This window comes from Rhinopithecus roxellana, chromosome 7 (assembly GCF_007565055.1).
Source record: "Rhinopithecus roxellana isolate Shanxi Qingling chromosome 7, ASM756505v1, whole genome shotgun sequence".
Classification (NCBI taxonomy): Eukaryota; Metazoa; Chordata; class Mammalia; order Primates; family Cercopithecidae; genus Rhinopithecus; species Rhinopithecus roxellana.
The window spans coordinates 146313925-147467357 of record NC_044555.1 but is presented as its reverse complement, the minus strand read 5'-3'; the positions used below and the strand labels follow the sequence as shown (position 1 = coordinate 147467357).

General features: G+C 37.6%; 2 protein-coding genes, 1 long non-coding RNA gene and 2 pseudogenes across 11 annotated transcripts; 2 read left to right on the top strand and 3 right to left on the bottom strand.

Annotated features, from left to right (window-relative positions):
• Nucleotides 1–179618: 179618 nt before the first annotated feature.
• DIAPH2 (diaphanous related formin 2) lies at nt 179619–1103311 on the bottom strand. 6 transcript variants are annotated; one of them, XM_030934026.1, is made up of 28 exons: nt 1102777–1103311; nt 1050465–1050497; nt 1047494–1047670; nt 1029708–1029812; nt 1024874–1024894; nt 910317–910456; nt 884445–884519; nt 884295–884364; nt 880280–880416; nt 878252–878360; nt 865712–865822; nt 860372–860490; nt 854906–855022; nt 852605–852723; nt 848819–848883; nt 845350–845454; nt 835850–836179; nt 829017–829131; nt 719174–719275; nt 716648–716742; nt 689096–689197; nt 673989–674228; nt 644888–645017; nt 534379–534503; nt 433605–433769; nt 394054–394189; nt 340729–340824; nt 184864–185298 (listed from the first exon to the last, which is right to left on the bottom strand). In XM_030934026.1, the coding sequence occupies exons 1-28, from the start codon at nt 1102906–1102908 to the stop codon at nt 185234–185236; spliced, it is 3336 nt and encodes a 1111-aa protein (XP_030789886.1). In that variant the 5' UTR covers nt 1102909–1103311; the 3' UTR covers nt 184864–185233. The 6 variants fall into 6 exon arrangements, with proteins under 6 accessions (XP_030789888.1, XP_030789886.1, XP_030789889.1 ...); XM_030934027.1 differs by lacking the exon at nt 184864–185298 and adding an exon at nt 301431–301569; XM_030934028.1 differs by lacking the exon at nt 1024874–1024894 and having other exon boundaries at nt 179619–185298.
• LOC115898681 lies at nt 546138–546640 on the bottom strand (annotated as a pseudogene).
• On the top strand, nt 607292–607875 carry LOC104656581 (annotated as a pseudogene). Its single transcript, XR_747147.2, has one exon. The product of XR_747147.2 is annotated as an iron-sulfur cluster assembly 1 homolog, mitochondrial pseudogene (transcript).
• RPA4 (replication protein A4) lies at nt 906661–908167 on the bottom strand. The gene has a single exon (XM_010356890.2). The coding sequence runs from the start codon at nt 907766–907768 to the stop codon at nt 906983–906985; it is 786 nt and encodes a 261-aa protein (XP_010355192.1). The 5' UTR covers nt 907769–908167; the 3' UTR covers nt 906661–906982.
• Nucleotides 1102672–1106949, top strand: LOC115898682. Of its 3 annotated transcripts, none has more exons than XR_004058364.1 (3): nt 1102672–1102784; nt 1105248–1105341; nt 1106647–1106949. It is a non-coding gene; the product is annotated as an uncharacterized LOC115898682 (long non-coding RNA). The 3 variants fall into 3 exon arrangements; XR_004058365.1 differs by lacking the exon at nt 1102672–1102784 and adding an exon at nt 1103263–1103369; XR_004058366.1 differs by lacking the exon at nt 1102672–1102784 and adding an exon at nt 1104811–1104903.
• Nucleotides 1106950–1153433: the final 46484 nt, after the last annotated feature.

Sequence of the window (1153433 nt, the reverse complement as noted above, 5' to 3'; positions counted from 1 at the left end):
CTTCATGTTTTTCAGACGTTTCAATGAAATCCCATGGCATTTATTCTGTTGGAGCTTAAGAAGAAACAAACAAAAAAACAGAAATCAAATGGCAACCAAATGGCAGTGATTAAACGATCCCCAGTTAGGATGGCCATACATTCCAGTTTGCTAATTGACAGTCTGTTTATTCCTAATCTACCAGAATAATTATTACAGTATATTAATAACAGCACCTCCTTTCATTCTCAAGAATGTCCTGGTTTGAATGGCAAATTTGTTGGTCACCCTAACCTGCAGTAGCTTCCCCATTTGACTATCCTTCAGCAGAAAAAAAAAAAAAAGTCAACATTAAAATGTCAATAAATTCATCTTTTGAGTAACAATCCAGAGAGACTTCTTCATCTACAAAGGCCTATAGAAAAGTAAAACCAAATGAAAAGCTATATAAAATAAGCATACAAGTAAATCATTTAATAGCATAGAAATATACCCAACTAATGAACTTGATCATCATTTACTGAGTTTTCCCATTTACTGTTTTTCCCCTTCATACTAACTCTGTAAAATGTAAATCTTTACTGCCCTTTTGTATTTAAAAATGTCAGCACAGGATCCCCAAGGCCTTGCAGGGAATTAGGAGGTTGTGACTGGTTGCTAAGTCCCTCACTGTTCTCCTTTCAAAGCATCATTCTTCATTCTGTCTTCCTCCATCCTATGAGAAACCAAAGCAAGCTTGCTCAGTAGGGTTCCTCGTGAAATATCAAGAATTCTGCACTAATTAATCACCTCACTCATGCTAGGTCCACATAGGACAGACAGAAGAGAAAGAAGCGTAACAACTTTGTTTTCTGGCACACCATTCTGTCACATCAAGATTGGTTTTTGATATACCCCAAACCCTATTTTCACACTCTGCCCATAATGCTAAAATATAATTCTGGCCTGTGTAAGCCAATATAAAAGGGATAGACAAATAGAGTACTGAGGTAAAGAAGCTTGGAAGCAAAATAAAATAGTATTTTACGATTTTGGCCCATCCTACTTCCATAAAGGACTTCAGACAATAAAATAAATAAGCAGTCAGTAGTTGTAATAAATTACATTAATGGTTAGCAATAATCAAATGAGAAGTAGCCATCACACCACCATTTCTTAAAACTTTTTTTGCTTGATCTTTAGTTTTAAAAGAATTAGAGTCCTGCAAACTCTTCTCAGGTTCAACATCTTGAATAAGATACTAACTCAAAAGATTAATACTTGGCTTTTTATCTCCGTAACAGTCCAATGCCTTCAAGCTTTCTAAAATGAAATTGAATTTGAATAAGGATAGTACTCCTGAGGTCTGCAAATTGTCACTTCTCAAAAGGTTTCTTCTCTGTATTCCATATTCTCTTTCAGAAGCCTATATGACAGATAATTTAGACCCAATTCTAAGTATAAGATGTAACATGCATGTCAAAAATTTTCTTTTTAAAGAAACTGATACGCTCTTCAATTCCCTTAGATATAAAGAATATCTACATAAAATGTATTCACAAAAGATGTTTTGACATGGTAAGCATGGGCTTTTGCAAGAAGGTAAAGAAAATGGCCTCTCTGCTACTTCCCTTACCCCCAGCAGGTACCAAAATGGGTACTAAATCAGTTACCTTCACCATCTGTCCCATTACTTATTATGTTGCACTGTAATTCATTTATGTATCTGTCTCTCCCACTAGACTCCATGAATAGGTTGAGGGCAGAGGTTGATTCCCATTCATCTTTATTTCTCTGGCACCTACCATGAAAGAAATTCTGTGACTTGTTGAATGAATAAATAGGGTCTCATTTTAATTTTGTTAGAGGCCAGACACACAATGTGTAACACGGTGTGTCTTACATAGTAAGTGTTCTTTAAATGTTAACTGTTATTTACCATAATGGGGTCAGATGGAGCTGGGCTGGAGATTTCTAATGGCTATTAAATTTTTGGGAATTTTAAAAGCTGATTAAATTATTGGTAGTTAGAAATAAGCAACGGTGGGGGTGTTTACACCATGGAAATTGGCAAGCATTTAACTTTAATAGTAATGTGTTACTATTCCACAGCCTCACCCCCAAAACCAGTTGTTAATCATTCAACAGCACACCACTGAGGTCAGATAGCATACTATCCTGGGGCTTGAATACCTCCAATTGGTATTAATGTGTGTACATATGATAAACTGTACATATCATGTGTGTTCAAACCAGGAGATTGAAGAGAAGGAGAAAGAAAAGGAAGCATATAGGGAAAGTGAAGTAGTCAGCCAGCAACTAAGTGACGCTCCAAATCCAACCTCTCATCACTAGTTACTTTCCTTGGACAACAACCCACTTATAATACAGAGTCTCCTAGAGGGCTTAAATTTGGCCAAGAAGAAAAATTGGCTGATAATCTCAAAAGTGGCAATTCAATAGCAACCATTATTAAATTTACAAGAAACTGAATTCATCATAAAAACCTTCACAACCAGGCACGGTGGCTCACGCCTGTAATCCCAGCACTTTGGGAGGCCGAGGTAGGCAGATTACCTGAGGTCAGGAGTTTGAGACCAGCCTGGCCAATGTGGGGAAACCCCGTGTCTACTAAAAATATAAAAATTAGCCGGGCGTGGTGGTGCACACTTGTAATTCCAGCTACTCGGAAGGCAGGAGAATTGCTTGAACCCAGGAGGCTGAAGTTGCAGTGAGCCAAGATTGCACCATTGCACTCCAGCCTGTGTGACAAGAGTGAAACTCCATCTCAAAACAAACAAACAAAAAAAACTTTGCAAGGTATAGTATTGATGACATAAAGATTTTCTAACCATTAAAATTCTCCATGATGAACCAGGTTACCTTGAAGGTTGTGAGTTCTTTGTGTACCTTAAGAATGTTCACATTGAAATTAAATGAAAATCTTCAGAGATATTGCAGAACAAATTCTTACCAGCAGATCCTCTAGCACCTTGCTCTTCAAAGTCTCATCTGCAGACTTCTCAGGATCCACTCTAGACCTATTGAATTAGAATCTGCATTTTAATAAGACCCCCAACAGATGAAAATTATTGTTTGAGAAAGCTTTGCTCTAGATCACCTCTAAGGTCACAGCTACCTCTAGGATTCTTGTGCCTCTATCACTTGGATGAAGACATGCAAGTCATGCATATATTTTTCAGAAAATAAATGTCAGAATAAAATGTCTTTACATTCAACTTCAGATACAAGTTCCAAAATAATCTCAGTATACTTACCAATGGGCAAAAGTCAGCAAGATGAAAGTCAAAAGCCAAAGTATGAAATCTATGTTTAGACAAATTCATGAAAAACCAAAAGAATCAGGGCAAATCCACAGGACAAAGGCCTGCAAAAGCATCTAGGTGACTGACATACAGGCATTTCATCCCCTATCTTTCTGTCCTAGATTCTGAGCTCTTTTCATTTGCTCTCATGGGTTTATATTACTTTATGAGTTTTCTGAACTCACTGCAGGAATATACAACAGCTTCTTAATTAGACCATTTAGTAAGATCCTCAGTTATAACAGCATCTGTTTCTTTTGGGCTCTTCCCTTCTTCCTCCTGGGTCTGGAATAGAGTTCTGTACCAAATGAGTGCCCAATCAATGCTATTGACTGATACGAATTATTACTATCATTTTAGATAGTGCCTTCGTTTCTATACCTTTCCAGTGACTACAAAGTCTGCATAACACAATAAAACAAATCTGTAATGTAAATTATTTATATTGATAAGCAGTATATATATTAATTTTATCAAATCAATTAACCAATATACTGCCATAATTTCTAAATAATTGTCTGCAACTAATATTTTTAAACTTTAAACTATAAATGTTTCCCAAAAAGTGATCATATCTATTGACCACCTCTCAGGACCATGGCGTCTCTTCCTGCTCTGTGTTGGGTAGAACAGGGTTGGAAAACTTTTTCTGTCAAGGGTCAGACAGTAATTATGTTAAGCTTTGTGAGTCATACAACTGCTGTCACAACTACTTAGAAGCAGCTATAAACAACATATAAATGAATGAATGTGGCTGTGTTCCAATGAAACTTTATTTACCAGAACAGGCAGACCCCAGTATGCTGACCCTCGAGGTAGAAGATTCTGTATTATAAGAAGCCAAGGTCTCCTTTTGCACTTATTCCATGTAAAGATTGCTCCAGTTCACATGAATTTGCCCTCTTTTCAGCACAGGAACTGATGGGGTATTCTTTGTCCAGTATAAACCAATGATGAGTACAATCCAAACACATGTGTTGACAAATTGTTGAAAGCAAGACACGGTTGCACAAGGGTGTCTTTTGTTTCCATTTGTCTTTTTTTTTTGTTTTGTTTTGTTTTTTTGCCTTTCTGAGACAAAGTCTTGCTCTGTCACTCAGGCTGGAGTGCAATGGTACGATCTCAGCTCACTGCAACTTCTGCCTCCCCAGTTCCAGTGACTCTCCTGCCTCAGCCTCCCAAGTAGCTGGGATTACAGGTGTGTGCCACCACACTCAGTTAATTTTTGTATGTTTAGTGGAGATGGGCTTTCATCATGTTGGCCAGGTTGGTCTTGAACCCCTGACCTCAGGTGATCCACCAGCCTCGGCCTCCCAAAGTGCTGGGATTATAGGCGTGAGCCACCATGCCTGGCGCCATTTTTCTTTAGCTCTATTCATCTGCTTATCTTTCTCTATCTGATTCCAGAGGAAAATTCACACACCAAAAACTCTTCTTTGACTCTAATAATGGAGATGGGCAGGCACATGAGCCAAGGTTGAGTTAAGCTGCAAAAATAAATCTAGATTGAGAAGTTCAGAGACATTTTTTTCATCCTCTATCGGTCATGTAAAAGGAGTGACCAGTTAGAGAAAGCAACCCTGCCTTATCTCAGGAGGACCTAACTAATTCCCCCTAAATCTATTTAGTTCCAAGTCTGTGGGAATCCTTCTCATGACACTATTTCCCACACTAACTTATTTAACCAATTTGAAGAGGATTAAGGTCTCAGTTGACACTTAGGGAATGAAAAACATGTTCTGGCAGCTTTGAGCAGTACCCTTATGAGTTAGAATGTCAGATAAAGGAATCTGGGAGCTGTATCCCATTTCGAATTCAGATATTAGAAAGGCCTTAAAGGTTCTATTTTACTTTGCAAATTGATATGTGTCAGAAGATAAGAAAGACAAACAGTCCTCATCAATGCAGCATTTTTGCAAGTTTAATCCACAAGTTCAGTTTCTTTGACTCTTATGAAACTGCCTTTGCAAAATTATGACTGAGGCAGTGAAAGAGATCTAACTTAACTGACTCCATCTTGCTTCTAGCCTCCAAGCTGTCCTTGTTCATTCCTGGACGTAGGCTGAACTAACTTTGGGAGAAACTTAGTTTATAGTTTATAGTTTAAACAAAGACAGTAACAGCCCTTTCCCAAAGCAGACCTCCTTCTTGCCTGGGGACTAGATCGCCTTTGTAGGACTAACATTAACCACAAGATTAGAAATTATGGGTTTGAAGTCATGCAGCTGGAGGCTACAAGATTCTGACCCTCTCTAAACTGCACCTGAGATCAGTGTTTGAGATATTTTGCAGCCTCCGCACTTGATGGATCAGCTGGCACCACCCAGATCAACAAACTGGTTCATCTGATCTTGTGGCCCCCACCCAGGAACTGACTCAGAGGCAAGAAGACAGCTCCCACTCCCTATGATTTCATCTCTGACCAATCAGCACTCCTGACTCATTGGCTTTCCCCCACCCACCAAGTTATCCTTAAAAACTCTGCTCCCCAAATACTGGGGAAGACGGATTTGAGTAATAATAAAACTCCAGTCCCCCACACAGTCGACTCTGCGTGAATTACTCTTTCTCGACTGCAATTCCCCTGTCTTGATGAATAGGCTCTGTCTAGGCAGCGGGCAAGGTGAACCCCTTGGGTGGTTACACTTATGGTGCTCAAGATTACTTTGCTTCTCCCAGAACACTATGTAATAAAAAGAAACTGATCAATGAAGAGAGACCTACCCTGCATGTGAAAAGATGGCTATGGGGAAATATAAAACAGTTTTATTTCATGGTTGAGTCTATCTAATATTTTTCCAATATTTTAAATTCAGTATTTTTACCCTGCTTAAGACAAGACAGGAGAAAAACCCCTGTATTTTAACTTTGGAAAGTATACAGGAACACTGATTTTGGCTTTGCTCTAGAAGAGATTTAAGGTTAATTTATTTATTTGACAAGAGCGACAGTACAGAGTCAGATAATCCAGCTGTTATAATTTTGAAGTAAGCATAAATGTGATTTAGAAGCATATTCATGTTGCTATGCATCTGCTGGTGAAAGATAGTAGTGAAATCCTCAGCAAAGGCAACAATTGCAGTAATCTTAATGAACTGGAGCCTGAAAACCATCAAGAAATAGCCACAACATCTGCAGTAAAGAGAGCAAGCAAGAGAGAAAACAATGATAAACAGGGAAATTGTTAATATTGTTTATTCTTTGCAAGACATGCATCAGATACCTCCTCCAGCTTCCCTCCTTAAACATACAAATGAGTATGGGCTACTACCTCTTTCATCTAAAGTGAATGTTGAAGAGAACCTTCAATCTCATTGACTAATTCAGCTGCTCCTTTAAATTGAATTTTTATACATATGGGTACACAAACCAATCTATATGCAGAACAATTCTTTGAACAGCATGCAAACAGTTTGGGATTACATGCTAGGTATCACACAAGTGAGTTTTCACAGTACAAAAGAATGAATTCCTTATTGTGGCACTTGAGATAACAATACTAAAGAATTTCGGCTCAACTTTAAATTGCTCCCTCCAACTGTTGTAGTTTTCGTAGTAGAAGTATTCTTAGTAGAAGTATAACATCCTTCTTAGTTTCTGCTTTCTTTTACAAAGTACTAATTGCTCATCTCTACTAAAGAATGGTCCATCCATCCTTTCATTCATTGAGTCAGTCAACAAACATTTATTGAATAACTATTATATCTCTAGCACTATCTTAAACATGGCAAATAGATAAATATGGCCTGGTCCTCTAAAAATTACATTCTTCATAGGTATGACAGCTATATAGAGAAACTATTCATACAAAAAAGAGAGAAGGTGAAACACATCTCTAACTTGGGATTTTTTTCTTTCAATCCAACAAATCTCCTTTTTGTCACCAGAATATATCGACCTTGAGTTTTGGTTTATTTAGGTGAGTCCCTGAGAAATTCTTATCAGTCATCTTTCTTGAAAAGATATTATTACTAATCCAGAGCCTGCCATTGTATGTAAGGCACTGATTACCAGAGTGGAGCAGGCAGAAATATAGAAGTGGTCTGAAGGAATCCCTTAGCAATGATGCATGAGGATGGAAACAGTTAAGCCTCAAGGTTTCTAATAACATTTTTATTGGTGCACAATGAAAGTTTCAGCTGCTGATTCTGCCCCAACTCAGTTGCCCAGGGTTTTGCTGATAAGTGGAACCAATGAGGGAAACAGGAGACAGGAAAGGAGAGAGTCTCTTTAAATATTATAGTGTTTTATTACCTGAGCAGGTTTGATACACAACCAGCATGCACTGGTATCTGATTGCTCAATATTTTAACGTCACCCTGGGTCTAGGTACCAAATATAAAGTGCATAGAGAATTTGAGTTTTAAAAACTATGTCACCTCTGAGATTTCATCAGGGAGGAGATGCCTCCTGAGAGGAGCCTTTAAAGGATAAATAGGAGCTAGGCTTGCAAAGAGGGCTGAGGGCATTCCAGACAGAGAGGACATGCTCATAAATAAGACACATCATGACGAGTTTGGGTGAAGGTACTAGCATCTCAGTGTAGATGAAGCATAGATTTTGAAATAGAGAGAGGTAGGAACTGAGCCCAGAAACAAATGTACACAGGGCAAAAATTATTGCTGATTTTATATGGCATACTGTGGAATTGGGACTTTACCCTAAGAACTATGGGGAGCCATTTAAAGGCTTAAGCAAGGCAATTTGGAGGGGTGGGGGAAGTTCCTGTGGTTAAATTTGCATTTAAAAAGGTTACTCAGCGCGCAATGTAGAGAATAAATGAGACTGGGCAAAGGCAGAGAGTAAAGATAATTTTGTATACCTGAGGGTTGGAGTTTTGCTGGACTGGTACAGCAGAAGGGAAAATTACATGATCTTTGAGAAGCCAGTAAGGGACAAAAAGTCTAGAAGAATTGGAGCCGTCAAGGTAGTGGATATCTCACTACAGTGAAGACTAGCTATAGTAGAATTGAGGAGAGTGAGTTGGAAAACTAGAGGTCATAACCAGAGAATGGATTCTCAGAGTTAAAGATTTCATAGGTGGTGAGGTTTCAAGAAATGAAACTGCCTTTGCAAAAATTATAACAATGAGAAAATTGTTGACAGTAAAAGAGATTTTTTTTTTTTTTTTTTTTTTTTTGAGACAGAGTCTCGCTGTCGCCCGGGCTGGAGTGCAGTGGCCGGATCTCAGCTCACTGCAAGCTCTGCCTCCCGGGTTTACGCCATTCTCCTGCCTCAGCCTCCCGAGTAGCTGGGACTACAGGCGCCAGCCACCTCGCCCGGCTAGCTTTTTGTATTTTTTAGTAGAGACTGGGTTTCACCGTGTTAGCCAGGATGGTCTCGAACTCCTGACCTCGTGATCCGCCCGTCTTGGCCTCCCAAAGTGCTGGGATTACAGGCTTGAGCCACCGCGCCCGGCAAAGAGATCTTTTACTGTCTAACCAACTCCATCTTGCCTTTAACCTCCAAACTGTCCTTGGTCACTCCTTGTTATGAGACTAGCTAACTTTAGGAGACATTTACTTTATAGTTTAAATGATAGTAACCCTTCCCAAAGAGCTAACCTGCCTTTGTAAAACTAATGAAAGTCTACCAAGTTAGGAGAATGAGAGGGCCTTGAATTCTGCTAAGATGTAGGCTAACTCTTAATTGCAATTCCTCTCTCCTGATAAATCGACTCTATCTGAGCAGCTGGAAGGAAGAACCCGTTGGGCAGTTACGGTAATGAAAATGTCTACCATGTAGCCAGAAAAGTTGAATGCAGAGTTACAGGTTGAGGCAGACAAAGAGCAAAGCTACAAGTGATTCACAGTTCTGACTGTATTAGAATAACCTGTGGTGGTTTTAGACATTCCAGAAGCTAAGGCCCCCCACCTTGAGAGATTCTGATGGAGTAGGCAAAACTCAGAAGTACATACTTTGAAAAACTTTTACAGATGTTTCTAGTGCACACTGATTTGGAAACCCCTGAGGTTGGAAGGATTATCCAAACAAACCCTGAAGTCTCCAGATGACAGCAGAATTTGGGAAGAATAGAAAGCAAAGTCTTCACGGAAAGTAAGATAGTGAGGAGAAAGTCAATATGTAAGGGAGCTGAAGAGAAACTGATGGTGGCATAGCTAGAGGGCAAGAACTTCAAAGGAGCAGGGATTTTTGCTGGAGGGTGGAGGATTTAACTTAGCATCAGCCAGCAAAGGATGAAGGTGTAAACCTCACCTTCCAACACTAACTTTCTTTGAATTGGTTTACATAGCACAAAGTTGTTGGCACATCTCCAGTTCACCACCAGCATTTCCAAATTTTGACTCCACTTTATTCTGTGAAGAAATGGCTTCAGGGATGTTCTCATATTCTGAAGCCCTACTTTCCACTTTTCAGAGCTCATCCCTTCTTAGATATTTCATTCCCTTTTAGGTGACCACAGCCTTCGCAGAGAATAAAATGAATCTTATGAACTTGAATCCAGAAATTTTAATATACAGATTATATTCTATAAATGTCAGTAGCTCACTTCACTTACCTGGTTTTCAAGACATTTGTGTGAATGAGAATCAAGTGCTATTTGATCATGTAAATTAGATCATTTTCAGAAAAATGGAATACAATGGAATATATTATACAGCATTTGGACCAAAGAAAATTCCAAGTGACTGTCTCTAGTGGTAGTAGTAATATGAATAATGATGAAGTCAAACAAATAAAAAGCATCAAGTTTTGTTCCTCTAGTGCATTTTATTCCTTCTCTTTTAAATTGTTTCAATTATAAAAGTAAGGCAAGCTCCATGTAAAAGTATTAAATAATTTAGAGGTATCTAGAGTAAAAGTAAATGTCATCTTTCTACAGTACCGCACCCAGCTTCCCTCTCCTCATGTGCATTTCTTTCCAGAATGTCCCTATGCACTTACAAAATGAATGCATGTATGCATATGTGTGTTATGCATTTTTGTACAACTTCTCTTTTTGTTAGCAATATGTCATGACACAAATATCCTTCCATGATAACCTCACTCTTTTTGGCATCTCTATAGCATTTAATAATGCACAATATTTTTAAACAGATGCCCCCTCTTTTTGGATGCTTGTTTCAAAGGACTTACTGGGGCAGAAAGTCCTTCACCAAGGAGACATCTAAGCAGTCCTTCAGTGTTCACCATATGTCTGTATGGGTTTTTTTTGTTTTGTTTTGTTTTTTGGTTTTTGTTTTTGTTTTTGTTTTTGTTTTTGTTTTTTTTGTCTGTATGGTTTTGTTTTCTTATATTTAGAATCTTTCATCCTTCTGGAATTTATTTTTATGTATGATATGAGATAGATAGGAGTTCTGATTTTCCTATTGAAATAGATAGCCAATTCTTCCTATTAAAAATAAGCCTTGCATAAACCTTCTCATGCACCTTTTTGTGTGCATGTGTTAATATTTCTGCAGCATGTATTCCTAAAAGAAAAATTGCTAGATCAAAGAGCATGCACATTTAAAATGTTGAGAAATTATTGCCCAAGTGCCTTTCAAAATAACATTTACATTTCCACAAATATCTTGAGTACCCATTTCCCCCATCCTCTTGCCAATTGTGTATATTATCAACCTTTTTCATTTTACAAGTTAGCTTATTCTCTATGTTGACAATTCTCTCTTTGATTGCAAGAAAGGCTGAGAGCATCTTTTCCTATGTTATTGGCAATATTTCTTTTTTTTTTTTTTTTTTTTTTTTTTTTTTTTTTTTTTTTTTTAGACAGAGTCTCACTCTGTTACCAGGCTGGAGTGCAGTGGCACGATCTCCACTCACTGCAACCTCTGCCTCCTGGGTTCAAGCAATTGCCTCAGCCTCCTGAGTAGCTGGGACTACAGGCACACACCGCCATGCCTGGTTATTTTTTTTGTTTTTGTTTTTTGTATTTTAGTAGAAACGGGGTTTTACCATGTTGCCCAGGCTGGTCTCAAACTCCTGAACTCAAGCAATCTGCCCACCTTGGCCTGCCAATGTGCTAGGATTACAGGCATGAACCACCGCATCTGGCCACAACATCTCTTTTAAAAAATTTCTTGCTCGTATATATTACCCTTTTTTGGGCAGGGAGTGGCTTCTTATTGATTTGTAGAAGGTCTTTATATATTGCAGATATGAACTCTGTCTATTATTTATGTTAAAAAATATTTCCTCAAAAAATGCCTGTCTTTTAATTTTGCTTAGGATGTCTTTCATAATACTGAAAGAAGCTTTTACTTTTCATTTTGTCAGATCTTTCCATTTCTTTCTTTATGGATTTTGGCTTTTATGTTCTGTTTAAGAACACTTTCCCAGACTCAAGATTATTTTAAAGATAGATATTCTCTACCATTCAGAACGTAGACACGGGCAAAGATTTCATGACAAAAACATCAAAAGTAATTGCAACAAAAGCAAAAATTGACAAATGAGATCTAATTAAACTAAAGAGCTTCTTCACAGCAAAAGAAACTACCATCAGAGTGAACAGGCAACCTACAGAATGGGATAAAATTTTTGCAATCTACCCATCTGACAAAGGTCTGATATCCAGAATCTACAAGGAACTTAAACAAATTTACAAGAAAAAAATCAAACAACCCCATCAAAAAGTGGGCAAAGGACATGAAAAGACACTTCTCAAAAGAAGACAAGTATGTGGCCAATAAACACATGAAAAAAAGCTCAACATCACTGATCATTAGAAATAACTCAACATCACTGATCATTAGAAACGCAAGTCAAAACCACAATGAGATACCATCTCATGCCAGTCAGAATGGCGATTATTACAAAGTCAAGAAACAACAGATGCTGGTGAGGCTGTGGAGAAATAGGAACGTTTTTACACTGTTGGTGGGAATGTAAATTTGTTCAACCATTGTAGAAGACAATGTGGTGATTCCTCAGAGATCTAGAACCAGAAATAGCATTTGACCCAGCAATTCCCTTACTGGGTATATACCCAAAGGAATATAAATCATTCTAATATAAAGATACATGCACGCATATGTTCATTGCACCACTATTCACAATAGCAAAGACATGGAATCAACCCAAATGTCCATCATTGATAGATTGGATAAAGAAAACATGATACATATACACCATGGAATACTATGCAGCCATAAAAATGAAGGAGATTATGTCCTTTGCAGGGACATGGATGGAGCTGGAAGCCATGATCCTCAGCAAACGAACACAGGAACAGAAAACCAAAGACTACTTGTTCTCACTTATAAGTGGGAACTGAACAATGAGAACACATGGACACAGGGAGGGGAAAAACACACACTGGCACCTGTCGGGGGGAGGAAGAGCACCAGGATAAATAGTTAATGTATGTGGGGCTTAATACCTAGGTGATGAGTTGATAGGTGCAGCAAATCACCATGGTATGTGTTTATCTATGCAACAAACCTACACATCCTGCACATGTATCCCAGAACTTAAAATTAAATTAAATGTTTTAAAAAGATAGGTATTCTTTTACATTTTATTCTAATATGTTGTCACAGCTTGAGTTCCCCCATATGCAGAATCTGAGACAAACTTTAGCCTTCTGGATTTTTATTAGTGTTCTTGGGATCAACACCTGTAAATTGGAGGAAAAGGAAACAATTAGAGGGAGAAGTTGAGCTGCCATGCTGAGCCAATGACAACCTCAGCCTACCTCATGGGCAGCTCTTCAGTTGAGCTGAGATGACCATGCCTATGTATTCCTGCATGTGATCAGTCATTGGCTGTGGACTGCCCCCATGGGAAGGGGTGTGACTTTGGGAGAGGCAGCTTTCTGCAGCTGAGGCAATCACTGAAGGGGCTGGAATCTTCTGAAGACCATCTACTAACAGCACTTGCAGCAGCTGAGGCAGTAAGTCCTTTATCAAAGAGACATCTTAACAGTCCTTCAGTGTTCACCACATATCTGTATGGTTTTGTAAGAAATATTTAGAATCTTTCATCCTTCTGGAATTTATTTCTACGTATGATATGAGGTAGGTGGGGTTCTAATGTTCCTATTTAAACAGATACCCAAAAAACAGATACCCAATTCTTTTTTTTTTTTTTTTAAGACAGAGTCTTGCTCTGTCGCCCAGACCGGAGTGCAGTGGCACAAGCTCAACTCCCTGCAACCTCCGCCTTCCTGGTTTAAGCGATTCTCCTGCCTCAGCCTCCCGAGTAGCTGGGATTACAGGCACGCACCACCACGCCCAGCTAATTTTTTGTATTTTTAGTAGAGACGGGATTTTGCCATGTTGGCCAGGATGGTCTCTAACTCCTGACCTCAGGTGATCAGCCCACCTCACCCTCCCAAAGTGCTGGGATTACAGGCATGAGCCACCGCACCCGGCCAGATACTGAATTATTTTTAACATTCACTTGGTAGTACATTGTTTCTCATTTCATTTTAATATTTTTTTTTTTTGTTCAAAAAAACAATCCTATCGAACTACTCATTAGTTTGAAATCTACTGGTTTGGTGTTTATGATATCTCAGATACAATGTGGATATTTTCTATTAAGTCAAGAGGAAAATATGTTTTTAAAAAACGGAAGAATTTATTAAATCAAGAGCTAAAGAAAAAAGGTCTCTGTCAGTGAAGTTTTTTTTAATCATTAGAGTCATAAATAATCAAAATAGGAAGGGAACATAGTATATATTTTCCAGTCTGCTCATTTTCCCAGATGAGAAAACTAAGACCTAAAGAGTGGTAGGGATAGATTAAGAACCAGAACATAAGGTTCTTGATTTCCAGACCAGTGTCGTTTTCTCTTTACTAGGTTTGGTTGCTTCTAATGTATCACTTTATAATATAGATTTGTGAAGCCTTTTAATACTTCCATTAAAATATTTACTTGTTTACATTTATTTATAATTTCGAATATGTCCTCTAGTTGAAAATCAGAAAGTAATATTTTTTAAGTAATAATTTTTAATATAGACTCTTTACAAAGCTAAACTGGCCTCTCCTCTCATCCTCCAATTATTTGGAATTAGTAACAAAAACTTTTGCATTGGCCCCACTCTCATAGAAACCACAGAGTCATTAGCAAGTAGAAGGCATACAGATGATACTATATTGCTTTGTAAGGATAATTGGAACTTTACTGATAAAAATCAATTTTTATTGGCCACTTACACTCCATAATAAGGCCACTGTGGCACTTCCTGCTCAAGGCACATAAGTAAGAGTTAGTGCGTATTTGATTTTAATAAACACTGTCTGTGGGAAGCCCGGACAGGAACGAACAGATGTTGGAACCATATGATAATAGTGTGGCAGTGTAAAAAAAACCTGTGCATTTATATGGCACACCTGGTGTTTATGATACTTTTGCAACTTTTATAACTACAGCATCTGGCCCTTTGCTGCTGTTCTTTAATTTTCAAATACCCAGGATCTTATGTCTCTTGCAGTGTAGACATGTCCATCAGGAAGAAAAAAAAGGAAGTAAACATGTCATGAATCTTGCAGAGAGAGACCACTGCCTCTCTACAAGGAACTTGCATTAAAGTCATTAGTGAGATTTTAAAATATGAGGAAACATTTAGATCAGCTTTTCTCAGTACTTCTTAACAGGCAAAAAGGATTTACTCAAGGATTCCTTGATAATCTATCCGCACTACAAATTTTCCCAATATTTTAAATTTGCAATAAATAATTTATGGGGAATATCTGAAATAAATATAGCACCATAGGATCTATGTTATGGCACTTGCATTCTATTTGATCCAAATGTTGTAGGTTGAGGCAGATGGAGATAATATAATTTGATAACTAAAGTTTAATTAAATTTTGTGATTTTCTCTGAGATTTAGGATGTGTTCACGTGTTAAAAGATATCAAATGTAAAATAGTTCATCTAAATTTTCAATTATTCTAATGAGTAAATCAGATTAATAGAGTAACACACCCAAAAGCTGATAAAAATCATTTGACACGCACATATGACTTTATAGTAAAGTTCATTTAGTAACTCTCTAACTCTTATGGGGTTTTCTGGACCAAAACTTTGAGGAAATTTCAGAGTAGAGAATAAGGTCTGAAGTCATACTCTCTGAAGACGACCCCAATTTGGGCAAGACATTTTTTTCAGAAAATACATCCTACTTGGATTTTGTCATGATGAACCTGCCAGAGTTTGTAAGATATCAGACTTATATTAAGACTTTTGTAAACTGGATAGATGTCAGTGACAAGAAAATCCTTCAGATGACAACATGAAACCCCTAAATCAGGGGTAGAAAACATTCAGTGGGCCAATTGATCATGGATTCTTTCTCATTGATCACCAGAAACCTTCAACACAAGGCCCCAGGAAAGCACTGTCAAGCATTCAGAGTTGGTTTATGAGAAAATGTATTTGTCATCCACATCCTTAAGACATGGTAAGCATAACCCAACTTCAGTGTTTATAATATTTGAAATGCAATTACTATTACAGTTGAGTACAGTTTAATCTGTTGTTTCAGAGCTAAGTGGGCCTCAGAAGAAAGATGACTTGGATAATTAGAAGCAGTTCCAAAGACACCTTCCCCACCAAACATGTTTTTGCCCTCACTTTAAGCTGAATTTTTCTGAAAAAGTGATTGTTAAATCTTAACCATTGTCATATGGGGTCAAAATGCTACCAGAACTTGGCTATCTTGACCCATAGACTTAGCCAGGTGCCTAATTCAGTTATTCCTGATTTAAGTGACATACCATGGTGACTATGCAAGATGAGAAAGGGCACTGATTTTAGAACATTGAGCTTTTTGGTGTCTGTGCTGCCACAAATCTCTATTTTATATCTCTATCTTTGAGCAAAAAGGCAAACTTCAAATGTTAAATACAGATAAAACTAAATGAATCAACAAATTCACTTTATTTTTGAGTAACGTAAAGAAGAGACATAAATATCCATCGTATTTGGGCCTTCTCCTTATGGACTCTGAATTCCTTTAAAGGTATCTATGCCAATTCTTTAGCTTGGGTTCCCCCAGGAACAAAATCTAAAAGAAAATTTTATGTGTGAGTAAGTTTCCTTGGGAAAGTGATACCAAGAACAGGAATGAGGGACAGGGGCATGAAACAGGGAAGGAGAGAGAACCAATTCAAGTATACATGACCAGCTGAGCCACCATTATGGGTGCTCAATTATGTAGGCTTATCTAATTAGCTTCATGAAATGCAACCCAAGACCATCCACCTAAAAGGAAGGGAAAAGCATTTAACCAACAGCTCTGCCCTCCATTGGCTAAAGATTGCCTTCCAGGTTGCTCTTGTTTGAATGTCAAATACCCTGTTGGAGCATTCCTCACCAAGGAATCAGAGAAGCAAGAGGCATTTGTGGCTGACCATAGACAAGGCACTGTTTGATGGCTCCTTCATCAAAGCTGCTCAAAGCCTGCTCAGTCACACAGGTATGACTCATTGGGAGATGAAACCAGAAGATTTGAAGTGGTGCATAAGAAACATCCAATATACCCTGTACAAGTCCTGTCAATAAAAATTATTAAACTATTTTATATTGTAGTGACAAACAGAAGAGCAGTTTGTTTTTTACAACCATTATTTTTTAACTCTCTCACATAATTTAAACCTGAACTATAAAAACTTGCTCCCCTTTCAATTAGTACTAATGAAATAATGCCACTGAGATTGGTTACATGATAAGCACCACGGAACTGATGAAAAATTGATTTTTTATTAGTGTTTTATCCTTATTAGCAAGGAAATTCCACAACCATGCCTTTACACATAATTTTGAATAAGCAGCTTCTCATAATTATGAAATACAGAGTTATGGAATCTAATTTAAATAATTCCACTTATTCTCTGAGGTTTTTAATCACATCTATGATTTTGTTCAAGACCAAAGTTGACAGGTTTACCTTTTGTGAAAGAAGACAATTTACTCATCAACAAAATCTTATTGTATCATAATTGCTAACATGTCTATTTCTCTTTCTGCCATTGATTTGAAATATTTTGAAATAATGAAATTGTTAGAACTTAACTTTGTGGATCTACTTCACAGTACTCCTACTTAGACCATTTGCCAAATCTACCCATGTATATCATGCATATTGAGAATGGGGGGAGAGTTGAGAGTGGAAGTGGAAGAAGTTCATTTTTCAAGGCTGTATTATTAATATCTGCCATTTACTAAACTCTCAAAATGTGTTAATCACTGTGCCGGATAAATGTTTTTTCATATATTATGTCATTTAATATTCATCGAATAGGTATCCCCATTTCACAGATAAAGGAAACTGAAGCTCAGAGAGGTTGAGTAATATGTCCATAGTCACATAGTCGTGACTGATATAGCCAGGATTCAAACAAGTGTGTTTTACTTCATTATTCAGGCTGTTATTCTGCAGTGTGCTGCCTTTAATTTAGATGCCTAGAATGACCAGAATAGAACCTATAAATCTCTGTATACTGAATCCATTTGAAATTTGGTCCTTTGGTAAATGTCTGTAGCCAAGTGTCTCCTTCTTCTGCAGCTTAGAGCCATGGACATCCTGTCAAACTTGGCTGCCAGGTACTGTGTTTTTCCTCTCAGTTGCAGTCATACCACATTGCTTGGCTTTGTTCTGGAATGATCTTAGAGCATTCCAAGCAGCACATTATTCCCAATAAAATGATGAGTAAAAAAAAATCACATGTCTATTCATCAATTTTTCATCAAGCTTACAGATGTTCATTTGTAAGGTTTTTCATGAAATTTCTAAATATTACATTCTCAACTGCAATAACAATTTGAAAGCTTTGATGCCATTTGGGCCTCTTTCACTGGAATAGCCCACATGACCTCCCTATTCACATTAAGACCACCATCATTCCCATCCATATTCTTGAATGCTGAATTGAATAATATTCATTAATATTAAATCTGTCCATTCTTTTAACATGACCCAGTAGGTACACAGGAACATAAGGAAATTATTATCCCTTATTTCTTCTACAGCAAAAATGACCCAGCCTAGGCAAAGTAGGTTAGAGACAATATTCTGCGTTCTTTATTTCTAGAGCCATGTGGAAGCAACCGCATTATCTCTTCACTTGGAAGCAACCACATTATCTCTGCCCCAGTCTCAGCAAATGTTTCTCTATAATTGGTAATGCTTGACCAAATTAGCCTGTATGTCATGAACCAACACTACCGAAAAAGCATGGGCTTAATTAATTGACAGGTAGAATATGCCTTTGTACACATCTTAGTTCTTGTTGGAGCAGTGTGTGTTCAATGGGTCACCACATCAAGACAGAGGTCAAATCTTTCATCTTGTTTTGCTTCAAGTTTCCAGTTGACATATGATACTATTTTGTGGTTATAAGAATGATTAAAGCACTATAAAAAGTGTCTATAGCAATACAGATGCTCCTCAACTTACCACGGGGTTACATCCTGATAAACCTATTGTAAGTAGAAAATACCATAATGCATTTAATACAGCTAACCTACCAAACATCACAGCCTCGCTCAGCTTACCTTAAATATACTCAAAACAATTACATTAGGCAAAATCATCTAACACAAAGCGTGTTTTATAATAAAGTGTTGAATATCTCATGTGATTTATTAAATACTGCCCTGAAAGTGAAAAACAGAAGGGTTGTATGGGTACTTGAAGTAGAGTTTCTCCTGAATGCATATCACTTTTGTGTCAGAAAATCTTAAGTTCAACCATGGTGAGTCAGGGACTGTCTATAATTAGCTAACTATATATCAGAAGAACAAAAGACAATTAGAAAATCTGCTTGCCTAACTAAGAAGTTTTCCTCTGGGATAGGTTAGGGTTCTTTTGCTTTGGCAGGCTGTTAATGTCACTTCCTCGATTGAGCAATGGGCATGTGATGGGAAGAGTTGAATTACCTACATGTTGAATGTGGGGATCAAGATCCTTTGTGACAGCTTGCAAGAGGGAAGAAAAAGAAATGCTTTTTGGAGATACCCATGTTGCTGTCTCAAATTCTTATGTTGACCACTGGGCCATGGGAGGTTATGATCACTGCTAAGTCAAGGCAGTCTAGCTTTTGTAGCAAAGGACTCCGATATACCAATGCCTAAACAGAATAAAGATTTATTTCTTATTTACCACATAGTCCAAGTTTGTGATTGGTGGGAAGCATTCAACAGTGCCATTCAGGAGTCCAGACTCCTCTCACCATGTGATCTGCCATCCCCAGCGCCTCAGAGACTTTCACTGTAACCTCTGTTTCTGGCTGGGTGACAAGAGAAAAGAGAGAATGTGGAAAAGGTTCGCCTGTTCTTACCTGCCTCAGACAAGCCGTGACACATCTGGCCTCCTCTCACATTCCAATGGCAAGAACTGGTCACATGGCCCCACCTAGATGCAAGAAGGCTAAGAAATGTAGGCCAGTGATATGCCCAGGAAAGGAAAGGAAATGAGTTTGCACCCGACACAATCAAAATAAGAAACACATTCCAAAATGATGCACTATTGCAGCACCTGTTTTTACTTTGTAACACTATCAGGAAATTCCATGACTTTATTTGTAGGTTAACTTGAGGTTTACTTGTTGTGTTTTTTTAAATTTTGTGTTTATTTGTTTGTTTATTTGGTCAGTCTCTCAAACAAAAATGTACTGAGTACAATGACCATGTCTGCGTCTTTCACTATTACATTCCTAGAACCTGGCACAGTGTCTGGTACTTCATGGGCACTTAATTAAAGAGTTGCTAAATGAATGAATGCCAGTGCTATGGTAACAAAGATGAGGGAACAACTTTAATGGTTCCTTAATTCTGAGATGTACTATAGGATAACAGATTTCAGTAGAGTGGGTGATCACCACCATAATAAATATACATATTGATAAGACAGATCCAGATTTCAAAAATTTTACTCTGAAAAAATGTACAAAAATCATGATTCTAGCTGATGCACTCTGGAACGTTTCACTGAGGATGCGTCATTTGAGCTAATGGTAAGATGACATTGTCAGGTTAAAAAAAGTTAGGAAAAGACATTTTGGACATGGAAAATAGCATGCACAAAGACTGTGCAGCTTCCTTCCTTTGGGAACAGTGAGCAATTTGGCACAGCTAAGTGAAGTGTGCTTAAGGGGAGCAACTGGAGATGAGTCTGGAAAGGCAATGGGGTGTCATTGACAAGTTCCAAGCAAAGAATTGACATTGTCAGATTTGCGTTTTACAAAGTTTATTCTGGCAGCAGTAAGAAGGATATATAAATAAGGGAGGTCTGAACTGGAGGAAACTGGTTATGAGGCTATTGGAAATATAGGAGGTGAATGGAAGGGCAAGCATTTGTTATATATCCCAGCTCAACAAAATACAGATAAGCTATCTCCTCACTTTCCCACAAGACAATATGAAAACCCACAGTATAATCTCTTCTTTAAAAGGATAATTAATATAAATGTAAAGTGTAGAAAAAGCACTTGTTGTATAGAATTATTTGTTGTAGACAATTTCCCATAACATCAAATTAGCTTGAACATCTTGTGAAAAATAGAAACCGCTTTGTTATATAGACCTCTTTTTATTTTTATTATTATTATTTTTTTAATCTTTTTAGACGGAGACTTACTCCGTCACCTAGGCTGGGGTGCAGTGGCGTGATCTCAGCTCACTGCAACCTCCACCTCCCGGGTTCAAGCAATTCTCCCACCTCAGCCTCCCGAGGAGCTGGGATTACAGGCGCATGCCAGCACACCTGGCTAATTTTTGTATTTTTAGTAGAGATGGCGTCTCACCATGTTGGCCAGGCTGGTCTCGAATTCCTGACCTCAGGTGATCCATCCGCCTTGTGCCTCCCAAAGTACTGGGATTACAGGCATGAGCCACCACACCCAACCCTTGCTACCCTCACTCTTGCCTCTCAATCATGTGTCTCTCCAAAGCACAGGATGTGGATGTGGATGTTTTCTGAAGTTCCTTTATCTATACAGACACCAGAACCACCAAAGAGAAACACAATTGCCTTTGATCTTTTCTTGAAATCATATTAATCAGAGGAGATTAAAATTCACATCACAAAGAAAGAGACCGAAAATTAAACACCACACCTAGGGTCCAGCAAACTTTATCCCAAACCATTGCTTGTTTTCCCATCCTATTCAATTTCCAAAGAGAATCATTCACAAAATGATGTCTGCCCCCTGGGTTCATTCATTCTCCCCTAAAAATTATTTACTCCTATACCACCATCTCCCCTTCCCCTAGGAAGAAGGGTATATAAACATCTGGACCTCACTGGGATTCCTCTATGCCATGCACATTAAAATAAATGTGTATGTCTTTTTTCTCCCCTTAATCTACCTTTTGTCAGTTTCTTTCCAGCACACTTTCAGAAGGTGAAGGGGAAGCTCTTCCTTAGCCCCTACACTCGTCTAATTGGCATGGCAGGAAATTCAGCCCATTTCACCCAGTCAGTCTTTCAGCATTCTCTCTCACTAGATATTATTTACTTATTTATTTATTTACTTATTTATTGTAGAGATGAGGTCTTGCTATATTTCACAGGCTGGTCTTGATCGTCTAGGCTCAAGCAGTCTTCCCTTCTTGGCCTCCCAAAGTGCTGGGGTTACAGACCTGAGCCACTTCATCTGGCCAAGATCTCATCTCTTTAAAGTTTGTTTCCTAAGCCACGTGCAGGGACTGAGGCCTGTAAGCCCAGCATTTTGGGAGGCCAAGGCAGGAGGGTTGCTTGAGCCCAGGAGTTCTAGACCAGCCTGGGCAACATAGTCAGACCTCATCTCCATTTTAAAAAAAAAAAATTAGCCAGGCTGGTGGTGCACTCCCGTAGTCCCAGCTACTCAGGAGGCTGAGCTTGAAGGATCACTTAAGCCTGGGAGGTTAAGCCTACAGTGAGTGGGCTGTGATCACACCAGTGCACTCCAACCTGGGCAACAGAGTGACAACCTGTCCAAAAAAAAAATTAATTTTTTTCTTTGTCAGCAATGGAGTAATTATACAAAGTAAATTAATAGCAATCATTTCTTAAATGCTACCTTTACCATACACTTTGCTGTGTATTTTTCTCCCGATTTAGTAGTACCGTAATGGTATGTCCATATGATCCCCTCTTTAAACATTTTTTTCCTTTGTTTTATAAAAGTTAGAAACAATGGTTCTCTCCAGGAGAAAGTTTCAGTGAAATCTCGATTTTCAAGCATTTCCAATTTAGTGCACACAACTTTATTTTCTTTTTCAGTGGGTGTTAATACTTTGGATTCAATCTTCTTGCCCTGAACTTTTATTGAGGTTTCAGCATTTTAAAGCCTTTTTTCCACTCCCACACATCTAGTTATTCTTGGCCCATAACCATTTCATTTGGAGTCTGGCTCTGTTAATGTTTTGTTAACCTCTGAATATCACTACAAACATCCTTGCTTATTCTTTCTACTCAATTGCTTTGGTGCTGTGAACCTTGATTGTATTAAAAACATCGGCTCCCTGCACTTCTGACTTTTTATGCATGTATGTGGTTGTGATAGAAAATCCTTTAAGAAGTTCTTGCATATTTTAAGAGACTTTTATTTTGTATTTTGTTTCTTTATTTGACAAGGTGGACAAAGATCACCTTTTCTGTTCAGTTTCTCCTCTATTCATTAAAAGCGACTTAAAACATCAGTCTTGAAATCATTTGGAAAGTAAAAATTGCCTCTGTATTTTGAAGCATCTGCATCCTTTGCTAGTAGAGTTGATAAGACCATTACAAAGAGCATGTCCTGCTTCCAATCTTTAGCAAGGGCCACCTCCAAAACCACTGAATTCTACTCAGAAAGCACCATACAATCTTCTGTACTCCATCAACATTTCTGCGATATTGCCTTGGACAAGTCTATGGCTTCATCATTTTCAATTGCTAAGCAAGGGGAATAAATGCATCCATAGTATTCATATCCTGAGCTCATGAATTGTTTTGCTTTACATCCTGGAGAAAAAGCAACATGCCAGGCCCCTAATTTAACTGGGCTCAACACATATTTATTGAGTGCCTACTGTGTGCCTTTAACTGGATACATGGACTCCATCTACTTCCTAGAGGAGATACATGAACTCCATCTAATTCCTAGAGGATATTTTAATATTGATGATGAAGATAGGAGGCTGGGTGCCGTGGCTCAGCTTGTAATTCCAGCACTTTGGGAGGCCGAGGCAGGCGGATCACTTGAGGTCAGGAGTTCTAGACCAGTCTGGCCAACATGGCAAAACCGCATCTCTACTAAAAGTACAAAAATTAGTCGGGCATGGTGGTGTGTGCTTGCCATCTCAGCTACTCGGGAGGTTGAGGCATGAGAATTGCTTGTATCTGGGAGGTGGAGGTTACAGTGAGCTGAGATTGTGCCACTCCACTCCAACCTGCACTCCAGCCTGGGCGACAGAGCAACACTCGGTCTAAAAAAAAAAAAGAAAAAAAAAGATAGGAAAAAGTCTGGGCTTCATTTTCCTCATCTAGAAAACATAAAAGCTGTTGGAAATTTTCAAATCTTCAAATTTGACTGAAAAGTCAATGTTAATATTGCTTATGTCTTTGTATTCAACAAAGATAATTTCTAACATTTGGGGAGGGGGCCCAGAAAGCCTAGCTCACAAAAGACCTGAGCTACTTTGGAAGGTGAAAATGCTAGTATTTCCTGACCACCATCTCCCAGATTAACCTGAGCCATCCTGTTACAGGTAATTAGATAGGCATGAGTGGGGCGGGGCAGAAGAGGGCTCTTCCCCCCTACCCACTAGGAATGTCAGGTGATGGTCCGACAATTATCACATTGCCTCTCTAAAAATGATAATTCAGCAGCCGGTGCCAGGATGCAAGGAAGGGACAAGCTCCTGATGATCCACAGCTGTTAACATTAAATTGTTAATTGAATGCAGGCACCAGTCGTAAACTACTTCCTGGGCATGTTCGTAAAGAGATGAAATGGTGAAGTATGACCTTCCAGAGACACTCCACCGGAAAAGGGAAGGAAGCCTCAGGCAGGCATGCGTACAACTTCCTAAACACACTGCGCGTGCTCACTTCCCAAGGGTAAGGAGGGCACTGCACATGTGGGCAGCCCACCCTAAGGGAAAAAGCATAGGAAAGAGGCGAGTCTATAAAGCCCTAGGAGCACAGTTAAACGAGGCACTTGACCTTCAGGCACTTAACCTTCATGTGCCCGCTTGGGTCTCTTCCAAGCGTACCTTCCTTTCTCTCCTGTTCTAAAGCCTTTTTAAATAAACATCACTCACCTTGGTCTCTTCTGCCTTATGCCCCTCAGTCGAATTCTTTCTTCTGAGGTGGCAAGACTTGAAGTTGCTGCAGACCCGTACAGATTTGCCGCCGGTAATTCAGATACTTTCCACTGGTAACAATCCAATTATAGATGAATATGTGGAAGCTGTTCCCCTGCTGTGATGGAGGACCCAGTAATTATCCATCCATTCCTGTCTGCTTATTTGGAATAATCAGGCAATCAAAGAAATGGGTGGCACCTACTCACTGGCATCTTTACCTCTCCTTCACACCCCATCACATCTTCACCCACACCTACCCATGAATACACGTATATTTGTATGCTCACTTTTGCCCAAAATACAGGGAATGGCTTCCAGTCATATGTGCAGGGCTTTTGTTTTGCAATTGCTTAAAGAAAGAAAAAGGTTTGATTGGGAGAGGGGTGCTGGGGAGGACATAGTGAAAGACCCAAAGAGCTGGAATGAGCTCCATCTACACTAGGTTCTTTGGACTGGCTTTGATGCTCCTATATAGAAAGGAAGCTAGAGGCAGAAGATGAGGAACAACATCTTTGACATAGACAATGACCTTATCGTTATGGTCTATAACAGCAGTGAAGTCCCTAAAGGATATTTTAAGAGGAGAGGATATAGACAAATGGGAATAGGAGAAGAAAAATACAGAAGACTCCACTCAGTGGGAGTAGCCAATAGATTAGTTTATAGGGACATGTGAAGCACTCCTCTGGGGACTCTCAGAAATAACTGGGGAACATTTGCAGGTTGCAAGGCTGAGACTCTGCTTCTACACAGTTGGAAGTTCGCAAGTCAATGAACAATTGGGTTACAGTTGGTAAAGCTTTTCCTCATATTAGCATACAAAACACAAGGTATAGAGAGCTATACAACTCAACATGCTTTGGCCTCAAAAAGAATTTAGGCTTCTAACTAACCACATGGCCAGAAATACAAAGGAATGTTAACTCTCCAGCCATTCCTTCTGGAACCCAAACCTCACCGCACCCTCACCCCAACACATATGTACACATATCTAATCTTGTTTAATATAAAAACAGCTCCCAAGGCTGCATTGTCTTTGTGCGCACCCATACCCCTCCACAACTCTCCCTATACTCGCATGCCCCCCTCTCCCATCCAAAATGCACTGCTCTTTTGAAACAAACTTAGACCTTTTCTTCATAGCCTGCAGGAAGAATCTTTCACCATTCAGTTTCTCAGTTTGTTTTAGCACCCTCCAAAGCCTCATTTTCATCCCTTTCTATCTTCTTTCTACACTCCACCTTGCTGGGAAGTGCCTAGTAACTTCATTCCTCTAGGAATGAAAACTCTTGAGTTTAATCCTTTAAGGGATTTACATTTGAATAAGGGACAGTCCCCCAACCAAAAGAAATTATTTCCTCCTGATGGAACTTGGGACTTCAGCAAAAGGTCCTACAGAGTGGGGTCTTCCTGCCAAACCTACCACTTAACAGTTGAGGGTTGAGAAGGCTTATTTATTTGGTAGAACATTGGGATTTAAAATTCTCACACCCCACTTTCCCTTTACACTTTTTCTTAAATTCCATTTCCTTACATATCTTTCCCATACTTTTCAGGGAGAGAAGCATTTTCCAATGGTCACAATAAAATCTGGATTCTGCTGATGCTAGCTGTTGTTCAGGCAAAAGGAGTGAAAACACATCTCACATAAGATGAGAGTCAACTGATTTTCTACTTGGCCAGATAATTGTTTTCCTTGTCACTTTCGTGTACTCACTAATTTATATCTTCAGTAGCTATATATTCTAGGGTTTCTTTCCTTTGAAAAGTTTGATATGCTTTTATTGCTCTAATTTTTGAAATAATAATAGTCTTTTGGTAATTACTGAAAAACTGTCTTAATATGATCTTGAAATAATGCCAAAATGGCCAGGAAAGGGCCATCATTAGGAAAGAGATTGTTCTGGGTCTAGTTTGCAGTAATGAGGACAGGACCTTAGTGGGTGAGCCTAAATTATGCTGTTTTGTTATTCAGAAGCAGTGAGCTTGAGACTGATCCACAGGAATTGTACATTCGTAAATAGAAGTAGGTTAAAGTAATTAATCCTATGTCTTGCAGCTCCAACATTTTCTCCCTTAAGAGAAATTACCCAGGGTCCAAGGCAGCTAACAACAAGGCGTAGTGATAAAGTGCTTGAGTTCTTTCTGATTTGGGACCTGTTATTTGCTCCAATGTATGTTAGTCTGTTGTATACAAAGCATGTGTTTTAAGCCAAAGAGTAAGTATAAATTTGATGTAACCTCATATCCTTCCAAGTCACAGATACAGAAAATGCTTTTAGAAACAAAAAGTCACATTTTTAAAAGCAACTCACTAGAACTATTCAAGAAGCAATTAGATGCCATCCTGGGGGAGGGAAATCTTCAATAAAATGAGCAGGTAATTTCTCTTAGCACTTCTTATATTTCCATTTTCATGCTTAATGAAATGGAAGCATGAGAAGGAAACTCTGCCCGTTACTATTTTTTTCCAGGGTAACTTTGAAGTAGTTTTTGAAAATTGCAACATTGTTTAAGGTCCTGGACAAATAACTGCATTTGGGAGTTGTATTAGTCCATTCTCACACTACTAATAAAGACATATCCAAGACTGAGTAATTTATAAAACAAAGAAGTTTAATTGACTCACAGTTCAGCACGGCTGGGAAACTTACAATCAGGAAACTTACAATTATGGCAGAAGGGGACGCAAACATGTCCTTCTTCACATGGTAGCAGCAAGGAGAAGTGCCAAGCAAAAGGGGGAAAAGTCCCTTATAAAACCATCAGATCTCATGAGAACTCACTCATGATCATGAGAATAGCATGAAGGTAACTGCTCCTATGATTAAATTGCCTTCCACAGAGTCCGTCCCATGACATGTGGGGATTATGAGAACTATAATTCAATATGAGATTTGAGTGGGGACACAGCCAAACCATATCATTCTACCCCTGGTGCCTCCAAAATCTCATGTCCTCATAGTTCAAAACACAGTCATGCCCTTCCAACAGTCCCCCAAAATCTTAACTCATTTCAGCATTAGCTCAAAAGTCCAAGTCCAAAGGCTAATCTGAGACAAGGTAAGTCCCTTCCACCTATGAGCCTGTAAAACCAAAAGCAAGTTAGTTACTTCCTAGATACAATGGCGTTATACACATTGGGTAAATACATCCATTCCAAATGAGAGAAATTGGGCAAAACAAAGGGGTTACAGGCCCCATGCAAGTCTGAAATCCAATAGGGCAGTCATTAAAACTTAAAATTCCAAAATTATGTCCTTTGATTCCATATCTCATATCCAGGTCATGCTGATGCAAGACATGGGCTCCCACAGCCTTGGGCAGCTCTGCCCCTATGGCTTCGCAGGGTACAGCTCCCCTGCTCCCCGGCTGCCTTCATGGGCTGGCATTGAGTGTCTGTGGCTTTTCCAGGTACACAGTGCAAGGTATCAGTGGATCTACCATTCTGGGGTCTGGAGGATGGTGGCCCTCTTCTCACAGCTCCACTATGCAGTGTCCCAGTAGGGAGTCTGTGTGGGGTCTCTGACCCCACATTTCCCTTCTGCACTGCCTTAGCAGAGGTTCTCCATGAAGGCTCTGCCCCTGCAGCAAACTTCTGGCTGGACATTCAGGCATTTCCATACATCCTCTGAAATCTAAGCAGAGGTTCTCAAACCTCTATTCTTGACTTCTATGGACCCACAGGCTCAACACCAAATGGAAACCACCAAGGCTTGGAGCTTGCACCCTCTGAAGGAAATGCCTGAGCTATACGTTGGCCCCTTTTAGTCACAGCTGGAGCTGAAGCAGCTTGGGACACAGAGCACCATGCTGTAAGGCTGCATACAGCAGGGGGGCCCTGGGCCCAGCCAAGGAAACCATTTTTCCCTCCTAGTGCTCCAGGCCTGTGATAGGAGGGGCTGCTATGAAGGTCTCTGACATCCCCTGGAGATGGTTTGCCCCATTGTCTTGGTGAATAACATTTGGCTCCTCATTACTTATGTAAATGTACACAGCAGGCTTGAATTTCTCCCCAGAAAATGCGTATTTCTTTTCTATCACATCATCAGGCTGCAAATTTTCTAAACTTTTATGCTCTGCTTCCTCTTGAACACTTTGCTGCTTAGAAATTTCTTCTGTCAGATACCCTAAATCATCTCTCTCAAGTTCAAAGTTCCACAGATCTCTAGGGCAGGGGCAAAATGCTGCCAGTCTCTTTGCATAGCAAGAGTGACCTTTGCTCCAGTTCCCAACAAGTCCCTCATCTTCATCTGAGACCACCTCAGCCTGGACTTCATTGTCCATATCACTATCAGCATTTTGGTCAAAGCCATTCAACAAGTCTCTAGGAAGTTCCAAACTTTCCCACATTTTCCTGTCTTCTGAGCCCTCCAAACTGTTCCAGCCTCTGCCTGTTACCCAATTCCAAAGTCACTTCCACATTTTCAGGTATCCTTTTGGTGGCACCCCACTCTCTGTGGTACCAATTTACTCCATTAGTCTGTTCTCAGGCTTCTATGAAGAAAAGAGGTTTAACTGACTCACAGATCCACATGGCTGGGGAGGCCTCAGGAAACATACAGTCATGGCAGAGGGGGAAGCAAACATGTCCTTCACATGATGGCAACACGGAGAAGTGCCGAGTAAAAAGGGAAATGCCCCTTATAAAACCATCAGATGTCATGAGAACTCACTCACTATCACAAGAACAGCATGAGGGTAAGCACCCTCATGATTAAATTACCTCCCACTGGGTCCCTTTCATGGCACTTGGGGATTATAGGAACTACAATTCAAGATAATATTTGGGTGGGGACACAGCCAAACCACATCAGGAGTCTTACTCTTACCATGTTAATTCTGGAACTAAGTGTTTCATCCATTTGCATGATAGAAAACACCAAAGCAACCTTCATAAATTCATTCACAGAACAAAAGAAAAAAAAAAAAGATGGATCCACAATCTAATGCTTTGCCAACACAGTAGTATGCTATTTTTCTAAAGTAAACAGAGTGCCTTTTTTTGTGCCAAGCATGGTGTTAACTCATTAAATACTATAAAATCCTCAAACATAGGAACTAAGACATTCCCATTTTAAATATGAGGCGATAAAGGCTCAAATAGGTTAAGTGATTTGCCCCAGTAGAGCTTCTCCAATGTGGTTCCAAAGCATATACAGTCCCCTGTATTCATCCACTCCCAGTATAAGCTTCCCCTGTATACACATGCTTTTAAGGCACATAAGGAAAGACAGAAACCAGTCTACAGATATCAGAATTAAGGCTCCTGGTCTGATGCTGCTTAGGAAAAGCCCCAGGCAGGTGTGGAAAAGCAGAGCTGAACTAAACAGTGCCTAGAAAACACAGACAGATTCACTCACTGGCTCAGCAACAGATTGGAAACCCAGGGGTTGTTAGTTCTCCTTAAAGCTTTGTTTGAGCACACATGTGACCTTGATCTTACTAGTGAACCATCCTGGCCTCAGTTGTCTCATCTGTGACTTAGAAATGGAGATTTCAAATACTTGGAAACATAGCCAAGTGACAGGAAATTTCAAGAGCCCAGAGTCTCATACTTTATGTATAACAACACGTAGTTTTGTGTAGAGTTAAGTACGTGCTTGTGAAATAATAATATATTAGTCTTTGTCCCTGGTTCCTGGCATAAAGCGTCTAAAACTCTTTTAATTTCCCAGGTGATAGGAGCATCTTTTATTCTAATGAGGTGTCTTGGTGGGCTCCTGCATGGGGGCTGGTCACCAGAAAGACCAAGGCATGATTAGGAGCTTGGAACTTTCAGCCCCACTCCCAGCCCTTTCTCCAGAGAGGGAGGGAAGAGGGGCTAGAAATTGAGTTCGCAATTGTTCATACCTACATGACAAAGCCTCCATAAAAATTCCAAAACTATACGGTTCTGGAGAGCTTCCAGGTTGGTGAGCAAGGACACATTAACATGCTGGGAGGGTGGCTGCACCCCAACTCCACAGAAACAGAAGCTCCTGTGCTCAAGATCTTTCTGAACCTTACCCCATGTATCCCTTCATCTGGATTTTATTTTATTTTTTTTTTTTTTTATTATACTTTAAGTTCTAGGGTACATGTGCATAACGTGCAGGTTTGTTACATATGTATACTTATGCCATGTTGCTGTGCTGCACCCATCAACTCGTCAGCACACATCAATTCATCATTTATATCATGTATAACTCCCCAATGCAATCCCTCCCTCCTCCCCCCTCCCCCCTCCCCCCTCCCCATGATAGGCCCCAGTGCGTGATGTTCCCCTTCCCGAGTCCAAGTGATCTCATTGTTCAGTTCCCACCTATGAGTGAGAACATGCGGTGTTTGGTTTTCTCTTCTTGTGATAGTTTGCTAAGAATGATGGTTTCCAGCTGCATCCATGTCCCTACAAAGGACGCAAACTCATCCTTTTTTATGGCTGCATAGTATTCCATGGTGTATATGTGCCACATTTTCTTAATCCAGTCTGTCACAGATGGACATTTGGGTTGATTCCAAGTCTTTGCTATTGTGAATAGTGCCGCAATAAACATACGTGTGCATGTGTCTTTGTAGTAGAATAATTTATAATCCTTTGGGTATATACCCAGTAGTGGGATGGCTGGGTCATATGGTACATCTAGTTCTAGATCCTTGAGGAATTGCCATACTGTTTTCCATAATGGTTGAACTAGTTTACAATCCCACCAACAGTGTAAAAGTGTTCCTATTTCTCCACATCCTCTCCAACACCTGTTGTTTCCTGACTTCTTAATGATTGCCATTCTAACTGGTGTGAGATGGTATCTCATTGTGGTTTTGATTTGCATTTCTCTGATGGCGAGTGACGATGAGCATTTTTTCATGTGTCTGTTGGCTGTATGAATATCTTCTTTTGAGAAATGTCTGTTCATATCCTTTCCCCACTTTTTGATGGGGTTGTTTGTTTTTTCTCGTATATTTGTTTGAGTTCTTTGTAGATTCTGGATATTAGCCCTTTGTCAGATGAGTAGGTTGCAAAAATTTTCTCCCATTCTGTAGGTTGCCTATTCACTCTGATGGTAGTTTCTTTTGCTGTGCAAAAGCTCTTTAGTTTAATTAGATCCCATTTGTCAATTATGGCTTTTGCTGCCGTTGCTTTTGGTGTTTTAGACATGAAGTCCTTGCCCATGCCTATGTCCTGAATGGTACTACCTAGATTTTCTTCTAGGGTTTTTATGGTATTAGGTCTAACATTTAAGTCTCTAATCCATCTTGAATTAATCTTCGTATAAGGGGTAAGGAAAGGATCCAGTTTCAGCTTTCTACTTATGGCTAGCCAATTTTCCCAGCACCATTTATTAAATAGGGAATCCTTTCCCCATTTCTTGTTTCTCTCAGGTTTGTCAAAGATCAGATGGCTGTAGATGTGCGGTATTATTTCTGAGGACTCTGTTCTGTTCCATTGGTCTATATCTCTGTTTTGGTACCAGTACCATGCTGTTTTGGTTACTGTAGCCTTGTAGTATAGTTTGAAGTCAGGTAGCGTGACGCCTCCAGCTTTGTCCTTTTGACTTAGGATTGTCTTGGCAATGCGGGCTCTTTTTTGGTTCCATATGAACTTTAAAGCAGTTTTTTTCCAATTCTGTGAAGAAACTCATTGGTAGCTTGATGGGGATGGCATTGAATCTATAAATAACCTTGGGGAGTATGGCCATTTTCACGATATTGATTCTTCCTATCCATGAGCATGGTATGTTCTTCCATTTGTTTGTGTCCTCTTTGATTTCACTGAGCAGTGGTTTGTAGTTCTCCTTGAAGAGGTCCTTTACATCCCTTGTAAGCTGGATTCCTAGGTATTTTATTCTCTTTGAAGCAATTGTGAATGGAAGTTCATTCCTGATTTGGCTCTCTGCTTGTCTGTTACTGGTGTATAAGAATGCTTGTGATTTTTGCACATTAATTTTGTATCCTGAGACTTTGCTGAAGTTGCTTATCAGCTTAAGGAGATTTTGGGCTGAGACAATGGGGTTTTCTAAATATACAATCATGTCATCTGCAAACAGGGACAATTTGACTTCTTCTTTTCCTAACTGGATACCCTTGATTTCTTTCTCTTGCCTGATTGCCCTAGCCAGAACTTCCAACACTATGTTGAATAGGAGTGGTGAGAGAGGGCATCCCTGTCTTGTGCCAGTTTTCAAAGGGAATTTTTCCAGTTTTTGCCCATTCAGTATGATATTAGCTGTGGGTTTGTCATAAATGGCTCTTATTATTTTGAGATACGTTCCATCAATACCGAATTTATTGAGCGTTTTTAGCATGAAGGGCTGTTGAATTTTGTCAAAAGCCTTTTCTGCATCTATTGAGACAATCATGTGGTTCTTGTCTTTGGTTCTGTTTATATGCTGGATTACGTTTATTGATTTGCGAATGTTGAACCAGCCTTGCATCCCAGGGATGAAGCCCACTTGATCATGGTGGATAAGCTTTTTGATGTGCTGCTGAATCCGGTTTGCCAGTATTTTATTGAGGATTTTTGCATCAATGTTCATCAGGGATATTGGTCTAAAATTCTCTTTTTTTGTTGTATCTCTGCCAGGCTTTGGTATCAGGATGATGTTGGCCTCATAAAATGAGTTAGGGAGGATTCCCTCTTTTTCTATTGATTGGAATAGTTTCAGAAGGAATGGTACCAGCTCCTCCTTGTACCTCTGGTAGAATTCAGCTGTGAATCCATCTGGTCCTGGACTTTTTTTGGTGGGTAGGCTATTAATTGTTGCCTCAATTTCAGAGCCTGCTATTGGTCTATTCAGGGATTCAACTTCTTCCTGGTTTAGCCTTGGGAGAGTGTAAGTGTCCAGGAAATTATCCATTTCTTCTAGATTTTCTAGTTGATTTGCGTAGAGGCGTTTATAGTATTCTCTGATGGTAGTTTGTATTTCTGTGGGGTCAGTGGTGATATCCCCTTTATCATTTTTTATTGCATCTATTTGATTCCTCTCTCTTTTCTTCTTTATTAGCCTTGCTAGCGGTCTGTCAATTTTGTTGATCTTTTCAAAAAACCAACTCCTGGATTCATTGATTTTTTGGAGGGTTTTTTGTGTCTCTATCTCCTTCAGTTTGGCTCTGATCTTAGTTATTTCTTGCCTTCTGCTAGCTTTTGAATGTGTTTGCTCTTGCCTCTCTAGTTCTTTTAATTGTGATGTTAGAGTGTCAATTTTAGATCTTTCCTGCTTTCTCTTGTGGGCATTTAGTGCTATAAATTTCCCTCTACACACTGCTTTAAATGTGTCCCAGAGATTCTGGTATGTTGTATCTTTGTTCTCATTGGTTTCAAAGAACATCTTTATTTCCGCTTTCATTTCGTTATGTACCCAGTAGTCATTCAGGAGCAGGTTGTTCAGTTTCCATGTAGTTGAGCGGTTTTGATTGAGTTTCTTAGTCCTGAGTTCTAGTTTGATTGCACTGTGGTCTGAGAGACAGTTTGTTATAATTTCTGTTCTTGTACATTTGCTGAGGAGTGCTTTACTTCCAATTATGTGGTCAATTTTGGAATAAGTGCGATGTGGTGCTGAGAAGAATGTATATTCTGTTGATTTGGGGTGGAGAGTTCTATAGATGTCTATTAGGTCCGCTTGGTGCAGAGATGAGTTCAATTCCTGGATATCCTTGTTAACTTTCTGTCTCGTTGATCTGTCTAATGTTGACAGTGGAGTGTTGAAGTCTCCCATTATTATTGTATGGGAGTCTAAGTCTCTTTGTAAGTCCCTAAGGACTTGCTTTATGAATCTGGGTGCTCCTGTATTGGGTGCATATATATTTAGGAGAGTTAGCTCTTCCTGTTGAATTGATCCCTTTACCATTATGTAATGGCCTTCTTTGTCTCTTTTGATCTTTGATGGTTTAAAGTCTGTTTTATCAGAGACAAGGATTGCAACCCCTGCTTTTTTTGTTCTCCATTTGCTTGGTAGATCTTCCTCCATCCCTTTATTTTGAGCCTATGTATGTCTCTGCATGTGAGATGGGTCTCCTGAATACAGCAGACTGATGGGTCTTGACTCTTTATCCAGTTTGCCAGTCTGTGTCTTTTAATTGGAGCATTTAGTCCATTAACATTTAAGGTTAATATTGTTATGTGTGAACTTGATCCTGCCATTATGATATTAACTGGTTATTTTGCTCGTTAGTTGATGCAGTTTCTTCCTAGCCTCGATGGTCTTTACATTTTGGCATGTTTTTGCAATGGCTGGTACCGGTTGTTCCTTTCCATGTTTAGGGCTTCCTTCAGGGTCTCTTGTAAGGCAGGCCTGGTGGTGACAAAATCTCTAAGCTTTTGCTTATCTGTAAAGGATTTTATTTCTCCTTCACTTATGAAACTTAGTTTGGCTGGATATGAAATTCTGGGTTGAAAATTCTTTTCTTTAAGAACGTTGAATATTGGCCCCCACTCTCTTCTGGCTTGTAGAGTTTCTGCCGAGAGATCTGCTGTTAGTCTGATGGGCTTCCCTTTGTGGGTAACCCGACCTTTCTCTCTGGCTGCCCTTAAGATTTTTTCCTTCATTTCAACTTTGGTGAATCTGGCAATTATGTGTCTTGGAGTTGCTCTTCTGGAGGAGTATCTTTGTGGCGTTCTCTGTATTTCCTGAATTTGAATGTTGGCCTGCCCTACTAGGTTGGGGAAGTTCTCCTGGATGATATCCTGAAGAGTGTTTTCCAACTTGGTTCCATTTTCCCCCTCACTTTCAGGCACCCCAATCAGGCGTAGATTTGGTCTTTTTACGTAATCCCATACTTCTTGCAGGCTTTGCTCATTTCTTTTTCTTCTTTTTTCTTTTGGTTTCTCTTCTCGCTTCATATCATTCATTTGATCTTCAATCGCTGATACTCTTTCTTCCAGTTGATCGAGTCGGTTACTGAAGCTTGTGCATTTGTCACGTATTTCTCGTGTCATGGTTTTCATCTCTGTCATTTCGTTTATGATCTTCTCTGCATTAATTAGTCTAGCTGTCAATTCTTCCACTCTTTTTTCAAGATTTTTAGTTTCTTTGCGCTGGGTACGTAATTCCTCCTTTAGCTCTGATAAGTTTGATGGACTGAAGCCTTCTTCTCTCCTCTCGTCCAAGTCATTCTCTGACCAGCTTTGATCCGTTGCTGGCGATGGGCTGCGCTCCTTTGCAGGGGGAGATGCGCTCTTATTTTTTGAATTTCCAGCTTTTCTGCCCTGCTTCTTCCCCATCTTTGTGGTTTTATCTGTCTCTGGTCTTTGATGGTGGTGACGTACTGATGGGGTTTTGGTATAGGTGTCCTTCCTGTTTGATAGTTTTCCTTCTGACAGTCAGAAGGACTGTCTGTTGGTCTGTTGGAGATTGCTTGAGGTCCACTCCAGACCCTGTTTGCCTGGGTATCAGCAGCAGAGGTTGCCGAAGATAGAATATTGCTGAACAGTGAGTGTACCTGTCTGATTCTTCCTTTGGAAGTTTCCTCTCAGGGGTTTACTCCACCCTGTGAGGTGTGGGGTGTCAGACTGCCCCTAGTGGGGGATTTCTCCCAGCTAGGCTACTCAGGGGTCAGGGACACACCTGAGCAGGCAGTCTGTCCGTTCTCAGATCTCTACCTCCGCGTTGGGAGATCCACGGCTCTCCCCAAAGCTGTCAGACAGAGTCGTTCGCGTCTGCACCGGCTCCCGCTACTTCCCCTGTTGGTCTTCAGCTGTGCGCTGTCCCCAGAGGTGGAGACTACAGAGACAGGCAGGCTTCCTTGAGCTGCTGTGAGCTCCACCCAGTTCGAGCTTCCCAGAGGCTTTGTTTACCTATTTAAGCCTCAGGAATGGCGGGCGCCCCTCCCCCAGCCTCGCTGCTGCCTTGCGGATAGATCGCGGCAGACTGCTGTGTTAGCAGTGAGGGATGCTTCGTGGGCGTGGGACCCTCCCGGCCAGGTGTGGGATATATTCTGGTGTGCCTGTATGCTTACAGCGCAGTATTGGCGTGGGAGTTACCCGATTTTCCAGGTGTTGTGTGTCTCAGTTCCCCTGGCTAGGAAAACGGATCCCCTTCCCCCTTGCGCTTCCAGGTGAGGCGATGCCTCGCCCTGCTTCAGCTCTGGCTGGTCAGGCTGCAGCAGCTGACCAGCACCGATTGTCAGGCACTCCCTAGTGAGATGACCCCAGTACCTCAGTTGAAAATGCAGAAATCACCGGTCTTCTGTGTCGCTCGCGCTGGGAGTTGGAGACTGGAGCTGTTCCTATTCGGCCATCTTGCTCCGCCCTCCTGGATTTTCATTTACATTCTTTAAAATATCCTTTGTAATAAGTCAGTAACGTAAGTAAACTCTTTTCCTGGAATCTATGAACTGCTCTAGTGAATGGAACCTGAAAATGGGGTCATGCAAACCTCTGATTTTTACCAAGTCAGAGAGAAGTTCTAGGTAACTTGAAAACTTACTACTTGTCATTGGCTTCTGAAGTTGGGTAAGGGAAGTCTTGTGGGACTGAACCCTTAACCTGTGAGGTCTGCACTAACTCTGGTTAGTGTCAGACTGAATTGTGGGATACGTAGCTATTGTCAGAGAATTGCTTGCTGTGGGAGAAACACCCACATACTTCTTCACAGAAGTGTTCTGTGTTGAGTGTTGAAAGTATACTAAGAAAAGAAAAAAAAACACAGGTTTCTTTTTTTTCTATTCAATGATCTATGCAGAAACATAGATCAAAGACCTAGAAATACTATTCCCCTTTTAGGAAAAAAAAAAGTAATTTACCAAGTTTCCTCTGCTAAAAAATGTCACCTTGATGGATATGGCTAAATAGAACATTGAAGGAATGAAAAGTTCTGTCATTTTTAGGAGTTAACTTTTAGAAGTTCCTTTGTTTCCAAATGTAGTCAAAGTAATGTGGTTTTAATAAATATGAAGCTAACAAAATAGCATTATTTTGAGCTTATGAATTGTTAAGCTTATTTTTTGTAATGATTAATGATGAATCATTTTATAAAGCTTGGGTGATTCATCAACAGAGGAGCATGCCTTTAAAACAGGTGTTCTGGGAATTTCACAAACTCTGAATTACAAAGTTTTTTTACTCTCTGTAATTTGGGAATTTCCAAGTCACCTGCAAATAGGAATAGAGACAAAGTAGGAGGCATCTACTCTCAGCTCCCCACATTCCTTCCATCTTCATAGGATCTTAATAAATTCAGCAATAACAAAATGTAAACTACGAGTCCAATTTCAAAAGAGGTCTAGCAGCATTATCTCAGAGAGATTGTGTAGCTTTCATAGCAGTATGTTTCTTTTAAGTGTTTTGTCCCTGCTGTGCTATCTTAAAGAATTAAAAAAAAAAAAAAAAAAAAAAAAAAAGACAGTAGCAAAAATGTGTCTGCTCCAGAGCTCAGATGTTTTCTAAAACGTGGACTGCTTCCCTGGAATTATTCTTTAGAAAGAAGGGTATAAACCTTATTTTAGATAGAAAATAAAAATGATGTCACAAACATCAAGGAAGGGAAGAAAAGTTGATAATTGCCTGCTGGATCTCACTCCTCTGAACTCATCAAAATGGAAAGATAATGATCGTGATCTTACTTCAGTCTCATGATAGTTTTAGTTTATTCAAAAAGAAAAGCTAATCATAAATGATCAACAATAAAGAAATGCTTACATTATGGTACACCTATATGATAGAATCTACTGCAGCCATTATAATGAATATTTTAGAAGAATATTTAATAACAGTGAGAATGCTTATAATATAAATGAATAAAAATAGCAGAATACACTGTAAGAAGAGTATGAAGTCAATTTAAAATATACGACCAAAAAAATGGATGGTAATGTTCACAATGTCTGGGCAGTGGTTGTATTTTGTCTTTTACACTTTTCTGTTTCTTTCAAATGTCCTTCAATGATCATGTATTTGTTTTGCTATTAGAAAACAATAAATAACACTTTTTAAAAGCCTTAAAAACTTCTGCTTATTTTCAGACAAGCAACATAAATGTTGACTCATTTTTATCATTTTCTTTTATTTTTTGGGAGACAAAAGTTACTCTGACATAAAGCCAAGAGTGACATAATTTTACTTTTTATTTTATCTCTCTCTCTCTCTCTTTTTCCTCTCTCTCTACATTTGACAAGGGATATGACCTTTATCCGTAGGAGTTCTCTAAACCCAAGCTTGAGATCCACACATTTCACCTTATGTGTAGCTTTCCTCTGTAAAAAAAAAAAAAAAAAAATATCATCTTGTTTGTAATTGTCAAATGTTGATGTTTGTATAACCATTGATTGACTGATTGATTGATTCACCCAACATTCTTTGACTGAGGAATACAGGCATATTAAAACCACAGTGGGGGAATAATTTGGAGGAAAGAAAAACTAAAGGTGGAAAACCAATTAAGCAAGGAATCATGCAGACATAAAACAGTGTGGGTAGTTTGAGAATGTGAAGAAAGGAATAGGGTCAAGAGATATCCTGAGAGTAGAAAGAACAGAGTTTGAGGGCTCTTTGTGTGTAGCTGTGACTAATATGTACCAGATACCATGCTAATATAAGTTGTACAACAGTAAACAAAAGACACCTTCTCCTTATTCTGCAAATCTCCAACACAACCTCCCTTACTCCTCCTTGCTCTCAACTCATGGTCTTGCTTCTTATTTTCTTAGAAAACAGAAGCAATCAAAAGAGAACTACATCACAATTTCACCTCCAAATCTACTAACTTCCCTGCATCCTCTACTATACATTCTGCCTTTCCCCCTGTTAAAATGAAAGACCTGTCTACTGTTTCACATGTGTTCTGAATCCCATCTCATCACCTTATCAAGGACATCACTCTTGTAATTGTCCTGTTACTCTGCTTAATCAAAATTTCTCCCTCTAATGGGCCATTCTAAGCAGCATACAAATATTCTGTCCTTCTCTCATCTTAAGCAAACATTCCCTTGAGCTTAACACTCATTCCAACCACCATCCCATTTTATCTTGCCAAAAGGTCAATTTTTTTTTTTTTTTTAAGAAAAGAACATCAAGAAAGTTATCTATGTTTATACCTACATTTCTTCTCTTTTGATTCTTTCCAGTGTTAAAAGAAAATCTTTAGCTAGGTTAAATGTAACAGAGTTTAATTGAGCAAAGAATGGTTCATGAATTGGACAGCCTCCTGAACCAGAGTAGGCAGAGAGAAACTCCAGGGTAACCACATAGTGGTACAGAAAACAGAAGTGTGGTACACAAACAGCCAGATTGGTTATAGCCTGGCATTTGCCTTATTTGAACACAGTTTGAACAGTTGCCCCCTTTTGATTGGCCAAATCTCAGTGATTGGCACAAGAGTAGGTTATAATCTATTTACACCTTCATTTAAATTATAGTGTGCTATGTACAATGAAACCTTTAGGCCAACTTAGAATATGTCAGGAGACCGATTTAGGCTAAACTTGATTTAACACTAAAAATCAATTAGCCATTTGCCCAGATAATTCTACCAAAATTGTTCTTGTAATTGTCATCAGTGGCCCCCAGGTTGCAAGGCCCAAAGGCAGGGCCAGTTTCATGGTGTTCATGTAACCTACACAGTCATATAGGGCCCTATACGTACAAGAGCTTCATGCTTAGTTTAAAATGCTCTGTTGTTGCCATCCTGAAATTCTTAATAACTTTTGAACAAAGAGTCCCACATTTTCATTTTTTCACTGGACCCAGCAAATTATATAGCTGGTTCTACCCAAAGATCATTTCTGAATTCTCATTTCACTAGACTTAGCAACATTTGGCTCACTTGATGAGACACTCTTGAAACCTTTTCTTCACATGGCTTCATAAACACCATGCTCTTGGTTTTCCTTTTATCTCACTGGCTTTTCTTACTTGGTTAATCTCTGTCTTCCTGACCTCTAAAATGTTGAGCACTTCAAAGCTCAGATCTCAGCATTCTTGTCTACTCTACATTCCTTCTCTGGATGATTATATTTAGTTTCATGACATTAAATAGCACTTAAATATTAATGTCCCCCACTCAAATTTGTACCTTCAGGTCAGAACTCTCTCCTGCACGCTAACCTGTAAGCAATTGCCTACTCGATATCTCTACTTAGATGTTCAATAGGTAAGGTAATTATACATCTCAATGTGTCTGGAATGTCCCAATTTATAACTATTGCTTATGAAATAGTGCTCTTTTTCACACTCAAAACTATAATGGTTTGGACAAGAAATTATATGCTCACCCTACCAGTAGATATCAGAAAATGAACATGTTCAAAAACGAACTCTTGCTGTTCTTTTTTAAGTTTCCTATACTCTTCTTCATCTTAGTAAAGGACATCACTATTCATGTAATTTCTCAGAACCAGAGGTGGACTTACTGTGTAGCTAATAAAGACTTTGTGGCTGCTTATTTTTATGGGCCCTTACAATACTGTAAATGTGTGTCTTATCAATGTATTCACATAGTCATATGGTTTTGTAAAATTGATTAATTAAGACACAAATTATTCTGATGTTGAAAAGCAGACTTGAAAATATTCTTTGGGAAGTATTTTAGACAGTGTTCTCCAGAGAATCAGAACCAATAAGATACACAGATATATATATGAGAAGATTTATTTTGGAAATGAACTCACACAATTATAGAGATCAATAAGTCCCATGATATGCCCTCTGCAAGTTAGAAAACCAGGAGAGCCAGTGGTGTGTAATGCAGTTTTGAATCCAAAGGCCTGAGAACCTGGGGAGCTAACGGTGTAACTCCCAGTCTGAGGTTGGAGGAGTGTCGTCCATATAATTCCTGAAGTCCAAAGATCTAAGAACCAGAAGCTCTGATATCTGAAGGCAGAGAAAAATGAATGTTCAAGCTCAAGAAGAGAGAGAGAAAATTCATCCTTCCACTGTTGCTTTGTTCTATTTAGGCCCTCAATGGATAGGATGATGTCTACCCACATTGGTGAGGGCAGACCTTCTTTACAGAGTCTATTGATCCAAATGCTAATCTCCTCCAGAAACACCCTCACAGACACAATGAGAAATAATGTTTTAGCAGCTATCTGGGCATCCCATAGCCCAGTCAAGTTGACACGTAAAATTAACCATCACAGAAAGTTTCAGTAAAACGAGTGAAAATTTACAGACTCCTGATTTGGCTGAATATGAAATGTACTTCTTTTGTCATTTTTAAGTATATTTATGAAAGCACAGAGAAAATTCAGATAAAAAATTAATGAAACATGAAGCAAAAGTGATAAAGATGAGTGATGAAATCAATAAAAATTATTCTGACGTTGAGAAATGAAACATTTTTTCCAGATTATGCCAAAAGTAGTAATTCATTAAGAAGAGATAAATTTTGAATAGAAGTAATGAATAGGTTCTTGGATTGTTTAAGAATCTAAATAGTGAAGAGAAGTGGATCACATGAATAAATTGGAAAAAGATTCAAATTTCTTTCTGATTCGGCACAAAGTACTGTCACTGATGAAGATAATATAAAACTCAATAATGCCACTACAACAAGCACATTGACTCAAGACTGGTTAATGAGTATCATCTATTCAAATAGTATTTAATATTAGTCACTGTATAAAAAAATTTGAAGTACTCTGAACTCATACTTCACATAAATTAAATAAATTTGATAGGTTTCCCAAATTCAACAAAAATCCTGAAACTGAACATGACATTACCAATAACATGTTGTGAAGCTGAAAAAAAAGTGCGAAAACGAACAGTAATAAAAAATTGATTAACCATGCTAGAAAGAATATTGACTTTTTTCCAAAGAATATGCAAAAACTATAGAAAAAAATAGGATAGTGGTATACTAGGCAGTTAATTAATAAAAGTATTATGTTCTTAAATTTGTATCAGCTTTTTAAAAAATAAATAATTTATTTTGATATAACGTGTCATTCTGTAACAGTTGTCTATCACAAATTACTTTCATGGACCCACCTAAGGTTTCATGTTGTATGACAAATTACCCTAAAATTTAGTGGTTTAACTTAATAAAACAGGTATTATTTTATGGTATCTGTGGATCAAGAATTTCAAAGAATCTTAAATTGGTAGTTTTCATTCAGAGTCTCTTACAAGGCTGCAATTAAGATGTTGGCTGGGGCTGCAGTTATCTGAAGACTTGACTGAAGCTGGAGGATCCACTCCCACAATGGCTCATTCACATGACTGGCAAATTATGCTGGCTGATGGTAGGAGATCTTTATTTCTCCCCACGTGGAGCACTCAATAGGGTTATTTAGAGCATGACAGTTGACTTCCCCAAGAGTGAGGGATCCCAAAAATAGCAAGGTAAAAGTCACAATGTCTTTTATAATTTAACCTCAGCAGTCACATACTGTCATTTCTGCACCACTGTACTGGTTACACAGACCAGTCCTATTCAGGGTGTGAAGGGACTACACTAGAGCATAAATACCAGGACAGAAGAATCACTAAAGATCAGTTTGGAGACCTGCTAACACAGTCCTCCCTTTGGCCACCACAGATTTATGCCCCTCCCATATGAAAAATACACTCACTCTCTCCCAAGTCCCAAAAAGTTTAATATCATTCCAACATTAGCTCAGAGCCTGGAATCACCTCATCTGAATCATTACCTGGCGTAGATGAGGCTCCTCTATTACAGTTTCTTAAGTACAGACCCTCATAAACAGTTTTTCTTGCTCCAAAGACCTGTCAACTAAAGAGAAAACCTACCTGCCAGTATTAGTCCATTTTCACACTGCTATAAATAATATTATCCGAGACTGGGTAATTATAAAGGAAAGAGGTTTAATTGACTCACAGTTCCACAAGAAGCATGACTAGCGGGCCTCAGGAAACTTATAATCACGGTGGAAGGGACGAAAGGCAAGCAAACACCTTCTCAAGGCAGAAGGAGAGAGCCAGAGAGAGCGAGGAGGGGAGATGCGAGACACTTATCAAACAACCAGATCTCACGAGAACTCCCTCACTATCACGAGAACAGCATGGGGGAAACCACCTCCATGACCAATCACCTCCCACCAAGTCCCTCCCTCGACGTGTGGGGATTATAATTTGAGATGAGATTTGGGTGGAGACACAGAGTCAAACCATATTACTGCACTCCACACATTCAATGTACAATAGTGGGAGAGGCATAGCTATGATAGCCACTATAGACACTCTTGCTTAAGAGGGAGGAAAACAGGAGGCACACTGGTCCAAAGAAATTCTGAAATGTAGCTGGGCAAATGCTGGAAGTTCCTTTATTAGGCTTTGGTGCTACTCCTGCCCAGAAATTATTTGGCACGTCCCTTGGCTCTGCCTCCTGTGCTCTTGGTTCTACCCTGAGTCCATGTTTTCAGTTGCACAGTTTTCTCTACCTGCTTCCCTGTCTGTAGAAGTTTTAGGGTCCAAAGTCCTCTTTGCATTTTACAGCTTTCTGTCCCTTTAAATGCAAACTAGCAGTGTTTCTTTCAAATAATTATTTTTAAAACTTTCCATATATCCTATGAATATTTTGGGGGGTTCACTACACGATACAAAATCTCCTCAAGATAAACCTTTTTCTACCCTGAGCTTCTACTGAGACTCTCGAGGGACAACAATCTTAAACTTCTTGACAGTCTTATTGTTTAACTAAATGGATCTCTGAGGCACTATTTTGCATTTTTTTTAAGGTCTTAACAAAGACTTTTACAGACATTCTGAGCTTCTTCTTTGTACTCTGTTTTTCTGTGACCTGGATTTGATACTTGCCCCAAAGCAATTTCTTAATTTCAATAATGTCTGCCATCTGGAGAGGCTGGAAATTTCAAAACCAGCAAGCCTGGCTCCATTTTGTTTTACAGTCCTTCCTGAAGCTTACCACTCTTTTCTCACATTTTGCTGTAAACAGCAAGAAGAAACCTGGAGACCCCCCCTTCCCCCCCGCCCCCCCACAACATTCTGCCTGAAAATCTGCATAACTAGATCATGCAGTTCTTCAGGTACTATATTTTCTACTTTCCTCATTACATAGGTGACAGTGTTGCTAAACTTTCAACACTTGTATAACAAGGATCCCCTTTCTTACAGTTTTCAATAACGTTTTCCTACTTTCTTTTAAGACCTCATCTTCAGCTTCCTTAATGTCCATGAAGATTCTGCTAAGTCTCTTTCACGTTCCTTACATTTTTACTAACATCTCCTCAAAATCCTTCCAGCTTCTTCTCACTACTAGTTCCAAATCTTCTCTATATTTTAAGTTTTTATTATGGTAGCACTCCATTCCTGGCACTAAAAATTTTTACTAGATATATATTCTTGCGTTACAAAACATTGCTCCAAAATGTAATGTCTTAAAATATAAACATTTACTATCACACACAGTTTTTGTGGGTCGGGAATTCAGGAATGATTTAGTTAGGTGGTTTTGGCTCAGGATCTCTCATGGCATTGCAGTCAAGATATTGCAGGATGCAGTCAAGATCATTAGGGGCCATCTGGAAGGTAGGCCACCACACATTCAAAAGAAATATTGACTTTCAAACCTTATTTTTATATGTAATTTTGTGTTCACAACTTGCATAATTTTCAGTTTCCACCACACCTGGATCTCCTCAAACTCAGATCAAAACTCTTGACTTCTCTCCTCGTCTCACACTCCACAGCTGATCTGTGGATCCTACTAGGTAGATCCTACTAGGACTACCTTCAAACTATATCTCCAATACAGTCACATGTCACAACCTCCACTGTTACCACATTCCAAATCATAATCCTTTCTCACTGATATTATTATTTTTTCTTTTTTTGAGGTGGAGTTTCGCTCTTGTTGCCCAAGCTGGAGTGCAATGGCGTGATCTCGGCATACTGCAACCTCTGCCTCCCAGGTTCAAGGCATTCTCCTGCCTCAGCCTCCCGAGTAGCTGGGATTACAGGCACCTGCCACCAGGTCCAACTACTTTTTGTATTTTTTAGTAGAGATGGGGTTTCACCATGTTGGCTATGCTGGTCTCAAACTCCTGACCTCAGGTGATCCACCTGCTTTGGCCTCCCAAAGTGCTGGGATTACAGGCATGAGCCACCACACCCAGCCCTCACTGACATAATTGTGACATAATTGATCTTTCTGCTTCTACCTTCGTCCTCCTTCAGTCTGTTAGCAACATAGTAGACAAAGTGATTACTTAAAAGTCACATTTTGTTTACTACTTTGCTCAAATCTTCCAATGACTTTCAATCTCACCCCAAGCAAAATCCAGACTCCTCATATGTTCTATAAAGCCCTACATGATTTGGCCTCAGCTTACCTCTCTTGCCACTGACCTACCTCTCTCCTCCCACTTACTGTGCTCCAGCTACAATGACTTCCATGCTGTTTCTACCTCAAAAACTTTGGATTTGCAGTTCCTCAGCCTATTGGTCTTTCCCCAGACACACTTCTTTTTTAATAACACATCATATATTTTTCTCTTTGATATGATTTGGCTGTGTCCTCACCCAAATCTCATCTTGAATTTTTGCTCCCATAATTCCCACGTGTTGTGGGAGGGACCTGGTGGGAAATAACTGAATCATGGGGGCAGTTTCCCCCATACTGTTCTTGTGGTAGTTGGTAGTGAATAAGTCTCATGAGATCTAATGATTTTCTAAGAAGAAACCCCTTTCACTTGGCTCTCATTCTCTTTTGTTTGCTGCCGTGTAAGACGTGCCTTTTGCCTTCTGCCCTGATTGTGAGGCCTCCCCAGCCACGTGGAACTGTGAGTCCATTAAACCTCTTTTTCTTTATAAACTACCCAGTCTCAGGTATGTCTTTATCAGCGGCGTGAAAATGGACTAATACACTCTTTTTAACAATTTTTGTTTATTGCCTCTCACCCTCCACTAAAATGTAAGCTCTCTGGGGGCAGAAATTTTGTCTTCTTCATGGTGGTATTCTTAGCACACAGAACAAGGCCTAACACAAGATAAATATGTAATACATATTTACCGAATGAATGAGTAGATGAATAAATAAATGAACAAATGAATTTTTGGATGGGTCAAATTAGGGCTGGGATTGTACAATGTTACTGCAGTCAAGGCAAAAAAGAATATGAAAAACAATGATATTTTCATCTGTGTTAAATGCTCTAGAAAGGTAAAAGATAAGTCCTGAAAAATGATAGGGAAAGAAAAGGTCAAATTTGATGATTAAAAGATTATTTGATAGAGTAATTGTAATGTAGTTGTAGAGGCAAAAATCATTGCCAGAAGGTAATGAGGGAGGTAGGAAAGCATAGAGGCTATGTGTATTCTTTTGCAAAAGAGAATAATGAAAGAAAAGGGGGAATCAAGAAGGACATAAGGGAGGGAAGGAGAGAGAGAGGGAGAGAGAGAAAGAAATAGCACATCTATCCCAGTGCAGTGTTTAAGAGCTTAAGAGTCTTTAGAGATAGTTATGGATTCAAATTCCAGTTCCACTATTAAATACTTGCATGATTTTGGGTAAGTTGCTTAAGCTCAGGAGCCGCAGTTTGCTCTGTCAATTGGGAATAATAATATTACTTACCTCATAAGGTTGATGTGAGGGTAAAATGAAATAACTCATGTAAAGAGTTTGAATTAGGAACAGTTGCTTGGAACATAGTGAAAGTTCAGTAAGTTCTAGCTTAAGAATAAGCACATTAAAAGAAGTCACAGAATTAAGAAAGGGAATTTTGGTGTTTTATTGTTTTTTAGCATATGAGAAGACTTGATCATACTTAAAAGCTAAGCAGAATAAGCTAGTGGAGGGAAGAGATTGAAGATGTAGGAAATGTGGGCGTGAAATGGAAGTAGACAAATTTCCATAGTCCTGGAAAGAGTGGAATTGAATGAGATGGCCTTCTTACCTACTTTCTTGCATGGAAGTAGGTAAGAAGGACAATTGAATGGATGACATTGAGAAATTTCAGAGACAAGGGAGAGCTTACTTTTATTTAATAAAACAGAAGGAATCAAGGCATCTGCTGAGAGGATGAAGATGTGGGATTCAAAGTTGTACAATGCACTGCCTCTTTCTTTCAACTTTGCCTTTGCTTCAAAGGCTCAAACATTATTTCTGCTCAAATTTATCCCCTTATTCAGTGTTTTCCACAGTCTTCAGCACAATCAGATACTGTTTTATGCCTGTCTTTTCAAATAAGAAAACACTGAAAGCGCCTTTTTAAAAGATGATGCTCATAACCTGGTAGATTGGTTTGTTTGCTTTTTAAAAAACTCTCAACAAAATGTGAATTGCTCAGGATGCATCTTAAAAATAATTTTACAGTTTTTCTATCTTTCATACTAGGTTGTTGATAAATATCTCATAAATGGGTAAGTTATTGGGCATTGGACTGTATCAATTATCAATGATGGTTGTATAGAAAACATTTTCTATTTCTCAGATTGCTAACAGCTAGTCTACCTAGTGTTCTGTTTTTGTTTGTTGTTTGTTTAGGGAAAGGGGTTTCCTCTGGATTGAGATTGGGAGAGGAACAAGATCAGAGAATACAGGGTAGGCTGCTCAAATCTTCTATAGTAGGGTAGTCAGGCCGAAATAATCACATTGAATAGAGCTGGCAATCTACCACTGCGGCAGCGAAGGGTGATTAAAAAAAATGACTTAACAACACTTTGCGCTTCCTCATGACATTACTTCACTCCAAGGTTGACTAGCTCTGTCTGTAGCTTTGAATAAACTGTGGGAGGTAAGAGAGGGTGAAAGGGAGAAATGGTGGGTCAGCCCTTACGCTTGAAAATGTTTTTTGGTCTGATAAATGCAATCATCATCAACAACAAGAAACATTTGTTGAGTACTTAGTACTTTGAGAGGAGTTCTAAGGTCAGAGGAATGATTTTAAATGTCACTGCTTCATGCTGGGAGATTTATCAAGAGAAAAAGAAGACATCAGTTAAAAACTACTTGGACAGCTTTTTAAAAGACAACTGGGTTATCTAAATCATTCCCTTATGTGTCTTCCGAATTCTAAAAAGACATGAAAATGTTATTAATTAAATGTGGAATATGTAATGTATTTTTTCACACCTTTGATTGAGATAGGATAGTGACAGCTGCATTTTTTACACGTTAAATACATGTTTTAGAAAACATTTGTAGGACAAAAATATTTATTATATGTCATTGCTTAAAGCCATCATTTTTTAACTACTGAATCCTTAGTGAAGTTATTGAACCCAATAATAATTGTTTCTACAAAAAATTTAATTCCGTTTATGATGGTTTTCAGGAACACTGTGCAGCAAATAATAAGGGTCACATAGATTTTGTTTCTATTTTGAAATTTAATCGGTCCTTTAAACACACACCTTAATGTTATTTACCAGCCTGAGTGTCTTGATTGGAATCAGCTGAAGAATGATGGCCTCCCCCCCCCCACAGGCAAAGTGAAGATTCAAATCCTAGCAAAATACAGACCTGTTAAAGATTCAGGTACTTAACACTTATTTTGGAAACGTGTTGCAGAGAGAATCTCAGGGAGAGAGGCGTGATGCAGGAAAGGGGGAAAAAAAGGCTACAAGGGAGGTTATGCCAAAGAAATGTCTCTTTAGAAGGAGGGGCACTTTAGGGTGTTCCAGAATGACTATTAAACCTTGAAGAAGCTGTTGGCCCTTCTGAATTTCAATAGAGTGATGAGAAAGCAAGTAATAATAAATTGGAGTCATAGAACTTAGAGTAGCTTAAGAAGCACCGCTGAGCATGCTCTGTAAGGTGAAGTGGACCCAAGTATGCATGTTACAAGGTAACTTGAAAATACAGTATTCAGCTTGTATTTCAGCTTTGCTTCCTTTTTCTTGGCTTTGTATTTAGTAGTGTTTAATTTATTTATTTATTTGGGGTTCATAAAGTGAATAAAAGAGAACCAGCATGACGAATTCACCAAAAGTTTCAGGGAAAGGAAATATTGGTCAGGAGTATAAATTGGTACAATATTTCTGAAGGGAATCTGCTGTTGAATTTTCAAGGAGCTTAAAAATGTGTGTAGCCTTTGACTCAGTAATTCCACTTCAAGAAATTCATGTCGAGGAAAAAATTGAATGTGCATAAGATTTTATACACAAGATTAGAGAAGACTACCAGTTTTCTCCCTCCGTCCCTCCCTTCCACTCTACATGATAAAGAACATACAGAAAACCATTATCATTATAGTAAAAATCACCTATAATTCTACCACCCTGAGACGCAGTCACTCCAGTAACACTCTTCTTGGTGTTATTTTTTTCAAAGTGCTTTAGTTTTCTATTTGAGACCATAACAAATTACCACAAATTTAGTAACTTGGAACAACACAAATTGATTATCTTACAGTCATGTAGGTCCAAAGTCTGACAGAGGGCTTACTGGGCTAAAATCAAGGTGTTGGCATAGCTGCATTCCTTTCTGGAAGTTCTAGGAGAGAATTCATTTCCTTGTCTTTTTAAGCATTCCTTGGCTAATAGTCTCTTTTCTGTATTTTCAAAGCCAGCAATGCTGCAACTCTCCGTGACTTTCTTCAATAGAAGCATCTCCCTCTGACCACAGCCAGGTAAGATTCTCGACTTGTGAGTACCAATGTAATTAGATTGAACCAACCGAGATAAGCCAGGAGAATTTCCTCATCTCAAGATCCTTAAACACAATTATATCTGCAAAGTTCCTTCTGCCATGTAAGGTAATATATTCACAGGCTTTGGGAATCAGGGCATGGACATCTTTGGGAAGGGGGCATTATTCTGCCCACCACACAAATGTTTTCATGTGTATTCAAAAATGTATCTTTTCTAAAATTGATACCGCATTATAAACAATTTTGTGTCTTGCTTTTATTCTACTTACATTTTAAGAGTTTCTTGTCATTAAGTGTCTTTTGAAAACCCTTTTTAATACTACATAATATTTAACTTTAGGGCTCTACTGTAATTTATTTAACCATTTTTCTACTGTTGGACCTGTAGGTTATTTTCAATATTTTAAAAATCTAATTCAGCACGGTTTACACAGAATGTCTTCTGCATAAACCTTTGTGAATAATTCTAATTAATCTTAGGATAAATTCTTAGAGGTGGAATTATCCAGTGAACTGTTTTAGGGGGATATTGCTTGAGATATTCACATCCATTATTTCAATAAGTATTTGGTGAATGCCTGATAATTTTACTTGCGTATGTTTTCTTTTCATCCTCACTAATACTACCTGAGTTCATGTCACCATTATCTCTGGTCAGAATAATTATGTCTTCAAAACAAATTTCTCTGTCTCTACTTTGCCCCAGTCCACTCTGTCCTCCAGACAACTACTGTAGTGATCCTTCTGAAATATAGTATGACCTTGTCACTCTGCCCCCACCCTATCCCCACCATGTTAACTATTAAATGGTTTTCTGTTGCTTACAGGATTAACTCCAAGGTACTTAGATTGACATAAAATTTTATATTTTGTTTCCTCCTATTTATCTGCTTTCATATCCTACCCTCCCTCCCTCCCTCCCTCCCTCCCTCCTTCCTTCCTTCCTTCCTTCCTTCCTTCCTTCCCTCCCTCCCTCCCTCCCTCCCTCCCTCCTTCCTTCCTTCCTTCCCTCCCTCCCTCCCTCCCTCCCTCCCTCCTTCCTTCCTTCCTTCCTTCCTTCTTTCCTTCCTCACAATTCATGCTCCTAGCAAACTTGTTGTTTCTTGCATTTATGCCTTGCTCATGCTATCATCTTTGTTTGGCATGTCCTACTTTACCTAACTAACTCCTTTATGATCTTTTGAGACTTAGCTCAGATATAACTTCCTCCAGAAAGGCTGACCAGTCATTGTTCTTTAACCATCCCTCATTTTCTGAACCTCTCTAGGCTCCCTTATATTCTCTGCACATCCCTATCACTGCACTTAGTAAATTTTCTCTGGCAATATGTCACTCAATAATAATAAAAGGTTTAATCCACCAGGAAAATATAATAAGTCTAAAACTGCATAGTCCAGTAACATGGAATCAAAATATATAAAGCAAACATTGTCATTTATCATTATGAAGTGGTCCTCTTTATCTTAAGTAATGCTTTCCTGCCTATACTGGCTTTCAGTTGTTTACTATGGCATTATTATATAATAATTATTATTTCTTTTAAACTGTCAATGTTTATTTATATTTATCCAGGTTTTACTAACATCCTTGCTCTTTATTCCTTTCATCCACTCTGACCTGACATCTAGGATCATCTTTCTTCTACACAAAAGTACACGCTTTAGCATTACCTTTACTGCAGCTCTCTTTGTGACAAACTCACTGAGATTTTCATTTATCTCAGGCTGTTTTTTATATTGCCTTCATTCTAAAGGATATTTCTTTTTAGCCAGATATAGAATTCTATAATTGACAGTTACATTTTTTATCTCATAAAAGACTTTATTACACAGACTCCTGTCTTCCATTGTTGCCTTTGAGTATTCAGACGTGGACATATCTGTTGTTCCTTGAAAGTAACATATCCTTGCTCTGATTAATGACTGGTTTTGGTATTCCACACTTTTATCATGTGTCTCGGTATGGATTTATTTTCATTTATCCCATTTGGGATTTGTTTGGATGCTTCAATCTGTGGTTTAATGTCTTTAGTTAATTCTCAACAATTCTCTGTTAAGGTCTCCCCTAATATTCCCTCTGTCCTCCTTTTTTCTCTGTAGACTTTTGGGACTTCAGTTAAACATATAATAGAGTTTTCCACTCTACCCTCTATGTTTTTACCTCCCCCCCACCACACCATTTTTGGTCTCTCCATGAAGTTTTACATATAGTTTTCTCTTTTCAGTTATAAGATAATCTGTCCATCAAGCTCCTAAGTTCCTAAGTTCAGGTATCTTATTTTTCATTTGCATAATTTCTCTTTCTTTCTTTCTCAAATCTGTCTCAGACAAACATTGAAGCACAGTCAATCTACTCATAAGTTTTTAACTAACTTTGCGTCAAAACATCACATACATACATACGAGTGCAGAGATTATAAATGTACAGCCTGACGAATTCTCATAAACTCAACCCACTTATGTAATCAGTTTTCAATCCAAGACACAGAACATAACCAGTACTCCAGAAGCCCCACTCATGACACTCTCTAGTCATTACCACCAAGGTAATCACTATTCTGACTTCTAGCATCATAAATTAGTTTTGACTGTTTTGTGCTTTGCGTAAATGAAATTATACAGAATGTATGCATTTGTGTTTCTTTCACACAACATTATAAGTTTCATCCATATTGTTTTATATAATTGTAGATTGTTCTTGAATACTGCTATATAGTATTAAATTGTGTGAGTATGCCACAATTTATTTATGCATTCTCCATTGAGTTAGGAAGTTTACATTTGGGGGCTGGTGAGCCCCCAATAGGGGAGGTATATTGGTAGCTTAATCAGATACTGCCAAACCATTCCCTAAAGTGATTGTACCCATTTCACTCCCACCAGCAATGGGTGGGAATACTATTTGCTTGATGTCTTTGTTGATACTTGTTATTTTCTTGCTGAACATCATTGATCATCAGAGAAATGCAAATCAAAACTACAATGGGATGTCATCTCACCCTAGTTAAAATGGCTTATATCCAAAAGAGAGGCAATAACAAATGCTGATGAAGATATGGAGAAAGGGGAATCCTCAAGAACTTCTTGTGGGAATGCAAATTAGGATGGAAATGTAACTTAGTACAACCAGAATGGAGAGCAGTTTGGAAGTTCCTCAAAAAACTGAAAATAGACGTACGATACAATCCATCAATCCCACTGCTTGGTATATATCCAAAAGAAAGGAGATCAATATATTAAAAAGATGTCTGCACTCCTATATTTGTTGCAGCAGTGTTTACAAAGGAGAAGATTTGGAAGCAACCTAAGTGTCCATCAGCAGATGAATGGATAAAGAAAATATGGTGCTTCCAAAAGCAACGGCAACAAAAGCCAAAATAGACAAATAGGATCTGATTAAACTAAAGAGCTTCTGCACAGCAAAAGAAACTATCATCAGAGTGAACAGGCAACCTAAAGAATGGGAGAGAAATTTTGCAATCTATCCATCTGACAAAGGGCTAATATTCAGAATCTACAAAGCACTTAAATAGATTTACAAGAAAAAAACAACCCCATCAAAAAATGGGCAAAAGATATGAACAGACACTTCTCAAAAGAACATATTTATGTGGCCAACAAACATATGAAAAAAAGCTCATAATCACTGGTCATTAGAGAAATGCAACTCAAAACCACAGTGAAATACCATCTCATGCCAGTTAGAATGGCGATCATTAAAAAGTCAAGAAACAACGGATGCTGGAGAGGATGTGGAGAAATAGGAATGCTTTTACACTGTTGGTGGGAGTGTAAATTCGTTCAACCATTGTGGAAGACAGTGTGGCAGTTTGTCAAGGATCTAGAACTAGAAATACCATTTGACTCAGCAATCCCATTACTGAGTATATACACAAAGGATTATAAATCATTCTACTGCAAAGACACATGCACACATATGTTTATTGCAGCACTGTTCACAATAGCAAAGACTTGGAACCAACCCAAATGCCCATCAATGACACATTGGATAAAGAAAATGTGGCACATATACACCATGGAATACTATGCAGCCATTAAAAAGGATGAGTTTATGTCCTTTGCAGGGACATGGATGATCCTGGAAATCATCATTCTCAGCAAACTAACACAAGAACAGAAAACCAAAGAGTGCCATGTTCTCACTCATAAGTGGGAGTTGAACAATGAGAACACATGGACACAGGGAGGGGAACATCACACATGGGGGCCTGTAGGGGCGTGGGGGGCTAGGGGAGGGATAGCATTAGGAGAAATACCTAATGTAGATGATGGGTTAATGGGTACAGCAAACCACCATTGCGCGTGTATACCTATGTAACAAACCTGCAGGTTCTGCACATGTACCTCAAAACTTAAAGTATAATAAAAAAAATTTAAAAAGAAAGTATGGTGCTTATATACAATGGAGTACTATTCGGCCATATAGAAGAATGAGATCCTGTCATTTGCAACAGCATGGATGGAACCGGAGATCATTATGTTAACTGAATAAGCCAGGCACAGAAAGACAAACATCATATGTTCTCATCTGTTTGTTGAATAGAGACAAGAGAGTAGAAGGGTGGTTACCAAAGGCTGAGAAGGGTAGTGGCAGGCTGCAGTGGGAGGTGGGGATGGTTAATGTGTACCAAAAAATAGTTAGGAAGAATGAATAAGACACACTATTTGATCACACAACAGGGTGACTATAGTCAACAATGTATATTTGTAACTAGAAGAGTGTAATTGGATTGCTTATAACACAAAGGTTAAATTGTTGAGGTAATAGATACCCCATTTACCCTGATATGATTATTATACATTGCATGCTTTATAAAAAGATTCTCATATACCCTGTAAATATATACACCTACTATGTGCCCACAAAAATTAAAAATAAAATAAATAAAAATGAGAAAAAAATACTTGTTATTTTGTATTTCATTTTAGATACTCTGGTGGGTGGGCTCATAAGTTTTTATATATACTATCCTAATGTAGTTCTATAGTCACAGCTATAAATTTTCTCACTTTATTAAATAGTTATTTAGAAAGGTATTGGTTATGTCCCTTTCTTTAAATTGTTAAATTTTAGTTTGATCACATTATGATGAAATATTATGATCTTTACAATCCTTGCTTTTTGGAACTTATTTTCTTTTAGGATCTAATATATAATCAATTTTGAAAATGTAAAATGGATATTTGAAAGCAATGCATAGTCTCTGTATTGCTTTAAGTTTGTTATGGCACTCTGATTAATATTTAAGTAATTTATTGTTTCTTCTATTTAATCTAAGCTAGAAAAGGCAGATTAAAACTTTCCACTTCAGTTGTGTTTCTCTCATTTTCTTCAAGACAGCTCAGGCAGTGGTTCTCAAATTTTGCCATGCATAAGAATCAAGTAGAATACTTGTTAAAATGCAAATTTCCAAGCTCTAGAATATATCTGAGGTGATGCCAGGAGTCTGCGTTTTTAGTAAACACCTCAGGTAATTCTGATGTCAGATTAATCTTTCAGATAACACTGGTGTAGTATCTTACAGATTCTTCAGTCAGAAAGGCCCTTGTTCAAATTCCAGTAATGTCCTTAACAGTAAGAACCTTGAGCAAGTTATTTAATCTCTTTCTGTTTAGTTGTTTTATCTGTAATATGAGTATAATAACCAGGTCTACCACATAATATTATTCTGAACATTAAGTAATACATATGGTGCTACTTAATTACTTAGTAGCATTACCTGGCCACATTGTTCATTATTATATAAAGGCCATGCCTCTTATTTTCATTGACCATATGCAATTTTACCAATATAAAATGATACTGTCTCACTTATTGAATTCTACTTTATTTTCAATGACCACAATTTTTATTGTACCTTGTTAAATTTTTGCCTATTTTTAACTTTCACTTTATTTTAAATGTCTCTCATCAGTTGCAAATAGTTGTGTCTTTCTTTTGTAAATTAAGTCTGAAACTATTTAATATTTTCTTGCTGTTTGATTTGTTTTATGTACTATCTTTTTCTTTGCTTTCTGTTTATCTACTTGGAAAAAAAATAGCCATGTTTTTAATTTACTCTTGGGTTTAAAAACTTGTACCTTCTTTTGTCTTCTCAAAGTCAAGTATGAAACAGTATTTCTGGGTCTCTCCTCTCCCCCTACACTGTCCCTAGTGTAACTGGAGTAATGTTTAATATACCTACATGTTCGTAGGACTTATTTTTATGCTTTCAATTATAAAAATTTCACCGGGAAATGTCTGGTCCTAGTTGCCTCATTTATTTTGCATTATATTGACCCTGTTCAGCTCAAAGTTTTCTTCTAAACTTTGGTTTTTGCTTATACTTGATCTGTTCTTCGTGTGATTGGAAAGTTTCAGTCTCTTAGATCTTTTCTCCATATCTTATTACATTTTTTTCATTCTGGAATAATTCTTTATAAAGTCTTTTAGGACTTGACTCCGACACCTAAACAGGGAACAACACGAAGCCCTCCAATGTTATTTTCATATCTTTTACTGTATTCAAAAACATTTGCTTGGCCCTAACATCTCTGATGTGGAATTGATGTAGATAAAATGGAGCCAGTTAAACCACAAGAATATGCAGTGATAAATATATAGGGTTTAAACAGACTGAGCTATGGTGTTTATAAGAATAAAGTTCTAAGTATCATCAGTATGCCTTTTCTTTTTATCTTTTGCTGTCTGTCTGTTTGGGAGAAGAACTCTTTCTGTATGGATGCCCTGAGACTAGTGTATGTTGCCAGGAGCAACAAGGCCTACAAGACTTTGCCTCTGCATACCTCTCCAGCCTCATCTTGTTCCACTCAATAGTCGTATTACATATAGTTATATAGATAGAATTTCTTTCACCTTATCAAATATGCCATCAGTTAGGATATTTTTGACTTTAGGTAACAGACAAACCTCCCTCAAATTAGTTCAAATAACAAGGAAACTTATTAACTCAAAACTGAAGGTTCAATAGTATGGCAGGCTCTGGGTATGATAGAAATCAGTAGTCACGCAAATGTTATTATGAAAAACCTCAGTTTCCTCCAGCTTTGTGCTAAGCTCTCCACAGTTTGGTCGCATGTTAAAGCTGGTTAGCCTCTATGTAGCAAGATGATTGGCAATGGAAATTAGGGATACAAGCTTTTTTTGATCATATCCAGGAGGACAGAGGGGAAAATCTCTTCTCCTTGAAACATGGACTAGGTACTTTCTTCTAAGTTTTATTAGGCTAACTTAGGTCAGGTGCCAACTGCTGGACAAATAACAGTCACCAAGGGAATGCTGCACATTTATTAGTCTAAACTATCAGGATTCACCTTTACATCCAGAGATGGGATTGGATATCTGAATAAAATTGAAATCCCATTAAAAATAACAAAGGACATATGCATGTTCAGGAGGCAACAATGCCTACCATGTATGCTACCTCCTTTCTCAATTCTTGTTCTTTGCACCTACTATTTCCTCCGCCTGCTTCTTTATTTCACTTAATTTTGTTTATCTTTCACCTCTCATCTTAAACATAATTTCCTGATCTATATAGGTGGCATTAGAAATATAGATTTTGTAGATTAAATGTGATTTTGTAGATTAAATGTAATTTTGTAGATGGGATGAGGATAACTCAACTGTTTTTAAAATCATTTTTCCTAGAACATACCTCAGGCTTGAGGCAGGACTGTTCTATAGGGCCTCACAGGTTGCATACTGCTATTGAATAATGTCCCACTGACTAGGCTCAGGAGTGGAAAAACTATGGCTAATAGGCCAAATCCAGCCAACCACCCCATTTTGTAAATCAAGTTTCGTTCATGAATAAATGCACTCATTCATTTATATATGGCCTACAAATCTGAAAATATTTACTGTTTCCCTTCATTTAAAAGAGAATGTCATCCTCTGACATAGACAACACAGGGGCCTTGTCTTGCTGAGAGTTGCTACACTTGGGAAATTGACCTGGAATTTCCTGCCCTTACTGTAAACAATCAGAATGTAATGAGATTTTTTTTGTCCCACTTACTTGTACTTGGTGAGCATGAAGACAAGTAGCTGTAGTCTCTGTAACAGCTGGTGGAAGAGAGAATGAATGGGACAATAATACATGGAAATACCCATGAGATTAACAAAGAAGAGTGGCTTACACTTGGCAGACTCCTCATACCATGTGTCATCAGCAGTTGTAAGTCACTATGGAAAACTCTGGGAGACCTGAGAAGTCGATACATCCATTCAGGTTCATGCAGCTTTATCTTTGGCTTTATGCAGTATGTCTCTGAATGGATGGGTTTCTGTATCTGTTGTAATTAAATAAACTGAACATCCTTTAACTCTAAATGCATATCCATCAATCACATTACTGGACCATATTGTAATAACAGCAGATTTTTAAATCTATATTGATGGGTAAGAGTGTTATGTAGATATAAAGTATGAAAGTATTTACTTAGGAAGTTGCACCTGATTTCTTTTCCCAAATAGTGAACTTTTTGAAGACAGGGACCATATCTTATTCTACTTTGCCTGCCCCACTTAGAAGAAGACTAAGTTCTCAGCTCCTCAATAAATGCTTGTGAATGTAGAATAAAACTAACACAGTCTAGCAGGGCAATAGAACAGAACTGAATGTTCTGCTTAACTCTTTAAGGGGAAAAAGTCAGAACATTTTCTACTTCTTTTTTTTTTTTTTTTTATACTTTAAGTTCTAGGGTACATGTGCATAACGTGCAGGTTTGTTACATATGTATACTTGTGCCATGTTGGTGTGCTGCACCCATCAACTCGTCAGCACCCATCAATTCATCATTTATATCAGGTATAACTCCCAATGCAATCCCTCCCCCCTCCCCCCTTCCCCTTCCCCCTCCCCATTATAGGCCCCGGTGTGTGATGTTCCCCTTCCCAAGTCCAAGTGATCTCATTGTTCAGTTCCCACCTATGAGTGAGAACATGCGATGTTTGGTTTTCTGTTCTTGTGATAGTTTGCTAAGAATGATGGTTTCCAGCTGTATCCATGTCCCTACAAAGGACACAAACTCATCCTTTTTTATGGCTGCATAGTATTCCATGGTGTATATGTGCCACATTTTCTTAATCCAGTCTGTCACAGATGGACATTTGGGTTGATTCCAAGTCTTTGCTATTGTGAATAGTGCCGCAATAAACATACGTGTGCATGTGTCTTTATAGCAGCATGACTTATGATCCTTTGGGTATATACCCAGTAGTGGGATGGCTGGGTCATATGGTACATCTAGTTCTAGATCCTTGAGGAATTGCCATACTGTTTTCCATAATGGTTGAACTAGTTTACAATCCCACCAACAGTGTAAAAGTGTTCCTATTTCTCCACATCCTCTCCAACACCTGTTGTTTCCTGACTTTTGAACGATTGCCATTCTAACTGGTGTGAGATGGTATCTCATTGTGGTTTTGATTTGCATTTCTCTGATGGCGAGTGATGATGAGCATTTTTTCATGTGTCTGTTGGCTGTATGAATGTCTTCTTTTGAGAAATGTCTGTTCATATCCTTTGCCCACTTTTTGATGGGGTTGTTTGTTTTTTTCTTGTATGTTTGTTTGAGTTCTTTGTAGATTCTGGATATTAGCCCTTTGTCGGATGAGTAGATTGCACAAATTTTCTCCCATTCTGAGGGTTGCCTGTTCACTCTGATGGTAGTTTCTTTTGCAGTGCAGAAGCTCTTTAGTTTAATTAGATCCCATTTGTCAATTTTGGCTTTTGCTGCTGTTGCTTTTGGTGTTTTAGACATGAAGTCCTTGCCCATGCCTATGTCCTGAATGGTACTACCTAGATTTTCTTCTAGGGTTTTTATGGTATTAGGTCTAACATTTAAGTCTCTAATCCATCTTGAATTAATCTTCGTATAAGGAGTAAGGAAAGGATCCAGTTTCAGCTTTCTACTTATGGCTAGCCAATTTTCCCAGCACCATTTATTAAATAGGGAATCCTTTCCCCATTTCTTGTTTCTCTCAGGTTTGTCAAAGATCAGATGGCTGTAGATGTGTGGTATGATTTCTGAGGACTCTGTTCTGTTCCATTGGTCTATATCTCTGTTTTGGTACCAGTCCCATGCTGTTTTGATTACTGTAGCCTTGTAGTATAGTTTGAAGTCAGGTAGCGTGACGCCTCCAGCTTTGTCCTTTTGACTTAGGATTGTCTTGGCAATGCGGGCTCTTTTTTGGTTCCGTATGAACTTTAAAGCCGTTTTTTCCAATTCTGTGAAGAAACTCATTGGTAGCTTGATGGGGATGGCATTGAATCTATAAATAACCTTGGGCAGTATGGCCATTTTCACAATATTGATTCTTCCTATCCATGAGCATGGTATGTTCTTCCATTTGTTTGAGTTCTCTTTGATTTCACTGAGCAGTGGTTTGTAGTTCTCCTTGAAGAGGTCCTTTACATCCCTTGTAAGTTGGATTCCTAGGTATTTTATGCTCTTTGAAGCAATTGTGAATGGAAGTTCATTCATGATTTGGCTCTCTGTTTGTCTGTTACTGGTGTATAAGAATGCTTGTGATTTTTGCACATTGATTTTGTATCCTGAGATTTTGCTGAAGTTGCTTATGAGTTTAAGGAGATTTTGGGCTGAGACAATGGGGTTTTCTAAATATACAATCATGTCATCTGCAAACAGGGACAATTTGACTTCTTCTTTTCCTAACTGGATACCCTTGATTTCTTTCTCTTGCCTGATTGCCCTAGCCAGAACTTCCAACACTATGTTGAATAGGAGTGGTGAGAGAGGGCATCCCTGTCTTGTGCCAGTTTTCAAAGGGAATTTTTCCAGTTTTTGCCCATTCAGTATGATATTAGCTGTGGGTTTGTCATAAATAGCTTATTCTTTTGAGGTACGTTCCATCAATACTGAATTTATTGAGCGTTTCTGGCATGAAGGGCTGTTGAATTTTGTCAAATGCCTTTTCTGCATCTATTGAGATAATCATGTGGTTCTTGTCTTTTGTTCTGTTAATATGCTGGATTACGTTTATTGATTTGCGAATGTTGAACCAGCCTTGCATCCCAGGGATGAAGCCCACTTGATCATGGTGGATAAGCTTTTTGATATGCTGCTGAATCCAGTTTGCCAGTATTTTATTGAGGATTTTTGCATCGATGTTCATCAGGGATATTGGTCTAAAATTCTCTTTTTTTGTTGTGTCTCTGCCAGGCTTTGGTATCAGGATGATGTTGGCCTCATAAAATGAGTTAAGGAGGATGCCCTCTTTTTCTATTGATTGGAATAGTTTCAGAAGGAATGGTACCAGCTCCTCCTTGTACCTCTGGTAGAATTCAGCTGTGAATCCATCTGGTCCTGGACTTTTTTTGGTTGGTAGGCTATTAATTATTGCCTCAATTTCAGAGCCTGCTATTGGTCTATTCAGGGATTCAACGTCTTCCTGGTTTAGTCTTGGAAGAGTTTAAGTGTCCAGGAAATTATCCATTTCTTCTAGATTTTCTAGTTGATTTGCGTAGAGGTGTTTATAGTATTCTCTGATGGTAGTTTGTATTTCTGTGGGGTCGGTGGTGATATCCCCTTTATCATTTTTTATTGCATCTATTTGATTCCTCTCTCTTTTCTTCTTTATTAGTCTTGCTAGCGGTCTGTCAATTTTGTTGATCTTTTCAAAAAACCAACTCCTGGATTCATTGATTTTTTGGAGGGTTTTTTGTGTCTCTATCTCCTTCAGTTCTGCTCTGATCTTAGTTATTTCTTGCCTTCTGCTAGCTTTTGAATGTGTTTTCTCTTGGTTCTCTAGTTCTTTTAATTGTGATGTTAGAGTGTCAATTTTAGATCTTTCCTGCTTTCTCTTGTGGATATTTAGTGCTATAAATTTCCCTCTACACACTGCTTTAAATGTGTCCCAGAGATTCTGGTATGTTGTATCTTTGTTCTCATTGGTTTCAAAGAACATCTTTATTTCTGCCTTCATTTCGTTATGTACCCAGTATTCATTCAGGAGCAGGTTGTTCAGTTTCCATGTAGTTGAGCGGTTTTGATTGAGTTTCTTAGTCCTGAGTTCTAGTTTGATTGCACTGTGGTCTGAGAGACAGTTTGTTATAATTTCTGTTCTTTTACATTTGCTGAGGAGTGCTTTACTTCCAATTATGTGGTCAATTTTGGAATAAGTGCGATGTGGTGCTGAGAAGAATGTATATTCTGTTGATTTGGGGTGGAGAGTTCTATAGATGTCTATTAGGTCCGCTTGGTGCAGAGATGAGTTCAATTCCTGGATATCCTTGTTAACTTTCTGTCTCGTTGATCTGTCTAATGTTGACAGTGGAGTGTTGAAGTCTCCTATTATTATTGTATGGGAGTCTAAGTCTCTTTGTAAGTCTCTAAGGACTTGCTTTATGAATCTGGGTGCTCCTGTATTGGGTGCATATATATTTAGGAGAGTTAGCTCTTCCTGTTGAATTGATCCCTTTACCATTATGTAATGGCCTTCTTTGTCTCTTTTGATCTTTGATGGTTTAAAGTCTGTTTTATCAGAGACTAGGATTGCAACCCCTGCTTTTTTTGGTTCTCCATTTGCTTGGTAGATCTTCCTCCATCCCTTTATTTTGAGCCTATGTATGTCTCTGCATGTGAGATGGGTCTCCTGAATATAGCAGACTGATGGGTCTTGACTCTTTATCCAGTTTGCCAGTCTGTGTCTTTTAATTGGAGCATTTAGTCCATTTACATTTAAGGTTAATATTGTTATGTGTGACCTTGATCCTGCCATTATGATATTAACTGGTTATTTTGCTCGTTGGTTGATGCAGTTTCTTCCTAGCCTCGATGGTCTTTACATTTTGGCATGTTTTTGCAATGGCTGGTACCGGTTGTTCCTTTCCATGTTTAGGGCTTCCTTCAGGGTCTCTTGTAAGGCAGGCCTGGTAGTGACAAAATCTGTAAGCATTTGCTTATCTGTAAAGGATTTTATTTCTCCTTCACTTATGAAACTTAGTTTGGCTGGATATGAAATTCTGGGTTTAAAATTCTTTTCTTTAAGAATGTTGAGGCCGGGTGCGGTGGCTCAAGCCTGTAATCCCAGCACTTTGGGAGGCCGAGACGGGTGGATCACGAGGTCAGGAGATCAAGACCATCCTGGCTAACACGGTGAAACCCTGTCTCTACTAAAAACTACAAAAAACTAGCCGGGCGAGGTGTCAGGCACCTGTAGTCCCAGCTACTCGGAAGGCTGAGGCAGGAGAATGGCGTGAGCCCGGGAAGCGGAGCTTGTAGTGAGCTGAGATCCGGCCACTGCACTCCAGCCTGGGCGACAGAGCGAGACTCCGTCTCAAAAAAAAAAAAAAAAAAAAAAAAAAGAATGTTGAATATTGGCCCCCACTCTCTTCTGGCTTGTAGAGTTTATGCCGAGAGATCTGCTGTTAGTCTGATGGGCTTCCCTTTGTGGGTAACCCGACCTTTCTCTCTGGCTGCCCTTAAGATTCTTTCCTTCATTTCAACTTTGGTGAATCTGGCAATTATGTGTCTTGGAGTTGCTCTTCTTGAGGAGTATCTTTGTGGCGTTCTCTGTATTTCCTGAATTTGAATGTTGGCCTGCCCTACTAGGTTGGGGAAGTTCTCCTGGATGATGTCCTGAAGAGTGTTTTCCAACTTGGTTCCATTTTCCCCTTCACTTTCAGGCACCCCAATCAGACATAGATTTGGTCTTTTTACATAATCCCATACTTCTTGCAGGCTTTGTTCATTTCTTTTTCTTCTTTTTTCTTTTGGTTTCTCTTCTCAATCATTCTCATTCATTTCTCTTCCTTTCATTCATTTGATCCTCAATTGCTGATACTCTTTCTTCCAGTGGATCGAGTCGGTTACTGAAGCTTGTGCATTTGTCACGTATTTCTCGTGTCATGGTTTTCATCTCTGTCATTTCGTTTATGACCTTCTCTGCATTAATTAGTCTAGCTGTCAATTCTTCCACTCTTTTTTCAAGATTTTTAGTTTCTTTGCGCTGGGTACGTAATTCCTCCTTTAGCTCTGAGAAGTTTGATGGACTGAAGCCTTCTTCTCTCATCTCGTCAAAGTCATTCTCCGACCAGCTTTGATCCATTGCTGGCGATGGGCTGCGCTCCTTTGCAGGGGGAGATGCGCTCTTATTTTTTGAATTTCCAGCTTTTCTGCCCTGCTTTTTCCCCATCTTTGTGGTTTTATCTGTCTCTGGTCTTTGATGATGGTGACGTACTGATGGGGTTTTGGTATAGGTGTCCTTCCTGTTTGATAGTTTTCCTTCTGACAGTCAGGATCCTCAGCTATAGGTCTGTTGGAGATTGCTTGAGGTCCACTCCAGACCCTGTTTGCCTGGGTATCAGCAGCAGAGGTTGCAGAAGATAGAATATTGCTGAACAGCGAGTGTACCTGTCTGATTCTTACTTTGGAAGCTTCCTCTCAGGGGTATACTCCACCCTGTGAGGTGTGGGGTGTCAGACTGCCCCTAGTGGGGGATGTCTCCCAGTTAGGCTACTCAGAGGTCAGGGACCCACTTGAGCAGGCAGTCTGTCCGTTCTCAGATCTCAACCTCCGTGTTGGGAGATCCACTGCTCTCTTCAAAGCTGTCAGACAGAGTCGTTTGTGTCTGCAAAGGTTTCTGCTGCTTTTGTTGTTGTTGTTGTTAACTGTGCCCTGTCCCCAGAGGTGGAGTCTACAGAGACAGGCAGGTTTCCTTGAGCTGCTGTGAGCTCCACCAAGTTGGAGCTTCCCAGCGGCTTTGTTTACCTACTTAAGCCTCAGCAATGGCGGGCACCCCTCCCCCAGCCTCGCTGCTGCCTTGCGGTTAGATCACAGACTGCTGTGCTAGCAATGAGGGAGGCTCCGTAGGCGTGGGACCGTCCTGGCCAGGTGTGGGATATATTCTCTTGGTGTGCCCGTTTGCTTAAAGTGCAGTATTGGGGTGGGAGTTACCCGATTTTCCAGGTGTTGTGTGTCTCAGTTCCCCTGGCTAGGAAAAGGGATTCCCTTCCCCCTTGCACTTCCCAGGTGAGGCAATGCCTCGCCCTGCTTCAGCTCTCGCTGGTCGGGCTGCAGCAACTGACCAGCACCGATTGTCCGGCACTCCCTAATGAGATGACCCCAGTACCTCAGTTGAAAATGCAGAAATCACCGGTCTTCTGTGTCGCTCGCGCTGGGAGTTGGAGACTGGAGCTGTTCCTATTTGGCCATCTTGCTCCGCCCCCCATTTTCTACTTCTTATAATTTATTTGTCCTCATATATAAAAGATGAAAGTAAAATGATAATAAACCCCAAGTAAGTGAAACTAGAACAGCATCTTTGTTTTTAAAAGTACACATAAGGACTATTAAAGTAGACTATCTCCTTGATCTGTAATCATAACCACATTCATGAGGGGCTCAGAGATTTAAGCATGCTCGAGTTGCCCCAGACTAATAAGGCAACTCTGAACTCTATTTCTTGAAAATGAGACTTTAAAAAAACTTAGTCTGTCAATATCAGAAAGATGCAGCCTTTTCATAAATTCAAAATGCTTACAACAGAAGGTGAATTGTGATTCCAGACTACAAGAGTGGTTCATGAAAGGTAGTAAAGCTAGCACGATGTCAAATATATGATTGAATATTGAGCCCTAGCTCTACCTTGATTTTGTAAAAGATGGCTAAAAAATGAATTCAATCATTCTTTCTTCCTACCACACACCAGACATGATTCAAAGCACTAGAAATACAACATTGAATAATATGAGCAAGGTCTCTGCCCTCAAGGAGTTTATATTCTATTAGAGTAAGACATAGAAGTAATCAGATTCATTGCAACTATAATTATCATATAAGTGATGGGCCAGCCAAAGGACTAGAATGCTGTGAGAACACAGAAGAAAAGTGTTTAACCCAGAGTGCCGAATCAAGCAAGACCTCCCTAAGAAATTATTCTAATACTCATGAGATAGGTGAAGTTGGCCCAGCAGCTAAGGAGGTGGAGAAGTGGTGGGGGTAGTGGTGAAGAACATCCCAAGAAAAGAGAACAAATGCAAAGGCCCTGAGGTAGAAACAAATGTGGAAAAAAATTGAATTTTAGATGGAATGGATGTTTTCTAGGAAAATGTGTGTTTACCAAAATAACCCAAGAAGTAGAAAGCAAGAATGACATGAGATTATACTGAAGAGGTAGGCAGGGGTGACATCATGAGGGCTTTGTTGATTGTGTTAAAGATTTGGAACCATGTTAAGGAATTTGGGGCAATTGGAAGTCACAAAAGGACTTTGACCAAGATAACACAGATTAAGCAATCCTAATCTGAAAATCTGAAATCTGAAATGCTCCAAATCTGAAACTTTCTGAGTGCCAATGTGATACCAGAAGTGGAAAATTCCACATGTAAATACCTGATACAAACTTTGTTTCATGCACAAAATTATTTCAAATACTTCATAAAGTTACCTTCAAGCTATGTATGTAAGGTGTATATGAAACATAAATGAATTTCATATTTAGACTTGGGTCACATCCCCAAGACATTTCATTACACATATGCAAATATTCGAAAAAAATCTGAAATGTAAAACACTTCTGGTACCAAGCATTTTAAATAAAGGTTACCCAACCTATATCCTAATCAGATTTATGATTTCTAAAAACTAACACCAGTTATTGCATAAAAAATCCAGAAGAGCAAGAACAAAAGCAATTTGCCCAGTTGGTATGCAATTCACAACTTTCCTTCCCTATGATTTCATTTGTAGGAAACACTGTGCAATGCAGTAACTACTCCCTATGATAATTGTGTTAGTGATTTACTTGACCCTTTGAATTACACAGGAAAGGCTAAATTGCATTGCAGTAACAACAATAAACCTCCATGGCTTAAAGCAACAAAAGTTTGTTTTTTGTGATACGTGATCATCTTGGGTCAACTGGTAGAATTTGCTATATGACGTCCTCATTCTAAGATGCAAGCTGACAGAGCAGCTATGATCTGGAGTATTACCTGTGGCTGGGGAATTAACTTGGGATCACCTAAATCAAATAGCATACTAGTGTTCAGAGCTTCCACCTAAAAGTGATGCGTGTCCCTACTTCTCACATGCAGGGGTGATAGAGAAGTGCAGCCCTATAATATAACTGAAAGGGAAATCAAATTATTTATGACAAAAAAAGGAAAATCAAATTATGACAAAAGACAACTTATATGAGAGAAAACATTCACAAATCATCTATCTTATAAAGATCTAGTATCTAGAATATGTAAAGAACTCTTAAAACTCAACAACAACAACAACAAAAAACCAAGCAACCCAGCTTAAAAATGGGCAAATGATTGAATAGATATTACTTTAAAGGGGATATAAAAATGTCCAATAGAATACTATGCAGCCATAAAAAAGGGTGAGTTCGTGTCCTTTGTAGGGATATGGATGCAGCTGGAAACCATCATTCTCAGCAAAATATTGCAAGAACAGAAAACCAAACACTGCATGTTCTCACTCATAAGCAGGAGTTGAACAATGAGAACACATGGAAACAGGGAGGGGAACATCATACACCAGAGCCTATTGTGGGGAGGGGGAGGGAGGAGGGATGGCGTTGGGAGTTATACCTGATGTAAATGACGAGTTGAGGTGTGCTGATGAGTTGATGGGTGCAGCACACCAACATGGTGCATGTATACATATGTAACAAACCTGCACGTTGTGCACATGTACCCTAGAACTTAAAGTATAATAAAAAAAAAATAATTTTTTTAAAAAAATGTCCAATAAACATATGAAAAGAGGCTCAACATCATTAGTCCTTAGGGAAATGCAAGTCAAAACCACAATGAGATACCACTTCACACCCACTAGGATGGCTAGGATTTAATGACAAAAACGAAAATGGAAAATAACAAGTGTTGGTAAGGATATGGATAAATTGGAACCCTCATATATTACTGGTGAGAATGTAAAATGGTTCAGCTACTGAGGTTCCTCAATAAATTAAATATAGAATTGCCACATGATTTGGGAGGCAGAGACAGGCGGATCATGAGGTCAGGAGATCGAAACCATCCTGGCTAACATGGTGAAACCCCGTCTCTACTAAAAAAATACAAAAAAAATTAGCCGGGCGAGGTGGCGGGTGCCTGTAGTCCCAGCTACTCGGGAGGCTGAGGCAGGAGAATGGTGTAAACCCGGGAGGCGGAGCTTGCAGTGAGCTGAGATCCGGCCACTGCATTCCTGCCTGGGTGACAGAGCAAGACTCCATCTCAAAAAAAAAAAAAAAAAAAAAAAAAAGAATTACCACACAACCCAACAATTCCATTCCTAGGTTTATACCCCCAAATAATTGAAAACAAATACTCACATATGCACACATATTTATAGCAGCATTATTCACAATAGCCAAAAGGTGAAAACAACACAAGTGCCCATCAACTGAAGAATGGATAAACAAATTCTGATATATACATACAACGGAATATTATTTAGCCATCAAAAGAACGTACTGATACATGCTATGATGTAGTTAAACCCTGAAAATGTACTAAGTAAAAGAAGCCAGACACAAAAGGTCACATATCGTATTACTTGATTTATGTAAAATATCCAGAATAAGTAAATCCATAAGAGATAGAAAACAGACTGCTGTTGTCAGGGGTTGGAGGATGGGGAAATGGGGAAGAACTTCTTAATGAGTATGAGATTTATTCTGGGGAGTGATGAAAATATTTCGGAACTAGATGGAGGTCGTGGTTGCATTGGAAAGTACTAAATGACACTGAAATATTCACTTTAAAATGATTAATTTTATGTTACATGAATTTCACCTTAATAAAAAAAAATTATATATGACAAGACCTAATGACTACCACACTCCTGTCTAAAAAAAATCTGTCATGGGAGAGCTTGTAGGATATTCTGAAATGTTTAAGGTAAAAATACATTTTAGAATATAACGTGGTATTTTGAGAACTGTTTTCTTGTAACTATAATCTCCATCATTCTTTGTAGTTCTTTTGCTTCATATGACAATATAAGATACCTTCCTATAAATCTATATCATTTAGATTTCCCTCCAAAAAGGTCATAATCAGCAAGAAATCTTACCAAATATCCATTCCCTAAATATTATTAGGTCTTCCAAGGCAATAAGATCCTTATCCCTTTGTATAGAGATCAAGCATGGTTACAATCTGAACATTTAAGAGCCAAAGTCAGTGGAGTATTTATTATAATTCTTCAGGAAGAACTAGATTTTAGTAGGAGTTAGAATTATCAGAATCTTTCGGATCTGGCCCAAAGTGCATAAGTGCATGTTCTGGGTTGGTTTTTTTGTTTGTTTTGTTTTGTTTTGTTTTGTTTTGTTTTGTTTTGTTTTGTTTTGTTTTGTTTTGTTTTTGAGACAGAGTCTCGCTCAGTCGCCCAAGCTAGAGTGCAATGGCGCGATCTCAGCTCACTGCAAGCTCCGCCTCCCGGATTCACGCCATTCTCCTGCCTCAGCCTCCCGAGTAGCTGGGACTACAGGCGCCCGCCACCTCGCCTGGCTAGTTTTTTGTATTTTTTAGTAGAGACGGGGTTTCACCAAGTTAGCCAGGATGGTCTCGATCTCCTGACCTCGTGATCCACCCGCCTCGGCCTCCCAAGGTGCTGGGATTACAGGCGTGAGTCACCGCGCCCGGCCTGTTCTGGGTTTTTTTAATGATATACCAGCCATCACTGAAAACATGCCATCAATGTAGCTAAGAAATAAAGAAGGTTAGGTGTGCCTACTAAAGAAAAGAGACTAGGCACCATTTCAATTTCAGGCTACAGAGTTCATGCTATCCAGACCTTAATATGCCTGTTGATTAGAAGGATATTGATAAAAGCCTGATCACTTAAGGTCAATCAGGATTGTACTTTCTGCCCAGAGATGATTTGGTGATGTGGTCAAGTCATGAAATTCAAACTTCTTTATATGCAAAATAAAATGGAAGATATTTAAATTGTTAGAGCGAATCAAAACAATTTGTCTAATGGTTCCCCAAACAGTCACTGTCCTTTTTAATCTAAGTTGACACTGCTGACAATGGTGTTTTCTACATCAGACTTCTCCATCTCAGTAGGCAATACACAGAATCATTCAAGTGGAGTGGCCTAAACAATACCTGACTTTTCATCTATTACCAGCCCCATGCAAAGCATTATGGGTGTCAGAGAGCAATGGGTCAAAAAGGGTGCAGAGAAAGCCATAGCTGGTTATTTCTTTTTTTGTGCAGGATACCAAAGGCATCAGGATAGATGGGAAAAGGCTATGATATGATCTGAAACAAAAAGGAAGTGAAAAGAAACACAAAAAAGTTCGTGGTAAAAGATTTTTGAAATTAAAAAAATTTTTTGATAGGGTACAAATCCTGTTTCCACTAGTTACGAGCTGGGTGATCCTGGACTTTACCTTTCTATGCCTCGGTTTCTTCATCTGTAAAATAGAGATGATAATAGTACCTGACTCACAAGGTTGTTATGAGGAATCAATGAATTTGGTTCATGTGAAATGCTTAGAATAGTAGTTCTTAAACTTCCTCACACATCAGATAATCTGGAGGGGCCTGCTAAAACAGACTGCTGGGCCCCACTCCCAGGTTTTCTGGTTCAGCAGGACTGAGGTGGATCTCTAGAATGTGCATTTCTAACAACTTGCCAGATGATGCCAATGCTACTGGGTGACCACACTTTGAGAATCACTAGGCTCCTATGATGTAAACATTACTATTTTGTAAAAGTAAAACAAGTACATTTTATTAAGCATTTACTATATGCCAGGCACTGTTCAGATGATTTTACGTGTATTGTCTCACTTAAGCATCCCAACAATTCTCTGAAGAAGGTACTGTGATCAGTACCTAATCACAGATGAAGAAATTAACACCCAAAGGGCTTGGAGAAATTGGCCGAAGCCCCATAGCTTGTAAGTGGCAGACATGCAAATTAACTGACTCCAGAGATTATGCAGGTGACTCCTCAAATCTGCCACTGCCTTCCGTCTCTGTAATGCCTTGACCCTCCCCCCCAGGTGCCTTTGTGCTATTCTCTTTCGCACCCAGGAACTCCTCTTTTTGCCAGGGTGTACTAGAACTTTGAAATTTTTATTTTTTTCTTCCCTGTTACCTCCACCCTTATCTTCTCCACTTGCTAACCCAAACGGAAGAGCACGTGTTCAGTGTATTGCCACCTATATCTGGAATGATCCTCTCCCCTCTCTAACACCGTTTTCTATTTTCATTAATACCCACCTCAGATGTCATCTTTAGAAGCCCTTCCCTGCTCACCTTTCTCTCTCTCTCCCTTTCTCTCTCTCTCAACCCATGAAAGTTAATCACACTTTTCTTCTGAGAATATAGTATAGTGGCAAAGGGCACAGAACTGAATTTGAATTCTAAACCTACCTCTGCTACTTACTAGATATATGACCTTGAACAAGGTACTTAACTTTTTTGGGTCTCAGTCTCTTCATCTGTAACATAGTGATAATAATAGTGCCTACCTCAGGATTGCTGTGAGGAATGGATGGGTTTATCCATGTAAAATACTTAACATACTATCAAGATATATACTGTGATAAAAAGAAAGTACTCGAAACATTAGTTATTTCTTTCATACTATCTTTATAATAACATGAAAGTATGATAGCATGAAAGTCTCTGCCTAAAGTATATACCCAAAGCATCACCTTATTATTACACTGTATTGCAATCATCTGGTCCCTTACTATGTCTGAGGCGCACTTTGCCTCCACATTCTCTATACCAGAGGTTCTCAAAATGTGGTCCCTGCTCATAACTCACCACTTCAGTTCATGGTCTAGGTCATGGGCCTGTGTTCGTGGCACACTGGGATCCTGTTGCTTTGACTTTGGACCATGTACCTCTATCAGCTCTCTCAGCACAGAGGGATTCTCAAGGTACTCTGGGTACTCTGTAAACAAGTACTCTGTATATTTTTTTTTTTTAATGAACTATATTAGTGGTTCTCAAAGTGTGGTCTTTGGACCAGCAGCATCAGCATCACCTGAGAACTTGTTAGATCTGAAACTGTATTAATAGTAAGAAAACAAATAACCCAATTAAAAAATGGAAAAGGATTTGAAGAGGTATTTCTCAAAAGAAGCCATACAAATGCCTAACAGGTATATGAAAAAATGTTCAACATCACTAATCATCAGAGAAATGAAATTTTTTTCAACTTTTATTTTAGATTTAGGGGATACATATACAGGTTTGTTACCTGGGTGTATTGTGTGATGCTAAGATTTAGGGTATGAATGATCCTGTCACCCAGGTACTGATCATAGCACCCAATTGTTTTTCAATCCTTGCCCTCCTCCCTCCTTCCCACTTCTAGTAGTCCCCAGTGTCTATTGTTCCCATCTTTATGTCCATCAGTATCCAATGTTTAGCTCCCACTTATACCACTTACAAGTAAGAACATGCAGTATTTGGTTTTCTGTTCCTGCATTCATTTGCTTAGGATAATGACCTCCAGCTGCATCCATGTTACTGCAAAGAACAGGCTTTTATGTTTTTACAGCTGTGTAGTATTCCATGGTGTATATGTACCGCATTTTCTTTCTCCAATCCACCACTGATGGACACCTAGGTTGATTCCATGTCTTTGCTATTGTGAATAGTGCTGTAATGAACATATGAGTGCATGTGTCTTTTCGACAGAATAATGTATTTTCCTTTGGGTATATACAGAGTAATGGGGTTGCTGGGTTGACGGATAGCTCTGTTTTAAGTTCTTTGAGAAATCTCCAAACTGCTTTCCACAGGAGTTGAACTAATTTACTTTCCCACCAGCAGTGTATAAGCATTCCCTTTTCTCTGCAGCCTCGCCAGCATCTGTTGTTTTTTAACTTTTTAATAGCAGCCATGCTGACTGGTATGAAATGGTATCTCTTATGGTTTTGATTTGAATTTCTCTGATGAGTAGTGATGTGGAGCATTTCTTCATTAGTTTGTTGGCTGCTGGTATGCCATCTCTTGAGAAGTGTCTGTTCATGTCCTTTGCTCATTTTTTAATAGGGTTATTTGTTTTTTGCTTTTTGAATTGTTTAAGTTTCTTGTAGATTCTAGATATTAGACCCTCATCAGATGCATAGTTTACAAATATTTTCTCCTATTCTGTAGGTTGTCTGTTTACTCTGTTGATGATTTCTTTTGCTATGTAGAGGATCTTTAGTTTAATTAGGTACCACTCATCAATTTTTGGTTTTGTTGCAATTACTTTTGAGGACTTAGTCATAAATTCTTTACCAAGTCCAGAGAAGTGTTTCCTAGGTGTTTTTCTAGGATTCTTATAGTTTGAGGTCTTACATTTAAATCTTTAATACATCTTGAGATAATTTTGGATATGGTGAAAAGTAGGGGTTCAGTTTTATTCTGCATATGGCTAACCAGATATCCCAGCATCATTTATTGAATAGGGAGTCCTTTCCCCATTCCTTTTTGTTTGTTTTTTCAACTTTGTCAAAGAGCAGATGACTATAGGGTTGTGGCTTTATTTCTGGGTTCTCTATTCTGCTCCACTGGTCTATGTGTCTCTCTTTGTACCAGTACCACCCTCTTTTGGTTACTGTAGTATTATAGTATAGTTTGAAGTTGGGTAATGTGATTGATGCCTCCAGCTTTGTTCTTTTTACTTACGATTGCTTTGGCTATTTGGGCCCTTTTTTGGTTACATGTGAAATTTAAAATAGCTTTTTTTTGTTGTTTTTTGCCAGGCACAGTGGCTCACACCTGTAATCTCAGCACTTTGGGAGGCCAAGGTGGGCAAATCACCTGAGGTCGGGAGTTCAAGACCAGCCTGACCAATATGGTGAAAACTCATCTCTACTTAAAAATACAAAAAATTAGCCATGCATGGTGGCAGGCGCCTGTAATCCCAGCTACTTAGGAGACTGAGGCGGGAGAATCACTTGAACCCAGGAGGTGGAGGTTGCAGTGAGCAGAGATCACGCCACTGCACTCTAGCCTAGGCCCAACAGAACAAGACTCTGTCTTAAAAAAAAAAAAAAAAAAATTACTTCTGTTTAAAATGACAGTAGTTTACATGAGCATGGAATGTTTTTCCATTTGTTTGTGTCATCTATGATTTCTTTTAGCAGTGTTTTGTAATTCTCCTTGTAAAATATTTCACCTCCTTGGTTAGATGTATTTCTAGGTATTTTATTTTGTGTGTGTGTGTGTGTGTGTGTGTGTGTGTGTGTGTATTGTAAATGGGACTGCATTTTTTATTTGGCTCTCAGCTTGAACCTTACTGGTGTATAGAAATGCTACTGATTTTTGTACATTGATTTTGTATCTTAAACTTTACTGAAGTCATTTATCAGTTCCAGGAGCCTTTTGGCAGAGTCTTTAGGGTTTTCTAGGGATAGGATCATATCATCTGTGAAGAAAGAGAGCTTGACTTCTTCTTTTCCTACTTGGATGCCTTGTATTTCTTAGAGAAATGAAAATTAAAACCACAGTGAGATATCATCTCATCTGTTCTGTTAAATGACTTTTATCAAAAAGATGAAAGATAAATGCTGGAAAGGATATGAAGCAAAGGAAACCCTTCTACACTGTTTATGGGAATGAAAATTAGTACAGCCATTCTGGAGAACAGTAGGAAGATTCTGCAAAAAAAAAAAAAAAAAAAAAAAAACTAAAAATGGAACTACTATATGTGATCCAGCAATCCCACTACTGGGTATAAATCCAAAGGAAATGAAATCAGTATGTCGAAGAGATATCTGCATTCTCATGTTTATTGCGGCACTATTCACAATAGCAAAACTATGAAATCAACCTAAGTGTTTATCAACAGATGGATAAAGAAAATGTGGTGTAGATACAAAATGGAGTACTATTCAGCCTTAAAAAAGAAAGTTCTGTCATTTGCAACAACACGGATGAACCTGAAGGACATTGTGTTAAGTGATATAAGTAAAGCAAAGAAAGACAAATACTGTATGATCTCACCTATATGTAGAATCTAAAAAAGTTGAATTCATCCAAGTAGACAGTAAAGTGGTGGTTACTAGAGCTGTGAGTGGAAGGCTGGGGAGATGTTTGTTAAAGGATATAAAATTTCAGTTAGATTGGAGAAATAGTTCAAGAGCTCTTTTGTACAATGTGGTGACTATAGTTAATAATAATGTATGGAATACTTGAAATTGATCAGAGAGAAGATTTTAAGTGATAAAAAAGTGATAAGTATGTGAAGTAATGCATATGTTAATTAGCTCAATTTAGCCAGTCCACAATGGGTGCATGTTTCAAAACATGTCGTACATGATAAATATAAACAATTTTTATTTGTGGATTAAAATAAATAAATGATGTTAAAAATTAAAAATAAAAAAAAAAAAAAGAAGCTCTCAGGGAGGGGCCCAGTAATCTGTGTTTGTTTTTTTTGTTTGTTTTGTTTTGTTTTTTTCCAGAGATGAAGTCTCACTCATGTTACCCAGGCTAAAGTGCAATGGCACGATCTCAGCTCACTGCAACCTCTGCCTCCCTAGTTCAAGTGATTCTCCTGCCTCAGCCTCCTGAGTAGCTGGGATTACAGGCGCCTGCCACCACGCCCTGCTAATTTTTGTATTTTTAGTAGAGCTGGGGTTTCACCATATTGGCCAGGCTGATCTCAAACTCCTGACCTCAGGCGATCCACCCACCTTGGCCTCCCAAAATGCTGGGATTACAGGCGTGAGTCACCATGCCCGGCCATCTGTGTTTTCACAAGTCTTAGGCTTGGGTAAGAGAACCATGCTCTGCCATGCCTGGCTTGATAACTGCTTCATTTCCTAAGGGCTTACTTTCTATTAGCTTTCCTTTTTTTCACAAGGCATATAGTTTTTGAAATTTTTCTAGAGTCATATTTTGGTAACATTACAATGAACAAGAAATTACTGGACTCAGAACTCATGTCAAGGTTAGGATGAGAAGAAAATGTGGATCTCAATATCGTACATAATATTCTTAAACTCTTTGAGTGTTGAGCAAGCTGAAATTTTCTAAGACTATGCTATTCCTATGAGGAAAATATCATTTTTAACCATCCTTATCACAATTAATAAAGCATCAAAAGACTAAAAGAAAACAAGTCTCTCCCGACAACAACAAAAAACAGCCTTCTTTATGCTAAGCTACGACAGTTTCCCATTGATTGCAAGATATCTCTTAATCACATATTTAACTCCTCTATTGAATTGTACTGCCTATTTATGCACACACACAATTACTGACAACTGTAGAGAATTTTAACTCCTTGAGAGAGTTGCAGAGGCAAATCCTTAGTGGAAAAACAAAGTGGCAACTTTATCAAAATACTCTAGACTTCATTTCCACCCTAAAATGTGTTTAGTACTCTCAATAATTCCTCAAAACCATTCAAACATGCTTTGTGGAAGGCCGAGGTAAGTGGATCACGAGGTCAGGAGATCGAGACCATCCTGGTTAACACGATGAAACCCCATCTCTACTAAAAATACAAAAAATTAGCTGGGCGTGGTGGCACGTGCCTGTAGTCCCAACTACTCGGGAGACTGAGGGAGGAGAATCACTTGAACCCAGGAGGCAGAGCTTGCAGTGAGCCGATATCATGCCACTGCACTCCAGCCTGGGTGACAGAGCTAGACTCCGTCTCAAAAAAAAAAAAAAAAAAAAAAAAAAAAATTAAAATTTGAAAAATTAAAAAAAAAAAAAACATGCTTTGTTTGCATACAATCTAAGCAACAGTCTGGGCTGATGAGGCTGCAAAACCTTATTTTTTTAAGGGAACTTCAGAGAATATTAAATAGGGAGTTAGTGTACCTGGATTCTAGTGAAGACCCTTCTGTGTTCTAGCTATGTGACCTTGAGCAAATCACTCTCCTCTTTGCTGCATTTCTCCATCGATAAAATAAAAAGATTTAGACTGGATGATATTTAAAACTCGTGGCTTCTCTGAAGTTTCTGGGGTAACCCTAAGGTCAAAATTTAAAGTTAAAGTGATAGTAAAACTTGAGATTACCTTCTTGTGAATGGGGTGATTCTAAACAGGTCTTGGCTAAAGGCTATGTGGCAACCACTGGAGATCAGCACAGACATTATGACTGATGATAGAGGTGGATCTTCCCTGAATGTAGCCTACTTTCTGAGGGCAGGTTGGATAAACAGTGGGCCCAAGGTCTGTAAGATTCAAGGGCCAAGACCTCTCTTTTTTGTACCGTCTAGGAACATGTTGTTCAATTTCTAAATCCATTTCAATAAATTCTGATTATCTCTAGATGTCTAACATTCTTGAACATTCCTTTCCAATGATAGTAATTGCGTTATCTGAGATCCTGAAAATAACATGACCTCCTGGGAGCCATCTGGAGCCACGTAGGACTTCGTAAGATGGCTCCAGGTTTGGCATACCAACTGTCTCCTCACTGTTCATCAGGCCATTCTACCTTAGAACCTGCCTCCATCTCAAAGATCTGTGCAGCTTAGGTCATCAGTGTCACCTCTGCCATTGAAGCAGGTGCCAGAATGATGAGCCCCTTTTTTTTATATACTCCTTGGCGAATTGCAAAACATTCTCTAGGGTTTCTTAGGTATCTAAAAGAGACCTGGGCTGGACTCAGTGGTTCATGCCTGAAATCTCAGAACTTTGGAAGGCCAGGGCAGGAGGATTGCTTGAGGCCAGGAGTTTAAGACAAGCCTAGGCAACAAAGCAAGACCTTGTCTCTACAAAAAATTAGAAAATTAGCTAGACATAGTGGCACACAGCCTGTAGTCCCTGCTACTCAGATGGTTGACGCAGGACGCAGGAGGATCACTGGAGCCTAGGAGTTCAAGGTTGCAGTGAGTTACCATAGGATCTTGCTACTGCACTTCAGCCTGGGCAACAGAGCAAGACCCTGTACCAAAAATAAATAAAGAGATCCAGAAAAGATCTTTGAATCCTAAAAACTTATAGATCATTGAGTACTGAAAGTAAAACTTTTTTTTTTTTGAGATGGAGTCTCACTCTGTTGCCCAGGCTGGAGTGCTTTGGTGTGATCTCGACTCACCGCAACCTCTGCCTCCCAGGTTCAAGAGATTCCCTTGCCTCTGTCTCCCAAGTAGCTGGGATTACAAGTGCCCACCACCACGCCCGGCTAATTTTTGTATTTTTAGTAGAGACAGGGTTTCACAATGTTGGCCAGGATGATCTCGATCTCTTGACCTTGTGATCCAACCGCCTCGGCCTCCCAACGTGCTGGGATTACAGCCATGAGCCACCGCGCCTGGCCAAAAGTAAAGCTTTATACTGTAAAGGCATTAATTTATTCATCCTACTCATAACATCCATTCTTAATAAGTTTTTCTGAAACAATGACCAAAGTAAGGGAGAGCTTCTGATTCACCCCAAGAAAGGATGTCATGATACATTAACCCATTACCCATAAAACTCAACATTTAAAAGCGTAATACTGATATTGCTGATAAAGTTATCCTAGAGATATGTCAACATTACAATTTGTTGCCCATGGCAATATTAATTGGCTCATTCTGTAGCATTTTCTATTGCTACCTTAACTTATAAATATTTGTTTTGGTACACAGTTGTAAGTTTGATGCTTCCTGATTTTGCGTGCCTGATTTTGGATCATTACCTTTGTTTTACCGATGGTTTTCATATTTAAATTCCAAGGATTTTTTTAAGCTAGTAAATACTAAAACAGCTTCAAGATGAACATAAGCATCTGAGTGCCCCAGGATCTGGCAGTTAGACAAACAAATACAGTCTAAGCAGATGCTTTAACAGCCAGGGGAGGCCTTAGGCAGAACAGAGTACTCTGCCTACAGGAGATTCTGGCAGAGCCCAGAGACCATCATTTCCTAGCTTGTAAGCAGCCTAATCCCCCAGCGTTACGCCTCCAGCTTGGATGGTTTTATTTCAGGCCTCAAAGTAGGTTCCAGTAGTTTTGCCTCACTTCTCCCATATCTCTGCCTGAAATGCCCTGTTCCCCAGAGACCTGTGCCAAGAAAACCAACTGGGGAAGCACAAATTCAAAGCAGAAATGAAATCCCCAAAGTCTAAATACACTTCCATGAATTGTAAAATAAGAGTTGACATTTGTAGAGCACTTCTTATTTGCCAGGCATTCTGCCAAGTGCTTTACATGGATTATCCAATGTAATGCCCACAACAGTCTAGGGGGTAGTCATTCTCATATTTTCCTTCTGTATTTTCAACAGGGAGACTCAGGCTGGGGGACATCAAGTGACTCATTCAAGGTCATTGAGTTAATAAGAGGCAGAATTAGAATTTGAGGTCAAATAGTCTGATACCAGAACCCACATTCCCAGCCTGTACATGACATGGCCTGTGTGTAGGGTACGGGGAATGGAGTTGGGGGGCCACTTTTGCAGACCTGCTAATGCTGAAGACTGTCCCAGCCATACACTGCCGCACCTGAGCTTTGTGCCCTCACTGCCTGTGCATTCCACTCAACACCAAGCTATGGCCCCTACAGTCCATTGCCCAAATGGCCATCTCTAGTGCAGAGCTGTTCTGGGAGAGGTAATTCTGCCAAGCACAACTCAGCAGACAAAAACAAATGCAGCCAAAATTTGGCCTGACAGGACACCAGGTGGCAAGAAATAAGAAATAAGGGGAAAACAGCCAAGGCCTGGATGATTTGAGGTGAGCCTGAGGGTCCATGGGAGGCAGAGAATAAATAGCTTCCACACATCATTTGCCAAATACACCTAGGGAAAGTCTCATTAGAAAAAAAAAAAAAAAAAAAAAAAAAAATCCAGCCAACACACCAATGAGCAGGTGAATAAGTGGCAGCTAACAGGTGCATGGAACCATAAAAAAAAAAAAGGAAAATCCTGCTTTTCCTGCACAGTCCCATCCTTGATAGCTGTTCTTGCTGATTCAGTCTTAGCATGCCAACATTGCTTCAGCACCTGCCCCTTGAAACGTAATTATCCTCCTCAGAGGAGTCCAGAGGCTGTGGGTCAGGGAGAGATCCACAGGTCACCAAGCCATTCTCCCCAGGCCAAAGAAGCAGTACAAATAGAAATGCCTTCCAGAAGCTTGAGGAAAATTGACCAGGAGAGAAGAGTGGGGCAAATGCAAAAAAACGAATGCTCCAGAGAACCCAAGGTGAGAGTGGCTCCCCGAGAAGGCGCATGTTTTTTTCTCATGTTCCCTATGACATATTGAACTTTGTCCCATGAACGCTAAATCTAGTTTAATCATGAGCACGTATGTTAATAGGCAGTGCCATGTGCAACTGCAGATTTGTCTCCGGGTTCGACCTGCTTTGACCCCTGTAATATTTCCACAGCAGCACTCTGCCCCACACTCCTCAGTTATTATGTCTTGGAGAACACAGGGAACACAGCCCAATTCTGTCTCCTGGGAAATCATGTCTTTCTGCCGCATATACTGTGCTTCATTCATTCCCTCGTTGAATGCCAGGCACTGTAGCAAGGCACTACAAAGCCTATAAAGGGTGATTTGACACAGCCCCTGCCCTCAAGGAGGAGAGACAGCCAGAGAAAAGTTTCCCGTATTTGAATTTTCCCACATCTCAGATACTACAAGTACATATGAGGTCACTTAATGGCAATGGCCTATATCTCTACTTCTTGTTCCCACCTGATTAAGGTAGGAATGTCATGTTCTGTGCCAATATGTTAGAGTTTTTAGTAAAAAGGTGATTTTAGTATTTACTTATATCCTACTCCCTGCTCTCCATGACACTTAGAGGGGAGCTAAATGGGGAGCTCCTCTCTAAGGAGTTAAATTCAAGTGGCACCCAGTAGATCAGGGACACAAACCCAGGTCTATTTGAATTCAGGACCTGAATTCTTAACAACCACTGTACTGTTACTATCCCCACACATTTAGAGTTTTGCTTATTTCTGAATGTGAACTTTCTACTTATTTTATCCTTCCATTTACACATTCTAAACTTGAGTTAGGAGTGTGGACATAGGGGATACTGGAGGGGAAGGTAATAAAAAAAACAAAGAAGAAGAAGATTAAAGTCAATGCCCTATCAAGCGAGGTTTGCAATCTCTCTTAGAGATTCAGCTGTGGAAACTTAGAATTTGGCTCTCTGAAAAGCACTTCCTGATTCTGAGGGTAGAGAATTCCCAGAATTTGCAAGCATAGACACTAGACACTAAAAAGCCAGGCTGGAAGCCACTGAGTACAAAGTACTCTACAGCCTGTTCTCCACTTTTATTTTTGGAATCTTCTGTATAATAATGGTAGCTGAGGCTGCCTACAATCCCTCCTTGGGAAACATTCTATGCTATTTTTCTCCCCTAAGACTATGGTTTCAAATTCATCTAATTACTTCCCTGTGCAGTGTTAAATCAAGGTGCCTTCAAAATGGAGATGATCCAGTGAGTTTAATTATTCTCTAATGTGCCCTGTTGTGGCAAAAGTGTGTTTGTTACATAAATAACTATTCTAGAGGACGGCAAGTGTTTTTGTTTGTTTTTCTTTGGTTTTGTTTTATAAAGGCAGACTATAAGATTTATTTGGGTTTTAAACATTGAGTTGCCATCTTTTCTAAGTAGTGGTACACTATAGCAAAATTGTTCTTACTAGCACACACAAAATCTTTTTTCCCTGTCTTGTTTTAAAATAAAGAAACTGAGTCAGATTTTTAGGGAAATTGAATCAGCTACCACCCTTATCATTCTAGCTCACCCTAATGACTCTTGTTTTTCTACAAAAAGTATTGATTTGCTGGTAAACATTGGAGCTACTTATTGTGGGGTTAAGCTAAACACAGCAGTACATGGGTTAATGTGAGAACAAGACAAATTGAAGTATAGGAAAAGAAAGCTAGTTGGCCTTTTATCTTTGGCCCGTGTCTATTTAAAAAATCAAAATTTTATTTCTCTTTGAGTCCTTCTGCTCAATTTCTCATCCTTTTATTTTTTCTGCTAAAGCAGAATACAGTAAAGCTTCAAAAAGAAGATTCCCCAATTCTCTCTAAAACAAAATGACCGGCCGGGCGCGGTGGCTCAAGCCTGTAATCCCAGCACTTTGGGAGGCCGAGGCGGGCGGATCACAAGGTCAGGAGGTCGAGACCATCCTGGCTAACACAGTGAAACCCCGTCTCCACTTAAAAAAAAAAATACAAAAAATTAGCCGGGCGAGATGGCGGGCGCCTGTAGTCCCAGCTACTCGGGAGGCTGAGGCAGGAGAATGGCGTGGACCCGGGAGGCGGAGCTTGCAGTGAGCTGAGATCCGGCCACTGCACTCCAGCCTGGGCGACAGAGCGAGACTCCGTCTCAAAAAAAAAAAAAAAAAAAAAAAAAAAAAAAAAATGGCCAACTCCTAATTTTCAGGTATTATTTCTGCCCAACATGAGAAATGAATATGAATCCACAGCTGGAAACTTTTTTTTTTTTTTTTTTTGTCTTCTGTTTTCTTTTAACAATACACAGACTTTCTAGAAGGGCTTTGTATATCTGCATCCCAAGGAAGTGGACCCAGTTGCTCTGAGACTGCTTTGAATCATGAAGTAGCATCAAGGCATTAGGACCCCATATGAGTTGGTCAACCCACTCAGCAGCACACTAGAAAGAGCATGGTGAAGGACTGGTGGTTTCCAGAAGGAGAGGCCTCATCATTCAAGAGGAATTTTCTCATTTAATTTTTCATTTTTTCAATCTTTCATACTTGAGAAAATCTGTAATCTACTCATACCAAAATGAGTGCATAGCAAGGGAATTACGTTCAGTTGAATTCTTTTAGGGTAATGGGGCTCACTGAGACCAAAAAGAGGACTGGAGTTAAGAAGGCATGGCAAGGGGGAAGAAAAGCATCCCCTCGTTGAGGGTAGTCAGCAGCGTCAATATGCTTGTACATAGGAGTCTCGCATTGTAGCTGTGTGTTCGAATAAATTATTTTGTAGTGAAAAAAAAAAAAGGCAGTATTCAGTAGGCTACATTCATTCATGCTATACTCTCTGCCCCACATATTGCTAGGCCTGACTACCTCTGCCATTTCACAGCTCTTTCACTAAGATGTCAGAATTCCCCAGACCTGGCAAAGGTAGCAAAAGATACTATGAGACTGGGGGTTTCTATGTAGATTAAGAATTCTCACAAGATCCATTATTGCATGGAGCAGCATTTTCCTACCAATTAGAGACCTGCGTTCTAGACCAAGATTTGTTCATCTCGGCCTGGCACAGTGGCTAACACCTGTAATCCCAACACTGGGAGGCTGAGGCAGGTGGATCACCTGAGGTCAGGAGTTCGAGACCAGCCTGGTCAACAGGACAAAACCCTGTCTCTACTAAAAATACAAAAATTAGGCAGCTGTGGCACACACCTATAAGCCCAGTACTTGGGAGGCTGAGGCAGGAGAATCGCTTAAACCCAGAAGTGGAGGTTGCAGTGAGTCGAGATTGTGCCACTGCATTCCAGCCTAAGCAACAGAGCAAGACTCTGTTTCCAAAAAAAAAAAAAAAAAAAAAAGATTTGTTCATCTCTAACATGGTAAGTTCTGAGCCTCGGCTTCTTTTCCTTAAAATGAGAAGGCTGTATAAAAGATGACCTCTAGAGTAGCTTTTTAGTTCTAGTGTTCATTTCTCTTCTTTTCTTTCTTTGGTTAGAAACAAAACCACCGAATCCAGAGGAATGTCTGGTTAGTACCTCTGCCAAAAGGCATCTGGGCTATACGAGGCAGTGGGGCTCTGCACACTTGACCTGCGCATAAGCATTTCAGATCCACTATTTTTCCCTAGGCCATGAACCCCATCCTAGCGAAAACTCTCTGCAAATATATCTATCTTCCTGGGCCCATGACCATAAGCCATGTATGGTCATTCTTTCAATCTGCTTTGTGACCTCTTCTACTTTTTTGCTTGTTTTTAGCTTTATGTATCCTAGGTAATGGTGGTAGTCATGCTTTCCTTTTCCATATGCCTTCAATTCAACAAGTATTAATCAAATACCTGCCATGTTCCCACCACTGGATTGGAGGTCATGGTGGATTAAAGGTATCTATATAATCATATATATATATATATATATACACACACACATACACACACACACACACACACATACATAAAAGAGAAGATTCCCCAATTATCTGTAAAATAAAATGGCTATCTCTTAATTTTCAAGTGTTATTTCTACCCAACATGCAGAAATGAATCCACAGCTAGAAACTTTAAAAATTTTTTCTAAAATATTTTTTAAATCTTTATTATATATGTTTATATATAAAGTATATATACTTTATATATCTATTTAATATATATATTAGATAATATATATGCACATATATATGTAAATATATATGTGTGTATATATATGTATTATGTGTATGTATATATACACATACACATACATACATAGATGTATGACTACCTTCAACTAGGGGACCCTTTTCTTCCCCCTTGCTGTGCCTTCTTAACTCCAGTCCTCTTTTTGGTTTTATATACATAAAACTCATGTGTGTGTGTGTATATATATGTGTGTGTGTGTGTGTGTGTGTATATATATAAAACTTCAAGAAATATAAACACAGACTCTTTGGGAAGAGATGAGATTTACACAGGAAATAATTATACATTTACCAACATTTGTAAGTGAACTATATCCAAGACAATTAAATGACATATAATGGAGGCTATATGTACCATGGGCAATCAAAAAGGAAAGAGAGGGTTGCAATGACCTAAGGAAGACTTCATAAAGGAAATGAGATTATAATTGACTCTTGAATGATGAGTAAGATCCAAATAGATAAAGTGGGTAGAGCCTTACAGGATATGGTTGCAATCTGAGAAAAGGTACTATATTAATTGAAGTTCTTTTGGTTTCAAGCAACAGAAACCACACAGAGCTTTGCTACTCTGATGTGATCTCTACATCAGTGGAATCAGCATCATCTGGGAAATTGTTGGAAATGAAGCATCTTGGGCCCCACCACAGACCTATTGAATGAGAATCTGCACTTTTATAAGATATTTAGGTAAGTCATATGTACATTACAGTTTGTGTATCATTGGGGTAGAGTAACTGTTCTCAGCCTTGAGTGCATATTGGAATCACCTGGGGGACTTAAAAAATACTAAGTCTCATTCCCACTCACCTGGAGCTGGCTTAAATAGTGAGTAGTGGAGGGTTGTGCTTGTTGAAATGTTACTAGAATCTTTCTTGAAACTATTGAAAAACCAACTCAAGGAGATCAGGAACCAAGGTAACTACAGAGAGATCTTGGGCATTTCATGAATCTTCTTTCTAGGCAGTGCTTCTTAATTTTAACACCTACTCCTAAACCAATCAACTATGAACAGAAGACAGGAATTACTGCTTTATATCCAGGGTCATTTTCAGAGAAGGGAAAATTATGAGCAGGGCAGCTGCACTACAAAGCATCTACTAGTAAGTACCAGGGCAAAATGAGCATGGAGCATTCACAGGATACCAAGCAGGCCAATCCAACTAGAAAAGAGAGCAAGAGTTGGTACCTCCTTTCATTTGAAAGCTGCTTGCCTTAGATATCTATCATCATGTTCCTGCTCACAATTAATCTTATTGCTTCTTTGTTTCATTTGTTTCCCTTAAGATGTAATGTAAATGGTGACTTTTTTTTTTTTTTCTTGCGGCAGAGTTTTGTTCTTGTTGCCTAGGCTGGAGTGCAGTGGCGTGATCTTGGCTCACTGCAACCTCTGCCTCCTGGGTTCAAGCGATTCTCCTGCCTCAGCCTCCCAAGTAGCTGGGATTACAGGCATGGGCCACCACGCCTGAATAATTTTGTATTTTTGGTAGAGATAGGGTTTCACCATGTTGGCCAGGCTGATCTCGAACTCCTGACCTCAGGTGACCCACCTGCCTCAGCCTCCCAAAGTGCTGGGATTACAGGTGTGAGCCACTGTGCCCAACCCCATTTGTCTTTTGCTCTTCTGTTGTCATGTAAATGCAAAGCCAAGCCCATAAATGGTTAATTTTTTAAAGTCTCTAGCACTACAAATAACTATACAATGAGAAGTAAGTCTGCCTTCTACCTTGGATGATCCACACACCCTGCCCCTCATCTTCCCAGGTTCCCTGCACCACAGTTAAATCTCTTCCACTTGATCCTTTGCAAAGACTAACATTTCTAGCTCTACGTTTGATGCAATAAACGTAGAGCTAGAAATATCTGGAGAGTTTCCATAACCAGATGATTATGGGAAGACTTTCCAGTAAATAAATTATATGTTAGTCACTGATATGGAAATTTAAGTTGATCAAATAAACATAATAATACCACCTTACCCTTGTATCACAGGACTTTAAATTTTGCAAAGCGCTTTCATACGCATCATCTCATTTTATCTTCATGTTGATTATGTTGATTCTGTGAATTTCTACAGGGCAGGTATTTTTTCTCAAGCCATTTCTGAGGTTCACAGAGGTTATGATTTACTTTCATAGTCATGTTTCTCACCAGAATAAAGGGCTTTCTAAGGGTGCTTTGCACATGTCATACAGAAAATTGAAGTATAGTCGAATGTTTATTTTCAATACTTCTCCTAGGAGTTGTCTTGTCCTGAGTGCAAAATCCTACTTGGGTTACCCACTAGGGAAGTGTATCAGTTCCTTTCCTCAGTTAAAACATTCCCTGGGCTTTCCCAGGCCCAGCTTACTATGATTAACAAATGAAGATCAGGCAATGATGGCAATATCTTGCAAGCTTGGAGGCTGGAAAGTCCAAAATTAAGGTGCCAGCAGATTTAGTGTCTGGTAAGGGCTTGCTTTCTGCTTCCAAGATGGTGCCATGTTGCTGCATCCTCTGCAGGGGATGAATGCTGTGTCTTCACATAGCAGAAGGGACAGAATTTTCCAATTTACCAAGAAGCTTTGCGTTCAGACAAGTATCAATTCATTCAACAAATATTCTATCCCATCACGTGCCAGTCACTGTTCTAGACTTTACGGTAAACAACACAGGCTAGTTCCCTGCTCTCATGGAGCTTACATTCTACTGGGAAAGGGGAGGCAAACAAGAAATCAAATGAATATTAATTTTACATAATGATGAGCGTTAAACAGAACATAAGACAAAATGATGAGTGGTATAACAGAGAATGACTAGTTTAGGGGATGCTATGGTTTGAATGTCTGTGTCTCTCTGAAATTCATTTTAAAATTTAATTCCCATTGTGGTGGCATTAAGAAGCAGGGCTTTTTGAGAAGTGATTAAATCCTGAGGGCTCCAGCCTCCTAAATGGGATTAATGTCCATATAAAAGAGGCTTCAGAGAGCTGTCTGGCCCTTTTTTGTCTTTCTGACCCTTCTGCCATGTGAAGACACAGCATTTATCCCCTCCAGAGGATGCAGAAACATGGCACCATCTTGGAAGCAGAGAGCAAGCCCTTACCAGGCACTAAATCTGCTGGCAACTTAATTTTGGGCTTCCCAGCCTCCAGAACTATAAGAAATAAATTCCTGTGCTTTATTAATTACCCAGTCTCTGGTATTCCACTATATCAACTCAAATAGACAAAGAGGAATCAAGAAAAGTCTCTTTGAGATGATGGCCTTTGAGCTAAGAATTGAATTCTAGTCTTGGTGCTGTGCCATTCACTAGTTATGTGAACCTTGGGCAAGTTAGTCAACTTATGCGTTTGTTTATTCCTAAGAAAATTGTGGATTATATGTAATCGTATAATAATGATATCTACATTATGGTGTCATTTTGAGAATTCAAATGAGGTAGTGCATGCAGAGAATTATTCACAAAGTTTAATACATAAGTGCTCAGCAAAGAATAGTATGTGGTTATCTATGACTATACAGTTGACCCTTGAAAAACACAGGTTTGAACTGTATGGGTTCACTCATACAGAATTTTGTTTCAATATATATATTGAAAAATTTTTTGAAGATTTGTGACAATTTGAAAAAACTTGCAGACCAACTGCATAGCCCAGAAATATTGAAATGGGAGAGTTCCCTGGCTCCACCTACAAGACGTGTAACAGGGGTGTGGCTCTCTGTTCAGCCAACGCAAGCTGAAACCCCTTATGGGATGGGAAGCACACAGATGGGCAGGTACAGGAACCAGAACGAGCACTTTTGGGCTCCAGCCCCATAGCAGCATCTAGGGGTGGGTGACTGCCACTCCTAAAGCCCAAGTGGGTGCATGTTACAGTGCACTCTTTTAGCCTTGCTGCCTGCAGATGGCTTAAGGATTAACCAGTGGACTCTGCCTTTTGCAAGGGCAGGGGTTAAGCATGACAGCTTTCTGTATCCCAGGCCCTTGTCCAGCATCCTGGAAGAATCGGGTCACACACAGACTAGAAGGATAAATATGGGGGGGGTTATTGAATGGTGGAGGTGGCTCTCAGCAGGAGGGATGGGGAGCTAGACAAGGAATGGAGTGGGAAGATGATATTGCCCTGGAGTTTGGCCATACAGTGGTTGATTCTCTGACCATACCCAGCCGAACTCCTCTCCTTCTCTGCCTCACTGGTCTGCCATTTGTCTGCTTGTCTCTTCTCCTCATCTGCTTCTGGAGCCTGGGGTTCAAAGTTTATATTGGTACAGGATAGGGGGCATGACAGGTCAAAAGGTAACTTTTTGGGCACGAAAACAGGAATGCCAGTTCTCACTTAGGCCACAGGTATCCAGGCTTGAGGGTAGGGCCTTTTCCAGGGAACCACCCTCTTCTACCCAGTATTTCCCTGTCTCCTGTCCATATCAATATCAAAAAAAATTAAGGAAAAGGTACATCACGAATGCATAAAATATATATAGACACTCATGTATTTTATCACCTACTACCATAAAATATACACAACTCTATTATAAAAATAGATTTAAAATATGTTTTAAAATATATGCCACAAACACAGATCATATATGGCATCATTTGCAGTTGAGAGAAATGTAAACAAATGCGTAGATGCAGTATTAAATCATAACTGTTTAACATTAACTCTACATACTGTACTACTGTAATAATTTCTAGCCCCCTCCTGTTGCTATTGCAATGAACTCAAGTGTTGCGAGTATCTGCCTAAAAGGCCATGAGATGCTGATCATCTCTGCATGAGCAGTTGTCTCTCCAATAAATAGTGTATTGTTATGCCCAGACCGTTTATTCCCTGAAGAAGACCACCAGAGTCCAGAGTCAAAGCCAAGCGGCAAGGATCTTTACTGCAAGTTCGAACTCGGTCCCTCCGTTCCACAACATACAAGAGGGCCCCGAACAATGCGTGCGCTCGCTTTTTATAGCCCAATGTAAATAGGACTTGTAAGGTTACAGAGGAACAAGGGAATTCTTTAGGTTACAGCATTACAATTGGTTAACATATTAAGTTATACATTTAGCGGTGATCTATTGGTTCCCGTGCTTTCAGTAAAACTACAAACAGCTGTGTCGTTATCAGGGATTTTTTCCGGGTGGTGTTTTTCTAAAGTTGAGATATATGGTGGGACGTGTTTGTACTGGGCTCAGGAAGTTGAGAGATATGAGAGATATATGGTGTTTGTACTGGGCCTAGGAAATTGAGAGATATATGTTGTTTGTACTGGGCCCAGGACTGAGGAATGTGCCTGATTTCTTTCAGTATCACTGTAAGAAGTGATCTCTCTCAGTTCTTGGGTATTTTTCATCGTGTTTAGGGCAATACTATAATCCTTGAATAACAACATGGAACCCATACAAAGTGCTCCCAAGAAGCAGAGAAAAGTCATGCCATTACAGGAAACAGTTGAATTGCTTGATATGTACCATAGATTGAGATCTGCATTTGTGGTTGCCCACCATTTCAGAGGGACAATTCATTTTGTAAACAGGTGATGTAGATGTATGGTATTGATAAGCACAGTACAGTACTGTACGTGTATTTCCTCTTCTTTATGATCTTCTTAATAACGTTTTCTTTTTTCTAGCTTATTTTATTGTACGAATACAGCATATGATACATATAACATATAAAATATGTGTTAATTGACTGTTTATGTTACTGGTGTGACTTTCAGTCAACTATAGGCTATTCGTAGTTAAGTTTTGGGGGAGTCAAAAGTTATTTGTAAATTTTTTGCTGTGCTGAGGTTGGCCCCCCAACTCCTGCATTGTTCAAGGGTCAGCTGCACTTTGTCCTTCATAAACAAGCCATTAAATTGTGCAAGGTGGGGATTATCATGCCTATAGTTTAGTTAAGGAAATTGATGTTTAGAGAGGTGAGGTGTTAATGAGTCATCTCAGGATCATTAAGTGCTTTGAAACCCAGATTATTTGCAATTAAATAGAGGGTTCTATTAGCAGTGCTATCCTTGAGACACTTTGGCAGGCTGGAAACCAGGAACATTTGAGGATAGGCAACCATTTTATGCTCTTCGAATCAGAATAGGACTTGCCATTCTATTCTCAGACTTCTAAGAGGTATGAAACAATCATTTTAATGGTCTCTAGAAAGAAAGCATCATTATAGGGGATCAGTAATACTAAATGCAGTAGATATAAAGTAACTTCTTTAGGTTAGTTGAAAGTGTGCGCCATCACTTGCTCCTGAATAATAAGCAAATTCGTTCATTAAAACGAATACTCTCCTGTGAAACTCTAACCTATTTTTTGCTTAGCCCAGTGCGTTTTTAATCTAATAGAGTTAGAAAAAATTAATTCACATGTGCTAAAATCATTACGTTTTTATATTCAACAGTGTCTGATATATAGAATCTATAAAACTTGTGTTATTACAAACTGATAGGCTGTGATGGTGCATAATAAAGTTAAACCAATGTTCATAGGAAAGATTCACAACCCTAGGGTAAAAAAAGCTAACTTCTTAGTGAAATGATGTTCCAGAGGGAAAGGCTGAACATGTCTTCCTGTGCCCACCAAAAAGCCAGTTACAACATTCCTATCAGGTGGCCTAGAATCTGGAATTCACTTCAGGGAAGAATCTGTGTCTACTTTTATTCAGGTCTTTAGCCAAAAGAACAGGAAGAGGTCTGACACTCAGTCCCAAGTGAGGTCAGGGACCAATGAGCTGCTGGCCTTAAATTAAACTGCATACAGCAAAGATAGTCCCTTTTTGCTGTTCCATTGATGAACATACAGCGTTAACTATGTGCCAGCCTACATTTCAGGCATTTTACATAAATTAGCTAATGTAATTCTCATAGCAGCATTGCAAGGATAAGTGCTATGTATTAGTTGCTAAGGTTGTCATAAAATACCAGAGACTAGGTGGCTTAAACAACAGAAATTTATTTACTCACAGTTCTGGAGACTGAAAGTCCAAGTTCAAGGTATCAGCAGAGTTGGTTTCCTCTGATGCTTCAACCCATGGCTTGCAAATGAGCACTCTCTTGCTGCCACTTCACATGCGCTTTCCTCTGTGCCATCATACCCTGCCCATCCCCGCTCAAGGTATCTTCCTCTCATAAGGGCAACCATCATATTAGATTAGGGCCCCACCCCGATGGCCTAATTCTAATTTAATTATCTCTTTAAAGACTTTATCACTAAATAGGTTTACATTCTGGGGTAGTAGGTGTTAGAACTTCCACATATGAGTTTGGGTTGAGGGGGGGTTACACAATTCAGCCCATATTATCTTTGCTTTGGAAAGGAGGAAATGAGCCAGGCGCGGTGGCTCACATCTGTAATCCCAGCACTTTGGGAGGCCAAGGCGGGCGGATCACTTGAGGTCAGGAGTTTGAAACTAGCCTGACCAACATGGTGAAACTGCGTCTCTACTAAAAATACAAAAAATTATTCTGGTGTAGTGGCGTGGGCCTGTAGTCCCAGCTACTCCGGAGGCTGAGGCACGAGCGTTGCTTGAACCCAGGACGTGGAGGTTGCGGTGAGCCGAGATCGTGCCACTGTACTCCAGCCTGGGTAACAGAGCGAGACTCCATCTCAAGAAAAAAAAAGAGAAGAGGAAATGAAAGCACCAGAGGATTAAGTCACTTGTCCCAAGCAACACAATTGTAAGAGCAGAGTTGAGATTTGAACCCAAGAGACTGACTCCTGAACTAAAACACTTGTACCCACTACACTATAGTTCCTTGCATGCCAAGAAGGTGGGAATTCCCTGCCTCGTCCATGAATGAGCTTAGCAGATTCGTTTCTCTGCAGTTTCTCGTTCTATGTGGGATGGAGGCAAACCTATGACAGTTATTCCTAACTGAATTTTATTACTTTTTTGAACATGGTATATGAAGAGGATAAGAAGAAAAGCCCAGGTGCAGCGCATCACGCCTGTAATGCCAGAACTTTAGGAGGCCAAGGCAGGTGGATCACCTGACTGAACTCAGGAGTTTGAGACCAACCAACCAAATCCTGTCTCTCCTAAAAATACAAAAATTAGCCAGGCATGGTGGCATGTGCCTGTAGTCCCAGCTACTCAGGAGGCTCAGGCAGGAGAATCGCTTGAACCCGGGAGGCAGAGGTTGCAGTGAGCCAAGATCACGCCACTGCACTCCAGCCTGGGCGACAGAGCAAGAGTCTGTCTCAAAAAAAAAAAAAAATGAAGATAATACAATCTGTTTACTCAAACAGTAGTGTATGCTGAGTGAGCATTCCCTGGAAGAGGATAACTCTGAGGGACAAGCCCATCTTTCTTGTATCATAATGCCTCCATCTGGAATGTAAGAAATTCAGGCCTCCTAAAGACCTCCAGTGGCTGGCATGTTCACCACTTATCTCACTTCCTGTTATCATTTAGGAAGAAGAAAAAAAGGTGAGAATTATCTTTATCAGAGCAGAGAGTAAAGGTGGCCTGAACCTTTGGAAAGCTATACTTCTAGAAGAGATGAACATCATGGAGATCTGTCTGACTTCTGAATAGGTCACATACTGCTTTGTTCAGAGTTACTTGAGCTGATTGCTACCAACTCTGACTGCCTTCATCCTTCCTGAAGAACTGTTTTGAGTAAAATCTCTTTGCTTTCTTTCTCAAAATAGAAGCTGGAGGTTGAAGAACAATGTAGTTCCCAGGATGAAATTTGCGTATGTCTTAACTACAAAAAGTTTGTTTTAAGCAGGTGTTTCACCAATGACCAGGTGATTTTGGGAAATATTTGTCAGTAGCTTCCAAGGGCTACATACTTCCATGTTCGGGGGATAAACTTATGATCGTTAAATGTTTTGAAACGATAAGATCCTGGCTTATCATTTGACATACAGATTTCTAAATGTCATACCTGAAAAAATTTCCCAACATAGACTTTTTTTGGAAAAAGACCTCAAGAAATCAAGAAATTACAATTAATAAAATCTAGCCTGTTGTTTAACCTCAGAACTGGCTTTTTCTGGTTTTTGCTGCCCCCTCTGCCATTGATGAAAAATGACCTTGCCAATTTATCTTGAATTTTCAAACTGAAGGAATGTTGGCTATTACTCAGCCCAGTTCCTTCATAAAGCTGGATTTAAAATTCACATTCAATGGTGAAGGAAGCATTTAATAAGTTACAGGGGTATGGGGATGTCTTTCTTGTTCACTGCCGTCTCTTCTGCGCCTAGCACAGTGTTTGGTCTATGGCAGGTATTCAATAAGTCGTTTCAAATGGGGAAGTGGTTACAGACTCCAGTGGCTGAAAAATACCTGAAAAGGGCCATATGATTAATTTCCCCAACTTTTTCAAAACCATATTAAATCCTGTACAAAATACATATTTATCCTTTTGCCAAAGACTATCAAAGAAGGACGTTTCACAACCTCTGTAATAAAGTATTCCAGGTACTAATGACCTTCACTGATCAGAAATCTCCCTTTGATAGATCCTCTGGCCCTCATTTGCACTAATCCTAAGCTGATTGTTTCTTTGAAAGCCACTATTCACTTGCCCCTCTGTCATCTTTTTCACTAGCCTGAATAGACTTTATTGTTTTCACTTTTTAGTCATTTCCTTGTTTCTCCTTTGGGACCTCTAAGTTTTTCTTGTCCCTCTTAACTATTAAAATTATTCTGAATGTATAGAGGTCAACTATTAAAGTGATTACAGAAATGTAAATGGGTTTTAGATAAAAATCTATTTCAAATGCAAATACACACACAAAAAATGATAAGGATAAGCCTTTTCTCTTTATTATAACAATGCTTTTGAATGGAACGCTGGATTTGGCAAGAAGGGGAGAGCGAAGAGAAGAGTATTTTTTATTTTTAATTTTTTGTTAATGCTTTCCTCCATTTTCCCACATGAATTTGTTTTCAGTCTCCCTTACAGCCGATGCCTGACAATTCTCTAGGAGACTGCTATTTCAAATGCATTGTCTTGCCTGTTAGCTGAACTGCAAATTGTCACCTTTCTCTCTTGGGAGTCCTCCTGCCTAGTAAGACTGAAGAAAAATCCAGAAAATCATTTCTAATTACAACAGTACTGAAGCTGACCAGAAACATCATAAACCCAACCTTATTTCTCACTGGAGTGGCAAAGCCTTAACATTGCTATCTGCTTTTTAGATTAGTAAAAATAGTTGATTTTTTAAAATATGCTATGGTTTCCCTGAACAGAATTATACAGTGTAGGTAAGTTAGAGGAGATAATAAAGGAGGTTTCATACCTTAATGATAACCCGTCATGGGATTTTGTTTATTTATACAGCTTGAATCCTTCAGAAAATTGAATTTTTATTGTTTTTGTACCTTTCATTCCTAAGCCTCAACCCATTCCTATAGGGAAAGAAATATTACTTAAAGAACAGCTTGCTAGCTAATGCACACACAGAGATGGCAGGATGGACACATGGTATATCAGTACTGGGGAGTTTCTTGGCATCTTGGTTCTTTTGAAAACATTATTTCTGATATTACTCTTCCTCCAAAGGAAAATACCAAGTGAAAATGAAAATAGGTGTAGCCTTGTGAAGCCACAAGAGTATTAAGAAATTGGTTTTTCAGTCCTGTTTTTTTTTTCTTTGTCAAAATTGTACATGCACAAGATTAAGGAGTCAAGTAATAAAACATAGTTCTATAGTAATATAACAATAATTCTAATTTCAAAATAGCTAGAAGATTTAAAATGTTCCCAATGCAAAGAAATGATAAATGTTTGAGGTGATCGATATCCTAAATACCCTGATTTAATCATTACACATTGTAGGCAGTTGGGGACAATAAAAGAGAATAAGTCTTGTTTTCAACAGTGGGATATTGATTGATTATATCTAAAACTAAACAATAGCAAAGCAACAATGTAATCATTATTTAGAACTGCATTGCTCAGATCTAAATATATCAAAATATCACATATACCCCATAAATATGTACAACTATTATGTCTCAATAAAAATAATTCTATTATATCATAGAATATGATTCTATAGTAATATGACAAACAGTGGCCCTCTGACCTCCTCCATGCCCTATATCTTGGTTCCTGAAGTTAACTTTCATCTATTTTAGTGGATCTTTTGATGTTTAATGCTATAATGCTATTAGTCTAAATCAGCACTGTCTGGTAGAAATGTAATGAGAACCACATATGTGAATTGCAAATGTTCTAGTAGCAACATTTTACAAGTCAAAACAAAAAGGTAAAAAAAATTTCATTAACCCGTTATGCCCCAAATATTATCATATCAAGATATATGCAATATAAAAAGTCAATGAGATCTTTTGCATCTTTTTTTCATACTAAGTTTCTGAAATCTGGTATGCAGTTTACATCTACAGCACATCTCAATTTGGATGTAAAATTTTCATCAAAAATGTTTGATCTGTGTGTAGAGTCCCTATAATTTGAAAAAGAAAAGGTTCATATACACAAGTTGTTCCAAACACTTAAAAGCTTTCCAATAACTGAATTGAGTACAAGATCTTTAATCAGTTAAAATTAAATAAATTGAAAAACTTATTCTCAATTGCACTAGCCCCATGTCAAGTGTTCCATAACCACATGTGACAGTGACCATTGTATTTAGCAATGCAGGTCTAAACAATATGATTACATTGTTACTTTGCTATTTTTTTGGCTTTAGAAATAATCACTATTCCACTATTGAAAACAAGACTTATTATCTTATATTGTCCCCAACTGTATGCAAATATATATACATAATCCTTTCTTGTCTTCCCATCCTTACCTTATAATTACATAATTGTATTATTTTGATTAAACCAACATAGATAGTTAATAGTTGTCTTTATTTGTTCCCTTAGCTTTCTGTGTACCTATTCTTTCCCATGTAAGAAATCATTCTGGGGATTCCCTTTGTCCCTGTTCTAAGCTGGATCCCATGTGACTTTTGTTACAAGCCTTCTGCCTTCTTGGTTTACACCTCTATTTGGGTGGAAGATATGCCCTAGTTATTTTCTGAAAAAGGCTGCTTGGGGAGAGGGGAAAATGTTTTGAAATGTTCTCAAATCTGAAAGTCTGTTTATTTTGCCCTCATAATTGATTAATAGTTTGGTTGGGTGTAGCATTCTAGGTTGATAATAATTTTCTCTTCACATTTTCAAAGTTTGTGCCATCGCCTTCTAGCTTCCCATATTGCAATTGAGTTTTATGCCATTCTGAGTCTGGTTCATCCTCCTGAATGTTTGCAGTATCTCCTCTTGGTCCCAAATATCCTGAAATTTCATAGTGATGTGCTTTAGCCATGGGCCTTTTCAATATGGAGATTTATGCCTTGCAGGAGTGGAAATTTTTCTTGAATTATTTCTTTGATCTTCTTTCCTACATTTTCTCTGTCCTCTTTTTCTGAAACTCCTTAGTATTATAATGTTGAGTTTTCTGTAATAATCCTCTAATTTTCTATGTGTTTCTATCATTCTTTTTGCTTTACTTCCTAATTGCTTTCCAATAACTTTATCTTTAAAACTTTATCTTTTGAGTGTATTTCTGCTATATTTTTAATTTCTAAGATATTTTCCTTATTTCCTGAATGTTCATGTATGTGTATAAAACTCATTATTATTTCATGGATATTTTCTCATATCATATATCTCACTGCATAGTCTGTTCCTACCCAGTTACTTTTGTTTGATTTTTATGTATGTGCTTGTTTGTTGTTATGGTCTTTGTCATTCATATTTGAGACTTTCCTCACTTGTCTGGTCATCCTTGGCTGTCTGCTCATATTGAAGAATGAGAAACTGAAAAGCCAATTATAAGCTCTGAGCTTGTATGTTTCCTTGTAGGGTACTCTGGTTGAGTCATTTCTTTGGGGAATCACTGATTTCAGTATTTTTAGGTCTTTCCTGTTATGTGAGTTAGATTCACCAAAGAAAACACTTCAGATTTCTTGCCTAGATAATGGTGTTCTGAGACAGCAGTTGGGAGAGACGGCTGGGGATCTCAATATTCAACTAACGCTCCTGTTTTCATTATAGTACCCACTGTACATTTTGACTTAATACTTCTGTTTTCAGTACAGTACCCAACCCTCAACTGTGACTGATGTCCCCTTCCCAGAACCTCTATTTTACCTTCTACAGAAAATAAATTCCCAATCTTCTGTCAAGGTGTAGGAAGGCTGGTTCTCCAATGCATTGAGAAGAAGAGGATGTTTGTTAGATCTAATTGTTTGTCAGTTTGTCTGTGTTGAGACAGAGTCTCACTCTGTTGCCCACACTGGAATGCAGTGGCACGATCACGGCTCACTGCAGCCTTGACCTCCCAAGCTCAGGTGATCATTTCACCTCAGCCTCCTGAGTAGTTGGGACTACAGGTGTGCGCTACCATGTCCAGCCAATTTGTTTTATTATTATTATTTGTAGAGATGGGGTTTCACCATGTTGCCCAGGCTATTAATTGTTTCTTAATATAAAATTTACCAATGTAAATTGTTTCTCTTTTCCCATTGCTAGTTTAGGATTAGCCTTTTTTTTTTTAATTTTATTTTAAAATCAGGTATTACTTGGCCATAAGCTTTCCAGCTCCCAAAATTTTATGAATATTGCTCTACTCACCTCTCATATTTACTTTCTATTGGAGGCTTATGCCTTTTAAGTATCCCTTTATTTTAATTTTTGTAATGTTGTAGGAGAAATCTGAGGCTAATTTTTTCATTAAATCTGCCATCTTGTATTGGAAATCTGACTTGTCATTCTTTTGTGTCTTTTGGAAATATCATTTATTTTTCTCATGCAAATAGTTTATGAAACCCTTTCTTTCCTGCATGCCTAACCCATTTTCTTCTTTTGTGAAAACTGTCTGTGAATTTTAAGCTGATGTGATAACATCTACCTTCTCATTCTTATAGTGGTGGTGGACAACAAGGAAATAATTCCTGGGTAAGAAAAAGTGTCCAAACCCTCTGTGTACATACATGATATTACAGAAAACTAAGTGTTTATCAATTTGCATTGAGTTTTTCCCTATATAAAAATAATGTTTTAGATTGGGAGGAGGAAGCAACAGCAGATGCTAAAGTTGCTCACTTTCCTGTGGTCTGACTGTCAGAACCCAAAAGACAGAGAACTCCGGTAACAAAGCCCAGGTAACACTTGTCATCTTGCTAAATGACTCGTTCTGAAAGTAATGGACATACGTTCATTATCTTCATAGTATCAGCTCTTGTAGAAGTACCTTTGAAGAACAGATAAATGTCTTGGTGACAAAAGACGTTGCTTTGGGATAAATGATCTGTGTTCAGAACAATACGAAAACAGAAGTACATCACATCATCATGCTAATTATTTCACTATTGCACAGTGACAAATGACCTTTGTAACAAATTTTACATCAGGTAAATGGGTCATTTTACATAAATTGCCTATATAAGATAAGACACATAAAATGGCACGATAAGAGTACAGATAAGTCAAGGCTCCAGAAAGATTTGATTCTCCCTAAAGAATTTCACATAGCCAAATAGAGTCCTGAATGTGCTACTATATGTTGCGTCAAAGGCTGTGACTTTTCTGATTCACATTTGGGTGATCTTATAACATCTGCTCTCTTTCATGGAAAGCTATAGTGAAAATACGCTGCATGTGGATTTGCAGCATGAAGAAGGTGTTACCAGAGGGCTTGTGAATAACTGACAGGATATCTTTGGTTGGGTTCTGTTATAACAATAGGCAGCACCTAGCACAGAGCCTGGTGAGTAGTAATTGCTCAAGAAACAACTGAATGGTAGATGGCAATGACGATGATGATGATGATGATGATGATGGTGATGATATGATGATATTAGTCTCACATAATCCAAACATAAAAGTTGGACATATTATGGTATAATCAATACAAACTTTTCTACCAATGTATTTTTAATTCAGAATGTTCTGTTTTATGCATGGAATATTGGCCTTTTAAAAACTCAGTTTTGGAAAGATCTTTCTGGCCACTCTCTCAACTACATGGCTAAAAGTGATATGCGAAGTAAATCAGGGACCTTTTTGTGCAAATCAAGGAACTTGTAGTTTTAGTCAAAGCAGTTAAATGATCTATTCGCGAGATTACTACCTTATTTTATCAATTCTAACTAATATATATTTTGCACATTTTAAGGCATCTCCAACTGGGATTTCTCATATAATGAATGAGTACATTTCTCCCTTCTTTTCACACCAAAAAGAAAGTGTTAGTAAATCCATGGTGTTCTCTTCAATACACTTTATTGATGAAATATGGCAAATAACATTATGGAGAACACAAGCTATTGGTCTAAATAGCAAGGTGCTTTTCTTAATTTATTCCCTGATTAGGTTTAGAGAAAAGAAGAATGGCTTCCGTAAACTGAAAAGTCAAAAAGAACTTAGACCAGTTAGGCAAGTTGAATTGGCTACCTACAAAAAGACAAAGAGTAGGCCCCTCACTGAGAGATAAGTACCCTTGGTCATTTTGATCTCCAGTGTAAGTTACAGGAGGTTGAGGCCCAACCTGCAGGGTGGCTTTTTGACTACAATGTATAATTCAAAGTGATAATACAAAATTAAAGATTAGTAAAGCTGATACCAAATTGTACATAAGCATACATTTCTTTACAAAGACAAAACTGAAACAAAACAAAATCTTAAAATCTATAAACAAATTATCTCCTTATGCATTTAACCAAAATTTTTTTGTTGTAATAAACTTTTTAAAAATAGAATACGGGAATAGTGTGCTAATCCTCTTTCTAAGACACCTGTTTATACTGTATGCTAATTGCTTGAACGACTTGGCTGTGCCATACTACCACCACCTGGTGGCAGCATACCTAATTTGAGGATGTGCAAGTTTTTTTTATTTTTCATTTTAACATTGTGAATATTCCCTTGAAGGTCAAAACAGCAAACTAGAAATATGAAGGACAGAAAATATTACAATACTTATTCAGGTACTTAGAGCTCATTTGTGGGCGTTTATTAGTCCACCTCCGTACAGAAATGAACTATCATGATCCCTTTCTGCCATTTACTCTTACATTTATTGTCTTGGTTGCTAATTTGAGATAAATTGGCCTTGGCACGTGTGTTCAATCTTTTTTTCCTCAAGTGTTATACAGATTGCCAAGTGTTAGAGATGAGCTTGTGGGTTTGTATGTATGGCTCATGAATGCTTTGATTAACTTGTTAATAAAACAGGTGGAATCTCATTACAGAAAGTTTGTCCTGTTGAAAAAATGTTAAGTATATGATAACGAGGTTGCACAAACGGCTTGTCGTGGGCAAAATTATAAGATATGTGAAGATTCTCTTCCATGCCCTGCCTTCTTTCCCCTTCCCTCATATCTACTTTAGCAGCCTTCTCTCCAAGGACCAGTTCTGATTCTTTCCTTCTTGTCCAAGATATAGCTTCCCATCCACACCTTTTCCACAGCCTGCCCAGAGCTTCTCTCACAACATCTCCCTAGTCCCACAATCAAATTGAAATTAATCTGTCCTATACCTTTTCTCAAGCTCTTCAAGGTTCTCAATGCAGGGGTTTTTAAACTTGATTTCCATGGCAATGAATGTGTCTGATGATATTACATCTATGACCCAGCTCCTATAATATGCCAGCATTTATGCAATGCCTTGTGCATAATCTGTAATTTTTGTCCAGTCAAGAAATCATATTGGTCAGGCATGGTGGCTCATGCCTGTAATCCCAGCACTTTGAGAGGCTGAGGTAGGAGGGTCATTTGAGGCCAGGAGTTCACAACCAAGCTAGGCAAGGTAGGGAGACCCCATCTCTACAAAAAATAAAAACTAAGCTGGGCATGGTGGCGCATGCTACTCAGGTGGCTGAGGTGGGAGAATCGCCTGAGCCCAAGAGTTGAGGTTGCAGTGAGCTATGATTGTGCACTCCAGCCTGGGTGTCCCTGGAACAACAACAAAAGCAAAGGACTACAAACTAGAAATGGTGATATTATAGGACTATCCTTGAATCTGCTCTGATTTTATTTTCTCTTTGAAGTAGATCTTTTAAACTTCAGAATGTTTGAATCCATCATATGGCTTGTGATATCGCACAACTGACTGTGACACACCAATATGTCAAGACACTCGAGTCCACTATTCTGGTCATGGTCTGACATAATACGTCAACCAGTGTATCTAAAGATAAAACATTTGATTAAAAATAAAAGGTTGAGCTGACTTCATTTTATCCTCCAAAATAACTACGGGAACATGAGAAAGAAGAGAGTCACATTTTGATAGATTATTGAGAGAGATGTTTGGACCTGATAGGGCCTTTTACAAGCTTTTAAAAAGTGTCAGGTGGTCAGTTTCTTATTCTATCTATGCATGGCATCAATCCTTTGTATGTTCCCCAATCTTGGTCTAGTAGACACCTATTGGATTAATTCCTCAGCACGCCTTTTCTGAGGCTTGACCCCTCTTTAGAGCTACACGATTACAGTGAAGCTGTCATAGTCACATACTGCCACTCCAGCCCTTAGGCGCATTTGTCATTAAACCATGGGTCAGCTGAACCCATTTGGATATGGAGATAGGAAAGAAAATAGTTTCTCTCTAGTGGCTATGCAAGTACATGGAATCCTGAGCACTAAATTTGCCATGGTTTTATGACGTGGATAAAAGAAGCAGCGAAAGCTGGACTGCAGGGAAAAATAAAGAAATCTCAAATGACATCTGAGTTCTCATTCCAGGTTGTTCTCGAGGCCCAGAAACATTTCTGTCCTTGGGCTTTCTGAGATACTCTTCCATTCTTATTATGATCCCTCCTTTTTTTTTTTTTTTCCTAAGCTGCATTGAGTTACTATTCCATTACTTTCAAACCAAGAATTCCTAAGTGAAGTATCTAGTAACATAAAACGCATTTATAATCTCTTTCTTAAAGGGAAGGGTCTTTTGGGGTGTTATTTTAAGAATGTAATAAGTTTATTTTATTGCTCTTTCCATTTTCTTTTATTTGACCAAAAAGGAGAGAATAAAATGTGTATTACTTATCTGTTTACATTCTTTTCATTTGAAGATAATCTCTTCAAATGAAGAGACCATGATTTTTTTTGTATCAAGCCTGAAGTGTCTGGCACAGCACCATATATATGACAGAACCTAATAAAAACATAATCATGATGTTGCATTTGATTACAAAAAGGAAAAACCTCAATTGACCAGGAACTTAGAGGAGAGCAAAATAACAGAAAAGCTGTGATAAAAGGAGGTGCAGCAAATTATATTTTCCAGAGGTGGTTGCAATAATATCTTCCACCCCACATGCTCTCTAAAAAGTTGCCACTCCCTCTTCAAGATGCAGTTGATCCCTCCCTCCCAGCCCCGCCTCCCCCCACGCCCCAACCCACCCCAAGCCCCACCCCTCCTTAAATCAGGCTGGGCTTGTGTCTTGCTTGCAATCAGTAATGAGGTAGAAATAATGCAGCAAGATTTCTGAGGCTAGGTCTTAGGTGATAGAGTCTCTGCCTTGCTTGCTGGAATAATCACCCTTGAAGGTTTCAGATGGCCCTGAGTCTGCCACATTCTGAGGAAGTCCAAATTAGCCTGTGTGAAGAGACCACATGGAGAAGTGCCAAAACTGCATGAACAGAGAGAGATGCCTTGCAAGCCCCTTCTGCTCCAGCTCTCAACTCTCCAGTCCCAGCCACTGTTTGACTGGGACTGCAGGGGGACTCCAAGCCAGAACCTCCCAGATGAACCCTCCCCAACTTCCTGACCCACAGAAACCATGAGAGGTGATAAAATGACCGCTGGTTTCAACCTTTACATTTTGAAGTGATTTGTTCCTTCCCAGTGGTAACTAGAACAGGAAGAATAACCTCAACATCTGAAGTAACAGAGTTTTCTTGATGCCATTCTACAAGTCATATCAGAGTTATTGAAAAACACACAAGCAGGCCGGGCGTGGTGGCTCATGCCTGTAATCCCAGCACTCTGGGAGGCTGAGGCAGGTGGATCATGAGGTCAGGAGATCAAGACCATCCTGGCTAACACGGTGAAACCCCGTCTCTACTAAAAATATGAAAAAAAAAAAAAATTAGACGGGTGTCGTGGCAGGCGCCTGTAGTCCCAGCTACTCGGGAGGCTGAGGCAGGAGAATGGCATGAACCTGGGAGGCAGAGCTTGCAGTGAGCCCAGATCGGGCCACTGCACTCCAACCTGGGCAACAAAGCGAGACTCTTGTCTCTGAAGAAAAAAAAAAAGAAAAACACACAAGCAAACAAAAATATTTGAGGATCAATCTTCAAAGCAAAGAGGATGAAAAAATGCATTATTCTCAGCTGTACATTTTTTCTTAAAATAAACCTTTTTATTATTATTATTTTTTTTTTTTTGAGACAGAGTCTCACTCTGTTGCCCAGGCTGGAGTGTAGTGGTGTGATCTCGGCTCACTGAAATTTCCACTTCCTGGGTTCAAGCAATTCTCATGCCTCAGCCTCCTGAGTAGCTGAGATTACAGACATGCGCCACCACACCTAGCTAATTTTTGTATTTTTAGCAGAGACAGGGTTTCGCCATGTTGCCCAGGCTGGTCTTGAACTCCTGGGTTCAAGTGCCACCCACCTCGGCCTCTCAAAGTGCTGGGATTACAGGTGTGAGCCACCGTTCCCTGCCAAACCTAGCCTTTCTTTTAAAAAGTAAATGTAACTTTTCTTTAGACTAACACCAGTTTATTTAGTGCTTTCTGTAGCCATTGCTCCCATATGTGAAATGTGGTGGTAATGAGCCAGATGATGGATATGGTGGTGGAATTGTTTTGGTTACTCAATGATTGTCAATCTGTAGTGATGTATAATTACAAACAATACACTTATAGACAATTGAAGGGAAGGAAAGGGAAGAAGAGAAAAAATCAATTTCGATATAATGGCTTATCCTGCTAATTTACTAACTGATTTAACAGTTACTGTAAGTTCTTCTGATACTCATATACTCCTTACAAAATGATTGACTTAGATAGCAAATTACCCATGCAGTTAATTGCCATCCCTCTTTCTAGGATACTGGCGTAATGTGCTCTATATAATCAGAGGAAGACGAAGGTCTGGAGAAACATGCACAATGAGATTTGTGAATGAAAAACTGACTTTGCTGTAGGTGATGTTGAACGATATTTAAAAGAATTTTCACGCAACCCTCCAACTTCAGGAAGAAAAAAGTTTCTTCCTGATTTTTTATAAATGAAAACATGGTTACATACCCAAACCAAAGCACTCAGAGAACGTTATTTCATCCACTAATTTCCAGGATGGCAATCTAGTTTTAGATGTTGTCTCGGCATATCTAAATAGTACGTGCAAATTTTACTCAATACTTTAATTGATTTTCCCAACTACACGTGAGAAGAACTTTGACAGCCTGGGAAACAATATTAACCTCCTCGAGGGTCCCAGAACATGGAAGCTGAAATTTACCAAATGGCACCCTCGTGGTTTGTATGTTGATGCAGTTTCTCCACATGTCTAACGTTCCCCTGGGGAGAAGTGGAAGGAAGCCCTTAGAGAATTTGGCTCATTAGCAGTGAAAGATATTTGAAATTCACTCAAGGGCTGTGTAGCAGAAGTAAAATTTGCCTGTTTCGGAGGCAACTGGGATTTTGCCTCTTTGATGATACCTTTTCATAGCTCCCTGATAGACTGTTGAATCCAGAGAGAAAACACCTTGCGAGTGAAAGTATGTATGGAAAATATTAATGAATACTAACTTATTCCTACACTGCATGGAAATTTAAAATGCAATGGTTCTCGTTAAAATTGATTTCTTCCAGAAAATAAGGATTGGTTCCATCCAAAATAGTACGTAATGGGAAAAATGCCCTGATTTAACAACTATATGTTTAAGTGATAAATATACTCATCCATGAAGCCTGATGTTGGTTGTCATTTCATTATAATTGCCCTTATTTTACTTAATTAGCATGGGTTTTAGAACAATCTGGCTAGAAAACACATGCCCTAACTCAGATGATGTACACTTGCCATGGTTGAAGCTAGCATGATTGTTTTTCAGCTTCAGCTTCATTCATTTCTTTAAAACATCTTTTGAAACAAGTAACTCAACCTTTAATGACAGAAATAAGGGAAAACATTATGTTTGCCCTCCCCACGATCCTCTCACCTTCCAGAGAGCTCCAGGTAATTTTATTGAGGTGGAATTCACATGACATAAAACTGACCTTTTTAAAGTCTAAAATTAAGTCGCATTAAGTACGTTTCTAATGTTATGCAATCATCACTTCTATGCAGTTCCAAAATATTTTCATCCCTTGCAAAGTAGGCCCCATACATTTTAGGCAATTATTCCATATTCTCCCTTCCTTTCAGCCTATAGCAATCACTTTGCTTTCTGTCTCTATGAATTTACCTACTCAGGATACTTCATACAAATGGATCATATAATATGTGGTCTTTTGTGTCAGGCCTCTTTTGCTTAATGTTTTCAAGATTCACACACGCTACAGCATGTAACAGTAACAGTACTCCTTTTTTTTTTTTTGAGACGGAGTCTCGCTCTGTCGCCCAGGCTGGAGTGCAGTGGCACGATCTCGGCTCACTGCCAGCTCCACCTCCCAGGTTCACGCCATTCTCCTGCCTCAGCCTCCCGAGTAGCTGTGATTACAGGTGCCCACCACCATGCCCAGCTAATTTTTTGTGTTTTTAGTAGAGACAGGGTTTCACGGTGTTAGCCAGGATGGTCTCAGTCTCCTGACCTTGTGATCCACCCACCTCGGCCTCCCAAAGTGCTGGGATTACAGGGGTGAGCCACCGTGCCTGGCCACAGTATTTCATTTTTTATGGCTGAATAATATTCCATTTGTGTATGTACCACAACTTTTTGATCCCTTCATCTGTTGATGAAAATTTGGGTTGTTTCCACCTTTTGGCCATTGAGAACACTGTTGCTATGAGCATTTGTATACAAGTTTTTGTTTGACCACCTATTTTCAGTTCTTTGAGGCGTATACCTAAGAGTGGAATTGCTGGGTCATATTGTAGTTCTACATTTAACTTTTAGAGCAAGAACCAAACTGTTTTCCATAGTAGCTGTACCATTTTGTATTCCTACCAGATAAGCATGATACAATATTACACAATTTCTCCACATCCTCAGTAACACTTGTTATTTTCTGGGGTTTTTTGGTTTGTTTGTTTGTTTGTTTGTTTGTTTAATTCTAGCCATTCTAGTGGGTGTGAAGTGATAGCCCCTTGTGGTTTTGATATGAATTTCCCTAACGACTAATGATGTTTAACATCTTTTCATGTGCTTGTTGGTCACTTGTACATCTTCTTTGTAGAAATATCTATTCAACTACCTTTTCCATTTTTTTGAGTTGTTTGTCTTTTTTGTTGTCAAGTTATATGTTCTGGATACTAGATCCTTTTCAGACATATGAACTCCAGGTAATTTTGAAATATACCGAGCTAGTTGTAATACTACACATTCCTAATGACATATGGTTGGGAGTAATAGTCCATGGAAATTCTTGAACTTTCCTCAAAAAAAAAAAATGGGATCTATACCAATGGTTTAACCTTATGTACAGAAAGGATTATGCGAAAAAGAGGATGTGGCACTTATGTCTCATATACTAATAAACATCAGCAGGGAAAGGCAGGTTGAATTCCATATTTGCCACTTCAGTTGAAAAGCAAATGTCAGACTCTCCTTTTGTCCTGAATATAATAGAATGTGTTTGGGGCATGAACTGAATCCTTCTTACCATAGAAGATTAGTGCAGCATAACAAGCTAGAAGAAAGACATTTTCCCACTCATAAGAGGAATAGTTGTAGGAGCTAAAAATGCCTAGCCTAGAGAACAGAAATCATGGGGAATATGAGAGCTGTCCACAAACATTTTAAGGACTGTCATATGAAAGAGTAATTAGATTTGTTTTATATATCCCCAAGGGGTGAAACCAACACCAATGGGTGGAAAAACTTCAGGGAGACAGATTTTCAATTGTATAAAAGGACAAAACATTATGACAGTCAAGGTAATGCAAGGCTAGAATGGGCTGCCACAGCAGGAAATGGGCTTCACATCCCTGGACACAGGAATGTGTACCTCTTGAGTCAGCCAGACAGTTTAGAATCCCAGTTCTGTCACACGTATTAGTTGTGTGAACTGAGGCAACACTTAATCTCTTTAAGCCTCAATGGACACATATATAAAATGGGACAAATAGTGGTTACCTAATAAGAGTGCTATAATAATTGAGTGTTCACTCAAGGGCATATACCCCTTAAGTGCAAAGGTGAGTAAAATCAACTGTACTGTCTTAGTAGTGTTTCCCTTTGTCTTTCTCTCTCTTCCCTCTTTCTCTCCTTCTACATCTTTTTCTCTTCCTTTCCTTCTCTTTTTCTCTCCCTCCTCACCTCTTTCTTTCCTCTTCCTCTTTTCTCCTCCTTTCTGGTATAAGTGTTTAGAGTTAAACGTGCCTGTGCTAAATATGTATATAGTGTGGCTCCTTTGCCAGCCTACAGAAAGATGCTAGAATCAAAACAAGATGAAGGGGGGCATCCATACGTATGTGTGGCCTAGTAAGGGGTACCAGAGCAAAAATTGGGTGAAGAGAGTGACCTGTGGAGGGATAGCCAAGCAAGAGGTCACTTAATGAGGGGTGTCAGAACTTGAGCCATATGGTGGGACAGGCTGGTAAGATCTGTGGGGGCATAAGTGGGATTAGAAGGAATCCACATGGCAGGCAGTGACAATAGCCTGGCATGGAGTTCACACTCCGAGTAGGTCAAGAAGCATACTTTCCCAGTAAGGGGGTTGAGACAACAATGAGAAATTACTGCATGTAGGATGATTTGTCAAATAAGTAAATACATTAAGAATAACGGGGGCCTGGCACAGTGGCTCATACCTGTAATCCCAGCACTTTGGGAGGCCAAGGTGGGAGGATCACTTGAGGCCAGGACTTCAAGACCAGACTGGGCAACATAGGAAGACACTGTCTCACAAAAAGTAAAATAAAAAATAAGCCGGACATGATGGCGCACACCTATAGTCTCAGCTACTCAGGAGGAGGAGGCGTGAGAATCACTCAAACCCAGGAGCCCAGGAGGTTGAAGCTTCAGTCGGCCATGATCACGCCACTGCACTCCAGCTTGGGTGACAGAGTGAGACCCTCTCTCAGAAAAGAAAAAAAAGGGAGGGGGAGCAAGGTTTCTCACTGTCTGAGATAAGTTAAACTATGGAGAAAGAAAAAAGCTAGAATGATCCCTGTGGTATTGGGATAGAGTTATTAGTGTAAACTGGTGGTTATCAATATGTATAAACAATATATATAAATAGAAAAAATATAAATATGAATTTGTGTGTATACATTATATATGTAATGTATTATATATTATATATGTATATATATTATATATGTAATATATTATATATTATATATGTATATATATGTGTATATATATTATATATACACACATATAGAATACATACATATATTCCCTAGTTCTATTCATGGAGAGGCCATGGGAACATCCCAATAGCAATGACCATATCTACCATTTGAACCTTAGTTTCTCGATATCCTCCTCCACTAAAAGAAACGATGACTCTGTAGAGAAAGGGCTAATTCTGGAGCTTGGGCAGGGAGGATACAAAGTCATCATGGAATATCTCATTATGCTAGAAAGCAAAGAGGTACCCAGAATGATGAGGATGTATCTAAGGGACATAGGAATGAGTTTGAAAGAGTGTCCCACTGGCTAAATCTGGGGCAATTTAAGCATCAAAATAAATACTGAATTTGCTAGTAACATGATCCTATATGTAGAAAATGTCAGTAAACCCACACACAAAATCTACTAGGGCTAACAAAAGAATCAGCAATCCTGCAGTGTACAAGATCAACACACCAAAAACAATTGTGTTTCTATACAAGAGCAATGAACAATCTAGAAAGAAATTCTTTAATAAAATCTATTTACAATAGTATCCAAAAGAATAAAACATCTCGGAATAAATTTAACCAAAGAGGCATAAGTCTTGTACACTGAAAACTATACAATGTGGTTGAGAGAAATTAAAGAAGACATAAATAAAAGATATCTTGTGTTCATGAACTGGAAGATTTAAAATTGTTAAGATGGCAGTACTCCCCAAAGCAATCTATAGAGTCAATGAATTCCCTATCAAACTTCCAAAGGCCTTTTATTGCAGAAATGGAAAAGCCTATTCTAAAGTTCATATGGAATTGCAAAGGCCCTGAATAGCTAAAAAAAAAAAAAAAAAAAAAAAAAAAAAAAAAAAAAACACACAACCTCATAAAACGAAAACATAGTGAGAAAACTCACACTTCCCAATTTCAAAACTTACTGCAAACCTATAATAATCAGAACACTGTATGCTGGCATTAAGATAGATATATAGACAAATTGAATAGAATTGACAGTCCAGCAATAAAACCATATATCTATGGGCAATTGATTTTTAAGAAGGGGACCAAGGCCATTCAATGAGGAGAGAATAGTTTCTCTAATAAATGGCACTGGGACAACTGGATATCCACATGTGAAAGAATGAAGTTGGACCTTTGTCTCACACCATATATAAAAATTAACCCCAAATAGATCAACAAACCTAATAAAGAACTAAAACTACAAAACTCTTAGAAGAATAACACAGGGGTTAATCTTCATGGCCTCATTTTTGACAGTTGATTCCTAGATATGAAAGTAAAAGCACAAAAAACAAAAGGTAAATTGAACTTTATCAAAATAAAAAGTGTGCATCAAAGATTATTATCAAGAAAGTAAAAAGACAACTTACAGAAAGGGATAAAATATTTGCAAAATATATATTTTCTATTACGCAGAATATATTTTTTAAAACTCTTACAAAGTTCTCTTATAGAAAATATAAAGAACATCAAAAAGACAAAAACGTTCAATTAAAAAAATGAGCAAAGGATTTGAATAGACATTTCTCTAAAGAAGATATTCAAATAACCAATAGGCATGTGAAAAGATGCTCAACATCATTAATCATTAAAGAAATACAAAACAAAACCCCAATGAGATACCACATCATACTCACTAGGATGTCTAGAATTTAAGGGAATAAAACAAACAAACCAGAAAATAAAAAGCGTTAGTGGGGATGTGGAGAAATCGGAACTCTCAAATATTGCTGATGGGAATGTAGCTGCTTAGAAATCAGTTTAGTAGTTGCTCTAAAAGTTAACTGTAGAACTACCATATGACCCAACAGTTCTACTCTTGGGTAGGACTGGGGCTTCTTCATAGCACTTGCAAAGTTATTACAAGCTTAGCCCGGCTACATGGGCTGCATCTACAAACACCGACTCTTTAAAATAAAACTACATTTAAAACACACCCGAAAGAATGGGAAATAGGTGTTCAAACAAATACTCGTACACAAATGTTCATAGCAGCACTGTTCTCAATAGCCAAGATATGGAAACAACCTAAACGCCCATCAAGAGATGAATATATAAGCAAGTTGTGGTATATACATATAACGGAATATTATCCAGCTATACAAAGGAGTAAAATACTGATGCATGCAACAACATGGATAAACCTTGAAAACAATATGCTAAATGAAAGATGCCAGTCATAAAATGTCACATATTATTCCATTTATATGAATATCCAGGATAGGTAAGTTCACAGATACAGAAAGCAAATTAGTGGGTGTCAGGAGCTAGGGAATGGGGAGAAACTGTTTAATGAGTACAGGGTTTTATTTTAGGGTCATAAAAATGCTTTGTAACGAGATAGAGGTAGTAGTGGGACAACATCATGAATGTACTAAGCGCTGCTGAATTATTCACTTTAAAATGATTAATTTTATGTTATGTGAATTCCACCTCAATAAAAATAAATAAATAAATATTTATGGTAATAGTAATTATCTTTTGGAGAACATAGGAAACCATGAGTTTATGGTGAGATACACTTTTAAATGAATATGTTGAAAGCTTGGCAAGGAATGGATTTCCACATGGCTTCAATGTACCTTCCCCCAAAATATTAATACAGTAATTGAAGATGCTTACTTTAGGGGAACTGAGTGATGGGTATATAAGACTCTCTGTGCTATATATTTGCTATAAGTCTAAAATTATTTTAAAATAAAAAATTACAAAATGAGATAAATGGGGAAAGATTAAATGTATGTCAAGGATGTCTGGCAGACATTTTCTTACTCGGGTTATCAAAGTGGACATCAACAAGAATGGAACAAATAGAAATTACATGCCATGTGACAGAATGCAGTGAGAAGATGCAGCAGCACTTCTGGGACGTTCCTGCCAAAGGTGCATAACTGGAACCTAATTAGGATGAAACAGACAACCCAAAATGAGGGACAAGTGACAAAACAACTGGCCCATAATCTTTGAAAGTGTCAAGGTCAAGAAAATTGAAGTTAAATTAAGGAAACATCTTAGACTAAAGGACGGTAAAGAGTCGTGACCCTTTACCCTCAAGTATGACAATCAAGTGTTACACCTGAGTCTGAACTGGATCCTTTTGCTATAGAAAACATTATTGGAATGACTGGCAAAACCTGAATGGGATTTGAGGGTGAGATAGTAATAATGAATGTCCTGATTTGGATGGTAGCATTGTGGTTAAGTAGGACAGTGTTCCTGTTTGTAGGAAATATGCACTAAACTAGTATGGATGGGGTGATGAGGCATCAACGTACCCTTAAACGTTTCTGGGGGAAACATTTCATTTGTACTATACTTGCAACTTTTCTATAAGTTTGAGATATTTAAAAACAAAGAACAAAAAACCTAAAGCCAATTTACTGAAGGTGCTATTCTTCAAGTGTTTAAAGTGTCATTCTGCAACACCAGACTTATGAGAATCGGATTGCAGAAACTGTTTTGGCTGTAAAGGGCAGATCTATCATTTATCCTAATCTTTCTTTTCTTGGGATAAGTTATCCGTGACATAGCTTATTGCCAAGGTGGGGGTGGGGTCAAGAGAGAAGTCAGGGAAGCATAATGCTGCCTAAGGGAGGAGCTACGTGGAAGTGGGCAGCTCAACCTTGGTGTTGAAGAGAGGTATAATTAGGAACTAGTGCTTACCACAGCTACCCTCATTGCCTTCTCCTCCCCCGTCAACCCACCACCGGTGACTGGACAATGGCTCCATACTTTGAGGACAGCTCTGTATAAGGGCATTTAATTAATGTGTTGACTCAACTGACTCCTTGCTATTTTACTGACAAATCCATCCACTTTAAGGGCCCCAAGCCTTTCAGAGTAGACTCATTTTTTTTTTTTTTTTAGTTGAGAAAGTGAGAGCTTACCTTTGTAGTTACGCTGTCAGAATCTTTTATTAGGACATGGGGTAGGAGCAGGGGACTTTAACTCTGAAAGGTAAGAGAACCTCATTTCTTAGCATAATGGTCGGGGAGCATAAAACAGTCCAGAAGCCACAACATAAAAGTAATGTCTATCAAGTGTGCAGTTAAGCATTACCTAAATATAATAAACTGCAGGCAACAGCATCCACCCAGCAACACACGGTAAGATTACTCCCTTATCCTTTTATATTACAGTATGACAAAACCACTTTCAGAGAGAAATTGAGGCTTCTTCACAGCACTTGCGAAGTTATTACAAGCTTAGCCCAGCTACATGGGCTGCATCTACAAACATCGACTCTTTAAAATAAAACTACATTTAAAACTCTCTGCCTTTCTACTTGACAAACAATCCATGCAGTCAATGGCGACACATATTAGTTGCAGTTCCGATCCTTTTTTGGACCCTTATTTTATTTCTCATGCTATATTAAGAGACCTTGGAAAGAGGTACCCTATGAAATGAGTGAGAGAACACAGCACCCACTAAAATTCATGTCTCACTTAAGATCCTGATAGAGGGTTGGCAAGAGGTGGGGAGGGATGGCAATGAATTGTTTCCACAAAAACAGCCCTTTGTCCTTGGATAATTACACCACTTTAGCAATAGGTAGCATAATCACTTACCCTCATTTAAACTGCTCCGATAGGTATAACCTGGTCCTTCAAGCACCCTCCTTATCATATAGCAAAGTATTTACATTCCCTGTTTAGCAGGATGTTCTACATCATAACAGTCTCTGGTGTTATGGTGTAATGATTGCAGTCAAGATGGGAAGAGTGGAATCTTGGCAATGCAATCTATCGCTATGCCAAAGACCCTATGATTGCCTGTTTCAGTACCACACACTAGAAATAACCTGTAAGAGAAAGGCAGACCTACTTTGCTTGCAAATTGCTAAACTCCCCTCCTCATGTCACCATTCTGGAAATGTTGAATTACATCCAAATTCAGACTGTATGCTATGGGTTAATGGGGTTGACAATTGACTGTGCTTAAATGGTATTAAGGTAATGCCATTACCTTACAGGTTATTTCTAGTGTGTGGTACTGAAACAGGCAATCATAGGGTCTTTGGCATAGCGATAGATTGCATTGCCAAGATTCCACTCTTCCCATCTTGACTGCAATCGTTAGACCATATATAGAATTTCAAGCAATTCTCCTGCCTCAGCCTCCCAAGTAGCTGGAATTACAGGCGTGCACCACCACGCCCAGCTAATTTTTTGTATTTTTAATGGAGATGAGTTTTCGCCATGTTGGCCAGGCTGGTCTGGAACTCCTCACCTCAAGTGATCCGCCCACCTCAGACTCCCAAAGTGCTGGGATTACAGGCATGAGCCACCGTGCCATACCTAACATGCAAATGTAATGAGTGTGAGTTCACTTGTAACCACCTATCCAACATCACAGCTCACATAAAGCGTGACTGGAATGGAAAGAGAACAATGGGATCTGGAAGGCACTGGCCTCTGTTAGAAGTATCACAAGCAGAAGAAGGGGAAGAGGGTACTACTTTACAATTTTCCCACAAGTCTATTCTGCCTCCAAGTAGTAGACAGGCCCATGTTGAAGCTTTTGGGTGTGCATCATTCCATCAGAAGTTGCATTGAGCTTGACTTTGGTCATGCCTGTCTGAGGATGATCATGATCTTTGCTGTGTGTATGTGTCGAAGAGGCCTTTCTAGGTAAGGCTAGTCTAGCATACCCTTGACAGCGATGCAACCCTTCTCTCAGCAGAAGGAGGAGATGAGTGGGGACCTTTACACTCTCCTTTACAGGTGTTTCCCAGGGGGTGGGGACCAGGGATCTGCCATACAGAGTTCAAAGCTGTTCCTTCCTTGGATAGAACAGTGACCATTAACTGGAGAATCCCTAACCCATTTATTGTTTCTGTCTTTCCCTTTGCTGAATTAAACAACAATCATTACATTTGTGGGAAGCAAGCTTCCTTTCTTATTAAATGCTATAAAGCCAAGCCTTGTGGGCAGCTCGGGCTGATTATCAGCATTTTCAAATTGACTCTTTTACTGTGAAGAAGGAATTTAATGCCATATCTAGTTTTAATCTGTATCCCATGGTCAGGCGTGTTGTGTTAAAGAATGTGTTAACATTTAAAGAGGGGGGAGCTGATTATATTGATCCTTCTTGTGTAAATTGGCCAAGGTGATCAATTTTGGGTTGTAAACTTTTGATGTTTAAATGCATTACCTTAATACCATTTAAGCACAGTCAATTGTCAACCCCATTAACCCATAACATACAGTCTGAATTTAGATGTAATTCAACATTTCCAGAATGGTGACATGAGGAGGGGAGTTTAGCAATTTGCAAGCAAAGTAGGTCTGCCTTTCTCTTACAGGTTATTTCTAGTGTGTGGTACTGAAACAGGCAATCATAGGGTCTTTGGCATAGCGATAGATTGCATTGCCAAGATTCCACTCTTCCCATCTTGACTGCAATCATTAGAGAATAACCCGGTTTGTATTAAGTTAGCATTCAGGCAGTTAATATACAGGTAGAGAAGGATTAATAGTTGTATCTGTTGTTGCAAACCAGCAAGAGGTACGCACAAAGGCAAAGTGTTGTCCGTGTAAAGCTACTGACACAAAGAGGCTAAGTGCTGCAGTTATTTCCACATCCATGATATGTTTCATAAACGCAAGACTGCTTTGACCTGGTGGCAGTAAAATCACCAAGAAATAATCCCCTTCCGAAGGGCCTTCTCTGCCCTTTGTCCATGCAATAGATTCCCTCTATTAGGAAAGAACTTGATTAAATGCTGTTTCAGTTAGGATTAGATACAGCTGTGAGTGACAGAGAACCCCCCCCCCCCCAAATTAACAGTGGCTTAAACATACAAAGTTTAATCCGCCCACAGGAGAAATCTAGAGGTTGACAATATGGCTTGGCAGTTCCACATAGTTACCAGGTACATAGGCTCCATCATCCCTAGAGTGTGTTTCTCATGCTTATGACCAAAGATGCTTGCTTTAACTCTGGCTATCATGTCACCTCTTTAGACAGTAGGAATAGAGGGGAAAGCACAGTGCATCAGTTTTCTTTAAGGACACTGCAGAAGTCACATGTGAAATTTTAACTTATACACTAATGACAGACCTTAGCCACGTGACCATACTGAGGCTGGGATATGTAGTATTAAGCATGTTTTCTGCTAAATTCAGGATTCTGTTACAAATGGAGAGAACATGTATTGAGTGTCAACTGGCTGTCTCTGTCCCAGGTACTGTGTATGTTGGAGGTGGGGAGAAAATAACCAAGCCAAGCTTTTTTTCAGTTTCCCCTGCTATCATGTATCAAACACTCCCTGTTTCCCCTTGTCTCAACCCATTTAAAATGTTTCTGGCAACTGAAGCGAAATAAAAAAACACCTAGAAAAAGCCAAGGGAAGGGTAAGGGGGCACATGTAACATGAGCGTTTCTCCCCCAAATGGTTTCAAAGCATTTTTTTATTTGCTTATTTTATACGGTAGAGTCTGGGCATCAGTTACTCATCCTTACTCTGGTAAACTAAGAATGTGATTTTTTTCAATGCATTTGCAACTTTCATTAAAGCACACTGCATGAACCCCTAACATTTTTAAATAAAGATAACTTACCTGTGATTTTGGAAACTCCAGAAGGCACCTACTTACCTGCCTATCCTATCTACCATTCCAGATGCCCCTGGTTGTCCATGGGGAGGCTCACAGAAACCTGAAACCTCAAGATATCCCTAAATCATGTGCCCAGGGTCCAAGATTCAGTTTGATAAGCCAGGGGACTAAGTCTTAGAACTTTAATAATAAAACAATTCACAAAATTCCATGATCTACTTTACCAAAAAGCCATTGGTATTAAATGTATTATGAATGTTATTTGGTTGTTTTTATTTGTTTTAAATATACCTAATTACTCCAGTTTGTAGCTGGACTGATCAGTTCTACAAAAGCAAAATTTCAGTGTAAATAATTAATGCATCAAAGCCTTTAAAAAGAGATTGATCCCTCCCAGGTTAAACATGCCCCTTTGCAATCTTGTTTACACTATTACTTTGCTTAGCTAACCACTCATTCAGAGATAGTGCAATGGTAATTTGAACAGTAACTGGGCAGGAATTTAATCACAAATTCTGAATTACTGGGGCCCAAAATAATGAGGCTGTACTGTACAGTCATTTCTTGATTATTCACATCAATGAATGTAACACTGATAATTTTTAAATCATTTCTATTTTACCTTTAATATTATTTGGAGGGAAGTTACCTTCTCAATTACATTTTGCTCAGGCTTCTACTAAACTTAAATTTGTATTCCCTCAGCACACATAGATGGGCAGTCAAAGAAACAGTCAAGAAGCATAAAATAGAGAGTTGTGCAAAGCTGGTCTGGGATGAGTCATTAAACATAGCTAATTCACAGGTTGAGAATCATCTTTATTAGAGATTTCTTCATTTCTAAAGATGTGTTCAACAAACCTCATCAAACAAATGGGAATTCTTAGTTCCTAATAAAAGATTCCTAAGGAAGACTTTCTTCAATCCCAGGGGAGCCCAGTGACCCTAGTACTGTATCTTGGGCCCTGGCACATGGTTTAGGGATACTTTAGGGCTCCAGGTCTCCATGAGACTCCTCTTGGACAACCAGGGGCATCTGGAACGGTAGATAGGATAGGCAGGTAAGTAGGTGCCTTCTGGAGTTTCCAAAATCACAGGTAAGTTATCTTTATTTAAAAATGTTAGTGGCTCAAGTAGTGTGCTTTAATGAAAGTTGCAAATGCGTTGGGAAAAAAATCACATTCTTCATTTACCAGAGTAAAGATGAGACCGAGCTGATGCTCAGACTAGCATATAAAATGAACAAATGAAAAGAAAGGCCCACTGGGGAAGCAGTATTTCATTTTGGTTAAGAACACAAGACAACATAGTTCAAACACCAGTTTTTTTTTTCACTTGTACCTTAAAGATTCTGTAATTCAGTGTCCTCATTTGTAAAATAAAGAATATTCTTCCTACTTTCAAGAGCAAGGGCTTAGCAAGGTGCCTGGCCAATATTATCATCATTATAGCTGTCATTAATAGTGACAATATTTGCTGACTTTATGTCACAATAGAGCAAAACTCAACAACTTTTAAAATGACATACAGTCCCATTGGTTGTGAGGTGTAACAAGCTTAGCCAATGAGGTTCCCCAGTCATTGGTCTTTAACCATTACACAGTGTTTAAATCTCAGGTAACCGTTTTATGCGTTGACACTACTTGAAAACCCGTTATGAACTGTGTGTGAGTGTAACTGGAAAGGTCACTGTGGGATCAATAGTACCTTCCAAACTAAGCACATGTGAAGTCTGTCTTCTGATTACTGAGTGTGGCCACTATCCAAATTACCTGCCACCTAGACTCTCCGTATGCCACAACATATTGTATACACGTAAGAAATTCCCAGGCTCAAATGGTATTTCAATGATTTTAAAGACATACTCATAGATCACAATTGCCAAACAGAAAAGTTAGAAAAACATACAGCAACTGTGGAATAGAACAGAATAACAAAATGTGTAAAAATCTGTCTAGAGTCAGTCAACAAAGCACATTCTTTGTTGTCTCTTATGGAAGGGCAAATCTTTCAAAAAGCAGTGTTTATTCCTCCTCAGCGTCTTATTCTACGAACACTGTATAAACGATTTGCCAATCTCTCTTTAGAAGTATTTATCATTGCACTACCTACAGCACCAGATCCAGGGTATGTGAGAAATTAAAAGAATGAGATCACTTCTTATTCGGACTCTAGCCATAAAAATTAAGGTGTAGAATTTGTCGGATGGCAGAATGCAGCTGGAAGCTGCACTAGCTGGTATGTATATCTATAAGTTGTTAGGGATGTCACAAGGAATTTGATGAAAATAATACTTTAAGTATTGATATTTGGGTATTGTCTTCATCCACCTTGTGTTGCCATAAAGAAATACCTGAGTCTGGGTAATTTATAACAAAAAGAGGTTTATTTGGCTCATAGTTCTGCAGGCTGTACAAGAAGCATGGCACCAGCATATGTATCTGGTGAAGGCCTCAGGGCTGGTTCCACTCATGGCAGAAGGCAAAGGAGAACTGATATATGCAGGGATCACATGGCAAGGGAAAAGGCAAGGAAGAGAGAAGAGGGAGATTCCAGGCTCTTTTTAGCAACCAGCTCTCATGGGAACTAACAGAGCAAGAACTCACCCTTCCGGGAGGGCGCCAAGTTATTCACGGGGGACCCGCCCCCATGACCCACACACCACCCCTTACATCCCACCTCCAACATCAGAGATCATTTCCACAAGAGATTTAGAGGGGACAAACATCCAAACTATAGCAGTTATCATTTAATTTTTTGAACAGGAGCATGAAATCAAAGTTATCCTAAGGGCATCACTTTCATTTACTCACATTCCATTAATGCTTTCTTGGGTGGTAGAGAAAGGGGCAGAGTTACACACAGGAAACAGAGTATTTCCTATAACTCTGGGCATATTCAAAGATATAAGATTAGACTTCAACATCCTCCTTCTTGTATGTTGCAACTGGAAAAAGAGAAGCTGCTAACCACTAATTTAGAGTGCACTGCAGGGCACCTGCTGCCACCAGACTTTGCCTTGCTGAGAACTCCTCATTGCATTCTGCTTTCTCATCCTCCCTCTCATTGCTACCCCTAACTCCTTCAAATCTAGAGACCCTATACCTGGGACTTTTTCTTAGGATGTATTTGTTACTAATCAGAGTATTAAAAATACCATTTTTTTCATTCCTCTTTTCTGTGGGACCACATGCTTTTGGAATGCTCATGGCCCCACAATGAGATATGTAGATAAATTCACATTTGCCTGACAACTTATATCATGTTGAGGTAAGAAACACTTTGGACAAAAAACCTAAAAATGTATCTTAGGTAAATGGTGAAGTCCAAGTACAGAAATACAGAGTGACATCCTCACCTATCCCCCAAGGTCACGTTATGGCTGTGTGATAATGAGGAAGTTTGCCTACAGGAGTTTAAATTGCTCTGAGATAAGCTAGGTAATAGTAACCTTCTTCTTTATTGATGATTTCTGGGGCTATTAAATGAATGCTTTTTAAAAGGGGTTAAATAAATGTTAAGTAGTAGTGTAAGCTAATTTCACTTTAAAAAATGAATAATGAAATCTGTGCTTCATTTATCATTTATGGCAATGCAAGTCTATCAGAGGAAGCCAGTCATTTTTTCAGCTTTCATGGCAAATTTGCAATTCAGAAATAATTTTGGGGGTTTTTTATGCATCCCTGCCTCATTAACTGTTGAGATTGGTGCCTGCTTGTTGGTTTCGTGTCCATTCCCCCGCAATCTGTTGAGAACAAATTGTAAATAAAAGAATACGTTGATGAAACAGTATGGGCCCGAGGTTGAGAAAAAAGGTTAGGGTGGAATAGGTGAAGGAATACATGCTGTGAATTCAGTCTGGAAATACAATTAAGAGGCCTACAATGGACACTCACAGGTCTGAATAAACCCAATTTATTATTTGTCCCACTTTTCACAATACACACTTAGCCATCTTAGCCATCTGTGTATGCTTGTCTAAGGCTCTGGTTTTTCCCTTGGATAGAAGATCCAGGCAAGAGGGGTGATGTATTCTCCATGTTTGAATATTATGGCTAGATGGTTGCACTGTAGGATAAGGAAGCACTCTTACATGAAGGAATAGATCATCATCACAAATTCCTTTTCAAAATATGTTGGCCCACAGAGTTTGGGTTAAATCTCTCTATATTAACCAATGTTACTTCACATCTTTAAAATATATATACTCGGCCAGGCATGGTGTCTCATGCCTGTAATCCCAGCACTTTGGGAGGCTGAGGCGGGTGGATCATGAGGTCGGGAGTTTGAGACCAGCCTGGCCAACATAGCAAAACTCTGTCTGTACTAAAAAATACAAAAAATTAGCTGGGCGTTGTGGCAGGCATCTATAATCCCAGCTACTCAGGAGGCTGCAGCAGGAGAATTGCTTGAACCTGGGAGGGGGAGGTTGCAGTGAGCCAAGATCCTGCCATTGCACTCCAGCCTGGGCAACAGTGCAGACTCTGTCTCAAAAATAAATAAATAAATAAGTAAATAAATATACACACACACACACACACACACACACACACATACAGTCAATATTGAGGTACAAAATAATATTTATAAAATATTAATGCATTTATGAAGAATAATGATACAATGAACATGTGTCTCTACTACCACCTAATTTTAAATATAACAAATGACCATCAACTTCAATGTCTCCTGAGTACCCTTCTTTGATCCTATTCCTGTCTATACTCCTGAGAGGTACTCACTATTTTGAATCATGTGTTTAGCATTCTCTTGCATTTCTTCATAGTTTTATCACATAAATTTATATCTCCATATAACATTTTGTTTAGTTTTGTATGATTTGGAGCATAGTTTTCGAAAAACAAGAACATGTTATTTTTCCATTTGCTTTTTTCATGCAATAACTTGAGAATCATCTGAGTGGTGTGAAGATGTACTTTGCTAACTTTCACTGCTATGTAGTATTGAGGATATAACACAATCTATCAATCCATTCCACTATCAATGCATCTTTGGTTTGTACCAGTTCAGGGCTGATATTCGGGTACTGTCTTCGTCCATCTTGTGTTGCCGTAAAGGAATACCTAAGGCTGGGTAATTTATAACAAAAAGAAGTTTAGGGACAGCAATTCTATAAACATTCTTGTCCATGTCTCCAACTGTGTGTGTTTTGCTCATTTTACTATGAGTTTATCTCTTTTTCTTATTAATTTAAAGGATACATAAAAATATGTGTGTGTGTGTGAGTGTGTATATGTGTATGTCTGTGTATACATGTGAAGCCTGGATACTAATCCTGTGTTCATCATATGTGTTGCAAATATCTTCTTCCAAATTATAGTTTGTCATTTTATTTTCTTTATGGCTTTTAATGAACAGAAATTCTTGCTTGGTTTTAATGATGTTGAATTGCCGTCAATCTGAAGCGTGAAATTCAGTGAAAGCTGTCATGGCTTCCTTAATATTATAATTGCAGTACATTTATTTGGTTTGGTTTTTGCATTGTTATTATTAGAGAAAGTGAGATTTCTATAGCTCAGGTCTGAAGAACATGCTCACTCCATCTAGGTGGACAGCGAATCCCAAATGAATTGTTACTATCTTGTTGACTTTACAAATAGCCTTCTGTTAACCAGGTAATATTTTAATGGAGTAGCATTTTTTACACTGCATATATTTTCTACTTATCATTGCCAAGTAGATGTGAAGATTTGAGCCTTGAGAAAGAGATGAATAGATGAGAATTTATGGCAGTTTTAAAGGGTGGTACTTTATATTATATTTTTTGTTTGTTTTGTGTGTTTGTTTTACTTGGGGACATTTTTATGTGTCATAAAAGGAAAACCATTCAATTGCATTCTTCAAAGAAAGTTTTATTAGCAATTACAGTTTTAAAACACAACTCTGGGCCTTCTCCCATGCCTGAGCCTGGGATGAGGTGATACAATATAGTAGTCAAGAGCGATCTTTCTGAAGTTACTTCCAAGCTCCACCATTTCCTAGATATATAAATTTTGCCAAGTCACTTAATCCCCCAAGCTTAGTTACCTCATCTGCAAATGGAGATAAATGAATATCAAATGAGATAACCCATGTGAAGTATAACTAAGATGACTATTTGACCTGTTGTTGATAAAAAATTGCACCAATGTAGCTATGGCAAACTCCCTGCATCTTTTAATAAGGAGCACAAAAGCCCTTCACCTCTCTAAAGGAAATGGTCTGTTCTATGAATAATGTTCATGAACAGCAAAAGTTTCAGTTAATCTGACTTTTCTTTCAACCATGACTGTATTCTACCCAAGGGGTTGAACAGCAATGTCTACAGCAGGGCAAGGCAATAGTAATTGAGCCCAATATGTTTAAGATTGTTTGCTGTAGTTTTTAGCTGATCAAAAAAGTGTTGACTGAGCTGACTTCTTCAGTATGCAATTGCACATACAGTTTATTTATTAATGATCACCAATGGCCTCCACAATTTGGATGTAACGGTTAAACAATTACCTATTGCATTTGAACTGAAAAAAAGAAGAAAGAAAGTCATTTAATTGCTAGTAATTTTTTCTCATTATACAAAAGCCCTTCCTTACTGCTTGATAACATAATAATAACAGCCAGATAAAACAGTGATTTGGCACTCAATAACTCGTTTCCCTCCTTAATAGCCAAACTATAAATCCCAAATGGCCTCAGATAGCATGTAAGCCATAGGGCTGAAAAAGTGTATTTTCTTTTTCTTTTATGAAAAAAGCAAAGAGATTCTGGTAAGAGGATAAGGTAGCTCTTTCCTCTCACTCATTGTGTCTGTAATGTGATCTACCAGACCAACACAAAATTATGCTACAATGTAATCCTCTTCCCCTCATCTTCCACCTTTTGTCAGCACTTGTACACACATCTACATACATGATCTCCTTGCTGTATTCTTGGAAATGACTTGAAGTAATTACAGATATAGGTGAATAATTCTGTCTTTCTGGATGAAAAAGAAAGAAAAACAAGGTATGTTTTCATCTTGTTCTGTGGTTTGATTCCCAGCTGCCCCAAAGCTGCTCATAGAACACTAACATGGGTCTGATAGAAAAATTGGGAGTACCAGGAAAGTCACCCATTTTCTAGCAGCTTCCTTATAAATTAATCGACATAATTTATTCATGATGGTACCTATTTCAATCATAGAGAGACAGAGTGAAAGAAAATGTAGTCTGAACAGTGATTTGGAAAACAGAAATTCTTGAGCTTTGCCCCCACCTTAATGTCAACTGCCTCTATAGCTGAGGTGCATCGCAGAAGGGTACTCTAAGGATTAATTAGCTCTTTAAATGCTTTGAATGTGAAAGTCTGCTAAATAAACATATGGCAGTTTGAACTCACCAGAGAAAAAAGAGACCTGAATTTGGAAGGGGGGGGGAGAACAGTTATAGAATGATAAATTATTTAATGTTTGTTCATTCTTACTTTGGAACAACAGAAAGAAAATATCTTTCAGGGGTGTATCACCTTATATATGCTAGAGGAGGGGAAGAAGAAGGTTAAAAAATGATCAGAAGCTAATAGAATACTGTGATCCATAACCAGCGACTAGAAGTGGGAGGCTGAGTGAAGATGAGGATGAACCATATCATAATGTAGTGTAAGGCTCTGTGGCTAGAAAAAAACAAGCTAATCTGTCAAGAAAAGAAATAGGACACTGATCTTAGGAAGCAGAGAGCATTGTGGCACAGAAAGCAAGACAGAAGACTGGATAATTAGATGGACTTGTCCCAGAGGAAATAAGTCAGGAGGAAGAGAAGGTGGGTAATATTAATGTTGTAGGTAGATGGACCCTATAATACCAAACTACTGTTGCTGAACCAAAACACAGGAGCTGAGACATGATGTAGTCAAAACTATGGGGAATGATTGAAAATGATATAGAAAATTTATAGCTGTGAGATAATAAGCTGGTCATAAAGTGCTGCTTATCAGGTTGAACAAAAGAGAAAGAAATAGTAAAATGCAGAGGATGTGGACAGTGAGAGAACGTAATGTAGTCCAATATGCAGTTTCAGTTAGGTATTAGAATGTGAAGGAAGAGAGAAATGGAACCTTAACACAAAGAAAGAAAGAGGTACAGAAAATGAGATGATACTGAGGGTGAGGGGCAGGACATTGCTGGAAGAGATTTGTAGTGTAATAAGCCCGAGTATGGGACTTTGACATGCATGCTGTCTAGGACTTCAATAAAGAAAGAATTCAAAGGCAGGAATAGAGCTATTTTTACATATGGTTTACTCATTGAATCCAGTATCTCTTCTCCATAATTACTTTGCATGTTCAGTTTGCATTTGCTTCTGTAGAATGAATGTGTACATACCTGCTCAGATCACTCTGTTATCATATTTTCTGTCCGCCAAGAAAATCACAGAGCTTACATTCCCAGTTAACAAGTTTGAATGCCATTATCCCCCATTATTTTCTGTCAGGGTAATTATTTCATTCAGCAAGTTTGCTAATAGTCACCAGTCCAGACCTTTGGGAAATTCACTTCTTTCACCATTTAAGCCTGAAATTTTAAAGTTTTGATAGAATTTTTAAAGTTCAAAGCTTGTTATGAGCTTTTCTTTGCTTATCTTTATTTTATACAAAATTGCACCCTAAAATGCTTACAGAGCATTTCTTGAAACCCAGATTACAAAATTATTGGTGATTTAGCTAGTGACCTCTTCTGAATTGGTCAGATAAAAGCTATAACCCTTGATTACATAATAAAGTTTTCTCCTAAATATCAAAATCCCTAAGAGAACAATCATTTGCAGTATCCAGACCAAGACTTTGTGTACAAGATCACCAAGTATTTCACATGGATTTAGGGCACAGACTGTTGCTGATTCATGGCTGCATTGCTAACTCATCTTCATTTACTTAATCCCCTGCCTGCCCTGTTTTATGTCACTTGAGCTAATTGATCCACAAAAGGTAAAGGAGACTTGGTTTAGAATGAAATTGCCTTTGTATGTGTTGCTTTAAGTGTTCTTGAATTGTTTAATTCTAAGTAAAGACAGTGGTCCCACCCCTAAGTTATCCCAACTAACCACTCAAGATTGGCCCATTTACCTACTGCAACAACTTGCTTGATACATTGATTTTTTTATTATTATTGTTTCTAATAATTTCTTCAATACAAAAAGAAGCGCTCATTACAGAAAATTATATATACCAAACACACACACACACACACAGAGCCAAATAACTTGAAAAGACACTTCTCCATAGAAGATATACAAATAGCCAAAAGCATATGAAAAGATGCTCAGCATCACTAATACTTAGAAATGAAAATCAAAACTACAATGAGGTATCACCTCACACCCAGTAGGATAGCCACTAATGGGCCACTAATTTCTCATCCAAAAAACAGAAAATAACAAGTGTTGACAAGAGTATGCATAAATTGGAACCCTTGTGCATTGTTGGTGGGAGTGTAAAATGGTGCAGCCACTGTAGAAAACAGTATAGAAGTTCCTCAAAAATTTAATAATAAAAATACCATGTAATAAAGCAATCCTATCTCTGGGTATATTTCCAAAAGCATTGAAAGCAGGATCTCAAAGAGATATTTTCTCACCCATGTTCATTACAACTTTATTCACAATAGTTAAGAGATGAAAGGAACCCAAATATCCATAAATGGATGAATAAAGAAAATGTGATGTTTACATGGAATGGAATATTATTCAGCCTTTAAAATGAAGGAAATTCTATCATATGCCACATGGAATAACTCTGAGGACATTACACTAAGTGAAACAAGCCAGTAACAAAAAGACAATTACTTTATGCTTCCACTTATATGAGGTATCTAAATTAGTCAAACTCCTAGAAACAGATAATAGAGTGATGGTTGTCAGGGATTAGGGGGAGGGAAAAAGGGAGATGTTGTTCAATGGGTATAGAGTTTCAGTTTTGCAAGATGACATAGTTCTAGAGATTTGTTACACAACAATGTCAATACAGTTGACACTATTGAACTGGACACTTAAAATGAGTATGGTGGTAAAATTTATTTTACGTTTTATTTTTTAAGCCACAATTAAAATTTTTTAATAGAAGAAAAGGCAGATTGGAAAGTATTTGTGCATTGAGGCTTACTGGCATGCTGGGCCTGGAGCATCACCATGGTGTGAATGAGCCCAAGGCAGTCTACTGGAAGATACAAGACCACATCTCTGCAAACAGCTAACCAGCCACCAGTCAATCCAGCAGCTAATCATAGACACATGCAAGAGTCATAGCAAAAATCCCAAGCCTGACACAGATCTGCAGCAACACCCTGCTGAACACAGCCCAAATTGTTGACCTACATATTTTTTAGCTAAGTAAATAGTTGTTGTTTGAGGAGGTGGGTGGGAGAAGGAAAACTGAAATCACTCATCACTCAAAATCCTTCCACTCAGAGGAAGCCAATAGTGAATTTATATAAGCTGTGTGTTATATGGGTAAATATGTGTGTGTGCTCGCACACACAAACACACATACACACTCGTATGTTGAAAATATATGAGTGTACCAATTTTAAGCTTCTTTCCCAGTCAGAAAATGTATTTCTCTGGTTTCTTTTGTACTGTTTTCATAATAGTATTCTGTAGTACGTTTGCACCCTTTTTTTGACACAAGGTCTTATTGTGAGGCATTTAGGTTGTTTTCAACACTGTGGTATTGAAAAGAGCAGTGAGATGAGCACATTGTGGATACATATAGTGCACAACCATTATTATTTTCTTGGGATGATTTCTGACACACGGGCTATCTGAGTGAACGTTATATAAAATAAATTACTCAGATGTCTTAAAAGTATTAACTAAATCCTCTTTAACATGGGGGTGGAGAGTGAATTTTCTTTTCATATCCGATCACTAAGTTACACTTTTTAAAATCTAGCATTGTTTCACTGTAAAAATCATTTTATTAATCACCTTGGTAAGCAGACAAAGAAAGAAATCTACTGGCAATGAAAACAGATACTAATGGGTACATCCTTATTATAGATGAATGACACACAAATGCAACCTTTAGAAAAAAAATTATTGCTGCAGTTCCAAGGTCTGCCTGGTCTATAAAATGTAACAGATTTTTCAGTGCCTATGGTAAAATGCAGCACACATTTGGGAGAGAAAACAGGCACTAAGAGCTTCATATGTTAATAATGCTGTAAGAACCACTCAATTATGTGTTCATAAAGGCCTCCAAAATATTTAGTTTTATCCACACCCTTGAAGAAATAATATTAAAGTCTTCTTATTGTCCATCTTCATCTATTTTAAATGCCAGACAATCAATGAATGGTACACGTCAGCTGGAGACGATCATGAAAATGGCATGAATCAACATTCATTTTATTGAGTAAGGTTTCATCATAGCTAAATATTTTGGACTTCAAGCAAAGAAGCCCCTTGGTCTTTTCAACTAAGGAGTAAATAGATGTCTAGTCCCTGTTACTCATTGCAATGCAAGTATGATCTGCGTCTGCCCGTGGATGGGGAAGAAGAGAAATATTTCCTTAAGGAGACTAAAGCACTTAGCTTATGCCCAACATAATGATTATAGACTAGGCCATTTGGCTAATGTTCAATAACCAGTGACTTACTGGGTGACTGATGTCTTTGGGGCATCTACTGTAAGCATAGAGAGTTTAGTTACCATTAATAACATATTTAATGGAGTTTTGACAGTTCTTGGCAATTCTCTATAAAGATTCCTTTGAGAATGAGCAGAACTTTGAATCAGTATGTATGCAACCAATAACTAGTCCCTAGGTTGATCTCTAGGCCTCAGATCTTACAGGAGCTGCTTAAGAAGTAGCTATTTCTATAAAGTTAGAGAAGCTTGGCAGAAAACTACACCATTCTTAACACACAAAGCTTCCCTTTTCGCTTCCTGGAGTGTGGATGTGTGTTGGAGGAGATGTCAGTGTGTGCGACTAGTAGAGCATCTGCAATAATATCACAGCCAGGGGAACCCGTCCCACTGAACCTCAAAAAAACTGTCTCTACTGCTGCTCCCTGAACTTCATACACAAAGCAAATGGTGGGAATAAATCTTATAAAGTTCAAACAGTGAAGCCAAGTCGCTGTGAAATTGATCGTTGAGAACCAATTTTAAAAGATGCTATTAATGTATTTTGCTAATTGTTAAAAATAATCTTATTTCTATTGGTAGTGGCCATAGGGATCAGGAAGCTGATTTTCCCCACCACCACTGCCACCGCCCCTGCTCCTTGATGTGCAAAGACTTGTTAATGTAGCACTAGGAGGAGTGGTTTGAATGTTGCAATAATAGGAGCATTGCTTTTTTTTCTTTCATTGTAGAACACTGTATGAGTTTTACAGACAGCACTGATGAGAGAAATGGGTCAAGTGTCCAATTGGTCTGGCCCTGACATATGCTTATGTGCACACACACAACACACACAGACACACACACATACAGACACACACACATACACACACCCTTTTACTGGCAAAGGTTCAAAGAAACATGATTTCTTCCCACGTTCTATTTTAGAAAAAGAATTTTCAAGAGACTTCTATGGTTTTAGCATTTATGTCTTAAATATGCTATTTAGCCACACACAAAAACCTCTCTCTCTCTTTTCTCCACACCCCCCCTACCCCATCTCTCTCTCTCACTTTTTGGAAAGAAGAGAAACTTATGAAGTTTAAGTTTCTCTGGCTTATAACCTAGATGTGGTAGATTTAGGGTATTCTAAGATCTATGATTGATTTCTGTCTCAGCCCCAAAATATAGATTAAATATTTTCTTTTTAACCAAAAACTCTCTTTTATCTTTGAATTTCTCACTTGAGGAATATAGGGCCTGGACATCCCTGAGATATCTTATTTGTAGATACAGAAAATAGAATGAGATTGTGGGCAAGCAAATCTTTTAAGCACATAAATGGAAATGAAAGTAAGATAGCACAGTAATTAACACAGATGAAAATAGTATTCTTCCCCAGAATTCTTGTGGGTGATAAATTGCCTTAGCTGGAAACTATATTTTCAAGTTGTAAATCTTCATATGACTAACGACTTCCCTGTAACTTGCAATGAAATTAGAGAACAAATATTAAGATATAGCCTTTATTTATCTGTAAAATTATAATACTAGAGCAACAGCATGAACATACACATGAAATGAGGGCCACAAGTTATTACTTGATGGCCAGTTTACCCATTAAAGTACATGGGTACCGTAGGTAGATAGAAATACAGGATAGCTAAAGTATGTAGCCCCGCATCTTGTCAAGTGGTGAAAAGATTTCCATTGAAGGGGCTAATTCCTGCTGAAAATATTATTTTGATTTGAGTCTTAAAATTCAGTTGACTGAAAAGAAAGATCACAGCCATCTTGCAAATATCTTTGAAAACTGCATTTGCCACACATAAATGAATATGTTTACTGGAGAATGTTTTTGTAAGTGGATATCTATGGTTTCCCACATGTCACAGGTACTCCAGCCCGATATTAAACTGGAGAACAGCACATCAGAAAAGTAGTACATCTGTTGCTTTTTCTGGGCATCCAGTGTGAGCTGCTTCTTCGGTGCAATGATTGCCTGGAGGGAATCAGCTCAGAACTTAGAACAGCCCTCAAACATGGCCATGAATTCCTGGGTACCATACACTTCTTTTAGAAAGGGGATGTTCTGTTCTGAGCCAGAGCTGCCTCCATAGTTCAAGGGCAAAAACTAAACCGATTTCAGTAGAGATGGAAGAAAATTGGCTTTGATCCATAGCTCAGCAGTTCCTAAATCTTGAGTCTAATTACATCAGCCACCTCATGATGTGGAAGAAACATTTTGAATCAAAAGGCATTGATATACTACAGAAAATAAAAATAACTGTGAAGCTTTTAATTCCTAGAATTTAATCAAAGTCTGAAAACCCACCCATCAGAGATACTGTAAAGAGGATTTCTATAGTGAGTATATCCTCTGAGGTCTATACCAGCTTTCTGATTCTATAATTTTGAGGCAGAGTTTTAAAATATGAATATTTGGGGCATAGCCTTATCCTAATGATTTTGGCAGTTTTCTTCCATAGATACATGTGCAAATTAAAAGATGTATCCTTACGTGAGGTGACAAAATGTAGCCCCAAACTCTATACTAAAACACCTGAGTGAATAAACTGAGTATAAAGCATTAATTGATTTCCCCATTTTATCATTCCCTTTATACTAATTTATATTCTATTTAATTAAAAATGAGTCTAGCAAGTTCTGGAATAGAACAGTGGCTTGTATCTCAAAACTCCCACAGATAACAATTATAAACTCTGGGAAAAATATAAACATAACCGCTACTTGAAAGAACTGGAGAGATAACAAATACTATCAGAAAATAGAAAGTGCCTTGATCCTTGAAAGAAGGAAATCATGCTGGTTGAGAATCACATTTATACACCTTTTTCCCTGACACCAATTCCTAGTCTGAGCATTATGGGGGTAGAGGCGAGTTTGCAAGCAGATTTGCAAGCTCCCTCCATCTATGGCTCCCTCTTTTCTAGGAGTTCCCCCTTCAAATTGCAGTCACTATAGCAGCCCCAAACACCATTCTCTAACAGGGGAGACAGCAAAGTTTTTGTATAAAGGGTCAGATAATAAATATTTTAGGTTTTGGAGGCCACATAAAGTCTCTACTACACATTCTTTTTTGTTTTCCTTTTTGTTGTGTTTTATGATCTTTAAAAAATGTGAAAACCATTCTTAGCTTGAGGGCTCTACAAAAACAAGCCAGGTTTGGCCTGCAGGCAATAATTTGCCTACCCCTGATCTATACCGCATGCAAATAAGACGGCGCATCTGACATACATATATTTGGATTCCCAGAAGGAGAGGGGAGAGACAATGAGGCACAAAAGCATTTGAAGATATAATGGCAGAAAAATTCTCAAATTTGGTGAAATGCATCAATGTACAGTTCTAAGATTTACACAAACTCTACTATAAATACATAAAACAAACATAACAGCAACAACAAAAACAGGCACCTCATAATCAAATTTTTAAAAAATAAAGGTAGATATCCTTGTTTTACAATATTAACTCTCTAAGTCAACTATAAAATGTTAAGAATGCATATCATAATCCCCAGAGCAAACACTAGCAACTAATACAAAGAAGACAAATTTAAAAGTCATTAGAGAAATTTAAATGAAATACTTTAAAAAATTAATTAGGCTGGGCTGGGCACAGTGGCTCATGCCTGTAATCCCAGCACTTTGGGAGGCCGAGGCAAGTGGATCACCTGAGGTCAGGAGTTTGAGACCAGCCTGGCCAACACGGTGAAACCTCATCTCTATTAAAAATACAAAAAATTAGCTGGGCATGCTGGTGGGCGCCTGTAATCCCAGCTACACAGGAGGTTGAGGCAGGAAAATCACTTGAACCCGGGAGGCAGAGGTTGCAGTGAGCCAAGATCACACCATTGCACTTCAGCCTGGGCAACAAGAGCGAAACTCCATCTCAAAATAATAATAATAATAATAATAATCAGACTGGGTATGGTGCCCCACTCTTGTAATCCCAACACTTTGCGAAGCCAAGGCAAGAGGCTCACATGAGGTCAGGAGTTCAAGACCAGGATGGGCAACATAGCAAGACCCAGTCTTTACAAAAAAAAAAAAGAGAAAAATTATCCAGGCATGGTGGTGTACAACTACTCCCAGCTATTCAGGAGGCTGAGTCAGGAGGATCACTTGAACCCAGGAGTTCAAGGCTGCAGTGAGCTATAATTGCACCACTGCATTCCAGCCTGGGCAACAGAGTGAATATATTATATGTCTCTAAAAAATAATAATAACAACAATTAAACCAAAAGAAGACAAGAAAAGAGGAGCAGAAGAACAAAATATCAAATGGATCAAATAGAATATAAATTGAAAAGCAAAATGGCAGACTTAAATCCAAACATGTCAATAATTATTTTACATGGAGTTAGGCTAATCTTTCTAATTAAAAGACAGGAATTTATAGATAGGCTTTAAAAAATAACCTTACTCTATGTTACAACAAGCAATGCGTTATGATACAATAACAAACAGGTTGAAAATAAAAGTATAGAAAAAGTTATAGGCTATAAACAATAAGCATAAGCAAGCTTGTGTGTCTCTTTCATTATTAGACAAAGTAAACTTTAAGACAGGGAGTATTACCTGAAATTAAGAGAGACACTTCATATTGTTAAATGATTAATATATCAGGAAGCTATAACAATCATATCTGTTTGTTTAGCTAATAAGACTATTTCAGCAAAAACTGATGAAACTAATAGAAGAAATAGACAAATCCACAGTTATAGTTGGATATTTTAGTATTGCTTCTGCGTAACTGATAAAAACACTAGAGAAAAAATTTGTAAGGGCATAGAATATTTTAAAAATATTATCAACCGGCCAGGCGCGGTGGCTCAAGCCTGTAATCCTAGCACTTTGGGAGGCCGAGACGGGCAGATCACAAGGTCAGGAGATCGAGACCATCCTGGCTAACACGGTGAAACCCCGTCTCTACTAAAAAATACAAAAAACTAGCTGGGCGAGGTGGCGGGCGCCTGTAGTCCCAGCTACTTGAGAGGCTGAGGCAGGAGAATGGCATAAACCCGGGAGGCGGAGCTTGCAGTGAGCTGAGATCCGGCCACTGCACTCCAGCCTGGGCGACAGAGCAAGACTCCGTCTCAAAAAAAAAAAAAAAAAAAAAAAATTATCAACCAAGTTGGCTTAATTGATAATCTTAAAACAATACATAAAGAATGCATATTATTCTCAAATGCATATATAGTATGTTCACCTGTTCACCAAGATAGGCTGCATACTGGACCACAGAATGTCAGCAAATTTCAAAAATTTTAACTGTATATAGTATGTTATTTAACCACAATGAAATCAGATTTTAAAACTTGAGGTCATTATGCTAAATGAAATAAGACAGGGAAAGACAAATATTGCATGCTCCGATTTGTATGCAAAATTGAAAAAGGTTGAACTCATGAGAAAAAAAAAAGTAGAATCAGGATGATGGTTACCAGGGCCTATAGGAGGGGAAAATGGGTAGATCTCGGTCAAAGGGTACAAACTATCAGTTATAAGATCAATAAGTTATTGAGATGTATACAGCATGGTGACCACAGTTAACAATATTTATACTTGACATTTGTTAAGAAAGTGTATCTTAAATGTTTTCACCACAAATAAACAAAAGAAATTATGCAAAGTGATGAATAGGTTAATTCCATGGTTTGTAGTAGTCATTTCACAATGTGCACATATACCAAAACATCACATTGTATATGGTAAATATATTCAATTTTTAATTGTCAATTGTACTTCAATACAGCTGTAAAGAAAAGAATATGTAATAGGTTGCATAAAATATAATTCTAAAAAATAGAAAAAAGTGCTCAAATATTTGGAAGTTTAAAAACATACTCAAGTCTAGGGCATTTAGGTGATGTGTCAAAAAAAGGAAGTTAGAAAATACTTTAAACTGTGTTATAATGAATATACAATCATGTAAACATTTGTAGGATGAAGCTAAGACAATACTTAAAGGGAACTTTAAGGCTTCAAAGACTTATATTAGAAAGAGAAGTTTAAAATCCATAATCTAAGCTTCCACTTTACAAAAGCTAGAAAAAGAGGGGCCAAATAAACTCAAAATAAGTAGAAGGAAAAAAATAATAAATCTAAGAAAGGAAATCAGTGGGCTAGAAAAGAGACAATACTACAAAATTTGGTTCTCTGTAGAGATTAACACAATTGATAAAGCCCTAACAATATTGATCAGAAAATAAAACACAAATTACCAATATCAAGGATACAAGAGGGGATATCACTACAGAGACTTCACTGGCCACACACAACAAAAAATACAGACTTTACAAAATTAGTCCAAGAAAGTCCCTAACAAACAACTATTACAATAAGCAGTAACAACAACATTTCCTGGGGAGGAGCAGAATCTAATTTCCATAGTTGCCACATAATTTTCAAAATGTCCAATTTTCAACAAATATGTTATGAAGCATACAAAGAAACAAGAAAATATGGCCAATACATGGAGGAGGGGGAAGGCAATTAATGGAAACTGTCCCTGAGCAAGGCCAAACATTGGACCTACTAGACAAAAACTTTAAGTCAGCTATTTTAAATATGCTAATAGAGCTAAAGGAAACTTTGTCCAGAAATCTTAAGAAAACCATGAGAACTGTATAAAGACTATCAGCCAAGAGACATAGATAAAAAACAAAAAAAGATTCTGGAGTTAAAAAGTATAATGAATAAAATGAAAAATTCAACTGGAGGCACTCCCTAGCAGATTTAACCTGGCACATGAGAGAATCTTCTTGAAGATTCTAAGAAATCTAGTAAGAATTCTAAGATCTACTAAGAAAACAACTGAAAACCATAGAGTAAACTTGAAGATAGATCAATTGAGATTTTTCCAGTCTGAGGAACCAAAAGAAAAAAAAGTTAGGAAAAATCAAATGGAAAGAGCCTAAGAGATTTGTGGAACACTGCCCATGATACCAAATATGCATAATGAGAGTCCCAGAAAGAGAGAAAGAAAGGAACAGAAACAATATTTGAAGAAATAATGGCTGTAAACTTCCCATATTTGATTTTTAAAAAGTTTTATCTACCAAGTCACAAACCCAAATGGAGTCCAAGTACAATAAACTCAGAGATCCACACCAAGACACATTATGAAATTGTCAAAAGCCAAAGACTAAGATAAAAGTCTTGAAAGCAGCAAGAGTAAAGCAACTGATCATGTACAAGGGATCCTGAATATGCTTAATAGTTAAATTCTCATCTGAAACTATGGAGGCCAGAAACAGTGGGATGCTATTTTGAAGTGCTGAAAGAAATAACAATTGTCAACCAAGTATTCTCATCCAGCAAAACTACTTTTGACAATTGAAGGAGAAATTAACACATTCCCAGATAAAACCAAAAAAATTGACAGAATTTGTCACTAGTAGATGTGCCCTAGAGGAAGTGCCCAAGGGAGTCCTTCAGTGTGAAATAAAAGGACACTAGAGAGTAACTTGAATCCACACAAAGAAATAAAGAACACTGGTAAAGGTAACTATGCAGATTAATATAAAAGTCAGTGTTAATGGTATTTTTTATTTGTAACTCCTCTTTTTTCCTGTCTCATTTAAAAGACAGTTGTGTAAAATGATAATTATAAATCTATGTTGGTGGACTCAATGTATAAAGATGTAATTTGTGACAATAGCCTAAAGAGGACGATAAAACTATATAGGAGCAAAGTTTTTGTATATTATTGAAATTAAGTTGACAATAATTGAAACTAGATTTTTATAGTTAAGATACTAATTGTAATTTCCAAAAAGCCACTAAGGAAACAACTCAAAACGATATAGTAAAAAAAAAAAATGACAAGAGAATTAAAGTGGGTACACTAAAATATCTACTTAGTATGAAAGAAGGCAGTAATGGAGAAATTGAGATAGAAAAAAATACAACATAGAAAACAAATGACAAAATTATAGAAGTAAATCTTCGTTATCAGTAATTACTTTAAAAGTAGATGGATTAAAGTATCCAATTAAAAAGCAGAATTCGGCAGATTTTAAAAGAACATAATACAACTATATGTCTCTGCCTGCAAGAGACACTTCAGATATAAAGATTCAAATAAGTTGAAAGCAAAATGATGAAAAAAGATACCCCATAGAACAATAACCAAAAAACAGCTGAAGTGGCTACAATAGTATCAGGCAAAATAAACTTTAAGACAAAAAATGTTACTAGAAACATAGGCCAGGCATGGTGGCCCATGCCTGTAATCCTGGCACTTTGGGAGGCTGAGGTGGGAGGATTGCCTGAGCTCAGGAATTTGAGACCAGCCTGGACAACATAGTGAGACCCTATCTCTTCAAAACAAAGAAGCCGGGCGCAGTGGCTCATGCCTGTAATCCCAGCATTTTGGGAGGCTGAGGCAGGTGGATCACCTGAGGTCAGGAGTTCGAGACCAGCCTAGTCAACATGGTGAAACCCCATCTCTACTAAAAATACAAAACTTAGCCAGGCATGGTGGCAGGCGCCTGTAACCCAAGCTACTCGGGAGGCTGAGGCAGGAGAATGGCTTGAACCCGGGAAGTGGAGCTTGCAGTGAGCAGAGATCGCACCATTGTACTCCAGCCTGGAGGACAAGAGCAAGACATCGTCTCAAAACAACAACAACAACAAAAAAAGAAAAGTTTTTAAAATGTTACTAGAAACAACAAAAGACAGTATATAATGCTACAAGAGTCAATCCATATAGAAGACATAGCAATTTATAAAAATATATGCAACTAATAAGAGTGCCCCAAAACACATGAAGCAAAAAATGACAGAATTGAGAGGAGAAATAGACAGTTTTACAATAATAGTTGGAGACTTTAATGTCCCATTTTCAATAATGGGTAGAACAACTAGACATATGAGCATGATGGAAATAGAAGACTTAAACAACACTGTATAAACTGACTAGACCTAACAGACTGCTGTAGGATGCTTTTTACCTAGCAGCAGCAAAATACACATCCTTTCCAAGTGCACATGGAACATTCTCCAGGCTACACCATATGATTGGCCATAATATAAATATCAATAAATTTTTAAGATTGAAATCATAGAAAGTGTGTTCTCCAAACACAATGGAACGAGATTAAAAATAGAAAGCAAATAAAATTTAGAAAATTCACAAATATGTGGAAGTTAAACAACACACTTTAATAACTAATGAGTCGAAGAAGATTAAAAGAGAAATTAGAAAATACTTTGAGATAAATGACTACAGAACATAACATACAGCTGGGCATGGTAGGTCATGCCTGTAATCCCAGCGCTTTGGGAGGCTGAGGCAGGAGGATCACTTGAGCCTAGGAGTTCAAGCCCAGCCTGGACAACATAGCAAGACCTCATTTTTAACAAAAAATTAAAAAATTAGCTGGGCATGGTGGCTTATGCCTATAGTCCAAGCTACTTGGGAGGCTGAGGGGGAGGATTTCTTGAGCCCAGGAATTTGAGGTTGCAGTGAGCTATAATTGCATCACTGTACTCCAGCCCTGGCAACAGAGTGAAACCCTCCCTGTCTAAACAACAACAACAAAAACAAAAACCCCACAACTTACAGGATGAAGCAAAAACAGTTTTCAGAGGGAAATTTATAGCTATAAACATCTACATTGAAAAAAGAAGAAAGATCTCAATCAGTAACCTAACTTTTCACCTTAAGAAAGTAGAGAAAGAAGAGCAAACTAAAGCAAAAGCAAATAGAAAGAAGAAAATGTTGAAGATTAGAGTGCAGATAAATTAAATGGTGAAAAGAAAAATAGTAGAGAGAATCAAGAATATCAAAAGTTTGTTCTGTCAAAGACATGATTGACAAAGCTACAGCTAGACTAACAGAAAAAAAGAGAAGACTCAAATTACTAAAATTAGAAAGAAACATGGGGGTATTACTACAGATCTTACAAAACCACACAAAGAATTATAAGAGGCAGATAATCAACAACACAGAGTAACAGTTGTCTATTTTTTGTTTCTGTTATCTGTGCTTTTGAGGTTTTAGGCATAAACTACAAACAATAGTATGTCAACAAAATAGATAACCTAGATGAAATAAACAAATTTCTAGAAACACATAAAAGAGTAAAAATTACTCAGAAAGAAATAGAAAATCTGAATAAGCCTACACCAACTAAAGAGATTGAACCAGTAATAATGATAATAATAAATTCCATGAAAGAAAATTTCAAAACAAGGTGACATCACTGGTGAATTCTATCAAACTTTTAAAGAAGAATTAGCATCAATCCTTCTCAAACTGTTCCAAAAAATAGAAGAGGAGTGAACATTCATTCAATGAAAACAGAATTACACTGAATATATTTGTATACATATATAAAATATATACTATATATATAAATATATATAACATATTATATTTATATATATAGTATATATTTTATATATATTATATATATTTATATACATAATATATTATATCGTTATATACATATATTTAAAAAAACAGTGGATTAAAGACTTAAATGTAAAACCTGAAACTGTAAAACTCCTAGAAGAAAACATAGGGGAAAAACCTCCATGACATTGGTGTTGGCAATAATGTTTTAAACATGACACCAAAAGCTTAGGAAACAAAAGCAAAAATTAACAAGTGGGACTATACCAAACAGAAATGTTTCCACATAGCAAAGGAAGCAATAAACGAACAAAAAACGCAACCCACAGAATGGGAGAAAATATTTGCAAACCATGTATCTGATAAGGAGTCAATATCCACAATATATAAGGAACTCATACAATAATAGCAAAAATCCAGATAACCCTATTTAAAAATTGGCAAGGGACGGCCGGGCACAGTGTCTCACGTCTGTAATCCCAACACTTTGGGAGGCCGAGGCGGGGATCACAAGGTCAGGAGTTTGAGACCAGCCTGGCCAGCATGGTGAAACCCTGTCTTTACTAAAAATACAAAAACTTAGCTGGGCACAGTGATGTGCACCTGTAGTCCTAGCTACTCGGGAGGCTGAGGCAGGAGAATCGCTTGAATCCAGCAGGCGGAGGTTGCAGTGAGCCGTGATCATGCCACTGTACTCCAGACTGGGTGACAGAGTGAGACTCCATCTCAAAACATAAATAAATAAATAAATAAATAAATAAATAAATAAATAAATAAAATTGGCAAAGGACATGAATAGACTTTTTTTCAAAGAAGACATATAAATTGCCAACAGGTATATTAAAAAATTCTCGACATCACTAATCATCAGAGAAATGCAAATCAAAACCATAATAAGTTATCATCTGACAACTGTTAAAATGGCTATTATCAAAAAGTAAAAAGATAAAAGGGGCTGGAAATAATGTGAAGAAATTGGAACCCTTGTACAGTGTTCATGGGAATGTAGATTGGCACTACCATTACGGAAAATAGTATGGAGGTTCATCAAAAATTAAAAATAGAACTACCATATGATCCAGCAATCTCACTTCTGGGTATACATCCAAAGGAAATAAAATCAGTATCTCAAAGAGATGTCTGAACTCCTGTGTTCATCACAGCATTGTTCACCATAGCCAAGATATGGAATCAAGCTAAGTGTCTATCAACAGAGGAATTGATAAAGAAAATGAAATATTATTGAGCCTCGTAAAGGAAGGAAGTCCTGCCATATGTAACAGCATGAATGAATCTGAAAAACATTATGCTAATGAAATAAGCTGGACACAGAAAAGCAAATACCACATTACTTTACTCATATGTGGAATCTGAAAAAGTCAAACTCAGAAACAGTAGGAGGGATTGGGGTGGGGATATAGGGAGAAGTTGGTCAAAGAGTACAAACTTTAAATTATGAGATAAATAAGTTCCGGAGACCCAAAGTATAGCATGGTGACTATAGTTAGTAATACTGTACAGTGTACCTGATATTTGCTAAGAGTAGACCTTAAGTGTTCTCATCAGACACACACACACACACACACACACATACACACAAAGGTGGTAACTACGTGAAGTGATGGATATATAAACTAAGTTGATTGTGGCGATCATTTCACAATGTATACATATATCAAATTATCATGTCATACACCTTAGATATATATAATTTTTAGTCATCAATCATAACTCAATCAAGCTAGAAAATAAAGGAGATTGTCTTTTGGGAAAGAAGGTTCCATTGTTAGACGAGAGCTACTTGCAGGGACTCTCCCTTCAATCACTCATTCAACATGCCTGAATTAAGAAACTACTCTTTATTAGGTGCTGGGGATATAGCAGTGATTGAGATACTGCCCTGGCCCTTATAAGCAGATAATCAACAACACAGAGTGACAATTGTCTATTTCTGATTTTCTTGCCTGTGCTTTTGAGGTTTTAGTCATTATTTGCCTAGGCAGATGTCCAGAAGAGTATTTCCTAGGTTTTCTTCTGGGATTTTCATAATTTGAGATCTTACATTAAAGTCTTTAATCCATCTTGACTTAATTTTTGTATATGGTGAAAGGTAGGGGTCCAGTTTCCTTCTTCCGCATATGGTTAAGCCAGTTTTTCCAGCATCATTTATTCAATAGGAAGTCTGTTCTCTATGTCTTGTTTTTGCTGACTTTGTCAAAGATCAATTGGTTGTAGGTATATGGTTTTATTTCTGCATTCTGTATTCTGTTTCATTATTATACATGTCTACTTTTATATCAGTACCATGCTGTTTTGGTTACTGTAGCCTTGTAGCATAATTTGAAGTCAAGCAGTGTGATGCCTCCAGCTTTGTTCTTTTTGTTTAGGATTGCAAGTTAAGTGTTACTCTTGATGAGTTATTCTAATGCTTCAAGACTAAAGTATTAAGGAAATACGACACTGAGTAAGTACATTCTCATTCGGAAGCAAGGAGCTCTGGAACATGGAATGATGGCCACAGAGGATATGCCATACAAGAGTGTAGTCTAACCTGCTTGAGAATACTGGATGCTTAGTTATGTGTTGAAGTTGCAGAAAGTTGGAGGAAGAAGGTTAACAAGAAAATGTGTGGTGATTGTATACAGTCTTAATTTATTTATTTAACAAGTATTGTTGACTGTCTATTATATAGCAGGCACTGTGCTAGGCCCTAGAAGTACAAAAACAGTGTCTAATTTTGTTAAGCTTGTATTCTAGTGGGGAGCACAGATGTCATCTATATTACCAGAAGAGTAACCATATATCAACAAAATGTGGTAACTGATAAAAATGAAAGACAAAGAATAGCATGTGCGAATGCCCTATGCTGGGAATGAGCATGAATCTGTATCTGCACCCTAAGTTACGGCCACAGTTAGCAGGAACTAAAATCTTATATGTGGCTGATGCTCAGAGAGTGAGGAAAATCACAGTTCATGATGGCGTTTGGGAGGCAGGTAGGCAGAGGACAGATCCTGCTGAACATTGAAAGTCATAGTAAGAAGTTTTGTCCTTGAAAACTATTGGAACCTTTTAAAGCCTTTAGCACAGCATCTGGAAGGAGGGAAAGTAGGTTGACATGATCAGATCTGCGTTTAGAAAAGAGCACTTTGTCTGGAATGTGAATATCAGATTTGGGGAGGGGCTATAAGTGCATGTGAAGTCACCAGTTGGGTGGCTATTGTAGTTGAGGTGAGAGTTCGTGGCTTACACGAGGGTGATGGTAACGAAGATGGAGAGAACTGGAAGCTGTGCGGTCCCTTAGTGCATGAAACAAGTTTGACGCAACCCACTGTAATGGAAACTTTGAGCCTCGTAACACATGTACCTTCAAATGTTAACACTCATATGTAAAATAAAACGGATTTTCCTGGTAGTTCAGCTGTTCAAGCTAGGATTAGACAGCCATAACATGGTGAAAGCCAGATACTAAGTGGCCAAGTTAGGCCTTGAGGAAAGACTCGTGCTCAGGTTGTGTATGTAAGATAATAAGCACTGATTAATTCTGTAAATGGTTAATCAGATGGACCTATATAGTCTTAGCCTCAGTCAATCAGCATGAGTTACTGACTGTGCACTGTGCAGAAAACATAAGTATCCCACAAAATAGCCTCTAGTGTACAAAGAAATAAGCACCACCTCAATATGTATGATCCATTCAGTGAATACCATCTAAATATTGAATAGATATTATTGAACGTAGCACTTGGCTCTGCAGAATTGTCAAGGGCAATTCACAGTGTGGACATGCTGAGGAGTCTGAGTTTCATAGGGCAATTTCTATCTATTGGAATGGGAATGTGGGGAAAGTCAATTGTCTTAGGTGTAAGTAAAGGGAGCTTAATGATTCTCCTAAACCAAAAAAAAAAAAAAAAAAGTAAATCTATTGATTTCCCTCATGATTCATCTTCTGCAGCGGTGTTTTTTCTTTCTGTGTTAGGACCTATATAGGACCAGCATTAATAAAGGAGCAGTAGCCCTTTAAGGCTAGGCTGGCTGAATGGGAGGATCCAAAAATGTCATCCTATAAGGGCCTTTAGTTTCTGGCGGAAGTATGTGCACAATTTATCTCACGAGCCTCAGTTTATAGTAACCCTCTGATGAGTCTGGCTGACCCTGCTCTGCCAACTCTCCAGAATCCCTGACACCTTTAATAGATCAGCTGACTGCCTTCTTGCTTAACTTGCAGATCACCACTTAACTATCTGTTTTCTATCCCTGTCCTTTCCAGGATCTTGCCAGCCTCCCACCCACTGTCTGCCATCTTTACTACTGCCCACTTCTAGGTTTGCATCAAGTTTCTTACCGTGGCCTATTGTCCTTCGTGCTACATCTTTGGAAATCCTGGGACAAATACCCTCAACCAGTGGTTCTCCAGTCTAGTTTTGTTAGAAGCACTTAGTGAAACTTCTTACAAATGGACATTCTTTGTCTAATTTTGTGTTAGATCATCTGGAGGCAGGTCCCAGGAATATTTATTTTTAGAAAGCTTCCGGCCAGGAGCAGTGGCTCACGCCTGTAAGTCCAGCACTTTGGGAAGCCGAGGTGGGTGGATTGCCTGAGGTCAGGAGTTTGAGACCAGCCTGCCCAACATGGTGAAACCCCATCTCTACTGAAAATACAACAACAACAACAACAACAACAAAAATTAGCCGGGCGTGGTGGCGGGCGCCTGTAATCCCAGCTACTTGGGACGCTGAGGCAAGAGAATTGCTCGAACACTGGAGGCAGAGGTTGCAGTGAGCTGAGATCACACCACTGCACTCCAGCCTGGGCAACAGAGCAAGGCTCTGTCTCAAAAAAAAAAAAAAAAAAAGACAGCTTCCCAGGTGTTTTGAAAACACTTGATCAGTGTTTTGGAATCCCTGCAAACTATTTTACTTTGTGTTCCACTTAGAGGTTTCAAACTCCCAGTAAAGACAGGTCAGCATCTTGCCGTTTATGCTACTCTCAAAAAAAATGTCCTGTTTCCTAGAGCAAGATATTGAATTAGAGTAATACTGCTTACCCCAGTTGATACAGGGGATACATAATTTTCATTTGTAATAATAATAAATAAAAAACCATTTATTGGGCACTTGGTATGTGTTAGTCAGTATGCCAAGTGTTTTTCACAATTTTTTAGTTTAATCCTAACAACCCCAGGGTTATTTACATTGATTTATATTAATCAGAAAAGTAACACTTAGAGAGGTTAGCAGCTTGCCCAAGAGGAAGTATCCAAGTTAGGATTTGAACCCAGGTCTGACTAATGACAAAATTCACGCTCTTGGCCACATGGTCAGCAATTTATAATAAACAAGTGGCAAAGCTGACAGCCAAGTAAAGCTCTCCGTCCTTTGCTGTATTCTTTGTAGTTCACTTGAAGGTGCTCCACCGGGTTGACCAGACATCCCCCCTAAGATTACTGGGGGAATTAGGGTTCATAAGACCTCTACCAGCTGCCCACAAAGAAAGATCTGAATCTCACTAGTGAGTCTCATGAAATCTCACTAGTGAGTCTCATGAAAACGGATGTGATAACAAACCTGAGGGAAAATCATAAGTGTTTTGTGCATCCTGGTTGTTTTTAAGTTATTTAAACCCTATGATTCCAGCTCAAGTCTCAGTCACTTCCTCTCTTTTGCCCTCATGCCATTACTCACTGTGAAACTGACAGTAGACCTGAGATTGCCAATACTGCATGTGAATCTGTAGGCAGCAGCAGAGGTTCCTGATGCCATTGTCTCCCAGACCACTGTAACTCCCTCGGGCTCCTCCCTCTCTGTAAGCAGCACTCTCTGTTCACTAGCACAGCCAGGTGCTTTTGTTCAGGCCCAGAAGGGGTGGAATAAACACAAAAAGATACCCTCTACTTCACTGCTGTTAAACTACTGTAATCACAGCAAAGTGCTCTGCTACTTACAAGAAGTTGATGGGTCTGTGGCAGAGTTCTAGGAAGTGGACAAGAAACAAGGGGATTTTGTAACAGATGGGATGCCTGTTGAGTTATTAGCATTTATATCACAGATTCAATTTCTACTACACTCACCAGGGACAAATAACACACTAGCTTTGATCCCACTATTCAAAAGGAAGCTATAAGGTGACATAGTACAAAGGCTGCTCATTATAAAAATCCTGTTAGAATGCAATACACTATTAATTGTTCTAAGATTCCCCATTATTAAAATAAAATACTTGCTAATGTTCTTTTTTTTTTTGCAAGCAAAGTTGCATTTTAAAAATAACCTGTATCTAATGTTTGCACCAAATACAGTAACATTTGTTTTGGATATTTCTTTTCTTATTGTGCATATACTTCGTTTCATTTTAAATTGTGTTACACAGTATTATAACTCTGAGAAAACACATAATGAATACTTACCAGTCAGTACAAAGGGTTTAGCTATTTCTAACTATCTATGGAAATCAAATTATAGTGCAGTGCTGCCTGAACATTCACATCTTAATGTAAGGGGTAAAGTTACATATAGACAATGTAGGTTGTTAGGTAGATGAACCGTTCAGCTGTAGAATGGACTCAGGCAAAGATTAGAGGCTTCTCTTTTGCTGCCTTCTAAAATGCCTCCTTGATCCAGTTTGCACAAGTAGTGAGATACTGAAATAATCTGACATTGGCAATGTGTCTGTCAACTGTCTGAAGTGACAAATAAGGCATAAGTGAGTTTTCTTTGTCACATCTAGAGACACAAAAGTGAAATGGGAAGGGAGACTTTCTAGTTAATCTTTCAGGAGAGTCCAGATGCACAGGCTGATACATTCAAAGCTGTTTTTCTTCACAAGGAGGCAGCGGGGAAAACGTGATTTTCTATGTATTTGCCCCTCTCCAGAAACATGGGTCTCCTTTTGCCCTCTTCCTGCTACCTCAGTGTACAGATGGATTTTATTTTATAAACCAAGTCAAGGTTTAAATAAAAAGTTCTATAAGGGCAGCACCCAGCAACCTTGCCTTTTATTTATCTGAAAAACAATGGTCTCAAATGAAGTTTTTCTCTTTGTCTTCAGAGTTAACCAAGATTCATCTCATGACCATATCGTGGAAGCTTCTGGAAATGCTACCAACCCTACCAGAAGTTTGTTTGCTTTTGTTTTTAATTTTTTTTTTTTTCCTCCCTGAGCTCAATTCAACTGCATACTCACAAGAAAATAGGCACTTGGAATTTATGTGGAGGGACCCACCCCCCAAACTTGACTGCAGGCTAAATCCAAAATTCTGACAAAGAATGTTAAGGAAGACAGTAGTTCTCAGCACATTACTTAACTTGAAAAATTCCTATTTTGACACTTGGGGTTTTTTTTATTTGATTGGTCACTCAGAATTATCCCAGGGACCTAGGACTTTAGAGGGAAAAATGACCTCAGTGTAATGACCACAAAATACTGTTCAAGGCCAGTTTTTATTTCACATAGACGCTTATCAAGTCATGCCAGCACCCTGGTACGGGGTGAACTATCTGTACCCACATTGGACTGTATTTAAAATGGTGTCCTCCTGAAGTGGGTCAGTATTTCCTAGAAGCATTTGCCTAATTAGCTCTTTTATTTTTTTCCCCCCAGGTTCAAGCGATTCTCCTGCCTCACCCTCCCAAGTAGCTGGGATTACAGGCATGCGCCACCATATCCGGCTAATTTTTGTATTTTTTTTTTTTTAGTAGGGACGGGGTTTCACCATGTTGGCCAAGCTGGTCTCGACTACTTAGCTCTTTTAACTTATTTTTCCTGAAGAGAATCCCTGATACTAGTACCAAAAAACTTATGTTTTGTCAGCAAGTATCAGCATAGGTACCATTAGCAGAATTCTATGACAATTAGTTTCTATTGTTGATTGCCCAACTGTTTGGTCAAACACCAATTCCTCCACCATCTGTTTGAAATTTTCTGGCAGGAGAAAATGAATCTGGCAAGACAAATATGTTCAGCATGTCTTTGGACAGAAGCATACCTCTGGAGGGACGGTTTCCTCCTTCTTTTCTCCCTATGTTTGCACACAGCACAATGCCTGGTTTGGAAGCGGAATCCAGAAAAAAAAAAAAAAAAAATCAGTGACTGGGCTGAAGAAACAGTTAATGGGACAAAGCACACACAAAAAGAAAGCACATTAATCAAAGCAAAATATTACATTATCAGTGGCAATGAAATTTGCTCACAAAGCTGGACTCATCCATGTTTCCATTCCCAACTATCTCTTTCCTCCTACCTCCCTGTTTGTTTGTTTTTTTTCCCCTTCTGCTGGATCCTTCGAGCTGCAGTAAATCATGTTGTAAAATGAGTTTGAATAGCAGAAGCATTAAGATTTCACATTCTGCAGCATAACAATGAACTGCCTTATGTTAAAATTCAAGCTTGTTAGTAAGGTTCCCAAATATTATCATCTCCTATGGTGGCAATTTACTAACCATCCAGAAAAGTGGTTTTTACTACCAGAGCCAATATCAACCATGCCTTGTGAGCTGCAGATGGGGTCTCTTAGCCACAGCTCTGCATTCTGCACTGCACAACACCTAATTCATACTTGGAAGCAAGTGTGTCAGCATCTGTGATAGATCATATGGAGGTGTCATGTTAATCTTATGATGGATAAAGTAGCTCAAAAAGAAATTTCTTTTGAAGAGGCAAGGCTGTTCCAAGGAAGAGGGTCCAGGCCCAGGCACAAGCCTACAGGGCCTGCCCAGTGTGTCTGGGCACAGAAACGCAATGTCCAGATCGAGGAAGGAGGCAGGCATGAGGCATTTCCAACTAATCATGAGTCAATTCAATAGCCTGCTTATGCAGTGACCTGGGTAGCCGCTGCTGCTGTCTGTTGTATGCTCTAATTCAGCCCTGGGAGTTTGGGGAGAGTGGAGTTGGAGTGTGCATGGTAAATGTGGTGGATAGAAAACACTGAGAGGATGATGGAAAATTCATTTTGAGACTACCAAACAAAAGACAGTGCTGTCCTTGAGTGCCATCGATCTCTCTCTCCCTCCCCTCCCCTCCTCTCTCTTCTGTAAGGTGCTTGGAGCCTTTGAAAAAGCCAGAGAAGAAACATATTATCTCACATCCTAACAAAGAGGGAGGAGTAAGACAGAGAAAACTTCCTTAGGGGGTAAATTTTAAGGAATAAACACTCATGCTTGGAGTGAAATGGGAAAAGATTTTTTTTTTTTTTTTTTTTTGAGATGGAGTCTTGCTCTGTCACCCAGGCTAGAGTGCAATGGCATGATCTCGGCTCACTGGAACCCCTGTCTCCCAGGTTCAAGCAATTCTCCTGCCTCAGCCTCCCGAGTAGCTGGGATTACAGGCATGCGCCACCATGCCCTGCTAATTTTTGTATTTTTAGTAGAGGAGGGTTTTTGCCATGTTGGCCAGGCTGGTCTCTAACGACTGACCTCAGGTAATCTGCCTACCTCGGCCTCCCACAGTGTTGGGATTACAGGCGTGAACCACCACACCCAGCCTGCATCTTTTTTTTTCAATATTCAAGTTTCTATGTCAAAGTGGGTCAGCAATTTGAGTATATAGAAAAGGTTGACACTAAAAAGGTAGTTCTTTTCAATTGATTATATTAAACTACATCTCAGAAAGCCTGAAATTTAGCACATTTCAAATCTTTATTGAGGGCTAATTGCTATGCCAAGTTAGCAGATAGATGAAGAAAAATGTCTTAAAATTGACATAGAGATCAGAGGAGAGATAATATGCTGATGAGAAACACGTTTGCATTTTCCTAACTCAAAAATAGTTTTCTAATTGGGGTTTTGACAGGGAAAGTGAACCTCTACAGGGCTCTGGAAAGGAAATAGATACTTGATTTCTAATCCTCAACTATGACCTGGAATGTATGTTGACTGTGAATTCTCTCTCCTGGAAGCATGAAACCTCAGGTCATACAGAAATAGGAGTAAACATGTGTTTTTTCCATCTTCATGGAAAACTTGAACAGCTAGCAACAGAAATAATGCTTTTAAATGATGTATCCTCCCAGAAGGAGAAAGAAGATTGCTAGGAGTATTTTTAAATAAATAATGCAGCATCCCGTTTGGGGTGTGTGTGTGTGTGTGTGTGTGTGTGTGTGTGTGTGGTGGTGGTGGTGGTGGTTGGGGTTGGGGGGGGTCTCATTTATTTACTCACCACAGGGACTCTGAGGTGGCAAGGAATATCACCAAAACTGCTGTCTGCATGAGGTTCCTGTGGTCCCATGGGAGAGATGAGGAAAGCGTTTCAGGACTGACTTGCTTCTGGGAAATTCAGGACAAAGACTCTTGTGTTTTAAAACATGCTCAAGTCTCTTTTCTTCCTGTATTACCCTAGGATTCATTCCCCCAAGAGAAGGAATTTGCAGTCAAGATAAACTCCATGTCATCATCAATGAGTAGATATCAAAATATTCACTTCTACTACAGAGCCAGTCACTCAGTAGTAGCAACAACAAAACCTTTCCCTGCAGTCTATTGCCCTTGATACCGTTCTATTTTTCTCCTCATCTCTCAGCTAAATTCCCCCAAAAGAGTGGTCTGGTCGAGATTCACTGTCTCCATTTGCCTGTCTCCCAGCTGCTCCTCAACCACTGCATTTTGGTTTTGCTTCCAACCTCTGCGTCTCCCACCCCCCACCCCACTATGACAGCTCAGCTGAGGTTGTCCTAAACATGGTGGCCAGTAGCCTGCATATAATAAAAGCCAAAGCACTCTTTTGAGTCTTGTTCTGTCTCGTTTGACCTGACATTAGCACTTGACATTTGATGTCCCTCCTTGAAATTCTCTGTTCTGTCGGTTTCTGCTACACTGCTCTCTACTATTAATAGCTTTACTTCTACTTACCTGACCACTCCTTCTCAGACTTCTTGCAAGCTTCTCTGCCTCTGTCCAGTCCTTAAAGGCAGGTGATCCTAAAAGCCATATCCTAGGTCTTATGCTTTTTAACTCTGCATGTTCCTTTTGCACTAGCTTAAAGACTCACATGCCCACAAAAAGTCTAGCTTCATCTCTGATCTCTTTTTTTGCTTCGATCCTCTATATCTGACTAATTAGCATCTCCACTTGGATGTCTTAACGATACCTCCAACTCCAAACTCCAATACTGAAATCATCTTCATCCTCAAACCTGTTACTTGTTCTGTATTTCCTATCCTAATAGGTGACATCCACCACTGCCTCTGCCAGTAAGTTACACAAGCCAGAAACCAGGTACCCTTTTGATTATTTCTTTTCCCTGTCCTCCCACATCTAAATTGAGTAAATTCTACCTCTTAAATCTGCCTAGTTTGCTCTATCTCCATGCTACTACCCTAGCTCAGGCCACCATGGCTTGTAGCCTGGCCTACTACAAGAACAACCTCTTAATTGGTTTTCTTTCTCGCCTCCTTGTCCTTTTCCAGTTGTTTCTGCTACACTACAGTCAGACTGGGCTTTCCCAAATGCAATCCTGATCAAGTCACTCCCTTGTTTATATCCTGCAGGTGGCTTCCTGCTACCCATGGAAAAGTCTAAAGTTTCTAGACTCGATTACAAAGTTCTCCATCATCTAGACTTTCTTTTACCTATCCCATCTCTCTTGCACCACACTTCCCTTTGTACTCTATATTCCAGCTATGTTTAAGTTTGTTTTTTTTTTTTTTTTTTTTTTTTTTAGCTTTGCAAAATTGCTAGGTTCTCTCTTTCCCTTAGGCTTCTATATATGCTTCTGGGAACAATCTCCACTCCCACCCCACTTCTTTTCCTCCTAGCAAATGCGTTCATATTTCATATTTAGTGTCACTTCCTCAGAAAGGCTGTTGGATTCAACTGCAAATCTGCTTTCATTTGCATAAGACTTATTACACTTTTATGTAATTACTTGCTTGTTCTTCTGCTAAACTGTAATCTCTGTGAGGGTAGGAGCCTTCTATGTCTCATTCACTACTTTATCTCCAGTACTTAGCACAATGCTCAATAAACATTTGGTGAGTGATTGATTTGTTAACAAAGGATGTGTTATAGGAAAGAAGGTAGAGAAGTACTGGTATATTCCTTATCGTGACAGAATGGTTAATAGTCAATGAGAAATGCCAAAAGTTACTCAAGTACTTCACAGCCCTCTCTAGAGGAAACTATTCTAATATTTAGAGAATCATCAGCCTCAAGGAATAAGTATACTTTGGATTAGGGATAAAAATAATTGTCATAATTGATATTTCAGGCTACCTAAGGACATTGAAAAATGCTCTGACCACATGGTAGAAAAACTCTCATCCAGAATCAAGAGCAGCAGAACAAGAATATAAGTAGGAGAAGTAGATCATAAGCAAGGGAATAAGGGCACCGGCGAGTGCCCCTGTGCCAGGGCAAAGACACCAGCTGTAGCAGTGGCAGAGAAACCAATCATGAGCTCAGTCATCATCAAAAACAAGAATTGCAAATGCTAATACAATTGCAGCAGAAACTGTAAGCCACTAGGAGCATTTGGAAAAGGGCTGTTAATTTTTGGAACTGCTTGCATTCCTCTGGAATGAGTAATGTGTTTTCGTGACAGGGAAACAGTAGGAGATTCTTGTAGTTATAATTCTGCTTAGGGCATTCTTTTTTTTTTTTTTTTTTTTTTTTGAGACGGAGTCTCGCTCTGTCGCCCGGGCTGGAGTGCAGTGGCCGGATCTCAGCTCACTGCAAGCTCCGCCTCCCGGGTTTACGCCATTCTCCTGCCTCAGCCTCCCGAGTAGCTGGGACTACAGGCGCCCGCCACCTCACCCGGCTAGTTTTTTTTTTGTATTTTTTAGTAGAGACGGGGTTTCACCATGTTAGCCAGGATGGTCTCGATCTTCTGACCTCGTGATCCGCCCGTCTCGGCCTCCCAAAGCGCTGGGATTACAGGCTTGAGCCACCGCGCCCGGCCGCTTAGGGCATTCTTAATTCCGTTTTCCCATCCACAGATACAGTGACCCCTTCCCCTGAGTCAAACGAGTGAAGAAGATGGGCAGTCCCTCCTTGCTTGCCTATCTTCTTTTGTCCATTGAGCTCTCATGTACGTACCAGAGATCACCCAGTCCAGTTGCATCCTAGGTTCATGTCCATGGCTAATACAAGCTTTTCGAAGAGAAATCACCTAGTACCCTTCCCCAGATATAGTGATTCCTCATCTGATGCTTATTTTCTAAACTACAAATAGAAAAGAGAGAGAGAGGGAGAACCCTTCAGGTTACAAAGTAGATGCCGAAAATGCTAAAGATACCGAAGAGAAATCAAACCTGGCACCTACATGTTTCTGACTGAGCAACATACTCTCCCTTTATCTGAAGATATTTGATTTTGGAGCAACAAAGTTCTAGAGAATTCAAAACAGCATATTGAGCATGTGTAATGCCATATTGTCTTCTGTACCTTTACAAAGACATGCTGAGCCATATTCCTTTGAATGTTCAAACATGTGGTTATTTGAATGTATGACTCAAAAAAAAAAAAAAAAAAGAAAAGAAAGAAAAAGAAAAACAGAAGGGAAAAGACCTTGAGGTGATATTAAGCACCGTGAAGCAAAATTGATCTCCTTTTACTGTATTTCTTCCAGGAAGCTGGTGTGCTCAACAACATCACCCAGAGCAGAAGCCAAATCACCTACACTTAACAGTTGGGCTCATCAGCTGCAAAGGGCTTTCCAAAAGTTTCATAACAACAACAAAATGAATCCAAATAATAAAAAATGGGGGAGGGGGAGGCACATTGCAGTACTGGAGTATTGCAATGGCAGCTATTAGAGAGTCTACTTTTAGATCAAGTTCAGGAAAAATGCTGCCTTCTCAATACTGTATTATGATTCTACTCTTAATTATTAAATATATTAATGATGTATCCACCTACTTTTAGAACTATAATCAATATTTCCCCTGAAAACAGCCATTTGTAAGCAGCAAATGTCATCAAGAATGAGCAAATGTGGTGTTCATTTCCTATACATTCAGCATGAGCTAGTCTTCTGAGAAAGTGTATGTATATCGGATGTTTTCTTTCATCATGTTTAAACAACATTGAAAATCCTACAGCAAGGGTGATCGCAATTATTTTTATAATCTGGATGTGTATCTCTCTCTGTCCCTTTTCTACTTTCTCTATCTCCCCAGGATCTTTCTTTGTGAATGCAACGGTGTTTGTATGTGTAATGTGTGTGTGTGTTTATCTGTCTCACCTTTTTTCTTTCTCTTCTTTCTCCACCGTATGTCTGCCTATTTTTGCCTCATTATGAAGATTTCTCTTAGCTTTAGAATATATAACTGTTTGTCTCAGTTTTTCTCTGGCTCTAGTAGTCTCTTGTCTGCTATTCTCTATGTATCTTTCTTTTTTCTGTCTTTCCCCTTGCTGAATTTCTACCCACCTTTCAAGGACTGAAGGACAATACTCACTGTCCCTGTAAAGCTTTCCTTGACTCTCCCTCCCTACTCCTTCCTGACCCTCTTTTCCCTGTACTTGCCTCTCTTGTAGCTCTTTCATATGGGACTGTAATCTGCAGTGAGAAGAAATGGTATAGTTGACCAGGTCTGCTCTCAGAGCCAGTCACACATAATGTCTAAGGCAGCTGAAGAGCACTGGAAGGAACCTCTAATTAAAATGAGCTTCACTAGGGTGCTTCAATGCTCATAAATTTATTATTGAAGCTTTGGCCTATTGCTACTAGGATTGGAAGGAAGGCATGCTTCTCTTTGTCCATGATCTTGAACACTGGGTCTAAACCAATGGTCTGTGCACTGGCATAATAGTTTCTCAGGTAACTTGTTGGGTAGAAGCATACACCTTTCCCTAAATACACCAATCCTCTGCTCCTTGACATTGCAGACACTGCACTTATATGTTAGAATGATGTGCCTTAAACTTCGCTGTGTGTCAGAATCCCTGGGGAAGCTTGTTAGAAATACAAATGCCTAGATCCTACCCCGGAATCAAACGTGGGGAGGGGGATTCTGGGTATTTGTATTTCTAACAAGCTCCCCAGGGCATTATGATGCTTGGTCAAGGTTGAAAATCAATCATTAGGGAAGAATTTCTGTGAGTTAAGCATTGATCTCCTCCTGGACCTCATTTAAAGTAAAAATACTTTTAGAAGAGCATCATAGTAAGAAACGAATGCCTCGGTATAAATGAGTTCGTTTACTACAAGGGTTCTTATAGGCATGAAGGAAAGCAATAAATAAGTGTTTAGCACACCCTGTGTGCTGGACACCATGCTCCCATACTGTGTGGTTAGGAGGACCTTCCATTCCCATGGTCTCATGAGTAACATTCCTTCTGCTATGGTCACACTCTGAAATTCTCTTCCCAACCTTACTCACTTTCATCCATGCGTAGGGTTGTCAGATAAAATACTGGATGCTCCATTAAATTTGAATTTCAGATAAACGATAGATAATGTTGATAGTAAAAGTATACCCTAAACACTACATGGGGCATACTTACACTAAAAATTATGTATTGTTTATCAGAAATTCAAATTTGGCTGTGTATTCTGTATTTTTATATCTTAAATCTGGCAATCCTACCCATGGGAGGAGGAGTGAATTATCTGAAGAGGTCCACTGGTCCATGCTTTGCAATTAGGTAGAGCTAAGAGGACATTATGGGTAAGTTCGTCTGCTGTGTAGACCCAAATTCCTTCAGAAGAAGCATCTTAAAGACTAGAGGAGAAGAGGAGACAATTACTAAAACCATTTGGCTGCATATCAAAGTTATACCATTGAGTTCAGTGTTATCAGTAATAAGGCTATTTTCGTCTTCATTTGCCTTAAGCCTGTATCTTATTTCTCAGTTGGCTTTGAAATCAGATATTTCTCCCTCCAACAACCACAATGGTTATCTTATTGACCCTAATTTTCACAGGACCTCTATGAGGTAGCTTCTGTAATCCCCATATTACAATTAAAAAAAAATGATGGGGCACTGAAGTAAGGAATGGAAGGAGCAAAATTCAAACTTTGCAACACATGATTTGGCCTCGGGCATTTGATGGGGGTAGATATTTTTATTTCATGAAAGTGAAACTGACATCTGAATCTGTGTTTGATTTGGCTGTTAAAACATACTGGCCTTAAATCATGAGAAAAGAAAAACCCTTTCTTACTAATGGTTCCTTTATCCAGTTTGACAAACAGAAAAGTGAAGTATTGTCCTTTAACTCTCATCCTATGCTTTATGAATGCACAAATAATTTTTTTTATAAACAACAAGGCCACTGACCAAGATAAAAGGCAGCCTGCCTAAGGGAAAAAAATCCCTCTCTTCAAACATCAATTAGAAACGTTTATTAGTGGCATCCGATTGACAGTTCACATTTATTTCCAAGAAAATAGAATGAATCCTCTTTAGGCTAGAATGTTTAAAAGGCTGCAGGTAGGATGTAGTGCTTCAGAGTAATTGCTAAAGACAAGTGACCTTTGGAATCTAGCATTAGTCAGTTGCGGGAAGAAAAAGAGAACACAGGCAAAAGACCTGTTCAAAACTCATCTTTAGATTTATTCAATGGCCCTTTATTTTAAGCCATGAATATATACAATGCATAAGTATTAGCTTTCTACATAAATTAAGGTAAGGTAGGAATAAGCAGTCACTTGAAAAATGATTGAATATTGACTCTCAAATATGGATCTGAATATGAGTCTGTGTATCTGGGTCTGGATCTTTAAGTGAGAATCCTGCTGTGTGTGTTCAGATGTTTCTATATACACCTGCTAAGCTTGACCCTGTAGCTTGTGAGCTTTATCTCTCCTTATCTATTATGGTACAAATAAAACAAAGACACCTGATGTCAGGCCTGTTCAGCTGGATTCACTAATATAAGGTGTCTACAGGCTCAGCCCTGCCAAGTGATTAAGCTAGTCCTGACCAGGGCAGAAAATATATTGGAAGTTTCAACCATATCAGTAGATGGGGACTAAAGTTATTGTTCTTTCCTAGACTAGACCCATTATCTTGCATGCTGGGCATGACCCTTGGAGATCTGGGTGCTGCTTCCCTACCCTACCTTCCAGATTACACCTCTCCCCTCTCAATTCCCTCCTGAACCAAGCTCAAGTTCAGCCTGCCTCCCTGGATATTTTACATTGAATTTTCAAGTCATGTCTTCAGAGGTAAGCCCTGTACCCTCCTCTTTCATTATCATTTATCTCTTCATTGTCTTGTAGCTATTCTTCATTTTCTGTGTGTTGAATTTCATGCTAGTTCTCACCAGATAGATGATCATTTCCTAATATCAGGCCTGTTGATGCTCATCACAGAGAATTTTCACCCTCTTTGCCTGTGATTGTGCAAACATTAAAGTACACAGGGTGTTTGCCTCAACTACAAAAAGTTCACTCACCATACCTGTATTAGTCCATTCTCATACTGGTATGAAGAAATATCCGAGACTGGGTATTTTATAAAGAAAAAGAGGTTTAATGGACTCATAGTTCCACATGGCTGAGGAGGCCTCACAATTATGGGTGAAGGCAAAGGAGGAGCAAACTCACATCTGACATGGTGGCAGGCAAGAGAGCATGTGCAGGGGAACTGCCCTTTATAAAACCATCAGATCTCATGAGACTTATTCACTCTCCTGAGAACAGCATGAAAAAAACCTGACCCCATGATTCAATTACCTCCCACCAGGTCCCTCCCATGACATGTGGGGATTATGGGAGCTACAATTCAAGGTGAGATTTTGTTGGGGACACAACCAAACCTTATCAATACCACTGTTGCTCTGGCTGTCATGCAAATCCATGTGGTATGAACAGTCTGGCTTAAGTAGACCCTAACATGGCATTAGCTGCTGTGGTAAGAGGGCTTCTTTTGGTATGCTGTGGTTTTAAGCAGAAATAAGAATATCTTCTTGGTTGGGAGAGATTTTTCTACATTTCTCAAATGTCCTTTTGTGGGTTGCTTCAAGACTTCTCATAGGCTTGGGGAATCTGAGCCAAGTTTTTTCTTTACCAGCATGAGTCTTGGGCAAATTGTGAAATATTTTTCTATGGTGTCATTCACCTTCTTTCCTGGATAATAATAGCCATAAAGGTAAGTGAGATTTGTCGGGTTTCCCTAATCCAACCACCATGCTAAGTTCTTCACTGGCGTTATCTTATGTTAGCCTCAGCAAAATTTTAAATGTAAAATTAAAGTTCAGGACTGCAGAGACCTTATCTGGCCTTGTTATCTGGTATCCCCAGTCCCTAGTACAGTGCCTAGCAAATAGATGGCCCTCAAATTTGTTGAATGAATGAACTTGAGTTCTATTGTTAACCCGCTGTTTTACAGATGAATGAAATGAGGGTCAGAGAAGTTAAGTGACTACTCCAATGTCACATAACTAACTAATCAATGGTAGACTCAGGACTGAGATTTAAATCCATCTCACTGCAAAACCTGCATTCTTAACCACCGTTCCCCTTGTCAGCAAACGTATTCCCACCCATGGGGTACTCAACAGCCCCTTGACTTTCACTGCAGAATCCCAATTGAGGTATCGACCTGAAGCCTATGATCCCTTTATGACATCAAAGAGATCTGCGTTATAAATGCAATCAGTTCTGTCAGCTAATTTATGCTAAGGAGCTCTGGATTAACTCCTGTGTGAACTTTAGGGTTTCAGTCCAGTCACTTAAAGAGATGATAAAGGGTAGCAATTCCAGGCAATATGGTGAGCCACTGAAGAAATGAATTTGGTTCAGGACATTCCAACAGAACGTTTTGAATCACGACACATAGATTACAATACATAGTCCTTGTATTTAGGTACATTATGAGACACACTCACTTTTTCTCTACATTTAGCACATCAGCATAGAAATGTGGTAAATGAATCTCCTAGTGATATAAACTAAGAAGTAATACACTGCAACAAAATATCACATGTGACAGGACACCAAACAGGGTTTTGTTAGGAGGTGGGGAGGAGAGTGATACAAAACTGAATCAGGCAAGATCCCTACCCTTCATAAGCTTACAATTTAGCTGGAGAGTTAAGGCAATTTAAGAGTGAAATCGATTCCATAATACATGAGCTGTCACAAGGCTGCCTGTGATTAACTTCCAAATGAGTAGTCCAGTCAGTGAAGGCTGAGCTCAAAGGCATGAGACTTCAGTATGGACTGGGAAGGCTTCAATGCTTAGTTGACATCTCAGAAAGTTGCTTCCTTGCCTCCTGGTATTAGCCTGTTATTTTCAAAGCACTTATCACTCAAATAGTGTTTGTTTTGTTTTGTTTTGTTTTTCTGAATGGGCTTTAGAATATTTCTCCTTTCAAAACAGTAACCTGTCTTTGGGATAAAGCAATGGAGTAAACTTCAGCTAATGACTTCCTTGTTTAGCTTCTATTTCTCTGTATATGAGAAGGAGAATCAAACATAACTGTTCTCAAAATTGCATATCAGATTCATCTATTACAAACACAGATTCCTGGGCCCTCTTCCAAATCTACCAAATCAGAATTCCAGGAACTTTTATTTGAAAAAACAAAAACAAAATATATATGTTTGCGTTTTGAAATATTTATACATGAGATTTGGATGAGATATAAATGAAATAAGATTAAACATGGGTGGTTAATTGTGTAAGTTGGGTGGTAAGTATCTGAGAGTTCTTTATGACAGGCTGTCATTTTTTGTTTGTTTGAATTTTTTGTAATAAAAGTTTAACAAAACTACGAACAAAAGTCTACATTTGTCAAAAGTCCCCTGGGTAATTCAGATGCAGCTGGTTTGCAGGCTGGCATTAAGGAGTCTCTAGACAAGATTATGTCTCACAGTTTTTTCAGCTAAGATATACTGGTTTTCTACAAGGAGGATGAGACCTGAACAGGACAAATTAGGAAGTGCTGTCTTGGTTAAGAATATATGTTGGTTTTTCTGGGGATAAATTTAGATGTAACTATCAAAGGTGGAGACAGAAACAGAGAGAACAGACAGAAAAAAAAAAAAAATACTGGCTGTTATTCTGCCTAGAGCTAATGTCCAGGACTTTAGCTAGTCTGGAGGTCTTTTCAATCAAGATAACCAATAAATAAAGAGCCAAGAACTCCTTTGGAACAGTTAGTAATGGCATCACTCAAATAAAAACAAAGAGTGATGATGTTAATACCTTGTAGCATTCTTCTAAATGCATCTCTGTTATCTGATTTGATGATCATACCTTAACCACAACGTAAAGCAAGGAGGATGGATGAGATCATTTGGGAGAGGCATTTCCAACTCTCATGTTCTAAAATTCAGGAGGGTTATATTGGCTTGGCAAGTTTTATCATTCTCATTTTACAGATGTGGCCATGGAGGTTCAAAGAAATAGAGTCAAAGTTTATTTTAAGCCACTTTGATTCTGTAGATCAGCTGAACCTACCAATATTTGGAAGGTCTTACACGTTAGGTTTCACCAGTCCAGATACCTCATAATACACAGAAATTTTTCAGAGATGGAAAATTTAGATTTTGAAAAATCAGCACGAGACATTATATTTCTTAGCTTAATTTACGTAAAGTTTCCTTGCCTTGAAATAATAACTCGTAGAACGCTGAATCTTGGGGGATACTATCCCAAGAAGTAAGGGAAATGGTGACACGGTCCCAAAACTTTGAACAGATCTGGTGTAGAGGCAGATTTACTCAGAAGAGGTACATTTAATCACATCTGAGCATACAAAGCATACTTAAAGGCTTCTACTGAAACATTTGACAAAAAATTGTTTTCCAGCTGAAGAGTTAAGAGTTAAGTGTGGTTCTGGGTGTGGGTTTCCCTCACTAGAACTTTGAGTGACTATGTGGAGCTGTTCTTTAATTCCTAGGAGTGACCTTTTTGTCCATCAAATATTTTACATATATCACCTGGAAATGTGCCTGTCCTTTCACAGAATTGTCATCAGGCTTTCCTAAACATAAAGATAGCATCATAGTGTTGATGCAGTTGATGGCAGCAAGTCGGAAGAAATAACAGTATCTCATTGAGGTCTAAAGCTTTTCGGAAAGAAAGTAAAGTTGATCTTGTAAATATCATTAGACTAGTAATGAAGAGATCTGGCTTCTTATCTTAGTTCAGCCTCTATTTGCTCTACATTGACAACTGGACTTCAGAATGTTTTTAAAAGTTGAACCATGTGTTAGGCACAGTCAGGTTCATCAGAGAGTGACATGCTCAGCACATCTCAGTCAATCAAAGTTTATTTTAAATAAACTACACAAGCCGTCTAAAGAGCTTCACCATTGTTCATCATACAACAGTAAGCTGTCCTCTCACAAGGAGCTCGGTTATTAGGTTAGTTCAGCTATTCTGTTTCCACTTTTACTTCTATGACTACTGACCAATGGGCTGACATTTTGGGTCTCAAATTGAAAATCCCTTTGAGCGAGGATCTGACTGGTTGGAATTCTTATGCCACTCCACCCCATAGGCCACTGGTCAGCCTATAAATACTGCCTCTGGGTCTAGTGTCTATCCACAGTCCAGTTATCCATGGCAAAGGAGCTGGGTACTGTAGTAACTTATCATCTGATTTCACTGATTACTTCATTTAAAAAAAAATCCTCATACATATTTTAATGGAGATTGGGAAAAGAGAGTAGGAAAGGAATAATTACATCAAATGGACACTTTCCAAACATTTTGTAAATGAATTTTTAGGAAACGAAGAGATTATTTTACGTAACAGATGGTCTTATTGAGAAACTTAAAATTATATATTGAACAAAACCTGGATACCACCAAGGAAAGAAATTTTCCAATATGCTTCCTAATCACAGAGACTAATGGACATATGTACAAGTTAACAGAGGATGGGTTGAGATTATGTGAAAAGTATGGCACTTTGGATATTTTCTTTTTATACTTTCATATTAACTCTACTTTTGTTTGAATTTTATTCGGTTTGCAAGTTAAAACTAAAAAGAAAAAGTCATAACACATACACACAAGGCATACTGATTTGAAAAAATCATTGTGTTAAAAGGGCTTTAGGCCGGGCGCGGTGACTCATGCCTGTAATCCCAGCACTTTGGGAGGCCGAGGCAGGCGGATCACAAGGTCAGGAGATCAAGACCATCTTGGCTAACACGGTGAAACCCCGTCTCTACTAGAAATACAAAAAATTAGCCGGGTGTGGTGGTGGGTGCCTGTAGTCCCAGCTGCTGGGGAGGCTGAGGCAGGAGAATGGCGTGAACCCGGGAATTGGAGCTGGCAATGAGCCGAGATCGTGCCACTGCACTCCAGCCTGGGCGACAGAGTGAGACTCTGTCTCAAAAAATAAAATAAAATAAAATAAAATAAAATAAAATAAAATAAAATAAAATAAAAGGGCTTTGCAAACCCTGCTGAAAGCTACTCAAATTACTCAGATCCACAGAGCTTGCCAACAGCATCTCACATGTTGAAGAATATCACTTATTACATCATTGGAAAGGACAGTCAAAATAGTCGCAATTGAAAAAAATCCAAATAGCAGAATATTTAGACAGAATAATTGAGGGGCCAGTTACGCCTGTGGTCTTCCTGTGGCATGCCTTTTCTCAGATGGATTATATGGTCAGTATGTGATATTAGAATGTTTGGAAAATTATGACCAATTAGAAAATCATTTGAATCATCCAGTTTGCTCTGTAGTTAAGGTTTTTTTTTTTTTTTTTTTTTTTTTTTTTTTTTTTTTTTTTTTTTTACAGAAACATTAGTATGTTATGCCTCTATCCATCTGGAGTCATAGGATTCATGTGGAGTTTACATACGCTCAGAGCAAAGGCAACCTACTGACTCAATCTGAGTTTTTAAAAATTCAGGTATTTGATTGTCCCCTAGCTCAAATATCTTGAATCTTTTCGTGTCTATGATTTTACTGGGTGACTCACAAGCTTAGGGACAAGGAGTCAATATATTTCAACTCTTGAACCTCAGATGTGATTTGAGCTGAAGCTTTCCAGGTTGTTGAGGTGGCTTTTATGTAAAATGGTGGCACCACTCTTGTGAAATTCTGAATGGCATCTGGGGTTAAGAAATGACACATCACACTGTACTAGCCACCCATTCATCCTCCCATCACTGTCACCAGCAATATCTGGTTACCATTCCTCCTCGATTTCACTTCAAGAACTATAATTACATGAGTATCAGAAGGAGTGAGATGGATAACTTAATCGAAGTAAAATTACTCGTGTTTGATATAAAAGGGCATTTGCTAGTTAAGGTGATAGCTAACAAGAGTTGATAATGGTGAACTGCAACTTAATGAGCTGAACAAAGATCTCATCTTTACCATGATGCCCGGGTGACTTCTAGAAATAAGCTAACTATTCAGTGCAAGGACCAATGGGCAGGAGCCGTCAGCATCAGGCTTGTCTCATCCCCTGGCAGATGGAGCTGGCCAAAAGCTTAAAGATGAAGTGGATAGGTTTTGAGTCCTATTACCTTGACCGGGGTTTTCCCTGTAGGGGAGTTTGAATTCATGTCATGCACAAACACTCCTACACAGTCAAGACAGTGTTAGCTTTGGAAAGAAACTAGAGAAGTTTAGATCATTGTGGTCTGCTCTGGGAAGGAACAGAAGGGATTCATCCTGCCCATTTCTTAACATACATTTATTAAGGGCTTGCTGTATGCTGATCACTATGCTAGATGCAGAGGATATAGTGACAATCACAAATAGATATGCTTTGGATCCTCAGGGAGCTTGCCATCTAGAAGAGAAGATGGGCATTGATTGAATAATTACAGTAATAATGACTGTGTAATCACAAACTGATGCAAGTATTCTGAGGGAAAGTAACATGATTCTCTGAAAATATAGCAATGGAAGCTGACTTAGAGTGGGAAGCCAGGGAGGTTTCTCTGTGGAAGAGACATTTGAGCTAAGATTAAAAAGGTAAGTAGGGGTTAACTACGGTGTGTGTCTGGGTGGGTACATGGGGTTAGGAGGGGATGCTGAGAATAACATTCCAAATTGATGAAAGAGCTTACGCACAGGTTCTGCAGCAGAAGGAACTGTTCCTAGTCATGCAGCTGAAAGAAATGGGCGTATAAAACAAGATGAGGCTGGAAAGGTAGTTGGAACTAGACTATGCAGAGCCTTGTAGACCCTAATCAAGCTTTTGGTCCTTATCCTACAATAAACACCGGTGTGATCTTTAAAAAATAAAATTCTGGTGTATCATTCACCTGAATCAAACCTTTCCATTATTTTCTGTTGCATGTGGAAAATAGACTATTGGGCAGCATCAGAGGAAGTGGGAAACTGGGTAAGAGACTAGGGCAATAATCCAAGTGAGAGAAATAGTAGATGAGATCTTGAGTGGACTAAACAAGGAACTTTGTCGATGAATAAACCAGCAAAGAATTAATTGGCACCTATCTAAATATGCATGGCTAGCTCTACTTATCATCTTGAACGGAGATTCATCCTCAGCCTCCCACCTCTCTTTTTGGCAGCCTGGCTTCTGTCCAAGTATCAAGACTTCCAATTTAATGAAGCTGAGTTAATATGGTGTTACTTTATTAAAAGTATTAGCATTTAAGAAAATTCGGAGAAAGAATTGATTCAAGTGATGTTAATTCATGTTTTCTTATAAAACAGTTTTTGTCAATCTATGACCCAAAAATGTTAATGCCTCAGAGTCCCCTGGCAGTTGGAGGGGTAGCGAGAGGGAGGCTTTATTTTAAAAATTAAATTCCTGAGCTTTACCCCAGACCCTAGTAAATCAGAATTTGAGGTGGAGCTCAGGAAAGGGCATGCTTAAGAGGCTCTCCAGGTGATCGTGATGAACATTAAGGTTTGCGAACTATTGTTTATGGAGGCTATTTTGGAGATTGATTTTGAACAAGGAAAATGACTATAACAGAGATGAAAGCAGAGGGCAATCCAGGTTGATGGTGGTCCTGAGAAAAATGTCAAGAAGTGAGAATTAGCTAGTTAAGTATAAGGGAAGAGTAGTAAGTAAACTGATTTGCCAGGGTGCAGGAGTCTTGTTGGGAGCAATAATACATTACTCTGAGTAGGAAAAGGGAGAAGGGACAGCATGCCTTAGAGCAATTTCTGTAATCCCAGAGTCTTGGGTTGTGGGGCCTGTAGGACAGCAAACTTAGAATTTCGCTCTCTCATGAAATGAAGGGGACATTAACACCATGTATTAGTCATTGCTATGGTCCGAATGTTTATGTGCCCCCAAAATTCCTATGTTAAAATCCTAACCCCCAAGGTGATAGTATTGAGGGGCAGAGCCCGTGGGTGGTGATGGGGTCATGAAGTGGAATCCCTTATGATTGGGACTAGTGCCTTCACAAGAGACACCCCTATCACTATGTGAGAACACAGCAGAAAAACACTATCTATGAATTAGAAAGTGGGCCCTCATCAGACTCCAAATCTGCCAGCACCTTGATCTTGGACTTCCTGGCCTCCAGAACTGTGAGAAGTAAATTTCTGTTGTTTACAAGTCACCTAGTTTATGGTATTGTGTTACAGCAGCCTGAATGAATTAAGGCAGGCACGTGGAGATAATAGCCAACCTGAGTTTGTACGATGTGCCAGACAGTTTGCTAAGTATCTTAAATGCATCACATCATTTATTCCTCACAACATCACTATGAGATAGATACTGTAATTATCCCCATTTTATAAATAAAAAACCTGAAGCACAGAGAAGTTAAATAACTTGCTCAAGGTCTTATATCTGGTAAGTGGCTAAACCAGAAGTTTAAAACTGAGTCTGTCTCTAGAGATTGCACCTTTAATTACAAAGCTGGATCATTTACATCAATTCTAACTCACACTCACAAGGTTGATAGACCTTTAAAGAAGGGCACAGGCATTCACTTGGACACAATAACCACTAGGTATAATAGAGGCTAGGCTCTGGGGATTCAAGGACAATTCAGGCCTTAAAAGGTTTGGCTAAGGCCTAGATAAGCACACAATCTCATGCAGCACTCCTCACTTCTTGCTTTACAGATTGATGTAGTTCCAGAATCATGGGTTGAGGTGGTATAATGAGGTAAGTGTAGCTGTTGAGAGTAAGCATTCAGGAACCTTGCAGCAATTGAACAGAATACTCTGGTGTCTGTTGATGCTAAAAAAGATGGGAGCTTTAATTTTGCATGACTTTTTTCCGTTATATTTAGTAATTTATATTTATTATATTTTACAAAACTTAGATAGATTGAAAATTGAAATGAAGTAAAACAAAACAAAATACTTGATTCTTCACTCCAGATGCATGGATCCATTGATTATAAAAAGAAATGTAAACAACTGACAATACAAAGGTGTTTTCAAGTTCACGTGCAGCTGGTAGGCTGCCCAGTGAAGCTGAGCTGAACCTTTATTTTGACATGGCAACTTCTTTTTTTTTTTTTTGAGACGGAGTCTCGCTTTGTCGCCCAGGCTGGAGTGCAGTGGCCGGATCGCAGCTCACTGCAAGCTCCGCCTCCCGGGTCTACACCATTCTCCTGCCTCAGCCTCCGGAGTAGCTGGGACTACAGGCGCCCGCCACCTCGCCCGGCTAATTTTTTTTTTTTTTTTTTTTTTTGTATTTTTAGTAGAGACGGGGTTTCACCGTGTTAGCCAGGATGGTCTCGATCTCCTGACCTCGTGATCCGCCCGTCTCAGCCTCCCAAAGTGCTGGGATTACAGGCTTGAGCCACCGCGCCCGGCCGACATGGCAACTTCTTCCAAGTTACCGAATCAATCCTCTTGAAGATGATCATGACAGCCAGATTAGAATGTGAAACCAGCCCCTTTTTAGTAGTATTAGATTCTTAGAGGTCATGCATTCAGTTCTGGGCAATTACTGTCAGTTTAAACATTCAAGATGGAAGAAGGAGGTGTATAAGTAATCAAGCAGAGGCATAGAGAACCTGAGCAGTAAAGATTCTATGGGAAAACAGACACAATGAGGGAACAGAGAAGGGAACTATTGTCATTTTCATTGACACTATTCACAGTTGGGTGTTAAAACATCTTAGACACTTTCAGTTTGTACTTTTGCTAAAAACAGAGCAAGACATTGGGGAAATGATGCAGTGGCATTGTCCTCTTCTGGCACTATTTATTTGTTTATTCATTCATTCATTCATTCAACAATTTATTTACCTGACACTCTGCTTGGCACTTGTGGACACAAAGATTAACCAGATTATATCCCCATCTGTAAGGAGGTCACAGCTTAGGGGGACAGATGTGGAAACAGTTTTAAATATAATAAAACTTGATAGGTAATAATAGAACCATGTTTCTCAAGGGGCTATATGTTTCAGAACCAGGGCCAGAGAGAAATAGTTTGAAAGATCCTCTCAATATTATGCCATCTTATGTAGCAGAGAAAAAATCGGCATATTGCTTTCTTAAAACAGGAAATAAAGATTGGCAAAAATGTGGCTGCTGGTAGGGATAAGATGAAGGCTATGGAAACCAGGAGCCTGAACTCTCCACTGGGGATGAATGTCCATTCCAGTGTCTTTACAAGGGGCAGGGGAGGGGAAGAAATGGTAGGACATGCACGATGTTGATCAGAAAAGGGCATAGGTTTAAGAAAGTCAAGAAACACTTTTGAATTTAGGTATAAAGAAATACCTATGGGAACTATCCAGGCTAAAATACTACCTGGGGTTAGAGGGAAAGAGACAGATAAAGAAACTGCATTTAGGGCCACAAAGCTTCAATAAGGAGTCAGAGTGTAAGAAATAAAGAGCGAATGAAGCAGGGGAAGAAAAAGGCCCTGGTGCCCCCTCTTTGGAAGCACATGGCTACCGTGACACCCTTGGAAGTTAAAGAACAGTGAATGCTACCCACAGCAACAGTGGTGCTGAGAGCCACAACTCTCGGGGTATTTGAAAGGTAGTGCTGGAAGCCCTGGCTTTCAAACGTGGTTCTTTCACAAATAAAGTATGATCATCTCTGTAGACCTCATGGACTTATGAGGCTCAAACAAGTTGCTAGATGTAAAAGCATCTGTGAGCTCTTAAAGGGTATGTGCTTGTGTGTCGACTCTCCCTGTCCCGCAACCCCACCCAAGAAAATCAAAAGCCCTCAAAGATAAGTGAGATAATTGAGGTAGAATGCACTAAGCCCCTCAGAAGGAAGTTAGAGTATGGAAATATTAATAAGAATGACCCATATTTGCTTCTTGCTGATAAGACTTTTCTTTAAAGCATTGACATCCAGAGAGTCCAACTGTTGTAATGCCCTCAACTGTTGTAAGTGGGCTGCAGTGCCACATTTTTAGCAGCCAAGTAGTTTGTTTCCAATTCAAAAGCAATAGTTTATTTTTTTGCAATTTCTTGCTGGAATCTGGAGACAGACACCTATATAAATGTTGCCTGAATATAATGATCATCTTCTTCCTATTGTTTGAGGCCTTATACCAGATATCAGCTCATGATGAGATATTGGTCACATCTGGCCAAAGCCCTTCAGGAAACTTTGAGATTGAAATCACTGGTGGAACAGTTCACGAAGGGTCAAAGATGAAGAATGTAGTTTCTCTAAAAGTAAAATAATGGGACAATAACTGTCAGCCAAATGTCTTGGAGTCCCTTTTGATGAAATTCCATGTTTCTTACTTGAAAGGGCTGTACTCATGATTAGGACTTCCTCCTCTTGATCAGTGACACAGACCTGAGTCACTCAGAAAGCAAAACCAGGCCTGACCTAGCCAGTCCCATCATGGAGAGAAGTGGACAGCCTCAGGGGAGGCAGAGGTGAGCAGAGCTGCCAAGAGCAAGAAGAAACCATTCATATCACCTTAGATACCATGGCTCTTCCTACTCCAGGTGCTTCCTGGAGAGATATAGATGCAAAACTATAGGAGTCTTTAGAAGAAGCAGCCAGCCGGACTGTCTTGAAACACGATCAGAAAGTAAGTAAAGTTGACATCCGTGCATCTTAACTACCCTCTCTCCATCCTGGGCCCCTTCCTGGCCTGCCTGGCTGCTCAGGTTTCATCTCATTCCTGGCTCTCCTTCATGTCCTCTTGTCCTGTGTTCTGTTCCTAAGTGTCTTCCCTAATTAAGTCCTGGTCTGGACAATTTATTAGAGCTAAGAAATTAATAGCTGCTAATGGCTCTGCTTCTGAACATGGGCTTTCTATCTTAAAGCACAGGAGCGAGTACAGTGGCAATTAGACATTGCGGGTGGTCTCTCCCCTTCTATCACATGGACACCGTGGGTGACAGGCTGGCACTGTAGGGCAAAATTTCCACTGTGCTTCAGAGGTACAATATCGAACACAGTGATATATTTTTCCTTTACCTCAGACCGAGAGAACTCGAAGAGTTAGACACTACAATTCAATATGTCAAGATTAAAGCAATTATTGTAAATTAGCTTAATCATTCCTCTATATGCCTTCAGCAGCAGGGTTTTTTTTTTTTTTTCCTATTGTCACTGCCAAATAAATGGAGGCTTGTAAATACAGATAAACTTAACTTTTAAAGGATTGTCTATTCTCAAAGGTTCCAATGCTTTAATTAAAAATGTTCCCATGATACAAAAGAAAGCATCTGTGTTGTGGCAGTGTGAGATACAGGGAGAGCATGAATGAAATATGGAAATGAAATCATGGCTAACGTGGCTGTCTTTTCATTTCGTCCACATATTTGTTATTCTAACGACAGCAAGATCTACTCTTAGCGTGGTCTCTGACTGATTTTGGAGCTCCTTGAGGCCAGGGAACGGGGAGCAGCTTAAATGATTGCCTCCCTTTCAAGTCATAGATTTTAGATTTCTGTGTCCGGAACACTCCAGCAAGGAATTACTAAGGGAGTAAGTACTGCAAAAGATGGAGAGCAGTGCTCTCGAGCTTTAATGTGCACACGAATCACCTGAGAATCTGTTAAAATGCAGATTCCGATTCAGTAGTCTGGGGTGATGCCTGAGATGCTTCATTTCTAACAAGTTCCCCGGTGATGCCGATGCTGCTAGACCATGGAGCATATTTTGAGCAGCAAGGAACACTCTAGATACAGAGTGTACATAGAGAGGCTTCCCCGGATAGTAGCAGTCAAATGGTGGAGAGGCTTAGTGGAAAAGCAGCACAGTTCTTTTTGAACCAAGTGAAGGAAAGAGGAAACAATAGGGATGCAGAGACGAGGCTGATGACACCTGTGTTCCTGAGGGGTTCAAATAGAATAGATTTCAAGCGATATACACCGGAAAGGCATTGGCTCTCACAAGCTAAGGGACAAAATATGCCGAGGGGTTGGAGCATGGGTTCTGGAGCCATACTGCCTGGGTTCAGGTTCCATCTCTATCACTTTCTGATAGACACTTTGATCATGCCACCCTACCTCCCGAAGCCTTAGTTGAGTCATCTGTAAAATATGAATAATAGAGTTTATCTCAGGATGATTGTGGGGATTAAATAAAATGAAGGGTGTAAAGCTTTCGAATAGTATCATCCACATAGTGCTCATTAAGTGGTAGCTATTGTAATGCTTCCCATTTTTGAGCTGATACTGTTATAAGTACTACTGGGCTTTGTTTAAGTGCTAGACAGCCATTATAATAGTGCCATATTGGCTTTTGATGTGAATCTCAAAGCAGCTTCCATTATTTGAGACATAGGAAAAGGCAGTGATTTTGGATTTAAGTAAACGGAATTCAAGACAAAAATGTTAAAATGGGAAGAAAAACTCCCTCTCAGAAAGTACACTTATTATGTGCTTTGACCTTTGTCACTGCCTCTGCCCACAACTTCTCTGGCTGGAGAATCATTTGAATGAGGAAAGAATGATTTAAAAATAAAAATGAACTACAGAAACAAACTGTATTCTGTCTCTGCCAAAAGGAAATGTAGAATCGGGACAATTATCATCCAGCCTGGGGCCGGCCAGGCCCAAGGGAAAGGAAAGGAGGGAAGAAATCCTAGAGAAAGATATTTACAAGCCCATCAAGCATGCAGTGAGAATCACTGAGTTGTAGGTACTGTCCTGGGATGAATAAAGGCATTAGACATTGCCTCTGTTTCAGGGGATTATAGTCTAGTTGGGAAGACATTACAATAAAATATACACACACACAGAGAAGCAGATCGGTCCATACATACCAACCTGTGCAAAAGTTCCAGTGAGGAGACTTGTTTAAAACAAAGAGTGTGTTTCTGGGGAGTAAACATTAGTCTAGAAAGGAAAGTTGGGCCTGACTGTGAAGGTATCAGGAGTTTGAGACCAGCCTGGCCAACATGGCAAAACCCTGTCTCTACTAAAAATACAAAAACATTAGCCGGGCATGGTGGTGCATGCCTGTAATTCTAGCTACTCAGGAGGCTGAGGCAGGAGAATTGCTTGAACCCAGCAGGCGGAGGTTGCAGTGAGCTGGGCTGGCGCCACTGCACTCCAGCCTGGGCGACAGAGTGAGACTCTGTCTCAAAAAAAAAAAAAAAAAAAAAGAAAAGAAAAGAAAAAAAGTATACTGTGGGCAATTAGAAGTTGATGCTATTTTCCTGGGGGTGAGGGTATCATATACAAAAAGCATTTTAAGAAAATCATTCTGATTGAGCAATTCAATAAATATGTATTGAGTATTATGTATAGCACCAGAGTCCAACGTGCAGAGTTCTGCAAGGATACAGAAAAGAAGACAAAATATATCCCCTTCAAAAATTAAAAGGCTTGTCAGGGAAACAGACACAAATACGATGATCTTTAATGCGCAGTGGAAAGTTTGATGAAACATTTCATGTACTGTATGTTCCATGTGGAATGGTCACTAAGGTAAACTAGTAAATGCAAAAAATGTAAGGTATAGAACAGCATATTTACTTTGCCACCATTTGTTGAAAAAGAGATGAGAAGAAATGCATGTTTACATACATGTGTATATGTATGTAAGATTTATCTGCAAAATTATACAAAAATCAACTGACATTGGTGGCCTCTAAGGAAAGGAATTAGTTTGGCTAGGAAGAGGGACGGGCTGGGAATGTCGTATGCATATCCTTCGGTACCTTCTCTGAGTTTGAAACGAATGTGTTATCTACTCAAAACATTTGAAAATGTATTAATATACTAAAATAATGTGCATGGTGTAGCATGGAAATGGGAAAGATGACTTTCAGTTGAGAGAATCTGGGAAGACTTCTTGGAGGCTATGAAGCTGGATCTTTGAAAGGCAGCATTTCCACAGGTGCTAATTTGAGTGGGAGCTTGCCTTGAGCCACAAGGTGGGGGATAGATCTCTGCCGTCTAATACTGTAGCCCCAGCCACGTGCAGCTATGGAGCCCTGAACATGTGGCTAGTGTGTGCAAATTGAGATGTGCTGGAAGTGTGAAATACTTATGGATTTTTGAAGACATAGTATGAACAAATGTAAAATTTTTCATTATTAATTTTTAGATTGATTACATGTGAAAATGATATTTGGAAAATAGAAACATTAAAATGAATTTCACTTGTTTCTCATTTAAAAAAATCAAGGTGCTACGTAATTTAAAATCATATCTGTGGTTTGCATTAGATTTTCTCCCAGACGGTGCTATTCTAGATCCTGGAGATTTTCAGAGAATGGCGAGTTGGGTCAGTACTGCTGCAGCAGAAGGTGTATATGGGTAAGAGTGAGAAGAAAGGTTGGAAAAAGTGGGCCAGGCCAAATTTTGAAGGATGTCGGCCACTCAGCTGAAGAGTATGGACTTTATTTATTTACTGGTGAGCCACTGCAGGATTTTGAGCACAGGAATCAGATAATCAAAAGGCTGCTTTGAGCTGGGGTGAATTAAAGGCCGTAAGAGTAGTTAGTGTATTAATCAAGGAGTGAGGTGCTAGGCTCTGGGCTTAGGTGGTAGCTTTGAAATCAGAAAGAGAGAAATGTAAACTATACCGTGGAAGGAGAAGTGATAGAACTGAGTAGGGATGTGGCTGTCAAGAGATAACGTGAAGTTTTCTGACCTTGGCAATTAGAAGCACATCAGTGCCAGTGATAAACGTCAGGAAGTCTGGAGAGGGAACTGAATGGGGACCGCCTGAGAGGGAAAATAAGTTTGATTTTTGACATGGCGAGCTTGAGGTGGCTGGGTTAAACATGGGACTGAGAGTATGAGAGACAGATTTATTTTATTTTATTTTTGAGACTGAGTCTTGCTCTGCTGCCCAGGCTGGAGGGCAGTGGCAAGATCTTGGCTCACTGCAATCTCCGCCTCCCAGGTTCAAGTGATTCTCCTGCCTCAGCCTTCTGAGTAGCTGGGATTATAGGCACCCACCACCACGCCGGGCTAACTTTTGTATTTTTAGTAGAGACAGGGTTTCACCATGTTGGCCAGGCTGGTCTCAAACTCCTGACCTCAGGTGATCCGCCCACCTCAGCCTCCCAAAGTGCTGGGATTTACAGGTGTGAGTCACCGTGGCTGGCTGAGAGACAGCTTTTTGGATCTTACTAGAGGTGATCATGGCAGTCAGATAATTATAATAATGATTAGTATGTTTATGGCATTTAATACAGAAAATACACAAAATGGCCAGGCGCGGTGGCTCAAACCTGTAATCCCAGCACTTTGGGAGGCCGAGGCGGGCGGATCACGAGGTCAGGAGATCGAGACCATCCTGGCTAACAGTGAAACCCCGTCTCCACTAAAAAATACAAAAAACTAGCTGGGCGAGGTGGCTGGCGCCTGTAGTCCCAGCTACTCGGGAGGCTGAGGCAGGAGAATGGCGTAAACCCGGGAGGCAGAGCTTGCAGTGAGCTGAGATCTGGCCACTGCACTCCAGCTTGGGCGACAGAACCAGACTCCGTCTCCAAAAAAAAAAAAAGAAAAAAAAAAAAGAAAGTATTATTTTACACGATCCTTACAAGAGTCCAAAGCTCACAGAATTTAAGTAAGTTGTCCAAGATCACATAGCTAGTTAGTGGCCAAGGTAGCATGCTAAAACTTGCCTTCCTTGTATCATTGTAATTGAAAGAAAATGCCACAGGTAAATGTAGAGAAACCTCAGATTCCAGATTATATATTTTCAGTTCCCCCAAGTTGCTTCCTAAATTGAGGGCTAGCTCTAACCCTGGAAAAACCATCTTAGGTTCTCTTCAGTTGTTTGCAACATTATTCGTAGAGGTGAGGAAACTGAGGCCCTGAGAAGTTAGTGAAAGATTTGAAACGTCTATTAGTAAGAGGTATAGGTGGAACTCTGACAAGGGCTATGGCAGATTGCGTTACTGTTTCTATAGATTGCTTTTTCCTCCTGCTTCCTGCCACGTGCCCTGATGAACTGATATGAGCTTGGTCATAAAACTTGCTTTGGCCAATGGGAAGTGAGCCAAAGTGACTTCCACTACATATGATCAGAAGATTGAAAGCTGTGGCAAGGTTCAGCATTGTTTTGCTCTTTTCCCTCTGCCGTAAGATTGGCGTGTCCAAAAAAAAGGGCTCCTCCTTCAGCCAGGATCCTAGAAGGAAGAAGACACAATGAAGCAGTGCCACAGATGACTTGTGGCTGCCACAGCATACCTTTGCTAATTGAGGTTTGGGGGTTGTTTTTAACCATCATACAAACCTAGCAAAAGCTGACAGATACACTATCCCCTTATATGGACTTTACTTCCTTTACATTGACTACACAAATTTAATTTTTTAAATTGACTACTCAGTTTTAATTTTTTTTTATTATTATACTTTAAGTTTTAGGGTACATGTGCACAACGTGCAGGTTTGTTACATATGTATACATGTGCCATGTTGGTGTGCTGCACCCATTAACTCGTCATTTACATTAGGTATATCTCCTAATGCTATCCCTCCCCCCACCCCTCCCCACAATAGTCCCTGGTGTGCTGGCTGACTCCTACTCATCCTTTAGGTCTCTAATTAAATATCACTTCTTCAGAGAGGACTTCCATGACCACCCAGTGTAACTTAGGCCCCTTCCCTTTCCACCACACACACACACACACACACACACACACACACACACACACCACCCCATTATTTTCTCCTACAATATCAGTAGTCTTTCCTTCTAAGCACTAAACACAACTGTAATCACCTATTGATTTGTTTACCATTGGCATGCTCCACTTGACTAAGCTCACGAAGACCTAAAACGCGTCTACTTTTGCTAGTATATAGTGCCTAGCATAGTGCCTGTCATGCAGTAGATGTTAATGAATATTTGTAGGATGAATGATGGAGAGATGAATAGCTTGTTGTTTACATGGTTGTTGGATCATAAACCAAAAACAAAGGAGGGTGCTTTGATTTAGGGGAAATAAGACTACTAAAGTATCTCCTGGGAGCAAGGATGAAGTATCACTTTTTCCTTTTTGGTCCTTCTCTTTCGAGGAAACTTTGAAAGCAGTGGCACTTTTCAAACCCCTTAAAAACAGATCTACTTGCCAAGAGATTTCTCTGGCTTGGCAGGTTTTCTGCCTGATACCAGGGAAGCCTGCTGAAGCCTGCAGATAGGCTAGGACTCCTCTACAAGAAAAGAGGACTATTGCCACGGAATGCTTAGTTATATGGAGGAAGAGATTCACCCACCCTTCCCCTTCTGAGTGGTTGATGCAATTTAGTAAGAAGTGGGAGGAGAAAGAGTTTGCTGGGAAATGAGAATTATGTGCTGGATACAGTGGATGCCTTTCTGGTCCTAACCAGAAAAATCAGGCCCACTTCCCCTCACTTTCACCTGCCAATAGACCACTGAAGAGGTGACTCTGAACTGTATCACACCAAGCTGGCCGATCGAGTTTGAAGGCTTTGTGCAAAATGACCAGCCTTCCCATGACAGGACCACGCACACACATCTGCATGCTCGGATGGCAGGAGGGTGGAGGAAAGAACAATTCTGTGCTTTCAATCATGAAATCCTTTGTATGGAGAAACTCACAAGGTCTCACAACTTGAATTGTTGAGATACACAGTGAAGCCTAATGTAGAGGTATAGTGTCAGTGAGGGGCGTCAATGATTCACGAGGTCCCTTTCTTACTAGGGATGCCCACTAATCCTGTAACTCTAAATTTTCTGCCTTCTGTGACTCCAGAACACACAGGCACACTAGGTTCCTTAGGTAGGGCAGAATAGGAGAAGCTTATGAGGATATACTGCACTTTTAAAAAGTAAAATAAATGTAATAAAAAGCAGGCAGCATAATTGCCATGACTTATACCCTGTGACATTTGATAATAACAAGGTTGGTACATTACAAATAAGTTCCACATTTACAACTCTGCCTTGATATTTACACTTATTAAATTGTTGAGGGAGGTGGTTCCTGGATGCTGGAGGCCCATATATAAAACATATTAGCATAATTGGAGTACAGCCAAATCCCTCAGTGTGCATTGCAGACACTTGTTAAAAGCTTGACCTTGGAGGGAAAAAAAAAACTTCCTACTTGTCTTCAATCCATCCTCACCTCCTGAAAGTACTCCTCTAAAGTCAACTTCCAGCCAAACACAGTTTGGGGAGTTTGTCCTTAATGCTGACCTTAGGCAGGTCCTCAGTTCCCAGGACAGTGATGAAGGCTATGTTCTCACCTGGATGAGGAAATTAGCTATGATTTTCCATTACCTGTAGCAAACATTCCTTTTCATTTGTTTAATTCCCTGAGAGTTGACACTACACATTAATTCATTGAGCAATTGCTTTGTGTAAAGGCCCAGAGATGAATGAGACCGTCACTGCCATCAAGGAACTTACACTTTAGTCAAGGACACAGACAACTAACTATAGTAGAAGGCAGAATGAAATAAAGGCCAGAATAGAAGTATGAACAAATTGCTGTGGGAGCATTGATAACACAATTTATTTTAATGGGGGAAGAAAAATTAAGAAAGGCTTCAGAAAGGCAGCATTGGTCCTTGAAGGATTGATAGGAGAAAAAGGGTGAGGCTGGGCAGGAGGCCATAACAGTCAGAGCAAAGTGCATGTGTGTATAATGGCATGAAGGTATATGCACAGTTAGTGATGTAATCATATGTTTGGTATTGGCATGTTCCAATGATAAATCCTGTGTGGCATGGCTTAAGGAATGAGGTAGAAGAGGCGTGAAAGTTATGTTTGGGTCTGCTCCTGAGACCGTTGAAGGCTGCACTGGTTTCATTAATTAAGGAGAACAATCAAAGATTTTTGAAGTGGGCCAAGAAAGGCATTTTAGGATGCTCTCTCTAGAGTGTGAAGAATGGGTTGAAGAGGTAAGAGACTGAAACAGGGAGAGCAACTTCTGTGCCTGGCTGGATATTAGGGGAGAGGGAATAATACAAAATGCTTCCAGAGTTTCTAGCTATAGAAATTGGGAAAAGGCTAGTGCCAATACTGAGACAGGTGACCTGGATGGAAAGATAAGTTTGCTGGAGAAGAACATATTTGGTTGGGAGTATATGGAGTTTAGTGTGTGAGCTATCCTTTTCGGTGGGAAGGTGGTTTTGGGGTCCAGGAAAGATCTCAGAGTCATCTCCATAAAAGAAATTCTTGAAGCTGTGGATGTGGCTAAGACGACACTGGAGGTGACAAGAACACAAATGAAGGCAACTAACAGTAATGCCTGTTCATAAGAATGATACAATAGACTTTGAAGATTTGGTGGGAAGGGTGGGGGGGTGAGGACTAAAGGACTACAAATTGGGTACAGTGTACAATGCTCAGGTGATGGGTGCACCAAAATCTCAGAAATCACCACTAAAGAACTTACTAATGTAACCAAACATTACCTGCTCTCCCAAAACCTAGTGAAATAAAAAAAAAGAATGCCTATATTTAGGGGTCCTTTGAAGACAACCACTGATAAAGGGGAATGAGTTTTCTGAGAGGTAGGGGAAGACAGGGCTAGGTACACTTGGTGGAAGACATGAGAGAAAATAAGTGGGATGAGGATTCAGAAGCATTCACAGGATTTGGCAGTTAGGTAGGTCATTGGTAGCCTTGTCAAGAGTCACAGCTTGAAGGTTGTTGTTTAATAGTATGGCGGAACCTTAAAGATGTTTGTAGACTGAGAGGAAATGTGAGGATGGATAATGGATGTCAAGAGTGAAGTCCTTACAATAATACAAAGTACTACACGACGTAAGGTCATAGCAAGTCAGCTTTGTTATCACAGATGCTCTGAAGTAAAAAAGTCATTGACATCTGGAAGACGTTTTCATTTTTATCATTATACTGAATTCTGCCAGGGGCCTTAGTACATGACCCCTTTCATTTCCCCTCCCTCTTTCCCTCAAGCACCACCATTAAGTGCTACCAGTTGTTCAGCCACATAAAGCACTCCATTACGCGATTTTTGTCCAAAAGTTGAGGCCACTGTGCTATTATATGCCATAGGTTTCCGAGACTTGTTCAAAAAGAAAATTCATAGTACTTAGGTATTTTCAATTTAATTCCCATTGTGATATTTGAGTTTTTGTAGGAAAATGGAGGGATGGCAACACAAGGTATTTGGGGTGGAAGGAGATACAGCAGATTCATAAAACAGGCCTCATTCTTGAATAACACAATATTAGCCAAAACAAAGCCATTCAGTGTCACACGACCCAGCATCTCAATGTCCTAGTTATTTGAGTAGAAAGGCATTTAGCATAAAGGGAATAGACTTGGGCACAGTTTGAAAGTCTAAGAGATTACTGGGACCATAGTAAAATGGGAGAATCTGCTGTTCTTTTAGAGAATAATAATTGTTCAAGAGCCTCTTAAATGTACAGCTTAAAATATTAACCAGACACTTAAGAAGGCCTAGCTATGAACTCACTGAAACTTTCCCCATAAATTGTACTTTATCTAAATATCTTTCTTTCCTGACAGTATGAAACCAAAACTACTGAATCAGTATATTTTAATGTCCACTCAGTCTTTGTTAATTTTTTTGTTTCTTTGAACGGCCATTTAATGTTTTGGCTTTCAGTGTTGTTTAAAAAAAAAAAAAAAAGGAAGAGAAAGGAAAAGAAAAGAAAAGGGAAGAAAAAGGAAGGGAACTGAAGGCGGTGGGGAAAGAAAGGAAAGGAAAAGAAAGCAACCTAGAGATCTTACCCTTGCTCTTATTACCATAATCACTATAATATTACTGAATAAGTTCTGCAGAAATCATGTTCTCCTGTCTGCTCCATGTCTCTGTGATTTGATGCTACTTGCATATAAGGCTTGCATGAGCCATGCGACAGTACAGATAATAGGATCATAGCAGCCGGGTGTGGTGGCTCATGCCAGTAATCCTAGCACATTTGGAAGGCCGAGGCAGGCGGATTGCCTGAGCTCAGGAGCTTGAGACTAGCCTGGGCAATAGTGAAACCCCATCTCTACCAAAAAAAACAAAAACAAAAACAAAAAAACGCCAAGTGTGGCGGCAGGCGCCTGTAGTCCCAGCTACTCGGGAGGCTGAGGCAGGAGAATTGCTTGAACCCAGGAGGTGGACGTTGCAGTGAGCCGAGATCATGCAACTGTACTCCAGCCTGGCAACAGAGTGAGACTCCAACTCCGTCTCAAATAAAAAAAAAAAAGGATCATAGCAAGCCTCAGAGCTGCACCTGTGCATATCTGTGGTGCCACTGAAAACTGCTACCCCAGTTTGGGGCCTCGTTTCTCATAAGTATTATTGCAATAACCTCCCAACAAAGTTGGTCTTCTGTGGCCTCTCCGCACTCTACCTGTCCTACATAGAGCTTCTAGAGTCATCTCCCTTCAATGCTCCAAATAATTTCTTTGCTCAAAACCCCTCAATATTTCCCTATCCTGTACAGAATCAAGAAGCCCAAACCACACATCCGCTGCTGTGATTCATGGACCTTGCACTCTAGTCAAACAGAATTGTTCAATATTCTCTGTGTATGCACCAAGATTCCAAGTTTATACCTTGGCTCATGCCTTCCCTCCCTCCCTCTTCAAAAAGATGTCAGTTCCATGAGATCTTGAACCACATCTAGCTGGTTCACTGTCATAAAGCCTGGCATTGTGTGTGGCACACAATAGGTGCTCAGTAAATACTGACTGAATGACTAATAGTGTCACAGATCCAAATCTACTTACCTCTTAAATTTCAGTTTAAATGCCAGCCACTCCACAAAATCTACACAGATACCAGCTTCCCACCCAATAACCACCCCACCTCTCTAAAACTAAATTCTTGCTTTTTCTGAACCTCCACAGGCCTTATATCAGTTTCAACATCAATCAGTTTCTTTCTACCTTGAATTACAATTCTGTTTGTACACATCCCATCTCCCTCTAGACTGTGAGATCTTGAAGCCAGGAGCTATGTTTAATTCATAATTGTGTCCTGAAAAAGCAACTTCCATTAAATGGACACTCAGTGATTAGAATAGCCCCACTGGGGAGTGGGGGTGGGGGCAGACTTTAACAAAGTAGAGAAGTTGAGGGGTTTTATTTATTTATTATTATGTCAAATAATATGATAGTAGTGCTTACACTTTGCCCATAAACATCAAAAGGTGATGGCTGGACCTCAATTAGCCAAGATATAGGTGAAAATATTAGCTGAACTGCTATTATCCAAGATATAAGGTCATCATCGCTAAAGATTGAACTCTGGCTTATCTCCAAGAACTAGGAACAAAGTTATGATTTGCATAATTCATATATTTGCAAGTTGTTTTTCCTGAAATGGACACTACCTGTAATAATATTTTATTTGTGGCCAGTGGGACTCTAGACATTTAAATAAATTCAGTCTGTAAATCAGATATTTGGCTATAGCTTTATTTTTATTGTAAATCAAAACTATATAGCATGTTACATGTATTGCATATATATTAATTTCTGGATTTCCATGTTTCCTTTGAGCTCTGGCCTTAAGCTCAAATTCTCCTAGTTGTGGGTACTAACGTTTGCAGACTTCCTATTGAGGAATTTGCCTATTTGGGTCTAAGGGGGGAGAAAACGCCAATGTATTTGATTCCCGATGTAAACCATTCCAAGGGAAACAATGGTGTTTGGTTTGCCTTGGAAACAAATGTTTCAGATCCTATTATTTATAGACCTGGTTATTACATTGTCCAGATCTTCATCTTCAAGTCACCCCACCCATGATGAGATATTCTATTGAAGGCTCTCCAGAAAATAATAATCTACAGTCCCTTTATTACTCATTCCAGATTTTTACCCTTCTGAGCATTTGAAGCCCACTTGCTTAATTCTATGCTCAATGCCAAAACAAAACAAAACAAAACCAAAACCTTTTCTGTTGAAATAGTTTCTCTGGAGCATGTAAATCACCCTTCTGATGTTTCTAAACTTTTCAGTTGCACAGTATCTCCACTACTCTAGCAAGCAGTGCTAAAGAAAACCTTATGATTCCTACAAGTATGTTTTTAATATGATCCCATGATCTCTACCTGACCAGGCCCATACAAAAGCACTCCTGCACTTCTCTTTGGTTGAGGCCTCTCCTCCTAGAATGTTCTCACATCCTGTTCATGCCTTTTCACTTGTATTTAACCTTAATTATCATAGGCAGTACAACATTTAATGTATATCTTAACTTTATTGAATAAGTAAGTAGCCATTACATATAGATTGCAAGTCATTCTTGGTCCTGCTTAGAGATAGGTGTTTATTCCAAGGTGAAACGAGAGCACAAATCCACAGTTCTACTGCAAGTGAAATACTTCCTCAGGGTGGCTTGGTATGGACACAATCTCCCTCAATACCCACTCAAAGCAGTCTTTGCTTTCACCTCTCCCTTCAGGTAAGGGATTCACGGTATTTAAAATAAGCTTGTAAAGAACCCTTCTGTATCAGAGGTAGTTTTGTGCCTGTATTGTGAACCATAGAAGGCATCTGGTCAAAGGCGTCAAAAAAGGGGCAGAAGAGGTACATCAGAGCACAGAGTTGGGATCGATTATTTTTTTCAAGTTAATTGGCCATAGGGGCAAAAGTATCAACCAAAATTTAGAATAGCCTGTCCATCCATTTAACAACAAAGCATGCAGTAGCCTGTGCAGACAGTAGCTTTTAGAGACAAACTTCGATTTGGTTTGAGCACCATGAATGCATCTTAAAAAGTGAAAAATTCATTTACGTGCAATGAGTACTGTAGTGAGCTGCACGGTGCCCCCTCCCCCAAAAATATATTCAATATCCTAATCCCTGGAACCTGTGATAGTATCTTATTTGGAAAAAAGGTCCTTTCAGATGTAATTAAGAATCTTGGAATTAGGGAATTAACACGGGTAATCTGGATGGGCCCTAAATCCCATCATAAGTGTCTTTTTAAGAGAGACTCAGAGGTAGATTATATATACAGAGGGGAAGTGATGTGAAGGCAGAGCAGAGGGAGATGCAGTCACAAACCAAGGAATGATGGCAGCCACAAGAAACTGGAAGACATGGGAAGAGTGCTTCCCCTAGAGTCTCCAGAAGAAGTTCAGCCCTGCCAACCCCTCAATTTTGGACTTTTGGCCTCCAAAACAACAAGATAATAAATTTCTATTGTTTTAAGCCACTGGGCTTGAGGGTAATTTGTTACAGCAGCCACAGGAATCTAATACAGATTGTGGAACTGGGAAATCGGGTACTTCTGTAACAAATGTCTTAAAATGTGAAAATGGCTTTGGAATTGGATAATGGGTAGGGACTAGAAGAATTGTGGTGGGTGTGATAGAAAAAGTTAGATTGCCTTAACCATATAGTTGGTAGAAGTATGAATGTTAAAGGCATTTCTAGTGATGGTTTAGAAAGAAATGAAGATTTTATTGGAAAATGGAAGAAAGGGAATCCTGGTCATATAGTGGCAAAAAGTTTATCTAAATTGTCTAGTACAGTAGTGTGAAAAGTAAAATAAATGATGAACTTGGATGTTTAGCTGAGGAAATTTTCAAGTCTAGTGTTAGAGGTATAGCTTAGTTTCTTCTTAGTGCTTATAGTAAAATAAGACAGAAAAGAGATACATTGACAAAAGAGGCTGGGCATGGTGGCTCACACCTGTAATCCGGCACTTTAGGAGGCCCAAGATGGGTGGATTGCTCGAGGCTAGGAGTTCGAGAGCAGCCTGAGCAACATAGCAACTCTACAAAAAATGCAAAAAATTAGCCAGGCATGGTGACATGCACCTGTAGACCCAGCTACTTGGAAGGCTGATGCAGGAGGGTTGCTTGAGCCTGGGAGTTTGAGGTTACAGTGAGCTATGTTTGCACCACTACACTGCAGCCTCTGCACTCTGGGTGACAGAGTGAGACCTCATCTCTAATAAATTTAAAAAAAATTTTTTTTTAAGAGAAAAGAACCATATACGTGGACAAGGAATCAGTACCTGATAACTGGGTAAATTCGGAGCCTATTCAGATTGTAAAAAAAAAAGATGCTAAAATTAGGAGATTCACTGTTAGAAAAGGGTGCTCTGGAGATAAGCCCAAGGGTGTGTCTTGACAACCTTTGGCAAGTGCTGAAGAGGTTAGGCTTTAACTTGTGGATTTAGTTGACTGTTTCAACAGAAGCCAAGAATAGAGATGGGGTTATTCAGGAAAAATCTGTGAGGACCCTCTTTTCTGAATGTGTGAATCAATGTGACATACATGGAAGACCCATAAGGTTTTTGAGAATGCTATACCAGCAGAAACACTTCCAACTGGACCTAAAAGGGACAGGGACAGAATAAAATGAAAGAAGATTATGAGACTGCCAAAAGTCTACAGGTAGGAAACCCGTTGATAAAGCTACTCAGCTGCAAACACGTGCTACCCTTCAAGATAAAGGAAGCACCATCCTGAGAGCAGACCTGCAGGTACAGAGGCAGAGGCCCAAGTGTGGGAACAGAGGAAGAAATGCAAGCCATAGGCACAGAGGCAGAGGCCCAATCCATAGTCCAAGAAAGAAGAGCTACAGGCCCAAAGGGTGGAGCCCTGAGAAAGAGGATTACTGCCAGGTCTTGAAATATAAGAAGAGAAATTTGTCTGGCTAGATTTTGAAAATGATTGGGACAGGAGACTCCATTCCACTTTCCATTCTCTCCTTTTTGAAACAGAAATGTCTGTAACCATTATCCTATGCCTGTTCCCACCATTGTAATTTGAAAGCAGATAACTTTTCTGTTTCACTGGTTCTCAGAGGAAGAGGAATTTTGCCTCAGGAAAGACCATACCAGAGTTTCACTCATACCTGATTTAGATGATCTAAATGATAAGCTTTGGAACTTTTGAACCAATGATATTTGAATGAGATTTTGGACTTAGGATTGATAATGGGTTGAGACTTTTGGAAATGTTAGGATGGGATGAATGTCTTTTACACATGAGACAGACATAAATTTTGGGCCAGAGGGCAGACTTGGGTGGGCTAAGAGTGGCTTCCTAAAAGATATAGCCACATCCTAATCCCCAAAACCCGTGAATGTTATCTTATTTGGAAAAGGGGGCCTTGCAGATGTAATTAAGTTAAGAATCATGAGGTGAGGAGATTATCCTGGAGTCATCTGGGTAGTCTCTAAAAGTCATAATAAGGATCCTTATAAAACAGAGGCAGAGGGAGATTAGGTACACAGAGGAAGGTGATGTGACGACACAGCAGAAAGAGAAATGTGGCCATAAGCCAAAAAATGCCAATAGCCCCCAGAAGGTGGATGTGGCAAGGAAAGATTCTCCTCTAGGGCCTCTGGAGGGAGCATGGCTTTGCTGCCCTCAAGAAATGTAAGCAAATAAGTTTCTGTTGTGTTAAAACATCATATTGGTAATTTGTTACAGCAGCCAAAGGAGATGGATGCAATTAGTTAATATTTTAAGAATTCCATACCTTTTAAAAAATATTCTGAAGAAAATCTGCATAAATGGTGCTTCTCACATGTGGCAGTAATATGGCCAACAAAAGACCTTAGTGTAATTTGGTTTCACACTAAAAATGTCACTATATACTTTTTTTAGTGATACTTTTCAATCTAAAACAAAACTGCAAATGGCTAGAGCAGGACCATTATAAATCTGGGAAACAAACCTTTTAACTCAACTATTGGAACTTCATGAAAGACCCTGAAAAGTTTTTTAATGTTTGTGAAAAGCAAGTGGGATTTGCTCTAAATAAAAATATATAAGTTATCAATAATAGTACTTCATTCGTTCTTGTTCACAAACTAGAAAATAAGGCAAGTTTGCGTCTGGAAAAGGTGATACATATCAGTATTTCTACCTTGACCAGCTTGATGATATAGCTAGGCATATGCTCCCAAATTTTAGTAAGGGTTAACATTTTCAAAATCACTCTCCTACAGACTGATAAGCTGTCAAAAGAATTAAAAAAGCCATACCACGAAGATTTCAGAAAAGACATGGTAAAGTCAAAAATACACATATTACGTATTTACATAAATTAGAACCTAAACTTTTGTTGTTGTTAAAAAACAGTGTAACTGATATGTCCCTTAAATGTGTGTGTGCACATGTGTGCGTTTGTGTATGTGTGTTTTCAGATCGGATAGAACTGTAAAATCTCAGATACTGTCACCCTTTTTGCTTTCTCTATTGTAGCAGCTTCAGAGCTTTTTAAAGTCTAATACCTAAGTAAGGATGCACTGGAGGCAAAGGCAGCAGTTTGAATCATTATACATCTATATAAAGGAATCTGTAAGCTGCTGGTCACTTGTTTACTTTATCTCAGGTGGGGATTTGCCAAGCCAGCCATTTGTTCTTCTCTCTGAATATCTACAATGTGCTTTGAATGAGTAGAAACAGTATTTTCTATAAGAAATATACATGAAAGAAATTTCTTACAATAATCACAATCATCTGCGTGAGTTAGACTTAAAATTGCACTCCAGAGAAGTTATACCACATTATTTCAATGTATATTTTAAAATAATAGACAAGTTAAGTATAACTTTTACTCCCTAATCTATTTAAGAAAAATGTAGAACCTGTTTTCCCTGCTAGACTTGTTTTGGCAGCATCATTTTAATTTGTTAATATAAGGTAAGTAAGTATGATGATAATTGAGAAGTTCACTTAGTTGGAATTATTGTAGCAAGAGATATAAATATATACACATATTTACACATACATACATAAAATTTCTTTTTCTTCTTCAGACCACCAAAGTGAAATTGGAAAGAGAGTAGAAAGGGACATAAAACAATTGACCTTTTAGACAGTTTTCTGCTGCTTCCTGCAAAAAGAATTCTTTTTCCTCTCAGGTTTTCTAGAATTCTATTCCCTGCCTTCAAGGGACTCAAGGGAGAAAGAAGCAATAGAAAAAAGAAATAAACCACAGAGCATAGGAATCAGTATTTGTCTTTGAAATCTAAATAAAGGTAATAGAATTTTCAGGTTCATCCCTAGCATAAACATTAAAATGTGAGGGTTTTCTCAAAAATAGCCATATAAAGTATTTGTATAAAGTAGATATCTGTGCATAATTAGAAAATACCTCTTTAAATAAAGTTTAAATCACTTTCCCTAACTGATTCGGTTAAACTTTGGTTTATTTTTAGCAATGAGAAGTGCTTGCAATATCATGCTGAAATGCTAGCTAGACTAATGATAAGTTTAATTTCAGCCAAAGCAGATGAATCCATCAGCTTTCACTTGAGATAAGATTCTAAATAACTCAACTGGGGTGGAGCAGTACTTTCGTGAATTTCCAAAATGGCTTCTCTTACAGTGTGCATAATATTAGCCCCTCTCCAAATCAAGATGTATATTTTTCTTGGCCCTTTTCTATTATATATGTAATAGGAATTGGGAGCTGACACTGGATAATACTTTCTATTCTTTTTCTTCTCTTTTGTTTTTGGTGGGGGTGACTTACACATTTAAGATTTTAAATTTTTGACAGACTGAATGTTTTTGAAAGCCTTAGAACTCTTCAATTTCTTACACTTTCATCATCACAGTCAGGTCACACACAATTACAAATGATACACATCTTTACACTAAAATGGAACACATTTTGTAATCCTGATAACTGAATTCAGATTAGAATAATTGTGGGAGGAGTCTTGCAATAGTATTACAAATGCACACTACTTCATCCAGCTTATCTTGATCTTTGCAGAAATGCACTTATTCCCTTTCCAGCCGCTGAGTGCACACTTTGTTCTTCTCAAAATGCATCATTTTGTTTACTTAAATATTTTCATATTCTTTGGCATCAGCAATCACTTAGATGAGATAGCTCCATTGTGGCGAGAGCGTGACCTTTCCAAAGGTACTCGTCTGTTATCTGTAAGACAAAGAGAAAAAGAACCAAAAGCATGGTAAGCTTTAGATCTTTGCTATTACATGATGTTAGGTTGAGAAAGGTTTTCAAATAGTCCTGAAAAATCACTTCAAATAAATATGTAAATAAGTAACAAGGAGCTCAGATCTGAGGAGTTCATGCGGCAGCCGCCCGGCTGAGTTCAAGAGTTCTGCAATCAGCAATAAATGACTTTTTCTTGGTAAGCGAAGTCAGAGTGATAAAAGAAATGGAAGCATTCTCTCAAGCACAGTCCCCTTGGAAATAGCAGGCAACAACAAAATTCTTTGGTAAAGATGTTAAATTGAAAAGATCTATATACAGCGCCTTTTGTTGGAAAGCACTTCAATTCCCCATGAGTTTTCAATCTGTATGTTGGCTACCTCTAGAGGACACCAGCATGGACAGAGCAGAAAAGAGTTTTTATTTTTCACAATGATTGCAGTATGTGTCAATCACACTAGCTACCAAATTTGCTTGATTGTATGATGTAAAAAAATTCAATATATAGTCATTATGGGAATGAATAATGAATAGGACCTATTCTAGGTCCCATTCCCACCACCCGTCACAGGAAGAATAATTATTATAAAGATAACAAAACTTGGAAAACAAAGTTTAAAAGCATTGAAAGTTGCTGAAAATAGTTCTAGCTTTAATAGGGAAAAGGTTTACAGCTCTGCATTGCAATGATCACTACTATGTTATTATCACCTCTGTTTTACGCTCCACTTAAATGCAATTGATGTGGGTGAAAATCCCTTTCTGACAAAAGCATAATATACTTAGATTCTCTATTTAGAATGAGACTAGGTCCCTAGAAATAATGACAACTACCAGCACTTACATAAATGCTAACACTTTACACTCGTTAATTTGCTAATTCACACAACATCCCCAGGAGGTAAGCCCATTTCATTCTATCCTATTATCTGTGCTTCAGTGATGAAGGTTACACAGCAAATCAATGGTATGATGGGGGATTATAATGCAAAGTTAATGCCTAAATGTCAGACCTGCTTTGTTCAGAGGTGAAGGTTGGGGCCTCCCAAGCTGCTACTCATTTCCTCCTTGAGATGATGACACCCAACTAACACATCCTGCCTGTTATACGGGGAGGAAAAACTCAGAACTGCTGAGGTTTTGCCATGGTGCCTTTCTTGTCTGTGCTACTATCTCTTGACTGCTTTCCTGGTAGTCTGTGGTCAGCAGACAGAGAAAAGCTAACGGGCCTCCATGACCCCAGCCTCATTAACACCACGGTATGAGTGTCCTGAGCCAACCAGCCACAAACTTAAAGCCTACTGAGTGCTTCATAATGCAATAATATCACTGAGAGGTGAGAAAGAAAGAAAGGCATTTTCTCTACTCAGAGATATAGCTGAGTGATGGATTATTTGGGTATCCTTTTGAAGATACCATTAAAAAAATCCATGATTTAGTTTGAGATATGGATCACAATTCAACTAAAAATGTGAAGATAACATTCCTGAATAAAGGACTTACTACTTAGATGTCACTGGTTTGCATACAGATTGGTTTTCTACTTCTTAGAAAACATTTAAAAATGAGATTACAATATAATGGTTCCCATTGCATTGCTAGCATGAAAGTGTTTGGTGTTAAAGCTACCAGACATGAGAATGATGGTAGCATTCCCAGAGGATCATGCTGACTTGAAAAAAAGACTTGTGCCTTGATGGTCCTACACACTAAGGTCAACAGGCATCCACACTTCACTTCAGTAATGCTACTGGCACCCCACACCATCACTCACTACCCACTAGGTCCAAGACAAGTACCATATCCAAAAACCCAGCTTTGCAGCAACAAATGATGGGATGTAAGGCTTCACATCAATGTGCAACTTACTGGTGTCATCTGGTATGAGAAAACAAAGTTTCAGGTCAAAACAAACTGACGAAAAGACATGGAAGCTTTTGCAAGGCAGGATAAACATTGAGTTCAGGGCCTAAATCCAGCTTTTGACATGCACAAAACATAATTATTCTAGATTTTCTCCCTCCCTTTTTTCCTTTCTCCTTTCCTTCTTTGCCTCTACCTCCCACACCTCTCTGGATGTCTAATTTGTCCCAATATTAATGAGATAATTATAAGAAGCAATTCTGTAAAAGTTGCCACTTACATTTTCATAATGTCAACCTACAACCTTTGTGAAAAAAGTATCATTAGAAACAATAGCAGCAATGGCTGATCTGGACCTTTTATTTCCAACTCTCTGTATGTATGTTAAAACTAATTTAGTTAAAAAAACCAACAAACATATACACACACATATATATAAATATAAATATATATGTGTGTGTGTGTATATATATATGTACACTCTTATACTCTGTGTGTTTGTGTGTGTGTAAATTTGGTTTCACTTATCTTCACATTCTAATGGCTAGCAATCTAATGATGATGACTTCCATGTTTGGAGTCATGTCTTCTTTTAAGTAGAGATTGAATATCACTCAATTGTTTGAAATACAACTTTTATATTTATAGTATTAAAAACTAATGGGGAAAAAGCCATGGCCTGGCCCTCATAAGGTCAGGACTCATAGCTGGCATTACATTTATGAGAAAAGGGCAAACGTTAGATATGATTGCTGCCAGAGGTGATACATTAAGTTGGGTGATGGTGGACATGGTTGTATGTCCTCTTTGGAAACAGGTGGAAAAACTGGGTGCTCATGTGATATGATCTGAGAGCTCCATGAGACCCAGCCTGAATCCAATTCACTTTTCTAACTAGTCTCATTCTCCTAATACTTATAGTATAGTTTAGGCAAAAAAAAAAAAAAAAAAAAAAAAAAAAAAAAAATACAGGCTTCTCCTTCAAAAAGTCGATAATTGACAACACATGTATTTACCTGAGATTATATGAGGGCTTTGTTAACAAGTAGTGGCATCCCTTCCAATCTGCCTGTTATCTTTTTGGAAACCAAAGAGAGAAAAATGGAAGAGGAGGGTCTGTCTATGTATATATACCTGTTGGGGACATTGTGCAATGAAATACAGAAAAACACACTTGATTGGAGGATGGGGTAACATGATTTGTCATATTCTTCATCTGCGTCATTTTTCTTAATTCATAGACTAACACATTATGGTCTAAGAATTCATTATGGGATTCTAATGTTTGTAAACATGAGGATTAATGCAGCAATTAGCCTGAGAAATCAATCCCAAAATGGACCTTCCAAATCCACCAGAGTCGGCTATGCATACACTAACAGATTCTTTTTGTTCATCAAAGGCTTTGAAATGTGCCCCACGTGAAGGTGAATAGATTCTGATACTATGAAGAGTGACCTGGATAAAGCATAGGGTTGAAGACAGGAACATAGTTATACAAAAATGTGCATCCTGGGTCCAGCACGGTGGCTCCCGCCTGTAATCCCAGCACTTTGGGTGGCTGAGGTGGGCGGATCACCTGAGGTTGAGAGTTTGAGACCAGCCTGACCAACATGGAGAAACCCAGTCTCTACTAAAATTACAAAATTAGCCGGGCATGGTGGCGCATGCCTACAATCCCAGCTACTCGGGAGGCTGAGGCAGGAGAATTGCTTGAACTGGGGAGGCAGAGGTTGTGGTGAGCAGAGATTGCGCCATTGCCAGTCTGGGCAACAAGAGTGAAACTCCATCTCAAAAAAAAAAAAAAAAAAAAAAAAGAAAGAAAGAAAGAAAATGTGCATCTTATGGAGAAAGCATGGCCAAAACAAAAGTAATATTCAAATCTTTCACCAAAAAAAACTATAAAACCATGGCCCAGCTTAAACATGGTTCTGCAGCTTCTGAATATCAGGTTAACCAGCTCAAACAGATGTCAAGGCTTTCCCTGCTGTCATATAAGAAGCTTTATGCCTTTTCTAAGCATAAATTGATTTGGCATTCATCTCAAAACCTTCCTAACTGAGTTCTGCAGTAAATGGACTAAACCCATTATAGTATTGCTTTAGAATTCATTCATGCAATCATTTATTCAGCAACTATGTACAAAGCACATCATCCACAAAATACCTGAATGTCACAAAGTTTCAGACCCACACCTAAATCTACATCATTAATTTCCTTCTTACTGAAAACTTTGTCAAGTGAAATAACTGGGGAATAAGCACAGTACAGATAAAGCTTAAACACAATGTGACATGAGATAGACTGGAGGACTCAAGCCTGCGTTATGTAACCTGGGAGTGTGCAAACAATCCTCTAACACAGTGAGTGAGTGCCAAAAGTACAAGGCTGTATCTTGAATATGGCATGAGGAGGTAAACTTGGGATTGAAAAAAACTGTTATAAAAGGGCCATGTCCATTATTCATTCCCCACAAGGTTAGGCGTCCATCTGTTGTGGCCTAGGGGAAGGCTGTTTCTTTCCCTATGGTGCTTCATAGGCATGTAGAGATACCAATGTTGACCTAACATTATTTACTAGTCCCTCACAGCAGGATAACATAAATGAAGTCTATGACCGTTATATACATAGTGTTACAAAATATCCCATCTTAATGCCAATTAGTAGGCTAGAAAACAAAGTGAAAGAAATCTTCTGTAATTTACAATGAGCTTTGCTTTCTCCAAAGCCCTTTGAAAGTGATGATGTGGCAGATTTACCATCAGTGGTCAGGCATTGTTTCTAGCAAAGAGCAAGTGGAGGTCTGGGTCTACTGCAGCTCAGACTAAGGAAACCAAGAAAACTTTTTTATGTTGCTTCCAAAAATGTCCATGGAGTAGCTATTTGCATCCCAAGCACTGATGAGAGAAAGATGATTTATTTTGGACTGTTATACTGAAATCATCTCATATGGACTTACATTTTTTCCCCCTTGTGTCCAAAATGGTTTTATTTATGCTTTTCTCTGTGATTTTAGAAATCCTGACTTGGATTTAGTTTCTTACTCACCAGAAATGACTGCAAGGTGGCAGCCAAATTAGGCTTGAGCCTAATCTCTTTGTGGGGGACAGCCAATTGCTCTACTAGTTGACCAGATTCTTTCTGCTCACTGTGACCAGAATAGTGTCTTTTGTGTGTGTGTATGTGTATATATATACTGAGCTCAAACTACATATGCAGTTTGGTGTTCTACCTTTTCATTTAATATTGTATTGTAGAAATGTTCCATGTCATTAAACTTCTGGAACATGATAGTTACATCTTTACATATGCCATATGTAGAAGTGGCATTGTCAGGGTATGCAAAAGTAAGTCCAAATGTATTCCAGAATAGTTGTATTAATTTAAATCCAATTGGCAGTATATGAATTTGTGTATGTCATCTCTTTGTTAGGTATTAATCTTTTTAAAATGTGCTAATATAAAAAGTGAAAAAATTGCATCTGATTCATTCTTTTTGCATTTATTCAAATACTAATTAGGTGGAACTTTTCATATGTATTCTTTTCTGTACTGATCGTGTCTTTTGCCCATTTATCTATTGTGATCTTAGGTTTCTGCTTTTGTCTTTATTTTAAATGGTACATATTAGGGATACTAAACAATTGAAATATTTATTAGGAATATTTTCCTTAGTTTGTTGATTGCTTGTTGATTGTTATTTATTTTGTGTTGTAGGTTTTTAGGAACATATGGTTTCATTGTTTTTTGTTGTTTTTATGAAACTAAATCTATCAATCTTTTACACTGTGATTTGTTTCTTTGTTTTTAAGCTTAGAAAGTCCTTTTCTCTAGCCAGAGACATGTGACATTCAACTATATGAGTCCTTGCTCTTTAAGGTTTCTCTTGTTTATTTTATATTTAACTATTTAAATGATCTGTAATTCATTTTGTTGTACAATGTCAGGTAAGTTTGCACACCAGTTTGTTTCTTTTTTTTTCTTACAAAGAGGAGATGGGCTGTCCTTGCACTATTTGTTGAATAATCATGAAATTTCTATAATGATTCATGGTAACTCCTTTATCATATATTAAATTGCTATACTAGGGTTTCTGTTCCATTGATATTGAGATTATTCCATATTTTTGTGCCAATAGCTTCTGATTTCATTATTTCAGCCTCATGATATGTTTTAATATCTGGTGGAGTTAAACCTCCATTACTTACCTTTTCATTTAAACTATGTAGTTTTTAGCACACATTTTAGAACTCTACATGCTATAATCCCAAAACAACTTAAAAATAACACAGCTAGATAAACAAACCCAATGGGTACTTGTCTAGAAGCCAATCGATTACCTCCACTTAACAATTAAAAAGTTCTAGACCTCTTCTAATCTCAATGACATTATAATGTGCAAACTAGAAACAGGTCATGTTGTGTAATCTGTATCCTTCATTTCATGCAAATAAATCCGTGCAAAGAAAACAGAAACCTAGATTACTGTGGTAGTTCAGTTTGGTAGAAGAAATGAAAGTTATTTTAACGAGGATGGTAATGGAAAGCAATAATGTTGAAATAGTTCAGAGGCTACTGTGACTATAGACACACGACTCCCATTAACTGTAATTGGACTTAAGCACATGTAATGGTAACAAAATAGACCCCTAAATGTCTTTCCAATTGGAAAATAGGCAAATGTGTTCCACCAAACAGAGTGCTTTTGTGTAGAAAATACAGTATTCTAATTGAGATGCACAGATTACTTTCACATTGATATTGTTCACGGTACGATGTTGGTATTTTTCCCATGCGTAGGGATGTAGATCTGCTAGAGGTAACTTCTGTACAAAGAACGCCTTTCCTTTTCTTAATGCTCAGCATTCGTTATGCTATTAAAGGAAAAATCTCAATAGTTGCAATGGATTTATTAATTCAGTAGCTTGTTATCAGCATGAAACTCTGCTGTGCTAGGGGAAAAACAAATTATATTTTACAAAACTGCAGTAGTGAGATTAAATCACTTTTCTATATTTCACTTTCTTCTTATCCTCCCTGCCAGGTAGTAACTCTATTCTCTATCTCTATTATGAACCTCATATTTTGCAAACTATCAAGTCTCGTACTAATATAAAGGTACATTATCAAACAAACTCAATCAATTATAGTAACTTTAGGAAGATTGAAATACCTGATAAAAGTAAAATCACGTACAATAATATTACTTCAAGGCATTAAAAACATATCCACATTAAACTACAAATGTAGAAAATATGCAATCCTTACTTTTATCTATCATAAACATGATATTTTTATAACATGTACAGCCAACCTCTTGGGATTCTGAATGACTGGCATTTACATAATTGATAACGTGGGCATTTCAAGAAATCTTAGAAAAGAATGGTTCAGAAAAAATTACATCAGTGTATTGTTCAGTATTTCAACTGCCACAGACCTTGCTATTGATTATCTTTGGACTCAATGTCAAAGCTAGTGAATAGATTTTTTAAGATGTCCTTGGTTTTGTACATGAGCCATGCATTATGTTTGCTTCTTTACTAGAGAAGGCAATTGGGTTGTAAGACAGATTTTCTCTCTATGATGTTCAAAGTCTGATGAGGATGCCTGCATATCTAGAAAATAGAGAAAAAGGTGACAAATAAATATATGAAGAAAGTTAGGCAATAGTTGGTAAAGCTTCCAAGGAAGTTATATATGTGAAACTTACATTGAAGAGCAAGCTAACAGAAACCACACAAACTATAACAGAGATGCTCCAGGTGTCTATGATAGTGGCTTACATATAGCAGTTTCTAGGAACTTGTCTGTTGATTAAATAATCATCCAATTGTTACAACGAATCAGAAACTGATCCTTGAATTCACCTTCAGCTCTGCTGCTTTCATAGAGGGAATGTATTTTGACATTAATACAAGGAAAGGAAAGGCTTTCTTCTGTCTATCCAAACATTGTTACTGCATAAGCTATCTGCAGGGTACCTGAACAGGCACCCTTATACGTTATTAGGGTAGAAAGGATAAATCTACCAACAACTAGAACATGAAACTAACTATATTGTCCCTTGTAGCATCCATTGCATTTTAAGTACAAGGTAAGTTCAGAGTGGAGAAAAGTCATATCCCTTGAGTATAGGAGTTGGGAGTCAGGGAAAACATCCCAGTGAAGCCTTAAAAGATAGGGGGATTTCAACAAGAAGAAACAGAAAGATAGCTGTTAATTTCTGATTAGTAGAAAAAGGGAGTTCTAATTCTCAAATATTGCTATTTAATGACTAAATGTTTCCTATTTGCAAGGAGGGTATGAAAAGCAATGAATGTATAAAGGGAGAACCAGAATGCCTATACATATTTAACCTTTATTTTCTAAGAAAAGGAAAAAAATGAAATAAAATGTACTGACTGGACTTGTAGTTATTAGAACTAAGACAGAGTGACAACTGTTTCAATAAACATGTAATTTTAATTTTAATTCTTTTTTTTAAAAATAAAAATCTTGAAGCGTTTACATAGAAAACAGGAGTTCTGCTTTAAAAAGTGAGCAAAAATGGGCTCTCTGAGATCTTCCAAAAAGGTTCTATTGCTGAAGGCTAGATATCCTAGATAGTATCAAGAGTGATGGTAGAAAAGCCGATCAAGGCACAGATTGCAATAACCTGGGCCAGGAGTGTTTGGCAGGGTGAGAGCTCAAGCAGCCATTTGGGTTGGTGGAGAATAAACTAGCTGTTAAATGGCATAGTGGTTACAAGGTCAATTCATTACTACCGCCTGTCATCTCTGTGCCTTTCTACTCCATGTGTGGCATATATGCCTATGACTAAGAATAGTAGGCATCAGCCATTTCGCTAACTTTGAGCATATGATGGACAATCCTCTGTCATTTTCTGAAGCAGATGTTTGTGATCTGCCTGAACTTTGTTGCTGATATGCTGACTTAGAATACACTTACCTGTCACCTGCCTTTGTTTCTGAATCACTCTAAGACCATATATCTACTCTTTTTGTTTTTAACATGTGCAACCCATCTCTTGGGTCTGGGCTACGTATTTCTTGCTGATGATGGAAGTTTTAGAGTAGTCAGCCCAACTCTCTAGCTTAAGTAAGCCCAGGTACCCTTGATATGCAGGCTCGCTAGTTTCAGTAGTAAGGCAGAAATGGCAGTCCTTCATTCACCCTGCATGATGTCTCCATTTCCCAAAGAACCAGATCACAGAAATATACCATTGCCTATGATTTTGAGGAGAAAAGATACTTAACCTACAGCTTACAATGCAAGAGTCTATAAACAGGTGCTTCCCATTAGCAGTGTTCCCCATGCTAGCCGTGCTTAATTACTTAACCAGTTGTATGAACAAAGGCAACCTGTATGGTTAATATCACACACACTTTAACAGCTGTCGGTGACATTGTTTTAAAATATAAATTGTCCCTTAAGGTAGGAACCAGTCAGCAGTTGTTTTAAATATGAACAATTAGGACACAGTTAAAACACAGCTTCTCGATTCCATATTCATAATTGGCACAAGTTCCTTTGTAATTCTAGTGTCTAACACAATCCATGCACAACCTGAGTGCCAGGCTGAGCCTGTACATGAATAAAAATGGCTACTAACCTAGCAACTTGCTTCTCATATAAGACGTCTCAAAGAATCATTCCTGACATTTACATCTATTGGAACAAAGCCAGTCCTCACGTTATCGGATCAATGTATAAATCTGTATCATCATACACTGATGTTTTTTGCAGCATTGTTTATACTAATGAAAATCATAAATAGCCAATATGTCAATCATGGGATTAGACAAAACAGGGAACCTACATTGAGATACTATGCAGTCAATCTAAATTGTTACATAGATCTACAGGTACTTGATAAAAAGAGGTCCATATGATAAGGTGAAAAAGGCAAGTTATAAGAGTATGTCGCCGGGCGCGGTGGCTCACGCCTGTAATCCCAGCACTTTGGGAGGCCGAGGTGGGCGGATCACGAGGTCAGGAGATCGAGACCATCCTGGCTAACACGGTGAAACCCCGTCTCCACTAAAAATACAAAAAAATTAGCCGGGCGAGGTGGCCGGTGCCTATAGTCCCAGCTACTCAGGAGGCTGAGGCAGGTGAATGGCGGGAACCCGGGAGGCGGAGCTTGCAGTGAGCCGAGATCGCGCCACTGCACTCCAGCCTGAGCGACAGAGCAAAACTCCGTCTCAAAAAAAAAAAAAAAAAAAAAAAAAAAAAGAGAGTATGTCATAATCTCATTTTTGAAAAACATATCATTTATAATATTATAATTTTTAAAGTTTAGAGGGATATACACCAATAAAAATAGTGGCTATCTATGAATGGTGGGATGATTCTTTTTTTTGTTTGTTTTTTTGAGACAGTCTCACTCAGCCATGCAGGCTGGAGTGCAGTGGTGTGACCTTGGCTCACTGCAACTACCTTCTCCTGGGTTCAAGCTATTCTTCCATCTCAGCCTTCCGAGTAGCTGGGATTACAGGCGCCCGCCATCATGCCTGGCTAATTTTTGTATTTTAGTAGAGACGGGGTTTCACCATGTTGGCCAGGTTGGTCTTGAACTCTTGACCTCAGGTGATCTGCCCACCTCGGCCTCCCAAAGTGCTGGGATTACAGGCATGAGCCACCGCCCCCAGCTGATTCTTTTATATATATAGTTCTATATAATATCTGAATTTTTGGCATTGAGCATGATTAATTTGTCAAACTAGAGAACAAAATCTAGATAGGATATTAAATTCTCAGTCTTTAGCTACAAAGTACATACTGTTTTCAAGTTTTAGAAAGAGTAGCATAGGATCCAATAATCGCTAAACTAATTCCTTGTTGATTATACCATCACTAACTACACTATAATGGAAAGAAAAAAAAGGTATAAAACAGGTGCCACTTTTCTGCCCTGTTTCAGTAAGGGCCGTGGAATGTTCCCTGATGCGGAAGTCACAGCTTACAAATTTTAGAACATGAATAAATTTGTGTCCACACAGTTATCATTCATAAAGGTATTTCACGTATCTTAGATTATACATTCTAAAAGTTAAAGTCTTAAAAAGTGATTCTCTCTAAAAGATTGACTCTCTCCAAACAGATAGGTAAAAATCCAGAAAAAATAGGAGGTATGTCATTACATCACCTGGAGAGAGTTTTACTTCAATGATAAAATCACATGAGACTTCAAAATTGCTTTGCAACATGATATCTACGAATGACAAATAAAAATAGAAAAAAAAAAAAGTCTGTCCCTTGATGGTAAAAGGTACTGACCGATTTTTAGTAAAGCATGCATTCCGGGTTAATTTTTCCTCCATAGTGCAGGCAGTGTGGGGTGGAAAGGGAAGTCTTAGCATCTAAGTTAAGATTATATTCTTTCTATATATATATATATAGAATATATATATTCTATATAAAGATTATATTCTTTCTTACCACTTATAACAATGGAGTAAAGTAAAGCTAACTGCTGTGTGTAGTCTTTGAACTTATTAATGTAGACTACTAGACTCATTTGTTTCCTAACCAATTAGGCCCACTTTGCATTTATGCATTTGCAAAATGAACCTTTCTAAACACCAGTTTCCTTATTCGTAAGATGGGGATAATAATGGTACTTACACTGAAGAGTATTAACAGAACTAAATGAGATAATCTAGTACCTGGCCCATATTAATCTTCTGATAGATGTGAAGAGCATGCACACAAATCAATAAACAAGCCTTAAGCAAAAAGCTGTTTCTACTTACAACGGATAGCCACAATTTAGCATGACAGGTCAAAGTTCTCAGTGTATGGTCATACATATGGGTTCACATCTTTGTTTTGCCACTTAAGAGCTATGTTTTTCTCATTTTAATTTCCCCTTGTGAACATAAAAATAATATTAAAGACCTACCTAACAGGGTAGTTACAAAGGCTTTAGTAATGAGACAATAATGTAAAATGACCAGAATGGCACCCGATAGAGAGAAAAAGCTTAACATTTTAAATATTAGATATTGTGAGAGTCAAATTCTAAAGATTTTAACATCATGATCATATGACACTTTTCAAAGTCTAGACAGCCTCATTATGGTACTATGACATTTTTTAGTCACTTTTAGGACAATGAGATTAGATGCAAACAGATGTTTATAGAAGTATTTTTCAGATTAGCCTATTGAAACAAAGACTTAAAAAGATCAGCCAGAAGTCAGAATTTATCAAGGTTCTAACTCTATTTCACAAGTCATCATAGGCGAGGGTATTTTTTTATGCCCTTGAGAAGCAATGAAAATCTTTCATAACTATTTATTTATTTTTCTTATTGTCATCCAGTGGGTATAGAAATGTTGCCAGACTGCTTTCTATTACTTCGCTGCTTTAGGATTCCAGTTGTCTGGACAGATTTGTTCCTTAGGGTAGAAAGAGATGATTTCTAGAGATTCCAGCCTGGCTTGAATGATGCATCTAGTAAAACCGGTCACTCATTTTTTTTTTCTAGGACAGCAGATTTACCAGGCAACCTGCTGAAATTTAATTCAGTGTTCTGAGTAGACTTATGCACTGGAAAGAGGAGGAGTTTGCTGTCATAAGCAGAGTCTGTTCCAATGTCAGGCATATTTCCCTCTGTCCAAAAACTGGCCTGCAATGTATTTCAACCATCTTTTCTTGAACATTGACTATGTGCCTGGCACAGTGCTAGAGGGATACAGAGATAAATGAGCTAGTCTTTCAAGGTAAGTACTATGCAGTGATTGTGGCCTTTTGGTTTAAAAATTAGTCTAATGGAAATGTACTAAGGCTTTCTCTGTACTCTGCTATATAGTTCTCAGCGAGTCAGCTTGAGAACTTAGATTATATTGGATCCCCTGATACCAAAATGAATTGTCTCAGTACTTTGCCTCATGGTGTTCTCTCTCAAATGGGGTTAGCATACAAAGATAATAAGAAGAGAGTTATAGTGAGTGCTATGATGAGGGGTATACTGTTCAGGAGTACAGAAATTAAATACTCAGCCAAGCCTTAGGGGAAGCATCTTTGGGAAGACTTCCTAGAGAAGGCAATATTGTCGTAGATTCTTAAACGATATGGATGAATTATCCTGGAAGAAAAGTATTCCAGGAAAAGGAGATGCTGTGAGGAAAGGAAGAGAAAATATGAGGGAAAAAATGTGTGTGTTAAGACGACAAACAAAATCAGTATTGATTAAAAGCAGGGGATGATGGTTAGAACACAGATTGGGCTTATGTGCCATTTTAAGGCTCTTAAACTTCAGATACGCAATAGGGAGTGAAATGGTAAGATAGTTCAATTTGGTGATCATGCAGTAGGTGAACTTAAAAAGGACAAGACGGCCGGGCGCGGTGGCTCAAGCCTGTAATCCCAGCACTTTGGGAGGCTGAGACAGGCGGATCACGAGGTCAGGAGATCGAGACCATCCTGGCTAACATGGTGAAACCCCATCTCTACTAAAAAAAAAAATACAAAAAACTAGCCGGGCGAGGTGGTGGGCGCCTGTAGTCCCAGCTACTCGGGAGGCTGAGGCAGGAGAATGGTGTAAACCCGGGAGGCGGAGCTTGCAGTGAGCTGAGATCCGGCCACTGCACTCCAGCCTGGGCGACAGAGCGAGACCCCGTCTCAAAAAAAAAAAAAAAAAAAAAAAGGACAAGACAAAAATTAGGGATTAATTGGACATGGAGGACAGAAAAGGAGTCCAAGATCACTCTAAAATTCCCAGCCTATATGTTTGGGAGAATGGTGGTTCTATCATCTAAGAATATATAGGAGAAAAAGGTGCATTCCAGGTGATGATGAGTTCAGTTTGGGATTTGTCAATTTGGATGCCTTTGAAACATCTGGGTGAACCTGCCCAGCAGGCTGTTGCAAATATTACAAGACCAAGGTTCAGGGGAGAGGCCTGGAAAGAGTGAGAGAGATTTGGGTAATAGATGGTAGATGGTAATGAAAGCCATTATTCAGGAATGTATGTACAGTGAGAAGAGCAGTAGGCTAATGATCAAATCCTGGGAAACAGTGACATTTAAGAGATAAGTATAGGAAGAACAGTCCATGAAACAAAACAGTAAATATTCAGAGATGCATAGAAAGAACCATTAGAGTACACGTTGTGGAATTCAGGGGGAGTAGATATTTTGAAAAATGGAATAAGCAATAATATATGTTGTAGAAAGATGCAGTAAAATAAAGACAAACGATCAGATTTAGAAATATGAAGGTCATTAGAGACCTTAATGAGAGTCATTTCAGTTTGAAATAAGGGGAGCAGAAGCCAGATTGCAGAAGGTTGAGGAGTAAGTGGAGGCAATGAATATAACTTACACTTGGATTTCCCATGACCCTAAAAGGGGTGATATTTTCTTAGAGTGCAAACAGTTGCCTCAGGTCATTGTGCCTGACGTACCCAACACCACCTCTAGCTGAAACCATCACCCTCATAGTTTTTTTTTTTTTTTTGCTTAGGAAAGCAGTGCTAAATAGGCTTTTGCCCCCTCAACAGTGGCCAATGAAGGGACCATTGTGGACATCTGTTTCCTTCAGGGGCAGTCAATTCATAGGTAACACAGGCATGATCTGGGATGAAAGGCACTACTCAATAGGGAAATAAGCCAGTTGAAAGATAAATAGAAAAGAATGAACAGACACACAGAAGAAAGTAAAATTCATTTTGTTTCTTAAGGGGTCAGGAGTAAGTTTCTGTTCTAAAAGAGCCCAGTGTAACAAAGATATTAATTACAAGATGTAATTCCCAATGTCGCAGTCAATTTCATTTAAAAAAAAAAAAAAAAGTCAGTGGCGCTCACTAGGGCATTATTTCTTAAAGTAGGGTATATTTACAGTTTTGTGTTTTTTCATTTTATGGTACAGTAAAAAGTGTTTACATAAGGATATCCTGCATCATCACCTTATAAGTAACTAGCGTATTGATCACTGATACACAAAAAGGCTTATATATACATTTGCTTTTATATTACGTAAAAGCCAAGCAACATCATTGTGCACTGTACTAATGAAGGTTTCATGACAATTTGAAGAGAGAAAATTTTTCAGAGAGTTGAGTCATCACAGGGTGCAATGGTCTTTCACACAACAGTCTAGGCAAGCTGGACATATGAGAACTGTGACATAACAGTCAGTACCATCTTCAGGATGTGAGCAGTTGTACTATAAGGATGTAATCTTTGGGGACCAACTTGTAATTGTTCATTAGCTATAAATTGAGTGGGAAATATGTACTGAATAATTTTTTGCTTCCTGATTGCAGCAGTAAATGGATTACATACCCATGTTACATAGATTCCAATCCTAGCCTTCTCTTCATGTGAGCAACACAGCTTTACAAGGTTATGGAGCAGACATCCTATTAAAACTGGAATTTGAGAGTTGCTCACTACCAAAATTTTCATTCAGTATGGAGTCTGATGGTCGTGAATTCTATCACAAAACGTTGACTGAAGGTACTAGTACCATTTTGTTCAGCCTACTTATACAACAGGGATGCTCTGCATTCGTAATAAGGTCGAAAAAATGTACAAGTAGATCTGAAGCTCTACTATTAAATCTAGCATCAGTAGGCACATTAAGTGAACATTACTTTTAGTTTTATCTGTTTTATTACAATTCTTACAGCATATAGAGTTTGTGCCTATTTTTATATTTAAGCAACAATATATTAAAAGTAAGTCTAAGTCAATTACTGGGGACCCGAAAGTATTAGGTTCTCATTAGAATGTATCCACAGATTCCTTTTACTACACCTAAAATTTGAGAAACAATGCATTGGGTAGACTAATCACTATACTCAGGCTTTCTTCCCTTCTAGTCAATCTGTAATCCAGCTTTGAAAATAGCCTTCTCAAAGAGACCTTACTCCCCAGCTCAAAAGGCTGCAGTGGATTTAAAACAAGACTAATCTGGTTCAATCCTAATTTGAAGTGGTGAGGAAAAGGCAAAACAACAATAAAAATTGTGACAAGTTAACTTTCAGAGGACTCAGATTAAAATTCACTGCAAGAGAAGACATGTGAAGATAAAAGTGAACAGATCCACACTAAAGGAAGTAGCTCCAGAAGATTAGAATACATGTGTAATAAATTTGGCCCCAAAATTTGTGGCAGCTAAAAAAGTACAGGAGAGATTTGTGGAGTATATATTTTCTAGGTTTTAAAAACTGTTTGTTTTTACACAGATCCCACTCTATCCAATCAGATTTTCTCCCATTCTCTACTATTCCCCTTTGAATCTAGTTAGGTTGGCTTCACAACTGTTCCACAAACACATCTATACATATTCCAGATTTGTGCTTATGTACCCACTCTGCCTCCTCCTTCCCCACCATTCAAGACTACTCATCCTTCAAAGCCCAACTCAAATCCCACCTTCCCGATCCCTCTAGCCTTCACTGATCTTTCTCTCCTCTCGACTCCAATAGCACAAACTTAGCTTGTTTCACACAATTCAGCTTTCAATTATAGCCAATTTCATACTGCTCACTATATCATTTCAGATACTGCCTTTCTAAGAGGACAGTTCTGGGATGGCAGAGAATGAGTCTCTTCTACCTCTTTATTAGCTTTCTCAATATTAAATAGCCATGTAGTAAATACATGTTGATTCTTTCTCTGAATAAAACTTTTACAAGGATTTATAGACATATAAACATGTCATTTGTTCCCATATATACATATTCGTGCAGGACGATGAACAGTTTGCAAACTATCTTTTCAATCCGTTATTTTACTCTGGATGTAACTGTGAATCTTTAAAGCTGCTTCTAGAGACGGCTTTCTGTTCTTAGGGGTGTTGAAGGAAAAGGTTAATATGTATGGTTAGATTGTGAGGTAGTACAGAAAATGACATTTAGCAGCCCTGAGAGCTCCAGCATTAACCACAGAAAAAACAGACAATGACTTGAAGTGAAAGATACTTCCTTAGAAGACTTTCTTCTGACCAACCACATTATAATCTTGTTCTGAGATGGCCTATTTTATCTTATTCTGAATATTTGTCAAAAAATATAATAACCATAAATATCAAAAATTCAAGACCAAGGCAGAATTTGTATGTATTGTTTCTAAAAGATGCCCTGTCAGGATTATTTAATTACCTTTTGAAAGACAGTCCAATAGGAGATATGACTTTCTTATGGATTAGAAAAACTATATGATCTAGAAAAAATACAATTTCTATAAGTATAAAAATTCTATACTATATAAATAAATTCATTCTTCTAGTAATAAGTAGAGTGAAATTCTATTGAAAATACAGCATATGTTGCATGATTACTTTTTTTTATGAATTGGCCTATCCTGAATCAATATCACATTCTGCAGTTAGTATTAACATTTTTTTCTTTCAGTCTTCATTTTCCTTGACCTCTCTGTAGCACATGACACTGTTGACAATTATTCTTTCCATGAAATTCTCTTTTCTTTTAGCTTGTATATTATTATTCTTTCTTAATTCTCATACTACTTCTTTAATCCTTCTCTGTTTCTAAGCTACTATCCTTTTCCTGGAGAATTTGGTAAGTAGCAAAATTCCTTGAGCTTGTCTTGCAGGAGTGCAGAGAAGAGAACACTTTGTTACAATCCCCTTAGTTTGCAACAAAACTGGCTTACAGGCTGGGACAAGTTGGAACCCATTAATGTGTCTGACTGCAGTCTACACAGAATAGACTTGCAGAAAGATCACTTGGTGAGTGATCTTTTGATGTCAAAAGGCCAAAATCTCCACCCTCAGATCATGCTAATGCTGCCATTTTCTGAACATGCAACCCATGAAGAAGCATGCATGGTCAATAGCTCATGCCCAAGGGACTTCCCAACCCCCCTTTCCTTACAGTCAATCACTGTCCAGTCCCCAAATCCCAGCCTCAAAATCTCTCCCTTAAATCCATCCATGGCTGCAAGGCTGGTATGGGAGACAGCTTTGAACCAGACTCCTATCACCTTGCTTGGCTGCCTGGCAATAAACTTTCTCACTGCAGGATCCCTATTGAATTTTTCCTGTCTCTAGCCTCACCCTTACCCTATCAACCTTCCATATGGTTAGAAGATAATCACTCTACAGTGTGTATCTAGCCATGCTACCATAAGGTAAAGCCTGAAATGGCTCCTTATCACCCATGCAGTGCTTTGGTGTTTGGCTTTCCATTGCTTGTGTGCAAACAGACACAGTTTGGTTTGGTCACAATGTGTTAGTAATTTTCAGCACTTTATTCTTTGCCCTTTCCCGTATTTTAACTCTATATACTTTCCATGAGCTACTTCCCAGGAGTATGCTCATCCAATTGCCAAACTTCAACTACTCTAACTATTCTATCTTCTGCATGCTAACGGATCTCAATTCTGCATTTCTCAGGCTCTAAGCTACAGCTTCAATCACCTTCTCAATATTTCTCCTGATTGTTCCAAAGCTACCTCACAATGCAGATCCAAATTAAACTGATTTCCTTTCCTTTCATCCTATTCCCTCCTTTTTATATATCCTAATTTTGATTATTAAAGTCATGTTATAAGTTGAATTCTGTCCCCCTAAATTCATATATTGGATCTCTGAAGCTCTAGTACAGCAGAATGAGGTAACCTTATTTGGAGACAGGGTCTTTATGGAGGTAACCAAGTTAAAATGAAGTCACTGGGGCGGGCTCTAATCCCTTATGACTAGTGTCCCTAGAAAAAGGAAATATTTGGAGACAAACGCACACTAAGAGAGGATGCCATGTGAAAATGAAAGCAGAGATCAACGTGATGCTTTTACCAGCCAAAGAATGCCAAACATTGCCAGAAAACCACCAGGAACTAGGAGAGAGGCCTGGGCCATATCCTTCCCTAACACCTTCACAGGGAGCAGGGCACAGCCAACCCCTTGATCTTGGATTTCTAGCCTCTAGAACTGTGAGACAATAAATTTCGATGGCTTAAGCCACTTAGTCTGTGGTGCTTTGTCACAGCAGCCATAATAAAATTACTACAGCTATCATATACCAATCATAAAATAAATCAATAAATCATCCGAGAATTCTTCCCTTTTTTATCCTCATATCCAGTTGCTCAATAAGTTCAGTCAATTCTAAGCCCTGAATCATTTTTGGATCTATTTATTCTGCATTATCTCCACTGTCACTGCTCTAGTGCAGGCCTTACGCCTCTGTTGCTTAGGCTCTTATAATACATCCCTATTGAATTTCTCCTGTCTCTAGCCTCACCCTTACCCTATCAACCTTTCATATCGTTAGAAGATAATCATTCTACAATGCATATCTAGCCATGCTACCATAAGGTAAAGCCCGAAATGGCTCCTTATCACCCATGCAGTAAAACAATTGAACTAATTATACATGGCCTATCATGAGTATTCATCTTTCCAGCCTCTCATACCTGTGTTTCCAGCAATGTTGAACAGTTGGCTCTTCCTTGAATATACTGTGTTCTCCTATTGCCTCCATAAATGCTATTCCCTTTCTTGGATCGTGCATCTCTTCCTTTTTCTTTTCCTACCCAAGAAACTCCTACTCATCTGTTAAGATTCAGCTTGAGCTTTATACTATGATTGTTCCTGCGCGATCTGTCTTCCCCCATTTTACCATGAGCTCTGGAAAGGCAGCAACTGTAATTTGAATCTTTTTTTTTTTTTTGATACCTGTAATATAAGAGACATTTGGCAAATGATTTTTGAATTCCCCAAAGGAAACAAAAATATTAGAGCACAATATTCATTTGAATGAATATGTTCGTGTGTATTAGAACTATTCTTTAGGTAAGTGAATTCAGCTTTGATTGCCTTTTTTGATAAAGAAAGCTGGTCAGATCTGTATTTCGTAGTTGTTCAAGGTAAATTGCAAATTGTTTCATTTTCCTGTGTGCTTTGAATCCTCCAATGAGGGAGTTCTATTGGAGATAGGTCAGTTCAATGGTCAGTTTAGGGCAGAAATAAATTCATAGTTCCACTCTTTAGATCTTTACTGTTTTTTAGATTGGTCAACTCTCTGTAGATACCTTACAGGAGAATCAAAGGCAGTCAGTTTGTTGTTACAGTCATAGAGTGACATAGGAGAAATGAAACAGTGCATTACTACACAATGCTTAATTGCTACTTTCTACTTCAATAACCAACATCATGCCTGATGGCCGGGCGCGGTGGCTAATGCCTGTAATCCCAGCACTTTGGGAGGCCGAGGCAGGCAGATCACCTGAGGTCAGGAGTTCAAGACCAGCCTGGCCAACATGGTGAAACCCCGTCTCTACTAAAAATACAAAAATTAGCAGGGTGTGGTGGCAGGCACCTGTAATCCCATCTACTTGGGAGGCTGAGGCTGAGGCTGGAGAATCACTTGAACCCAGGATGCAGCAACTGCAGTGAGCCAAGATCGCACCATTGCACTCCAGCCTGGGCAACAAGAGTGAAACTCCATCTCAAAAAAAAAAAAAAAAAAAAAAAAAAAAAAAAAAAAAAATCATGCTTGATACCATTTTATTTTATGAAGAAAAAGGATTAAGTGACCTTCATTTCTAGTCGGTTGCATAGATTAACCAAACTCCCCCTCTCCTCAAACTATCCAGTGAGTTTAGTCATCTCCTATTATGGCTTCCAGGTGGCAAATGCTTGAGAGTATCTTTATTATCCTTAAATGGTAAGAAAAACATTCCTGGAAATACATCTCTCCCTTTTCTTCCTCCCTAGGTAGGCATAGGGCACCAACATACATGCACAGAGCTTAGTTAACACATCACACACACACAAAGGAAAACATATTGCCAAAAAATATACAGTGCTTTCTTGTGAAAACAGTAGCAAGTCCCTTTGGACCACAGCATTGAAACCGTTCCACTAAACCTTTAATGTGAATTTGCTCAACGGGACTGGGCCTACCGGTGTAGAACAATTATTAGATTTGATATCTGAATGAGCTCAGGTTCCCATTAGAGCTTGACTGCTTCAATGACCCCATTATTTTGCTTCCACTGCTCCCCGAACTGATCAACTTAATTATTCTGACTAACGAAACATTTAGGACATGAATTTCTGATTTGGTTTAAACCATATGGGACATCTAAAAGTGCTCACTTAAAAAAAAAAATCACAATACAGAAGAAATGACTACGAAGATATGTTAGAAGCTTAAAAGTAGGGCAGGGCCAAAATCCATGCCGGGCACACGGATACTGTACTTTCCTGGAATGGCACTTCTGTTTGGATGACTCCTTGGTACCTGTTATACCTTAGCAACTTTACTCTTTCCCTGGAACACTCAAAATAGAAATAATTAATTTAGTAGAGAGGGGAGGGCATAGAAGAGGTTCAAGTAAAATCTTGTGTTCTCTGCCTTAATACACTTGGATCTTTAAAAGAGTTAATGCTCAGAAGGGCAAATAAAATGCTTTGCAGAGCAAGCCAATTACAGAGATTCTTTGGCAAAGAGAATAAAGAAAAAGAAAAGTCAGAAAATGGGACAAGCTTTTGAGTTGATGTGTAAGAAATATGGCCTTTTGTAAGTGGAAAGTTAAGGCCAAATTGTATTTCTTATTAAAAAGCATTATGACCTTTAAAATTTTAGGTTTTGGCATTAACTGTGGCTGAAGTGGCATAACGGCAAGCTTATGTACGGAGGTCAGGAAAGACTATTTTGAAACAGAAATATACTGATCTTGACGTTACAGTTGCTTCATAATTGGTTTCCTTAAAAGCAGCTCCAACATTATGGGTATTTAACATAATTACCCATTATTTCAGTTTATATTAATGATTATTGAAAAGTTATATGTTTATCTACAGGAAAAGAAGGCATTAAAATACTACTTGTCTGTGCAATTTTACAGATGCTGGTTTACTTCTCATCAGTGAATGCATTTGTCTTTAAAAAGAATGAAACTGACATCAAAATGGTCCCCCTTGCTCCTTGCCTCCCTTCACTAATGATACGTAACGGCTGCTGAGCCTGCAATAAACGTGTTTGTGTCCAGTCATATTCCCATCATTTTACAATCCAATCTGATTCCTTAAAAAAAAAAAAAAAAAAAAAAAAGGAAGTCACAGGAGACTAGCACAAGTTCCCGCTTCAAGGCATTCTCTGACATCAGCCTTCTCTTCGTACTTCTGCTCAAAGTACCTGATTTGACAAAGTGCACAGAAAGTCAGAAGACAAGCCTCTTCACCTCCTCTCCAAAACTGTCTGACAGGAGTCAACAATGATTCTTTCACAAAGCTACAATCTAACAGTTTTAGATGAAAGTCCAAGGGGAAACTTTCTAGCTATACCTTACAATGTTTTATTAAAGAAGGGTGTAAAAATGCATTTGCCTCAGTGGGGCTATTTTCCTCCTCTGGTTCAACTCAATCCATTTTAACAGTTGGCAGTTTAAATAACAGAAGTTACAGGCTGCCATGCACAGACGCTTTGCATGCCATATGAAAGCAAAGGATTCAGAGATGGAAGCAAAAACGGAAAGATGAAAAAAAAAAAAGCAGCCTCTATTCTATAAAAGAATTTCTTTAATAACAGCAGCTAGGTAAAATTTCTTTGAGCTTGTGTCCTTCTCCTACTGTTTTATATAAAGCAGCTACCATCCTTGTCTTCCTAGGCTACATCTGACAGACTGTCAAAAGCAAACAACTTTTCCCCTTATATTGCAATAATCACCTACTGTATTTTTAATGTACTCAAAACAAATTTTCTTACTATACAATAACAGTGACAATCCTCCCTGTATTCCCAATGTAAAATGATATAGTTTAAATATGATAATCATAAAAGCAGCCTATCCATAACTACTATTTTTAGGTTAAATAAAATATCAACATTTTTTATTCATGTTTAGTTTAATGTCTGCAATTCAGCTGTTTGCAATATTTACATGCAATTGAATATATTATGAGAAAACTTGAAAAAAGCAAAAGAGCCAAGTTTAAGACTGGTTCTTTCTTCAGTGGCTTTTCATCCTTACTGGCCACCTATTATTACCTTCATCATGTAACATTAAAGAAAAAACAGAGACTTGCTGTTAGCTGGCTGATCCCATTATTACCAATGTCTCCGTGCCCACCAACTGTGACTTACTCGGTTTTGAACTTGAGCTATATTATCATTTAGAATCAAAGTATGTATATTTTTATAAAATGTGCTGTGGTTACAAGGATTAATAGATACAACATAATTCATAATCTGAATTCTGACACATTCAGATTATAAATTGATTAGTACAGAGGAAGAGGAGGGATTAGGTTCTTTCCTTGCATTTTGATATACATAAGCCAACTAAATATAACCTTGTGCATATAAACTAACTTTGGTAGCAATGGCGATGTCTGTATCATTAAAGGCCAATGATAAGCACACCTTCTGTAGGCCAGATATAAGGGTTTTCTCTTAGGAGAAATAGCTCAGAAATAATTCATATATAAGAAAATACATAAAGTGTCTTCCTGTTGAACAGTGAGAAACAACTCCACTCCTGCTTGGCGTCCCCCATTTTAGATTCCCTGACTTTAAAGCACACTAGAGAGAAGATTAACTGATATTTTGCATCAAATGACTACCTTCTCTAAGAATCTCCAGCTTCTATAGCATTTTTTAATGCACTATCACATTATGCATTCTGAGATTTGGTACAGTTTGTTCTCTCTTTGTCTATCATTTACAAGAGAGTGAAAGCTAGTCACAATTTCAGCATAAACCTGAGGACTGATTATCCCCACACTTTTTCTTTTCTTGGACTAAATATTTCCAAATTCATTCATCTCTCATCACAGAGTCAAGCAGAAAGGAGTTTAGATACCACAGCAGTTCTCAATTCATGCACATTAATATAGTGTTTTAAAATATATATATGTAAAACATATTTATACAAAGACCAGAGAAGAACTGAACACATTATATATATGTGTGTGTGTGTATATATACATATACATATATGGCTTAATCATAAGGCCTTCTAATCTATATCTATAGATTATATATAATATATAATATATCTATATAGATAGATCTAATATATATATAGATCTAATATATATATAGATCTATAGAAGGCCTTATGATTACAAGGCCATATGTGTATATGTAAAGATATATATGCATATAGATAGATATATAATCTTTATAATATCTATATAATCTATAATATGATCTTTATAATATAATAAATATAATATATAATATAATATAATCTATATATATATTATCTATAGATAATATATATATCTATATATAGATATATATATTAGAAGGCCTTATGAACTTGTATAATAGTTTGAGGATAATCACTGGAACATAGAATTTTAGAGCTGACAGGAAATTTATGAATTATTTAATTGAAGTCCAATCCTTCATTTTAATAGACAATGACACTAAGTTCCAGAGAAGAGATCTAACTTGTCATAAATAGTCTACACAACAAAGATATGAAACTGAGAGGCTTCAGTAAGAGAACGGGACATAAGGTAATGAACCATATAACTATAATTACTCTATCATTCATTTATTGGATAATGATATGATTAAGCTTTGATAGATTATATATTTATGAAGAAAGATAGCAATAGCATAATAGACCATGATCATCTGGCGATCCCATATAATCATCACTCTATAAAAGTAATTAGGGAATAGCAGTAAGTTTGAAACTTTTGCAATTTTATAATAATATAACATTCAGGAATTCAGTTCTTTGGTAAGGAAAAGGTCACTGAATCCTATAATCTGCATTTTGATGGGCCTAAGCCATATTTATGTCACACACTATCCACGAAATCCTTAAGTACACATTTATACAAAGACCAGAGAAGAACTGAACACAATTATGTGGACTAGCAGCTTGGAGAGATGAACTTTGGGATGGATGGATGGATGGCTATGGCTATACATATACACACATGCATATATATTTATATGTAGGTATAGACATATCTATTTGATGTTTGACACATCTTTATTAAAAGATATAAGACATAGTTAAGATTGAAAAGTGAAAATCTCTTCTGATAAATGCAAGTTAGAAAATCCATCTGTACTGCCCTCTCTGGTAACTTCATCATGGTCCACATTGTTGATGGAAGAAGCTCAAAGCTGCTGGTATCATGTTAATGTTCACTGTCATTGCTTTTGTCAATCTTTGTCCTTACCTTAATTTTATTTATATATGGTATGTGTTTTAGCATTCCAGACACTGTCTGCAGGGTTTTACAGTAAGCTGGGTATTTTAATTTAGGTTGATTGGTAATAAAATACCATTCAAAGCCAACTGTCAGGTGAACAAGTTAAATGAAAGCTCTGTCTCATAACGTCTCTGTTTCCAATTATTCTCTGGAATTTACATGAGCAAAACGTCATCAATAGAGGTCTTTAGAACTCGACAAGAAAGCTATACCTTTTTGCATCTATTCTTTCTGCCACCTACTATCAGGGATCTCTTTGCTATAAAATACTGTTCCCTTCACTGATTTCAACTCTATAATTCTTTTGCTGAACAATTATCTCCTCATCTAGCTTTCTTACTCATGCAAGCTATAAACATAGTGTGTCTAGAGTAAAAGGAGATGAATGTTTATGTATACATGGGTTATAGAAAGGAATCACATTATGGCCACATTTCCCATTTCTAGGAAATTTCCTTTTTCCTCCCAGATGTTTTCCTTTCCTTTTGTTACACAAGACAGTTTTCCAGTTAATCTTTCTAGAGATTCATACCAGCAGCTATTTGACCCCCACCTTAAAATATTGGTTATCATGTGGTGCACACTTCCAATATCAATATTTAAGCAGTCATACAGAAGCTAGTATTGTGGTCATCCCAATGCAGTATTCATAATGTTATGTGATGAGTCAGAAAACTTTCTCAGAGTTAATATCTTCTTGTACCAATCACCCCTTGATGCTTCTTCCATTTTATAGTCCTTCTATTTTGTTATTTATGATTTTCCAAAAACTGTCCCTGTTTGTGTTATCTGTAGTATCATGTCACAATACATTACTTTCCAAGTGTTATCGGTCAGCATGCCAATACCATGCTCCCCTTTAAATAAAACTTCAAATGGTTTTATCAGCTCCTAACTTTTATTTAATTGAAATTATTAAAGTAGTAGAAAATCTTGCTTCATGTTTGGATTCTACTCAAATTGTCTGTATAATTTTGAATTGCTTGGTATAAAAATTTCCAATCACTCTTTTTTTTTTTTTTTTAGATGGAGTCTCGCTCTGTTGCCCAGGCTGGCATGCGTTGGCACGATCTCTGCTCATTGCAACCTCCGCTTCCTGGGTTCAAGCGATTCTCCTGCCTCAGCCTCCTGAGTAGCTGGGATTACAGGCACGCACCACCACACCTGGCTAATTTTTGTACTTTTTAGTAGAGATGGGGTTTCACCATGTTGGTTACGCTGGTCTCAAACTCCCAACCTCAGGTGATCCGCCCACCTCGGCCTCCCTCCAACCACTCTTATAAACAAATTTTATATCAACAATATACAGTTTTTTAAATGAGGAAAAAAAGCAACACACTTATCTTTTTAAAAAGATCTTTCTTAAAAATATGCTGATTCCTACAAATTTATATATTTAAAACTATACTATTTTCCATAACACACTGAGACTAGCCACTTAAAAGGCACAATGGAACAAGGGAAGGACCCCTGTCCTGGGCTCGGAAGAGGACTGCCTACTGAACTGATGCTTAGTTTTGTCATGTCAGAATAGGGATAATACTTCAGACTTCAGATGGTTACTACCAAGATCAAGTGAAGTCCCCTTTGTAAAGTACCAGGCAAAGATCTGTGGTACATAGTAGATCTTCAGTTCATTCAGTGTATTAGCTGCATATACATCTGAACCTTAGCTGCCTGGACTTAATAGACACATCTCAATGTACCAACTATTAACTGACAGGTAAAGGTCAAGAAAGAGCTATTGAGTAGCTATTGAAAGGCAGGGAGGCAGAATAAATAAGGCAATCACAGGCTTAAACTTTCCGTATTCATTTAGTAGAGACAAAGAATTCAGGTTGTGCAAGGATTTAAAATGCAGATTGTCAGGATTTATGAGGAAAAGATTTCTTCTTTTCTCATTACTATAATAAAACAGTGATCAAAAAATGCTTCATCAGACTTACAGTAGATAAAGAAGGGAATTACAACTTCAATTAAGTCCTTGATTTATATATAATGTTGCAACATTGCAAACAATGAGCATTATATTCTACCGCAATCTATTTACCAAGATGTGTATATGTATTATGTGTTTTAGGGGTGTGATGGGGAGTCATTTTTCATTGCATTCTTTTCAAATTAGTATGCATTTAAATCACTGTTACAGAGAGAAGATTCAAATCAACATTAAACTACTTACATTCTTTCAAATCCTCTTCCAATAGATGTCAACATACATACATTATTATAGATATAATCAGTGTTTATATACTCTCTTGTGATCTAATTCTTTCACTTAACATTGTTTTATGTATACATTTCCATGAATTGTCACCTAATAGCACCACCTTGAAATTGTACCTGTTTCTCTACAGCTTTTCCAACACCTCACTTAGTGCTTAGCCATCACAATACATGTATGTCGCTACCTGTTACTTTGTTGTTGTATTTCTTCACTTGCCAGTGAAAACTGTGTTTTTCCATGTGATGATTTACTATGTAAAATTTTTACATGTAACTTTTCTCTCTTCACCTCTTTCTTTTTCCTATGTGAAACATGTGCGCAGGCCCTTCAAACACATTGTGCCTGATAGAAACAGAATTAAATTTGTTGACAAATTTGCTATCAGTTGTTGAGGACAAGGGCTGCAACTCACAGCTTTCTCTCTGCAAATGCTTTCCACAAAGTAGTCAATGCATTGTTCTGGAATTGGATATTCTTTAAGGTCCAAAAATTCCTATCATGGCAGGAACTTCACCTCCTATGTGTTTGGATCATCCCGGCATTTAATACATATATACAATGAATAAAAATAAGAAACTCGCGTGATTTTAAAGTCACATAATTGGATAAATATTTCAAGAAAATCTCTATTCCTATCCTCACAAATATAAAGCATACCTTCCCCCTGCTCCCTACAAGTTATCTCACAGGAAAAAAAAAAAAAAAAAAAAAAAAAAAAGGAAGTTGTCTTAGATTCAAGTGCTTAATTACAAGAGACATTTTCTAAATTATTCTTAATAATTACTCTCTGGAAAACACACCTTAGTCTGGAACAACTTAAATTAATATGGGTTTTAGATGCTTATGATGTAAATGTACAAAATTGGGCAAGGCAGTTAAGATAATGAAATTTAACACAGACCTATTAATTGTTTACAGGGTATGATGTCATAGTACTAAGTGTTGGATATCACTGTAAACAAGCCTTTGAAAGATTACTTAAGATTTCCCTGCAGTAAATACCTAACGAAGATCACCAATATACACATGCAAGATGAATGGAAAAACCAATGGACCTAGTTGTATGCAAATGAGTATTTATGGCTTGGGGAAAAAGCCTGACATTGATACTATGATACACAGATTAAAGTGCCGTATCTCTAACAACTTAGGTGGACATGAATGTAATATGCTCCAGAAAACTGTTAGATGACACAAAAATTAGTTCCAGTGCTTCTAGAAACACCAATGTCAGAGATATGTGTGAAGAGTTTCAACAGAATTGTTTCACAAAATGGGATAGTGGGGAGGAAAAGCAAAGTATCGTACATGAAGATATTATTCTGCATCATCTGCAATTTGAATATATCTGTATAACTAAACAAATTAAATATAACTAATCATTTCACTGTTTCATCTACATTTCTAAAAGTCTAGCTATACTCAGAATGGTCATAAAACTTTTTTAAAGTCTTATTAGGAAACTGTGGGTTCACCTTATCCACCATATTTATTACAACTTTTTGAATCCAGGGTTGTATACATAGCTCACTTAGCTCACAACAGTAGTAAGAGCTGCTATTTACTTAGCATTTACTGGATACCATGCACTGTGTTAAGTGACTTGCATATATTGTGTCAATCATTCTTAAAAGGATCCTGTACCATAGGTATTATAAAACCATTTTACAAATGAGAAGAGTAAGCCTCCAAGAAATTAAAAAGCTTGCACAAGATCATGTAGTTAATAAGTGGTAGATATCTGTGGAGTTTCAAAGTCCATAAGCTGACCCCCATACCAGATGGCAACCACAAGCACTAAGCCTGGATTTCTAGGTCCATGACTTTGACAGGAAAGTACTTTGTGTAAATGCAGGTGGAGTCCGAAGTAGGACAAGAACGAGAAGCTTTGCAATCCATTACCAGTATTACTATCTTCAATACTAATCCTTTCAATACTTTAAAAATATTTTTAAAACTAAAACCCTGAAGAATACCAAATTCATGATCAATTTAGCCTTGTGATTCTATTTTTGGTGGGAGTCACCAAGGGATGCTTTGTAGAAAGGAATGGCTTTTCCTCCTTCGTTTCTCTTACAAAGCAACCGTGTGTCTATAGTGCATGAGTTGACCTGAATCACTTTACTTTTTAAAACATGCTATTTCTTTAGAACTTCCAGGATAACTTATTCTGTAAGTCATGTATAGTACTTCCCTTTCCCCATTTGTTTCTGCAATGCTTCAAAGATACCCTTTACTATGGTTTGAGTGTTTGTGTTCCTCCAAAGTTTATGTTGAAACTTAATTCTTATTGTAGCTGTATTAAGAGGTGGGACCTTTGGAGAAGTGATTAAGTCATAAGGGTTCTACCCTCATGAATGGGATTAGTGCCCTTATAAAAGAGGCCTTAGAGAGCTCCCTGGCCCTTCTACTCCTTTTGCTATGTGAGAACACAGTGTTTGTCCATTCCACAATGAGGATACAGCAAGAAGTGCCATCTTGGAAGCAGAGAGCAAACCCTCATCAGACATTAAATCTGACAAAGCACCTAGATCTTGGACTTCCCAGCCTCTAGAACTGTAAGCAATTAATTTCTATTGTTTACAAATTACCCAGTCTCAGGTAGAGGCACCTGAACAGATTAAGGTTCCCCTTAGTTTCAATATGCTTGGGTTTGGTAAATAGGTTTGTATTTATCCTACCCAAATAGTTTATGATTTCTTGATTTTAGAAATGTTGAGCATAGCCTCTGCATCCTTACACTGTAGAGTGGATGAACATTGTGTCCTCACATGGCAAAAGGAGTGGAAGGGCCAGGCAGTTCTTTGAAGCTTCTCACTCAACTATTATATTTTCCAAGAGAAGAGCACTAATTGTTTTGGTCTTTCATAACAGGGAATTTTCACCCATTTTTACTTCATTACAAAAGGCCTTCACTAGCCTGATGCAGCAGTCTCTTTTTAAACAGGAGCAGCAATCAGAATTACCTGCAATAATTCATCCTGTCTGAAGGACCCTAATCTTGTACCAAGGAGGCAGAAATGTCTTCTGTTAGGATGCCAGTCTCTTTCCTGAGACTGATCTGCAGAGTGGGGACCATTGTGATTACAACACCTTCCTGAGCTAATTTTTTTTTTTTTCACAGAATGGTTGCCAGTCACTCCTAGATCCCTTTTTCAAGTTTGGAACTGAGAAGTCAAAGCCTGCCAGTCTGTGAACACAGCCTAGCTTTTTTCACTTTCATTTTTCCCTAAATGCATTACCGTATCCACATGAAGCTCATCTGCCACTTCTCGGCCCACTCAGGAGCCTCACCAGAGCTTCCTGCAGTAGATCTCTGGCAGCTTGGCATTTCACTTTCAGTGAACTCAGAACAGCTGAGTGTAAACTGCAAACTCTCCTACTTTAGTTTCCTTAAATTTTTGATAGGATAAACTACTTCCTCAGAGTAATTAAACTGATAATGTATGGAGCTGAAAGAGAAATATTAAGTGTAAAATTATATGCCAGTTAAAAAAAAAAACCAAGCTCCATGCTGTGATAGTTTATTCTTTTTATTAAAAAACTCACTCTCACAGTGATGATGAAAAGTAAATGACATAAGCCTACACTTAGACATGCTACTGACCTCTCATACCTCTGAAGGGATAAAACTGAAGGATTAATCTGCCAAACATCCTAAAATGCATCTACTTTCATTGTCATCATTCCCTCCAATTGGTCTCCCCAGGTTGATTTGTAATTCCATATGCCTCTTATATAGTTAAAGGACTTAATGTTTATCATTACTTCATTTTTTCAATTTTTATTTCCTACTCTAGGAAACCTTATTAATTTTTATAATACCCCCATTTTCAGATTATAAGAGAAATAAAATAGATTTCTAGTTTTCTCAGATAAGCCTCAATTGTATGAGGGCTTATTATAAATATAGAAAAAAATCAATTAGCAGAATTCTAATTTTCCTGTGGACATTTCAATAGAAAATAACAAAGATTGTTAAATTCGGTTGTAGCTATTTTACTACATAAAGGAAATATTATCCTGAGGGCTTTTTATTTTTGCCGAATACAAAGTTAATTTGTGCAAGCCAATCATACATAGATTTGAGGAGTGTCTTTGTTAATTTGTACCACAAAGTGGTGGTGTTGGAGTAGGTGATAACCTTGGCATTCTCCTCATCTATAGCCTAGACAAACACTCATTGAACTATAGGGCGTTGCCTTAATATCTACCTTAGTTTTAAGTTCTGTCCTGAATACAGTTCACTTATGTCAATTAAAATTCCCGAATATTTCCAAATCCCATATTATAAGTAGAAGCAGCATGATATAGTGGAGAGAACATCAAATCTGGACTCAGAAGCTTTAGGCTCAAATTCTGGCTCAGCCTCATGCAAGCCAGGAAATTAGGAGTAAGTCACATGGCCTTTCTTAATTTTTTTTTTTTTTTTTTTTTGAGAGGGAGTCTCGCTCTATCGCCCAGGCTGGAGTGCAGTGGTGCAATCTTGGCTCTGCTGGAGTACAGTGGCGCTATCTCGGCTCACTGCAACCTCCGCCTCCGGAGTTCAAGTGATTCTTCTGCTTCAGCCTCCCGAGTAGCTGGGACTACAGGTGTGTGCCACCATGCCCAGCTAATTTTTTTTTTTTTTTTGGTATTTTTAGTAGAGATGGGGTTTCACCATATTGGCCAGGCTGGTCTCAAACTCCTGACCTTAGGTGATCTGCCCGCCTCGGCCTCCCAAAGTGCTGGGATTACCGGCGTGAGCCACCGTGTCCAGCCATCACATGGCCTTTCTAATTCTCAGTCTCCTCACCTGCAAAATGAGGAGAGTAACCCTATCTTACTATGTTCACACATTTATTGTGAGGTTCAAATAAGATATTGTAAAATTAAAGTAGTTTATAAATTGTAGTTTACCTGGAAACTATACAGTTTTATCATAATTGGCTTTCTTAACTGCAAGGTTTATTTACAGATAGACCCTCTTTCAAATGGGCTAATTTCATATATTCTACTGTTGGCTCTGTATTTCATACTGTGATCCTTTGAAAAATATTCATGGTTTTATAACTATATCCATAGTAAAAATAAAAATGTTTCCAATGCCATCTTAACAACCAACACAGAGGAAACAGCCTTCTTTTCATTTTACCATTTTCTTTCTAGTTCAGGTTCTTCAGCACAAGCCACTCTGATGATGTTTAAAACCAAAATATCAAATGACACTGTCATGATCTGGAAATGTCTGCAAGGTCCAATGGGAAGTCTTAGCAAATGTCAGAATACCTCTAAGGCAAGGCAGATCCTCAAGATGGATAATGATTCAGGAGTTTTGTACTAAAGATACAGCAGGGTGCCGGGGAAAGACCTGTTTCATGCTCAAAGGTTAAGCAGCACAAGTTTAATGCCTAGTAAAGTAAAAAGTCACTTAGCATTGTGATTAGTGATGCCGAATAGGTACAGGACGATTTAAAAGAGAGACAGTCAACAAACACATTTCAAGAGGTGTCAAATGGATATTTTCATCCTTTTTCTTTTCTCTCTGACAAGTAACTACTTAGAAAAGCCAACAACTGAAAACACATCACAGGCGGCAGTCACCTGTTCGTCAGTAGACTACTGTTGTTGAGTTGCATTTTTAAATGCATCACAGTGGATGATAATTCACAGACATTAAAGGAAGACAAACTATCTCTACACATCCATTAAGAATGGTCCTACTTGTATGTCTCACACATTCAATTGTTGATCTTTCTTTCAAAGCAAAACAAATACATGTATCAAGACAGTACAGAAACCTGGAAGAGGAATTGATCCAAGTCAGTGATACTAAATGAAATGACACACATCATTAAATATGGCAGATGCCTAGTGATAAGCACTAAAAGAAGGGGGTCAAAGTGATACCCAATAACAACAAAATAGTCTCAGAAACAGAAAACTTAAAGGTCCTCTCCCCCTTCCCCCCAGATGCTTCAGATAACTCTAGGGAATGCTTAAATACATGGTGATGTGTGAAAATTAGCCATCTACAGTCATGATATGAAGGACATGTAATGGTTAGCATATTAAAATTCTTGTTAATGTAATGGTCCATTCTAGGATATGCAGTATAATTGAAGTTGGACCTAAGGATTTCTCATGTGGCATCATCATGGTCTCAGGAAGAAAGTGAAATCTAAAATGACACATTTGGGCTGGGCATGGTGGCTCACGCCTGTAATCCCAGCACTTTGGGAGGCCGAGGCGGGCAGATCACCTGAGGTCAGGTGTTCAAGACCAGCCTGGCCAACATGGTGAAACCCCATCTCTACTAAAAATATAAAAATTAGCTGGGCCTGGTGGCAGGTGCCTGTAATCCCAGCTACTCGGGAGGCTGAGACAGGAGAATAGCTTGTACCCGGGAGGTGGAGGTTGCAGTGAGCCGAGATTGAGCCATCGCACTCCAGCCTGGGTGACAAGAGCAAAGCTCCATCAAAAAAAAAAAAAAAAAAAAAAGAAGAAGAAAAAGAAGACACATTTGGAAAAGAATATACGTATTAATATGTTTTTAAATCTGGTCTGAGCATGAAAGAATTTACAATTTACTGTCACAGCTAACTGGCTGTTGAGGGGTATATGGTAGTAGTCATCTGAGGTTTATACATGGTAGACTGAAAGCTACTGGAGGACTTGTATTCTATACTTTGTATTTCTTAATACCTAACATGGCTCCCGCCACAAAGCTTGTGGCCAAGAAAAGTAGGTTGAATTAAATTTACAGAAACTTTTGCTCTCATGTGCCTTAAAGTCTTGTATACAGATGGGAAATGATCACATGGCAAATGAGTAAAAACAGATGCTAGAAATGTAGATGAGAGGTGGCAGGGATCTTTTTAATGCTTGTATCTCTGGATCTAGTGCTACTCCTGGCATATGGGTCACCTTCAGGAAGTGTTGAGATATCAGTGTGTCACACAGAGACTGTGAAATTTGATCTAGGCCTTGAGACGTGGGTAGGATTGGAAGAGGTTTGTTCCTAACCCTTCTTAACAGCAATTTCTAATTGAACCAGAGAGGGACATCACTCCTCTAACCCCATACAAGTTTTTATGTGTTTCTTCTTTCTTAAAGCATGGTGTCTTTTTCCCTGAAGTGACATCTATCCCAATTTCTGGTAGGTCAGGATTATATACATTGGGGCTGGAAGTTGGACCAGAGGACAAATGCCAGTGAACATCTGCCTTGCTAGAGACTATAGCTACTTTTGACTTCGAATCTTCATGGTTTTATATTGTCTGTATTTTTTTGGTTAAATCTTTACTTCGTTTTTGATCATTTTAATTCAACAGATATTTACCATGTCTACCATGTACATAGAAACAAAAAGTGAACACATAAAATAGACATGTAAGACTACAATAAGAATGCTTTTAGCATTTTAAGAAAGTTTTGAATGCCCATATTTACAGTAAAGAATGTGAGTTGTGGTGACTCTTGTTAGGGATTTTTTCCCACTATCAGACTTTTTTTTTTTTTTTTTTTTTTTGAGACGGCATCTCACTCTATCACCAGGCTGGAGTGCAGTGGCACGATCTGCAACCTCCGCCTCTCGGGTTCAAGCGATTCTTCTGCCTCAGCCTCCTGAGTAGCTGGGTCTATAGATGCACACCACCACGCCTAGCTAATTTTTGTATTTTTAGTAGAGACAGGGTTTCACCATGTTGTCCAGGATGGTCTTGATTCCTTGACCTCATGATCCGCCTGCCTTGGCCTCCCAAAGTGCTGGGATTATAGGCGTGAGCTGCCGCGCCCGGCCCAGACTTTTTCATATTTCTAGATCAATGCAACTGAAGGGTTCCATGACATGACAGGGAGAGTCATTTGGGCTGTTATTATTTAAAACTTATTACAGAAAATCAGAATTGTCTCAATACAGTACAGTAATAAATACAGATGCTCCTTGACTTACAATGGGGTTACGCCCTGATAACCCCAACAGAAGCTGAAAATGTGTAGCTGATTGGGAGCTACACCTCAATGTTGCTACCCAGCATGATGAGAGATGTACAATTTCTACTTGAATGCATAGTGCTTTCGCACCGTTGTAAAGTTGAAAAATAGTTGAACCATCATAATTCCTAACTCTGTACAGATATAATTTTGATACTGAGTCTAATATAACACAGGTGCTCTAATCTATAACCCCAAATTTGACACTTTTGAGTTTGAAGTAGCCTGTTTTCATTGGCCTCATAGTAAATACATGTTATACGTTTGAATGCATAATATTTATTTGAATGAAATATCACTCTTATTTTATCTATCTTGGTTAGATGTAAGATTTTATTTAGAAAAGTTTTCTCTGCATTAAAAAGAAAAAGAAGTGTTTGAAAACCACTGCTCTAATTTCTTCTTCCAAATTGTTCCCAGAGGTCTCTTTCTAAAACCCAATTTCATCATGGCCCTCTTCTGCTTCAATCAGTGGATCCTACATCATATAAAAACTCTAACTCCTTTGTATCAGACCCCTTACTGGCTGCTGGCAAACCCCCCAGCCTCATCTCCTACCTTGCCTCCTCTCATCTTAACCAAAACCACACGGACTTAATTTTTTGCAGTTCTGAGACTTTGGCTTTGCCTTCATTTCTCCTAACTTTTAAAAGCATTGTGCCTGATCGCTAGGATACTCACTACACCGTCCAGTTTCTTTGTCCTCTAGGAAAACCACTTTTTAATCCTTCAGAGTTCACAAGCTAAATATAAATCTTCAACAAAGAGTTGGGTCTTCCACTGCGTTCACCAAAGCACCCTGTATGCACCACCATTATCTAACTCAACAAACTTTAATGTGTTTCTTTGTTTCCATCTTGGTCTCCCCAACTAGACTGTGAGTTATAAGAGGACATGGATGTGCCCTTGTCATATCTTTGAATTCCTGCTACTTAGGACATAATCTAGTTCATAGGTGTTAAGTAATATATATTTGTCGAATAAATAAAAAGTGACTAATTCAGAATTCATGATAGTTGTCTAGGAACTAGCACTGACATTACCTTGGTTTAGCAAACTCCTTCCCCATAGATAATAAATAGTATAACTAACGTGAGTAATATTTAAAATGCTTAAGAGAACAAACTTTTCAAATCCCCTCAAGTACTTTATAAGCTTCAATTTACATACAACTGATATGCCAATTATAATTTAGCTATATTTGTTTATTAAGACTGGGTCCTTAAGGACACCTACTAGGCAATGGTTTGGATGACTGAATCTTATTAACTTAGTTTGAACTCCTATGCATCCTAAAAATAAATTAAAAAGCATTTCCTCAAAATTATTCTATAATGCAAATAATTTTCTCAAAATCAAAATGGCCTTTCCAAATTTGCAGGATGCTTTATTAACTACTGTTTCACTTCATTTTATAATACTACTTAAATACATTTATTGTTACTTTAAGGATTAAAAAACATCCCCAAGAGTCTTGGCAGAGACATTCTATGTTATAAAGCCCCAGTTCTTTCGCTCTTGTTGCCCAGGCTGGAGTGCAGCAGCACTACCTCGACTCACTGCAACCTCTGCCTCCCAGGTTCAAGCGATTCTCCTGCCTCAGTTTCCTAAGTAGCTGGGATTACAGGTGCCTGCCACCACACCCAGCTAATTTTTGTATTTTTGGTAGAGACGGGGTTTCACCATGTTGGCCAGGCCGGTCTCGAACTCCTGACCTCAGGTGATCTGCCCACTTTGGCCTCCCAAAATGCTGGGATTACAGGTGTGAGCCACAGTGCCCAGCCTAAAGCCCCAATTCTTTGAGATGAAATTGTAGGTCCTCTGCCATCTACCATCTCCTGTTTATTCTCTTTTATGTCTTCTGCCGCTCCCTACAACTAACCCTAGACTCCAGTTACACCAACCCCTTCCCTATCTTGAAAGATACAAAGTCTTTTCATGGTACTATGTTTTTATACATATTTTGCATTCCTCTGCAATGCCTTTTGCATACTCACAACTATGAATTAATCGATGAACTCCATTATCCTTTACCCTATAACTCAAAAGGCAGCTTCACAGTGAAACATTTTGGGTTTCCTGAGACAATGTTAGTTGCCCTTTTTATCTGTGTTCCCATAGCATTTTGTTGAGACATATAATTGAATATTTATGACACTATGATTGTATATTTACATCTACCCCTATTGAAATGACATTTTTGAGTTCAGAGACTGCATGTTATTCATCTTTCTATCCCCAGCATTTAAGATTGTATTTGGTACAAAAAAAGTACCTGTTGTGGGTTGAATAGTGTCCCCCGAAAATACATGTTGAAGTCCTGACCCCTGTTACCTGTGAATGTAGCCATATTTGGAAATAAGTTTAATCCAGTGACTGGTGTCCTGATTAGGGGAGAGAGATTTGGAGACACAGAGGGCACACAGAGGTAAGAAGGTCATGTGATAATGGGGGTAGAAATTGGAATGCAAGGAATGTTAAGGTTTGTTGGGGACCAACAGAAGATAGGAGAGAGGAGAGAGACATGGAACAGTCTCCTTCAGCGCCCCCAGAAGAAACGAAGCTTGCTGACAACTTGATTTTAAATTTCTAGCCTCCAGAAATGTGAGAGAATAAATTTCTGTTGTTTTAAGTCACACAGTTTGTGGTAATATATTACAGCAGCTCTAGGAAACTCATACAGCACCCAATACATTTTTACTGAATGAATAAATAAATGAATGATGAACAACTTAACAGAAGAGATCCTTTTACTCAGTAGAGACTATGTCCAGTTCAATGAATTCTTCAAAGGGTCTAACCTAAGTTTCTCAGTCCGCATAAGAGAGAGTCCCTTGATAACCTCTGTGCATGTTTAATTCCATGATGATTCTGGCTGCAGGGAAGGGGACAGTCATAAAACCCACAGGCAATTAACTGTGTCTCTCTACCATAATTCCCACTGGGAACAGAGGGGAGATCTTGAGGCCACAGCCAAAAGATTTAGGATCATGAATGACTCACTGTAATTGCTTCTCTACCACAGTTTTGACTGAAGTGTTGTGCCCTAAAATGGGCCATCTAATGCTGGAGTCCTCAGGAGAATGTTCCCCGGCCTGTGGGAGATTGGTAGAGTAACTGCGATCGGCGCTATTACTGTCGTTGCCTAAAAGACCTATTTTAGGGTAAGTTTGTAACAAAAATTAGAGCAATAGACACAGTGTACTCATATTTAAAACCTGGTAAGATTTTGCTTCTTAGCCATTTCATTAATATAGTCTTTGCTAAACAAACATAACCACCTCAACAATCATCTATAACCTTATTATTAACAAAAGGCTTTGACATGGAGTTTTATTTAAAATCAATATAAAATCATCTTTTATTCATTCTTTTCATTTAAAAGTTCCTTTTCTACCTTACTATCTTTTTTCCTATACTGACATTGATTTCCTTGATTTTTATCTGAAATCCTTTTCTTCATCTCTGTTTCTAATTTTCTTCAAGTTTTCTCCCACTCACCCTATTTACAACTACAGTCCATCTTGTTCATTATAATGATGTCTCTGTAAAAATATTTCAACTCTCACCTTTGCACCTAGCTCTTTCTTCTTATCTCCTTCACTTAAAAACTGTAGAGTGAAATAAGACACAAAGTTGAAGGTAAAAGAAGACTGCATTTCTTTTTTCTTTCTTTCTTTTTTTTTTTTTTTTGAGACGGAGTCTCACTCTGTCACCCAGGCTGGAGTGCGGTGGCACGATATCAGCTCACTGCAACCTCCGCCTCCCTGGTTCAAGAGGTTCTCCTGCCTCAGCCTCCCCAGTAGCTGGGATTACAGGCGCCCACCACCATGCCTGGCTAATTTTTGTATATTTACTAGAGACAGGGTTTCACCATTTTGGCCAGGCTGATCTTGAACTCCTGACCTCGTGATCCACCTGCCTCAGCCTCCCAAAGTGCTGGGGTTACAGGTGTGAGCCACCACGCCCGGCTATAAGACTGCATTTCTTAAAGGCTGCCATATAACTTCTTTCCCGAAGAATGCAGACCTAGTTTGCAGCCAGTGGGTATGCAACTATTTCCTTGTGGGCACTAAAGTTATCACCATAAAGAAGCAATACAACTCAATGAGACCCATATTCTTTCTTTCTTCTAGTGATGAGTTTAAGTCAAAACAGACACAGATGAGTAATGACAGGGTTTAAACCCAGAAAGAGAAATATATTAATGATGCAGACACTAGAAACACAGATTGTAAACCACCAAAGAAACACACATACCAAATGTTCCATCAGTCTGGTTTTTTTTTTTTTTTCAATCTCTTTAGGAAACCCTTGGCCAAAGCCAATTCATAATACTTGGTCTGCTGACAAAACCCAGCACTAACACTGAAGACCTACAGCTGCCTTGTTGAGAGATGTCTACTAGGTTTATAGTGGCTCTTGGTCTGGAAGACCTGTGTAGAATAGACTAGTTTGCAGGTCAGTGTTGAGACACCAGGCATTATTTTATTTAATTTTATTTATGTAGTACACACTTATAGTAAGTGCTATCACTCACTTTGTACCAGGAACTAATCTAAGCACATAAAAAATATGAATAAGCTTATTCTTCTTAACCTTAGGAAACAGATAATCTGATTATCATCATTTTACAGATGAGGAAAATGAGGCACAGAGAGGTCAAATAATTTGCCCAAGTTATATAACTATAAGTTGCAAAGCCAGGATTCAAATGTAAGTATTCCCGATTCTGTAGTCCATATACTAACCACTATTCTATCTTGCCTTTCAGTGAGTTCCTGAAGCTTCTAGACTATTGTGAGTCCAGAGCAGGTAAGGTCTTTAGCCTTTCTCATTTTATTGGATTTTGGGTTCATTTCAGGATTCCATCAGCCTTCACGATTTATTCAGTGTATAAGGTATGGGAAAGCTTATAGCAGATGCTGCTGAAGGTATACATGGAATGTATGTAGCCTTTGTCCTGTGAGAATTTAACAATGAGTTAAGCATAAAGGCCATATGTAGACCAGAGAAAAACTTAAGGATAGTTACAACGCTTTATATGTATCAATAGATTGCTCAAGTACTAAGAGGAGAGGTAGGAGGGGATTCGGATTTCTATGCAATAATTCCCCCGTAGGTTAGAAGTAGTATCTGTGAGGCAATCACTGGATGTGCTGCTATAGATCATATATGTCTGCTTACAGAAAGATGTACCATTTGAGGCTGATTTCTCTGGCTGACTAGGTCTTTGCTATTTTAGCCATCATGACAGCAGAACCAGCTGTTAATTAAACAACACACACTGTAGTAGTGTGCCAAATGGAGGCTGGAGAATATGAAAATGAATGTGAATATGTATACATATTATGTATATGAATAATACATACATATATTAATACATACACATACGTATACAAGGCACATATACATATATACACATGTACTAGTGTATGTCTCTCTAGGTATATAACTAGAAATTGTTGAGTTTAGTATAAGCCAGAGATGTGCTGAGTGCTTTACATGAATTATTTTATTATCACATCAAGCCTGACAGTGAGTTATTAAGTGGGAAGAGTCAAGATACAAACCCTGGCTGTCTGGCACCATTGCCATAAAATCTACTGCTTATCACTTGAGGTAGGCCTTAAGCTTTCTCATACTTTTTTAAAACTGTTTTACCTTTATGCTTTCCCAGCCATTTTCTTCTTTGTTTTTTGTTTTGTTTTGTTTTGTTTTTAACCTACTCATTGCATTAAGTTTTTTTAAACAGCCAGAGAACAGAATCAATAATCTGGTAAAATGTCAAAAGCTGCAATTTTATCTTTCAGCATTGGGTTACACTGGACTGGAATACTTTTCCCTCGTAGCATTTCGATTTCAGGTTTAAACAACTGCTGCATATATAATATCCTTAGGAAAACATCCATTGTGTTTGTAATTAAGGGAGTATTAGAAGTTAAAGGCAATAAAATACATAATTTCCTTGCCAAAAAAAATTATTATCGATATAGAATATGGCAAAATGTCTGGTTTATTGGCTTATCTGTAATATGTGAACAACATCAAATTCTCTGTTACGTTTAACAAGGAAAAAAATCAAATGCTATAAAAATGTTGCGAATATTTAATTATCTTAATTAGGGTGTATTTTGAAGCAATTCATTTCACATACTTGGCACAATGTGATAAGCTGATGCGTGTGTAAGGGAAATTGTACAATCAAAGTTAAAAATAAATGCAGCACACAAAAGAGTAGAATAATATAAATCCTTGTCCCTTATTATAAAGATAAACGCAGGATTATGGGCTGAATTGTGTCTTCCCCAAATTCATATGTTGAAGTCCTAACCTGCAGTACCTCAGAATATAACAGTATTTAGAGATAAGGCCTTTAAAGTGGTAATTAAGTTAAATCTGACTGGTGTCCTTAGTACACAGAGCATAGAGACAGAAGGATAGTCACGTTAGGGCACAATGAGAAGGCACAAGGACAGAGGCCTCAGAAGAAACCAAACCTGCTGACTCTCTGATTTTGGACTTCTAGCCTCCAGAATTTTGAGGAAATTAACTTATCTAGCTTAAGTCACCAAGTCTATGGCATTTGTTGTAATTGCCCTAGCAAACTAATACACGTGGTAATAATTAAGTCAACAACTATTTGCAGACCTTCAAAATTCTATGACTTAAAGGTTATTTTTCTTTTGGGTTGTTCATATAGGAACACACAGATTGCGTTTCTATATGTAGTTATACTAACATTAAAACAAACAAGCAATCTCCAGCCATCCACCTAGCCATTTATTTTTGGTTTACCTTATAGTTAAAAAAAAAGAAAAAAGAAAAAAATGTGTATATTCAAAAAGAAAAGAGTAATGAGTGAAGAGTGAAATGAATTAAATGTTGAATTTCGAAGTGATGCTTCCAGAGCATAAAAACCTATTCCTCAGGGTAGGTATTCTCAAATACAATTTAGCCCTGAATGGTATGATTCCATCCATTTGGAAGTCCAGTACTTAACTGAAGCTGTATTACCTACTTATTCAGTTTATTAGTTTATCTGTTTTTTCCTATGTTGACTTCCTGACTTTTCATCTGAACTTTTCACGTTCTTCTCGCTAAACAACTTAGTAGGGTTAAGATATCTAGCTTTTTCCTTTTTATGGAATATGCTACATAGCTCAATAAGTATTTCATCAAGAAATGAAGGGAACTTTTTTCCCCTTAAGTGGCTTTGTTAATTCCTATACTCAAAATGATTGAGTTTACAACGTGGGAGATAATGTGAAGATCATCTAGGTCACCAATTTCATTTCATGCAAGGGGAGACTCCTAAGGCACGCAGGGTCTTAGTGATCAGATCAAGATCACACAGTTACCAACTAGAATGAGTCTTCTGATGTAAGTCTATGCTCTTTCCACGATCCCTAGCTGAGTCAGTGCTGCTTTCGCAAAGCACAAAGTCTGAAATGTTTCACGTACAAGTATGGAAGAGTTGACAAATTTTCCAGACTTTGAGGTACAATTTGTTGGCTCCTATCTTCACAATCCCAGTCTGGAGAATAAGGAGAAGGCAAAAAGAGATTTCTTAAAAGTCTTATGAATTAAGTTATATGTAAATAGCCACTATGGGAGACCTCATACTTTGGGAATAATCAGAGTGAGATATCTACCTAGATCCTCCTAAAAATAGTCACTGTATTAAACAAATTACAGAGGAAAAAAGGAGAAAACAACCAACTATAACATCCCTGCTTTACTGAATCATAACAGTGCGAATTTTATTTTATTTTAATTTTTAAATTTAATTTTAATTATTATTATTATTATTTTTGAGACATAGTCACATTCTTGTTGCCCTGGCTGGAGTGCAATGGCGGCACAATCTTGGCTCACTACAACCTCCGCCTCCCGGGTTCAAGTGATTCTCCCAACTCAGCCTCTCGAGTAGCTGGGATTACAGGTGTGCGCCACCATGCCTGGCTAATTTTTATATTTTTAGGAGAGATGGGTTTTCGCCATGTTGACCAGGCTGGTCTCGAACTCCTGATCTCAGGTGATCCACCCGCCTCAGCCTCCCAAAGTGCTGGGATTACAGGCATGAGCCACCATGCCTGGCCACTGCAAATTTTAGTTTTCAAATTCATGCAGACTACAACCAGGAAGTGTCGGTAATATTGTTTATCATAATTGATAGCAGTGATAAACCTGAAGCCAGGCTTTGGCTGCCTAGTTTGGTGTTACCAGACAAAATTGTAAAGTAGATGGCCTTCCATTTATTTCTTTATACCCCTCCCCTGCCTCCTTAATGGCTTTCACAAATCACCTTCTATGTTTACATAAAAATTTAGGCTAACATCGTTTCTCTCTGACTTTCAAAAAAAAAAAGTCTTTTTTAAAAACATACTTAGGCATTATTTTTAGTTGTTCCTCTTTCTTAGAGGAAATTAAAAATGAATGTCCTCTGTGGATATATGTGGATATACAGGGCTCTCATGCTACTCCTAATTCCCTAGAGTAGGGGCCCAAACAGGCCCTCTCACCAAAGACCCCTTGCTCTGCATTTCTTCTTTTATTCACCTGGCTCCTCAGTAAACTGTTCCATTCCCTCACAACCCAGAAAGTAGCCAGAGAAGAGTAGTTAAAATAAAGCTATGAAATATTGATAGCATTAGCTATTCTCATTTCTGTTTTACAAAAAGATCTGGTTTAACTTAATGCAACCTGAGTTGGTAGAGGATATTTGGGAGGTCTTTTGGGCAGAGGAATCTTTCTAATATCCCTTGTTGACTCCTGAGAAGAAAGGTTCTTAAGAACTTCACATGACATTTAGATCTCTCCTCTAGACTTGGGGCTCAGAGTTAAGTGTCTTTGTCATATGCATGGCAGTGGGAGATGGTCATGAAGCAGAATGTAAGAAACATACCTGACATGCAGCTAAATGTTCTTAGCTTAAGAGCCCAACTTAGCATGAACAACCAATTGTCTGAAGTCTATATATGAAAGACCAGGTTGTTCCTAACGTATATAATACATATTTTATTTTTATTTTTTATTTGAGACAGAGTTTCGCTCTTGTTGTCCAGGCTGGAGTGCAGTGGCGCGATCTCGGCCCGCTGTAACCTCCGCCTCCTGGGTTCAAGAGATTCTCCTCCCTCCACCTCCTGAGTAGCTGGGATTACAGGCACCCGCCACCATGCCCAGGTAATTTTTGTATTTTTGGTAGAGACAAGGTTTCATCATGTTGGCCAGGTTGGTCTCAAACTCCTGACCTAAGGTGATCTACCTGCCTTGGCCTCCCAAAGTGTTGGGATTACAGGCGTGAGCCACTGCACCCAGTCCATATTTTATATAATACTGTTTTTCGAAATAGCCATTCTATGTTTAAGTGAAACCTTAGGCTAAGAGCATTTCTCTTTGACTTTCAAAAAGAAACCTTTATTTTAAAACATACTCAGGGATGATTTTGAATTGTTCTATCTTAGAGGAAATTAAAAATGTAGATATGTATATGTGCTTACTTGGAGACGCACTATAGCTCTAAAAACTAATTTTTGAAGAGTACAGGTAAATTATCTTGTAGAATGCGGATTTGTTTGATGTTTCCTCATGATTAGATTCAGGGTACGCATTTTTGGCAGGGGAACTGTTCCAGATTAAAGGAGGTTGAAGAGCCATGATAACTAAATGCAACACGTGGTCTGGGATTTTTTTCTCTTGCTATAGAGAATATTAGCAGGAGAATTGATAAAATTTAAATAAAGTCTATAGATTATGTGGTAATTTATCAATGTTGATTTACCAATGTTGATAAATGTACTATTATATAAAAGAGTGTTCTTATTTTGGATAAATACACACTTAAGTATTCAGGGGTGAAAGGGCATCATGTTGCAATTTATTCTGAAACATTCAGAAAAAATAATTTGTGTATGTATTTATAGAAAAAAGATTAATACAGGAAATGCAGTAAAACATTAATATTTGGGGAATCTGGGTGAAGGGGGTATCAAAATCTGGACTAATTTTGTAAGTTTAGGTCTAAAAATATTTCAATATAATTTTTTAAAGCTATAAAATAGTTTGAATGTGTTTATGCACATGTTAGATTACTCCCAAATTTACATATATATTTAGGCAAGAAGATCTGAAAGGCAAATTTCCACCTGAAACTTTAATTTCTAAGATCTACTTCACAGTAAATCAAACCCAAATGCTGAAGCTATTTAGCAAGCCTGCCTGTCTACAAATTGGATCACAGTGAGGGGAATGAAAGGAAATAAATTAAAAAGTAAGTTAGTCACAAAATGTTATAAATTAGAAATGTTTTAAAATTAGTTTCTTTTTCTTTTCAAATTTAGATGATAAAATATTTTATCAGCACTTGGGAAAATTACCCACCATTTTAAAAATGGGCAGGCTCTTAATATGGGCCTTAATATGTAAATAACTGCAAAACTCCAAAATACACTCTCTTTTAAAAGTAATAAATATATTAATTCGCTTTATATCAGTTGCAAATAAGTTAGTACTTTGTTAGAACACGTCTCTAGTTCTTACTGGGACAAGAAAAAACTTTTGCTGCAATATAATGGTTTAAAGTAATATTGGCCAATTAATTAAATCAAGCCATATTCCAGAAGACAAAGTTATATTAGACTTTTTACAGATAATTTTTAAGGTATCACTTTGCACAGAGAATACAAGTAAAATTATACATGACACATACACAAAACCATTCATAAGAAATGAAAAAAATATTACTTTGCTTTAAAGGCAGGGTGAACTTTGCAGAGAAGTGGGGTTGTATTTAATCCCCAGTGCCCACATCACTGTACATTCAATTAAATTAGATTAGAAAACTGGGCCATGTCACTGAGTGCTGATGCCTTTTCATGATTCAGAAAAGCAACATGGCTCGTGGAACCCTCCTGACATGCCATTCTTTCTAGCCAAAGGCCATCACTGCTCTTTAGAGCATATTAAAAAATGAGGCACAAAATGAAAACTTACAACAAAGAGCCATAGAAGAGTCATGGAGAGTAAGTCATACTGTTTGGGGCAGGCTGTATGGCCATGTAATCAGGAAAGAAGAGAGAACAAATTCTTTAGATTAAAAATGACCTTAAAATTGTACATCGAAATTTGTGTGTGTGCATATGTGCATAAGAAAGAGAAAGAGAAAGACACACACACAAAATAAGAATGAATGAATGAATAGGGAGTTTGACTTTGGATTGCACAAGGTATCCTCAGGTCTGCTCTTTTCTCTAGAAGGGAGTAGTTTCTGTTGTCAGATATTAGAGCATGAACATGGACCTTTCCCAGTGGTCACCTGAGCATTTCTATCAGCACTGTTTAGCCCAGACCAGTAAACAAGAAATGATGCTGAACTCATTACAACTTAGTTCCAACAGGCTTGATATTTGTGGAAGGCAAATATAAATGAGTTTCTTAAATAGGGAAATGATATGGAACAACACAAAGACCAAACAAAGGGTTCAGAATCAGGCAGATCTGAGATCAACTCCTAACTCTATCACTTGCCAGATGTATGGCCTTAGGCAACTAATTGAACTTCTCTGGGCCTTGATTTCTTCATCTACAAAATAAGGATAATGATACTTATTCTGCAAAAATTCTTTGAGGATTAGATGAATTGACAGAGCTTGCCTCACATTGATACAAAAAGTGTTCGTCATGAGGGAGAAAAGGTTGGAATGCTGTCAACTGAAATGAGGCATGTAAAAAAGGAAAGGTTATCAACATTCAATGTGAAGGCTGATTTTAAGCACAGGCTGGGATAGAAATCCAAACAGCACCTATGCAAAGTAAGAGGTATGCTGGTCAGACTTCAACATCTTTTGTTAGGTTTTTGTTATGTCTGTTTGATGTTAGAGAGTTGCTGACACCTCTCAGTTATCCACAGGTCGGTATCTGGATTTTGGCCTTGATTTCTTACCACTTCTTGTTATACTCTTCTTATTCTGCTTGTTGACATTTGTACTTCTCTTGCTTTAGCACAACAAAAGCTAGAAGAGAAACTCTATTCAAGTTAACCAGATTAAAACTTTCTGTACCCAAAGCAGGAGTTGAATTGGACAAGTGATGTGTCTGAGCTAGACAGAAGACAATTTCTTGTAAAGTTTTACAATCAGTCTGAGTGGTGGTGCCAATGATCCCTGGCAAGAGTGGGGGAAGCAGAGAGAAAAGAAGAGGCAGCAATGGGCCTTCAGCTCTTTCTGACTGGGGTCCTCACAGTTGGATCTCATTCCTTCATGTCAAGTAGAATGATGGTCATCACATGAGCTGCATCCATACTCAAATGCTTACTATAGAACAGAGTTATGAATAAGAATAATTTGGAGTTGTATGTGTTACAACTTCCTCTTAAGTTGCATGATAAAACAGATAGTCAACTTCAAGCAAACTGCTGCCTGGTATTTGAAAATAAGTGCAAGCAAGTGACACACATGAGGTCATATAGTTATACTACACAGAAAGAAATACACACTTCCACCTTACTGCCTCACTGAGAACGTGACTGTAACTTTTTTTTCTTTTTCTTTTTTTTTTTTTTTTTTTGAGACAGAGCCTCACTGTCGCCCAGGCTGGAGTGCAGTGGTGCGATCCTGGCTCACTGCAACTTCTGTCTCCTGGGTTCGAGTGATTTTCCTGCCTCAGCCTCCCGAGTAGCTGGGATTACAGGCATGTACCACCACGCCCAGCTAATTTTGTATTTTTAGTAGAAACGACATTTTGCCATGTTGGCTAGGCTGGTCTCAAACCCCTGACCTCAGGAGATCCACCTGCCTCAGCCTCCCAAAGTGCTAGGATTACAGGTGTGAGCCGCCACACCTGGCGAAGAACGTGATTGTAATTTTTTACTGCCTAGTGGATGGACAACTTCTATCGGCAGCCTCATGACAGCTAAATGTACTGATGGATGGTACATGATGGTACCATGTAGCTTAATTAGAAAAAAAGAGTGGAGGGGGAAAAAATCTACAAGGTTTTATGCCTGTTTATCAGTCTCTCAACCTTTTATAACTTTAAGGGACTTTAAATCTAAGACACGAGTCGCTGAAAAATGATGAAAGATGAAAACTGAAAATTAAGAGCTATATATTATTAGGTTAACGTGAGTTAGCACCTCTGTGGTAAAAATAGGACAGTTTTGCTTTTAGAGACTGAGTTGTGATATCAATAATTGTTAGTACCAGTATTTGACAACAAAATTCATTTGGGGAGAGGGAGGAGCAGGATTCTTTGCTTTTAGAAAAACACGATTTAAACCTCATGCAAATCATTTTTTGTATTATTGTATTGAATTTTCCTATGATTTCCAAAGGATCACCTTATAGACTTAGTCATATAGATTGTCCACATATTAAGTCTCATTCGAATTTGACACACTTTTCTAAGTGAATGAAAGTAGATTTTCCCCACCACTGAGAAAGAACCATACCCTTCCATTTTAACTCAGTTAAAAGTGGGGAAGAAATATTAAAAAGTAAAGAACAGCTTCTGAATTCAATTTATTCTTTTTTTCCCATTAAGACTAAGTTGAAAATTGGATATCCAATTTACCACCGAGAGGGTATTCAAATATTCCTGCTCAATCCCTCATTGCTTCTAAATTCACTCAAAGGCAAGATTATTAATTCCTCCTGACAGAAAATCAAGACTTAATGAGCAGCTGACAGCCCTTAGGAATGACGGGAGAAATTTAATATGATAGTTTTGACTAAATAATGTGCTTTTACATGTATGAGAAACACATTATGCAGAATAATGAACATACAGTAAATGTTAGTTTAGCTGTTAAATCTTGGACAAGTGATTAATTTTTTAAGAATATATATATTTTTTTCATCAAACTTAAAAAAGAGCCACCTCTTTTCCAACACTGTTAGCAGATGGCCACAGTATTTCCTCACATTCATTTTTAATTCAACTAAACAGTTATTTTGCCTCTTATTAACTGCAAAGTATGTTAGGAGATGGAAACAAAATGATGTCTCAATTTTCAGGTCTTAAAATTTGGTGGATGGTGGAGACAAGATACAGAGACAACTCTAGCCCAAAGATGAATTAAGGTGCAATGGGAGATAAACAAGGAGAAATAGTTTTGGATTTGAGGCAGAAGTGTGTGTATTCAGGAGAAAAGTTTTCATGAAGAAATCTGTGTTTGAAATGAGTCTTGAAGAGTGGCTAGGGTGAAAGTGATCAACAAAGACATAGAGGTAGGAAAGGTAAGATATAGTCAGAGAAAAGGGCATCATTCACTTAGGATGGAGTATAGGGTAGATGAGAGGAGTAGGAGAAAATATACACAGAAAAGATCTACTGGGGCCCAGCACGGTGGCTTACGCCTGTAATCCCAGCACTTTGGGAGCCCGAGGCTGTATCTTTGCTATTCTCATAGCTGCCGGGTACACCATGCTTGTGTACATAGTAGGTCTGTAATAAAAACTCAGGGTATTGAATAAATTGTAAAATTATTTTTCAATGGGTTAAAAAAAGTTTACTTTTTCTTAAGCCTTCTTCTTAAACCTCTTTAAAAATACTTTAAATTGCCTTGCTAAGATGAAAACATGAAGAGAATGTTAACCCAATGATTCAGACAACTTATAGAGTGCCACCTGAAAGAACGCCACTGCTGGCCGGGCGCGGTGGCTCACGTCTGTAATCCCAGCACTTTGGGAGGCCGAGGCGGGCAGATCACGAGGTCAGGAGATCAAGACCATCCTGGCTAACACGGTGAAACCCCGTCTCTACTAAAAATACAAAAAATTAGCCGTGCGTGGTGGTGGCCGCCTGTAGTCCCAGCTACTCGGGAGGCTGAGGCAGGAGAATGGCGGGAACCCGGGAGGCGGAGCTTGCAGTGAGCCGAGATGGCGCCACTGCACTCCAGCCTGGGCGACTGAGCGAGACTCCGTCTCAAAAAAAAAAAAAAAGAATGCCACTGCTGAAGCTCAAGTAGTCTGTACAGCCTGGTGACCCTTGAACCAAAACTGTTAAAGTAGTATCTTGTGGTACATGTTATAGGAAAACTGACTTTTAGTAAGTAAAAATGATCTGGCCTAAGTTACTTCTGTATAGGCTTTTAGCTTTCAGATAGCCTCCATAGGGAAATAATATCAAGACTAAAATTGGTGTGGAAAAATGGAGATGCAGCAACACTGTGTCTGTGCACAGAGATGATTTCTGGCCTCCCCTCTCTTTAGAGGAACACTCTACAACAAACTAAAAAGAGGCTGCTAACAGTTCACTTATAAGTTTCATTTTGTTGATGGTAATGACAATTGAATCACTTTAGTTTGAGATACTCTACGTCATGGTTAACATATCACATAAAATAATATGGCTTTAAGTATGTATATTATTGATTTAATATTCTACTAGCTTTCATTTCTTGGAAAGAAGGTATGTTTTCTATGCTTGGAATGCTATTTAAATAAGCCTTACCAGTCTTCCTCTTCCCTTCCAGCTACAATTTCATGTGCTATTATTTGTATCTCTAGTGAAGTGCAGGGGTGACAATTGAAGGAGTTTGAGAGGGAAGGGCACTTCTTGTGTTTTTGATGAATAAGTGTAACGTGAAGTAATTTTTTTTTCTATCAAGGGTCAATAATGCACTTAGGAAGAATGTTTAACAATTATTATAATAAAGCATCAAACGATCCATTTACATCTAAGGTTTCTGATCTGAGAGTGATAGAGAAATCATAGTGCCTGACACCAACAGGTACTTAATGTTTATTGAATGAATACAATGTAAATATTTATTATTATTAGCTTTTCAGAGAGTCAAAAATAAAATATGTAGAGACATTTTAAAAATTGTTAAACAGAGGCTCTACCGGGAGCACTATACAATGGTGGACATTAAAAACAGTTCCTCCTGGGCAGGTGCAGTGGCTCACGCCTGTAATCCCAGCACTTTGGAAGGTTGAGGTGGGTGGATCACTTGAGGTCAGGAGTTCAAGGCGAGCCTGGCCAACATAGTGAAACCCCATCTCTACCAAAAATATAAAAAATTAGCCAGGTGTGGTGGTGCACACCTGTAATCCCAGCTACTCGAGAGGCTGAGGCAGGAAAATCACTTGAACTTGGGAGGCAGAGGTTGCAGTGAGCTGAGATCGCACCACTACACTCCAGCCCGGGGTCGACAGAGTGAGACTCCATCTCAAAAAAGAAAAAAAAAAAGTTCCTCCTAAGAATGTACTACATTTGCCATCATTATTTTCATATTCCTTTAAATTCTGTGATATTTTAAATATGGAAACATATTATGTGTAGCTTCTTGCACCCATTTCATTACCCCTTTAACCTGGGCTGGCCTTGTGACCTCCTTTGACCAACAGAATGCAGTACAAGTAATGATGTGTGACTTCTGACCTAGGCCTTAAGAGACTGTGTAGTCTCCATTCTTGACTTCTTGGAACACTACATTCGCCATGTAAGAAGCCTGAGCTTCCTTCTGGAGAAGCCATGGGATTTGAAATGCTGACCTGACAGACAGTCCCAACTAACCACCAGACATATGAACGGGACTACCCTGGACCAATGGGCTGCAGTTTTGTGAGTGACTTCAGATGAGACTAGTGGCAGGAACTGCCGGGCTGAGGCCAGCCCAGACTGCAGAATCATGAACAATGATTTTAAGCCATTCAGTTTTGTGTAGTTTGTTATACAATGATAGATAATGGAATACACTTTCTGATAATAATACCATTTATTGAGTCCTGCATTCTTTCTACTCTTGTCTTGTTGCTTCTTTGCACTTTTTATCTTGGTCATAGCCTATTTATGGAGTATTTCTTGGGTTTAGAAAACCCACCCTTGTTGTTTTCCCCACCATATATTGGTTATGTTTTTGCTACTGAGTTTAGCCTATATGTTTAAGATCAATACAAGCAGAGTCTTGCATTCCAGGATATGTAATGATACAACCATCACCTAAAACTCTGTTAGGGAAGTGAATTGGATTGTCTCCCCTGGCCATGGTGTCACTGATAGGTAGAACGTGTGAAAGGGCAAAAAGTCAATCCATCAGCTTTGAACCTAAAATACCATCAAGAAAGATATGCTGAGAAGTCCTGTTTCTTCACACTTAACAGGTAATAGTGAATTACCTTTTCTGAGCCGGCACTCAAATAATTGCCTTCGCTTAGAGCAAAATCAGGATATAGGATTAAATGATCAAACCCATGCTGATATTTACTTATACATAACACAAATAAGATACCCATAATATACTTGAGTTCTCCAAACAAATAATTTAGTGTGGAATTCTGGGCCTGTAGCACCCAGAATGTAGCATTTCTGCATGCTTAAATTCTCCTATAAGCCTCCACTAGGGTCTTGTCCCAGAATCTTACCCATCCCTCAACTTGGAGCCTGAAAAACTTACTGAAGACTTTCTGACTGGGAGGTTGGCATAACTTGTTACCACACAACTGTTACAAATTAATTAAGGCCATGGAAACAGCTCTAAGATGCCTATCAAGCTGCTTAATCTTATGCCTAGCGGATAATACATTTCAAATCAGCTCTCTGCTGATTCACTAACGTCATTTAGGTCTACACAGTGCTTCCAAGTAGGGTTACATGCAAAAAGTACCAGAAAAACTGATCATTAACTTTCTTCTCAACACGTTGTATTAGGAGATTTCAGTATCTTTCTTTGCATGACTTTTTTGCAACCCTCATACAGTTTAACAAAAAAAAAAAAAAAAAGTTTTAAAGCCCAACATGATCTTAATTGGTAATTTAAATTATACATTTTTATTTCTCCTAAGAGGAAACAGAAAAACGCTTCTTTAGAATTATATAGAAGGATGTTTATCTTTGTTTTTGTTACCATGTTCCCTGTCTACTCTCTTGTCCAGGGCACATAAAAGAAAAAAGATTCTAGAAAGTAATCAGTGGAGTCAGACTGTCATGGGGTATGAACATGTGCAGGCTCGCCCTCACATATGTGTGCACATACACACTATGAACACTGGGAAAGAGAACAATCACTCGGGGTTTGTCCCCCATTCCCAGCCCAAGTATATGATGGCATAGAAATGAAGATATATTTGCATTTCCTTGGAATATGGTAGAAATGGATAGAGAGTCACAAACAGTGTATTTTGGATTGTTAGACCTTCCTGTTGAGTACTTCATTAATCTGTCCCCTTTTGCACACCATATGTGATACGCAGGCAATGTTGACTGGAAAGATAACTTGAGAGGATGGAAGTTTGCTTTCCTCTGTGATATGAATTTGCTTTCCCTTCTCCTAGCTTCAGTTATGACATCACAGTACTTCTTTGTGATCTCATAATGATTCCTCCAGTATCTATAAAACTCATTTCATCCCAATTTTAAAAGTGCTAAATGCAAATGCTGCAGTGAACAAGTGCTGAGTACCCTAGTAAGTATCTCAGTGGATTGGGACCCTTGCTAAATGTAGTTAACTCTCTTCTCTTCTACTTACCCCTTGACTCTATTTTTCTTTAATTTCCTTGGCTTCAGAAACAGAATTCTAGTTTGTCACTTAATAATTTGGAGGAAATGTCATGTTTAATTGGGAAGTTAGGTTTTCCATGAGGAATGGGTGATTTTTATTATACTTACAAGATGGTTTATTTTTCTTATCTCCCTGCTTATGCTTGCTAGCATTTCCTCAGATTTTTTTCTCTCTCCTGAGAGCTCAAGAGAGATACATGTACATATGAACATACTGCCACTAGTCAGCTCAATATAGTTGTATAAGCAATTACTTTAAAAGTCACAGAATTATTGTAAATACAACATTTTAACTATCTATAACTGATGATTAACAAAGGCACAGAAGGTCATGCATCTTCATTTCTAGAAAATATTTCCAACAAAGCTGCCAAATTACTGTTTTGCTTCTAGTCTATCTTTGTAGCTCGTTATTATTTGTCAAGCACGTGCCTGTACAGTGTTAACATTCTGCAGCACCTACCATTTTATACATCATTGATTTGTATATTTATTTATATCTTCTAATTGGTTGCATAATGATCAATTCTCTATTAATAGGTTGGTGAGTTTTTTCTTTGCGTTTTTAATTTACAACCTGACTTTTAGAACATGCAAAACAATGAAATATGATTTGAACCACTGTGAAGTTAACTATGACTTCACTTAATCTCACAAGTTACTAATTACCAGAAAATTCTACTACAAAGTTTGCAAATCAATTACATTAAAAACTATTCAAATCTGGTTTGCATGTTTGCACAAGGATAAATGATATAGTATCTTTTCTCAGTTCCTGTGAAGATGTCTGTTTCCATTTGACATTTCCAACTTCCTGGAACTGTTCTTTGTTTAATTAAACACACGTGAGCATGTGCATGGGGGTGGGAGGGGAAACCAGACAAAGGTAAACAAAACAATAGAAAACTGTCCATTCAGCTAAGCCTTAAGAAAATGTAAAAAATTTTCACTCAGATCCTATCAGTGACTCACTGCAGTTCATATATTTCTATTGTGGATCCCAAATTGAGCAATTTTGGGCAAATACTTGCTAATGCGAATAGCGTACTGAGTATGACAAGGATAGAAGACAAGCATTGTCTTTAGGGATCTTTCACTGATAGAGCAGATGGATAATCATGGGCCAGTCACTTAAATTAATGCTTCTGGAAAGCAAAACACTTTTTATCCAGTGGCATTTCTTTGCTCATTTACTTCATTTGTAAATTCAGCATAATCCTAAATAATCTATAATGTGGTAAACATGCAACTCATGTCTTAATGAATGAGTTTTATATCCTTATAACATGGTGGGGACAGTATGTGAAGTATAAATTTGTGTATTTTTTTGTGGTTTGTTTTCTTATCTTCCACAGTACCCTCCAGTAGAATAGGGTCTTAATATAGAATTAATTCAGTTACAAGAAAATAAGAAAATTACATTTCTTATGCATCTTAGTTTACTGATTTTAGATTCATCCCAATTATATATATCAAAAGTCTATGATTTCTAAGCTCTTTTAAAATTGAGTGCCAAAATTAAATGAATGAATAAACAAAATAACCTGTCAAAAGAAGTTATACATATCTGTCTACAGCAAGGGAGTCTTAATGTGATTGCCAGGTACCTGTTTGTTCATCTTGTACTATTGCTTTAAAACTACATTACTCTGCTTTTAGAAAATGACATAGGCTGGTATCTGGCTTAAACCTAATGAAACTCAAGCGAATTCCAATTTTGAACCTTCAATTTCTTCTAGAATTTGGCTTTTAAAAACCCCAAAATATTTGAAGGTCGGTATCAAGAAAAGAGAGGAAAGACTATATTGTTTTAAGTCAGAATTTTGTCACTCCTTTTACCCTTTAGAGAACCTTGGACCTTCTGTAGAGACCTCACTGGGAGATCTACTCAAATCATAATTGAAAATCTGAGTATATTTTTTTCAAGCTGCAATGCCTCACTGCCATTTTTATAGTTAAGACACCACAGAGAGTGGGATGGACTGGAATCATTCTGACCACTGACAAATATTTTGTGCATTGAAAGATTTTGTGGGAGGGTAAGCTATATAGAAATCTATTTAATTCTTTCGATTGGGTTACAAAACCAAGTTGTCTTAACGCAGTGAGCAAGGTGTTGGTTTTTTTCTTCTTCTTTCTAAGTATATTTAACATTTAAAAATGAAAGTGGTCTGTGGGTTGTAAATGAAAACAAAACGAAAAACAAAAACTAAAGACAGACTGATGAAATATAGTTCAAATTATTCTCAGTAGTACTAAGATACAGAATCCTAGTGGAGTCTTGAATCTCTGTATGGGGCAACTTCCTTTATTCAGTGTTTTAGAGATGGATCTACTTAGATAGAAATCAGCCACAAAGGAAAAGTCAATTTAGTTTATCTTCACTTTTGACTTTATTTGAGAGGGAGTTTCATGCTAGCACAGCATCCTTTTCAATTTGTTTCAGTATAATGTGCAGCAGATACACTTGATTAATGAACTGATTAGCAACTTCTTTAATTATTTTCCAGTAGTTTTTTCATTATCAAAGCTGCAGTGAATCCATAAAGTTAGTGTTCTTTAACTGTAGTAAAAACTTTAAAAACAAGTTTTTTTCCCTAAAAAGGATGAACAGAAAATATTAAAAATGTTTAATTTCAAAATAGGTTTCTAAGACCTCTCTTACATATAAATCCTGTATTTCATTTCTCTAAAAGCTGTAAATGCAAGGGATCACAAAGCTTTCACAATATAATATAGTAGTTAAGATTATACTAAGCAATATGGAGAAAATTCTGGATTTTATTTATAATTCAGTAATCATCTTTAAGCCATATTATGTGTAGAAATGATAGAAATAAAATATTCAATAATTTAGTACAAAGATAAACCAGGCTAGATATTGGATTTGACCTCTGTTAATGACGTATTGCTGCCTAATAAATTATGGCAAAATTTGGTGGCTTAAAACAATAAACATTTATTACCTCACAGTTTCTATATGTCAAGAATTTAGGCTTCGCTTCAGTAGTGTCTCTGGCACAAGGTCTATTATGAGGTCATAGTCAAGCCACTGACCAAGGTTTTGGTTTCAAATAAGGTTCAACCAGGGCAAGACCTTCTTCTAAGTCCATTCACATGGCTGCTGGCAGCCAGTTGTTCCTGGACATGTGGCCCACTCTATAAACTGCTTAAGTATCCTCACAACATGGAAGCTCATGGTCCATGAGAGAGAGAGTGAGCACAGAAGATGGATGGGAACCACATTCTTTTTATAACCTAATCTCAGAAGGGACATCCCATCAGTTTCTCCTTCTGCTGTTAGAAGCCAGTCACTAGACCAAGCCCAAACTCAAAGAACATGAATCAGGAGGCAGGAATCATTCAGGACTATCTTAGAGGCTATTTACCACACCTAACTAACCTGTTAAAATTAAGTGAACATATCTACTTAAATAAACTGGAGCCTTATTATAGCATCACTTCTTAAGTGGTTTCTGTCTCTTCCCGTCTACCATGATTGCCCAATAGACATTCAAATATAAGATTTTGAAATTCTACCACTCAAAAACCTCTAATACAGAATGATGTTCAAACTCCCCAGTCATATATTTGACCTCCCAGGATCTGACTTCTCACTCTAGTTGCACTGGACTACTTGTAAACATTGTATGCTTTTCTACCTTTATGTCCCCTCTATCTGAAATACCTCCCTATCCTCCTAGTCCATTTTTACCTATTGAAGTTTCCTGCATTCATTTAGGGCCCAATTCAAATACTTTTTCTGCCCTTAATGCTTCTGAGATGTCCCTAGTAAAATTCAATCCTTCTCTCCTCCGTATGTCCATATAATTCAGTTTGACCTCTATTGTAAAATATACGAACATACAGTGTAACAAAAGTATTTGAATATATATGTTTGCTTCCTCCAATGAACTGTATAGTCCTTGAAAACAGAGATCATGGTTTATTCAGCTGATTTTCAACCCTTACAGTACCTAGCACAATACCGTGCTTATAATTCAGCAGTAAAGAAATGTATTTTAGACTTAATTGCTTGTGTATAATTTTGTAAAATTTTTATATAATCCAGGTCTGCATTGGATCCCACTCAATCTGATGACATGTTCTTTGGTGACAGTGTTTTATGAGGTTTCAGGGTACATGATTTTCAATCCAATATTTAAACATACTTGAAAAAAGTGTAACTGGACTGTTGGATTTATGGGAGAAAGGTGTGAAACCAAAATGCTATAGAAAGAAGAGGTAAGTGATCCAGTAAAGAAATTCTACAAACAGGTATGTCTAGTGTGGAATATTCAAAGACATTGGTAATTTGATATACTCTGATACAGATATGAAATGGCTATGTGTATTTTAATATACTTGTGATACCTGTACAATAGTCTACTTAAAAAGAGCTGGTCAAAATGCTGAGGATAAATTTCATGTAGTAATACTGTGTTAAGATCAGAATAATAGAATTTAAAAAAAATTTAAAAGCTGACACATACGATATTTTCATTCCAATGAGCCAGAAGTACTAGTGTGGCTTCATATGGTCAATACTATATCTGAGTGCTTTGATGACAAGGGCTCTTCATGGAAAATTTCACATTGAGTTTTCAAGGTGAAAATGGTCTTAAGTTTTCAGTGAGATTTATTTTGTCCTTGTCCAGAAGATGCTACATATTATAATAGCAGAGCCTGAGTTAGCATCGATAAGCTTTTAAACTTACGTTTCCTTATGATATACTTACCTGCGTTTTCATCTAATTTCTCATTTAGTAAACTTCTTGAAATTCTTAGAATTTCTTGATACTAAAAGTGTTCCCTTTGTGTGCTATCTCTATGAAGTATAAAGCAACCATATCAATTACATAGCACTTTCCCTAAGTATGTGTAAAAGATTGGAATGATCACTCTATTCTCTGTGGTTTGTATAAATTGTGTTCACCAATGTTAGAAGCCAGTCACTAGACCAAGCCCATGTACTGGGACCATAGTCTTTTAATCACTTCCTATTCTTATTTTCCATAACATATAGTACTTGAAAGAATAATCAGTATATATTTGTATATTTTGTTATTTAAAAAATATAGAGCTAGATGATAGTGACTTTGGGCATGATCTATTCTTTACCAAGTATTTAAAAACCCCATTTGGCCAGGCTCAGTGGCTCACACCTGTAATCCCAGCACTTTGGGAGGCCAAGGCAGGTGAATCACTTGAGGTCAGGAGTTCGACCAGCCTGGTCAACATGGTGAAACCCTGTCTCTACTAAAATATGTGGTGGTGCGTGCCTGTAATCCCATCTATTTGGGAGGCTGAGGCAGGAGAATCGCTTGAACCCAGGAGGCTGAGGTTGAAGTGAGCCAAGATCACGCCACTGAACTTCAACCTGGGCGACAGAGTGAGACTCCATCTCAAAAAAATAAATAAATACAATCTAAAAAAAACCATTTTATGGTATATACTTTCAGGAACTTTCTGATTTTAAGAATCCGACATCACATTTCACATAAAATCTTTTAAATTAAAAGTTTATTTTAGAATAATTTTAGGTTTAAAGAAACATTGCAGAGATAGTATAAGAGTGCTCATAAACAGCTGTACCCACTTTCCCCTGTTGTAAATACCTTATACTAGGGTGCTACATTTGTCAAACAAATGAACCAACATTGTTAAGTTATCATTAACTAAAGTCCATACTTCATTGAAATTTCCTTAGTTTTTATCTACTATCCTTTTTCTGTCTCAGGATCTCAGCCAGGATACAGCATCATATGTTGCTATCACATCTCTTTGGGCTCCTCTAGATTGTGACAGCTTCTTAAACTTTCCTTGTTTTTGATGACCTTGATACTTTTGAGGAGTAATGGTCAAGTATTTTGTAGAATGTCCCTCAATTTGGGTTTGTCTGACAATTTCCTCATAATGAGACTGGAGTTATATATTCTGGGGGAAGACGGAGGTAAAATGTCATTCTCATCGCATGAAGAGAACATATTATCTACCTGTCTTATCACTATCTCTAATGATGTTGATCTTGATCACCTAGCTGAGGTAGACAATTGACCTACTTTTCATCATTTTTGTTTATCCAAAAGGCATTAGAGACTTAATGAAGTAACTAGAAAATAGTCACATAAGCTATTTAACCTATTTCACCTTACATATGAATACACTAAGTAGTCAGGATTCATGAGGATGTTAAAATTTTTCTTTCATTGTAACACTACAATAAGCTATTTATGGAGACCGTTAAATAGAAAATATTAAAATTTTAAAATTAAGAAATAAAATTAGGGTTATTACACTGAATAGAAGTTGCCTTTTGTGCAGTTCACTAAATATATAAAATGTTGATTTGCAGAACTTACACAAAGATTTTTATAGTATAATAGTATTTATATGTGTATTATACAATTTTAATCTTTTTCAATGTGATAACTGAAAACGCTCATCTTCAATTCTTGAACATGACCAAGATATTTAGTAAATAAATGACACACATAATTTATAAGAATGGGGGTGAATGAAAACCATGTAGAAAAATTTAAGTAATCCTAGCCACAAGGATTTAAGCAATGTGGAATGGCAAAAGAATAAAAATATATAAATTAAAGAGAACATGACTAAATGAATGAGGTGATAATTTGTTAAAGAGACGGAAAAGCAAAGGCTGAAAAGTTTTAAAGTACACAAATTCCAGAAAAATAAAGTGGTTAAAAACTACAGAATTCTTCTATTAAGTCAATAAAAATTCTTTTCTTTCTTTCTTTTTTTTAAAGCAACACTGAAATTGTGTATATGTATACCCAGAGTACAACTTGTTGCAGAGCATATGTACTGACTGTGAACATAACTATTGATTCTAGAGCGAAAATCATTTGCTTTTAATTTCTGCTCATTTTGGTTGAGTTAGAATGAGTAAACTACTCATAGGATACAGATTCCGTAGAGAGCAATTTCCTTTATTAGAACATTGTCAAAGGAAATCAACGGGATTCTTCAGAAAATTACCAGAGTAAATTATTGTTTTTCTTCTCATTCCAAAAGAAATTAATACAGGATGACATGCAACTGTTGTGGTAAAGATTGGTTCAGGAATGAATCATCAATAGTAGTTAAGGCTAGCGGGGGAGTTTGATGTAGAGCAATATATTTACATGGTTGTAAAGTGTCTTTCCACAGATTACTTATTAGTTGAAAGAGGGAAAATAATACCTATAAAATGAAGATATCCGGCAACACATCGACCAGATGATCGAAGTTAACATTATCAGTGAGGGACAGAGAGACATTATATGCCTCCAGATGTGAACCATAAGGACATACTTTGCTTATGTAGTAGTTAGGACAGGAGTACCTACCTGAATCTAATCATGAGGTAAATACAAATTGAGGAATTTTCTATAAAATAACTGACCAGTATTCTTCATATTTAACAGTGTATGCAATGGTATGAGGAACTGCTTCACATTAAAGGAGACTAAGAAGACATAACAACTCGATGCAGTGTGTGATTCTGGACGGGATCTTATATTGGAGGAGAAAATGCTATAAAAGATATCACTGAGACAGTTAACATCATTGGAACATGGATGGTTGATTCGATGGAAGTATTACATTAATGATAAATTTCCTGAATTTGGTAAATTTGCTATTGCTACCTACAAGAATAATCTTGCTCTTAGGAAACAGTAATTGAAGTATTAAAAATTTAAGAGGCATAACAAAACGAATGTGGCTAAATGTTTAAAATGGTGAATCTGAGTAAAGGGTACACAGGAATTTTCAAGTACTATTCTTGCAACTTTTATGTTCAAAATTCAAAAATATTCTAAATTATTGCAAAATGTAAAAAACAAAAAATAGAAACAAAGATGAGTTTTTGGAACTCAATTCAGATACCTTATCCACTACGAATAAATTTGACTAATTACAGATTAAACAGAGCAGGCAAAACCAAACTTTTCAACATCAATTTCCAGTCTCTGGGATTGCCCACTCTAGTGTCAGTCAACTGTCACGTTCTTAGACAGGCTATAAAGAGATTCCTCCTGCTGACGAGGAGGAACTAATATCTTAATATGGGTTTTATTTTATGTTAAGTAAGGAGAAGGACTATTTAGCAGTTTAAGATTGTTTTCATATTATGCTAGTGACTTTTACTTCAGTTATAATGAATTGATACATTTCTTCAAACAGGATCACAAGATAAAAATAGTGCAGAGTTAAAGCTGCCTCTACTTTTGGACTTTGGATTTACTTTTTGCATTTTGTTAGCCTATTTCGAACTCTTTCCCATTCTTAATAGTTGCTTGTCGGCAAAGCTGCTTCCTTTGTTTCACATGGCCTGCTTACCTCGCCAGTGCTAGGGAGAAGCCTCCTTCTGGGGATGACACTGGGCCACAATTCAAGATAGAATCAGATTTAGTGACACTTAAGATTTGGCCTAGACTAGAATACAAAATGAAAAGTAGAAGTTTTACAGCTCACCAAACTGCCTCTGCATTCACTCAGAAAAAATGTTCCAAAGCGTTCAAGCTAGCTTTTCAGAAATAATATAGTTGTAAAATCTGTGACACCAGTAATAGTTGTGCCAAGCATGAGTTTTATTTTAGTAAGTTGTTTACCTATGCCAATATTTAAGTGTACTTCTGTGCAAAAAGATGTAGATAATAGTTCTCTTTATAGAAAAATCAATGTACCCAAATAGTCATAAAATATCACAGTGTGTACATGTACATGCATTATGCAAGTACAAATAGATCTACATTGTGCCAGATGTGATCTAATCATCCTGGAAGCTCTGTTTAGGTATATGATATTAAAAAATGCTGAACAGGCTTTTTTTTCTCAGAGTGAAGCCACACGTTCCATGTTACTAAGAGCAAATTATATTTGACGTGTAATTTTAAAATGAAGTTACTCTAATCTAAAGTAATAGTGAAACAACAGGGATAAGCAATGAAGCCTTTCATAAGACAAAACGGATTTTAAGATTCTAGAGAGTTTCAGTTACAAGTAATTAGAAATGCAATTTAGGACACTTAAAATATATTTCTTTCAATGGTTAATTACATTAGGACATCTATTGTTCCAAATGGTGATGGACTAATAAATTGCAATCATCATCATCTCTCTACATATCGAATTGTAGTGTTTTCATAAGCAGTCTATACAACTAGAGAAACCTATTTCTTTCAATCCTAAAAATTTACTTCAGTAAAACACTGTATTGTTACATACATGGTTGCACACAGATATGTGCACGTAGCAGATAAATATTAGTATGTATATAAGCATATATACATTTAATTTTGGTCTTGTAAAACAGAATGGGCGACTTTGGGAGGCCGAGACGGGCGGATCACGAGGTAAGGAGATCGAGATCATCCTGGCTAACACGGTGAAACCCCGTCTCTCCTAAAAATACAAAAAACTAGCCGGGTGAGGTGGCTGGCGCCTGTAGTCTCAGCTACTCAGGAGGCTGAGGCAGGAGAATGGCGTAAAACCCGGGAGGCGGAGCTTGCAGTGAGCTGAGATCCAGCCACTGCACTCCAGCCCGGGCGACAGAGTGAGGCTCCGTCTCAAAAAAAAAAAAAAAAAAAAAAAAGAATGGGCCTCTAAAAGGCATTTTAACTGTGATGTATGCTATGTCTGTAAAAATTCAGTTAGCAGATTTTACTGGAATACATATTCTAAATATCTCAGATTTATGATGGCATGCTTTGAGTCTTAACTACGTCTCTCAGTATACAGGCTCCCTTCCCTCAATCTACAAATGTTATTTCTATTTCCACTATTAGAAAACAAAGAAAGGAAGAAAAGGAAAGAAGAATAAAGAAAAACAATGTAAAATAGTAGTGGAAAAGGAAGTAAAAACGGAAAAGGACTGGAAGAAGGAAGGGAAAGGAAAAGAAAGGAAGGAACGGGAAAGGGGGAAGAGGGGAGGAGAACAATACAACCTATCCCTATTATTTCTAATCAAGTTGATGAGTGTTTCTAGAGAAAATTAAAGAGTCATATATAGTAGATTTATGACACTACAAATTAATGGACCAAAACTTTAAGCCCATCATGCCTTTCATGTTTCCATTGTCACCTTCCCTACTCACCTCAAATCTGACCTTATCACCATCATTGCCTCTTTACTCACCATTCCACTGAACCTGCACCCACCAACGATCTACATATAAAACCCAAAGGACTTCTTAGTACCTGTGTTCTTTGTTACTACATCCAAAGGGCCTCCTCATGTAGTATAAGTCAGTGTCAGCTACTCTTTCCTGATTGAAACAGTTTTCACTAATTGTCACTCTCCTCTTACCTTTCTTTCTTTCTTTTTTTTTTTTAATGGATTCCAGTTCCTTGGAGAGATTCTCCATACTGTCATCTGTTTTCTTAAACTTATTAATCATAGTAATTTTTAAAATCATGCTAATTTAAAAGTCTATGAGAATGTCAATATCTGAATCATTGATAGGTCTATTTCTATTGTCTGATTTTTCCCTTGGTTCAGTTTCTTCATAAGCCAACTAATGCATGATTAAATATAGACATTTTGTTTGCAAAAATCTTAGAGCCACTAGATGACATTTTCCTCCAGAGAGGGTTCTCTCTATCATTTATGGGCAGCTGGAGTAGAGGCAGATCACGTTAATCTAATCAAGGAATCAACTAACAAATAGGTGAAGTTGCAGTCTTTCAAAAGTTCAGTCTATATTTAGTTCATACCAATTCCTAAAGGGTAGGTTCTTTAAGAGTCCCAAATGAAATTCTTGGGTGTTTCTTGGGGCTGCTCCTCTGTGGAGGGCCCTGAATGTTATTTTCTATTTCTTTTATACTATGAGTGCTTTTCAGTCACTTATTGCTTGATGAGTTAGGCTTTTTCATCCCATGAACAACTTAAGGATTTGGCAAATGCCTGGAGGTTAAAACTACTGAGTGCAAGTTCATTTCTCTACTTACCTACTCTCTTCAGGATTTTGGCCTCCTTCAGTACTGACTGCCTTGACAGCCCTCAATGTTTTCCTCTCTCGCTAAGCCTATAAGATAGCTGGAACTTCTGGTGACTTCTCTGTATCATGCTGTAAGAATTGGCAAATGCCCCAAAAGGAAATATGCCTCATTTCTTTGTAGTTTTCCTTGCTTGAGATTTTAACTTCTCAAGCCCTGGCTGTCTTGGCTACTTTCCAACGCCTTCAAACAGACTTTTTGTCTGTTATCTGGCTTATGTAGATATTCTTGGCAGAGCATTGTTCTGCCACAAGTTACTATATAATTTTCAGAAGTAGAAATCTCTCTTTGGCTATTTTTTTTTTCCAGTACTCTCTCTAGGCTTCTTGCCATATGATTGAATCTTAAACATTATTTCTTCTGTTAGGAATATTTGCCTCTCACCTAACTTCTCTTTTCCTGTTTCACTCTGACACATCTTTTCACATGAGTTTAGAATGCTCTAGGATGTGTGCTAATTCTGAAAGTCAGATTTAGGTGATTTTTCTATATATGCCCTTAATACTCAACAGTACCTCCACATTAGCACTTAACACAATTCATTATAATTCCTTATCTACTTATCTGTACCCTCCCTTGCACACTCTGTAAAACATATGAGGGCAGACGTAATATCATGTGTACTATTGTATTCCAAGTACTTTCTCACTGCGTCTCTAAGCACTTAGCACATTGCCTAGAACACAGCACAAGAAAAATTTGTTGAATAATTGTTGGTTGATCAGTTGGTAAACAGCAAAGAGAATTAACTATGTGGCTCTCTATCTCGCTTCTTCTACCTCCTCTATTCTTCCTCTTTAGAGTAATCATACTCTTTTGTCCCCCACTGACAGCTCAATTAATGTGATCTTGGGAAATCTATCACACCTATATAACTTGAATAAAGCCAAGCTACCTCATAGTTCCCTACCAGTACAGAGTCACATCCAAGTAAAAATGAATGTGAATACAAAACATGACTGAAAAACAATGTAAGTAGGATATCAAAGGAGGATTTGATATCCTACTTGATATTCCAAGGATATCAAAGGAGGATTCAACAGAACTAAAATTTTTTTTTTTTTTTTTTTGAGACAGAGTCTTGCTCTGCTGCCCAGGCTGGAGTGCAGTGGCGCCATCTCAGCACACTGCAACCTCCGCCTCCCGGGTTCAAGTGATTATCCTGCCTCAGTCTCCCGAGTAGCTGAGATTACAGACATGCGCCACCACGCCCAGCATATATAGTTTTTTGTAGATACGGGGTTTCACCAAGTTGGCGAGGCTGGTCTCCTGACCTTGTGATCCGCCCACCTTGGCCTTTTTTTTCTATATTCCTCTGACTCAACCTTTGACACTTAGAAGGTAGCACACTTCCAACATATCCTTCCCTCTTCCAAGATATAGTCCCTACAACTTTCTGTAGTTTGAATGTTTATCCCCCCAAACCTCATGTTGAAATTTGATCCCCAATGTTGAAAGTGGGGCCCGATGGGAGGAATTTGGGTCATGGAGGTGGATCCCTCATGAATGACTTGATGTCTTCCTTGTGGTAACGAGTGAGTTCTTGCTCTGTTAGTTCCTGAGAAAGCTGGTTGTTAAAAACAAACAAAAAACAAAAAACAAAAACAAAAACAAAAAATCCTGTAACTCCTTTCCCTCTCTCTTTCTTGTCATTTGGACTCTGCACATGCCAGCTCCCCTTCTCCTTCTGCCATAAGGGAATTAACCTAAAGCCCTCACCAGAAGCAGATGCTGGCACTGTGCTTCCTGTGCAGTCTGCAGAACCATGAGCCAAATAAATCTCTTTTCTTTATAAATTACCCAGCCTCAGGTATTCCTTTATAGCAACACTAAACAGATTAAGACACAACTGAAGACAAAAAAACAAATAACAACAACAAAAGCAAATAAATAACTATTTTCCTACCTCAGCTCATGCAAGCTTTGTGGTTTACATATCATCTCCTTATAGTGTGGCTCAACTTAGCCTCTTTAACTTATTGCAACTTTTATCTCTATTTAAGATATGTATACAGGATGGCCTAAGAACTAAGCAAGGAAAAAGAAAAAATTCCTTTTCCTTTGGTTGCCGGTGCTTGTGGAATGCTAAAGAATAAAGCTGTTTTTTTTAATCCTCACATTTGCATATAAGCCCCCTCTTCTCAAAATTTTCCTCTGGCACCATATTCTCCTCTTCCTTTATCCTCTTCCCTTGTTTTATTTTCATCACTAGTCAAAAACTGACCAGATTCATAGCACAATAGTACTACAAAACACTTATAACCACAAAAAGGGAAGTAGAAGTTCACAAGTTTTAAAATCAGTTAGACTTGATAAAGAACATGTGTCATTTGAAGTCTTCAAAAATGCTCATGAGCCCTATTTTGAGACTTCACACAGTCTCCATCTACTTTTTCATCCTCTTATAATTAAACCTGTTTTTCCTTAAGCACCACCACTCAAGCCCAAAATATAAAATGATCTTATTCAATGTTATTGCTTTTGTTTAATTCGTAGTATATCATAAATGTGTTCACTACTGTTTCACTGCAAATATATAGTATTTCAGTAACATTATTGGCTATCCTAGGGGAGCCCAACCACCATTTATAACACTGCCTTGGTAGGAAAATGCTTTCTGGATTCCAAACAACTGACATCTAAAGCAAAGTTTTCCCACTTGAATAATCAGGATTCAAACAATCATATGCCCTACATCTGTCTACAAGCCATTGGTAAGATAGGGACTGCCTGTATTTGAAAAACACATGCTGATATGTTGCTTTTAATTGGGGAAAAAAATGTTAGAATGATGAAGTTCCATGCCTAGATTTCTCTTCCTAGTTTTCAATTACATTCCTCCATTCTATCAGATTAGACTCATGTAAATCCTAAAGAAAATTCTGTCAGCACAAGGGATGCTCTACTTTTAATCTTTTAAAAACAATTTTCATGTAAGACCCAGTTAAGTATTCGGGTTACAGAAACTTCCAATAATTACAGTAATCACAGTTTTTCAGAACCAAGTAGATGTATTAGTACAGATGTTTTGTTTTCAAAATTCTAACTAATGAATTTAGAATTTTTCTTTCACTTGCAAGGGGCCTGATCAACATGCTACTATTGTATGTCATTGCCTACCAGCATTAATTAGTCTGGGAACAGTAGAGGAGAAAATGTACAATGGCTATTTCCAGGGTTGGGGCTAGGAGTAACCGGAGAATTGGGTAGCGAATTAATGAGGAGTGCTTTTGAGTACGTACTGACATGTTGGACAGCAGAGTAATAGTTGGGTAGGGACAGACATGAGATAGATGGAAAAGTTGAATGGGAAAAAGGCGTGTAGAATACCAAACAGAAAAGCACAAGCAGAGTGGGTATGGACTAGGAAAGGTGGAAGGAAGTGGACATGTTCAAATAAGAGAATTTTAGAGTACTTAGAGGTACAACAGTTTCAAGAGATAACGAAATCTAAATTGGTAACCAATGGCTCTAGGGAATCAATGAGAAGCTTGAGTCAAAGTTGACTCAGAGTTTGAACTTAGGTGACTGCGCTTATTACTGTTAGAGATAGAGAAGGTAGAAGGAGTAACACGCTTTAGACGCAAGACATACTTAGCACTATGCGGGAATGGATACTAAAAATAGTACAGTATTCAATATCTTTTCTTACCTTTTGTTACCAAGTACTAAATGGATATGGTGACTTTTTTTTGGCATTCCTTCTCATACGGCCTGACCACAATTTCTTTTTTCTATTCCCATGGATTCAACAAGAAGAGATACTATTTTAAGACTTCAAGAGCAGTGGCATATTTGCCCTTCAATTTGGCGGGTCACTTTAGGATAACCATTCAAATCAACCTCATGTTCGGTGTCACAATCATCTGTATAAAGCAGCCTTTGCAGGCCTGTTTCAAAGACATTTGTGGAGGCTATGATCTGCTCAGGGGAAGAAAAGCTTTCTCAGAGAAAAGCACACACTCCTGCTTGAGGTCATTTTTGTTAGGAAACAGGTCTGACAAGACTCCACTGATACTAACTCAACCTGCCATTCCAGGGTATAGTTGTCTACAGATGATGATGAACTTCTCTGGACGGTCAAAATTGTGAAGTGATTGCCAGGGGCCTGATTTGCTGACATTGATCAAGGTCAAATTTATGTACTCAAAGTAGGAAATAAGAAACACTTTTCATTTATTGTAGTCATGCAAATTAAGTCCACACTCCAGGAGCATACAACAAATAAGCCACAGGCAAAAAGAGTTTCTATCAAAATATTCAACATATAGTTCAGAGCATGAGCAGTTTATCTAGCCCCAGATGCTCTCTGTGTCATCAGTATCAAAAAGGCAAAGTCAGATAAAACTGTACTGGAATATGAGACTACATGTGGGCTGGTAGATTACTGCCCTTTTGTGGTTTTATTTCTCCTAATAAAGTATAAGGTTGATATCTAAAGTAAAAGAATATTATATTCTTTGATATACTTCTGTTGTATCTCAAAGCTACCTTTTGTTTGCTGTTTGTTCTTTTGTTAATTCATCTATTCATTTATTCAACACTGTCTGAAGAGCCTATTAAGTTCCCAATGACATGCTTAATGCAGGATCTACAAAGATAAATAAGACATGCCCCTGATGAGCTCACTATCTAATAGGAAAGACAGGTAGGTAAAAAAACAAAGACAAAAAGCAGTGTGGGAATTCAGTGGGGGACAACATGCTGAAAGCACCATGCAAGAACTGAGAAAGTATATTCATAGCCCCCCCCCCCGGTGATGGGGCCAAATTGAGTTTTAAAGGACGAGCAGGAGTTCATCCAATGAAAAAAACAAGGGAGGGCAGTCCAGGCAGAGGGACACGGTGGACAAAATTATGAAAGAATGGAGGGATTCGAGGGGGATAAGATTGGAAGCTGGAATGCATTGAGAAGATCGCTGCGGTTGTCTCAGCAACAGTTGGTAAAACATGGGAATAGGACAATGGCAGTTAGGAAGCCACAGAGGTGACATATTCAAGAAATATTTAGGAAGGAAAACTGGCAGGATACAGAGATTATGAGATGTGGGGATTTACAGAGAAGGAAGAATTAAGGTTCACACCCAGTTCCCTGCTAGAGTGAGTAGCTGGATGGTGGTGCCGCCTACAAAGAATCAAAAACGAAAGAGATTTTAGAAGAAAAAGCAGAGGTAAGATTTTGACATGAACTGAGGGTGCCTATTGAACATCTAGGTAGAATTGTCCAGCAGGCATTTCATTATGCAAGCCTGAAGTTCCAGGAAGAACTGTAGGCTATAGCTACGGAGTTGGAAATGATTTGCATATAGACAGTTAAAAATATGACAGTGGGTGAGATCACACAGAAAGATTCTTGTGTAGAGTGAGAAGAGCAGGAGCTGAGGGTTGAACCTTGGTGAACAAAAGCATTTAATGTACAGGGAGAAAAGGAAACATCAATGATGAGGATGAATCAAAAGGTATCAGAAAAATTAGCAAAAGTGTGTTGTCACAAAAACAACAATGAATTCCAACTTTGTAGAGAAATCTACAACTATGGAGATGGCAGTTTCTGAATTTTTTCTAGGGTTGTGTTCTGGTAGAGTTACAGTAAAGGTGCAATATCTTATCTATGCCTCTATTTCTGGGCAAGTAAGTGTCTGACTCATTGTAAGTTTCTGACAAATATTTACTGAATGAATGTATGTCAATGTGAAGAATATATGTTGTTAAGCAAAATATAAAGGCACACGGACATGGAAAGCACTTAAGTCATTTTTATTATGGTACCTGGGGTACTATCTTGTTGGTAATAAAATGCCATATGAAGATAATGGTAATGATCCAGTATGGAGGATGATTTCTCAGGCATAGAATATTCATCACAGCACTTGAAATGGGCAAGCCAGATAGCTCATGCAGGCTAATCACTAATACAACAAATATTGAGCAACTACTATAAATATTTGCCAAACACTGTTCTAGGCACTGGAGAGTCTTTGGGTAACTAGAGCAGTTAAAGCATCTTCTCTCATGGAGGTTACATTTCAGTGGGGAGCTGAAGACAAACGAATAAATAAAGACATAACGGGTGGTGATAAATGCTCAGAAAACAAAGTATGGTAAGGAGCAAAGAGGAGGGCACTATTCTATGGTTTACTCTAAAATCTAGTTAATTCTTGCCACCCACATCTGAAATGCTGATTTTTACTGTACCAGCTTTCTTTTTCTTAAAAGAAATCTAATTCTACTAAGAATAAAAATTACTCAAAATTTCAAAAATATCTAGTTAATTCTTATATCTGATATGAAAGTGGTTTGAAACTTTATAAAACACAGCAGGGAAAATGAAATAAGGAGCCAAATAATTTGGGGAAAATTATAATATTATCAATAGCTTACAATAGTTTTAAGTAGCTTAGAAAACAGAAATGAAACTGATCATAAAAAAATTACAAAATGGAAGCCACAGCTGTTGTCTATTTCAAGTACTATTTTTAATGAGCAAATCTGGTTTTGAAACTATTCTAAATTTACTTGAATGATTTCTCCCCCAGCTCTTTTCCCTTTTTCATTTTCAAATACTGCCCAAAAGAGGTGGTGGGTAAGAGGAATTATGTCATCACACAGCTTCCACAAAGTAAACTCTGGTAGTTGTGGAAGTAGAGGAAATAATTTCCCTTGGCATCTGGTGTTATTAACAGTACTGGCATCCTTTGGCTAATTGGAATTCCAAAGGACAAATATAACCACTTAAATAAAATAGGATTATGAATTGGAATTGATATGAATGAGATGTTCAGTCCATTTAATCTTGGTCATTATCTCTGTATCTGAGGTTAGTTAGAATTCTATCAAATCATTTCTATATATATTAGGAAGAGCAAGTACTCTAGATAGGAGTTAGGGACAAAGGAAGCCCCATGAGTCTATTTGCTTCTATCTGGTCTCAAAAATACTGAGAGGAGGGGAGGTATGGAGGTGCAAAAGGACAAAAAAGAGGAAAACATTCCAATTTTCCACCAATTGGATTTAAAAATTCACCAGGCAATAAGAACAAAAGTCCTGTAAGAAAAGGCACCCTCTTTGCCTCTAGGCTGAAATGAATTGTCATTGTTCAGGAAAGCCCTGTGAGACAGAGGTTTGCCTCAGCTAGCTCCCCTTCTTCTGGGATCTCCAAAGGCATGAAAGCAAATAGCAACACTTTAGATAATAAAGTAGGCAAACCCCATCTGAATCTGTTTTGTAAAGTGTTAAAAGTCTTGCATTACTTGCTTGTGATTACCAGCTCCATTTTCTTGTGCCCTTAGTTCAGGACTGCTGCTGCTTAACAGACAGACCACTAGGGAGGTCTGTGAACAAACAGTATCTTATTTCTCCAAATAGGGAAAGAAGTGTTCATGGGCAGGAGGTAAATATATTTACTGTTTGCAGTAATGCAATGATAGTTCTCCTTCTCCAAGCAAAAATAAGAACAAACAAAATATTAATAATGACCATAAGTACAAAAAAAAAAAAAAAATGAGGGCTCCATTTGCCTAAAAGGCATAGTACAACTCAATTACCAGTAAACTTCAGTTCCTAGTTTTGCCTCTCTGAAATACAGAATTCGGCTATTTAAAGCACTAATGGAAGCAGTCATTATTTTTAACCAGATAAACCTCAAATTACGAACCTCATAGTTCTGAAGTATTTGTTGACTGAATGTATCAACAACTCATTAATCTGCCAGACACTTTCACTATGAAACTTGAAAGTCTGAGCCAGATGTGTGGGGACTCATGCCTATAATCCCAGCACTGTGGGAGGATCAGGCAGGCAGACTGCTTGAGTCCAGAAGTTTGAGACCAGGCTGGGCAATATAGCGAGACCCTATCTCTTAAAAAAATTAACAAACTGATAGTCTACATACTCTATACAGATGTAAGTTCTGTATAGAGAGTAACAAGATCACACAAGGCTCGAGTTTATCACATACAGGAATACAAGCACAGTTTGAATGTATATATAATCCAGCAAATCTAAATTATCGTATAGTAGAAAAAGTACTAGAGGACATGAGTTCTGTCATCAACCCTTCTACTAACTAGGTATAAGAACCTATAAAAGTCCTTAATGTTTATGTAAAAGGAAGGAGTTAGAGAATGTTCTTTAACCTCATTTTCACCTTTAAAATTCTATGATTCTAGGACCTATATGCAAATGACTTCTACTGGCAGATACATTTATTAATCACAAACTTCTATAAAGGCTGTTTGGTAAGAGTTCTAAGGATAACATTTTCTATACATTTGAAATAATTTATAATTTGAAAAACGAAAGATGCACAAAGGTGGTGCTCAATAAATGTTTACAAGAAGAATTAAGATTTGTATTAGTCCATTCCTATGCTGCTTTGAAGAAATACCCAAGACTGGGTAATTTATAAAGAAAAGAGGTTTAATTGACTCACAGTTCCCCAAGGCTGGGGAGGCCTCAGGAAATTTACAATTGTCATGAGAATAGCATGGAGGAAACCACCACCATGATTCAATTACCTCCCACTGGGTCCCTCCCACCACACATGGGGATTATGGGAACTACAAATCAAGATGAGATGTGGGCAGCCAAACCATATCAAGATTTTATATCTTCTTAGAAGTAAATGAAAATTTTCCTGTCCCAGAACTATCGTTGGGGGTGAGGAAAGGCAAGGAGTATGTAGGTAAGGAAAGGGGAGTAAGGAGTGGGAAGAGGACTCATTCCAGAATATATACCATTTTGTACAATGTCTTGCAAATTGTATTCCATAAATGCAATGGTCTAGTTCATTTGGAATACTAGAACAAAATACCATAGACTGGGTAACTTGTAACAACGGAAATTTATTTCTCACAGTTCTGGCAGCTGGGACGTCTAATATCATGGTGCCAGCAGTGTCTGGTGAGGGCCTGCTTCCTCATAGACTGTACCTTCTCACCGTACCCTAACATGGTGGAAGGGGCAAATGAGCTCCCTCAGGCCTCTTCTGTAAGGGCACTAATTCCATTCATGAGGGCAGAGCCTTCATGACCTAATCAACTCCCAAAGGCCCCACCTTCTAATACAATCACAATGGAGGTTAGACTTCAACATATGAATTCTGGGGGGACACATTTAGACCTAAACAGCAATATTTAATTGTGTTTCATAAATGAACACAGTCAAAGGCAGTATGAAAGTGGTTTGTTGATGAAACAAGTGATCATGAAGAACATTCTTGTATCATCTCTAAAACTGTCACGAAAGACAAGGTTGTACTTTGTCTTCCATTTTAAACTGTACTTTGTCAGATAATAAGAATTATAAAACATAACATGCTTTCCTTTCTGTATTGGCTTCCAGTAAGCTCAGAGTTAATTTAATGCTCAATAATAGTAACTAGCCTTATTTTAGATATTTGGAATAATTGTGTAAAAGTTTTCCTCTAACTTTTAATTTAACTTTAATGACCCTTTGTTGTAAACCACCTGAATCTTTCTCGGAAGTAGATGAAGGATAGATTAGGATGTAATCATCATGTATCTATGTTCTATCCAAATAGAGAAGGAAAACATTTATGTAAGTGGAAATTAGAAGATACTTTAAAATCATGATACAAAAAATCATTAGAAATAAATCATCTTTGAGTAATTATTTCCATAAAAGCACTGTTATTGTGTGGGAGAAGTTATAACTACTAACTAGATGTGGAACACAAAAAGCAATATAGAATGTAAAATTCAGTGCCTTCAGCCATCACTGAGACTACACAGCAATAGGAAATTTAAAGAAAAATATGATAAAACATTTTTGAAAATGCAACATTTGGAAACGCTTTGAAGTTGCACAATTTTAACAGTTCTTTAAAAAAAAACATAGCCTCTACATACATCAAAAATCTTTTTTATTTCAATTGGAAAAGATGAAAAGAAAAGAAGGTCTAAGAATAGCAAAGATTAAAGTAAAATGAAATAACATTCTTGTTATCCAGATTTGGTAGGTGAATTTTTTTATTCACTTTTAGAATGGAACATTGGGAAAAAGCAGGGGGGTAGGGAATGAATGTATGGAAAAAACAAAAACAGTTTAAGGGACTACAGAAAAATAACAAATATGCTATTTGACAAAGATTGACAGATGGATATCTGGGCCACCATTGAAACAGTAACCTCTGTTGAAAATTATAGGCATTCTTATCAATCAGAGTCACAGGTATACTTCATCTTCTTAGGTATACTGCGGGCTATGCATGGACTACTATTCCTTTAAACACTTAAAAACCATTTTAAAGACATCTAAGCATTTTTAAAGAAAAGAGAGAACTGGTGAATATGATATGTGGTATCTTTAGCCTATTCTTGTAGATTCAGGTGACTTACAATATGAGGAAAATAATAATTTGAGGAAAATAGCCCATAAATGTGTATTTTTTTTTGGAAACAGATGTTTTCAATGCAACTGAGGACATGACTAACACTACAATGAATCTCTTTTAAAAGTAAGAGATCTCTGAGGGGGAAAAAATCACCTTCATTTATCAATCTTGTAAAATATCATTTTCATTTGTTGGGTTGCTTAAATAGGGGCATATCTGAATACCACTGTGAGCACAAATGAAGCAACCTGGCCAAGCTTGGGCACCTGAAATTGCAGTCAATCAAAATACACTATTCAGAATGTTCAATCACTTTCTACAGGTATCAAGCAATATATAGCCAACTCTCAATTATACAGGCTATTAGAGAGAAAGGGTGGTTTGGCTAACTTAAAACAGCAAACAATCCAGAAATTATTTATGTAGATTTGGAAAACCATTTTAAATCCAAAATTGCCTTTGAGGTATGAGTCACCATCCAGGAACATTAGAAACTGAGCTGGAATTGGGAATCCGGAGAGCAGATTAAAGTTTTTTCATGGATTGTCAAGACTTTATTATTCTTGTTTCTAGAATTGGGGGAGCTAGAAGGTATGCAGCCATTATCCTTAGCTACACAGAAAAGATTAAGAATAGGAAGGGCCCTGGAGGACAATTTCTTGGAAAATCCCGTATTTTCTCATTGAGGAGTTTCCCTGCTCATTCAAGGACTAAAGCTATACTCACTTGTGCTCGAATACACAGAATCTAATCCATAGAGAAGTTCATGGCTTAAGAAGCTTGCTAGATTAAATAGACACTACTGAGAGAAAACTAGATGGAAAAAACTATATATATACACACACACATACATACATATATATACGCTATTAGAAGGACATTTTTAAAAATTTTGGAACACGTTTTTTAGTAGGGATTCATAAAATGTCAGGCTCTTCTGGGGATTCTTCCCCATCCTGATTTTTCAACATAATCCTACACTATTACTTTATCTCCTCTAGTTTTACGGCTACGTGTAAATGAAGCTGCTGACTTTGGATCTATATGAGAAGTAAATATAAAAATCAAGAACTCACTGTTTATGTAAGTTCATCTCATACTGCCAGCTCTGCTTACCAAAAATAAGAAAGAACAGAACAAAATAAAATGGCCTACTAGGCACTTAGAATCCATGCCATGTTCCATGGCAGTGAGCAGGACTTCTCATCCATTTAAAGTTTGAGAAGAGCTTGATAGTATTCTGGCCCCAAGCCTTCTGCTCATTTGATTTGCCATACAAGATTGCATTCCCAGTGCCAAGGGCAGCAGGAATTGGCCCAACGCTACAGTGCTATTCATTTACAGAGCCACCTGATTTTGCAGGTGAGTAGTTATATCTCCATAGAGTTCCACTTCTATGACTAACATCTTGCTCATCCTGTGACAGACACCTATTCTGGGGTCTGATCAACATCAGCATTGGGAGGTTTAACTCAGTGTTTGGCTTTGTATAACATGATTTTGCTGGTTCTGACATCAGCCATATGTCCAACTTTGGAAAAATTACATTTTTGCCTGTAGGGTTTCCTTTAATAAAAGCAGGGCTAGAGGAATGTGAAGATGATGTTTGTAAATAGATTTTTAAAAATCATGAAAGTTATTGATTTCTGAGAAACGCTAAGAATATGTGTGACTAAAGCCTTAGATGTTCAGTGTTTTAAGCTTCTCAGTCGAGATCAATAGGCTTAAATTTTTATCAGTAATACAAGTTAATAACAATTTATTAAAATGCTATTGTACTTCACCACAAATTCTTTGCTTATTTTTTTTAAAGCTAGGAAAAACTATCATCACTTTATCTAGAAAGATGACTTTTTTCCCTCCCTTTAGTTCCTGTCAATGATTCTCAACCTTACAGGTGAGAGTGACATAAATTATAGATCATTGCCATGCTTTGTGAAAGTTGTGCGAGGCATAGTTTGAAGTGCTCATCTTTATTATTTCCTTGATAAGAAAAATACAGAAATCGAGATAGGCTGTTGAGGTCTGTAAATAATTTTTTTTCTTAAACCATCACTTGTATAAAAATGACAACAGAATTAGATTTGCTGTCTGATCACAATGAATAAATAAAATTACCCAGTTCAAATGCTCTGTAATAATTTATTCTATGTTACTGTGAACTACCATAGTGATGTGTGTTTGAATGGGGACTCTGGTAGAAGCAGTGCTGAAGCAATGCAAAAATTAACTTGAAAGAAAAACATGTGAGGTCCATCACTATGGACTCCATCACTATGTGAGGGGACAGGTTAATTAGCTTGATTGTAGAAATCATTCCACAACGTATATGCATATAAAAATATCATGCTGTATACCTTGAATATATATAATTTGTCAATTATACCTCAATAAAGATAAAAAAAAGATGTGGGATTGCTTCTAATTCTGTATTATTATGAATGAGTAAAAAAGAAGATAAAAGAAAAAAACAGGCCAGATACAGTGGCGCATGCCTCTAGTCCCAGCCACTCAGGAGGCTGGGGCAGGAGGATCACTTGAGCCAAGGTTGCAGTGAACCATGACTGCACCACTGCCCTCCAGCCTGAACGACACAGCAAGACCTTATCTTAAAAAACAGAAACAAAACCAAAAACCAACTAGTAAGAAATTCAAGGAGAAATAGCCACAAGTGTAATTACACAATTATCTGAAAAGACATGACACAACATCTGTAGGATAAACAAGCTGCCTTGCCTCCTCTCTGAAGACTTTTTGGAGTATCACAAACTGTAGTGATCTTGTCCTTCTCTGAGGTCCTATTGCCACAGAGCCTATTTTTTGCACTAAAAATGTAAACATGTGATGTGATAATGAATTGAGATTATTTTGAAAATTCTAGGATATACGAAAACCTATAGAACATCATTTTGGTACTTATTTGTTTTTGCATTTAATTCTTTTATTTTTTATAAGTCTTGATTACCCAAGGAAACAGAGCAAGCTTTCTACATTTATACTTCCCGTGGCACTAAACACATAGTATTTCTTCAATAAATACCTATTGATGGAGTACATTCATGACCTTATGGCTTATTTTTTTATTGATTTTTTTTTTTTTTTTTTTTTTTTTTTTGAGATGGAGTCTCGCTCTGTTGCTGAGGCTGGAGTGCAGTGGCACCATCTCAACTCACTGCGACCTCCGTCTCCTGGGTTCCAGCGATTCTCCTGCCTCAGCTTCCTGAGTAGCTGGAACTATGGTAGGCGTGCGCCACCACGCCCAGCTAATTTTTGTATTTTTAGTAGAGACAGGTTTCACCATATTGGCCAGGCTGATCTCGAACTCCCGACCTCATGATCCACCAGCCTTGGCCTCCCAAAGTGCTGGGATTACAGGCGTGAGTCACCGCGCCTGGCCTTATGGCTTATTTTATATGTTTATTATTATGAGTATAATCCTTCAGATGTAGAGTTCACTGATCTACGAGCTTTTCAGAGTGAGAAGTCCCTTGTTTGCTTTGCTACTGATGGGGTTCAAGACCCGCTACCAACAATATGTCACCTTGGCATTTGATAAAAGAGCAGAAGCAAGGTCACTCTCACCTTCCCCTTGCCCCAGCTATGAACCTAAGACAGGAAGAAAAGATATTTCTTTCCCCCATACTACATAAGAGAAATAGTTAGATTCAAGCTGGTATTACGAAAGACTGCTTTGTACAGAAACAAGTACTGTGCCAAATCAGATTTAACAAATGTTGCTTTTTCATCGTTACTCAGCATTCTAGCCTCCTCCAAAGGAAAGCTCTGTAAATTAGAAACTTTGATGGATATGAGTTATCTGCATTCAGAGAAGAAAGCCATGGTTTCCTATGTTTGTCACTTCATAATGTAAGTAATGACTTCATATGTACTAACCACAGATATTAGGGAATGAGGGTGGGCTGGTGGTGGGGAGAAATGCAATTCAAAAGACAGCACATGTAGGTTTGCTGGCATAACTCTCAGTTTTACAGAATTCCTAACAATGTAAATTAGGCAGGTCTATTAAAATTTCTATCCATTCTCTATACTAGATATGTAATCTCATTAGTCTTGACAAAGGTCAAGAATCTGAAAGTAAATCAGCACATACAGTAGTATGTTTCAATTTCCTTCATTTATAATTAAGATTCTCTGTTACTGCATTTTAAACTCTCATTTTATCAACCCTAAATCTATGCAAGGAATAAGAAATGAGCAGTTCCTCAATAAAGCAAAGTATTTACACTAATAGCAGTGTAGTATCTAAGAGGCAGTGTATAGTCTACGAGGAGTAAGGGCAGCCCAGATTAAAAGACCAGTGGAGATAAATAAGAAGTCATGTAATTTTTCTTTTTAGATCTCACATCTCATTTACTTCTAATTTTGAATATTTAAAAGATAAAGGACAGTACAGGAAATTGCTTGGTGGTAATGATGGTTTGGTGTGGGGATAGATGGGTGTTAGAAGAGATAACTTATTTAGGTGGGGGTAATGGGATGGAGACATGGCACTGAGTGGAGAACTTTGACACTCATGGGTTAGAGAAAGAAGTCACATAATCTTCTTTATCACCAACACCATCTGCTGGCTCTACCAATCCAACTCTTTCCACTTCTGAATTCCTTTCCCTTTGTCCCTTCTTCCCTTCCACTCTCCTCTCAGCACTCTCTGACCCATCCCCAGTATTCTATCATCACTTTCAAAGGGCTGTAGGCTCTGTGGGGGAATTAGGTACATCTACAGCCTGACTTTATGAAAAGTTGCCATAATTTTAGTCAACTCTGAGTCTAATGCAAAAGACTGTCTTTTCAAATGTGGAGCAAAATGGTTTTATCTGAATTCAAGCTATAAACATCACAAACTTGTAGAATTCAAGGACAGAAACTCTGAAAAACTAACTCATTGTTTTAACTGTCACGTATACAAAATGATCTCTTATGAAAGAATCACCATTTCAGAAAGCTTTCAGAATCAAATATAATTATGATTATCTCTCATAAGGAGACTAGATAATCAGGACCTCATCATGAATAAAAGTTACATTAAGATGAGAAATCATTATTAAGTACCAGAATAAAATGTCTTGACAAGTAAGTAGTGTTTGAGGTTTTGGTCTACAAATTATCTAGGGAAAAATTCTTCATATAAAGATTTTTAAAATGCAACATGTTATTACATCATATTGAAACACTTGCCAATATCATATAATATTGGATGATGGACTCTATTTATGCCTTATTCATTCATTTTGCAAATACTGAGTATGTACTATACGTAAATATTGTGCAAGTAACAAAGACAGATGCCTATTCTACATAAAATTGTTGTAAAAAAATAGAATTTATGCTCTCTGAAGGTAGGGATTTTTTTTTTTTTTTTTTTTTTTTTTTTTTTTGTCAGTTTTGTTCACTGGTATATCCTCAGCATCTGGAACAAGGGCCAGCAACATTTTCCTTGTAAAGGGCCAGATGGCAAATATTTTAAGCTTTGTGGGCTACATATGGTGTCTGCTGTATATTCTTCTTTGTTTTTACAACCCTTTAAAGATATAAACAACATTTTAGCTCCAGTCCCAAATGGGCTGGATTTGGCCCACTGACCATAGTTGGCAAACCTCTGATCTAGGTCATTGCTAAGCTTTAGTAAGAGCACATTGAACATTTGTAATAAATGTATTCAATCTCCACAATGTATAAGCAATGTGAAAACAACAAAAATAGCATAGTTGATGACCTCTAAGAACTACTAGATAAGAAAAGGAGACAAGTGGACAGAACTATATACAGCACTAATGATAATCAGGGTTACAAGACTCAGGAGGAAAGCTGGAATGACCAAATAATATGACATTCGAGCTGACTCTTGGACATAACTTTAACGAAAAAGAGTTCAAATGAGTTGTAGGTGGAAGAAGGTTCTAATGACTTGAATTAGAGGGGCAATTTTGAACTCATGGATAAATATGTAATCATTTCTACACCTTTCAGAAACTATAAGCCAAGAAAGAATTATGGCACCTGCTGAGGTTACAATTTTATTTCCTTTTAGTTTACCATCTGAAAAACAAAACAAAACAAAACAAAAAAACAAGGGCTGGGCATGGTGGCTGACGCCTGTAATCCCAGCACTTTGGGAGGTCAAGGTGGGTGGATCATCTGAGGCCAGGAGTTCCAGACCAGCCTGACCAATATGGTGAAACTCCATCTCTACTAAATAATGCAAAAATTAGCCGGGCTTCCTGGCGTGCGCCTGTAGTCTCAGCTACCCTGGAGGCTGAGACAGGAGAATTGCTCGAACCCGGGAGGCAGTGGTTGCAGTGAGTCAAGATGGCACCATTGCACTCCAGCCTGAGCAACAGAATGAGACTCCATCTCAAAAAAAAAAAAAAAAAAAAAAAAAAAAAAGCACTAGATAGCCAGAAATATTATGCTGAAAATCAAGGAAGCTACTCTTCTTTGGATGAAGATGATGAACTCAGTGGTTTGCTTTGGGTAACATACAAATGTCACTGTTAAAGCTATGACGTGGAAAAAGTATTGTAGTTGTGACCAATTTTGAATTCTTGCAAGGTTGGTTGTTAACTATAATCAAAGCAGTACAATCCAAAAATAGGAGGGAATTGGAAATATACAGAGCCACATCAACCCAACAATCCTCTTAGAGTCTGATAAATAGGGAGGGCAGTGACAAAACAGACTGTTGGTAAAACTGCATCTCAGCATTTTTATACAAATTATTTGACATTTTTAATATGTCAGTGCAGGTGTGGAGTTGGTTTTGAACTGCCGTTCATTTAGGTTAAAACAGATGTAGGAGATTAAAAAAAAATCCCACAACTTACTGAAAAGATAAATTTAAATGTTCTAGGATTGATGAGTTAAAAAAAAAAAAAAAAAAAAAAAAAAAAAAAAAAAGCCCTACCTCATTTGCTGCATTATGCTTCAGTGATCACTATGGCAGAATTGACCTTTCTTTATTAAGTACCGCATATGTTCATTCTTTACATGACATCCAAATGGATTCAAAATGTGATGAGGCTATTGGCTCCATTACTGCAAACTCCAGGTTGCTCATTTGTGCAAAAGAGGTTGTTCAATTCATGTTTTCCCTGAATCTAGTACTAATCTGCACAATCTAAGATGTTTGTAACCCTACTCATATGGCTCCTTGCTTCCAGCTATGTTTGTTAACATGGCTTCTGAGTCTTTGGGTTTTTTCCCCTGTATTACATAATGATGGATGTCCTTTCCCTGGTTACTCTCCCCTGTTGAAAGTAACCATTGTCAGCAGCGCGGCCTAACATGACTGGTGTCATGCCCCATAATAATGATGATTCCGAAGTAGAGATGACATAGAGAAGAGAGGGCAGCTTCAGTCACAGAAGAAGAGGCCTGCTCTGCAATGTAGGAATCAAAAACTCTTTAATTGCAAAGTATTGAGAATTTTAGAGACATAATTGTCTACTGATGTTTGAACAGATTAGGATGACTATTTTGTACCCCATCCTCTAGATTTCCAATTAGCAAAGACTACATATGAAAATGGTTTCCTGGCATTTGACTGAAAACTGAACCACAATTCTAACCTATGTTTATTACAGCCACGTGATGCATTTTCTACCATGTCAATGTGTCTACTAAGAATTCACTCAGAGATTCACATAAGAATCCAGTTTAGGTTGTGAGAAAGAATGTGGTAGTGTCAAGTTCATCCTTTGGGAACACACTCATCTCTGAAAAACCTGAAATTGGTGGTGTTTTTTCTATTACTAAATCTTTCTGGGTTTAAACAGAAATGCATTAAATTTGGATTTCTCCTTTCTATTTACCTGGCATCACTTCTGACACAGAAACTGACCAAGTAATAGTCAATTAGGTTGACTGCTGTCATTGTGCATGTGAAAGAAACAGTAAGTACAGGATCTGCTTCACAAAGGCAGCTCCAGTGAGCAATGACTTATTTATCACAGACATTTATATGGATGCTAGAAAACAGATGTAGGATCCTTGCCTGGCAGCCGACTTACATGAAAAGGGCATTTGACAGCCAATGACATTATAATCTTCCCTTGCTGCTGTGCAAAAAAGATTTATAAGGCAGCAGAAGGTAAAAATAATCTATTTACATAATATATACTTTTAAAAGCATAATTGGATCGAGATTGGTCAATAATTGGGCAGGGCAGCCTAGCATTATCACAGGCTATATATTTCATATTTTATAAGAAAAAGAGCAAGATAAATCAGAAATCCCAAAAAGCCTAACAGAGAAAACATCTGGGAAGACAAGTAGGGTAACAATGCAGGATCTTTCTCATTACAGTAAAGTCTCTACTATACAGCCTATCTAAGATATGAAGTGCTGCAACGAACTTAGATGTATTTATAGATATTTTCCAGAGATATTATAAACATAGCTCCCATTTCCAAGATTTTGAATATTAAATATAGTTAACAATAAAACTAGGCTGAACATAATAGAAATATTTTTCAATAGCTCAAAAGGTACATTGGGGCATTACACTGTCTTGGGGCCATCAGTAGACACATCACTCATCACTGCGTTGCAACTATACAAATGTGTTAAATAACAGAGAGTTCGTCTATTTAATATGAGGCTACTTAACACAGCTGACTAGTTTGAAAAAAAAAATTCTGACACAGGTTGAATACATAAAATTAGACCTATGGCATTTTAGCCTGTTTACCCATAAAAAGAATTGGTTTTGGATAATTATTTCAGCCCTTTCTTTGCGATTCTCTTATTTTTGCCACTGGGCTTTTCTTAATTTTCTTTCTGGTCTATATGTACTCCCTACATACTTTTAACCATTTTTTCACCCTGTCCTTTAATTTCTTTATTGATCTCATGAATATTCTATCCAGGTCCTCTTTTCCTCATTTAGGGAATTTCATTTTCCCATAGACTTCTTGTGCCATTGCTTAAAGTAGAGAATGGGGAAACAAAAAGGTTTGAGGTTATCTCCACTTGAAAGATTGGACTGAGGAACAAGAAATCTGCATTCTAGTCCCCACTGTCATTAGTTTGCTACATTACCTGGAGAAAATCCCTTCACCCTCTCTGGGCCTAGTTCTCCTCTGGAAAATGAAGGATTTGGACTATATGACTTCTGAGAGCCCTTTGGGCTCTGCCATATCACACCTATACTTTTGTCAGCAGAATAACAATTATGCAGGGCAGTTCAAGTACATGTAAACCTTGCCTGGAGACCTCAGGATGAGAGCAGATCTATTCAGTCAATAATATGTCAATTCATTGTGATTCCTTCACTGTTGGCCCTTTGGAGTATTTCTACCACTGGTATAATTTCTTGAGGAAAGGGACTATTTCTTATTTATCTCAGTATCCTCAGCACTTAGTAAAATGTCTGGAACTTAGTAACAGTTCATAAATGCTACTTCCACTTTGTGCTTCCATATCTCACAGCATTTTCTGTCCACAAATATTTGTAATATAGAAGTTTGTCACATTTGTAACTTAAACTATTCAATGTCTATGGGTTCTGCCTACTTAATTACTGATAACACCCAGTTCCTTGGAATATAATATTTTCCTGTAAAATGGTAGAGATAACAGGAACAACACTGTTTTCAGAAAGAGGCTGGAGTGACTCATAAGGGAATCAATGTTCACCTCCTAAATAATTCACTAAAACTTACTGCTAAGACTCAATGTGCTGTTGTACTGCTCACGTTACTAGAATCTCAGTGCCTACTTGAAATTTGACTTGCAGAGGCAAAGGCTTAAAAAGCCATACCTTTTGGAAATATTTGAAAAGATAGCTACAGAAATAGTAAAAAGTTCCAATACTATGTTTCTGCTGCTCAAATTTCAGAGTAAGTCTAAAGTGGTATAATACAAATTACTGTCACAACTTACATTTGCAATTAACAATAAGATTTCACAAGAAAAATCTATTAAAAGAACTCAGATTCATACACTGATCCTGCAAAAAGAGAAAATAAAATCTGCAGACCTGTTATAGACCTCAAATTAAAATACGGGTATTTGTTTGGGCTACTTTGTTAAAGAAGTATGCTTTCTTTGCCTCTTAAATTTTACATTTCTAACATTTAATGATGATTAATTGTAAAGGACACATGTAAGACTATAATACAGCTAAATGATGCATTTGTAATTCATGTGAAACAACGTAATTGGTTCTCCAAGGGTTCATCAATATATTATTCTACTAAACAGAATACTTGAAAGTCCCGCTTGAGTTTTAAATGCAATATGAAGCCTTTATTTTAAGCATGGCTTCCTCTGTGTAATATTCTCATAATTATTTTCCAGCAACAAGAAATATTAGGTTGATTATTTTTATTCTAGCTGTTAGCCCCTCATGCTGCGAAGAAAGCAAGTTCATGAATTCATTCATTTCAATACAAAACAGACATTATTTGGAGAGCTCTATTTAAAATTAAAAAAAAAAAAAAAAAAATAAGGCTGGGCATGATGGCTCATGCCTGTAATCCCAGCACTTTGGGAGGCTGAGGTGGGTGGATCACCTGAGGTCAGGAGTTCGAGATCAGCCTGGCCAACATGGTCTCTACTAAAAATACAAAAATTAGCTGGGCTTGGTGGCAGACGCCAGTAATCCCAGCTACTAAGGAGGCTGAGGCAGGAGAATTGCTTGAACCCAGGAGGTGGAAGTTGCAATGAGCCGAGATCACGACACAGCACTCCAGCCTGGGCAACAGAGTGAGACGCTGTCTCAAAAATAAAAAATAATAAAATAAAATAAATTAGAAAATACCTTTTCAAAAATTTCATAAGAGGTGAAAAGTTTAATTAAATTATTTTAAAAGCCCACTTTATTAAAAGGCATGCAACATTTGTATTGCCTCCCCCAAGAGAATTTCTATCACACAACAGTGTATAAATAAACAGAAGTCGGGCCAGGCGCGGTGGCTCAAGCCTGTAATCCCAGCACTTTGGGAGGCCGAGACGGGCGGATCACGAGGTCAGGAGATCGAGACCATCCTGGCTAACACGGTGAAACCCCGTCTCTACTAAAAAAATACAAAAAAACTAGCCGGGTGAGGTGGCGGGCGCCTGTAGTCCCGGCTACTCGGGAGGCTGAGGCAGGAGAGTGGCGTAAACCCGGGAGGCGGAGCTTGCAGTGAGCTGAGATCCGGCCACTGCACTCCAGCCTGGGCGACAGAGCGAGACTCCGTCTCAAAAACAAAAACAAAAACAAACAAAACAAAACAAAAACAAATTAAACAGAAGTCAGTTTTAAGTACAGAATTTGATTCATGGAAATAAATTACAATCTTCTAATATAAAGCAACATTTTAGTATATAGTAAGAAAAAACCAAAAGGTCATATACTTCACTTTGTTATCTGTCACTATATAGAAGACAAATTCCTTTTATACTTGTCTTTTAAAAATAATGTCAGTATATGTTTGTTAAACTTTTAGATATAAGTTAATAAAGATCATACAGCGTATACATCTCACAGGGGTTCTGCTTATTCTTGCAACTACTGCCTGCTAATTGTCTCTAGAAACTCTAAAATTTGAAATATATGTAGTGCTTTTGAAAAGAGACTAGATGAGGTCATTCTATGCCTTTTTCCTTCCAGACTTTCAGGTAATCTGATTTTCAGCCACTGTTCTCAGTTTATTTACAAAATCTGTGATTCCAAAGAATAGTATGTATCTTCATACAGTGTGGTCTGTCAGTGTGACTAGCTCTGTATGTAAAAAGAGAACTCAAATTAGCAAGCATAAAGCCACTGGGGACCATTCACTTAAATGCTGCCAAAAGGACTGATGAGACTTTTATTTCTGATGCTGAACTTGGGAAGGGGGAATGGTGGGGGAGTGTCTGCTAAATTCATTTTACACAACAACGGACTACAACATCTCCCATATATTAGTCATCTTTTTAATGAAAGGGTGGAAAATGGAAGGTTGGAATAAAAAGCAAAAGGAGAGAATAGAAGAGTGGATTCAAGAAAACAAGACAAGGATGCCATTTCAAAACAATTTGGCATATTTGGAGAACTGGCAAAGGAGGATTTAAGAACACATGTCCCAGTAGCCCTAGAATGCACTTGCAAGGATATATATATCTTTGAATGACTGTTGTGAAATCAGAGTGTACTTCCAGACATTGTTACCCATGTCTAGAATATGTATAGCAAGCAGTACTTCAATACTGATAACAAAGGTAAATTAACTGAAATAATAGATAGAAATGTTCTATGCAAAAGCAGAGAAAGCTTTTTATTTTGAAATCTAAGCTCATTCTTAGGCTATGTAAAATTTAGGATAATCAGTCTGGTCCTACAGGTGTACAATAAGGACATTGTTGGAGACTTGAATTCCTTCCCCCAGAGCATGAGTGAAAGTCTAGTTGAGTCTCAGAAACAAAACTGGCCCCCTTTTAAAAATTATTCCTTATGAAGTGCCTAGTGCAGTGACAAATAAAACTAGGCACTTTGCTCTCCTCTTGAGCTAGGCTTGCTCTTGTTCAATTTCAAACGAGTTCTCTTGAGTCTAAGCTAAGACCATAGTCATCTTGAAGGACAAACGCAAAATTACTTATCTCAGGCTTTGGGCGCTCAGAAGGTCAAAGGGCCCCAAGAGACCAACCTACAAATCATACCAGCTGTGTTGGGCTATAATAGCAGTGGAACCCATGAGCAGTAAACACCCAAAGATTCAGCCAGAAATCTACATACATTATATAGAGTTATCAGAGCCCTTCAACTACCCAGCACTTTTACCCAATGCTTTTTACACAATACCTGTAGCAACATCAGAAAAAAATGCGTGTTCAGTGGAAACATATTGGGAAATGTGGTCCTAACAAACAGCTACCCCATATCGCATATGTAACAAACCCAGAGTAAATTGATCTCTGAAAGCTGTGGGACTATTCTCCTTAGATAACCACCTATGCCATGTCCAGCCAATTGGTAAGAGAGCAAGGGGAATTCAGTGAGGACTTTCTTCCATGCTAATCACATTAATGTGGGATTTCTGCTCTACATAGTAGAAATGGAAAGAAAGACATGTTGATTCACAATTATAATTAAAGTTATCTTTTTTTATGGCTGCATAGTATTCCATGGTGTACATATACCATATTTTCTTTATCCAATCAACTGTTGGTGGATATTTAGGTTGATTTCATGACTTTGCTATTGTGAGTAGTGCTGCAATAAACGTATGAGTACAGGTTTCTTTTTCATATAATGATTTCTTTCCCTTTGGGTAGATGCCCAGTAGTGGGACTGCAGGGGTGAATGGTAGATCTATTTTAAGTTCTCTGAGAAATCTCCAAATCTGTTAAGCACAATGGTCACTATTTGAGTGACAAGTACACTAGAAGCCCAGATCTCACCATTCAATATACCCATGTAACAAACCTGCACATGTACCTACTGAATCTAAAAATTTGAAAAAAGCTACATTAACTTTCCCAATAACAAAATGAGAGTCAACAGCCAGAGGTTATTCATTAATGTATCCCAACTGCAAGCTTAGCTCTCCCTGGCTGTGGTATTTTAGGTGCCTCATAGACAAAACACAGCATTTGGTTTATAAAATGACCCTACTTCCACAGATATAGTTAACCTACAAGTAATAAACAAGGAGATGTTCTAGAAGATAAGAGACACAGCTGAATTGATTCCAGAACATAAATGAGGAATTAAGAGAAATAGAAATTCCCAATATATTAATGTCATTTAAATCAATACAGGAATAATTCACCTTCTCCTTGGATCTACCTTCTAATATCTGTCAAGTCCCTGAGGCAAACCACACTCTGGACCAGTGACCAGCCTCCTCTCCACTTGCAGACAGATAGCTGGCTATCTAGTCTCTAGACACTACCCTCTGGTCTGTCAGATTAGTAATCCAACCTGTAACCTTTAGCATTTATCCCACTCTAGGAGTCAGTCCTCAGGGAACTTCTCCGGGCATTCACTATACCTGCTTTGATCCTCAGACAATCTCAGATATGCTACTGACACCACATTACATCTTTTCAAAAATGTGTTTTCACATTTTAACATCTCTGAGACTGAGATGCATCTAACAATCATTGCTGTGCTGTGATTTCATTGCAGCATCTTTTCCTTTCTCAATGGTAAATAAATTAATGTCATATCTTATGATTGATACTATCTTTGATTCAATGATATATAGTAAAAGTAAATATCTAGTACCTCAAGTCTCCTGATGTAAGGGATCAATATACAGAATATTCTGTAAATAATATCTCCCAGTTGTACTACCCTCTTCTGAGATACCTTAGAGTCCCCTGCTAAAGAGGCACTTTATATATAGATCACAATGTTTGATTTTGTATGACCCCAAGCATGAGAGATTAGATAATGAGTACCTACCAAAGAAAACTATCTATAGATTGCCATGAGAAATTTTTCCAGCAGAAAACCTCTGCTCTGAACCAAACAAACCAAATCTTTCTTGGGGGAACTTAATGAGACACATGCAGAAAGGGATATGTATGTTAGGCAGAAGCAGAAGCTAAGAGAGAGGGGATATTAAAAGCCACATGACAGTAGAAACCATAAATAAGCAGATAGCCTGATATAGAAAGGAGAATAGAGAGTTCATTCATTGTTAAGGCAATAAAAGAAGAATTAGATAGACAGAAAAATAAAAATGGAGTAGCTGAGACACCATAATGGCAAATCATGAGAATAGAAGGATTAGTAAGGTACAACCGGAATCAAGCACAAACCTGCTCCTAAAGGATGACTACCAGCAGGGTGGTCAGAATGTCAGAGGTGCTGTCAGACTTCCAGAGCCACTCTTGTAGTCAGAACATTCTAGTTTTGATGAGCCATGGCTGGGAAACCACTGTGATACTTCTTTCCCATATTTTCTTAACCCTATATCACCTTTAAAAACTTTAGCACGCCTCTATTCCTTGGAATTAGAAAAAGACTGTTATACTACATATATATATATACACACACACATACACACACACACACACACACACACACAGAGAGAGAGAGAGAGAGAGAGACAGAGTCTCACTCACTCATTTTAACCCTTCCCCTACACACTTTGGCCCACAATTTCTTTCTTAGGGGAAAATACAGAGTAGAGAATGCTTCCAATATACCAGTGACATGATCTTGGCTCACTGCAACCTCCACCTGCCGGGTTCAAGCAATTCTCCTGCCACAGCCTCCCAAGTAGCTGGGATTACAGGCACGTGCCACTATACCTGGCTAATTTTTGTATTTTTAGTAGAGATGGGGTTTCATCATGTTGGCCAGGCTGATCTCTGACTCCTAACCTCAAGTAATCTGCCCACCTCGGCCTCCTAAAGTGCTGGGATTACAGGCATGAGCCACTGTGCCTGGCCTCCATTATACAATATTAAGCAACTATAAGAAAGCAAAAGATATGGTATGAAGAGAATGTGGTTAAAAAACAAAAAAAAAATGTGATCAGAGCTTACAAATTGGCTGAGCCAGGGAAGAGAGGAGGAGGTTAACAGGGGTGACCTCAAAATTTGAGAGACAGACAGGAGGGGTGGGGGTGGGGGCAGCACACATAGGCCAGAGATGGAGTGCCAACTCCATTTTATCTCTACTTTTTAATTTCTGAAGGGTCACTGACATATAGCACAGGTTTTCTGCAATGATACCCTATTTGGCCCCGGCCAAATCTTAAAATTTGGTTCAAATTCTCCTTCCTTTCAGTAATACTCAGGGGAGGTCATGTTCAGCTTACCACCTTTCCTCAAATCACCTTTGGACTAATCAAACTCAAACTTCTTTCCAGTCAACAAATCTAACAATATTTCCACTTATTTGAATGAATTCAGTTAAGTTAACGTTGATTAGGATAGTGTTTTCTTGTCCAACATACCTTATATGGGCTCAAGCTCATCAGATTGACCACTAAAAGAAACTACAACTCAAAGTTACATTTTTCTATTTATTTTGAAGTTTTTAAATATAAAAATGTATCAGTTTTAAAACTTCATTTATGGAACATAAGATTATTGGAATTATTATCTCCCTTTTCATCAATCAAAATCTAATTCACGGCTCGGCGCGGTGGCTCACGCCTGTAATCCCGGCACTTTGGGAGGCCCATGCGGGTGGATCATCTGAGGTCAGGAGTTCAAGAGTAGCCTGGCCAACATGGTGAGACATGGCGAGTGCTATGGCACTCCAGCCTAGGTCACAAGAGCAAAACCCCGTCTCGGGAAAAAAAAAAAAAAAAAATCTAATTCAGGGCTACAGAGAACTATTTACCCATGGAAGAACCAATCTGTGTGAGGGTATCAGAAAATAACTATATTCATTCATTCATTGTGTTACCTAATGTGAAGATGGAAAACCAAAGCATGCTTATGTTTTCTTTTTTTAACATATGAATAAATTTAAGAATGAAAATGGTACTTGCTGGGCGCGGTGGCTCACGCCTGTAATCCCAATACTTTGGGAGGCTGAGGTGGGCGGATCACCTGAGGTCAAGAGTTTGAGACCAGCCTGACCAACACGGAGAAACCTTGTCTCTACTAAAAATACAAAATTATCTGGGTGTGGTGGCGCATGCCTGTAATCCCAGCTACTCGGGAGGCTGAGGCAGGAGAATAGCTTGAACCCAGGAGGCAGAGGTTGCAGTGAGCCAAGATTGTGCCATTGCACCCCAGCCTGGGCAACAAGAGTGAAACTCCATCTCAATAAATAAATAAATAAATAAATAAATAAAATAAAATAACCAAACAGAAATTCTGGTTCAGTGACTGAACTGAAAAATCACTACACTGATTAAACAGCAGACTTGATTAAGCAGAAGGAATCAGTGAAACTGAAGACAAGTCATCCAAATTATATAGCCAGAGGAACAAAAAGCAAAGAATGATAAAGAATGAAGAAAGCCTAAGCTACTTACTGAACATCATCAAGCAGACCAATACATTTATTATGGGAATCTCAAAGGAGAAAAGAGATAGGCAGGGGGAAAAGCTTGTATAAAGAACTCATGGAGGAAAACATCTCAAATCTGGGGAAGGAAATGGATATCCAGATTCATGAAGCCCAAAGAATGCCAAATTAGAGAAACCCAAAGAAGTCTACACTGAGATACAATCTAATCAAATTGCACAAAGTCAAAGAAAAATTTTAAAGGAGCAAGAGAAAAGTGACTCATGATGTAAAGTGAGTCCTCAATAAGACTATCAGTGGATTTCTTAGCAGAAACCTTGCAGACCAGAAGGCAGTGAGCTTATAATATTCAAAGTGTTGAAAGAAAATAAAATGCCAATCAAGAATACTATATCTAGCAAAATTGTCCTTCAAAAGTGAAGGAGAGATAAAGACTTTCCCAAACAAACAAAAGGCACGGGAGTTCATCACCACTAGATATGATGCTAAAGGGAGTTGTTCAAGTAGAAATGAACAGATGTGAAAACAGTAACACAAAAGCATATGAAAGAATAAAACACACTGGTATGGGTAAGCATACAGACAAACACAGAATACTATATATATTTTTATATATAATATATAAAATATATAAAAATATATTTATTTCATATATAAAATTAAACATTTATTTTATATATAAAAATTATATATTTTAATATATTATTTATTTTATATAAATTATATTTATATAATATATAATATATATTTATATATTTATATAGTGTATATAAATATTTACACATTTACATAATTCATATAAATTACATAAATTATATACACTATATACATAAGTGCATAAATTATATATACTATATAAATTACACATTTATATAGTGTATATATATTATATATTTATATATAAGTACATATAAATATATAAATAAAATATATAGTTTACATATAAATAAATAAATATATATATATATATATATATATTTTGAGACAGGGTCTCATTCCTATTGCCTAGGCTAGACTGCAGTGGCATGATCACAGCTCACTGCAGCCTCGGCTTCCTGGGCTCAGGTGATTCTCCCACTTCAGTCTCCTGAGAAGCTGGGACTACAAGTGTGCACCACCATGCCTGGCTAATTTTTTGCATTTTTAACAGAGACAGGGTTTTGCCATGTTGCCCAGGCTGGTCTTGAATTCCTAGACTCAATAAATTTGCCCACTTCGGCCTCCCGAAGTGCTGGGATTAGAAGCATGAGCCACTGTGCCCAGCCCGGATACTATAATAATGGTGGACTGTAAATAACTTTAAACTCTACTATTAAAGTTAAAAGACAAAAATATTAAGATTATAACTACACAAATTTGTTAATGGATACACAATATAAAAAGATTTAAACTATGACATCAATAACAAAGTATGGGGAGGGAGAAGTAAAAGTGTAGGGTTTTTGTATGTGAGTGCAGTTAAGCTGTCAGCAGCTTAATATAGAACTGCTATAACTGTAAGACAATCTATGCAAGCTTCATGGTAATCATAAAGAAATTAACTATAGAAGATACACAAAAGAAAAAGAAGAAGGAACTAAAGCATATCACTACAAAAAATGAACAAATCACAAAAGAAGATAGCAAGAGAAGAAAACAGGGACAAAAAGACTACAAAGCAGAAAACAATTAACAAAAGGGCAATAGTAAGTCCTTCCAATGTAAATGGAGGCCTGGTGCAGTGGCTCACGCCTGTAATCCCAGCACTTCGGGCAGATCACGAGGTCAGGAGATCGAGACCATCCTGGGCAACATGGTTAAACCTCGTCTCTACTAAAAATACAAAAATTAGTTGGGTGTGGTGGTGTGCACCTGTAGTCCCAGCTACTTGGCAGGCTGAGACAGGAGAATCACTTGAACCCGGGAGGCGGAGGCTGCAATGAACCAAGATTGCACCACTGCACTCCAGCCTGGGCAACAGAGCAAGACTCCGTCTCAAAAAAAATAAAAAATAAAAAATAAAAAATAAATAAATAAATAAATGCAAATGGATTAAACTCCCCAAACAAAAGACACAGAGTGGCAGAATAGATAAATAAACAATATCTAACTATATGCTACCTGTAAGAGACTACACTTACCTTTGAGGACACACATAGCCTGAAAGTAAAGAGAAAGCAAAAGATATTCCACACAAATGGTAATCAAAAGAGAGCAGGAGTGGCTATACTTTATGTGAGACAAAATAGACTATAAGTCAAAAACCAACATAGAGGCAAAAAAGGTCATTATATAATAATGAAAGCAATTCATCAGGAAGATATAACAATTATAAATCCATATATGCACCAAATATTAGAGCATCTAAATATACAAAGTAAACACTGACCGATCTGAAGTAGGAAACAGACAGCACTGCGGTATTAGTAAGATAATTCATATCCCACTTTTGATAATGAATAGAACAACCAGGCAAAAAAAAAAAAAAAAAAACCAATAAGGAAACAATAGACTTGAACAACACTATAGAGCAAGAGGAACTAAAAGACATACAGAAGACATATCACCCAACAGTGGAGAAATACACATTCTTCTCATGTACACATGGAACATTCTCCAGAATATTAAGTCACAAAAAAAGTCTCAATAAATCTAAGACTGAAATCTTACACAGTATCTTTTCTGACTACAGTGGAATGAAACTAGAAATTAATAGCAGAAGGAAAATTGGATAATTTACGAATATGTGGAAATGAAACAAAACACTCTTTAAAAACCAATGGGCCAATGAAGAAATCAAAAGGGAAATTAGAAAATATTTTGAGACTACAAAAATGAAAATTCAACATACCAAAAGTTATGAGATAGAGCAAAAGCAATTCTAAGAGGGATATTTACAGTGATAAAATGCCTACATTGAAAAAGTAGAAAGATCGCAGATAAACAATCTAATGTTATACATCAAGGAGCTAGAAAAAGAACATATTTAGGAGAAGCTCAACATTAGCAGAAGAAAGGAAATAACAAAGGTTAGAGCCAAAATAAATGAAATAGAGAATAGAAAAACAATAGAAAAAAATCAACGAAACAGAAAATTGTTTTTTTCTGAAAATATAAACAAAATGGAAAAATCCTTATACTAAAAAAAAAAAAAGATTCAAAATCAGAAATGAAAGATGAGACATTAGAACTGATGCCACAGAAATAAACAGGATCAGAAGAGACTACTATAAAGAATTATACACCAACAAATTGGATAATCTCGAAGCAATGGTTATATTCATAGAAATATACAAACTACCAAGGGTAAATCATGATGAAATGGAAAATTTAAACAGACCAATAACAAACAAGGAGGCTGAATCAGTAATCAAAAACCTCCCCAAAAAGAAAAATCCATTAGATGGTGTCAGTAGTGAATTTTATCAAACATTTAAGGAAGAATTAACCCCAACACTTTTTAAAGACCTTAAGAGAGTACACTTTGAAACTCATTTTATCAAGCCAGTATTACCCTAATACAAAGTCACAGACACTACAAGAAAACTACAGACCAGTATCTTCGATGAAAACAGATGTGAAAATCCCCAAGAAAATATCAGCAAACTGAATTCAACACTAAGTTCTAAAAAATCATACATCATGATCAAATGGAACTTATCCCTAATATGTGAGGATGGCTTGAACATATGCAAATCAATTAATGTGCTACACCACATTAATAGAATGAGGGATAAAAATCACACAAGCATCCCAATAGATGCAGAAAAAGCATTTGACAAAATTCAACACCTTTCCATGATAAACACTATCAATGCATTAGATATACAAGGAATTTACCTCAACGCAATTAAGGCCATATATGAAAGCCCACTGCTAATATCGAACTAATGATAAAACACAAAGTTTTTCTTCTCGTATCAGGAAAAGGAAAGAATGCCCACCCTCACCATTTATATTCAAGATAGTACTGGAAGCTCTAGCTGGAGCAACAAGACCAAGAAAAAAAAAAAAAAAGACATTACAATTGGGAGAAGAAAAAAGAAGTAAAACTATCTCTGTTTGCAGAAACATGATCTTATATAGAGAAAACCCTAAATATTCCACAAAAAGCTGTTAAAACTAATTTAAAAATTCAGCAAAGTTGCACGATAAAAAATCAACATGCAAAAATCAATTGCATTTCTATATATTAACAATAAACTACTCAAAACAAAACTGAGAAAGCAATCCCATTTACATAGTATTACAAAGAATGAAATGCTTAGGAATACATTTAACCAAGGAGGTGAAAGACTTGTACAGCGAAAACTACATAAAGTTGATGAAACAAATTAAAGACAACATATATAAATGAAAAGATATTCAGTGAAAGACTTAATATTGTTAAAATGTCCATACTACTTAACATAATCTATAGATTCAATGCAATCCCTTTAAATGTCCCAATGGCATTTTTCAGGGAAATAGAAAAACCCATCGTAAAATTCATAACTACAAAAGACCATGAATAGCCAAAGAAATCTTGAGAAAGAAGAACATGGCTGGATTCGCCACACTTCTTTATTTTAAAATATATCACAAACCTTCAGCAATTAAAACAATATGGGACTGACATAAAAACAGACATGTAGACCAAGGAAAGAGAATAGAGAGCCTAGAAATAAATCCATGCATGTATGGTCAACTGATCTTCGTATGGGGTGCCAGGAACACACAATGAGAAAAGGAAAGTCTCTTCAACAAATGGTAGTGGGAAAATTGGATATGGACATACAAAAGAATGAAATTGGACCTTCATCCCACATTATATATAAGAATCAACTAAAAATGAGTGAAAGATTTAAAAATAAGACCTAAACCTACAAAACTCCTTGAAGAAAACAAAGGGGAAAAGCATCATGGTATTGGTTTGGGCAATGATTTCTTGAATATGACACCAAAAGCATAAGCAACAAAAGCAAAAACAGTGAGATTACATAAAACTAAAGAGCTTCTGTACAGCAAACAATCAAAATGAAAAGGCAATTTACAAAAATGGGAGAAAATATTTGCTAGCTGCATATCTGATAAAGGGCTATTATCCAAAATATATCAAAATACATAAGGAACTCAAATAACTCAAGATCAAAAAAAAAAAAAAAAACAGCCGGGTGCGGTGGCTCATGGCTGTAATTTTAGCACTTTGGGAGGCCAAGGTGGGCAGATCACCTGAGGTCGGGAGGTCGAGACCAGCCTGACCAACATGCAGAAACCCCATCTCTACTAAAAATACAAAATTAGCTGGGCGTGGTGGCGCTTGCCTGTAATCCCAGCTACTCGGGAGGCTGAGGCAGAAGAATCGCTTGAACCTGGGAGGCAGAGGTTGTGGTGAACAGACGTTGTGCCATTGCACTCCAGCCTGGGTAACAAGGGCGAAACGCCATCTCAAACACAAAATAAAAAACAAAAAACTCCCAAATAGCCAGTTTAAAAAATAAGGAAAGGTTTTGAATAGACATTTCTCCAAAGTAGACATACAAATGGCCAACAGGTATGTGAAAAGATGCTCAACATCACTAATCAAGGAAATGCAAATCAAAAACTACAGTGAGATGTTACCTCACCCCAGTTAGGATGTCTACTATTTAACAACAACAACAAAAAGTAACAGTCATTGTTAAGGATGTGAAAAGGTAACAAGCACTGTTAAGGATGTGAAGAAATTGGAACCCTTATACAACTATTAGTGGGAGTGTAAAATGATGCAGCCATTATGGAAAACAGTATGAAGCTTCCTCAGAAAATTAAAAACAGACTTACCAGATGATTCAGTAATCCCTCTTCTGGGCATATGTCCAAAAGAATTGAGGCCGGGTGCGGTGGCTCACGCCTGTAATCCCAGCACTTTGGGAGGCCAAGGCAGGCAGATCACAAGGTCAGGAGATTGAGACCATCCTGGCTAACACGGTGAAACCGCGTCTCTACTAAAGATACAAAAAATTAGCGGGCTGTGGTGGCATGTGCCTGTAATCCCAGCTACTCAGGAGGCTGAGGCAGGAGAATCGCTTGAACCCAGGAGGTGGAGGTTACAGTGAGCCGAGATTGTGCCACTGCACTCCAGCATGGGTGACAGAGGAAGCCTCTGTCTCAAAAAAAAAAAAAAAAAAAGAAGAATTGAAAGCGGGATCTCAAAGAGATATCTGCACTCCCAAGTTCACTGCAGCATTATTCACAACAGCCAAGATAGGGAAAGAATCCAAATGTCCACCGATGAATGAATAGAGTAAATGGAGTAAATGTGGTATGTACATACAATGGAATATGATTCAGCCTTAAACAAAGAAATCCTGCCATATGTAACAACATGGCTGAACCTGGAGACATATGCTAAGTGAATTAAGACAGGCACAGAAACACTCATACTGTGGGATTCCACATTTATGAGTTATTTAAAATAGTCAAACTCATAGAAACAGAGTAGAATGGTGGTTGCCAGGGTCTGGGGAGAAGGAGGAGTGGGGAGTTGCTGTTCAACAGGTATAAAGTTTCATTTGTGCAAGATGAGTGAATTCTACAGATCTGTTGTATGGCATAGTGCCTATAGTTAACAATATTGTATTGTGCACTTAAAGATTTGATAAGAGGGTAGATCTCTTGTTTTCCTCCTACAACCAAAAAGCAAATATAGCCAAATTTTTAAAAAGGAAAAATAAACAACAGGTTGATGTTTCTGAGTGGTAAACAAGTGACTACCTACTTGCACCGGGCTAGTAGGCATATATGTAGTATATGAATAGTCCTGGCTAAACAGTATGTGTAAATATATCACTAGCAATAAAATCAAGCTTTATGAGTAATTTTTAGTCAATGCTTAGAATGGCCACAGGTAGCACACCAGGAAATGGCTAGGAAGTGCTCCCACTGCCTGGGTAATTTTATAAGTCATTTGTAACATATATACTGTTTAGGTAACAGATAAACCCTAGGTTAGGTTTATCTTTCATTTCTTATATCTCTTTTTCTCTAGCACGAGAATCCAAAAAGGACTTAGAGAACACTGGTACAAAGAAGGATGTATCAAAAACAAATATTACTCTTTTGGTCTAGAGTAACTTTAGAGGATAAGTTTAGGACACTAAAACCATAGGTGTGCTGGAAGTTCCATAATTGACTTTCAAATGCTATCTTCCAGTAGTCAAAACTACTCATTTGCTTAAGTTAAAGAGCATATAACATTGCAATTGAATAATAATTGTGAAAGACATTGCCATTTCCATCAATATTTTTGTTTTAAATTACTCCAGGTATCTTGTGTATTTCTCTTCTTCTTCATTTTTTTTTTAAGAGAAGAAGCCCAGATTAAATACAGTTTATTTTTCTTGAAAAGAAACGCTGATCTCTATTCATAGCCTGTTAATGCTATTATTTCTTTTTTTTTTTTTCCTTTCAGTACACACAGAGGAAGGGAGGGGAGGGGTATAAGGGAAGGGAGTGTTACAATGACTTTTTTGTAGAAGTGGGTTTTTTTGCACCTTCAATTACCTCATGGCAGGTGCAATGACCACGTTGTGCTCTCTTGAGGACAAAAGTGGCAATCTGTACTTACAAATACATGATCATATCAGTAAAAATGAGGCCATGCTGAAAATTTGCCCCGAGATGTTTAAAGGACACTGAGTTTTGACTCAAATTTACACATAAGTCAATGCCAAATGACAAATTTCAAGCTTCACAAGTTCAGACATTGATCAGGGAATTGGAGCTTCAAAGCCACAAAGCTGAAAGCTTTTGGACCAAGGAATATTCAACAAAAGCTGTGTAAAAATGCATCAATGCAGTTTGATCACCTCAAGCAAAAATCAGCAAGGCACAACAATGAAGAATTCAAATTTAATCTATCTTTTGGACTTCCTTGGAAAATGAGAATGCAATCACGGTCAAAAGTTGATAACATTTTCAAATGACTTTCAGTCCATTTGAATAGGTATGAAATAATACCATTTGTTTGTGCAGCATTTAGTTTACAAATCCTTCCTGGATACATTACCACATTTCTTTTCACTTCAAGGCTGTGAGGTGGGGCAAATATAATTATCCTCATTTTATAGATGGGGACACTGAGGGTAAGAGGTTTGTCTGAAGTAACAGAGCTAGTAAGCTTTGGGATTCGATTTTTTTTTTTTTAAATCTAGTGATCTTTTCTCTATTTTAGTCTATGAAGACAAAGAATCTGTCAGTTTAGACGTGGTATTATTTGATGAATTATCTTTGGGTGTGAGACAGGTGGGGCTACTAGTCACACTGTGAATTGCCTTTGGTATGTACAGTACCACATTGACATCCCAGGCATTTTTCCCTCTCATTCATCAAGTTCAGCACCTAAATGCTCTTTAATTACACATTCACCTGTGCATAATGTATATATCTAGTTATCTACATAGAGTTGGTAGTAATAAGAATGCTCTGCTCTATGCCAGTAAGCACGTGCTACTACTTTAGTTTAAAATAGTTTTGTTTCCCCACTGGGTAAGATGAAGTGACAGGGATGATGTTTCATCTTTTCTTTTTTTTTTTTTTTCTCACTCTGTCACCAGGCTGGTGTGCAGTGGCGCGATCTCGGCTCACTGCAACCTCTGCCTCCCAGGTTCAAGCGATTCTCCTGCCTCAGCCTCCTGAGTAGCTGGGACTACAGGCACGTGCCACCACGCCCGGCTAATTTATTGTATTTTTAGTAGAGATAGGGTTTCACCGTGTTAGCCAGGATGGTCTCGATCTCCTGACCTTGTGATCTGCCCACCTCGGCCTCCCAAAGTGCTGGGCTTACAGGCGTAAGCCACCACGCCTGGCCTGATGTTTAATCTTATACATTCTTGAGACATGAAAAAGTACTCTCTATGTTAATATAAAATTGAAATAGAAACTATTCTTTACAGGGAGGCAGTATGAACAACCCATAGAAAAGAACCTATTTCTAAATCACAAAAGATAAACAATATCAATCATACTGACTATGTATTGATATTAGAATCAACAGCTACTGTGCTGTTTTATATTCATTATCTTATTTAATTCTCAGAACAACCCTAGTAGGTAGGCATTGTTACATACATTTCATGGATGAGGAAATTAAGTTTTAGAAAGGATAGATAATTGGCCTAAGTTTACACAACTAGTAATGGTAAAAACGGAATTAAATTCCAGTTGATGTAATTAAATATTGCTCTTTAATTATTATGTCTCTGGAAGTCAAACTTCAGTAGTAAGTAGAAAAGTGATCTGAGCACTTGTTAAAATGTGAATTCCTGAGCACTATATACTGTGATTTAAGACCTGGGGTGGGGTCTGATAATCTAAATTTAAAAAGAATTTATGATTGATATATAGTAACTATATATATTTATGGGGTACAACGTGATGTTTTCATATAGGTATACATTGTATAATGAATTTTAGTAAGTTTCCCAGGTAATTCTCATGATTTTTTAAAAAGATTTTCAGAAATACTGTCATGCATTATACCGATAGCTAACACTGTTTCCTCCATATTAATTTTGTATGAATCTTTTAAAAATAAGTCATACATTTGAGGGCTTTGGTTGTTGTTGTTTTAACCCAGAAAGCTTAATGTCTCACTGTAGTTGAGAACCTTACCAGGAAAAAACAGAAATTGTGATGTGAAGGTATTGATATTTGCATAACAGCTGCTTATGTATGACACATTCAATGAGGCCAAACAACAGGCTTTCTCTGTAGGTATAAGTAGGGGCAGCTAGCTAGGTACGGAAACGAAGAAAGGAAAAATGAAGATAGAAGGGAGAGGGAAGAAAAGAGAGAAAGGCAGCAAAGTTAAAGGACTGGTCTACTTTTGAACACAAGTACATTTCTCTCAAAAGACAATCAGGTTCTGATTAAAATTTGTGTTTTGACAGCTATGTCTTTTATCTGGTTTGTTTAGGTTCTTAAATGGAATGACAGGGCACACAATCCAATTGGCAGTTGTGATTAAGAGGTCAGGCAGTGAATTCAGTACTTTAAAAAACCCTTTCTCTCTCTCTCTCTCTTTTGCCCCCTTCAACTGGCACTTTAGTCTCCTAACTTATTCATATCAGCAGGAAGCAATGGCTGAACACCAACCTCTACGCAAATCTAAGGACAAGCTTCATTATTACCTATTGCTTCAAGGAAATAAATTCAGTGATGTTTAGATAATCCAGGCACATATATAGCTTTTCAGTCTCAATTATTGTTTTCTTTTTCTCCTTCTGAACTATCAATCTAGTATGAAAAGCTTAAAAATTAAAAGGCTTTTTAGAAAAGAAATCACTTTTGTCTCTATATAAAAGAAGAGCAAAAAAGGTACTCCCAAAGGACAGAGTCTGTTAAAAATCAGATTATTTCCACCACACTCCCCTATTATTCACTTGTCAGTAAAATATGTCCTCTCATTGTCTTGGTTTGAATGCCTATTTTTATCTGACTGGAGCTATATGGTCATTTTTGTATTTATTACTAAGTTCTTTAGGTTTCTACTCCCCCCACCCTAGAGCATGTTTTTCTGCTCTTAAAAACTGGGCCACATGCCTCTGAGGAGAAAGTAGTGCATTATTTCATTCCCACCTTTTCTTCTTTTTTGGCATCTCTGAGGCTGCTATGCCCAGAAGTGCTTCCACTCAAGCTGGACCATCAAATCAATTATCACAGCAGTCTGCTTTCTAAATATGAATGGCAATGAATGACAACAGGAAAGGCAAACTTTCAACTTTGATTTGTCATTGGTTATGCAAATCTTTTTTTTTTTTTTTTTTTTTCCTTTTTGGTTCCCTCCTCTTTTCCTTTTCTATCTCTCTCAATTTCTCCCCGTCTCTCCCTCTCAATCTCTGTCCCTCATAGATGTTTGAGAGAGTCCAGCCATTTGGCCAAATTCTCCCCCCTGCTGTTGGCAGCTGCATTGTATCAAATCTTCAAATGAAAGCTTCACCTTTGTGAGTCAAAGTCACAAGAGAAAAATGGTATGGGGAGCCATTATTGCTATAAAATCTCTTTCTGCTAACCTTTGAGCCTGATTATTCCTGCATCTGAAGAAGCACAACAATGTTGCATCCTTATTCATTTGGGCTGTTTAAAATTCTTGCCTGCTCCAGTATTTGAAGCTTCAATTGTTTTGTGCTTAATGTTGCTCATTTCATATCAAGTTCTTGGTTATGTGAAATACTTTAATTTTTAAAATGTTATTATATCCTAGCTGTTTAAAAAGATTGAGAATGTCATAAAGAGAGAGACTGGTTTAAGCAAACCATAACTAGCTTTCATAATGCTGTATGTGGTCATTAATCCATCACTTTTGTGAGGATGTCTGCAATTTCTAGCATACTTAGTGCTTTACGTTTCTTTTCTCAAGCTGACAGCAATTCTTTTCATTGGCCAAAGATGCCACACTTTTACTAGTTATATTTATAAATATTACTTTAAAACATGAGTTCAAAGCAGTAACATCACTTGAAAATAACAGGCAAGAGAATAAATTATGCCAACCACTGTTAACCAGAAATTCTGTGCCAGAGTCTTAGAATATATTGTCTTCATTTAGTCAAATAATGATGAGTTGTGGAAGGCTGTGCCTAGAGCCAATTTAACTGGTGAATTAAGGTGTCGGCTCTGTCAAAATTAGTCAACCATCATTGAAAAATACCCACCTACAAACTACTTTATGACATGCATACACTATTTTTCATGGGCGTGGGGGCAGTAGGGAGTAGAGAAACAAAAGAGCATGAATTATAATTCCTATTCTTTAGAATCTCATTGAGGAGATGACAAAGACTCTCTTCTTTGACCAAACTTTAGTCAGATTCTTCAGAGCTCCCTTTTTAACTAGACCCAAACTTAGGCTCTGTCCCTGGCTCATTTAGTCCTGTTTTAGCAAAAATACTACTGGATTAGTTTAGTGCAGATCCCCCACCCTGGGTATCTTATCATCTTGGTCTGACTTCAGCAAGAATCCTGTCAAGTCAGTTTAGCTGGAATGCCCATAGGCCTGAGGTTTCCTCTTAGTAATTTTCTATCAATCGCCCCACACCCTGGTTCATGGCTATAAATGTCCACTTGGTACTTCTTGTGTTTGGAGTTAAGCTTAATCTCACTATCGTACTACAAAATTCCACTGTAGTAGTCCCTCTGAATGAAGTCTGCCTTACCGTCTTTAACAAGTGTCATAATAATTTTTTCTTTAACAATAAGACACACAGATATAAAAATAAAACTATAATATAGGGTACTTTTATAAGTTATGTAATTGCGGCAAGCAGATTACTTCGAAATGGTGGATTCAACGAAGCCTTGATGAGGTAGATGGGATCGGAGCTATGCATGGTGAAAGCCTGGGTGAAGTTCTCATAGGTAGAAAGTAAGAGAGAGGTTATTCCCAATGGGCAAGTAAACAGCTTAAATTGCTTTACACATTGTTTCTTTGGAAATATTATTTCTGAGCTCAAAATTCTTTAGCATCTAACTTTATAAATGGTTAAAAAAAAAGGGACAAAAGAAACATGCATAAGGTAGAAGAGGGTAGTCAATAATGGACGACCATTCTAAGAAACAGTCTTTCTGCAGCTTACTCTTAGGCTTGTGGGTATGATATGCTGGGTCAAAGGTGACTCACAAGGAATCAGTAATAATTATAACAAATGTGATCCTAACTCAGGCTGATCAGGGTTTGTATAAGATCGGTCCTGATCTCGTAAGGAATGGTGAGTTGCTCCAAAGATCTTAATGTTCTATTACTATCTAGATTTACATTTTATAAAATATGAAGACATCCTAGACTGAAAGTAGATGTCCTACAGTAGTTGCAAGCTATGACTGCTTCAGTCCAGAGCTGTATGTATTCTTTGGGGACTTTTCCTAGGCCAGTGTCCACATCTTCTGTATTAGTTTCCTAGGTCTGCTGTAATAAATTACGACAGACTGGGTGACTTACAACAACAGAAATGTATTCTCTCGCAGCTCTGGATACAAGAATTCTGAAGTTAGGATACAGGCAGGGTTGGTTCTTTTGAAGGTCCTGATGGAGAATTTGTTGCACTTCTCTCTCCTAGCTTTTTACGGTAACCATCAATCCTTGGGATTCCTTGGCAGCCGCATAACTCCAATCTATGCTTCCACGGTTACGTGGCATTCTCCCTGTGTATCTTTGTGTTCCACATGGCCTACTTATAAGGACACCAGTCATTGGATTTAGGGTGCACCCTAATCCAGTATGACCATATCTTAACTTGATTACATTTTCAAAGCCTCCAATCACAAACAAGGTCCTATTCACAAATACTGGGGATTAGGACTTAAACATACCTTTTTGGGTGACAATTCAACCCATAACTCTTTCATAGCCTATTATTAAAGTACTGCTATTCCTAAATGGGGTTACATAATTCCATCCCAATGATTCATTTCCCAGAATGTTTTTTTCCTTTTGAAACAAGCAAGTTCATGTAACATCTACACCTAATAATCTGACTTTCAACTAAAATGGGATGTCCAATTTCTAATCGAGTTTAGTACATATTAGAGCTGTCTTCAAAATCTACTTCACATAGTGAAAGCAAGGTAGTACAGTCACAGTTACATTAGGCCCTGTGGGAAGATTAAAAAAATGATTTAAAAAAAATTGGCTCCTACTCTCATATAGTTTACAGCCTTGAGATTTCACAGCATAGAATGTTCACAACGGAAGGGATCATAAAGATCATCTATTCTAAACCATTCATTTTGCAGATGAGGCCTTTGAGGCCCAGTGAGGTTAACTAATTTGCCCAGGGCTCACAAAGTTAATTGGGGAAATAGAACATGCAAGGGAAACAAATGAAGGGCACAATTTTAAAGAAATCCAGCTACTCCTCTGCTTTTGTGTATGAGGTACACAGTGAATGCTGATGATGTGACATAGAGATTAGATCGAAGTCTGGCAGTCAAGAGCAATTTCTGGAGTAGATGCCAAGGCTCTTCATCTCCTTTGCTGTCATCTCTATAGCCTCTCAGAAAGCAAAATAACTTCCTGACCTTTCTCTTCCTGGGGCATGGGCTTAACTCGAGTTTCAGTTGTCTGGGGAAGTAACACCTTTAGAGTAGAAAGCACAAGGCTGTGCTGCTATGCCTCTTGTAATTCTCTGATGAAGATAAACTAATGGTGGAGAAGTAGCCCCCAGGGTGGGTGGGGTCGGGAAGAAAGGATTCAGGAGTTATAGATTTGCTATAGATAAGACAACTGTGATGCACAGTTCACTCTTTCCGGTTTCAAAAAGGAAATATGTAGTATAACCGATTTTGAAGGGGGAAAAAAGGGTAAATTGCCTACTTCAAAGACAACCAATTGCTGGAATAGCTTTCAAGTCAGTTTGTAAGTCAAAGCTCTTCTTTCCTTTCTCCTTTCACAGAAAATGTTTGATATATCGAAAAAATAAAAAACAAAACACAAAAAACAAACAAACAAAAAAACCAAAAAACTACCATTAATGGAATTAAAAACAACCAACCACTGGAGTTAAAGAACAATGAGGTACCATGGCCTTCTATCATAACCTAACTAAAGATTTAACAGAACAACAAAGAAACTGAAAAAAAATGGTAATAAATTACAGGAAGAAACCAAGATTTTGCATATCTGTTTATTTTTCAACTGGCATTGAATCATCATCAACTGAGCCTACTTTCTCTGAATTAATGGAACTAACATTTAATCTGACTTGCCTAATATGGGGATAGGCTTACTTCTTTCTTATAAAATGTACAAGATTTAAAATGAAAGCAGAAAAGCATCACTTTCCAAGCCTACTATTTTGGGATACAGTGAACAATTAACTATGTTTCTACCAATGTATTCAAAATTTCATACAAAATATTCTTTACATAATTACATTTCTTAGAGCTAACTGTTTAAGAACTGCAATTTCAAATTAGGTGATTTCAAGTACACCTAGATGTGAATTAACACAAATTTTAGCATCATCAGCTTGAAAACAGAGCTTCAAAGAAACCAAGTAACATGTTATAGATTAACATAAACACATTTACATAATCAGAGATTCAAAGGCATAGTAGAATGTCATATTTTCTTTGGAGTTTTGAAAAAGAATAAAATTTGACACATAATGCATTATAAGGATCACCTCCGTGGATGTCTAAGTATGGAATAGAATTTTTGGCTTTACTAGCAAGAAGAATTACAAATTTAATGTGTTGAGTGTATGCATATCACGCTTCTATGGGGATGATTACACAATTGTGACAATAGCAAAAAACTAACTCTCATTAAATGATCCTCCTTATAAGAAACTTACAAGGCAAGCTAACTTTGGAAAACTCCACAAATGAATTAGTAACTAGAAGAGTCACTCTTCCACTTATTACTGACTTATGCCTGGAGAGCTGAGTTTTTTTGTCATTTATGATATGGCTGAGAAGAAGAGCTCTTTAGTGTTTTTTTTCATTAGAAACTTCATGAAGATCTGTAATTGGACAAGTACCCATTACCTAGGCATTAAATCTAAATTCTTTAGTAGTCCCCACACTTTACTTCATTAGTCAAACACACATACACAAATCAATGCAAGATTTCAATAAGAAATTTATAGGGAAATATAATTTCACATGATAGTTTGTCTCACTATACTTCAATTTAGTAATTATTTGATTTACCTTCTAAAAACTGTAGAGCTGATTCACTTGTGTAACTTTTTCTTTCTAATACAATAGATTATCTAAACTAAAAAGGATTTGTGTGTGTGTGTATATACACACACACACAAACACATATATTTTTTTAGACGGAGTCTTGCTCTGTTACCCAGGTTGGAGTGCAATGGCACAATCTCGGCTCACTGCAACCCCTGCCTCCCAGGTTCAAGTGATTCTCCTGCCTCAGCCTCCCGTGTAGCTGGGATTACAGGCATGTGCCACCATGCCCAGCTAATTTTGTATTTTTAGTACAGACGGGTTTCACCATGTTGGTCAGGCTGGTCTCAAACTCCTGACCTTAGGTGATCCACCCGCCTGGGCTTCCTAAAGTGCTGGGATTACAGGTGTGAGTCACAGTACCCGGCCTATATATATTTTTTGAGACAGAGTCTCACTCTGTTGCCCAGGCTGGAGTGCACTTGCACTATCTGTGCTCACTGCAACCTCCACCTCCCAGGTTCAAGCAATTCTCCCTGCCTCAGCCTCCTGAGTAGATGGGATTACAGGGGCCAGCTACCATGCCTGGCCGATTTTTGTATAATTAGTAGAGATGGGGTTTCACCATGTTGGCCAGGCTGGTCTTGAACTCCTGACTTCAGGCAATCTGCCCACCTTGGCCTCCCAAAGTGCTGGGATTATAGGGGTAAGCCACCGTACCCGGCCATAAAAAGGATATGTTATATATATATATATATATTTTTTTTTGAGATGGAGTTCTGCTCTTGCTGCCCAGACTGGAGTGCAATGGCGCAATCTCGGCTCACCACAACCTCCAACTCCCAGCTTCAAGTGATTCTCCTACCTCAGCCTCCTGAGTAGCTGGGATTACAGGCATATGCCACCGCACCTAGCTAATTTTGTATTTTTTTAAGTAGAGATGGGGTTTCTGCATGTTGGTCAGGCTGGTCTCGAACTCCCTACCTCGGCCTCCCAAAGTGCTGGGATTACAGGCGTGAGCCACCGTGCCGGGCCATGTATATTTTTTAAAGCAGTATTACTCATTCAATTGAAAAAATTAATTCTACAGCTCTGGCTTTTTTGAAGTCTTATTTCATACTACAAGTTCTATACAAAAGCACTGTTCACTGTTTAAGCTCTTAAATATTGGTTACATTTCAGAATTTCAGTCCTCAGACTCAGAAGACATGATTTAATTAAGATTAGGCAAGATGCAGACATGTATTGTACACAACGGTGGCAGAAAGGACCTTTAGAGTGCCTCTACCTTTGCTATTTTGCTAACATAAGCCCAAGTGAACTTCACCCATTTTTTATGCAAATCCTTGGCTGGGGAGTGGCTTAAGTGTAAACTTACACTTTCCACCACTAATGTGTTAAGCCACGACTTCTCTTAGCTCCATGTGGAAGGCACAGCTATAATTTATAACCAAATCAAAACACCATAGTCAATTATGGGTATATATTTCATGACTTTAACTAAAATGTGAACATTACTTTTCCAATCTTTATGTTACTGTGATGTGACTTACCTTTAAATAGACTCAAATTAATGAGAAAATATGGACATTTCACTTAGAATGAAGGACTCAGATGATAGGAAATTTGTCTCAAATGTTAATATTAATGTGTTGGGTTCTAACAACACAAAGCTGCAATTAAACTAAATTTTACATATAGTATGATGCACGTATGTAGATTTCTAATGTTTTCCTGATGACTCAAGTAGAGTGCTTTATTTTCAAAAAAACTGGTTATGTGTTCACTTCAGGTTTACAATATTAATGCTATTTTGTGATCAGTTTGGTAAGCCCTACAGTATTTCCCAAAATGACTTATAGATGCAACAATGACAACTATTTTACTTAGCTAACATGATAATTAGAACCTAAACTTGCATTTCAGGTTGCCATATCACCTATACAGAACTGACAACAAGCTATTTTCTTGGCAAATACCTGATTGATGGTTCATTCTTAGCATGCTTGGAGAAACACATTAATAAGATAACCCATGTCTTTTTTCACTCTGTAATATCTACAGATGATTTCTATTTCAGATGACTCTAAGTAGCTAAACACGAAGAAAAAAGAACACCTTTCTGGCTCATTAAGGCAATTGCTCAAGCTGTCATTAGAATTATCTCTCTGAAAATGCAGTACAGGATGCAGCAGGCCTTGTCTGCTGCAGAAACGAATGGCACAGAGCTACCTTTTGACAGCAGGACTAAATTTACATACTTTACATATTCAGTGAGTAAAGGAATAATTTACAATAATCAAATATGCTATGTTTGGGGTATTTTCCCCTCATTTGAAATACACCTGTCTACTTTGTAAGCCTAGTCATCGACAACCGCATAGGAAATGAATTAATTGAACCAAAGCAAAAAGAGGCCTTTTTTACTTATTTAACCCTACCCATTTTCTATAGGGCAATTGTAAATTACGCCTTAGAAGATAAATAGCAAGTCATGCCTGAAAAGATGAGATGCTCTGGTTTTCATCCTCAGACCTGCTAGGCTGACTACCTGTCAGATAAGGCAGCAGCCAGGATTATGCCTTGAAAAGCTGACAAACCAAGATTTTTATCATTAAATCAAACCTGCTGGGTTTACACTCTGTGAACTTTAATTATCTCATATTTAATTAGAAGAACTAGATTAAACCAAAAGTGGAGGGTGGGGGGAGGTCCTGGCAAAGGAGAATCAAGGAGTTATGGGGGATGAGGAGACTTCATATCCACAAATCAGATTTTCTCATTTCTAATAAAGCAAGGTTTACATTTCGAGGAGATTCAAGGAATCACTGGGCTGCACAATACTAGAAGTTATCTAGTCCATTCCAGAATGATAATCATCTACCCTGTTCTTTATTATTATTATTTTATTTTATTTTATTTGAGATGGAGTCATGCTCCGTCACTCAGGCTGGAGTGCGGTGGTGTGATCTCTGCTCCCTGCAACCTCTGCCTCCCGGGTTCAAGCGATTCTCCTGTCTCAGCCTCTCGAGTAGCTGAGATTACAGGCACCCACCACCATGCCCGGTTAATTTTTTGTATTTTTAGTAGAGACAGGGTTTCACCATGTCAGCCAGGCTGGTCTCGAACTCCTCACCTCAGTGATCCACCCGCCTCGGCCTCCCAAAGTGCTGGGATTACAGGCGTGAGCCACCGCGCCTGGCCTTACCCTGTTCTTTAAAATCTCTGCAGGAAGAGGTTCTGCATATTTGAAAAGGTTTAAAACTAATAAGGGCACTATAAGTCAGTTTACCAGACAATCAGAAAATGAAAATTTTTATACTTCAACAACTAAAAGATAAAAATAATCTGCGCTCCAGAGGTTGCTTTTATTACTATTTTTCTTTATGTAAGGCAAGACAGCATAATTAACAGTACTTTCAGAGTATCTTGTTTCATAATAGAATAGAGTCATAAGACAATGAATTATTTAACCAGTAAGTATTCATTGATGATCTATTCCAGCAGTTGGCAAACTTTCTCTGTAAAGGGTCAGCTAGTAAATATTTTAGGCTTTGTGGACCAGAGTCTCTGTCACAATTGCCTAACTCTACTGCTGTAGCCCAAAAGCAGGCATAAATAATATGTAAATGAATAAATGTGGCTATGTTGCAGAAAAATGTATTTATGGAAAGTTGAATTTCATATAATTTTCATGTCACAAAATGTTTTTCTTGTGGTTTTTGAGACAGTCCCTCTGTCGCCTAGGCTAGAGTGCAGTGGCACGATCTCTGCTCGCTGCAACCTCTGCTTCCTGGGTTCAAGCGATTCTCCTGCCTCAGCCTCCCGAGTAGCTGGGACTACAGGCACCAGTTACCACGCCCGGCTAATTTTTGTATTTTTAGTACAGATGGGTTTCACCACGTTGGCCAGGCTGGTCTCGAACTTCTGACCTCAAGTGATCCACCTACCTTGGCCTCCCAAAGTGTTGGGATTATAGGCGTGAGCCACCACGTCCAGCCCTTATGATTGTTTTCTCACCATTTAAAATCATAAGAAATGTTCCTGCCGGGCGCGGTGGCTTACGCCTGTAATCCCAGCACTTTGGGAGGCCACGGCGGGCAGATCACGAGGTCAGGAGTTTGAGACCAGCCTCACCAATCTGGTGAAACCCCATCTCTACTAAAAATACAAAAAATTAGCCGGGCGTGGTGGCATGTGCCTGTAATCCCAGCTACTCAGCAGGCTGAGGCAGGATAATCACTTGATTCCAGAAGGCAGAGGTTGCAGTGAGCCAAGATTACGCCATTGCATTCCAGCCTGGGCGATACAGCGAGACTCCGTCTCAAAAATAAATAAATAAATAGATAAATTAAAAAAAAAAAAGAAAGAAATATTATTAGGTTTTGGACTGGATTTGGCTTATAGGCCATAGTTTGTTATCCCATGGTCTCTTCTACACTTAAGTCACCATGAAGGGGAGAGAAAATGATACAACACATGGCCACTTTTCTTTTTTTTTTTTTTTTTTTTTGAGACGGAGTCTCGCTCTGTCACTCAGGTTGGAGTGCAGTAGCACGAACTCGGCTCACTGCAAGCTCCGCCTCCCGGGTTCACGCCATTCTCCTGCCTCAGCCTCCCGAGTAGCTGGGACTACAGGCGCCCACCATCACGCCCGGCTAATTTTTATTTTTTATTTTTTTTTATTTTTTAGCAGAGACGGGGTTTCACCGTGTTAGCCAGGATGGTCTTGATCTCCTCACCTCATGATCTACCCACCTCGGTCTCCTAAAGTGCTGGGATTATAAGCGTGAGCCACCGCGCCCGGCCTACATGCCACTTTCCATAATGGTTGGGAAAACAAGACAGAAATATTTTTTAAATTGGCAAATAATATAAAGCTGCACATAATAAAGGGCTAAAGTGTGTGGGGATCCCACAGGCTAAAAGAGTCAAGGTATGAGGAGGACATGACTCTATGAGAACTAGAATAGTCAGAACAGGACGCTTGTAGCAATTAGTTGTACCAGGAAGAACTAGGTGGACTTATATAAGTGGAGAAAAGAAGGAAAGAGCACTCCAGGTGAGATAAATAACATAAACCAGGATAGAGAAATGTGAATTAGCAGGTTGCATTTGGGGGAATGTAGGAGAAAGGCCTGTCTAAGCGGAATCAATTGGAGACATTAATTCAGTCACTCAATAGATAACTATTGATCACTCCTGTGTGTCAAGCATTATGCTAAACATTAGAGATACTGTGATGAGTAAGGCACAATCCTTGCCCTCCAATTGCTCACGGTCTTGTTAGAAGGACAAACAAGCAAGCAATTATAATACAGGATAAGACGCTTACACTGAGGTGTAAAACTCCCTGGAAATAACTATGGCAATCTAAAAATTTATGTCAATTCTCAACACTCCATTCATTTGCATTTAAGGTAGAGATCTGTGATTTAAACCATAAAGGGAATCCAAATGCAAAATAAAAATCCCTGTGTGACCCACACAAGGCCTGATTATTTAAATATTCAAACGTAACTGCCTTTCCTAGAGAAACAGCAAAATCACATAAACTTCCTATAAGTGATTTTAGGAAACCCTTTGAAGATTATAATTTTAAAAGGGATTATTATTTTAATAGCTTGATTCACTGCAACCGGGCATTATGTCATTGGTCCTAACAATGCGCATACACCTATCTGTAAACCTTTTCAGCAATGAGGTAAATTACTATGGAAAAGCCTGAAAGTGTTTTTTCACCAGAGATCTTTAAGAAGAGGATTTATATCTACCTGCATGAGATGGCTCAGGATCAATAATGCCTAGAGCATAGCATGAATTTTCAACTTTTTGATTTGAAATCTCTTAAAAGCATTCCAGTGAATATTTCTACAAATTATATCACTCATTCTTTAAAAATGTAGTAGTGTTACCACACTTACTTGAGGTAAGAACTAAAAATTCAGCTTCGAGTGTTTAGAGCACCATGACCAAAGAAAATCGGAAGGAAATCATAAATCTTTTGCATGAACCCCTAAGGAAAAGGCAACATTGTAAGGAAATAGCATGCAGTATGGAATTAGACAAACTGGTGTTCAGATTCTGATTCAGCCATTCACCAGCTATGACCTTGGCCAAACTACTTAACTTCTCTAATCTTCCATTCCTTCCCCTGTAAACTTGGGAAAAGAAAACCTAACGCTCAGGAATGTTGTGAAGATGTAATGAGATGGTGTACATATGACACCTAGAACAGCGCCAAGCAAATAATAGGTACTCAAGAAATGTTAAAGTCCTCCATTTTTTCTGTATTTTTCTTTCTTTCTTTTTTGAGACGAAGTTTCACTCTTGTTGCCCAGTCTGGAGTGCAATGGTGCCATCTTGGCTCACTGCAACCTCCACCTCCCAGGTTCAAGTAATTCTCCTGCCTCAGCCTCCCAAGTAGCTGGGATTACAGGCGCACCACCATGCCCAGCTAATTTTTTGTATTTTTAGTAGAGATGGGTTTTCACCATGTTGGCCAGGCTGGTCTCAAACTCCTGACCTCAGGTGATCCACCTGCCTTGGCCTCCCAAACTGTTGGGATTACAGGCATGAGCCACCATGCCCGGCCCATTCTTTCTTCATCGCCAGTTTCAACTCAACTTTTTTAGGCAATGATCTCAAGCAACAGGCACAAAGATGTCATTTGTGTGGTAAGTGAGCATAAAAGAGAGAACAGGCCTACCTATGTAAAACCTTTCTTCTGTGGTTATTATGGGCAGCATGTTGTGGGTAGTGCGACTTAACAACCAACTCTGCTATAGAAGGTACCTCTTGAACCTCCCCGTCCTCCTGAATCTAAATATGCATCTGCATTCTCCACTTTCACTGTTTCCTTTTAATGGTCTCTGAGCCATGGACCTCTCCTCAAAAGCCAGGGTCCTTGGTGAGCAGAATAAATAAATGGTGAGAAAGACCAGAGGAAAATATAATTTTCGTAGCGATACCTCCATTTTCTACAATAGTTAAGAAATATTATTTGCTTTTTCTCAGTTCATTTCCAAACTAATTCTCACACCCTTGGAATGCTCTAATACCAATACTGCCACTTGCGAAGAGTATGTCATTCGGGCTTCTCTATATGGCATTAAGATGAGGCTCCCTCAGTAAATAATATATGTGGAAGCTTCTCTGAGCTAGAACAAGCATACCTCTTTTGTGCATAGCAACTCCCATGACCTAGAAGTGCTTCCTGCAGTTATGTTCTTAAGTTGAATATTTCACATGCTTTGGAGCTGAGAGCCAAGAGCCCAGTCTCTTGCATGGTTGTTTTTATTTTTATTTTTTTTCTTAACACAGTCTTGAAATCTTCATTATCTCCAAATATTCTATCCATGTTTGCTACTAAATGTACATGTAGTAGTGCTATTGCCCAATATGATTTCTGAATGGATTAATGATAAAATCAATTTTATATTTCCATGTACACAACTCACAGGATTCTTAAAGTATCTCAATAGTAGAATACCAATAGGTAAAGAAATCACTTTGCTATGAATCATATCTGAAGGACTGTGATCCCATATAGGAACATGTAAATAATCAAGGGTTTAGGTAAATGATATAAACACATTTGCAAAAGCCTGAATGCATAAACTTCATACATGCAAAGATAGAAAAATATAAGTGTTACATGAGTTATTTGCAATTATGTCTTAAAACACTCAGGGTATTTCTGAGTGTTCAAGTTAATGAAGTTCTTGAAAATATGGATTAATTTAAATATAGTAAAATTATATATTACATATATGTATGTGTGTGTGTATGTGTGTACACATGCGCTATATATGGCTAATAACTGGCAAAAAACATGGCTACCCTAGTGGCTTTTGTCTTTATATAATAATCACTCCAATAATGACTAGTATACATTTTAAAAACACATTCATAGGATACAGATCATATTTTAGACTGCTTTTGTATCCCGCTTAATGCCTGGCAGAATGTTCTGCACAACACAGTAAGCATACAGTCTTGAATGAAAGCTAGAGATGGCCGGGCGCGGTGGCTCAAGCCTGTAATCCCAGCACTTTGGGAGGCCGAGACGGGTGGATCACGAGGTCAGGAGATCGAGAGCATCCTGGGTAACACGGTGAAACCCCGTCTCTACTAAAAAATACAAAAGAAACTAGCCGGGCGTGGTAGCGGGTGCCTGTAGTCCCAGTTACTCCGGAGGCGTAAACCCGGGAGGCGGAGCTTGCAGTGAGCTGAGATCCGGCCACTGCACTCCAGCCTGGGCGACAGAGGGAGACTCCATCTCAAAAAAAAAAAAAAAAAGCTAGAAATATTCATTGTAGACTATGTATCTGTTCTTCCCAAGTCTATATTTTCTTTCCAGGTATATATATGGTTAACCATCATGAAATCGGTATTAAGGGGCAAATAGCATAAATTTTATGAGAAAGCCTTAGGCAGAAATAAAAGAGGACCGGACAAAATGAATATCATGTTTCCACTAGAAACTTTTACTCCTTGATTATCTTAGTCATGTTGTACAATCACCCAATCCTGTTTAAAACAGCACTCAGGCCGTTTATGTAGCTGATCTTGGATTAGCCCTTGTTGCACAGGGATGATTTACCACTGCAGAAAAGAAGAAATAAAGAGAAATATTATTTGAAATATATGAATAAAAAACCATAATGCACCTAGAACACTGAATAAGACAAAAGTATAAATAACTCATTTATAATATTGATTTATGATTGTGCTACTGTAACTTGAAAAGAGAAATTTCAACAAATTAGGCCACAGATAACACACAAATCTCATATTTATTTCATTAGTTATCATGCAGGTCATGATAAACGTGTCACAAAATAAAGGAATGAACTGGGTACTGCCAGCACTCCATCTCAAGCTGCATTCTTGCTTGTTTCTTTGGAAAGTTGTAAGTTAATGAATAGATGCTACTTTCTATGATACGGATGTCCTTCACTACTCGAATCTATTGAATTCAGCAATGAATACATATTCATGAATGTGCACTCTTCTCAAAACAGGGATTTAGACAGTCTACTCCATTAAACATAAGTTTATTTTTTCTTCCAGGTGTCAGCTAGGAAATCAACATTTTGGTCAGTGGCCTTTTCATAATGTTTGTCCTAATGGATGCCACCTGGAAATAAAATCAACTGATATTTAATAGAGTATATTTTCCAAATTTCCATTCTAGGAAGAGTATTATTTTAGGAATAAGTAATTAATTCTAACTATTAGAAATTAACATAGATTTATAAAGACAACTGTAGCTGAATCTGGTGCTAATTAAAACAAGAGTTAAACAAAACTATATAATTCACTTTTTATTATACATTTACATTCTATTGATGATGATAATTAGAGCCTATGCTATCATCAACTTGATGTTTTCATAGCTATACTGTTTTATCTTGGTCATCTTACCATGGTTTCTACGCATCTGATGAGGCCAACTGTGTTTTCTGTCAGTCTGTTTCAGTTACCTGTGTTTTGATTTAGTGACTTGCCACATTGATATAATGTTTTACAATCATCTAAATGGTGAATACATATTAACTAATGTTTTAGTGTTAAATGTTCACACAAAACCTAATACACAGTACACCTCCAAACCTTCTTGGCTTCCTTTACAAGTAATACGCCATTTTTTTTTTTTTTTTTTAAAAAAGATCTTTCAAATATTCTAGTCATGCTCAATCAATAAATACACCAAAATCAAACTTAAATAATAGGTTTTCTAGCTATAAAACAATACACGCTTGACAATATGGAAGAAATACAGGAAATAATTTTGTCAAATTTTGTTAAGCCAAGAAGAATGGGAAACGGGGCGATAAAGGCCATACGTATGTCAGATTCATATAGTGGTTTCTGTTCTTGATGTTGAGATCAATAAATATCTGAGTACCTTCTATGTTTCCATCACAGTGGTAAGATACTGGGGCTAATGAATATGATGCAAGTCCTTAACTCCTTAAAGACTAATGTACTTTGGACAACCATTCTATCCTATTCATCCTAAGTGACCACAATGATTACTAAGAGCAGCAGTCATGCTCATAGGTGATGGTGGCCAAAGGCTGACATTCGGAACATTACAATGGGCTAATATTCTACTCTCTTGCAAGAGTTGCCTCTTGTATGGACGATATGATGGCAGAAGGGATGCAATGTGGAAAAATCCTAAGTAGAAAAATTTTACTTCTGTTTATTTTTTAAAAAAGTATTCCCCTGACAGCTTGGTCTGATTGACAGCTCTTACAGACTGACCTAATGAACCTTCAGCCTGGGAGCCTTCACACATTGCCTGATAAGCAGTGAACTCAAGTTTTACTGTAGCCATCATCTCCTGAGCCCCAGTGATCTGACTAACGTGGCATGGCCTCCAAATACAACTGCGAACATTTATTGCAGGCCAATCCCAGCAGGAACGTTGTCAAACTGATTTTTCAGCTTTTATAGTCTCTCTGCAAATCATCCCAAATCACATTGTTCCAGGTTTAGAGTAAGCATCTAATTGTGTATCCCCATGGTCTCTGCTAGGATTTTGCAAAGGTGTTAAATTCTGGTATATGAAAACATCACAGAGCCACAAGTGTATATGCAAATTATCTGCTTATTCCCCTATAGAGTGTGAAAAATATTTTAAAGTTTTTTTTATAAAACTACTGTTCATCTTACAGCTATTCTATTTGTCTGTTTCTTCCTTACCCATTAGGGCCAGTTTGTAAATGTATAACAGGGAAAATGAGACAAAAGGCTGGGGCAGGAATGATTCAGGATCGTGATTAACACCAAAGAATATGTCCTGTACAAAGGGAATCCGCAAGTCACATTTAGAGGATTCTTCTACATTGTTTATGTTAGGTCTTAAAGTATAATTCCTCAGGAAAAATGCAGAAACCAGGATACTAGTCTACTACAAAGAAGGAAGACTTCGTGCATTTATTTCAAATCTTTGTAAAACAACATCAAAAAGAAATTAGTCTAACTATGACTAGTTTTCTAGAAACAAGAAGTGACTTACTCTGGAATTAAATGAGCATCGTGGGACTGTAATGCATGGAAGCTGTAGTTAACATTTTGAACTTCTGAAACCACTTTCATGGTGGACCTTTCCTATCTCATATTCTCAAATTAAATAAAACATTTGTTGCTCTAAATTTGGGATAAAAGGGTGTGTTCATCAGATTATACTACTTACATAGAATTTGAATTTAGCTTTAAATTGTCCTTCATTCCTCTTTGAAACTAGAATGATGAATCTGGACAGACTAATCTTTTGCAAAAAGTACCCACAGAAATGAAGATACTGCAATCCATAGAAAAAGAAAAAATATCTACAGTATTTTTCACTTCTTACATAAAGCATATTTAATCAAATGTCTTTGAATTTGTCAGCAATACATATAAACATACCTATACACACATATTCTCTCTCTCTCTCAAGCTACTAAGCTACCAAAATAAAGATAGCCTCTAAATGCCAATATAAAACCAGGCAAACACCAATGGATTTGGTAAATCTATTTTGCTGAACCTCAACTACCCCCTCTGGGGCTTTGGCCTGTACTTGCAGCATTACTTTTGCATAACTATGGTAAAACAGCTGCAAGAGCAACAACAAAAACAAAGATTAATTAACTCGGCTGGTTCAGGGGGAGATTTGTGGCAAGGTGTTCTTCCTCTAAAAGCTCTAAATTCATCTAGTTTCCAGTGTGTTCTAAGCATTTCAATCCATATTTTTTTCTATGTGGGCATAAGAAGAGAAGTATACTGACATACTTAGATCCTGGGTCACAGTAGGTGAAACAGATGTGAGACAAAATTCTGCTTTTTTAATACTTCAGTAAAGAGTCCCATCAAATTGTTTCTTAAGTCTCAAATGCCTAACTATATATTTAACTGGGTATTTGTATCTTGTATACTTTTTAAAATCTTTGATTCTATACATAATATGAATGATTTTTTAAACAACCTACATATGTTGGTAAGATCTGTCCTCTTCAAGGTAGTTACTTTAGGAGCTACAGAATTAAGCAATGATTCTATCATTGGCAAAAAGCATTTGTGAAGTCCTTCTTCGGGATATCTTTACAGTAGGCCTCACAGCCTTTTAAATAGTTTTGATGACAGCAAGTCTTTGACATTTAATAGATTTGAGTTTTAGAAAACAAATATTTCAGAGCCAAATTAATAAGTAACCTGGGTAACTAAGCTGTGCAATACTAAAGTTTGGTTAAACACTAGATGTAACTGAAGAAATGATACTGAATTTCTTCTCTAGCTCAAATTCAAGGTACTGCAGAACATTCATTTGGATAAATAAATTCTGGTTGGGGCCAAGTGTAGTGGCTCATGCTTGTAATCCCAGCACTTTGGGAGGCCGAGGTGAGTGGATTACCTGAGGTCAGGAGTTTGAGACTAGCCTGAACAACATGGTGAAACCCCATCTTTACTAAAAATACAAAATTATCCAGGCGTGGTGGTACATGCCTGTAATCCCAGCTACTTGGGAGGCTGAGGCAGGAGAATCGTTTGAACCCAGGAGGCGGAGGTTGCAGTGAGCTGAGATTCCGCCATTGTACTCCAGCCTGGGCAACAAGAGCAAAACTTCACCTCAAAACAAACAAACGAAAAAAATTCTGGTTGGTTTGGTAACAAAAGCAACATACAGTCATCCCCGGGTATCCATGAGGAATTGGTTCCAGAACTTCCTTTGGAAACCAAAAAATTAGCAGATGCTCAAGTCCCTTATCTAAGATGGCATAGTATTTGCATATCACCTATGTACATCCTCCTGTATACTTTAAATCATCTCTTGACAACTTAAAATACCTAATAAAATGTTAATGCTATGTAAAAGTTGTTATACTGTATTGTTTAGGGGACATGGAAAAAGTCTGTGCATGTTTAGCACACATGCAATTTTTAAAAATATTTTCGATATGCCTTTCATTGAATCCATGAATGTAGAACCTATGGATATGAAAGGGCAATTGTATTCAGTAAAATATAGATAAACGCATAAATGTTTGTGTGTGTGTGTGTGTGTGAATTCTAAAGCAAGACAAGATAGTTCATTTTACAGATTAGGAAATGGAGGGCCTGAAGTTACTGTAGTCCTAGTAAACTCTCCGGTATATAGTGAAGTGCTTAAAAATATTTATGTAGCCAACGTGATGATCTATGAAGAAATAAACACTATGCTTTAAAACTCTGTTAGAGTGCTAGGATTATAGGTGTAGCAAACATCTGTCTATTTGCCAGCCCTTCCCATACATTTCTCAGAGAATCTGCTCTTTCATCCAGTCCCTGGAAAAGGTGACAGTCCTATGCACCATGTGATCTTATCTTTGCTCTGGCTGATTGGCCACAGACTGAACACCTGACTTAAGGGAAACAAATTCACAGGCTAGCTGGGTCAGTCAGATTCTGTCACAAGAATCTGAACTTGGAGAGACCCATGTCACATAAAGATAGGCACTTGAAGTAAGCATCATACTGTATCATAGCTGTGGCAGTCATGTTCAAAGGAAACCAAATGGCGTGATCTCGGCTCACTGCAAGCTCCGCCTCCTGGGTTCACACCATTCTCCTGCCTCAGCCTCCTGATTAGCTGGGACTACAGGTGTGTGCCACCACACCCGGCTGATTTTTTTTTTTTTTTTTTTTTTGTATTTTTAGTAGAGATGGGGTTTCACCATGTTAGCCAGGATGGTCTTGATCTCCTGACCTTGTGATCTGCCCGCCTCAGCCTCCCAAACTGCTAGGATTACAGGTGTGAGCCACCACGCCTGGCCCAAGAGCAACTTGTATTTCTAACTTTTCCATTTTAGTTCCAGCCTAAGACACTCATGGTCTCACTGTTGTTTCCTATCCTTGGATGTCCACAAGGTTGCTTATCACATCCTTAAATACATACCCCTTCACTCAAGCTACCTTGTGTAGATTTCTATTCCATACAACCAAGCAGTGCCTATGACAATGTGGTAATGGACCTGATTCCTCCCTTTAGTTTGTCAATTAAAAAAATTAGAAAAATAATTTTTAAACTGTTCATGGAATAGCTGAATGCCCAGGGAGATTAAGTGATTCACTCCAAGTCATTCACACAGTGATGGGTCAAGCATTAGAAACCAGATCTCCTAACTCATCACAGATCCTGAAGTTACATAACCTTGGAAATGTTACTTAACCTCTCCTTGACTCAGTTTCCCCCACTATAACACGGAATATAGTAATAGTACTTAACCTCTCTAATAGGATTTTTGTGAGGATAAAATGTGTTATTATATAATACAAATAGTAGAGGCCAGGAGCAGTGGCTCACGCCTGTAATCCCAGCATTTCAGAGGCCGAGGTGGGCGGATCACCTGAGGTCAGAAGTTTGAGATCGACCTGGCCAACATGGTGAAACTCTGTCTCTACTAAAAATACAAAAATTAGCCAGGTGTGGTAGTGTATGCCTATAGTCCCAGCTACTTGTGGGGCTGAGGCAGGAGAATCGCTTGAACCCAGAAGGCAGAGGTTGCAGTGAGCCGAGATTGCCCCATTGCCCTCCAGCTTGGTGACAGAGTGAGACTCAGTCTCAAAAAACAAAAAAACAAAAAACAAAAAAAATTGTAATAGCTGATTGAAGCAGGGAAGGAACCTGACCTACAGGGGAACCATCCTAGGCTTGTCAAAGACTTGGGCCTGGTGCAAAAAACAAACAAAAAAAAAAATAAACAAACACAGGGAAAAAAAAAAAAGATTCAAATAACATTCCTCTCACAGGAACATAGAATTGGGACCCAAGAATCGTTGTCAGGAGGAAGAAGGAGCAGTTAGATGAGGATAAGTAGTCTCGTTTCAAGCACTAAAGGGCCCAGGAACTCATGCTGTGAAAGACTGCAGAGCCACCTTGAAAGGACAGCAGAGATCTCATTTCCAGGGCTCCAGGTCTAGGTATATAATACATCCTGCCCTGAATTCCCTTGAGCCTCTCTGTATCTGTTCAATGAACACCCAGTTTAAGTTTTAAGTAGCTTTTTGTTCCTTGTAATCAGAAGAGACTCAATTAAGTAAAATGCTTATTAATAGTATCTTAACTTTTTGTACAAAAATTAAAGGCAATCACACACACAAACAGCATAGAAGGGAGGTCCCAGATGCTTCTTATTTAAAACTTTTTTTTTTTTTTTTGAGTGTTCTCACACTCTGTTGCAGCATGGTCATCACAATACTTTCATTTCTCTCTTTCTGGGTAAGAAGTGCTTTATCACCATGTTATCATCAGGAACTAGATGGCACAGGTCTTAAGAATGAGTAACTAATCATTCTATATCCATTTAGCATCATTGGATTCATTTTGTTTAACATGATAGATAATAGCTTAAGCCTACATTCTTCCAATTAAAATGTGAAAATGTTCTTTACAAAGGTCTTCTACCCTTACAAAGCTAAGCAAACTCTACAGCATATTCTATAATTAGCACCCTGAAAATATTTTTTAAAGCAGCAAAACAGCAACCTGAGCACAAACCAAGACTACTGCAAATTGTAAACAACTTCAGATGAGTTACAGCAAAAGAATTCGACAAAGCTTCCTTAATGTCAGGATATAAACAGTCCTTAGTGCTATTTAGTTAAATGATAATTATAAAACCCATTGAACTGAACGAGAATTTGGATTGTCAGACAAATGTTTGTAAGGGGTTAATTAATTCATATGAACTACACAGCTCAGCTGAAAATGGGCTCATTATTCTAAATCACCAACTTTGTCTGCTTCTTGTATAGTCCTCCTTTCTCCATCAGATTTATCCTGTTGCACCCCCACCCACAGTAACGAATGTCAGGAGACAGAAATATTTAAAAGGAAATGTGAGCTACAGGCATTTTGCAAGAGTACATCAGGGGTACAAAGATGTCTGCTGGAACACTGAAATGGGAAGATCATTTATTAGTGCACCATGGTTCATAACATCCCAAAGGGTTCAATATTTTCATTACGCACATAAACATACCCCCTCCTCCTTTTCAAATGCCTCATTACAGCTAAGCCTGGAGCTTTTTTCTTAAAAAGCTTTCCTCTGAAATTATTAATAATTTGAAGTTCCCTACAGGCCAAGGATATTATTACAGTCAAAATGCATCAATATGTATATATACTTATATACTCTCTTTTATGCTATTTTAAATAACAAAGTATTTAGCGGAAACAGTAAAGAATTCATAAGCTATATACAGAAAAGCCTAGAGGAAGATGGCAATATCCCAGACTCCAAGGAAACAGCTCTTGAAGCTTATTAGGTGGGTGTAGGAGACTGTAATAGGATTATGAGTTTTGGTTTAGCCTGTCCATCATTTCAAAATCCCCATAACTAAAGGGAATATCTTCATAGGGGTCTGAGTTTAATATTGAAGCTGCTTTATTTAATTCTCCCTATTTTATAATGCTGAGTGCTAATTAGTTCCATCCACTTTCTTCAGGCTTGTCAATAAGGCAACTTGGAAGCCAAGAACCTGCTGAATTATGGATTAACCAGTTCTGTAACAGCGTGTTCAAGCAACCTAGTTAGCTACTCCAAAATGTAATGTTATTATGGGCACAGGAAAGCATAAAATACTCTTTTGTTATGTTCTGCTTGAAAGAAAAAAAATAACTCCCTACCAGTGAACTGTTTATTTCTGATGCATTAATGAACATTTTAGATATGTAAAACTAAAATAACATTTACTGTTGTGTGTGTCAAACATAGCCTATTAAATTCACAATAGCCATAATAATACTTACTACAAAAAAAAAAAGAAAAAGACAAACTAGTCTTAGAATTTGGAGTACAGAAAAGAAAAATCTTAAAGGCAGAAAGACTGAGAGACTGACATGAGTTCCGTCATCTACATTCACTTTCATTGAACCTGCATCCCAATCTCCCTGGGCCTTCCCATCACTTTCTTAACTCTTGCCATTTCAATTGACTCCTTTCTGGTGCAGCTAGATGCTAGAATCGGCCCTGTAGGGTCATACATTCTGGAATTAGAAGTAATGTTAGAGATAAACTGATGTAGCGCTCTTATTTCACAAGTGAATTAACTGAGATCCAAAGGTCAAGTGAACTATTCGAGGTCATATAAGCTGGTTGATAGTAAAGTTAAAAAATGAATCCAAGTCTCCTGATTCCTTGTTCAATGCTCCTTCACTTCTACTTACCATCATAACCATCCCATTCAACCATGTCCAAACTCGTTGCCCTCACTAGGCTGCTGAACTATCCCCTCCACCAGGCATAATTTTTTTTAGCCACAAGGAATTCAGCCATGATCAAGCACTGACAAAATGCAACTTAGCTACGTCTACTGTGTGCTCCATGGTTTGACTCCCCAAGTGTCCCCAAATCTCCCCTGCCTCCACAGGCTTCCAATTCTGCCTTCCTTTCTTCATTTCTAAATGATTAGCTTGATTTCTACCTTGTAAAAATGAATCTATTTCCCAGGAGTTTAATCATCTGCCTCCGCCTAGAAACCAATTGTTTTCTATTCTGCTCCTCTTTGTGGTAGAGATAACTCTCCTTTTCTCCCCTCCTGAAGATTTATTTATTTATTAAGGCGTTTATTGAAATACATGTATTCCCTTCCTTACTGGCAACTTCAGTCTCTCCTTTTTTACTGCTGCCTTTTCTTTAAACTCTTTTAAACTTTTTTAAACCATTCTTTAAACTATTTTAAACTAATAAAAATTGTAATAGCAGTAATAATAACCAGCTAGTATATACAAAGTATTTATTATTGAGACAGCCAGGTGGGAGGGGGTCCCTGGAGAAACGAAACAGCCCACTGAGGTGGAGCCTCCTTAAGTTTACATTGAGGAGGAGACTGGCCCCTCCACTTCCTGTGTGGAAGCTGGGATTCCAACATCCTGCTCTAGCAGGGACTCTGGCCTTGTGAGAGTCCCTGTTTCCCCCTTTTCTTCCTTTTCACCGAATAAAACCCTGTCTTACTCAAGATTCAAACTGTCTGCAAGCCTGAATTTTTGTGGCTGTGGGACAAAGAACTCTGTCTTTAGCTGAACTAAGGAAAAGTTCTGCAACATTTTGTGCTAGGGACCATTTTAGGTTCTTAAGTATTAACTTCATTAATCCTCATAATAACCCATGAGGTAGGTATAACTATCATCCTCATTTTACAGATAAGGAAACTGATACATAGGTTAAATAGCTTGCCCAAGATACACAACTAGGAAGTGGTAGTGCCAGGATTTGAACCCAGAGAGCTTAGCTCCAGATTCCGTGCTCTTAACCATCATGCTGCCTCTTTAATATATGTCATATCTATACCATCACTTATGAGCTCTATTACACTGAGCAAGTTACTTCTCAGACACTCAGTTTCCCGATATGTAAAATTAAAATAATATTGCTAATTTTGTAGGATTGATATGAGGATTATGTGAACTAGAGAATATACATAACCCATCATGCCTGACATATATAAACATCCAATAAATGACAGTTATCATGATGAGATTAATAATCACCAAATTTGGCTTTTATCAACAAAATGTTCCAAGGAAGTACTCCCAGAGGGAGATAGCTCTATTATGTATTTAAGAAATCCTTACAAAACTCTGTTCTAAACACAATGTTAACTCATATAGTTCTCAAAACCAAGAGGAAAACCCTACTATCATTTCCATTTTACATGTGAGAACATTGAGGCAGAAAGGTGATACACTGCCTCAAGGTCACAAAGCTAGTAAGTGGCAGAGTCAAGATTTAGACCCACACAGTCTAACTCCATAGTTTTTGGTATAACTATAGCACTAACCGAGACTCTCAACTCTCCTTAGCCCAGTGGACTAAGACAAGCGTCTTTACAACATGGCAGCTAGCTTGAGAGTAAACTTGAGACACCCACGGCATGGAAGAATAGCATAGATGCATATAGTCACAGTAAGTTTAAAAAGGTGTTTTCTACTGTAGTGTTCCCCAAACTTGTCAGCTGAAGAGGATTATCTAGAGATTAAAAGAAAAAACAAAAACAGAATCCTTGGCCCCCTCCCATACCTACTAAGCCAGACTCTGGGAATGGAGATTAGTAGAAGTTAATAGAGGACCAAATTAGAATCACATAGGAAGCCTTTTCAAAATCCCCACGACCAGGACCTATCCATGGAGACTCTGCTTCAGCATATCCATGTTGTTTCCTAGACCTCACTTGTTACCTTTAGAGGATTCTAGAGAGACAACAACTTACTGAGAACTGACAAAGAGAGATAAGTATTTATCATCCCTTCATTATATGAAATATACCTTCATATAATCAAATAGTTGATGAGGGGGCATTTTTGTTTTTTAAGAAGTCGTCAAACTAATTAAAGGAGGAATAATAGAATAGTACTCTTTTGAACTAATGGACCTAGAGAATCATCAGCGGCTGCTAATATAACAAAAAGAGTCAACTAGCCATCATGTGCTCCCATATAAAACCTCACAACATCAACAACAATAAGGACATCTTGACAAAAAGGCAAAACCTGAATCTGATCAAGCCTTAGAGTGGCTTGGTTTATCTAACTATAAATTTATAGAAAATATATGGAGTAGGGGGACAGGCAAAGAAACAGGCAAATAACACCAATGGGATGCAATAAACAAAATATAAACTCAATCAGAAAAATGACCTGGTTGCTTCAACAATAACAAGTGGGCTGGGCATGGTGGCTCATACCTGTAATCCTAACACTTTGGGAGGTCAAAGTGAGAGAATCGCTTGAGCTCAGGATTTTGGAAAGAGAGAAAGAAAGAGAGAAAGAGAGAAAGGAAGAAAGGAAGAAAGGAAAGAAGGAAGGAAGGAAGGAAGGAAGGAAGGAAGGAAGGAAGGAAGGAAGGGAGGGAGGGAGGGAGGGAGGGAGGGAGGGAGGGAGGGAGGAAGGAAAAAAAAAAAAACCTCTGAAAATTACAAGAAAAAAAAGAGAAACAGATGAAAAGGTGGAGCAGTCAGCCTCCAAGATTCCCCCCAATTATCCCAATCCCTTAGTATTCACACTCTGGTGTAATTCCCTCCCACATTGTTTCTGGGTTGGTTTTTGTGATTGGTAGAATATGACAGAAGTATTGTTATATCGCTTCCAAGACTAGGATACAGAATGCACTGTGGTTTCCTCTTTGCTTTCTCTCTTAGATCACTCACTCTTGGGGAGGCCAGCTGCCATGTTGTAAAGGTGCTTGTCTTAGTCCATTTGGGCTACTATAACAAAATACCCAATGGTATTTATTGCTCACAGTTCTGGGGGCTAAATTCGGTATCTGATAAGGGCTCGTTCTCTGTTTCATAGAGGCACTTTCTCGGTGTCCTCATACGGCTGAAGGAGCAAACATGCTTCCTTGAACTTCTTTTATAAGGGTAATCACTTTCCAAAGGCCTCACCTTTTAATACAACCACATTGGAGACTACGTTTCAAAATATGTATTTTGCGGGGACAAAACATTCAGACCATAGCAACAGTCAAGAAGCTCTATAGAGAGGCCAGTATAGTGGAGAAGTGAGCTTGGAGTAGATCTTCTAGCCTCAGTCAGGCCCAGAGACAATGGACTGCCATCTCATGACCGACACTGAAACCATCACTCAGCTAAACTGCTCCCAAATTCCTGACCCACAGAAACTATGAGATAATAAACATTTGTAGTTTTAAACTACTACGTTTTAAAGGTAATTTGTTATGCAGCAATTGATAACTAATTGATAATTAACACAAGGGGGATTCCATTGTTAAAAAGAGACTTAACAGAACCATAATAATGAATCAACTTTGTTTAGTTCTCAATTCAAACTAACCAAAAAGAGTAGATAATCGGCTGGGCGTGGTGGCTCACACCTGTAATCTCAGCACTTTGGGAGAGGGGCGGATCATTTGAGCTCAGGAGTTGGAGATCAGCCTGGCCAACATGGTGAAACCCCAACTCTACTAAAAATAGAATAATTAGCCAGGCGTGGTGGTGGGTGCCTGTAATCCCAGCTACTCGGGAGGCTTTCGCAGGAGGATTGCTTGAACCCAGGAGGCAGAGGTTGCAGTGAGCCGAGATAGTGCCACTGCACTCCAGACTGAGTGACAGAGCAAGACTCCGTCTCAAAAACAAAAAAAGAAACAAAAAAACCAAAGCAGATAATCAGGGAAATGTACACACTAAATAGATATTTGTTATTAAGAATTTTTTTCTTAGTAAGATATGATAATAGTATTTGGTTATATTAGAAATAATCATCTTTTATGGATGCTTATAGAAACATTTACAGATGAAAAAAATATAATGTCTGAGATCTGTTTCAAAATATCCAAGAGTAGCGGTATGGAGAAAACAAAATTGATCAATAACTGATCATTGTGGAAGCTGGGTTCATGTTTTTTTATTTTTATTTTTATTTTTTTATATTATTGTATTTTGTTTATACTTGAAAATTTCAAAATAAAGAGTGAATAAGTAAAGAGAAAAAAAAACATTGACTGACTATTGAGGTTCCACATCAGATGAAGCAATTCCAACCAAGCCACCCAATTAGGAGAGGCACAGTCCCAATACCCAAATAGGGCTCATCTATGTGTATTAGTGCATGCAAATTCATACATGGTACACACATACTGTTATATACATATCCTTATCTCTTACTTCTTTGGTGTGTCCATGTCTTTTCTCCTCAGCTAGACATAGGATAGTAACTTAGGGACATACACTGTTTATTTATTGTTTGGTTTATCATTGAGGATTGCTTTTAAGTTCAAGGAGGACATGAGCATTTCTGTAGGAAGAAGTCAGTTTAAAGAAAGACATTAAGAAGGAAAGAAGCATAATTCTGAAGGAGGTAAGAGGAATGAGATTAGGAGCACAAAGTTTGCCTCAGGAAGTGACACTGAGGGAAATGAAGGGAACTTGGAAAAGATGGTCATTTACTAAGACTGTCAGGTGCGAGTTTCAGTTTGAGGGAGTACAGAGAATAGAGAAAATCTGGAAGAATAGCCAAGGCATATGATTCAGTGAACAGTGAACAAGGAGAATGCTAAGGAGTGATGAAGATGCAACTAAAGCTACAAACGTATTTCAAACATATAAAATAAAGGTAGTATTTAAGATACTTCCCCAAGGGCAGTGAATTTATTTTTACTATATTTGGTTTTGTTGTTGTATTTCATTATTACATTTAAGGGGAGAGGAATGAGTAACAATAACTGTGCTTCAACTGTAACACTACTAACAGGGAGCTATTCTAAATACATTATTCTTTATGGTGTATATGTTTTCACAGGAAACTTTCCCAATAGCTTGAATAATTTATGATTTGATTTTAATATTTTGCAATCATTTGGAAGTATGTAAATATATTCTCTTATTTCGTCAAAGTCTGAAAAAAGCAAGGGTCATCAACAAACAAGTAAACAACGAACAAAAGCAACATCAAACAGTAGAAACGTCACATTTGAGGAAAAAAGATAAATTTTAACCTATAACTGGGCCATTTACAAAAGAATAATCAGATAAATATTTGTTTCCATGGCCATCTGAGAATAATGCCTCAATAAATAGCTATGGATGCTAAGAACAGGAAGCTTAGATATAATAATATTGCATAATTTAATAGGACAAATAGCTGTTGAGTAATTTCATTTCATTTTCAGTAGTAATTTCATTTTAAAATAGAAAACCTAAAATAGGATCTCAGCTATCCAGAAACCTCACACAATGAGTTGATCTGGATAGCAGAGAGTTTATACGTCTTAAATAGCAACAATTTTTATCTTAGCCATTTTGTATAGAAATATTTTGAAGATATATTGCACACTTCGCTGCCTCCATAAGGATAATGTATTGAAAATACATTTTTGCTAATTCACATTTTTGCTAATTCACATAATTATCATAAACATCAAATACTGTGCTGTGCTATAACTACAAGGTCTGTAGGGCATATTTGAGGTGTGTCTATTTGTTTCTTCTCTAAATAGACCAAAACTGTTCTATGCTCAAAGATCTTTTTCATTTACAAATTTTATTTAATTATTATTTTATTTATTCTAATGATATAATCAGCACAGAGTCACTGAAGAATATTATAAAAAATGTGAAGGAAGTAAAAATCACTCATATACCATGGTATAGCCACGAAGACTATTACTATTTTGGTGTATTTCACTCCAATTTTTTAATGAGCAGCTACATATACATATACATATATATATATATATATTTATTTCTTTTTTTTACATAGTTGAGAGCAATTATAAACAGTTCTGTATTCTGCTTTTTGTTTTTTAAGATGTTATCTGCTTTGATAATTAGTTCATCTCTTCCACTAGAGTCAAGATATTAACTATCACGTCTTAGTGCTTCCAGTGGGTCTTAAAATGTCTGTCTACCTCTCAATCCTGGTATGTATGCTGTTTCCCATTTGCTGGAGGGTGAAAAAAATAGGAAATCCAATTTGACAGAACTATGTCTAACATAATAAATAGGTTTTGAGTAAGGTACTTGGAAGACTCTCTTTTGATAAAAGTCCACATGCTGCTGTTTAAGGACTTGATCACATTCCTTTTGCCTATTGAGGGATATTTTTGTTTTTGCTTACTTTCAGGTTTACCGCCATATTTTGAAGAGATAGATAGCATTTCCAGGTAGGTACAGTTGCTGGAAGAGTGGAATTTCAGAGAGGTGAAGTGTTCCTGTGCTGCAATGTTACAGAATACCATAAATCTGATGCATGAGCCTGACCCAGCAGCTTTCTAATACACACCTACACAGATATAAAAGTTCCCTCATTTAAATTTATTTCTGCTGAATAAGCAGCAATAATCTGTGTTATCTCTCTTCGGAAGATCTAATTACTTACTTATCTGTGTTCTCAAGCCACCATGTACTTGCTTCAATATTAACCCTTATCATCCTATATTATTTTAAATTGAATCACATGAAATAAATATTTTCATAGGTCAAACAACAATGTCATATGGCTCAACCTAACAGTTAATTTATTGTGTTTCTCTTTTCATACTGGACAGTACATTCCTTTGGGGTAAAGTCCATCTTTGTACCATCAGGCTTTGGCTATAATGAATATTAAAATATTTGTTCAAAGAATGTAAATATACTATATTCAAATCATTGATTACAGGTTTTATGCACTGACTTGACCCAAATTAATCATGCTTTGCATCTGGTAAGTAGTAAAAAATTCTCATTTCATTTACTTTCTGAATCTCTTCTAGGGAAAAGTTGTACTGATTTTCTACATAGAGTATATGTACTATATGTAGAAAAATGTTTACAACAGCATTATTTATGGTAGCTAAAAAAAAAAGATAGAAACAAATTCAACTTCTAATTTAAAGGATGGATGAAGTGAATTATCATACATTCTTATGTTCAAATAATATACAATCATTTAAAAGGAGACTTACCAAGATATTCGTTAATGTAAAAATGCTTATAAATTTAAATGGAAAAGTAGTATATACAACTTTGTATATAAAATAGTATGAGCAATGTAAAATATGCATAGAAATACAAGATAGAAGAAAAAAGCAAAATGTAAAGGTGGTTGCTTCTGGATGTTGAGACTATATATTTTTCTTTGTCTTTAAATTTTACATATTCCCACATTTTCCGCAATGAACATACATTATCTTTAATAATGGAAAATATTTTAAAAGAGAAAAATATATGATGGCAGTACATTTCAAAGAAGTTGGCCAAGAAAAGAAGGAAGACAAGAGGGATATGTAATTGATAAAATAGAGCATTTATTTGGAAAAGTTACTTATTGATTCCAGAAATCTTTATTGACGACATACTATGTCCCAGGGACATAAACAATCTTAGCCATGACTTTTCACGTGGGTGACTCAGAACACTTCAGAAGCCTACGTCCATTGTATGTTGTGTTTTAACTTTTAGAAAATGGAACTAAACAAAATCATTTTAGTCAGATGATTCTGGAATACTAGAAAAGGGGCACTGACCAATTCGTAATTCCATAAGTGTCCTTCTTCATGTGGTGCAATTCCTTTTCACAATCATGTTGGTCACCACCAAAATCAAATACAAAAAGAGAACAAGAACCTCTAGCACTTGAGAATAAGAATCTACCCATAGTCATTTCTCAGGGTGGTCAAACTCCAGATGACCTCAGTAGGAAGTCCTAATATCACTTTTTACAGCATGCTAAATTTGTCATTTGAAGACAAACCCTAGACACTGATAGCTTCTGCTCGTAAGTTTCATGAAAGCAAATGAAGCACTAAAATATTAATGTTATATTTCTGCCTCTAATAGAGCTATGATGGTTGTAGCCCCTCTAATCATTAAGACTTAAAACTACATTTGTCTCTAGTAGTGAACACTTCAATCAGAAAAACAAGATGAAAATCTTTACAGAGATACTATAAGATGTATGAACAAGTTGTATTTCTTAGATGCATATTTGACTATAATGGCTTTTTTAAGAGATATTATTTTTGCAGTCCATTTCTAACTAAAACATCTGAAGCTTCAATCTATCCGAGCAAAATATTGGTGTTACATATATAAATATTTTTCCTAGATTGAAAAATAATGAGATAAAAAACCAATTGAACAGCTGGAGTTGCTTGTCCTTGATCCAAAATAATTTTCCTTTCAAAAATTTTACTACAATAGCATAGCTTAGCTAAGAAAATAAAACATTTTCCACATTATAGATGTACTCATAAAAAAAGAAGTCTAAAGTTCAACTATGAAGGCCAGGTTACAGGCAATATTTCTATTGCTTTGTAAACTTGTAATAACAGAAGCAGTAGGTTTTCTTATAATTATTTGGAACATGGAGTATGGGGAAAGGCATACTTTAAAATAAGATTTGTTCTAATTGCTCCATTTAGAAAATATCAGACTTATTCTATATTGAAAGTGTCTAATAGGCAATGCAACCGTAAGTTCAATATACTATATTTACTGCTATGAGTTAAGCACCCCATAAATCCTTGCTTACATTTTAATTGTTGATCATTTTAATCAATTGTATAATAGAAATAAATGAAACCAATAACAACTTACCTATTTTCATAATAACATGAAAACAATCATCATACAACTTAAATCTGGCATAATGTCTTCTAACATCCAAATCCTGCTTGAATTTTACCAAAAAGACTCAGTTCGAGAGACAAATACTGGAAGATACCTGCACCAAAACAATGCTTCCCTTTCTAATGTAACAACAATCTTGTGGTTCAAATGTAATGGATATCACGTTTCCTCACAGTGTTGGACTGTTGGAGATGAGGCAGGCAATGTACATACATGTCAGATCACACAGAGCCTTTTGAGCAACTGCAAAAAATTTAAATTTCTCCTAGAAGAAATGGAAAGCTATTGAAGGGTTTAAGTGGCATTGATTTAATATAGTATTGATAATAATCTTTAAACACTTTAAAGCTCTATTCAAATTTTAAATAAATACATTTTAAAAGTTTCAAAGAAGTTTCACATTCACCACCTCACTTTATCTTCTTAGCCACTGTAGGAAATAAGCAGGGTGTCTTCATTGTGATTAACTTAAGGATTAACTTTTTAAAGGGTGGAAAATAACCTATCAGTATGATTTCCTGAAGTTTCAATGTCAAAACTTGCTCTTTTTTGGGTGGGTTGGGAGGATTAGCAACAAAAGATTTTCTAGAAGTTTTCACTTCTTAAAAATTACAAATCTTCCCTTCTTCCTTTAAAAAAAAAAAAAAGTAGCCCATTGTACAGGAGGCTTATCCTGTGACTTAAAGCTGTCATTCAAAATGGATAGTACATCTTACTGAACGGTGCTAATTGCATTAATATTCTGTGCTACCACAGAAAAGCATAGTATGTAGATATGTTAATAAAAGATAAAGGCTATAATTATAGCACTTCAGTAAATTGTGGGACATAAGAGCTCCCAGATTGTCCTCGGAAATGAAAAGACAAAGAAAAGAATCTATGCAATTGAAGGAATCAGGGTAAAAGTTATATGGAGGTGGGGGGCTGCAGAATGAGAAAGTCTCAGATCTAAAAACCAGCCTGAGCAGACAATGGGAAAAAAGACTAGGGTGGCACCTAGTGCTCTTACCAAACACCAAAGGAGCTACATATGTGTACACATAATATAGCTCCTTTTACCACGCCAGATCTTCTAAGAGGCTTTTATAATTAAAACACATTCACTGCCTCCCTGTACTTTAAAAGAAACTAACCAAGCTTATGATTCTAAAGCTATTTATTCAAGGATGTTGTAGGTTAAAGATTGTATGCATAGTAATTTATGGCATGTAGAATGCCCCTTACATTTGAACCACGGTAAAAACTGAGCTACATAACATGATTTTATAATATCTTCTAGGATTTTTACCTCTTGATACCCATGCCTAACTTCCATTCACATTAAAGTGCAGATTTATATGTGCTCACTGCAGGTGGATATATCTAAATTTTATTAAAATAAAAGGGTCCAATAGCCACTATTTATTTCCAGGCAATGTAGAATTTGAAGAATCACATAAAAGTCTTTTTATTTTAACAGCCTAATGTTTATTTACTACCCTTCATCTAGATGCTACAGCACTCAAGCAACTTGAACTGATATTCACACAATACATAACAATCGCTTGATCCACTTAAAAAAAAGGCAGCTGCTTCTTAGGCTTAACCATGCTATATAATGCAGAGGACAGTAAATGATAAATACCATAGCCAATTGAAATTGCATAAGCAATTTTAGTGAGTAGAATGTAAGACATACAGCATCATTCAATGCTGAGTATTTTCATAAGCAATGGTGAGAAGTGCTAACCCAGGGCACAATGGGACCCACTAAAGGGCACCATGGTGGGACTCATTCAGACACCGGTTCCCCCCACTCTTTGTCCCTTTGGCTACAGCTCTCACTCCTTGCTTGTCATTTGAGTGGAGATTTAGTCAGATGAAGTTCCCTGGGATTATAATAGGAATTGTTTTGTTAAAAGCCTGGTAGCCAATTGAAAATACTACCTTCCTCCGCCCCTTCCCAACAATCTTCCCTTTGAATGACCATCGGTGGTTTCACAAAATATAATACATCTATATTGCATAAAGTTGTTTACCTGCTAGTTAACCAGAAAGTATTATTTAGCTTCATTACTTTAATACAAAAATCATAAAACAAAAAGCATTTGTAATAAAAACAGATTACGCAACAAATACCTGTTTTCAAATTGCCTTGGGACTGTTTATGGAGTGGTCTGGCATAAAGCAATTACTAACACCAGATCTGAATGCTATTATAAATAGGCATAGGCTTTCCTTACATAACCCATATTTATATTTATCAATAAAAGCTGAGACTTACAGCTTGCAGTAACAATTTTGTGGGGAAAGCAGGGCAAACTTATTATCTGTGATCCCTTCTTTATCACTCCCTATTACATCTGGGACAACTCTGTAGTACTTAGGTGATATGACTAAATCTTATTAGTAGAGGGCTTTTCTATTTTAAGCACAAATCTGGCATTAAAAAGTCCCAAAGTAAAAAATTAACATAGCAAATGTCAGGAAATTAAGCAAATTAAAAGATACTGTCAACAGCATGCAGCACTGTCAAAGGACTAATAACTCCAGTTAAATACTATCAGGAATGGGTAGTAGATTTTTAAAAGTAGATACGAAGGCAAGACAGACATTTAATGTCAAAGCATAAAAGATATTTAGAGCACAATAGCTATTATATTAAGCCATCAGTCCTTTGATTATTATTTTATCATTGGTACAGTTGACATAGATGGGTACAAATAGCAGTAAAAATCTGTGAGATTTTCAAATTATCAGCTTGCCCCAGTGCTAATCATGAATTATAACTAGTGCTGGCATTAGTAAGATTCACTTCCAACTTAATGTGTTCATATGTTTTAAAACTAGCTTATTTAGGAAAATATAAGCCACAAAAATTGTTCATGATATACAATCTTTTCAAAGTAGGCTTATTTTCTTTTATTTTAAAACTTTCTCTTTCCATAAAGGTGAGGTTACCATGACAGTACTCACAGAGTCCCTGCTTTGGGGTGCTTTTCCAAAAGGAGGGTTTGATTTGTAATTATTTATTTATATTCTTGCTCGGTCTCCATTGAGGCTTAAGTGGCAGGTAGTCAGTAATAGAAATTACTCATGTGAGTTCTGTTTCAATTAGCTATGAAGAGTCATAAGTGTGGGAAAAAATAATTTTTAATTTCATGTTAGGTTAGAAAGAAAAACATTTATACCATAACAAAATATTAATTCTCTTGTTTTCCTGTTACAAAATCTTGACATTGTTAAAGGAGTTAGAAGACTAGAACAATTTGGAATACATATTGAATTTCTGACTTTAATAATGAAGATGTGGTTCTGCGTAATCTAAAATTAATTTAAAGCTAGTTAAGTAGAATATTCCACTATGTCTGTTTTGTTCTCTCCACTTGTTCAAATTTGACAAGTGGTAGTAGCTTTTAGGACAACAAGCACAAAAGATTCAAATTAGATGTCAAAATTGAATAAGTTAAATCTGCCTTCTTTTATTATTTGAAAAAGATTTAACTAATTTTCTCAACTAATGTTTTTAGAAAATTATTTTTGTCTCAATAAAACTTACAGCTCTGTAAAATTAACTTCAAAAGCAGTGACTATTTCATAAATAGCGTGATATTTAAATTGAAAACAAATAAAATGGCAAATGAAATGGGATAGGAAGGAAGAACCATATAAAAGGCATGCTTTGGAGGGGAAGAAATAAACAAGGGAGGGAGCCTCAATAAATCCCTGCCATTCTCTGCCCCGAAGGCAAGTCAAATTAAAACATCTTTTCTTTTGGCCACATTGTAGTCCTATTACCCAAACGACCGTAAAAAAACGTAACAGTGGTTTGTTTTTATTTTAGCTGTGCTCTCAACATTTTACAGCCTGTGGAGGATTTTCCCTGTTACATACAGAGCTAACGCACCACCCACCATCTCTAGAGGTGAGGTTACCATGACAGTACTCACACAGCCCCCTGCTTTGGGTTGCTTTTCCAATAGGAGGGTTTGATTTGTAATTATTCATTTATACTTTTGCCCGGTCTCCATTATTACTATGAGCTGCATAGTGAACCAACATGAAATAAGTTGACAAAGAAGCAATAGGCTTTTAAAACCTTGACTAAGGCATTCACGTCATTGAGAAAAAGAAAATCTCTGAGACCTAGCCCCGGAATAAAAGAACTCGGATCTACCTTAAAGCTGGAAGTTCCCTGCTGAGAGAAACAGGAAGAAATGATAGCCTGTAATACCACTGCAGCTGCAATATTTCTGAAGTAGGACACTCAGAAAAGGGCACAAGCTATTAATGTTTCTAGAAACATTACATTTAATTCCTCAGCAAAAGATTTAGCAGCTTAGTGGAAAGAAGCAGCAGACGGAAGGAAAAAAAAAAAAAAAAAAAGAAAAGAAAAGAAAACCAGAAGCCATGAAAGAATAGTTAGCTCTGCAAGGAAATTAAACTAATATTAGAAAGAAAATATTTCAGAAATTGTTGCCTCTAGTAATCTTACACCCCAAGGCTAGAAGAAAAGGTCATAGCTAATTGGTGCAAGAGCAGCTTTGGACACAGAGGAAGTGATACTCTGTGATGAATTCCACCTAACCACTACCCTTTTTACTTTCAATTATGCCAGGACATGTACCACATATTCTAGGGCCCAGAAAAGAAGGCATACTTCGAAACTGAGCTTCTTTCATTTTTTTTTTCAACATTTAACTTTTATAACCCAGCCAATTAGGAGAACAAAAACCTATTTAATTGTCAAGAATGGGAGTTAAGCAGCAGTTTGAAGTTATGCATAATTAATATGATTTGCATGATTTGATTAAAAAAAAACATACAATCAAATATACTATTTTCCTGGGGCCATACTTCAGTTTAGGTAAACAGATAAACACATGCACTACAGAGTCCTACTTTTACTGGAGCAAGCCTCCAAGTTAAAAAAAAAAAAAGTGGATGAACATAGGTGTACATTTTCAAAATATTAGAGAAAAACATTAACATATCAATTAGGTTATAAGGGAAGTGCTTTAAATATTTTTTTGTTGTTTTACACGCCTTAATAATAAATAACTCTCCTTAGAGTAGAATTTAAGTATGACTTGTTTTAATAAGAACTATTTTGACTGAATTTGGAGAGACAAAAATAAAAAATGCTAAACCTACCAACCTGTTCTACCTATTGAAATACAGGATTTTTTCCTTTTCATTAAACACATTCACACTTGTCAAATGTAAATAAATATGCACTGTGGTTTGAGGAACTTTTATGAAACGATATTTTTTCCCTTTAAAGTTTTTTTAAGAGTGTAGACTTTTTTGAGAGCAAAATAATTATGTAGTCATTTTGCAATTGTGTATACTAATTGATGAAATCATTAACATAGAAATACAAAAGGTTAATTATCTACTTGATGCCTTACTCACTATCACAAACACTTGTAAACTCCAGTGGTGATGAGGTCATAATTCCAAAAAGGCTGGGAAGCAAGAATTTCATCCAGGAATTTTTCTCTATCCCTTTTAAACATTTCTCCCCCCACCCCCCGCCAAGATTAGAACAATTTTACATAAATTAAGAGAGGGTTTATTTGGAGTAGTGTGTATCGTCGCTCTTGTTTTTCTCCCCCGCCCATAAACCAGACAGAGTGCTGAGACTTAAGGGAGATAAAAGACTTCAAACAATGCTTAAACAACTATATTTTCCTGATTCTTCCCCCCAGTTTTTCTTACCCACAAGTAATGTGTAGAATATCAGGTTGGGGCAAGGGAGGTGAAAAACAGTGTTGTGAGGGGCCGCACACGGTGGCTCACACCTGTAATCTCAAGCACTTTGGGAGGCCGAGGCGGGCAGATCACCTGAGGTCAGGAGTTTGAAAGTAGCCTGGCCAACATGGTGAAAACCCGTCTCCACTAAAAATACAAAAAACCAAACCAAACCAAAACAAAAAAACACGAAAAATTAGCTGGGCATGGTGGCGGGCGCCTGTAATCCCAGCTACTCAGGAGGCTGTGACACGAGAATCTCTTTAACCCTGGGGACAGAGGTTGCAGTGAGCCGAGATTGTGCCACTGCACTCTGTTGCCTGGGTAACAGAGCGTGACTCCCGCTCAAAAAAAAAAAAAAAAAAAAAAAAAGGAAACAAAAAACAGTGTTGTGAGGGAGATAAACAGATAAAACAAAATGATTCTGAATCAGGAGAACAAAGTGAGGAAAGTGGTGTGCAAAAAGCCTCAGGGCCATAAAGCATGGGAAGTAGGAAAAAAAGTGAAAAAGGGATAATCTATAATGCTCACAATCTGTGTGGACAGCATTCAACTTGCCCATAATACTTTCTCAGTGCTTTGCATCTTCCTCTGCCAGGAAGTTTCAGTTCTAAATAAGCCATGCAAACTGATCAATACTGTTTATGGCAATGAAAAAAATTATTTAAATTGCTAGATGTGACATATTTCTTCCCATTTGTCCTTCCCAACCTGTATCCCATGGAAATTCAACATGTAAAAGATTCTCTAATAATTTCCTCGAAGCACATGATGTTGGAACTGCATTTCTAAATTTATTGTCTATCTTGGCCCATTACTCACTAATTTATTACACCCCGTCACTAAGGATGGGCATCATCTGGGTGCTTCCATGTTCTGAGTTTTTAGGACTACTAACTGAGCTTACTTTAATGTTCTTCCAGGTGCAAAATAGTTTGTTTAAATTTGGACCATAAAATAAAATCTATGTACTAGAAAAGTACTTTCTGAAGTCCTTTTTCTTTTCAATTTATGATTGTTTATGGTTGATGATATGACAATAGAATTAAATCCACAAATTTTATGTACAAAGCGCTGTCATTTCTCATTATCTCTGCCACATAAGGTAGTACTGATATAGACAACTGAGATGATGTCACAAACATAATTAAAATAAACACTGGATTATCCACAGCAAATCATATTGCTTACCCCTCCTGATTGCTTACCCTTCCTTCATAGTTCAGATCCAAGTATTTGAAGATAATCTATCGGTTTATTATGAAAAAAGATAAACATGTACACTTTTGATTAATAGTTATGAGGCTGCTAAAGCTCTAACAGGTATTATAACTGAAATAAAAATGAAATCCATGCACAATAGTATTAACTTTCCAAAGAACTATATGAAAATCATATCCTTGTTTTTGTGTTTTTCATTTCTTTGTGTCCAGGATATACACTGACTTTCTGAAACCACTGCAGAGTTGTGAATAATGTATGAAAAAAAAAAAAAAATTCCTGTTCATTGCCCAGAGAGTATTGTATTGCTTGTGGTATACTACATCTATGCTAGACAAACAATAGAACAGACCAGTAAACCTAAAATCTGAAGCTAAAACCTTCCCAAGTGGAAAGGGAAAATACCATCCTGGATTCCAGAAGTCCCTCAAACAAACAGATCAAATCCTTGTAATAGTCTTACACACTATTACGTGGAACTGAATAAAACCCTTAAACGAGAAAGATCTTTTCTCCTGAGCAAATAAGTATTACAGTTGGAAAAGCAATTAATTACTTACTGATATTCTACAGAAATTCACTAACTTCTATTTCATAACAGTATTGAATAGTATTTGCAAAGACTGATGAGAAGATATGTAAAGTTGAAACAAAAGGGTATTTTTGTCACTCTATTCTTATTTTCCCTGGCAGTATTTAGGAATTTGCCCTCTAAGTAGCCATGTGGGAGTGGAACAAAGCATGATTTGAGTTGAGAATGACATAGAGGTAACAGTCAAATGCAAACACAATGAATGTAAGAATAAGAGTAATGGCATACAGCTAGATTGTGTTTTTTATATAAAGTTGGCATTTTTCTCTACTTGTCAAGCATAAACATTACTGACCAGAAAGGTCACGTGAAGGTAACATACATAGGACATGCGAAGTTGCTCATAAAAACTCAGCTTTAATGGGATTTCATTTACAGTGATGTAGAATAAAATTTCTATTTCCTCCATCCCTCCAATTTCAAACTTCCGAGACAGCTTTAGGTATAATATATTAAAAAGGCTCTTGTGTAGATTCAATCTTTTTAAAATAATTGTAAAGTATTCAACAAGTAGTTATCAAAAGCATATGCTACATTGAGTTACGTGCTAGATGCTAAAAATAAATCACAATCTTTTAATAGCAGAATATAGTCATAAGCATAGTATTTTAACACTTTGTATCATCTATTAATATATCTTTAAGAGAGTTGACATTGAGCATAACTTTAAAAGGCTTCCTGGAATAGGTGAGGCACTATCTTAGATTCAAGGTATTTTGCAAATGCAAAAGATACCAAGAAATAATACAAGAACTGGAATCTCAAAGGGGTACTGTGGGCTGAACGCAGTGGTTCATGCTTGTAATCTTAGCACTCTGAGGGGCCGAGGCAGAGGAACTGCTTGAGCCCAGGAGTTCCACACCAGCATGGGCAACATAGTGAGACTCTGTCTCTACAAAAACATTTAAAATTAGCCAGGCACAGTGCTGTGAGCCCGTAGTTCCAGCTACTCGGGAGGCTGGGGGTGGGGTTGAGGGGCAGTGGGGGAGAATCCCTTGAGCCTATGAAGTCAAGGCTGCAATGAGCCAAGATCATGCCATTGTGCTTCAGCCTGGGTGACAGAGGGAGACCCTATCTCAAAACAAACAATCACAACAACAAAACCCAAAACAAAACAACTGTGACGCTTAAGATACCCACTGCTTTCTTCCTTCCTTCTGTCAGTTTCCACTCCTTTCATTTTAATGGGCACAAGAAAAGGAACTAGCAGGAGTAAGGTTCAAATTTTAATACACAGAAGAGGAGTATTCAAAGGTTTAATGAAAATGGAAGGGTCAGAAGTACATTCATGTCCAGGTAAATCTGGTTGTCTTGGGATGTCCACTGGGAAAGCAGATGGATTCTGCTGTAAAGCAAGCAGAGCTTAAAATTTCCTATTCCTATTTAGGACAACACTTAATAATATAGAAATGAGCCTATATGAGAGAAACTTCCATAATCAAGGCCACCAATTAGAATAAATGTTTATTTTCCTTTAGTTGTAAAAGCACTTAATTTTCTAGAAATTTTAAGGTACTTATGACAATCTGTTGAATATCTTTTTGGTTTTTGTAGTTGCACATGCACAGTGTCTGCCCCTGTTAGACTGGCATCATGCACTTGTCATATAAGATCCCAACCATGTATTCCTGAATTGCAGGTTTGCAAATAAGTAGGTTGTTGTGTGAGCTTAGCTATGAACATTAGCATGTCTGTGAATTTTTGACATGAACTTAAAACTACCAAGATAAATTTATCGCTGCATAATTGTTTGTCCTAACTTATCCCATACTCCAATAACTAAAGAAAGCCTGCTATAATCATATTATCATAAAAATCAACTAGAATTAACCTTATCGGCTGGGCGCGGTGGCTCAAGCCTGTAATCCCAGCACTTTGGGAGGCCGAGACGGGCGGATCACGAGGTCAGGAGATCGAGGCCATCCTGGCTAACACGGTGAAACCCCGTCTCTACTAAAAAATACAAAAAACTAGCCGGGTGAGGTGGCGGGCGCCTGTAGTCCCAGCTACTCCGGAGGCTGAGGCAGGAGAATAGCATGAACCCGGGAGGCGGAGCTTGCAGTGAGCTGAAATCCAGCCACTGCACTCCAGCCTGGGCGACAGAGCAAGACTCCATCTCAAAAAAAAAAAAAAAGAATTGACCTTATTTCCTACTTTCCTGCAGGGATCACCAATGAGGAAATGTGCAGCAGAGCTGATTATATTGTGTAGGAGAACAGACAAGCAAATGAGTGATTGAAATTTCTATAGAGAACATCATCAACACTTACCTAGAACAATTTTGCATATAAATAGGGCATAAATGGTCCATGTTCAATTTGCTCTCTAATTGTCAAGGAGTGATCAAGGACAGACTACATAGCAATCTTCAGTTTCTAGCTTCCTTAACGCAAACCTAGATCTTATCAGCCAATACAGGTGTATGTCGGTCCCAAAAGTAAAAATTTTTTTTTTTTGAGACGAAGTCTCGCTCTGTCACCAGGCTAGAGAGCAGTGGCGCGATCTCGGCTCACTGCAACCTCTGACTTCCTGGTTCAAGTGATTCTCCTGCCTCAGCCTCCTGAGTAGCTGGGATTACAGGGACGCACCACCACGCCTGGCTAATTTTTCTATTTTTGGCAGAGACTGGGTTTCACCATATTGGCCAGGATGGTCTCGACCTCCTGACCTTGTGATCCGCCCGCCTCGGCCTCCCAAAGTGCTGGGATTATAGGCGTGAGCCACCGTGCCTGGCCCCAAAAGTAAAATTTAATTTTCATTTAAAAATAAAAAGAAAACAGAAACAAACAAAAATCACATAACCAATACAGGTACACACTTCATCGCAAGATTCATATGAAGTGATGAAAAAAGATACTAAATTAAGTGGTCTTAAACATTAATAGCATTTGAGAACTCAATGCAATCTGACATTTACCCCTTTGTTTTTTTTTTCTTTATTTTGAGAAGGAGTTTCACTCTTATTGCCTAGGCTGGAGTGCAGTGGTGCGATTTCGGCTCACCGCAACCTCCGCACCCCCAGGTTCAAGTGATTCTCCTGCCTTAGCCTCTTGAGTAGCTGGGATTACAGGCACGCGCCACCACGCCCGGCTAATTTTGTATTTTTAGTAGAAACGGGGTTTCTCCATGTTGGTCAGGTTGGTGTCAAACTCCCGACCTCAGGTGATCCTCCGGCCTCAGCCTCCCAAAGTGCTGGGATTACAGGCGTGAGCCACCATGCCCAGCCTACTTCTACCCCTTTCTTATCGCCTCCCTCCAAACAGATTCTCCTGAAACTGCTTTGGCTAAGGTCACCAATGAATTTCTATTAGTGAAATCCAGTGGATCCTTTTCAATCCTTATTTTATTCATCCTCTCAGGTACATGTTTATAAATTTGTATAAACTTAAGGGGTACAAGGGCAGTTTTGTTACATGGATATATCCTGTAGTGGTGAAGTCTGAGCTTTTATTGCAACCATCATCCAAATAATGTCCATTATATCCATTAAGTAATTTCTCATCTCTCACCCCTGTCCTACCCTTACATCCTATCTCAGTATCCCATGTCTATTATTCCACACTCTATGTCCATGTAATCTCTGCTACATTTGATGTCATTAAGCCCTTTCTCTTTGAAAAGTTCTACTCCTTTGGCCCCTGTGATACCACAATAGCTTTCTTCTCCCCATATCTCCATAAGCAATACCTTCACGCTCTCTCTTTTTTTTTTTTTTTTTTTTTTTGAGACGAAGTCTCACTCTTGTCCCCCAGGCTGGAGTGCAATGGCGCGATCTCGGCTCACTGCAACCTCCGCCTCCCAGGATCAAGTGATTCTCCTGCCTCAGCCTCCCGAGTGGCTGGGATTATAGGTGTCTGCCACCACACCCGGCTAATTTTTGTATTTTTAGTAGAGACAGGGTTTCACCATGTCGGCCAGGCTGGTCTCGAACTCCTGACCTCAGGTGATCTGCCCGCCTCAGCCTCCCAAAGTGCTGGGATTACAGGTGTGAGCAACCACGCCTGGCCCATGCTCTCTTTCATAGGCTCCAACTTCTGAGCTAGTCCCATAAATTGGTGGTTCTCAACTTTGTAGGCACACTAAAATTGGCTAAATAATTTTTAAACATGCTATTACCCAGGCTCCAATCCTATAGATTTCAGTTTGATTGGTTCAGAGAGGAACTGGACGTGGGTATTTCTCAGAAGTACCTCAAAGTAATACCAGTGTGTGGCCAGGGTTGAGAATCACTGCCATAAATGTTTGTTTTCTCTAGGGTTCTGTCTTAGGATCACTGTTCTACTGATTCTCCCAAGATTATCTGACCCACCCTCCTGTTATTAACTATCACCTGAATGTTTATCGCTTCTCCAAGACTCCTGGACTCACGCTGCTGAGAAAACTAAGTGGCTAGCATAAGGATATCTGATGTGCCCCTACTCAACCACCTCCTTCCCTCATCTCAAGAGAATTACATAGGTACTATGACTCACCTTCTCCTGACTTTCACCCTGTGCAAACCAGTTAATTCTAAAGTTGACAAAGATTTTCTTAAGGTGGCCCCACCCAACCCCCACCCCTCTTTTATTTTGAGACAGAGTCTGGCTCTGTCACCTGGGCTGGAATGCAGTGGCACGATCACAGCTCGCTGCAGCCTCAACCTCCTGGACTCAAGTGATCCTCCCACCACATCCTCCTAGTAGCTTGGACTACAGGTGTGTACTACCACACTTGGCTAATTTTTTTTTTCTTTTTTTTTTTTTTTTGAGACGGAGTCTCGCCCTGTTGCCCAGGCTGGAGTGCAATGGCATGATCTTGGCTCACTGCAATCTCTGTCTCCTGGGTTCAAATGATTCTCCTGCCTCAGCCCAAGTAGCTGGGATTACAGGCGCCCACCACCAAGCCCAGCTAATTTTTGTATTTTTAGTAGAGATGTGGTTTCACCATGGTGGCTAGGCTAGTCTTGAACTCCTGACCTCGTGATCCCCCCACCTCGGCCTCCCAAAGTGCTGGGATGCTGGGATAACAGGCGTGAACCACGGCGCCCCGCCCCTGGCTAATTTTCAAATAAAAATTTTTGTAGAGACAAGGTCTCCTTATGTTGCCTAGGATGGTCTTGAACTCTTGGGCTCAAGAGATCCTCCTGCCTTGGCTCTACGAAGTGCTGGGATTAACGGTGTGAGCCACTGTGCCCAGCTCCTATTCATTTTTGGCACCTTTTCCATCCAACCCTCTTCTCTCCAGTTAACTCAAGAATATCTCTCCTCTATCCTCAATCCAGTTCCTGTCTGTATGAGCCATAAATGTTCTTCATTTTAACTTATGAGAGCCATGAATTACATATCACACAACTACCAATCACTAAGCATGCTAAGGTAGTTTAGCTGAATCACACAGTATATGCTAAACAAATGCAACTGAATTAAGCGGGGGGCATCACATATTCGAAAGTAAAATTTGGCATAATTATTAGTGATTGATATTTCCATTCAAGATCTTGGGAGTGTCTAGCGTTTCCTGTCAGAATCTCTAAAAGAGACACAATTTATCTTTTCATTGTCTTCTAACTACTTGTCTTTCCCTCAAATCTCAGCATTCAAGGTATTAAATATATTCTTCATTATTTAATGCATTATATTCTGGCTCTTGGCGTGGTGTGGTGGCTTACGCCTGTAATCCCAGCAATTTGGTAGGCTGAGGCAGGCAGATGGCTTGGGCCCAAAAGTTTGAGACCAGCTCGGGCAACATGATGAAACCCAATCTCTACAGAAAAAAAAAAAAAAAAAAGAAAAAAAAAATAGCTGGGCATGGTGGCATGCACCTGTCATCCCAGTTACTCAGAAGGCTGAGGTGGGAGGATCACCTGAGCTTGGGAGTCTGAGGCTGCAGCGAGTGATGATCACACCACTGCACTACAGCCTGGGTGACAGAGTCAGACTCTGTCTAAAAAAAAAAGAAAAACAAAAAAATATAAAAAAGAGAACCTGGCTCTTGGCCCCCACAGTTGTACTGAAAGTACTTGGGAAAAGGTCAGGTATAATCTGCTAGTTGAAAAACCCATTGGTCAATTATCAGTTGTCATTCCGCCTAGCTTTTCCATAGAATGTGACAATGTTGACTAATTCTCCGTTCTGAAATTCTATCTACTCTTGGTCTTCCAGGTACTACTATTTTTTTTTTTTTAAGAGAGGGTCTCACTATGTTGCCCAGGCTGGTCTCAAATTCCTGGGCTCAAGCATTCCTCTTACCAGTTGGGATTATAGGCACATGCCACCATGCCCAGCTCTTAGGTACCACTTTTTACTGCTTCTCTTCTTCCCTTTCCATTTTTTTTTCTTTTTCTGAGTATCCTTTGTTGATTTCTCTATTTGCCTCTTAAATATTATAATTCCCAAATGTACCATCCTCAACCCTCTCATTTGACATGTTCTTCCTGGGTGATCCTAAGGTTGCAATAAACAGATATATGTGCAGATGTCCCCAAAATCAATCCCCAGCCTCAACCTCATTTACGTGTATGTGTGTGTGTGTGTAAAATCACGTAATCCTTTACTTTAAACCCCCTGCTGGCTCTTTGCTACAACAAACTAACTTTTTGTCATTGCCATTTTACTCTTTCATATCTCCATCACGTTTTTGTCATTTCCTTTATCTGAAAAGCCTATTCCTCTTGTTTTCCCCCAAACTACTATTCACCCTTCCAAACTCAGATCAAAGGCCACTTTCATCATGAAGCCTCTCTTGAATTCTCCAGGCAGTTAGTTGCTCTTTTTAGCACTTTTTGTACATTTATATTATGAAATTTACATCACATGTCTTTCCCATGAGAATCTGAGTTTTTAAGGGCAAGACCCATATTTGTACTCCAAGGTCCAGCACTGTTACCTGGCCCCTAGTATTTGATTAATAAGTATTACTTGGATGAATGTCATGCTTTTATTTATTTCTTTGCATTACTTTTTAAAACCAGATTTTAATTGTATATTACACTATAATGAATGTATTATAGACTAAATGGGGATTAGTGTGCTAGTATAAGATTCTGACATTTATAAAACAGAGACTGAGAAAGTTCATGAAGAAGAACTCATCTTCAGGGAGAAAGAAGTAAACAGCTTGGAATGAATGACCAGCATGACCTAGCAATAATAAAACAAAACAAGCACAAAACCACAACAGACCTTGGTTATCAAGATGATGCTGAGTATTACATGGGATCTGTTATGAGCTTATCTTTGGCTCTTGCCATCTTGGGTCAAATCCCATGTGATGGTGGACGAGGGAGGGTGTCATTTAAAATTGAAAGCTCTTTCTCTAAAATTATCTGTAATACTCTGAGGCATAAGCAGTACTACTTGGTACACAGGTGGAGTGCCACACTAAAAGAAAAGAGAGAGACATTTTCCCCCTACTTTGTCAATGACCACTGTCAAACTCTGGCGTGAAGACAGCAAGTCTAGAAATGCATGGTATTGTAGCAGAGGTGGAGGAACAGTGGTGTGTGCTTGTTTCTGTGAAATGCCCCCTGGTAACTCCCAGAAATATTTCAGAGAGCCCTTATAGCAGATGAGGTCCTGAATGTGTATGTGGAGACAAGAGCCAGCAAAATTTGAGTTTTGCTATTTACGTGAGGCAGTGAGGCCTGGGGAAATGTGGGTTTTGTTTTGCTGTGAAATTATTCTTCCCTAATACATAGAGAGGTTTCTTTTCCTCTGTTGTATAACATTGTTTCTTGTCCCCTATCTGTTCTCAAATGGTAAATCATACCTTCTCATTTATACTGTTATCTTGCTGATACATAAAACTAGGATCATGTGTCTCCTGAGTTGCTCCTGATTTGTGAAATTTAGTTTTCTTGGTTGCCCTGTGCGGTTCTAAAACCAAAATACATTTATTGTTTCCTGGTTTCATTTCTTCATAATGCTTCTCTTGTGTGTTTTTTTAATGTCTAGAACTATATATCAAATCCAGTCATAGCCAAAATGCTAAGTTAGATATCTACCTATTGCTGAGAAGCCCATTTATATTTACTAACAGTGGGCAAAGAATAAAAAAGTCTGGTTGGTTGAAGAAAGAGAAGCAAGCTCTAAGCATCTATAGCTATTTGGCAATAAAACAGAAGTGGAGTTGTGTATTTGTATTTTAAGAGTGGTTTTCACTCCCGCAAGGTGTCTCTCTCTGTGCTTCTTTTTCCTCCAAAGCTTATCTTTGATCTTACAATGACACAGTCAGGAATCCTGATGGGCAATTCTTTACAAAGTAGATGGTAAACATATGCAACTTACTATCTTATGTGGTAACAAAGGCTGTAACAACACAGGATCAAGAAAGATTTAGCAAAATTCACAGAAGATAAATCCATACTAGGTTGTTAAGGAAAAATTAGATGTACCTCTCACCCACCAAACTGCTAGAAAGAATAGCCCATATTATATAGACACAAAGGAGAGAGGTGGGTGGTTGGGAGTGGTTACTCTAACTCCTATGCTGCACAGGCTTACTGTTCCTATCTCTATTACAGCATATAGAAGATCGCATTGTAATTTGATCACATGGTTTATATTCATGTTTTCCCAAACAGTATGTGAGCTCCTCTAGGCTCCTGTTCGATTTTGTATCCTCAGTACCTAACTCAGTATAATGCACCGAGGAGGCATTCAATAAGATTGCTCAACTGTTGAATGAATATGATCTTTCCCTATAGCCTCACCATCTACTCTGCATAGCTCTGTATTCTCTTCTCAGTTCCAACACAATATTGAAAGGATGCTCTTGAAAAAGTCATTAGAAAGCTCCCAAATAGCAAATCATTGGTTTTTACCCTTTTTTATTCCACCAGAGCATATGTCATTGTTAAAAATGTTCACCTCTCCTGCCTTCTTAGTACTTCCCTCTTCCTCTGTTTCTAGGACAATAATGTCTGGATTCTCCTCCTACCTGCCCAATTGCTCCTTGTCTATCTTCTTTTAGCCCCTTAGAGAAGGCGTTTTCGAGGCTCTGTCTTTGGTTTTCTTTTCTCTTAAAAATCCCTATAACAATCCCTTCCCCTATCCACACTATATCCAGAACACTCAAAAATCCATTTTGTCATGAAATCTATATTTCCAAGAACCTTCTGGACATCCTGACCTCAATTTTCTGCTATCACTTTCAGTTGAACTTACCGAAAACTGAATTTACCTTCTTCTACTATCACCTCCTTTTCTTGATCTTAATAGTTTAGTAACCTTACGGCCGGGCGCAGTGGCTCACACCAGTAGTCCCAGCACTTTGGGAGGCCAAGGCTGGCAGATCACGAGGTCAGGAGATCGAGACCATCCTTGCCAATATGATGAAACCTCGTCTCTACTAAAAATAAAAAAAAATTAGCTGGGTGTGGTTCATGCCTGTAATCCCAGCCACTCGGGAGGCTGAGGCCGGAGAATTGCTTGAACTTGGGAGGTGGAGGTTGGAGTGAGCCGAGATCACGCCAATGCACTCCAGCCTGGCGACAGAGCGAGACTCCTTCTCCAAAAAAAAAATAAATAAATAAAATAATAAAATAATAATAGTTTAATAACCCAACCGTCTTCTTAGCCAGTCATACTCAAAGCTGTAGGGTTATGGTTGCCTCTTGACTACTCCTCTCCCTCTAAATTATCTCCAACTAAGAATATGACAATAGACTCCTAATTGAATACTTACACTCCTTTAGATTAAATGTTCTAATGCATAACTTGATTGTGTCCCTCCACTGCTTAAAAACCTTCAATAAATCCCCATTGCTTAAAGAATTATAAGTTAACACCTTAGTCTCTCATTCAAGCACTCCATGATATGAAGCCAACCTAATTTTCCAGAATGACCTCTATAGTTCTATACTATATATATCCTATTTTCTTACTGTACTGTTTGCCATTGTTGAAAAATGCTTTGAACTTTCTTGCCTCTGTTTTTTGTAATGACATTTCTTTTGACTAAAATGCCCACTATCTCCAACTCCAGCTCTCACTGTTGGAATCCCAACTCATCCTTCAGTCTTTTCCTCCATGACCATTTTTCTGATATATCTGATAATGCATGCTAGTCCCATCCTCTGAAGTCACGAAGTATGTTATTAACACCTCTTGTATGATACTTACTATCTTCTGCCTTATTCTGTATTCTTTCTGTGCTTCTTATGGTTCCTATAATACGCAGGGTCTTATAATTAAAGGAAATCTTATCTTAATTATTTCTACATCTTCCCTCATCATGTATAGCACAGTACCTTTTACACAGCAGATGTACAATAAATGAATATTTAGGAGCTAATTTCCTAATCTCTGATTTTGACATCAGCAAAGCTTGTGATCTGGGTTAATATTCAGCTAGTATGCACCAGTACAACCAGCGTCACTATTTATCACCTGTGTACATTTCGACTATTTGGGGGCTGTGATACACCAGTTAATATTTTCTTTTTTCTTTTTTTTTGAGTCAGGGTCTGGCTCTGTCATCCAGGCTGGAGTGCAGTGGCATGATCTCTACTCACTGCAACGTCTGCCTACCGGGCTCAAGCAATCCTCCCACTCAGCCTCCTGAGTAGCTGGGACTACAGATGATCCTCTCACCTCGGCCTCCCAAAGTGCTGGGATTATAGGCGTGAGCCACCATGCCCAGCCTTTTTGTTTGTTTCTTATTTTTAAAAAAATTGTCAATTATCATTACTGATATGATAGTCTGCCTTGAAATGTCTTTTGGTACTTAACTGAAACAGTACATTCTGCTGAGTGGGCTGGAGGCAATATTTGGAAGCTCCTTCTGAGTTACTAAACATGGTAGGTCTTGGGTAGGCTCAGAGTGGGCGATTTATAATTTAGGCAATTAATCATACCATTTATTAACATTTTGATTTTCTAATGAAAAATACAGACTATCACCTTATTTTGTTCACATATAAAATTAAAAACATTACAATTAGATGGCTGGGCACGGTGGCTCACACCTGTACTCCCAGCACTTTGGGAGGCCCGGGTGGGCAAATCACCTGAGGTCAGGAGTTTGAGACCAGCCTAGGCAATAGGGCGAAACCCCATCTCTACTAAAAATACAACAATTTGGCTGGGCATGGGTGGCTCACGCCTGTAATCCCAGCACTTTGGGAGGCCAAGGTGGGTGGATCACGAGTCAGGAGTTTGAGGCCAGCTGGGCCAATCTGGCAAAACACCATCTCTACTAAAAATACAAAAACTAGTTAGGGGTGGTGGCAGGCACCTGTAGTCCCAGCTACTCGGGAGGCTGAGGCAGCAGAATCACTTGAACCCGGGAGGTGGAGGCTGCAGTGAGCCGAGATCATGCCACTGCACTGCAGCCTGGGTGACAGAGAGAGACTCTGTCTCAAAATATAAACATTAAAAAAAAAGAAGAAGAAAATAAAAATACAACAATTAGCTGGGCATGGTGGTACGTTCCTGTAATCCCAGATACTGAGGAGGCTGAGGCACGAGAATCTCTTGAACCCGGGAGGTGGAGGTTGCAGTGGGCTGAGATCGTGCCACTGTACTCCAGCCTGGGCAACAGGGCAAGACTCCATCTCAAAAAATAACAATAAATAAATAATAAATAAAAAGATCACAATTAGAAACACAATGGTAGAGCTCTGTATTTTACATAACAGTAATTCCTATCTATAAGCGATGGTAAATGAAAATGGCAAGCAGGGCAGTAAGAACATCTTTGCTGATTGTGGTTGACTCTGATTTTAGAGTTTTTTTGGATTTTCCTTTTATTTTACTTTACTTGGGGGAAAATAGCCTTCGTTATAATTTGGCTTTTCTGCTTTTATCTCATCATGCTGAAGTGGAGGTTGTTGGAAAAGATCAAGGATGTCAGTGTTGAACAGGGAAAGTGTAACAATACCAAGTCAATGGGATCTTGGAAAGGAAACAAATCAGGTGCCCAAGAAAGTAAAAATAACAGGGGACTAGCAGGAAAAGATGATCTAGCTAGGAAGGGCTGAGGCAAGGAGGAAATCTGTAAAGTCCCTGGTTCTGCTTCTTCTAGAAGGAGGCAGACAGAGTTTTTTTGGCAGACTTGTAACCTCTGTGCCTTCTGTCCCCCCTCCCTCACTTCCAGCTTTTCTACTGATAACCAAGGTGCTTTCCCAACCACTGCCACTGCCTGCCTTCGAGTTTTGTTCTACCTCTGGACATTTGCTTTGGCTGCTGCCACTTGGAACAACTGCCACAGCTAAATCAAGTGATATTTTTAACCCTATGTGTTCATGGAGGCACTCCAGCTACAATCCACAGGAAATCCCAATTTAGATTACTTGGAATCAGTACTATAAAATTATGCAGTTTGTGAATATATTCTTGGTGTTTCACAGTTGACAACACTATATTCCCTTGAGTACCAAACTCACAGAAACCCCATGGAATGATCTCTCTCTCCAAGTACAGTTTTTCTAGAATCAGTATGAGGTGTGAGACTAATCAGACAAGGGCTTTAGCAAATGTGCATTTTTAAAATAAACAGCCTAGAAAAATTATGGCAGTTCTTTTATGGCCCAGAATAACATGTTTTTACTTATCAGCTGCTTAACAGAGAAATGAATTGATACAAAAATTATTTCAGTTCACCTTTCACTGACTACTATTGCTCTGATAGTTCCAGAAAGAGCAGTGAAGGTTTTTATTTTCCTTAAGAGGTAGTAGGGGCTTCTGATGGCATGGTAGAACATTCTCATTTACAGACAAAGGCTGTGGATAAGTGGAATGGCTGCCTCATAGTTATAGATGAGTAGTGCTGCTGGTATTCTGCCATGCAGCATTACCTTAAAAATGAATATGAACTTATAAATACAGATTTCCATTCTTTTTTTCCTCCAGTCTTCCAGCCTTTTTGTAGGCCATCTACGATGCATTCATACACATAAAAGTAGTCTTATACTCCAACCAAAACACTTCCTTCCTCTCAATCAAATCTTATCTTTAGGCTAGTCTCTCAGGGATCATCCATAAATAGCAGAGGCAGAATGTTACCCGATATCCATCAGGATTCACCCAAATGTGAAAAAGATGAATATAACTTATATTGTCTTCTGCCATCAAGGTCACCACTGCCAAAAGCTTTCCAGGACAACTATGTTCTGGGCCCCATTTCTCTCACTCGTTTGTTGCAGTACAATGGTTTTAAGAGCTACCAATTTCCATTAAATGACACATGGTAACTTCCAGTCCAAATACATAATATTTTTGGAATTGCAGGCTATTTAAGGCAAATCTTATTAATCTAAATGAAGTAGAGTTTACATATTTACTATTAATTTTCCATTTTTCATTTACTTCTCCATATAACTTTACAGCCCATGAAGAGGACTCTTAAAACCAACATACCTAATTTCTTTCTTTACTTCAAGAAAGATATGAACTAAAAATAGAAAACCTTACTGAGAGGAGGCAGACAGTTCAGCCTACTTGGATTATCCTTAGAGGAGCTATTACATTATTTACTTCTGCCATAGGATATGAACAGAGAAAGTGGACAACTTTCTAGTTCACTTAGGTGAGGGAGGTTGTTTTACTTCTTTTATGTTTTTTCTTCCCCTGAGATCTATTTTCATAGTGTGGTTTTAACTGTTACTAATCAAATACAAAAACAAAAACTTGGGGATTTGAGGGGATCTTGGATTATCTGTGCCTCTCCTCCCTTTATTAACATGGATCACAGAGAACAGACTGAGCTGCAAAACCAAAACTATCTCCAGAAGCAAACATTGTCTCAGTTTCCTTACCTGTGAATAGCTAATGTGATATCCTTAGGGCCAATCACTTTTAATGATTTAATTACATTTATGGTTTTAAACTACTTTCCACCTAAACCACATGCTCATAAAATAACAATTAAAATATTTAATATTAAACACAGTGGGAGTCCTGGTTTCCGATTTTTGCTGTAAAGTCTACAGTTATTTGAAGATACATTTACCAAGTTGAAACTTGCAATCAGGTAGATGCCTGCTGAGATTTCACACATGAGCTGAGATCAACTGTTAAAAAAAGTCTTCATGAAGAAGTATTTTTATTTTCCTTATTATTTTTTTTTTTTTTTGGTGTTGCTACTTTGCTCTGAACATTCATATTTTACAATACTATGTGAGGTGGAACGTGTTTTACCTGGATTCCTTGGAATCCGCTTTCGTCGGTCTCTGAATGCTGCACCTGATTGTAAGGCTTCCAGAAGATTATCCATCACACCAGTCTCATCACCCTCTGGTGAAAGAGAGAAATCAGAATTAATCTTGGAGCAATTAAAGTTAAACTACAGGAAAATAAAGGGAAAAACTCCTGTCAGATTTACATAATATCCCTAAATTAAAGATATATATCTGTTTTAACATAATGGATCCTGTCAGTTTCTGGCACCACAGACTACTTTGCTTATTATGCACCATTAAGCAAAATTCATGCCAATCCCACTGTTCTTTCAACTTAAAGACCTTGTCTTTTGTATTATTGATGACACGCTCAGTATGCAAATAAACAGTAGCTGATCAGCTACTGCTGCCTTCCTGTTAAGATTCTTATAAGATATTCCTAAGCAAGAAACCACTGACCCAGCTTAATGCAATCAATGTGCAGGGTGTGATTTGATGAAGCGGAGTTACACAAGGTTAAATACTGATTGTATTAATACTTTCGGCATTCAACCGTCATCTGCGATTATCTTAGAAAACACTATTTGCAAAACACATTTGCATTCAATTCTTACCTAATCCATATCCTTTACCATTTTGAGATGCTGACACCGTATAAAGAAAAGGTGACCACATTATCTGAAAGGCCACATTTTAACTTTTAGAGACATCAGCCAGAGTCCCACTTCCTTTTTAGAATGCTATTGTGTGTCTACACTTTTCCTGTGGGAAAGAACTGTTAAAGGAGCCATGAGTGGGATGCTCAGAAGATGTTCGTGGAAATTCCTAACAGAAACAGCATTTAAAACATTTTACCCTCCTCCTATCTTTGACAACTCTGGCCATGAAAAACACTTCTAAGACTTGTTAGAGTTTGTCTCAAGGTGTCAATGGCCAGAAAGCCTCTACTACACTGTGCATAATTCCCAGTGGGCTCAGCCTGCTCTTCCTAACTGGCCTAGCTGATGAAAAGGACCCCAAATAGGTGGCTACCTTGAGGGTAGCTAAATGTGTGAGTCTGAGGTAGATGACAATTTGCAGGCAAGAGGGTTAAGAGAAGAAGGAGGGAAGAGGGAAAGGACATTATTTCTGATGCTACTCCAAAGTTAAATCTAAATCCTACTTTGTTTAAAAAATTAACTATGGGGTATGAGATCACAAATGAAAATACATTTTATTTTATTTTAGTTTGAGACAGAGTTTTGCTCTTGTTGCCCAAGCTGGAGTGCAATGGTGCGATCTCGGCTCACCACAACCTCTGTGTCTGGGGTTCAAGCGATTCTCCCGCCTCAGCCTCCCGAGTAGCTGGGATTATAGGCATGCGCCACCACACCCGGCTAGATTTTGTATTTTTAGTAGAGACGGGGTTTCTCCATGTTGGTCAGGCCTTGGTCTTGAACTCCTGACTTCAGGTGATCCACCCGCCTCGGTCTCCCAAAATACCAGGATTACAGGCGTGAGCCATCGCACCCAGCCGAAAATACATTTTCTTATGGGATAACAGCAAGCTAAAATCTTTTTTGATTATGTTCTGCATTTGATTTGAGACTTCTTCAATGTTATAATAATTTATTCTTTTAAAATAAACTCTCTAGGATGGGGTATTGAATGACAAAAAAATGAAGAGAAACACTGAGGTTCTCAGGTCTAATATTTGGTGAAAACAGGAAAAATGAAGCACAGCCCATTAAGTAAACACGGAAGGGGGATAGTGTACTCGTAGCATTCATTAAGAGGTGGCGCATGGTGGCTCTTGCCTGTAATCCTAGCACTTTAGGAGGCCGAGGTGGGTGGCTCACTTGAGGTCAGCGGTTCAAGATCAGCCTGACCAACATGGTGAAACCCAGACTCTACTAAAAATATAAAAATTAGCCAGGCGTGGTGGTGGGCGCCTGTAGTCCCAGCCACTCGGGAGGCTGAGGCAGGAGAATCATTTGAACTTGAACCTGGGAGGCAGAGGTTACAGTGAGCCAAGATTGTACCGCTGCACTCCAGCCTGGGCAACAGAGTGAGATTCCATCTTCAAAAAAAAAAAAAAAAAATCATTAAGGTCACAGACACATCTGAAGTATCACCTGCTCTTTTCAATAGAAAAAAAAAGAAGACCTGAAGGTAGTTTAGTATGGCTAGAATGTACCTGGGAGAATTAAATCGTATGCAATAGACACTTTACAGTTGTTAGATATTTTAATCCTCACAACACACTGGGATAAGTACTGTATGTTTTTCAACTGTGGTGGAGAGGCCCAGGTATGAACTCAGATCAGTCTGATACCAAGCCCAGTCCTCTTTGCTCAATAGCTGGCAGAAGTTGAAATGAACTAGGCATTAGTGGCCAGATGATGAAAGATGAAAATTCTATGATATGGGGCTTGAACACTATTCTATAAGCCGGCAGTATTCACTAAGTATAAAATACAGGCCATAAATGTGAACCACATAAATAATGCTAAATATTCTAGTAGTAATACTAAAAAAATAAAAAAAGGTAAAATTGATTTTTTTTTTTTCTTTTTGAGCCAGAGTCTCGCTCTGTTGCCCAGGCTGGAGTGCAGTGGCGCGATCTCCGCTCACTACAACCTCCGCCTCCTGGGTTCAGGCAATTCTCCTGCCTCAGCCTCCCAAGTAGCTGGGATTACAGGCGCCCACCACCACGCCCAGCTAATTTTTGTATTTTTAGTAGAGACAGGGTCTTACCATGTTGGCCAGGCTGGTCTTGAACTCCTGACCTCAGGTGATCTGCCTGCCTCAGCCTCCCAAAGTACTGGGATTTCAGGTGTGAGCTACCTCACCTGGCCAAATTAATTTTTAATACATTAAGTAAACATTCAGCCAAATGTATTTTCAAAATGATGTATTTTACATTCTTCTTATCAGACTAACTCTTAGAAATCTAGTACATATTTACTTCTGCACATGTCAATTCAGATTAGTTACATTTCAGGCACTCAATAGCCACATGCAGATGGTGGCTACTGTACTGGGCATATCAACTATAAACAATAGGAAGTGACCCCATCAGATTTACTCTTTAGAAAGACTTGTTGGATAGCATTGTGGAGAATGACTCAGAGGATGGCAAGACAAAAGGCAGGGAAATTTTGGCAGGGCACAGTGGCTTACACCTGTAATCCCAGCACTTTGGGAGGCTGAAGCGGGAGAATCACTTGAGGTCAGGAGTTCAAGACCAGCCTGACCAACGTGGTGAAACCCCCGTCCCTACTAAAAATAAAAAAAAATTAGCCAGGCGTGGTGGCAGGCGCCTGTAATCCCAGCTACTTGGGAGGTTGAGACAGGAGAATCACTTGAACCTGGGAGGCGGAGGTTGCGGTGAGCTGAGATCATGCCACTGCACTCCATCCAGCCTGGGTGACAGAGCGAGACTCCATCTCAAAAAAAAAAAAAAAAAAAAAAAAAAAAAGGCAGGGAAATTTTTAATTGCATAGCGTAATTGTCTAAATAACACATAGTCTGAACTAACCAGAGAGCAAAGTGAATGGAAGGGATGGATATTTTGAAGTCATTAATACAATCAATAGGACTTAGCTGGCAGGAGAAGGAGGGTGAGATTAAGGAGAGGAGTTTAGATGACCAGGGATAAACAAGTATGAGAAAATGTGATCTATTTGATATGTCTAAGGAATATACAAGTAGAAATAACGAAAAAGAAGTTGGAGATGTGGGTCTGAAATGCAAGAGTGAACTCTGGGCTGGAGTTAAAGATTTGGGTGTCACTGGATGGTGGATGAGATTACCTACCCTGAAAAAGTATATTAGAAGAAGGAGAGAATAGAAGATGCAATTCCAAAGAACCTCAACTTTTAAAAAAAATTTAAGAATTTTTAATTGACAAGTAAAAATTTTATACATACACACACACCCAGTGTATGATGTGGTTTCTTTTTTTCTTTCTTTCTTTTTTTTTTTTTTGAGACAGAGTCTCCCTCTGTTGCTGAGGTTGGAGCACAGTGGTGTAATCGAGACTCACTGCAACCTCCACCTCCCGAGTTCAAGCGATTCTCCTGCCTCAGCCTCCCAAGTAGCTGGGATTACAAGTGTGCACCACCATGCCCAGCTAATTTTTTTTTTTGTATTTTTAGTGGAAATGAGGTTTCACCATGTTGGCCAGGCTGGTCTCAAACTCCTGACCGCAAGTGATCAGCCAACCTCAGCCTCCCAAAGTGCTGGGATTACAGGCATGAGCCACCTTACCCCACCATGATGTTTTAATATACATACACATTGTGGAATGACTAAATCAAGCTATTTAACATATGTCGCCATTTTTTCGTAGTCAGATTACTTAAAATCTCTGAGCAATTTTTGAATACACAACATATTGTTATTAACTACAGTTACCATGATGTACAATCGATCTCTTGAGCTTATTCCTCTTGTCCAACTGAAATTTTGTGTCTTTTGACTAATGTCTTCCTAATCCCCTCCCCAGAATCAGAGAAACCCAACTTTTAACAGGCAGTCAGGAGAAGCAGAATTGTAAAGAAGACAGGGAAGGAATTTTAGAGATATGTAAGTACAAGAAGGTGAGGACGACAGCACAAGTGAAATTTTATGTATCCTTACAAAAATGATAAAGACTATGTAGAAAAGTAAATATATGCAAAGTACTGGAAAAAAATTTATGATTTACCTAAATAATATGCAAACATAAAAAATGTATAACATTATATTGTTTTATTAAAATTATTTAATGCTATTATATTGTAATTAGATAAAAAGATGGAAAAACAAATATGACAAAAAGTTGAGAGGAGGCTGGGCACGGTGGCTCAAGCCTGTAATCCCAGCACTTTGGGAGGCCGAGGTGGGAGGATCACTTGAGCTCAGGAGTTCGAGACTGACCTGAACAACATGGTGAAACCCCATCTTTACAAAAAATACACATACAAAAAAAAAAAAAATAGCTGGGTGTGGTGGCGTGTGCATTGTCTAGTCCCAGCTACTCAGGAGGCTGGGGTGGGAGGGTCACTTGAGCCTGGGAGGTTGGGGTTGCAGTGAGCCATGAGCGTGTCACTGCACTCCAGTCTGGGTGACAGAGTGAGACCCTGTCTCAAAATAAATAAAGTCAAGAGGAATTAAAAATAAATACCTTTGCTTAATTTAGTAGTTGCCACCTCACTATACTTGTCAGAATATTATGCTAGATCAGTGTCTCTCAACCTTTTTTCATTATCGTCTTCCTCCCACCGGGAGTCCTTTTAGATATTTTTTTCTAACGCCCCCTACTGTTAACATTTAATGCCATAGATATCTTGTACATCTGTTTATGTACTGCGGTCCTTTGGAAGGCTACAAACCATTGCAATATCTAAGATATTTTTCCACCGACATTCCCAAGAACCAGTATTCATCCCTTTTGAGGAAATACTGTCCCTTGTGAGAATACATATGCTAAATAGTTATGCTAAAAAAAAAAAATTCTTTGTAAATATCGCTGATGTATTAAAGGAAAGAAATGCAAGCTTCAGTCCCCCATTACTTTTTCTTTTGCTCCATGATAAGTTTCAAAGAAGCTGAATGTTTTTCGTAAAATGTCTAACCTTACTGAATCAAGGTTTTATGAATATAATCGTGGGATTGATTATATTTCAGTTAGTCTTCCTAAAACAAAATGGGAGTCAACATGATCCTTTGAAAGAAGTTATTCTTCATTTTGAATGGATTTCAGTGAAATTTTGTATGTGATTTAATTTGAGGTTGACAGCTCACTTAGAATTTCCAAGTTCATAGAACCATTAATTCTTACTTAGATGTAATTAGTAGTGAGTAGGTTTTTTTGGTCTACGAGTTCAACTTCAAGAAAAAAAATTGTTTATGTATTTATTTCACTAAAAAAGACAAAAACTTTATTGAACACATGTGCAAAAAATGTGTTTTTTACAACGTACAATACCTATTTAACTGAGTGAAAGAATATCATGGGAAAATGTGGTAATGCTTTTAGCTACTAAAATGATAACATATGGGCACATCTGAGAGGTAACACTTTAGAAGAAACTTTCTAATCAGCCTGAAAGTCACAGATATCACTAAGGAGTTAGGTGGGCTGCATGCAGTCTGTGGGCTTTGCATGAGCTACTTATCATCAGATCAAATAAAAGGCATGGGTTGTACCTTCTTTTTCATGTTTCCCACAGTATTTGTCATTTAGTTAGATGCCGAATGCCTGCTGCTTAATTTTCAGTATCAGCATTTACTTGTGTTGTGTTGTCTTAATTTTCACAAAAGGGTTTGGAGACGATATAGATTACAATTAGCACTAGGTAAATTAATTACCTCTAATACCTTTGTGCAAGCCTATTCTCTGTTGCCTAGCACGTACTTACAGACAATTCTCTATGGGTTTCTCACATTTCTGCACATTTTCTGAATAGAGGCACTGATGGCCCTTCTGTACTATCTTTTCAAGGATGTTTTTACAGAAAAAAACCTTGGAAGATACAGTGTCTTCCTCTAGAGAAGACAACACATTCATTTGCTTTGCAGATAGGTTATATCTCCCTCTAGGACAAATGTCAGGCAGGTTTGTGTTCAGTCCATCATAAAAGATTTGGGTTCCCTAAGCATGGGATTCCTCAGCAATGACACAAACCCACCATGAGTGCAGCATCCACCTAGGTTTGCCTTCGCAACCCTGGTCTAGGTTTGCTTTCCAACTCTGGGAGTTGGAGGGCAGAGGAAAGCAATGTGAACGTGAAGCTCATATTGCTTGCTGTATCATGAATAACAGAGTTGTGTCTCTGACCCAGGAGTCTTGTGTGTTCTGCCAGCATCGCTGAAACTACAGCCGGCTAACTTGTTGGCATGCAAGTAGGGCAAAATCTCTGACTCTTCATAGTTTTTGAAACTACTCTGTGCTCTCCTTCCTTTTTATCAAACATTATTAATTAGAATAGCCCTTACGCCTCTAGGAACTCAAGCACCAAGTGCCCTGGACTCTCTCATTCCCTAAGACCCTATTCCAGTTTATCACACCTTGAAAATTACTAAAGGAAAGCCAATACTATAAAAATCATTCCTTAACATCTTAACAACCCAGGCATAATGGTTTTAATTCACTGTTATAGCCTCCTTGAATTCTCGATTGTATAATTAAAGTTTTCTGCAAAAGTTGAGCTGCTCAAAGTTGAAAAAAGTTGCTATGAAGCAATCACTGTTAAATGATCCCACAGAAGCAAAAGGCTTCTTACTGAAAGCAGGACCCTTCCATGTGAGATAATACTTGCACATATGAAATCATTTTTAAAAATAAAACTATGCTTTCTGTGGGCTTGAGGAGTTGGGGAAGATTTCATGGAAGAAATAGGACTTAAGTCTCTGAAAACATTAAATTTCTAGAGCACTTTAGGTATTATAATTTCATGTAAAAGACACAAAAACAGATTAAAAAAAACAAAAAACAAAAAACAGACCATACTGGTTCACAGAAAAATCTAAATATCTGAACTCCTAGTGCACATACATGTGCACTCTGTGTGTGTACGTGTGTGTGTGTGTAAATTTACAAATGTTGAAATGGAAAGATACTAATTGTACAGTTTGAAGAGTCTTGAAAAAATGCATACATCCATGTAACTACCACCACAATCATGACATTGAACATTTCCATCTCGCCAGAAAATTCTCTTTTGCCCCTACCACTCAGAGGAAACAAATGTCTGAATATCTATCATCATATATTAGTTTTGCCTATTCATAGCACATAATTTCAAGGGGGTAAAAAGAGTTGAGGCCATTTTGAATCAGCATAGCCACCTGAAATAAAATATGGATGGTATCCACGATAAAGCATGAGAGGAGAAATAGAGATGAAAGATACGGGAGTTACAGTTGGATAGGTAAGATCAGAGCAAAGTTCTAAAGGAGCTTGGATATCATTTTAAGAAACTTGAATGTGCTTCAATGGACTCTAAAAACCTACTGATTGATCTTCAACAGGACAGTGATGTGACAAAGGTGGCATTTAAGATCAGCCTCACGGTAGTATGTGAAATGGACCAGATTAGGAGAGAAATCAATTATGTGACAAATACAATTTAATTTGCAGCGACAAATATTATTCTGCATAGAACTCTAGGCAAAGTTGGATGATCAATTTGGTCATTATTGGTAAAAGAATAAATAGAAATGTAGAACTGTTTTGTGAGCAAGGTCATCAGCAGTAGTAAGTGGAAGTTGACAGCATAAGAAGGCGATGACAAGTGGAGCGCAAGAAAAACTAGTGCTAGATTCAATCTTTTTCACAGTATTTATCATGGGCCAGATTAAGAACGTGCTGCAAGATATACAGATTTGTAGATAATGCAAAATTGGAAGACTGCTCATTTATTAAAGAAGAGGAAAACAAAAACTCCTTCTCTGAGATCTAACAAACATGAAGGCCCAGGGCTGACAAATAACTTAGAATTTAACATGAAACAATAGGAGATAATAAAGACTAAGTAAAAGGTTACCACGATATGGTGAAAATAACACATTGCTCTGCAAGACCTTAATATCTATCAGTAAGAATAATAGTAAAACCATAAATGAGTCAGAAATTAGAGAAATCAAACCATTTGGCAAAGCACTGTGTCAATAGCCATCATAAAAGCCTAAGCAACTTATATTTCAGTCCACAAGCACCTAGAAAGCCTCTAGCCGACAGGAGGTTTTTGTTAGTTTGTGGTTTAATTGGAAGTGAGTGGAGAATGGAGTTAATGGTGACTTGGAAAATCAACAGATGGTAACTAAGATAATAGTCTATGAAGTTATTTACAGCCAGAAAGTGTTTAACAAAATCAAGATATTCCAAAGAGATTAGAAGAGGGCATAAATAGAAAGTATAAAGTTCTATGGAAAATAATGAAGGCAGATGCTCTTATTCAAAAGAAGAAAACTTTCAAGATGGAAAAGAGGACACAGGAGCTTAGAAGAAATTACCAGAATCCACAGGATGAGCTAGGGGCAGTGTAGTAATTACATTATGCAGTAGTTGAAAGTTTGTAAAACAAAACAGAAAAACATTACATTCCCAGGTTGAGGCCTTGCACAGTGGTATCCACCAAAAAGAAAATTAATCTCAGAGCAATTAAAGTTAAAACCATAGGGGAAAATGTCGGTTAGAGAGTTCATTCATTCTATTATCTCATCTCCTTGCCAGAACAGGTAATTAACAGTTTCCTATAGTGAGGTAAATCACCAAATCCCAGATAAACTTCATAGTGAATACTACTCTTCCTAAATACTTTTAAAATTAATGTTTTAGATACATTTGGTCACGGAATAAATACTGTATGAGGGGTCATAAGTGGATATTATACCCCAAACTGATAAATGATGAAGGATGGATGAAGCGATTTCTCCCAAAATGTCTACATGGTAGGTGTTACCTAAAAGTTTGTTAGGGGAACTGAATTGGTGAGTTAACTTTCCCTAATGTATGTATATCTTAAAAGAGAAGCTTGTTATTTCTAATGGTAGAGTTTCAATGAAGAAAATTTCAGCCAAAAGCACCTTTTGACACTTTGCAAAAGAGAGTTTGATAGCAAATGGTGGTTAAAAAAAAGTTTATGCGTATTCATGTTTTCCCAACTACCTATATGCTAGAAGATTGAGAGATGAAAATTACACATTCTATAAATAAACAAGCACCCAATAAACCTGAAGGTTAACACTTACCAGAAAAACCACTGTTTATGCCTCTGGAAAAAAAAAGCTCACATTCGATATTTTAAATAATTAATATTTCAAAGAGACCTTTGAAATACTCTGTGTGTCTTATCGGAATCAATCATTTACTAAGGGCATGGATGGCTTGTGAAGGGAAAAGTAAGCAAAAAACAAACTTTGAAAAACAAACCTAACTCAATTCAAAACCACATACCAAAGTAATCTGAGCTTAATCTCTGAAAAGATAAAACAAAGATGTTTTTGGAGGTAGGAATATTAATAATACCTACCATTTATTGAATGCTTACTATATGGCAGGCAGTGTTCGAAGAGATTTATATTGAAATTTCCACACCAACCTATTTTATTGGCCAGGTAAAGAAACTGAGGGTAATTTGGGTGAATTAACTTGTTCAAGGTCACATAGTTGTGAAGTGACAGAATCAGCATTAGGACCCTGAGATGCCTTTAGTAGAGGAAGTCAGACTACATTTCTTGTGATTGAATCCAGCCTACCGGCTGTTTTTTTAACAGCTGATGTGCTAAGGATGATTTTCACATTTTAAAAAGAATAATATTTTGTGCTACATAACAATTTCACAAAATTCAAATTTTAGTCTCTATGTTTACGGAAACACAGACAAGATCATTCATTATGTTTTGCTTATAGCTGTGTTAATGCCACAGCAGCAGAGTTGACTTGTTGCAATAAGAGACCTTATGGCTCACAAAGCCTAAAATATTTACTTCGTGGCACTTTACAGAAAATGTTTGCCAACTCCTGCTCTAGAGCATATACCGCCAACGACAAAACCATGCTAATTGCTGGGTGTGGTGGTGCGCACCTGTAGCCTTCTCTACTCAGGAGGTCGAAGTGGGAGGATCTCTTGAGTTCAAGAGTTCAAGACCAGTGTGGGTCAACATAGTGAGATGCTGTGTCTTTAAAAAAAAAAAAAAAAAAATCATGCTAGGTGCAGATATGTGTGGATCTCATAATCTGCTTTTGAGGTGCTGAAGGACCTTGGCAAGGGCCAGCCACATCAGTAAAACAAGGCCTCATCACAGGTGGAAGACAAGAAAGAACATCAGCATTCAATATAAGTCTACTTGCAATTGAAATGCTTCCACTTGGAGAGCCAAAGCCAAGAATGACACAAGATAATGAAGCAATAATTACACATTCATTTCTTTCTGAATTTACATTTTAGAGCCCATAAAGTCCAATTCCCAAAGAACAGTCACAAAAAAGAGAAGTTTTTCAAAAGCCAGGGGGAAATCTGCTTTTCAAGTTTTGCTTTGCTGTCGGAGACTACCTCTGAATAACACTGAATAAATTCAGCTTCTCTACAAAAGACCTAGCTCCTTTCTTATGGATTTCAACTAGATTGCCATCTAAGAATATAACACCATAAAATATAGCTAACCATCTTCATAAGACACAGAAACACAAGCCTAGTCAGGAAGGGGAGAGGGAAAGGAATCACTTTGGCTTCCAGAGGACCATCATGAGGTCAAATGTGTATCTGTGTCTTCTTCAGTGCCAAGCACAGGCACAAAGCAAGTGTGGGATGGAAGCAGCTTTTCAAGAACTGTCCTCATGAGAGTGCAGTCAGGTAACTAACAAAAGTGACACATGAGAACAGTAATGGCAGCCCACCGAGTATAAAAATGTGGCAAATGAGGGAACTGGAACTCTTAATTTGCTGATACTTGGAGTGCAGGGAATGAGTTGACAAATTCATCATTTGGTAATTCAACTTTTGAATCCTAGTATTCTTCTTTTTTCATTATCAAATTAAATAACGAATCAATTCCCCTGCCAACTTCTTGCATAACTGCAGGAAGGCAAAACAGTAGTCCCTACCTTATCCACAGTTTCAATTTCCATGGCTTCAGTTACCCACTGTCAACTATGGTCTGAAAAGATTCCATGGAAAATTCCAGAAACAAACAATTCATACATTTTAAATTGCATGCCTTTCTGAGTAGCATGGTGCCCTTTGTTCACTGTCTCCTTGCTACAGATGCTCCTTGCCCAGGAGTCAGTTAGCAGCCATCTCAGTGATCAGATAACTGTCGTGGTATCATGGTAGTTGTTTTCAAGTAACCCTTATTTTACTGAATTGTTTTATTTCATTATTGTTGTTGCTAATCACTTACTGTGCCTAATTTATAAATTAAACTTTATCATAGGTTTGTATGTATAGGGAAAAAAACAAAACATTGTATATAGGGTTCAGGCATCCACTGGGCCTGGGGGGATGGGGGGGCGGGTCTTGGAGTGTATTCTTCTCAGATAAGTGGGGGCTACTATAACAACTTTATTCTATTTTTTGCACAGGAACTAAACTGTTTATTTTTATTTATTATTTTTTTGAGACAGAGTCCTGCTCTGTCACCCAGGCTGGAGTGCAGTCACGCAATCTCTGCTCACTGTGGTCTGAGCCCCCTGGGTTCAAGTGATTCTCCTGCCTCAGCCTCCCAAGTAGCTGGGATTACAGGCATGTGACACCATGTCCAGGCTAATTTTTGTATTTTTAGCAGAGATGGGGTTTTGCCATGTTGGTCAAGCTGGTCTCAAACTCCTGACCTCAGGTGATCCGGTGTTCATTATTTTTAAAGTACAATAAATCTCGTGCATGTGTGTGTGTGTGTGTCTGATCACCTTATTTTTTGAACACGTGTGTGTCTGATCACCTTATTTTTTGAACACACACTGCTGCAAACTTATGTGTCCTTCTTACAACCACCCATTTCAAATTGAGAAGCGTATCATCCTTTTCTTTTATATGATGATATTACATATTTTTGCTTTTTTAAAACAGCAAAAGTAGTTTCAAAAAGGGCATGTATAACTATTAATAACTAGTTTATTGAGAAGTCTCACCTCAGTGAGGGTATGAACATAAAATTGTTTTTTGGTTTTCTTCACCATTGCTCTCAGACACGCAATGCCAAATCTTCCTTTCAAGTCCTGTAATAACATCTTGGGAAGATTCCATAACTTTCTGGTTGTAGTTTAATTATTAATCTTACATATGCTTCAAAGTGTTTCCCTCCTCCATTGCTGGTTTGTTTTTTGGACCCAGGTACCTGAAGGGGCAAATGGGTAGCACCACTCACTTCCCTTGCCCCTCTTTTTCCTTAGAGAAATTAGATCCACTAGTGGCTTGGGGCAGGGAAGAAGGAGAAGGAAAAGAGGGAGTGTCTGTTACTTAATTGGCTACTGCTATAACCCTTTTGATAAACATGCTATATGGCTTGCAAGAAACAAAGATGAGGGGTTAGTATAAGGATATATGCAGAAGTAAAGAGGAAAAGGAAATAGGTTTCAGCAGCTGCATGGTCAGTCCTCAAAGACCTCAAGCATCATTCAAGATATAACCACAACTCTCCCTCCAGGCACAACAGTCCTAGTGACTCATTAATGTTACTACTTTAGTATCTTGATGTCCATTCTCCCCTACTCATGAGCTCTACGCATGTACACCTGCTCTTAGTATCTGTTTTAATTTTCTCGTCTGCCATTTACCAACTAATTTTCCATCTATGTGTCTTTGAGTCCAAACTCCCCAAGAAAAACAATCAAATTGATTCAACCAGCACAGAATAGCTTTTTGGGAGAAGTGTACATTACAGGCTATCTGTTACAAAGTAGAGCAGCCAAAGTACGCTGTCCTTGGGTCAAGAATCAATCTCTTGTCCAATATGAAAGTAGTGGAGGATGACATGGTACAAAACATGGTCAGCAATGTATAAAAGACTATCTCTTGTCACTAGCTTCAGAAAAACAGCTGAAGGTATATACTTCTGATATGGATTATTGTAACTCAATATTGTAATTTACATTGATGTAACAAGATGGAAGAGGGAAGGATTTACCTTTAAGCCTTGATCTAAATTCCTGAATAATTTCTTAAGGGGAGTTCAATAATCTGCTCCAGGAAAGAGCCAGTCTGACTCTGGATTCTTTCTCAATTAACTAGAATATATTTGTGCTCCTAGCAGTCTTACTGCCGTCTGTTGATAAAACTGAAACAAGCTGCTGAAAGATAATTATTTAGAAAACAGACCAAGGTGTCACTGGATAGTCTATGGACACTGCTTTCTTGGATTCTGGGAAGTTATCTCAGTTTGAAAGCTTCTAGTTCCTGTCCATGGTGGTGATGCTTTAATTCACAAACTCACTATTTTTTTGTTTCTTAATTATACTTTAAGTTCTAGGGTACATGTGCACAACATGCAGGTTTGTTACATAGGTATACATGTGGCACATTGGTTTGCTGCACCCATTAACTCGTCATTTACATTAGGTATTTCTCCTAATGCTATCCCTCCCCCCTTCCCCCACCCCACGACACACACCCATGTGTGACGTTCCCTGCCCTGTGTCCAGGTGTTCTCACTGTTCAATTCCTACCTATAAGTGAGAACATGCGGTGTTTGGTTTTCTGTTCCTGTGATAGTTTGCTCAGAATGACAAACTATCCATGCCCCTGCAAAGGACAATAACTCATCCTTTTTTATGACTACATACTATTTCATGGTGTATATGTGCCACATTTTCTTAATCCAGTCTACCATTGATGGACATTTGGGTTGGTTCCAAGTTTTTGCTATTGGGAATAGTGCTGCAAATAACATATGTGTGCATGTGTCTTTATAGCAGCATGATTTATAATCCTTTGGGTATATACCCAGTAATGGGATGGCTGGGTCAAATGGTATTTGTAGTACTAGATCCTTGAGGAATTGCCACACTGTCTTCCACAATGGTTGAATTAGTTTACACTCCCACCAACAATGTAAAAGCGTTCCTATTTCTCCACATCCTCTCCAGCATCTGTTGTTTCCTGACTTTATAACGATCGCCGTTCTAACTGGAATGAGATGGTATCTCATTTTGGTTTTGATTTGCATTTCTCTGATGGCCAGTGATGATGAGCATTTTTTCATGTGTCTGTCAGGGGCATAATTGTCTTCTTTTGAGAACTGTTTGTTCATATCCTTTGCCCACTTACTTTTTGATGGGGTTGTTTTTTTCTTGTAAATCTATTTCAGTTCTTTGTAGATTCTGGCTATTAGCCCTTTGTCAGATGGGTAGATTGTGAAAATTGTCTCCCATTCTGTAGGTTGCCTGTTCACTCTGGTGGTAGTTTCTTTTTTATTTATTTATTTATTTTTTTTGAGGCGGAGTTTCACTCTTGTTGCCCAGGCTAGAGTGCAATGGCACCATCTCGGCTCACCGCAACCTCCGCTTCCCAGGTTCAAGCAATTCTCCTGCCTCAGCCTCCCTAGTAGCTGGAATTATAGGCATGTGCCACCAGGCCCAGCTAATTTTGTATTTTTAGTAGAGACGGGGTTTCTCCATGTTGGTCAGGCTGGTCTCAAACTCCCGACCTCAGGTGATCCACCCGCCTACGCCTCCCAAAGTGCTGGGATTACAGGCGTGAGCCACTGCGCCCGGCCTAGGTGGTAGTTTCTTTTGCTGTGCAGAAGCTCTTTAGTTTAATTAGATCCCATTTGTCTATTTTGGCTTTTGTTGCCATTGCTTTTGGTGTTTTAGTCATGAAGTCTTTGCTCATGCCTATGTCCTGAATGGTATTGCCTAGGTTTTCTTCTAGGGTTTTTATGGTTTTAGGTCTAACATTTAAATGTTTAATCCATCTTGAATTAATTTTTGTATAAGGTGTAAGGAAGGGATCTACTTTCAGCTTTCTACATATGGCTAGCCAATTTTCCCAGCACCATTTATTAAATATAGAATCCTTTCCCCATTTTTTGTTTCTGTCAGGTTTGTCAAAGATCAGATGGCTGTAGATGTGTGGTCTTATTTCTGAGGCCTCTGTTCTGTTTCACTGGACTATCTCTCTGTTTTGGTACCATTACCATGCTGTTTTGGTTACTGTAGACTTGTAGTATAGTTTGAAGTCAGGTAGTGTGATGCCTCCAGCTTTGTTCTTTTGGCTTAGGAATGTCTTGGCAATGCAGGCTCTTTTTTGGTTCCATATGAACGTTAAAGTAGTTTTTTCCAATTCTGTGAAGAAAGTCATTGGTAGCTTGATGGGGATGGCACTGAATCTATAAATTACCTTGGGCAATATGGCCATTTTCATGATATTGATTCTTCCTATCCATGAGCATGGAATATTCTTCCATTTGTTTGTGTCCTCTTCTATTTCGCTGAGCAGTGGTTTGTAGTTCTCCTTGAAGAGGTCCTTCACATCCCTTGTAAGTTGGATTCCTAGGTATTTTATTCTCTTTGTAGCCATTGTGAATGGAAGTTCACACATAATTTGACTGCCTGTTATTGTTGTAGAGGAATGCTTGTGATTTTTGCACATTGATTTTGTATCCTGAGACTTTGCTGAAGTTGATTATCGGCTTATGGAGATTTTGGGGTGAGATGATGGGGTTTTCTAAATATACAATTGTGTCATCTGCAAACAGGGACAATTTGACTTCCTCTTTTCCTAACTGAATACCCTTTATTTCTTTCTCTTTTCTGATCACCCTGGCCAGAGATCCCAACACTATGTTGCATAGGAGTGGTGAGAGAGGGCATCCCTGTCTCGTGCCAGTTTTCAAAGGGAATGCTTCCAGATTGTCCATTCAGGATGATATTGGCTGTGGGTTTGTCATAAATAGCTCTTATTATTTTGAGATATGTCCCATCAATACCTAGTTTATTGAGCGTTTTTAGCATGAAGGGCTGTTGAATTTTGTCAAAGGCCTTTTCTGCATCCATTGACATAATCATGTGGTTTTTGTCATTGGTTCAGTTTATGTGATGGATTACGTTTATTGATTTGCGTATGTTGAACCAGCCTTGCATCCCAGGGATGAAGCCAACTTGATCGTGGTGGATAAGCTTTTTGATGTGCTGCTGGATTCAGTTTGCCAGTATTTTACTGAGGATTTTCACATCAATGTTCATCAGGGATATTGGTCTAAAATTCTCTTTTTTTGTTGTGTCTCTGCCAGGCTTTGGTATCAGGATGATGCTGGCATCATAAAATGAGTTAGGGAGGATTCCCTCTTTTTCTATTGATTGGAATAGTTTCAGAAGGAATGTACCTCTGGTAGAATTCAGCTGTGAATCTGTCTGGTCCTGAACCGTTTTTTGGTTGGTAGCCTATTAATGACTGCGTCAATTTCAGAGCCTATTGGTCTATTCAGAGATTCAACTTCTTTCTGGCTTAGTCTTGGGAGGGTGTATGTGTCCAGGAATTTATCAATTTTTTCTAGATTTTGTAGTTTATTTGCGTAGAGGTGTTTATAGTATTCTCTGATGGTAGTTTGTATTTCTGTGGTATCGGTGGTGATATCCCCTTTATCAATTTTTATTGCATCCATTTGATTCCTCTCTCTTTTCTTCTTTATTAGTCTTGCTAGTGGTCTATCAATTTTGTTGGTCTTTTCAAAAAACCAACCCCTGGATTCACTAATGTTTTTGAAGGGCTTTTTGTGTCTCCATCTCCTTCAGTTCTGCTCTGAAATTAGTAATTTCTTGCCTTCGGCTAGCTTTCGAATTTGTTTGCTCTTGCTTCTATAGTTCTTTTAATTGTGATGTTGGGGTGTTGATTTTAGATCTTTCCTGCTTTCTCTTCTGGGAATTTAGTGCTATAAATTTCCCTCTACATACTGCTTTTTTTTTTTTTTTGAGACGGAGTCTCGCTGTGTCACCCAGGCTAGAATGCAATGGCATGATCTTGGCTCACTGCAAGCTCTGCCTCCCGGGTTCACGCCATTCTCCTGCCTCAAGCCTCCCGAGTAGCTGGGACTACAGGCGCCCGCCACCACGCCTGGCTCATTTTTTGTTTTGTATTTTTAGTAGAGACGGGGTTTCACCGTGTTAGCCAGGATGGTCTCGATCTCCTGACCTCGTGATCCGCCTGCCTCGGCCTCCTAAAGTGCTGGGATTACAGGCGTGAGCCACCACGCCCGGCCTACATACTGCTTTAAATGTGTCCCAGAGATTCTGGTACACTGTGTCTTTGTTCTCATTGGTTTCAAAGAATCTTTATCTCTGCCTTTATTTCGTTATGTACCCAGTAGTCATTCAGGAGCAGGTTGTTCAGTTTCCATGTAGTTGAGCGGTTTTGAGTGAGTTTCTTAATCCTGAGTACTAATTTGATTGCCCTGTGGTCTGAGAGATAGTTTCTTGTAATTTCTGTTCTTTTACATTTGCTGAGGAGTGCTTTACTTCCAACGATGTGGTCGATTTTGGAATAAGTATGATGTGGTGCTGAGAAGAATGCATATTCCGTTGATTTTGGGTGGAGAGTACTGTAGATGTCTATTAGGTCCGCTTGGTGCAGAGCTGAGTTCAATTCCTGGATATCCTTGTTAACTTTCTGTCTCATTGATCTGTCTAATATTGACAGTGGGGTGTTAAAGTCTCCCATTATTACTGTGTGGGAGTCTAAGTCTCTTTGTAGGTCTCTAAGGACTTGCTTTATGAATCTGGGTGCTCCTGTATTGGGTACATATATATTTAGGGTAGTTAGCTCTTCTTGTTGAATTGATCCCTTTACCATTATGTAATGGCCTTCTTTGTCTCTTTTGATCTTTGTTGGTTTAAAGTCTGTTTTATCAGAGACTAGGATTGCAACCCTTGCTTTTTCTTGTTTTCCATTTGCTTGGTAGATCTTCCTCCATCCCTTTATTTTGAGCCTATGTGTGTCTGCACATGAGATGTGTCTCCTGAATATAGCACACTGATGGGTCTTGACTCTTTATCCAATTTGCCAGTCTGTGTCTTTTAATTGGGGCCTTTAGTCCATTTGCATTTAAGGTTAATATTGTTATGTGTGAATTTGATCCTGTCATTATGATGCTTGCTGGTTATTTTGCCCGTTAGTTGATGCAGTTTCTTCCTAACATCGATGGTTTTTACAATTTGGCATATTTTTGCAGTGGCTGGTACCGGTTGTTCCTTTCCATGTTTAGTGCTTCCTTCAGGAGCTCTTGTAAGGTAAGCCTGGCAGTGACAAAATCTCTCAGCATTTGTCTGTCTGTAAAGGATTTTATTTCTCCTTCACTTATGAAGCTTAGTTTGGCTGGATATGAAATTATGGGTTGAAAATTCTTTCCTTAAGAATGCTGAATATTGGCCCTCACTCTCTTCTGGCTTGTAGAGTTTCTGCCAAGAGATCTGCTGTTAGTCTGATGGGCTTCCCTTTGTGGGTGACCCGATCTTTCTCCCTGGCTGCCCTTAACATTTTTTCCTTCATTTCAACCTTGGTGAATCTGACAATTATGTGTCTTTGGGGTGTTCTTTTTGAGGAGTATCTTTGTGGCGGTCTCTGTTTTTCCTGAATTTGGATGTTGGCCTGCCTTGCTAGGTTGGGGTTGTTCTCCTGAGTAATATCCTGAAGAGTGTTTTCCAGTTTGGTTCCATTCTCCCCGCCACTTTCAGGTACACCAATCAAATGTAGATTTCGTCTTTTCACATAGTCCCATATTTCTTTGAGGCTTTGTTCATTTCTTTTTACTCTTTTTTCTCTGAACTTCTCCTCTTGCTTTATTTCATTAATTTGATCTTCAATCACTGATACCCTTTCTTCCACTTGATCGAATCATCTATTGAAGCTTGTGCATGTGTCACGTAGTTCTCATGCCATGGTTTTCAGCTCTATCAGGTCACTTAAGGTCTTCTCTACGCTGTTTATTCAAGTTAGCCATTTGTCTAATCTTCTTCCAAGGTTTTTAGCTTCCTTGCGATGGGTTTGAACATCCTCCTTTAGCTCGGAGAATTTTGTTATTACCGACCTTCTGAAACATACTTCTGTCAGCTCGTCAAAGTCATTCTCTGTCCAGCTTTGTTCCGTTGCTGGAGAGGAGCTGCAGTCCTTTGGAGGAGAAGAGGTGCTCTGGTTTTTAGAATTTTCTCTTTTTCTGCTGTGGTTTCTCCCCATCTTTGTGGTTTTATCTACCTTTGGTCTTTGATGCTGGTGACCTACAGATTTGGTTTTGGTGTGGATGTCCTTTTTGTTGATGTTGATGCTATTCCTTTCTGTTTCTTAGTTTTTCTTCTAGGAGTCAGGTCCCTCTGCTGCAGCTCTGTTGGAGGTTGCTGGAAGTCCACTCCAGACCCTGTTTGCCTGGGTATCACCAGCAGAGGCTGCAGAATAGCAAATATTGCAGAACAGCAGAAGTTGCTGCCTGATCCTTCCTCTGGAAGCTTCATCCCAGAGGGTCACCCACCTGTATGAGGTGTCAGTAGACCCCTACTGGGAGGTGTCTCCCACTTAGGCTACATGGGGGTCAGGGACCAACATGAGGAAGCAGTCTGTCCATTCTCAGAGCTCAAACACTGTGCTGGGAGAACCACTGCTCTCTTCAGAGCTGTCAGGGATGTTTAAGTCTGCAGAAGTTTCTGCTGCCTTTTGTTCAACTATGCCCTGCACCCAGAGGTGGGGTCTACAGAGGCAGCAGGCCTTGCAGAGCTGCGGTGGGCTCCGCCCAGTTTGAGCTTCCCCAGCCATTTTGTTTATCTACTCAAGCCTCAGCAATGGCGGACACCCCTCCCCCTGCCTCGCAGGTCAATCTCAGACTGCTGCACTAGCAATGAGAAAGGCTCCGTGGGCGTGGGACCCACCGAGCCAGGCGCAGGATATAATCTCCTGGTGTGCCATTTGCTAAGACCATTGGTAAAGCACAGTATTTGGGCGGAAGTGTCCCGATTTTCCAGGTACAGTTGTCATGGCTTCCCTTGGCTAGGAAAGGGAAATCCTCCCACCCCTTGTGCTTCCTGGGTGAGGAGATGCTCTGCCCTGCTTCGGCTCACCCTCCGTGGGCTGCACCCACTGTCTAAACAGTCCCAATGAGATGAACCAGGTACCTCAGTTGGAAATGCAGAAATCACCGTCTTCTGCATCGATCACACTGGGAGCGGCAGACTGGAGCTGTTCCTATTCAGTCATCTTGGAACAGAATCCACATCCCCACTATTAATCTTCAGTCCCATTTCAGGTCTAAATTATCAGCTACCCTCAAACAATGTTATTTAGAAGATTTCCCATCATCTCAGATTTAGCATGTCCAAGACTTATTTAATCATGCACAAATTCCCCACTAAACCATACCCCTAATGACTTCTCATCCCAATTTTTTCATTTGATTTTTCTCCAGGCTTGGAATCTATGCACGGTCTTCGACATTTTTTCTTCGTCTCCAAATTCAAACAGTGACTCAGCTATACCACTTCTTCACAGGCAAAATATTTCAGAATCAGAGTTTTCTCTCCAACATTATCACTCAACCCTTAACCTGGATTACTACTACATGGATTAACTTGTTGAATTTCCTGTTTCTAGTCTCTTCCATGACTAAACTATAACTTTAATCACATCATCCTCTTTTCTAAGATTCAATGCACATCAGATCCAATCCAAACTACAATGGCCTTATAAATTGCTTCCAAAAATTTTTCTTTTGCTTCTTCAACTCCCCGTTAGGCTGCTTCTCTTTATCATTTTGTATATACCCTGAGTGTTCACACCTATACATCTTCCCTCATGTGCTTAATTTGGGAAAGAAAAGATACATGTAAATTCTAAAAAATAGCAAAAGAAAAAAAACAAGCCTAGATACTTTACACTTGTAAGTTAAATGAATATTGCTTTTAGAAAGACTACCATATAAATATACTTTAGCTCACCAGATCTATTCAAGGGATCAAATGAGGGAATGAGTGCTTTGGAAACCTAAATGTTCTAAATTCAGGTAATTTAGACAATTTTTACAAATGCATATTAATAATATTCTGTTCTAATAATTAAAAGTCAGATAGACCTTAATTCTATTCTTAACTACATAAAAGAGAAGTTGTTCTCCAATAGAAAAAAATTAACTTCAAAATAAATAGATAACTTCCTAAGGCATATACTTAGAGTAAATTTAACATATTGCTACTACCATTTCATTGAATCTAACCTTTAAATTAAAAAAAGAAGATATACTAAAAGTAATATGATAATTGTATATTGGGTGATATTGCCTTTTGGTGTTTCAAACAATCAAGGCAACACTGATTAACCTCTTCATTACTTTATAATGCTCATCTGGGAAAATATAGCTTTTCCAATTTCAAATTTTCTAAAATAGAAACCCACAGAGCTCCAGAGAACACACGGCAATAAAGCATAGGATACTTCATTAGAGGAAGTCTATAATTACAGATTACTGAGTAAACAATATGGATGCTATTGAATTATATGAGTGTTGATAACTTAGAAGAAAATGGTATAGAATTACAATATTTGGCACCAATACCTCAGAGATATAATTATATCAATTTCTGAACATGATGTGGTTCTTTTAAAATAAAGTCATGAATAAAAATTATGCTTAAATAACTTCCCCAAAGCTGGTAAAACCAAATAAAATAGTGGCATTAAAAGACTGTCATTCCTTGGAGCTTAACTTCGTAAGTGCTTTAAGTTGATGTATCTACTTGACCTTTGCAATTCTTTGATATTTTTAATTCAAAAACTTCCATGATTTATATCATATGTTATTTTATGAAGTTACTATGTTGCCATCTAGTTACTGTTGTGTCACTACTGTCTGCAAATATCATTATATTTTAGTAAAATGAACAGAGTTATGGTCAGAGCCAGACTTGCAAATAGGCACTTAATTTCTTGCTTGGGATTAACTAGAAAAGATTTATAACTTCAAATTTGTTTTTAACTATGTCTCTTCTTGGAACAGTGGGCTCTAGAGAGGAAAGCAGGGCAAACTTAGATACAGTTCATCATCACTGCTTCAATCATGCTTTCAGCAAATCCTTATGTAGTTTCCAATTAACGCTTTCAAACTATCAATGCATAACCACTGGGCACTTAACTCAACAGATAGCACCATGTAAATCAGAACTGTAAGGCATCTTCCAAATAGGCAAATTGTGTTTGTTTGTTTTTTCCTCTATGTGGGCTAAGTTGGAGATTAAGAGAATTCATGGCCAGTAATAATAATAATAAAGAGAATTATTTGCTAATAAAGTAAAAATGAAACACTCTTTAAAATTCTTTATTTGTTTGATATGTAATATATCTGAAGAACACAGAAAAATACTACAGACTTTTGGTTTTCCAAACAGTAATTAATAGAAAAGCCTACTTTTACATTATACTTTGGGCATGGATCTAGTATTTACAGAAGCCAAGTTTCTACTGTTTAGAAAAGCAATTCATTTTAGTATAGTCCAAATGCTGATAAATTATCTCAGATAAATGTCATAAAGGGAGGAACTGCTAATTGTATTAAATAAAGGATATTCAAGACTATGTTTATTTTGCTTGTTCATGTAACAGTCATAATTTTTAATATTCTTATTTTTACTTTTTTATGTAAAAAAAAAAAAATTCAAAAACAAAATATCTGTTACTCTCCAAAAAATGGAGTTAAAAAGTGGTATTTGCCAAAATGGTAGAGAGCGAGGAGGTTACTAAAGGTTCCTTGGCAGAGATTTAGGACCAGGCAATATTTTGTTCCTTTTATGAGTTGCTCACCTAAACTCATCAGTGAAATCTTTGCATACTATCTGATTTCATTTAAGGCTGTTTATTTCCTATTTATTGCCTATATCAACAGGGGGAAATTGAAGTCCACAAAGAAATGATAAGAACCATTTTTCACTCAGCACTTCTATGGCAGCTAGTGATTTTCAGTATAGGAGAAATTTATCCCCATCCTTTAAAAGGAATACACTACTTATACTCTTACGACGTATGGAATCCTGGGTCTTCAATAGAACTATGATATCTATTTCAGGAAGAGGAAGTAAAAAAATGTACCATGATTTCTTTACAGCAATCATCCAACCGTGTGAGGCTTTAAAAATGTCATTATATTTGCTTTAGTAACTAAGCACTCACATTAGCACTGTCTTGAACAAAGAAGGAAAAGCATATTTAGAGAATCTATACATTGCTGACATCTTTATATCCAGTTTAGAGGAAGCTATTTTAAGGTACACCCTGAATTGGGTAGTAAAGTGAGGAGGATGTCACTTCCACCTCAGAGTCAAACCGGGAGAAATCAACATGCGCTGGATGGATTAATCATCCACTTTTAAAAGACTATTTGAAAACTGGTAGCTGAGAAAACCTTGTTAACACCCAGCTCTATCCAAGACATCGCTGTGTCTCTTGATCTAATTAGAATGGCCAGGGTTTTTGTTTCACTGAAACAAAAATAAAGACTGATAAATTAACCAACTACACTGCATTTTTTTTCCCTAAAGATATACAATGCAAACATGAGAACTAATCCACAGGAGACCAGGTTACCGATCAGGTGACTTCATTAAGGCTTGTTTTCCAGGGTGGCCCTGAATGCACAGGGAGAGGGTTTTCCTATTTAAGAGTTCTCGGGGCCGGGCGCGGTGGCTCAAGCCTGTAATCCCAGCACTTTGGGAGGCCGAGATGGGCGGATCACGAGGTCAGGAGATAGAGACCATCCTGGCTAACACGGTGAAACCCCGTCTCTACTAAAAAATACAAAAAACTAGCCGGGCGAGGTGGCGCCTGTAGTCCCAGCTACTCGGGAGGCTGAGGCAGGAGAATGGCGTGAACCCGGGAGGCGGAGCTTGCAGTGAGCTGAGATCGGGCCACTGCACTCCAGCCTGGGCGACAGAGTGAGACTCCGTCTCAAAAAAAAAAAAAAAAAAAAAAAAAAAAGAGTTCTCGGTAAATGCCAACAATCTGTGAGAAAAGTATCTCACAGCCAGTAAATGTCAAACAGCCTGTAAGTGATCAACTAAGGTAGAATCTGAGTTTCATCCACAACAAAAAGTGATTAAGTAATACTAGGATATTATCTTTCTGTTTGAGAATCACATATTTCTTATTAGATTGAACCATATTACACTGTCATTTTGTAGGCAAAAAACAGTCAAATGGCCACAATTTCATATGGTTCAAACTAATATTTAGAGACATAACTAAGCCAGGTGAGCTACTACCAACCTCCTGAGAAAATATTTCCAAATAGAAAAGAGGTAGGGAAGGAAAAGTGGAAGATTATGCAATGCAGGTTATGACAATGAAAATATGCATTTAAAGATATTTTCTAAAATGCATTACTTGAAAAGCACGGATTTTCTCATGGTTCCTACATTACACAAATCCAACCTCTACAAGTCAGCAGCACAACCATGAGAACAAGATCAAGACAAGCAGAGTCTTGGCACACAGTTGGCCCGCCCTTTTGGCTGTTGTCTTCACCATGGAGATGTTGTCAATTTTTCACTGAAGTCAATAATTTGCACTTCTTTCCCTAAAGCTTAGGGACGGTTTTGCAAGATCTCCCAGAACTCTGTCCCTTGCCCCTACTCCAGCATAGGGATGCGAGGGAGCTTATCTTGTCATTTTAATGAAACATCTTTGAGGTATGATTTCACTGGGGAGAGATTTAGAAATCAAAGCTTAAGCAGAGCTTGTGAAAGTAAGTTATGCAGTACTGAGCAAAACACAATCTCTAGAACTCATTTTTTCCCTCAGCAAGCATTAATGAATGTCAAGCCTTTATAGATTAGTCAATATACTTAGAGATAGAGAATACATGTTTATTTTTCCAAAACCTTGATTCAGCCAGTAACTCACTGAGAACTGAATAAATAAATCCACTCATTATAGTGCTTTTCAGAGGAAAATTCGGCAATATTTGCAAAAAAGTCAAACTTATTTTTTTCTATCGTAAGCACATGAAGTAATGACAATTGCTTCAATATTATCTAGAATATCGATACATCTGCCATGTTTGCACTTTCTCATTAATTGGAATTTTATTTCTGTGTATTAGAATTTATCAGGTAGGAGAACAAACCAACCAACTCAGCTCAACCAAACACCTAATTACATTTTTTCATGCTCTTCGTCATTTTAGTGAGTTTCTTGTAAGAGAACGCCAGCATGCCTTTTATTAATGTCAGAGAATGCATTTTTTTCTTTTGATAAAAGAAAGGACCTTTCACATTCAAAATTCAATTTTTCCCCTAACATTTCCAATATGACACAAACATATGGTAAATAAAATTATTCTAGTAAATATTAGAACCAGTGGACCAGTGAGGGAGACTTGGAGTATACTGTGAATATATTGAATACTAAAGAGCATCTGAAATATAAAAATCATTGAACTTTTAATAAAAACTGAATAATTCAATATTTTTCATTAAAGAAAAAAGAAATGTAAACAATAACAATCATTAACTCAGGTGTGTCTATGTATCAGAGAGAGCTGACAAATGTGATGAGAAAGTTTTCAAGAGTTTTATACAGTGGACTATACTGGGTAGAAAAGTCTGCTTTCTATTTTCTTGGGAAAGAATATAAATAAGATTAGGTTTACAAATAAAACTTTCACTGAAGTAAAGGAATAAGACACGTCAAATAATTGCAATTAAATAAAGAATAATGATTACATTTAAGAATAATGGAACTTGTCAGGAATACAAGTACAGCTCGTATTTCCCTGAACATCCCTCACTATATAAGGATTATCTGAGGCTAGGCACAGTGGCTCACACCTATAATCCCAGCACTTTGTGAGGTCGAGGCCGGCAGATCACCTGAGGTCGGGAGTTCGAGACCAGCCTGACCAACATGGAGAAACCCTGTCTCTACTAAAAATACAAAATTAGCTGGGCGTGGTGGTGCATGCCTGTAATCCCAGCTACTTGGGAGGCTGAGACAGGAGAATCGCTTGAACCCAGGGAGGCAGAGGTTGTGGTGAGCCAAGATTGAGCCATTGCACTCCAGCCTGGGCAATAAGAGCAAAAGTCCACCTCAAACAAACAAACAAAAAAAAAAAAAAAAAAAAGGATTATCTGTACCATTACACTTTTGTTCTCCTGGGACATTTAGAAACTTACTGTTTAACCATTTGTCTTACAGAATTACATTCAGGTACACCTAGAGGCAGGGAACTGGACTGGATAATCTAGAGAGCATCCCAATGTTTTATAAAAACCAAATCACATAAAACAAATTCAAAGGACTGATATTACTCAAAGCGAACTCCACGTAAAGTGCAAACAGACCCAAAGATATGCTGCAAAATGAAATGTTATAAGTCCTATTACATTACTTATAGAGAATGTGGTGTAAACTATCCCTAGAAACGATACCTTCAGTCATTAGGGACTAAAAAAGAGAAATGGGAATCTCATCAGCAAAATCTGTGAGAAATTTGAAGCTGTTTGCTTAGAGTATGGAAAGTATTCATCAGAGAAAAAGAGAGATAAGAACTTTAAGAGAGATAAGAACTATTTCTTCACATATCAGAAGAGGGTTGAAGAAGATTGTTTCTTGACAGAAGTTCTCATGGGAAAAGCTCCCTTTTTTATTTGTGACAAAGATCATGCTGGAATTGATAGAAAAAGATAGACATTTTGAAATGAATAAAAGAGGTCACTTACAGGAAGAGCCTTTTTTAGAAGTGGCTTTTTGCTAAAAGATTCTCACTTTTCTTCAAGTCAAAACATTCATTTTATTCCGGGAACAAAATGGTATGAATTTTGCTTCTCTCATTAACTATCTCAACTAGGTAAACCACAGAGGCTTCATGGGCGTGCAACTTGAGCAGTCACATAGGGCCCTGCTCTCAGGAGGGCCCCACACTTGGTTTACTGCTCTGCTGCTGCCATCTTGAAATTCTTAATAATCTTTGAACAAGAGCCCTCACATTTTCATTTTGCAAGAAGCTTCACAAATTACACAGCCAGTTCTGGTAAAACAAAACTCATCTGTAACATGATAAACTATCTTGGCTGTCCATTTTTCACAAGTTTCTTATTAACATTTGAAAGATTACAAGGTCTTCAAAATTATGCAGTAGTTACTATTCCTGATAGTTTCTTAATGCGGTTTTCTTTACTTTTGTATTTATAAAATCATATCAAGGAAGAATTTCCCAGTGGTTAAGTCACTTCCGTTAGAGTCTGCACTAACTTTTTCCATCCACATGAGCACGGTTTAGTAAGAAAATGGTCTCAATGCTCCGATTCCTTATCATCGAAAAGAACTGTTTGGTTGTTAAAAACAAAATTGAAAGCAGAAAAGATTGAAATAGTAGCTTTGGATTTCCTTTCCTCTAAGTTCAGATCCATGAGGGTTTATAGGGCAAAGATGTCAAACTAAAACAAACGGAAACTCTCAGACATGTTTATTTGTTATCTGAAGAAGACATGAGAACACCCAGTAAGGGTAAACTAAATGTTTTAAAGTACATACAAATAAGGACAATTATTGAAGAAGTATACTAATACTATACAAGGAACTAAGAGAAGGTAAATGTGCTCTTCAGTACATGTGTTCCTGAACAGTTATCCAACTCATTATCTACCTCCTTCCCACTTTCAAAGAATTCGATTTTAATATACAGGGACATTGCTACTTAAGAAATTATCTGGTAATTCATTTTACAAACTAAATATTAATACATCTACACACACACACACACACACACACACACACACACACGATGCAAATGATCATTCCTTATCACTTGTCGAGTTCATTCTAGCATGTTTTAGTTTTAAGAACATGGCAATATATTATACATCAACCAAAGCCATAATGAACAACACAAAGACTCTACTGAGTTCCTGTAAAGAGTCCAATGCCAAGGGTATCCTCCCACTTTGTCACTGAGAACTACTTGATTCTGATTGATACTGTCACTGGCAGAAGGAATGCAAAGCTTAGAGCACAAGCCTCTCATTTGCAAATGTATAGCAATGTCATGACTCAGCTCTAATATTCAACTAAAAACAGTTTTCAGCACAAGTAACAGAGAAGCCTAGTAGAAAAGGTGGTGGGCTGAGGTAGGCTACTCCTGGCTCTACTGTTTAGCACTAAACTGACTTTATGACCTGGGGAGTGCTGTTTGTGACTCGGTTGCCACACCTGTAAAATAAGATGAGTCAAGATGGCCGAATAGGAACAGCTCCAGTTTCCAACTCCCAGCGCGAGCGACACAGAAGACCGGTGATTTCTGCATTTTCAACTGAGGTACTGGGGTCATCTCACTAGGGAGTGCCGGACAATCGGTGCTGGTCAGCTGCTGCAGCCTGACCAGCGAGAGCTGAAGCAGGGCGAGGCATCGCCTCACCTGGAAGCGCAAGGGGGAAGGGGATCCGTTTTCCTAGCCAGGGGAACTGAGACACACAACACCTGGAAAATCGGGTAACTCCCACCCCAATACTGCGCTGTAAGCATACAGGCACACCAGAATATATCCCACACCTGGCCGGGAGGGTCCCACGCCCACGAAGCCTCCCTCACTGCTAACACAGCAGTCTGCCGCGATCTATCCGCAAGGCAGCAGCGAGGCTGGGGGAGGGGCGCCCGCCATTGCTGAGGCTTAAGTAGGTAAACAAAGCCGCTGGGAAGCTCGAACTGGGTGGAGCTCACAGCAGCTCAAGGAAGCCTGCCTATCTCTGTAGTCTCCACCTCTGGGGACAGCGCACAGCTGAAGACCAACAGGGGAAGTAGCAGGAGCCGGTGCAGACGCGAACGACTCTGTCTGACAGCTTTGGGGAGAGCCGTGGATCTCCCAACGCGGAGGTTGAGATCTGAGAACGGACAGACTGCCTGCTCAGGTGTGTCCCTGACCCCTGAGTAGCCTAGCTGGGAGAAATCCCCCACTAGGGGCAGTCTGACACCCCACACCTCACAGGGTGGAGTACACCCCTGAGAGGAAACTTCCAAAGGAAGAATCAGACAGGTACACTCGCTGTTCAGCAATATTCTATCTTCGGCAACCTCTGCTGCTGATACCCAGACAAACAGGGTCTGGAGTGGACCTCAAGCAATCTCCAACAGACCAACAGACAGTCCTTCTGACTGTCAGAAGGAAAACTATCAAACAGGAAGGACACCTATACCAAAACCGCATCAGTACGTCACCACCATCAAAGACCAGAGACAGAAAAAACCACAAAGATGGGGAAGAAGCAGGGCAGAAAAGCTGGAAATTCAAAAAATAAGAGCGCATCTCCCCCTGCAAAGGAGTGCAGCCCATCGCCAGCAACGGATCAAAGCTGGTCAGAGAATGACTTGGACGAGAGGAGAGAAGAAGGCTTCAGTCCATCAAACTTATCAGAGCTAAAGGAGGAATTACGTACCCAGCGCAAAGAAACTAAAAATCTTGAAAAAAGAGTGGAAGAATTGACAGCTAGACTAATTAATGCAGAGAAGATCATAAACGAAATGACAGAGATGAAAACCATGACACGAGAAATACGTGACAAATGCACAAGCTTCAGTAACCGACTCGATCAACTGGAAGAAAGAGTATCAGCGATTGAAGATCAAATGAATGAAATGAAGCGAGAAGAGAAACCAAAAGAAAAAAGAAGAAAAAGAAATGAGCAAAGCCTGCAAGAAGTATGGGATTACGTAAAAAGACCAAATCTACGCCTGATTGGGGTGCCTGAAAGTGAGGGGGAAAATGGAACCAAGTTGGAAAACACTCTTCAGGAAATCATCCAGGAGAACTTCCCCAACCTAGTAGGGCAGGCCAACATTCAAATTCAGGAAATACAGAGAACGCCACAAAGATACTCCTCCAGAAGAGCAACTCCAAGACACATCATTGCCAGATTCACCAAAGTTGAAATGAAGGAAAAAATCTTAAGGGCAGCCAGAGAGAAAGGTCGGGTTACCCACAAAGGGAAGCCCATCAGACTAACAGCAGATCTCTCGGCAGAAACTCTACAAGCCAGAAGAGAGTGGGGGCCAATATTCAACATTCTTAAAGAAAAGAATTTTCAACCCAGAATTTCATATCCAGCCAAACTAAGTTTCATAAGTGAAGGAGAAATAAAATCCTTTACAGATAAGCAAATGCTTAGAGATTTTGTCACCACCAGGCCTGCCTTACAAGAGACCCTGAAGGAAGCCCTAAACATGGAAAGGAACAACCGGTACCAGCCATTGCAAAAACATGCCAAAATGTAAAGACCATCGAGGCTAGGAAGAAACTGCATCAACTAACGAGCAAAATAACCAGTTAATATCTAATGGCAGGATCAAGTTCACACATAACAATATTAACCTTAAATGTTAATGGACTAAATGCTCCAATTAAAAGACACAGACTGGCAAACTGGATAAAGAGTCAAGACCCATCAGTCTGCTGTATTCAGGAGACCCATCTCACATGCAGAGACATACATAGGCTCAAAATAAAGGGATGGAGGAAGATCTACCAAGCAAATGGAGAACACAAAAAAGCAGGGGTTGCAATCCTTGTCTCTGATAAAACAGACTTTAAACCATCAAAGATCAAAAGAGACAAAGAAGGCCATTACATAATGGTAAAGGGATCAATTCAACAGGAAGAGCTAACTCTCCTAAATATATATGCACCCAATACAGGAGCACCCAGATTCATAAAGCAAGTCCTTAGGGACTTACAAAGAGACTTAGACTCCCATACAATAATAATGGGAGACTTCAACACTCCGCTGTCAACATTAGACAGATCAACGAGACAGAAAGTTAACAAGGATATCCAGGAATTGAACTCATCTCTGCACCAAGCGGACCTAATAGACATCTATAGAACTCTCCACCCCAAATCAACAGAATATACATTCTTCTCAGCACCACATCGCACTTATTCCAAAATTGACCACATAATTGGAAGTAAAGCACTCCTCAGCAAATGTAAAAGAACAGAAATTATAACAAACTGTCTCTCAGACCACAGTGCAATCAAACTAGAACTCAGGACTAAGAAACTCAATCAAAACCGCTCAACTACATGGAAACTGAACAACCTGCTCCTGAATGACTACTGGGTACATAACGAAATGAAAGCGGAAATAAAGATGTTCTTTGAAACCAATGAGAACAAAGATACAACATACCAGAATCTCTGGGACACATTTAAAGCAGTGTGTAGAGGGAAATTTATAGCACTAAATGCCCACAAGAGAAAGCAGGAAAGATCTAAAACTGACACTCTAACATCACAATTAAAAGAACTAGAGAGGCAAGAGCAAACACATTCAAAAGCTAGCAGAAGGCAAGAAATAACTAAGATCAGAGCCGAACTGAAGGAGATAGAGACACAAAAAACCCTCCAAAAAATCAATGAATCCAGGAGTTGGTTTTTTGAAAAGATCAACAAAATTGACAGACCGCTAGCAAGGCTAATAAAGAAGAAAAGAGAGAGGAATCAAATAGATGCAATAAAAAATGATAAAGGGGATATCACCACTGACCCCACAGAAATACAAACTACCATCAGAGAATACTATAAACGCCTCTACGCAAATCAACTAGAAAATCTAGAAGAAATGGATAATTTCCTGGACACTTACACTCTCCCAAGGCTAAACCAGGAAGAAGTTGAATCCCTGAATAGACCAATAGCAGGCTCTGAAATTGAGGCAACAATTAATAGCCTACCAACCAAAAAAAGTCCAGGACCAGATGGATTCACAGCTGAATTCTACCAGAGGTACAAGGAGGAGCTGGTACCATTCCTTCTGAAACTATTCCAATCAATAGAAAAAGAGGGAATCCTCCCTAACTCATTTTATGAGGCCAACATCATCCTGATACCAAAGCCTGGCAGAGACACAACAAAAAAAGAGAATTTTAGACCAATATCCCTGATGAACATTGATGCAAAAATCCTCAATAAAATACTGGCAAACCGGATTCAGCAGCACATCAAAAAGCTTATCCACCATGATCAAGTGGGCTTCATCCCTGGGATGCAAGGCTGGTTCAACATTCGCAAATCAATAAACGTAATCCAGCATATAAACAGAACCAAAGACAAGAACCACATGATTGTCTCAATAGATGCAGAAAAGGCTTTTGACAAAATTCAACAGCCCTTCATGCTAAAAACGCTCAATAAATTCGGTATTGATGGAACGTATCTCAAAATAATAAGAGCCATTTATGACAAACCCACAGCTAATATCATACTGAATGGGCAAAAACTGGAAAAATTCCCTTTGAAAACTGGCACAAGACAGGGATGCCCTCTCTCACCACTCCTATTCAACATAGTGTTGGAAGTTCTGGCTAGGGCAATCAGGCAAGAGAAAGAAATCAAGGGTATTCAGATAGGAAAAGAAGAAGTCAAATTGTCCCTGTTTGCAGATGACATGATTGTATATTTAGAAAACCCCATGGTCTCAGCCCAAAATCTCCTTAAGCTGATAAGCAACTTCAGCAAAGTCTCAGGATACAAAATTAATGTGCAAAAATCACAAGCATTCTTATACACCAGTAACAGACAAGCAGAGAGCCAAATCAGGAATGAACTTCCATTCACAATTGCTTCAAAGAGAATAAAATACCTAGGAATCCAGCTTACAAGGGATGTAAAGGACCTCTTCAAGGAGAACTACAAACCACTGCTCAGTGAAATCAAAGAGGACACAAACAAATGGAAGAACATACCATGCTCATGGATAGGAAGAATCAATATCGTGAAAATGGCCATACTGCCCAAGGTTATTTATAGATTCAATGCCATCCCCATCAAGCTACCAATGAGTTTCTTCACAGAATTGGAAAAAACTGCTTTAAAGTTCATATGGAACCAAAAAAGAGCCCGCATTGCCAAGACAATCCTAAGTCCAAAGGACAAAGCTGGAGGCGTCACGCTACCTGACTTCAAACTATACTACAAGGCTACAGTAACCAAAACAGCATGGTACTGGTACCAAAACAGAGCTATAGACCAATGGAACAGAACAGAGTCCTCAGAAATAATACCGCACATCTACAGCCATCTGATCTTTGACAAACCTGAGAGAAACAAGAAATGGGGAAAGGATTCCCTATTTAATCAATGGTGCTGGGAAAATTGGCTAGCCATAAGTAGAAAGCTGAAACTGGATCCTTTCCTTACCCCTTATACGAAGATTAATTCAAGATGGATTAGAGACTTAAATGTTAGACCTAATACCATAAAAACCCTAGAAGAAAATCTAGGTAGTACCATTCAGGACATAGGCATGGGCAAGGACTTCATGTCTAAAACACCAAAAGCAACGGCAGCAAAAGCCAAAATTGACAAATGGGATCTAATTAAACTAAAGAGCTTTTGCACAGCAAAAGAAACTACCATCAGAGTGAACAGGCAACCTACAGAATGGGAGAAAATTTTTGCAACCTACTCATCTGACAAAGGGCTAATATCCAGAATCTACAAAGAACTCAAACAAATATACGAGAAAAAAACAAACAACCCCATCAAAAAGTGGGGAAAGGATATGAACAGACATTTCTCAAAAGAAGATATTCATACAGCCAACAGACACATGAAAAAATGCTCATCGTCACTCGCCATCAGAGAAATGCAAATCAAAACCACAATGAGATACCATCTCACACCAGTTAGAATGGCAATCATTAAGAAGTCAGGAAACAACAGGTGTTGGAGAGGATGTGGAGAAATAGGAACACTTTTACACTGTTGGTGGGATTGTAAACTAGTTCAACCATTATGGAAAACAGTATGGCAATTCCTCAAGGATCTAGAACTAGATGTACCATATGACCCAGCCATCCCACTACTGGGTATATACCCAAAGGATTATAAATTATTCTACTACAAAGACACATGCACACGTATGTTTATTGCGGCACTATTCACAATAGCAAAGACTTGGAATCAACCCAAATGTCCATCTGTGACAGACTGGATTAAGAAAATGTGGCACATATACACCATGGAATACTATGCAGCCATAAAAAAGGATGAGTTTGCGTCCTTTGTAGGGACATGGATGCAGCTGGAAACCATCATTCTTAGCAAACTATCACAGGAACAGAAAACCAAACACCGCATGTTCTCACTCATAGGTGGGAACTGAACAATGAGATCACTTGGACTCGGGAAGGGGAACATCACGCACTGGGGCCTATCATGGGGAGGGGGGAGGGGGGAGGAGGGAGGGATTGCATTGGGGAGTTATACATGATATAAATGATGAATTGATGGGTGCTGACGAGTTGATGGGTGCAGCACACCAACATGGCATAAGTATACATATGTAACAAACCTGCACGTTATGCACATGTACCCTAGAACTTAAAGTATAATAAAAAAAAAAAAAAAAAAAAAAAAAAAAAAAAAAAAAAATGTAGAAGGCCCAGCAAGTTTGATTTTCAAATAAACAACAAATAATTTTTAGTATAAATATGTCTTATTACTAAAAAGATATGATTAAAAAATCATTGTTTATTTGAAATCAAAAAAAAAAAAAAAAAAAAAAGATGAGTCATTGGGCTCTAGGGTTCTTAAACTTTTGTGTACATCAGAATCACCTAGGGAGGTTGTTAGAAAATGGATTGCTGTCCCCTTACTCCCACCCAGTTTCTTATTCAGTGGGTTTATAGTGAAGCCAGACACTTTGCATTTCTAACCAATTCCTAGGTTATGCTGAAGCTGTAGCATGGCAAGAATCTGAAGTACTAAACCCACAGTAGTAGGGTTCGTGAGGCACCTGCCAAGATGCTACAGTATCAACAGAGAACAGCAGTGTTCTTTCAGAAGAAACTCAGGCTGAATGATGGTAGTACATTGGCCTGCTAATTAACAAGGGGTAGGGTGAGGGAAGTGGGGCTGGATGAGCCTTGAGAAAGCTAGGAGGTTACGACCTGAAACTGAGACTAATCAATCAGACTATGCAAGGCCCTAAATCAGAAAATGAAACCAGGTAAACTAAGGGATGAGAGAGAATCAGCTAGACTAATGAGTCAGAACACATGAGGAACACTTTTAGTGAGATGGGACAACAGGAATGAAAGCTCATAGGAGGCTAACAAGAAGGGCAAAGGTCCCATGCCTTGGGGGAGGGGTGGGACAAGGCTTGGGTCTGACTTGACTCAGAAAGTTCCTGAAGAAGCTCTGTCCAAATACTTTGCTATCATTGCCCAAAGGAAAAGAGTATTTCAGGCAGAAAGACTTAATCCCAGATGGATGCTCTGAAATGCTAAAAAAGAATGAAGAGTAAAATGTGGAGCTAGGGCAGTGGTATACTCCTGTAATCCTAGCTAGTCGGGAGGCTGAGTCAGGAGGATGGCTTGAGCCCAGGAGTTCAAGGCCAGCCTGGGCAACGTAGTGAGACTCCCTTGTCTTAAAAAAAAAAAAAAGAATAATATGTGGGTAAGTATAAATGAACACTAACTGAATAAAAATAATTATCCTACTGTCTTGTTCTAAGGTGGGTAATACAAGACCTTGACATCAATACTGTGTGCTTGTTTACAGAAAAACAAATACTGCATGATCTCACTTACATGTGCAGTCTAAAAAAGTCAATCTCATAGAAGCAGAAAGAATGGTGTTTCCCAACTGCTGGGGGAAGAGATGGGCAGATGTTGGCCAAAGAGTACCAAGTTCCAGTTAGACAGGATGAATAAGTTCTGGAGACTAACTGTACAGCATGGTGATTATAGTTAATAATACTGTATTGTACACTAAAAAATTGCTCAGAGAGTAGATCTAAAATGTTCTCACCACCAAAAAAGTATGTGAGGTGATGAATATGTTACATTAGATTGATTTAATCGTGTCACAATGTATACATATATCAAAACATCACATTGTACACCATCAATATGTACAATTTATTTGTCAATTATACCTCAGGAAAGCTGAAAAAAAGAAAAAGATACTGTATGTCTTTCTAACTAGCTTTATACTTCAATGGGATTTTGAAAAATGAGCTATGATAGTAAATTATATTGTTAACAGAAGCACATACAAATAGTCATGTTGGAATCTATTTAATAATATGTGGATATTCACATATACATTATATATACTGTAACCTTTGCTATTTTTAAAAGGCATCTTTGCTATTGAGTTCAGCTAATAAAACCATATCCATATTCACTTTTGAAGATATTGAGGTGAAGTGATATTGATCTCACATATATTTCCACACATATCATACCACACAAAATACCTATGAATATTCAATGTCTACATAGTCAAGGATTAAGTTACAAATTTGATGTGTACTTTCCTATCACTCTTCTAAGATAAACACTCCTTTAATATCAGCGAAAATAAAAACATACTGCTGAAAGCATCTGTATTCCTAGGATGCTCCTAAAAATTAGTAGTTGTTAGTTATTGCTAAACTCCACATCCGGGTGTGACCAAAATGCATACAGTATGAGAGGTATATTATAGCAGAAGGGGGCATTACATTTCAAAAATATTTTGAATCAACCTAATGTTTTTCAGAACTGGAGTGAAAGAGAAAAACAGGTCTTTCTACAGTACCTAATAAAACTGTGAAAACACAAAGTAGAGGAAAATGTAAGAAAACAGAAAGAGGTTGCTTAATGCCTTTCAAATAGAAACTGAATTGCTGAGGCAGTTCTCACCACCTTATTTATACATCGGGTTGCTCACAAATCATGATGTCACCCACCAGGAAGCAATGCATCAGGAGGAGCACGACAGTGCAACAAGCCCAAAGAAGGAGGGCAGAGAGGTGCAGCAGAATGATAAAAATCAACTCGTAAAATCCAAATGGTTTTATAGATGAATATTATATGAAAGCATTTCATAGAAATAAGAAACTAGTTTCAGAAACTGTCTACAGGCAAACAAACCAACATAAAAGAGGACGCTTATAACAAAGGACTTACATTTGGTGAACCAAAACTGGGTATTCCTTGAATATCAGAGATTGAAGAGATGGCCAACTTCCACCAAAAGGTTTCCTTTCCTTACCATACCTCTGAGACAAGCAACTAGTCTCTCATTTCCCTTCTCAAACAACAAAAAAAACATGACAGCAACCAAACCAAACCAAACAAAACCCGGCATATGGTCCCACTTTCCATTTAAATAATACATTTTTTTCTTTAAGACATATTGTCTTAGAGTAAATTTTTGAGATGGCTCCTCAATAATACAGACTTCTGGTTTTACTTTGGTATGTCAGTATCAATTAGTCTACAGTTACTTTGTCCTTAAAAAAATCACATCCGATACAAAAAAAACTAGCCGGGCGACCTGGCGGGCGCCTGTAGTCCCAGCTACTCGGGAGGCTGAGGCAGGAGAATGGCGCGAACCCGGGAGGCGGAGCTTGCAGTGAGCTGAGATCCGGCCACTGCACTCCAGCCTGGGCGACAGAGCGAGACTCCGTCTCAAAAAAAAAAAAAAAAAAAAATCACATCCGGCCGGGTGCAGTGGCTCATGCCTCTAATTCCAGCACTTTGGGAGGCTGAGGCAGGTGGATCACGTGGTCAGCAGTTCAAGACCAGCCTGGCCAAGATGGTGAAACCCCATCTCTACTAAAAATACAAAAATTAGCCGGGCGTGGTGGTGGGCACCTATAATCTCAGCTACTTGGGAGGCTGAGGCAGAGAACTGGAATTGCTTGAACCCGGGAGGCGGAGGTTGCAGTGAGCTGAAGTCTCACCACTGCACTCTAGCCTGGGTGACAGAGCAAGACTCCATCTCAAAAAAGTCACATCCTTCAGAAGAAATGTTAACTACTGAAGTCTAGGGCACAGAATCTCTTTTTATAAGGTTATAATTATCTGTGGTTTTAAAAGAGCAAACCCATACATTTCCTTATAAAGATGTTCACCTTGTTCCTCTAGGGTCTTAAAAAAAAGAGAGAGGATGAGGGAGAATAGGCTGAAAACTGCACTGCCAACCCTTGCCCCTACCCCCACTTCCACCCTTGAGGAGGGAGGTATCTTTTGGAGGTTTCATCTACTGTCATGGTTACTCAATTGAAAATAGATACTTTCAACATGCTTTAGCCACAGGAGCTTGCAGGATTACTTAAAAGTACAGGCTGCATGTGAATGTACTGTTGGGGAAGGAGTGTGGTTACATTTAAAGCTTAATGTAACCATAGTTCATCTCTATAGCTCGATCTTGATTTCCCCTCAAAATATGATCAGATAGTCCTTAGAACAAAGCTGTATTGACTATTTGAGTGAAGAAAAAAGAGATGCAAAGAACAGTATAACAAGACCTAACAACATAATGGATTCTGGTGATGCTGGATAGAGCTCTGACTCAGAACCAGTTGCCTCAAACAAGTAAAGCATCTTTTTAAAACACTGGGGAAGACACAGGGGAGGCAGTTTCATATACTATGCTGAAGTTCAGTAGAATGAGGTCGGTTAAGCACTTTGTCCTGAGACATACACTTTTCATTTTCAATTGTTTTCAAATAAAAAGAGAGAAATCCCCTTTTCAAGTTGGATTGTTTAAATGCACCTACAGCTACTCCTGTCTAGCAAAGACTAGGCAAGCTCTCCCTACTGATGCATTTCAAAAAAGGTTCAATTGGCAAAAGAAAGCAAGTGCAAAGGGGCAAAGGGTTTTTGACAAAAGAGGACTTGAGGGAACACATTTTCCTTTCACAGAAATACTGTTCTAGAAAATCAGACAAGGTAGTGACTCAACCAAGAATGCGTAGATATTGGTGAGATCAACAGGAAATCTGGAAAACTTCTTCAGCGTCAAACACTCAACTGTATAAAATTATTAGCTTAAAAATTGGGGTAGGGATTACATTATAAAAATGAGGGACTAAAGAGAAAAACAAAACAAGATACTATGATTTACAGATTACAACACAGCCTAAACCAGCATACTCTGAGAATGTGGTTGCCTTATACCACAGAACCACATGGATGTAAAAGGAACCTCCTGGACGCTGTCCAATCCTCAGCACGGCTATGCCTGAGTCTTCCTAGACCTATATGCATCCATCCTATTTAATGATGCTCCAAATAATTCCTAGGCAACTTTCTCCAGGGCTCAGCAAATAGAAAAGGCTAAATCAAATACAGGAGCTCTGAAATATCTACTCTGACAAAAAGAATTTTTTTAAAGGACATTTAAAGTAGATTCCAGTGCTGGTTCAAACAAATAAAAGTATTATGCCATCCATAGTTAATTGTACATTTAAAAGGATAATTATTTTTTGATTTTCAAATGAATCATACCATCATCTTCTAAGCTGTTATGAAATAGCATATGAAACTTACTGTTGATATATATGACAAGTAGGTATTCTAAGTTTAGGTTTTAATGTCTTCATAATACCATTGTGACAAAGCTATAATTGCTTTCTTAAACTATGTCTTCTTTTCCATTTTTTCCCATTAACTAGTTAAGATATTATACACTTACTATATATTTTATAGGTTGTTCGTGTATGAGGGGTGTAACAGAGGACTGAGGATTGACTATTTATAAAAAAAGAAACATAGACGTTTTAAAGATATATATATTATATGAAAAAAATGTTAAATCTATATATTATATGCTGTATACGGTCCTGTGTGAGAGTATACATACACCTATGGGACTACATGAAGCAAGAACCATTATTTCTTACAGAGCAGACACACATAAGAGAGGGAGAAAGGCTGATAGTTAATAACCCCTCAAATAGGTTAATAGTGCTAAGTTATCAGTCAATCATACTTTGATGAGGGTATGTCACCACCGATCAGCACACTGTAGGCACTGAATAAATACTTGTGAAATTAATCACTGAAAGGTTTTCGCCCATAATCCTTCTGCACATTTAGTGTAACAATGGATTTTTTTTTTTTTTTTTGAGACAGAGTCTCACTCTGTTGCCCAGACTGGAGTTCAGTGGTGTGATATTGGCTCACTGCAACCTCCGCCTTCCGGGTTCAGGCAATTCTGCCTCAGCCTCTTGAGTAGCTGGGATTACAGGCACCCGCCACCACACCCAGCTAATTTTTGTAGTTTTAGTAGAGATGGGGTTTCACCATGTTGACCAGGCTGGTCTCAAACTCCTGACCTCAGCTGATCTGCCCACCTCAGCCTCCCAAAGTGCTGGGATTACAAGCACGAGCCACCACGCCTGGCCAAGTGTAACAGTAGATTTTGTCCTGATTCTGAAGCAGCCCAGGGGCTTGGGGATTCAGTGTGGGTGGAACAAATATAATTTTTTAAAAAAAAGTCATTAGAGACTCAGTTGGGTTCAGTGCAGTTTGTTGGTTCTGCGAATCTGTTAGGTATAATTACTGACATGAATCTACGCGCATTTGACTGAGAACAGAGCCAAATTAATTGCCATGTTGCTGTATAACAGCTGTTATTCATTTGACACTTTTCTGTAATAGGAGTTAGAATATTAAAATATGGAACAAAGCATGTTTTTAATAAATGATTAGGCCACCTACAATGTGTTTTGGTCATTTCTTATACAGTCAGTTTTATTGTTTTCACTTACCTGCTCTAATATTTTCACAGATTTCTGCCTAGTAAAGGTGCATAAATCATATATAGCAAAAAGCATATATTGTAGAGAAAAGCCAAATTTGTAACTGCCAGTGTTACTCATCTTCTACACAGGAATTGATGAAATCTTGCTAAATGTTCAGCACACGGAAGACAGCTCTTACAGTTTTTGCAAATCTGAGTTTCTACATTTAGAATGTAAGAACTCTTAATGAGATCTAAAGTATATTACCTATCTTGTTTCACATATTTATTTTTGTCTCTCATTTAAAAGAATATTTTTAGTAGATGTAGAAATTTGTTTTACTGCTAAGCCAGATAGAATGAGAGTTTAGCACTTATTTCCCATGAACTGAAGCCAGAAATGTAATTATTTTAGTATGGGGTCAGAAAAAAAAAATTACTAGTGATAAGTGGCTCAAATAGGCTACAGGGGAAAATAACTAGAATCTTCAATTAATCTAGAGCGTATTCTGGAAATAGTACAGATAAAGCACGTGCTCCAATGCTAGTGTATACTGATCACTGATGCCCAGAAACAATAATGAAATACTAATGATCTACTAGTGAATATATATTGTGTGCTGGCTACATGTCCAAAATTATATTTAAGAGCCATATGCTGCTGCACATTTTCACCTATGTAACATGTAAAGCCAAAAATTTTTTTGGCGGGGGAGGTGGTTGGGAGAGTGCGAGGAGGGTTGTACACTAAGAGTTCAGAAAGATTTCAGATGACAAAGACTGATGAATAAATAGCTTTCTATATAATTATAAAGTCAGAGCAATCAAAACACCACTTCTCTTAGGCTAGTCAGTCAAGATCTTATTGTAATGATTATTGCCATCAATAATTTTCCTTGATATGTTCACTAAACAATTATTATTAAAGGGATAACGTTTAACACTTATTATTACGTGCTAACCATGTGCCAGGCAAGTACTAAGAGGTTTACATGTATCCTCTCATTTAGTTCTTATGAAAATCCTATGAGGTAGAGGCTGTTGTTTTCTCTGTCCTTGAGGATCAGAGAGGTTAGATGAGTTGTTCAAGAATACACTGTGTAGGGAGCAGGGCCATGATGTGAACTGGTATTGTCTGGCTCCAAAGGCAAGAGGGGTAAACTCATTTCAATCACAGGCTAAACTAATGAAGGAGAGATCTGAAAGACTGCATGTCATTGGGGATCAGCAGATTCAACCAGCAGGGTGTGATTTATCATTCGATGATTGCTACAGTGGGAGCTCCTCCTCTTTGCATCTCAATTATCTTTTATCCCAATGCATGAACTTAGAAATTCAACAAATGTTGAAGAATGGCAGCAGCATGACATGATATTGCCTTAACATGGACCTAAAGATATTTCACTAAAATAACAAAGTCACAAATTCATACTAAACACCTTAATGTGTGAGAAGCTCCAAAGACCTGGGTAAATCTTTACTGTACTGAATAATTTTATTTGGGGAAACAAAGCCCAAATTTTCACTGAAAAAACAAATCTAGAAAACAAAGAGAAAAAAAATTCTGATTTTTGAATAAACATAGATTTCTTGAAATGTTTGCTAGGGTAGGAATCTAGGTAACTTAAAGTAAACATAGTATCAGCCAGATACACTTTTTCTTTTCATAGGTAAGGCTTTGCTAGGCCAAAGACTGTTTTCTAGGTCCACCAAGCATACACACTTGTTTTACTTTGTATTAGCATCTATGAGCTGTTTATTAGCAGTTGTAAAAATATGCTGGAATGATAGTACTGATATTGTCTCATTAATTTATATTATTGGAGGTGATTTACTACTACTTGAATCAATTCCATTATTTGTGAGTTTTCTAATCTATAATTTTGGTGATTATAATTTAATGTCTGGGGTATGACAGTAAGAAACATAAATTGACCTATTCAGATCAAAATAATATAATGTGAAATGAGTTTAATTCACTTACAAGATGTAATTATTTTACAACTAGAAAAAAACAGACAAAAACAAAATTGCTATCAACCACAGAGTTTAAATGTTTAGATTTATTTGGCAGAGGCCGGGCGCGGTGGCTCAAGCCTGTAATCCCAGCACTTTGGGAGGCCGAGACGGGCGGATCACGAGGTCAGGAGATCGAGACCATCCTGGCTAACACAGTGAAACCCCGTCTCTACTAAAAAAATACAAAAAACTAGCTGGGCGTGGTGGCAGGCGCCTGTAGTCCCAGCTACTCGGGAGGCTGAGGCGAGAGAATGGCATAAACCCGGGAGGCGGAGCTTGCAGTGAGCTGAGATCCGGCCACTGCACTCTAGCCTGGGCGACAGAGCGAGACTCCGTCTCAAAAAAAAAAAAAAAAAAAAAGATTTTTTTGGCAGAAACTGCTAATCTCCTCTCTGAAGACTGATTTTTCATCAAATCTAAGGTACCTCATTCTTTATCATGACACTAGAAGTAAACAGGCAATTCTGATTTCCATATAATCTTATATAAGGAGGAGTAAAACTGTTCCTGATTAAATTAATATTTGCATAAGAATCATGCTTATAGTTTGCAATTTCAAGATACCCATTTTTAACATACTTTTCCTATTGCTTCCTCTAAGATTTTGCAGTTAATTTGCTGACTTCCATAAACATGAATAGAAAGAGATTTATTTACAAATATTTGGTAAGCTTTTTCTCTCTACCTACAGAATTAATTAATCTTTTTTATAGTAGTCCCTAAGATAATTATCATCTATACCAATATAGCCAAACATTGGAAAACATAGATTAGACCAAGTACTTTACATAGTTTGCATACTGTTGCATGCATTTTAGAGTACATTTGTTGACTTAACATATTTTTGTTGCATTTAAATTAGCTTTCTCAATTTTACATTTAAATAAGTGGTATATTACTGTGCATGCTCTAATTATAATTATTTGGAAAATGGTGCAATAAATGTTGGTTGGATGAATCAAATAGCCTAATGTGCCAAAATACATCAATATGTAATTATCTACTGGTCAAACTGTGCTGTTCTTTTAAAAAGATGTCTCTTGCTCATCAGTCAATCTGTTGCTTGCAACTTCCAACTCCCTTATAAAATCTCCTTTATGAAATTTTTTCCTTCCTGTTACCATCTTCTCAAACTGCTACAGGTTTAAACTCCTTTGAAGAGAGAAATCAGGTATGAGCTCACTCCCTTTTCATCACCTTTCACTGTTCTTTCCCAGCTACATCCTCCTTGTAGTCTCCTCTCCTTTCTTGTGCTTTGGCTTACTTCTTGCAAATCCCTGAATGAATTCCCATAATAACCTTAGCTCTTAGCTCTCCTACCTCATCATGCCACAACTCCCCTGCCTGACTTGGAAGGCTCTTTCACAGCCCGGCTCCATTCTACCTTTCCAACAGTTTTCCAAATCAAACCCTTCGCTAAAATGACACCAACAGAAAATACTGACTGAAAATTTAACTATCAGAGACTGGTAATAGGCCAAATGCCATTAATGTATAATCGGTAAATAGACTACAGCATAAATAACACCAGTCTCTGGTTTTATAGAAGAAAGAAATTGAGGCACAGAAAGATGAAACACCTTGTCAGAGATAATATGGCTAGTAAACTGTGGTGCTGGGACTTGAACTTAGGACCCATTCTCTTAATTGTTTTGATGTATTTTCCTGTGGGCTATTACACATATCCTACATAAAGCATGCTGCCTTATGTGCTGACGTGCACTACTGCTGATGTTATTCCCTTTTACTTGGATAGTTTCACCTCTGCTCAGCCAAATGTTACCCATCCTTCAGGGTCTAGATTGACTGGTATGTTCAGAGGCTGTATTTAGCCTTCTCCATGAAACTGTATGTAATTTTACCAGACCTCATTGATTTCCCTTTTAAGATAGAGCTAAAGAGGAAATAATCTCTATTATGTATCAGCACACAGTTTAATGTTTGCTAGGTCAGTTTTATTTTCTTTCTCTGACAAAAATGAAAACTTCTTAAGGGTGGAGACTATTTCTTGAGCTTCTACCAGATTCTTCAAGAAGCATAAAAATGACTCTTTCATCGTATCAGCAGCAGCAAGTATATTCTAGGTCCCGTGTTTTGTACTGTACTTAATTATCTCACTTAATCTTCACTAAAACTATAGGAGGTGAATGTCATTATTCTATATTACAGATGAGGTAACTGAAGCATGAAGAGATAAGGTAACAGAACTAGGTCATAAAGCTAGGTAGCAGAGCTAAGACTGATCTTCACTTGTGAACACACAGAATTAAAATGTTTAGTAATATCACTTAATGTTTATAAAATGCCTGTCTCTTTAATATTTAATCATATCTATTTTCTTCTTTACAATTAAAATAACTGTTTCTTATCATGGACTTTGCCTTCTGATCTCCAATTCTCTCAAAATATAGTCTTGGCACGTGGTATTATTTTATGGATTTAACTTGAAAGATATAATTCTCTGGCTGCTTGGTTTTCATATCTTTACTTAATTCTGAGCTCAGTTGATCATATCTAGATTACAGAATAATCTTTTGTGTTTGCTTTATCCTACTATTTTTCTGAATAATTAAATCCTCAAATATTTCTCCTTGATGAATGTACATAATTTTGTATGCCATATAAATACACCTCACTTTTGCTAAGTTACATCTACTAAGTAATAGATGTGTAAAAAAAAAAAAAGTTGGGGGAGAAGTGTTTGTCCTTTGCTACACTGATAGGAAATAGAAGCTTTACAGAAAGTGTACACTTTTTTAAAAAGTTATTTGTAATTTCCAATGTGACTTACTTCACCCAATGGACTCTCTACTTTTGTTATAGGTAAGATCCTATGGCTCCAATGGTATGTATCTCTGGTCCCATGCATGAAATACCTCTAGGTACTATATATTACATACCTCACAATGGCAATGAAATGTTCCATATCATCTCTCTTTCGATGGAAGATAAGATTACAATGTTCTAATTGGACATATTTAAAGTTCTATAAATCACTTTCTGATGACACCTCACTCATGCCTTCCATAGGCTTTCACACCCCATGGATTCACATATGATGTGTCTCCATCATGATTCCTCCCAGCTCTCAGAAGGCTCACAACTGCCTTCCATCTAGTTGATAACAGCATCTTTCATAAGACACTCTCTGAGAAACTCAGACAGTAAGCTCCATCTTGACAGACACCCAACTCTATTATTCTTATTCTTTCTTTCCTGCATCTTTTCATTTTCATAATTAAAACTACACACTTGCAATAGAAGGATCTGTTTTTGAAACATATTTATAAGTACCAAGGCACATATAGTCCAAGAATAAAGTAACATTACAATAAATGATAATAATATTTGTAACACATGGGCCATGAGTCAAGAAGCTAACGTAGTTTACTATTTGATTGATACATAAATAGAGCTATGGTACTAACACATAAAAAATAAATACAATTTTTAAAAATTTATTTTTCATGCTCAAATCACTTAGCTGAGCATATGCATAAAAACTTATTTGGATATTTATCTTACGGTCTCAATGACATTTGAAGAGGTAATTAACTAAATATTAGTAAATGAAAATACATACAGACTATGAAACCATCCTTATAAAAATTAAAAAAATTAATCAGGGAAGAAAGGAGGGAAAGAAATGAAAATAGGCCAAGGCCGGGAGTGGTGCCTCACACCTGTAATCCCAGCTACTTGGAAGGCTGAGACAGGAGAATCACTTGAACTCAGGAGGCAGAGGTTGTAGTGAGCTGAGATTGCGCCACTGCACTCCAGCCTTGATAACAGAGCAAGACTCCATCTCAAAAAAAAAAAAAAAAAGAAACAAAGAAAAAAGAAAGAAAAAGAGAGAAAGAAAGAAAGAAAAAGAAAGAAAGAAGAAAAGAAAAGAAAAGAAAAAGAAAATAGGCCAGGCACAGTGACTCATGCCTATAATCCCAGTACTTTGGGAGGCCAAAGAAGATCACTTGATCCCAGGAGTTCAAGACCAGCCTGGGCGACATGACGAAACCCCTCATCTACAAAAAATATAAAAATTAGCTGGGCATGGTGCTGTGTGCCTATAGTCCCAGTTACTGGGGAGGCTGAGGTGGGAGGATTGGTTGAGCCCAAGAGGCGGAGACTGCAGCAAGACGAGACTGCGCCACTGCACTCCAGTGTTGGCAACAAAGTGAGACCCTGTCTCAAAAAAAAAAAAAAAAAAAAAAAAAAGAAGAAAGAAAGGAAGATAAACCAAGCTTGTAGCACATTCAGTGATTCAGTGTTAATCATTAAGTCAGCTTGCTCTCTGACCTGCTTGACCTGCTTCCTCATAGTTGTTCGGTACTTATTGCTTCAGAATCACACAGACCCTGTTACAAGATTATAGTTCCCCTTAACTGCTGTGTAGATAACAACTTGAACGTTATAAAACATTAAGTTTTCCATTTGAGCTATTCTTTCAGTGCTGCATACCAATGAAACTACTGACGTCAGCTGGTCTGAAGGATCCCACAAGAAGCTGACTCACCAAATAATGCAGTTTCCACATCATGATGATTTCATCCCCCTTGCCCTGGTCAATCAATGACTCTAATTTTCCAGCCCCCTGCTCTCCAAGATCCACTTAAACATCCCAGCCCAGAACTCCTTGAGGAGATGGATTTGAGGGTCTCCTCCCATCTCTTTTCTTGGTGCCCTGCAATCATTAATGTCTTTCTCTGCTGCATCCCAGTTGTCTCAGGGTATTGTTCTGTTACTGTGCAGCAGGCATACAAACTTGTTGGTCCTATAACAACTAGACACAATCAAAATAAGACCTTCTTTCTTTGTCTGTTATAGACACATTTTTAGGAGAACAGTGAAAGGTTAATAAATACTCGGAGGAGGGTAGGAATCACTGTAGTGTGGAGAAAGATTACATTCTCAGAACAAAACTGGATAGGCTCAATGTTTTGTTTTTTGAGACGGAGTCTTGCTCTGTAGCCCAGGCTGGAGTGCAGTGGTGTGATCTCGGCTCACTGCAACTTCTACCCACTGGGTTCAAGCAATTCTCCACCTCAGCCTCCCGAGTAGCTGGGATTACAGGCACCTGCCACCACGCCCAGCTAATTTTTGTATTTTTAGTTTCACCATCTTGGCCAGGCTGGTCTTGAACTCCTGACCTCATGATCCTCCCGCCTCGGACACCCAAAGTGCTGGGATTACAGGTGTGAGCCACTGCACTCAGCCGATAGGCTCCATTTTTAACCACTTATTCTTTTCATTGTTCATTCCAGTAATGCTGGAGTGTGGGCGCGGGACTCCTGGAGGCCCCTCAAGATCATTTCAAGGATTTGCAAGGTGAAAACTATTTTCATAATAATACGGATAATTTTTTGCCTTTCTATTTCTCATTCTTTCCTGAGTGTATCGTGAAGTTTTCCAGAAGTTACATGAAGAATGATATTGAATCAGATTGAATAGAAAAGTAGGTATGAGAATGAAGCTGTCTTATTAAGTCAGACTGTGAAGAGATTTATGACACTAATTTTTTCTTTTCTACTTCTTTTTTTGTTTTGGAAAATATAGGTAGCTTTCATTTAAAAGGTTATTTATTTTAACATGAAAAGGTTTACTATTATTATTTTAATTGAATCAATCAATCGAGAATTTTAAAATTATCTCAGTTTTAACTCTAATATGATAAATGTCAATATAAACAACTTACATAAACAAAAGGCATTTGGGGTCCTCAATGATTTTTAGTGTAAATGGGTTCTGAGATCAAATAGTTTCAGAACCTCTGATTTATACTTTACCCTGGCGATCCCATTCAAATCCACATGCTGTAAGTTGAACTATGTAATTAAGAGGTGATTGTTCTAAATATTTATTTTAGGGGGGGGGAAAAAACCCAGTAACTAAGAGCAGCTGGGCATGGTAGCATACACCTAAAGTCCCAGCTACATGGGAGGCTGAGGGAGGAGGATTGCTTCTGCCTAGGAGTTTGAGGCTGCAGTGAGCTATGATCACATCTCTGTATTCCAGCCTGGGTGACAGAGTGAGACCCCATTTCTAAAGAAACAAAATAAAAATAATTAAGAGGAGGTTATACTGGAGTAGGGTGGGCCGCTAATTCAATATCACTGGTATTTTTATAAAATAAACACCATGTGAAAAGACAGATAGGCACACAGGGAGCATGCCATGTGAAGGTTGAAGTTACGCTGCGACAAAGCAAGACACTACAAGAATCTAGGAGAGAGGTCTGGCACAGATCCTACCGTAGACTCTTCAAAAGAAGCAGGACCCTGCTGACACCTTGATCTTGGACTTCTAGCCTCCAGAACTGTCAGACAACGTATATCTGTTGTTCGAAGCACCTAGCTTGTGGCATATTCTTATGGAAGCCCTGGCAAACTAGTACACTGTAACTTTAATCGTCAAATAAAAACCAATGATCCCCAAGCTGATATGGTTAGTTTAGACTTCTTTGCTGAGTTTCACAATCACATATACCATATGGCTTCTTAGGCATTTTCCATCTTTACAAGGTATCTGAAAACTAAACATGTTTAAAATGATACCAGTCATTGTAACTCTCCTGAGAAAATCTGCTCTATTCCTGAATTTGCTTTCTCTGTCAAGTGTACCATCTTCTTTAACACTTGCCTCCTTTGATTTACATACCCAATCAATCATCAGCACCTGTCAATTCTATCCTTTAACACCCTCTCATGATGGTTAATTTTATATGTCAACTTGGCTGGGCCACAATGTCCAGATATTTGGTCAGACATTATTTTGGATGTTTCTGTGAGGGTGTTTTTGGATGAGATCAACATTTAAATCGGTGAACTTTGGGTAAAGCAGTTTGTACTCCATGCTGTGGGTGGGCCTCATCCAATCAGTTGAGGGTCTGACTAGAACAAAAACACTGACATCCCCCAAGCAAGAGAGAATTCTGCAGCAGATGGTTTTCAGACTTGAACTGTAGCACTGGCTTTCCTCTGGGACTCTAGCCTGTCCTCCTGCCTTGCAGAATTTAAACCTGTCAGTTTCTACAATCACTCGAACCAATTCCATAAATCCGTGTGTGTGTGCGTGCGTTTGTAAACACACACATCTTACTAGTTCTGTTTCTCAAAATAACTCTGACTAATATACCCCTTGCTGCTTTTTAAATCTCACTGTCACTGTATTAGTTCAGGCCACCATCATCTCTTGTCAGGATTATGACAATATCCTCATAACCTGTATTTCCTTAGGGCTTTCCCCTACCAATACATTCTTTCTGCTTCTGTCAAAATGACCTTTCTGGCTGGGAGGTTGCAGTGAGCTGAGATCATGGCACTGCACTTCAGCCTGGGAGACAGTGAGACCCTGTCTTTAAAAAAAAAAAAAAAACCCAAAAAACAAAACTAAAACAAAATGATCTAAGAAACCTGACTATGTACATCACTTTCCAGTTTATAAACATTCACAGGCTTCCCATAGCTTTCAGGGAAAGACCCTTGGCATAGCAGAAAAGAAAGAAAGATACCATTAGGAGAAATAGATGATGGGTTGATGGGTGCAGCAAACTACCATGGCATGTGTATACCTATGTAACAAAACTGCACATTCTATAAGGGTACTGCAGAACTTAAAGTATAATTAAAAAAAAAAGAAAGAAAGAGAGTTCACAATCTGTCCCCTGTCCCCTACTATCTCTTCCAGTCTCTTCCCCAACTACTCCTCCCTGCACATAAAGGAGCTAACTTTCAGAACTTTTTTTTTTTTTTGAGACAGAGTCTTGTTCTGTCACCCAGACTGGAGTGCAGCGGTATGATCTCAGCTCACTGCAACCTCTGCCTCCCAGGTTCAAGCGATTCTTCGGCCTCAGCCTCCCGAGTAGCTGGGACTACAGGTGTGTACCACCACGCCTGGCTAATTTTTGTATTTTTAGTAGAGACGGGGTGTCACCACATTAGCCAGGCTGGTCTCGAACTCCTGACCTCATGATCCGCCCACCTCAGCCTCCCAAAGTGCTGGGACTACAGGCGTGAGCCACTGTGCCCAGCCACCTTCAGAACTTTTCTACTGACTTCTTCACTTTCTCAATGGTAACTTCCTGTAAATACATATTGCCATGCTGTACTCTAGTGCTTACCTCCTAATAGAGTGACTGCAGTCATGACCAGTTTTCCTGATTCTAATTACGAAGTTTGTTTGCTAAATTATGTTGATACTATTCTATTTTAACACAGCTTTTTACATAATATTACTGTTTTTCTTCTGTTAAAATGTTACATTTGTTTCCTGGGTGGAATATACAAACTATAGTCAATTCCTGAAAATGTTTATATATTTTAAAAGTACGGAGACTAAACTTAACGGTATGGACATTACCTTAGAAAATTAGACATTAAGAGACATTACTGCAAAATACTTGATAATGATTGTTATAATTAATAATTATACTTAAAAACACATAATAATAATTAACTCTGGTTACACACTGCCTGGGTTCAAATCTTAATTCTACCTCTCACTATCTGTGTGACCTTGGGCAAGTTACTTAACTTCTCTGTTCCCCAGTTTTGTCATTTTAAAATGAGATAGTAGTACTTTCCTAATAGGGTTCTATGAGGATTAAATTGGCTCCTAAATGCAAAATTCCAAGAATAGCTCTTGGTAAGTAGCAAGTGCTATATGTTAGTTGTTGTTGTTATCATTTTCTCCTGACAATGGCATAGGTAAATGGAAAGATTCTATAGTGAGACAACTTGGATTCTAATCTTGGTGCTAGTACTTCCTATTTGTGTGACCTTGGCCAAGTTCCTTAATTTCTGTTAGCCTCAGTTTTCTATCTGTAAAATGAGATGATAATACCTACCTCATAGAGATGTTGTGAGGATTGACTTAAAATATGTAAAAGTGCTGGGCGCAGTGGCTCACGCTTGTAATCCCGGCACTTTGGGAGGCCAAGGCAGGTGGATCACGAGGTCAGGAGTTCAAGACCAGCCTGGCCAACACAGTGAAACCCCGTCTCTACCAAAAATACAAAAATTAGCTGGGTGTAGTGGCAGGTGCCTGTAATCCCAGCTACTTGGCAGGCTGAGGCAGGACAATCACTTGAACCCAGGAGGCAGAGGTTGCAGTGAGCCGAGATCGTGCCACTGCACTCCTGCCTGGGCGACAGAGCTAGACTCCGACTCAAAAAAATAAATAAATAAATACGTAAAAGTCTTACAACCATGCTTGGCATACGGTCAATATTATAGAGTGCTTGCAATTTTTACTATTGTTATCTTCAGTAATACATGGTCCATATTAATCATATTACCTTGTATCTTGTTCAGATTTTGTTTTGTTTTGTTTGTAAATTCTCTAAACCTCAGGTGACAAAGGCTATCTATGCATGCTTTTTTATTCTTAAATTTTCAGTGTGCAGCTACCTGATACCAATCACTTTCTTTTTTTGCCCTCTCTTCTTCAGAAAGTAAACCAACCAAACCAAACAACTCACCAACAATATACAGTCACTCTTGCTAACCAATAAAACAACTAACTTTATTTATTTATTTATTTATTTATTTATTTATTTATTTATTTATTTATTTGAGATAGAGTCTCGCTCTGTCGCCCAGGCTGGAGTACAGTGGCACGATCTTGGCTCACTGTAGCCTCCACCCCCCAGTTTCAAACAATCCTCTCACCTCAGCCTCCTGGGCAGTTGGGATTACAGGTGCCTGCCACCATGCCTGACTAAGTTTTGTATTTTTGGTAGAGATGGGGTTTCACCCTGTTGGCCAGACTGGTCTTGAACTCATGACCTCAAGCGAACCTCCCGCCTCGGCCTCCCAAAGTGCTGGGATTACATGCATGAGCCACTGTGCCTTGCCTCAAACAACTTACTTTAAACTATATAGACATACCAGCATCTTGTGCTTAGGTTCATAGCTGTGCAAGATGCCTTTCCCTATTTTATTCAACTTGTAATAGTGCAGTCAATATCTCTTAGGACTTAAAATGTTCAAGCCTCCAAGAAAGACTGTTAACTATTACTGCACTGTCAACAGACATGTGCCAACAAAATGAAGTTAAAAGCTAAGGCTTATCTCCCCATACCAGCTTTTCACATTTCATCTCACCCTCTTCTTCCCTCCCCACTGCCTCATCCAGAATATAATATACTATGGTAAGAAAAGTAGGGAGAAAAACACTATCTCAACAAAATAACATCTTGCGTTGGTTATTAAAAATCCTGAATGCTCAATGTAGGGATATATGAAATACAGATAGCATCATGAGAGAAATTTGGCACAAGTAACTAATACTATTGTGAATTTTCTATGAAAATGTACCTTATAATCCAAAAATAAATAACTGCAACTATTTTGTACTTTTTGCATTTTTATAAAAATTGGAAATATTTTCATACCTTTGTTTATGTCAATGAGTTGTTTCTTTTTCTTCTGGCGTTCTAACTTTTCTTGTTCAGCTTTCTCTTTCGCAAGTTTTGCCCTCCTGGTCTTCTCTTCCATTTCTCTTCTCTTATTGTTTTCTCTCACTGCTTCCTATACATATAAACAAAGTTAAACAAAAACCTTTCCATTACTTATATAATGGAGAATTTTACAGTTTTAAATTTGTATAAATATGCAGAGATGGGAAGGTATTACAGCAGCCAGAAGGTGCATACATATACTTTTGAGAGAGACAATTAATTGTAAAATATCTCTTCTTGAAAAAAGATTTAGAAATAACTCAGTCTTCAATTGCCATTATCTAGGGTGCCAGAAAATTAAGGACATCAATGTTACAGACTTAACAATAAATATACTTTATCTATTGTTAAAATATGAACTAGTTTGACACATGAGAAGACTTAGTAAGGAAATATGACTCAGCAAGTATTTTATCCCCTTTATTGGATACTTTGCTGTTATCTGCAAAATTGAGATTAATAAAAAAACTACTTTATAGGATTTCTGTGAGGAAAAATGATACGAACATAAAGTGCTTAGAATAGATCCTGATATATTATAATCAAGGAATTTTAGTCTATGATGGTGATGGTGGTGGTCCTGGTGTTGGTGATAATGATTACATCTAATCATGCAGGGCATGAAACAGCAGTATTATCACAGAAAAGAAATACCTTCAAATATGACAGCTTTTTACATGCCAAAATATTTAGAAATGCTGAAACATATTTCAAGCTATTGTCTGTTTGATTTTGGATAGATTATTTGTGGAACATAGGCGAATGAGTACACTCCAGCAGATGGTATTAGAGAAAGCTGAATTAATGTGATCAGCTGGAATATCAACTTCCTTTGAGTTCAGATAAATCACGAATGCAGAGACATATCAACTACAAGTTCCTTCCATCAAGTTGCTCTGTTTCTTTTATGATTGATTAAAAATACTTCATAGCGTGTACAAACTATTTCACAAAAACTATTTTGTTCCAGAAACCCTAAAGAAAAAGACTCAATAACAAGAATACATCTACAAGGATTTGCCTGGAGGGGTTTACATGGAAATAATTTTTTTCTTTATGTTAAAAGACACAGTAGTTTAAAATAGCCTTAAAAATACTTTCAAAATTCTCCTGACGTGCAAGAATTGATTTCTTCCTATAAAAACCTAAATTATTTTACCTTCACTGGTACCTCCCCTTTCTCCCGTCATTGTTTTTGTGCTCTTAGACTCCATAGCAATAGGCTAGGAGCACAAAGGCACCTGGCTATTGTAGACGAACTCAAAGACTACCACTTAAAAATAAACTGGCATACTAGAATCATAATTTTAAAGCAGGGTTTCTCAACCTCAGCACTACTGTCACTTTGGGCTAGATAATTCTTTGGTAGGAGCTGTCCTACGCATTGTGGGATGTTTAGCAGCATCCCTGGCCTCTACCTGCCAGATGCCAGTATGATCCCACTCCAGTTGTGATAACCAGAAATGTTTCCAGAAACTGTCAAGTGTTACATGGAGGAAAAACTTGCCCCAGGCTGAGAACTACTCATGTAAGGGATTTTATAAAGATAATTTATTCACAAAAAATTAGCGTCCACTCTGTTAAACCAAGCTTCCTTTTACAGAGGTGGAAACTGAATTCTGAATGAGTTTAAGTACTTGGCTAAGGTCACACATTTATGTAATTACAAGGCGGGAAGGGAACACTGGTTTAGTGTTTGTTTTATTGTACAAGGAAGAAAAGAAAATGTGGATGTAACATCAAAAGCGTAAGTAACAACAAAAAATAGATAAATAAGGCTTCATCAAAATTAAAAACTTTTGGCCATCAATAAGCACTGTCAAGGAAATTAAAAGACAACCCAGAATGGTAGGAAATATTTGCAAATTATGTATCTGATAAGAATATACAAGAAGGGCCAGGCGCGGTGGCTCATGCCTGTAATCCCAGCACTTTGGGAGGCTGAGGTGGGCAGATCACGAGGTCAGGAGTTCGAGACCAGCCTGGCCAGTATTGTGAAACCCTGTCTCTACTAAAAATACAAAAAAAAAAAAAAAAAATAGCTGGGCATGGTGGCACATGCCTGCAGTCCCAGCTACTCGGGAGGCTGAGGCAGGAGAATTGTTTGAAGCTGGCAGGCGGAGGTTGCAGTGAGCCAAGATTGTGCCAAGATTGTGCCAATGCACTCCAGCCTGGGCGACAGAGCGAGACTCCATCTCAAAAAAAAAAAAAAAAAAAAAAAAAAAAGAATACATAAGCAGCACTTAAAACTTGACAATAAAAAGACAACTCAATTAAAATGGGCAAAGAGTTTGAATAGATATTTCTCCAAAGGAGATTAACATACATACAATAATCACATGAAAAGATGCTCACCATTGTTAATCACTAGGGAAATGCAAATGAAAACCACAATGAGGTACCACTTCATAGCCACTAGGAGGGCTATAATTTCAAAATAAAAAAAAAGATAATAAGTGAGGATGTGAAGAAATTGAAACTCCTGTGCATTGCTGGGGTAAATGTAAAATGGTGGCCATTTTGGAAAACAGTCTGGCAATCCTTTAAAATGCTAAACGTAGAGTTACTATATGATCCAACAATTCCACACCTAGATATATACCCAAAAGAAAATAGATGTTCATACAAAAACACGCACAAGAATGTTCATAGTAGCATTATTCCTAATAGTCAAAAAGTAGAAACAACCCAAATGTCCATCAATGGATGGATAAACAAAATGTGATATATATCCATACAATTGAATATTATTCAACCATAAAAAGAATGAAATGCTGATACATGCTAAAACATGTATGAACTTCACAAACATCATGCTAAGTGAAAGAAACCAAATACAGGTCACATATTGTATGATTCCACTTATTTGTAATGTCCAGAATAGGCAAATCCACAGAAACAGAAAGTAGATTAGTGGTTGTGAGAGGGTGGAAGAAGGGGGAATGAGAATAAACTGATAATGAATATGGAGTTTCTTTTGTGGGTGGTGGTGGGGAGGTGATGGAAGTGTTCTGGAATTAAGATAGTGGTGATGATTTCACAGCCTTATGACATACTAAAAACCACTGATTTTTTCTTTTCTTTTCTTTTCTTTTTTTTTGAGATGGAGTCTCGCTCTGTTGCCCAGGCTGGAGTGCAATGGTGTGGTCTCGGCTCACGGTAACCTCCGCCTCCTGGGTTCAAGCGATTCTCCTGCCTCAGCCGCCTGAGTAGCTGGGATTACAGGCATGCACCACCACACCTGGCTAATTTTTGTACTTTTTGGAGAGAAGGGGTTTCATCACGTTGGTTAGGCTGGTCTCAAACTCCTGACCTCAACTGATAAGCCCGCCTTGGCCTCCCAAAGTGCTGGGATTACAGGCGTGAGCCACTGCACCCGGCCAAACCACTGAATTACATACACTACAACGGTAAATTTTATGGTATGTAATCTCGATAAAAATTAATCACATTAATAAATAGATGTCTAAGAAAGACAGGATGGAAGTAAAATTGTAACTCAAAAGAGAAAAAACAATGTGAAAAGGCATCACATATTCAGGCCCTGATACTAATAAGCTACACGATGTTTGGCAAGTAACATGAAAAGAGGCAAGTAGCAGAGGAAAGAAAGAAGGCTAATGCTTGTATATATTTTATTAGTGGTCAAATCTCTGATTTGGTAAACAGTCACCAAGATCTGGGTGGACTGTTAGATTATCAATCTAATGGGTTGTTTAGATGCTGAGTGCTGCCTTTAGGAATCCTCAGTAAAAGTTTATTAAGACGGAGGGAAAAAAACCACTGGTTACTTGTGTTTGTATTTCTTCTTTGTTCTGATAATGACAGCTACTCTTTAACGGAACTCTACTACGTACCAGGTGTTTTAAACATTATCTAGTCTTAAATACATACTTTGTAATCTTTATAGAAAACCTGCAAAGTAGGTATTATTTGTTCCATTTTATACATGAAATTTAGGTTCAGGCAGGCTAAGTGACATACCCAAAGCTACACAGCTTCTTAAGTAACACAACCACTTAGGATTGTTTGGCATTAGCCTTTATGTTCATTTTCACTATCATGATGCCCCCCAAATAGAGCTGCCAGATAAAATACAGGCTTCTCAGTTAAATTTAAATTTCAGATAAACTGTGAATACTTTTATCAGTAGAAGTATGTCTCACATAATATTTGGAACATACTTAAATAGAAAAAAATCATGTAATATTTAGGATATATTGATACTAAAAAATTATCCATTATCTGAAATTCAGCTTCAACTGGGAATCCTCCTATATTTTCATTTGATAAATCTGGCAGTCCAATTCCCAAGACTGTGTTGATTTTTTATAAGCATCCTTTGATAGAGTAAGATCATCTAATAAAGACAGTAGAAATGATTACAAAAAGAAATGCCCAAATCAAAACCACATTTTGAAAATAGAAATGTTGATATAGATTACTGATGGGCATTATATTGTACATGAACTTGAATCATGCTATTTCTGTAGCATTCTCCATATATTTATTATTTCTGGAAAATATGTTAAAACTGAAAAAAGAGTTCATATAAAAATCAAACTGATACAATTTGCGATAGAAGAAAATAAGGCAAGAGATTAAATTTTTATATGAGAGGGAGGCTTGCAACAGGCACTGCTAAAACAACATGAATGTAGATCTAGTAAAGGATAAAGCAGAACAAGTAATAGGTCTATCAGTTTATATCTGAAATGTTTCAGGAATAGATTTAACTACAAAACAATCACAATTTGTAATGGCATGTGTAATCTTTAAGAGGCCAAAACAGAATTTAAAAAATCATTTCTGTGGTCCGGCATTATTGACAGTAAATGAAAACATCAACAAAGGCATATATTTTTCAAGCAACACAGACTAGTAAAAGATTCTGGTCCTGATGTCACTGGTGCTGTTTTCATGAAAAGGCCTCATGCTGAAAAGAATAACATATTCCCCTTGGTGTTTTTACTTGGCTCTGGCTTTAGTAAATTAGGGATAGAAAATACATGCTTGTTTAATTCTCTTTCCTTAGGAAATAATTTTAAAAGAGAAAGGGAAATCTTAAAGATAGTTTCATATCAATAATCTTTAGTTTTTAAGACATTGTTTAATCCTTCTAAAAATGTAAAAGCTGGTGAGGAAAAAAACTATTCTGAGGGATGGGATGTATTCTCATCATCCTAATTCTTACAAAATAAAAATCAAATAATCAAAAGAACGAAAGCAGTAGGATCAAATTTAAGGTCAGGTTAAGAAAATCCACTAAATTGACTGTGATTAACATTACTTTGTACTTGTCAAGCCTCGCTAAACATTTTAAAACACTAACTCATAAGTACTTAAACGTCATTCTCAAGTAAGCATTAATCATTATTTCTCAAGGTTGGAAATGCCAACTGATTAGATTCTGTCATTGTACGGGACAGTGTTCTGTTAAAAGGATGCTAATTGAAAAAGTGTTTTGGTACTAACCTCATACAAGATAAGAAATACGTTTACAGCCGGGTGCAGTGGCTCACACCTGTAATCCCAGCACTTTGGGAGGCTGAGGAGGGCGGATCATGAGGTCAGGAGATCAAGACCATCCTGGCTAACACAGTGAAACCCCGTCTCTACTAAAAAAAAAAAAAAAAAAAAAAAAAAAAAAAAAAATTAGCTGGGCGAGGTGGCAGGTGCCTGCAGTCCCAGCTACTCGGGAGGCTGAGGCAGGAGAATGGCGTGAACCTGGGAGGCGGAGCTTGCAGTGAGCCGAGATCGCGCCACTGCACTCCAGCCTGGGCGACAGAGTGAGACTCCGTTTCAAAAAAAAAAAGAAATATGTTTACAGAAAAAAGTCTCAGTTTTACTGGCATATCTATTTGTTAAGAGTTGGTAAAAGGTACAAAAGGAGTAAAATGTAAAGAAAAATATATCTAGGATTTACTACAAAATATTCACCAACCTAATTTTAAATCTCTCACTGAAACCTCCAATGCCTTACTGAAAAAAAAAAAGTGAATAAATTACAAATCTTATTTCACTTGCTATGCATAATTACCAAATAAGATCTACAGACTAAAAATGTCATATGCAAAAAAAAAAAAAAAAGAAATTCATGTAAATGCTAAGACCTCTCATTTATTTCAATTAAGCTTTAAGAAATGGATGAAACTGATTCAGAAAATTCCAAGGAGCCCAGATGCCAGCCTCATTCAGGTCAGGTCTACATGAAGCAAGCATCTTCCAACCTTGCCTTGATATTTGAAAACATAAACCACCACTACCACCACCACCACCATCACAGCAAACAATTTCTTACTACCATTGCTTCTATTGGCTTCCTATTTCAGAGCTGACTGCTGAAGTACTTTACAAGCACCATGAGATCACTGAAAGCTGAAGGCATATTTCAGGGACAGAGAAATAAAACAATTAGTAGTAAGGATCCCAGAGTCAGAAAAATCTGGTTTCAAATCAAAGCTCCATCACTTATCCTAAAAACCGTGTGACCTTGAACAAGTTAGTTCATGTCTTTGAGCTTGAGTTTCCACATCTGCAGAATCGAGATACTACTTAAATCACAGGATTGTTAAACAGATTAAGTGAAATAACGCTTATATAAAACACTTAAGACAGAGTCTGGTACAGAGGAAATGCTCATTATATAGTAGCTGTGGCTGTGATTATCATGTATAACAGAAACATCTAAAAGTTTGAACAGTAAGAATTCAATCACTGACAGACAAATGACCACATCTGTTTTCAATGACTTATTTTGCAAACCCCCTTCCTCCTTTTTTTGGGAAGTTATGAGGACATAATCTATGACTGGAAATATACCAACCTGATACTATCCACCCTCATTAACTGCACTGAATATGATTTTCAACTGTACCATATTATTGGCATCTAAGGTAATTTTACAATTCCATATATATCACTGTAACTTGGCACTCATGAAAAGAAAAAGAAAACTAGGAATGTATTCATTTTCTCTTTTGAGTTTTGGATCATTCTGGTTACCCGTGTGAATATAGTTGGCAAGACTTTCAGTTCATTACAGTATCAGAAGTTGTATGATAGTAGAGTCACATAACCATAAAATTATGTAAATTAGAAATGTCCTGGTGAACAAATTGGTAACTCTGGCGCCAGAGGAATACCGTGATCACACTGAGGAGTATTTCTTCATTCATCAAGGGTGTTGGAAGAATTTGAAAATGATACTGAGAAAAATGATTTGGCAATGATATAAAGAAACCTGGTATGTATTATATTAAAAATCTTTTTATACACTAAATATGAGTCACTGAGATAGTAGTTTTAATGAAAACTCAACAAAATAGGGGAAATTCCACATTTTGTTTTAGAGTCAGGGTCTCCCTCTGTCACCAGGCTGTAGTGCAGTGGTACAATCTTAGCTTACTGCAACCTCGAATTCCTAGGCTCAAGAGATCCTCCTGCTTCAACCTCTCAAGTAGCTGGGACTATAGGTGTGAGCTGCTATGCCTGGCAAAGTTTCTTTCTTTTCTTTCTTTTTGCTTTCCTTTCTTTCCTTTCTTTCCTTTCCTTCCTTTCCTTCCTTCCTTTCTTCCTTTCTTCCTTTCTTCCTTTCTACAGATGGAGCCTAGCTATGTTGCTCAGGCTGGTCTTGAAGTCAAGTGATCCTCCTGCCTTGGCCTCCCAAAGTGCTGAGATTACAGACTTGAACCATCAAGCCCAGCTAAACTTTTTTTGTGTGTTTTTTTGTTTTTGTTTTTTTTTTTTGAGACAGAGTCTCACTCTGTCACCCAGGCTGGAGTGCAGTGGCCTGATCTCAGCTCACTGCAAACTCTGCCTCCTGCGTTCAAGCGATTCTCCAGCCCCTACTCGAGCCTCTCGAGTAGCTGGGATTACAGGCGTGTGACACCACGCCCGAATAATTTTTGTGTTTTTTGTAGAGATGGGGTTTCACCATGTTGGCCAGGCTGGTCTCAAACTCCTGACCTCAAGTGATCCTCCCGCCTTGGCCTCCCAAAGTGCTGGGATTGTAGGTGTGTGCCACTGTGCCCAGCCAAGCCCAGCTAATTTTTAAATATTTTTCACATTTTCAATCTTGAACTCTCCGAGCAACTGTATCTTTCTTAGCTTTAATTCAGACTGTGCTTTTAGAGTTTTTTTTTTTTTTTAACTTTTCTGGGTTTTTTTGCTAGACACTGAAGAATTTTTAAATTGTTTATTTCAGTCACCTCTTTTAAAAATAAGACATTTAAAATTTATATTAAATAACCCCTGACCAGAATAACACCCATTTCCATATTCCCTAGGTAAGTATAATTCTAATTTTATGCATCTTGATAAGAGTTTTAAAAAATTTCTTACCTGTAATTTTATGCCCAGAGTAAAAATAATGGGAAATTGTCCTCATTATATGGATCATTTTAAGTCGGGATCCATAGTCCAAACTTTCTAATGAACACAGGACGGCCTTGAGGGGTTGGGAGATCTAATTTAAGCCCAAGCTCCTCTAGAGACTATAGTGCTTTATGCCCTTGGGCCATTTACTTAACTGCACTAACCCTCTTTTCCCGATCTGTGAAATATAGTCATGCATCTCATAATGACATTTAGTACAACAGATGGGACCACATATATGAAGGCAGTCCCATAAGATTATAACAGAACTGATAAATTCCTTTCACCTAGTGAGGTCACGGCCATCATAATGTCAGAGCCCAACACATTACTCATGTACTTATGGTGATGCTGGTATAAACAAACCTACTGCGTTACCAGTCCTATAGAAGTAGAGTGCATACAATGATGTACAATACACAGTACTTGATACGGATAATAAATGACTATGTTACTGGTTTACGTATTTGCTATACTATACTTTCTACCATTTAGAGTGTACACTTACTTATAACAAGTTAACTGTAAAATGGCCTTGGGCAGGTCTTTCAGATCCTCCAGAAGAAGGCATTCTTATCACACAAGATGACAGCTCCATGTGTGTTATTGCCCCTGAAGATTTCCAGTGGGATAAGACATGGAGATGGAAGACAGTGATACTGATGATCCTGACCCTGTGTAGTCCGAGGCTAATGTGTGTGCTTGTGTCTGATGAGAGCAACTTCCAATCTTCTAAGCTGCATTCATGTTAAGTGTCCTAATACAGGTGTACCATTTTTATTTTTTATATAGTATTTTTATTGTTCCTCTTCCGTTTAGATGTTCAGATACACAAATACTTAGCAATGTGTTACATACTGTATTCTGTACAGTAACATGCTGCCCAGGTTTGTAGTCGAGGAACAATAGGCTATACTGTATAGTCTAAATGTGTAGTAGGCCATAGCATCTAGCTTTGTGTAGGGACACTCTATCATGTTCATACAAAAATGAAATCACCTAACAATGCATTTTTCAGACTGTATCCCTCTCATTAAGCAACACATGATTGTACTTGTACTTCACAGTGTTGGTTTGCGATTTAATGAGGAATCACATATAAAGCTATCAATAACAGTGCTTGGCACATAAAACATGTTCGATAAATGGTGGTGGTTATTGTGATACTATTCCACATTTGGGCAATACAAAGGTCCCATGCTTTTCAAGGTCTGTATTCCATTTCCTCCAACCCAGGAGCATGTCCACATGTGTGCGTGCACACTGGGGAGAAGGAGGAATTCTTTTTGATATGAAAATCTTGCAATATCAGGTAAAAGTTTGAAGAAACAAAACACCCACACACTCTTTAAGCCACCAACTTTGAACAGATAATAGGACTTGTCTTTCTGTGCCAAGAGAAAAAAGACAGAGGTAGAAAGAACAACGGGAGGTTTTGGGGGAAAATTCTTGGTGTTAGGATATCATACTAGCCAAATCTAAGAAATAATAAAGATCATATACTAATGTGCTATTTTGACTAATAAAGAAATTCATGCATCATTCTACTCAAGTTTCAACATGCCTTACAGGACTGTAGCAAAAACTGAGGTTTGAAGGTTCCTGGGGAAAGGTAGTGAATTTGGGGGGGTGGGAATTACTGTTGTTGTTGTTTTCTAACATCTCTAGTTCTGTTACCTCACTGAGAAAATAAAGCACACAGTCCAATATAAGACCAATTGCTTTGGAAATTACGAGTTTAATTTTATTTCTTTAGAGAACATTTGTCTTAGAATGAGGGATTCACTTAGTCTGCCTCAATGTTTATGGAAGGACCAGGAGAATTAGCCCACACTTGGTTCCCTACCCTAGACCTTGCTAAGCTTTTTTATACTTTTCCCATCTTTACTGATAGGAGGCTGTTAGCTGTGCTGGAACATCATTACTGAGGGATTTCAAATAGGAGATAGGATGAAAGGCGGAAACTTTTTGCTTATTGGTGGGGTTCTCATTTCATTCCAATCATAACAGGAGGCAAAATAGGTAGCAATGGACAGGTTGTCCAGACCAGTGAACGAGGTAGGGTTATAGCAGCAGTTTCCTTTCCCTGTCCCAAAGATGTCCTGAACATGACAATGAAACAGCAAAGGCAATCCTAGATGCAATAACTTTTCATCATTTTACCAAAAAGTTTTTTCTTTTTAAAAGTTCTCCTTCTCTTTTCCTCTACTTCATACAGTTAACATATTCTGTGCTTGAATTGTTTTGGCTACTACTGACACTTTTTTTTCTTTCTTTTTTTTTTTTTTGAGATGGAGTTTCGCTCTTGTCGCCCAGGCTGGAGTGCTATGGCACGATCTTGGTTCACTGCAACCTCCGCCTCCCAGATTCAAGCAATTCTCCTGCCTTAGCCTCCCGAGTAGCTGGGATTGCAGGTGCCCACCACGACGCCCAGCTAATTTTTGTATTTTTAGTAGAGATGGAGTTTCACCATGTTGGTCAGGCTGGTCTCAAACTCCTGACCTCAGGTGATTCACTCACCTCAACCTCCCAAAGTGCTGGGATTTACAGGCGTGAGCTACCACACCCGGCCTATACTATTGACACTTTTGTTGCACTGGCCTGGAACCAAAGAGAAAAGAGGTGATAGGAAACACAGATCCCAATGTATGTTACCTCTAACTGATTTGTAGCTTGGGCTGTGGTCCTTATTTGTTATTATAGTAAAGGTGGGTGAAAACCTTAAAGAATATCAAAAGTAAAGCAGGACTCATATAGTTGTACAGGTCTTTTTCACTCCCATTTGAGAATGATCACATCAGGTTACAAATGGGAAGATACAGTGTGAGCCAAGATGAGTTTTTCAACATCTGAACAAGGAATTGAACAACCTGATCATTAGAGAAAAAGACCTACATAAGATGGTGGAAATGGTTCTTTAGAATTTTCAGCTGCAACTGAAGACAAATTAAGGCTTTCCATTAACGAAAGGAAGGAAGCCTACTCTTTAATTAACACCCAACAACATTAGATATTCCTTTTCTATAGTTTCACTGCGTTTAAAGGGCATATTGGATTGAAGGAGTCATGACAAATGCTCAGGGCAAAGAATTTTCAGCTGCAGTAACTAGACTCTGAGAGTCCGTACCTCTGAAGATTTTATCAGCACTATAATACTGCTAAACTTTTTCTTTCCCAGCGATTTCCACTTATTATGGTACAAGTGACCTTTAAAGTTCCTCTTATGAAAGATCTCATAAATACTTCATCAACCAATCAACTATGATTGCAACAGAGAAGTAGAACTTCTTTCTCACTGGGGTAATTGAAACCTTGATTAGCTTGCTCAAGTAGTTAGGTGCCTCAGTAACAGAAACTGAACAAATGTATTGATACTGTAGTTAGACAGGGATCAAAGGCATGCTTATTAACCTGTGTAAATATGGTATGAATCACAGAAGTATAACAGACCATAGGTAATCTGCTAAACTAAACAAAATAGAAATATTTTTCCCTCTTTGATTCCTGAGGTACTATGTTCATTTCTTCTTATAGACAGCATTGCATTCCCTCTATATCCTTTCTAGACTATACTTCCCTGTCCCACCTTTTAATTTTCACCTTCCCCTAAAGCCCTGTCCTCATCTCTGTCCCTTCTTTTTTTTTCTGGCAGTGAGGCCATCTATTCCGACTCATAGTTGAAAAAAAATGGTGCTTCCAATACCATATAAAGCCTTATGTGATCTGACCTCCTACTACCTCTTTCTGTCCTCATCTCTTCCTCAGCTATTCTCTTCCAGCCCTCGCTGGTCTCCCTCGCTCCTCATCTTTACATTTGCGTTCCTTCTGCTCTTAAGTATCTCCCTCAGGCTGGGCGCGGTGGCTCATGCCTGTAATCCCAGCACTTTGGGAGGCTGAGGCGGGAGGATCACCTGAGGTCGGGAGTTCGAGACCAGCCGGACCACCATCTCTACTAAAAATACAAAATTAGCTGGGCGTGGTGGCACATGCCTGTAATCCCAGCTACACAGGAGGCTGAGGCAGGAGAATCTCTTGAACCTGGGAGGCAGAGGTTGTGGTGAGCCGAGATCGCGCCACTGCACTCCAGCCTGGGCAACAAGAACGAAACTTCGTCTCAAAAAAAAAAAAAAGTATCTCCCTCAAGTCTCTGCTTGAATGTCTGCCTTATGAGTGAGGCCTTCCCTGACCACCTTAAAAAATAACCCCCTAACAAACTTCCTAATTCTTTCTTCCCTATTGTAGTCTTCATAACACAAAAGGTCAAAATCTAGTTAAACTTTAGATACTCTTTCCATTTTCTAAGAATTAGCAGCTGGAGCTAGTTGATTTACATAATAATCGTTTTCAGCCTGGGAGTTTTCAAAACATTAAATTACCAAGAACGTCTCCACACATAGTTCCCTACGCACCTCATATTTCTTTATTGTAGAAAATCTTAGCAGCCTTGAAGAAAACATTATCCACTTTCGAATGGTAAGTGTCTTTCTAATCATCTATAGGTTATGGTTCACTGACATCTACATTTATTTTCTTAAAAATGCCAGTGCTTTGCATTTCAGAGACCCGATATCCATGACATTTGTCACACTGACATAGCTCAATATTCCGCTGAGGAAATTCACTTGTGTAGAGATTAGTGTTTACATAGAGCCTCCAAGGTTAAAAGAAAAGAAGTGTTCTAATTTTGAAAATGAGGCATTTGTTTTGAATGAGATACTTGCAGGATCCACAAACAGTGTTATACAGCTTTTCTTTTTTTTTTTTTTTTGTTTTGAGACGGAGTTTCGCTTTTGTTGCCCAGGCTGGAGTACAGTGGCGGAATCTCAGCTCACCGCAACCTCTGCCTCCTGGGTTCAAGCAATTCTCCTGCCTCAGCTTCCTGAGTAGCTGGGACTACAGGCGCGTGACACCACGCCCAGCTAATTTTTTTTGTAGTTCTTTAGTAGAGACAGGGTTTCTCCATGTTGGTCAGGCTGGATCCACCCACCTTGGCCTCCCAAAGTGCTGGGATTACAGGCCTGAGCCATCACGCCCGGCCTTACACAGCTTTTCTAGTAATCTTTTGGTTTCAGACAAAACCCTCTCAGGTTCAGGTGCATGGTTTATACAAAAAGTTCCTTGAGTTTATTTGCATAGGTGACTCCCTTTTGGCAGAGGGGAGAATCATAGGAGAAACTGCCGTGCTGCAGGTGAGGGAGCCAGCTGAAGTGAATTCAAGTATGTGTTCACTGAAGTAGCCCTGTTGTATTCAGCAAAACCAGCTTATTGTTCAGCCTCCTTAGGAAACAAATAAAAAATTAATGTAGCTTTCACACGCGCTACATATCTGTAGGTTTGACAGACAAACAGATCTCTGCACACCAGCATGGTGGTGAAGAGAATCTCAAAGGTAAATTATTAAAAACAAGAAGAAAGAAAAAAGACTGTTATGTGCAAATCTCCTTGGATATTAAAGTTGCAGTTGGTTACAAAGCGGTCACGCACTGATAATGAAGGCTGGCTGTGATCCCCAAGGCCTTTTAAAATTTGCCTTACAACTGCAGAAACATGTGATCTGAAGTTGGGGAAAAAACTGTCTCTCCCGTCACAGTCCATTAGAATGCTGAACTCTGATTAGCTAGAAGTTAATCTGCAATCTGCAGCAAGGAAAAGGTTTTCTAATGCTGCAGGTTTCTGCAGACATATTTTTCTTAGTAGGTATTTGAGAATATTTCTCTCCATCTGGTAAGGATAAACAACTGAGCTCAATATGCCAACGTAGACCTCTGTTGATTAAAATCTACGAAGCGCTTTAAGTGACTATAGGAAATTAATCTATAATTTTTTTGAACCAAAGGAACAGAATGAAATTCTAAAGTGACTGGTAACAATATTTTAAAGAAAAACATATTGGGGAGGTATGGGTGGAGGGAAATGACAAAACAGGTGGTATGTGACAGGTCTGAGATCTGAGTTTACTGCCTTAATACTGTCACCATCTTAGAAGATGGGAGAGGCAGCACAATCAATAAGGTTTTTGATGAGACCAATTTAGGTGGTGGCAAAAGCACCTTAGAGACTTGGATAAGAATATCAAATTACCTTTACAAGTAGAATTATAGACTCACAGAACAGGAAGGGCTCTAGAGAAATGCTTGCTCTAATTTTCTGCCTGTGGATAGGGTTCCATGAATTCCCTCAGGAACCTCTTCTGATACTTAACCTCCTCGAAAAGGAAATACTTCCTTATGCCTCACTAAAAGCTGTCAGGTTTTTAAGCCCACATCTTGTCTACTGGCCTCTGTGAAATAGAAACTTGGTCAATATCTTCCTTAAAACTATTTCATGAAGGTGTAGCTTGTCCCCAGGAACCGCCATATTGCCTGAGTTCCACAAAGTTGAAGCTAAGCCCTAAATGCAACGCAGGTGAATTTCTTAGCTTGTAGAGTATGGGGGGAAGGATGGGATCCAAGAGACCCTTGGGAAAAACTGTTGGGACTTCAAATTAAGCCAATCAATACCATTTTCTGAACAATAACTTTCTCATAGAGACTAATTTGCCTAAATTGAATAATGTTTATGCTTTCTTCTGGGTCTTCTCTACTTGTTAGATATTATTTTTAAATTACAGACTTCTCCATCCTCACTTGCCTCCCCAAAAAAGAAGAGGACAAAGCTGGAAACAATACTCTAAGAGATGTACTATCCAACATCTACCAGTTTTTCATGCTCTAAATCTTCTAAACTATTATAGCATTTGTTTTTCTAACATTTTCAAGTGCAACTGTAAAGTTAGAAGATTGGTTCCGATATATCTGCTGAATCCTGTCCTACAAATAGCCACCTTTGGAAGTCCTAAACTTGTGTTGGTGAGGGCTATTACACTGTAATTGAAACTCCTCGTTCTGAATTAACCTCTGAATCAAATGAAATTAGTCTCATTATTTTATATTCACAATGTTTTTGAGCAGATATTTTGTTACTCAGTTTGATCATGTATCTTATTGATAAAACTTGGCTTGATGTAACTTCTGGCTATTTCTAAAAATCAAGTGCACCCTCAGATTACAAAGATTTAGTACTCCTGGAAAGACCTAAAGCACATGCTGCATAACTCTCAGGGAAATCCAAAATAAGGGTTTCCAAAATATTTAGGGTAATATCATTATCCTTCAATTAAGATAACAAGAAGCTTAAAATTTCTTTGACTTTACACATTTCTGATTTGTCTTCTTCAAAAAACAATTACACTTCATATACTGCTAATTCATGGTTAGTACTATACTGTTCCACTAAAAATCAAGAATCTTTTTCCAGTGAATTTATGTATGTTCTTGTCTGCATGCTACCTGCTCGGTGCCCTTAATTGACATCTTCCTAATTCCTAACTGAGTTTGATCCTATTTCTGAGGGAACATATACAGCCAATAAAATTCTTTTTTTAATGAAGTGTTAGAAATCTCTCTGGACATACTTCCATTGAAAATTTATCTATCCTTTGGGTGATGAGAGGAACAGGGAAAGGAAGAAGAGGGCAAGGAAGCAATAAAGGTAAGAAAAAAGTAGGCCGATTAACATCCAGTGACTTATGCCTTCACTGAGAAGTAGAACGCATTCATTCATTCATTATCTAGCATGCACTGTCACATACTGTTCTAGTCCCTGGGGAATCAATAATAAGCATCAAAAACAAGCCTCTTTCACTCATGGCTCTTAGGGGTCATCAAAAGAAGCACTAGAGGGTTAGTCTACTTTTGCTCTATCTCCCAGACCCACTTGGAGCGCTGTCTTACTATCAGTTAAAATCGTACTTTAAAGTCTAGTTCCTATTTTTTTCAATCATTGAGAATGACTGTCACATGGGAGGGGAATAAAAATCCTAGTGAACAGAGAGATTTCTTTTGCAGTACAGGGAACAGATTCTTTCAGAGAAGTAGATTAAGATGGTTTTGCTCAATTTGCTTTTCACAAAGCCATCTTGATTGCCAGTCAGAACCTTGTGCTTTTCTAAGTAGAAAGTGATTGTATGATGATTTGTTGTCCTATCTTCCAAGATATCGACAGCAAGATGTCCTTTCAGTAATTACGAGGTAGCGCCTTTCCCTTTATTGATGTTGTCTGGATACTCAGGGTAATCTTCATATGTAGAGAAATATAACATCAAAAATGAATGGAAACCGAGCAACACAAATAAAAAAAGGAGCCCTGATGAGGCGTGGAAAAGTATGAAAACAGAGCACTTAGGGGTCACAGTGGTCCTTAAATTAACCTCACGCCACCACGTAATATTGCTGTTAAGGGCAATGAAGTTTTCGTTAAAATAGAGCAAGCATAACGTTAAACCTCTCCTCCCTCAGATTAAATTGGAGACTTCAAGGGCTGCTTCACTAACCATCACTACAAGATGCACTCACCCTATTTTATATATAATGTTAATATATCCATTACATATTTAACATGCATTCAGATATTCATAGATATCCTTTATGCACATTTGCTTCAGTGTTGGTTTAGTTTAACAGCCTCTGAAAGGGTAGACTCTAGCCGGGCACGGTGGCTCATGCCTGTAATCCCAGCACTCTGGGAGGCTGAGGCGGGTGGACCACCTGAGGTCGGAAGTTTGAGACCAGCCTGACCAACATGGATAAATCTTGTCTCTAATAAAAATACAAAAATTAGCCAGGCATGGTGGTGCATGCTCGTAATCCCAGCTGCTCGGGAGGCTGAGGCAGGAGTATCGCTTGAACCTGGGGGGCGGAGGTTGTGCAGTGAGCCAAGATCGTGCCATTGCACTCTAGCCTGGGCAACAAGAGTGAAACTTCGTCTCAAAAAAACAAAACAAAACAAAAAAAAAAAAAACCCGGTAGACTTTGTGTTGCTTCAGGTGTGATATTCTATTCAGGTATGCACCCTTAACTATAAGCCTAATATAGCACCTAATACAAAGGAGGCATGCAATAGCTATTTCTTACTTAATGAAGACAGTGATGATTAATTTAGTGTAAATACCAGACCAGCATGCATATGCGACAGCAATATCTTACTTGGGTTTATACTTTTTGACAGTTTGGCCTTTTTTAAAGAGCTGTGGTTAATTTATGGGCTGAACGACTCAAAGGGCAGAGACAGATACACCATGAAGCTAATGAGCAAAAGCATTAGGACTTCTCACTTGCATGGGAGGGGTACTGGCAATGTGCTCACCTGGCCATGTGTTTTGCTAACATTTGAAAATTAAAAAAAAAAAAAAAATTTCTTTTAAAAAAATAATGCTTTTCTTAAATGGCTGCTCCCAAAATATATAAAATCCAGCCTCACAAATCTGGATCCTCCTCTGTTTAAAGAATATGTAAAAACCTGATGTCTGATGAAGAATAAAAGAAGTGCTGAAAGTTTGGGAAATGCCAAACCATGAACAAAAGATGGATAATTAAGCTCAGGAAAGACTGAATTAAGGGATATAACTATATCCATGGACATGAAGTGGATATGTATTTAAAGGACAAGTCTTATTAGATATCTTCCAGAGTTTCAGAAGTCAAAATAATAGGACCTACACTTAAATTTTAAAAAGAGAAACTCTGATAATAAAAAAGAAGTTTACATTAAGGATGGCAAAGCAATGGAACCAAGTCAAGTTATGAAACTACTTTCTCTAGAAAACTATTTGAAAGATTAGTCAGCTGCTGAAGGGTTAGGGAAAACTTGCCAGGAGCCTGAGTTATGAAGATAACTTACCAATAGAGGGCCGGGCGGAGTGGTTCACGCCTGTAATCCCAGCACTTTGGGAGGCCAAAGTGAGGCGGACGGATCACCTGAGGTCAGGAGTTCGAAACCAGCCTGGCCAACATGGCAAAATGCCGTCTCTACTAAAAACACACACAAAAAATTAGCTGGGCATGGTGGCGAGCACCTGTAATCCCAGCTACTCAGGAGGCTGAGGCAGGAGAATCACTTGAACCCAGGAGGCGAAGGTTGCAGTGAGCCGAGATCATGCCATTACACTCCAGCCTGGGCAACAGAGTGAGACTCCATCTCAAAAAAAAAAAAAAAAAAAAAAAAAAAAGATAATTTACTGATAGAGAATTCCTCAGTTTCTATCCTAGGCTATTCTGGCTCTATAGGTATAGGTTTCTGAGTCATTAGTTTATAAAACAAACAAAAAAATACAACAAATACATTATTTCATATCTTTGACACCCTGAATCTTGGGTATGCTACAGCAGAGAGTCGGTCTGTAACAATATCTGAAAACAAGATAGCGTGGATCATGTCAAAATTGGGTTTGAATGGGATAGAGGTCGGAACCAGAGATATTCTGCTTTACAATCCTCTTTTCCAAACTAGAAATAATGGCACTGTTATATAGTAGTGATTGCATTCTGGGAAGTGAGCCATTCCATCTGTGCATGAGTATGCCAGCTACATCGCACAATGTAAAACATCTCACTTATGATTATATCCCTGATCATGACCCAGATTTGGCCAAATATCACTGCTTACTTACTGATGGGAATATCCTTTCCTTACTATGCTAATGATCTACTGCCCGTTCCTTTATCTCCCTCCTCCCTGGGTACTATCCCATTATTTATAGAGTTTTCTGGCTTCATCATGAATCTTCTGCTTAAGTTGCCTTATTTATTGGTATAAAGGGATTTTTTTCCATTAGGCTTGACATGTTGGACAAATAACTTATAAGAGGATTTAGGGCATTTACAGACACATTGAATTTTATTTCCTATACAAAACTTTGCAATAATAAATGTCATGTGTTAGACTTGACTTCTTTCAATGTATATTTCTGTATGCCCTTTTGACTCATGGATACTCTAGTACAATGAAATCTGTGTTACTTTTTGCATATTGTGCTTATACTTAAGCACTCATAAAAATAAAATATGTCACTATAATATACTTAAGAAATTTAAAATGACAAAATGTTATCCCATGAAACTTATAATTATTTCACTTTTTAAAAGTATAGCAACTCCCCAGAAAAGAGAAGTTGGAATTTTTAATTCTTTCTTCAAAGGATCTTTGAAGATAGTAAGACTTAGAGAAAGTAGAAAGATCAGGTATGTTTGAAGAATAGTCCTTCTCTAATTATTTTTATCATAAAGAGAAAAAAAAATCTAGTGACATAAGCAGGTGTCTGCTGGCTATGGATAAATAATGAAGATGTAAATGGTCATAGTTAATCATAAGTGAACCGTAAATCACAAAGTAATGCTGACAAATGAGAGGCTTGATGCTAGAATGTACAAATAAAACGGAGTAAACATGAGGTACTTCCTGTGCCTATTATTAGCTCTGCTCAAGAATTAAACCAGGAAAATATAGCTCACTTTGGGATTTCACAACTTAGAGTGATGGAGTGAAAGTAGACAAGTTTAAGTACTTGAGTCAAATATTTGCTAAATCAATGTTGGCGAAGAGTAAAAGGAGTCATTAAAATAATGAAAGATCTTGAAAAGGTGGCAGAGAGAAAGAGAAAGAGAGAGGCAGAGAGAGAAACAGCTAGAGGGCTTTGAAACATTAATCTAAAAGACCATTTATTATTAGATTTCTAGAACAGTAGGAACATGATTACCAATTACAAACATGGTTACCAATCAATAAATATTTGCTGGTTACTTTTATGTGCCACACACTCTATTGTGTAATGAAAATTCAAAGATAAGTGAGACACATTTACTGTAAAGGAATTCACAGCACAAACAAGGCAGGTCTGCACACCACCAATTAGCTGAATGTTACAACAGCCACATTAACAATATGATATGAGCGCCGGGTGCAGTGGCTCACACCAGCACTTTGGGAGGCTGAGGCAGGCAGAACACTTCAGGCCGGGAGTTCGAGACCAGCCTGGTCAACATGGTGAAACCCCCGTCTCTACTAAAAATACAAAAATTAGCTGGGCATGGTGGTGTGCACCTGTAGTCCCAGCTACTTGGGAGGCTGGGGCAGCAGAATTGAACCCAGGAGGTGGAAATAGCGGTGAGCCGAGATTGTACCACTGCACCCCAGCCTGGGCAGCAGAGCGAGACTCCATCACAGAACAAAAAAAAAAAAAAAAGAAAAGAAAAAAGAAAAAGAAAAATATGATGAGCATACCAAATAGGGGATAATTAATTTTCCCTGGAGTTCAGCAGGGGGTATTAGGAAAGACATAACAGAGAAAGTAGCCACTAAATGGAGTTTTGAAGGTTGAAAACAATTTCACCAGGTAGAAGGGAGACTGTGAGTGTGACTGTATTCCAATCAGAGAAAAAGGGTAGTGGCTGGGGAGAGTTAGATTACCAAGGGTTTACAAATGCTAGTTTAGACTTTACTGTCACCCATGGAAGGCCACTGAAGGTTTCTGAGGTGAATATCCCAGTGAGAGCTACGTTTTAGAAAAAAGTATCTGGCAGCAGCATACAGTTTAGACAGTGCTAAGACTAAGCTCAGGAGAACAAAAAGATTACTGCAGTAGTCCATGGGAAGGAGAGAGGACAAACACTGAAACTTGGTCAGTTAAAGTGAGGATAAAAGTAAGATGTATTTTTTTCTTTGCTGAGCCTTAATATAGAGCATGCAAACAAGGGTGCTTTGGTAAGATTCTGATAGGGAAATCATAAAAAACAGATACAGACTCTTGAGTTTTAACTGCATAAGCTGGATAAGAAATGGAGACTGAACAGATGTAAATAGCGAGGGAAAAGAAGATATCAAGTTGTACCATCAACGAAAGAGAATATGGGAGAAAGCTGAAAAGGATGTAATGAGTTCCATTTTGAATATGCTGAGTTTGAGGTAGTTGTGGCAAATCTAGTTAGAGGCATCCAACAGAAAATAAAATTGGGTCTAGAGCTGAAGAATAAAATCACAACTCAGGAAAGTGTAGAAGGCATTGGAATAGATATGAACGACCCAGGAAAAAAAAATATGCAGGACCAAAGGTAGACCTTTGGAAATGCTTTATTTAAGATTGAAGGAAGGGGATCCAAAAAAAAAAAAAAAAACAGGAGATACTTCTACTGAAAATCAAAACCAAGAAATCCTGCCTTCATTATGACAAAGGATTATTCTAGTGATCAGGCTGTATATGTACCATACCATAAGGTGGAGTAGGGAGGAAATCTGGAGTATAAAACATTTCTTTAGTACCTACTATACTATAAGGCACTAATTGTCTTTTGTCTCCCTGGATGAGTAAGTGAAATCAGGATTACAAGCTGAGTACGGCTTGGGTTTCACACTGTAAGCTTGGGGTAACCCCCTGTAGACATCCTGCTAAGCCTACAAGGTGAGTATAGTATTTCTGCCTCAGGGACAATATATAAAAAAGTAAATGTCACCTAGAAAGAAAGGGGAAACCAAAGCTGAGTTGATACTACATCTCTGCCAATGAAACTCCTGAGTTTCCAGCCTCTCAAAAGCCAGGGTGGGCTGGATCGGGGTCTTGGGTTGCCTGAATTCTCTGATTTATGTCGAAGGGGAGGCCACTCCCAGGAAGATGCCAATTTGACAAAGCTGTATTATGACACCAGAACAGACAGGTTAAATTGTGAAATGTCCTTGGGAGGAGTGTGTGAGGTGCGGGGAACAATCCTGAACCCAGGAAGATTGTACAGCTACATATATGATGTTCTTTCAGAGGTACAAGAAAGGCTGTCTTTCCCTCCAATATTTTCTCTATCAGCTAGCCATGTTGCAAGAAGTTCTTGACAGCAGAATTGCTCTGCTGGATTAAGGCATTGTCCTGAATTTAAAGGGCATGTATGTAATACAGAATGAGTGACACATTAGTACTGCATTAGTTTATCAGATCAACTAGCTGACAGTTGGCAGTGAACAAGGACCAGGGGAAAGGAATCCAAAATGAACTAACTGTCTTTGTAAGTTTCTTTAATTTTTCATATTTTTGGCACTAAAAATATGCTTTTACTTCATTACATGCTTTGCTATACATCTCACCTTTTGTCAGAGTTTCCTGTCTAGAAACCCATTTTGGGATGTTAATGTCTATCTTCTTAAATAAGATATCTGAGTTCCCTTGAGGAAGAAGTAGTGACTGAGATTGAATCTGTATTTTTTTTTTTTTTTGAGGCAGAGTCACGCTCAGATATCAGCTCACTGTAACCTTCGCCTCCCAGGTTCAAGTGATTCTCCTGCCTCAGCCTCCCAAATAGCTGGGATTACAGGTGCAAGCCACAATACCCCGCTAATATTTTTTTTTGTATTTTTAGTAGAGATGGGGTTTCGCCATGTTGGCCAGGCTGATCTTGAACCCCTGGCCTAAAGTGACCCGCCTACCTCGGCCTCCCAAAGTGCTAGGATTATAGGCGTGAGCCACCGCGCCTGGCCTAGTTGGTATTTTTAATAGCAAAAATACTGTTTTGCTTTGTTTTCTCTTCAACAAGGAAAGGTTTTAACTTGCTTAATTAACAAAGGCAAGAGCCATTGATTTTGAAATGGCATTAAGAAAAGGACAGATTTCTTCTCAGGTGTTTCCTCTTTAATTTTTGCACTTGACCTGTGTCTAAAAGTAGACAATATGCCAGGTTTCTAGGTAAAGTTCTCTATTTGTATATCCTCCATATTCCAGAAGAGAATGTTACAATTATTTAACTGAAATAATAAAGCCCTTGGCAAGACTTTTTCTCTAAAGTGGGACAGAATTCATTTTTATTTCTTCTACGTCACATAAGGATACACGGCTGATGAAATAGTTAGGGTTTGTATAAAAATCATCTAACTGTACCTAGTGAAGTCTTCTAAATAGGACAACTCAGTGATTCCTGAATTTTAGGAAACATTTACAGTGTTAAAATCTAAATCTTAGCTTAAGAAATTGATTGTACAATGGAACTTTATAACTATTGTTGAAATCTTTTAGCCACTGTCACGTGGCCATTCCACTGGTATGATTTCTTCTTTCCATAGCACTTAACGTTCTAACATGTAATATAATTTTCCTTGTAATTATGTTTATAGTTTATCATCTCATTTTCCACATTTGGCTCCATGAGGGCAGAGCTTTAAAATCTGTTTTAGTTTACCAAAGTAAATCAAACAATGCCAGTGGCTAGAACAGTGTCCACTGTTTAATAGGCACTCAATAAATAATCCTTGAATGGATGAATGAGAAAAAGAAAGCAAGTAAACTAGTAGGCTTTTCAAGCAAGTTAGAAAAGCAGCATGTTCTCGTGTAAGTATATTCCAGCGAAAGACAGTATAAACAGTGTAGGATAACATAACATATAAACAGTGAAGGATAACATGAAAATAAATGGGTAATGTTTTCTATTTACATTTCTGTTTTCTAAGGTTTTTAAAAACTATTTAATTGAACACAAGTATATATTTCACAGATAATATCTCATTTATTTTTATTTCGCCAATTTGGAACGTTTGATAATTCAAACAATACTGAGCAACAATTTACTTTTGTGCTATACTGATACTTTTAGTTGCCTGTCCCAATCCATGCAATGCCATTCTTTCCTTTTCTTTTTTTTTTTTTTTCATTTTCTTGAGACAGACTCTTGCTCTGTCGCCCAGGCTGGAGGGCAGTGGTATGATCTCGGCTCACTGCAACCTCCACCTCCTGGGTTCAAGCGATTCTCTTGCCTCAGCCTCCAAAGTAGCTGGGATTACAGATGCCCACCACCACGCCCGACTAATTTTTGTATTTTTGGTAGAGACAGGGTTTCACCATGTTGGCCAGGCTGGTCTCGAACTCCTGACCTCAAGTGATCCACCCGCTTTGGCCTCCCAAAGTGCTGGGATTACAGGCGTGAGCCACCGCGCACTGCCAATGCCAGTCTTCTTACTTGCTGGCAAAGCCATGGATTGCTTTGGCTGCTCACTCTATATAGCCACATGCTCAGGAAAGGGGCCCTATCTTAGTCCCAGGGGTGAATCATGTTTAATCTAAGGTTCTCCTTGACAGTGATTACTTTAAGGATGGATGGGCATGTGGCACAATCATGGACAACACAATCTGAAGAAATCAATCTGCCCAGGAGCTGCTGGAAAAGCTTTTCTCCCTAATTAAAAAAAAAGCTTCATAGAGATGACACAATCTCCTTTGTTAGATGTCCCCATATTTGGATGTGATGCTTGGAACAACTACAGCCATTGTGCAACCAAGAGCCAACATGCCAAGGACGGCAGAACAGAAATATTTGGAATATCCTGGATCCTTAATGATATCACTAAGCTACTGAATTAACCAACCCTGTAACTGCCTTACCTCTACACTTCTTGTGATGTAAGAGAGTAAAACCATATTCTTAAACTAATCTTAGTTACGTTTTATGTCACTGGGCATCCTAATACATTACACAAAAGAGTAAACATCAAAATATGCTAGTCTGTTCAAAAGGAGAGTTAAATCAATTATTTATTTTATTTTATTTTTTTTGAGATGGAGTCTTGTTCTGTTGCCCAAGCTAGAGTGCAGTGGCACTGCAAGCTCTGCCTCTCGGGTTCACACCATTCTCCTGCTTCAGCCTCCCGAGTAGCTGGGATTATAGGCGCCTGCCACCATGCCCGGCTAACTTTTTTTTGCATTTTTAGTACAGACGGGGTTTCACCGTGTTAGCCAGAATGGTCTCAGTCTCCTAATCTGGTGATCCGCCCGCCTCGGCCTCCCAAAGTGCTGGGATTACAGGTGTGAGCCACCATGCCCAGCCTAAATCAATTATTTTCAGGTACTTATAGAAAAACTTGAGCAATAATATCTACATACACAAGCAGTTATAGTAATAATTGAAAATTAATTTGGCCTATTCATTAAAGACTATTACCTAAAGAGTTACCTAAAACATATTTTGCCTAAATAATGCTCATATGCAACAAGTCTATTTACTTGAATATATTCTATTCTAAAACTTTTAATATAGTATGAAATAACAACCATATAATTAGGATATATTAAAAAATGCTTCTGGCCAGGCATGGTGGCTCATGTCTGTAATTCTAGCACTTTGGGAGGCTGAGGCAGGAAGACTGCTTGAGGCCAGGAGTTCAAGACCAGCCTGGGCAACATAGCACGATCCTGTTTCTAAAAAAGAAAAAAAAAAAGAAGAGAAGAAGAAGAAGATTAGCTGAGCATGGTGGTGTGTACCTGTAGTCCTAGCTACTCAAGAGGCTGAGGTGGAAGGATGGCTTGAGCCCAGGGGTTTGAGACTACAGTGAGCTATGATTGCACCACTGTACTCCAGCCTGGGCAACACAGGGAGACTGTCACTTCAAAAAGGCTTCATCTTAAATTAAATTTTTATTTACAAATCTTGTATTTTAAACAAAGGAGTAAATACTTTCACAAATAATATCGTGTAGATGTCATATTATGAAGGAGGATTGCTCACAACACTAAAAATAATTAACAATCAAAATAAAGTTTCAAGTTTTTGGGGAACACCAACCCATATCTCCCATGTAGAGGTTATATAGGTTAATACAGTTAGTTATATGGCCTGGCGTGGTGGCTCAAGCCTGTAATCCCAGCACTTTGGGAGGCCGAGACGGGCGGATCACGAGGTCAGGAGATCAAGACCATCCTGGCTAACACGGTAAAACCCCGTCTCTACTAAAAAAAAAAAAAAAAAAAAAAAAACTAGCTGGGCGAGGTGGCAGGTGCCTGTAGTCCCAGCTACTTGGGAGGCTGAGGCAGGAGAATGGCATAAACCCGGGAGGCGGAGCTTGCAGTGAGCTGAGATCCGGCCACTGCACTCCAGCCTGGGCGACAGAACGAGACTCCGTCTCAAAAAAAAAAAAAAAAAATACAGTTATATGTGCGATTTCATCTACATTTTAGATAATCTTTTTTTTTTTTTTTTTTTTCTTTAAGATGGAGTTGTGCTCTGTCACCTGGGCTGGAGTCCAGTGGCATAATCTCGGCTCACTGCAACCCCCACCTCCTGAGTTCAAGTGGTTCTCCTGCCTCAGCCTCCCAAGTAGCTGGGATTACAGGCACCCAGCACTATGCCCAGCTTGTTTTGTTTTGTTTTTTTTTTTTTTGTATTTTTAATAGAGACAGGATTTCACCATGTTGGCCAGGCTGGTCTCGAACTCCTGACCTCATGATTCACCCACCTTGGCCTCCCAAAGTGCTGAGATTACAGGCGTGGGCCACCGTGCCTGGCCTGTTTTGTTAATTACTACTGTTTTATATGTTCCCAATGTATATGAGACTTTAGTTTTTTATTCCTAGACCAAAGACGATTGAATACAAACAAATAATACACTATTCCAAACTATAGTGTCTCTAGTATAAAGTTTGGCTCTTTTGTGCCTGATTAATAAAATTTGAAAAAATAAAATAAAATGACTTCAACTACAGTCATACTGAGTAATCCAGTAGTTTGAACACAAAATATATAAGATCCCTGAAGAACAGTGGAGCATCTTCCATTTCAAAATGCCAAGATTTGAATGGATGATTGGCTTTTCAGGAATACTATGCATTCTCTGGTTTGCCCAGTACCCCATGAACAATGTCAGGAAATTCTGAATATTCTGAAACCATAGGTTTGCAGAAACAGAAATTGAAATAGATATGAGCAAAAACAGTAGCTGTCTTATTATTAAGATTATAACACGGCCAGGCGCAGTGGCTCACGCCTGTATTCCCAGCACTTTGGGAGGCTGAGGTGGGTGGATTATGAGATCAGGAGTTCGAGACCAGCCTGACCAACATGGTGAAACCCTGTCTCTACTAAAAATACAAATATTAGCCGGGTGTGGTAGCAGGCGCCTGTAATCCCAGCTACTCAGGAGGCTGAGGCAGGGGAATCGCTTGAGCCTGGGAGGCGGAGGTTGCAGTGAGCAGACACCATGCCACTTCACTCCAGCCTGAACAACAGAGTGAGACTCTACAAAAAAAAAAAAAAAAAAAAAAGCAGAGTATAACATGTTTCAGGTCTTTAAAAAGGAGTTTAGGAGACTGTATTCCATGACAATGAAATTTGACTCAAGAAGAGGATGACAGAAACAAAAGAAAAAAATACACATGCGCACACATACACACACACATACAGGACACTTATTCTCATTTTAAATCATAACTTTGCTTTTGTTAAGAATTTTTGTGATTAGATTACAAACCATTATATTATTAACAATTTGCAATTATTAAAAAAGAACACCCTAGTTTAGGTAAGTAATGGTTCTTAGTGTGGGCCAGGCGCGGTGGCTCACGCCTGTAATCCCAGCACTTTGGGAGGCTGAGGCGGGTGGATCACGAGGTCAGGAGATCGAGACCATCCTGGCTAACACGGTGAAACCCCGTCTCTACTAAACATAAAAAAAAAAAAATTAGCCGAGCATGGTGGCGGGTGCCTGCAGTCCCAGCTACTAGGGAGGTTGAGGCAGGAGAATGGCGTGAACCCGGGAGGCAGAGCTTGCAGTGAGCTGAGATCGTGCCACTGCACTCCAGCCTGGGCGACAAAGCGAGACTCCGTATCATAAAAAAAATAAAAAAATTAACACTAGTGTGAATAGGCCTAACTGGACAGCCACCAATTACTGATTTAAGGCCCCTTGACACAGGGAAGTTTGATGAGGGTATTATGTAGAAAACAAAAAGAGAAATCAAGATTCTACTGGTCCCTTTACAGATGGCTTACAATAGTCATGATTGTTAGCATGGTGCCAAAGACCAGGTGTTTGTAAAAGGGCATCATGAAATGAGCCAATTAACATGTTTAATCACAACTGAAGACATAACCAAGGACACTATACACTGAATGTGGATGGACATGTCCATATAAGCATGAGCCACTAGCCTTTTTACAAGAAAATATAAATTTAAAACTTAAATTTTCAGAAGTCTTTTTATTATTATTTTAAGAAAAACAAATTCACAATCTAAATACATATGTACATGCATAGGGAAATGCCTGGAAGGATATGTGCTGAGGTATTAATATTAATTCACTCTAGGTAGAGGAATTGCAGTCAACAGTTTTTTTCTTTTTAGTAACTATATTTTCTAATTTTCCTACAATTTACATGCATGATTGGCAATTAAAAAATTTTTACAAGCCATATAAACTGGGATGTTTCAAAGATATAGAAAAAATTAGTAACTGTAACAATACAGTGATCAAATTGAAGTTTGAAATTATTAAAATATTACATCAATATGATAGATATATTAACTTATCTAGTACAGATTTTGCTTATTAACTTGGACTATTACACATTGCTTTCCATTGATTTTTTATAATTAAAAAAAAATCTTTTGCAGGTAATCCTGAAACAGGGTTTCTCAATCTCAACATCACTGACATTTTGGGCTGAATATTTATTTGTTGTGGGAGGCTCTCCTGTCCATTGTAGGATGGTTAACAGTGTTCCTGGTTTCAGCCACTTGATGCCACTTGCAGATCCTACTTAGTTGTGATAAACAAAAATGTCTCTAGATCTTGCCAAATGTCCCTTGGGAGGCAAAATCGCTCCTGGGTGAGAACCACTGGCCTAAATTAACACCAGGCAAGTCAGACTTTAAGCAGTTGCTTTTGCCCTAGATAATCTGCATCAATTGTCCTATTGCTCAGGACAACTGTCAGTCATAAGAAGTAACTGAAGCTTGGTTACTGCTCATCCAAGCATATGGCAGATAACCTTTAGATCATCATAATTAGCTGGTAACTGGTTCTCTGGCAACAAAATAGCCGTTTTTCCACTTTGAACTCAGCATGGAAAACTAGGAGACAATGTATGTTTACCATTAAAATTAAACACCAAATGAGATAGGGGAGAACAAAAAGGAAAGTGCTCCTTAAAACATGAAAGGCCATATAGTAGCAAAACAATGATCAGACCCAGTTCACCTGTCTCTGTGTCTTTGAAGCCTTCCTTAAATCAGACAGAAGAAATCCCTCACTGCTCTGTGCTTACAAGCTCTTTGCACCTATGTGTTATATTTCATTATTACTATTTGTTCTTTGACTGCCTTTCCCACTAGAATGTGAGCTCTGGAGAGCAAATATTTTGATTTTTTTTTTATTCACTCATTGTTCCATTAATTAATTAAACCATTCATATATATCCTTCGAGATCAGCACTGTGTTTGACCCACAGTAGGCTAATTATAGTACTAATCACTGAGGGTATGGAGATGAACATATTACAGGGTAAAATGTGCTAGGATGGAAGTATGAGAGCACACAGAAGGGTAATCTACAACAAAATGGAAGTGTTAGGGAGGGCTTCTTAGAAGAAATGACTTGAACAAGTTGGTAGGCAACTGGAAGGAGTGGGGAGGAGAGGAGGCAGGCACACCAGACAAAAGGAGCTCAATGGGCACAATTCCGGGGGAGTCCTCCCTTCTACTGCCTTATTCAGGGGCGAGGGCATCTTTTCTGATAGAAGATTAATTAGCAAATGGACAAACAAAACAGGATGAAGCAGAATGAAGAAAAATTCAGCCAGCTGAGAAGGTGCCACCAGTAGTATTAACCTCAGGGATCTTCATGCTCAGGTTGAAACAGGCATGCTCTGATCACAATCAATACCTCTGGCCAATCTCAAGACCTCTGGAAAAGGTCAGCTTGTGTACCATATTGCTTATCTTACACTTTCCCACTTCCTGGTGTTTGGACATAATTCAATAATAACTTACTTATGGGGAACACTTCTGTGAAAAATTCTGTATGAGGTGTTGTTGCTGGAACTAAAGATATTACATTTTGTTTCCTGATTCTAGTTCTTATTAGACTTTAATAGGAAAAGGTGGCGAGCATTGAACTGGTTTTGTTAATATTTTCATTGTTAATTATTATATTGTCAGATTTTTAAAGGGCAAAATTCAGCTTGTCATAAACAATTTTGACAACTTTTATAAATATTTTTAGAAAAAACTGTGGTATTTTTTAGTTTTACAATATTAATCTAAAATGTATACATATTTAAAAACCATCCATACTAGTAGGTATTTTTTATCATGTTAGGGAGTTTGAGTTTGCTTTAAACTATGTCTTCCCTTATTACATATTCCTTTAGTTCCCCATGATATGATATTTAGCTTTTCTATACAAGGAACAATCATATAAGAAAAATAGGACATCCACTTCTGGCCCAAAGTAAACAGTCAAAGAGAATACAACAGTTGATTGGTGACAACTCTTTCTAAAGAAGAATTCAATGATGTCTGTTAAATACAGTAAAGTCTGCTCTCTGGCACAGCTGGGGAATGAGGTATTCTGGTCAAATATTCTGCTTAATAGAGTTACCATATATTTTACATGGATTGCCTATTTTCAAAGAGTTGCAATAGATCAAAATAAACCTAAGGCTATATACCCAGGGTGGTCCCAGCTGAGCTCAAAGGGAATTATCTGGGTGTATATGATTAACTAGAGAGAGTTGGTGGGCCCTTAGGGCTCTATTTGCATGAAACGATTTATGCTGGCATTTTATTTATTCCCAGCTTCTAGGAAAAGGAAGATACATGCCTAGGCACTTGAACAAAAGGGAGGAAGGAGGGCAATGGAGGGGCTTACGATTTTAGGATTCCCTTCAGGTCTCTAGGAGTTGAAACATTTTTTAGTCTCCAAGGAGAAAGGGATCAGAAGAGATGCAAAAGGAACTGTTTTTATGAAGTGTCCTGCGAAACATGGCTACTTCTGCACTGAACATAATACCATAATGGTACTTCAAGATTGATGACAAAATTGGAGCAGTAGGAAACTGTACCCTTGGCCCACAAATAGGCATTTTCATTAAAGGCAACCCCAAGCAGTTTTGCCAGCAAAAAGCATTTAGCAGAATGGAGCTGAAGCTATAGCAAGACAGGACAGGCAGGGGCTTTTTCTGTTTGTTCATTGCTGTATTTTCATCACTCTAGAATATAGGCACTCAGTTGCTGATTGGTGAGCAAATTTCACATGATGACTATAGATGACATGTTTTCAGCACCCATGAAATGACTCCAGGTGTACTTTTAGGGGTAAAGACTTTGCAAGGAGCTTGAGTCCTGCTAGTGGGGGAAAAGAGGAGGTAACTAGGATATTTGGATTACTGTTACTAAGGACACCCCCTCTGAATTCATAAATGAAGAGACCTGGAAACGTCTAGTTTACAAAAAAAACTATATCATTAAGAAGCACATCAGGGTCTTGCAGCTTCTTAAGGTTGTTTTCAGAATATTACCACTTTATTGGCGAAGAAAAGAGGCATCAACTTATGAGGCATCTGACAGAAATTTCTGGATGATGAAATTCTAGATATCAGAATTTACATTACTGATTAAGACACTACTTTAGGCCGGGCGCGGTGGCTCAAGCCTGTAATCCCAGCACTTTGGGAGGCCGAGACGGGTGGATCACGAGGTCAGGAGATCGAGACCATCCTGGCTAACACCATGAAACCCCGTCTCTACTAAAAAATACGAAAAACTAGCCGGACGACGTGGCGGGCGCCTATAGTCCCAGCTACTCGGGAGGCTGAGGCAGGAGAATGGCGTAAACTCCGGAGGCGGAGCTTGCAGTGAGCTGAGATCCGGCCACTGCACTCCAGCCTGGGCGATAGAGCGAGACTCCGTCTCAAAAAAAAAAAAAAAAAAAAAAAAAAAAAGACACTACTTTATTAAACAATATATTTGGTTTCTTACATAAGCCTACCATTTTTATAATACTGCAGTCAAGTTTTTTTTTTTTTTTTTTTAAATGTCAAGTGCTTGGTTTAAAAATGTGTCAAAATAACTTAAGTCATTTTGGATCAGGGATTATATACACAATTCTTTCATGTAAAAATTCACCTTCATTTCTTTAAAGGTAAATTACCATTAATAAATGAATAAAATTTTCTGTATATTATCAATTTAGTCTTTCAAGTCTAACTAAATGCAGACATACTCATTGGCTTTCCAATTATAGTTTAGATTTAGATATGATTGAGGCCTTGTAAAAGGGAAGATAGCTTAAGAGAGATGAGAGATTTTCAAAATTAATTATCTCCATAAGCCAACATGGCTACACAGGGAGCTCTCAGACAAGTTTAGGTTTTTAAAGAACAATTACTTAAGATAGAACGAAGAACATCCCTGAGAATTAACGTAAGAATGAACTCGGTGGTTATAACTCTCCATGTCACACCAGCTATGGGAGCAATAAAGGCATAATGAAAATCATACTTTGGCCTTTCAGCCTTCTTTGAGTTTTCATATGGTGCTTCTAAAGTTTCTCTTTGTTCTAAGAGACACAGTTCCTCGTAGGAACTTGCTATTATCTCGTTCTACTGCTTCTACTTTCCAGACATAACATTTACCAATTTGGGAGAAGAGTTCAATCTAAGTGATTGCAGCCCATTCAGAGCCAACCATAGATGGTCTGGCCTTTAAAGTAACCATAGCTCTTTTGATTTTGTAAACTATTTTAGTTTAAAAAGCTCAGATTTGGCTGGGTGCAGTAGCCCATGCCTATAATCCTAGCACTTTGGGAGGCCAAGGCAGGTGAATCACCTGAGGTCAGGAGTTTCAGACCAGCCTGGCCAACATGGCGAAACCCCGTCTCTACTAAAAATATGAAAATTAGCCAGACATGGAGGAGGGTGCCTCTAATCCCAGCTACTCGGGAGGCTGAGGCAGGAGAATCACTTGAACCCAGGGGGTGGAGGTTACAGTGAGCCAAGATCAAGCCACTGCACTCCAGCCTGGGCGACAGAGCAAGACTCCGTCTCAAAAAAAATAAATAAATAAAAAAAAAAAAAAAAAAAAAAAAAAAAAAAAAAAAAAACTCAGCTTTATCCTGAGGCACAGGGAAGTTGTGAAAGAATCTTAAGTCAGGAAACTAAGGTTATCTTGTTTGGTTTCTTTTGTTTTTAATTTTATTCTCACTAAAATGGGGTGAATGGATTAGGAAATGGAAATGGGTATGAGAAGAAGACACAGATACCAGTCAGGAGGTCATTATTATAGTCCAGACGAGAGATGGCTGAAGCCAGGAACTCAAATAGTATCAGTGGGCTTGGAGAGAAATAGATGGATTCAAAAGTTATCTAGGGTCAGGCAAAGTGGCTCATGCATGTAATTCCAGCATTTTGGGAGGTTGAGGCAGGAGGAATGCTTGAGGCCAGGAATACAAGACTAGCCTGGGCAACATAGCAAGACCTCATCTCTATTAAAAATTAAAAATTTAGCCAGGCATGGTGATGCATGCCTGTAGTCCTAGTTACTCAGGAGGATGAGGTGGGAGGATCACTTGTGCCCAGGAGTTTGAGGATACAGTGAGCTATGATCATGCCACTACACTCCAGCCTGGGAAACAGAGCAAACCTGTCTCAATCAATCAGTCAGTCTGGGAAGTAGAAGCAGCAAGCCTGAACAATGGCATAAAACGCTATGATTACTTGATATCATTTAGTATCTTAACACTTAGCTATTTTAATGCTCATTTAGGAGCTGTTCCAAAGTTTATCAAATGAACAGTAGCACATACTGATTTTGTTGAGGGGAAATTGGCTAACATGATTAATAGCAACGGTAACATTTTCAAGTTATGTCAATGAATCTAATAAGTCTGCAAAGCTTTATTCCTATATTTCTAGTAAATGAGGTACAGAATGAGGACACACACACAACAAATATTTATTGAGTGCCTGGGTAACATATTGTTCTTTAAAAAAACAAAACAAAAACACACAGAAGCAGCAGGAAACTGACAGATTTAAAACAGAAAAGAAGTATTTTCTATAATTTATTTGGAGCTATGAAAGTTATTGAAGTATAATACTTGCCTCGAACACTTTCCCAACAGCTGAAATTAATTTTTATGCCTAAGCAAGATACTGCATGGTGGTGAAACATATACGGTTCACTGATTTTGAATATTCTATTCAAAATATCTCAAAAGAAAAAAAGACTATTTGTGCAGTCAACTATTTGAACTAGCAGAATGACTGAAGCATATAAAGGAGAATAAGCAAAAAAGATGTTTAGACATTTCATAAATATGGAATTTGATTTGTTTGTTTGTATACATTATGAGGTACCAGTGCAATTTTGTTACATGCATGTATTGCACAGTGGTGAAGTCAGAGCTTTTAGGGTATCCATCACCCGAATAATATACATCATACCCATTAAATAATTTTTCTCATTATCCACACCCCTCCTACCCCTGAGTCTCCATTGTGTGTCATGGAATTTGATTTTCTCCCACAAAATATTCAACTTAAATTTAGGAGTTATTAATTTTGTCTATATTGCATGCTGTTTTGTTTTTGGTTTTTTTTTTTTTTTTTTTTTTTTGAGACGGAGTCTCGTTCTGTCTCCCAGGCTGGAGTGCAGTGGCACGATCTTGGCTCACTGCAAGCTCCACTTTCCAGGTTCACGCCATTCTCCTGCCTCAGCCTCCCGAGTAGCTGGGACTACAGGTGCCCACCACCATGCCTGGCTAATTTTTTTTTTTTTTTTTTTTTTTTTTTTTTTTTTTTGTATTTTTAGTAGAGCTGTGGTTTCACCGTGTTAGCCAGGATGGTCTTGATCTCCTGACCTCATGATCTGCCCGCCTCGGCCTCCCAAAGTTCTGGGATTACAGGCTTGAGCCACCGTACCTGGCCGGTATGCTGTTCTTTAAACTCATGAAATCTCTGAGAAACTAACTAGAAAGGGTCTTAATTCTGAATTTAGAAATGTTTCCAATTATATACATTTTGATACCAATATATTGTACATTCATCTGGAATACCTTTAATATCCTCATTAGCTGAGTAATATAGAATATGAATATTAAGTAATAGAGAAGTATTCCATAGACATTATCCAATTCTGCTTTCATTTATTTGAATTGATTACTTTGAAAAAAGTCTTCATCCATAATGTCAACTTCTTTTATTTCTATTTGCCCCATCTTTTAGAGGATATCTCTATCTGAGGAAGATTTTTTGGTATGTGCATTTTGTTTATGCTACACATGCCAAATAGATCTCCCAAGATGAAACTCTGAGCTCATTTGGAAGTAATTTTTGGTAGCACATGAATCAGAACTCTTATTTTCTTCTCAGCACTACTGGTATTTTATTGCTTCCATCTATAGTCCAATATGCTTTTAGTGTTAAGAACCCTGAGGCCAAACACACAAAGCACTAAGAAAATGGGAACTTCTGGCGATTACAATTTTTGCCAGTCTTTCAGGGTTCTTCCCTCCCCTGGGAGAGTGAAATCACTTTAAGTTCACTATGAAACAGGAACATGGTGAGCACAAATGATTGACTGAAGTTGGTGATGTTGATTTAGGAGTCTTCGACTTAAAGGTCAGGTATAAAAACCTTAAACCTGCTTGTCAAAGTCTGCTTGTCAAATGCCGATGGATTTTTCAAGACTCTGCCCTAATGTCACTTTTTCTATCAAGGCCTCTCTGGCCAACACAGGCAGAGTTAGGCAGTTCCTCCTTTATGTTATTAGCACACCTTAACATACTTCTATGGCAGCACTTATCAAATTATATTGCATTTGTTTATCTGTCTCCACTCATGGATAGAGAGAAACCATTCTCTTCCTTTATCTGTGAACCAGAGCATTACCAAAATCAAGTTGGTTTTCAATAATTAATGGAAAGGATGGTCAGAGAATGACTAATAATATTCTACATTTGTATACCATAGGTTTCAAGGTCTTTTCACATAGTAGTGAGGAAGACTTGGCTTAAATTATTTTCCGTCTTTCTTTCTTTCTTTTTTGAGGTGGAGTTTTGCTCTTTTTGCTTAGGCTGGAGTGCAACAGCACGATCTCAACTCACCGCAACCTCCGCCTCCAGGGTTCAAGTGATTCTCCTGCCTCAGCCTCCCGAGTGGCTGGGATTACAGGCATGCACCACCACCCTGGCTAATTTTTGTATTTTTAGTAGAGACGGGGTTTCTCCATGTTGGGCAGGCTGGTCTTGAACTCCTGACCTCATGTGATCCACCCACCTAGGCCTCCCAAAGTGCTGGGATTACAGGCGTGAGCCACCACACCCTGCTATTTTCCATCTTTTATAGATAAAGAAACAAATGCCCAGAGAGGTTATACGACCCACCCACGTTCAAAACAGTTAATATATTGTACACCTAATTCTCATGGCAGCAAGTTGATAAAGATTTGTAGATAGAAGTGGTAGCAGTACTGTTATATAAGGCAAGCATAGCAATGGCTGGCCAGCAGTGCATTATATAAGTGTTTCAGATTGGTTGACACATTTAGGATCTCATTACTTGTTTTGAAGGTCAATCTTTTTTTTTTTTTTTTTTTTTTTTTTTTTTTTTTTTTTGAGGCTGAGTCTCGCTCTGTCGCCCAGGCTGGAGTGCAGTGGCCGGATCTCAGCTCACTGCAAGCTCCACCTCCCGGGTTCACGCCATTCTCCTGCCTCAGCCTCCCGAGTAGCTGGGACTACAGGCGCCCGCCACCTCGCCCGGCTAGTTTTATTTGTATTTTTAGTAGAGACGGGGTTTCACCGTGTTAGCCAGGATGATCTCGATCTCCTGACCTCGTGATCCGCCCGTCTCGGCCTCCCAAAGTGCTGGGATTACAGGCTTGAGCCACCGCGCCCGGCCATTGAAGGTCAATCTTAACAGGTTCTCAAGAAATTAACTTAAATGGACATGAAACGACACAAGAATATCAAATTATTTACATTCAGTAACAATATATGAAAATTCTTACTCTGTACTCAAGCTACAGTGAAGTCAGCAGAAAGACATAAAACATATCCTACGTATGTATGTAATATATATGACTCTGCCATCTCTGAAATTCCAAGCGTGACTCAGATTACTAACAGGGAATAGAATTCTTAGAGATCAATCCTTTAACTCATTTTACAAAAGACAGACAGAAATGGATAGCGAGAAAGGATAAATGACTTACTCAAAGTCACACAGCTTTTTAGTGGCAGTACCAGGACACAAAATCAGGTCTCCTTAATAATATTCTGACATTTTTAAAAAACAAGTTATGATTGAGGAGTGATACAAGTACAGTTCTTAGCCTTCTAGGCATCTGGCTAATATGAGTACACACAGGCTGTAACACTGGAATCATCATTAAAAGAATGCCGCAACATGGTGGGGAAGTACACCATCTACCACTCTGTGTCTGAGTATTGGGGAGGTAAGGGAACGCATAATATGACAGTGTTTTAGGATCTAAATGGAGCTCAACAATATGAATTATATTTATTCTTATATATTTTACATATATAGTCTTTTATTTATTTATTTATTTTGGGACAGCCTCACTCTGTCTCCAGCGGCTCACTACAACCTTCGCCTCCCAAGTTCAAGCGATTCTCCTGCCTCAGCCTCTGAAGTAGCTGGGATTACAGGTGCCTGCCACCATGCCCGGCTAATTATTGTATTATTAGTAGAGACAGGGTTTTGCCATGTTGGCCAGGCTGGTCTCAAACTCCTGACCTCAGGTGATCCACCCACCTCGGCCTCCCAAAGTGCTGAGATTACAGGTGTGAGCCACTGCACCTGGCCACATATATATTCTTATATATCCATTCACCCACAGACATTGTTACAAAAAAAATTATTGAATTTATCATTTCAGTGTGTCAACTAAAGTATATTTTCTGTTTCCTCATTCCTTTTTAATGTAAATTTTTTTCTTTTTGAAAATAATCCAAGTAGATATAACCTGTGCGCTTATGTGTTCATAGCATATAATCAGCTTTTAAGTTTTGAAAATGATTTGATTACTTTCTCTTAGCCCTCTTCTCATTGCCAGTAGAACACATTCTACTAGTTATGGGTTAGCTACAAAGTATGTGTCTCTATGAAGGGTCAAAGACCAAAATCAACTAATATTTTCAGCAAAAAAGAAGACATATGATCATACTTCTGGAAGTTTGTGGATTAACTTCTATGACCAAAGCTGCTTGTTTAACTTTTGGGGTATGCTCTGGGTTATAGGCCCTGGGTTAGGAGATGAAAGCAATTTGATTTCCACAAGCATATTCATATCTCACAGATGAAGTCACACCAAAATCAAATGATTTCACAGGGCAACAGCATTGACAAAGAAAGTACTGCTTTGGGGATAAAAACATACCTCACACTAGAATGAATTTGTTTGTTAACTGATCTTCCTGCTGGGGATTATTGCTAGAGGTCCTCACGCCTGTAATCCCAACACTTCGGGAGGTTGAAGTAGGTGGATCACTTGAGGTCAGGAGTTCGAGACCAGCCTGGCCAACATGGTGAAACCCCGTCTCTACTAAAAATACAAAAATTAGCTGGGCGTGGTGGCATGTGCCTGTAATCCCAGCTACTTGGGAGGCTGAGGCAGGAGAATCGCTTGAACCTGGGAGGCAGAGGTTGCAATGAGCCGAGATCGCGCCACTGCACTTCAGCCTGGGCAACAGAGCAAGACTCCATATCAAAAAAAAATTAAAAAAAAAAAAATATATATATATACACACACACACACACACACATATATACACCTTTATTTGTTTGAGATCAACTATTGTGCATATCTTTCTGTTACTATTACAATCAGAGTCTGTGTTCCTCCTGCTACTCCTTTGTTGGATGCAGAGGAGGTGTATTTCCACAGCATTTATATAGCAAAGTCTTTGATTCCTTTTAGCATCATAACTTGTACCCTAATTGCCACCCCCAATTAATGCTAATATTTACTGTGATCCTCAAGAGTTCCAGTTTAAAACAAGAGCCCACATTGTGAAAGAAACTTTAGGTATTCAAAGTCATTTACAAAGTCCAATTCAAAATCAGTTTCTCATTTAGGCTGTGAAAGAAACTTGTTTATAAATCACAGCATTTGAATTTATAATGTGAAAAGTTCTAGATATTAATTTTTAATGTATGTAAAATTATAATATTATGCTATATAAAAATTGGGGTTATTTAAGTACCAATTCATTCATTTCCTATAAAATGTCAGTAAAACATTTCCCATGTATACCTAACATTGAAGATGATTCATTGAGGTCCGCATTATGTTAAGCCAGCCATGACTTATAACTTAATTTTTATCCATGTCACAGGTATAAAATATCTGTCAATTCTTGTTAAAAAACTGTCACATGAAATCAATATAGTCAATAGGAACATATAACAACAATAGAAGGAAGACATTCAGAAATACAAGCAACAGGACTTGCAATGCTTTAAGATGTATTACTCACCAAAAACAAAGTTCGGAAGTTGTTGAGATCACCAAAGAACTCTTCTATGCTCACTGTCTTTGAGTCAAAAATGAAGTATTCTCCGAGATTCTCATAGAGCTTCATCATGTTGTTGTGCATGGTGGAGAGTTTTTCATACTGTTCTCTGGCACTCTTCGTAAAGCTGTAGCTTTTTGTTAAGGAAATGACCCAACAGTACCTTTTAAATGCAATCACTAGATGTTAAGATTGAATTAAATCATCACTTCTATAAATATATTAAATATTATATTTATAAATAATATAAATATATTAGTAATGCACAAATACTTGTGCATTAGTTTGTTAGGGCTGCCATGGTAAAATACCACAGATTAGGTGGCTTAAACAACAGAAACTGATTTTCTCACAATTCTGGAGGCTAGAAGTCTGAGATCAGGGTCTAGTGGGTTTAATTTCTTCTGAGGTCTCTCCATAGTCCTTCCTCTGTCTGTATCCTAATCGCTTCTGCTTACATTAGACATATTGGATTAGGGCCCACACTCATCAGCTCATTTTAACTTAATTACTTCCTTAAAGTCCCTATGATCAAATATAATCACATTCTGAGCTACAGGGTGGTTAGGACTTTAACATATGAATTTTGGGGAAGACACATTTTAGCCCAAAATAACTTGCTAGAGTCATTATATTGGTTAGTGAGACTTGAAGATCTTTAAATTAGGCAGAATTATTCAATATGTAACCACACGGAACATATTTGTTAGAAAATGTTTGCTAAATGAAAGCATATAGGCATAAATACCAGAAAATGGCCTAATATATTTTTATGAGTAAGGTAGAAAACAGTGACAAAAAACTTAAAGAAAAAATTATATATATATTTTATCTTTTTAATATATATCTCTATATAAATAGAGATAGAGGTTATAGTGAGGCCGGGTGTGGTGGCTCACGCCTGTAATCCCAGCACTTTGGGAGGCCGAGGTGAGCAGATCACAAGGTCAGGAGTTTGAGACCAGCCTGGCCAACATAGTGAAACCCCCGTCTCTACTAAAAATACAAAAAAATTAGCCAGGCATGGTGACATGCGCCTGTAGTCCCAGCTACTTGGGAGGCTGAGGCAGGAAAATCGCTTGAACTCGGGAGGTGGAGGTTGTGCTGAGCCAAGATCGTGCCCCAGCACTCCAGCCCAGGCAACAGTGTGAGACTCCGTCTCAAAAAAAAAAAAAAAAAAAAAGAGGTGATAGTGAATTCTGTATATGAGTGTTATATATGTGTGTGTGTATACATATATGCATAACCCACACAAGGAAGAGAGAGAAGGAAGAAGGTGATGGGGTTCAAGATACACTTCCCCAAAATATAGCACCTTGGCATTTGAGAAATCAGCAAAAGCAGGAAGATCTCTCTGATCTTCTTCTAATCCTTTTCTCCTGAAGCACAAGAAAATAATTCTCTTAACTGCCTCTGAAGTAGGTTATAAGACCCTCATTTCAGAGCTGCTCTTCCTATACCTGAAGGAAAAGAATGTCCTTATCTCTGGAGACATATGGACACAGAGAAGAATCTGAACAAATATGCCTTGCTAAGTCCCCCCAGCTCATTACCATTAGATCATACCCCCTTTGTCCAATTATATTTCCCCACTGTCCACTCTTCATCAAACCTAATCATAAAAATATACAAGTTTCCCTATTTCTTTTGGTCTTCATTTCTGAGGGCTCCTGTGTCACATGAAATTTATATTAAATAAATCCATAAGTTTTCCTCTTGTTAATCTGTCTTTTGTTTTAGAGGTCTCAGCCACAAACCCAGCAATGGGTGAGAAGAGAAACTGCTTTTCCTCTATAAAGAAAAGAAAGTGGCCTGGCAAGAAAGGAGGAAGAGGGAGAAGGAGAGAACGGGGGAGAGAGAAGAGAGGATGAAGGGGAGAGGGAGAGAGAGACACAGAGGGAGAGGGAGAAGGAGAGAGAGGTAAAGAAAATTTGTTGTAGCTCTAGAGAGAATTTTCTGTACCTTTAGAACCTTAATCGCTCAAAGGGCTTGTTAAAACACAAATAGCTGTTTGCTGGGGCCCCAGATCAGGGGCCTAAGAATTATCATTTCTAACTAATTTCCAGGTGATGCTGATGCTCCTGGTCCAGGCCCACACTTTGAGTAGTATGTTTTAGAAAAATAAGTAGAAGCTATTATCTCCAGAAACTAATTTTACCAGTTTTAAAAAAATTTTGAAGGAATAAATGATTTTAACAACCACCATTACCAAATCATAAAATGAACGAAATATATAAATGTGTCCTACTAAAGATATCTCACTATATATAAATTTATACTTATAGAAAGAAATTATAATACATTTTTTTCTGATTATAGAAGATATAAATGACCCTTTTTTACAACTTAGAAATTAAAAACTTAAGTCAACTAAATTTTCCCACTCAGAAACAAGTATTGTGAACATTTTGGAGCATTTCCTCCTGGTCTTTCTTCTATGGCTAGTAACTTTTGATTGTTATGGATAAGAATGTTTTAGAAAAAGGTAAGTGGACTAACCATAAAGAAGAAAGGAAACAAAATCAACAGTTTAAAATTAGAGTTAAATCCATTAAAAATTAATAAAGATCACATAAGTAAAATTTCTTTAGATGGAAAAGTAATTGACTTGGAATTGTATAGAAAAATAATGGTGCAGTCTGGGGCATACTATTTTAAGATCTACTATAGTGTATTAATATTTTGTGGTACTATTATTTTATCAAGTACTGATAATTGTGCCTTGAAAAACTTGACTTTATAAGATTTTCTGAATTCTTCACTGTGTTTTATTATAACCTGGGGCCAAATTTATTTTCCATGGGAACACAGCTCTAGTTCTATAATGAAAGTCAATGGGGAAATCAGACCATTTCTGGAACGTTACTTTGCAGCTGACACTTATGGAATACACCATGATTTTAAAAGTGAGATGCCCACTTCCTATGTTATTTTTTTATGCTACGTAAGTATTAGCATTCACGTTAACAACACAACAGCCCCTTTCATGCTGACAAGTGACATTAAATCTTTCAATCCTCAAGCCCATTTTTATGTCAATAGACCCGAAAGAACAAACACATTTCTGACAGACTCTACTTTCTTTTTAGCAATGAAAGGGTACGTAATGCTTCACATATAAAAACATTCTGATTTTTACCTTTGAGACTGTCATCATATATATAATGGTTTTTAAGAAAATGTTTAGCATCATATTTAAGCATAGCAGAAAGAAGACTCTTCATTTTTTAGCAAAGAATGAAAGTGACATTTCTGTTTTCTAGCCTCTCTTCCCTAAATAAAATAGATTCATTCCAGGGACTTGCTAGGCAGAAACACTTTGCAAAGGTCACTTACTTGTAATCTATTTGCAATGCAAATTACTAAACTGTTTGTATATTGCAGAAAACTCAACATCTGTACAACACAGAGAAAAAGCCAAAGATAACAAAAAAGGGAAAATGTGTATGTTCCCCATTTGTCATAACACAATTTTCACCAGCTAAAACATGGCCATGTAGTGATACCGAATTTCATAAATTTGTTCTTATAGAACAAAAACTGGTTTCAGAAATTGTCTCTGTACCCAAGTGAGGACATCTGAAAAATTCTGAGACTGGTTTATCTTCAAAATAACAAATGGAAAGCAGTCCAATCTCTAAATCCTTCACTTATCTTCAAAGAGATTACTTTGTAAAAGGGATAGATGGCTGGCGAGTCAGCACCGAAATTTTTCACAATTGCAACCATGTCACCAAATCCTACACGGGACTGCAGGTAAGAAAAGAAGTGGACATCACTCCATATCATCCCTGTATTTAATGTGGAAATTTTAAAAACTTACCATTTATTTTAAATTATCTGCATTATTTTTTAGAGACAGGATCTTGCTCTGTTACTCAGGCTGGAGTGCAGTGGCACGATCCTAGCTCACTGCAGCCTCGAACTCCCAGGCTCAAGCCATCCTCCCGCCTTAGCCTTTCAAGTAGCTGGGACTACAGATGTATGCCACCACACCTGGCTTCATATGGGAAATTTTTATTTTGTTTTTTGAGCAGTCATTAAATACAAGATACTGGGGTGGTATCAGGCTAAGCATTGTGGTCGATAGAATGATCATTAAAGCCTTAATCTCTACCCTGAAGAAGTTTATAATCCAATAGTACAATAATTCTACCACCATCAATTTGCATGTGTATAAGACTATCACTTATTATATACATTTCCTTCCATTATATCCCATATTCTTCAAAACAACCTTTTCAAAAAGGCAGAGCAATATTACCATTCAAATTTTACAGTTGTGGGAGCTAGACAAAAGGCAGTTATCCATTTAGGGTTAGAACGCAGACATTGTAATAATCCATGGCATGACACCTAGTTCTTTTCATATAGAAGTGTATTGTTTACAATAATAGTGACCTTCATGTGGCAAAATTCAATATTCACTCCTTTATTTTTCTTTTTAGGTCTCAGCAGCATATGACACATTTAGCTACTTCTCTTAATTTCTGTGACACAGAAATGAAGTTTTCTTTCTCACTTCCTCTCCTCTGGTAACTTTTTTTTTTTCTTTGTTTTGTTGTTTTTTTTTTGTTTTGTTTTGTTTTGTTTTGTTTTTCTGAGACGGAGTCTCACTCTGTGGCCCGGGCTGGAGTGCAGTGGCCGGATCTCAGCTCACTGCAAGCTCCGCCTCCCAGGTTCACGCCATTCTCCTGCCTCAGCCTCCCGAGTAGCTGGGACTACAGGCGCCCGCCACCTCGCCCGGCTAGTTTTTTGTATTTTTTAGTAGAGATGGGGTTTCACCATGTTAGCCAGGATGATCTCGATCTCCTGACCTTGTGATCCGCCCGCCTCGGCCTCCCAAAGTGCTGGGATTACAGGCTTGAGCCACCGCGCCCGGCCGTTTTGTTGTTTTTTTGAGATGCAGTCTTACTCTGTCACCCAGGCTGAAGTGCAGTGGTGTGATCTCAGCTCACTGCGACTTCCACCTCCTGGGTTCAAGCGATTCTCCTGCCTCAGCCTCCCAAGTAGCTGGGATTACAGGCACAGCCCACCACATCCAGCTAATTTTTGTATTTTTAGTAGAGATGGGGTTTCACCATGTTGGCCAGACTGGTCTTGAACTCCTGACCTCAGGTGATCCACCCACCTGGGTCACCCAATGTGCTGGGATTACAGGCGTGAGCCACCGTGCCTGGACTCTTCTGGCAACTTCTATAAAATGTTAGAGTAGAAGGTTTGGTCCTGAGCCCTCTATCTGCATTCTCTGTCTAGTTGATTTCAGCAATTCACATAGCTTTTGTCAGGCCTCTGAGCCAAAGCTAAGCCATCATATCCCCTGTGACCTGCAGGTACACATCCAGACGGCCTGTTCCTGCCCTAACTGATGACATTCCACCACAAAAGAAGTGAAAATGGCCTGTTCCTGCCTTAACTGATGACATTACCTTGTGAAATTCCTTTTCCTGGCTCAAAAGCTCCCGACTGAGCATCTTGTGACCCCCACCCCTGCCCACCAGAGAACAACCCCCTTTGACTGTAATTTTCCTTTACCTACCCAAATCCTATAAAACGGCCCCACCCCTATCTCCCTTCCCTGACTCTCTTTTCAGACAGCCCGCCTACACCCAGGTGAAATAAACAGCCTTGTTGCTTACACAAAGCCTGTTTGGTGGTCTCTTCACACGGATGCGCATGAAAGCTTTAAATATCATCTATATTGATGATGCCCAAATTTATATCTCTCCTAGCCCAATCTCTCCCCTGAGACACACACTTTTTATAATCAACTGTCTACATATCATCTCTACTTGAATTTTTAAAAAAATGATACCTGTTGATATTTCAAATGTAAATTCCTCTCTGAAAACCCTCTAAAAACTTTCGACAACACTTGGAAGAAAATCCAAAGTCTTTCCCATGATTTATAAGGCTCTACATGATCTGTCCTCTACCCATCCCTGCAATGTAAACTCATGCCATCCTCCCTTTAAAGTACTATGCCTGGCTACATCAACCTCCTTTCTGTTCCTTGGACATAACAAGGTCACAGACAGCTCAGGACCTTTGCACTTGTTATTCTCTCTGCCTAGACTGTTTCTTTCCCACCAAGCCATTCAGTCTCAGCTTAAATGCCACTTCCTCATAAAGGCTTACCCCAACCATCCAATCTAAAATATCCATCCCCATCACTGTTACTCTGGCTTATTTTATTTCATTTGAGAACTTAATCACTATCTGACATTATCTCTTTTGTCTATTTTTCTTATTCCTTATTTCAATCTGTTTATTGCCTACCTTTCCCTACTTAAAAATATGGTCCACGAAAGTAGACCTTCTCTAATTGATCACTGACTCATCGACACCTAGACATGTGCCTGGCACGTAGAAGAAATAATAGCGGTAACAAAAGAAATGAGAATCAACAGTAATGACAATGTAACTGTACCTAACCTTTTTAAAAAATAAATTGTGTGAGCCGCTGTGGAAGACTTCCCACGGATTAACTCATTTAATCTTCACAACAGCTTTCTGAGATAAAAATAATAATAATAATTGCATAAGGTCACACAGCTAGTATGTCACAAAAATGGAAATAAACTGAGTGTGCCTCCAGAAACCATGTTCTTAACCAGTAAGCTATACAGTTCTTAAGAAATGTTTACTGAAGGAGTAAAGGCTAATTCTAACACTGCATAGTATGACCCCACTGAAGGCTGGGTCATGGGTTGACTTGAGTACTTAAAAACCTGAAATCCCTTTTATGAATCTTAAGATAAACCAATTTCACAGCAAAACTCATTTAACTGAGAATATTTTTGCAGTACTATTTAACTGTATTTGAGAACGCATTTTAATTCCCTCATTTCATCAATCTGAACGTCTTAAATACATTTTAATAACAAGGTTGGCTTCAATCATATTTATTTTAAAGCTATATATGTAATAGTGAATATGTTTATCAGTAGAATGATGGTCAGCCTAAATTAAGTTTGTGTCTTTAGACCTGAATGTTACTCTAGTAGATATTTTAGTAGATGTAATGGTTACTTTTATGTCAATTTGACTGGGTTAAAGGACATCCAGATAGCTGGTGAAACACTGTCTCTGGGTGTGCCTGTGAGGGTATTTCTGGAAGAATTTGCATGTGAATCAATAGACTGAGTAAAGAAGATCACCCTGCTCAATGTGGGTGGGAAATGATCTAATTTGTTGAGGGCCAAGACAGAACACAGAAGTGGAGAAGGGTGAATTCTCTCTCTTTTCTGGAGCTGAGACGTCCATCTTCTCTTGCCCTGGGACATTGACACTCCTGGTTTTTGTGCCAAGGGACTGCAACTGGAGCATAAACAAATGGCTCCCCTGGTTCTCAGACCTGGGGATTTGTATTGGAACTATACCATCAGTTTTCCTGGTTTTTTAGCATGAAGAGGGTTGGAAGTTAGATGACGAGATGTCTCAGTCTCCATGTGTGTGTGTATGTGTGTGTGTGTGTGTGTGTGTGTGTGTGTATTCTTTTTCTCTGGAGAACCCTAATACAATAGATAAAATTTAAAACTGGTCATTTTGTTTAGCTCCTATATTAGAGAATAGAAATTAACAATACGGTTTAAAGAAAATAAGTCTTTTTATTTTTTCTAAGAGACAGAATCTTGTTATATTGCCAAGGCTGGAGTGTGGTGGCTATTCACAGGTGCAACCCCACTACTGATCGGCACGAGAGTTTTTACCTCCTTTGTTTCTGACCTGGGCTAGGTAACCCCTGCTTAAGCAACCTGGTGGTCCCCCGTTACTGAAAGGTCACCATATTAATGTGGACCTTAGTGTGAATGCCAATCAGCCTAACACATTATAGCCCAGAACTTCCCGGCTCAAGCAATCCTCTCATCTCAGCCTTCTGAATATCTGGGCCCATCTACCACCATACCCAGTATAAATAAGAGTTAAATGTATGTAGTGGGATGCCTCACAAAAAAAATTAACTTACTATAAAATGTATTTCATGAAAGGCTACTTGCCCAGGCACAGTGGCTCACGTGTGTAATCCCAGCGCTTTGGGAGGCCAAGGCAGGTGGATCGCTTAAGGTCAGGAGTTCGAGATCAACCTGGATTTGGTGAAACTCCATCTTTCCTAAAAATACAAACAGTAGCAGGGTGTGGTGGAGGTTACCTGTAATCCCAGCTACTCGGGAGGCTAAGGCAGGAGAATGGCTTGGACCTGGGAGGCAGAGGTTGCAGTGAGCCAAGATCATGCCACTGCACTCCAGCCTAAGCGACAGAGACAGAGTGAGGCTCCATCTCAAAAGAAACGAGAAAACAAAAAAACAAAAAAACAACGAGGCTATTTGGTGGCTTACAGGCAGCTTTGATTCTAGAAACAGGATGACATTTTCATGTCGTAGAGATACAAGGTATCTTTACATCTACCTGTAGATTTCCTTTTATAAAGTGGGTATATCTTTAACAGGACCCTGTCTATGGAGAAGGAGGAGAAAGGTTGTCTCATCAGTAGAGATTTGACCTGGGTTACTGTTACTCCTTACTTGGGGTTAAGACTGAATATAACTGAGACTTAAGAAAGTGTATTGTAGACCATTATGATTGGTGTGACTGGGTCAGGCAGCCTGCCCTTAGTTGTGTTTTGGCAGCACTGAGGGAGAAGTCTATGGCCATATTTAGGGTGATATGGGAAAGCTAGTTATGGACACACTATATAACGAATGCTAGAACCTCTCCTAACACAGTTCCCTGAGAAACTACTGAAGGCAATGGTAAGATCAGCAGCCAAAGGGCATTTGCTCCAGAATACCCAGATTTCCTGGCATTTGGTGCTACAGGAGAGAGTGACAACAACTAGAGAAGCTTCAAAGCACAGGGCACTCTGGGGAGGATGATTAGACTATTCCAGGATCGAAATGTAGAGTGACCTCTTCCCATCTGTTTAAGCAACTTTGGAAGTCCTTGAAATATTTAAAGAGAAGAACCCTGGGAAAACAATGGACCTTCCAAGATGAAGGTAATTCAGAGTAATTTATAACCTAAAATAAATATAACCTTATGGCGGTGAAGTGGGACATATCTAATACATATAAACTTGTCAAGTATGAGAGGAAAATAAGAAATTCAATGCAATTTTCCTTTTACTAGTCCCCTTTCAAATTCCTTGTTCTACAAAGACAAATATTTCTGATTTTTCAAGCATGAAGTTATTCAAGATAACTCTAAGCTAAAATCACATCATCTTCTCCCTAACAGAAGTGTTTCTTGCGGGTTTATAAACTAAAATGTGTGCAGCATTTTAAAACACTGCAAGGTAAAATGCTAATGTTTTGAAAATGTTATTAATGTGAAATCAGTTTGGTCTTAGTCATGAATCTGGAAAGTTAATTTATAAAACATTTATCATAAGTCCCACAAAGCATTTTTATTTCCTTTTTTCTTTTGAGACAGAGTCTCATTCTATCGCCCATGCTGGAGGGCAGTGGCATGATCTCAGCTCACTGCACCCTCTGCCTCACAGGTTCCAGTGATTCTCTTGCCTCAGCCTCCCATGTAGCTGGGATTACATGTGCCCAGCACCATGCCCAGCTAATTTCTTTATTTTTAGTAGAGATGGGGTTTCATCATGTTGGTTAGGTTAGTCTCTAACTCCTTCCTGACCTCAAGTGATCTGCCCGCCCAGGCCTCCCAGTGCTGGGATTACAGGCGTGAGCCACTGCACCCAGCCCACAAAGCATTTTTATATTAACTCATTTGAAAATTTCACCTAGGGAAACAGTGATCAGAATTACTTGGGTATTTATGTACTATATAGAATTCTCTTAAAGCTTTTATCACTTATGTTTTTGTGTGACTATATATGAATTTCTAGATTATATTCCTTAGTAATATACTAACAGTATGGACTTAAAATTCAACCTGAGACAGTTGTAATTTCTCCATAGGCTTATACCCAAATAGAGAGTAAGTTATTTTCTTTATACTTTAATGTACATTTATATTGGTTTTGACTATTTCAGGTAGCTGAAGGCAGGTGTTATACCCCCTTGCCCTCTAACTGATCCTATTGGCAAAATAGGATCACTTCATCAATGCTATGTGTAGAAAACTGTTTATCATTTTACTTAATTTTGATGTAAGGAGTAATCGTTACCACAAAAAACTTGTTCCATTAGAACGAGAATAAGCATTAGCAGAGCACTGGGGAATGAAGAGTTTATACAGCTCATAGATACTTGAGTCAAATCAGCTGCTACAATTTTTCATCTTCATAGGTAGTACATTAGTTACTTATAATTTTCATTTTAAAAGCCTGAAATATTAAATATCATTACTGCTGGATTGAAGAACGTGGAAAAATCAACTTGAGATCCACTTAACCTTCACACAAGCTTTAGTTAACAACCTGGCATAATTACCCATTTAAATAAAAGGAAGTCACAAATATACAATCTATTAAAATATAGACAGCATTTCCACTTTTCAAAACCTGTCAGGAAAGATTCCTCTTAATGCTAAAAACAAAACATGAATTTTTCCATTTAATTTGGGTAATTTTTAGTTAGAAATTATTAACATTTCAAAGAAATGTACTTTAAAAATAATATTAAAATATGTGAAATTTCCTTACAAACCACACATTATGTGATGAATATGCATTGACAAGTATTTACAAATATGAAACATTAACAAGGATAATATGGAATGCATGTATTAATTTTCATTTGGGTTCCACATAATACTTTAAAATAGTTCAAGACATAGACTAAAAAATCCTGTTAAAAATCTGATTATAGCCGGGCGCGGTGGCTCAAGCCTGTAATCCCAGCACTTTGGGAGGCCGAGATGGGCGGATCACGAGGTCAGGAGATCGAGACCATCCTGGCTAACATGGTGAAACCCCGTCTCTACTAAAAAATACAAAAAACTAGCCGGGCGAGGTGGTGGGCGCCTGTAGTCCCAGCTACCCGGGAGGCTGAGGCAGGAGAATGGCGTGAACCCGGGAGGCGGAGCTTGCAGTGAGCTGAGATCCGGCCACTGCACTCCAGCCCGGGCGACAGAGCGAGACTCCGTCTCAAAAAAAAAAAAAAAAAAAAAAAAAAAAAAAAAAATCTGATTATAGGCCAGGTGCAGTGGCTCACACTTGTAATCCCAGCACTTTGGGAGGCCGAGGCGGGCAGATCACCTGAGGTCAGGAGTTAGACACCAGCCTGACCAACATGGCAAAACCCCATCTCTACTGAAAATACAAAATTAGCCAGGCGTGATGGTGCACACCTGTCATCTCAGCTACTTGTGAGGCTGAGGCATGAGAATTGCTTGAACCCGGGAGATGGAGGTTGCAGTGAGCTGAGATTGCACCATTGCACTCCAGCCTGGGCAACAAGCGAAACTCAGTTTCAAAAAAAAAAAAAAAATCAGATTATAAAACTGAGGCACGGCCATGATTACTCCCACCCATCAGAGCAGTTTGGGCAAGGACTCAGTCAGGACCAGGCCAGGACAGAAGTGAGTAGCTACTATCCTGGTGGCAGCCCAGCAGGACAGCCTCCCCCCAAACCTTCTAGAGGAGAATCAGTCACTCACTCTTGCACCTCTTTCGTTACTCTGACACCCAATGTGGGGCTACGCCCATGTATTAGTCTGTTCTCACACTGGTATGAAGAAATACCCGAGACTGGGTAATTTATAAAGGAAAGAGGTTGAATTGACTCACAGTCTCACATGGCTGGGGAGGCCTCAGGAAACTTACAATCATGGCGGAAGGCACCTCTTCACAGGGTGGCAGGGGAGGGAATGAGTGCCAGCAGGGGAAATGCCAGACACTTATAAAACCATCAGATCTCATTACAACTCACTATCATGAAAACAGCATGGAGGAAACTGCCCCCATGATCCAATCATTTCCCAATGGGTCCCTCCCATGACACGTGGGGATTATGGGAACTACAATTCAAGATGAGATTTGGGTGGGGACACAGGCATATCATATCAGTCCATAATCCCTCCTGGGGACCAGAATCACCAGATTTGTACTATCTGGAGTATGTCAAGTACCCCTGCTTCTCTTTTTTACCTTCTGCCCCATTGGAGTAGCCATTTTCTTAGTGCTCTCTCACTACCCAAAGAGTAGATTTTCTGTTAAAATAAAAAAATAAAAACAAAAGAAATAAAATTGAGGCATAGGACATTTAAATAATATAACAAAGATAGTATAGTCAGTGGTGAGGATTTTGAGCCAAAGTCCTCAGTTTTTAACATAGAGGTGGTAATTATGCTACCAGAAAGATGAAAACATTTTGCAATGACCCCACTTTTCCATAAATGGTCTGAGTCAGCTAGGATAAAGAAAATGCTTTTAAATAAGCCTCCTGTTAGTCACAAATGTGGTAGTTATTAGAGATAAGAAGTACACTCAGCACTCTTAATTTTCTCTACCCACTTTCTTTATTCACTCTCTTGTGTCTTTTATGTGTCTGTCTTTTTATCCTTCCTTTGAAGACAGGGTTTAGCTTTGCATCCTTAGTCACCCAGCAGAGTGATTTCTTCACTCATTTATTCAAACATATTGATTAAATGCCTACTATGTGCCAGGTATCTTCTAGGTGCTGATGACAGAGTAGTGAATATTCAGACAAGGTTACTGCTTTCCAAGGAGATGCCAGTTGAGTGGGGAAAATATACATTAAACAAATACAAAACATTTTTTAAATTGCAATTCGAAAAGTGTGACTGCAGGCTTGGCGCGGTGGCTCATGCCTGTAATCCCAGCACTTTGGTAGGCCAAGGCGGGCGGAACACGAGGTCAGGAGATGGAGACCATACTGGCTAACATGGTGAAACCCCGTCTCTACTAAAAATACAAAAAAATTAGCCGGGTGTGGTGGCAGGCGCCTGTAGTCCCAGCTACTCAGGAGGCTGAGGCAGGAGAACGGTGTGAACCCGGGAGGCGGAGCTTGCAGTAAGCCGAGATGGGGCCACTGCACTCAAGCCTGGGCAACAGAGCGAGACTGTCTCAAAACAATAAAAAGAAAAGTGTGACTGCAAAGCTTAAGTTGCTATAAGAATGTATATTTGGGAGACTTAATAGACTTGGGGGGACGGGGTAGGTTATGAGTCTGGAAATGCTGCTTGAAAGATGACACATTAGCCGGGCGCGGTGGCTCAAGCCTGTAATCCCAGCACTTTGGGAGGCCGAGACGGGCGGATCACGAGGTCAGGAGATCGAGACCATCCTAGCTAATACGGTGAAACCCCGTCTCTACTAAAAAAATACAAAAAGCCAGCCGGGCGACGAGGCGGGCGCCTGTAGTCCCAGCTACTCGGGAGGCTGAGACAGGAGAATGGCGTCAACCCGGGAGGCGGAGCTTGCAGTGAGCTGAGAGCCGGCCACTGCACTCCAGCCTGGGCGGCAGAGCAAGACTCCGTCTCGACTCCGTCTCAAAAAAAAAAAAAAAAAAAAAAAAAAAAGAAAGATGACGCATTAAAACTCAAACCTGGATGGTAAGAGCCAGAAGGAGCATTGTGGTAGTATGAGGGAAGGCTTGGAAGGATATTAAATATTCTAGGAACACAAAGAAGAGGAAAAAGGCCTAGAATACTAGAGACTACGGAGTTAAGTGGGAGTGAGGAAGGAGACGGTTCCTGAGGTAAGCAGGAACCATATTCTATAGATCTATTAAGCATTTAAAACTTTTTCTTGTCCAAAATGTAAGTAATTGACAAGGTTTAAACAAATAAGTGGTAGATTAGATTTCCTTTGCTTAAGGTGTAAAAAATGGTACCTAAATTAAAACACATACATACACACTAACAACAACCAAAAACCCTCAGACTAATTTAAATGAAGCATAGAATATGATCTAAATGATAGTAAGTTTATTTGCTAGTTCCTACTAATGAGAAGAGTATGCAGTATGTAAATATCCAATTAAAGTACATTTGATAAATTATTGAGAATGTTACACAGAATCAAAGGCAGTTAAAAAATAACAGGTGTTAGGCAATATATAACTATCAAGATTGCCATATAGTTGTGTTTACCGGAATACAGGAGTTATGGTTAAACATTTTTGAGATTGATGTGTATATTTTGGAATGTCAGTATTATTATTTAATATTCATAGTAGGCATACACAGATGTTAATTAGGTAAGGTCCTACCCCAAGCCCTACCTCACACTCAGTTCTCAGCATCATTTATCATGTTGTGATAACATATAAGAAACTGCTAGGGATTAAATAGAGAAAAAGAAAGTAAAGTGATAAGACATGGTTCCTAACCCTCACTGAATTTATAAACTAGTGTTAGGAGACAGATAAATAACAGCAGAGCCTCAGTAGCAGAAACTAATGTTTATTGAATTCTTACAAGGAAGCAGGCACGGAACTAAATGCTTAACAAGCTTTGTCTTATTTAACCCCCGCAATGGCCTATATATGCTATTATTAACTACATTTTACACATGATGAAATTAGCTTCAGGGAGACCAACTAACTTTTTCATTGCCATCTAGATAGTATGTGGTGGATTCAGGATTTGAAAGGGGTACCCTCCCCTGTACCACCGCAACACAAAATTATGTTTCAAACCAGCATGTTTAGCCCATAGCTTGCTTCCTCTGTTTTGTTTTTGTTTTTTTGTTTTTTGAGATGAAGTCTTACACTGTCGCCCAGGCTGGAGTGCAGTGGCACGTTCTAGGCTCACTGCAACCTCCGCCTCCCAGATTCAAGTGATTCTCCTGCCTCAGTCTCCCGAGTAGCTGGGATTACAGGCGCCCGCCACCACGTCCAGCGAATTTTTTGTATTTTTAGTAGAGACGGGGTTTCACTATGTTGGCCACATGGGTCTCAAACTCCTGACCTTGTGATCCACCCGCCCCAGCCTCCCAAAGTGCTGGGATTACAGGCATGAGCCACCGCTCCTGCTCTGGTTTTTGTTTGTTTTGTGTGTGTGTGTATGTGTGTGTGTGTGTGTGTGTGTGTGTGTGTGTGTTTTTGAAAAAAAGCATGTGGTAAAATAAATTCCACATAGAAAGGCCTGACTTTGGAATCATTAGGAAGTTTCACATGGAAGTAACTTCCAAATTCCATCTTGAGGTATGGAAAGGACTTTTCTATCCAGAGAGAAGACACTCCAGGCAATGAGAATAGTATGAGCAAAGGTCTCAATGTATCTAGAACTGTCAAGGAACTGTGACTATTCTGGGATAAGGCAGTTTGCATAAGCAGGGAACTATAGAGGGGATAAGCCTGAAAAGGAATGAAATGCATGTTAATATTTTCAAGTTTCCTTTGTAGGTGATGAGTAATCAATATTTTTAAGCAGAGGAGTAACATAAACTTTCCTGTTTTTAGGAATCTAGTTTGGCAACAGGAGAAGGATAATTTGGAGAGATGAGAGATTAGACACAGGGAGAGCATCTGGGAAGCTAGCAGAACAGCACTGCAAATGGAAAATAGGGGATAGATATAAGAAATATGGGCTGGGCGCGGTGGCTCACGCCTGTAATCCCAGCACTTTGGGGTACCGATGCAGGCGGATCACCTGAGGTCAGGAGTTCGAGACCAGCCTGGTCAACATGGTGAAACCCCATCTCTACTAAAAATACAAAAATTAATCAGGCGTGGTGGCACATGCCTGTAATCCCAGCTACTTGGGAGGCTGAGGCAGGAGAATCTCTTGAACTCGGGAGGCAGAGGTTACAGTGAGCGGAGATCACACCACTGCACTCCAGCCTGAGCGACAGAGTGAGACTCCATCTGAAAAAAAAAAAAAAAAAAAAAAAAAAAAAAGGAATATGGAGGAAGTAGAATCCATGGAACATGGTGACTGACTAGATATTAGTGGCTAGAGAGAGGGGAATATTGACAATGCCCCTTGAATTTTCCAGCCTGGGTGACTCTGTTTTGTGTGAGCTTGCGTTTTATCAGAACTTGAGAGACAAGTAAGGGAGCACTATTTTGAGGGCAGAGAATAATGACTAGTTTTAAACAAATTGAGTTTGAGGTATCTGTGAAATACTGGGATAGTGAAATCTAATAGGCAGTTGAAGTATATAGGCTCCTTGATAAAATGGAGATCAGGTTGTATGGCAGCAGTAAAAAGTGCAAAGCCAAAGCAAATGGAGCAAGGACAGGAAGACTTCCTCTTAGCCAACTGGATCGAGATCAGGACAGTACTTTAACAAGGCTCCCTTAACATTCTTGTTGGTTCAGTGGACATTCCTTTAGTCTGAATATACTTGGCCTTGATATACTTCCCCTAAATATAGGATATTCTGGAAATATCTAACTGAAAGAGCAAAATATCAGATCCTGTAGTCTGTGCTAACAGTTCCAATGATTGTAAAGGATGATTTTACTACAAATGTCAATGAAACGAGAAGTATACTCAGTGTGAATTTTGCCTAAGGGCAGTTCCCTGGGGAATCTAGTTTTATTGAACAGTGACAGAGCTAGGGCAAAAAGGAGTTTAAGAAATATTACTACAGATTCAAGAATAACTGGATACAGTTATGAAATTACTTAGAAATGGTGATGCTAAGTGTCTGAGACTATGTTTCTCATTATATTGTGCAGTCTTTGTGAGTGTGTGTGTATTTTAATTTTTATGGTACCAGGTACTTCTGATATGTCTGTTGCTTTGGAATGAATATGTACATATTTGGGTTTGACTGGACCCTTTAGTATAATTTTCTGAATACTTTGGACATTTTATTTCCATTTTTCCCATTTTATAAGTATTTTACCTACACCTATTTTCAAATGTCCCATTTTAGGTTTGAGAATTATACTGAATTATACATAATGTCCAATCATGCGTTTTCAATCTAAGTAGCGGTTTCAGTTCAGCTGATATTGCTTTTCCACTTCTTGTTTATCTTTGCTTACTTAACTAAAATTACCAATGAGGTAAAGAAGTGGTAACAAAAAAAGAAATGTCTTCCAAATCAAGTTTACTAATAAAGATAAGAGCCAATTCTGTGCATTCAAAAGATCTATGAACTGAGGCAAGGGATTTAGCCCTTTTTATACACATACAGGATGATCTGTGGAATTTACATCCCTCACTGCAGATACAAAATAAAGCAATTTGGGTAGAAATTCGGCAAGGTTCCTTCCAGCTGTATAATGCTAGTATTCAGGTAAAATGAAAGCACTAACATCTTGATAAAAAGTATTTTGATTTTTTTCTCATGAAAACACTTGAATATATTATTTAAGCTGGTTGTTTAGTGTATGTAAACTCCCTATTCTAGAATGAATATATTTTGCACACCTTTATGTTTTATGATCTCTAAAACAGGGTTAAGAGACTTGCAAGTACATGGCAACCTCATTCTGAATTTAACCTACAGTTAACTATCTCAATGACAGACGTGTTACTCTGAAATAAAATAATGACACTGAAATACTATATATTTCCTAACCCAACTGCATATTAAAGACTCTCATTTCTTTTCCATGTGGGCTATTTGATACCCCTGACATTAGAATTTCAACTTCTTGTTGTCTACGCTTTGAAGATCAGAATCCATTCATACCATCACCTTATAAAAAATTTTCCTGCCGGGCGCGGTGGCTCAAGCCTGTAATCCCAGCACTTTGGGAGGCCGAGACGGGCGGATCACGAGGTCAGGAGATCAAGACCATCCTGGCTAACATGGTGAAACCCCGTCTCTACTAAAAATACAAAAAACTAGCCGGGCGACCTGGCGGGCGCCTGTAGTCCCAGCTACTCGGGAGGCTGAGGCAGGAGAATGGCGTGAACCCGGGAGGCGGAGCTTGCAGTGAGCTGAGATCCGGCCACAGTACTCCAGCCCAGGCAACAGAGCCAGACTCCGCCTCAAAAAAAAAAAAAAAAAAAAAAAAAAAAAAAAAAAAAAAAAAAAAAATTTCCTATATGGTCATGTAACCCTAACCTTAACCCTGATGTCCTCCTACTTAATAAAACTGTTTACATGGTTGAAAACAAGTGCATTTCAGGATATAAAGTACTTTAATATAATAATTCAATCACAGCAGTCAAACATTTCAGAATGTTTCCCTGAATTTATTCAATATACATAATAGCCCAACTCTGGGCCAGAATTTCCACTAGGAAAATTTTATTTTTGCAACAAAAATTTTTTTGCAGACAATACTACTTTTTGTTTGCACTGTATTTCCTAAGCTGTTCAGCAACTCCTTTTCTATTTTAAGGTTTCCCTAAAATATATGTATTTCTGTGTACGTGTATGTATGTATGTGTATATACTTATACACATGTTAAGAATTTACTAATTTTACTGGGTCACTGGTGGATTTTGTATTTTTTTCCTAGTATCAATTTCATGTGTGTCTTAAATATGAAACTGCATTATTTAACTCTGAAAGGCATTTTTAGCTTTATGTGGAAGAAGCTATTTGAATACAGTGGCATTACTTCCAAAGAACACATTTCCTTTCTTTTCTTTCCTTTGTTAGAGATAAAAATGTGCCCCGTGAAATTTTTCTGCTTGAGGAAAACAAACAATAACAAAATAGCTTCAGTAGTGTTCAGTTTGTGACATGGATATAAACTAGAACTATGAATCTATCTTTAATGTGTTTGCTGTCTCTAGGTGTCTCTGACATCTCAAAAAATTACATGATCTTAGGAACCATATATATTTCAATGTCATTGTGTTACTCAAAGCCAGCTCTTGGACTGAAAAAAAGAAAAAGGCAGGATCTTGAAGAGATAGTTGCACTCCTATATTCAATGCAGCATTATTCACAATAGCCAAGAAGTTGAAAGAATCTACGTGTCCTTCAATGAATAAAGAAAATGTGGTTTACCCATATAATGGAATATTATTCTGTCTTTAAAAAGAAAGACATCAAAAGGCTGGGCGCAGTGGCTCACGCCTGTAATCCCAGCACTTTGGGAGGCTGAGGTGGGTAGATTGCCTGAGGTTAGGAGTTTAAGACCATCCTGACCAACATGGTGAGACCCCATCTCTACTAAAAATACGAAAGTTAGCCAGGAGTGGTGGCAGGCGCCTGTAATCCCAGCTACTCGGGAGGCTGAGGCAGAATTGCTTGAACCTGGGAGGCAGATGTTGCAGTGAGCCAAGATTGCGCCACTGCACTCCAGCCTGGGTGATAGAGCAAGACTCCGTCTCAAAAAAAAAAAAAAAAAAGAAAAAAAGAAAGACAGACATTTTGTCATATGTTACAACATGGATGAGCCTTGAGGACATTATGATCCATGAAATAAGTCAGTCACAGGACAAATACTGTATGATTCCACTTATACGAAGTATCTAGTCAAATTCATAGAAACAGAGAGTAGGTGGCTACCAGGGGCTGAGGGGTGAGGAAAGTGGGGAGTTGCTATTGAGTAGGCATAGAGAGTCAGTTATGCAAGATGAAAATTTTCTAGAGATCTGTGGTACAACATTGTGCTTATTATTAACAATGCACTGTACATTCAAAACTTTATTAAGAGGGTAGATCTCATGTTACATGTTTTTACCACAATAAAAAAGGAAAAAATAGACAAACGTCTATTTAGGTCACTAACTCTACACACACATACACACACACACACACGTACACACACACCAAATCTAAATTTTTATTTCTATGTTTGAGTAGTCACACGGCTCTGAGGAAGTTCAGGAGAGAGGGATCAGTGACTTTCTCCTTCTCCTCTGGGCAATTCATTATACACAGGCTTTGATTAGAGCCCAGAGAAAAAGCATGTGGGATGGGTGGGGGTGTGTGTGTATGTGTGTGTATGTGTGTGTATATGTGTGTGTGTGTGTGTCTAAGAATGCAGGGAGGGCAGAAAAAATGCCAGTAGATGTGCCCAGATAGACTGTGAGATCCACATTTTAGAGCTACTTTGTGACAATGTCCAACGAAGACTTCTAAGTGTTACACAGAGTTACTTTGAGAACAGCAATGGAATTAGAGGTATTATGGAATTAGAGGTATTAACTACAAGAGAAAAGTTCTATGATTGAGCCAGCCATAAGTGAAGAACCTGGCTGGTTCCCTCAAATGTGCTCTCCCTTTTGTAATGTCCGGGTGCCTTGGAGGACATGATACTCCCTCAGAATATTGAAAGTAGTCATTGACTGGTCTAAAGACTTTCAGACGTACAGAAAAGCTCCAACAACTGATAGAACAGGTTATATATACCACTGTCCAGTTCAGTGAAACAGTTTCAAAAAAATAGAAACCAAGACACTGTAATTGTTCATGTATGCTTCTATTGGATATCAATATTTAAATCACTCTGAAATAAGATTTAATGTTTGTTTCTTTTTAAAATGTGGGCTCTTTCCTGTTAGCCTCTAAGTATTTTCTCATTTTAGAGAGGTGGGTGGGGGAAAGTGATTTTCACTCACTTACATGTAAAACAAAAATATATCTATTTTATCCACAAATGCCCAGACATTGTCAAGACATAAGTGCAAAATGTACCAAAATGTTAGACTGTTAGTTATTTTGCATAAAACACACATCCAAACACATATTAACTGAATAGCAGATGGCAGAGGAAAGAAAATCAGTTAGATTGCAGTGTGGGTGAAACATGCCCAATAAGTTCTGTAAAGATGGAAACCTGGGCATAAGAGAAACCATATTGAGTAAACAAATGGAATGCCTAATCTGATTCTTTCATCTTCACTGTGTTTGATTTATCCTGTCCATAAATACTTATCATTTTTATCATGATGCCTTAAGGCTATTTTTGATGGAAAGGGAGGGGTAAACAGAGTATGTTTACGTAGTAACACATTTGGGGAAATCATCTTGGAATAAATACTTTTAATGATGTATAGTGCTTCTTAATATTCATCAGTGGGTGAAAATGAATTTAGATAAAAATGCTAATGTACTAGGAAAAAAATGACGAATGTGGCTGTATATTAGTCTAGAAACATAAGAAGTATATATATTAGAGCTTGTTTTATGAATGAAATTAATAAATTATTTATATATTTTAACATCATCCAGTTTATAAATTATTTTTTCTAATTAAAATAAAAGCAGAAAAATAGGGATAAGTATCTAAAATAACATATAGCAAAGAATTTTTAAAATATTTGCACACTTACTACTGATTCAGGAATTTCAGCTTAAAAAATCACATTTATCTAAATTAGATTGAAACTGAGATGTTTACTGAGATGTAAACAAGAGCAATGATAGATGCTAGGTCCAGAGAAAGCAATGAGATGACTTAGAACTTAAGGAGCTAATAACGTATTTGTTTTTCGTTTGTTTGTTTGTTTGTTTTTTGATACAGAGTCTCACTCTGTCACCCAGGCTGGAGTGCAGTAGTGCAATCTCAGCTCATTGCAACCTCTGCCTCCTGGGATCAAGCGATTCTCCCACCTCAGCCTCCAAAGTAGCTGGGACTACAGGAGTGCACCACCACGCAGGGCTAATTTTTGTGTTTTTAGGAGAGATGGGATTTCACAATGTTGGCCAGTCTGGTCTCGAACTCCTGACCTCAAGCGATCCGCCTGCCTCGGCCTCCCAAAGTGCTGGGATTACAGGCATGAGATACCCTGCCCGGCCATTAAGAAGCTAGTAATATATTTCTATAGCAAATGAGTGATCTGATTAAACTAGACTCCAAAATAATATTTACCTGTATGTTCTGATACCATTACAAAACCAGAAAACACAATCCCTAAACAATAGAGAAAAAACTGATTGCTTCTGGAGGAACATCTTTGCTTTTAAGTGAATTAAGAAGGGATTCATTAAATGAATTGTGGGGAAGGGTATGCTGTTTAAAAAGCCAAAGTATCAGGGAAATGTCAACTTGGACAAAGGGTTAAACATATAACAAGCTGGGTGCGGTGGCTCACGCCTGTAATCCCAGCACTTTGGGAGGCCCAGGCAGGCAGATCATCTGAGGTCGAGTTTGAGACCAGCCTGGCCAACATGGTGAAACCCCGTTTCTACTAAAAATACAAAAATTAGGCCAGGTGCAGTGGCTCGCGCCCATACTCTCAGCCCTTTGGGAGGCCAAGGCAGCTGGATCACCTGAGGTTAGGAGTTCGAGACCAGCCTGGCCAACATGGTGAAACCCTGTCTCTACTAAAAATACAAAAATTAGCCAGTAGCCAGGCGTGGTGGTAGGCACCTGTAATTCCAGCTATTCAGGAGGCTGAGGCATGAAAATTGTTTGAACTAGGGAGGCGGAGGTTGCAGTGAGCCAAGATTGTGCCACTGCAATCCAGCCTGGGCGACAGAGCAAGACTCTGTCTCAAACAAAAACAAAAACAAAACAAAAACAACAACAAATAACAATGAAATTTCCTAGGCCGGGCGTGGTGGCTCATGCCTGTAATCCTAGCACTTTGGGAGGCTGAGGCAGGTGGATTGCCTGATGTCAGTAGTTCGAGACCAGCCTGGCCAACATGGTGAAACACTGTCTCTACTAAAAATACAAAAATTAGCCGAGCGTGGTGGCGGGCGCCTGTAATCCTAGCTACTCAGGAGGCTTAGGCTGGAGAATGGCTTGAACCCAGGAGGCGGAGGTTGCAGAGAGCCGAGATCGCACCACTGCACACTCCAGCCTGGGCGACAGAGTAAGACTCCATCCTCCATCTTCAAAAAAAAAAGAAAGAAAGAAAGAAAAATTTCCTAAGCCCACAGATACTTGTCCATAAAAATAAAACCTGTTGAGTACTCTTATTTTAGAATGCAGGTACAGAAATTATAGTATAACTATTCAGTTTATAAGTGGTGGGGATCTTTTTCAAATAGATTTTTAAACTGCTTGTAGAACAACCTCCTTTTCCTGTATATTTTTAATCTGCTCCTGTTTCCCTCTTCTAGAGATGACCAATTAAAAATACCCCAGAGACCTCTTATGTGAAAACACTAAAGAACTCATACATTGCTCCCTAGGACAGGTGTGCATCAATTACCATGGCAGGCCGTGAGTGAATCTTTGCAAACTGCAATGCTGAACTTAATATATGCACATTTGCAAAGCAAAAGGCTATTAATCAATCATGCAGAGTCACTGAGTGCAGCTCAGCAGAACTGCAAACCACAAACTTGCTTTCCTTTGATGCTACTTGGCTGAAACCTCAACTCAAGCAGCAGTGCTGTCCTTCTGAAACTAGCGAAATGGTATTGTCATAGCCCATTATAATTTTCATAGCAGGTATCTTGAAGTTCTAAAAATCAAGTCTGTTTTGCATGCATGAAAGCAAGCCCCAAGTCCCGGGCAGGTGGGTAGGTGGTTATTTCTGGCTGCAATTTTGCTAAGTCTCTAAACCAGCCCTGCTTTAATTAGGAGCTTTTCTTCTGAGTTATTTTGATGTTAATAATATATGGCGGTCGCATTCCTTGTACATGTTCCAAAACAGTGATACAAACATTATTAAATCTAATCAGTGTTTATGGAGTATTCCATATGCTACCCACGGTGAATCTTTTGAAATGTCATTTTAGTGGATAATGCATAAAGAAGGGTTGGTATATACAATGACATGCTTTTGTTCCTTCAGTCAATGATTTTTATGAAAAATTTTCTACAGATGGTAGTTGCTTTCAATTTGTATTTGACCATATTTTTTTTTTTTTTTTTTTTTTTTTTTTTTTTTTTTTTTTTTTTTTTTTTGAGACGGAGTCTCGCTCTGTCACCCAGGCTGGAGTGCTGTGGCCGGATCTCAGCTCACTGCAAGCTCCGCCTCCCGGGTTCACGCCATTCTCCTGCCTCAGCCTCCCGGGTAGCTGGGACTACAGGCGCCGCCACCTCGCCCGGCTAGTTTTTTGTATTTTTAGTAGAGACGGGGTTTCACCGTGCTAGCCAGGATGGTCTCGATCTCCTGTCCTCGTGATCCGCCCGTCTCGGCCTCCCAAAGTGCTGGGATTACAGGCTTGAGCCACCGCGCCCGGCTTGACCATATTTTTAAAAGAACATTTTTTGTTAGACTTCTATACAACAAATATTTAAATTCACAAAGATTTCCTACTTCAAAGAATACGATAATTAACTTTCCTTTTACTAAAGAACAAAAACAATACTGCAAATGCCTTAAATAAAGTAGAACAAGTTTAAATGAAGCCTCTCAGAATTATGCATTAAGAAATATTTAACAAGAGTTGAAAACTAGGCACCACACCTAAAATACCTAAAATAACATTAAGATGAAAAACCAAGAAAGGCAAAACTTGGTCTTGCCTAAGATAGCTGAGTAACTGCCCAGACTGGACAACTATTGAGCATTATAATATAATGTCCTTCCTATTCTCTGTATTAACGATCAACTACTAGTACTCAATGTAGCCATTAAAACTAATTCTCATCAGATGGTCCTATATTCCTGAAGATATAGATATGTGTTTTCTCTCCTTAAGCAATTCTATTAGGCAAATTATGGCTCTAAGAAGCAGAGCTGCAGATGCAGACTGCACTCATCAGACATAAGGCCAACCACAGAGCCTCCTCCACATGCAGGCAGTGGACAATGGGGGCTGTTCATTTACCTCTTCATCCACAGCCATGTGCACAAGTAACAATGTTCATCACCAGGGTCAATGTTTCTAAACTCTAAGATGAATGATACATGTTTAAGAAAAATAATTTACTGGCTGGGTGAGGTGGCTCATGCCTGTAATCCCAGCACTTTGTGAGGCCAAGGTGGGCGGATCACCTGAGGTCAGGAGTTTGAGACCAGCCTGGCCAAGATGGCGAAACCCTGTCTCTACTAAAACTACAAAAATTAGCTGGGCATGGTGGCGGGTGTCTGTAATCCAAGCTACTTGAGAGGCTGAGGCAGGAGAATTGCTTGAACTGGGAGGCAGAGGTTGCAGTGAGACAAGATTGTGCCACTGCACTCCAGCCTGGGCGATAGAGCAAGCGAGACTCTGTCTCAAAAAAAAAAAAAAAAAAAAGAAAAGACAAGAAAAATAATTTACTTTGATAACTTTTCAGCAGTCTCATAGAGATGGTTTAGGTTATCATTACCTGAGCAGAGAATATACAAAGAGCTGACCTGTGGTGTTTTACTGTAGGCATCGATATATTTGAGTCTAAGTTGCACAGGCCTTTTATACTCTACTATATGCAGGTTCTTCCAGATCTCTTGAACCTTTGTGTTTGAATACAGACTATCACAATCTGTTTATTAGCTTAGATAGAAAAAAACAAGAACAAAAAACTGAGATGCCGTCATTAAAAACAAAAACGCCTGAGATGAAAAGCAAAAATTCTTTTTGCAAAAGATAGATTTAAAAAATGTACTATTTGACTAGTTCATTGTATCTACTATGAATGTGGGGCTGTTTTGTCATTTTACTGATCTTACGATGCTTTCCAAACAGCTGGCAGGCAGGCAATGTTTTTTATAGTTAATGAAAGGAATTTTATATAAAATGACAGTGCAGTTGCCACCTGAAAATATTAAGTTGTACATCAGATTCTTAGCTACAGGAGGTATTTATTTGCTCCTTTTATTATAGCTTTCTATAGGAGTAAGTAAGGCACTCTTCTCACGAGCCCCACATCACCTGCTGTGGAAGCCTTGCCAGAACCAGAGCAAGGGGCTTCTCAAATGGGAATATCATAGAATATATCACTTGTTATCTATTTAAATATGTTTTATTGAAAGGAGAGTCATCTGTAGGCACCAAAGGGTAGCTGCCTCCCTTAAAGTCGGTTATTATCAGAGTCAAATTAGATTTAGATACTCATTACACAAATAAGAGCCAAATTTTGCCAGGTGCAGTGGCTCACACCTGTAATCCCAGCACTTTGGGAGGCCGAGGCGGGAGGATCACGAGGTCAGGAGTTCGAGATCAGCCTGACCAACATGATGAAACCCCGTCTCTACTAAAAATACAAAAATTAGCCGGGCGTGGTGACACGTGCCTGCAATCCCAGCTACTCAGGAGGCTGAGGTAGGAGAATCTCTTGAACCAGGGAGGTGGAAGCTGCAGTGAGCTGAGATCGTACCACTGCACTCCAGCCTGGGTGACAGAGTGAGACTCCGTCTCAAAAAAAAAAAAAAAAAGAGGCCGGGCACGGTGGCTCAAGCCTGTAATCCCAGCACTTTGGGAGGCCGAGACGGGCGGATCACGAGGTCAGGAGATCGAGACCATCCTGGCTAACACGGTGAAACTCCGTCTCTACTAAAAACTACAAAAAACTAGCCGGGCGACGTGGCGGCGCCTGTAGTCCCAGCTACCCGGGAGGCTGAGACAGGAGAATGGCATAAACCCGGGAGGCGGAGCTTGCAGTGAGCTGAGATCCGGCCACAGCACTCCAGCCTGGATGACAGAGCGAGACTCCGTCTCAAAAAAAAAAAAAAAGAACCAAATTTTAAAATTAGGTTCAACAAGTTATTTGATTTAGCCTATAAAGAGCCCCTTTTTCTGATTTTTTTTTTTTTTTTTTTTTTTTTTTTTTTTTTTGAGACAGAGTTTCGCTCCTGTTCCCTAGGCTGGAGTGCAATGGCGTGATCTCAGCTCACCACAACATCTGCCTCCCGAGTTCAAGAGAGTCTCCTGCCTCAGCCTCCCGAGTAGCTGGGATTACAGTCATGCGCCACCACTCCCGGCTAATTTTGTAGTTTTAGTAGAGACGGGATTTCTCCATGTTGGTCAGGCTGGTCTTGAACTCCTGACTTCAGGTGATCCGCCTGCCTCAGCCTCCCAAAGTGCTGGGATTACAGGCATGAGCCACCGCATCCGGCCCCTGAGCTTACTTTTTAAGAACTGGCATAGGCCAGGTGCAGTGGCTCATGCCTGTAATCCCAGCACTTTGGGAGGCCGAGGCAGGCGGATCACCTGAGGTCAGGAGTGTGAGACCAGCCTGGCCAATACGTGAAACCCCGTCTCTACTAAAATATACAAAAATTAGCTGGGCGTGGTGCCGGGTGACTTAATCCCAGCTATTTGGGAGGCAGAGGCAAGAGAATCATTTGAACCCGGGAGGCAGAGGTTGAAGTGAGCCGAGATTGAGCCACTGCACTCAAACCTGGGGTATAAGAGCGAGACTTCTCAAAAAAAAAAAAAAAAAAAAAAAAAAAAAAAAAAAAGGAACTGGGATAAACGTAAGAATAAATGTTAAAATATTTCTATTTGTAGGAATATATCATAGTTTACAGCAAATACTAGAGTTGCAAAAGATCTTTTGCTATCAACAACCTACTTTTTAGTCAGGAAGGAAATCTCAAAGCACCATCTCTGATCCAACTTACATTTTGAGTGGTAGGTTTCATGTGAAAGGGTTTTTGTTTGTTTGTTTTTTCATTCTTGAAAAACTAATCAAAATCAGTAGATTCAGATAGACTCCCAGACCTCTCCAAAACTGTACATATTAAACCAGTGACTAAGAGTCAGCTATGGTTTCTGGTGTTTTCTTTCTGTATGCCTTCAGGCACACACATGTAATTTTTGTGCTTCAGGGAGTTAGTGCTTCATAAAAACAGAGATGAATGGTTATAAAACATATACCAGTGCCCTTTGGAAGTAATTAAAAATATGGCCCTTCCCCATCCTCATTTCCTTTCCTTTTGGCATTGCCCCTTCTATATCCTATGTTCAGCTTTTCTTCTACCTCGCAAAATATATTTGATTTCTCTTTGTACTCTCCCATAAAGAATCATATGCTTAAACTTACAGAAATGTGCCCTAAATACATTTTTAAAATTGCATTAAAACTAAGAAGAATAGCCGGGCGCGGTGGCTCAAGCCTGTAATCCCAGCACTTTGGGAGGCCGAGACGGGTGGATCACGAGGTCAGGAGATCGAGACCATCCTGGCTAACAAGGTGAAACCCCGTCTCTACTAAAAAATACAAAAAATTAGCTGGGCGAGATGGCGGGCGCCTGTAGTCCCAGCTACTCGGGAGGCTGAGGCAGGAGAATGGCTTAAACCCGGGAGGCGGAGCTTGCAGTGAGCCGAGATCGCGCCACTGCACTCCAGCCTGGGTGACAGAGCAAGACTCCGTCTCAAAAAAAAAAAAAAAAAAAAAAAAAAAACTAAGAAGAATAAACTCAAGAGAACATTGGCTCCAATTCACAAACTATGTAGAATATTTTCTGTTCTAAAAGTACACCTTCATTGTCTTCGAAGGAGTCTGCAAAGTGAGAATTATAAACAATATATCTTCATTAAATACAGTGGGACATGTATTTGATGAATACATTAAAATTTAGTTACAATTAAATTTTCAACTCTATTGCTGTGGGCTTTTCGATTTGACAGATTTGACACTAACATTTATTAATCCAAATACTTTAATAAAATTACATCTTTCCAAATTATGCCACATGCAAATATACTTTTAAAGGTATAAATTAGCATGTCATGTGTATATATATGCCTGAAATCAAAACAGTTTCTAAGATGATTCTCAACCAAAACTGGAAGGCAACTTTAAAGATCTGGCAAGTAGCCATTTAAAATACATACATGGCTGGGCACAGTGGCTCACGTCTGTAATCCCAGCACTTTGGGAGGCCGAGGCGGGTGGATCACGAGGTCAGGAGATTGAGACCATCCTGGATAACATGGTGAAACCCCGTCTCTACTAAAAATACAAAAAATTAGCCGGGCGTGGCTGCTTGCAGGCGCCTGTAGTCCCAGCTACTAGGGAGGCTGAGGAAAGAGAACGGTGTGAACCTGGGAGGCTGAGCTTACAATGAGTGGAGATCACGCCACTGCACTCCAGCCTGGGGGACAGAGTGAGACCCCATCTCAAAAAAAAAAAAAAAAAAAAAAAACACAAAAACAAAAGCGAATGTATGTGAACATACATGCATATGTATATATGTAAATGTGAATGCAATTATATATAAATTCATTTAATTTATATTACTTATTTTGCAATAATAATTTATTAAGGCCGGGCGCGGTGACTCAAGCCTGTAATCCCAGCACTTTGGGAGGCCGAGGCGGGCGGATCACGAGGTCAGAAGATCGAGACCATCCTAGCTAACATGGTGAAACCCCGTCTCTACTAAAAAATACAAAAAACTAGCCGGGCGAGGTGGTGGGCGCCTGTAGTCCCAGCTACTCGGGAGGCTGAGGCAGGAGAATGGCATAAACCCGGGAGGCGGAGCTTGCAGTGAGCTGAGATCCGGCCACTGCACTCCAGCCCGGGCCACAGAGCGAGACTCTGCTCAAAAAAAAAAAAAAAAATTTATTAAAGCAAAGAAATATTAGGGGAAATAACATTATGATAATAATAAACACCTTTTGTTGTGCGTTAGGGGCTATGATAATGCCTATAGCATATGCTACCTGCATTATTTTGGATTTTTACTGCATAGTAATGCTATATTTCACATTATTTATTTGATCTGACACTGAAAATGAGCCATGTTATAAAGTTGTACTGCACACTCTATTCTTAAATTTGTGTCCATACTACTCCAAAAGTAACCCTAAGTCCCTAGTGCATAACATGACTCAGGTTAATTCTCCATCTAGCACTCTCTCTTCCAGTCTCCAGGTATTAAAGAACTGCATAATGGCATTCTAAATGTTTCAGCTTAGAAAATGTGCTCCTATCAGTAATCTTATAAATAATGTCATAAAGGATAACTGACAACCATAGTGGACTCATAAATACTAAATGAATTAGTAATAAAATCTCTACTAATTCCATCTGAAATTAAAGGCATAGCTTTTAATGAAATTTTTTTATACTTTTCTTTTTACTCCTTCTATGCTGAATATAATGTTATATATTTCAAGTAAAATAAAAGATCCTTCATTTGACTCAGTTTGTAATGTAAGAAATTATCCGTGACGGGCGCGGTGGCTCACGCCTTCAATCCCAGCACTTTGGGAGGCCAAGGTGGGCAGATCACGAGGGTCAGGAGATCAAGATCATCCTGGCTAACACGGTGAAATCCTGTCTCTTCTAAAAATACAGAAATTAGCCGGGCATGGTGGCGGTCACCTGTCGTCCCAGCTACTCAAGAGACTGAGGAAGGAGAATGGCATGAACCCGGGAGGCAGAGCTTGCAGTGAGCCGAGGTTGTGCCACTGCACTCCAGCCTGGGCAACAGAGTGAGACTCTGTCTCAAAAAAAAAAAAAAAATTATCCAAAAGGTTTAATGTAAGAAGTTCTCCAAAAAGGTTAACCTACATTCAAGGCAGCCTCAGACTGAGAGATAATTTTTTTTTTTTTTTGAGACGGAGTCTCACCCTGTCACCCAGGCTGGAATGCAGTGGCACCATCTTGGCTCACTGCAACCTCAGCCTCCTGGGTTCAAGTGATTCTACTGCCTCAGCCTCCCGAGCAGCCAGGGCTGCAGGCGCCTGCCACATGCCTGGCTAATTTTTGTATTTTTAGTATAGACGGGGTTTCACCATATTGGCCAGGCTGGTCTCAAACTCCTGACATTGTGATCCGCCCGCCTCAGCCTCCCAAAGTTCTGGGATTACAGGCATGAGCTACCGTGCCCAGCCAACTTGAGAGATAATTTTAAGGGTAATCAGTTTGTTCTAGTTTGCCTGGGATAGACTTCCCAGTTTTAGTACTAAAAGTCCTGTGTTCATGGAAATTCTTCAGTGTCTACGGTTAGTTAATTTAGAGGTAGCACTCAAACATATGGTCCTTATGCTGTTTAACCATTTATGTTGTGAATGTTTCACAAAAACAAATAAGTATGCTTTTTTGGTTACAAAGTAGTATGTCTAGCAGCAGAAAAACATATCCTTTCAAGAATATATTTAATATTATTAATTATTATTTAATATTATCAATTATATATATATAATTTTTTTTTTTTTTTTGAGACAGTCTCACTCTGTTGCCCAGGCTGGAGTGCAGTGGCACAACCTCGGCTCACTACAACCTCCGCCTCCCGGGTTCATGTGATTCTCTTGCCTCAGTCTCCCGAGCGGCTGTGATTACAGGCACACACCACCACACCAGGCTATTCTTTGTATTTTTAGTAGAGATGGGGTTTCACCATGTTGGTCAAGCTGGTCTCAAACCTCTGACCTCAGGTGATCCACCTGCCTTGGCCTCCCAAAATGCTGGGATTACAGGCATGAGCCACCACATCTGGCCAATATTTATTATCAATTATATTTATCATGTCTCATCTATTCCTTCCTACACAAATACTGACTGAGTGCCTACTCAGTACTAGGTGTTATACTAGGCACTAATTCTATTTTGAAATAATATTATGGGAATTTTATATAAGAAGTACTTTAACATTCTGATTCTCTATAAGAGTTAAAGCCCTACAATTAGAGTAGGAAAAAAGATATTTTTCCAAATTTGATTTATTACCTTATAACTTCTGTATTGCCATGGAAGAGACAAAGAACAAAGATTTGAAACTTATTTGTAGAAGTGAGAAAGGGAGCATCAGCGATAAATGGAAAGAGAACAAATTATTTACCAATTTCTATATAATCTTTTTCTTACTGTATAACTGTTTACTCATCAATTTTAGAAAATTATCAGAATTGCCGGGCGCGGTGGCTCAAGCCTGTAATCCCAGCACTTTGGGAGGCCGAGACGGGCGGATCACGAGGTCAGGAGATCGAGACCATCCTGGCTAACACCGTGAAACCCCGTCTCTACTAAAAAATACAAAAAACTAGCCGGGCGAGGTGGCGGGCGCCTGTAGTCCCAGCTACTCGGGAGGCTGAGGCAGGAGAATGGCATAAACCCGGGAGGCGGAGCTTGCAGTGAACTGAGATCCGGCCACTGCACTCCAGCCTGGGTGACAGAGCAAGACTCCGTCTCAAAAAAAAAAAAAAAAAAAAAAAGAAAATTATCAGAATTATGAATGGAAAATATTCAGAGTCAACTTTCTAGACCTGAAGAATTTATTTTAAAATGTCGTAAGGAGTCTATCAAAATACAGTACTCCCAATCTAACCTTTGGCTCAGAAGGGAAAAAAATACAGTTACTGGTATTTCTTGAAGATTTTCTGTGTTTGAATCCTTACAAGAAAACATCATTTATTTCTGATTCTATTAATAATATCACTGAGAAGCTTTACCTAAGTTTAATGTCGCTATTATTTTACCACTATTATTGTCCAATTTTGGGTGATGTTTAAAACAGCAGGAATGACATGACATCTTGAAAACTGTAATCGGCCGGGCACGGTGGCTCATGCCTGTAATCCCATCACTTTGGGAGGCTAAGGCGGGTGGATCACTTGAGATCAGGGGTTTGAGACCAGCCTGACCAACATGGTGAAACCTTGTCTGTACTAAAAATACAAAAATAGCCAGGCATGGTGGTGGGTGCCTGCAATCCCAGCTACTCGGGAGGCTGATAATAGCTTGAACCTGGGAGGCAGAGGTTGCAGTGAGCCCAGATTACGCCATTGCACTCCAGTCTGGGCAACAAGAGAGAAGCTCCATCTCAAAAAAAAAAAAAAAAAAGAAAAAAAGAAAAGAAAAAGAAAGAAAAGAAAAGAAAAGAAAAGAAAAGAAAAGAAAAGAAAACTGTAATCAAGCATAGACCAGTGGGCGGCCAGGTGTTGTGACTCACACTTGTAATCCTAGCACTTTGAGAGGCCAAGGCGGGTGGGTCACGAGGTCAGGAGTTCGAGACCAGCCTGGCCAAGATGGTGAAACCCCCGTCTCTACTAAAAATACAAATATAAGCCGGGTATGGTGGAGGGCGCCTGTAATCCCAACTACTCGGGATGCTGAGGCAGGAGAATCGCTTGAACCTGGGAGGCAGAGGCTGGTCAATAGGTATATAAGTTATAATTAAATAGTAAGAATAAATTTTGGTGTTCTATTGCACAGTAAGGTAACTATGTTTAACAGTAAAATATTATATCTTATATAATTTCTCACTACAAAGAAATGATAAATGCACAGGTGATAGATACACTAGCTAAACTGGTTGTATCATAATATAGCTATGTGTCAAAACATCAGATTGTACCCCATAAATAAATACAATTACAATGTGTCAATTAAAACAATAATTTTAAAAAACTCTAATCAAGTTACGGTGATTACAATCAAGGACAAGGTCTGGATACACTGGCTCCTAAAGTAGAAAGGAATGCAGATAATTACTGTTCCCTTCAGTCACATTCATGCATTTGAAGAGTAGTGCCATTATCACATTCTTTCATGAATGCAAAGTGTAATATTCCACAATCCGATTAATTTTTCTCTGGCATGATTAGTCAAAAACACACTCTTGCAAAATGGCTTATATCTCTAAGACCAATTTCAACATGGTTTGGCGTTAACACTGATTTCTCTCATCAAATCAATGTATGAGTTTTATTATCTCAATGATTTAACTTCAATTATCATCAGGTAATCATAAGCAAAAGAGGAATGTCTGTTTACAATCAACTAAAATACTGAATAATCAAAAGAAAGGAAAATGATATTTCAAGTTTTAATTCTGCCTTCTATTTCCTAGGCAAGAGAAGGCAAGGCATTAAAAAATGTCCTTGCACTGTTAGAATAATGCTTATTTAAAAACATCCTTAAAACGTTATTTAAGTTTAAGGAAATTAATCGTAAGAACCATAGACAAACAACAGACTTGACTGAAGAACTTACTTTGCAATCAGAAAAGTGGTGATTGGGCTGAAAAACAAATTATGACATTGTAACATTTTCAATGTTCACCTGTTTTAGTTTATTTTTTTACAGATTGAACACAGAATGGACTCAGTAAACCTTCTGGTTCAAGCTCAACATAAAGACATTCTTTTCAGAAAATAATAGAAGCATTACAATAGTCATCATGCAATTTATATTCCAAGCAATTTGCTTTGTCATCTTGCCTAGACACCCTGCACTGGTTTCTATTTCCTTTCTGTTTCAATTCTTGCTGTTCCTATTATGGAAGCTAGTGCACATCTAACTTCTTCATGTGGCATGGAGCCCCACACATAAACCCATTTAATCCATCTACATGAGACTGTTGCAGATTTTGCTCAAAAAATGGAAACTCAGGAGGAAACTAGTCAACTTGTCAAAACATATTTTTTTCCTTAATATGTAAATAAAGTCTATCTAAATAGGGCTTGAGGTACAGGAAAAAGAAATGGACTGTCTCCCATCATCAAATTGCTTATGCTGCCTACCCTCTAGTCTACTGGTTTCTTTTTTCTCTTTTTTTCTTTTCTTTTCTTTCTTTTTTTTTTTTTTTTTTTTTTGAGACAGAGTCTCGCTCTGTCGCCCAGACTGGAGTGCAGTGGCGCAATCTCGGCTCATTGCAACCTCCGCCTACCGGGTTCAAGCAATTCTCCTGCCTCAGCCTCCTAAGTAGCTGGGATTGCAGGCGCCCGCCACCACGTCCGGCTAAATTTTTTTGTATTTTTAGTAGAGACGGGGTTTCACCATGTTAGCGAGGGTGGTCTCAATCTCCTGACCTCGTGATCCGCCCAACTCGGCCTCCCAAAGTGCTGGGATTACAGGCGTGAGCCACTGCGCCCGGCCCGATTTCTTTTTTCTTGAGACGGAGTCTCCCTCTGTTGCCCAGGATGGAGTGCAGTGGCACAATCTCGGCTCACTGCAAACTCTGCCTCGTCGGTTCAAGCAATTCTACTGCCTCAGCCTCCCGAGTATCTGGGACTACTGGTGTGCGCCACCACGCCTGGCTAGTTTTTTTGTTTGTATTTTTGGTAGAGGCGGGGTTTCACCATATTGGCCAGGCTAGTCTCGGACTCCTGACCTCGTGATCCGCCTGCCTTGGCCTCCCAAAGTGTTGGGATTACAGGCGTGAGCCACTGTGCCCCGCTAGTCTACTGATTTCTTTGGTCTTTATAAACCAGGGGATTTGAAGACAAGAAAGTGAGAAGAGAAAAAACAGAGGAGAAGGAGAAAAACAGAACAGGAAGGATCACCTATGCTTCTCTAAATCAATTCTTCACGGCATATTTAGGAAATGATATTATTTATATGGCACACTAGGGTAAACGGACAAGGCTGCTCAAGGTTGCTAAGGCAAACAAACCCGCTAGAGAGCACTGGCTACCTCAAGGGGTCAGGAGTTGAACATCTCAACATCATGAGATTACTATGATGCAATGATCAAGTACAAATATCAATAGATGGCTTAAAAGATCTCAGATATAGTTATTTAGGCCAAATTACATAAAGAAACTTGGGCTGCCGGGCGCGGTGGCTCAAGCTTGTAATCCCAGCACTTTGGGAGGCCGAGACGGGCGGATCACGAGGTCAGGAGATCAAGACCATCCTGGCTAACACGGTGAAACCCCCGTCTCTACTAAAAAAAAAAATACAAAAAACTAGCCGGGTGTGGTGGCGGGTGCCTGTAGTCCCAGCTACTCGGGAGGCTGAGGCAGGAGAATGGCGTAAATCCGGGAGGCGGAGCTTGCAGTGAGCTGAGATCCGGCCACTGCACTCCAGCCTGGGCGACAGAGCGAGACTCCGTCTCAAAAAAAAAAAAAGAAACTTGGGCTAAGTTAAAAAATGTGATCATCGGCCGGGCGCGGTGGCTCAAGCCTGTAATCCCAGCACTTTGGGAGGCCGAGACGGGCGGATCATGAGGTCAGGAGATCGAGACCATCCTGGCTAATACGGTGAAACCCCGTCTCTACTAAAAAATACAAAAACTAGCCGGGCGACGAGGCGGGCGCCTGTAGTCCCAGCTACTCGGGAGGCTGAGACAGGAGAATGGCGTGAACCCGGGAGGCGGAGCTTGCAGTGAGCTGAGATCCGGCCACTGCACTCCAGCCTGGGCGGCAGAGCAAGACTCCGTCTCAAAAAAAAAAAAAAAAAAAAAAAAAAAAAAAAAATGTGATCATCAGCTTAATAAATATATGAGGCTGCTTTTCTCAAGGTTTTAAAATAGTATCTATGATATAAAAAATAGTTTAATAGAATCCACATTTTTCCAATCTAATAGGAATCCTTGGTCAGTCACTGCAATAGGCACTCTACACACGTCTCTCATTTGATCCTTAAAATGAAGATCAAAATTGAGAAATAAGGAAGAGCTTATGGTGATGGATGAGGTAAGTATCATCTAAGAGCAAAACTAAAATTTCAACTCAGATGTTTCTTACTCCAAAGCTCATGCTCTTTCTATTACAGCTGTGTTAAAAAAATAAGTAAACAAATAAAAATAAATAAATTAATAAATATTGGTCAAAAGAACACTTTCAAACCCATCCCAACCCAAAACAAAACAAAAAAAGAACACTTTCTTTTCACAGTGCTACACAAAAACCCAATTTATAAAACAGATAAAAGTGGAGCTGCTCTGTGTGAGCATGTGTGTAGGGGAATGGGGGTAAAGGGGAGAAGTTTCCAATCCCATCAGCAACCTCTGATGTATCTTGATGGAAACCCCTTGGGTACTTTGGAGCACACCTTAAAATTCACATCCACTTGTTAATCTCCAGTAAAAATGCTTAAAACACAAATGCATCTCTGTTACACCATATCACACCTTATATTACTTGCTTTATTTGTTTACTTGTTTTGTTTTGTTGTTTTAAGAGCCAGGGTCTCGCTTGCCGAGGCTAGGGTGCAGGGGCTACTCACAGGCACCATGATCGTTACTGCAGCCCAGATCTCCTGGTCTCAAGCAATCATCATGCCTCAGCCTCCTGAATAGCTGAAACTACAGTTGTGCACCATGGCAACTGACTTGTATACTTGTTTTTCTCTCTTATAGGGTCTTTAAAGGCAGGGAGAAGAAGGCTAAGAGTCTAATAAAAAAGAAGGCGAATGATAAGTAAAACTAAGCATTCAATCAATGGCCATATATTAAAGGTATGTTTCCATAATCATGGGAGAGTATTATTTCTCATCTTCCTTTCCTGTTTCACCATGTTGCCCAAGCTGGTCTGGGGGAGTGAAATGTTAAACATGTGGACCAATTCTTCTTTTAAAAATTGTTCAACTAAAACATTTCTCAACAACAAAACCAAGCCTGCCTTTCAGCAACCAGGGGCACTACTTATGTTCATACACAACATGGTATCTTGAAAATAGTAGCCTGAACAAACAGCTTTTATTGTTTCTAAATTTAAACAAACTGAATGATTCATTTAAGTGTTTCTCTAAATCCTCTAATACCTTTTCAGTCCAATTCTATTTTTTCCCTCATAAATTCAAAAGCAGAAGAAGAAATCAGTCCCTATAATATAGAAAGATACATATCAAAGAGACACTAGTCAGGCAAAAAGATAAAGTCACAGCAAAGGGATAGACTCTTATCTTTAACTCATCCTAGACAAATACTGTGACTTCTATTAAAAGTACATTATCAGCATTTTTGACAAATAGTTATCAGTATTTGCTAATTTCTAAGTTGAATCCAACTCAACACTATAGATTTTCCACAATATCATTTTTTACTGCAATGAACTGGCCTCATACCTTTTTTTTTTTTTTTTTGAGACAGAGGCTCACTCTGTCTTCCAGACTGCAGTGCAGCGGCATGATCATAGCACACTGCAGCCTCAACCTTCAGGGCTAAAGTGATCCTCACTGTCTTAGCCTACCGAGTAGCTGGGACTACAGGTGTGCACCATCACACCTAGATAAGTTTTTCTTTTTTTTTTTTTTTTTTTTTTTTTTTTTTTTTTTTTTCGTAAAGACAGGGTTTCACTATGTGGCCCAGGCTGGTCTTGAAATCCTGGGCTCAAGTGATCTTCCCACCTCAGCCACCCAAAGTGTTGGGATTACAGGTATGAGCCACCATGCCCAGCCTGGCCTTATATCTTTTTTTTTTTTTTTTTTGAGACGGAGTCTCGCTCTGTCGCCCAGGCTGGAGTGCAGTGGCCAGACCTCAGCTCACTGCAAGCTCCGCCTCCCGGGTTTACGCCATTCTCCTGCCTCAGCCTCCTGAGTGGCTGGGACTACAGGCGCCCGCCACCTCGCCCGGCTAGTTTTTTTTTTTTTTTTTTTTTTTTTTTTGTATTTTTTAGTAGAGACGGGGTTTCACCGTGTTAGCCAGGCCTGGCACAGTGGCTCATGCCTGTAATCCTAGCACTTTGGGAGGCCGAGGCAGGTGGATCACTTGAGGTCAGGAGTTTGATACCAGCCTGGCCAACACGGTGAAACCTCGTCTCTACTAAAAATACAAAAAATGCCGGGCGCGGTGGCTCAAGCCTGTAATCCCAGCACTTTGGGAGGCCGAGGTGGGCGGATCACAAGGTCAGGAGGTCGAGACCATCCTGGCTAACACAGTGAAACCCCGTCTCCACTTAAAAAATACAAAAAATTAGCCGGGCGAGATGGCGGCGCCTGTAGTCCCAGCTACTCGGGAGGCTGAGGCAGGAGAATGGCGTGGACCCGGGAGGCAGAGCTTGCAGTGAGCTGAGATCCGGCCACTGCACTCCAGCCTGGGTGACAGAGCGAGACTCCGTCTCAAAAAAAAAAATAAATAAATAAATAAAAAATAAAAATAAAAATAAAAATACAAATACAAAAAATTAGCCAGGCATGGTGGTGCCTGCCTGTAATCCCAGCTACTTGGGAGGCTGAGACGGAAAAATCGCTTTAATCCGGCAGATGGACGTTGCAGTGAGCCGAGATCACACCATTGCACTCCAGCCAGAGCAAGACAGGGAGACTGTCTCAAACAAACAAACAAACCAAAAAAAAAAAAAAAAAAAAAAAAAAAACCAGTAAAGCCTTACTCTGTTTTGACTTCATGGTTCTATTTTTCACATTTGATCATAGAACATAAAGACAATCTTTCCAAATTGTATGTATCAACATATATTCTAGCTGAATCTTAACTCATTTAGAATGAGAGGAAGTCATGAAAGAATATAATAAAATGAAGAAAATGAGCTTAGACAATAAAAGTTGAAAGAAGCGGCACGATGACAAAGTTGAAATGTTGAAATCACATTTTTCAAACCATGTTATATAAAAGATATAAAGTTCTTCTTCTATGAAGATGACTGTATTTCTTACAAGAAGATGACCACACAGATCCAGTATCAATCAGTATAACAGGAAAGCTTGGTTATTTTTGCCAGCAATGTGGATGGATCTACAATGAATTGTGCACATTATTATCCAGTGTTCACTTGTGACCACTGGTATACAGCAACAAAAAAGCTGCCTGAATTTAAACTTCAGTAAACTAAAGCTGACCAGCTCAGAAGTGTCCAATTAATAGCCGTGGGCTCTCCATTGTCTCAGTTAATGACAACTCTATTCTTACCATTTGCTTAGCTCAAAAGCCTTGAGAATTTCCGTTCACTCTTCTCATATTCCACACATCTAGTGTATAATTTTAGTAAACTTCTATCCATTCTACTTTCAAAAAGTTAGAAAGAACCACTAGAAATTATGGATTCTTGCCAGGCACAGTGGCCCATGCCTGTAATCCCAGCACTTTGGAGGGCTGAGGCGGGCGGATCACCTGAGGTCAGGAGTTCAAGACCAGGCTGGCCAGCATGGCAAAACCCCATCTCTACTAAAGATATAAAAATTAGCCGGGCGTGGTGGCGGGTACCTGTAATCCCAGCTACTCGGGAGGCTGAGGCAGGAGAATCGCTTGAACTGGGGAGGAGGAGGTTGCAATGAGCTGAGAACATGCCACTGAACTCCAGCCTGGGAAACAGAGTGAGACTCCATCTCAAAAAAAAAAAAAAAAATTATGGATTCTGTTTATCAAAAGTGGTCAAATATTGGCAACTTCATATGGTACAAACTGACATTGAAACTAGCATTGCAAAATTGTAACTGAGACAGTGAAAGAGATCTGACCTAACCAACTTTATCTTGCTTTTAACTTCCAAGCTGTCCTTGTTCATTCCTGGGCATAGGCTGAACTAACTTTGGGAGGAACTTAGTTTACAGTTTTTTTTGTTTTTTGTTTGTTTGTTTTTTGAGACAGAGTCTAGCTCTGTCACCCAGGCTGGAGTGCAGTGGCGCGATCTTGGCTCACTGCAAGCTCCACTTCCTGGGTTCACGCCATTCTCCTGCCTCAGCCTCCCCAATAGTGCAATTACAGGCGCCTGCCACCACGCCCGGCTAATTTTTGTATTTGTCGGTAGAGATGGGGTTTCACCATATTGGCCAGGCTGGTCTCAAACTCCTGACCTCAAGTGATCTGCCGGCATCAGCCTCCCAAAGTGCTGAGATTACAGGCATGAGCCACCCCACCGCATCTGGCAGACTCATAAGTTTCTATTATCATTTGGGTGTACAACTCCCTCTGCCCCTCACAATTTTTCTTACCTTATCTTCTATGACTCTCCCTCTCATTCATGAGCTTCAGGCAACTGGACTCACTACTTTTACTTTTTCTGGAACACACCAGGCATGCTTTTTGCCTCAGGGTCTTTGCATTTGGAATGCTTGGAATGTTCTTTCCCCACATATCTGCATGACTTAACTTCCTTTAAATCCTTATTCAGAAATCACCAAGTCAATAAGGCTTTCCCTCTGTGCTATCTAAAATACCAACATACCACCAAACTCCCTCTTCACTTTTATACCCTATGGCATTTATTGCCTTTGAACATACTTTGCAATGTCTTTATTTCATCTGGTTTTCCTTACTATTATTACATAAGCTCCAGGAAGGCAGAAATGTTTATCTGTGTACTATGGTATTCCCAGAACCTACAACACTATCTAGCAGATTAGGAGGCACTTAATAAATTTTTGCTGAATGAATGAATGAGTATTGAAAATTAGGGTGATCAGTAGTTTAATTCACTTTTTATTCCATTCTTCAAATCCCATTCATGCTGATTCTTTGGTGGAAATCTTGTCACTTTGCAAATTCAGAGTGAGGAAATCTCATTTGCCTCATGAGTTAATCCAGGAGGGGGCCAGGTAAAGTATAGTAAGGATTTCTTTAAATTTCTCTATGGCATTCTTTAGAAATACAGGAGCAGCCTAACCTAGTCTTTTCTTTTCCTTCCCCCACACCCCTAAAGGTCATGATTGATTGTCCAGTAACTTTCTTGTTATGTCAAGATTAGAACTGGCAGAGAAGAAACAGATTGGTGACTTCACCATACCCTGGGCCTTAAAACTGTTTCTAGGTTTTCCCACCCAAATGACTCTATTTCTTAAGGACTCAAACAGATCCTTCACAAAGAAGAGACAAAATTTTAGTTGGAATATCTACTATTTTGTATAACTTATATTTAATGTTGTCATCAGTGAAAGTGAATTAGAACTGACCAGTATCTAAACATAGTACTTTCTTTGTAGATACAGATAAGCAACTGGGAAACATTCTGGCAACTATAAGGAGATTCAGAGAAATAGTTTTTGAAATGTTATTTATAAAGCATTTTCTATAGCAACACTAGCGAAACAAGACATTTTAAAAGCATAACTACAGTTCTTTTAGGTTCTTGTATGACAAAGTTACCTTACCGCTAAAGCACATGGAGTATCAGGAAATATTACATATGGGCAGGCACTTCATTATTATTTAAGTCTTGAGAATGCATCAATGAAAATTGGGTATAAAAAACGTAAAATTGGCTGGGCGCGGTGGCTCGTGCCTGTAATCCCAGCACTTTGGGAGGCTGAGGTGGGCGGATCACCTGTAGGCCAGGAGTTCAAGAGACCTGCCTGGCCAATATGGTGAAACACCGTCTCTACTAAAAATACAAAAGATAGCCGGGTGTGGTAGTTCACGCGTGTAATCCCAGCTACTCAGGAGGCTGAGGCAGGAGTCGCTTGAACCCGGGAGGCAGAGGTTGCAGTGAGCCAAGATCACACCGCTGCACTTCAGCCTGGATGACAGAGCGAGACTCCGTCTCAAAAAAAAAAAAAAAAAAAAAAAAAAGGAAAATTGAGCAAGCGACCGATAAAAGAAAATGTTGAACAAAAATCTGCTAGCAGAGGCTTTTTGTTTTGTTTTGTTTTTTGAGACAGAGTTTCACTCTTGTTCCCCAGACTGGAGTGCAATGGCACGATCTCAGCTCACTACAACCTCTGCCTCCCAGGTTCAAGCGATGTCCTGCCTCAGCCTCCCAAGTAGCTGGGGTTACAGGCATGCACCACCATACCCAGCTAATTTTGAATTTTTAGTAAAGATGAGGTTTCACCATGTTGGTCAGGCTGGTCTTGAACTCCTGACCTCAGGTGATCCGCCTGCCTCAGCCTCTAAAGTGCTGGGATTACAGGTGTGAGCCACCGCGCCGGGCCTTAGCAGAGGCCTTTTAACACGTAAGACTTGTAGGCTGTACAGAAGTGAGGGAAAAGGGAGTATAGCAAGCAAAGTAAAGTGATGGGATTTGAAGATGAGAGCAGCTCTGCCACTTCAAATGCCAGAGACCTTAATAAGCACAGTGTGGGAAGACTTCTGACCTGGAAGTGAGTCAAGGTCAGTCTGTAAGACAAGAGTAGGTTAAGCAGTAATTAAATACTGTTTCATTTAATTAGGAAGATATGTGGTTTATGCCTAGTATCATTTTATTTCTTTCCAACCTTGCTGCAAACAGTATGTTTTAGTCACTGCTAATATGTATGTGTAACTACTCAGTGTTTAGACAGTAGGATATTGAAAGGAATCATTTCCAAAGAGTATCAAAAACCTATTGAAAATAGATGACAGTGTTATCTCTAAGACTCCAAACATATGGAGAACTTATAAGATCTGCCTTTCAAGCCACCTGAAGTGTACACTCCCCAAGTGCCAGGTCTCCAAATGCCAAACATACTCAGCAAAAACAACTAACCTCTAAAGAAGGTTAAGTCAAGCCAATCTCATCTATAGTAATGACTTCTTACATCTTTTTTTTTTTTTTTTTGAGACAGAGTCTTGCTCTTGTTGCCCAGGATGGAGTGTAGTGGTACGATCTCGGCTCACTGCAACCTCCGCCTCCCGGGTTCAAGCGATTCTCCTGCCTCAGCCTCCCGAGTAGCTGGGATTACAGGCATGCACCACCATGCCTGGCTAATTTTGTATTTTTAGTAGAGACAGGGTTTCTTCATGCTGGTCAGGCTGGTCTTGAACTCCCGACCTCAGGTGATCCGCCCACCTCAGCCTCCCAAAGTGCTGGGATTACAGGCGTGAGCCACAGCGCCCGGCCTATGATTTTTTATATCTAAGTATGTGCTAATGAAATTTGTACAACTAATATTATTCCTATTTTATATTGAGACTGAATCTGAAATCTATAAAACCTTAGTAAATATGATGAAAAAATAAAAAGAATTTTGACATAGCTTCAAAATCTCCTCTGGCAAAATCTATTGCCTATAAATCACATTTAACTGTAGTCTTCCTCCAATCACCTGATCATTCAATCTCATAACAGAAATGAAAGGGTTTCCATTCATATGAAGGGCAGGACTGTTTCAGACAAAGGGTACAACTGGTTTGCCAAATGAGACACAAGGATTAAACCTGAAAGCCAGGTGCATGCTCCAAGCTTTTGCATAAATGCTCACTTCATTTTTTCCCATACAGAGTCAGCTATGACTATTTCTACTTTATAGGAATAAACTTTTAGTTTCACAAGGCAAGGGTTTTGTAACTGGCAAGATCATCCTGGTGATTCAACAGTGGCTTTTTATTCAAGTCAGCAATCAGCCTTTCAGTGGGGTTCTACTCAAAAACCTTATTTATACATATAATAAGAGCTTCTTCCTTAGGTACTCAAGACCCAGAGGGGTCTGGTCTCAATAGACACTTCTGTCTTATCTTAAACTGCCCCATTCACAATTCATTATCTACCCAATAATCCAATTAAATGTAACAATTCCCTACTCCTTACCGTTCAGTTTCCCACTTCTCAGCCTTTGTTAACTGTCTCTTTAGTGTGGAAAGTCTTTTTTTTCTTATCTCTATTCCTACTTCAGATTCAAAGCTTAAAGCTAGTTCCTTTAAAGTAAGAGCACAAAGTTTCAAAGCAAATGTTTATCTGTCGTAAGTGCTTCCATAAGGCTAAGTTGGATAAGTAGGAACAAATAATCACGGGGAAATGAATTTGTGACTGTGGCCCTCCAAAAACAGGGCAGTATCATAACCACCCAGATACAAAGAAATTAGAGAGTGTATTGGCATGTGGAGGAGGAAAATGATAAACGGACTGCAAGGAAATGGAAAAAGAGATATTGTTCCAGGATACCTGGCACTGACTCTATTTTCTCCAGTATTGATAATGCTGAATTTGGCTCAGAGATAAGGAAGGCTCGGAATTTGTAAACATCCCATTAAATGAGAATGTATACAGATTGCAGAAATTCTTCCTGAATGGTAATGATAGGTCTGTACGAAAAAGAGCAGTAATACAGCAAGATTTGAACATTCCAGATCTGGTGACAGCTTACAGAAAGGAGCCAGGAAGGTTACCCCTACATACTACAAACCCTCCCCACAACCTCACCACCACCAATGGCCGTGCCCCCTGAAGCTACTCTGGGGGCCAAAGAGAGTTATGCTGAATTCTGCTTAATGTACTTCTGCTCTCACCATCTACAACATGGTATATCCTTGGCTAATTCAAACAGACCCTTTTCTAACCTGAGGAGGAGAGATGGGGGGAGGGAAAGAAGGAAAGAAGAAATGATGGATTTGGATTCTCTGCCAATCTGGATCTGATCAGAAATGCCTTTAATGATACTTTGCTAGAGGACTGTAAATTAATTAAACCAGGTGTATTGAAGATTTTTTTCTTTATACTTTCTATTCAATCATGTTCGATTTATTTTACAGGCAAACCTTTTTCCAGGGCCAGACATAAAATTTAAAATGCCATTAGGTATGAGGTTGTTCAAAGCAGCTCCAGGTGAGAAAAACACCATTCAGTACAACCAGCTGAACTGCCCTAGTGACAGTTCCCTGCCTTCTTGTCTCCCATTACTTTTTTTATTTTTAATTTTATTTTTGTTTTTGAGAAGGAGTCTCGCTCTGTCGCCCAGACTGGAGTGCAATGGCACGATCCTGGCTCACTGCAACCTCCGCCTCCTAGGTTCAAGCGATTCTCCCTGTCTCAGCCTCCCAAGTAGCTGGGATTATAGGCACACATTACCACGTCCGGCTAATTTTTGTATTTTTTTTTAAGTAGAGATGAGGTTTCACCATGTTGGCCAGGTTAGTCTCAAACTCCTGACCTCAGGTGATCTGTCTGCCTCAGCCTCCCAAAGTGCTGGGATGACAGGCATGAGCCACCGCGCCCCGCCAATTTTGTGGTTATTGTTGTTTTTTGTTTGTTTGTTTTTTGAGATGGAGTTTCACTCTTCTTGCCCAGACTGGAGGGCAATGGCGCTATCTTGGCTCACTGTAACCTCTGCCTCCCGGGTTCAAGTAATTCTCCTGTCTCAGCCTCCCGAGTAGCTGGGATTACAGGCGCCCACCACCACACCCAGCTAATTTTTATATATTTAGCAGAGACAGAGTTTCACCATGTTGACCAGGCTGGTCTTTAACTCCTGACCTCAGGTGATCCACCCGCCTCGGCCTACCAAAGCGATGGGATTACAGGCATGAGCCACTGTGCCTGATCTAGCCTCTCATTCTTTGGCTATTTTCTCAGTCTGAGACTTCTTAGCTCCTACTGTTGGCTATGGCAGTTAGACACTGCCTCAGCTCAGCTTAGGACAGATGACGTCTCTTGACTTTCCATGGTCTCCTGCCATGACTCTTTGACTGTGGTGAATCTGACATTCTCCTACTTCCTACATATTCATTTTCACCTCTGCCCAGTCCTTTACTTGTTCTTCTATCAAGGTGTGCTTCAGCCACATTGTATTGCCTACTGTGCTATCTCTCCTTGAAAGTGTGTATACTACCCAAGAACAAATGCAAAATAAATATAACTGTAGGTCCTTTCTTATATTGAAACAACAAAATACACTAATAGATATATTAAATATATAATCCAACTCTGTTGGTAGCAAAATACTCACTTTACAACACTGCAATGACTATAGCAGCATACAGAATGCAATTTCGGAAAAGATAGGTTCATGCCAGTGTTTATATGCAATAGCATCCTTTATTAAAAAGGAAACAGCTATAATAAACACAAATCATAGTGACAGCAGGAATCATGCTATCAACAAACCCATCAAAATGGAATCAAACATCATGAGATGAACACCATCACAGAGATATGTACAAGCACTTTTCCCATATGGGATTCTCTGCTACTTCATTTTGAAACTAAATAACTAGGGCAACTGTTTCTAGCAATATATCTATCCGGGCCTTTTTCAGTGTCGTTCTGTTCTCAGTAATGGTTCACAGAGGGTTTTATGTTGTAACATGAGGTTCTTTCATGATCACAGCTTCACTGCAGTCCCATGGTTTTAATACTGCTGTTATAATTATTCAAGATCAACCACTGTGATTTCTTCTCAGATCAACTAATACTGTTGTTAAACATCTTTTGAATGTTTAGGTAACTCACAGCAAATGATACGTTTACAAACTGACAATGCTTGGACAGTGTTTATGGTATGTTGTTATAACTGGATGACATGATCTGAAAAACCACATCCTTACTAATTAACAATACTCAGGCTTGCATTTATGCATAGCTTCATAATGTTCTGAAGTCCTGAGTTTGATATAATCCATACTGTTTATTTATATATTAGCTAAAATTAGTCTATTTCCCACATTCAACATAAAGGGTATTATAGCCAATGCATTTTTAAAATAATCCTATTTGACTTTTTTCTCCCCCTGAACATTTCAATGGGGACTTCCTATAATCAGGAAGCTTTGCCAACGAGGTCGGTAGGCATGTTACAAACAACATTTTTTTTTTTTTTTGTCTTTTTTTTTTTTTTCCTTTTTGTGGAGAACGGGGTCTCGCTGTATTACCCAGGCAGGTCTCGAACTCCTGGGCTCAAGCTATCCTCCCGCCTCTGCCTCCCTGAGAGCTGGGATTACAGGCGTGAGCCACCGCGCCCGGCTTTTTGCTTATTTTTTTTTTTTTGTCTTTTTTTTTTTTTCCTTTTTACAAACAACATTTTAACAATTTTGTCCTGTGTCCATTTTACCCATGCCTTCTGCATACAAGAATAAATAGCTGGACCACTCTTCCCAAATTGTGTGCCATACTTGAGATGTTAAAATTACACACACACACACACACACACACACACACACACACCCCATGGCTAAATAAGTTAGAGAAATGTTTTATAGCATAGCCCCATCTTATAGATTTACAATAAAAATAGCATATTAAAAGTCATGAGAAGTTCAGAAGAAAATAGATCTGTTTGTCTTTGTTTAACCCAGCACAACCACAACTTATTTGCCACAGATGATCCCCTTGACTACCTCCATACGTTTTCTTCCCTTTTTAAACATTATTGTAACATCCTGTAGAACAATATTCTGTAGAATACAGTTTGGGAGCACTAAACTCAATAAATAAATAATACCTCCTATGCATAATTTAACATAATTTCAACATCTCAAAACAACAACATATCATAACCTTCTTTCTTGAGAATGCTAGTTTATCAAGACTGGTATGAAACATTTTCTGAATACTACAGGACTAAGAAATAGAGGAAAACATTGGGAATTTATAACACTCTCTGTATGTCTTACAATATACACCAACTATAGTTGGGTGTCACCTGTTTGTAGCAAAAACAAGATGATCTATTGTTCCAGTATCAGGATGGAGTTGAAAAGCAAAAACAATCGGGAAACAGACCATAATCCATTGGATGCTAAAACAAATTATTTCTCTTTACAGATCAAAGACACCAAGTAACCCAAATTCAAACCAGTAAGGGAATAGACCTTTTATCTATGTAAGTAAAAGAAATGAAAGTGGCATGCAAATCCATAATGAAAAAGTTTAGTCAAGCACGAAGTGTCAAGAGCACCAAAACAAAATTGAACTGAGATCTTAATTAAGCAAGTTTTCCTCACATCATTTGCTTATGCAAGGTATAGTAGATATCTTTTTTTTTTTTTTTTTTTTTTTTTTTGGAGACAGACTCTCACTCTATCCCCCAGGCTGGAGTGCAGTGGCACTATTTCGGCTCACTGCAACCTCCGCCTACTGGGTTCAAGCGATTCTCATGCCTCAGCCTCCCGAGTAGCTGTGACTATAGGCGCACACCACCACGCCCAGCTAATTTTTGTATTTTTAGTAGAGATGGGGTTTCACCATGTTGGCCAGGCTGGTCTTGAACTCCTGACCTAAGGTGATTTGCCTGCCTCAGCCTCCCAAAGTGCTGGGATTACAGGCATGAGCCACCATGCCCAGCCCGAATCATTTTTAATAGACTGTTTTATAGCAAGCTTATCATCAGAAATCAGAGCTGTACCTAAAGGATATATAAGAGAGTTTTTTCTCACCCAGTTTCAGTGCTTCCTCAGAGGATGCGTGTCCAATACTTTTTTTTCATTTTTTGTTTTTTGAGATTTAGTTTTGCTCTTGTTGCCCAGGCTGGAGTGCAATGGCGCAGTCTCAACTCACTGCAACCTCTGCCTCCCGGGTTCAAGCAATTCTCCTGCCTCAGTCTCCTGGGTAGCTGGGATTACAGGCATACGCCACCATGCTAGGCTAATTTTGTATTTTTAGTAGAGACAGGGTTTCACCATATTGGCCAGGCTGGTATCGAGCTCCTGACCTCAGGTGATCCACCCACCTCGGCCTCCCAAAGTGCTGGGATTATAGGAGTGAGTCACCGCGCCTGGCTGAGTGTCCAATACTTTTTTTTTTTTGAGACGGAGTCTCACTCTGTCACCAGGCTGGAGTGCGGTGGCGCGGTCTCAGTTCACTGCAACCTCTGCCTCCTGGGTTCAAGCGATTATCCTGCCTCAGCCTCCTGAGTAGCTGGGACTACAGGTGCACACCACCACACCCAGCTAATTTTTGTATTTTTAGTAGAGATGGGGTTTCATCATGTCGACCAGGATGGTCTCCATCTCTTGACCTTGTGATCTGTTTGCCTCAGCCTCCCAAAGTGCTGGAATTACAGGCGTGAGCCACTGCGCCTGGCTGTGTCCAATACTTTTATAAAAGGTTTAATAAGTGTCTAACTTATTGACAGGGGTATACAGTTCTATCGTCCTTTGCTGAGTTCTATTGATCTTAAAAAACCAGATAAGCTAATGCCATGCTACTCAAAAACCTGATCTACTATGAGATAAGGAGCTGGTGCAAGAATGTAAATCCGCTGTCAATGCAGGAGGGATAGGTAATTTATGGCCGGCACTGGTCATATCAGTTATAGGGAATGAATAATTTTTCAGAAAACACGCTGAATCCTTCTCTTTTAATTTGTCATTTTGGTCCCACAAATCTCAGGGTTTGAAATTTTGTTTAAGACTCAAAAACATCTCAACAAAAACTTTAAAGTACTCTTAATTTTGCTAACATCTTTGTGCTGCTTCTCTGAAAGCTGACCATGTAAAGTTGAGTCAGAGGTGGGAAGTAAATTATCAAGAACAATCTGGCACTCCTTCACATGTCTCAGCACCTTGCTACAAGCCATTTTGAGTACTTTGCTTTATTTGTTGTTATAAACAAACAGTTTATAACTTAAGGTATCTTATATAAATTAAGGTACTATAGATAAAAAATTTGTACTTAAGGTATCATATATAACAAATATTTGATTTAAATGTTTAAACTCATCATAGAGGGCATGACTCATGTCTAACTGTACATATACATCTTAGCTCTCTGAACACCATGAGGACATCAAACGTATACATCAAATTTATACAAAAGCAACTCATCCAATTACTTAAATTTTCACAATTGTTATGAATAGCTATGGAGACATTCTTCTTGCTTTTTTTTTTTTAAATAAGCTTTTTAAAAAATATTACTGGTAGAGTTAGTCACTTTGCACCTGGAAAGGTAAAGGTCTCAGGGCCTGATAAAGTTGGAAAGCCTCACTGAATTGTTCTCCATCTATACATAAGTATAAATAGTTACTATAGGCATGTATTTCACTATCAATCGTATGTACTCTCCACCAAAATATGAAAAAGAAAATGTTATTTCTTTTTTCTCACTGATAACAAAATATATGAGGCATGACATCTTTAATTTATTCTCACAAGAGGTCCAGGGACAGTCAAAGTTCGTAAGGCTTGTAGGATATGATGTCTTATTCACATAGAGAGTTACGTAGTTTAGGAAGAACAATGTACAATGTATTCCATGAATTGCTACAGAAAAATCTGTCTTTTTTATGTCTTTCATGTTTCAGAAAACCTCCAAAACAAACTCATATGTAAATTCCTAAGAATAGCAAAATGTGGTATCTCTACAAACAGCATAGAATTGCAAATGACCTATTCAACATTAATCCAATGTTTGTCAGTCTTACAACTCACAACTGGGAACAGAATTCTTGTTACATCATTTATATCTATAATCATGTTTTCTTGTTATATTACCAAGCATAGTTCTCAAGCTTCTATTATTCTAAAAGAAAGGGGTGTAATAAACAAATATCAGCTAGGATTTAGACAAAGAGAAAATTGTCATGGATTTTCAACTGGAGTACAATTTAGTCTCGATATTTGATTTTGAATGCATTTTAAATATATGACATATAGAATAAATTAACTATAAATGGCATTTATTATGCAGTTTCTATGAAAGAGTCTTGATTTAAATTTTAAAAGCCTATTTACTTTAGTCATATACATTTCATCCAACGTATAACTCTTCATTTTTTGATTGAAATACAAAAATATTTTGCTCTAGACTGACATTTGGCGCTATTTTTATAATATCCATCCTGATGTCAGGTTGTTAAAATAAAAAGAACACTGGAATAACTTCATATCAGATGTCTGAGGTTCAAGACCTTCTTTGGTCACTAACAAACGGTATGACCTTGGGCAAATCATCTGAATCTCGCAGTATCTTAAAAATTAGGGACATTGCACTCAGTGCTGAAAGTTGAATCTATGATTGAGGTCTTCCTAAAGTATTTTTCCATCAATGCATTATCACAAGATAAATTTCAAGCTGCGTAGTCTGTACCAAAGAATCCTCTGACTTTTCCATCTAGCATTTTCTACCAAGCACTCTCTAAAATGAAACATCTTATCCATAGGCGTTGATGGTAAACTTCACTGGGCAATTCATCATATTTAAACCTGAATTGTTATGTTTTTGGGTGTATTTAGTTCAAGCATAATTTAGTTCAAGGCCTTACCAATAAATATTATTATTACTATTTAGAGGACACCATGTGCCTTATACTATGCTGTACTCTTTATGTCTTTGTTTCATTTAGGCCTCACAGCTAGTTCCTCTTATTTCCCCTCTTTATAGATCATTCTCTGCTTGTCTTAAAAGTAATGAAATGAATGCTCAATTGGCCTGGAAAGATTTTTTAAAGTTTATTACATTCAATTAAGTTCCTTTCCTTTTCTATTCTGCCTCAAAAATGTGGTAAACAGCTCAAGGGAGGCAGGCCAGGAAATTAACATTCTTCCTAGTTTGTGTAGCACTGACAAACTCACACAGGTAAGAAAAGGACTAACAGTCCCTTAATGGTAAATGTGAAAAAAACACATATATAAAACCTGTAAGTGCATAGATGATTTAATAACAAATATATGAGGAGCTGCCTAACGACGACTTTCTATACTTCTGACTATTCAAATGAGTTCTGCAAACATGACTTCTTAAATCTTATCATTGAATTTTCATTTTCTTTCCATTTAAGTAGCATTAGATAAGCTATGTTGCACTTATCATAGAATAGATTCACTTCCATATTGAAAAAATCAGAAACTACAACACTTCCTGCACCGTTCCTTGATATTACTCAGTATATTATCAACAATGTCAGATATCATGTTCAATCCATGTGTCTGTTCTAGCCATCTCAAAAAAATAAACAACAACAACAACAAAAAACCTGAAAAACTTATACCATTTTTGCTATTTACTCAAATTTCAGCTACTTATTAAATTCTAAATGCCTAGTGTCAGGGTATGAGGAAAAAATTAATTTAGTTAAGATAGCAACCAGAAATAGCAAAAAAAAAAAAAAAAAAATGCAGCATTAGTTATAAATATGATTGAAGCAACATATCCTAAGCCCTCAAAATCACAAGCAGAAGTATATATAGGATGTAACAATTGCTCCAGACCCTCTGACAACTAAAGCTGTGCAAATGTGTCTTATTTTTGTTTGGCTAGAAGACTGACTGGTAAACACATTAATTCTTACATCAATCTTAACACCATCGTATCCCCATATTATGGAGGGGGTAACTGTAGTATATAAACTAAAGGATATTCCCAAAGACATGAAATTCAGAAGAGAATCAGGAACAGGCCTTAGTTTTCACAAAAAGGACTCTATAAATTCCACCTGGCATTTTGTAAAAGGAGGAAACAAAATAGTCATAATAGTAATGCTTATATTTAGGGGAAAAGTCGCAACAGTGGTAATTGTTGGCACTTGTCCATTTATCCAAACCAATAGAACCATAGCAATTTTCTCTTAACCTCTGTTTTGCTCTAACCACACTGAAAAAAAAAAAAAAAGTACACTAAAAATCAACACTAAAATAAACTAGCAGAGGCGTTCGGGGAATTGTGTAGGATACTTTCACTCACTAGCTCATGTTTGCCACCAGTGTTATTTCCATGAATAAAAATCTATAGGAAAATTGACAAAAACATATTACTGACAGGTGGTTAGAGCCTCTGTTCTATATAAATCTACATTATACAAGAAAGAAAACAATATGTCAGGACAAGTTCCCTGCTTTCAATTTCTACTGCTATTGTTACATTGTTTTTCACTCTTAAAATGAAGGAACTCTGCGATCAAGAATTTGATAGAAGCTGCTAAATGAAGGTCTCCATTTGGATATGCTCTTTAAGAAAATTATTTCCCAAAAGGCCATCTTACAGTTCTGGTTTCTCTTATGATTTGTCGCTTGTGTAATTTCTATATGTCAGAATTGGTTAGCTCATAGTGCTAATGAGGCCAAGGTCATGAGTATGATTCTTGTAGGAGCCAGCTAGTTTTGTTAAAAAAACAAAACAAAACAAAAAAAGTTCTGTAGCCAATACCTATAACTACAGCTAGCCAGGTTACAAATTCATGTCCCTGGTTAAAATAGGAACCAGAAAAGGTATAGATAGGGCAAATGCCCTAATGGCATAAAGAGTTTCATATTCAAATACAGAGTTCCTATAATGTTTACATAAACATTGGGAAATTGTGTTGTAAAATCACAATCACGCCAATTACACACTAAAAGCATTTTCAGAATACATCAACAACACATGCTTACATGTGAGAGAATTTAAAGATCTCAGAGGGAAAACGAGCAATACACACATACAATTGCTATATGTCCCAGAGATACATGTACACAGGATAATGTATAATATGGATAATTATAAAATCATATACATAAATAAGAACATAAAGCTGACAACTTCAGGTATAGATAAATTAATACATAAAGAAAATGGTGCTTCAGGAAGTAATTAAGTTTGCTTAGATCACAGGATAAATGAAGGGTAGTAGGGAAAATTCCTATATTATTCAAGGGCCTAATTAGTTTGGAGCCACTCCATTTTTCTCTAGGCTAGGGACAGCTAAACGCACCTAGCCATGCTTGGGAAAGATTTATCTCAGGACAGTATATGAAATGGACTAGAGGGAGGTAGAGACTGGGGGAACTGTCTAGACTACTGCAATAGTTCTGACAAGAAGCAATGAGAACTTGTGCTAAGGTAGTAACAGAAAGTGACTAGATGGGAACAAATATATTGTAAAAGAAGAAAATATGGCTGGGTGTGGTGGCTCAAGCCTGTAATCCCAGCACTTTGGGAGGTCGAAGTAGGCGGATCACCCAAAGTTAGGGGTTTAAGACCAGCCTGGCCAATGTGGTAAAACCCTGTCTCTACTAAAAATACAAAAATTAGCTGGGCGGGGTGGTGCACGCCTGTAATCCCAGCTACTTGGGAGGCTGAGGCAGGAGAATCGCTTGAACCCAGGAGGTGGAGGTTGCAGTAAGCTGAGATTAGGCCATTGCACTCCAGCATGGGCAACAAAAGTGAAACTTCATCTCAAAAAAAAAGAAAAAGAAGAAGAAGAAAATATAGCACATATTAATTTAGCAAGCAAATGAATGCAGTGATTAAGAGCCTTAACTATAGAGTCAGATTGTGTAGATGTGAATCTTAACTCTTCCATTTACTAGTCTTAGTCTTCTGAATTTAGGAAGGTACCTAATTTCTCTGTACCTCAGTTGATCCAACTGTAAAATGGAGACCATAGTAACTCCTATCTCATAGGATTGTTCTGAGGATGAAACATTAAAGGCCTGGCACATATTTGATTATTTTTATAGAATCACTATGTTTATATTGTTTTTAGGTGTTTATTTCATTGTTGTAATTTAAGCACTTATGCTAATTACACTCCAAGGAAAAGCAACATTGTTTTAATAGTATTGGTTTCATATTTTCATGATTCTCTTGTCTATCTTTGTTTGTTCCTAGTTCGTACGTGAATAGTGATGAAAGTTCAGAGTGGCTACTGTAAAAGATAATATTTGAATTTCAAAAGCTCATGGTAAGTGCTAAACAAATGATAAAAATGATAATTATTGAATGGATGCGGGAGGTAAGCGAGTGGTATCAAGAAAACCACCAGTGATAAACCTATATAACTAAGGAAGGTGATGGTAACATTAAAAGAAATAGATTCCAGAGGAAGATGAATGAGTTTATTAGTAAATATACTGAGTTTGGGGGTTAAGGATCTGTATCTAGGTAGAAACACGGAGTTATTGGTTAGAAGATTAGGTCTGGTGTGTCAAAGAGTGAGCAAAAAAGGGAGACATAAACCTAATAGTCCCGTATTTTAAAGGGTTGATTAAAGTTTTGGGACTGGTGAAGACTGCCAAGGGAAATGAAGAAAGAAGGGAAGATAGAGGAAAATTATAAAACCAGATGAAGTGTTTCATACACAAAAGCAAGAACAAGTAGTAATGGCGTAAAGAAAACACAAATGTAATGTCACATACTTGCAACTCCGTAAATATTAGTTGAATATTTGCTAAATTATAAAAATTACCCACAATTTTACAATTCAATTTTATGACCTACATATGTTTAAAAGAAAATAATAATATGATGATAGTATATAACAAATACTTTCAAAGTTCAATAGAGCATGATATATCTAAATTGTTATATTAAGTGCTATTGATTTTTTTCTTATGGATTACATTCCTATAATTATCTGTGTGAAATAAAGTAAGAAAGACTAATCTGCCTCCTAGAACTAATATGCACAAATATAATGTGAATAACTCAAAGAGAAATATAATTTCTTAAAAAAAACTAGACAAAGTACTATAGAGATAATCTGCATGTTTGGATTCCAATACAACGTTACAAAATGTTATTCCCTTCCTTTTTCTGGGTCTCAGTTTTCTCATCCATAAATTAAGACCAATGAACTAGAGTGTTTCTAAATTACTTTCCAGTCCTAATAAATAAGGATATTATCTTTATAGAGATCTTGCTTAGATAGGCTGGCACTGGGTAGTGAAAGAAAGAACTAAGGAGGCAAGCCAGTCACCATCAGATAATTTATGGGTAAAAGTCAGGGGCTGTCTATTACTTAAGAGGTGAAGTCCAGGGTGGACAACAAGGGCTGGCATGTGACAAGAAAAACTATGAACCTACCCAGTTTAAGAAGGCAAGGAATCCGTTCAAATATAGGGGTGAATGGTGGACTAGAGATTCAATCCAGCCAATAAATTCTGCTAAACACCTTCCTTCAAGCTGTTTTTATAAGATCTCCCCTGTACATGGAAGCTTATATTCCACATGGTCTCAAATGATAAAATTTTACTTCTGATACTTTGAACATATTAATAACATAAAAGAAATAATTTTTGAAATTCAAACATTATCTTTCGCAGTAGCCACTCTGAACTTTAATCACTATTCATGTACAAATTACGAACAAACAAAGATAGACAAGAGAATCAAGAACATGTGAAACCAAGACTATGAAAAATATGTTGTTTTTCCCTGGAGTGTAACTAAGTCTACGTGCTTAAATTACAACAAAGAAATAAACACCTAAAACAATCTAAACATAGTGAATCTATAAAAATAATCAAATATTTATAAAATATAAAGTTCCTAAATTTACTTGCTATATCTATTATAAAAGACAAGGCCTTCAAATATCTAAATCCCTAGTCATGACATACACAAAATAATAATAAAGAAATGTCAACAGAGGCTGGGTGCGGTGGCTCACATCTGTAATCCCAGCACTTTGGGAGGCCGAGGTGGGTGGATTACGAGGTCAGGAGATAGAGACCATCCTGGGGAACATGGTGAAACCCCGTCTCTACTAAAAATACAAAAATTAGCTGGGCACGGTGGCGCATGCCTGTAATCCCAGGTACTCGGGAGGCTGAGGCAGGAGAATGGCTTGAACCTGGGAGGTGGAGGTAGCCATGAGCCAAGATATCGTGCCACAGCACTCCAGACTGGTGACAGAGCTAGACGCCATCTCAACAACAACAACAACAAAAATCAACAAAGACAGGCCTGAAATAAAAATACGGCCTAAGCATGGAAGACGATAAAAACACGAGAGATATTGAGTAGGACACAGAGGTACTAGAATTTATAGCGACATTAGAAAATCTCTAAGAGTAGATTTGTTGGCCTAAGTCTTTTGTAGGCTCACACATCCTTTTTAACTTTCATGTTATTATTCAGTCTCCTCTTTCATTTAATTAGGGAATGCTTATCTGACTTGTCAGTTAATTCTGGCTTTAATAAGCTTGAGTGGGTAAGTCTGTTACACAACTGCTCAGTCATTTAAACACTGCTTTTTTCTTTTGCATAAATTTCCAAATGGTTACTATTTAGTTTATTAAGGATTTATACCCTGACCGCTTCCAAATATATTTGAAGTAACTTACAACATTTAATATAAGAAAGTTAAATTTAATGTGAAAATAGTATTATCAACGATAACCATAGTAGACATGCTCTTGAGGGAGTTGAGGAGCTGTATGAGCTAGTTTTAAAAATTGGGTATTAAAAATTAGCCAGGTGTGGTGGAGCATGCCTGTAGTCCCAGCTACTTGGGAGGCTGAGGCAAGGGAATCGCTTGAACCCGGGAGGCAGAGGTTGCAGTGAGCCGAGATCGCCCCACTGCACTCCAGCATGATGACAGAGCGAGACTCAAAAAAAAATTGGGTATTAAATTGCCACATAGGTTCTCTGGCAGCTAGGCTAAATGAGTGATGCATGTAACATAATTTTTAATGTCTGACTAAAAGACAACAGGCATCTTTATACGTAAAGATCTTTCTGGCAGTACAAATTTCATCATGTAATGAGAGACTTTGAAAACACAGTAGCCAATAACTTCAGTTACAATTTAATAAAATCTACTAAATACTGTACAAATGGATGTTTTAAAAATTCCTTCTATGTTAGGAGGGTGAGACAGGAGGATTGCTTGAGCCCAGGAGTTCTAGACCAGCATGGGGAACATGGCAAGACCCTGCTTCTACAAAAATAAAGATTAAAAAATTAGCCTGGTGTGGTGTCATGAACCTGTGGTCGCACCTATTCCAAAGGCTGAGGCAGGAGGATCCACTGCACTCCAGCCTGAGTGACAGAGCGAGACTCTGTCTCAAAAAAAAAAAAAAAAGAATTGCTTCTATAAGTAGCTGATAATAAAACTAGCAGTATTAATAGAGTAGAAATATCAGTAGTGTAAATGTCAGAAGGGCTGATTCAAATCCTGTATACATCAATCACTAGTCATGTAATTTTTGGCAAGTGACTTGTTTCCTTATCTATAAACTAAGGATAACAACATATGCCTTGCCTGACAATCAGATAGTTGAAGGATCAAATGACAGTATTGTATATGAAAGTGTTTACTTGCTGGGCACGGTGGCTCATGCCTGTAATCCCAGCACTTTGGGAGGCTGGGCTGGGTGGGTCACCTGAGGTCATGAGTTCAAGACCAGCCTGACCAACATGGTGAAACCCCCATATCTACTAAAATACAAAAAAAAAAAAAAAAAAAAAATTAGCAGGGAGTCGTGGTGGCCACTTGTAATCTCAGCTACTTGGGAGGCTGAGGAGGGAGAATCACTTGAAACCAGGGGACGGAGGTTGCAGTGAGCCGAGATCACGCCATTGCACTCCAGTCTGGCAACAGAGCGAGACTCTGTCTCAAAAAAAAAAAAAAAAGGAAGTGTTTACTTGTATTAGTAGAAGCTATTCCTGGTCCTATCACTAATATTACCATCACAATAGTTAAAATTCATAGAAAAAATATGGAGATAGATACACTAGCTTTTTAAAATTTATTTTCATTTTTTTGAGACAGAGTTTTTGCTCTTGTTGCCCAGGCTGGAATGCAGTGGTGCGATCTCGGTTCACTGCAAACTCTGTCTCCTCTACCTCCCAGGTTCAAGCGATTCTCCTGCCTCAGCCACCAAGTAGCTGGGATTACAGGCACGTGTCAACATGCCTGGATAATTGTTTTGTATTTTTTAGTAGAGACGGGGTTTCACCATGTTGGCCAGGCTGGTCTCGAACTCCTGACCTCAGGTTACCTGCCCACCTCGGCCTCCCAAAGGGCTGGGATTACAAGCGTGAGTCACAGCACCTGGCCTTTTTTCTTTTTCTTTTTGACAGAGTCTGGCTCTGTTACCCAGGCTGGAGTGCAGTGGCATGGTCTCGGCTCACTGCAACCTCCGCCTCCTGAGTTCGAGCAATTCTCCTGTCTCAGCCTCTTGAGTAGCTGGGATTACAGGCACCCGCCACCACTCCTGGCTAATTTTCTTTTTTTTTTTTTTTGGTATTTTTAGTAGAGACAGGGTTTTACCACATTGGCCAGGCTGATCTCGAGCTTCTGACCTCAAGTGATCCACCCACCTCGGTCTCCCAAAGTGTTGGGGTTACAGCCGTGACCACACCCAGCCAAGACAGATACACTAGCTTTCCTAAAGCCATTGTAGAACCCTGTTCTCTGAGTCCAACAATCCATTTTCCAACCAAGGTCAGAGCAATCTTTATAATGACCTCAAGTCACTGCCTAAATCTTTTAGGTCCCACATCACCTTCAGGATATAATTAAACCCAGGGCTAACTTCCTGGGCATAAGTCCTGTGCAGTCACACACAGGCCAATGTTTAGAAGAGCCCTGTGCATGGTTTAATACTCTTATGTTGATATCTTGAAATTCTTAATGATTTTTTAACAAGGGCCCCACATTTTCTTTTTTTTTTTTTTTTTTTTTTTTTTGAGACAGAGTCTCGCTCTGTCACCCAGGCTGGAGTGCAGTGGCCGGATCTCAGCTCACTGCAGGCTCCGCCTCCCGGGTTCACACCATTCTCCTGCCTCAGCCTCCCGAGTAGCTGGGACTACAGGCGCCGCCACGTCACCCGGCTAGTTTTTTGTAGTTTTTAGTAGAGACGGGGTTTCACCCTGTTAGCCAGGATGGTCTCGATCTCCTGACCGCGTGATCCGCCCGTCTCGGCCTCCCAAAGTGCTGGGATTACAGGCTTGAGCCACCGCGCCCGGCGGGCCCCACATTTTCATATTGTACTGGCTACACACTTTTTGTGGCCACACAAGTTATGTAACCAGTCATGATCAAACCCCTTGAAATGAGATCCAAAGTCCCTCAGAATGTGGATCATGCTTACCTCTCCAGCTTTGCCTCCCCTGTTCCATTGGAAACTATTCTAAGGCACAATCATGCTAAACAACCTTTAGCTTCCTAAATGTCTTACGCTCTTTCAATCTCCTTTGTCTTTGCTGATAGTCTCCTTGCTCTGTTTCTCTTTGCATTACAATAAAATAAAAGCAAAGCAAATGGATCTCTTTTATAATTTTCAAATACAATCGTACTTCCAGAATTCTATGGCATTTTGCAATGGTATTTTAGGGTTGGTGGAGAAACACTAAGTTTTGATAACCCATGAATGTGATGATATCTAATCATATATATATACACACATACATATATATATACACATATATATAATTTTAATTACTGCCAAGGAAAGGAAAATAAGAGTGGAAGGGATGAGGCCAAGCAGTGGATTGCTGGCTGCTGGCTGGGCGCAGTGGCTCATGCCTGTAATCCCAGCACTTTGGGAAGCTGAGGCAGGCAGATCACTTGAGGCCAGCCTGGCCAACATGGCGAAAAGCTGTCTCTACTAAAAATGCCAACATTTAGCCAGGTGTGCTGGCACATGCGTGTAGTCCCAGCTACTCGGGAGGCTGAGGCAGGAGAATCGCTTGAACCCAGGAGGCAGAGGTTGCAGTGAGCCGAGATTGCACCACTGCACTAAGCCTGGGAGACAGAGCAAGACCCTGTGTCCAAAAAAAAAAAAAAAAAAAAAAAAAAGAATTGAATACTTGTTTTTACTGCTTCAACCTCACCTTGAGCACAGTGTTTGCAGTGGCATTGGTCAAAGGTTAGGAACCCATGGTTCTCAGAGCTACAAGTTTCAGATTCTGATTTAATTGATGTGGGATGGTGTCCAGGCATCAGTATTTTTTTAAAAGTTCCCCAGGTGATTCTAATGTGTATTGAGGGTTGAGAACCACTGAGATACAAGAACTTTAAAGAGCAGTAAGTTAAATGAGATGTAGCAGCTCAAGGTGTTGAGGTATAAATAAGCCAACTAATTACCAGAGCAGGACTGCTGGGGAAGCCTATTAAATGGACAATGTAAAGGAAGACATAAACACAACACCATTTAAAGCAAATCTAATAGAAAAAATTAGCGGCATTACAGCACATTTTGTATTTGTGATTTATCTTGAATATTTCTCAATTTCTGAATGGATTAAACAATGTCCATATATGTTGAAAGGCAAGCAGTATAAAACTACCATTTCAACACCTGGGAAGATTATAGACAAATGTTATAATACATTAATTATGCACATGTTATGTTTTAACATCAATTTAGAGAGCAATATTTCTGTACCCTTGCTGAATGTCAGATTTCTGTCTCAAAAATCCCGTATTTGGTTGATCGAGTCCATAACTCATTTGAGCAAAAAGCACTATGTTCACCTTCAAAATAACCATAGGAGCAGCAACACCCTGGACAAAAACAAATTGGTGAGTTTAGAAAATACATGGGAAGAATTCATCAATATAAAAACATTAGTTAAGAAAATAAAGTTGTTACAAGAGAAGGAATGTTGCTCACAATAAAATTTCAAAGGGGGTACCTGAAATATATGACATGTTAAGTTCATTGGGGAGCTAGGTAATCAAGAAGGACAGATGAGGAGTTAACCAGTTCTAAATGGCTGGCTTTCCAAGGTTATGAGAAAGTGCTCTTAGAGTGAATCAGGTTTTTTTTTTTTTTTTTTTTCTTTCCAGACGGATTCTCGCTCTGTCACCCAGGCTGGAGTGCAATGGTGTGATCTCAGCTCACTGCAACCTGTGCCTCCGAGGTTCAAGCGATTCTCCTGCCTCAGCCTCCCAAGTAGCTGAGACTATAGGCATGTGCTACCACACCCAGCTAATTTTTGTACTTTTAGTAGAGATGGGGTTTCACCATGTTGGCCAGGCTGGTCTCGAACTCCTGACTTCGTGATCCGCCCACCTCAGTCTCCCAAAGTGCTAGGATTACAGGTGTGAGCCACTGCGCCTGGCCTGCAGAAATCTTTTCATTTAAGCCATCTATTAGTTGATTCCTGGCCTCCCTTCCTTCACGATCTAGCATGGCCCCACAGTTCATCACTTAAATTATATAATTACTAGCCCTGTCAATTTCCTTCAACCTTACTGCTTCCATGTCTGCCAAGTAAAGCTCCAACTCTGGACCAAATACTTCAAGTACGATCTCTGCTGTTATGCTAGGGTGACTGCAGTATACTGAAGGAAATCACAGAACTGTAAAGTAGCAACAATACTAATTTATACTCACCAACCTCAGCCAAGCCCTCAGCATCATCTAGAAGCAGTTTTCATTTCTATGTTTTGTTTTTCCATCTTTGCTGCACAGATAATACTCCAAAACCACCATCATTCTAAAATCCTGTATCTTGACTCTTTCAAACAGAAAATCCATATTTGCTTTTAAGTCTTCCTCACCATAAACAACAAGATACTTGTCTTTCTGAAGGCATGAATTTTTTTTTTTTTTTTTTTTCTTTTTGAGACAGATTCTTACTCTGTTACCCAGGCTGGAGTACGATGGTGTGATCTTGGCTCACTGCAGCCTCTGCCTCCTGGGTTCAAGTGATTCTCCTGCCTCAGGCTCCCGAGTAGCTGGGATTACAGGTGCACACTAGGCCCGGCCAATTTTAGTATTTTCAGTAGAGACAGGGTTCACCAAGTTGGCCAGGCTGGTTTCTTTCTTTCTTTTCTTTTTTTTTTTTTATTAATAATTGATTTTTAAAACTTCTTTTTACACAGGTCACAACATCAACTTCAAAAGACAAGAGCTTGATTCCGTACTCTAATACTGTGTCATCTACACTCTGTGGTAATATGTTTGTGGTGACAAATGAAAGCACCCAACACCCATACCTAAAATCACTACAAAGTACAGAAATGCCTTTGACAATTTTATATAGCCTACTGATATATAAAGCATTCCAGGTGTAAAACAAAACAAAAGCATACCCAGGTGTAACGAGATATTAAAATTTGACTCCTCATTTTTCAGTGATACGGCAATATCAGATAAATAGTAGAGAGAAAAATGTGTATCGGCTAAACAGAACATAGAAAAGTGTGTATGAGACAGATTTCCATATGCAGAATTTTCCCCAAAACAATTTTTTTTTTTTTTTTTTGAGACAGAGTTTCACTCTGTCGCCCAGGCTGGAGTTCAGTGGCACGATCTCGGCTCGCTGCAACCTCTGCCTCCCGGGTTCAAGTGATTCTCTTACCTTAGCCTCCTGAGTAGCTGGGATTACAGGCATGGGCCACTATGCCCGGCTAATTTTGTATTTTTAGTAGAGACGGGGTTTCTCCATGTTGGTCAGGCTGGTCTGGAACTTCCGACCTCAGGTGATCGGCCCGCCTCGGCCTCCCAAAGTGCTGGGATTACAGGCGTGAGCCACCGTGCCCGGCCCAGGAATCTTGTAACTCTTATGTATTGCACGCATAAGCACCAAGAAGAGATGTCCTTATGAACGTCACAACAACACTGTTGTCTTGGCTTGCTGGGCAAGATACTGTGCTAATATTTAGTCAGATTACATTAGGAGAGCCGCATTGGTTATTAAAATACTAAAAAATTACTTTCGTACAAGTTGGTAAATAACTTCTATCCTAGCTGCACTAGCCCCTCATCCCAGAACTTCCCCGACATGTTCGTGACCTATTAGCTAAAAGGTACCTGGCAAAACAAGGGCCTCCTAGACTCTAGTTCAGCCTACGATTGCATCCATTTTGATTGGCCAATGCTCATGACATATTAATTGTTAAATATTTTATTTTATTTTATTATTTATTTATTTTTTTGAGACGGAGTTTTGCTCTTGTCGCCCAGGCTGGAGTACAATGATACGATCTCCCCTCACCGCAACCTCCGCCTCCCGGGTTCAAGCGATTCTCCTGCCTCAGCCTCCCGAGTAGCTGGAATCATAGGCATGGCCCACCACATCTGGCTAATTTTGTATTTTTAGTAGAGATGTGGTTTCTCCATGTTGGTCAGGCTGGTCTCGAACTCCCGACCTCGGGTGATCCGCCTGCCTCGGCCTCCCAAAGTGCTGGGATTACAGGCGTGAGCCAGTGCGCCTGGCAGTTGTTAAATATTTTAAATATCATCCGGCGAGTACAAAAAAATGCTCAATTTGGCCAACCTATGGCCCTCATAGAAGCATAAATGTGTGGAAATGGGAACAGAGTCCTAACACACTCATGTCTAGGGACCGGTCTTCTCTTTAGAGATTCATTAGACATTGTTAGACGTAAGATATGGCACACTAAGCATTCTCTCTCTCTCTCTCTCTCTCTCTCTGAAAGTCGGCATTTCAGATGAAACTCAGTAAGATTTCTAGCCCTGAAAACTTGTTACCTATGTGAGCTTGGGCAAATTATTGTACCTTATGCACCTCAGTTTCAAGGGTTAAAGAAAAATGGTTATATCCTAGGCTAACAGCATCATCATCACCACCACCACCATCATCAGACAGGTAGGTTCATCCATGAATAGTTTCACATGTTTGTGACAAACACAAAATCAAAGGGTAATCATTTATACAAAGCAAGTATATTCTTATCTGTCAATCAGTAGATCGATAGATGATAGAATGATACTCACATACATGTGCTATCCCTGATTTGGCAACCAACAAGCTATATGACCACATGCAAATTACATAACTGGTTTAGGAATACTCAGTACCTCTAAAGTGGACGTGGAAGGTGTCTGTCAGCCTCTATCTGCCGTTACTCTTGATTTCTCAACCTATGTCTAACATCCAATTATGTTATGACATCCTAATGTCCCAGTGGGTTAAAAAAATGCCAGAAATGTGATGGAACAGGAAACACGATCATACATGAAATTTGCTATGTACATCATGCTGCAAATCATGATCTTTTTCTTGTGTAATACTGAAAAGAGTATTTTGGTAAGGTAGAAACGAAGCAAAACCATGATCATAAATTAATCCAGAGAACTACCCTATCATGTTAGAAATGTTTCCCAACTCATTTTCGTTACATCATGCCTCAGGATGAAATTGTCAAAAAGCAAAAATATAAAGGTCATCTATCAAGAGGAGAATAAATGGAAAGGATTAAAGATGACAATGTGCTTTTCTTAATTCAATTGTCTGTTATTTAGATACATTCTTTTTTTTTTTTTTTTTTTTTTTTTTTTTTTTTTTTTTTTTTTTTTTTTTTTTTTGAGACGGAGTCTCGCTCTGTCGCCCAGGCTGGAGTGCAGTGCCCGGATCTCAGCTCACTGCAAGCTCCGCCTCCCGGGTTTACGCCATTCTCCTGCCTCAGCCTCTGGAGTAGCTGGGACTACAGGCGCCCGCCACCTCGCCCGGCTAGTTTTTTTGTATTTTTTAGTAGAGACGGGGTTTCACAGTGTTAGCCAGGATGGTCTCGATCTCCTGACCTCGTGATCCGCCCGTCTTGGCCTCCCAAAGTGCTGGGATTACAGGCTTGAGCCACCGCGCCCTGCTATTTAGATACATTCTTTAAAAAATGCACTAAAGGCCAGGCACAGTGGCTCACACCTATAATCCCAGCACTTTGAGAGGCCGAGGCAAGTGAATCATAAGGTCAGGAGTTCAAGACTAGCCTGGCCAACATGGTAAAACCCCGTCTACAAAAAATACAAAAAATTAGCTGGGCGTGGTGGCGGGCACCTGTAATCCGAGCTACTCGGGAGGCTGAGGCAGGAGAATTGCTTGAACCTGGGTGGCGGAGGTTGCAGTGAGCCAAGATGGCGCCACTGCACTCCAGCCCGAGCGACAGTGCGAAACTCCATCTCAAAAAAAACAAAAAAAGGCACTAAAAGTGGCTACTGGGAATTACAACTTAGCACTTCTGGGTGAGATTCAGTTGCCACTCTGAAGCCATAGGCACACTAAGACAAAATATAGGTGCCTTCTGCTAGTTATAAGCCTGGGAGACTTCATCTAGTTTACCGTTGAACTCTGAGGCTATAATTTGACAAATTAGTTTTTCCACCCCCAAACTTCACAACTGAATTCTTAGTAAATAAATTTCATACCCAATCAATGCTTTTTTGTTTTCTTTTTTTCTTGAAAGCAACATACCAATGTTGGCTTTTAAGCAAGAGACTCTCCTCTTCCTCAGGATTAACATTAGAAAAGGCCAGCCTTTTCAGTAACTGTACACGCAGTGCCAATATTGTTCATGCCACTTATTATTAATGTAGTATCTACATTTTTTTCATTATACATCAAGCTAAGGAGCTTTACATTATACAGTTTTCCCCGGACTTTAATGAACTTTGTTGCAAATGTATATACAATGAATTGTGTTTTACCTTAACCATTTTCGTATGTCTTCTAAAATAGTCTACCATTTCTAGGTAATATATTAAAGGGCTCGGGAGCCTTAAATGATCTACCCATGAATTTCAGTATGTTTCAAGAAATCCTTGAAAAGGAACCACAGAGATCTGTTCAATTATTAAGAGCTACAAACACAGTAAATAAGAAGAGTTTTAATCTATTAAAATCTAATTCTAAAGACCTTGTTCCAAATGGAGTATGCTATTCCAATGATGTGTTTATATAGAAATACACATCACTTCTCAAGAAATACTTTATCTACACATTTTCTCCCATGTCAGTCTCAATAGCACTATTAAATATAAAACAATCCTACAGGGGTGTAAAGAGTTTTACTCTCGAAATTTGGTTTAAAGAAAAGGTATCATGATGCAAAAAGTAGAAAATCTTTCAATTTAAGAGGAACTTAATATAAAGTCAAAACACATTCACATTTCACTTCCTTTGCTTTTTAAACTACTGAAGGTACACCTGTAAAATAGTCATTATTCGGTTTAAATTAGTGATAGCTAAAAGCTATACAAAAAGATCTGGTGGTTAAATTTTATTCATCAAATGTCTACCTCAGGGACCCGGGGAAATGCAGAGAAGTGCACTGCATATTTATAAGGCCTCTAGGACCCTAGCAGGCTTCCAAATGCCTTGTTTGTTGCAATCTGCTTGTCAAACCATTAAAGAAGTAAAATCCACACTCTATCCCCTATTGTACATGCAGACTTTCTCTGTTAATTAAATCAAAACTATATGATTCCAAGGAGAAGAAACAGTATAACACCTAGTGTCTCACCAGCTTCTCCAGGCAACCTGAAGACATAATAATTCTAGTACCAGGTTTTCATTTAGAACATTTTTTCATTGACTATCATATTCAACAAACATTTTAACCTTGACTGATTGTTAAAAATGTTCACTTTAACCTCAGATTTAGCAAGTCTATTACTAAAAATGTCTCCGTGTTGGTACTTAATTATAGCTACTGTGATGTAACTTTCATCTGGTGTGGGCTTATTTACCTCTCCTATCTAAAAGGTTAAATACTACAAAGGATTGAGACTAAGGAAACTTGTGATATGTAAGGGAAAAAAAAAGTTCCAGGATTTTACACTTGTTAAGTATGGGAGGGAGAAAAAAAAAACCATATCCATATATCTATATTTATGTCCTTCTCAATATTTATAATGTAGAAAATGGGAGATTCAGGAATCCACTTTAACTGCAACCAAGCCAAGGGGAAAGCTAACTCTCTCACCTTTCTTCTCACTAGTGACTGACAGTGTTAAAAGTGTTGCAGCCTGCCTGGAAACTGAAGAAACAGCCTGAGATGTATATTCTTCCACTTATTTTTACAGTCACATTCTTCACATGCTATTATGGACATAAATATTCACTATCCTCTTAAATATGGTGTGGTAAGGGGGAACAACCCCATCAGTGGTGAAAAATTTTACAAAAATTGTTCGCCTTAAGAACATTACAGAATTTCATGTTTTAGAAACAGAGACTGGATGGACATTTTCTATGCAGTCAAAGCTCAAATTAAATTAAAAATAAAGGATTCACATTTTGGGAGGTCAAGGCAGGTGGATCACTTGAGGTCAGGAGTTCAAGACTAGCCTGGCCAACATGGTGAAATCCCATCTCTACCAAAAATACAAAAATTAGCAGGGTGTGGTGGTGGGCACCTGTAATCCAAACTACTCAGGAGGCTAAGGCAGGAGAATCGCCCCAGTCTTGGGAGTTGGAGGGTGCAGTCAGCCGAAATTGTACCACTGTACTCCAGTCTGGGTGACAGGGCAAGATTCAAAAAAAAAAAAAGTCTCAAAAAAAAAAAAAAAATTCAGTGACTTTCAATCTATGTTTCTTTTTTAAAAAATCAATTTAGGCCAGGCTCAGTGGCTCACACCAGTAATCCCAGCTCTTTGGGAGGCCGAGGCAGGTGGATCATGAGGTCAGGAGATCGAGACCATCCTGGCTAATACGGTGAAACCCCATCTCTACTAAAAAATACAAAAAATTAGCCGGGCGAGGTGGCAGGTGCCTGTAGTCCCAGCTATTCAGAAGGCTGAGGCAGGAGAATGGCGTGAACCCGGGAGGCGGAGCTTGCAGTGAGCCAAGGTGGCGCCACTGCACTCCAGCCTGAGTGACAGAGTCCAGTCTGAGACTCCGTCTCAAAAAAAAAAAAATTTAATCTGGAATTCTTAAGAAAAATAAGTTCTTACGTGAAAACTCAGGGCATACAGGTTGAAATGATAGAAAAAATGCTAGACCAAATCTAGAGACTAGATTTCTAGTCCAAGTAATGCTAATAATTTGCCATTTCCTCTTATTCAGATTGGTTAACTTCACCAGGCTTTCTTTTAAACCAAGAGATGAGAGCAGATGATCAAATTTGAGAATTCAGAGAAACTTCAGAACTCATCTAGCACCTCCCTTTGTCTGCAAGATGAAGAAACCAAAGTCTAGAGTGGTGAACTGCTTTGTTAAAGGCACTCAGTAAGCTGCAAACCATAGACACGTCCTTCAGGTGCCTGAAAGCCTGCCTGTCTCGCATCCTTCTACACACATGCTGTTGGAAGAACCAGTGCTGCAGACCCTTCCTTATCTCAGTGTCTGTGATTCTTATAACAGTGTATTCTACTATACTGATATGATGCAACCTGTGCCGGGGCAAAGTCAAATAGAAACATGTCTTGGAGCTATTTTCAAAAAAAAATGGCTATTTCTAGGCATCCAGAAAATGGAATATTAGTAAGCAATAACAACCAATGAACCATCAAGCTTCAAAATGACATGGAAGAGCCTTAAATGCCTATTGCTAAGTAAAAGAAGGCAATCAGAAAAGACTGTCTGATTCCAACTATATGACATTTTGAAGAAGGTAAAATTATGGAAACATCAAAAAGGTCAGTGGTTGCCAGGGGTTAGGGGGAGGCAAGGAGGGATTAAAAGGTAGAGCATGGGGGATTTTTAGGGCAGTAAACTATTCTGTATGGTGCTGTAATGGTGTATATATGACATACATTTGTCAAAACCCATATATGCATAAAATATAGAGTGAACCTGAAGATAAACTATAGTCTTTTGTTAATATATCAATATTTGTTCATCAACTGCAACAGAAGTACCATATTAATAATAGGGAAACTGAGAGGTGAACTGAGAGGTAGAGAGGGGATAATAAGAACTCTGTACTATGTGCTCATGTTTTCTGTAAATGTAAAACTTCTCTAAAAATTCAAGTCTATTTGTTTTAAAATCTCTAATTAAAAAGCTTTTCTTGGTTGGGTGCTATGGCTCATGCCTGTAATTCCAGCACTTTGGGAGGCCGAGGCGTGCGGATGACGAGGTCAGGAGATCGAGACCATCCTGGCCAACATGGTGAAACCCCAACTCTACTAAAAATACAAAAATTAACTGGGTGTGGTGGCGGGTGCCTGTAATCCCAGCTACTCCAGAGGCTGAGGCAGAAGAATCGCTTGAACCAAGGAGTCAGAGGTTACAGTGAGCTAAGATCGTACCCCTGCACTCCAGCCTGGTGACAGAGAGCCTCCATCTCAAAAAAAAAAAAAAAAAAAAAAAAAAAAAAAAACACCAAAAAACTCTTCTTTTCAAGGAGTTAGAATGAGGAATGCTAAAATAGAGAAGCATGGCCCTTAATCCATATTTTTGGAATGGAAATGTTCAACCGACTATAGTCGTGTCTACAAACTATTCCCACTTGGGCTAAGTAATAGTATGAATTATATTGGAGTTCCCTCACAATCAACATTCAGATCGAGGAACAGAGTAAGAATGGGAATGGGAGGCATAAGGATAGCTCCCAAATCTGGTGGGAAGGGGTGTTGGGAGAGGATTTAGCTGGACTTACCAGGTACTCTTAACTCAGCTAGGTCTTCGGGGAACATACCTTGAGATTCCTTACCCTGGCTCAAAAGACTCTATACAGTCTGTACAGCTGGAATGTGGACCCTGTTCCAGTTTCTGTCTACCATCTTACCCATCTTTCAAGGCCTAAAATGAATGCAACCTTCCCTATGAAGCCATACCTAACATTTTCTTCTAGGGGTGAGCTTTCTCTCCTCTGATATATTCCTCTAGCATTTCAGCTAATATTTGAAAGGCACCCCGTTGCAGTGTCTTTTTTTAAATTATTTTTCTTTTTTCTTTTTTCACGACGGGGTCTCACTCTGTCGCCCAGGCTGAACTGTAGTGGTGCAATCTCTACTCACTACCACCTCCGCCTCCTGGGTTCAAGTGATTCTCCTGCCTCAGCCTCCCGAGTAGCTGGGATTAGAGGCCCGCGCCACCATGCCCGGCTACTTTTTGAATTTTTAGAAGAGATGGGGTTATCCCCATGTTTGCCAGCCTGGTCTCAAACTCCTGACCTCAGGTGATCCACCTACCTCGGCCTCCCAAAGTGCTGGGATTACAGGTGTGAGCCACCGCTCCCGGTCCCACATGCCCATTTAGTTGTGGTGTTTTTTAAAGAACATTTTCAATTAATCACATGATAAAGTATCTAATATTTACTAGCAGAAACAGTTCTAGATGATCATAGATTGTACCATGTAGGCATTTCTTATAGTTTCATTTCAATCAATTTTTCTAACTTCAGTATCTTGAAGATCTAGTCACCTTATTTTCTTATTCTACGGAATGCACCTAGCAAAATTTATATATTTCAGGTACAATTCTCATATAAAAGCTATTTATCATATTCCAAATAATGTATGTCCAAACTACTTAATGTTACACTAAGTCATGACTAAAGGCAATTCTCATTCATGATGAGCCATTTAAGTGGTAAACTCTGGAGGAGATAAGCATGTTTCAGCTTGCATTACAACTCAAAGCAATTGATAAAGGCTGCCTAGAATGCTGTGTTGAGAAGGATTCTGAGGTCATTTCTGAGAGCGTAAATGTTGCTTAGCTATAAAGTCTAGAAATCTGGATTGTTTCCCTCTCTGTGCTTAGCAAAGGAACCTCACCGTGGTATTCCATCTCTTAGAAGTACAAAACAAGATGTGGTTGGAAATTTGTGGCTAATAAACAGGTGTCTTGCTTAGTTATGTACGGACTGCACTGTGGTAACTTAGCAAAATAAATGCTGACTTTGTTTACAAATTTACTATCACATATAGTTTTAGGAATGAACACAAATAAAAGAAAAATTTTAAAAAAATTATTTTAAAAACTTGTGCTGAAAAATGATGGCAAAAAATACAGTCCTTTATACGTTGACATGATTCTACTGATTCACTGCCAACAAGATATATGACTTTTAGTTTTTTTTTTTGAGACTGAGTCTCACTCTGTTGCCCAAGCTGGAGTGCAGTGGGGTGATCTTAGCTCACTGCAACCTCTGCCTCCCAGGTTCAAGCGATTCTCCTGCCTCAGTCTCCCGAGTAGCTGGGATTACAGGCACACGCCACCACACCCAGCTAATTTTTGTATTTTTAGTAGAGACAGGGTTTCCCCATGCTGGCCAGGCTGGTCTTGAACTCCTGACCTCGTGATCCGCCTGCCTCAGCCTCCCAAAGTGCTGGGATTACAGGCATGAGCCACTGTGCCCAGCTAGTTATGTTTTTTATAACCAAAACAGGTTGTACTTATCCAGAGTCCTTCTGGTTTTTAAAAATGTGTTCCTGATGAACTGATAAACTCAAAGATGTATGTTCAGTATCTTTTTAATTCATGTACTTTAGAGATAGGAAAAACAAAACAGATTCCAGTCTGTCTTTCTCTCTCTCTCTCTACACACACACACACACACACACACACACACACACACACCGCTAGTTTTATTTACTGTTAAAGTTTCAAGGTTGCATTTAGTTTAAGTCATTAGAAGAAAACTGATGATGACCACTTCTACTTCTGCCTGGGAATGATGTCAAGACCAAGAGTAAATATACAAAATTATTGCCATAATGGATAAAGTTTCCTAAGGCTCAAGTATTCATTAAAATGACCAATGTCAAACACCATGTGTAACTGGGTACTGACTCAGTGGAAGCCTAAAATAACTATTATTCGAGACCCCAGGTGCACTTATTAGTCAAACAGACTCCTGGAGCCATTTTAAATGTAAAAATCCCCCCCTTAAACTGAAACTTACTGAAAAGTATCTGAGTATCACTGATTAGTATACCATTTAGTTGATGGTAAATGTATCTAAACCTATTTTACAAACATATGCTCACACATAAAATCATGCAATCGTCCATATCATTATTGGAAGTACCATAGAAAGATCTGGGTTCAAACCCAGCTCTACCACTTAATGGATATGAAATCTTCATAATTTTTATGTATCTGAACTTATAAAAAGAGACAAGATTAAAGAAAACACTTAATGTATTTATCATGCCTAAATACAGGAACTGGCCAGTAGTTTGCATTCAGTAAGTGCAGGTTCTTCACTAGCCCTGCCATTCAGATGATATAAGATGTTTGTTTCTAAGGTGCATAAAGCCAAAATATATAAAAATTTATTGATATTTCTTGTATGTATTTCTTGTATTCTTACATTTCTTTATGTAGAAATATATTCAGAGGCCCCACCAGAAACAGAAGTTTTTGCTTCTTGTAGCCATTATATTGTTGACAAGGATATTTATTTATTATTTATTTATTTATTTTTGAGATGGAGTTTCGTTCTTGTCTCCCAGGCTGGAGTGCAATGGTGCGATCTTGGCTCACCACAACCTCCACCTCCTGGGTTCAAGCGATTCTCTTTCCTCAGCCTCCCGAGTAGCTGGGATTACAGGCACGTGCCACCACATCTGGCTAATTTGGTATTTTTAGTAGAGACGGGGTTTCTCCATGTTGGTCAGGCTGGTCTCAAACTCCCGACCTTAGGTGATCTGCCTGCCTCGGAATCCCAAAGTGCTGGGATTACACACATGAGCCACCACTCCCAGCCGACAAGCATATTTATTTATTGTACTTGGTTATTTTCTATACCCCATGTATGCAGTGAATATTGCCTTTTATTTGCTTGAGTAGGGAAATGCATGTGGCCAATGGAATTCCTGTTATTTTCCTATATCTTATAAATTATCTGGTCTATTTGAATTATTTTCCTGTCTTCATTGGTATTTTCTACACCTATTAATGTATTACCCATGAATTTAATTAAAGTGCTGTTTACTGGCACTCCTTACAGATTAATGAAATGTTAATTAATTAAAGGCCTAGCACTATCAAAATATCTAACATAATGAATGAACCTCTCCCATTCCATTATATTTTAGTTCTCATCCTAGAGTCATTTCACAGAGGTCCTGGCTAATAAAATAATCGGTGGCTCGTGCCTGTAATCCCAGCACGTTGGGAGGCTGGGACGGGTGGATCACAAGGTCAGGAGATTGAGACCATCCTGGCTAACACGGTGAAACCCCATCTCTACTAAAAATACAAAAAATTAGCCGGGTGTGGTGGTGGGCGCCTGTAGTCCCAGCTACTAGAGAGGCTGAGGCAGGAGAATAGCATGAACCTGGGAGGCGGAGCTTGCAGTGAGCTGAGATCGCGCCACTGCACTCCAGCCTGGGCGACGAGCGAGACGCCATCTCAAAAATAAATAAATAAATAAATAAATAAATTAATAAATAAATAAATAAATCATAACTGAATCTTAAAATGATTTTTTAAGACTTGATGCTACATTAAAATTTTCTTTTTTTTAGCTGGGCCTGGTGGCTCACGCTTGTAATACCAGTACTTTGGGAGGCTGAGGCAGATGGATCACTTGAGGACAGGAGTTCAAGACCAGCCTGGCCAAAATGATGAAACCTCGTCTTTACTAAAAATACTAAACAATTAGTTGGGTGTGGTGGCAAGCACCTGTAATCCCAGCTACTCAGGAGGCTGAGGCAGGAGAATCGCTCGAACCCAGGAGGCGGAGGTTGCAGTGAGCCGAGATCACACCATTGCAATCCAGTCTGGGCAACAAGAGTGAAACTCCATCTCAAAAAAAAAAAAAAAAAATTCTTTTTATTTTCCATTAAAGTTTTCTATCATGGCTAATTATGTTAGGTAGCACAATTAAATGCGTGACGTTAAGTTTATGCCCGATGAGATGGCAGAAAGGTTTCTTGTTCACATATAGGCACTCAAAAAGTTTTTAAGATGGCCATGTGTTATTTTATTGTGTATTGTACCTTGTCCCATTCATACAAGTTTTCATAGACTACAGAATGGAAATACATATTTTCCATAGACATATAAAATACAGTGTGTATATGTATACGTGTATACATGTATATATGTATGTCTGTATGCATATGTGTGTGTGTGTGTATACACACACACACACACACACACATAAATCTGAACTTGAGTCTTTGACTGCGTGATGCTCTATACCAAGGCCAACTGAATGGTCAGGGTTCAATGATTTTGCTGCATTTTTCACTATAATAATAATACTAGAACAATTGGTCCCAAAGGAGCACCCCAGGATGGTAACTAGAAAATGCCTTTACTGGGCTCACATGGTAGCAGAGAGGTTCTCATTTGATAACAGTGAATCTTTTCAAACAGAGTTGAAGACTGATCAATACTATAAAACCCTATATTTCTGGCTGTTGAATTACCTTGCTGTCTTTCAACATTTTGCTACGACATTTCTTCTGGGAAAATTAGCTTCTCTAGTGCTATTTAATGTGGCACACAAAACTTGAAGACATTCAAACAGCAAAGTAAAATTTATTTGCTATTGTTATGATCATATAAGAACATCATTTAGAGCAATTATCTGAAGGACAGCATTAATGAATACAGCATCTCTCATTCATTCAAAAATATTTATTGCTCATTTACTCTGCCAAAGAACCTGTGCTAGGTGCAGTACGAAATACAAGGCTGTATTAGCAGTTTCTGCCCACAGGTTTGTAATCCTGTGGGGTAATTAAGGCATGTATACAGGTGCACCCAGCAAGACACTGCTTATTTAAACCCTGATTTAAGTAAGTGCAGGCAATAATTCTATTCATTAGTTTGTATCTTAAATGATAATTGCACATTTTGGGTAGCAGTGGAATAGCTTAGTGCAGAGTACATACTTTGTACATGTGAATCTGGTGCTATTCATTTTCTCTGCGATTGCTAGCACGTTGTATAACATTTTGCACACAGTAGGCACCCCATAAATAAATGCTCAATTGAATAATGAAGTCTAATTGCTCTCAAATGCCACTTTCTTTTTATATGGGAATGTGGAATTCAAGCAGGAGGCATGGGAGATGTTTTCCAATACTTTTACAGTTATGTGGAAGAAGGTTTAGTCTGTGTAGTGTCAGAAAGCAGACATAGGATCAATGGGTAGAAGTTCCAGGAAAAGTAGATCTTGGCTCAAATTCAGAACTCTCCAGTAATTACAACCGTCCAAAAATGTAGCTGGCTGTTTCAAGAGCTGATTAGGTCCTTGTCGTTTCTATAGGTACTCAAACAGAGATCAAAAGGACCACTAAGGGATTCCAGTGCTGGATTCCAGCAACAAAGATGTCCACTTCTGTGTCGATGGGTGATGGGAGAAGCAGTATAGCATCCTTGTTAAGGTTGCCACCTCTAGAGCCTGACTCTTTGGTTCAAACTCCAGCTCTGCCACTTAATAGCTGTGTGACCTTGGGAAACTTAGTCCCTCTGTACCACAGTTTTCCCTTCATGTAAAATGAGGTTAACAGTATCTGCTTCAAGGCCGGGCATGGTGGCTCACACCTGTAATCCCAGCACTTTGGGAGGCCAAGGTGGGCGGATCACCTGAGGTCAGGAGTTTGAGACCAACCTGACCAACATGGGGAAACCCCATTTCTACTAAAAATGCAAAATTAACCGGGCGCAGTGGCTCACGCCTGTAATCCCAGCACTTTGGGAGGCTGAGACAGGCGGATCACCTGAGATCAGGAGTTCAAGACCAGCCTGACCAACATGGAAAAACCCTGTCTCTACTAAAAATACAAAAAAAAAAAAAAATTAGTGGGGTGTGGTGGCGCATGCCTATAATCCCAGCTACTCCGGAGGCTGAGGCAGGAGAACTGCTTTAGCCCAGGAGGCGGAGGTTGTGGTGAGCTGAGAATGCGCCACTGCACTCCAGCCTGGGCAACAAGAGTGGAACTCCGTTTCAAAAAACAAAACAAAACAAAATGAAACGCAAAATTAGCTAGGCGTGGTGGCACATGCCTGTAATTCCAGCTACTCGGGAGGCTGAGGCAGGAGAATCACTTGAACTCGGAAGGCAGAGGTTGCTTTGAGCCAAGATCGTGCCATTGTACTCCAGGCCTGGGCAATAAGACTGAAACTCTGTCTCAAAAAAAAAAAAATAGTATCTCCTTCATTGTGTCTTTATTCCTTAGTTTGTTCATTCATTCATTTATTTTTGGTATATACTTTTCTAACTATTTGCCTTATAGACACGTGGATGTCAACTGACCCAGTGTACTTCCTCCTTACTAGAAGACAAAGGAGTCTCTGTATCTACGATTTCCTTAGTGCTTGTAGAACTCCATTTCGCAGCAAACAGACCTGAATGAACAGGATTAAATGATTTCCTATTGTAAGACACTTAGAACATTGTCTGGCAAACTGAATAATACATAAATGTTTGTTAAATAAATGACATTGATAAGATTGTGTCTTAGTATCCACAGAGTGTTTCTGAAGGAATTTCCCACACGTTATCTTGTTTTACCCTAATTTTTCACTTAGTCCCCAGTTCCCTGGTCAGAGTTCATTACTTCCTCTTCCTGTCAGCTATGACACTTGCATACCTCACTTGGGCCACGTATCCCATTGGGAATTTTATAATTGTTTGTGTGATGGGCCTTTTTCACAACACTGTGGTTCCTCAAAATAGGAACTCTCTCTTGTCATGTCTCTGTACCTCATTTGTCTGAACAGTGCCTGAATACAAGAGCGCTGCTTGATCATTTCAATTCAGCTGACAATTGTTCTTCCTGGTGTTAACTGGAGAAATGTGGGAATTCACAACCATTTTATATGCGGTAAATATTTACTGCATTTATTTCCATAACCTTGAAAGGTTTGGGGAGTAAGCATTAACAACTATATTTAAAACTGAGTAAACTTGAGCAGGATGTGGCAAATGACTTTCCCTAGGTCACATAAATGGTAGAACTAAGCACATAACTGTAAGTTGCATGTTCTTTCCCAATAGACCATACCACAAAAAAGAAGTTATATTAGACTGCAGGCATGATGTTTTGTTAATACAGTCATTTTTAGGTGGCCAGAGAAATGGCATCATAATCAATATATCACCATAGCACAGTAAATGTGAAATGATGTGTGATGATACAAGTCTTCTTCAGGACAGGACTTGGAAAAATACTCAGATGATTTGAATTAGAATTAAAATAAGCCAGTACACATTGTTTGCGAAGTAGGTAGAGTATAAATAATACATAAATGAAATGCAATTCTCTGCAAATGAAATAAAATTACTCAAGCATGTGTAATAGCATAATTCAAGGGTCAGAGCAACACGGGAAAAACACAAATTGGCCAGAAATCAGATCTTGCATATTTTCTGCTATAGCTCCTTGATTATGGTAAATTGCCAGGCCCAACAGTGCTTAACTTTTTCAGGCCAAGATAGTTCATTTGGTAAATGGCTCTAAATGACACCCAAGTGCCTTTCATTTAGTGGCCTGAGAGCAGTGAGCCAACAGGGAGCAAAGAGCTGACTTTCTTATTAAAGGGTGGAGATCATTTCGAACCAAACCCTCCCAGGTGACAAAACTATTCATGAGGGTCAAAGTCAGTCAGTTTAGTTGTACAGTGAGTCTCATAAGTCACGAGGGTACTATTCCACAAAAGGAAATCAATGAGGTCTGGGTCCCTTAAAAGAGTTATGTATGTGAGACACCTAATTTATTCCCCAGGGAATATCTCATTCATTAAGCAGAAACTGACATACTGTGACATGAGTTTTCCATTCCACTTAGTGAAAGCAAGTCCTTAGTTCATTCAATCACTGCTCCTGAGGACAAGTAGTTTCAGAAATAATGTCTCATGTCCAAATTTATTTCTTGTCTGAGAAGTTAAAAAGTTAATGGGACTTCCTACTTGTTAGCATTGCAACCGGGAGCTTGGCATTTCCTATTTCTAAGGATTGTCATTATTCATCTTAATGAGGGGGCACAAAGGCAAAAACAGTTACGAAATAACTTAAGACATGGAAAGGTCAGTGGTCACTGACTGTTTCTTAAAGGATTTTCATTGTAACCTAAGTAAGCTAATTTTTTTTTTTTAAAGAAAAAGACACATTTTAATGGATTAAAATATTATGCAAAAAGAGTATGTGACATATGGCAAAGCTGAGCAACATTTACAGCAATATCTAACTCGGATCCAGCTGACGCACCCCATTACATTTCATACACAGCTTTCTTATTATTGATAACTCGGAAACTCTTTGCAGATCCTTAATGTGTGCAAAGTCAGATGGAACAATCGATAATTGGTGAGTTAATTTATATTACAAATCAACTCTATGTACAGTCCAAGTGGCAGCATCCTGTGTAAGAAAATCAATTCTTTTATATGTGCATGTTTCCGGTGAAACACATCATTTCTTGGTTTGATAGAAGATATTAGAAAGCTTATTCTTGTAGATTAGCTATACTTTGCAACCTCAAAATAAGCAGTCTGTTCTATGCCATGGAATCTTAACCACAATAAAGGATGTGTCAAAAAATGAGTTCTGCTATTCTTCAGAAAATAAACAAAAATCACATTTCATGTACCCTGTTTTGACTCAAAGAATTATCCTGTCATTTTTGACAGATGCAGCAAAGTGCAGTAATTTTTCTTTAAAGGTAAAGCCAAAATAGATTAGGCAATTAAAAGTGAGTGTTAGTCAAAAAAAAAAAAAAAAAAAATCCTAACCACAGTAAAAACTAAAAACTATATTTATATTTCTTGTTTTACACTTTACCAAAACAACTGCAAACTGAAATATGAGATGCTCTACCAGGATAAAGGGTTTGTGGTCTGTGTTTCTTTCTAAATTTTCTTTTTCTCCCGCCCCACTTTACAAATTAGATTATGGCAGAAAATTACATAAGTGGCGAAGTTACAGGACATCAAAGCACCAAAGAATCATTTGATTGGAAATAGATAACATAGGAAATAGATAAATAGATTATATTAGACATCTTGCCAGATGTCCTGGTGGTTTTCTAATAAGGATGATGACAGTCACTGCACTAACTGCATGTAAAGATAATACTGTCCAAACTGAGAGTTAATGAAACTCCTGCTTTCAAAGTCCATCAATAAAATAAATGCTGGCAATGAATCCTTATGAAACATAATAATTTGTACAAAATAATAAAGGAGAATAGCCAGTATTTGTTCCTTCAAAGTTGTGGACAAAGCTTTCTTGATCAAAAGAATATATTATTTATATTGTAATCTTTAGGACAAGTACTATGACTTATTCACCATTAGATCTCTAGCATCTAACACAGTTTCTGTCTCAAGGGTAGTTAAACTCTATTATTTGAGAAATGTACAAAGGGTCAATGAGAATAAAAGTATTTTTCAGATATAGTATATACAAGTATACACATAGACATATACATATACACACACACATGTTCTGTACTGTCATACTAGAAAAAGAAATGTTCTTTTAAGAACCCCAACTAGGCCTGTATGTGATAAATTAGTTTTGTAACAATGCCTTGCAAGAAACTGAGAAAGAGCAGTGAGAATTAACAGTAAACATTTAATGATGCTGTGAGCATGGGTTATTCCTAAACGCTGACTAACTCATTTAGAGAATTGTCTAGTTAAAACTCAACTCAATAGTGAGAATAATATTACTGACCACTTGGATTAGTATAGTTATCTCCAAACTCCTTATCCTGGTCAACAAGGACCTACATGATCTGTCCCTACCTTTTTCTCAGTTTTCATCTGATACTAATCTCCCCTTTGTTAACCGCACAACCAGCCATATTGGCCTTCTCTTTGTTTCTTGAATATGATAAGTTTATGTCCATTTCCATACAATTTTGAACAAGCTATTCTCTCTGTCTAAAATGCTTTTAACTAGATCTTTACATGTCTGGAATCTTTCTATATTTCAGTCCTCAGCTCAAATGTCACCACGACAAAAAGGCCCTCCTAACCTAAAGTGGCTCCCCAGTCACCATCACATAACCTGGTTTTATTTCCTTCCATAGCACTTAGCGCAACATAGCAATGAATCCCAAAACAATGCCCAAGGAAATTTTAGCTCCATGAGAGCAGGCACCTCATCCATCTCATTACTCTCTCAGACTGAAGGCCCAGAACACTGAGTGGCACATAGGAAATACTTGACTCTCTTAACTGATTTTCCTGTTTTCAATCTCTCCCTTTTTTAATTCATTCTGCATGCAATGACTAGATTGGCAGAGCAATCCTACTAAAGTACCACTCCTCACTGGTCATGCAATGCCCCAGCTTCATACCGAGAGAGGAATATATTTTGAGTATGTTTCTGTTTTCTATTATTGTCAGCCCTCTCCAGCTTTGAAATTCTTACTCTGTGCTTATTTGACTTGATGAGATATTGGAACAAAAATAATAGTAGACTAACACCTGCAGAAATTAAATGCAATAACAGGATTAGCATATACTGACAACAGAGAATAAAGTCGTTTCTTTTCTTTCTTTTTTTTTTTTTTTTGAGACGGAGTCTTCCTCTGTCACCAAGGCTGGAATGCAGTGGCGTGATCTTGGCTCACTGCAACCTCCGCCTCTCGGGTTCAAGCAGTTCTCTGCCTCAGCCTCGCAAGTAGCTGGGATTACAGGTGCCTGCCACCACGTCTGGCTAATTTTGTATTTTTAGTAGAGATGGGGTGATGCGGTTTCACCATCTTGGCCAGGCTGGTATTGAACTCTTGACCTTCTGATCCATCCACCTCAGCCTCCCAAAGTGCTGGGATTACAGGTGTGAGCCACTGCGCCCGGCCAAATAAAGTCATTTCTAAGGAGAAGATTGACCATCCCTGAATTCCTCGAGGGTGAGAATTTGTGAGGACCAACAGTAATGTAGCCCTTGATGCCATATAACTTTTCTAAAATATATTTGTGCAAAGGCTGATTAACCGCTTGAGTAGGTGCCACAATGGCATTAGAGACATGTGTACATGTGTGTGTATGTGTGAGCAAGAAAATGAATAGCCATATTTGCTTCAATATAATGCCCTGAAATGTATAGCATGTGTGTGTGTCTGCTTCTATGTATGAGTATTTCTGTGAGACATATATGTACATAGAATGACTGAAAACGATGAGAAGAGGCATATGTGCATTTATTCACACACAAGGGGCCAAACAATCATCTGTGCCTATAGAGCACCTATGTGACCTTCTTTTTTTTTTTTTTTTTTTTTTTTTTTTTTTTTTTTTTTGAGACGGAGTCTCGCTCTGTCGCCCGGGCTGGAGTGCAGTGGCCGGATCTCAGCTCACTGCAAGCTCCGCCTCCCGGGGTTACCGCCATTCTCCTGCCTCAGCCTCCCAGTAGCTGGGACTACAGGCGCCCGCCACCTCGCCCGGCTAGTTTTTTGTATTTTTTAGTAGAGACGGGGTTTCACCGTGTTAGCCAGGATGGTCTCGATCTCCTGACCTCGTGATCCGCCCGCCTCGGCCTCCCAAAGTGCTGGGATTACAGGCTTGAGCCACCGCGCCCGGCCGATGTGACCTTCTTAAAGCAAAAAATAAAATAAAGTTTCAGAAGGATAGAGAAAAAAAGCCTTCTAGGAATATGATACTGCATTATCAGACAAATATCTCTAAAGCAGCTGAGAGGAACTGATGATAATCTAAGATCATTAAGATGTAGTTGAATTACAGTTGGCCAGCCTGGCCAACATGGTGAAACCCCACCTCTACTAAAAATACAAAAATTAGCCGAGTGTGGTGGCACATGCTTGTAATCCCAGCTACTCAGGAGGCTGAGGCAGGAGAATCGCTTGAGCCCAGGAGGCGGAGGTGGCAGTGAGCCGAGATCATGACACTGCGCTCACTCCAGCCTGGCTGACAGAGCGAGACTCTGTCTCATAAATAAATAAATAAATAAATAAATAAATAAATAAATAAATAAAAGTTGGAACATTCTATTTACAAAGGCCTATAAGCTGTAAGAATGTACAGTTATAGTGCCTAATAAAATGCTTAGCACATGGCTGGTGCTCAATATAATAATGCACTTTAGAAGACTTCCTTAAAAAAAAATTCTAGCATTCAAATGGTTAATGCTCAAATTTGGGAAATCCTGGTTATCTATAAATGGATATATGCTTACTAGAATTCCAGATAATTGAGATTTCACTGAATACCTGTTCAAAGTGTTTCATAGCTTTTTATTGCACAGGATACTAAAAACATGAAATGAATGGCTTATGGTAATTATCTGTGATGTAACTGACAACTTAATAGGGACATTTTGATTGATCTGGAAATAGAGTCAGGTATGATAGAGGGAAAAAAAAATCTAATGCATGGGCTATCCTAACAAATAGCAAAGTAAAAGAATAGATGCATGATATGAGTCTACATTTTGTCAATAAAATACTTAGAGGGTTCTGAAGTCACTAGCTCTCTGCTCTCTGTGTTCAATGCCTTACATATAATACCTTTTTAATCAATGCACAGAGCCCAGTCAAAAGATCCTTCTTCAAACATTTTTGTCACTTGGCTCTCAGGCCAACAGAATTTTCTGGCTGCCTCCTACCACACAAGCTATACCTTTTAAGTTCCCCTACTCCTTCGTTAAAATTCTTCTCATCTTCCAAACTTTTAAATGTTGGAGCATTCCAGACCTGAGTCCCTGGACCTCTCTCTTCTCTGTCTGTTCATGTGTTTTAGGTAACCTTAACCAGTCTAATGGCTTTAAACACAATCTCCATGGTGATGGCTCCTAAATTTCTATCTTTAATGTGTACCCTTATATTCTAGGCTCACATACCTACATCTCCACTTGGATGCCTAATAGGCATCTCAAACTTCCCACCTCTCAAACCAAACTCTTGATTCATCACCCTGACAACCTCCCTTCTTCCTCATCCAGTCATCCTCACCCCTATAAGTGTCATTATCTCTTTTCAATTCTCTAATGACTTTCCCTTATACAATGTCTTCCATGATTTCACATCAGAACTAGCCTTGCTTCTTCTACATTCTCCCTCACTTGCTGCAATCCAGCCACTGGTCTTGCTTTTCCTGTTATACCTTAAGCGTGCTTATAGTCATGCTCCTTCCTTAGAGCCTCTGCACTAGTTATTCCCTCTTCACGGAAAGCTCCCTCAGTTACTCACGCAAATCATCTCCTCACTTGATTCAAATATCTACCTAAATGTTACTCCCTTGGAGGGGTCCTGCCCTGGCCAACTTTAAAAACAAGTGTCACTATCATTCTTTAATGAATTCTTTTACTCACCTTTATTTTCCTTATCACTATCTGATACCAGACTACTTTTTTTTTTTTTTGACGCTCTACAACACTAGAGTATATGCCAAAGGCCTTTTTTTTTTTTTTTTTAATTTCAGTTTCTCATCACTGAATCTCCACTGGAAAAACAAAACAAAACAAAACAAAACAAAAACAGGGCTTGGCACATTGTAGATGTCTGATGAATTTTTTTTTGATAAACATTTGTTGAATGAATAGATGAATTTGTGACCAGTAGGAATGTCACAATATTATAATATCAATACTGGTGTGATGAATCAGAGAGGAAATTAATTCAACATTTAAGCATTTAATGTTTGAGCAGAACAAGGATGAATGTACTACCTAGCTTTGGCAATATAAGAACTTTTTAGAGCTGAAAGTGATGCTCAAGATCACCTAATACAATCCCTTTGTACATAAATGTACTTATTTACATAACTTGGAATTATTATTTCATTTCTCTGACTTTCTGTGTTCCAGGTTAATTTATTAAAAGTTGAGGCCAGGCATGGTGGCTCACACCTGTAATCCCAGCACTTTGGGAGGCCAAGATGGGAGGATTGCTTGAGGTCAGAAGTTAGAGAGAAGCCTGGTCAACATATCAGTACCTCATATCTAAAAATAAAAATAAAACAAAAAATAAAAAAAGAAAGTTGATGTTTTTATTTCCTCTAAAGGACATGAGTATTAAAACACCTTATTCCCAGTAACATTAAGAGTTAATGCAAGGCAATGACTTACAGAAGCAAAAAATGAAGAATCAGTTATAAGTCCAGAGTTTTGGATAAATATTAGTATTAGTAACTTAAGCACATCTTGGCATTTTAAGCAAACATAAACAATGACATATAAAATATGTGCAGAAAAACAAATAGGCAAAATGTCCCTTGTGCAGTGTGATTGAGTTAAAACAATTATGGAATTCTTCCCTTAATTAACAAGCCAATAATGTAAATCTCATGACTCTTGGTATTTCACACACATGCACACGCACGTGCACACACACGTGCGTGCACACGTAACTAAAATCAAAAGAATTGCCAGGTTTTTATAAACTTATAATTCAAAGATATGCCAGGTTTTCATAAACTAATAATTCAAAGATATGACCTTGCAATCAAAAACTAGATCTTTTGGTATTTAAAAAGCCATCATTTTAACACCTAAACTGTCTACAGGCAGAAGGGTTTCTTCTATAAGACTAACCCATGGCAGCTGTATTTCATTTTTATTTGAAAAGACTGATCCAGTATTTTTATAGCTCTCGATTAAGCTGTTTAAATAAAAAAAGTAAATGTTGAAAGAGGAAACCACTGTAGTTAAGCTCTATGTAAACTAGTAATGGGCAAATCTCTGGTGGTTTAAAAGTTCGGTTTGGATAAATACCTAAATCTATCCGAACCTCTTAGCTGAAAAATTCCAGCTCCCACAAGGTTCATAGAGCTTTAGGTTTTCCACAGAATCTGACATAGCTTTTCAAAAATATCCATACTCAATCTCTAGCCAATAGTAAAAAAACAACTTTTGGGGGAGAAAAGTTAACAGGGTTTTTTAAACATAAAATGTCCTCAGGATTTGGCTCAATTTGAGAGATTTCTAACTCCAACTTTAAAACTCCACTAGGATTGTAAATCCAGTAAGACCATAAACAAGAAACTAACCAAATCATCGCCAAGGTACCAAATTGTCAAACATCTGAAACACCTGTAGATAAACAGGCTAAGGTAAAGATTCCTCTTCACCTTTTCCCTGAATTAATTCTTATTCATCTTTCAGATCTCAGCTCAAGTATTATTCTCTCTGGAGGGCAGTCCTCGTAACTAGGTTGTTGACTGGCATGGCATTATAAATCTCTTCCTTATCACCTGCCATGGTTGCTTATGTAGTTGCTGAATATCTATCTCTCTTAGCAAACTAAACTCTCCTTGACAGTAAGCATTGTATCTTTTTTGTTCACCACTGTGTTCCAAGTATCTGACACAGTGCCTGGCACACAGTGACTAATCAATCAGTGAGTATTTGTGAAATGGATGAATCCTCAACAACATCAAGTAGGTACAAGACTTAATATGTGGCCAGGTGTGGTGGCTCAGGCCTGTAAGCCCAGCATTTTGGGAGGCCAAGGCAGGCGATCACCTGAGGTCAGGAGTTCCAGACCAGCCTGGCCAACATGGTGAAACCCCGTCTCTACTAAAAATACAAAAATTAGCTGCGAGTGGTGATGGGTGCCTGTAATCCCAGTTATCTGGGAGGCTGAGGCAGGGAGAACTGCTTGAACCCCGGAGGTAGAGGTTGCAGTGAGCTGAGACCACTCCACTCCACTCCAGCCTGGACGACAGAGCGAGACTCTGTCTCAAACAAACAAAAAAAACTTAATATGATAATTTTTGCTACAGAACATTTAGGGTTAGACATGAGGAGATAAAAGAGCTTTTCCAGGTTTAAAACACTATATAAATGCAAGTTGCTATAACTGTATTACAAATTCAACTATAGAACAGTTGAATGCATTATTGAAGACAAAGAAATATCCATTTGCCCTGTCAGACACACGAGTGTGGGTGCACACACATACCTTTCTAATACTGGAAACAATTCTAACTTTAGTACTTACTTGGATCAGTAGTTGGCAGGTAGCAAGTATCACTCTCAGGCAAATACCATGTGGTGGCTGGAAGCAGGGAGAAGAGGCAACAAGAGTTTCTTGCCTTTCAGCAATTTACAACCCACCAAATACTGTTCAAACTCCTTAGACCAATATTCTTAATTATTTAGAATTTGATTTTACCCTCTTTCTTAGTAACAGCTGTCACTACTTCCAGCCAAAGAGTTCTACTTGATGTTTTCTCAGATTTTTGATCTTTTCTTTGAGACAGAGTCCCATGCTATCACACAGGCTGGATTGCAGTGGCAGGATCTTGGCTCACTGCAACCTCCATCTCCTGGGTTCCAGTGATTCTCCTGCCTCAGCCTCTTGAGTAGCTGGGACTACAGGCATATGCCACCATGCCTGGGTAATTTTTGTATTTTTAGTAGAGACGGGTTTTCACCATGTTGACCAGGCTGGTCTCGAACTCCTGACCTCAGGTGATTTGCCTGCCTTGGCCACCTAAGTGCTGGGATTACAGATGTGAGCCATCACACCCGGCCTACATTTATTATCTTTATTGACCCTGAGTCTCGGTGTCTGGACTGTAACTCTCCATAAAACTTTCCCCCAAATCTTCAGTCAGAAGTGATCTTCCTTCCACTGCTCTGAACTTCTAAGACAATGTATGTGAACACTCAACACAGACAGAAAACCTCTATTGATATCCTAGGTTTCATTATTTTATAGAATGAAATTACCATCACGTATATGGCATTTATTATACCCATGTCGTCTTATAATCACTTGGGTATGGTGTTGATTCTGTTTTCTAATTTACTTGTTTCTGAAATGAAAAGTCCATGTTTTACTCATTTTTGTATACCTCACAGTCTTAATGCTTTGTACACAAGGTAAATTCTGGCATTAAAGAATGCTTAAATATATGTGTGGGGAAAGGGAGCTATAATAAAGAGCAGAAGGCAAACCTTGTGTGAATTATGTTCTGATATCTGAAAGTTTAGGCAGATATGTTGGATGACCTAACACATATGTGCCATCATATGGCATCTCAATGCATATTACAATTAATTATTTTTAATACACTCTGTGAATTTAAGCTATTTAACCCAATAATATGGGGATCACTGACAAAACATAGTAATATAAAAATCCTGGCTGGGCATGATGGCTCATGCCTGTAATCCCAGCACTTTGGGAGGCTGAGGCGGGCAGATCACCTGAGGTCAGGAGTCTAAGACCAGCCTGACTAACATGGAGAAACCCTGTCTCTACTAAAAATACAAAATTAGCTAGGCATGGTAGTGCATGCCTGTAATCCCAGCTACTTGGGAGGCTGAGGCAGGAGAATGGCTTGAACCCAGGAGGTGGAGGTTGTGGTGAGCTGAGATGATGCCATTGTACTACAGCTTGGGCAACAAGAGCAAAACTCCATTAAAAAAAAAAAAAAATCCTGTTTTTTTTTGTTTTGTTTTGTTTGTTTGTTTGTTTGTTTTTGAGACGGAGTCTTGCTCTGTCACCCAGGTTGGAGTGCAGTGGCACAATCTCGGCTCACTGCAAGCTCCACCTCCAGAGTTCACGCCATTCTCCTGCCTCAGCCTCCCAAGTAGCTGGGACTACAGGCGCCCGCCACCACGCCCAGCTAATTTTTTGTATTTTCAGTAGAGACGGGGGTTTCACCGTGTTAGCCAGAATGGTCTCGATCTCCTGACTTCGTGATCTGTCCGCCTCGGCCCCCCAAAGTGCTGGGATTACATGCGTGAGGCACCACGCCCGGCCAAAAAAATCCTGTTTTTAAACGTTCAAAGGTCTATAATGCCTATGTTGACTGTTCATTTCAAATCTTAAATTCTGAATTCCTCTTTAACCTAATCCTAGAATTTTTCAATTTAGGCAATTTCCTGGAATGCAAAATACCGTTATACATTAATCTAATACAGATATAATTAGTGAGGGGTTTGTGCTTGTTTAAATAAGGACATTAAACGAATTTCAAAGTTAACCAGAATCACATTTTGGATGACCTATGAGAAGACATAGCAAAATATTTTGTAATTATGACCTTAAAGTTAAATGTCTGTAAAAGGCAAATCATGCATTATTTCATTCACCAGACATGTTTGAGCCCTACAAAGTGCCAGGCACTGGGAATAGAAAAGACGATCACCACAAAACCAACATAGCAAACTTGTGCATACAGTGAGCTTACATTTCATTAGGAGTTGAAAGCCACCTCCTCCATGAAGCTGCATGACACCACAATATCCCCTGCACTGTTAACTCTTAATGCATTTATAACAGTGCCATATACATTTTATTAATCATCATCCTTTTAGCCACGGATTTCTCATATGGATGGACTTAGCTAAATGTTAAGCTCCTTTAGAGCCAAGAGAATACTTTGTACTTCATTTTAATGCTTCAGTTCCATGGCATCTAGCATAGTGTTAGGAACTGCAGTAGCTACTTAAAATACATATCCTGGATAGATAAAAACATGGAAATAAACTTATTTGGGAACCTAGAGAAATTGTTGGTACACACAGTTCTTACTTAATTATCCATGTTAAGAGAGACGGTGGCTGGGCGCGGTGGCTCAAGCCTGTAATCCCAGCACTTTGGGAGGCCGAGACGGGCGGATCACAAGGTCAGGAGATAGAGACCATCCTGGCTAACACGGTGAAACCCCATCTCTACTAACAAATACAAAAATCTAGCCGGGCGAGGTGGCGGGCGCCTGTAGTCCCAGCTACTCGGGAGGCTGAGGCAGGAGAATGGCGTAAACCCGGGAGGCGGAGCTTGCAGTGAGCTGAGATCGGGCCACTGTACTCCAGCCTGGGCAACAGAGCCAGACTCTGTCTCAAAAAAAAAAAAAAAAAAAAAAAAAAAAAAAAAAAAAAAAAAAAAAAAGACGGTTAATTCAAAATAAAGGATAATATACAAGTTGTTCCCATTTGGCTTCGGAATGCATTTCCATCTTTAACTTTTCATTTGGGTCTCTTGGATGGACTGAGAATACATTTCCAACAAAATAATAAAGTTGCAACGTTCATTCCCAATCGTGGCCAAAGCCAGAATGCTGTCTCTCTGGCCAAAAAGATTTTGGGAAGATGGTAAGGAATATCGAAAATGTCTATTGCATTTTTAGCCTCCATTATACTCAGCAATTAAATCACATTGTATTGTTTATTGCTATCTTCTGTCAGTTTTACCTCTCTGAATACATTCTTCCTTGAAAACAGGGAACATATCTTAATCTTATTATCAGTTTTTTTGAGGCAGAGTCTTGCTCTGTCTCCCAGGCTAGAGTGCAGTGGCATAATCTCGGCTCACTGCAACCTCCACCTCCGGGGTCAAGCGGTTCTCCTGCCTCAGCCTCCCAAGTAGCTGGGACTACAGGTGCGCACCACCACGCCTGGCTAATTTTTGTATTTTTAGTAGAGACAGGGTTTCACCATCTTGGCCAGGCTGGTCTTGAACTCCTCACCTCAGGTGATCCACCCACCTTAGCCTCCCAAAGTGCTGGGATTACAGGCATGAGCCACTGCGCCTGGCCCCTTAATCTTGTTTTATACGTGTCATAGCATATAGAATGTCATCATTCATAGAGTATGCAAGAATTTTCAAACTCTTATTACTCCATCTTCCTCTTTCCTATCAAAGTGAAAAAAGTAAAGAATCAAAATTTAACACTGAACATCTGGATATTCCTTGAATAATGAGGTGTCAGCATCCTGCTTATTCTACAAGCATTCACTACATTTTGAAAAATATGCCCTTTATTGGTCTACATACAAAAAGCAAAGTTAGCTAGAACTTAAAAATGTTTTAAAAGTTAGATAAAATGAAATTGGAAAAAAAGAGACCTTTTTTCTTTCTTTTTTTTTTTTTTTAAAACAAATAACATTTCTTTTTTTTTTTAACAAATAACATTTTCCTTGGGGGATAGAATTATTTCCTATCTGTACGGTTTAGGGGAGAATGATACATAAATGACAATTTTAAATGGTTATTCTGTTTTACAAAGCATTTTCCATTTTGCAAAGCATGTTAAAAGTCACTCTATTATACCTAATTTTAATAACAATTTATGTGAAGTAGGCAAGCCAAGTATTATTTTTTCAATTTTATGACTGGGTAAACAGTCTTTCCTAAGATCACAAATATCAAGGCTAGAGCTTAACTCAGTGGATACCCAGTCCAAATATCTTTTCATTCACATGGATTAAGTAAAATACTTGGCATCTGAAAGAACATTAAAGTTTGAAAGTACTTTTATATATAGGTTCTGAGTCAAGCCTATGATAAAGGCATCTAGAGATCAGTAATTGAACAGAGTTGCTGTGCACAAATTTGATAATGTCTTAGCAGATATGAAAAGCCACTTACTAGATATTTGCTTCTGATAAGGTAAAGAGGGTTGTTACCGTTACCTCTCTGAACCATTGTCAACTCAGTTACTCATGCCCTTTGTCTCCTCAGCCAACATCAGTTTGTGACTAGGTCCTATTCTCCTCACTGATGATCTCTGCAAAGCTTGTCTATAATGCCTTTTAAAATTTTTCATTGATTTTTCCATTCTTGCCATTAGTGAATCCCTTAGCCTTAAATAAGTAGCTGAGATACGATCCTCTCAAATTGATTACAGTTCTATAAATATAGGTCTTACTAGGTATATATAGTATATATACAATACTATTAAAATTCAATTAGATAATTTTCAGTAATGTCATAATTTTTTCCATTCTTCACTTCATTAATTAATTCAGACAATGTACATTATTATCCTATCTTACATTTGCAACATAAAAGAGAGCATGATTACATGATTATTAAACAATGATTTCATATACTTTTTTGTAATTTTTTTTTTTCAGTCTTCATCTCGTAAAGCAATTTAAAACCAGAAGAAAGGCCAGGTGTGGTGGCTCATGCCTGTAATCCCAACACTTTGGGAGGCTGAGGCGGGAGGATGGAGACCAGCCTGGCTAATATGGTGAAACCCCTTCTCTACTAAAAATACAAAAATTAGCCAGGCATGGTGGCACGTGCCTGTAGTCCCAGCTACTCGGGAGGCTGAGGCAGGAGAATCACTTGAACCCTGGAGGCAGAGGTTGCAGTGAGCCAACATGGCACCACTGCACTCCAGCCTGGGTGACAGAACGAATGTCCATCTCAAATAAACAAACAAACAAATAAAACAGAAGAAAAGAAAAGGGAATATTGAATGAAAAACCAAGTTTACTTGCCATAATTTTCATAAGCTATATGTCAAACACATCCTAACTAGAAATAAGTAAACAGACTTTTATTATACAAAAAGATACTGATATATTTTTCTGCATCATGAAAACAGTACATGATTGAGATTTTGCACCAGAGTATATTACTTGAGGAATTATACTAACATCACTATTATTACCTACATGTAAACTATGTATGCTTAACATACCACATGTGGCCTTCGTAATTGAAAAGTTTTACCAAATTTTAAACAAAAGCAAAGAAAACAAATCTACAGATTCACTGGTATGATATCCAATTTATAATCTTATAAATAGCAAAATGGCTTTATATCTATGAATAGACATGTGCATATGCTACATGTTCTTTATGTGCATATGCACACAAAAAACCATATTCATATTGGGTAATTTATTCTTTCAAGCTTCTTTTTTGTATTCTTTCTACTCAGTATGAATAAATCCCATAGAAAGGTTTTTACATCTTTTAAAACTTAGCTTCTGGTGAGAGCGATTAGAATGTGTCAGGCTGAGGGTACATTAACTCTTTCAGACAAATTAAGTTCCGTTTTATGTTCTGAAAAAGATGATTTCCCGTATGAGTCTCTTGTGGCCTGAAAGGGTTTATGCATCCTTTAACTGAGCAATATATTCTCTTCTCACCATTAGCATCATGCACCAAATGTCTATCAATTCCCTGAACAAAGTTTGAAAAATGTAGCTCATAGTCTATGTAATTTCAGGCTGAATTTCAAGCAAGCAAAACTCTTCAAAGAGAAAATTTTTGTGCTAACAGACCCTTAAAAATATGCTCCATTCAGACAGGGTCTTAGAATTTGTTAAGACATCTAAATTCTTAGATTTCTATCTTAGAATTTGTTAAGACATAATTTTCAAATAGCTGCATTTTAAATCAAGATATGATAAAAGAATAACATTTGAAACATGTTAGACTCCTTTCTTTTTTTTTTTTTTTTTTTTTTTTTTTTTTTTTTTTTTTTTTTTTTGAGAAGGAGTCTCGCTCTGTCACCCAGGCTGGAGTGGCCAGATCTCAGCTCTCTGCAAACTCCGCCTCCCGGGTTTACGCCATTCTCCTGCCTCAGCCTCCCGAGTAGCTGGGACTACAGGCGCCCGCCACCTCGCCCGGCTAGTTTTTTGTATTTTTTTAGTAGAGACGGGGTTTCACCGTATTAGCCAGGATGGTCTCGATCTCCTGACCTCGTGATCCGCCCGCCTCGGCCTCCCAAAGTGCTGGGATTACAGGCTTGAGCCACTGCGCCCGGCCGACTCCTTTCTTCTGCTAAACTGAGGCTACGCCAGAAAAACAAGCTAATGTTCTGTTTACTGGCCATAATGTTCAGTTTTATATTAATTATTATACAATAAACTCTAACCTATTTAAATAAACATTTATTAAGCACTTGACTTTCCATAAAGCATTGTTATAGGCTTGTTGTAAAGTACTCAAAATATGAACCAGAATCTGTATCTGAAAAGAGTACATAAACCAGTATGCAGGCCGGGCGCAGTGGCTCAAGCCTGTAATCCCTGCACTTTGGGAGGTCGAGACGGGCGGATCACGAGGTCAGGAGATCGAGACCATCCTGGCTAACACAGTGAAACCCCGTCTCTACTAAAAAACACAAAAAACTAGCTGGGCGAGGTGGCGGGTGCCTGTAGTCCCAGCTACTCGGGAGGCTGAGGCAGGAGAATGGCGTAAACCCGGGAGGCGGAGCTTGCAGTGAGCTGAGATCCAGCCACGGCACTCCAGCCTGGGCGACAGAGCGAGACTCCGTCTCAAAAAAAAAAAAAAAACCAGTATGCAAAACAGATATGTACATGAACAGAGTATAGGCAAACCAGCAAGTACAATAATCAAAGTATTAAAATATTATAAAAATACAGGGAACAGGGAAATTAATTTTGATTGCTATGATTAGGGAAGGCTTTCTGGAGGAGATGGTGTAAGTGAGCAGCTACAATTTTTTTTGTTGTTGTTGAGACGGAGTCTCGCTCTGTGGCCCAGGCTGGAGTGCAGTGGCGTGATCTCGGCTCACTGCAAGTTCCACCTCCCGGGTTCACGCCATTCTCCTGCCTCAGCCTCCCGAGTAGCTGGGATTACAGGTGCCTGCCACCACGCCCGGCTAATTTTGTTTTGTATATTTTAGTAGAGACGGGGTTTCACGGTGTTAGCCAGGATGGCCTCGATCTCCTGACCTCGTGATCCACCTGCCTCGGCCTCCCAAAGTGCTGGGATTACAGGCGTGAGTCACCGTGCCCGGCCTGTGAGCAGCTAATTTTTAAATCAGTTTACAATCCTTTCAAAAAGAACATTTTTTTTTCCCATTTGAGAGAGATTGAAAAGGAAGCAAAAAACGTTTCACAGGGAACAAATGTAGAACTTACCTCAGATTTTCAAACAGGTCTAACCTCGGAGGCAGCACATTACCGGTAGGAAGCACAAGGTTTAATGTCGGAAAGACCAAAACTGGAATTCTGACCCTCATGAACCACACATATTACCTATGTGATCTCCTGCACATGGTTGAACCTCTATAGCCTCAATTTTCTCACATTTAAAATAAAGTTAAGGCTGGGCGCAGTGGCTCACGCCTGTAATCCCAGCACTTTGGGAGGCCGCAGCGGGTGGATCACAAGGTCAGGAGTTCGAGACCAGCTGGGTCAATACGGTGAAACCCCGTCTCTACTAAAAATACAAATACAAAAATTAGTCAGGTGTGGTGTGCACCTGTAGTCCCAGCTACTTGGGAGGCTGAGGCAGGAGAATCGCTTCAACCCCGGATTGAGATACTGCATTCCAGCCTGGGCGATAGAGCGAGACTCCATCTCAAAAATAAAATAAAATGAAATAGGCTGGGCGCGGTGGCTCATGCCTGTAATCCCAGCACTTTGGGAGACCATCCTGGCTAACACGGTGAAACCCCGTCTCTACTAAAAACTACAAAAAACTAGCCAGGTGTGGTGGTGGTGCCTGTAGTCCTAGCTACCCGGGAGGCTGACGCAGGAGAATGGCGTGAACTCGGGAGGCGGAGCTTGAAGTGAGCTGAGATCGCGCCACTGCACTCCAGCCTGGGTGACAGAGCAAGAATCCGTCTCAAAATAAATAAATAAATAAATAAATAGCACTCTTTTCCGCTTTTTTTTTTGTTTGTTTTTTGTTTTTTCGGGGTTTTGCTCTTTTTGCCGTCCAGGCTGGAGTACAATGATGCAATCTCAGCTCATTGCAACCTCCACCTACCAGGTTCAAGTGATTCTCCTGCCTTAGCCTCCTGAGTAGCTGGGATTATAGGCTTGTGCCACCATGCCTGGCTAATTTTGTTTTTTTTGTTTGTTTGTTTTCTTCTTTTTTGAGACGGAGTCTCACTCTGTCGCCCAGGCGGGAGTGCAGTGGCCGGATCTCAGCTCACTGCAAGCTCCGCCTCCCGGGTTTATGCCATTCTCCTGCCTCAGCCTCCCGAGTAGCTGGGACTACAGGCACCCGCCACCTCGTCCGGCTATTTTTTTTTTTTTTTTGTATTTTTTAGTAGAGACGGGGTTTCACCGTGTTAGCCAGGATGGTCTTGATCTCCTGACCTCGTGATCCGCCCGTCTCGGCCTCCCAAAGTGCTGGGATTACAGGCTTGAGCCACCGCGCCCAGCCAATTTTGTTTTTTTTTTTAGTAGAGATGGGGTTTTACCATGTTGGCCAGGCTGGTCTTGAACTCCTTAGCTCAGGTGATCCACCCGCCTCAGCCTCCCAAAGTGCTGAGATTACAGGTGTGAGCCACTGCACCTGGCCCCCCTTTCTAAAACAATTTGCTTCTCAATGTATGCATTATCTGTATTACTGACCATGCCCCCTTTTAAATCCTGTACCCACTTCTCTCTGAACAGTCTCATAAAAAAATGTTTGCTTTGAACTTCCTAATTTTCTGCATTTGAGAGGAACAGGCAGTGAGGGTAAGGAGAGAGTCAGAGGTGATGAACTTCCCCCCTCCAGCCTACTCTGAAGTTCTCAATTTTTCTTTAGGTGCCAGAAAATGACCTGAATTACTACGTTCATTAAAAACAAAACAAAACTAACAGCTTTGCTCTTGAGGGTCGTTTTTACTTTCATTTTTGTTTGGTCAATTTTATATGACACTTGCTTTACAAAGTGTGGATTATCATCTTCCTGAAACCTGTTACTGGCATGTTCTCAAAGGTGATCAATGTCACTGGTGGTTCTGTGAGTTTTTTCATCTACTTAAAAATTATTCTCTTAATAAATAAAGGTGGAATACAATTAACATAATGGCAGTGAAGACCCCAAATCTGTTTTGAATTATCTGGAAAGGATAATGTGCCTCCTCAGTAACTTGATTTGTAACCACTTCAAATGACTTCCCTCATACTATGAGGAAATCCCTCATAGTATGAGGTGTTGATAATTAGTTGACAGGATGTTAATGTCATTAACATTCTGTCAGCTCTTCCTGTCAATGCGTTAATGGTGACCCTGCTGCTCAGTCACTCTCTGTCCTCCGGATGGGGAAATGACTTAGCCAGCAGTCAATCAAAGAGCTAAGCTGATTTTGGGCAACAGAAAGCCCTACCATTGACAAAATCTCTGCAAGTAAATGTGGTAAGGAATTTGTCAACTGGCTATAAACAGTAAGGTCAACATTGTGGTTGATGTGCTTTTTTAGATAGTTTAAGATGTTAAGAATGGACCACAACACATATTTAAAAGTCTAAGAAGCCCTCTTTTAAGAATAGGTTTCTTTTCTGACAGAAAAAGCAAGGATTAGTAAGTAAAAATGATGCTTTGACTTTTTAAAAAAAGTAAAGTGTTGGGGTTCAGAGCACAATATCTGGAAGTATGCTACCTTGGCATGCTGAATACTTTGAGCTGAAGGACACCAGGAGGACCACAGAAGCAAGCAAGAAGGTGTCTCTGAACTTATCCCTCCCTCCTTCCTACCTTCCTTTGTCTCCTGAAGCAAGTCAAAGAAACTAGAATTCCTCTCCCTTGAAACAAGCCATAAAACCTAGGAAGATCACTTTTTAAAGTCTTTCTATGTGAAAAAGACTTTCACATAGGCTGGGCGCAGTGACTCGAGCCTGTAATCCCAGCACTTTGGGAGGCTGAGGCGGGCTGATCACCTGAGGTCAGGAGTTTGAGACCAGCCTGGCTAACATGGTGAAACCCCTTCTCTACTAAAAATACAACATTAGCTGGGCATGGTGGCGTGTGCCTGTATTCCCAGCTACTCGGGAGGCTGAGGCAGGAGAATCGCTTGAACCCTGGAGGTGGAGGTTGTAGTGAGCCGGGATCACGCCACTGCACTCTAGCCTGGGTTACAGAGTGAGACTCCGTCTCCAAAAAAAAAAAAAAAAAAAAAAAAAAAAAAAAAAAAAAAAAAAAAAAAAAAAACAAGACCTTCACATGACAGGCGTCTTTTCCCCATACCTGGGGGAAGACTGTCATACAGAGATACAGAAAATAATCTGAACCAGTCTTGATGAGTTCCCTCCAACTTATTACCATTAGATCATATCCTTTTATCCACCAGTCATACCAAGGGAGGAGACCATCCCTCATATTGTCTTATGCCCACTTTCTACCTCCAAAGAAAGAAAAAGTAAAAACTAAAAGGCAGAAATGAAATCCACAACCAGACAGCTCGGCGCCACACCCTGGTACTGGTAGTTAAAGATCGACCCCTGACCTAATCAGTTATGTTATCTATAGATTACAGGCATTGAATAGAAAAGCACTGTGAAAATCCCTATCCTGGCCGGGCGCGGTGGCTCAAGCCTGTAATCCCAGCCCTTTGGGGGGCCGAGACGGGCGGATCACGAGGTCCGGAGATCGAGGCCATCCTGGCTAACATGGTGAAACCCCGTCTCTACTAAAAAATACAAAAAAAAAACTAGCCGGGCGAGGTGGCGGGCACCTGTAGTCCCAGCTACTAGGGAGGCTGAGGCAGGAGAATGGCATAAACCCGGGAGGCAGAGCTTGCAGTGAGCTGAGATCCGGCCACTGCACTCCAGCCTGGGCGACAGAGAGAGACTCCGTCTCAAAAAAAAAAGAAAGAAAGAAAGAAAGAAAGAAAGAAAATCCCCATCCTGTTTTGTTCTGATCTAATTACCGGTGCATGCAGCCCCCAGTCACGTATCCCCGGCTTGCTCAATTGATCATGACCCTCTCACGTGTACCCTGTTAGAGTTGTGAGCCCTTAAAAGGGACAGGAATTGCTCACTCGGGAGCTCGGCTCTTGAGACAGAAGTCTTGCCGATGCCCCCGGCCGAATAAACCCCTTCCTTCTTTAACTCAGTGTCTGAGGAGTTTTGTCTACAGCTCATCCTGCTACAATACTTCTGCACAACTGCCCATAAAATACATGGTTTTTCCCTGTTTCTTTGAGTCTTCATTTATGGAGGTTTCTGTGTCACATAAAACTCACATTAAATAAATTTGTATGCTTTGCTCTTGTTAATATTGTATTATAGGGTGTCAGCCATGAACCTTAGAATGGGTCAAGAAACATTGATTTTTCTCTCCCATACCATCTAATTTTTTCTGAGTCAGAACAAGCAACCAGTTTTGGGTATAGAAAGGAAGAAAGAGGTGATGCGTTTCATTTTAAAGCCATTGGCCCCAGCAGGCTAGAAATAGCCTTGGAAAAGTTTTTGTTTGTTTGTTTTTGTTTTTTGCCTATTTTTTTTCTGATATTTACTTGTGGAGCTGTGGATCCTCTTTCCTAAAACTGATTATACTTTACAGCATGCTCTATAAAGCTGATTCAATGATACTCACATTTGTGAGATTTATATGAAGAAAAGTTTTATAACTATAAGCACAGCCTAACACTATTTGACAGTATCATTTTGAAGTGCTAACTAAAAGCAAGGGCTTGGACTAGATGATCTTCATTGTCTCTAGCTATAATACTGTGTAATTCAACACACATTTACTGAGTGCCTACATTGTGCTAGGTGGTAGGCACTGTGGTGGGCATATAGTAATTAACAAACCATACATAATCTCTCCCATGGGGACAGCAAGACAGAGAACATACACATGTCAGACTGTCAGCAGCCTGAGGTCAAGTTTTCTATCATCTTGTGTACTGTTCAATTTTCATGCCTGGCAACGTCTAGCATATTGTAAGTGTTCAATCAAAATTGGGAAAGAGTAAGGGTAAATATAGGGTGCTCCAGGACATAGGCTGACTTGGAGATTTGAAGATTCAACCTGCATATTCAGTTGCCCTGAAGCCATCATGCCATTGCTGCTAACTATAGCACTGTTGCTATTCTGAAGTCCAAAGGCATATGAGTGCTTTTCAGCTTGTGAACTCAGTCCTCATAGAGAGATTACTGTTAAAGTAGCTAAAGTTACTTTCCATGGAAACTACTCCCATACTTGTGCCCCTAATTATTCAATTTAAAGGGCCAGTGACTTGAAGCAATACAATGTATTGGCACTGGATGGAAACATTGGAAAGATCATCCAGTACAAAGGATCTTATACTAGAAACGGAATCATGGTTCTATTTTTAAAACAGGATCAAGTATCTCACAATAAAATATCTTTCTCTTTTAGCATTGCCAGGAGGGTAAAAACATATATATATTAGGTAGGCACTAGAACTCATATACATACATATAATGATTATGCATTTTGTTTGTCTCTTTCTAGAAGATAGAAACACTCAATGGGTGACCAAGAAGTCTTTCAAAGGAAGAATAACTTAAGCCACAGTTTTATCATTATAATCCATTAATTCATAGTTTTTAACCAACCCAAGTCAATATTCTAATTTTTTCTCTGAAATAAATTGCTGTGTATTTTATTTTGTTTCTTTAAAAAATATGATATGCAAAGTAACAGCCCCATACATTTTAATACAGTTTTCAATCCCCTTGCGGACAAAGAGTCACACTTTAGTGCCACTTAAATGAAGAAAAACCATTCATCTGTAACACACAGATACAGAAGGCTCTGGATTTTCATTTTAAAGTGCTTAATTACCTGCATAAAGAGAGAAATAAAATAAGGAGTCCAGGCCAAGTTCACGAGGGTTTGAAATTACTTTTCTTTTTCTAAATGAGCAACAAAGACTCAATGTTGCAAGCTGTTGTGTGGCTATAAGCCAACAGTAGAAGAAAATGTTCAAAAGAAAAAGGGGATCAGGAATTAAATTCAAATATAAGGCAAGAACCAAAATCGAAAGGTGAAAAAGGAAGTGGTGTTTCCAGGCACAGGACAATATAACATATTTGAAACAAAAAATGTAATCACCAACAAAGTGAAACCTTCATATTAAGTATCCCAACGTGGCCAGTAATGCAACTCAAGGTTATTTTTGGGGATTCCCTGCCTCCAATCACTCACAAACTTATGTTGCCAATATTTGTATTCATGAAGGTACTCAGAATCACTAAAGGACCATACAAAACACAGTATTCATTAATGAACCAAAACACTGAGAGTTAAAAATTTTTTTTTACATAAATCTAAATTGCCATTCTTAAGTAATTCAAGTTCAGCACTGTAACTTCCAAGTTGGGCAAACAATAAAGCATATCAGAAAAGAAAAAGGCAATAGATTTAACCTTGAAACAAGGTGACTGCCAAATAGTTGTTGAAGGAATTTACTTATTATCAGATAAAGAATTTACAGTATTTATTCCCTCTAGAGATATAAAATGGTGAATCAATCTGCAGTTCAAGATATTTATTTAAACCCAGAGGAGGAGGATATGGCTTTAAGTTTTAAAAACTAAAATAGAAAATTATATAAAAAAATCAGTTCTAACGTAGTTTATCTTTAGACACCAGATTTAACATTAAACAATTCAAGCTAAATGCTATTTCTCAAGTTTTCCTTTTGTATATTTTTATGATTTATATTAATATACTGCTATAAACTAGAAGTTACAAAAAATGTTTATTTAACAAGAAATGTTTAATGTTATACAGATATCTACTATAATTTATGTAAATATATCATCTACTGATCAATTCGTCTATCCATCCAACCATGCATCCATTTATTCTTCACAGTCCTTTCAGTCTAGTGATATTAGTTATCCTCTTATTGTCCTTGAAAATGCACACATGCCCTCAGAAAATGTATACACACCAAAAAAAAAAAAAAAAAAAAAAAATCAGCCAAAAAAAACCTTCTGTTGATCATTTACTTTAAACATTTGGTTATATAAGAATATTCTGTTTTGTTTTGTTTAGGTTTCATCAAGCCTCTTAAGACTTACCTTGCATATCCTGTGGGCTTTCAAAGGGAATTCTTCTTTGAGAAATGGCATTTTAAAAAAAGCTAATTGTTCCCTTGCCTACTGGTTGAAGACATCATGAAACAAAATTTATGCTACTAATAGAAAAACAGCATATACACAAATTCATCCAGATGGTGTGAAAAGACTAGTAAATCTAGAACTAACCACACAGTTAGTAAACAGACAGACATAAAGACTAAAAACTAGACAAAATGCTTAAATAAATAAAGGATATGGTCATCTTTTCCACAAACTTATCGTGTTGATTTTCTGCTTGGGGGAATTTCTTGATGTCACGTTCCAGATGAACAATTTGTTGTTCCATTGATGCAAGGTTGCTCTTGAGAATTTGAGCTGAAACTAAAGAACAATGTGCAAAGGATTTAGAATACTTTACCAGGTGTTCCACAAAACATCTAAAAGGAGACATTATCAGTTAAAGTCTTTTTTAAAAAAAAATGTGGGAAATAGTTCCATGAAGTCAACTCACATTTTTCTGAATTACTGCTCATAAAAATTCTACTCTCCATGAAATAAATGAAAATGTGTAATATAATATACCAAATCATCATGTTTAATATGGGAATGTCATCATTTTACTCAGCCATTAGTTCAAATGAATCCATTTCAATTTAAATTTATTGATGGAATTCCTAATATTTCATTCTTTAAAATCTAATTTGAAGATTAAAGAAAAACTAAGGTTCAAAGAGATGTTATTAATGCATGTTCTTAGCTCTATAAATGATTTAAGGTTAAATTATATAAAAGGATCAAATATTTTTCTTTTGTAGAAATATCCTGATTTTTATAAACCAATGTCTATGGTAAAAGTTCCCATCTCTAGTACTTTTCAAAGAGAAGTGAAAAATAACTGTTGATACAGAAAGATGATTTAGAGCAAACCCCAGCAAATACAAATGAACGTACATACTCACAAAGATTCAGCCTGCCCTCAAACACTATCATTAGTTGCTGTAATTACCCCTAACATTCTCTGCACCTTCCTTTTCTCTCACTGACAAGTACTAATTTTAAGTGATTGTATTCAAACTGCTCCTAAATACAAGCACATTTTTCAGATCTGTCAGGAGACTGTCTTTTTACCGAGTAATTTTTTTTTAACTTGCAACTATTTTATAGATACTCTATTGCTGCATAACTGCCAATTATGTATGAAAACACTTCTATCAATATCAACAGCATTTGGCAAGATTCTAGCTGCAAAGATGAGGTAAGTGTTATAATTTGATAGATTGCCCGTGACATTGGTTTTTAAATCCTGGCCTCTGAAATACTGTTATTTTCATTAAAGGACCATGAAACATAAATAGAAAAATACTATGATTCTTTCTTTTTTTTTTTGAGACGGAGTCTCGCTCTGTCGCCCAGGCTGGAGTGCAGTGGCCGGATCTCAGCTCACTGCAAGCTCCGCCTCCCGGGTTTATACCATTCTCCTGCCTCAGCCTCCCGAGTAGCTGGGACTACAGGCGCCCGCCACCTCGCCCGGTTAGTTTTTTGTATTTTTTAGTAGAGACGGGGTTTCGCCGTGTGAGCCAGGATGGTCTTGATCTCCTGACCTCATGATCCACCCGTCTCGGCCTCCCAAAGAGCTGGGATTACAGGCTTGAGACACTGGCCCGGACTTTCTTATTTTTAAGCAAAGTTAGTCTTATGCAGAGACATATCAGCATTACAATGAAAAATTCAAGAGACTGCCAAAATCAACCCCTTGGCAAATTTCAGCCAAACTGTTCAGATACAAATTCATCATGTTGACGGGCACGTCTTTACAACTCAATGAGGAGAAAACACCTTAAATATACATGGAAGTTCAAGAGACTAAAAAATCAAACACCAACACTAAAGACTACTTTTTTTTCTATTAATCTGTCAGTTTAAATAGCTCTGTCCAATTTAGTTCCATTTGTTTATATCTGACAAGCTTGGAAATTATTCTTTATTGCAGAAGAGGGTTTTATCAAAAATTTCATAATGGTTCACCAATCATTGCTTGCTTTATTTAAAGGATGAGTTTGCTATGGAAGAAATAATTCTCTCTGATTTTAAAATTGAATTATTTCGGCCGGGCGCGGTGGCTCAAGCCTGTAATCCCAGCACTTTGGGAGGCCGAGACGGGCGGATCACGAGGTCAGGAGGTCGAGACCATCCTGGCTAACACGGTGAAACCTTGTCTCTACTAAAAAAATACAAAAAACGAGCCGGGCGTGGCGGCGGGTGCCCGTAGTCCCAGCTACTGGGGAGGCTGAGACAGGAGAATGGCGTAAACCCGGGAGGCGGAGCTTGCAGTGAGCTGAGATCCGGCCACTGCACTCCAGCCTGGGCGACAGAGCGAGACTCCGTCTCAAAAAAAAAAAGAAAAGAAAAAAAAGAAAAAAAAGAATTATTTCACTTAGGTTTCTGTGCTATATTCTAATTATTCAAAAGGTTTCTCCTTTCCCACTTGGTTGATTGAAAAAGTGAAGACAGGCCAAGTGCGGTGGCCCACGCCTCTAAATCCCAGCACTTTGGGAGGCCGAGGCAGGCGGATTACCTGAGGTCATGAATTTGAGGCCAGCCTGGCCAACATGGTGAAACCCTGTCTCTACCAAAAACAAAAAACAAACAAACAAAAATTAACCAGGCCTGGTGGCGGGTGCCTGTAATCCCAGCTACTCGAGAGGCTGAGGCAGAAGAATCGCTCAAACCCAGGAGGCGGAGGTTGCAGTGAGCCAAGATCCTGCCACTGCACTCTAGCCTGGGGAGCAAGAATGAAATTCTGTCTCAAAAAAAAAAAAAAAAAAAAGAAGATAAAACATTGACCAGTCACTTATGTTAGTTAGGTTACACGGACATGGTGAAGTTCAGGGCACATTACCCAAAAATATGGTACCTTGGCATATTGAGTATTTTAAGCTGAAGAACTTTTAGAAATGATAACTGCAGGAAGGACTATCTGATCTTTCCTGGGCACAGGTCTTAAGACCCTCATGTAGGCCCCGTGTGGGGGCTCACATCTGTAATCCCAGCACTCGTGGAGGCCAAGGTGGATGGATTGCTTGAACTCAGGAGCTCAAGGTCAGTTTGGACAATATGGCAAAACCCCATCTCTACAAAAAATATAAAAATAAGCTGGGCTGGACGTGGTGGCTCACACCTGTAATCCCAGCTCTTTGGGAGGCTGAGGCAGGAGGATCACGTGGGCCCAGGAGTTCGAGACCAGACTAAACCACATAGTTAGACCTTGTCTCTACAAAAAATAAAAAAAAAAGAAAATGAGGTGGGAGGATTGCTTGAGTGCAGAAAGTTGAAGCGGCAATGAGTTATGATGGCATTACTGTATTCATGCCTAAGTGACAGAGTGAGACCCTGCCCAAATAAATACATAAATAAATAAATAAGGTGGGTGCGGTGGTATGTGCCTAGTCCTAGCTACTTAAGAGGCTGAGTTAAGAGGATTGCTTGAACCTGGGAGGTTGAGGCCGCAGTGAGTCATGATCATGCCACTCTTCTCCAACCTGGGCAACACAGATTGATCCCTTCTCTTAAAGAAAAAAACAAAAACTCACGTGACAGATTTTTTTTTTTTTTTTTTTTTTTGGAGACAGAGTCTCACTCTGTCGTCAAGCTGGAGTGCAGTGGCATTATATCTCGGCTCACTGCAACCTCCGACTCCCTGGTTCAAGTGATTCTCCTGCCTCAGCCTCCCAAGTAGCCAGGATTACAGGCATGTGCCACCATGCCCAGCTAATTTTTGTATTTTTAGTAGAGACAGGGTTTCACCATGTTGGCCAGGATGGTCTCGATCTCCTGACCTCGTGATCCACCTGCCTCGGCCTCCCAAAGTGTTGGGATTACAGGCGTGAGCCACCATGCCAGGTCTGAGAGCTAACTTTCTTATATGCACCCTGAGGAAACCAACATCCTTATCTCTGAAGACAAAGGGACATAGAAATCTGAATAGGTCTTGCTAAATTTCTCCCAGTTTATTATACTTAGCTCATATTCTTTCTTCTTCCTATCATATTTTTCCACACCTCTCCATTCTTCATCAAATATACTATAGAAATCACTCAGGTTTAACTGTTTCTTTGGATCTTAATTTCCCTATGAATGCTCCCCTCCCAAGTTATATAAAACCTAAATAAATTTGCATTCTTTTCCTGTGCTAATCTGCCTTTTGGTATAGAGACCGTGGCCAATGAGCCTAAAATGGGGAAAACGAGAAGTTATTTTTCCTCCCTTACATTAGAAATAAACTCATGCTAACTTTCTGTAATAAACAAAATGTGCTCAAAGGCCAGGTTTAGGTCACAATAGTAACGGCACTAGTAAAAAGGGGATGTTGATAATGACTTCATCTTCTAATAATTCAGTACAAAACTAGCCTAATCAAACTGCTACGCACACAGCAGTCTACATATGTCAAGTAATAAGTGAGAATATATTTTAGCCCAGGGAAATTGCTTTTACCCTAAAGTTGCATTCTGAATAAATCAGTATTTTTCTGAACATCTGTCCTCCCCAATTTCACATGTATAATCTTTAGTCCTCTATAAATCTCTCCAGAGCTCTACTCCAAATTCTCTACCATTTCATATGCACTTTTTGTTTGTTCAAGTGATCTTTCACCTATCACCTTCTGCTTTGAATGAGAATTGTTTTTTGTCTCATATACATAAACAACAGTCTCCTTTATAAAACTCCAAGCTGCCTAATGGTAAGATCTATATTTGATTTTTTGCTTTTCCCTCAGTACTTATCACTGTGCTCAGTATTTATCACTCAATAAATATTTATTAGATGAATATGTACATTTCAAGAAGTTTTGGCTCACATTTAAATTTATGTCTACTTCCACAACTGAAAGTACAGGGAGAGGGGTTAGATATAATCATAATGATTTGAAGTTACCATACCAAAATTATTATATAAGTAGAGAAAGAGAGCAGGGAGTTGAAGTCTGTCTAGCAATATATAGAGGTGGTTCGGGAGATGCTTAGACAAATGGGAATGTGAGGAAAGGGGAAAAAGTTAAAAAAAGTAAAGGGTATCTTTATTAGGCTCTTCCATTCTTCCTCTCTAATGAATTATTCATATTATGCCTAAACAAAAGAGAATTAAATATTGGAGATGTAATAATCTGAGAATTCTAGCTTATACAGAAATTTATGACTGCATTAAACAATGTCATTATGTAAAGTGTTTATCCTTCCACTGGGGGAATTATGTTATCTTTGAGGTAAAAGTGACATTAAAGGAGATTTGGACCAGCGTCTTAAATTTGAAAAACTCAGGTTACAGAGTATCACAGTCCAAGTCCCTGTAAAACATAGCCTAAGTTAGAGCTTACTTGTTAAGGCCTTTTTGGGGTGAGCGGGATATAATCCCAGAGAAACAGGCATGAGGGAAAGACAGCAAATACAAGAGGTTAAGTTCCAGAACTTGTCATAGCTTTACAAAAAAAATATTTAAAAAATTTTTAAAAAAGCTGGTTTAGTGTCTCAGGTTGTCTCCATCAGGGCTGACTTCATGGATATGCAATCTGTGCAGGTTCATGGATATGCAACCTGTTCATGGATATGCAACCTGTGACTTCATGGATATACAACCTGTGCAACCATGCTGCAAAGGGCCCAGCACTTTGTTTAATACTTTGTTGTCATTTTGAAACTCTTTATTTATTTTATTTATTTATTTATTTATTTATTTATTTATTTATTTATTTATTTATTTTTTTGAGACGGAGTCTCGCTCTGTCTCCCAGGCTGGACTGCAGTGGCCGGATCTCAGCTCACTGTAAGCTCTGCTTCCTGGGTTTACCCCATTCTCCTGCCTCAGCCTCCCGAATAGCTGGGACTACAGGCGCCCGCCACCTCGCCGGGCTAGATTTTTGTATTTTTTAGTAGAGACGGGGTTTCACCGTGTTAGCCAGGATGGTCTCAATCTCCTGACCTCGTGATCCGCCCGTCTCGGCTTCCCAAAGTGCTGGGATTACAGGCTTGAGCCACCGCGCCTGGCAAAATTCTTAATAATTTTTGCAGTGGGGTGCCACATTTCATTTTGCACGCGAACCCAAAAATTATCTAGTCAGTCCTGGTCTCCAGATAAAACAAATGTAACTTAGAAAAGTTGTTTACAGGCCAGGTGCCTTGGCTCACGCCTGTAATCCCAGCACTTTGGGAGGCTGAGGCAGGTGGATCATTTGAAGTCAGGAGTTTGAGACCAGCATAGCCAACATAGCGAAACCCCGTCTCTACTCAAAATACAAAAAAATTAGCTGGGCACGGTGGTGCCTGCCTGTAATCCCAGATACTCGGGAGGCTGAGGCAGGAAAATCACTTGAACTTGGGAGACAGAGGTTGTAGTGAGCCGAGATCGTGCCACTGCACTCCAGCCTGGGCGACAGAGTGAAACTCTGTCTCAAAAAGAAAACAAAAAAAGAGTTGCTTAGAGGAGACAGTGAGCAATTCATTTACCTGCTTACTCCTTAGCATCTCCTGTTCCTTCATTGGTGAAATTGTTTCTAGCAGTGTTAACTTCCCACTATGGCTGAGAAATGAATAGCCTGGGTTTGGAGGTGGGAGACGGCAAAGAAGGAGTGTCCAGTGAATCTAGGGTGTTGCATATATTAGATCCAAAACAGAGTATTCCCTACATCCTAAGTGCCTTATTCAATTGTTGACAGTTGATATCATTAGAATTTTTTTATTTACTCATAATGAAAATCAGCCTACTTAAACTCTTATCTATTACTCCTAATTTTGCCTCATAGCAGCACTGAACAAGTCTACTACCTATTTTACAAGAAATGTATCAGTTGAATATTCTTAATCTACCCAGCCTATATATACCCAGTTCCTTCAACTAGTCCTTTTGTGGTATAAGAATCAGTCATTACTGGCTGGGCATGGTGGCTCATGCCTGTAATCCTATCACTTTGGGAGGCTGAGGCGGGCAGATCACGAGGTCAGCAGATTGAGACCTTCCTGGCCAACATAGTGAAACCCCATCTCTACTAAAAATACAAAAAAATTAGCAGGGCGCAGTGGCGGGCACCTGTATTCCCAGCTACTCGGGAGAATGAGGCAGGAGAATCGCTTGAACCCGGGAGGCAGAGGTTACAGTGAGCTGAGATCGCACTACTGCACTCCTGCCTGGCGACAGAGCGAGACTCCATCTCAGGGGGGGAAGAAAAAGAATCAGTCATTACTTAAGTTCTTAAGTTATAACCAACATTTACTGAGTACTTACTATATGCTAGATATTATTCTAAGTAGTGTTATGTATTAACTCATCTAACACAAAAATTCCATAAGGTATGCACTACTCTCAAGGAGAGGTGTAAGTAATGTCATCTCAGGATATGGTAAATGCAAAGCAGTATTTCTGGAGCCTGGAAGGCCAGCATCTTGAAATAAAATCTGTACCCTTTATCATTCATTGGCACAAGATCATGTTACTTATATATGCAGCTGTGGCAGAATTGGATGGGATAGGAATGGTTTTAGGAATCAGACAGACCTAGGTTCTAATCTCAGCCATACGTATTACTAGCTAGGTTATCTTAAGTCAATGACTTAGCTTCTCTAGGCCTTCATTACCTGATTTGCAAAATGATGATGATGATATCTTCCTTAAAGAGTAGTCATTTAGGTTAAATGATTTGATAAATATAAAGCACTTATTATTATACCTAGTACATAAATATTCATTTTATATTTCACTATCCTCTTTCCTACGCCCTGCCTTCCAACATACACATTCCCATTGTATACATGCTACCACGAATTAAACAATTTAGATGTAATCTAAGGGAAAAAAAATGCAGACATTTCCAACCTGCTACCCCTACTATGGCCTAATTTAACGTAATATTGGTCTTTTTTCTAATAAAGAGAACTAAACTTAGATTCTGTTTTCTGTATTTAGATTTTACAGGATACATGGAATTTTAGGTTCGGGAACTAGTGACAATTACACTAATCAACAGCCAATTTATCAGATTTATTAGCAAGTTCCAAATTTAAATAATGTTTCTGGAAATTAAAACCCATGCAATAGCCTGTATTTCCTTGGCATTTAAAAGTTCATTACTTTGGCTTTCTAGACTTGTCTAAAAGACAACAGACAAAAAAAAAAAAAAACAACAACAAACGTATTAGAAAAGAATTAATATGTGTTTACCTGCCTCATTAATTGCCTTGAACACATTTGCCTCAATCTTAGGAGTTGGGAATCAATTAATCTTATGATTATTTAAATATTTAACTAGGTCTTAGCCTACACTACTTCTAATATTTCTCAGGTAGGGGGTGCGTGTGCGTGTGCGTGTGTGTGTGTGTGTGTGTGTGTGTGTGAGACAGAGAGAGAGAGAGAAAGAGAGAGAAAGAGAAATACATATTTTTACTAGAGGTTGCAGGGTGATGAGGGTACCTGGAGTGCCAAGAATATTTAAGTACCAGAGTGGGTTAGAAATGCTTGTCTTTGCACAGCCTCAGCCTCAGGGTATATTTTTGTGCCTGTCATTATATTAGTTCACTAATATAAATTAGGGAGTCTTTAATGACAGTGCAAACATTTTCTATCTGAGTAAATTCCCACTACAGGCATTTTCAATGACTGATTAGTCAGTCTGGTAGCACTTTAATTTTTTTCTCTCATTTCATTTTTTACATCTGCTACTGAATTACTAAATCTGAATTATAACACTAAAAAATTAAATTATAGCTATCTGGTTCTTTATTACAGCTTTCTTCCTTGTACTCCATAAATAACCTTTTAAGCTCAGTGTACTCTCTTGAGTTATATGTAGGAGAAACTTTCCTCACAAATCTTATTTATCTACTTGAAAAATATACATATACTTTTTCCCTGGCTTCAAGCAAATATATGATAGTAGCCTGATCCTCATTCAAAACATTTTAAATGACAGACTTTCTCTAATACATAATTTTAAGAAAAGTAAAGTATAAGATAAGTATTTTAAGTAACAGTTTGAATGGAAAGACTCTTCAATTACGCAGTATATAAGAGAACAGATACGCATGCAAGAAAAAAAAAAAATCACAGTATTCCAGTGACATTCTCTAGACCATACTCAGAATGTGTAATTCTATGTAAATATAAAAGCATTTCCAGGAAGTCGTGGATTTTTTTCTGAATTAAATGCTTCTATTAATTGTAACCACTGACAAAGTAACAGAACACTTCTTACATCTTTGCTCCAAGAAAGAACAAATAAGAATTTACTCTTGCAAGTCTATATGTGAATAGGCCCAAACATGATTATACAAGTACCCTGTAATTTTCCTTAACTGAATATATTTAGTTGAAGAATTACTATCAGCGGGGCGGCATACCATTAAAGTGACTCATCCAGAAAGCATATGTAAAAAACAAAAGAACATTACAAGCATCCTGAACAATAGACACTGTTGTATTCTTTCTCAAGTGCATTTATAAGTTACTTTCATTTTATATGAATGCTGTACCTGGAAATGAAGCAAATGTGTTTATACAGTAACAATAGCAAAAGCTCATCACTGTGAGCTTCTTTGGCCTTTAAAGAAAATAAATGGTAGATGGCACCCAAATGAAAAATCCCTATAATGAAAAAAAATATGAGAAAATTACTCATTTTTTGGGGGGGAGGGAAACTGTTAAAAAGTCACCTTCACAGAAAACACAACTAGAATTCTTATTCCATAAAACGTAAAATATGCATTCCAAACAGGTGTTCATAAGTACCATCATTTACTCCTCTAACATGTGCCCTTGGGAATAAAGTGCAGTTTTTCTCAACTGGATTCATAATGTGGTCTGAACTGATGCTGATAGCAGAGGAAATCCAATAAGAAAACATGAAAGCTGCATTCTATGATTTAACTCTTAAAACTCTGCTAAGTACATTTCAATGTCTGAGTTCATACATTTGTACAAGTTCTCAGCCTGAAAACTTCAATCTGACTACATGTTTAAAAAAAATAAAGACAGACTTCTAACAAAAAGAAAACAAGGAGGAAGGGAAAGTTTGGAACTGTCTAAGTAATAATTTGCAATAAGAAAATTCTGAAGCCTGAGCACCAAACTAACAGTAGTGGACAGACAGTCAAGCTGCCCCTTGAAGAATCCCAGTCCCTTCCCCTGCTGTCTCTTCTGCAAGTGTTATTCTGCCTGCAGCAAACACTATGCATGAATTTTTAAATCACAGGCTGAAAAACAAACTGAAATCTCCTACCCTTCTTGACAGTCTTAGCTCAAGGCCAGGACTAGGAAGTAATAAAGCGATGCTGGATAAAGTCTTGTTGGAATAGTTTGTTCTCGTCAAGAAAAATCTTTTTAAAAAATCATTTGGTCATTTTGTAATAAAAGATGCCCCACCCACCCACAACTCAAACTGGAATAATTTTAATAGGTCAAGTCTTATCGACTTGATATTGGTCTATCCTGAATTGTCTCCTCCTGGAGATTTTATTTAAATGGCTGGAATGGCATTCTTCTCAATAAAAAAAAAGCTTGTCAGGAGCTTCAAATGCTAATAAATCCTTTACGACAATCCCATACTAATGTCTTCACTTGTCAAATCTATGTAATGCATTCTTCTTTAACCTTGGAACTAGAACACTAATGATAAAAGTGTAGGTTGTCAAAGGAGGCTACTTAATATAAAAATAGAAAGGCTGAAAATAAATTAGTAAAATCATGGAAAAGCAAGGACTATGGAAAATGTAGACTTGTTGACTAAAACTAGAAAGAACAAAATCCTAGTTTAAGAAATCTGAAATTACTAGTCTGTAAAATTTGGAATTTTCAGTATATTTTTATAGGTGTATTTAGTTGTGAACTACAGTAATTGAGTAAACAGTACTAAAAAAAGGTCACAAAGAACAAACAGGTAGAAAACAACTTATATTCAATACTGTCAAACAATGTTTTGACAAACTAGATGCGATAAATGAACACTGCTTCACACCAAGATGACTATCTGCTTCTTGAATAAGCATTTACAAATGCTTTTATCTGAGCAATCACTTAATGATAACTTTACTAATATACCCTTACTTCTGATAAATGATATCTTCAATAAATTGTGAAAAGATCATACAGATTGATAAACCATTTGAATAGATACTGTCTTCCACATTACTATTTGGCAAGAATTAAGTACACGTAAATAGTGTTTCCATAAAGCTATAATGCTGTATTAAAAGAATGTTAGCCTTGTTGAGTGCAATTTTTGTGATCATGGGTAAATTTTTCATGAACTTTATTCCTGAACTCTTCAGGGAAATTAATAGGACTATATGTAAATTCTTGCACCTGACAGAGTTTTGAGGAACAAGTTTAATGCATGAAGTCCACAGGTATGTAACATATACAAAGCCACAAATTTTCACCCAAACTGAATGCAGATTGTTGAGATCAGTGCTGAGGTCATAGTGCTGAAGCCATTAGAGTCCATTCCACATTAGTGCTGCTTGGATTAGCAATATTTCTCCTGCATAATAGGGTTATAGGTCAGAGAAAAGATGCTTCAAAGGATATAGTAAGCCTATGGTTGTATTTTCCTTATTTATTAACTGTGGATATTAATAGGATTACTATATGCCCTGAAATAAGAAATTGGCAATACAAACTAAAGCAATTAGATAATACAATTGTAGTAGGTTTTTAAGTTCCTCACTACTGAAAGCAGTCCCTAAATAAAGCAATTCTTGATTAGTTATCTGGGCATTATCATCTCATACATTTATTATACTTTATGTAGTTTTGTCTACTAACAAAATAATGAATTTTAAAAAAAAAAATTGAGACGAAATTTGAGAGGTAGCTAGGGTCTTCTAGGACACTGTAAGGAGTTTAGGTTTCACCTTAAGTGTAGTGAGAAAGCGCTGAAAGACTTCAAGCAGGATAAATTGATAAAATTTCTTTTTTCTTTTTTTTTTTTTTCCAGCCCAGAGGTCTTTTATTTATTTATTCTTTTAACACCTATTATGCCATGAATTCATAGGGAATAGGTTCCAGCAGCTCAGGCTCCTTCTCATTGGATCTCCCAAAGTGTGCTTCTCTGGGTGGAGTAGGCTGGCGCTTCAGTTGAATCCAGGTACCTTTCTCTTTGGCTTCTTTCTTTTTCTGATCATTTTCCTTCACGCGTTTCAGGAAGCTATCTCGGCTCTTAAGAGTGCTTAATGTGCTCAATACGCACATTAATTCTCTTGGCAAGAATTTTGACCTTAACTTGTTTGTTTACAACAATGCCAACAGCATGCTGGGTAACACTGTAGACTCTTCCAGTTTTGCCATGGTAACACTTGTGGGGCATTCCTTTTTGAACAGTACCCATTCCCTTGATGTCTATGATATCACCTTTCTTATAGATTCGCATATACGTGGCCAAAGGAACAACTCTATGTTTTCTAAAAGGTCTAGAGAACATATATTGGGTGTCTCTTCTCTTTCCCTTTGTGTTCGTCATTTTGGCGAATTACTGGAAGATGGCGGTTCCGGCCGAAAGGCTTTTTTTTTTCTTAGACATAGTCTCGCCCTATCTCCCAGGCTGGAGTGCACTGGCGTGATCTCGGCTCACCACAACCTCTGCCTCCCGGGTTCAAGTGATTCTCCTGCCTCAACCTCGCAAGTAGCTGGGATTACAGGCACGTGCCACCACGCCCGGCTAATTTTTGTATTTTGAGTAGAGAAGGGGTTTCACCATGTTGGCCAAGACAGTCTCCATCTCCTGACCTCATGACCCACCCACCTTGGCCTCCCAAAGTGTTGGGATTACAGGTGTGAGCCACTGTGCCCAGCCACAAAGGTTGTTTTCAAAACGTCTTCTTCTCTGAGACCCAAATAATTATCTGGGCTATGTTTTTCAGAATTCTCCATCTATTCATATATGTTCCTGAAAAGTCCTTCCACCCTGGCAAAACGGGAATAAAACACAAAGAAGGGCTAAATACACTTTTGTGTAATTTAAATAGCAACTGGTCTCAAAAGTCATGTTCAAAGAAAGGCTGCTGAAATTTTTAATTCATCTATACAGGTGGGAAAATATTTGGCAAAGCAAAGATTAATAAAAGGCCCAGAGACTTTCAAGTGTTCTGGCAAAAACATATACAAGCACAAATACACATACAATCTGGCTAAAGACTCTGAAATATTCATTTTTGAAATGAATATTTCATTTATAAATGATCCCTAGTGATCATTTATGAAACAAGGGAAGATAACTGAAAACATTCACTAATACAAGTACTATGAGATAATGTCTTCAATACGGAAGTTCCTCAAGTAGACATATGTATACATTGCTTGGCTAGACTAGATAAGGGATTGGTGAACTACTGCCTATAGGCCATACCTGGCTGGCTGCCTGTTTTCCCATGGCCTGTGAACTAAGGATGCTTTTTACATTTTTAAATGGCTGGAAAAAAAAAAAAATCAAAAGAAGGATAGCATTTTGAGACACATGAAAAGTATATGACATTTAAATTTCAGTGTCCGTAAATAAAGTTTTATTGAAAAACAGCCAGGTTCCTTCATTTACATATTGCCTATGGCTGCTTTTGGACTACAAAGGCAGTCCTGAGTCCTTGTGACAGGGACTGTGTGTAGTCTGCAAGTCCTAAAATATTTAATACCTGGCTCTCTGCAGAAAAAGTTTGTTGATCCATGTTCTAGATTAATAAAAATGCCCCCTTGGGGAGGGATATCAGCAATTTCCTAGTCCAGATCTCTCATGAGGATATGGAAACAGAGAGAAATCAAAAATGGATAGCCTAGGTATACACCGCCAGGCCTCTGGATTTCTTTCTTTTTTTTTTTTTTGAGATGGAGTTTCGCTCTTGTTGCCCAGGCTGGAGTATGCAATGGCGCGATATCGGCTCACTGCAACCTCCACCACCTCCCAGGTTCAAGTGATTCTCCTGCCTCAGCCCACGTCCGGCTAATTTTTTTTTTTTTTTTTTTTTTTTTTAATTTTTAGTAGAGATAGGGTTTCTCCATGTTGGTCTGGCTGGTCTCGAACTCCCGATCTCAAGTGATTCACCTGCCTCAGCTTCCCAAAGTGCTGGGATTACAGGTGTGAGCCACTGCGCCTCTGGATTTCTTGATGCCTCTATAACCATAATGCAACTGAGTCTCCTTGCAACAATTCTTTGCATCCTTCTGAGGATAAAATGTATATTGTGAATTCCATAATGTGGAGTTGATTATATAAGTTTATCCTGCTGAATGTATCAATAGAATGTTAATTTAACAGGATGGAAAAAAAGCATTTTTTTTTTTTTTTACAGAGTTAGCACAATGCCACAGACAGCTATGATCAAAGCAGGGTAGCAAAATTTATTTTGTAAATCCTCAAATTAAATAAATAAAATATAAAAGCAACAGACACATGCAGAAACTCAAAGCCAGGTCCTGTATCCCAGTCAGTATGAAAGGAAAAATTAGCCACTATACAGCAACATGAAATTCAGTCTCAATGGCCAAATTATCACTTCTGAAAATAACACAGAGGAGTCCAAATCAAATTCTCCATTATCACATCTCATAGCTTCCTTTTAGAATTGACCAAAATGCATCCTAAATAACTGATCTCTTTGTCATTACTGTGGGCTTTAAAATGATACTACAGTACATTCCAGGAAGTTGCCAAGTTACAAATCCCAGTGTTGTACAGACAGACACACAAACACACACACATGCACACACTCATTTCATCCTATAGAATATACCTTGTTATTATGCCAGTTTTACATATGAAAAACCTGAGACAAAGAGAGATTAAATAATTTCCTCAAAGTCATGTAACTAGTAAGTGGCAGAGACAATATTTGAAGTTAGGGAGTCTCATGTGTGTTCTTAACCAACATGCTCTACTGGCTGCTGAGAATAAGGCAAGATTTAGTTCAGCAGTATTTCCAAGTATGGGAAGTACAAGGTGAACCTGGTACCTGAAGTTCTTTTAGGTCCTGAAATTTAACACATAGTTCTGCTAATGGCATAGCACTGCAATAGCAAACAAAGAAGTGAGAGGGGAACAAACCACTGTCTTTGCCCCATGGAAGCCTTACTGTAGGGAAGTTAAGACAAGCAAATACAAAGATGTATAAATTGATGGGAGTATCAGTCAGATGATAACACACTGAAGAGTTAGTAGGAAGAAAATAATTTGTAAACAGGAGGAGATGTAATGTCTTCTTTGAGATATGTGGCAGTAAATGAAAAGAATATTTTTCCATCTTCAGTCAAGAATGAGAAGAGATGTTTATCTGGGAATATGGTAGCTGGACTCAGGGATTTGAGGAGAACAAACCTAGTTTGGAATTGCTGTTGTGGGGAAAAAGAGAGAATTAGAGTTAAATGAAAAGCTACCCCAACGCCATTAGGAGGCTAAGGTTAGAAATTATGGAACAACGGATTCCATCAGGTAGACTGTGTGACTTCTGTCATGTATGCAGGAGTTGGGATTGGAACAGAGCAACAGGAATATCAGGATGTGGGTGGCAGAAGGCTAAAGGAGGGGGGCTTGAGGCAAGTATGGGGATTCTACAGTGCTAGACAGTGTGTAGGTTATGTGGCAAATGCAGCTTGAGGGGAGCAAATACTTTGGGAGAAAAGAAAGAGGGGCTGGGCGCGATGGTTCACACCTGCAATCCCAGCACTTTGGGAGGCTGAGGAGGGCAGATTACCTGAGATTAGGAGTTCAAGACCAGCCTGACCAACATAGTGAAACCCTGTCTCTACTAAAAATACAAAAATTAGCCGGGTGTGATGGCACATACCTGTAATCTGTTACTTTGGAGGCTGAGACAGGAGAATCGCTTGAACCTGGGAGGTGGAGGTTGCAGTGAGCTGAGATCACGCCACTGCACTCCAGCCTGGGTGACAGAGTGAGACTCTGTCTTACAAATAAATAAGATGAGGAAGGGTAAGGGTAAGGTCATAATGAGGGCAACAGAAAAACAGGTGCCAGAGGCAAGGGCTGTGTGAGGATGGTTGTGGGTACAAGGGCACATTCAGAGCTTGAGATCTTGGTGCTAGCTACATTGTCATGTGTGATGACAAAGTCTGATGTTTACATGCTATGGGGGAAGCTGAAATGGAGAGAATAACTCATGATGACCAAATCAAGGCTAAGGATCTTTGAAGCCACGTTGTATATTGAGGCATCATTTGCAATGGTGAAGTCATCAACATTCATCTTTTTTTTTTTTTTTAACTAAATAAACATTTATTTCTGGCTTTGTGAATTGCTTTTGTATTTTGTAATTTCCTTTTTTCTTGGAGGATGTTTTTGTGTTGTTTGTTTTGACGGAAGGTTATGAAGTAAGAAAAGAGGTCTGTGGAAGAGGGTATGATTAGCATATGGTGAAAATCAGATTTTTGCAGAGCAATATTTTATCTCTCTGAGGGAATGCAGATTGATAAAAATTTTGTTTTGGTTCTTTGAATGATGAATGCACAAACATCGTGAACAATTTTGTTTCCCATATTTTCAAAGTAGATAATATTAAAATAATTGGTAATACTTTCAAAATGTGAATGGCGTGTTACTGTAAAAATTGTTTTTCAGTTATTTAAATTTCATTGAACTCATAAGTTACACAGATACACCAGGTTATTTTTAACAGTGCTGTAAACTTGAAGAGCTACAGTGAATTATTCTTAATTATATACATACTGTTTACTTACCATATTTATTTTTAAATGGCTGCAGTTTTCAGATATGAATACATAATGGTAAAATAATAAAACAGTACATCCAGATGTTGAGATATGACTGAACTATTCCCTGAGTTCGATCCACATATGTTTTGTAAGCCAATTAACTCTTCTGAACCTCTGGAGGGTACCAATAAGAACCCTTTCAAGAGTAATTTACTCAAAACAAAAAAAAAGGTGGGGCATGGTGGCTCAAGCCTGTAATCCCAGCGCTTTGGGAGGCCGAGATGGGCAGATCACGGGGTCAGGAGATCGGGACCATCCTGGCTAACACGGTGAAACCCCATTTCTACTAAAAAATACAAAAAAACTAGCTGGGCGAGGTGGTGAGTGCCTGTAGTCCCAGCTACTCGGGAGGCTGAGGCAGGAGAATGCCGTAAACCCGGGAGGCGGAGCTTGCAGTGAGCCGAGATCCGGCCACTGCACTCCAGCCTGGGCAACAGAGCAAGACTCCATCTCAAAAAAAAAAAAAAAAAAAAAAAGCCTGAAAAAATTAATATGCCTCAGAATGTATCCAAAAAAGTCCAGTAAACAATTACTTTAGACCTCTGACCTAACGTATGGACTATTGACTAGACAGACTTTTACCCAATAAAACAGACAGCAAACTTATCATGTACCTTTAGGATTTGCTTTGATGAAACTCTAGTTTCCCTCACAGGAGTCTTCAGGGAATGTATAACAAATGTGAGACAGCACAGTAACAGCAAAAAGAAAGCGGGTCTTGGAGTCAGAAGACCCAATTCCCACTTCCTTTACATATGCCTTTGGGCAAGACACCTAAACCACTTTGAGTCTCAGTTTTCATACCTGCAGAACAGGAATAATATCACCTGCCTCTCTGATCTGGTGGGGTGGTTATAAAGATACAAATTGGCCAGGCTTGGTGGCTCACACCTGTAATCCCAGCACGGTAGGAGGCCAAGGCGGGTGGATCGCCTGAGGTCAGGAGTTCTAGACCAGCCTGACCAACATGGTGAAACTCCTTCTCTGCTAAATACAAAAAATTAGCCAGGAGTGCTGGCACGCGCCTGTAATCCCAGCTACTTGGGAGGCTGAGAAGCTCTAGAACCTGGGAGGCAGAGGTTGCAATGAGCCAAGATTGCACCATTGCACTCCAGCCTAGGCAACAAGAGCCAAACTGCATTAAAAAAAAAAAAAAAAAAAAAAAGATACAAATGGGTCTGTGACTCTTTGTAAAGTGTTTGTAATATAAAAATCTTTACTTGATGGTATTATAAATGCTGCAATAAGAAAATTCTGCTTGGCAGGAGGATGGAGCCAAAAGAGATCTCTGGCTCCTTCCTTTTAAGTTTCTACATATAAAGGGAATACTTAGAAAGAAAACCCCAGTACATGGAATATATTTAACATAGGAAACTTTCCAAAAATGCCTCTAATCTACAGCAAAGGGTATTTGCATTTATTGTAATTCTGTCAACTCATAAAAATAATTATGGTTGCTCTCAGACCCATAGTATATAAGAATTCTGAGTACATTTATTATAATATCTGTGAAGATTTCTTATCAATATTTGAAAAGAAATTACTACTTGACACATGGAAAAACTGTTTGAGGCCAATACCATAATACTGCTCCAACTCCAAATAGAGATCTCTTTCATGCTAAATACTTCTATAGAGCAAGATGGCAGCTCTTCCTTTGCTTCATTTGCTGTGTTCTATTCTCCTTCCCCCCATTCAGATAGAAGCATTCCCCAAGATCCCCTGTTCTTTTCTCTATAAACGCTATCTTAATGCATTGCTCTTACACCAAGGCTTTTGTTATTATATATAAGCTGAAGATCCCCAAATCTCTATACCCAAACCCCAACCTTTTATTTGAGGAATGGTCTTCTAGTCTCACATAAAAGTAAACATGTAATTGAGTGTCCCATGTCTGCATAAGCATCGTATCCAAACCTGAGCAGACCACCTTCTCTCAGAAACCAAATCTATTTCTGATTATCCTGTTTTCCCCAGTGGCATCACTACTCTTTCAGCTGTCACTGCTTAAAATCACAGAGTTAGCTTTTACTCTTTATCTTTTGTATTAACCATAACCAGCCAGTCACCAAGTCTCATCAATCATTTTCAAAATGCCTTTGTTTTCTACCTTTGTCTGTGCATTGCAACTGCCACTTTTAGGAAGTGCATCTCACCTAAAGGCTGGAACACTGCAACTGTTCTAGATGCATTCAATCCATATCACATAATGCTTCCAGAAAAAAAAAAATTCTTAAGACATTGATGTCACCATATCACTACTTGATTCAATGAGTTAAAATTAAAACCTTCAATTACATTTGAAGTCTCCAAAGCTACCATAGGTTACAGAATGCAATTAGAAACTAATGAATATGACTAACATCCTGAACATGAATTAAGAGGTTTTTAGAATTGAACACATTTAACTAATACAAATTAGTGGGAAATGGCAGTGCTATTCCAAATATAAAAAATAGTCACAATTTCCATGGTAAACATGAAAAGGAAGAGTTTTTATAAACCCCACATACCAGCCTTATTGTCTCTGGGGAATTAAAAGTGCACCTGTGCCCTTTTGGCACACACATGGACTCCGCTATACATAGATGGACAAGGGTATAACAGCATTACATTGCTTCTTTCTCTCTGTGGCATGGGTTATAAGCTATGATTTAAACTGTTTCTTTAAATATGCAAATCACATTTCATGCATAGATCCCACATTGATCTTGCAAAGACCAGCTCTCAGCTACATTTTTAGCATGACATAGAGAGAGAAATCTCAATTTTGCTAAGGTAATCTTCTTTTATTGCATTTCTACAGTTTCCTCTTTACAAATTGTTACTAGTGTCACCCTTTAATGAGTAGTGAGGTACAGGGATTCTAATTTTATTTGAGATTTTATTCATTTAGGGGAAAAAAGTTCTATTATTTTTCAGAAATAGAAAAACTATGTCTTATTTACATAATTGTAAACTGCTCATTTTCTTTTCTCCATTAGCACAACATTGCTGCCTAATAAAGGGTATGATCTGAGAAAGAAAAAAGTGAGCATACACTAATGAGTAGTATCAGAGCAACAAGCGAAGTTGCAAAACACTTTTTTCGCCTGTCTTACTTATCATACATCAACAGACTTCATTTTCTACATGAATTCTCTCCCCACAAAAATAGTATTTTCAAATTTTCTACCATACACACAGAATCTAGCATATGATCCCAATCATTTTAGGATCCAGGGCCTCCTATATTTGCAGCTGAAGTTTAAGTATTAGGAAAACTACCATTTTCCCCCTATGATTTGCTGCGGGTACCTGCTGAATCTTCTAATATAAAACCAGGGGCAGGATTTAATAATATATATAGTTTAAAGGCCAGAAACAGTGGCTCATGCCTGTAATCCCAACACTTTGGGAGGCTGACGCGGGGGGATCGCTTGAGCCCACAAATTCGAGACCAGCCTGGCCAATATAGTGAGAGCTCAGCTCTATGAAAAATTAAAAAACTAGCATAGCATAGTGGCACATGCGTGTGGTCCCAGCTACTTGAGAGGCTGAGGTGAGATGATCACTTGAACCTGGGAGGTGGAGTTTGCGGTGAGCTCATATAGCGCCACTGCACTCCAACCTGGGTGACAGAGCAAGATCCTGTCTCAAAAATATTTGCAAAAAAAAATTTTTTTAATTGTTTAAGGATCTAAACATTTGCCCACAAATAACTTGGATTTTTAAAAACTGGATCTCAATTTTACAGTCAGTTTTACATAATCACGCCTTATATTAACTAACCTAAATTCAGCAACTGGGTTTTACTTTTTGATTATTACCTTTTCTTATATGATCTAAAAAAATCTTCTTGATTTGTTTCACTATTCACTTTGCAACTTTGACTTTGTAAGACTTATGCAACTTCGACTTTGTAAGACTTGGAATAAACTAAGACCTGTTTGAGATAAGTCTTTAAAAGCTTTCTCTTAGTGTCACCCAGATTAAATCTTTCACAATCATTTTACCAAAAAAAATTATATTTCCATCACATCCTTGAAGGTAAGGGGTACATTTTGTACTTCTCAACGGGCCTAGTATATTGTGTTATACTAAGTAGAAGTAAATATATATTGGGTGAAATGAACAAACATGTTACTATCCAATGGTTTAATCACTAATCAGTTAAGAATAAACTATATGAAGTACTAAATAATAAATGAATAGGGAAATATCCTTATAATATTCACGTATCATATTGACCCACACGCTTTTTGTGAGTTTTCTTTTTTTTAGACGAGGTCTTGCTTTGTCACCCAGGCTGGAGTGGAGTGGCGTGATCTCAGTTCACTGCCACCTCTGCCTCCCGGGTTCAAGCAATTCTGCCTCTGTCTCCCAAGTAGCTGGGATTACCGGCACCTGCCACCATGCCCGGCTCATTTTAAAAAATATTTTTGGCCGGGCGCGGTGGCTCAAGCCTGTAATCCCAGTACTTTGGGAGGCCAAGACGGGCGGATCACAAGGTCAGGAGATTGAGACCATCCTGGCTAACACGGTGAAACCCCGTCTCTACTAAAAAAATACAAAAAACTTTGCAGGGTGTGGTGGCGGGCTCCTGTAGTCCCAGCTACTTGGGAGGCTGAGGCAGGCGAATGGCGTAAACCCAGGAGGCGCAGCTTGCAGTGAGCTGAGATCCAGCCACTGAACTCCAGCCTGGGAGACAGAGCGAGACTCCGTCTCAACAACAACAACAGAAAAATATTTTTAGTAGAGACAGGGTTTCACCATGTTGGCCAGGCTGCTCTTAAACTCCTGACCTCAGGCAATCCGCCAGTCTCAGCCTCCCAAACTGCTGGGATTACAGGCGTGAGCAACCACGCCTGGCCGATTTTGTGAGTTTTCTACCGTGCTCAGAATACTCCATTCAGTGCCATGAATAGCTAACATGTTTAGTCAATTCTGATTATATTAGGTGAATGAATAAAAGTGACATACATTTTAATATTAACATTTTCTGTATTGTTATGACATATACATTGACTGTAACTACTGGAATATATACATACACACATATATACATATACACACACACAAATACACACACATTTCTACTGATTAAAATCCTTGAGGGAATTTTCCTGAGACTCCCCTGACTGCCTGAGTATTTACATTACATACTTTAAAACATATACTTGGCTGGGTGAGGTGGCTCATGCTTGTAATCCCAGCAATGTGGGAGGCCGAGGCGGGTGGATCACCTGAGGTCAGGAGTTCAAGACCAGCCTGGCCAACATGGTGAAATCCCATCTCTACTAGAAGTACAAAAAATTGGCCGGGTGTGGTAGCAGATACCTGTAATCCCAGCTACTCGGGAGGTTGAGGCAGGAGAATCACTTCAATCTGGGAGGTTGAGGTTGCAGTGAGCCGAGATCGTGCCATTGCACCCAGCCCAGGCAACGAGGCGTGACTCCGTCTCAAACAAAAAAAAACAAAACAAAAACAAAAAACGTATACTCATTCCTCAATCTTCAGAAACAGGTCCTGGCATGTTTTAAATTATATTATGGAATTCCTAATGTGGTATTTATTTTTACAATTTTACACTCCAGTTTACAGTGGAAGGAACATTCCATTAATAACAACTACAGACTTCCAAGTCTTCCTGGGCCACTCTTTCATTCACTCATTAGATATGGGTAACATTTGGGAGGTGGTACTATAATGACACGTTTTAGCTCTTCTTTCTCTTAGTGCCTAAAAAAAGTATAGTCTGCCCTGCACCATAAGCATCTGAGTCTCTTACACTGCTAAGTACATCTTATCTGTTAATCTTATCTATTCAATAAGCATGTAAGTTCCTCTAGAGCAGCTGTGTCATATTTTTCTCATAGGACCTACTATGATTAGGCACCACCAGAGGCCCTCCATACTTATCTCTGATGTTAAAATTAAGATTGCCAACAAAATTATGTTCAGATCATCATTAGATTCTGTTTTGCAGATAGTCTATGTACTATTGGTAACATAATATTAACAACAGAAACAAGACAGATGCCTTCAATTATTTAGGTTTCTTTCTTAAAAATACATTAATTGGGTAAAATGACAATAGCTTATGGGAGTTGAGGTCATCTTGAGAAAAAAAAATTCAACATCTAAACACTCAATGGTCCATTTTTATGCTGTAGAAAAGAGAGAAAATGATGGACTCAGAACATGAAGTTAACATTTCTAGTGGATATGAGTGAGCAGCAGTAAAGTTTTTAATATACTAAGCATGACTAACAAATATAATTAGAAAATCACACAAGGTCAATTAATCAAAAAGGTCAAAGTAGGTGTCCAGAAGACATGATATACATGTGAAACATCTTAACTGAAAAAGTATAAATAATATTCATTTGCTAACCTTTTTGATGTAGAGCTGAGGTATCCTATATGAGTTAGGCTCCAATTGGCTATCTGCAGAGCCTTCCTTGCATATAACCCACACATGAAGTGTACTCTCTAAATCAGTTTCTAGATTGATTTCTAGATTTAAGTTTCCAGAATTTAAACATTCATGAAGGAATCTAATTAGAGAAGGCTTTTGGAATGAGTTCCTATCATTTAAGATTGTTTACGCATGCCTAATGAGAGAGTAAATTTAAAATGACTTTAGCAAGTATTTTTCAAGCAGTCAACACTGTTTTTGCATAAATGGCAAGTTTTTTTTTTAAAAGCACCATTTCTTGGTTCACATAATATTTAATTAGAGTAAATAACTGCACCAATAAGTACAACTGCCATATAAGTGAGGTTTGGAGAATAAGCACAATTGATTCGTGATAAGCCAAAATCTCAAATGTTGAGAGCAGAAGTACCAGGGTGTACTCAAGGATCCTCTACTAGCTGCAAACAGTCAGAGTGCCTTGGGCCTCAGTCAACATGTTAAATTCAGTGAACTGCAAGCATTGATTTCTCAAGGAATGTGGCTACAAGGAGGTGGGTTTAGAGAACTTCTATCATAAAGGTGATAGAATGGCAGACAGCCCAATAAGAGATATATCCCTTATGACCCACTTTACTGAGATCATTTTTTATTCTTAGCACACTTACATATTTTGAGTTGGGAATTTTATAAGACAGATATCTTTCTACAAGGAATGACTCAAATAAGGATTAAGATGGTACTAATAATAAAGCACATCTAATCACAGAAAATCTATTCCTCTGTCAAAAATACGTTGATAAACTAGGAGAGAACATAGCATATTTCCCTTAGGAGACATGTCCGTTCACCTAGAAATAATTTACTGCATTCATGAACACACACCAAAACTTAAGGAAGTAAAAGCAACACATATACAAAGCATTTCTGTTTAGCAATCTTTCCCTCAAGAATGAAAGAAGAAAATGAGTTTGTTGTTAGATTAGCACACAATTAGAGAGAAGATCATTAGAGGCAGAAAGTGGTTTATTGATGGGCCTCATTGTTCTCAGTCCATAAATGAAACCATTTTGCTCCTAATGACCATAATCCCCTCCTTAATCTTGACAGTGCTAAATTACAGTTGGATATCTAATGATCTCAATCTTCTCCTTAGTTTATTAAAGCGTAAAAAGAGGAAGCAGATACTAAGTGACCTGATAATAGTTAAAGAAAGACCATATCATAATTTTACTGACTAAACTCTGTGGTAATTAGCAACAATGGCATTTGTCGCCATAGCCTAATTGAAAAACCTTGAAATGTTGAAAACTGATTATTTTCAGAAACTGACAATTAACAATTGGGGTAAGAGCATACCCCAAACAAATTAAACACCATCATGTGTTATAGTTAATAAGGGTCTAATTTGATCAGGAAATGGTTGCTTTTCCTGAGTACATTCTACTCCACTTGATATTCAAGACATATCTATCTTTTTCATTTAATTTGAAACTAAAAAAAAGAGTAAACAATAACTTTCTCTACTTTGAAGTAAACTCAAACAAAATGAAAAAAACTCAGAAATACATAATTGCTGCTTCTTGAATTGCCAATGCAAAGATTCTTCTACTCATTCACAGCTGACCCCAAAACAACTAAACTATAAAAAGTTGACATATGGTTTAAAGTTGTTTAAACTAATAGGATATTACTAATTTAAATCGGTAGAAATACAAGCATTACTACATCATAGAGAATGTTTATTAAACATCAATTGCTCTAGATGTTTTACAAATTAGAAAATATAAGGCAAAAAATAGAGACAGGAAGTATAAAGAGTATGAAAAATGATATTTTAACTTATATTCAATTATATTTGCAGAAAAATGTAATCGAGTAAATGAAAACATATCAGAAATTAAGATAAATTAAAAATGTTTGAACTTAAACGGTATAGAATGATCTACCATTTTCTACCCAAAAACTGGTGGGGGGTTAAACACAGTCAAAACACCATAAGCTGATATAAGTCAATTTGAATCATTCCTATTTGAGTAAACATGAAAAACACTACTAGTGGCCTGAAATTTAGGGAGAGTTAGAAGTGAATCTGCAAATAGTGACAGGATACTTAGGTAAACAATCTAGAAATTAGAGTAAAAATTTGAACCATATATATAACAGTAAAATTTCTTCATTTAAAATAAACATTATGAAAAAAGGAAAATTTGCTTTGGACTCAGATCTAAGGAACACTTAAGGACAAGAGCAAAACTAAGATCCTTTTGTACTTTAAGACAAAACAAGCTGGGCTCAGTGGCTCACGCCTGTAATACCAACAATTTGGGAGGCTGGGTTGGGAGGATCACTTGAGCCAGGAAGTTTGAGACTAGCCTGGACAACATAGGGAGGCTCCATCTCTACAAATAAATAAATAAAATATTAGCTGGGCATGGTTGCGCAGGCCTGTGGTCCCAGCTACTAAGGAGGCTGAGATAGGAGGATCCCTTGACCCAATCATGTTGAGGCTGCAGTGAGTGGTGATAATCCCACTGCATGCCAGCCTTGGTAACAGTGTGAGAACCCATCCCCAAAACAAAGAAAACACAAAACAAAAACCACAAACCAAACTATAATCTCCAGAAAATTCTCTCTCAGAATTCAAGGGTTACATTATACTAGCATTGTGCGTTAGTTTAAGCATGAAAATGAATAAAGACGGATTATATGACTTTCAGACCTTGCTTTAACAATTATGTCACATTATATGTTAAAGCGAATTTAGGAGAAATCTAAGAGATGATTCATATTTAATATGGAGTCTTATCATTAAAAATTGACTTCAATTTCTGTGCATGGGTTAATCTACTTTGGTCAGACACATTTTGTCATTCGGGATCATGTTTTCCTATTCAATAATCTAGACTTGGGCCAGGCGTGGTGGCTCACGCCTGTAATCCCAACACTTTGGGAGGCCAAAGCAGGTAGATCACCTGAGGTCAGGAATTCTAGACCAGCCTGGTCAACACGGTGAAACTCCATCTCTACTAAAAATACAAAATTAGCCGGATGTGGTGGCGCATGCCTGTAATCCCAGCTACTCGGGAGGCTGAGGCAGAAGAATAGCCTGAACCTGGGAGGCGGAGGTTGCAGTAAGCTGAGATCATGCCACTGCACTCCAGCCTGGGCAAAAAGAGTGAAACTCCATCTCAATCATCATCATCATCATCATCATCATCATCATCATCACCATCATCTAGACTTTCCCTTTATACTTCAAATAATGAAATAAACAAAAGGAAGGAACAATACTGAATGTGGTTGAGATGCTTCTCAAATATGATATTTGCTTTGGTGTAATACAATGAAGTTTGCTGTATAAATATAATTAACACTTTGAATACCATTGAAATAACTTTATCTAAATATAAATCTTTGGTACAAAGCCCAATTCAATTTTCAACTCTGTTCAAAAAACTAAACACTTGTGGACTAAAGAGACAGACATTTAATACCAATCATTTGTGTACTTTATAGAATCAGTTAATTCCATTCTAAAAACAGTTTCAGGAAAAAAAAAAAAAAAGAAGGAGCAAAATCATTTTTGTTAAATTGTGGGAAAAGTGTAACGAAAACTTGAACAAAAAATTTTGGAGGAAATTTTAAGCAAGACATTCCAGTGACTAACACGAATTAATCCCTTTACTTAACAACAACAAAAAAATTGTTTAGTTACTTCTCTATTGAATCAACTATTTTTATGTACAGCGGAGTTACTTCTGAATAAATGTATTAGCAAGAGAAACTTGGGTTAATAAATTAAACGAATGCTCTCAGAGCTTCTACAGCGACAAGCCTCAACATTTGTGCAAATAGTATTTTTAATTAAGCTGGACCCTCCAAAGGTTTGGAAAACTATATACAATCTTTATTTAGCTGCAAGACCGAATATACATACACATTTTATAAGTTATTATTTATTTTTACCAAATTCAGAATAAGGAATTTAAAAATGTATATATCAGGTTGAACCACAAGAAAATGCTATTTTATATTTTTAAAAATGGTGTAGTATCAGCAATTACACATGGTTTGATCTAACACAATACATTTTTGCTTCAACCATGCCATATGGTCGCAAACTTCAAATCAACTCACTATGCATATCCTCTAAGGACACTTTATACACTAGAAATGGCAGTAACATTTGCAATGGATGCATTTTTAGACAAAAATAAGACTTTAGTCAATGACCTAGTTGAACTTAAATTAGGCCATTTCAGTTTTGTTATTTTTTTAATGGAAAACAAAAATTCATCTAAAGATAAGACAGGCAAAGGCTCATATGAGTTTTATAAATCGAATGTAAAACAACAACCAAAATCCACTGAACTGTTTTTAACAATATTTGCTCCTGTTATACAAATAGATGGTACAGCAAAACTGTTTCATTATTACATATATATTATTATCAGGGTTGTTATATGTAGTAATTATTATTCACCTGGAAACCAAAGAGAGTAAATACTTTATTTTTACATTTCCATAGATTAATTACAACACACACACACACGGATATATTTTAAGCAGCCGTTAGACAATATAAGGAAAATAATGCTTTTATAGGAACTGTTTGTCACAAGGGAAGCTCTAGACAGCCAATGAGTTTAGTTTGAGGCCACAAGTTACAAAGTAGAGTTTGAAACATCCCAAAATTGGTACAGCATGTTAGGACATCTACTTCTCTGTAACCATGCCAACAGTGCCATGGAGTGCCTCTTTCACCAGCTACCATCTGCTCCCACATCACTTTCCCTGTTCTCACCTCATCCCCACTGTACCATGGCCTCTCTGGCCCCACCCTGGTATCTCATTCCACTGTAATCTGCGATGGGGTGGGGGGCGGGTAGCAGATGGTGGAACAGAAGTGTTTACTAGTAAGCCTACATCTTCAAATTGTTCTCTTTGCTCTTCTCAAAACCCAAGTTCAGTTATGACATTAAAGGTCATCTGAGATTTCTTTTTTTTTTTTTTCTAAAACTTGTAGGCACTGATAAAATCATACTGAAAAAGTGGGCTTGTCAGAATGAAACTTATATACATTCAGGAATTTTTAAACAGAACTTTCTCTTCCCTGGGTGGGAAGTTTGAAAAAAAAAAAAAAAAAAAAAAAACCCACAGAATCCTAGGAGTCAGGCCTGAACTGAACTACATGCAACAAAGAATAGCCAAGGAAATAATATTTTGACAGAAGGTGGGGTACATCTAGGGAGGAGGAAAATGCATTATATAACAAATGCAGCTTGGCAATAAATATAGGTGTAATTTTCTGCTCCCAGTGTTTGTTCTGCAAAGAATCTCAAAATATAAACTATCCCCCCATTCCTATCACGAAACGGACATATCTCTGAGAATTTACTGAATCACTGCTATGATTTTGCATGCCTGTTGAGATGCCTATTTTCAGTTTGAACTTGTCCTTGCCAGTCTTCTAAGTGGTCTATAATTCTCAACGATGAGTATTTTGCAGACGGTATATCTAATCATTCTGACATCTATAAAAGATATGCACTTGGTGAGTAAGATGAAAAATGATGGTGCAGAAATATGAAAAGTCTATCTTGGGAAAACAATAAAGCTACAACTATGGGTAAGCATATACTTTTGCCAGGCTAGTTTCTCTTCAGTGCTATGCTTCCATTTATTTTATTATTGATAGTCCCGAAGAAAGGAACATGTGAAGCTAGTGTATTTAATCATATTTATTCAATGAATTTTATAATAATTTTACTTGAGAATTCCTAAGAATAAAAATATGGCTCTAAAATAGGATTTTCTGAAAACAATGACAACAATATAGCATTTATAAAACTTAATGGATATAGGTGTAATTTTCCTTTTTTATCTTTACTTTTCAAACTTTCTAAAGTATAAAATAACATCTATTCACTTTCTTTTATTTATGTTTTCTCTGAAACAACAACAAAAATAATCCCCTCACTTCAGAGTCAGCAATTTACATTTAATTTTCCCATATTATCCCTATAAGAAAAATAGTTAAGTGTTGCTTCATTTTCTCAATCTTGTGAAAAGAAATAAAAAAGAAAAACAGTAAGTGTATGTATGCTCATGAAATATCATATAATCACTAAAATATTAAAATATAGCAGAGTTTTAAAATTTTTCTATTGAAATAATTATATTCCTTTCTCCATGATTTGCTTTCAGAGGAACCTCCTAAGCACATAAAATATTTTTCATCCACAACATAGCCTATGCTACTCTGCTAATTTCATACACACAAAACATATTCAATGTTACTCTGCTAATTTCATACACACAAAACATATTCAATGGTACACTCAACAAATTATATGAAGGTTTAATAATTTCTCTAAAGACTCTCTACCAGAGGTCTGTATTTGTAAGGGCCCAAATAACTCATTGTTTTTTTTGTTTTGTTTTGTTTTGAGATGGAGTCTCACTCTGTCACCCAGGCTGGAGTGCAGTGGCGTGATTTCGGCCACTGCAAGCTCCACCGCCCAGGTTCACACCATTCTCTTGCTTCAGCCTCCCAAGTAGCTAGGACTACAGGTGCCTGCCACCACTCCCGGCTAATGTTTTTGCATTTTTAGTAGAGACGGGGTTTCACTGTGTTAGCCAGGATGGTCTCGATCTCCTGACCTCGTGATCCACCCGCCTCGGCCTCCCAAAGTTCTGGGATTAGAGGCGTGAGACACCAGGCTTGGCCTTTAAATTTCTTTCTTTCTTTCTTTTTTCTTTTTTTGGACACAGAGTCTCACACTGTTGCCCAGGCTGGAGTGCAGTGGCGCCATCTCTGCTCACTGCAAGCTCCGCCTCCTGGGTTCACGCCATTCTCCTGCCTCAGCCTCCCGAGTAGCTGGGACTATAGGCGACTGCCACCACGCCCAGCTAATTATTTGTATTTTTAGTAGAGACGGGGTTTCACCATGTTAACCAGGATGGTCTCGATCTCCTGACCTCGTGATTCGCCCGCCTCGGCCTCCCAAAGTGCTGGGATTACAAGCGTGAGCCACCATCGCACCCCGCCCGGCCTTTAAATTTCTAAAATGTATGAATGAACACCTATGTGAAATTGTGAGGAAATATTTTATTATTTGGGGAAAGAATAAAATGATGGGAAAAAAAATCTCCTTCCCTTAGGGCATGGACGGAATAGTGGCTTTCTGAAACATGGGGGAGTGTAATGGGAGTGATGGAGCTGGCAGATGCAGAGCAAAACATGAGAACTGCCAGCAGAACAGCTTTAGAATGTGATCATGAGGGTGGCAGGTTAAGTATCTACAAAAAACTGGGGAACAGAGGCACAGTTTTTCCTTTCTTACTGCAGCGGGTAAGCTTCCAAAGCGGGGGACCAATGGAATTAAGTAGGGGTTGGAGTTTGTATGACAGTGAGTTAAACTACCAACCTTTCCCATTTGGCCCAAGGAAACCAGATGAATTTGAAGTGAGACACAACAATCCCACAGTTTGAAATGTGGCCTTGACCCTCTGTACTGATAAACACAAGAGTGGCACAGGGAAGGTAATGGTGATGGGCATAATTCCAGCTCTTTTTATTGCAACTTGGAAGACCTGAATCAAATATATTTCTCCTTCTATTTTATTTCTGTCTTTCTTAGCTTCTTTAACTCACACTATAGCATAATTTTTTCATGTTAAACCACTTAATATTATTAAATTCAATTCCATACATAGTTATTAAGTGTTTACTATGTGACAGAAATACTATGTTAGGTACGGCAGAAGTTTCTGTCCTATATCTCTCCATGTTCCTCCTTCCTGAAATTAGACTCTAATACAGTAGTTGAGACAAGGCAAGTAAACACATAGTTCAAGGCGGAAAATCTTAAGTGCCACAGCAGAATTACAATAAAAGTATTTGACATTTCAAAAGAAAATAATGTTGCCCACACTAGGAGTACTGCCAATGAAGAGTCAGCATTTGAGATGGGGCTTAATGGGTGGGTATATTTTACCTATATCACGTAATTCTCCTGTCAGGATCATACAAATGTTACATCCTGATTCTTCTTTCCTATATACCCCCTTCTTCTCTCAACAAAAATATACTGCTTTCTTTTTTTTTTTTTTTGAGACGGAGTCTGGCTCTGTCGCCCAGGCTGGAGTGCAGTGGCGCGATCTCAGCTCACTGCAAGCTCAGCCTCCCGGGTTCACGCCATTCTTCCGCCTCAGCCTCCCGAGTAGCTGGGACTACAGGCGCCCGCCACCTCGCCCGGCTAGTTTTTTTTTTTTTTGTATTTTTTAGTAGAGACGGGGTTTCACCGTGTTAGCCAGGATGGCCTCGATCTTCTGACCTCATGATCCGCCCGTCTCGGCCTCCCAAAGTGCTGGGATTGCAAGCTTGAGCCACCGCGCCCGGCCAAAAATATACTGCTTTCTTAAAGATAATATGGCCCAGTGCTGTGGCTCATGCCTGTAATCTCAACACGTTGGGAGGCCAAGGCGGGAAGATCACATGAGCCCAGGAACTCGAGACCAGCCTGGGCAACATAGGGGGACTCAGTTTCTACAAAAAATAAAAATTAAAAAAAAAATTAGCCAGGCATGGTGGTGTGCATCTGTGGTCCTCGCCACTCCGGAGGCTGAGGTGGGAGGATCCCTTGACCCCAGGAGGTTGAGGCTACAGTGAGCTGCGATCACACCACTGTACTCCAGCCTGGGCAACAGACGGAGACACTGTCTCAAAAATAATGAAGAATAAAAACAAAGAAAATGTGTAGTATGAGTTAACAAGTTTATGTATAATCCATATGACACTCCTTTGTATAAGAAATATCTTCAACAGTCACCATCATTTTAAAAGACGTTTCCCACAGAAGATTCATTAATTGAGGTCTCAAAGGCCTCAACAGTGTGTATTTACATAATAGGATACATAGTTTCTTATAGCGAAGAAACACCATACATAATATTTCTCAAGTAAATCTACCAGTCCTTAGACTGATACATTGGTTATTAGTTTAAAATTCTTTCCACAGTTGAGCCCAGTGAATAAATCTCTGACATTATCAGAAAGGGTTGTTAATGGACACACGAATAAAGGAAGTAGAGCAATTTTGATCTCAATATTTGATTGCTGAACATATTGGATCAATTTCACACTTGTATCTTTAGAAACAAAGCATTTTAAAGTATGTGAGCTATAAACTACAATTTTTCCTCGCTCTCAACAGAACATGTATGTTCTCTATAAGTGTATGAATGATATGTTTATATTCATCAGTGTCTCTATAGGCAAAGACATTTTTTCCCCACTACTGGAATGTAATTAACTTAGGCAGCAGAGGGTAGCAGCTGTCTTAATGGCACAAACAAGTAGCCAAACTCTCATTATTTCTCTAACAGACTTTAATATAAAGTACGGAGGTTCACACACCACCTTGCAGTCTCATGGCTAAAAGTGCATATGAAGGCCTATTGGATAAATGACAGAAAACTGAGTGGAGGATTTATCTCCTTAGCTTTCATCTTCAATAATGACATGGCTGATGGTGAGCAAAGAACTTAATTCCCATTTCTCTTTTCCACAGACAGTGATATGATTCACTTCACAAAGCTACCGATGGTTAGAACTAGAAATTAACAGTTTTTGAAACAACTGGAACCTATTTCCTTCTTAGTGTACATGAATGATTCATATCACCGTTAATAAGAGTTGAATTCTTGCATGACTAGAAAGAAAAATCTCCTCAATGTGGAATGTTGACCTAACTCAGTAAAAAGCTTCTAAAGCAATAAACTGCTGAGATTCAATGAAACAAAACCACCTAGTATCCAAGAAAACTGTATTAGAAGGATCCTGAGAGGCAGACCAGTAGGCTACTGTCTCTCAGAAGGAGACAGATTTGATGAGATCATTATATTTCCTTTATGCATGTTGTTATTAAAAACCAAACAAAACCTAAACCTATTCATCTAGATTGCATGCTATATATAAATTGAATACCAGGGGATTTTTTTCTTAAGCAAGATTATAGGAGACTAAACCAACTGCATCATTTTCATTACTGGAATTTCTAAAATTTGACCAAGTTAAGCATTTCTTATCTAAACTGTACCTATTATTGTCAGAAAAAAACTCTAACAGAAAATCAGTGCTCCAGTTTATAATGTCATTTTAAAATTTAGGATTTTTTTTTTTTTTTTTTTTTTTTTTTTTTTTTGAGACGGAGTTTCACTCTTCTTGCCAAGGCTGGAATGCAATGGCGTGATCTCAGTTCACCTCAACCTCCACTTCCCAGGTTCAAGCAATTTTCCTGCCTCAGCCTCCTGAGTAGCTGGGATTATAGGCATGTGCCACCATGCCCAGCTAATTCTGTATTTTTAGTAGAGACGGGGGTTTCTCCATGTTGGTCAGGCTGGTCTCGAACTCCCGACCTCAGGTGATCCACCCACGTCGGCCCCCCAAAGTGCTACTGGATTACAGGGCATGAGCCACCATGCCTGGCCAGGACCCATTTTCTTTTTTTTAAAAGGAAGTTTCTAATAAAATTTTAAATATGAAGACATAACAATTTATTTTTATTTTTATTTTTTTAATTTTTAGAGATGAGGTCTCTTGTCCAGGGTAGAATACAGTGTCACGATTGTAGCTCACTGTGGCCTCAAACTTCTGGGCTCAAGCAGTTCTCCTACCTTAGCCTCCCGAGTAGGTGGGAGTACAGGTGCATGTCACCGTGACCTGTTGACATTACAACTTTTAACACTATACACACATGTACACATAGATAAAACAAATAGTTTTTGTTCTTACTTTTCATTGAAAACATGTCATTTACAAATTATACAACTGTACAATTTCAAATTATACAATTATATAAGTTTAATCTATGGAATGTCAGAACAGAAGGCTGTTCTTCAAGTTATCAAGTAGCAGCGATTTGATTTTATGCCCCTATAATTAGCTACTCCCTAGTATATGGATGTTAGGGTCCTTTCATGACTCCAATTTTCTGCACATGCAATTCCCTGCCCTTATACTTTCTTTTTTACTGGGCAATTGCCTACTTATCCTCAAAGATCAAGATCAAAACAAGCTGCTCAGTAAAGCTTTCCTGGACTTGAACAGGCAGAGGTGGTTGCTATGTCCACTGTACTCCATAGCACTGAGGTTAATATTGATATAAAGGAACATGCTGTACCATAATTTACTTCTTTAGATTTCTGTTTCCATTACTACATGTAGGATACTGAATGGCAGGTACTACACAGAATTATCTGTACTCTCAAAGTGTCTGATATATAGATGTTTAATAACTGTTTATCTAATGAATCTATAAAAATGAAAATACAGCCGGGCGCGGTGGCTCAAGCCTGTAATCCCAGCACTTTGGGAGGCCGAGACGGGCGGATCACGAGGTCAGGAGATCGAGACCATCCTGGCTAACATGGTGAAACCCCGTCTCTACTAAAAATACAAAAAACTAGCCGGGCGAGGTGGCGGGCGCCTGTAGTCCCAGCTACTCCGGAGGCTGAGGTAGGAGAATGGCATAAACCCGGGAGGCGGAGCTTGCAGTGAGCTGAGATCCGGCCACTGCACTCCAGACCGGGCGACAGAGCAAGACTCCGTCTCAAAAAAAAAAAAAAAAAAAAAACTTTAACAAAAGTCTTCTCTACAGTAAATCAAGAGTACATTTGTATATTGCTTAAGTACATTCAGCCCTTTACTAATATTTAATACAGTTATGGTTCTGGAAACATTGCTAAGAGATGCAAACCAGTATTTGCTGCATCTTAGTATCTGATAAAGCAAAGCACAATTCTAAAACATGACATATAATAGTATTTAGTTGGCCTTGGTAACTAATAGCAATTTGACTGGCTTAGCTGTTTGTCTTGATGATATTAACACCAAAATGTGACACGCTGTGCATATTTTAACATTTCAATGAAAACACATTTCTTAATCTTGGGAAGAAGTGAAAACAGAAGCATTTTTAAGAGACTATGATGAATAGCACAGAAAGGGAAAAAAACAGGAAAGAAGTAGTCTTTCCTCCTCTGGTTTGGAGAAATAAAAATGGGATCTATGTTTTCAGCTGAAGTCAGAGTCTGATATATGTCTATTATTTTAACACATTTTCATCTCATATCTTAGAAATTAGTCTCAGGTTGCCTTGTTAAAGTTCATATGCCCAAACAAGAAAAACAAGTGCAATTCCTTTCCCTATAATGATGTAATTTCTATAGAGAACAGAACATTGATCTATTATCAAATCTTCATATGAATTCCACATTTTAAAAACAATTCTAAGTTCCACAAACTGAAACTGCATTTTCTACACATATCATCCCTTCCTTTAAAGCATGTATACAAAATTAAACCATAACAATGATCGTATAATGACAAAAATATCCAAACCTTCAGCTATTTAACCAATGACTTCTTACATACGAATTTTAAAAGCTACATAAATGTGATAAATCAGATATTCCTGAGTATGCAAAAAGCACAGTTTTTATGCAGATTACCTCATTTAATTTTAGCAACACCCTAAATAGAACAATTTTGACAATTACAGTTATTTTACGGGAGGAGACTAATGTCTCAAGAAGTTATAAACATGCCTAATATCACATAACTGGTTACTTGCAGAGGAAGAAATAAAAATCAGGTCCTTCTATGACTAAATCCCGCGGATGACCTGACTCACCCAACACTGCTTTTATCTTTTAGTAACCACAATTTGAAAAAAAAAAACCAAACCCTAGGATTCACATTATTTAATACTATACAGTTTTTTAGTGAGAAAGTTAAGAATAGGATCTTGGTTGAGGCTACATTCAAATTAATATACTAAAAAATAAACTAAGCTATTTAAACAAGGTAGAACCAAAATCAGGCATCGCAAGCCATGTAGCTTATGATTATATCAAAAACACAAACCAAAAGATTCTAACGTATCTTTTTCTCAAATGACGCACAAAATGGAGACTCAAAATCATTACTTACTTTTACATGCTCTGAAATAAAGATAAAATAAACTGCAATAATTGTCTCACTGCCCAGCCATTTTCTGACAGTTTTATCTACTCCTATTGCTATTGCCCAGTGTTAATTCAAGTGACATTTTAGACACTGAAGGGATATTTTATTTTCAATGGAAGGCACAATAAAGAAGAGCATACCATTTTGTCTCAAATAACATTAATAATTCTTAATGATTCTAGAACTAGAATGTATCATTTCATGGAATGGTGGAATCTCAAGATATTAGCAAAATACATACTGAAATGGTCTCAGATTTTCTTTTCTTACTCTGTTATCAGACATGGAGGTAGGCTGATAATCCTTTAGGCAAATTGTTTTATTTATAGGTATCTGTTTTGTTATTTTCTTAGTCCTTTCTTTTTAATGCTAAAATTCTGACATCAACCCAGTACACAAGGGCAATCTTCAAAGTTGCAAATTTGATTAGGTAGCAAACTGGCAGTTAACAAAGTGAGAACCTGCAAACCCAAGACATCTTAGGCAACAGTATAAAATATGCTAGATGACACTACTGATTTTCAAAGTTAGACTGCAGAGCAGCTCTCTAATATGCTGTATAAAGACTCAGGAAAGATCAAAGAAGAGCTGGCATATTCTGGTGTGGAATCAAGGGAAGCATACACAGGGATGGAACTCATGTTCTAAGTGCGCAGTGTGGCAACATGGCAGGATGCAGGAGCCACGAGAGAAAAATCAATTGCAAGATGGTGATTCCAAACCTAAGGAAGCATCAAAAAATTATACTCCAATGCCCAGCATGACCCAGGGGTGGCCAATGTCTAAATTCCTTTTTTGCAAGGAATGTTGTTTTCACTTTGGTCTACTGAAGGAATCACCTCCTTTTCTCCACCTCCCACCTATATCAACCTATAACTATGCTCCTGATTCTACGATGGAAACTAAAGGGAAAATACATATACTATTAGTTTTTATTTTCTTCTTTTGACACAACCTGTTCCATAAGGTGAGTAACACAACTATTGAGACACACCTTTTACTAAAAACTGATAGAACATTACTCATGCCCTCACTTCATCTTATATATATTCACTTCTTATAACTAAAAAGAAGAAAATGTTTCTTTTCAAATGAGGTTGAGGGAGATCAGTATCTTGTTTAATTAAGTAGATGTGTTACGTTTGTCCAAATGAGGCAAAGTGGGTTTAAACAAAATAAAATTAAATCAAAGACTGCATAAGTTTGTATATTCACTCTTTATGCTGATCTAAGTGTGATTTTAATCTCCCTACCCCATGGGCCTATTTTAGCAAAACAATATTTCAGTTTGTCAAAGATAAAGTGCATTGTGCATTGATTTCACTGTCATGTCCATTTCCCTTGCCAACAGGGACAGAACAAAATTTTAAGACAAGAGTGCTTCATAACAAGTCCAGCCCAAAGTAGCTCCTGGCCTCATCAAAGTTTAATGAGACATTCAATCTAAGAAATAAATTAAATGACATTTTGGGATCATGCTTAATGAAGCGGGTATCTACGGAAGCTCTAGATTGCAACAGTGTTCTTATAATCTGTGGAGAATAGGGCAAGAGAATGTCATCAATCATTTGGGACAAAATGGCACTCTGTGGAATAGAAACTGTTGAACCTCAGTAGCTCCCGGTCTCAATCATGGCCCAGAACTGGCTTCTTTTTATGTCAGTACCATAAAATACTTTCCATGTGTCTATGTTAATTCCATAAGTCAATGTCTCATCATTGTTATAACCACATAAAAACACACAGTGTTTGTGAAACAGCAGAATGAACAAAGCCAGGGAAAATACAATGCTGGAAAAAACAAAATAGAAAATACGTTTTTTAAACTGAGAAATTTCTAGCTTCGGGCATGTACTTAACACAAGACATTTTCCTATAACAGAAATGAAAGTAAAGGTGACACGTTCAAAAGATATACTAAAAGTTATATTAATTAAGAAGTGATTTCCATTAAAATAATTAAGAATAGGATTATAAATGGTCCTAAGAATAAATTGCAGTTAGTATAGCATATCAGTTCTGATAGACTCAATTAATATATATGATTCCAAAACAATTAGTTCACTTAAAAATTAAGTGAGAATAAGTTTGAATTATTTAATAATTAAACTTTATAATATAAAATTTAATTATTAAATTTAAACAATAATAAGTTTAAAGCACCTTACTATTTTAACATACAAACATATCAAGTCCTAATGATAATTATAATTAACTGTAATTAAAATAAAAGAATAGGAAAACATTTGCAATAAATATTTGTTATATAAAGAATTCAAGCTACATAAAGTGTTAAACATTTGATCTTAATCAACAGACAAAGAATATATGAAATCGATTCACAAATGAAATGACAATGTTAATTAAAAAAGGAAAATATTTTTCATTCAGAGTCATAGGAATTTAAGTTATAACAAAAAGCTTACCACTTTATATGTATTGGCACAATTTTAAAAAATGTCTCAGTTTTACTTTTACAGTTTATTGAATTTGGGCATTTGCTTGTTTTTATGAGCACTTCTTGCTATCTCTCTTTGGAAGTCAGAGTAACATAAAATACATAAAACTACTGTTTTTGAGGCGGTGATGAAACTCATATGCTTATTTATTCCTGATGATTATATACATTGATACAATCTTCCTGGAAAACAATTTTTCTAGAAAATTGAAGAGTAGAAAAATGTTTACAGATCTTGCTACATCTAAAAGGAAATAATCAAAGGGAGGAGATAAAAGATACATAAAGACAGAAAATGTAAAGTTATATTTAATAATGAAAGGGTTGAGGTCTTTGTGCTCTATACAAGACTGATGGATGATATTCAGTACATCAATTTGAGTCAGGATTACATAATAATTAGAAATGATTCTGCAGTAAGTGTAGCAACATAGAAAGAGTATCACACTTTAAAATGTTAAGTGTAATAAATGGAAATGAAGACCTATAAACATTACCTATTGATAAAGACTGGGAAAAAAAAACCTTACAATAATGACCCAAAAAAAAAAAAAAAAAAAAAAAACCCTCACCATTGCTTTACATTACTGGGAGAGGAATATCAGAAACATCCTTTTGTTGCCTTAATGTTGTTTAAAAAATAAATGATAAAAAGTGAAATAATGCAAAGGCTTACATAATAGTCCACTTAATTCTGGGCCAACAGAATGAGCATCCTACTCAAAAGATATTTTTTGTAAGAACATTTGTTAGAATATTTTATTATCTCAAAACACCCAGAAAGTCTATACATTCCTTTCTAAAGATATATTGCCACAGAAAATAGACTATTTTGTACCTTAAATTTATATAGGATTTTGTCAGTCATTCCCTTTTGGCAAAAGTAGCGAACACAGAAAAGCGCTCCTTATCTAATAGTAGCTAATGCATTAATTAGATCCAAGCTAATCTGAAAGCAGACTGAAACAAATTAAGCAAATTAAATTCTATTTTGAAGTAAAATTTATTCTTACAATCTGAATTGCAGAACTGGTTGACTCCTTCAGAGTGAATCTGCCTTCAGGCAGGTGAATATATAATCAACAAGGATAAATGGGTTTCCATTCTCTTCCTGAGTTCAATTAAGTTTTTTGAAAAAGGGACCATGTCTTGTTTACTATTATATTCTTATCACTCATTACAGTATTGGTCACATAGTGAGTTCCAGATGGATGGATGGATATAAAAAATAATTACAAGAAAAGACACTTGAACGTTTTCATTTCCATGTTGATTCACTTTTCTTTATGGGAGGGGGAGACAGAGTCTCACTGTGTCACTGAAGCTGGAGTGCAATGGTATGATCTCAGCTTACTGAAACCTCTGCCTCCCGAGTTCAAGTGACTCTCCTGCCTCAGCCTCCTGAGTAGCTGGGATTACAGATATGCTCCACCATGCCTGGGAAATTTTTCTATTTTTAGTAGAGACGGGGTTTCACCATGTTTGCCAGGCTGGTCTCGAACTCCCGACCTCGTGATCCACCCACCTTGGCATTCCAAAGTGCTGGGATTACAGGTGTGAGCCGCCACACCTGGCCCCGATTCACTCTTGTGACAAATTTCTTCATTTGACAAAATAAAAGAAAGATTTTCAGTATGAAAATCAATCATCATTGCACACTCTTTAGTCCTCTGCATATATGGATCATGACTGACAAGCAACGCTTAATGAAAATATCACTTTTGTGAATTTCCATAAAGTTTATTAATCAAATACTGGGCAGAAGACAAAATCTTACTACCTCAATCTGAGGCATGAAAAAAAGTGGGGGTCCAATCTTGGCTCTGACCCTTCCTAGTCTTCTAACTCTGGGTGTGTCACTTAACTGCTTAGTACCTCAGTATTTACATCTCTAAAATTGGATGGTTCTTACCTCCTAAGGTTCTGGTAAAGATTAAATGAATTAATTCATGTAAAGTCCTTAGAATAGAGTCTGACATATACTATGAGCTTAATAAATGTGAGCTGCCATCATCATCATCATCTCCATTCTTGTGATTAATGTTGTTACAAACGTCCCATAGACTATCTTAAAAGATGTCCATAAAATCCCTAAAATGCTTGCTGAATGAGTAGCTTTCAATCTAACTTGGGTTTAAAATATCAAAGTGCTTCAACTGAATGCTGTAAACATTATTATGTGGCATTAATGCTATATGACTGGTAACATTTTTCACTATATTGGTAAAGTACTTTCTTCATAGGTGATTAGATAAAACATGCAAATATCTAGTTTAGCTATTAATTTAGCCAAAACAACAATAAAGATACTGTTAGCATGATAAAGGAGTAATTAGAAACAGCGCCAACATTCCATAAGATAACAGTGAGTTCAATTCATGGTCCAAGACACTGGCAGTAGCAAGTCAGTAGATAACAGGAGGTCACTATGAGATTCTGAGATTAGAATAACAGAATCCAAAACTTAAAGCATCTTTTGAAAACATAGTCAAGGTAATTGGTAATAGAATTATAGAAACAGGGTCACAGGCCATTAAAATAATTCAGCCAAATGATATTATTACTGGAAAGGATGCTTTTAATGTGTCGCAACTATATATGCCTGAGTGTTCCTGACCCATAGCATTTTAAAAGCTTTGCCTGCCCCTTGATAGGTACACTTATATTGATTTTTTCTGTCAAACATACTATCTTCATCAATTTTAAAAAAATTTCTTATAGCATAACCTCAGCAGAGTGTAAGATGTGTCAAATGCTAAATGAATGTTTAACTATCATTCAGCATCACAAAAGATATGACTAAGATATAAGGATATTATAATTTGATCATCTGATTATATGCATTATGTATGCCTCTATACATGTTTTCATGTATGATCGAAGTCTTTCTTTCTTTCTTTTTTTTTTTTTTTTTTTTTGAGACGGAGTCTGCTCTGCCGCCCAGGCTGGAGTGCAGTGGCCGGGTCTCAGCTCACTGCAAGCTCTGCCTCCTGGGTTTACGCCATTCTACTGCCTCAGCCTCCAGAGTAGCTGGGACTACAGGCGCCCGCCATGTCGCCCGGCTAGTTTTTTGTATTTTTTTAGTAGAGACGGGGTTTCACCGTGTTAGCCAGGATGGTCTCGATCTCCTGACCTTGTGATCCGCCCGTCTCGGCCTCCCAAAGTGCTGGGATTACAGGCTTGAGCCACCGCGCCTGGCCTGATCCAAGTCTTTCAATGTAAAAGAATCTATGACATAAGCATCCATTTTCCCTACTAACCTCCATAATGAAAATGAAACAGCATTTTAGGATCTCATGATAACTATGTTCAGAATCCTTCCAATTTTTAAATAAACTGGTCTTTTACAACATGTCATTTTTAGAAGTAGCTTGGAAGAGACAGAGTTAAAGAATGCTGATAAAGGCCGGGCGCGGTGGCTCACGCCTGTAATCCCAGTATTTTGGGAGGATGAGGTGGGCGGATCACCTGAGGTCGGGAGTTTAAGACCAGCCTGACCAACATGGAGAAACCCCATCTGTACTAAAAATAAAAAATTCGCCGGGGTGGTGGCACATGCCTGTAATCTCAGCTACTTGGAGGCTGAGGCAGGAGAATCGCTTGAACTCGGGAGGCAGAGGTTGTGGTGAGCCAAGATTGTGCCATTGTAATCCAGCCTGGGCAACAAGAGCGAAACTCCAACTTAAAAAAAAAAAAATGCTGATAAAAAGGTGTATACTTTTTAATTTTTATTTTTGGTTTTACTTTAAATTCTGGGATACATGTGCAGAATGTGCAAGTTTGTTATATAAGTATACATGTGCCTTGGTGCTTTGCTGCATCCATCAACCCATCACCTAGGTTTTATGCCCTGCATGCCTTAGGTATTTGTCCTAATGCTCTCCCTCCCATTGACTCCAACCCCATGACAGGCCCTGGTGTGTGTTGGTCCCCTCCCTGTGTCCATGTGTTCTCATTGTTCAACTCTCACTTATGAGTGAGAACATGGGGTGTTTGGTTTTCTCTTTCTGTGTTAGGTTGCTGAGGATGATGGCTTCCAGCTTCATTCATGTCCCTGCAAAGGACATGATCTCATTCTTTTTTATGGCTGTATAGTATTCCGTGGTGGATATGTGTCACATTTTCTTTATCCATTCTATCATTGATGGGCATTTGGGTTGGTTCCATGTCTTTCCTATTGTAAATAGTGCTGCAATAAACATACCGGTGCAAGTGCCTTTATAATAGAATGATTTATAATCCTTTGGGTGTATACCCAGTAATAAGATTGCTGGGTCAAATGGTATTTCTGGTTCTGGATCCTTGAGGAATCGCCACACTGTCTTCCACAATGGTTGAACTAATTTACACTCCCACCAATGGTGTAAAATAATTCCTATTTCTCCACAGCCTAACCAGCATCTATTGTTTGCTGACTTTTTAATAATCATCATTCTGACTGGCATGAGATGGTATTCATTGTGGTTTTGCATTTCTCTAATGACCAGTGATGATGAGCTTTACTTCATATGTCTGTTGGCCACATTTTTTTTTTTTTTTTTTGAGACGGAGTCTCGCTCTGTCGCCTGGGCTGGAGTGCAGTGGCCGGTTCTCAGCTCACTGCAAGCTCCGCCTCCCGGGTTTATGCCATCTCCTGCCTCAGCCTCCGAGTAGCTGGGACTACAGGCGCCCGCCACCTCGCCCGGCTAGTTTTTTGTATTTTTTAGTAGAGGCGGGGTTTCACAGTGTTAGCCAGGATGGTCTCGATCTCCTGACCTCGTGATCCGCCCGTCTCGGCCTCCCAAAGTGCTGGGATTACAGGCTTGAGCCACTGCGCCCGGCCCACATTTCTTTTGAGAAGTTTCTGTTCATATCCTTTGCCTACTTTTTGATTTTTTTTTTTTTTCTTGTAAATATATTTAATTTCCTTGTATATTCTGGATATCAGATGGGTAGAATGCAAAAATATTCGTCCATTCTGTAGGCTGCCTGTTCACTCTGGTGCTAGTTTCTTTTGCTGTGCAGAAGCTCTTTAGTTTAATTAGATCCCATTTGTCAATTTTGGCTTTTGCTGCCGTTGCTTTTGGTGTTTTAGACATGAAGTCCTTGCCCATGCCTATGTCCTGAATGGTATTGCTTAGGTTTTCTTCTACAGTTTTTATGGTTTTGGGATTTATATTTAAGTCTTTCATTCACCTTGAGTTAATTTTTGTATAAGGTGTAAGGAAGGGGTCCAGTTTCTGTTTTCTGCATATGGCTAGCCCCAGTTGTCCAAGCATCATTTATTAAATAGGGAATCATTTCCCCATTGGTTTTTTTTGTCAGGTTTGTTGAAGACCAGATGGTTTTAGATGTGTGGTGTTATATTCTGAGGTCTGTGTTCTGTTCCATTGGTCTATATGTCTGTTTTGGTACCAGTACTATGCTGTTTTGGTTACTACAGCCTTGTAGTATAGTTTAAAGTCAGGTAGTGCAACGTCTCCAGCTTTGTTCTTTTTGCTCAGGATTGTCTTGGCTATACAGGCTCTTTTGTGGTTCCATATGAAATTTAAAGTAGTTTTTTTTTTTCTAATTCAGTGAAGAAAGTCAATTGTAGCTTGATGGGAATAGCACTGACTCCATAAATTACTTTGGGCAGTATGGCCATTTTCACAATATTGACTTTTCCTCTCCAAGAGCATGGGCTGTTTTTCCATTTGTTTGTGTCTTCTCTTATTTCCTTGAGCAGTGGTTTATAGTTCTCCTTGAAGAGGTCTTTCACATTCCTTGTAAGTTGTATTCCTGGGTATTTTATTATCTTTGTAGAAACTGTGAATGGGAGTTCATTCATGATTTGGCTCTCTGTTTGTCTATTATTGCTGTATAGAAATGCTTGTGATTTTTGCACATTGATTTTGTATCCTGAGACTTTGCTGAAGTTGTTTATCAGCTTAAGGAGTTTTGGGGCTGAGACGATGGGGTTTTCTAAATATAGAATCATGTCATCTGCAAACAGAGACAATTTGACTTCCTCTCTTCCTATTTGAATATCCTTTATTTCTTTCTCTTGCCTGATTGCCCTGGCCAGAACTTCCAATACTATGTTGAATAGGAGTGGTGAGAGAGGATATCCTTGTCTTGTGCAGGTTTTCGAAAAGAATGCTTCCAGCTATTGCCCATTCAGTATGATAATGGCTATGGGTTTGTCTTAAATAGCTCTTACTATTTTGTGATATGTTCAATCAATGCCTAGTTTGTTGAGAGTTTTTAACATGAAACAATGTTGAATTTTATCGAGGGCCTTTTCTGCATCTATTGAGATGATCATGTGGTTTTTGTCATTGGTTCTGTTTATGTGATGGACTGTGTTTACTGATTTGCATACATTGAACCAGCCTTGCATGCCAGGGATGAAGCCAACTTGATCATGGTGGATAAGCTTTTTGATGTGCCGCTGGATTTGGTTTGCCAATATTTTATTGAGGATTTCTGCATTGATGTTCATCAGGGATATTGGCCTGACGTTTTCTTTTTTGTTGTTGTTGTGTCTCTGCCACGTTTTGGTATCAGGATGACTCTGGCCTCATAATATGAATTAGGGAGGAGTCCCCCTTTTTCAGTTGTTTGGAATAGTTTCAGAAGGAATGGTACCAGCTCCTCTTTGTACCTCTGGTAGAATTCGGCTGTGAATCCATCTGGTTTGGGGCTTTTTTTGGTTGGTAGGCTATTAATTACTGCCTCAATTTCAGAACTTGGTATTGGTCTATTCAGGGATTCAACTTCTTCCTGGTTTAGTCTTGGGAGGGTGTATGTGTCCAGGAACTTACCTATTTCTTCTAGATTTTCTACTTTATTTGCGTACAGGTGTTTATAGTATTCTCTGATGGTAGTTTATATTTCTGTGAAACCAGTGGTGATATCGCCTTTATCATTTTTTTATCGTCTATTTGATTCTTCTCTCTTTTCTTCTTTATTAGTCTGGCTAGCATCCATCTATTTTGTTAACCTTTTCAAAAAATCAGCTCCTGGATTCATTGATTTTTTGAAAGTTTTTTTGCGTCTCTATCTCCTTCATTTCTGCTCTCATCTTAGTTATTTCTTGTCTTCTGCTAGCTTTTGAATTTGTTTGCTCTTGCTTCTCTAGTTCTTTTAATTGTGATGTTAGGGTGTCGATTTGAGATCTTTCTAGCTTTCTGATGTGGGCATTTAGTGCTATATATTTCCCTCTTAACACTGCTTTAGCTGTGTCCCAGAGATTCTGGTACATTGTCTCTTTGTTCTCACTGGTTTCAAAGAACTTCTTGATTTCTGCCTTAATTTTGTTATATACCCAGGGGTCATTCAGGAGGAGGTTGTTTAATTTCCATGTAGTTGTTGCAACTTTCAGTGAGTTTCTTAATCCTGAGTTCTAATTTGATTGTACTGTGGTGTGAGAGACTTGTTATGATTTCCATTCTTTTGCATTGCTGAGGAGTGTTTTACTTCCAATTATGTGGTCCATTTTAGAATAAGTGCCATGTGGTGCTGAGAAGAATGTATGTACTGTTGATTTGGGGTCAAGAGTTCTGTAGATGTCTATTAGGTCCACTTGATCCAGAGCTGAGTTTGAGTCCTGAATATCCTTGTTAATTTTCTGTCTTGTTAATCTGTCAAACATTGACAGTGGGGTGTTAAAGTCTCCCACTATCATTGTGTGGGAGTCTAAGTCTCTTTGTAGGTCTCTAAGAACTTGTTTGATGACTCCAGGTGCTCCTGTATTGGGTGTATATGTATTTAGGATAGTTAGCTCTTTTTGTTGTATTGATCCCTATACCATTATGTACTACCCTCCTTTGTCCCCTTTGATCTGTGTTGGTTTAAAAGTCTGTTTTATCAGAGAATAGGATTGCAATCCCTGCTTTTTTTTTTTTTTCTTTCCATTTGCTTGGTAAATATTCCTCCATCCCTTTATTCTGAGCCTATGTGTGTCTTTGCATGTGACACGGGTCTCCTGAATACAGCACACCAATGGGTCTTGACTCTCTATCCAATTTGCCAGTCTGTGTCTTTTACTTGGGGCATTTAGCCCATTTACATTTAAGGGTAATACTGTTTTGTGCGAATTTGATCCTGTCATCATGATGCTAGCTAGTTATTTTGCACATTAGTTGATGCAGTTTCTTCATAGTGTCATTGGTCTTTATATTTTGGTATGTTTTTGTAGTGGCTGGTACCGGTTTTTCCTTTCTATATTTAGTGCTTCCTTCAGGAGCTCTTGCAAGGCAGGCCTGGTAGTGACAAAATGTCTCAGCATTTGCTTGTCTGGAAAGGATTTTATTTCTCCTTCGCTAACCAGGCTTAGTTTGGCTGGATATGAAACTCTGGGATGAAAATTCTTTAAGAATGTTGAATATTGGCCCCCACTCTTTTCTGGCTTGTAAGGTTTCTGTAGAGAGATCCACTGTTAGTCTGATGGGCTTCCCTTTGTAGGTGACCTAACCTTTCTCTCTGGCTGTCCTTAACAGTTTTTCTTTCATTTCAACCTTGGAGAATCTGATGATTATTTGTCTTGGGGTTAATCTTCTCGTGGAGTATCTTAGTGGTGTTCTCTGTATTCCTGAATTTGAATGTTGGCCTATCTTGCTAGGTTGGGGAAGTTCTCCTGGATAATATCCTGAAGGATGTTTTCTAACTTCGTTCCATTCTCCCTGTCACTTTCAGGTACACCAATCATAGGTTTGGTCTTTTCACATAATGCCACATTTCTTGGAGGGTTTATTCATTCCTTTTCATTCTATTTTCTCCAATCTTGTCTGCACACCTTATTTCAGCAAGGTGGTCTTCAATCTCTGATATCCTTTCTTCTGCTTGATTGATTCAGCTATTGATCCTTGTGTATGCTTCACAAAGATTTTGTGCTGTGTGTTTCAGCTCCATCAGGTCATTTATGTTCATCTCTAAACTGGTTATTCTAGTTAGCAGTTCCTGTAACCTTTTATCAAGGTTCTTAGCTTCCTTGCACTGGGTTAGAACATGATGCTTTAGCTCAGGAGTTTGTTATTGCCTACCTTCTGAAGTCTACTTCTGTCAATTCATCAATCTCAATCTCCATCCAGTTTTGTGCCCTTGCTGGAGAGGTGTTGCGATCATTTGGAGAAGAAGAGGCATTCTGGCGTTTGGAATTTTCAGAGTTTTTGTGCTGGTTTTTCCTCATCTTCATGGATTTATCTACTTTTGATCTTTGAGGCTGACGACCTTTGGATGGGATTTTTGTGTGTGAGGGTCTTTCTTTTTGATGCTGTTGTTGCTTTCTGTTAGTTTTTCTTCTAACAGACCTCTCTTCTGCAGTTCTGCTGGAGTTTGCTGGAGATCCATTCCAGACCCTGTTCACCTGGGTATCACCAGTGGAGGCTGCAGAACAGCAAAGATTGTTATCTGCTCCTTCCTCTGGAAGTTTCATCCCAGAAGGGCACCGGCCTGATGCCAGACAGAGCTCTCCTTTATGAGGTATTTGTCAACTCCTGTTGGGAGGTCTCTCCTAGTCAGAAGGCACGGGGGTCATGGACCCACCTGAGGAGGCAGACTGAGCCTTACCAGAGCTGGTGCGTTGTGCTGGGAGAATCCCCCTTGACAGGATCAGCTGCTGTCTTCGGAGCCGGCAGGCAGGAAAGATTAAGTCCACTGAAGCTGCGCCCGCAGCTGCCCCTCCCCACAGGTGCTCTGTCTCAGGAAGATGAGAGTTTTATCTGTAAGCCTCTGACTGGGGCTGTGGCATTTCCTTCAGAGAGGCCCTGCCCCTGAGTAGGAATCTAGAGAAGCAGTCTGGCCACAGCCGCTTTGCCGCACTGTGGTGAATTCCGTCCAGTCCAAACCTGCCAGTCTCCTCAGCACCGTCAGGGGAAAACTACTTACTAAAGCCTCAGTAATGGCGGATGACCCTCCCTATCACCAAGCTTGATCATCCCAGGTCGACCCCAGACTGCTGTGCTGGCAGCAAGAATTTCAAGCCAGTGGTTCTTAGCTTGCTGAGCTCCATAGGAGTGGGACCTGCTGAGCGAGACCACTTGGCTCTCTGGATTCAGCCACCTTTCCAGGGGAGTAAATGGTTCTCCTGTTTTGCTGGGGTTCCAGGCACCGCTGGGGTACAAAAACAGCTCCTGCAGCTAGCTCGGTGCCTGCCCAAACAGCTGCCCAGTTTTGTGCTTGAGACCCAGGGCCCTGGTGGTATAGGCATATGAGGGAATCTCCTGATCTGCAGATTGCAAAAATTCATGGAAAAAGCATAGAATCTGAGGCGGGTAGCACAGCCCCTCACTGCTTCCCTTGGCTGGTGGAAGGAGGTCCCTGGCTCCTTGCACTTCCTGGGAGAAGCGATGCCCCATCCTGCTTCTGCTCGCTCTCTGTGACTTGCACGCACTATCTAACCAGTCCCAATGAGATCAACTAGGTATCTCCCTTCTGCATTTATCTCGTTGGGAGCTGCAGACGAGAGATGTTTCTATTTGGCCATCTTGGCTCCTCCATCCCCCAAATAAAAAGGTGTATACTTTGTATTATACTTGGTTTTGGTCTAGCTCTTTTAAAAGTAGGTAACCTTTTTTTTTTTTTTTTTTTGAGACGGACTCTCGCTCTGTCACCCAGGCTGGAGTGCAGTGGCCGGATCTCAGCTCACTGCAAGCTCCGCCTCCCGGGTTTACGCCATTCTCCTGCCTCAGCCTCCCGAGTAGCTGGGACTACAGGCGCCTGCCACCACGCCCGGCTAGTTTTTTTTTGTATTTTTCAGTAGAGACGGGGTTTCACCAGGTTAGCCAGGATGGTCTCGATCTCCTGACCTCGTGATCCACCCGTCTCGGCCTCCCAAAGTGCTGGGATTACAGGCTTGAGCCACTGCGCCCGGCAAAAGTAGGTAACCTTTAAAAAGTACTTAGAAAGGAAATACAACAGACCATATATTCCGATTTCTTCATGGCTGAAAAAGTGTCAGATAATTCAAAGATAAGAGCATGAATGTACAGTCCATCAAAATAAGAGTAGAAGCCAAAGGATTAAGTTGCTATTAATTAATATCAACAAGGTTTCAGGAAGTTTCCCTACCCTACTCCTCCACCAAGTCCTGGTTGAAATCAGAACTGAAAACAGCAGTCGGTATATGGAAAGGTTTCAACTTCAGTGCTGAGAAAACTAATATCTCACAAGAACTAGAACATTGTGGGAGATCAGGAAAGAAGGAAAAATAGAAATTGCTTCAATAAAGAAGCAAGGAACATGATGTAAAGAAAGAAATATCCCTGGATCAAGTTTTCCATAAATGTTTTCTTGGGAGACTGGAGTGTAGAATTATGCCATTGGCAAATGTTAATAAAAAGATACAGATAACACACATATACATAGAGATACATATGTACATGTATATATGCATGTATACACATTCTCCATACATATATATGGAATAAAAGCAATTTAAGCTATACAACATGATCAAGTTATTTTTATAAGTAACGTATTATCAGTTTTTATGCTCAGATACACACGTGCACACACACACACATATATACATACACACATATACATATGTTAACATAATCCTCAAAAAAACCACCTTATGGGATGATTACTTAGATTGAGGGTGGCTAACTATTATAAGGGGAGATTATAAAAATAGGATAAGAGAAAAACTCAGCACTGCCTTCCTCGGAAACATACCTTAGCTTATGGCTAGGTGCTTTTCCTCCCATCTACTACCCGCTCTGACCCCACCTTCCCAAAGCACTTCTCTGCTTGTGAATTCTTCTTTCTACATTCACTTCCCCTCACCTTTAATCAAGTTTGGCCATGGCTCACATGTCAACCTAATATATTTGAAATATAAAAGATATCGCCTGCTTTCCTTTCTTAACAAAGTTTAATGCTGTCGAAGTATGAGGGGATTTGTGAGCTGTCAGGGATGGAAATAGCAAATGAATGTGTTGGGAAATCACTGTGACTTTATGATAACAGAAGACCACATTGCTTAAACTATGTAGGTGAAGTTCAATATATGTGATTAAACCCATCAGGTTCTTACTTGCCTATAGTCGGCACTGCACTGATAAAAATGTGGTAGCTGGCATGGATCATTAGCTTAAAGAGGTTATAATTTTAATAGAATAAAAGATCAGAAGAAATAATATACTTAAGGCATTGCTGCTGATTCTGTAAATTCATAATATTTTACATAGGAATAAAGTTTTATTAATTATAAAAGGAAAAACATTAAGAACAAATTAAAATACATTTGTGCCTATATATGTATAATGTACGTATTCAAATTAAATGAGTTCTAGTTTCATCCCCTTCATAAGTTTTCATAGAAAAACTTTTGTGACCACATATATATATCTATGTATATATGCATATGTGTGTGTGTATATATATATGTATATATGCATATGTGTGTATTTTGTTGTTGTTGTTGTTGTTAGTATACCTCACTGATTTGACCAGAAACGTTTTAGGTAAATAAAATAGAATCCTTAGGTTTCTTACATATCTCTCTAGAGTCATCCAATGACTTTTTCTTTTTAACTGTAAGATGAGCTTCTCAACATTCATGAGACATGCACCAGAATCATTCATTCCCCTTGTCTTTTGAAAGAAACAAATAGTTTTCAGCTGACTCTCATGAATCTGACAGTCTCTCTTTCTGAGTCCTATAAAGCTGTCTAAGTGATGCAAACATAACTGGCTTGCTTTAGAATACTGAATAGCATTTTCTATTTATTTTTATTCCACTGGAAATACACAAGCCTGGGGAAATAGAGAAAAGAATTAAAATAACTGGTTTTTAAAGAACAACCTGGTCAAATTAGTAAATATCTTAGCCCTTGACAGCCAACATGGTTGTGGTCAAGGAAAATAATAAAATGATCTGAACACTTCAAACTTAACCTTGGGAAAAGGCTGAAGAGTAGCCATTTGTTAAGCTGAAGCTACTAATTCTACAAATCAAATATATAAATATCACCCTACCATGCTCCTGGTAAACAAGAGAACTGAAACAAATGTGATCTATAGTAAGCAAGGCACAGTAAATATACTTTAAAATGCAGATATAGCTCATGAACTACTATAGAATTATCTTCCAATAAAATAGGCTAACTAAATTTCTTACATATGTCATCGATTGTTAGATGTCTGAAGGAAGTTTATAAGAATAACTTACACTCTACCTTATATGAGATGAAGAATCACACAGTATTTCTCCTTCTTATGGTCCTAAGATATTCTAATTTGAACTATTCTTAAAATGAGGCATATATAGAAATGTAAGCACATAATTTCTTAAGTATTAGGAAGTTCTGTTTATGATTTGTGTCTATATGTGTATATACTTATGTACATGAATGCACAGATAACCTTCCACATGACTCAGAACATATCTCATGGGGAATACAATTAGTCCTCATTATACATTTATGAATTAAGTTACCATTTTTCTTTGGCACATGAGAGGGAATAGAGATAGCATATGAGTATAGTCTGTACAGCAGCCAGGCAGTGGCAGAACAGGAATTGGCCTTGACTTGTATTTACCTTTCATTTAATTTTCTTTTACCAGTTACACATTATTGTTTTATGTATTTCCTCAAAACTTCCTAACACTTGTAATCCCAGCACTTTGGGAGGCTGAGGCGGGTGGATCACTTGAGGTCAGGAATTCAAGACCAGCCTGACCTACATGGTGAAACTCCATTTCTACTAAAAGTATAAAATTAGCCAGGCGTGGTGGCGCATGCCTGTAATCCCAGCTACTTGGGAGGCTGAGGCAGGAGAATCGCTTGAACCTGGGAGGCGGAGGTTGCAGTGAGCCAAAATCACACCGTTGCACTCCAGCCTGAGCAACAAAAGCAAAACTCCGACTCAAAAAAAAAAAAAAAAATCCTTTTTCGTTTACATTTTCCAAATGAAAATCAGATGTGTACCAGTTGCAAACATACACTCTCAATACAGAAATTGCATTTAACATAACTATACAGTGATACCTGGCTCATTTCCTATATTTCAATCTAGAAAGAAATTGTTGGTAAAAGTCAGAGTGAACATTTTCCTGTTTTTTCTTTAACAAATTTCCAGTACTAGCTCATAATTGAAGCATTTCAAGTTATTTCTTTCCTGGTATTTCTACCATTTCTGTGTTTATTAACATTTGATGACAAATCCTCTGTTATTAGTTTTGTGAATTTTATACCACTAGAACCACATTTTCTATCAACAAATTTCTGTTAGCATCTGATGATGTCCTAATGCCTACAATCTTCTGTTATATCCTGGTTGGCTTCAGAGCAGATAAGAAGGCAGCAACATGGAACTGCATGAACAAAGGTAAGATATAATACTGAAAAATCCCTTTTGATTGTTCTTTCTCTATATACTGCAATACAACAAAACTATACACACGTACTTGTGTGTGTGTGTGTGTGTGTGTGTGTGTATGTGTGTGTGTATGTGTATGACTATAATTCTGATTCTGAGTTCTGGATCCAGTGATAAGCTACTGAGCTTTGCTAGCCTGTGCAATTGTCCCCATGTGTTTCTAATAATTAGTAGCTGGTTAAGATATCATTGACATATTCTTTCATATTTTATCTCATACTTGAAAATACAGTTATGAGGCTGGGCGCAGTGGCTCAAGCCTGTAATCCCAGCACTTTGGGAGGCCAAGACAGACGGATCATGAGGTCAGGAGATCGAGACCATCCTGGCTCACACGATGAAACCCCATCTCTACTAAAAAATACAAAAAACTAGCCGGGCGAGGTGGCGGGTGCCTGTGGTCCCAGCTACTCGGGAAGCTGAGGCAGGAGAATGGCGTAAACCCGGGAGGCAGAGCTTGCAGTGAGCTGAGATCCAGCCACTGCACTCCAGCCTGGGCGACAGAGCGAGACTCCGTCACAAAAAAAAAAAAAAAAAAAAAAGAAAATATAGTTATGATTTTAGTCATTTATTGCAATTAAATCTTGCAAAGAATGCTTTATTTTGAAAAACAATGGCATCATGTCAAATAATTAACTTGTGCTCCCTTTACACACACATTTTTATTTATTTGCTTCTAAGTTAACTACCCAGCTAATGATAAGCTTTTCTGCTGTATGAACAATCATGTTTATGACTGCCCCATGGATGCTTACTCTTTTTTTTTTTCAACAACATAATGTTATTTGCTTCCCTTTTATTTCTTTAATATGTAGAACACAATATTTCAACATTAAAAATTTGTAACATGGTAGGCCAGTGCAGGCTTAGACTTTATATTACTTTCCATTTATTAACAGTAATAATTATTTATTACTTTCCTTTTTTTCTTTTTAGATGGAGTCTTGCTCTATCACCCAGGCTGGAGTGCAGTGGCGAGATCTCAGCTCACTGCAACCTCCACCTCCCGGGTTCAAGTGATTTTCCTGCCTCAGCCTTCTGAGTAGCTGGGATTATAGGCGTGCACCACCACGCCCAGCTAATTTTTGTATTTTTAGTAGAGACAGGGATTCACCATGTTGGCCAAGCTGGTCTTGAACTGCTGACCTCAAGTGATCTACTTGCCTCACCCTCCCAAAGTGCTGGGATTACACGCGTGAGCCACCATGCCCAGCCTAACCTATCCACTTTTAATCATTTCTCCTTTTACCAGTGAGACTAGTCAATGGCAATTTCCAATTATACGTCAAGGGACAATGCTGAAATTACACTTTAATATTTAATTAAAAATTCATTATGATGCCCCAAATGTATGAACTATTATACAATATATTTTGATGTTACATATATTTCAGCTATCTCCTAGAGGATATCATTTACTTTTTAATTTTGTTAAAACTTTTTTAAAATTACAGAATTGATCAAGTGACACATGTCTATCAAAATTTACATGAGGTTTTCTCCTAAACTTTAATGCTCAGTAAGTTCAGCCCTATCCTAAGATTAAACAATAGCCACCAAGGTTTTGTTGTCCTTTATTGATTCATTTTATCAGCTTTTGCTTCTTTAATCATTACAAAATTTATTTTAGAATATGGTAAGGTTGGGACCATACTCTTCAACCAAATGGTTTAACCAATTATTACAGAACTGTTGATTAGGTAATCCATCCTTGAGGAAGGTGGTTATATAGTTTAGGAAACAATTTTGAATGATCTAAAAAACAGGCTTTCCTAATAATGTGGGCTCTTTCTCTTGCTGACATAAATAATATGTGCCTGTATACTGTTAAGCTATAAAATGCTTCATTTAATCACATTTAATTGAGTTTATGATTTTATACTTAATTCGAGCTTAAACTCTATAACAATACTATTTATTTTCTCCCCTCCCCTCTCAACATGATGTTTCAGGTAGGTTTTCTGGACGGGTGAAATCACTAAAACAAATTCAACAATTTGAAAATATTTCTAGGGGCCGGGAGCAGTGGCTCACGTCTGTAATCCCAGCACTTTGGGTGGCCAAGGTGGGCGGATCACGAGGTCAGGAGATCAAGACCATCCTGGCTAATACAGTGAAACCCCGTCTCTACTAAAAATACAAAAAGAAACTAGCCAGGCGTGGTGGCGGGCGCCTGTAGTCCCCGCTACTCGGGAAGCTGAGGCAGGAGAATGGCTTGAACCTGGGAGGCGGAGCTTGCAGTGAGCCGAGATCGCACCACTGCACTCCAGTCTGGGCGACAGAGCCAGACTCCATCTCAAAAAAAAAAAAAAAAAAAAAAAAAAAAAAAAATCTAGGATATTAAAATTGAAATGGGATGTTTTACTAAGAATCATACCATTACCTGATAGAGAAGGGAAAAGCCATTTTTACTACTAATATGCAAAAAGAAACATTACTGTAGAGCAAAGATATGGAACAAACGCAAGACTTATATGACCTGAGGTTCTAAATCTGACTCTGCGACTTCTTAGCCAATTCTGCTGCTTTGGGCACATTACTTAAGGTATCTGAGCTTCAGTATGTCATCCACAAAATGAGAGTAAGAGCAAAAGGCCGGGCGCAGTGGCTCAAGCCTGTAATCCCAGCACTTTGGGAGGCCGAGACGGGTGGATCATGGGGTCAGGAGATCGAGACCATCCTGGCTAACACGGTGAAACCCCGTCTCTACTAAAAAATATAAAAAACTAGCCGGGCGAGGTGGCGGGCGCCTATAAGTCCCAGCTAGTCGGCAGGCTGAGGCAGGAGAATGGCGTAAACCCGGGAGGCGGAGCTTGCAAGTGAGCTGAGATCCGGCCACTGCACTCCAGCCTGGGCGACAGAGCGAGACTCCGTCTCAAAAAAAAAAAAAAAGAGAGAGAGAGAGAGAGAGTAAGAGCAAATATGTCCTCACAGTGTTTTCAGAAAAAAACAAAGCCTGAGAATGTATGTAAAAGATACACTGAATGTCAAAAAGAAATAAACAACTGTTTATTATATAAAGTATTATACAAATATATAATATTATGACAAAACTAGCTTATTTACAGATCAGAAATTAAAACCCATAATCCATGACTTTAAATTTTCCAATTGACTTGATTGCCTAATTCCAGCAGAGAAAGCAAAGTGACTAGGTAGTTCCTTGAGTCATATGATAATTTGTGAGGATGCTAAAATCCTGCTAAAGAGCAAAATAAAATAAATGCATATAAAAATAATTAAAAGTGTTATACAAGAATATTTTCCATTGAATTTGTCAGCATAAACTTCACCAGAAAATGAAATCATTTTCCAGCATCAGGAGGCAACCAAGCAGAATGTAATCAATGTCTTTATTAAATGATACCAACTGGGAGATAACTTAGTCTTAGTACAAGGACAATAAAAGGCCTTAAATTTTTGACAAGACAAATGTACCTTTAATTCACTTTAATAAAACAAGAGAAATCAATAATTAAAATGTGCTTCAGAAACTAAATTAACTGCATAATGAAGGTAACCCAATGAAATACTGGCACATCAAAATATAGGAAGTATAAATCTGGTAAAAGAAGAAAAATAAAATTGACAAAGTTCAAGTTAATTTAAGAATAGAAATATGGGCTGGGCATGGTAGCTTATGCCTGTAATCCCAACACACTGGGAGGCTGAGGCGGGAGGATTGCTTGAGCTCAGGAGTTTGAGGCCAGCCTGGCCAACAGCGTGAAACCCCATCTCTACAAAAAATACAAAAATTAGCCAGGCAAGGTGGTGAGCGCCTATGGTCCCAGCTACTAAAGAGGCTGAGGTGGGAGAATCGCTTGAGCCCAGGAGGTCGAGGCTGCAGTGGGCCAAGATGGCACCACTGCACTCCAGCCTGGGCAACAGAGAGAGACCTTGTCTCAAAAAAAAAAAAAAGAAAGAAAAGAAAAAAGAAAGAAAGAATGTATTATTTAGGAAAAAGAGAGGGATTTATTGCTTTATTCAGAGCTGCGGACTAGGAATATGAATGTGTAGGTTCTAGTTTTAATTCCATGATTTCCTGGTAGTGAGTCTTAAGTAACTCTCTTAACTTCTCTTAGGCCTTACTTTTCTCAGCTATGAAATAAGGAGATTAAACTAGACCAGTTGTTCTCAGGTGCTAGAATTTCAGAAACTGTGCAAAAAATCGGGAGCCACTTTCTATACTGCCAAATTAGGCTATTATTTTAAGAGGAAAATTCCTACCATCTATCATCACCATCATCTCATAAAAGTAGGATATTTTATCATGAAAAATATGTAAAGGAAATAATCTCAGAATAAAGGAGCAGTTCTTTATATTGAATACATTTAGTTTAAATTTCTGTGTGTTTTAAATTATCATTTATGGACTGATGAAAACTTCATATGTTAACACTGGTTCACAGAACAGTGTTTTAGCAAATGGAATCTAAGGGCACATCTAGCTCTTATATTCTATGGCTCAACTCCTTTTTGGATACTCTCTTGCTTTACAAAATAGGTACATGCATGGATTTAAAAAGCAGGTATTAGTGTTAAGGGTATTACTGTGCATTAGGGGTAGAGATAAAGAGAGCTTCTACTTTTAAAAAGTACTTCTTTTTCTTTTTCTTTTATTTTAGACAGAGTCTCACTCTCTTGCCCAGGCTGGAGTACAGTGGTGCAATCTTGGCTCACTACAACCTCCGCCTCATGGGTTCAAGCGATTCTCCTGCCTCAGCCTCCCGAGTAGCTGGGACTGCAGGTGCGAGCCACCATGCCCAACTAAGTTTAATATTTTTAGTAGAGACGGGGTTTCACTATGTTGGCCAGGCTAGTCTCGAACTCCTGACCTCGTGATCTGCCTGCCTTGGCCTCCCAAAGTGCTGGGATTACAGGCGTGAGCCACTGTACCCAGTAAAAGTACTTATTTTTCATTGTGCTAAGACAAAGAGTCTTGTCTGAGATAAATTCTTGTTTCAGTGTGGCCATTTTACTATTAGGTTCATGGACATACTAATGTTCAGTTTTTCACTGCTTCCTTTTGAGATGATTAGAGTAGACTCATATTCATCTTTTCAGCACTTATTTGGAGGGCAGCAAAACTCATGCTGCTATCCAGTCACTTTTCTTTCTTCTCCCTTGTCTCCCTAAGATTTAACTATAAACTGACAATATTACAGAAATAAAAAATTAAGGGAACTAAAGTATAAAAAGTATCTTGTTTGTGTTACACTCGGGATCATATAAACAGAATGCTAATGAATGAATTTTAGGTTTTTAAGGGTTATTTTCCAAATTTAGCAAGGTAATTAACATATATGCTAATAAAAATATTAACAGAAATATAGATATACTTTGAGCACTCTGCAGTCTACACCCTACTTTCCTAGAGCTGAGAGAAGAGTGGGACTACACTCCTTAAGCCTGCTTCCCAGGGAAGATACAAAATGCTTTCTCAGTATCTATCCCACTAGAGATTTTAAAAGGAAAAACTCTGAAGGAACAAATCCAACAAATGTGTAATTTTTTATTTCTACACTTGACCTTAGCCAAAAGGTCAAGAAGCAATACATTTTTATTTCTTTTTATTTTTATTTATTTATTTATTTTTTTTTTGAGAAGGAGTCTTGCTCTGTCGCCCAAGCTGGAGTGCAGTGGCGCGATCTTGGCTCACTGAAAGCTCCGCCTCCTGGGTTCACACCATTCTCCTGCCTCAGTTTCCAGAGTAGCTGGGACTACAGGCGCCCACCACCAGGCCGGGCTAATTTTTTTTGCATTTTTAGTAGGGAAGGGGTTTCACCGTGTTTGCCAGGATGGTCTCGATCTCCTGACCTTGTGATCCGCCTGCCTTGGCCTCCCAAAGTGCTGGGATTACAGGCTTGAGTCACTGTGCCCGGCTTCTTCTTCTTCTTCTTCTTTTTTTTTTTTTTTTTTTGAGACAGAGTTTTGCTCTTGTTGCCCAGGCTGGAGTGCAATGGCATGGTCTTGATTCACTGCAACCTCTGCCTCCCGGGTTCAAGTGATTCTCCTGCCTCAGCCTCCCAAGTAGCTGGGATTACAGGCATGCACCACCAAGTCCAGCTAATTTTGTATTTTTAGTAAAGACAGGGTTTCACCAGGTTAATCAGAATGGTCTTGAACTCCTGACCTCAGGTAATCCGCCTGCCTGGGCCTCCCAAAGTGCTGGGATTACAGGCATGAGCCACTGTACGGGGCCTGTTTTTCTTTCTCTGTATGGGAGTCAGGTCCACTTAGCATTTGAAAGAGGGGGCTACTGCACAGAGAATTAGATGGGGAAAAGAAGAGGACTTTATGGGATTAGTACAAAGAACTTTGCCTTTTGACTTCAGATAATGAACTGGGGGGAGGACTGGCAGTGATTTACCTTCTAGAGTCCCAGTACCTTTTGATTTACTTTTTTTTTTTTTTCTTTTTTGAGACAGTCTCACTCTGTCGCCCCAGGCTAGAGTACAGTGGCAGGATCTCAGCTCACTGCAACCCCTGCCTCCCGGGTTCAAGCAATTTTCTGCCTCAGTCTGCTGAGTAGTTGGGATTACAGGCGCCTGACACCACACCTGGCTAATTTTTGTATTTTTAGTAGAGACAGGGTTTCAGCATCTTGGCCAGGCTGGTCTTGAACTCCTGACCTCATAATCCACCTGCTCAGCCTCCCAAAGTGCTGGGATTACAGGCATGAGACATGGCGCCCGGCCGATTTACATTTGCTTGCTAACTAAGGAGCAACATGGGACAGCATCCCCAGTGAGGATGACCCTCATGTCATCCTTCTGAAGTTGCTAAGATATGTACTTTGAAAAATTTCTAAAAGTTACACAATATGTAGTTTAGACTCTATTGGTCCTATTAAGGGTACATGTTTTTAAACTCCCTCCACTCTGCTGAAACAAAAGGCAGCCCGCAGAAAAACCTTTAAACCTTTGAAAACTTTTCCCAATCTGGACTGGCATAATATCCTAGAATCACAAATCTGTTCATATACCCTGGTGATGGCCCATGCCACTATAACTGAAAACCTCTATCACTCAAGGTATGCGTACTCTGGACACCAGTGCATTGCACAAAGAATGGGGCTACAAATGCTATGAATTCACACAGAATTTGGTTGAAAAACAGAGCACATCATCAGTGGTGAAGCAAGTGACGAGAAACCTAGAAACCAAGAGATTAAATTCTAAATCTGCTTCTGCTACTTCTTCGTTATTTAAGACTGATAAAGCCGTTTTGATACTATGTGAAACAGACATTTTCTAATAGCACTAGAGTTTTTCTCATGAGCCAAAACACTCATGCACATAGCATACAACTTAACAAGCCAAGTAAAAGTGCCCAGAGTTTGCGTAGGCAGCCTTTATTGCCTACGTGTTGACAATCTCCGCCTCTGCTCTTGCCCTAAGGGCACTGCAATCATCATACCTGCCTAGTTAAGCATCTCTCTAGGGCCTTGCCCTTCAGAGGCAGGTAACTCAAACAGCATGCCAGCTTTAAAGGTTACATTTTCTCACAATAAATCCTACTCATTTTTTGTTTTATTTTTCTTTTTGGCTAGGCAAAAAGAGGGATTTTTTTTTTAATTGCTTCTTATTTTTTAACCTTTTTCTTCATTTAGTAGAGACATTAATTTTGTAATATTGGCCATAGGGGTTGGCACTTTTTAATAAAGAAAATGGTTTTATTTATACATTAATGGCAATAGACAGGTTAAAATATCATTTGTAATTCACTATCCATATCCTAAGATAAACCCAGGAGTATACAGTACTTTTGTAGTATCCAGCCATTACTTAGCAAGGGAAGGGGTGGGGGGGAGGGAAGATTCATTCTGAGAAAAGTTTCATAGACCAATTCTTTTGTGGCTTGTTTCTCAGACCTTTCTCTCTGGTAAATACGACCTTGGGGGCCACATCTTTCTTCTGTTCTTCTATATACCACTGCTACAAGACCTCTAATCAAGCCCAGTTATTGATTACCCTGGGTTCACATAAGGCTTTTGGTTAGTCAACCTTTCCTTTGACCTCTGCTCTTCAGACATCAGAATAATGTCTTCATTCATCTCTTGAACTTGCTTACATACCTGAATTGTTTGCCCAGCTTTTACCTTTCTATATCTAACTAAATTCCTGTGCACCTCCCATCCTCATTTTCAGCTAAAATAGCTGTCTTGGCACGCTGAAGAAAAAGTAATCTTGCCAACTTTTCTGGCTGTTATTTACCTTTCTCCTTTTCTTTTTTTTTTTTTTTTTTTTTGAGACGGAGTCTTGCTCTGTCGCCCAGGCTGGAGTGCAGTAGCCGGATCTCAGCTCACTGCAAGCTCCGCCTCCCGGGTTTACGCCATTCTCCTGCCTCAGCTTCCTGAATAGCTGGGACTACAGGCGCCCGCCACCTCGCCCGGCTAGATTTTTGTATTTTTTAGTACAGACGGGGGTTTCACCGGGTTAGCCAGAATGGTCTCGATCTCCTGACCTCGTGATCCACCCGTCTCGGCCTCCCAAAGTGCTGGGATTACAGGCTTGAGCCACCGCGCCCGGCCGTTATTTACCTTTCTTCTTTTCTTAACTTTCCACTGGCACCCTGTCCTCACATGCTCATATATATCCATAAAATTCACAATTGGATTACTAGAGAATGTAAATGATGGTAGCACTTTTAAAGCAAGAAACGTGAGATGCAAAAGTTACAAACATTTTACACCACTCAACAGAGAGAATATGCTTTCCATGTTGCATGATGTGGCATAAATGTGCTTCTATTACCATAATAAACCATTTAAAAATTATTTTTTAAAAGTCTGCACATATGAATGTAATTAAAATGCTCTGTTGCATTGTAAATCTAAAGTAATTTAGGGAACAACCTTTGTTTCTTTGCTGAAAGAGTAACATCTGTCTGTTATTAAACTTATGCAGAGCAAAGAACTCAAATTCATTCCTATGGTGGTTAAACTATGTGCTCATTATTAAACAGTCTGAAGTTGAAATCAATTTAAACAATATAACAAACTTCTAGTAATTTTTCAACAAATAAGTTTATCTAGCTCTCCTTTTTTATCCACTGAGCTATCAGTTAAATGGGAAGAAGCAACAGCAAAGCCCTTTCCTTACCTTCATGGCTATTCATATTGGATGGTCCATTGCTTCTGCTTCCTCCACTACTGCTTCTATTAAGTGAGCCCTTCCAATCCACCTTTCTGAGTCTCCTCAACCTCTTCTGTGGAATATCCCCATAACTATGTCACCACCAAACCTAAAGGCCTGATACAGCTTATTCTTTTCAATTTCTCTGTGGATGTTGATGGTGTTGTTTTACTCTCTAATATTCTAAAAATGCTTTCTTCCCTTGGCTCCTGAAATAAAGCACTGATTTTGGTTATCCCCCTTTTCTTTTGTAATTCTTTTTTTTTTTTTTTTTTTTTTTTTTTTTTTTTTTTTTTTTTTTTTGAGACAGAGTCTCGCTTTGTTGCCCAGGCTGGAGTGCAGTGGCGCCATCTCCGCTCACTGCAAGCTCCGCCCCCTGGGTTCACGCCATTCTCCTGCCTCAGTCTCCTGAGTAGCTGGGACTACAGGCGCCCGCCACCACGCCCGGCTAATTTTTTTGTATTTTTAGTAGAGACCGGGTTTCACCGTGTTTGCCAGGATGGTCTCGATCTCCTGACCTCGTGATCCACCCGCCTCAGTCTCCTAAAGTGCTGGGATTACAGGCCTGAGCCACCGCGCCCGGATTCTTTTGTAACTCTTTCTTGGCAAGTTCTTTTCAACCTCCATCCTAAATGTAGGCATTATTCTCTGAGATTTTATCTGCAATCTTCATCTTCTACTCCAAAGACTTTTCTTTGAATTTACCTATTTTTTTTTTTTTTTTTTTTTTTGGCAACTTCCAAATATCTCTCCAGGTAAAACTTCTAACTACATGCTTAAAATCGTCACCCAGAGTAATCCAGAACTAAATCTAAACCCATCATTTTCACCCTGCTCTCCAACCTCAATAGATGTCATGTTTCCAAAAAGTATCAAGTTTAAACCATCTTGACTCAAACTCCTCACTTATATTGATTATTATGTTCCCCAGTCTCTTATATTTTGTCATTTGTCTATTTTTACCACCAGACTGTCTATAATTCAATCACATTGCTACAAACTATTTAAGGTACTCATCACATTTCATATGGAAGATAATATAGCTACTTAGGCCAGGCACGGTGGTGGCTCACGCCTGTAATCCCAGCACTTTGGGAGGCCGAGGCAGGCAGATCACTTGAGGCCAGGAGTTCAAGACCAGCCTGGCAAACAAGGTGAAACCTTGTCTCTACTAAAAATACAAAAATCAGCTGGGCAAGGTGGTGCACTCCTGTTGTCCCAGCTACTAGGGAGGTTGAGGGTGGAGAATCACTTGAACCTGGGAGGTGGAGGTTGCTGTGAGCACCGCTGCACTCCAGCCTGGGCAACAGAGAGAGACAGTTGCAAAAAAAAAAAAAAAAAAAAGAAAAGAAAAAAAAGGCTACTTAATTAGTCTTCAATCCCTACTCCTTCCTCTAATACATTCTCATCACTTTCTCCAGAATAAGTGGCAATTTGTGCCCATATTCCCTGTTATTACAGACTGATAATTCCTACTAAATGAATTCCATGCTAGTAGGTTGTATTAAGTTACTATGCTATTGAATCTGTATAGGAAAAGGCCACAAGCATATGGATACAGTGGAATCTCGCAAACAATATGAGGTCATTCCTGGTAACAATCACCTGGAGAAAAGGCATTTCTTTCATTCTAGAAACAGGAATTCAGAGAGTGGTCCTTATGTAAACAGGCAAAAGGACATAACTTTTCTTGTACTATATTCAAGAGTCATAAAATCCAGACTGATTATCTTGGATGATATGTATCAAATGGCACTGAAAACATGGAAGCAGACCAAAATACTGGAAATGAGAAGTCAAGGCAAAGCCCCTCACTCTCCACAGGTCTCCATGTGGAATGGGCTAGGCCCTGCAGGCTGCATTAGCTAGAGGGAGATTAGAATCCTGTAGTCTGCCAGCCAGTTTATTTAGATTTCTTATACTTTCCCTGTTTCTTCCTTAACAAATGTCTTGATAAAAATATCAACTTTTCTCAATTGTGTTAAAGGAAATGTAGCACCCCTAACCCTGCCTCATGCTTGGGTATACCCAAGGTCTTCATAAATTTATAAAACATCATGCTAAAAATCAAGAAGTAGCATGGATTATGCAAAATAACTGATGCCAAACTACTGGTAACTCTTTCTTAGAGAAAATCCATTGGAAGGTAAATACATAACATATTTTTATTTTGGGTAAATTCTCTGTGGATACCATTGTGGGAAAGGAACAGGCATAAGAACTGGATATTAGTACAGTTGTGTAGATTTTAATTTGGTTTAAAAATTAAATTAAAAGGCTATTAATAATTAGATTGGTGTCAACCAGTAGGAGGTTTATTGTAGTTAGTTGCAAGCATTTCTTGTTCCTTTTTCAAAAAAATCAATGACTTAGAAGAAGCTGTTCGAAGGTATACTTGTTAAATTCACAAATGACACAAAACCCAAAGGGATTGCGAATATGCTAGATGACAGAGTCAGGATTCAAAATTTTGTAATGGGTAGCAGGGCTGAACTGAAACCAAACAAAAATTAAATTCATCAGGGATAAATGAAAATCTTACAATTAGTTTTTAAAAAATCAATTACATAGGTCCAGGATTTGGGATAATCTAACTTGATTGCAGTTTATGTTAATAAAAATAAAAGAAAAAAAAAAAGGAATGAGGCTTTTCATTGACCACAGAGTCAACAAGCATTCACAGCAAGATACAATTACTAAAAAAGCTAAAAAACTGTCATCAATAATTTAGGATGGGAACCTATACTTCAAAGACTTGACCTTTGAACCTACAATGTGTTAGGCATTGTTCAATTGTATTATGCAAAGGTAAAACTTTATTTGAAGCATTAGGTTAAATAACATACGACATTTTAGAAGGGGCATTGACAAATTATAATAAATAAGAGAGGGAATAACCAACATTCTGGAGGAGTCAATAATCAAGAAATGGTTGACAAAGTATGCATAGGTACCACAGAAAAGTACTTTGAAAAAGTAAACAAAATGGAAAGAACTTCAAATATTTAAATAACTGTTATGAGGAACAGATAAGTTTCAGATTCTGTATTGTCTCCCAGGGTGGAAGTGAGTAAGAGCTGACAGGAGGGCAGATCTCAATTTGGTATGAAGAATTGACATATATAAATATATATATATTTGTTTGTTTTGGTTTGGTTTTTTTTTTTTTTTTTTTGAGACAGGGTCTCACTCTGTGTCCGAGTGCAGTGGTGCAATTTCGGCTCACTGCAACCTCTGCCTCTTGGGTTCAGGCGATTCTCCTGCCTCAGTCTCATGAGTAGCTGGGATTGGTGGTGAGCGCCTGTAATCCTGGGTCATTTTTTCTTTCTTTTCTTTTTTTTATTTTTATTTTTAGTAGAGACAGGGATTCACCATGTTGGTCAGGCTGGTCTCCAATTCCTGACCTCAAATGATCCACCTGCCACGGCCTCCCAAAGTGCTGGGATTTCATGCATGAGTCATCGCATCCAGCCAAGTATGAAGAATATATTTTTAATGCAGCACAAGCCCAGACAAAGTAAGGAATTCCATGTCACTGGACATTTACCTCTCAGGGGTGTTATACAGCATACCGCTGCATTAGAAGAAGAGATTAAACTAGATGATCTTCTAAGGTTCCTTACAATAAACAAGATTTCATAATTCTATGAAACAAGCATTAGCCTAAATTATTTGAGAATCACAATCTCAAAGTTTTCCACCATATTCTAATCTGCTACTCATTCAGAGTATTAGTTTGGATGTCGTGGAAACAAAATTCCTAACTGCCTTAACATTAATAAGATAGTGTTTTGAGTTCATTTGCCAATCACAATCACAATGATTGGTCTCACTGACCCATACATGCTTTAACTCAATCTCCCTAGGCACCAGAGGCACATGTGCAAAATATCTGGCTGGATTGAGAATTTCAGCTTATGACTGAAGAGTAGGGATTTTCTCATCTGAGCTAAGGGACAAAATCTGCCTCAATAAACCATGAGCAAAACAGGTAAACTTTATGCTTTATGACCTCCCTCCGCCCACAACTGCGTGATATGTATGCATGCATGGAGATTCATATATGCCTGAGTGTAAATATATATGCATGTATATGTATCTACACATACATACATATAAATGACATGACACAGTAATAGAATGAAAGTGAAGAGAAAGAAGAGATAAGTGACGAACATAACCACATGAGATAAAACACAGTGTTTGTAACTAAGACAAGGTGCCAGCAGGTTTCCAAATTGAGAATTGAGAAGGAGGCCCTTGTTTCTTCAATGATGGGAAAAGGCAAGAAGAGCAGAAGGGGAAAGAGGAAAATAAAAGCCCAAGGCCCTGGTGGCAGCCAATTCAACAGAGAAACTATAATAAGAGCTCCATGTAAGTATGATTTACTCCAACATAACATTTTTTCATAATAATCATCTCATTATTTGGCCACAATTATAAATATTGGTCAAATAAAATCTCAAAAAATGGGAAGTTTCACCTGGTGTGGGGGTTATAGCACTACAAATCAACAGAAGCCAGTCAGAAGTTAATTGTGCATTGGCAAATTGCTTTTTGCTGCTCATTAGTATTTGAAGATTAGTGCATTCAGTTCCATATCAGAGAGCCTACAAAATACAAATAATGTCCATTTTCTCTCTCATTTTTTTGTTGTTCATGCTGCACATATTTATCTTAATGAGTACATGGCTTTTTAAATGATAGCTGTAAAACAAAATAGCACTATTTGCATTTCAGAGTAATCAGTAATATCCAGCTTGAATTTTGTCCAGAGCAAAAATGGTTCTAAAGAAAATCTGTCTCATGCTGATCAGTTCAAAATCTGAAATAACAGCTTTAAAAATCTGCTACAAAATGATAATGCTTCTTGCATGTGATATTAAAATTTTAGAGAGACCTGGTTTAATATTATGAAGATAAAAATAAGCCATGTTAAACTTTTGAAAAGACTGCAATCTACACAAATTTGACTTCATTTAATTATTACCTAGGAACTACTTAACCCCTTACAATATGAACTTTGTCCTTTTCACTTTATTCTTGCAGCATCAGCAATACAACCTAGGCCAATAAATCAAATAACCTACTTTTAAATCCTTAATCCACTTGTTAAGTGTCTACAAAACAAAGGAGAAAATTCTCTTCCAAGGAGGAGCCAGTCAGCAGTGAACTTGTGCTGGCAGCAAGAGCAGCTCCAATAAAGAGAAAAAGTTCCAAAAATCGTCCCGGGAAGATGAGAATAGATATTTCCTGGGGATAAGGGCATGCCCCAAACTGACATTTTCCAATCCATGGCTTATACCCCAATAAAAACAAATCCACAAAAGTTTTTTAAAACTTAGATTGTTAATGAACTCTTTCTTTCCTGAAATTTTCTCTTCCATAAGTTTTCTAAACACTGCTTTGGCATGAATGCCCCACCCAGCTTATCTGATAACTCTTATTTCTATATTTAAATGAGGTATTCACCAAAGTTCTTTCCTTGTCTTTCTTCCTTTCTTATACTCTCTGCCCTAGTGATCTCTTTTAATCTCATCATTTTAATTATTATCTTTGTAGATATAGTTGCAAAAATAGATAATTACTGATAACCACTCTTCTTCTAATTCTAGCACCATATGTTCATCTCCTTATTAAGCAACACTAGCTATATACTCAATGTATACTTCAAACCAGAGAAGTTCAAAAATAATTTCTCCCCAAGCCAGGAGCCTTTCTCTGAACCTACTGGTCTCCTCCTTTTAAAAAAGGCAAAAAATGCATCCCTATTCAGCAAGTTATTCAGGCTCAGAATTGTCTTTGATCATATCCTGGCCACATAAAAATATAAATTACTGTTGAGTCATTCTTCCTAATGTCAGTTGCATCTACTCTGGTTTAGGTTCTTCTTTCATGGACCACTGCAGTAACCCAATAATAAGTTCCACCTTCAATTTTTACTCTGTCCATTTTATTAATATCTGTCCTATCAATCATCACAAAACAACCTCTTGATAATATTCCTCTGGTACTCAAAATTCTTCAATCACCTCCCCTCAGCCTTATAAATAAAATTGAAAATCCTTAACATGGCATTCAAGGCCATTATGATATAGTCTCAAACTTCTTCCACCACAGGATTTCTCTCAGTACTATACACATATCCTATGCTTCAGCCAAGATGGACTACTTATTGCTCCTCAAATTTGCTCTGTACTTTACTCTGTACTTTCTTTACCTTATATCTCGGTTTGTTTTATTCTACCTAGAATTCCAACCTCTTCTCTTCCTCCTATCTTCCCTAGCCCCCACAAGCCATACTAAGATCTTAATCTACTGGAATCTCATATAGGGGATTCCATCACCTCTCTGAAGCTTTACCTGGATCCTTAACTTGTCCTAACCTTCACTGAACCCCCAAGGTATTTCAAAATCTATTTTTATTGTGAAGGATACTGACAAATTACAGCAAATAGTGAGAGGCTAAGCAAATGGCTAATGAATCATGGCCTTAAAAGAGTACTTGTAAACTTTCTATAACTATCCTACAGAACATGATCTATTAACACACCATGATCTTATTATAAAAACAAAATTTATAGCACATTATTGGTTGAAATCTGTAAAGTACATCAAATGCTAAAATGGTTATCTACTTATAATCTTTATCTTGCGAAAGACTACTATTGTCACATTAACTAAACTAGGACTGGAATGAGGATGTGGCAAGGAAGGCCTTTGTTAAAAACACACACTCATGTCATCTTAGATACATATTTAGCACGGTGGTTCATGACTGTAATCCCAGTACCTTGGAAGGCCAAGGCCAGTGGATCAGTTGAGGTCAGGAGTTCGAGACTAGCCTGGCCAACATGTCAAAAATCCATCTCTACTAAAAGTACAAAAATTAGCCAGGCATGGTGGCACACACCTGTAAGCCCAGCTACTCGGTAGGTTGAGACAGGAGAATTGCTTAAACCTGGGAGGCAGAGAATGTGGTAAGTCGAGATCACACCATTGCACTCCAGTCTGAGCAACAGAGCAAGAATCCATGTCACCAAAAAAAAAAAAAAAAAAAAAAAAAAAGAATCAAACTACCATTGACATTCTTCACAGAATTAGAAAAAACTACTTTAAATTTCATATGGAACCAAAAAATAGCCCATATAGCTAAGACAATCCTAAGCAAAAAGAACAAAGCTGTAGGCATCACGCTACCTTACTTCAAACTATACTACAAGGCTATAGTAAACAAAACAACATGGTACTGGTACCAAAGCAGACATATACACCAATGGAACAGAACACAGACCTCAGAAATAAGAACACACATTTACAACCATATGATCTTCAACAAACCTGACAAAAACAGGCAATGGAGAGATGATTCCCTATTTAAAAAATGGTGCTTCATATACACCATGGAATACTATGCAGCCATAAAAAAGGATGAGTTTGCGTCCTTTGTAGGGACATGGATGCAGCTGGAAACCATCATTCTTAGCAAACTATCACAAGAAGAGAAAACCAAACACCGCATGTTCTCACTCATAGGTGGGAACTGAACAATGAGATCACTTGGACTCGGGAAGGGGAACATCACACACTGGGGTCTATCATGGGGAGGGGGGAGGGGGGAGGAGGGAGGGATTGCATTGGGGAGTTATACATGATATAAATGATGAATTGATGGGTGCTGACGAGTTGATGGGTGCAGCACACCAACATGGCATAAGTATACATATGTAACAAACCTGCACGTTATGCACATGTACCCTAGAACTTAAAGTATAATAAAAAAAAAAAAAAAAAAAAAAAAAAAAAAAAAAAAATGGTGCTTGGAAAACTGGCTAGCCATATGCAGAGAACTAAAACTGGACCCCTTCCTTACACCTTATACAAAAATTAACTCAAGATGAATTAAAGACTTAAATGTAAAACCTAAAACCATAAAAACCCTAGAAGAAAACCTAGGCAATACCATTTAGGACATAGGCATGGGCAAAAATTTCATGACAAAAATGCCAAAAGCAATGGCAACAAAAGCCCAAGTGGACAAAGGGGATCTAATTAAACTAAAGAGCTTCTGCACAGCAAAAGAAACTAGCATCAGAGTGAATAGGCAACCTACGGAATGGGAGAAAATGTTTGCACTCTACCCATCTGATAAAGGTCTAATATCCAGAATCTACAAGGAACTTAAGCAAATTTACAAGAAAAAAAAAACAATCCCATCAAAAAGTAGGCAAAGAATACAAACAGATACTTTCTCAAAAGAAGACATTTATGAGGCCAACAAACATGAAAAAAGCTCAACACCACTGATAATTAGAGAATGCAAATCAAAACAATAGATGTTGGCCAGGCAATGGAGAAATAGGAATGCTTTTACACTGTTGGTGGGAATGTAAATTAGTTCAACCATTGTGAAAGACAGTGTGCTGATTCCAAAAGGATCTAGAACCAGAAATACCATTTGACCCAGCAATCCCAATACTGGGTGATATGGTTTGGCTCTGTGTCCCCACCTAAATCTCATCTTGAATTCTAGTCCCATAATTCCCATGTATTGTGGGAGGGACCTGGTGGGAGATAATTTGAATCATGGGGGTGGTTTCCCCCATACTGTTCTCATGGTAGTGAATAAGTCTCACGAGATCTGTTGGTTTTATCAGGGGTTTTCCACTTTTACATCTCTCTCATTTTCTCTTGCTGACACCATGTAAAAAGTGCCTGCGATGATTCTGAGGCCTCCCCAGCCATGTGGAACTGTAAGTTCAAATAAACCTCTTTTTCTTCCCAGTCTTGGGTATGTCTTTATCAGCAGCATGAAAATGGACTAATACACTAGGCATATACCCAAAGGAATATAAATCATTCTACCATAAAGACACATGCACACATATGTTTACTGCAGCATTATTCACAATAGCAAAGACATGGAACCAACCCAAATGCCCATTGATGACAGACTGGATAAAGAAAATGTGGTACATATCATGGAATACTATGCAGCCATAAAAAGGAATGAGATCATGTCCTTTGCAGGGACATGGATGAAGCTGGAAGCCATCATCCTCAGCAAACTAACACAGGAACAGACAACCAAACACCACATGTTCTCACTCATAAGTGTGAGCTGAACAATGAGGACTCATGGACACAGGGAGGGGAACATCACACACACACCGAGGCTTGTTGGGGAGGCGAGGGGAGGGAACCTAGATGACGGGTTAATAGGTGCAGCAAACCACCATGGCACACGTATACCTATGTAACAAACCTGCATGTTCTGTACATATATCACGGAAATTAAAGTAATTAAAAAAGCACACTCAGAATATAGAATCACAGCCTCACATTGAACCAATGAACATGTACCACATGCACATTAGTAATCCCATTACCACCACTAACATCAATTTACAAGTTATATGATAAATACTGGTTAATCTGAAGCATAGGATGGTTGTCTTAGTATTTTTGTGCTGCTATTACAATATACCACAGACTGGGTAATTTATAAACAACAGAAAATCATTTCTCACACTTTTGGAGGCTGGGATGTCAAAGATCAAGGCACCAGCAGATTGTACGTCTAGTGAGGGCTACTCTGCTTCCAAGAAATGGTGGCTTATTGCTGTGTGCTATGGAAGGAATGAAATCTGTATCCTCACATAGCAGAAGAGTGGAAGAAAATGAACCCATTCCCTCCAACTGTTTTATGAGTCCTAATCCCATCCATAAGGGCTCTGCCCTCAGGACCTAATCATCTCCTAAAGGCCTTACCTCTTAATACTATCACATTGACGATTACATTTCAACACATGAATTTTAGGGAACATTCAGACCACACCAGTTGTGAAATAAGGGCAAAAAGAAATATAGACCTGTCCAGCCTGTCCAACATGATGAAACCTCGTCTCTACTAAAAATACAAAAATTAGCCAGGCGTGATGGTGGGCGCCTGTAATCCCAGCTACTCAGGAGGCTGAGACAGGAGAATCACTTGAACCTGGGAGATGGAGCTTGCAGTGAGCCAAGACTGCGCCACTGCACTCTAGCCTGGGCAACATAGCGAGACTCTATCTCAAAAAAAAAAAAAGAGAAATATAAACCTGTCACAGGTACAGGATTGCTTCATCACTGTCTTGGAAAGCTAGGAGTATACTGGTCTTTAAAAACTAGTAATAATAACCATCAATATCAAAACAATTATCTTTTTTCTTTCCATATCTTAAAATGGTAAAACCATTTTCTATTTTCTGTGCACGATTCTCTGAGAAAGTCCCAAATATATCTAGATTTTTTTTGGAGAGAGGGTCTTGTTCTATCACCCAGGCTGGAACGCAGTGGTGTGATTATAGCTCACTGCAGCCTTGACCTCCAGGGCTCAAGTGATCCTCCTGTGTCAGCATCCCCTTCAAGGCCCCCCACCCCCAGCAGCTGGGATTATAGGGATTAAAGGCGCACACCACCACACCTGGCTAACTTTTTTTTGTATTTTTGTAGAAACAGGGTTTTGTCATGTTGCCCGGGCTCATCTTGAACTCCTGGGATCAACTGATCCACCCTCCTTGGCCTCCCAGAGTACTGGGATTACAGGGGCAAACCACTGTGCCTGGCCCATATCTAGATTTTTTAATTAAATCAGGTTGATAACTCTGCAGTACAGAGAAATACCACTTTGTTGATATTAATAGAAAACTAGAGCACAGAGTGTGTATGTCACTGGTCAAGGTAAGAAAATGCATCAAGGTTTTCTTATTCCCTATCTAGTGCTTTATTCAATAGACCAGGAAGAAAAGCCAATTAGCAGGGTGTTTTTTGTTTTTTGTTTTTTTTCCAAGTAGGCTTTTCAGAGCTATAACAAAAAAGAGATGCAGAAAAAATTACCGAATTTTGAAATAAAACTGCAAGGGAAAATTACAGATTCTACATGAATTCAAAAATGCAGTAATGAAGGAAAAAGGAAGACTTTACGGGAGGGGGAGATGAAAGAAGGATAAGTCAGTAAGTTTGGTGAGGAATTTGAAATAAGCAAAGTATGAATGCGCCCGCCGTGTCCATGGAGAGAGGCTGAGGTGGCCGACCTCCGGCCCGAGGCACCGGGGCGCCGGGACGGCGAAGATGTCGGCTTCCTTAGTCCGGGCAACTGTCCGGGCTGTGAGCAAGAGGAAGCTGCAGCCCACCCGGGCAGCCCTCACCCTGACACCTTCAGCAGTAAACAAGATAAAACAACTTCTTAAAGATAAGCCTGAGCATGTAGGTGTAAAAGTTGGTGTCCGAACCAGGGTCTGTAATGGCCTTTCTTATACTCTAGAATATACAAAGACAAAAGGAGATTCTGATGAAGAAGTTATTCAAGATGGAGTCAGAGTATTCATTGAAAAGAAAGCACAGCTAACACTTTTAGGAACAGAAATGGACTATGTTGAAGACAAATTATCCAGTGAGTTTGTGTTCAATAACCCAAACATCAAAGGGACTTGTGGCTGTGGAGAAAGCCTTAATATTTGAAATCTCAGGACTCTTCTGGCCGTAGGTTCCAGGAAAGCTCGTGGAATCCTTGTTGCTGACTGCAGAAATTGTGTGACTGTCACATGCTGGAAAATAAAGTGATACATCTTGAAAATGAAAAAAAAAAAAAAAGAAATAAGCAAAGTATAAAGAAATTCAAATGTACAAAGTCCAAAAAGTGGACAGAACACTGGAATGTGAAGAAAACTAGGGTCCAATCCTATATAAACCACTTTTTTTGCTATGTGCTATTTGATAAATTATTGAAATTGTAGGACTTCAGTTTCCTCATTGGTAAAATGATATTAGAAAAGATAGCATCTCGAGCTTATTCCGGAACAGTATATGATATAAGATTCTAATAGACAAGGTCACACCCAGCTGGGTGAAGGACAGGAAACTACTCAAAACCTATAGACACAACTATACAGTAGGCCCTCCACCCTCCATATCCATGGGTTCTACATCCATAAATTCAACCAACCACGAATCAAAAATATTGGGGAAAAGAATTGGATGGTTGTGTCTGTACTGAACATGTACAGGCTATTTTTCTTGTCATTATTCCCTAAACAATAAAGTACAACAGCTCTTTACATAGTATTGACATTGTATTAGGTATTATAAGTAGTTTAGAGATGATTTAAAGTATATGTGAGGATATGCATAGGTTATATGCAAATACTATACCATTTTAAATAAAGAACTTGAGCATCCATGAATCTTGGAATCTGCAGAGGTCTTAAAACCAATCCTTCGTGGATACTGAGGGACAACCGTATTTGACAGTGTTGCTGGATACCAAGAAATAGATGAAATCTAGAATCTTAAATTTGCTTTATTCAACTAATCACATTTATCACATTAATCACTAATAGGAAACATTTCTATAGTATAATATATGCTTTTTAAAAAGGGCATAAGAGAAAGACTAAAGATATAATAATAAAAGAGGTCAAAGAACAAGGAAAGGTGAAAAACCAATAAACTACTCATCATTGTTCAATGTTATCTGTAACTAAGGCATTTGATGGCCATTCCAAAGAAAAATGTGTCTTTCTTGATGTTGAATGGTAGAAGTAGCTAAAGAAAAGATGTCTCACTTTTATTTTCACTCTCTATTCCAGAGATTCCCAACTTTACCCTGCAATTCTGTAAGTCTTGGAGCACAGGCAATTCATAGGACAACATAATAACATACAAAAACTTGAAAGCACTCCATTTGGTGACATCTTCTGAACATACCTGTGAAGGATAACTCTACCAATTGTTCTGTAAAGTAGATAAATGATTCACAAATAAACACCAAAGAAGATATGTTGTCAGTGAATTTACATAGTCATCATATACCTGAAAAGTAACTGACTTTTCACACATCATTCGTCTGTAAAAATATTTTAAACTCAGCTGGCACTAATCTTTGCAGTCTTGTCAAATGCTTAAAATGAATTTACCAGAGCAAGTAGCATCTGGCTAAACTAATCACAGGCAGTTGTCAGCTATTTTACTGCAAATTGTCAGTAGAAATGACCAAGGGTTGGGGGGAAGTTTAAAAAGGCAGCAATTCCAACACAACCAGTACTTTAATACAAAGATAGTAATTAATCTCCAAACAGGTTGGCATTAATGTTACAAATAATATAATTTGCCATTCAGGCCCTACTCTGCCATTCTCGCAGCTAGCAGAATCAAAAGGCAGCTGAGATATTTTACTAACAGAGAATGGAAAAATGCAGTCCTTTTAGAAATTTTTAGTTGTTCATAAATTTCTTAAAACCAGGGTTCAGAAAACTTTTTATATTTTTTCTTCTTTTTATTCAATTGGTCAAATAACAGTTTATCTTTTCCTATAATGTCAGGCAGTATAGAACTATGGCACCACCTATTGTGACATTACATAAGTGCTGATATCAGATGACAGCCTACTAGATATTGGAGGAGCAGAACGGGGGATTTAGTGTTCGAGGAAATGTTAATGATTATTTTCTTCAGTGGTTCCCTCTGAGACCATAACACTATAAAAGTTTTTTTTTTTTGCAAAAGAGAAGCCTGAAACCTGTTATAACTATTTTCCGAAACTATTGGAAATAGGATCATAATGCAGTGTGCACATGACTGTCTTAGCTAGCAGTATGGGCATTAACAACATTCTTTCATCCAAGAGGCCAAAAACTGTGATTATGGTAATTATAATCCACTGGCTAGACATTTTCAGTGTTCAAAACAAATTCCTCTCTCCCTCCATCTCTTCCTTCCTTATAGAAATGCATGCTAGTATCACAGACATAGCATATAGTTACCAGACATAACTGATACAGTCCTAAGTTACTATCCTCTAAGGGGAGAAAAGCCCTAAGATGATGTCTACAAATGTCAGGTCAAACTGGTTCAGCTACTTCTTCCTAAGAAATGTTTAAAGGGGTTGTTCTAATTTGGAGCTTAGAAAGCAGGATCAATCAAAAATAATTAAAACAAAACAATGGAATCATGTATATGCCGTTTTACTAATAGCTCTTTTAAACACACACTCACCAGTAGAAACCTAACCCCAAGAGTTAGGTTTCTGAAGACCCCCACAGTAGGATAAATCATTATTTACAATTTTAACGTTTCATGGGAAAACAGCTTTAGAGGCATGAAGGAATCAAATTGTTTTATGAAAGCTCTTGTAAATCCTTTTCTCCCATTAATATCTACAACAACTAAAGATATATTAATGTAGCCCTCTACTATGGTGACTATCCTTTCACAGAATAGTCATAAAGCGCACACATCATTTCTTACTCAGCTAGTAGCGTCCTCCTTGCTAACACACATGAGAATGTAATCCTAAAACCCAAGTATAATTTCTAACATTTTCCTTTCTGTGTCGTAAGGCTTTATTTCAAAACTTTATATTCTTGCTACATCTTCTGACTTTTTTTCAGCATAGTAAAGTGGTTAAAAGGCCTGGGGACTTTGACTATATATGAGAACTTAGGCAAGTTACATAATTTCCCCAAGTTCCAGCTTCTTCATTTGTAAAGTGAGAATAATAATAGTACCTTACCTATCAGGGTTTATGTGAAGTATACAGGAGATAAGTGCATATAAAAAATTATGTGCCAGGTACTATACTAAATCCTTAATAAATGCAACTGTCACTCTACTGCTTAACTGCTATTTTAGATACTATTCTATTTAACTCCTTTTTTCACTTTTTTTTTTTTTTTTTTTTGAGATAGGGTCTCACTCTGTCACTCAGGCTGGAGTGCAGTGGCAATCATGACTCACTGCAGCCTCGACTTCTCCCGGGGTCAAGTGATCCTCACACCTCAGCCTTCTGAGTAGCTGGGACTATAGGAGCGTGCCACCACACTCGGCTATTTTTTGTCTTTTTTCTGTAGATATGGCGTTTCGCCATGTTGCCTAGGCTGCTCTCAAACTCCTGGGCTCAAATAATTTGCCTAACTCGGCCTCCCAGAGTGCTGAGATTACAGGTCTGAGCCACCAGGTCCAGCCCTTTTTTCCCTTTTTAAAAGTACTACGGCAGGGCGCGGTGGCTCACGCCTGTAATCCCAACACTTTGGGAGGCCGAGGTGGGTGGATCACGAGGTCAGGAGATCGAGAACACCCTGGCTAACACAGTGAAACCCCGTCTCTACTAAAAATACAAAAAATTAACCGGGTGTAGTGGTGGGCGCCTGTAGTACCAGCTACTCGGGAGGCTGAGGTAGAAGAATGGCGTGAACCCGGGAGGCGGAGCTTGCAGTGAGCCGAGATCGCGCCACTGCACCCCAGCCTGGGCGACAGAGTGAGACTCCGTCGCAAAAAAAAAAAAAAAAAAAACAAAAACAAACAAACAAACAAAAAACACAGTACTCCTAAGCGGAATACTTATGATTTGTGAATACTCAATCAAAAGGCCAAAAATACATATAAGTATGTATCCACATATGCTAGTGATTTTCATGAGGAAGACTCATATTTAGGAATTGTTACATATGTCATGCATCGTAAGAGTGCAACAGAACAAATCAGAATTAAACATAATCATAAATATTATTATTATTTTCAGACTGGGTCTCTCGGTGTCACCCAGGCTGGAGTGCAGTGGTGCCATTTCAGCTCACTGTAACTTCTGCCTCCTGGGCTCAAGCAATCCTACCACCTAAACCTTCTGAGTTGCCAAGTAGCTGGGACTACCAGCCCACGCCACCACACCCGGCTAATTTTTTGTCGAGATAGGGTTTTGCCGTGTTGTCCAGGCTGGTCTCAAACTCTTGAACTCAAGTGATCCGCCCATCTTGGCCTCCCAAAGGGCTGGGATTATAGACATAAGCCCCTGTGACTAGTCCATAGTCCTACTTATGTTTTAGCACTGTAGTAGAATCTGGGTATATGAAAATAAAGTTCAATGGCAGAGATTTTACTTTTAGTTGTGGTATTCCAGAAAGCAAGCCTATTTGAAGAGGGTGGCAACTTAACTGAACCTTAAATTATGGATTAGATTTAGAATTTCAAAGTCGTGGACATAGGAAATCTACGTGACATGAATATCACAGAGTCAGAGTTTCTAGAAAACTGTATTCTGGGCATAGTGAAGAGAAGGTAATTCAGTTCACCTAGAGTATATAGTAGTCCTTAATGGGAAGTTTTAGGAAATAGTTTGAAAGTAGGGGACTTGATCTTCAGTCCAAAATATTTAGATTTTGATTATTAAATAACAGCATGATTAGTTCTATTTTATATGCAATAAAAAGAGTCCCATCAGGTACCTCGGTTAAACTCTTCATTTGAGCCCTCTTTTCATTATCTAAAACGTAAAGAAAATTTAAAGCTTTGGTTTCTCCTTGATTTTTCAAGCAGTGCATTTTAAATGGGAAAAATTCAGAGGCTATGTGAGAGTGTAAAGAACATTTTTTCTTACTTATTAATGATCTAGTGAGTATAATATTTGAAAAGGAGGAAGAGAGATAGAGATGTTTCTATAAGCAGTAGTGATATCCAAGTTATTTGGCCTTTTGTAAATCTAAACTGAGAGACTACTCCTGATTGTCAATTCTGATCCCAAGCAACATCAACATCAAGTAAAATGCCATCTACATCAACCCTTTTGCTAGAAATCACAACAGGAGCCTCAAGAAAAAGAAAACAAAAAGGTTCGCAATTGATTTATCACATTCCTTAAAATAGTAAGCTTACTGGAAAACTACAGGGTTCAAGTAGTTTATGGTCAAAAAAGAGAAAATGTTTGTCATATTCCTATTGCAGAAAATAGACTTCTAAGTTGATTTAAAAATACTTTTTACTTCTAGAAAAATATTTCAAACTTATATTCAGTAAACTATTAGTATAACATATAAAGTTCCTCAACTACAACACAGATATGCATATACATATATAAATGAGATTGTGTTTATTTGATTTGAGAATGCATACAATGTTTATATTTGTACCTATGAGATATATGGAAAACCTTCATTTATGACCTACAATTCAATAAAATATGGAAAGTTTCTTATTTAAAAAACTGCTGCACATACAAACAACTGCTGCAATTCTATCCATATCTTTTCTATGGATAAGGCCTCTTCCTGTCAGAGAACTCCCTTTCCCTATAAGGAATACCTTCTGCTGCTGGGCATCTTTCCTCTTCCACTGAACCCTTACAATTGTTGCAACATGGACAACTATTCCTAAGCCCTCTGTATGTATGACAAGGTTTGCAGACCGACCATCATCAGGGTATTTCTCTTCTGGACATATCCCAGTGGGCTAATTGTCAAAATCTTTAAGAATATGCTACTGAGGCTGGGCGCAGTGGCTCACACCTGTAATCCCAGCACTTTGGGAGGCCGAGGTGGGCAGATCACGAGGTCAGGATTTCAAGGCCAGCCTGACCAACATAGTGAAACCCCGTCTCTACTGAAAATACAAAAATTAGCTGGGTGTGGTGGTGTGCGCATGTAACCCTAGCTACTCTGGAGGCTGAGGCAGGAGAATCGCTTGAACCCGGGAAGTGGAGGTTGCAGTGAGCCGAGATTGCGCCACTGCACTCCAACCTCGGCGACAGAGTGAGACTCCATCTCAAAAAAAAAAAAGAATATGCTAATGAAAGACCATAATTACATGTTGAAATGTTCACTACAATGTTTCTAAAAGAAAATGCTGAAAAGTGCCTAATAATAGGATATTGGCTGCATATAAACCATAATACATAATATAATGCTACACTACCATTAAAAATACTAAGGAGTATTTAGTGCAAAGGAAAGATAAACATGGTATATTCTTATGTGAGAAAATCACGTAAATAGGCTGGGTGCGGTGGCTCACGCCTGTAATCCCAGCACTTTGGGAGGCCGAGGTGGGTGGATTGCCTGAGGTCAGCAGTTCAATATCAGCTTGGCCAATATGGTCAAACCCCATCTCTACTAAAAATACAACAATTAGCCGGGTGTGGTGGTACACACCTGTAATTCCAGCTACTTGTGGGGCTGAGGCAGGAGAATTGCTTGAACCGGAGAGGTGGAGGTTGCAGTGAGCTGAGATCGCACCACTGCACTCCAGCCTAAATAACAGCGAGAATGCATCTCAAAAAAATAAATAAAATTAAAAAAAAGAAAATCATGTAAATATGTCTACAATGTATTTTTTGTTTAGAAAATGAATTTATAAAAATGCACAGAAAAAAATGGACTCAAATGCTATAAACCAAAATATTAACAGTGGTTATAGTTGTAGTTAGTTGTTTGGATCATATAAAATATTTTCTTAAGTTTTTCCTAAATGATCTACAATGAGCACTATTTACTTTTGTAACAGGTAAAAAGCAATGTATTTAAAGAACATGTTGAAAATGTAAGAGCTTTAGAAGAAAATACTTCTTATTACCAATTCCTTCCTTCTCTCTTCAACCTCCTCCAATCTTGTTCTTCGCCCCAACACTGTATCCAAACAGGACTTGTCAGGCTCATGTTGTCAGATCTCATGTTTAATTCTCTGTCTTCATTTTACTTGACCTCGTTTTATTTAAGAAGTTTCATCACTCTCTTTAAAAAAGACCTTTATCAGATGGCTTGCAGGATACGATTTAAATACCATTTTATTTCCCCGGTCACTGCTTAGTCCCCTCTGTTGGTTCCTTTTCATCTTCTAGAACTCTAAACATTATAGTATGTCATGGATCACACACCAGGTCCCTTCCCTTTTCTATCTATAATCAATCCTTTGGTAATCTCATCCAGTCTAATGGCTTCAAAGACTATCTATATGCACTAATGCCTCACAGATTTATATGTCCAGGTTGGACTTCTCCCCATAAGTCCAGACTCATATATCTAACTGCTCTCTTGGTGTCCCTATGTGGTGAACATGGACATAAGAAAATCACCATGTTCAAAAATAACTTCTTACTCTTGCAGTTAAACTCGCTCCACCTACAATCTTCCTCATCTCTCTAAATGACAACTTTGTCTTTCTAGTTACTCATGTCAAAAAATAACAAAAAACAACAAAAAAGGAATTACCCATTTTTGATTCTATTTTTCTCACAAACCATATTTAATCAATTTGCAAATCTTTGTTTGTCTTGGGTACTTCTGTCTTATTTTTTTTTTTGAGACAGAGTCTCATTCTGTCACCCAGGCTGAAATGCAGTGGCACGATCACGTCTCATTGCTGCCTCGACCTCCCAGGCTCAAGTGATCCTCTCACTTCAACCCCTCAAGTGGTTGGGACCACAGGCATGTGCCACCACTCCCTGTTCATTTCTTTAAAAATTATTTGTAAAGAGGAGGTCTCACCATGTTGCTCAGCCTAGTCTCAAACTCCTGAGCTCAAGCAATCTGCCTGCCTTGGCTCCCAAAGTGCTGGGATAACAGGTGTGAGCCACTGTGACTGGTCAATTGCAAATAAAAGCTTCAAAATATATAAAGAATTCAGTCATTTTTTCACTACTGCCACCACCTGACGCAAGCCACCATCATTTCTGCCTCAATTACTGAAACAACCTCCTATATCTTCCCCTTCTTTTGTCCCTTGCTTGCATATAGACTATCTCAAACCAGGAGATAGAGTAATCTTTTAAAAACCGGCCATTTCTTTTCTCAAAACTTTCCAATGCCTTACCATCTCAAAGTAAAAGCTCTAGTCTTTAAAATGGCCTAGGAGGCCCTAGGTGATCTGGGTTTGTGTTATCAACCAGATCTCCTAATATCCTTCCTCTTGCTTACTCCATTCTAGTTATCTGGACTTATTCCTTTTCCTCGAACTCTCCAAGTACATAATTGCCTTGGGAGGTTTGTGTTTTGCTGTTCTGTCCTACAGAACCGCACCTCTGACCACCTGCACTCTCATTGACTTTATTATTCTACATAACATTTATTACTATCCTTCATACAAAATCATGCTGCTGTGGACTGAATGTCCTGCCAACATTCCAGTGTTGAAACCCTAGTCCCTACTGTGATGGAATTTGGGGATAGGGCCTTTGGGAAATAATTAGGTCATAAGGGTGGATTCTAATCAATTTGCAAATTTTTAACTTCACATTATATTAAGAATCTGGATATATTTCGTTATTGTCAACCACCTGATGCAAGCCTTTTATAAAAAGACATGAAAGCACTTGCTTTCTGTCTGCTCTCTCTGACACGTGAAGACACAGTAAGAAGCAGCCATCTATAAAACAGGAAGAGGGCCCTCTCCAAAACCAGACCGTGCTGGCACCCTGATCTCCAGCTTCCCAACTTGTAGATCTCTGAGAAATAAACTTCTGTTGTTTAAGCCATTCAGTCTATAGTATTCTGTAATAATAGCCTGAAGAGACTAAGAGATACTTGTATGCACATTTGTTTATTGTTTTCCTCCCCGCATCGAGAATGTAAACTCTAAGAGTCTAGGGTTTTTTGTTTTTGTTTTTATTTTCATGTATTTTTTTCACTGCCATATCCACACTACCTAAAACTGAGTCTGATAGTAGTAGGTAATCAAAAAGTGTTGTTTTAAGGAATAAAAGAAAATGTAGAAAAATATCTTCATGAACTGAAGGTAGAAAGGGTTACTTAAAACACAAAGTCTTAGTGCTAAAGGAAATTACTGATAAAAATGACTACATAGGCTGGGCATGGTGACTTACATCTGTAATCCAGCACTTTGGGAGAAGGAGGCAGGCAGATCATTTGAGGTCAGGAGTTCGAGACCAGCCTGGCCAACATGGTAAAACCCTGTCACTACTAAAAAATACAAAAAAAAAAAAAAAATAGCTGGGTGTGGTGGCACCCACCTGTAATCTCAGCTACAGGGGGAGGCTGAGTTGGGAGAATCGCTTGAACCCAGGAAGCAGAGGTTGCAGTAAGCCAAGATCGCACCACTGCACTCCAACCTGGGTGATAGAACAAGATTCCATCTCAAAAAAAAAAAAAAAAAAAAAAAGACTATATAATTTTAAAATTCTGTTCATTTGTTCATTAAAAGGCACATTTTTAAAAGTGGTATTTTAGCCACAATCGTTTCTAGATATCTGCAGGACATATAAGTGACGATGGGCTTGTATCTGTAATATTTCAATAACTAATTAACATAATTTTCTTTAAAGAGGATTAACAACCCAAAAGAAAGACCAGAAAAAGACCTAACTGTCTTTTTGAATGGCCAAAACAAATTTTGAAGCTCATTAGTGATCACAGAAATGTAACATGAAACCACAGTGAGACACTATCTTAAACCACTAGATTGGCAAAAATGGCAAAGTTTGACAGGACCAAATGTTGGCTAGAATGTGTAGCAAAGGAAATACTTATATATCCTGCTATTGATAGTATAAATTGGTACAGTACAACTGCTTTGGAAAAAATATTTGATGTTATCTACTAATTGAAGAGACATAATGACCTAATGATTCTAACCTTAGATTTGAATTGGAACAATAGTTCTCAATGTGTGATCTAGGAAAGCTACACGTCTCTGAGGTCCCCTCAGCGGGTCCGTGAGATCAAAATTACATTCATGATAGTACTAAGAAATCTGCCTTTTGTACTGTCATTCTTGCAAGAGTGTACAGTAGTTTCCAGAGTCTACATGATATCTCAAAACTTTCCAATGCCATTCATGTTTCAAGTGCCCACCACTGCTTTGATGGCTAATGGAATGTGTGCTTATATATTCTGATGCTTTAACATGATCTCAGTTTTGATTTCAAATTGAATAAATATTGATACATTTAACAGATACAAACAAAAGTTCCTAGTATCCTCAATTCTTAGGTGAGTAAAGAGGTTCTAAGATAAAAAAAAAAAGTTGAGAATAGCGCCCTAGAGGAAATTCTTGCATATGAGAATCAGGAGGCAAAATAAAAGATTGTTCTCTTCAGCTTTGTTTATATGAACAAAAGACTTGGTGGAGGGATCGACCACAAGTACATTGACAGGAGAATGGCTAAGTAAATTGTGGTATAGTCATCCAATGAAATGCTATGTGGCAGAGGAATTCGATTCAGATACACACACCAATATTGGTCAATCTCAGAAACATAAGGTTTACTGAAAAATAAAAACTAATTGCAGAATAAGGCATATTTTACAATTCTGTTTATGTAAAGATTCAAAACTGAGGAAAAGTAGACGATAGATTATTTACATATACATAATATATGGTACAACTATAAAGAAAAACAAAGGGACAATAGACACAGAGTTCAGGAGAGTAGTTCCATTTGGAGTAGGGGGAGGAAGACAGGATCTCAGAACAGACAGGGCATTAAACAGCACTGATAAAGTTGTATTTCTTTAGCTGGGTGCTAAGTTCGTGGGATTTTAAATTATCACTATTCTTTATACCTTACATACTATCTATTACATGTTCTTCTGTAACCACGAAATACTTTGTAATGATTTTTTTAAAGTCTTCACTAACCAGCACTGAAAAAATATGAAACACAACTGTTTTGCCTAGAAGTTTTTTTCTAGTCCTTCTAGAGGGAAGAGACCTGGGTCAGATACTATTCAACAGCCCTTGTAGTTCTATGTGTTTATGCCTTTATTTTCATTTGCCCATGTATGCATTACATTCTAACCTGCTTTCAAAAAATAGGTTTTCACATCTCCCAGTCTTTTTAAAACATTTATTTCACCATCTTCAATGCATCAGAATGGTATCAAAATTGATCATTTTTATGGGCATTATTGTATATATCTCACAGAAAGACATTCAAAGCATTAATCAACAGGAGTATATATTACATTAATGCCAAAGGCTTTTCTTTTTTCATAAAACAGCTTCAGCAATGATATCTTACTTTTGTTCCATATTATATAATTACTGAACATATAATACATAGGACAATAGCCAACTAATAAAAGTTAATGTAAAGACAAATGTATTGAGATTGATAAAGGTAGGATAAATTTTGATAAATGTATTGTTTTACAGGAAAAACCAATATTTTACTTAAAATTCAATAAAGAATAATGCTAACATCTATTTGGTTATTCTCAATGAACACATAGTATTAACATCTCTCTTAAGATGTAGGAAGGGACCAAGCAATATGGAAACATTTAATATTCTGAAAGATGAGTATGAGAGAAAGAAAAAAAGAGGAGGAGAGACCGGGCGCGGTGGCTCAAGCCTGTAATCCCAGCACTTTGGGAGGCCGAGACGGGCGGATCACGAGGTCAGGAGATAGAGACCATCCTGGCTAACACGGTGAAACCCCGTCTCTACTAAAAAATACAAAAAAACTAGCCGGGCGAGGTGGTGGGCGCCTGCAGTCCCAGCCACTCGGGAGGCTGAGGCAGGAGAATGGCGTGAACCCAGGAGGCGGAGCTTGCAGTGAGCTGAGATCCGGCCACTGCACTCCAGCCTGGGCGACAGAGCAAGACTCCGTCTCAAAAAAAAAAAAAAAAAAAGAGGAGGAGAAGGGGTGGGGAGAGACAGAGAGAGAGAGAGAGAGAGAGAGAGAAGAGAGAGAGAGAGAGAGAGAGAAGAGAAGAGAAGAGAAGAGAAGAGAAGAGAAGAGAAGAGAAGAGAAGAGAAGAGAAGAGAAGAGAAGAGAAGAGAAGAGAAGAGAAGAGAAGAGAAGAGAAGAGAAGAGAAGACGGGATGGTTTTTAAGCAGCTGCACTTTTAACTGTGCAGAATACCTTGTGCCTTTTGCTTATACTTGCTATACTTGCTTATTCTCAAATTGCATCAGAGGGCCGAGCACGGTGGCTCATGCCTGTAATCTCAGCACTTTGGGAGGCTGAGGCGGGAGGATCACTTGAGGTCAGGACTTTGAGACCAGCCTGGCCAACATAATGAAACTGCATCTCTACTAAAAATACAAAAAAAAAAAAAAGAAAAGAAAATTGCTGGGCATGGTGGCATGTGCCTGTAGTCCCAGCTACTCAAGAGGCTGAGGCAGGAGAATCCCTTGAGCCCGGGGGACAGAGGTTGCAGTGAGCCGAGATGGCGCCACTGCTCTCCAGCCTAGGTGACAGAGCAAGACTCCGTTTCAAAAACAAACAAACAAACAAAACTCCAAAACACAAAATTGCACCAGAGTATGTACAGTTGTAAAATAAAATGTTTACAAACAAACAAAAAAGTAAAATTCGGCCGGGCGCGGTGGCTCAAGCCTGTAATCCCAGCACTTTGGGAGACCGAGGCGGGCGGATCACGAGGTCAGGAGATCGAGACCATCCTGGCTAACATGGTGAAACCCCGTCTCTACTAAAAAAATACAAAAAACTAGCCGGGCGAGGTGGCGGGCGCCTGTAGTCCCAGCTACTCGGGAGGCTGAGGCAGGAGAATGGCGTAAACCCGGGAGGCGGAGCTTGCAGTGAGCTGAGATCCGGCCACTGCACTCCAGCCTGGGCGACAGAGCGAGACTCCGTCTCAAAAAAAAAAAAAAAAAAAAAAAGTAAAATTCACAGGTTAAGATATAACAACTCTTATTCTGACAATGCTTCTTTTGAAACTATTTTATGTCTCCCAAGAAACTCTAACCCCACCAACAGAAAATACCTCAATCTCTTACTCAGCCTTTAGGTCCCCACCTAAATGACCACTCTTCAGAGGAGTTATCTCTGAACACACTACCAGAAGGAGGCCTCTCCCTGCACCCACCATATAGTATTATTGCCCATTATTGTATCCACTCTGTTTCTTTCCTAGCATACTAAGTCTATAGCTATATAATTAATTGTCTATCTCTCCTATGAGACTGTGACAAGGGGTAGTGACCACATCTGCTTAGATCACTGCTGTATGACAAGTGCCCAGTTTATAAAATACCTGGCACAAATTCAGCATTCAATCCATAGTTGTTGAAAGAGTGAAATACAATGCACGAAATGTGTCATCTCCCTGCTTTACTATTTACCTGAAAATATTTCTTTCTTGGTCCTCTGTTGCAGTTTTCCATTTTGTTTTTTTATGATGCCTTGGGACATCTTGAGAACAGATATTTGACAGAGGACCATACGGCAAACCTTGTGGTGTATATATTTAAGCCAACTTTCTTATCGTTCATTGTAGAAAATCCTAACCCATCGTTCATGTTTCAAAAAGTTGTAAAACACTACTAGGTAAAAGAACAAAGAAGAGAATTTTAATTTATTTCTAAACACCAAAAAAAGTAACAATAAGGACTTCTAAGAATTAATGGTCAATGATGTAAACAATTTATTGAGAAAGCTGATAATAGGTATACATTATCTGAAAAGTTAAAAGTCATCCATGTGAAAATAGTAAAGTCATTGTGTAAGAAGACATACATTTCTAAATTTGATGCATTGCTTTGGCTCAGAGTTCACAATTACAGTTTACCTAAGGCAATTCATGCTCTTTTTTCCTTTTCTTTTTTTCTTTTAAATAGTAGTGCTCACTCAGAACCATAAGTCTGCCTCACTTTTGCCGACAGACAATAAAGATTGGGGGAAAGATAATTTTATATAATTTCTCTGCAGGAAGTAAGAAATAGGTATTTTTGCCTTAGGTATAGGCATAGGTACAGTTGTATGACCTGTCAGAATAAGGTTCCAGATGACTCTGATCTACAGCTTTATGGATTGGTTGTTTTGCATTGTCACTTAGCTCTTTTCATTGTACTTCATGTATTTATTGCTTGCCTCTAACTAGACTATAAGTATTTTAAAGGTTGAGACTAGCTTTGAAATGGAACTTACACAGTAGTGACCTTAAAAATGGGTTAAAGTAGGTTCTCAATAAATTCTTGATTTTAGTGACTCTTGCTTATTTGTTTGATATCAGAGATCCTCAAAGACTTATGAATCAATTAATGTATACATTGAGCCAATTTACTCATTAAAGAAATATCTCTGTGGTAAATTTACATTGTCATTCTTGACAGTATTCTATGAAACACAATGGTGAATAAGTTAATGTGAAAAGCTACTACTATTCAAATTATTCTGTATAAAACTTAAAGAAAAAAGCCAGACTCAAAATTAAGAATGGCAAATTCCTAGGGGCCAGAAACAAAATAGAAATTCAAAGTCAAAGCTCCGTTAGGGAACTAAAGGCAACAGGCTAAGAGGAATAAGGAACTAAATATAATCATAGAGACTAGAGTTTTAATATCTGCATAGGGAAGAGAATTTATGTCACAAGCTTCTTGCACACAAGGAGCTGGAACTGAGATACCTGCATAAAGCTAAGACCCTGCCTGGAAGGGTGGTCTCATCTGGAAAACTAAGTCTAGAAAACTTCAGCCACTTGCTGAAAGATAGCAGGGAAAAAGTTAACCACATCAGTCTATGGGTACAAAGGTGAAACTTCAATGCCTTACCAACCTGTGTGGAGACCATGTACTGAAAAATTAGGCCAGGCCTGGTGGCTCACGCCTATAATCCTAGCACTTAGGGAGGACAAGGTGGGCAGTTTGCTTGATCCCAGAAGTTCGAGACTAGCCTGGGCAAGATGGCAAAACCCCAGCTCTAAAAAAAATACAAAAATCAGCCAGGTGTGGTGACATGTGCTTGTAGCCCCTCCTATGGCGAGGTAGGGGTGGGAGCGATTGCTGAAGGGTAGAGGATCTCTTGAGCCCAGGGCGGTTCGAGGCTGCAGTGAGCCATGATCGCACCAATGAACTCCAGCCTGGGTGGCAGAGCGAGACCCTGTCTCAAAAAAAAAACAAAAAAACAAAAAAACAAAAAACAAAGAAAGAAAGAAAAATTAATGTAAAAACTGATAAAACTTAGGAAAGACACAGAAAAATTGAAACCATCCCATATGGTACCTCTACAACCCATAGCATCTGAAACTTCCAAAGAAAACTTCTGCTAAAGGTGAGCTCTCGGTAAAGAAATTGCGAATTAGATGAACATTAAAAACCACTGTGATACAAATTCAGCAGAAATAACAAAGGGTGAAATTCATACCTTAGAAACAACAAATATCAGAATAACAATATTTTAAATATGTTCACAAGGATCTAAGAAATGAAGAAAGCAAGGGGCATCATAAAGCAAGAAATAGACGGGAAAAAAAAGAATGGATACATCAATAAAAGGAACATGGTGGCTCATGCCTGTAATACCAACACTCTGGGAGGCTGAGGCGGGAGTTTGAGCCCAGCATATTATCGCCTGAGCCCAGGAGTTTGAGACAAGTTGGGGCAACATGGCGAAACCCTGTCTCTACCAAAAACAAACAAAAAACAAAAATTAACTGGGTGTGGTGGCACACGCCTGTAGTCTCTCCTACTCAGTAGGCGAAAGCAGGGAGGATCACTTGAGCCTGGGAAGTCAAGGCTGCAATAAGCAGTGACTGCACCACTGCACTCCAGCCTGGGTAACAGAGGGAGATTCTGTGAGAAGAAGAGAGGGGGAGGGGATGGGAGGAAAAATATAGATACTACAATAATAAAACCTGAATAAAAACAGAACAATTCAAAATTTACTATATGACAGGTACTATTCTAAACTCATTCCATGTATCACTCATTTAATACTACAATAAACCTATGAGGCAGATGCTATTCTTATATCCATTTTACCAATGAAGAAATTGTGGCACAGAGAGGTTAAGAAACTAGACCAGCATTACCCAGCTAGTAAGTGGCAAAGAAATGACTTGAATCTAGGAAGTCTGGCTTCAAAGTCTTTGCTTTTAACCACCACACTATACTGCTTCTTAATAGATGATTTGAAAAGATTGCTAGATACAGGTAAAGAGAGTTAGTGGGGAGAAAAAAGAGAATTAGTGTGTTGGAAGATAATTCTAAAGACATTGATAATATTAAGGTGATATTAAGAGATATTAAGAAGAAATACTAAGAAGAGCTATTAAGAAGTCATATAAAAAGGAATAATAAAGAGATCCTAAGAGATGGATACAAGAAGGAAAAGTTAAACTTTGGAGGACAGAATGAGAAGGTTCCAAATATCTCTTATAAAAAGAATTACAGATGAAGAGACTATAATGTTACAGAACTAAAGAATAACATGAGTCCTGAAGATTAGAAACTGCAACATAATGGTAAAACCCTGGCAGCTTCTTAACTAAAACAGAGGTAATGAGACAATCTTCTTTTATTGATAATCATGAATTTTAGAGAAAGACAAAAGCAATGTACCTCCATCTACTGCTCGCCTTTTAAAGATATTTTGATACCAGTGCTGGAATAATTTTCCTAGAATAGCACTTTCATTAAATCACTCTCCTGCTCAGGAGTAGGCAATGACTACCTAGCCTTAACGCATGAATCTAAACTCAATTTAACTTTTCCCAGCCTGGGTGGCGAAACCCTCTTCTCCACCAAAAATACAGAAAACATTAGCCAGGCATGGCATCACACACCTGTGGTCCCAGCTACTTGGGAGGGTGAGGTGGGAGTATTGCTTGAGCCCAGGAGGTGGAGGTTGCAGTGAGCCAATATCGTACCATTGTACTCCAGCCTGGGTGACAGAGTGAGACTTCTCAAGGAAAAAAACAAAAAACCCACAAAAAAGCTTTTGAAGTCCAGTATAACATAGTTTCATCATTTTTACATAATTGGAACCAGCTAATATGCCAATCAACAAATAAGTAAATTCTTATATAATAATCCATCTAATATTTATAACACCATTGATCCAAGTATTATCTACATCATAAGGAAGAGAAAAGTAAGGCTCACATAAGTCATGTACCTTCCCTAAAATCAGATACATAACTAGAAAGCAGAGTTGAGATTAAAATCCAGGTCTTTCAGATCATGGAACTCTATATTAAATAATATTCTGTTCCTACAGAGAATCCCCTGCTGCATCCCACCACTACATCTTCCCCAGGGAGAGAAAAAAAAAAATTAAAGGGAGAAATGTTATTTGCAAGAAAGTTTTTCCCTTGCTCTTCAAGTTAAAATAATAAGAATTCAAAGGTAATGATCATTCCATATGTTCCAAATTTACTAATTTTTAAATTCTGCTCCATTTACACTGAAAGCATCAATATGTAACCATGCCAATAGAATTTTAAGTGTTTGGTATATGATATCTCTCTGTGATCAATATATAATAAATTCTATGTGTTTAATCTATTTTTGGAATAAAAATTATAAATTATTAACATTTGGAGGATACAGTAACTAGCATACCTAAAAATGGTTAAAACCAGACATAAGACCAAGATCCTGAGCAAACTCTAGCTGCTGAAAGGTTTCATCAGATTTTTATTCCAAAGTAACTAAGGTTAAATCATTAACCAGATTTCGAAATCCACAACAGTAGGTGATAAGTTAAACATTCCATACAGTAGAATACTGGGCTGCCAGGGAAAGTATGCCTTAGCAATATATGTGTCTGACACTTTCCCCAAGATCATTTAATGACATTGTCTAAGAAAAATAAAATAAGCCGGGCGCGGTGGCTCAAGCCTGTAATCCCAGCACTTTGGGAGGCCGAGACGGGCGGATCACGAGGTCAGGAGATCAAGACCATCCTGGCTAACATGGTGAAACCCCGTCTCTACTAAAAATACAAAAAACTAGCCGGGCGACCTGGCGGGCGCCTGTAGTCCCAGCTACTCGGGAGGCTGAGGCAGGAGAATGGCGTGAACCCGGGAGGCAGAGCTTGCAGTGAGCTGAGATCCGGCCACTGCACTCCAGCCTGGGCGACAGAGCGAGACTCCGTCTCAAAAAAAAAAAAAAAAAAAAAAAAAAAGAAAGAAAAATAAAATGAAATAATAAGATAAGATAAAATAAAATAAAATAAAATCCAACTAGGCTTGCAGCAGCAATCATTAAGCCAGCTTGCCCTTTGGCCCACTTCCTCGCAACTGGTTTCTACTTGCCACCCCAGGATAACATAGCCTTTGTCACAAGATTCTTTGTTCTCTTCCTGTTCTATAGATAAAATCTCAGACATTGTGAGAAGATAAGCCTTTTGTCTGAGATGCTTCTTTAGAAGGTTCTGCATATCAACAAAACTAGGGAATCAAGCTGGTCGGGTGGACCCAGTAAGAAGCTGACTCTTGGAGAAAAGCAGTTACCGCATCCTTATGATTTCATTCGCCCTACACCCACTGATCACAACACCAAATTTTCCAGCCCTCCGTCCTTTATGAATCCCCTGAAACACCCTTGCCCAGAACCCCTCAAGGAAACAAATTCAAGGCTTGAGAATTCCTCCCATTTCCTTGCTTGGCGCCTTGTCATTAAACTCCTCTGCTGCAACCCTGCTGTCAGTGTATTGGCCTGCTGTTGCACAGTGGGCATATGAAGCTGGCAGTCCTGTAGCATATCTGTGTGTATGTATAATATAAAGATCAGAAGGATATTCATCAACATGTTACCAGTCATTATTACTGGTTTGAGAAATTATAGGTAATTTATTTCATTCTTTACTCTTATGTTTTCTTTAATTCTTCCATTTTTACTAAGTAATCTAAAATATTTTAATTTTCATAACTAGGAAAAATAGTTAATTTTATAACCAGAAAAGTGAGATTAATTAAAAAGAAACCGGTTTTCATTTTTAAAAATCTGTTACCTACCTGTGTATGTGGCTATGGTTGTATGCAAAATCTCAAACTTGTCAGTTTAACTTTTCAATCCTCGTGGCACACACTAATCTTTGGACAGAATTAACCAGTTGTTTGGCAGTAATGTTAGTATATTACTGAGTGCCTTTTACAAGCCATCACTCATTGATAGCAGGAAATGTTTGGCTAATGGCTCCAAGATATGTTCAGAGTTTCTTGGCTACAAGGACTAATTAGATTGAAAAAAAGTTTTCTTTAACTCTGAATCAGTTATACTGACAAAGCTAACATTCCTCAGACAGTTTCTATAATCAGGGAACCATAATATATTATTCAATTAAAAATTTTCATAACATAAGAAGTAATATATGTTAATTTAAATGCTTACTACATATTTATTCACACTCATACCCATCATTACCCAGGTTGAAAAGGCATTTGCCAACCTTTAGCCCAGGGTGACTTCTAAAGCTGAGTTATGAACCCCAACTGAAATAGTGGCTTTGTAATGGAAATGCTGACAACCTTAACTATAGCAGCATGAACAACACTGGCTATAATAAAATTTTTGTTCAGATATAACTCACATAAAAAGTAAAAGCCAAGGGCTGTGAATAGCTCAGTATATTTAAGCCATTTTTCAACACAATCAAAATCCATATAATTCTATATTCCTTTCAAAGCAATACCTGATGGTTTTTCAAACTTCTGTGTTTTGTTTTTAAAAATCTGTATATATTAATCTCTCATGACTCCCTGTGAAACATTTTTTCCTTTATCTTCAGCTACTGAAAGTGCTAATGAATGTTTCATGAAATAAATGATATTTCAGTCTGGACTTACTTTGCATTTTCAATATCCCTGGGAATGGACTTGTTCAGTAAATTTGCAGAAATAATAACGGGCCCAGCAAATTCTGATTTGCAAAGCCAGTTGAAGTGACTCTGCATTAGAATTGTCACTGTAAAACTAAAGAGGATAATAATGTTCCACAACAGTTTAATTAGCTCTTCCTTTTCCCTCCATCGAATGTCAAAGGAGTGATTTCTTTTTTCTTTCATGCGAATAATAAAAAAATCTGAGGAAACCAAGCACTTGAGTCAGAAAGCTCTACAAAAAGCAACAGTGACAGTCACTATTTATTTTGTAATTAAGGTGTTACAGTACTCATCCACTCTTAGTCACACACACACTGCACATTTCGATAGCTGGCAATAAGCACTGTTGAAGAGAACACTGCCGAGGAATCACAGAAATACTGCTCTGTCTGTACATACTCCCCTCAAGTCCAGTTTGCACAAACAGAATTCAAGAATCTGGACAAGTAAATAGAACTGAACAAACATATTAACCGTTTCTAGCAGAATTTGGAAATTACTTATGGGACAATAGAGCTTTTTATGTTTCCTTTGATCTCAGATACTTGCATATAATTTAAACAATATAACATTTAAATGCAATTATCATCTTAAATATCATCATCCAAATAGCTTCATTAATCACCATCATTTCCCATTTTTTTTTTTTTTTTTTTTTTTTTTTTTTTTTTTTTTTTTTTTTTTTTTTTTTTTTTTTTTTTTTTTGAGGCGGAGTCTCGCTCTGTCGCCCGGACTGGAGTGCAGTGGCCAGATCTCAGCTCACTGCAAGCTCCGCCTCCCGGGTTTCCGCCATTCTCCTGCCTCAGCCTCCCGAGTAGCTGGGACTACAGGCGCCCGCCACCTCGCCCGGCTAGTTTTTGTATTTTTAGTAGAGACGGGGTTTCACCGTGTTAGCCAGGATGGTCTCGATCTCCTGACCTCGTGATCCGCCCGTCTCGGCCTCCCAAAGTGCTGGGATTACAGGCTTGAGCCACCGCGCCCGGCCAATTTCCCATTTTTTAAGATCACAGAAGACCAGACTAAGGCAATAGAATGAAGATGATTAACTGATTATGGTTCTTAGAGAAGCAAGCAAAAAAACTGGTTACTTCTTTTGATATATAATAAACTGACTGGGATTTTACTTCCGACAAGACTGTATTTAGAGAGAGGTAATTCCACCCTGATTAATATCCATAGAAAGGTAAATCATATTTTACAAAATATTTGAACTCCACAAGCATTTAACATCATAGCAAGGCTCAGCATATACTTTTCTGCGCTAACTACATCAAATGACATAATTAGTTTTGAGAACAGAAATACAGACAGAACACAAAATACAAATATGCTAATGGCTTGATTCTGCTAGACACTTTGTTTTGAAATCTAGACGGCAAAATAAACACTTCCTTTCTATGTACTTCTGTTCCAGGAAAGGGGTCCCGATGCAGACCCCAAAAGAGGGTTCTTGGATCTTGTGTAAGAAAGAATTAAAGCTGAGTCTGCAGTGCAAAGTAAAAGCAAGTTTATCAAGAAAGTAAAGCAGTGAAAGAACAGCTACTCCATAGACAAGAGTAGGACGTTCCCGAAAGTAAAAGGAGGAATGCATCTACCCTAGGTACAACGCTTATATATGTGCTTTGCTACAAGAGTTTGTGATAAAGGATTAACTTTCTTAATTACTATATTTTGCAAGAATTGATATTATTATCTTAAAAGCAAATTTAGGAATGTCTTTGTTCTCCAGGTATCAGGATATCTGGACACTCCCAAGTCTGGGTCTGTTTAGTAAACATTATTAATTTGTTCCCTTAACCATAAATGTCTAGAGGCGAGGGATACCTTCCTTTCTGGGAATGCAGCCCAGCAAGTCTCAGCCTTATTTTCCTAGCCCTTATTCAAAATGGAGTCGCTCTGGTTCAAATACCTCTGACACTTTCTTCCAAATTTAATTGAGATTATTGGATCTGAAATTACAGCTTATTCTAAAACTTTTACTTTTGAACGTTCATAGTATGACACTGCTGATATTAGAAATGAAATCTACTCAGTGAATCATGTGTAGTTAAAAAAAAAGATATAGGTAATTTCAAATTATCACATATATTGCATAGGTGGGATAGCTGCATACAAATATTACTCTTGTTCTTGCAATTTTTCTCCCCCTCTGTGGTTCCCTCATCCACTACTCATGTCACAATGCAATACATATTTAAGTCCCACATTTTCCGGAATCTTTTCTCTCCTTTCTAGTCTCACTGCTATAGCTCCTTTGCTACTGTTAATAAAAGGGAGATTCCAGATCATGGAGGATTTTAATTACAAAATAAGGTTTGACAGCACAATGAAAGAGTTAAAATTGTATCCGTAAATCCTTTTTTCAAATACATCTTTTAAGGCTAAGCAATATGTTTCTTTCTGGAGGTTAATTCTATGCCAATTATTGATTCTTTATTAAAGTTTATTTATTAAAGATCTGTCAATACGCAGAATTCTATAACCTGGCTTGCTACTTTTATAAAACAACCATAGAGAAAAATTTAAATATCAGTGATGAATTCTGTAGGGTCCTTTCATATAAACCATACAATACTTCTGGTACTGGACCAACTGTAACTCAAAATTAGTTGGTTATCTACATGCAGATGGAGTTTATAAGGTACATACTGAAATTCCACTTTTCTAGGCTTTATATTGGTAAATAGCATTTCCCAAGTAAACCAATTAGCTGGACAGGCATTTGGCTCACTTATTTCAGGAAGAACTGCTGTCTAATATCATTGCTAACCATGCAAAAGTGTCACTGCTCACCGCCACATGTCAATGGTGTCAGGCCTTGAAAGATGTTACACCCATCATTACCACAAACCACTTGTTTCCTATCCATTTGATCTGTCCCATGTTTAAATTCTATCCACTTCCTGAAATCACCTGCCTGTTTTAATTCCCTTCAGAATAATTATATTTCAGTGCATGCAAATATAATCAAAATACAGTCATATACATCAGTCTTCCTTCTTTAAAAAAAAGCTGCTAGTTACAAGTAGGTATTTTGAGTGTGTTTAAGAGACTTTTATTACTAAAACGTATGGTGAGATGCACACAGCAGAGTCTCAAAGCTGCAAAAATGGTGTCTGTTTCCTTCAATGTATTTTTCATAAGGATGTCAATATTCTCAGACTTCTGACTACAAGTTATTGTAGCAAAGATTCACAAGATAAATAATAAAAATAATAATATACATTCAAAAACATACAAATTTCAAGGTGATAAATCTTTGTATACTTCTAGGTCCTCTAAATCCCAGAACACTGTATAATATTCCACTTTTTTTTTTCTTTTTTAAGACGGAGTCTTGCTCTGTCGCCCAGACTGGAGTACAGAGGTGCGATCTCAGCTCACTGCAACCTCTGCCTCCTGGGTTCAAGTGATTCTCCTGCCTCAGCCTCCTGAGTAGCTGGGATTACAGGTGAGTGTCACCACACTCGGCTAATTTTTGTATTTTTCGTAGAGACAGGGTTTCACCATGTTGGTCAGGCTGGTCTTGAACTCCTGACCTCGTGATCCACCCGCCTCGGCCTCCCGAAGTGCTGGGATTACAGGCGTGAGCCACCACACCCGGACTATTTCATATGTTAATCTCCAAATAGCTACGTGTGGAATTTTGTGATAATCAAGAATTTATATAGAGAAGCAAATAATACATAAGTATCTCACGTATACCACCTGTACTACTGCTGAGGATACAATATAGTTTGATTTTTTTAACCTTCACCAAGTTGATAGCTGAAACTTATATTTTATTGTTTTATGTGCACTTCTTCCATTACTGGTGAGGCTAAATACTTTTGGAATGTTTTTCCTATGAAAATGTTCTATCCATGTGCCATTTTCCCATTTAAAAGTTAAGAATAATTTCTACTGAATTTCTCAGTAAGCTGAGATATCAACAATTCATTTTCCTCCGAAGAACATCTATTCAGTGTGGTTTCTAATGGTAAAAGATACATGAATACGTGCACAGATTAATTTAAAGCATACACTTACTTCCAGAGAATAGATAACTGAAGAAAATGGACACATTTAAACCAAGGGATACAAATGAACAATTTAGCAGCTGTAGTTCCTCATGTGAATAGAGTTAAATAAAGATGTGGTTAAGTTGATGACCACGCCCCACAAAAAGGGTGTGCAACAGAGATGATTATTCTTTGTCCTCATCATAGTGTATGTTACTATTCTCTGTGGACATGTAGAAGGAAAAATGAATTGAGCAAAACCCTAAATTCTAAAGATAGCACTTTTATATATTTAAGAGTTTACTGAAGTTTTAGAACAAAGCAGTGTTTATATGATGTGATTAGATATTTCTAATTATAATAATTAACCTTCCCATTAAAATATAGACATTACCAAGGTTTATACTGCTTTATCAGTTTATATTAAATTTATAACTAAAATTTTCATATTTTATATCCTTTTGAATTATGTTTTTGATATTATTGTCCATGTTATAGTGGAAAGAACAAGAGATATGGAAGTAGAAAAAATATTTGCTCTTATTAATTGTGTGATCTTGTGCACTTTACTTCACTTTTCTGAGCCTCAATCTCCTTTTCTATAAAACCATGCTTAATATAATGCCTGGCACTTAGCCCTTCATAAATGGTAGTGGTTACTATAATCACTATTAGGTATCAGCAAATGCATAATTAAGAAACAGTACCTAGCATAAACATTACCTTCAGGTTTTCTGCTACAGATTCAAGCAGAATCTACTCCTTTAAAATGTACATAAAAGGCCGGGCGCGGTGGCTCAAGCCTGTAATCCCAGCACTTTGGGAGGCCGAGACGGGCGGATCACGAGGCCAGGAGATCGAGACCATCCTGGCTAATATGGTGAAACCCCGTCTCTACTAAAAAATACAAAAAACTAGCCGGGCGACGAGGCGGGCGCCTGTAGTCCCAGCTACTGGGGAGGCTGAGACAGGAGAATGGCGTGAACCCGGGAGGCGGAGCTTGCAGTGAGCTGAGAGCCGGCCACTGCACTCCAGCCTGGGCGGCAGAGCAAGACTCCGTCTCAAAAAAAAAAAAAAAAAAAAAAAAAAAAAAATGTACATAAAAGACAATGTTTTTGAAGACCTGGCTTTCTACTTGTTTTAATATCATTTTTATTAGTTATTATAATAATCGTTTATATTCATACCCTTTTTATTTTCCCCTAAACTTTTACTATCAATTACTTAGACCAATCAAATAAATACTATATGCTTTATCTTTTCTTGCATGTTTATACATGCTAAGGAAAAAGATATCCTAACAAAATAGGATACTGGAAATTTTATGATCAACCCTTAAATGGGGGACAATGACTTTTCCATGAAAGCTTAGAGATGCCATTCAAAATAACATAAGCCTTCATGATTATGTTTTTAGAGTCTTATTTTTAAAAGTGTCCAAAATGGAAAAGAGTGAAAGAATATGTAGAGAAACTAAAATTAATAAAATCATACATTATTTCAGAAAGCTTTATATTTTAACTTATGAATTCTGACCTTCATTTTTTAAACTGGACTGAATAAACAAAATCTAATCAAAATCAACTGGAATTAATATCCTCATACTAGCCTGAATATTTATATGCAACATCTTTTTCATAAGGCATTTTCATATTGAATATCTAATTTTACTTGCATAACCACCTTGAGGGATAAGTAGCCTAGATATTATCATTGCTATTTTTCAAATTAAGAAAATTTTTGTACAAATGAGGAAATAGGCACTGAGAGGTTATATGGCCAAACTATGTCCCAAAAAGTCGCTGGTGACAAAGTTGGAACTCAAATGTGTGTGTCCTGATTCTCATCCCTGGACATATTATTTCTAGTGAATACGTCTTTCAGATACAACTATACCAGAATCCTTTGCCACAGAGCTACCAGTTTCCAGTAGAAGTTAGGGTTTTCTCCTTACTACTTCAATGAATCTTAAAATTAAAATGCCACTGCTGTTGTTTGAATGTGTCTCCCAAAGTTCATGTGTTGGAAAATTAATCCCTAGTGTGGAGGTATTGAGAAAGAGGGCCTTTAAGAGGTGATTATGTCATGAGCGTTCTGCCCTCATAAATGGATTAATATGTTTATCACAGGAGTGGATTTGTTACCACAGGATTAGATTTGTTATAAAAGTGAGTTGTACTCTCTTGCTTCTCTCTCATGCACGTTCATTGACCCTTCACCCCTCCACCCTTCCACCATGGGATGACACAGCAAGAAGGCACTTGCTAGGTACTAGCACCTTGATATTGGACTTCCCACCCTCCAGAACTGTAAGACATAAATTTCTTTTCCTTAGAAATTACCTAATCTGTGGTATTTTATTATGGCAATGCAAAACTGGCTAAGACTGCCACCTCCCTTCTGATTGTTTTACATGAAAATACTGTTAAGGAGTTTGAGTCATATAACTGGCACAAGGAAATATTATATTTGCTAAATTTGTCTCATCAACTTGCAGAATACAAATTTCAGCAAAAGATGCCAGTTAATTTCAAGAAATCACAACAGCAACGGTACTGCCCATGACTTGGTTGTGTTCAAGTTACACTCAAAACGTGTAAAAAGTGGAAAATGGGTGTGTTGCTCAGGTAGCTCTGACACTGTTTGGTAACCTCCCCAATCCCTAAGCCCTACATCTCTTAAGCAGGCTTATCCCTATTGATGAATATATCAGAGGGCTTGGTGGTGATGAAAACTACAATAATGGTAACCAAGTTGATTCCTGGATTCCACCTATTTCCATAGAGGTACAAGGGAGTCTCCATTCAGGGCATGATCCAGCTTTTCTTATGATTCTGCTGCAGCAGCAGAAAGCTAGTTCTTTCTTCATTTGTCTTTCTTCCCTCTTCCCTTACTCTCACATCTCCCCCGTTGACAATGCTACTCAATATCAGTGCTTTAACCTCTTGTATCAAGTATGTCCCTGTGTTTTACTTCAGGAGTCAATCAAATTAGAACATTTGAAATATGAAGATTCACTTTTTTAACTAACAAGCTTGAATCCACAACGAGCTAAAGCTGACTAATATTCCCATATATTCTTTTTACTGACATTGAAGCAAAGATAAAATAATAAAGATGACAGCAGTGACAGGTTATTGGTGAATATTTTAGCTCAGTATGTGCCAAGGATTCAATGACATATAAGACAGCATAATATTGACAAGTATTATATAGATTACCATGATCTTCATGTGGTACATACTGTGGTTGGTGGCTCTTTCTCTTTCTTCTTTTTAAAAATGAAGTACACCCATCCACTCTTAGACTAAAAAAAGGTGTTTGGATAAAATCTTTAGGAGACATACAACTTCCTAACAACAAAGAATAACATCAGATCAACTCTGACAGCAGCTGCCTATTTACACTTACACAATGCATGTGATCACTGTAGCTAAGCATGGGTAAAAGCAAGAGGACCTTCTGAATTAAAATGTAGTACCATCCTCACTATTCATATTACACACATTAAAAATTTGAAAGACTGGCTTCTAAAAACTGCTTTGTTGAAGTGAAACATGTATTAAGAAAAGTGCATATAAGTGGCCAGTTGAATGAATCTGCAGAAACTAAACACACCCATGTAACTAGCGTCAAGATTAAGAAACAGAACATGACCAACACCCCAGAAGCCTTTACATACTCCATTCCAATCATGAACCTACCCTAAGAGTAACTATTATAATGATTTCTAACATCATAGATTACTTTTGCCCTAAACAATCACTTCTAAAGAATATGTTTTTGAAGACCTGGTTTTCTACTTGTTTAATGGGTAAGAAGTTGAAATGAAATATCTGCAAATATATTTTAGTTACTCCAAGCACCCAGAAAATTTCACTGTAGGGTTGAATAAAGAAAGCAACAAGGATTAGGTTGATGTTTAATAAGCACTCACTGAGCTGAATTTACTATGCCAACACTGTGTTATAGATTTTGTCTGTAACACTGTGACACAGATTTTTGTCCTGAAAAAGCAGACTAATGATATCATACATAATTGAGAAAGCATCATGCCAGTATGCAGCCATAAATACAGAAACCTTTATACTGCAGTGCAAGAGAGTACAGGATCAGCTAAAAGGTTCAAAGTATTATGGAGGAAACTGGGAAACCAGTGAAAGGTAGGATAGTTGGGGAAGGTTTTTATAGAGTGGTGGAATTTAAAGTGAGCCTTTAAAAACATACATGGCCGGGCGCGGTGGCTCAAGCCTGTAATCCCAGCACTTTGGGAGGCCGAGATGGGCGGATCACGAGGTCAGGAGATCGAGACCGTCCTGGCTAACACGGTGAAACCTCGTCTCTACTAAAATAATACAAAAAAACTAGCCGGGCGAGGTGGCGGGCGCCTGTAGTCCCAGCTAATCGGGAAGCTGAGGCGGGAGAATGGCGTAAACCCGGGAGGCGGAGCTTGCAGTGAGCCGAAATCCGGCCACTGCACTCCAGCCTGGGCGACAGAGCAAGACTTCCGTCTCAAAAAAATAAAAAAATAAAAATAAAAATAAAACCATACATGAGGCTCAAAAGGACAGAGACTAGGAGGAGGCTTTTCAGATTGGAAAAGGCACAGAAGCCTGGGCTCTGAGACAAGGAGGGTAAGACAGATGAGCTATGTATAGAGTTCCCTAGCAAAAATAGATTTTGAGATGCAAAAGCAAATACCTATATATGTCTATAAAATCATTGATTTGTGTTGAAAGAATTCACTCAAATCCAAACGGCCATGATCTCTGCTTCCTTTCACTGCTACCTGAAGATATTAATGTTTTCACCCACTAGTTTTCTCTAGAAATGAAAATGAATTATGAAATGTTTATATGTTATGCATTGAAAACATTGTTTGGTAATGACTAGATTACTGAACAGCAAGAAGAAAACATGACTTTCTTTCCTAAGTCCTTTCGACATTTCACATTAAAAATACATTTGCCTGAGCTTATTCATCTTCCTTAACTGATGAATAAGCTCTAGAGATCTGCTGTACAACATTGTAACTATAGTCAATAATAATGTAATATACACTTAAAATTTAAGAGGGTAGATTTCATGTTAAGTGTTCTTACCAAAAATAAAAATAATAATAAAAAATATTTCTGTGACTGTTTTGGACCTCTTATTTTTTTCTCTTATTTTAAAGAAACTCATTTGTTTAGAAAAATTAGGAGTGACTTAGTGAGAGTGAGGAAGAAAGAAGTCTTACAAACTGGAAAATTTATGTAGATAAATACGTATTTGATTCCCTGACATTTAATAATGTTCCCTTGAATTTTATAACATATTTATGGTGTTGCTATTGATAGAGTACAATTCGGTCAGCAAAAATTGTTTAAGTTACTTGAAATCCTATATATGAAAAAAATCCAAAGAAAGCTGAACAAACAAGTTAATATTTTTATTAAAATAATGTAGTAATATGTATACTCAGTTTTACTCAGGCTGCTAAGATTTAAGTAAGTCAATTCTACTGACATTTTGTCACAGTGGTATATTATCATTTCGTGCTTCTAAAAAGTTAGATTATAACTCAAAGTTTAAATCTGTTAGGAAACCTTAGTTGCATACTTTCTTGCATCTTAGGTCCTATAAGTCCCTATAAGTAAAAGTTAAATGCTCTAAAAACAGGATTTTACTCCACAGTTTTTGTTTAATAGATTATTTAAAAATCTGAAAGATTTTTCAGTGAAACTAATAGTAGACAATATGAAAATATTTTTTTCAGGTATTAAAGCATAGTTGTTTCAGCAGTTAGTTACATTTTACATTGAGGCAGTCACTCCCATTAGGTCCTATGACTTGGTCCTTACTGTTCACCATAAACCTTTGTGGTTTGGTGGCATCCATAAGTTTAGGTCCTTTCTATTATTAAATCAGTTGTTTCCAATTTCACCATTTCCCTTGAAGAAGCAAAGTGTGGACTAGGAAATACTGTTAAATACCGGTGTCCTCCTTATTCTAATTTACCTTGTTTCTCCTCTCGAATTTACAGTGAACAGTAATTTTCAGACTGTTACTCTCTATTTGTCAACTTTCCAGAATGTCTTATTTTGAAATATGCCTGCTGTACTAAAATGATATGCAATTAACTCAATTTAATAAGTACTTATTGAGCAACTTCTATCTCCCTTCCAAGAACTGACCAGGCAGGACCCTGTTTAGCTTCCAATATCAGGTGCATTCAGGTTGGTATGGCCATAGATTGAGCCCCTCTGACTGAGGTGCTATGATAGCACCGAGACTGTAAGGACAAATAGAACACAGTCCTTGTCACTAAGAAACTCAATAGGAGGTACAGACAGAAGCAAATAATTACATAAAAAGTGCAAATGTGGTATGTGCTCTATTACCAATAAGGCTAAAGGGCTGCTGTGACACAGAGAAAGGAGTGGTTAATTCTGTCAAAATGGAGCTAGAGAGATTATGGACAACTTCAGAGAAAGTAGCATTTATACTTCCAGTAAGTTTTTTATGTGGTCAGCATTGACTTTCTATATGTTTTCCAGTATGTAAGCATGAGTCTTTGTTGCACATTTTTGACCACAAAGGAAGTAAAAAAGTGGATGAAATATATTTAATAACTCTAGACAAGGTCTCCAAATGTACATGGACTCTACCGCCCAGCTATGTGATCGTGGAAAGTCCTTCATCATTCTGCATCTCAGTTTCTTCAACTGCAAAACAGCTTTGGATGAAATGTCACCTTGGGTCCCTTTTAGCAGGCACCAGATAATCTCTAAAGCTTCAACCAGCTGTGGAGATTCTGAAAATGTTTTGTCTTTTATGTTTCTTCCCCCCAAACTTTTTAACTTTGCTATTATTTTACTTTTTTCTTTTATATAAAAAAGAAATACTACTATGGAATAAATCCATAGCCTTTCCCCTGCAACACTGCCTTTCATCAGAACTTTCATTGTCATTAATCCCGTGAAGAAGTCAGAGTGGATAAACAGCTAATCGATAATTAACGTGACATGGAAACATGGCAGATATCGAAAGGTATAGTTGATTGTTAAAATTATAATAATTTATTTAACTAATAAAGAAGTTAACACTGTTCAGAGGAAACTTCACTAGCTTTTATCTTGTAGGTTGGCACCAATTTAACTGAAATGAAACCCATTTTGGATTTATGCAAACCTCCGGATAAATAATACCTTCAAATACATTAATATAATTTCCCCCTTTTGAATGGAATAGTTTTAATTGAACTTTACTAACTGTTTGGTTTAATACCTGGAGTCGACCTATACAACAGGAGTGGTTTTAAATCAAACAGTAAAAAAATCTTCAAAGCTGAAAATTAAAGTGATGGCCACAGGGGGAAAAAAAGACTTATCAAATATGTCTAGTAAACCAGCAATGTTTTATGCAATATATATCTATTAGACATAAGTTTACATATGTATATATAGATACATATCTATAAACTTTAAAATTAATCATTGGAGAAAAAATAATTGTCGTTCACCAAAAAAAATATGTATGTATATATATATTCAATGTTTTAAAGGCATCAGAGTCTCTGTAACAACCATTTTCTTTCTCTAAAGACTAACTGGTATGCCAATCTTGAATGAATTGACCCGCAGATTTATAATTTAACCAAGAATAAAATGACAAGAGCAATGTTATTTTATTAACTTTACTGGTAATGAAGTTACATTATACAATTTGCTTCTGAACTTCATAAGGCCTATGAGAATGTTTAAAAGGAAGTGATGTATTCTCATCCCTCACCTTGCCTACTTTCCTCCCTTTTCCCTGCAACAGTCACTAACTAACTAATAACAAACTAAATAAATAAATAAGTAAACTTAACCCAAAACAAAACTGCTCTCTAATTCTTCAGGCAATGCTTCATAAACTTTTCCCACCAAAGTACCCCTAATGGAAGAGAAGACTGAAAATACTCCCGTAGGGATCTGCTCCAAGTGGGAAATTTCTTTGAAGTCATCTGCTTTATTTTAAAAATTAATGTGGATTTTGAATTCTACTCCATAATATATATCTGTTTTAATGTAAAAATGATGCGTTTTTTCCCCAATATCTTTGAGCTACAGAGGTCTAGAAAAATATGCTAAGTTTATACCATAGTTTTGCACCTTCCAAGAAGCACACAATTTTAGCAGCTTAGCTTTACAAGGAATAAACGTAATTATGATATACTTTTTTCCATGGAACCCACATACTTCTTTCTTTTTGTTTGCCTTTCACATCAATGTGATTTTTTTCCCTTTTGCCAATAATGTTGATGCCTGTAATTGTAGTATTGAAGTAAAATAAATTTGGTATTTGCTATACCACACAGAAAAGATCTAACTCTATCAAAGTAGGTATGTGTGTTCTAATAACACAAAAATATGGAAAAAGATATTGGTAGTAATCAAGTTGTTCTTTTAATATTAGCTATATAATTCATTAACTGAATTAGTTGTTTGTTTTTTTTTTTTTTTGAGACGGAGTCTCGCTCTGTCACCCAGGCTGGAGCGCAGTGGCCGGATCTCAGCTCACTGCAAGTTCCGCCTCCCGGGTTTACACCATTCTCCTGCCTCAGCCTCCTGAGTAACTGGGACTACAGGCGCCCGCCACATCGCCCGGCTAGTTTTTTTGTATTTTTTTAGTAGAGACGGGTTTCACCATGTTAGCCAGGATGGTCTCGATCTCTTGACCTCAAGATTCACCCGTCTCGGCCTCCCAAAGTGCTGGGATTACAGGCTTGAGCCACCGCGCCCGGCTAGTTTTTTCTTATCTGTATCACTCCAGTTTAAAAAAACAAAGACTCTTTTGTTTTTGTTTTTGAAGAGAAGGGGATCACTTTACAAGGAGACAGTCCATCATCAAATAAAATGAATTATATAGTGTTGACTTATTTTTGTTTTTTGCCATGTTATACACAGTCCTGAATGTGATAGAAAGTGATTCAAACAGGGCTGAAATGTACATTAAGTAAACAAGACAAGTTAGACTCAAATACCAAGGAAAAGTATTTAAATATGAATAAGAGGTAATTGGCTTGACCTTTTACAATGCTTTGTTTCTTCCTGCAGACGAAATACAAAACGTATTTTCTCCTAAGGCTTTAGTAAAAAAAAAAAAAAGGAAATAGATTCTGAACAGAGATTTGACAAATGACAGTCAGTTGTCTTAGAGTACAGGGCAGGTGAAATTTCCAGGCAGGGGATGCAGGATGAAATCGTACACAGAGACAGGATTATTATAAAGGAATAAAAATGGCTCAAGAGACTGTATGTCTGGGTATACTGAAATGAGAACTAGGAGGAAATGAAAGAGGAATGCAAGCAGGCAGAATGTGCTTAAGATCTTTTGAGTTGAGAATTCTCAGTCTGAATTTCATAGGGAAAGAAAAATAACTACTCAAAATAATTTGAGAATAGGGATTGCTATTGCCCAAACAGTGAGATAGGAAGAGGATTTTTGGCAACAGTCTTTTGAATACACTGGCAGGAAGAATGCACAAAATCAGGAATAATCAAAATAGAGCAGAGAGATTTTGCTCTTAAAATGGATTTGGGAAAAGGAAGTTGGTGATATTACAAAAAATAAATATGAAAAATAAAATAAATGAAAGGATTTACCAAAAGCCCAGAAATAAGGAAACAAACAAATAGAATTGAATACAATACATACTTACTGAGACTGGAGGAACTATAAGATATTTTTATGATTGTTCCCTTCTAATAAGAAAAAAGAAACAACTATAATATCCTTAGTGGTATATCAATACCACTACTACTACTACTACTACTAAAGATAATGGTCCAGCAACAGCCGCATACTTACTAAGTGCCAAGCATATACTGTAAACTATACCATTTTACTGGATGCAATGCCTATGTTAACTAATTTAATCTCACTGTAATTATTCTCATTTTACAGATGAGTAAACAAAATCTTAGAAGTTAAAATTATTTGCTCAAGTTACAGAACTAATAGGTAGTAGAGCTAGGATTAGAAAGTTATAGTGTCAGGCCTGGCGTGGTGGCTCACACCTGTAATCCCACCACTTTGGGAGGCCGAGGTGGGTGGATCACAAGGTCAGGAGTTGAAGATTTGAAGAACAGCCTGGCCAACATGGTGAAACCCCGTCTCTACAAAAAAAGTTCAAAAATTAGCTGAGCATGGTGGTATGTGCCTGTAATCCCAGCTACTTGGGAGGCTGAGGCAGGAGAATTGCTTGAGCCCAGGAGGAGGAGGTTGCAGTGAGCTGAGATCGTGCCACTGTACTCCAGCCTGGGCGAAAGAGCAAGACTTTGTCTCAAAAAAAAAAAAAGAAAAGAAAAGAAAAGAAAGAAATTTATAGTGTCTAACTCAAAAGGCTGGGCTCTACAATCTACTTTTGTCAGTAGCAGTAGTGGCTAAAGTGTACAATATTACTGAATGTCTCGCCACATAACTATATAAAACATATATGTATATATACACTATATACACATATATAGTTAAATAGCAATACTTTTTAAAAGTTTTTTATTGATACATAATATTTGTACATACTTATACTTATGGAGTACATGTGATATATTGCTACATGCATAGAAAGTGTAATGACTAACTTGGGGTTTTTAGGATATCCATCACCTTGAACATTTATCATTTCTTTGTGTTGGGAATATTTCAAATCTTCTCTTCTAGCTATGTTGAAATATACAATATATCATTCCTATCTACGTTCAATCTATTCTGCTATCAAATATTAGGGCATACTATTTCTTTAATTTTTTTTAAGAGACAGGGTCTTGCTCTGTCGCCCAGGCTAGAGTGCAGTGGTGTGATCATAGCTTACTGTAGCCTCCTGGGCTCAAGGAATGCTCTTGCCTCAGCCTCTGCAAGTAGCATGGAACTAGCTAATTTTTCAAATTTTTTTATGGGGGTGTTCTCACTATGCTGCCCAGGCTGGTCTCAAACTCCTGGCCTCAAGTGTTCTTCCCACCTCAGCTTCCCAACTAGCTGAAATTACAGGTGTGAGCCATTGCACCAGGCCAGAACTTATTCCTTCCACCTAACTGTATGTTCGTACACATTAACCAACCACTCTTCATCCCCCTACCCTTCACCTTTCCCAGCCTGTGGTAATCACCAATCTACTCTCTATCTCTATGAGACCAACCTTCTTACTCCTGCAATATGAGTAAGAACATGCAATATCTGTCTATCTGTGCCTGACTTATTTCACTTAATTACCTCCAGTTCCACCCATGTTACTTCAAATGAGAGAATTTATTTCTTTTTTACAGATGAATAGCATTCCATTGTGTATATATACCACATTTTCTTTATCCATTAATCCACTGATAGACATCTAGGCTGCTTTCATATCTTACCTATTGTGAACAGTGTTGCAATAAACTTGGGGTACAGGTATCCCTTTGATATACTGATTTCTTTTTCTTTGGATAAATGCCTAGTAGTAGAACTGCTGGATCACATGTAAATACCTATGGTTATATATAACATACATATATAACTGCTGATTGAGGTATATATAAATACCTATTGATTGAGTGTGTGGTATATATTTATGTATAGTAAATACATTATATATAAATATATATATTTTCATGTGTAGCACTGTGTGGGTATATATAGATATATTATTGATATCTACTTCTTTCCAAAATGTAAAAATTCATTATACATATTGAACAAAGAAAATTTAGAAAAAAAAATTCTGGTAGAAGGCAATCAAAAAGTATTAATAGAAACAAAATGAGCTAATTTAAGAACTGGTCTTTTTTGTGCTATATATATATTTCAAATTACAATACAAATGTTTAAAATGTTATTATTCCACATTAGCTACCTGTTAGTAAATATGTTTCTAGTCAGGAAGCTGTATTTTTAAATCCAAAGATAAATTCTTTAGAAGAGCTATTATCAGAAAGTTGCCATTGCAGTTGTAATTTGTGTAATTTTCCATCATACTATACAATTTTTTGAAAACAATGAAAGAAAATAAATAATACAATATAATCATAGTTTGTCTTCTTGTATTATTTTGCTCCTTGGACCACAAACTGATACAAACTCGGTAAAATTAAAGAAATATGTTGAGGATTTGATTGACAATACCCGACCGGCTGAGATGACCAATGCCCAATATTATTCAAAGAATATTCTGGGTTTTATAGATTCACTATTTTTAACTTAAAAGGAAACTAACAGGTTTATATGGTTTGTAATAAACTTGAGTAACATATATGAAGTCCTTACCAAAAGTCCTCAGAGTTACAGAATGAAATTACTTCAGTGCAATTTCAAGTATAAGATTTATGGTGTACTTCTCTTATCTAAGAGGGAAAATGCACTTCTTCATGCACATAATCTCACCTTCAGCAAATGTTTCCTTGATCTTCTTTTCTTTCACTTTTCAACCTCTTGCAAAAGTAGATAATACTTACTGACAAAGCTATTTACCCTGAATTAAAATCTCAGAGACATTTTTATTTCCCACATCCTGTTCCTCACAGGAGCCATGGCTTGTCCATTCTAGCCCTTCAATGATGCTGTACTGCTTACCACATCAAGACTAGACTCCTTAGCCTGACACTGAAGTCTCAGAGATACCTACCTTACTGCTCCAGCCTTAGAGTCAACCATTCCCTTCACCTGTCCTTTTAAAACATTCTGCCACTTTGCCTTGCTTATGTCGTTTTCTCTCTGGAAAGCAAACCTCTTTTCCATGTCTGTAAAACCCCAACCTCATATTTCACCTTTGACCTCTTCCATGAAGCCTTCTCTTATTTACCCATTCAAAAGTACTTTCCTCCTCATCTCAACTACAGGACATTATCTTTTCCTGCAGCATTTCTCCCATGCATCCTTATTTTATAACACATTTGTGTGTATGTATATATACACACATTTCTCTCATTTACTATATTTTTAACCACACTCAACCAAAAACTCTCACAATCATTGTCATATAACCAAGAGCCCTATAGTACGGTTCCTTTGCCAACAATATCCACTTAAATGCTTATCAAATGAAAGTACAAACATATTATCTGATCAGAGAAATGAAAGCTTTAATAACGTAGCAGTGATAAAAAAATGATGTAAGACAAAATAGGTTATTAAAATGTAGTATGCTGTCAAATATAAGCTAATGGAAACTATTTTCCAGCTTTTCTTATATCAGTAAACAAGCAAAAAATACTTTTATGAATAATGTTTACAGATTCTTTAATCTTTCCATTTAAACCACATAGGCAAGAAATAATCTCAAAACAGTTATAAATCAATTACCTTTGCTTGCACTTTCTACATGTTCCAGTTCTTCAGGAAATTTTAGGATATCTCGGTAATTTTCCTCACAAATGTCAGCAATAAAATGCATAAGGGTTGTTTTTTGATCCACTGATTTAGTATCTCTGATCTGGAAGAAAACAAGAACACATTTTTTAGTAAATATATACTTTTTTAAACAAGTGAAATGAATTTATTATAACCCATTTAAAATTTTTTTAAAAACTTTGGGGTAGGTTCTTAATGTGGTCTAGTAGTGGTGCTCTAGATTTTAAAAGGAGCTCCATATTTTAAAAGCAAGTAAGATGACCAGTGAAAGTGCCAAATTAAACCTTAATCTGTATTTTCAAAAATGTCTAACTTACTGTGGCAGAATAAACTATTCTTTTCAGGAGAGAAGAACATTCATTTAAGTATTGATAATAGCCCAAATTACCGTGTGCTTATTTTATCATCATTCTGTTCTTTGCTTTATTATAAAAATATGTTCTTAAAAGTTATATTCATTTGTGAGATTATATTTATTTCTAGCCATTGTTGATGTAAATTAATGTAAAGGAGCAAGCACATTTTATCCTCCTCTACTTGCATGGACCATCAGAAAAGAATTCTCAAGGTTGTGCTTATCCTGAGTTATTAAAAAAAATCCCACCATACAATCCTGATAATATGAAAAATTTTATTTGCTTACATATTGTATTTCCTTTTCAGACACACAACAAAAGAGATGCCACAGTTAGAATGGTAAAAATCTTTAAAGCATAGGACACACAAAAAAAGAAAATCTAGTGCTTTAATGTAATTCTCATACTAGACTAAGCTGCAAATAAAATCAAGGATTTACTTAGAAACAAGGCATAAATACGGCATAAACTATCAAGTTTTCTCATTCTTTTGGATGTTTTAATTCTATAATCCTTAGATGATGGCTTTGTCCACTGATGTTCATACTGATTTGGAGTTTTTAGCTTTAAGGATTACTCTGTTTAGAATAAATGAGTATTTTTCACAAACAGGTTTATGAAAAGGCTGTACAGGATATTTAGGTAATTACAGAGTAAATTCATCCTTATTGTTTTAGTGACTAAGAAAGAAAAACATAGCATTTAATAAATCAGGCCCATACTGGATCTGTTTTGTTCTACAGGTCTTTAGCAACTATTTACATCTCAATGATGTAAACAACTTAGAAGAAATATTAGTCTCAAGGTTCCAAACAACCAAGCAGCCACAGGAGGCATCATGTTGATAGTTCAAGAGGTCGCAATGATTTCTTTCAAAATTTCTGGGATTACTTTATCCCACATAGGAAAAATATTTAAAATTTTACATTATCATGCTGATCCACTAAACACTTATAAGTAGTTTAAGGTAGAAATGACACAACTCAAGGATAAGCTGTAAGAACAAAAAGCAACACAAACCTCAAGGGCAATTTTTCTTAAGTAAGGATAGCAGCTGTAGGGGAATCAATGGGAAGCTCACATTCCTAAAGTGAGGTCTTTACCTGGGACTACTGTGTGATATGTTTACAAAGTGCATCGTTTTTAAAAGGATGCCAGGCATTCCAAATAAAAAGGAAATTAACATTTTCTTTTTCCTTAGAAGTTCACTAACTACCTAAATCCTAAAATTATGAAAACATTAAGTGCTTAGAAAAAATTGCAGGTACATCTTCCCAAAGGAAAGGAAATTCCTATGTATTTTATGGACTCTTTGGAGACAAAAAGTTTTTTTTTTTTTTTTTTTTAAGGAACACAATTCAAAACAACAAAAACCCACCTACTTTTTTAGGACATCAAATTGTACAAGTACATTACAGTTTACAATAAAATGCACATGGCTAACACTGGAAAGGAAATAAAAAAAACCAGAAAAATAGTACTGTGCTCATATGTCAATTTTATGGGTGATGTTTTTTTCTTTGTCACATGTGTTAGATTGTTTTGTATTAAAAAACATTTTAGTTTTTGGCATGCATACTTATAAGAGCTTAATTTTCAAAAATTGTATTTATTAATAAATATTTATTCAGTATCTGGTCCACTAACAATCTAATTTGTTACAAAATTTAGGAGAGTTAATGGTAACATTTTAAAAAGATAACTAAAGCATAACATCAGTTAAATGTATTAGTATCTTTGATGAAATGATAAAGACTTTTAGAAAGACTCTGCATGTATTTTTTTTTTTAGAATCAGAATATTCCCTTCAAAGCATGGGCAAACATGGCCAAATGTCTGTCTTGTCAAGTTGAGAAATATCTTAGTTGGTCTGGGAGACAAGCTGCTTAATGTATTGCAATATTTGTTGTTTTTTTTTTTAGAAAAAACCTCACACTGAGAGACCATTTTAACGGTTCAAACGGGCAGAAAATTACAACAAATGGGTAATCTTTTAAACCTTTCTCTATGTGTGAGAGACATTAGACCAATTATTTAAAATATATATATAATATTTAAATATAATGGGATTTTTTTTTTTTTTTTTTTTTTTTTGAGACGGAGTCTGGCTCTGTCGCCCAGGCTGGAGTGCAGTGGCTGGATCTCAGCTCACTGCAAGCTCCGCCTCCCAGGTTCACGACATTCTCCTGCCTCAGCCTCCCGAGTAGCTGGGACTACAGGCGCCCGCCACCTCGCCTGGCTAGTTTTTTTTTTTTTTTTTGTATTATTTTTAGTAGAGATGGGGTTTCACCGTGTTAGCCAGGATGGTCTCGATCTCCTGACCTCGTGATCCGCCCACCTCAGCCTCCCAAAGTGCTGGGATTACAGGCTTGAGCCACCGCGCCCGGCCGGAAAATATTTTTTACTTATTGAAGCTTATTTACTTTATATTACCATGCCTTCAGTCTCTCTTACCAGGTCTGTGCCATTCACACATTAGCCATTGTATCTCTCTCAGGCCCTATTGCGTTGTTCAATGTCAGCACAGAAGGCAACTAAGAACATCAATTCTACCGGTTAAAGACATTTATCCAATAATTTGCTCTTCTAAGTGTACTAGTTGGATATATACATCTCTTGGGGTAGAACAATCTGAGTATGTACAAGTCATTTCCAAAGTGTTTGAGTTAGTTTACTAAGAAATAGAATTGATTTCCATTTGATAGCTATTTAATATGAAATCATGTTAAAATTTTACATTAACATGAAATATCCAATTAATAGTTGCCTAGATTGCCTAAGTCTTAGTGGTGGTTATACTGTATGCATTTCAAGGTTTCCTCTATCCAGAAGGAAAGTGTCTTTTTGCATCCTTGTATGTGTTTTTCCTCTCTCCAGCCATAACAGGCAGGGAGAGACACATATATGACTTATTTTTATAAGGTGCAAAAAAGATGAACAAAATGGCCACTCTACAATCTTCTTTTATATATCTTCAAACAATAAAAACACAAACAGCAGTTCTAGAAATGGGAAATATTTGAAAAAGCTAAGAAAAGTTTTATGTTATTTTAATAAGCTGAGTTATCATCGGATGATAATGAAAATAAGACAGAGTGAGTCACTGTATCAACTGATCAGGTGCAATCAGTTAATAAACCATATATAGCAATTTTAATTGTAATCATCTGACCAATAAATGTTCCACATAAAGATTAATAACTGAATTTAATTTAATTCTATCTACCTAATCTTTAATAACTTTCTAAAATGGTACATGAATACAAAATACCTTTAATAGGACACTATTTCAATAGCTAATTCTGATCAACTCTTTTTCCTAGTAAATACAAATGCTATATTATGAAAGATACTAAATATATTTTATATGTTCAAGTACATCTCCAAAATTTAGTTAGGTATACAGCAAAATTTCTCAATAACTAATTGACACAAAAGAAATTTCTTTATTCCAATTATCCTCATTCAAGCTTGAAAATTTCTTCCATCTTGCCACGTCTTTGAAATTGGGCTGTTTGAGTACACAGAAACCAGCACAGAGCCAGAGAGCCTCAGACAACATTTTAATGACCTACGTCAGTCACATTCAATCTTTCTGTGAAGGACCCCTTCTGTAGGTAATTTTCCCTTCTGCTGAGATGTAAGCCTATTTCTTCTTGTTTTGTCCTCAGTGGGAACTGAAAATAACTGGTCACTATGCTGTACATAACAACCTCTCACAGAGTGAAAGTTCCCTTCTCATTCCCATCATGCTCTCCAAATAAACAACTGCAGTTAATTTAACCTAACTGCATAGATGTTATTCTTCAAATGTTTAATTTCTCAATGGTAATTAGAATCCATTCAAAAGATCCATTGCAAAGGCTCCTGTCATCTGCTAGAAAAGCAAAGTTCTTGATTTTGCATACAAGACGCTCCTTGAGCTGACCCTTGTCTACCTTTCTAACCTGCCTCCTGCTGCTGTCTGCCTGATTACAACTGCTTAAACGTACCACGCAGTTTCATGCCACTGTGCTTTTGCACCAACAGTTCTCTCTGTGTAGACTGCCTTCCTTTTTGTTCCTTTTTATCCACCAAGAAAATACCTACTCGTATTTCAAGACTACTCAACTTCCACGTCATTTCTGAAGACTTCTTTATCTTAGAAGCAATTAATAACTTTTTTTGGCTATCTTCATTCAATGTAAACATTTCTCTCTCTCTCTTTTTTTTTTTTTTTTTTTTTTTTTTGAGACGGAGTCTCCCTCTGTCGCCTGGGCTGGAGCGCAGTGGCCGGATCTCAGCTCACTGAAAGCTCCGCCTCCCGGGTTCACGCCATTCTCCTGCCTCAGCCTCCCAAGTAGCTGAGACTACAGGCACCCGCCACCTTGCCCGGCTAGTTTTTTGTGTTTTTTTTTTAGTAGAGACGGGGTTTCACTGTGTTAGCCAGGATGGTCTCGATCTCCTGACCTCGTGATCTGCCCATCTCAGCCTCCCAAAGTGCTGGGATTACAGGCTTGAGCCACCGCGCCCGGCCCAATGTAAATACTTCAACACAGTAGTCTCTCGCACTCAATATGAGATCTTACATGGCTAGAGACTTTGCTTTGGTAATATTTTTGAATCCATGGTGCCTAGGGGGATGTTAGAAAATACTAGATAGTCAATAAATGTTTCAGAATGCAGATTCTTCTTTACATAAACTCCAACTTTTGTGGGCTATAGAGCAATACTCCTAAATTTAATTCTATACTTATATATGTGTGTGTGTGTGTGTGTGTGTGTGTGTGTGTGTGTGTGTGTGTACCTGTGTGTATATATGACCCCACAACACACACAGAGGTTGACTACAAAGGCCAGACTTTTCCAGAACACATATTTGCTAGAGTTAGGTGCAAGTGAATGCCAGAATAAAGTTATAATTTGTCACTCAGGAAATGGAGCACCGTACATTTTTTTAGGGGAGGCAGATTAGGAGCAAAGCAAATATGAATGAGAAGTACATTCATTAATCCACTGTGAGCTGAGGACTGTGCTGAACACTAGGGATAAGAGATAAATGATGCACGGTACTTTTGAGGCCTTAACCTTAGAATTTAATAGAAAATACAAAATTATATAGAAAAGAAACGACATAGGAGAATAATTTGGTGGCAAATGTCCAGGACTGATATACTTAAAATGATAACTAGGGTATGTGTAGAAAAGAAAAAAAAAAGGGCAAATTCAAGAGAGATTGTAAGGAAAAACAGGATTTAGTCAGTGAATATTAAGATGAGGGAAAGGGAAAAATCAAGTACTCCAAAAGTTTTAAGTACCGATGATTAAAAGAATGTTGTATCATGTCCAGAATAAGGGGAATAACTCTAGAGTAAACTGGCTTTAGGAAAAGCATAGCAGCTCAAATTTTAAACAGAAGTGTTAGCTATGTGAAGATACACTATGAGAAGACGGTCATAACCATTCTATTCTCTTTGCTTCCCTTATCCTATATGATTTAGCCTAATTATGGTTCTTAAACATATATATGATCATGTCATTCCCTTCCTTAAAAAAAGCAAATGGTTCTTTACAATTCATGTAATAAAGTTCAAATTTCTAATCAGAATAATTATTAAGCATAGATTTTGGATTCAGACAGAACTAGGTCTGAACCTTGACCCTACCGTTTACTACTTGTATGACTTTGGGCAAGTTACATGAATACTCCATGTCTCAGGTATCTTACCTATAAAATGAGCATTAGATAAGCACCTGTGTTCATAGACATGTTTGTAGAATTGAATAAGACAGTGTATTATTATGGGCACCATCATCATCCAGATAAGAAGGATGAGAGCCTACCTTAGCTTCCCATCACTATAAACTAAAAATCCCTCTGTTATCTGGCTCGTACTCTGTTGTGATCTTATCTCTAGCTATTATCGTCTCTCAAGTTCCCACACTCACTTCAGCTACGCTGGATACAAGTACAGAGCTTTCTTTTCTGCTTTGTTCACTTTTAAATACTCAGCATCTAGAAAAGTGGGTAGCACACAATAGGCACTCTATCTGTATTTGTTGACTGCACGAATGGATGAAGATTTCCACCCATTTACTTATGTTCCTCCTGACCTCGGCACACTGTTCTTCCTTCCTCAGGTGATAATATCCTACTCCTCTTTTAAGGGGTAGGAGAACGAACATTTGTTGCCTATGTATCATGTGCCTATAACTCAGGCACTTTCATAAGTGCTTTTTTTTTTTAAATCCTAAAATCAATTCAGTGACTTAGCTATGAATAGGCCATTTTTATAGATAAGATAGAGCTCATAAGTTTTTTGATCTAGTTCCCACACTTAATAGGTGTTGGTGCCAGAACAAAACATGGCAATTTATGCACACTACGAATTTAAGATATACTTACTGGATTGAACTGTCATGGGTGAGGAAGATGGTATGTGTGTGGAAAGGAAGGATCTTTCAGGGAGAGTAGTAGTTACTAGTAATAAACCTTTCTCAACTTCCCTGAATAGAATTAATAAATTCTGGACCAGACGTGGTGGTTCACACCTCTAATCTCAGCACTTTGGGAGGTCAAGGTGGGCAGATCACCCGAGGTCAGGAGTTCGAGACCAGCCTGGCCAACATGGTGAAATCCCGTCTCTACTAAAAAACAAAACAAAACAAAAATTAGTCAGGCATGGTGGCACATGCCTGTAATCCCAGCTACTCAGGAGGCTGGGGCAGGAGAATTGCTTGAACTCAGGAGGTGGAGGTTGCAGTGAGCCGAGATTGCGCCACTGCACTCCAGCCTGGGTGACAGAGCAAGACTGTCTCAAAACAAAACAAAACTACTAAATTCTGTCTTTGTTCTCTGATAGTGGTTTCGATATACTCTAATTATAGAACTTATTCTACAATATATAATTTTGTGTACACAACTAGTCTCACCCACCAGATTGTGAACTGCTTAAAAATGAGGACTATATCAATTTTATTCAGCAAATGTTGAATGAATAAATTCTTTAGACAGGCCAAAAATAATTAGAGTTGATTTGATGTTAATCTTTGGTGACCTTCAAGCACTGTTTGAATACAGTGCAAAGGATTCAAAATTAAAAGGAATGGATACTCAGAAAGAAGAGGTAATGTGAATGAATAATTTATTCCAAATATTGACTGTGGATAATAACCAGATAATACAGGAGGCAGCAGAGCCAGCAGCTGGAAAATGGTGAGGTTAGTGACAAAAGTTATTCTAATTATTATTATTTTTTTTTTTTTTTTTTTTTTTTTTTTGAGACGGAGTCTTGCTCTGCCACCCAGGCTGGAGTGCAGTGGCCGGATCTCAGCTCACTGCAAGCTCCGCCTCCCGGGTTTACGCCATTCTCCTGCCTCAGCCTCCCGAGTAGCTGGGACTACAGGCGCCCGCCTCGTCGCCCGGCTAGTTTTTTGTATTTTTTAGTAGAGACAGGGTTTCACCGTGTTAGCCAGGATGGTCTCGATCTCCTGACCTCGTGATCCGCCCGCCTCGGCCTCCCAAAGTGCTGGGATTACAGGCTTGAGCCACCGCGCCCGGCCAAGTTATTCTAATTATTGTCCCGAATAAGTTCAGCATAATTAGGCCTGAAGGGATCAGGCAATGGAAGAAATAAGAACGAAAAATCAAGAATTCATGAGCATTTGCTACTTCATTGGTTCTCAATCCGTGGTCCCTGGACCAGCAATATCAGTATCACCTGAGAACTTGTTAGAAATGCAAATTTGGGGGCCCAACCCCAAATCAACTAAATCAGAAACTCTGAGGGTGTGGTCCAGCAATTTGAGTTTGAACATACTAGGGGAAAAAATTCTGATATCACCTCTAGGTGATTCTGATGCATGCCACTAGGGAGACACTAGGCTATTTTCAAATAAATTTCCAGGCAAGAAGATGCTTAGCAATTGTCTATAGCTTGCCTAGGTCCTCTCACAATTGCTTTTACATATAAAAAGTTGAAGTGTCAATGTTTTCAGCTTAGTGCCAATTTAAAATAAGAGAGAAATTATCTAGCAATTTGTGGCATCTGAAGGACAGAATTGCTCTGAGTGTTCTTGATTAATTCACATAAAAATGAGACTCTTTGGTATCATAATCTATCAGCTACCTATCCAAAAGTAGATGAGACAAACAGTATGCTCCATGCTGTGAAGATTCCAGATACATTGCTCTTCAGTGTTCTAAACTGTCCTTCATCCTTCACCTAAAACTGTATTGAAAAAATACTTAAATGCTGCTATAGTATGTCTTTTTTCTTTTTCTTTTTTTTTTTTTGAGACGGAGTCTTGCTCTGTCTCCCAGGCTGGAGTGCAGTGGCCGGTTCTCAGCTCACTGCAAGCTCTGCCTCCCGGGTTTACGCCATTCTCCTGCCTCAGCCTCCCAAGTAGCTGGGACTACAGGCGCCGGCCACCTCGCCCGGCTAGTTTTTTGTATTTTTAGTAGAGACAGGGTTTCACCGTGTTAGCCAGGATGGTCTCGATCTCCTGACCTCGTGATCCACCCGTCTCGGCCTCCCAAAGTGCTGGGATTACAGGCTTGAGCCACCGCGCCCGGCCAGTATGTCTTATCTACTATGTATCATCAGAGTGACGGACTAGATAACCTAGCAGATTATTCATGCCTTCCAACTCCTGCTCAAGCAAATCTGCATTGTTGCTTACATATTTACTCAGGGAGTTTGAATCAGATTCTGAAATTGTAAGTTGCAGACATCAGGTTTCAGTGCTTGCCATAAAAGTTCTTGTATCTAAATAACCTAATGCCTTGCTTGACCTCTATGCCAAACAGTTTACATGTATGAAATCAGACTATGGTGGGTGTATGTAAAGGAGAGAGCCAAGGGAGGAAGCTTCATTCCTGCTCCATGGCACTGACATATGCTGATACTGCATTTCATGTGTCATCATACTCGTTTTGGGTTGAAGACCAAGAGTGAGAATGGGGCTAGGTTCATGTGTTACCATACATTATATAGGAACAAAGCAGTGGACCTTGGCTCCTTGCCCCAAAGCAATCCTGACCTCAATTGCAGGGTGGCACCGAAAACAGTTCTCTTGACAGGACGTGGTGGCTCACGCCTGTAATCTCAGCAGTTGGGGAGGCCGAGTCGGGTGGATCACCTGAGGTCAGGAGTTTGAGACCAGCCTGACCAACATGATGAAACCCTGTCTCTGCTAAAAATACAAAATTAGCCAGGTGTGGTGGCACATGCCTGTAATCCCTGCTACTTGGGAGGCCGAGGCAGGAGAATCACTTGAACCCAGGAGGTGGAGGTTGCAGTGAGCCGAGATCCTGCCACTGCACTCCAGCCTGGGCAGCAAGAGCAAAACCCCACCTCAAAAAAAGAAAAGAAAACAGTTCTCTTCTGGAAACACGCAAGAATGTGTGGGAGGAACACCTGGCTTTCTTGCATGAATGGCTGTAGAGTGTAAACTGGTCTGAGACAAAAACTGATTTTTGCATAAAGAGTATAAGAAATGAAGTAGCAAAGGAGCATGGATATCACTAAAGGAAATGTTTCTGCACACATTAAAGGAAGACTATCTTTAAAGCATATTAAAACTTAAATGTGAGAGAAAAGTTCAAATCTACAGCGTATCCAAAGGAAGCCCTTTTGGATCTCCCCTTTCCTTTGGAATTTACATGAATGGCCATATGAAGTTCAGCAAACTTATCAACAGGTCCTGTACTCAGGGGAAAAAAAAAATTGCCTAATCCTTCCTTCTGTGTCAAGGAAACATTCCTCACACATAGCAACATCACACAATACACATATATAATTGTCCTTGAAAAGAAAAGAAATACTGAAACTCAGTGAAGAGATCTGGTTGAGTCAATGGAATAAAACCATCTAAACTACCAATACAGTCTTATAATTCAACTTTTTTAGTGAACATTTTCCTTAATCATGGCTTCCTTTTTCCCTATTATATTTGTATATTCATGGAACAGTTAATATTTAAGCAATCATGAATGCTCCAGTGCATATATCAAAACAGCTACTACTGCTTGCCAGTCTTGATGCAGCACATGAATTCTAATGTTAGTCTCCTTTATTTAAACAAAATTAAGTTCTGTGCCCTCTGCCAAGGGTTGTTTACAAATTATTGCTTTCTTCAATACCACCACACACTGCAATAACATTGAAAAAGATAATGTATTTTTAAGGATTGCAATTACCATAAAGACGTTAGTTCTGTAGCTATGACCGGACAGGTTTAATACATGTTTTCCCAGCTTTATTTCTAAATCTGTCACCAAAAATGCTTTTCTGGGCACCACATGACTAGGGCTGACACTAATTCAGCCAAATGTAATTTACGGTGGAAAGAGGTCTTTATCCTTTATGTAGGCCTGATAGTCCTTTTTTACAACCTTTAGTTTGGTATTATAATAGTACTTCCAACCAAAAGGAAACAGATAATATCAATTGTATAGTCAAGCAAATTAAAAGTTTTACACTTGTTAGCCTAATTTATAGTAGCAATCTGTGAAAGGAGAGCTTAAACTTGAAACCATGACAACATTAAATGGAATAAGGATTCATCTCAATTGCCACCTTCCAGACCAGCAGGGCATTTGTGCTGTTAGTTTCCTGTACAAGACAAATTCTGTTTCCTGCCCTTCCTGCTCCCCTTCTCAGCATTTTCCCTTCCAGCCCCACTTATCCAAGGAGAATGACCTGCATGTGCATTAGCCTGCATTGCCAGGACCAGTGGCAAATTAACCATCATTTGTACTCACTGGTTTTAGGAAAGGCCAGAATGAATTAATGAAATATGTCTATACAAAGAAAAGTTGTTCTGGTACTTTCATATGCTTTTAATCATCCTGTCTGTAGTTGGCTTACCAAATAAAAATTCTTCTGAGAATAGTTTTAATAAAAATCAAATTATTTAAATTGGTATAGGAATAGTTTACAAGTACGAATGTTTGTTGGTGTTAGATGGTTTCTTCTCAGACATGGGTTAAGCATGTAACTAAAACTTTTAACTTTTATTGTCATGAGCATTTTACTTAAATTGTTTTATATGTATGAGGTTTGAGAGTAGATGGAATAAATTTATTTTTATGTACATAGCTCCAGATTGTCACTACCACCAAAAGAGTCCATAGGACTCATTTGCTCTGTCTATACACTGTAAATAAATAATAAATGGCATTTAGAGGTTTAACCTTTAATAAATGGCATTAAATGGCACTTAACATTAGTGATTTTAGCTATTTATGAAAAATTTTGAAGGTCTAAGACACAGAATACTACAAAAGCGTAATTAGAATTCAGTATTGAGGAGCAGCTGTTTAAGAGTGAGGTATTTAACCATGTTGATGTTTCTAGCTATATTCATCCATGCTGTATATTCGTTGATGCTATAAATATTATTAATTTTAGGCCTATTCTCTCATTGAACATTTTCAGTGTCTGGTTTCCATTTTTTTGTGGGGGAATCACTGTTTTGGATATAATTACAGATAATGCTGCTGTGAACACTTTTTTTTTGTTTGTTTTTGAAGACAGGATTTTACTGTGACCTAGCCTGGAGTGCAGTGGCACAGTGGCATGATCACGGCTCACTGCAGCCTCGACCTCCCAGACTCAGGTAATCCTTATACCTCAGCCTCCTGAGTAGCTGTGACTACAGGCACCCACCACCATACCCTGCTAATTTTTGTATTTTTCTGTAGAGACGGGGTTTTGCCATGTTGCCCAGGCTGGTCTCAAAATCCTGGGCTCCAGGGATTCGCCCATCTCGGCCTCTCAAAGTGCCGAGATTACAAGCTATATTATCCGGGCTGCTATCGAACTCCTGGCTTCAAGCAATCCTGCCTCAGGCTCCTAAAGCCCTGGGATTATAGGTGTGGGCTACCATGCTTGCCTTTAACCATTTTTAAGCACACAGTTCAGTGGGGTTAAGTGCATTCACACTGTTGTGCAACCATCACCACTATCCATCTCCAGGACGTTTTAAACATCCTATACTGAAACTGTTACCCATTAAACATTTAACTCCCCATCTGCCTTATCCTCCAACCCTTGGTAAACAAAGACTTTTTGTCTCTACAAATTTGACTACTCTAGGTACCTCATATAAGTGGAATCATATAGTATTTATCCTTCTGCATATGACTTATTTCACGTAACATAATGTCACGGAGATTCATTCATATTATAACATATACCAGAGTTTCATTCCTTTTAAAGGCTGAATAGTATTGCATTGTATATATGCCACACTTTGTTTATCCATTCATCACTCAATGGACATTTGGGTTGTTTCCATGTTTTGGCTACTATGAATAATGCTGCTATGAATTTGGTATGCAATCATCGGTGAGTCCTTGCATCTGATTCTTTTATGTATATGCCCAGAAGTGGAATTGCTGGATCATATGGTAATTCCATTTAATTTTTGTAGTAACTGCCATGCTATTTCCTACATTGGTTGCACCATTTTACATTCCCACCAGCAGTGCATAAGGGTTCAAATTTCTCCACATCCTTACCAACACTTGTTGCTTTCTGTTTTCTTGATAGTAGCCATCACAGTATGTTTCAAGTGGTATTTCATTGTGGTTTTGATCTGCAATTTCCTAATGATTAGTGGTGTTAAGTATCTTTTCCTGTGTTTATTGGCCATCTGTATATCTTCTCTGGAGAAATATTTATTCAATTCCTTTACTCAATTTTGAACTGAGCTGTTTTGTTGTTGTTGAGTTGTGGGAGTTCTTTATATATTCTGGATATCAATCATTTATCAAATACATTATTTACGAATATATTCTCCCATTCTGTGGGTTGCCTTTTTTTAAACTCTGTTGATAGTGTTATTTGATTATGTGATAATTCTTGTATATGTCTCCAGGGTCCTTACCTAAGAGTTTATCTAGAGTATATGCTAGAAGGGGCATTTCTGCATATGGTTTAACATTTCTTGATAGTACCAAATTGTTTTCCAAAATGAATTTAGCAAGTTACACTCTCACCAGTAGTTCCCTTTGTCCCTTATTCTTACCTCTACTTTATATTAACAGAATTTAACATTTTTGCCAATCTGGTGAATGTGAAATATCTTTTTATATATATTCATATATTCCAAATATGAAATCCATCATTGTGGTTTAATTTAATCATAAGTATGAATGAAAAATGGTAGGTGGCCGGGCGCGGTGGCTCACGCCTGTAATCCCAGCATTTTGGGAGGCTGAGGCAGGTGGATCACGTGGTCAGGAGTTCGAGATCAGCCTGGCCTATATGGTGAAACCTCGTCTCTACTAAAAATACAAAAATTAGCTGGGCGTGGTGGTATGCGCCTGTAGTCACAGCTGCTCAGGAGGCTGAGGCAAGAGAATTGCCTGAACCCAGGAGGCAGAGGTTGCAGTGAGTCGAGATCACACCACTGTACTCCAGCCTCGGTGACAGAGCAAGACTTGGTCTCAAAATATAAATAAATAAATAAATAAATAAATAAATAAATAAATAAGGTATAGACACTTTGAAAAACAGTATCTCTTAAAATTAAAACTATACTTTCCATATGACCCAGGATTCCCACTCCTAGGTATTTACCCAAGATAAATGAATTTATGTCTTTTACATAAATGATGATAGCAACATGTATAATAGCCAAAATTTAGAAACAACCCAACTGTCCATCAGGTGATGAATAGATAAACAAAATGTGGCACAGCCATACAATGGAATACTACCCCAAAATAACAATGAACTACCAATACATGCCACAACTTTACACTAAGTGAAAAAACTCACTAACAACACAAAGTAACACAAAGACTCTATTACTGTATTATTCCATTGATATGAAATTCTAGAAGAAGGCAAAACCATGGTGATTTAAAACAAATCAGGAGTTGTCTGGAGCTAGGAGTGGGGATCCACTGCACAGAGGCATCAGGAAACCACACTGGTTGATTGCAGTGGAGGTTCCAAAGCTGTATACAAATAACAAACTTCATCTAACTATATGCCTAAAGTGAGTAATTTTTTTTTTTTTTTTTTTTTTTTCCAGATGGGGTCTTGTCAGAGGCATGTGAACCAGAGCAACTCCATCTTAAATAGGAGCTGGGTAAAATTAGGCTGAAACCTACTGGGTTACATTCCCAGATGGTTAAGGCATTTGAAATCACAGGTGAGATAGGAGGTCAGCACAAAATACAGGTCATAAAGACCTTGCTGATAAAGCAGGTTGCAGTAAAGGAGCCGGCCAAAACCCACAAAAATCAAAATGGCGATGAGAGTGACTTTTGGTTGTCCTCACCGCTATACTCCCACCAGCGCCATAACAATTTACAAATGCCATGGCAATGTCAGGAAGTTATCCTATATGGTCTAAAAAGGGGAGGCATGAATAATCCACCCCTTGTTTAGCATATCATCAAGAAATAACCATAAAAATGGGCAACCAGTAGCCCTCAGGGCTGTTCTGCCTATGGAGTAGCCATTTTGTGTTCCTTTACTTTTTTAAAACACTTGCTTTCACTTTGCACTGCAGACTCATCCTGAATTCTTTCTTGCATAAAGAGACCCAAGAACCCTCTGGGTCTGGATCAGGACCCCTTTCCTATAACAGTCTCATTCTGTCTCCAAGGCGGAGTGTAGTGGCACCATCTTGGCTCATTGCAACCTCCACCTCCCGAGCTCCAGCAAGTCTCCCACCTCAGCCTACCGAGTAGCTGTCACCCCAAGTGCGCACCACCCCACCCAGCTAATCTTTTCTATTTTTGGTAGAGACAGAGTTTCGCCATGTTGCCTAGGCCAGTCTCGAACTCCTGAGCTCAACTGATCTGCCTGACTCAGCCTCCCAAAGTGCTGGGATTATAGGTGTGAGCCACTGCACCTGGCCTAAAATGAGTAAATTTTATAGTATGTCAGTTAAAAATCTCAGTAAAGTTACTACAAGAAATTATAGGTTAGGTTCAAGTCTCTCTTGACCATGAATACATTTTACTTCTAATAAAATAACAGTACAACAAACAAAGTCCTAAGAAGATGCTTTAAGAAATCAATGAGTACCCTGACCTTTCTCATACACTTTATGAAAGCTGAAATTTGGAAGCATAAAGTGATCTGAATGGGCCAGGCTGTGATTGATGAAATATCCTTGGAATCAAGCATGTGCATCTGTCCCCAAGTCTTTGAATATAACTTACAATACTTTTCCACTTCCCTCAGCACAGGTTTCTAAGTAAAGTATTCTGTTTTAATATGTGTATCTAGCTAGTTGCTTAAATCTGAATATTAAGTTCCTTTCCCTTAATAGCCTCTGAAAAGCTTATATTTCCTCATAGTAGGTTACTTGCATCCTGGAGTGATCCCTCATACTGAACATTAAATAACAAGTTTCTTCATTCTTATTTATCTGGACAATCTCAGGATATCCTCTGGCAAAAAGGAAATTATTTGACTTTTGTGACGAATTAGTGAATTGGGAGGGGTACAGACATACAATAGTTGTAAGTAGTACCATTATACTATTGTTTTTGAACAGGTTTTGATTTTATCCAAAAAATTTAAAATACTAATATTTAACTATATGTAGAAAGATGGTAGGAACTTGAGAAGCAGTTTTAAACATACTCTTATTGTAGCATAAAAGGGAAGAGAGCATTCTGATAATTCAGATTTAAAATTCAAAAAAAGAATAAAAGATAAGAAAATAATGAATGGCAAGGATTTGTACTTGTCCCCATGACAGAAGGCAGGAAAAGCAAAACTGAAGACATTGTTTGGGGAAGAGAAGAAAAGTACATCTTGGAAATGGGGCTGGAATTGTTTTTTCCTTCCTTTCCAAAGAAGTAGAGCAGCTTTACAGTATGGATATCATCTAACAGAGTATGTACTTTGTCTTGTGGTTAGTTAGCCAGTGTTTATGAGCAACATTAATTTATTTTTCATGTGTGCTATTATATAAAATCCATTTGCCTGTCCCCACACACACTTCTCCCTGTCTCTTGCTTTAGCAGTACAATGTTCTATATCTGGCATCTAGCTCATAAGCTCCTCAAGGACTGGAGATGTACGTTTTACTTCTCTTTATCCCCGCAAAGCATCCAGCACAAGGTTCCACAGAGAGTAAAGGCTCAATAAATGTGGCCAACTTGCTGCACAAGTACTCACTAAAAAGTCGTTAAATGTGTACAAATAATTCTTGTATTCTCTAAAATTATCACAGAGCTTTATTTTAGTATCAACTGCTACTTTATAAACTTCCTTCCATGGACATGAGCTCTCCTTGTTAAGGCTGTGCAATGCCTTCACTAGGGAGGCTTCAATTGACAGGAAAATCAGTTTGTAAGATGACTGGTCAAACTTAGTCACGGTAGCCATGTTTTTGGAACAACAGTCTCATACAGGGTCAAAATCTCCTTCGAACAGAGCTTTTATAGAATAAACTAAAGAGCTTCTGCACAGCAAAAGAAACTACCATCAGAGTGAACAGGCAACCTACAGAATGGGAGAACATTTTTGCAATCTACTCATCTCACAAAGGGCTAATATCCAGAATCTACAAAGAACTCAAACAAATATACAAGAAAAAAACAAACAACCCCATCAAAAAGTGGGCAAAGGATATGAACAGACATTTCTCAAAAGAAGACATTCATACAGCCAACAGACACATGAAAAAATGCTCATCATCACTCGCCATCAGAGAAATGCAAATCAAAACCACAATGAGATACCATCTCACACCAGTTAGAATGGCAATCATTAAAAAGTCAGGAAACAACAGTTGTTGGAGAGGATGTGGAGAAATAGGAACACTTTTACACTGTTGGTGGGATTGTAAACTAGTTCAACCATTATGGAAAACAGTATGGCAATTCCTCAAGGATCTAGAACTAGATGTACCATATGACCCAGCCATCCCACTACTGGGTATATACCCAAAGGATTATAAATTATTCTACTACAAAGACACATGCACACGTATGTTTATTGCGGCACTATTCACAATAGCAAAGACTTGGAATCAACCCAAATGTCCATCTGTGACAGACTGGATTAAGAAAATGTGGCACATATACACCATGGAATACTATGCAGCCATAAAAAAGGATGAGTTTGCGTCCTTTGTAGGGACATGGATGCAGCTGGAAACCATCATTCTTAGCAAACTGTCACAAGAAGAGAAAACCAAACACCGCATGTTCTCACTCATAGGTGGGAACTGAACAATGAGATCACTTGTACTCGGGAAGGGGAACATCACACACTGGGGCCTATCATGGGGAGGGGGGTGGGGGGAGGGATTGCATTGGGGAGTTATACATGATATAAATGATGAATTGATGGGTGCTGACGAGTTGATGGGTGCAGCACACCAACATGGCACAAATATACATATGTAACAAACCTGCACGTTATGCACATATACCCTAGAACTTAAATTAAAAAAAAAAAAAAAAAAACCTTTGTTTTCAGACTTACTAATTATATTCACTAAATGCCATTCATGTTGTCAACTTTCCCCTACTGTGAGAATTACAAAATCAGTCATAAGATTATACTCAGAAAACGACTACAGCAATTCACAGAATACTAAGCCAGCTGGGTTCATTTAAATCCTCTGTGGAAACAGTCTTCATAGTGAACTAAGTAAGACCTACAGCTAGTTCCATAAATCATCATTTTTTGTCTGCTCTGGTGCTGAAAATGTTTATTGCTGCTCCTGATATATGTGGTATTCATCAAGAACCAAAAAAAAAATGTATTTTTGTAAACTAGAGAATTATTCGTCTCTGCCAGTTATACTATTCAACTGTTAACTGTATCTATTATTGTTTAGTCATAATGACTTCAACAAGTATAGTGGTGACACAGCATTAATTTGATTACTTTTTTTGTATTACTGTATAAGGATATTTTTTTTTTAAATAAAAGAAAATACAGATGCATTTTCTTATTTCCTGAAAATGTATCTGTATTTAACGAGTCAAAAACTAAGCCATAGGTGAGTTCTCTACAGAAAACAAATTATACCCTTCATTACAGTTCTATACACAAATGTATATGGTTGACTTTTTAACACTTATTATTGGAAGAAGATAAGGAATATAATTTGGCAACTCTTAGTTTGCATTGTTCAATGCTCTTTACCAGTCTGTCAACTGATGTATACAAAGGAACATTTAACTCAATCCTGTTTCTCTCTGATTATCCAATTATGAAAATCACCCCAACCCTTCTCACTCATTCTCTCTCTCTCATTCTGTGTCTTAATCTCTCTGTCTCTGTCTATCTCCCTGTCTTTCTTACTCAACACCCATATGCACACACACCTTTTTTGGCTTGGTCTGGCTCTTATTTTATTTTCCTTGGTCCTTCCCCTAATACAAAACTTTCAAAAATTGAAATCTCTTCCATATCAAAAAGGTCATGTGTTTGCATAGGGGTGTATAATAACGAGACATTACTAGGACTCAAGGCAAGTATGTCCTATATATATATACATATATACACCTCACAGCAAGTTATCTAGATATCTAGGAGGCAGACATAACTGTAACATATAAGTTAAAATCAGAGATAGCAGTATAGGCTTCACAATATTAATCACAGGTAAAGGCAGGTGTGTGTGTGTGTGTGTGTGTGTGTGTGTGTGTGTGTGTGCCTGTAATAAGCGACAGAAAATTTTAACATACATAAGAACAATAGAAAAAAAATCCATGAGTCTCCAAAGCAGTCAGTAATGACAAGGAGCACTAATCAAGTCTGCATCAGACAAATTACATTTACAAACTATTGTTCTCTAGAGAATTTAATAAACCGAAAATTTTGGAGTATAATCAAGTTTTCACACAACCTATAGCATTGTAAATGTGATGATTTTGTCTAAACAGATGTAATCAAATTCCGAGAAAACAAACAAGTCTTCCATTTAAAGTACTAGCTAATTTGCAGCAATGAATGTAAATTAATGAATATTTCAACTTAGAGAAAAAAATCTTTAAATAAGCTCATGGGACCTCTATATTTTAACAGGCAAGGAGGAGAATAAAGGTGTGAGTTAGTTTCTTTTACTCAGAGCTCAAGTTTTCAAAAAGATATTTTGAGACACATAAGCTTTTATAACTATAGCAATTTTTAACAGTACATCTATAAACTTTGTTAATTCCTATGCCTGACATGATCATATATTTTTCCCTTTGCTATAATTAGCTTACCACAAAGTTAGTGTTTTCTCTCATTTCAATTTCTTAATGTAGGTTACAGAGAACAAGAAAGATATAATGCATCTCCACATTAATATAAATCTAGAAGATGTATGACCATTTGGAAAAATTGAGGCTATCATTTTAGAAGATGGCACCTCATAAGACAGAGACACATATTACCTTCATTAAGTTGTCTTTGTACTTAATTAGTCAATCTGTATGTGCACCACTGTACTATATAGACAGATAAGGAGAGCAGGTAGCTGACATGTTAGAAGTGGGAAAAAGCACTGACTTGCTAATTGAAGAACAATCTTCAAAGCCCATAGTAGTGTATTCATAGGATTATAAAATCAAGGAGCCACGATAATCTGTTTCCAACTCTTAGAGGGCTGCATTTTAAAGAAGATAAACTCAAAAGAAGTGGCCTGTGTTTGGTTCAGATTTTAAATGGCAATGAAGGGCACTAGAGGTAAGGGCTTTGGACTGGATTTCTGAGCTGGTATCCAAGGATCTTGATTTAGTGGAGAAATCAGATGACTGAAGCAATCTTCTACTATTGCCATTTGCCTACATGCACAAGTCCGTACGCACAGATCAATGGCATGTGCATTAGAATACATAATGAATAACATACACCAATTAAAAGACCTTATGGAGAATTCTTTCCTCTAAAAAATTTAGTGTTCTATACGTTTAAATACTTCTAGACTTACTAATTTAAGTAGTATTAATGCTTGCCTTTTAAAAATTACATATTTTGGGCCGGGTGTAGTGGCTCACGCCTGTATTCCCAGCACTTTGGGAGGTCAAGGCGGGTGGATTGCCTGAGCTCCGGAGTTTGAGACCAGCCTAGGCAACATGGTGAAACCCCGTCTCTACTAAAATACAAAAAATTAGCCAGGCTTGGCTGCGAGGGCCTGTAGTCCCAGCTACTCAGGAGGCTGAGGCAGGAGAATTGCTTGAACCTGGGAGGCGGAGGTTGCAGTGAGCCAAGATTGTACCACTGCACTCTAGCCTGAGCAAGAGAGCGAGACTCCATCTCCAAAACAAAACAAAACAAAACAAAAAAGACATATTTTGGTGTATTAATTTACATGAAAAAGTGTAGGAAACAAAAACCCGTGACACAATTATAAAAACTGAATCCAGAATGTCACCAGTGACATAGTATCACAACAGTGTAACATTCATCTTTAAGCACATGAAACTATTCAGTGGTCCTCAATAATGAGAGCCCAGTAAGCACAGTACAATAAAACACAATGGACTTAAATAAAGGTCAACCATCACATAAGCTGAACAAAGGAAACTATTTAAAATTAAGAATGATATTCTGTTCTTGTGTCATTCTATGGTGCTTAGTTATTTCAGAGGTCTAAACTACAGTGAATATTCTTGCTTCAATGTAATATAATGAGGCACAGACAAACCCTTAAATTGAAATGTTTGTATCCACTGGTCATGAATTATGAACAAATGGTACAGCATGTCACTATATTATATGATGACATTTTAAAATGCAAAGTACCATGAATATGTTCCTTTGTATTTGGCATAGCATAGAATCTTATATCACTGATTAGCAACCAGTGACTTGGAGAGATCACCAAATGCAAACTCTTTCCCGCAAATATCCCCACAGAGGAAAGTTTAAAGGACCCCCAAGGAGAAAAAGAAAAGTTTGGAAGTAGGGCCTAACATTTCATCCCACTCCATAAATGATCAAGAGTCTAATCTTCCCTTTCACAGGATTTTTTTCAAGACAAATTATAACCCACAAAGTCATTTCCTTCTCAGCAAATTATCAACCACATCTCCCTCAAATTCAATTAATGCTAAATATTGTCTGATAGGAAAAAGTATATTTCAGTGAAGCAAAAGAGTCAATGAAAATTCTAAAAATAGCATAATCCACTGAAATCATTTGTTTGAATCCCAGGAAAAGTTGGATCCTAACTCTGCCTTCATCACTGAGTGATCTTGGTTAAAGCCATCTCTCTGGAGAGCAGATCCTCATTTGTAAAATATTGAGAACAGCAGTCAACCTTGCCTACACAAAACTAATATACTCTGACAGTCTATACAAAACCAAGGGATAGCTCCATATTATTCAAATTATTAGATGCTATTTTATTATAAATATATAGGCTCTGCTGCTTGCATACATTAAAATCTATTACAAGATGAGAAACTTCCTAATAATAGGCCTACAGTTACACCAAACTGAATTAAAATAAAAAAGATAGATTCTAAGTTTCATGCCAGAGAGCCAAGAAAACTCACATGAGGTTTTCCCCATTTTCAGAACACTATAAGTGCCAGAGTTGGTTCTATAATACTTCCTTGGAATGAGCCAACTATAACCAAACATTGTTACAATGCAATAAGAGGCAGGGTGCTACACAATTTTGTAAATAGAAAACCATTATGTAAGCCCCAACTTGGACCTTTACTAGCTTTTGAATCTTGGACAACTTACATAACCTCATTGGGCTTCAGTTTTCTAATTTGCAAAATGGCGTTAGTAACACTTAACCTCCCTGAATCACAAGGAAAACACTTTATCAACTATAAAAATACAGGCAACCAAATGCATGGACTGTTGACCAGGATTTATTGACTGTTGCTAAGTTCCCTTTCGATACATCCAATAGTGCTTATTTTCTAAAATATCTTTGGTTTTAAATTAATAGTCCCATATTAATTTATTTAATAACCCATATTTAATAATGAGTTGGTGATTTAGATTTACAGCAAACAACATATTTTTGTGTCTTTACAAATAAAACATAAAAAATCTTACAGTTACATATTCAACAGTTTTGCTGGCAAAAATATGCCCTTTATATCTGTGAGGAACAAAATGTTCTCACTTAAAAAACAAGTTAACACATGTTGAGTATTAATAACAAATCCTCTATTTAATCAAATTGTCTGACTTTCAATCTGTAGTAATATACTGAGAGCTTCACATATAATAGACACTGGAGATATAATGCAGAATACATCCAAATTTGATGAGTTCTGAGTCTTGTGAAGGACAAAGGGGAAGAAAACAGCAAATTAAATGCCAAGTGAAGACACGGTGAAAAGGTGGCCATATGGTAAACCAAGGAGAGAGACCTAACCAGAAACCAACCCTGCTGGCATCTTGATCTTAGGCTTTCAGTCTCCATAACTGTGAAAAAATAAATTTCTCCTCTTTAAGCCACTCAGCCGATGGTTTCTGTTATGTCAGTCCAAGCTGAACAATACACTGACTAAAGTATTTTCCTCTTCCAAGCATCAGTTTTCTCACTTGTGGACTGAAGAGGTTAGACTAGATGTATTCATCTGCTGACATTCTGAGTTTATATGGACACAATCCACATTATTTTAGCTAGAAATGATTAGACACTGTGAAACTTTGCGTATACTTACGTACGACTTTTTTCTAAGGTCTTTTGTAGATTTTTGTGTGTGTGTGGATTACAGATTTCCAAATTTTACTGCCATAGACAGCAGTCACTTTTCTTTACAAAGCATATTTTCTGGGGTAATTTTCTATTTCACAATAAAGCTGAACCTATTTTACTTCCCTTCTTACAACTTCTATGGGGAAGATGGATGGAGATGGATGTTTCTTTTGTATAGTTGGTATGATACTCTGTCACTAATACCATATAATGGTCTCTAGATGAGGCTTTACATGCCATAGATATTCTAGATCATGGGTGTCCAATCTTTTGGTTTCCCTGGACCACATTAGAAGAAGGAGAATTGTCTTGGGCTACATATAATATATACTATCACTAATGATAGCTGATGATGTAAAACAAACATCACAAAAAAATCTCATGTTTTAAGAAAGGTTATGAATTTGTGGGGGGATCATGGCAGACGGGAGGCAGGACTAGATTGCAGCTCTGACTTGGATGGACGGAGAAGCGTGAGGAGGCTTGCATCGTGAATTTTAGCTCCAGAACAACTGCAGGGATAAACCAGGAATCCCAAGAGGACCCACAGACCCTCTGAAGGAAGGCGACTGCTGCTGCAGGACCCAAATACTGTGAGTGCCCAAACTGCGGAAATGGGAAAGGGAGATCCTCCGCCACCGAACACACACCCCTACTGGGGAAACTGAAGGTCTAGTTTGAGGGAGAAGTTTCCAACCTCACCTAGAGCTGAGTCAATTTAGAGAGCCAAGCAAAACATAGGGGTAGAGGAAGCAGCAGGAAAGGCCCTGGGAGTTCACTGGGTCCCCAAGCAGGCTATTCCTGCCTGGCACCATAGGGATCCTTCCGGAGGGCGACCAGAGGCACAGGGGAAAAAGCCACAAGGAGAAGAAAGTCTCCAGCTGAACTATGTAACAACTTGAAGAGGTCAAGAAGCCTCCTGGCCAGAACTCAGTGGAGGGCATGCATCCGCTGTGTAGACTCTACAGGCAGGGGAAGAACTAAAGCCCTTTTCTTTCACAGCTCAGAGGTGGGTAGCCTGGGGCAAGTTCTCAGTCCTGTTTGCCTATTGCCTGGAAACAGACTCAGTGCTGTCAGTGGGGGCATGGTGGGAGTGGGGCCAGCCCTTTGGATTGCATGGGAGCTGGGTGAGGCCTGTGACTGCCAGCTTTCCCCCACTTGCCTGACAACCTGCGTGACTCAGCAGAGGCAGCCATAATCCATGTAGGTACACAACTCCATTGACCTGGGAACCTCACACCCATTCCCTACAGCAGCCGCAACAAGACCCACCCAAGAAGAGTCTGAGGTCAGACACGTCTAAACCTACCCCACCTGATGGCCCTTCCCTACCCACGCTGGTAGCTGAAGACAAAGGGGACATACTCTTGGGAGTTCTAGGGCCCTGCCCACTGCCAGTTCCTCTCCATACTACCACAGCTGATGCTGTATGGAAATCACCACCTCCCGGCAGGAGGCCAACCAGCACAAAAATAGAACATTAAACCACCAAAGCTAAGAACCCTCACAGAGTCCATTTCACACCGCTGCCACCTCCACCGGAACAGGTGCTGATATCTACAGCTGAGAGACCCACAGATGGTTCACATCACAGGACTTTGTGCAGATAACCCCCAGTATCAGCCCAGAGCCAGGTAGACTTGTTGGGTGCCTAGACCCAGAAGAGAGACAACCATCACTGCAGCTTGGCTCTGAGGAAGCCACATTCACAGGAAAAGGCTGAGAGTACTCTATCAAGAGAACACCCCATGGGACAAAAGAATCTGAACAACAGCCTTCAGTCCTAGACCTTCCCTCTGACAGAGCCTACCCAAATGAGAAGGAACCAGAAAACCAACTCTGGTAATATGACAAAACAAGGCTCCTTAACACCCCCCAAAAATCACACTAGCTCACCAGCAATGGATCCAAACCAAGAAGAAATCCCTGATTTACCTGAAAAAGAATTCAGGATATTGGTTATTAAGCTAATCAGGGAGGCACCAGAGAAAGGTGAAGCCCAATGCAAGGAAATAAAAAAAAAAAGAAAAAAGATACAAGAAGTAAAGGGAGAAATATTCAAGAAATATTCAATCTCAAATTGAGATTCAGAGAAGCTAAGTGACTTAGTCATGAAAAATTGGCTAGTAATTGGCAAAGTGTAAGTTAAAACGTAGGTTCTAAGCCCACAATGTTCTTCCCTTTTGTAAGGTTATGGATTCTTAATCCTACCTATTCTTCAAGATTCTTCCTTTTCAATTTACCAGCAGTGCCCAATCACCAAAGATTCCTTCCTCCCCTGAACTCCTGCTAATATCAGTGGCCATTTATTTTTACCCTCACTGACAGTGTACCTTGTGACATTATATAATATTCCGTATGCATATTTCCTGGCTACTCAACTGTACTACAAGCTTCTTGAGGTTTCTGTGTATCTTCTCTACTGTTTGTAGACCTCTGATGAATAGATCATCTGTTTTATTTTGTATTTGTTTATAGCTGCCTGATATTCCTTTACCTGCTCCTAACCTTTGGTATCCCTATCTTTGGTAACAGCACCCTTTAGGGCAAAACCAATCTTCCAAGTCAGGTAGTTTTGGTAGCACTGTCAATCAAGGTTTTTTGCTCTCCCTTGAACAAGGGGTGTTCTTATAATCCACACTGGGCTCATTAGGCTCTCTTCATAATTTGAATTTGAATCAAACATAGGCAAAGGAGAAGGAAAATGGTTGGAGTTGATATATCCCAAAGGCAACATCCTAAAAAGACTTTTCATTCAATCCTGCTACCTGAATTCTCAAAGCTGTCACAGTTGCTGTTCTTTTAAAGGCCAAGTAATTTAGTCTTTCCTCAGTTTCTGGCTGAGTTACTTCATATCTTTCCAGCAAGTTTCACTTTTTGCTTGAATCAGGCAGAGTCACGTTCTGATACTTACAAAGATACTTATTTGATAAACCCACAAAGCTTCGTATAGAGGGAATGCTAAGTATTTTTAAATGTTTTGTCCTTATGCAGATTATATATGCTATTTCATACTGAAAAAAAAAAGCAAACAAATGGCCTTGAAGTGTAGCATTTCTATTGGTTAGAATTTTAATAACCAACAGGCTAAGCTAACATTGGGAGCTCATCTTCATTGAAATGATTTTTATTACAGTTCAGCACACTGGTTTGGTGACTCACAAAGTGATAATTCACTGCTGGAAATTAACAAAGCATTTTGTGGTGAGGGTAGTAATTACAATAATGATACCCTTTAGTGTTGACATTTTGGTTAACCCATCTGTTTTCCTTTTCTTCCCAAATACCGTAACAGCCAATTGTGACCATCTGAAATTTTTATATTACCTTACTACAAGATACATCTGATAAGTTTAACCACATTCCTCCTTTTTACCTAGTTGAATATTTTAACATACTCTATAGCTTCTTGTTAAAAGCACTGGATTAGTTTTAAAATCACTGAGAAATTATCATTAGAAAAATTTAGGATAGTAAATGGTATCATTTTTAAAGCATAATCAGTGTTCTATGAGGGAAATTCCCCCTGCTATTTTCTTTAAGAAGGCAATCACTAAGAAAAATCAACCAAGAAATCCTTCATAATACAACTGAAATTAAACAGCAATTCTAGCTAATCACACATCAGTAGTTACTTAATTCTTTTTCAAACAGAATACAGACCTAAGCTAACTATTTCTATGTGCTTCAGAAAATTTCTGTCATTTTAGACATTTACATTTACTCACAATCCTTTGTATTCCAGGAACATCCTTTGAGTCCTAGACATTATGGGAATATCATGCATGTATATGATATTTCGCTTTCTAAATGACAAGTGTTTTCCTAGAAATTTCCCAGAAGATAAAAATCTTACTGAAAAGTGGGGGGTGGGGTGGGAGACAGATTTTAAAACCTTCACTTCTTTCACTTTTGGAACTCCTATTGCTACATGATAGTATTTCCCACAAGATTATTTTTTATTTTATTTGAAGTTGGCAAAAATCTTTGTGCTGAATCCTTTGAGCATACCTCTAGTGATAGATGTCAGATCAGTGCTGTGTAGAAGAACTTTTATTTGACAGGTAGATGACAGAAAGAAGCCTCTCTCCAAAATACAAGATGTAACTGTAAAATCCTTCGGTGAGATTAACGTAATCTTTTGTTCCTATGTATAAATGACTTACTCATTCTTGCTTCAAAGAAATCAGTTCATGTAATTAATTTGAATAGTATGAAATTAAGACACTTATAAGGTACATATTTCTTCAAATTAGAATGGTTTAAAATATTTTTATATGAATTAAATGCAAAATAGGTATCTAACACAAATTTCTAATGATATTTTTTAACTTATACTCTTTTTATAATTGTCAAGCGAGAAGACTTTTAGATTTACTCACTGTGTATATAGCATATACCCTAGGCAAGTAGCACCATGGTAAAGAGATTACTCTATTAACATTGGGTATATGGTATACAATACAATGTTAACGTCCTAAATACTTTATTTTATCCTATAAATCTGGCATGATTTAGTACAGTTTATTACAAGCATTGCCTTATTCCCTCTGGCATTATGAAATGATTTTACATGTCCCCAAATATCACAAGAAGATGAGGGTAAAACTGTTTTCTTCACAAAATCCAGCATTTCCAGATAATTTTCCCTATTTTCCTTCCCTGTTCTCTTTCCTTACGGCCCTCAAAAATATATCAGGAATAAACAGATATTCACAATTCTATTGTACATCCTATTACTATCTGTAAGTGTTATTCTTTATGGCTATTCGGGTTAGAACTCCCAAGATCAAATCATTTTTGATACATATCAAAGTGCTAGTCCATGTATATGTAATGAACATCAATTTAATGCATGTATAGAAAAGAAAGTCATATCCATTGCTAGATTTGGGATTCTCATTACAATATACTTCAAGAACTAACCAAAGTTCTGCAGTGTTTTCAGATGTGAGAGAAAAAAAGTGAAAGAATGGTGAGATGTCAAAGATAGATTGCTTGTTTTCAGATTTATTTTCGTCTCTCTAGCTTTCTTACAGGCCTTCACCTCAGAGTCTTTTCAGGCTTCTATAACAGACAGATCTTTTCCTTGAATAAGGTGGTTTGCTCTGGCCTAAAAATGGACATGTACAAGCACTTTTGGGCTTCTCTGTTTCTTTGTTTGCTTTTCATAAGTCTCAAAAATGTTATTATTAAATGATCCAATCAAAACAAGTTGATTATTATTCAATTTTCTTTTTTACCTCTTGAATGCACTAGATACCAGTGTACAATACTACTTGACATTGAAGAGTATCATTATCTTAGAGTAGAATAAGCAAACTATATTCACAAATAAATTTCTGGCTATTTACCTCATTAAATTTAGCTTGTCAGATACTTTTTAGAAAGACATAAGTGATAATGTAAATGAAATACAATACTGCATCTATTTTAGTTTAGTTTAGTTTAGTTTAGTTTAGTTTAGTTTAGTTTAGTTTAGTTTAGTTTGTGAGACATAGTCTTGCTCTGTTGCCTAGGCTGGAGTACAGTGGCGTGATCTTGGCTCACTGCAACCCCCGCCTCCGGTGTTAAAGCGATTCTCCTGCCTCATCCTCCGGAGTAGCTGGGATTACAGATACCCGTCACCTCCCCTCACTAATTTTTGTATTTTTAGTAGAGATGGGGTTTCACCATGTTGGCCAAAGTGGTCTTGAACTCCTGACCTCAGGTTATCCGCCTGCCTCGGTCTCTCAAAGTGCTGGGATTACAGGTGTGAGCCACCGCACCTGGCCAATACTGCATCTACTTTATAAAAGTGGGGATTTTTTGTCTATAAACTTCAGTAAAATGTAATCAGCAAATGTTAAGTACTGTATTCCAAAAGAATTTTCAAGTCTTTTAGATTTTACTAAGATTTTTAAAAATTACTTGTTTGAATTGAGATATAATTCGCTTCCCTGAAAATTCATCCTTTTTAAGCATACAATTTTGTGGTTTATGCATGATTGCTATTTGCAGTATCACCTTTCATAGACAGGAAGATTATTGTTGTAAATTAGCATTATAAAATGTCATCTTACCTTACAAAGGAAGTTGATCTTAAAACCCAAAGACTGGGCATTTCTTGAGCCTGAGTTCATGTAGTTTCCAACAAGAAGAACTAATTCTAAAAGTCTGTTAAAGCTTTCACTTTTCTTCAGTTCTTCACAGGCAAGAGTTACTGCTATGATGCTTGGTTTGATGTTGTTTATGTGTTCTTCAAATGTGAGTTTGAACAGGATACTACTGAGACGAGGCTGTAACATTTTCACAGAGCTCATCTGTAAGATAAGAAATACTCTATGAGAATATACATTGAATGCCTCTTATTTTATCTCTTTAGTGGGGATAATTTCATAGTCAACACTGTAACATCTCTGCATAAAGTGAATTTGCTCTGGGATTTTAAAAATATTTTTTGCTTTAAACATTCCAAAGAAATATTTTATCAAAGTTTAAAAAGCAGTTGGCTATACAGGTTTTTTAAAACTAAATCATCCTTATGGCATTAATAAAATATTATAGAAGCTGAACAGTTGCTATATGTTAATTGCATAATCATTAGCCATCAATAGCATTCAAACTGCCAACATCTGTCCCTGAGGTGAACTAGGAAAATTTATAAACATGAAATTGAGTTGAGTGAATACTCGGGCCACAGATAAAAGATGTACATGATGACAGAAAATATAAGTGGAACATTTCCTAAGAAATTACCTATTACTATGCTATTTGAAATCAGAAGACTAGCTCTGATTGAGCATTTAATAATTTTTAAACTTATGATTTCTATTCATAAAATATATTATTTACATACACTCTAAAGAATTTCTAAAGAATTTCACCTACTTGACAGATGCTGATGTTAAGTAATTAGATGATAGTAAAATCACATGAACTTACTTTTCAAGTATATTATGCAAGAATTTTATATTGGTTTTCTTCAATACAGTTCAACTTTGGTTTTAATTACTTGTTTCATAGCATTGGTGCACATTAAATATTCCAGTTGGTATAGTTACTATGATAATAATTGTTTTTAGTTTTTAATTTCCTATAGCTCCACGTTACTCAACTAGTTTTCCTTCACAAAATGAATGCTGGGAGGGGAGATGGAAGAGAAGTAGACACACATGGACACACACAGACACATGCACACAGTGAAATTATTAATATTCCTAATTATATTTGTTTTTGTACGTATAGCCTACTTCCTTAAATACAAATGCCAAGTACAGATTAGACACCAAGATATCCTCAGATAACATGAAGAGAATTTGACGACATAAACAAAAGTTTTTAAACCACAAAGTACCTTTCAAAAGCAGGAGATGAGCTGTTGGGCAGACCATATCTAGTCTAATACAGAATCAAGACATAGTCCATTACTTTTCTTCTTCAAACTCGCCCGTTAACCATGAACATCTGCCTCTCCAAATATGAACCTCTGCCTTCTACTAATCCTCCTATATGTTTTCATGCTTTTCACAGGCAGATATACAAAAGTATGATGGAATATCTACCTGTTACTATATTTTTGTAGGTCTCGTCACTTATGACTTTTTTTAAAAATCTGGTCAGGGTATTATTATACAAATTGTCCTGCTATTTCTTCAGTACTCACATGGCAAGTATAAAACACACCATCTATTCATAAAAAGCTTACAATATACTCTGAAACTGAACGTAAAACCTTGAAAACTATTGCTGGTGAAAAAGCCAGCATATGATTTTAGGTAGGTAAAAAGAAATTAAGTTCTGGAGGTGTTCACTGGAAGAAGAAAAAACCTTAAACTCTTAGAATTACAGTGTTTAATGAAGACGTCACAGTAGAGGATACACATGAAAAAATATATGTATAGGTGTGTGCATGCATATGTAAATTTAAGCACACATAGAACTGACACTAAAAGGAAAAAGTGGCCGGGCATGGTGGCTGAGACCTCTAAACCCAGCACTTTGGGAGGCAGAGGCAGGAGGATCACTTGAGGTCAGGAGTTTGAGACCAGCCTGGCCAACATGGTGAAACCCTGTCTCTACTAAAAATACAAAAATTAGCATGGTGGTGGTGGCACAGTGCCTGTAATCCCAGCTACCCAGGAGGCTGAGGCAGGAGAATTGCTTGAGCCTGGTAGGTGGAGGTTGCAGTGAGCCGAGATTGTGCCACTGCACTCCAGCCTGGGCAACAGAGTGAGAGAGAAAGAAAGAGAGAAAGAGAGAAAGAAGAGAAGAGTGAGAAGAGAAGAGAAGAGAAGAGAAGAGAAGAGAAGAGAAGAGAAGAGAAGAGAAGAGAAGAGAAGAGAAGAGAAGAGAAGAGAAGAAAAGAGAGAGAGAATGGTGTGAGAAAAGGTTTATAGACTAGATATATATGATGTATATACCTAGGGGCAGAATGTGAAACAAAGTATCCAAAGAGTCTAGGCAAAGGCCACAGAAGTGGAAGCTAATCACATCAAAGTCTATGTCTCCATGAATTTGCAGGTCTCTTTGTGTATGTTTCTGTGGGAATCACTCTGAGTTTATATATTTTTCTGCCTTCATTTCTGCCCCTACCTCTGTCTCCAAATCCCTCCTCACTTTATTTTTCCTTTCCTTTTACTGGTAACTGGCCATCACTAGCACTGAAGCATGCTTTCTATCATTTTATGTTTAGGGAGTAGTTTTTTAGTCTCCCTGGTGACTAAAAAAGCCATAGAGTTGCTTTGAGCAGCTACTAGTGACCACACACTTGCTCTCCTGGTCATACTTTGCAGAGCTTATAGGGGCCCTGTTCACCAGGGTGCCCTTGGTACCAGATGGACAAGGAACAAAACCCTTAGGCGTATGTGGGCTTTTAGTCTTCTTCGGTTCCTATATCATGTGCCTTCAATCATATTCTTATCCTTTCCATGTTTTGTATTAGCCTACAATGTTTGGTCTACAAACTCAGAGAACATGGATTTGATCTTTTTATAAAAATATCAGCTCCAATTGAAATTACATAACCAAAGTATGCTTTGATAATGATAGTAACAATGATAACAGCAATTAACACTTACTAAGTACTTTGTGCCAGACATTTTTCAACATTTGCTTTATATATTTATTAATTGATTTGATTATCATTATTTTTATTCCAAAGATGAGAAAAGTGAAACAAATAGTCAGTAACTTGCACAAAATCAAATTGTATGTTGGAAGCCTAAAGATTTGAATGCAGGTCTTTGGGCTACAGACCCCAGACTCTCAACCGCTACCCCACACTGCCTCTTGAGTCTTATTAGGAGAAGTAACTATGATCGGTTGAAGGAAAGATTAATGGCAGGGAGACCATCAGGAAGTTAGCAAAATGGTGCAAGAAACAGGTAATGAGGTGGCATGTTGACAGTAGGAAGATAAAGAAAACAATGGATATAAAAGATAGAATTAAGGAAGAATAAATGGGACTTAGTAACCGATCAGTTATAGCAGGAGAAAGTCAAAGATGGCTCCAAAGTTTGAAGTCTGTTGTGAGGCAGAACAATGTCGGCAATAATGAAGGTAGAAGGAGGTGCTAATTTGGTACAGTTTGTCACTTGGTTGTTTGCTTGTTTCAGGGAATGAGAGTAGATGGATTTGCTTTCCCTGATCTGCTGCTACTTAAATTCCAGTAAGCCAATCAGGGACTAAGGCAGCAAGGGCAGGTAGGTGTAGCTTAGCAGCAACTAAGTCAAATGAGACTGAATTTAGAAACTGTCATGTGATCTGACTGTGTGAAAACAGTCTGCCTAATTTTCTGGCCTTACGTTTCCCCATCGTAAAGTGGGAGAAATTCCTGTAAAGCAGTCTTGTTTTGATGAAAAGAAGGGAGTCAAAATAAATGATCCATACGTTTACTTTCTTCTTTTTTAGGCTCTGCCTCTACAGCTGTGGGAAGGTAGAGTAAAAAGTGCTAGTTCCACAAAGGAAAAGTATTGCCTGGCTGCAACAAAAAATTTGTATTAGCATTTAAGTAAATTCAGTTGACCATCTTCTCAGACATCAAATAGGGCATCTTACTTCTAACAACGATGATCTTATTTTCCCATTCAAGACTCCAAATCTTGAAGTGATATTCAAATCATAGTAAACACAATGTTATTTATAATAATACCAATCCTTACCAATAATTTAACCTGCAGAATTTCTGGGAGTTGTTCCTTATTTTCCATGCTCACCATATAGAAACTCATAATTTTATGTACTTCAAGCTTGGATTATTAACATAGACTAAATGTTCTCCTTGATCCCTCTCAAATCCTCTCAAAAATAGTAAAATGATACCTACATGATAGGGAAATAATAAAATTGCTTTCCTGACATGTTGAATTTTTGTTATTATTATGATATCTGCTAGGATTTGAAACTATAGTTCTAGGGGTTAGAAGTATTGGAGTTGGCAGATTTGGGAGTTATCTGAATAGATGCTATGGGAGGTAAGGTCATTGATGAGGAGACTGCATAGAGAAAAAAAAAAAGGAGAAAAGAGTCAAAAGCTACACCTTGTGGCGCACCTAGTACAGGGTCTTGAGTATATCAATATGTGATGATTGATTTTTAAAGCACTACTTAGCTGACTAACCATTTTCCAGATCTTTTCCCAAGGACAATTGTCTATTCAACAAAATTAATAGCTGATAGTAATATTTTACTTCCACAAAATAATGTCTTCAGTTATAATGTCAAACCAGAATTGTTAGGGAATTAACTTTGTTGAACTGCTATTACTAGATATTAATCTATCATCAGTCAGCCTGCTTTTCGGAAGAAGTTGTATACCGTAAGGGGTTCAAAGTTGCCCTTTGATCTGGCAAAAATTCTCCATTGATTCATCTCCTACAACAAGGTTTGATACATGGCAGGTGATAAAGAGGAAAAGTGATTTTAAAAATAAACCATCGTAAAATGAATGAATGAATGGTTTCATTTATATAAATAGGAAACACAATATTCAGTAAAATGCTGGGTCAAGAAGAGGATGCATAGTTTCAAGAGGTATAACAGCAGGCTGATGTGGGGAAAGATGAAGTACATGTAAGGTCATTCATTAGCTTCCAGGTAGGTCACCCCAACAATACTGCCAAGGCCCAATCTTAGCCCAAATTCAGAGCCCCATAGAGCTTTTTTTTTCAAGAACAGGATTTAGGAGAATTTTTTTTCTCTAAACCCAGGAAAGAGAGGGTAACAATTATCTGGATTCTCCAGACCCATACTGTAAGTTGCAGTAGGAGAAACAGGGACACTGTAGTTACACAGACATAGGTTTGAGCCACACTTCTGTCACTTTACTTTTTTGAGAGAGGGTATCACTCTGTCACCCAAGCTGGAGTGCTGTGGGGTGATCACAGCTCACTGCAACCTTGACTTCCTGGGGCTCAGGCGATCTTCCCACCTCAGCCTCCCAAGTAGCCAGGACCACAGGCACACACCACCATGCCTGGCTAAGTTTTGCATGTTTTTGCAGAGACGGGGTTGTGTCATGTTGCCCAGGCTGGTCTTGAACTCATGGGGCTCAAGCGATCTGCCCACCTGGGCCTTCCAAAGTGCTGGCATTTCAGATGTAAGCGACCTCACTGGGCCTCACTTTCTAGTTGTATGACCTACTGCAAGTTACCTGGAGTTTCTAAGTATTTCCTTGTCATGAAAATGTATTCACTAAATCATCTATACAGGATGCATTAGAACTTAAATGTGATACTATTTGTATCGCTCCTGTCATAGTAACTGACACAATGTAAACACTGTAAAACAATAGTTATTGTCGTTATTACATTCTTTATTCATCCTCAGAAACTGTCAGTATGAAGGAACCGGGATCCTTCTCTGTTCTCCCAAACCCAATGGAAAGTTTCTCTCATTCAAAATTAAGAAATATATTTCCAGGGCTCAGTGAAGAACAGCTCTCATTATCCACTCTAAGTATCATGCTTTATTTAGCTATTTTTAATTCATAATATACATCTACCATTAGAAATGTTATTATTAAAATTGTATTATTACAAAATCAAGAGATGATGGAGGAGGCAAGCTATGCACGTACATCTCTTAACAAAAGCCACAAACCAGTACATTTTGATCATAACCACATAATTTTTGCAACTATAAGTGTGAATTTTTATGATCAGACCAGTGTACACTGAGAGAAACAGTTGAAACTCCATCAGAGGATTTGGATATGTAAGGAGATGTCCTAGATAACTAAGCTTAGAAATAATAGGAAGCACTGAGCAACATCCTCAGCCACACATACAATTATTAAAAGGCTCGTGTCTCATAAAGGCACTTGAGTGCACTTAAGTGATATAAGTAAATAAAATAAAAACTCTGCTGAAATGTGTGTTTGTATTTAGTTGCAGTCCCTTGCAGCATTTTAGTTGACTGGCATCCTTTGTTTTATAATTCATTTCTTGAAGTGCTGTGGGATGCTGACCAGGGTATTGTATTAGATAGGGGATTTATTTGTGTTACGATGTACTTGTCTATCAAATCACATCAAGTGGCTCTCATTTCTTTAGCTGATCTTCACTATATTAAAAAAAAAAATAAAAGAAGTGCATTGACAGCTTTAGTGAGAGCAACTACAAGTGGGTTATTTCCCCAAAGAGTTAGATACAGTTTTGTTTATATAATTTGAATTTTACACACTTTAGTACGTACGCAGCTCATGAATATTGATCTACTACCCAACTAACCTACGAATCCTCCGAGAAAGGAAAAGAGCACAAATGTAAAAATCATGTGTGAAGGAAAAGGAGATGGCCACATGGCACTCCTATGGTCAGGTGTGGCCTTTAGGGTTATTTCTGTCATCTTTCCTTTTCACTTCTAAGACATATTCCATTAATGCCTATCATATGGGAGCAAAACTGATCCCCCAGTCTCTTCAAAACATAATGTTAAGAATTCATTAGAATTAACAGATACATTTGTAACAAATACATATTTGCTACAAGGTATTTTTTCCAAATAGTTACTCTTTTGATCCACTGCCCATTGAATATAGAGAATCATTTTGTATCTGTGACTATAACAAAAAGAATGATCATGAAACCACATTAAAGGAGAACAGACTTAAGTTTCATAGAAGGCAGAACTGCCTACAGAAATGAGATTCAGAGTCAATACTGTCCAGATTTCTGCCTGGAGTTGTGGAAATAAGGCAGGGGCATTTATGACACCTATAAAGTAAATACTTCTATCTTCTTTTAGACAATGACCTCCTCCAGGGCAGAACCTCTTCTACTTATACTTATACTCATTCTAATACTTTCTGTAGCAAATCCAGTACCTAGCCTGGACAAAATAACCAATACAAGTGTACCAACTATATGGAATCAGTGCCAAATGTTTGTATATTAGATGTCATGAGAGAAAAGGGTCATACTTAATCTGTGAATTGAAGCCTTGAAAAAACTGAGTGTTGAAAACTGATTCTACATCAGAAAAATAATGATGTACTGGTAGAGAATATTTCCCCAAAGATAAAAATATGTGGAATTACCTATCAACAACCATCTACTTGTCTTTATATACACAATATATACACAATAACACTGTGTGCCCCAAAGGCACTATAAACTCGAAGAATCACACTAAAAAGTTAGGCAAGAATTTTAAAACACCTTTCTGAAAACATGTTTCAGGCCAAGAATGCCATCAACATTTCTTTTTTTTTTTTTTTTTTTTTTTTTTGAGATGGAGTCTCGCTCTGTCATCCAGGATGGAGTGCAATGGCACGATCTGGGCTCACTGCAACCTCCGCCTCTCGAGTTCAAATGATTCTCCTGCCTCTGCCTCCTGAGTAGCTGGAATTACAGGCACCCACCACCATGCCCAGCTAATTTTTGTATTTTTAGTAGAGACAGGGTTTCACCATGTTGGTAAGGCAGGTCTCAAACTCCTGACCTCGTGATCCACCCACCTCAGCCTCCCAAAGTGTTGGGATTATAGGCGTGAGCCCCCGTGCCTGGCCACAGTCATCAAAATTTCTATGGTGGTGTTAGGAATTAGTGATATGTGGGTGGAAAAAATGAAAGGGTTAACTTTTGAGTTTTTAAAAATTTAATGAAAACCAATCAATAGCAAAATTAACTGACATCTACTGACCTAATTTGAATATTCAATTTTCAGGTGGTTTTATTTTACCTTATTTTATTGCAAAAGCTGATGGAAATAAGAAATTCTGTCACAAATTATTGATTATTATGAGAAGTTAATAAGAGGGATAAGAATATAAATACATGTACTTGAGAATGAGTCATGGTGAGTTTTCTTTTACCTGATCTCAAAATTATTAAACCAGCTTTTTCTCAGATAAAATGAATATACATCTGGAAGTAAGAGCTAGCAATAATATTTACAAAAGTGATGAAAATAGAAACAATCAGGGCATTACATATCGAAACACTTAATATTCTGAATGCAGGCATATAAAATAAAGAAAAATGCAATTTTCACACTGAATATGCAAAAGTGAAAAATGATTTGATATTAATGGAACAGAGGACTTACAATTTTCTATTCAAACTAATTGCCTTTGATGATATGTGGAAGGAAAAAAAGCTTTTAAGAATTTTCTTTTCACCTGGTTAAGCTATCTTTATAGCTCATAAGCTCTTACGAGGCTTTAAAAAAATTAAAAAGCACAGTAAATTTACAGTTGTACTTCCAAGTATATGCATAAATCCTCTCCTCCCAACTTCATATATTTGTCCAAAAAAATTTAAATGTGCTGTCAGCAATATCACATAATCTGTGCTTTCTATTATGAAGATTTCTACGCCCAAGCCAATTTCAACATTTTTTGTTAGATTATAGCTTTAGAATATTTTTAATTGAAAAATATGTGTAATTTTGAAGTCAGAAAAACAAAGTACCGATTACTAAGAGAACTAATTATTGCCTTCTTTTCCTCAGAAGATGTGTTAGTTTAAATAGATACACACAGTATGGGTCTCCATCCCCTGTGCAAGACAAGTGGGAACTTCCATAGCTCTGAGGTTTGAGAACAGCTGAGCTGCAAAGACACTCAGAAGAGTCTAAAAGCTCCTGCTGAGGGTTCTAACTGCCAGAGCTTTCAAAAATCTGTGCTTTTTTTCCCAGTAAAGGTACAGCACATAATTACAGTGATGTACCAAATTCAATTCTGTGGGAGGCAGGTTGGAAGACAAGTCAGTGGGAAGCTATGCAGCCAATCTACCCCTAAACAAGATTATTGATCACAGAATATGTGGGAGCGAGCATATCCCCCTTACCAGAATCTGTCTCTAGACAGAGGAAAAGTCTCTGGGTTTTTCTTTTTTTCTTTTTTTTCTCTTTTTTCCAACTGGTTGCACATGATTATAAGCAAACCTAATGATGTGGCTGCTAAAAAAACCCAAAGGTTAGAGAAAGCTTAGTAGCCCAGTTACTGCCTTAGATAAGTTTCTTTCTTTCACAATTTCCCCCAGTTTTGTCAATTTTATTGTGTTTTTTTGTTGTTGGTTTTTGTTCCTGAGACAGGTTCTGGTTCTGTTGCCCAGGCTGGAGTGCAGTAGTGCAATCTCGGCTCACTGTAACCTCTACCTCCCGAGCTCAAGTGATTCTCCCACCTCAGCCTCCCAAGTAGCTGGACTATAAGCACACATCACCATGCTTGGCTAATTTCTGTATTTTTTGTAGAGACGGGGTTTTGCCATGTTGGACAGGCGGGTCTCGAATTCCCGGGCTCGAGCGATCTGCCTGCATTGGCCTCCCAAAGTGCTGGGATTCAGATGTGAGCCACCTCGATCAGCCAATTTGTTAATTATTCATTATCATTATTTTAATGAATATTGCAAGAGTAATCTAATTTCTGGCATATTTATACCCCTAACTGATGAGATTTTGTGTCTATGATCTAAGAAGTTATATAATCATGGAAACACTATAGGGCACTACACTGGGTTAGAGCATTAAAATCAGGAAATAAGGTCAGGTATGGTGGCACATAGCTATAATCCCAGTGCTTTGGGAGGCTGAAGCAGGAGGACTGCTAGAGGCCAGGAGCTCAACACCAGCCTGGGCAACACAGCGGGACTCCATGTGTACAGAAAACTTTTTAAAGAAATTAGCCAGGCATGGTGGAACTTGCTACTCAGGAAGTTGAGGTGGGAGGATCACTAAAACCTAGGAGTTCGAGGCTGCAGTGAAGTATGATCTCACCACTGCACTCCACCCTGGCGGTCAGAGAGAGAACCTGCCTCTTAAAAAAAAAAAAAAAAAAATCAGGAAATACTATTTATGGTTTAAGGAGAGGAAAGGTTTCGAAAAGGAGCTTAAACTTTTATGTTATCAAATGCCACATAGATACAGAATAAGATAGGACTGAAAGAGTCCACTTGATTTTCCATTCATGCAAATGCATTCAAGAAATACTTGTTAAGCACACGTGAATAAAATCAACATGACTCATCCATTTATAGAACTTGCAATATAGTTGAGATTATATACAGTCAAGAAGTAACCTCATAAATAAACATTTAATTAAAATCCATAATAATTTCTAGAAAGGAAAATTTAAAAGGTAATCTGGGAGAGTTTAGTAGGGAGATCTATTTCTGACTGAAAGGCAAATGAAGGTACCACTGGGAAAGCAAAAATTAAGCTATGACTTGAAGTATAAACAAGAGAGGGAGGCAACAAGCGGGAGTAAAAGAGCAGCATGTGCAATGGTCCTGAGCAGGAAAGAACATGGTAAGTTCAAAAATAAAATGTGGCTGAGGCATAGTGAGCAAGACGCCAAATAGCAGGTGATAAAAGTAGGAGAGGTGGGCAGGTGCCAGACCAGATAGTGTATTCTAGGTCACGGTAAGAAGTCAACGCTTTAGCTTTAGTGCTATAGAACAGCACTGGTATTTTAAGCAGATAAAAATTATGATGCAATACAGATACACTCTAGAAACATCATACTAAGAGTTGTGCCGAGACGGATTTGGAGAATGGCAAAACTGATAGTGGGAAAAACAAGATCAATGTATATTGTGATGGTTAATTGCAATGATGATTCTGGCTTGGGCTAAGATGGTGGTGATGGAGACAAAGAGAAGTGAGTATACTCGATGTGTATTTTGGATGTGAACAGGATTTAAGGGCCTTTCCTAGTTCAATTTCAATGCATTATTTAATGCAGAATTCTGATCACCATTGGTTGAACAGTGAATGAGAGTTAAGGAAGTAGAGAGAAAAAGGAGACTGATCTTTGAAAAAAACTGATGCTAGGAAATGGAGAGAAGGCAGTAGCAAGCAGAAACCTCAGTCAGGAAGGATTTTTATTCATCCATCCACCCATCTATCCACTCCTTTCCAGACAGCAAATGACTGAAGATTTTCTTTTTTTCTGAACAGCAGAGCAGAGTGGAAACTGACAAATTGAGGAAGTAATAAAATAACTAACAGAAGGAAAGCAAGTAAGAGATACTACCACCTAAAGTAGGCAGTGCATAACAAAGCCCAAAACTGAAGTGAGAAGATTAGCATGTAGTAGAGCATCACATACACACCCACATACCCACAACCCAGGAGCACAGTGGCTAAAACACTGGCTACAAATACAGACTGCTAACATTTGAATCATTTGAATTCTGTGACTACTAGTTACTGTGTGACCTTGGACAAGCAAACTAATCTTCCTTGGGCCCAGTTTCCTCCTCCCCCTCCCCTTTTTTTTTTTTTTGAGACGGAGTCTTGCTCTGTGGCCCAGGCTGGAGTGCAGGGGCCTGATGTCAGCTCACTGCAACCTCTGCCTCCCAGATTCAAGCGATTCTCCTGCCTCAGCCTCCTGTGTAGCTGGGATTACAGGCATGTGCCACCATGCCCAGCTCATTTTTGCATTTATTTATTTATTTTAGATGGAGTCTCATTCTGTTGCCCAGACTGGAGTGCAGTGGTGCTATCTTGGCTCACTGCAAGCTCCGCCTCCTGGGTTCACACCATTCTCCTGCCTCAGCCTCCCAAGTAGCTGGGAGTACAGGTGCCTGCCACCACGCCCAGCTAATTTTTGCATTTTTAGTAGAGATGGAGTTTCACCATGTTACCCAGGCTGGTCTCGAACTCCTGACCTCAGGTGATCCGCCCACTTCAGCCTCCCAAAGTGCTGGGATTACAGGCGTGAGCCACCGCGCCTGGCCAATTTGTGTATTTTTAGTAGAGATGAGGTTTCACCATGTTGGCCAGGCTGGTCTTGAACTCCTGAACTCAGGTGATCCTCCCGCCTTGGCCTCCCAAAGTGCTGGGATTACAGGCATGAACCAACACACCCAGTATCCTCATCCTTAATATGGAGCCATTAATAGTGCCAAACTCGCCAGGTTGTCATGAGAAATACATAAGTTGGTGGAAGTAAAAATGCTTCTCATAGAATCTGACAAGTCAAGTCTTCAATATTTATTTTGTTTCTATCCATACTAATATCAACAGCAATAATGTTAATGATAATTGAGCTCCTCTTTTTCTGAGGTTTGACACAGAATGAGTAAGTAAAAGATATATAGCTAGAGAAAACTTTGTAGGTAGAAGAGATATTGGAGGTTCTGAAGTCAAAGTGCTTTCTTTATTCTCTGGCAAGTAACAGGTTAGGATGTTCGTGGTAAGTTAAAAGAATGGGGAGGAGACAGAAGACTTGAGGAGAGAAGGAAAGGTATGGTATGGCCACTATGGAAAAATGAAAGGACGCAGAATAGGGAGCGAGTGAAATAACTGTTAAAACGGCAGTGAGAGTCTGATTGAGGTAAAGGCTAAAATGTCAAAAAGATACCAATTGACTCACTTCACCAAAGGGAACAGAAAGGAAGAAAGCAAGACAGTCAGAAGTACAGTGAGAATGTGAAGGAGCTTGGATTTCATTCTGTAAATTCAGGGAGACACTGGAGGTTTTTCATATAGAAATCATGTGATAAATATACTAATAATGTTAACAAGAGAAGTGAGCAGAGGCAATGAGCCTTTCCAGTTTGGAGCCTCTCTCATTACTGCAGATGATTCTATTAAACAATTTCCAAAATTGTCCTCACATTAGGCTGTTGATATATGTTTAAGGGTTAAAAAGTGTTTGGATGTATACACACAGAAGTGAAATGAATTTCAGCATACACCTAGAAAAATAAGTTTTAGTAGAATTTCTATTGTTACAGATTTAAATTATACTACTTTCTAATTTCAGGCTCAGACTTGGGCTTAATAATTGTCCTGTAATTCAATTTCATAAACATTTATTTACTGTCTATTTTTTACATAATATTGTTCTAAACACTGAAAAGTACACATTTTAAAGACTAAAGTATATCATTGTTTAAAAAATATTTCCTTGATGTGAATGCAGCTAAACTTTATTGGGCAAATCCTGATTGATACTATCTTAGGTAATTTACATGGTGTAAACTAGTTTGTAATGTCCTTAAATTTTTCCCTCCACAGACATGTAGCTAAGAATGGTGAGAGTAAATAAGGGGACTAGGTTACTTCATGTACACACAGCCTCAGAATTACTTATGGTTATGTGCATAAACAAGAAATCTCTTCCATTTTCTATTTTGCTTTTAGTTCAGAAGGTATATTGCTTTTTATGTCCCCAAACTTCATTTCCTCAGTGTGGTACCAAGGATATGCCTCTTGAAAGGACTTGCTTGGCAAACTAATACATCTTCCAAGATAAACTGCATTCAGAAAAAAAAAATGACTTCAGAGAAATTGTGTAGTATACCTACTGTAAAACTCATAACCATCATGACACAGCTGAATTCTCAGAGGGTATATAGCCTTGCTTCAATTATAATATGAATCCAAGCAGCTCAGGCTTCAAATGTGGACTTTGGTCTAAATAATTGTATTACTCAATATTGTGCTAAATTGCTTTTAGTTAACAAATGATATCTATCAAATTTAGAATTTAGTTAATTCACCTTGTTCAAAAATAAGAGAAATAAATACCTTTCTCAGATACCATTATATGCTCTATCTGATCCTAAATATACATTCCTGATTTTCTTTGCAAGAATTTGACAGAATCCTTCTACATAACTGTAGTCAATGCCATGTCTCAAAATTAATAAACATGGGTAAGCATTTATTGCACATGTTCAAAAGGAACATGCTCAGTCCCATCTAGCACAGTTTGACTTTAAACAGGATTTTTAAACTGCAAGGTATCAAATTAGATCAATTCTAACATACTATACTATTTAAAAGTTTACAGAATATTTTGGATAAGGCTGAAAATGTTTGAGTATCAGGTCCAATGGTAATTTTAAAATTCTTAGTATGCAAATGGAAAATGTTCAGAGAGCCAGGGTAAAGTTGGTGACCATAATGGAGCTATTTATTCATATGGCAAACAAACTTGCACTGAACACCTAAGTAAAAAATAGCTTTTTCTCCAAGAAATTAAATAAATCATAGTGCCCTCTTTTCCTGCCATTTTTTGTTTTTGTTTTTGTTTTTTTGTCAACTATTTGAATAGTCAGTTTGGGGAATACTTAATATATAACTATAATCTTGAATTCAAAATGTATACTTATTCATCTTTTGTACCCCTTAATATGAAGGGCAGGATAAGAAAAAATAATTCATTCTAATAATAATTTAACTACATGATGATTTCAAGATATGATGTATAAGATTTTCTTCCCAACTAAAACAGCACGTTTCAAGCTTTAAATCAATTAATGACACTATATGAAATCTAAAATCCTTGTACTTTTTCTGACACGATATATACACCAGAAAAAGAGTCTCTATTACTTTGCTAATTATCTAGTAAATATCCTTTTATTTTAACCTATTTTTGGGGGGTCAAATTCTAACATTAAGATCTAAATGGAAGGAAAAATAGCCCACATAATAATAATGCATACTGTTTGGATATATTAATAGAATTAAAAATTGGCACTGTTATACAAAAGATCCCCTGAGATATTTTGAAGTATTTTATGAATGAGAATATTTTATTATTTTTCAATGCCATGACAAATAATAATAGGTAAAAAAGGATTTTTTTCTGACAGCCAATATTATATTAAATTATGTAGCAATACAGTAATGAAAAAATAATTGACAACTGAAGTGTCTTTCTTTTCACTGTTTCTGGCAAGTGTTAACCTCCCAGCTGAGTTTGTGGTCCCTCATGTTGTATACATACCACAACTCCAAATTGTTCAGGCTCACAGAGGTCATCATATTCATTCTTAAGCTCTGCTAATTCATTGAGTATCTTCTGCTCAGGAAGATGTTTCACAAGGTTCTAAAAAGAAATAAAAGTATAAAAGTTTAGTGTTTTAGTATTAGAATTTTTAAACATGCGTTAACAATTATGAAAGTGATTAATTAGGACAGGAAATTTCTGATTATGGTTCTGTTATGGTACCAGAGTATCAGCCCTTCCCCGCCCCTCCAAAATTTGACCTAAAAATGAACTACAATAAATTGTGAATAAAATGTATAAACTTGTTTGGTATTTGTACAATATAGCATATACATATTGAATAAAAGATCATATAAGAATAAATGGTATTCCAAAATTGAGTAAACTTCTGGGACTTAAACATATAGAATAATTTTTAAGCTTTATTTCCAGTCATAATAATTAGTCAATCTAAACTAAAAACAGAAAAATACTATGTAGAATTTGCTTATGTACAATAATACTAAAAAAGAAAGGATCAACTCTACTATTCATAATTTTTCAAAACCTGGAATCATCTTTAATCTTATAAATTACACTTGGTTTGCACAACATCTCCCATTACCTACAATGTCTATATTTAAGTACACAATGCATTCCTACTTTTAATGGAGAATCAAGCAAAAGTGATGAAGCCTGATGCATGCTCAAATTTGATGACTCTTATGAAGTGAATGTTTGTGTCCCTCCAAAATCCTTATGCTGAAATCTAATTCTCAACGTGATTATTCTTAAAGGCAGCGCCTTTGAGGGGCAGTCAGGTCATAAGAGTGGAGCTCTCACAAGTACGATTAGTTCCCTGTTAAGAAGAGGCCAGAGAACTAGCTTGCTCTCTTTCCACAATGGAAGCATGCAATGAGAAGTTAGCAGTCTGCAACCCAGAAGAGGGCCCAACTATGTTGACATCCTGAACTTGGACCTCCAGCCTCCAAGATAGTGAGAAATAAATTTCTGTTGTTTATAAGCCTCCCAGCCTTATACAAAACACCCCAGCTAACAAAAGCAAAATGTACATTCTTCTCAAGTGCACACAAAACATTTTCCATGATAATCATGTCAGGCCACAAAACAAGTCCTAATACATTTTTAAAAATTAGTATCATACAAAATATCTTTGTGATCACAAGTGAATGAAACTAGAAAGGAATAACAGAAGGAAAAGTGGAAAATCCTCAATTATGCAGAAATTAATAAATAAAATTTTAAGCAACCAATGGGTCAAAGAAAGAACCACACGGAAAATTAGAAAATACCTTGAGAGGAATGAAACTACAAATACAACATATCAAAACATATGGAATGCAGTGAAAGCAGTGCTAAGAGGGAACATTATAGCAGTACATGTCTACATTAAAAAAAAAAAAAAAAGACTTCAAAACAATAAACTAACTGTACATCTTAAGGAACTAGAAAAAGATGAGCAAACTAAAGCCAAAGCTAACAGCAGGAAGGAAACAAAGATTAGAGAAAAACAAGATAGAAAACTTAAAACCTGCCAGGTGTGCTGGCTCATGCCTGTAATCCCAGCACTTTGGGAGGCTGAGGCAGGTGGATCCCTTGATCTTAGGAGTTCAAGACCAGACTGGGAAACACGGCAAAACCCTGTCTCTACAAAAAATACAAAAAATAGCCAGGCCTGGTGGCTCATGCCTGTGGTCCCAGCTACTTGGGAGGATCACTTGAGCAAAGGAGGTTGAAGTTGCATTGAGCTGTGATTGTAACACTGCACTCCAGCCTGGGCAACAAAGCGAGACCCTGTCTCAAAAAGAGAAAAAAAAAAAAAAAAAAAAAGAACAGAAAAGAAAAGAAAAACTTTAAACCAATAGAGAAAATTAATGAAACCAAGCCAAAAGTTGTATATTAAGTTGTATATTAGTCCGTTTTCATGCTACTGATTAAGACATACCCGAGCCTGGGAAGAAAAAGAGGTTTAAGGACAGGCGCAGTGGCTCACACCTGTAATACCAGCACTTTGGGAGGCCAAGGCAGGTGGATCACCTGGGGTCAGGAGTTCGAGACCAGCTTGGCCAACATGGTGAAACCCCACCTGTACAAAAATACAAAACTTAGTCGGGCAAGATGGTGGGTGCCTGTAATCCCAGCTACTCGGGAAGCTGAGGTGGGAGAATCGCTTGAACCTGGGAGGCGGAGGTTGCAATGAGTCGAAATCATGCCACTGCACTGCAGCCTGGGCAACAGAGCAATACTCCGTCTCAAAAAAAAAAAAAAAAAAAAAAAAAGGTTTAACTGGATTTACAGTTACACATGGCTGGGGAGGCCTCAGAATCATGGTGAGAGGCGAAAGGCACTTCTTATATGGCAGTGGCAAGGGAAAATGAGGAAGAAGCAAAAGCAGAAACCCCTGATAAACCCATCAGATCTCGTGAGACTTATTCACTATCACGAGAATAGCACGGGAAAGACTGGCCCCTATGATTCAATTACCTCCCCTTGGGTCCCTCCCACAACATGTGGTAATTCTGGAAGATACAATTCAAGTTGAGATTTGGGTCGGGACATAGCCAAGCAATATCAAGTTAGTTCTTTGAAAAGATCAAAACAAACAAACAAACAAACAAAAGACCCCACAAACCGTTAGCTAGATTGATGAGTTTAAGAAAAAGAGAAAATTCTAGTAATTAAAATCAGAAATAAAAGTGGACATTACTATTGATTTCATAAAAAGAAAAAATTACAAGAGAAAATTATGAACAATTATTTACCAAAAATTTGAATAACCTAGAAGAAATGGACTAGTTCCTAGAAATTAAAAAAAACTACTAAAATGGACACAAGAAGAAATAGAAAATCTGAATAGATCTATAACAAGTAAGTAGATTGAATCAGTAATCAGAAACCTCCACATGAAGAAATGCATAGGACCCAACAGCTTCACTGATGAATTCTACCAATATTTAAAGAAGAATGTATACCAATTCTTCTCAACTTTACCCAAAAAATGAAGATGGGAAAACTTCCTATCTCTTTCTATGCAGCCACCATTACCCTGATAAGGAGGTTGGTAGAATATACTACAAAAAAAAAAAAAAAAACAACAACTCTAGGCCAATATATCTTATTAATACGAATGTAAAATTCCTCCAAAAAATACTAGCCAACTGAATTCAGCAGCATAAAAAAGGAGTATACACCATGATCAAGAGCAATTAGACAAAAAAGAAACAAAAAGACATGTAATCAGGGAAGGAAGAAGTAAAAGTATTTCTGCTCACAGATGACATGATCTTATATGTAGGAAACACTAAATCATCCGCAGAAAACTGATGGAGCTAATATATGAATTCAACAAAATTGAAGGTACACAATCAATGTGCAAAAAACAGTTTGCATTTCTATGCACTCACAATGAACAGTCTATAAAAGAAATTAGTAAAACTATTCAACTTACAATAGCATCCGCAATAAAATACTCTCTCACACTCAGAAGAACAGCTATTTTCAAAACAGTGGAATATAACTCGTGTTAGTGAGGATGTGGAAAAACAGGAACACTTGTACGTTACTGGGGGGAATGTAAAATGATGCAGTCCCCATAGAAAACAATTTGGTGGTTCCTCAGAAAATCAACACAGAATTAACATACGACTCCAAAATTCCACCCCTAATATGATGGTTATGTGTCAACTTGAGTGGGCAAAGATGTGCCCAGATTAAACACTATTTCTGGGTATGTCTGTGAGGGTGTTTCAGGATGAGATTAGCATTTTAATTGGTAGACTCAGTAATGTCGATTGTCCCCTCCCCAATATAGGTGAGAATCAGCAAATCATTTGGGGGCCTGAATAGAACAAAATAGCAGAAGAAGGAGGAATTCATCCTTTTGCTTCCTGTCTGCCTGCTTGAGCTGGGACATTGATCTTCTCCTGTCCTTGCACTGGGATTTACACCGTGAGCTCTCATGGTTCTCAAGCCCTCCGACTGAGGACTTGGACCAGATTTACACCACTGGCTTTCCTGGGTCTCCGGTTTACAAATGGCAGATCATGAGACTTCTCAGCTTCCATAATGCAGTGAGCCACCTCCTCATAATAAATCTCTTTATGTACACATGCACGCATGCACACACACACACACACACGCACACACTCTATTGGTTCTGTTTCTTTGGAAAACTCTAATACGCTTAGGTATGTACACAAAAAACTAAAACCAGGAACTCAAACAGATACTGTACACAAATGTTCATAGCATCATTATTCAATATCCAGAAGGTAGAAACAACCCATCTGTCTATCAGCAGAAGTATTGATAAAATGTAGTATGTACATACAATGGAATCTTAGTCATAAAGGAATGAAGTTTTGACACGTCATAACATAAACCCTGCAAATATTTCACTTAGTAAAACAAAACAGATATAAAAGAACAAATATTGTATGATTCCACTGATATGAAGTATCAACAACAGGCAAATTTTTAAAGACAAAAAGTAGAATTGAGGTTACCGGAAGCTGGGGGTAGAAGGGTATAAGGAGCTATTGCTTAATATATTGGTTTAGAGTTTCTGTTTGGGATGATGACAAAGTTCTGGAAATAGTGGTAATGGTTGTACAACAACACAAATGTACTTAATGCTTCTTTATTATACATGTAAAATGGGTAAAATGGTTAGTTTTATGTTACATATTTTTCCACAATGAAAAGATAACTAGGGTAGGGAACACACAATATTATACCTCCACTATAAGTACCCTTTCGTTCTCCTCATTTATCTCTTCCCTCCTCCCACTCAATTTTACCGTTCCATTAAGCTCTGGGCCTGCAATGGCACCAATCATCTAATCAATGAGACCCGTTCTAAAATATTGCACCCTTTGACTTAAATATAAATATGGATATAACCACATATATGAATACTGAAATGAAATCAAGGGCATCCATTATTTTGCTCCATTAGTTTTATTTTCTCTTATAGAACAAGAAGGTAAGTAAATATCAAGATATTATTTCCATTTTTTCAAATATTTTTGATGCATGGAAATTACTCAATTGTTTTTAAAAATTGTTTCTACTGATGGGATTTTTTTTGTGAAGTATGTATGTTATTAAGAAAAACAAAGACTCAGTTTGGTAACTTGCATAATTTTCACCACAGTGAAATCAAATTAGAAAGATTAAGATCATTAAAATTATTTAAAATCAATTCTGCATATTTAAAAATCTCCACCTCAATTTTAAGCTATAACTGTAAAAATAAGTATTGTGGAGTGAATCAAGCCCAAAGTATAATTTTAGCTGGGAATGTGAAACTTTTGTTATTTTATTTTTCTTCTAGCTATAGGTAACCTGTTATTTTCAGAATGAAGGCACCACAGTGGGAGGTGACATATCTTTTCTTTCTCTATTCAGCTGTATGAAATATTTAACACATTTAGTGGCCTTGGATGTATTCTGACTCTGAATATCATCTTATGAGTTATAAGCTTATATAACTGCCATTGTTTAGTAGGTTGTACTTGCAAATTAGAATAAAACTCACTCTCAAATGTGCAGCAGATGCAGACTATCACGATAGTACATATTGCTCTTATGAGTCACCTACCTGTAGGATCTCATGTTGCAAGTGGTCCTTGTGGTCAATGCCTAAACATATCTGATTTTTTATGTATGCACATACTAAGCTTTGTAGACAAAGATGTAGTACAAGGTTGGGTAGTAGTATTGTTTCATTCCCATAAATTCCTAAATAAAAGAGGAAGGAAGATAATACATAGAGACAGAGATGTAATGGTATTCATTTACCTCCACTTCACCTACTCATCAAAAGTATACCAACAGAGAAAATGCAAAAAAGGCAGGGGTTCAAGGCACAGCTTGACACTGATACACAGAGTCCTAGGAATCAGCCTGAAGTCTGTTTGTGTGGTGGACTAACGGTGCTCCCAGGAAAGACATTTTCTAAAGGAAGAGAGGTCAAGCAGCAAGCAGACAGGATTAGTCCAGTGAGAAAACCTGCAATTTGGAAAGAGTTAGGGTGATTCTGAGTGCACTATAGTTGTTTCTCGGATGTGATTCCAGGCCCAGACTATTCATCCCCAACGTGGTCAGATGTCTGAATACTGTGGAAAGGAGAACTGTGTGAAGAGCACTGCTTTGGTACTCCTCTAATCAAGTACATTTAAAAAGGAAAGCAAGGAAAAAATACATGTTCCCATACTTTGCCAAAGAACACCCCACACCCTTGGCACCTAGAAGGCTTCAATACACCACCAGCTGTGCCCCGTGGGAAACTCCTCCCCTCTTCCCACACACAGTTGTCCCCAGGGGAGAGGATCAAAACAAGAACCCACAGTTGCCACATGGAAGCTGGCAAAATTCATTCAGAGAATTTGTAAGCTATTCCCTGAGACCTCTAGAAACATCTAATGTTGACACTTTTGATAAGAGTCAGGGTCCTGCAACAGCAGCTATGAGCAAGAGCAAGAAAAATACTGGTGAACTGACATAGATCAGGCTAGGCAGTAAAACTGTAAAATTCATATTGCCCCAAAACTCTGTACTTAAAAAAATAAAATAAAATAGCTTTTGAATGTAATGCTTCCTTGATACTACAATTGCTTCTGTTCTCTAAACTGCAAAGGCGAGTTAATAGTCGAAGACCACCCTCTATGCTCGCTATAAGTGAAAGGCTGTTCATAGCAGTAAAGGCTAGAAGTGATAAATTTTTAAGTACAACAGATTCTGACAAACTGTGAGTTGATAGGCAAATATCCTGGAAAGTTTCAAGGCACAAGCCCTTCAATGTCTCCCTCCCCCTGCTGCTGCTTACTACTGTGCATATATATTTTTTTTCAAATATTTCAGGATTTGTGTTTAAAAGATCAATTCTGGATAAGTATGAAGGTTTCATCCTAGAAAATGTCAATGAACTGAAGTTCACAAAGAAAACAGCAAAAAAGAAAGCAGCAACTATGTCACTGATTGAGCAGAGTTTTCTTCATCTTTTATGCATCACAAATTTACATTCTGATGACTGTCAGTGTTATGTGAAGGAATTTCTATGAATAGACCACATGCTTTTAACTACTTTTTACATTTTGGGAATTATTCTGTAATACTTCCAAAACTTTATTTCCTTTAAATGTTAATTGAACACTTAAAGGTTAGTTAAGTAAAGGTATTGAACCATAATGCCCTTTCCTTCTTGCAAAAACATAACCTTTCTTTTTTGTCTCCTATCTCATTAAGTCACTTTACTAGTAGAAGAACAGCGTTAGGTTCATTTTGATGAAGACCATCAATTTCACATAAATGGATTGGGGCCAATATTTCTTTATAAAAATACATATTTTATATATATTTATTAATAATGTCTTACTTTAACTTATGTTGACAATTGTGTATTTTTAAAAATCCAGATAAGAAACATTTCCCTTGGCCAGGCGCGGTGGTTCACGCCTGTAATCCCAGCACTTTGGGAGGCCGAGGCGGGCGGATCATGAGGTCAGGAGATCGAGAACATCCTGACTAACACGGTAAAACCCAAACTCTACTAAAAATACAAAAAATTAGCCAGGTGCGGTGGCAGGTGCCTGTAGTCCCAGTTACTCGGGAGGCTGAGGCAGGAGAATGGCATGAGCCCGGGAGGTGGAACTTGCAGTGAGCTGAGATAGCGCCACTGCACTCCAGCCTGGGCGAAAGAGCGAGAGTCCATGTCAAAAAAAAAAAAAAAAAAAAAGAAAAAGAAAAGAAACATTTCCCTAGAAGTCCCTTGGCTAAATCTCTATCATCATAACACATCTTTTCCCCATTTTGCTTGGTCAGAAAATACAATTCCTTATCCATGTTTTTCAGAACTTTCTTATGGTATATAGCTTAAATCACTGTGTATGTGTTTACTATTCTTAAATCATGTGTTCTTTTACTTTTCTTTGAATTAAATGACAAACAGTTTCATGCTAGTGCTTGGTTCTATACTTATTTTCTGTTTTATTCATCCGTTCTGCCAATATATACTGGATGTCTACTACGTGACTACCATGTTAACCACTGGAGATTCTGCCCTCATAAAGATGACAGGGCCAAAAGGGCTGTGTATGTTCTTGTTTACACAGTGGAACACAATCAACATATGAATTAGTAATTTGTCTTCCATTTGATCCAAAATACATTTTCCATCAGGTGGTGATGGCACAATCTTCTCCTTTTGATATAAAATTCCTAACATTTCCAAAACTCTTGGCATTTGACTCCAAGAATCGACATACATACTGAAGTCTGTTAAAATGCTGATTACCAGATTACCCCTAAAGCATTTGGGGATGGGGCATTTCAAGCCCTCAACATGCAGTCACTATTTTCAAAAACCCATTAGTTAATAAAATAACACACAAGCATTGAAAATTGATGAGAAAATTCCTGACCTTGAAGTAACAAGTGTGTCTTACAAATAATCAGGGATTTAAAGGTTTCCTATCTAATCTTTAATCTAGCCCAGGCAGAGAAACATATCCTAAAGAAATGATTTTAAACTCTGACACTTAACATTCAGATTACACTCAGTTCCCTAGAAGGCGCATTGACTTTCCCATGATCAGTATCACCTCAGTGCTGATAATGCCAAATGAACATCTCCAGCCCTGACCACTCTTAGGCATCCTCAAACTCCATGTTTCTAACTGACATTCCCACCCAGATGTCCCATCATTAACTCAAATTGAACAAATCTAAAAGAGAACCCATCCTCACTCTGACCCATCCCTACACCTTATCAGCTTCTCCTAATGGCTTCATTCTGTCAACAGAACTGGCATCCTTTTCATCTTCTAAGCTTTCAAACTGGCAATTACCTTTCAGTCACACTTCTGACAATTTTTCCTAAAAAAAAAATCTTTCAGGTTCAACCCTTCCTTTCTATTCCACAGTCAAAAATCTGGACTAGGGAAATTACGTAATAACTAAACATTTCCTAATTTAAATTCAATTAAATTCTTCAAGGGGTTCTAGCCCTGTACTAAATAGATCAGTGAATATCACAGATATATTTACTACTATAATAGAAAAAATAGTGATTACTTTATATGTAAAAAATTTTACTTCCACTAACGTCACGATCCTATTTGCATAATAAATGTATTGCTTTCCACATCATTTATGATTTACAATATAAAGGATAATTATGAAAAGTACTCCTTTGATGCTAATTACCTCTTATTTTGTTTATGTCCTATTTTGTACTCTAAAATAAAAATTATAAACCATATTAAACATAAAAAGTGATATTAAGCATTAAAAAGTAGCACATATAGAATAACTTGATCACTATGAGTATTGAATAGCAGCATCCAAAGTATGTATGCCCATGTCTAAATGTAATGATAGCAACAGGAGGCCGCCAAATGCCTAGGCAGACATGGGTGGGTACTCGGTGAAACGCCAACTCCAGGCCGAAGACCGTTTAAAGCTTGAAAGCCAAGCTGCAAATTAAATCCATGGGCAGGATTGAGAACTTGTCTTTCTGTTTGGCGTGCTTTCCTCCGACTGATCCCCATCCTTCACCTATTTTACATATACCTACCCTTTCCTAACTGGTTCTCTTTTTTCTTTCTTTCTTTCTTTCTTTTTTTTTGAGACAGTCTCACTCTGTTGCCCAGGCTGGAGTGCAGTAGCACAATCATTCCCTACAGCAGTCTCAACCTCCTGGGCTCAAACGATCCTCCCAACTCAGCCTCCCAAGCAGTTGGGACTACAGGCTTATGCCACCATGCCTGGCTGATTTTTTAAAAAAACTGTTTATAGAGACAGGGTGTCACTATGTTGCCCACACTGGTCTGGAACTCCTGGGCTCAAGCAATTCTCCTGCCTCCACCTCCCAAAGCACTGGGATTAGAGGTGTGAGCCCCTGTGCCTGGCCTAGAATAGATTTTCAACAGACAAAATAGGTTGACAGATAGATGATACCCTGTTAATGTTATATTCTGCTTTCATTAGATATCATCTTATCATGGCCATGACAAACTGCCACAAACCAATGCTAGGATTCATTATTATAAAATAGTACATGCAGATGCTTCCAAAGCTGAATTCTATCCTCACATTCAAGACCCATATCATTACAGCACCAAGTAAATCACTTCAATTAGTTCAAAATATTTATAATAGAAAACTGCCATACATGATGATCACCTATCATTAAGTATTTAGTTCTCTGTTTTCATTTAAGTACTAGTTAAAGGTGCCTGTATCAAAAACAAAGTATACAGTTATCCATTAGACTAAAGAAATACAGAGTCAAAATGGAGTATCCATAATACCCTGGACATTTTGACACATCTGGTATCTATGTCAAGCTAACACATTTTTCTTTAAGCAGAAACAACGCTTGTCATCTGCAGAACTTTAAATACACTAACCTGAAAATGGTGGCAGATTATCAATATCTAATGTTTCTCTCAACTTCCCAATAAGAGAGTCATAGAGATACTTTAGAATAGACTTCTGCTTCCAGCAGTGTAGCTGATTAGTTACCCAGAGGGACTGTCAATTTACAGAACACCTAAAATGCTGAATAGACTTCTTTAAAAATATCTTCAGATGAAAAGCTAACTTGGTAAGACATTTTTAAAAAGTTCTCATTACTCACCCTCCAAACTCCCCAATGGGGAAAAAAAAAATGAAAGCACTAACCCAGACACATAACCAGACACTGAAGGCCAAGACTATCGTAGGAACATCTACCAAACTCTACTGGTCTACAGCTTTTACAGAACCTCAAAAGGTAATACCTCCAGAAAAGGGGTGATTTTGGAGAAAATAACAAAGCCCACCTACAGAAGAAAACAGTAAAGAATTGTGTCTGGTTTTGCCTTGACTCTGGGATTGGAGATAAGGGACTTCTCTGCTGGAAACTTCTAACCACAAGGCGACACCTCTGCTCTCCACCATGCAAGTTTTGGGTTAGAACTGAAACTACCTAGTTGTAAAAATATATGCTGATAATTTATAGTTAAAGTGATTATTCTTTGGTAGTACTCCTAGGTAGAATAGAAAGATTATCTCTCAGGGAATGTCAATTTAGACTACAGCTCAGTTAACAATTGAACCCAGAATATGGTGAAATAATCTCTTCATAGTGCTGAGAAAAAACAAAAAAAATTGACAAGCTAGATTTATATACCCAGTGAAAATATATTTTCAGAACAAGGTGAAAAAAAAATAATTAGAGAAAGAAAAGCAGTGTTTGATATGACCAGAATCTCACTAAAAGTCTTTCAAAAAAACTCGTTTCAGTTCCAGCTATTAGGGACTCCGAGGTAGGGGGACTGCTTGAGTCCAGGAGATTGAGACAAGCCTGGGCAACACAGCAAGACCCCCATTGCTAAAATAACTTTTAAAAATTTGCTGGTCATGGTAGTAAGCCTGTATTCCCAGCTGTTCGGGAAGCCAAGGTGAGAAGATCTCAGAAGACTGAAGCTGCAGTGACCTAGGATTGGACCACTGCACTCCAGGCTAGGCAACAGAGCGAGACTTTGTCTCTAAAAGTAATTATAATAAATTAAAATAAATAAAATAAACAGACTTGTTTCGGGGAGAAGTAAATGATCCTAGAAGGAAGTTTTGTCATATAAGAAGAAAGGTATACAAAAAAGTTAAATGTGTGAGTAAATCTAAGTGGGGAACAGGTGGTGGAAAGCAGGGAGTTGTGGGGTTGCTGAGATGGAAAAATCGCTTGAGCCTGGGAGGTCAAGGCTGCAGTGAGCCAAGATTGCCCCACTGCACTCCAGCCTGGGCAACAGAGCAAGATCCTGCCTCACAACAGAAACAAAGGAAAAATCTAAATAACATATATTTTAGGGGCACATCCATATATGGCAAAAGAAAGGCATGGGGTTGATGAGCCTAAGATTCAGAATAGTGGTTTCTGCTGGGGAGAAGGGTAAACAATGGCTTCACAGTAATGGTAACGTGCGCACCCATGGTTACATTTTATTAATACTATGCTTTGAACTGTACACATACAGCATAAATATTAGAGCCGTATCTCAAATGGACCTTTTCTTAAACTTAATTCAACCTTCTGTTCTCAGATAGTCTTTGATTACTCTGGGAGAATTTACATTGTTGCCTTAAAATTTTACAATTTGGGACTTAGCCTTCCTTTAATCTGATCCAATTCAATATGCATTTCTTTTGATGAGTCATTCAGGGACATTTTTCAGCTGGTCACCATCATCTAGATAATGACCCTTCACTTCCGTAATGTATAGACACACTCCTGGGTTTGCTTTGGCTTTTTGTGGACCCTTTCTAAATATCCCATACATTTTCACAAAGAGAATCATCAACTGAGTTTAAAAAGAATGAGATCAGGGGGACTGGGACTGGAGGGGCGGTGAGCCCCAGGGCACCTGGGCATTAGGCCCGGGCATGGCAGGCAGCAGTGGCCCACTCTCCAGCCCACTGCTGCCCCAAAACTCTTTCTCAAAAAAAACAAAAAACAAAAAAAAAAAGGATCAGAGACAATCAGAGGATCACAAACAATTCTTACTCTTAGTCATTCATTTGTACTATGAACTGAGGGGAGGTAGTCAAGTAGAAATCGAAGAAATCCTACAACAAATCACAAATCTAGTTTTCTTTGAAATATTTTCCCCTTGAAGCAGTATTCAAATTATCTATACATATAACCTATATAAATGTATTTGGTCTGGGACACTGTTTCTAACAGATATAAAGCAAATAACAGTCTTCACTCCAATGCTTAAGAATTGATTACTTTCCCAACTGGCAATATGTGTTCACGCTTATTTATAAACATTCATCAGGCAAACTCTACCACCACTCTACCATCAAATGAAATGCAACGAGACAGATCACATGTAAAGATGATCTAGAACATATGCCAAATTCCATAAAACTACAATGATTAATTAACATATATGACAATATATGGTGACCCAATACATTTATTATCCGATGACTGGCTTTATGTTGGTTGAGCAGAGTTTATCCTGGCTTTATTCAGGTGTAGTCCCACTCTAAGCAGTCACTTCTATATGACTGCTTACTGTGCCGCCAACTAGTTACTCATCCTCTGAAAGTCCACCCTCTTGATGACATTTAATCTGTTGGCTCTTCTGAGGAGACTTGGCCCTAAGATCAGATAAGACAAGACCATACTTTCAGGATCTAAGGAGGATGCCTAATATTCCCAAGCTCTCCTTTAGGGAAGCTCAACTCTTCTCTAGACCTCACCTCTAGTGCAAAGGGAAAGCACAACTTCACATGAGAGGCATACTGTTTAGCATCTGTTGTCTTTGTAATACTTCAAATCTTCCTCATGGATTTAGGGCAGCCAAAAACAAAGCTTCCCTATTTACAATGCTACTCATCACTGACAGAAAGTCTCTTCATCTGGAAGTAGTCACGTTTTTATTTTTAAAATTATATACAACATGGAACCTACATAAACAGAACCAAGTGGCTGTTCTGCTTGGATCTAGTGTACCGAACACACTGACTGCATGCACTTAGGATAATGAAGACCATCGGTATTCTCTTGGGTGAACCAAAGTCCCCAAAATAGGCAGCTGAAACCCAGGAAACTGTATAGATGAGGATAGATTTCATCTCTCACTGCACAAGAAATTTCAAAGTCATCTATGACAGAAATATTTAGAACTGGTAGAAACACGAAGCATTAATCAAAATGTTGTGTAAATATCTATTTGATATTGTATGGAATTTTTATGTTTACTTCCATGAAGACCTTTTATTCAATAAAGGACACTGGGTGGTTCTTATAATTCTCAGAAATATATGAGAGATAAAACAGCCTTAAATATTCAAGAAAGGGAAATCCGTAAACCTGAAAGTAAGTTTAACATAGAGTGCTCACCCCTTCAATATAGCCCTGTAGAGGGGACTAGCCTAACTAACAGGCTCCAGATATCTAATTGAAAATATCACAAAATCATATGATATAACAGTTATCATATAAACTCTGTATCATGCATCTGATTCTAAAGCAAGTAAAAAGAATGACCAATACAAAGAATGCTTATGATATAGCTCAGAATGTCTGCATCATATGCAAAGACCCTTTTCAAAAGATTATGAGTAACACAGTAGAAATGAGCAGATGAAGAATGGAGAGAATGTTCAGTCTGGTTTACAGAGGAGGGAGTATTTCCAGGAGAAAGTAGGTTTTTTGTTTTTGTTTTTGTTTTTGTTTTGAGATGGAGTCTTGCTCTGTCGCCCAGGCTGGAGTGCAGTGGCGCGATCTCAGCTCACTGCAAGCTCTGCCTTCTGGGTTCACCCCATTCTCCTGCCTCAGCCTCTCAAGTAGCTGGGACTATAGGTGCCCACCACCACGCCCGGCCAATTTTTTTGTATTTTTAGTAGAGACGGGGTTTCACTGTGTTAGCCAGGATGGTCTCGATCTCTTAACCTAATGACCCGCCCACCTCGGCCTCCCAAAGTGCTGGGATTACAGGTGTGAGCCACCGCACCCGGTCAGAAAGTAGGTTTTAAGTCATATTTTAAAAGATTAAAAAGACACCTAAAGGATGGAAGGACAGGTGCAAAGGCATGGAGAAGAGCAAATGCAAGTCATGCGCAGATTATTCAAAATCAAGACTTTGAGAGACTCTCCAATTTCTAGAGATTAACTAGAGTTCCATTACAACATTTAAAAACAGAAGAAAACAGGTGGCAATCATTGTGATCACTTCTTAAGAAAGAAAATGAATTGATGGAGGAAAAATAACGGCTAGTCAAGTAATGTGATTTGCTAGACTGCAGGAAGTCTACAGACAAAGACCAACTAGAAAACAATAGTAGTCTAGTCCTATGGGCATGGGAGGTGAGAGAGAAAAATCTTCAATCAGTAAGAATGCATGATGAGCTGGGATCAAAGAAGAGAGAGGGGATGAAAAAAATTCCAGGAGATAAGAATTATAGGCCTTTATTGGGGGAAGGATGAAGACTATGAGTTATTTTTGGGATGCTCTTTCAAGTACTAGTTGAATGTTTAAGTGTTAATTCTCTTTAGATAAATGGCCAGAAAGAGTGACAGGTTACAGCTAAATAAATGTCTAAGATACTCATCTCTACGTGTGTTCAGTTTGTTTCGTATTTTATAGTTTGCAAGGGTTTTTAACATATACTCACATTTAATTTGTATAATAACCAACTTTTTAAGTATACATTTCCCCCCTTCTAAAGGCAAAAAATATACAGCTAAAAGAAGAAAAGTGACTTGCCCAAGGTCATATAGAGAATACATGACTGAAAGCCAAAAGAATTTTTTTTCCACTACACTGAGTGGCATTTTAAGTATAAACCACCGAAGAGCAGAAACTCCGAAGAGACGATGTGGCAATTAGTCATAGCACTCAAGGAAGAAAAGCAGACATCTTCTTAGCTTTTCCTGAGAAGCAACTAATTTTTCAACACTATTCAGCTATATATACTGAAGAAAAATTATAAAATGAAGGCCAAAATATGTAGTCTTATTTTTCTCACAAAGCTGAAAGACTTCATTAAATGGTTCTGTCACTCGGAATCCTTCACATGGGATAAAATAAATGATCGTCTTATTAGTAATTGAACTACGCTTTCATTTTACTAAAATGCTGCTTATTAATGCAGAAATGGAGTCCAATGCCCCTTATACTGCATTAAGTAAAATTAAGTCTTTATTTTTTGACACCTAATTATATATTTCACAACACAAACAATAATGAATGTCAATGAAGACATTTATAATGTCATCCAATACTGGAAGATGATGTTTTAAGGGATAATTTAATTTCTACTCTGACTTCCAATGACAGAGATTGCACAAAGTGTTTTTAATTAGTAAACTTTCTGTTACTACTTTTTATTGCTGTCCAGCAGTAAACTCCCCAACCCACTCGCCCACCTGCATACCACAGCAAGGAAAAACAGGTCAAACAATGGGCTTAAAAAAATCAATAAATTGAGCATCTTATGAACCAAGTTGTGATCCCAGATTGACTATATGATGTAAACCTCTCTGAGCCTTGGTTTCTCCTCCCGTGAAATAAGGGAAATTAGTAATTTATAAAGCTTACCTCAGTTTTAATTTTGGTGGCCTCTGATTCTACGACAGAGATACAAAGGCAAATAATTTTTAATTGACAAAAAAGATATATATTTATGCTGTACAAAATGATATTCTGATATATGTATACACTGTGGAATGACTAAATCAAGCTAATTAACATATCCATTATTTCACATACTTATTTTTTTGTGGTGAGAATATTTAAAATAGACCTTAGCAATTTTCAAAGCTGCAACACACTGTTATTATCTATAATCACCATGTTCTAAAATAAGTTTCCTGAACTATTCCTCCTATCTGAAATTTCATATCCTTTGATCAATATCTCCCAATCCCCACTCCCACCTGCAGTCCCTGGTAACCACCACTCTCCTCTGTGCTTCTATAAGTTTGACTTTTTTAGGTTCTATATACTGTATAAATGAGATCACACAGTATATGTTTTCCATGTCTGCCTTATGTCACTTAGCACAATGTCCTGCAGGTTCAAAGATTTCCTTCTTTTTAAAGGGTAAATAGTGTTCCAACATGTACATACTATGAACTGAAGCACAATGTGTAGAAGGCTGAAAGGAATGGTCACACCTTAGTAAATACTTCATAGATGAAAGGTTCCATAATTTGAAGAGAAGAAAAAGGAGATATTTTAAGCATTCCATCAGGTAGAATTCTCCCTATCATATTGGCCTTCATCCATATGCTTTCTAGACATTCCTAGGAGGGAATCCTGCTTATGGTCTTTTCTGCAAAGTGATACCTCTATAGGTTACTCCTATCTAACAACTCTCCCCTTTGCCTGCTGTCATATACTAAATCCATTCTCCTACTTCTGATCAACTGAAAACACTCTTGAAGCCACATTTTAGCACTGCCATCTAGCTTTGCTATTCCCTAAGTATTTATTATATTTTTCAATGCTTTATTAGAACAAATATTCAAAGTTGATATTAAATCCTAACTAGTTATTCTGAATGGGTCACACCATTCCTGATTAATTATTTAATATGACACATTCTTGGCTGGGAGTGGTGGCTCAGGCCCGTAATCCCAGCACTTTGGGAGGCCGAGGCAGGCGCATCACCTGAGGTCAGGAGTTCGAGACCAGCCTGGCTAACATGGCGAAACCCCATCTCTACTAAAAGTACAAAAATTAGCCGGGTGTTGGTCTGTAGTCCCAGCTACTGAGGAGGCTGAGATAGGAGAATGGCTTGAGCCCAGAAGGTAGAGGTTGCAGTGAGCTGAGATTGTGCTGCTGCACTCCAGCCTGGGCAACTGAACAAGGCTCCATCTCAAAAGAAAAAAAAAAAAATTATTCTACTGCCAAACCTTCAGAAAAGGTCATGTTTTTACTTTCAGGTACTTCGATTTCTACATTCTTCTACTGCCAAAACTTCAGAAAAGGTCATGTTTTTACTTTTAGGTACTTCGGTTTCTACAAAATATTTTCTAGTAATACTCAAACTAAAAAAATACAATTTCATTCATTTTAGGTATTGATAATTTTACATAGCCATGATTTCAAATACTCTCATATATTCTAAATGATTCTAAATACAGAGTATATGATTCTAATATCACTCAGTATACTAAAATAAAACAAAATCTAAACAAAAAATATGCAAATACAAAAACACCAGGTTCCTAAAACATTTTCAGATCACTTGCCTTAAGGACCTCAAATTATGATAGCCTCATCTCAGTTTTTAATAATAATACAAACATAAATAATACAAACATTGAAAGCTAAATTTTACAACACCAAAGACATGAATAACTTCCAGTAATATAAATCCAACAACACATTAAAGCTGTTGGAAACAATTGATGGATAAACTTTTGCTTCATTTATTTAAGCAGAATAATTTTAAAAATCTATAGGATATGCATAAATATTAAAAGGTTTTGATGGCATTCTAGAGTCCACATTCTCACCTACTGCGGTCCCCCCAAAGCAGCTCTTGCTTTAACATTCCTTTGATTTCTTTATCTAGAGGCCCCTTACTAGTTTATTGTCATTCAATTATATCTTTCCACTCTAAAGACTACATTTCTCTTGTCAGCATGCAAATCAACTAAAATACAACATAAAGCATGAAAAATAAAGATTAAAGGGGTTAAAGTGAGGTTTCTGAATAGTCCCCTCAAAAATAGTACACTACTCCTGGATACTTCCTTTGTCCCTATTTGATATCTCTATTTCTGGGATTCAGACAGTACAGAGAAAGGAAGAAGCCCCAGGAGAATTATCACCCTGCTGATAATTCTTTCCATTAACATCGAAAACTGAGGGCTGACTATTCAATTGTAAGTTTCGAAGGAAAATATTTCAAAATACCAATTGTAACTGCACTGCTCCTACTCACTGGAAAAGACATTTTTTGTGTGTCTATCATGTAACCAGCAATGTGCTGGGAACTGCTTCATGTGTTATTTAATTTGATCCTTTCAACAAACTTACTAGCTATTTAAAAGATAAAAGAAAATGGACTCAGAGAGGTTAGGTAACTTTCTCCCATTCATATGGCTGGTGAGTGGCAGAGCTGGGATTCAGACCCAGCTCTCTTCACTTCAGAGTAGAAGTTGTTACCATGGTATTATTTGATTTATCTAAATGACATATTTAAAAAACAAAACAAAAATAAGTAAGTTTTTAAAAATGGTGTAAAGTGAATTGCTCAGCACTATTAAACTATAAATGTAAATACTACGTGGTAAAGGGGGGGAAAAAAGCCAATTCACACTGATATGATTGCCTGTTTCCACAGCTAGAAAATAATTATGACCTGTACTTTAAGCAACGCTTGACTAGGGGTATCTGCAATGTAAGGGGAATGCACTCTGCCTTAAGATGAGTACTTCCCATTCCTGGGATATAGAATTTTTAAATGTACAGTATCATTTTGTTTGGACCTATACTAATTAAATGTCCAAAACCTGTCATGAAGTTCATGATAAACATAGAAAATAACAGCAAATGACGGGGAGCGTATTACATTCTGAAACTACTACATATACTTCAGAAATAAAAGTAATTCTTAAGACAATGGTTCTCAGCCAGGGAAAATTTTGCATGCCAGAGGAGATTTTTCAAAGTCTAGAGGCATTTTGGGTTGTCACAACTGGAGGTGGAGCTGCCACTGGCATCCAGTGGATAGAGCCACAGATACTGCTAAACATCCTATAATGTATAGGACAGCAGTCAAAAATAAAAAAAAAGAGGGAGAGAGAAAATGGGCCCGAAACACCAATAGTGCCAAAGTTAAGGAAACCTGATTTAAGCATATGCTTTCAGCACTTGCTAAATACTTTTAAATTTATTCATTGTGTAATATTTAAGACACGAAGATGGATACAAAGACAAAGAATCTACGTGTCTACCACTGAGTTTAAGAAATTAAAAGAGTTAAATTTCCCTTGTGTATTCCTTCCTGCCTCCCTAAAATATTTTAAAGAGATTAGTTAAAATACCTTTATGTTATACCCGTTATTATACTATGTTAAAGCATGCCATAGCATGTTAAATTTTATATTATATTATGTTAGATTATACTATATCCCAAGTCTTTAAAAGATTTAGTAACTAGGTACATTTCTATTTTACATAGGAGGATATCTAGAATTATAATAGAACCTTGCAAAAAGAATGTAAAGATTTATTCCTTGTGTATGGAAGGAAAGGTTTTATCTCTTTAGTACATAAGAGAAAGTAGTTTTATAGATACGATCAATTACAAATGTGTATAATTTGTTAAATATATGACTAGCCAATAAGCTTTGGATTTAAAACAAATTTGTATGCCACAAAAAAATGAATAGGGAGCTAGCTGGGGGAGGAAATCATAATTATTCTCTATCACTCTGATAATTCCATCAAGGACATTACAGCCTTGACTCCCTGTCCCCTGAATCTCTTAGGCTAAGTGTCTAATGCTTTTTGTCTAGAAGTAGCCTCACAGCTAGTACTTAGAGTAGGGGTAATGGTATAATTATAATGATATAATCTTGCTTTTCATATCCCAGTTCAGATTTTGGAAGTTTATATAAGGAAAAAGAGGCCACCTACCAAGTTTTACACTTGTTTTTGTTTGTTTTTGAGATGGAGTCTCGCTGTGTCACCCAGGCTGGAATGAAGTGGCATGATTTTGGCTCACTGCAATCTCCAGCCCCTGGGTTCAAGCGATTCTCCTGCCTCAGCCTCCTGAGTAGCTGGGACTACAGGCACTCACTCCTACACCTGACTAATTTTTGTATTTTTTTTTTTTTTAGTAGAGTCAGGGTTTCATTATGATATTCCCTCCTTGGCCTCCCAAAGTGCTGGAATTACAAGCACGAGCCACTGTGCCCAGCCCCAAGTTTTACACTTATGAGGAAATTCCTGTTCTACCCTGACCATCATCTCATTTCAATAGACCCAATGGAACTAGAGTATGAAAGAACCAAAATTTTAATGAAGTTCTACCATAAAGAAGGCAGCATAAAATATGATTTCTGAGGTCACACCTTACTGAACCGTTAGTAAGACTTACGTTTTGCTCAAAATGTAAATAGGCTCAATTTTTTTTTTTTTTTTTTTTTTTTTGGAGATGGAGTTTCACTCTTGTTGCCCAGGCTGGAGCGTAATGGCACGATCTCAGCTCACTGCAACCTCTGCCTACTGGGTTCAAGCGATTCTTCTGCCTCAGCCTCCTGAGTAGCTGGGATTACAGGCGTGCACCACCATGCCTAGGTAATTTTTGTATTATTAGTAGAGACGGGGTTTCACCATGTTGGCCAGGCTGGTCTCAAACTCCTTGACCTCATGTGATCCACCTGACTCGGCCTCCCAAAGTGCTGGAATTACAGGCGTGAGCCACCACGCACGGCCATAGGCTCACTCTTTTATATTTTAAAAACATTTTGCACAACCCAATTAGTACAAGAAAAAATTAATTGTTTAAAGCTACCTTTTCTTTCTCTGTGAACAACAACACAGAGAACTGGTGATAGTGACAAATGAAATACTGGCATTAATCAATAATAGACATAGAGAGAATAAAATAAGCAGCCAAAACATTTGCTTGGAATATGTGTAATTATAACAATAGACTGAAAGTAGCAAACAAGGGTCAAAGGAAACTTCAGTAAAAGAAAAAAACAACAAACAATTTTTTTTTAAAAATCACCTATTTAAAAGCAAAAGACGCGAAAGAAGAGCAGCAGCTCATAGATAAAAGAATTTTCAGACCGCAAAAGCATGCCATAATTATTCCACCATGATGAGAAGTAAGAAAGAAATGTTTTATGATTGTTACTGTCATTGCTACTGCTTCATTTTCCCTAAAGACTTGTGAAAATGAACATGGTGAATACAAGTTGTTATTTAAGAGAAAAATGTTTTCAAATTCTACAATACTAATGCCATTATAGCCTTAATTGATACACTTGTAGTCTTCTAAAGTCATCAGCCCTCGTAAAGTGAATGCACACATGCAGACTCACAAGCCTGCATAAAATACAGATGGTCAATAGCCACGTAAATAGATCAATGATTACAAAGATGGATTGAGGAGACAAAAACGAGCTCTACTATTACACATGCATGAACTTCCTGACTGTAAGAATAATTATACTCTAGAACTGGTTAATTGAGGGAAGTTGAAGAATCTTTTTTTCCTGCAGAATCAATAGATACCCATCTATCTTTGATGACTTAGGTGTAGCATGCCTGGAATCAGGCGAATGGACTAGATGATCTTCATGTCATTCTGATTATTCTGTCGGTATCCAATAATAAGTTATATAGATCATATAATCTGTTTTGAGATAAAAATCACATTTGGGAAAATATAATCATGTGGCAATCTATAAACACCACACACTGAGTACAGTGCTGGTTACTCAAATGGGCGTCAGAAAAGTAAAACAGTCAATATATGTAGAAACTATTGGTGGGGCAAGGGAGGGGGGTTGTGGGAGGTAGAAGCAAGCTGGCATATTCCCATGTATGCATTGTAGAGACACATCTATGGAGGTATTTCTGTAGTTTCCAGGTATGGAGGCATCCAGGAGCTTTATTTCACCTTGGGTATTACTAAGTAAAATTAAGGTCTTTCATCAAAGAAAGAATTTACTTAGGAAGGAAGAAAAGAAGGGAGGGAGGAAACGAGGAAGGGAGGGAGGAAACGAGGAAGGGAGGGAGGGAGGGAAGAAGGGAATGAGGGAAGAAGGGAATGAAAGAACGTAAGAGAAAGTAGCAGGAAGAGAGGAAGGAGGGAGGGAGGGAGAGAAGGAAGAAAGGAAGGAAGGAAATGTCAAAAAAAAAAAAAAAAACAATGCAAGTGGAAGAAGAACAATAGATAGGACATCAGACAGTTGTATGCCCAGTAGGAATGCAGATGTCCCTTATAAGGGAGACAGAGACCAAAATACCACGAATAAACAGAACATTTGCTTAAGGAATACAGGTGTCTGGTATGTAGTGCAGACTGTTTCAAGAAAAAACTATAGAAAAATAACTATTTAAACTAAATAAGTCATTATAATCTGACATAATGAAGGAAATATCTCTTTTCCCAATCTCCTTCTCTTATTCATCACTCTTTAAAAGCCTCTTGTGGTGGCTTTGATGATACACTATAGCATCCTGGCCTTCTCCCTGATATGCTGACTCCTTTTGCTCTGATTTATCTAATACCTCCCATCCCCTTGACTTGTACGGTCCCCAGATAGGCGGTCCTTAACTTTCCATTTGTTACATTTTTCATGAGGAAACTTAAGAACTTCATTGGTCCTGATACTCCAACAGTCACTTCTTTGCAGACGACTCCAAAAATTCTTATTTTCAGTCTTGGCCTCTATTCTGACCTCCAGTACATTTTCCAATGTAATGTTATTTGTAAAATTTTTCTCTTTTGCCCTGAAAGTATTTTCTCCCCTACCTGATTTGCCTCTCGGTGTCAGGACTACAACCATTATCTCTACCACCAGGATTTTTCAATTAATCATTTTTTAAAAATTTTTTATTTACCCAAATTCCCTTTTCTCCTGCTTCTGAAATAGTCAGGGCTTTATTACACCTTACGATGGAAACTGCAATGATGTCCCTTATGCTTGAAACTGCAATGATCTCCCTATGTCAAGTCTCTTTACATCAAGCCATCTGACATACTGCAGCTAAGAGTACCTTTCCTAAGCATACAATTTGACCATGACCAAACTCAATAGCTCAGCATTCATGTTGTCTACCAGGGATCAAAACGCCTGGTGTATATAGGGGTTAGGAATGAGTCAGAGTAAGTAAAATGCAATAGGGAGTGGTGGGACCTGTGGCAAACTGGAGAGTGTGTGACATTAAAATTTCACTAATTAGGCACTAGAAAGGCCAAATAAAACATAAGTGAGAGAGAGAAAGTGAGAGGTAGAGAGCTTGAGCACCTGTGAGTCACCAACTTGCTATCTGTGTGCCTCTACAATATGACCACCACCAAGCTACTAATATTTTATATGCTCTTTCTCACTGCTACCCTACATGACCTCTTATCTATACCAGAAAAATAAAGACATTATCCTTTATATACCTCAAGCCTTTGGCCACCATTCTCTTATCCTAACCCTCTCTAACTGAATCCTACTAGTGTTTCAAAGTCTGGAACACTTCTTCCAGGAAGACCACCTTAACCACAGCCCACCCTAACCTACAGTTCACCTTCTGTGAACCTCTATATCAGGATAAAATAAAATTAATAGGATTACAGAAAATACCAATTACATTTAAATAGTTATCAACATATTTACCAAAATAGTGATATAACGATAGAAGTGATTGATTAAAGCATTAAAAATAATCTCTAGTCACAGCTCTAATAAGTACTGTAATTTTGAAGTATTAATGACTGTAACAGTATTTCAAGATACCTGCCACAACTGTAATGTGACATGAAAATATTTATTATTTCTATTAGTGAAAAAGTTAGAGGTACTGTTAATACTACTTTGGTCTGTTGCCTACACTCTTAAATAATATGCTAAATATTAATTAGAAGCTAATGAAAATAAAGATGTAATATTCTTCACATACAAGTTTAGGACCCCCTGAATTCTCTCCATGGGTCCCCAAAGAGGGCTTTGAACTCCAGGTTACCAACCCATGCTTTATCATATCTTGACAAATTATTCTGCAGTAATAACATACTATCTTGTATGCTGATCATCTTTTTTTCACATATTCCTTAAGAATATAAGTATAAACTCCCTACCTAGAATCATTTGCATGCACTAATGACCTCAAACAGAACATAATTTTATTTTTCCCTTCACACATGCATCCCTTTTTTCAAACCGCTCATTTCATTACTCTGTCAATGCTCTATATACATATTTCTGTTTTACCTAAAAAGCACTGACTGATTGGTCTTAGATTTTTCTCTCAGTAGATCAAATTAAATTATACTTGGCCGGGCGCGGTGGCTCAAGCCTGTAATCCCAGCACTTTGGGAGGCCGAGACGGGCGGATCACGAGGTCAGAAGATCGAGACCATCCTGGCTAACACGGTGAAACCCCGTCTCTACTAAAAAATACAAAAATCTAGCCAGGCGAGGTGGCGGGCGCCTGTAGTCCCAGCTACTCGGGAGGCTGAGGCAGGAGAATGGCGTGATCCCGGGAGGCGGAGCTTGCAGTGAGCTGAGATCCGGCCACTGCACTCCAGCCTGGGTGACAGAGCGAGACTCCATCTCAAAAAAAAAAATAAATAAATAAATTATACTGAAACAGATTTTGTAGGCTAGAATAATGATTCTAAAAGTCACAAAAATTTAGTACACATTATTTGACAGTAACTCATAATTACATACATTAAAAACTCCTCAACAATCTCAGGATATGGTGTACTTTTAAATGTTTCTATGTGCTACTGCAAGTATTTTAGGTCATTTCAATTTTTCCCACATAGAGAACTCATTTTCTAGCTTAAATTTAGATATTTTGAAACAAAATGAAAATTGATGTTTATTAATAATCTTCAACTTGGTGCTGGATCTTGCTGATTAAATAAAAGTTTTTCTGATTTTTTTTTAAGTAAGACAATTATCCTGCCAAATAACTAAATTCTATTAGTTGTCTGCCCAGCAAGAGCCTATTGACCCATACTGGAAGAGAAAATACTACTACTGTTAATTCAGTTTCTGGGAAGTGACGTATCATTAATTGCTGTTTGTTTTTGTTGCTATGAGGAGACAACCATGCTACATGAGCAAAAAACTATAATTATGCATGGATGGAGTTTAGCACTGTAATCAAATAGAACTTACAACAAAGTTAATCTGATGATACACATTTAATGCCATGCATTATCGATGTGCTACATGGTAATTAGATATAAATGGTAAACAGCTCATATGAATGGCAAATTGATGTTACTTTTCCATCACTGAAACAAATGTTCTGGAATTGGGGGGAGAAAAAGGTGCTAGTGATTATAGTCTTTTCTCCTGACAGAGGGAAGCCATCTCTCTTGGGGACTAGAAAATCATGTAATTATTTCTACCCAGGAGCATACATCCTCTTTACCAGAAGATACTCAGCCATCTTATTTGTCTAGATAAAAGCAATACTAACCTTAATAACGCGGCTGAGTTACTCACCACTTAGGCCCTATACCCATACCCAAGTAGCACAATTCCAATTATGTGTATTATACTACATGTTAAACTGTTTTCTTCCCACAAGCAAAACTAAGAAAATGGGTTTTGATCAAAAAGGGTAAGGATTGAGAAGAAACTTTAAAGTATCTGGCACTGAGAAGGAAAGCAAGCTGGCTTTTTAAAAAGTCCTCAGCAAACAGAAGCCATGAAATTGGTGGGTAAAGCAGGATATGGGTAAAATGTACAGATTCGTGAAAAAGATAAAGAGATAAAGGCTTAGAAAAAGGAATGGAGGTCTAAAAGCAAGGAAGAGATGACATAGGTCATCTTATTAAACCTTAGTCCTATTTTAAAAAATCATGCCTAGATTTAAGACATATATATGAGGTAAACTTTAATGTAAGCCTACAATCCAAAATAGAGGAGATTTCCACAGAGACATCACTTGCTCAAATTATGTATGCAGGTTCTCTGAGATTTACAGAGTTCGCAGGGAATATGGCAAAATTGTTAATGTTATAGAATAAGCTATTTAACTATTTGATGTTTTTGTTTTGTTTTGTTTTGCTTTATTTGAGACAGAATCTTGCTCTGTCACCAGGCAGGAGTGCAGTGGCATGATCTTGGCCCAGTGCATTCTCCATCTCCCAAGTTAAAGTGATTCTCCTGCCTCAGCCTCTTGAGTAGCTGGGATTATAGGCGCGTACCACCACACTCAGCTAATTTCTCTGTATTTTGAGTAGAGACAGGGCTTCACCATGTTGCCCAGGATGGCCTCGATCTCCCGACCTCGTGATCTGCCTGCCTCAGCCTCCCACAGTGCTGGGATTATAGGCGTGAGTCACCACGTCCGGCCCTATGTGATGTATTCTAAAACTCAAAACCAACTGCATGGCTCAAAAACAAAAAACAACAAAATAAAGAAAAACAGAAAAAACTACAATGACTATATGCTTCCACAAAAATCTTTACAGTTATTCCTTTCAAAAATTAAACCAGACAGGGCCAGACATACTAAGAATTCAAATAATGTGTTAGATCCGTATAGTCCTTTATTACACAAAGCACTTTATTTGGTTAAATCCTCACAATGACCCTGTAATTTCAAATGAGAAAATAGAGGTTTAGAAAGATTAAACAGTTTGTTAATGGAAGGCAGAATAATATAACGGCTTTAGAGTCAAGATAGACATTGTTTTGAATCCCAGCTCTGGTACTTTGCCACTTACACCACTTACAAGCTTTGTGAAATTGGGCAATCTCTCTAAACCTCAGTTTCCTTATTTGTAAAATGAGAATAATAGTGCTTATCTCATAGGATTATTGTAGGATTCAATGAAATAAAAAATACAGACAGTGCTGGACATAATCAGCAATACATGTTATGTACCCAAACAGAGTTGGGTAAAAGTTACTCAGCCTAACAACGGGTATGTTCAATACCCACCAGTTTTCAGAAAGCTGTTTAACCTCTTGACCCCTCAGCTTTTTCACCCATAAAATGGTAAGAACAATATATCCTTAATGGAGCCATTTTGGTGATGAAGTACATGTAATTGTATGTACAGTGAATAATGGACAATGATATGTCTATATATGCATATGCTTATACTGAAAAGGATATATAGCTTATAAGTGGCAGAAACAGAATTAGAACCTAGATTTTCTATACTGAGTCCTCTTACTAGCAACACAGCTAGATATTCCTGATTTTATTAAACTACTCAATGTCTTTTTAAAAATCTAAATATAGAAGAGAATTTTCTTACAACTCCATTGAGAAGAGAATAGTCCAAAAAAATCTGTGAAAATGAATTTCAAAAGGAAAATATCCAAGTTACCTGAATTAAAGCCTCACTCAGCAGGTCTTCATTAACCTCCAGAATAATGTTTCTTATCTCTTCATATGGCATGCGATATGATCCCAGAAAGATGGCTAAAATAAAATTTGATTTTATTAAAAGTAGAACAGCATCAACATGTTAAAGTCCTAATAAATGCCTGATTTTCATTTCATAGACTCAAAATACGAAACTTGTCACTAATACTAATTTACAGAATTATGAACAAACAAAAGTTTTCCATTTGATGGACTACTCACTCTATCCATTTAGACAAAATGGCCTATTTTCTCGGGCTCTAATGTTTATAGTTAGTGCATATTTACACACAAAATAAAATTCCTACTAATGACTATATGCTTATGCCTTTTAGACTAGGATGATACACAAAATGACCCATGAAAACTTAAGAGATTTTATTTCAAGTTGACCTTTTTATTTAATGAAGAATTTAGTGTGGAGATTATCAGATGCATCCAACACAGTATTTCTCAGGAAAGACAATAAAATAACCAAATAAAAAATTATATCCATCTACTCTGCAATTCTCCCACATAAGAAAAAAATTAAAGTGCCTGAATCATCAGTGTGCTTTGCAATCCTGCTTATATTCCTGTGGTATACTATTACTTACTTTATATATTGACTCACAATTTCCCCTGCCAACTTTTTCTTAAGTGGAAATCTATCATATCATATTAGAATAATTCAGCAAATTAAACCTAGAATAGCTAAGGATTATTCAGAAGGTACTTGCAACAACATGTTCCATTAAACATATTTTTTAAAGAACACAGATGTGTTCTTATCACCAGAACTTGAACATTTATTATTTTTTTTCTCTCTCTTTTTTTGAGACAGAGTTTCTTTTTTATTGCCCAGCCTGTAGTGCAATGGTGCGATCTCCGCTCACTGCAAACTTTGCCTCCCAGGTTCAAGTGATTCTCGTGCCTCAGCCTCCCAAGTAGCTGGGATTACAGGCATGCGCCACCACGCCGGGCTAATTTTGCACTTTTAGTAGAGGCAGGGTTTCACCATGTTGTCCAGGCTGGTCTCAAATTCCTGACCTCGGGTGATCCACCTGCCTTGGCCTCCCAAAGTGCTGGGATTGTAGGCATGAGCCACCGTGCCTGGCACCCAGAACTTGAACATTTCTAAGAATTTTTTTTTTTTTTCATGAAAAGGTCTATATGCCTTCAGCCACATGAAAAGAAAACAAAATCCTCACTCCATAGGCAAATGATTACCTTATACATAAGACCAAATGAGATCTCCACAATCTAAAAGAATAATATTGACAGAAATCAACCAGCAATTGAGATCATACTGTGTTTTAAAGAAAAGTACTGAACATCAACTTTGAAAATGTACTATCAAATAAGCAATGTACATATTCACAACAGCTACTGGTAAACTGCTTTTCTGATAGCAACATTTCTACTGACATGAGAATGATGTGTTGTTTATTGTAATGATTCCCTATACCACATTCCTTAACAAAATAAACTCCCATGGTATTACTTTGTGCAATTAGAAATGCTCAATGTGTGGAAATTTCTGATGCATAGTGTTTTAGTATCAGCAAAATCTAAACACAGTCTACTGTAGTGACAGAACAAAAATTCTGAATTCAAGACAGAGGGAAGAGTATGTTAAAACTTAAAGGCTTACATAAATGAAGATGGGTTTAACTGTCCATCTGCTTTAGCAAAAGTATACTTAATGGCTGACCGGTTTGTTAAAGGCTTAAAGGTTCACAAACCAGTTTTTAAATGCAGTTAAGGTTAACAATTTAAGTAGCTCACATCACAATTACTTCAGACATAAAGGAATAGCAGTAGAAGGATTTGCCCAATGTAACTAGTGAATACTCTAAAACTATCAATCCCAGGTCTAGACAGAAGGAAAAAAAAATCACTTTTCATCAGTTCTGCCTTATGTTTCACTATGTCCTCTAACAGTGTATTATTATCATTACTTTTCAAATCTTTACTATTCACAAGTTTCATATGGTCTGACGGAGGTTGAATTAGAATTTTCTCCATACCGGCTAAGTGACAAAAAGGCAACCAAATCATGTTTACACAGAATTTTGTTTCCAGAAGATGCTAAATATGTCTGTTTAAAAAGGTTACAACTTGGCCAGGCGCGGTGGCTCAAGCCTGTAATCCCAGCACTTTGGAAGGCCGAGACGGACGGATCACGGGGTCAGGAGTTCGAGACCATCCTGGCTAACACGGTGAAACCCCGTCTCTACTAAAAAATACAAAAAAGCTAGCCGGGCGAGGTGGCGGGCGCCTGTAGTCCCAGCTACTCGGGAGGCTGAGGCAGGAGAATGGCGTGAACCCGGGAGGCGGAGCTTGCAGTGAGCTGAGATCCGGCCACTGCACTCCAGCCCGGGTGACAGAGCGAGACTCCGTCTCAAAAAAAAAAAAAAAAAGGTTACAACTTTGATGAAATACATTAAACAGCTCCCACCCCTCTCACCACTACCTATACCAAGTCTACGAAGAAAATATTACATACACAGATTCTGAGCTGTTTTGGGATCCAAAATTCTCAGTTCTTTCACTTTCTTCTTTGTAGGCCCAGTCTTCTTTTCTTCTAATGCTTCTGCATTCTTTTGAACTGAAAGAAAAAATGTTGATTCATAAACAATAGTGGTACTAATCCAAGTACACGGAATAACATTAGTAAGGTATATTAACTACATTAATAAAGCTCATTCTGAAATCAATAAATGTGTTTATTTCATTAGTTCAAGGAACAGGATAAACATAAAAATATAGAGCTGTTTTAGAGTTTTCACTACAAATTAAATATCAGCACTTAAGCAGAAAAGATAAGCCAAATAGAACCAAAAATCAATTGCTCCTTCTTACCTAATGTACAACATTAATTACTCCTTTACCAGGTACCTACAGCAGTACTGGAATTAAATATACAGTACAACCTCACTAATCTGAGCTAATTGAGGGAAAAGGAAGACATGCATTTCTCTTAAAATATGCAAAAATTTAAACCTTTCTTTAATTCAGTGAAATTGCTTTAAAGCACCTAAGGTAAGTTTAACTGCTAAACAGGTTGCCATATAAATATTCCTGCTGAGACTGTTTTGAAGAATAGGTATGAACCATTTGCAATTTGTACAACAGTAGCACCATTTGCATACATGTAATTAAATAGACTCAGCAATGTGATCTTTTGCGTAAGTTAGCTTTGTATCCCTCGCTATTTGAAAAATACTATTTGCTTCCTTAGAACAGAAGATTTACTTTGCTTTCTTCAGAAGGTAACAGTATAACTCAAAACAGTTTAAAGCACGGAAAGGGTAAGGAGTAGCAGTGCCAAGGAGTGGCTTTAGCCTTCCATAACCTCCATCAGCCAACTCCCCAAGTAGGCCAGCTCAAAAAACAATGTGGCTGTCTGCTATGAAAATAAAGCATTAAGTTAAATCCCCAAACCCCTCCTGTATAGAAATTTTATAGCTACCATTGTACTCAAGTGTTGGCAGTTTACCTTTTCCAATATAAAAACAGGGTTGTAAGTAATGGGGCCATCAGAAAATATGAGAAAAATAAAGCCAATACTTTTTCAGTCAAGTAGAGTGTTAAGTCCTTGCCCCCAAATTCATGCTGCTAAATTACATCACTGGTTCATATATGACCATAATCATGCTGCTGCTTTATCAATGTTAAAAAGATAACTTCATTTTGAGGCAATAATGATATTATTTTAATTCATCTAATCTTTGTTAAAAAGACCACAAATGCATTGTCGATTTTCTTTTTTAGAGAAAAAGCAACATAAAACCACAGTACACTTTTACTAAGGCAATATGTTTATGGATGTTATCATATTGGAAACTTTTGCAACACTCTATAGAATTCATCAAAATATTGGAAGCCCATTAAGACTTCCTTTGTTTTAATAATACAAAATACAGAAAAATTAAATGAGCATACTACAGAAATAGCAGATATTAATAAATTACCTGAATAACTAAAGTCCTAACAGTGCTAAATTTTACCAGACTGGCCAACCTAAAGTTATGTGCAGTCTAAGGAGAATGGATAATAATTAACACTTTAAAATTACGATCTTTGCCATGTGGATTCAACACAATAGTCATTGCTACTACTGGAAGAAAAGTGACTTTTAATATATTTATCTTAAAATATATTAAAAGAACATATTTTATGTTTATATTTATCTGTATATATTTCTAAATACGTTTTAAAATATATTAAAACATATCTCAAATATTCTTCAAAGGGTCTTTCTAGGAGCATAGAGTCTTTCACATGCAATCATCAACATTTTAATTTATTGTAATTGTCAGGTCAGTTCCAGCTTAAGACAACTGTACACAAGAAAATGACAGTCCAATAGCCTTTCCTTTTGTCTATAAAATGTGAAGTATCTGAATCATATTGAAATTACTTCTAGAATCATTCACTAATTTGAACCCAGTCAAGGAAATAGTCAAGAAAATTTTCCTAATCTCTCAATATGCCTTAAAATTCACTATGGGAGACTAATTAGCCAAGTACATATAGGAAAAACATGCTGTGCTATGAAGGACCTATAAAGATGCTTCTGCAAACTAACAGGATCCTGACTAACCCAGGAATAGATAATACTCATTTAATGACTTTATATCGTTGCATTTTTAAATTAAAATATGGTATAGCCTCTCCCCTTTTCAAGTGAACAAATTGTTTAAAGTTAAGATTAGATGCCCTAAATATCTATAGTTCACAGTTTTCTTTCTTGGATCCCAACATATTTTCCTTGTGTTATACAACTTGGCTTAAATCCTGGGTTCGAAAAGTGATAAGAATTCCATGAGTGGGCACTGCTTTTTTGAGAATCACAAGAGAAAAACAAGTTTAAAGCAGTTCTCTAACTAGACAGGCTTTCAAAACTAATCATATTTTTGCCATGATAAATAATTACAGACCAGTGGCTATTATTGCCTTTGGCCTTCTTGTTTTTAAAAGCATTCCTTAGGGATCATGACCACAGGCTTAGATAAACAGAGAATTCAAAGAACAGCAATGAGACATCAAATATCCCTATAGTGTTCAACACATCATATGTTAAAAATTGCCTGCTTTCATAGTGACCTCAAAATGTCACTTATCCTAGTATACTTTTATTCTGTATGTTTCTAGTGGTTACAAAACATTAAATAACTAGCAATTCTATAATTATTTGAAGTTACTTGGATGAAACTAAAAAGTTTTTTTAAGTTTCGATATAAAAACTTCATGAATTGATTTTATCATCAATTGCCCTATGGTCCTCAGGTTCATAATGAGGCCTACAGTGAAACGTGACCTTCCCCATACAAATGAAAAAATATTTTGCAAATGGGTTTGAATCCAATAGATTGAATTAATTTGAGTGTGTAAATTGGCACTGCTAATAGACAGAATAATAATGAAACATTATAAAATACTGTCTGTAGGAAGATAATCCTAATAATAAAGACATGCATATTATTATTAAAGATATGTTAATATCAAGATACTCATTATCTAAGATAAAATGCCCACTGAGTATTATTATATCTCCTTTAATACATGGATTTTTACAAGCAATTGTACTATAAATGTATTCTTTTACAACTGCGAAATGTTCATCAGCATAAATAAAGTAAACATGGTTATATTCTTTCCCCAATCTAATATAGGCAATGTTCAGGAATCTCCTATTAATTTCTGCTATCCCAGTGGATACACAGAACATGTGACAAGATGTTATAATTTGTAGCAAGTATTAAGATATTTTAAATAGGTAACATTGGATGATTTACATAGTGATAACTAACCATGAATCATAATAAAATTTGTATAACTATCTTAAAATTTCAGTGAGAAAGACTGATTTCTATAGTCAGAATCACATTCATTAATCTACCAAATATTTCTTGAACACCTACTACGAATTAGCCTAGCATGAGCATACAATGGTATACAACACATAAATATCTACTCATACTGCACGGTCATATGTAAACCACGAATTATGGAAGTATCCCCAAAAGGTACCTAACATTTATAATTTTCTTTATCTATAAAAATATAGCTTAGATGAATACATGCATATTACTCAGTGAATTCTCATTTTCTTATTGCAAGCATAGTTCTATATTAGGGAACATATTATCTTTGAAATCAGCATCACATTATGTGTTGCATCATATTATAAGAAATATGAGGAGAATTAAAAGGATGTCCCTTCCTATTAAGTACACTACATATAGGCCGGGTGCAGTGGCTCACACCTATAATCCCAGCACTTTGGGAGGCTGAGGCAGGTAGATCACCTGAGGTCAGGAGTTCAAGACCAGTCTGGCCAACATGGTGAAACCCTGTCTCTACTAAAAATACAAAAATTAGCCGGGCATGATAGCATGTGCCTGTAATCCCAGCTACTCAGGAGGCTGAGACAGGAGAATCACTGGAACCCGGCAGGCGGAGGTCGCAGTGCGCCAAGATTGCGCCACTGCATTCCAGCCTGGGCAACAAGAAAGAAACTCCGTCTCAGGAAAACAAATAAACAAAAAAGTACACTATATACAAAGCCACAGTAAATAAAGCTAATAATAGTAGTATCAGCAAACACACTGAACATTTATGTAACTTCACGCATACATATTTGTATATTTAAGAAGTAAATGCCAACTGTTCTTTTACATATAACATACAAATATAAGAACTGTGATCCATATATACTTAAACACATATTTTATCCATGTGCATATAATTCCACAGGTGATTCCAGCTACATGGAAATAATTTTTTTACATACTGGTTGAAATATACAATATTTTAATTTCAATTAATGACTTGATAATATTAAAAATAAGTGCAAGAATGGCAATGAAAGGTAGGGGAAATGTACTCTGGTTTTTGCGTGTGATAGGCTTAATGATTTTTTTTGTTGTTGTTATTTTCTACTCTATTCTGAATCATCCGTATGCGTTTCCAGAAATATCACGTGAACCTGATGGAGAAAAAGGGCAAGGAAGATGAGATCAATAGATAAATACATATGCAATACACAACAGATGAGAGTATTAAAAAACGAAAATCACAACAGTAGTAGTAGTTTTACTTCTGGTAACCACCCATACAATCTTCACAAGCACCACCAAAATCAAAGTTTTATTACATATCTGTTCTGTATCTGGCATTAATTTTTATACCACTTTATATGATAGGTACTAACCAGTGTCATTTTACAAATGAGGAAATCAAGGACAAATTTAATCATATGCCCAAGGTGATATAGCTAGTAATGAAAACATGCTAAACTTCACCAGTGATCAGGGAAATGCAAATGAAAATAACAGAAGAAATACCATTAACAGTCATCAAACTGAAAAAATGTTTAAGTCTCACAATACCAAGTATTGATGAAGATACGAAGAAGAATTTGATTATGCCAACGGTTGACAGTAAATATTCAGCAATGACTTAAAAAACACGTGTATCAACATCTGATATATTTGAAGGTATGCTTGTCATAAATACAGCCCAACATTTCTGCTTGTAGGTCAAATGGTCAAGGAGACAAAAATGTTCACTGCAACAGTGTTTATAACAGTAGAAAAGTTATAAACAGCCCATGTGCCCAGGGGTTATGAAATGGATAAATTGTGGTATATTAATACAATGTAATACCACACAGCATTTACAGTGATTGTACTGCAGCTATATATTTCAACAAGGATTGATGCCAAATACAATGCTGAGTAGAAAAATTAAAGCTATGTAAAATGGTACATGCAGTATAACATTCATCTAAACTAAAACAGAGACTAATCTTGTGTATTGTTGATAGATGAGTATATATGTAGCAAAATTATAAAAACATAGACTAGATATTCACCAGCTAATGAGAGTGGTTGCCTAAGAGGAGGAATCTGATGCGGGAATAGGTAGAACCTTGGAAACTTCCATTTTAACTCTAATGTTTTATTTCCTTAAAAGCAAAGATCTGGAGTAAATATGACTAAATGTTAACATCTGTTCATTTTGGGTGGCTGGTAGATGGGCGTTTGCTACATTAGCCTTTGTAATTTCCCATTTTTTGACATAAAAATAAAATTCATATGAATACATTACACAAATATTCCCATCCATGTTTATAGTTTACAAACTGTTAACCCTGGAAATCCCAAGGGCCAAGTGTAGACAGGAATTACAAACAATATGGAAAAGAATAATTAAAAATGCTGGTAAAGATGAATCAGTTGTAAGGAACCACAATTTTGTGTTCAATTGTTATTCAGTCTATTTTGTGAGGAATAACACATGTGTTTACTAAACCTTGGGAGGGAAAGCTGATGCAATAGGCAGGAAGAGATTCCATTTCTGTTTCCTCGCACATGCTACATATTATAGCTGTGAAGCTTCCCCTCTCCATGTTGCCTACAGCTGCACATGAACCAAGGCATCCTACAGAAAGGTAGATTTCATTCTGACACCTGTGTAGTACCTGAAGCAATAGGAATGGCATTACCAAGAGTGTTTCTGAAGTTCAGAGCACATTAAACAAGACTAATGGTTCTAATGGTAGGGATAACACACACATACTTTGTAATGATTTCCTAATTAAGGAACAAATCTTACTGGTTGTAGTTTATACAAGAACACCCCAAATCAGGAAGCACATGTTACTGCAAATTAACATCTGCATAACTAATATACTTGCACACCTGTTCATTAAGCCAATTACTGAACACTGCTGAATGTCACCAGAACATTATGTTTAACAGCGAGCATAGCTAATGTTGTGTATTTTCAAATGGGCCACAATAGCTCAGCAGGCAATGTATATTTTAGGAAGGACAAATAAAGTTGTCTTAGAGGTTTTAGGGAAGAATTTCCCTTGTTTGAAGTGGTAACTTAAATACCAAAACTGAAGTATGGTTTTTACCTCAAAGTAGTACAGTTACATTTTGTTTAATGATGTGGATACATTCTGAGAAGTTCTTCTTTAGATGATTTTGTCATTATGCAAACATTATAGGGTTCACCTACACAAACCTACATGGTATAGCCTACCTCACAGGTTTGTAGCCTATCGCTCCTAGGCTACAAACCTGTATAGCGTGTTACTGTACTGAATATTGTAGGCAATTGTAACAAAATGGTATTTGTATATCTAAACATACTTAAACATAGAAATGGTACAGTAAAATTACGATACAAAAGATAAAAAATGGTTTACCTGTATAGGGCATTTAGCATGAAGGTAGCTTACAGAACTGGATAGTGCTCTGGGTGAGTCAGTCAGCAAGTGGTGAATGAATGTGAAGGCCTAAGACATTACTGTACACCACTGTAGACATAGGCTGTACACATAGGCTACACCAAATTCACAAAAATTTTCTTTCTTCAATAATAACTTAAACGTAGATTATAGTAATTATAAACTTTGTGTTTCTTTTAACTTTTGACTCTTTTGTAATCAGATTTAAAATACAAACACATTGCACAGCTGTACAAAAATATTTTCTCTATATCCTTATTCTGTAAGCATTTTCCTGTTTAAACTTTTTAAAATTTTTTTACTTCTTAAACCTTTCTGTTAAAAACCAAGACACACACGTTAGCCTAGGCCTGTACAAGGTCAAGATCATCAATATCACTGTCATCCACCTATACATCTTGTCCCACTGGAAGGTCTTCAAGGGGCAATAACACACATGGAGCTGTCACCTCCTATGATAACAATGACTTCTTCCGGAATACCACGTGAAAGACTACCTGAGGCTATTTTACTGTTAACTTTTTTTTTTTTTAAACAAGAGTACACTCTAAAATAACAATGAGGCCAGGCGCGGTGGCTCAAGCCTGTAATCCCAGCACTTTGGGAGGCCGAGACGGGTGGATCACGAGGTCAGGAGATCGAGACTATCCTGGCTAACACGGTGAAACCCCGTCTCTACTAAAAAATACAAAAAAACTAGCCGGGCGAGGTGGCGGCGCCTGTAGTCCCAGCTACTTGGGAGGCTGAGGCAGGAGAATGGCATGAACCCGGGAGGCGGAGCTTGCAGTGAGCTGAGATCTGGCCACAGCACTCCAGCCTGGGTGACAGAGTGAGACTCCATCTCAAAAAAATAAAATAAAATGAAATAAAATAAAATAAAATAACAATGAAAAATATAGTAAATACATAAACCAGTAACATGGTTGTTTATTATTATCAAGTATTATGTACTGTACACAATTGTATGTGCTATACTTATATATTACTGGCAGCACAGTATATTTGCAACAACATCACCACAAACATGTGAGTTATGCATTGTACTACAAGGTTACAATGGCTACATGTCACTAGGCAATTGGGATTTTTCAGCTCCATTATAATCTTATGGAATCATCATCATATAAACGGTCCGTTGTTGACCAAAACATCGTTTTGTGGTACATGACTATACTTGACAAATGAGGTTGTCAAGGTGCTTTCCTGTTAACCTTTAACCTATATGAATAACCTTATTCAAGCTCAAGTCAGTCACTTTACCCACTGGTTGTCTCTGGCTTTGTAAGTATGAACTGATATTTTTCTGGTTATCCCATTTATTCAAAGAACTTCCTGTTATTTTAAATGTCAGAATTCATGTCACGAATCAGTGAGTCCAGCAATCAACTCCAAGAGCTAAGTGCATCAAACAAAGTATGAAGAAAGGCATATCTGTAGGAATTACGATGCTACAAAAACCAGTATCACTAGGCCAATAGGACAATACTTGTTGAGAATACAGTCTGGGCATTCATCACACCCAGGCTTTTCTGATTTGATATGGTCCATCTCAGCTTGGTGCAGATCCTGCACACAATTCAGTTTAATGCAAAATACATTAACCTTGCTGAGTAAGACTCAACAAAGTAACATCCTGAAATATTTGTAGCATAATCTCAAGTTGACGATGTAGGACTTTTCAGACTAGGAGACTCACAGTTGCCTCCTACATATTATTACTAAATAATTTGAGATAAAAAAATTTCCATGGAGATGCTGAGTATAACCCGCACTTTAATATTTCTTATAGAGTTCTTCCTTGTGGCCTAATCAAAGTGCTTTGCTGTGTTTTCCTGAATATTAACTCAGAGCTGTGGTTTTTTTCTATACGTGGCTTGGTATCCTTATTCGCCCGAAATATAATTCTGAATTTGATGGTTGGTGATTGCTGCAGGAGGTGCTGGGCATTATCAACTTTTTATGGTTGTAGGGGAAGATAAAGACTAGAGACTAGAGATGGAACAATGGTGTTGAGGGGGGTGGGGCATGTGTTCCATACTTACCTAGTCTAACCATATAACTTATGTACAAAGAACTGGAGTGAGAGGGTTAGAGATTATGTCAGGAATCCAAGGACTCAGAGGAGTTGCCAGATGAAAAAAAAAATGGTTGTGTAGAGTGGAGCTATATGCTCACAGGAGGCATAGGCGAGAGGAAGAATCCAAAGCCAAAGAACATGAGCTGATTAGTTTCTGATCACCTCCATCCCCAGAGACTCCCAGAATCAACCAGGAGTCTTTGAAAAGCAGTTGAGGCAAATTTTAGATATCATGTAAGTAGGGATTCAGGACTTTGAAAATGTGGGTATTAAAAATGTATTCATCCAGTTTGAAGTATAGGAAATTTAGATTATTTATACCATGTGCTGATGACACCTGCTTCACAGGAATGTTGTGAGAAAGAAACGGCACATACATGTAAAAGCTCCAGTAACATAAAGAAGGTCAGCGAACTTTTTCTATATAAGGCTAGATAGTGAGTATTTTAGGCTTTGCAGGTTATACCATCTTTGTTGCAACAACTCAACTCTGCTATTGTATTGTGAAGGCAGCCAGAAACAGTAAGTAAACAAATAAGGATGGAAGTGTTCCAATAACATCTTGTTTACAAAAATAGGTGGTCAGCTAGATTTGGCCTGCCGACCACAGTTTTCAAACCCCTGACATAACAAGATGCTCAATAAATGTCTGATTCCTTATCCCCTTCCTTCTGCAACTGAGGTCAATTTATACTTGCTTCCACTTTTGCAAATATGAGAAAATGTTCAACATTCCCCCTGCAAATTAGGATCTAGAAGCTCCTTGCTATAATTGTTGACATTCTGTTTTTCAAGTAGGATACACATAATCAAACACATTTATACTCCTCATGGTTTCTGAATGTGTCAATCCTACAGGCATCAATTATCTCATCGAAAACTGTCACTGTCTTTTATTTTATTCCCCATATAGTTTCATATACATTTTCATGTAAAATGACTGAAAACGCAGCTCAACTTTAATAAAATTAAAAAATTAGTTTCTACCATCCATCCTTATTGGGGTTGAACAAGAGCTCATAAGCAGCTACAGTGTTCGGTAATGTTTCACTTGGGATATACTGGTTTATAATAAAACGAAAACCAAGTTCTGTAAAAACAAACAAACACACACACACATAAATCAGACTTTTGTATTTCATATAATAGTTCTCTTATTCTATGCACATAAAAATATTACTGAGTCTCTCAATTTGTTTGTTGCTGGCTGAGCTCAATGGGAAACATCAAGAGGTAGACTGTCACTGTTTTCCATTTGGATTCCAACTGGTTTCAATTTTATCTTTCAGGAGTAATTTTCTTTAGTTCAGAAACCACATCAGTACATACTGTTGAAGGTGATAAAAACACTAGAAGAATTCTGAGAAAAGACAGACAGGGAGCACCTGAACATTTCATTTCCTTCCTGTTTTTTTTTTTTTTTTTTTTTTTTTTTTTTTTTTTTTTTTTTTTTTGAGACAGAGTTTCCCTCTATTGCTCAGGCTGGAGAGCAGTGGCATGATCTCAGCTCACTGCAACCTCTGCCTCCAGGGTTCAAGCCATTCTCCTGCCTCAGCCTCCCGAGTAGCTGGGATTATAGGTACCTGCCACCACGCCCGGCTAATTTTTTTGGCATTTTTGGTAGAGACTGAGTTTCACCATGTTGGCCAGGCTGTTCTCGAACTCATGACCTCAAGTGATCTGCCCACCTCAGCCTCCCAAAATGCTGGGATTACAGGCATGAGCCACCACGCCTGGCCCCTTGTTTCTTTTTTCAAGTCAAGTTTAGTCTGTTGGTGACATCCTATTTGAAAGCAGAAAAGTAATATTTGAGACCATTTTGGAAATGTAAAAAGACATATGAGAACAAAATTCAAATAAGCTTTAAGTTCTCTTGTTTCCTAGACTCACTACCCTCTTCCTCCTCAATCTATTATCCTGTTATACTACCAAGCATCTTAGAAGAATGCCTGACACCATCTCCCTGTCCTTCCCTCCTATTCTCTCATCTACTTGTAATCTGAATTCTAACACACTCATACCTACTGAATTAGAACGCTGAAATCTCTGCAGGTAGGGCCTCAGGATCTGTACCTCTTAAGAACTCCTCAGGAAATTCTGAATATTAGCAAGTTTTAGAAAAACTGCTCTGTAGTACATAACACAACACTCTACAATAGCTCAATAAATACTTCCCAAATAGAAAAGTGCAAATATTGTTAACAGTAACCCATGAAAGCCCTCTTTATAATATCTTCCAAATCTTGGAATCGAACACTGAAGGCAACGCTTGGTCAACCATTGGGTTTATAGAAATGACAAATAATGAGATTTTATGAAAGAACAAAGGATTCTCAAGGTACACTCTGTTAATTTTTAAATCAATTACAAACTAGATATATCACTGAGGGCAAGGATCTTGCATATATTTGTAAAATCTATTACTGTGCTAGGGATATATAAGTTCTTAGAATAAGTTAGAATGCATTTTATGTATTAATTAAACTATTTATGTAAATAATAAATACTAAAATGAATATAAGATACCACTGCCTCTCTCCCCTTTTATAGGTACAGATGTCACAGAGGTAGAGAAGATGGGAAAAGAAAAAAAGAAAAACAATAATCTGCTATTGAAAAGGAAATCAAAAGGCAGTTAAAAATGAGCATATTCTTTTTTGTTTGTTTGTTTATTTGAGATGGAGTCTCACTCTATTGCCCAGGCTGGAGTGCAGTGGCACAATCTCGGCTCACTGCAAGCTCTGCCTCCCACATACCTATTCTGCCAGGTCACTGAAGATAATCAAAATGGAATCGTGTTATGAAACCTATCCAAAAAGTAAACTCAGTTTAAAATTGAGTCACTGACAATCACAACTGTTGTGTGTGTGTGTGTGTGTGTGTGTGTGTGTGTGTGTGTGCGCGTGCATGTTTGTGTATCATGAAATATAGTTAGGTAGCTTCAGTTTAACAATAAGTTTCCATGAGGTATTTATTCAACTAAATGCCAGGAACAGTTTGGCCTGTAAGCTTTTAAGAACTTAAAAAATAAAATAAAATAAAAGAATTGTTGGATAAAGGCTCAGCTGTGACAAACTCTGCCTTCTGTGAGAACTACCATTTAACACTATATTCAGTGCTGGAGAGCATTCATAACATTACTGCAAACAATATAGAACAAAAACATAAAACTAGTCATTTATAATAAAATAATTGGCAATTGCCCACTGTGCATCTCTTATTAATTTTATAGCCAAAAGTTAGATAACAGAGGGCCCTATAACTGTTTATAAAGGCGTATATAAGATGAATGCAATGTTTAAGATTAAACACTAAATCTGAAGGCAAAGCAAAACTCAAATGTACAGTGGATCCTCAATAAACAGCCCCTAAAATTCTTACTAGTTTTCTGAACTCTACTGTAGACTGCAGATAGAGTGATTACCATACAAAGTAAAAAACATCTCATAAAGAATAGAATGAAATCTGTCTTATGTTAAAAAAAAATCAGAAATCCCACAAATTGAAGGTTTTATTAGAAACTTATTGAAGATAAAAGAGAAGGTAATAGCCCAGGTAAGAAGCAACTGCTAATAGTCGCAGAGAGCAAATGTATTTGACTGGATCAGGACAGCAACCTGCTGACTCTTTTTCCTAGCAAACTATTTCAAACCCGCTGTGCTCGCCATTAGGCTGGCCTTTACTTCACCCCAGCCACTTCAGTCCTATCACTGTGGGGGATCATTGTTGCTTCCCTCATGGCTGCCACCAAAGTGTGCTCTGCTTTTAGCCCAGAATGCTTTGAATCTGAACTTAAGAACTGGTTATAACTACAGAGACAGAGCAGGAAGTAAATACGTAAAAAATTTGGAACAGAAGTGTCGTAATAAAATCAAATTAAAAATTCAAATTGGCTTATAAGATACAATAAATTCCTGTTTCTTACTGGAAATTTTTACTAAAATATCAGTTAAAAAACATAGACTCCAGAGTTGGGTATGACAATCCGTGAAGAAGAATGAAAAAAGGCAGAATACAGCTGACCCTTGAACATAATAGGTTTGAACAGCTAAGGGTCCACTTCTATAAATTTTCTTCCTCTTCTGCCACCCTAGACAGCAAGACCAGTCTCTCCTCTTCCTCTTCTTTCTCAGCCTACTCAACATGAAGATGACAAGAATGAACTTTTATGGTGATCCACTTCCACTTAATGAACAGTAAATATATTTTCTCTGTGTTAAAATTTTCTTCACAACGTTTTCATCTTTGTCCCATTTTATTGTAAGAATATAGTATGTGACACATGTAAAATACAATATGAAGTACAAATCATGTGTTAATCCACTGTTTATGTTATCCGTAAGGCTTCTGGTCAATAGTAGACTATTAGTAAAGTTTTTCGGGAGTCAAAAGTTATTCTCAAGTTTTCAACTGCATGGCGGGCGAGCGGCACCCGTAATCACCATGTTACTCAAAGGTCAATTTATATCTAGCTTTCCACTTAGATTTCATGGAACTGAATCTGATAAGACATTCAAAAGGCAGAGATTATATCTGATACTTGGTGCACTATTTAAAGAAAACTGAGGCACATAAGATGTAACAGGTATAAGTCAGTACAGAAAATAAAAGTTACTTCCAGGTAGCATCATCCTTGAAGTCCTGCCTCCAAAATATACACATTTTTAACATCTCTTGATATGACATGAGACATTGTGTATACTGTTATTCTGTATGCCTAATACAGATGGAGAGATTACAGGTTCTAATTTTAAGTGATTTTTCCCTATAGTCTACTAGGACAAGAGTAGCTAAGATAGCAAAAGTATGTCAGGACTCCTGAATGACTGTAAAATATTTTCAGTTCATCTCCCTTCACATTTTTGCTGTCAAACCTTTGTCTATCCATTAAGACTGAAGTCAAATGTCACTTTCTCTACGAAATCTTCTTTAATTACCACTACATTCTTCATCTACCTTTAGCACTGGAAAGGTATTTTCCACATGCTGCCCTACTTAATTAATTTTCAGGTATGCATCTTATTGACTTATCTAAGTCATAAACTTGTATGGAAGAGAACATTCATGGTACAACTTTATCTCCAACATCAATCCCTCCTCCCATGGTATGTGGAAAATGATGCTCAGGTAATATTATGTGAATAAAATATGTGAAACATTGGAGTGGAAAAATGAGGGTACAGGAATATAAATGTGAAAGTGATGACCTTCTGTCTTCAAGTTGTAACTAAAGCCTAAGTAGTGAGGATGCCTGAAGTGTTAAGCCCATAGAAGACAGAACAGCCAATTAAGAGGACAAAAAGAACAATAAAAAGGTATGAGAAACAGGGGAATTCATTGTCCCAGAAGCGAGAAAGGAAAATGTTTCCATAAGAGAAAGCAATCAACAGTGTCAAAAGTAGCAGGAAGGTCAAGCATAGTCTAAATCTTTAAAAAAAAAAAAAAAAAAAAAAAAAAAAAAAAAAAAAAAAAAAAAAAAAAAAGACCAGAAGAAAATAGGCCATTTCAGATCATATAGAGCAATTTCAAAACAGCAATGATAAGAGAAGCCATATTACAAGAAATAAGAAAGGGAATGGAAACATTTGCTGAATAGAGATCACTCACTTGATTAGTTTAATAGGAAAGATAACTATATAGTGTGAAGGAGACAAAAACAAAGTGACTGGATTCCAGTTTTGTGTTAAGTTTATCTATTACAAGAAGGCACCTGATTGTCAAAGTCAAGAATAGTTTTTATGCCCAAAATGATTTCAGAATAAACCCAGCAGACAATGATTTACTGGATAAAATCAATAGGAACCGTGCAAAAGAGATTATACTGTTCAACGATCCATGTTGCATCAATACACATAACGGAATGAGACAAGGTGATACAATGGCCCAAAGCTTCCTGGAATCGCTCTTTAATGAAATCAACTAGCAAAATAAAGTCTACAGACGGTAAGCAAGTACCACACCCTCTTTCTACCGACAATAAAACAGAATTTCCCAATGTGACAGAAAGAGAAAAGTGGCATGTAACAGTACCAACGGAGCTAAATTGAAAATCATTGTTTAGAAAACCAAACGTTTATACAAGCACAGCCCACAAGGTTCTGTCAACATTTCCAACAAAGAAACATGACAACTCCATCTATCTGAGTCAACAAATGAATAAAATGGTATGTTCAAGGGGAAATGCCACAGAAGCAGCAGTCTATGCCATTTTTATTGGCATACAAAAAGTTGCTGCATAACAAACTGCTAATGAGGATTAGAACATTATTCCATTCTGTGATATCAGAGTTAACCTAAAATATGAAGTATTTATAACATTAGCTGATGGAAATAAACTGGCTGTCACCCAATTACCTATAGTGTCATAAGAATGTGAAATCTGACACTGTGCAGGCCTAATGGCAGTTATTCAAGCTTCCCTGCACACCAAGTACAGATGGACCAGTTAGGTGGCCTGCCAATATGACAACAGGTGGCTTTCTCAACTTACTAACTGCATTTGTAGTCATATTTAGAGAAAATATTCCAATGAAAGAATGAAATTTGCTGGGTTCTTTTAGTGAAAAAAGCATGCTTTCTCAAACAACTTCAATGTAATAAAATTAAAGAAATAGTTAAATTACTGGTAGGGGGCAAGGTGTTACCCTAGGAAGTGAAAGAATTCCAGGAAACAAGTTACTAGCCTTAAGAAACTTATATAATCCTTATATAAGCCTTAAGAAACTTATAGAAAGTACAAATCATGTGTTAATCCACTGTTTGTGTTATCCACAAGGCTTCTGGTCAATAGTAGACTATTAGTAAAGTTTTTTGGGGGTCAAAAGTTACTCTCGAGTTTTCAACTGCATGGCGGGTGGTCGGCACCTGTAATCCCCTTGTTACTCAAGGGTCAACTACATATCTAGCTTTCCACTTAGATTTCCACTTAGATTTTGTTTCAGGTTTTATTTAAAAGGCGATTGCCTGTACGTTCCATGTCTCCTTTTGCTACGTATGACTTACCATTTAGTAATAGCACTCAAAGCAAAGAAAACGTCTAATTTCCTTTCTAATAGTAATTATTAATGATGTTGATTATTATATATCTTCTAGTTAATGAATATCTTAGATTACATCTCTCAAGTATTTAATTAACATAATAACTCTTCAAGATAGGATCCCACTTTTACTATACAAAAGCTTCGGCTCAGACCCGTGAAGTGACTTCGTCTACCAAATGACTATTAGATCTGGGATTCAAACCTAGATGAAACCTATGCTTTCAATGCATATTCATTCCACTACAACAAATTCCCTCCCTTAGTATATTTGCCTATCATTTCATTAAGTGAACTACATTTAAAACAAAGCAGAGTGACTGGCACTTAATAGGCACCTTTGTAAATGCCAATTCCCAGTTAATGGTCCCCTCTACAAACACTGTACTACACGTAGTCTAACAGAGTGAGATATACAAAGAAATGGGGTTCTGTAAAATTACAGGTAAGCATACCAGACATAGAAAATTACATTACTAAACAATGATGAAAGAAAAATTGGGTTTAACAAAAAGAGCAGAAATGAATCAATGAGTGTATCTGCTGATAGAGTCTATGGTAATTCAAGCACGATGCAATGACTTCACTATTTCCCAAAGGCAAAGGTGATTATTTGCTGGCAGTTTTCTGAGCTAGCCCTTTAATACGTATGGTCATTATCAGTTTTAAAATAAAGAAACTCAGTATGAATTTTACTTAAGTAATTCTAGTAATGTATAATCCACAGTAAAAATGCACACTCAAAGGTTAATATAAAACCTAGCCTTCTATACAAAGTGGGATGAAATTTCCCTGGCATAAAATACCTTTGGGAATGAGTTACCTCTTGGCAAAGTAAAGAGTATCAAAATAATAGCAAAAAACCTGTCAAATACAATAAGAGAGAAGATGTTGCATTTTTAGCAGTTATTAAATGCTGGAGTTTACCACCACATAAAGGCTTTTACAGCTACATCCTCAATACTTGGCCACATTAAAACCTTTTAAAGTATGCAATCAATGAAACTGCAATGCATAAACACACATAATGAAAAAAACTACTTCAAGCTGATCACCAGAAAAATAAGAGCACTCTTCTCTTAGTTGAGAAATGAATCACGAAGTGTTCTTCCTAGAAATTGTCCTACTGGTTTAAGAGCTGAAGTTCAATAACAACAGATAGAAGTGACCTTGCTATTCTTCAACTCTATATTAATGTAAGTATGTTACATATATACCCATATGTATATACATCGATATAGGAAACTACTGAATTTATTAAATTACTAATAGTTCTTTTTCTTGAAACTTTCTTCTCAATGACTTCAAAGACCAGACTTCTCTGATAAACAATCCTATGCTTCTGACTAGTCTTTGTTTTCCTTATTGTATTCTCTTTTTTTTTTTTTTTTTTTTTTTTTTTTTTTTTTTTTTTTTTTGAGACAGAGTCTTGCTCTGTCGCCCAGGCTGGAGTGCAGTGGCCGGATCTCAGCTCACTGCAAGCTCCGCCTCCCGGGTTCACGCCATTCTCCCGCCTCAGCCTCCTGAGTAGCTGGGACCACAGGCGCCCGCCACCTCGCCCGGCTAATTTTTTGTATTTTTAGTAGAGACGGGGTTTCGCCGTGTTAGCCAGGATGGTCTCGATCTCCTGACCTCGTGATCCGCCCGTCTCGGCCTCCCAAAGTGCTGGGATTACAGGCTTGAGCCACCGCGCCGGACCCATATTGTATTCTCTACTTCTATCTACTCCTTATATATTAGTGACCCCAAAGTCCCCACGTTCTAGTCTTTTTACTTTATATTTTTGCCTTGTGCAATCCACTACTCTGACTTCAGTCATTAATCTATGTGCTTATGTTTCTTGCATCTGTATCTTCAGCCCAGGTTTTTTCTCTGGGTTGCAGACCCATAAATCCAATTCGTATCTCTTCCACAGGACTTCCAAATAAATACGCTCCAACATGAACTCATTCTCAGTTACCTGAGAAGTGTTGTGTCTGTTCCCTACTCCAGTGAAAAGCATCATAACAAAATATATATCATAGAAATAAGAAACCTTCCAGCCATTTTTGAATCTTCTCTCCCTACGCCTACCCTCCATCTGCAAAATTCTGCCTAAATTTCTACTGCCCTGTTTAGAGCCCTCAACAATTACTGCTTAGATCTTTCATTCATTAATTCACTTATTCTACAGTTATAACATGCATGATCTTAGGCAATGTAAATGCAAAAATGATTAAAGGCCACATGTAGTGGCTCACACCTGTAATCCCAGCACTTTGGGAGGCCAAGGCAGGAGGATCCTTTGAGCCCAGACAACAGAATAAGACCTCATGTTTACAAAAGTGGGAAAAAAAGAAAAAAAAAACTAAACTAGCCAAGTATGGCGGCATGTGCTTATAGTCCTGAATACTCTGGAGGCTGAGGTGGGAGGATCACTTGAGCCTAGGAGTTCGAGGTTACAGTGAGCTATGATCATGTTAGTACACCGCAGTCTGGGTGACAGAGTGAGACCCTGTCGCTAAAATAAATAAATAAATAAATAAAATGAAAAAGAAAGAAAGAAAAGATTAAAGTACAGTCTTTGCTTTCAGATAGACAAATGAATAGCTATAACAATGTATTAAGGTATATAGAAGAGCTATGAAATTACAGTAGTCACTTTGATTTTTGTTTTGTTTTGCATTTTTTCCTCCCCTTTACTCCAATTTCTTCTACACATTCATTACTGGGGTTATCTTTTTAAGATGTTAAGATATTATTACTTATCCTTATTTTTTCGCCCTATATATATGATAAAGCTTAAGTAATAAGTAGGGAATTTAGTACCTTTTAAAGTCTGGCTTCAAATTAACTTAATAGCACCCAGGTGTCCCAATGCTCTACCCAAACGAGATTACTCACTATCAGACAAAATCAGGACATCCCAAGCCTGTGTACCTTTGCTGAATACCTTTGCTGATATTTTTTATATTCCATTCTTAACCTGAACACATTTGGCTGGGCTAAAATGCCATCTCCTTTGAGATGCCTTCCTGAACTCTTCCAAGCAGAATTAATTATTCCCTCCTCTGGGCCTCTACAGAGTTTTGTCCCTATCTTGGATGTAGCACTTAATATACTGCACTATCATTAGTTTAGATATCTGGCTCCTCCACTAAGTGTGAGTTACTCAAAGCCATCAGCAATATCTTGATCATCTTTATATCACTAGAAAGTAGTACCAATTTGATACATGATAGACAATGAAAATAAAGCTTATTGAATTCAATGAAAGAATTATATCGCCAAACTGTAAAAATTCCTAAACTATACATGTTAGAAATTAAATTGTATCCTAATCTAAAAAATTAAAAGCCAGCCTTTCCAGTTACTGACCTTCAACCTCTATATCTATAAATAAAATGTATTTAAGATGCCACAGTCATTCATTGGTGCATATTACACTTAAAAATGGCTAATCTGTGATTGATTTATGCTTATTTATGTTTTCAATTTCCATCACTACTATGAAACTTAACAGCTGGCATATGTGTCTTCCTGGTTAAAGCCATTACCGGTGGCAGATAACAACTAAGACAGATTTTCCTACGGCAAAATCCTACAATGTCAAGTCACTCTATATGATAAGCAGAGCCACTGTGGGTGATCCTAGAGCCTGAAGTGACTGCATGAAGGCAGCTTTCATTCAGTGCCCTCTAGTCCTGAACAGAAAAATCAAAAATCACATATATCCACACAAAGCACATGTACATTCATTACTAAGGATCCATTAATAAGATAAAGATCTGTGTAGACTGTATTGATTTTTTTCTTAGCCTTTTCTCTTTTAAGATATTTCTTTTGTGAATGGAGGAGGGAAGAATTGTGTGAAAGAAGAGACCGGAAACTCGAACTATTGACAGAACATAGTTCTTGCCCATGAACTCGCCTCCTGAATCACTCTGATTCTTCAATAGGTAGTTATAATAGTGTCTTTCCCTATTCTAAAAATGAGTATTAATAAAAAAAACTAAGCTGCATCAGAAAAGGCCACGTACCATAATTTCTGTATTCTAGTACCAATATCTCATGTTCAGGAAACTAACATAAGAATAAAGTCATTCTGAGATGTCACATGTCCATGTAAGAAGGGGTTACCTTAACTTCTGTTTCTGAAAGTATGATAGAATATGTACCCTGATATCAACTACCTGTGAAAAGAACTAAACATGATGAATATTTAAAAAATAATTTAAAATGTATAGATAAGAAAGAAAGTAAGGAATACCTGGAGGCCAAAAACTAAGTGAAAGATAAACTTAGAGAGATAAGTATCAATAGAGTCAGCTTTGACCTTGAGTGAATATTCTGAACCCAGATAAACTTGAGCTTCAGTTGTCAAGGCCTCATGGATGGGGGAATAGAAACCAAGCCTAGGGCCTAATCAAAGTGGAAAGAGTAATAGGAAATGGTCCTACAAACCCCAGAGGACTACACCTCAGTTTAACAGTAAATTAGAAATAAACTTGCTCATCTCCCATGGGGCCTGAAAAGAAAATTGCCGATATCAAAACTTGATGCTGGATGGAGAAAGTAAAAATCTTCTCTGATAATTCCTAGTCCAAAGCCAGCCTTCATGCAGCCTGAATTCATAGCTCCTCAAGTGTCTTTAAAAAAAAGAAAACCTTAAGCCAAAATATTAACATCAGTCTAGGTTGGTTTTGCAACCCAGCCAAAGCAAACATGAATCTCCTCTGAAGGATATCAACCCTCATGCTAGGCCTTAAAATAGTCCCACAGATAAATGTACAAGAAATAATAAGCATGTTTAATATAAAGTCATATTTCACTATTCCCTATACCCTATTGCACAACAATAATAAATTCTCTACTCCTAGAGATTCTAACTCAGCATTTGTGCTCTTATTCTTCTCATCTTCATTCCCAAAGGCATTATGCCTATTCAGACTCTCGGGCCCTCTCATCTTATACTCTTCCATTTGACTTCCTTAAATACAGCTCTGCTCCTGTCTGGCTTCTAAGATCCCTCAATGCTTCCAAATTTCTTAACAATTAAAGTCTGAATTTCTTAGACTAGCATTTAAGGGACCTCATAATCCAGCTCAAACTTGCCTTTTTAACACCATTTTCTGTCATTTCCCCTAAAGGTACCCCTGCTTCCCCCATCTCCAACATGAACCTTGTAATCTACCCACATGTTATATACCTACTATTGCCTGGGAATATGACATTAGAAGCACCAGGGTTTTCAATATACAATTTATTCTGCTGAAAATATCTTTCCCTGACCCTCAAATATAGTATTAACTGTCCAAATCTTACCCAGTTGGAAAGGCACAGATCAATTACCTCTACTTCCATGATGACGCCCATGTCTCTCCTTGTCTTCCCTGCCCTCATTCCTTGCAAATCAGTATCACTTCATCTCTATTTCACTTTTACAACTTCCATGGTTGGTATAGTTGTACACGTCTTATTCTTGAACATTAAGCTCCTACATGTAAGGGTCCAAGTCTAGCTTAGTCATCTATAGTCCTCAAAAATACCTAGCAAAGTATCTTTTGTATAATAGGTGTTCAATAAATTGTTTGAATTAACAGATAAACTGGCTTTAACAAGCACTTATATTCAGTAAAATACTATATTGAAGGCCTATAAACACAATCATGGGCATCCGAAATTACTGTTGTTTGACAGCTCTTATTTTTGAGCAAAGCAGCTAATGAGAGAAAAGAATTTCAAAAAATCAGATTGCTCCAAGTTCTTCACATGTTGTCTCATCTCAGATTAAATGAAGAAAGTGGTACTTCTTTAGCCCAGATACATGCTACTTCTTTAGCCCAGATACGTGCTTCTTCTTCAGCCCAGATACGTGCTTCTTACGCAGAAATGAGCTGTGGAAATGCAGCTGGCTGCAGTTTTCATTTTCCTTCTTATAGGTAAACTATCAAGCTAATTAAAGAACCCCACATTATCCTTAAAAATATATTCAGCTATTTAATGGGAATAGCCATCTATTAAAGGCTGTAGTAAACATATCCTCAGAGCTGTTAAAATTGCTTGAGGTGAGTGGCCAATTAAAAAAAGAAAAAAGAAAAAAAAAAAACAAAGCAAGACAGTTATATATCACTAAGACATGAAAGAAGTAGTCATCCCCTGACAAATTAAACCAGAGAATAGATATCTGCATCTCTAGATAAAATTAAGAATACTTCAAATTCCAGATTCTGGAAGCATCTGCTAAACACACCCCCCAAACCCACCAAGCCAGCAGCTGTGTGATCTATTTAAATATTCCCCAAACCACCTGGAAAAAATGCAAATTATACAGCCTTGTTCATAAAAGAAAATAAATAAATGTCTCTGCTGAATTTCTACCCTCCCTGTATTATAAAAGTTAACAGCCCTGGCAAGGGAGATTGCATAATTAAGAATTAAAATCTTAATGACTTAAATATTTTATTCAGTCTTTGATATCACGTTAATGATAATAGATGTCCAGAAAGGGATAAATGTGATTTTCCATAGAAACTTAAAGTCTCTCTGAATCAATAACAACAATGAGAATGAAAATATATTTACATTCATATTGTTCTAACTATTATACAAGACCAAAAGCTAAATCCTATATGGTATCTTAGGTATTTACAGAAAGTGATACTTTTAAACAAAATCATTCTGTAAACCTAGAAACCATGTTACCACCTTCACTCCGTGATTGCAAACTCAAAACACCATATTCCAAATAATTTAAATTCAGCAAGCAATATTACTGAAAGTAATGAATGCACAGATATGCATTGAGACCGTGTAAAAAATAAAATAGAAATAAATGCCAACTTTTCCAAAGATAAGACAAATCAAAGGAAAAAGGACTACAAAAAAAATCATAAATCAGATGGACATATTAAATAGGCTCCTCAGGCAATGATCTAGTTTAATGTAACACTCAAAGAGCATAACAAAGTTCTTCTGTTCCCTTAAGCTAAGCGAACATCTTTGTATGGTTTCCAAAACTGACACATTTGAATAAAGTCCAAGGATGACTCTAGTTTCAATGTTAGTAGTAAGAGTGGTTTCTTTCCAGAGAAGGAAAACAAAAAACAAAAACAAAAACGTGGTTCTATTACTTGTGTGTTGTTGATGTCTCATATAGATTGGGTCAATCTAAAATAAGTTCTTTTAATATACTCTCATCATTATGTTACTACTACTTAATGAACCAAGTGAGAATACATGATTATTCATAAAGCAAAAGGCAATAAAAGGAAAAGATGACTCAAAAAACAAAACAGCACTAATTTTTTAAAAAATACCCAGCTCAAATATGTCAAGAAAATAATTCACAAAGCAAGTATTTGATCATCACTGTCATGATAAAGGGGGGAAGGTATACCATCAATTCTAAGATACATTTTAGAGAAAATTTAATGGTTAAAAATATGAAATTTTTAGGAAGAATATATTTTGAGACAGAAGATTTAAAAGTATAGTTGTTTCCACCATCAGATAACAAAAGAAACTGATAACAAAAGAAAAACATCAAATGTTATCATGTTATAAATCTGAAGTTCTGACTTTATGCCTTAGCAACCTAATGAGTAATGCATCTGAAAAGCTGGTCTAACACAGTTTGGAGATAGGGAATGGACCCTACCACCAGCTTCACTCGAAGCACCAGTAATTTAAGTAACTTTTCAAGAAATACAGCTGCCTGCACAGTGCTTGCATATATAGTAAGTGCACAATTAATGTATCAAGTGCAACAGAAAGCAACTCAGTATGTGAAGCACTTTTCTGTTGCAATGACTCAGTGTATTCTTATTTGTAATAAGATCACTTATAAAGTAATATAAGAATGAAGGGAAAAATTTAGATGCTTAGGAGGAGAAAAGGAATTAAAATAAACATGAATGATATCAGAAAATAAAGGAGAACATCGAATGTATGAGTTCTGAATTGAATTCTGAATTATTCAATTCATTGAACATGTAGAAATTAGTTTCATCAATATTATGTCCCAACTACAACAAAGATATATTTTTAAAAACATCAAAGAACTACCACACCTTTAGTAAACTCTATGAAACCCCATAATCTGATTTTTAAAGTTGAAAATATATAACAAATATCAAGAATTGTTTTCTCCACCTGCAGTACTCCATAGTAGATCATTGAAGCTACTGCTTAACTAACTTTCTGAGGTAGAAACAGATTCTGTTTTTTCATTAAAACCTCTTGTCTGATTCTATTTGATATTATAATTTCTTATTAACTGAGTCATTGAGGCAACTCAACTAGAATATGAATATATGGCCATTAGATCAATTAATGGTATTTTTCTTATGTTAGGGAAAGTAAGTATTTGCTACTTCTTCACCTCACACATTATTACTTTTAAAAATTAAAATTATTAATTATAATTAGGCTACTATATACATTCAATGTTCTCCTCATACATTCAATGTTCTCCTTTATTTTCTGGTATCACTCATGTTTATTTTAATTCCTTTTCTCCTCTAAATTAGGCTCAAAATTACCTCCCACCTGCATCAAATCAATGAGACATATGTAAAAGCACAATCCTATGATGTGGCTAAAAAGTCATGCCCTAATTACATTTTTAAGGTTTGTTAACTTAAAAGTAACTTGTCTTTTCTTGCATTCCAGTAGCAATGAGCACACACCTAGTATCAAGGTACAATTTCCCACTAAAAAAAAAATACAGGTTCCTCAGAGAAACTGTAGATTCCAAGACTGTGCAAGAGTAGCTACAACATGAAACTAAAATGTCTTTCTATGTCAAAAAGTAAAGTAATGCTAAAAAAAAAATGTAGGTATTTCACAGGAACAGCTTGAGGGAGCTCTCACTGGCTAAATCTGGGAAAAATTTAGCACCAAGTAATGCATTGCAGTAATGAACTATAAACCATTGAAAAATAGGAATTTATAAGTCCATACTAATAAAAGTATCAATAAGTAAAAATGATAGATGAGAAAGGAGAGGTCTTGCTTACAGTAGAATGCTATATGTAGAAGGAGTACTATAATTGGCAACGTATTATTTTACAACCATTATGATAAATGTTAGATAACCTAGGGGAAAATTTTGATGAGGAGCAAGATATTTACATGATCTTAAAGTGTCTTCCCACAGACTGCTTATTAATTCCAAGGAAAAAAAGAGTAATTAGACACTGGAGAAATTATATAATACCTTAATCGAAAATTGGTTCCTCCAATGAGGAGTGGACAGATAGTGAGTACCTCCAGATGTGATACCTCATATAGTATCACCTATGCTGAATTCTGGCTAAGAACACATATCCTGAATCTAATAATAAGGAATACTATGTTTCTAAAAAGGAGATTTATATGTTTCAAATTGTTGATGTCATAAAATACAAAGAATGGCTGTGGAAATGTTCCAGATTAATGAGGCTGAAGAAGAAACAGAGATGGAGATGGAGATTGGAAGGAAAGAAGGCAGGAAAAGAGAGGGAGGAGGGTTAAGGAAGAAGGAAAGAGAGAAGGAAAAAAAGGAGCTTAACAGTAGTTGAGTAGAGTAAAGGATATATACAAGTGTTCTTTATAGTATTCTTAATCTTGCAATTTCTGTAGGTTTGAAATGATTTCCAAATACAAGGTAATGGATAACTAGTCTTTTCTTGGTGTTTCTTAGTGTGCTATATTATGCTGTTTTCCTGGTCTTGCTTGAAAGGAAATTATTTGAATACCTACTTAAATGACATTACAGAATAAAAGGAAAACCGGAAGTATTAAATCACACCATCACCAATAGCCTAGAATCCTATATCAAGGGGGTACAGAGATATATACCATATAATATTATGATGTCAATGTTAAAAGCTAAGATACAATTTCCATACAAATATTTCCAATTTCTTTTTGTTAGAATCATAGAACAAAGTCAGAGGATCCCTTAAAAGTACCTAATACAACCATTTGATTTTTCAGTTCATGGAACTGAGGTCACACATTCACGAGAACCAAGACTTAAAACACAAGGACTTCTATTGAGCCTTGTCACCTGCCAAAGTATATACTTGGCTAACTTGAGCAAACTGAAATGTTTCAAGTAAATCCTTTATATAGTGTTATTATGAAACAGAGCAAAAAAAAAAAAAGCCTATTTTATCCCTTAAGCTGTTTTAACTTGTATATCTGAGGTATTTATTTTAACATAGATTATAATTATATATATTTTTTATTTTAAAACATGAATTTATAGATAAAGGGTACTATATATGCCTAACTGACTATGCTTTAAAAATTCATTATAATCATGGCTAGCCATCATAAATGTCATTCCACGTAAACTGTTCTCATTACATGTGCTATTTGAACTAGATAAACACAATGGAATCCATTTTCATTGGGCTATCTCTAACAATGCATGAAGTGATTTTCATTCAGTCATCGGTTTATAAAGCAATTGGTTTGCCAATATTTCATTTTCATATGATCCCTGTTGACAGAAATAAGTATTAGGTAGCATAATCCAGCTATTCCATCTTTTCCATTTATCTTCAGATCTCCTAGTCACTCCCCCGTCATTTACTAAAGACTGTAGCAACTGACTCAGTCTTTTTGTTCACTCTAACTTCTGTTGTTTTCAGTGACTTCATCATCTGCATCAGGCCTATTATAGTCTCTCAGTTTAACTTCTCCATCTTTTCCTGAATTCAGCCTCTGCCATTCAATCCTGTGATAATCACACTCTGACCACCAAAAGTAACACAACCTCCCAAATCTCAATTCAATCACCATAACTGATGATCTTTTTTTCTACAGTTCCAGTTTAGTCGATCAAGTAACCCTGCTGAACCAATTCTTTTTTTTTTTTTTTTTTTTTTTTTTTTGAGACGGAGTCTTACTCTGTCGCCCAGGCTGGAGTGCAGTGGCCGGATCTCAGCTCACTGCAAGCTCCGCCTCCCGGGTTCACGCCATTCTCCTGCCTCAGCCTCCCAAGTAGCTGGGACTACAGGCGCCCGCCACCTCGCCCGGCTAGTTTTTTGTATTTTTTAGTAGAGACGGGGTTTCACAGTGTTAGCCAGGATGGTCTCGATCTCCTGACCTCGTGATCCGCCCGTCTCGGCCTCCCAAAGTGCTGGGATTACAGGCTTGAGCCACCGCGCCCGGCCATGCTGAACCAATTCTTAAGTGTCAATGAAGCCACCAGCCCTTTGACCCCCCATCCGTCATTCCTCTCCTGTCCTCACTTGCCTCTCTGTCTAGTTTAAATTCCATGGCCCAAGATGTATTCCTTGACATTAATAATCATTATCTAATGCTCTTTCGCCTTAATGCTTCCACATTTTTGCAGGCCTGCATTTATATGGCATTCTTAGAAAATAGCATAATTGGGAAGAGTAATATCACTCTAAAGTAATAATAATCAATTTCAAGGGAACACTTTCTATTATCCAGCAATGACAGCAACACTATACCGATAATTACTTCATATTTTTTCAAATGATTCACTTCACATCAACCCATCCCACACTGTTGCTAAACTGTTAGGTGGTGACATTGCTGCCTAACTAATGAGAAAATAGAAACTATCAAATGGCACCTCCCCACCCATAATCATGCCACCAGCAAATAAACTTGCATTTATACCATCTTCATCTTTCCCATCACAAAGGAGAAAAGGATCCTCCTATCAAAGGTAAGTTCTTCCACATGTAGATCTAGGACTCCTCCCTTTTCTTTCTTTAATTTTTTATTTTCTCTCTCTCCTACATCTTCAACTTTTTATTTCCAACACTATTATTCTCATCAGTATTCAAAGATGCTTTAACATTTCCCATTTAAAAAAAAAACAAAAACATAAAATAGGCTGGGCACAGTAGCTCATGCCTGTAATCCCAATACTTTGGGAGGGCGAGACAGGCAGATCACCTGAGGTCAGGAGTTTGAGACCAGCCTGGCCAACATGACAAAACCCTGTCTCTACCAAAAAAATACAAAATTTAGCCAGGAATGGGTGTGTACCTGTAGTAGTCCCAGCTACTCAGGAGCTAGAGGCACGAGAATCGCTTGAAGCTGGGAGGTGGAGGTTGCATGCAGTAAGCCAAGATTGCACCACTGCACCCCATCCAGTTTAGGCTATAGAGACTCTGTCTCAAAAAAAAACCAGAAAGCAAAAATCCTAAAATACCCTAATACCATACCCTTCCCACATACCACCTTCTCTGTGCTCCTCCAGAGCCATGCTTTTCAACAGTTGTCTAGCCAAACTGCTTAAACTCTCTCACCTCCAACTGTATTCTTCAATTCACACCAACATGGCATCTAGTTCAGACTCTCAGTAGCATTTGATTCATTTGATCGTATTCTCTTTCTGAGAACGTTTTCTTATTTTGGTGCTATGACTCATACTGTTCTACTTTTTTTGGCCATACTTTCCTCAATTTGCTTTGCTGGATCTTCCTCCTTTCTTAGGCCTGTAATTGATAGAATGCATCAGGGCTTCTATCCTGTACTTTCTACTCTTCTCCATGTATATACTCTTTCACAAAGTGATTTCAACCAGATATATTATGTGAATACCATCTATTAGCTAATGATCTCAAATTGATACCTCTAGCTATAGCTAATCCCTGGAATTCTAGACACAAACTCTAACTATTTACTACTTACCAAACAACATTTCCAACATGATTTCAGTCCAAAAAATATCTCAAATGCAACATGCCCAAGGCATAACTCTCTATTCTTGACCCCTGACCCTGATACCACCCAAGTTTTTCCTTTCTCTGTAAATGGTACCATCATCTAGTTGCTTAGGCCAAATAATTAGGAGTCTTTCTTGCTTCCTTTTTGTCTTTTATCCCACAAATCCAATTCATCAGCAAGTATTATTGATTCCATCCCCAAAACATATGTGAAAACCAGTCAAAGAAGTGAACAAAGCAAACTGAGAAAGAGTGGGCTGGTGAAGAAGGAGGATACCCAGGAGAGTGAGAAGTCACGAGAACCAATATCATAGTTTCCTCTAAGAAAGAGGGAATGGTCAAATATATAATAAAATGCTGCTGAGAAGTTAAAATAATAATCGAGCCACAAACATGGAAGATCACTGGAGTTCTTAAGAAGAGTAGACTCTGTGGAATGATGGACCTGAAAGTTCAATCGGAATGGACTGAGAGTGAGATGAGAATGTAAGACAGTGAGTAATAGAATAATAGAGAAAATTTTCAAGGGGCTTTGTTGTCTGAGAAGCAGAGAGATAGGGAATAGTTGGAGGGAGCTATGAGGTCAAGAGTGGTTCTTTCTATCAAGAGAAGAGACACTAGAGCATGTTAGTATGCTGTGGAAAATGATCCAGTAGAGAAGGAGAAAATAAATATGGCATAGAGAAAGGAGCTAAATCACTGAGGAATGAGAACCAGGGCACAAGTGGACAGATTGCTCTTCCACAGGTACAGGGACTCTTTCTGTCCACGGTAATGGGAAATAATATGAATAAAGATACAGGACAATTTGATAGATTTTCAAGGGAAGATGAAGGGGCTCTTGATGGAGTGCTTCTAGATTTGTTAACGAATTATGAGGTAGTTCATCAAATGTGTGCATGTTTACGTTTCTCTAAGTGTTCGTGTGGTGGGTACTTTGGGGATTGAGAGGTGAGGCATGAAAGAAGTTGAAGAAGAGAAAACATGAGAAACAGCTACGTTAAAGAGCAAGAAAAAAAAGATACCAGATAGTTTACAATATAGCATTAAATGTCAAATTTGTTACTTACAGGGTTTGACCAAAAAGAAATCACATATATACCAGTTTAGTGGATTTTTCTTTCATTGCAAAATTATAATTTCTTATTATACAGCAATGTATTTTTGGAAGATAAAACAACATTACATATTTTGTTTGTTGTATGCTTAAACAAAAAGCCTGTTACAATGGTTCACAAGTAAAATGACACTCTTGTAGACAAGCAAGTTATTCACTTTTCTTTGCACAAGTCTATTTCTGTATAGAGATGTCAAAAACTAATTTGAAGATATAAAAGCATGCAATTAAAGTTGCACTATGGTAAAAACTATGCCTATTTCAAGCTTATTTCTATTATTCTGTGGCTTACCATTACATGATCAGAAAGCATGATGTCTCAATGTCAAGAGTATTCATTTAAAATTATATCAAATAAGCAAGTTGTATTTACAAAACCAGCAGCATGGGCTGGAATTGTTTGTCTTCTTTTAGCATTTCAATTTACAGCTTTCTAAATGCAAATTAGGGAAAGAAAGTCTCTGCTCACTAGATGGTAAGTACATATTTTTTCCTTTTTTTAATATCTCAATTGTATTAGTGGTGTTATTTTATTGGTAGTGTATTTACATGCAGCCTTCACACATGGCCCCCAAAATACTTTATAAATATTAAAATAATGCCTACAATTTCCCTCCAACTAAATCTCTGCAATGTACAATTAAAATTATCCTTCACAAAAGGCAAATCATTACTCTTTTTATATTAAAAAATAAAGTGCTATTTTAGACAACTGATTTCCCCAACAGACAAAAACTGAGCAATATCAGAATGTACATCCCCCTCCAGGATATAAATACAAAATAAATCCATGAAACTTAAAAGATCCCAAGCTATAAAACTCCCTCTGCTTTGGCCTTTCAATTCTCAGCTCCATTTTTATTACAGGGCAACTAAAACATTACTCAGGTGAAGCAGTAAAGGGGAGTTTTGAAAAAGTCATCAAATCCTCTCTCTGTCAAGCAAAGATAGCAAAGGAGTTTGAAAGATAAAGCCTTTTGTGCAAAATAACTCATCACAGGTTCTCTAAAATTGAACTGCTAAAATTGGTGAAGCTTGCTCACATTCACAGAAAGGTATTCACTCACTTGATAAACTACCAATAGGGAAAACACTTCTAATCCCAGTAACATATACAGTCATAAATTTGTGAACTTTTTAACCAAAAAACAATGTCTACTTGGTTTTGCATTTTTCACTGGATAAAACAAAATAAATCTCATTTTCAAATGGTTAAATAAGTTAATTTTCAGCTATCGGTATTCATGTCTACATATTTTAAGCTATCAATATTGCTAGACATGTATTCTTTAAAAGTTCTAAATTTTAGCAGGGTTTCACAACACAAACTCACTTAAAATTTGCCTCAATGTCAATTTAATTAAAAAATAAACAAGAAGAAGCAATAGTTTCTATACTTTAGTGACAATAATTATTTCATTTATTTGATATTTATGGGACTATAAATGTTGGATTGACTTCACAAAATAGAACTGAGCAGAAATAGTATTTCAGTTTTTCTGACACACATATACATGTATACACACATGCACACATGGGAAAAGTTGGTATGACAGTAAAACTCAAAAACCAAGCATTCATTATCTTAAAATGTAACAAAGTCAAAGGATTTCTGATCAGATTTTATTTTCAATGAGTGACTCATCTATTTTCTGGATTTTATCTTACGATATTAGCAATGGTCTGATATTCACTCAATGAAAACATAAATCAGAAGCCTGAGAGAAAGAAAATAAAGTACTAGCTTCCCAATCCACACAGAAAGAGGATTATAGTTCTACATTTAATATGAAAATTTTCAAAGCACAGCCATTAGCCATGAAAAGAAATCTCTTTCATGTTCAACAAATTCATCTAAGAAACATCAGAAATATATTTATAGATCAAGAAGAACTTCAACTTGGTCTCTTACAATATAATCATCATTACTGTCACAACAAATTTTAAGCAGTGATTAATGGCACTGGTTTTCATGTACATCATTCTATTTAATCATACTAACATCCATGTAAAAAAAAGTATTATTATAATGACAGATGAAACTGAGATTTAGAGAGGTTAAGACACTTGCTCCTGGTGACATGGCAGCCAGGATTTAAACTCAGATAGTCTGGCTTCAAATAATATACTGTCAATTAAACTGTTACAAAACATAATAATAAATAACCTCTGCGAGAGTAATAGTTGGCAGATTATATAAGAACCTACCAAAAACTTATACTAATACCTAGCCTGAAGGCATCACTGCTAGCTAGTCAATGTATAATCTTACAACTAAAGAGAAAAGGAATGACAGAACCAGAAAAGAAGATGAATTAACTCAATTAAGTCTTCTTATTAAGTCTTCCTATTGTCTTCTATTTATACTCTTCATTTCTACTGTTATTTATTTATTTGGAATGCTTGGTTTAGGTGAAAAGAAATCAACCCTGTTTCCCCCATCAAAGATATGTAAATATTACAAATTTTTTGCACATATCAACAGATTTAATGCCGAAAGTTTATGATGAGAAATTCATTAAGTCAAAATTTCCCATTGGCTTACACTGTCCCAGAATAATTAGTTCCAAGGAAAAATACTGCTTTTTTTTGAATGCCTCTGACAACTTCTAATAGGGAAGATATAAAGAAATATTCGTCACAAACAAAAAAATAGGGAAGATATAAATAAATACCCAGTACAGCCACCAGTTAACATAGCTCTCACACTCCACTTCTCTGCAAATAAATGTCTGAAGCATAATTGGAACATGCTACTCCTATTTTAACTGAAACACTTCACAAGTAGAAATTTTAAGCCAGTAATCAGTACCATTCTGATTATTGTACCATTCTGTCAGCAAAGGTTATTCCCTTCTAAAGCCTTTTCTCACAAATTACCTCATCATCATCATCGGGTGTGCATAGGTTGGCAATTTCCTTCAGCATCTGTCAGAACGCCTACCACAGGAAGTACTCAATAAATAGTTACAGGAAAAAAATATATGAAATAAGGAAATGAATGAATGAACCATACAAGGGATGATTATCCTGTCATCAAAGGATAAGTCAAATATCAGTATATAGTGGACAAGACATCTGTTAAAACCCATAGAACTGTATAACACAAAGGCTGAATCATGATATAAACTATGAACTTTAAGGATAGTAATTTATTAATATTGTTTCATCAATAGTAATAAATGTACCACCCAAAATGCAAGATATTAATAATGTGAGAAATTCTGAAGGACAAGAAAATTATATGGGAACTCTGAGATTTCTGCATAATTTTTCTGTAAGCCTAAAACCGCTCTACAAAATAGTCTATTTAGAAAATGAACAGTACATTTTCAAATTAGGAAATGCTACACCTGGCTAAAAAGCCAAACATTTATTATTATTACTATTATTTTTAAAATAGTAAAAGTAAAAATAAAGAAATGTTACTAACACTTCCAGTGAAAGTTTATAGCCATCAAAAGACAGAGGAGAAAAACAGTGAACACCATATGTATTATTTATTATTTTTATTTCTAAAATGTAGCAGTGCAAAAGCGCCTCCAGCAACATATACAAAAATGTATCAATCTACATATTAAAATAAAAATCCTTCAAAACAACCCAAATACAGAATAATAAAGGAGAGTTAATACGTGAAATTCAAAGTATATTCAATGCAACACAAATCTCAAATCACTGGAAAAGATAAACTACCCACAAGCAGGCTTGCTCAAAGCCCTGACATCTGATGATGTTAGCTACAGTTCTGTAAGGTCAGGTGGGAATAATATGTTTCTCTACACCATCCCAAGCTGAGAAATGATGGCTAGGCAAAACTGTTGAGAGATCTAGAAGTTAGGTGGCACTCAAATAGACTGAGATATATTTTGCTAAGTTACGTAAACTGAAAAGCAGTTTCTTTTATTTCACTATGTTAATATGTAAATGTGTTTTAATAAATGTCTTTCATAATAATGCCTTAGACAGACTACCACAGATACCATAATCTGGGAGAAAAAAAAACCCTCAAGGGTAGGTTACTTGCCAAGTCTCATCCTACAAAGTTTGTGACAAAAAAGAATCACACAAATCATGCAATAAGAAATCATGCCTGATTTATTAAATCAGAAAAATATTATATTCCCATACACAGAGTAGGAATTGAATGTGTAAATGAGATCAATAACAACAAAGCCTCTACAATATAATGTAGCTGTCAGAGAATCAATCAAGCTTACTACTCTTCAGTGAAGTTTGTGCGCCTGAGAAAGCAAGCAAAAGCAGTGTCTCTGGATTTGACTCATCTACATGGTGAGATCTTTAATCGATGATCTTTAAAGCCACTTTCAGATTTCAAATGATTCAGTTTTGTGACAGAGATATGACCCACTGAAGTCTCAGGAAACTTAAACAGCTTCCATGTATTGTTCCACCATTACAAGACATCCAAGCCAATAGATATACAATGATAGTGAGCTCCTCCCAGAAAGCAGGAAAAGCTGGCTGGGCTCCAACCACAAGTATAAAAGATAGAAGTAGACTGAAATTCTGCCAAGAGACTGTCACAAATGGAGACTCAGAAAGAGAAATACGAAAATAACAAATCTAGCTCCATTTGAATGGAAGCCAATGATAATGAATAGCACTACTTGTATAATTTCTCTTGAGTCCTTATCACAATTATTATGTTATTCTCTGTTTCCCTGAAGTAACTAACGTAAAATTTTTATCTAAAAGGGAAATTCTAGCTTCAGTGGTCCCACTAATTTTAAACAACAACCACAACAACAAAAAACTACAGGTTATCTTAAAATACTTTAAAACAAAATTAAAAGGCAAATGAAAACTTCAGGAAAAAACTGCAAACTGCAAAAATGGTGATAATGGTTTAATATAAACATATAGATATATTTAAAGAAATAAGAAACACACTATCCCTGTAAAACAAAAATGAGTAAAACTAAATGAACAAAAAGTACGCAAAGAAAAACAAATGGTCAACATGTAATAAAGCTATTTAAACATAATGAGTAAGCAAATAAATATAAGTAAAAAATAAGATACAGTTTTTCACCCATCAATTTAACAAATAAAATATTTTTAAAAATCATGACACTCAATATTTGTGAGTGTTCTAAATGATTGCTACTCATATATGGCTGGTAGGAATCTAAATTTGAAAGCCTTTCAGAAACAACTTTGCAATACATAACAAGAGTCCAAAACAACTCATATCCTTCCACTAGTAATTTCAATAAGAAATTTACAAAAAGATTTATATACAAGACTATTCTATGTGACATAATAATATCAAATAATTTGAAACAATCTAAATATTGAACAATAGGGAAATAAATCTTAGTGAATAAATCAGCAAGAGAAAATGAATGAACCTATTGAAACATGGGCAAATTACACAAACAGGCATTTTTCAAAATAAGATACACAAATGGCCAACAAACATAAGAAGAAATGCTCAGCATCACTAATCATCAGGAAAATAAAAAGTAAAGCGACAATGGGATAACCACCTTATCCCAGTCAGAATGGCCATTGTTAAAAAGTCAAAACACACAGACGTTGCAGTGAGCCGAGATCACGCTACTGCACTCCAGCCTGGGCAGCTGAGCAAGACTCCAACTCAAAAAAAAAAAAAAAAGTCAAAAAACAATAGATGCTGGCATGGATGTGGTACAAAGGGAATACTTTTACACTGCTGGTGGGAATGTAAATTAGTAGAATGACTATGGAAAACAGTATGGAGATTTTGTAAAGAACTACAAGATCTATGATTTGATCCAACAATCCTACTACTGGGTATCTACTCAAAGGAAAATAAGTCATATCCAAAAGATACCTGCACTTTATCACAGCACAATTCACAATTGCAAAGATATGTAACCTATCTAAGTGCCCATCAACTGATAAGCGGATAAAGAAAATGTGGTGTGTGTGTGTGTGTGTATGTGTATGTGTATGTGTGTGTGTACATGGAATACTACTCAGCCATAAAGAAGAACAAGATAACATCTTTTGCAGCAATTTGGATGGAACTGGAGGCCACTATCCTAAGTGAAGTAATTCAGGAAAGGAAAACCAAATACTGCATGTTGTCACTTATAAGTAGGAGCTAAGCTATGGGTACACAGGGGCAGAGTGGGATAATCGACACTGGCGACTCAGAAGTGGGTAGGTTGGGAGAAGGGTGAGGGCTGAAAAATTATCTATTGTGTACAATGTACACTTTCTGTGTGATGTATATACTAACAGCCCAGGCTTTACTACTATGTAATTTATCCATGTAATTCAAAACCAGTTTTACCCTAAAGCTATTGAAATTTTAAAAAATAATAATAAATCATGATATATTCTTATAAGGGAGTTTTATAGAGTCAATAAAATCATGTATTTCCAGAATATTACTTTATGTTCCAAGAATAAATACAAGGTTCAAAAAGCAGATTATAGTATATACTACATACCAGAATAAAGTACTTATAAAAATATAAGGATATACGCAAACAGTAAAAAACGAAAAACTGCAGACATAGAGAAACCGTCACGGAAAGAAAATATATAGCAAAATGAATAAAATGTTAACGTCAATGTGCATTTTGACTTGTTCAAAGCTGGGACAGAGAGAATGATGGTCACTTCTAAAGTGCAATCGCGTGATATAAATTCAAGAGACCTTTTTAAAATCTCTCATGCTTCCTAAATGGTATAAAATGAACATACATACCATGAATGAACACAAAAGGAAACATGAAAATATCCCCCAAGGCAATGCTTGCGGGGAGGTAACAGACCCTATTTGGTGGAACCTACAATGACAGAGGACATACAGGCCAGATTACAGGCATCTGCAAGAGCAAAAAGTGCTTGGACAGGCAGCAGGAGATAAATACACATATATTTCTGAGATCTAACCAGCAGAAAGCCCAGTATGATTTTCTCACAGCAGTACTACTGGAAAGTACACAAAAGATGAAATGAGGCCATCTTATTGCCTAGCTAAATAGAAAAACTGATTCAAAAGGAACTTTTGTTATTCTCAATGTTTAAAAATAATACATTACTAAGTTAAATGAGGTATACATTCAACTGTATGAATGATTCAGATTTGAATACTGGATCTACCACTTAAAAGTTGTGTAACTTCAAGCAAAATACTTAGCTCCTTAAACCTTGGTTTCTTCAACTACAAATATTTGAGATTAAAAAAAAAATAGTACCTATATTTTACAAGGAATCTGCTAGCATTAAATGAGGTGACTTAGGTAAATGCATCCAATACATTATTTAGCACAATTTAAATGCTCAACACTCAGAAAGTGTCTTCTGCTATTTTAATGATTGTCATCTACCTAGTGCACCTCCCTGAAGTTTATATCCCTAAAGTTAAACATGTTCCCATAAAGCAAAGAGTAGTCACACACATAATTAGTCTGATTCACGACCCATCTTTTGTCAATCAACTCTCTCTCTCAAAAGGTGCCCTGATAATGAAGTGAACAAAAGCATGTGCATTTTGGCTTGTTCAAAGCTGGGACAGAGAGAATGATGGTCATTTCTAAATTTATTCCCATTCCTATTCTATTCTGAGTACCAGCCCCACTAACTCCTTGCTCTACTTACACACATTTTGCACATATAAAGATGTGAGTTCAGTACCACGGCAACCATGAGAACACTGAACATAAACACCATACACAGCCTATTTTTCTGCTACATGGCACATAACACAATTAACTTACATAGAAATATTATATTTCTTGCAAATAATCTATGAATTTATAAACCACTTAAACTATTATTGTTCTAATTTCACATCTCTAAATTACTGAATTTTCTAAGAATATTAACTCCTGTAGCAGTTTCCAAGATGTCCACAAACAGCAAGCACATAAAAATGTATTGAAGTCAGATACAAAATAAAATATTAATATTAATTGTGTATTTTACATAAATCTAGCCATATATTTAAGCAATCCAATGTTGAACCTTTTTGAAGGGGAGCGGTAAAAATTAGCTTAATTTCTCAAACCTCTAGTGTTCAAAAATACTTATCAAAAATACTTTTAAATTCCAAGTTTTCATATGCTAAATTTCAAATCTCAAATTAAAATAAAGCTGCTGTTTAAATGGAATAAAGTATCAAATATTCAAATTAATATTACAATCTTGGTCTATTTTCACATATTGTTCTTATCACTTCTTTGGCTCCTTTTCCTATCTTAAAACAAATGAAAACTTTTTTTGTTTTGTTTTGTTTGTTTGTTTTGTGACAGGGTCTCAGGGGACCCTCCCACCTCTACCTCTCAAGTAGCTGGGACAACAGGCACATGCCACCATGCTCGGCTAATTTTTGTATTTCTTGTAGAGACAGAGTTTCGCCATGTAGTCCAGGCTGGCCTCAAACTCCCGGGTTCAAGCAATCCGCCCACCTCAGCCTCCCAAATTGCTGGGATTACAGGCATGAGGCACCACGTCTAGCCGAAATCTATTCTTTCTCTAAATCCTGCTTCGAGACTGATTTCTTTGGTAAAGATGCTTAGAACACCCAACAAACTGAATCCAAGCCTTTCAGCTGTCTGGCTAGAGGTATGTATTCTGGAATACACTATGACCACATTCCCTTGTTTAAAATATCAAAGTGACACTCAATATCTTGCACATATCTAATTCAAGAGGTTGAAGTCAAACTATTTGTTGATTAATCAGTTATATGAAGGATAGCTACTGTTCCCCACCTTGTTATATTTTAGACACTGTAGAAAATAGATCCACATTCATTTGCTCATACTATTTCATGATATGCAATTTCTTTTTTGCTCCAAAAATTGAGACTTTGCAGAATCAAAAAGTTAAAATAGTATTTTAAAATTCTTTATACAGTATAACTCCTGAATTTCTCTTCATTAACTTCATGCAAAAATCATTCCCAATAAAGAAGGCATTCCATAGATCAAGACTACTTATATGAATGTATTCATATTTCATGCTAATTAGTCCCTGTACACGTAATCTCTTTCCCTAGCGTGTCCAGTACATGTGTCTCTGTCCTGGATTGCTCATTAAATCTGTTATAGTTCATTTGAGCACTGCATCACTGTGACTGAATTAGACTTTTCAGAATCCAAGGCCTATGATTCCTTCCTCTTGTGTATTTCTTACAACATCTTACAAGCAAAGCTGTGGTAGTGTTGTAGAAATAATGCATACAGTAGCCGATATGTTTTGTAAGTGCATAAACAAGGTTATCACGAAGGTAGACTGGTATCCTCAATCCCTCCATTGTGCATGCAGGTAATATGCCCAGTATCTGACAAGGTTTGAGAAGTAGCAACTCTTATTCTTTTTAATGGGGACCTCTGAGACCAACAATGTCTAGAAAAATACCATGCTCACTGTTACACGAGACTTTTCCTAGGTTACTGTATCCAATCCACACACACACTTTAAAAAAAATTAAGTAACAGAGAGTGTTCAGTAGTTACAATGGTAATATATTCCTCCTCAACTGTAATGTTCTGAATCTAGTTTTTTTATACGAGAAAAGAGGAGGTTATGTTAAAATAACTCAGTGGTGCAGGGGTCTCAAGTATGGATTAATTTTTAAATCGTTACATGACGGTAGTTTGATTTCTCTCTCTCTTCTAGTTCTAAGTCATGAAAGAACATTGCTGCAGGATGAAGTTTTTGACTTTTTTTTTTAGAATGAATTCTGTACAATCCCAAGGTAAGATATTTTGCAGACTTGACAATTCCTCATTGATTTTCACTTTCCTATTTTTTGGAACCTTAGGCTAACAACATTAAAAAAAATATCTGTTCTGTATATACCATGTAGATTATTTTAAAGATCACTCTATATCATACATATGTTTCTACTCACAATATGATTGAAACTGTTAATTATCTACATACATAATAATAAAAGTGGACTACAATGCTTGTTGGAACACATATTTTTCATTGACTTTTTAAAATCCTAATTTCTATAAACAAATAATTCTGACCAAATCCTACCTGGCAATATCTGGATCCTTTTGGTTTTCATTTTTAGCAGTAGTAAAAGTACTTGCCATTATTAAGTTTAATTCATAAAAGTGTCACAGTAGAAAAAAAAAATGAAAATACTAACAATGTCTGCTGTACAAAAAAAATGATTTCAGAATTTGTATATTTTAAGTTCAAAATCCCTGTTACATTATCAATAACTTAAAAGATAGTAAGAAGATGGCTTTAAGACATTTCCAGCTGTCAGGGCAGTTCCCTCATGCTAATTACTAGAACAACATAGACATGAAATATTAGAAGTCGTCATCAAAAGAGCAAGTTAAAATCACATTGGCCCTTTATACCAGTGTATATTTTCTTTCGAGGATGCTTGTAATTAATATCCACCCATAACTTTATCATCATCAAGATATAGATGCAACATATACAGTTTTATTCAGAGTTTGAAAATTTACATCGATCCAGCAACTCTTTAAAAAAAAAATTACTGATATGTACCACAAAGTAACTTATCCTGAGGGAATTTACCAATCCTTGTGACAGTAACTTTGGTTTTTCAGCTCTTTTCTTTAGAACATCTTTAAAGAAAGTGTTTACTTATGTTGTTATACTATTTAGACATTCTCTATTGCTTTGTTTTGCTTAAATACAGACACTTTAAATAATTCATAAAGGTCTCTATTTAGTTATAATAGGCTATGACCATTTTCAAAAGAGGAGAGAGAGAAAGGGCGGGGGGAACCCTAGTAGGAGAGCAACAGAAGGACTAATGGAGATGACCTTCCAAAAGGACATTTACTAGCATTCTAATGCAGTTGACTTAGTTTTTTAGATCTGGCATCTTTCTGATCTCTGACGCTATTATCTTACTTAGGAAAATAAGCACACTGTGAATGTGAGGATTTCAAATATTTAAAATTGGAAACTGGTTTTAATTGTTTGCTAATCTTGCTCATAAAAATCTCACATTTTCATTTCTTGACACGGAATGGATATCTAGTCTAGATGTATCTATGGAAACCTAACTATATCTGAAGATCAAATATTCTTAACAAAATTTTTATAGCATATTAGGAATTGTTTTTCTACCAGAAAAAGAAGCAACCTCTTTGTAGATGGCTGGCAGTGAATTTGAGACTTTCAAAATACAGAACCTTTGGGAAGAATACCATACAATGGTTTACACATGTTCCTTAAGGGCATCATACTGTCTAACTTAGAATTACAGTCCTTTGAGTAGACCAGGTCTTTAGTAAATGGTTGTGTGAAGTAAACAGTTAATGATCCCAATAGAGATACTGAATGATTTGAGGAAAACTGAAAACTTAAAAGAGCCAAAGTAGTTAGTCACATTAAGTCAGACCCTCTGAAACAAAGCAGTATATCCTTTAGGCAACGGGTGCAAATAAAATTAAGTTTTCATAATACATTATTTTAAAAACATTCCAGGAAACTTATGCAAGTTCTTTTGTAATTGAGATAATCTCTTTGAAATACTTCCTTTACACTAAGATTTGTGGACTTGAGTGCTTTTTTAAGAGGAGTACAGCAGTAATAGATGTAAAAAGAGATAAGAGTGAGGTAATGCACCAGCCCCTTAAGAACTTAAAAATTAGGGAAATTAGAATAGAAAAAAGCCTACAGATAATGGCTATTATTATTAATAGCTATCTAGTGGCATTAAACTGATCAGTTCAAAGATCTGGCACTAAATTGCCTAACCAACACTCAAAATTCCTATCAAAATGACAAGGATAAATTCAGGAAATAGAACCGTAATTTAGTAATTTGCGTAATGTAAAATAATGGCCCTTATCAAGTTCTAAAACCAAATTTTATACTTTTTCTCTACACAGAATATGTACAAAGCTCTTATTCTCACTACTTTAGGACATGTACAATGTCTTGCCTCAATTTATATTGCAATAAGCTCCAGACTAGTCTCTGCCTCAAGACCAAATGGCCCCTTCTCCAACCGCAACCAGATCCCAAACATCTCTCAGACCTTAATCAGAGTGATCTTTATAATTATTTAATCTGACAGTGTTACTTCTCTGCTTAACATATTCTCATTCCATGATAGTTTTAGAATAAAATCTAAACTCCTAAATACTGCAAGCTAGGCTATTAATGAGTAGGTAGCTTCATCCCTTTACGCCCTGATTTCTTACCACTTTCCCAAAAAGTACACTACCTATCACTTACACCAAACAACTTAGAGTTTCTTGAAAATACCACAATTTCTCAAACCTTAACACATGCCTCAATGTGTACTCTCACTGTGTCTAGAACTCCTTGCTACCGCAATCCTTTTTCAATTGGCTAATTCCTATTCTGACTTTGAAATTCAGATTTGGCATCAACATCTACTGGGAATTCTTGCTTACTTCCCTTCATCTGAGTTCAGTTGTCCTCTCTCCTGTGTGGTCCTGCCATATCCTACTCTTCTCTTTTCTGGCATTTACACATGTTATGATAATAATCGATTACCTATTTATCTTCCCCACTATCCTTGTGTTACCCGAAGACACAGAGTCTTATTTATGTATCCCTAGCATTCAGCACAGTGCCTAGAAAATAAGGATGCATTTAATAAATATGAATTGACAAAAGAAGGCAGAAAAATAACTAGCACTTGCAATTAACATCCTGTAAACAAGATTAAATACAGTGGACATACCCTCGATGTAATGATGCTTGAACAAAAGATGGGAATATATTATGCTATAATAAATACATTTTGTGCATTGGGGTGGGCTGTAAAGTTTATAGAATTATAGATTTTTCCATTATTTTTCCAACTTTCTGTATTGTATTATCACAGTTTAGGGTGTTCCCCCGTGTAGGTTCCAATGAATGCATAAGGTTGTTCCTCAAAATTTTATCCTTTTGCATTCTGATGAAAACCAGTTATGGAGACCTCTTGTCGGGCTCCAATAGCCAGTGGCCTCCATACATAAATGGCTCCCCTAAAGTCACCCATGGACATCACTTACAGAAAACACCTAAAATCCCCCTAAGTAGTATCACTTCAACTGACACACCAGGACTGAGAAATGCTGCAAAGGGTGGTTAATCAGTGAGCCTTGAAAAGCCAGAACAAGTATAAAAAGGATAAAAGAAGTAACAACTAATGAGCTGGACAGATATTTTAAAGTCCTGAATAAAGCAATCTCTTAAACTAAACAGGGAATCAATCAAGGCTCAAAAATATGGCAGGTAAAGGCACAACGTCTCTAAAGTATAGTTATTGGATTACAATTATTTTAAGCATATGTTTCTACTCACTAAAATTTAAGCCATGACCCAGTTTTGACTCATTAGCTATACCATCATGGTACACTTTACACTACTGTGTTTTCATAGTGCCATGAAAAACATTTCACTAAAAACCCACAGAGGTTAATGTAATTTTCCACTTAAAAATGAAATTGATGACAGATTATATACATACAGTACACTATATCTGAATCAGGGATAGCGAAATTGAATAAGGTGATTTGAAACACACATGGGAACACAAGGGGAAACACTAAAGTCATTCTGAAAATATGAATGTAAAAATATGAGCTCCTTATTCTTGTGATTTGTTATTTCCCCTTGCTGCCAAATATAGCTTATATCCCCCAAGAAGGCATGGTACATGTATGCATAATACTGTCATATTAGATTACTAGTAAGTATAACAAAACCATCAAAAATATTTGCATCATGCTTTAGCACTTTCAACTAAAATGATATTTTGTCATACCGTTCTTAAACATAACCATCCAATTAGTAGAAAAAAAAGAAAATAGCTTTGATTATAATTTTTGCCAAAATACAGCAAAATGGACTTGTTTTACTGTTCTCTCAAGTACCCAATTATTTCTCTATCAATAATAGTCTTGTTAATTATACCTTTTGAGGATTTCTCAAAAACTTCTCTTCTTCATCCCTACTAACTTAAGTCTCCTCTATGGTTTTGCTGCAGATTTGAATGATGTTAAGTGGGCAATCCAGGGGTGGTTAAAAACTGTGTTAAGATTTTTGATTTTTTCCTCCATTTCCTATTCCTCATCTAACAAATATGAATTAATTAGACAGGATTTGTGACTCTGTGAATATTTTTCTAAGTGAAGAAAATGGGATAATATGAAACCATCTGAGAAGGTAACAGTGGTCGCTGCTTGGTGTGACGGAAACCACTGAAGAATGTTAAAAAGGAACCTGAGTCACAAACTAGTGGGAAGAAAAGCTATCATCATAAGAAAGCAGAAGGCTAAGTAAGTCAGTATGTATCAAAAGAAGAAAACAGTAGAAGACTCACACTTGTCAATTCCAAAACTTACTATAAAGCTATAGTAATCAAGACACTGAGGTACTGCCATAAAGATAGACATACAGTTTGATGGAATAAAATTCAAAATCTAGAAATAATCTCTTACAGTCAACGAATTTTGGATAAGGGTGACAATTATGAAATAGAATAGACTCAACAAGTGGTGAAGGGATGCTGGATAGCCACATGGAAAAAAAATGAAGTTAGGTAAAACAATGAAATTATTAGAGGGAAACAGAGGTATAAATTTTTGTCACCTTAGATTAGGCAATGGTTTTTTAAATAGGACACTAAAAGCACAATAAAAAAAAAAGATAAATTTAGCTTAATAAAAGTTAAAACTTTTGTGTTTCAAAAGATACTATCATGAAAATGAAAACATAACCCAGAGAATGGGAGATATTTGCAACTCAATGATAAAAAGATGACCCCATTAAAAATGAGTAAAGGGAGAAGCTGAGGCTGGTGGATAGCTTGAGCCCAGGAATTGGAGACCAGCCTGGGCAACATGGTAAAACCCTATCTCTACAAAAAATACAAAAATTAGCCAGGTCTGGTGACATGTGCCTGTAGTTGCAGCTACCCAGGAGGCTGAAATGGGAGAATCACTTGGGCCTGGGAGGTGGCGGTTGCTGTGAGCCAACATTGTGCCACTGCACTCCAGCCTGGGTGACAGAACAAGACCCGGTCTCATTAAAAAAAAAAAAAAAAGAGTAAAGGATCTCAATAGCTATTGCTGCAGAGTAGATATACAAATAGGCAATAAATACATGAAATGCTGCTCAAAATCATTAGCCACTGGGGAAATGCAAATAAAACCATAATATTCTCATACCCATTAGGATGGCTAACATTAAAAGCAGACAATACCAACTGTTACAAAGGATATGGAGCTACTGGAACCCTTTTACATTGCTAGTAGGAATGTGAAATGGTACAGCTACTTTGGAAAACTGTTTGGCAGTTCCTCAGAATGTTAAACACAGAATCACCATATGACCCAGCAATTCCACTCCTAGATATATACCGACATATGCCCAAAAGAATTCAAAAGAGGCATTCAAACAAGTACTTGTACAGGAACACTAATAGCAGCACTATTTGCAATAGTCAAAAGGTGGAAACAACCCAGATGTCCATCAACTGATGAATGGATAAACAATCTGTGGTATATCATACAACGGAATACTACTCAGTCATAAAAAGGAATGAAGTATTGATATATGCTACAACATGGATGAACCTTGAAAGCATAAGCTAAGTGAAAGGAGCCAGACAAAACGAACACGGATTATGTAATTCCATTTATATGAAATGTCCAGAATAGACAAATACATAATAACAGAAAATAGATTAGTGATTGACAAGGGTAGGGGTTTGAGGATGGAAGATGAGGAGTGACTGCTAATGGGTACAGGTTTCTTGAAAAACAAAAACAAAACCAAGAGAAGATGTATCAGGAAGGTCTTGTCAAACATAAAGATGAAGAATGATAAGAAATAGCTAAGAGAAAAGGTTAGAAGGTAGAACTAGAGGCAATAGAGAGAGTAGTTTCAGTAGAGTAACAAACATGGACACTACACTGCCAGGGGTCAATGAAAGGGCTGGGGAGTAGCAGATGCACTGGATATTGACATCATATTGAAGACAATTAGCCATGAAAATAATAAAATCATTTAAATGTTAGGAAGATAGGCACACTGAAAACAATTTCATGACCATTAGAAAATATGTTTTATGAAATATTTTGGCATCCTTATTTCTATAATGCAATTAATTTTCTAATACCTTAAGAAGATTAAAGCAATAATTATGTAAATGACCAAGCTTATATGTGACATTGTCACAGCATTTTACATAACACAGCTTTTTAAATTAAAAATTGCAGTATTGCAGTTTATAACTTTTCCTATTATTGTTTTGAATCAATTATTTTTTTTCCTCAAAATGAAGACCTGGATGTAATTGCAAGAAAAGTTTAAAAAGAAACATAGGGAGACTCAATGTTTACAAGCGCCTCAGCGTGTTGGAAGCTCTGGTTTCTTTTGGCGTCACTGGAATGCTGCTCTTTATGTAAGTCCATTGTGCAGTAATGAATGAAATGGCTACCGATGCTCTCTAAATAAAAGACTCACTCTCCCTCAACAGAAGCAGGTGCTATCGAACAGCTACTGTTTGCACAGTGACTTTCCAGACAAAAACTTTACACAAAAGGAACATACAAATAATTCCCGGGAGGCCTCTTCTGTGAATCTCCAAGACAATAGCCCAGCTGCAGTAACGCCACATATGCCATTTTTAAGGTCAGTTTGGTATCTGTGCCTTTTTCATAGCACTACTACAAGTATATTTATAAGGCACATATCACTTAGAATTAGACATTTGAGGTTATATTTTATTACTTGATGAATGTCTTAGTATAAGGTTTTTACTGCAAACAATCTTTTGGTTGTTGGTGCTTATAGTTGTAACACAATTAAGTATTGCTAAGAAGTACCTTTTTAGCACTTTATCACCTACCATATTTTAGCTTTATCTATTATTTTGAAAAGTAGCAGTTGCATGTAACTTACTTACTTTGCAAAAGAAGTAGATATTCAGCTTATAAAAATATGAAGTGCTATTACTGATAAGAGTCCATACTATAAGCCATGTGATTTCTAATTTACTTCTGCACATAATTTATAAAAATATTTGTATCTCTATATTTCAATGGTATCCAGCAATTTCTTTAAAATAATGAATAAAAGTATAGATAAGGCTTAGGTTTCCACCTAAAGTTGTATCAACAGGTTTTCATATTCATTTTGGGACTTCTGAAATTCCTGTAGTACCAGGTGTGTACAAAATAAATTATGAGATAAAACAGCAATGCTACCCAGAAAACGAGAGGAAGGAAAATGATTAGAATCACCTGTTTTTTTGTTCTTTTAAAATAATGCTAGAATACTGATATGCTATTTTACAGGCATTATCAACAATGCCATTGATACTTAGCAACTCCTCACACAAGACATGCAAAGGCAAATCAGAGGCATTTTAAAGGAAGGCCAAGCAATATATTTTGTAAAAACAAAACAAAACAAAACAAAACAAAACAAAAAAAACAAACTCTATCTTCTACATGTGAGAAAAAGCGATGTTGCTTACAATCCAATAAGACAATTATCAGTGTTTCAACAGGAAGTCTGATAGTCTGGATGTAACAAGGACAGGAAGAAGGCAGAACAGCAGTCCTTAACCTAAATTCAGAACTGAAAGATCAAGAGAGCCACCTGCAGTTTGAAATCCAGAAATATGAAAATTCCTCTGACCCTCTATTTAAAGGCATTGTTTCTAGGGATGATTCTCCCAGAGCTGATTAATTTGGACTTGGTTAGGAAAGTACATCACAATATAACTCAGACATACTGCAAAATAATTATATTATGTTTTCAGTTCTATGATCCTTTCCATCTAAGATTTGTGCTTTCTACTTTTTTTTTTTACAATTATATGTTAATGCATTCAAAAAATAATCAAAATATATTTATGGAGCATTTACTACATTGGTTACTTTTTATTTCCTAACCAAATGGCAACGGAACTTGTATTATAAATGGTATTTTACTATCAGCTATGCAACAATATGAGTACCCATAAGAACAATCTTCAACTTTTGGGGACACTATCAAAATATAAAGTATCTTGCCTTTTAAAGTGAAGTTTCTACTTTCAAGTTTGGAATATAATGATTCTAAAATGCTTTTATTCTCGCTATCCTCAGTTAGGTAACCTAATGCCCTCATGACCCATATTAAACATACCTTCAAATAAACATATCCAAGTTCATATATAAAGTTTTCAGGCAAAAGCACAGACTATTATGAATCACGGTCTGTTTGGAGTGTTATAAAGTAATGCCATATTTGGTGTTGATACCTAAGTCTCTGCTGGATCCTAGAGTCCAAGGATATCGACATTTAGACAGGAAGATTAGGTTCTTTCCCATTTTCAGCTTTCACAACGGAGCAGAAACTCTTAACTGAGACTTAGGAGAAAGATAGCTGAAACTGTTTATTACTCTGTTCCACCACTTATAAAAATTAATATTACCATGATTTCTAGACGATTAAAAAGTAAGGATTTATTTTAGAGATTATTGTATTCTCAATTGATCTCTCGGTATATAACTCTTTTTGTGTGTGAGACAGAGTCTTGCTTTGTTGCCCAGGCTGGAGTGCAGTGGCGCAATCGCGGCTCACTGCAACCTCTGCCTCCCAGGTTCAAGCGATTCTCCTTCCTCAGCCTCCTGAGTAGCTGGGATTACAGGTGCCTGCCACCACGCCCGGCTAATTTTTTTGGCATTTTTGGTAGAGATTGAGTTTCACCATGTTGGCCAGGTTGGTCTCAAACTCCTGACCTCAAGTGATCCGCCCACCTCGGCCTCCCAAAGTGCTGGGATTACAGGCGTCAGCCACCACACCCAGCCTGGGTGGGTAACTCTTAAGTCTGGAGCTAAATCTATCAACACTTCATAAAACCTAACATGATCAAACATCAAGACTGTTGCTACCACGAGCAAACGTTTCCCATACAGCGATATATCAATTTTCTCAAGAATAACAACACTCTGACCCCCATCCAGGATATCAGAAAAATGAAACAGGGAATGATGTCTAGTCAACAGAAGCCTATTAGTCTTCTTAAGAAGATGTGGTCAGAATTGACGAGTTGATCTGATTTTAACAGATCAGGTCATTCTCAACTTAGGAAAGACATCAGTTATTTCGAGATGGAAATCAAGAATAGTCAGATTTTATTCGGGCTTTAATGATATACCTTTCATATTGGCTAGTTGCTTTGCTTCTTTACCTCTTCTAATCAGATCGTACTCAGGAGAAATAAACGGAAATATAAGTGAATCTATTCATGTCTGCTACTATAGTATAGCTATAACAAAATTTATGTTTGAACACAAACCCCCAAGCACTAACAGGATTGAGGGAAAGAGGACAAGCCTTCTTTTGGGTGGAAGAGTGATAAATTACTGACATACACAAAGAGGGTGACTCTTGCCTCCCTAACCTACACAGACTAAAGCGAGTCTTTCTCTGATATGGAAATGATCTGAATCTGTATCTCTTTCAGAGACACTGAATATGTGTAGATACGAATATGCTGGGTGTTCATTTGAAGGTATTACCAAATGTTTTAGAGACACCAGGGGTCTCATAGAATTTCTCCATTTCAAAGAGTTTGGCAACATTAACTGATAACATTAAATGCAATATCATATTTTTAGCAAAATCTACACACAAAATTGAAGTATTTTTCCAGGTAAAATACCTTAAATGTAAATTAAAAGTGTAGTTTTCTAATTCGCTTTGATTAGTCCATATAATCTAAAGAAACAATATCAATATCTTCTTGCATGAGTTGATATGTAAGAAAACCCCTAGTATTCATCTCATTGTATTGCAGATGGCTAAAATTTCTTCCCAGACTACTACTTAACTATATATTTTTAGATAGACTATAACTTGCAAGACTGAAGTATGTACTTACGTATTTTTGAATGCCTGTTGATTATTTATTCCAAATGTAATCTGATTTCCTTTGGTAATATTGAAGCAGATTTGTCATCTTTAGCTATGTTTTAATAAAACATGTTTTATGTGTAGCGCCACTGCTGAGATAAGGTATTTAAACGATTTATATAGGTAAAAAGTAAATTGCAAAGAAAACACAGAATCTAAAAAATCTCTTATACTAACACAGTATAATCTTTTCCCTTAATGACTACATTCTTACTTCTATAGGTATGAATGCAAATCTTCTTCCAATATACTGTCCCAAAAAATACTTAGTATTATAGAGGTTTAAGTACATAGATATGTCTGTCACATAATAATAGAGAACAGAAAATGAAATGCCAAGTTTGGAAATTCTTGTCACTTAACGAAATGTCCTGTCAAGAGGTGCATTACGATGAAAGAGTTAAGAGTCTGAGCTATGAATCCAGACAGTGTGGGTACGAACTCTAGCTCTCCCACTTACAAGTTGTGTGACCTTGGTTAATTTACTTAATCTCTTTATGCTTCGCTTTTCTCATTTATAAAATGAGGAAAATATTAGTTTTCAATGGGTTATTGTCAGAATTAAATTAGTCCATGTGCATTAAACACTTAGAGCAATGTCTGGCACATAGCAAGCACTAGATATGTCTTTGTAAGTATTATTGGTATAATCTTTAAAATAATCTAAATCAATTCATAGGTATACAGAATGATACCCAAACCATGAAATTCTGAATAAAGTTAAACAGAAAGAAAATATTAGAAACAATGAAAGAATAGAAAAATAGCAAATCTAATATCCAAGATAAAATAATTAAAGTCTGAAAATAAAATCTGCATTATTTCCAATGTCAAAACATTATAATGAATAATTTCAAACTACTAATAAAAGTTAGAAACCCAGATTATCAAATAAATGTCTAGATGTGAATAAAATTTCTAATTGCCAAATACTTAACATATCCCTATAGTACATAAACATATAGTATTTTTTGTTTGTTTGTTTGTTTGTTTTAGAGAGACAGGGTTTCACTCTTTCATCCAGGCTGCAGTGCAGTGGTGTGATCATAGCTCACTGAAGCCTTGAACTACTGGCCTCAAGCAATCCTCCAGCCACAGCCTCCAAAGTAGCTAGGACTACAGACATGCATCACCTGGCTAATTTTTAAAGTTTTTGTAGAGACGGGGTCTCCCTATATTGCCCAGGCTGGTTTTGAATTCCTGAGCTGAAACAATCCTCCCACCTCAGCCTCCCAAAGCACTGGAATTACAGGTGTGAACCCCCATGCCCAGCAACATAGTAACATTTTAAGGAATATAAATATCTCTGAAGAGATGAATTTTGAGAATATTATTTTAAAGTTAAAAATAATTATCTTGGGATGTCAGAATTCCAGATGACAATACTTTTTTGAGGTATACAATATTTTTTTTCCAAATCTGCCAATGATATTTCCAGATTTTCCACAACAAATATTAATTTTATAATGAAATAACTTTACTAAAAAATAAAATGCTCATCAATAGTTTTGAAACATTTTCAGAGAAAAAGCTAACAATGTAAATAACTTACATTGTAAATAGAAAGCTTACATTTGTGTATAGATATCTACCTGGAGAATTAATGCAGGTCTTCTTCCCCCAAAATTAACCTTCACAGCTGAACTTTTCCTATTCCACCTAACGGAAGAAAAATAGCACCACGCCATCTTCCAAACAAAAGTGGTCAGATTAGACAACACCACACATTGTCAACAGTGAAAGAAGTTTATATGCAAATGCACATAGCATTTTATAGGCTAACCATTTTCACAGTTACTCATTATCCTGAATATAATCCTAAAACTAGACAGACCTAATATTATTATCCTTACTTTACATGGAAGGAAAAAGGTTCAGAGAAGTAAGCTGACTTGCTTGATGTCAGGGCTAGAATGTACAGAGCTGGGATTATAAATCGGTCTTCTGATTCCCAGTCCAGTAACTGATCCTACTCTCTATCAGTAGTTCATAGCTTCACCTCCAGTAATGCAGACTTAGGTTTTCTTTCCCTGTTATTCCCATTGCTTTGACACTTAGCAAATGCTCCCATTATATAACAACTGTTTTATTAGACTGTTTCTTCATAGGCCCGATGCTCTATTATACTATAAGATTCCTGATGACAATAATCATATAATTTCCTCGTTGTCACCCCAGAACAAGGGAAAGTACTCTGCACAAAGGAAGTGCTTAGTCACTGTTTTCTGAATGAGTAAATTGCAGTGTAAATTCATACAGTACATTCCACTCACCAAGCCTCAGAGTATGTTTCTTTATCAAATGTACTCACATATTAACAACCAATGACTTACTTTCCCTAATCATTTCTATTACTATTCTACGTATTAACTATTCCTTATATTTCAAAATTATTATAATTTTCATTAATTTATTATTAATTTCATTTATACACCTTAACATCATTTACATTATATTCTTTGGTCTTTAGGAGAATCTTTTGTAATACTGTTTAAATACATTACTCAAAGCTCTCAACATCCATTCATACAGCAATAATACTTAAGACTTTCTTGCTGGTGGCTCACGCCTATAATCTCAGCACTTTGGGAAGCCAAGGCGGGTGGATTTCTTGAGGCCAGGAGTTCGAGACCAGCCTGTGTGACATGGTAAAACCCAACTCTATAAAAATTACCAAAAGGAGCAGGGCATGGTAGCATGTACCTGTAGTCCCAGCTACTCGGGAGACTGAGGTGGGAGGATCACCTAAGCCCAGGAGGTGAAGGCTTGCAGTGAGCTGTAATCATATCACTGAGCCCCAGCCTGGGTGACAGAGTGTGATCTCCTCTCAAAAAAAAAAAAAAAAAAAAAAAGACTTTCTTTGTATAAGTCCCTAAGGACACTAAGAGGAATGAAAGATGGTCCCCACCTAGCAAGATCTTACCTTCTGGAGTAAAGACAGACTTTTACTTCTCAAAGAGTTAAGAACATCTGAAGAAACCAAGAGTAATGCCCATCTTACTTGCAACTTCCTCTTTGATGGCTCAAATAATCTTCCTTATATATAATAACATTTGTCAGTAGGTGATAATGAGTACAACTGCAAAATCACCTTGCTACTACAAACACCACACGTCCAAAAGTTAACTACAATAGTCCCTCCTTATCTGTGGTTTCATTTTCTACAGTTTCAGTCACCCACGGTCCACTGCAGTCCAAAGATGTTAAATGGAAAATTCCAGAAATAAACAATTCATAAGTTTTAAATTGTACACCACTCTGAGTAACATGATACAATCCCTCAGTGTCCTGCTCCATCCCGCCTGGAATATAAATCATTCCTTCGTGTAGCATATCCACAATGTGTATGCTACTCACCCATTAGTCGCTTAGTAGTTGTCTTGGTTATCAAATCATGTTACCTGTAGAGGTAACATGCTAGTGTTCGAGTAACCCTATTTTATAACGGCCCTAATGCACAAGAGTAGTGATGCTGGCATACTGTTATTATTTTTCTACTTTATTATTATAGCTGTTAGGTTCTTACTATTGCTACTTTACAAATTAAACTTTGTTGTAAATACGTATATATTTGAAAAAATATAGTATTTACAGAGTTCGGTACTACCCGCAGTTTCATTGTGGGTTTTATATTCCCCTGTGGATAAGGCAGGGCTACTGTATTGTTAATTAGAAGTAGGGGGGACTATTGTATTGTTAATTAGAAGCAAGTTCCATAAGATATACCCACATGCACACGCGCACACACACACACACACAAGTAGCTGCAGAGAGCACTAAGTAAATTAAGAATTGTGTTCCTGAGTCAGCGCAAGCAAGGGCTTATTTATATAGTATGCTTCAGGTTCATTCTCACTAGAAAATGTTACAAACAATGACATTAACCATCCTTTGTTAAAATGTATTGATACTGAAGCCTGTGTTAACTAGATTACCTGAACAGAGAAGCGAATGGGTCAACTGCAGCACCGCATAGCCAAGAGCTTGAATTTTCCTTGTCCTTTAGGATTTATTTTAATCCAGTTGATGTTTCCGTTGAAAGGGCATTAGTGCCATTAGCTTTAGGGTGCAGGTAGATTTAAAATACAGGAGTCGTGGCATTACAATCTGATGTATTCCCCCAGGGATCTGTTTCACATAATGATGCGACAACCCTAGTCTTCCGTGATTTTTATAACTTCCCTAACAGCCTTAGTCTTTTAGCAGAAGTCTTTCTTTTTATATTGCCAATGAAAAATGTATCATTAATACTAGGAATGGCATCAAAATGGATAAAACTAATGTTGGAAAATCCAAGTGAAAATCTATTAATGCCTATTACATATTCAGAGGCAAAATCTTGTTTTAAATTATTTGGATGATTATTCTAGAGAAGTATGTCTGAAATAATCATGGAACTCTTAGAATATATATATTCCACATATATATTAGAATTCCATCCACATATATAGAATATATATATGGAACCATTATAAAATTTAAAACTAAAATAGCACTGGTCTCAGGTTAGGGGAGGCAAGGAATAGCTAAAGGAGTACACATTATTTAAGAAATATGTAGGCCGGGCGCAGTGGCTCAAGCCTGTAATCCCAGCACTTTGGGAGGCCGAGATGGGCGGATCACGAGGTCAGGAGATCGAGACCATCCTGGCTAACACGGTGAAACCCCGTCTCTACTAAAAACTACAAAAAACTAGCCGGGCGACGTGGCGGCGCCTGTAGTCCCAGCTACCCGGGAGGCTGAGACAGGAGAATGGCGTGAACCTGGGAGGCGGAGCTTGCAGTGAGCTGAGATCTGGCCACTGCACTCCAGCCTGGGTGACAGAGCGAGACTCCGTCTCAAAAAAAAAAAAAAAAAAGAAATATGTGATTGTCAAGGCTCTAGATTTTGCATTGGGTGGTGAGGTCAGAAGTATTTACTATATCATAAATAACTAATTAAATAAAAAGTCACCCTCAAATCAATGATAAGAGTGGGTTAAGAACAAAGGGATTGTGATTGGTTCAATTTTATTAATCTGAAATCAAAAAACAAAACAAAATAAAACTGGAGGGATAGGGATAAAGTAGCACCAGCCATATAAAAATAAACATACTCTTACCATGATTGAGCAATCATACTCCTTGGTATTTGTGCAAATGAGTTTAAAACTTATATCTACACACACACGGGAAAAACCTGAGCACAAACGGTTATGACAACTTTATTCATAATTGCTAAAACTTCGAAGTAACCAAGATGTCCTTTGGTAGGTGCTGGTACATCCACAGAGTGGAGAATTATTCAACGATAAAAGAAATGAGATTTCAAGCCATTGGAAGACATGGAACAACCTCAAATGCTCAGTGAAAGAAGCGGAAGCTCAGTGAAAGAATCCAGGAAGATTTAGGTAAAACCATGAAGACAGAAAAATGACCAGTGGTTGTCAGGGGTTTGGAGGGAGGAAGGAAGGCATGAATTAGTAGAGCACAGAAGATTTTTAGGGCAGTGAAACTCATCTGTAAGATACTAAAATGGTAGATACATGTCATTATATATGTGTCAAAACACATAGAACTATACAACACAGACAGTAAACTCTAAACTATGGACTTCAGTAACGTACCAATATTGGTTTTACAGTTGTAAAAAATGTACCACACTAATACAAGACAATAACAGGGGAAAGTGGAGGGGAGGGAGGAGATGAGCTTATACATAGGACTTTCCATGCGATTTTCCAGTAAAGCTAAAATGCTCTTTAAAAAGTAAACTGTTAGTTAAAACAATAAAAAAATAGAATACAGCACCAATCATTTGTGAATGGCTAATTAAGCACATGGGTTTTTAATATATCACCAATTTCCTCTATTAAAATCAATGTATGTTAAGCAGGATTTAAAAGCAAAAGTATGGCATATGGCACACATTGGTCTGCTGGTAATGCTGTCGCAATAGCAGCAAAGCAAATGCAGTACTTCTCATAAAAATAAAAATGAAGAACCAATAATACCTGAATCTTGTTTTACTACCTTATGTGACAATGCCTGAAAATAATTTTTAAAAATCACCCAAAATGTTATAAAATAAACATGTACATATAAACTTTTACACTGAAGTTTTAAGAAGCTAGCCTCTCCTGTTTCACATATGAATAGGCAAATAAAATTAGAGGCTTGTTAACATGACAAGACAGCTGCACTTTATTTAAAATAATTAATCAACTGAATATATATGAGCATATGATATTGGTGTGAAGGGAAACTTGGGGCATTTAGCCTCCTCCAGATCTGGTCTTGTGTGTAAAGTACAGAAACATATTTAAACGCATAAGTCAGATTAATAAATGCAAATGCTAAAACATCTTATGCCAACTAATAACTTCCAACATGTTTTGCAAGCAGCAATTTCCTTGCTCACCTAGGCAACTAAGATCCTGCTATATTTATGTGTTTCTCTCGAGTCCTGGCTCTCCACCATGCCATGCTGGCACAAAGTACTGAATATAATTAATTTGCGGCAGGTCAGCTCCACTCACATGGCTTTTCCTCCTTCTATTAAGTTTATTTGGATTTCATGAAGATTGTGCCAGTAATCGGGAAAAAAAGGGCAGTCAGGTAATTTCTTTTTAAGTCATACTACTGCAGCTGTCTATTATATCTCATCATCATTGAAACATTTCAAAGGTGATTCATTATTAGGAATCACTTGCACCTCCAACTGCCATCAAGCTGCACCATAAGATCACAGGTTGGGTCTAAAAAATTAAATTACATAAAATGGAGACTTGTGTTATCTTGAATTTAATTAAAAACCATATATTTTGATTTATCTATATCATCTCATAAAAGCATTAAAACAAGGACACTGGAACTTACATTGAACATATATGACTGTAAAATGAACAAAGAAGGTCCCAAATTCTTGAGAGTCACTTCCTAATTCTTCCTCCCCATTCAATGCGTATGTGAATTCATGTTATTACACAGTGCTTTATTGAAGTTTTACAGTATTTACGACCTCTCACTTAATGTACTATTTATAATCTTCCAAAAATTAGTGTTCTTCTCTCACTACCATCAAACAAGGAAGAAAAAAGATAATTCTAAACCACTAATGTACAGTAAATAAAATTCACAGAGCAAAATAAGACTAATGATATTTATGATATTTTCCTCAAAGGCCTATATTAAAAATATTTAGTGATTATCAAGTTTGTATTGAGAGACACACTTTAGGGTTAATGTTTTCTGGTAATTATGTTGACAAATATTAAAATAAGCACTTTCCAATAGACGTGCCTAAAAAATTCCTGCAATTTACTTCAGGCAGCTCCAAGGAAGGTGTTAAAAACAGAAGCAGTGCACAACTTCATACCCACCACCATGATGGAGGCCCGTGACACACCCCACAGACTGCCAGTTGTGCCAAGGATTTAAAAAATAGTCACATTTAACATTAACCAGCAAGACTAGACCACCACCACGTTTCTCTGTTAAACTGATACATTCTCTTTCTTACCACACAGCCACGAAGAGTTGCAGCATGAGCTGAGGCAACTACAGACAAAGTAGATGGGCATAATGATGTAAGCAATGATATACTTTAAGAGATTAAAACAAATTACATGATGGTGGGACAGCTTGGAAACAACAGAAGCTGTGACAACAGTTACATCCATAGCAGCTAAGAATTGGGTCGCTCCTTTTGAACAGTTTTCTTTGTGACAAGCAACTTGTCAAAGGTATCAATAGCACTCCATTCTGGAAACAGTGGCTACAGTCTCAAACTATTAAGGGCGGAAAAAAGGACTTTCCATATCCTGACATGTAAGAATGAACCTGAAGAGAGTAAAGCATAAACTGCATCAACATGACCAATTGTTTTCCACAGACACAGTAAAGATCAGGTGCCTAAAATATATAGTATCTCTCTGGTTATAAAGAAGGCTGATTCTTTCTTCTAATTTATTTGATTTTTTTCATAATGACACTCTGATGATGCAACCTTGGCATTCCAATATAAAAGATCAACGAGTGACTTTCAGTACTTCCTAATATGTTTTCACTTTCTGCCAAATTGTATAAACTCATAGGCTAAGTGAGTTGTTCTCTAAAACAAATGGGAACAATTTAGCCTTAAGAAAAGCCCAACATCTATTTTTCACAAATTAGCCACTGATGGGTTTGCATTTCATGAAAATATTAAATGTCGATCTCACACTTGGTGAACTGCCCCACCTACTGATTCAAATGCAAACAGAAGAAATTCATCACCAACATATTGACAGCTTGTGACTTGTTTCAAGGCATACCATTTTACCAGTATTCTGAGGATATATTCCTACACACCAAGTTAATGGCAGGTCCTGACATAACCATTTTACTTACTTCTAACAAAAAGGGTGAGCAGCTTTTTAAGACATTCCTAGCAACGAACTTATTTAAATATAATTTGCTCAAAACTAAACAAAGCATAGAGGAATTGCTCAATATATAGTTTAGTGTATAAATCCACATTTAGAGTACTCCAGATACAGCAATTAATTTTGTCTTACACAGATCACAGATCATCTGCTGTAAACTGCTGGATGAGGCTTTTTTTTTTTTTTTTTTTTTTTTTTGGAGATGGAGTCTCACTCTGTCACCCAGGCTGGAGTGCAGTGGCGCAATGCCAGCTCACTGCAACCTCCGTACATGAGGCTTTTTTAAAAGAGATTTTGAGGCAGTATTTGCTTAAATTGAGGAAGATGTGTTACAAAGTCACCCAATTTAGAAAATGCCATGTTAACATGTAGACTGACACATATTTACACGAGTCATTTTTTAAGCACAGATAATAACATCAAACAATAGAAAAAGTAACTTCCATGTAAGGTCAGCATATTGGATACTTGCTACTAAAAGAAGCTTGGAAGGACTGTCAGAAGGCAGGTCACTTATAGAATAAATGACAAATGAATGCACATAGGAAAGACAATGGAAACGATTGAGTTGACTCACTTTTTATTGTGCATCAATGAAAATCAAAACAAGACCTTCCCCAAAATGAAATACTGGTAGATTTATGGAGGGCAGAGCATTTATTTACCTGATAAGAAATGAAATATCCTCAAGAATGCCTTTGTAATTGGTTCCCATATAACAGTCAGTATTACAGAATATTTTAAGCTAAATATGGTACATTTTGATGACTCCAACAAATATGTAGCCCAATTTTTTCCCCATGTATCTTTAATGTTATTTACATAATTTTTAGATTTAAACTATGCTACTGATCCCCATTCTTTCTGAAATATGTTTTCATGTAATCATTATCCATTCTTTTTTTTGGGGGCGGGGGGCAGAGTTTCACTCTGTTGCCCAGGTTGGAGTGCAATGGCATGATCTCGGCCCACTACAACCTCTGCCTCCCGGGTTCAAGCGATTCTCCTGCCTCAGCCTCCCGAGTAGCTGGGATTACAGGTGTGTGCCACCACGCCCAGCTAATTTTGTATTTTTAGTAGAGATGGGGTTTCTCCATGTTGGTCAGGCTGGTCTTGAACTCTCAATCTCAGGTGATCCACCCACCTTGGCCTCCCAAAGTGCTGGGATTACAGGCGTGAGCCACCGTGCCCAGCCTCATTATCCATTCTTTAAAGAGACTGAATTAAACATTTTATTTTTAAAATAAAAGCAACTGCAGCCAGGCACGGCGGCTCACGCCTGTAATCCTAGCACTTTGGGAGGCCGAGGCGGGCAGATCACGAGGTCAAGGGATCGAGACCATCCTGGCGAACATGGTGAAACCCCGTCTCTACTAAAAATACAAAAAAATTAGCCAGGCGTGGTGGCGGGCGCCTGTAGTCCCAGCTATTCGGGAAGCTGAGGCAGGAGAATGGAGTGAACCCGAGGCAGAGCTTGCAGCGAGCCGAGATCGCCCCACCACACTCTAGCCTGGGCAACAGAGTGAGACTCGGTCTCAAAAAAAAATAAAATTAAAATTAAAAATAAATAAATAAATAAAAGAAACTGCTTTAAGGATAACTTTCTCAAATATACTAAAAAATAAAATTAGGTCTAAAAGTTGGATATATTCCTAAGTGATACCCATGTTTTAAGTCTATGTACAGACATATCAGAATAACAAGAACACAATAACAAGAATAATGGCACCGAACACTCATACAACATTTACCGTGGACTAGGCCACTAAACATTTTCATTATTTTTACCATCATGAAAACTCTATGAGGTAATATTATTGTCCTTCCTATTTAACAGATAAGGAAACTGATATGTAAGAGGTTAGGTAACTCGCCTAAGGTCACTTAGCTAGGAAGTGACAGGGCCTATTTCCAAATCAAGCACACTGACGCCAGTTTTCATGGCCATTAAGCACCACACTAGAGCTTCAGATTCTCCTACCCACTCTGAAAAAAGCTGATGGTCTCTCACAGGTAGTTTCTGACAAATGTCTATAGTTCTCAGAGGAGTAGAAGCTGTGGAATTTATCTGGTTCAAGGTGTTGTGAAGGTGGATGCCAAGATTTATATTGGGATTAGGAAAAAAAGATAAAAACATTATGTTTCATGAGGAAGCGTAGAAGACAAGTATGAGGAGAAAAAGAGGCAAAGAAAAGTGAACAACATAAGTATTAACTCCAGAAATCTGAAACAAAAAGAGGCAAATTTTATGAAAATAAAATCTAAGAAACAAAGCCAAGAAACAAATCACACCCCATCTTTAGGACGCAACAACCTGGTTCACAGATATAGCACTTGACTGAAACTGCCACTTTGACTATAAATTTCCCCCGGGTTCCTTTCTATTATCCATCTTCCTGAACTATTACTTAAACACTGATCACCATCCCTACTTTTCTACCTCTTCCTCCTTTTGTCATTAACCCCATAGTGTAATATTGTATTTCTGGTTCCTCTCTCCTCACTGACAATCTCAGAAAGCTTGTCTTTCCATATTTATATTTCTGTTGCTTAAAACTCATCACTAATTATACATCCCACTGTGTCATGAAAATAAACATGGGAAAGATGGAAATAATACACTACATCACGAAGAGGCTCTTTCCTATTTTTCTATCATCAGAGCCATTCTCTACTTTCCTGGGCTTATCAGCCAGTCAATCCTTTGACTCCAACATCAATGCTCACGGATTCCGCCTCCTTCCCTTGTATGTCCACAGCTATTAATAGTTTCCAAGTTTTAGTTATCTTACTTATTGGTTGCTAAAACAGTCACATAGCTCATGCCCCTGCCCCAAACTTCTCCCACTCCAGTGCCATGTCCAGGTGCCAGATCTGTTTATCTCAAACATCACCCTCCAAGTGCACCGAGATTTCCTAATGGCAGTCAGAGATCTCATCTCCAGAATTTGTTTTTGAAGACCCATTTGACCAGGGAAAGCAACAGAGAAAAAGCAGCCTTTGAACCTGGGAGAATGAGTAAGAGTTCGCTGCAGAAAAGCAGTCTGCAAGAGCGGAATGATGCCATCAAGAAGCCTCTTTGGGAAACCACCTGGAATTGGTTAACAAAGTTGCTGAGGGCCGAGCATTGCCTTGGTCTGTTGTACAGGCATCTTTATAAGGAAAAAGAAGCAGTCACGGACTAAACACACAGCAAACTGAAAGGCCTGAAGAAATAACTCTCCCTCCCCTACTTTTTCTTTCTGTGTTCAATGAGCAGAAAATAGTCATGGAGAAAAGGGGGTGGACAGCTGCTCTGCTCTTGCTTGTCAGTTTTCAGTTGGAGAGAAATGCACAGAGAGAATACCAGGAAAGGCTCATGGTCCCAGTCTGCTGTCATTTAATAGTTTTTCTGTCTGCTTTTTATAGGTATTTTGTCTTCTCCCTTGCTGTCAGCTGTCACTTCATGTGGCTGTCAGTGAACATGCCATATCTCAGTAGTTGAGGCCTAAGTGCTTGGCATTAAAGAAATCCTCATTACTGAATTAAATAAATTTCTAAATTACTGAATTAGTGTGGATGCCTGAACCTTCCAGCATCAGCAGGCAAACAAGAGTAACAGCAAGGGAGAGACTTAGCTATGTTGAGAGAGGCAGCAAGTTGCCTGTGGCTTCCAGTTAGTTTGAGAAGTGGAATATGCAAAAGAAAATAATATAAACAGTGGTGTGAAGAAACTGTAGATGTAGATTCTGCTGCGTGAACTTGGACAAGTGGTTTATTTGAACTGTTTTTAGCTATAAAATTCTTCAATAATACATATTTTCCAATGTTGTGATGAAGAACCATCCACTACGGTTCCTTTGCTACGAGAGACAGTCAATAAATGTTAAATTTTCTATAATCCCACACCCATATAAAGAAATGTGTACAGTTAACTATACAAAATACCGAAGATCTTGATATTTTAGGTTGTTTACTATTAAACACACAGAGGTAGTGAGTTTACAAAGATAACATTGGAAAAGAGAGTACAATTTAGTCAGTTTGGATTAGAAAATGTGCATTGAAGAATAGTGAGAAATGCACTTAAAGAGGTAGCAAATGGAAGTGAGGATAAAACTTCAAATTTCATATAAAATGACAATATGCCATTTTCATGGGATATACATGTGGATATTTGTATATTCATGGGATATACATGTGGATATTTATACATGTGGATAAATAATCTAGGGTCAAACTGGCCCAGCTCAACACCCAGTTCTGTCATTTCCATGAGAGAGTAGAGGAGTTATTTAACCATCTGGAGCTTCAACATTTTTTCCCTTAACTAGGCTTCAATAATAGTATCTACTTCAGATGGTTGTGAACATTAAATGAGAGAATGCATGTAATGTATTTAGAACAGTGGCTAGCACAAAGTAACCTTCCAATAAATGTTAGTGGCTATTATTCTTGTGATCGCTGAGGTCATTCACCTCAGGAACTACTTTGTTCGGCACTATGATTGTATGTCCTATAAAGCTTTTCCAGTTGAGACAAATTGAGAAATACTATCTCCCTATGTTCCTATAGAATCTTAACCTACAATATCACTCCCCAAAATGAGTAGTGGCTATTTGTTTTCATGTCCATCTCCCAAGTGGCACGAAGGGTTCCTTCCAAACAGGAACCATCTTACTCAACTTTGTAACATCATTCTCTAACAGTGCCTTACATATATGTATAAATCCCTCTGCTGGAAATATCCTTTACTATCTTCTTTAACTAGCAAATCCCTCTTTTTTTTTGGAGGCAGTGTTTTGCTCTGTCACCCAGGTTGGAGTGCAGTGACGTGATCTCAGCTCACTGCAACATCAGCTTCCCGTGGTCAAGCGATTCTCGTGCCTCAGCCTCCCAAGTAGCTGGGATTACAGGCATGAGCCAGCACACCCAGCTAATTTTTTTGGGTTTAGTAGAGATGGGGTTTCACTACCATGTTGGCTAGCCTGGTCTCAAACTCCTGACCTCAAGTGATCCACGTGCCTCAGAATCCCAAAGTGTTGGGATTACAGGCATGAGCCACTGCAAGAGGCCACAAATCCCCCTTCATTCTTGAGAAACAAAATTGCTTCCAATGTGAAACATTCTCAAATGTTGATCTTAACAGGCAGACTTAAGATTCCCCGGGCAGTTTTCTTGCACCTCAACTATAATACTTACCACACTACAGTATAACTTATCTGTTCATCTACACACCAGTTTCTCTAACTGGACTGTGAACTCCATTTCAGGAATCTCATTCTATTCATTGTCTTAGCCCAGCCCAAACAGAACATAATGTATGACAGATCCTCAAAATTTTTTTGGATGAATGGCTGATGAACAAATGAAGCAAGCAAGGACTAAACAGTATACAACGTGCTTATCAAATGGAATTTAAAGGACTATGAAGTAACTGGGCTTCAGGTTATCATTCATAAATAGTTATGACTACTGTAATTTTTACAGAGAAGAATACTTTGAAATTCATATATTCATGTGCTTAATTTAAAGGGATAACAGGAACATATACATGTAGGCAGATATTCGGAGTTACAGCAATTAATTAAGAGTTTGCTTCTTTTCTTGAGTTTCCCTTTTGAAATAAAACAAAACCATTTGAAAATTTCATCATGATCATGAATAATATGTGGGGGTAAATTTTTGAAAGATATAAAGATTTAGATCGTTTCCTTCTTCAGTATAGGTTGTAATTTTCTGCTAAGCACACATTTGCGTAGAACAGACCAAAGGAAAAAGAGAAGATAGGGAGAAGCCTGGAAATGGGAAACAAAAGAGAAAGGAAAATGTAGAAACAAAAATAAAGACAGGAAAGAGGTGTGGTTTGCATTGGAAAAGTACAATGGGGAAAGATCTATATGTCATCTTAGATCATATTGCAGTTGTACCTAGGTTTGATCTAAAACTGTTCAGTATGGTAATTTTTACAAGTACTAAATTTCCTTCATAACAATAAAAATAATGTTCTGAAATTTCATATAAAATTTTCCTCTAGGAAAACCACTATCTGCCATTCTTCTCTTCTGCTTCTTAATTTGAGGATGAATAAACTGAAATAGGAATTACAGGAGGGAAGCATAGCAAGGTGGCCAAATAGAAGTCTCCTGTGATCATCCTCCCCACAAGGACACCAAATGGAACAACTATCCACACAAAAGTCACCTTCATGAGAACCCAAAATCAGGTAAGCTATCGTAGTACCTGGTTTTAAATTCATACCACTGAAAAGAGGCAGTGAAGAAGGTAGGAAAGACCATTTTGAATCACCAACACCATCCTCCCCCACTCCTATCCTTCCACCCCCCACCCCCAACATATACCCCCTGGCAGTGGCCACATGGCACGGAGACAGATTCTATGCACTTTGGGAGGAGACAGCACAATGATTGTGGGACTTTGCATCATAAGCCAATGCTGACATGTCACAGCAGAAAGCAATACTGGGTAGAACTCAGCCAGTGCCCACAGAGGGAGCATTTAGATAAGCCCTAACCAAGAGAGGTAGGGCATATGCCAGCAATTTGTACGTGATTCACTGGAAACCTCGCCACCACAGGCTAAAGTGTTCTGCAGTGCTAAATCAACTTATAACACAGTCTCGGCCACAGGAACTGCCATTTTCCTGGGCAACTCCTCCTGGTGTGGTGGGCACAGTCAGTGGACTTGGGGGCATATAACTTAGTGAGATACCACCAGGGCCAGCCAAGGGAATGCTTGTGTCAGCACCCCCAACTGCCACCCAAGTAGTGCAGCCCACAGCTTAGGTAGAGAACTCTTGCTTCCACTTGAGGAGAGGAAAGGGGAAGAGTAAAGAGGACTTTGTTTTGCCACTTCGATACCAGCTCACCCACAGGAGGAGAGGACACCATGAAGAGTCCTAAAGCCCCCATTCCAGACCTTAACTACTAGATGACATTCTAGACACATCCTGGACCAGAAGGGAACACATTGCTTTGACGGGAAAGACAGACTCCTAGCAGGATTCATCACCTGCTTACTAAAGAGCCCTTGAGCACTGACTAAGTAGTCAGCAGTGGTAGCCAGGAAATACTGCTGTGGGCCTTGAATGACAATCAGGCATGTGCTGGCTTCAGGTGTGACCCAATACATTCACAGCTTTGATGCCTACAGGGAGACACTACTTTTGCTTGAGGAAAGCATAGGGAAGAGGAAAGGGGAAATTCCTTACAGCTTAAATATCAGCTCTGCTACAGCAGGGTAGAACACCAAGCAGGCTCTTGTGGTCCCTGATTCCAGGTCTTGGCTCCTGGATGACATTTCTGGACCTGCCCTATGCCAGAGGGGAGCACATTCACCTGAAGCGTGAGTCCCAGGCCAGGAGACATTTACCATAAGCTGCCTGAAGAGCCCTTGGGCCTTCAATGAACATCAAAGGAGTCAAGCAGTATTTACCACAGGCCTGGGGTGGTGATGGCCACAGGGAGAATCTCCTCTGCTTATGAAAAGGGGAGGGAAGTGTGGGACAGACTTTGTCTTGTGGCTTGGGACCCAGCTCAGCTTTAACAGAAGAGAGCACTAGGCAGATTCCAAAGGTTCCCAACTGTAGGCCCTGGGTCCCAGATGGCATCTTTGGATCAGCCCAAGGCCAAAGGGAACTCACTGCCCTGAAGGGAAGAACACAACCCTGGCTGGCTTTGGCACATGCTAACTGTAGAACCCTAGGGCCTTGAGCAAACATAGGCAATAGCCTGGCAGTGTTTACTACATGCCTTGTATGAGAACCCGTGTTCTGCTGCCTTCAGGTCTGACCCAGTGCAGTCCCAGTGGTGGTGGCCACAGGAGCATTTATGTCACCCCTTCCCCAGCTCCAGGTAGCTCAGCACACAGAATAGAGATGGTTTAGGAGACAGTAAGGAAAAAGAACAAGAGTCTCTGCCTGGCAATACAGAGAATTCTTCCAGATATGATCCAATACCACTCTACATGTCTCCAAAAGGCACAGCATTAGTGGGCTTGGGATGCCTCTAATGCAGATATGGCTGCAGTGACCAAAAACTTGGATCACAATAGTCAAGTTCCTTCAAATACCTGAAAAGTCTTCCCAAGAAGGATGGGTACAAACAAGCCCAGAGTGCCAAGACCACAATAAATATTTAATTCATCAATACCCGGACACCAAGGAATATTCATAAGAATCAAGACCATTAAGGAAAACATGTCCTCAATAAATGAATACAGGCATCAGGGACCAAACCTGGAGAGGAAAATACGTATGTGACCTTTCAGATGGATAATTCAAACTACCCGTTTTGAGGAAATTCAATGAAATTCAAGATAACCCAGAGAAGGAATTCCGAATCCCATCAGAAAAATTTAACAAAGAGATATAAATAATTACAAATAATCAAGCAGAAATTCTGGAGTTAGAAAATGCAATGTCGTACTGAAGAATGCATCAGTCTCTTAAGAGCAGAACTGATAAAGCTGAAGAAACAATTAGCTTAAAAACAGGCTATTTAAAAATACACAAAGGAGACAAAAGAAAAAAGAATAAAATAGAACGACGTATGCCTACCAGATATACAAAACAGCCTTAAGGCCAGGCGCGGTGGCTCACGCCTGTAATCCCAGCACTTTGGGAGGCCGAGGTGGGCAGATCATGAGGTCAGGAGATCAAAACCATCCTGGCTAACACGGTGAAACCCCGTCTCTACTAAAAATACAAAAAATTAGCCAGGCATGGGGGCAGGCGCCTGTAGTCCCAGCTACTTGGGAGGAGAAGGCAGGGGAATGGCGTGAACCTGGGAGGCGGAGCTTGCAGTGAGCCGAGATCACCCACTGCACTCCAGCCTGGGCGACAGAGTGAGACTCCGTCTCAAAATAAAAAAAAGAAAAGAAAAAGAAAACAGCCTCAAAAGGGCAAATCAAAGAAAGTTTATTCAAATAGATAATAGAAGAAAACTTTCCAAACCTAGAGAAAGATACCAATATACAAGTATAAGAAATATAGAACATAAATATAGATTTAACCCGAATAAGATCACCTCAAGACACTTAACCAAGTAACAGATAACAGATAAAGAACAGATCCTAAAATCATCAAGAGAAAGGAGACAAATAACATGCAATGGAGCTCCCATACATCGGGCAGCACACTTCTCAGTGGAAACCTTACAGGCAGGAGAGAGTGGCATGACATATATAAAGTGCCGAAGAAAAAGAACTATTACCTGAGATAGTATTTCCAGACAAAATATCCTTCAAACATGAAGGACAAATAAACACTTTCCCAGATAAACAAAAGTTAAGGGATTTCATCAAACAAGAAATGCTAAAGAAAGTTCTTCAATCAGAAAGAAAAGGACATTAATGAGCAAGAAGAAATCATCTGAAGGTGCAAAATTCACTGGTAATAGTAAGTACACAGAAAAAACACGAGATATTGTACCACTGTAATCACGGTGTGTAAACTACACATATCTTGAGTAGAAACACTAAAAGATGAACATATTAAAAATAACTACAACAGTAACTTTTCAAGACAGTACAATAAGATATAAAGAGAAAAAACAAAAAGTTTAAAAGCAAGGGGATGAGGCTAAAGTGTAGTTTTTATCAGTTTTCTCTTTGCCTGTTTATTTATGCAAAATGTTTAGTTAGCATCAGTTTAAAATAATGAGTTATAAGATATTATTTGCAAGCCTCATGACAACCTCAAATAAACAACATACAAAGGATACACAGACAATAAAAAACAAGAAATGAAAACATACCACCAGAGACAATCACCTTCTCTAAAAGGAAGACAGGAAGAAAGGAAAGAAGAAAGAGAAGACCACAAAACAACCAGAAAAATATAACAAAATGGTAGGAGTAAGTCCTTACTTATCAATAGTAACATTGACTATAAGTGCACTAAACTCTCCAATCAAAAGACATAGAGGGGTTAAATGGTTTTTTAAAAAGCTCTTGCTTTTATAGTTCATTAAAATGCATTGTTGCCTTCAAGAAACACGCTTCGCCTATAAAGACACACATAGAAAATAAAGGGATGGAAAAAGATATTCCATGCCAATGGAAAAAGAGCAGGAGTAGACAAAATACATTTCAAAACTGTAAGAAGAGAGAGACAAGGTCATTATAAAATGTTAAAGGAGTCATTTCAGCAAGAGGATATAATGATTTGAAATACATGTGCAGCCAACACTGAAGCACCCAGATACGTGAAGCAGACATTATTAGAGCTAAAGACAAAGATAGAACCCAATACAATAATAGCTAGAGACTTCAACACTCCACTTTCAGCAGTGGACAGATCTTCCAGACAGAAAATCAACAAAGAAACATCAGATTTAATCTGCACTATAGACCAAATGGATCTAATAGATATTTACAGAGCATTTCATGCAATGACTATAGAGTACACATTCTTTTCCTCAGCATATGGATCATTCTCAAGGACATACCACAAAACAAGTACTAAACATTAAAAAAACTTGAATGTTTGACCATAATGGAATAAAACTAGAAATCAATAACAGGGGAATTTTGGAAACTATACAAAAACATGGAAATTGAACAATATGCTCCTGAATGACCAGTGGGTTAATAAAGACATTAAAAAGAAAATTTAAAAATTTACTGAAACAAATGAATATGAAAACACAACATACCAAAACTGATGAGATACAACAAAAGCAGTACTACAAGGAAGTTTAGAGCTATAACCTCCTACACCAAAAAAAAAAAGAAAAGAAAAGAAAAGAAAAACTTCAAATAAATAACCTAACAAGGCAATGAACTAGGAAAGCAAGAGCAAACCAATAAAATCAGTGATTGGGTGTGGTGACTCACGCCTGTAATCCCAGCACTTTGGGAGGCCAAGGTAGGTGGATCACAAGGTCAGGAGATTGAGACCATCCTGGCTAACACGGTGAAACCCCGTCTCTACCAAAAATACAAAAAATTAGCCAGGCGAGGTGGCGGGGGCCTGTAGTCCCAGCTACTCAGGAGGCTGAGGCAGGAGAATGGCGTGAACCTGGGAGGCAGAGCTTGCAGTGAGCCGAGATCATGCCACTACACTCCAGCCTGGGTGACAGAAGAGAGACTCTGACTCAAAGCAAACAAACAAACAAACAAAAAATTCCTAGGCACATACAACCTACCAAGATTGAATCATGAAGAAATCCAAAACCTGAACAGATCAATAAACAAGTAATGAGACTGAAGCCAAAATAAAAAGTCTCCTAGTAAAGAAACACCAGAGACGGTTTGACTGCTAAATTCTACCAAACATTTAAAGTAGAATTCATACCAATCCTACTCAAAATATTTAAAAAAAAATAAGGAGAGAGGAGGAGGGAATACTTCCGAATTCATTCTACAAGGCCAATATTACCATTATACCAAAACTAGACTAGGACACATCAAAAAAGAAAACTACAGGCAATATGTTCGATGAATATTGATGCAAAAATTCTCAGCAAGAAAACAGCAAACTGAATTCAACAATACATTAGAAAGATCATTCACCAAGACCAAGTGGGATTCATCCTGGGGATGCAAGGATGGTTCAATCATCCTGGGGATGCAAGGATGCGCAAATCATTGTGATATAACATATCAACAGAATAAAGGATAAAAACCTTATTATTTCAATTGATGCTGAATAGGCATTTGATAAAATTCAACATCCCTTCATGATAAAAATCCACAAAAAACTGGAGATGGAAGGAACATACTTCAACACAATAAGAGCTATTATATGACAGACCAACAGCTAGCATCATACTGAAAATGGGGAAAAACTAAAAGTTTTTCCTCTACGATCTGCAACACAACTAGGATGCCTACTTTCACCACTGGTATTCAACATAATACTGGAAGCCCTAGCTAGAGCAATTAAATAACAGAAAGAAATAAAGGACCTCCAAATTGGAAAGGAATAAGTCAAATTACCTTCATTTGCAGTGAATATAATCTTATATTTGGAAAAACCTAATGACTCAATCAAAAAACTATAAGAACTGACAAGTTCAGTAAAGTTGCAGGACACAAAATCAACAGACAAAAAACAGAGGCATTTCTATATGCCAACAGTGAAAAATCTGAAAAATAAATCAAGAAAGTAGTCCCATTTACAATAGCTACAAATAAAATATCTAGGAATTAACCAATGAACTGAAAGATTTCTACCATGAAAACTCTAAAAGATTGATGAAGGAAACTGAAGAGGACACCAAAATAAAATTAAAAAAATATTCCACGTTGATGGATTGGAAGATTCAATATTCTTAAAATGACTATGCTACACAAAGCAATCTACAAATTCAGTGTGATCCCTATCAAAATTCCAGTGACATTCTTCACAAATATAGACACATACAACCTACCAAGAAAAAAAATCCTACAACTTTTATGGAACCACAAAAGACTCAGAATAGCCAAAACCATCCTGAGTAAAAGAACAAAACTGGAAGAATCATATTACCTGACTTCAAATTATACTACAAATCTATAGTAACCAAAACACCATGGTACTGGCATAAAAACAGGCACATAGTAAAATGGAACAGAATAGAGAACCCAGAAACAAATCCATACATCTACAGTTAACTCATTTTTCACAAAAATGTCAAGAACATACATTGGGGGAAAGGACAGTGTCTTCAATAAATGGTACTTGGAAAACTGGATATCTATATGTAGAAGAATAAAACTAGCCCCTATCTCTCACTATATATGAAAATCAAAATAGATTACTAAGACCTCAAACTATGAAACTACTACAAGAAAACATTGGGAAAACTGTCTAGGACACTAGACTAGGCAAAGATTTCTTGAGTAATATCCTAAAAGCACAGGCAACTAAGGCAAAAATGGACAAAAAGGATCACATCAAGTTAAAAAGCTTCTGCAAAGCAAATGAAACAATCAACGAAGTGAAGAGCATCCCACAGGATGGTAGGAAATATCTGTGAAATACCCATCTGACAAGAGATTAATAACCAGAATACATAAGGAACTCAAACAACTCAATAGGAAAAAATCTAATAGTCCAATCAAACAATGGGCAAAAAATCTGGATAGACGTTTCTCAAAAGAAGACATACAAATAGCAAACAGGTAGATGAAAAGGTGCTCAACATCACTGATCATCAGAGAAATGCCAATCAAAACTATAATCAGATATTATCATACCCCAGCCAAGAAGGCTTTCATCTGAAAGGCAATAACAAATGCTGGCGAGGATGTGGATTAAAAGGAAGCCTTGTATACTGCTGTTGGTGGGAAAGTAAATTAGTACAACCTCTGTGGAGAACAGTTTGGAGGTTCCTAAAAAACTAAAAATTGAGCTACCATATGATCCAGCAATCCCACTGCTGGGTATATGCCCAAAAGAAAGGAAATCAGTATATCAAAGATATCTGCACTCCTATGTTTGTTGCTGCACTGTTTACAATAGCTAAGATTTGGAACAAAACAAATTGGCCATCAACAGAAGAATAAATAAAGAAAATGTGGTAAATATACACGATGGAGTACTATTCAGCCAGTTAAAAAGAAAAAAAAAAGAATGTGATCCTGTCAATTGCAACTACATGGATGGAACCGGTGATCATTATGTGGAGTGAAATAAGCCAGGCACAGAAAGAGAAACTTCACATATTCTCACTTATTCATGAGAGCCAAAAATTAAAACAATTGAAGTCATAGAGATAGATAGTAGAATGATGGTTAGCAAAGGATAGGAAAGGTAGGTGTCTAGGGAGAAGGTATGGTTAGTGGGTACAAAAGTATAGTTAGATAAAATAAGTAAGATGCAGTATTTGATAGCACAACAGGGTGACTATAGTCAACAATAAGTTATTTTATACTTTAAAATAACTAAAAGATTATAATTAGATTGTGTATAACAAAAAGAAAGAATAAGTACTTGAAGTGTTGCATATCACATTTACCCTGATGTCATTACTACACATGGTGTGCCTGTATCAAAATATTTAATGTACTTCATAAATACTTACACCTACTATGGACTCACAAAAATAAAAATTAAAAAGAATTAGAAATGTCAAGAAAACTTAGAACATAATTCATTTTTCTATCTCATAACTAATAATATATTGAGAAGTGGTCAGTCTGATACAGCAAGTTAAAATAATAAAGAAAAGGGAAACATACTTAGATCTTGACCTAATATTTAACAATTAAAGTCTTCTATGAATCAATATGATCTTGCTTTAGTAAAATGTGAATTTTATCTGTTGCTTTGCTAACATTATACATTAGTTGTCACAACAGTAAATGAAATTGAGGCTTTGTACTCAGATGGTTTGATCATACGTGTTCCACTCTGTATAGGGATGGGTCACATGACACTGATGCAAACATATATACTCATTACAAATTATCACTTCTTTTCATTGCAAAGTAAAGGAATAAAACGTTTAATAATGTACTCAAGCTTAGCTATATAAAAACATGTAATGTGTAAATACACACAGTTAATCCAATGTGCAAATGAGTATTTAGGACTATAGATACATGGATTAGATTTGACCTACTGAGTGACAACAGACTCACAGACTCTCAGCCGCTGAGACTAATACACATTTGTGGATTATTGACTTGAATTACCAAGACAGTGTTTGTCCATCAGCTTTTTTTTAAACAGGAAAGCTAATTATATCTATGTATTACATCTCTCTCTGATCTTGGGATGCTCATTCTGTTTTCAAGAAAAAAAAAACTTCCATAAAATATCGAACCATATTTGGAAAAATCAACATTCTTTCAAATGCAGAGGCACTTAAATACATTGCTAAATAGGATTACCTTTGTCAAGCAAAGTGGAAAAAAATCAAGGCTACAGATACAATCTACAATCCTTAAAGTTTCTAGGATCTTCTTCCATTAGAGTTAAAAGTAATTAAAAATAAAGATACAGAGAGAATTCAACACTGTTATACTCCATACTAATAATAAATACACTTGGCTTTGTGTTTTATTGTTTTGTTTTGTTTTGTTTTGTTTCGTTTTTGAGGTGGAGTCTCGCATTGTTGCCCAGGCCACAGTGCAGTGGCGTGATCTAGGTTCACTGCAAACTCCGCCTCCCAGGTTCAAGCGATTCTCCTGCCTCAGTCTCCTGAGTAGCTGGGATTACAGGCGCTCGCTACCACGCCTGGCTAATTTTTTTTTTTTGCATTTTTGATAGAGACAGGGTTTCACCATGTTGGCCAGGCTGGTCTTGAACTCCTGACCTCGTGATCTGCCCGCGTTGGCCTCCCAAAGTGCTGGGATTACAGGCGTGAGCCACTGCGCCCAGACTGGCTTTGTGCTTTAAAGCAATCATAAATCACCTCAACTCCTGTATTTACCCAGTTTTGTATTATGTAAGTTATTTAAAATAAATTTGCATACCCTGAACATTTCCCCACTGAGGAAGTTGGTCAGGAAATAGCTTGAACAAAACACCCACTGGTGTTGTGAAGGGAGCAAAACAAATAGATGACCTGTTTCTTACCTTTAAAAAGCTAGAAACAGGTTGAGGACACCAAAGAGAACATTTAAAAGTAACTCAAGGGCATTTAGAAAGCAAAATGCTCATGTTAATGGAATGCATATTAAGAAAATGAAAGGCTCCACTCAGGCATAGTTAACTCTCTTCAGTATTCTCAAAGCTGGTATCAGGAATAATTAGAAGAAATAAACGAGATTGTAAAGGAAGTAAGTTCAGTGATTAGTTGAGTCAAATGTATCAGAAATTTTATTTGGGGAAGTGGTATGTAACAGGCACATGGGCTGACAATGTGACTCAAATGGATAAGTGAGAAAAACCAAATTGGCCTGGTTGAAGCAAGGGTACAGTTCAAACACACTGAACACTGAATTTGAGAGCAATGGGGCTTAGATGGTGAACTGATGGATAACAATGGCAGGTGAATATTCGAGAAAACATTAATTTTTATTTTCATAATCACTAGTGCTACATTCTTCATTTAAAGGAAATATAATTTCACAAAACTCAAAGTAGACGTGTGTGTGTGTGTGTGTGTGTGTGTGTGTGTGTATGTGTGTGCGTGTGTGTGTATTCATTTGTATGTGGAGCTGGCATCTTGCTACATTGCTCAGGCTGGTTTTGAACTCCAGGGCTCAAGCGATCAACCCATCTCAGCCTCTCGACTACCTAGGACTACTGGCATGTGGGCAAATATTATAAATGTTTTACAGAAACTCATGTTTATGGAAATCTGAATCACTAAATTAAGAATCAAGAGAGATGAATGAATACTATTTAGCTAAAAGCTGCAGGATTAAATGAATCATGAAAATTTTAGCCATCTCTGTTTACTGAAGATAGAAGAAATTTCAATTCCACAATTGCCAGACCTTTACTTTGAAAGTGGACAATTGGGAAATATTGTATTCCTATCACTGACTTCTTTTCTAGCCTATGTCTTCTACTCACAGTGGTCAAAGCCAATGCTTGAGTCTTTTTCTTTTATTTGTCATTAACCCTATTCTCCTCCATTCTCGAGTGTGACTTTTATCACATTTTAGGTGTACAAATACACAGTTTCATAACATATATCAATAGAAAGATAATTCAATAAATTGTTGTATCAGTCCATTTTCATGCTGCTAAGAAGAAATACCCAAGACTGGGTAATTTACAAAGAAAAAGAGGTTTAATGGACTCACAGTTCCGCATGGCTGGAGAGGCCTCACAATCATGGTAGAAGGCGAAGGAGCAGCAAAGGCATGTCATGGCAGCAAGCAAGAGTGCATGTGCATGGGAACTGCTCTTTATAAAACCATCAGTTCTCGTGAGACTTATTCACTATCATGAGAACAGCATAGGAAAAAAACCACCTCCTTCCACCAGGTCCCTCCCACAACACATGAAGATTATGGGAGCTACATTTCAAGATGAGATTTGGGTGGGAAGACAGTCAAACTATATCAATTGAATTTCAGTGTTAATTTTATCCCCCTGGAAAAACCAAAACAATGGATACATGTACCAACATTCTGTACATTTACTTCACAGTTCTTACCCTGAAGGAACCCATTATTCAAAAATGAAAGAAAAATACATAGACACACTTAAGCCATGAAGTACAAGTACTACCACACAAGTCATCAGAAGAGCTATATTCAAAATTAGACTCTTAATTACCAGCTTTATACCATAAGCAGATTTATTATTGTGCCACAGTTTCTTCATCTACAAAATAAGATCAGTGTACTAAGTGCTAGTCAGCTCACAGACACTATAGGGAAGCTGAGCAGGTAGTAATACTGTCAAAATTGTCAAAGGTGTAGATCATAGTCCCTAAAGATAGATGACAAAGAATTGACTACATCCCTAGATTCAAAAATATCCACTGCTATAATAAGTGAACATTATTGATAGTGATAACAATGATTACAACAAATACCATGTGTAACATGCGGCAGGTACCATTTTAAACATTTTACAAGTATTAACTCAATTGTCAATAATCCTAAAGGGTACATACTATTATTATCCCCATTTTATAGATGAAGAGACTGAGATATTACATATCATACCCAAGATCAGACCAGTTACGAAGTGGTAGAAGTGAGTTTTGAACCCAGTGTGTCTGGCTCCAGAGCCTGCATCTCTAATCCTGCTTCTCTAAGCCAGTGCTATTTGCTAGTGGGTCTTTGGTTCACATTTTATAATGACCTCCTGCAGATCAGCAGAAAGAACAAATAAAGCAAGTGAAGTTCACTAATACATATTCTATAGTAAAGGGCTATGTTTGGCAGAGAAATGCAGGTACATCAATCCCTCATTTTGATCATCAAAGACAATTAAAAAATAAACATATCTGGCTTCAATCAATAACATCAAAAAGTTTTATTAATATGAAAAGAATCCAGTTTTTCAAACTAAAAATGATTAATGTGTCCTCCATAAACTGAGCATTATCATTTTTTTCCTTATAGAAAGAAAAACAGAGGGATCATTAAATTGAGTTTGTTCTAATACAACCGTCATTTTACTCCCAATTGAAAAATCTACCTAGTAAACTATGAGAGAAAATATGAAATGGATTTTAGGTATTTTTTTCTCCTTATTTTGTGATAAGCAACATGGAGTTTATTCATATATCCTAAAAAATGCCACAGAAGTTAATGGTAATTATTAATTACTATTTTTATTGAGGTACAATATAAACATTTCTTCAGTACATTACTACTTTTACTGACAGTGAAATTACACGAGTTAAATCACAGGATATAGAAGCTAAGGATATCCTTTAAATAAAAAGCATTTGCTGCCTCTATAATATTCTGTCAATTAACTTTGAATATAGCCTCCCACAATTTAATCTGATAAAAAGTCAGCATTAGTGGACAATGGCATTTGTAACAAAAGCATGAATTATACAAATGATAGCTGGTTGCCTACCTTACACATTTTAGCACTAAATTCACCACCTCACCTTTAATGTTTGTGCTATCCACTGAAATATCTTTTCAAATGAGGAATATTGAAAGTGTGACATTTAATATAATCAAAATGATCATGATCACAATCATCTGATGAAATGAGAAAATCCAACAAAGTACACAAGACATTGAAGATTCTTAGCAAAATGAAGATGATTATTGAGATGGGGGTATGAATACAGTCCTGCCTAGAGAAAGGGCAATGACAGCTCAAGGTCTTCCTTAAGACCTATGAAACTCACAAACTCTTAGAAGATGAAGAACAGTTGTATTCATAGCTTTCAGGCTCTGAGACATATCTATAATCATTAGTAACCAGAAGTCTCATGACTCTTGTATGCCATACAAAGTTTAACAGAATTGAATACTACAATGAAAAATCTTGGCAAAAACCCAAGGAGTCATAGGACATGCATCAATTTGCTAAATGTGATTCAAAAGCCTAAGTTAAAAGGCCATTTTTACAGTGGAGCACGATGTATGGGGGAATGATGCTGTACATACCATCCAAGCTTATCTTACACACTGAAGCAAAAAAATTCTGAGGGATAATTTCACTATACTTATACAACTCCTAGATACCACAATAATAGCATCTCTAGGATGCATACATTTAAAAAAATTTCTCAATATGTTGTATCAACAGAACATAAATATGTGCATCTCTAAGTATAGATAACAAAATTACACAGAGGAATGTGATCTTTGTATAGACTAACTGAGGAATTTTCCATTCAAGTAATCACTGACATAAATAAAAGAAATAATCCCAAGAGTTTTTTACACTATATTCACATGTCTTATTAGGCCTTTAAAACAACTGTATTTATAACCATCTCCTTAACGAGGCCGGGGGTGAGAAAAACTTCACCATGAAACAATTGCAATTCTTATTTTAGGTGGCAACAAATCTTACTGTTCACAAAATATACTGCACTGATTAGGTGATAGGAAAGAGTTATAAATAAGAAAATAAGAATATATCCCAGCTTTTCTCCACTGCCTTTATTTTGTGGCTTTACTAGTTTAGAATGTGATTTCACAGATCAAACGGTGGGTATCTAAGCTCAATATTGAATATCAAAAATACACTGAAATCAACATAAGCATCAGTGCTTTTGGAATATCCACACAATTCCATCTCATCCAAATGTATGGCATATATACATAGTCATTGAGGATAATATAACTACAGCAATTCAAACTAAATATCTATTAAATAAGGATTGTGACTGTGACCACTAAGTTTTGACACTTAATACACACTCTAATTAAGGCAATATTTAATGAACTAGTGGTGGTTACTAAGAAAAATAATGAGCAAATCTGGCCTTATCATTAGACAATTTCTTAACAATTGTGACAGTATTGTCAGTGAGAATTCAAGTACCTAGATCATTTCTGTCAACATTTTACTGACAAAAATGCCCTAATAGAATCCTTGACCTTCAATAAAGAGTTTAAATCCATCAAGCACAAATCATTAAGTATTTTTCAAAAGCATACCATAGCAATTCTGACATTTTACAAGGTCATTTTTCAGAAGCATAAATGGATAAAGGTTTTATTCTGTAAAATTACTAACATAACTTTTATGAATTGTATGAAATTAAAATTAACTAGGTCAATCACATTCAATGTTTTCTTTGCTAGTATCAAAAACTGTGTAACAAAAATAATTTAAATCAAAAATGGTCATTTCTACATTTCCAACCATTATACTCAATTGTGAATGAAGCAATCTGAGGATGAATGTTACTGGAGAAACTTACTGGAGAATTAACTTTCAAAAGAACTGCGTTGAATTTCAGATTCTCAGCTATTTGTCTGACTGAATTTTATCTCTAGGTGAAGAGTAGAGATAAATAAGCATATAATGTAATGTGGCCCTTCATAGAAATCTAGGGTGTAAATACAATGGAAACAATTAAATTCATGATTTGAGTTGTTAACCCTTTCTTTTTTTCAAGCCTAGTTATTTAAATAGGACTATCTGCTTTGATTAGGTTTGGATTTTATATGAATGTCTGATGTCACTTTTTTTTAATATTAACTAGGATCCTAGACTCAGAAAATATACTCTATATATTCATCTGAGCTACAATCTTCTACACATGACTACTTATAAGACAGTAGCCTACAGCCACTTAACTGAGAAAAAAAAAAAAAAGAAAATATACTCTTCAGGTATTAACTGCCTTAACCAATATTAGAGTGTATTCAAATAATTAATCTTTAGAGAGGGCTAAACTAACACATTTCATTCATTTGTCAATTATCTCCTTTATAAACTGTGATGTGTGTACTGCTGTAAGGTATTATATATTAATAAAACCTGCCAATTTTCCATAATAAATTGGACCCAATTTTATTTTGAAATGTGGCTGAGAATACCCAGTGAGGCTTCAACTACTGAATACCTCCAAAATCCTTAGCCTCAGCCCAGACTGGTCTATGAGTTCCAGATCATATGCTTTGCTAGTTGCTGAACATCTCCAGCTGCTTATCATATTCAATAGGATTTAATAACTCATTCTTTCTTTCTCTTACCAAACGTTATATTCCTCCTGTATTATCTCAATGACTGACATCACCAGATACCTCCAATGGTCCTAAACTCCAAAAAATTCCAATCTGGCTCAGTAACATTCTTGATACTGTCAAACTTAAAATATATTTGCTGCCTTTATCTGACTTAACTCTAAGCAATAATCTACACAACTAAACTAGTCCCTCCTTTCTTCCTGAAACAATTTCTTCTCTTGGCATTTATTACACCATATCTTTCTTCATTTTGCCACTTCTTTGTTGGCATTTTCTTTGCTGGCTGCTCTTCTTCCCACTGGCCCTTCAAATATTAGCATTCAGGAATTAATCCTGGGCCCTCTTTATTTTTCTCTCTCTACAGTTCTTCTTTAGGTCATTGATATGGTTAGGCTTTGTGTCCTCACCAAAATCTCATCTTGAATTGTAATCCCCATAATCCCCACGTGTCAAGGGAGAGACCAAGTGGAGGTAATTGAATCATAGGGGTGGTTTCGCCCATGCTGTTCTCATGATAGTGAGTTCCCATGACATCTGAATAGTTTTAAAAGGGGCTCTTCCTGCTTCTTTTGGCACTTCTCCTTCCTGCTGCCTTAGGAAGAAGGTGCCTTGCTTCCCCTTCACCTTCTGCCATGATTATAAGTTTCCTGAGGCCTCCCCAGCCATGCTGAACTGAGTCAATTAAACCTCTTTTCTTTATAAATTACCCTGTCTCATGTATTTCCTTATAGCAATGTGAGAATGGACTAATACAGTAATTTTATACATTCTCATGGTTTTAAATTCCATACATACATGGATGGACTCCTAACCTCTCTCTCAAAGCCATATATTCTTCTGAGCTACAATTTTCTACACATGACTGCCTACAAGACAGTAGCCTATAGCCACTTAATTATCTTATTTCTCAAATGTATTGTCTGAAGCTTAACTTTTGTTTTTCTCATTCGTCCTCATCGCAATAAGTAGCACTGTCATCCAACTTGCTGCATGAGCAAGATACATGGGAATCATATTAGACCTCTGCTTCCCCTTTATCTCTCACTTCCCCAAGTTTAATGTGTCACTAATTAACTGTTAAGTTCACTTTCTAAATATTTAGCTCCCCCTTAACATCCTCACTTCCACTGCTTTAGTTCAAGTCATTACAATGTCTAATTGAAACTGTTGTTTAAAAGCCTCCTAATTTTCTCCCATCAATCCTAAACTTTCCTACCAAAAGCAATCATTCTAAAAATGCAATTTGATCATACCATCACAAAACCCTGTTTAAAAATACATTTAAGGTTACCCATAGGTTACAGTAAAAAGGTCCTTTACCAGTTGTCTCCAATGTACCTCCCTCCTATCCTTCATACCACATTCTCCAACCAAACATTTCATGTCTTACTCCCCATCATGTGATACTTTATCATACCCTTGTCCATGTAGTTTCTTCTGCCCTGAAGACCTTTCCATTTTTTGGAAATAAAAATCTACATAGACCTGAAATCCCAGTTCAAATATTATTTTTCTTTGAAAACATCTCAATTCGTCTTTATTCTTTAATAGTATTATTCCTCCATGCCTCTTTATAGCAGTTACCACATTATAGTATAGCAATTACTTTATATATCTGCCTGATATAGTTAGGCTCTGAGTCCCCACCCAAATCTCATTTTAAATTGTAATCCCCAGTGTTGGGGGAGGGACCTGGTGGGAGGTGCCTGCATCATGGGGGCAGATTTCCCCTTTGCTATTCTCCTGAGAGTGAGTGAGTTCTCACGAGATCTGGTTGTTTGAAAGTGTGTAACACTTCCCCCTTCACTCTCTCCTGCCAGCCATGTCAAGATGTGTTTGCTTCCACTGTGCCTTCTGCCATGATTACAAGTTTCCTGATGCCTTCCCCAAAGCAGAAGCCTGTACAGCCCACAGAACCATGAGCCAATTAAACCTCTTTTCTTTATAAATGACAGTCTCACATACGTCTTTATAGCAGTGTGAGAACAAACTAACAGACTTCCTCTCTTTTGAATATAAGGAGCTCTTTGAGGATGCAAACTACATCTTATTCATCTTAGTATCTCCAGCTGCCAAGAACATGGGGGCCTAAGATACAGAACTCTCTCCCAAAAAGTCAAGATATTGGTCTACTGGCCTTCTTCACCAATAATCCTATGACAAGAAGTAATTCTTCCTCTGGATTAACATGGAACACTCTCCAGTGGACCACAGAGTATCTTGTCACACTGGTGTGATATTGATATCATCAGTTTTAAAGTAAGAAACAAAGAATATTATTTTCGTAAATACTTTGTTGAAATTTTTGATTCAACAACTTTTTAACAAAACAAAGTGGATTCCATGTTTTCTCTAGAATGAGGTCATTGTAACTTGTTTGTATCCCACCAGGTCTTTTGGGAGAGAGAGAACACAACAGAATTGCCACTTACACCATGTTTTCAGCTAGAAGCAAGTTTGTAAACTTCTTTACTGATTCCCCACTTAAAGACAGTCTCTTTATTCTGCCCTTTGAATAACTTCTAGAAAAGTCTCTTTTGTTAATTCTGCTTCTATGCATTGGTCATATCATCACCCCATCTTATTCCCTGAGCTGTAATCAGATGTGATCATCACACATGGATTAATTGGATATACAAAATGCAAAGCAAAGGTACATTGCCTGCTAACACAAACATCGGAATAATACCTCAAATAAAAAGAACAGGAAAACTATTTTGGGGAAGTAGGAGGGAGAGAATGGGCAGGTCATTCCATATCATGCCTGTGGCTTAAAAGAGAAAGAAATATGTCAGTATGAGATATAATATGCTCAGTATTATAAAATATCATCTATTATCCGATTTTTGCCAGGAAAGCTCTGTTCCAGATCTCTTTCCAGAAATACTTTTAATTAGGAGCAAGTACTAAAGTATTAAAGGGACTATGACAAATAACACGGCTTGTGTTAAAAAGACAAAGGGTAAATCTTTTTTTGTTATGTGCTTTCATTATCTTGGTTTTATCACTGCCCTTTGCCCAATCATCTTTTCACAGTTCTATTGAGGTTTAATGCCAACGAACCAGTCAAAATACTACTGTCAATAATCTTCCTCATAGTTCTAAATGGATCCAACTTCTCTATAATCATCATATTAACATTTCAGGCTAGAGAGTGGTCTAGCAGTATGCATATCAAGGATATTCCCCTATACTTGCGAAGTATACATCTATGAACCTTAAATAACAGTTGTGAACCCCAGGGATTATGAAAATTTAGTAAGGGTATGGGTCTCAATGTGTTTGACCACCTGGAGATGCATAATATATTCCAGGGGAAAGAGACACTGAAGGAAACCCTTTGAAAAGATATTGGAGATCAATATTTTGATTACTTCATCAACGCATGCTAAGTATTTTGGAGTATATGTTCTTTCTAAAGAAATGCTTATAAGCCGGCCAGGCACAGTGGCTCACGCCTGTAATCCCAGCACGTTGGGAGGCCGAGGAGGGCGGATCACAAGGTCAGGAGATCGAGACCATCCTGGCTAACATGGTGAAACCCCGTCTCTACTAAAAAATACAAAAACTTAGCCGGGCGTGGTGGCAGGTGTCTAAAGTCCCAGCTACTTGGGAGGCTGAGGCAGGAGAATGGCATGAACCCAGAAGGTGGAGCTTGCAGTGAGTGGAGATCGCGCCACTGCACTCCAGCCTGGGCGACAGAGCGAGACTCCATCTCAAAGAAATGCTTATGAGTTGAAGCACAGTAACTGCACTTAAAGTACACTGAAGTTTGTTTATACCACCCCACAAGCTTAGAGACTGAGAAAACATACTGTTGGGTATATATGTGTTCACATATATACAATAACCTGTTTTTTCCAGTCATCCATTATGGAAATGAAGCTTTTATAACGTGCTAACCTCTAAAAGCACTACATTGATTAAACGGCAAACCTCTTAAAGCTACTGATATGATGCTACTTTATCCTCAATGAATAGCAGGAAAACAAATAAGCAATGATTTATTGTAAAGCTTGATGAAAAGTTAAAGAGAAAATAATATTGAAGCAATTAGCAAATTCATAAATTATAACATAGTAAAAAAAATGACCATAAAACAGAATACCTTGGTTTCAATCACTGTGTCCCCATTTATTATCTGTGTTATCTTGGGCAAGTTATGTAATTTCTCTTTGCATTATTTTCCTCATGTATAAAATGGGACTAATAGGCCAGGCACGGTAGCTCATGCCTGTAATCCCAGCACTTTGGGAGGGTGAGGCAGGTGGATCACCGGAGGTCAGGAGTTCAAGACTAGCCTGGCCAACATGGAGAAACCCCTTCTCTACTAAAAATACAAAAAAAAAAAAAAAAAAAAATAGCCAGGTACATTGGCGTGCATCTGTAATTCCAGCTACTTGGGAGGCTGAGGCAGGAGAATCGCTTGAACCTGGGAGGCAGAGGTTGCAGTGAACGAGATCGTGTCATTGCACTCCAGTCTGGGTAACAAGAGTGAAACTTCATCTCAAAAACGAAAGGAACTAATAATAAGTAACCTCAAAGGATTATTGAGAAGATAAAATGAGTTGATGCATGTAAGACAATTACAACAATGCTTAGCACAGAGTAAATGTTATGTGTGAGCCATTATCATTATTTCTTTTCCACCTTCCATCTGCAAGTTTATTTAAATTGAATTTTTTTAAATGAACAAAATTACATCATTCACTGAGAAGTCAGAAAGTACACAAACTACCATTTAAGGTGCTGCATTTTGAAGGAAGGGGTTACTGAGAAAAGAGAGAAAGTACTGAGATATATTCCAGACTCCAGTGATACTGATAATGATAGCAAATATAACTCTTCAAGGTAACATTTACCTTATTCCAACAAAGACAAATAATTAAGCACCTTTAGTGGTATTAGCTTCCTCTTAGCAAAGAAAAGGCACAGAAGAAAAAGAAAGATCCCAATTACCTTTATTTGATCATTATATACTGTATACAGGTATCAAAGTATCAGATGTAGCCCCCAAAATATGCGTAACTATTACGTATCAATAAATAACAAACAAAACTTTTTCGAAAAAAACAGAGTAGAGGAGCCCAGAGCAGGCAGTATTGCAGAAAACACTTTGAGGGAGCTATGAAGAATAAGAGCCAGGTGCAGTGGCTCTCTATACTATGGCCTTCCTGGGCTGTCTCCAGACTATACGATACTGTTGTGAAAATTAGAAATGCACACTCTAGTTGGAAATAGGCCTGTGGCTACATAGCTTGACAAGTAGAGCCCATGTCAAATTTCAGCCCCTAATCAAACCATCAGCAAGGCACCCTTGTGCAATGAACAACTCTGGTTTATTGCCAGAACAACAAAATCCCTGGCTCAATCTTTAGTACTATGCCCCTACAAAGAGCTTCTTTGAAAGGCAGAAATGGAAAGACTGGGGTCTTCCAAACCTGGCACAAATAGCTTTTTCTACTGCTTAGCTCTCTACTTTCTCTAGGGTGAGGTTGACGTTTTCTCTTTGCTAAACTCTCAGAATAAGTAAGGAATAACTGAGAAAACCAGAATTCAGTATAGTCTGGGACATGTACAAACAGCTGAGATTTTATGTAGAAATGTAAGTAACTTCCATAAATTAAAAGATGTGATTGTATGTGCAACTTAGCATAAGACATTAAAACAATGTTGATTATCCTTCGACATACATATGCGTGACTCTCTCTATGTTTTAAAATAACTATTATGATGTCACTTCTAGAAGACAAAAATCTCCATTTCTAAAATTGTATGATTCATTTTATACTTTACTAATTAAGAATGTGAAGTGATAAACATCATAAACAGAAGGGAAACTAGTGGTCTGAAGAGCTGGTTTTTAAATTTCTTATATACTTCCTAGGGGCCCTCCAAAATAATTTATTTGGAGTTCACTAATCAAATAAACTAAGCTATCTTAGATGCAGGTTAGCAAATCTCAATTCCAATATACTTCCACATGCACTAATATACTGTTGAAAACATTATCATACCGAGAAGTTACATTATCTTCTAGAATGCAATTCTCCAACACCTTCATAAATGAGGTTATTATAATGGTGCTCAAATACCTCTCTGACAAACTGAAATACAGTAAAATAGCACAACTGGAATATTCTTCAATGGTCCTGGATAAAGTTGCAAAGCTCAGACAATCCACTGAGAATTCAGGTTTGTTGCTAACTTTTCTGGATTAAAAAGATGAGGAAATCATCAACGATCATAATTACTTTACCAATTCCACTCATTCTGTAGGACTAAGTTCCTAGAGAAATGGCTGCTTAAGAATGGAGCATGAAGAAATAAGTGAGAGAGACCTTAGTGCTCCATCATAGATAACAATACAGCCACAATAAGAATACTTCGAAATATACACAAAAGATTTTTTGTAACATATGTATGATCCATTTTGGCAGTTTATCAATAATCAATAAATGCTAAGTTTACTATCAACTACAAGAACAAGATAATGCATACCTTTTAAAATTTCCTGGATAGAGAATATTATTTCTATGGGGAAGAGGACTTTGTGATGTGATGCTTTAAAGCCATTTAGCAGAAGATCCAAAAGAAGTGAAAGTCATTTCTTCTTTTTTTAAAATTAGAACAGATTTTTATGAGTACACTTTCAGTCCCCCTCAGACACACAAAGAATATAAAGATCTTTGTTAGATCATAGATTTAGTTGGAATGTGAATAAAATTCTCACTTCACTAGAGCAAAGTTGTTCAATTTGTAATTAATTCACGCCTAGTACACAGTATGACCTCAGTCTACAGTAAATCAAAAGAAACACTTAGAAGTGCAATATTCATTTGACTAAATAGTTAAACACAGACAGAAAAGTAAAGATTGTCTCTAAAGTCCAATCAAACGAAGCACAAATCCCTAGAGTTGAAGCAAAGGTTAATGATAAAGCAATACAATTTATTTCCATGTACCAACACTAAACTAATTCGAGTTCCACTGTATTTTTTACTTTGAAAATGTTGATATAGTACATCCACAGATGGTTTTTCTAGATTATCACATTGTTTTAATCCTCTGACCACTTTTTCTGTCAACACTATCCTCTTCAGCCTTTTCTGATTCAGTGGCTACAATAAGATATTTACTGGACAGTACTATGTTTGGCTCAAGCCCCAAACCTACAACAGATCTTGATTCTTTGCTTTAAAAAAAAAAAAAAAAAGTTCTGCATCCAGTCCATCAACAAGTCCTGCTGGATTCTGCTTCTGAAGATACGTTTTTCAAGTTCCCCAACTCATATGCTTTTAAAATTACTTTCCCTAACCATCACATTTAAGCCCCCACCTAAGCACTTTCCCATCATATTACTGTATTTTATCTTCTTTAGAGCACCAATACTATCTAAAATTCACAGTAATATAATTACATGTTTATTATTATATTTTTACTGTTAGACTATACGTTCTAAAAGAGTCAAGATCACATCTGCCTTAATCACAGCTATATCCCCCAAGGCCTAGACTAGCATCTGGCACAGAATAGACCCTGTCTCTGTCTGTCTCTCTCTCTCTCTCTCTCTCTCTCTCTCTCTCTCTCTCTCTATATATATATATATATATATATATATATATATATATATATTTATATTTATACTTATATTTATATTTATAAATATAAGAATGTATAGAATAATGAATTTACTGAACATTATTAAGGAACCCATACTGTCTGGAAAGACTGCTTGCTACATACTTCTTGAAAATAAAAAATGCATTTCCAAGAAAATATAAGCAGTTTTTGACAACAAAAAATTAATTAGCAATTCTATAAACCAAATGCCTACTGAGGTGGCAAGCATATTCCACCACTCTGAACAGTTTTTATCACTATCTTGGCTTTTCTTTTATTGGATACTCAACTGTTGTCTTCTCTATTCCCATTTCTAAATTTCAAAATTCAGTGGCCCCAAAGTTCACTGGATCTTTTTGATCATGTTGATATATGAGTTTACAAAGTAATGAGAGGACTCAGATAAAAACAGGCTAGAAGTAAGAGAATAACTAAGCAGAAGGGCTTTGGAAAACACTGTGTATCATAGTACACAATGATTCAGTTAATACACATCAGTTTAAGCATCTCTAAATAACAACAAAACAAAATTTGGATCCTAGGAGATTCTTGAAGGGAGTAGGAAGACATAGTTATCTTGAGTCTAAGTAAGCAAGCAGGGCCTAAAATACAGAGAGATGCTAGCATGGCAAAACAAGATAAACAAAATCCATTTCTACCACAGAGAATTCAGAGTTACTCATTCCATGGGTCATAGGTCTAATGGAGTAATAATCATTCTGTAAAAACTAGTAGTGTATGGCATATGATAGAAATTCAATACATATTTGCTGAATGAGCAAATAAGATGAGGAGGACAGCCTCAATGGCTGACTGGAAAAACTGCTAGAATAATGCTGTTATCTCATTTCTACAGCAAATTAGTCTCTATGTAGGCCATCGTTTCTTATTAACACCTATACACAGAAATGTATCTCCTAATACCCAAACATCAACTGATATAAGATTTGTGAAACAAAGTAAATTTCTTCCTATGTTAATTATGCAGGTGTCTAGGTCTGGTGAGAGAAGGGAGGCATGTATTTCTGAGAGAAACAGGCAAAAGGACTATTTTGTAAAGTTCAATTACACTAAATTTAGGCTTATGATACTAGCTGCAAGGCTTATAAAAAATTTTATCTTTGATTAAAATTTGGTCTCAAAAAAATCTGTAATCACTGCTTAGTAAAGGAGATTAGCATTAAATACCACTAGAAAAATGTATTTTCCACAACCAGCAAATTCTGAACATTGGTTACTGTTAAGTCTATTGAATGGTTTATTTAACACATAGCTGGTGCCTTCATTAAAAGTTACTGGTACATCAAAGTATTATGTGTTTTGACTGGCAAAGAGATGTCTAATATTTCATGTGCCCCAATTGCCCATCTCTATATGGTAAGGGAAAGAGGTTGCTTTAGTCCTATAAATTTCAGGGTACATGTCCTTAAGAGTCAAGGCATTATTAACACTTGCCTTAACTCTTGTATTTCTGTTACGTAAATATAAATAATAAAGCAGGGAATCTTTTCATTTCCTCTACACAGATATCATGATGAATTTCAATATAAGTAAAATATTGACGTTCTATAAACAGTCATGTCACAAACTCTAATGTCCTGGTAACTCTGTTACTTCCTACATGGAAAGTTGGTTGGTCCTAAAGTCAACATCCTCAATGGCAGTGGTCAGGCTAAAGTTTGTTCAGAAATATTAAAATCAAACAAATTTTAAGTAACTATTGGTAGGTTTAATTATTCATAATATTCAACAATTAATATACATGCACATTGTTAATATTTCCATGCATCAAAGTCCATTTATATAACCTCCTTTTTGATTATTCATATTTAGAATATTTCATGTAATCCCTGACTCTAATTCAAAATTGGAAAGTGCAAAAAATTAGAAAAGAAAGCCTATGAACACCAAACGTTTAGTGAGCCAGTATGATAGGCATTAAATAAAATGATTCCTATAAATAAGTAGGCGTTTTTCATGCAAAAAATAGTGACATAGTATGATTTCAATTTAATAACTAATTTGACAAAAATTATAAAATTAAGCTTTCCACAACTCTTAATTGGTTTATATTTTTTCAAAACCTTTTAAAAGCAATCTGTTTGAAACAGTATTTAAAAAAACGTAGTTTGATAAGTTGACATATTGATTCCTTTCAGTCAAAGAAGCATGCTGTCATGCCTGCCCCTGCTAACAGTCACCTCTTAGGAGATGTTTGAAAATGACCTTGGAACTCAAAACCCCACACTTCCAAGACTATTAGGAAAGCATTAATATTTACATAACAGGCATGATAATATAATTTGGGTACTTAGGTTACAGCATTTCTAAGAGTCACATGAACTAGAGGCCTCGAGGAAGATTTAAAAACATTACTGACAATCTAATCCCATATGGCCCCTCCTTTCAGCAAGGGTAGATAGTAGGGAATAATGATCAATATACATATCAAAAGAAAGACAGTAATATTGGTTTAGAATCCTCAGTCTTTTACATGATAGTGAAATAAACTTGCAAAACATAGCAATTGCTTATAAAGGAATTCTGAATCATTCCTTAAATAACAGTATATAAGAAATATATACTGTTTATATAGCAGTATCAATAGGAAAGACTGAAAAAATGTTTGTGTTTGGTACAAACACAAAATTGGAGGGATTAAAACAGCAGCAGCAACTTCTGTTAGGGTTTCTCATGTCCTTCCAAAATTGCAAATGTCATCTTCAAGATTTGATTCTACAAAAAGGACACTTAGATGCCAAGAATTAATACTACTACTCAGACTCAGAAGCAACTCAGAGAGACAGAGATGTGGATAGTCTGGAAACTCTACTGGAGCCAGAATATATCACTGATCCAGACAAATTCTCTTCCCTGCTGTCACACCCATTCTGGTACTCAGATAAGCTTTAGACCTGTCAGGGCACGTATCAGGCCAGTGAAATAAGACTACAGTTCTACAATATGGTATATACTTCATAAATACATAAAAGGAAACTAGACTGCCAGTTATATAACTGACATCATGTAAATGAATTGGAAGCTGGCAGTTTGTATACTAATTAAGAGTGCTGGGTGGGAACTCAGCTTTCTTATCTGTTACCCTTGTAACCTTTGGTTAAGTCACTTAATCTCCCTATGACCCAGTTATCTCCCCTATATAATTGAAGATAACAACGTTGTCGTACAGGTTTTCTTTCATGAGAATTAATTAAATGGGTTAATATATACAAAATGTTCAGAAGAATGTACAGTATATAACAAATACCATATGAATCAACCCCTTTCTGTCTATGCTATCTGTGCTCCTGTTAAATAAACAGCTGCATTTCCAGCTCACATGTATATTCCTGGTTGGCCATTGCCCAAAGGCTAAGGAAAGTACAGGACCCTCAACAACCAGTCAACAGAATGCCCACAGACCAAAATGAATCTAGCACAGCTTATGAATTAATTCATTTTACATATATTTGTTGCAATTCTAACCATATCATTCCTGAGACATTGGACCCTGACCAGCAATATCATTGTTGCTGCGAGAGACAAATAACGGAGATAATGAATTCAGACCATCAACAAAAAGAGTTTCACAACTTAAAATAACACCCCAAATGGCACAAGTCCCTAGTAATTCTTTTGACCATACAGGGATTCAATACTAGATAACAGGATTTTCTTTAACATATGGCCCAGAGGAAACTTACGGCCTAAGAATGGACCTACATAGCAAATTTCCCAAAGGCCTAGAGCCCATTTTTTGCTTTGCTGCCAAAAGGTACAGATGATCTTTGAAAAGATCTCTAAACAATCCCTAAAGATCTGACCAGAGGTTGATTGTTCTCACTACTCCTTTTGCTTCTTACTCCTAGTCTAGGGGGACACAAATAGATCTGAGCTAAAGATACTAAAATACAAAAATAATATTACCATAAAAACATTTAATTACCTTTCCCTTCCACATATACCTTCAAAGTTCTGTACATTTGTTCCCCTCTATTAAAACAGATAACTGAAAGAAGCTACATATACCACATAAATACTAAATTATAAAAAAAGATTACCCATTTGTAACCATTTGCAAAATTCATAAAAACCAGAACAAACTCTTCAGACCACTACTTTATTAGATTCTAACTAGGGTCCATCCTAATTAATTAAACTAATTTACTGGTAATAATTTTCAAGCAAATATTATGCAATATATAAACACTGAGGCACAAATATCAACTGCCCACCAAGGAAAGTGATAATGGTATTCTCAAAAACATTATTAAATTGGAAAGAGTTGATAACAATAAATAATTGCCTTAATGTCGCTGAGGGTTTGAGGAAATGGAGACTGTCGCTGGAACAAAATGCAAATGACACCATAATATTGATACAATGTAGAAAAGACTTTGTACGAGTAACTCTCTCTCTCAATAAACCTTAGTTAAAATATATTTAGTTGTGTCCCTAAAAATAACAAAATCAAGAACTTATTGACTTGCCTTTTGAAAAAAAATATAAGATCAATTATATATTGTTATATTGTGATATAGGTAGGCACTAAATTTAAAAAGCACGTTCAAAGGTCTTCATTATTAAACAATTTAAGAGACCTATAATATGAAGCTGCTCTCAGGCACTGCTACTGCAGAAAGCAAATATTATCAGCTTAAAATGGCTGACAACTTTAGTTATCTTTCTCATCACATATATTTACCTGTGGCCAATTGTTTAAGTTGGTTAGAGCACTATGTTAATAACACCAAGGTCATGAATTCAGTGCTTACTGAGTCAGTCAGCTTTGTTTTGCACCATGGCCACAAACTCTATCCCAGCCCCTTGTCATCATAAAAAAGTGTCACTAGTTACAGGAAGTATTAAGCAAATATGAATGACATGATCAGTTAAAAAACATTATTACTGAAAATCAAAACAGTATTATGCTCTACTAATTAGAGTGGGTGGCATCATCATTATATAAAGATAATAGACAATATTAGCAGACCAAAAAACTTTCAAGTAGAAAACACTAAAGGAAAAAAATCCCATTGCTTTCATAGAATATAAGGAACCCACACCACCCCAAAAATATGGCTGATTCCAAGTCTTCTCAGGAACTGCTAAAAAACACTTCAGGAACCCCTTAGCTAAATTTTGCCGCAGTCTGACATACTAAAAAATGGCTTGTGTCCCAAAACCCTGCCTCAAATCTAAGAAATTTCCGATGAGTCTATATGTGTATGTGTTCAGTTTATGCCCTGAAATGGATTATGAAACTGTTAAAAATGAATGTCTATACACTATATTACAAAGATTTCAGAACCATATGCTGATCTATCATGCAGCTATATTAATATTTGCTAATTCAATCAATCATTAAAATGCTTAAATTGTCAGCATTCAGAAAACAAAAGCATGTAAAATAGAACCAAAATGCCAGTAATTAATAGGGATGTGATCTGATTCTGCAAGAGCAAATAGTAAGTAAAACCTATGAGAGGAGTGATAGCATCTTTATCACTGCTGTTAGTGGAACAAAAGGTACCTAATCACACCAGCTTCTCTTTTCAAAGAAAATTACAAATACCCTAACAGCATCACATGTCACAGAGTAGTTACTTTTTGTTACCTACTATTAAAAGCAATTACATGCTAGGAAACAACACATTCCTAACACATTGCCAGAAGCAAGTTATCAGTTTATTCTTATCACATGAAGCCAGGCACAGTCAACTCTCAGTAAGCCATTCTAAGGGAGGAACTATTGTTAATTCACAGTAGTTGTACTTGCCATTTGAATGCATCACATATTTTGCTTAGACTCCTACAAAATTAATTTTAATTAACAGCCATCCAATGATCCTTAAGCCAGTATCAACAGATGACAAAGAACAAGAGGAAACAGTGCCAGGAAGCAGGGGGAAATCAGACTAGTATTAATATGTGGCCATGGATAAAACAAAGGCAGACCAGGCATACAATGGAAAACTTAATCTAGGGTGGTTAGTAACCTCAATATATTTTCACTCTTTCTAGATTGGTTTTATATTGAGAGACATGTTTCAATATGTTTTAAACGATTTAGTGGGCAAATGGAATCATTCAGTTCTGTCTTTTGTGAGAACATTTTTACTGGGTCCAATTAATAGAAATGTATTAATACTCTACATAAACTAGGTAGAACTGGGTAGGCAAGAATCAGGTACTTCAGAGGTTACAAATTCATATATTAATACCCTTATCCTTGTCCTGTGGGGCAGATAAAGGGATCTTGAAGTGAGATTTTTGATAGTGGAGCCATAGGCACAGTTACACTACAGAGTAATCCAGTAAAGTAGTGTTTAAAAGCACAAACTGTGGATTCAGGATTGTGCTAATACAGCCTATTTCCAAGTCTTTGTTCATGCCATAAGCACAGCAAAGTAATGTAGCATGTAGGCTATGGAATCACCCTGCTTGAGCTTGATTTCAAGCTCCACTTTGCTCATCTGCAAATTATGTCAATAACAGTACCTGCTGCATAGGGCAGAAAACAAAATTGAAAGTAATAATCCATGTCAAAACTTCACAAAGTACCTGGCACATAGTGAAGGCACAACAAATATTAACACATAATTATTGAAATTGTCAGTTTGTTTTGAATCTGTGATACATATTTATCTTCATTCTCATAAAACCTTTTGATATTCTATTGATTATCATTGTACTTCAGTTATTTTTAAAGAGACAATAAGACATTAAAAATTTTACTTAGAATCAAACAACACATCAAGAAATGGACATATATTTCAGCCCACTAAAGTTGTTTATTTAAGTAGGCCAACCATACATTTTAAAACTTTATTGACTAAATCAACCACGACCACTTTTGAAACAAAAAAAAATCTAAGTTTCACATTTGAAAACTTTAAAGAAAATATGTGATTATGTATACAACTTTTTTTTAACCTCTAAGATAGGGTCTCACTCTGTCATCAAGGCTACATTGTAGTGGCATGATCACAGCTCACCGCAGCCTCAACCTCCCGGGGCTCAGGTGATCTTTCCACCTCAGTCTCCCAAGTAGTTGGGACCACAGGTGCATGCCAACATGCCTGGCCTTTTTTTTTTTCTTTTTTTTTTTTGTAGAGATGGGGTTTCACCATGTTTCCCAGGCTGGTCTTGAACTCATGGTCTCATGCGATCCGCCCACCTCGGCCTCCCAAAGTGCTGGGATTACAGGCATGAGCCACTGTACCCGGCCCACTGTATACATTTTTTAAAAACACCCAAATGAAGTGAATTACTAAATCATGGGAACATAAGAATACAAATTAACATTAGCAAACGGCCACAGCCAGACTCAATTATACAGATCTCTGGTATTTAATGAGTAATAAGAAGGATTTTTCAAGAAACAGATGCATATTCTATACATATACATACATATATACACACACACACTGAATGAATTACTAAAGATGGTGAGTTCCTACTGATAGCGATAGGAGACGGAGAAACTCTAGGCAGAAAAGGGCAAGGTCCCTGGTGAGGGCTCCACCTTCAAGCAGGGAGCCGTGGCCCACAGTGAAAACTTTACATCCCCGTTTTCCCACTTGAAAGTTGCTTTTCCCAAAACCAACTCTGACCCACCCTGCCCCCCCACCCTGTACCCATAAAAACCCTAGGTTCCAGTGGCAGAGAGCAGAGAAGAGGAGAGGAGAAGCAGCAGCTGAACGTTGGAGAGAAGCAGCTTGACTTCAGAGGGACGGCTTGATGGCGGGACTTTAGAAAAGAGTCCAGCTGGAAACAGCTGGACTTCAGGGGAGGAAGACCTTCCCGCTCCATCCCCTTTCCAGCTTTCCTTCCTGCAAAGAGCCACTTCCATTGGCAATAACATCACCTACATTTACTATCCTTAAATTCAATTGTGTGACCTGATTTTTCCTGGATGCCAGACAAGAGTTCAGGGTACAGAAGGCTGTTACACTGACTCTCTGCCCTCCTGAAAAGGAACAGGGTCTACTGAGCTGGTAAACACTTAAGCCATCCGCAGACGGCAAAGCTATAAGAGCTTTCCTTCTGGGGCTTCGGGGGTTGTGGCTACTCCCCACTAGATGCTGCTGCAGGGCCCGCACCAGAGTTTAGCTTCTACTGACACTCAGAAGTACTCGCCCTGGCTCCTGCACCCAATCAGCTGTGCTCCCCTTCCTGCAAGGGGTGGAGCACAGCAGATCCAAGCAATTGCATCCAGCCAAAGCAGCTAACTAGCTCCAGTGCCCTCATTCCAGTTCCTGCCAGTGAAGGAGTCTGGGAAAATTTCCTGTTTCATTACTGTATGACTAAATAATTATGGGTTAGTACTCATACCTTATTGTACTTGCCTTGGTGCAATGAAACTAAGTATATATAACTGTAACTCATTTGTGTGTTACATACTTATATTTCCCAGAAGCTGTGGAACATGAGAGAAAACAATAGTAAACAGAAATGGTTTCTCTTTCCTGCAAGCTCGGTGTCTAATGAGGGATGTGAATGAGTAAAGACAATGATAGTAAATTGTGAAGACTGTATTCTGATGGAAGTGTCATCTAAATACAAGCCAAATGAAGAACTGGTTAAATTAAAGTGTGTTCAGGGAGAAGTCCCCAAGTCTTTTAAGTATCTCTGTTCCAGGAACAAAAGAGTTCATTCAGTTTAAGTACAATTTAGTGGGAGTGAAATGGTAAATAACCTTGAAACACATGAGAAGGAGTTTCAATCTCCTCCTGAAGATAAGCGGTAGTCAGTGAAATGTTCCAAACATGCGAATGCCATGATCACCAGAAAACAGGAGAGAAGGCAGAAAGACCAATTAGGATTCTGTTGAAGTCACCAAAGAGATATCATAACATTTGTTAAAATCAAACTGTATATGTCCATGTGGGTATGCAGCTTCTTAAATGACTCCCAAATGTTCCCTGCATCCTAGTAGTCATTCCCTTGAGTAATTCTCCTATCGGTGTGTAAGGATTGAACCTGGTTACATGTTATTAATGATGAAATTAGGCTATAAAAGACTGATTTCCTTATGAATGACTTGCTTTCATTCTCTCTGTTCACTCCTTGGCTTTCACTCTGATGAAGCAAATGGACTTTTATGAGCTGCCCTACTGAGAGGTCCATGAGCAAGGAACCAAGGGTGGGTTCTGGACAACAAACACCCAAGAATGAAGGCCCTCAGTCCAATCGCTCTGGAGGAACTGAACCCTGCCAATCATATGAATGAGCTTAGGAACAAATCATTCACCAGTCAAGCCTTCACACAGGACCACAACCCTGACAACATCTTACATGCAGTCTTGTGAGGGACTTTGAAACAGAGGACTGAGCTGAGATCTGTCAAGATTCCTGAATCTGTGAGAAAATAAATGAGTGTTCTCTTAATTGCTAAATTTTGGGATATTGGGTTATGCAGCTATAGGTAATTAATATTATTCACAACAATAAAATAAAAAGTTAAAGTTCTTCCAACATGATAGTCATACACAAAATGTTAATCTGTTTTCAAGTGCAGTTGTATTCCTAGGAGCATGCATTAAAAGAGACGAGATATTTTTCTGTTATAATTTTGAATTTCCTGGGACATCTCCCATTAGGTGTTTGCCGGACACCTAATAACAAAATTTAGCTTGCTGAATCAGCACACCTACTTTACAAGATGATAAGAATTGTTTTAAAAATAACATTAGTGATTACTGTAATAATAATACTAATAATATAAATGGGGCTATCTTCAGGCAAAACCGAGTAATGAACACAAATTACTGAAATACAGTTTGAAAAGAATGCATTAAATTTGTCTCACCAACAAGGATTAACTGACTAAATGGAAGATTACCTGTATATAATGCTTCAGAAAAGCTACCAGATTTGAACCTCTCTAAATTAATTTCTTAAATCAGACAAACCTCTTGTTCTTCTTATATCATGCAAAATATACTCTGGAACTGGTTTAACTGCCATAAATATCCAGTAAGAACAAAGCACACCTCCTTGTAGTTTTATACAGCAATGTTACAATTTCCCACTGGATTTCAATGTAAACAATTTCTATTTGCTAATATAAAACTAATCTACTGGCCAGGCGCGGTGGCTCACACCTGCAATCCCAGCACTTTGGGAGGCTGAGGTGGGTGAATTACCTGAGGTCAGGAATTTGAGACCAGCCTGGCCAACATGGCGAAATGCCATCTCTACTAAAAATACAAAAATTAGCTGGGCATGGTGGTATGCACCTGTAATCCCAGCTACTTGGGAGGGTAAGGCAGGAGAATCGCTTGAACCTGGGAGGCGGAGGTTGCAGTGAGCTGAGATTATGCCACTGCACTCCATCCTGGGCAACAGCGCAACACTCTGTCTTAAAAAAACAAACAAACAACAACAACAACAACAAAAAACACTAATTTACTTAGAATAATGTTCCAAATATGAATGAGAAGCTATATGACTTAGAAATGCTATGAACAGAACACTTGTTATTGTGCTTAATCTATATATTTATTAGCAAAAATCACTGAAATGGGGAAAGGCAGTCTCACTAACTCATAGCTAAAAGTGTCATATTAAAATAACACAAGGTATCTATAATGTTATGAAGCTAACTTCAAAAGAGTCCAAGTGAAAAATTGATTTCATTACTTCATGCATCTCAACTATATTAATATATCATTACCAAATGCCTAATGACATGAAGACCACACTCCTTCACTCATTATTAGAAAAGACAGACTTCAAGTCATGGCAATGTTTTACACTGACGAATTCTACATAGAAAATGCCTTAAAAAATCTAAGTTATAGAAAGAAACTTATTTCTTTCCACGGATAACGTACAGCTTCCCAGTTTTGGTTTGAGCTCTGAAGAACTGTCTTTAGTGCCAGGATAATAGGATTACATATTTCACAAGACAATACGATATATGTGGAACTATATGATTAACCATATGAAAAAGGGATGTTAACTGTGCAACAAAATGCACAAATTACTAAGGGCACAGAAGCTATTAAAAGTCATTGTTACAGCATACAGAAGTGATTAAGAACAAACTTGGACTCAAATGACCATTTTGCCACTTACTAGATATGTAAATAAAATATTGCTTAATCTCCCATAGTCTCAGTTTCTTAACCGATAAAACAACAATACAAGTACCTAGGGTTTGGTATGAGGTTGGTATGATATGGATTTAAAATAATTATCATAGCTCTTGGGATATAATGTTTAATAAATGTGCTATTGTTTTAACTATAATTATTACTATTATTGCTGTTACTAGATGTTGTAAAGATGGTATTATATTAATAGAAGTAGTACAATCACCACATATCGTCAATATGTAAAGATGGAGCTATTTTGAAGTCTATTTGTTTAGAAGGCAGAAGATACTCTCTTTCTCTCTACAATTGGTAACTTATAATTAAACAATGCCATGTATCTCTGGCTGAAACATCCCTTGTTCCTTCTTTTACATAAAGGAGGTGATTAATGCTAGAAAATGACAACTGGAAATGAATGTGTGTCATCATAAGTTGAAACACTTAAAATGTCCATGAGGAAAAAAAAGGCTTTGGTAAAGTGATATACAAAAATAATTATTTTTATTCAGAAATCCGAAAAACTTTAGATATAATTAAAATAATGAAATTATGGGCCAGGCACAGTGGCTTACGCCTGTAATCCTAGCACTTTGGGAGACCAAGGCAGGTGGATTGCTTGAGCCCAGAAGTTTGAGATCACCTTGGGCAACATGGTGAAACCCTATTGCTACAAAAAATACAACAAATTAGCCAGGTGTGGTGGTGCACACTTATAGTCCCAGCTACCGGGGAGGCTGAGGTGGGAGGATCACATTACCCTGGGAGGTCCAGGCTGCAGTGAGCAGTAATCATGCCACTGCACTCCAGCCTGGGTGACAGAGTGAGAGTGAGAGTGAGAGTGAGAGTGAGAGTGAGAGTGAGAGTGAGAGAGAGAGAGAGAAGGAAAGGAGAGGAGAGGAGAGGAGAGGAGAGGGGAGGGGAGGGGAGGGGAGGGGAGGGGAGGGGAGGGGAGGGGAGGGGAGGGGAGGGGAGGGGAGGGGAGGGGAGAGGAGAGGAGAGGAGAGGAGAGGAGAGGAGAGGAGAGGAGAGGAGAGGAGAGGAGAGGAGAAGAAAACGGAAGGAAGGAAGGAAGGAAGGAAGGAAGGAAGGAAGGAAGGAAGGAAGGAAGGAAGGAAGGAAGGGAGGGAGGGAGGGAGGGAGGGAGGGAGGGAGGGAGGGAGGGAGGAAGGAAAAATTATGTACAGGTACTGCAATGGACTGAATGTTTATGTCCCCCCTTAAATTCATATGTTCCAACCTACACACAAGGTGATGGTATCAGGAGGTGGGGCCTTTGAGAGGTGATTATGTCATCAGGGCAGACCCTTCATGATTGTATTAGTGCCCTTATAACAAAGACTCCAGAAAGAGAGATCACCACTTCCAACAGGTGAAGTTACAGAAAGAAGCTACCCTCCATAATCCAGAAAGTAGGCCCTCACAAGACACCAAATATACCAGTATTTTGATATTGGATTCTTAGTCTCCAGAAGTGTGAGTCTCAGTTAAGTGTGAGAAGTGTGAGACTCCAGAAGTGTGAGACTCACTTAGTCTCCAGAAGTGTGAGCGACAGTTAAGTATGGCTTTTAGTTTGCTGCCTGAAAGAATTAAGTCTTCCTGGTTTGTTACCGTATACATTAAAGCTTATACTACAGAAGGATGCATGTTGTGTCATTAAGATGACAAATTATTTGTTAGGACACGAACTCTCTCTGGACACGTTAGCACCATCTTATAAGGGCTGTGCACTCTGAGACTGACATCTCATTAATTTCAAGTCAATTGCAAAAATTTCTATGTTATGAAGACAAAGATGAATTACACTTTACCACTCTTTTGTCTTTTCATTAGTTCACTAAACATTGAAGACTGTACTGAGCAACCAAGCAAGGGTGGGTATCTTCAGAAGCAGCCAGTTGATTCTAAGACTAAGAAACACACATTAAAATATGATCCTAAAGAAAAGTGCTTTTACATACACACATCTGCAAACTCAGTTACACCATAAGGTTGAAGCTATGTCCAATATTTCAAGCACTGCAAAATGACATTTATATGCATTTCAAATATTTATAACACCTCTATTTTCTGTTATTATTAAAGCTAAATTGCACTACAGAAATATATTATTAAAGAAGTTAAATTTTATTAAGCTCTTATGTTTATTTCTTATATTTCCTCCAAGCAACATTAAAAGCAAAGAAATTGCTTACAACTTCTACCCACACTATCTTTGTTCTTCCTGAAGCCTCTAGAGAACCCTAGAAATTCTAATTAGAATTAGCAGTTATAAGCTACATATTTTATTATTATTTCAAATTTAGTTAATATGAACCATCATTACTTTAAATCTTATATAATATCATTATTGTCTATAATTACTATAGTTTTTAAAGGAGAATGACACTACCATTCTAGCCTTGATGATTATATGCCCCCAAATATCATCAAATCGAATAATAAACAAAACTAGAACATATATACAAATTCCAACACTTACATATATGATACATATTCAAAGCTACTAACAGGATATTCTCCAGTTGTTTCTAACATATATATTTCATGAATTCAGAGAGTATTTTGAAATATATTTTGTAATATGACATTATTATGGCTTGTGAGTAGAACGTAAATGTCATAAGCATGAAGGTACAAGATTTGGGAACTAGAATAGACCTTGGAGATGCAGATTAAGAATTCATACTAGTCAGGATATCATCATACCTTACCTAGTCTACTGATACTTACTCACAATCAATGATCTATTACCTATCTATATATTCCCATCACCTATCTGTCCCCAAAGGTCTATTCAAGGGCTAATCACCAAATTACTAAACCACTAATGCTTAAAGAATAAAACCTTAATTCTTCAGTGTGAAGTTTCCTTACCACCTATGCCACAGTCCCTTCATTCCAGAGTCCTGACCCAAGGCTGACTGTCTGTGCCTTCAATGCAGTATGCATTTCACCCCTCCTTATTAATAAATTAAATGAACAGTAGATCATTGGCCCAAGCCTGTCTCCAAACTCTAAGTTCCAACTTAACAAATGGAAACCTAAAGAAGGAGTACAGTCATCCCTTAGTATCAACCGGGGATTGGTTCCAGGAGTCCTTGCAGATACCAAAATATACAAATATTTGGTCAGGTGCAGTGGCTCATGTCTGTAATCCCAGCACTTTGGGAGGATGAGGCGGGCGGATCACCTGAGGTCGGGAGTTCGAGACCAACCTGACCAATGTGGAGAAACCCTGTCTCTACCAAAAATACAAAATTAGCCAGGCATGGTGGTGCATGCCTGTAATCCCAGCTACTCAGGAGGCTGAGGCAGGAGAATCACTTGAACCAGGGAGGTGGAGGTTGCGGTGAGCTGAGATCATGCCATTGCACTCCAGCCTGGGCAACAAGAGCGGAACTCCGTCTCAAAAACAAAACAAAACAAAAAAAGCAAATATTCAAATACCTGATATAAAATGGCATAGTATTCATATAGAAGCTATGCACATCCTCCCATATACTTTAAATCATCTCCAGATTCGTTATAATACCTAAATATTATCTTGATGCAAAAGTAATTGCAGTTTCTGCCATTAATGTAAATACTATGTAAATAGTTGTTATACTGTATTTTTTACATTTCTTTCTTTTGAGACTCTGTCATCCTGGCTGGAGTGCAGGAGCACGATCATGGCTCACTGCAGCCTCAGCTTCCCAGGTTCAAGTGACCCTCCCACTTCAGCCTCCCAAGTAACTGGGACTCCAGGTGCATATCGCCACACCCAGTTAATTTTTTTACTTTCTGCAGAGATGGGGTCTCACCACGTTGCCCAGGCTGGTCTCAAAGTCCTGAGTCCAAATGATCCTCCCACCTTGGCCTCCCAAAGTGCTGAGATTATAGGCATGAGTCACCACGCCCAGTGTATTTTATATACATATATATTTTTCAAATATTTTCTGTCCATGGTTGGTTGAATTCATGGATGCAGAGGCCTAAGCAGAGATGAAACGCCAGCTGTATATTTTAAACAGCTAAGCTTCAGCCAATCACAGCCAAACTTCAGCCAATTGTAGGCAGCCAACCGATGAGCCTATTTCCAAACAAGGCAAATGCCTCATCACACCACGCCCATATGAGATAAATGACTATTCGTAGACAATTAGATGATTTTTCTACTTTGTTCCCATGTTCATACTATAAAAGGCTGAGGTTCACACTGAAACCCTGCTGGTTCTGAATGCTGACCAATTAATGAATGATTCCTTGCTCAAATGAATTCTGTTAAATTTGATTTGTCTCAAGTTTTTCTTTTAACATTTTACTAATGATATTCTCTAGCTAGAATGCCATCTTTCCTTCCTTCTTTCCCTACAGAAATTCTATTAAAATTTCAAGCCCCAACTCTAATTATACTACCTCTAGGATCTCGATTGACCCTACTCAAAATTAATTATTTGTTTTTGTACCCCAATGGCTTTAAAAAAATATTTACTCTAACATTACTACAACTTGACTAAATATACTGGGCATCCTCCTACCTCTCTCAGTAGGTTGTGAGTTCCCTGGTACCTGGACAAGATCTTATTCATTTCTTTCCCTCCCATTTAGTATAGAACCTCGCACATAATAGGTACCATACAAACTTAACCTAAATGAAATGAGAGATCCATTCTTTCCTAAAACAGAAATAATCTGTTTTTAAATAACACATTAAAAATAATTTTATCTAAAACTCTAACAGTAATTTAAATAGGAAGTATAATTTTATGCTACTTTCACGTATTAAATATTTAAACATTTAAATATTATAGATATCAGAACTAGTGTATTTTAAAGCTCCTATTTAGCTCTTAAACAACTTCCTGAAAAATAGACTTGTAGTGCTTTACAGTACACTTAGCGAGGATAGAGGCATGAGCTCTCCTATGTTCTTGCAGTAGTGAAAAAGAGTCAGAGGTTTTAGAACACTGGTCTAAGAGGTTTGGAAATAGGTATTAGCAAAAACAGGAATGATGCTCCTTCCAGAATGCAGCTGAGTGAGCTGCAATGAACAGCAAAATGGGGGGAAAAGGTGCCCTAGAGATAAGAAAACCAGGGTGATGAAGTTTAAGTTTGATGAAAGCAGACCCTCCTACTGATTTCTTACTAAACCTGCCACCTATTGACCACATTATGAATCAAGGAACTGCAAATGACAAGGAACTTCAGCGATTACAATAACATCAATCAATAGTTACTGCGGGTTACAAAAGAATGGCAGTTTAGTAACATTAAAATTTATTTTACCTATGGTGTGTGTCTGAAATAGGCTATGATGCATAATTCATCCTGTATATGTCCTTTCAGAAGTAAATTTTAGTAAAAGTAATGGTACTGAAAGGTGATCCTTTCCAATTTTTTTTTTTTTTTTTTTTTTTTTTTGAGACGGAGTCTCGCTCTGTCGCCCAGGCTGGAGTGCAGTGGCCGGATCTCAGCTCACTGCAAGCTCTGCCTCCTGGGTTTACGCCATTCTCCTGCCTCAGCCTCCCGAGTAGCTGGGACTACAGGCGCCCACCACCTCACCCGGCTAGTTTTTTGTATTTTTTAGTAGAGACGGGGTTTCACCGTGTTAGCCAGGATGGTCTCGATCTCCTGACCTCGTGATCCGCCCGTCTCGGCCTCCCAAAGTGCTGGGATTACAGGCTTGAGCCACCACGCCCGGCCGATCCTTTCCAAATTTCTACTTAAATATCCACAATTAGGGAAGTCGTAGGAGTGTGAAATAGAAAAATCAAAGAATCAAAGTTAAGAGGAATGAAAATAAAGCTTTCTCAGCAATACATACATGAGAGGTTTTATATGAATTTTGTTTAGTTTTGATTTGGTTTGATTAGGTTTTGGCAGCTGCAGTAAGAATTGCTTCAATTCTGACTGATTAGCTCTACCAAGTGCTGAAAAGAAGAGCAGTAAATTTTGCTGAATTAACAGTTGTACTGAAGCATCAATAACTAAGATACACACACACACACACACACACACAGCATCAGGTTAAATGAAAGGGATACCAATGTGCCGAGTGCTTTAAATATATAACCTTGTTTAATTCTCACAATACTACCAGGTAAACATTAATCGATTCATTTTATGCATGAGAAAATTCAGTCTCTGAGGTTACAAGTATCACAGCTGGAATGCAAGTATGTGCGAATTTATTTCCTCTGGCTTTTCCTACTATACCACGCTATCTTTAATAGGTTTTACACTTACCTCACTGTCTCTTACTTCAGTTTCTTCATTGGTAAAATAAAGAGTCTGTGCTTAATAACTTCTAAGATCCAGACTAACTCTAAAATTATATAAAATCTATGATTCTTGTAGCATTCAATTCAAATAAGTCCAAAATCTAAAGAGTAAATGCTCAATAGAAAATATTCAAAGAAATGGAGGGAGAAGTTTACAGAAAAAGAAATTTCATGCTGTACAGAAATCAAAATTTTTTTGGAATAAATGAAAAGAGACACGACATACCAAAATCTTGGGGATGCAGCAAAAGCAGTATTAAAAGGGAAGTCAATAGCACTAAAGGCCTACCTGAAAAAGTTAGAAAAATCTCAAATTAAAGATCTAGCTTCACACCTAGAGGAAGCAGAAAAACAAGAGCAAATCAATGCAAAAGCTAGCATAGGAAATGAATAAAACCAGAGAAAACTGAACGACATTGACACCCAAAAATCCACAAAGAATTAACTAAACCAAAAGTTGATTATATGAATGCATAAACAAGATAAATGGACTACTACCTACATTAAAAAAGAAAAAAAGAGGCCATCCAAATAAGCACAATAAAAAACAACAAAGGTGACATTACAAGTGATCCCGCAGAAAAACAAAAGATTCTCAGAGACTGTTATGTATACTTCTGTGCAAACCAACTACAAAATATAGAGGAGATATATAAGTCTCCTGGAAACACACAACCTCCCAAGATTGAATTGGGAAGAAACTGAAACCCGGAACAGACAAATATTGAGTTCCAAAATTAAACCAGTAATTAAAAAAACAAACAACAACAACGAAAAAAACTTAACGACAAAAAACAAACAAACAAAAACAAACAAACACACAAAAAAACCCAGAACAGACAGTTTCACAGCTGAAGTCTGCCAGACATAAAAAGAAGAGCTGGTACTAATTCTACTGAAACTGTTTCAAAACACTGAAGAGGAGGGACTCCTCCATAACTCTATGAAGCCAGCATCACCCTGATAGCAAAACCTGGCAAAGAAACAACAGAACATGAAAACTACAGGCCAATATCTCTAATGAACATAGACACAAAAATTCCCAACAAAATACCAGCAAACCAAATCAAGCACATCAGAAAGTTACTTTGGCAAGATCAAGTAGGCTTTATTTCTGGGATTCAATGTTTGTCAACATCGATAAATAAGTGTGATTCATCATATAAACAGAAATAAAAACAAAAACCATACGATCATCTCAATAGACATGGAAAAAGCCATCAATAAGATCCAGCATCCCTTCATGATAAAAATCCACAAGAAACTAGGCATACCTCAAAATAATAAGAGTTATCTATGACAAGCCCATGGCCAACATCATACTGAATGGAGGAAAGCTGGAAGCACTCCCCTAGAGAACTGAAATAAGACAAGGATGCCCACTCTCGTCGTTCCTATTAAATGTAGTACTGGAAGTCCTTGGAAGAGCAATCAGTCAAGAGAAAGAAATAAAAGATATCCGAATAGAAAAAGATGTCAAAGTATCTCTCCTCACAGACGATATGATCCTACACCTAGAAAACACTAAAGACTGCCAAAAGGTTCCTGGAACACAAACAATTTCAGTAAAGTTTCAAAATACAAACTCAAATAACTCTCAAGCTGAGAGCCAAAACAAGAACACAATATCATTTACAATAGGCACAAAAAATGAAATAACTAGGCATACACATCTAACCAAGAAGGTGAAAGATCTCTACAAGGAGGGCCACAAAACACGGCTAAAAGAAATAATGAGTGACACAAACAAATGGAAGAACATCTCATGCTCATAAATTGGATAAGTCAATATCATTATAATAGCCATACTGCCCAAAGCAATTTACAGATTCAGTAATATTCCTACCAAACTACCAATGTCCTTTTTCACAGGCTTAGAAAAAACTATTCTAAAATTCACATGGAATCAGAAAAGAGCCCAAATAGCCACAGCAATCCTAAGCGAAAAGCCCAAAGCCAGAGGCATCATATTACCAGATTTCAAACTATATTACTAGGCTACAGTAACCAAAACAGCATGGTACTGGTACAAAAATAGACACATAGACCAATACAACAGACTAAGAGAACCAAGAAATAAAGCTGCACACCTACAGCCATCTGAATTTTGACAAAGTCAAACAAAAATAAGCAATGGAGAAAGGACTACCTATTCAATAAATGCTGCTGTGATAACTGGCTAGCCATATGCAGAAGAACAAAACTGAAACCCTGTCTTCCACCGTACACAAAAAGTAAGTCAAAATGGATTAAAGAATTAAATATAAGACCTCAAACTATGAAAATCCTATAAGAAAACCTAAAACACCATTCTGGACATCTGCCTTGGGAAATAACTCATGACTACGTTCTCAAAAGCAACTGTAACAAAAATTGATGAGTGGGACTTAATTTAACTAACGAGCTTCTGCACAGCAAAAGAAACTATCAACAGAATAAATAGACAACCTGCACAATGGAAGAAAATATTCACAAACTATGCATCTGACAAAGGTCTAATACCCAGAATCTATAAGGAACTTAAAGAAATCAACAACCAAAAAACAAATAACCCCGTTAAACAGTGGGCAAAGAACATGAACAGACACTTTTCAAAAGAAGACATACAGGCCAGGCATGGTGGCTCACGCCTGTAATCCCAGCACTTTGGAAGGCTGAGGCAGGCGGATCACCTGAGGTCAAGACCAGCCTATCCAACATAGTGAAATCTCGTCTCTACTAAAAATACAAAAATTAGCTGGGCATGGTTGCGGGCACCTGTAATTCCAGCTACTGGGGAGTCTGAGGCAGGAGAATCACTTGAACCCAGAAGGCGGAGATTGCAGTGGGCTGAGATGGCACCATCACACTCCAGCCAGGGCAACAAGAGTGAAACTCTGTCTCAAAAAAATAAAAATAAAAAGACATATAAGAAGCTGACAAACATATAAAAAAATGCTCATAACACTAATCATCAGGGAAATGAAAATCGAAACCACAATAAGATACCATCTCACACGAATCAGCATGACTATTACTAAAAAGCCAAAAAAAAAAAAAAAAAAAACCCAAAGAGATGCTGGCAAGGCTGTGGGGAAAACAGAACACTTATACACTGTTGGTAAGAATGCAAATTAGTTCAGCCACTGTAGAAAGCAGTTCGGAGAGTTCTCAAATAACTTAAAACAGAACTACCATTCTACTCAGCAATCACATTACCAGGTTTAAATCCAAAAGAAAAGAAATCATTTCCCCCAAAAGACATATGCACTTTTATGTGCATCACAGCACTGTTTACAATAGCGAAGACATGGAATCAATCTAGGTGCCCACCAACAGTGGATTGGATAAAGAAAATGTGGTACATATACACCATGGAATACTATGCAACCATAATTTTAAAAAATCATATCCTGGCTGGGCACGGTGGCTCACGCCTGTAATCTTAGCACTTTGGGGGGCCGAGGTGGGTGGATTACCTGAGGCCAGGAGTTTGAGAGTAGCCTGGCCAACATGGCGAAACCCCATCTCTACTAAAAATACAAAAATGAGCTAGGTGTGGTGGGCACCTGTAATCCCAGATACTCGGGAGGCTGAGGCAGGAGAATTGCTTGAACTCGAGAGGCAGACGGTCCAGTGAGCCAAGATTGCGCCATTGCACTCCAGCCTGGGCAACAAGACCGAGTTTGAAACTCTGTCTCAAATCAATCAATCAATCAATCAATCTTATCCTTTGCAGTAATATGGATGCAGCTGGAGGCCATTATCCTAAGCAAATTAATGCAAGAACAGAAAATTAAATATTGCATGTTCTCACTTACAAGTGGAAGCTAAATACTGGATATTCTTGGACACAAAGATGGGAATAGTCCCTAGGGGCTAATAGAAAACAGAGGGAGGGAAGAGGGTAAGGATTAAAAAACTAATGATCAGGTACTATGCTCATCGCTACCCGGATGATGGGATCATTTGCATCCCAAACCTCAGAATCATACAACATACCCATGTAACAATCCTGCACATGTACCCCCTGAATATAAAATAAGAGTTAAAATTATTTTTAAAAAGGAAAGTAAAATAAAATTGCCTGTGAATATAAGAAAATGTGCTCAATCCCACTCTGTATTCAAAAAGCAAAAATTATAACAACAATGATTTACCATTTTCACCTCTGAGGTGGGCAAAGATTTTGGGAAAACAGATATTCATATACATTCTTTGTGACACTATAAACTGATACAAACTCATCAGAATGTAATTTCATACTATCGTTAAAATTTGTAAATGTACACAGCATTTTATCCAGGAATTTTACTTGTAGAATTTGTGAAACACAGCATATATAGAGTCATGTTCACCACAGCATTTCTTAAACAAGCAAAAGACTAGAACTAAATAGCCATTAATATGGGATTAATTAAATTAAGATAGGCCCATACACAACATTAGATGCAGTATGTAAAAAGAACACAGTAGATAAACACAAGCACCTACAGAATAATCTTCAGGCACAGTTGGTGAAAACAGCAAGGAATAAAAAACAAAAAATCATAAATTCACATATGTGTTGAGAGGCATAGACTATTTCTAGGAGAAAACGTGAAAAATTAGAATTAACGATTTTATCTGGGCGAAATGCTGTAAGTCTGAGATCGAAGGGAGATTTACATTTGTTAAACTACCTTATTTTACTATATGAATAATTTGCCATAGGCATGAACACTTTGCTACAAGCAATTTTTTAACTTTAAAAAGTGATTATAATAAATGGTAATCACTTGAATCATTGAAGAATTCTTTAAATGTGAGGTCTACAATACCAAACAAGAAAAAAGAAAGGTAGGCCTAATAGTAGTAACTTTTTTTAAATGTCAAAATTCTTCAGAATAGTCTCATCACCCCAGATTTGTGTGTGCATATGAACTTCAATTTACAAAGAACAACGAATACAGCACGACAATCTCCAGTGTACATAATCTAAAACAAAACTTTCACACTTCTCTCTCAATCTTCCAAAATTTATATTCTCATATTCTAAGGCATAATGTGACAAAGCAGACGAATGAATGATAAAGGTGCTAATTCCAGGGGCATGAGAGTGTGGACTGTTTCCCTTTTTCAATTGCAAGAACTCATTCAGACAAAAAGTAATATCCTTAACTAAACTATCACTTCGGCAACAATTAGTGAAATAACCATATTGAAATAAAATACCAAAAATTAATGAACCATAATTATCTATTATGAGATTGAGAAGCTACCTGTATAGTAACAAAATCGTGTGAAATTCACAAGTGAATAAATAAAGGATCTAATCATAAACAAAGCACTCTATTATCAAATCAGTAAACAATACTTATAAGGCACTGGATTTTGATATTAATACAAAATATCTAATTATAGCAAAAACTATAACATTTCCTAGGAATCCAAATTGATAAGTAATATAAGCATGACAGGAAAGACTATTTAAGACTATGGGACCAATCTTATTTCAATTTCATGAAAAATTCTGAGACTTTAGTGTTCTCTCACATTATTTTCTCTTACTTGATGAATCAACAGATTCATCTCCCCTGCTTCTCAATAAAAACGACAATTTCATAATGGAGCAGTGTAACACACATATTTAACAATAAAAGTAAAACCTGTATTTTCAGAATAATAATAACATTTATGTATAATAAAATTCAAAGGTAAAAGAAATTTCCTTCTTTAATTACTAGGTAAAATATGGTTAAATGTCAATCTATTTATGTTTCACCCTGTCTGATGTGGGAAAACTATACATATACCCACTACTAGAAATTTTTAGCAAAGCACTGAATTAAATTATACTTGAATCAGGAACTTATATTTTATTTTTAAAAATGTACCTTTCATCTGAGTAGCAAAATTCAAAGCCAGTTTGGCAAAGAGATCTGGATTCTCAAACTTGTCTTCTTTAACTTTTAACCAGAAACAGTTCTCAGATAATTCTGTGGGTTCAATCTGAAACAAAAATAACAAAGAAAAGATTCTAAATTATAACTTCATATTTAAATTTTCAAGGAACTAACTTTCAGCAAGGTTGAATGACAGTTCCTTTATTCCTCTATCCTCTAAGTCAATTTCAGGATGTATCTAAATAATACTTATAAAGTAAATATTCATTGGGAAATTCAGAATTGTGTGAAGAAATGGCAAACAATAGAAATAGGCCACATAGCAAATTGCACCTTAAAAATTATTCTCCTGGAAGGAGTCTTAAAAATAATTTAGGAAATCCTAACCCCAACTCACATAAAATCTTGTTCCTGGGTTTTTTAAAACAGGGAAACTCAGACTTAGAAAAGTGAATTCCCTTTGTTCACTCATTAGGTTTAAGTTAGCAACCATAATGATAGCTGACACACACCTCCTACATTGTGTCAGGTACTGTCTTAAGTTATTTGCATATATTAACTAATTTAATCCTCGTAATAATTTTTTGACCTGTTCTGTTATTATCTCCCCATTAAAAGATGAGGAAACAGAGCCCAAGAAAGTTTAAGTGGCTGCGCAAATGAGTAAATGGCAGAGCTGGGATTTTAAACCCAGATAAGCGCTCCAGAGGACCGTGGTCTTAAACTAGTACCCAAGATTAAAACTTTATCTTCCAATACACCATGAAGCTTCATGATGTATAACTACCATTACACTGCATACTAAATTGTTAAATTAGGAAGCATATCACTACATTAATACAGGCAGATAACGAGGCAACAGCTTTGAAATCTCGTATTTTGATGAATTGTACCTAATTTTTTTAAAAGAAAAACTACATTCTAAAACCATTTACTCCAAGTTTACTTTTATGAGCAAAGCATAAATATATGCATAAGACTGAAAAATGATTTAACCATCATTCTGTTTAAACCAACCTACTACATAGATGCTGTCTAATACTGTAAATATGTTCTTGGATGACACATTTCCCCAAATGGTTGTCTGGGTAAATGGATTTTCAATAGAAGATTAGTTCCCAGTGAATGAGGACTGTGTCAATCTACATAATAACCTTTTAAAACATATTATTTGCTAATAATAATAAAGTCTAACAACATTCAGAAGAAAGTATTTTCATACATCATATTAAAAAATTAAGGTATGTCAATATTGAATATTGTCACTTATTCCACACTATCTGAAAGTGTAAAATTAAAAAAAAAAAAAGTCATTCACTAAGAAAAACAAGTAAGATAAAAAGGCTCAATAATAAAAAGGATTTTATTTAAGAAAAATGGGGAAGAGGCTTCAGCTCACGGGAGGCAGGTGGCACTCATATCCTCCATAAAAAGCCAAAAAAGAGCGTAATCACAACATGTAAAAACGTTGGAATTTGGCAGGGAAGTTACAGAAAACACCTGAGGCACGGAAGGAGCGGGAATCCAGGCAGCAAGCCTGGCTGTGATCAGCTGGGAGCCCAGAGAAGCATCCCAATGTAGGAAAAGGGTAAATAACATATCCCCAGTGGTCCAGATTCCCACTGTGAACTCTGAAGATTCTAGCCATAGGAGAGCCACTCAGCCTCCACAGGCCCTGAAACTAGTCTTTAGTATACAAAGTTACCGGCAGTCTGTGCAACGGCGTTGCTCTAGAGTGGGCATTCACACTGGATCCCACACATGCCACCAAGACCGAAGCAGCTGCAGTATGGCAACAGATTGAGAGTCCAAACCCCATCAGACTACATCCTGCCCTGGGGCTGAAAGATTCTCTATCTCCACATCCTTGGAGCCCACTGAAATCTCCCACATCCACCCGGATGACTGCAGTGGTGTGATACTGGCTAGATCTAGCAATGAGGCCAGGTCTCAGCATCCTAGCCCACCAGGTGTCCTACATCCCAGGAACACATGGTGTAGCATATTGGAGAGGCTACAGGCCAAGAGAGAATGGGACACTATATTTAAAGTGTCAAAAGGAAAAAAAAAAAAACACACTGGAAGCCAGTTGTATATACCCAACAAATCTATCCATCAAAAATGAAGGAGAAATACATAATGTCTTTCCCAAACACGCAAAAACTGAGGGAATTCATCACCACTAGACAAGCCCTGCAAGAAATGCTTAAGGAAGTCCTACATATCTGAAAGAGAATATATCATGAAAGCACATGAAAGTATAAAACTCACATGTAGAGCAGATACACAAATGAGAAAGAGAAAGGACTCAAATGTTAACACTACAGAAAACTAACAAACCACATGGATAAACAATAACAAAGAAAGAAAAAACAAAGGATACACAAAACGAACAGAAAACAATTAACAAAATGACAGGAATAAGTCCTCACCTATCAATAATAAACTTGAATGTAAACCAATTAAATTGCCCACTTAGAAGATATAGACTGGCTGAATGTATTAAAAAACATGACCCAACTATATGCTTCCAACAAGAAACACATTTCACCTGCAAGACACACACAGACTGAAAATAATAAAATAGAAGATATTAAATTGCAAATGGTAGCCAAAAGGGAGGAGTAAATATACATATATCAGATCAAACAGACGTTAAGTCAAAAATAGTAAAAAGAGACAAAGTAGGTCTATATATATATATATATGCATCAATTTAGCAAGAGGATGTAATGTGTCAAAATATATACATACCCAACACTGGAGCACCCAGATATACAAAGAAAATACTATTAGATCTAAAGGGAAAGATAGACTCTAATATAGTAATAGTTGGGGACTTCAACACCCTACTCCCAGCATTAGACAGATCATCTAGGCAGAAAATCAACAAATAAACATTGGATTTAAACTGCACTTTAGAACAAACAGGCCTAAAAGACATTTACAGAACATTTTATCCAACAGCTGCAGAATAAACATTCTTCCCATCAGCATAAGAAACATTCTCAAGAATAGATCATATGTTACTATAAAAAAAAAGTCTCAACAAATTTTTAAAAATCAAAATCATATCGAGTATCTTCTCAGACCACAATGGAATAAAATTAGACATCAATAATGAGAGAGATTTCAGAAACTACACAAGTACACAGACTTAAAGAACATGCTCCTGAAGGACCACTGGGGCAATTAAAAAATTAAGAAAAACATTAAAAAATGTATTAACATAAGTGAAAATTAAAAAACAATATATCAAAACCTGTGGAATATAGTAAAAGCAATGCTAAGAGGGATGCTTATAGCAATAAACACCTACTTCGAAAAAATGGAAAGATGTCAAATATACAGTTTAATTTTGCACCTGAAGGAACTAAAAAAACAAGAATAAACCACATCCCAAATCAGTAGAAGGAAAAATAATAATAAAGTTCAGAGCAGAACTGAGCCAGAGATTAAAAATACAACACAAAAGAGCAACAAAACAAAAACTTAGGTTTTTTGAAAAGATAAAATTGATAACCACTAGCTAGATTATCCAAGAAAAAAAAAAAAGGAAAGACCTAAATAAACTACATAAACAAAATCAGAAATGGAAGAGGAAACCTTACAACTGATAGCACAGAAATACAAACGATCATCAGAGACTATTATGGACAACCATACACTAACAAGCTGAAAAGCCAGAGGAAATGGATAAATTACTGGACACATACAATCTACCAAGAAAGCCCCCCCAATAAAGAAAAGCCCCAGGACTAATGACGTTACTGATAAATTCTTCCAAACTTGTAAAAAAGAACTAACACCAATTCTTGTCAAACTATTCCAAAAAACTAAAGAGCAGGAAAATCTTCCTAATTCATCCTACAAGGCCAGCATTACCCCAATACCAAAACCAAACAAGGACACAACAATTAAAGAACATCCCTGATGAACACAGGCATAAACATCCTCAACAAAATACTAGGAAACTGAATCCAACAGCATATCCAAAAGATAATACATCATAGTCAATGGGATATACCCCATGAATGCCAGGATGATTTAACACATGCCAGTCAATAAACGTGATACATCACATCGAAAGAATGAAAGATGAAAACTATATAATTATCTCAACAGATGCAGAAAAAGCATTTGATAAAATGTAACATCCCTTCACAATAAAAACTCTCAACAATTAGGCAGAGAGGAAACATACCTCCACATAATAAATGCCATATATGACAAACCCATTGCTAACATCATACTGAATGGAAAAAACATGAAAGCCTTTCCTCTATGAACTGGAACAAGACTAGGATGCTCACTTTCACCATTTCTATTCAACATAGTACTGGAAGGCCTAGCCAGAGCAATCAGTCAAGCAAAGAAATAAAGGACATCCAAATTGGAAAAGAGAACATCAAATTGTCCCTCTTTGCAGACAACATGAGCTGACATTTGGACATAACTAAACACCCCACAAAAAACTCATATAATTAATAAATTCAGTAAGTTGGAGGATACAAAATCAACACACAAAATTTATTAATGTTTCTATAGCTGAATAATAAACTTGCTGGAAAAAAAATAAAAAGGCAATCCCATTTACAATAGCTACAAAAAAAAATAAAAAACTTAGGAATAAATTTAACCAAAGAAGTAAAAGACCTATATAAGAAAAACTACAAAACACTAATGAAAGAAGTTAAAGAGGACACAAACAAATGGAAAGAGATACAATGCTCATAGAATAAAGGAATTTACACTGTTAAAACGACCACACAACTCAAAGCAATCTACAGATTCAGTGCAATCCCTATCAAAATACCATTAACATTTTTTTCACAAAAAATAGGAAAAATAATCCTAAAATTCATATGGAACCACACAAGAGCCTGAATACCCAGAGCAATCCTGAGCAAAAAGATCAAAGCAGGACGTTGACTTCAAAATATACTACAAGGCTATAGTAGTCAAAACAGCATGGTACTAATGTAAAAAGAGATATATACACCAGTGGAATAGAATAGAGAACCCAGAAGTAAATCCATATATTTACAGCTATGAGATTTGGCACAAATGTGCCAAGAACATGCAATGGGAAAAGGACACCCTCTTCAATAAATGATGATAGGAAAACTGGATATCCATTTGCAAAAGAATTAAACCTGACCCATATCTCCCACAATATACAAAAATGGACTCAAATTTGATTAAAGACTTAAGCATAAGACCTGAGACTATAAAACTACTAGAAGAAAACATAAGAGAAATGCTCCAGGATACTAATATAGGCAAAGATTGTGTGGCTAAGACCTGAAAAGCACAGGAAACAAAAACAAAATTGGGTGAGATTATATTAAACTAAAATGCTTCCGAATAGAAAAGGGAACAATTAACAGAGACAATCTGTTGAATGGGAGAAAATCTCTGCCAACTATTTATCCAACACTGGACTAACATCCAAAAAATACAAGAAACCCAAACAACAGCAACAAAACAAATAATCACATTAAAGAGTAGACAAATAATTTGAGTAGACATTTCTCAAAAGAAGACATAAATGGCCAAGATATATGAAAATGTGCTCAACGTCACTAATCACCACGGAAATACAAATCAAGACCACAGTGAGATATCTTACTGGCATCTTATGCCTATTAGAATAGCTATTATCAAAAAGACAAACAAAATGCTGGCAAAGATGTGGAAAAAAGGGAACTTTCATATATTGTTGTTAGGAACGTAAGTAGTACAGCCACTATGGAAAACAAAATAAAGATTTCTCAAAAATGTAAATAATAGGGTTACCATACAATAATGCTCCTAAATAACAGGATTACCACACAATAATGCTGTAATCCGATCACTGAGTATTTATACAAAGGAAAGGAAATCAGTATATTAAAGAGATACCTGCATCCTCATGTTTATTGCAGCACTAGGCACAATGGAAAAGATATGAAATCAAGATATGAAATTAAGCTAAGTGACCGTCAACAGATGAATGGATAAAGAAAATATAGTATTGAAACATAATGGAATACCATTCAACTATAAAAAGACTGAAATCCTGTCATTTGCAGCAATATGTATGGAATTGCAGATCACTATGTTAAGTGAAAAAAACTGGACACAGAAAAACAAATATCATATATTCTCACTCATACATGGGAGCTTAAAAAGTGAATATCATGAAGGTAGAGAATAGAATGATGATAGGTACCAGAGACTGGGAAGGGTGTGTGGGGGAGGTGGGAGGGTGAAGAGAGATAGGTTAATGGGTTCAAACACATAGTTAGATAAAAGGAATAATTTCTAACATTTGATAGCACAGTAAAGTGACCATATTTAACAATATGTTGTACATTTCAAAATAACTAGAAGAGAAGATCTGAATGTTCTCAACAAAAACAAATGACAAATGTTAAAGGTGATGGATATCCTAAATACCCTGACTTGATCATTACACATTCTATGCATGTAGTAAAAATCACATGTACCCCATAAATATGTACAAATATTACACATCAATAAAATTTTTTTTAAAGAAAAGCTACGTTAAAAGAATCAAAATTGCTTTTCATTTGGTGGTATATTTCAAATATTATTCTCTACATCACTTAGATTTTCCTTTTGCCTACTTCACAATGTCAAACTATCTGGAGAGTTTCCAATTATCTGGAGCCTAAATTGAAAGATGGACATAAAATGATGAACTCACAAAGGAACGGAAAGAGTTAGCAGTCATACTCTCAAACATTAAACAATACGTACACATAGCAATGATCAACAAAAGCTAGACAAAGTAAAAAAAACTCTAGTTTTAATATTACCTTTGACCAATTGATTCTCTTCATGGACACTTCAGGTTTATAAATTTTTTTCTGCTTCATTCCATAAGGTAGATTAAGTGATATTCCTGGGAGAGGAGGAACTCCTCCAAGGGGTGGTGGTGGAGGAGGTCCCCCAAATAAAAGTGGTGGTGGTGGTGGTGGTGGTGGTGGTGGTATCCCTATCATTCCAGGTAAAGGCGGTGGTGGAGGAGGAGGAAGAGCTCCTCCGGGTAGAGGTGGTGCTGGTGGTGGTGGAGGCGGCCCTACACCTGGCAATGGAGGTGCTGGAGGAGGACCTGGAATTCCTGATGAACTTGAGAGTACTTGTGCCTGAAATATAAATAATCAAAGTTTAAATGCTTATAAAATATAATTGAAAAATTGAAGAAATATATATCAATAGATATTTGTAGTTTATCTTATTTTTTTTTTTTTTTTTTTTTTTTTTTTTTTTTTTTTTTTTTTTTTTGAGACAGAGTCTCGCTCTGTCGCCCAGGCTGGAGTGCAGTGGCCGGATCTCAGCTCACTGCAAGCTCCGCCTCCCAGGTTTAAGCCATTCTCCTGCCTCAGCCTCCCAAGTAGCTGGGGCTACAGGTGCCTGCCACCTCGCCCGGCTAGTTTTTTGTATTTTTTAGTAGAGACGGGGTTTCACCGTGTTAGCCAGGAGGGTCTCGATCTCCTGACCTCGTGATCCGCCTGTCTCGGCCTCCCAAAGTGCTGGGATTACAGGCTTGAGCCACCGCGCCTGGCCTATCTTATGTTTAAGATTATATATACTTTTTTAGATATTACTAAAATTCTAAACATTTAGCAAGATCTAAGGGTTTAACAGTATATGAAAAAGACTTGTGTAGACTTTTAATAAGCATTATAAATTCTGGACAGTGACTACTTCTGTTACCATACAAATGCTAGGAAATTTGGTATCTGATATGGTTTGGCTCTGTGTTCCCACCCAAATCGTGATCATGAGCAAGCTCTCATAAGACCTGATGGTTTTATAAGAGGATTTTCCCTGTTTGCTTGGCACTTCTCCTTGCTACTGTGACGTGAAGAAGGATGTGTTTTGCTTCCCCTTTGGCCATGACTGGAAGTTTCCTGAGGCCTCCCCAGCCCTGCAGAACTGAGTAAATTAAACCTCTTTCCTTTTAAATTATCCAGTCTTGGCCAGGTGCGGTGGCTCACGCCTGTAATCCTAACACTTTGGGAGGCTGAGGCAGGCGAATTAGCGGAGGTCAGCAGTTGAAGACCAGCCTGGCCAACATCGCGAAACCCTGTCTCTACCAAAAATACAAAAATTAGCCTGGCATGCGCCTGTAATCCCAGCTACTCAGGAGGCTGAGGCAGGAGAATCGCTTTAACCCAGGAGGCAGAGGTTGCAGTGAGCTGAGCTCGCGCCACTGCACTCCAGCCTTGGTGACAGAGGGAGACTCCATCTCAAAGAAATAATAAAATAAATAAATAAATAAATTACCCAGTCTCAGGTATTTCTTTATAGCTGCGTGAGAACAGACTAATACAGCAAATTGGCACTGGATAGTGGGGTGCTTCTGTAAAGATACCCAAAAACGTGGAAGCAACTTTAGAACTGGGTAACAGGCAGAGGCTGGAATAGTTTGGAGAACTCAGAAGTAGACAGGAAAATGTGGGAAAGTTTGGAACTTCCTACAGACTTGTTGAATGGCTTTAACCAAAATGCTGACAGTGATATGAACAATAAAGTCCAGGCTGAGGTGGTCTCAGATGGAGATGTAAAACTTGTTGGGAACTGGAATAAAGGTCACTCTTGCAATGCAAAGAGACTAGTGGCATTTTGTCCCTGCCCTAAAGATCTGTGGAACTGTGAACTTAAGAGAGATGATTTAGGGTATCTGGCAGAAAAAATTTCTAAGTGGCAAAGTGTTCAACAGGAAGCAGAGCATAAAAGTTTAAAAACATTTGAAGACTGACAATGCAGCAGTAAAGAAAAATCCATTTTCTGGGGAGAAACTCAAGCCCTCTGCAGAAATTTGCATAGGTGATGAGGAGCCAAATGCTAATCACCAAAACAATGAGAAAAATGTCTCCAGGGTATGTCAGAGACTTTCATGGCAGTCCCTCCCATCACAGGCCTGGAGGCCTAGGAGAGAAAAACTGTTTCCTGTGCCAGGTTCAGGGCCCTCCCACTGTGTGCAGTCTCTTTGATGCCCTGCATCCCAGCCACCTCAGCCATGGATAAAAGGAGTCATGGTACATCTCAAGACATGAGCTTTGGAGGGTGCAAGCCCCAAGCTTTGGCAACTTCCACGTGGTGTTCAGCCTGCAGGTACACAGAAGTGAAGAACTGAGGTTTGGGAACCTCTGCCTGGATTTTAGAGGATGTATGAAAATGCCTGGATGTCCAGGCAGAAGTTTGCTGCAGGGGCAGAGCCCTTATGGAGAATCTCTGCTAGGGCAATGCAGAAGGGAAATGTGGGGTTGGAGCCCCTACACAGAGTCCCCACTGGGGTATTGCCTAGTGGAGCTGTGAGAAGAGGGCCACCATCCTCCAGACCCCAGAATGGCAGACCTACTGATGGTTTGCACCATGCACCTGGAAAAGTCACAGACACTCAACACCACCTTGTGAAAGCAACCAGGAGGGGGGCTGCACCCTGCAAAGCCACAGGGGCAAAGCTGCCCAAGTTTGTGGAAACCCACCTCTTGCATCAGCATGTCTTGGATATGAAACATGGAGTCAAAGGAGATCACTTTGGAACTCTGAGGTTTAATGACTGCCCTACTGGATTTCAGACTTGCATAGGGTCTGTAGCCCCTTTGTTTTGGCCAATTTTTCCCATTTGAAATGGGTGTATTTACCCAATGCCTGTATCCCCATTGTATCTAGGAAGTGACTACCTTTTGATTTTACAGGCTCATAGGTGGAAGGAACATAACTTGTCTCAGATAAGACTCTGGACTTGGACTTTCGGGTTAATGCTGGAATGAGTTAAGACTTTGAGGGACTGTTGGAAGGCCATGAATGTGTTTTGAAATGTGAGGACATGAGATTTGGGAGTGGCTAGGGGCGGAATGATATGGTTTAGCTCTGCATCCCCATCTAAATTTCATCTTGAATTGTAATAATCCCCATGTGTCAAGGGCAGGACCAGGGGAGATAATTGAATAATGAATAATTGATAATTCTGAGTTATCATGAGATCCAATGGTTTTTTTAGAGGCTTTTCCCTTTTTGCTCGGCACTTCTCCTTGTTGCTGCCATGTGAAGAAAGATGTGTTTGCTTCCCCTTCCACCATGATTGTAAGTTTCCTGAGGCCTCCCCAGCTCTGCAGAACTGTGAGTCAATTAAACCTCTTCCCTTTATGAATTACCCAGTCTCAGGTATTTCTTCATAGCAGTGTGAGAAAGGACTAATACAGTATCCTCCAAGATTTTCTGGAATACTCCTCTAAAATAATGAAAAATTAACTGTCTTTATAAATATATGCATAAAAGAAGTACAGTATATGGCTTGGGCCAGTTAGATTAGTTGGGTTTGAATATGGGATAATAAATACAAGGTTATAGATTCAATTTCCTTGGGGGCTAATTAGCTTTATACAAAGAGTCTGCTTCATGGCTCTAGTAACTTAGCTGGCTTCTAACACCAATAATAAATACTCAATAGCATCCATTTCCATAGTAATATATGCTTATCAACATTTTTACATTTATTATTTCTTTTGATCCTTATTATAACCCTGTAATACAGATAGAGCATTATTATCTCACCTTTATTTCACTGCTTAAAGATTAGGAAACTGTTAACTGCAAAAAAAGTTAAATGACTAACCAAAAGTTTCAGAGTCTGAACATGATTAGAATTTCAATGTGGTTCTTCTCACATCCAATACCATCCTCATTCCAATATAAAAGACTGTCTCTTCATGAATGGGTGCCATTTACAATGAATACAATTAATTCAAATAGATAGGATTATGAGGAGGATATAACATTTCTATCAGAAAGTAACTTCAAGCTCATTCTCTAATGACAATGGATAACAGATGAAAGGGAACATTGCATGCCATATCATGTTCTTTTTAGAGATGATTAATCTATATCCATTCCTTAAACCATTACTGATCACAGTGGTTCACTTTGCTAAATAAATATATATGAAAAGTAGAGCCGTTCATTATAAACATTCTTATGAAACCACTACCAATGAACATACATCTGTTTTAATCAAGATATGACATTAGACTAACTGAATGAAACATTTAAAACTAATTAAGGCAGTCATGGCAGCCATGAGTTTTGTGCAACAGGCCTCAGTCACTGAAGTGGCAGCTCTCTGGCCAGTGCCTTGACACTCCACTGGGATTCAGCGGCTTCCTCACCCATGGCTCTGTTAAAGCTGTCACTCCTGTTTAACACAGTGGAGACCATGAGAAAAGACTATTTATCATGAAACCTTCTGGATTCTACAATGGGTGTTTTTTTAATTTATTGAAATTCTACATTTTGTTTACAGGGATTCCAGTGGCAATTGGCGAAACTCTAGTGAATGTATTCATTGGTGAAACTGAACTAATAGAAATCCCAGAAGGCTATATCCCAGAACAATGGGAAAATTATAAGCATCCTATATTGAGATGGATTGTCCATATTTTCTATGATGATCCTGAAAATAATTACAAAAGAACAATGGCTATCCTTCAGACTGAAACTGAAAAGGCTGAACTGCAGATAAAGGAGCTGGAAGTACGAAGATTAATATAGAAGAGAAGAGATGGACCCTGGTATCAATATCTGACCATTGATAGGGCAACTATGGATCATTCTCCAAAAGCAACTCCCAGTAAATAAGCATTTATTTCTCTAAATACAAAGTGTATTCTCTTTAGTGGAAAATGAATTAGTAAATATATTCTGTAGTTTTGTTCCCTGTGATGAATAAAAGAGCTTCTTACATTACTCTGTTTCTCAATGTTGGTTCATATTAAAGCTTTTAATATATTCTGTATTTCTTTTCCCTGTGATGAATAAAAGAGCTTCTTACACTACTCTATTTCTCAATGTTGGTTCATGTTAAGGTTTCTGATTTGGAGGTTTTGGTTTTCTCTTTTAAGAAAGTTTAAAATGTACTAATGAAAAACTGCAGAAATAGGAATTTGTGAACTCCTAAAGTTGTGGTAACTTTGAGAGGTGTTTTATTTACCTGACAAATGGAAGTTATAGAAGTCTAATTATATTAGGTATCAGTAATTGTAGTAGTTTGTACAAATGTCTGTATTACAGACATCTGTATTATTGAGGGGAAACTCAGGATTTTAAGTTCCATAAAATATTGAACTAACTCTGTAAAACATTAACAACTTAATAAACAAATTTTCAGTGAACAACAAAAAAAGTTAATTAAATTTCTTGGGATAGTGTCCTTTTTGTCCTCATTCATTCATTCATTCAGAGACAGTCTTGCTCTGTTGCCAAGGCTGGAATGCAGTGGCAAAATCATAGTGCATTGCAGTCTTGAACTCCAGGACTCAAGTGATCCTCCCAACTCAGCCTCCTGACTAACTGGGACTACAGGCATGCACCACTAACCCAGGCTATTTTTTTTTTTTTAAAGATGGGGTCTCACTATGTGACCCAGGCCAGTCTCAAATTTCTGGACTCAAAGAATCCTCCCATCTTGGTCTCCTGAAGTGCTGGTATTAAAGGCAAGAGGCACTGTGCCTAGTCCTCCCACCTTTATTAATATAAATTTTCTACTTGGATTATTTAGTTGTTCTAACTACATTTGTAAATATCTTTATTTATTTATTTATTTTACTTTATTTTATTTTTGAGACAGAGTTTTGCTCTTCTTGCCCAGGCTGGAGTGCAGTGGTGCAATCTCAGCTCACTGCAACCTCTGCTTTCCGGTTTCAAGCTATTCTCCCGCTCCAGCCTCCCGAGTAGCTGGGATTACAGGTGCCTGCCACCATGCCCGACTAATTTTTCTATCTTTAGTAGAGGCGGAGATTCACCATGTTGGCCAGGCTGGTCTAGAACTCCTGACCTCATGATCTGCCCACCTCAGCCTCCCAAAGTGCTGGGATTACAGGCGTGAGCCACCATGCACGGCCATACATATATTTAGAAAGTAAGTTGAAGTAAATTTTTGGAACAACCAGTTGAAAGGACTAACCTATTTACAAAAATATGAAAGCTAACACTCATAGGTAGACAAGATCATGGAAAGGTTACCCATAATATTCACTCACACTAGTTTGTTCACATAGATGAATGTTAATGTATGTATATACATACATACAACTAAAGTGTTTCTATGCTTAGCAAATGACCATCCTCTCCTGGAATGCAATTCTCTCTGAGGTTAGAAAGAAAGACAAGATTAAAATACGTAAAATTATTTTAATTTTACTTTTAAAGCAGCAAAACTATAGAAAACAGTCTGATTTTATAGACTTAACTGAGATAAAAGTAATTGGGGCAAAATTAAAGGTTCAGAAAATTAGTAATTTATCCTACAAATTTTGTGTATGAAAGGATATTTTTCATACTTTGAAAGGCAAAATGTGTGTCCCATTTTTTAATTAATGGACAACATAATTCAAAGTAATACACATTTGTAAACATCATTCAATTTTTCACCTCTATTAGATCATATTTATTCTCGGAATTTTATACAACCACAAAACGCTACTATTTAAATAAAATTTTACTGAAGTTAAATATGTATTTTACAAATTTAATAAGGAATCTCAAATATTTACATTAAATGCTACCAGCCTTTAAAAATCAAATTATATCAGCCTTTCCTTTGCCTCCCATGAACAATTAGGAATTGAATAATGAAATTAGGCTACCACATCGTATTGTAAATTGAATATGGTAAATGAATAATTTAGTATTTCACATTATTTTGGGCACACTAGAAAGTATATAGCCCTGTGCCTGCACCTGTAACCCCAGCTACTCCTCAGGAGGCTAAGGTAGGAGGAATGCTTGAGGAAAGGAGTTGAGAGTGCTTCGTGATTCTGCACTTTTTACAGTTAATTTAACCATAAGTAAGCAACTACTCACTGTGTGGTAAAGGCCTGTGTGAGGTACAGTGGGGCCTTCAATAAGAAATACACTGTCCTCAAGGTGTCTATGCTCTAGCAGAATAGAACAGGCACACAAGTATCCCATGAGTGGTCTAGAAAAGTGATATGCAAGTTCAGAGAAATTCGCTAATGGAGTTTTTGGTGAAGCTTTCCAAATGATGTCTTAATGAGCTTGTCCTTAAAGGATATGTTTCACATACACAGATGAGCAAAGGAGGGAATTTCTGACAGAGAATAATATATGCCAACATTTCTCAGCTAAGCTCTATGAAAACACTATTTCCTGGAGATGTTGAAGGGTGCTCTGAGATAAAAGGTGCCATGGTCAAATGAGTATGGGAAATCGATATGACAAAGAGGTAGGCAGGTTTCTTCAATGTAAAATATCTGGAACCTTTAATATGCTAATGAGTATTATGAATCTCCAGGATGAGAACCTGTGTACTCAATTTATAGGACTATGGAATGCTTTCGTCATGAACAACCTATCGTCATTTCTATAACTAATCTCTGGGAAATGCTGGCAGAAGGGTTAAGTATGGAGACAGTAATTTCCAAATGTGAAGGGAGGAAAGGTGACTTAGCTGCAACGGAGGCCGTAGTTAGGGGAGCAGTCAGAGCCCAGGCTGCAAAGGGGAGATAAGGGAGGAAAAACCTATGCCAGAGGGTCTTTAACATTCCTCGTAAAGAGATTTTATTTAATCCTGACTGCAATAGGCAACAAGTGAACATATTAAAGCCTGGAGTGACAATAATCAGGGAATTATTTCAGGAAGATTAATTTGTCACTGACATAAAGGATGAATTTGAGGAGGGAGAAAAGTTAGGCAACAATTGTAATAGTCCAGACAAGACATCATAAGAGAGTGAACCTGGAGGTTTCTGGGTTTTGATGTAAAGAGGCGTAGTATGAATGGAGTTGAAGAAAGAACAGACATAAGACAGTGACTAGCTTAATTTGTCAGTGGGTGGGGCAAGGAAAAGGGAAAGAAAACTCCAGCTTCACCATCTTTAAAATTGGTAGTAAAATTTAAATAGGAATGGACAACAAACTGGTTTGAGGAAAGATAGAAAACCACAAAACTGGGTTTGATTTCAACATGCAACAGGACCATCCTATGGGGCTAGCTAATCAAGAGCTGGAATTAGAAGACAAACTCCAGAGACTTGACACCTACTAAAAGGGGATATGTGAATGTATAATACTGAATGGAATAGTACAGCAAAAAAACAAAAAAAAAACACACAGAAAAGAGAAAGAGCAGAGGACAGAATATTGTGGAAGGTCACCATTTGAGGATGAAAAAATAAGGAGAAAGTAAGTTCTCAAACATGTAGAAAAAGAAGTCCAAGAAAAAGGGAGGGAAAGAGACAGAGAAAGAGATTGATTTATTGAAAAGAAACAGTCAAATATTAGAGGTAAGTAATACAGGCTAAGGAAAGGAAAAGGCCCCCAGATTGGGTATTTTGGAGTTTGTTGGTGACTTTTGAAGTAACCTTTCACTAGATTGGTGGAAACAGATCTAGTCAATCAACAAATATCTACTGAGCACCCACTATGTTAAGACATCATCTTCAGTTTCTTTTTTTTTTTTTTTTTTTTTTTTTTGAGACAGAGTCTCACTCTGTCACCCAGGCTGGAGTGCAATGGCATGATCTCAGCTCACTGCAAGCTCCGCCTCCTGAGTTCTCACCATTCTCCTGCCTCAGCCTCCCGAGTAGCTGGGACTACAGGAGCCCACCACCATGTTCGGCTAATTTTTTTTTCTTTTTTTTTTTTTTTTGTATTTTTAGTAGAGACGGGGTTTCACAGTGTTAGTCAGGATGGTCTTGATCTCCTGACCTCGTGATCTGCCCGCCTCAGCTTCCCAAAGTGCTGGGATTACAGGCATGAGCCACCATGCCTGGCCCATGTTCAATTTCTTAAGACATAAAGTATATTGAGGAGAATACACAATCAGTTTGAAAGTTTAGACACCCTAATTGAAATTTTAAGTATATATGGAAGCTTTTCACCATAGGGAATGTAGGTGGAAATTTACTTGAGATTCAAAGAGATCTCAAGAGAAGCTTTTGGCATAATTACAATTAATGACTATTTCTACATTCTTTTTGAAAGAAAATAGTATGTACCCCATTTTTCAAATCATCATGAAAATTTCATCTCAAAAACACTTTTGCTTGTGTAATATATTCTGTTAAAAATATTCCAGGCCATTTAAGCAACTAATGCTTTATTTTTTTTCCAAGCATTAAAATGATTTATTGTCCTGGAATATAAAATCTGTAGAGTTATTTCAATGAAAATGTAAAACTGCCAAAAAGTCTGCTTCTGGTCACATTTTTCCTTCTTTCTAACAAGACAATTTTCTACCATCGAACTCGCTGTGACATGACACAAAGTCTGTATCTTCTTTCATTACCTGGCTTCGAAGTTGCTGGATTTCTGCTTCAAGTTCTTTGATTTTCTCATCTCTTTTTTGAAGCTCTGCTTGAGCTTCCTGTCGAGCTGTGAATTCTTCATCGAACTGCAATGATCACCACCACCAATGTACAGTTAATAATATAGTTTTGAGAAAGCTTTAAAGAACATTATGCATTAAATAAGTGGTGTGGATTTACTTAGTTGAATTCCCAGATCACTCAGAAAATCATAGCTTGTAATTATTTTCATAACAATTAAGTATCCAAGTGGAGGTAGGGTATTGCTTGTGGCGGTAGTAAAGAAGAAATATGCCCCCTACCCAAGGTAAGAAAACACATTTTCACTTCTGAAAAAAAATACAAAGATGAAAAGGTAGACTGAAAAGTTTCTCTTCCCACATAATGGACATTTTTATTGTTCTGTTATTGAAAATTCAATTTTAGAATTAATAATTTTAAAAATATTTTATCCCATACTTTTTTTTTTTCTTTTGTACAGAATTTCACTCTTGTCGCCCAGGCTGGAGTGCAGTGACATGATCTCAGCTCACTGCAACCTCCACCTCCTGGGTTCAAGCAATTCTCCTGCCTCAGCCTCCCAAGTAGCTAGGATTACAGGTGTGCACCACCACACCTGGCTAATTTTTGTATTTTTAGTAGAGATGGGGTTTTGCCATGTTGGCCAGGCTGCCCTTGAACTCCTGACCTCTGGAGATCCACCCGCCTTGGCCTCCCAAAGTGCTGGGATTACAGGCGTGAGTCACCATGCGTGGCCTCATCCCATACTTTTAAGTTTAATGAATTAGAAAATGACATCTAAAAATAAACCATCAAGCAGTTTCAACTCCTTAACTATATTTAATCTTGAAAAGAAATTGCACTTTTAGAATGCTCAAATGTATGTATATTAATACAAATTGGAATTGTTTCTATTGCAATCTTAGTTGTCTAGAATCCATAAAGCAGTACTTCACAAACTCTGACAGTAGAATGCCCTAACAGCAGTCTCATTCAGATGGTTAACCAAAACATTTGTATAGCATGTTATGAGAGGAAAAACTAGAGGTTAAAATATGGGGTGCTAAGCCAAAAAGACTCTGAATGGTTAATATTTATTCACTGTATCCTGCCTTAGCCTTACCTCAGACAGGGCTCTAAGCAGGCACAAACCTGCCTGCGTATTTCCAGTGAATACTGCCTGGGTCTGGCTATAGAACATTTTATTTGCCCTTTATTGTCAATGTTGTTTCAAGTCAATTTAGAAGTCTATACATTATTCTAACAATGTTATTTCTGTTTCTAAAAGTGATACATCTTACTGCCCAAAACCATCTTAGAGTTTGTGGAATAATACAAAAGTATGTTCAGTGTTAACAAATATTCATCCTCATAGTAGCTTTGACCTTTGGAAATTATAAAATGCCATTCTGATCTAAGTCGGAAGAGTGGGTGAGCAAACTGGATAGTAATACTCTTTGGGTCGAACCTGAAATGCTTTTATTCATCTCTCCTTGAATCCCTGGAAATTGTCCCACAGATCCTGGTCCAAATATTCTCTAATTTTCTTAAATTTCAAACCTACCCCACATCCTTGGAGTGAAGGATCCATATATCCTTCAGTCAATGACCTTGTTTTCCTACCTCATTAAGAAGATGGATGTCCTCCAATGTGAGCTTGTTTGCCTTTACTACTATCCGTGTTAAGATCTCAATCTGTACTCCCATCCCCACTCCTAAAGTTAGCTTCTCCTATGTGCTTCTAAATCATGGCACCTACACGAGCACACTATACACATTTTTTCCTCTATAAATGGTTTATTAGTATGTTGGAGGAGAGGCACACAGTGTTTCTGCTTTTAACTTAAAATTACCTTAATCTGCAAACACAGCAAATGGGGATCACAGAAGCCTGAAATATGTGAGCTGGAAGAGGTCTTCTTACAAGTCCACTAATTTTATTCTTTCCTTTTAATGATGAAGAAACTAAGATCTAAAGAGAGTAAGTGGCTTACCCAAAGTCACAGCTAATTAGTGGAAAAGCTGAGATCAGACCTCACAACTACTGCCTCTCATTCTAGCACTTGTTAAAAAATGACTTTATACTGCCTCTTAAAATGACCCAGAACAAAGGGATGCATGTAACTAACCACTGGGAGACCATACAGGTTTTCATTCTAAATGTTGGTGATGAAACTAAAGCATCAAACACTGAAATTTCTTTTCTATTACTTCAGGACTCCTTTTTCCATAATATATATGCTCACGAAAAAACTTTACCAGACAGATAGTCACAATTTGCTCCAGTCTTGTAGTACGTAATCACAGTGCCAGCCAAAACTTAAGGAGATTCTAATGTTTTCAAAGGGAATTTTAAATGTGCTGCTTAAAACAAGAACATTAGAAATATAAAGGTCTATTAATCAAAAAGCATGCATTTTCTTTCACCAATAAAAATGACAGCTCCACACAAACATTTTATGCTCAAGCTCTTAAAATCTATTCTAGTAACTGAAAGAGCAAAGACATTGCTTCAGATGCCCTGAAGTAACTTCTTCAGTAATACTCTATAATTTCTAAAGTGATAGCAAAAGTGATTATCTAATCTCCAAGGTAAGTCATAACTTTGAAGAGACAGCAATATGTAAGCACATTATCTTGCTGTCAGAAGGCTGAAAACTGGAGAGCTTTTTTAGACGTGTGCTTCAATTCTTCTGCCTGCACCCAACAGGAGAGAAATACTATGCTAATGCTTAATAGGCTCTAGAACAGAAAAAGAGAAACTTGTGGTAGAAGCTAATAAAATTATAGCTATGCTTCCATGAAACAAGGAAAAGACAAGCTTAGATCTGAATACAATTCAGGTATTCATAAAGCTGGCATTTACTCAAAGGCATTTAAGACATTAACACAGAAAGAAAAGGGATCCTCAAATTCCACCAGGCCTACATGAAGTAGCAGCATCACTTACAAAATGATAATTACAAAATTCAAAGAAGCTAACTCTAAACAGAGAGAGAAAGAGAGTGAGAAAGAGAGAAAACACTGCAACATGTTATTGCTATCAATAGCACTGACATAAAAGACCACAACAGAAAAGACTAGCTAAACATCTCACAGTTCTCCAAAGAGCTACCTATTGCAAGTGACAGCTGCAGGAAAGCAATGGGAGAATTCATTTTGGTTGATTGCTTCCAACTATACCCTTTCAGCAATGTAATATTTCATGTATCACTTTAGTATAATGTGGCTAGTGTTTTTCTTCCATAATGGATTAAACATGATGAGGAGAGAACAATAGTAACCTTATCTTACAAGGAGATAAATCAATATTCCATGGCTATGTTTGAATCCAAAAACATAAAGTACTACATAAATGAAACATTTAGAAGTCCTCACATTAATAAAGTAGAGTATTACTGTGATTAAATTATTAACTTAACGATTATGGCTAATACTTTATAAGCTTACCTTCTTTGAAAACTCTGCAGCTCTTTGTTCACTTTCTTCAACTTTCGCCTTGTTCACACAAGAATCTATTAAGATCAACCAAAAGTGATTCAAAATTATGGCATGAGATCACTAGACAAAAGATGTCTTCTAGCCTATAACTCTGCAATGCAGACTATCATTTTTATGTCAATTGTTACTAAATGGAAATTGACCTATACTACACATAAAACATAAATATCATATATTCTTTCTTTAGCATACTAACTGAATTCAATGATAATATTGTGGAGGCACAAAACCAAGCATCGATAAACATATCTCATTAAATTATTTTTATGAGTATTCAATTATTTTTCAACTATAAAACACTTCAAAACCCCATAGTTTATTATGGGTGGAGAGGTGGCAAAGACTCCATGTTTAACCTTAATAATGTTAATAAGATATGAATAGTCTTAGTAAGATTCAAAAATGCCCCACAAAAAAGCTAGAGAGAGACAGAATAACATTCGATAATTCAGGCTTCTTCTTGAAAAGATTTTTACTTAACTTCTGATCTGGGGCAAAATGTATCATGTACATAAGGAAACAGACTTCAGACTTCTCAGGTCAAATCAAACACTTCAGAATATAAATAACTGAAGAACAACTTTTGGGCAATATTGTATCTCTCATTATTTTACGTACATATAAACTCTATTCTGTATCTAGGCATTCTACATTTATTTATCAAAAAGAAATAAAAATATATACCAGTACCCAGAATTGTATGTGAATATTCACAGCAGTTTTATTTATAGTAATCCCAAACTGGAAAGAACCTAAATGGCCATCAACAAGTGTATACATAAACAAACTGTGGTATATCCATATACTGGAATACCACTCAGCAATATAAAGGAATGAACTATTGATACATGCAATACAACAACATGAATGAATCTCAAAATAATTATGTTGAAGGCAAGAAGACAGGCAAAAAGTGTATATGCTGTATGTTTCTACTTTTATAAATTTTTTAAAAGTGCAACTAATAAGAGAGACTACAAAATGTAACTAGTAAGAAAGAGATCAGTAATATCCCAGGATGGGAAGATGTGGTAGACATGGAAAGAAAGAACTAAAAGGACAATGCAGAAGCTTTAGGGTGTAACAGAATTATTATCTTGACATTGATGATGGTTTTAAGTGTCTATATTAATAGCAAAATTTATCAAATTCTATACCTTAAATATGGGTAGTTTTTCTTACATCAAATGTACCTCAATAAAGCTGGTTTGTTTGTTTGTTTGTTTGTTTGTTTGTTTAAAGCAACTGAGGAGGAAAGTAGGAAATGATGAAGTCAAAGAACAGACATATCTAAGCTGTGCTAGTCACGGTTGGTAATGATTTTGAATTTAAATTTCAATGGAAAGGCATCAGAGAGTTTTAGGCAGAGATCTGATACAATTTGATTTATGAAAGATATCAGACTTAAAGAATTGTGATATTACAAGAGACTCTAATCTCTTCAGGTCTGAGTCATCTTAAAATACAGATCCATGGGTTTCCTAGAAGTTCTTGAAGCACCTGATAATTTTTGTGTATATGAACCTATGTGTGTTCTAATCAAAGTTCCAGGCATTTGTCAACTTCTCACAAAGGATTTTGACCATAAAATATTAAGAGCCACTCATTTATGTGACTTACTCAATTTTAAAGTTGAGGAAACTAAAACCTAGGGAAGTTAACTGATTTGTTCACAATCACAGAGATGACAGGTGGATAACATCACAATGGGTTTATGATGCCGACTATCCTCTCTGACCTGATCCCTTCATCTCTCCTCACCCAACACTTTTGGTTAATGGTAAAGAATCATAGTACCTGGTACACAGTACACAAAACAAACATCTGTTGAATACTGACTACTACTTGACTAAATTATTATTTTTACAGGTATTCAATTATTTTTCAACTATAAAATACTTCAAAAAACTATAGTTTATTATGTGAGAAGTGACAACAACTCCATGTTTAAGATTAATAAGATCAAAATCAACAGTAGCGTATGTGTCCTAACTATGGTCTATAATGGATTATAAGCTAATACACATATTTGAAAATAGTCCTTTATGACTCCTTCAACAAAATGCAAAATAAATTTGTTTTTCAAACTCATTGAAAAATATGCAATGAGGCTAGAATTCACATTCACTGCTGGGTAAATTAGCACAAGCTTTCTGAAAAGCATTTGGCCTTTGAAAGTTCATACTCTCACAGAAATCAATCCTAAGGAAATAATGAGAAAAAGACAAACATTTACATACAAGAATGTTGGCAGCTCATTCATTTATAACTGTAAAAATCTAAAAACAATTGTGAATGCACAAAAAGAAAGGACTGGTTGCAATGGTTATGGTATTTCTCAAAATGGAATATTACACAGACATCAAAAGTCACATTTTGAAGGTTAATGTGGAAAAACTCTCATAACACTCCAAGAAAAATCAGCATTCAGAGAGATAGATAGGTCATAGAGAAAGAGATATAAGGAAATGTACCAAGCTGAAAAGGGAGCGATCACAAATGTGATTGGTGGTTTGTCACTTACATAAGTCTCTAGATTGCCTGATAAGTACGCATTACATTTAAAACAGAAATAATACATAAATAATAAGTTATCCATCTTTGAATGTTACTGTATATCTGCCTTGTGCTATGGAACAAAAAATAATATATAATTGGCATACAATAGCTTTTGTTTTCTTTCTTTAAAAATAAGACAAATAAGTTCATGCTTGAACCTTAACAATAGTGATTCCAATTAAGTATAAATAAGACTGCTTAGCTATAAGGCTAGATAGCATAGCACACTTCACAAGGGAAGGTTCAGATCATCCTTCAGAGGTTGTTCTGAAAAGTACTGCTAACTACCAGTGTAGGATGATATAAGGAGCAATCTAAGGAGATGAATATGATCACCTCAAATTCTTTCTAACTCTAAGGTCTATGAAAATATAAATTGATCCATTTGAGAGCCTTAGAAGGTCTCAAGTTATTGAAATGAGCCTGTATTTCTTTTCTTAAACTTGAGCATTAATAACATAACTATAATGAGACCCCACTGTATTTCTACAAGACCACTAAAGTACCAGTATAAAATGAAAAGATTTCAGAGTCGTGTTTCTAAATAGTAATGCATTCATCTATAATAATATAATGGGTTCTTGTGGGACACTAAGCTTAAACTACCTCCAGGAGTGTTGGAACTTATTAAATACGTTAATATTTCTTTTTTTTTTTTTTTTTTTTTTTTTTTGAGACAGAGTCTCGCTCTGTCACCCAGGCTGGAGTGCAGAGGCACGATCTCCGCTCACGCAAGCTCCGCCTTCCGGGTTCACGCCATTCTCCTGCCTCCGCCTCCGAGTAGCTGGGACTACAGGCGCCCACCACCAGGCCCGGCTAATTTTTTTTTGTATTTTTGTAGAGACGGGGTTTCACCGTGTTAGCCAGAATGGTCTCGATCTCTTAACCTCGTGATTCGCCCACCTCGGCCTCCCAAAGTGCTGGGATTACAGGCATGAGCCACCGTGTCCGGCCCCCTAAATAGGTTAATATTTCTAATCACACAGGCAGAACTCTCATGATCATTATAATTAACAATTATAGCAATTGAGTGCCCACAGACACAATGATTTACCAGATATGAATAGAAGTTCAGTAAGAACTGAAACTTCTTACTGAACTTCTTCACTTAAAAAGTGCTTATAATACAGAAGGCATAAAACACAATCAGAGGACAATGAGGATTATGATACGTACCTATCAGATGAGTGAAATCGATGTCTAATCGTTGCCTGTACTTGAAGTCTGGATCCATACCACTGCAGTGTAGCACTATCTGTGAAACGCATTCCTCAATTATTTTATAATATTGTGGCCTGAAAAAGAGAGAAAGTATTCATGAATGCCTTTCTATCCATGCAAATCAATTTTCTTTAGAAGACATTCAACGTATTAGAAGAGCTAGGTCTTTTTCTGGAGCTGTTTTAAAAATCCTGAAGCCACTACACTTCCTTAGGACAGGTATGCCTAAGCTTAGGGATGGTCTGGGTGTTATAGTACCAAACCCATTGTGATGTAATCAACTACATCTAGTGACTTCATAATCTAGTTTGCAGGGATTCAAGCTTGCGTTCAAAGATACTTATCAACCTTTTCTATTTACTTATGCTATTTTTTCTAAAGTTAATAAAAACAAATGAGCTGTTAGTCCTACATTAATGGATACAGAAATGGTTCTACACATGCACAGGTTCTCAATTTCAATAAGGGATGAGTTTCTTCTCATTACGTGGCAAGCAATATGTTGAATTTACTACAGCACTTTTAGTCAAGATAGCTATAAAAGCTTACAAAACTGGACAGAGCCACTTATACTACAAGACTATCCAAGGATCTATTTATGCAACACATTTTAAAAGACCCATTTTATAAAAGCATACACACTTAATATGCATGACTATTGCTTCAATTTGTTTAAGGTGTCAGAGGTTTTAAAACATATCCTAATTCTGTAATCTATCAAGGTAATTCAGGCCTTAAAAATGACCATTCACATACTGCAAAAATTTTTAAAAGGCACTTTTGCATTAAAATTTGGGTAAGATTTAGTATTTGTCAGAGGATAATAAATTTAACAGAGAAAAATCAGTAGTAAGAAGTACGACTATAGACAAATTACAATATAAACTTCCCTAAATATAGTGTGCTGATAACTAGCCAACCTACTAAAAGTTTGTAAATGAAGCCAAATAGACTCTCATTGCTCTTCCATGTCTTTAGTAATGAGTCTGGTCCCAAGAATACAAATAAATAGTAATACATATTACACATCTGGGTTTTTTTCAAGTCATCATCAGGTCTAGAGTAAATAATACTGGATTACAACCTCAGTCTAGTCAATAAATAAGGAAAACACAGCTGTTCCCTTTCAGGCCAGGTGAATCATCCCTAAGTGGAATAAAATGCTTGTCACACTTCTGCCTCACATGGATGTTCTTAGGATGAAAAACATGCCATATAGGAATAACTTCTTACTTATTCATAGTTGCTGAGAAATGGATACTTTCACATAAATGATGTTCCCCAGCTAACTGAGTACCTATGGGCACAGTATCCCTTTTAAAATTGTTAGAACTTAATTAAAAATACAATAATTTTTAATGTATTAGCAGCCTTGCTGTTTAAAAAACAGCACAAAATTTACTATTTTAAACATTGCTTATGTCTCTGTAATGCCACAATGTCCATCAAATTATTGTACTGGTCTGAACTATAATAGTTTTCTATGCTGCTTTACAGCTATAATTTTTGTTGAGACTGTGCTGACCTCATAGTAGCTTTCCTTTTCCCTTTAATCAAGCAGGTTTTAAGAAATCAAAGAACCCAGGTTGTCAGAATTTCACGCAAATTAGAGTATGAAGAACAACTAAGAGTCTCTTTAACAGTTAAATATAATATCATGGTCACCAGCCTGTGGATAATTTCAGTCACTCAGAAGCCTTTTCATAACTTTCTCGTTTTCCGATATATTCCCATTTAACTAGATTTTAAAACTTTTAACTTTAGTGGTTATTATCATACTCATTTATTTTGAAGGATGATATTACTAGACATAAAATTGAAATATTAGCACTATTATTTTCTTAGATGTTAAGATCACATTTATTAGTAGATAAATACTGTAAAAAGAGAAATAACAGTAAAATCTTACTTAATATGCACAAGATAAAACCTTTAAAGTTCTACCCCAGAATCTTCAGTGCTTTTTCTGTGATATCACTATCTAGCAAAGAAAATTCATTGCAGGGCCAGTGCAATCTGTTGGGTTCATTCCTACCAAAGTCCTATCACTGGAGTACCCATTTTTAAAAGTGCATCTCTCTCTTCTGGCCAAATTTAAAAAATGAACACCTTTTAAAAAATGTTACCAAAGGAATCAAACTGTTACACCCTCTGTGTATATATATGCATATATTGCATAGGTCCCACTACATTGTTCATTTTCCTTTAATACCCAATTCAAATTATAAATATAGTACTCTCAGAACTGCCTCTTACCTGATATAATAATCATTTCTGATGAGCAAAAAATGTTGTAGAATGGATAAGAAGTAATTTTCAGCAGCAGTGTCCTTCAGCATATTATATAGAAGATGGTAGACTTCATTCATATCAGTAGAAAGTAAAGGAAAAATATTAAAGATTCTTGATGGGAGTCTCATTCATAACAAAGGAGTTTAACTTTGTAAAACATCGACTTATAATCTTGCTTCCATTACTATTTCTAAACCTTCAACTCTATGATCCAGTACTTAAACATCTGCATAAAGTAATGATTCTATGGAATCATTTTGATCTTTTAACTAGAGAGACGGACCTCAAGAGCATGTCTGAGACCATCTGACTGCCAAAATGTTAATTGATCCGTTATACATATTTTAAAGTTCAGATTATAGCTGGCACCATTGGAACAGCAATGCCATACGTGAAAATGGTCTCCTTTTGATCTTCCTGTAGTTGTGATAGAGGACCTATATTATTTATGCAAATAACTACTACTCTATTTTCACTGCCACATAAGATAGAAGGCAAATTAACTGCTGTAAACTGCTAAAAGGTCACAAAATCAGTTTTATTTTATCCAGATGAAATACTGCCTAAATCTGCAATTATTATTGTTTGCATTCATTTGTATTTCATTATTTGATAAAAAATGAGAAGTAGAGACAAGATATAAAGAGTGGCATAAATGTAGATGCTTCTAGTAAACTAGAAATCAGATTTCCACAAATGGATCCATTTTTGGAATAAAAGTGAGGACCTGGAAAACCAAGGTAAAATAAAGATAAAAGACAAGATGTAATTTAATATCCTAAAATAACCTCAAATGTCAACATTTTCTCCAAAGTAGAATTAAGCATACGGGGGGCGGAGCAAGATGGCCAAATAGGAACAGCTCCAGTCTCCAACTCCCGGCGCGAGCAACACAGAAGACCGGTGATTTCTGCATTTTCAACTGAGGTACTGGGGTCATCTCACTAGGGAGTGCCAGACAATCGGTGCTGGTCAGCTGCTGTAGCCCGACCAGCGAGAGCTGAAGCAGGGCAAGACATTGCCTCACCTGGGAAGCGCAAGGGGGAAGGGAATCCCTTTTCCTAGCCAGGCAAACTGAGACACACAACACCTGGAAAATCGGGTAATTCCCAACCCAATACTGCGCTTTAAGCAAACGGGCACACCAGGAGATTATACCCACACCTGGTTGGGAGGGTCCCTCGGCCACGGAGCCTCCCTCATTGCTAGCACAGCAGTCTGTGATCTAACCGCAAGGCAGCAGCAAGGCTGGGGGAGGGGCGCCCGCCATTGCTGAGGCTTAAGTAGGTAAACAAAGCCGCTGGGAAGCTCGAACTGGGTGGAGCTCACAGCAGCTCAAGGAAACCTACCTGTCTCTGTAGACTCCAACTCTGGGGACAGGGCACAGCTAAAAAACAACAGGGGAAGCAGCAGAGGCCTGTGCAGACCCGAACGACTCTGTCTGACAGCTTTGAAGAGAGCAGTGGATCTCCCAACACGGAGGTTGAGATCTGAGAACGGACAGACTGCCTGCTCAAGTGGGTCCCTGACCCCTGAGCAACCTAACTGGGAGACATCCCCCACTAGGGGCAGTCTGACACCCCACACCTCACAGGGTGGAGTACACCCCTGAGAGGAAGCTTCCAAAGGAAGAATCAGACAGGTACACTCGCTGTTCAGCAATATTCTATCTTCTGCAAACTCTGCTGCTGATACCCAGGCAAACAGGGTCTGGAGTGGACCTCAAGCAATCTCCAACAGACCTACAGCTGAGGGTCCTGACTATTAGAAGGAAAACTATCAAACAGGAAGAACACCTATACCAAAACCACATCAATACGTCACCATCATCAAAGACCAGGGGCAGATAAAACCACAAAGATGGGGAAGAAGCAGGGCAGAAAAGCTGGAAATTCAAAAAATAAGAGCGCATCTTCCCCTGCAAAGGAGCGCAGCTCATTGCCAGCAACGGATCTAAGCTGGTCAGAGAATGACTTTGACGAGATGAGAGAAGAAGGCTTCAGTCCATCAAACTTCTCAGAGCTAAAGGAGGAATTGTGTACTCAGCGCAAAGAAACTAAAAATCTTGAAAAAAGAGTGGAAGAATTGATAGCTAGAATAATTAATGCAGAGAAGGTCATAAATGAAATGACAGAGAAGAAAACCATGACATGAGAAATACGTGACAAATCCACAAGCTTCAGTAACCGACTCGATCAACTGGAAGAAATAAAGGGTATCCAGTTAGGAAAAGAAGAAGTCAAATTGTCCCTGTTTGCAGATGACATGATTGTATATTTAGAAAACCCCATTGTCTCAGCCCAAAATCTCCTTAAGCTGATAAGCAACTTCAGCAAAGTCTCAGGATACAAAATCAATGTGCAAAAATCACAAGCATTCTTATACACCAGTAACAGACAAACAGAGAGCCAAATCATGAATGAACTTCCATTCACAATTGCTTCAAAGAGAATAAAATACCTAGGAATCCAACTTACAAGGGATGTAAAGGACCTCTTCAAGGAGAACTACAATCCACTGCTCAGTGAAATAAAAGAGGACACTAACAAATGGAAGAACATACCATGCTCATGGATAGGAAGAATCAATATCATGAAAATGGCCATACTGCCCAAGGTTATTTATAGATTCAATGCCATCCCCATCAAGCTACCAATGAGTTTCTTCACAGAACTGGAAAAAACGGCTTTAAAGTTCATATGGAACCAAAAAAGAGCCCGCATTGCCAAGACAATCCTAAGTCAAAAGAACAAAGCTGGAGGCATCACTCTACCTGACTTCAAACTATACTACAAGGCTACAGTAACCAAAACAGCATGGTACTGGTACCAAAACAGAGATATAGACCAATGGAACAGAACAGAGTCCTCAGAAATCATACCACACATCTACAGCCATCCGATCTTTGACAAACCTGAGAGAAACAAGAAATGGGGAAAGGATTCCCTATTTAATAAATGGTGCTGGGAAAATTGGCTAGCCATAAGTAGAAAGCTGAAACTGGATCCTTTCCTTACTCCTTATACGAAGATTAATTCAAGATGGATTAGAGACTTAAATGTTAGACCTAATACCATAAAAACCCTAGAAGAAAATCTAGGTAGTACCATTCAGGACATAGGCATGGGCAAGGACTTCATGTCTAAAACACCAAAAGCAACGGCAGCAAAAGCCAAAATTGACAAATGGGATCTAATTCAACTAAAGAGCTTCTGCACAGCAAAAGAAACTACCATCAGAGTGAACAGGCAACCTACAGAATGGGAGAAAATTTTTACAATCTACTCATCTGACAAAGGGCTAATATCCAGAATCTACAAAGAACTCAAACAAATTTACAAGAAAAAAACAAACAACCCCATCCAAAAGTGGGCAAAGGATATGAACAGACATTTCTCAAAAGAAGACATTCATACAGCCAACAGACACATGAAAAAATGCTCAGCATCACTGGCCATCAGAGAAATGCAAATCAAAACCACAATGAGATACCATCTCACACCAGTTAGAATGGCAATCATTAAAAAGTCAGGAAACAACAGGTGCTGGAGAGGATGTGGAGAAATAGAAACACTTTTACACTGTTGGTGGGATTGTAAACTAGTTCAACCATTATGGAAAACAGTATGGCGATTCCTCAAGGATCTAGAACTAGATGTACCATATGACCCAGCCATCCCACTACTGGGTATATACCCAAAGGATTATAAATCATGCTGCTATAAAGAAACATGCACACGTATGTTTATTGCGGCACTATTCACAATAGCAAAGACTTGGAATCAACCCAAATGTCCATCTGTGGCAGACTGGATTAAGAAAATGTGGCACATATACACCATGGAATATTATGCAGCCATAAAAAAGGATGAGTTTGCGTCCTTTGTAGGGACATGGATGCAGCTGGAAACCATCATTCTTAGCAAACTATCACAAGAACAGAAAACCAAACACCGCATGTTCTCACTCATAGGTGGGAACTGAACAATGAGATCACTTGGACTCGGGAAGGGGAACATCACACATCGGGGCCTATCATGGGGAGGGGGGAGGGGGGAGGGATTGCATTGGGAGTTATACCTGATATAAATGACGAATTGATGGGTGCTGACGAGTTGATGGGTGCAGCACACCAACATGGCAAAAGTATACATATGTAACAAACCTGCACATTATGCACATGTACCCTAGAACTTAAAGTATAATAAAAAAAAATTAAATAAATATACGAATAGAAAAAAAAAAGAATTAAGCATACGATGGCTTACTTCTTAGACCCTACATAAGAGTGTTGTGCTAAAGTCTCATAAGGTCCTTAAATGGCTACACAATGGATCCAAAAATAGCTTTATGGTGAAGTTTGATTATAAGAGAAATCTATGTAAAGCAAGATATTAATTGATATGAAAAACATTTAACATTATAGAAGCCACAGTAGACTGGCATCTCTAATGATGAATAAAAATTACTAGAAATTATTCCTTACAATAATAACATTGTTATTCATTGCACACACACTTATCCAATACCTGTGTGTAAGACTTTCATAGGTGCATTGAAGGAAAAAAGATTAAACGTAACATTTCTGCCCTCAATCTCACAGGGGCACAGAAGTGTACATAAATAAAATAGAACAAATAAGGTACTTTGGGTATTTCAAGGAGGGGAATATTACTTCCAGATTTGGGGAGTGGGGGCGAGGAGCAGAAAAGGGAAGAAAACATTACTGAGAAAAATTCCAACTCAAAGGTCACTTTGGTTCTGACATGTTTCACAACTTCACCAGAATCCATTAAGTAAGAAACATAACAGGTGTGAAACAAATGGCCAGCAATGCTATGACAACCACCTCTTAGATCTAAAATAATTTCATATAAAATTGTTGCCGTCGGAAGGTTATACGCTAGTTGTATTTGACTCAGATGCTTCTACCACATAGCTTTGCTATATTCAGATACTATTGCATCTAAACATTTTTGTTACTGTTAAGAAACACAAATATTTGAATACAAAATAAAACAGTTATTTGAATTGCCTTGTATCTCTAAGTCACTGAAGCTTGATTTAATAAACTGAGTAAGTATTTCACCTATAGTCACATATGAACGCAGTGAACTTTTCCCCCAAAAAATCCTTACATGTAAGATACATTGCCTTATGCTATTCTTTATTCAAGACCACTGAGCAGAGTATACCTATAATACTGTGAGCCATTGTGCAGATTTCAATACACTCTGTGTAAATCATCAAGACAGCCTGACAATTCCCCAACATGAATCTCAAGGACAGCATTATAGTAAGGTTCTAATATAAATAAATGGATATAAATTGGGCTGACAGACAAGAACTCGAATAATGGTCCACAAAATTGCCCACAAATCCCTTTCTCACAGCGCACACAAAATTGTTTTGTGGTTTGTCAAAGGATATTCCATTTCTGCTCGAATGTCATTGAGACGGTGTGATAATTCAGTTAGGTCATCTTCTTTGTTTTCATCAAATACTTTCAACTGAATATCAAGCTCATCATTCTCTTTTTCTTTTAGATCCTAATATATAAACATAAAACTTAACACATGAATAACAGTTTGACAACAGCATATTTAGGTAATAAAGGGCAGAACACAATTATTCATTTATAAACACAGAAGCAATTTCAAATATTGACGCGGGCACTTGGTTTTCTGAAAGTAAATGTAGCTGAATTCTTCTATTTCAAAATAAAAGGACCTCATTGCATTCACTTAATTTTTTTCCATGCCCTACATTTTGATTACTCACATTAAAAAATTAGCGATCAGTTCTACAACAGAAAAAAACTAACTGCTAACAACCCAAATTAAATGCTGTCGTTTTGACTAAACACACTAATCAAAGATTGCAAAAGAACTCATGCAGTCAGAACATTCACATATGCCTCTGGCAAAAAATGCAAATACAGATCAATTGTATTAACGAAGAACAAATGCAAGGATATATTCAAGCACAACAGTCCCAAGTATGGCGTGAAAAGATGTATAAACACATTTATTTTAAAAGATATTTTGTGATTTTAAAGCAAAAAGGCGTTTGGACTTTTTATTAAGCTGTACATCTAACCTCCTCCCCCACCTTATATTTTTGCTTAGCCTAATCACAAAATACCAACTTGGGCATAAAAGTTATGTTTTTGTAATACATTATAAGCACATGCATTACAAACCTCTGATAATTTTCATAATAATAGTATAAAAAATTTAGAAGCATGCCACACTAGAGATTGTTGGGCTCAATATATATCACCTGGAATATCTTTTAATATGTGTCCATTAAGTTGCAGCTTTCAAAACCCAAATCGATAATCACAACTGTGGATGCTCAAGGGTGATACCGAAAGTGGGACTAGGATGTTCAGAGCTGAGCTTGAACTCTAAAAGGAAATGCAAGCATGGTGTACTTCAAATTAGGTCGATAAAACAAAATGGGATACATTTCTTGTTTCTATCTTTATTCAATAGAACTATTATAGATATGTAATGGCTATTACTGAAGCCAAACAAATTTCAGCAATTTCTAGATGCTTTTTTTCTAACACTCACATACATAATAATTTATTGAAAATTTACCTGCAGAGCATATGAAAATAATTGTTTCTACATAATTTCATATCAAACATAACAAGTAAATGTATTTATGTTTGGTTTCCTTTTTAGTAATAACTTGCTTTAGCTCTAGTTTTCCAGTTTGAAATGGAATGAAGAAACTTATTAGAATGCAAAATTATCTAACGTTGCTGGGTCATATTATCAGGTGATTTCTGAATGCTATTTAGAAAATTACATAAGCCAAACAAACCCAATACACTGGTATACACTGGTCACTGCAGAAACAACCTGTCACACATTTTATAGTATGTTTTATTCTTGTCACCATATATTCTCTCTCAGAAATTCATCGTAAAACTTATACACTTTCAAATATGTCAGAAAAACAGGAAAATTTAAGTACTGCCATTTAATTAGCATAGAACGTTACAAAACATGAAAATCAGTCAGCATAATTAAAATATTTTCAGTGAAAATAACTGGTTAAATGTGCAATTTAGTTCTTTATTAGGTCCAGACATTCTTTATACTATATATAGTATATGAGCACATATAGCACAATATAAAATTTAAACATGTGTAACTGCAGTATTTTATAAATATTCTTTATTAATAATGCTCCAGGTCTATCAGAGTCAGTCCTCATTTAATGTCCTCAGTAGTTCTTGGAAACTGCAACTTGAAGCAAAAAATGTATAGCAAAACCAATTTTCTTTTCTCATCAACGTTATAATGAAAGGACATTATTCAAGGACCTACTGTATACAGTTTTGCTTCCAGGTGCAGTTCGCAAGATTCTATCAATGACATTAAATGAGAAGTTACTGTAAATATATATGCATATACACATACACATATATATGCTTATATTTATGAAACTTCCTTTCAGCCAAATGTCAAGTCTTGAAATATTCATAAATTCTTGATAAAATAAACATTTACTGAATAAAAATTTTTACATAGTACAAATAATAAATAATAAGATGGGTCTCCTATAAAAGTAAATGGAAATCTATCACGGAAGTTTTATGTTTTAAAACGTGAACTATCACAAAGTTACTCAAATACATTGTTATTAATTATGTGAAACACTCTATGCTTGTTAGTTTTTAAAAAGACATGCTGTATAGATCTAAAATTATTTTTTGCAGAATTCCTGACATATGTAATTTTCTATAACATAGTATACTTCAAAGGAAATCAAAGTCCATTGCCAGTACACTACTGATTAACAACCAACCAAAATTGAGTCTTTAAAACAAGAAAGAGTTTCTCAGACTTTTAAAGAGATAAAAGTATGCCTACTGCCTACCAACACCATTTCTTACTATGTTTTTCCTTCACGTATCTGATTTAACTAATATTTTCTTAATTTATTTAAATAAAAGGCAAATGGGGAAAATTTCAGAAGAAATCAATGTAAATTAAGTACAGAAAAAATCCTATTTTAAAACTCACTGTAGAGTTTGTAACAACTCATTTATTCTAAATTACTAAAGCAAATTTATCAGACATGAAATTTCCATGTAAATGAAATATAAACTATTTTTCAACATCAAAATTTAACTATCGGGATGACAGGAACCTTGAAAATAAATTTTTAAAGAATATAATTTAAAAATTCGTTGTCTTGAAGATTCTGATAATTATTATGAAAAAAAGTTTCACTCTACTACAATGTTGATCTCAAGGATTACTGAAATACTAAGAACCAGTTTTTCCCAACTCATACTGATTCTAGATACATATAATTTTTCATCCATATACCAACAATTAATAATTAGCCCTAGTCACATCTAATTTGCTGCTTTGAATATAATGTATTCTAGAACATTAGGGAATTCTTGTTAGAACTGGATATAAAAAAAGAATAAATAGAAAAAAATGTAAGGATTTTAAAGGCTCATCTATAACCATATTATTAAGCTTCACTGCATATATAAAGGATATGTAATGTTACTATAAATTCCAGTGGTTTAAATTTAAATATTTAATTCATTAGCAGGTTAATTAGATAGTAGTCGACATGTGAGGTATGCAGTGTATGTTAAACCATGAGCACTCTGTCCTGCTCCCAAGTTGTGATAAACTAAAACAACAGCAGTGAAATCTACAGTTCTAAATAAATGATCTCTAATTTTCTCAAGGTCTATCTGCCCGAATACTGATTCTACTCTTGTATATGCGATCCCAGCACTTTGGGAGGCTGGGGTGGATCATCTGAGGCCAGGAGTTGAAGATCAACCTGGCCAACATGGCGAAACCCTGTCTCTATAAAAAAAATATAAAACTTAGGCCAGGCGCAGTGGCTCACACCTGTAATTCCAGCACTTTGGTAGGCCGAATATAAATTTTACCACAAAAATATGTACAACTATTTTGTATCCATAATTAAAAATATTTTTAATTTAAAAAAAGAACATATAAATTAAGAAGCACACAGTACCACAAAAAGTTTCATATAGGGCTATATGGCCAATGGAAAAGTGTAGCTTAGAAACACTGACACATAATCTTAGCTATCTGTGTAACCAAATGAATAACATGAGGCCACTGAGCCCGGCAGAGATTAATGTACCCAGACAAAAGTGCAAAAGGTTAAGGACAAGAGCTACAATACCATACCTTTTCTGAAAAATGAGGACTAAAATAAATTAAAATGATAGTCACAATTCAATTGACTAGCCATTCAGTAGTATAAAGCAGAAAGTGAATGTTCAATTATAAATAGAGGGGAATGAAAGAGAGAAAAGTAAGAGCAACAACTATGGCAGAAAACATGGCATATTAGTAAATGAGTAGAGGATGCTACAGAGCCCTTGCAGCCAGCAAGTCTTCAAAGATGCTACTATAAAGAGAGAACCAGCCCAGTAAAAACAAGCATGGAAACAGACAAGAAGGAAATTCAAAAGCAAACTACCATCAAGACTATAAGATTATCTTTAGCTACCTAAGGCTACAGGCTTTGGATGAAAAGAAAATTAGTGAAAAAAAAAAAAAAAGAATAATCATATGTCACACTAACTGTAATTGGTGAATGTGCCTAAGTTAACTGCACACTGAATCTCTAGATGGGTCACTTAAAATGTTGCTTTGATTCTCTGCATCCAATGCCTTGGTTTTAGGTGCCAAGAATGAAAGAACCACTTCAGGTGGGATTGACATAGAAATTTCCAAAACCAGGTGGACCCAATCATACATCTTATTAAAATGGGTTTAACAGGTCCAACCACACCACTTATTATGATGTGTTTCAACTACTTTCAGTTAAAAGTAACCCACCATATGTTACAAATTTATGCTACATACTGATTCCTCACCAGGAAATGTCCCCAATTTGGGTATTTCTGGTAAACTAGGTCATACACATGGGCACACACATGCACATTCAATGGCATTTGTTGTTGTTGCTGTTTTTCTCTCCTCAGTGCTTTTTCCCCACTTCCTTACTTTTACTTCTTGTCTCTCAGGTATATTCTGAGTAGCTTAAAGACACTAGCGTAATTTTACTTGTCTTGAACAAAGCCATAGTCTTCAATAGTCACTCTTCAGTTAATATACTTAATAAAATATAAAACCACAGTAGTTGTATTTGTATTTATAATAATAAGTGTGCTCATTTAAGATTCAGCATATAAAGTCATTTCAAAAATGTTTTTAACGCTGTCATAATTACAGCAAATATTCACATTCAATTTAAGAAACAAAATTGTTTTTCATTGGAAAATTCCTATAGCCTTGTAACAAGAGTAACATTCTTAAGCAATGTGTCTGGCATATACTAATCAAAACTCTATGCATGCTTATGCTGAATACCAATGAAATCAATCTAAGTTATCAAAGAGGAAAGTAGAAAATTTTAAATGAAAATTGAAACTGCAAAAAAAAAAAAAAAGTCTCATGTTTTCAATATTCAAAATTCAAAGAAAAGAAGTTCCCTTTTGACTTGAGGGAAACAACAAAAAACAAAAATACATTGCTTCTGGGCACATTATTAGCTGAATTCTGAATCGTCATTTGCATGTAGAGAACGCTATTACCGAAATACAAAAAAGCTTACAAAATGTCTAATGCTTTACAAAACAAAATAGCAAAGCACATTTATTTACTCTGCTTCAAGTACTTTTGTGGAAGTGAAAAAAATATTAAAATTCATCAGCATAATAAACGTATACATTCAACTTACTGGTAACATTGTTTTTAGTCCTGAACGGAGGAATTCATTCCTTAAATGTATTCGAAAATCAAGCTCATAAGGAGAGGTGACAAGGGCATTTATAAACTGCATGCAGGCCACCTGCAATTAGAAAGCAAATTTTGTTTTTAAGAAACACATTAAACAAATTAATGAAATATTGCATTAAGATAATATATTCACTAAAGGCATACACACATAAAGATAAAATAAGAAAAGCAAATATTTCTAGAAGTATGATTATGACTTTAATTATAAACAACAAAATTAATGACAAAATATCTAATGTCCAAAATAATTCTAACGAAGATGTCATGACGAAGTATGTTGTGCTTTTAAAAATAATACAAAGAAATATTCAACTCCCTCTGAAAAACCCAAATTGCTAAAGCGGGCAGATAGAGCTCTTTGAAAAGATCACAAAAATGTATCTTTCATGTCCAGCTGTCCTCACAGTACACTTGGCCTCAATTCTACAGGGTTATAAACACTTCTAAAATAAAGTTATAAAAGTACCCTAATATTAAACAGGGAACAGTGATAACTTAGATAAATTATTACACTGATTTACATTCTCTCCATCCTCTTAATGGGATGATTTGTACAAAATATATAAAGTATTAAAATATGTAAGATGGATTAACTTACTAGGTATGAAAAAAATAATAGAAGTGAATTAAGATCAACTAGAAGGCACTGGGGCACTAATACTAAGGCACACTTCATAATAAAGCATATGTAAGAGCTTGTTTTCAAGTAAAATATTTGATTAAATATATTGATACTGAAAAATGAGTTTTGCTTTTCTTACTTTCTGATTTTGAGATTCCCTATTATAAAAAGGAATTTATTTGCTGGTAATTTTAATCTAGAAGGGAATCAACAAAATGCTGAGTGCCAGATATTCCATAAATTATTCCTAAGTAGCATTTTTGGAAAATGCTGATCAAATCTAAGGTAACTGGCTAATTGTTTAACTGAAAACATGTCATTTAAATGTATTATTTTTATTTTTAAAGAATGGAATGAGTAGAAGAGTGCTCAAAGGTCAAACTACAAGGGGAATCCTTGGAAAAAACAGATTATATAAAGATACTAAGTATATATAGAAGCACACACAAATAAATTAATAGTTAGCATGGGAAAAATATATTATGAAAAGACAAATATTTCAAATGTATTTTGATTTGACATCTACAGATCTATTATGATAGAGTTATTTTTTCCAAAATAGGGAGAAGAGATTAAAAGGTATGCTTTACTCTTGAATCTATATCTTATATATTTAAGTTGCTTTTTGGGAGATTAGCCCATCTGCCCCACATCTACATTCAAAAATCAAAAGTTACATGGTTTAAAAGGGCTGATTAAGGTTGTTTCTAACATGATCAGATATCTGAATGATACAACAATATATTCTAATTTTTATGAACGTTCAATATCAAGATAAAACACTTAGAAAACTAACTAAATATTTGCCATAGATTTGGCATTAATTTTAAAGACATACCAGATAAGTTATTATGAAGCTTATGCTTTAATAGATTACTTAACCTTCCTATTTACAATAGGAAATCATGTAAATCTTTATACAGTTTTGATAGGTTAGGCTATATATTTGCATACTGTACATGTCCACGGTTATATTGTCATTGTATTTGCTTGAATGACTCTTGTTATGTTACAACTATGACACGACCAAACAAGCCAAAGTACATGTCCAATCCAAAATTAATAGAGAGAAAAGTTGCCATCTGTTAGGATTGTTTTTGCCAGAAGAAATTCTAGCTTAATGGCTTGTATTAATACCCTACAAGTAAAGAGAACATTTCTGTAAGAAACAAGTTAATGAGTCCTGCAATTGTATCTTTATACAAATAAAAGTATTTAGATCAGGAGACAATAAAGATAATAAAAGTCAATAAAATTAATGAATGTATCAATATAACTTTAATAATATGTTTCAATGATATTAAATACTCACTTTATATATAATATTTGAACCTATAGTTTAATATGAAAACAAAGACGTTCCATCCATTGACTATAGTATATAATAATTAGGACATAATGTGAAGTCAGTTTTAAAAAGGTAAAGGTACTGGCTTAACAATGTACCATTTATTATATATCATTTCTAATAGATATTTAATTAATTACAAATAACATAAGATGAATAGACATGCTATCATGTCATTTTCCAACATAAGCTGATAAAGTAATATTCTTTTACAGAAATATGTATATTATAATATGAATGTGGAAAACAAAAAGGTCATCTAAATTTTTGCTATTCCTTTATGCCATTACACAAATGCTGCCCTTTTCAGAGAATGGAACATTATCTCAAATCCAAAACTGAAATAATTATCACTATTTACAAATACAAAATTAAATTTAAATTAGCTTAAAGGCCAGAATATATTACTACTTAATTATAAACATGACAACCCCATTGTGTGTATTCTGAATTCATAGCTAAATATAAAATCTCAAACTATCATCATCATCATTATTATTATTAGTTATCACACAATGTATTAGGTCCTTTACATAATTCACCATCTAATCTCATCTTCATAAAAACCACACAAGGTTAGCATTACTGTTATTCTTATTTTACAGATGATGAAGCTGAGGCTCAAAGCAGATAGAATAACTTATATAAGGCCACATAGCAAGGAGGAAACTCATGATTATAAATGGTATCACTTTACTACAAATATAATTTCCAGCACATTCCAAAGGTCTCATAAACTCCATTCATAGATTCTCACAACAAAAGATTTTAAGGATGGGTAAGATGATAAAATGTAATTGGTACAACATGCTTAATATACTGGGGATATGTAGCTTTAAAACTATAAGTTAATTAGAAAAATATACAATAATATAAACAATAGGTTGTCTAGTATACATAGTGGCTATAATAATATATAATGTAATGCAAAAAGAAAAAAAAAGCAAAAGCAGAAAATGGTTCTTGGAGAGGGTTAAATTCCACTTCATGTACATCCTGAGCAGTAAAGTATAAATGGCATCCCATCATCCAAAATAATGGTCTACCACTCCTCTCCTTTACTTCCTGCCAACCCACTCCATACTCAGCATGTATATGCATGTGAACACATGCGTACATGCACACACACACTCTACAGTACTGTGCTATCCAATATGGGAGCCACTTATCACAGTTTAATTTAATTACAATTAAATAAAATTTAAAATTCAGTTGCTCAATTTCACTAGCCATTGTCCCAGTGCTCAACAGCCACAAGTGGCTAGTAGCTACCACATGGGAGAGCAAGGATATAGAACATGGGAGAAAGTTTGATTGAATAGCACTACACTGGAGATTTTAAAGAAAAAAAAAAAGAGATCTGGCCTAATCTCTGAAACCTTCACTTCAAAGAACTATAAAACCCATTGCTGAATAATGAGAATTTCAAAATTCATATGCTCAACTTCCAAGTATATAAATCTTTAAGAGATGAGTGTACTCTATTGTCCTCTAACAATGCAAAATCAATCTGCTTTCCAAAAAAAAAAAAGAAAACTCAACTCCAGAGACAGAAAATAATCATGAGATTTTAAAGCTAGACAGAACATAAAATACTCTGGTCCAATATGTTATTTAAAAATAAAGAAACTGAAAACCTAGAAAGATTGGATGATTTGCCCAAGATCACATAACTAATAAGCCCCAATGATACAACTAGAACTCGGGTCTCTTGACCTTTAGCCTTGGATTTCTTTCTACCATATTATATCACACAAATCTTGTTTAATATCATTTCCCCTTATCTTAGAAAGAAAACAAATGCCCTTGAATTGAATATCACAAAGTCCATTATCCAGAGTTGCTCTGTTGCTTAGTGTCTTTATAATTGCTAGGTTTCAAAATGGTGTGCCATATCTATTGTTACAAATACAGCTTCCATGAGAATCAAAATTTTAAAGTCACAGAAAATCAGTGAATTTCCTCCATTATTAATACATATGCTAGGGCCACAATTCTGATGTTTAATTAGTAAATACAATCAATTTCTATATTTGCATTTTCATTCAGTGATGTCATAAGATTTCAACATGAGATGCATATATATCCTATTGAATGAATACATAAACATACATAGTTAAAAACTACCAGCTCTGTGCATGTGATAAAGTACCCAATCATTTGTGTCATGTATAATTACATACTACACTGAATCATTATCCGTTTTCTACCACATTAAGATGCTTCCTTTACTATAACAGTATATTATATTTCTACAATAATCATCTACATTTTTTAGTCACCAGATGCTGTTGTCTTTGTTCTGGGGTGGAATGGTATAAAGGGTGAAATGTTACAAAACAGATGATAAACTTTCAAAAGGCAAAGCTCATCTGTATATGCCTAGGGTTTATTTGTAACACTTAACTGTCCCAAATAAAATAATTAAAATATAGTAAGTGAATGACATTTAAATATTTCCAATTTTATTGGCATAAGATATAGCATTACAAAAAGAAATTTAAGTTTGTTTTTTTAACCTAAGTGACAGAGAAAGGGAAATATTTGAACATAAATATTTTCATAAAATTACTGGGAAAATGCTAGAACCTTTTATTGATTTTAACTTACAGGCTTTGAAAACTATACAAACATCTATCTATTTAATCACAATTCATAGAGCTATGGGGTACAATAATTGCCAGGTCTAGGGCATTCTCAGACAGATTATCCATATTGCCATTATCTGTGACAAATTGTACTTTTAAAATTTTATTGACACTGTTCCACACTTGACCTTATTAAGTACTCTGTTGACATTAACAAGGTCTTTCTTTATCCTAGCCCAGCAGGAGTTAGGAACAAAGATGATTTAAGTCAAAGTATGAGAGAAGAAAGATGTGAATGTACAGAGCAAATTAATTGAGAAATGGAGTACTTTCCAAGCCAATGGAAGCCATGTACAAAGGTATGAAGGTAGAGGAATAAAACAGCATAAAATCTATAGGAAACAAAGCACAATATGACTAGACTAAAAACATATGTAGAAGCGTGGTGGAATATGAGGCGAAAGAGAAAGCAACAGCCAGATGAAGTATTTTGTTTGGGATAGGACTAGACTGTAATTCTAGAGACTGTGGGAAGCCATTGCTGGACTTTAAGCAGTGAACTATGGGAAGCCAATGTTGGACTTTAAGCATTCCGAAGTGCATTTCTGAGAAAAGCATTTCAGAAAGACAACATTGTGGAAGATAATTTAAATGGGGCCATAATGAAGAACAGAACATAGGGAAAGGATAAAATAGTGAGATGTAACAATGCTCTGAAATTTAAAAAAGGCACAGTGAGGGTGCAGAGAGAAGGATACCATGTCGAGGAAGGGAACTATAACATTAAGGATATAGAATTGATAGGATCTGGTGACTAATGGAATGGAAGATGGAGTAAGGGTAGATTCCAAGATACTAGTATGTTTCTGCTATATGCTAACTGATGGGTAATACTAAGGTCAACCAGGATTGGGAACACAAGAGGAATGAAGGTCAAGGCTGGAGAGAGGTTTAGAGTAGGGAAAAGGATTTTTTTAAAAAGGAAGATAAGTATATTTAAGGACAATATTGAATTTGAAATCTAGTCAGGAGGCAGCTGAACATATGGGGTCTGTGAGTTGGGAGGAAGAGAAGAGATCAGATAAAGACATCACATATGAGTGCTAGTTAATTGAAGCTGTGAGGATAGATGCGATTGCCCAAGGATTATCAATATGAGAAAAGCAGAGTACCAAAGGACTGAGGATCAAGCTCTAGGAATCTGCAAATTTAAGGGCCAAGCATAGAAATAAGAGAATTTAAATGAAACATAAAGGTAAAAGAAAAACAAGGAGAGCTTATGATATGGTTTGGATTTGTATCCCCAACCAAATCTCATGTCAAACTGTAATCCCTAGTGTTGGAGGAGGGGCCTAATGGGAGGTGACTGGATCATGGGGGAGGTCTTTCCCCTTGCTGGTCTTGTGATACTGAGTGAGTTCTCATAAGATCTGGTTGTTTACAAGTGTGCAGCATCTTCCCCTTCTCTCTCTTCCTCCTGCTCCAGGAAGCAAGGTGTGCCTGCTTCCCCTTCGCCTCCCACCATAATTGTAAGTTTCCTGAGGCCTCCCCAAGCCATGCTTCCTGTAGAGCCTGTGGAACGGTGAGTCAATGAATCCTCTTTTTTTTTTTTTTTTTATAAATTATCCAGTCTTAGGTAGTTCTTTACAGCAATGTGAGAATGGACTAATACAGTTTAGTATCATGGAAGTCAAGGGAGGAGGGAGCTTTGATAAAGGAGTGATCAATAGTGCCATATAGTGCTGAGGAAGCTAATATAATGACTTCAAAAGCGGCCTGTTGCTTTTTATATCATGGAGGTCACTGGCAACCCTCTATTACTGAAAATGATAGGTTTGACAATTATTCAGTGTTGAAACAGATTTAAAATAAAGGCATCCTTAAGTCAGAAGTTAGTTTTGTGTCAATACCAAAAATGACTACATTGCACAAATATCTCTAAACAACCTCCCATTATCGTAATGTATTTTCTAAATGACAATATAAAACTGTCAATAAATAGAACAAGTTTCCTAAGTAATATCAAACATTCATTCAACGCTTTATAAAATGCTAATTTCCACAAATTTTCTCCATATTCATAAGCCTTGATGCCTTGTTTTCTTATAAATGCACTTTCACTGAAAAATGCTTAATACTTTGTCCAAAGCTACTCCCTCATGTGTGATGATCTGAGTACACTAATGGCTAATTTACAAGTATGCTTATAGTAAAATCTCAACACTCGGCCGGGCGCGGTGGCTCAAGCCTGTAATCCCAGCACTTTGGGAGGCCGAGACGGGCGGATCACGAGGTCAGGAGATCGAGACCGTCCTGGCTAACACGGTGAAACCCCGTCTCTACTAAAAACTACAAAAAACTAGCCGGGCGACATGGCGGCGCCTGTAGTCCCAGCTACCCGGGAGGCTGAGACAGGAGAATGGCGTGAACCCGGGAGGCGGAGCTTGCAGTGAGCTGAGATCCGGCCACAGCACTCCAGCCTGGGTGACAGAGCGAGACTCCGTCTCAAAAAAAAAAAAAAAAAAAAAAAAAAAAAAAAAAAAAATCTCAACACTCAAGAACCACTGTGGAAAGAATCAAGCCACATAGCATAGGTTCATATATCTGTTTATCTATCTAAGCATCAACATCTTGTTTCATATGGGACACTCTCTGAAATGAATTATATAATTCTCACATTCTTATGCAAAGTAAACTAGATATAATTTAACAATTTCCTGTTAAGTCAGGGTCATCACTAAATATGTGAGTTAGTGAGGTATGGTGTAACTCAGTATTTCGGGAGGTACTGAAGTGTGCAGGGCTACTAGCCTCCGCGCTCTGTGAAGTCTATTGTTAATCATTTGCATTCCAGTTTCAGTCTTTTCTTACATTTCTATCTACCCCTCTCCTGTTGCCACCTTGTCACTTGTCACTTCTTGATGATTCCAGCGTATGATTCTGGAATAAACCCTCTCCCAACCTTCCAACCTGCACTTCTAGTCTGCTGTGGATGTAAACAGATAATTGGGTTCATTAAGATAACATATGAAAAGAGAATAAATAGGCTCTGATTAAAGGCCAAAAAGTCGTTCTCACCATGAGGTTTACTTGATAGATTTGGTGACATTTGTAGACTGCTCAGGTTGTTTTATTTTATTTTTGTTTTATTTTTTAGTTCTCAGTTATATTCCAAAGGACAAATCTATTAAATAGGTGAGGAATGGATAAGTGAAGCTATCACACATCAGGAAAGGGCATATTTACAGCTCTGTTTTTGTGTACCATATCTAATTACAACATGTGCAAAGTTCATTATTATTTTCAGCATGTTAGAAAACAGTTTTTAAACGTATTAAATTATGCTACTACACTTCTTTGTATATACTGAAATACTGTAAAAACATGGCACCTTTCAAACTAACAGCAGCCTGTGAAGACTGGGGCTGTTTTGATAGTACATCATTGTATGTTAACTATACTCCTCTCCCTTTCAATAAACTGTTTTTAATGCTCAGTATACCTTAGGTTTCCTACCTGGCTATCTAGAAAGCAGTTTCAACTAGATGCTGGTATTACCTCACTGTTTTTTATGAAGTGACTGCCAGATGATTCTGGCCTCTATTTTACCTCCTGGAAGCCCTTTTCACCTGTCATCCTACCATAGTACTGCTTCTCTATCAGCAAAGATAATTTATGAAAAATGCTTACTTGTCCTTCAAGGCCTAGTTAAAATATCACCTCATTACTGAAGCCTTCCCAGACTTATGCAAGACATAGAAGAAACAGATATAGGTGGGGAAAGTCAGGTATTTCAGGCAAAGTGTTCTGCATGATAAAATGTTTGAGGGCATTTAAAAGTCTACAGCATATCTGGGAAACACCAAATGTAGTATGGCGCAAACATATGGTACATTCGGGAGAATGATAGGCTCAAAGGCCAGAATATTAAATTAGGGCCACAATGAAAAAGTTAGCAATGGGTCATGAGCATAGATTTTTAAGAATGATAATATATTAGAATTGGACTTATTTTTTAAGGATAACTGACAACAGTGTAGGGCATTTGTCTGGAGAGAAAGAACATGTCAGTATGGGGTACTAATTAGTAAATTGTTGAAATAATATTGGTGGGAGAAGATAAAGGCAGTGGAAGTAGAGTGGGTTAGATTCACAGTCAATACTACACTTTGTTTAAGACTTGATGACTGAATGCAGGGGACAAAGAAGAAAGAAGTATTGAGGAAAATTAAAGATTAGGTAGAAGATGATACCTCTATAACCCAAAATAGGAAACACAGGAAGAAGAGGAGACTTAGGAAAAATCAGGTTAACAGAAAGAGATAATAAGCTAAGTTTTAATATAAAAGGAGTTACAGCTTAGTAGTTAAAGCACGTTATCTATAGCCAGACTCCCTGGTGTGTAATCTGTGTTTTCCCTTCTATTCACACTGTGACCCTAGGAAAGTTATTTAACCTCTATGAGCCTCGGTTTAATTATCTATAAAATGGGGATAATACTTCTATCTCTCTCATACAATTGCTGCGAGGTTTAAATGAGATAACATATTAAAGTATTTTAAACACTGTCCGGCATATGGGTTATAAATGTTATTTTTAATTTCTTAATTTTATGATACCACTGAGCTGGATGTATAAATCTGGAGAATCACTACCACAGTTGGATTGTAAAACTAGAGAAGCAATTGAGAACATTCATGGACAAAATTGTTTTAAAAAGTATGTGTCTGTATGTATGTACATATACATGTAGATATGTGTATGTGCATATGAATGTATGTACATAAAATGATACTAAAAGAGGACCAAGGATAGAACATAGGGAACAAAATACCTAGGAAGTAAGAGGAGGAGAAATACATTAGAAACACAGGAAAAAAAAAAAAAACATAAAGGTAGAGAACAAAGGAGAGAATAGTGCCTAGAAAGCCAAGGGAAGTAACATTTTCAAGGAGGAAGGTGATCAATAGTGCCAAGTGATCAGGATTGGAAAGAAGCCATTGGATTTTGAAATTAGATGCACACTGTAAATCTTTTTGAGAACTGTAATAAAGTTGAGTTGTAAAAGGTAATTTAGAAAACATAGAAAACAAATATGGATTATTCTTTTAGAGGCATGGATTTCAAAATGAAAAGGAGAGACAAGAGCCTAGTTAGAAGGTTAAGTCAGATCAAAAGAAGTTGCTGGTGTATAATCTGTGCTTTCTAGAAGAGACCGGAAAATGCTACTAAGCTGAAGGAAAGTCAATGAAGAGAGAGTGTATGAAGATATGCGCTTTATCTTCCACCTATTTCTTGAACTCCTGAAGATAATGAAAATCCTATCACAGGTACAAAATTTCACTTTAAAGGTAAGCCAGGAAAAAAATCTGTGAGAAGCTAATAACCTTTTTTAAAACCCCCAAAAGGGGGGAAAATGTATATAGTTGTTATTTAAAAAAATAATTAGTCCTGTATTTTAACAAAATTACTTCCAGAGACTGTAATAACATTTTGGGAAGTCTCAGGATACTACAGAAATAGAAAAGTAATTCTGTTAAAATACAACACTAATTATATTTTTTAAGCAACAGATTTAAACTTTGGGTTTTTGTTTCTGTATTCTGAATATATTTTTGAACTTTTAGAGGACATCTTTTCATTCACATTAGTCTAAATAAACAAACTTACTTCACAATTCTTGTGAGAGTACTAGTCTCTGTGTATATAACAAATTACTAATTTTTGTAGCTCATTAAAATGTGAAAATTTAAATTGTGGTTTGCATATCTTTGCATCTATAATCAGTATTCAACAAATTCTTGAATACTTAACAAGACGTCTATGATTCTTCCATATGTTACTTGTTAACAACTTGTCACTTTATCATTCCATTCTGTCCAGCTTCCTGAAGGCTAGCAAACGTCTTTCCCATCTCATTGTTTGGGGTGAACTACTCATTGGCAGAGGTATCCCTTCAAAGTATAGGCAATGCAGTATTCAAATTCTGGCATCACAAAGGCACAGGTTCAAATTACAGCTCTATCCCTTAACAGCTGGGTGATTTTGGAGTGCCTTTTAGCAATTCAATTCCCTGATCAGTAAACCGGAGGTAATAATACATAACTCCCAGAGTTGTAGCTAAAAATTTATTTAAAGAAGATTTTAAAAATATATCAATGTATTTGGCCCATGTAATGAAAACTCTGAATATAAATAAAAGAGTTCATTCCTACTCAACAAACTTTCGAAAAGAAGTACAAACACACACATATAGCTGAAAAACCAATGAAATTTAGTTAGGTAAGCTCAACCATAGGAACATGAACAAAACTTTCAAAGTCATCTAAAAAAGGCAGTCTTCAACCTTTCAGTAGAGGTGTAAAATTTTATCAAGATTAAATTTTATAAGAAACAATGTATTATTTTAAAAAACACTGGAAAAAATATCCTAATCTTTAAAATATGTAATATAACCCCAGCACTTTGGGAGGCCAAGGTGGGCTGATCACCTGAGGTCAGGAGTTCAAGACTAGCCTGCTAACATGGCAAAACCCCGTCTCTACTAAAAATTTAAAAATTAGCCGGGCATGGTGGGGTGTGCCTGTAATCCCAGTTACTTGGGAGGCTAAAGCAGGGAGAATCACTTTGGGAAGCAGAGGTTGCCGTGAGCCGAGATCGCGCCGTTGCACTCCAGCCTGAGCAACAGAGCGAGACTCCATCTTAATAAATAAATAAATAATACATTGGACATAAAAGTGCACCATAAAAGTTGATCCAAAATGTTCAATATAGTTGGAGTAGAAGTCATGATTAACAAAGATCCTTCAATATTTGGAGAGGTATTACAATTTTGTAACATCACAGATTCTCTTTAGACAAGCCAATTCATCTATCTAATACCGTTTCAAACTCTGGCAAACAAAAATACAAATACTTCATAATACATAAAAAAGGAGAAAATTAATTGTGTTTGTTTCACGTCAAGCAAGAAATTTTAAGAGTTAAACATTCGATGCTAAGTAGCTTGATAAAATTAAATGTGGAAACTACCTTCTCTTTGTTGAACAACAATATGAGAACTAAAAAAAAAAAAATTCAGAGTTTTCCATGGTACATTAAATGGTATACATTGTCTAAAAGAGAGATTAGCGGAGACCAAAAACTTGGAATCAAATTCCGACTGTGACACTTAAAAACTGTTGTCATGTTAGACCAGTTATTTAATCTTATTCGTCCCATAAGCAAAACAAAGATACTATAGTAATACCTACATATCTAGGTTGCTGTGAGAATTAAATCAAATAATATATACAAACTAAAATGTTTACTGCAGGACCTCACATCATAAATACAACCAATAAATATGCATTCTCATTCCTCAAGAACAGAGTTATTCATAAAATGGATCATTTCCTGAAACCATCTAAGTAAAGATAGTGAGTTTTGTCATTTTCTAAAGAAGGCATTTAGTAAGTTGTCTACACAGGGCTATCAAATGAACGCTAATCTAAGAATTGCAATTCAATCCCTTCTATTCTGGTGAGTCACACCTTTGAATGTTGTCTGAATGGCACAAAGAGAGATGTGTTTAATTGTCTTAAATTTCTACAAGCCCACCAACTTCACTAAAACTTGTTAGGATAATGGCATTGGCTGAACGGCTTGCCCTTTTGCCTTGATTATTGCTAAGGCTTCAATTTCCCTGGTTTATTACTAAATTCTTGTCTAAATATCAATGACAGCCATAACTGCCACATTTATAATAATTCAAAAGTATTTTTCCTAATTTTAAACAAATTGTAATTCTCACAAACTAGCAACAGAAAAATTTTAGTTTTACATTCCATACTACTTAAATGCCAGCTAAAATGGAGTTGACGTCATACAAAATGAGTACTCTAAAAATAACTCTAGAAGCAATTTAAGACAAAACTAACTCACCTGTAATTGCAAGGCTTCCTGATTTTCTAAACCTTCCACAATTGGTGAAAATCGTTCCCTGTTATTTCTTTCTGCTGCTGTTGTTATAGCCCCTAAAAGTTTATCTAGACTGTAGAGAAAAAAGAAGAAACAGAAATGAGAAATACTTCTTATACACACACTATGAGCATAAGTCCTTTCAGTATTCCCTGTTTTCTTTCTGGTATTTGATGTTTTTATGTACCATTAGAATTTTTTCAAATTATCATTTGCTTTTTTGATGGAAATTGTATGTTTTAAAATATGCATACATACTGGAATGGCTAAATCAAGCTAATTAACATATATTGCCTCACATACTTACATGTTTTTGTGGTATGAACAATTAAAGTCTACGCTCCTAGGAAATTTCAAGTATATAACACACTGTTATTAATTACAGTCACTATCATGTAAAATAGATTTCTTGAACTGATTCCTCCAGTCTAACTGAAAGACCATTACAATATAGGAATTGTGTTCCTGTATGCATATTTCTTTAAGTCAAATATTGATAGCTCTAAATAATTTTAGGGTATCAAAAGGAAAATTCTATTTTAAAAACTAACTTTCCTGGGTGACATTAAGAAAAGAATACTTAAGTGATAAACATTAAAATTTAAAGTTTCAGGTTTTGATATTTCATGTGTTAACATTAATTTCACTTAAACATAATATGGCACCTATAATTGTTAACAGTTTATTGGAGCATAAACAGATTGTAATTTTATAATAAAGTTCTGGAAAGAGCGATCATTTTTTAAAGAATTTTTTTAAATCAACATTTTTTGGCAATGGAAAAAGAAAAAAGACTCTAAAAAGGAAAGCCCAGGTAATTAAAAAGAATGTATAATTATGTAGCACAAGAAACTTATTAACCTGACCAAAAGTATTGGTAAGTATCTCCATACAATGCCTAAAATAAATTAACCTCTATATAGTATACTACTATTATCAAATTATATCTGAAATTATAATTAAATCATAACAATTATACTGGACTACATTGTATTTTATTAATATTGAAAATCTAAGTGATTAAAAATATTTGTTACACATGTATAAACTGACTTTTTAAAAAATAAAATCTAAGGATCCTTGCTTTTACATATGTTATCTCATTCTTTGTTATCATTGAGGTGAGACTAAATATGGTAATATATTTGTTTAGTGTTTGTCTTTTGGTTTCTGAGGACAGTAGCTAACACTAAACAACATCTCATTTTATTCTAACAGTTATGAGAAAGTCAACATATTGCAACATCCTTAAATCTTTGCATAGTCCTGTTCTGACTCAAATTGACATTATTACTATCACGCAAAGTGTTCCAAAGAAATATTTTGGTTCAGGTCCTTAGCAGATATTTGATTCTTTATCACAAGGGTTTCTTATAAACTAGACTTATTAATGTCATCAAATCTGAAAGTTTGCTTCTGATTCAGTATTATTTCCATAAGATGTGATCAAATGCATGTTCAGCAACAACTTGCTGCATTTGGTGGCATAGACACACTTTGAATAATTATCAACAACCGTTTGTATCTTTCTAACAGGTGGGTTTATTTCACTCTACAAATAATTTTCATTTACCATGGCATATAAAGTAAAATACTATTATAAGATAATGCAAAATAAAGGCATCTATTCAAATTGTGTGATACGCAGCACAGTGTTTGTGTATGTATGTGTGTGTATTTGCCAAAATAACTCTCTGACTTTTGTCCACTGTCTAACGATTGCTGTACCTCCAGCAAAACAAAATTCTGCTCAATCACTTTGAATCCAACTTTCAAGAATTTCCCACTAGGATTCTATCTGTTTAAACTTAGTTTCCATAATATCAACAAAAAAGCCAAAATATAAACAGGCAAGATAAAAATTTCAATCAAAAATTATCTAAAATACTGTTTTCATGAAAGTTATCCAAAGAAACAGAACAAAAGTAGGACTTATTAATTTCCTAAGTGTCATTTTCCATGCAGCAAATATAATAATATAGCAATACTTACATGTTCTCTTCTCCAACAATGCAAATAGCAGAAAGTATTTTTACTATTTCAGTCATCATGTTGGGTTGTTTGGGGTCAATTGCTCTTGCCAATAGTAAAAGACTTCTTTCATCTCCTAGAATCCTTTGTAATCCAAACTAAAAAAAAAACAAACAAAAAACCTTCATTCAGAATGTCTATGGAATATATCTTTAATTTAAAAAAGCAACGTACAACGATCTTCCAAAAACCCATACCCCCACAATAAGGTTCTATCTAATTCTATGAATATTCTTCAGATGCAGTTATCTGTCTTTGTTTTTTATATGAAATGACTGCATCTTGGAGTTGTTGCTCCTTGATCAGATATGATCTCCATTAGCCTGCCCTAAAAATTCCATAAATTTGGAAAAATATGGGAACAATCAGTATTTCTTCAACAAAGAATAACATATAAAGCACATACTGATACGATTTTCTGAAGTAATTCTACTTATGTCATTGGGTCTCCCTGGAGATGTCTGGAATTCGTGGTTAAATTGTCCAATATGTTTGTATGAAAAATTAAGGCGAAGAAAAAGAGAAATTTTTTTTAAAAAGGCTCTTTTGAATACTATATGCCAGTATAAGCCTCAGTATGGATATTCCCATGCCTTCTCTCGCTTATCTTCCCTGATTCACACAGCTGTGCTGCACTACAAACGCTGTGAACCTAAAGAAAAGGCACCTGGGTTTTATTAAGTGTCACAAGTCAACTAAGGAGAGAAAACACCATTTTCATTTATTTTCTAAGCATGAATATCTGTGTGTATGTGTGTGCATGCATGAATTTAATAAGAAATTTTAATGAGAATCTAAAACTTGAGTTTTCATTACATTAAGAAGGCAATATATTATTTTATCTTTGTCCCACAAAGTATTTTTCAGATTTCTTATAAAATATTTTTGCTTCATTTTACAGTCTAATGGTGAAATTGGATATTTCATCGGAGCAAAATTTCCATTTCAGCTAAACTTTAGTTAATTACCAGCCATATGAATAGTTCCATCAGCCCTAATTTAACTTCTAAAAGAACTCAGAGTGGCAGATGGGGAACATAGCTAAAGCTCTTAAATGTGAGTTTATCACAGGTCATAATAAATAGGAAAATATATGGAGATAAGACCAAAAAAACCAAAAAGAAAATGCAAGAATCAAGTCTGGAAAGAAGCAACAAAAACAAAATAGATAAGTATGCATAAAGGTGGCCAGTAGATGATTAAAAGTAATGAATATTAGTGAAAAACACATTTGCAAAACTGAGAGACAATGACCATGCAATTACCAAACCTAATAGCTTTATGAGTCATTGAGACTGAGTGAAATCATTAGGTTTTAAAATTTTTTACTTAATGTTTAAAGGTAGTTTTTAATATATAGAGACACATCAAATATAAAAAAGAAGACATGAAAAATATATTTGGAAAATCATTAATCCAAACATCAGAGCAATATTATAGTACTGGAAGTTAAGAAACAATGGGTTGCTTTTTATGAACCTATTTTTACATGTATTGGATAAAATAAAGGAGTTTTTGAAGTAGGTAAACTCCATGGGGCCAAAAAATTTGATGTGTAAGTCATTTTGGATAAAAGCTTAATTCCTTGATCTGGACAATTTATTCCAACATGAAGTGAAAAGATCACTGTATATTTTCTATTCTGAATGCATATTTTATGTCTATTGTTTCACATGTCTGTAATTCAAAAGATACATTAATTCATGCTCTGAGCACCTATGTGCAAGACATTAATGTGGCCTAACTAAAAACATCAATTTCGAATAATCTAAGTCAAATCATAATGCTTTTCGAAACTGCCAAACTCTTAAGAAACTAAGTGTTGACAAATCAAAGTATGTCCTGTTAAAAAAAAAGGCTCTATAAGAATCTTACTATTATAATTCTCTCTAGTGAGTGTCCTGATTAAAATTACTTAGCATCCTAAACAGCCACGAAAATTGACAACCTGAGTCAATAAGAACTTAGAACAAAGGGTCCTACAGCTAAATTTACAGATGAGGGGACTGATACTCAAAGAGGTCAAGTAATTTTCCAAAAGCCACACAACTTATTAGGAGCAAAGCATGAACTATATCTCCTGAATTCTAGAACTGTGTTATCTTTCCATTAGGTCATTGTTTCCCTTGATTAAAGAAAGAGATCCATCTTGAGCTGTGAAGAAGCAATGCTCATTATTTCCTTGTTAGGCATCAGATTCTCTTTAACTTTGTAGCCAAGGACTAACAGCCCAGATTTTGAGAAAATCTGTACTAGTAGTAATGGGGATGTTTCTGTAAGAAACTTCCAGAAACAGTACAAATAGCATATTATATTCAGGAGTCTCATGTTCACTAGCAAGCATTCATTGCATATGCTGATATAGTAACATTCTTTGCTGATACATGTATGTTTAATATATAAATACTTACATATATTTCCATATGCTTGAGACTGTTTATAGATTAATACATAATCTTATTGCATTGGTTATTAATAGCCATATTTTACATTTGGCAAACTTATACTTATTGTTATAATTATTTCTATTATCTATTTTGAGATTATTAAAATGCTATGTAAAGGAAATTAGGTAATTAAGTTAATTAGTCAATAGTATTTTATCTATAGGTATGAAGAGGTCATTTCTAAGACAGTAAAAAAAATAGTTTATAGAAAAAATACTGTAACTTCATAACCTGAGTAAAGCCTATTTTTAGGAAAAAAAACCATTGTCTAAAATTCATAGGGTCCCTTATAATGCAACTAGTATTATACATATACATAAAAAGCCCTGCAATTTTTCAGAGATGTTTTATATGTATGCAAACTTGCTGACATTAATAAAACATAAAAAAAAGAGAAATCTCAATCTTACAATGTTCTTAGCAAACAAGTCAACCCATCCTTATAATTTTCCTTTTCAATAGAACAGAAATTCTCTGTATGGAAACATATTCAACAAACCACATTTAAATTTTCCTACTACCATTAAAGAAAAAGCATTATTACCTAAATTGGGAACAACACTAATTCATTCGCATGATTTCAAAAACCCAACAATAAATATTTTGTGAAGCAAAGTATAACTTTCATTTAAGTATTACTTAAATATTATGAGGATTTGCATCATAAGGCCCCTTTTGTAAAGTGAACAAGCACTCACTATTTTGTTCATTTCTTTTTTTTTCCCATGTTTTCTGAACATTTAGTACTATAAAATCAAAAAGACCTCTGTTCACATGAAAGAAATTATTGGAGGAATAAACAGAATAAGAATCAGACACAGCATTTCTAAATTATAGACAAGAGTCAAATACACTTTTTCCAATCATTTTTTTTGTTTGTTTGTTTCATTGACTAGCTCACACTCCTGAGGAAATTAGCAGCATTGACAATGGAAAGTACTGTTTTATCTATCTTCCCTATGTGAAAGCAATATATTTGAACAGAAGAAACAATGGAATAGGGCTCCATTTTTGAACAGACTTAGATCTATAGAAGCTATATCATCCCTGAAATCCTCTGGTTGCTGTGAGAACTTCTTTGGTTAAACTGAAATACCAGCATAGAAATTAAAAAACAAAAATTGACTGAGAAAACTAACAATACCTAACATTTTGGAAAATTAAACATCAAATTTATCTTTTACATATGGTTTCAAATGTATATTTAACCTCACTGTAAAACTTTATAAATACTTATTATTTATAAGCCTGTAATAACTAGCCGATAATTAATTAATACAGCAGAAACAAAAGTAAAAAATAGGTACGGGGTGGGGAATAGGATTAGGGAAAAGAGTTAATGCATGCCGGGCTTATTACTTAGGTGACAGATCGATTTGTGCATCAAACCACCATGGCATGTGTTCACCTATGTACATGTACCCTGGAACTTAAAAAAATAATAAAAAAAATTTTGTTCATTTCATACTTTCATAGTGTTGGGCAAGTTCTCACCTTTTGTGACAGGGGCAGAAATAAATACTACTTACCTTATTATTCATAAATGCTTTGAGGCATTGAATAAGTTTATACTGATTCTTCTTGTCAATATTTTCTTGCCTAAATAAAAGAAAAATGTATATTATGTTGTGCTGAAACATTTCCCCTTTGGTGATTTTATTTTTAATGTTTATTCTTACTGTTTTTTGTCCAGAAGCTTTTCCAGCTCATCCAATAAGAGTCCAAGACCTTCATGGCCAAAGTTGTTAACCCAGCTAAGAAATAAACAAAAAATTACATGTATAAGTAAGCCAGTAATTTTAAAACATTAAATATCCAAAATAAAATTTCAGTTTTCAAATCTCATTATTCTATCTCAATATTTCCTATCTTTATTTTTTCAATTCCCACTACCTCAAGTATTGACTCTATGAGGATGACTCAGTGATCTTTACCTCAATCCTAGACTTCTCCACATTTTAGACCGCCCATTACACAGCACTGCCTTGGTTGTTTCACCAGCATGACATACTTAAGCATGAATTTATAAGCTGAATTCATCTTCCCCTGTCTCCATATCCCGAAGTCAACTTATCTTCCACTCTTTGATACTGTATTAATAACATCACTACCCTTTAAATTCTTCAGACTTGAAATACTGGCATGATTATTTGATGCCCCATTTCTTTCACCTTTGCATTTATTCTATTTATTCATTCAACAAATATTTGTTGAGTGTCTACAAAGTTCCAAGCATGTTCTAGGTGAGAGAGATACGTAACAGGCAACAAAATTAGGCAACTAGCCTCATGGACTTTACTGTCTAGAGATAGGGAGACAGTGAACAAATAACTGACTTTATATTAAATGTAAAAATTGCTTTGATGCAATGAAGAAAAATAAACCTTGGAAAACAGAATGAAAGGAGTGTCAGGTTGCTATTTTTCATTGTGTGATCAGGAAAGATTCTTTGATAAGGTTAGGTATTTCAGCAGACCTTGAAGAAAATGAGGACTTTCCAAGTAGAAGGATTAAGGGCAAATTGGGTCGTGAGGCATTAGCTAGTGTGTTTAGAATGTTCCAGGAACTGTGAGGAGACCCATGTGGCAGGAGCTGAGTAAGCAAGTTTAGGAGATTGGCTGGACCTAAAGTCTCCTGTATGGCAGAAGGCTGAAACACTGCTAATGTAGAGCTTGGTTTGACTTTCTGGCATCCAGTCACAAATATTCTACTTCTACTTCTAGAATGGCTCGTCCAAATGGCCCCTTTCTTCCTTTCCAATGCCTGTGCTAACACTATAGTTTAGCCCTAGTTATCTTTCCTTTGATAAGCCTGGAGACTCCCAACTGGTGATTCCCCAACTTCATTCTTTTCTTTGAATCATTTTATAAAATGACAGATTAAATTGTCCTTATCCAAAGTTTTCTGTCCAAAAATTTCCCCTGGACTACCTAATACATTTTCAATCCTTTGGCTCAACATTCTGATGTAGCCTCAATCTACCTTTCCAGCCTCAGGCCTTAAAGCACATGTGCCAATAAAATGAGACAAATTACCATTGCTGGAGCCCACCTTGCACCTTCCTCATGTTAGCTCATTTATTGTTTCTTCCCAGAAGGTAACCTCAACTCCATCTCTCCCAACTATTTAAAACTAAAATTGGCTGTTTTAAGTCATTAATGTTTTCCCCCGTAATTCCTCCAATCAAATGAGTTCTTTTTCCTTAAAATCTCCATGTAATATTTATCTCTTACTGCTTGACATAATCATAATGATTCTTGCCATATGTCTTACCTACCCCTTTGGCATGTAAATTCTCTAAAGAGAGTTATATCATTTCATTAATATTTCTATCTTTCATAGTGTTTAGCAAGATAGCTCATATATAGCCACTAAATATTTATATTAAATAGAGTCAACACTAAATAAATATTTGCTAATTTAAATTTAATTAAATTTACTGGCTTGTATGGTTAATAGAATAAGCAATCTCATACTACCCAAGAACATCATAAACATAAATCAATATATAGACTTCTGTGAAATAATAACATCTATGCTGTATATATTTAAACCATTCCATTTCAGTCTTTATCCATTTCATAGCTACCTAAGGTAAATCTTACCAACAAAGCAGAGACTGAAATTTTTAAGGGGATATCAGAGACATCACTGAAGAAAATACACTTTTGAAATAGCTCATATTCAGAACCAATCGCCATCCACAATATACATAGAAGCTCATTTTAAACAAATTCTGCTTTAATTTCCATAATGGAAACAAGAAAAAATCAATATGGCATTGTAATGATAATTGGCAACAAGCTACTGTTCAATTGAGGCATGTAATCATCTAGTGCAATGAGCTATTTTCTCTAAAGGCTCGATAATCAGTGAGGTGGTGGTAGAGGGATAAAGGGACATCAGCTTTAAGTATAATATACTCTATTTAATTTATCACAGAGAAAAATCAAAAGATATCATTACAGCACACTGTACCCTACAATAACCTTTATATAATAGGAATTCTGAACAAATTTTTACATAGTCCTCAATATCCGCTTTGGCATTTGGGAAGATGAAATAATCCATGATTTCTTTAAATTTATCACAAATTGTTTTAAAAATTCTGAATTTTACTCGTATTCTCTTTATGCCTACTGCTATTAAAATTATTAGGGTTATTTCTTTCTTGGTCTAGGGAAGCATGATTCACAAGAACATGATTCATATTTGTTCAATTGAAATCAGTCACCCACACATCCCCTGTTTCAAATGGTGCAGTTTATGGTACTTTGGTTTTATTCAGGGAAAATTACTATTTTTCTTAAAAAAAAAAAAAAATAAGATACAATCATACACCTTAAGTGTGAGGAGGCAGGGCCTATTATTGCAAACTAGACAGGGAAAAGTCTTAAATGAGAATATTTTAGGCCAATGGGCAGAGGAGGCCTAGTAAGAGTCTTTAAAACTTTTAGAGAGAATGGGAGCCCAAAATGAGCCCGTTGCTAAGGGGATAAAATAATTATGTACGATGACAATACTCAAGAGGTTAAAAGGAAAGGGATGTGGCTAGACATAACTTTGTTTCCTTTTTCTCTTGCCAGCACCACCATTTCTCTGCCTTTCAGGCATCAAACACTGTGAACTCCAGCCAAGCACTTACTGTTTCACTGCTTCTCTTTCTCTTTCTTTCTCTCTTTCTCTCTTTTTTTCTCTTTCTTTCTTTCTTATATGCAATAGAGTATACTGATTTCAGCCAATACAAAAGTGGCCATGAAATGAGGAGGCAGTTTAAAAACAAAATGTTGGCTCCTGTATGTGAGCATGTGGGCAGAAATTCTGACACTGAAACACTAGAACTAAGCATAAATGAAGGGTTCTCAAAGTGTGGACTCCAAATCGGCAGCATTGACATCATCTGGGAACTTGTTAGAAATGAAAATGCTTGTGCCTTACCTCAGACCTACTGAATCAGTAGCTGGGAGGAAGACAGAAATGTATGTTTTCACTAATTCTCCTGGCGAATCTGATGCTTGCTCAAATTTGAGAACCACTGGCATGGAACAATGGACTGCTGAGAAGTAGGGGAAGCCTTTCTCAGGCAAGACTCAGGCTCAGAACTCAAGGCTGCTTTATATGCCCACCCAACCATACTGTGCCCTCCCAGTGCCACAGGACACAGATCAAGAATCCAGTTGAAACAGATATATTTGGTATATTTCATGGAGTATGCAAATTCCAGCTCTGAGTTATTTAGTACTAACTGGAACATCTAGAATGATAAGAATACAGTTGATGACCTGATTTAAAATCTTATTCAGAGATTACAGACAAAGACATAAAATTTTCTGTACTATCTCAGCCCCAAATAAGAAACTAATATTTCTCATGGAACTTACATTTATGAGGGACACAGAAGAGGCAGAGAATAATGAAGACCCAAACAGAAGGAAAAACAGAGGAGGAAAATGACTCTTTATAATTTTCATAACCAACCCAAACATGAGTTATTTTTTCTTTCCATTTTACTGAGGTATGATTTACATATAGTAAAATTTACCATTTTAACAAATGTATAGTCACGTAACCACCAATACAAATAAGATATAAAACGTTTCCATCACCCTAAAATATTCCCTCATTCTCCTTTGCAGTCAATCCCTTTTCCCTACTCCCAGAATCCTGGCAACTACTTATCTGATTTGGGTCCCTACAGTTTTGTGCTCGCCAGAACATCATTACAAACGGAATTGTACCGTTTTCAAATTTTGTGTTTGGCTTCTTTTACTTAGCATAAATATTATGATATTCAACCATTTTGTTGCATGTATTAGTATTCCATTCCTTGTTACTGTATGAATATACTACAATTTGTTTATCTATTAATTAGTTGATGAGCATTTCAGTTGTCTCCAGGTTTTGATGATTATGAATAGAGCTGATATAAACATTGACATGTAAGTATCTGTGTAAGCATGCATTCATTTCTGTTAAAAAATACCTAGGAGTGGAATAGCTGGGTCTTATGGTAAGTATACGTTTAACTGTTTAAAAACTGCTTTCCAAAGTGGCTATTTGGCACTCCTTCAGCAAAAGATCACAGTTCTAATTGCCCCAAATCCTTGTCAGTCTTTTTAAGTTTAGCCATTCTGAAAATTGTTTCTAGGTAAAGAAACTGAGATGCAAAGTAGTTAAGTAACTTCCCAAACATCACGCAACAAGTAAGTAGCAGTTCTAGGCCTCAAATCCATATCTGACTCCTAAGCACATGCTTATTTCAACCACGTCCCTAGAAATCACTAAAACAGGATCAGTACACAATTTTCTATAACATCTAGCTAATAGCTCCAATACCTTGCTTAAGAAGAATTAGTGGTGTTACAGAAGAGTTTATACCTGCATATCTATGCCTAGACAGACAAACATATGTTTCATTATTTGACAGCTTAGTTCATTTATTTAGATAGGATAAGTACTTTTCAATACACGTTTTTATTGTTTTTTAAAGTCCTGAGTATCATAAGAAATCTAAAAAATACTGTTAAGGAAAGATAACTGGAGACTTCAACTAAAATTTTCAGTCGAGATTTAGGTAAGGTAGTTTATCAGAAAGAATAGGTCCAAAATGTAGCTTACACTATTTCTTTTTTGATGGGCTATATAAGTCCACGATCTCACTTTTTAAGGTATTAACATATTGGTGATTTTGTGTTATCAAGTTACCAAAGTTAAAGAACTGTCTTAACATGCTACACATTCAAGTTGACATTTGTGGTCACATGTCAGGAGACCAAGTGGAACAAATGAACCACCCAAACAAAAACAATAGACCAGCCAGGAAGATTAATGTTTGAGTGAGCCAGCAGCCAAAATTATATCTGGAGACTGAAAAGGAAGCCAGGAAGCTTATACTGCGAACAAGAGGTCTGAATCACAGTGAGAGAGCATTTTCCAACCCTACGTAAAAAAAGTTTGGCTGTATCTATCAGGGAGGCTAACCTCTGTTACGCTGCTCAAGAAGCTAAAAAATAAAGACTTTTTTCCAAGCTCACCCAAAAATCAAGAAAATATTCCATCATCCATCAATGGATTATTCTGTGGGGCCATATAGCTGCATGGCTAAATGCATAAGCTTTAGAGGAAAACAGATCTAGGTTCTAATTTCATCTCTACAAATTCTAGCTGTGCTACTTTTGATAATATACGTAAATTTTCTAAGCTTGTTTTTTTATTTTCAAAATAGGGATGAGAATACTACCTATACCCCATGAAGTCTTCGTGACTATTAAATGAAATAATGTATATAAAACATCACAATAAAGCCATCAAGAAATTTTTGGAAAATGTTAAAAACCAAAAATCTGAATGTTGTTTGAATCTCTAGTCTAAAATGCAGTATGAATTTTAGGCATAAATTAAAGAATCCTTTTCCACAGTATTAACACAACTTTTAATCACTTAATGAAAATTATATTAATTTTTGTAAAACATGCAGATGACTAAAATTATACTAAACTTATTCTATTGACTTGTTTAAGAATAAGACTGTGGAATAGTGTCATGCCTATCATCTCAGCTATTCAGGAGGCTGAAACAGCGGGATCATTTGAGCCCAAGAGTTTGAGGCCAGATGGGGCAACATAGTGGGACCCCATCTCTAAAAAAATTTTTTTAAAGACTTTAAAATTTAAATATTTGGTACTCATATTACCTCATGTGTTTTAACCAGTCACTATTCAATTTTGTGTATACTTAATTCTAATTGTATTTAGTATGGCCAATTCACATCAGAATAGATATGGAAATTACAATGGTGAGGGAGAGAGAATTTTTAGTTCATGTATAATCCTGACAGAATTATATCAAAAATATATTGAAGTTTTAAAACAGAAACCTATCTCAAGCCTTTAGAACTTCTAAGGCCACTATTTTTAAAGGACCCACTTGCACTGATCAGCATGATCGAAGGAAAGAAAATCTTACATTTAATGAAGGTATCAGAAGATTCAATTAACCCTAACTAAGAGAAAGCAGTATTCTCCCCTCTCTAGCTCTTCAGGGCAAAGCAAAACGAGAAAAATTTTCTATAAATGTACCTATTGAAGGAGAGAATAAGATTCTTCTAAAGAATTCTCACAGATTCTTATAAAGGACAACATTTCACAGTTTCCCAAAACCTCAACTTTTCTCCCATAAATTAGAGATTCAGACTCTGAATTATTTAGTTACATTTCACTTAAATATGAAGTAAAACCAAAGATGTAATGAACAGATGAGTTCAGGATGCTATATACAATGAAGACATAAGAGAAAATAGTGACTGCATGCTCATCAATGATTAGATTATCCAAATTAACATCTATCGTTCAAAAGGGTTAAAGCTAAAATTAGAAACTTCTATATTGAATCCCATAAGCTGTAAAGGCAATTGGTCTCATGTGAAGGAGTCCAATATTAGTCATGTCATCCCTTTATCACTGTTTGTGCAGTGCTAAAGGCTAGTATAGAGGGTTATGTGTTCTGTACAAAGGATTTTATTTCCCTCTAATGGTGTTCTATTCCCATGTGTAATCTCAAACTACAACCTGAATCACTGGAACATCAAATAAAATGAATGATAGTTCAGAGTTTCTTGGGGGAATTCAGAAAGTTGGTAAAATTATAACATGTGAAACAACTAATTCAAAGGGTTGAGGAGACTTTAAATATTACCTTGAGTGGTGGGTTTTTTTTTTTTTTTTTTACAGGAAAACATCTCACTTTAACACCAATATTGCTACTGTAATGTTTTTTAATGCAACTAAAACCAAATCTTTGTTATATACACTTATGGAAAGAAAGAGTTCCATGTGATTAAAACCAGTACGTAGCCCAACATAAACAGTATCATGCATTCAGTCCATGGATCAAATCTGCATAAACAGTAACCAAGAAAATCTTAGTATTTTCCGCATCTTTAAAGGAAAATTTGTTCGGCTAAATAAACATCATAGATAGTTCCACTGTCAATATAAATACCCACTAAAATATATATAAACAGATATAATATATACATGAATTTGTATACACTACAACTGACTTGGTCTTAGATCCATAAAAACATATATGTTCACTCAGGTTTCTCTACATGAAAGCAAAGACAATAACTTTGGGCATTTGAATGTCCTTGAAAACTATTCATCATCAGAGGTATCCATGAGATACCTCTGACCAATTATAAAATATCTATTTGATGTAACACTGCCATTTTCAGACATTTGTGCATAAACCTTTGAAGCCTGACAGTCACTGATCATTTATTTCATGTGACTCATAGAAAGCTTGAAGGCATCAGTTTACCAGCTCTACCTCTGAGTGGTTTTGACTTCAATGTTGTGATAGATTACAATTTCCTTAGAAATGCCAATGAAGACATTCCATCTTTCTCTCTCTGGCTGCATTTATTCTATCAGTCTTACTGCAAAAATCCTACTCTGTTTCATGCCACTCATCCATTTTTAGGAGTTCCTTACAAAGTAGGAAATGTGCATTCTTTCTAGCTGTTTATATTACACAAAGACAAATTCCTCTTACATATTTATAAAATAATTTTAAATGCTCTAGTTACATATAAACATCTCTTGACGGCAATAGTTTAAGCAAACACACTCTCTAATAGGATAAAAGTTCTTTATTCATTAAAATCAATTTCGTAAGCTGTCTAAGTTACTTTGGAGATAGCCTAAAAAATGGCTAATGCCCAAATCTATCTGAATGCCTAACAGGCTAACAATCAATAATGTTTTCCTCTCCACCTTCCTTTAAACATTATTGTTAGAAAAGTGTAAGAGAAGGTCTTGCTCCAAAGTAATGATGGGGAAAAATTACCAAAAAATTTGAATGACAATGAAAATAGACTCTTCAATCTACAATCAACAGGGGAAGCAAAGGGAAAGAGTATTCCAAATATTCAAGTAAAAGCTACTCACATTTTATATCTTCTTCAGATGTTTGAAATAGTAGATATAATTATGTTAGGACACTTATTAAAGATGCCTTTTTAGTAACATAACCAGTCAAACTTATAATAAAATGTTAACTTCCACAAGAAAAATGCATTGGTTTATTTTCCTAAGATAAGTAATACAGTTAAAATTCTATCATGCACACCACAGGACGTCCAATTTCACTTAGTTTAGTGGAATTTTGTTAAAAGAAACTTATTCCAAAAAATCACATTCCCAATCTATAAGCCCTGCAAATGAAACAGAACTGACACCAAGTTTACGTCATGAATAAAGTAAGAAGTTATTTGAATGTATCGAAGAAACATAGAGGCATTAGCATATACCACCCGCACATATTATTTTTTCCTAAACCAATTTGTATGTTATACTATCTGATTCTGGTGGGCAGCAGAGAAATTAAGTGAATTTTTTTTTCACAGTAACAGGGGTAAGGAGAGTTGAAGGGTAATTGCTATTTGATGAGTGAACAACAGAAATGCAACAGTCCTTCTCACCTACCAGGTGCAGTGCCAAAAACATATAATTAAAGACTCATTACAGAGTGTGATAGCTACGTAGACAAAGATCAAAGAAATTTAATGTTCACAGATATTTTTAGCACCAGATAATTGAAACCAAACTTAAAAAGAAAATCATTTTCTTGGGTTCTCACTGTACATGTCAAAAACATTTTAGCAAGTCCAAATGTTCTTTTTTCCTCAGAATGTTATCTGTAATAGGTATTGCTTTAGTCTTTTCTTGTTTGTTTTTATATAATATTTTAAAATCCATTCCTCCTAACACTGAGAAAGATACTGTGGAGATTATATGTTCTTCAGTGTGCACATACATACAATCTTAACCATGGTGAAATATGTGTTTTTTTGAATTTATATTTATTTTTATTGACAAATAAAAACTGTATACATTTATACTGTACAACATGATGTTTTGACACATGCATACACTGTGAAATGGGTAAATCAAAGTAATTAACATAGGAATTACCTCACATACTTGATTTTATTTGTTATGAGAACACTTAAAAATCTCCTCTCTCAGGACCAACAAGAAGATACCACAATCCTGCTTTTATATGCACCTAACACTGGAGCTCCCAGATTTATGAAACAATTACTACTAGACCTAAGAAATGAAATAGACACCAACATAGTGAGTGGGAGACTTCAATATTCCACCGACAGCACTAGACAGACCATCAAGACAGAAAGTCAACAAAGAAACAATAGACATAAACTATATCCTAGAACAAATGGACTTAACAGAAATCTACAGAACATTCTTCCAAACAACTGCATAATATACACTCTTCACATCAGCACATGGAATATTCTCCAAGATATATCATCTGATAGGCCACAAAACAAGTTTCAATAAATTTAAGAAACTCAAAATCAGATCAAGCATCTTCTCAGAACATAGTGGAATAAAACTGGAAATCAACTGCAAAAGGAACCCTCAAAACTATGCAAATACATGGAAATTTGTCTGGTCTTCAATGATTTTTGGGGTAACAATGAAACCAAGATGGAAATTTAAAACTTATTTGAAAAGAATGGTACTAGTGACACATGTTATCAAAACCTCTGTTATACGACAAAAGCAGTGCTAAGAGAAAAGTTTACAGTGCTAAATGTCTATATCAAAAAGTCTGAAAAAGCACAAATTGACAACCTAATGTCACATCTCAAGTAACTAGAGAAACAAGAACAAACAAAGGCCGGACGCAGTAGCTCACACCTGTAATCCCAGAACTTCCAGAGGCCAAGGCAGGCAGATCACTTGAGGCCAGGAGTTCGAGACCAGCCTGGCCAACATGGCGAAACCCTGTCTCTACTAAAAATACAAAAATTAGTTGGGCACGGTAGTGCATGCCTGTAGTTCCAGCTGCTTGGAAGGCTGAGGCACAAGAATCGCTTGAACCTGGGAGGTGGAAGTTGCAGCACTGAGCCAAAATTGAACCACTGTACTCCAGCCTGGGTGAACTTGTCTCAAAAAAAAAAAAAAAAAAAAAAAAAAAAAAAAAAAAAAAAAAAAAAGAACAGATAAAACCCAAAGCTAGAAGAAAAGACATAGCAAAGATCAGAGCAGAACTAAATGAAATTCAAACAACAACAAAAATACAAAAGATAAATGAAACAAAAAGCTGGTTCTTTGAAAAGATAAAATTGATAGACCATTAGCGAGATTAATGAAGGAAAGAAGAGAAAAGATCCAAATAACCTCAATTAGAAATGAAACTGGAGACATTATAACTGATACCACAGAAATACAAAAGATCATTCAAGACTACTATGAAGACCTTTACACACATAAACTAGAAAATTTAGAGGAAATGGATAAATTCCTGGAAACATACAGCCCTCCTAGATTTAATCAGGAAGAAACACAAACTCTGAACAGATCAATAACAAGCAAGGAAATAGAATCAGTAACAACAAAAAAAAAAAATTGTCAACAAGAAAAAGTCCAGGACCAGATGGACTCACAACTGAATTCTACCAGACATTCAAAGAAATATTTTTTACCAATCCTACTGAAACCATTCCAAAAGAGAAAGAGGGAATCCTCTCTGAATGTTTCTATGAAGCCAGTATCACCCTAATACCAAAACTAGGAAAGGACATAACAAAAAAGAAAACTGCAGACCAATATCCCTGGTGAATACTGATGTAAAAATCCCCAACAAAATACTAGCTAACTGAATGCAACAGCATATCAAAAACATAATATATCATGATCAAGTGGGCTTCATCCCAGGGATGAATAGTTTAGCAAGAATAGATTAGCATAAGCAAGTCAATAGATGTGACAAATCACATAAACAGAATTAAAAACAAAAGCCATATGATCATCTCAATAGATGCAGAAAGAGCATTTGATAAAATCCACCATCCCTTTATGATAAAAATCCTCAAGAAACTAGGCACAGAAGGGACTTCCTTCAAAGTAATAAAAGCCATATAAGACCAACCCAAAGCCAAGATCATACTGAATGGGTAAAAGTTGAAAGCATTCCCCTGATAACTGGAACAAGACAAGGATTCCCACTTCACCATTTCTATTTAGCATAGTACTGGAAGCCCCAGCCAGAGCAATCAGGCAAGAGAAAGAAATAAAGAGCATCCAAATTGGAAAAGAGGAAATCAAACTGTCACTGTTTGCTGATGATATGACTGTATACCAAGAAAACCCTAAAGACTCATCCAAAAGGCTCCTGATAAATGAATTCAGTAAAGTCTCAGGTTACAAAATCAATGTACACAAATCAGTGGCACAAAGCGGAGAGTCAAATGAAGAACTCGACCCCCTTTACAACAGCTGCAAAACAAAAACAAACAAACAAACAAACGCTTAGGAATATACTTACCCAAGGAGGTAAAAGATCTCTATAAGGAAAACTACAAAACACTGCTGAAAGAAATCATAGATGACACAAACACATGGAAACACATCCCATGCTCGTGGACGGGTAGAACCAATATTGTGAAAATGACCGTGCTGCCAAATGCAATCTATAAATTCATTGCAATTTCCATCAAAATACCATCATTACTCAAAGTAGGTGGGGGGAGGTTGAGAGGTGGGTGAGAGATAAAAGACTACATACTGGGTACAATGTACACTGCTTGGGTGATGTGTGCACTAAAATCTCAGAATTCAACACTATAGAACTCATCCATGTAACCAAAAGCCACCTGTACCCCCAAAACTATTGAAATTTTAAAAATAATCTTTTTAAAATTTCTTCTCTTAGCAATTTTCAAGTATACAATATATTATTATTAACTATAGTTGCCATGATGTACAATAAATCTCTTGAACTTACACCTTCTGTTTGTATCCTTTGACCAACATAAATACAACGAATATTCAAAATCCTTAATAATCCCCCACTAAACAAGTTGTTAAGGCTTTTATCCAAGACAAAATAAGCCAAATCCGCTATTATTTTTCTTATATCATAGTGATATAAACCATCTAAAGCAATAACAACACAATAATAACAAATACATACATGACATACAAACAAAACATTTGTAGAATAAATGCAGTATAAAGTCCCTAAGAGATATCAGCCTTCTGTTATCATCAATCTGGCTTGTACCTATTTTCAGAAAACTCTAGAAATATAGCTACACCTAAAAGATATGCATTTATACTTGCTAAGTCTTTCCAAACATATAAATGCTTTTTAAAGAAAGCATGTCTTAATTGCTGAAATAACTTTGGCCTTATTAGTTAAAAGCCAAAACAAACAAACAATTTTAATTAACAACATGGATTTTCCTTCATTTACAAACAAACCTCCATGAAAGAACACACACCAATAAGGGTAGCTTTTCTAGTTGAGAAATAAAATAAGTTACTCTATTTTGTAGATGAAGAAACCAAAGAAGGTTAGTGACCTGTCTTAGAACATAGAGCTTCCTAATAGGAAAACAATAGAATCCAGCACTTCTCAATTCTTATATACCTCTCATTAAACTATATTGTCAACAACTAACATAAAAATCATTAGTTAGAGGTTACAAGATTTTAGTTATTTTCCTTTCACGAACAAATACTGGATAAAAGTTAAAATATATTTAAAAATATCACCAATGCTTATATGTAGAAGTAAAAACAATACCAATGAGGTGGTTTTCATCTTTTTAATTATTAATTTTGGGTTGCATCATCAAGGCACGGGATACTTTAAATAATAAAAACATCAGAAATGTCCCAAAATATATACTTTCTTTCTGTTTTTCATGTACCAATGGATAAAATATTGAGCCATATCATATTACAATTTAAGATATGGATCTCCAGGAAATTCTTCTGGAAGCTGGTATCAAGGGAAGTATGGTACCACATAAAAGAAAAAAAAAAAAAAACTATGGCAGTACTCAGTACTCAGGCAACATCCTCCAAAATAGAATTAGAGTAAATCTGCATATGTTAAATAACACTGGGTGCTGCAGAACTGACCTAATAAACAGGAGTAGGTTGATTTCAGGTGTATGAAGGCTTGAAATTCATATTCATATGAGAGGCCACTAAAACTGTCTCATTTGAAGATGTTTTAGTTTTTAGAAGTACCATAACATTATGTTATCTCCTATATTCTGCCTTCATGGATTCCACCTTAACAGAAGATTCCAGGTTTAAACTGCCTAGTGCGAGAGGCTATACACTTACAGCTTTGCTGACCAGGTGGGAAATCCCCCTAAATTAGTTGTCCATTATCTACCACCAGTCGAACAGCTGGGGTCATAGAGCAAATACTGTTATCTAAGGCACATGGATCTTCTTTCAATCAACTATACAGACTACTAGCACTCCAGGTGCTAGCTGGCATCTTAATTGTGAGTTGTCAGCTATCCAACTTCTATCAAAAGTCCAGCTGAGATGATAGACAGTCCAAGGGGAGAGCCTCAGGCACATTTCTCAAGTACACCTTGGTAGCAGGTTAGATTACTAGAAAGCTGCATTCCAGTACCATTATTCCTGGGTCATTGTAGAAATATCATAACCTTGATTTTTTCACTTGTTGGCTAAATGCAGGAAATGGACATTCATAGAAATCCTCTGTATTTTATGGAAAACTATCGAGGACTCATTCTACTGTTATTGTCCGATATCCCTCATTTAAAGAACCACAAAATAAAACGAGTTCAGAATTAGGAAGAATGACCCTCCTGAAAAACAAACAAACAACAACAAAAAAGAGATGCAGTGTCATTTATCAGGTAACAGCTATGTCTCCCAATATTTTTTATTGAGAGACTTTCATTGAGAGACAGAGCTGTTTACCTGATGAACACCCCCCTACCCCTCTCCACTCCATACAAAGAAACTTGGATCTACGTTATACTCAAATCACTACCTGCCATTGTCCTAGGTTTTTGGAAAAGTTCCACCTTCTTTCCTCATTTAATTGGAGCTTGGCATTTTTACCCTTGTCTTACGGAAGTAGAATATCTGCTTCTTTTATTTTAAGCTGCAACTGCTTTTGCAGTATTCTCCAAATAATGAGAGAAGTATTAAAACTCTAGTATGTGCCCAAGACCTTTAGTTAAATTAGTTCATATAACTCGAAAGAAATATATTTCAAATGACATATTTATAAGCATTTTCTTCCCAAGACTAATTTTGAATAAATAGAATATGCATATAAGTGTTTTAAGAGGGAAGTTAGCCTTCTACTCAGAAATCCATACCATCAGTGTGCCTAGATTCTGCTGCTAGATTATATATACCTTTATATGACCAGTTACATGTTTCTAATTATTTTAGATGATTATTACATAAAATTGGCTTTCTAGTTTAAAACACATCATTTAAATAAGAAAATGTATTGCCTTGGTGGAGCTTACATAGTAATAAAATAAATCCAACACAAGAACCACTATTTATCCTAATGCCTGTAACATTTTCTCCTAATAAAACAATACTTGAAAAACTTAGGTCAGTATCTGCTGTGCCTAATTATTTTTTAAAATAATATATGACACATAAATCTACTTTGCTTCTATTAAGAGGTAATATCATTGGATGTGCCAAAGTCAGAATTATGTTTTGAAGTTAATAGTGTATAATTAAAAATTCCAGGTCACTTAATATGTATGGTATCAACTTAGTCAAATGAGCTTGAATATACTTGATACGAATTTGAATTGTTGACCAAGATTTTTAACAAAAGGCATATAAATTGACAACTGCAATGAGTTTACTATTTTCTATTCTATGTATAAATATACTAGTGCTATTCTAAAATGATTTATGGATTTGAAAGTTAAAGCAAAGAAATTCAAAATACCAATATTGAAAAACCTGCTCTAGTAATACCGCACATAATGCTGCTTTATGAAATGTGCTCACAATTTTAAGCCGTGTTCATATTTCCACATTGTAAAAAGTGTCCTTATTATTCCATCTTTCATAGTTAGTCCTCTGCAAAATGTTCTAAGAGTATTGATCTATACCTACCTTTATATTAACTTTCTAAGTACTGTTGGCTGCTTTGCCAAGCTTTTAATAAGTTTAATACAGGTTGTTTAAATAGTTATTAAGACCTATAATTCAGAAAGTGCTTTCTAGTCCTAATTTGTATTGCTGTCAAGATCCATCTATTTTCATTATGATAATTATGTTAAAATGCACATTTGTTAATACACTAGAAAAATATGTTTAAATCTAAAAGGAAGATAGCATCAAATAAAAACAAATATTCCAGAGGTAATGCAAATAACTGCACATGTATCAACTCGAAAATATATTTTATGTTTTCACTGGCTTGGAAATATTGGCTGAGGAAGCTATCATCATAGGATGTGAACACAAACACTATGCCATGAGTTTGGCAGATAAGTGGATCCCAACCAAACAGAAAAACAATTTCCTAGTGGGGTAAAATACCCCTAAAGCTGTGAGGCAATTTCAGTAACAACTCTAAAAAGAATTCTAGGCAATCACAATTCTGTGATACTATTCTTCAAAGCAGTATTTGCTGTTTTTGTCATGTGCTGAGAAACCTTAGTGACAATGATCTATTGCTACGTATTTCTTTGGATCTTCATAAAACGTATTGCCAAATACCTATACATCTTGCAATGAATTGGCTTGGAATAAAATTGTCCAAACTCATTGGCCATTTCTCAGCAGGCACTGCTTCCTTTCATAAAATTTAGTAAAGAGATATGAACAAAAATATCTAAATAACGGAGTCCTCATTCTAAATCACACATAGACCATGGTATGTGCAAAGTCTAATGCAATTTGTGATGGCAGATTGGGATTTACTTTACAGTCAAAGCACATGGATTTTTAGAGTGTTAAATAGAGTTGTAAACATTCAATTTCATTAATACACCATGCAATTGCAACAAGGCTATTGCGTAAAGCATGCTATGCTGTCTGTGGATTGTGAATATGATTCAAACCAAGGTTTCATTCTTATGTGGAAGAAGTTAGCTTCATTCTTTTTCTGATTACAGCTAAAAATGCATGGCCACAAAATAGTGCCAGATTAATGCAAATTCATTCTCACTGCTGGAGAAGCATAGGTTGTTATTGATGGTGGGTCAATAACCACATCAAATCACACATTAGTATATATAAATTACACAGCACCAGCCACCATGAGACAAATAAGAGGGTAAGAGGGTCCCTTCCCCAGAGGAGACTAAAATCTGAATGAGAAAAACAGACATGCATACATGAAACTATTATAGAGTATAAACAGGTACTGGTAAATATATACAGTAAAAAATAAATGTTGAGGGAAATGTACAATAACAGAGTGATTTGAGATAGGACCAGTTAATGATGGCTTATAAAAGGGATTTTTAAGTATTTGCTTTAGCAGAAAATAATATACCAAAATGACTTTCTTAGAGCCTTTATCACCTGAGTGATTAAATACCATGTGAATTTGAAATTCATGACTCCACTTAATATTCCAAAATGACTGCTTTGAGGATGTTTGGTAAAAGTGTTAGCATGTATATGTATGTGTGTGTGTGTGTGTGCACTTATATATATTTTTAGAATTTTACGAGGGGCTGAACAAAAAGAAACCAATTAAAACTGTGGTAGGGAAGAGAATTACCCACGAGAGGACAATGGCGTGGGTTCTAATGAACACCAGGTTTCAAAAACAGTTATGCAACAGAGTTTTAGGAACTGCTTTCATCCGTATTTAAAGGAAATTATAAATAACTGTCTGGGGATGGTTAAACACATTTATAAATACAAAAAATAATGGAACATTAGGAAATCCTCTAGCCTTATAGAGGAACATTCTTCTCACTCTTCAAAACAATACCTAAACACTAATCTAGTTCCAATAGCAAAGGTAAGAGGATTAAAACTAAGCAAAAGAGAATATAGAACATAGAGGCTTAGAGCTGCAAGGCTCCAATCCCATTTACATATGAAGAAACTGAGGACCAAAGAGGTCCATTGACTGGACCAAGGTCACCACAGAGGAGCGATCAAGAACTAGAATGATTTATCATACTGTCACAGGATCCTGGGGTGTCACTTCGCCAACTAGAAACCTCTGCAATCAGTGGCATCTTCTGCCTGAGTAATGTACAACATGTTCTCCCTGCTTCCACCCAGGGCTATCCTTTAAAAATGTAGGTCATCTCATGCCATTCCATTCCTCAAAGTTCTCTAACAGTGTCCCAGCTCACTCAAAGTAAAAGCCAAAGTCCTTTGAATGGTCAATAAGGCTCTACATTATCTGCTTCCAGCATGCTAGCCTCCTTGACATTCCTAGAACATGCCAAGCATGCTCCCATCTTTGGTATTTGCTGTTGCTGTTTTCTGTTTCTAACAACATTACTTCTCCGGTGAACATAGCTCACTGCCACACTTCCTTTAGACCTCTGTGCAAATGTCATTGAAGTCAGGGAGGCTTTCACTGATCATCTAATATAAAATAGCAACATCTCCTCCTCAGTTCTTATCACAACCTGACATTTGATATACACCTTTAAAAAAACTGAATTCCTGTACTAGAATGTAAGCTCCATATGTATAAGCCCCATATGGACAAGGGGAATTTAGTTTTGTTATTCCTTTGTAGGATTATCCATGTGATATATAAAAACAAACCACATAAAATATTAAGTGCTATTTATTGAACTCCACCAATTTAAGGTATTACCAAAGGAAATTAACTTTTTTTTTTTTTTTTTTTTTTTTTTTTTTGAAACGGAGTGTTGCACTGTTGCCCAGGCTGGAGTGCAGTGGCACAATCTCGGCTCACTGCAAGCTCTGCCTCTTGGGTTCACGCCATTCTCCTGCCTCAGCCTCCCGAGTAGCTGGGACTACAGGCACGAGCTACCACACCCAGCTAATTTTTTGTACTTTTAGTAGAGATGGGGTTTCACTGTTTTAGCCAGGATGGTCTCGATCTCCTGACCTCGTGATCCACCTGCCTCGGCCTCCCAAAGTGCTGGGATTACAGGCGTGAGCCACCACACCCAGGAGGAAATTAACTCTTCATGTTAAAAAATTGTTTTTGTAATTTATCATATGATGGCAAATTGGAATAAATATCATAGAGATGGTGTTAGAATTACTAGAAGTATCCACAATGGATAGGGCAAAGAAGTTCCAATTTACACACAGCTATGTGATCAGAAAAAAAATAAGCTTCTCAATACACTGATATATATTCTTAAGATATTATATTGCAAAAACTACAAGCATAGATTTAGAGGAAATGTAGAATTTCAGATGATCTTTTAAATCAATGAAAATATAGGCCCAAATGGTATTACAGTATCATAAAAAAATCCAAGTTATTCAACTAAGTTCTCTACGACAGCAAAAAATAACGTTTTGTCTCTTAAGCTGATAGGTGAGTACAAAGGTGTTTTTATATTATCTTCTATACATTTGCTGAAAGTTTTCACACTTTTTTTCATTTAAATGAGACAAATTTTAAGGAAAGAAAGTCAAAATATTTAGTATGTGACGACAGTGAAAGAATACTAACAACAGTGAAATAATACTATTTTAATAGACTTTCCTTATTGTGATGCTGTACAAACTAGTTGTTAAGGGCCTAGGCTCTAGAGATACAAAGCCTGGGCTTAAATCTTAACACTGATACTTGCTGGTCATGCAACTTTAATATGGAGCAAATTACTTAACCTCTCTGAGCCTCAAGTTTGTCTACAAAATAGGAACAAAACTAATAATGTTATCCTGATTGTATATGTATATTTAAAGGTCTTAGAACATTGCACAGGGGTAGTAAATGCCATATACACACACACACACACACACACACATATATATATATAAAACACATATCACACACACATAGTTTTTCATTATTTTTTAATGTATTAAAAATGCCTATATATCATCCAATAAGACATTTGGAAATGGAGTCTCAATTTCAAGAGAGAGGTCTGGCCGGGTGGGTGGCTCACACCTGTAATCCCAGCACTCTGGGAGGCTGAGGCAGGCGGATCACGAGGTCAGGAGTTTGAGACCAGCCTGGCCAACATGGCGAAACCCTGTCCTACTAAAAATACAAAAATTAGCCGGGCGTGGTGGCAGGCGCCTGTAGTCCCAGCTACTCTGGAGGCTGAGGCAGGAGAATCGCTTGAACCTGGGAGGCAGAGTTTGCAGTGAGCTGAGATTGTGCCATTGCACTCCAGCCTGGGCAACAAGAGCAAAACTCTGTCTCAAAAAAAAAAAAAAAAGAAGAAGAAGTCTGAGCTGAAAATGTAAATCTAGGCATCACAGGAATCATACATACACATATACACACATACACACACACACACACACACACACACACACACACAACACATACACACAATTCCCACTCTTAGAACAGTACTTGGGAGATAATAAATATTAAATAAATGTTACAATGTTAACTATTACTATCTTTAATAAGCATTTCAGAAATCAATTAAATTTAAACTCATCAAAATTAAAGTTAACACTTAAATGCATATAGTAGGAACTCACTAAAGGTTTCATGAACAAATATAATTCTTGCTAGTTACCTTTTTTAAATTGCTGTTATCAAAAGTAAACAGAAATTGAAAAAATATAAGAATTTATGCTTTTCAGCCTCTACTCCAAAAGTTACTAAATTTAGTAGGTAAAAGTAACAAAATGATCACTAATAATTATGACCATAGTAAGATTATTATATTGGCCTTGAAAACACTTTCAAATATATTTATTCATAGTTAATTCAGAATCAACCTCAATATAAATACATACATTTCATAAGCCTGTGAGCCATAGGAAAAAATCTCGGGTGGATTATAATCATCAATTATGTTTTTCAGGTTCCTCAGGCTTAAATGTCCCTGCCCAAAATAGTCAATAGTATGTCCCCAGGATTTGTATCTTATCCTCAAAAGGTGTGGCTAACAATCAGGGCAGGACCTTGGAGAAAGGGGATATTAGCCAAGTCATTCCCAATCTAAACAAAATTGAAAAAGTATGCATGCCATGTGGGTGTTGAAAATGAACTTTAAAAATCTGCACCCTTTAACATGGACTAAATATGCTTGTATAAAACAATCCAGTGATTGTTTTCTGCCTAAAAATGTTTTTATTTCCACTGACATTATATCTAGACCTACTTACTATTTTTCCACTGCTATCTCTTACCTGCAGCAGAATCCACTAAAACACATGATTCCATTCAGAAGAATAAGGGTTGGGAGGAGTAATTTTAAAAGCCTAAAACAACCCCAAGGAACACAGATAGAGGACACTGCCCCTCAGAGGATGGGGGAGAGGCTGGTCTTCTGCCTAAAATTCAGGTGTACATATCTCAATGTATCAGTTTGCAGGGACAAAAGCAGTTTGGCCTCCCAAACAAAACAAAAAAAAAGAGTCTTTTCCCCCTCCTTCTGGAGGCATGCTCCTAGAGTAGGAAAAAAAAGTGGCTACCCATCCACTGGCCAGCTGAATCAGCTCAAGCAATTATGGGAGCGACCTATAATTATACTCATAAATATCAGATTTTAATGTCATGGTTTCTGAATTTGGGTAAGTGATATCACAAAAGAATACTGTATCTGCTAGACTATTTCTTTCAGCTCCACAACTCTAAGTATTATATATACCCCTTGTTGCCTCTCCCCCAATATGATTTTCCCTAGGACAGGTAACCTTTTTCAACAAAAAGTAGTTCCGAATATTTTAGGTTTATGAAGACCAGAATTTTCAAAATGACTAATAATTTAAGTAACAGGTTTATAGTATGTTATTCATTTATGTTTTTCAAGAGTGTCATTTATGATTTCTTTACTTTCAAGGGGAAGAAAAATATGCATCACAAAGCTTAAGCAAGAATTGGTGGTAAGTTTTTCTAATGGCCACTGACAGAGGCCATTTTCTGAAAGTTTTCCTCAAAGTACGGATTACTGGCAATGCTCCATTTAAGAGTTTGTTTGTTTGTTTGTTTTTCAGTTTTCATGATTCAATTAGACAAACAATGTTCTTCTCTTCTATCTTAATATATATTATATATGAATATACATATATTATATAAAATATAATACACATTCAAAAGTATATATTTTTTCTTTCCTCTAATGTAAAATATTTAACACCTTGAAAGATACGATCTTTAGTGTATAGGTAACTGAGGGCTTTCGTTAATGGTCAATTATTTAAAAGTCTCACATAATTTATATAATCTACACTAAAATGTATTGTTAGAACTAGGCTACAGCATATGTTCTTGGTATTATATATAGAAAAGAAAAAATTCTGGATAATTAAAACTATTAATCCTTAAGGATATAAAACAAAAAGGCTTTTTCAAATGTACTTAGAAAAAATATCACACAGGAAAGTTAAGATTTTGTAAAACTATTTTAATAAAACATTTGAATAAATTTGTGTTAAACTCAGCAAGTTTCATATGCCTATGACTTGCTTCCCTAACCTACTAAAAATTATCTTGTTATACATAAAACAGAGCATTTAGTAAAATAAATAACACACCAGCACATGAAACTTACAGAAACTCTGGCATCCATTTACCATGCAAGTACAATAAACTGTAATTTCATCCAAATACCACGTCATGTATGAAATAATCATTAAACTTCACCACATTAAAAAAAAATTCAAAGATAACCTGGCAAAAATGATTTATTTAAACATAGTATAACCTTAGTTTAAGAAAACATAAATTCATAGTAATGAGAGCAAATCACACATAAATGTTTGAACTGAGCATTAGAATTCACAAATTAATATCTTCAGCTCATTTGAATTAATGAAGTACTAAATACTATATTGAACAAGAGATAACAATATCATTATATGCTAAATCCAAACATGGAAAATAACTCTAACATAAAAACAAGCAAGACTTTTTGTTGTCGTTTTTTGGTATTTTTTTGGGGGGAAAAGAAGCTCCAACACAATTAAATAATACATTTCTACATTTTCTGTTGTTTTTCTTCCCCCTAAATCATCATGTTTCCATTAGCTTGCTAGTAAATCCTACAGAGTTGTCAATTTATCCATCACCATCTCTCTCTCTCAGCTTCAAATATAGAAAATCTGAAGAGTTCAAAGCAGTTAGAAAAGCAGCGAGTTGACAAAGAATGCCACTTGAGATTTTTTTTTTTTTTTTTTTTTTTGTCCTACTTCCTAAAAAGTCAACAGGTCAAAATTACTCTCAGCTGGATGCAAGGATCTTTGGAAAAGGAAAGGATGTTTTCCCTGCCTCAGTCAGCAGACTTAAAATGCTCCTGATCCACAGTGGGATAGATGTGTCCCTCGACGGTCAGATATTCAATCGCTTCCTTGATGGCCTTGAGACTAAGGTCGCAGAGCTGAGCCTGGAGCTCATGGATGCTCTTCCCTTCCTGTTGAGGACACTCATGAATCAAACGCAGCACTTCGTCCCGGATGAAAATGCGGTGACTCTCATCGTTATCCCCAGCATCATCCACTTCTGATGGAAACACAGGCACACTTTCTACAGTGGTATCACGACGGGCTTTATCCAGCATCATGTGTGCATTGACTGTTTCCAGAATATGCACAGTGAACTCGTTCATGTCCTCTAGGACATGAATTTTCAATACCTCAAGGCTCTTTGTTCCCGTGGGACATTTGAGGATACCAAACACTTTGACATATGCTCCGACTGACAATGGAGTCACTTGCTTGACTTTCTCTCTACCAAACCACTGTCGGGCCTCGATTGGTTTCGCGGTCATATCATCAATTTTGTAACAAATGTGATTTGAAGCCTTCTCTGACCCTCTGATTACCCCTACGATGGAGACCTGGGAAACTATAATTCCCCTAACCTTGAACACAGTGTCAAACACAGTAGAGCTGAGAAGCTGGTTCACATTACACGGTACAACGTCCTGAATTCGGACCTTAGGTCTTTGGGTCTTAATAGCAGGAGCTGCATCTCTCTCGCACAGTTGGCCACTGCCTCCACTCCCTCCATCAGCAGCAGAAATGCTGCCATAGCTCCCAAACCCACTGTTACTCATCTTCAAGACAGTTCAGACCGAGGAGAAGGTGGGCTTTGGCTTGTCTGGGGCTCCACGGACAGCTTTGAGTTCTCCACAGAAGGCTTTGAGCTCTCCACAGAAGGCTTCAAGCTGTCCGAAAGGCTACGACTGAATGCTGGGAGCCTGAGGACGTGACAAGCTCCACGCTACCTGTGGACCAATCAGCTACTAGAATGCGTCTGCTTCCAGCCAGTCAGGGTCGGCCACCTTCTCACCTGATGGCCTAATCCTTCCCGGTGTGTCAGTGGTTGCTACATTCTAAAAGCCCCACACGAGGGGGAGCCCTGTTGCTTAGCTGGTCAAAGCGCCTGTCTAGTAAAAAGTCCCACGTGTAATTTCAAGCAAGCCTTTCCCAACATCTCTATAAAAATGCATTTTTACTAGTCCCCCTCTTAATTTCTTAATGCTACAACTTCTACAATTACTTTTAAAAGACTCATTTATTCATTCATTCAAACAACAATGCAACAGAAATTTTAGGAGCACGAAGTGCTTGGCAAAACGGTAGAGTGCTGTACGTTATGTGCAGGGGGAAAAATGCACCACCGTGGTTACTGTTCTCAAGAACTCACGTCCCCTGTTCATTCAAACAGTTAAAACCAGGAGCATCGGGCCGGGTGCAGTGGCTCACGCCTGTAATCCCAGAACTTTGGGAGGCCGAGGCAGGTAGAGTACTTGAGGTTAGGAGTTCGAGACCAGCCTGTCAACGTGGTGAAACCCCGTCTCTACTAAAAATACAAAAATTAGGCAGGCGAGGTGGTGCACGCTTGTAATCCCAGCTACTGGGGAAGCTGAGGCAGGAGAATCACTTGAACCCAGGAGGCAGAGGTTGCAGTGAACCGAGACAGCGCCACTGCACTCCAGCCTGGGTGACAAGAGCGAAACTCCATCTCAAAAAAAAAAAAAAAAAAAAAAACCTAGGAGTATTTTTTAAGAAATGGCAAGACAATCGTCTTTCAATGATTATCATACTCTAAGATAAGTCACATCTTAACAGTGGCTTTTTAAAATTTTTTGTGGTTTTAAAATTGTAATTTTCCAGGTATTTTTGCCAAGTCCACTATAAATAAGTAATTAATATATTTCAATTTATACATAAATCCAAACTGAATGACTGAGCTCTAAATTATTTTCAAGGCTCTGTGGGCAGGACAGAAAAGTACAAGATTTAGGCCTATTATATATTAGGAAAAACATGGATAAAATCACAGTAAGTTTTTTATATACTCTTATGGAGTAAATTCTGAACTTCTAGCAGTTATATAAATAGAACCCAGATTTTTTTTTTTTTTTTTTTTTTTTTTGAGACAGGGTCCCAGGTTGGAGTGCAGTGGCGGGATCTGGGCTTACTGCAACCTCCACCTCCCGGGCTCAGGTGATGCTCCCACCTCAGCCTCCTGAATACCTGGGACCACAGGCACACACCACCACATCTAGCTGACTTTTTTGTATTTTTAGTAGAGATGGCGTTTCACCATGTTGGCCAGGCTGGTCTCAAACTCCTGGACTCAAGCAATACACTTGCCTCAGCCTCCTGAAGTGCAGGGATTACAGGTGTGAGCCACCATGCCCAGCCAAGAATGTTTTGATATTTTATTGAAATTTTGCCTTTCTTTATAAAACATTTTATTTTGGGTGTTATTGATTTAAAGGCTTAATAAAGGAACCACAGTTACTGGAATCCACCATTGGCAAGTAACCTCCTAACAATCCTTTGTAGTTAGTTAATAGCTTAAATTAGTAGAGTTTTGAGGAGTTTATTAATGCTCTCATTTCTTTTACTGGTTAAAATAATTCACTTTTTGCTATCTCAAAATTACAGAAATATGTGGAGTATATCCAAAACTTATAGAAGAACATGAAGTTATATATACCTTTCAAGTTTTAAAAGAATAAAATTGACAGGCACGGTGGCTCACGCCTGTAATCCCAGCACTTTGGGAGACCGAGGCAAGTGGATCACGAGATCAGGAGTTCGAGACCAGCCTGGCCACTATGGGGAAACCCCTTCCCTACTAAACATACAAAAATCAGCCAGGCATGGTGGTGCGCGCCTGTAGTCCCAGCTACTCAGGAGACTGAGGTAGAAGAATTGCTTGAACCTGGGAAGTGAAGGTTGCAGTGAGCCGAGATCGTGCCACTGCACTCCAGCCTGAGCGACAGAGCGAGACTCTGTCTCGCACACACACAAAAAAGAATAAAATCATGGAGCAAATATGCTTAATTTGTTTTATAAATAAATATATAATAATTATCTGAGCCCACAAATAGATTTCCATGTAAATGTGGACATTTAACTTCTGGCTCTATGTTAATATTTGTATTCCTAAAATTGTACATTACTGGAGATCCAACTAAATATATTTTTAAAAGTTTACAACTTCACAATCAGATGCTGCTGTTTTATTAACATCAGACTTTTAGTCAGAAAATCTTGAGGTTTAAATAACAAAACTTATTATATTCCCAAATAATTACAGACACTACAAATTGTATGAATCATACCAAAATGATAATTACCACTTACCTGACTGGATTGCTGGTTAAAGAAACCCTGAGGGATTCTAGGCAATTAAGAAGTTTCTCATCTGATATACCTGATCGTAACTCATGAACATATTCTTGTGAAGACAGGGTGCATTCATGTTTGCTGTTTTTCAGCCCACCCTAAAAAATAAACAAAGATACCATTTTAGACAATGTTTTTTAAAAAATTTTTAAGTAAAATAATGCACAGAATATTTATTTTGTTATATAAAAATGTGTGCAGAGTGCTACATGCTTAAAAATTCTTGATCACAGAATTGATGTGGTAAAATTGTGTTGTATATATCTCAACATTTTCCTTGACCTCATTTAAAAAAAAAAAAAATTACAGTGCTGGTGCTCATGACCTGAATAGAATATGAACTTGAATTACACAAAGTGTCATTGACAGGGGTGCTTAAATTTACAATTCAGGCATTAAAATTAATATTAGCTAGTCCTCCTTAACCCAGAGGATAAGCATTCAAAAATCATCTTATTAATTTTCCTAGTTAAGATATTCGATTCCACAAAATCCAGCAAATAAAATTTAATATATACCATTATACATAACCCACATCTATTGAAAGATATCAGAGTTATCAGCCTTTCTAAAAAAATAAGTGAAAACAGTTATTAAAATGTAAAACAATATATCTCCAATTAGCATGTTAATTAATCAAATCAGTTGAAAGCATTCACCAGTTCCCAATTATTCCTTTCTGTTACTCTCAGGTTGTAGATTAATCTTAAAAAGTCATTAAATACATTTATCTGATAGTAACTAGTTTTTAACTTAATTTTCAATATAGACGGAGTTATTTCTAGAACTCATCTCATCACTGCTCCTTAACTTCATCATCTTGCTATAACTATATAAGTAGTTCAGGGAAAAGGCTGGGAGGAAAACATTGTCAACACATTCACTATACTAATACCTCATAGTTTCACATTCTAGACGTACCTAATCATAATTGCCCCTTTCCTATACTGTAAATGTATATCCCTGAATTAAGACTCCAAGCTTGAGTCCCATTTTACAGGTTCATACAAATTACACTCAGTTTCTGCTAAACATCTAAGGATACTTACCATAAAATAACATCAAAAGGATATGATATATTATCATAAGAAATACAATATTATAAGGAGATCATAAGGAAAGGAATTTTTCCCCATTGGGTAGAAGTATTATCATTAGAGGATACGACATTTAAAAAAAAAAAAACAATGTTAATAATGAGAAATGAGTTCCCCATGGTTTCACACTATTTGGGTTTTTATTGAGAATGCCTCCTCAATGTAGAAAATGTTAATCATTCTTAATTTCTGAATTTTAAAAACCCCATTAAATGCTAAATTTTTTAAGTCTGATAAAGGCTTATAACATATAGGGGAACTCTATTCCCTTAGAGCTGTGGCAATATTATCATTATCATAGCACTTAAAATATTGTGGTAGAGGTCATTATTTGTGTCTGTCTCACTTCTACATTGGGAACTCCATCTATGCCACATAACTAACACAGGTCATGAATTTAGTGAGCCTCAATAAAAGTGTGTTATTATTGAACTTCTCCATAACTGCAGAACAAGGAATATGATTTCATACTTTTAGCTCCTATATTTTGTATAATGGCCACTGACTTAGTATTTCTTGCTTCGTTATGAGATACAGCAGATGTTAAAAATACATTGGATGGGCCAGAGACAGTGCCTCACACCTGGCATCCCAGCACTTTGGGAGGCTGAGGCGGGTGGAACACTTGAGGTCAGGGGTTCGAAATCAGCCTGGCCAATGTGGTGAAACTCCGTCTCTACTAAAAATACAAAAATTAGCCAGGCGTGGAGGCACATGCCTGTAATCCCAGCAACTTGGGAGGCTAAGACACGAGAATAGCTTGAACCCAGGAGGCGGAGGTTGCAGTGAGCTGAGATCCGGCCACAGCACTCCAGCCTGAGCCACAAAGCAAGACTCCGTCTCCTCCCCAAATAAAAAAGTATACTGGATGAATCATCATCACCTACATGGCACAGTAAGTAAACCCATCACTGAGAGATCATGTCCATATTCCTGTAACTTCCTCACGCATCTATTATTCCACAAGGAATAACAACAAGTAAATATTTAAAGCATAATTTTGCAAATTCAAAATTATAGTTTTATTTTTGCTTGGCCAACTCACTTTCTACAGCAATACAAAGTTCATCAGTAACAAGGGATATATTTACTACATATGCCAGTCTGAAAACTGCTAGTAAAAGGAATTAAAGTTTTCAAGTCTGTAGTCACACACCACTTTCATATAATCCTCAAAGTTATTTTTAAATTAATATATAAAAAGGCACCACTAATCCTCCCCTAGAGGATTGTATATGGAATTTAACCCTGTTGAATGACCTTTGTATTTTGCAGTTTTCTCTGCCTTGAAAACCCTTACCCCAACCTCTCTATTGCTGGCTCTCATCATTTTAATCTCAACCCCATAGTCTTCTCCCCACCCTACATTCTAATTATCATTGCAACACCATTTTAAATATCATTTACGGTATTACCTCTATGAAAATTTATTTTTGTAATTCAGTTGTTTACTGTCTTCCGCACTAAAACATAAGCTCTTGTATCTTATAAGACAGGATTCTTGCCTGCCTTGTTCACCACTGTATCCTCAGCTCTTAAGACAGTGTTTAAGTAAGCACTCAATACATATTTCCTGGATGGATGGATGGATGGATGGATGGATGGATGGATGGATGGATGGATGGATGGATGGATGGGTGGATGGGTGGCTGGATGGGTGGATGGGTGGCTGGATGGATGGGTGGATGGAGAATAAACAAAAGCGTGGATGAGTGATGAGTTTCAACTTGTTGAAGATTCTAAGCTTAGTTTTGCTTCAGAATATTATAGTTCTGAGACTTTCAGTAATAATATATTCAAAGATGCTGAATATAGAACAGGTAAACTGAGACACTGTATTGCATGCTGAGACAGCTCAGAGGTATTTCATATTGGGCATCTCATGGACACAGAACAATCTACTCAGAAAATGTTGGTTCCCTTTTTCTAATTGATTCCCTACAGGATTAGTCTAATTGGAACATATGGTCATGGCCAAGGTACTCCTTATGGACAAGTGAGCCAGCCCATCACTTTGTGGCTCCCTCCCACCCGTCTTAGAAACAAGCTTAAATTATATAATTTAGGATCCTCTCTGGTTATAAAGAATAGAAGCAAACAATCTACTGGAGCATGACAGAGAATATACAACTTTATAGAACAGATGCCTTTTACCAAGCTTAGAAGGACTTTGAGATTTTAACATAAGTTCATATTTGAAAGTTATAAAAATATGATAGCAAGCTAAGGCTGGACTGGCCCTTAAAGATCAGTTCTTCTGCTATCCTCATTACAAAAATGAGGAATCCAAGTAATTGCCTAAGTTCACATAATTAGTAAGAGAATGAGACTAAAACAAATATTCTGGTCCTTGGATAGCTCCTTTCTCTACTATATACTACTTTTTCTCAATTTTGAATAAAATGTTAAAGCAACAAATATTTAATTCTGAAATCTCTATTACAAAATGTCAAGGTGTCAAAGTACCTTCGGCATAATCAATATGTTGCAAGATAATATTTTAAAAATCACCTAAAAACAAAATAGTGCAATACATTAGTTTTCATAACACTTAATAGGGCTGTAATACAAGAATGGCTTATTAACATCCTGTTCTGATACTGAACAAAGGAAACAACTAGATAATGGATGGGTAATAATGGAAATTTTAATTAGCTGCTCTGTATGAGATTAATGAAAATTACCACTGTGCCCATTTGATCTTTAAAAAATAATGCAGACAAAGTTAGCAATTAGCGTACATCATGCTATTCCAAACCTAGGTGAACAAAGAGCTTTCCTAATTTGAAGCCATTCCTTTTTTTTTTTTTTTCTTTTTTTTTTTTTTTATTCCATTAGATATATATATATATATATATTTTTTTTTTAATATACTTTAAGTTCTAGGGTACATGTGCATAACGTGCAGGTTTGTTACATATGTATACTTATGCCATGTTGGTGTGCTGCACCCATCAACTCGTCAGCACCCATCAATTCATCATTTATATCTTGAAAATCATTAGGATGGAGATACTAGTCAATGTGACTGTGCTTGTATTATTTTAAGACAGTAAACAAATAATCAAAAGGTAGTTTGAGTCAGTTTAATAGTCACAGATTCCCCTTGCTCTGATATGAAATGGTAAAATCAACAGCAGAGAAGCAATATTCTAAGAAAGAACACTTTTAGTTTGCAGTGGAGATAACCACTTCTGAGTTTAGATGGACTTAGTCTGAGTATGGTCTGTCATTTTTAAATGTAAAAACAGATTTACTTACAATTTGAGAAAAGGCTTTATGGTTCTTAGCTATAAAGGTATCTTGCTGCAGACACTAGACAGAACTATTGATTGTACACAAGTCTTTTCAGCTACAGCATGCACACAGATAGCAATTACTATCAGGCATGTCATTTTCAAATAGGATGGACAATATTTTCATGAAAACAGTAATTTTGTTAGTGTTATTGACCATGATTTATAAATCCTAATGAAGTCCATTTCTTTGGCTATTTTAATCAAATGAGTTTCTTATCTATCATTGTGTTCTCTGAAAATATAATGCTATAGATTAACATATTTGGGATTATATCTACAAAGGTTCACACTTGTTCTTGGAGGCTCCTACAGCTTTCAAACATAAGAAATCAAAATGCCATTTTCATCATCATCAGTTCCTTGAGTTCAAGGAGGAAAGGGAGACACAAAATACGTGCCATATCCAAGTGAATCTATTTATTTATTCTGATAGCTGTATATTTGGTGGAATAGAGAATGCTATATATTGCAGAACCTTTAGATGGCTTCTCTCCATTTTTGTAAGAAAGCCATCTCTTACTGGCAGAGTAATAGAGTTATGTAATTTATGTATCAAAAATATAAAAATATATTAAAATCAATTTATATAATAAAACTTAAAATAATTTAAAATGCAATTTGCATTGAAAAATATTTTTTAATGGCACAAAAAATGTAGGGTAAAAGATACTACATATTATCAATTGAAGTCTATAAGAAAAAAACCTACACAGAAAATTACTGTCATGAGATTAACTTCATATTGTGTCATTTCCCATTTGCAGGAAACACTGTTTCTAACTAAGGCATTTTCAGAGGATGAAAATAATAGGCAAAACGAGAGAATATATCCCAAATTTTAGGGCAGAGGTGATAAAAGCTTTTCTACAGCAATGTATAAGCATCATAATTCTTCAGATTATATATGCCATTTTTCCCAAAAGAATTTGAATAAGTTTATTAAAATATGATTCGCTAAAATGTTTAATGAAAGAAAAGTATAAGGTTTTCTATGATGAAATCATTTATTGTTCCCTTATTGAAGCTTTTGTATATTAAATATCAATTAAGCATTTCACTCCCAAATTACAGACTCTTAGATTGTCACAGAACAAATATTTAGATCATTTTTTGAGCACTTGTATTACAGATTGAGTATCTCTGATTCAAAATGCTTGGGACCAGAAGTATTTCAGATTTCTGGTTTTCTCCAATTTTGTAATCTTTGCAAATACATAATGAGATATTTTGCAGACAGGACTCAAGTTGAAACACGATATTTATTTTTGTTGTATATGCACCTTATACAAATAGCCTGAAGATAATTTCATACAATGATTTTAATAATTTTGTGTATGAAACAAAGTTTTGGCTACATTTTAGCTGCAGCTCAACACATGAGATCAGGTGTGGAATATTCCATTTGTGGCATCATGTTGGTTCTCAAAAAGTTTTGGATTTTGGAGCATTTTGGATTTTGGATTAGAGATGCTCAGCCTGTGTTAGAAATGTCAAGTACACAAACTCTAAACATGGTTTTAAATTATGTGTCCGTATTGTTACCTCTTATGTTATGAAAGACATGTTTAACCAATAGAGTATAGAGGAAAATACTTCATAATAATTTCAAAGTATTACTCAGTTAAATATTCAAAAAGTTTAGATTTTAACATTAAATGAAATAAAAAGGTGATATTTTAAAGTAGAATATTAATCCCAAAACACTAACCTTCGTTTCTTTTAAAACAACAGCCTCATTTGACCTAGATACTCTCAGAGACATGGACAATTGAAGGCTAAACCATCATTAACTGATTTCCTAGTGAAAGCAAACTAAAATATTTAATGATAATCAATATTAGTCAATCTGAATAATAAGCAATCAATTTGACATATTTCTTTTTCATATCAATAATGTATAGTCTATTCTATACTTAAAATCCACACATACTTCTCTTTTAAAACTAGTGTTAAGCTATTATGGTGAACAATGGGCATACGGGTGAATAATAGCAAGTAAATCTTTAAAACCGTGAAGTGTGTCTACTAGGATTTTCTATGAGCCCCTATCATTATCCATGGTACTTGAGGCAAAACAAATACACATTATGTTTCTCTTTTATTTGACAGAGGCCTTTGAGATACATCAGATAATCAAATGTAAAAAGATATAAAGTCAGGGGTTCTTATCCTGGGGTCTAAATTTAGGGGATATGTGAATTTGGAAAGGAAAAAATATTTTCAGTAACCTCTTACTTAAATCTAGTACTTCTTTCAACTATGAATACAGGAAATAGATTATAGTGGTATTAGCAGCCCCTGCAACTTGGTCACCAAGTCACATATACTTTCCTGTTGTACCATACATACTACATTTGTGAAAATACCTTAACTATCATTTATGCTTATCAATTCTTCAAAATTACTTGAGTCATACAACCTGCCACTTTATCTTGTTATTTAACAAATATTGTAAAGAAGTACAATTACTGTGTCTCAATTTTTTAATCAAACTATTTTCAGATATTTGAAATATGCATGCAGTTCTAAGAAATAATGCAGAGAGATCCCTTTTCCCCAATGGTAACATCTTGGTAATCTATATTACGATATCACGACTGGGATACTGACATTGATAAAACCCATCTATCTTATTCAAATTTCCCTAGTTTTATTTGTACTTATTTATGTATGTATTTTATATATATATGTGTGTGTGTGTATATATATATGCATTTCTATGCAGTGTTATCATGTGTAGATTCAGGTATACAAACACCACAACCAAGATATGGAACAGTTCCATCACCACAAGGATCCCCCAAGTAGGGCTTTCAATAACCACACCCATCTCCCTCCCACAACCCTCCACCCCAGCAACCACTAACCTATTCTCCATTTCTATCATTTTTTTCAAAAGTATCATTTATAAATGGAATCACATCAAGTTGAAAAGCTTCTGCAAAGCAAACAATCAACAAAGAGACAACAGAATAGGAAAACATATCTGCAAACTATACATACATCTGACAAGAGATTAATAACCAAAATATTTAAGAAGCTCAAGCAACTCAATAGGAAAAATCTAATAATACGATTTTTTTTTAATGGGCAAAAGATCTCAATAGACATGTCTCAAAAGAAGACATACAAAACACAAACAGGTGTATGAAAAGGTGCTCAATATCATTCATTGTTGGAGAAAAGCAAATCAAAACTACAATGAGGTATCATCTCACCCCAGTTAAAATGGCTTGTATCCATCCAAAAGAAAGGCAATGACAAATGCTGATGAGGATGTGGAGAAAAGGGAACCCTCATACACTGCTGGTGGGAATGTAAATTAGTACAACCACTGTGGAAAACAGTATGGAGTTTCCTCAAAAAACTAACATTTGAGCTACCATTTGGTCCAGCATTCCCACTGCTGGGTATATGCCAAAAAGAAAGAATCAGTATATTGAAGAGATATCTGCACTCCCATATTTATTGTAGCACTATTCACAATAGCCAAGATTTGGAAACAACCTAAGTGTCCATCTACAGACAGATGGATAAAGAAAATGTGGCACAGGGGCCGGGCATGGTGGCTCACATCTGTAATCCCAGCACTTTGGGAGGCCGAGGCGGGCAAATTGCCTGAGGTCAGGAGTTCGAGACCAGTCTGGCCAAAGTGGTGAAACCTTGTCTCTACTAAAAATACAAAAAAATTAGCCAGACGTGGTGGCATGCGCCTGTAATCCCAGATACTTGGGAGGCTGAGATGGTAATTCCTTGAACCAGGGAGGTGGAGGTTGCAAAGTCAAGATCACCCCACTGCACTCCAGCCTGGGCGACAGAGCAAGACTCTATCTCAAAAAAAAAAAAAAAAAAAAAAAAGAAAATGTGGCACATATACACAATGGCATACTATTCAGCCAGAAAAAAAGAATGAGATCCCATCATTTGCAACAACGTGGATGGAACTGAAGGACATTAGGTTAAGTGAAATAAGCCAGGCAAAGAAAGACAAACATCTCATGTTCTCATTTGTGGGAGCAAAAATGTAAAACAATTGAACTCATGGAGATAAGAGAGTAGAATGATAGTTGCCAGAGGCTGGGAAGTGGGCCGGGAGGGGAAGTGGGGATAGTTAATGGGTACAAAAGTATAGTTTAACAGAATGAGTAAGATCTAGCATTTGCTAGCACAACAGGGTGACTATAGTCAACAATAATTTACTGTACAATTAAAGATAACAAAAATAATTTGTTGGAATGTTTATAACAGAAATAAATGATAAATGCTTGAGGTGATGGACACTCCGTTTACCCTGATGTGATTATTATGCATTGTATGCCTGTATCAAAACATCTCATGCACCCCTTAAGTATATATACCTACTATGTACCCATAAAGAAAAGGAATGTCATTTATATGAAATCATACTATATGTAACCTTTTGGCACATGAGCTTCTTCCATTCACCATAATGCCCTGGAAAGGCAACAAGTTATTGTGTATATCAATAGTTTGTACCTGTTTATTGCCATATAGTATCCCACAGTATGGATAATACAGTTTATTTAACCACTCACTCATTAAAGAACATTTAGGCTGTTTCCAGTTTTTATCTACTATGAATAAAACTATGAACATCCAATGCACAGGTTTTTGTGTGAACATATGTGTTTATGTCTCTGGAATGTGTCATAATTTTTAAAAACAATTTTATAAGTATATTTTAATATGATTGGTTTCCTTTATAATCCTATGCCTTTTGTGTTTTACATCTAAAAATATGATGCTAAAAAGGTTCTCATAAATTCACCGACTTTCAGAGGGGCCCATGGCACAAAACAAGTAAGAACTCTTCTAGTAGCCTGTTACCTCTATTTTGGAATTACACTGCCTTTACTCCACCCACTGTCCTAGGAAACAAGAAAAAGTATACTACCATTTTAAATAGAGAAAGTTCATGTATGTAAATAACGACTTTAAAAAATGGGCAGGATTTGATCAATGATAATGTCCAACAGGATAACCAATATATTTCACATAGGTAATCTCTTCATTGTACTGTTTAAAGATAGGAACAACACTAAGACTTACCAACATTTGTTGTGTTGAGGCAAAGATTATGAAGGTATTGAAATGAAATGGTTTCCCTCTCTGCTTTACCATTTTGTAAATCCAATTCCAAGAGTAACTTTAGACAGTATAACAAAGCAAGTTTAATAATACTTTTGCAGATTATAAATGTTTCCTACAGCCTAGATATAAACTGCATTTTAAGTAGGTAATGAAGCTATAAATTGTAAATGAAATAAAGAAATATTCCTTCCACAAAACAAAAAATTACCCTATTATTTTCAAAACACTAGCCTTCTAAACATTTTAGTAAGTGTTTTCAGACAAAATGAACACACTGAATTTTATCAGTTCCTTGTCTACCTGCTGATGGGAGGTAGTGCATCAATAGTAAAATGGCCAAAGGATAGGAAAACAAGGAAAAATAAAAAGAAATGTAACTAATTGACATGTTAATAAATGGATGTGTGCTTCCAGCACTGAATGGGGTTGATAGATTTAGAGATCAAGGATACCTTACACTTCTATAGCAAAAACAGCTTTCACAACTTTTCCTGCAAAGTATTTCATCTGAATCTAACAACAGGGAAGATATTACTAAAATCATTTTTTCTTCAGCTGTGAAAATTGAGTCACGGAGAAGTCATGTCTTGTCTGAGACTATATCTAACTGTCAGAAGCAAGGCTAGAACCCAAGCTATAGAGTCGCTCTCTGAGGACAGTATGAAACCATCTTCAAAGAGGCATAATTTGTTCCCAAAGGAGGATTATAACAAAAAGGGAAAAGCAGGCAAAAGTTTCCAAAATATTCCTTACCTTAATAGCTGTATGAATTTAGTCAAGTGATTACTTGACTTCCTGTGCCTGAGGTTCCTTATCGGCAAAATGCAACAATAAAGCACCTACCCTCCTCAGGCTTGTCATAAGGGTGAATAAAGATCCTGGTCAAACATAAGGTCTGGTACATAATAAGTACTTAACTAATGTTTGGTGCCATTATATATTATTTTATCATTAATTTAGTGAGCACTTTCATCGCCTAGTTAACTGCTCATGTTATGAAGTTATTAGTTTCTGTTCACCAAAATTATTCAAGTGAAGACCTGCCACTAGGTCTGAGATGCTGGAAAAGGATTCTTACCTTAGGTAGGAGGAGACTATTATTTTCTTTTTCTTTTTTTTTTTTTTTTTTTTTTTTTTTTTTTGAGATGGAGTGCAGTGGCGGAATCTCGGCTCACTGCAACCTCCACCTCCTGGGTTCAAGTGATTCTCCTGCCTCAGCCTCCTGAGCAGCTGGGACTACAGGTGTGCGCCACCACGTCCAGCTAATTTTTGTATTTTTAGTAGAGATGGGGTTTCACCATGTTGGCCAGGCTGGTCTCGAACTCCTGACCTTGTGATCCACCCACCTCGGCCTCCCAAAGTGCTGGGATTACAGGCATGAGCCACTGCGCCCAGCCTGAGAAGACTATTATTTTCAAATTATTCTGGGGGTCCATGGAGTTCCTTGAGGTGTTTTCAGGGTTGCCTTGGAGGGTGAGGAGGGAATATGCAAAAAGGAAGGCTCCTGGGGAGACTTCCCAAGTCTGTGCTCCACCAATAATGAGGGCATTTACACATTTATCTTCTAATTTATTCATATCCCACATATGATTTTTTATGAATAAGCTGCTCTGATGTTAAATAAAATAAGGTTTTAAACCCACTGAGCTAGACGATCCCAAAGGTCCTGCCCTATTGAATCTATGATTTGGAATATGCCACTATATGCATACTAAAGCAAAAGCTTTTCTTCTTTAAAGTATAAAATTTTAATTGAACACTATATTCTCTGCACACACATTGATTATATAGATTCTCAGTTTCTTTTCACAAAATAGACTACAGAGACACAAGGCATCTATCTCTTATTGTGTATATGGTATACTTTTTGTAATAGAATATTACCAGTCAACATGAATTGACTTCCCATGAGGTTCCAAGCACTGAGAGTACACAGATAAGCAACGATGTATCCTCACCATCCCAGGAGAGCTTATTGAGGTGTGGTAAGCAACAACATGCAGACCACTGTCAATGTGCCCTCAAAATAGATAGGGGGTGGTACGGGAGTTTGAAGGTCAAAGGACTTGACTCTGTGGGGGAAGAAGGTCTGCCCAGCTGTTAAAACTGTTCACCAAAGGTAGATAAGGCTATTTCAGTCAGAAATTACAAAAAATATTGAGTCATAATACAACATGCTATGTTTGAGGATTTGTTAGATCAAGATACCTGGAGCTCACAGCAATGTTACTCAAACTGGGATTCTTGAACATAGTCTTAATCATCCCTGAGTCTGGTAAGGTAATGTTAATATTCTGCAGCTTCATTTCTTAATATGATAAAGCTAAGCATCAGCTGGATCATCTAGACAACTACCTTATAACCAAGTCCTGCCAACTAATCTCAGCATCCATATATGCACACTGTTACCAGGAAGTACAACTTTCATTATTGCTGGCTAACGAGATGGCCTTAGTGTGAAAACACATAGGTACCAAAATAAAGACCAAATGACATCGCAGCATGCTATACCAATCAAAATTTAACCACAGATCAGAGAACACTAGTGGCACAATTGGGTTATCCTATGGCACGGTAGGCACAGAGAACCCAAAAGTGCCCACACTGTAGTATATTCACATTGTAATTGGTAATTTAGAGTCAGCAAATGATTTACTACTTAAAATAATGTTAATTTAAATTTTATGGGTTTTGTATTTAACATGTATTTTTGATAAGTTGTATAAGAGATACTGCTATAGTGTGTACCTTATGTTACTATGTAGTTAAACAGTATAAGGAAAATATTTAAAGTTAACACTGACATCTTTGAAATCAAATAGTATCTTAGTGGGATACTCTTCTGGTTAATATTTAAAAGAGGAATGACTTGCTTATATTAGCATATGTAAATTCAAAAAATATATGAAAGTTGATTGGGGAGGATTTCAATAAACTAATTTTACCTAACAAATTCAAACATATGTGTTTATTTTCTATAGCAGTGATGGATGTATAGGTTATTCAAGCCTTTTGTGATAAATAATTCATTTTTGCTGCATGAACCAATTTTAGTTCTAAAATGGTATACAGTGAATATCATGAAATACTGCTTACCCCAAAGCGTCCTATCCTAACTTGAAAGAACAAGCTGGCCAGATGCAGTGGCTCACACCTATAATCTCAACACTTTGGGAGGCCAAGACGGGCAGATCACTTGAGGTCAGGAGTTCGAGACCAGCCTGGCCAACATGGTAAAACCCCATCTCTACTAAAAATACAAAAAATAAGTTGGATGTGGTGGCGCGTGCCTGTAAACCCAGCCACTTGGGAGGCTGAGTCAGGAGAATCACTTGAACCCGGGAGGCGGAGGTTGCGGTGAGCCGAGATCATGCCACTGCGCTCCAGCCTGGGCGACAGAGCAAGACTCTGTCTAAACAAAACAAAACAAAAACCCAACCTGATAAGAATACTGAGCTAGTACTTGAGCATATAGACTTCGTAGGGTTTTTATAAAAGTACAAACAATGTTCTGGCCCATAAGTGCTATATATCATGTCATAGTTAGAGGTTATGCCAATAGAAACAGCAGTATAGCATTATCCAATATGATGGCATTACTTTTACAGATTGCCAATCATCTGTTTCTGCTGGTAGCATTCTCACCTCTAAGGACCTAAGTTGTGAATTTGAATATAAGGAAACACACAATTCTGTTTCCTCAAAACAATTATTTTAAAATAATATTTTTTCATGGTTCACATTATATAATTTACTATTCTAGCATGTCATTTACTTCTCAGAGAAAAAATTAATATAATCTAACGATTCAACAGACATGCACACACGTATCTCCAAAAGGCTTCATTTCTTTCTTCTACATTCCAAAGTAGGATATAGATACTAAATATTTTCAATAAGTAATATAATCAGTAATCTCATAAACTTTCTCACAAAATGAATGAGCCTTTCAACTTATCAAATATATTCAGTGAAGATTTTGTATAGCAAAGAACAAAAAGTACAACTCATATGATTTTTAACTTCATGTTTACTTGATATTAAATATACAATTTATGCTAACCAAATCTGACATCAGTTAGTGGGCTCTGCTGCCAATTCCATATTCCTTTAAACAAGACAAGATAAAATAACAAAGAAAAGTCAGCCATCTGGAGTTCAATAGGTTAAGGCACTATTCTGACACTTCCAACTAGTACAATTAAGGGCAAAACACTCTCAAAAGAAAAGACTGCTATATGAAGTATGTCTTTGGGAAAAATAAGAAATCTTGAATAAACAAAAAACCTGAATATTCCTTAGGCTATTAGAAAAATTGGGGCATGTTGCAGGGAAGTATTAATATTGTCATGCAGATCCACTTAGTCAAAGAATATAATAAGAAATTCTAGGAGGAACGAGGCATGATCCTAAGCATTGAGAGGAATATGAACATTCACAAAGCTGCTGCCTGGCAAGAGCTGTTCATATATAAGGTCAGAGACTGGCCTCATCTCTAAAAGCATGTCTAGTTACAAACTGTATTTACATACAAAAGCAGCCAACACATTACAATTGATTTACTCCCTTGATATGATACAGGAGTGAGGGGTAACTAATTTTGGAGTCATGAAAATTTGATTTGAATCCAGTAGTCTGATACTTAAGACCACTGTTTAACTATACAAGTAACATTTTTTCCCAGTTTCAATATATCTTATAGAATTGTTTTGAGGATTTAAATATAAATAAATGTAAAGTGTCTAGCCCTATGCCTGACATATAGTTAGGTACACAATGGACATTTATTGCCTGTCCAAACATCGTCATCAACAATATCCAATTCTTGAGTGTACTATGTGCCATTCACTGTACTACTCACTAAATTTATTATCCTAATCCATAGAAACAACCTTGAAAAGCAACAATTACACTCATTTTATAAATGGGAACAAAAATTCACAAAAGCTAAAAAACTTTATCTGAGGTCACAAAGCTAGTAAGTATGAGAGATCCAAACTATGGACTATTTGAACTCCTTCCAGGGGCCTGCAAGGCCCTGGGTAATTTTTCCCCTACCTCTTTCTACAACTTCATCTGATTCCCTCCCCTGCCCCAAATTACTAACTTCCAAACTGGTCTCTTATCTGGCACTCAAACACTCAAAACCCATTCTCACATTAGGACCTGTGCATGTGTTCTTCTTTTTGCTTAGGGGGCCCCTTTCCCGAATTTGAGCATGGTTGTCTCCTTCCCATCATTCAAATATCCCCTCCTTGCACAGGCCTTCTCTGGCCAACCAATATGATGTAGCACACAACTAACCCACTTATACCTCCTGTTCCATTACTGGAACAATAAGCTTGTGGGAGTTATTATATCCTACTGCTCAGGGCCATCGCCAAGGTCTGATTTTTCACATAAAAAGTCTACAGCCTCTGGCATAAATGGGTTAAAATGTCATCTTAAGAAAAAAGAACATTCAATGTTTTAGTCTTTTGGAGACTCATTCCTATTTGGTATTTTCTTTGTTTATTCTTCTGTTGACTATCTGTCCCTCTTCACTAAGGTGTTAGGTTCTTAATAAACTGGGGTTTAAAACGCTTCAAAGTATAATAGTTAATTTCTACCATTCAGATTTTAGATAGATTTTAGTATTTGGTTCTGAATATTAGAGCTCTTTTGGAAGAACACAAAATGCATTAGAAAAAAATATTTCAGTAATCCCTTTAGCATCCCTGTAAGGTGAGACATATTATCCCCGTTTTACAGATTGGGAAAGTTCTTTAATCAAATTTGGCCATGATACACAATGACAAATGGATGTGGGAATAAAGCCTAGGGCATCTGATTTCTAGTTCAGTGTCCTATCCATTCGTCTTTCTCTCTCATGACTTCAGCAGTTCTCACTGTCCTAAAATGCAGTCCAGGATTGCTTATTCTCCAAAGGACCGGCTCAGTCGTCAAGGCCACAAAGATACAGAACTTACAAAAAAATTCACTGCTTTAGTTTGGGGATTTAACACGGTAATGCAATTTCAGAGAACAATAACCCAGCACACACACACAAGAGATTCCAAGTGTAAGAAAACACATCACATACCCACTGCCTTCAGAACAAGATTCAAATATGTATGCCAAATAATATTCTTTGTTTAATTAATTTGATAACCATACACACAGTTATCCATTTTTTATCCATTTTTAACAGTATTCTGTTAATATTCTGTTAAAGAAAGTACAATACTGTTAAAGAAACTAAAAAGCCCTACCCATGTGGTAAGATGGATATTCTTTTACAATGCTGATAGCAATGGGCAGATTTGGCATAACATTTCTGGAAAGTCATGTGGGGAAAAAAAAAAAAAAAAAAAACTAAGTGCCTCAAAAAGTGTGACTTATTTTTGACCTAATAATGCTACGTCTAGGAATCTTTCACAGGAAACAATCTGAACTGTAGCTAGAACTTCATGTTCTAAGTTATTCATGACATCATTTTTATAACAGAGAAACTTGTAAATACATTGAACAGTGCAAATCTAGGGAAATAAAGAGTTAAACTTTGATTAGCTATTTAAAATGGAATATTATGCAGCCATTAAAAATTGTTTTCAGACAGGGTCTCACTCTGTCTCCCAGGCTGGAGGGCAATGGCATGATCACATATCACTGCAGCACTGACCTCCCGGGGTGAAGCGATCCTCCCACCTCCCCATCCTGAATAGGTAAAATTATAGGTGCATGCTACCATGCTCGGCTAATTTTTTGTATTTTCAGTAGAGACAGGCTTTCCCCATGTTGCCCAGGCTGATCTCGAACTCCTGGGCTCAAGTGGTCTGCCCGCCTTGGCCTCCAAAAGTGCTGAGATTACAGGCATGAGCCACTGTGCCTGGCCTATTAAAAGTATTTGAATGATGTAGAAATATACCTTTGACTCAATATTATTTCAAATGAGATATAAAACTCTAGGTACAGAATGATTTCAATTAGGTGAAAATGTCTCTGTCATCTAAATAGTAATTTATGGCAATGTTAATGATAATTATACCTAAGTAACAGGATTTTAGATACATACTCTCCTCTTTAAAATTTCCTTTGTTTTCAGATTTTCTAAATTAAAGACTCTTACTTTTATAATTGAAATACATTAAATATTATTTTAAAAAGAAAGCTGTACCAATTATTATGGTCAAATTTACTCAAAAAACATGGATATATGGTTTCAATAAATGAAAAAAGAGTGATAATAAAAGAGTTGAGAGGTGAAAGAAAAAAATAGTAAGAAAGGAGCTGTACAAAAAAAAAAAAAAAAGAAAGGAATAATGAGAACACAAAGAAAGCACTCATAACAAAGCAGGTACGGCCTCTCCTACTTCAACCAAGAAAGATTTGTACCTTTTCAACCTCAATCACTTAGAGGATGGTTATTCAAGTATGTACCACCTCCTACTTGTTAAAGAAGACCCAGGACACATCTTTACAGACAGACATTTATGAGTAAAGCACATTTACAAAGGGAAGTGGAGGTGAAAGAATATGTATTACACAACACCTGAAGTTCTACACTCAAGCAGAAAAGACAAAAACATTTCCCCATAAAGGGTTTCTCATATATATTTCCTTCAGGTAATTTATTTCTCAAGTCCTAACACCTTCTTGTTGACTACACTGTGAATGATTAGGACAAGACTTAAACCTTGCCTTAAAAGTTTACAGTCCACGATTCTTTGAAAGTCCAAGGCAAAAACAACCACAGTAAACCAAATGAGCAACCAACAATAAGAAGAGAACTCTGACTGGTTGTAGTGTGATGGCATTGTTTTAATGGTCACTGTATACATGAATAAAAAACCAGTCTACTTCTTTAAAAAATATATGTTGACATGACCACGCATACAGGCACACATACATAAATTTACAGAGAAATCCAGCTAAAGTTCGAATTCCAGATATGGTCAAGATCACCTAATTTACACTAGCACTAGCTGCAACTCTGTACATAGTGCTCAGTCTTGGGAATTCAAGGTAATTATCCAATGAGTGTCTACTACATATAAGACACTATGTTAGGTAAAACAGAGACAAATTAAGTTCCCTTCAAGGAACTTAAAGAAAGAGGGAATGCTCATTAACCTCAATGAGGTGTCACCATTACAATGATCATTCGTTCACTTACTGAGTTACTTATTCATTTCCAGTCATTACTGAAAATGTACCATATTTGGCATTGTGCTTGCTGTTAATAATATACTGACCAAGAAGACAGTGCTCAAATTTGAAGTTAAAAATCTAAATCTTAAGGAGTTGACAACACAGGCCCAAACCATACAAATTCATTCAATGAATACTTACCACGCATCTACTCTGGGCCAGACACTCTGCTAACTCTACAGATACGGTAGTAAACCAAAGGTACAATGATACTCAGGTGGCCCTTACTTTTCAGTAACGTAAATATAAAGGGTATGGAATGGGGTATTAGGGTAGCACATAGGAGGATGCAACCCAGATGTCTAAAAAGCCTTCATAGAAGAAGGAATGTTTAATATGAAAACTGAAGGATAAGCAAGAACTAGAGATCATAAGAGAAAGCTCAGGCGAGGTTGGACAAGTAATGGAGAGTGCTCCAGGCGGAGGGCATAGCACCTTGGAAGATTCAGTGACGAGAGAGAATAAAACAGACTCAAAGAAATGGAAGAAGTTCAGTATGGCTGTAGGAGTGTACGTGTATTTGTGTATACATTTGCATGTGTGTGACTGAGAGAAATGGGGTGGGGAAAGGGGCAAGAAGCAGGAAAGGGAGAATGAATTTATTTGCTGGGGAGCAGATGCTGGTGAAGTAAATATAAGTCATGAAGACCTTGAAAGCCCCATTAAAGGGTTTGGACTTAATCTAGCAAAGTGAAATCACTGAGGATTTTTGTAAGCTGGTGAGTGACATGTTTAGATTTGTGTAGCAAATAGAAGAAAGGGGGTAAGGATGGAAGGAAAGAGACCAGTTAGGAGACTGCTATTGTAATCAAGGTGAAGAGGATGGTGGCCTAAACTGGAAAGGTGACAGGGGTAATGGGAAGGAGCAGATGAGTTTCAGAAATATTTCAGCAGTTAGAATAGATAGAATGTGGTCACAGATTGGAAGTAGAGAATGAGGAAGTGGAAGGAATCAAGTATGAAACACAAGTTTCTAGTTTAGACATCTGAAAGTATGGCAATATCAATTTCCTGAGGAGGAGAAAGCAAAGAAAGGGACACATATGTTGTTGTTTCATTTTGTTAGCATTAGGATGTGTTTCCTTATAATTTTTACATTACTGATAATAGATTTTTTTTTAACCTCCAATGGAATGAAAAAGGACTACTCAAATTGTCCCATCCTATTACAGCCCTTCTATCATATGGAGACAAGTATATCTTGCCTAAACCTCCTTTTCAGCTTTCAAGCATTTCAGAATGAAAGAATAAATGCAGAATACTTAAAGGGGTTCCTGGTCCATAGAACATGATCAATAAAAATTATTATCATTTTTACTTAGCAGAATACTTTAGCATTCATAACATTAAAACCTTAAAAATCTCTGCCTTTCTCATTTTCCTTTTACCCCATAAAGTCCGGGCAGAATTTTTTATAAGTCATTAAAAATCCCACCAGACTAGAAGCTTAGTTTTCACATTGTCATCTAACATATGATTACATAATTACATTGTACATAACTGAAAGCATACATCATATGACATGTGTAATTTCTTTTAACCACTGTATCAGAACAATGTTTTCATTTTCTACACAGCATATCTAAGTCATTCTAGTGCCTACCTGATAATACTCCTGAGTGTATTGCCCATAATTAAGCATTGCCCTCTTGGAATTAAGTTTTCTGCCCACCCCAATTTTCCATTAGTATAAACAATCCTGCAAATAAACACTTTTTTCTTCTTTTGGATAATTTCCTTAGGATAAATTGTCCAAAATACTAAATCACAGCGGTCAATAGATACAAAGATTGGTATATTCTGTCAAATTCTTTTCAAACAGATTTGATGCTACCAGCATAATACAGTGATGTACAAATTTCATGGTATTAGGCAACGTCATTTTTAGATTTCCAATTGAAAAGACGGAAAATGATACCTCATTTTCAAATTTTGCATTTCTCAATTGGTATGTTAAAGTTTTTCCCATTTTGCTAATTTTACTTCCACTTACGTGTGGTTGTCTATTTTTTTGCACATTTATCCATCCAAACCTACATGTTTCCATCACACTCTCCGCAGTGCACAGATACTAACAATATTAATCCCTTGTGTAATAAACTTGCAGGTATTTTTCTGAGTGTTTTGTATTTTACAGCATTCTATACAGTTTAGCTTTTATTTATTCAAACTTGTAAATCTGTCCTTTTATAACTTCAATTAATTCAAAGCTTACAATATTTTCACTTCAATGTTTACTTTTAATCTGTGTATGATTTTGGTATACAATATGAGTTATGGACCAATTTTTACCCAGATTTACAGGCAGATTATTTAATGAATGGTATTGGAATGTGAATTTTCTCCCCAGATTTACAGGCAGATTATTTAATGAATGGTATTGGAATGCGTATTTTCTCCCCATTATTTTCTATCCTTACAGAAAACACAGTTTATATTTATAATATACATATCCAAAAATATAATCTATTATTGAACTTTCTTTTTATTCCCACTTATTTACATGAATGTGTGTGCTATTATATCTCTCTTTTTTAAAAATGTGAATGCTTTATTTATCTTATTATAGGATTAGTCCCCCATCACCAAAATATTGCCCATGGTTCTCAAAATGGCATTTTACATTCTTGCCAGTTTCCTCTTCCATCTGTATAATAATCTTGCTAAATTCAATAAAGTCAACTAAAATTCCTGTTTTTATTTATAATTATGTTAAATGTATAAATTTAAAAGAGAAATTTTATATATTTATGGCCTTTATCCATCTAGAATTGTACTGTCTTCATATTTATTCTAGTCTCTTTCTATAGCTCTCAAAGTGCTGTAGATTTATGTGGGTTATATACGCTTCTATTAAGCTTATTAAAATGAGCTTATACTTTTTTACTATTATGAATGTGACCGTTTTCATCAAGTTCTCAAACTGGTTATTATTGTTATAAGGAAATGGTATTGATAACACATCACTTCACTAAATATTTAATTTCAAATTTTAATAAATTTAGGTACATAGTCAACCACTGACTTCTTTATCTGCCTCCTAGACTCTTTCAAAATTCAAACCTTCAATTGGAACATGAGACACAAATACATGTGACTCCAGGCTTTTCAATTTCTAATACAGGGATTATCTTTAGAGGTATCAAAAACAACAAGTTTTTCTTGGTTGTATCAATCAAATTCCCACATCAGTTAAAAGAAGCAGAGAGAAGTGGACATATCTGTCACATTTCAGCTGCATGTTTCTTAGTATGTTCCTCCAGCCTCATAAGTGGCTGCTTCCAGGCAATGACAACTACTGTCTGCAGGCTCAGTTATGAGAAGGGAACTCAAAATATTTAGGATCCACAGTATTGACTGTAAGTCATATCTAGATTTATCTTTCCTGTCCTAAGTCTTGAGTCCCATGTACTTAGGGTAAACGTCCCTTGCTGGGCCAGGAACTTGACTCGAACACTAGCTAACTTGGCATTATGCTAACCTTTCCCTCTAGGAATTGAATATAGCATCCTGCATGGTGAATCCCAAAGCTTGGCAAGAATTTTTGGTCCAAACCAGACTGATCTCCTGGAATCACAATTCTGCCAAAGGTCTGCCTGGAAGAACATGCAGCTGCATTCTCATGACTGGAGCAGACTCCTTGGATATTGTCAAGAGGCCAGATAAAATGCCATTTCACCACATCTGTTTGAGCTTTCATTTCATCTATGGCCATGCCACATGGAAGGTTCAACCAAGTTCTAAAATTCTGACTCATGGATGTCAATTTACTCTGTTGTCACCACTGGCCACTACATCAGTGCTCGCAGTAGACATCAAGGCTGAAATAGTCTAATATCTAGCATAAACAACCAATGACCACCATGAATGATTTTACCTAGTACCCTGGAATACAAAATTAAAAACGTGTACTTCAAGGGAATCAAATTAGTTTTGTCAATATATGCAATATATTATTAAATATCCATGTATTCCTCAAATATTTTATCATTGTCCTATCAATAAAAAAGAATTCTCACACACATATACTTTACTCCAAACATTTGCTTTGATATAAGAATAAATTATTTTAAGAGGAGGAGAAATTTAGATCTGGATTTTATAATATGGAAATGGTTGACTTCCTCTACTGGATAATACATACAGCTTAGCTTTCATAAAATAGGTGTACCTTACGTTATACGACAAGTTATAACTTATAAGCATTTGCACATATATTATGCCATTTGATCCTCGTAACAACCATGTGTGATATGCAGGGCAGATAACAACAAAGAAAACAAGATTCATGCTAGGTGACTGTGCTGTTGAAATTCATGCAGCTATATCGCTGAAAGCATCAGAATCCAGGTGTTTGGGCTACTCCTGGGTCAGTGTTTTTTTCTCTTTCATGTAACAGCCTTTTCAAAGAAAACTCCTGCTATTCCAAAGGGAAGAAAATTCCAACTTATAATAAAAGCAACATAATTTTCAAAATGTATGTGAAACACACTTATTAGTTAGCTTGGTACTCCTAAAGGATACTGCGTTTTTCTATGGACACTTGATATCAAATGCAGAAAATAACTTAGAAATCTACATTTCAACAGATTGTTTCTCTGAAAATAAACAATATCTCTAGAAATAATATTTGGAAACACCCACTACTATGATAAACTTTTTATTAAAGTAATGACTTGTAATTTCTGAACATTTTTGTAAATAAGCAACTATTAGTCCTGAGTGTATTTACTCCCTTTCCTGTAAAAATGGAAATAATATACATCTTCAAATGGTGAAAATAAACTTGCAGAAGTTTCAACCAGCTATATAGCATATACATTCAGTGAGTATTCACATTATATTCACATAGAACACAGCAGAAATGAAATACTATAGCAGGTATTTCCATATCTCCCTAATTTAAAACAAAACAACCCTGAATTCAGAAGGGCATTTTACGTTTTCAGCTTCATGTCTTGTAAGAATATGCAGACCTTTCATTTCATTAGTAATATCAAAAACTCCTCAAGTACAAAGACCACATTTTTTTTTTTTTTTTTTTTTTTTAAGATGCAGTCTCACTCTGTCTCCCAGCCTGGAGTGCAGTGGATAGATCTCGGCTCACTGTAACCTCCGACTCTTGGGTTCAAGTGATTCTCTTGCCTCAGCCTCCCGAGTAGCTGGGATTACAGGTACCAGCCACCACATCCAGCTAATTTTTTTGTATTTTTAGTAGCAACAGGGTTTCACCATGTTGGCCAGGCTGGTTTTGAACTCCTGACCTCAAGTGATCCGCCTACCTTGGCCTCCCCAAGTGCTGGGGTTATAGGCGTGAGCCACCACGCCCAGCCAAGACCATGTTTTCTTGTTTTTTTTTTTTTTTTTTTTTTTTTTTTTTTTTTTTTTTTTTGGTTTCCTAAGGATAACCCTTCAACACCACATACCACAGATAATAAACACTTGCTGAAAGAGCAAATGAGTAGGTACAGGCAGTTTTGAATGATCAGTAATCTTCTTGTGTTTACCCTTCTCTATCTCTGAATAAGTTTTTTTTTTTTTAATATATGTATTAGGACAAATACATATTCATCTCTTTGGAAGTATACAAATGCAACAAATCTAAACCTGTGCCACTGAAAAACCAACACAAACTTTAAAGATAGTGTAACCACCATAAGAAAGCACAAGAAAAAAAAAAAAAAAAAACCTTGAATTCTATTTTTAAATCTCCTGCTAACTCATTTAGCAGGCATACGACTTATTTAACCTTGTGAGAACTGGGGTGTCTGGAAGCAGCTAATAAAACACCTTTTATCACCCAGAGGGCCCCAGCATAGAGTTACCTAGAATAGGCACATTGAAATTTGCTGTTGGATAAAAATTATCTAGTAAACAGTTGAATAATGAGTTGTTGGGGTCAACCGATAAGGTACCCAGTCATGGCCAGTCTGCTTATTAAATGGCATGTAGAATTAGATATCATAGTGGCTCCTTATAAACATCTTTCATGTTTTGAGCTATTCCTCCCTCCACTCCACACACACACACTTTAATTAATTAGTTTTTGTTAGGTATCTGTTTTTCAACATTCTATTCTTAATCAAAGTAGCAATTGACATTTGCTGGCTGCCATATTCCTTCTCAATATTCCATTTATAGACAGTTTGAACCAATGTATGACACACAGCTTCATTTACAATAAAAAGGTTATTTTTCAGCAAGGTTCTCAAACTGCCACATATTGTTATTTCCATGCTGTTATAAAGTTCACAATGTTTAAATAACTTGAATTGTTAGCTCGGAATATCCAATCTCGGATTGTTTCTATATTTTTAAAATATTAAGCTCTAATTTGTCCATATTAAAAATATTTTCCTATTCTCTTTGCTTATCTAATCCTTATTCATCTTTAAAGATTCAGCTTAAATATCACTTCCTCAGGGAAGTCTTTCCTGTCCTCCCAAACTAGTTCCCTCTAATCTCCTGGATATTTTCTTTAAGCACTTAGGATGATTAAAATGAATATTGGTTTTATATCTATCTCCTCATCTTCATGAGGATATAGACTAAGCCATAGTTATTTATTGCTGCATCTGTTTGTACAAAATTCAATAAAATTGTAATAATATATATAAATAAATGAATATGCAACAAAACTTTTTTTTAGTATGTGTTGTATTTATTTAGAAATCAGAAAACTGCATAGCCCTTGCTCTTATACGCTAAATAAACCCAATCCTAATTTGAAGGGCGTTACAGTAAGGTTAGGAATGTTTGAGTTTTTAATGCTGACGATAGTCCCTCAGCTCTCAATTGTAATTTGTATAAAATATGTTCAATCATGAATTTAGTTATACTGTAGTTTCTCTAATTAATTCAATGAAGAAAAACTATCACACTGTAACAAGACTTCAGAAAAAAATCTAAGGAGAAGATACAAATTTCTAACTACCTCAGGAAAACATTCTAAGCAACGGAAAGACGGACTGAACATAAAATATAAAATAAAAAACTAAGAAAATAGCAATACAAAATGTAACACAAATTAGATTCATAATTTTAGAGTTAAGAAGGATGCTTAGATTTAAAGAAAAGATGGCTGCTAGAAAATATTCATTCAGTATCTCAATGTTTATTTCAGATACATCTGAGATATACCTAAAAACCAAAGATTATGTTACAGTAGCCCCCCACTTATCCATAGTTTTGTTTACCCTTCCACAGTTTTAGTTGCCTGCAATCAACCATGGTCCAAAAATATTAAATGGAAAATTGCAGAAATAAAAAACTCATGTGTTTTAAATTGTGCACCATTCAGAGTAGCATGACAAAATCTTGCACTGTCCCACACTCTTTTACCTAGCATACAAATCCTCTCTTTGTCCAATGTATCCACACTGTATAGGCTACTTGTCCATTAGTCATTTGGTAGCTGTCTTGGTTATCAAATGGAGATATATATATTATATATATATATATATATATATAAAAGAGAGAGAGTTTTGGCTATATATATATATATATATATATATATATATATAGAGAGAGAGAGAGAGAGAGAGAGAGAGAGAGAGAGAGAGAGAGAGAGAGAGAGAACATGAGTACATAAAGGGTTAGGTACTATCCGTGGTTTCAGACATATACTGGAGGGTCTTCAAACGTATTCCCTGTGGATAAGGGGTGACTATTGTATATGCTTGCCACTTGGTTAAGAATTTTATTTTTGTTTTTCAACTAATGGATTTCATTTCAAAGTATGTTCATATAAAACCCATAATAGAACAAGCTAGGCTAGGAAAGGAAAATAAGGTTTAGGTGGTCTTCATCTTGCATGTCATTATTTTGCACACTTTATTCCACTGCCTTTAACTGCTTAAAAGATGAATGAGGTCATTTGTAATTTTGTTAGTTTCTCTATATATTTTTGTACAATGTTATTAAAATTTTCTGTTGTGATGTAAAATATTTAGTACCAGTAGAAAGACTTCGATTTGGATTTAAACAAATAAGAACATGGGGTAAACAGAATTTTACCATACTCTGGTACCTCAAATTTTCATACATCACGTAAGATGACACCCGTAATGTATTGGTGCTGGTATACTGTGATACAAACTGAAGCTACTCATAATAATTTTAAAAGTACAACTTTCAATTTCAAAAATAAATCCAGAACTAGTATATAGATCTTCTTTACGTAATTGTCAAGAGTAAGCACTAAACATTTAAATCTAGTATATGCACAGTATCATATGTGACTAGTAACTTATCCTCCATTAAACACTACAGAACATAAAGCAGCTTTCAAAAAATAAAATCAATAAAATGCTATAGTTTTGAAGTGCAATTAAACCATTTCAGAAGCCATACCTAATAAGAGAAATAGTAAATAGTAAGTGTTTTAAGATGAGTTGAGAAATATTATATTCATAACGCTTAAGAAAGTTTTACAGCTGTTTCTGAAAGCTGAAGTCCTAAAATAGAGACATAGACATAGAGGGTAATCTCTTTAGCAGTATAGTATAGGTATCTTTAAAGTGAATGTATTTGAATACATTAATGGAAAATGGGAATTTCTCTGTAATGTGAGAACCAGCAGAACCTAGGATGATCCCTTTTTGTCTTAAGATAATTAGCAGTCTAAAACAAGAAATTCTGTGGTCCTGCTAAGTTTGAAAACTTGAAAAGGAGACCCAGAATAGTGCTGTGAGTCACAAAAATCAAAATATTGAACTTCATTATTTTCTAATGCTGTCATACACAAAAATAACAACTGCTCTAATAATAATTTCTAAACTAATAATATGTAGTTAATTCATGTCTGAAACAACAGGCTTAAAATTTCTTAAAATAATTTATTGTGAAATTGATTTCCTAAGCACAAGAAAAGTATACATAAACATGCCATCAAGTGAGCAAACTTCAGTACTCCTTCATCTCCTGTCCCCATCTCTCTAGCCCTTAAAATGTGAAAAATGAAATTATTTATACAAAATGACTATCTTCAGAATGGTATAATAGAAATACACTTACTGGTCTTATAGCCAGAATGCCTGAGTCAAAACTTGATTCCTCCATTTTCATTATCTTTTAACTGAGGGCAACTCACTTAGCCTCTCTGAATCTTCCAGTATTAAATACAGATATTAATCAGGGATAATAATCCCTGTACTCTTCAATGGGTTACTTTGAAAATCGAACTTAATTAAGGGCACCTTTTTACCTGTAACCTAGTAAAGATATTATTCATCTCTTCCATTTGCTAAGGAATCTCTTTGACAGCAGGGACTCCTGATGTAGTCACAGAAAAGCCTATTTGCCAAATGGTCAATTTACTAAAGGATCAAATAGCAGAATTTACAAGCTGTATCAGAAATTTTTTCTCAATTATTTTAAGAATGTGAAAAGAGTCACATTGGATGGATTGGAAGGGCAAAAGAAAACTGTAGGGTGTCAGAGCTCTAAGCTTTGGAGACTTCAGACTATACCCCTTCCACCCAACCTCCTCCCTCTCTCTAGCCCTAAGACTTCCTGTTCTATGGGATTAGCAACCCAGGCTAACATGTTAACTCAACTTTCCAAGTTTCTCTCAACAGAGTGCTCTCTTTGTAGCACAGCTCCGTCCAGCTGTAATAGTAAGGAGTTGGGTAGAAATAAATATTCATTAAAATACTATTATGAAGACAATATGAAAACCAGTCAAGTAAAACCTCATAGAAACTGTGAACACCTACAAAAAGGATTGTGTTCAACATAATTCTGTAAAGTTTACATGAATATATTAAATAATATGTCTAAAAACATAGTTTTAGTACATTTGATAAATGTGACCAACTGGCCACTTGAAAAAGCTTGAAAACACAGGAACCATTTCCTAACAGTCTTTGAAACGTTCAGTGCCTACCGCATTGTAAGATTTCAAAAGTTGTTTTTCTGAATTGGAGTGAATCAAAAGAGAAATCTGATGTCCATTTTATTTCAACCTGTTCAATTTTAATTGAAATAAATTAACATTTTAAACATTTTTCAGGTTTAAAATATAAAATGGACTAGATAGCTGACAGTCTAACATAAGAGCTTTTCCAGAGAGGTAATATACATTTTGAAGTCATTTTGTACTAAATACAAATCTGAATAAAAAAGTTTTTACTATCATAGCAAAAAAATATGATCATCAATCTGCTCTGTGACTCATCTACAGTGGAATTCTTACAATATATATACAATTACTTCTCTTTCAAAATCCAAATATTGATTAGGAGGAACAACTGTTTGGCATGAATTACAGTATGTTGTAGTTAATTTTCACTTTAAATTTTTGTGACTAAACTACCTTTTTTAGTTATTGCTATTATTGTTTAAACTTGTATCAGTGAAAATACAGTCAGCCCTCTGTGGCTGTGGGTTCCTCATCCATGGATTCAGCCAGCTGCAAATTAAAAATATCTTTAAAAAATGGATGATTGTCTGTACCGAGCATATACAGACTCTTTTCCTTGTCATTATTCCCTAGACAATACAGTATAGCTACTATTCATATAGCACTTACATTGTATTTGGTATCATAAGTAATCTAGAAATAATTCAAAGTATACAAGAAGATGTGCACAGGTAATATGCAAATACTATACCATGTTATATAAGGGATTTGAGGGGGGCGGTTCTGGAACCAACTCCCCACAGATACCTAAGGACAACTGTACATCTAAAACATAAGCAACCGGCCAGGCAAGATGGCTCGTGCCTGTAATCCCAGCACTTTGGGAGGCCAAGGCCGGCAACTCACTTGAGCTCAGGAGTTCAAGACCACTCTGGGCAACGTGACGAAACCCCGTCTCTACCAAAAATACAAAAAATTAGCCTGGCATGGTGGCATGCAACTGTAGTCCCAGCTACTCCAGAAGCTGGGGTGTGAGGATTGCTTAAACCTGGGAGGCAGAGGTTGCAGTGCGCCCAGAGGGTACCACTGTACTCCAGCCTGGGTGACAGGGCAAGACTCTGTCTCAAAAACAAAACAAAATCAAACATAAACATAAACATAACCATCCACATTCCTGCTTCCTTAAGTACATTCTAGGGAACAAAAGATGTTAATGCTCTCCCAGGGTCATCATTATGATAACAATTATCATTGTACCTCACTGTAGAATGGGGGGAAAAAGATAAGATCTGGGCAAAATCTTTACTCCATTGCCAAATCTTAGAATTCAGACATCATGCAAACCAAACATTACTCTCTTTACTGAAGTTTATATTTCAATGGCTATATAAACGAGCATTTGTAAGTGTATAAAATCAATCTGTTTGACAATAATTTCATGTGTTGTATGCCTCAGAGAATGAAGTAATGGCTATGATTAGAAACATATGGCATCATAATAGTTCTTATTGATCTCAGTTTAGACAGTGGGAGACACCATGGGATAAAAATCTGGAATAAACAGGTGAAAGTCAAGGAGCTTCTAGTTTTTCCCTTGTTATGTTTTCCCTGTGAACAAAGGGCTATGAACGGGAAATAGTCAAGTAATGAAAAAGCAGAAAGCACTGTAGCATCGCTTAAAGTCTCACATAATGGCTATGAAGCCGTATCACATAATGGTTATGAGAATGGACCCTTGAGTCAAATTACCTGGATTAGATCCACTTAACTAGCTGTGTAATCTTGGGAAAGTTACTTAAATCCCTGTGCCTCAGTTTAGGTCTCTATAAAGTGGAATAAAAACACTACATACTTCATTTGGGATGTTATAACAAGTGAATTAAGACACATAAGACACTTAGAACAATGTTTGGCACATAGTAAGTGCTCAATAAATATTAGCTATTATTATTATCATTATCATCTAGCCAGTTTATCTATCTCTAGATTGTATCTATACTAAATATAAAGATAAATGCTTTTTAAGATATGAGATCAATTTAATGTAAACATACCACATGTGTTACATTCTGGCAGCCAATACTATATTATAAGGATTTGGTCCAGTGGGGTCTACTATTTACTGTACCAAGAGGACTTTGTTGAAATAATTGCAGGCTAGATACCAAAGGTGGAAACATCACACGGTCTCTAGGAATAATTATTTCTAGGCTTTTTACTAGAAGAAGGAAAGTGGAAAAAATGAAAAGATGTCATATATGAGTCCCTTTGGTGTCAAATTAAAAAAAAAAAAAGTCTTTTTTGATTATCCTACCATGCTTTCTTAAGGAACTATTCTGCATTTTCAGAGGCATTAAAAGTTTACTGAACTATTAAGCAATATGAAGGTTACTATATTCTTCTGAACCACTGTATTATGTTTGCTCTGAGTGAACAGAAGTAGTATTGGTTCATTATTTATTAAGAAATAGTTTTTACAGTATTTTATCATGTAATTGTTGTCAGTCCAAAAGTATTCCAAATTTCTGGCAACTTCATCATTCATGAGAAAGGATTTTATCAGTATATCCTACTCCTGACAAATGACAGGAGTCATTTTATACGTTTCCAAATGCTTGCTGATTCTTTGAAGCATTAGGGTGGGTAACAAAAATATCTTTAATAGCAATCATGAAAAAACAATCATTAAGTATTGGCCCTACACAAATAGTGGGGATCCTAGGGGAAAGAAGCACCTCCAGTTGAGCACACTTTGAAGATAATGCTTGGCCAGGGACGGTGCCCCATGCCTGTAATCCCAGCACTTTGGGGAGCCAAGCCAGGTGGATCACCTGAGATTAGGAGTTCAAGACCAGCCTGGCCAACGTGGTGAAACCCCATCTCTACTAAAAATACAAAAGTTATCCAGGTGTGGTGGCACACGCCTGTAATCCCAGCTACTCAGGAGGCTGAGACAGGAGAATTGCTCGAACCCGGGAGGCAGAGGTTGCAGTGAGCCCAAATCGCACCATTGCACTCCAGCCTGGGCAACAGAGCGAGACTCTGTCTCTAAATAAATAAATACATACATACATAAAGCTTGTGCTTCACATACCAGCTTCCAAGAATCAAAGCTATATTAAAAAAACAAAAGGGCTGAGAAGTCCATTACTTAAAATCAGAAACCCATTATCCCAAAGTTATAGTCATAAATAGATAATATGATCTAGATAATATTTCTGATGGCCAAAAATCAGCAAATGACAGTTTTGTTGGCATTTAATGAAGAAGCTTAGGTTTAGAATATCATTCTCTCTGACTCACCTTGATCCCCAAAACTGTGATGGAAAAAAACATCACCACTCTTGTCATTATCATTTATCACTTAAGAATATCTCTGCCAAGAGACTTGTGCCCTTTAAGATTCTCTTCAAAAAGGCAGAATAAAGGTAAATGCACTTGATCATGATCCTCCTCAATTTCATACTTTTTCCCAAAAAAATTATCAGCAATGCAGACATGAAAATTACTTTAATAGCTTAATGTTCACTGATTTTGAGCAAATGGTCAATTCTCTTACAACAGCCTGAAAATGCATCAAATTATGAACAGCTCAACCCCTGTATCCATTTATTCAACAAAAAAAAGTGCCACTGCTTGCTACAGAAGACACATACTAATAGGCATTGTGGAAATAACGACTTGGAAAATGCCCACAAGATCTACATGAACTATATAGTTCCAGGTCAAATAGCTTAAATTAGTAAGGGAAGAAACAAACAAAAGAGTACTGGTTGTCATAGCAATCAATAATAAAATCATAATTTAAAAATTCCCATATGTCAACTTGCATTTTCACTTAAAAAGCCTGTGAAAGTCTGGAAAGCAAAGTATCAATCCTATTTTCTCTCCATGAATTACTAACCTTGGCCAGGCACAATAGCTCATGCCTATAATCCCAGCACTTTGGGAGGCCATGGCAGGAGGATTGCTTGAAGCCAGGAGTGCAAGATCAGCCTGGGCAACAAAGCGAGACCCCCAACTCTACAAAAAAAAATTTTTTTTTGCCTGGTTGTGGTATTGCACACCTATCCTCCCAGCTATTCAGGAGGCTGAGACGGCAGAATCCCTCAAGCCCAGGAGGTAGAGGCTGTAGTGGGCTATGATTGCACCACTGCACTCTGACCTGGGTGACAGAGCAATCAATACCTTGTCTCTAAAAAGAAAAAAATACTTTTTAAAGATAAAAATAAAAATGAATTACTAACCTAGTTAGTATACCAATAACAAGATAAGGGGATAATGCTCATTACTTGTCAACCATATATCTTTAAAAGTAATATAGAATCATATCAACAAGGTAAATGGGATAATACAAATTATCTTAGTTTACTACCTTGTACAATCTTTCAACATCATTTCTAAAGAGTGGCCTTTGACACAAGGAAGGGAACAACAGACAAGGGGGCCTACTTGAGGGTGGCAGGTAGGAGGAGGGTGAGGATCAAAAAACTACCTATCAGGTACTCTGCTTATTACCTGGGTGGCAAAATAATCTGTATACCAGATCCCTCAACGTGCAATTTACCTATATAACAAACTTGCACATGAACCACTAAACCTAAAGTAAGAGTTTTTGTTTTTTTTTTAAGAGTGACCTTTGATCACTCAAAAAATGAATAAAACAATAATAACAGAGAGACCTATTACATGACAGGCACTGTGCCAAGGGGCTTTACTCACATCATGTCTTACTTTTTACAACAACCTGCAAGGTAAACATCATCTCCCAGTTTAGAAATAAAGAAACCAAGGTTCTGTCACTTAGTGACTTGCTCATGGCCACACAGCTATTAACAAGTAGACCCAGAATTGAAATACAGGTCTGCCTGGTTCCAAGCTCACAGATTCCTTCCATTGCATGTCACTGCCTTCACATTCCACTCAGTATCTCTTAAGGCAGCAGGTCCAAATCGAGGCATCTTGGGTTATCAATTACTTCATGCCTTTATCACAGCAACTTATTCCTTGGTTCTACTTATTCCTTTTGTGCCTTCATGAAGCAAATCTAATTCTTCTACACAACTCTTTAGATATTAGAAATAACTGTAACTCGCTCACCCCCACACAACTCACATACAAGTTTTCCTTATAGTTTGTCTTTCTACTCACAAAAATAGCAACAAAGAATGAAGGCCATGGGGTGGGAATGGGGACAAAGGAGTGGTAGTAATTAGAACGACAATAAGGCAATAAGGGGCAATGTACATATAAGGGATGTATCCAAGCCAAGAAATCCTCTATCAAGAAAGGCTTACATTCTTACTGATTCCACTAGACCTGAATATTCCAGCAGTTACAATGACTGTAACACTAAAACAGGTATTATGCAGAACTGAATTTGGTATACCAAAGGCAATTGTGATTTCAGTCAAAATTCACAATGTACTTTGAAACACAGAACCAAAAGATCTGTAAGATTTAAAAAACAAACAAACAAACAATCTTTTACATAAAACTTTAGATTTTACAAAATTCAACTAAAAAACACTAAATATCTAATTAGAAAGATATTTGCATTATTGATTCATTCAGCCAGAAGACTCTGCAGTTTCAAATGCAAATTATAATACTCAAGACATGCATATGTTATCGTTGCTTGCTTTGTTAAATGTGTGAAATGAGAAAGTGGACTAAGTGAATATGAATAGAACTGGATATATTTATACATTTGCTTTAGTTGAAAGTTTATGCTTAATATTGCAGGTTTCATAATTACAGATATTCAAATAAAAGTATTTAAAGTGTAATACTAGGCCAGGAGCAGTGGCTTACGCCTGTAATCCCAGCACTTTGGGAGGCCAAGGGCGGGGGCTGATCTCCTGAGGTCTGGAGTTCGAGACCAGCCTGGCTAACATGGTGAAACCTCGTCTCTACTAAAAATACAAAATTAGCCAGGTGTAGTGGTGCATGCCTGTAATCCCAGTTACTCCGGAGGCTGAGGCAGGAGAATTGCTTGAACCCGGGAGGCGGAGGTTGCAGTGAGCCAAGATCACACCACTGCACTCCAGCCTAGGCAACAAGAGCAAAACTCTCTCTCTCTCTCTCTCTCTCTCTCTCTCTCTCTCTCTCTCTCTCTCTCTCTCTCTCTCTCTCTCTATATATATATATATATATAAAAGTATAACGCTAATGCAGAGACACAAAGAAATGTATTGCTTGGCCGGGTGCAGCCGCTCATGCCTGTAATCCCAACACTTTGGTTGGGAGACCGAGAGGGGTAGATCACCTGAGGTCAGGAGTTCGAGACCAGCCTGACCAATATGGTAAAACCCCGTCTCTGCTAAAAAAGAAAAAAAATTACAAAAATTTACCAGACATAGGGACATGTGCCTGTAATCCCAACTACTCAGGAGGTTGAGGCAGGTGAATCACTTGAACCCAGGAGTCAGAGGTTGCAGTGAGCCAAGATCACGCCACTGCACTTCCAGCCTGCATAACAGAGCGAGACCGGTCTCAAAAAGAAAAATGTATTGCTTTATATAAATCATGTTTTTCTTCCTACCACTGCTGGGACTTTTCATACTCAACTACAAATGGTGTTTTTGCTTTCATTTATGCTTTATATCAAATGATTAAAAAGATTAAATTACAAACATTAAATGTAAAATATAAAAATATTTTTGCCATATTCATATCTTTGTCAAGAATGCCAATAATTGAAATTAACCCCAAATAATAATTGTAAATGCAGTTTCCTGCTTCCCTGCATAAAGTAACTGTGTGTTAGGATTAACAGAGACAGAAACAAGGAAAAATTATTAATTGTCTCATTCATGAAAAGGTTAACAGATCCCTGTCTTGTGAACATGGAAACGGTACCTCATCAATAAGACTTTCTAAATACTTAAAGGGAAATAAAGATACAGATGTTCTTCAATTAACTGATAGCTGCTTCTTTTCACTAGCAGTTAGTCTTGGTTTTGGCTAGTCGTCTTAATGTTATTTTAATCAAGTAGTCATCTAGTGTCTATGGCAAAGGTAATCAGTGTATATTTGCATAGAGTTGACTACCTAAGTATCTCGGAAGACATACGTCATGAACTAGTAAACAATATGCCACTTATAAAGAAGGAAAAATGATGTTAGAAAGCTATCATTTCAGTATGGCAGAAAAATTGCAGTGCAACCTTAAAATATTTACAGCATTTTCTAGCTTAAAAATCCAGGAAGAAAAATGAGAAATTTATGACAGGAAGACAAAATCTTTTTATAAGGAGAGGTTTTTGCCACTAAAAATGTTTAATGATTAACTGCCTCCAGGATAAGTGGGACCAGCCCATATGTAAAGCCAGATTAATGATAGGCTAAGAAGAAATGTATTTTCCTCACCAAAGTGTTTTAAAATAAATCTTAAAATATTATTTTTCATATTTCATAACCATAACTGAATTATAAGGAGAATGCTAAAGCTTTCTAGTTCTTAAGAGCTCTAGCTTGTGTAATGAATGGGGTGTTCAGTGTTTTCAACGAATGATGGGGGTTCAGAGAAGTTTAGTGTATTGATGTGAAATAGCATCTGCAATATGCTAAATATCCCTGAAAATTCTGTGTGTCAATATAAATTTTCTAGACTCATTCAGGTTTACTGTTATCCACAAAAAATATATGAAACGGAAATATCACCATATACTATGATGGGTCTGGAAATTGGACTGATTAAAACAATTAAGCATTTAGATCCTCAGAATCTGTGTATAAATCAATGAAAATTGCACTATTTACATTTTTTAAATGGAATTTATTTTTATATTATCTCCTTTTGGCTGAAGCTGAATTAAAAACTTCATCTAAAAATAAAGGAAAAGTGGCCGGGCGCGGTGGCTCAAGCCTGTAATCCCAGCACTTTGGGAGGCCGAGACGGGCGGATCACGAGGTCAGAAGATCGAGACCATCCTGGCTAATACGGTGAAACCCCGTCTCTACTAAAAAATACAAAACACCAGCCGGGCGACGAGGCGGGCGCCTGTAGTCCCAGCTACTCGGGAGGCTGAGACAGGAGAATGGCGTCAACCCGGGAGGCGGAGCTTGCAGTGAGCTGAGAGCCAGCCACTGCACTCCAGCCTGGGCGGCAGAGCAAGACTCCGTCTCAAAAAAAATAAAAAAATAAAAATAAAAAAAATAAAGGAAAAGTAAACTAATGACTTAGCAAAGAATATTAATTTCACTTCAAAGGTACAACAGTGACTATTACCTTTAAATTTTGCTTTTAAGCATGTTTGTTTAATGCAAAAAAAAGCCACTTTACCTATGTAAAGCTTATTCATAACTATAAAGAAAAAATTGATAGATGGTGGTTTTAATGGTTAAAATATGTTTTCATTTAGCATGTATAGTGAAGAATTATGAATGTGGATTTTTGGTGCCTATTGCTAGAGCTACTTTGAAATTCATCTTTGTACTACTTATGAAATATGTTTGTTAATGAAATTAATGGAGTAACAAATATTACAGAGAAAATATTGAAATTAAATTTTAGCATATCTGAAAGAGTATGTGCATTGGGGAAGTCAGAAAAATGTATATTTGGATGCTATTCTGCCACTTATTTACTTTGTAATTTAAGCAAATGATTTAACCTCTTAGAGTCTCTATTTACAAATCTCTGGTAACCTACCACATAGGGTGAGGATTTTATAAATTATAATACTCAATTTATGCTAGTTTTCTACTCCTTTTCAAATGCCCTCAAGTACTTGTGAAGCCCCTTCCTATGGACAAATAATTGACATGCTAATTACTAAAAGCTTTCATACTTTCAGTAAAACAGATTTCCTAAGGTCCTGATAGATGCAGGAGGCAGATAAGGGGGAGGGTCCGCAGATAATCTTTGACCAGCATACATACTGGGAGAGCAGGGTTGAGCCAAGGAAGTTCCTGCCTTTTGCAGAGGGGAAGAGCTGGGCCTCTTGAATTCCTATGTGGTGGGGCGGGAGTAGTTAACAGGCTTCCTTCTTGCTCTGCTTAAAGTTGTTTTTTGTTTTTTGTTGTTTTTTTTTTTTTTGAGACGGAGTCTCGCTGTGTCTCCCAGACTGGAGCGCAGTGGCGCGATATCAGCTCACTGCAAGCTCCACCTCCCGGGTTCACGCCATTCTCCTGCCTCAGTCTCCCGAGTAGCTGGGACTACAGGTGTAAGCCACCACACCCAGCCAAAGTTTTTTTCTTTTTCCTTTTTCGCCCAATAAATTCCATTTGTCTCGCCCTTCCAAGTGTCTGTGAGCCTAACCTTTCCTGGTCATGTGACAAGAACCCGGATTTTCCTACAATAGTCCCATGCTAGCAATGATGCTGGCCTACTCCCAACCACTCTACTTTTAAGAAAAGGTGCTATAATTCAGACGTTTTACTAACTTAGAAGAGCTTTCCCTTCCACAGTCATGTCTTACTAACTCAAATTTCACATATGTCCATGTATTAGGTCAGTCTTGCATTGCTATAAATAAATAGCTGAAACTGGGTAATTTATAAGAAAAGATGTTTAATTGGCTCACAGTTCTGCGGGCTGTACAGGAAGCAAAGCTCTGGCATCTACTTCTGGGAGGCCTTTGGAAGTTTACAATCATGGTGGAAGGCGAACCAGGAGCTTGCATGTCACAGGGAGAACGAGTGAGGCAGGGAGAATGCTACACACACACGTTTAAACATCCAGCTCTCACAGAACTCAGTATCTCAAGGACAGTACCGGGGCGGAAGGGGAGGTGGTAAAATATTCATGAGAAAAATGCATCCACGATCCAATCACATCCCACCAGGCCCCACCTCCAACACTAGGAATTACATTTCAACATGAGATTTGAGCAAGGACACACATCCAAACTGTATCAGTATGTTACCAATAATAACCTTCCCAAAATTTTATTCACCAACCCAGGCGAATGGAAACATTAAGTAACATGATTAAACTAGTGCACCTTGGGAAGGAAGTAAAGGTTATCAGATGGAAATGCCTGCACCTTAAAACCCATTATGCATGAATCAATTGATCTAGTTAGCAAAGACTGTTACCTCCGACTCCCACCAAAGTATATTTCTTTACTCTACATCTGTACTTTCAAATCTAAGGAGACATTCTTCAGTGATACCTGGATTCAGATCATAGTTCTGCCATTTCCTAGGTGAGAGATTTGGGTAATTAGATCACTTTACTTAGTTTCATTTAATCATCTCTAAAATGGGGATACTCCAACTGCAGTGTTATTGACAATACTAAGTGAAATAATATATGTAAAGCACCCAGTAGGTATTTTATACATGGCATTTTCCTCCTTATATGGAAATGCTGTTAGGATTCCTAAAGGAATTCCAACGGATATTAAAAAATGCAAACATATAACTCCATAGATATTTACTGCACATCTACTATAAACTATTCTGATGCTGGAGTTGCAAATATAAAGGAAACACACCTAGCATGATGTCTAGCACCTAGATGTTCAACAAATGCCAGTCATGTTTATTTCCAGCTCAAGGAGTTTACTGTCAAACAAGCAAGAGACATGAAGTTACTGCACAAAGTGAAAAACAAGAAACCTGTAAATGAAAACATGTTAGGAGAATAAAAGAAAAGAGTAACTCTAAGTACTCTTTATGGAGGGACATTACACCAACAGAAATGACACTGGAACTTTAGTGTAGCTTGGGGGAGGAGGGCATTCTGTGAAGGAAGAACATCATGAACAGAGGTAGGAAAGTGTCAGGCCTCTGAGCCCAAGCTATCCAGATGGCCTGAAGTAACTGAAGAATCACGAAAGTGAAAATATCCGGTTCCTGCCTTAACTGGTGACATTACCTTGTGAAATTCTTTCTCCTGGCTCATCCTGGTCAAAAGCTCCCCCAGTGAGCACCTTGTGACCCCCACCCCTGCCCACAAGAGAACAACCCCTTTGACTATAATTTTCCACTACCTACCCAAATCCTATAAAACTGCCCCACCCCTAACTCCCTTTGCTGACTCTTTTTGGACTCAGCCCACCTGCACCCAGGTGATTAAAAAGCTTTATTGCTCACACAAAGCCTGTTTGGTGGTCTACGCGCGGACAGAAAGTTTACAGTGCACTGGGAAATTATGAATAACAATCAGGCTAGAGTGCTGGGTGTTCTGGTTAGTGGGGAATGGGTAGCAGAACAAAAGGAAATGACAGGTAGTGCCAGTAGAAAGGTAGGTTTTGGAACCAAGCTAAGAACCCTGGGGATCTTGCCATGCTGGATGACTGCTAGACAAAAAGGAACACATGATTAGATTTATTTTTAGAATGATAACTCTGGATGCACTTTCAACAGATAAGGAGTGCAATCTGAGAGGCTCTTATAAAAGTCGTGGCCTAAAAATATGGAAGTGGGAAGGGAATGGAGAGGAGAAGGCAATTATTTCAAAAGATATTTCATCACTTAAGAGGTTGAAATGTGAACAAATTGAACATAGTGAGCCAGTTTCCTTTGACTTCTGAGTTCTTTCTTTGTTTTCCCAATTCTAAATGTCTCAATTCCTAATAAACACTCACATGATGGGCTTGGCATTACTTTATTTAATAAGAAGATAATCTAAGCATGAAAGTGAAGAGGACTCTATAAATGTTTAGAATGTATGTTGAAAAGGAACAAAAACCACATTACTAATCAGTAGAGGGGAGGGTGGATGTTTTTCAGTCCAGAGAATACATGGGCAATTCATATTCAAAATGCAAGACAATTGGTTCTGATTAGTTGGGTCTACAACAGAGTGTGACTTAAATGGTAGAGATTTAAAGAAGATAATGGCAATGAACATTTAATAAGAGAAATAGCATCAACAGAACTATCATTCATGATATGTGATAACCTTCCATTAGATATCCAAACTAGAAGAGAAGGGAAACTGATTAACATCCCAAAATGAACAACCAACACAGGAAAAGTCTACTTCAAGAGAGAAAGAAATGTAAGAGGCCCAAGCTTATTGCAGAACATGGACCCTGGAATGAAGGTGGGCCTCATTTCCTCTTGGAGAATATAAAGAGATCGAATAAGATCAGTGATTCTCAGCGGAGTAGATAAGCTCCCCTACCCCAGGTTGTGGGCTGATCAGGATCATACTGAATGCATTTACTCTCCAAAACTACAAAAGACAGCTCCTCTCACCTGGATTTTCCAATAATCCCTTGCCAGGGAGGTATGTACCACTTGATAAGCCAATAGCACTATTTACAGTGTACCATATCATCAGGGATACAGGGATGGGAAATAAATCGAGACTCTAGATCTGCACTGTCCAATATGGAAGTCATTAGTCACATGTGGCAACCGATCACTTGAAATGTGGCTAGTTGGAATTAAAATGTGCTATAAATGTAAAATACACATCATATTTTGAAGAGTTAATAAAAAGATGTATCTCATTAATTTTATATTGATCACACATTAAAATGATAATGTACTAAATATATTGGATTACATAAAATAAATTATTAAAATGAATTTCACCTGTTTCTTTTTACTTTTTAAATGTGGCTTCCAGAAAATTTTAAATTACATATGTGGTTCACATTATATTTCTTCTAGACAGCTCTACTCTAGATGAAATTTTTACATTCCTTATGGTGTAATAATTCTATGCTATCAAGACTTCACTGTTAAAAGTAAAGTATAACTAGTTCTTGCATCTTTGTAGGAAAAATACAAAAATTGAAATTCTAAACATAAAAGACTGCCATAAAATACCAGCAAATACAAAATAACATTATAAGCACCAACATTAATTTTAAGAACATGAAATTTAAGTGTATTACTTAAAAGCATTCACATCTGACAGTAAGGGGAAAAAGTTCACGCCCGAGGTAAAATGTTCTTTAGCTTTAATTAAACTCTTAAATTAATGTTGAATATAATTTAACAAAAATTAGGTATTTAATTGTTTTAGGGATTTAATTGTTTTAGAAGTCACTTATTAGCATAGGAAAAAATTAAGTGCCTGTAAATTAAAAATGACAATGTACCACTTTTCTAAGAAGTAATTAAGCCATAGTTAGCAATTTAACATAATCAGATTCTCTATAATATTTTATTTCCAGAATACTGGCAGGACATTTTAGTTATAGGAGGCAAGACCATTAAGCTTTACTTTACATTATGACTGAAAAATGCATGCTTTAGAAACAGAATACTGGCAAAGAGAAACATTTAAGCGCAATGGGGGGAAAGGTATAGGCATTTAGGAGAGCGACACTTTAAAAATTTTCTGACCATGAATAAAAGCTTCAGTTTTGGAATCAGACAGACTTGGCTTCAATCTAGCCCATCTGACTCCAAATCTCATGTTCTTAAGCACTTACATGTATTTATTTACATTGTTTGGCCCCGCTAACATTTTTTTCTCATAAATCCCTTCCTTACAAGTTATCCTGTAAAATCTGACACTATATATGATATAGATGTATTGTGTAATTTAGGGTTTTTCTCTCTAATTAACAAATGAGAATTACATGCAGCAATGAAGATTCAAATATACATCTAAAACTTTGATGATAAACATTAGAATCCAAATTTTCTGGCAGGAGAATCACCTATTCTGATAGTATATTTAAATAATAACTTAGGGAAATTCATTATAATTCTGCATAGACCTAGCTCCTATACTAGAAACATGCCTCTAGGCTCATTTGTACAAGAATTTCTTATTCAGCATCTCGGCTGCACAGGTTTCCACACAGAAATGAGCAGGTAAAAATGGTTAGAGCTTCATAATGAGTCAACATTAACATAATTACTTTCCATTTCATCTATTATGGTACACTGTTTGACTCTCTCATTTCTTTTCATTTCAATCATTCCTTTAGAACACCCACAAGGCCCTGTTAAAGAAATGAGACTTTAGAGGCTGCATTATAGAAACTGAGGTGAGCTAAACAGTTTTGTAATTTTCCCTTAGAAGTAAAATGATCAAACATTCCACACTAACATAAATGGTGTAATTTTGTACTAATGCAGTATTTCTTTACATTTCTTAAAACAATGTATACAATTAGATAATGACATGAAAGTGATTTACTTTGGCATCATGAAAATGTTACTATAAAATAACTATGCTGTTTTGTTTTATAACAGAAGTTAACCTTCCTAATGTGTATTGACTATCAGTTATCTCAGGGGCCACATGCTTACTATAGTTCTACTGCCACTGCTGAAAACATTGCTGAACATCCTTGCTTTGATTCTGAAGAAATTATCTTCAGGGACAGTTTACCACCCAAACAATAAAACACGTCTCATTGCTTTATATTTTAAGGCCAGAATTTGATCAATTTAGTCATTCATCTTATTCATCAAATTTAAGGCAGAAAATTTTGGCTATTTTCAAAGATTATTTCCATTCTTAGAAGATAAACATTTACAACCATCAAGGATATTCAAGAGAAACACCACCTGAGTTCAAATGCAAGCCCAAGAGCTTACTACCAAGCAACTTACTGGGCTGCATTCTTAAATTCTGAGTCACAATTTCCCAGTTTGAAAAATGGAGATTAAAACATAAGATGACATCTGTAAGAGTAGTGGCATGGTACCTAATAGATAGGGGATCAACAGATGAATACACCGTATTTCCACGATGGGAAATAAGTTCCAAAAGCCACACATGAACAATCTAAATACAGTAAAATAGTTCTGATATGCCCACAATGGTTCAAAAAGGCCTCCATTTCAATTAAGAACTATCGCCGGCCAGGCGCGGTGGCTCACGCCTGTAATCCCAGCATTTTGGGAAGCCGAGGCAGGCGGATCACAAGGTCAGGAGATCAAGACCATCCTAGCTAACATGGTGAAACCCTGTCTCTACTAAAAATACAAAAAATTAGCTGGGCGTGGTGGCGGGCGCCTGTAGTCCCAGCTACTCGGGAGGCTGAGGTAGGAGAACGGCGTGAACCCAGGAGACGGAGTTTGCAGTGAGCCGAGATCGCGCCACTGCACTCCAGCCTGGGCGACAGAGTGAGACTCCATCTCAAAAAAAAAAAAAAAAAAAAAAAAAAAAAAAAAAAAAGAATCCTCGCATTATGATACAATAAATCCATTCCTGAAAGTAGCATAAACGTTTTTATAACCAAAATCCAAGTCTCCCTTTTACTTACAATGATACAATCAAAACTTTTAAATACCTACTAATTCTAGGCACAGAGGGAGAAATAAAGAAAACATAATTCCTGCCCCGGTGGAGTTGAACTGCCCAAAGAGTTGCTTTTTTTGATCAAATAAAAGGTTTCACTATCTCAACTTGTAGTTACTTCCTTGCCTATGCTCTCTACTACTACTAGTACCACACACACACACACACACACACACACACACACACACACACAGAGAGAGAGAGAGAGAGAGAGAGAGAGAGAGAGAGAGAGAGAGAGAGAGAGAGAGAGAGAGGCAGAGAGAGAGAGAGAGAGAGAAGGGAGGGAGGGAGAGGGGCAGAGAAAGAGAGAGAAAGCCGCTTATTAGCAAGTTTATATCTTATTAGATGTAAACCCATTCATCCATGAAGCTTTTTATAAGGTTCCTTTGGGAACTGGTCATTACCTAATATGACTTATATTTCAGATTTTTATCCATGTTTCACAAAATAAAACACCCTTACCTAATAATTAAATGATTTTTAAAAACTAGTATCTAAAATACCAGTGCATATCTTTCCAGTGACACCACTTTACTTTGAAGCATGCAAGGAAAGGTATATTTTACACATGAATTTTATTTCACCACTATTTTGGCTCGAATGTCTCTATTCCTTGTATTGAATATATACCTGTACTGCTTTAAAATGAAATTAGTCAAGTCCCTAAGATTGGAAACTGAGAAAAATAGAGTCATCAAGCAAAATACTATTTTGCAGCTATTTTTTTTTCTATTCTGTAATGAGTATAATGAATTGGTCTAGGTCAGCCTGATTACTTAGCCTATCAGAGGAAGGAAGAATAGTTAGTCATTAATTATATTCACTAAATTATGCAAAATCCAAGACTGTTTTGTTAATAAAATAGAGTATAACTAGCTATATAATTATATTGAAATCAATATGCCTTTGAGTACAGTCATTTATCAAGAGAAAATGCATTCCACAACCAAACAGCATTTTATGAGTACCTTAAACTCTAGATAACAAAAGTTCTCTAAATCATTAGATTATATAATCCTATAAGGCAAAGACTTGGCCATGAATTCCTGCCTAGCCTTCAAGGCCCTTAGCACCTCTGGGTTAAGAGACTTAGGGGAAATGGTGGGAGGGGGATGAGGGATAAATGACTAAAAGTCACCACTAAAGAACTTACTCATGTAACCAAACACCACCTGTTCTCCAAAAACCTAGGGAAATTATGAAGAAAAAAAAAAAAAATTCCATGCTTGGCCGGGCACAGTGACAGAGGCCAGAGGCAGGTAGATCACTTGAGCCCAGGAGTTTGAGAACAGCCTGGGCAACATGGGGAAACCCCGTCTCTACTAAAAATACAAAAAATTAGCTGCCTGTGGTGGCGTGCACCTATAGTTTCAGCTACTCGGGTGGCTGAGATAGGAGAATCACCTGAGCCCGGGAAGTTGAGGCTGCAGTGAGCCATGATCACATCACTGCACTCCAGCCTGGGCAACTGGAGTGAGACTCTGCCTCAAAAAACAGAAAAGAAAAAGATTAAAAGTAGGCTGGTGGTCAAGTGTGATACTTGGACATTACCCTCCCATGTACAACACAGAGAACTCATTTTTTGTAGTTAAACAGATAACTGCATTCATACATATATAGCATTCTTTGTGATAAAAGCAAATCTCTACTCAATTTTTAAAATCCTTTAAACATAAAATCTAAAACAAAACCTTATAAGAATATATTTCCAAGACAATAAATGTTTACAATATATAAAATATAGAAAGTTCCTCCTTCCAATTTGGCATTAGGCCTGACAGGGTAGGGAAAGGGAAAAGCTGATTACAAAATGCCCCTGACACCTCTTTTGGAAAGGTCTTAAAAATCCCAAACAAGGATTTTCCATCCAACCCAAGAATATTTAGGTGCTTTTAATGCCTTCCTGGGGTCAGCCCAGGTGGCCATGGAAGAGGGGAGAGATCTCTTTTTCCTCTACTTGGAAGCAATGTGAGAATTAAATTAGTTCATGAACTAAAGGCACTTCAAACCGTGTTCAGCAGGTAATAAGTATTCAATTAATGTGAAGCACCATTGTTTTTGCTGTTGTTTTTGTTGTTACTCCCTTATTTCCTGAGGACACGCCCTGTGTTGGATTGGGCCAGTTTCTTCACTGCCACTTTTTAAAATTCCATTTTTGTTGGTCTTCTCCCAGGAAGATCCTTTAAAGTCCAATTTGACTATCCAATTAACCTCTCTCAGCAGGTCAAACAGTAAAATTTTAACTGAAATAAAGATATGTTATACTTTCTTTCTGTATTCTCCACACTTAATTGTAGTGTTGAGTAAATAACAAAAACTCAATAAATAACTGTTGACCAACTAGTAGGCTTGTTTTTGTTTCTTTCCAGCATGCGTTATGACAGAGTATGCAATGAAAGTTGACCACTCATGACTCAACATTTTAAATTTTAGTTTCCATTAAGAATCATTTCTTTGCAAATATGATCAAAAGGTAAAGGCAATGTTTATAACTCCTTCCTTACAAAATACTCCTGAGCACGTTTGCCAACGTGTATTTATCTACATTGTTTGGCCCCGCTAACATTTTTCTCATAAATCCCTTCCTTACAAGTTATCCTGTAAAATCTGACACTATATATGATACAGATGTACCAAATATGTCCTTTTCTCCTAATGTATCATACTATTAAAATTTGAACAAGGGCTTCCATCTGTATTAAATATTTAAAGAATCTGCAAGTTTGTATATTAATTCCTACTTTTCACCATATTGTGTTAGTATCTAATTATAATATCTGGAATTTTCTTAAACTCACTGATTATGCATGAGTGGCTATTGAAGTGAAAAGCTTATAGTTACTAGAAATTTCAGGAAAGGGAGAATATGACACCTATTTCCAAATACTTCAAAATGTATCTCAATTTGTTTGACAGGAATACTAGCTCACTAGTTGCTGCAGATTACCACCCGAGAGTCCAGTCTGGGTATCCCTATCAGAAATGCTTGGGACCAGAACTGCTTCAGATGTCAGAATTTTTTTGGATTTTGGAATATTTGCTTTATACCTACCAGTTGAGCATCACTAACCCAAAATTCCCAAATCAGAAATATTCTAATGAGTATTTCATTTTAGATTTGGAGTATTGCAGATTTCAGATATTTGGATTAGGCATAGTCAACCTTTATATGGTGAGTAGCACAGTCTAAATGCAGCTTATTTCAATAAATAATACTTACGTAGAAACATTCCTTGACATACTAGGTGTCTAGGAATGTTGAACAAATCCTGTTGTCTTAAATATGATCATGCAAGAATGTGAGATACAAAATATAGTGTTCTCATGGTGTATATATATATATATATATATATATATATATGCTAATAAACCCCTGACAAGGTGTAGTGGTGGTTCACACCTGTAATCCCAGCACTTTGGGAGAGTGTAACTAGCTATATAATTCCTGAAAGTAGCATAAACGTTTTTATAACCAAAATCCAAGTCCCCCTTTTACTTACAATGATACAATTGAGATTAATTGAGATACAACTGAGATACAATTGAGATACACTTGAGATTAAGAGTTCGAGACTAGTGGACAACATGGTGAAACACTGTCTCTACTAAAAATACAAAAATTAGCCGGACATGGTGGTGTACACCTGTAGTCCCAGCTACTCGGGAGGCTGAGGCAGGAAAATCGCTTGAACCCGGGAGGCAGAGGTTGCCGTGAGCCGAGACGGAGCCACTGCACTCCAGCCTGGGTGACAGAGCGAGACTCAGTCCCAAAAAATAAAATAAAATAAAATAAAATAAACCCCTTTGAAAAGTCATGAGACTGAGTAAGTAAAAGGCCTGTGAATCTATCTGATTTTTCTAGATTCATCTGTATATAATGACATAATGATTTTTTTAAATACCTGAATTTAATCCTTTAAAATTTTTGACCAGACTTAAAATAGGAGTCTGCATTCCTATGTAAAATGTAAGCATTATGCAACTCATTTTAACAGAAGGCTGAGGAAAGGAATAAAAATACATATTTAAAATACACTAAATCATAATTTCCTACCTTAACTATAGTTTTAAATACACACTAATTAAAATAAATGTTTAATATCAATATTTAAAATATATTACAAAGAGCAATTAGGGATAATAGAAAATTTTGCTTCAAATTCTCTCACAGCATTTTCTGTATACAAATCTCTTATAACACTCTGGAGATGATTCCATAAATGTTTAATTTCAAAATCCTTTCAATTTACCATTCTACATACTTTAGAGCTAAATCTGTGCCTCCATACAGTACTTCCATATTGTGCCTCCCCTGGAAAATGTAGGCATTTCCAAGGAATTTTAAAAAAGTAAAAACAAGGGAACTAATTAGGTATACATATATATATATATATATATATATGTTGCATGTACGTATATGTGTTGCATGTATGTATGTGTGTGTTGGTGTCACACACACACTGGTGTCACTACAAATAACAAAAATCTAAAATAGAAGCGATTTTTATCTAAAATCAATACTTCCTCCATTGTTCACAAACCATACACAAATGTTCATATATATCTAAAAATAATTTGGCAAGCAGAGTTGGATAAAACATTATCTTATCATTTTCCCTTAAAAGAATTTTATATCTTACTTTTAAAGTACTTTGAAAACTAAGAATTTCCAAGTTGGGAAAAGCCCTGGAATCATTGCCAACAGCAACTTTTACGAAATCATGGAAGAATGGAGCCTTTTAGGGAACTTTCCCAGTCTTCTGCAATAGTTCAGAATCTTCAAATTTATCACTGATATTTATTCAGAAATATATTATCCTTAATATGTTGTTTCTATCCAAAAGCAAAATGATATAAAAATCTTTGTCTTTTCTTTTTTTTTTTTTTTTTTTTTTTTTTTTTGAGATGGAGTCTCACTCTGTCACCAGGCTGGAGCGCAGTGGCGCCATCTCGGCTCACTGCAACCTCCAACTCCCTGGTCCAAGCGGTTCTCCTGCCTCAGGTTCCGGAGTAGCTGGGATTACAGGCACGAGCCACCACACCCAGCTAATTTTTGTATTTTCACACCCAGCTAATTTTTTTGTATTTTTAGTAGAGACGGGCTTTCACCATGTTGGCCAGGATGGTCTCGATCTCCTGAGCTTGTGATCCACCTGCCTCGGCCTCCCAAAGTGCTGGGATTACAGGTGTGAGCCACCTTGCCCGGCCATAAAAATCTTTTTGTGGTCTGCCCCTACTGTCTGGCACTTAACTACCCAGGAAACTCTGTTACTAGAAAGCTTGTAAATTTTTACCATACAATCCTCTCTACTAGATAGTTTATAAAGAACTTTAGTATTGCCACTGGTCTTTTAGGAGCCCCTCTGTACTTCTCTATACCCAGAAAATAACGTTATCTATTTCTGCCCCTTTTCTCTCATTGTGAATCAGTTTCCTTCTCTCAATATAAGCCATCCCATATTTACTGAGTTGTAATAGTATTTGCAAATAGCACTTTGTCAAAGTATATGTGAGGGGCAGTTGGAAGACAATTTTTTTTTTTTAGTTATGGAAGTAATATATGTCCACATTGAAAAATAAATCAAACAGTACAAAAGGTATAATGTAAAAAGTAAACATCACATTTCCCAGAGCAGACGACTATTAGTTTTGCAGATTGTTCCATACATTTTTATAATATAAATCCAAGTACACACACATCTTTGAAAAATAGACTCTATTTATACCTACTCTTTTGTACCTTTTTTCTCAATTATTACATTCTCATTAATAATTGCTGTTCATCAACATTTCTGGTTCTCCTCCTTAGAAGGTCACAGTAGGATTGTACTTTCCTACTCCTTGAAGTTAGGTGTGGCTATGTGACTTATTTTGGCCAATGCAATGTGATAAGTGGAGGGTAGTGCTTCTAGATGGAAGCATCTAAGATGCCACTCTGCATATTCTACTTCCTTTCACCACATGGTGGAGCCCAGGACACTAGTGAGAACATCATGAGACAGAGACCCTCACTGACACATAATAGATATGTAACATGAGTTTTTGTTGTTTAAAGACCCAGATTTTGAGGTTACCTTCACAGTCTATTCTCACTCATACTACATTTTGAAGAAAATTCATATCAGTACATACAGATCTACCTCATTCACTGAGATGGTTTCATAATACTCTTTTAGATGAATAAATGATAATTTAATTCATTTGATCTACAAGTATTTTATGAGTGTCTATCATGTCCTCAATAGTGCTGTGTTTTAAATGTTAAGTTCATTTAATTATCACAAATCTGGGAGGTAGGTCCTATTCTTAATCACAGTTACATACATTTTTTAAAAAGTGAAAGCACTAGAGATTAAGTTAGAATTGTCCCCAAGTGCCAACAGACTATAAATGGCAGAGCCAAAATTTGAACCCAGCTATGGCTACAGAGCCAATGCTTTTAATTACCAAGTTATTCTGCCTTTCCATATTCTAGAGAAACAGATAATATGCAAACATAGAAGACAATATTAAATAGTAATAGTTACTACGATGACAATAAAACAGAGTAATATGATGGGAAGTGGGAGCTACTTTGTGGTGGGAAGTTAGGAAAGGCTTCTTTGAGGAAATGATACTTAAGCTGAGACCTGAATGACAAGAAAAAAACAGTCATGTAAAAAAACTAGGGAAAAGGCATTCCAAGAGGAAAGAATAGCTAGTGCAAATGCCTTAAAGTGGAAAAGACCGGGTATGTCCCAGAAAGAGACAGACAGCTACTATTGTTGGAGCACACTAAGCCAGGGGAATAGTAACAGCAGATTTTACCAATCTTTCACTGACGGGCAATATTTCATCTGATATTCTTTTACATGCGCCTTCATGTATTTATATAGGACAAAGTGTAGAATATGTGTCAAGAACTGGAACTGCTGGGCCCAATTTTGGTAGATATCACGAAATGTCCCTCCAAAAAGATGACAAAAGAAAAAAACTGTGTCAACAGAAGGAAGGGCTTGCTTTCCATATTCTCTCTTATACCATCATCAAACATTTTTAAACTTTGTTAATTTGTTACTTTTTTTCCCAATGTTATGTCATTGCTGATTTCATCTCCAATTATTTAATTCTGTTTGAAGTTAAATCCTTTTTCATGTATTTAATGCTTATCTGTATTTCTGTAGCTATGAACTACCTTTTCAGGGGCTCTACCACTTTTTTAATTGGGGTTTTAATGTGCTCAAACTTATTTTGTAAAAAATCTTTGTATATTAAGATCATGAGCCCTTTGTCATATGTGTTGCAAATATATTTTTAGCCTGTAATATAATATTTAACTTTATGATCCTTTTATCAAATTAAATTTTGGATTGAATAACTGATCTTTACTGAGTTCAAATGCCTCATCTATCATACAGTAAATTCCTGCATATATTATGGTCTACTATTTGACTCTCTTGTTATGAACAATAATAAACTATTTTAATCCTATAACTTTAACCCTTTTTTATATATATTTGGTAGAACTAGTTCCCCTTCAGTGCACTTCCACTCCAGTTTTTTCCTGGCTATTCCCAGATGTTTATTTCCAGATAAAAATACACATCATGTTGCCAATTTCTTTAAAAAAAAAAAAAAAAATCTGTTAAAATTGTATTGGTATTTCATTGACTCTTTATTACTATACTAAATAGGACTTTTTATTCCATTAACAATCACTTAGGCCTGGTGCCGTGGTTCCCACCTGTAATCCCAGCAATTTGAGAGGCCAAGGCAGGCGGATGGCCTGAGGTCAGGAGATCGAGACCAACCTGGCCAACATGGTGAAAGCATGTCTTTACCAAAAATACAAAAAATTAGGTGGGTGTCTTGGCAGGCACCTGTAATCCCAGTTACTCAAGAGGCTGAGACAGGAGATTCACTTGAACCCAGGAGGTGAAGGCCGCAGTGAGCCAAGAGAGTGCCACTGTAATCTAGTCTGGGTGACAGAGTTAGACTCCATCTCAAAACAAACAAACAAACAAAACACACATACAATCATTTAACTTGTTTTACATATATATGTGTGTGTGTGTATATATATACACATGTGTGTGTATATATATATTAAAATGCTGTTTTTACATATTTTATCAGATAGTCACATAATGTGAAAAAATACGTATTTCTTTCTAAATCTTTTTATTTCCTTCTCTCTCTTATTTAATTGCATTGGCAGATACACACTCCCCCTTCCTCTCTAAAAAAAGGGAAAAAAAGGCTAAAAAATACTAGTGATTGTGAACATCCTAGTCTTGCTCCTCACATGGGAATTCTTCAAGTGTTTTAGCACTAAACAGAACAGTGCCATTTGGTTTGCAATATATAGTTTTATCAGACTAATATAATAGGGAGTGGGAGCTACTTTATGTGGGAAGTTAGGAAAGGTTTCTTTGACAAAGTGATGCTTAAGCTAAGACCTGAATGACAAGAGTCAGTTAAGGAAATAAGTACTTATCGTATTGTATTAACTTTTATAATCGGAAAGCATGCTAAATTTTATCAAGGACTTTTTGACAATACATATTGAGATAATATGGGGGTTTTTTTCTTCTGTCTGTGGCATTTTAAAAGTATAAATGGAATAATTTCATTTATCCATTTATATTCCAAAAAAAAAACTAAACATATCATTTAGACACAATTTTCCCTGGCAACAATGTGCTGCCTTTCCACCAAATGATGCATATTTGTATAAATGTATATGGCTTGCTTACTTATTCACAGAAACCACATCAATTTCCCTGGTATTGAAAGGGGAGTAGAAAATTCTACAATGTAAAGATGAAATAAAAACTTTACAACATCCAAGTAACTTCTAAACTTTTCTAAACTCTTTTGTGAGACACTAGTATCTCATGGATGATGATAAATGCCCTGAAATCACCTAAGATTTAGAAACAGTGAGTTCAATAAAAGTAATTAATTTTTCTACCATAGGACATTTCAGATAATTTAATATGTTAATGTGCACTGTAATTCTTCAAAGGGAAGGGGCAGGTGTAGAGCGTGCAAAATTTCCCAAAGTTATTCGGCCAAGACATCTTCCATATGTAAATGTGACAAACAACATCACACTAGGCACTAGCATTGAAACACAGAAATTGTCCAGCCAGTTTGTTTGCTCTCATTGCTGCTGGTAAGCACGACTTTGGCCAAATCAAGAAGCCTCTCTCCAATAGGAGAGAATGAGCTGATCCACTAAGAGAAGAGGAGATGAGAAAATGACAAAATTCTAGTAATACAGGCCCATTCTCATCCCTGTCCCAGGCTTCACTCCTATCCTTCCTGGGTCCATGTACACTGACCTCCATGAGAAGAGCAGCAGCTCTCAAAATGTGGTCAAAGGATTCCAGGGTATCCCTGGGACCCTGTCAGAGGTGTATGTAAATTCAAAACTATTGTTGTAACAAGACTAAAAGTTACTTGAGGTTGGGCGTGGTGGCTCATGCCTGTAATCCCAGCACTTTAGTAGGCCAAGGTGAGTGGATCACCTGAGGTCAGGAGTTTGATACCAGCCTGATCAACATGGTGAAACCTTGTCTCTATTAAAAACACAAAAAATTAGCCGGGCAAGGTGGTGGGCACCTGTATTCCCAGCTGTGAGCCGAGATGGCACCACTGCACTCCAGCCTGGGCAGCAGAGTGAAACTCCAAAAAAAAAAAAAAAAAAAAAAAAAAAAAAAAAAAAAAAAAAAAAGTTATTTGTCTATTTCACTCCTGTGTTCTCACAAGTGTACACTGGCGTTTTCCAGAGGCTGCATGACCTGGAATGGCATCATCACTCTGACGGCAAATGGACTGTGCACCCTGTGTGTTCTTATCTTTTTAAATTTTCTAAGTTTTAAATCAAATTGGAAAATAACACTAGATATGAACCACACAAAAAAGTTCTTCAGGGTTCTCAAAAATTTTAAGACTGTAAATGGCCCCTAAGACCAAAAAGTTTGAAAGACATCATAATTTATTGGTCTAAGTAAGGTTTGTCCCTGTAACACAATTGGTTTTGCTATCCCTTGAAAAGTAGCCTTCCAGGTCTTTTGGGGTGCTAATGCTATTTTTAATCTAACATGCTCTCTTCACCTGGACTATGGTTTAATAGACATATAACAGACAGAATAATTTTTTCTTTGCAATAAACTCCTTAACTCTGCCAATTTGCTACTCAGAGAATCATTTTCCAGCCCTTGGTTTGCTTGTTCTCTTTAAATCTTTAGCTAATATCTTCCCTGTGTTTTACAATAAGACATCCAGATCATTTCAAAGTGTTAGATAACAGATAAGACGTAGAATATCAGAAGTATGCTTTAAACCCATGATCTAATCTAGGCTCAAATATTGATATGGAATAATTGTTACCAAGTTTTCTAAGAATGTTTTGTTTTAATAGATCATTTCCTGCTTTATACCAATATTTAATCAAGAGAATGTGTTCAAGTACAAGAATGTGTTTCAAAAAATATTTTAAACTTAATACTTATTTGTCACTTCATTAAATATAATTGTATTTCAAATGTTTAATAATTTCAACCAAATAATTTAAACATTAACTTTCACATAGTACGTTTAAGTAATCTATAACTAGTAATATAGCTTTAGAACCAGCTATATAACCTTGGGTAAGACACTGCCCTTGCCCTCTTTAAAAAAAGAGCATTGAGCCAGGTGCAATGGCATAGCCTATAGTCCTAGCTACTTGGGAGGCTGAGATGGGAGGACCACTTGAGCCCAGGGGTTCAAGTCCAGCCTGGGCAACATAGCAAGACACCATCTCTAAAAAATAAAAGTAAAATACATTTTTAAAAAATCTTTAAAAGAGGGTTTTGGACTAAATGATCGATTCCAGCTCTAGCCTTCTCTGACTTTACAAATCAGGTGTGTTCCTCACCATTTAGATAGATCAGCCTAGAGTCCCTCCCCAAGGCAAAGTGTACACAACATATTCAACTTACATGGTGGTATACAGTTTGACTCTCACAGATAATGTAAAAGGGTGGCAATTCACATATTGGTAACTGATAGTAAAGTGAATCTTTCTGTGTTGTCCTAATTGTAATTATTATTGGTTTTACATCATTAAGGGTTTTTTAATGGCTTTAAACATTAAAATCAACTTTTTTTTTTTTTTTTTTTTTTAAGACAGAGCCTTGCTCTGTTGCCCAGGCTAGAGTGCAGTGGCACGATCTCGGATCACTACAACCTCCACCTCCTGGGTTCAAGCAATTCTCCTGCCTCAGCTTCCCAATTAGTTGGGATTACAGGTATGCACCACCACGCCTGGCTAATTTTTGTATTTTTAGTAGAAATGGGGTTTCACCATTTTGGCCAAGCTGGTCTCAAATTCCTGTCCTCAAGTGATCCACCCACCTTGGCCTCCCAAAGTGCTGGGATTACAGGCATGAGCCACCGTGCCCGGCCAAAGCCACCATATTTTAAACTCATTTTGTGTTAGGGGGACTTGGATTACAAAAATGCAATGAACATATGAGCCAAATAGTGATATAAGAAAAAGGACTTCATGAAGCAATACTCTTTCTAGGAGAGTTTTATTTGAACACTGGATAAAATTAAAAGAATTGCATTTTTTAAAAGTAGTAGGGAGGAGACTAAGCTTTATAAAGGTAATTCTGAAGGCATTCTGGAGGATGCGTTCAGAGATAGGATATAGAGAAGATGAAGGTGAAGATTCAGAAAACTACTCAGGAACTGATCGATAATGAGGAGTGGTTGACCCTGGAGAAGACAGTGAAGGAATGAGGGACAGGTAACCCAGATTTGTTCAACTGAATGAATGATGATGTTAGCAGCAACAAGGACTACAGAGATAAGGCAGATGAGGAGTGACTAGAGTAGGTAACAAGGAAAACTTACAAAGTTCATATTAGATATAATAAGTATAAAATGCCAGTGGAACATTCAAGTATAACTTAAAATAATCACTATTAAGGGATAGAGAACACAGAATGTTCTCATGTAACAAGCAAAAAAAGATTATTACAACTATCTAGATTTTTGATAAACTGGCTCACACAGCAAGAAATAGCTCTTGTTTCCAGTTTCGTGATTTAGCATAATTTCCTACCCATATAAACAGGGCCAATTAAAAAAACCTACTTAAAAATCTCTGTGAAGATATACATAGTATCAACTTATAACTAACCATATTCTTTAGCAAAATAGCAAAAAAATAAAATTCATGTAGTAATCAAATAATTTACATCAATATTTCAAGTTTTTCAAATTGAAATTTTTATCTGATTAAGAAAGTATTAGAAAAACATTAATACAGCCGGGCATGGTGGTTCATGCCTGCAATCACAGCACTTTGGGAGGCCGAGGCGGGTGGATCACTTGAGGTCAGCAGCTCGAGATCAGCCTGGCCAACATAGCGAAACCCTGTCTCTACTAAAAAGAAAATAGAAAAATTAGCCGGGCGTGGTGGCACGCGCCTGTAATCCCAGCTACTCACGAAGCTGAGGCAGGAGAATTACTTGAACTTGGGAGACAGAGGTTGCAAAGAGCCGAGATCATGCCAATGTACTCCAGCCTTGGGGACAGAGTGAGACTCTGTCTCAAAAAAGAAAAAAAAAAAAAAAGAAAGAAAGAAAACCATTAATACTGGTGAAGGAGGGAAAAGCTTATTTTAGTTACATATAAACAACCACTTACCAAGGGATTAAATGTCTCACCTTAAGAGATATACCTAAGCAGAGCAATTGTCTTTGTTAGTATGCATTTGCTAATTTGCAGGATAGGTCTGTGATATGTGATGTGTGTTCACTTTAAACCCTTACATAAATAATTAGGGGATAAAATCATATGGTTCATAGACCTGATTGTTTACATATGCAAAACAATTGACATTTTCTTAAAGAGCTCATGAGATTGGTCTTCTGAGAAAATCAAAAACACTTTGAGGGAAAGCATCCCAATGAACATCTGTAGGTAAATTGAACTAGCATATTTGTCCCTTACAAGTATACATGATATTATCATCTCTTCTCTTTCTGAATATATTATCTAAAGCTGACATTGTAAAGCATTTACTGGTTTTTTTTTTTTTTTTAGAGCTTAGTGTCATTAAGAGCTTGGACAGTGGGACTCCTTACTTGTAATACAAAGAGCAGATGGGAAGATGTAACCAACTAACAGACTTGTTTTTGTTTTACTCTTCACATCTGTACCAAAGCATTTCATTTCCAATACGTTGATAATTTAAGGACATACAATCTCCCCCATGTGTGCTCTTCAACTCTGAATGTCTGGTGCTCAGTTAAATTTCATCTGTTTGCAATTTTTTCCCTTATAAGGTGTTATTTTTAGCTTCCCAGCCTATTAAAAGAGCACAAAACCTGGCTACAAATCTATTTCTAAATGTTAACTCTCATTAAATTAATTATCACTGTAGAATCCACAAATAAAAGACCCCTACAGATGTGGTGAAAATAAATTACTAATATGATGTCCTGTCTAAAGTTTAAGATCAGATGTGACTAGAATGATCAGAGTGTTGAGGGAAAGGTGAAGATATTTATATATCTATTTTCTTTCTTTATACATCTTTCTTTATATATATATTTCTTTCTTTATATATATACCTTTATATTTCATTATATATATTTCTTTATATATGTTTTCCTTTAATCAAATCAAGAGTATATAACATACTTGTCTTTTTGAATATCTAAAAGAAATGCTAAGTAAAAGAGGTGCTGTGGCTTACTTTGCCCCCTTCCGCCAAGAAAAAACAGAAAATATATTTCCATCTTTTATAAACATAATGGAATACAAATAGTTCCTGTTGCTAAACACAAAGTTGGTAAACAAGGCAAAAATAGAGCTTATTAATTCTATCATTAATTGCTACACTGTCAACGCTGAGGGAATAAAGATAATATAATTGAACCCTTTCTCCTTTATCATTTTTTCCTTTTGCCTCATTTCACAACTAATACAAGTTCATTGTTAAAAATTTGGAAAACAGAGTTAATGCAAGAGAAGAAAATTTAAAAATCACCATAATTTCTCACATAGAGAGACGTACTGTTAATATATTTTATCACTTGGTCTAATCATTTTTCCCATGTGCAATACATTCTTAAAGAAAATTGGAGTCACACTATTGGCTGTACATATATTTTACATTCTGCTTTATCATTTACTATATCATGAACATCTCCCATATAATTATATAGATTATTTTAAATATCATACAATTATTTTAAAAATCCTTTATTATTGGGCATTTATGCTCTTTCTAATTTTTCACAACTAGAAATAATTCTGAAGTGAACATTACAGATATAACTTTTATACATTTGCTTCATTAGGACAATTTTCTAGAAATGGAATTGTTAGGCGTGAATATAAATATTTTCACTGCTTGTGTTTCATTCTGCTAAATTGCCCTCCAGAAAGGTTGCACTATTCTACAAATCAACCATCATGAAATGAGAGTGCATGCTTCTCTGCACCCTCACATATCAGATCATTATTTTAAATCCTTTTTGTCTATTAAACTGCACTATTCTTTTTTTTTTTTTTAATTTATTTATTTTTATTATACTTCAAGTTCTAGGGTACATGTGCATAACGTGCAGGTTTGTTACATATGTATACTTGTGCCATGTTGGTGTGCTGCACCCATCAACTCGTCAGCACCCATTAATTCATCATTTATATCATGTATAACTCCCCAATGCAATCCCTCCCCCCTCCCCCCTCCCCATGATAGGCCCCAGTGTGTGATGTTCCCCTTCCCGAGTCCAAGTGATCTCATTGTTCAGTTCCCACCCATGAGTGAGAACATGCGATGTTTGGTTTTCTGTTCTTGTGATAGTTTGCTAAGAATGATGGTTTCCAGCTGCATCCATGTCCCTACAAAGGACGCAAACTCATCCTTTTTTATGGCTGCATAGTATTCCATGGCGTATATATGCCACATTTTCTTAATCCAGTCTGTCACAGATGGACATTTGGGTTGATTCCAAGTCTTTGCTATTGTGAATATGCACTATTCTTTAAATACTCATTTCTCCTATTGCTAATTAGGCTGAATATATGCACAGCCATGCACATTCATACAAGCCCATTCATACATACCATATACACCATGCACATTATATATGTAATTTATACTTTATGAATACTATGTTCAATATCTTTGTTTATATTTCTATTAGGATATACATTTTCATGTTACTATATAAGAATATTCATAAAGGTATTAATCCATTATCCAAATTGTCTAAAATTGTTTAAAATCGGCATTTGCCCTTTAACGATATACACTATGTTCTTGATTTATAAAAGTTCTTCATTTGTGTACAGTCAAAAATATATTTTTTAGCTTCTACTTTTGTTTTTATTTTCACAAAGCTGCTCTTATTTCAGGTAAATATTACCTATATTCAGGCCTAGTTTGTGTATGGTTTTATATTTATAACTCATTGTTCTGAAGCTTATTCTGGTAACTGGTGTCATACAGGGAATCAAATGATCTTTTCCCCCCAAATACTTTGTCTACTGTTCTAGTAACACTTACTGATTTGAAATGTCTCTAATTTTTTAAATTCACCTATCTCTCCGATTAAAAATTTTACAACATATGCTTAAAGGCATCCAAACCTTTGAATTAACACAATCACTTTCATTCAAACAATTCCAGGGCACAATGTATTCAAGTTTTCTTTTTAATTTCATGCACAATCCAACAGCAAGTCAGTGGGTACTAGGATGGGAGGGAAGAAAGGAATATAGTATTCAGGGAACTAAATCCACTATTCCTTTGTTGTAATATATCACGCCATAATTATTATTTTCATATTATTGAGAGAAATTAATAATACAGAGAAGTAGAGTTTAATGTACATTTGATGGTTTCTTGTGGCCAGAAGTCTATGAGATTCTCATCTTTCATAGGACTTAACTGCACTTTATATTCTATATGTAATCTAAGAAAAAATAGTGCAGAAACTTTCAAAAAGTCAAGACAAAAAAAAATCCACAACCTAGCAGGTATGTCTTTAATGTTTTAGAAGCAGCCACAACAATGTATTCAACATGAAAATCTAAAGCAGACATATGGAATTTTGCCTGTTGTGAGCTTTGTATGTGGGAGCCTTGTGCTACTATGTCTTGTATATAAAAATGGATTATAGAGCTGAAGAAAAAGAGTTCAATGCATCTTTAAAGTGTTTCCAAAGTGAAAATAACTTTTAAAAGAGCTAAAAGTCAGATCCAGTATCAGTATAACTGACAGAAAACTATCAGTTACATTCACTATCTTACTTTCAAAGGCCATAAAAGTTATATAATAGAACCAAATAAATACTGCAGTCTTAAAATTATGGGAAGGTAACTGATATGAGATTTAAGACTGAAAAGCTGCATTTCAGCCATAAAGTAACTTAAAAGAACAAAAAATTTCACTATCAAAATTATAAATATTAGTATATTCTTTAGAGATTTCACTTTATTTCCAACTCTTTAAATAACTTCAAAAATGTTAAATGGTTGATTCAATCAATCACCAGTGAGACGTGGGTGTGATCATCACTGATTGCATATCCATCTAGCAAATTAGAAAGCTCTGGACTCCTGCTTCCCAACCCCTTGGCTGAAGCTCTGTCACAGCTCCTTCTGTAGCTGGGACTAAGTATCACTATAAAGGGGTTAGTCTATCACTATCACATCTTTCCACTTTAATTCTTTCTATAGCACTTTCTCTCCACAGCACTCACTGTGGAAGTGAGAGACTGAAATCCAAAGTACAGCAAAAAGTCAATGGGTTCTGCTGCTTCATCAGGAGAAAAAAAGAGTGAAGGAGAATACAAAACAAATAATGAAATGAAATGAAATGAAATGAAATGAAATGAAATGAAATGAAATGAAATGAAATGAAAGACTGGAACATTAGATTGCCTGTGTTTAAGTGAAGCCTAAACTATTGTGATTGACTTTTGGCTTATGAGCGGCTGGGAAGCACTCAGGGTTGGTTACTCAGAAAGCATTTTATTTTAAAGACAAATAGTAGTTTTAGCTCAGTTAACATATGTAAACAGCTCTACTTGATCTGGCCTCCCCCTCACTCTGTGATCGATTCTCCTATCACTTGGTCCTCATACTACTTCCTACCCAAACTGGCTTTCTTATTGTTTTTCCACCAAACCAAGTTCTTTCCAATATTAAGGCTTTTAGTTTAACTGTTTCCTCAGCCTAGAAAGGTTTTCCTCCTGATCTTCATGTGGCTGGTTTCTTCATTTCATTCAGGTTTCAGGTTACAAATCACTATATCAGGAAAGCCTTTTGTAAGTATCACTATAAAGGGGTTAGTCTATCACTAACACATCTTTCCATTTTAATTCTTTCTATAGCACTTTCTCTCCACAGCACTCACTGTCTTGTTTCCTTAGTCAGTTACTTGCTCTCATGGTTTCTACTCTTTATTGCGGGCTCTAAGGCAGGGAGTTTTGTTGTTTTGTTCACTGATCTATCTTCAGCATTCAGAACACTGTCATATACTAAGTGTTCAATAAGTTTAGCAAATATATATTTAACTGCTTTGCATTTTTGTTTTGAAAACCAATCAACTATAAATGTTCCTGATTACTTCTAAGAACACAGTAGGTCTCAGAGACTATGTCTTATTTTGACCATAAATCTGCTCTCAAAATATTTTAGGATTAACAAACTGTATTTCTTTTTTTCTTTTTTCTTTTTGAGACAGAGTCTCACTCTGTCACCCAGGCTGGAGTGCAGTGGCACAATCTCAGCTCACTAGAACCTCTGCCTTCCAAGCTCAAGCAATCCCCCCAACTCAGCCCTCCCAAGTAGCTGGGACTACAGGCATGCACCACCATGTCCGAATAATTTCTGCATTTTTAGTAGAGATGGGATTTCGCCACGTTGGCCAGGCTGGTCTCGAACTCCTGGCCTCAAGAGATCCACCCGCCTCGGCCTCCCAAACTGCTGAGATTACAGGTGTGAGCCCCTGTGCTCAGCCTAGGATCAACAAACTCTATTTCTTATCAGCTTTTTCTGACTCATATTCATGAATTTTGAATACAATGAAAGTTGGACAAGAGTTCTTCCTCCTGCCTCCCAGTTGGATTTGGCCCATTTATCTCTCTTACCGCCACAGCAAATAAGGCCATGGAAACGAAACAACTTTTGGTGCACATGGAGAGGAGGGGCCAATAAGAAACAATCTTTTCTTTTAATGATCTCAAAAATTAAGAGTTTAATGAATTGGAATTTGAGCTTAATCTCAGTAAAATGTCAGTTCCTTGAGAGAGGGAGTATTTTTGTCTTCTTGTCTTGTTGCTACATCTCTAGCACCCAGAAGAGTACTCAGTGCATAGCAGGCATTCAACAAATATTTATTGAATAAATGAATAAAGAGTAAATGAATGAATATACAATAAGTTCCAAATACTGAATTAGAAACAAAGCTGCTTAGTGTAGTCTACTTCAAAGCCTTATGGAGAAATACAGACTACAAATAGATTTTCTATTCCTACTTCTCAGGAATTCTATATCATGTACTATTGATTATAAGATACCTGAGAAGGAAACAGCTTACAGACAATACAGAAAACTTAACCATTGATACTAGAAAGGCTTGTAATGGAAAAATGGCTCAAATGCCCTGCAAAAATGGACAACTAAGAATGTTGACCACTTATGATGAATTGTGAAAAAATACTATAATCACTAATGTTCAGTTATACCTGATTTGCTCTTATGGAATTTGAAGTATTTTGCAAAACTATGAGAACAAATATCCATAGAAAACAGGAATAGAAAAAATATAAATCAGAATAGAATGAGATTAAAAAGAATGTTAGGACAAAGAATTAACTGTTTTCTGGTGCCCAAATCAAAGGAAATAAAAATATAACCAGTTACTTTTCAAAGAAGCAAAGGTTTTTGTAGCTTTTAGAACCAAATAAAAGGGCTCATAGGAGTTTTCATACAAAAAACACAGTAACAGTACACACTGTCCTCTACAACAAGGGTCCCCAACCCTTGGGCAACAGACCACTACCCGTGGCCTGTTAGGAACCATACCTCACAGCAGGAGGTGAGCAGTGCGCCAGTGAGCATTACTCCCTGAGCTCCACCTCCTGTCAGACCAGCATTAGATTCTCATAGGAGCATGAACCCTATTGTAAACTGCACATGCGAAGTATCTAGGTTGTGTACTCCTTATGAGAATCTAACTAATGCCTGATGATCTGAAGTGGAACAGTTACATCCTGTAACCATCCCTACATCCCCGCACCCCACCCATCCCGTGGTAAAATTGTCTTCCACAAAATCGGCCACTGGTGCCAAAAAGTCTGGGGACCATTGCTATGCAATATTCTTATATTGAAAGTAGCAACAGATTTTTTTTAAGGCTAGTTTTGTAACATTATGCAGTTAATGTAAAATCATAAAAAGAAACAACAAATCAGTAAATTTTTGGGGGGTAGGGATGTCAGGTGACAAAACGGATCCCAATAGGTATCTTTCTTATGGATATGTACCATAACAATAGTCACTAGCCACCTGCAGCTACTGAGCACTTCAAATGTGGCTAATGTGACTGATGACCTGAACAATTTCATTCAATTTTAATTAAATTTAAATAGCCATATGTGACCTGATGATACTTTATACTTAAATATACCATTCAACACAAACCTAACTGTAGGCAGTAGAAAAGTAGTACTTTGCCTCAGAGGACAAGTGGATACTATTCCCCTGACCCCAAAAGAGGTTCTTGGGTAATGGTTTTGCCATTAATGGCAAAAACCACAATTACTTTTCTATCAACCTATAGATTTGAGAAATGCTGGGTTTAAAGAAAGCTAAATCAAAGACTTCTTAGAAGTTTCAATAGCTAACACACTTCACACTTCACTAATTTCCAAGAGGGGAATACAGTATGCAGTTTTCCTTTGTTACAAAAATGCTAAATGTCTGTGTGCCCCCAAATCCTTATGATGAAATCCTAACCCTCAATGTGATTGGGGGCAGACCTTTGAGAGGTAATAAGGTCACAAGGGTGGAGACCTCAGAATAGAATTAGTGCCCCTATTAGGGACCCCAGAAAGTTTTCTCACCCTCCTTCTGCCATGTGAAGATATAAAGAGAAGTCAGCAGTCTGCAACCCAGAAGAGGACCCTCACCAGAACCCAACCACGTTGGCACTCTGATCTCAGACATCTGGCCTCCAGAATCATGAGAAATAAATTTCTTTTGTTAATATGCCACCCAGTCTATGGTGGCTGACATATTAACATAACTTTGTTATAGCAGCCCGAAAAAAGATAGCCCCCAATATATAAAAAGTTAATATGATGATGTTTGCATTTAAATATGGCATATTTATCTGATGATTTGGAAATCACAATAATTAAGCCATCTTTTTCCTTCTTTCTTTGATTCTAGAAGTGTGTCTATTTTTTAATTTTTAATTTTTGTGGGTACACAGTAGGTTATATATTTATGAGGTACATGAGCTACAGTGATACAGGCATGCAGTGCATAATAATCACATCATGGTAAACGGGTTATCCATCCCCTCAAGCATTTATCTTTTGTGTTACAAATAATCCAATTATATACATTTAGTTAGTTTCTTTCTTTTAAAATGTACAATTAAATTATTTTTGACTATAGCCACCCGGTTATGCTAGCCACCCGTTTTTTTTGTACACATTAACCATCTCCACTTCCCCATCACTACGCTACCCAGCCTCTGATAATCATCATTCTATTCTCTATCTCCTTGAGTCCAAATGCTTTGATTTTTTAGCTCCCACAAGTAAGTTAGAACATGGGAAGTTTGTCTATCTGTGCCTGGTTTATTTCACTTAACATAATGTCCTCCAGTTCTAGCCATGTTGTTGCAAATGACAGGATTTCATTCTTTTCATGGCTGAATAGTACTCCATTGTGTATATGTACCACATTTTCTTTATCCATTCATCTGTTGATGGACACTTAGGTTCCTTCCAAATCTTTACTATTGTAAACAGTGCTGCAACAAACATAGGAGTGCAGATATCCCTTCAATATACTGATTTCCCTTCTTTTGGGTATATACCCAGCAGTGGGACTGCTGGATCATATGGTAGCGCAACTTTCAGTTTTTGAAGGAACGTCCAAACTGTTTTCCATAGTGGTTGTATTGATTTACATTCCCACCAACATTTTCTCTACATCATCACTAGCATTTGTTATTGCTTGTCTTTTATTTTTTTATTTTTTTTATTTTTTGAGACGGAGTCTTGCTCTGTTGCCCAGGCTGGAGTGCAGTGGCGCAATCTCGGCTCACTGCAAGCTCCGCCTCCCGGGTTCACACCATTCTCCTGCCTCAGCCTCCCGAGGAGCTGGGACTACAGGCTCCCACCACCAAGCCCGGCTAATCTTTTGTATTTTTACTAGAGATAGGGTTTCACCACGTTAGCCAGGATGGTCTTGATCTCCCAACCTAGGATCCACCCGCCTCAGCCTCCCAAAGTGCTGGGATTGCAGGCATGAGCCACCGCGCCCGACCTTGTAGAGGGAAATTTATAGCACTAAGTACCCACAAAAGAAAGATCTAAAACTGACACTCTAACATCACAATTAAAAGAACTAGAAAAGCAAGAGTAAACAAACTCAAAAGCTAGCAGAAGGCAAGAAATTACTAAGATCAGAGCAGAACTGAAGGAGATAGAGACATGAAAAAACTCTTCAAAAAAATCAATGAATCCAGGAGTTGGTTTTTTGAAAAGATCAACAAAACTGATAGACCGCTAGCAAGACTAATAAAGAAGAAAAGAGAGAAGAATCAAATAGATGCAATAAAAAATGATAAAGGGGATATCACCACCGACCCCACAGAAATACAAACTACCATCAGAGAATACTATAAACACCTCTACGCGAATAAACTAGAAAATCTAGAAGAAATGGATAAATTCCTGGACACATACACCCTCCCAAAACTAAACCAGGAAGAAGTTGAATCTCTGAATAGACCGATAACAGGCTCTGAAATTGAGGCAATAATTAGTAGCGTATCAACAAAAAAAAAAGTCCAGGACCAGACGGATTCACAGCTGAATTCTACCAGAGGTACAAAGAGGAGATGGTACCATTCCTTCTGAAACTATTCCAATCAATAGAAAAAGAGGGAATCCTCCCTAACTCACTTTATGAGGCCAGGAGCATCATGATACCAAAGCCTGGCAGAGATAAAACAAGAAAAGAGAATTTTACGCCAATATCCCTGACGAACATCGATGCAAAAATCCTCATTAAAATATTGGCAAACTGAATCCAGCAGCACATCAAAAAGTTTATCTACCACAACCAAGTTGGCTTCATCCCTGGGATGCAAGGCTGGTTCAACGTACACAAACGAATAAACGTAATCCATCACATAAACAGAACCAACAACAAAAACCACATGATTATCTCAATAGATGCAGAAAAGGCCTTTGACAAAATTCAACAGCCCTTCATGCTAAAAACTCTCAATAAACTACGTATTGATGAAACGTATATCAAAATAGTAAGAGCTATTTATGACAAACCCACAGCCAATATCATACTGAATGGGCAAAAACCAGAAGCATTCCCTTTGAAAACTGGCACAAGACAGGGATGCCCTCTCTCACCACTCCTATTCAACATAGTTTTGGAAGTTCTGGCTAGGGCAATCAGACAAGTGAAAGAAATCAAGGGTATTCAATTAGGAAAAGAGGAAGTCAAATTGTCCCTGTTTGCAGATGACATGATTGTATATTTAGAAAAACCCACTTTCTCAGTCCAAAATCTCCTTAAGCTCATAAGCAACTTCAGCAAAGTCTCAGGAAACAAAACCAATGTGCAAAAATTACAAGCATTTCTATACACCAATAACAGACAAACAGAAAGCCAAATCATGAGTGAACTCCCATTCACAATTGCTTCAAAGAGAATAAAATACCTAGGAATCCAACTTACAAGGGATGTGAAGGACCTCTTCAAGGAGAACTACAAACCACTGCTCAACAAAATAAAAGAGGACATAAACAAATGGAAGAATATTCCATGCTCATAGATAGGAAGAATCAATATTGTAAAAATGGCCATACTGCCCAAGGTAATTTATAGATTCAATGCCATCCCCATCAAGCTACCATTGACTTTCTTCACAGAATTGGAAAAAAACTACTTTAAGGTTCATATGGAACCAAAAAAGAGCCTGCATTGCCAAGACAATCCTAAGCAAAAAGAACAAAGCTGGAGGCATCACACTACCTGACTTCAAACTATACAACAAGGCTACAGTAACCAAAATAGCATGGTACTGGTACCAAAACAGAGAGACAGACCAATGGAACAAAGCAGAGGCCTCAGAAATAACACCACACATCTGCAACCATCTGATCTTTGACAAACATGACAAAAACAAGAAATGGGGAAAGGATTCCCTATTTAACAAATGGTGCTCAGAAAACTGGCTAGCCATATGTAGAAAGCTGAAACTGGATCCATTCCTTACACCTGATACAAAATTAATTCAAGATGGATTAAAGACTTAAATGTTAGACCTAAAACCATAAAAACCCAAGAAGAAAACCTACACAATACCATTCAGGACATAGGCATGGGCAAAGACTTCATGACTAAAACACCAAAAGCAATGGCAACAAAAGTCAAAATAGACAAATAGGATATAATTAAACTAAAGAGCTTCTGCATGGCAAAAGAAACTACCATCAGAGTGAACAGGCAACCTACAGGATGGGAGAAAACTTTTGTAATCTACCCATCTGACAAAGGGCTAATATCCAGAATCTACAAAGAATTTAAACAAATGTACAAGAAAAAAAAAAAAGAACCCCATCAAAAAGTGGGCAAAGGATATGAACAGACACTTCTCAAAAGAAGACATTTATGCAGCCAACAGACACATGAAAAAATGCTCATCATCACTCGCCATCAGAGAAATGCAAATCAAAATCACAATGAGATACCATCTCACACCAGTTAGAATGGCAATCATTAAAAAGTCAGGAAACAACAGATGCTGGAGAGGATGTGGAGAAATAGGAACGCTTTTACACTGTTGGTGGGAGTGTAAACTAGTTCAACCATTGTGGAAGACAGCATAGTGATTCCTCAAGGATCTAGAACTAGAAATACCATTTGACCCAGTGATCCCATTACTGGGTATATTACCAAAGGATTATAAATGATGCTACTATAAAGACACATGCAAACGATCGTTTACTGTGGCACTATTCACAATAGCAAAGACTTGGAACCAACCCAAATGCCCATCAATGATAGACTGGATTAAGAAAATGTGGCATATATCCATCATGGAATACTATGCAGCCATAAAAAAGGATGAGTTCATGTCCTTTGCAGGGACATGGATGAAGCTGGAAACCATCATTCTGAGCAAACTATCACAAGGACAGAAAACCAAACACCACATGTTCTCACTCGTATAGGTGGGAATTGAACAACGAGAACACTTGGACATAGGGTGGGGCACATCGCACACAGAGGCCTGTCGTGGGGTGTGGGCAAGGAGAAATACCTAATGTAAATGATGAGTTAATGGGTGCAGCAAACCAACATGGCACATGTATACCTATGTAACAAACCTGCACGTTGTGCACATGTACCCTAGAATTTAAAGTATAATTAAAAAAAAAAAGAACGAAAGAAAAAAAAGAGTTGTTCAATGGGCATAAAGTTTCAGTCATGCAAGATGAAAATGTTCTGGAGATTTGTTATACAACATTACACCTGCAGTTAACAATATTGTGCTATTCGCTTAAAAAATTATTAAGAGGGTAGATCTCAGGTTATGTGTTTTTTTTTTTTTTTTAACACATTTTTTTTTTTTAAGACAGCCATACAAAATGAAGCTGGGATCTGCAAACATATTGATTTATTTGTACTTTGAAATAGGGAGATTACTTTTTTGGAATAAGAGGAATTTTCTTCCAGCTACTACTGGACTAGGAAGAAGTTTCCAGAAAAGTTGCAATGGAACGAAGACGAAGAGGAAAAGTGGGTAGAGAGAGAGATACCTTGTTTATATTAAATACTTAATAGAGCACTATGCAAAGTTGTCATGGAATATCAAGGAAACAATATTTGTGGCTGGGAGTTTAAAAAGTTTAAAAATTTACTATTTTATTGTATGTGTCAATCAGTGAAATATGCATAAGCAATTAATAACATCTTTACCAAGCATGTCTTAAAACACCTTTAAAATACATAAATACATGGTACTATTCAAGGCAGTATAAAAAGCATTTCCGAGTGGAGAGAAAGGATACAAATACAATCTTTGGCATCGTGTCATTTAAAACAACCATCAATAGAAGAAAATGTAAAAGAAAATGGTAAAAATAGTAAGAGAACTTATAGGTACTATCCTTAAAAAGTCGTAACATCCAACTCTAAACTAATTTTACAGTCCAATACCAAGGATTGTTTTTAGATTTCTGTTAAAGACTTTTTTTTCTCAACGTGGTATTTCAAATGTATTTCTTCCTAAGTTCCTGACAGAGTACTAGTTGAAAAACAACTACGTTATTGCTTACTGTGCAGGCCTCTGGTTGAATAAATGGCTTAATAAAAATGTTTAGAATAGAAAAGCATTCATGGTGAAAATGTGAAATGTCTTCTTTAATGGACAATTAAGCATAACCATGTTTATGTGATGTGCATACATTTTTTAACATAAATTTATAAGCAAGATTTAAACCAGCTTTGCAGATATATTCAAAATATGAGGTGGGATAGAGACAGAATGCACAAAAATTTTACTTCTGCTTAGTAAAAAACCTTTGGTCACTATAACTTTAATACAACAATTAAATTTTAGAGTGATATATAATAGGTATTGGTGCATTTAATAGCATTTTGTAAATTTCATCATTATATTCTTTATTTATTCCACATTTATGCCTCATTTCAGCTCATAATTAATGGTAGGTGGGGTTTTGTCTATTTAGTGAGTATTTGTTAAATCAGCACTATTATGGAGCTGAGAGCGTGGGAAGGATGGCAACTGAATTAAAGTACCTAGGAACTAGAGTGGTAAGTAATACAAAGAATCATAAAACCAAACAATACATACATTTTACACTGATTCTTTGAGATATAATTACTTTTAATTCATATAAAAGATCAATCCTAAACAGGGTTCAAATCTTTTTTTAAGGATCACAAAGAGCCTTTTTTTTTTTTCCTCTTTCTACAATACCAAATCTCACTTGTGGTAGACAGTAGATGTGGGAGTTCCATCCTCCCCAATAGCCTCATAGACCAGGTGTCCTCTGAGTGTCCTTCCTGCAGTGATCTACTCTTATCAGTAGGAAAGCCCATAATTATAAAGGCTTTAGCTCCACACCAAGTTTAGCGAATTCGTGGCACACTTTTTCCTTTGCCTAGTGTCTCTGACCTCTGTTTAGGACTTTCTTCTTAGCTCAGACCCTCTTCTTGAGTCCTAGATTGTTTCCCAGTTTCCTAGTGTTAAAGTGAATTAATCAGGAGGCCATAAGACTAAGGGGACTCCAGCATCTTGGGACCCTATGTATGCAAACTGAAACCCAACTCAGTGTAAACAATCACATTTTAGGAAAACGAAAATTAAGTGTAATCAATTCGAAACTAATCTCTAACAAGGGACTTTTCACTTGAATGATCCAAATAAGGCTACCGCTCCACGTTAGCCAAACTATTTTCTTTGCCTTGCTTCTGTAGTCACCTGACAAAAGTCTCCACCTCATGCTTCTTGGGTGGAGCTCCTGAGCCACTTGTCATCCGGGATTGTCGGATTCAACAGTTTACTTGCTAAAATAAACTCTTTAACATTTTCATGTACCTCAGTTTATCTTTGAATAACAGACTATTAGTGATTCCTCTTTAACACTGAAACATATCAGACCTATGACAGTTAACTATGTTCCTTGCCTTACTTAAATTTGTCCACTAGCCTAGTCAGATTATTAACCTGGATTCTCCTTCAACACTAAGTCCAGAACATCTATGCCTATCCTTCCTTGTTGCAAGAATAAAAATGTATATACTTGGCTAAGCAAATAAAGAATGAGCAAATGTTAAAGTGACATGTCCAGTTTAACAGAAACCAGGAGCCGGAAATCAAAAGTACATTGGATCACAGACAGGACAATTTTTTTTTTCTTTTTTGAGATGGAGTTTCACTATTGTTGCCCAGGCTGGAGTGCAATGGCACGATCAGGTCACTGCAACCTCCGCCTCCTGGGTTCAAGTGATAAAGGCATGCGCCACCACTCCCGGCAAATGTTGTGTTTTTAGTAGACATGGGGTTTCTCCATGTTGGTCAGGCTGGTCTCAAACTCCCGACCTCAGGTGATCCGCCCACCTCAGCCTCCCAAAGTGCCGGGATTACAGGCGTGAGCCACCGCGCCTGACTATGAAATATAAATTCTAATCTTTACATTTTCAAATTACAAGCCCTCAATGTTCTAATTTAAGCATCAGTGGTGAAATGCTATACTAGAAAACTGAGGATTTATCTGTAAAATTACATATAAGTAAAAGAAAAATTCCCAAAACAGATTATAGGTTTCTGAATACTGAGGCAGAAATCTGTGACACGACTATTAGGTTTCTGTACAGAATAATCACCAAACATCCTGTAAAACTACACCTGTATTTATACCAGTGATAGCAGCAACATAACAAACTAAGAGCTCGCTATTCAAATTTCTCTTGCCAAGCTTTCTGGTTTTCCCAATTACAGTGATGGTGAATAATGGGGAAAGTCACCAACAAGGGCAGCTTCTACATAATTGGAAAAGGTAATTTCCTATACTATGTGATTTGTGGGCTACCCTAAGGTCTTATCTGCCTTCCCCTCTACCTGACGAGAAATAATCAGCATTATTCCACTCAATAGATAATAACATCAGAAGAAATGTTTCCAAAGAGTCACTGTTACACAGCTATACATTACCTAGGATTTTCCAGTGAACATTCTCACGTTCTCTCTTATTTGATTTTTAGATTAGAATACCTGCACTTAAAAAGAATCAGGCTCAGGGGCTAAAGTGGTGGGATATTTTCAATCTAAATCAATTTCATAAGGTATAGAAACATTACAGTGAAATACTCCACCCCATGGTAGCATGGTAGGTATCCCAGTGATAGCTCTGACAGTCAAACAAAAAGTTAGACGTAGCACTTCCCCAGAGTGGACTAAGTTTTCCTTAGCATGGTCCCCCTATATTACCAAAGGAATAAAATGTTAATGTATCAAGTTTTTATTTGGTTTTGACCAACTAAATAATGTAGGCACCGAATCCTTTCAGGAGTAAAGTGAGAAACAAGTAAAAAAAAAAAAAAAAAAAAAAAAAAAAAAAAAAAAACCTACTAAATATAACCATACCAGATATCTTCTTGGCTCACTACCTTGCCTTATTCCCATCTTTGCTCAAATATCACATTCTCTACAAGGCCCACCCTGATCATCCCACTTAAAATTGCAATACCCGCCCCATGGTACTCCTTACTCTGCTCTATTTCTTTTCAGCATAGCACTTACACCTATGATTATATATGTGTGTGTGTATATATATGTGTGTGTGTATATAAATATATGTGTGCATACATATGGATGTATGTATGAATACATACATTTTTTATCTGTCCTACTAGAACATACTGATAATCTGCTAGAATAATGCCTGGAACATCTAGGCATTCTCATTATTTTGCCTACATTAAACTCTAGTAAGTTGCCAGGGTTATCATCAGGGAACTCACCTCAGTGTTACCCTACATTTTGTTAGTATGTCAGAGAATATTAAAGAATTTCAGTGGCTCTCCTCATTCCCTATGAGATTAAGGGCTTCCACATTTAAAAATGACACTCTGATAAATTATATGCTTTTCTCAAAAGTTTGAAAATAACTCCATTTAGATTCAGAGGACATTAGTGCCTCACTGGAAAGACATGCTTTTTGTTACTACCCAGAGCAATTACTTTTTCAAGATGATAGTTATCATTTATTTATGCTGAATAAATTATTTTTAAATTTTAGCATATATTTATTACTTTATTTTTGGAACACTAAAAGAACTGAACTATTATCATTGTTCAATTAGAATGATCTTGCTCTACTTTTGCACTATTTTCCAAAATTAACTTGCCTAACTATCCCAAATTATCACTGTGAAATGATTGGTGTTTGGTGAATGAACATTAAAATTAATAATATTTCATATTACTTGGAATACAGCACATTTCTTTCCTAATAAGCATTATATAAAATGTGTCACTCCTTCCCTTATCTTTCATTTAACCAACCAGAGAAATTAATAAAACACTTCTTTCTACTATCTCTACTTGCTAAATGGAGAATGGGGAATGTTGGGACTTTAGGGTGGTAGAGAGTATGGCAGAGGCAGAGAGAGAAAATGAATATCAACATTATGAGTTTCACTTTGGATATTTAAATTTGAGAAAATGAGATAAAAGGTGATCCCTTCTAGGTATCTGAATATATAAGGCCATTAGGTAAGTGAGAAGTCTGGATTGAAGATGCAAATTTAGGAGCATACAAATAAGGCTGATAATATGAACTCGAGATGCCAGGCAAATTTTAATAGGAGAAGAACAAACAGCCTTGAACAAAAACTCAGGAAATAGACAAAATTATTGGAGCCAGGGAGATGAGATACTAGGACACAGACAACAGAGAAGCAAGGTACAGATAAGTAGAAAGCACAGGACATTTTTTTTTTCTTGAGACGTAGTCTCGCTCTGTCACCTAGGCTGGAGTGCAGTGGTGCAACCTTGGCTCACTGCAACCTCCGCCTCCAGGGTTCAAGCGATTCTCCTGCCTCAGTCTCCTGAGTAGCTGGGATTACAGGCGCGTGCCAACACACCCAGCTAAATTTGTATTTTTAGTAGAGACGGGGTTTCACCATGTTGGTCACACTAGTCTTGAACTCCTGACCTTGTGATCTGCCCACCTCGGCCTCCCAAAGTGCTGGGATTACAGGCGTGAGCCACTGCAACCGGCCAGTACAGGAATTTTATGAAAGAATGGGTAGTAGGTGTTATCAAATGCCAAAACAAGTTTGAAGATGACATTTGAAAACAGGACTTTGGATTTGAATTCTAAGAAAAAGGTCACATAATTTTGGAAAGTACTATTAATAGAGTATGTGTGCAGAAATTATGTTATCTAGGGCTTAAGTATTCTTCCTTTGTTCTGCAAAGCTACACTAATGTTACTATTAGGCAACTGTTGAGAATGAAAATCAGTTCAGTATATAAATTACATAATATATGCTGTGGAGATTCTTTATCATTTTAAGATTAAAGGCTAGTTAAGATTTAACATATTGGTTAAATTAGGGGCTAACATATCAGATTTTCTGTATGAATTTTTGTGAGCAGGCAACATAAATTGATATATAGGATCTCTCCTTCTTTAATTTAAAAAAAAAATATCGTGTATTATGTATAATCTAAGTTAGTAAAGAAAACATCTTTTAATAAGATTGACAATAACAAGTGATAATGAGTAGAACTACTGGTAGGGGTGTAAATTAATCTACCACTATGATGGTTAATATTGAGTGTCAGCTTGATTGGATTGAAGGATGCAAAGCACTGTTCCTGGGTGTGTCTGTGAGGGTTGTGCCAAAGGAGATTAACATTTGAGTCAGTGGACTGGGAGAGGCAGACCTACCCTCAATCTGGGTGAGCACCATCTAATCAGCTGCCAGTGTGGCTAGGATAAATGCAGGCAGAGCAATGTGGAAGGAGTAGACTGGCTGAGTTGTCCAGCCTTCATCTGTCTCCTGCACTGGATGCTCCCTGCCCTGGAACGTAAGACTCCAAGTTCTTCAGCTTTTGGACTCTTGGACTAACACCAGTGATTTGCCAGTGGCTCTCAGGCCTTCAGCCATAGACTGAAGGCCGCACTGTCAGCTTCCTGACTTTAAAGGTTTTGGGACTGCGACTGGTCCTTGCTCCTCAGCTTGCAGATGGCCTATTGTGGGACTTCACCTTGTGATCATGTGAGTCAATACTCCTTAATAAACTCCCCTTCATGTATATACCTATCGTATTAGTTCTGTCCCTCTGGAGAACCCTGACTAATACAACCACCTTGGAAAACCATTTGGCATTACTACTTAAGTTTAACCTATATATACCCTATGATGAGGCAATTCCATATACCAAACAGAAATGCATGCATATGTAAACAAAACCACATTACAAAGGCATTCATACCAAAAACACAAATGTCTGTTAATATTTGAATGGCTCAGCTAATTGTGGTATATTCGTACAATGAAATACTACAGTATACTAAGGTATTCCATTTATTTATTGTATGTATGGCAAACTACAGTCCATAGGCCAAATCTAGCCTGAAGCCTATTTTTGCAAATAAAGTTTTAATGGAGCACAATCATGTTCATTTGCATACCATCTATGGCTGCTTTTGTTTTAGGAAAGCTGTGTCAGGGACCATATGACCCACAAAGCCTAAAATATTTACATCTGACCCTTTACAGAATAAGGTGCCCAACCCCAGCTACAGAAGAACAAAATGTAAAACTATAGTTATACTCAGGCCTGTGAATGATTCTCACAAACACGGGGTTGAGTGAAAGAAGTCAGATATGCAGAAGTAGATACTCTGTGATTTAATTTATATAGAGCTACAAAAACAGGCAGTAATAAACTGTACTATTCCAAGTCAAATTACTGGAAGTCTTTACGGAAGACAAGGACAGTAGGAATTGGGAAGAGACAGTACTGTTCTATGTCTTGAACTGGGTATTGGTTAGATGTGTGCATTCACTTTGAGGTAACTCACTGAGCTGTAATATTATGGTTTGTGTACTTTTCTGCATGTGTATCCCTTCAATAAATGTATTTTAAAAATATTTAGAAGGATTATATACCAAATTATTAATAGTAGTACCTCTACCGTGTAAGGTGGGAAGATTTTATTTCTAATGCATATACTTCAGTATTTTTTAGCTTTTTAAACAAGATTATTATTTTAGAAATATAAAAACAAAGATTTAAAATGGTATATATTATCAAGTATAGAAATCATTATGAGATGGCTCTGTGTTTTTATCGACATGACATAAATTCTGGGCACTGAAGTGATAACAGGAGGTCAGAAACTAAATGCTTATATCACTCAACATCTCTAAGTTTTGTGAGACAGTAATACAAAATCCATTTTATACCTGTTAGTCTTTATGTTTTATCTGAAAGTTTCATAATCTTATGAAACCCTCTCTCACATTTTAAAAATACAATCTTAATTATCTTTGTCAGGTTAGAGCTGTTAATACATCCCCTATCTTTAGTAATACTGTGTATTAACATGATAGTCTTAACCGTCCCCTTAAGCTAATTCCCCTCCTTCTCGAAGAGATAAAAGACTTCAGGAATTGAAAGTGACATTTAAAAAATGGTGCTGGCATCTACCAATTGTTGCTTAAAGTAAAGATTTAAGAAAGAAATATTTCTGCATGATTTAATGATTGCTTGCTGTAGCAAAGTTCTTTTGTCTGGTCTCTAATACAACTCCCTAGAGTGTCTTGTTCAATATACAACAAAACAACGATGTAGAGGTTTTGACAAAGAGCCCATCTCCCTATTGAGGTAGCATTACAGGATAATAGCTGCCTAAGCTATATAATTCAATGAGATATATTTTAGTATTAAAATATCTGTTAATCAGCTTTTAAAGCTGTGATGTTCAAAACTCAGAACAATATGTAAAACATTCCTTTACCAAAGGGAATGACTAATCTTCTGTACGACTTTGATAAGTTACAAGAAATAGGTTTATCTCAGAAGACTGGTTATGATTAATATGCAGTTCGTAAAGCTCCTTAGCTCTGTATGGTCTCTCTCTAACTGAATCTAATAAAGATAGGTCACGCATTTTTCATATTCCTTTTTCACCCATGACAGATCTCTAATAGGATTTATATGCATTTGATATTAATTGTATCGGGGATTGCACCAAGTGCAATAATCCTTCATTTCTTTGCCTTTTTAAAGCTATACATAAATTACAAAGTTTCCATTTTTGTTTGACTGCAGCTCTCACTGACGATCAACCATGTTAATGACAGAGAGGTAGAGAAAGATTAAGAATCACCTCACCTAGTTCAGTGAAATGCCAAATGATAGGAAAGGCTATAAACCCAGCTTTGAGAGCTGTTTTAGTTATCCTCTCCCTTGTGTCAGAGGAGCTCAAGTATATAACATCAGTGAAAACCTTGCACTCTGAATTGGAGAGGAAAGGACATGCTTTTAATAACCATCTCACAGAGGGGTGCTGGCAGTAACCCATCGTTCTGATGAAGTATGCTTTTCTAACCATCTACAGAGACAACACAGGAAATGTAAAAATGAGATAGTGCTACCTAGAATGAAAAACTGAGTGTCCTGGGGACTCAATCTAAAATAGTCCTTAATTTTAGCTCTGAACTCAAAAGAGGCTTCACTTACGTCTGGGGAAAAAGAAATGTATCTTGTGAGACTATTCAAACTATAATTGCAGTTAAGAGAAGTGGACAATTATATTTTCACATTCTATATTCTCCAGTATGACATAAATAGTGAAAAATTTCATTCTGCAAAAGAGCATAGCAAGGGATTTGAGAAACTAATAAAATGTTGCTTTATCCACTACCAAAACACATGGCTATTAGTGAATAAAATCAAATGGAAAAAACTAGGTCACAATTGTAATGGTTTTCTTTTACTTGAAACAGACGACCTACAAATCCAGCATGTAAATGTCTCTCACACATATAACAATTATTTTGTAAAAACAACAAGGAACACTACCTGACTGATTAAACTTATAGGATTAACCCATGGTAATTTATATATTTTATATAATCTTATATATAATAATACATGTATAATTTTTGTTCTAGAATTAAGAAAGGTGTATTGTATGGTATGGTATGGTATGGTATGGTATGGTATTGTATTTTTGAGATGGAGTCTCACTCTGTCGCCCAGGCTGGAGCGCAATGGCAAGATCTCAGCTCACTGCAACCTCTGCCTCCTGGGTTCAAGTGATTCTCCTGCCTCGGCCTCCTGAGTAGCTGGGTCTACAGGCATGCGCCACCATGTCTAGCTACTTTTTGTATTTTTAATAGAGAAGGGGTTTCACCATCTTGGCCAGGCTGGTCTCGAACTTCTGACCTCGTGATCCACCTGCCTCAGCCTCCCAAAGTGCTGGGATTACAGGCGTGAGCCACTGCATCCAGCCAAGAAAGGTTACTTTTAAAATGTAGTGCCCAAGAAAAAAAATGAATACAAATTCAAGGACCTATTAACTAAAGAAAGACAACCAAACACACCTCATTCATCTATAAAAGCTACATTTAGAGATTTCTGCTTCTGGCCACAAAGAAGTAACTGGTACTAGACTAGACCTCCATCTGTAAACAACTAGAAAATCAGACAAAATATATGAAACAACTGTTTTTAGACATTGGGCAACAGGCTGCAAAGGGCTGTGATTCCTGAGAGAAAGGAGACAAATTAAGTGAGCCCTACAGCCACCCAGCCTTTATGTGTGGAAGTACATATTACAGTGCAGGGAGGGGACAAACCATGCGGAGTACTGCAGGCTTACAGAGCTGAAAAAAGACAGATGGGAGATCAGGAAGGCAGTGGCAGCTTGGATTTATAGGGCACATTACTAGAGAAGAAGAATCCCCATAGAAAAAAAAAAAAAACAGTTCCAGATATCTGCAGTGGAGTCTACTTGAGTCTGGCTGAATATCAATCTGTAAAAGTGTACAGGAGACTCCACGAGAATGGGCACAGAACAATTATCAGAAGAACTACCGGAGAAGAATAAATACCTACTGAAGATCACACAGGACTGAGAGACATTTGCGTTCTCATCAGTCAGAGGGGAGAGACCTCATTGACCATTTGGAAATCAGAAAAAGGACACGTTAGAAGTAGGACTAAACCGTATCCAGAGTAAATGCTACTTTAGATTCATGCAAAGTTTAAAAACAAGTCTTAATATGATCAAGTTGATTTGCATGTAAGTTAACTACCTGCTACAACAAAGCCTAACACTCTTTTAAGAACAACCAAATTCCAATATTCAACAATGTCGCATTCTAATATCTAGCATCCTATCAAAAAATTACTATGTAATTGAAGAAACAGAAAAAGATTGCTTACTGGAAATAAATCTAGACATGACAGAGATGATGGGAATAGTAGGTAAGCACTTTAAAACAGATATTAGTATATATACAAGATATAAAGAAAAACATGAACATAATAAGAGAAATGAAACTACAACAAAAAAAGAATCAAATGAGACTCGAGAGCTGAAAAAAATACCATATCTGAAATGCAATTTTCACTGTACGGGCTTAGCAGCAGATTAGACACTTCAATAGAAAAGATGAGTGAAATTAAGATAATGGCAAAAAGAACTACCAATCTGAAGTACAGAGAGGAAAGAAAGGCTAAAAAACTATCAGAGCCTCAGTGACATATGGACAATATAAAGTGATCTACTACAGAAAAAATTTCTAAAATGTTGAAGGGATAAATCAAAGCAAATAGTTGAAGATATAATGGCCCCATAATTTTCCAGATTTGATGAAAACTATTAACCAACAAATTTAAGAACTGAAAGAATCCCAAATGACATACAGTCGGCTCCCTGTATCTACAGGTTTCACATCCACAGATTCAACCAACTACAGATCAAAACCTGCAGATATGGAGGGCCAACGGTACCACACCATTTTATGTAAGAGACTTGAGTATCTGCAGAATTTGGTATTTGCAGGGAGTCCTGCACCAATACCCTGCAGATGCAGACACACAGAGCTGAGCTGACTATAAACATTGTAAAAATTAAAAACACCTCCAAAGTACATCATAATCACTTTTTCAAAACCTAATGATAAAGAAAACAGTATTAATAGCAGTCAGAAAGACAGACATGTTACATAGAGGGGAACAGAGTTTAAAATGATTGCTGACTTCTTATCAAAAACAATGCAACTCCACATTTACCTATGTAACAAACCTGCACATCCTGCACATCTGCCCTTTAACTTAAAAACTGAAGAAAAAGAAAAAAGACTGTTGTAAATGTTTTTAAGTGTGTGGCGCCTCCCCGCTCTGTCTCTCACTCCTGCTCCTTCCACGTGAGAAGTGCCTGCTTCCCCTTTGCCTTCTGCCATGATTGAAAGTTTCCTGGGACCCCCACAGAAGCAGAAGTCTCTACGCTTCTTATACAGCGTGCAGAGCCAATTGAACCTCTTTTTTTTTTTTTTTTTTGACAGAGTCTTGCTTTGTCGCCCAGGCTGGAATGCAGTGACATGATCTCTGCTCACTGCAACCTCTGGCTCACGGGTTCAAGCAATTCTCCTGCCTCAGCCTCCCTAGTAGCTGGGATTACAGGCATGTGCTACCATGCCTTGCTAATTTTTGTATTTTTAGTTGAGATGGGGTTTCATCGTATTAGTCAGGCTGGTCTCGAACTCCTGACCTCTGGTGATCCACCTGCCTCGACTTCCCAAAGGGCTGGGATTACAGGCGTGAGCCACTGCAACTGGCCCAAATGTCTTTTCTTTTATAAATGGAAAAAAAAAAATGCAACTCAGAAAACAATGGACGAAATCTTTAAAGTTCTGGAAAAAAAAAAAAAAAAAAGAAATCTGTCATCTTAGAATTCTTCATCCTGTGAAAATGTCCTTCCAAAATGAAGGTGAAATAAACACATTTACAGATAATCTGAAAATATACAGTGCAAAATCCAATGCAAGAAAACCTGCACTATAAGAAATACTTAAAGAAAATTCTTCAGGCTAAAGAAAATTAATATCAGATAGAAACTGAGATCTACACAAAGGAATGAAGAGTGACAGAAATGTGTGTGAAATAGAGTGTGATAACATATAAGAGAGTGTTTATAGTCTATTTTTCCCCAAAATAATAAATTATTTAAAGAAAAAATTAGTACAATGTATGGTCAGACCTATAACATATATAGAAGTCAAATGTCTGAGAAGAATAAAAAAGATGGGGGTGCAAACATAAGTATGCTACTGCAAGGTGCTTATAGAAAAAGGTATATAATATTAAATAAAGCTGGACTGTCATAAGCTAAAGATGCATAATATAAATTCTATAGTAACAACTGAAAACTAAACAAAGAGCCATATCTAATATGCCAACACATGAGATCAAGTGGAATAGTTAAAATGATACACAATCCAAATGGTGGCAAAAAAAGAGTTAAAGGAACAAAGGACAGATAGGACAGAAAACAAGTAAGAGGCCAGCGTGTTGGCTCATGCCTGTAATCCCAGCACTTTGGGAGGCCCAGGCAGGCGGATCACCTGAGGTCAGGAGTTCGAGACCATCCTGGCCAACATGGTGAAACCCTGTCTCTACTAAAAATACAAAAATTAACCAGGTACGGTGGCATGCACTTGTAATCCCAGCTACTCGGGAGGCTGAGGCAGGGAAATCGCTTGAACCCAGGAGACAGAGGATGCAGTGAGCCGAGATCACACCACTGCACTCCAGCCTGGGTGATACAGTGAGACCCCATCTCAAAAAACAAAAACAAAAAAACCCAAAAAACAACAAAAAAAAGGAAATTAGAAATAAATACAGAAATATTAATAATTATACAGTTGTCCCTAGGTATCCATGGGGGCTTTGTTCCAGGATCCCTCTTGGATACCAAAATCCACACATGCTCAAATCCCTCACGGTCAGCCCTCCATATCCACAGGTTCTGCATCCACTATTTCTCTGTTGGTTGAGTCTCCAGAGGTGAAAACTGCAGATACAAAGGGCCCACTGTATGAAATGTAAATGGATTGACCATATCAACTAAAAGGCAGACATTTTCACAAAGCATTAAAAAATTACCCAAATTTATGCTGTCTACCTGACTCACTGTAATATTAAAAAAAAAGGGTTAAATGTAAAAGGATACAAAATGATATATCACACAAACCATAATAATAAAAAAGCTAGAGTAGGTAAATAATTACACAATAGAGTCAGGACAACGAATATGACCAAAGATAAAGAAGTATAATCTATGATTACGTAATGATCATTTAATAAAGAACACATAACCTTCCATGTGTATATAATAATGGTGTTTCAAAATCAAGAAGCAAATTTACTGATAGCACTAAAAATAGATAAATCTATAATATAATTGGGGATTTCACTGTGCCTCTTCAATAATTGGTAGAATAAGTAGACAGAAAGTAATTTTTAAAAAATAGGAGACTTGAACATCACTACCAACTGACTTGATCTAAACGATGTTTATGAAATGCTTTACCAAATATAGACTATACCTTTTTTTTTTAAGCATAACTGGAACATTAACCTGGAATATTAACCAGAATAGACTATATGCCAGACCATAAAACTAGTCTCAAGAAATATATAAGTAATGAAACAAAGCTACTATCACTTTCCCTCGAATTTTTGATTACTGAAGTTGCAGTGAGATAACCTGTGACCTACAAGGAACTAGAAGACCAGAACGAATGCCAGGGAGGTCAGAGTTAGCTTTGGTACAGACCACTGCTTTCAATATTTGCTGAAATAGTGGGTTGAATGGTGGCCACCAAAAAAATATGTCCATATTCAAACTCATGGAACCTGTGAATGTGACCTTACTTGGAAAAAGGATCTTTGCAAATATAATTAAGGATCTCAAAATGAGATCAATCCTAGATTATCTGAATGGGCTCTAAATTCAATGACAAGTAAACTTATAAAAGACACACAGAGAAGAGTTATACTAGGAAAAGCATAAGACGACACGAAGTTGGAAGAAAAGATTGGAGTTATGCAGCCAGAAGCCAAGGAATCTCTGGATCCACCCAAAGCTAAAAGAGGTAAGGAAGAATTCTTTCCTAGAGCCATTACAGGGAGGGGAGCCAATATCTTAATTTCAGATTTCTGGGTTCCAGGACTATGAGATAATGAATTTCTATGCTTTTAAGCAACCAAGTTTACCTTAATTTGTTATGGCAGCCCCAGAAAACTAATACAATCAATCACATAGGTGAGACTTTCTCTAGAGTCTGTATATTAAATGAGATTTGTTATATCACAGGATATACTTATCTTTAACTTCAGTTAATGACGACAATTTGCTCTCCAACATGATTTTACCTATTTACAGTCTCATGAGCAGAAAATGAGAGCTGGTATTATCAGACTTTTTTTTTTTTTTTTTTTTTTTTTTGGAAATTTAGTGAGTGTAAAATGGCTTTGTGTTATTTTAATACTCCTAGTGGAGTTGAACTGGTCTGGGCAACTTGGACTACCTGATCTCTAAGATGCCTGCCAACTCAAAATATCTATTTCCATAATTTTTCATTCTTCCACTTAGCTTCAGGCATTGTACTCAGAACTAAGAATACTACTATGGTCTGAATGTTTATGTCTCCCCAAAATTTATTTTGAAACCTAATCCCAATGTAATAGTATTAAGAATTAGGGCCGCCGGGGAGGCAACTATTCCATGAGGATGGAACCTTCATGAATGGAATTAGTGCCATATAATGAGGCCCAAAGGAACTTGTTTGCCCCTTCTGTCAGGTAAGAAGACTGCAAGATGGTGCCATCTATTAAGCATAGAGTAAGTCCTCACCATACATCAATTCTGTTAGTATCCTGATCTTGGACTTCCCGGCCTCCAGAACTTTGAGCAATAAATTTCTGTTGTGTATAAGCTAATTCATGTATGGTATTTCGTTATAGCAGCCTGAACAGATTAAGCCAGATACATAAATGAAGAACACATTGTCTGTCTTTCTACCTTACTAGCTGTCTCACCTCAACAGTTTTTCTCTAGTCTGAATGCCCACAGCACTTATTTACTGTGCACCACACTACTGTTTGATATATGTCTTTTTACGAAAACACCAGTTATGGACTACGTTTATGTCCCCTGCAAAATAAATGTTGAAGTCCAACCTGCAACGTGATTGTATTAGGAGGTGGGATCTTTGGGAAGTAATTAGGTTTAGATGAGGTCATGAGGCTGGAACCCCTAGATAGGATTAGCGCCCTTATACGAAGAGGAAGAAACACCAAAGCTTCCTCTCCCTGACAGGTGAGGATACAGAGAGAAGGGAACAGTCTGAAAGCCAGGAAAAGGGCCCTCACCAAAAAAGGAATATGCTAGCACCTTGACCTTGGGCTTCCCAGCCTCTAGATCGAAGGCCCCTACTTAATAAGTTTCATTTCTGTTGTTTAAAAGTGGAAGGGGGCCGGGCACGGTGGCTAGCGCCTGTAATCCCAGCACTGTGGGAGACCGAAGCGGGCAGATCACTTGTGGTCAGGAGTTCGAGACCACGCTGGCCAACATGGCGAAACCCAGTCTCTACCAAAAACACAAAAATTAGCCAGGTGTGGTGGCGCATGCCTATAATCCCAGCTACTCAGGAGGCCGAGGCAGGAGAATCGCTTGAACCTGGGAGACAGAGGATACAGTGAGCTGAGGTCATGCCACTGCACTCTAGCCTGGGCGACAGAGCGAGACCCTGTCTCAAAAAATAAAAAAAACAAAAAACTTATTGCTCTTAAAATTATAACTCTATATAATAAAATGATATAGCAAAATCAGTCCTCATAACAGGTAGTGTTCATGTAACAGCAGCATTATAAAGGGATTCTACTGCCATCCCATTATGTCTATTCCTTGACAGGTATACTTTTTTCAGAGCATCCAAATGCATTACTAATAATTTAACTAACAGCTCCTTGGAGCCTATTTTAAAGTAACTTTAATTTCAAAACATAATGACATTGGAATAAAATACATTACCAGGCCTACACAAATAAACTTATTTTAAAATATCTAAAATTTAAATAAATTAACATCAAAATGAACAAACCAACTCTAAGTCTCCAAAGTTACATTAAATTTACATACTATTGAAATTATGCTTTTATAGCAACTGAAGTGTTAAACTAACTGCAGCATACACAATGTCATATTTATCACAGGATTCAAATTAATAAGAATATTCAATCTAATCTGATAGAAAAAGTATCCCAAACCTCTATGTGTTATACAAGCAGTCCCAATTTATAAGTGGGTTGTATTCTAAAGTCTGTTTGTAAATCAGTCGGCAAAAAAAATAAAACCCTCTGGGACATATTTCACAAGAAAAGTAAGTTTAAATAAAATGCTTAAGCACTAAAGCTATCCTGAAAAATACTCCCATAATAATAAAAGTACTAAGCTCTGAATTCCCTTGCAACTGCTGGCAGGGAAGGATGGAGACAAGAGGAATCCCTGAAAATGGAGTTGTCAGGAGGAGAGGACCACCATTACAGCTTTGGTAGCACTAGGACACTAAAAAGCAACAAAGGAGAGCTCCAGCATTATGGTGGCCATGCACTCTTGTTCAGGAGGTTACATAAACTGTCTATAAAAGGAGCAATCAAGGATTGCTTGTAAGAAACTATCAAAACAATCCAGGAAGTATAACTGTACAAAACCATATAGAGATCTGTAAATATCATGAAACAACCTTCTGTTTCACAGTTCTGAACATCAAAGTAAGGAATGATAGGTCTGTATTTCATTTATTATAGGTAGATTCCCCTACTAGAAACTCTCAGAAGAATAAGGAGCCACTTAGCATTTCTTGTATATTCTTACGTCTACAATCTTCCCTGTTTCCCTGTAGAGACTGGGGCAAACCTACTAAATACCGTATCATGAAATCCAAGGAGCACATTTGGGTAGGAAGCAGCACAGTATAGCAATTAAGACATTAGGGTTGAGCATCAGGCACAACTAACCCTGGGTAAGTTAGTTAACTTCTCTGAATTTCAGCTGCCTCCTAAACTGGAGATAATAATGATCTCCCCAGAGAATTACAGTGACAATTAAATGAGGTCATCCATCAAAAAAACATTTATCACATTGCCTGGCAAGCACAGTAAGTGGTCAGTAAATGTTATTGGAGGCTTGCCTACCAAACATGCTAGGACAGAAATAAACCATTATGTAATAAAACCAGCATCATCCCTCTCCTACTTAATCAAGTACAACTGCCAGCTAGCCAAAGAACTGCATTGCAGAAATCTGAAAAATAGGGGTTTTTTCCTCACCATGGATGGCACCAAGGTTCAAGCATCTTTAATCTTTTTTTTTTAAGGAGTCTCAAAAAAAAAAAAAAAAAAAAAGAGTCTCACTGTCACCCAAGCTGGAGGACAGTGGCATGATCATAGCTCCCTGCAGCCTCCAATTTCTGGGCTCAAGCGATCCTCATGCCTCAGCCTCCTAAGTGGCTGGAAGTATCTTTTATCTTATTTCAATGATTAATTGCTTTCCCTTTCTCTACAAAGTGTTAAGACTTCTTTGCCTCAGCAAAAACATGAAACATTTTTTAAAACAATATATTTGGTGACCAATTATTTTCTTTGGAAATTAATCTCAAAAATATTAATGTGAGGAAATGGCAAGCACGAAAAACATGTTCCAAACTTTACTAAATATTTCTGGAAACTTCCTCTTTCATTTGATGTAGTTCTTCTATTGTTGTACCCATAACATTGTTAATTATACTAAGTGCTAAGTAAGTTACAGATACCTATTTTTTCCATGAGTTTTCATAAAGAGAGCAGAATACAATGAGTGCTTTATCAGGTATAATCAGTGATCCATGAATGTGTATGTCAAAGATATCTCTTTAAGTATAACAACTAAAAGGGGAGAGAAAGCTAACCATTCCTGATGAAAACTTTTTGAAAATATTACACACAGACAGCACTGACGAAGAGTACGTTGAATCTCCTCTTGATAATGCCTCATCAAGATCAATTTCTATTCTGTGCAATCATACAGCAATGCCCTCCAAAATGACTGAAGAGCCTGGGCCTGTTTTTCTCTCTGTGAAATAACTGAAGACTACTATATTTTTATAGTTCCTCCTTCTCCTGTTAGCTGTCACATCTCACTGTCAATAGCACCTTTCATTTTTTAAAAATTTTCAAAACGTAAGATTAACTGGGTGAGAACCTGAGTTGACACCCACAATTCTCTAAGATACATAGGAGTCTTTTTCCCCCTTCATTTGCAAAAATGAAGACAATACTGCAATTATTTGCAAAATGAAGACAATACTGTTTCTGATAAGGGGGCCTCTGTTGAATATAAAACAGCCATAATTGTTCTTCCAAAAGCAACAAGGTAATGACCAATTGATAGAAACCTTTACAATCAGAAAATGTGTTATTACAGAAAACCACATAAAGTAGTAATCAAAGATGATTTTCTAACAATCACCATGGAGATGCTATCAGGGATTCATCTAAACAGCTCAGAAACTAAATTTTGAACATTTTAGGACATGTGATACTACAATAATATACCCTGATTTTCTGGAATTCTCACTTTTTTCTTTGCTTTACTGCTTTCTTAGGTCCTGCACTATGTATACCCCAGCCCATCAACCAAAATAAAGAAAATTGCACAATCTGAGTAAAAGCCAACATAATATTATATGGAACTCAAACAACTACCTGAAACTAAGAATCAACAGAGAATATGCCTAGATAACTGTATTGGCAAGAGGACGTGGAGTTTAAGCACCTGTACTTTCAGCAAGCTTTCAAGCTCTGGTTGGGGGAGTGGGGATCAGGTATGTTTGGTACATTCACAAAGTTCAAAAAAGGAATTCAGCAACGATGCAAGTCAACAAACAGGCACTTAAAACACCCAAGACATTAGAAGTGCCTCTAACAAAGAAAAGAAACCTTAACCTCCCTAACAAATTGAGCATAAGATTCATCTGAAGTACTGAAAGAAATGCCATACAGTTTCCTTCTCCCACCTAAAGCAGTATTCATACAAAGCTATGCTATGCAGAAAAGTGGACATAGTAAGCCTACTACTGCTCTTTATAGAAAGGCTTGTATGCAAAGTTGGCCCTTGGCTGGTATCTTGGAACTTGGATTTTGGGGAGTGTTCCCACTGCTCCTTAGCTGATAAGGATGGTTTACTCTGCCTGTTTGTACAAACAATGCAGTCTGCGCTAAATATCTGCTTTACTTTGGGGAGTCTGAAATCTTGGTACATGCTAAACAGAGTGTGCCTACATAACCGGCCCCCAATAAAAACCTTGGGCACTGACTCTCTAATGGGCTTCCCTGGGCAGGTGCATCACACATATAGTGCTGCATTTTCACTGCTGAAGGAAAAGAGTATTCTATGTGACCCCTCATGGGAGGGACACAGCATAAGGCAGCCCACCAACAGATTCCTCCAAACTCCGCCTGCATCTTTTCCCCTATGATCTGGCTGTGCATCTCTACTACGTCACTGTAATAAATCTTCGCCATTAGTAAAATGATATTCTGAGTCCTGTGCGTCCTTCTAACAAATCCCCCAAAGTGGGGATGCTCTTAAAAACCTTCAGGCCGGGCGTGGTGGCTCATGCCTGTAATCCCAGCACTTTGGGAGGCCGAGGTGGGCGGATCACCTGAGGTCGGGAGTTCGAGACCAGCCACGACCAACATGGAGAAACCCCCGTCTCTACTAAAAATACAAAATTAGCCAGGCGTGGTGGCACATACCTGTAATCCCAGTTACTAGGGAGGCTGAGGCAGGAGAATCGCTTGAACCTGGGTAAGGGGAGGAGGTTACGGTGAGCCAAGATTATGCCATTGCACTCCAGCCTGGGCCACAAGAGTGAAATTCTGTCTCAAAAAAAAAAATAAGAAAAAACCTTCAACACACACACCTACCATACCTGTGGCACTGTGTTGAGGTGAAAGAGAGAAGAATTTAAAAATGACAAATACTTGGGTGCTACCCTCAAACTGCTTGTCATCTAATGGGAGAGTTGGGAGGGTGTGCTGGCAACAACATACACTGATCATGCATTCAAAATTTTAATGAGCCTCTTTTGTATTCTTGGCAATGTTAGGTAACAGACATAATGGGAATATAAAAATTAGACACAGCCTTTGTATAAAGGGGCATACAGTACTAATAGAACATGCACACAGTAAGAAATTATCCTCTTGAAAATGACAGTCCCCGAAATAACAGAAACAAAAAGATGTTAACTATTCTGCATGGACATTTCAATTTTCTCTGACTTATAATTTGACTTACACAATTTACATGCTTCCCTAATAGTAACAGAGGTGTTAATTTTCCTCAAAACATTTTGGAGGGTGGGGGGGGTGGTGGGAGGCGGTGGGCCCTAGGTCTTGCCAGACCCTTTAAATGTTTCTTGTAGGAGCCTTCCTAGATTGTATTGGCTAACAACTAAGTATCAAACACTATGTAATATTTTCCTGGCACAGAAATAGAAACCAAGCTCTAACCTTCAAATATCCCACAGTGTCCTAAAAGAGAAAAAGAAGTAAACAAATTATTATCATTCCAGGTTACAGGTGTGAGAAGTTTGCACTAGGTGATATGACAATGCAAATGAGGAACATGTAACTGAAGATCTTTGCCATTACACATCATTAATGTTAAAAAACAAATGTGTGAGAGGGAGCTAATAACTACAATGCCTGAGTGGTAGAGTCTTAAAACTAGCTATAAGATTATTACTACTACCTATTCTTTAACATAGTTATACATTTCCCTTTAAGTTCTAAAATTAGAAAACATTTTATCAAGATATACTTTTCCTGATGAAAAACTAGTGTACGGCTGGGCGCGGTGGCTCACGCCTGTAATCCCAGCACTTTGGGAGGCTGAGGTGGGTGGATCACAAGGTCAGGAGTTCAAAACCAGCCTGGCCAACATGGTGAACCCTCATCTCTACTAAAAAAATACAAAAATTAGCTAGGCATGGTGGCATGTGCCTGTAATCCCAGCTACTCGGGATGCTGAGGTGGGAGAATTGCTTGAACCTGGGAGGCGGAGGTTGCAGTGAGCTGAGCCACTGTACTCCAGCCTGGGTGACAAAGCAAGACTCTGTCTCAAAAAAAAAAGAAAAGAAAAACTAGTGTAAAATATCCTTTAAAAATAATGTCTAGGGCCGGGCATGGTGGCTCACGCCTGTAATCCCAACATTTTGGGAGGCCAAAGTGGGCAGATCACCTGAGGTCAGGAGTTCGAGACCAGCCTGGCCAACATGGAGAAACCTGTCTCTACTAAAAAAAAAAAAAAAAAAGAAAGAAAGAAAGAAAGAAAAATTAGTCAGGCATGGTGGCAGGCACCTGTAATCCCAGCTATTCAGGAGACTGAGGCATGAGAATCGTTTGAACCTGGGAGGCGGAGGTTGCAGTGAGCCAAGATCACACCACTGTACTCCAGCGTGAGGGACAGAGTGAGATTCTGTCTCAAAAAAAAAAAAAAAAAAAAAAAAGAGTAATGACTACCATCCTAATCAATGATGGGATTGTTGAATAAATTATATGAGGCTCTGTGTAGGTCCTCAGAAATATGTCATTTTACATTCCTCCCATTAGGAAAAGTTCTCAACATTGAAAGATATGTTTAGTTCTATTTGGCATTATATTGAAAAGAAGCCTAATTTTTTTAACCAATTTCCTTTAAATCAACAAAAGCAATGTTTATAGAGGGAAAATAAATCTTGAGATTACTTTTAATCACTTCATTAAATTTAAACCTCTTTACCTTAAAAAAATCACCCATGATTTTTTCTTTACTCAGAATATTACAATCTCCTATCTTTGAAGACTTCAAAAATATATTAGTTCAAAATCCATTTCTTGGTTCCCACTGAGATTTAAATTACCTGAAACTAATAGCCTCGCTGCAAGAGTTCTATTCCATGGCTTGTAAGTTGAATTCACCAGCATGACATCTATGTTTTATATATGTAAATTCCACAGGTTTACTGTAAAATCATGACATCGACAACACTGATTGCCTAAAAGATTTGTACTGCTACTGAAACAAATACACAAAATGAGACAGGAAGTAGCCATAATTTTTCCTGCTTGCCTATTTTATTGTGGTTATCATGGAAAAAATGGAGATTGTCTAGAGCACAAAAACTAAGATAGCAGCTGAAAGCGGTATAAACTATAAGAAAAAGAAATATTTGCATATAAATCAAAGCAAGCAATAAGGTTTATATCATGGTACATAATATAAAATTATTTTATTACAGAAGCTACTGCTTGCATACTAGCTTCGATTATTACATTTTCTAAAATTTGGCACAGGCAATATTAAAAGAAAATTTACTAGCAATTACATATATAGTATTGACAAGGGTTCTCCTTTACCTTTTGAATTCTTCCTAATACCATAAGGAGTCTAGTGTGCAAAACAAAACATTAAACTATTGCTGGAGTAAAGTAAAAGGATTAGTGTCATCAGCAGTGAAAGTAAAGCCCAGTGAGAGGTGTTTCAGTTTGGGGGTCTCTCATTTATCTTCTCTATGTATTTGTTTCCTCTGTTACATAGCTATGCAAATAACACAGCTATAACCATTGTGAGTGCTCATCAAATTGGAATCAATAGCTTACATTTTTCTTTACACAAACAGAAGCTGATCTAAATACATCTGTTATCTCCCCTGTAGTAAGAACTACATTTAGAATAACTAAATTATATTTGTTACCAGTTTTTATACTGTTAGAAAATGTGCTTACAATCCCAGTTATTCACAACAGACATGGCTAATTCCAAGTTCTAATTACCTGAAGCCCCTTTCTCCACAGTACCTTCATTACTCCCTGGTAATCAGATGAGCACTTACAGTAGGATAGTAACATCTTCACAGGTTATCAAGGGGGCATTTAGCTCATTTCAGCTGCCAAATTCTTGACTACTACTGCACTAAATAAATTTAATACTACATAATAGTGTAAAGTTTCACTGATGGCGACAGGGGACTTTTAGCACCTTTCTGTGGAAAAGGGCCTGTGGGTATAATCACATTTTGGATTACCTCCCTTGGTTTCTCCAACTCTATTTCAAACATACACAGGTGTCCTTAACCTTGTGAAAGTTTCTACTTGACCCTACTCATCTACTTGTTCCTGTAGTCCTCAAGGACATTGTCCTCTGCTCTTCCATTTGCTCCAAGGAGCTCAAAATTTTCTAAGGTTTGGGTTGTGGCTCCTACACGAGGACTGCTACAGTTTGAATGTTAGTCCCCTCCAAAGCTCATGTTGAAATTGGGTTGCCATTGTGGCAGTATTAGGAGGTAGGAACTTTGGGAGGTGATAGGGCTCTGGGGGCTATGCCCTCATGGGTAGGCTAATCCCATTATAAAAGGGCAAATTTGGAGCCGGGAGTGGTGGCTTATGCCTGTAATCCCAGCACTTTGGGAAGCCAAGGCGGGTGGATCACCTAAGGTCAGGAGTTCGATACCAGCCCGGGAAACATGATGAAACCCCATCTCTACTAAAAATACAAAAAAACTAGCCAGGCATGGTGGCAGGCGCCTGTAATCCCAGCTACTCAGGAGGCTGAGACAGGAGAATTGCTTGAACCCAGGAGGCAAGGCAGAGGTTGCAGTGAGCCAAGATCGTGCCTGGGCAACAAGAGCGAAACTCCGTCTCCAAGAAAAAAAAAAGGCAAGTTTGGCCACCTTTTGTCTCTTTACCCTTTCGCCTTTCACCATGTGAGGACATGGCATTCTTCCCCTCCAGAGAATGCAGCAAGGGAGCCCTCAGGAAATTCCGTCACCTTCATCATGGACTTCCTAGCCTCCATAACTGTCAGCAAATACATTTCTGCTCTTTATACGTTACCCAGTCTCAGGTATTCTGTGATAGAAGCAAAACAAAATCAAGGACTCACAAAATAACAACTCTTACTCTTCCCTTTCACCTAATATCTATTCAGTCTCTCCAATAGCTTAGCAGATATTTCTGCTTATATTTGATTACTTCTACAAACCAAATCCATTTTTTGTGTCCAAAACCAAATCCATTTCACTCCCCTCCTAACAACAACAATAGCAATGGCTGACATTTAATCCTCACAACATACCTTGGAAATAAATACTATTTTTGTCATCTCATTTTATAAATGAGAAAATCAAGATTAGACAGCCTGCCAGGATTCAAACCCGGGCAGACAGACTCCAGAGATTGCCTTCTTAACCACTGCTGCTCATCTTTTCTGAGGTGATCTGACTATGATTCAGTCAAGCTTACAGAAATTGCTATTCTCCAACTGTAGTCAAGGTCCAGCCAACATTTCGAAGGTTTCCACTCTGCATTGATGATTTACTACACAATAATTCAATATCTAGACAGTTAAGACAGAATCCACAGAAGTCCAGCTTTATCATCCAGGCCCTGATGCCCCTCACTGTTCTTCAAACTTTTGGACCATATTCCGTCATGTCTTCCTCTTTCTAATTAGGCAAGTCCTATACATAGTGCAGGGATGGTAGGAAAGAGACAGATGTTTGTTTTGCTATATAATCACCTTCATTTTTTTTCAAACTGCACACTTTTTTAAAGCCATAATAGTCACACAAATGAGTTTTACTTCACTCATTTAATTGTGTATGCTTATATTTACACTACTGTTTTTACATGGGTTTGAGAAATGTTTTAGTGGACAGAGGAACCTCTTCCTAAAGTACCAAAGCTAAAGGGACTGTATTATATTTCAATCAACATTACCAATTCCATACATCTATAACTATAAGAAATCAAAGGCCAGAATGTTTCTTGATTCAAACAAGTAGACAGGCCGGGCGCGGTGGCTCAAGCCTGTAATCCCAGCACTTTGGGAGGCCGAGACGGGCGGATCACGAGGTCAGGAGATCGAGACCATCCTGGCTAACACGGTGAAACCCCGTCTCTACTAAAAATACAAAAAAATAGCCGGGCGAGGTGGCGGGCGCCTGTAGTCCCAGCTACTCCGGAGGCTGAGGCAGGAGAATGGCATAAACCCGGGAGGCGGAGCTTGCAGTGAGCTGAGATCCGGCCACTGCACTCCAGCCCGGGCGACAGAGCAAGACTCCGTCTCAAAAAAAAAAAAAAAAAAAAAACAAGTAGACAATGAACACATAAGGGTGCTCATAATATGGATCTTAGTATTTTAATAAAAGTAAATGGCTTATTCATACAGATGATACACATACTAATCCTGTTACTGTATTATTTTTGGCAAGATGAGATAATTTTATGTCTGTAATTACGTAATCTGTCTTTGTCATTATTTGCAAAGAAAATGCATGCATCTATGTGGAATATTAAATCCCAAACAGCTGGAAAGCAGATTGATAAAGCAAAATACCTCCCTACCTAAAAATCAGAAAAGAATGAGACATTTTAGGAAAATAAAATATTCTGGGGAGATTAGAGTATCCATTCCAATGCATCTATTTTAAGATTTTAGGTTAAAATATGTCTCTTTCTCTCTACAATGTACTATTATACTTCCCAGTGATCTGAACATGTTACAATCTGCTATAGATATGCCTGGGCTATTCAGATGCAGATGGATGGTAACTAGGGCCAAATGACCGACCAGCGTGTGTTACAGGTTCTACATTCACACAATATCCTTAACAGTTATTTTAAGATACCAGCAGATTTTTTTATACAGTCACAAAACCCACAGAATAGAGGAGTGATTCCCAAAGGAGGAAGGGAGGGAACGTTTTCAAGTTACAAGTATCTGTCCTCAGAATCAAGGCTGGGAGGAGGGTGAGCAGACTTCTCAAACTGGTGACATCACTCATCTGCACAATGAAAACTCACAGAAGCAATGCCTTGTGACCTTGCCCTTAGGGCCTCATTGCTCCTTGACCTGCTGAAATAAAGAGCTCTTCTACATATGTCTTCATAATATTCATCTCCAACCAACTACCGTGGTCTCTACTCCTAAAGTCCAACAGAAAATTGTTACCACCATCTCTAGTTTGCATTTGCCACTGATGGCTTTAATATCTACAAGCCATTGATGTTGACACTATGAACAATAATGTTCACTCTCTTCCTTCTTGGTCTCTTAGTTTTTTCCTTTGTATCTTCTGTCCAAGAAGCCCTGGGCTTCTGAAGGCAGTTACCAGCCAGAACATGTCTTTTTCTCTTGTCGTTAAACCAATGACTTAATGATTAAAACTGTAATTCCAGAGTCTTCTTTAACCCTGGCTGGCCCTCATGTTCTCCCTTTTTTCTTCCCCTCCCTCCCACATTTTAGTCACAAATCAGATATTCACCACCACAGTAGATCCCCACACCATCCTTTATTTGTAAAGTGGTATCTGTTCTGGTTGTTTTACGAGTATCACAAGAGTTATCCTCGGCCTACTAAGATTTCACTGATTGTACACATTGAATGATTAATACTGAATAATCCTTTGTGGAGAAACAAAATAGTTTAAGAGACATTAACAGAATTGCAATTTTATCAAAGCAAATGCTCAATTTATAAAGGTATATTGAAAACTACAAAATGTGGCTTCCCCCATCCCCTTACAAAACAAATACATTTATCAATGGCCTACTCTAACACTAACCCAAGTAGACTATAAACCCCGGGTCTTTTTCTCCCTGCCCCCACCCCAGTACCTAGAAAAGCACCCGGCACATTCTGTAAGCACTCAGTAAATTTTTTAAATAAATAAATAAATAAGAAATATTGGTCAGGAGTAGCAGCTCATGTCTGTAATCCTAGCACTTTGGGAGGCGGAGGTGGGCAGATCGCTTGAGCCCAGGGGTGTGAGACCAGCCTGGGCAACATGGCGAAACCCCGTCTCTACAAAAAGTACAAAACAATTGGCCGGGTGTGGTGGCATGCACCTATAGTCCCAGCTATTCGGGAGGCTGAGATGAGAGGGCAGCTGGAGCCCAGGAGGTGGAGGTTACAGTGAGCCAAGACTGTGCCATTGCACTCCAGCCTGAGTGACGTAGCGAGACATTGTCTCTACAATGAAATAAAATAAAACATTTAGAATAAACAGTGAGGTTTATATAGTATGAAGTACCAGTATAAAAGTCACAAAAGATTCACATCTTTGAAATGAGGGGAACTTGTGTGCTTTTAAAGTCACTATATGATCATTTCTCCACTTCTTTCAACAGTATAAAGTCTATTTTATAAATATATGTGTTTTAACACATTTTAGTGTCAATTCAATCTCTCTCACTATTACCACATAACAGTTATCTGGTGTACTATTTTGCTTAAGCTATTCTCCTTGCATAAGAGAGCTATAAATAAAACTTTAAAGAATTAATTTAATATTAGTTGTTCTATACATAAGGAAATTATCTCATGTTTTACCTTCATCCATAAAATACTTATATATGTATATATTAACTTTTTCTTTTTATTTATGTGATATAATGTTTCTAGGAAAATAGTATGAATGCTGATCCAAGGAATAATTTTTGCAATTAAAAATGTGACCAAAAAATTATTTTAGACCTAAGAGACAGTAATTAATGCTTATATGATGAAATTTCAGAAATGCTTTATCCTAATTACTCAAAGTAGACTAATTAGAAGGGCAGAAATCAAGATATGGATATAAAATGGATAGTGAATGTGGTGGAGGTAATAAGGATAATCCTCTACTAAAAGGGAAATATCTATGTTGGAAGGGTAATATTCCATCAGTATGGAGGAAACATATGAAAGGCTACAAAACTTTTGGTTAAACTTTACCATGATCTTATTGACAATACAAACTCTAACGTCAGCTCAGAAATACAGTAATGCCATGATATTGTTGCCTTCCTAAAGGCTGCTTGACCACTTGTCCACAATCTATAGTTTAGTCACACAGATTTACAGCTTAGTATACCTGCTGCTTCTCATGAGCCCTTAATTCAGACCACTAAAATTATTCTTGTTTTTACATAAGAGCAGTAAGAATTCCCAATTTTCACCATTTATCTTATTTTTATAAAGATCACAGGCCTGGCACGGTGGCTAACACCTGTAATCCCAGCACTTTGGGAGGCCAGAGGCAGGCAGATCGCCTGACGTCAGGAGTTTGAGACCAGCCTGGCCAACATGGCAAAACCCCGTCTCTACTAAAAATACAAAAATTAGTCAGGTGTGGTGGTGGGCGCCTATAATCCTAGCTACTCGGGACACTGAGGTAGGAGAATTGCTTGATCCTAGGAGGCGGAGGTTGCAATGAGTGAGATCGAGTCACTGCACTCCAGCCTGGGGGCGCGGCGCGAGACTCAGTCTTAAAAAAAAAAAAAAAAAAAAAGAAAGAAAAGATCAGGGAAAGCTAGTTTTAAAATCCTGACTCTGACAGGGTGCACTGGCTCATGCCCATAATCCCAGCACTTTGGGAGGCTGAGGCAGGCAGATCACAAGGTCAAGAGATCGAGACTATCCTGGCTAACATGGTGAAACCCCGTCTCTACTAAAAGGACAAAAACTTAAACAGGCGTGGTGGTATGTGCCTGTAATCCCAGCTACTTGGGAGGCTGAGGCAGGAGAATCGCTTGAACCCAGAAGGCAGAGGTTGCAGTGAGTTGAGATCGCGCCACTGCACTCCAGCCTGGGTGACAGAGCGAGACTCCATTTCAAAAACAAAAATAAAACACAAAAATTTAAAAAAAAAACAAAAAAAAACCCTGACTCAATGTCCCATGATAGGAAATACAAATGCATTTAAAAGTGCCACGCACACATACACACACACATACTTTAAATAATGGGTATACTAAATTTACATATTGAAGTAGACATTTTCTGTAAGATCCGTAGTTTTAAAGCTTTTTTCCCCAAGACTAAACATTTTTTCAAGCATATTAAAGTAGTGTTCCATTAGTGCGGATTGATTTTATAAGTCAATCGAAAAGAACAACAAGACTATTTGAATAAACATTAACATCTAACACCAGGCATTTTATAGAAGAGCTACAGTCCTATTAAACAAAACAGCCAGAGGATTTACACATTTTGTTTTAGTTGTATCATAGAAAGAAAATCCAGATTTTCACAAATAAGTATCTACAAATCTTAACAGTTAAAATAGCATCTCTTGCAGTCTTAGAATACTTCACCATTAAAGATGCAAAGAGAAACTACATTCTGGGTTGTACACGAAAATGAATTCATCTGGTCTTACAAGTTACTAATTTTGAGGTCTTTGAACATGAGTGCTATTTTTGTAAGTTTTTAAAATAAATAGAGTTCTAAAACAGAATTGGAAAAAAATGTAGAACTTACGAAGCACCTCTACAAAAGCCTAAGGTGAACAGCTTTTTACAAGGAAGATAGGTTGAAAAGCATTGCTCTGAATTATTGAACACTATGGCAACATACATTTCTATATGTAAACACCATATTTCTTTTTTTTAGAAAACACATTTGTAGGTATTTATAGATTCATGCTTGATAACAGTTAAGGATAAGCCATCATGACTTTTTAAACAATGGAAGCCCGAAAATGAAGACGGCTAAAGGCATTCTAATTCAAATATCAATCTGAAATAAGATTTGTATCTGATAAGACAGAAAAGTAAGATTTTAATGTTTAAGATATTCAGAAGGATTATGAAGCAATGAATATAAGGCCTAAATATAACAAATGCAGTGAATAAATGTATCACATCAGATATTTCATTACTTCAAATTCCACTGCACCTGTCTAATGTTTTCTTCTAGGGGGAAAAGCAGAACTGCTTCTAGATGAGACTTAATGAATTACTATGGGTATAGTTACCTCATAAAGTAAAAACCAACAGATGTTAATTGTTTGATTTCTTTATGTGTTATTTTCAGTAAGCAATTGAATGGATTTTATAGAGTTTCTATCAATAAGGTAGGGCAGTGAATTGAATTTAAATAAAGAATCTGTGAGTCCATGCTGATATTTCTTTTAAAAAGTCAAAGAAGGGAAAAGAGGTAAGGGAAAGTTCTACTTTACAGAAGAATGCCAGATGATAAATACAGAAGTAACAATGAATTAGAAAAATCACTATTTTGTAGCAATCCTAGTTATAACTGATTCAGGCAAGAATCTCATCAACAGATTTTAAAACCAAGTGAAATGTTTCAGAGGAACAGGTTATTTACATGATCTCAAGGTATTATCCCACATATCACTTATTAATTACAAAGACAAATATGGAAGATACCTCTCCAACCAAATGATCACATGTAACATCTTCAATAATGGAGCAAACTGATATCCCTGTGCCTCCTGATGTGATGTACTGAGGAAGAACATCACCTGTGTAGCATCCTTGCCCACAATGTTTACCCTGAATCTAATCATGGGGAAACAATAAAAGCAATCCAAGTGAGAAACATTTTGCAAAATAAGTGGCTTGGTCTCTTGAAAATGTTAATGAAATGAAATTTTTTTTTTAAATCTAGGACTACAGAAGATTAGGAAGATATGACAAATAAATGTAATGCACAATCCTGGATTGGATTCTAGAAAAAAAGAAGTTATAAAGGGCATTATTGAGATAGTCGGAGAAATTTGAATATGGGCTCTATATTAGACAACAGCATTATAATAGTGATGAATTCCCTGATTTAATAATTAAACTATGCTTATATAGGAGAAAGTCCCTGTTCGTAAGAGAGAAATGCTTAAGTATTTAGGAGTGAAGTATTACAAATAGGCAACTAAGACTCAAAAAAGGCAAAAAAGGAAAAAAAATTTAAAAGAGAAAGATACAGCAAATATACCATAATGTTAACAATTTTAAAATACGGGTAAAAGGTCTATGGCTATTCATTGTAATATTCTTAAAATGATTCTGTAGGCTTGAAATTTCTAAAATAAGAAATTAGAGCAAATAAAACGTGGCAGTGAGTTACATATTCAAAAATAAAAGGACAAAATGGGTAACTATAGAAGAACCGATCAATTTATTTAATAAAGGTATTATTGCCAAAATATCAATCGTTTTAACTCACTTCAAATGGTTAATTTGTTATATATAAAAAGCTTAGAAAAAATTCCTGTTGATTTTAATCAACTTCCTAAAATGTGATAACTCAGAAATAAAATTAAAATTATGCACTTGTGTACTCACACACAATCTGATGTGACATTTTATAATTGGACTACATTAAAAACAAAAGCATGAAATTGTTTTAGCAACTATTTCAGCCCAGTCATCTGTTTAATACAAGTAAATTTACCAAATGAAGATCTTGCTTCATTTGCAATGGTAATTCAATAGAACCCCTCCCCTCCCCAGCAAAATAATGAAAATAGAGGTTTACAAGATTTCCTGAAACTTATTGATACGTTTCTGGTACTACTTATCCACTGTACACCTCTAGATTTTTTCCAAATTACTCACATCTCAAAAATAAGAAAAATGTATCATTATAGTTACTAATCTGAGAAAACTGAGATTCTGTTGTTTCACATCTTGATAGCAAATTGTGTATAATTTTAATCCAATAAAGGGATAAATCATAAACATTTTTCATTAGGTTTTTAAAGCTATCCAGCAAAACACATAAAAATGGCCTATGACTACTGACACAGTCAAACATTACTAAAGATAAAATTATGCCACAACTATTCAAGGCATAAAATGCTTCCAGATACTGAATATAGTATAAATATAGAATATAGTATAAAATGCTTCTAGATACTGAATATAGTATAAATATAGAATATAGTATAAAATGCGTCTAGATACTGAATATAGTATAAATATAGAATATAGTATAAAATTCTTCTAGATATTGAATATAGTATATAGAATATAGTATAAAATGCTTCTAGATACTGAATATAGTATAAATATAGAATATAGTATAAAATGCTTCTAGATACTGAATATAGTATAAATATAGAATATAGTATAAAATGCGTCTAGATACTGAATATAGTATAAATATAGAATATAGTATAAAATTCTTCTAGATATTGAATATAGTATATAGAATATAGTATAAAATGCTTCTAGATACTGAATATAGTATAAATATAGAATATAGTATAAAATGCTTCTAGATACTGAATATAGTCAACCAGACTATAATTAGATGAAGTGAGGATGCCAGGATTTATTAAAATACTACTTTGCTATTAGAAGCTATCATCTACCAAAATTATCTGTATCAGTATACCCTATCATAAAATAGGAATTCATTTCTGAAGGGGAAGTGTAGCTACAAAAGTGGTAGAAAGAATTCTAAAAGTTTTACGACACAGCTGACAAACGATTAAATATAAATGTACCAAATTACTAACAATAGTTTATGCAAAGTTCATAAGCAATTTTTTTAATTCCCTCTCCTTAACTGCATTCTGAAATTTTCTAAAATGTATTGAACTTTTTTTTTTTTTTTTTGACGGAGTCTTGTTCTGTCGCCCAGGCTGGAGTGCAGTGGCGCGATCTCAGCTCACTGCAACCTCTGCCTCCCGGGTTCACGCCATTCTCCTGCCTCAGCCTCCCAAGTAGCTGGGACTACAGGCGCCTGCCACCACGCCCAGCTAATTTTTTTGTATTTTTAGTAGAGACGGGGTTTCACCATGTTAGCCAGGATGGTCTCGATCTCCTGACCTCGTGATCCGCCCGCCTCGGCCTCCCAAAGTGCTGGGATTACAGCCGTGAGCCACTGCACCCGGCCATATTGAACTATTCTTATAACGAGAATAGCAAACTTCAAAAAAAAATTTGCTTTAAATCACACAGTTGGTTTACGTCATATCTTTTAAGGAAATATGGAGTTTTGTATTGAAATATTTAGTAAACTTGGGAAAAAAAGTCAAATTCTTTACCACTGCAAATCTCAAAGTACTACTTTGCCATTTCTGAGTTCATGTGACCTTAGTTTAGAAAGTTAGTAAACTCCAAATTTATACACTCTATATAATATTTATAATATGTAATATTTGATAATATAATATTTATGCAGTAAATATAATATACCTGGAGAAAAAAGCTCAAATGAAATAAGAAAAGTGGCCAGGCACAGTGGCTCACACCTGTAATCCCAGCACGTTGGGAGGCCAAGGCAGGCAGATCACTTGAGGTCAGGAGTTCGAGACCAGCCTGGCTGATATGGTGAAACCCCGTCTCTACTAAAAATACAAAAATTAGCCAGGTGTGGTGGTGCACACCTGTAATCCCAGCTACTCAGGAGGCTGACACAAGAGAATCACTTGAACCCGGGAGGCAGAGGTTGCAGTGAGCAGGGATCATGCCACTGTACTCCAGGCTGGGTGACAGAGCAAGACTCTGTCTCAAAAAAAAAAAAAAAAAAAAAAAAAGAAAGAAAAGAAAAGAAGAAAAGGATACCAGGGTTATGCAGCTTAAAATGCAAATATTTTCATATTTAGATGGAAGATTAATGTTCACAGTTGCTTGTGACTTTTCATAAAAAGGGTAACTTTACATGTAGTCTATAGCCTATGGGCTATCTCAGAAGATGTCAGCTTTTACAAAGGTTATAACTATAACTGGCTACTAAACTAACACTGAGTAATAAAGGAACGAATGCATTGATGTATGTGTCACTAAAAGGTGGCAGTAGTTGTGGTTCAACACATTCTTCGAAAATAAATACAATAGGAATTATCATGAGAATTATTTCCTTAACTGATTACTATAATGATTTAAATGTGTACTGTGTTTTACAGTTTACAAAGTATTTCATAACTCTATTAGGATGACAGAGTAAGTACAGATAAAGAGACTTAGGCTCCAGAAAGGTTGAGTGTGTTTTACCCCAAATCACTTAGCCATTAAGAAAGAGAGTCATGACCTAAAACTCAGGTCTTCGAAGCCCAAATATTATGATTTTCACTGTGTTTTAATGTATGCTCTAAGCATCCATTTCGTGTGGTGGTTTCCCAATGGGTATGATTCACTTCACACATCAAAGCTATAAGCGAAAACAACTGGAGAAAAACTCCAAGTGAACACTCAAGATGTTTCTAGTTGGTATGATGAAGAGCTGTCTTTGGAGTTTCTTAGATAATGTGAAGAGAACGGGGAGAAAAAACTCTCAGTCAATTTTAGGCACATCTGTAAAACAAAAATTAACATCACCATCCATAGAAGAGGCACCACCAAAACTGAGGAACTATGCGCGCGCGCGCGCGCACACACACACACACACACACACACACACACACAGATACACATGTTGAGTAAAATAAGAATGAGCATTTAGATTGGGTGTATTATCAAATAGCACTTCCACTTCTGAGGCCCCAAACTGTAGACATTCTAAAACCAATGAAAAAGAAGGCAGTATTATATGGAAAAATTAAAGGAAGTAGGAGAAGCAGCAGCTGAGGGACATTTAAACCTATGAGTACTCTAAGAGAGATTGTACGGGTGATGATGAACAACGGTCCTCAGCAGAAATAGAAAACTTAACAAGAGGCAAGGGACCTAAATTGCAATAGAAGAAATTTAGTTTTATTCTTGAAAAAATAAAAAAAAGATTTTAAGATGCTAGACTGCATTTCCAATGGAAGAGGACTTCTGTTTTGAGAAGCATTGTAAAATAACTAGCAGCTTTCTGATTTCAGTTTATACACAGTTCAGTGTCAGAGGAATTGTGAATATGTAGAGATTGAACAAAAGGATGTTTAATTATTTTATTGCTGTTATAGCCTAGTGTATTTAAAAATGTCTAAGGTGTATTAAGACATGGTCCTTGCCCTCTGAGAGCATATAAGCATTTTAATTACACAGTATTATTTAAACAAAACTAACGTTTAATTGAAATTAATTATAAAAGGCAAGCGTGCATAAGAAAGGTGAACACACAGATGGAAAAAAACTTGAAAAGGCACAATGGTTAATCTATTTCAGACACAGGGAAAATGGCTTAGAATTATAGGCCATTGATAAAAATGGGATTCTTTCTAATATTTATGTATCTTTTTCCTCACATTTAAATTGCTGAGTATATGGTTTATCTGCATTGATGTTACCAGTTCGTGAACATCTGCTATGAAAGCCACAAAGACCATGTCGGCAGAGTCATTTTTGGCCCATTGAGCAACACGTGCACAGAGGTCTTTAATTCTCTGTAACGTAGCAGCTTTTCCATGGGCAGGGATCTCTCTGTGTTGTAGGTATGACTGTAGGCATTGTCCAGTTGGCAGAAAATAAGAATTGCCTATTAGCACATGGTGAAAGACTAAATATTAACAGTGTTAGAGAGGATGAACACCTGTGGTGTCAATTATTATCCACAACTGCCTGAAATCCACCAAATCTTACTTAGTTATTGGTTAAGAGGCCAAGCTCTGAAGCCAGTCTGACTGGATTCAAATCCCAGCTCTCCCACTTACTTACTATGTAACTCCAAACAATGTATTTACTTTTCTAAGCCACACTTTCCTCATCTATAAAATGGGGGTGATAATTCTTATGAGGATCAAATTAGGTTTTACATGAAGCTTGCCTAGCACAGTTATTGGCACTTAGTGTTCTCTAAAAGTTCACTATTATTCAGTGTTAAATACAACAGAATGACTGTTATATACTGTATTAATTTGCTAGGGCTGCCATAATAAAACACCAGACTGGAACACAAACAACAGAAATTTGTTTTCTCCCTATTATTATTATTATTATTATTATTATTATTATTATTTTGCTTTTTGTTTTGTTTATTTTTTGAGACGGAGTCTCACTCTGTTGCCCAGGTTGGAGTGCAGAGGTATGATCTCAGCTCACTGCAACCTCTGCCTCAGTTCAAATGATTCTCGTGCCTCAGCCTCCTGAGTAGCTGGAACTATAGGCATGCGCCACCACGCCCCAGCTAATTTTTATATTTTTAGTAGAGATGGGGTTTCGCCATGTTACCCAGACTGGTCTCAAACTCCTGACCTCAAGTGATCTGCCGGCCTCGGCCTCCCAAAGTGTTGGTGATTACAGGCGTGAGCCACCATGCCCGGCCCCTCTCCCCATTCTTGACATTAAAAGTCCAAGACCAAAGTGTCAGCAAGTTTGGTTTCTTCTGAGGCCTCCCTCCTTGGCTTGCAGATGGTCATCTTTTCTCTCTGTCTTCAACTGGCCCTTCCTCTGTGTCTGCACACAACCCTGGCATCTCTCTGTGTGTCCAAATGTCCTCTTACCAGGACACCAGTCAGACTGGATTAGGGCTCACACTAAAGGTGTCTTTTTTTTTTTAACTGAACACTTAAAAAGCCCTATCTCACACAGTCACATTCTGAGATGTTAGGGCTTCAACATATGAATTTGGCAAGGATGGGGGGACACAATTCAGTCGGTAACACATAGCTTTTCTCATTCCAAGCAAAACCACTCCACACAATAAGAAAATCTGAAATAATTTTGGGAAAGAGCCTCAGTTCTCTAGTAATACTTCTCTGCTTTCTAACACAGAGAGAACTTATTTAAGCTCACTTAACATTGGGAGGATAGACAGAAAGATGGATAAATAGATACAGAGAAACATAGAAACACACAGATTACATATTATATCTTAGATACAGACAGACACCAATCACACTTCGTAGAAGAGCTCTTTGAGTGCATAAGCACTCTGCCAAAAAAGCATCATAATCATCAATGAAAATAAATGATTTACCAGAAATATACAAAGCAGTTATGTTCTCCAAGCACAAGAGTTACATTGCACAAGCAGTTATTTTCTCCTTAGATCACAAGTTCATTAAAGAAAAGAACCATGACAGGTTACTAAAAATTTACAAACAGATCAGCATAAAAACTGAACCCAAATGCTTTTAATATCTTTGATGCTGTTACAGTTCATTTTTTTCTATATTGTTTTAATAGGTAATTATGGCTGCAACTATAAAAGCACATGCAATTAATGTAGTAATCATGGTATCCAAATTATGGTGACCACAGTAAAAAAAATTACTCTAAATGTCACTGGTCATATCACCATTATTTAGCGATGCAGACCCACAAAGCATTTCATACAAACATATAAACTAGATACTAATACAAGTTATGAATATCATTTATCATTTTTAAATGTTATGAATATCAGTGGACCACTGACAGGAAATACCTTGATCAGTATACACTACTCAAAAGACTATCCATATAGCTATCAGTCAAAAACATCTCCATGGGACAAGACCAGACTCTAATTAGCCTCCAAGAATCTGGGGATGGAGGCAATGTCTTTAGAAAAACTGAAGCACGAACCTACAGAAATACATATAACACGTAGCTTAAATGAGGAAACAAATGAAGGGCTTTAAACACTCTGAAACACTTCATAAATCTAAGGTGGCCTTTTTAAGATTATCCTATTCTACTTATTCAAAGGAACTAATGTTGGTTCAACCAAACAGTCCTTTTCAAACAGATAAGCACACAAAAGAAACTTGATTAACTAAAATGAAAAATGGAATCAAATATATGAGAAAAGGGCCAACATTTTATATACAGTAGTTAAGCTAATTTTTTTTTTTTTTTTTTTTTTTGAGACAGGATCTCAACTGTGTCACCCAGGCTTGAGGGCAGTGGCACCATCTCAGCTCACTGCAGCCTTGACTTCCAGGCTCAAGAGATCCTCCTACCTCAACCTCCCTAGGAGATTGGACTACAGGAGTGTGTCACCACACCCAGCTAATTGTTTTATTTTTTTGTAGAGACAGGGTCTTGCCATGTTGCCCAGGCTGATTTTGAACTCCTGGGCTCAAGCGATCCTCCCATCTCACCCTCCTAAAGTGCTGGGATTACAGGCATGAGCCAACTGCATCTAGCCTAAGGTAACTTCTAAACATTGATCATAATCTGATTGTTTCCTCTTTTTCCCCTGTTGACAAGGCTATCTGGATAGAGGAAGCACTGCCTCATAAAAAAAATCCCTGTGTTATGCCACTTTAAGTTTTATAATGGCAACAGCAAATTTTATACAGAGCTTTTAAAGGATACATATTGTAGAAACTATATTACTTAACAACAAAAACACACACAAAAAAAGATACCATGTAATTACCTCATTCTATATAGATGATCAAAATTTTTGCCATTGTTAGTAAAATAAACTAATCCAGTATAAAAAATAATGGCTATACTAGTCTTAAATGTCTTACATCAAGCATAAGATTTTAAATAGATTCTTTTACCTGATTATATACATAGAGAAATATCCTCAGTAGAAATATCCAACATGATCACAATCAAAATGCAGAGCTAATGAATTTGTGATGCAAAATCATACATGAAATATACATCTTTTTACTTCTAATATCAGGATATATTATAAAACATAATGACCCATATTCATAAATATTAATATAATCAATTTTCAAAATATATGTCTAAACATAATACTAATATTCATGCTGTCTGTTAGACATTTCCAAATGCCCAAGGTAAGATGACTTGTTAATATTTCATAATCTATGCTTCAGCATTCATTAAACAATGAATTTAATCTGGCATGATGAAATAATGCAATTTATGAGAATGCACTGGAAGGGAAGGAACTATTAAGATAGCATTCCGACAATGAATGGAAACTTAAATAACAAAACCTTTCAAAACATATACAGATACCCCTATCCAAAACAAGTATAATATAGAAGTTAGCTTGCAGTGTTAAAACATTAGGAAATGGGAAAGTAGCTACTCATTGCACATAATGAATGTGAAATTAGAAAAGACTGAAATTGGTACTTTAATAGTGTTTGTGCTATTTTTAAAAGATCACTTATAATATGCCATCATTAAATAGTTTCAGGTCTTATTTTCATCTGATTACCAAATGAGTTTTTCTACTTTATATATACTAGTTTAAAATAATGGCATTATTTTTACTCTGATTGAATTTAGATTTTTTAACAAAATTATCACCACCATAAAACTAAATATTTTACAGTAGCAACTATCCTACGATTTCTAAATCCATTTTAAAAAATCAAATTGGAGTACAAGAATGCAACGTTTTATCATCAGGAAGCAGCTACTACAACCTCCAATAATCAATGTTTTGTCTCCCCCTTCTGGACTACACAATTATAAAAAGGAGAAAAAAGGAAAAATAAGATTTAATCTTTTTTCACAGAACATATTCAAATAATTGGCCTGACACAAGTGTAATACTACATGAAGTAATTATTAAGATACTATTCTATAAATAAACTAATAAAACTTCAATTTATTAATGTAGTAGCAGCTTAACAGCCCAAAAAGCATGCTGCCACACTTGATGGTATTTTAGGTATATTACTATTATTAGGTAGCTTACAGTAAGTAATACATCGATAACATTTTAAATGTATTATTTTAAGCCTTATCATATGTTTATACTTATTTTTTTGAGACAGAGTCGCGCTCTGTCGCCCAGGCTGGGGTGCGGTGGCGCGATCTCGGCTCACTGCAACCTCTGCCTCCCGGGTTCAAGCAATTCTCCTGCCTCAGTCTCCCTAGTAGCTGGTATTACAGGGGCCTGCCACCAGACCCAGCTAATTTTTGTATTTTTAGTAGAGATGGTGTTTCACCATGTTGGCCAAGCTGGTCTTGAATTCCTGACCTCAGGTGATCCGCCCACCTCGGCCTCCCAAAGTGCTGGGGTTACAAGCGTGAGCCACCTCGCCCAGCCATGTTTATACTTTTAACAGAAACTTATTCTCAGTATTAACTTCCTCATCAGCCTGGGAGAGGGTGGGGTTGGGGGTGGGTGTTCATTTGGCTCTGTTTTGAGAAAACTCTTGCAATAGTCATTCAATTAGTGCTCATGATTCCCATGCTCCATTAGGGCAAAGAAGCATGCATTTGTATCTGACCTTCACTATCATGGGCTTGTTTTTTTGACTGAGATTATTAGGAACATTGCAAAAGGTACAAATATGACCTCTTAATTTTATGTCAGATGGTTTATCTGGTAAATGATACTACAGGCAACCAAAATGATTCATTTTTCTCTATCTTGGTCCACTGAATCATCTACAAGTATACTTGGCCTTCAATAGCTAGTAAAGATATTCAGGCTTCAGCTTTTAAGCAGGTAAATGTTATTAGAATGATCAGCAACATAGTCTCAGCAACAATATACAGAGAGTACATTTAAAATGGTAAAAGCAGTAGTTTGAAACAGAGAACCAAATTATAAAATTACACTGCTAATGCTGTAAGAGCTAAATAAATGTTCTTGCATGGTGATACCTTTACTCCTGCTATTGTGATTCTAGTAATTTCTCCCTGATTAACATATCTAACTGAACTCAATCTTCTTTTACTCCAATCTTGGTCTTGTTCCTGACTACTCTACGAATGCTCAAGTCATTTTGGTCACCCATGCTTGAAATTTCAGTCATTATTGATTCATACATCTCTTCTGCCCTTTTAAAATCATTTGCTGAGGCTGGGATATTTTATTTCCACAGTCTCTTTCATCTAAACCCTCCATTTAGTTCCTACTAACCACATTCCAGTTCAGTGTCCTTATTACTTAAACTAGAGCAACAACCCCCAGCTTGATCTCCATGCCCTTATATCTAACCTCTCCAATTTTCACTGCTACATTTATCTTCCCCAAATACACATTGGTTTTTGTTGTTCCACGGCTCAAACCCTTCCAGAGCTCTTGGCTGGCTATTAAAGTGACAATTCTTCAACATATCTCTCCTAAAATGACCTGAACCTACCTTTCCAAATTAACAACCCACTAACTATGCTTAACATATGTTTTTAGTCACCCTAACTCTTGGAATTAAACACCCCCATACTTTCCCTTGTTCACCCCACTCCACACACAGTGGCCTCTGCTATTCCTTCAGATACTCCAAGCACACTCCTGCCTCAAGGCCTTCGTATTTGATGTTCTCTTCCCTAGATATCTGCATGGCTCTTCTCATTTTCATTCAGGTCTCCGTTCAAATGTCATTTGCCCAAAGAGCTCACCTATCTAAAATACCACAGCCTGATCACTCTCTGCTTTCTCGTCTTTTTTTTTTTTTCTTAATAGCGCTTACCTGTCATTATATTTGATATGTGTCATATTGTCTGTTTCCCCATCTTGAATGTAAGTTCCATGAAGACATTATCTGTATGGTTCATCATTCTAGCACCTAGAATAATGCCTAGCACTAGTAAGTACCCAGTAACTTTGTGTTCAAGAAAGGAATGAAACTGAGTCCAGAGGGGTTTACAAGGTCATAGGGAATGAATGGGTAGTGAATCAGGATTCACACTCAGGCTCTTCTGATGCTGAGACAAATGCTTTCCCCAAAAGCCGTTGCTGCTGCCAACTTATTAAATTACCTCTTATTTAACATTATAAGGTCTAGTCATTACAATGCTTGCTATTTTCCAACTATCATATGTAATCATATCAATTCTTACTTTTTGTCACAGAAGAATGGTTATTTTTCTACCTGTGGATAAATTATTCTTGGCTTGCAATGAAATCAAATCAATCATATTAGCTGTTTTCTAAATCTGTTTCATGCATTGTTATTAAATAATAAAAACAATTTATTTTGCTTCACAAAAGTCTGCAACACTTATTTAGAACTAGAAGCCATTGAAAAAAGTAATTCAGTTCTATCTCTACCCTACTCCAAATTCTTTGCTATTTCTAGAGATCTACAGAAAGATATTTTATCATTTCCCATCACAGACAGTATCTATACCAAATCCTCAACTATTTTATTAAATTTTTAAAATAATCTTGTCAATATTAACTTGAGATCACATATGATTTTACTTTTTTCCTCAAAGCCCAGCAATAATCCACACCACATAACAAATAGCTTCCAATAAACAGGCAAAACATTCTCCTTCCAGCATCCAGCTGAATCCTTCCCACCATTCTTGGCCCAGAATAAATCCCATTTTTCCCTTTAAATCTTCAAATAGCAAACATCTTGAACATTTAACAACAACAAAAAAGGCAGCTCATGGTCTTATCTCATCTTACCGTGTAGTGTTTATGTTTTATGTCTTTCATATCAAGCATTTTGTAGAATTCAAGACATTTAACAAAAATGTAATTCAGACCTACTATTTGCAAGATTCTTTACATGTTAAATATATTAAACATAAACAATATACTTCAAAAATATCACAAATTTAGTATTATTCTCTTCATTTTATCAATGAAAAGACTGAGATTCAGAGAAGTAAATTATCCAAGGTCACACATCTAGTAAACAGCAGGGACAGAATCTGAAACCAGGGCCATTTGCCTCTGAACCCATGATTGCTACCAAAATTTGCCTTCCTTCATAGAGTCTGTATTGTGGATATACAAAGACTCATAGTATGTGAGAGAGTATTATTCAAGGATATAAATTACTGCAGGCATAAAGTAAAATAGGAGTATTCTAAAAGCCCTTAAGGAATATATGAAGAAATAGGAACTATAAGATAAAGTTAAGAGTGACTCCCTAAGAGTTAAAAATAAAGTGCTATAGGAGTTCAGATACATTACTGCATGTGGAAATGAGAGGGCGGATCAGGATCAAGATAGGCTTCATGGAAGAGCTGTGGAGGATGGCTAGAATGTTGACAAAGGAAAGAAAACATTCTATACAAAAAAGATCCCTTGAGCAAAGTCAGAAGCAATACTGCCTGAGGCTAAGAGGGTGGTTTTGTTCAGGTAACAGGCAGTTTCCCAGCTTGACTTTTAAAGTACAATTTATATAGAATAGTGAAAAGTAAAGACTGATGGTAGCTCAAGATCAGGAAGGCCTTCAATGCCTCCATTTCTGCTTCTAATCAACATTGGATAGACAAAGGCAAAACAGGCCTATGCCGACCTCCTAGTTCACTACATATTCCATCTGTCGGATTTCAATCTGGCTTTCATATCACTCATTTTTGGACCAATGTATGTAATCTCTGGGCAACTGCAATACTTAAAGTGATTATTCTAGAATTTCTTTTTGAAACACCTCTATAAATTTCCTACCTGCCCTTTGTATCAACGAATAAATCTCTCCATCTGTTGAAGGTTAATGAGATCGTGATGCAAAAGCCCTTTTGTACCTGATTTTCACCAGTGATCTTACATATTGTTTTCTTATTCCCTTTAGTTGCAGAAAACAAAATTAAACAAAAAAATTTTCTTCCTTAAGACAACCATCCCACCTAAACTCTAGAACAAACCCCTAATCATTTCCTCTAGAAGCTAATTTCTATAGTTTCTTCCCTTTATAGCAGGATTGCAAACTCAAATGTGAGGCAGTCCCAGATAAGACAATGGGTATGAAATAGTTTACACTGTGGATCAAAACACGTAACTCATTATACTGTTTTTCAAAACACTCTGGGAAATATATACATGTGTGTGTGTGTGTGTGTGTATATATATACACACACACACACCCCACATATAGCCTGCTGGTCTGCCATTTTGCAACCTTTACTATATTGCATCTTCGTGTCCTATCTTTATTCTGTTTACCTGTCTGTCTCCCCCATTAGACCTAGTTTCTTCTTTTTTTTTTTTTTTTTTTTTTTTGAGACGGAGTGTCGCACTGTCGCCCAGGCTGGAGTACAGTGGCCAGATCTCAGCTCACTGCAAGCTCCGCCTCCCGTGTTCACGCCATTCTCCTGCCTCAGCCTCCCGAGTAGCTGGGACTACAGGCGCCGCCACCTCGCCCGGCTAGTTTTTTTTTGTATTTTTAGTAGAGACAGGGTTTCACCGTGTTAGCCAGGATGGTCTCGATCTCCTGACCTCGTGATCCGCCCGTCTCGGCCTCCCAAATGCTGGGATTACAGGCTTGAGCCACCGCGCCCGGCCTAGACCTAGTTTCTTGAACGCAGAAGCTATGTTCATTGTGGGAAAAGAACATATAAATGATTTATTTTTTCTTTTTTTTTTTTTTTAATTATACTTTAAGTTCTAGGGTACATGTGCATAACGTGCAGGTTACATATGTATACTTGTGCCATGTTGGTGTGCTGCACCCAATAAATGATTTATTATAATAAAATATGTTAAATATAACAATTGAGCTATAAACATGGTGCTATGGGAAGGAAAGAGTTATCTAGGACAGCTTCTTCTAAGATTGACAGGAAGCTTAATCTTGATGGATATTTAGGAGCTTGGTGGACACACTAAAGAAGAAAACGGCATTCCAGCTCAAAAAAATACAACATGCTTGATTTAAAGGTATTAAAGAATAAGGTGTGAAGGAATTGCCAAGTGTTCCTATACAGATAGAAGGCAGGCACCAGTAAGACTGACGCTGAAGATGAAATGAGAGAAGCAGGCAGGGATGAGATCACAAAGGACAACAGGGAGCCATTTGAAGGTTTTGAGGAGTGAAATACAGTAGTCTGTCTTTATCCACAGGAGGTATGCTCCAAGACACCCAGTGGATGCCTAAAACTGTGGATAGTTTTGAAACTATGTAGTATGTTTTTTCCTATGCATATAAACCTATAACATTTAATTTATAAATTAGGCACAGTAAGAAATTAACAATGGCTAATAAAATAGAACAATTATAACAATATACTATAATAGAATTATGTGGGCCGGACGTGGTGGCTCACGCCTGTAATCCCAGCACTTTAAGAGGCAAAGGCAGGTGGATCACTTGAGCTCAGGACTTCGAGACCAGCCTGGGCAACATGGCAAAACCCCAACTCTACAAAAAAAAATACAAAAATTCGCTGGGCATGGTGGAGCACACCTGTAGTCCCAGCTATTCTGGAGGCTAAGGTGGGAGGATCGCTTGAGCACGGGAGATCAAGAATGCAGTGAGCCAAGATCGTGCCACTGCACTCTAGCCTGGGCAACAGAGACCCTTTCTCAAAAAAAAAAAAAAAAAAAAATTATGTGAACATGGTCTCTCTCAAAATGTATTATTGTGCTGCACCTCAGGTAACTGAAACAGAAAATGAAACTGCAGATAAGAGGGTACTGCTGGAGCAAGATCTCTGATAACAGTGTAGAACATGCATGGGTGAGAGATTGAAGACAAGGAGACTGCTTGGTAGGCTACAGCAATCACATGGGTGTTAAATGATGACAGTCTGAACTAAGGAAGTTAACAGTGTGGGTAATGAGGGGAGAGAGCCAGTACCAAGACTAGAAATACAGGCTGCTTCCGGCCCATATTAAAATAAGATAAAAATCTCGTTATCTCCCCAAACTCGTTATTTAACCCCACCTAGCCTCCAGTTTAATGCAAGTCCTCACTGACTCACTCAAAAATCTCCTAGGTAGCTTCCTAGTCTCTCTATCAGAATCCAGTACTTCTTAAAGTGTGAAGTATACTTCTCAGACTACCTTAACAGAATCTCTGGAGGTGCTAGATACAAATGTAAATTTCTTGGCCATATCCCAGGCCACCTGAATCACAATATTCTTGGAGCAGGACAAAATTTGCATTTTTATGTACTTTCCAGTTTGAGAACCATTAGCCTAATCCAGCCTATGCACCTATCGAATTTATTTTTCTTAAACACTGCTTCCATCATATTACCTCCTTGCTCAAACTAATTTATAATTTGCTGCCTGGACTTCAAGACCCTCTTTCAACTTGATTTTTTACTCTTTCCAATATACATTCTTTGTTTCAACAAAGTCAGCCTCATCTCTCACTTCCCTCTTCTCTGCCTCCACACACATGGTTTGGTTCTCTTTCCAGGCCTTTGCATTTAATATTACTTCCAGAATCTGAGAGCTTCTCCATAGTCTCTCCTCCCTAGCCAAACCCCAGCCATCATAACTAACTATTCCCTGAAAGCCCAATTTAAGTGCAGAAATTTACACAGATTTTTCTCTAATTACTCCAACCTTACTTCTCTCTCCTACTTATGAATTCCTATTACATTTATAGTCAGCATGCACAATTTAAGGTTTGATTATTTCAACACATATCAACTAGGTCCTATCTCATTCTTATTTTCCAGTCATCAGTGCACCTAGAATAATTCTTGGCATATAATGAGCACTAAATAAATATTCGATTTTTGAAATTATCCTGAAAGGATGATGGCTTTTCCCCCTAGATGTCTTGTGAATTTAAAAAAAAGTAAGATAATGAAAAGAAGGAATCAATTTTTAAAAGCAAAACAAATTCTTCACTATTCTAGATACCTCAGTCCTCAATGATGTTAAAGATAATGTTTCCTACCACCCCTCTAGAGAGTGCTTAGTCATGAAGATAAGGTAATTACAAACAGCTCTCAATCACAATATGGGCCACTTTGGGCGTGTTATGTAATAGTGTATCATGTAATTATAGCACTGAAATATAGTGCCTTGAATATAAAACCTTTAAATGACAGCCACGGAAAGAACCTTAAAAGATAATTTGAGCTAATCATTTCAATTTATCCATTTAATAATTGAGCCCCAGAGAAATTACATGACTTGCCCAAAGTAGCAAAGCTGATTAGTAGCATCCAACAAAGACAAGCATCCAGGCCTCCCGACTGCATGGAAAGGGTTTTTTTCATTACTCTATGTGCTCAGTGATACTGAAATCAAAGTGACATATTTTAATAAGAATTCCTGTTAGCATAAACCAACATTTTAGGATTCTCCTCCTGATAAAATTGAGGTAAAACATACGATTTCATCAGAATCATAAAGACTGACACAGGCATACTTCAAAAAAAAAAAAAAAAAAAAGGTGAAAACTTCTAAGATAAAATATACAAGCATATTCTAGTTCTAAAACATCTCCCAAAACCATGGAAAAAATACTTGCCCAGGCTAAATTTTAATCACCTGATCATAATATTCATCTCACTGCTTTGGTAAAATATATACCAAAAGAATCAAACATATAAAATACTATAAGCAAAAATCACAATTTACAAAACCACAAATTTATATCTCAGGGTAAAACACATCTTTTGTACTCACCGTCACTTTACTTCCAACTATCTGCATGCAGTGGTCAACGAAGAGTGGTTATGGTGTAAAAAAAAACAAACGGCAACAATATTAGTAGTCAGAAGCTTTTCACAGAGGTTAAGTGTTTAGTAAATTAGTAAATAGCTAACCCTATCTATATTTTTGATACTTTAGATATACAGGCTAAAACAGATATATCAATATTAATTTCTACTATGTTTCAAAAATGTGTAAAGTCTACAGAATAAGGATTCTCAAATAAGTGATAATTACTATCTGAGGATTTTTTAAATGTACTATAATGGGCTTCTCATATAGTATAATCTAAACATCAAGTTATGCAAGGTTAAGTGTAATCAGGCATCAGATTTTTTTGCCAGCTCATAGCCCCTGAAAAAATTATCAGTAGAAAATTGTGGGCTTTTTTTTCCAATATTGCCTTTTCTTTTCTTTCCTTCTTATGGCAGGTATACTATCAAGGTTGAAATAGTGCACCTTCTTATGGCAGGTATACTATTAAAGTATTTTAGAATATAAATGTTACATTTAAAGTCATGCATTAAGTTCAGAAGTAAACTTTAGGTTGAAAACAAATGTTTTTTATTGTTATGAATTTAAGGTGTATAATACTGTTTTATATTATACTTGAAAATTATAAAAAAGATTGCTTATTATTCTAGTTTTCTGGGTAATTCTAGCATTTCTATTGTAAGATCAGAATTTTCTACATAATGTGAAGACAAAGAAGCATTTTACATCTAAACATGCACATGTTCAGAAGGAGGAAATGGTTCAAAAACTGCAGCTCTAATTGAGCTTTCCTAATGGATAAGTGATAAAAGAATTTCTGAGAGGCAGAATTGTGTTTAAGAAAGCAGGAAGTAAACTCATAGTCCTAAACATAATTTTATGCAAAAATCCAAATATAAATCAAATCACTGTTATCAGATTCCCACTTGAATATCAAGCAGTGTCCAAAAAACAGCTAAGCCACAATACAAAACCATTAATCCGATAGCAGTTATTATCAAAATGTGTTCTATTTTTCAGCTAGTGCTTTAAAAATAAAAATCAAATTTAATTAAAACCCCAGTAAGAATCCTATGCTGAACAGGATATCATAAAATACAAAAAGATAATGACAGTTTCCAAGTAAATTATTTCAGAAGAATCCATGAATCTCAGAATAGAGAAGCAGCTTTCTTAAATATTCATTCAGTAGACTATTTACAAGCAGTGATTATTTAGTTGAATAAAAGCCTCTTTGGTGCCATTAACAGTCTTCTGAATTAAAAGATATGCTATTGACCTAAATTATTTCCTCCCACCAAAAAGACAGAGGTTGTATTTGTCCCTTGTTTATTTAGCACAGACTAAAAAAAGAATGTGAGCCTGCGTTAACAATTAAAGCAGGTCTATACTCAGTGAAACAACCAGAATATGGCCCATTTAATGATTCATTTTCGCTGCAAAATAACTTTATTTAGCTAAAGCATAAACAGCAATAGATAAGATTTAGTACCCAACAGAAACTAAGAGAAAATATTTTGGCCATGTCTGGGTTCAACTGTTTGATCATATCCAGACCATACCTGGAAAAGACCTCAAAGAGTATCTGATAATGACAAAAGCAAAACCGTAATACATGTATACACATACACATATAGGTATACTGCAACTTTTAACTTCTCATTATACAGGTCAGTCTAACAAATCTGCAGAAGTAGCTGGCATCACTATTTTAAATTATTTCCTACTGACATTAAAAAAAAAAAATGTTGCCTCTCAATGGTTCACATGTCTCAAAAAATATAACTTTACATATTTTAAAATTTCAAAGATTATGGTTTAAATTCAAAACAAACTAGTCTCTTGATATTCTAGGAATGATATTGGCATGTGACAAACTAATGTTGGGACTTCGGTGGATAACTTTTCCTCATAAATGTCTATATGTGCTGTGAAGTGCCTGTGATACCACCCCTTCTAAATTACCAACGTATTGTTTCAGGATTACCAATCAGTAGGACAACTTTTGCAATATTAACAAAGCTTGGTTTTCCATTTTTTGAAAACATATGCTGGTGTTTTGAAAATATAGACTCTTTCAGGTTATTTGTGGTCAAATTATCTACATGTACCTATTACCCTAGGTCAGGTCCATAACTAGGCTTCCTACAATGAACAATGGAGGATAAAATGCAGAAAGAAGGTTCTTCGCCATCCCTCTATTTAAAGGTCATTCATCATGGACAGAGTTACTCAAATTTTTTCCTTTAACATTCACACAATTTAACATTCTCTATTATGGGACTTTAAGAAGAAAAAACTAAGCAATAGTTTTTATTATTATCTTACGGTTTCCTTTATAGTCTCCTTTTCCATGCTAATTTTAACGAAGTTAATTACACTACAAAAGACTCTTGTTTGCTTTAGAAACAAGTCTTGACGACACATTGGTGTATAACTTCATTTTACTTTTATGTCCTTACTTAGGAACCCAGGAGCATGATACACATTTCTATCTAAAATTTGGTTGTAGATCCCATACAAAATGACTAATGCAGGTGTTAAAAGGGGAAAATGTACAATTTATGTTTAAATTTAACTATAATTCTCACATGTTTTACATGTGACTATAAAACATTTTTCCATCAGGGACTCTAGCTCTTAACTTTGTTACCTCAAAATGAAAGCTGTGACTAAGAAAGCATTTTCATAAAGTAGTGGTAACTATCATGTCTACTCTAAATGTAAACTTTAGTGTTGTGATAATGAAAAGGTCAAAAGATTATTGTTTATCACTGAAGGCCAACGCTCTCACCTTCAAAAGGAAATAACATAAATAATTTTTGTGGTTTTAATGATAGAAAACACAGTACTAATTAATGTCTTTCCAAGGTGAGAAAGCTCCAAAACATGCTTGTCAAAAGGCTTTCTTCCATCATAATATCTGGGCCATGAAAAATATTAGCAAAAAAATGTATACTCCTAGAAATCTTATCAAAGTCCTGTGCATATTTCAGGTACTCATATGTACACTGAATGAAACAAATAAAGGCCATTAAGTAGTTCTGATTTTGAGGCTAATGCCTTAAACATAGAATTTTCATGTCTTTTGAGAAACATTGAATTTCCATCTTTTGAATAATGCAATTCAAATGAGCTCATCTAATATTTATCCAATTTTTTGCATTTTAATCTGAAAAATGAGTATATAACTTGAAGTGTGCATTTCTTTGGTCACTTGAAGAGGAAATAACATGAGAATAAATGAACACAAGTTCTGCACAGAAATCAAGTAATAATCAAAAGGTCAAGGAATAAGAGTTTCATGTAATCATTATATTCAGTCCCACTTACACAAACAACAACAAATGAGTCAGAGACTCTAACAAAATCTTATCATTAAAACCACCACATGATTATTCATATATTATTATCTGTACTTTGCACTCAGATTCAGACATATAGATTTACTAGTGTATCAGCCTTTAGGTATTTGAAAAATAACATTGAACGTACATCCTGCATTTCCTAAAGCATTTTACCGTGAACAATAACTTGAGTGCAAAAATGAGAAGAGATTCATCAGAATTTCAAAGTAAAACCCTATGCATCACCTAATTCATTGAAAACGACGCTCATGGCAAATTTCACTTATCACTTGAAACATATTTCTGCCCTTGGATACCAGAAGCAAATTAAAAAACATGCTGTTGCTCTGCTATGGTGGAGCTGCAATGTGTTATGTTTAAATAGTTCACCATTCAGATTTAGCTTGCTTAAAGTACAATATGGAATCAATACAATCGTAGAATTCACGGCAAAATGCATTAGTAATTGCCACTGGAATTGCTGTACTGAAATAGCATTAATAGGATAGCCAAATAACATTAGAATATATTTTTTCAATGAAGACTTGTTTTCTGCAATGGTCAACTTATGAAATTTAAAACGCATGACCTAAATGTGTATGTGTGTGTACACATATATGTACACACACAAAATATCACTGTGTGTGTACACACATATACACACATACAGTGGTTTCATGAACTCTAGGTATTAAAAGCTTTTTCTTTACAGAAATGTAAAAGATGCATTTTACTATTTCAAAAATACAACTTTTTCTTACCAAAAAAAAAAAAAAATCAAAGCTTAAGACTATATTTGGATGTGCATTAGGAAGTGAACAGAGCAAAATACTCCACTAAAACCAAAGTTTCCTATTAATAACAAGTCCTTTCAATGAACTTTACTTTCAAGTCTTGGGACTCACAAACAGATTTGATTAAAGCTTCTATTAGGTGACATCCTTTACTTTAAATGAAGCTATACAATAGCAATTATGAGGCAGCTTATATAGTTTGCATCATATAAAATTAAGAAAAAAGCTAACTGCGAATTATAAAATACTGCTCTAAGTTTCATGCAAGTAGACACCAGACATGCAGCTTTAATGTAAACTTAAGCTGTGACTATGCTAAGTTGTGCCTTCTTCAAAATCCGAAATTTTCATCTAACCACATTTGGAGCAGAATATCTGCAAAATGCAGTCAATTTTTAGTATGTACACAAAAGCTCAGGACTGGATTGGATTACCTCAGAGCTTTATATCCTTTGTCTAGCTTGTAATAATGGAAGTGTCTCATTACTAATGATGAATAGTTTAAAAATATATATTTAATACTAAATGTGTAATACATATATAAATTGTTTTCTGAACAGTCTATGGAGTACAATGAGGTAATGTGAAGAGCTGAGGTGTGTTTATTTTTAAGTAGAATGATGTTAAGCTCATTGCTCATTCTGTTGGTGCTAGAAAAATCTCCCTACTTACAGATTTGGCAGTGGCAGAAATATACTGGACAACCATCTCACGTTTGGTGGTAAAATCTTTGTTTCGTAAAGGAGCTTTTTTTTCTTCATTAAGGTTCATGTCCTCCTGTAAGAAATAACATTTACTGTGAGCACTGATAAATTCCCACTTAAGAGCTTCAAAAGTGATTAATAAACATTAATAATTTCTGTGTCTTAAAATACTAATTCATGTGGTGACTAATGTCAAAAATCCCTTTCTGGGATACTTCACTATTATTTTTCACTCTAGATACCACAGTGTTGTGTACATTGTACCATGTATTCATGGTTCACATCTCTACCTAGTCAACTACTGAGCAGAAAGAAGAAAGTATTTTTAAAACCATTCCACAGAATAAACTGGCAGTTTATAACATAGATATACACGATATCTATGCTAACAAAGCTCTTTATTTATCTTGATAGCAAACACACACACAAAATGCTGTTTGGCATATGCTCCCTTAGGATTGCTATTATCTGAGAAAGCAAATATAATTTGCAAATTGGCAGGGTCTATATATCTATAATATGTCACTGAAGAAAGTTCACAAGAAGTTGTTGGATTTGGAAAAGAAAAAAAGCAGAAATAGCTGATTGCGGTAATAAATGTCACTCATTAGAGGGAAAAGTATTCAGTTACAAGAACACATTGTTTTGAGGTTCAATAAACTTTAATTCAGTTTGAAATCTACCTTTATTTTGTGATATATACATTTATAACACTTTGACTAGACACATTGTTTTTGTTCATTTTGTAATTCATGGTAATCCTTGTGACATATGAACACACGCTTGACAGGGTCACAAAACCAAGTTGGAAATGATTGTGCTTCAAAATGCAACACTAAATGAAAAGTCAACCTACAGAATAGGTGAAAATGTTTACAAATCATATGTCTGATATAGATGTGTACCCAGATATACAAAGAAGTTTTACAACTCAATAATAAAAAGACAAAAGCCCAATAACAAATGAGCAAAACACTTGAAGAGACATTTCTCTAAAGAAGATATACAGGCCGGGCGTAGTGGCTCATGCCTGTAATCCCAGCACTATGGGAGGCCAAGGCAGGAGGATCACAAGGTCAGGAGATCAAGACCATCCTGGCTAACACGGTGAAACCCCATCTCTACTGAAAATACAAAAAATTAGCCAGGTGTGGTGGCGAACACCTGTAGTCCCAGCTACTCCAGAGGCTGAGGCAGGAGAATGGTGTGAACCCAAGAGGTGGCGCTTGCAGTGAGCCGAGATGGCACCACTGCACTCCAGCCTGGCAAAAAAAAAAAAAGAAGAAGAAGAAGAAAAACAGAAGATATACAAATGGCCAATAAGCACAGGAAAAGATATTCAACATCATTAGTCAGTAGGGAAATGTGAATCAAAACCACAATGAGATACTACTTCACTTCTACTAAGATAGCTAGAAGAAAAGAGGAAAATAATAAATGTTGGCAATGAATTGAAGAAATTGGAACCCTCACACATTGCTGGTGGGAAAGAGAAATGATACAACCACTTTGGAAAACAGCCTGGCAGTTCCTCCAAAAGTTAAACAGATTTATCTACCATATGACCCAGCTTACATACCTAAGCAAAATGAAAACATATGTCCACACAAAAACTTGCACACGAATGTTCATAGCATCATTATTGATAATAGCCAAGGAGTAGAAACAATTCAAACACCCATCAATGGATGTATGGATAAACAAAATGTGACATATCATACAATGAAATATTATTCAGCTCTAAAAAGGAATGAAGTGCTGATACATGGTATAATCTGGATGAATCTTGAAATCACATTATGCTAAGTGAAATAAGCATTATAAAAGACCATATATTCTATGATTCTGTTTATATTAAAGGTCCAAAATAGGCAAATTTATAGGGATGAAAAATAAATTAGATGTTGCCAGGGCCAGAGGAGAAGAGGAGGGAGTTTGGATTATGACTGATTATGGGTATGGTATTTCTTTATGGGGTGAAACAACTGTTCTAAAAGTTGTTGTGAGTTTCACACTCTTTGAATATACAAAAAAAAACTATGAATTTGGCCATGCACAGTGGCTCGCGCTTATAATCCTAGCACTTTGGGAAGCCCAAGAAGGAGGATCACTTGAGCCCAGGAGTTTGAGACCAGCCTGGGCAACATGGCAAGACCTTGCTTCTACAAAAACTTTTTAAAACTTAGCTGAACGTGGTGGTGTGCGCCTGCAGTCCCAGCTACTTGGGAGACTGAAGCAGAAAGGTCGCTTGAGGCCAGGAGGTGGAGGTTGCAGTGAGCTGTGCTCCTGCCACTTGCACTCCAGCCTGGAAATCAGAGCAAGACCCTGTCTCGAAAGAAAGAGAAAGAAAGAGAGAGAGAGAGAAAGAAGCAAGAAAGAAGCACATTGTAAAAGGGTGAATTTTATAGTATGTGAATCATATGTAAATTTTTTAAGGAAAAAAAATCCGTATTTTTATCCCTTTACTCTTACAGAAATTCTGAGCATTCTATTTTTTTAATAAAGTAAACTAATTGGCAAAGAACAGTATCAGTTACTTTTTTTAATTTTTTTTTTATTTTTTTTGAGACGGAGTCTCACTCTGTCGCCCAGGCTGGAGTGCAGTGGCGCGGTCTCCGCTCACCACAAGCTCTGCCCCGCGGGTTCACGCTATTCTCCTGCCTCAGCCTCCCAAGTAGCTGGGACTACAGGCACCTGCCACCATGCCCGGTTAATTTTTTGTATTTTTAGTAGAGACGGGGTTTCACCGTGTTAGCCAGGATGGTCTCGATCTCCTGACCTCCTGATCCGCCCACCTCGGCCTCCCAAAGTGCTGGGATTACAGGCGTGAGCCACCGCACCCGGCATCAAAGTTATTTTTAAAGATGCATATGTGAGAATGTGGAAGACAATCCTCAAAAGTAGAAAAGTAGACAAACTGCATCTATCTATTGAACAGTAACTGTTGACAGCAAAAATCTATATTTGCAACCACTGCAGCAACTCCTATGATGATTCATTTATAGTAAATACTTATAAATTTTGTGTGTATATATATATACATCACCTCTCTTCCTAATTACCTGGATCACTGTCTCTATCCCCACTTTTCTATCTAATGTTATTTCTCATTTGGATATTTTACCTGTTAATGACTTACTAGAAGGCAGAAGACATCTTTTTCCTCTCTCTCTCTCATAGGCTCTGGCATTGTTGAATCAAAGTAGAATCATCGAAACTAGGTTGGATAGCACTTATAATGTGGTCCACAGATGCTCATCTACGATCTGTATCTATTTCCTTTTTTTTTTTTTTTTTTTTTTTTTTTTTTTTGAGGTGGAGAGACCTGCTATGTTGCCCAGGCTGGAGTGCAGTGGCCTGATCTTGGCTCACTGCAACCTCCACTTCCCAAGTTCAAGTGATTCTCCTGCCTCAGCCTCACAAGCAGCTGGGATTACAGGCATGTGCCACCACACCCAGCTAATTTTTTTGTATTTTTAGAGACGGGGTTTTGCCATGTTGGCCAGGGTGGTCTAAAACTCCTGGCCTCAAGTGATCCATCCGCCTTGGCCTCCCAAAGTGCTGGGATTACAAGCGTGAATCACCATGCCCAGCGTATGTATCTATTTCAACTGACAGGGAACTCCCTACCTCCTCAGGCAGCCCCATTCATCTTAGGGTAGTTTAATTTTTGCCAAATTTTTCCTTCAATGACTGGACATGAAATATGTACAACAAAATGATGTGTGTTAAGGTGGGTGGCATGACCTTTATCCTTCTCTAGTTTTAAAATTTTGAATCACTTATTTACTGAACACATACTACACACCAGAAACTATGCTAGGCTATCTAATCTGGTAGACTGTTTTTATACTCAAATTAAATATTATTTATAAAGCACTTAGAACAATGCCTGATAGTAAATGCTATATATGTTTGTTGAATAAATAATTTATAGTCTAGTAGTAACAAATAATTCTAACTGAGGCATGTATCAGATTCTTTGAAAACACAGAGGGCAGATGGAAAAGTCAGAGATGTCTTCACCAGGTTGTGAGTCTCAAAGGATGAAAAAAATCTGACTGGAAGGAGGGAGACCAGTCAGGAAACTCTAGTGGTCATGTATCATTTTTTGCTGCCCAACGTCACTTGAACATGCCCTCTACAATTTATTTATTTATTTATTTATTTATTTATTGTATTTATTTATTTATTTATTTGCCCTCTACAATTTAATATATCCTCACATTGTCAGTCCCACCTGACAAAGGTATAATCTATAAAAACTACATTTGTCAGTCTCCCTTTTAACTAGAGTGCAGGCATGTGGCTTCGTCTCCACCCATAAAATGCATGTATAGGAGGTGTAGATTTAGAAGTGAACTATGTGAGGAAGCAGGCCACAAATAAGCCATCCATTTTGATGATGTAGTTGGCAACAGAGGTGATGCTGTTACAGAACTGATGGCATTAACTGTGTCTTTTTCTTTAAGACATTTTGATCAAATGGTTCTGGGATAAGAGCTCCTTAATCAGAACTGTATTTCACTTGTGTGTTTCTGGAAGTTATTCCTATAATGTTATCTGGAGCCTGTTTCTGCAACTCTCTTAATTCAAGAACTACCTAATATCCCCTAAAATTATATTCTATTTAAACCTGCCAGAGTGGATTTTTCTCATGTTCAATAATTTGGGCTGAAGTAATTTAAGTGACTAGAGATAAGAGTCGAACTAAGAAGAAACGTCAGATTGGACAGAAGGAAATTAATTCAAGAGCCACATAAATGTTATTTGAAGACCACATTCCTTCTTCCAGGCTAAAGTACTCAACTTATCTTCATGTAACATGGGTTGGTGTCCACATCTCTCTCTCAAATACTCTGTGGTTTAACAAATGCAAGGAAAGAAAGAACGTCCACCTCCCTCACCTTGAAATACTTACACCTCTATTAATTCACCCTCTGATTTTATTATCTTACTGGCTAAGTACATCATTCTGCTGACTCGTATTGTTTTTGTTTTCATCCAAATCCCTATGTTCTGCTCACATATGCTGGGCTATGTCTCTATTGCTTAAAAAAATTCTGGTTAAATTTCATTCTCCTGTAAATGTGGTTATTATCAATCTGCATCCTCCAAGTAGAATCAACTCTGGAACACTGACAAGATTAAGTGTCTGTATTTGTATACTTCACAGCTGGGCCTAAGACTGTGGTAGTGTCACCTTTGGCAGTCTCTAGGTAGAGAGTTTCTGTGCTTCCAGTGACATTTCTACATTACTATGTACCCATTCAGTTTTTAATGGCACACACTGCTGATATCATACCATCACAGAATTATTTTGTAGGGAGGCAGGCAGGACAATAAGAGCAATGTAAGATTATACACCTCAGAGGAATGTTGTCAGTACTGAGTGTGATCAAGCATGACAAGCCTGGTGTATATTAACTAGCTTTCAAAGAATGCTAGCTATTAGCGTTATCACCTCCCAACCTCAGGCTTTTAACCACTTTTCATGTTACCCCTTATGTTTTAATAATGCTAGGTTGTTTGTAGTTTTGCTACATAAACTGTGTTGTTACACACTCATTATTTCGTTCATGATGCTGTTCTCCCTGCCTGAAATGTGGTCATCTTTACCATCCTCTCCATCTGTTAATATGATAATTGCCCCCTCCAAATTCACATCTGGTTAAGTATTATACTTCAAGACTATGCTCAACCACTAATTTTTCAGGAAGATTTCTCCTAAAGTACTTGATTTGAAAATATCTACCCTTATCCTATTCTTCCATATTAATTCCTTATGTGTCACTTACATTGAAATTATGTGATAAATCTATCTCCTCTAAACTCGAAGCTGAGAATAGGAATTTACTTATCTTTGTACTCCTAGCAAAAAGCATAATTCCTGGAATGCAGTAAACATTTAATAAATATTTGTTGAACCAATGTGATATTTAAGACCTTTTCTTTAAATATATTAACTTGCTTTAGAATCAGCAACAGCTTTTTATACTTATAAATTTGCTGCATAGGTTGATTGGAAATGGGTACCATTCATGTTAAGAGACCATAATAACTCATTTTATTCTTATAGAAATAAGATACATATTACTAATTAGGCAGCTAACACTTTCAAATCATTAACTCCAGATCTATAATACAATAATAAAGCTAAATAGAGCAATATTCATAACTCAATATTAACTCTAAACAACGTAATTGAATATGAAACTATTTCTAAACATACTGATGTTCCTATGGCATTCAAAACAAAAGCAAGCTTTTAGCATGTTTAACATTTGATATATCTATAATACATGAGAAAAAATGTAGTATTTTGTGGTTTTAAAAAACACTGTTTGAAGTCTAAATAATGGACCATTTATAATGTTTTTAAAGCCACATTCGTAAATACTAAACCATTTTTTAAGCTTCTCATATGCCGTGATACAATTTCCTATTATAGACAAATTCCTCCACTTCAGCAAACATTATATTCTTAAAGTTATTACTGAGAAGCCATATAAGAATAGGATCAAATGAGAAGGTCAAAAGTTGAACCAGCTGCCTATTCATTCATTTGTATTCTCATTCATTCATTCTTCAATTCTCACTCATTTGTCAATTTTCTCCACAATAATCAGAATCATGTTATACTCTAATCCAGTACCTTAGCGATATTTTGTAAACTTAATGATAAGTATTTAGAAGCTTATTTTGAATTTTCTTTCTTTAATAACAACTGACAAAAGGTACCATGGCATTAGAGAAATACTTGGTAAAAGCAGCTGAAAGAATCCATGCAAAACAACATGGCAAAAAGCTTAAGTACATTTCTTTGTCAGCAAATACTGACGTATCAGAAGACACATATAGATCATTACTGAAAATATGCTAAAGCAAGTATTTAAACAATTAGTGTAGGAGGTTTACTATATAGTTGGATAAAAATATAGCCTATTTAAAAACATCTCACCTTATAGCATTTGCTAGATTGTTTCTATAATGACATATATAAACTACTCTTCTTTGAGTCACCAATAGAACAATTTAACAGACAAAACATATAACCAAAATAAATGATTTATTTAATAAACAGAGGTTTTGTGGAAAAACTATGAGGGAAGGAGTCCTGAGTCAGGTAAACCCACACGTAAAATTCAAGGCCATTGCAAGAAGTTGAAACTGAAGTACACAGAGTACTACATAGAGTCAAGAAGATTGTTCTTCTTTAAATAAAAGCAAGATATTTCAAATACAATAAAATATTTACAATATTTTGAAATGAAATAGGAAGTTAACATGAAAACCAGAGATATTTCTGGTTATTTCAAGATAAAGTATTTTTAAATTGTCAAAATTAGCCAGGCACAGTGCCATGCCTGTAATCCCAGCACTTCGGGAAGCTAAGACAGGCGGACCACCTGAGGTCAGGAGTTTGAGACCAGCCTGGCCAACATGGCAAAACCCCATCTCTACTAAAAATACAAAAATTAGCCAGGCGTGGTGGTGGGCACCTGTAATCCCAGCTACTCAGGAGGCTGAGGCAAGAGAATCTCTTGAACCCAGGAGGCAAAGATTGCAGTGAGCAGAGATCGCGCAGCTGCACTCCAGCCTAGGTGACAGAGTGAGTCCGTCTCAAAAAAAAAAAAAAAAAAAAAAATACAAAAACAAAAACAAACTTGAAATTTAGCATGAGTTAGGCATTTTTCATTTATGAAAAGAAAAGAAATTCCTTGACATTGTAACAATTAGTAAGAAAGTAACTCCTTTTCAAACCTACTTTACTGGAAAAGCCACAAAGACAGACCCAACTTCCAAGTCAGTCCCAACAGACCCAACTTCCAAGTCAGTCCCCTTCACCCTTGCTTGAATTACTTCCTCTTTCTTCCTGGTGTTAAATGTACTGTCTGGAACAGGCATGCGTACACAAACATGAGGATAAGGGTTTACACATTACTAATGTAGAAGAAAAAATGGAAAGAGCTCATCTTCCCAATGGCATTTGTTGAAGACCCATTTATTAAAGTCCATTTTGAACCCATTTATTTAGAAATATAAAAATACAATACTCCAGATTAGTTGCAAGAATAACTGGTTGTCGTCAAATAAGACAGGAATTTACTAGCCATGGTTCAGCAGGAAATCTTTGCTTGATTCATGGATTGGTCTGATAAAAGTTAATCTACAGTTTAGTAAGTTGCTAATAGTGTACTTGTTCCATTTAAACCTACAAATCTTTGTCAGATTTATGTTTCAATTATGAGAGAAATTAAAGCAAATATCAAAATAAAATGAACTTGGAGCTAAACTTTCTAATTACCGCCTATTTTAAAGCAAGACATAAAAAATGACATAGTGACACAATTCTCACTAAAAAGTTATAATCATGACAGCAAAGACTTTTGTATGATTAAGAAGTAAACTCATTTTAAATCATTTTAAAATATTGTTCATGTTTTTCTTGTTTTTACTGTGTATATTTTATAATGTACATATTAATATTAGTACATACAGGCATGTATACAATGTTTAAAATATATTAGGGCTACTTACTCAAACATATATACACACACACACACACACACACACACATCACACACACACACATATATATATATATATATATATATATATTTTTTTTTTTTTTTTTTTTTTTTTCCTGAGGTGGAAATAAAAGGTTTAGAGACTCTTGGACTAGTCCAGAGGTTGGCAAACTTTCTCTGTAAATTTCCAGACAGTAAATATTTTAGGTTTTAGAGACCATATAGTCTTTGTCTCAACTACTCAACTCTACTACAGCACAAAGGAGCTATAGACAATACATAAACAAATGGGCATGGATACATTCAACAAAACTTTATTTGTGGACACTGAAATTCATGTAAGTTTCATGTGCCCTGAAACAGTTTTTTGGGGTGACAATTTAAAAATATAAAACGATTCTTAGCAGGATATACAAAATAAAAACCTTGTGGCAGGGATACTACCTTTAACATCTTTATGTCTGCTGTACCTAACAAAGTATCTGGCATTCAGCAAAGAGTTGTCAAATAAACTTCACCATGACACAGAAATTTGTGTTTCCTTTTATAACTCCGCCTTATGTTCCAATATATCACCCTTGCCAGAACATAAGCTCCTGGATGGTAGGGATTTTCTTTAAGTTGTTCACTGCTTTCTTCTCAGACCTTAAAACAGTATTGGGCGTATGGAAGGCATGGGACTTTGATGAACTAAACTGTTCAAATTTTGAGAACATTTACGCCAAAAAATAAAGACGGATAATAGAGAAGTTAACACTGGGTTTCAGTGTATTTAGGTGGTGTTCTCTGCTTCCATCCTGAGCACCTGCACAGGGCTAAGTTCCCACAGTAGCCTATTCACAGCTATCCTAGTGCTATGGGAATCATTTATTTACTTTTCTCCCTGAGTAAACGCTGAGCTCTCTGAGGGTAAGGGAGGTGCCGCATTCATCTTTACACTTCCAACATGTAGCATCCTACCTGGCACATTGCACATATCAACAAACAGTTGCTTAAATACACTGATGCAAATAAATACTAGTAGAATCCTTCAAAACAGAAGAAATATTTTTGAAAGCATTTCTCTGTACAAACCAAGAACAGAGCCAAGTTTTTAAAAAATCATGCTCAGCAATAAAATTAAAAATTGACCCAGATTTAGTTACCTTTAAATCTGTTTACTGGGTAAGTTTTGCTCCTCTTTTATAAGCTCTTCATGGGAGATTTATAAGAAAATAAAACGTGTTGTCTAGAAATGCCTCTGACATTATCTCAGTCTAATGATATGGAGTAAGGATATTGAAAATGTAAATATAACCTGTGGATATTATGCTGTCTAGACAATTTCTGAGAATCTAATAATTTCTGACAACTATTTCCATGTCTTCTTATAGATTTTAAGACCTAGTTTACCAATAACTTATTTTGTGCTACCTTAACTATTAATTAAAATTACTTATTCTGAGGGCACGAAAAGATTCATCCAAGCTAACAAACTTCTAAAAGACTAGGGTTGGGTGAGAAAGAAACCCATAATAGCAATCAATGGAGAACAAGGATGCTTGGGTTAATGTACAACACCTGGTGTTCAAACACAACTATTCTCTCTAAATTAATGAAAGGGAAAAGTGAGAGAATAAAAATTAAAAGCTTTGGGATTACTTATGAGAGTTCTAACAGATGGAATAATTTAGTATTTATTGCATATAACTACTATCATTAAATTATGACAAAAATGCAAATTATATTATTATAAATTGCTGAATAGAAAAGAGTGTAAAACATCAAATTTGCATGTATAATCATATATTAAACATTACCTTTAATAAATTAGGTTGAAATGAAATATGGCTAGAGGTTAATCATAAATCATCACTAGCCTCAGCTTTTGCATGAGACAAACTATTTAATTATCTATATTAGAACACAGTCCTTACTGATGTATCTATAGGTGGCCAGTGTAACCTGAACCTCCACTTGAGAGTTCCTTGTGCTGCTAATAGAAATCAAATTCCAACTTGAACTCCCAATAAATTTCTATGGGTTTACTTTTCTAATCTTAAAATGAAAATCTCCCCTCTCCCAACACCCCTCTCCCCAAAAAGAACTCTAATTGCATAATTCAGTCTGGATGAAAACACTATTAAGCATTTAACAGTCCCTAAGCAGTATACTCAATGTACAAAAACCAGCTCAGTTATTCTCAGTAAGCTCAAAGGTTATAGCAACTTAAAATGTTGAAAAGTTATTCAATTACAGCATTCTTAATTTCCTTACATTTAAAATAGAATTGAGGAGATATTTCATCCAATCCTAATTAGAGGCAATACAAAATACTTCTGATCAATATGAGAAGAGTTATGAATATGAACCGCTTTAGTTCAGTCATCTTTAAAAGTCACCAAATATAGGCAACCAATATAGTGTAACCCCCAGCACTTTGGGAGGCCAAGTCAGGAGGACTGCTTGAGTCCAGGAGTTTGAGATCAGCCTGGGCAAAATAGCAAGACCCACATCTCTACAAAACAATAAAACAATTAGTCAGGCATGGTGGCACATGCATACAGTCTCAGCTACTCAGGATGCTGAGGTGGGAGGATTGTGTGATCCCAGAAGGTCAAGGCCGCAGGGAGCCGTGATCACACCACTGCACTACAGCCTAAGGGACACAGCGAGACTCCATCTCAAAAGAAAAAAAAAAGAAAAAGAAAAAAAGTTACCAATAATAACAACATGGAAGGAGTATTGTTTTCATCCTACCTTTACCCACTTGTGGAAGATTGAAAACATGACTCTGGGTAGGGGAGGGGACAAGAATCTTTTTTTCTTTTTTTTTTTTTTTTTTTTTTTTTGAGACGGAGTCTCACTCTGTCGTCCAGGCTGGAGTGCAGTGGCCGGATCTCAGCTCACTGCAAGCTCCGCCTCCCGGGTTTACGCCATTCTCCTGCCTCAGCCTGCCCACTAGCTGGGACTACAGATGCCCGCCACCTCGCCTGGCTAGTTTTTTGTATTTTTTAGTAGAGACGGGGTTTCACCGTGTTAGCCAGGATGGTCTCGATCTCCTGACCTCGTGATCCGCCCGTCTCGACCTCCCAGAGTGCTGAGATTACAGGTGTGAGCCACCGCGCCCGGCCTGGAGACAAGAATCTTAAAGAGCAAGTGTGATTTACCCCATGCAAGTAATTTTAACAATCTTATAAAAGCAGAGGTTTTAATTCTTGAAAATTTTAGTAAAAGAACCACTTCTCAATTTTCAATTAGTAGTTAGCAACCATACTCTAAATACAAAATTCGGTTTTACAAACTATGAAAGACACTGTCTTAATAAAGAGCTCTATAAAATAAACAATCATCAAAAAATTTCAAGGCCAGACGCCGTGGCTCATGTCTATAATCCCAGCACTTTAGAGGCCAAGTCAGGAGGATTTCTTGAAGCCTAGGAGTTGGAGACCAGCTTGGGCAACATGGCAAAACCTCATCTCCACAAAAAATAAATAAAAAATCGTGTTTATTTGGCACATGCCCATAGTCCCAGATACTTGGGAGGCTGAGGTGGGAGGAGGGCGTGAGCCGGGGAGTTTGAGGCTGCTGTGACCCGTGATCCAACCTGGGCAACAGAGCAAGTCCCAGTCTCTAAATAAACAAAAAAACAAATAAATATTTATTTCAAATTTGGAACTTTAAACTTGCCAGTAGTAGCCATTGATACCATTACTTAGAAAGTCCCTTTAAAATTGCATCATTGAGGCCAGGCGCGGTGGCTCAAGCCTGTAATCCCAGCACTTTGGGAGGCCGAGGCGGGCGGATCACAAGGTCAGGAGTTTGAGACCAGCCTGGCCAATATGGTGAAACCCTGTCTCTACTAAAAATACAAAAATTAGCCAGGGGTGGTGGCAGACGCCTGCAGTCCCAGCTACTCAGGCGGCTGAGGCAGGAGAATCGCTTGAACCTGGGAGGCAGAGGTTGTAGTGAGCTGAGATCGGGCCACTGCACTCCAGCCTGGGAGACAGAACAAGACTCCGTCTCAAAAAAAAAAAAAAAAAAAAAAAAATGCATCATTGAATAAGCACAATACAAAAAGTGATGCACCAATGCACAGAATAGATGCCAGAGTCAATGAGATACTAGTAGTCTACTAATACACTAGTAAAACCAGACTACTCAAATCTTTAACTGAAATTATTTCAAAAGTTTTCTTAGCTAGGAAGAATCAAGTGATTTGTGAAATGATCCATTAGTAATTAAGTAAAAAGAGCTACCTTTTAAAAAAAAAAACAACATGTCCTGCAGTAATTTTAGATTTAGTTCAATTATCTATATCTAGAAGCCCATCCAATGAGAATTGCTGTTGATAGATATGATCCTCAGGCATAACAAGAGTTTCAATTTTCAGAGTAAGAAAGGATTGTATTTGAATATTGTCTTTTGTTAAGTTTTCAACCAAAAGTTTCACCAATACATCATTACCCAGAAATTCTAAATAGTAAATTATAAGGTAATTTATTTCTTGTCAAGCATCTCATATATTATTACTGTGTATAATGTCATGCTATTTGCTGCAATTATTTAAAACGTTTTGGCCAGGCACAGTGGCTCAAGCCTGTAATCCCAGCACTTTGGGAGGCCGAGGCAGGCAGATCACTTGAGGTTGGGAGTTCAAGATCAGCCTGACCAACACGGAGAAACCCCGTCTCTACTAAAAATCCAAAATTAGCCAGGCATGGTGGTGCCTGTCTGTAATCCCAGCTACTTGCGAGGCTGAGGCAGGAGAATCGCTTCAACTCAGGGGGCAGAGGTTGCAGTGAACCGAGATCGTGCCATTGCACTCTAGCCTGGGCAACAAGAGCAAAACTCTGTCTCAAAAAAAAAAACCTTTGACACCTCAAGGTATGTTATCCTAAAATACATATATAGTATTGAAAACAGATATTCTAAACCTTCATAGTTCTCTAAAGTCTAGAAAAGCCAATCAAGAGAAACAGCACAATAAAGGTACCATCAAAAGACCCAGGAGAAGGAAGATTGTCATAAGAGACACCAAATACGACAAGAACACCTTTTACATTATTTGTACAAGGAAAGACACCAACAAGGAGTGAAATAAAAAAGGAGAAATTTTGTATCTGGAAGTCTACTTCCGTGTTTTAGAAACAGAATGACTTAAGTGCTTTCTCCCAATCAACTGTGACAATGACATTTTTAACAGTTTTCCATTGCTAGTTTTTTGGACTCATTCTTCTCAACTGATGCTCTGTAAAAAGCAATTACAGACAATGTTCCATTATCAGGAGGAAATAATCCATCCCAGGCTGGCTTTACCTACCACTCTAATGTACCTCTGATTTGCCTTCTACTTCTTCTCAATATGTGTGCAAGGAAAATGTACTAATTTTATATTTAGCCTAAATGAAGCATTATTAAAGGTAGCTGTTAAAAAAATGTCAATGTTTTATATTTTTATGTACCTAAATTTAAGTTTCAGCTCAGCTACTTACTAGCTTAGTCAAGTTAATGAATCAATTTTCTTACCTCTTTCTAAGCTTCACTTTCCTTACCTGAAAATGGGGTATAACAATCTTACCTACTTTGTGGTACTGTCCTAAGGATCAACTGAAACAATACATTTAAATGTTTTAGTTTCATGCCTTAGGCATAAGTATACAGTAGATGAAAACTATAGTTATTCATAAAATAATTTGCTCACTGTAAGGTTATTACAGTCAAACTAAGATAATATAGAAAATACATAATATTCAGAGTATAAGTAGACTTCTCTCAAAGTAGAGATATAATCTTTAAAGTTTTCAGTTTAACTTTTGGTTGTTACTTTTAATCAAACCATATTTCTCTGATATCCTATTATATTATACTGTTACTTAAAAATAATATATGTCCATTTATAAATAAGTTTTTTTGATTGACAGATAAAATTGTATGTATTTAGCATGTACAGCACGATGTTTTGAAGTATATACTCATTGTGGAATGACTAAATCTAGCTAATTAATATGTGCCTTACCTCACATGCTTGTGTGATTTGATTTAGAGGTTCAGGACATAAAGAGGAATGAGCAAAGAAGACTGAAAAGGAGTGGCCTGAGAGGTAGGAGGAAAACAAGATGAATGTTGAGGAGACAAAAAAAAAGTGTTTCAGATTGGAGAGAATAATCAACTGCATAGAATGCTGCTGATAGGTCAATTACGATGAGAGGCTGGGCATGGTGGCTCACACTTGTAATCCCAGTACTTTGGGAGGCCAAGGCAGGCAGATCACATGAGCTCAGGAGTCCAAGACCAGCCTGGACAATGTAGCAATACCTTGTCTCTACCAAAAAATACAAAACGATTAGCTGGGTATGGTGGTGCAATGCATGCCTGTAGTCCCAGTTACTGGGGAGGCTAAGGTGGGAGGATCACCTGAGCCCAGGAGATTGAGGCTGCGGTGAGCCATGATCATGCCACTGCTGCACTCCAGCCTGGGTGAAAGAGTGAGATCCTGTCTCAAAAAAAAAAAAAAAAAAAAATTAAGATGAGAACTGAGAATTGACCACGGGATTTGGCAGCATGAAGCTATCTAGTGACATTGATAAGAGCAGTTTTGATAGAATGGTGGGATGGAAACCTAGTTGGAGTGAGTTTAGAAGAGAAAGTGAGAGAATGAAAACTGGAAGCAGTGCATATAAATAAAATTATTGTGAGGTGCTTTGCTTCAAAGGGGAGTAAATAAGTGGAGTGATAGCTAACAACAGAGAAAGGATCAAAAGAAAGTTTTTTAAAAATGGGACCGCACGTTTATATGCTGCTCAGAATGGTAGAGAGAGAAGAAAAAATTATTGGAGCAATATCTGTGAGTAGGTGAAAAGAATGAAAATTTATACACAAGTAGAAGAATGCAGACCTGCAAATTTCATCTATGGTGATAGGTAGCAAGACAGATACATGACTGCAGATACTAAAAGGTAAATGTAGTGGTGGGAACCTGTGGAAGTTCTTTCCTGAATGCTTCTATTTACTCAGTAAATTAAGCAGCAAGGTCATCAGCAGAGAATAAAGATGGAGAAGAGCTCTGAGGGTGGAGCAGCAAAGCAAAGGTGTGAAAGGCATCTAGGAGCGTAGTTGAGGGAACGGAGTAGGGACATATAAACTGATTCTCTGAAAACATAAAGGCCCACCTGGGGCTTCAGAAAAGAACTCTGTGTCCAAATCATAGGGTAGTACTGGATTGGAATAGGCAAAACCTGGAGAATGGGAGGAACACCAGTTAGGAAGCTATTTTAGTAGCCACAAGAAACAACTAGAGAGGGTTATCATCTAAAGTAGGGCAAGAACAGCTGGAGGACACCTGAGGACACAAATGTAACAGTTATTACAAAAGCAAAACCAATGGGATTTGGCAAGAAATTAGAAGTGAATGAGATAATCAATGAAGGGAAGATGGCCCTGTAATGTTGAGTGTAAAAAAACTGAATACGGCAATGCCACTGATGAACTCGGAGAACTATTTCAATACTGCAAAAGGTAGTAACCAAATTGTCAGCAGCTTAAAGCAACGAGTATAATTTTTACCTATAGAGAAGAAAGATTTGAAAAGATAAAAAGTGTTAATAGTATCAAGGAATGTTTCTGTGTTTGTTGCTGTCATCATTGTTTTCAGTGATTAAGGACACCAGGGTGATAAACTGAGGGGTATCTAGGTAATCAGAAAATACTAGCAATTAAAGACACAACAGAGCTTATTTGATAAAGGAAAGGAATGCTACAAACATTCTGAATGACCCCAAAGTCCAGGTTTTTAACCGCTACACAATACATGCTCTGTAAAATTAAGGGTCTTGGAAAAGTAGTGTAAATTGTTTAGCTTCTAGGGAAAACTTCAGAGTTAAAGATCTTAGAGGTGGAATTATTCTAAAGGATGACACAGTCCAAGGTATAGTCATACCTATAATTAGCTAAATATATAAATGCAAAAGTCAGAGTTTAGAAAACAAGGAACTAAGAGCAAAAAACGTATTGAAGGGGCTATTAGCATAACAGCTGAAATCACCAAAATAAGTAGCAAGGGTAAAGGACAAAAGTATAGCCAGGTGCTATCATCAAGAAAGGTCAGCAGTAACAGACTTCAAAAGAGAAAAGGTTGTTTGTTGAAAGATGGTTTAAAGAAGAGAGCATGAAAGGAGCACCAGTAAAAAGGGTGCACCACAGAAGCAGGAAGAAGAGTGAAAAAGGGTAAAAGTGTCAGGACTTGTTTCAGGGGAATACCCAAAATGCCAGTTGTGGCTTGATGGAAGGAATAGTCAAGGAAAATTTTAAAGATAAAGGGAAATTTTGTTTGGATTCATTCAACAACTACCAACAAATATTTATTAAAGGCCTACTAACTCTTTTAGGTGTGGGAGATAAATCATAAGGGTAGCAAGAGAGGTGATGACAAGATGTTCCGTAGTGGGCACAGTAGGGTCTAGATTTCATTGATTCTTAACCTTTTATTTTGTTGTAAGGTGACCCTTGAAACTCCTGTGGACTCTTAAGTACAGATTAAATAGACAACCACAAAAAATGTACAGTAACATGTGGGATATAATTTTGAATGAATGAATCACCAATCAAGATCTCTAGTTCTTCTCTGGTCAAATTAACCATCGTAATATGGTTTAATTCCTCATTTCTCCTGCCATAAACCTCTGAATACTCAAAATATTGTATTCATTATCTAATATAGGAAATTATTTAGGCCACAAGCTATAAAACATAGGAAACATGCTAGAAAACATAGGTTGTGTGAATGTTGCTAATAGAACAAACTTGGATGAATTAATTTCTTTGTCCCTTCTATTGTTACTCTCTACCCTCCCAAGTCTATTTCATATACCCAACAAAAGACCTTCTGCTGTTTTCAGCAGAGGACATAGGCCTCTTTGGCTTTGTAGAAACAGACACACAAATCAGTTAGTTGAAAAACTGACTCGATGTCCTAGAGACTACTAAACAGTAGAAAACAAAGATAAATTAAACTGCCTCTACTTTTAGGAGCTCACAGTGGAAGAGATAGACAGGTAAAGACATTTTTGCCAAGAGAAAAGAAAAATAAAAAGGATACTTTTGCTAATAGTTTGGTTATATCAAGTTTCTGGTCTCTTCTTTATGTGATATAAACACTGTCCGTACAAACAGACCTCCTTAAAACTCAGTGCTATTCCGGGCACACACATTTTAAAATTACATCAAAATTAGGGGTATAACTTACCATCATTTTTTCAAAGAGATCCAATACTTCCTTTTCTGACAAATTCAAAGATCGTTCATCATATAATGGCTGAGCTGCGGGAAACTCACTCATCACAACTTGAGAATCAATAGGATGTTGAATAAGAGGTTTTTCTTTTTTGACAGTAGATTTTCTAAAACTTGTAATTCGGTCACGCTGCAAACAAAAATAAATAAATAAAAAGCCCTGAGAAAAAGATCAAGAACTACTAACATGAAGAATTGAAACATCAAAACAGTACTTAGTATAATACATATCATTATGGTCTTTTGACAAAATACTATTTTAAGCAGCAAGCTCCAGTTAGAGATTGTACTATTTTGAAACCCTGAAGTAGCTCTTCAGCCTCAGAACTCTGGGGGTGAAAAGTATTCTTCAAAAGTAAAACTTAGTCCCTTGTCATTTCTGTTTTGCACAGCAAATAAGTGAAAAAAAAAAAGTCTCGGATGAAAGTCCTGTTGGTTGTTTCAGGGAGAATGTGTCTTTGGTGGTAAATTTAGAACTATGAAAAAAGAGAAAGAAACTAAAAAGAGCTACTGATATCCAATTCTAAGAGAAAATTATGGTAATGTTTTTCTCCTTCAAAGTTGCAAAAATTGTGACAAGTATATATGAATAATCTGTCAGTGTAGCAGTAGAATGGTTAAGAGCACGGACTGAAGACAGATTACGTGGGTTTCAGTCCAAGCTCTGCCATTTACTGGCTGAGTAACCCCATGAAAGTTACTTGGTCTCTTTGTTTCCTCATCTCTGAAATAGGGATAATGATATTACCTACACAGTAGGGTTATTGTGAAATTTAAATAAGTTAATATGTTTATTGCACTTAACTGCTATTTATTATTGTTGTTACTATTATTTTCCCCTAGCGTTTTCTTCCCTAAAATGTTGGACCAATGAGGAAGTTAAACAAAGATAAAAACATCACCTTTTCCATTTACTGGAAATATAATAAACAGAAATTTCTTATTCCTACAAATATTATGAAAAACTTGCTATTTTATGGATATTGACTTCGAACCATTGATTCCATGTAAAATCTCTAATTAATTAGCTTGCTATTTCACATAAAGTGAGTTAATGACTTCAGTTGCATGTAATTAGGATATTCTATTTTAAACCACAAAACATGGGACATCAAAAGTTAGTAATGTGCATAAAACTGAATGAACTCAGTTTTATTATGGTTTCTGTTAGGAAGCACATGCACACCATCAAGTTCACATTAGACAAGCAGACATGTTAAATATCAGGACCGTGTATCTGCACCACCATGTGACCAGAATCCTTATATAATTACTTCAACAATACAAAGAGCATCACAGAAGTTATTACCATAGCTTATGTAAAATTATGTGAACTCATTAATGAGCATACCTTTATTTTATTAATTCAAAGAACACTTTTTTAAAACCAAAAAGTATACTTTGAAAGAAATGTGAGCAGTTTTAAGCAGCTTATTTAGGATTACAAAAGTAATTTGAGTACATGGTTGCTGACAAAGAGATGATATAAATCATAGTATTTTAGAGCTGAGAAGAAACTTGAAAAATAATCTAAACCAATCCCCTCATTTCCCAGAGAAGGTGACTTTCCTAAATCCACCAGTCCCTGGTTCCTAACCCAGTCTTCACATTAACTTAAGATTCATTTCTTCTAATCACCTTGAACTACATTTTCACATTTTCTTTTAACTTTTTGAGGGAAATTGTTGGTTTAGTTATATAGTATATCTTCAAACAACTCAAGAAAAAAGTTAAGTAATCCAAAATAAGCTGAGAATATATTCAATAGTCAAATTTCACTAAAAATATGGTGGACATGAAAGCATTTAAATATGCAACTGACCATTAAATCAACATATCTCTTCTCTTTCCCTTCATATCACTTAATATTTACTTTTCCAGTACTAGCCTTTTTACTGAGTAGCATTAATAACATATATATTTGATCTTCCACTGTGTCTTTCACGTTTTCTAGGAAATTAGCTTTTGATTTCAGCTATACCTTGGTAAGAAAATGTAGTTGGCCAGGCGCAGTGGCTCACGCCTGTAATCCCAGCACTTTGGGAAACTGAGGTGGGTGGACCATGAGGTCAGGAGTTTGAGACCAGTCTGGCCAAGATGGTGAAACCCTGTCTCTACTAAAAATACAAAATTTGCCGGGCTTGGTGGTGGGCACCTGTAATCCCAGCTACTTGGGAGGGTGAGGCAGGGGAATTGCTTGAACCAGGGAGGTGGAGGTTGCAGTGAACCGAGATCGCGCCACTGCACTGCAGCCTGGGTGACGGGGCGAGACTCCTTCTCAAAAAAAAAAAAAAAAAAAAAAAAGAAAATGTAGTTAAGCCACATACCTTCATCTCCTTTGAGCACTATCACTACTTTACATTATTTGTAAATAGGTAATTTCACATAGGAAAAAAAAATTGTCAATGCTTAAAATACCATTTTTTACAGTTTAGCTATAAAAGGGTATATTTAAATTTTGAGCCCATAACTTTTAATAAGATATACTATGACAAATTCAGCTTTAAAATACTGGTTTTTAAATTTAGTAGCACACATCTGACCAACATAGTGAACTTAATTTCCTTTCTAATGGAAATTAATTTCCTCCAATATTAATGTTTAATATATTCACAATTTATTTGGCCATCAACAAGGGAAGCATCTGTGTTTTCCAGAGTTTAGATTCACATGGAGATTTTAGAAAACTTTTGGTTGAGGTAAATATCAGGATGATGATATGAAAATTCTGTTGGGATCTCATATAATTGTTTATGTTAATATTCGAAAAGGAAGTCACTGAATTGACAATTACTCCATTCTACTATACTTTATAAATATCCAGACATTTCATATCTTACATATATCAATGCTTTTATGTCCACCCATTTTAATAAAAAGGCAACATGCATAAGTAATATAATAACATGCTAAGACCACCTTACCACATCATCTGCCAAAGTTTTTATTTGAATGTTCTATTAAAACCAAAAAGAAACAAACAAAAAAAAACCAATCAGATAAGAGAAATTCATAAATCAAACAATAAAATAATTTAATAATTTTCATTTTTATTAACTGTAAACAGTCAAAAAGAATCAGAAAGTTCAAACATATAAACAACATATTCTTTAAAGAAAAAACTTTTTAATGATTAAAAATGAAGGTTTGGCAAAGGTGTATATATTTGTTTTTAAATATGGCTCCCAAGGTCCCAAATCAGATCCAGATCAGACGTCACTACCACAGTGCTGAAATGTAAGAAAAGATACCACAAAACCATAAGTCCTTGCATGTTATATAGAAGTTTGGAAATGAATCCTCAAGTTAAGATACCTAAATTTAAAAAACAACAACATGTACAATAGGAAAAATGTCACATTTAACAAGAATGAAATATAATGAAACAGCTTGGCCTAAGAACTGTGTTACTCCTGATGGATATTTAAAGGACACTTTTATAAATATGCTAAATAAAATTGAACTTATTTTTTTAAAGCTATCCTTATAAATTAGAAATATTTTCAAAATATTCTAATTAAAATTGAACTTATTTGAACATAAAATTGAATATATATGAGCAACGTTATTTGAAGAATTTGAGTACAGCAATACTAAAGCAATACCAAACAATGTAGTTACCTTCCAGGATTCACGGAATAGTTCAAGACCTTACAATAATGTATGATGAGCATGAAATATAGTTTTTATTATAAATATGTTGAGGTGCCAATTGGGGTGTGATTAGGAAAGAACCAGATTTTTTTTAATTGTCTGTTAGAAATTGAATTTAATGTTCTGCCAGATCCTATACATTTATTTCTTACAACAGAAGCTGAATAATGTGTATCAACTTGGTCATGCACACTAAAAAACATAGGGCCTTCTCACTGTGGGGAGGATTCCATTATGAGTTTTAAGTAAATGAAAATTGCTTGGATCTCAGAAAATTGTCTTCAAATACCACTAACCCAATGCTATTAAAGACCATCCTCCCCACATCAGCTGGGGCAAATATACTATTCTATGTATAACTCTTTTTTTTTTTTTTTTTCTACTTTTAATCCACTGATCCCTCAGGGATCTAAACTTCTAATCTCTATACCATGTCTTCATCACATCCTGCTGACACAAACCCCAATCAATCTTTACTGCCTAGGAAAAAAGTGGGAATTATTTGTATCAGAACTGAAACCACTTTAAGAAGGATAAATTCACCCTGCAACTCTCTTACCAGGTATTTTCTCCTTAATTTTTCTAGTGGGTTATAGAAAACTGTTTTAAACACAATGGCCAATTTCATGATTTCCTGCAATACCAAATCAGAGAGAAAATGATAAAGTATCAAAAGTACCTCAACTAACCTTGCTACCATCCCTATATGTGCTTGTCCACCTGGGTTTTTGAGACAGGTTATACAGTTCTTCATGCAACTACTGCTTTCCTTCTCTTCCCATCTTTTGGGGTTATAAACTCCAGGCTGGAAACCCATCTATATCTCCAAAGCAAGAATGTAAATGAAGGGAAAATACTTTTTGCTTTAGTCAAATTATGTAAGTTAAGGTACACATATGTCTAAAATGTTTCAAATCTGTATCTCAATTGAATACATGTTGACAGCTTAATCATGGGAGACAGACACAAGAAAAAATGCATTGCTAGCAATATTTTCACTTGGTCCTATGGGATGAGACTGAAGTCTTCTCTTCCCCTCAGTACTCTTCTTGGGAATTAACATACTTTTTGTCTATAGTAAACCACAGAGTATAGAGGTAGAAACTATTCGAGTTAGATGGAATTTGAGATAATCTAGTCAAAGTCTCTCAATTTACAAACAAGAGGGTAACGTTTGTTAGTGGCTCCACCTGCATTCCACTTGTCTAGGTTTAAGATTTCCACATCATGTTCTCCTTCCTCTCCTTCATTTCCAATAGCCAAGCAGCTATCCAGTCCCATGATAATCATTCTGCAGTCTGCAAAGATGTGGTTCAAGCCACCATCAGCTGTTAACTAAATTTCTGTAGTGACTTCCTAATCTATCTCCTTGCTTCCACCTTTGCTCTCCTACAGTTAATTTTGAACACAGCTGACAAAGTGATACTGTGAAAACTGAACTCACATCATGTCACTCCTTGGCTCAACACTTTCCAAGGGCTATTTTCCCTCCTAGTGCAAGTCAAAGTCATTACAATGACCTACAAGGCCCTACTGATCTGTACACTCTCCATATCCCTCTGACCTCATCTCCTACTACTCTCCCTTCATTCCCCCAGCTACAGTCACACTGACCACCTCACAGCTCCCCAGTGAGGCAATAAGCCACATGCACTGACTCTTCTCTCTGCCTGGAATGCTCTTTTTCCATGGTCCATATGGCTTACTCCCTCATCCTGCTTTCAAGGTTTTGCTCAGTGAGGCCTACCCAGGCCATCCTATTTCAAATGGAAACATCTGCCTCCCTCCACACATTCCTGGCACTCCTGAACAAGATTTAGCACATTCTAACATAGTCTATAATTTACTTCATTATCATTATCTTGGTCTGTTTTTCCAACAAAAAATATAAGCTCCACAAGGACAGGGATTTTTGCCCATCTGGTTTAGGGATGTAACCCTAATGCCTAAAGCAGTGTCTGGCACATTGAGGCTCAATAAAGAGTATGAATGACTATCATACTCCCTCCTGTTCATAAATATTCAATGCCTCCTGATGACCTAGAAAGATGAATATCCTTAATATGGAATTCAAAGCCCTGTATGTTTCAGCCCTAGGCTCCCTTCTACTTCTTCCCTTATGACCCCTATTCTACAGAAAACAAAAATTGATCCTCTTCCCAATGCATACTCCCATGATGTCCTGTTTGTGCCCCTACTGTTCCCTTTGATTGGAAATGTCCATTTTGCTATATACATTTCTAATTCTAAAGCTGCCCTTGAATTGAAAGTTTAGTTGTTAATAAACCAAATGTGGACCCCTGGTCAAAAATAATACTGGAGAAGGAGTATGCTTTGTTTTATTCTTAAAGAATTTTTTTTTTTTCCTAACAGGCAACAAGAATGATAGAGTACCCCAAGGCACATAGGAAATTATACTTATATAAAAAATTATCTTAACTACTTGTGATAGAGAAACATAAAGAAAAACACCCCGCTCCTGATTTCTTGATTTGTAAATTTCATTCAACTAGAGTGGATATCCTGTATAACCACATACATTTAATACGAATATTTTCTCAGATTTCCCTCATGTAAAAATCTGCTTTCATAAATATAATAATACCATTGAAAGCTCTTCGTTATAACCGTTAAGAAAAAAGAACAAATATGGTCTATCAAAAAGGAAAATTTTTAAGCAAGTATGAAGAGGCTGAATTTCAGAAGGGGTAATTTTTAGCCATTGTACACTAAACATGTATCGAAATCATTGTATAAGTTACGATTAAATGATTTGCAAACAAAATTAAAGCATTTCTGCCTCACAATTTTTTTTTGAGACGGAGTCTATCTCTGCCGCCCAGGCTGCAGGGCAGTGGCGCATTCTCGGCTCACTGCAAGCTCCGCCTCCCGGGTGGACGCCATTCTCCTGCCTCAGCCTCCCGAGTAGCTGGGACTACAGGCGCGCACCACCACGCCCGGCTAATTTTTTGTATTTTTAGTAGAGACGGGGTTTCACTGTGTTAGTCAGGATGGTCTCCATCTACTGACCTCGTGATCCGCCCGCCTCGGCCTCCCAAAGTGCTGGGATTACAGGCGTGAGCCACCACGCCCGGCCTTCTACCACACAATTATCTTTCTATATTAGTCAAAAAAGAAAGGTATAAAAAGACTTGAGAATAACAACAGAAACACCAAAAAACTTTTTTTCATTTATAATGATGCTCTTCCAGAACAAGCTCTCAAAATTCATTTATGTGGATGGGTGCATCTCTCTCACATCACATGAAAGTAAACATGGATTTCATTCCTTTGTACAAACACTACAGAGCTACCATGGAGTTAAAAAATTCAGAAACAGGCCGGGCGCGGTGGCTCAAGCCTGTAATCCCAGCACTTTGGGAGGCCAAGACGGGCGGATCACGAGGTCAGGAGTTCGAGACCATCCTAGCTAACACGGTGAAACCCTGTCTCTACTAAAAAATACAAAAAGCTAGCCGGGCGAGGTGGCTGGCGCCTGTAGTCCCAGCTACTCGGGAAGCTGAGGCAGGAGAATGGCATAAACCCGGGAGGCGGAGCTTGCAGTGAGCTGAGATCGGCCACTGCACTCCAGCCCCGGCGACAGAGCGAGACTCCGTCTCAAAAAAAAAAAAATTCAGAAACAAAAATGACCCCCCCCAAAAAATCTTTATTAGAGTCATACCCCTGAATTAAAAGCACTGATTAAAGTCATTTTCATAAGTTTTTATTATGCAAATCTAATGATCATGCTCATTACAATAAGGGCATATTGTACCAATAAGTATAGTGACCATATATTTTCATTAAAATCAACTCTGGAAAAGCAGTAAGACTGTGCATTAGTCAAGCAATCAGTTTATTAAACTTCATTTATGATCAGCTATATTAAATATAACTTAGCACAGTATTATATGAATATTGTATAACTATAAAAATATCACTCCAGAGTCTCAACCCCTTAAGACTAAGAGAAATGGCTGACTTACTTATAAACTCTAATGCTGAAGTTGTGATTGCAATGCAAGAGTCATTATTGTAAGAAAATTAAGTTTTAATTTTCTCAATCAGGCAGAAATTAACAAAAACAGCAAGATGTAAAGATTCAACTCTCTTATGGCTAATGTTACATGGTAATACAATGTTTTATAAACATCATGAAATTGGACAACTAAATTGCATATAATTCAAAAGTCTCACCATCAACTCAAAAACGTATTCGCACTATTTGACTATTTTCTTCTCTTTTAAATAAAATGCATTAAGTTGGCCATTACAATAGAGATGAAGGGTCAACTCTTTACCTTCCTTAAGTTTCTTGAGTTCCAAGAATGGCAGGTACAATAGGACACAAAAAACAACCTTCACTTCAGCTGAACAAATATTTAATCATCTACTATGCACCTGTTTGTCAGGCCTCTGGGCCCAAGCTAAGCCATTGCATCCCCTGTGACCTGCACGTATACACCCAGATGGCCTGAAGTAACTGAAGAATCACAAAAGAAGTGAAAATGGCCTGTTCCTGCCTTAACTGATGACATTCCACCACAAAAGAAGTGAAAATGACAGGTCCTTGCCTTTAACTGATGACATTGCCTTGTGAAATTCCTTGTCCTGGCTCATCCTGGCTCATAAAGCTCCCCCACTGAGCACCTTGTGACCTCCTCTCCTGCCCGTCAGAGAACCCCCTTTGACTGTAATTTTCCTTTACCTACCCAAATCCTGTAAAATGGCCCCACCCCTATCTCCCTTCACTGACTCTTTTCGGACTGAGTCCACCTGCACCCAGATCAAATAAACAGCCTTGTTGCTCACACAAACCTGTTTGGTGGTCTCTTCACACGGACACGAGTGACACAAGTGAAACTGTTAAGTACTGGGCACTGGGAATACAGTGGTAAACAAGGTAAGCATGCTCTCTTCCTTTAAGGAGGTTACACTCTAGTTGAAGATCAGAAGAATGAAAGACCAACACAATATAAAGCTTCTGAGAGCTCTGATATGGTACTACTCTGTTATAATCTCCATATGTTTTCCAAGTCAGAAAGGACCTTGAGAAAGGTAATCAACATCAACCAATGATTCAGGGTTTGATTTCTCTGATATCCCTGCCCAATCCCTATTCAGATAAGCAGCAGTCACAGAGGGAAGTAGTTACTATTCAAAGGCCTGCCTTCCAACTTTTCAGAACCTATACTCACTCCTGAACTTTAAAAGCCAGGATGACCAATCCAAACAACTCAAGGCCAATCACCTGGTAACCAAGCTGAACATTCTGTTCAGGCATTCAAATGCTTTATTATAAAGATATTTCGTGTTAGTTGAGTACCTCTCAATTGTGTTTAATTTCACCAAGAAAGCAACGTCTAATTTTATTTTTAGAACTAAGCTCAATATACAGGTTTGAGTCTAAGATGACCTTTTAGAAAACAAATTTTCGCTTTTGCAATCACTGAACTATTTACTGGGTGTACTTAAAATTACTTCCAAACATTCTTTCATCTCCTTTCTAAAAGTAAGAGTCATTTTCAGATACCTACACTTCATCTTAGGCACCGTAGTCCTCTATCACCATTAGCACTTAAGAATAGATGCTAGATCAAGTTGTGGTATGCCAGGCACTGGGAGGTATGGCCCTGCCCTCGAAGCTCAAAAGCCTAGTAGTTGAGAAGATGAAGTTACAGATATGAAGTTCCAGTTCACCACCTTACTCTGCCATTGTTAACATCTTGAACTGTCCATTTCATCATTTTAGTAGAGCAACACTTTTATATTTTCGTGACCATAAGCACACCATCTCAGAAGTACTGTCATTCAAAAGTCTCAAATTTTAACCCACCAGAGTTCTTTGCCATTACAAATCAAAATTCATTCCACCATTTTTATGACAAGAAAAAAAATCCTTTTGAGATTCTCTTCTCAAGATGCTCTTTCAATTAATAAAGAACAAAATATTTATCTAGAAGAAAACAAATATGACATCACAGTATAGGGTTTCAGTTTTCTTCACAAGGCAAAAGCCTATGCTACTTCACTGGATAATTTTGACAAATCTGTCATAACAAGTTATGCTCAATCTTAAATGAATTGTCTTGCCGTAAAGCTGAATCTTAAAATGCCAGGAGGGGTGACTATGACATGGGAATCCAGTAGTCTCTGTGTGACAAACCTGATCAGCTTCAGGACTAAGGGTAAATGGTTCAGGAAATACGTCTGCCACTTAGGTCTTTAAGAATGTTCACACTAATGAATTGGTGGAAGTCACTTAGTGCCTGAATTAAGCAGAAACAATTGCAGGAATAATCCAGCTTTTAGAGTAGTAGCATCCTCTGCAGGTCTAGAAAGAATGTTTGTTTGCTTTATACTGTGAAAGGAAAATATCTTGGACCTCTTCAAGCTGGGAACTGCCTCTCATTCTATTCAAAGTCATCCCTCTGCTCACAGAGACAGATGCATATTCTGATTGCCTCTTTTGAAAAGACTTATCAGAAACTCAAAAGAATGCAACCATCTGACTCTTACCTACCTGTGACCTGGAAGCCCCCAGTAGGGGGGCCTTACTTTGTGTTGTCTCCGCATTTCTGGATGGAACTAATGTACTTCTTACATATTGACTGATGTCTCATGTCTCCCTAAAATGTATAAAAGCAAGCTATGCACCGACCACCTTGGGCACACATCATCAGGACTTTCTGAGGCTGTCTCACAAGCACATTGTCAACTTTGGGAAAATAAACTTTCTAAACTGAGACCTGTCTCAAAATGTGGGGGTTCACAATATTAAACCATTTCAAAAGGGGAAAAAAGTTGTGTAGACATGAAAGTTCTTCTTTCTTAGTCTATGAATAAAAAGCAACAGAAATGAAAAAGCTAGCTTTAGCCAAATACAAAAATTTCAAAACCCAACACAGTACTCTGTACATAACAGATACTTTTAGATCAATGATTTAGCCAAGTAGTGCTCCATAATTAATAAATAGATTTTTACCTTCTCTGTGAAAAAACGACAAATTTCTCAACCAAACCTTAATCAAGCACCCATTTTATACCCAACACTTTATGGCACAGAGAAGTTTAAGGATTCTTCCCTTAAGGCATTTACAGTCTAACCAGGGAGTAAAAACTAACCATATAGGCTGGGTGTAGTGGTGCACACCTGTACTACCAGCACTTTGGGAGGCCAAGGCGGGTGGATCACCTGAGGTCAGGAGTTCGAGACCAGCCTGACCAACATGGTGAAACCCCCCCCCCCCCCCCCCACTAAAAATACAAAAATTAGCCAGGCGTAGTGGTGGGCGCCTGTAATCCTAGCTACTTGGGAGGCTGAGGCAGGAGAATCGCTTGAACCCAGGAGGCAGAGGTTGCAGTGAGCTGAGATCATGCCACTGCACTCCAGCCTGGGTGACAGAGTGGGACTCTGTCAAACCAAAAAAATAAAAAAAACGAACCATACAAAAACAAAAATAACTAAATGCTAAACTATGAGTTTCTCAGGTATGTGGTTTACTTTCTTCCAAGGCACTATTCTCCTGTCTTTTTTTTTTTTTTTTTGAGACGGAGTCTCCCTCTGTCGCCCAGGCTGGAGTGCAGTGGCGCAATCTCGGCTCACTGCAAGCTCCGCCTCCCGGGTTCACACCATTCTCCTGCCTCAGCCTCCCTAGTAGCTGGGACTACAGGCGCCCGCCAACTCGCCCGGCTAGTTTTTGCATTTTTAGTAGAGACGGGGTTTCACGTGTTAACCAGGATGGTCTCCATCTCCTGACCGCCTCGGCCTCCCAAAGTGCTGGGATTACAGGCCTGAGCCCTCCTGTCTTATCTTGACAGCATTAACTGTTATCTGAAATGATATTGTTCACTTATTTACTTGTTTGTGCTCTTGTTTTATTTTTGTTTTGTTTTTTTTTCTTTTGAGACGGAGTATCCCTCTCTCACCCAGGCTGGAGTGCAGTGGCGCGATCTCAGCTCACTGCAACCTCTACCTCCCAGGTTCAAGCAATTCCCTGCCTCAGCCTCCCAAGTAGCTGGGATACTGGCACCTGCCATCATGCCCAACTAATTTTTGTATTTTTAGTAGAGATGGGGGGTTTCACCATCTTGGCCAGGCTGGTCTCGAACTCCTGACCTCATGATCCATCCACCTCGGCCTCCCAAAGTGCTGGGATTATAGGTTGTCTTCTACTTTCTAGAAAACATATTCCCTAACAGTAGAGACCTTAACGGTCTTACTCACTTTCAGATCTCTGACACTTAGAACAGTAGGCTGGCATATAATATCTGCTCGAATGTTGGTAAATAAATTCATTTAAGTACAATAAGAATCCAGAGAAGAAATAGATAAATATAGCTTCATTGAGAAACTACAAAGAATTGTGGCCTAATTGTTGGGGAGGATCTGAAGAGCCACAAAGAGAGAAAGAGGGAAGTCAGACAAAAGGAGCAGCATTAACATTTTACTTCAGGGAAGTTGAGGAGAACAGACATATGAAACAAATGGTTCAAGTACAAGGGGATTAAATTTTGAATATGTAGGATGGATTAGAGGCAGTCTTGAAAACCACAAGGAATAGTCTAGACTAAACTGGAAAACCACTAGGAGTTCTTATGATTTTCTGATTTGAAGACACCATTCTCCTGCCTGGAGAAAATGGTATTTTAGAAAGCTGACTTTGGGTGGCACACATGTACAATCTGTGATTTGAAACCTTTCAAGCCAAACACGTCTTGGAACTCAGCATGTTTCATGTTTTAAAAAGGAATATGCTAGGTGTATCATATCTTACAAAACACGCTACGCAGGATCTGGGGTAACACATTAACTCAAATGCATTCCAGTTTAAAAGGAAAACATGGATATTCCACAAAGCAGGATAAAGAGTACCTATACAGCCTTAAGAAGACTGGGGTTTGTGGCCAAAAGATAAGAGTCTGTTTTCAGAGCATTCATATTTTAGAATTTCAGAAAAGGGTTGTGGACCTGTAATATTTAGAATAAACTGAAGAAGGAATCAAAGGCTAAAAGGGCAGCTTGCAGAGATCAGCAAGTTGGGTCTATTCTACCTAAACAATAGTTACCATTTACTGAGCATTTATAGGCACTATGCTAAGAGCTTTAGATGCATTGCCTCATTTAAATCCTCACAATAATCCTATGTACAAGAAGGTACTGTCCTGTTTTGCTCCTCAGGAAATCAAGGTTTATAGTCATTAAGTCATTATATCTGCCTAAATCACAAAGATAATAAATTACACAGTCCAGATTAGCATTTAGGTCTGACTAGAACACGCGCTCTAGAACCTCTACCTGTATTCTGAAATCTGTGTGCAACAGTCTTTATCAGTATAATAATACTGGTTAGAGCTCCAGCTCTTTTTCAGTCTGGGCTTTTCCATGTGCTCTTTGCTCTGCTTAGAGCACTCGCTCCATCCCACCTCACCTCTTTCTTAATCATCTGGCCATCTTCTACTCAACTGTTCTGCTCTCAGCTAAGGATACAGTTGATCCTGTTTTAGTCTCCCATGGTTCCTGAACTTCCCCTTCTGCAACACATTCCAATTATCAAATCTCAATTACCTATCAATATCAGTCTTCTGTGCAACACCATAGATTCAATGTATTAAGGACCAGGTTTTTCTCGATTCCCACTGTGTCCTCAGGTTTTTGCACTATTTCTAGCACACAGTAAGTACTCAAACCTGTGATGATTGACAGAATTGGGGCTGGGGGAGGAGAGAGACAGAGGAAGAGCGCGACAGAGAGAGAATGTGATCCAGTTGCAAGATGATAAAAACAGTCTAGGATAGGAGCAATAGAAATAGATAAGGCAGTTAGTATATATAATTTTGTTTAAAATTACGCTTGTTATTGAAGCAATGTACCCAGACATATGATTGCTGTTTGTATTAAATAGAGTAATTTAAATATCTGTTGTTATGATTACTATCTTTATAACGCAAAAAGAACCTCTAAATGGCTATGATTATCACTCTGGAGATACTTCACCTCACAATGACTTGCCATCTATCTACTTCAAGTAGCGTTTACAAATAACCACATCATTTAGTTTTCTGATGTAGCTGCAAAATTAATCTGACAAAACAAAATGATTCACTGCTTTAAAAATTCAAGAGTATAAATTGCCGAAAACTGAAAATTATACCTGAGTTGTGAACAAGGTATTATTATAACATATTTTTTGTAGGAAAAAACACATAAAAGTCATAGAGTGATTTAAGTTAACTTCACTATTAGTACTTTTAACTGATAGTCTTGAATTTGCAAACAATCTCCAATTCAGGAATGAGTCACGTCTCAAAGTTCACTTGTATAGCAGTTGTTTAGCTCTTGGAACACATGTATCCAAAGGTGTAACCCATTAAAAATCATTTCCAGAGTGAAAGTAGACAAACTTCTCCACATGGAAAACAAAAACAGCTCATTTACTCACACAGGAAGAACTTTACAAATCACTGAATATTATATCAAATATTTAAAGTGTAAAAGCTTAAGCAGAATGTTATTATATGGTGAACAAAAATAATTTTCAGAAAATTTAAAAAGTGTTTTTGGAAAAAATCTAGTATTATAAATTATTCAATTTTATAAACTTCATTTTTCCCCCCAATGGGCTTCAGATTCTATGCTGAGTAGTGATAACTCTGAGAAAACCTTTTGTCTCGTAATGTTCCTTAAATAGTTTTTTACTTAGTTTTAATTTGGATAAGAGATTCTTTCTCAAGATAGTGACAGAAATTGTCAAAATAATAAATAACACATTGCAGGAAAATATCATTTATGTCACTGTGTTTTACAAATAATATCATAATGAATTAACAGGTGGTTTTAATTTTTTTTACCTTTTTATGATTTTGGGCAAAGCAACACTTGTATCTGTTTATACTGATAGATCTCAAATTTCTTCTACTCTGTGTTGTTCACGATGGACTCTTCACTGTATTTAAATAATTGAAGTGGAGTAAGAGCTGCAAATAAATCAGCAACTATACTAGCCCCTGAAGCCTCTTAAGTATTAATCACTGATCAGTTGCAATATAAAAAAGATGAGCTGTACGTCCCTTTGCCTGAAAACTCACAAGCAACCCAAGCACTAACCCTTATAATGACCCTTATACACATACAGGTCAAAGCAAATTATTCAGATTTTTCTTTTCTCTTTTAATTAATATCATGAATCACAGAGATTTTTAAGTCTAAAGATTTTGATGTAGAAAACTTTTTTTTTCCTTTTCATCTAGATGTTAAGACAATAGTGATGTATTTTATATAATCAATATACAGATCACGGTTTGCATAAACCCGTTAAATATGAAGTGGCTGTTAACCTTGCCTACAACTCTTTGACTTTGTTGATGCCAACAAAGGCTTCAAACCAGCAAAATGAAGCCCTTTCATAGGGGCTCCTGAAAACCAATGACAGATACATATTGTATCTCTGCACATGAGACTCCTGCCATGTCAAATCTACCAATAACACTCAATGTGTATGAGAGGTCTTCTTTGAAAACAGAGAAAGTCTGAATTATGAGGATAAATTTGAGATGGTCTAAACTTCTTTTAATAGCATTCATTCAAGTTTCTATTTTCCTCACTGCTGCATAATTTGGTTTTATAACAGTTTGCCCAATTAGTAACTGGGTAGGTTGAACTTAAATGTTACTATGAAGCTGACAGAATGAGTTATAGTCAGTAGATCATTGAAACACAAATATAGATACGCTTAAAAATTTATAGAATAGCCAAGTGTGGTAGTTCACACCTGTAATCCCAGTACTTTAGGAGGCCGAGGTGGGCGGATCACTTGAGGTCAGGAGTTCAAGACCAGCCTGACCAACACAGTGAAACCCTGTCTCTACCAAAAATACAAAAAAATTAGCCATGTGTGGTGGCAGGCGCCTGTAATCCAAGCTACTCCTGAAGCCAAGGCAGGAGAATCACTTAAACCCAGGAGGAAGTGGCTGCAGTGCGCCGAGATTGCGCCACTGCACTCCAGGCTGGGCGACAGAATGAGACTCCGTCTCAAAAAAAAAAAAAAAAAAAAAATTATAGAATTACTCTTACGGGGTTACCATAAGTTCTGGCCCCACATTACTGTGTCAGTACCATAATCATAGCCAAGTTTTTAAATAAAATTCCTAAATTAACTTATCTTCAATTACCATTGTATTTGCTAATAATGTTAAACTTATTTTCAACAAAATGACCTATTTAGTAGTCGTAATCAATACTACTGAAGTTTTCTACATACATGGGGAATTAGTTCTGTGACTACATTTTCTTACAGCAACAAAGTTCTCAATGATGGTCGAATTCTCAAATCAGCTTTAAAAAACCTTATTAAAATCCTATAAAAATCTATAACACACCTTCAGAGTCACACTGGTAGTAAGTAGTATTCCAACTCCATTCTCCTTTGAAACAGTTTCTGTAGAAAATACACATTCTAACACAGGGTGCAAAAAACTTGGTTTTTCCTTTCTACAGGCAGGACTGGCTATACTAGTGATGGTACATAAAGGGACAGAAGAGAGACAGCCACTTATTTCAACATAAGACTTCAGAGAGTAACCACAGAAGACATCATTCCATATCAAGCTTCTTAGGTGTCTTAATTGGGAAACAAGGGGCAATTTATTCCTTCTATTTAAAAAATTGCCCTGGCATCTAAACTCCTTCATAAACACTGCCTCTAGAGTACTTACAGTGAATTTGTTCAAGAACTTAAGTCAAACTTGACCCACCAGGTTAAAAGGTCTCTTCATTTTCAGGTATTCACTGAGCTATGAGTATCTCAAATTTCATAAACTATACACAAGCACCCGCCTACTTGAGCTTTAAATAGCAATCACTTTTTTTAGGAAGGCACTAGAATGACTTCTCCCCCTCTCCATTAATAGCATAAGAGAATGTGCTAAGACTGGCATTTTCTTTCACATGAAATGCAGAAATGAGACTATATGTAGACTCAAAGCTACAAACATAACTGAATATGAACACATAACCCACAGATATTGAAAGGGTGACGCAGTTTTAAAACTTAAAAGTTATGATGCAATGTCAGTCGCCAGTAGCCAACAATGTAGAGTGCTTCCTGAGCTAGAATATGCTTGAAAAAACCTGGAAACACCACAAAAGTGGAATTTTTTTATTACTCCCAAGGTTTGAGTTCGAACCTTGATTATAGAATTTATCATAGTGGGCCGGGCGCGGTGGCTCAAGCCTGTAATCCCAGCACTTTGGGAGGCCGAGACGGGCGGATCACGAGGTCAGGAGATCGAGACCATCCTGGCTAACCCGGTGAAACCCCGTCTCTACTAAAAAAATACAAAAAACTAGCCGGGCGAGGTGGCGGGCGCCTGTAGTCCCAGCTACTCGGGAGGCTGAGGCAGGAGAATGGCATAAACCTGGGAGGCGGAGCTTGCAGTGAGCTGAGATCCGGCCACTGCACTCCAGCCTGGGCGACAGAGCGAGACTCCGTCTCAAAAAAAAAAAAAAAAAAAAAAAAAAAAAAAAAAAAAAAAAAAAAAAAAAAAGAATTTATCATAGTGCAATAATTTCTCACTAGAATGTATGAATTTCCTAAGGCAGGAAGTGGGTCTTCTACAGTTTTGTATATATTACATAAATGGGTTAAAGATGGCCTCTGTATATTGGCCTTATGTTGTTTACTTCTTCACAGCAGGATAAGACCCATTACCTCAAAGCCCACCTCAAATTGCTACATATCCAATTATTTTAAATGTAGCCCAAACAAACCAATTTTTAGCCATTAGAGCCTGCCTGGTTTGCATACACTGCTGCAGCTACACAGCAACAAGTCAAGGAAATACAGTAGAGGAAGGGAAGGAAACAGGGACAAGGGAAGAGAGAAGGAGGGAACGAACGAATGAATGAGAGTCTCTCTCTCACTTTTTTTTTTTTTCTGAGACGGAGTCTCGCTCTGTTGCCCAGGTTGGATTGCAGTGGTACAATCTCAACTCACTGCAACCTCCACCTCCCAGGTTCAAGCAATTCTCCTGCCTCGGCCTCCGAAGTAGCTGAGATCACAGGCACCCGCCACCACGTCCAGCTAATTTTTTGTATTTTTAGTAGAGATGGGGTTTCACCATGTTGGCCAGGCTGGTCTCAAACTCCTGATCTCAGGTGATCCGCGCGCCTTGGCCTCCCAAAGTGCTGGGATTACAGGCATGAGCCACTGCGCCCGGCCGAGAGTCTCTTTAAATGCCATATTGTAGACATGAATACCTAACAGGAAACTATGTCAATTTATAATTTGTATATTAAAAAGAAAAAAGCTCGACCTAAAGAGATAGCATTACTACTATTAGTACTACTATTTATGAAATTCACTGAGCACCTTCTGTGTGCCAGGCATTGTTTTTAGTTCTCTGATTTAATTAATTCCTAAAACAAACCTGTAATGTAGCTATTATTATTATTCCCATTTTTCTGATTAGGAAACCAAGGTATACTGAGGTAAAAACAGAACCATATGATATAATGTTCTCTGTCCTGTATGCAGCATCATGGTTCCAGCAGCAAATACACCTTCACAAAGTAAACAGCAAACACGGTACTATGGTATGATGTATGATCCATCATAGTAGAGATGGAAGCACCTCAACATATTCAATAGGTCCCTTGGTTGAAAACCGTTGAAGCTGTTTGACCTGACATCTTAGATCATTTACATAGTTTACTTTCAGAATTTGAGCAAAGGCTATGGAGCACAAAGGTCATGTGTCTCCTAGATCACTTTACATAAACTTAGCTTGGGTATAAAAGCTGTTAAATTTATTTGCAAACACAGACTTTGTGTTCATTAGTCAGCACTTGACTAGCCAACTGTAAAATAGAAAATAGTAAGCAACAAATGCACTCTCATGAGCATATACCATAAGATTTTCCCATGGTATTTGCATTTTAAAACTATAGAAGGAAAATGACATGAAATAAATGCTAATGATCTCTGCAAAGTGAACTTTCAGTTTGGATTTACATTAAAAATATTTATCCTATTTATTTAAATTACATGACAAGAAGATTAGGTACACCCATAATACATAATAAATCTTTAAACAAACATAAAAACTTCCTAGTTTCTGCTTTCTTCTACCTAATTTTAGTTCCAGCAACACGCAAAATGAGTGTATTAACTTAATCCCTCAGGAACTTGATGATTTCAAGATAAACTCTGGAGACAGCTAACAACAAAAAAATTCATTTTCTTTGACCTAGCTTTGTCAAACAGAAGTTTCCCTCCAGTTCCAGTAAGAAGGTAGAACCATAGGTCTAACAGTCCTACTGAATGGAATCAGGACAAGGAAAACCAGTATAGAATGAGGTCACATGTATAATATGTTACTAAAAAGATACTTAGTCTCTACATCTCATATGTTTTAATTAGATCATTCTAGGGTACAGTTTTATTGGGGAGGGATTAGAATTGAAAACAAATCGGAAAGGATTACTTCAGAAATATCCATTTATAACTGAGTGGTTTGTTGCAAGCTCTCTGGAAGTATATGTATCACAAGTAAAATCCATCAAATTGATGGGACGTTTTCTGCCAAAATCCATGTTGATGTGACCATCCAGCACAAATATTAATATTTGTTCTTACTGAACAGTGACTTGAATTTTCTTCTGGATTCTCTTCTCCCTGCCAGCATGACCAATGAGAATGCTCTAGCTTAAAGAACATACAAAGTTATGCTAATAAAATAATCCCCAAACTATATTATGTATTTGAAGTATTCTGATAAGGTTTAGCTAAATTTTTCCAATAATCAAGGGTGAAAATACCTTAAGCATCATGTGACAAGGCAAAACCTAGATGCTGCTTACTGAAAAGAGATTGAGAAGTATGCTCTCAATCTCTTCAAGTATAAGTAATAAACTGTACGGTTCTTGTTAGTACCAAAATTCTGTATCTGTGCTATATTTTTAATAAAAATACACTATGTGCTTGGGCTGGAGCCTGTGGTATGTGAACCCAGGAGGATGGAATTTTGACCAAGGCTGGAGAGATTTTTCTAATAAACAACAGGCAAGGAAAAAGACATCACATGACCAGAGAAACAATAATTAGAAGGAAAAATGTTTGGAAACTGAAAGAAGCTATATGTACACAGTTTTTAAGGATGAATGAAGTTCAGTAAAGAAAATAATTGCCAGATAACTATTAAGCAAAGTAAAAGGAGACTGTCAGATTGAGGTTAAGATAATTATTCAGTAACCAATTTTGACCTGAATCTAATAGGTTATACCTGGAGTCTAAGCAAGAAAGTTGGAAGGGGTTGGTTAACGTTCAGCCATGATTAACCAGATGCTCAGGTAGAAGGGTAGAAAAGTAAAAGAGAATTGTAAAAATCCCAATCACTTTAATTAACCATATCAAGCTGGTTTTTGTGTTTCCGTTTTTTACTTTTTTGTTTTTGATGCATCCCTATCAAAATACCAATGACATTCTTCACAGAAATTTTTTTTTAATGGTAACTGTTATACAGAACCACAGAAGATACAGAATAGCCAAAGCTATGCTGAGAAAAAAGAACAAAACCAAAAGAATCAGATTACCTGACTTCAAATTATACTATAGAGCTATAGTAACCGAAACAGCATGGTACTGGCATAAAAACAGACACTGAGACCAATGGAACGGAATAGAGAACACAGAAATAAATCCATAAATCTACAGTGAACTCATTTTCAAAAAAGGTGCCAAGAACATACATCGGGTAAAGGACAGTTCCTTCAATAAATGTAATGGGAAAACTGGATCTCCATATGCAGAAGAAAGAAACTAGACCTCTGTGTCTCTCCATATACAAAAATGAAATCAAAGTGGATTAAAGACTTAAATCTAAGAACTCAAATTACGAAACTACTACAAGAAAACACTGGGGAAGGTCTCTAGGACATCAGACTGGGCAAAGATTACTTGCATAATATTCCACAAGCACAGGCAACCAAACAAAAAATGGTCATATGAGATCACATCAAATTAAAAAATCTTCTGCACAGCAAAGGAAACAATCAACAAAGTGAAGAGACAACCCACAGAACAGGAGAAATATTTGCAAACTACTCATCTGACAAGGGATTAATAACCAGAATATATAAGTAGCTCAAACAACTCTATATAGAGAAAAAAATCTAATAATCCAATTTTAAAATGGACAAAAGATCTGAATAGATGTTTCTCAAAAGAAGACATACAAATGGCAAACAGGTATATGAAAAGGTACTTAACATCATTGATCAGGGAAATGCAAATCAAAGTTACAAAGATATCATGTTACCCTCAGTTAAAATTGCTTTTATCCAAAAGATAGTCAATAACAAATGCTGGCAAGGATGTGGAAAAAAGGGATTCCTCGTACACTGTTGGTGGGAATCTAAATTAGTACAACCACTATAGAGAACAATTTAGCAGTTTCTCAAGAAACTAAAAATAGAAGTACCATATGATCCAGCAATGCCACAGCTGAGTATATACCCAAAAGAAAGAAAATCAGCATATTAAAGAGATAGCTGCTCTCTCATGTTTATTGTGACACTATTCACAACAGCCAAGATTTGGAAGCAAGCTAAGTATCCATCGACAGATGAATGGATAAAGAAAATGTGGCGGCCGGGCACAGTGGCTCACGGCTGTAATCCCAGCATTTTGGGAGGCCAAGGCAGGTGGATTACCTGAGGTCAGAGGTTCGAGACCAGCCTGGCCAACATGGTGAAACCCTATCTCTACTAAAAATACAAAAATTAGCTGTGGCACGTGCCCATAGTCCCAGCTACTTGGGAAACTGAGACAGGAGAATCACTTGAACGTGGGAAGCAGAGGTTGCAGTCTGCTAAGATCATGTCATTGCACTCCAGCTTATGCAACAGAGTGAGACTCCATCAAAAAAAAAAGAAAAAGAAAATGTGGTACATATATACAATGGAGTACTATCCAGCCATAAAAAAGAACAAGATCTTGTCATTTATAACAGCACAGATAGAAATGAAGGACACATTAAGTGAAAAAAAAGCCAGGCGCAGAAAGGCAAACATTGCATGTTCTCACTTATTTGTGGGATCTAAAAAAATTAAAACAATTGAACTCATGGAGATAGACAGTAGAATGATGTTTACCAGAGGCTGGGAAGTTGGAGAATGAGGTGTGGGGATGGCTAATTGGTACAAAAATAAAGTTAGATTGAATAATTAAGATCTAGTATTTGATAGCACCATCAAGTGACTACAGTCAACAATAGTTTATTGTGTATTTTTTAAAAAGTAAAAGAGTATAATTGGATTGTTTGTACCAAAGGATAAATGCTTGAGGTGAAGGTTAGCCCATTTCCCCCAATGTGATTATTATACATTGTATGCCTGTATCAAAATATCTCATGTGACCATATATATCTAGAGAGAGAGAGAGAGAGAGAGATCTCTCTACTATGTACCCACAAAAATTAAAAATTAAAAAACATATAAACCAGTGATTCCCAAGAGCCCAAAGAACCCCAGCACAAGAAATATGAAGAAAAGTACACCAAGGCACATCTTAAGTTACTGAAAGCCAGTGTGATAAAGAAAAAATATTAAAAGCAGCCAGAGGGGGTGGGGGAAAGACACGTTATATGAAAGGATAAAAGATAAACCATGCTAACACTAGTCAAAAGAAGGTTAGAGTGACTATATTAATATCAGGCAAAGTGGATTTCACAGCAAAAAAAAAAAAAAAAAAAAAAAAATCACCTGATATAAAAAAGGGTCATTTCATAATGATAAAGGGATCAATTATCAGGAGGATATACAATCCTAAACAGTTATGCCTGTAATAACAGAGCTTCAAAACACACGAAGCAGAAACAGAAAACTACAAGGAGAAACAGACAAATCCACAGTAACAGTCAGACTTCAATGCTCTTCTCTCAATAATTGATAGAACAAGCAGACAGAAAATCAGCAGGGATATGGAGGACCTGAACAAGACTAGACCCAACAACAGAAGACTACATATTTTTTTGTCAAGTGCACATGGAACATTTACCACAAAACAAAGTCTCAATAAATGTAAAAGTATTCAAGTCATACAAAGTATATTTTCTGACCACAGCAGTCTTTAGAAATCAAAACCAAAAGATTTCTACAAAATCCCCAAATAATTGGAAAATAAACAATACTTCTAAGTAAACGATGGGTCGAAGAAGAAATCAAAAGAGAAATTAGAAAATATTTAAACTAAGTAAAATTAAAATCACAAAATAGAAGGATTTGTGGGACACCAAAAAGCAATAATTAGAGGGGAAATTTCTAAAAATGAATGCCTATATTATAAAATATAAACTTAAGTTCTCAAATCAATGACCTTCGCTGTCACCTTAGGGAAATAGAAAAAGAAAAGTAAACGAAACTCAAAGTAAGCAAGCTAAGAGAAATAATGGGTCAAAATTTAAATCATGAAATATCAAAATATAGAAAAATAAAACCAAAAGTTGCTTCTTTGAAGATCCATAAAACTGATAAACAATGAGAGAAGACCCAACACTATGGCGTTACTGGGGTGCTCTAGTAAACATCAATTCTACAGCAACTCTTCCAGAAAACTGATGAATGTGCAAACGGATTCTCAGTTTGGGGATGGAAGAGAGGGATGGGAGGTAACCAAGAGGTATAACCCCTTTGAGGGTGATGAATATGTTCACTGTCTTGATTGTGAGGATGGTTTTCACATATGCAAAGCTTAGCAAACTGTAAACATTAAGTATGTGCAGCTTATTGTATGTCAATTATATTTAAACAATAAAGCTGCCTAAATAAACAATACATAAGAGACTATACATCAGTAACTAACTTATTTCCATTATAAGGTATGAAGATAATATAAGGATTGAATTTATTCTTTAATACACTAGAATGTACATACTCAAATCACTTGCTCCTTTTCAAAAACAACAAACTCTGATTACTATTGCAGGCTCTCAAAAGAGTCTAGCAAGACTCTCAAGTATATGCTAGACTCAAAAGTATATGCTAGACTCAATAAGAATAGCTTTCTCACGTTTCTTACAAAATTAATTCTGAATACAGTTCCCAAACAATCCTAAAGGCATTTTTTTAAATGGTAGCAGCATCAAAACAAAATTAAAACAAAACCCCTCTCTTTCAGGGTGACTATATTGAAGGGACAATGATTAAACATATCTGCAAAATGTTGTGCACTTATTATATTAAAGGCTCAGTTTATCCATTGTAATCTGAGATGTGTTAACACTAAGGCAAAATAAGTTTTCTATCCTAACCAGATGACTGAAAGAGTTGTATGGTTGACCTGGTCCAGAGGAGAGGTACTCAAAGCACAATAAAAATGTTAGGTTATGCCTTTTGTTTCGGAGGGATACTGCAAGACAAGAAGAAAAAAAAAAATAAAGATTAAGCCAAAAGCAAAGAAGACAACAAATGCATCTTATTCGCATGCTATTATGTCCATGAAAATATTTCTATGATAAAATCATATGATAATATGATTTTCTATGAAAATATTTCTATTTAAATACATACCGGGTAGCAGTCTCCCTCAAACCCTATAGTTTCTCATCATTAATCAAACATGAAAAGACTCAATCACACATAAAATTTCTTGTAAAATACTCTAGTCTAGGTCATTGAAGCTTAAAATAGAAATAAAGATGAGGCAAAGCACCACATTACATCTTGCATGTGCCCCACTTCCTCTTCACTAGGACTATGTAACTCCCGTGGTGACAGAGAATAAATCTTCACTGTGTAATCAATACTGCCATGGGAAAGCATATATAATCCAGCCATAAAGAGTGAAGAATTGCAACAAGTTTCCCTGGAGTGTGACTTTTAAAGACATTTGACTCCATTAATAGCTTGCATATTCGTATAGTCAATATTCATAAGGTGAATATTCATATTGTTAATAATTATTGCCCTGCAATAATTATTTGCCCTGCAAAATTAATAATAATTATTGAAAACCTGCATTCTAAAGTTCACTGTCAACTGCAAGACTATTTTGTTGCACAAAAATGAATGATGTGAATAAATGCCTTGCTACCTAGATTTTCTTTTTATTTGGACTGAAGAGTAATCAAATAATTATCAGAAACAAGCTGCATGCAAGTCTTCACTAAGATTTAAATCATACACGTGATTTTGTATGCAATATACATTTATCCTATAAGAATGCAAGCAAAGTTTTAGTGTAGTAATTTTTTAAAAGACACAGAACTCTCTAATTCACTATTTAACCATTCATGGCATTTAAGAAAGTCAAGAAATGTCCCTTGCTTAATAACAACAATTTTTTAAAAGAGTTACCTAATATTTTCCTTGCTAGGTCAATAGCTATCACAAATTAATTCACTTGAAAACACATTATCTTTAATACTTAAACATACACAATCATATGTGCACACACACATATATACAAAAAAATGGCGTTTGAAAAACTTTTGTGTCTAGTCTCTTCTGATATGAAGTTTCAAATTATTTTGTCTAGCTTTTCTGCTATCTTATAGATAAAATTCTCCAAGCAAAATAAACTTGCCAAATCATTGAAAACATAGTTATCAATCACTATGGAAAAAAAGAGCATTGATACAATTTATTGATTTATTTATTCACTCATTCATTCACTCATTTAACATATATTTAATAAATACTTGCTAAAATGCCAGACACTGTGCTAGGTGCTAGAGGTAAAATGTTGAGCAAAAAATGAAACATGATCCATGCTTTCATAGAGTTACAAACTAATGAGGAAGCTAGATGTTAAAATATTACACACAGGTTAGGCACGATGGCTCATGCCTGTAATGCCAGCACTTTGGGAGGCAGAGGCGGGCGGATGAGCTGAGGTCGGGAGTTCGAGACCAGCCTGACCAACATGGAGAAACCCAGTCTCTCCTAAAAATACAAAATTAGCCGGGTGTGGTGGCGCATGCCTGTAATCCCAGCTACTCGGGAGGCTGAGGCAGAAGAATGGCTTGAACCCAGGAGGTAGAGGTTGCGGTGAGCCGAGGTCGCACCACTGCACTCCAGCCTGGGCAATGAGTGAAACTCCATCTCAACAACAACAACAAAAAAATCACACACACAGACTTATGATAAGTGCTATAAACGAGCAATACATATGCCATGAACGCATATAATGGGAGGAATGAGGTAATGAGAGATTGGTGAGCCAAGAGGTCTTAAGGAAGAGCATAGGCTAATTAGAAAAAAAAAGTGGAGGCTGTAGGAACAACCTACGCAAAATCCTTGATATATCCACTTTGGAACACAGTTTGGCAGTATCTTAGAAAACTAAACATACTCTTACCAAAGGATCCAGCAATAGCACTCATTTACCCAAATGAGTTAAAACTTATGTCCACACAAAAACCTGCACTTGGATGTTTATAGCAGCTTTATTCATAATTGCTGTAATTTAGAAACAACCAAAATGTCCTTCAGTAGGTGAACGGATAAACAGTGGTACATTCAGACAATGGAATATCATACAGTGCTAAAAAGAAATGAGCTATCCAGCCATGAAAAAACATGGTGGAACCTTGGATGCATATTACTAAGTGAAAGAAGCCAGTCTGAAAGGCTACATACTCTATCATTCCAACTATATGTCATTCTGAAAAAGGCAAAACTATAGAGACAGTAAAAAGATCAGCGGTTGCCAGGAGTTAAAAGGAGGGAAGAATAAACAGGTGATGAATAGAGGATTTTTATGGCAGTGGAACTACTCTGTGTGTTCTACTATAATGGTGAATCCATGTCATTATATATTTGCCTAAAACCACACAAGGCACACCAAGAGTGAACCTAAACTATGGACTCTGGGTGAATGATGCGTCAATATAAATTCCTTGATTGCAACAAATGTAACACTGTGGTGTAGGATGTCAATAGCAGGTAACCTGTGGGTGTGTGAGAGTAGAGGGTATATGAGAACTCTGTTTTCTGCTTGATTTTGATGTGCACCTAAAACTGCTGTAAAAAATAGAGTTCATCTTAAAAAAAATAAAACACACTAACACACACACACAATCCTAGAGGCAGGAGGTTAGGCTGACACTGCTACAAAGATCACTGATTGCAAAACCTCAGGAAGACATTCTCAAGATAAAGGAAATTTTTAGAAAATTAGGAACGAAGGTACACAAGGTCCCCTTTATCATCTCTTTCACATGCACGAGTTTGGAAATATGTACTAGTACGTGCCTTGTGTGCATAAGTGTGTATATGCACATCTGTGCACATACACCATACCACTCTTCACAGTAACAGCCAGACCAATTCCAAGACAAATCATGAGTGGGATTGAATAGCATTAGAAAATGGGGAACCACTAAAAATTGAGACTCCTGCTCTCTCCTCTGCTTGGTAAATTCAAAAGCAGAGGAGAGATCTACCATCAAGAGGGATAGTTAAAATGTTTACAAAACTTTAAGTTCCCTGGGAACTTTTGCCAGCGTGGAAAAAAATAAATAGAACTTAATTTTTCAAATCAATGATCAGAAAGTGACCAGAGGATCTATGCATAAAATTTGCAACAAACACACCAAGATGGACTACAGGTATTATTCTTCATAGATTATACAAAGAAGGTTTACTTTAGATGAGAGAAACTAAAAATCATAACTGTATTGTGATGATAAGGACAGGGTGATGAAGATTGATGTGAGATTAATCCTCTTCTATCATAGCAGGCAGGCAATAGATAATATCTAAAATAGATAAGGTAATACATGACATTATAAGCATATTATTTAGAGATAAGGAGAAAATTACCAGACAAAACAATTAAAAGAGTTTACAGGGTTGCCACCACGTGAGCAACATTAGGAATAGGAAAGGGTGGGGCATCAATTGTTACTTTTTATGACAAGCCCTCTGTACTCCTAACTTTAATTATGTACATATGGTACTCTGATAAAAATAAAGATCTTTTTAAGAAAAATTATAAAAGGGGAAGTAAAAACCAAGCTGGTAGAGCTCTAGAAAAAAAAAAAAAGATGAAAAAAATTATATAAAAAATCCACAAAAGAAGGAGCAACAATGTTTTCCAGAGAATAAAACATCTGAAAAATAACATTAGGGACATGGTTGGTAGGCATGATGAAGTCAAATGCAACACAGTTGGAGAGAACAATATATGATGATGACAGATATAAACACGAAGAGCCAGCGTAGTGATGTAGCCAAAGCCACAGAGGAGTTAAGATTAGAACCTAACTCTACCTTTACAACCTCTTTGTAATAAATCTGCTTATTTAGTACAGTTCAATATTCTAAAAATTCAATATCTAGCCATGTGATTAGTTTGTCAAGGATATCACCCATATAGAAGTTCAGGGGTTTTTTAATTTATTTTTACCACAGACCTGTTGTCTATAGAAAGTCCACCCTGATTATGTACCAGAACAGAAAATTCTAACAAATATTATGACATTTGAATAGACTGTTACATCTAAAAACTAATCTAGATAAACACAGCAACAGTAGAGCTAAAAGAAAAAGCAAGTTATTTCTGAAAATGAAAAAAAGTAAAGACAACTTTTCTTTTTTTAAAAAAAAGTTGTCTTTACCTCATATACTATCTCTAATAGTTTACCCATTTGATTCACTATACAGCCAGGATAACACGAAGGCATTCAATCATTTTGTACCAGCAATCTATATATACACAAATTCTAAAACTATTATTCTAACCAGTTGTTAGTTTTCCTCCCATGCATCTGACAAAGGACATCCAGCATCTACAAGGAACTCAAATCAGCAAGAAAAAAAACAAATAATCCCATCAAAAAGTGGGCAAAGGACATAAATAGACAATTCTCAAAAGAAGATACACAAATGGCCAACAAACAGGAAAAAATGCTCAACATCACTAATTATCAAGGAAGTGCAAATTAAACCCACAATGAGATATCACCTTACTCCTGCAAGAATGGCCATAATCAAATAATCAAAAAATAATAGATGTTGGCATGGATGTGCTGAAAACGGAACACTTTTACATACTGCTGGTGGGAATGTAAACTAGTACAACCACTATGGAAAACAGTATGGAGCTTCCTTAAAGAACTAAAAGTAGATCTACCATTTAATCCAGCAATCCCACAACCCAAAGGAAAAGAAGTCATTATATGAAAAGGACACTTGCACATGCATGTCTATAGCAGCACAATTAGCAACTGCAAAAATATGAAACCAGCCTAAATGCCCATCAGTCAGCAAGTGGATAAAGAAAATGTGTTATGTATACAACATGGAATACTACTTAGCCATTAAAAAGGAATGAAATAATGGCATTTGCAGCAACCTGGGTGGAGTGTTGGAGACGATTATTCTAAGTGAAGTAACTCAGCAATGTAAAACCAAACATCCTGTGTTCTCACTCGTAAGTGGGGACTAAGCTATGAGGATGCAAAGGTATAAGAATGATGCAATGAACTTTCAGAAGGGAGGGTGAGGGATAAAAGACTACACATTGGGTACAGTGTAAACTGCTTGGGTGACGAGTGCACCAAAATCTCAGAAATCACCACTGAAGAACTTATCCATGTAACCAAAAACCCCCTGTTCCCCCAAAACTAACGAAATAAAAATAAAATATTTTTTAAAAATTTTTCCTCCTCATTCTATGGTGGGAGTGGAAGGGGGTGCTATTATGGAGGAGTACTACATATGTGATCCAAAGATTGACTAGCATTAGGCATTCAAATCTAGAGCATTAATCTACACAAAGTAAAAAGAGAAAAATGTAAATTTCTTTATTATCCATGAAAACAATTAACACAAACAGAGAATCACCAGAAAGAATGTGGCAGACAGGAGAGCAAAGCAGCAATTTACAATGCAAATTGTGATATGGTATATCCTTCTGCATATGAATTCTAACCATTTGACTACTATACATACAATCATTAAAAAGACATAAATGGTCAGTGGTTAAGTACATTATTTTTTCAATACAGCATGGACAAAAAGTCAATCCAGCAAATATATTGCTTTATTCATCCTACCCTGAAGGCTGAGCCTAGGTAGTCTCACTGAACAGTTTATCTGCATTTGAAAAGAACTATTGTGGTACGAGAAAGGTTTTAGAATCCCCTTATCAGATTTCACTTGTAAATAATACTTAGCAATCTCCCAAACAAAAATCCTACTAAAAACAGGAGGAGTACTAAGATAATGTCAAGGTACAAATATATAGAATTCCTGAAGATTATCTAAGAGGAACTTCAAATGTTCCAGAAAGTATGTCCCTGGATAAGTACTGTACTTGAAAAAATCTTTAATTGCAAGGACTCAGTCGCTATATACTGAAATCATTCCCTACTAAAATTACCATATTCAATAAACGCCTTCATCTGTCACAGAAAGAATGTTACAACAAAGTAACAATTTTTGATTAGTAAATTCTAAATAATTAGAATAAAATCTGTTTGACTACCATGATCATTCAACAAACTTTGATTCGAAGGTATGCTGGTCCTTCACTACGCCTAGAAATGGCAAAGAAGGGAAATGTTAACTAGAACGTCATTTCATAGCTCGGAAAACGAGCTTTTACTGTAAAGTATTATACAGACATGATAAGGTCCAGTATGTGGTTAATTTTTTTAAAGTTGGTTAAATGTGGGAATCATTAAAAGTAAAAATTATCTTCAACATTGTATTGTAACTTATGACATCAAAATACACGTTTATCAATATTTTGATGTAGAGCTACATCAGAGCATCTTCCTTTCATAAACCATACCCTTAATGCATTCTTTACTATATGTAGTTTCATTTTCTTTAGAAGACAGAAATTAGAGACACCTGCAAAGTCATATGAATCCTTTCGGACTTGTTATTTTTTCCCTAGTCTGTCAGTTACTTCACCTATGCTTAATTCAGTAGCAATCCTTTTAGTGCCTTTATCAGTTTATGCAAAAGATTTCTCAATTTCCATAGAAAGATTTCTTTTGCCTCACACATTTCATCAAATTGCATGTTTAATTAAATAATATAGTTACAATAGCAATTACCACTGGCATATATAGGTTTGGGAACAAATGCAAGTGACTGATAGGCAGATTTGGTAAGCAAATTAACAAACAAAAATGAAGTACTTTATAAATTATTAGAAACCAATGCTTTTAATGATATTCATCATTTGCTTCAGTGATCAAATTGTCTAAGCTTACAAATTACATGTTACCATTTATGGGAAGAAATATGAAATTTTTTTCATTTGTTAATTACTGCTTAAAATAAGCCATTATGGGATATTCCCTTCATTCAAAAGGCCATATAGGCAGTCCCAGACTCATGAAGTCCCACCCCATACAGCCACTGTTCTTGCCCTATTTGCCTACCCTCGACTCCAGAAGCCTCTCTGCTGCTCTCATAGAGGCAGTTATGAAAAAAGAGAAGTTCTGAAAGATAGGTTTATATGTGAATGAAGGCAAGACTTGAAAAGTAGAAACAATTATCCCTAGGGGAAAACCTTAGAGCAGGATTGCTTATATAATTACCTACCTCCCCAGAACATTCTACTGCACTGCCAGGCTTTATTCACTTTATTGTGCTACTTGACAGATATTTTACCAAGCAATTAATTGATGTTAATAATCATTTTTTAAATCACAATAAAGTACGTTCAAAAGTAACTGCATAACTTAGTTCATTCTAATACTCAGCAGAGATATGACAGAAATCAAAAGTTTAGGAAGAGGTAGGTACACGGAGGAATAGGAAAGATCTCTCAGGGGGGTGGGGGACGGGCACAGGGGCTCATGCCTCTAATCCCAGCACTTTAGGAGACTGAGGCAGGTGGATCATGAGGTCAGGAGTTCAAGACCAGTCTGGCCAAGATGGTGAAACCCTATCTCTACTAAAAATAAAAAAAAAATTAGCCAGGCTTGGTGGCAGGCACCTGTAATCCCTGCTACTCAGGAGGCTGAGGCAGAAGAATTGCTTGAACCTGGGAGGAGGAGGTTGCAGTGAGCCAAGATCGCGCCACTGCACTCTAGCCTGGCAACAGAGGAGACTACGTCTCAAAAAAAAAAAAAAAAAAAAAAAAAAAAAAAAAATTCTGGGGGATGGGGAAGAGTCACAGGAGGATGGGTATCACCTGAGCGGAGAGGTACAATTCTATGGAAAAGAGGTACAGAAAAGGATTTGGAGCATCCCAAAGATAAAATTTACCAGTTTCCAAATTTAGCCTATGGTCAGAAAAGAGGAAGAAACTTTCTTCAGTGTTTCTATACCACATGGCACATGTCTGCTCCCAGAGCTCAGACACATGCTATTAATAGAACAGCTCATCTGCAATGTAGATTAAGTGGGATTTGAAAAAGATGAGCTACCCTGGGAACCTAACCTCCATTCATAACATGTTCCCAAAGAAACACTTTCTTGGAGATATAAAAAAAGAAAAATGCCTTGCAAACACTTTTTAGACTACAGCATGCTCCTAGTATCCACAGAACTAAAGAATACTCACAGAGCAAAATTTAAAATGCAGAAGAGATAAAGAGAGAAAGAAACCAAAATTACCACTTGCAAGAAAGAAGTGCTTGTCATTAAATCATTGTGTCTTGGTGATACCCTACAGCAATGTGCCAACCGTTTTTTTTGTTTTGTTTTGTTTTGTTTTTTTGAGACGAATACATATGTATTCTTTTATTTATTTTTTTGAGACAGAGTCTCACTCTGTCTCCCAGGCTGGAGTGCAATGGCGTCATCTCGGCTCACTGCAACCTCCACCTCCCAGGTTCAAGTGATTCTCCTGGAGTAGCTGGGATTACAGGTGCATGCCACCATACCAGGTTAATTTTTGTACTAAAAATTAAAATTACTAAGGCCGGGCACCATGGCTTGTGCCTGTAATCCCAGCACTTTGGGAGGCCGAGGCGGGCAGATCACCTGAGACCAGGAGTTCAAGACCAGCCTGGCCAACATGGTGAAACCCCGTCTCTACTAAAAATACAAAAACATTAGCTGGCCATGGTGGCGGACACCTGCAATCCCAGCTACTCAGGAGGCCGAAGCATGAGAATCGCTTGAGCCCCGGAGGCAGAGTTTGCAGTGAGCCAAGATCACGCCACTGCACTCCAGCCTGGGCAACTGAGCAAGACTCTGTCTCTAAATCAATCAATCAATCAATCAATCAATCAAAAAGTAGAGACAGAGTTTCACCATGTTGGCCAGGCTGGTCTCAAACCCCTGACCTCAAGTGATCTGCCTGCCTCAGCCTCCCAAAGTGCTAGGATTACAGGCTTGAGTCACTGTGCCCACCCGCAATGTGTCAACCTTTAATAATCTTTGACCATTTGGATAAGAATCTCCTATCCTCCTGAGATATGGATATACCTTCACCCAAAGATTCTGTGTGTCTCTGCTCTAGTTAAAGTTGAGGATATGCTATTTATGCTAGCCACAATTTTGCAGATCTCTACATTCATTGATATGTAATATTCATACATGTTTATAGGGTACATATAGATCTCTACTTTTTTTCAGCTTGCATTAGGAAAAGATGGTAGGCTTTTGAATATGCTTTCTCAATCTACACATACACCCAGGAGTCCGTCATATGCTCCATCCAGGAGTCATCCTCTCCAACACTGTAGAGTCTCTGCTCCATAGGAAGCTATACCTCAGTACCTCGCAATGATGTCTCACGATCACCGAAAGTGACTGTATCCAGAAACAAATTCATCTTCCCACCTACTTTCATCTCTCCCAACTCCACCATACCTGTTCTTCCTTCTCCCATCCAGATCCCCAACCCAACTCAATTAGTAGCTTCTAAATCCTAATCTTCCTCTCCTTCGCCATCCCTAGTACCACTGCCTTAGTTCCATGGTTCATTTCTTATCTCTACTATTATAATCTCTCTGGTCTCACCTCTTTCCCACAGTTTCTGTGTAGTTCTTAACCTCTAGATCCAGAGTCAAAAACTGAAATGTATATGGATTCTAAGCAGGGGATATAATTGAGTGAAGCAGGCTACCTATAGAAAAATAAATGTCAATTAACACTTGACCCCAGGTGAAATGCAGGAGAGTGGTCTGTGGCGAATCCAAGAGCACATGGCCTATTCAAATGAGACAGATCTTATTCAGACACAGTGGATTGCTGCCAGCCATGTGAGAACATGAGCCTAGTACTGTAAAAATTGCTCTGATGTTTCAAGAGAAGCCAGGAATTTAGATTTATGTGCACAAACTCCCAATTCTTAAGAGTTGGCAAACCAAGTTTTAAAAACCACATCGCTAATACTGAAAGCCAAACAAAACAAATCCACGGGCCAGGTATGACTTGCACGGCTGCCATTTTGCAAACCATGCACAAGTTTAGTGGTTCTCCAACATTAGAGTACAAAATCATGCAGGCTGCTTATTAATGCAGATTCCCAGGGCCGGCGCTCAAAGGATTCTGATTTTATAGGTCCACTGAGACTCCTGTATATACATTTTCTGCAAGCTTTCCCAGTGGCCTTGAGGCAAGTGATTCTAATGCTACTTTAATCTGTGAGAAAGGGAATCTACAGGATTAAGAGGAATGAGAAGCTTGGGAAAATGGAAACTATGTTTCTAATGCATTGAAAATACTTGAAATGTTCTCATTTTTACACTGTCCCAGGGAAGTACAACTTAGTATCATCCTTATTTCAACTCTGAACAATAGTATAAAACTAATCCAATAAACATAGTTTCAGTAATATATGAAACCAGTGAGAATTAGTTTTACGAAATCATGTTTTTCAATGTACTGCACATTTCAGATCAATAGTGTGGAGATGGTTATAATTAGCATTAAAATATAAAGTGGTCTTCTAAAAAAACTATAAACATTTTATTTAAAAAATTATCTTAAAAGTACTATTTATTTTTGGCATATTTTAAAAGAAGAAAGGAGTTGGCTGCAGTAACCCTGTATTGACTCTTGTAAAAGCAATCATTGCCCATTAATTGTCTGCTTCCTTAATTCAAACTTCCTGCCGCTATATTTTCTTAAAACAAGAAATATCTATGCCACAAAGTTCTTTTTTCTTTTAACTTTTATTTTTTAGAGTTGAGGTCTCACTATGTAGCCCAGGCTGGAGTGCAGTGGCATGATCATAGCTCACTGCAACCTCAAAACTCGGTTTTGCCTGGACGCAGTGGCTCACGCCTATAATCCCAGCACTTCGGGAGGCCGAGGCAGGCAGATCACGAGATCAGTTCAAGACCAGCCTGACCAACATGGTGAAACCCTGTCTCAACTAAAAATACAAAAATTAGTCGGGCGTGGTGGCATGTGCCTGTAATCCCAGCTACTCAAGAGGCTGAGGCAGGAGAATTGCTTGAACCTGGGACCAAGATCACACCACTGCACTCCAGCCTGGGCAAAAGAGCAAGACTCCATCAAAAAAAAAAAAAAAAAAAAAAAACCTCTGTTTTAATTCTGAATGCATTTTTCCCTTGGAGTAAGTACGTGGAGGGGGGAGGAAGAGAAGTGACTCAGTTCCTAGTCTATTTTAATCCAAATTATTAATCTTTCCTGTCCCTAAATCGGAACCATTCATATGGAACTTACCAAATACTGAGGTAATATACAGCTGTTTTCCTTATAATATTGTAAATTCCTTGATAACAAGTACCTATATCTCACGACCTATATCTTTTAGCACTAAACATATTAGGAAACTGAACTATAATACATATCAAATAAAGGAATAATGTTCATGGGAAAATGTGCTCCACACTACTAAGCAAAAAGGGAGGAGAGACCAGTAGCAGAGGAAAAGCTCCTATCAGCCCCAATCTTTTTGGTAAAAAAAAAAATCGTATGGTAGGGCAAGTAAGAGAGATGCTTCAGAAGTACATTGTTCCCACCACCATCACATTTATGAGGGTCACTGAGAAAGAAATAAACAAAGAGTACTCTGATGTGATTGGGTCTCAAATTACCAAGGCAACATCAGCGGGAAGGGGGAGGAAAAGGCCAGGCAATATTTTGGCTCAACATACCAGGGGAGGCCCTGCCCAAGGGCCTTTCATATGGCCAGGTATTTATAACTCAGGAAGTTCCTGTCTTCTTCATTTGTAGTTAATGTTCTTCATGTTTCAAAGGCTCAAAAGGGATTTTGCCAGGATCACAAATCCGTCATGAGAAAGTAGTCTACCAAAAGATGATTCATGTCCTAAAGACCTATATCTTTTTTTTTTTTTTTTTTTTTGAGACGGAGTCTCGCTTTGTCGCCCAGGCTGGAGTGCAGTGGCCGGATCTCAGCTCACTGCAAGCTCCGCCTCCCGGGTTTACGCCATTCTCCTGCCTCAGCCTCCCGAGTAGCTGGGACTACAAGCGCCCGCCACCTCGCCCGGCTAGTTTTTTATATTTTTTAGTAGAGACGGGGTTTCACCGTGTTAGCCAGGATGGTCTCGATCTCCTGACCTTGTGATCCGCCCGTCTCGGCCTCCCAAAGTTCTGGGATTACAGGCTTGAGCCACCGCGCCCGGCCAAGACCTATATCTTTTTAAAATAATTTTGTAACCCCACAAGGAACCTGAAAATTTTCCCAGCCTGTACCTTGTGAAATAATGTCCTGTTTCTATAGCTACAAACCACTGCATTAAAAAAGCCAGGCATGGTGGCACATGCCTGTAGTCCTAGCTGCTCAGGAGGCTAAGGTGGGAGGACCCCTTGAGCCCAACAGTTCGAGGCAGCACTAGGCCATGATCACAACATTGCATTCCAGGCTGATGACAGAGCGAGACCCTGTCTCAAAACAAGAAAACAAAAGAAAAGAAAAGAAGGAGTCTCTTAATAAAAAATCCCACTTATTTAAGTGAATTATCTTAAGTAGGGGACTTGAGTTCAAATCATAGTCCTAAGACTACTTTGCCACAGTTGTAAGCAATGTATCTCTTCTCATTTTGTCGTAGGGGATTGATATATGCAAATGGAAAAAAAATTCAGGACAACACTTGATTGAGGACAACTTTATCTAGTGAGGATAACTTTACCTAGTTTTGTATGTCATAAATTTTGCAGCTTCTCTTGGAATATTCCAGGGACTATGAGACTGTCATTCAGCCTAGACACGACACATTCAGTTTGACAGCAGCAGCCTTGTAATCTAAGCTACCTGACCTTTAGAGTAGGATCTATTTGTGGAGGAAAAAAACAACAACAACAAGATCTTTAGACTTAGAGGCACAGATCTACAGAATAGTAGGCTGGGAGCAAGGGCCAATTAAGTTGCTGTAAAACAGTAAGTTGCCAAAGTGCACACTATTTACAGTACATGTTTAATTTTGCAAGTTCAAAGCTGTCAAGCTGTCAAATTAAAGCATGCTAAAAGGTATCAGAATTAATAAATATCTTTATATTTACACTACAAACATGCCAATTACCAGAAAGTTTGGACATAAGATTTTAGACTTCATATTTTCAACTGTAAAATGTCTAAAGTAAGATATGATTATAAGCTCTGATCACACCACTGTCCTGCTCAAATACTCTACATGGATTATAGAATGAATTCCAAATTGTTTATGGTGAGCGCCGAATGCTTATGTAATCAAGCTGCAGTCTCTCCATCCAGACTGACCTCCACCACTCTCATACATACATCTGGGCCTCACTAGGCTAACTCATATTTTTCCTCAAACATGCCCTCACTTCCTAGCCCCCTTGCAGTTATGCGTTGTTATGGACTGAATGTCTGTGTACCCCTAAAATGTATACCTTGAAACTGTAGTAGGATGTGGGGTCTCTGGGAGGTAATAAGGATTAGATGAGGTCATGAAGGTAGAGCCTTCATGAATGTGATTAGTGACTGTAAAAGTCACAAGAGAGCTTGCTTTCGCTCTCCATTCTCCACCATGTGAGGATACCACAAGAAGTCAGCAGTTTGCAACCCCGAAGAGGGCCTTTACCAGAACTCCATCAAGCTGGTACCCTAATCTTGGACTTCCAGTCTCCACAACTGTGTGTAATAAATGTCTGTTGTTCATATGCCACCTAGTCTATGGGACTTTGCTATAGTAGCCTGTGCTGACTGAGATATCCATATTTGTCTCACTACAGAGAATGCCCTTTCTCCATTCTATGACAATAACTGTTCAAAAAAAAAATCCCTGCACTTTAAGACTCTCTTCTACTGCCTATCTTTCCATGAAGTCATCCCTAATACTTTATTTGGAATTAACACCATTTGTGCTCCCATAGCACCTTTTCCTTCTACAGTAGCACTTATCACATTTCACCCAGCACCACAGGTTTGTATACATCAGATTCTCCAACTCTATGTTTCTAGTGGGTAGGAGTTCTTTATTTTAACCCTGATAATGCTTAGCACAGCACTGAGGCGAGCTTCTCCAAAACATTTATTAAATTGGATTAAGTATTGAACATGAAGAATTTCAGAGCTAGAATATTACCAACTGAGTAGCTTGCCCAAATCATCAGTAATAAAACCATATATAGCTACAAATTAGATGTTTGTGGACAATTCCCAGCCAATTTCTCAAGCTCTATTATTTCTCAACTAATGTAATCCAACAAAAAGGAAATGTGTTAACAGGCATTTATTAGACTCCTAATAGAATCTGTGATAGGAGAAAAGTAAAACATATTTATGTAAAAAATAGAAAATTATAGCACATTTCTAGATTTTAAATATAGCCTGTTACTTCTAAGAAGAAGAGAGAATACTATCATAAAATACCATGTATTTTGGAATCAGAATCAGTTAACCTCTCTGAGACTCATTTCCCATATTTGTTAAATGTGAGAAAGAACTACACCTACCATACATGTTTATAGTAAAAAATTAACATGGTGATGTAAAGCTCCTAGAACAACACCTGAAATACTGTAGGTGCTCACTAAATGTTAGTTCCCTCTCTATCCCACTTCCGAGTTGGTGAAAAGTATTTCCTATGATCACCTACATTCAGTCATAAAACAAGTTCAGTCACAACCTTCTCTCTAAGATCTTAATATTTTAAAATCAATGACACTTAAAACAAATATGTGCCTTTACATAACTCTAAACTTGCATACATGATAATCCCACTATTAAGAATGGCTTGCCTTGGCTGGTCTGAAGGTAGTGAGTTATCTCAAATGATTGTTCACAGTCAGTTACAGATCCAACTCCTTGTTCTATTCTTTCCCCTCTTCTCACTACTGCACTTGACTAGTCTAAAAAAAAAAAAAATTGCCTTCTAATCTTACAAAGCTATTCTTCATTCCTAAGACCCAAATCAAATGTTACCTCTGTGAAGTCTTTCTTCTCCCTACCACGCACAGCATGTGGCATTCCCAAGAGCGTTCTCCTCATGCCTATTTATTATAGAATGTACTACTTTATACATATCTGTCATTTTCTCATTAGGCCATGAGCTCCTCAAGAGTAAGACCTGCATATAGTTATGTGTATACCCTCAGCATGATGCCCCATGCATAACAAGGATTTGATGTATCTGGAAGGAACACTATAACATACATTTATAATAAGGACAACTGTTAATATGGCCATGCATGCTGCAGAATGAACTGGCTCTCTATGGGAAATTGAAGGGGAATGAAATGATCATGTCACCTTCAAACAGGCAATAAAGGGTTTAAGAGTTATATAAAGAACTAGAAAGAAAGTACTTAGAATTCACTGAGAACAGAAAAAAGAGGAGGTTATTTCAGGCATATGAGACAATACACCTAACAGTTTCAACTTTTAAAAGGGGAGTAAATTAAAAAAGGAAGAAGATACAATTTGGCGCTTAATAGTAGCCCTAAAAATAAAAATACAGTGGGACCTGATGAGTTGAATGAGAAGTAGTCACTGACTTTCACTGGTCAAATAGGGAAGTTAACCTTCATTCAACTGGACCAGAAATCATAAAGGTCAGTCAGTGACAATAGAGTAATACAGTCTGGTGATAAGTGAAGCAAGTAAACCTCAGCTTGAAAAGGTAAACTTGATAAATAGTATGTGTGTGTCCATGTGTGTCTGTGTATGTGTTTGTATGTGTTTTCAGAGCGTCAAGTTAATTTTTATTTTTCCTGTAAAGAGGAAAAATATTAAAAACACCACCATAAAGTATTTCAGGTGTTATGCAGTTTTTAGTAGAACTGCAACACAGTCAGGAGATGCCTCTCAGCAACCGATGACAAAGTACCAAACTTAGATGTCAGAGTAGATAGAAAAGTTTGGCATCATCTGCATCTGCATTTCCATCCAGGTGGTATTTGAAGAGGCATATGATTGCCTGCAATTGTATGTGGAGAAGAAGAGATAACAGTGAGAAGTTTTGAGATGGAAGGCAAAGAAAGCTGGCACTGTAGCAGTCAGCAAATCAAGAGGCAGAAGCTGTCAGAGAAGACTGTACCATAGAATCTAAAATCCAGGCCAGGTGCATGGCTCAGGCTTGTAATCACTTTGGGAGGCTGAGACGGGCGGATCGCTTGAACCCAGGGGTTCGAGAGCAGCCTGGGTAACATGGCGAAACTCCATCTCCACGAAAAATACAAAAATTAGCTGAGCAGGATGGCATGCCCCTGTAATCCCAGCTACTCAGGAGGCTGAGGTGGGAGGATCGCTTAAGCTGGGGAGGTCGAGGCTACAGTGAGCCGTGATTGTGCCACTGCACTCTAGCCTGGGAAACAGAGGGAGACCCTGTCTCAAAATAATATATAAATAAATAAAATTAATATAGATGATGAGTTAAAAGTCACCAGCCTCAAAAGTTGTTGAAGTATCAAAGAATCCTCAGATGGAAAAATAGCCTTTTAAACTCACTAGGAGGAAAATGAGTATTTTCCTTAGATGTCACAAATGAAGTAAGTGATAAAAGGTATAGTTGACAACTAAAAAGTTGACAACAGTGCCGTCCACCAGATTTCCAGTAGTAGAAAAGAAGAAAATGCAAATAAAATTGGTGGGAGTCAATGAAACAAACCATGCTTCCGTGAAGACAGGGATTAGCTGACTCTGTCTGAATAGAGAGGAAAGGAGAGAATGGAAAGTAAAGAACGGCTGAGGAGGCACAGAAATTTTTCACACTAAATATACAAAAAGGTTTTCACACTAAATATACAAAATGTTATAGGGTCTAAAGCAGAGTTTCTTAACCTTGACATTTTACACTGAATAATTCTTTGTGCTGGAGAGAATGTCCTATGATTGTAGGATAGAGAACAGCAACCCGGGCCTCTATTCACTAGATGCCAGTGTAGCACCCTCCCCCAGTTGTGAGAACCAAAAATGTCTCCAGACATTACCAAACGTTCCCTGGGAGGTAAAATTAGCCCCCACTGAAAATCACCGGTCTAAAGAAAAAGAACAACATGCTTTTTGGGACACGGGAATGCTATATCCTTCCTTACATATTTATCCGTAACACAAAGCCCTTTGGGTCAGATGGAGTGAAAAACAAAAGAACATCAACAACCAGGACTATATTTAGAGAAAATATGAATTTGTAAAAATTGGTAAGAGGTATTTGAAAGACAGAAATTTACTAAGATTCTTAGTCTGCTTAATTATCAGCTTTCCCAGTTATGTCTCTATCATTGTGAAAGCTTAAGATATCCTTCACTTTCTAGTTTCATGCTGTATTGTACACAGTTGGATGAACAGAACCAATATAGAAATATTAGCTCATTAACATTGGTAATCAAGCCAGGTACAGTGGCTCATTCTATAATCCAAGTGAGAGGCTGAGTTGAGACAGGAGGATCACTTGAGGCTAGGAGTTCCAGACCAGCCTGGGCAACACAGCAAAATGCTGTCTCTACCAAAAAAAAAAAAAAAAAAATTTAGTGGGGCATGGTGGCACATGCCTGTAGTACCAGCTACTTGGGATACTAAGGGAGGATGATCACCTGAACCCAGGAGTTTGAGTTTGCAGTGAGCTATGCTCATGTCACTGCATTCCAGTCTGGGCAACAGAGCAAGACCTCATCTCTTTCAAAAAAAAAAAAGAGTTTAAGATTAGTAATTATAAGAAACAGGCCACAATTTCAGGCTCCAGACACATACTGGTATATTCGTAATCTAGTTTACCTGTCACATTTTTAAAAATTAAGGGCTTTTTCTTTGGGGAACAACAATGGATCAAACTAAGGGGACTAGAACTCAAACTACATTATGCACTTCCATATTGTTTGGCACTTAACGCCCGTAGTTTAGGGCTCTATTACTCGTCACACGTCAACACAAAAATAGTTTGTCACAACACTTTCTGCAAACTAATTAAAAAGATAGCACTTGGCTGAATATACCACACTTTTATAGCAGCCAATCTTTAGGCGAAGCACACGCAGGAAGCAGCAGGAGAGGGTAGGTGGTTCTTGGCACTCCCCTAAACAAGAAACAATGCATATCATGTACTTGTGTAATAGGAGATGGCATTAATTTTTCCAAAGCACTTTACTTCATGCGAAAGATCACAAACAGAAAGGAAGTGGGCAATAGAGGAGAGAGAGAAACTAAAAGATGAACTCGGCAGTATGACCTGCAATGTAACCTCTTCAGAAGCTAGTCTCTGCAAGGCTGACATACAAACAACAAGAAAATCATATGCAATATGCAACAGTAGTAAAATACACAGGCCTTTTGCTGGCCATGCAATTAGTTAATAAAGGCCAGACTGTCAGACAGGTATTTTTTTTTTTTTTTTCCCCAGTGGTGGGCTATCACAGGCTGGTATTTTTAAGAACTGTGTTCAAGTAGCCTTAAAATCCACAGCAATATCACTTTTGTCCTCGTGGCTTTTTCTTAGTGGTCACATTTCTGACCCATTACTTCATGGCAGTGATTCAAATAATTTTTTTTTTTTTTTTGACAATGGCACTAAAATGAATGGCCCCTGAACACTTCTTCTAAATTATACATAAGCAGAGTGCAAATCTAGGCTAGGTCCCACCATCACCAGTCTAGAGAACCACTAGGTCTTCAGTTCAGTTTACAGCTACCTTGACGTTCTCAGGCAGTATAGAAAATTGTGGTGTAAAACATACATTTTATAGTCATATTGGTCTTGAATTCGATTTTATGTTTTTAAATATTTTATTTTATTTTATTTTATTTTATTTTATTTTATTTTTTTGAGACAGAGTCTTACTCTGTTGCCCAGGCTGAAGTACAGTGGCGGATCTCAGCTCACCGCAACCTCTGCCTCCCAGGATCAAGCAATTCTCCTGCCTCAGTCTCCCGAGTAGCTGGGATTACAGGTGCGTGCCACCATGCCTGGCTAATTTTTGTATTTTCAGTAGAGACAGGGTTCCATCATGTTGGCCAGGCTGGTCTTGAACTCCTGACCTCTGGTGATCCACCCGCCTCGGCCTCCCAAAGTGCTGCGATTACAGGTGTGAGCCACCACACCCGGCCCCACATTGGTCTTCAATTCTTCAATTCTAAATTCACCTTTGCATATTCTCAGGCCAGTTACTCATCTGCTCAGAGTTGTTTTCTTCACCTACAAAATGATTGCTATGAGGATGAAATGAGTTAAAACTGATAAAGGAGACAATCTGCCACCAATCCCTGAGCATCCCCTGCCCATTCTTGCTGGCTATGGCAAGACTAAAAGGCACTGACAGTATTTTACTGGGGCCATTTCCCATGGCTGTGTTTGCAGCAAACAACCTTGAGGATAAGGTGGTATCTCCCCACCCCAATGACCAAGCTGACTTCTTAATGCTACAAAATTGGCAAACCCCCAAGCTCAGCGTTCCTTTCCTGCAATGCGACTGACTCCATTTGTGGCCATCATGCTGGTCTACCTACGATGGGCCTTATGGTCATAGTGAACCAGCATGTCATGCTGACATTCTGGCTACTGCTTTTGCAATGAATAATAAACTGTCTTTTGTCCGTCGGGTCTTCTGCAATCATCCATGAAACAGTAACAGGTAGGTAAGTAGGGGAAAATCCCAGACCTTGCACAGTTCTTAACAAATACATGCAAAGCACTTTGAACAAAAACTGGTACCTGTGATATTGTGTACTACTGAGAATCACCTCTGGGAAGGCTTGCATACTGTACTTGGTCACTGAACCAAAGCAACCACCCAAGAATCAGGATGACGCAGAGGAAGCCAGCACTCCCTAGGGCTCAGACCATTACCTTCCGTACAATTCATAAAAGAATGTTGGTGTGGCCTTCACTAGAGTAGGCTAACCCAGACTCCAGAAACAGGACAATAAAGTTAACTGGGATATTCACTCTTTAGCATTCAGCCTTAAACAATCATCTTTCATAATTCCAACTTTTTGTCTAACTGGAATCCAGAGGTCTTGTATTTATGTTAGGGTAGATGTATTACAGCTTTCAATAAACTTTGACTCCCAGTATGCCAGAACTAAATGGAACTTTGTAGATCATCTATTTCGATTCCCTTATTGTACAGAATAAACTGACACCTAGACAGAAGAAAAATAAATGACTTGTCCAGAGTCACATTTTTAAAAAGTAGTCGGTTTATCTCCATATGACCTTTTTTTAAAATTTTTATTTTCTTTTAGAGTCAGGGTCTCACTGTCACCCAGGCTGGAATGCAGTGGTATGATCACAACTCACTGCAGCCTCAACCTCCTGGGCTCAAGCAATCCTCCTGCCTTTCCCAAAGTGCTAGGATTACAGGCATCAGCTACTGCACCCAGCCCAACCTTTTTAAATAACCAGAAACAAACTCCTAAAAAACACTAGGATCAGTTAAATATCCTATTTAGCTTATTTCAATTCTATATAGCATATTAAAAACTTTTAGATTCCATAAAATACAATGTAGGCATCTTGAAAAACATGAAGTGGTGATGCTAAGATCAAAATGAAGTTTCGACTAGTTCATAACTACATGGTGATGAATGAGGATAGGAAATGCTTTAAAATAAATCTCTGTCACATTCAGTAATTGATTTAACATCCAACGGCCATCCTTCTGCCTGTTATCTCCGTGGTCAGACAATAGGATACACCATTGATAACAGTCACAGAAATCAGTAAAAACAACAAGAAATAAGATGTCCTTCAGAGTTATAAACATGCAAGTAGTAACATTATTTAAGGAGGAGAGAGGAGGTTGAAAGTAGGGACTTGTAACATACCTTGATCTACAATTAGCTATAACAGAACCCATAGGAAGAATGTGAAAAATTGGGCCCAGAGCCCTACACAGGTCCTACTGTAAAGTGTAACTAATACCCCAGTTCCATTTTACACAGAGATAATGGCCATTTAAAATCTAGTATTTTGTCCCAGACCGACTCAGCTTATTTAAAAATGTAGGATTTGGCTCTCATGGGAACTTACAAGACCATCTGAATGCAGTTTGATGAAGCAAGTATAGGTTGTAATGCAGAAGCCTAAGAATTTGAGATAAGAGAATACAGGGAAGCCCTACTTTCGTAAAACAAACACGTGAAAATCTGAACTGCCAGCATGGATAAAATCCAGGCCATTTTTGAATCACAAACTTATTCTTCCCTGTAATAGCTTGTTTAAAGACCATTAGCGCCAGGCATTGTGGCTCATATCTGTAACTCCAGCACTTTGGGAGGCCGAGGCAGGCATATCACTTGAGGCCAGGAGTTCAGGACCAGCCTGGCCAAAATGGCAAAACCCCATCTCTACTAAAAATACAAAAACAATTAGCCAGGTGGGATGACACACACCTGTGATCCCAGCTACACAGGAGGCTGAGGCAGGAGAATCTTTTGAACCCAAGAAGCGGAGGTCGCAGTGAGCCGAGATCACGCCACTGCGCTTCAGCCTGGGCAACAGAGCAAGACTCTGTCTCAAAAAAAAAAAAAGATCATTAGCTAGTCAACCAAAGTGGGGGTGGGGAGGTGGAGAATGTAAATGAATGCAATGTCAATGAAAAACAAGCTGAGGGCACCCTAAGAAATTTATTTTCACTCACAAATATTTTATGTACACATGGATTCTTCTGAAAAACGTTGATTTTGTAATGGGAGGTACTAGACTGCAGAGCATATTATTAGAGGAAATGCCTCTGCCAAATTTGTTTTAACCCATCTTAACTTTCTATATGTTCTTGCCCTGTATCATGAGCAATGAAAGTAGAAATAAGTATGGTACAAACTTCAGAAAACAATGCAGCTGGGCATGCTAGCTCATGCCTGTAATCCCAGCACTTTGGGAGGCCCAGGAGGGCGGATCACTTGAGGTCAGGAGTTTGAGACTAGCCTGGGAAACACTGTGAAACCCCATCTCTACTAAAAATACAAAAATTAGCTGGGCGTGGTGGTGCATGCCTGTAATCCCAGGTACTTGGGAGGCTGAGGCAGGAGAATCACTTGAACCCGGGAGGCGGAGGTTGCAGTGAGCAGAGATCGGGCCACTGCACTCCAGTATGGGTGACAGAGTGAGACTCCATCTAAAAAAAAAAAAAAAGAAAAGAAAAAATGCAGCCTAGATAATGTGTAACCATATGAAACTCTGTGAAACAATTATGTCAAGAAAATTGCTGAAAGGAGTGCAGAAAGGGAAGAGCCTTAAGTTGGGGAAGATAATGAACATATTGAACTACAACCTAGGCCCTCAAGGGCACAGCCATCTACATTTGAAGATTTCAATAATTCAAAAGCAAAAGTAATCAGGTATAGGATATTACATAGATACACATCTTACATTCTTTTCTCAGAACCAATGACAAATAAGAAATCCCTACTCAAAATGAAGTTTCGCTCTTGTTGCTCATGCTAGAGTGCAATGGTGCAATCTTGGCTCACTGCAACCTCTGCCTCCTGGGTTCAAGCGATTCTTCTGCCTCAGCCTCCCAAGTAGCTGGGATTACAGGCGCCTCCCACCATGCATGGCTAATTTTTGTATTTTTAGTAGAGATGGTGTTTCACCATGTTGGCCCAGCTGGTCTCAAACTTCTGACCTCAGGTGATCCACCCGCCTCAGCCTACCAAAGTCCTGGGACTACAGGTGTGAGCCACCATGCCCGGCCTCCTTGCTGAATTTCTTATCAGATATGAGACTAAAATCCATCTGGTTTTAAATGTAGTAGCTAGCCCATATGGCGCCTCTGTGTGAATCAGAAAATGTGGCCCCAGGAAGACATAGTCTTGGAACTGGCACATGATTTGGTAAGTGGTGTGGCCTCTATGGTCTTACACCCTTGATCAGGGCCCACCCATATGTACTGACCTGGTCTCTGTTATACATATACATTATTAAAGCTCACAATGCAAGTGTACAGGCTATACAAAGTCTTGCTATCTACATATAGAATCTTTGTAAACAGTTTCAGCCAGCACAATAGACTACTGAGCATTTAAGACTTTATCAGTGATGGCTTTTCAGAGCGCAAAAAACACCACCTCCATAGTTTTCCTCCCTCCCCTGGGCCAAACAAAAGAAGAAATTGCCAGTTGTCTGGCTCTAACAATTATCACTCATCTGTCTGTTTTGAGGAAAACTTCCCAACTGACGGGGTTAGTAAACGGTCAGTCTAGAAGTTGCAGGCTAGAATTACTAGCCTAAATCTACTTGAGTCTACAGTTAGTGAAATTATTTGCCTATTGCCTCTCAGCACAATAACAGCACTAAACTGCTGTCTGGAAAGTAGTAGTTACACAATTTCTTTAGTAAATCTGTGTGGAGTCTAGGACATTTGCCCAAGTTGATTTCTCATATTTACCCACTCCACCCATCCCCAGCTCCATCACCTCATTAGTGTAGTCTGGTTTTCTGTAAGCCCACAAACATCTCAATAAGGATAACTTCTTTGTAAAGGTTTACTCACCCAAGTATCCAAATTCAGCAACCTAGACTATACCAAAGGGGCTGAAAACAAAGATAGACCAAACTGGCATTTGTTCTGAAATAAAACTAGAGCCAGTAACATAAACTTAGTTGTTTATGGTGGGGTGTGTGTGTCAAAGAGTCATATGAACCCTTTATCTAGAGAAATGAAGAATAATTTTCCTTTGCCTAACTATCTACAGCATCTCCCTGAAAGGAAAATTCTTACACATAAGCCCCACCCCACTTCACAAATTGCAAAATGAAGAATTAGTGATTGCCCAACCAGCGAGTAAAGCCAAAACTAATTTGTTCTATTTTTGATGGTACATAATAGCTGTTCCAAGGAGTCTACCCACCCTCGTATAGTCAACCTTTCCAGATACTTCTACAGAATTAAAGACAGAAGTGAACTTAATTTGGGCTGATGCTTTATGATAGCACTTTATGTGGAGTAAATCTGAATAAGATTTTATCAGTAATTTAAAGCTGTATTTGTTTAAGGAGTTCAGTGACATGTACATTAATTAGGTACACATCTGATCAGAAATCTAATTTTTTTAGGCAATCATTAATATTTGATTATGGAATGAATGCTAGATGATACCAAGGAATATGTTAATTTCAATTTTTAAAGCTGTGACAGTATGTAGGAGTAAAAAGACAAGACATCTGAGATTTGCACTAAAATACTTTAGCAAGGGAAAAATAAAGGATGGATCAAGCAAATGTTGCAAAATGTAGATAACTTATATCTGGGCAATGGATAGATGGTGGTGGTTCATTGTACTATTCTACTTTTTAGCACGTTTGAAAATTTAAGTTTTGTAAAACAAAGTCATATTAACTAGCTGATATTATGAAGTTTAAACGTTTATCTCTTTTACTTTTAGCTTAATAACACACCAACCAATTAATGGTTGGTTAAAAATTCCTCTTGGTTGGTTAAAATTCCTCTTCATTTTGAGCAGATCTTTCTTTTTAAAGCCTGGATGTCTATGATATCACAGAACAACAAATAGATTATTTGTTGTTAAATAGATTTTTTAAAAAGGATTGTACCCAAAATCTCTTCTCCCTTGGGTGAGTGCCAGAACTGCCAGGTGATTGAGTCAACAGCCATTTTGGAATAATTCCTTCCTAATGAAGTGTTGCATTCCTACCAAGCCTGCCTTAATAGTCACCTAGAAGCTTCTCACTCATTCATAGGCCACACTGTATACAGCTGGTGGCCAATATGCTGGTATGTATTTGTAGCAATGTAGCTTACTCTCCTTAAAGCAATACAGTGAAATCTTCAGTAAACCAAAGCCTGTGTAAATGGTGATAAGTAAGAATTTTGTTTTCTACATTCTTTCACGAGAAAGGGACCAATACCTTTCCCTGCCAGGTAACCTCACACAAAGCCAGTTAAATAACAGAATTCAGTTGTTTGTTTAAGCTACAGCCAGAATATATTATTTGGAAACAGATTCAGCCTGATCAGGAAAATAAGTTTTAAATCAGTATGAGTTAATTTCTTTCCATTACTGACATTCACAATAAATAGCTATGTGAAAATATATCTTAATCTTTCTTTAAATGCATCAGTTTTGAGCTGAATCCCACAATGGGTATCTTCACAACATGCCCATTTGGATATCAAGTTTATAACTATATTTTAAGTCACCTGGACATCATAGTTTTTCCTGTCTTGAGGGGGAAAAAAATGTATCGAACACCCCAAATCCAGGAGAAGGAACTGGTCTCTTCTGCATGGTAGACTGGAGTTGGGTCTTCAATAATAACCCCTGTGGTGCTAGTGGTACCTGGTAACATTTAACCAGATATGCTGATTTATATAAATTAGCCTATATTATGTATGCTGTTATTTACAGTGTTCTTTGAGAGCAGGTTGGAAAAGAATATGATTTCACTTCAGTAACATGTTGCTACTGCTAGAGCTTAATAATATCTAGGTGGATTACAATTATAATTGTTACAAAAAGGAACAAAAGAAGAAAAATTGAATAACTTTTTCACCTTCAGAGTCCCTGAAGCACAATGACTCAGTGCTATGGATAATTTCTACAATGGAGGTAGCTTTTAAACTTATCTCGAAATCAGTCCCCTTAACACTTCAGTGACTCAGTTTCCTTATTTGTACAAAGGCAGTAAGCTGCCTGACAAGGCATAATGTCACAGATATCAAATGGAAGTTTTGATTTAAAAAATTTTAAAGCCTCAAATTGACACAATGAAAGAAAAGGGTAGACTGGTTCTTCAAAAAATTATCATGGAAAAAAATTAGACTCACATCTTATATTCATTCAACAGAATGAAATCTTAGTAAAAGGACAGAATGTATATTCCTCCAAAGGGACAAATGGTATTGGGGAGAGAATAAGGAATCTTTCAACATATAACTATATCATGGTACTTTATACAATCATAACATTAGCACTGTCAAAATGCAAGAAAGACATTAAACCATCCAACCATAATCATATTTGATTCAATTAATATAAGGGGTTAATAAAAATGCTGTATATTTGTATAACAACATAGAATTTCCTAATGCTTTCTCATTCATTACTGTATTTTATCTAAAACACCTTGTGAAGAAAATCAGGCAGGCAGCATTACCTCCAACTGGCAGACATTAATCAAAGAGCTCAAACTTCTGGTGCTAAATGGCTCATCACAAATCACAGGCAAATAAAAGATAGATGGGACACTGGAACCCAGGTCTTTTGGTTCTCCATTCCATATTCTTTTGCCAATAATCTGAAGTCTCCTGCTAATAACAGTAAAATGTTACTTGGCTCATCATTGTTGGTACTGTTTCTGTGCTTGGAAGTTTAGGCTCTGACATCACAAGAATTCAAACAAGCGGGAAGGTAGAAGAGTTCTCACAGCCCTGAAGAAGTTCACTGAGTTTCAAAATTGGAGAAAAGACAAAGAGGAATATATTGATAGGTTCATAGGTTCATTTGAAGGAGTACATATACTTAAAAAAAAAAGCACATACAAATAAACATTTTTTTAAAAAGCCTCTTTTCACCAGTTTGCACTCTCAAAACACCTGATACATAAGGGAAAAAAATCCCCAGCTAATAATTATTTACTGAGTAGTTTTGCACCCAAGCACCGGCCTGCCAGGTTTTCAAGAATAGACATAAAATGGGACCCGTTCCCAGAGGCAGTTTAAAATCTTTGCAGAGACAAGATCGGCATGTAACATTCAGACTCATGACAGTTATGAGTCCACAAGAAGGAAAGCCCTCACTAAACTGAAGTAATCGGTGAAGGTTTAATGGAAGAGAGAGAATATTGAGACTTGAGCTGGGCTGTGAAAGGGGGTAAAAGTTATAAAAGAGAAAGGGGTGGACATTTCAGATTTGGTGGGGATGTTCAGGGTAGGTGGTACTAAGGAGAGGCAATGGAGGTGGCAGAAGGAAACTGAGGTGCAGAGAAAAACGCCTAGTAAATGGATGAGCTGGTAAATGGATGAATGGATGAGCTGCAACTGGAATCCAGGTCTCTACACATCAAACACTCTTTTATGCCACTCTGCTCCTTCTAAATGGTATTCCTGCCTCCATTCTAGCATACCTTTCTGAGAAATTCTCCAAAGTACTACATTTTTTTCTGAAACGCAAATCTGATCAGGTCATTCTCTGCCTTAATCTCTTCAATGAGCTACCCCTACTTTCAGAAAGAAGTTGAAACTCTAACATGGCATACAAGATCCATCATGATCCAGACCCCGTCTCTTTTCTAGCAAGTTCACCATGTGTACCCTTTGTTTCAGTCACATTCATCTAAATGAACTTCATTGGATATGCACCCTTATCTGCTTACCTTTGTATAATGTCGTTTTTTCAACCTAGAATGCCTTCGCCTCACCTATTTTCTTCAGCCTTGCTGCAAATGTCACCTACTACGATAAGCCTTTTCTTACTCAAGCATGCAATTCTATGTAGATGCCTCTCCATGACCACACCCCACCATGCATATTCCTATAGAAACTTATCACACTGTTTTTTTTTTTTCTTTAAAGAGATGGATTCTCTGTCACCAAGGCTGTAATACAGTGGTATAGTCATAGCTCACTGCAGCTTCAAACTCCTGAGCTCAATCCTCCTGCCTTAGCAGCCTGTGTAGCTGGGATTATAGGCATAAGCTACCAGGTCTGGCTCACATCGCATTTTAAGCATTAATTAACTTCCCTGTCTGTCTCAGTAGACTACAAGTATCTTTGTATCACCAACCCTTAGAATTATGCCTAGCACACAGTAGGTACTCAGTAAACCTGTATTGCATAAATGAAATAATTGTTGCTCCTCCCTTATCATTAAAAATCAAGACTGGGTACAGTGGCTCACACCTGCAATCCTAGCACTTTGGGATGTGGAGGTGGGCGGATCGCTTGAGGTCAGGAATTCGAGAACAGCCTGGGAAATATGGTGAAACCCCATCTCTACAAAAATACAAAAAAGATTAGCTGGGTGTGGTGGTGCACACCTGTAATCCCAGCTGCTCGGGAGGCTGAGGCAGGAGAATCGCTTGCACCCAGGAGGCAGAGGCGGCAGTGAGCTGAGATCACACCACCGCATTCCAGCCTGGGCAACAGAGCGAGACTCCGTCTCAAAATAAATAAATAAAAACATAATTTATCCAGTTGTAAACAAATAACCAAATACTCAGGAAGTTACGTAATAACCAGAAAAATTAACAAATTTGACTTTACTGTTTGAAGAACCAAAGGCTTCAGAAGTTATGCAGAAATACAAAGTCAAAAATGCAAAAACATCAAATACTGTTAGGTCACTCTACACTACCGTGTGGTATGGGGGGGGTGCAGTGTTATGCATCAATATTGGCCTCTCTTAATGGCTAAGTCACTGCCTTAAATAAGTGGGATTCAAGATGCAGTTCCTTCATAACACTTACAGAGCTTTCTCTTCTACTCAATTTAACAAAATGCATTCCATGGTTGACATCAAATTACAAATTAATCTAAGATTCATGCTGTTTGATGACATGTTGCAATCTGGGACTAACCAAAATAGTTACATAAAATCCAAAACTCTACTACTAATGCATTATTCAAAATGTGATGAGTCCAAGACAGGAATGCCTTATTTTAAAAGAATCAAAATGAAAGGGTCATTATGAGGATGCTTATATGAAGAAAACTGGAGTGAATTTCATTAAACTTTTATTTAAGTAATCTTAAATAGAAATCATTACAATGTTGAAATGCCACTCTGAAAAAGTTCTCACTAATACTCATTAAAAAGTTGAGGATATAAATGAAAGCAGTTCCTCTCCATAGACAATATGCTTTCCAGCCTGACCAACATGGTGAAATCCCATCTCTACTAAAAATACAAAAATTAGCCGGGTGTGGTGGCACGTGCCTGTAATCCCAGCTACTCAGGAGGCTGAGGCAGAAGAATCGCTTGAACCTGGGAGGCAGAGGTTGCAGTGAGCCAAGATCGCGCCACTGGACTCCAGCCATAGCGACAGAGCGAGACTTCGTCTCAAAAAAAAAAAAGAGAGAAGAAAAGAAAAAAGAAAAGAAAATATGCGTTCCATTTCCGTTTCTCCAGATTTCTGAGGAACTAAATGAAAACAACCAGACTACATAAGCCTTATACCTTATGAATCCATTATACTAGAGCGACTGAATTAATTTCCCTCTGTAGTGGAAATTTTAATCTAAGCTATGTAGACAGTGAGTAGTTAACTTCTTTTTTACCACCACAAGAATCTGTTTCAATATCAATCACCTATGTGGTCAATGCCATTTCCCTTGACCACACAGTGGAATCTACTGTCCTTTACTTTCTATCTTTTGTAATGCTATAGTTCTTACTCTTCCATAGGTAATGGATGCCTTTGAAAAACTGATGAAAGCTATGGGGCCCAGAAAAATAAATGTACCCATATACACTCAAATATTTTCATACAATTTCAGGAGTTTAAGAACCTCTATCCCCCAAGATCACCTACACAAATAATTTCTATCACCATATGGCTCTCTTTTATAATCCCACACCACAACTCCTTTACACTCATATACACACACAAATTAAGGACTAGTTCAGAGATTATTAACATAATACTCAAAATAATAAAATTTCATCTAAGTAAAGTTTTATCTTACTAGCAAACTTTAAGAGTGCCAGATGAATTCTTTCCTGAAAAGTTTACTAAATCTTACTGTTTGGTCAACTTGCTTGCCTTAAAATGTGCCACAATGTCTTCCTAAATTTGTTTTTGTTAACTCTGACACATCTGCTTGTAAAATCACATAAGGCTCAAAAGTTTCGTTCGAGCAAAAAAAGAAAATTCATGTCAATATTAAACTCTTGGATTCAAATATGTGTTCTACCGTATCAAGCTATGTTCAACACGGAACAGTGAAGTTAGCTAGGAACTGAAAATGATACACTCTCATAACTATCTAGTTACCTTGTCAAAGCAAGTAAAACATAAATGATGAAACAGGACAAATGGCTAAAGGGAAGAGAAGAATATAATCAAGGTGTTACTACTAACAGAGATAAGTGTTTTTTTTGTTTGTTTGTTTTCTCGAAAGCATACTTGTTTTAAAAGTGGCAGATTCTTGCTAGATGTACCAAATCATTTGTGGAAAGTATCAGTTAACTTTTTACTTAAATTTTTAATCACTGATGAAGCCACAGTTTTGTACTGGATCCGAACCAAATGGCCAGATGCCACAAGAAAAGGCTTTATTTATGTCACCCTCTCCTTGTCTATTACAATCAAGTTGGTAGTTAAAGCTGAAATCTATACATTCAACATGTGGCTTGTGCTTCAGATCTGGACTAAGAATACAGCTATAAGGAGTATCTGCTGAATTTGTACAGGAAAATCCTTTCCCCTCACACCACCCAAATTATAAAGTTTACAAAAAGCGGAACCTTTCTGAGGAGTTGAGGAAACTCCAGTATTTCCCAATGCAATACCAGGCCTCATCGATTTCATTCCTCTGCACATTCAGTGGCAGGAAATGGACTGCTACCACCGGTTCATACTATCAGCACAGTGAGATTTGCACAGTTTGTGCCTACTGCTTTTGAGCGTTCTTAATCAACTAAGTGGAAGTACTGTATGACTATGCCTATTACACACACTCGACAGTTGGTGGTACCTCACTCAGCCTCCAACTCCCACGCGCCCCCACCCTTCCAAAGAAACGTTTCTTGGGAGAGCACATGGAGAGAGGCGAGGAGGAGGAAAAAGGCACGTAGGCGCCTCTTCCTGAGATTTCTGGTAAAGTAGAAAGACTGGGAACATAAATAGTGCTCTTCTTGATTTGCATAGCTGTAGGTGGGCTCCCAAGGACTTGGAATAAAAAGGAGGGAGGTTCCCCTGCCCCGGACCCTACGCGTTAGGAGGCAAAACAGCAACTGACAAGAGGTGGGAGGAGAATGGAATCGCGCAAAGGTTTGCGCCCACAAGTTAGACAAACAACAGCCCTACCCAGTACTCGGGGTGTCCCCAAGTTGAGGCTGGGCCTTTCTCCTTCCCGCACCGCCTCCCGGGCTGACTACAGTGAGAAAGGGGTTAAGTAGAGAAGGGGTGCTCTTCCGCCCCCACGCCGTCTCCGCGCCTCGGCGTGGCCACTCCTTTAGCGGCTCCCCGAGTTGCACAGCGAGATCGCGGTCATCCTTGGGAGGGGGCCCCGGGTGCCCCCGTGTTCAATGGCAGGAGGATCCCGGGGCTCTCCCTGTCCCTAAGGCCGGCGCGGGCTGCGGGAGCACTCACCAATTTGGGTTTGTTTTTCGTTTCCTCTTCATTGGCGGCCCGGTTCCCCATGCTCCGCTTGTTGCTCCGGCCCCCACCGGGTTCCTCGCTGCCGCCTCCCGCTCCCGACGCCGCCGCCCCGGACTGCTCCATCTTTCTCCGGCCCTGTCACCTGTGCCCTGTAACCCCACCTCTCCTCAACTGAGAAAGCACCTCGGGGCGCTCACACTGCCCCGCGCTGACTCGGCTGCACCTCTTCCTGAGGGAGAGAGTGTCTGCCCGGGAAGCTGCCGATTTCAGGCCCCCGGGACTCCAAGCTCCCAGGCACCCCCGACGCAACCACGCCGTTGCCACTACTCGGCGCTGGGGCAAGCCCTGCCCCTGAGCAGTTGCAATTACCACGGTCGCCGCCGCCCTCAGGGCGGTGTTTAGGGTGGAGGGAAAAGTAGGTGCCTATCTCTTTAAGAGGGCCTCAACACACGTGATTCTTCAAAGTGCCCGCATCGGCCGCCCGGGCCCGCAAAGCTGCTTCCTACTCCCGGAGCGTAGCCGGCCCCAGCTACTGAGCATGCCCGGCGCGACGACTGGAGCCTAACAGAGGACTTTCAGCTGCGGTTAGGCACTGATTTCACTTCCTAGTGGCCCAGCGAGAACAGGGAGGGAACTAGTCAAGAGAAAGGAAGGGTAGCCCATTTTAGAGATGGGGAAACTGAGGCCCAGGAGGATCCGCCTGTAAGTTTCACTGGAGGGTCAACCAGAGTATCAGCTTTCACTTCTGTGGGCCAGAGCACCTTCCCTCCCTGAGGTCTCTCCGGGGGTGTGGTCCTGCTACACTGTGTGGAAAGACTTGATTGGCAAGGGAACTGGCATCCTATAGGAAAACCACCCGGAGTGCTGATTAATTGCCTCGACAGACTGTGTGGGTCAGAGTGGGAAGAGTGGGTGCTTTCTGTTGCTGTGATTACGTTGTGACCGAAGAAATACAGTTGTTCCTTTATTCCCATGCTGCAGGGTTGTTGAAGCAGCAGGCACCCACCGCTTAATCCCTAGGGGATTGTTAGGCGCTTTAACCAAAACACTTATATACAGCTAGCAATTGAATTGAGTGCTGTTTTCAGTTTCCCGAACTAGTTTAGAGTTGTTGTGGGGAGTGAATAAGATCATGTGTGTCAAAGCTTGGTTGTAAATGAAAATCCCTAGACAAATGCTAGGTGTTTTTGTGCAGCAGCAGCAGCAGGGCACTATTGGGATGATAGTCTTAAGTCCTTGCGTCATACGTAGCATTTTGTCCTCAGGACAAAATACAGTACCCACACTGTATTTCTTCCATCGTCTTTAAATGATGCCCTTTAAAAGTAAAGGTACACACTGAGAGCATTAGAAGGGTTGGGTAAGATTGGAATGAACCACCATCATAGAATAGGAGCACATATGCTAGGAAAGCTACCTATAAAGTAAATTTAAATATGAAATCTATAAACATGCCATACATCTATTACTGAAGATATCTCCAGACTATGACTCCTTTTGACCTTCTCCCCTTCAGCCTAAATTTAATATGCTGAATGGAATTTGTATCTGAACATATTTATTGAGAGTGCATTAGGATGCATTTGACCATGCTACAGGTGCGAGGAGACAGCTAACTTGGGCAGTAGAATGAAAAGAACACCAGATATCTGAAAACAGCTTTAATTCCAGCTTTGTCATTGTCATTAACTTTCTTTTTTTTTTTTTTTTTTTAATTTTAAGCCAGAATTTCCCTCTTGTTGCCCAGGCTTGAGTGCAATGGCGCAATCTTGGCTCACTGCAACCTCCGCCTCCCGGGTTCAAGCGATTCTCCTGCCTCAGCCTCCCAAGTAGCTGGGATTACAGGCACCCGCCACCATGCCCAGCTAATTCTGCATTTTTAGTGGAGACGGAGTTTCTCCATGTTGGTCAGGCTGGTCTCAAACTCCTGAACTCAGGTGATCCGCTTGCCTCAGCCTCCCAAAGAGCTGGGATTACAGGTGTAAGCCACCCTGCCCGGCCGACTTTCTTTTTAACCATGGGGGTGTGACTTCTCGACACCTAAGGTGGCAAGCTACCAAAGGACAGCAGAGAAGAGGGAATACATGCTCCCAAACAGGGTGGTTAAGGAGCCACATGGTACGTTTGCTTTGTTGAAGTTTCCATTTTACTAAAAATTTAGTGTATATTTTGAATTCAACTCACTACATACACACACACACAAACACAATTTATATAAATGTCTCTTCTCCTGAAACATTGAGTCAAAGTGGATGCTTCAGAAAGACGTGACCTGTGTAGCCAATGCTTGCATATAATTCCTGTTTGAGCCATAGGTGTGGTCCATAGCTGAGGGCCCTCCAAGCGCAAACAGGGTTCAATAATCTGCCCAGTAGATATTTCTTCAACTCCTTAGAGTATACTAGGAGATACAGAGTGTCATGAGTAAGAAGAATGAAGATGACACAGTTTCTGCCTTTTAGAACTTTCAGAGCCTACTGGGAGAGACAGACCATTAAAGAACTGCACTGCACTACAACAGATGTGAACAGGAAGCCTTTGAAGCACATGAAAGAGGTAACTATCGGAGTGTCAGAGGCTCAGGGACACCTTCCCAAAGAAGATGATGTTTGAACTGAGTCTTAAGGGTCTGATTCAAGTTAACATTTGTTGGCAGCCTACTAAGTGTTAGGTACTGTGCAAGGCATCAGGAGTACAATGGTGAACAAGACAGACATGATTTGCTCTTAGGGAATTTTCACGCTATCGGGAAAGATAAATATATATGACGGAGTTTCACTCTTATTGCCCAGGCTAGAGTGCAATGGCACGATCTCAGCTCACGGCAACCTCTGCCTCCCAGGTTCAAGCAATTCTCCTGCCTCAGCCTCCTGAGTAGCTGGGATTACAGGCATGTGCCACCACGCCTGGCTAACTTTGTATTTTTAGTAGAGACTAGGTTCCTCCATGTTGGTCAGGCTGGTCTCGAACTCCTGACCTCAGGAGATCCACCCGCCTCGGCCTCCCAAAGTGTTGGGATTACAGGCATGAGCCACTGCGCCCAGCCTCGGGAAAGATATTAAAAATGTATTAAGCAATTACAAGGCAAATAAGGACAGTGAAGGGCATTCAGGCAAAGGAAATGACAATAGCATGTGCAGAAGCCCTGTGGTTAAGAAATTGGTGGGGAGCTGGGGAGACTGTTGGCAGGAGAAGAAGCAGAACAGATGAGGAGTTTCCAGACTGAAGTCCCCTACTTAATAAGTTTCATTACTGTTGTTTAAAGAGTGGAAGGGGGTCAGGCATGGCGGCTTACGCCTGTAATCCCAGCACTTTGGGAAGCTGAGGTGGGAGGATCACCTGAGGTCAGGAGTTCGAGACCAGCCTGGCCAACATGGAGAAACCCAGTCTCTACTAAAAATACAAAAATTAGCAGGGCATGCTGGCAGGTGCCTGTAATCCTCCCTACTCAGGAGGCTGAGGCAGGAGAATGGCTTGAACCCGGGAGGCAGAGGTTGCAGTGAGCCAAGATCATGCCACTCACTGCACTCCAGCCTGGGTGACAGAGCGAGACTCTGTCTCCATAAAAATAAAAACTAAAAAGTGGAAGAGCAGAATAGGGAGGCCATTGTAATATGAATTACCTCTGTTTAGAATGTATAAATAGACTTGAAAATGTATTGATATTATTTTGAATGTAAGGTTGGGTTTCATCATCCTCAGGCCAGGTTAATCTACATTTCATATCCAGTTAGAAGTACATGTAAAAGATCCATAATCTTTTCTGCAAAAAATGAAAAAGTTTGTCCCTGATATGGCTTACATTTGACTTTCTTGTGGTTATTTTGGCCCGTCTTAATTCTTGATGTTTTTTTTTTTCAGCATTTGCTCCAGTTAATGTAAACAGTCGTTTAAAACAAGCAAAAACTTTTCCTTCAGGCTTCAGGGTCATTGGCCTGGCAGAAACTGACACAGGAAAGGAGCCACTGCTCTCAGTAAGGATGCTTTGTCCACTGATTATGAACCAAGCACCTCACCAATTGTGGCCCTACAGCTGATCTCTCTGCATCTATAACCCTTTATTTTTACCGTCCTGGGTCACACAAATAGGTTGGTGGATGGAACATCTCTGATGCCGAAGAAGGAAAGAGGCTACCATCATCAATTGGGATATCAAAAATTAAATATATGTTAGAACCACTGACCTTGTGGTCTCTCCCTCTGGATTCTCATGAATGTGGCACCAAATCAGCATTTAAAAGCCAGCCCTGGGGGAGACCAACAAAAGGCTACTGGGCTCTGTCTTCAAACTGACCTTAGAGTCATCTATTACCCCTGAGGATTTCTGACCATCCTGATAGTACCCCTCTGAGTTTCTATGTCTCCCTTCTGTGGTGTGTTCTCATCTAGACAGTCTGCATCGTTCATAGATGAAACATGGATTTGAAAAAAATAAGAACCATCTTCAAGGTCACAGCAAAATGTTTATGCATTAAAGTATTCCTAAGAATAAGCAGGTATTTACCAAGTATATACTACCTGGTTAACACCAAACTAGATGTCCTGCAGATTTAAAAAAAAAAAAATGCCCGACATTCTGCTATAACGTCATATTGTCTTTGCGAAAGAATCTCCTGTTTTGCGGAATTGCACACCTAAGATAGCAGGGCTTATGGGGAAAATATGGTTAGGGAAGACCACTTAAATCCAATGCAACTTTATAGTCAGAGCACTAATGAAAACAACCATCCTAATAAAAACACACAGATAAATCTCCACTGGCCTTTGCCCCAGCATCACAGTCATCAATGCTTGGTAGCTTTTATGCTTCCTCCTTCCTGATGTGGATCCTCAAGGGCATTCACTTTTAATAGATGCCTTTTTCATCAGAATTAAAAATCTGATTGAGGAGTAGTCAGCTTTTTAAAAACACATGGTGAAAGGTCGTCACAGCTTCATTAGCACGGGACTCACAGCTTCACCAGATAGTTTAATGTTGTTAACAACTTAGAGGTTGTAGACACTAAACCAGTCACTACTTACACTGAAGGCAGAGCTTTGTGCAGGATTCTTCACTTTTTCATAAAAGTCTTCATATATTGCTAAGACTTCTCATTTGTGAGGAAGTTTGCTTCTGATCACTTCAAAACAAAGTGCTGGCTAGGCACAGTGGCTCATGCCTGTAATCCCAACACTTTGGGAAGCCAAGAGAGGAGGATCACTTGAGCTCAGGTTTGAAACCAGCCTGGGCAACATAGTGAGACTTCGTCTCTACTAAAAATAAAAATTAAAAAATTAGCCAGGCCTAGTGGTGCACACCTGTAGTCCCAGCTACTCAGGAGGCTGAGGTGGGAAGATGGCTTGAGCCCGGAAGATTGAGGCTGCAGTGAGTTATGATCACACCACTGCACTCCAGCCTGGGTGACAGAGCGAAACCCTGTCTCAAAAAAAAAAAAAAAAAAAAAAAAAAGTGCTATGAAAATTCACACATGTATCAACTGGACTGACACATTATTTTGACATTACTCTGTTTGCCAATTGCTAATATGCTATTTGTGGTACACAAACACTTATAATGAAACAGACTGTAAAATGTAAAATCCCTGCCATCATTAGGCCTAAAATCTTGAGAAAATAAGCAAGAGAACTAAGGTATGAAACAATAAGAGAAAATTAGCTGCCTAGCTTGGAGATACTGACTCTAAATTCAGTATAATATGGTGAAGGAGTGAGATCTGTGGGGCCTAGAATAGATAAAGTTTGCAAGGAGGAGGTAAGACTTGAGCTGCTGAGCTATGAAGCAGAAATCAGACTTGAATAGACAAAGCAAAGAAAGGAAGTAAGGAAAAGACAACATATGGAATAGTCTGGAAAGAATACTGACCAATAATGTTGAGAGGCCAGTGACACTTGACTAGAATGGTGAGAACATAGATGTTGAATAATTGTAGGAAACATGCGTATCCCCATAGTGTGTTCCCAGTTTGTAAACACATTTGAATGCAAGACATAGTGATTGATACAGATCTTTAGCAGGGAAGTTATAAAACAAACGATGTTTTAGGGAGCTGGTTTGGCAATGATATGCAGAATAACTTTGAACACTGATTTTCAAACTTATTTTTCCTTTAGTACAGGAATTTTTTTTTTTTTTTTTTTTTTTTTTTTTTTTTTTTGAGACAAAGTCTTGCTGTGTCGCCCAGGCTGCAGTCCAGTGTTGCAATCTCAGCTCACTGCAACCTCCCCCTCCTGGGTTCAAGTGATTCTCCTGCCTCAGCCTCCTGAGTAGCTGGGATTACAGGCATGTGCCACCACGCTTGGCTAATTTTTGTATTTTTAGTAGGGACGGGGTTTCACCATGTTGGCCAGGCTGGTCTTGAACTCCTGACCTCAGGAGACCTGCCAACCTCAGCCTCCCAGAGTGCTGGGATTACAGGCATGAGCCACGGCACCTGGCCGAGTACAGGATTTCTTTCTAAATAAAACTCTTCATAGAACCCCAACAGATACAAATGTAGATGACCTGTTTGAAATCAGTGCAAGAGTGGAGACCTGCTCACGTCCACTTGGCTTCCCTCTCATCCTCTGAGGCAACCCTTTGAGGCACCACTACTGAATCCCAGCTTAAACTAGATAAAGCTGTGAGGACTGGAACTGGAGTGGCCCCAGAGGAAATGAATAGAAACAGTTGAATCCAGGAGCTGTTTAAAAGGAATAAACTGTTCCTCCCTACAGATTATATACAGGAAACAAAGGAAAAGAGAGAGTAAACAAGAATTACCAAAATGTTGGCCCAAGGAAATAAAAGACTAGTGGTAAACAAGGAGATATTATGTCAGCAGGTGCCTGTTATTGACTGACAAAGCCAGATCAAGGAGCCTGGTACCTAGAAACTACAAAAAAAACCTAATTAGGGCAGGACAGGAAAGCTAAGAAGGTTCCTCTAGTAACCAGCAAGAAGAGTCTGGTCAAGCTGGTAAAGCATGGAGTAGGGGGGTGGGGATGTAACAGTAGGCAATAAGCAGGCAAACTGCCGGACCCTGAAAGTCCAGCAATGGATGTCCTGGCAGGCTGACAAAACAGAATCCAGAAAATCTGGTGGCAGCCAATAGTCAGAGGTTGATTCAAAGAGTATGGAGCAGCAATCCAGTCATGGGGATTGGGATTCAAAAACAAATGATTAATCCCTTAAGAGGTCTGTCAAGACAGTGCCAAACAAGGCAGAGCACTGGTCCTAAAGGAACCAGCACATCAGGTGAAGTCTGTGAAAGAGAGACAGATACAAATAACACTGGTACCCAAGATATTCAGTTACTTCAACTGGTCTGTGAGAGCAAAGTAGGACCATCAGGGATAGGTCCACTTGATGCCAAGCCACCAAACTACTGAAATACTGTTCCTTAAATCCTCTCTGAATAGGAGCAGGATTGGTTCCAGTGGAGGAAAAGAAGACAACAAGAAAAAACCTGTAAACGATAATAACCAGTAATGGTCACTGACCTGGAGGTAAAGGTTACTGGGCTCAGGTATGATGATTACAGGGCTCGGGGCAAGAAGCCAGGCAGCTAAAGCACAGCCCCAGAAAATCTGTCTGAGAGACACCAGTGCCAGTTTCTCCTTTTGGGGGAAGTGTCAAGCCTAAAAGAGACTTTGAGCATCCTCAAACTTATGCCTCCTATAGTTTTATATAGTATACTGAAAACCAACTCTTTGAATGTTATCTGGAAAATCTGCTTCTAACAAAGAACAACAGACTTTTCTTTCTTAATTCACTAAGGCCCCAAAGTGATTTTCAAGAATGGCTGAACAGATCATGAATGGTAATTATCCAGCCTGTAAGTTACTGAGACATAGGTATAGTAATGAGTACTCAGAGAATAGAGTTCTTATAGAGTTCAAAAGCAAGACTAAAATTATGCTATGAAAATCTAGTGTCTCTTATTTTGTTGTCTGTGTTTTTTATGACCTTTTCAAAATATTATTAATTACATGAAAATTGAGAAACACATGTTTGACATCTGTAAATAACATGTTTTCATCTTATTTATCTGGGCATCACTAATCAGGTAAGCCTAAAAACAGCCTTATTTATGTTTTATATACTCTCCCACATCAATTTTAACAGCTTTATTGAGATATAATTCATATATCATAAAATCTACCATTTTGAAGTGTATAATTCAATGGTTTTTAGTATATTCAGAGTTGTATGACCATCACAACCCCATTTACCCCTTAGCTGTCACTCCTCCCTCAGTCATCCCAAACCACCCCCCCCCCAACACATGCACTGCCCAAGGCAACCGCTAATCTATGTCTGTAGATTTGCCTGTTCTGGACGTCTCATGTACATGGAATCATACAATGTGTAGTCTTTTGGAATTGGCTTCTTTAACTGATAATGTTTTCTTTTTTTGTTTGTTTGTTTTGAGACGGAGTTTTGCTCTTGTTGCCCAGGCTGGAGTGCAATGGCATGATCTCGGCTCACCGCAACCTCCACCTCCCAGGTTCAAGCGATTCTCCTGCCTCAGCCTTCCCAAGTAGCTGGGATTATAGGCATGTGCCACCAAGCCCGGCTAATTTTGTATTTTTAGTAGAGATGGGGTTTCTCCGTGTGGGTCAGGCTAGTCTCGAACTCCTGACCTCAGGTGATCCACCCACCTCAGCCTCCCAAAGTGCTGGGATTACAGGCATGAGCCACTGCTCCCGACCGAGAATAATGTTTTTAAGATTCATCCAGCCTGCATCAATTTTGGTTTGCTCATTATTATCTATTTGTTTCTTGGACACAGATGCAAATCAGTTGTTTAAGCCCCTCCCCTGCTATGCACACAGTGACCAAAATGTGCCTATTTACAATTCCAAAGAGTTTTGATATTCTCACGTGAACACACGTAATCTTGCCCCCTGTCTCCTCGCAAAGGTCAGAGATTTGGGGGTTTGGTTTCCTATACAATTATATAATAGAGGAAGTTCCTTCTGATCCACGGCCTGATGTCTGACATTTTATAGAAATGACCACAAATACCATATTTAGTCAGGTATACATTATGTACCAGAACAGGTCCTAGGAGTTGATTAAACAGAACAACTCAGAAACCAATTATATTAAATTATATTTTACCTGGTACAGTACCAGGGAATACATAGGTCTTGACTTACTTATTTCTTAAGTCTTCTATTCTAACATATTAGAAGCTAAAATGTACACCTACGTTGACATCAGATTCATTGGGAAGGCCTTCTCTGAAGAAATTTGCACATGAATTTTTAAGAAAATGTTTGAGAAAGACTTCAGTCACTAGATGATTTCCTGAAAAACAGATGCCAGAATATATATTTTGTTGCTGCTTTCATTTTATTTATTATTTTTTCAAATAACTCTGTAACATTGGCCTTCTGCTGCCTTCAAAACAGGCTAACTTGAGTAGCCATATCATCAACATTAGCAGCTTCACCTCCCACCTGATAGAAGGGCAGACCTGCCTCTAAGCCCTATGAACCAACTCTGATTTGCATCAAAATTTTAATTCTTTTTTTTTTTTTTTCTTTTTTTGAGAGAGGGTCTCGCTCTGTCACCCAGGCTGGAGTGCAGAAGCGTGATCATAGCTCATTGTAGCCTCAAACTCTCAGGCTCAAGCATCCTCCTGCTTCAGCCTCCTGAGTAGCTGGGACTACAGGCATCCACCACCACACCCAGCTAATTTTTAATTTTTTTTGTAGAGATGGGGTCTTGCTTTGTTGCCCAGGCTGGTCTCAAACTCTTGGGCTCAAATGATCTTCCCACCTGGGCCCGGCCTGCATCAAAATTTGCTTCCTTTAATCCCTCACCATGTTGTTGGTTCACACCATCAAAATGTCTCCAAATTTTGATTAAAATGGTGGCCAAATCCAAAGGCACACAAGGGTGAGCTTGATTCCAAATGCATAGAATAATGCTTTCCTATCATAGGCACAGCCCTTTATGTGGCCCTACAATAATATAGAACTATTAGGAGATTGGTTTTTTTCTATTCTAAGCTCTTTTTGATGACTATGATGTAGGATTATAAAGCAAATTAGATTTTATCTAGCATGTTAGAACTTATATATCTAATTTTAATTAAATAATATTAACAAATATTTAGCAGTAACTATGTCCAGGGCATTGTGCTAAGTAAAGATAAGTGAATGATATACTATTCATGGTCTCAGCAGGTTTAGTATCTAGTCAAGGCAACTGACAAGTATGCAACTAACTGCAAAAGAATTACAGAAACATATAGGAGAAAGAAAACAGGGAAGCTTTCATAGAAAATCAGAGCCTTTAATTGTAAGTAGGATCCAAAATGTTGGAAGTGAGAGAAAAGGGCATTGAGGTAGATGGGACAGTATAACTCAACAGCACAGAGAAAGGAAAATGTGGGCTGAATTTGATTAGTGGTTTAAATGGAGCTGAAGAGTAGAGGCTGTGATTGTATAGTGGGAGATAAAGCTGAAAAAGCAGAGTGGCATCACATCAGAAATATTTTGAATGCCATAATGAAATCCAAATTTATTCTATAGACTGTGGAGAGTCACCAGAAAAAAATGAAAAGGATAAACACATGATCAGACCTATGTTTTAGGAAAAATGCTCTGGCATTGGTATGTAGAATGGTTTGTAAGTTGAGAAACTGGAGGTGGGGAGATAAATTAGGACATCCCTTTCAAAAGCCGTTCTCCTATTGGGGAATATGTGTTAGTTCAGCCTGGGTGCTACTTACAGGAACCTGACCTAGAGTAGATATCCAGGGAAGTCCAGAGAGGGAGGACTTGGAAGGGTGAGCTGAGACAAAATCTGCTAAGAATAACCAAGAGTCAAAAAACGAAAACAAAAATAAACAGAGTGCAAAAGATTAAAGTCTCCATTAGACTTGGCTTGTGGACCCAAGAGTTGACAAATTGGAGCCAGGATCAAAGTGAGAAGGTGTCTTAAGGAAGGAAAGAGAATGAATGGTAAACAGCCTAGAGGCATCCAGACTTTATGTTGGTGGATATGAGATGCATATGTATGTTGGTCTGGTTTAAGGGACCATGGGTAGTTAGATATTTCAATGATAAACATACAATAATGAGACTAGGATCTGGGGCAGTAGAAGAGAGAATGGAAAGATGGGAAGAGATTTTACAGGTAAAGTTGTCAGGATTTGGTGACCTAATATAGGCAATGGGACAATGAAAAGAGTGGAAGAGGATTCTGAGATTTAAACACTGAGTAGAAGGAGTGGTGATATTACATTCAGATTGGGAACTAGGAAAAGAAATATATTTATAAAAATGTGATGAGATAGAGAGAGAGAGAGAGAGATGAAGCAACACTTCAGGTGCCTGCAAGATACACACATGTAGATGTTCTTAGAAATTAGGTCTGGCATTACTGAGAAAGTTTGGAGACAGAGATGAAGAATTATTAGCTTTATGCAAAAGCAATTGCGGTTTTTGCCATTATGGCAAAAATTTTTTTTTGTAGAGATGGGGTCTTGCTTTGTTGCCCAGGCTGGTCTCAAACTCCTGGGCTCAATTGATCCTCCCACCTGGGCCTGGCCTGCATCAAAATTTTCCTCCATTAATCCCTCACTGTGTTGTTGCTTCACGCCATCAAAATGTCTCCAAACTTTGATTAAAATAGTGGCCCCATTCAAAGGCACATAGGGGTGAGTTTGATTCCAAATCCATAGAAAAATGCTTAATCCCTCACCACGTTGTTGCTTCACACCATCACCACCATTATGGCAAAAACTGCAATTACTTTTGCACCAACCTAATACATAACAGTATTAGTTGAAGATGTGAGAGTAGGTGAGATCATCAAAGGAGAGTGTAGAGTTTATGGGAATCAAAGAAAGAAGTCTGTGGGAACTCATTTTAAGTGTGGACAAGGAAAATAAACCATCCAAGGAAAGAGCCTACCGGAGTTTATTACTCATGGTACATTCTGAGATTTCAGTACTGAGTGACAGGGTGAGTGGTGATACCATGATATATAAGGCAGATACATAATCTAGAAGGAGAAACATTTTGGATATTGGATGGCTGGATGCTGAGAGAAAAATTCACACAGCTCGGATGGGATCCATGTGCAAGAACACAAAAGTCATGGATTAACTTTAAAGATATGGTAGCCAGAAAAGTCAGAAAGAATGAGATTTTTGGTGACATTAAAGATGGAAATCAGGAAACTGAAGGGCAGATATCTTCTTGGAAACAATGTGCCCCTAGAAGACCATACCCACATTAAAATCAAGCTAACATTCCTCAGAACTCCACTTTTGAAATTCCTTTCAGAGACAGTTCACCAGCTAAATAAAACTTCAGAGGGTACCCACTGTTGACATTCACGTGTGTCTGGTGGTTTCTTTCTCTCTTATACTCCTCCCCCTTTGCTCTTCCCTACTCTCTCTCACATGTACTCAGTTTAGTTCATTATTCTCCCCTTTCTTCAAGATATAGTAGTTCTAATCCTAACCCTCTGTTTCCATGAAAGTTTCTGCTGGTGTTGGCCCCTGACCAGACACAGGGTAGAGGAACTATATAAGGTAGAGGCTAGTCCAAGGAGCCAAATCGAAGCCAGGAGCCAAGGAAAGCAGTAATTGCAATGTATCAGAAAGCAGACTGGCTGCCATAATTGTATTTGTGTGCTGAAAGTCTGCTTTAAGGGCTGGAGGCTTATAATATACAAATTACAGTAAGTTAAGAATTTCCTAGATATATGCTTATATATGAAAGGTCATATACAAAGCACACAGATAGATACACATGAAGATAACCCTTAATTTATCACATTAATATGTACATATACAAACATGTCTATTTTAATAATGACCTAGAGAGAGAATATGAATATGAGAGACTACATTTATTTTGGTTATTTGGAAGTAGATTGCATTTCACTTTCTAAATTTATTTTTCCTATCTGTTACTTCTAGAAAGCAGAGCTAGCTTTATTTGGGCAGTGAGCTGTGCTTTGGAAATATGTTTCAAGAGCTTTAGAGTACAAATCCTACATCTTGATTCTGAGCTTCTTATCTCTAGGCAGCTGATATTGTTTAGCTGTGTCCCCACCCAAATTTCATCTTGAATTCCCATGTGTTGTGGGAGGGACCTAATGGAAGGTAATTGAATCATGGGGGCGGGTCTTTCCTGTACTGTTCTCATGATAGTGAATAAGTCTCATGAGATCTGACAGTTTTTTTGTTTGTTTGTTTGTTTGTTTGTCTTTTGAGACGGAGGCTCGCTCTGTCGCCCGGGCTGGAGTGCAGTGGCCGGATCTCAGCTCACTGCAAGCTCCGCCTCCCGGGTTTACGCCATTCTCCTGCCTCAGCCTCCGGAGTAGCTGGGACTACAGGCGCCCGCCACCTCGCCCGGCTAGTTTTTTTGTATTTTTTAGTAGAGACGGGGTTTCACAGTGTTAGCCAGGATGGTCTCGATCTCCTGACCTCGTGATCCGCCCGTCTCGGCCTCCCAAAGTGCTGGGATTACAGGCTTGAGCCACCACGCCCGGCCTAGAGATCTGACAGTTTTAAAAAGGGGAGTTTCCCTGCACAAGCTCTCTTCTCTGCCGTCATGTGAGACATGCCTTTCACCTTCTGCCATAATTGTGAGGTCTCCCTAGCCACTTGGAACTGTAAGTCCATTAAGCCTCTTTCTTTTGTAAATTACCCAGTCTTGGGTATGTCTTTATCAGCAGCGTGAACATGAACTAGCAGCACATTAAATTTCTCACTTTAGAGTTACCCATGATCATTGATTCTAATTTAGAGACTTGCCTCTGGGTGATAATGGCATATCCAGAGGGTTCACCATGTGGCCATCAGAGGTGAGAATTCTTAGCTACATTAGCTAGTTCTATACATCAAGGCAATTCACAGGAAAGAGTCTAGAGGACAAGCCATGGAAATAAACAGGTTGTCAATATGAACATTGTTGAACTAGAACAGTGATTCTCTAACTGTGGTCCCCAGATCAACAACATCAGCATTACCTGAAAACCTGATAGAAATAAAAATTCTTGAGCACCAATCCAGATCTACTAGATCAAAAAACTCTGTGGTGAAATCCAGCAATCTGTGTCTTAACAAGCCCACCAGGTGATTCTGATGCCCACTAAAACTTGAAAATGACTGAAATAAAAGAAAACATGTCATTAGCAGGAGGGTTATAGGATAGAGAAGAGAAAAACAGGGTACCAGCAATGGAGATACAATTGAATTAAGGAGGAGAATACTGAAGGAGTAGTTTACCAAATAGTATTGTTCTGACTGCTTTCTCAAGAACAATTCTTCCATGTGGATGTTTTAAAATGGCTAAACTGCACATTTAAAATGCAGCAATAAATGGAGTGGAATTAGAGACCAAATGTTGAGTCAAAGGTAGAAACAGAGTCAGGGGTGGATGGTGTAAGAGATGGATCTAATCCAAACCAGCAGGAGCCATCAAGAGTAGAACAAAGCACAACAGTGGTAGGTAAGTAAAAGGAGGTGAATCAGTAGCTTCTGATGGTTTAGGGAAGCTCTGACACTCCTGACACTACCAGAGAGAAGAACAAGCCGCTCCAAGGGTAGGAATGAGGTCAAGGGGAAGGGATATATATATATTGGTACTGATATTCCAAAATTATTTGAGCGGGTGCTTGAAAAAAACAAGACATTCAAAATAAGCCAGGCCTTTGACATTTCAGCAAGGGGGGCGTGGTCTATGCAACCACCTTATTTCACATTCACAGCCCTCAAATGGGCATGGAATTTCTAATACTAACATAAATCAATGGATCTATAAGAAAGTAGATACATTTAAATCTGACTAAGATGGTTTTGATGGTTGTAAACTAGACTTTGTCATAATTTGAATATACTTGCCAATAGAATTTATGGTTATCAGCAGCACAAAGTCTATGACAAGAAACTATCTAAGATTGGTAGAGATCCAGGTATTTAAGATCAAGGACCTGGCGTTGGGCATGGTGGCTCACGCCTGTAATCCCAGCACTTTGGGAGGCTGAGGCAGGCAGATCATTTGAGGTCAGGAGTTCAAGACCAGCCTGGCCAACATGGCGAAACCCTGTCTCTACTAAAAATACAAAAATTAGCTGGGCGTGGTGGTGGGTGCCTGTAATTCCAGCTACTTGGGAGCCTGAGGCAGGAGAATCGCTTGAACCCAGGAGGCGGAGGTTGCAGTGAGCCAAGATCATGCCATTGCACTCCAGCCTAGGCAACAGAGTGAGACTCAGTCTCAAAAATAAATAAATAAATAAATAAATAAATAAATAAATAAATAAATAAGGACCTGGGAACCAACTCATCTATATAGTGGCTTGAGGTGGTGGTGGAAGAGCAAGGAGGTAATCATTCAGGTAGAAAGGCTTAGCAGGCTCTGCTGTTGTGCAGGCTGTAGCTGGTGCCTAAGTAACCAGTCAGGCAGGTGGGTCAAGGCACAGAGGGATCCAGGCAATAAATATCTGATGAACCTTGAAAATATTATGCTAAGCGAAAGAATCCAGTCACAAAAAGCTACATATTATATGATTTCATTTACATGAAATGTCCAGAACAAGCACATCCACAGAGACAAAAATTGATTAGTGATTCCTAGGGAGTTAGAGAAGGGGGAATAGGAAATAACTACCACGGGTATGAGGTTTTTTTCTCAGGTAATAGAAAATGCTCTGGAATTACAGCATTAAGGAGTGGTGATGGTTGCACAACTTTGTGAATACACTCAAAACTACTGAATAATACACTTTGAAAGTGTTATGATATGTGAATTATATCTCGATTTTTAAAGAATATATTGTGAGCAGGCATGAGAAACAGAGATAGTTTCCCTTCGGAGCTTACTGCCTATTATAAATTATAATCAGGATTCCTCTATTATAATGTACCCTACTACAAATGCAGGTATCTTCTGCCCTTCTTTGCATTACACTGTGGGAAGTGGAACTCAGGGAACTGGTACAAATGCTGACACTCTGGCTACTGCCATTGCTGGTGTTAGTAAACTATTCCTTGTCTCTGACCTTGGAGTCCTGTGTATTCTGCTATCATCTTTTTGGCTGACTAACTTATTGTACATAGTATAAAATCTCAGACCCTTCAAAGTTCCTGACAAGGACCATAAAAATAATTTAGTTCAAATTTCTCATTTAAAAAATTTAAAGCTAAATCATAGTTGTGTATTTAATTCCATGAAAACTGAGGAAGAAGAAATCTATAGGAAGCAAAAGCTGGTTACTTTACCAAACAGATTTTGTAAGCATTTGTCATGCCATATTTCTTTTTATTTGTTATACACATATTAGAGTACTATTTTGAATACACAACTCCAAAGAGGAGTCTCTGACTTTTTCCTGGTGGTATTTGCTGACTTTCTGTTTCTAATAGCATCTTTGAAAGACTCAAGAAAAGAGATCTAAAATGAAGAGTCAGTGGTGTATGTAGGGATTGGTGATCAATTTATTCTTGGTTATCAGGAAAAATGGTGGTATTATGAAAAATAATTTAGAATGGACTGGATGCTTCTTGAAGTGTATCATAATTTCAGGATAACTTTTATAAGATAGATGTCTGCTATCTAAGTGATACAGTACTTCATTATGAATTGGGTTATCTCATCACTTTTTTACTCTGGTTCTTATGTATTATTAGGGATTATTCTAGAACTTTACAAACAATTCTGTATAGATGTTTTGGAATTGCTCCTAGATTTCTGAGTTCTTCTGTATAGCATTGTTGTTAATGATTACTTAGTTTATAGTATCCTATCACGGCTGATTTTTAATTTGAATAACAGTCTGCAAGGTCATGACCATTTTATAATGACAAAATTTACATATTTCTACTGAATTTTTTGATAAATGTAAACAACATTTTATAAAGAATTTTTAAAGATATCTACATCAACTGGGTTTAAGACTTCAGGCAAAAAACTAAACAAATGGTAATGACCATTTTATAATGACAAAATTCACATATTTCTACTAATTTTTTTGACAAATGTAAACATTTTATAAAATGTTTGTGCAGGCTATAGCTGGTGCCTAAGTATCCAGTCACCCAGTAATGGGATGGCTGGGTCATATGGTACATCTAGTTCTAGATCCTTGAGGAATCGCCATACTGTTTTCCATAATGGTTGAACTAGTTTACAATCCCACCAACAGTGTAAAAGTGTTCCTATTTCTCCACATCCTCTCCAGCACCTATTGTTTCCTGACTTTTGAATGATTGCCATTCCAACTGGTGTGAGATGGTATCTCATTGTGGTTTTGATTTGCATTTCTCTGATGGCCAGTGATGATGAGCATTTTTTCATGTGTCTGTTGGCTGTATGAATGTCTTCTTTTGAGAAATGTCTGTTCATATCCTTTGATATGGGATATGTGGGTCTTTTAAAGATGTCTATATCAACTGGGTTTTTTTTTTTTTATAATTAATAGACTTCATTCAGAATTCAGCATGTCCTTTTCCTATCTTTTTTATTATTATTATTATTATTATACTTTAAGTTCTAGGGTACATGTGCATAACGTGCAGGTTTGTTACATATGTATACTTGTGCCATGTTGGTGTGCTGCACCCATCAACTCGTCAGCACCCATCAACTCGTCATTTACATCAGGTATAACTCCCCAGTGCAATCCCTCCCCCCTCCCCACTCCCCATGATAGGCCCCAGTGTGTGATGTTCCCCTTCCCCAGTCCAAGTGATCTCATTGTTCAGTTCCCACCTATGAGTGAGAACATGCGGTGTTTGGTTTTCTCTTCTTGTGATAGTTTGCTAGGAATGATGGTTTCCAGCTGCATCCATGTCCCTACAAAGGACACAAACTCATCCTTTTTTATGGCTGCATAGTATTCCATGGTGTATATGTGCCACATTTTCTTAATCCAGTCTGTCACTGATGGACATGTGGGTTGATTCCAAGTCTTTGCTATTGTGAATAGTGCCGCTATAAACATACGCGTGCATGTGTCTTTGTAGCAGCATGATTTATGATCCTTTGGGTATATACCCAGTAATGGGATGGCTGGGTCATATGGTACATCTAGTTCTAGATCCTTGAGGAATCGCCATACTGTTTTCCATAATGGTTGAACTAGTTTACAATCCCACCAACAGTGTAAAAGTGTTCCTATTTCTCCACATCCTCTCCAGCACCTATTGTTTCCTGACTTTTGAATGATTGCCATTCCAACTGGTGTGAGATGGTATCTCATTGTGGTTTTGATTTGCATTTCGCTGATGGCCAGTGATGATGAGCATTTTTTCATGTGTCTGTTGGCTGTATGAATGTCTTCTTTTGAGAAATGTCTGTTCATATCCTTTCCCCACTTTTTGATGGGGTTGTTTGTTTTTTTCTTGTAAATTTGTTTGAGTTCTTTGTAGATTCTGGATATCAGCCCTTTGTCAGATGAGTAGATTGCAAAAATGTTCTCCCATTCTGTAGGTTGCCTATTCACTCTGATGGCAGTTTCTTTTGCTGTGCAGAAGCTCTTTAGTTTAATTAGATCCCATTTGTCAATTTTGGCTTTTGCTGCTGTTGCTTTTGGTGTTTTAGACATGAAGTCCTTGCCCATGCCTATGTCCTGAATGGTACTACCTAGGTTTTCTTCTAGGGTTTTTATGGTATTAGGTCTAACATTTAAGTCTCTAATCCATCTTGAATTAATTTTCGTATAAGGAGTAAGGAAAGGATCCAGTTTCAGCTTTCTACTTACGGCTAGCCAATTTTCCCAGCACCATTTATTAAATAGGGAATCCTTTCCCCATTTCTTGTTTCTCTCAGGTTTGTCAAAGATCAGATGGCTGTAGATGTGTGGTATTATTTCTGAGGACTCTGTTCTGTTCCATTGGTCTATAGCTCTGTTTTGGTACCAGTACCATGCTGTTTTGGTTACTGTAGCCTTGTAGTATAGTTTGAAGTCAGGTAGCGTGACGCCTCCAGCTTTGTCCTTTTGACTTAGGATTGTCTTGGCAATGCGGGCTCTTTTTTGGTTCCATATGAACTTTAAAGCAGTTTTTTCCAATTCTGTGAAGAAACTCATTGGTAGCTTGATGGGGATGGCATTGAATCTATAAATAACCTTGGGCAGTATGGCCATTTTCACGATATTGATTCTTCCTATCCATGAGCATGGTATGTTCTTCCATTTGTTAGTGTCCTCTTTTATTTCACTGAGCAGTGGATTGTAGTTCTCCTTGAAGAGGTCCTTTACAACCCTTGTAAGTTGGATTCCTAGGTATTTTATTCTCTTTGAAGCAATTGTGAATGGAAGTTCATTCCTGATTTGGCTCTCTGCTTGTCTGTTACTGGTGTATAAGAATGCTTGTGATTTTTGCACATTAATTTTGTATCCTGAGACTTTGCTGAAGTTGCTTATCAGCTTAAGGAGATTTTGAGCTGAGAAGATGGAGTTTTCTAAATATACAATCATGTCATCTGCAAACAGAGACAATTTGACTTCTTCTTTTCCTAACTGGATACTCTTGATTTCTTTCTCTTGCCTGATTGCCCTAGCCAGAACTTCCAACACTATGTTGAATAGGAGTGGTGAGAGAGGGCATCCCTGTCTTGTGCCAGTTTTCAAAGGGAATTTTTCCAGTTTTTGCCCATTCAGTATGATATTGGCTGTGGGTTTGTCATAAATAGCTCTTATTATTTTGAGGTACGTTCCATCAATACCGAATTTATTGAGCGTTTTTAGCATGAAGGGCTGTTGAATTTTGTCAAAAGCCTTTTCTGCATCTATTGAGATAATCATGTGGTTCTTGTCTTTGGTTCTGTTTATATGCTGGATTACGTTTATTGATTTGCGAATGTTGAACCAGCCTTGCATCCCAGGGATGAAGCCCACTTGATCATGGTGGATAAGCTTTTTGATGTGCTGCTGAATCCGGTTTGCCAGTATTTTATTGAGGATTTTTGCGTCGATGTTCATCAGGGATATTGGTCTAAAATTTTCTTTTTTTGTTCTATCTCTGCCAGACTTTGGTATCAGGATGATGTTGGCCTCATAAAATGAGTTAGGGAGGATTCCCTCTTTTTCTATTGGTTGGAATAGTTTCAGAAGGAATGGTACCAGCTCCTCCTTGTACCTCTGGTAGGCTTCAGCTGTGAATCCATCTGGTTCTGGACTTTTTTTGGTTGGTAGGCTATTAATTATTGCCTCAATTTCAGAGCCTGCTATTGGTCTATTCAGGGATTCAACTTCTTCCTGGTTTAGTCTTGGGAGAGTGTCAGTGTCCAGGAAATTATCCATTTCTTCTAGATTTTCTAGTTGATTTGCGTAGAGGTGTTTATAGTATTCTCTGATGGTAGTTTGTATTTCTGTGGGGTCGGTGGTGACCAGCTTTGATCCGTTGCTGGCGATGGGCTGCGCTCCTTTGCAGGGGGAGATGCGCTCTTATTTTTTGAATTTCCAGCTTTTCTGCCCTGCTTTTTCCCCATCTTTGTGGTTTTATCTGCCTCTGGTCTTTGATGATGGTGACGTACTGATGGGGTTTTGGTGTAGGTGTCCTTCCTGTTTGGTAGTTGTCCTTCTAACAGTCAGGACCCTCAGCTGTAGGTCTGTTGGAGATTGCTTGAGGTCCACTCCAGACCCTGTTTGCCTGGGTATCAGCAGCAGAGGCTGCAGAAGATAGAATATTGCTGAACAGCGAGTGTACCTGTCTGATTCTTACTTTGGAAGCTTCCTCTCAGGGGTGTACTCCACCATGTGAGGTGTGGGGTGTCAGTCTGCCCCTAGAGGGGGATGTCTCCCAGTTAGGATACTCAGGGGTCAGGGACCCACTTGAGCAGGCAGTCTGTCCCTTCTCAGATTTCAACCTCCGTGTTGGGAGATCCACTGCTCTCTTCAAAGCTGTCAGACAGAGTTGTTCGGGTCTGCACAGGCCTCTGCTGCTTCCCCTGTTGTTTTTTAGCTGTGCCCTGTCCCCAGAGGTGGAGTCTACAGAGACAGGCAGGTTTCCTTGAGCTGCTGTGAGCTCCACCCAGTTCCAGCTTCCCAGTGGCTTTGTTTACCTACTTAAGCCTCAGCAATGGCGGGCGCCCCTCCCCCAGCCTCGCTGCTGCCTTGCGGTTAGATCGCAGACTGCTGTGCTAGCAATGAGGGAGGCTCCGTGGGCGTGGGACCCTCCCGGCCAGGTGTGGGATATAATCTCCTGGTGTGCCTGTTTGCTTAAAGTGCAGTATTTGGGTGGGAATTACCCGATTTTCCAGGTGTTGTGTGTCTCAGTTCCCCTGGCTAGGAAAAGGGATTCCCTTCCCCCTTGCACTTCCCAGGTGAGGTGATGCCTCGCCCTGCTTCAGCTCTCGCTGGTCGGGCTTCAGTGGCTGACCAGCACCGATTGTCCGGCACTCCCTAGTGAGATGACCCCAGTACCTCAGTTGAAAATGCAGAAATCACTGGTCTTCTGTGTCGCTCGAGCTGGAGGTGTTCCTATTTGGCCATCTTGCTCCACCCCCTATATCAACTGGGTTTTAAGACTTCAGGCAAAAAACTAAACAAATGAGTACATTAAGTCTTAAAAATAATAAGCTCTAACACTTTATGCAGTAGTGTTAATTAAGCAATATTCTGGGACTGAATATATTCCTTTATTACCTTGATTGTGTCACCATGGGTCTAGCTGAATTTGTTCCTTTGACATTGAATTTCTTCTTTAATAATACTTAGCACATTTTAGTGTATTTGTTGTTTATAGTATTTCTCCTCCTCTAGAGTGCAAACTTCTCAAGGGCAGGAAATGTATTTCTTTGTCTTTCCAGCCTGAACACCTATACCAGTACCTGGAACAGGGTAGATATTAAGCAAATAAATGTTGATTCTCCAGGTAGATAAGACATTTAGAAAGGTAACTCATAGTTAATCAGATTTTGCCAAAAAAAAATAATGATTTTTAAATGTTGATATGGTTTGGCTCTGTGTCCCCACCCAAATCTCATGCTGAATTATAATTCCCAATGTTGGGGAAGGGGCCTGATGCTAGGTGATTGGATCATGGAGATGAATTTCCCCCTTGCTGTACTCGTGAGTGAGTTATCACGAGATCTTTTACTTTAAAAGTGTGTGGCACTCTCTCTCCTGCAACCATACTAAGACATGCTTGCTTCCCCTTTGCCCTTCTACCATGATTGCAAGTTTCTTGAGGCCTCCCCAGCCATGCTTCCAGTACAGCCTGCAGAACTGTGAGCCAATTAAGCTTCTTTTCTTCATGAACTACCCAGTCTCAGGTAGTTCTTTATATCAGTGTGAGCATGGAGTAATACAAATGTATACTAGATGATATATACTTACGGGAAATGTTCTTTGTATTCATGTATTTGGAAACTTGACATAATCACTGTTTTGAGCTGAATTGTGCCCCCTTAAAATGTATATGTTGAAGTCCTAACCCCCATATCTCAGAATATGACTGTATTTGGAGATAAGGTAAAGAGGTAATTAAATTAAAATGAGGTCATTAGAGTGGGCCCTAATCCAATATGACTGGTGTTGTTATAAGAGGCAGTTAGAACACAGACACACAGAGGAAAAACCACGTGAAGATACAGGAAGGAGAGAGCCATCTGCAAGCCATGGAGAGGGGCCTCAGAATAAACCAACCCTGCTGATGCCTGGACTTCAGACTGACTTCTAGCCTCCAGAATTGTGAGAAAATTAATTTATGTTGCTTCAGCCACACAGTTTGTGGTACTTTGTTATGATAGTCTCAGCAACTAATACAATAGCTAGCAAACTAATAAAATCACTAAAAGATTGTTTTGGTAAGTATAGGATTGAAAAAATTTTCATGCTCCTATGGGAATATTTACGTATACTATATTAGAGTCTCTTCCCCTGTACAGAAAATATAACACTATAGTGACCCAGTATTTCTTTTCTTTAGTGTCTTTCCTTAACACAAATTTGTGCACATACTGACAGTTACTTATTCACAGAATCTCACTCTGTCTCCCCAGCAGGAGTACAGTGGTGCCATCATAGCACACTATGGCCTTGATCTTCCAGGCTCCAGCCCACCTCAACCTCCCGAGTAGTTGGGGTTGTAGGTGCACACCACCACGTCCAGCTAATTTTTAAAAATTTTCTATAGAGATGGGAGTCTCACTATGTTGCCAGGGTTGGGTTAGGCTCAAGTGATCCTCCTGCCTCAGCCTCCCAAAGTGCTAGGATTATAGGTATGAGCCACCACACTGCCCCCACACCCCTTTTAACAGCATAATCCCTCAGCTCCTGAGTAGAATCACAGTAAAAATGACAGTTTATTTCCCCATCATATCTCTAATACTTTTTTTTAAATTTTATTTTTATTGTTTTTTTGAGATGGAGTCTCACTCTGTCACCAGGTTGGAGTGCAATGGTGTGGTCTAGGCTCACTGCAACCTCCACATCCTGCGTTCAAGTGATTCTCCTGTCTCAGCCTCCCGAGTGCTGGGACTATAGGCACAGGCAACCACACCCAGCTAATTTTTGTGTTTTTAGTAGAGACGGGATTTCACTATGTTGGCTAGGCTGTTCTTGAAATCCTGACCTCGTGATCTGCCCGCCGTGGCCTCCCAAAGTGCTAGGATTACAGGCGTGAGCCATCGCTCCCAGCCACCTCTAATACTTTCTAAAGCATCTTCTAATTTCTCTTTAACTAGGGACTATCATTTGCTTCTTCAGCATTATTAATTTACTAGCACAATATGTGGGACAGGAACCTTATCTTAAAAAACTATGGCCGGGCGCGGTGGCTCAAGCCTGTAATCCCAGCACTTTGGGAGGCCGAGACGGGCGGATCACGAGGTCAGGAGATCGAGACCATCCTGGCTAACATGGTGAAACCCCGTCTCTACTAAAAAATACAAAAAACAAGCCGGGCGAGGTGGCGGGCGCCTGTAGTCCCAGCTACTCGGGAGGTTGAGGCAGGAGAATGGCATAAACCCAGGAGGCGGAGCTTGCAGTGAGCTGAGATCCAGCCACTGCACTCCAGCCTGGGCGACAAAGCGAGACTCCGTCTCAAAAAAAAAAAAAAAAAAAAAAAAAAAAACTATGAATGTGGTGGCTCACGCCTGTAATCCCAGCACTTTGGGAGGCCAAGGTGGGCAGATCACGAGGTCAGGTGTTCAAGACCAGCCTGGCCAACACAGTGAAACCCTGTCTCTACTAAAAATACAAAAAATTAGCCGGGCATGGTGGCGGGTGCTTGTAATCCCAGCTACTCAGGAGGCTGAGGCAGGAAGAATTGCTTGAACCTGGGAGGCGGAGGTTGCAGTGAGTCGAAATCGCACCACTGCATTCCAACCCGGGCGACAGCAAGAGACTTTCTGTCTCAAACAAACAAACAAACAAAAAACTATGAACAATCAACAGAATTAATGAATACATAAAAAGAAGAGCTAGTTCTTTTAAGAAATCTTATTATTCTTCATATTTAATTTTGTTATCAGAATTGACTTAATTTTATCACAAGAAGGGCCTGGTATCATATTCTTTTCAAAGGAGGCAGTTGTTTTTTATGTGTGTGTGTGTGTGTGTGTGTGTGTGTGTGTGTTTTTTCTGGAAAAGTTACAAGGAATGACTAGGAATATCAACAGTTTTTCTGAAAACAAAGTAATATGTTACAATCTTTTGAAGTCCAATAGCTTATCCCTAATAAGATATATCCAACTCTTGAGAGCCATGTAAATAGCTCCTTTAACATAATAATGAAACACATTAGCAGATTTATCAGAAGAAAAACATTTCTAGCCATAGCAGAATATTCATAAGCTATCAAATTTAGTTTGAGAGTACAGGCCTGGGATTCCATAAAGACATAGTGAGTTAATTCCCAAGAGAAATCTAGTTTGGGATGTACTTCAAATGATGTATTTCCAAACTTATAGTTATCTATCTTTTTTATGAGGACATAGAAACATTTTCTAACTTAAGAGTAGACAGTATATGGACTCGAGATATCCTCTTTTTAGGGTAAAAATTGTGGGAAACATGGACAATGTTTATCAATTAATTATTGATCAAATAAAAGACTATAAACATTCAGTGACTTTAGGTACCATCAGTTCATTAGGAAGGGCTGAGTGTAAAGTTCCAGATAACCAGCTGAAAAGTGACAACAAAATCAGGGTAATTCATGGGTGCATTGTTGTTTTTGGTGTTTTTTTAATAACCACATCCAGTCAATCAAATCGTTTATTTCTTTCTCATCAAGGTGACTGTTTGTGCTATCTGGTTGACTTGGGACTAGCTCGGGAGAAAACTACTCCACTTTTAGTCTTATCTGGTTCATTTTTCCTTTTTAATGAGGGATAAAATATTTAGTCAATTATTCTCTTGCAAAACCTTCTTGTCCCCCCAGTTTTCCCACTATGCCTTCTTGCTAAAACTGGCAACTTGAAGGTCACAATTCGTTGACCTCATCAACTCCAAAGCCTTTTATCTCTGCTCCACTTTGGCTGCACATTCCATGGTTACACTGTAAATTAGTTCGTACAACATTTAGTACATGATATTCATTTTGGTAAAGCCCCTATGTGATTCTCATGGAAGTAAATTGTGGACCACACTTGAAGGAACACTGTTCTGGATTTGAGTGTATGGGGTGGGGGATGGTTGAGAGAGTTCTCATTTGAAGTCCTCTGTTTTCCTTGTGAAACAGGTAAGTTTGTGTTTTTTTCTGGTCCTCATCCCATTGGCCACACTCTTATACATCCTTAAATATACATACCAAGGCCGGGCACGGTGGCTCACACCTGTAATCCCAGCACTTTGGGAGGCTGAGATGGGCAGATCGCTTGAGGTCAGGAGTTCGAGACAAGCCTGGTCAACATGGTGAAACCTCGTCTCTACTAAAAATATAAAAATTAGCCAGGCGTGGTGGCGCATGCCTCTAGTCCCAGTTACTTGGGAGGCTGAGGCAGGAGAATTGCTTGAACCCAGGAGGCGCAGGTTGCAGTGAGCCTAGACTGCACCATTGCACTCCAGCCTGGATGACAGAGTGAGACTCTGTCTCAAAAAAAAAAAAAAAAAGTATATACTTTTGTGTGTGTGTATATATATATATATATATGTGTGTGTGTGTGTGTGTGTGTGTGTTTTAGGAGACAAAGTCTTTTTATGTTGCCCAGGCTGGTCTGCACTCCTGGGCTGAAGCAGTCCTTCTGCCTAGGTATCCCAAATTGCTGGGATTACAGGCATAAGCCACCACACCTGACTCAAAGTGAAACTTTTTGTGATAACTTCTCCCCACCAAATTGATAAATTTCATTTACAGTTACTAGGGTATTGCATGCATGTATTTATCCCAGTATTTCTCATACACTATAATAATTGATTGCTTCTATCTCCTTAAATCATAGTCTTCCTCAAGGTTTTGTTGTTTGTCTTCCTCTTTCTTCATTCTTTCCACATTCCCTGTGCAATATCATCCATGCCCGTGACTTCAACTAAAACACATACAACTGATGATTATCAAATCTATACCTCTAGACCACATAGTTTTCCTGAACTCCAGATTCATACTTCCAGTGGTCTACTGGACATTTCCACTTGATTGTTTATAGGTATTCCATGTGTCGATGTCCAAAACTGAACTTATTTACTTCCTGTGCTCCCAACCCTTACCCCAAATCTGTTCCTCTTCTATTCTCTATCTAGGTAAATGGTACTAGTAGGTACTGTTGTTGAAGCCAGAAACAAAGCAGTCATTCTACAGTCCTCTCTTCCTTCATGTATTTAATGCTGTCAGTTATTCTTCTGAGATATTTCTAAAATCTCTAGTCTCTACTCTCCCCCTGCTGTTGCCTTGGATAAAAGGTAGTTTATTGTATATGGTAGTTTATGGTACAACCAAGACTAAATAATGATATTACTGGATAAAAGGCAAATTAATTACAGCAAGTCCTTCAATAAGGTCATTTTATTCAATGCCTCTTTTTTTTTTTTTTTTTTGACAGAGTCTCACTCTGTCACCCAGGCTGGAGTGCAGTGGCGTGATCTCGTCTCACTGCAACCTCCACCTCCCGGGTTCAAGCCATTTTCTAGCCTCAGCCTCCTGAGTAGCTGGGATTTTAGGCGCGCACCACCATGCCCAGCTAATTTTTGTATTTTTAGTAGAGATGGGGTTTCACCATGTTGTTCAGGCTGGTCTCAAACTCCTGACCCTATGATCCGCCTGCCTTGGCCTCCCAAAGTGCTAGGATTACAGGCGTGAACCACCACGCCCGGCCTCAGTGTCGTCTTGTTATAACATTGATGAGAAAAAAAAAAAATCGCTTCCCTGCTGGGGCCACTGTCTGTGTGGGCTTTGCATATTCTCCCCATGCCTGTGTGGGCTTTCTCTGGGTATTCTGGTTTCCTGATACATCGCAAAGATATGCATGTTAGATTAGCTGCTGTGTCTCAATTGTACCAGTGTGAGTGAGTGGAGATGTGTGTGTAAGTGTGCCCTGCGATGGGATGGTGACCTATCTGGGTCCACTTCCCGCTTTGCGCCCTGAGCTGCTGGGAGAAGCTCTGGCCACCAGAAACATTGAAATAAGCGAGTTGCAAAATGAATTAATGAATACAAATGATTGTAAAATAAAAATGTATAAGTCATACAATATAATCATACAAATACACAACAGTAAGTGATGCAGTATGAAAGTGCTCAGTGAGCCTACTGTATTTGTTATTCTTTGTTTTGAACTGTGTGTTAGTAGCAGGTGCTTCTGACAATTTTTGCCCTTTTTTTTTTTTTTTTTTTTGAGACAGAGTCTCACTCTGTAGCACAGGCTGGAGTGCAGTGGTGCAATCTCAGCTCACTGCAGCCTTGACCTCCCAGGCTAAACTGATCCTCCCACCTCAGCTTTCCAAATAATTGGGACCACAGATGTGCACCCCAAATTTGCTTTGTAATCATTATTCCTTGATTAACCCACTACTACAACCATTGTCACTCACTGGTTCAACAAAAATTGGTTAATTATCTTGTTTTCATTATTCTTTTTTAAATGTGTGTATAGCTCACATTTATTTCAACGTTTAATGTAAGAACTATTTTGGGTCTTTATTTAGAAGTTTGGTAATTTTTTAAACTTCTATTTTAAGTTCAGGGGTACAGGTGCAGGTTTGTTACATAGGTCAACTTGTGTCATGGGGTTTGTTGTACAGATTATTTCATCACCCAGATATTAAGCCTAGTACCTGTGAGTTATTTTTCCTGCTCCTCTCCCTCCTTTCACCACCTACCCTTTGATAGACCCCAGTGTGTTTTGTTCCCCCCATGTGTCCATAAGCTCTCATCATTTAGCTCCCGCTTGTAAGTGAGAACATGTGGTATTTGGTTTTCTGTTCTTGTGTTAGTTTGCTAAGGATAATGGCCTCCAGCTCCATTTATGTTCCTGCAAAGGACATGGTCTCGTTCTTTTTTATGGCTGCATAGTATTACATGGCATATATGTACCACATTTTCTTTATCCAGCCTATCATTGATGAGCATTTGGGTTGATTCCATGTCTTTGCTATTTTGAATAGTGCTGCAATGAAAATACATGTGCATGTGTTTTTATAATAGAATGATTTATATGCCTTTGGATATATACCCAGTAACGAGATTGCTGGGTCAGCTGGTATTTCTGTCCTTAGGTCCTTTGCCACACTGTCTTCCACAATAGTTGAATTAATTTACACTCCCACTAACAGTGTATAAGCATTCTTTTTTTGTTCACAACCTCACCAGCATCTTGGTTTTTTTTTTTGACTTTTTAATAATAGTCATTCTGGCTGGTGTGACATAGTATCACATTGTGGTTTTGATTTGCATTTCTCTAATGAAGAGTTATATTGAGCATTTTTCATATGATTGTTGGCTGCATGTATGTCTTCTTTTGAAAAGTATCTATTCGGCCAGGCATGGTGTTTCACACCTGTAATCCCAGCACTTTGGGAGGCCAAGGTAGGTAGATCACGAGGTCAGAAGTTCGAAACCGGCCTGACCAACACAGTGAAACCTCATCTCTACTAAAAATACAAACATTAGCCAGGCATGGTGGTGCACACCTGTAATCCCAACTACTCAGGAGGCTGTGGCAAAATAATTGCTTGAACCCGGGAGGCAGAGGTTGCAATGAGCCGAGATTGCGCCACTGCACTCCAGCCTGGGCAACAGAACGAGACTTCATCTCAAAAAAAAAAAAAAAAAGTGTCTATCCATGTCCTTTGCCCACTTTTTAATGGGCTTGTTTTTTCTTGTAAATTTGCTTAAGTTCCTTATGGGTGCTGGATATTAAACTTTGTCAGTTGCATAGTTTGCAAAAATTTTCTCCCATTCTATAGTTTGTCTCTTTACTCTGTTGATAGTTTCTTTTGCTATGCAGAAGCTCTTTAGTTTAATTAGATTCCATTTGTCAATTTTTGCTTTTGTTGCAATTGCTTTTGGTGTCTTTGTCATGAAATCTTTGCCCGTACCCATGTCTTTAATGGTATTGCCTAGGTTGTTTTCCAGGGCTTTTATAGTTTTGGGTTTTACATTTAAGTCTTTAATCCATCTTGAGTTAACTTTTGTGTATGGTTTAAGGAAGGGGTACAGTTTCAATCTTTTGCATATGGCTAGCCGGTTCTCTCAGCACCATTTATTGAATAAGGAATTCTTTCCCCATTACTTGGTTTTGCCAAGTTTGTCAATGATCAGATAGCTATAGTTGTATGGCCTTATTTCTGGGTTCTCTATTCTCTTCCATTGGTTTATGTGTCTGCTTTTATACTGGTACCATGCTGTTTTGGTTACTGTAGCCCTGTTGTATAGTTTGAAGTCAGGTAGCGTGATGCTTCCAGCTTTGCTCTTTTTGCTTAGGATTGCCTTAGCTATTTGAACTCTTTTTGGGTTCCTTATGAATTTTATTTTATTTTATTTATTTTTTTGAGACAGACCTGTGATCTTGCATCATTGCAGCCTCCACCTCCCCAGTTCAAGGGATTCTCCTGCCTCAGTTTCCCAGGCAGCTGGGATTATAGGCACATGCTACCATGCCCAGCTAATTTTTATATTTTTAGTAGAGACAGGGTCTCACTATGTTGGCCAGGCTGGTCTCAAAGTCCTAACCTCAGGTGATCCGCCTGCCTTGGCCTCCCAAAGTGCTGGAATTACAGGCATGAGCCACTGCATCCAGCCCCATATGAATTTTAAAATATAATTTTTGAGTTCTATGAAGAATTTCAATGGTAGTTTAATAGGAATAGCACTGAATCTATAAATTGCTTTGGGCAGTAGGGCCATTTTAACGATATTGATTCTTCCTATCCACAAGCATGGATTGCTTTTCCTTTTGCTTATGTCCTCTCTGGTTTCTTTGAGCAGTGGTTTCTAGGGTTTGTAGTTCTCCTTGTAGAGATCTTTCACCTCCCTAGTTAGCTGTATTCCTAAATATTTTATTTTTGTGGCAATTGTGAATGGTATTACATTCTTGATTTGGTGCTCAGCTTGACTATTGTTGATGTATAAGAATGCTAGCGATTTTTTTTACAATGATTTTTGTATCCTAAGATTTTGCTGAAGTTGCTTATCAGCTTAAGAAGCATTTGGGTTGTTACTATGGGGTTTTCTAGATACAGGATCGTGTTATCTACAAATGGGGATAGTTTGACTTTCTCTCTTCTTATTTGGATGCCTTTTATTTCTTTCTCTTGCCTGATTGCCCTGGCCAGGACTTTCATACTATGTTAAATAGGAACAGTGAGAGAGGGCATCCTTGTCTTGTGCCAGTTGTCAATAAAATGCTTTCAGCTTTTGTCCATTCAGTATGATGTTGGTTGTGGGTTTGTCATACATGGCTCTTATTATTTTGAGGTGTGTTCCTTCAATGCCTAGTGTATTGAGACTTTTTAACATAAAGGGATGTTGAATTTTACTGAAAGCCTTTTTTGCGTCTATTGAGATAATCATGTGGTTTTTGACTTCATTTCTGTTCATGTGAATCACATATATTAATTTGCATATGTTGAACCAACCATCCCAGTGATAAAGCCCACTTGATCATGGTAGATAAACTTTTTGATATGCTGTGGGATTTGGTTTGCCAATATTTTGCTGAGGATTTTTTGCATCGATGTTCATCATGGATACTGGCCTAAAGTTTTCGTTCTCTCTTTTTTTTTTTCCTGTATCTTCACCAGATTTTGGTATCAGGATGATGCTGGCTTCATAGAATGAGTTAAGGAGAAGTCCCTCCTTCTCAATTTTTGGAATAGTTTCAATAGGAATGGTACCAGCTATTCTTTGTACATCTGGTAGACTTCAGCTGTGAATCCTTCTGGTCCTGGGCTTTGTTTGGTTGGTAGGCTATTTATTACTGCCTCAATTACAGAACTCATTATAGGTCGGTTCAGGGATTCAATTTCTTCCTGGTTCAGTCTTAGGAGGGTATATGTGTTCAGGAATTTATTCAGTTCTTTTAGATTTTCTAGTTTATGTGCATAGAGGTGTTCATAATATTATCTGACGTTTGTTTGTATTTCTGTGGGATCAGTGGTAGTATCCCCTTGTTGTTTCTGATTGTGTTTATTTTAATCTTCCTTCTTTTCTTCTTTATTATTCTAGCTAGTGGTCTATCTATTTCATTAAATTTTTCAAAAAGCCAGATCCTGAATTTGTTGGTCTTTCGAATGGTTTTTCTTGTCTCAGTCTCCTTCAATTCAGCTCTGATTTTGGTTATTTCTTTTCTTCTGCTAGCTTTGTGATTTGTTTGCTCTTGGTTCTCTAGTTCTTTTAGTTGTGATGTCAGGTTGTTAATTGATCTTTCTCACTTTTAGATGTAGGCCTGTAGTGATATAAATTTCCCTCTTAACACTGTCTTAGCTGTGTCCCACAGATTCTGGTACATTGTATCTTTGTTCTCATTAGTTTCAAAGAACTTTTTGATTTCTGCCTTAATTTCATTATTTACCCAAAAGTCATTCCAGAGCAAGTTACTCAATTTCCATGTAATTATGTGGGTTTTGAGTGAATTTCTTCGTCTTGATTTCTAATTTAATTGTGCTGTGGTCCAAGAGATTGCTTGTTATGATTTCAATTCTTTTGCATTTGCTGAGGAGTGTTTTACTTCCAATTATGTGATCAATGTTAGTGTATGTGCCATGTGGCAATGAGAAGAAAGTATATTTTGTTGTTTTTGGGTAGAGAGTTCTGTAGATATCTATCAGGTCAATTTGCTCTAGTGCTGATTTCAGATCCTGAATATCTTAGTTAATTTTCTGTCTCGATGATCTGTCTAATATTGTCAGTGGGGTGTTAGAACTTCCCACTATGATTGTGTGGGAATCTAAGTCTCTTTGAAGGTTTCTAAGAACTTGCTTTATGAATGTGGCTGCTCCTGTGTTGGATGCATATATATTTAGGATAGTTAGATCTTCATGTGGAATTGAACCCTTTATCATTATGTAATAACCTTCTTTGTCTTTTTTAATCTTCCTTGGATTAAAGTCTGTTTTGTCAGAAACTAGGATTGCAACCCCTGCTTTTTTCTTTTTTCCATTTGCTTGGTCGATTTTTCTCCATCCCTTTATTTTGAGCCTATGTGTCTCATTGCATGTGAGATAGGTGTTTTGAAGACAGCATACCAATGGGTCTTGGTTCTTTATCCACCTTGCCACTCCGTGTGTTTTAATTGGGGCATTTATCCCATTTACATTTAAGGTTAGTATTGATATGTGTGAATTGAATCTGTCATCATGATGTTATCTGGTTATTTTGCAGACTTGTTTATGTGGTTGCTTTATAGTGTCACTGGTCTGTGTACTTCAGTGTGTTTTTGTATTGGCTGGTAATGGTCTTTCCTTTCCATATTTTGTACTTCCTTCAAAAACTCTTGTAAAACTTGTCTGATGGAAACAAATTCTCTCAGCATTTGCTTCTCTGAAAAGGATTTTATTTCTCCTTTGCTTATGAAGCTTACTTTGGCTGCACATGAAATTCTTGGTTGGAATTTCTTTTCTTTAAGAATGTTGAATATTGGCTCCCAATCTCTTCGGTATTGTAGGGTTTCAGCTGAGAGGTCTGTTGTTAGTCTGATGGGCTTCCCTTTGTAAGTGGCCTGACCTTTCTCTCTAGCTGCCTTTAACATTTTTTTTTTTTCATTTTAACCTTGGAGAATCTGATGATTATGTGTCTTAGGGATGATCTTCTTGTGAAGTTATCTTACTAGGGTTCTCTGCATTTTCAGAATTTTAATGTTGGCCTCTCTAGTCAGGTTGGGGAAGTTCTCATGGATAATATCTTGAAATATGTTTTCCAAATTGGTTCCATTCTCCCCATCTCTTTCAGGAACACCATCAGTCAGATTCTGCCTGTCTTATTTCAGAAAGTCAGTCTTCAGGCTCTAAGATTCTTTCCTCTACTTGGTCTATTCTTCTGTTAATACTTGTGATACATTATGAAATTCTTGTAGTATGTTTTTCAGATCTATCAGGTCAGTTTTTTTCTTTTGTTTTGTTTCTATACTGGCTATTTTGTCTGTCAGCTCCTGCATTGTTTTATCATGATTCTTAGCTTCCTTGCATTGGGTTTTAATGCACTCCTGTAGCTCAATGATCATTTCATATCCATATTCTGAGCTCAGTGATCATTTCATATCCATATCCATATCATTTCATATCCATATCCATATCGCATTTCTGTCATTTCAGCTGTCTCAGCCCAGTTCAGAACCCTTGCTGGAGAGGAGATGCAGTCATTTGGAGGAAAGAAGGTACTCTGGCTTTCTGAGTTTTCAGTGTTCTTGCGCTGGTTCTTTCTCATCGTTGTGGGCTTATCTACCTTCAATCTTTGAAGTTGCTGACCTTTGAATGGATTTGTTTTTTTTTCTTTTATCCTATGTGATGACCTTGTGGGTTTGATTGTGGCGTAAGGTGGATTCAGGAGACTAACATCGTTTCTGGGAGATTTTACGGGGCCAATGCTTAGCTCCCAACTCCTAGACTGTGTGCTCTAACTCTGGGGGATTTGTACTGGGCTCTGACTTTGGCTCTTTGAGATTTGGAGTCCACTGCGCTGGGTGGGACCGAGGTGCGGCAACTGCAGCTGGGTGCTACTAGATACAGGGGTGTCTGCCTCCCTGCAGGCATTCACCACAGTGGCGGTGGCAACACAACTGGTGAGGGCTTGGGGTGAGGCCCCTCTGGAGACTGTATGTGGGGTTACATTGGAGGTGGTGTTGGCTTGGGGGCAGAGTACTGGCCATCACGGGTCTAGGTGCCTTCTCTGCGCCCAGCGAGCAGGAGTGATCGCTCAGGGTGCGGGAAGATCCACTGTTCTCTGCACAGTGTTAGTGAAAGGGTGAGGCGCTGGCCGGCGCAGGGCTTGTTGGCTCCGTGCCTGTCAAGGGTCCGTCTGCAATGGCAGTCAGTGGCGGAAGCGAGGGGGCGGAATGCACTCCCACGTGCTGCTGGGGCAAGTAAAGCAAAACCTGACAAAGCTAGCAGCAAAGTAGTGTGGGGAGTTGCTGTGGGCCCGGGGAAAGCTGCAATATGGGGAGGGAGTGTGTGGTCTGGTGCGTGGCTATAGGCGCCACCTCGCTGGAGCTCTCTACCAGTCAGACACGTCCTCCCGTCCTCCCGTAGCGCAGAAGCTATGTTGTGAGCCCCCAGGGCACCCGAGACTGCCCAGCAAGCAGGTGTACCAGGTTGGGGCCCCAGTAGAGACCAGCAGACCGAAGGGCACTCAAATCAGACCAGGCCTATCTGGTGTGCAAGACTGCCCTGCAGAGATCAGGTCAGGCCATTCCCCTGGAGCTAAAGTCTTTTATGGGAGCAAGTTAAACCTAGGGGGATGGCCGTCCTTGGCACTGTAGACACTCAAGTGTCTGCCGTGGTCGAGTGGTTCCCTCCTGAGGGGTTCCAGAGGCCCATGGAAGGTGTCGGTTGCTCCTTGCCAGTTCAACTCATCTGTTCCCAGGAGCTGTTGTGGTTCAAAAATGAGTCCCAGCTTTTTCCTCCTTCAGCCCAGCTTCTGTGTCTTCCCTCCATCCACTCTAGGTGTGTTTTCTCTGAAGAGCTGTTGCCAGCTGTCCCAGTCCCTCTGTGAGAGCTATTCCTTTGTCTGCATCTGATCTGCCATCTTGCCCTCTCTTTTTGAAATCCTCATGCTGTTTTTGTGACCAGAAATATGATGTAGGAAGTTAACTCTTGTTTATGTAAGTTATCTTATGGTAAAATTGGTTTTGTTGTATGTCATCTCCCTTAGAGTCAAAAGTTCCAAGAACCTATCAATCAATGACGTGAAGTGAGATCTTGCTTGTATACATACTGAGTCTTCAAAAATCTTTTTTATTTTTATTCTATTTTATTTTTATTTTATTTTTACTTTTATTTTTATTCAACTTCTGAAGATATTGGAGGGATAATTATTGAGAGGGAAGTAAAGAGTAGTCTGTTAGCCAGATCCTCATCTTTCACAGCACAGGGTAAATATATAATATCCAAAATCAATAAATTAAAAAAAAAGCATTACTGAAAATTCAGAGTAGAGAAACATGTTGAAAACACCACAAAGATAAAATTAGCCAAATCTAGAATGTGGGAGCTTTCATGGCACAAATGACCTAGTTAATTATTTTAAATGACATGGGAATATGGGGGAAGGGCACTGTTATAGATTAGAGATTTAAGAAACAAACAGAATGCAATATGGTGATTTTGTTTGCATCCTAATTCAAAGAAAGAAAAGATAATTTGTGAGCAGTTGGGAAAATTCGAACACAGGTTGGGTACTGAATGCTAGTAAATATTATGAAAAAGCTATTAGAATGATGTTTTCAAAATACTTCTCACGTGCTCACGTGCTTCACATATACTGAAGATTTCAGTGAAAAGATATGATGTCAGAGATTTGCTTTAAAATACTCCAAGTCAAACCATATACAAAATTTTACTCATAAAGTATCACAGACCTAAATGTAAAAACCTAAAACTATGGCTGGGTAGGGTGGCTCATGCCTGTAATCCCAGCAGTTTGGGAGGCTGAGGTGGGTGGATCACTTGTGGTCAAGAGTTCGAGACCAACACCAACTTGGTCAACATATTGAAACCCCGTCTCTACTAAAAATATAAAAATTAGCCAGACGTGGTGGTGCATGCCTGTAATCCCAGCTACTCGGGAGGCTGAGACAGGAAAATCACTTGAACCCAGGAGGCAGAGGTTGCAGTGAGCTGAGATTGCACCACTGCACTCCAGCCTGGGCAACAGAGTGAGACTCTGCCTCAAAGAAAAAAAAAAAAAAAACTAAAAGGATTTGGTGAAAAATTATTAGATATGATTACCAAAAGCATAATGCATAAAAGAAAAAAATGATAAATTGGACTTCATTGGAATTTTTAAAACTTCTGTTATTCAAAAGACGCTTAAGAATATAAAAGGATAAACCAAGGACTGGAGAATATCCTTGGAAATCATGCAATCCTTAAGGATTGTATCCAGAATATATAAAGAACTCCTAACTCAATAATAAGTAAACCCACAGTCCAATAATAAAATGGGTGTGAGAAAAGAGTTAATGAGACCCAGTAGGTCTCATTGCTCACTTCTCACACACCTCCAAGAGAACTTGGAGCGGTTATTGATCAGTGGGCATCCTCTGGGAATGTGGTATTTGGCTGATTCTTCATGTAACTATTGAGGATTTTATTGTATGCACCTAGAGCAATGTACTATATTATACCATCTTGCTTTGCACTAAATCAAGATTGATAATGTGAACCTGATTTCATGTTGGGGTCTTGAGTTTTGACTGCCACAGCTGGCTGCAGAGCAGAATGTGCAGTGTGATCACGCTTCCATAGAAACTTCGGATCCTGAGATTTAAATGGCCTTCCTCGTATAGAGTCTTCACTTATGTTTGTCCCCTACAGTTCACAGCAGAGACAAAGTATGTCCTCTGAGACCCCATATGGGAAAGTGTTGGTAACCTGTGCCTGACCACTCTGGACTCCACCCAACAGATATTTTGTTACTATTGTCCTTGCACTGTATACTTTTTCTTTAACAAATGTTAGTCATGAATAAAACCTGCTATTGAGTTTTGTGAGTCCTTCTAGTGAGTTATCGAACTTGAGGGTGGTCTTAAGACCACTGAGACAATAGAAAAAGTATTTAAATAAATACTTTACCGAAGAAGATAAAAGGATGACTAATAAGCACATGAAAAGCTGCTTAATAAGATTAGTCGTCTGGGCAATAAAAAAATAACTACAATGAGATACTATTACATGCCCGTTAGGATGACTAAAACTGAAAAGATTGATCATACCAAGTGTGGCAAGGTGTGGAGAAATTGAAACTCTCATGCATGGCTGACATTAACATAAAATGGTACAACCTTGGGAGGCTCAGGTGGGCGGATCACCTGAGGTCGGGAGTTTGAAACCAGCCTGACCAACATGGAGAAACCTTGTCTCTACTAAAAATACAAAAATTAGCTGGGCGTGGTGGTGCATGCCTGGAATCCCAGCTACTTGGGAGGCTGAGGGAGGAGAATCGCTTGAACCTGGGAGACAGAGGTTGCTGTGCCCGAGCCAAGATCACGCCATTGCACTCCAGCCTGGGCAACAAGAACGAAACTCTGTCCCCCGCCCCCAAAAAAAAAGAGAAAAAAAAGGTACAACCACGTCAGAAAACAGTTTGGTAGTTTCTTCAAAAGTTATGCATACACCTATGATACAATCCAGCCATTCCATCTCTATGTGTTTACCCAAGAGAAAAGAAAGCAGGTATTCATACAAAAACTTGTATATGAATGTCCAAACAGATTTATTTGTAATAGCCAAAAACTGAAAACAGCTCAAATATACATAAAGAAGTGAACGGATAAACACATTGTTGTATATCTGACAACTACTCAGAAACCAAAATGAAAGAACTATGGAACCACACAACAATATGAATGAATCTCAAAATAATTATGAGTGAAAGAATCCAGACTGAAAGAGTACTTATTGCCTGATTCCATTTATTTAAAACTGTAGAAAATGCAAATTAATCTATAGTGTCAGAAAGAAGATCAGTGGTTTCCAGACTGGGGACAGGGTATGGGGAGAGGCAGGATGACAATGAGAAAACATTTTGCCATAATGAATGTATTCATAACTCCAATTGTGGTGGTGGTTTCACAGGTGTATATTTATTTTAAAATTTTCAAAATGTACAGTTTAAATGTGTGCAGTTCATTGTATGTCAATCGTACCAAAAACATAAAACTAATCTATGCTGTTTATGAAAAAAAGTGACTTAATGTTACGGACTCTACTTTCTCTACTATGTTCCCAGCAATCAACATTGTTTCCTCTGTAAACAGAGGAAGGTAGAGTTTCTAGACAGTGAGCAAGGAAAAAGGGGCTGGACAGTACAGCTAGAAGTTATACTTGGCCCCTGCTCCAAAGACTGGTTAGTAGGGAGAAAAAACCAGAAACATAAAGGAGCTTCAGGAAAAAATGGGAGGGTAGTATGTCTAGATGAAGCATGATGGGCAACATGTTCATAATTTGTGTAGCTGGATAATAGGTATATGGGTTTTGTTATAGAAAAAGTGATATTAGCTTAACATGTGAGTTAATAGAAGAACTAAAACCCAAAATATTTGAAAGTGATTGTATCCTGGGAATGAAAACGTGGGAAAGAGGGGCAGCCATTCTTTACTGATTGAATTTATAATGATTAAATTCGTATGTTGATTTTTTAAAAGCAATTTTGCAGGAGGATTGATTAGTCAACATCAGACATGTGTTAAAAAATGTTCTCTTTCCCTTGTGAAGTCACTAAGTTGTATAAATCAATTAATGATTAATGCAGTAGTTTAGCAATTTTGATAATCACTTGTTTTTTGACAGCTGAAGTTTTTTCAAAATTCTGATTTATCTTTATTTGTACAATTTGGGTAGAGGAAAGGAATTCTAAATTTGGAAATTATAAGTAGTCAGACATTTGAAAGCTCTTAGGCTTTTATTTAAGAATATATAATTTTGGTAGAGCTTTTTGAGCTGAAAAGAATTGTTTACATACTATATAGATATAGATATAGATATAGATATATATAGATATGTATCCTGGGCTCAATATATGTATATATAGCCTTGGGCTGGGTCTGGTGGCTCACGCCTGTAATATTATATATATATATATATATACATACACACACATACATATATATATATATATAAAACTTTTGGCTGGGTCTGGTGGCTCATGTCTATAATCCCAATACTTTGGGAATCAGAGGTGAGAGGATTCCTTGAGCCCATGATTTTGAGACCAGCCTGGCAATGTGGCAAAACCCCATATCTACAAAAAATAAAAAGAAAATTAGCTTGGCGTGGTGGAGTGTGTCTGTTTTTCTAGCTGCTCAGGAGGCTAAGGCAGGGTGATCCTCTGAGCCCAGGAGGCCAAGGCTGTAGTGAACAGTGATGGTCTCACTCCAGTTCAACTTGGGCAACAGAGTGAAACCCTGTCTCAAACAAAGAAACAAAACCAAAACAAATACCTTATACTTCTAGGTGAGAGGCATTTTTATCATATTCCACATCACTATGATCTCTCTTTGCATAATAGGGGGAAAAAGTTCAGAAATGAGAAAATTCAAGAAAGGAAAAGAATGTCTTCATATTCCTCTTGTTTCATCACACTACTTTGGGTGAATCTTTGATTAAAGGAATATATATATATATATACACACACACATACATACATATGCATATATACACACACACGTACATATATATATATATCTTAACATCTATAAATTTGGGAGATTTTAGGTTCTGAGGAATCAGAAAAGGGTTCTGAATTCATTGTGAATTCCAAATAGGTGATCCAAATGACACTCTCACTTACTAAAGAAATTGGTTGCTAATAAACCAAAGAAGATAAGAACACAAGAAATGCTATAGTGGATCATATCAGCATCTCTTTAGAAGTGATGCTAAAATAAATCTTTATGTGAGAACCCTGTGCTTCCGTTCAAAGTAATTAACCTCAAAATATTTTTCAAAACACCCTCAATATCCCAAAACATCCTTTCATATCTCATTAGGAATCTATAATCACTGAATTTACCCAAATCTTTCTTTGACCTATTTGAAGTGGAGGGTGTGCAGAAAAATGTTAAGGGCACAAACTGCAGTCTGTTAAATTAAGTTTAGCCTAAAGCTTCCTCCTTTTAAGTTCAGCCTAAAGGTTTCGCCATACATAGTGAACTGTAACCTAACTGGATGTGTAACCTACTCTTGTATCAATCTCCAAAGTTCAGCCAATCAAAGGTAGCCAACTGTTCAAACCGTGTGCAGTGCAAATAAGACACTCTAACCAATATGGCTGTTTCTGTATCTCACTTTCGTTTTCTGTACATCACTTTACTTTTTTTGTCCATAAATTACCCCCAACCATGTGGCAGTGCATTAGAGTCTCTCTGAACCTATTCCGGTTGCAGGGAAGGGGGCAAGTGGCAGGAGGGTGACTACCTGATTCATGAATCATTATTGCTCAATTAAACTCTGTTAAATTTTATTTACTTTAAGTTTCTCTCTGAATACGTCAAACAAACCTGGGTCGGACTCTTAGATCTTGGACAAGGAATTTATCTGAACCTCAGTCTCATCATTTGTAAAACACAGATCATTAAAGTAACTACTTCACAAGTATGTTGTGGTATTCAAGGAGAAGATTCATGGAAACCACTTAGCATAGGGTCTGACAGTCAATAGTTTGCATGTAAGTCATTGTCATTTTGTATTTTCAGCATGTATGTTTTCTTGGTGTTTACCATTATTAGTACGAGATCTATTCATTAAAAGAAAAATTCTTTTTATAATAAAGGCTGAGCTTTAAAAGGATGAAATAGTCAATCATCTACATGGTATGATTTCTAAGAGTATCAGGAAAATACTAACCCCTTCATCCCCCTAGTCCCCACATGAACACAGCATACTCTTCTATTCACTTCCATTCCACCAATAAAGTGCTATCTCTTTGCTGACCTGGTTGAAATTCAGTTCAAAATTCAAATGTTCCCATTGTACATTTAAACAATAGATTAAACAAAGAATCTAAGGCTGAGTTTGATTCTCTGGAAAGGAGAGGCTAGCAAAGGACTGAATGGAAGAAGTTGGGTCAAGTAATGCTAGTAACTACCAGAAAAATCTAACTCTCCCCTCCTTTACATCGTGGTTAAGGAAGCTATTCAGTGCAGTGGTTCTCAAACAGTTCTGACAAATAGAATCACTTGGGTCATTTGTTCAACACTGGACTCCCAGATCTTTCCCCTGGCATTTTGTAGGTTTAGGATAGGGCTCAGGAATCTGAAGGTTTAATGAGCATTCAAGGGATCCCTAAGAGCTGACAAGTTTGAGAAATGCTGGAGTGATTAGGAGCCCAGGGTTTGGAATCAGACTACAATTGAATTCAAATCCTAGCTCCCCTTCTTGGAGATGGCTGATCATGGGATTAATTAGCCACCCTCAACCTCAGTTTTCCTCCCCTCAAAATGTTGCATTGGGATTAAATAAGTTAATATATGTAAGACATTTGTCTCACGGTGAGCACTGAAAAAACTGTTGGCATTATTATTGTGTTTAGTTTCAATTCATTTATACTTATATATGAATCCGTACAGTCTCCTGGGCAAGGTGCCAAAGTGGTCAATGATTTCCAAGAACTTTTTGTTTGCTCTCTAACACGTCCTTATCTTTGAAGCCAGAGTTAGAGAAATTAGCATTGTTATTTTGATTAGCTGTTGTGGGTCACCTTTCATATCTTTATGCCTTATCATGTAAATTAAGCATTCAGAGTGTCTGAACATTCCAATTCATACCCTCTAACATAGGTACTGGACGTCCCCTGTCCCTGGAATGTTGATTTTCAAGCCTTCTCTTTGAATTCCAACTTGAAAAGACCCAAGCACACTCTCCTATCAGTTTCAGTTTAAGCAGGGCTTGGAAAGAGCTTCAGAGTCTGACCTCCAGGTTAGAAGGGGTAGGTATCAGAGAAACAAGAAACAGAAATGGACAGACAGGAGAAGAGAAAGCAGGGATAAAGTTAAAGACATACCTACAGCAACAAGGAAAAGACTGAAAAAGACACTAAAAGACAGATTGACAATGTGAGATAGAGGAGGGAAGGAGGCGAGAAGACAAAGACAATGATGGAGAAAACAGACAGAGGCATAGAGAGCGAGACATAAGGATTTACATAGGAATAGAGATAGGCACGGGCACAGAGAAAGAAACCAAGGTATGTGCTGGGATGAAAGCTTCTCTCGTTACTAATACAAGTAGGTTTCACGTAGGGAATTTCCCTAGCAATTGAGGAAAGGGGAAATTCATTCCTTCCACACAATTTTAAAGTAATTGCTATAGGAAAGGCATTGCTAGGTATCATGTGGAAATATAAGCCTTCCATCCTCTAGAGGTGGGGGAAGTAAAAGTGTGATAAGGCAGAATGCAATAAGCAGCTTTAAAATGTGAGGCCCTTTTTAGTCCTGAGAAGGAAAGAATACATTCAGTTGAAGGATGAAGGAGGTGTTACAGCATTGGTGCTGAACCCAGAGGGATGAGTACAGATTTAGCAGATGGAGGGGGAAGGAATTTTCAAACAATAGGAAGAGCATTAGTAAAAACTTTGAGCAAGGAAAAAAAAAAATACTTTGAGCAAGGAAAACAAGGGGCATGTTCAGGAAAGAAGGAATGGTATAATTTGGCTAAAGTTTAGGTTATAAGTAGGGAAACAGTGAGAAAAACTAAAAAGTCATTTTGTGTGCAAGAAGAGGAGCTGAAGGTAAGATTGAGGAGAAAGCAAAGGTTTTGGACAGGGGAGTAACAAGCCTGTGGAAGAATTAGGAGGAGGAGGCCTGGAGGATATAAGTGGAGACATTAAGGAGACTGTTGCTATTGTATGTTCTGGAAGGTAAATCCTATCAAATGTCTCCTGATCATTCCTCCTACCCATTCTTTACTTTCTTTTCCCTAGTGTCTTAGTCAATATTTGGTTGGATCAGTAATGTTTTAAAGTGTTTTTTTTGTTGTTGTTGTTGTTTTTGTTTTATTTTGAGATGGAGTATCGCTCTGTTGCCTAGGCTGGAGTGCAGTGGCATGATCTCGGCTCACTGCAGCCTCTGCCTCCCGGGTTCAAGTGATTCTCCCACTTCTACCTCCCAAGTAGTTGGGATTACAGGCACTTGCCCCCACACCTGGCTATTTTTCTTATCTTTAGTACAGACGGGGTTTCGCCATGTTGGCCAGGCTGGTCTTGAACTCCTTACCTCAGGTGATCCACCTGCCTTGGCCTCCCAAAGTGCTGGGATTACAGGCGTGAGCCACTGAGCCCAGCCAGTAGTGGTTTAAAGTCTTAATTGGAGGTAGAGGATGAGGTCAAGGAAGGAATTGAAGATAGCCTGTAGGTTTCTAGCCTGAGTAATTGGGAAGATGGTAATGTCATTAACAGAAATTAGTTTGGAGGAGATAGGTTTAGTTTTTGATATGTAGTGTTAGAGATGCAAGTGAATCATTTAGATTATGTCCAGGAGGTGGCTGGATTGTGGATGTGGACATTTGGAGAGAGTTTGGTGCTATTAATATAAAGCCTAGAGGTGGATTATGATGTGTTCCAGGAGAATGACTGAAATAGGCTCTTTGGGAAGAGTTCTTATAGACTTTCCTTTAGTCATGAGGTCTTTTTTTGTTATACTCTGAAACCATGTGTTAAGATATCATGACTCTCAGTAGTAGATTCAAATTAGTTTCACTCTTCTACTTGATTGTCACCTCTATGGCTAAGGCACCCTTCCGCACCCAGAGGGAAAAGAGAGAGGGAATTAATAGATAGTCATAGACTGTAGACAGTAGAATGGTATGAAAGGCGTTCTCTATTTCCAGGAGAGCATGGTACCTGCCTGCTTAGATGCGTTACTCCGACTAATGAGCACAGAGTAATAGCAGATAGCGTGAGAACATATGCAGCAATGTGACTATGTGACTATGTATCTATCTAGGCCGTCCTACTTTGCTCCTGGAGCTAGGGAAGTGGTATTCTGCTGATCTGTACAGAACTAATAGGACTAGTAAAAATGGCTAAGACAAAACCCTACTGTCTCCACATGAGTACTTGCTTCTTCTTGAAGGATTCTTTTTTTTTTGAGATGGAGTCTCGCTGTGTCACCCAGGCTGGAGTGCAGTGGCGTGATCTTGGCTCACTGCAACCTCCACCTCTTGGGTTCAAGCAATTCTCCTGCCTCAGTCTCCCAAGTCGCTGGGATTACAGGCATGCACCACCACACCCGGCTAATTTTTGTATTTTTAGTAGAGACGGTGTTTCACCACGTTTGCCAGGCTGGTCTTGAACTCCTGACCTCATGTGATCTGCCCGCCTCAGCCTCCCAAATTGCTGAGAGTACAGGTGTGAGCCACAGAGCCAGCCCTTGAGGGACTCTTTAACCACCTTCAGCCCTTCAAGATGCGGTGGGGGGATTGGCGGGGTGGGGCAGGTTGCTATAAATATAGAGGGAGTGAGGCCATAAACATTTGGCTGTCTCAGGACCTGTTATCACTTACTTCCCAGCACAGTATCTTTTGCTTCTCTCCATCTCCAAAGCCTGCAGGGTGTTTACTCCAACCACATTCAATGTAAGGTATCCCTTAAGCACCGCAAAAATGTATGTATCTTTGTCGTTTAAAACAGGTACACTCCAAGAATGGGGAATAGGTTCCTGGGTCTTCAGCAAGTTATCTCTTTTACTCTGCCAGTTGCTGGATACCTTGAAGTAATTGATTTGGTACAAAGGATCTCAACTGTTAAAACTTATCAGAACGACCTAGGGGAGTCTTTTTCATTCAGACTTTTTTAAAAGTGAGGAAAAAATATTTTTTCAGTGATATTTGAAAAATGGAGGAAATGTTTGTATTTTTCATGGTGTGTACTTTGTGAAAAGTACATACAGATGCTCAGGCCCTCCTTATGATTATGATTCCTTTAGTTTGGGGTTAGGACTCAGGAATATGTATAGTTTAACAAGCTTCCTAAGTGATTCTACTCACAGTGTTACCAGGAAATTGAATTATTTCCATCTTGACCTTTTAGGACATTAAGTTGGGTCCTATAGGCCTTAGGTCTCATTCCCTGATTGTATTTGCACCATCAATCAATGAGTCTCAAGGAAAATCACCAAGTGTAACCTTTGAAAATGCATATTCTCAGGTCTCATCCCATATCTACTCTATCTGAATCTCTTAGAACAGTGCCCTGGAATCTGCATTCTTACAAACACCACAGTTATGTGCAGGACACTTGTCTGGAATCCACACTTTGACAAACACTGATCTACATGTGGGAAGTTAAACTTGGCCCCCATCGTCAGGGGTGATGAGGTTTGCCGCACAGTGGAAAGAGGAGGTAGATTTGATTGGCTGTTGAGTCACTCTGGCTCGGTGGACCAAAAAGTTCATGGTTTGAATCTCAGCTTCAGTAATGTACTGAGCTGTGGTTAGGGTCTAGGCAAACAAGGCCAGATGACAGCTGGAGAAGATTGCTAATTAATTAAACCTGGTCTAAGGTCAGGCCACCAACTGGCAGGAACAAGATCTTTTTCAGTTGGAGAATATGGATGAGAAGAATAGGAAAAATCTGAAATATAAGAACTTTTTTTTGACTTCTCAAATACCTCTTGTTGTTTATTTGTCTTAGAGTTTAAGCAGTTTCCTCTATAACAGTATCAGAACTGACTCTTGAATTATTATTCATTGTTAAATTATGTTAGGAATGCATTTGAAATTCAAGAACAAGGTACACAAAGTAGACACTATTTGAAAAGGCATTTAGACTTTTTTAAAAGTGAGGAAAAAATATTTTTTCAGTGATTTTTAAAAAATGGAGGAAATGTTGTCTTTTTCATGGTGTGTACTTTGTGAAACCATCTCATTATTTTATGGTAACATTTCTTCAACTGTGAAAAGCCGTGGAAGGTAGGGCTGGTTTGCTTTTCTATTAATGGGGGCACCAGAGAGCATACTTCCTACTGGCACTTAAACAGAATTTGAGATTTTACATATACAGTGGTTTTCTGTTGTTATTGAAACATTTGACTGTTAATTATGACTGAGAGTACTGTCTCCTCTTCCAGTCAATTAGATGGTAAACTTCCTGAGGGTAGGTACCTTGTCTCATTTTCTTTCTTTCTTTCTTTTTTTTTTTTTTTGAGTCAGAATTTCACTCTTTCACCCAGGCTGGAGTGAAGTGGCACAATCTCAGCTCGCCCCTGGGTTCAAGTGATTCTCCTGCCTCAGCTTTCTGAGTGGCTGGGATTATCTGCACACGCCACCATGCCCGGGTTATTTTTGTATTTTTAGTAGAGATGGGGTTTTGCTATGTTGGCCAGGCTGGTCTCAATCTCCTGATCTCAGGTGATCTACCCACTTCGGCCTCCCAGTCTCATTTTTTATGTTCCTCCATCTAGCACAGAATTGTTCACCTAGCAGGCTCTCAATAAAGATTTAACTTAGATGAGACTAATGAGATAAGAATGGAAGAATTGCACATGTCCACTCTGCTTGCACTTAGTTGTAGTCCTAAGACACAGAACAGCATGGGATAAGGGATGGTATACTTTTGCACATCTATCCCAACTCTAGCTATTTATATTATGTATCCTTAAGCTGTCTTCTTACTGACACTTCCACTTAATTAACAACTGCCACCAGAGAAAATAAGGCAATACTGAGTGTTGTAAAAAATACTAAATTTACACTTTTCTGCAGCTACAATCATAAGTCAGTCATAGAAAGGTTAATAGTAGCCACCATTTGTATGAAAAAGAAAAATAGAGTTGTCGGCTTCCTAAGATCTTTAAGAAACAGAAAGCATTATGCAAATTAGTCCAGACACTTAATCATATATTTAATAAGAATTTGGTTTCATTCAACGATCTGAATGTTCCCCACAATTCTTATCAAATGTCTGCTTCCCTCTTTGACACACCAACTATTCTCTGAAAAAGTGCTCCTTAGGTAAACCCAGCCCCACCCACACATGTCAGAACCTGGCTTTGTTCTCACTGATAGAATGGGCCAAAGAGGGAGAAGTTTGAGTTGAGAATCTAAACAGTCTTACAGGCAGTGTTGCAGGCAGCAGGGAGTCAGGCAGTCTAGACATCCCAATAGCAAGCATTAGAAGGAGGTACAGATAGTTAAACAGAGCCCAGATGCTATGTTAAGTCCAGCAGAGCCAATGTTTGGTATAAAAGAGGTATTACGTGAGTTGACAAGGAACAAGTCATGAGAATAAGGTTAAAAGCAGACAGACGCAAATCATAAAGAAAGAAATTTTAAACATCGATTCCAAGTTAGGCATGAAGCTAAGATGGGTTATAATAAGTCAATGAGACAGCCTAGTAAACAGGGCTCCCCGGAGAACCTCCGCCTGGCCTGCACACTGGGAGGATGCGGTGGGGCCTTGGGAAGTTCTTGCTATTTGCAAGGGGGAGGAGCCTGGCCTCTCCTGCTCCTGGGTGGTAACCTGGGATTCAATCGGTGAGATGGGGCCTGTTAACAGGAATCCCTCTATTTTTGCTGAGTTTTTGTCCTTTTTTGTTCTCACCCTTCTGTGTGTCCATGAGCCTAATCTTTCCTGGTTGTGTGACAAGAACCCAGTTTTTAGCTGAACTGAGGAGAAAGTTCTGCAATGGCAAGAGGTCAGAATGAAACCTAAAATAAAGACAGTAGTACTGATCTTTGAGATTATGGTTTCAGAAAATTGGGGGATGGAGTTTAACCCATAAGCAGAAATTCAATGGCTTTAGCTATTGGGATTCTTTAGCTCTTAGGGTTATAAGCTAGACACTAAGATTAATGTATTCCTGTGCTACCTCTATTTAGATAGATCTCTGCTATTATTCCCCAACACAGCATGAATTTAATCTTTGTGTCTCTAAATATTTTCACTCACTTATAAAATCTCGTTTTAAAATGTGTTCAATCACATATTCATTCAACAAACATTTACTAAATGATTACTATATTTAAGATACTGTGGAATACTGAGGTAAATAAAGTACAGCTTTGGCCTTAGAAAACTTACAGGTTTGTGAAGGAGTCAGTATCTAAACTGGTGATTCCAGAATAGTGTGCTAAAAGCACAAAGAATAGAGGGGACTTTCATTCTCATCCGGGCAACCAAATGTATTGAGTGCCTTCCGTTTTCCATGCATTAATCTGGGAAAACAGAGGGTGACCCCGAACCTGGACTTGTGGTGTCATGAAAAACTTCCAAGAGAAGGTGAAGCTTGATCTGAATCTTGTAAGAGGTAACCAGGTAAAAGGATGTGGCAGACAATATCTATTCTTCCCTTCTTACATACAAATTCTGATTTTTTTTGGTAAAATCTGCTTACCCCTTTATACAGCATTCTAGGCCTAGTGACCATATAAGAAAAAATCTACTGAATGGGGCTTTGTTGAAAGTCATTTTTTTTTCCTGATAAAAATAAGCTCAACTGACAGGTTCTTTGCTCTTCTCTTTCTTTGTTGTTGGAATGCAGATATGAAACCATCATCTTGAAGCCTCATTATAATAACGGTAAAATAAAAAAGATAGTCGGAGTCTCAGACCCTGATTATATCATGCAACTTCTACTTCCTTTGGACTTGTGTTTAAGCTACTGTTGTCACTTTTCTATTGTGCCTATTATGTGTCATTAAACACAATTCTAAATAATAAAAAAGAATACTGGGGACTGGGCATGGTGGCTCACGCCTGTAACACCAACACTTTGTGAGTCTGAGGCGGGCAGATCACTTGGACCCAGGAGTTCAAGATTAGCCTGAGTAACATGGCAAAACCCCATCTCTACTAAAAATACAAAAAAATTAGCCACGCATGGTGGCATGCTTCTGTAGTCCCAGCTACTCTTGGGCTGAAGCAGGAGGATCACCTAAACCTGGGAGGTCAGGGCTGCGGTTAGCTGTGATTGCACCATTGCACTCCAGCCTGAGTGATAGAGTGAGACCATGTCTCAGAAAAAACAAAACTAAACTAAACTAAACTGATATTTGGTAGGACAGAGTTCAAGAAAAGCATTCCTGGTATGGGAAACAATGGCATGTGCAAAGGCATGGAGTTAATGGAGTTAGACACCTTCAAGGTGAAGAAACTGTAAGTAGACCAGACTGGTTGGGGTTATGAAGGGAAAGTGGCTAGAGATGAAGTTGGGGAGGTAAGTAAAGACCAGTTCCTTGTAACCCATGTTAGGGAGTATGAGCTTTATTGTAAAGGTTGTGCAGCATCACTTAAAATTTTTTTTTTTTTTTTTTGTGACAGAGTCTCGGTCTGTCACCCAGGCTGTAGTGCAGTGGTGCAATCTCAGCTCACTGCAACCTCCGCCTCCCAGGTTCAAGCGATTCTTGTGCGTCAGCCTCCGGAGTAGCTGGGATTACAGGTGCCCACCACCACACCCAGCTAAGTTTTTTGTATTTTTAGTAGGGACAGGGTTTCATCATGTTGGCCAGGCTGGTCTCGAACTCCTGACTTCAAGTGATCCACCCTCCTCGGCCTCCCAAAGTGCTGGAATTACAGGTGTGAGCCACTGCACTTGGCTGATAAATTTTCTAATGACCTAATATTTGCATTTTAGGAACATCCTTTTGTTAGAATATTTAGGACGATTTTGGGGAAGAGAGGCTGATGGTGGCAGGTGGACTAGATAGAACACTTAAATGATCCAGGTAATTAAAACCAAAACTAAGACAGTAGAAATGAGAATATAGAAAAGATTGGAATTACAAATTATAGGTCCTTAGAAAAAATTCAAAATATATCAAAGAGGTAGAATAAACATAGATTGGATGTGTGACTCTAAAGAGATAGATAGCTCAAAAAGGAGTCTCAGGTTTCTGTCGAAGGTGACCAGATGATTCACCAAGATAGGAAATACAGAGGGACACCATGGTTAAGTGATTATCCAAGCTCTGATATCTCTGATAACTGAAGCAAGCTTAAGTGTTTTGCCAATTGGAGAAGTCTCTCTCAGAAGCAGTAATTATACAGCCTGTATTAGATCGTTTTCATGCTGCTATAAAGACATACCCGAAACTGGGCAATTTACAAAAGAAAGAGGCTTATTGAACTTGTGGCTGGGGAGGCCTCACAATCATGGCAGAAGATGAAAGGCAAGGAGGAGCAAGTCACATCTTACATGCATGGCAGCAGGCAAAAATGCAGAGAAACTTCCATTTTTAAAACCATCAGATCTCATGAGACCTATTCACTATCATGAGAACAGGATGGGAAACACCCGTCCCCATGATTCAATCATCTCCTGCCAAGTCCTTCTCACAACACATGGGAATTATGGGAGCTACAAGATGAGATTTGGGTAGGGACATAGAGCCAAATCATATCATTCTGCCCCGGCCCCTCCCAAATCTCATATCTTCACATTTGAAAACCAATCATGCCTTCCCAACAGTCCCCAAAGTCTCAACTCATTCTGACATTAACTCAAAAGTCCACAGTCCAAAGTCTCATCTGAGAGAAGGCAAGTCCCTTTCATGTATGAGCCTGTAAAATCAAAAGCAAGTTAGTTACTTCCTAGATACAATGGGGGTACAGGCATTGGGTAAATACAGCCGTTCCAAAAGTGAGAGAAATTGGCAAAAACAAAGGGGC

Coding starts and splice junctions, on each gene's coding strand:
- RPA4 (XM_010356890.2), bottom strand. CDS start 907,768: ATGAGTAACAGTGGGTTTGGGAGCTATGGCAGCATTTCTGCTGCTGAT.
- DIAPH2 (XM_030934026.1), bottom strand. CDS start 1,102,908: ATGGAGCAGTCCGGGGCGGCGGCGTCGGGAGCGGGAGGCGGCAGCGAG. Junction 855,023..860,371: donor GACATTCGAGCAGAAATGGA/ATATCCTTTGAC, acceptor TTTACTTTCTAC/TGATATGAATGAAGTCTACC. Junction 848,884..852,604: donor CGATTTCACTCATCTGATAG/GTACGTATCATA, acceptor TGATCTTAATAG/ATTCTTGTGTGAACAAGGCG.